At 46.9% G+C, this 1,135,956-nt stretch overlaps 25 protein-coding genes and 4 long non-coding RNA genes across 81 annotated transcripts; 17 read left to right on the top strand and 12 right to left on the bottom strand.

Annotated features, from left to right (window-relative positions):
- Positions 1 to 18,372: 18,372 nt before the first annotated feature.
- Positions 18,373 to 26,128, bottom strand: PIF1 (PIF1 5'-to-3' DNA helicase). Of its 3 annotated transcripts, XM_085067851.1 has the most exons (13): positions 25,613 to 26,128; positions 25,434 to 25,539; positions 25,233 to 25,358; positions 24,983 to 25,136; positions 24,343 to 24,457; positions 24,162 to 24,268; positions 23,615 to 23,754; positions 22,857 to 22,963; positions 21,980 to 22,067; positions 21,295 to 21,440; positions 20,146 to 20,337; positions 19,178 to 19,445; positions 18,373 to 19,127 (listed from the first exon to the last, which is right to left on the bottom strand). In XM_085067851.1, the coding sequence occupies exons 1-13, from the start codon at positions 26,093 to 26,095 to the stop codon at positions 19,084 to 19,086; spliced, it is 2,076 nt and encodes a 691-aa protein (XP_084923977.1). In that variant the 5' UTR covers positions 26,096 to 26,128; the 3' UTR covers positions 18,373 to 19,083. The 3 variants fall into 3 exon arrangements, with proteins under 3 accessions (XP_084923977.1, XP_084923978.1, XP_084923979.1); XM_085067852.1 differs by having other exon boundaries at positions 18,373 to 19,445; XM_085067853.1 differs by lacking the exon at positions 18,373 to 19,127 and having other exon boundaries at positions 19,310 to 19,828.
- Positions 26,129 to 26,240: 112 nt separating this feature from the next.
- On the top strand, positions 26,241 to 29,689 carry CFAP144 (cilia and flagella associated protein 144). Its single transcript, XM_085067855.1, has 4 exons — positions 26,241 to 26,629; positions 27,287 to 27,346; positions 28,268 to 28,371; positions 29,411 to 29,689. Exons 1-4 carry the CDS (start codon positions 26,284 to 26,286, stop codon positions 29,513 to 29,515), a joined length of 615 nt encoding a protein of 204 aa, XP_084923981.1. The 5' UTR covers positions 26,241 to 26,283; the 3' UTR covers positions 29,516 to 29,689.
- Positions 29,690 to 29,922: 233 nt separating this feature from the next.
- EBNA1BP2 (EBNA1 binding protein 2) lies at positions 29,923 to 34,355 on the bottom strand. The gene is made up of 9 exons (XM_085067854.1): positions 34,233 to 34,355; positions 34,067 to 34,150; positions 33,662 to 33,819; positions 32,928 to 33,051; positions 31,567 to 31,656; positions 31,260 to 31,335; positions 30,906 to 30,996; positions 30,411 to 30,591; positions 29,923 to 30,205 (listed from the first exon to the last, which is right to left on the bottom strand). The coding sequence occupies exons 1-9, from the start codon at positions 34,308 to 34,310 to the stop codon at positions 30,155 to 30,157; spliced, it is 933 nt and encodes a 310-aa protein (XP_084923980.1). The 5' UTR covers positions 34,311 to 34,355; the 3' UTR covers positions 29,923 to 30,154.
- CFAP57 (cilia and flagella associated protein 57) lies at positions 34,353 to 57,289 on the top strand. Of its 2 annotated transcripts, none has more exons than XM_085067849.1 (22): positions 34,353 to 34,558; positions 34,651 to 35,141; positions 36,267 to 36,550; positions 36,699 to 36,879; positions 37,825 to 37,977; positions 39,023 to 39,162; positions 39,849 to 40,014; positions 40,413 to 40,526; positions 41,028 to 41,240; positions 41,872 to 42,045; positions 43,247 to 43,408; positions 43,843 to 43,998; positions 46,076 to 46,169; positions 46,856 to 47,046; positions 48,022 to 48,195; positions 49,320 to 49,478; positions 49,889 to 50,032; positions 51,140 to 51,256; positions 52,285 to 52,419; positions 52,503 to 52,646; positions 56,455 to 56,581; positions 56,865 to 57,289. In XM_085067849.1, exons 1-22 carry the CDS (start codon positions 34,402 to 34,404, stop codon positions 57,041 to 57,043), a joined length of 3,855 nt encoding a protein of 1,284 aa, XP_084923975.1. In that variant the 5' UTR covers positions 34,353 to 34,401; the 3' UTR covers positions 57,044 to 57,289. The 2 variants fall into 2 exon arrangements, with proteins under 2 accessions (XP_084923975.1, XP_084923976.1); XM_085067850.1 differs by having other exon boundaries at positions 34,354 to 34,558; positions 34,651 to 34,967.
- Positions 57,290 to 59,536: 2,247 nt separating this feature from the next.
- Positions 59,537 to 69,487, top strand: TMEM125 (transmembrane protein 125). 5 transcript variants are annotated; one of them, XM_085067845.1, is made up of 3 exons: positions 59,537 to 59,827; positions 62,001 to 62,143; positions 65,925 to 69,487. In XM_085067845.1, exon 3 carries the CDS (start codon positions 66,231 to 66,233, stop codon positions 66,891 to 66,893), a length of 663 nt encoding a protein of 220 aa, XP_084923971.1. In that variant the 5' UTR covers positions 59,537 to 59,827; positions 62,001 to 62,143; positions 65,925 to 66,230; the 3' UTR covers positions 66,894 to 69,487. The 5 variants fall into 5 exon arrangements, 4 of the variants coding, with proteins under 4 accessions (XP_084923971.1, XP_084923970.1, XP_084923969.1 ...); XM_085067844.1 differs by lacking the exon at positions 59,537 to 59,827 and adding an exon at positions 60,220 to 60,531 and having other exon boundaries at positions 62,001 to 62,139; XM_085067843.1 differs by lacking the exon at positions 59,537 to 59,827 and adding an exon at positions 60,221 to 60,531.
- Positions 69,488 to 71,631: 2,144 nt separating this feature from the next.
- C8H1orf210 (chromosome 8 C1orf210 homolog) lies at positions 71,632 to 76,392 on the bottom strand. Of its 2 annotated transcripts, XM_085067841.1 has the most exons (4): positions 76,081 to 76,383; positions 73,674 to 74,181; positions 72,859 to 73,005; positions 71,632 to 72,432 (listed from the first exon to the last, which is right to left on the bottom strand). In XM_085067841.1, exons 1-4 carry the CDS (start codon positions 76,168 to 76,170, stop codon positions 72,083 to 72,085), a joined length of 1,095 nt encoding a protein of 364 aa, XP_084923967.1. In that variant the 5' UTR covers positions 76,171 to 76,383; the 3' UTR covers positions 71,632 to 72,082. The 2 variants fall into 2 exon arrangements, with proteins under 2 accessions (XP_084923967.1, XP_084923968.1); XM_085067842.1 differs by lacking the exon at positions 72,859 to 73,005 and having other exon boundaries at positions 76,081 to 76,392.
- Positions 76,393 to 79,207: 2,815 nt separating this feature from the next.
- On the top strand, positions 79,208 to 92,619 carry TIE1 (tyrosine kinase with immunoglobulin like and EGF like domains 1). Of its 2 annotated transcripts, none has more exons than XM_085067835.1 (23): positions 79,208 to 79,805; positions 80,268 to 80,555; positions 83,318 to 83,428; positions 83,517 to 83,672; positions 83,769 to 83,900; positions 84,172 to 84,312; positions 84,526 to 84,654; positions 85,008 to 85,153; positions 85,299 to 85,443; positions 85,697 to 85,855; positions 86,029 to 86,166; positions 86,272 to 86,562; positions 87,604 to 87,894; positions 88,407 to 88,720; positions 88,822 to 89,032; positions 89,186 to 89,296; positions 89,406 to 89,596; positions 89,716 to 89,829; positions 89,992 to 90,062; positions 90,311 to 90,351; positions 90,471 to 90,567; positions 90,824 to 90,923; positions 91,156 to 92,619. In XM_085067835.1, the coding sequence occupies exons 1-23, from the start codon at positions 79,760 to 79,762 to the stop codon at positions 91,225 to 91,227; spliced, it is 3,495 nt and encodes a 1,164-aa protein (XP_084923961.1). In that variant the 5' UTR covers positions 79,208 to 79,759; the 3' UTR covers positions 91,228 to 92,619. The 2 variants fall into 2 exon arrangements, with proteins under 2 accessions (XP_084923961.1, XP_084923962.1); XM_085067836.1 differs by having other exon boundaries at positions 79,209 to 79,805; positions 88,407 to 88,600.
- A 134-nt stretch (positions 92,620 to 92,753) lies between these two features.
- MPL (MPL proto-oncogene, thrombopoietin receptor) lies at positions 92,754 to 99,229 on the top strand. Of its 4 annotated transcripts, XM_085067840.1 has the most exons (12): positions 92,754 to 93,722; positions 95,838 to 95,967; positions 96,291 to 96,466; positions 96,689 to 96,948; positions 97,025 to 97,181; positions 97,348 to 97,477; positions 97,729 to 97,901; positions 98,002 to 98,144; positions 98,282 to 98,441; positions 98,620 to 98,707; positions 98,834 to 98,921; positions 99,007 to 99,229. In XM_085067840.1, exons 1-12 carry the CDS (start codon positions 93,470 to 93,472, stop codon positions 99,208 to 99,210), a joined length of 1,962 nt encoding a protein of 653 aa, XP_084923966.1. In that variant the 5' UTR covers positions 92,754 to 93,469; the 3' UTR covers positions 99,211 to 99,229. The 4 variants fall into 4 exon arrangements, 3 of the variants coding, with proteins under 3 accessions (XP_084923966.1, XP_084923963.1, XP_084923964.1); XM_085067837.1 differs by lacking the exon at positions 92,754 to 93,722 and having other exon boundaries at positions 94,810 to 95,967; XR_014853721.1 differs by lacking the exons at positions 92,754 to 93,722; positions 98,282 to 98,441 and having other exon boundaries at positions 94,810 to 95,967; positions 99,007 to 99,044.
- Positions 99,230 to 99,387: 158 nt separating this feature from the next.
- CDC20 (cell division cycle 20) lies at positions 99,388 to 104,818 on the top strand. 2 transcript variants are annotated; one of them, XM_085067833.1, is made up of 11 exons: positions 99,388 to 99,546; positions 99,849 to 100,045; positions 100,628 to 100,773; positions 101,392 to 101,488; positions 102,018 to 102,146; positions 102,506 to 102,702; positions 103,043 to 103,137; positions 103,495 to 103,726; positions 103,837 to 103,962; positions 104,133 to 104,250; positions 104,557 to 104,818. In XM_085067833.1, exons 1-11 carry the CDS (start codon positions 99,500 to 99,502, stop codon positions 104,733 to 104,735), a joined length of 1,563 nt encoding a protein of 520 aa, XP_084923959.1. In that variant the 5' UTR covers positions 99,388 to 99,499; the 3' UTR covers positions 104,736 to 104,818. The 2 variants fall into 2 exon arrangements, with proteins under 2 accessions (XP_084923959.1, XP_084923960.1); XM_085067834.1 differs by having other exon boundaries at positions 99,481 to 99,608.
- A 3,318-nt stretch (positions 104,819 to 108,136) lies between these two features.
- ELOVL1 (ELOVL fatty acid elongase 1) lies at positions 108,137 to 122,049 on the bottom strand. Of its 3 annotated transcripts, none has more exons than XM_085067831.1 (8): positions 121,958 to 122,049; positions 111,791 to 111,852; positions 111,155 to 111,345; positions 110,926 to 111,006; positions 110,662 to 110,718; positions 110,216 to 110,321; positions 109,949 to 110,085; positions 108,137 to 109,596 (listed from the first exon to the last, which is right to left on the bottom strand). In XM_085067831.1, the coding sequence occupies exons 2-8, from the start codon at positions 111,834 to 111,836 to the stop codon at positions 109,342 to 109,344; spliced, it is 873 nt and encodes a 290-aa protein (XP_084923957.1). In that variant the 5' UTR covers positions 111,837 to 111,852; positions 121,958 to 122,049; the 3' UTR covers positions 108,137 to 109,341. The 3 variants fall into 3 exon arrangements, with proteins under 3 accessions (XP_084923957.1, XP_084923956.1, XP_084923958.1); XM_085067830.1 differs by lacking the exon at positions 121,958 to 122,049 and adding an exon at positions 118,200 to 118,323; XM_085067832.1 differs by lacking the exon at positions 121,958 to 122,049 and adding an exon at positions 113,817 to 113,968.
- An 11,835-nt stretch (positions 122,050 to 133,884) lies between these two features.
- MED8 (mediator complex subunit 8) lies at positions 133,885 to 142,775 on the bottom strand. The gene is made up of 7 exons (XM_085067828.1): positions 142,729 to 142,775; positions 139,972 to 140,090; positions 139,561 to 139,705; positions 139,032 to 139,172; positions 138,559 to 138,640; positions 137,341 to 137,589; positions 133,885 to 134,354 (listed from the first exon to the last, which is right to left on the bottom strand). The coding sequence occupies exons 1-7, from the start codon at positions 142,732 to 142,734 to the stop codon at positions 134,290 to 134,292; spliced, it is 807 nt and encodes a 268-aa protein (XP_084923954.1). The 5' UTR covers positions 142,735 to 142,775; the 3' UTR covers positions 133,885 to 134,289.
- SZT2 (SZT2 subunit of KICSTOR complex) lies at positions 142,733 to 197,076 on the top strand. 6 transcript variants are annotated; one of them, XM_085067823.1, is made up of 72 exons: positions 142,733 to 142,841; positions 143,029 to 143,154; positions 143,308 to 143,481; positions 143,826 to 143,996; positions 145,838 to 145,969; positions 147,902 to 148,061; positions 148,517 to 148,623; positions 148,802 to 149,012; positions 150,027 to 150,197; positions 155,337 to 155,568; positions 156,244 to 156,373; positions 157,596 to 157,738; positions 158,355 to 158,507; positions 158,863 to 158,977; positions 161,526 to 161,731; positions 162,118 to 162,342; positions 162,761 to 162,839; positions 163,166 to 163,263; positions 163,525 to 163,693; positions 164,175 to 164,289; positions 164,788 to 164,901; positions 165,398 to 165,595; positions 165,711 to 165,823; positions 166,356 to 166,497; positions 167,004 to 167,162; positions 167,812 to 168,016; positions 168,228 to 168,340; positions 168,797 to 169,055; positions 170,438 to 170,603; positions 170,688 to 170,780; positions 170,959 to 171,040; positions 171,173 to 171,454; positions 171,822 to 171,960; positions 172,198 to 172,314; positions 172,433 to 172,496; positions 172,870 to 173,055; positions 173,124 to 173,465; positions 173,594 to 173,783; positions 173,947 to 174,021; positions 174,199 to 174,337; positions 174,555 to 174,675; positions 174,919 to 175,048; positions 175,152 to 175,304; positions 175,417 to 175,519; positions 175,896 to 176,013; positions 176,244 to 176,355; positions 176,807 to 176,925; positions 177,391 to 177,555; positions 178,143 to 178,227; positions 181,259 to 181,447; positions 181,563 to 181,760; positions 182,128 to 182,297; positions 182,471 to 182,637; positions 183,049 to 183,146; positions 183,973 to 184,105; positions 184,216 to 184,343; positions 184,634 to 184,764; positions 185,278 to 185,460; positions 185,885 to 186,155; positions 186,356 to 186,435; positions 186,739 to 186,864; positions 188,570 to 188,775; positions 188,894 to 188,987; positions 190,349 to 190,429; positions 190,824 to 190,898; positions 191,783 to 191,996; positions 192,274 to 192,457; positions 192,769 to 192,891; positions 193,111 to 193,612; positions 193,925 to 194,041; positions 194,145 to 194,213; positions 196,366 to 197,076. In XM_085067823.1, the coding sequence occupies exons 1-72, from the start codon at positions 142,812 to 142,814 to the stop codon at positions 196,507 to 196,509; spliced, it is 10,914 nt and encodes a 3,637-aa protein (XP_084923949.1). In that variant the 5' UTR covers positions 142,733 to 142,811; the 3' UTR covers positions 196,510 to 197,076. The 6 variants fall into 6 exon arrangements, with proteins under 6 accessions (XP_084923949.1, XP_084923950.1, XP_084923951.1 ...); XM_085067824.1 differs by having other exon boundaries at positions 165,395 to 165,595; positions 174,558 to 174,675; XM_085067825.1 differs by having other exon boundaries at positions 165,395 to 165,595; positions 188,897 to 188,987.
- Positions 197,077 to 197,662: 586 nt separating this feature from the next.
- On the bottom strand, positions 197,663 to 200,577 carry HYI (hydroxypyruvate isomerase (putative)). Its single transcript, XM_085067827.1, has 8 exons — positions 200,353 to 200,577; positions 200,165 to 200,276; positions 199,017 to 199,131; positions 198,792 to 198,870; positions 198,563 to 198,612; positions 198,324 to 198,393; positions 197,991 to 198,125; positions 197,663 to 197,793 (listed from the first exon to the last, which is right to left on the bottom strand). The coding sequence occupies exons 1-8, from the start codon at positions 200,546 to 200,548 to the stop codon at positions 197,705 to 197,707; spliced, it is 846 nt and encodes a 281-aa protein (XP_084923953.1). The 5' UTR covers positions 200,549 to 200,577; the 3' UTR covers positions 197,663 to 197,704.
- A 9,245-nt stretch (positions 200,578 to 209,822) lies between these two features.
- Positions 209,823 to 214,480, bottom strand: LOC146433832 (uncharacterized). Of its 2 annotated transcripts, XR_014853614.1 has the most exons (4): positions 214,402 to 214,480; positions 213,689 to 213,826; positions 210,474 to 210,591; positions 209,823 to 210,033 (listed from the first exon to the last, which is right to left on the bottom strand). It is a non-coding gene; the product is annotated as an uncharacterized LOC146433832 (long non-coding RNA). The 2 variants fall into 2 exon arrangements; XR_014853613.1 differs by lacking the exons at positions 213,689 to 213,826; positions 214,402 to 214,480 and adding an exon at positions 211,799 to 211,899.
- Positions 214,481 to 252,569: 38,089 nt separating this feature from the next.
- Positions 252,570 to 629,824, top strand: PTPRF (protein tyrosine phosphatase receptor type F). 10 transcript variants are annotated; one of them, XM_085067811.1, is made up of 36 exons: positions 252,570 to 252,719; positions 341,821 to 341,901; positions 382,582 to 382,743; positions 434,128 to 434,273; positions 437,004 to 437,145; positions 522,443 to 522,631; positions 530,130 to 530,147; positions 538,850 to 538,960; positions 555,381 to 555,650; positions 558,379 to 558,960; positions 559,512 to 559,645; positions 560,629 to 560,773; positions 565,910 to 566,215; positions 569,079 to 569,272; positions 575,871 to 575,897; positions 578,128 to 578,245; positions 580,508 to 581,086; positions 581,716 to 581,813; positions 587,065 to 587,318; positions 588,018 to 588,108; positions 591,080 to 591,292; positions 594,265 to 594,419; positions 597,613 to 597,728; positions 600,512 to 600,544; positions 603,470 to 603,567; positions 611,330 to 611,453; positions 613,447 to 613,622; positions 619,526 to 619,645; positions 620,631 to 620,785; positions 622,064 to 622,349; positions 623,881 to 624,059; positions 626,507 to 626,633; positions 626,859 to 626,984; positions 627,590 to 627,744; positions 627,881 to 628,016; positions 628,153 to 629,824. In XM_085067811.1, the coding sequence occupies exons 3-36, from the start codon at positions 382,659 to 382,661 to the stop codon at positions 628,219 to 628,221; spliced, it is 5,757 nt and encodes a 1,918-aa protein (XP_084923937.1). In that variant the 5' UTR covers positions 252,570 to 252,719; positions 341,821 to 341,901; positions 382,582 to 382,658; the 3' UTR covers positions 628,222 to 629,824. The 10 variants fall into 10 exon arrangements, with proteins under 10 accessions (XP_084923937.1, XP_084923936.1, XP_084923938.1 ...); XM_085067810.1 differs by lacking the exon at positions 252,570 to 252,719 and adding an exon at positions 252,825 to 252,965; XM_085067812.1 differs by lacking the exons at positions 252,570 to 252,719; positions 530,130 to 530,147 and adding an exon at positions 252,825 to 252,965.
- LOC146433831 (uncharacterized) lies at positions 330,882 to 332,614 on the top strand. Its single transcript, XR_014853612.1, has 3 exons — positions 330,882 to 331,084; positions 331,484 to 331,663; positions 332,349 to 332,614. It is a non-coding gene; the product is annotated as an uncharacterized LOC146433831 (long non-coding RNA).
- On the bottom strand, positions 420,041 to 421,999 carry LOC146433830 (uncharacterized). Its single transcript, XR_014853720.1, has 3 exons — positions 421,730 to 421,999; positions 421,515 to 421,603; positions 420,041 to 421,178 (listed from the first exon to the last, which is right to left on the bottom strand). It is a non-coding gene; the product is annotated as an uncharacterized LOC146433830 (long non-coding RNA).
- A 4,597-nt stretch (positions 629,825 to 634,421) lies between the features above and the next one.
- KDM4A (lysine demethylase 4A) lies at positions 634,422 to 657,400 on the top strand. The gene is made up of 22 exons (XM_085067794.1): positions 634,422 to 634,580; positions 634,846 to 634,998; positions 635,192 to 635,367; positions 636,480 to 636,594; positions 637,345 to 637,538; positions 638,949 to 638,998; positions 639,500 to 639,603; positions 640,669 to 640,806; positions 641,684 to 641,934; positions 642,721 to 642,911; positions 643,817 to 644,169; positions 645,909 to 646,026; positions 646,607 to 646,785; positions 648,957 to 649,161; positions 649,453 to 649,529; positions 650,247 to 650,302; positions 651,072 to 651,180; positions 652,106 to 652,294; positions 652,988 to 653,158; positions 653,598 to 653,717; positions 654,321 to 654,413; positions 655,441 to 657,400. The coding sequence occupies exons 2-22, from the start codon at positions 634,861 to 634,863 to the stop codon at positions 655,579 to 655,581; spliced, it is 3,168 nt and encodes a 1,055-aa protein (XP_084923920.1). The 5' UTR covers positions 634,422 to 634,580; positions 634,846 to 634,860; the 3' UTR covers positions 655,582 to 657,400.
- A 10,334-nt stretch (positions 657,401 to 667,734) lies between these two features.
- Positions 667,735 to 841,915, top strand: ST3GAL3 (ST3 beta-galactoside alpha-2,3-sialyltransferase 3). 9 transcript variants are annotated; one of them, XM_085067798.1, is made up of 14 exons: positions 667,735 to 667,755; positions 673,534 to 673,678; positions 707,380 to 707,427; positions 709,212 to 709,346; positions 716,763 to 716,805; positions 734,975 to 735,067; positions 773,386 to 773,480; positions 786,024 to 786,087; positions 792,988 to 793,083; positions 797,492 to 797,678; positions 816,804 to 816,950; positions 824,870 to 825,016; positions 837,385 to 839,888; positions 840,156 to 841,915. In XM_085067798.1, exons 2-13 carry the CDS (start codon positions 673,564 to 673,566, stop codon positions 837,472 to 837,474), a joined length of 1,260 nt encoding a protein of 419 aa, XP_084923924.1. In that variant the 5' UTR covers positions 667,735 to 667,755; positions 673,534 to 673,563; the 3' UTR covers positions 837,475 to 839,888; positions 840,156 to 841,915. The 9 variants fall into 9 exon arrangements, with proteins under 9 accessions (XP_084923924.1, XP_084923923.1, XP_084923921.1 ...); XM_085067797.1 differs by lacking the exon at positions 667,735 to 667,755 and adding an exon at positions 672,716 to 672,825; XM_085067795.1 differs by lacking the exon at positions 667,735 to 667,755 and adding an exon at positions 673,318 to 673,453.
- On the bottom strand, positions 821,657 to 824,968 carry LOC146433827 (uncharacterized). The gene is made up of 3 exons (XR_014853719.1): positions 824,832 to 824,968; positions 823,838 to 824,479; positions 821,657 to 823,214 (listed from the first exon to the last, which is right to left on the bottom strand). It is a non-coding gene; the product is annotated as an uncharacterized LOC146433827 (long non-coding RNA).
- Positions 841,916 to 844,586: 2,671 nt separating the features above from the next.
- ARTN (artemin) lies at positions 844,587 to 851,036 on the top strand. Of its 4 annotated transcripts, none has more exons than XM_085067806.1 (4): positions 844,587 to 846,000; positions 848,984 to 849,054; positions 849,191 to 849,380; positions 849,742 to 851,036. In XM_085067806.1, the coding sequence occupies exons 1-4, from the start codon at positions 845,955 to 845,957 to the stop codon at positions 850,176 to 850,178; spliced, it is 744 nt and encodes a 247-aa protein (XP_084923932.1). In that variant the 5' UTR covers positions 844,587 to 845,954; the 3' UTR covers positions 850,179 to 851,036. The 4 variants fall into 4 exon arrangements, with proteins under 4 accessions (XP_084923932.1, XP_084923934.1, XP_084923935.1 ...); XM_085067808.1 differs by having other exon boundaries at positions 844,589 to 845,000; XM_085067809.1 differs by lacking the exon at positions 844,587 to 846,000 and adding an exon at positions 846,047 to 848,065.
- Positions 851,037 to 851,261: 225 nt separating this feature from the next.
- Positions 851,262 to 882,793, top strand: IPO13 (importin 13). Of its 3 annotated transcripts, none has more exons than XM_085067781.1 (20): positions 851,262 to 851,553; positions 860,835 to 861,571; positions 867,038 to 867,178; positions 867,347 to 867,488; positions 868,463 to 868,629; positions 868,987 to 869,107; positions 869,424 to 869,571; positions 869,717 to 869,898; positions 870,766 to 870,792; positions 871,479 to 871,613; positions 871,846 to 871,989; positions 872,404 to 872,484; positions 873,078 to 873,215; positions 873,290 to 873,386; positions 875,232 to 875,284; positions 881,279 to 881,345; positions 881,507 to 881,565; positions 881,694 to 881,783; positions 881,934 to 882,115; positions 882,228 to 882,793. In XM_085067781.1, the coding sequence occupies exons 1-20, from the start codon at positions 851,482 to 851,484 to the stop codon at positions 882,325 to 882,327; spliced, it is 2,883 nt and encodes a 960-aa protein (XP_084923907.1). In that variant the 5' UTR covers positions 851,262 to 851,481; the 3' UTR covers positions 882,328 to 882,793. The 3 variants fall into 3 exon arrangements, with proteins under 3 accessions (XP_084923907.1, XP_084923908.1, XP_084923909.1); XM_085067782.1 differs by having other exon boundaries at positions 851,263 to 851,553; positions 882,231 to 882,793; XM_085067783.1 differs by lacking the exon at positions 851,262 to 851,553 and adding an exon at positions 855,088 to 855,216.
- Positions 881,694 to 886,571, bottom strand: DPH2 (diphthamide biosynthesis 2). The gene is made up of 6 exons (XM_085067788.1): positions 886,247 to 886,571; positions 885,352 to 885,464; positions 885,011 to 885,231; positions 884,184 to 884,822; positions 883,877 to 884,062; positions 881,694 to 883,782 (listed from the first exon to the last, which is right to left on the bottom strand). Exons 1-6 carry the CDS (start codon positions 886,544 to 886,546, stop codon positions 883,652 to 883,654), a joined length of 1,590 nt encoding a protein of 529 aa, XP_084923914.1. The 5' UTR covers positions 886,547 to 886,571; the 3' UTR covers positions 881,694 to 883,651.
- Positions 886,572 to 886,633: 62 nt separating this feature from the next.
- ATP6V0B (ATPase H+ transporting V0 subunit b) lies at positions 886,634 to 893,365 on the top strand. Of its 2 annotated transcripts, none has more exons than XM_085067792.1 (8): positions 886,634 to 886,795; positions 889,814 to 889,862; positions 890,347 to 890,430; positions 890,876 to 890,953; positions 891,554 to 891,623; positions 891,971 to 892,022; positions 892,460 to 892,650; positions 893,043 to 893,365. In XM_085067792.1, exons 1-8 carry the CDS (start codon positions 886,729 to 886,731, stop codon positions 893,064 to 893,066), a joined length of 615 nt encoding a protein of 204 aa, XP_084923918.1. In that variant the 5' UTR covers positions 886,634 to 886,728; the 3' UTR covers positions 893,067 to 893,365. The 2 variants fall into 2 exon arrangements, with proteins under 2 accessions (XP_084923918.1, XP_084923919.1); XM_085067793.1 differs by lacking the exon at positions 886,634 to 886,795 and adding an exon at positions 887,782 to 889,739.
- A 1,937-nt stretch (positions 893,366 to 895,302) lies between these two features.
- Positions 895,303 to 902,668, top strand: B4GALT2 (beta-1,4-galactosyltransferase 2). 3 transcript variants are annotated; one of them, XM_085067789.1, is made up of 7 exons: positions 895,303 to 895,320; positions 898,430 to 898,816; positions 899,176 to 899,411; positions 899,485 to 899,675; positions 899,945 to 900,067; positions 901,120 to 901,224; positions 901,366 to 902,668. In XM_085067789.1, the coding sequence occupies exons 2-7, from the start codon at positions 898,501 to 898,503 to the stop codon at positions 901,514 to 901,516; spliced, it is 1,122 nt and encodes a 373-aa protein (XP_084923915.1). In that variant the 5' UTR covers positions 895,303 to 895,320; positions 898,430 to 898,500; the 3' UTR covers positions 901,517 to 902,668. The 3 variants fall into 3 exon arrangements, with proteins under 3 accessions (XP_084923915.1, XP_084923916.1, XP_084923917.1); XM_085067790.1 differs by lacking the exon at positions 895,303 to 895,320 and adding an exon at positions 895,928 to 896,137; XM_085067791.1 differs by lacking the exon at positions 895,303 to 895,320 and adding an exon at positions 896,237 to 896,260.
- A 526-nt stretch (positions 902,669 to 903,194) lies between these two features.
- SLC6A9 (solute carrier family 6 member 9) lies at positions 903,195 to 920,832 on the bottom strand. 4 transcript variants are annotated; one of them, XM_085067786.1, is made up of 14 exons: positions 920,663 to 920,832; positions 918,086 to 918,232; positions 909,409 to 909,565; positions 909,121 to 909,252; positions 907,808 to 908,060; positions 907,596 to 907,728; positions 907,036 to 907,170; positions 906,853 to 906,956; positions 906,535 to 906,772; positions 906,313 to 906,447; positions 905,910 to 906,009; positions 905,573 to 905,673; positions 905,221 to 905,391; positions 903,195 to 904,995 (listed from the first exon to the last, which is right to left on the bottom strand). In XM_085067786.1, the coding sequence occupies exons 2-14, from the start codon at positions 918,113 to 918,115 to the stop codon at positions 904,783 to 904,785; spliced, it is 1,902 nt and encodes a 633-aa protein (XP_084923912.1). In that variant the 5' UTR covers positions 918,116 to 918,232; positions 920,663 to 920,832; the 3' UTR covers positions 903,195 to 904,782. The 4 variants fall into 4 exon arrangements, with proteins under 4 accessions (XP_084923912.1, XP_084923913.1, XP_084923911.1 ...); XM_085067787.1 differs by lacking the exon at positions 918,086 to 918,232; XM_085067785.1 differs by lacking the exons at positions 918,086 to 918,232; positions 920,663 to 920,832 and adding an exon at positions 913,709 to 913,847.
- Positions 920,833 to 952,403: 31,571 nt separating this feature from the next.
- Positions 952,404 to 956,042, top strand: KLF17 (KLF transcription factor 17). The gene is made up of 3 exons (XM_085067778.1): positions 952,404 to 952,630; positions 952,905 to 953,874; positions 954,690 to 956,042. Exons 1-3 carry the CDS (start codon positions 952,538 to 952,540, stop codon positions 954,863 to 954,865), a joined length of 1,239 nt encoding a protein of 412 aa, XP_084923904.1. The 5' UTR covers positions 952,404 to 952,537; the 3' UTR covers positions 954,866 to 956,042.
- Positions 956,043 to 961,559: 5,517 nt separating this feature from the next.
- DMAP1 (DNA methyltransferase 1 associated protein 1) lies at positions 961,560 to 993,096 on the top strand. 3 transcript variants are annotated; one of them, XM_085067776.1, is made up of 11 exons: positions 961,560 to 961,576; positions 962,411 to 962,566; positions 965,178 to 965,269; positions 965,599 to 965,794; positions 965,941 to 966,042; positions 970,105 to 970,263; positions 971,388 to 971,555; positions 972,505 to 972,690; positions 975,555 to 975,626; positions 987,517 to 987,589; positions 989,407 to 993,096. In XM_085067776.1, the coding sequence occupies exons 2-11, from the start codon at positions 962,465 to 962,467 to the stop codon at positions 989,751 to 989,753; spliced, it is 1,497 nt and encodes a 498-aa protein (XP_084923902.1). In that variant the 5' UTR covers positions 961,560 to 961,576; positions 962,411 to 962,464; the 3' UTR covers positions 989,754 to 993,096. The 3 variants fall into 3 exon arrangements, with proteins under 3 accessions (XP_084923902.1, XP_084923900.1, XP_084923903.1); XM_085067774.1 differs by lacking the exon at positions 961,560 to 961,576 and adding an exon at positions 961,915 to 962,038; XM_085067777.1 differs by lacking the exons at positions 961,560 to 961,576; positions 965,941 to 966,042 and adding an exon at positions 961,916 to 962,038 and having other exon boundaries at positions 989,407 to 992,928.
- A 2,193-nt stretch (positions 993,097 to 995,289) lies between these two features.
- On the bottom strand, positions 995,290 to 1,125,051 carry ERI3 (ERI1 exoribonuclease family member 3). Of its 2 annotated transcripts, none has more exons than XM_085067779.1 (8): positions 1,124,965 to 1,125,051; positions 1,115,096 to 1,115,370; positions 1,101,178 to 1,101,294; positions 1,094,980 to 1,095,039; positions 1,092,674 to 1,092,765; positions 1,072,851 to 1,072,923; positions 1,031,537 to 1,031,636; positions 995,290 to 996,855 (listed from the first exon to the last, which is right to left on the bottom strand). In XM_085067779.1, the coding sequence occupies exons 2-8, from the start codon at positions 1,115,345 to 1,115,347 to the stop codon at positions 996,773 to 996,775; spliced, it is 777 nt and encodes a 258-aa protein (XP_084923905.1). In that variant the 5' UTR covers positions 1,115,348 to 1,115,370; positions 1,124,965 to 1,125,051; the 3' UTR covers positions 995,290 to 996,772. The 2 variants fall into 2 exon arrangements, with proteins under 2 accessions (XP_084923905.1, XP_084923906.1); XM_085067780.1 differs by lacking the exon at positions 1,124,965 to 1,125,051 and adding an exon at positions 1,124,939 to 1,124,959.
- Between the last annotated feature and the right edge of the window lie 10,905 nt (positions 1,125,052 to 1,135,956).

The raw sequence follows: 1,135,956 nt of genomic DNA, 5'->3' as shown, positions 1-1,135,956 counted from the left end.
ACTCAGAGAAGTCAGGATCTGCTCTCAAACAGTGTAGGAACTTAGGACACTAACTATAGTGGCTGATTACACTGTATGTGATGAAATCACAAAAACAGAACAACCCTCATCTCTTTGAGCCCAGGTTTATATTGGCTCTTTCAGTTCTTGCTTCAGGTTGCAATGTCAGTACTCGAACATCTTATTCCAAAGCAAATTATTTACACATTGAAAAAACAAGCCCCACTGGGTTGTCATGTCACCCACCTCTTTCACAGTAAGCACATGCATTTTTAGTGAGGCAAATGGAAATGAATCTAGCAGTTTGCTCTGCTGGAACAGAATTCTTTCCTCAGAAAAAGTATTTAAACATTTTCTATGCCAAACCTGTGCTGTTGCCTGTTACTTGTGACTGAGTGTTCAAGACATGGCTGAAAAGCAGCACCGGCTGAGCTGCAAACTGGTTACCTGCACAGCGCCATAAAAAATTCAAGTAATGATGGCAACTCCTTTCACAGACATCAAAGTACCTTTTGTGTAAAGGCCAGTAGTTTCATTAAGTGTATAGCTGGCAGGGTTGGTTATTACAAAAAGCCCTTAATTATATTATCATCAGGAGAACCACTTGTCTTCAGCAGCAAATACCCCCATTAGGAGATTATTCTGCTTTAGCCTCAAGTGTACTCTAGTTTTCATGCAGTATTATTCTATGGGATTATCCATGATACCCACACATAACAGGATCCTTGCTTCCTGTTTCTTGCACATAGTACTACCAATGAGCAGTTATAAATAGAACTATTAATTTTAAAGTATAACAAGGGTATTTTCCACTGCAACCAGTGTTGTTCTGCAGGCAGTAAGAGAACTGTAGGAGAAAAGATGCTATAAACCCTTTTTAGTTGTTTTTTTAAAATTAAAAATATTGAAAAATTTAAAAAAAATTAAATGCTGTTGAGAATCACATAACAGAAATATTCCTAGGTGCACGTCGTGACAAACCAGAAGAGTTTCTTTCTTCACCTTGGATTAACAAACTTCACATCAGATATTCCTATATGGACACTGGGATGGACACTGCAACCCAGAAGAGAATGATCCAAAAGAGATGAGCTTATTAAAGGATCTACAACATAATTAGCCACCAGCGTGGGTAGATATATATATATAGATAGATATAGATATAGATATATAGATATATAGATATATCTGTGTTTGTGCACACATGTATATCTGTGGGTGTATGTATATAATGTCCTCATATAATTAGCTTCTTTTCTGTGGCTGGTAACACATTTCAATTTCTTCACACCAGCTCTCAAAACTGCCTTATGGTATCTGTCGCACATACTTTAATGGCTTAGTTACCTAATGAAGTAAGAATTTAAATAGTGAACACTTAGATTTGTTTGTTGTGGAAAGTAAGAGAGAAGAAACCTTCCCAAAAGTATAATAAATAGATTTTGTAGTCAAACAGCATTCTAGCAATAATAGAACACAAGAATAATAGTAGAGCCTGGCACTAACACCCGCCAAGACAGATTATTTGGGATGGGGTTAGGCTGTGCTATCAGACAGAGTGCTCCTTTTCCTATAGCCATGGCCTTCCTCCTGGGGGTTCAAAGGCAAACCACTGCCATGGGAGACAAGGCAGTACATTTTGGTCAAGATTTCAGCAAAGGGCAATGAAACATAAAATAACATAAGAGAACAAACGTGTTAGCATTGAGCCCTCCAATTGTCACGGAATGCTTTTGCTTGGGAACATGTATGCAGCAGTATTCAGAGAATGTACACTTGAAAGTGACAAATTCAAAAGGCACCCATGCACATACACTGACCTCCACTCCCCTTCATGGTATTTGCTTGGGTACAACAGCTCACTGCAGTTTTTAAATGCCATTCAGAACTAGAGCAGTGCAATTCATGGCTTGTACTTAACAGTGACTCTCCAGGTAAGAAGATTGAATTACTTTTCCGAGTCAGAGCTTTCTGACTTGCCCTCTCTAACCTTGCTGCTCTCCTTTCTTTTTCACTAGTCTCAAGTGCAGCATTCTGATAGCACAGAACATTTGAACTCAGGCTGATTTAGCCAGACATTATGCATTTTTAGCTTTTCAAATAGTTCCACAAATCTAGGTAACAAATTGAATCAGACATTGCATTCATATTCCTATGTTACTTGTAGCCCAGCCAAATTATTTTTATTTTTAAAAAATCCCAAACATAAAAATAATTTTTAAAAATATTGGCATTCAATAGTATGGACCACATCATGTTATATGGTTAGATTATAAATCAAAAACTGTCAGGGACATACTGAGGTGAGCAGGATCACCTGAGCCTGTCTTGTCTTACTTTGAAATCAGTCTCAGGAGGAAGAGTAACAAAGGAGTAACAGATATTGGGCATCCTAGAGGTAGTACCATGTTGAATATGGACCAAGAGCCAATCTACTATTTCTTGTAGGAATGAGATAAGAGGATGGGCTTGTCTATCTGAATTTCCCACTGCAATTAACTGTTGGAAACAGCTGATGTTTTCCACTAAAATATTCACAGTTATTAGGAGATAAACTACAGAAAAATGCATGTGATTAAAATAAATAAGTTTTCAACAGTCAGAGTCATAATTCAAATTTGGATTCTTTCTGAAGTTTCTGAGAAGACTCTTCCGAAGAATGACTGCCTTTTCTGCAGAACTGGGGGATACAAATCATGGTAATACTCTTGTCTGTGACTAGCCAAAGATGATGCAAGATCACAGGAAGGAGGTACCACCCCTTTGTTATGATCTAGTCTGGGTCCTCACACTAAGGAGACATTTATATTGTCTCCATATGTTTTCCATTTCATTTGTCAAAATTCCCCTAAATTAATCTATTGTGTCACTTGGACTTTATACCCAATATCCCTCAATCCTGCTGTGGCAGCAGTTCATAACGTACATATGAGGAAAGTGAATTATCTCACTGGAATTGTTGTTCTTTGGAATTAATTATCTTTTTGTGATCCTCCCTTTTCTCAAAAGGTTTCTTGAGAAAAATACTGTCCCTTTGTTTGCCCCATAGCTGAGCCTCACACACCCTGATGAGTGAAATTTCAAATCAGTTGAAAATTCCTGTTCTTCTAAGGAACAGATGAGAAATAGACTGTCATTGATGAGCATTTTCAGATTCGTGATTTGTGTCTTCCCAATGTCTGCCAGAGACCCTCCATGTGATTGTTCTCTGAAGCTATGAGTTCACAAGTGACCCTTACAAGCTGATAAAAGCAAAACAAAACAAAAAGCCCTTAAGCCATTCTGGTTTGACTCCATTTATAGCATACTCCCTGTAGGAAAAGAATAGTCACATGTGCTTGTATAACTGAGTTAATTCCAAATTTTCTTTCCCCAAGCTTAACACTCAGAACCTCAGAGGGAAGCTTTTGACAGAATTTATTTATTTGGAGAGATGACAGCCTTCACCTATTATAGCTCTTAGGCTTTTCAGTTATCAAGTGACTCTTACTTGAAAGCAAAGCCTCAGACACAACCCTAACACTTTTTCTTCTTCTACTACTGCATTTCATGATCATATTTTATATCAGTTACTTGGTTTTCTGTTGTTTTGAAGGGCTGAGCAGCCTTGAATTGACTGATATTAGTCTCCAGAATGAAGGCAGATGGGGACAGGAATCATTGCAGAAATCAATCTGCTTTGATTGTACTTACACAGTGACCCCCCCCCCCTTAGCTAAAACGATGCCTTTAGCTTGCTACAAAACTTCATAAGCCATGCTTTTGAAGATGTCATACAAACACTTTCTGTAGTAACACACTGCCAAGGGTAGATACTTATAACTCTTTTGATAAAAATCTGTTTCATTAAAAACATGGCAAAGAGCTATTGCTGCCTACCTCCTGTGTAATAGCCAGCTGCAGAACATCTGCTAGGGAAAAGGAGACCTGCAAACCTTCAAAGAGAGCATGTCACTGTTGAACCGCTAGCAGAGAGAACAGGTCCAGTCTTCAGTGTGGCAAAAAATGTCTGTTTTTATTAATTAATTTCAACTTATATAGACTTTCAAAGGTCACTCAGATTGGTCAGGTCAAAACCTCCCCCACAGGCCGACTGGCCAGGCTTGAATTGTTAATATCTTGAGACACTGTTTTAACAACATCCAAACTTTATCTTTGTTTATAAAACACGGGAAGAAGAGAGAAAAATTTCTCATGGGAAAGGTCTGTGCTCACCACAAGAGCATACCAACAACCTTAGGGTATCCTGTGGGGGCATCTCCATCTTTCATGCTGAAGATGAAACTTGGCCATGGCAGGGTTACCAGTGGAGACCAGTGAAGGTGTCCATCTGCTGGTGAGATAGCAAGTTTGAAGCTCACCTGCTTTACCCTGGGAAGCTAAACTAGGGTGGGTGTAAAAGTGACCCACATGCACCAGAGAAGCTTGAGCAGTGTTCACCTCCTCCTCCAATTGGTTCCAATAGGAGTTTTTGCTGTTGGCTGCTGTTGGCTGCTGTTGGCAAAGCACTGCCTGTTGCATACAAGCCACTTAATGTCTGGGAAGCACTCAAATATTGAGGTAATAAATGTCAGGCAAGACCCTGAGAAAAAAACTGATCAGAATTTCACTGCTGCCCATCTACCATGATGGTACCCTCCCTGTCACTGCTGCAGGCCATGGAAGTATCTGAAAGCATCTGAATAAGCTTTTTGGCAGTATATAAAAAGGACTTCCAACACTGACCACCTTTTCCAAAAGTTTTCCTTTGCCAAAGTCTCATAAAGTGTGCACCTACCCACCAGATGCCAAGCACACCCAGTTAGATCATCCATATTGACTCATAACCTCAAACTGAAATCTTGCAGTGAAACCAAAGGGGAGTCAGAGCCCCCTGTTTGTAAGAAAATTATCTAACATACCATAAAGACCCAAGATTAACTTACCAAGTATGCAATACAAACATGCTGTATATATCTCCTGATTTTGCTAGCTGGCTTTTCTGACCAATACCACTCTACCCACTGCTGCCATCTCTGGATGTTTTCATGCTGCAACCCTCTTACCTCAGTTACAACTTCTCCAAATCCATCACACTCTTACATAAAGCATCAGCTTCTTTAGCTAATCAGCAAAAATAGTGCTTAAATTCTGCCTGGGCCTGCAGGGAATCAGAAGTTTAGATTTTCACTCCATTTCATGATTTAGGGAGCCCTCCAAAACAGAAAATACATCTTATTATTGATAGTTTCTGCTCTATGACATCACTTTTTTGGCAATGTACAAGTATTCTATGTTTTACAGTGCTGACAGCTGTATTCTGTCAAAATATATTTGCAAAATCTCTGGAGAAGGGTAAAGGAAAAGGCAACAGAAATACTAAACAACCATTCATTGGGTTTTCATTCTCTTTAGAAGTGATGATCCCTTTGAGAACATATTTTTCCCTTTCTTTTAGAACATCCTTCCAGCATCCTACTCAGAAAGTGTTAGAAGGATTATTCTGTGTTAGATGAAGTGTGGTAAAATACTGTAATGCGAAACAAAGCTGCTTGCTGAAACAAATGGAAAATAGATTTGCTTCCATCTTTATGTTGATGCAGTAAATCACAGAATCAAACTGATAAGCTACCACTTAGGCTGTCTGGAAATGTGCCAGCACATCCAAGGAGCACTGTCTTCCTGAGAACACACAATAGCCAATGATACATAGCAAGACTAGGGCTATGCAAATAATTGATATTGCAGTTTGCTTGGGGAGCACAAAAACTCAATTTAGATTAGTTAAAAATTTTCTCAGTTCTTGAGGGAGAAAACAAAAAAAAAACCCTGCTCAAACCAGAGGAAGGCATTTCATGCTTGAAGTTTTTAGCTTTCTGAAATGTGGTTCCCAAAGAGGCTAACAGAGGAAACACTTTAAATGTTTATTGTATATTCTGCAAAAGAGTAATTAATACAATTTCTCAGGCAGACCTTAAAAATTCTCACTGTTTAAAGAGAAAAACTAGAAACACATCAATCCTTATGCACATATATTATTAAGTTTCCATTATAACTTTTTATTAATGAAAGAAAATTTGAAAGACAGGTTCTACATTTGCTGCATGGAATACAACACCACAATCTATATACTTGCACCCCCTGAAGAAAACTGAAATTAAACTATGATTCTTTTTTTCCTGGAACTTTGACAGCATATTTAGCTGAATACATTAACCCATTCTTTTCTGTGCTATCTTGTTCTACAGAATGGTATTTGATTAAGAGGAAAAATTATAAACCTTCCATCTAAGGCCCATCCATCTGTATTTCCTTGTCCTCTGGGCGGTAGTGCAGATAAAGCTCTTGTTTCTTTGTTCTACTGGTTTTGCACACATAGATCAACATGTAAAACAATAAAAAACTATAAAGTGTCAATTGTATCTGTCATCCAGAATGACACAAGATAGTCCCAGGCCAAATAATGGGCTTTGACTGCTGTTCCCAACACACTCCCCTACCTGTTCTAATCCATATCGAACCCTAAAGGTTTTTAAGCATCCATAAAAGACAGACACATTGCTTTCTACAAAGGCATTGAGATGTTTTCTCTAATATTCATACTTTGCAGCTCTCTATGGCTTTCCTTTTACCTTTAAATAACAAACAACATTATCTAACATGCTGCCTCTAAAAATTCAAGCAGCACCACTTTCTTCACAGTCCATATTTAAATCTTAGCACTTGAATAGTATTCTACATCTTCAAAGCAAGCACGGTAAAAATATTTAAGATAATCCTCATAACACTTCAAGATCCACATTAGTTAAATGATTTAAAACCAAGTGAAAGGATTCCTAATACAAAGAAAAAAAAATCCCAAAAAGAGGAAACAAATACAACATGCATTCACCATCCTGAACATTAATATGAAACACTAGGCCTGCTTCAGAGACAGCAAAGCCCACACAAGTGCAGACATCCTGAAATGTGTTAGTAGTAGAAAGCCAGCACTGCACACACAATGTACAGTAAATCACTGCAGCCAGTCATACAACAAAGTAGTCCCTAACTTCCCTTATTATGATCATTTCTATAGCCAAAATGTAAATGGAAAAATGAACAATATCTTTTTTTGCCCTTCCTGCCAGCTGTATCTTCTACGTCAGAAAACCTCTCCCAAATTGTTGGAAACTGTCTCCCAGATTTGCAGAGTTGGAAATTTGATGGCAAAAGGGAAAGACGTGGGAGGCAAAAGGCACAGATGTTTTTCCTAAGGAAGCTTAATTAATTGTTTTTATAACACATTAATGATGTTAAATGCTTTGGAAGTGCCAAGGTTTTTTTATCGTTTACTACCACAGTCATGGAGAAAAAGCACAATCACTGTACTTGGTGCATTGATTTTAGATTCTGACTTGGGTGTTCTGTAGCTTTTTCTTTCAACATAATCACAGACCACGTAATTCTATAATGGAAAGCTTTTCTAGTGCAAATAAAGGATGTTTTGGGGGACTAAGAGGGAGCAGCAATGAAGTATTCTATTTCCAATATGTTTCTATGGTGTTGAAATCTCAATGCACCTTTCAGCTATTCATGTCCATGCTGGCTTTATTCCATCCTGAAAATATCTTGGTTCCATTAGAAGGCACTGCTCCCAGGTGAAACAGATAAATACAAAGGATAAGTTGGCAATTAAACATTGCTTTTTTTTCCCTCCAGCTTCTACACAGGGTTGGTCCTTACTAACAGTCCTAGCTAGAGGACTACAGTGCCATCTCTCTCTCTGAGCAGTGTTTGCAACATCATTTAACCTGCCTTGGCCACATGACAAAGTTGTTGTGAGGATGAATTATATTGGTGTATGCTAAGCAGGCAATCATTGCAGCTATTGTGCATCCAGCATCTCTTTTATATAGCTACAAACAATTGCCCCACAGCCATTTCGCTGTGGTCTTCCAGTTTCACTAACATCTTACTGAAAGAATGTGAAATCCTATTAGTTGACATCCTCTGTACTATGTGATTGAAATACTGCAGTTGTGTAGCATGCCAAAACAACTGACTCCTGCAGAAACAATGGAGCTGGATTAAAATGGAATATAGGTGAGACAGGCAGACAAATAGGCTTAGCTGGTATAGCTCATGAGCAGCCTTTGCTGATGAGAACTTTAGGCAGGCTGGTACTACATTGTTGTGTTCTAGGAACAAGCACGTGTACCTGCACCCAGCACCCAAGACCACCTCCAGTTATCAGCCTGAGTAGAGGCAAAAGTTCAGTGTCTTAAATGGCAAAGAAGAGATTTCTCAAAGCAAGCTGGTAGCTTCCCTGGGAATCTTGCGTATCTGGGTCAGGAAGCTCAGCTCTAGAGCTGGTGAGGTTAAGTAAGCTGAAAACTCTGTGACTACAGAAATGTAGAAGACAGTCTTGACATGTTAGGTCAGTCCACTGCAGAAAGTTATTGATTGTTGTTCACATTAGATACACATCTAAGCCAATATGATTTAGAAATTGTCTTTGTCAGCCTTAGGTTACAGGTCACATGTGGTGGTGATCTGTCTAACAGGACATGGTAGGAAAATTATGTTAGGAAAACACAGGATGAAGATTACAATTCCAGCTAGTCCTGTGAATTGAAATTCAATAAACTTGTACAGATACTAGTGAGCAGGGTATGACATCATGCAAACAGAGTTGAAAACAAAATATTTTTCTTCTTCTATATAACAGTTACCTAGCTTATTTTTACCCTCCAGGTCACTAACTTAGGGGCTAACAGGAGGAAAACAGGAAGGGAAGGGTACAACATATAGGAACACAAACCCAGTACATCTTTTCCTTTGTCTCTCACAAGACAAAGATTTTCCCATACAATCACAAACTCCAATAGGAAATGGATTGTGCTTCAGTGGCCTAAGAAAGTTCAAAGCCACTAAAGCAGCAGCTCAGCTCAAGTGAGCCAGTGCTTACAAAGAACACATGCTACCAGTTACACACTTGGAGACTAATTTACAGTAGTGCTGAGTGCTCACAGTGCCAGCTGCAGCCAAGTGGAGTGGTAGGAGATCAGCACATCAGAAGATCAGGCTCTTTGATTTAAAGATTATCCTGAGGCACAGAAAGCCTACTACTGGGATGAAAAGTATGGAAGACAATGTCAGTAAGAGTCAAGCATTTTGGGAAAACAAGTTGAAGCCAACAAAATAATCTGATCTGTCTCACTCCTCAGAAAGGCATAAAACTCAGCACTCTAAGGAGCTGGGCACAAGAAATATCAGTGGAGAGGAAAAAAAGTAGCAATTGTTGCAGAAGCATTTCAGAAATGGGTTTTTAAGGTGACTGCTGGACAGATGCTTGATGGGTATACCTAAGGGAAGACTATTGTGTTGTCCAGCTGGTAGAACCCATCTCTGCAAATAGTTAGTGTAGGAATTCTTGTATTCCTGCAAAAGATAAAGCACAAGCAGATACCCACATACACAGCTCTGTAACTTGTCTTCTCAGCTGTTCAGCAATTTCCAAATCTGCATAAATATAATAAATCATACTTTACTACAAAATATATTCTCTCTAGTACCATAAATATGACAGTTTATTGCAGAATCTTAATTCAAGAGTATTTCTATGCCCTCATTTAGTAATTGCCTTACCCACTGACAGTGACAGCTCTATCAAGATGATCCTAGTGATATTTGTAATACAGTTAAATACTAAAAATGTGTCAACCTCTACTGTTTCCCCATTCCAGCCAAAAAAGAAATGTGACTAAAGCTTAGTGGTTTTGGTAACCACAGAGGAGGAATTGAATATGTGTACATTAAACACCAGCAAAATGTTACAAGTGCTTTGAGTTTGTAAATTAGCACATTCCCACTTGTGTCAAACTGCAGGCTCAGGATTAGATCAATGATCTCCACAAACATGTGAAAATGAAGCAGAGTATTTCAGACTGTTTTGTCAGGCTGGAAAGATTCAATGCCAATCCATTTTTTAACTTTTCCTTTACCCTTCCTCATCCTCAAGACCATGTAACAGTAGACAATGCCTTCACCTGTGCCCTGTTGCTGCTCCTCTATTGTGATCAATTTTTTCTTCTTCTGGAAATGCAGAAATAGTCTGGGTAAACTGGACCACACCAGTATGTAGCTGTTAAAAAAACCCCTCATTCTGTTGGATGTAAACATACATCTGGGAGAGAGAACTACTTTGTAGCCCATTCAATTTTTTTAAGATAAAAGTGTTGCCACCTGTCCTATCACTTAATAACAAAAGTTGAAATATACACATCTGGAAAGTGGGCTGCTCCCAGAACCTGTGAGAATCACGGGACATTCACATGAAGCTTTTCTTTATTTTTCTCTTTCCTCTTTTCTTTTCTTTTGTCTGACCCACACCATAATTCTTTCAAGCAGTAAATTCCCAAAGCCACCCTGATTGCAGTTTTCTTCTGAATGCAGGCAATGTACTGCAGAAGGAGAGAAAGCACAATACAGCCTCAAATGCCTTTAGATAAGTAGAGGCTTTCACCTGGCGAGAGAAATAGATGGAGGCAATGTATTTAACCTGGGAGAACAACTCCAAAATAAGCTTCCCCTTGGAGACTGGACATAGAGAAAAACAAGGAGATTCCAAAAGGTAAATAGGATATTCAGAAGAGGCTTAGAGGACAGCAAGTGGAAAGGAGGTGCCATTTTCTAGTTCTTCAGGAAAGATAATCTTTCACGGCTCCCTAGTCAATGAATGCCAAATACTGTAATAAGTACATTCCTAGTATGCTGAAACCCCATTTAAATAGTTTATCTCATCATACCAATGTCAAGTCAAGTCTCATACATTGCATTAACACATTTTGAAAGAACGACATTTACGGTTCTTTGTGGAGAGGAGATGGATATAAATGTATATAATTTCTTTGCGGTGTTATGCATTAATGCTTGTTATCAGTTGTTGCCAGAGCTGAGCAATTTGTGAATATGTTATTTTAAGCCATCCCTGCTGCAGCCTGTAGATGCCTTGAGTTTTGCCTATATTTATGCAATTAAGCAACATTTAAGTTTCCACTGCCAGGGGTGATTTCTGTGGTAATGTGTTGTGAGCTTCCTCCAGAACAGGATCTAATACAGATCCTGATAATGCTTTAGTATAAATACACAGTTGAACGCTGAGGATGAAATGAACAAGATTTGAGCACTGAAAATAAAGGCAAGTTGGGTATCTGTCTTCTTTTTTCTGTGGCTGGCTGAGCAAGCTTTCCTGAACAGGAAGTGATCTTGCTATGAATTTAATCAGTGTTACATCTAGTGTGCCCTAACTTCCACATCTTTCCATCTTTTGCTGTGCTATTACCATTTCCCAACAGCTGTTAGTGAAAACTGCAAGGAAAAAAAAATGTATTCTGATAGTCTCTTAAATATATATACACAAATATGTATATAGTTTCTCATGTGCCTTGACACAAATTTGGATTAAATGGACTATAGGTCCTACATATCCTCAATGTTCCTTGCAAGAAATTGAAAGAAAAGGAATGATTAGAAAATAAACATAAGTAAAGATACTTGGGATTAACATGTTTCTCTAGTATAATGGAGAACTTCATAGTAGTGCCATTAAAGTTTGCATGTGGTTAATGTTTACATTAAGCAACTCAAGGAAAGGGTTTTAACTGATGTGCTTGAAAAAAAATGTGGTAAGAACTTTATGCTTTTTCCCCTCTACTCAGCTGGTGTACAGGGAAAATACTCGATAAGATGGATCAGGTAAGGAGTTCTACCAACTGCAGTTAAAGAAACAGGACACAAAATATTTGCAGAATTTGTTTGCTTGTTTTAAAACACAGTGATTAGAGCTGTTGTAGCTGTGCCAATGTGCATGTGTTTTGAGGATACTGTACTCTCATCTTTCAGGGAAGAAGGTTATGACTTGCAAAAGAAAATATCAACAAGGAGTCTACCCCTCATCCCTGAACAAGTCTAGCTGCTTTCTGAGTGACTTAGATTGGCATATTCGTAGAAGGGTAGTCCTTCATTCTCTGAATAACCAGATTATAAAACAGTAGGCATTGCTGAGGGCAAGAAATCAAGCTCAGTGTTCTGATGCAATATGGCAATTCCTAGAGCACTACCAGTGGTTCATTTCCATACAAAGTCCTTCAAACAGCAAGATAAGAATTTTACCTTCCCTCAAATATCTCTGTCAACAGAATTTGCAATGCATGCAATATTTATTACATCCTTCAGGCATTCCACATGACTTGTCTCACACTGGCATCTGCACATGTCCAGGTGCATGTCATATTTCCTGACAGGTCATGAAGGAGCCCCTTAGCAAAAGAGCTAGAAGAGGCAATCATGGGACCAAATATCAAAATGTTTAGTTGGGATTATACTGAGACTGTAAGATATTATGAGTTAGCTCTGTGAAAGTATCTGTTGAAGGCAAAAATTAAGATACAGCAGGCACTCCACATTAAGAACCAGTCTGGCACACCAATAGCTAATTGATTGTAATTGTTTACTATATGTGCAGAATGGAGCATAAGGAAACAATTAAGCCTCCATACTGCTTACAAGCTGTAAACTGATTTTTTAAAATCTTGTTTCATAGAAAATAAGAGCAGCTTCCAGGCTGCTAAGTAGGCAATGCAGTTTTCTTCTGCTGTTATGTCACTTACATAACATTTAAGATCAAAATGTGCACTCTTCCCCTGCTTTTATTATCAATTATCTTCTCTTTAATGAAACTGCATGTTTTAGAGGCAGAAAACAATCCCACACGTCTAAAAAAGTGAACAGAACAGGAACTGTTTACTTTGGAGTGTTTAGTAACATCAGACCAACTTCTCTTCCCTCCAAACAAAGAGCTGGGATTTAGTCTATTCCCTGAGCAGCATTTTATATTCAAATGTGTGTTAGGTATCATTTTTCCCATCAGTTATTAGAAAGTATGCAAAACAAATACTAAAAAAATTATATTTTCATTTCACTATAGAAAGCATACACATTTAGGGGTTTAGCACAAGTAAATTCTCCTTGAAATAAGGAACCCCCAGAAAAACTATAGATGAAGGAAAAAAAAGGAAGATATAAAGCAGTTTTCTTCCCCTGTCAGCATGCTAAGCAGAGAAGTCACCCTTGATTTCTAGTGAATATTTTCAGTAAGAGCAAGACGAGGTCTTTATGAACTGGGAGATAAAGACAAAATATGCTCCATTGACTGAGCTCTGGAAATAAATTATCTTCCCTTTTTGTAAGTTTTACGGGAGGGGGTTGTGTCTTTTTTCCACTTGTTTGGGATGAAATCTATCAGTATATAACCAGCCTGTGGCTATACCATCATCATCATACCATGCATTTTATACACTTACATGTAGCACATATTTTTTGTTATCTCTTAAATGTCCTAGAAATGCCTTCTCCACCCCACCTCCTCCTCTTCAGAGTCCATCATAGCAAAACATACTTCACTAGTGCCAAAGAAGATATGCTGAAACACACTGCTAGATTTTCTTCTGTTCCCAAAGGTTCTCTACCTGTTCAGGGTATCTGCCCCAGGCACAACTTCTTTGGGAGCACCTCATTATCTCAGTGGACTGGGATGCACCTAACGAGGGTTGTAGTCACTTGACTGCCCTCAGCACTAACTTCACCATAGTGCTTCCTGATGGCTCCTGAACAGACTGTCCATTGATGCTCCAAGGTGAACTGACAAACTCCTCTGCTGGGAGCAGAGAACACCGCCAGCAGCTCCTTTTTAATTTGAGCTGATCTCCCTTCTGTGCACAGCACTGCAAGCGCTATCTGGGTGCTGCTCCTCTCCCTCCTTCCTCGGCAGCATCACCTCCACTGTTAGACTTCTGGCAATTTCACAGTGACATCAAAGGTGCTAGAGGATGATCTTGTGCCTCCCCCTGCTCTTTCAGACACTTTTGGACCATACTGGATCTCTTAATTATCCCAAAGGCCCATAGGCATTATTGAATTTGAAACAGGCTTGTTAACTATTCTAAATCTACTTCACCTGCACACCTTGAGGTGGACATATTCCTAATGATTCAGTTTGTCTGGCTCGAAACAGAATTTTCAGATGCTATGTGCCCTCTTCATCTTCAGTTTTTGACACAGCTTTCACCTTAGTTTGATATCCCTCTGCCAGCACCCTGCTTGGAGCTGTTACAGCTTGGTACAGTGCTGAATACTTTATTCACTGAGGCCTCCTTCTCCTGCAAGAAAAGCAATATCAAGTGTGGTTTTAAGGCTTGAGGTTGCCTCTAGCCCTAATTTCTCCTGACAGTGAAACTCCTTTTGTGTCACACTGATTGCCAGAAATGTTTTTTTGGGAGGTTGGGGTTTTTTTCCACTCTTTTTTTTTTTTTTTTGAGAACATCTCACGGAATCCATAGCAAAGGCTGTTAAGGGGCTGATACTTCTTTCTTATATTAGTGTCCTGATCCCAAAACTGAGCACTGCAGGTGATCTTACAGAATTATTGCATGAATATTACACTTACGACATTTTGCCTGATGGTTCTGAGGTATTATATTTTATGGAGGCCTTGACACTTTCAGGACAAGTGTCAAAACCTGATTATAATTTCTTTTGACAATATTTCTGCTAAAATATATAGGTCATCACAAACAATACTTTTGACCTTGTATTTTTTTGATATCTCAGAGTGCACAAGACTTCATAGCAATCTGTCAAAAATACTATTGTATCTCTAACATGAACTTAAAATTGTTTCTACAGAGTAATTTTTATCCTTTATTTTTAAAACAAAAGGAAGACATGTAGTACTTGTCACAAAGTTTAGCTGACAGCAATAATTACAGCTAATGAAGACAAAGGGACAACATTTTATGAAAGTTTGTCATTTTGACCTGAGTGAATCATCTGATGTGTTCTATTTTCAGTGGGGATTTTATGTTAAAATAGCCATAGCTTGCTACCATCACAAGGCAAAATGGTTAAGGTTATTGCAAAGTCTCTCTCATCTGGAGAGAAAGCAGGTAAAACCCAAAAAATTTCAAAGCTTCCTTCTTTATGATTAAATACAATCTGGCAACATCCCTCTACATTATGCACTGAAATTCTGGCAATTAATTACTAGGTCATTGCTCAAGATTCAAGATCTGGTTTTAAAAATTACTTTGTATTGCCAAGTGTCAGTTGAAAGTACCTGGTATTACTCTGGTCAAGTATTTTATTACAAGGTGTCCTATTAATCCAACAGAAACATGAAGTTTGTGCATTGAACATTACCTGCAATGTTTTTATGGAACAACTTAAAAACAGGCTGATCACTACATACTCTGTTCCCAGACAAATCACAAGTTTTTAAAGTTGTTTTTTAATCCAAGTTATTCTTATTAATTCACATAAATTTTTTCACATTTGATTTATTAAATTCAGTAAGTCCATCCAGCCTTCACTTGGAAATACCAAAAGATATGTGATGCCTCTCTTTTGGGTATTATTATTAGCTACTGGAATAACCTTAAGATGTTTTACTTACATTTTTACTTTGATGTCTTGCATTCTCTTCAAATACATTATATCCTCCCTAGTCTGATATTTAATTACAGGAAATCACAGATCTTTCAATAAACAAAACAGGACGTAGAATCTTTAAAGACCTAGACCAACTCCTAACCTCTCACTGAAAGTGTGTGCAAATCCCCCTGTAATTCTCAGGGTGTTTATATTAATTTGGAAAAGAAAAAAAAAATACGTGTCCTACAGAAAACTGATATATAGACCAGTGGCTTAAGAAGAGTAGATGGAAGGTGTGGTTCATGTACATATTCACCTACCTGCTGACAAAAAACTTACATTTTGAGAAATAAGAGGGGAAAAAATTACAAACTCCATATCATAAAAAGAAAACTCAATTAAAAATCATAAACAAATTTCTGTTGGAGTCATCCTTATCAGACCTCTCACTGCAGAAATATTTTAACAAACAATTTAGTAAAAACGTGTTACAGTTCTGTTTGGAACACTATGGGCTTGACCCAGTTGCCTGTACCAGTTAGGAAGTTGTTGGTGACCACCCAGCTGCCACTCTAGAAAGGCTTTCAAACATTCTTTGTCATATCTGTCAGTCCCACATCAGCACCATAATAAATTTAAAAGGAAAAAAAAAACTCATATAGTGCAGTATCCAATAATCAAAAGTGAAAAATTACTCTTAGATTTATTATCAACTTATTTTGCCTCTATAACCAGATTTCATAAATTATATACTAGTCAGTAGCTCAGCTAAAATATTCCATCCAACATCTTGTGGTTTGTAATAGAAACAAGCATAAAATAATCCTACGGGAAAGAGCAAAATAGAAATTTAACACATCTAAATGAAATCTCTAGCAATTCAGTTCTTTTCTCATCCTAATAATAGAACTGCAAAGATTTAACAGCAGAAGACAATTACATGTCACGGAGTGGCCTAATATAAAATGAGAAACTTGCAATATCTGCAAGAAAAATGACATTATTAGCATTCATAGCACAACCAATAATGCACTGTATTTCCATTACTTAAGAGTAGCATTTTTTTAATCTATTCAGAGCAATTCTGGATATGAAGGTCTAATTCCTGGACACAATCTTATTACAGCATCCACAATCACCAGGACTATTGCTGCCTTTCCTGTACTCACAGGACTTGTGGGCACAGACTGTGGGGCACATTCATGTTTAATTATAATGAAAATGTCACATAAAGAACAAGAAGGGTGTTAAATCACCACACAAAGATTTAAACTGGAAGCCGGTAAGGTTTTAATAACACTCTGTTTGTGAATTATGCTTCCAATAACACATAAATGTATTATGGAGCTTTAGCTGGTATAAAGCAGTTTCTTACGGTTTAATGTATTTGAAGAGAGAACGGCTGCACTTTGCAGTAACAGAAATACCGATTATGAATCAAACTCTTAGTTTAATTCACTTAATGATAGCTGCAGTTAAGGCAGATGTTTAAATGCTTAAATGCTTTCTCTTCAGTTAGTGGAGAGAGACTATTCATTGCCCATGTTTATGGAATAGAGTAACGGAGCCTCTTTTCTCACAGAACAGGCCCAGGCAGCACTGCACGGCCGTGCTCCCTCATGGAGCCTGTCCTGGCGGAGGGCTCCCGCTGTCCCCGACCGGCTCCTGCCCCTGTCCCTGCCCTATCCCACACAGCCTCTCCCCTCTCCCCTTACCAGAGAGCCTCCAGCCATTCCTCTCATCCCAGGACATCCAGCCACGCCATGCTGCAGGCCAGGGGAGCGGGGCGCTTTCCAAGGGCGCCACACTCTCGGCTCTCGGTGTTTCACCTGGCCGCGCCCAGGAGCTGGTGGCAGTCTCTGTGGGGAACGCTCAGGGCTGGTTCCAGACAGAGCCAGCACAGCCGAGCCGCTGGAACAACAGGCTGAGAGGGGAAACGGCAGGGTGTAAGGAAAACCAGGGGAGAAAGGAGCCCTGGGAGCAGCCAGGTCAGAGAGGCAGGCGCAGCTCCAGGTGCCTCTGCAGCCCCCGGAGAGACTGCGGTGGAGCAGACGTTCCTGAAGGAGCAGAGCCTGTGGAGAAGATCCAGGCAGGGCAGGGGAGAAGCACAAGCTCTTGGCTCTGCAAGCCGAGGAATGTCACAGGTGCTTGTCTGTCATGAGGCACCAGAATTAGCCCACAAAACCGCAGCCCGCTGAGCCCAGCGCACCGCAGCACCCGACAGTCTGAGGATGGGCTGGGACAGCCTCATCTACAGAGCTGCTTGGGCTTCAGAGTCTTACTCTTCTGACTGACCGAGGAACAGTCAAATGGAGGAGCAGCTCTGTTCTTCTAGTAGAATCACCACAAAAAAAAATTTGTGGCATTTTTTTAAAGCCCATGGTGACACACAATGAGTTCCAGCTCTAGACAGTACCTCTGCAAGGAAAATTAACATGTTATGGAGAATGTGGAAGAAGGGATATTCATTGTTTTACAAGACTTTTAGTCCAGGTATGTGGAAGCATTATTATGTTACAAAAAGTCCTAACCCCAACCAAAGGGGAGTCATGACAGAGCCTGGCAGCTCAGATTTGTCCTGACTCCTCCTTTGAGGATTTAAACAGCACCCATCTCTATCTGTGCTTTAGCTAGAAGTGAGACCATCCAAAATTTACACAGATGGACACCTTTTGGCCTCAGAGCAGCTGCCAGCCCTTCAAAAGCCACTGCTATTCTGCTTCCCCAGTTCCACCACTGAGAAGGTATCCACCATCTTTCATGTATATTCAATACTAAATGAAATATTGATTAACCTTTTCATCTTTAAGTTCTGTTTAGCATTTTATCTCAAATTGGCTATACCCCCCACCCCCATCCACCTGGAACGGTTTCAGTCCCTAAATCCAGGGAAGGTGCAGTTAAATGAGTTGCTTCACAAGATCACAATTAAAAGTTTATTTACATTGTACATAATCACCACTCTTGCACTCTAAATTATCTTGCTTCCTCCAAAACTCTACCTTCTCAAGCCCAGGGAAAAAAAAATCCCGCTTAAAAAATACATTTTGAAATCTTATCAAAGTCTAGTTTCTGTTGTGTTAACCACTGGCTAGTCAATATCCCTTCCTCGCTTTAAGGAGAGCAGCTGCCAAGAAATGGCCTTCAACTTGCTTACACTGCAGAGGCTTTTTAAGAGACACTCCCCTGCAAGAGACAAGTTCCAGCTGGATGTTATTTCATGTTATTCCTGTACGTAAAACATTTTAAAATACACAAGTTACTTTAGCTGTAAGCAAAGTGCTAAAATACAAAGTCCAAAGCTTCTCCTTTATTAAGAAGACAGTGTATTAGTTCTGCTCATCTCTGCTTTTGCTGAAACAAGGGAAGTTACAGCTCACTTCACATGTCCTTAGCCATTATTCTCTATTGCACACTCAAGTTCCACCTTATTAGTCAGACATTTTTTCCAGGAGAAACTCCCATCTGAATGGGAGCCTCATGTGTTTAAAAAAGAGGGAGTCCCACCAGCACCCATCTCCTCTCACCCCCTTCTTGCTCATGGGGTAATGAATCTTCACAATTCTTAGAGTTCCATAATTATGAGTATCAGATGTAGGACTTCCTCCTATTTTTAAACAGTGCTAGCTCATCTCAAATGGTTAAAAAAAAAAATTTTAAAAAAAAATCACATTTTACTGTATGCAACAGACCAATAAAAATGCTATGTATCAGCATAACAGGCAACGTGCAACTCCGACAGTTCTGCTCGTGAAGGAAATTATGCAAAGCCTCCTGATGTCAGGCAGCAAGAACACAGCATATCCCCAGTATGCTGTAAAGGGATAGCCCAGCTCCTGGCAGCTCCTTGCACAGGAAAATCGAGTATTCCAAATATTTAGCACTGCTTTCCCTCGTGTCAGCACTTCCTGTGAACAATCCATGCAAGAAAAGGGGGGACACACTTTCCATCTCTCAGTAGTGGTATGCTTGAAGAAAGGCACAGAGGTTTCAGTCTGTACATGCAGAGAAGGAAACACAATTAACAGGCAGGATAGAACCGTAAGAAGGTCCCTCAGGCACATCCTTGTTCAGTCATTTCACTTGGTAGTGTTGCATCTGTGACACAGGAGTACTCGAGGCTGTGGGTTTAGAATGGTGCTACAGAAGCCTTCCAGATTCCAGAGGCACGAGATGGGGATACTTCTACATATCCAGAGTCAGCTGAATGAAGCAAATGTCTAAAAAATATCTTTTGACTTTGTGTTATCAGATATACACTGCAAGATTGCTGCATCTCAGCAGTCTGTGCTGACACCTCACAGAAACCACAAGAGCATTCTCAGTTGCATTTCCGGTTCTCCTTCTCATCAGCATCTGAATGGGTGTGTAGTGAATCCTTTGGGGCAAAAGAAGAAAAAAAACCCAACAAATTTCTTTTGTGCCCACTTCTTCATTTCTTAATGCCAGAGGAGGATCAAAGAATTCCAACCCATCTTTTCACCCAGAGGACCAACAAGTGTTCTACATCCCCAACGCTAGAGTAGATACATTGCTACTGAGAGTTGCCCTGCCACATGCCCTGTTCTGCAGTTTCATCTCTCCTGCCACTACAAGTGTTGATTTTGCTTAAGAAGACAAAGAAATGTCTTGGTACTCACAGCTCTCATCCTGGTTGCATAAGGCAGGTTTTGCTAGCATGAGATTTTTCTTTACCTGGGTTAGAAGCTGATGACGTCTCAGCTGTCTGTAGAACTGCAGCACAGCAGGATCAGCTCTCACTACTTTTGGGTCAAAATCCAGAACACGGAGACCTGCAAGGCTTCGGGCTCGGGAGAGAGCTACATAAGCCTGTCCACTTTCAAAGACACGGGACAGGGAGATTTCCACACAGTCTAAAGACATGCCCTACCAAAAACACAGAGAACTTTGTTACAGAGCAAACAAACAAGAATATCATGCTGTACCAACACTAATCTGTCCTGTAAGACTATCCAAGGTACCATCCTTGGTATGAGGTCTTGATTAAATAAAAAAAAAAAAAAAGGAAGTCTTGTTTGACTATGTAACTGATTTAAATATGGGAATCAGTAGAAAGGAAATCCCTAGCACAGAGTAGGATCCACTAACTCCAGTGAGCTTCTTGTTGATGAAACTCCATAAATCCCATCTAATCAACACAGCATGGAAAGAAATCCTGCTTTCACCCCTAGTAGTTAACTGGAGCAGGCACCATTCTCAAGCAGTCCTCAGGCAGACCTGAGAGAGTTTGGGTAAGGCCTGGCCAGTCCTGTCTCACGGGTTGTCCCAAGTACAGCAGAATTTACAGTGTGGCCTGGGAACAAACTCACAGGTCTCCAAGACCAGTATTTATCAAGTATGAAGTCTTCTGGAAAGGAAGGAACTTTGAAAATATTACAGTGTTACACTGGAAGTTCTATTGAAAAAATGCCCACGGCACACCACCAAAGGGTAAGTCCAGCCCAAAGAGCACAGCTGTGGCTCCAGCAGCTTCCTCAGTTACACTGCAGAGCTCAGGGTCCCTGATGCTGATGACTCTCCGGAAAACACTACCCTAATCAGCCCACAGTGGTAATTAATGCTACTTTATAGTCCAACACCAATTCTGCAGATGGCAGTGCTGTTATGGAAACCCCAGTAGTACTGACAGCCCATCTGTGACCCTACAGGCAAGCATCACAAGCAGAAGAGATGCTGTCTCTCTGCACTTAGACACATATTCTAGAGTCCGTCCCCCCCCACAAGGGCCTTTCAGCTTTCCCTTTTTTCACCAGCAATACAAGCTCACCCAGGAAATAAGGTTTATAAAGGAGTAAAAGTCTACAGACAGCTGTATAAACCCACCTGACTCTTGTGAATAGAAATGGCCCATGCCAATTTTAAAGGCAATTGCTGACGACTCAGATGAATTCCTGATGGTCCTTTGAAGACCCATTTCTCCATTTTTATGAGCTGTGTGACCCCACAGAGAAACCTCACCTTAGGCAGCCCTGTAGGAACGGGAGCAGGAAAGAAACGGGAATGTATTCCTGACGCTCAACAGCCAGGAAGACAGCAGCTTAGGAGCACCTTTTTTCTGCCTAAACCAAACCTAAATCCACAGATAGTAAATAGCACGTCCTGAAATTATGTTTGACACCTACTTAAGCAGAAGATTTAAAGTCAGGTATTTCATCAGTTGAAATGCAGAGAAAAATACATTTTGCAGGTAGCAGAACATTATTCTTTGAGAAAAACAAACAAAAATCCATCAAAACTTGCTTCAACAGAACAAACAGGAAATTCAAATGAGCACACACATTTACATACAGAATACAGAAAAGAGAACACAAGAGGCCTACAGATAGCTACAGCTGATGCAGTGCATGACATCACAGCTTGTGAGAGCCTCAAGCTTGCAGAGATCTCTCTGCTTTCCCTCAAATTATTACCAAGCTGTAAACAAAATTAAGAAGTCATCGGCCACCAAGGACAAACTGTTTTGTTATTTTCCCATTTCCTTTGACAAATGATAAAAAGGCTTACTTACCCTTCTGTTCACTTTCAAACCCTACAACAACACCTCGGGCCCCATTCACCAGCCCTTGAGACACATCCAAATTCTTTGCTAACATCACCTACAGAGAAAAAGGAAAATCTTGAGTGCACTGGTTCTACAGCCTGTTCAGCCCCCTGCAGCTAAACTTCTTGCTAGGAAACATAAGCACCTCAGGCTGATTTGGCCAAATCCTCCTATCCTGCCTATTGCAGCACCATCTCCAATTTGATTGAAATTATTCCACAACCTTTCCTTCCTAGGATTCCCAACTACATAATTTTACAGCACTGAATACTTGAGCTATTTCTGTCCAAAGCTGTGAGCTCAAATCCAGGGAGCAGTTTCCCCTTCCCCAGGCACCAACCAGCCTAGGCATATGTAGGTTCTGGGAACAACTAAAGAAAAAGTTTCCAAAGCAAACAGTGCTACAATTAAGTACAATCCTACATCCTTTCCACGCTGACAGCCCTAGCTCAGAGCAAGGTGCCCAGTCCAGCAAATATGGCAAGCTGTGCCATACCTTTACAGGTTGGGAGGGCAGCTGTACCTGGAGCTGAGACTGCAGGCAAACACTGCTTGGGCTATCTGCTACTGGAAAGCTTCTAAATTTGATTTGGCATGTCTGTCAAAGTCACAGCAATCACCACTGTCCCCAAGACATGGACCTGTACTCATCCCCTATCTGGATAATATTCGAAGCAGAAAAGATACAAAGATTGGGATAAAGTCTTCTGTTGGCCTGGCATAACCATTCTAGACTGAATTTGCATTCTATTTATTAATCTACTCTATACATTTCTCTGATATTTCTTTATTTTTCTTATGCCATTTGATCTGGTTTATCACACATGTATATACAGACACTTACCTGAGCTCCGAGCTTTAGCTCAACTCTACCACCCACAGGACACTGAGCATCAATTAACTTCACTAGCATTGGGTCACTGTCCAAAGCATCAAAGGTGTGCACTTCTCCTGTTAAGGAAAGAAAGACATAAACTGCAACCGTTGAGCATATTCTATACAGCATTTCAAGAGGTTCAGCATTTATTTCTAACAGCAAGTCCACTTTTAATATCCATTCTGGCTCTGCTGCTAGGACACCTTCACACAAACCTTGTCACTTCTATTAGCAGAGAGCTTACTACTGCCACTCTTCCCTATATAACTTCCAGAACGTGAAAAGGCACAGGAATCAAAGGTCAGCAGTAAATAAGAACTGCACAGACAGCATTTTCAGCAGTTTCACTACCAACACCGGATCTCCAAAGCAGACTAAGGAAGAATTCAAGGGACAGACAGGGAGGTAAAAAAATTAAATAGCCCTTAATTCAAGTCATGGCCAGACAGAGCATAGCCTTTCTAAGACGCTGTAGGAAAAAAAAAAAACAGGGGTGTGGAAGCAATAAATTATCCACCCTACCTCACAAACCAAACAGTGACAGCGTGAATTTAAAAAAAAACAAACCTCAAGTTTTTCCCCAGACAGCTCAATTACAACACACAGAGCTTGGACTGGTACTGCTGTGCATGACAGAACACTAGTTCCTTCTGACACTGCAGTACCCCCATTGCATCCATGCAGAGCTCAGCTCCAAAGCCAGCAGTTTCCTCCATGGAGTTCACCTGGTAGCTGTTGCAAGCGTCTCTCATTGGTTATTTCTACATCATCTTTATGGGTGCAGAGCCGTGTAGCCAGGATGCCATCACGTTCAGACCTGTGAGCAGCCGTCTGCATCAGCTGTCTGGTAACCTCCTCTGTGCACCTGGTAGCCAGGAAAAGGGAGTTATTCTTTAAACTGATCAGGAACAGCTTCAAGCAGCAGTAACCTCCACACAGCTGGATCAGCCTGTGCAAGCTGCAGGCCTCTAGGGAGGACACAAAAAGACAACTGCATAAAGTCAGAGAGCACAGCCAGTGTGTGCCCCAGCCCTACCCTGGCCACTGCCAGCTCAGGATCCCTTGAATTAATTCAGAGAAATTGCAGAGGGACCCTAAGAAGTGCTCCTCCTTACCAGAGCAGCATGTATGAAACCTGTCTATGTTAACTAAAGCATTTGTAGGATTTGCCCAAGATACACATTCTTGACAGAGCACAGAAAAGTGACTGCTCTTTTCTCTGCTCCATCAGTGGGGAGCATGGATTACAAAGAGAGATGAGTTTCTCCTTACCTGCCTAAACGGATTGCACTCAGGAGAGAGACAAAGGTCTTGTCAGTCTGTCTCCGCACTTCAGTCAGCTCCATGTTTACGTGGATGCATTTCCTCCAGCTTTTTGCCTGGAAAAAACATTCTCTTGTTAAGAAAGAGGCAGACTTGAAGTATGGGAAGGAGTTTAAGAAGAGTTTTGTACCTGGAAGCAGAACTTGGTTTCTTCATTAGCCTTGCAGACTGGGGGTAGCTGTAAGAAATCCCCACAGATAATGAGCTGAATTCCTCCAAAAGGCTCATCCCGTTTTCTGACTGCCCTGAAAGGGATGGAAGAGAATTTTTGAATGTCCTCCAGAACCTGGATATAGTCAGGTCCCAGAAGTTACTTCTTAATCTGTCGGTATATTCAAACATAGACCACCTGCAGTGAAAGATGTTTATTCCGCAGCTGCATCAGAAGAGCTCAAGTAATTAAGCAATGCTAGTACAAGACATTAAATTTGCTTTGCTTAACTACCCTAGAGGTCATTGCTAGTCTTGGCTCTTTGCTGGCTGTTATACAACAGCCACTTCTCTCTGCAAGAGAGACCTTCTGGGCACAGCTGTATATTCTGGACTCAGCTCACTAGACGGAGAGAAAAACCCAAACAGCCACAGCTGTGAGTGAGGAGGAACATGACCAAGTCATGGTAGAGATCTGCCCAGATGCTATGATTTCACGCTTCCTTACGGTCCTATACCAGCAGCTCCCTTGTATCCATTCACAAAACTAGAAAAAGAAAGCATCCTGGAAGTTTAAGGAAATTCATTTCTGCCAGTTGTTTGACCTGACAATTGCTCACCTTGCCACTGCCTCCAGCTTGTCAAAGAACTTGCCATCCACCATTGAGATCTCATCAATAATTAAGTGCTGGCAGGCCAGCCAGTGCTGGCGCACCCCCGGCCTCTCTGCCAGCTGAATGCACTGCTCCAGCGGTGCTTTCCCAGAGCCGATCCCTGGCAAAGGAGAGGAAAGCAATGCTTTAGGATGCTTCTGATTCTTTGGGAAAGGAGCAAGAGCTCCCAGCCCCTCGCTGTTGGGCAGGCCATCACCTGCAAAGGCGTGGAGAGTAGTGCCACCGATGTGACAAGCCGCCACTCCCGTGCTGGCTGTAGCATAGGTGATGTTCGGAGGGAGGGAGCCCACGATCTTCTTCAGCAGGAACGACTTCCCAGTCCCTTCAAGGGAGAAGAAACAGGTCAACGGCCAGGACATTCCCCGGGAAGCCGGTGAGAGTGGCCAGGGCCCCTCACCTGCACAGCCGGTGAAGAAGATGCTCTTCCCGCTCCGCACGGCGCCCAGCACAGCCTCCTGCTCCGCCGAGAGCCTCGCCGGGGGCCGCCGCTCCGCACGGAGCACCTGCGGGACAGGCGGGGGTGCGCTGTGAGCGCCGGGCCGGTACCAGCGGCTGCCCCCTCGCCCCGGCACTCACCTCCGCCGGGCGCTCCCCACGCTCTTCGCCGGCCTGGCGGCGGCCGGGGCCGCACAGCAGGTCCCGCTCCTGCACCGGGCTGATCACGGAGAAGGACGGCGGCGGCCGGTCCAGCAGGCGGGGGCGGCGCGGCGCTGCCCGCGACCCGGCGGCCACCTTGAGCCGCAGGAGGCGAAGAAAGCGGCGCAGCGCGTCCGGGGGGCAGTCGGACAGCAGCACCTGGGTGCCGTCCGGCCCCACCCGCACCGCCGCCCGTCCTTCGCCCGCGAACCGCGTGAAGAGCCTCACGCCGTCACCGGCCAGCGCGAAGCTCAGCACCGCCGCCGCCGCGCCGCTGCCGCCGGCCACCCGCAGAACAGGCTGCCGCAGCTCGTTGCGGCCCAGCAGCACGGTCGCGTCCCGCAGCACACGGCGGCGCGGGGCGCATCCCCCCGGCAGCGGCTGCTCCACGGCCGCCGTGCAGCGCAGCTCCGCCGCCTCCATCGCCCCGCCGGCCGTTCAAACGCGCCGCGTGCGCCGCCGCCAATCAGCGCCAGGAGCTTTAACTCGGCGGCCAATAGAAGGCGGGAAGGGCGGGGCGCGAGGCGGGGCGGCCGTCGGGCCAATCAGCGACCCCGCGGGCAGCACGTGGGCGTTGCCAAGGCGGCGGGACGCGCAGAGCCGATGCGGCCATGGCTGCCGGCGGCAGTGAGCAGAGGCTGCCGGACAGCCAAGGCGGCGGGACGCCCGGAGCCGATGTGGCCGTGGCTGCCGGCGGCGGTGACAAGGAGCCGCCGGACAGCCAAGGCGGCGGGACGCCTGGAGCCAAGGCGCCCGCGGCTCCCCGCCGCCGTGGCAAGGGGCGGCCGGACAGCAAAGGCGGCGGGACGCGCGGGGTCGGCGCGGCCATGGCTCCCGGCCGCCTTGACAGGGGGCCGCCGGACGCGCTGCAGAACCGCTTCCAAGCCGAGCGGGCCAACAAGGAGCGGCAGTGGCGGCTGGTCTTCACGCAGTACACCGTGAACCCCCTCCGGCCCGGTGAGGCCTCGCGGCCACAGGGAACTAGCATAAAGCCCCGGGGGGGCAAGACAAGCCGTGAGGGCTAGAGGGATGGGGGATGGACGCAGGCCCGCAGCGCTCAGCTGCACGTCGGGGACAAGCAGCTGCACCCAACCATGGCAGCAGTGGCCAGTGAGAGGAGTAAAGCTGGAATGGACAACTGCTGGTCCTTCATGTAGAAGTGAGGCAACTATTTAGGATGTAGAACCTACAAATTCTGTGTAAACAGGGACCCAAGATGGGGTAGAGGACCCTGCTAGACCATGTTCCTTCAGCTCCCGGTCTGTTTTCTACCTGCCAATTCACAGTCTGTGCTAGCACAGGCAGGTGATGTGAGTAGATTCCTTCAGTTCTAGGTTTTGCGAAAAAACAACAAAGGAAAATAATTTCCTGAGACTTGCCACTCTGCAGGCCACCCCTTGGGTAGGGTGGGACTCTGATGTGGTGAGCACAGGCAGCATCCTGTAAAAGGGCCTTTAGCACACTTAACGCCCTTCCCTTCCTAGGAAGTTGCCAGTAATTAGTATTTCTAACTCATTTTCTTCTATTCACATGCAGTTCAATAATACATACTCTATACCTGGCTGTGATGTCAAATTTACATTAAAGTAATTCACCTGCCTCATTTCTTTCCAGTTCACTTGGTCACTGGGAAGGCAATGTCTCGGCATGAAAACATACGTGACCCGACACATGGTAAGAAGTCTCTGAAAAACTTGTGAAAATTACACAAGAAAATTATTAACACCTAAGGTTTAACAATCCTTACCAGTCTCAAATATAATGTATGTGGAAACACCCCTGCGACCATGTAAGTAAGTTGAACTCATTTATGATTTTTGTTGCTAAAGCAGGTTGTTTTACAATTTAAGGCCCTTTCCCACTATTTTTAATTTTCAGTGCAAGTTTGCATTCATGTAATTGTTTTTTTGGTTTTAATTAAAATATAAGTATACTATAAAATATATAAAATTCCTTAGATTCATGCTAGAAAGTTTAGTTTGAGAATCTAAATCTCTCAGGAGAAAACAAAAATACCTAGAAGCATGTTCTGTACATACACATGGCCTGCCATTGCAGATTCTACCTAACCACCACATAAGTTAAACTCCTGAACTGGCTGCCCTGTCTTACTTTAGAGCACTGGTAACAAGAATCCTTATAGCAGCTGCTCCCTTATTTCTAACATGCTAATTTGGTCTAAAAAATGGGTCAGGTAAGGTTAGCCTGCTCTACTCAAGCACTGGGGAGAGTAGAACACAAGGAAAAGGCTGCAGGTCTCAGGCAACTGAGAAAGTAGAGAGACATCATAGAGCACTGGTTTGTGCTAGATGTGGTGTAGGAAAAGTGAGATGCTGCAGTACAGTAGACAGGGATAACAGAATTAACAGGACAGTAAGGTCAGGCAAATCTTGAAACTTCCTCAGGAAATATTTGAGTAGAAACATCACCCTGCATTCTCTGACAATACCATTCACAGAAGCACAGAGGTTGCCTCTACCCTTGGCTTTTTTGTTAATACTTGGACAGTGTTAAGACGTGCCATTCTAACACATGTCCACAGGTGACTGATTTCTAAGACACTTTCATTTGTATTTTTCTGTCTTAAAACAACAGATGAATTCATTGATCTTATTCACCGTGGAGCGCTGGTGCCAAGAAATAAATACCCAAAGCCACAAACTGAAGGCCAAGAAATTGGCTGGCACACAACACCTTTGGTGAGTATGGTGCTTAAAGACTCAGCTCTTTACAGGAAGGATTCAGAGATGTTTAGCCTGTCACACTGAAAAATACTCACACAGGAAAACAATTTGCGACAAACATGGAAAACAAGAATTACGATGAATGACCAGAGCTGTTCACAGATAACCAGTTTTTAAAATTTACACCTAAGAGGACTCTTCACACTGGCATAGACTTGTGAACAGAGAAGCAGAACACTTCCCTTGAGAAACCTGAATGCAAAACATCTACAGTGACAGTCTCTCCCAAGCACACTGCCAAGTGCCACAGGTGTACTCAGGGCTGTTTATTAAACCATTCAGCCATGAGAAATGGTGTAGTGAGCAATGTGAAGTGACATACAGAAGTACTGTGAAAAGAGATGTGCTGCTCCACAGCATATTTCAAACAAATTGCAAGCAGAACCATAAAATTAATAATCATGTAAGTATACCCAAAGCAGATACACCAGGGAGGATTCATTTGGGGAAGTGTGAATAAACAGGAGGAAAAGATATATGATTAACAAGATGAGACATCAATCATATCTGACAAACAAACAGCTGTGATGATGACTGACTTTGCAGATTAGCGTTTCAAGAAAGGCAAATTCTGGCCTGTTATAAAGAAAACTAAGATAAATATGAAAATAAGACAGTCTTCATCGACTTTTCATATTACATATCAAGTAAACTAGTTATTCATGACAAGGGTAGAGACATCCCAGCTGGGCTTTATGGTATTAAGGAACTGCTGGTGGGATTAGTCTGGCAGGGAAAAGGCAACTAAATTTTTTGTGTAGGGAAGCAAATTCAGTTTTTAGAGTCAGGACTCATGCTGTTGTTTAATTAACTAAGTTTCCCTTTTTCATCAGGCTTGACCGTGACAAAGCAGTGAACAGTACAGTGGTACCCTGCTCTTCTGTCATTTGTACATTTCTCAGCAGCAGAACCCTGTGCATCACTCTCCCCAGGAGGGATTACTATTACTAATTCAAGTAAAAGCACATGACTATTTGTCATTTTTGTTCCCCAGGTTCCTTTCGACCGTAGTGATTGCAGATTCTATTTCCCACGCCATATAACTGAGATTACCATCAACGGCTACCCTCCGCCCCGGGAAGATAAGTCTATGGACTAATGCAGGGGGAAAGCCACAGATAAGGTCAATGACATCTAATGTGTTAGGCCCTGATTGCTACTACGTGAGTCTGGCAGATTTCTAGTAAGAGATAACAGCAAAGAGAAAAGCAAACCTCAGTCTGATTTGCAACCTGACAACAGTGACACAAATAAACCTATCCTATATAAAGGCTCTGTATTCTTCTCACTGCTGTTTCTATACCCATCTATACAAAGTCTATAAAAACCACTCTAACGTTTCAAAATGCTTCAGCCTTCTTATTTTGACATCAGCAACATGACCTAGAACTCAAAGTCACCAACTTCATTTCAACAGTAGTGGTGGAAAAAGCCATCAGAATGAAGGGATCAAAGGCCAGGCTTCAGCCACCATTCATAAAACAGCTAAACATGAGTTCCACATAGTTCTGTGCAAACCATTTAATGCGTTCACACACCAAACACTGAAGTAGAAAACAATCTTTCAACAAAACAGACAGTAAGAAGAAATTAGTGATAAGGCACTGGTTTCCACTGACTTTTTTTCCTTGCCACTGTAAAGCATCCAGCTTCCTCCACTGGTAGATGCTTGATGACAGCAGAAACACATCTTGCAACACAAAAAACCAAAGGAACTCCATGGTGGAGCACAGTCCTCTTAGCGGGCTCGGTTCTTCATCTTCTGCCTTGCCCTCTTTCCAGGTCTCTTCTGCAAAAAAAAGGACAGATTAATTCTGCTGCTCATTTTCCTGCTGATATCAAACCATTGTCCCCAACTCTGTTAGCAACTGAATTATGCTTAGCTCCCAAAGACAGGCATTACTTCCAGATGCTGGAAGCACCCATCTCTCCCTGGCTGGCACAGCCTGGCTTCCTAGCCAACCAGGATTATTTTCATGCAACATTTTACTTACATTAAGGGCTTTTTTCCCTCCTTTTCCTCCTCTTCCTCCTTTTCCTGGGCCTTTGTTGTGAGCCACTTTTGACTGGAAGCTGGATACGTCATTGTAACTCTCCTTTGTGTTCCACTTTGAGCCTTTCTTCTTCCCACCAAAACCAAACTTCTGATTTTTATATCGTCTTTTGGCATTTGGTCTGAAAAACAACCGACCACCATCACTGCCTACATTCTTTGTTTCAGGAAACTCTCAAGACACACATATATATACACTCGTATTCTCCCATCAACCATCATAAACCTTTCCCCTCTTAATAAAGATGCAGAAATTAGCACATTTCAGTCTCTGTTCCATTTTGGCCATAGTTTTCCTTCTCTTTAGGGACAGAAAGACACCTTGGACTTACTTTAACACTAAGCAGAACAGTTTTGTTCCCCAAAATTATCCCCTAAACAGACTTTTAAAAAATCAGACATTCGGTGTTTAACAATCTTTCATTTCTGGTCTCACCCCTTCTTTGTCCGTTGACTTGCATTGCCTTTTTTATTCCCTTGAGACGCCGTCTGATCTTCATCTAAAAAGTCCAGTTTGTCAGAGAGACCTGCAAGGGTGAAGACATCACAGCTATTACCTCAGAAAATAGAAATTTCAGTCTAAGCAAGTAATAGCAGCAGGTCACTCTCAATGAAGAACAGCTGCTTGGGAGGCTTTTCACTGCCACTGGCACACAACTCTGCACAGCAGCAGCTTTCCAAGCTCAAGGTCCAGAACTACAAATGGACTGACCACACACCACATGCCTTACACTGCTCACACACCACTACTGCCATTACACATGTGCTCTCTTAGACAAATTGACTTTACCTTTTTGGTATTTCTTGACCGCATTCAACATATTTTTTTTCTCCTTTTGTCTCTTCTGCAGAATTTCAACTTGCACCTAAGATTAGAAGCAGAATGTTAGTGTTGCTCCTTGCAGTGTCCCATACTTTTTTTTTGTGAAGGTATCCCATCTTTTATTGTGTTTTCCTTCAGAGCAGCTAGACAGAAGACTAGACAGATTCTGTATGTTTTAACCAGACTCCTGTGGTCTCACTTTTCCCGCTCCTCACTTAGGCTCTAAATTCTTATCACAGATCCTTTTGCATATGTCCCTTTTGTAGCTCCTCACCTTCTTGCCGTATTTTCTCATTGCACGGAGTTGTTTCGCTTTCTCAGACCTTTCCATTGCTTCCTGTTTACTCTTAAGTTTCTGTCGAATCTAATTGGGGAATAGAAAAAACAAAATTTATCAATAACACGAAAGAAAAAACTGGAATCTTATGATTGCTGCACAGTCCTGATGTCAGTATTTGTGAACTATCTATGAGTGTAAAAAAGAAAACATCTCTCAGTCAGATAATGCCTGTAAGGCATAACATCCTTTCAGCTCAAGGGACAGTTATTACAGAAATTCCTGAACTGACCTGCAGCCAAAATCTGGATAAAAAGACAAAACTCAAACAAGAGACAAGACAAAGCCTTATAATGGGCTCCACCGGAACTGAGAGTATCTTTCAGTCTATTTGGATCTATAAAGAAGACTTGATAGTTTCTTCCTTCTCCTTATTAAAAGTAAAGCACTGAAAAAAGTCAACAATCCTGTAGAAAACATCTTTTCCGTTCCCTCCTTGTTCACAAACATTTTTATAAGGATGCTGCATTACAAAGGATTACAAAGGTTTCAGCACAGATCTTCAGGATTCAGTCTGTGACTCCACTAGGAGATAAAAACCCTTCAAATGGAAGTGAGCAAAAGAAGAGAACAGTTATGTGCAGGATGGTCTTAAGCCTCAGCACAAGCTAATTATTGTTCTTCATTTTCTCTAGAAAGGTTCTATCAGAACGCAAAACAGTGACCAAGTCATATATGAACCTTCAAAGTAGACTCCAGCTCATGTTTAAGTTATACAATGTAGTCTTTTTTCCAAATCTAAACCAAAAACTTGAGTTCCATTTTGAGAAAGGCTACAGTCAAGGAACAAGCTCATGAAAGTTTTATTTCCTACACCAATCGAAGTTTCTATCCAAGTCAGATTCATTCAATAACAGTTTAAATTCTCAGAAAACCAGAACACACAGGCAATAAACAAAAAGGTGATACTTAAAACGGAAAAAAAGATTGCATTAAAGCCACTGCATTAAAGTAAACTGCAAGTCTTTGTGCAAAACAAAGAGCAAAAACACAAGTAATTTTACATCCACTGTTACATATACTGAGGAAAATTCTCCATTTTTAACATCAAATACATTCAGAACAAAGTATAAATCATGTTTTTCTACTTGATCATACAACCTGTTATAAAAATTCCCGCATTGCATAGAAATACCTAAACAGAAAATACTCCTGTCACAAAGTTTCAAGCACAATCATTGTCACAGGAATCTGAAGAGATGAAGGTCAGTATTTGCACATCACACCTTAAATTTAATCCCTACCACAGACTAAAACCCACACATTACACAGGAAAGAAAGAAATTCATTGCACATACCTTCTGCATCTGTTGGTCTGACTTGGCCATCTCTGCAAAGTAATCATCTGGCCTCCTTGTAGGAACTTGGAGCTTACGCAGTCTAGGAAGAGCTTCCAGGACAGCTGCCTGAGCCTGCCGGTAGCTGGGAGAGAGCACAGCAACAGCTGTCACTGCACCAGCTCTGTCACCTCACCCGCTCTGTCACTTTGTGTTGGGCACCTCACAGTGCTGACATACAAGCAGGCTGATACTGGGATCTAACAAGCATTGGTCTGGAATTATATCAACATTCTGTGCACGTCCAGTGCTACTGAAACTAGTTTAGGTGTCAGTACAATATTAACACATATCTTGCACATTTACATTTGTCTTATTTCCAGTTATAGTTTTTATATGTTGGAATATAAAAGGCAAAGCAAAACAAGAGAACTGTAAGAACACCTAAATAAACACACAAAGAAAAATCCGTATCTTGTTTTAAAGCCTTGGGCCTGTTATCAAAGAGCTTTTAAAATAAACATTCCAGCAAAGGATGGAAGTCTGCTGTGAAGAAATTACTTCTTTTCAGCCACAAGGCAAGCTAATGTGTAGATATTCTGGAAAACATTCAGAGCCATCAAATGTAAAATAACATGTTCCAAAAGCGCCACAGTGATAGGCAGTGTAGCAGTCCATAGCACACTGGTGAAACATAACTCCAAACACTCAGCAGCACGCTGGGATACTACATGAAATCTCTTTTTGACACTTACAAACTCATCTCTCTCTGGAAATCATTCTCAGGGTCAACGGCATCAGACGTAGAAGCATTCTGAGAAGCGGGGTCCGCGACCGGGCCCAAAGTCACGTCCAGCCTTTCCACCCACGAGAGCTGCTGCCTGAATTCGGCCAGGCACTGGTTCAGGCCTTCCTGTGAAAGGAGCACAGCTCTGCACAACACCGCACGGGCGGCTCCGCACGGCTGGCCGGCTCAGTGTCCGCCTCACACCGCGGGCTTGTCCTCGGCGCCGGGAGACACCCGAAATCTCCCCCTGCAGCGCAGAGCACCGGAGCTCACCCAGCCCCGACCCCGCGGCCTCGCCGCGCCTCCTGCGCCCGCACCCGGCGCTGGGGCCGCAGCCCCCGCAGCCCCCGCAGCCCCCGCAGCCCCCGCTCACCGTGTCATTGCGCCGCTTCGGCTGCTCCTCCAGCACTACGTTGAGCCCAGGCTTCAGCGCGCCCCTCGCGAAGGCCTCCTGGAGCTGTGAGAGAGTTCGGTCACGCCGCGCCGCCGGCACCGGGCGGCCCTTCCCCGCCGCCCCGCCACCGCGGCCACGGACTCACCTCCGAGTCCGAGAGCGAGGAGTCCTCCGAGTCCGAGCCGGAGTCCGAGAAGGATCCACGCCGCGCCACCGCCGCCATCGTTGCCGCCACTGCCGCTTCCGGCCGCGTGCGCCGCCGCTTCCGGGGCCGCCGTGCCCGCGGTCACCACGGCGACAGCGGCGGCGGCAGCATGGCGGGGGCGGCAGTCATGCCCGTGGCCGTGTTCGGCTGCCGGCCGCGGGTGGCCGGCGGTGTGTGCTTCCTGGAGGAGCAGGTGGTGCTGCACGCCGCGGGGGCGGGCTGCCTGCGCCTGCACCTCGAGCACAAGTGGCACAACTTCATCCCAGGTGGCACCGACCCCGACCCCGACCCCGGTCCCGACCCTGACCCCGGTCCCGATCCCGATCCCGGCCCTCCCTGACCCCTCTGCTCCCCGCAGGCACGGAGAAGAGCCGGGGCGCGCAGGCGCTGGCCGTCAGCCCCGACAAGCGGTTCCTGGCGGTGTCGGAGGCGGCGGGCGAGCAGCCGGTGCTGACGGTCTATGAGCTGAGGGAGGAGCGGGCGCGGCGGCGGAAGGTGCTGAGCAGCGACGAGCTGCCGGCGCGGCAGGCTGTGTCCCTCGCCTTCTCCCCCGACAGCCGCTTCCTGGCGGCCGCCACGGCCTCGCCCGAGGGGCACCTCGCCTTCTGGGTGTGGGAGAAGCAGCAGCTGGCGGCTGTGGCCCGTGTGGAGGCTGCGGGCGATGGCCCCTGCCAGGTAACGTCTGCATCTCCGCCTGCTGCCGAAACCTCCAAACCCGAGCTGGTCTGGCTGCTCTGCGGCTCATTGTTCACACTCCCGTTCACAGCTGAGTGGCTCTTCGGGAGCGCACTGCACTTTGCAAAAAGGCGGATTAAAGGAGCAAATTGTAGTTCAAGTAGCAGGTGCGAGGTAGGACGTGCGTTCATCTTTCAGGACATGTGCACAGTGCATTTTCCCGTGTCCACATGGCTTTTATCCAGGGCAGTAGGAGGAGAGAGCTCCACACTGTAAATTTCATTAAGTTTCTCTGACCTTCCTTGACATCTGCTGTTGGCTTCCCTCAGCAATAGGAAATTAGGCTAAATAAAGTTTTGCATTGACCCAGAATGGACATTCTCACGTCTATATCTGTCGTATCACATGAGATTCTGTTATGTCATATGAGATCTATGTTATGGGGCCAGTACAACTGGCCTGTGAGTGTGCAGCGTGTCCCTTGTGTCCCTGCAAAAACAAATATACAGGCTGTGCTCAGTAGTTGAAACACAGTTCTTGGAAGCTCTCAGTGCAGCTTTTCTTTCTTGCAGTCTTCTGCGTTCAGATCAGAGGACAAGAGTGGCTAGGAACAGGCTGATGACCCACAAACAATTTCTGCATCCAACTTTGGGTGCCCTTTTTCAGATTTTTTCATGCAGGAAAGTCAGATACTTTCAGGACAAATGTTTGGACTCCAGCTGCCATTTTTTCTGGGGTACAGCCACAAGCAGAGGTTGTGTGAACTACTGAATTCATGAGCTAAATTCCTAAAGAGAGAGGAGTGTAAACACTCCAGCTGTCTAAAGTCCCATTACGCATAAAAAATGTTTTCGAACTACCCCTTCTATCCTTCATTTTGAGTATGGAGATGGCTATTCCATCATTTTCACAAATAAAAACCTAATTATGTGAATTCATATACATACTGTTTGCCTGAATTACAGGAATACAGAACTTATTCCTGGCCTTTTAAGAACAAATGGTCCCACTTTTCAGGAAGCTTGCTACAGGAAAAATTTGCTAATCAGTAGTAAAGAGGTATTTTGGCCTTACTTTTGTAATTTTATTTTGATAGACAATTTTGAAAGGGGGAAAACTGAAATATGTTATTATGATGGTTAATTCTTAGTCTCTTCTATATTCCTGCATGTTTCTATGAACCATCTTCCTTTGTATTTTTATCCTGTATCTGATATAGAAAGTCTTCAGAACAGGTATCATATTTGCTTATTTGTGAACATAGTTGCAAAAATACTTCCTCTCTTCTTTATTCCATAGGTGAGCTTTAATCCTCAAGACAACACCCAGGTTTGTATCACTGGAAATGGCTTTTTTAAACTTTTCAAGTACAGTGAAGGATATTTAAAGCAGATGAATTTACAAAGGGGAGAGCCAGAAAGCTACTTGTGCCATGCCTGGCTGTCCAAGGAGGAAGTTATATGTGGCACTGACACAGGCAAACTTAGCTTGTTTGAAACTGGAGACCTGCACTGGGAGACAAGTTTGGAGTACAGAAAACCACCCAGGGAACGAGGAGATACAAAAACAAAAGAAAGTGAGAGGTAAATCTGCTAAATATTATTAGTAATAGTTCCATACTTGTGCCTGCAGATTAGTTACTTCCTTCTTGTCCTGTTTATGGTGCTGATTGCTGCTTGCATTTTTGATTTGTTCTTTATTTTTAAGTCTTTATACATTTCTTCCTTGCAGTTCTGATGTTTCTTGTGGAGTGGCCTCTGAAGATAATGGTTCACAACAGCATTCTTTGCCTCAAATATCTGCAGTTGCAGCATATGCCAAAGGCTTTGCATGTTCACCTAGCCCAGGAGTAGTTCTTCTGTTTGAGAAGACCAAGGAAAAGGATTTCCACAAGGAGTGTCAAGAAGTCTGGGTAAGGAGGAAAATGCTTTTCTGAGCAATGATGCAGCAGAGCCCTGTTTAGAGGACTGTGAGTGCTTCTGATTCAGTTATTAGGAACACTTTTTGGCATATTGCTACCTTGCATTGTAAGCATTAGCTAACTGTCCTGATGATGTCAAAAGGAGTTGCCAAAGGTCAGTCTGAAAGTCAGTGACTGATGACCTTTTGCAGGGTAGTTCTATATGTTCCCTTCCCACATGTAAAATGTGCTTTGAGGCTGCTAAACTTCAGGAAACCTTTAAGAAACTTTTATTTGTGGAGACTTTTGGGACTAAGAAGTAGTTTACATCAGTTTTGAAGAATAAGGCTACTTGTTTTTTAACAAGAAGAAGCTTTTCTCCCCTCAGGTATTTATTAGAGCTGTCATGAGACTTGTGCACTCTTAAATAATTCAGTAAGATTTCTAGCTGTATGCATTGACTTACTGCAATCCCTGGATAAGAACATATAACTCTAATGATCTGGTCAAGATTTCATACTCTGATTCTAGAAGGTCAGATCTTCCCTATGTATGAGGCCCCATAATAAGACTTATCTACCTGAATGATACACTACAAAGAACTGTTATGCTGAGATCACAATTTTTAGGCAGTTCTCATTCTGACACTTGCTGGTTTTTTTTCTTGATGTTTTTCTACTAGCATTTTAATTCTTGTTTAGTGCAGTACTTCAGATTACTGCTGAAATGTCCTCTGATACTTTATTTCAGCTGTAATGCTGTACATAAAGTCAGATTGTCTTTTTGTCCTCTACTCCCTGCCTTGCAGTAGTTTTGTGCTATTAAATATCCAAGTTGTCTTGCTGATGTTGTGCATATGTTTATTAGAGGAGCTTACAATGAAAGTTTATGTGTGTGCATGCCTACTACCAAAACATGGAAACCTGGCACAACCCACAGGATGCATTTCTTGTGCAGCTTCCTCAGGACCCGTTCAGCACAGAGCCAAAAAAGTCAAGCAGACAGGACATAACGTGTATCTGCTTCAGCCCCTCTGAGGAAACGATGGTCGTTAGCACTGATAAAAGTCAGCTATACATGTTTGCTATGTTCTCCAGCAAACTTATAAGGGTAAGTCTAGTTCTATCACGTTCTATAGCCTTCATGTCCAGTACTGTAATGACACACGCTACTCAGTGTTGTTTTCTATGATGCATTCTCATTAAATCCTTCAAATGAACCCTTAAAACTAAATATATAAAGTGCTCTGTGTGCTTGTCTGAGAGTAGTATGTCTGTAGCCCCTTGCTCAAGCATCCCTCCATGTGAATAAATGATGCTATTCAGCAGAATGATAGAGGACTCTTCAGACCATTTAAGGGTGCCTCTCACTGCTGAACCACTTCAGTAAGGCTTTAACTGAGAGATTCTCCATGTAACTGTAGTGCTTTGTGCTCCACTGTAATATGCAGAAACTTTAATGCAATGATAAAGCTGGAACAGCCATGGGAATCTCATTTGACTCTAAAATGATAGTTGTTGAAGTCCTAGCTAGAAGTGAAACCTCTTTGTGAAATACAAACATAATGAAAAACCTTCCCTACTCTGAAGGAATTAAATAATACAAAGACAAGTGATAAATGTATTATAATGAAATAAACTTATATGGAGTTGGGTACCTAACCTGTGTACAGGTGTATGGAAAGATCTTTACAGGAAGAGGGGTTGTAGTTAGGAGACCTGTTTCTACATGCAGCTTAAAATTTTATTGATGCTTCACTTCCCACATGTGGTAGCTAGACATCCTAATGAAGTTTTCTATCAATCAGCACTTGATTTTTTTTTCAAATATCTGTATGACCAGAAGGTATTAACTAAATTCTTGCAGGTCCAGTTTTATTTATTTATCTAACTTGCCTTTTTTACATACCTACAGTTATGTTCTGCTCTCACTGCACTGCCCTGCATCACTTTTCTTGATTAGTAATTATAAACTTAAGACTAACATTGTTAGGTTTTTAAGATTGTTATGTTCAGACCAGGGCAGTGAAAGGATTAAGTGGTTCCCTCAAATCTATTCTACTACTGTATGCAAAGACTCATGATAGATTTTTTTGCCTGACTAACTGCCTGCAATGAACTATTTGTGATTTTTTAATGTTCTAATTCCTCCTCAGGAGAAGATATCTTATTTTACATATATGAATTTCCCATTGCATTCTAATTCAATCACTGGTCTGGACATGTGTGTTTGGAAACCCATTCTTGCTACATGTTCCCTGGATAGATCTGTCCGCGTCTGGAATTACAGGACAAAGTAAAGAGTTGTTTGTATTTGTTATTACCTCTTGCTTTTTTGTATATTGTTTTTAGCAGACAACAGCAGCAATCTCTTATGAATGAGAGTGTTGTTCTGGTAAAATTCTTGTGTGGTGTGGGATGTAAATGGTATTACTGACATGATTTGGGGAGTGTGAATATGCAGTGCCTTTAAAACTGGTGCCAAAATAATCCAAAGCCTTTTCTAGTAAGCTATTTTTATGTCAGACTTCTTGTGTTTTAGAAAAAACTCTTCAGGAAAGTTTCATTCAGCTTTGTCTTAAGATACTGTTGTCCCATCTCCTGTTTTTTAGCTGTAGTTCTTAAGCAAAATGACTCCAGCTCTTGAGGTTCCCTGAGGGAAAAACAAATGTCAAGAGATGTTTGCATAGGATTGCAATCAGCAATTCATTTACCTTCTTCATTATATTACAGTACACAAGGATTTGCTCTTGCACCTTCCACACTTTCTCTGTGAACCAGAAAGTCAAATTTTTGTTTGACTTTGTTTCCTGTAACATCTGTATGATCATGATTTAACTGAATAGCAACACACTTCCTCAAGGACAAGGCATGGTCAAATTGTAGCTGCAGGCATCCTTCCTGGGCCAGATAATGTCCTGTCAAGTGTGCAATGGGGAGTTCATACTATTCTATACTGGAATACAATGGTTTCTCTTTCAGCACTTTGGAGCTGTGTAAGGAATACCAGGAGGAGGCATACACAGTATCACTTCATCCCTCAGGCCTTTTCTGTTTGGTTGGCTTTTCTGACAAACTACGCTTTATAAGTCTGCTGTATGAGGACATGAATGTTTTCAAGGAGTTTCCTGTTAAAAACTGTAGAGAGGTAAGGAGAGGTGCAAAAATGAAATTGGGGAGTTACGGGGAGCAGAGTGGCGAAGAGCATGACAGAAAATAGAAACTTCTCTGATACATCCTGGTAGGATATAGGATATCCTACTACAAATCTTAGAGAAATGGATTCTGACTATTGGAGAACAGCCCAGAGGCTGATGTGTAACTGTGGACCTGGGAAGCAGCAGAAAGGATCATTTGCTCAGAAATACTCAAGAACTGAATTTTACAGGGGAAAGCATTGATTAAGAAAGCTGTAAACAGCCAATTATGTAATAGAGTTTTCTTTTTGTGTAACAATTTGATATTAAATGATGTAATTGAAATTCAGTTCATGAATGTTTTTGTCCAATCCATCTACAGTAACAGGTGGTTATGTTCTTTTTGTAGTGCTCATTCAGTAATGGAGGCCATCGTTTTGCTGCAGTTAATGGAAATATGATTCAAATTTATTCTAGCATCACCTTTGAGAATGTTAGTAATCTGAAAGGACATACTGGGAAGGTTAGTAAACAAATCTTACACAGCACAACTTACTAAGATTTTAACTAGTTGATAAGATTCATTTTGAAGAGTAAAGTACAATCATGGATCTTGAAATGGGCCTAAAAAGTAAAAACAGAAATAAAAAATTCAATTTTCTTTGGTCAGAAGGCAAAGTGTTCATGGATTAGATACATTGGAAAAGTCTGTCCTGAAGTTGGAGGTGAATGATTGGCAGGTGGCTCAACAAAATAAAATATCCCAGTAATAAATTATAAAAATAAAATCTACTACTCAGTGTTAAAATGAACTTTTTCCTGATAGTGTGTTCATAAAGTAGTTCTTACTATTGATTTTTTCTCTTAATGCTAAAATAGAAATGGTTGAGAAACATCCAGAGGTCTTTCAGTAAGACTTTGAAGTATGATTCTGAAGTTGTCATGGATTTACCTGTAAAATGACTCCATGCTGTATGTCTATAACCTACACATCAAGCTCCGTGGTGTGTTTTGTTTTTGCCAGATACATTCAATTAAATGGAGTGCAGATGACACTAAATTTGTCTCCTGTGACACACATGGTGCTGTGTGTGAGTGGGACTTGTTGACAAGTCAAAAGAAGTCAGAGTGTGTGCTCAAGACCTGCATCTACAGCAGCATTTCCCTGACTTATGATGCCAAAATTATCTTTGCTGTTGGATCTGACCAAACTCTCAAAGAAATTTCAGGGTCTTCGGTGAGCTAACAAGCACTCTGGGATTTTGCTCAATTCTGTGGGGAGGGTACTGCTGCTTTGGTTTCTGCAGCATCCATTTGATAAATAGGAATCGGTCTGGTTTTGAGAGCTGTGATATTTACTGACACTTTTGTGTTCTTATGTCCTTTACCATGAAATCTGAGATTTTGTTATAGTTTTATATTTTTGAAATTTTTCTTGGATTTACCTAGAAATCTTCTAATCCAGCTAACAAACTAACTAGGCAATATTGTAGCAACTATTTTGCTGAAATACAAGTGATCACATCTACTACTGTATCTATTTGCATTTTTTTCCAGAAAAGTAGTAATTGTATGTGATAACTATTACCTCCTTCAGGTAACACATCAACTTAGCTTGCAATTTTAATACTGCATATCTATAATAAATATGGATATTTTATATCTAAATACTTATTTTAAATCTAAATTTTTTTTAATGTATAAAGCTTGATACTAATTACCGTTCAGGCTTTACTTCTATAGGCATGTAGATTCTTTTAACTGCATTTTTTGCTGCAGGCAGAGGTATAACAATTGCTCATGCATCAAGTACTTAATGTAATGTGAGGGTTTTGTGTGGTGATTTGTGTTGTTGGTTTATTTTTTAGATCCAGCATGAAGTGCCTGCTTATGATGTTGTTTATACCACTGTCGCTGTGTCTCGTTCTGGGCGCATGATATTTGTTGGTACATCCCTGGGGACAATTCGAGCTATGAAGTACCCACTAACTAAGAAGAAGGATTTCAATGAGTACCAGGCCCATGCAGGTGCTGTTACAAAGGTAGCACAGAGTTCTTTCTTTTCCCTGTGGTACACAGCTCCTTTAGGGCTGATTCTCTTTCCCATTTCATAGCATAATATGTTAAAATTGAGGCTGAGTCTGCACATGGAGAATGAGTATTGCAGCATTCATAGGAGTCCTGTCTCTAGATATGTCAGAGAATAAGCTGTTGGCTAAAAAGCGGCTTGTACCAGGTTACAAAACATGGTATATTGGATGGAGAACTTTGATACAGCTCCTTCTGGGAGGAGGAAGATAATTTTGTCATAGAGTCGTTTAGGTTGGAGCAGAGCTTTTAGATCATCAAGTCCAACTATTAACTGCCAAGTCCACACTAAATCATGTCCCCAAGCACCACATCTACACATCTCTTAAATACCTCCAGGGATGGTGACTCCACCACTTTCACTTGTAGATGGGCATCACATTTGCCCTTTTCCAGACAGCTGAGACTTCCCTAGTGAGCCAGTACTACTGCCAATTGACTGAAAGGGCTCAGTGAGCACTTCTGCCAGCTCCCTCCATGTGCTTCACTAGGTCCTCATTCTCCAGGAAGCCACACATTCTGTGTTGTTAAAACTGGTCATAATTTTGGCATTTTAAGTATCACTATCAACTATAGCATCTTGACTTATTCTTGCATGGTCCAATATTAGAATATGAACTTCAGTTACTGTGACTCTACTTTCACCTCACTTGCAAGCTGTATCAGCTCCCAGGTACTCTATGCCAGATCAGTTAGCCACAGGAGGTCTGGAGGAGGTGACAGCAGTTATTATTAGATAGTTCTTGGTGAGCTTGGCTGTATTTTTAAAAGAAAACATTTAGCCATCTGTTGCTCATGCAATTTCTCGGAGAAAAACTAGAAATCTTTGGAATTGTCATATAAATTGCTTGTCTGCTATAATTGTCTAGAAGGTCTTTTCTGTTTCAGGTTTCTAAAAGTCTTTCTATGGCTTTGAGACCAGAAGCAGATCCAGTGTCTACACATGTTCTTTCCCTTCTCCTGTTGTTTCAACCAGGGTGGAACAGGAGTAGAGGACATAATCAAAATGTTGGTAGTGGGACTATGTTATTATTTCCACTGTTGACTTTCTGTGGTAGAAATGGAGTATGTGGGGAGAAAAATTTGGTATAAAATAAAACTATGTCTCTGTTCTTCCATGTCTCGTCTATTATTTTGTTGTCTCTTCCTTCTAAGATGAGAGTAACAAGTGATGACCAATTTCTGCTGACTGCCTCAGAGGATGGCTGTGTATTTATCTGGAAAGTGCATCAGAAAGAAGGTGGGGTACAGAAAGGGAGAGAGGAACTTCAGTATGCTGAGGAAGTGTTGATCATGAGATCAGATATAGACGAGAAGGTAGGAGGAGCAACTTGTGAACATAAACCATAGGATTTCTGTGAATTGTGTTTGCATGATGCTTGTTACCAGCCATTCCTACATGCCTTGCATGGCTTAGGTCAAAGAGGTTACAGAAAGTTGCTGCAGTGGCTTGTCAATATGCAAACAGCATGGTACAAACAGGGAGTGTGGAGAAAGGTTTAGACTTTTCTCTAATACTCTCCCCAGTCTCTTGAAAACACTTTTAATGGCGTAGAGAAGTCAGACGAAGCATTTCTATAATCCATCTTGTAAGATAGCAAAGGAACCTTACTTCTAGGACTTCCTGGTCTGTCTGAAGATTCTCTGTAAAGGCTGTTGTTCATAAATATGTGCATGTAAATAAATCATCCTTCATGGCAAATCATGGTAAATATTCTCTTAAAACTGTGTTGTCACCCATTTCCTAACAGAGTCAGGCAATACTAGACCTGCAGATTTGTGTGAAAGATCTACAGACAGAAAGTGATTACGAGCTACGTCTCAAGGACATGTACTGTGATGGAAAAATAAAGGCATTGGAAGAGAATTTCAGTCAGGAAATAGATGCCCTTAAAAACAAACACCAGGTATGATTCATATTGCAGAACCAAATCCTAAGAAATGTTTCACTGAAGAGTTGAATTCAAGCTTGCATTACATATGTGGGAATGCCATACAGTATCTGAAATCATTCCTTTCCAGTAAAGATGTTCTTGATATTTGTAAAGCATGAAACTACCTTTGAGTTAAGTATTTTATAGGTACTAGGGGATGCAAGAGTTCTCCTAGGTAGCCTGTAAGTATCTTCACATAAAAACAGCACAATAAATACTGCCTGAGAACAAGGATCAGCAGCAGAAATGGGACCATGCCTTAAAAGCTCCTTTGCATATAAGATTGCAGCTGCTGCAGGATCTAACAATTTTTCTCCTTAATGCTGCCTTCTTTATGTTGTGTCTGCTTAGATTTTTAAGAACATCGGCTGAGGTTTCTTGTATGTTTTTTGAAAATAAAAGTAAAATATATTCCCTGGATTTCTTATGTTCATGTGCTTATTGAATTCTTTGTAGTCATGAAGCAGGAGTTCCCTGAAAAGCAAAGGCTATGATAATTCTTCCCAGTGTCTTATTTATGTGTGTGTGATAATGATATTCTGTCCATCTGTCTGGTGCATGCACTGGATTTCTGACCTGTAATTTGCTATATTTCTGGACTTGTTTTAAGATGTAGAAGGCAAGGGATCCAGTAGTAATTTCTCTGGCAGTAAAACAGTTTGAAGTAAGAGATTACTTATCACATGATTCAATCCTGTTAATGTCATGTTCCTTTTGAGCTTTTGGGTGAATATTGTCCTGTTCTGGTGATTTGTTACTGCTTATTTTGTTGAGTTGTGCATAGTCCCTTCAAGCAGTATTTCAGTTTGACTCCACATAAAGGAGTTCAGTTATGAAAGCTTGCCAAGTTACTTATTAGTTTTAGTATTTTACAGGCTTGTAATTTTCAAGTGCTCTTTTTATACCTTTCTTATCTTTTGGCCCTACAAATGTTCTAGTAGGTTTTTGATATTTATTTTTTGAGGAAGTTTAATTATTCATTTTAATTTTTTCTTCAAGTAGTTCTTCTCACTCTTTGGCTTGCCTCATTGTGTTTTTTCCATTTAAATAACCTGAGTTTTAACCTGTCTATTTTTCCTCTCTTTTGTACAACCTAACCTTGTGCAAGAAAGCCATTTCAATTCTTGTCGATTCCTCTACCTCTGTTTTATCTCTGCTGGGTTTTTTCTGCAGTTCTTCAGGTCTTTTGATAAGTAGTGCTTGGCCATAAAGTTATAATAATTTCAGCTACACCGAAAATTCTTTAGACTTCTTGGTTATAGACTTGCAAGCAAATGCCTTTGAAGGTGAATAAAAGTTGTCTAGGCAGGCAAGTTGTACTTCCTGTCCAAGTATCAGTACGTATTAAGATTAAACTGAATGACAGCTTTAGACTTGGGGCTAACCTTTGTAGTTTTATCCTTCAGACAAATGGAATATTTCTGCTTATGCAAGACCCATGCAGTTGTTATGAGAAGAAAATGAAAATATTGTACCTATGGTACAATTCCTAGCTTTTCTGGAAAATTTCTCTGCTGTTTCTTGCTCCAGTCCTTTGTGCTTTTTTTAGAATATTAAGTAATTTGTAATGGCAGTCTGACATTCCAAGCAAATGGCATTCAAAACTCACTCTTGCTTAAGTTTATGTCATACCATGCAAATGTTGGCATTTTAGGACCTCAAGGCTGCTTCAAGTGAGACAAGAAGCAGCTTGAACTTTAATATCTGGACAATAATTCATGGAACTGCAAATTCTCCTCAAGCAGGCATACATAAAGGAGTGGAGGCTTTTGTAGCTCACAAACTTTTCTTTTTAGATTAAGATCAGTACCCTGTATTATATGAACTGTGTTTGCTGCTTTTCCTTGACTTTCATTATTTTAACTTATAAAAAAACCCTAGTATCTGGGAAAACTTGTTTTAGTGACACATAGCATCTAAATTTTGGTGAGAGATTTCAAACATATTTCTGTTGTGTATGTATTCCTCGCCGGGGCAAGAGCACAAACAATTTGGACATTGCTATGCCTAGTTTCAAATTAAAATGTATTTTTCTTACTTTTGTCCCCAGATTTTACAGGAAGAGAAAGAAAAACAGGAGCTACAACACCGGGTTCAAGTGTCTGAGCTGATGGATAAACAGGCCAAGAAGGTGCAAGAGCTAGGTTAGACTATAACAACTATTTGTAACTAGAAATGAGGGGAAATGCTTTATTGATTGCAAATAATGTGACAGGGAGGGATTACTAGAGTATAGGTATAAAGGAAAATGAATGTATGTCATGTAGGTATTTGGTGCAGACCAAATGTTTGTCTAAACTGCTCCACACAAGTGCCCATGATGAGAATATGCGCGTGGGCCCTGTATCTTAAAGGTTTGGTTCTTGAGATTAGTAATTTCTTCATTTATTTTATAGCTCACTGTGCAAGAACAGTGCAGTCATTCAGTTCAGCAGGGAGGTAATGTCCAGTGCACACAGCCTGGAAATACCTGGATTCCAGATTTGTAATCAAGATGAAAATACTGTAAATTAGTACCAAAGAGCAAGTCCCCACAATGAGTCCATTGCCTACTCATACTTTGTAGCAGTTGACCATACACAGCTGTGCCATGGTTGTCATCCTTAGAAATTAGTTGTCATGCCTAAAATAGTTGTCAATTTTGTATGGCTGCAGAGTCTAAAGCCCCTGTATATCTGATGAAGAAAGTGATGAAATACTTCTGCTAGTAATTTATTGCAGCCAGCTGCCAAAAAGACAGTAAAGAATAAGACAGTGATAGCTGCAGAAGGACAGGATTCACCCCTCTTTTCCATTAGTTTTATCCATTCCATATGTTTCCTATTAACAGAATCTGACAGTAGTCAGAAACTCTCAGTGGAAAGTGAAAAATACCAGGCGCTGCAGGTGAAATCCCAGAAGATGGAGGAGGCATATGAGAAACAATTGCACAGTTTGGAGGAAAGCAAAAGCCAGGCTCTGAAGGAGCTAAAAGAATTCTATGAGAAAAAACTTATAGAGAAATCTCTTCTGCTGGAAGAGGTAGGAAACTTCATGTGCAGTTTGATTTGTTGACCAAGTTTATCTTCAACTGTGATAAAATGTTCCCTGGGACAGGAGAAGTTGGCATCTTCCATGCAAATCCTAATCTGCCTGTAACCATGAGAAAATATTTTGACAGGTAGAATAGAAATGAGAAAGCCCTAGCTAAGTTACTGACTTTCCTGGTTTCATACCTTGAGTAACTTGCTACAATTAATATGCTTGGGCACTCTCAGCTTCATCTCCACTTCTCCTACATCCCAGAATTCCTGTTTATTAATGTGGCTTAGATGATACATTTACTATAATTGAAGAAAGAAAGATTCGATCCTGTTGTTCCAGTGAAGAGATAACATTTTGAAAATGGTGAATTGCATTCCTGAGGCCTTGAGGTTCTGCATAATTTGGTGAATAAAGATAAACATCCTGAATACTTCACAAACTCCTGCACATTGAAGTCAAAGACTTGGCTTGACAAAAGGCAGCCAGATAACTGATACTTACATGTTTAGAGTCAATAAATCCTATCACCATTACTGTTTGCAGCCTGGTGTTGCAATACCAATTTGAAAAGAATGTAGGAAGAGAGGCATACAGAGACTGAGGAAAACCTGAGGGCTTATTGGCCCTAATGCATCAGAAACAGTGATTTTAGAAGATCCCAAGTGATACTGGTTTGTGATTTCTGCAGCCAGGACAAGTTTACTGATGTTAGTATTTGGGCCAGGTTCCTAACTTGAAGCATTCAAGTCTTAAGAATTATTAAAAAAATAAAAACTTTTAATGTTTTTGTTATCAGTTTTTAAAGTTACTTTAACCCACTAAGAAGTTATTTTAGATTATATTACTGCAATTGAAGATTCCACTAAATATGGATCCTCCCAGAAGAAACACAGTTACAAATAACCTTTTATTTCTCTCGTTTACTGGTCTCTTACTATTATCTTCTCTAATGTTTGCTTTCCTTGACTGCAGGCAAAGGAGAAGATGGAGAAGCAGATTAAAGCACATGAAGAAATGGAGCAACAAATTTACGAAGTTGGAGACCAAGAAATCTTGGAACTCAAAGACAAGTATGAGAGACAGCTCTTTGAAGAAAAGGAGTCCAACATACAACTGAAAGGAGAAATAGGAGTCCTGAATAAAAGGGTATCTTTTATTCTGTGGTAGGATCAGACCTGCACACCAAGACCTATAACTGAGGACTGAATGTGATTAACAGCATATCAATTTAGTCCATTGATTTAGTCTGTAAATATGTGACATTTCCTATGAGAACACTGGCCCATTCTTAGGTTAGTTTGAGTGTTTAGAATATTTGGGCAGAAGAAGAAGCTGTCTGCTGATTGTATTGCTGACATAAGTAGATACAGATGATAATGGAGGTGTGTTTTTACTAGTACACTTTCTCTTATCTGCATAGTTTTAAACTATGTATAATATTGTTCATCCTATGAGAGGAAAGAAACAAACCTTTTAATTTTTCTAAGATCTAATTGTTTGCTTTATTGGTAAAATACTTCTACTGCTTTGTTTGATGCAATAATCCCCATGTTTTTATGCATCATCTTTTTTTATTGGCTTCACTAGGATTTTTAAGGAGGCATAAAATCTTTGCCTCTTTTATTGTCTGGGTATTACATTTGCCTAAAGATGTTAGAGGGACATTTTTTCTTTCTAGTTTTCTCCAGTATCTATCTGGAGACAGAAGGGTTCTTTTCATACTCTCTTGCTATCATCTATCATGGTCATGTCTTTAGATTCTTTGTCCTTTAGACCTCAGGAATTTCTTCATGGGTCCTTACAGTTCATCCAGCACCATTCATTGGTTGCAAGTTTCTTGGCTTTGCAGATCTTAGTGTTGAGGCAGGGATTTTGAGGGAACCCAAGAGCTATGAACTGGGCACCCTTCCAGTCTTCCATCTTTAGAGATGTATGACAAATATTCACCTTATAAGAATTTTCCATTGATTAAGTGTTATTTGCAGCTGATGCTTAAGTATAATATCCAAACCCTTCTTGTTTCTGGATGCAATTTCCTTGCTTCCTTCTAGTGCAGCAGGTATTCTTTGTCAAGATATACAGAAAAAGCAAAAATGAATCCTCAACCCCCTTTTGAGTTACAGACATTTAACTGATGTGATGCTCCTTCATCATATCTTAATTTGATATCCTTTATCCCACACTGTCTACAAGGTATCCTCTGGAACAGTATGGCCAAGTTGTGCACAACTTTTGGAGAGTGTTTACTTCTGTCTTGTTTGCCTCTCTAGTTGAACAGCCTACAGAAAGAGCTCAAGGACAGAAACAGGGATATTGAGGAAATGAGACTGGAACAGCAGAAGCTGCAAGACATCATTAAATCACTAGAGAAGGAGATCTTGGCACTGAAGACAGATGTTAAAGAGAAAACTGACACTATCCTAGAGAAGGTGAGAAACTGGACAATTGGCTGAGGTCAAAATCACCTCCCTTAATTTAATAGAGGTATTTATTTTAATAGTATTTGTTGGTATAATATCACGTGACTGGAAACTCAGTTTCAACTTAAGGAATTTATGATCTCTGGTTGGGATTTTGGTTTTTAGCTGGCATTCTAAGCTTTTCTTGGGGAGCTCAAGTTCAGGATGTTGGCTTTTTCATCCCCTGCTCTGGGGTCTGTAGATGGCTCTGCATTATTTGCCCCCTCCCCTCCTACCTGATCTGTAGATTTGCAACTGAAGTTTAGTCTTCCACAAGATCTGTGACTGCTGGTTTTGCCTCTTCCATATTTGTGCCTTTTTCTAGGGATCTGTTTGAGAGTGCTGAGTCTGATTCAGATCTCTGTACCCATTTCTTCCAGGAAAAGCATATATATGACCTAAAAATGAAAAATCAGGAACTGCAAAATTTTAAGTTTGCGCTGAGTTACAGAATAGAAGAGTTTAAGAAACATGTAGAGTCACGTGACAAGGATATTGAGACAATGAAGAAACAGATCCAAAATGTGAGTAACACTCTCATTTGGCCTCTGCTACTGAGCCCATTGTCTGAATACAAAGATGACCTGGCAAGTCCATGAAGGATTCCACCCTGTTTGCTTCTTGACTTCTTTCAAGGATACACAGCACTAATTCAGTATCTGTGCAGCTAATATTTGCATAATAATATTTTCACACAATACCTATTTTATTTTCTATCACATGCTCCCAGTGATCAACAAAGTTCCTGTTTCAGTATGTAATTCTAGATTTTGCTTCAAAAGAGATCTTACCCTTATGTGGTTGCCCTCCATGTGCCCTGTAGGGTTTGCAAGACACTGTTTTTTACTGATCTGGGGGAAGAGAGAGTAAATTTATTCTCTCAGAAATGTTGAAGATTTATACAAACATAACTCTGCTTATGGCTTAAGTATGTGGACAAATTATATTCATCAGTTGATACATGGGAAATTTGAATGTATTCATACTTAGCTTGCAGCAAATTCATTGAGGGTACTTTTTTGTGATATAAACTTACTATGATCTCTGCACAGATGTATCCTTAGCTCAATCAAACTAGGACTATGGTAACAGAGCCTTTTAAATAAAATTCAAACTAGTGAACAATTTGTATGTACTTCAGACTAGCATGATGAAATCCCTGTTGTCTTTTCTGGTCACCATCTTGTGCCATAAGTAAATGCTGTATACCCTTATTGTTTTTTCCTGTATGTACATATATACCCACAGTTTTCAATCCATTTGTTTCTTTTCAGTATCATGTTCTAGTTGTTGTTGCCCTTACTCTTCCCAGTATTGATTGTCCATTTCCATCTCATCTAGTTTTATTCAGATGGAACAGCAAAGCTCCATTGCAGCTCAAGGAAATGAAGGGGCATCAAATCATTTAAATCAGTGTAATTCAACAGGGAGTTGCACATTCATTTGTGTGGTTTCTGTATATTCTGACAGAGGGCAGTGTTGTTACAAAATTGACATTTCTCGTGTTGTCATTCAACCTGAAGGGGGACCTATTTCCTCAAGGCTGTATTTCCAGTCTCTGGTTTTCCTGTTATGTGTTGTTTCTTCATGTCTCATTTTGGTCCTGATTTCCTCCTCCTGCTTCCTTTCAGATGGAGGAGGAGCTGGAACAATTCAACAAGGAGAGCACAGAGCTGAAGGTTAACATCACAAAACTGCAACAGAAACTGAAGGCAACGGGTCAGGAGATGATCAGAGAGATGGAGAAGGTATGGGCTACCCCCACCATGCAGGCCCCAGAGAATTACATCAGTGGGGACAGAGACTGGAAGCATTAGTCTGAGCAAACAGTTATTTCAGGGGTACTGTGTCCAGTGACCAAGAGAGTCTCTGGTCAGTGGGGACAGACACAGAGCTTCCAAGCTTGCAGCCAGCTTAGAGAGTTAATATAAAAAAAAAAATCCATTTATGGATCAACACATATTGTCCTGAGTTTAACGGAAAAGTGAGGCAAATGCTTAACTACTTGTTTCTGCCCAAGCCTGAAATCTGGGGACGCTTTGGCTAAACAGGAGCAGCATGTAGGATACCACCTAGGCATTGGTAGGATGACATAAAGGGGGGTCTCATCAAGGGAGTAGCCAAGGACTCCTTGTTTCACGGCATATCAGACATGAGGGAGGAAAAGGGACTGCGGGTGAAGGTGGAGGAGCTCAGCAGGCAGTGCTTGAGTGAGGAAGCAGGCAAAGGGACCTGGCCGAAACCAAGAGAGAATGGGAAGGCAATCTTCATGTGAAATCAGCAAGCTGTGCATGTGTCTGATATGTGTTTTGTCCCTTGCCTGCTCCACTGTTGGTGTGTTGTTTCTAAATAAGAAACATTTGGACAATGCTCTCAGGCACATGATGTGACTCTTGGGGATGTCCTCTGCAGGGCTGAGTTGGACTCAGTGATCCTGGTGGGTCTCTTCCAACTCAGCATATTCTGTAATTCTGTGGTTGGGAAAGGACAGTGGGGGATAGCACAATGAGCCATTGGTTTTCAGATGCCATCTCTGGATGCTGGCACTTACATTACCTAATGCAAGTATCTTGGCTTATTATTACTGCTAAAATCTATCACTGCTATTCAACATGTAGTGCTTACATTCCCAGCAAGCTTTTTTGGCTTTTTTTTAAATGAAGTGGAAGTGAAATGTATGAGAGTTTTCACCATTTCCACAGGACTTTCTAAAAAATTGCACATGATAGAGTGTTCTGACCAACCAAATAACAATGTGACTACATCATTCTTGCAGAGGCAAGATAAGGAAACACTCATCAAACGATTTAAAGCAGATGTTTATAGATGTGTGGGCTTCATCCAGGATCCCAAACAATTGAAAGAAGGTATCTGTGAACTCTTCACCAAGTATGTGCATCAATCAGACATGGTGAGTCAGGACCTTTGCCTTCTCCTTGGCCATGACTTTGCCTGGTAGTGTAATTACTGAGGCAACATGCTGTGCCCTCTCAGGTGGACGTTCAAGCATTAGATGCAGATTTGCAGCAGCAGTATGTGAAACAGCAAGAGTCTCACGAGAGGAATTTGGCACTTATAAGGAAGAGGGTGATGAAGGATAATGAAATCCAGCAAGCTGCTTACATGCGCATCCTGCAGGTAATAAGCCTTTTCCTTGGGCAATGGAGGGGGAACAAGGAAGTGGCTGCACAAAAGAGACTTTAGTGGGTTTATTGTTATGGTTTCTTAGGACTTTGAGATAGTTTTGGTTGGCTTTCTTGCCAGAAATTCCTACCTTTTTCAAGTGCTACCATTAAATTTTCTGAACAAAAAGTGCAAGATCTCTGAAGTCAGAAATGGCTGGTGTTTTGTAGATACTTTTGTTTATCTCCCACTTCCTAAAAGGAGATAGGGAAGCCCTGCTGCATGGATGTTTTTAAGGAAATTAATGTACTTACTTTTTATTTCAAAGAGTATTTGTAAATCTCATAATAGTCAATTTGCCCTTGTTTGGGTGTCAAGCTGTATCTGCTATGTGGTAATGTTTAGGCAGTCATTTTGGAGGAATAAAAGAAAAAAAAACAAACACTTTCTTTGTCCACATAGTCGCATGCCTACTGGTCTGAATTCAGAAGAATTTTCTGTTTTTCACATCCAGATTTTTCAAGGAAGTTCAGAAATACATGGGGAATATGCCTATTCATACTAAATCCTCTTGCTCAGAATCCTTGTTTCTTACAAAGCAAGGTAAACTCATGACTGCTGCGGTCAAAGATCCAGTTTGTTTTCATCTGGAGTGGGAGCACCTAGAGCCCCACACCAGACATCCTAGGAGGACAGCTTTTCTAGTCTCTTCTTACTATGATCTCCTTCTGCTCAGTCAGCATTTCCTTTTCCCCTCACTAGCCCTGTCTCCATTGTTACTTTATTATGCTTCCTCAGGATCATTAAATCTCAGTCCCCTCCTAAGTCATCTGTTGTTTGCTATTTATTCATAATTTGCTTCTTCAGGGCTAGACAGCAGCAATCTTCTTCCCTGCCCCTATTTTTTACTCTTTCTGTGAGTTAGATGTTTCCTTTGGCACGAAAGGAGATGGCTTCAGAAAATAACCTGAAGAATTTCCTTGCTGGAATAGGGTGACAGATGGTGTTCATAATGATAATACTTGATGTCTTGGATCAGTAAGCCTAAGATGAAATGATGATTAAAACCAAATTAATAAAACATCTGGAAGATGAAGATATCAAAGATTCTAACCAGCCTGGTTTCTTCAAAGAAAAAGCAGTTCTCTGAAGTCCAGTAGATTAATGAGATTTTACAGCCAGCAGGAATTATCATGGTCTTCCAGTCTTTCACAGGGGGCTTTTAAGACTAGTTTAGACAAACTTCTGTCAGGATTTGCTTTGAAAAAGCAAATGACATCTTGACAGTCTTCTAGCTCTGTATTTCTATTATTCCTCAGTTGCGCTTGCATTTTCAGAGCTATGCCTTCCTCTTTGAGAGATTATTCGTAGGTGCATTCCACTAGTGACTGCTTCAACAGATGATTAGAACTGTCAAGATAATTTTAATTATTCTTACCCGTTGACAAGTTGCCTGTTATTCAACTATTAGTTTTCTCTCCAGCCTTCTGTATTTGTAATGGCTTCTTTGGATACATAAAAACAGAGACACTGAATAATCTTGAAGTAGTGCTGCTTAGCCTGACGTCCATATAGGATGAACTTTTCTGTATGTCCTACCTGCCTCTGACAGTCAGCACTGTAGGGACTTCCTAGGCTGTAAACCACATGCATATTATGTGCAGTTGTACCTGATGGCCTCATCATCCATGCATTTGATCAGTCCCCGTTCTGAAACAATTGTTTCTGTGCCACAACATCCTGTGACAATGACTTTTCCCATGAAGATTTACTTTAATCCATTCTGTGACAGTGCATTGCAGTGCAAGCATTCTGTCAGAATGCAAATACTGAATTAAAGGTTAATGTCTCTGGAGAGAAGGCCTCTTCAGAAAAATATTATCAGTGTCAACCAACAGCCTTCTAGCACCAAGCAAACCAAACAAGACATTTCCAGATTGCCTCATACAAGATACTCTGTGTTATATTTTCTGATAGACCAAAAGCAAGATCTTGATAGCAGCAGTTGAGCTCTTGGACTGAATCTATGAAGGTGCTCCTGACTAAAATACACCTAAACAGAAGTGCTGTGACCCAACCCTGAAAGCTGATCAAAACCTTGACTGATTATTGGAAGTTACACTTCATGTGCTCTTCAGGATCAAGCTCTGGAATAAATAGAGTCAAATTTCATCTGTATTTAAAGGCTTGAATTAAACAGGTCAGATTTAACAAAATATTACAGTTCCAGAGCAGGCTGCCTGAGCACACCAACTCCTGCTGCATTTACAGTCCAACATAACCACTGCAAGAGTGACTCTTCTTGCCCAACAAGTTCAGATCTTAATGAATCTCCCAATCTTCTCCAGTCAATGATTTTCAGCTGAGGAGAAACTAAAGCACAGCTGCTGTACTTTTCCTTAGTGTGAAGTATTGATAATCTTGCCACACGTGCCCTGAGCTATTGCTGTCAACTTGAACTCCTTGAGTGCAGCCACGTGCAGAGGTGCTGTGAGCTTTGTACTTTGTTACTGAGCAGTTTGTAGCTGTGTGGTGCCAACACTTTTATAAGTATACTCGAAGCAACTGAGTCATATGCTTTGCATAATCTTTTATGGCAGCATAATTATCTCTATCAACCAAAATAATAATTAGGGGGAAAAAAAAGTAAAAAGCAAGATTTGAAGACACCATTTTCATGGGAAAAAATCTTTAATCCTTGTTTTTATCTCCCGTTGTTTTAGTGGGTTCCCTACTGTTTGAGACTGATATTATATGAAGTACCCTAAGCATGCCTTTTTGCCATCTGTCTTTTTAAAATATTGCCACTTATGATGAAGTTGCAGGGGTTGGAATGATGCTGTGTTCTGAAAGTTCTAAAAATCCCACCACAGGTAGCTGAAATATTTGCTATTCTTGTTTCAAGTATGATGGCAGCTGTTTAACATTTGCCCTAGTTATTGATGTGGTAAGGTATTTCACTGTCCTTAAGAGGCAAGTATACAATTCCACTTCAGTTTCTTGAATACAGAAAAGAAATATTTAGTTAATGGTGCTCCTGTTTCTGAATCATGAGCAGCAGTTTTATCATCCTTCACTAATATTAGCCCATACTGGTTTTGCTGAAGTCTTTGAACCTGTCACAGCAATGGGTAAATTACATTTACTGGCACTTTCACAGCCCCTTCAGCAAGATGCTTCATAGTAGGCTACTAAAAAAATTAGAGGACTGAACTTTTATGGACTGAAAACTGTCTGAAGAAAGGACAATGGATGAATACATTGCTAACTTTTCCTTATAACAGTATGTTAGCAGTAGGTATCTCAATTCTCCACATGCTTTATATGTTTCCTAATAATGTGGAGGGAGTGTGGAAAAGTGATGTCTGTCAGAACTAATGAAGAGAGCTTTGAATAATTGCAAGGAGATAAAGGTAATTTAAGTGAACAAATACATAGTGACAAATGAAAGGCAAAATAATACCCACTGGAGGGAGAGATGGGAATTCTTCGCATTAATTCTGAGTTAATTGGATCAATTTAGGAAGGCTCTGAGCTTCCCTTTGGAATTGGCAAGGAAGATGATACCTTGGAGTGCAGCTGCAGTCAGAAAAGCAAAACAAATATTAGTTTTTTGAGCTAACATGGTTTGAATACTATCATGTTCTATGTCACATCTACTGTGCTCTTACCTGAATGTGGTGTACTCTACTGACTGCCTGGTACCTTCTGCCTGTGATACTGATTCTATACTGTCCAGTGTCTGTCTCAAAGATGTGAAGATACATGTTGCTCAGCCAGATAGTACCTGTGCTTTTCCTTATAAGGCATGTTGTTTTTGCAGGAAAATGTGAGTCTGATTAAGGAAATTAATGACTTGCGGCAAGAACTGAATGTGGCTCACACCCAGGTGAACAAGCTCCAGTCAGCACTGAAATTATACAAGAAGAGAAAGGAAGTTCAAGACACAGGTGAATAGTTCTTGTATATTTTCCATATTGTCAGTACTCATTGCAGAAGCCCTTTCTCCCTCGATGAACAATTCTATTACTGTCTGCATTTCATTTCAGCTTGTCTGCCTGGTGGTATCTGTTATATTTTAATGTTAATTGTAGAAGCTGCTAAATCCCGCAGATTCTTACTATTTAAATCTACTCCTTCAGCCCTGAAAGATGCCTCCCCTTGTTTATACCAAAGAACTGCGTGAGCTGGACCTTTGTTACTGAGCTATGTCCTCTCTATTTTATCTCCTAGCTCCCCCCAGTGAACCTGAGCCCAGCCCAGCTGTCCTGAGGGTGAATCCAGAGTCGGAAAGTGAGAAAATCATAGAAATGCAACAGCTAGAAATTTATTATCTGCGAGACCAAATCCGGGAGAAGTGGCAGGTCCTGAACTGTCCAGATTCAGCCTCTTCTGGTCAGAAATCTTCCTGAACTCAATCTGGAAAGAAGCCTCAAGACACAGCACCACTGATGTGGTTCAAGGATGCCTTATGTTATTATATCCTCCTGGCAAGATAAGAAATACAACAGCATAGCTTAGACTTACATGATCCTATACTCCTCCACTAGAAGCATTTGTGCAACAATCAGTGCTCTGAACACTTCTACTTTCCTGAAATCTGCCCTTGTCAGAGCAAGAGAAAAAATAATAATAAATTTGTGTTAGTGCAAGACTAATCTCTGTGCCTTCATGCTAGGGCAGGTACTCATCTTTCTCTTGAAAACCAATGTGTCCTAATTCAGAAGAGCTGATCAAACTCTGTAAGCTTTTTCTACTAGAATTCTAATTTGGTGTCATTGTGCTGCAAAATTCAACATCGACCTTTTATTTTCCAGTATTAAATTGCCTATGTCCATACAAAGGACTGCTGCTCTTAAGACAGCTGTCATTGTTATTCCAATCAGATATCCAGTCATAGATTAACAATCAATTACCTTGTGAGGGCAGTCTTTGACTCAAGCACACCTGAGCTAGAGCCATTGCTTAAGCCTCTACTTCCTGTCTAGAGATATGTTGCCTCATCTGCTACAATAATTTCAGCAGGACAAAAAAGGCAGCCCAGTTTCAGACTCCCAAAACTGGGAATAAAGTCCAAACTTTATGTCATAATCCCTATAATTTCAATAAATTGATTCTTGTTTCTCTTTTTTCCAACATCCACCATTCCTTTAGTTCAGTTTTTCAGTGAAATTCTCCTAATAAGTCCTCTGCAAAGTACTCATACACAGAAAAAGGCAGGGAGTAATTTCTTTAATAATGAGGGGGAAAAAAACCCTAAATTTTTCATCTTTTCTTGTCAGTGCATGACACACTGTCTCACTGAAAAGTATTTCATATTTTTCAGTAGTTTAAGCTATTGGTTGAGCATGGAACTAAATGATACTATAATAGCCAGTATGTTGCTGTTTTATTTCCTATCCTGAATTGTGGAAAAGTGATGAGTGCTTTTATATACTCCTAATAATATTACAGAGAAGAAGATGGTGCCAGGGCTGGGTAACATGTAAGCTGCATTACCATCAGGAATACTAGACTCATTTCCAGGGTAACACCATGGCAAAATAGATGGTTCTGTGAGCTCAAATGACTTTGGAGACTTCAGCTGAATGCTTTGCCCATGAATGTGGAATTAAATATCTTTTACATCTTTAGTCTATTTTTTTTTTCGATTTTGTATCTTTAACCTGTATGGAGCATAGGTTTCACAAGAGCAAAAGGAAGAAGTTAATGGTTTATTAATGGGCTAGCTTAACACCTTTTCTTCCTCCTGCCCTCCCCATATAATCATCTTGATTCTTCCTGTACAGAAAGAGGATGTAATTAATGTAATTAGTAAATATTTTAGAAACTAGTTCCCTCTAAAATTTACAGGACACACCCATTTTAATTTGCTAGACTCTCGTGTGGTGTAATTTTACCCTCTCTCTGTCAGAACAAATTGAGTGCTAGAATCATACAACACACTACTTTAATAGTTGTGGTTTAGAGATGTGCAATCAACCTCTCTAAAAAAGAACCTTTTCCTAATATGCATATACACATAGAGAATTATTTCTAAATGGTGACTGATATGCTTAAAAATATGCTCCTATGTCACCCTCATTAGAAAGATTTTAAAGGCAATACAAAGCTTGTCAGATGAAGCCTAAGTGGCTTCAGCTGCCAGACGAGGGTGAAGAGGTTTTGAACTTGATCTTAGTGGCCAAGGGGCAGCTAAAACATTGTTTCTATGGAGGACCATTCAACATCCAGCACAGCAGAGTGTTACAACTAAAGTTCATCAGACCTGCTGGAAGCAAAAATAGATGTAGAAGCCCCTTCTATACTGGAAAAACCAGACCAAGATCAAACTCCCTTGCATACACTCTATAAATATTTTAGAATTAAGTTGTCACTGGATTTTGGTTTTGTATGCTAAGGGTTTTCAGAATTCTCTCAGGGTGCAAAAACATTTTCTGCTTTCATCCTCTCTTTATCTGCATTGTTTTGTTTCTCGTTTTGGGACCTCCCTAAAGGAGCTGGTAAGCATCTCATGCTCTTGTAAAGCTACAGCCCACTTTTTAAAATGACTGTATGGCTATCTTTAAAGCTGAATAAAGTTTCCCCTTAGATGACTTCTTTGCTAACTGGGCCAACTAAAAGACCAGGTTTTTCTGGACAGGGTCAAGCTCATTGTTAAAATGTGTTTGTATAGTAAAACCTATCACATCCCATTTGTTTTTTTACGTTTAGGACAACAGCCTCTGGACTGATGATATTTCACAAGTCTCGAAAGAACTATCAGATTTTTCTCAGACAAATTCCTGAAGCTGTCACACTACTTGGTTTCTATTTGATTAGCATATCCTAAGCTTCCCTCCTCACAGCCTGATAAAAAACTAGCATGTGACTTAATAACTGAGCCTCCCTTTCTATTAGCTGGGCAAGAGCTGTTGTTCTGTCCTGTTCTCTTCTTCCTGCATTTCCCTGGAGATTTTCCAGCTACTCAGACTAACAGTAATGATCCCTTCTGCTATCATGAAGCCCAGCCAGGAAGGAGGGGACATTCACTCTGTGAGAATCCCATTCCCCTACTGACTTCAACATTCCTGCTACTCCCTTTTTTTTATTCTTCAGCTCTTAAATGAATCTTTTTCTCTCATCTTAATTTCTCTCAAAATGGTTACTCTTTTTTCTCCACTGGATTAACAGGAGATCAACTCTTCTGCAGCATGGTAAGCTCTACTGGTGCTGCTGTCTTCCAGGGAGGGGGGTTCTGCAGCTGTCTTTTGATGGGAAGATAGCTCCACAATGACATCTTGCCTGACTTGAGTGCCTGCCTGAGCTATTGCCATAGAAAGATCCAGCCCTGATAATGACTGGATGGCCCTAACCTATACAGTAGTGCAGGAGGTGCTTTATTTAATACCAAATACTTGCTGAATGTGTCAAACATCTCCTAGCCTGGCTGCAGGCTTCTTCTCACCTTGTCACCATGGAGCTGCTCCCTGGCTGCGGCACCCCTTCACCTCCAGCTGGGAGGAAATGAGCCACCTTCCAGGATCGGTGTGTGGCCAGAGGCCAGATCCTGCCCGAGGAGGGAGGGAGGGGTAGCACCTGCAGAGCGGCGCGGCTCTGGAGCGTCTCCAAGAGCAGCAGCAGGTTTGCTGAGACGCCACCCAGCTGGGGAATGCACCTGCCCGGGCAGGAGGTGAGCGCTGCCGCCGGACCTCGGTGCTGCCGCGACAGCAGGAAGGGGAGCGGGCAGGGGCACCGCACCTGTGGCTTGGCAGGCACTGCAGGAGGAAGGGAAGAGATTTTCCCCGTGGGCTCCGTCGTTAGCTGGATCCAGTGGAAGGAAAACCAGGAAAAAGCATTGGTGTCAGCCAGGAGCAGGGAAGTGTGCTGGGTTGTCGCGTGTGGGCAGTGTCTGCCGCAGGTGAGTGATCCCTCCTCCCTGGGAGCTGTGCGGCAAGGAACTTCAGCAGTGGCTGCTGGCAGCTTTGAGGCTGCTTCAGACTTACTTCTTAAGAGATCCTGCTTCTTGCCCCCAGTTCATTGCTTCCTTGTGCCATTGTTTCCTCTCAGCACGTAAGGCTTGGGAGTTTCTTGTTCCTTTGGAGCTCCCAGGGCACCCTTGGCAGAGGTGCACCAGGACAGGCTCTGCGGGGTCAGGTAATGGATACCTGTTGTGCACACAGAGAGGAAGGGGAACATGACATTTTATAATGGAGCATGCCAAAACTGTCTAGATCTGTGTAAAAGGCAGCTGCATGCTGACCCCCCTACAACAAGCCTTCCACCATCCTTAACCCCAGCTCTCCTAGGCTTGGTGAAAGGAAGGGACAGTCCACCATCACCCAGGGTTTCCCAAATGGTGTCTTGTACCAGGAGCACCTGTGGGACAGATTGTCACTTCTGGGAAAGCATTATCCCACTGTCAGGGGAGAGAGGGTGGGCTCTCTCCAGAGGTGCAGATTAAACTGCACAGGTTTGCATGGGTTTTGAGCAGCCCAGAAAGGAGGAGCAGTGGAAATTGGTGGTTGGTGTGGCAGGCAAAGGAGTGTGGATCTCTTGTGAAGATTTTGGGTGAGACAGATGGATGCCATATAAAAGCCCCATTACTCCTATTTGCTGCAGGTTCCTCTATCCCAGTCCTGAGCTCACAGAGAGGGAACCTTCCCACATGCTCCCAGGGCACAGACAGGCCTGAGCACCATAACATTTAGAGATTCTGGTTCGTGCATTGGCAGTAATTCAGGCATAAAAGAAGATACATGAGCTTCATTCTCTTTGAGCCTATAGCAAGTTAGAAGAGAATCAAATATGCTTAGGAAGCATTTCTTTGATGAGAAGGTGGTCAAACACTGGGACACACTTCCCAGAGAATTGGTTGATACATCAAGCCTATCAGTATTTAAGAGGCTTTTTGGGCAATGCCCAGCTTGGTCAGCCCTGAATTGGTCAGGCAATTGGACTAGATGATCATTTTAGGTCCTTTTTCCACTGAAATACAATAGAATAGACAGAATACAATAGGCTAGAATAGACAAACTAGAATACAATAGACGGAACAGAATGTACTGCTTCAGTTGGAATAGACCTACAACAATTCAGGGCTGACTCTCTTGGTAAAGAAATGCTTCCTAAAGCACTGGAAGTTGGGAAAATTACATGAAATTACAGGAAAATGTTTATGCCTATTCTGGAGTAAGATTTTTGTGAGGCAGAGTGGTGGCAAGTCCATCCCAAACACGCCATGGACAGACCAGGCCAAGAAGCAAATAGGCTGTGATGGGCTGGGAAAGCAGGGGGCTGAGATGGCTTGGATTTGTTTGAGAGTGTGAAGGTCTGTTGGCTCTCATCCACATTGCTCATGTAAATCATTTATGTATTGTTATTTTACAGCAAATCTTGTTGGACTCTCCCAGTCTCCATGATGCTCACAAAGTCCACATAAAAGCTGCATAAAATCCTTCCAAGGCTGGAAGTACAAGGAAGTACTGCAAGAGCCTGTCTCATCCCCAGATTTCCCCTCCTGAACCCTGTGGGTAAGCAAGATCCCAAGAGGTACCCTGGGTTTGGGGAGAGAAGGGAAGTGAGGAGTATTTCAAGAGCTGATTCTATATGCCTCTGAAATTAAAGTGTCAGTTAAGATACGGTCCATGGCCTGTCTGTCCCATATCAGACAGGCATAAAAAGTTTCTAAGTAAATATATATATGCATGTATCATTCCAAGGTCTTCAGCCAGACAGTGTACATCTCCCACACCTGCAGACAGGAGTGGCCAGAAACCCATTGAGGATGACCCTCAATTTCCAGTTAAATGTTGTCACAGTAGGGGAAAAAAATAACAAAACCACACAATGAAAAAGGAAAAACATGAATATTTTTGTTTTCCTGCATTCCCAGTGCTTTCCTGTTCTTCCACCTCAGCTGCCAGCCAGCAGTAGGGAAGGACAGCATGTCATTTTTTTCCTGAAATGTGCCCTTTGGACTTAGAGCATTGTGTGGCTGGGCTGGTCCTCTCCTCGTTTTTCTCTTGCATACAGAGATAGGAGCACAGAAGGTCCTGGCTTCAGCAGTGAGTAAATGTAGAGATTAATGATCTGTGATCTACACTATCAAACACGCCAATCTGATGTGCCAACTGGCTTGTTATGGTCTGTCCCAGACCAGTGAGACCAGGTAGCCCAAAAAACACCAATAGAAGGGGCAACAGCTGTGGTTGGCTGTCTTCCCTCATGGCAGAGCAGGCATCTGTATTCCTTCCTTTCTCTCTATCTGATCTGGGCAAACTGATGTGCTGTGCAATGCCAAGAAATCAGATCAGCAAAGGTGCTGTGAGATGGAGGTTCATCCCTTTTCCAAAGAGTGGTGGGTGATAGCCCAGGACAGAGCTGCTTTGATTTAACACATAAAAACAGGCAGAGTTTTCTGAAAAGGATGAGAGGCAATGCACCCAGCCTGAGGAATGAGAAACTGTAGCTAAATTTAAGGAGGAATGTTTTCATGGTGAGGGTGATTTAACTCTGGAATGATCCCTGAGGGGCTGTGGTTCCTCCATCCTTGGCACCTACCTGAGTTGCTCAGTCTGACTTTTAAATGAACTCTGCTTTAAGCAGGTGACTTCACAAGGTCCCAGTCCACCTTAACTGTTCTGTGATTCTAAGAGTAAAAATACTGTTATTAGCAGCACAAACCCTCACAGTCTAGAGGAGCAAGTGTGGATGGTTTTAGAGCAAAAGATTATATTCCCAGAGCATTTTCAAACGGACACAAGGAAACATGAAAGCACACTTCAGTGGAAGCCTTTGCCTCTCCAAATCATTTGCTTCATAGAGGTTAATATAACACTGGGAAATACATGCTTGTGGAGGAGATACCTAATTGTGTTCCTCAGACAGATGCTCCTATGGTTTTATTTTGCTCCCTGTCCTTCTTCTCGGCAAATAAAAACTAAAATGGTTAAATTTTAAAAAGTAACATGAGAATGCAGTGCTGTAACTTGATTTTTGATCACATTTGCCCTCACTGTGGTTTATGCTGTTGTGGTTTTTTTGTTTACTGTTTGACTAGCAACTTGTGTGCATGACTCAGGTCAAGCAGCAGGACACAGACTTTGCACTTCTCCAAGCTTTATGTTCTCTTAGCCCAAACTCTCAATCTAATCTACAAACTTGTTATCTACTAGACTCACCCATGCCCTGGTAAGGAGGAGATAAGGCACTCCCATGCCTGGAGAAGGAAAGGCAGGAGGGAGCAGTGTTTAGCACCAAGCTGATTTGCATGGGCTGAGGAAACAACTCCGGACTCCATGTCTCCTTGCCCCTCTCCACTTTGGAAATGCCCTGTGACATCCTCACCTTCCTGAGGCCTTGTGTCCTGGGCACACACGGGCAGTGCAAGGTATTTGCTGTCTCATGCAAAATCAAAGAGAGTCCCAGCAGGCACAAACCAACATGCTCAGCCACAGCTCTTTTCTCTCTCTAATTGATGCTTTCTGATTATTCTGGCTCTGGCCAGGAGCTGTAGCTGTCCCCCAGACCTCCCAGCAAGGGTCCCTGCTGTGCTGCAGCCCATCGTGCCTGGACACCCCAGCAGCAGCAGCAGTCAGGGACAGCCCTGTGTGGCTCCCAGGCTGGGTGGCTGCCGGGCCACCAAACCCGCCGTGCTCACAGACTTCCTGGACATGTGCTGCTGCTGGCAGCAGGCCCTGAGCCACGTCCAAAGTGACCTCATGCTCCATCACAGCCGGGGAGTGACTCAGGAGGAGCTTGGCCTGACACTGTCAGGCGGTGTCTGGTTCGGGCACTCCCCACACAATTGTCCTCCCTCTCCCCCCACCCCGTGTTGATGGAGGGGGTTTTGAGGTGTTTGCTGGCAGCAAAGGCACCACCATAAGGGGATGCAGTCTGTGGAGAGCTGGGACAGGGAGAGAGATGGGAGGGAAGATCCCTGGTGTGTGCAGAGCTGCCATGTGTGGAGGTCACAAACTGTCCCTACCTGTGTGTAATAAACCCTGAGCCCCAGTGCCAAGCAGGGCACAGAGTATGTTTGACATGGGCTGATGGGCTCCTGAGAGCCATTTCTAGCAGGCAGGGTGGCCGTTCCCCCACAGGGAGAAGTGACACAGCTCTGACACAAGGGACCTGCATCAGTTCCTGTCCCTGCCACGGGCTCATGGCAGTTCGTGTCTGTGCCCGTGGTGGTCAAGGGTGCATTATCCTGTCTAGGAGGTGACCAGAGAGGCTGTTCTTGGATCTCCAGGGTCTGCCCAGTGTCTCTCAGGGCTCAGCCATACCTGGCATGCACTCTCTCACACATGACAGGTACATACATGACATGACCCCAGCACTTCTCCTTGTTTTGGGCACTAGCTGTTCTAGAGGGTCCCTGTGGTGCTGTGGGACCAGCTGGAACACTCACACGCCAGGGAGGAACATTATGTGAGAGAAATGCAAGTGGTTTCCACTCTTGGTCTAAAACTGTACTTAGAGAAGCATTGAGGGGAGCCAGGACAGCAGGGACACAAGCCTGGGAAGCCAGCCTTTGGGCTGAGACAAGGTGCTGTGCCCAGAAGAGCCCAGCTAAACACAGAACCTCAGAGCCACCACTACCCTTCCCCTGCTCCCCGCCAGTGGCAAAGTTCTTCACAGACCAGGAGAGAGGAGAGCAAAATCTCAGGGCACCAGGTCACAGCTGTCTGAGGGCTCTTTCCAGGGAAGTGCTGAGAGCACTGAGATGTAGCTACCACATTTCTGTAGGGAACTTGTGAGGGGAAACCACTGGCAGTGAGGGACAGGGACAGGGCTGAGAGCGTGCAGCTACAGCAGCTCTCACTCTTCCAGCCACTGGAGTGGAAGGGTTAAACCCTGGTCCTGACCCCCACCTCCCGTTCTGGGCAGCAGAGCCAGTTGGTGACAAGAGGCTGATGCTGATGAGGGAGCATGTGAAGCTGGAGCTGTGAATGGGGCTTTATCCCAGGAGGGACCTGCCTCTGCTCCGTCCCTGCCCTGCTGCCAGCACCAGCTGCAGGCAGAGTCCTGCGGGCAGCAATGTGCCAGCAGCCTCTCAGAGGGGCACACGGTGCCGGGGAGGCAGCAGACTCACCCTTGGGGCAGGCTGGGGTTCCCCCACAGCGTGTGGAGGTCTCCCAGGAAGATGTGTGGCTGATCTGTTCTCCAGCACATGGTGCTTTTGTGAGGGGAGCACAGTAAGGTCTGCAGGCCAGCCTGGAGCAACCAAGGCCCAAGGTTTGGTAGGGGATTGTCTGGTACAGGGGAGCAGGGTCTGTCTTTAATGATATCTTCTCTTCTTGACTCTTTCAGATGAAAGACACAGACAAGGAAGGACACAGCCCTGGTTGTTCCCCTATGGTGCAGCTCTGGGAACGCTCCATCATGTTTCACAGCCGTGCCTGGGTGGTGGGCTCAACCCCAGCACATGGACCATAGCTCTCCAGGTGGCACCACTGCAGAAGGAAACTCCATCACGATCCAAAGAATGAGACAGAGACATAACTGCTGGAGAAATGCAGCTGACTTCACCACCACTGCTTCCTTGACCCTGCATTTGCTCTAAGAGTCCAGATTCATCGGTGCCACCACTGTGCCCTCCTCACCCAGCTGCCCACAATGCCAGAGCTGGCCGAGCTGAGCAGCCCCCGCACCCCTGCGGATGCAGACCACATCCAGAGGAATATCTTGGAAGAGCATGTGGAGCTCTGGTGGTTCCAGGACCCCAAAAAGTCCATCCTGTGTTATGGGATGGCTGTGGTGCTGATCCTGGCCTGCGGGATCGGGGGCATCATCCTGCTGTACAGCACCAGCAGCCGGTCTGGAGAGTGGCGGCTCGCCGTGGGCACCACGCTCTGCCTCCTGGCCCTGCTCGTGCTGCTGAAGCAGCTGCTGAGCTCTGCAATCCAGGACATGAACTGCATCCGCAGCCGGGATCAGATCGAGCTCCTGAAGAGCGGCGGCTTCTCGGACTGCCTGGTGCTGCTGCTGAGCGCCCTGGTGCTGCTGGTCTGCGGGATGGTGCTCACCATCCTCTCCACCACCACCATGCAGCTCAGCCCCGCGCGGCCTCTGGCCAGCATGTTCACCAGCGGGGTCATCCTGCTGACAGCTGGCAGCGCCATCCTCCTCTGCCTGCTGCTGTACCTGCTCTGCACGTCCTGCCGCCGGGCTGCCCCTCGGAGCCTGGAGACCGGCGAGATCCGCGTCTTCACCATCTCCGGCCGCCTCGCTGGAAACAGGCGGCTTCCTCCCACCTCCAGCATGGCCAACCTGATCTGACCCAGGACACCTCTGCGTGAGCCTCAGTGGATACAGCCTGTCGGTGATGGCCTTTCCCCAAGGAAGGGCAAGAGCTGCAGCGTGCCTTGCATTTCTGTTGGAGATGACTGGCATTTGCTTTGTGCCAGGCTGGTGGCACAGCAGAGACTCGGGGTGCCTGGATGGGCTCTGGCCTGGTGTATTAGGAGTGCAGTGCTGTCCTGCTAGCATTTTATCCTCGCAAAGCCTCCTGCGGCAGCTGCTGCCTGCCTGGCTGTGACCCATGGTATAAAGTGAAGGTGAGCCTGTCCTGTACCCCTGGGGACCCCAGTACTTGCCTGGTTCCTGCAGTTCCTGGGAACTGTGTCACACTCTCTCCTGGCAGGAGAGGCTGTGATTGCAGGTGGTATAAAACCAACCTGCACTCAGTACAGAGCCTCCAGCTTCTGAGTGAACTAGTGCCTCTAGCAGCTGGTGAACGGCAGGAAGTAATCTGTGTGTCAGCAGGCATGAGGGAGCCTGGTGGGAGGTATGGCTGCAGGGGCTGCTCCCAAGAAATCACCTGTGTGTCTGTGGGAGTGAGTGTGGGATTTGCACAGGATTGTGTGTGCCAGAGCCACAGCATGGCTGGACCTCACATGAAATGCTGTTTGTGTTTGCAATGCCAGGATCTGTTCCAGTGTTACATTTCTGCAACCCACCATCACCTGTGGTTTATCAAAGGGTGTTGGTGACAAGGCCCTGATGGGTTATCTGTGCTGGACTGAATGTTGGGGCTCTGTTATCATGCCAGGCCATGTGAGCCACAAACAGCAAGGTGCAGTTGCTGGGGGATGGTGATGAGATGCCCGAATCCTGGAGCTGGGGCTGCTCTCTGCAAAAGCTGAGCAAGGGGGGAGCACTGTGCCCTCCCACAGGAGTTTCCCAGGCAGAGGCACCTCTGCTGCCAAGAGCCCTGCAGCTCATCCCAGTCCCTGCTTGTTCCCATGCTGTTTCTGTCTCCCAAGTGCTGCAGCTGCTGCAGGGCAGAAAAGTTCTGCTGCCACTTGGGCCTTACCTAGAGCTGTTTTGGTGTTTTCTCTACAAGGTGTCTTGTTTTATCACCAAGGTGTCTCTCCCAGAGGCAGACTAACAAGTCACCCCAGGAACTTTTCCTGTCACTTAAGGCTAATTTACCTGTCAAAATTCTCATTTTCTTCATAGACCCACTAACCCTTTCACTGCGCTTTCTATAGACATAGATCCCAACCTCCTGCTGAAAATGTTTCTGCATGACCTTCTCCTCCTTTTAGCCCAGTTGGTCAGAGCATAGTGCTAATAGCACCAGGATCACGGGTTTGAACTCCATATGGGCCATTCCCTTAAGAGCTGGACTGTGATCCTTCTGGGTCCCTTCCAGCTCAGACTATTCTGTGATTCTGTGATTTTTCATCTTCCTGTCCGCTCCCATCTCTCCCTCACCTGAGCTGCTGTGCCCCATGTTGGTTTTGCTCATTATTTGTCAAGTTTCCTCTGCAATGGAACAAGACTGAGCTATTATTTTTTAATGCCTGGTAGCAAATTTATTTGGAAGAGGATGATAGCTTATTCCCTTGCCAACAGCACAAATCACTGTCCGTGTTAGACCTGGAGGCAGTGTCAGAGCTCACCACCAGTGAGTCCCCCAGCTATATGCTGGACAATGAGGGCTTCATCCCTTCACAGCTCCAGAACAATTGTCCCCAGTGCAGTGAGATCTCATGAGATCACATCTATATTCACCTGCTCTTGCCCTGGTCCTGCTGACTTTCCTTTGCCTGAAGCTTTGGATTGTTCTCCCCAAAATACTGGTACATCATTTGGGCTTTTCTCTCTGTATCTCTGTTATTTCTACATTTTCCTCTGCTGCTTTCACATCATCTGCAGGTTTTATTAAATCTGTTTCTTCTTCTCTATGCATCTCTTCCCTTAATCTGCCCAAGAGCTCAGAAGGTGTTGGTGAGCTCACATCCTTCTGCGCTAAATCTCTTCAAAGCTGAGCTGTTCTTCCCCTCTGGGCTGTTTGGCCCCAGGTGCACCAGGGACCCCTGTGTGTACGCAGGAGGGGACAGGGCAGAGCTGAATGGTTTTGTGCCATCACCATTGCTGCTGCTCTGCACGTCTGTGTAGTGCATGTGCAGTTCTGCCAGGCTGCACCCCCTGTGCCAGCACCAGTGCTCCAGCAGTGACTGCCAGCTCCCCCAGCCTGCACGTGCAACAGGCACAGCTGCCTGCACACCAGCTGTTTTGCACATCTGGGCATTTCTGTGAAGATGCGTGACTGTGCCCAACTCGCAGCTCCGTGCTGCCTGCATGTCAATGTGAATCCTGTCCTCTCCATAGCCCCTTCAAAATGTGTCCCAAGTGCCTGTGAATTGTGCCAGAAAAGGGTGACTGACTGTGGGCCATGCCAGCAACCCAAGGAGATAATGGCTGAGAACAGGCTGTGCCTGAAGATGGTGGTTGGGTGTCCAGCTGCCCAGAGGGACAGCCTGTGCTGCCCCAATCACTGACTCCCTCTGCAGCACAGGTACTGGTTTGTTTCTTGGCTCCTGTATTGTGTGTGGAAATATATAATAAAGTGTTAGAGAAGTTGATTGTGTTGAAGGCTGATACTTGAGCACAGGCCTCTCTGCAGAGCAGGAGGTGTCAGGGCTTTGCAGAGCTGGCCTCAGCCCAGGGCAGTAATCACAACAGCCCAGAGTCCCTCCTGTGGCTGTGGTTTTGGATCACAGGCTAGTGTGGCGATGCCACCACAGCCCCAAAAATGCACGTACTTCTTTCCTGATACACAACTCCAGATGCATGTTAATCTTCCTCTGCTTAAGAACCCAGACAGACGTATCCAGATCCCCTTACCACTGCTCTGTGAACCCGAGACCTGGCTGTGACCCTGAAAGATGCTGACATGGAGCACACAAAGCCTCCTGAATATGTCAGTGCTGGCTGATTTGTTTACAGAGAAGCTGTTTCACCCTGTGGCAGGGCTGAGCCCCACGGCAGCAGCTGCTGCCTGACACGAGACAGGAACCAGTCTGCCTGCATACCTGCTCCTGGTCCCAGCCAGCCTCAGCCAGGTCCTCACAGCAGCTTCCTGGGTGGACCCCCTGGAGAAGGATCCTTCTTTTCCTCTCTGACCCCTTGTATTCCCAGCTCTGCAGGCCAGATGTATTTCCCCCCAATGAGTCACCAGGCTCATGCCCACTTGCGCCCCAGCTGCCTGGGAGAGGGGGCAGAAAAATAAACACACACACACACACACACACACACACACACCCCTGCACATGCACAAGAAAACCTGCTGTGTCTGCTTGGTTAAAAAACAAATGGGTGGGCCTATCAGCAGGGTCAAAGTAGGCAAGCCATCCAAACCACCAGGTGTTAAGGGACTGGTGAGATCCTGGACAAATAAGCCTAGGCACTTGAATTTTTAATCTCTTTTAAGACATCACCTAGACTAAAAAGAAAAGACTGCATCTAGCATGAATTCATGTGATTGAAAAGCATGTTGATAAGCCCAGAAAACACCCTCCAAAAGATAACTGAAATGCATTTTCCCAGCCCTCAGATTTAAATCTCTTATCTTGCCCAAAAGGTATTAGAAATTTAAAAAAATTACAGTATATAGTGTATTTGCGTGGGTAGCTGATGAGCCCAGAGGGCAAACCATGAGACAGTAACTGAAAAAGTAAAGCTTGGTTTAGAAATACGGCATTTAAGAGCAAAAGCTGGCTGACCACTCAAATAAGCCAGCAGGTTTTCCTCCTGCTCATGGCTTCAAGTGGCACATTTACCCTCTGGCCTGTATCAGCCATCCAATGCCTGACCCATTTGTCCCCTTTGGTTTACATTCTCTGAGGGTTATTATTTACTTTTCTATACACTGTAAATGTTTTAATGAGTGGAGAAATAGAAATCCAGTTAGCAGTGAAACAGAGACTGGAAGGAGGTGGGGGAATCAGCTGGGTGGCAGAGCTTTGAGCAATGCTGTCCTGTGTTGATACCTCATGCTCTGAAGCATGACAAAGAGACTACCTAGCTATCAGGGATGGTAATGACTGGGCTGTGCCCTGGGAAATCTTCCCAACCGGTTGGTACCAGCCTTATGAATCATGTACTAAAGGTGAATGCCACTGCTGCTTCCTGCTTTTAACTCCAGCGTAACCCATGAAGGCACAACTGAGTCCAGCAGAAATAAATTGCAGTTACCTGTGTCTCATGTACTGTTCATCATACCACAAAGATGACAGGAATGTAAAAATTATCACATTCAGACAACTCCGCAGTTAAAGAGACGTGGTAGTGGGTGCTGGGGGAAAGGGTTGTCTCGCCCCAGTGCATATGCCTGGCACTGCAACTGGCACCACTGATGGGCTTACTCAGCTCTGCAGAGGTGACAGGGGAAAGGTAAGTGTCTTTTAGCTTGTCTCCCTGGAGAGGGAAGAGAGAAAAGAAAGAAGGGCTGTGGTGGGACCCACAGGGACCACATGTGGTGGGATCCACATGTAGAGAGACATGCACAGAAACCTTATGATGATGCACCAGGCGTATCACCACAGCAGGTGAAATATTGGTTTGGACAAGAGCACACATCATGCCACAGACCTGTTCTCTCACTGCTGCAGTCAGAGGTATTTATGGTCCTTGAAAGCACATGCAAAAAAAGCCACACCCCAGCTGTGGGGCTGGGGGTCTCCCAGCATTGCCACTGGGAGACTCCCAACAAACCACTGCAGGCAGAGGCAGTGCTAAACCATACTTTAATCATACCTTGGAGAGACAACGCTTTGAGAGACAGAGCAGGAGTGGGTCTGGTGCCATGGGGCACTGGGGCCAGTGCCCAAGACCTGCAGGGAGCACCAGGGTTTCTCTTCCCACTGCCCCAGGCTTCCCGGGCATGATAGGCACCACCTCCTTCATCCTCAGCGTCCGAGCAAGGCTGGGAAAGCAGCAGCTGGTTTGGTGTCCCTGTGACAGTGCAGCCTACTGGTGTCATGCTGGGACACTCTGGGATTGGCTGCCTTCAGCCTCCATCACCATTCCCTGCCCATCTGTCTCTCCCCTCCTCTCTGCTCCTTTCCTCCTGCCCCCATACATGTGGGGCCAAAAGCCAAGGGCAGGTGGGAAGGGGATGTAGCCTGGGAGACAGCAAGAGGCTGCAGCAGTGGTGGCTAAGTTCTAAGCTTGTAAGCTCAGATGGAGCGATGCAACTCCTGCTCCTCTTTTGCTGGCAGCTGCTCGCTGGGCTGGATGTAGTTGTCCTCAATGAAGCCATCATCATCCTCAGCTTGCAGGTCGGCAACATCAGGAATGGAATGGCTCCCACAGGAGCCCCTGTCCCAGCTGCTGCTATCCTCCATGGGCCTGCCTCCAATGGAGCTGATTTCAGGCAGTGGTCGGTGTCGATAGCTGGCGAAGTTCTTGTGGGCGAGCTTGCACTTGGCAACCAGGGCAATCAGGATGGAGATGCCAATCGCTGCCACTAGGAATCCCACCAGGTATGGCCAGCTCCTTCCCCCCTTCCCAGCAGGCAGTGCAGTGGCTGTGGCACAGGAAAGGCACATGGTCAGCCTGTGGCACAGTGCTCCCCATCCTCCACACCTGTGGCATGCAGCCAGCACTGGATCACTTTTGTTAGGAGCAACACAAATGCTCTTCACCAAGAGCCACCTACCAAGGGGTATGAAAACTGAGGGCAAAACTGCCTGACAGCTGGCTGGTACGGCTGCCCATTACTGTGGAGTCTGTGCTCCGTGTTGCTTCATGGCACCTGTTAACTTTCCTGTCACAAAGCCAGAAAACACCTCCAGATGTTTGGCCACCCTCCCACGAAGCCACTGCACAAGTGTGGCCAGGCAGCCTGAGCCCCTGGAACTGTGGGACAGAGCAGGGGGTCTCCACCTGCAGCCCTGTCCAGTACGATGGAGGACAGGAAGATGCTAGACCTTATGGACACCTCACAACTTACTGTTGTTCTCGGTCACAGTGATCTGCTGCGTTGTGCTGAGCCCACGAGGAAATCTCTGCTTAATCTGGCAGCCCAGGTCCTGAGAATCCAGAGCTGTGATCTCCTGGCCCCTCAGCCCCGGTGGTGACATGCAGGTCACCTGCACAGCTGGGAGACAAACAGGCTAAGGTGGGATGGGGGTCTGCACCCATCCCCTCTCCAGTTTAGAGAAGATGATCCCCGCTTGCTTCTGGGTCGATGGGATGCATTGCAAGGTGCTCTTGGCTTCACCTTACAGCCTTGCTGGCCCTCAGTATATTGTAGGGAACAACCAAAGGGAAAATTCCCTGGCCAAGGAACTGTGTGTGACTCTGATTAGCAGGCTCCTTTTAACTGGATACAGACAAATTTATGGATACCCATAGAAACCCCACTGCTCTTACTGGCAGCCAATCTCAGATGGCTGGAGCCTGATTCGGCTGCATAGGAGGAACTGCTGAGCCCTCAGCAGTGACCTCAGCAGTGGTCACCCCACAAAGACACATAAAGGTGGATTTAGGGGCCAAAGTGTATGTGCAGCCCATTTCCCAGAAGAGTTAAACTGAAGGCTAAATTATCCTGTTGACATTCTTAGAAATCCTTGGTATCCTGTGTAACTGCAAGCAAGGAACACACACCTCACCTTTTGGTTTGCTGCCCCTCAACAGGGCAGAACAGGTCTCTGGAGAGCCATCTCAGAGCTTGCTCAGGGGTCAGAGTAAAAGGATCAAGCAGCATTCCCACCCTCAGGGTTCCCCCTGCCCAACACATCCCCTGCCACCCATCCCTCTGCTCACCTTGCCTGCGCTGCAGCCACTGCTGCAGGGGATGCACACTGCAGTCGCAGTCCCAGGGGTTCCCTTCCAGATGGACCTGCGGGATTGTCTCCATCAGCTGCAGGCTCCAAGTGTCCACAGAGACCAGCGCGTTGTGCCGCAGGTCCAGGTGGAAAAGAGCCTTCAATGGCAAAAGGAAGGGGACATCAAGCTCTTGCAAGCTGTTGTTTCTCAGGAGCAGTGTGTGCAAGTTTCCCAGGCCTGTGAAAGTGTCCATGTGGATGTAGGTGATGCCACAGCTGCTCAGGTCCAACAGATGCAGCATCCCGAGGTTGGAGAAGGCTGCTGGGCTCAGCGTGAGTTTGGCATTGCTGGAGAGGTTGAGAGCACGCAGGGAAGGGAAATGCTTCAGGAAAGTCCTGTGGTGGGGCATGACCAAGGAGTTGAAGGAGAGATCCAAACTGGTGATGTTTCTTGGAAGAGAACTTGGAGCATGCTGAAGGCTCTTCCCACTGCAGTCGGCCCATCCCTGGGAAAAGCGTTACTGTGTGAGTTGGGCTGTCCATGATGGGGAGTGTCCCCAGAGAGAGACTTGCCAAGGGATCAAATGTCTTAATTAATTACCCTTGCAGAGTTTAAAAAAAGCAAAGATATGCACAAGTTTAAAAAGATATGCACATGAGCTGCCAGATTGGTGTGGACCTGGATAAATTGAGAAAGATGGGCAGGACAGCCCATGACTGAGAGTAGCAGACTGAAGGAGTAAAGGAGGAACGTGCAGAGCTGGGGGAAAAACCCAAATGGATGAGGTGGATGCAAAGGCAGCAGGTTGTCACCCCCCTGCCCTTCCTTACAGGGCAGTTGTCATGCAGGGTCAGTTTGCAGAAGGCCTTCCTTTTCCTCCCCTGGATCCCCACCTCCACCCCCCTGGGAGCTCTGGTGTGACACCAGGGCATCCTCCCAGCTGGAGCAGGGAAGCAGGTGAGCCCTGCCTGTTGCAAGGGCAGCAGGAAGCTGACCGGGCTGCAGAGCCATAGGCACCCATGTCAGGAGCAGCTCCCTGGGGTCTGTGCAGGACAGTGCACCCTGCTTCCATCTATCCCACATTCCTGAGGACACACTGGGTAGCTGTGGCTTACTGCAGGCTGGCTGTGTCAGTATTAAGAAACAAAATAAACCAGGGACCATTCACTGTCCCAAAAGACCAGCAGTGCAGGATGGAAGGATCAATCAACCCACACTAATAGATTTTTTTTTTTTACCAGTAAAACAGGGTGCCCCAACTCAAGCTAGTTTTGGGGAGCAGTCCCCAGCATGGGTTACTCCTGCCTGGGCTTTAAGTGGGAGGGGGCATAATGCCCAAACTGAAGCTGCCAGAGAGCAGGTCAGCAATTTAAGTTTGGCTGGACAGGCACAAGCTCCTGCTCAGTACCGTGTTTGGACCTTGCAAGCAGAGATGCTGTGCTGGAAGTTTACTGTGACCCACAGTCTTGGGTTTCTGTGTCAGGCTGCATTCCAGCTAGCCAGGCTTTCAATTTCTTTCACTTCTCTTTTCATCCTCCTGTCCACCTAAATCTCCTATTAGACCCTGTTGTTCCTGCCTGGTAGAGGAACAGATATAACCTTAAAAACCTGGGATGCTGAGGACTGGGGCCAAGTATCCCAGGGGCACCACACAGGTCCTATCTCCAGCTCAAACATGACTGGGGTCAGGGAGGTTTTGGAAAACAGTGTAAACCTTTGGGTGGACTAACTGAGAGCTCAGTGGAAAGGTCAGCGGCACGTGACAGCCACTTTTCCTTCATTCTCTCAGCTCCTGCCTGATGCAGCCAAGCTGCTGGCTGCAGCACTTGTCCCAGTGAGATGGATTAGTTGTGTTTCCTGCTCCTTGCTGGGTGCTCAGGGATCCTGGCCCCATGCTTGCCATCACCCTGTCTGCAGTCACTGCACCACCATGCACTGGGGAAGGGAGTGAGGGGCCAGGAGCTCCTCAGGGATGTGTCTCACTGCTGCTTGCCACGCACCCCTTATGAGCATCTGTGTTACAGCTGCAGCCTAGAGACCCCACAGTCAGCAATGCCATGGCTCAGACAATGCTTTGCCAGACCATGCTCTGGGGAACAGGCTGGACAGCATGACGTGTTCAGCCCAAGGCTGGGAGCAAGGGTGCTGCAGGGCTGGGAGCAGGACAGCCAGGCTTCAGGCATGGGTGAACCACCCCTGTGGCTGGCGGCTACTAGCACAGCACATCTCCCAGTTAATTCCACTGACTCCCGTGGGTTTTCACCACTTGTCTTCTCTGGAGCTGCGCAGAGCAGGAGCTGCCTGTCAGACCCTGCTGTCCCGTGGGCACCCCAGCTGCACTGGCAGGACCAGGAGCAAGGTCCCTGCCCACCCCCAGCTGCTGCCCGCACCGCAGCCCCCCTACCTGGTGGTCAACGCTGCAGGGGTGTCCCGTCACCGCTGACCAGGCGCAGAGGAGGCTACAAATCCCGCAGAGCAGGCAGGTAGGAGCCATTTGGCTCCAGGAAACTTCCGGGAAGAAAAACAAGTCTCGGGGAAAGCTGAGAAGCCGGCAGAGCCGGCCGTGCCGGGCGAGGTGTGGCCGCGGCCGCACGGCTCAGGGCCGCCACCGAGTCCCCTCACGCCAGCCCGGCAGCCAGCAGCGCCTCGGATCCAGCCCGGCTGCCGCCCCGGCCCTGCTCCTCCCGAGCTGGTGAAAGGTGGAGGTGCTAGTTACACATTAACAGCCGCGCCCCACCGCCTCCCACCCGTGCGGCTGCCCGTGACCGCTGGCCAGGGGACCGCCAGCATGTGCCTGCGTGCTGTGGGGTGCCGGGGGGCTACCGGAGTGGCGGAAGGACACTGGGAGCGTCCAGAAGAGGAGGAGGAGGAGGAGGGGGCACCTCTGTGGCATCTGCCCTGAGAATCCACACTAGAGGAGAGCAGCCTGAGCCTGGTCCATGCACCTGGGGCGGGGGCACACGGACAGCCCTGGCCAGGGAAGCTGCGGCGGCGGCAGCAGGAAAGTGTCCTACAGAAAAATAAAAGTCTTGCTGGTATTCCGGCCGACAGGTGTTTAAAGCATGCAGCAAACTGGCAGGTCAGTGGGTCCAGCAGCAGCAGCTCAGTGAGCAGCACCTGTCTGTGAAGGTCCCAGAGGACAGAAGTGCCCCACCACCTTTGGCACCCCCCACGCAGACCTGCCACTTATCAGCAGTGCTCTCTGCCAGCCCTGCCGTGGAGTCAGTGAAAGTCTGAGAAGTTATCTCAAAGCAGCATCTTGTGGGTGTTTGTTGGCGCACGGTTGGGTGAGACCTGCTCTTGTGCCTGCAGATGATGGGGCAGGTGAGTGGGCAAGGCTGGCAGAGCCACGGCCCAGGCAGGGAAAGTGCTGGCTGCACCTGCTCCTGCCTTTGCCTCTGCAGCAAGAGGGAGCCCCAAACTCTCTTCCCTGCTCCCTGTTCCCTGGTCCCATGCCTGCTCAGCGACAGGAAGCTGACTGCCAGCAAGAGCACTTTGGAGCTGTCGGCAACTGGGACAGGGCGGCTCCTCTTCTCCCAGCTGCCAAAGGGCTCCTCCACAGCCGCATGTCCCACCCTTTCCTCAGGGAAAGGGCTTCCCACCAGCCTGTCCTTCATCCTGTGGGCATGTGCTGGATGCCAACACAGCCACGCAGCTTCTGCTTCCCAGCTGCCCAGGCAGGCTGCAGATGCTCGACCACCCCGCTTCCAGAATGTTCTATGCCTGGCAGAAGTGGCCTTTAGCCCAGCCTGGCAGGGCCTCCCCAGGACCCGCTGTGCACGTAAAACAAAATAAGCATCCAGAGAAGTGGGGCTAGAAAATGTTGCTGAGGCAGTCCAGACCATCAGTGGAGTTGCTGGGCGTTTGCATTTCCTATCAGGAAATGTATCTGTACGTTATGGTTTCTGGCATGTGGTGCTGAGCATTGGAACGTGCAAATGATAACAAAAAGTAGTATTTTTGTCAGTCTTTGTTGTTTGTTTTTTTTAGTCTCTTGTGATTCAGCAAAAAAAGCTGAGGTCTGTGAAATCAGCAGATATTCAGGTACTTGGAGTGCCCTGTGGGTTGAGCAGCTGGAGCTTTCTGTGCTGCAGGAGAGCAAGTGTGGGGAGCTGCTTTGGCTGTGCTCAGCTGTACCTATCTCTGGTGCCTCCTCTGGAGACAGATAAGCTTAAACTGGAGCTGTAGGATCCTGGCTGGGTGTCCCCACAAAACTCCCCAGAGAGGTTTCCTACCCTATCTCTAGCCAAAGGAATCTGCACAGATAGACAGCACAGCTCTTATCCAGGTGCTCCCAGAAAAAACACAAGCAGACAAATCAGGTTGGGTCAGATTCCTCAATGGGTCCCTGAGGTCTCCGGGGTATGGCCTGGTGAAGAGAATGACCCCACATGGCTCCCATTCTGCAGAAATTCTGTGTAAATAATCCCATCCTCAAACGGATCCTCCTGAAAAGGACATTTCACAGAGTGCACTGTAACTCAGACTCTGTGTGATGTGCTCCCCCACAGCTGCCAGGGGAGCACAGAATGTGTTGCTCATGTAAGCAATACAATAGCAATTACAGTTCTGAGCCTGACTGGCCTCTGCAGGCAGCTTCATTTTCCAGGCACACGGGGGCAGCTGCACCTGGTGTCCACCTTTATAAGATCCTCTCCATCCCTCCTGCTGTGGGTGGCTGCACTGTGGAGCTCCTGCTCCCTGCCATCCCTCCCTCAGCATGCCATGGGCACCGCGCGGCCCCAGAGCACTCTGTAAATAGTCGGAAGCGATGAATGGATTTCCCTTTCCTCCCCATGTGTGCTTTAGATTTTTGGCCGGATACAGCATAGGCTCAGGACACATCAAAACATGCGACTCACTCCCTGGCAGCCCTGGCTTTCACATGGGAACAGTTTGATTTGTGAAGCAGTGTGATGTTTGGTGTGTGAAGTTTATGGTGATTTCTCAGGGAATGCCTTTTGTTTGCCAGGCAAAGAGTCTGAAGGCTGTTGTGGCTGGCACATCCCCCCTGGAATGCAGGGTGTGAGACCCTCTGGGGCTGAGCTGTAGCAAGGCCATGCTGCGCCGTGCCCATTCCAGCACTGGGCATGGGAAAGTGCTCAGGGAAAGCCAGGCTTTCCCTGCTTCCACTTCCCCCCAGACACGTTTACCACAACACAGAGGGTTTTCTCCCCCAGGCAGTGGATGCTCTCCCATGTGGGCTGGGCAGCTTTTGCCGCCCTGCCTGTGCTCCTGGACACTGTCCCCATGATGGGCCACAGCAGGATGAGTGAGGCCTGGCAGCACACGGGGCTGGGTGGGCCTTGCCTCGCACCCCGGCTCGTGGCAGCAGGAGGCCGAGGTGTCGCGAGGAGCGCACGGCCTCAGCCTCGCCGCACGCCGCTCCCCGGGGGACAGCCTGTGCTGGGCTGCTCCCCACGGCTCCTGGAGTCAGGGCCGTCTCCAAACAATGGGTGGAGAGCAGGAAACGCCGCATGGGAAACAGGATTTGGCTCTGCCGCCGCCGCCAGCCACGGCCCCTTGGCCCCTTTCCTTTCCCTGCTCCAGAGAGCCCTTCCCACAGCCATTAGCCACCGGCTGCAGCGAGGGGATGGGGATGCCGCCGCCCGGGCGGGCTGGGGCATGAGGCACTCTGAACCTTGGACAAAAAGCAGGGTCGGGACACCCCGTGCCTGGGCTGGGGGCTCAGCATGGCTCAGGGAACCCTGAGCACGAAGCCCTAGCCCTGGAAGGGTGGGCGGGTGCCTTTCCCTGGGAGAGCTGCCACCAGGCAGGGGACCCCAGTGGCCCCTTGGCCAGCAAACTCTGCTCCTGAGCAGCTGTCTGGCCACTGAGCCAGCAGGAACGGGGGCATCTCTCTGTCCGTGTCCAGGCTATGCACCAGAGGAGGTGGTCCCAGCTGCCTTGGAAGTCAAGCAGCAGCATGGAGAAGAGATGGGGGACACAAGCAGAGAGCAGGGGTCCTGAGCTGCTGCTCACATGGAGCCTCTAGCCAGCCACAGCCTCCAGCTCTGACCCCCGTAGCGGGAAATGCTGGGGATTTTCTGACCTCTGCCACATTCGGAACAAGCTCCAGTGACATGGGACTCCAGGTTTATCTTCTACTTCTCTTCCCACATCTGGCAGGTAAATCACCCCTTTTCCTCTGCCCCAAGTGAGCAGCCCGTGTCTCGGGGTGGCTTGGTGGGATAAGGCAGCTGTGGAAGCTCAGTGGCGCCATTGGAGCAGGGTTGGGGGGGAGGAAACATCCCTTTGTGATCAGCCATTTGGAGCCCTCAGAGGCCCCTGGCTGCCTCTCCCTGACATGGGAGGAGAGGCACCCTAAGACCCCCATTCTGATGCATGCTTGGCTCATGCTGGGGAGCTGATTTAGTTGGGACTCCAAAAAGAGAGCAGAAATGCCCACTGTGTCATCCCAATGGGTCTGCAACACACCTTGCTGTGCCCTGGCTGTGCCTTCTGGGCTGGGGGTGGCAAAAATGTCCTGGAAAGGGGGAGATGTGGGTGACAGGATCTGGCCCTGAGGCAGGGCTGGTGTGGCCGTGCTGTTGCCTAGCTGTGATGCTCCCCCATGCTTCCCCACCCCAGGGGCCATCCTGGACATCACCCTGATCGCCAACGTGCAGAGCCTGTCCCACTCCGACTTCTTCCTCTCCTGCGTCGTGGGCGAGCGTGATGTGAGCTACCTGCAGATCGAGCGGGAGAACAAGATCGTGATGACACACCCCAAAATGGGCTTCCAAAACTACCGCAACCGCAGCAACCAAGTCCAGGCCAGGGGCTTCTCCAAGGCCGACCTGGTGGGGATCCTCTACTGCCTGGGGCGCACCCCGACCGAGCAGGCCCAGGTGGTCTATGTGCACAACAGCCACAATGGTGAGTGGCTCCTGGGGCAGGGGGTGCATGGGGGAGCTGCCCACCTTGTGCTTTGCAATCCCAGCGCCGGCTGGGGTGGTGAGGGGACAGTGGTGACCCACAGGCTAGGTTTGGGTTCCACCCATACCAGTAGGGTGGAGATGGAAGGGAGATGGAAGGAATGTTCAGCTGGAGGAGCATGGCCAAGCCCCATGGAGGAGCTGTCTGGTAATGGTGCCTGGGAGAAGGGCAAGGTCCAAGAGGAAGTTGAGTGCCCTTGGAGGAGGTTGTGGGGTCTGGAAATCATTAACCAGAGCAGGGGGCAGCTCTTCAGAGCTGTGCCAGCCCATGCCCCCAGCACAGGCTCAAGGGGAGGAGGTATTGCTGGGGCAGATCTTTGGCAGCCTCCCCAGTGCTTGATAAACACCCTCCCAGAGCAGCACATCGCAGCTCTGGCAGTGGAGCTTGCTGACAGGCACTGCCAGGCTGCACTGTAGCCAAGAGCAATTCTGGGCTCATCTCCCTCTCCCATTTTGGGCCATAAAAATTGAAAGAGCCTCCCTGGGCTGACCAGCAGCAGGGATACAACCTGGGGCAGCACTCTCCCACACTGCCCCTCCAACATCCATTCCTTCTGCTTGAGACTTTGCAAAGCTGTAAGGACTGAAGTTTTCTGTGATTTGTGTTTAAAAATTAAGGAAATTTTAAGCAAAAAAAATTGCATGTTTGCAGGGGGCAGGAGGGCTGGATACAGAACCCACTGCGGGGGATTGGTGTATGTCATTTCTCCTGTTTAGCCTGAGAGCACAGCAAAGCAGGCCAGGGCGATGAAACAGTGGGTGGAGAATGCTGTTAGAGGAAAGCTGGCAGCTCCCAAAAGGTCATGCATGGAGAAGAACTTAGGAAGTTTGATAAATTTTGGAAGCGTTGCCGAAAAAACAAAGTAAGGCAAACCAAAGACATCCTCAGTAGCAATTTCAGTGTTTAAATCTGGGAGTAAACTATTTTTCACACTATCCAGAGCAGAAAGACACCCAGAAAAACAACTACAGAAAAGCAAATTTCTTTCGTCTTTGCATCTATGTGTACAACAGAAAAGTTGGGAAAACTTCCTGAAGGATCTGTCTAAAATGCCAGTGTTGATAGCAGGAGACAGGAGATAAATAGTGGAACGGACAAGCACAACATCGCCAGGCTGGGCATGCAGTGAGCAAGGCTGTGCCACTGCTTATGGGACACCAGACTTTCCTAAAAGCTTCTGGGTAGGGAGTTACAAGCCTGAAAACCCAGGTCAGAACCCAGCAAATTAGCACAAACTGTAATAAAGAGCAGAATTTGTGGTTACATGGTCCCTGAGAAAGAGGCAGCTGAATTTGCTGTGGGAGAGTCTCTGGGGTGACAGCAGTGAGGATGCTGTGGAAGATCAAGTTGACACTGTCTGCCTGGATTCCTGAAGAAAACTGGGAAAACTCCCTTTCAAAGGTTCTTTGAGAGAAACTTTGCACCCAGGAGGTGACAGAAGAGATTTTTACAAGGGGAAAATACTGACTAAAAGAAGGGACAGCAGGAATAGGAGTGATCCTTGTCATATGAGGGAGTTTCCACTGGCGTGGCACAAGGTCTCTGCATGGACTTGTGTCACTGGCTGTGGGTACAAAGAGCTGAACAAGCATCTGTGCTGGCTGCTGTCCCCAAGCTGTCTGGGGAGACGATGGATGCACTATGGAGTGACAGAGAGACAGGGGTGTGATGCACTCTGGGAAGGCTGCAGTGATGGAGTGACAAGTAAAGCAGTGTGTGCAAATGCAAAACATTGTGTTTGAGGGTCCTCAGGGAGCCAGAGAATGAGGTGGAGTGAGACAGAATGAGGGCCATATCTGTGAACCTCTACAAGGCACTGCAAAGTCCATGGAAGAAAGATCCCAACTAGAGGGATAGGTGGGGAGGAGATTCTGGGAAATTACAGAAAAGTGTGACCTGCGGTGCCCTTCCCTGGGCGTCTGCGGCGAGTGCTGCTTCCTCCTGGTCCTGGGCCTCAGAGGGGCAGGACACAGGGCTGGATGTGTTTTAGCTCCAGCCTGGTGTGGCTCCTTTTAGTGTGTGCAAACTGGAGTGCTGCCAGGCTCCGAGAGCCAGCAGCCGCCTGTGTCCTCCTTTGTGTCTGTCCTGGCACGCCCAGGGCTTGGTTTCCCAGGCCTTAAGGTATTTATAGCCCAATCTGTGCTCAGGCCGGGGTCTGGCTGACTCACATGAATGCTCTGGCAGTTCATTGCTGCTGCACACCCCAACACCTGGAGAATTGGGAAAACAGCCATGACTGAGCTGTTGGTCCTAGGGGCTGGAGTGCAGCCTCCTGCACAATTAATTCCCTTCACCTGCCCTGCTGTCCCTGTCTGCAGCACTCCACACCTCCCCAGCTGGCAGCAGCCAGGGTGCACCACGCACACTTGTCCCACATGTCACCACCCTAGACTGCTGCCACCAGCAGATGGTGGGCTGGTCAGAGGGCAGAGTGCCACATCCCATTCCTTGGTGTCTGCCTGAAGGGGATGAAGGGGCAAGGAAGGGAGCTCTGTCCCTGCAGAGGCCTAGGGGGTCCTACGTCCAGCATGGAGCAGACAGGGAGATGTGTCATGACATTCCAGCAGAAACATGGTGGGTGCTGGGCTGTGCCAGGGTGTGTCTTGGTGTGGCTGTTCTAAGGGTGTCAGCACTGCCCTTGGGTGTGAGTGCCCTCGGGGGCAACTGCTGTGCAACCTGTTCCTCCTCCTTCTCCCCTACAGCCCACCTCTTCCCAGTGAAGGCCACACTGTCTGTGAATGTTGCCGAGGCAGCCACCTTCTCTGCCAGGATCCTCAAGAGGAAGGAGACAGATGTTATGTGGAAAAGAAATGGCAAGTAGTCCCAAGAGCAGGCACAGCTGGTGCCTGGCGCTGGCCCTGGGAGCATGGGAGGTCACAGATACCCTCTGTCCCCTTGCAGGCACCTACTACCAGACCACAGACCGGGGCGAGGTGCAGGATGACCATGTCACCCTGACACTCCCCAATGTCAGTGTCAGCGAAAACGGTGTCTACAGTGCCACGTTTATGGGTGACAGCCCTCTCTGGAGTGCCTTCTACCGCCTCATCGTGAGAGGTGAGCAGGGCCCTGGCTGCCTGCAGAGTGGGGACAGCCAGCCATACCCTGCCCTGCAGCCTGGTTCCACTCTGGCCCCCTCTGCTCTCTCTGCAGCCTGCCCTGCAAAGAAATGGGGACCATCCTGTGAGAAGGACTGTCCCGACTGTCTGAACGGTGGCATCTGCCATGACCACGTTGGCGAATGCATCTGCCCTCCAGGGTTCATGGGCACCCGCTGTGAGAGAGGTGGGTGCCACCTGCCCACCATTGGGTGCTGTGCCCAGGGCACATGTGGGGGCTCTGTTGCACCCCTAGACCCGAGCACGGTGTCTGGAAATGCTGTTTTCATCCCCAGCATCTCCCCACCCACAGTGCCCTCTGTCTCTGGACCAGGGCTGGACCACCCACAGGGGTCCCATGTCTCCTTGAGGTGGTGGCACCTGAGCCAGCTCTGTGCCATGCACAAGCAGTGCATGGTTGAATGGTGAGTGGGGGCCGACCATGCTTCTTTTCCCAGCCTGCAGGGAAGGCCAGTTTGGCCGCAACTGCCAGGAGACATGCCAGGGAGCCCAGGGCTGCCGAGGGCTGAGCTTCTGCCTGCTGGACCCCTACGGCTGCTCCTGTGCCTCGGGCTGGAGTGGCTCCCGCTGTGACCAAGGTACAGGGACAGGGAAATTCTCTGGCTCTCCCACCCAGCCTGGGCTTCCTTCAGGGCCTGGTTGCTCTCCAGCAGCCCCTGTGCAAACCTCTCCCAGTCTGAGGGTCGGCACAGGTTGAGCAGTATTGCTGCCTGCATCAGCTGCTTGCCATCTCTGTCTCCGTGGTCCTGTGCCATGGCCAGTGGTAGCAGCGAGCTCTCCTCTTCCCACAGCCTGTCCCCCAGGATTCTACGGCCCTGACTGTGCCCTGGCGTGCACCTGCCAAAATGGGGGTAGCTGTAACCGTTTCAGTGGCTGTGTCTGCCCCGCAGGCTGGCATGGGCAGCACTGTGAGAAGTCAGGTGAGGTTGGCATGGGGCTGCGGTGGGTTTCCATCCCCTCCCCCAGGCGAGGGTCTGGCTCATTCCTCACTGGTGACTGGGAGGGTCATTGGCTATCAATCTCACCAGCTGGTTAGCAGGACCCCTTGCCTGCAGAAATAGCCTCCAATTCAGTGGAAACCACGGCATGGCAAGGGCAACATCTGGTCTGACATCCCAGCATTATCTGTGCTGAGAGTGTTGCTGAGCCCAGTATGTGGGGTGGGAATCAGGACTGGACAGCAGCTTCCACCACCTTTCCCTTGGCACCACAGTCTGGCTGCATCTGGGTCCAAGGAGCAGGGCCAACCCTAATGTTGATTTCTGTGTACCAGACCGGTTCCCTCAGATCATCCAACTGGCCTCAGAGCTGGAGTTCAATGTGGGCTCAGAGCCCATCATCAGCTGCGTGGCCATTGGCAACCCCCTGCCCACCAGTGACAGTGTGGAGCTGCGCAAGGCTGATGGCACTGTGCTCAAGGTACTGCCCCGTGCCCTTGCCCCACCACCACCTCCATGTTGCCAGCTCCCTCAAGAGCACCTGGGGCTGCTGTGCAGCTTCAGACTGAGAGGGGGGCTGAGCCAGGGGCTGAGTGGAGGAGCTGACAGCACCCTCTGTGCCACAGCTCATCAAAACCATCATCGAGCCGAAGCAGATCACCTGCGAGTTCGAGGTGCGGCACCTGACAAAGGCGGACACGGGGCTCTGGGAGTGCCGCGTCTCCACAACTGGGGGCCAGGACAGCCGCAAAGTCAAGGTCAATATCCGAGGTGAGGAAAGTGTGGTGGCATGAGCAGGACTAGCCAAGGTCGCTGGGGCAGGCTGACAGCATGGTGTGGCAGTACCACGCCTGCACTGGACTGGGTGTCTCCCATCATGGGCTGCAGTGCCCACAAACAGGTTTGGTGATTATAAAAGACTTTCCTGACAAAACTGGAAGGAGCCAAGAGATGGCAGATGTATCCACGCTCTGCTCCTTGTTGTTCCCAGTCTCACCAGTGTCATTCCCTTCTTCCCCCCAAGTGCCACCAGTGCCCCTGAGCCCCCCCCGGCTCTTGGCCAAGCAGAGTCGCCAGCTCGTGGTGTCGCCTGTGGACTGCTTCGCTGGTGATGGACCCATCACCTCCATCAAGCTCTTCTACAAGCCCAAGGATGACAGTTCAGCATGGTCATCCATTGTAGGTATGTATCTGCAGGGCTGGGGGCACAGGTAGGACCTTGTGTGAGAAGGGTGAGGTCTGGGGTGGGCAGATGTCTCCATTACAAGCTCCCCATAGTGATGCTGAGGAGGGTGCTGGTGGCAGGGCAGACTGTGGATCATGGGCATGGTTTTGACATGTCCTCTTGGCCAACAGTCGACAACAGTGAGAACATCACCCTCATGAACCTGCGCCCAGTGACCGCCTACATCGTCAAGGTGCAGCTGAGCCGGCCAGGGGCTGCTGGGGAGGGCAGCAAGGGGCCCGAAGCCATCATGGTGACTGACTGCCCTGGTAAGCGTCCATCTCCCTCACCCTGACCCTGACCCTACACAGCACAGAGACTGCAAAGTCCCACAGCTGATGCACTGTGAGGTTTTGCTGCATTTTTGTTTGCAGAGCCCACAGTCAAGCCTGTGATTGAAGGCTGGTCCATAGAAGAGAAAAACATGGTTCATGTCAGCTGGAAGTTGCCAAGTAACCACGAGCCAGCACATGGGTTCATTGTCCACCTCTTTGACTCTGCAAGGCGGTTGGTCTCTGAGGAAAACATCACGTCCACCTCGGTGCTCTCTGTCCGCTTCAAAGATCTGGAGTTTAACAAGGAGTACAGGCTGGAGGTGCTGGTGTACCACTGCACCAGCCTGGGGCCACCCTCTGACCCCTATAAAATCATGATCAACAGCAAAGGTGGGTCCAGCGGAACACAGGGAATTATAACAGGGAATTACAATGACAAATCAGTTATAATTGTAACAGCAACCATCCCCAGGTCCGGCTGCTCCTGTATCCCATCTCTGATAGAATATGAAAAGCTTTTTGGGGAAAATGGGTCCTCCTTTCCTCACTAGACCCTGCAGCCTCCAGCACCAAGCAGCTGAGAAACATCCTAAGCTGAACGTGACATTCAGGCCACCACGAGTGATGCTCACAAACAGATTGGTCCTCTGCACCCTTGCCCAAACCCTGATGGACCTGTCTACATTTGTAGCCTTTACAATACCCTGTAGTGACCAGTTCCTCAATATCATTCTACTGTGCATGAAAAAAATATTTCCCTTTGGTTTGCTTTAACCCTGCTGCCAGGTAACTTTGCTGGGTGGTCACTAGGGCCTGGGGAGCCCTGCAGTCCCACCTGTGGGCACACACACCCATGCACACAGCCCCTGAAGTAGGTGGAAGACCATGAGGAGGTGGAGCACCAGCTTGACCAAGCTTTCTGGCAACCAAGGGGAAAGGCATGCACAAAGCCCTTTGGGAGGCTTGGCACCAGCTGGTACACATTGAGAGGACTGATAGACATCAGGCTTGAGGGATGAGAGGTTTCCTCTGCTCTCTGCTTGTAAGAACTTTGTATGATTTGGGGATTTGGGGTTAGGGATATGAGCAGGCAGGAGAGGGCTCAGAGGAGGTGGTGGAAACACAGTATATGAGGGAGAATGTATAGTTCACAGTTCACAGAATATGAAGAAATTAAATGTCTCAAGAGCTAGTCAATGCAGAGGCATCTAGACCTCAGATGGTCTCTGTGGCTAGGAATATTTGGGGTACAGTCCAGCTTCACTGTGGCCCATGGAGAGCAGCTCCACCTCCTCTAGGCAGGGTCCAGGGGTCCCTGGAGGTCCCTCAAAGCTGTCCTGGCCCTGGTTGCCATTGCCACCCACAGGGTCTAGTCCTCACAGCAGCACTGAGCCCCATGCTGGGACTGACACTCTCCCCTCCTTGTCCCAGGGCCATCCTCCCCGCAGTTGCTCTCGGCAGAGCCTGTGTCCGACACTGCCATCAGGCTGTCCTGGCAGGTGCCTGAGTACCCCAACGGGGGCATCACCAAGTACATCGTGGAGCTGCAGCAGGTGGGGGGCACCAGTGAACCCCAGTGGATCGACACGGACAGCGGCGCCGAGACCACCAAGATCGTTGGGGGCCTCAACGCCAGCACCAGCTACCAGTTCCGTGTCCGTGCCAACTCCCATGTCCCAGGGGAATGGAGCCAGCCTGTGAAAGCCAAGACCCTGGGGGACGGTGAGAGGGGGCTCATAGCTCTGCTGCAGCTTTGGCTCAGAATCTGGGTCAGCAAAAATTATTGGGATGTTTGTGGTAACCTCTGAGAGTGGCTCTGAAGCAGAAGCCCAAGAGCAAAATGCTTTATGTCTTAAGAAAACCTGTTCCCTTTAATCCTAAAGGGGAAGGGGTGGCATGATGACAGCATGGCACCTACAGAGTAGCTCTGCCTTGGCCAGAAGGGAATATGAATTGAAGGGCTAGAGAAGCAGAGCAGAGCTGGCATGAGAGGAGATCATGGCTTGACCCAAAGCTGGTTGGAGGTCCAGAAAGCAGGGGTTCAGTGTCAGGAGCTAGGCTGTGACACTCTCCCCTCTGCACCCCTGTGGTGCCAGGAGCTCAGGATGTGGTTGTGGTATCTTCACTGAGGGCCTGGGTGCTGGGAGAGAGCTGCTGTCATGGTGCTTGGCCTCGTGTGCAGGCCAGGCAGGGTTAGACCATGGACCACAACCCTCCATCCCTCCTTTTGGCAGGAGCGCTGAGCGTGCCGCCCAGCCTGGGCAGTACGAGCACTGAGCAGGCAGGAACAGACCAGCAGCTGCTCTTGGCCATTGTTGGCTCTGTGTCCGTCACTTGCTTCACCATCCTCTTTGCTCTCCTGGCGCTTTTCCTCATCAAGAAGAATTTTTTCCACCGGCGCCGCACCTTTACGTACCAGTCTGGCTCGGTGAGTGCCGCCTGCCCCACCAGGACCGTGTCCCCTGCTCCCCACGTCCCAGCCCGATCCAGGTCACGTTCCATAGCCTCCAGTCCGGATGCAGCCAGACCTCACTTCCACGCGGAGAGGGTGCGGAGCTCACCCTTGCCCACGACTCCTGTCCTGCTGGGATTGCCACATGGGCAGAGAGGTGCCCGGTGCCTCTAACCTCACCCACTCCCATCTGCCAGGGGGAAGAGACCATCCTGCAGTTCAACTCGGGAACGCTGACCCTGACACGCCGGCCCAAGCCACAGCCTGAGCCCCTCAGCTACCCCATCCTGGAGTGGGAAGACATCAAGTTTGAGGACATGATTGGGGAGGGAAACTTTGGGCAGGTAATCAGGGCCATGATCAAAAAGGACGGCCTGAAAATGAACGCGGCCATCAAGATGCTGAAAGGTGAGTGTTGGGGGAGACAGGCAGGGTGGGCTGAGGGCTGCAGCTGTGTCCTGGGCCACACTTGTGCTGGGGAGCATCAGGAGTCATTTACAGACAAACAGATGGAAAGCCCTTGTTGTAGGTCTGAGGTGTCCATCCTTTCTTTGCTTCCAGAGTTTGCTTCAGAGAATGACCATCGGGACTTTGCCGGGGAGCTGGAGGTGCTGTGCAAACTGGGTCATCACCCCAACATCATCAACTTGCTGGGTGCCTGTGAGAACAAGGGTGAGGGCTGTCCTATTCTTTCCTCTCCCCAGCCCCATAGCCTCTGTCCAGCTGTGTATTCCTTTTTGTTGGGGGGGCCCCAGCAACCCAACCTCCTCCTGCCCCCCAGGCTACCTGTACATCGCCATCGAGTATGCTCCATATGGAAACCTCCTCGACTTCCTCCGCAAAAGCCGAGTCTTGGAGACAGACCCAGCCTTTGCCAAGGAGCATGGCACTGCCTCCACCCTCACATCCCAGCAGCTCCTCCAGTTTGCTTCAGACGTGGCCAAGGGGATGCAGTACCTGAGTGAGAAGCAGGTACATCCCAGCAAACCCCTCAGAGCACCCTTCCCCTGGGGCCTCCCCACCAGGGCATGAGGTCCTTGGAGCCAGCAGGAGGGAGCATTTGGCTCCTGCTAACCGCTCTTCCCTTTCAGTTCATTCACAGGGACCTGGCAGCAAGAAACATTCTGGTGGGAGAAAACCTGGCCTCCAAAATTGCTGACTTTGGCCTCTCCAGAGGGGAGGAGGTCTATGTGAAGAAGACAATGGTAAGGCAGGAGTGAAACCTCTCCTTGGGGCCTACACGAGTGTGATGGGCAGGATGCCCACCAGCAGTGTGACTGACCCACCATGGCAGGACCAGCTGGATCACAGCTGTGTTCCACCCAGGAGTCATCCCCCCAGCCCTGATGGTGGCCCTCTCTCCCCAGGGCCGTTTGCCGGTTCGCTGGATGGCGATTGAGTCCCTCAACTACAGTGTGTACACCACCAAGAGCGATGTGTAAGTCCTGCAGGCAGGGCTGCTGGGGCTGGGGTATGGCTGTGGCCACCTCCACCCCTCTCCAGCACAGTCAGAGAAGCCATGCTATTACTCAGTGCTGCAAGGGCAGGAGCTGGTGCTGATCTCCCTGGGGAGCTGCTGGCTCAGCCCAAGCTCTGGCTTCCTGTCCCGCCCTGGGCTTCACCCTGTGCCCATCAGTGGGGGCACAGCAGGGCACTCTGTCACAGCCTCGGCTCCTCCCCTTTCAGGTGGTCATTTGGTGTCCTGCTCTGGGAGATCGTCAGCTTGGGTAAGGCTCTTCTCTGTCCCCCACCTTCACTCTGGTCCCTTAGGTCTGGTTATCCTGGGGCCTCGGAGGGCACACTCTGGGGACTGTCACCTCCTCAGCCCCTGTGTCTCTGGCTTTAGGGGGCACACCGTACTGTGGGATGACGTGTGCCGAGCTCTACGAGAAGCTGCCCCAGGGATACCGCATGGAGAAGCCGCGCAACTGCGATGACGAGGTGTAAGTGGACAGAGCCTCGGCTGTTGGTGGCACCCACATCCCCCTGACCCCACTGCCCCACAGGGCTCACACCAGCTTTCAGTAGCTTCTGCCTGGTTCCCTCTGCATTGTGGCTGAGGGATGTGCTGGAGTTCCCCACCCCAAACACCCTTCCTGGGCTCTAGTTTCCCACCTGCTTCACCCACCTCCCAGGAAGAGCTTTTCTGTCCCCTCTCCTCCTGGGCGCTCTGAGCCGCCCACAACTCTCCGCCCCCAGGTACGAGCTGATGCGGCAGTGCTGGCGCGATCGCCCCTACGAGCGCCCGCCCTTCGCCCAGATCTCCATGCAGCTCATCCGCATGCTGGAGGCCAGGAAGGTGAGTGGTAGTGGCTCGGTGGGAGGAATGCCCTGCACGAGGCTTCTCCAAAGGCTGGAGCATCCTTTGGGCTTGAGGAGGGGACAGCCAGCAGCAGAACCATGCGTGGGGGTAACACCACTTTTTGGGTGTGGGGAGACAAAAGAGCACAGTGCCCATGAGCATGCTAGTGGGGATGGGAGGGAGATTTGGACACGCTCAAAACTGGCTCCTAACTGGGATTCCCCCACAGGCCTACGTGAACATGGCACTATTTGAGAACTTCACCTACGCAGGGATTGATGCCACTGCTGAGGAGGCGTGAAGCTGCGCTGGCACCGCTCAGAGGGGCAACGCTGGCCCCAGCCTGCTGGAACAGTGCTGTGGGGACAAGGGGCTGCTTGTCTCGCTCCAGGGCCAAGCAGCAAATGCCAGTGCCCCTTCCCAAGAGTGCCTTTCCCGCAGCGGGACTGTGCCATCCCCTCTCTGGCATGGTGCCAGCCACCAACAGCACCACACTGCTGAGGGACATGCTGGGATGCCCCCCAAGGACAAGCAGCAGCAGGGTGCTTGCAGCACAGCAGGGAGGAGAGGACCTCCCTCAGGGACCAGGGTGCTGTCTAAGCCCATGGACAAAAATGCTCAAGGTTTGGGGTGAGAGGAAGAAGCAGCAACACAGCAGCTGCCTGCCCTGCAGCTCTCAGCGTGCTCTGGGCCTGAAGTGGTGCCAGGGGGCTGTGAGCAGTGCTACCAGCAGGGAATGGGGCCACCCTGGCAGGTGCAAAGGGACAGTGTTGGCTGTATACAGCCTCCAGCTCTGCAGTGGCCATTCCGAGGTATCAGCTCTGCCTTATGGACAATAAAGATCACGCAGCAGCCGGATCCAGAGGAGTGCTGGTGGGGAACAAGCTCTGCCCTGCTGACAGCACTGGGGAACAGGATGTGGGGACCCAGCAATCTGTTGCTGTGGTGGACAGTCCTCGGAATCCTGGGGTCCTCTGATGATCCCCAGGAATGTTCCAGCATCCCCAGATAAGTCCCAGGTCTCATCATGCCATGGAGATGGGTGTTCTTAGGATCCAACTGGGACCTCTTCCCCTATACACAATTTAAGACTTGGTCCTGTCCCCAAAGGGATATGGAGAACAGACTATGTCCTTCTTTTGCGCAGCTGCCTCTTGCATGTTTGAAAATTGTTCCTGCAGCTTCCCCTCAGTTGGCTGCTCTTCATAGAGATGGCCCTGCTCCTCCAGTTGGGTCCTGTGGAGCTGTGCAACTCTACACCCTTCCCACCCTGGCCAGCTGGCACCTCCCAGCACTGTGCCAAGCCATCAGGTAACTCCCCCCATCTGGCAAAGTGACCTCTGCATTTGACCAGCCTGTTTGAACGTGTGCTGCCAGGCTGATCCTCACGTGCCCATCCCTCAAGGGTCACCTGGGCTCTGCACTGACCCTCCTGCAGGAGCTCCTATTCCAGGCTTTGGTTCTTCATCTGCACTGCTGCTGTTTGTTACCCTGACACTGGTCTTCATCTCTGCTGGCTTCAGATTGCTCAGCCCTGGACATGTCATCCAGCTGCCTGTCTGTGCATCTTCTGCAATACCACAGGAAGCAAGAGTGGCTCCTGCAGAGCCAGGCATTTGTATTGTCCTTCTGGGCAAGAGTCTTTTATCCCCAGTCAGTCTTTGAACCCTGTCAATACCATTCTGATTTTCCATTCTGGCCTCCAGTGCTCTTTGGTGTCAACTGCAGCTTCATGAGCAGCCTCTCTGCCCCAACTCTGAGGTCCCCAGTGAACCAGTGATGGGGACTGGCCCTTGCAAACAGCCTGACATGTGCCACTGCCTCTGCACCTCCTCTGTTCACAGCTGGGAATGGTGTCTGGGGCAGTGTCACCAGTCCTGCCCACACCAAGGGCTTTCTGCTTTTTTTGACAAAATCTGTCTGTGGCAAGTTGGGGCTGGCTGCTCCTGTCTCCCCTCAATGCCTCTGGTGCTGTCCCCAGCTGCTGGGCATGAAGAAACAAACCTGGCTTTGGTGCACTGGGGACACATATGCAAGTGGCTCCTCGTGCCCTGGCTGGTGCCCCCCGGGCTGTGCAACGGTGCTGTGCTCTGGCAGGGTGGGAGACCCTCTGGCCACCTGTGCCAAGCAGAGGTGGTGGATTGGCACAAGGTTGAGCATGACTGTGGGACCTCACTTGGGTGGCCCTGCTCCTGCACCACCACCACTAGCACCTCTGTGGGCTCTGCCAGTGCCCCCGGTGCCTGCAGCTCTGCTTCCAGCACAGCTATGGAGACATGGCTGCTGGTAGGCAGCACGGGACATGACAGAGGAAGAGCAGCTGTCCCATGTCCCAAGTGGTAGCAGCCCCCAATAGCCTGCCCTACCCCACACAGGGGCCTCCCTGCTTTCTTTGTTTTTCTTCCTACCCCATCCTCCCAGTATGCCAGTAGCCACAAGGGCAGGACATGCCGCCTATCTGATAGGAGCAGTCTCTCTTGGCGCTGTGGCCGGCGGCAGAGGGGCTGTGGCATAGTGGTTTCAGGCACAGGGAAGTGCTGGTGATGGGGCGGGGGGAGCCCCCAGCCAGGCTTCCTGAGCTGCACAGGCACCACTTCCCAGATAAAGGTATCGCCCGGAGGAGCTGCAGCAGCTCCCAGGACATTGGGAAGGGCCAAGTGTGGCATGTGCAGCCCGGGCACACAGGTTGCAGGATGGCAGCCTGCCTGTGCCTGGGCTGGCAACTCTCCCTGCTCCCTGCCATCCTGCTCAGCCTCTGCAGCCCACCATCGGTCCCTGAGCCAGTGACATCCCAAGGTAGGTCCTTGGGGCTATTTTCTCCCCCAAAGGATGGGTCAGAAAGGAACTAGAATGCCAGGTATGGGCAGCTAGCACTTCACAGCGGCCAAAATCTACAGGATTGGGAAGGGGGCATTCCAGGACGGGGTGCAGGGGGTGTTCAGGGCAAGCATTGGAGTGTCCTTCTCACCTGTGGGACACCCTGAGATGCCTGGAGTGAAGGAACATCCCTGCCCTCTGCAAGCAGAGCTTGGCAGCCCCTGGGTGGCCCTTGGGGATGGCAGCCTGGTGCGCACAGTCCTGCTTGGGTAGCAGAGGGGCTCCCCACTCACCAGGAGTTCTCAGAGTTATGATGTGATGAGGGTTTGAGCAAAACTCAACATCTGGCAAAGCTCTGCACCACGGGTAATGCAGTGGCTTCCAGGCTAACCCCAGTGCTCCTGCATGAGCCTTGCCATGATTTACTGTCCCGCCAGGCACCCTCATCTTAGCTGATAGTTGGCCCCAGTCTGGCTCAGTGCACCTGCCAGAGCCACTCATTTCAGGCTTCTCCATGAATTCTTTGAGTGCCTCATTAGCCCCTTTAACACTTTCTGTAACACCATAAAAAGCATTAAGTGAATAAAACCCTGTTGATCTCCTGCTTGTCTCTCCAGCCCCACAACAGGCTTCTGGCCAGGGGCCAGGCTCAGGAGCACATTTTGAGTCACTGTCCACAGGGACAGTGGGACGAGGGTCCGGGTTGGGCTCATCTCTGCCCACAGCCTCTGCAAAATCACTGTGCCCTGAGCCCTCTGCTGGCTTGGCAGCAGCACCCGAGCATGGCTGGTGTGGGCTGCAGAGCTGGGAAGCTGCCCTTCCCAGAAAATGGCCTGTGCTCAGCAAAGGTGCTCTGGTAGTCCACAGGACCAGGGTGGCCCCCCACCAATGCCATGGGTCCCTGTGCCACCGAGCTGCTGGGACCTGGCCACTTCATCTCCTGGTGCTCAGAGTTGGGTGAGGTAACAGAGCCAGCAGGAGGCCTGGGGTGGGGTAACTGGGGGCAAAAAGGGAAGAACAGGTGGGGGCTGTGGGGGAGATGGGACAAAGGGTGGGGGGAAGAAGGCAACACAGGGCTGGGAAATGAGGAAGAGAGCTGGGGGGGTCATGGCAAGAGAAGGGACAGAGCAAGCAGGACATCAAGAAGGTGGCTAGGACATCTGGGAACTGTGATTTATTCTTTGCCCAGGGTGGGCTCACTGGACTGCTGGCAGCGCAGTGCGTATGTAGCAGAGAATGGATACACTCAGCAAATGGAGCAGGCATTGGCAGTGGGCTTGTGAGGTCTCAAAGCTGGGGGCAACCCCTGGGGAAGGCAGCAAATGCCAGTAGGATGAGGAGGAGGAAAAGGGCTGGAGCAGCTCCGAGCAGCTCCCAGGGAAGAGCGAGTGGGGGAGAAGGAACTGCTGAAGCAATGCTGGGAGCAGCAAGACCACCCCTGTGAATGACACATCTGCATCTTGGGGCTGTCCCCTCTTCCATGACAACAAGGGCAGGCACCCATGTGTCAGCAGAGCCACCAGTGTGTCGGACGGAGATCCTGCAGGGTGTGCTGCTCCCGTTTGTCCATGCAACAACAGGGAGCACGGCTTACTGAGGGGAGCAGAGAAACCCACAGCCCCACAGCAGTCCCTGGGTAGGGGTTTGGGCATCCCCCCCTGCTCAGGACCACACGCCCCCACACCATCCCCGAGGCCCTTTCCCTCTCCATGGGGTGCTGCTCCTCCTTATCTCACTTCCACGCACCTTCCGGCATGAGCAGGGCAGGGGTGCTTCCCCCTGATCGCTGGGCCCTGAGCTCCCCTCCGACCGCAGGGCTATTTCGGGATGTTTGTTTGTCCTCAAGGACCTCACGTACTGAGGAGGGAGGTGCAGTGGGGCCGGGGGGAGCCCTGCAGCAGCCAGGACCCCAGTGCGAGCTGGCAGCCAGCACGTGTGCAGTGTCCCGCCCTGGTGTGCCAGGCTGGTGGAGAGCACCTGTGCCACAGCCATGCTCAGGCTGCCCTGGGTGCCAGCGGGCATGGGGCGGGAAGAAGCGGGTGGGATGGGGATGGGTTTGTGCCCGGGGCTCCTTCATGCCCACACTCCTCCCAGACGCTGCACTGCTAGCAGGAGTGTCCGAGGACATCCTCTGTTTCTCCCGCTCCTTCGAGGACCTCACCTGCTTCTGGGATGAGAAGGAGGACACAACTGGGACGTGCCACTTTTACTACTGGTACAGCAGGTAGGAGATGGTGGGGACACAGCCCAGCCTTCTCCTTGCTGCACAGAGAGCAGCAGGGTTGCAGTGTCACAGCAATCTGTGCCATCCCAGCGGCTCCTAGCTGCAAGGAGAGATGGAGAGCCCATGGGGGCTACACAGCAACCACTTCACACCCTGCACCAGGGCTGGGGCCTTGGTTGTCCCTCAGTCCCATGGGGATGGTGGCACAGGAAAGGAGCTGGTGACACTGAGGTCTCGGTGCTGTGCTCCACATCCCATCTGCTCAAGCTTGGCCCAAGGCAGGAGGCGTGAGGTGCTGCAAGATCCTGCTCTCCATTCCTCAGGGACATGCCCACAGCATGCATGGTCTCCACGTGGCACCACGAGGCTGGCGGGAAGCGACATGTCTGCGTCTTCCCCAGCCAGGACGTGCGGCTCTTCACCCAGCTCCACCTCCGAGTCCTGGATGCCACCACAAACCAGACCAAGTACTGGCGGGAGCTCAGCGTGGAGGCAGTGGGTGAGTGCCTCTGACTGGGCAATACCCTGTGACAACAGGACAGTCCCCAGACCTAGGTCCCCTGACCTTCTGCCCACCACGGGGGCTGGCAACACCCTGAGCCCTGCATGGTGGGTACAGGCAGCCTTGGGGGCCACGCTCCAGGTGTTCCCCAGCAGGACCAGGAGTTGCCCAGACCAGGGCTGCCACAGGAGGTAAAACACCCTGGCATGTTCCCTGCAGGTCTCATTGCTGCCCCAGTGAACATCACGGCCCGCTGGACTGGTGCTGCGGGGCAGCTCTGCGTGTCATGGCAGCCACCACTCGCTGACTTCCTGAACTTCTTCCTCTACGAGGTGCAGTACTGCCCTGCCAGCTCCCCAGGGATGGCCTGCAGCACCACATTGAATCCCAGTGGGCAGCACCCTGGGGACCTCTCCATCCAGTCAACTGTCAGCACCCACACACCCAGGTCTGGGGCAGCATTCCCGGGAGTGAGGCAGGTACACAGAGGGGTCAGGGATGGACAGCAGGATTTGGGGGCTGCAGTTGGTCTTCAGCCTCGCCCCTCTCCTACAGGAGCTGGTCCAGGCCAACACCTGGGTGGTCCTCCGGGGCCTGCAGCCAGGGGTGAGGTACCACATCCAGGTGCGCAGCAAGCCCGACGGCACCTCCATGGATGGTGTCTGGGGGCCCTGGTCGCAGGCAGTGGCTGCGGAGACACCCCGCTCCTCCGGTGAGCAGCCATCCCCTCCCCAGGACTGCTCACAGGAACAGCAGGGAGGCACCCATGCCTGGGGCTGTGGTGGGCGGGGGTCCTGGGGTAGGCGAGGTGCAAAACCCAAGTTTTGGGGGCCCAAGGGGAAGCAGCTCCCTCCCTGCCCTGGCTCTCACCTGCCCAGGAGACATCGGGCTGTGCTGCAGTACCCCTGACCTGCTGCACGTGCGCTGCGAGTGGAGCTGGGACCCTGCAGAGCCCTACAGCTCCCACCAGCTCTTCTTCAGGCCACCTCTGAGTGGGGCTGGAACAAGGTAAGGCGCATGGCAGGCATATGGCACTCAGGCAGGCACATCCCAGGGACCACTGGTCCTGCTGTGTCCCAAAATCCCACACCGGGCCACCTGCCCATGCCCTGCTCTGTCCTGCCCTACCACCAACAACCTCTTACCTCCTCATCTCCCCTCCTGGCCACATTGTGCCTCCAACTACAGGCAGCAAGTGCAGGAGTGCTGGCTGTGGGAGTGACATGGTGGGACTGACTGGCTCCCCACTCCTCCCACAGGGAAGATGCATGGCAGCAGTGCGAAGAGGTGAGCATGGGGACACAGGGCACCCATGCCTGCACCTTCCAGCCCAGGGCTGGCAGTTCCATCTCCATCCTGGTGAATGTCACCCAGACCCACATGCTGCCCACACTCAGCTACTTCAAGGAGCCCTTCTGGCTGCACCAGGCTGGTGAGTCCCAGTGCCACAATGGCCCCTGCCTGGCTCACAGGGGACACAGTGTCCCATGTCCCATTTCACAACAACATATACCTGCCCCCAATACCAACAGTGCTCACAGATGCCCCACAGCTCGTGCAGGCAACGGTGTCACAGGGCCAGCTGAGCCTGCAGTGGCTGCCACCCCTGGAGGTGCTGGCAGAGCAGCTGCACTACCAGGTCCGCTATGCCATGGAGAACAGCCATGACTGGAAGGTAAGGTCTGGCCAGGATATCCCAAGCAGCCCTGCCCACAGCAGCTGCTGACACATGGCAGGCATGGGGTCAGGCTGTCCCTCGGCTCCTTGGCCACGCCACAGCAGCCGTGCCTCCAGCTCGGCTCTGCCCTGCAGGTCCTGCAGGTTCCACGAGGAGCTAGCGAAGAAGTCCTGGACCTACGGCCAGGCACCTGCTACCATGTGCAGGTGCGGGCCCAGCCCAGCGGGCCGTGGTACCAGGGCAGCTGGAGCGCATGGTCCAAACCTGTTGCGGTTGATGCCATGGCTGACGCAGGTAAGGGACAGAGCAGGGGGGGAGGCTGTGGCCAGAGGAGCCACACGGCTGACGGCAGGAGACGGAGAGAGCTGGAAATGGGACAGGGAGCACCGGCAGAGGGTGACAGGGCTGCGAAGGGCTCAGAGGTGGCGGGTCTGGGAAGGGCAACAGTTCCAGCGTCCCTCCTCCGCTGCAGGCTGGCTCATCCCCAGCGTTACGGTGGTGCCGCTGCTCTTCTCAGCAGTGCTCCTGGGGCTGCGGTGCACCTTCCCCTCCCTCTACAGGTAAGGGGCTGTGCCGGGGGCAGCCGGGGGCGGTCCAGCACCAAGCCGGGGCACCTTGCATGGGGGCATCAGGGCACCCCTAGACTGAGGTTGCCTTCGATGCCTCTTCCCTTTCCCCGTACCCAGCAACGTGAAGCAGAAACTCTGGCCGCCCGTTCCTGACCTGCACCGTGCTCTGGGCAACTTCCTGCAGGAGAGCAGCAAGCACAGCCAGGTGAGGGGCTGGGGCAGGGCGGCTGAGCTCCCCCGGGGGCAGCTCGAAGGGCAGCCCCCACCGCGCCCACTCCGTGTCTCCCCAGGCCAGAGCCTTCGACAAGCAGCCGCCGGAGGAGGCCGTCCTGCCCTGCCTGCTGGAGGTGCTGCCCGGCCCGCGGGGCGAGGCGGGTCCGCCGCCGGCGCACGCTGGGGGCCGCCTGTCCAGCACTGACATCGCCAACCAGTCCTACCTGCTCATGAGCGGCTGGGAGCCGCGGGGAGCCGCGACCGCCCCCGCCCCGCCATAAATGCGCGTCCCCAAACAAACATCCGCCTCGTCCCTTTTTGGCCGCCGCCCTGAGCCCGGATCGCCCCGCCCCTGACGGGATCGCCCCGCCCCATACCCCTCATGGCACCGGGTAGCCCCGCCCCAACCCCATGGCACCGCCCCTGACTCCGCCCCCAACCGCCCCGGTAGAGCGCCCCGCCTCTTCCCGCGGCTCAGCCAATCGCGTCGCGTCGCGCGGCCGTCGCCTGGCAGCGCGCGGCCGTTGGGTTTGAAGCGGCCAACCGGAGCCCGTCCGCGCGCCGTTTAAAATGCTGCGGCGCAAACGGGGCGGGCGAGCGGCGGCGGCGCGGCGAAGGTGAGAGGGCGGCAGGGCCGGGGGGGTCACTGAGGCAGCTTTGAGACGCAGTCTCGAGCAAGGTAGCCTGTGGTGAAGCAGACGAGGGGAAGGGAGAATGTCCGTTATCGGAGGGGGTGTCGGCGGATGAAAAGGGCCCCGAGGAGCGGTTGGGGAGAGTGGGAGGTGTCCGGTGGTGGGGAGGACCCCGAGAAGCGGCCGCAGGGCTTGGAAGAAGGTCGGTGGTGGGGAGGCCCCCGGGACCCGTGGGAGCAGCCCGGCCGGTGTCCCCCGCGGGCCCGGCTGACGGCGCCCGCCCGCAGGACCATGGCGCAGTTCCTGTTCGAGGCGGACCTGCATGGGCTGCTGAAGCTGGACACGCCGATCCCGAACGCGCCGCCTGCGCGATGGCAGCGCAAGGCCAAGGAGAGCGGCCCCGGGCCCAGCCCCGTCGGCGTGTCGCCCATGAAGCCGGCCAATCGCTCCTACAGCGCCAGCAAGACGCCGTCCAAGACACCCGGTGAGCGCCGGCCACCAGCGGCAGAGGTTGGGTGCGAGAGCCTCGCCCGGGCTGCTTGTCTGTAGCCACGAGGCTCTGGGCTCCCTGCCACGCTGCCCAACCGGTTTGCTGGTCCGGGAGGGGGAGGTGGGCTGTGCTCCTAGCACAGGCTGTGCTCCTGGCAATCGCCCACCTCCTCCCCAGCATGAGGGGGGCAGAGCTCTGAGCACTGGGGCTGGCGAACAGCTGATCCCCCAGCTGAGCCGTGCTGGCGAAGCTGCATGTTGGGACAAGTGTGAGCGGTACTGTCAGCTCACACCTTTGCATGCTGTAACTGTGTTTTTGTATACTCCCCTTATCTATGGACTCTGGAACTGTTGCACTAGACCCAAGGAGTTGTCTCCTGACTGTCCCTAACCAGAGCTTGGAGGCAGGAGGGAAAATATAACTTAGTTGTGACTACATAGCATGGGGTCTCACAGTCCTGCTTGTCTAGAACTTGTCTGGTGGGTGTGATGTTAAAAAGTGCTGGTTTGCTCTCATGGAATCTCTAATACAGGCTGTTAAATAGCTGTAAGACAATATTTCCATATGCAAATGCAGGTAAATCTGGAACCAAAATTCAGAGCACCCCCTCAAAGGCTGGGGGGGATCGCTACATTCCCAACCGCAGCGCTATGCAGATGGAAATGGCAAATTTCCTCCTAACCAAAGAGAATGACCCTGCTGAGGAATCCCCTACCAAGAAGGTAAGCATATTGCTAAGATACAATTATTTCAACAACCACTACCAAACACCTAATCCTTCCTGCCCATTTACAGAGAAATAAACTATAGGTTATATCAAGTCGGCCCATGGGATTGACAAGCCCAAGCCATCCCTGCTTCCAGCTCTGGGCTTCAGGAGCCTAGGATGAGATTGAAGCAGTAGAGCTTGCCACTCATTCTAGCCTATGCTGCTGGTGGTAGCAAAATTTAGCTTTTTGACTAATGAGGCTTTAAAATATAGCAGGCGACAAAAACACAAAGCTGTGGACCTAGGCAGAGTGAAACTGCTGGTGGTAGCTATTCTAGGACAATGTCTACACAGGGAACAATTCTGGAATGTTTTACACTGTGTTCTGAAATCTGTTTATGAAGCATTTGGTCACTTGTGGCTGCGGCTTTTCCTACTGGCAACAGCACTGAATTTGCCACTGTGTGAAAATGCGAACAGGACAGTGTGCAAAAGTCTGAGAAAAAACTACTTTGACCTGCCTGTCTGTAGCTGCCCCTTACAGCACAGTGGTACACCTCCTGATTCTGGGAGAAGGGGGCTTAGGTGTCTGTCTTGACTGCACTGCACTGAGGGTGGTTTGTCTCCATAGGAGCAGCAGAAAGCCTGGGCAGTGAATCTGAATGGTTTTGATGTAGAAGAAGCAAAGATCCTCCGCCTCAGTGGAAAACCACAGAATGCTCCAGAAGGTATGATACAGGATCCGCATAAGCTGAATCAGCAGGGGAGATCTGGTCAGGGCAACAGCAACACAGGCCCTGTGTGTGGTCACAGAAGAGATCAACTGGCTTCTGAGAGCTATATGCATTGGAGTCTCCCTTCTCAGGGTTCCTGAGGCTGAGGGACAGCATAACTGTCACAGTGAATTTATTCAGGAAAGTTGCAGTGACTGCCAGTTGCTCACATGTACTGCAGGTGGCATACCTTCTTGAGGTCTGCAAGAGCTTCAAACTCTCTGCTGTGCATTTTCTAGCTTAACTGTAACTAAACATAACGGGATACAAAAAACCAGCTGTTTGTTAAACTTGTTTCCGTGAATGAGGAAATTGTAGCTCACCCTAGTTCAGCAGTTCATGCTGCCAGTGATGTTAACACACTGTACTTTTGTGAATGCATCTCATGACTTTATTTTCACTCCAAGGGATTCCTGGATGGGTGAGCAGCACCCAGCTGGGAGGAAACTAACTCAGGTTAAGTGACCTGTTCCTCTGCACACAGGTTATCAGAATAACCTGAAAGTGCTCTACAGTCAGAAAATGACACCTGGATCCAGCAGGAAGAATAGCAGATACATTCCCTCAATGCCAGACCGGATCTTGGATGCACCAGAGATCCGCAATGACTACTGTAAGTAGGCTGCACTGTTGAGTGTTGGGCATCCAGAACATTCTGCACTAGAGTGCAGTTCCCAGGACAGTGTAACTGGGCTATTTGTATTACTTTATGCACCCAGGCTAGCACAGACCACTTCTGGAGTGTCCCTGTGTAGCCTTACAGGAACAGTAGTCCGGGGCACTGTATAGGTGCCTTGGAGCAGGGTACTTTACCCCACCAGCTGGGTGTAATGACACCCAGAAGGCTGTTCCTTGCTTGTATGTGTGAGCATGCATGTGTGTACACACATACACCTGCTGCATCGGTACAAGGGAAGGGCAGGGCTCTCCAGGTAAGCACGGTGTGACCTGCATTGCTCTTTGAAATTGTAGATCTGAATCTCATCGACTGGAGCTCCCAGAATTTCCTAGCAGTGGCTCTGGACAACTCTGTTTATCTGTGGAATCATGCTACTGGGGAGATTATCCAGCTGCTGCAGATGGAGTATCCAGATGTTTACATTTCCTCTGTGTCATGGATTAAAGAAGGAAACTACCTTGCTGTTGGCACAAGTAGTGCTGAGGTCCAGGTGAATGCAGGAGTAAAACTGGAGGTGTTGTCTAAGGATTGATGGAACTGTGGGGCCTGGGGACAAAAGCTTGGCTAGCACAGGAAGGATGCCACGCACCTGACTTGTATTGCCTGATGGGGAGTGGAACTGTCCCCAGCCAAGTGCAGCATGCAAGGCAAGGTTTGGTTTGGGGATTTTCTTATAAGTGGTGTTACCTTCTGTGCTACAGTCATGAGATGCAAATTTTCTCTGCTCCCATACTGAGAAGGCTGAATGCCAGAGCCTGTGCAGTGGGATGCCTAGGGCATAGCAACAGGACTGGGTTTCCCCTGGAGAACTTATTGCTTTTCCTCTCTAGCTATGGGACATTCAGCAGCAGAAACGTCTCCGAAACATGACCAGCCATTGTGCCCGTGTGGGAACCCTCAGCTGGAACAGCTACATCCTCTCCAGGTAAAGCAGTGGGTGGGAGTGAATGGGTCAAGGTCTGTTTCCAGTTGTTGCAAATTCCTATCCTTCAGTCTATGCATGGTGTGGGTTAGGGATGGCAGAGAGAAGTTTCTGTCCTGGCTTGGGATTTTTTCTCAGCCTTTTCTGTTGGGACTGTGGGGGAGAAGGCCTCTCTCCTGTATTGCCCTTTGAGCTGAAGTTGTAAAGAGCTTGTGTGGCAGTCTCTCACATCAACAGACCAGGGCTGCTGGTAGCACCCATTGAAACCCAGTGGCAGGTACAGCAGTCTTGCAACAACACAAAAATGGATTTGGGTGAAAATGTCAGCCTGACCCTACAAGCCTACTTTTCTCTCTGCAGTGGTGCACGGACTGGCCACATCCATCACCATGATGTCAGAGTAGCTGAGCATCATGTGGCTACCCTTGCTGGCCACACACAGGAGGTGTGTGGACTCAAATGGTCTCTAGATGGCCGCTACCTGGCCAGTGGTGGCAATGACAATCTGGTGAACGTCTGGCCATGCACCCAAGGGGGCGGTGGAGACTTTGCTCCTGTACAGACCTTCACTCAGCACCAGGGTGCTGTCAAGGTAAGCACAGGGCTGCCATGGGCAGGTGTCTTGTGTGCAAGGCAGATGTGCAGCACTGGCTGGGTGCAGGTTGCCTCTTCCATGTCTTAAAATGAACTCTTCTCTCTCAGGCTGTGGCATGGTGCCCGTGGCAGATGAATGTTTTAGCCACTGGAGGTGGCACTAGTGATAGACATATCCGCATCTGGAATGTGTGTTCTGGCGCCTGCCTCAGTGCTGTTGATACCCATTCCCAGGTGAGACATGAACATCAGCTTGGAGACAAACACCTTCTGGCAGCACACCTACTCAGAGCTGCTGGGTTGTCAGGCCCAGAGGCATGAGAAAGGAGGAGACCATGCTCACTTCTGAGCAGTGATTATCAGCACAAGCAGCTTGTCTTACCTTTGCTACTGCCTCTTCTCAGGTTTGTTCAATTCTGTGGTCAACAAACTACAAGGAGTTCATTTCAGGCCATGGCTTTGCCCAGAATCAGCTGGTTCTATGGAAGTATCCAACAATGACCAAGGTTGCAGAGCTGCAAGGTAGGTGGACAGGGCCTTGGGGGATGGAGGGCTGTTAGAGGTTAAAGGCAGGTGCAATCCTTGGTTTGAGCCTGCAGTATCACTGATACAGGATCGTATCCAGGGCCCTGCTGCTAGGAGCAAGGCACACCCATGGGCTGCTGAAGAAACACCATTGCTCCAAACACATGCTTAGGGTCTGAATTCATGCTGCCACAGCACAGTGGGGGGACATCTGTGCAAGCTGGCAGGGCTCAGGGGAGCATACAGCAGTAAATGTGCATGTGCTGATCAGCTCAGCCCTGACTACACCCTCTTCTGCCCCAGGTCATACTGCCAGAATCTTGAACCTGACCATGAGCCCTGATGGTACAACAGTGGCCTCAGCAGCTGCTGATGAGACACTGCGGCTCTGGCGCTGTTTTGAGATGGACCCCATAAAGAAGAAGGAGAAAGAGAAGGCAAACTGTGCCAAAAGCAGCATTATTCACCAGAGCATCCGCTGAGACCACGGCCTTGTTGTGGGGAGGGGGATATTTGGTTTGCACACTGTACAGTATTTTAAATGTTAATAAACTGCTTAACTTGACTTTTTTTTAATGGAATCTGATGAAAGAAAAAGCCATGGCTCCCCCAGCCTCGGAGCAGAGGGACTTGGGTCTGGATCTGAGCATGGGCTAGAGCCTTTGTTCTTTAGGGCCAGTTTACAGGCACCCTGAGCCTAGTGCAGCCTAGCAAAAGGATACTGTGCAAGGGCTGTACTTCTCTTTCTGTCCCAGCTCAGATAGATATGTCACCTGCCCCATCTTAATGCTGACTACAAGCAAAGCAGCTCCCCACCACAGGCTCAACTGAAAGCACAGTATGTCTGTGGCCCCAGTTTCTGTTGTGTCCTGTCTCATGACCACATGAGCCTTAGTGTGGATCTGCAGGCACTCCTCAGCTGTGGTCACCTGCTCCAGGTGGCAGTCTGAGCTGTAAGGTACATACATGTGTGCCTTGTTCTGCTACAGGCACCCATCAGTGCCTGCTAATGGTGCTGGAGTAGAATAGCCACTTTTGCAGTGAGTTTAGTACTCACTAATTGCTATTGGAAAAAAAAAAAGAGGGGTGAAACATACAGCAACAGCTGTAATCACCCTCAAGGCCAAAATACTAGTACTGGCATAAAGCCTGATGCAAAACAAAAGGTTAGTTTACACTGCCACAGCCAGCCTGGATGTCATGCAAGAGCCATGCAAGGCACCACCAACCCTCTGCACAGGCCTTAGTCATGTATTCCTCAGGCAACTCTGATCTGTCCTCCCCTCCTGCTGACAGGAAGCTCTGGTGCCTAGCTCAGGCTTCATGCAGGGGAGCAGGCAGCAGGATTCAGCTGACATTTGTTAGAGCTTGACTCCCCTGTACTTGGAAAAATGCATTTTTCCCAGGCTGAATTGTGCTGGAGCAAGTAGCAGGGAACATATGTGAGCCTTTACCTGAGCAAGAGCCAGCTCAGCCAGGCTGCTCTGCATGGTGGAGCCACAGTGTCTGAGGTTGTGGGGCTGCACCAGACTCATCAAGCCTGTCCTTCAGCTGCACCAGCCTTGCCAGGGGCTGCTGGGGACACTGCACAGCTGATTAGCACCTTGGCCTGTGCAAAGCAGCTCCACAAAGCCTGTGCCTCTCACCAGCCCTCAGTGATTAAGCTGAGGGTGGATTATTAACTGTTTTCACCTTCTCCTCGGCACAGTACCACACTGTACCTAGCACTAGCTCTGCCTCCTGAGATTTAAACCAGCTGGAACCTTCAAAGGTGGCCAGTGGCAGCACCAGCTTGTGCCTTGTGCTGTGCCAAGGCCAGAGAGGGTGTAACCACACTCACCAGAGCACCCTCCCACACACTGCTGGTATAGGGCGGGGGCACAGTCTTAAAAAACAGCAGCTGAGCTCAGCACCTTCCCAGCAGGGCTGCCGGTGCATCCCCATTTAGCCACTTGGGAAAGACCATAGGAGGGCCAAGGAAGGAGCTTTCACTCTTCAGACACAAATCCTAGGGCAGCAGCTCTATCTAATGGGGAAGCAGGCAGGAACCCAGATGCAAGGTTGAGCTCTCCCCAGAGCTGTGCTGCTGCTGTAGGAGCCCAGCCCCACACCCCCACACTTAAGTGCTGGGAGTTAGCACAGGCTCGTCCTGTAGCCCCACAGCTGATTAGGCCTGCCCCTGGTCCCTCACCTGGAAGGAAGATTTTATATGCCTGAAAGCTGCTGTAATTTTTTCACTCCCATATAAGAGCAGCTCAGCTTTCTCAGGCAATATAGGCTCTTACTCCTTAGCACGTACCCCACTGCCAGAAGCTGTGCATTACACAGCCCTTGAAGGTCCTCTGAGCATTACTAGAGGGTAATGGTATTGCAGGGTCTTTGGCCCCATACTGGTCCCTACAGTACTAGAGTGAGGCAGAGCAGAGGAAGGAAGTGGGCACTGATCCAGCAGGCCCAGTAAACACAGCCCTATAAGGTGTGAATTCAGTTCACAGCATGACAGCATATTAATTATGAAGTGCCATGGCCAGGCCATAGAAGAGCACAACTTACAGGAACAATTGGAGGAAGGGAGAGCAGAGCACATGCAGGGAACAGCCAATTCCAAAATACCACGCATAAGTAGTTTAAAGCATTGTTACTATTTTGGGCAAAACCAAAGACAGTCCTGTCTTTACCAAGAGCCAGCTGGAGGGGAGAAGGAAGCTTGACATGAAAAGGTCCATGTCAGCTGGACCATCACCTACAGCTCCTGAAGCAGTGACTTCTGAGCACTGAACTAACATTACACACCACATCAGCATGGACCAGAACAAATTCTCATGCAAGTCTTTACTCCCAGAGAAGCAGCAAAAACTGGGAGAACGCTGCACAGTGCAGGAGCCAGCTCCCCCTTTATGGCTTCATACATACAAGAGCACTGAGCCCTGTAAAAGAGGGTGAAGCCCATGTGCAGCTTAGGCTTATTAGTCACACCAGTTCAGGTCACTTGAAAATGCTTTCCTAAATTTCAGGGCATGGCCTTGAGGTGTACAGCAGCCCAGCTGGGAGCAGCAGAGCTCTCTCACAGCAAGCCCTGCTCCAGGGCTTTGGCTGGACATCCACCACCACCCAGCCACAGTGAAACTCAGCATCTGGAGGCTGCTGCTCTAACACATTCCTCCCAGCCACAAGCTGCCCAGCTGGCTCCCTACTCCTCTTTCCAGGCTTGAGTCAGCATCCACGCTGGCCTCTCTGCTCGAGGGCCCCAGTCACAGGGTGATGGGGAAAGCAGCCTTGCACCCCAACAGCACCAAAGGGACACCAGAATGAGAGCTGGAGAGATAAAAGAGCCCAGCCAGGCAAAGATGCTCTTCTACAGCAAGAGCAAGGCAGCAACAATATCAACTTCCCTCTGACCAACCTGAACTACATTCTGCACAGATCCATGCTGAAGGGGCTTTCACAGATGGCAGCAGTTTTTGCTTCAGCAGATGCAGTAAGCAACAAACTGCTGTTTCCCAATCACTCAAGTTGCCAGAGTCTCTATTCCCTGCTCTGCCGTACCTCAGCTCCCCAGGATTTCTGAAAAGCAGCAGTTTTTCCTGGGCAGGTGGCCCAGCCCACACCCATGCTCCACCCCAACAATTCTTTGACAGGGTGGAGTCACTTTCACAACAGAAGCCTTGACACACTTCCTGCCTTGAGCAGTGCTGTACCAAAACACTTGGAAACAATTTGCCATCTGCTTCATCAGCACGCACCTATCACCCTCTCCTCCCGACACAAACCTGCTACACCAGCTGCTTCTCCCAGCCCTGCCTCCAACCGCACTGGGCACGACCAAGCACCTGGAACAGCTTTTGCTTACAGCGAGCCAAGAAAACAAGAGAACAGAGCCATATCTCCTTCTGTTTGTTTATTTGTGATAGAAGAGCAGCCCAATCTGACGGGGCCTGGCTCCTTCACCTCGTCCTCGAGGCCATCAGCATGTTTTGGTTACAGCCAGAGCAGGTGACAGGCACCAGGCCAAGAGAGCTGCGGCAGTGCCCTGCTGAAGGGCAGAGTACATCTTCACTCAGGCCTAGTCGGAGCCACAGAGGCAAGACGTGCTCACTGTTACACCACAGCCGAGCACACTAAAACTGCCCTCTGCTGTGCTCATGCTAGGCCAGAGCAGGGCTGGTCCCAAGCAGGAGAGCCCAGGAGATAATTCTAGGGGCACTTATTGCTCACGTCTTGAATTTACAGAATGGAAGTGATCCAAGACTAGGCTGAGCTTGGTCTCCCCCACTCTGGAGCAAGCCACCAGCTGCCATGGAGGATCAGGTAAGTGTGGCTTAAGCACACACCGAGCACCCAGCCCAGGTACAAGAACAGCAAGGCAACCTGGGCTTATCATGTGGGGGAAGCCTTTCAGGCTGTCACAGCCCCTGCTCTGTACTAGGCCCAGGGCATGTGTACTGTACTGGGCAGGTCTGGGCCCTTAAGTCCCATAAGTACTGCCCCTACATTCTCCACAGACACACCTGGGCACAGGTATGCCAGGGCAGGACTCCCAAGCTGGGCACACAGGGACCAGCAGGGACATGCAGCACTGTGGCATGGAACGAAGTGGCACAAGGCATCGTAGAGCAGGAGCACTCACACATGAGCTGGCAGTGGCAGGCAGCCAGGGACAAATCTGCTCATCCACACAGGCTCTTGTGAGACAGGGAAGAGGAGAGGGCACCAGGACAGGAAGCGGTCTCTTCTTTTGGTCCTACTCAGAAGGAAATGGCCCCTAGGCAGAAGGGCCAGATGTAGGCACTTGGGGGAAGTTCCTTTGGAAACACTGGAATGGGACTGCAGCCCCACAGCTGTGATGCAGGCAGCTGCCTCTCTGCTCAGAAACACTGAGAAACAGCACAAGCCCTCCCAGGAGCAGAAGTAGCCCATGGCTGCTCAGAGCAGAGGGGCTGAGCATGCAGACAGGGGACAGCAGGACTGGGCACAGGGGTACAACAGTCTGTAGGCACTTGACTTGGCTAGTGGCACCCAGGAGCAGAGGGACAGGTCCCAGCTGCCTCTGCCCCGGGGCTCTCATTGGCTCTGGGAGCACTTTACCCTCTAGTTGGCTTTGACCTTGCCATTGGTGACAGTGCCATTTTCATGGATGCTGCTACCATTGTGCTGGGCTGCTTGTTGAGCCAGCCTGGGCAACCGTTTGCCCTTGGTGTAGGATTGGTACCAAAAGTTGGAGAAGAGGATGAAGAAGATGGTCCCATAAATCCAGATAAGGTGAATGAAGATGGGGAACTGGTATTGGCAGTTGGGCATGAAGTAATACTGGGAGATGTGGACGGAGACAATCACAAACTGTGCCTGGGAGCAAGGCAGAGTAAGAACAAGTTATTCATGGGAGCAGGGTCAGGGAACCCACTAGAAACCTTATTTCTAAGGGAAGCCCCCAGACTCCTTTCCCAGTCTGACACAGAGGTCTTTATAGTGAGGCACAGTTAGCAGCTGCTGGAAGAGGCAGGCACAAGTCTCAGGACAACATGTGCCACTCACCCTCCCAACATGGCTGCAGCCACAGCAGGGCAGAGATGCTAAACACTCAGAGCAATACATTACAGAGGAGACAACTATACTGCTGGCTTCACCTCCCAAAAGTACAGGGGCTGGTCTGCCCCTCACATTGGGGCACATGCTCTGCTCCACCACACAGACTCACCAGCTGGATGGCTGTGATGTGCTTCTTCCACCACAGGTACTTCTGAAAGGCAGGTCCTGCTGCTGAGAGCCCATAGTAGAAGTACATGACAACATGCACCATGGAATTGATCATGGCATGGAATGAGCCCATTCCCCCTGTTAAGATAGATTTTCCTTAGTGTAAGGCAATACTCCACAGCAATCAGCACTACACAGACCTGCTAAGAGCCCAGCAGGGCCAAGAAACCCTTCTCACCCAATCTGTGCACCCAGACAGTTATCTTACCTGGACCAAACTTTGCTCCCCACCACCAGCTCCATGGCAGAACAGAGTGGTGGAAAAGGTGCAGGAATGTGACCTGTTCATTCTTCTTCCGCAGGACAAAGATTACCTGCAATGAAAGCCCCACAGCATCAACGCCCTGCAGCCCTCGGAGCAGCTAGAGCAGGCTGGCCACTAGTTCAGTGTCTGACCTCAGTTATGCTTCCCTCTCTCCCTCCCTCCCTCCCCACTCACCGTCATCACACATTTCGTCACCCCACAGCTTCCAGAGCCGTAACATGTCAAGAGTGGCCTCAGCAATATTCCAGAGTGGCCTCCTTGACAGTGATGCCAGACAGAAACACTACCAGGTCAGATTGGAGGGGCTTCAAAAGCACCTACCCCGAATACACTGGGCCCCCCCAACTCCCTGCCCAGCAAGTGGTAACAAGGCCTTCTCAGTAACTCACCGTGTCTGTCAGTTCAATGAACTTGGAGAAAACAAAGAGCCAAGCAACACTGACCATCTGTAACAGAACAGGTTAACATTAGAGACACACTGCAGCCTGAACATGCCCAGTGACTGAAGGGCTTCATACAGTTACCCCAGCATGAAACCAAGGCTCAGAGACTGCAAATCCTCTGCCTCAGGAAAGGCAGGAGCTGTGACCCTGCTGTCCAAACAGAAGCACTAAAGGACATCCCCAGTTATCAGGAGAGGGATAAGAACTCACCCTGAGGGCCTTGGGGTCCTGTGAGAAGTCCACAGGGTCACATCGCCAGGTGTACCCAGTAAGCCACCCTGCCATCAGGAACTGCAACAAAAGCATCATCAGGTTGAGGCCCAACACATCACCCACTGCACATCAAAATCTGCACAGAAGGGCAGGGAACAGCCAGAAAAAGGGCTCCCCATCACCCATATAGCCTGCACATGCTGCTTTACACATGCCCACAACTCACCTCATAGACTATGTAAAGTGAGAGTCCCACCAGAAAGAAGTTGTATAGCACCATGAACTTCTTCAGGTTTAAAGGCTTCCTGTTGGCCATTAGCCGGGGACCCAAGGATAGGACAAAGTAGACATATCCCAGAAGGATGCCCATCACAAGGAATGGGGACTGCATCAGTGGATAATCAGCGATGCGGGGGTCTGCAGAAAGAGCCACAGTGCAGAGCAGTTAGCATCCTCACCCCAGCCTGCTGCCAGCAGTGCTGCTGCCTACACAGCAGAGGCAAGGACATGGCAATCCAGTTCTCCTAGGACGGAAGTGCAAGTAGGGAAGCAGTCTGGGAGCAGAGGCTGGTGAAGTCAGCCAGACACAGCACCATATAGCCTGAAGCCATGCTGCAGGGCTGCCTGGAGATCTTCTGCCCTGGAGAGCACAAATGCCCCAAAATTACTTGCACAGCTATTGAGGCAAGACAGCCTCGTACCAGGCAGCACAAACACCCCAGAGATCCATCTGTGTAAGGACAAAAGCAGGATGCAGTTAGACCCAGACTGCTTCAGGGATGACAGACCACCGCCCTGGTGTCTGTGGCAGTAAGGTATGTAGTGCTACCTGTCTGATAGCTGGGCAGAGCTAAATACTCACCTGCTTTCTTCATGAAGTCCTGATACATGGTCACAATCCCCTCCATGGTGGTGGCAGTATCTCTGTGGAAAGAAGGAGGGAAGATCAGATAGCTGTTTTCCCAGGAAGACAGCCTACAGAGCACAGCCCTGCAGATCAGCAGAGTCCAAGCACAATTTCAGAGAAACAGTCGTGTATCTGGCCATATTGCTCTCAGCTGTCCACACACCAGCATCCACTTTCCATCTGAGCCACAGGCCTCACTTCTCACAGAGCCTGGCCCTGTTTCCCCAGCTCTCCTGGGAATCCCATCATGCAAAGCCAGCACTTCTTCCAAGGCAAGAATTCAACATTTCAAGCCAGCTAGGAAAGCTTCCAACCTCAGCACCATATCTCCAACCCCTTAATCTTGCTCCTGCTGTACAAGCTCAAGCATTATCATGCACAAGCACCATGACATTGGCACCAGCCTTGGCACCCCTACCTACTCAGCACACTGCTATCTGACTCTGGTGCAGAAATACAGAGTTGGTCCACACTCTCCATAGAGCAGTGCCTTTATGATAAGCTTTGGGCTCCTGATCCCCACCACAGAAGCAGCACATCATCCCTGGCAGGCCCATTGCATGAGGAAGGAAATCCATAGGTTCAGAAACAAACATCAGTTTCTGGTGTCAAAGTTCCTGGTTTCACATCCTTGCACAGAGCCCTCCTGACAAGAAACTACTACCACATAACCTAGTAGTACTTCAGAGGCTAGAAGCATCCTGCTTGGCAATGGCATTTCCATTCCCCTTCCAGACAAGAGAAAGTCATACAATATAAGGCTGTAGGGCGAAGGACTGGCACTCCCCACACTTGCTCAGCCTCACAATGAACACACACCAAATAGTAATCTGGGCAGATGCTCTCCAGAACAGCAGGAAAGTCAATACGCCACAGAAATCAGCACTACACAGAGCTGCTAAGGGCCCAGCAGGGCCAAAAACCCCTTTTCAGCATGCTGGGGGTAACCCCACCCAATCTGTGCACCCAGACAGTTGTCATTTTACCTGTCATCTTGCCTGCAGCAGTAGGAGCCTGGGCTGCAGGCAAGTTTGAAACATTCTCACCCAACCACCTGTGCTCCCCAGCCTCTCCCCAGCCCACAGGACACCAGAGCAGCAGGAAAGGAGGCAGAACACAGGCCCAGCCTCACCTGACTCATCCACCTGCGAGGGAGGCATTCCCCACAGCTGCTACCAGACACTTCACCTACCCCTTTCCTCCAAGAGGGTGCACAGGAGTGACTGCCCACACAAGACCTGGGGAAATGTGTCCCCAGCCCAAGTCTTCCCAGGAAATATATTGCTGCCACCACCAGGAAGCACACAGCCTCTTCCAGACCAGCAGCCAGGAGGCTGAAGCCAGAGTAACCTTCTTCCCAGTAAGGTCCCTGACTACTCAGGAGTCACTGTGCCACCTCAAGCCCTCACCAGTCAACACCAGCATTGCTTCTTTAGCCTCATAGCAAGAGGAAAAGCTCAATGTCATGTTGACTGTAGGCAGGATGGCAGCAGACACTTCTTGTGCAGTGCTACCAGGCACCTCCATTACAGGCTTTGCTGGCAGTAATCTCCAGGAGGCCTGGCATACACCATTCCCTGCAAATCAGTTTGGTGCAGCAGCGGTACTGGCTCTGTGCCTGCCCAGTCATACCCTCTGCACTCCTCCAGACCAGGGAGTGCCACCCAACCTCTCTGAAACAGCAGTGAGCGGGAAGAGGTCTCCTCCTTCACCTCAATACCCCAAAACATCCATTCCTCCAAGCAAGGCTCCAAAGCAGCCTGCACAGCCATGCACACCAAGGACAGAGCCCAAGCAGTTTTGCTGTGCTTCAAAAAAAGCACAGAAGGTTGTTCCTTGTGCCATCTTGGAGGCAGATGAAGCAAGAGGGCAGAGCCCACCAAGGACTGATCCCCACACATCAGGAGCACCTCAGCAGCAAAACAGATGTTCACCCACCCAACCCAAGGTTTCAAAGAGTTTAACAGCAAGTAATACTCACTTGTAGTATCCCGATGATAAAAGTAATATTTAAGGTTCTGGGCACTGCCAAGATAATCCCCTCTCCACAGGCAGCAAAGGCAAGCTAAAAGTGTAGCAGGAGCTATTGCATCCTTAAGAGCCACTCAAGGCTCAGCTGTGGGAAATGCAGTAAGTACAAGCCCGGAAAGCTGCTGAGCTTTATGTTGCATTAATGGCTAAGAGCAAGCTCCAAACTTGTCTGTCTAGTTTCAACTTTCAACCACTGCATCCAGCTACACCTTTATTTGCTAGATTGAGGAGCCCTCAAGAGTCAGTTCCCAGCAGAGGCACCTGACTATTCAAGCTCTGTGTTTATCTTATCAAGGTGAATGAGTCAGCCTTGCTACAGGTCCAGAGCAGAGACAAAAATCCTGCTGAGTACTTGCCTATTTTGGGCAGGCTAGGATGAGAAGAGAGTATCAGCTGTCTTTGAGCTCAAAGCTACTTCTCACACTGCAGGAAAACACTTCAGCTCAGGCACTATGGACCACTTCACTGACCCTGAGCCAACCAAGGCTCCAGTACCACTGACCAGCTAGGACTTCAGGGTCCTTGACAACTATTCCCCCAAGCAGTGGGAGATGCCCATTTCTATCCAGGACTAGCACAGAAGTCCCCATCAGCATGAACAGCAACAAGTCCCTCTTATTGCTGTTGTGTGAAGCACCTCCAGCACTCCTACAGCCACATATGCCACAGGAAAATGGGAGGCATTGGACTTATCCTGAATACAGGCTCTGGGCAAGCACCAAGACTTCTACCAGGGCAGAAATAGCAGAATTATGCTACAGACCCTTTTGGAAAGGATCTATGCATTTTCCACAGTTTCTCTAGGCAAAGCAACATCCTGCTAAATTAAGCTAACAAAGTAACCAAATCTCCAGGGAAACCCCTAAGGTTTTCAAATCTTGGCAAGACCTGGCATCCATCCACACTGGCATGCTACATCATCCTGCATCCAAGTGGCCAAAGCATGCCTTGCTCAGTGAGCAGATGCAGGTATGTCTCATCCTCCTTTGCCCTGAAGGGGCAGCCACTGGCCTTGGGGTGTTGAAGTTGAGCTGCAAAGTGGGAGTTGCAGGGCAGACCCAAGTGTTAGCTTCGCTAAGCAGGGGGATGTGAAGTGCACCAGCCTGCCTAAAACACGACTGCTCCATGCCAGCCTTTCTGCTGCAGACAGAGGTTTTCCATCACAGAGCAGCAAATGTCCAGGAACCTGAACTCCCCTCTGTCATCTCCTGTGTGCACAACACCTCTCTGTGTTGTAAGATGGGTTCACTATCCAGACAGGCATCTGCTCTTACTCTTCCTGCACTCCACACTACACCACACATCACACACATTCACTGCACAGTGGTTGGATCTGTCTTCTCTGCACATGGGGGACACTCACTTTCCTCTGACACCTCTTAAATCCCGCTCCTCTTAGGCAACAAACTGGGAGGAGGTGAGGAGACCAAAGCTGAGCCTTGAACAGCTGAAGAGAACTCAAGCAAACAGGTCCAAGCATCCCAAATGAGCAGGAACCCTAGGGGCCCAAACACACCCTGCATGATACAGAGAAACCTTGCAACACATCTCATTCTATCTCTCAGCAACAGGGAGTCACTTCCCCATGTCAGAGAAAAAGTTCCCACTATTTGCAAACTAGAGTATCAGGCCACAATCTGCTCCAGTAACCAACATCAAGGATTAAATACTTGCTTACACCAAGCAATGTGTACACTGCATATTTCCAGCAAGCTATACAGCTAATTAGTGCAACTTCAGCAACAACAGCAAGGCCCTTTATGACCAGCCTCAGTCAGACCACAGCACTGTCAGAACCATGACACTGACAGAGACCAGAGCTCAACCCAGTTAGCTTTGTTAACAGCCTTGCAGAGCGTATCTCCCCACACAACAACCATCTGCAAGCAACAGACTCTGCCCCAGACAGCCAACACTCCTCCTCAGCATTCAGGTCAGAAATCAGTCCTGTAATAAGTGCAAAAGCAAACACCCTCATCTCCCCACTAGTTTAATTAAAGGCAGCACCAAAACCATCTGGTAGGTGGCCACAGAGCTGCCACTCCAGGGAGGGCTGGCACAGGGCCCTTGTTGAACTGGCTAAAGCAGACCTGGCCCCTCTGGGGCCTCCAAGGGAGTAGCAGCCTTCAAAGCTCAGGAGATAACCAGCTGGCCAGATGCAAAACCAGCTCTCATCCCTGACCTACAAGGTGGCATCAAGGCTTGCTGCCTGATGCATCTTTGAGTTCCACAACCTCTCAGGAAGAAGCATCTTCCTTCCCCAGCTCCCCACCATAGCACCTGCCCAGTCGCCTGGAGTTCCAGAAAGTCACTGTGGAGTCCAGCAAGGCCTGCACACAGCCCCATGTGCCCATGGCCTGTGTTTCCCTGCAGAAGACTGGAATGGATCAAGCCAGGCTCTGGGGGCCATAGACCAGGCACAGACAGAGATGTGTACTGCACACACAAAACTGGAACCTCGAGCCATCACCACCAAGAGCTGACAGTCACAGCTCCAGAAACTTTGAGCTCATGCACAAGTGAGTCTAGCAAGATGAGGAACACAAAACTTTATCTGCCCCAAACAACACACAAGTAGCAAGGCAGTCAGAGCAAGACAAGGGGGAGATGGAAGCCAGCCAGGCATAAGCTGCAAACCCCTGTTTTTTATCAACTCTGCAGTGGGATCACTCTAAGACCAAAGCATATGGTGAAGCACAGAAAACTGGATTTGGATCTCATCTGTCTGCTGCTCTGTGTCCAGGTGAAAGGGAGAGGGGCCTGTAACCAGGCAGTACACACTTATTTCACACACAGCATATCCTCACACCAGCTCAAGCACATACAGCAGAGGCCACTCAACAGAAGAGATGTATTTGAGTACACTTGCATTACTGCTAATAATTTCAGCCATTCACTGAAGACTCAAGTTAAGATAGCATTGTCCACATGCTTCTAAAGCCTTGGTTTTTCTCGGGGCGGTGGGGGGAATTAGTCTAAAGACATGCCTATCACCAGCTCACCAGCTAGAGAAGACAAGTCTGGCAGAACAATCGTAACTTCGATGTTTCAAGCATGGAAAGCCATACCAACAGGTTAGGGCAGAGCAGTAAAGCAGCCCTCCTAGCCTGGCACCTCAGCTCTGAGGATTTGGGGCAGACTTTGATTGGAGCTTGAGAACAACCAGTCCCAGAATTCAGTCCACAACATAACTACAAAGACTGCAAGGAAACTTCATGCTGGCACCACCAGATAGGTTTTCCTATTTGAATCACATCCATTTGTCACTTCCTCTGGCTCACCTACTTCATGCTGAGTGTCAAAGGACATGGCCAAAAACCTGGTGCCATATGTTCTACATAAACATATTCTAAAGTCAGTACAGGAGGTCTGTGTTCACAGAAGGGATGCAAGCTCTCAAACTTGTGATACGCAACAGCTCTTGCAAGAGCTGCCCATTGCAACCAGTGCAGGACTCATGCTGGCTGGGTGCTGCTCCTGGCACACCACCACATCCAAGTGGCAGAAAGTTTCCTGCCTGAAGTTGATCAGTTTCCCCATCTCCACCGAGTGTGTGTTAATACCCTACCACTCTCTCACGCAGTGGCTGTAAAACCCTGAGGCCTTTGGATAGCATCCTACAAACAGATTAATTTGTCCTCTTCCCATACTCACTGGAAATAAGAGCAAGAGAAGATACCCAGATTAGCAGGAAAGCTCTGTCTGACAGTCAGTGTGGCACCTCACAAGCTTTCAGGGAAAGGAGGGCACCCATTGCAATAGGGTACTGGTAACCTTGTACAAAAAATCAAGGCAGGTAATCAGACTTCAAGGTCCTACAAGAGCTTACCATGCAGTTAGAGGTTTAAATGCACAGAGCACACTCAGGAAAGACAGAACTAGGCAGGTGACAGAGGAGGGGGGGCAGGCAGGGCTAGACCAAGCAAGGCCAACTTCTAACAGCAGCATCCAAAATCAGGTCAAGCCTTCTAAAGCCACCTAGCAAAGAAACAGAGTAGCCCTATCTGGAGGTAGGCCAGCCTGTACCACAGCATTCATCTCTAGTTTTAATCGCTATGCAAATGCCTCCATACAAGGCTTCACCTCTGTTCTCACAGCACTGGCTGTAATCATGACAACAGTAATGATTACTGTGCTCTGTCCCATTCAGGCCTGTGCATTAATTAGGCAGGCACATCAAGACAAGATGGACATTTAAAGTCTACAAAGCAAGATGCAGAAAGGAAAGACTCCCAAATTCCCTCCAACAGCTTTACCTGGCCTATTCAAGAAGTCCAAAAGTAAACCCAGATCATCTTCTCAATGAGACAAGGGGCCACTGTCTGGAACTCACCCTGACATCAGCTTTGGGTTCTGTTCCCTCCACACCCAGAAGGCAGTGTGGTCACACAATCTTCTAACAAGAGAGCAGGATGTTCTCTGACAGTATGAAGATATCATGCTCCAATAGCACAGTATATGCACCTAGAACCCAAGAAGTCTGAGGCTTAATGGATACCACTTTTAAGCAGGTTCCCAGCCTTCCAAGCACAATTAAAAAAAGAAGCATGAGGCCTGATTATTTCAACACAGGTGTAGATTGACCACTCAAAGCCAGGGCACTTGCTTCTACTGCTGCCGCTGTACAGACAGGGAAAGCCTCTTAGGGTTAAGTAGAAGTGGCACGAGTTATAAAATCTGTGTGTGTACAGAGCAAATCTTAAACTGTGAAAAAGAGCAAGCCAGCTGATCTGCTCCACAGGGTAAGAGCACTCCTTGCAGCAAAGCTGGAAAACTTGCTGCCAGTGACAGCTTACCACTCTGATCCATTTCACAGGGAAGAATAAACCCTATGAGACACTAAGGGAAATCAAGAAATATCTGAGCCAGTTACCACCTCCACCATCCTCAAGCCACTAAAGGCTCAGATAGAATGCAGACAACAGGCCTGATGGCAGGGAACAGGCTGTGGTGGCTGCAACATGTCATCTCTGGGCAAAAGCAGCCCCACAACTCCTGCAGGGAAGAGTCCTGGCTCCTGGGGACCGTCTCCTCCCTATAAGAGCCCAAGCTGCCTCACCTGTTTGACTGGCAAGAACCAGACTTTCCAGCCCAAGTACTCCCACCATCTGACAGCCAGTAGAGCACACGCTACCAGAACTCCAATACCTAAGCACAGAAACACAGAGCATCTCTTGAGCCATCACAGGCACCACTCTCAGTGTCCGCTGTAAGCATCTCCCTAGAGGAGGGTCTCAGGCTGAGTGTTGACTGTGCTGTAACCCCCAGCAGCAAAGGGGAAAGCATTCACCTGTAGCATGCAAGGACAGTGCGCAGCCAAATGCCTGCTTCAGAGGTTCCTCAGGATGTGAAGCTTTTCTCCACCAGGAAAGAAAGGAGACACTATGCATCTTCACCATAAGCTCCCTAATTTTCATCTCTAACATATGGTATGAGACACCTCTAGATTAGAGTGAGCTTTTACTCCCCTAGTCTCAGTTTTAACAGTACTTTCTCTCATATTACATTTCTGCCCTGAAGGACCACATAATCCCACCACCCTACAGATTTTCAGGAAACAGAAGTAAGAATACAACACAAGGGAGGACCACAGAGGTCCAGGCTGTGTGGGTGGCACAGTTTAATCCCCACAGCAAGATGCAGCAAGTAGATGCTGCAACAGCTGGCATCTTGCTGCTTCTTATAGGAGCAGGCCCTTAGCAGCACCTCACACCCATGAGCTAGAGGGGCTTCCTAGGAAAGAGATAAGCCACAGCAGTCTCAGCCAAGCCCCACATGCTCAGCCAGCTGTTTGACTCTAAACTATCCTCAAGAAGCTGCCCAGCAGGTCTGGTAGGAAGGTCAGCTCCATCCAGCTAGGAATCTGCCCTGGCTGCATTCTGGTAGAAGAGAAGGTGGTCAATTTGGGACAGCACAGCAGGAGGGATGCACTGCTGCACAGGCAATCCTGGTCTCCAAGAGGGGAAGAGATGCTCTGAGGAAATGCACTATTGGGTAAAGCACCCAGTGTTATTCCATGGTGCCCACTGACATAGGAGGGGTATTCACCCCACTTCTCCCTGCTTTTAAGACTCCAGAACCAACACGATCAGTCACAAGGAAAGCACCTGACAGCCCCCCTGCAGGAAGCCGTCTAGGCACTACGGCACAGACTGCCACCCTCAAAGCTTCCCCTCTTGTTGCAATGCCTATTTGTGCTGCCTCATTTAGTCTGCTACAAGGTAAAAAATAAGTAGCTTTCCCAAGTGCCCCTTAGTTACAACAGAGGAACGGGCCCACAGACCGTAAAGAGACCGACAGACCAAGCGCTGTACTGGCAGTGGTTATCGAGCCCACAGTTGTCCAGGAAGCGCAGACCCCTGTGCACGACCACACCAGTGCCAGGTGAGCCCAACGCCAGGCGACTGCTGCCACCCGGGGGGTGACAGTGAGCTCCTCCTGCCACCGCGTTCCAGAGCGAGGGCCAGCGGGAGGCCAAGCACCTACACGAGCCGGCACTCAAAGCTGACATTGTGTCGCAGCAGCGGGGGAGGCCTGGTACTGCCACCCGGCTCGGAGGAGGAGGGCAGAGCCATCTCAATGGTTACATTGATGCCGAGAGCTGGGTAGAAGAAAGCTCCCCGGCCGCCGGGGGTTGCTCTCGCCCCGGGGCAGAAAAGCCCCAGCAGACCACAGCCCTCAGCTGCTCAGCGTACCCGCAGCTCTCTGCCCGGTGCCCAGGGCAGGAGCCGGGCAGCGCCCCGCTCAGCCTTGCTGCCACCCCCTCGACTCCCTTTGCCACAGGCCCCTGCTCCGCTGCCGCCGGAGGGAGCGCCAGGTCCCCCCGCCCGGGCGGCTCCCGGCCCGGCTCGGGTGTGGCGCGGCCGGGCCCGGAAGCGGGGCCGCGGCCCAGCGGGGCCTGCGCGGCTGGGAAGGGCCGCTGAGGGCCCAGAGAGGCCCCTCGCCGCCGCCGCTACGCGTGGGGGTCCAGCCACCTTTCAGCGAGCCTACGGGTCTGCTCCGCTGCCTGTGGAGCTGAGACAATCCCGCCAAAACGCCAACAGGGCGATGCCAATCCCGCTCCTGAGGCTGGGCAGCCACCGGTCCCTGAGCCGGGTAGCAGGCGAACCCTGGGCTCGGGCCACCGGCCAGCAGTGGGGAGGCAGCCCTGTCACGGCCGGGACCCAGCGCGGCCGCTGGCAGAGACCTGTCGGGGCGGAGACCGGTGTTTGTGCCACGGCACACAGCGCGGAGGAACAGTTCTTCCCCCGGCCGGCCGGGAAAGCATCCCAGCCTCGCACAGAGGGGGCGGCTCTGCCCCGAAGGAGAGCAGCCGACCGCGGGAAGGGAATTACACCCTTCTCCGGCACCATAGAGGGTGCGCTGGGGCAGCGGCACCAGGCTGCGAGCCAAGGAGCACTGCAGCTCCTCACATAGTCAGGACCGAGCTGTTTTTTGAGAAAGAAAAAGCACTTCAACAACTCAACTCGGACTCCACTTGTATCCCTCCTTCTGACATAGACAGGTTTGCACACCGCTAGGCTGCCACAAGGATCCACACTATATTACGGGTGCCCCCCTTTCCGAGAGGGTGACAGCCTCTACAGCCACACCCAGCGTGATCACCCGCCAAGGGCACGTCACAGTATCACAACACCCATCCCACCCATCAGGCCACGGCCTCCCCCGACGCGCCCCCCCACCCGCGCGGTGAGGGGACCCCACACACCTCCTCCCGTGACCCAGAGCATCCCAGGTGATGGGAACATGGACATATACACACGAGTCTTTTCTAGAGCAGGCTGGTTAACAGGTGACAAGCCAGCACATGGCCCCCCCGGGACAGGAGAGCTTAACCCTCAAAGCAGCTGAACCCTGCTCATGCCTCCTCAGCACCCTCCTGCTCTACAACCACCTTCCCAAAGCCCCCTCAGCGCACCGCAACAACCAGCCTCGACCCACCGCTAACCTCAGACAACTCCACCCAAACTCCCCCCTCGCAAACATCTCAAAGGACCTCTAGGACAGACCAGCCACCCCCAGCCCACCCCCTCTAGGCAGAACTGGGCCTCCCACCCTCCACCCCACGTGCCCACGACTACCCGCACTCACCACCAGCCGCACCCTACTCTGCCGCCGCCACGGCCGCCCCCGCCATTAAAGCGGGAGGCCCCGCCCCCTCGCCGCTGCCCATTGGCCAAGGGGGCAGATCCCCGCCCCCAGGGGAGCAGAGGCCAATCGCCGCGGCCGTCTCGTCCCGCCCGGTCCGTGGCCACGCCCGCCGCGGCGGAGCCTGAGGGGCCGGGGCTGCGCCGGGAGCCGGGCGGGCTCAGCCTGCGGGGCTGAGGGCGTGAGGGGAAGATGGAAAGTGGCTGGGAAAAGCATGCGGGTCGGGGCAGGGTCACCGTGCGGTGCGGCGGGCTGGCTCGAAGGTGGTGGTGACGGCATGAGGGAGACCCGTACAGGTCCATAAACCAGCGTCTCATAGGCTTGTTCTTCCCCGCGTTGATACCACCGCAATAGCCACCGCGAGCTTTCGGAGACACAGGACAGAAGCCAGAGACACCAGCTCTGACTGCGTGCAGTTTCCAGAGTGTTTCCCTCCCGTGGCGCCTTCACAGCCGTGCAAATCTGCATCCTAAAAAGTGGGCGGGACTTGACTCGTGCTCGTCCGGTCTGAAGGCGTTTTCCGAACTCACTGCTGTAATTGTTAGGAATCATCTTCTCATTTACAGCTTAATTTGATGCGCGGCTGGTTAATAAACATTTGTTCCTGTGCCAAAGCCGTAATTTATCTCACTCAGCTCCCGCCTTGCTGTTCGTGCTACAGTGTATTTGTAGACTGCAATCATCTCCCTCTCAATCATTACATGGAAGACTAAACAAGTTTTTCCAGCATTTTTACTAGCCTGCCTGTCCCTGCATCTAATGCCGTGGCACCTCTGCTGCACTGCTGTTCACATTTCTTCTCCTGAAGATGGGTGACCAGGAGCAGTTGCAGACTTGTGCTCACCTGGGGAGAATTCCCCATCTGGGTACAGCCAGGGCTGCGTTTGCAGAGGCAGATCCGCGGCAGTCTCCGTGGCTGGTTATTTCTGTAACTTTTCTACTTCAGGTGCTTGCGGCTCACAAAGTCCCCAAAATGCAGTAAAGAACCACACTTGTGGTGACTTTCTTGCCCTTTTTTAGTGGTACGGCAATTCCTTTACTTTTCCCTGCATTGCTAATGCACCACAATATCCTGACTTTATCAGATCACACCTAATATTTGTGCCAGTCCTTAAGGAAATCAATTTATAAAAACATCCACAATGTACCTCAGCAGTAACCTTCTGTGTGTCCTGATATGCTCCCTTTCCCCAGGCTCTGCTTTTATCTTGACCTTAACCACTCCTTCCCACGTGAAATTCCTGCGCTTGTTTCTGCCCCAACATCTACCAAGGCTGCTAATTGGTCCCAAGATTCAGAGCTGCCACCCTGGAGTCCACACAGGGCCTGTAGCTTTACAGAAAGGTGGTTTTTTTAACTATCATGTTAGTCGACATAATAAACTTTATTTTATCCTCCGTTTCCGGCCTGAGTGCTGTGTTACTCTTTAACTGGATACTGTTAACATCAGACTAGCAGAGCCGCAGGAATCTGGATCACTTTTTCTCCTTTGTTAAGTATAGGCATCAGCCTTGTTTGTTACCCTTCTTTTTCTTTTTTTGTCCTCCTTTTATTTTACACCATTACTTTATTTTTAGTTGATCTGTGATCCAATTTAGTGGAAATCTTGCTATGTAGTTTATCATGAAATTAGAGATCATCAGTGGATTCCTTCACCCTCCCTAGTACTGGATTCTTTTCCACCTTGTATCCTGCATCTCATAGCTTTCTCCAAGCATTCCTTCTCTCCTCTGGATCCACCCTTGCTGGCAGGCTTGTCAGGCTCTAACAATGAGCCCCAAATTGCACAGCCCAGCCTCTTCCTGCTATTGGAATTAATTTCCAGGTCACTCTCTTTTCTTCTGCTCTGAATGCAATTTATTTCTCCTCTCTTTGTCCTGGACTCTATTTAACAATTGTGTTTGCCACCTCCACCATTATTTCTGTGTGGTATTTGGTCATTAGTTTTCCTTTTTACTGTATCTTCTGTTCCTCTTCTTAATTCTCCAACACATCAAATAGATTTTACCATTTTATTTCTCCTCCATCAGTTCATTCCTCTTTTCACACACACTAGCTTTGGTGGGTTACCTTTGTCTGCATGTTGGCCTTTGTTTACTTCTCTTGCTCAGCGGCTGTCTGCAGTTCCTTGGTATTCACCCTTCCCACAACGTTCCCAAAGTGGCAGCAGCCTGTGCAGGAGCTCCAGCTGGAGCAAGGAGCCTGGTCTGCCGGAGCACCCTGGCTGCAGGCAAGTGGATCTGGTGCTGTGCTGTCCAAGGGGGTGATGCAGGGCTCCCTCCCAAACCTTGGGGACAAGCCTCCAGCAAGGACTTTACTAATCTGCTACATGTTGTGGATCCAGGTTTCTGCCTTCCGGCCTCTTTGGAAACAGGGTAGCACAAGAACACATAGCAAAGAAAATCCCTGAAAAATAAGGGAGGTGAGGGAGACAAGGGAGTGATGTGACCTGTTGCGTACAGCCTGATCTTCCCAAAGTGTCTTGGGAAAGAATCTTTTATAGATGAGTAATCTGATTCCATCTTGTATCCTGCCCATCTGAAATCTGGGAGAGAGAAGCTGTTTGCAGCCAGCCAAGCATGTCACCCTGACTGCAGTCCGGATCACCAGACCAGAGATGATCCTGTCATACGCTTGCACGAGGGTGTCCTGCCTGCACTAGCCACTCCTGCAGCTGGCAAAGCCCTACAGGTCATTAACTCTTCACCTGCAATTCAGAAGACAACTTAGCTGTTATGCACTTGGTCCCAGCAGCCTGGGCTGCACCAGGCTCCAGTCTGGAAAAGCTTAAGCGCCTTCCTCCATTTCTTATCCGAGAGAACAACACACCATTTCCACTTTAGCTTTAGTGAGGGTCTTGCTGGTCCTTCTTAACCTGGGCATCCAATCAAATGGAGGTGGGTGGGAGTCTCTGCATTCCTCCTTTCTACTATTCCCTCCACCAGTCCTTGTCTTCTGCTTTCTCCTTGCTCCTTGCAGAGCCAAGGGCACCTCTCTTTCCCCTCATCACTCTGCCCTGGTGCAAAAAGCAGGCGTGGGCTAATGTAACTTGCTGAAGGCACAAATACTGAAGCCATCCTCAGTGCAGACGATTACCAGATTATCAGATGGGAAGGTCTGTAAGAACTAAGCAATGAAAAAGGAATGAGGTTACGACCTCAGGGACTAGTAATGATAATTTCTTCTGCATGTAATGAGAGATGCTGGTGCAGTATTGCACCTTTTCTGGTGCCAGCCTTGAAGATGGCTTAGGCTCACCATGCAGCTGGGTGGGAAAAGGGAGGTTTCAATCACTTCTAGTGTCAAGTTTCTCAGTTTTCTGAGAATTTAGAAATTCTCAAAATCCTGTTTTTCTGGGGAACTAAATTATCTTTTGGATTATGCCTGGTCTATATAGTAAGTGTATATTCCCTTGTTCACTGAATTTATAACAATGATTTTTTTAAAAAAAATATTGATCAATTGAATGGTGAGAGTTCTATTTGGCAAAAACATCAACATTACCCAACTTGAAAAATCTAGAAGAAAATAAAAAGATCAAATTAATTTAGTGAAATTAAATCCATGCACTCTTGGCCCTGTAATTTTTCAGTAATGCATTTGACACATAAAGTTAGCAAATTTACCTATCTTATTACACTTGGGGAGTGAAAAGAAGATTTACAGATCCTCCCATCCTTTGCTTTTTAATCCTGAAAAATCAACAATTTTGCATGTAATCAGATAAAACCACTGAATGTAAACTGGCTCTCTAATGTTGTTTTAGTCCTCTCCCTTTCCCTGAGGTTGGACTCTGAAGAACTATCAACCACAAATTATTGCTGTACACCTTCTCTGTGGCTCAATGGAAAAAAAATGATAACTTGATTATGCTGGCAATCACAAAACATCCAAGAAATGTTCCTACAACACTTTTGTCTATACTGAGAGAATCAAACAAGGCTTTCATAGCCACTGAAAGTGGTGAGAGATGACGTTACTCAGCCCCTGAAGGCCCATTAAATGCCATCATGTCACTTTGCAATTTCAATAAATGGAGGTGGGCAGGTAGGCCATGCCTGGGCATGTGTCGTTCAGGCTGATGTGTTGCCTCCTTCGACGGCTGATATCAAGATTAAGTGACTCACCTTGTGCAAAATTTTGTAAGTTATTTGTGCTGATTACATTGTAGTGGCAGTAAAGGCCAATTACCCTACCATTGTTGCCCTCTCCCCTTAAGCCAAAAGAAACGCATTCATTCCTGGAAGTCAAGGTCCCTATAAGCCCCTCAAGCTGCCACCAAACAACTCACAACATTTCTGTAGCCAGCAGGCATGAAATGACCCTGCTGAAACCCCTGCTGAAACATGACACTGTAGTTTTACATTCAAACATCACCTGGGAAAAGGCAGGGAAAAGGGAAAGGGGAGGTGGAAGCATCACCCGGAAGCTTGCAGGCACTGTGGTGGTGCACTGGAGTTTTGATGGCAGACTTTCACCCCGGTGTGTTTAATTGCTGGACTCTGCCTGCCAGCCGGGGTGGGCAGCACACATGACTGTTGTTTCCTGCCAGGACAAGAATTCTTTGTCAGCTGCACAGCAGCCTCTCCAGCATGAGCGCTGACACCCACCTCCATGGGCTGGCAACATCTCCCCAGCAATACAGGACACCCTGGGATCCTCCACAGACATGCCAGAAATCTCAGCCCACTCTGGACCTGTTAAAGCATCCTTATTTGTTCGTCTGGACTATAGGATAACCTTACAGAATAATGGTGCTTCTTTCAAATCCATGAACTCATGGGGCAGGGGGAGGGAAAGAAGCAGAGCCATAGCCACAGCATGGCATCTGAGGATACTAAAAGCCTGAAGAAGCCCATTTTTCAGTGTCTCTACATGGCAGTAGGTATGGCTAGTCCACCTCAAGGCCCACAGTGGACTGGCAGGAGGCTGGAAAGGTCAGGAGATTTTGAGGTTTCAGCACACGTAGCTCAACAGGAGTCCTTGGTTACTGTACAAGCATTGGTGACTGTCCACATGCAGTGCATCTTGGCAGAAGACCACAGGAGCTCTGGGAGCTCTGTCTCTTGTAGGGACCTGAAAACTGTCCTTCCTCAGGTAGCTTTCAAGGCTGTCTCAGAACACACGCTCCTAAAGAGAGAAAATGCAGGTGATGAGAAAGCCCTGGTCCTGCTCATCTATCCCCAGAGCTCCCTTTCCATATGAAGTAATTTCTTTTTATCTCTGTGATTTAAAGCCCACAGGAGCTGATCGTCTCGGCAACCTGTACCAGACTGCCTAGAGCCTGAGAGAGCAGCTTGGCAAAGATGGGTGACTTCTCCACTCAGGCAGTTGGGATTACAATCAGATTTGGTGATTTGACACCCACATGTCACGCTCCACAACCATGTCCCACAGCTGTCCCCCCAACCCGTGGAACAGTGGTGCCATGCAGCTCCATGGAGTAAGCAAAGGTAGAAGAAAAAACCCTCTCAAGTGCTCCAGGATGTGCTGGGGCCTTTCCTGGGAAGACTTTGCCTTGACCTGAAGTGGCCACAGAGTCCCCAGCAGAGTCTGTCCAGGGCAGGGGTCCCAGGTGCTGCACCTGAGCTATGGGGCAGCAGGGCATGAGCCGCCAGGCATCAGGCTGAGCATGCTGCTGGTCACTCCACAGGGACTAAGCCATAGAAAGGACATTGTCAGAGCAGAGGATTGTTCTGGGAGAACAGGCTGCACAAAGAGGAATTGTTTAGCCATGAAATGAGGCCGTGTTTAGCTCCAGCCAGGGCTGGGCTTTGCCTGCCTGTCTGGGCTGTGGGCTGGCAGAGGATACTGTCCTCCCTGGCCTGCCTGGCATCTTCTCTGCTTCTGAGGTTGTCCACCAGTGCAGTAAGCAGCACAAGTACATGCCCTGAGACTCACAGTGGATAGGGAGAAAAAGGAAAATGAGAGATGAGAGCACTTGTGCCAGGTCTGCCATGGCCTAGCAGGTCCAAAGGGCACAAGGGAAAGGGAGAGCAGCAGTGGGGCAGCTCCCATGGGTGAGGGGCTGCACTGTTTCTCCCAATGACTGGTATATACTCACCTCTCCAAAAAGTGTTCTTGAGGGCCTCCCTGGATGCACGTGTGGGGACAAGGATCTTGCACTTGAGCTCCAGCAAGGCACTGCAGAGACCACAGGACACAGAGGGGCAAAGGAGAGGGAGCTGCATGCTCAAAACGTGGGTTGGAACACTCTTAAAAATTCCTACTGGTTTTACTCCCTGTGTGAGTGAATACCAACATTTAATAGCAATGGTGGACGCACCCACAGGAGCCTTCTGTGAGTCATTGTTTCCTCGGCAGCTGCAGTGGGGCTTCCGCAGCCCAGGGCTGCCGGTCCTGCTGCCTGGCTCCTCCTGCCTGCAGCCCCAGTGCTGCCCAGCTCCCTGCCCTGCCCTTCCAGAGCTCTGCAGCAGGGGCTGCACGTGTGGGAACTCCTGTACAGCCCCATTGAATCAAGTCACAACCTGATGCATTGATCTGCTGACTGGAGCAAAACAGGCTGTACCATGATGATGACTGTCGGTGTTTCTTCTGATGTTATGCACATGAGAACCTATATATACAAAACCAAGACAGCCAAAATTGTCTCCCCAGCCCCTCTCAGGCAGAATGTGTTTCTCAGGAGGATGCAAACAGTGCCTGTATCAGCTACTGCCACGAGCTCTTAGGGATTTAAAGTCCTGCCACGTTGCTGTAGCAGAGCAAGAGACAAGAGCTGTCTCTCTCACACCACACAGCAGGACCTCGACTCCAGTACTGCATCAGTACCAAAAATAAACTCCACCTAAACAACCACTGCATGTTTCAAAGCCAAATTCCTGCAGGAGCAGCACACCTCCATGCCGCATGCCAAGGTGGGCAGAGCCCGAGACTGGCACATGGCAGTGGGAGACAGACATGTCCCACTAAAGTCACCTGGCAACAGGCATAGAGGGGAGAGGTCTGGGCTCAAAAGAGGAACATCCTGAGAAATGCTGCAGCTTTGAAATAGCACCCAGAGAGAGCAATGATGTCCCTTTGCCCCAAAGCATGGCCAGCAAATAAAACACTTAATGCAAAAGTACCCTGGGGAACAGTCTTTACTCAGAGGAAAGGACCTGACATGCCAGGCAGGACTGAGCACCACTGTAAATGCAGTGCAGAAACTGCTTGGACATGAAGGTAGGAAAGGGAGAAACCTTATGACCAGCAGGTAAATCAGTGACAGAATCTGAGCAGCAGTGATAAGATAGCTTCCACAGAAACTACAGCCCTTGATCCCCTGACTTTGGAAAATATGTATCTCAGTCAGAAAAATACATGCAGTAATTTCCTTTCTTTAAAAAACACACACTAAAAAAAAAAAAAAGGACAAGACTTCTCCTTTAGAGCAGCCAGTCAGCATGCTTTGTATTACTCTCATGTACAGGATTACCCCTAAGGAAATTGCAGAAGGTTTTCATTAATTTCTAAGTGCAGGTTTCCACCAAGGCAGTGTTCGTGGATCCAGCCAGAGAGCTGCAGTACCATAGGGACAATAAATAAACTGTGGAGTCACATCAGCTTGAACTATTTTTATGGCATGTATTACAGATACATCCAAACATCCCATTTCTTGAGCATGTGCTTTTAGCACCACAGCATCTCTCTGAGGTACAAAGTGGTAACATTTTACTGCTAAGATAGTTGAAGATTTATTGCACCTGGGTGGAAGGAGGAGATCCACAGGATTTTTCGAAAGCGCCTGTGCATTCATTTGTAGGCACCAGCTGTCACACAGACAGGCTCTGCCTCTCCTGGGGCCACCAAGCTCATGCAGGGAGCCCAGGGGAAGGCACAGAGACAGACTGGGGAGCTGTTTTCACCACCCAACCAGTTCCCCTTCATTTGTGCCTTTGACTTTTGAGTAGTCTCTGAGCTTTTTGGAGGTCAGTTGCTGCTGTTGCTGTTGCTGCTGTTTCCATGTGTTTGTCTCTCCTCTGTGAGCTGCAGGTGAAGCTGCTTTGGAAACAATGCAGATGCAAAACTTGGCTGAACACCTTTTGGCAGCACTCACCCCATTATGTTGCTTCTTAGCATAAAAAAGTGGTCGGGCTCTCTCAACCCAACCACCACAATACTTCTTTGGTCCCAGATGTTTCTGTCAGAAAGATCCTATCCTAGCAGGAGGATGGAAATCAACCCCACAGCCCACACCAAGACACTGCCTTACCTGTGGTATGGAGTGTGGGGAACTGAAGAGGTTCCCCTCACTCCTCTGTCCCCCTATTTCTTCAGTAGCTTCTTCCCTCACACCTCACGTACTTCAGTTCCGCCATAAAGGCTTTATGATACCCACTTAAAAGATCTGTAGGTTAAAAAAACAAACAAAAGTGTTATGTTTTGCTTGTTTAAACAAAAGAAGACATCTGTGTGCACATCTCCGCTTGGGGACTGGACAAGAGAACAAACAAGCAGCAGGTGTTTGTCATGCTGATCAGTGGATGCAGAGAGATGCAGGGAGGTAGTGACACCACTCTGAGCTTCATGGCTCCCAGAGGTGATCTGGCCCAGGGCAGCAGCAGGACAGGCTGTGGGCATCAACCAGCACAGCTACATGTGCGATACAAACTGGGAACAGTGGGCCGGTGGGTAGACGGGCAGGAAGGAAAGGCAATAAATATCTCTCTCCTGCATTTGGGAGGAAGCCAGATGAAGCATTCCTGTCACGAGGGTGAAACGCTTTCCACTCTAACAGTAACTCAGGAGGATGTTAAACAACAGTTGCATAAGGCAAACGTTGAAAACTCAACAGTCTGCGTATCCTGCTTCTAAAAAAATAAAATCCATTTTTAAAAACCCAAACTATTAATGCCAAGATTCAGTAAGACAAGGAAGCCTGGAGAAGCTCCAGTGAACGAGCAAGCTGATGTTATGCCAGCATTTTAAAAAAGTAAACAGGATGGCCTTGTAAACAGGTGTGTCTATTCAACAGACATCACATGCAAAATAATGGCCAAAAAATATGTGATCATATTGATAAAGACTTAAAGCACAGAAATATAAATACCAATCAACAAGGATTACAGACAACAAGCCTGTCAGACTAACATGCTAATTTTTTTGGCACTTTACGTTCTCAAGCATCAGAGAGCTGGTACGGTGGTGTGTGCGATCAAGGAACAAGTGGCTGGTGCAAGGCAGCAGAGGAACTGCTCCCCGTGGAGCTGGTACTGAGCATGTATTTGCAGCAGAGTGCTAAATAGTGTAAAGCTGGTTACCTGGAAAAAAATGAAGTCATGATGGCTACATCCTGGGAGCCCTTGGGATTCCTGGGGCAGTGGGGCCACACAGAGAAAGATGCTCATTGTCTGCACTAGAGACTGACTGCTACTGAGGGGAGGCTTGGGGGGCCAGAACAAACCAGTGCCCTTCTCCATCACTCTTTTGCACCTGAGCTGGAGCCCAGACAGCCCAGCAGCACCTGCCATGCCAGGGCTGAGCCTCCTCCCTGCCGAAAGAGACAAGTTCAAAAAGGATTGGATAAGGCAGGGGAAAAGACCACAAGGGTTCAGAATGGCAGCACATCCCATGCTCATAGGAAGACTGTGCTTCCCAATCACCTGCTTGGCCCCCACCACAGCAGGACACAGCCTGAGCCTTTGTCCTGACCCAGCAAGGCTGTACTTTCATCCTAACATAGTGCATGGGGAATGGTGAATCCCTGTTGGACTTGCAGACCACAGGGACAAGCAGTGGACCATGAACTCCACAGTGACTTTATGGGTAAAAGGCTTGTTCCTGTTCCCTGTTTAAACATTCAAGCACTGGCAGCAACTGGATAAGAGGTTAAAGTCACTCTGCATCTGAAATTCCTATTCCCACAATTAGAATAGTGTGTCCTGGTCCAGTGTCCCAAAGGACACAGATGCATAAGGAGATTTGGATGTGAATCAAGTGGAAAATGGAAAATATGCCTTAAAGCAAAAGGGACTTTTATCAGTTCAGTCTATCATAAAAAAGGATCAGGCAAGCTTGATCATTATATCTGACTCCTCTCTCTGGGACTAACAACTCAGAGGCTCACTCCCTGCCTGAGAAGATCCACTGACTTGAAGGTAATTAAAGAAATGCAGCCTCAATCTAAGGTGCAACAAGAAAAATAGCTTTTAGAACAACATACCAGCCATTGTAGCAGAGACATATCAGTTTAAGATCAACTGTTTTCCTAGCAACAGTGCTCTAATTTACACAAGAACTAATTCACGGCAGCCTGTGTCATGCAGGAAGTTACGCTGGCGAGCCTGGCCAGCCTCCCTGCTTTATTAATCTACGGAAAAAAACCCTGCCTGTGTTTCCCTTCCTCCAGTCCAAGTGTGTGAAAGGTCTGGCCTGCCCCACTGGAGGCGTTTTTGGGAGGCGTTTTAGCCAGGTTAGCGTGGATAGCACGCAGCCATGCCCTGCCTATGTCCCAGGCTGCCCAAATCACCCCAGCCAGCTGCTGGCCCTGAGCTCCAGCACTGAGGCATTTTAGCTTTATAAGGAAGTCAGTCTGGGGGGATGAAGTGAAGCAGCATCAAAGAGCTGAGGCTCTATGAATGACGAGTGCCAAGGATCTGACATATACAGTATTCTGCATTCCTCTCCAACCAAAGCAAGGACACGAGACAGAGCAGGGAAGAGCCATTCCTGTGGCTCTCAGCGCATCACAGGGGTAGCCCAGCAGGCTTGTTTTTGCAGAAACCCCTCACACTGGAACCAGAAAATGCATCCACTGCCTTCACACCAGCTCCTGGCTGTGGTCAGTGGCTTCCAGGAGAGCCAGGACCTCCACGTTTATCAGGAGCAAAAAGCAATTCCACCAGTCTGGCTGGGATGATGCCACTGCAGACACGTCACTGGACTCATTTGCAGTGGAGCAGCTTTGCTATTGTATAAGCTGTTTGTGCTTCCAGCTCAACTTTCTACTTCCCAGCTCAGTGCTTTTCAAGGGCCAGCACGGTCAAAATGGGTCAATAACTGCCCTAGTCACAGCTTTGTGGCAGGTTTTGTTTTGGGAGAACAGCTCACAGCCTCCACAAATAAGCTGGATCTGATTAGCTCAGAGGCAAGCAGTGCAGGAGCAGCTGCAGGCTGTATTTGCTGAGTGGTGATTTCCTCACCCGAAGATTGCTGGCAGATGCTATTGAGTAAAACACAGTGCTGGCTTTCAACACAAGTCAAAAGGAAATCCATGCAATAGCAACCACAGGCAGGACACTCGTCCTTTAGGACAGTGCTGGATGTACTGACAGGCTCCATGGGCATGTGCCCCCACCCTTTCGTCTCACAGGAATCTCTCATTAGGCAGATTATATGTTACAGCTCAAGGGCAGAAAGTAGAACAGGGATGGCTTCACAATGCCCAGTTCCAAAGAGAAATGGGCTAGACTTCACAGCCTGGTCCATCCACAAGTGTCACAGTCCTGAGCACATTGAAATACCTTTCCGAAGTGATAAATTAATCCTGAAGCAGCTATGAAACTTTATAGGAAACACTGAAGTAGAGAAGCATGGAAGTGAAATCAGATTCAGCTGGGATTTGCTGCAGCATCAGAATACAGAAGCTCTGTGCTTCTGCTCCTGGAGTGCTGCCTTCTTGCTGTGGGCCTTGTAATAGTTTTTCCTGGTATTTTACTTTCTGGGGAATAATTGTTTTTCAATGCACAAGATGTTTGCTGCTTATGTTTGTACTGCTGACTCACTCTACAACACCCCTTTACACATAAACTTGCAGCTCCAGCACTCAGCCTCCAACATTCTCAGTGTGGTTTAGATTGGAGCTGCTCTGTAGCCTTACCCAAAGGGAAATAAGAGTCCTTATGACACGAGAGATGGACATCAGTGTCTCACAGTGTGCATAACAAGGTCTTTATTAAACAAGAGGGAGTAAAGAAAGAACATACCAAGTGAACAAGCAGAAACAAGGAGCTCTGTGCAGCTCTTCACATTCTGTATGAGGAAAGGGGTGTTACCCTCCAGGCCAGACCTGGAGAAGATGCCATCAGTACCAGAAGCAAAGTCCTCTGCTCTGGCTGTACAGAGAAGTACTTGTGTCCAGGAGACAAGGCCACCAGCAGCTCAACACAAGCCATCCAGCACTAAATGGAACCCAGGGAAGGGCCCTATGACCCCTATCTTCCTGGATATGGTGTGTGGATTTGTGAAGGACTTGGAAGTCCTACAAGGAATCCAGGTGGGGTGCCTGCAGCAGTAACAAATGTTGCTGCTCCCCGGGTCTGGCTCTTCTCAGCTCATCTCTGATATGGATGCATTGAGGCAGATTTTATATTTGTTTTTATGCCACTCGGCATTTTTCCTGGAGAGAGAAAAAAGAAAAAGCAGTGCAAAATCAGCAATAGGAGAGGACATTTGCTCAGGAGCATGGAAGACTCACAACAACCCTGTCTGGGCTTTTCCAGTTCTACTCCAGGCTCATTTGCTACAGTATGCTGCTACAGATCAATCTCCTTTACAAATTGGTGTCTTTCTCTGCTGAAAAATCTCCTTGATGGCTCCTGTGTTCCCCTGCTATCCCCTCCAATTCTATTCTTTTTTCCTCCTAAGCAAGCCTTTCTCTTTGTCAGGAGGCTCCTACACGAGTGTCAGACTTAGTTTCACAGAAGTTGCTGGCAGCAGCACTCACAGAAGAACCCAGACTGTGTCCACTTCCATTTCAGAGAGTCTGCAACCCCTTCCCTGTTGCATTATTTATAGCCAGGGTGTATATTTAAATTACTATGTCTCTCTCAGATTTCTTAATTTCTTGCAACCACATCCACCTCTTGGGCATTATTACTCCCTGCTGATACCAATCACACATGGGAGTGTGTTCAAAGACATCTTACTAGCAGCTTACAGAAAGTTTAGAGTGCTAGACAACACTAAGATGATCTGAAAAAGAAACAGTGATTAAAGAGCAGCACAGAGGGATATTCAAAGAACACTCCTTCAGTGCCTTCAAACTGAAACAGAAAAAGAAAGGATAACTTCTGAAAGTTAAAATTATAGTGCAGCAGGACAAGGAAGGATTTGATAAGCAGATGCTTAAAAGAATAAAGATTATTAAACTTTCTCAAACATATCCAAAGTAGGTCATTGCCAGCAATGAATGGACAAGTAAATGACAGATACCACTAACAATACCACTAATCAAATACTGTTAGATATTACTCCAAAAGCAACAGGGAACAGACTGAATGGTTCACCCACATCTGAGAAACTGAGTGGTTCTGGTGTTCCCAGCCTTGAGATCAACCAGAAAAAGTGCAGGTAAGAGTGACAAAGATGGTCCAAGTTGAAATTTCCACACAAAGGCATATTAAAGAGAATAGGACTTGCTAGCTAGGGGAAAAACGTAAAAATGGACAAAGTAAGGAGACATGACAGATTTCCAAAACATGAAAACTGCTATGGACAAGGTAACTGAGGAATAATTATTTGCCATTTCTCACAACAAGGGTAAAAAAGAAACATGCAATAAAATTATCAAGCAAAATATTTAAACAGAAAAAGGATTTTTTAAAAGCAAAATGTTATAGAGCTGTGGGAAATATTGCCATAGGTGTTGTAGAAGTCAAAGCTGTAATTCAAACAGGAACTGCAGAAATTAATGGCAACTGAACCCAATGGTATCACACCAAACTCTGGCTTAAAATCCCCAAAAACCAGTTGTGGTCAAGTTATACTTAATTCTTGTATTCTTCCAGTTTCAGCACTATCAAAAGCAGAATAGTAAGACTGACCTTTGCCAAAACCCACTGTAGCTGCTTTTATCAAGGATTATTACACAGGCTGGACAAGTGCTCGTCACCAGCGCACTCTGCTTGCCCCACAGAAGCATCAGCCTTCCCACCCTGGATACAGTGTTTCTGGGTATTTGGCCAGAAATCATGGAAGTCTTCTTTGCTTCCAAATGACAGTGGAAATTACTTTCTAACTCTTACATAAATACATATTTAACTTAGGATTAATATTGTTGCTCAAGTTTATATCTGAACAACAGTCATTATACACAGGCAAGAAAACACCAATTAGGATATCCGATATCCTAAATCACAATTAACATAAACATTTTGATAGCACAGGGTTAGCCTGTAGGTCCCCCAGGCCAAACCCATTCCTGACAGCAGAGGATTTTTAAGGAGGAATATCAGAACAGGGCAAGCCTGCAGTGATATCCATGCAGAATACCTGCTATGCTTATAAAATATTGTGGCTCAGGGTCATGGAAACAGAGTTGGTATCCTCAGGATTAGCTGTCGACTGATTTTTCATCCAGAAGTTTATGTACTTATTTTTCCATCTCATATAAATTTTATCTGCCTATCACATGCTAGGCAATGTGCTCTGCAATGTAATTATTTAGTATTCAGAAAAGTGTCTCCCTTTTGCTCCAAATCTACAAGCCCACATTTTGATTGGTGCACTTTCACCAATCCTTCTGTGTAATGGGAGACAATGAACAATCATTCCTAATTTGCCTGCTGTATATAATTTGGGATTTTATAGGCTTCCAGTTTCTTCTCCCTAGCCCAAAGCTATGCCCAGTAGCAGAGAAGATATCAGAACCGCCCATAATATCCACAGGTGTGGGTGCCCAATGGATTTACAGAATGGCCTAAAGATATCCTCTGTTTCTCTGCTCCTTTTCTAGCAATTCCAAGCATTTGTTTTGCATTTCTCCCTCAACTCAACACCCAATTACTGTCTTTACAGAAGTCTTATAGCATAGATATATTTCACAAATATAAGTAACTAAGTTAGGGTCCAGGTGCTGGATGTATACAGTCAAATTTCTATGTCTACGTATTTCACTCTATATTAAATACAAACGTGATCTACTGCTATTAAGCAAAGTCACTTTGTATAGGAAATCCTTCTAACTTTTTACAGAAAACTTTTGGGTTTTTCTTACCTTAAATACCTCATTATCATCAAACTTTTCCACTTTATTGCCTACCCACAACTTATAAATATCACAGGAAAACCCCCAGTATAGATCCCTGCAAAACTACACTTCGATCTCCCTTCATATTGATTCCTATGTTCACTAAATCTATTATTAAAATAGTATTGCAGTGGGAGTTAAGAAGCTGAAGCTGACTGGCTGGAATCCACCTCAATCTCTGAGCCAATTTTAAACAGGTATTACTCCACTATTATAATGTGACTCATGTTATTAAGGCCACAAAGGAACCTCATACTTAGTTACATCTAAAAGGCGACTGCGGAAGAATCTACATCTGCATTTGTCTTTCTCGCTCCTTGGATTTCAACTGATCTCAGATATGGAACTTCTTTACCTGGCTGTCCTGCTGGTGCAATCTGCACTCCTGCCAGCATTGGCTGCTGCTGAGCTGGTGCACCTGTCATTGGGACCTGCTGCATGCCTGAAGCACCTGCAATGATGGCACCAGCTCCTGGCTGGCCTGACTGGACAGACGCCCCAGAGCCTGGGGGTCTCCGGTTTGACAGCCCTTTCCCAAAGGCCACAGCTGCCACCAGTGCATTGGTATCTGCAGGGTTGAAGGTCTGCTTGTTCTGTCGTAAACCTGTAAAAAAAGAAGTTATTTTGGGAGTTAATTTTAGGCTAAGCAATCAGGTCCAAAAAGTAGCACAGCTGGTTCTAAATTTACTTTAGTGCATGCAAGAGAGATGAGTTTCTTACAAGCTGTCCTACAAGAGTCTCAGCAAGGTCAAAGAATCTGCAAAACCCAAGGACAGTGGTGACCCAAGAGCTTTTTCACTGACAGCAGGGCATAATCTGCTCATGGAAGGAGGATAGAGTGAGGTAACTCCTCCATGCCCATGAGAAGTTCCCACTAAAAGCTATTCCATGCTGAATCCTACGGCAGGTAACAAGCACTGTGATTTAGATAAACAATAGCAACATCGCCTTTTGGAGACTTATGAGCAACATGATGTCTGCAAGTTCTTCTGCCACACATGTAACCATTACACTGTTAATCTCAGATACTAGACACAGTATCTCAGGTCCTATGTCAAAGATGACAATAAAAGCAACGCCACTGCCTTTAAGACTTGCATGTGGGCACTCCCAGGAATAGTGAACACCACAACCACAAAACGTTGGCCATGAGCCTGAGGCATCCATCATCTAGAGGGGATCACACAAGAGCTTGCCAACATGTAGTCTCCTTCAGAACATAGCTAAAGGGTTTCTCATTCACTGCTGCTGCATTTTCACAGCCATTTTTATTAATTAAAGTTGACTGGGAAGTTTTCTAGGCAGGTACTTATCACCACCTCAAAGGGGGATATGTCAAATGGTTGGAATGACTTTCCTGCCATGTGTAGGTCACACAAGGAAGACACATTGCACCCACAGGCTCCCTTCTCAAATTAAGGGGCTCCAGGACAGCCAGTCTTCTGGAATGGTTTTGTCTGTGCTGCTCAGCTGTGTTTCCCATACTTCAGGCTCTCCAATATACCTATTTTGCCTCTACTCTCTCAAGCCTGCTGCTTGAATCCTGTACCCCACTTCCACCTCAGTGACATACCTCCACTTTCAGATTCACGCTCTTCCTTACTGATTTTCTCCAGCAAATTTGAGCACATTTTGTTCAGACTTTGGATCTGTTTCTGCAAAATTAAAAGTGTCAGAAACTGCCAGGATACGTCCAACTCAGTACAAATCATCAAGGTAAATGAACAAGCTTTTTCTTCCCAGATTCCATGTAACCAAACATAAGCATTTTGGTAGCTGAGCCTAGAGAGCCCAGTGCTAATGCATGCAGGAGGGCACTGTGCGGATGGGATAGCCTTCGCCTCTGACAGGCTGGATGGCATCTCCTGTGGGCAGCCAGAGAGCTGGATACCCTTGTGGAACTGTGGAAGAAGCCAAACCTCAGCTAGGGTTAGCTGCAGAAATCTCAGATAAGAAAGGACACAGCAAATGAAGGAAGCAGTTAGTGAAAAGGCATCTTATGCCCTAGGGATAAGAGGCAAAAGTATCAAACCCTTCTTTACCTACCTGTGCCGCATCTGGGCTAATTCGAGCTGCATCTGTGATCAGCTGCTTCTCCTGCTCCTCCACCTCAGGGTCGGGCTTAGTTCGAAGGTGGTCGGGCACAACTTCGTGGCTGAACACTGGCACACGCCCCTCTGTCTGCCGCTGCAATAGTGGGACAAGCCTCACTCAGAGCCTCTTCCTCCTGCACTTAGGCAGTTCCAGACCAGGGCACAGGCCACGGTGCTGAGCAAGGCTAGTGGGGAAACCTTGATCTGGGGAGTATTAGGAAGTTTCAACAACTTGTCTAGGAATTTTCATTGTGCCTGTTTAATTGCAGAAACACATTTATGAACAGGAACATGTTCTGTAAAGTGTATCCAGTGCAAGTGTTTGTAGGTGAAAACCCCTCAGCAAAGCAGCTCTCAGACAGAAGTACTTGCTGCCTTTTCTTCCTTTACACCCAGAGCTGAGGAATGCCCAGCACAGTTGAATGCCAAGCTGGACACTCAGGCACTCAAGCACTTTCTGATACTCAAGGAACATGTCTTACCATGATCTCCTCATCACGGTCTGGAGACAGCACCAGGGGGATGATCACCTGGTTTCGCAATAGTGGCGTCTTCTCGTGCTTTAGCACTTTATTCAGGGTGTTCAGCTGTCCAGAGAGCAGTGCAAAGCTGTCCAGAACTGAAGGCCTGGAAAAGCAAATGAAGAAGATTCAAGTTCAATTCCCACAAAATGTTTGGATTAAAAGGTGTTAGCCTGACTCTTATTACTCTACAGCATGAAGCCAATAGATTTCAACTGGTTTTCTGGTGGAAAGATGAAATTTTTGCTGGTTCCTCCAGCAAAAATGTGAAAAGAAAATTTAAACCTACTGACAAGAAGTTAATGTATTTTAATTAATCCTTTGAACCAAGTCTGAAGAGCTTTGGTAGTGATCAACAGTGAGACACCTTACCATGTGAGTCGGTCATACTCGTTCTCCAGCTTGTAGATAAAACTGACCAAGGAGTTCTTCAGGTCGGCCACCTGACTGATGAGTGCTTCCAGGGTCAGCTCCAGCTGCTTCTCTTCTCTCTAAAAAAAGGCAAGAAAGATAAGGGAGGAGGACAAAAGCATTGTGAGTCCACACCCATGCATCCATAATTAAATCTGTCCTACAGAAAGACTCCTTTTCAGAGGAAGTAGAGACATTGGAGATAAAAATCCTTTGATTTAACACTGACCCCTTTCCCTTGGGTCAGACTACTTAGGCAAGAGACTTGTGCCTGAGACAAACACTTGGCCAGCTGTCCTGTTAAAGATCTAGATGAGTGTAGTGAAGACATCATCACTGACATCTGCTTTTTGCTATATCAGGCAAAGTCATCAAAGTTAGCTCACACCACCTTTTGAGCCACTTAAATTAACCCAGCACAAAGACTAGCATTTCCTCAGCCTTTTCTGACAGCAGCTGTGGGCGTTGTGATGTCTTCATCCAAAACAGCCTTTGCAAAATGAGTACCAGGTTTGTGCACTAAAGACTCCAGTTTGTGCCCCACACCTCATTCTTTACTTTCTTTCAGCCCACGTGCCACTTCCATCTGCCAAGGAAACTGGCAGCTCCTACTGGCCTCGTGCCTTACGGGCTGTGGGAGGCTTTGCCCTGACACAGACTGGTGCCATCTCACCTCCTGCCTTTTGCTGGGATTACATTGTTTAAGAAATCTTTCCCACTGACATCCCCTTCCGGGTGAGGGAGGACAGTGACAGACAAAGTGTCGGGACTGGGGATCTGTTGCCAAAGACACCAAGGCATGTCCTTGACTCTTGCAAAAACCCTCTAAACCCTTATCTACTCTAACTTACTCATGCTACATTATTGCGCAAAATATAATTAAAGTCCCAGCCCTAAGGAACTGCTCGTGTAAATTGAGAACTGTACAATAATAATCCATGAGGAGGGTGGGACAAAGCAATCAAATAATAGAAAGGGAATACCGATTGGGAAAGCAGATAAAGTGACTCAGCCTGTTGGCATGCTTGCTATTGGGTTTGTTGTTGCTCTGTTCAAATACACTAGCCCAGTGTAAGCTTCACGGAGTGATTATCAGGCACCTTTCACGCTCATGAGAACACAACATTATTCTATTTCATTTGTACTCTGACAAGTCGGTAATCATAGATGGGACTTCATTTCACTTTAACCACCTTAGAATAAACAGCTGAATCAATCGTAGTAAAATTTGATCCCCAGTCCATGGAGTGGATTCACAGAACAGATTGCTGCTGGCTGTTCCACCTGGAGATAAAAGCACTCTCCTTCATCTTGTGACAGAACTAGTCAGTTCCTGTCCAATAAGAAATGTGCCTACAACTGCTTGTGTGTGCTGTGTTTGTGCAAGGAGATTAACTACTGCCTGTGTTACAAGCTGGGCTGGTAGCCAGTGTTTTACTGCAGGGGTGCCAGGCATATGAACCCACGGCAATTCCCCTGGCCTGTTGCCTGTGCTTATCCAAGAAGCCCTCAGGAGGATGAATGAAACCCCATTGCACAAGGACCACTCTCAGGGCAGCAGTGCACTCCAACCCTCCTTCCCTGTGCTCTTCCCAAAGCCATTAGGAGCTGCAAGCAGTTGTAAGCAACACAATAAGCATGCAGTAAGAATGACCAGTGATTCCAAAGAATGCTGTGCCTCTCCAAGGGGACTTTTCAAGGAGTTTGTTAGCAATGCTAAATTGTGCTGAGGTAGTAAAGATAGGGCTTATGGTAGGGGTTCTGAAAAACCTCCTGATATGGAGCAACTGAGAGGTAAAGGTGAAATTCAGAGTAGGTAAAGGTAAAGCAATGCAGGCGGCAAAACAAAGGGGGAAAAAAATCCCGACTGGCAAAACAAAGGGGAAAAAAAAACCCTTGGCTTTCTGTACACAGTGACATTATCTGAGCTGATAACGTTGTCACTCAGCAACAAGATCTCGGGATTATCTGAGGGTAACCCATGAAAACATCTGTCCAATGCTGACAAGGCAGTCAAGGAAGTAAAAGCGACCACAGGATTTATTAGGAAAGCAACAGAAACTAAGCCTCATTATGTCACCACATAAATGCATGCATACTTTGTATCTCGAATATTACAAGTCACTCTTGTCCTTCCAACTGCAAAAAGATGGAGTAGGAATATGTGCTAATAAAGGCAACGAGGATGAGCAAGAATACTGACAGTTAAAAAACAAAAAAATCCCAAACCAGTAAAAAAAATCAGCAAAAAGACTGGACGAGCAAGTGGCTGAAACAAGGAGAGACACCATAACAAACCCTATAAATGAGGCATTACGGGACAATCCATTTTCACTTTCTTTTCCAGCAGGACAAATAGGAGACCTGCATGAGGCCAGCCGGCTGCGGCTTCAAAACAAACCAAAGGAGGTGGATCTTTACAGCCCGTTAACCTATCATTAACCACTGCAACTCTTCTCTTTGGACAATACGGATGCTACAAATTCACAGCACTTAATACAGTAACCAGGTTCTTCTCCCATTATGGACATTTCATTCAAGCGGCTCTCCGCCGCACGCACACTCACCCCACAGCCGTGCAGCAACGCGGGACTGCTGCACAGCAGAGCACCGCACCGGCTGCTCCAGGGCGCGCTCGGCCCCCCGCCCAGGCTGCCCCAGCCCCGGGAGCGCTCGGCCCCCGCGGAGCCGCCCGGCCCCGCTGCCCGCGGCCCTCACCTGCATGGCGGCGATGGCGATGGCGGCAGCGGCACCGCCCCGCTGTCCCGGGAGGGAGCGCTTCCGGGGCGGGCCGCGCCGACATGGCGGCGGCCGAGCGGCCCGACGGGGAGGTGGGAGCGGGCCGGGGAGCGGGCTGAGGCGGCGGGGCCGAGCGGGGCCGGGGCGCGGGGGACACGGCCGCGATGGGGAGCAGCGCGGTGCTCCGTGCGGAGCCGGAGCGGCCCGGGGTTCGCGGGGGCGCGGGCACTGTCCGGCGCTGCTCCGGGAGTGACCTGGGCCGCTGTGCTCCCGCCGCAGGTGGAGGAGGCAGGGCACGTGTTCCTGCTGATGAAGAAGGACTATCGCATCTCCCGCAACGTGCGGCTCGCCTGGGTGCTCAGCCGCCTGCACCAGGTCATCCGGGCCGTGCCCGAGCCCGAGCTGGTGAGTTGGTGCCCGGAGCTGGCTGGTGTCACCGCGGCTGCACCGCCCAGCAGCACCTGCACCCTTCCCAGCATTGGAGCCCGACTCCTGTCTCTGATTGTTCCTTCGGCGTGCCTTGATGTGCGCTCACGTACAGTTTGCTTGTTCTGGCAGGTAAAGTCAGAAAACGAGCTCGATGTCCTCAGCATCCTGCCTAACGGGTGGCAGCCGGACGAGCCCGTGCAGCCCAGGCCCTACCTGCTCGTCCCCTCCACACGGGTCACCTTCCTGGCCCGCCAGTACCGCTTTGTGATTGAGCTCGATCTGAGCCCTTCCACGGGCATTGTGGTAAGCGCAGAAACTGCCTCTCTGTGCTGTTCTGCATTAAAAGAGAAATCCGTTTCTATTTGCTGAGAAAAGGCTCATTGCTGTCAGTGTCAGTCTTGACTTTTGCAGAAGTCTTGCTTTTCCCAGAAGAGAGCCATGCTATGCCCCTGGCTGGGAACTTAATGGCAAATCCTGCTTCTCCACTGGATGCTCAGTGTGTGACTTCTGTTTACAGGAGTTGTCACTTTAATCCAGCTGCCGTTGCAGAAGGATGTTTGCTGCTAGCTCTGCGCAGTGGGACAACCAGCAATGATATTGAAGGTCCTAGAAGATAAAAAAGCTGTTCCCTTTCTCTGTTTCTGTAGGATGACTCAACAGGGGAGATAATTTTTGATGAAGTGTTTCATGCCCTTTCCCGATGCTTGGTGGGATTGTTAAGACCCTTTCGTATCCCTGGTTCGGACATTATCTACCAGCCAGAGATCTTTGTCACCATCCAGGTGTATTCCTCCATCATTGGCTTGCAGTCCCACCAGGTAAGGCTCAGGCTCTTCCTTGGCACGGCGTGAGCAGCTTGCTATGCTGTGTGAGTGTCTTGTGAGCGTGAGGAAAGCAGGGGCAGGTGGCAGCTGGGCTCTTTTATCTGTGATGCTGGAGATTTGTCTCACTAAAGCATGTGGCCTGGTGTGATGCAGAAGTGGGTGTGAGCAACTTCTCCTTTCTGGGCAGGAAGCAGAGGTTTCTCTGCAGAACGCTGCCCTCAGGCAAGATCTTAGAATTGGACCACAGGGAATATTTGCCTCATGTTGAATGTGTGCTTGTTTTTGTTGTTCTTGTTTTGTTGTTTGGGGGGTTGTTTTTGTTTTTAGTTTCTGTTAATTAATTCTTTTTGCCTGTTTTAATTAGCTTGAAGCATTCAAGCAGAGCTTGTATGGTCAAAAACTTGTCTGCCTGTTCCAGCTCTGTAGCAGTGGTTAATTCAAAGATAATTGCCTCTTTGTACAAACCTTGTTCTTTTTGCGCTGGTCTGAGTATGCTGCTTCTTGCTGGAGAGAGCAGCCAGCCCCAGTATTGAGATTTATCAGTGAGATTTCATTTGTGCCAAGGCAGGTCTGTTTAATAAATTCAAGTCTGGTTTATGGGGCCAGTGTGGGTTTTGAAGTTCATCCTTGATCTCTTCCACTTTACAGTATTTTCACACAACATACACATTTCTGATGGTGTATTTCATCCCTTTAATGCCAGGGAAAGTATGTGGTTAACAGGAGGAGCCTCTTAGTCTTTGCTTGCTCCCTCCCCTTCCCCAGCCCTCCCTGCCCAAGCCTTCTGCCAGGGATAGTGTTATGTGAGGAGCATGGCCCTCTCTTTGGTCAGTTCTGAGGTGCCACTGGAGTAAGTGTAGCAGGAATGCCTCCATTTGCCATTGATGTTTTATTTGTCATCTTGTCCAGCAATCCTGCAGACACCATCATCCTGTGCCTCAATATCTCCCCTATTTACGCTATATTGAGCACTCTGAAGTTGCCAAAGTTTTTTTCTGGAATCTCTCTAAACTCCCACTTTGTGTATGAGGCCATGAACTGTGATCTCTAGGTACAACTGGATAATTATATTTCTTTTAGAGAGGAAAAGGCATATGTGTGTATCACTCCCCCAGGAAAGACTCTCTGTGATAATCATTTATTTCTCTTATGTGACCATGAGGTTTTGCCCATATGAGGCTGAGGGAGTGTGGATAACATGCAATATCCCACCAATCCACTGAGGTCTTTGTGTGCATGTTGTATCTTCCTTGCCGCCTGGTTGTGGACAGAGATTGCCTGTACCAGGTGACATCTGTAAACACAGGTGTCATGCCTATCACCCTGGGGAGTTTCTGTGGCAGGCTTACTCTGTCATTCAGCCTCTTTCGTAATGTCCAGTCTAATTGTTTCTTTTCTGTATTTCAATTTGCTATTCCTTTTGGAGGATAATTTGATCAGTCTGTAGGTGAGGTAGGTTAGAACATACAGGCCTTCCTTCCTTAGAAGCATCACACCTCAGTTAATGGCTTCTAACAAGGAACCCACATCACTTTCTCCTGACAACTGCTTATCCTGGTGGAAGGCAAATGAAGTAGAAGTTTCTTGCCCAAGAAGGAGCTTTCCCAAGTGTAATGTGAGCATCTGCTGTGGGGTGCACTGCAGATGCCATGGGACACTACTGCTCACAGGTAGTTGTCTCTGAGCAGGGACAGAGAGAAGTGGCCTGTGCTGTACCTGTGCTTTGTTAGGGACATGTCTGAATTTTGTTGTGCTGAACTGTGTTCCTGTGTACTATTTGGCAGCTGCTGCTATAAAACCTTACCTTGATGTTGACATGTGTGTCCTTGGGCCAGGTGCTATTCCAGGGCTGTCAGCTGGATGAGACGAAGCGCGAGGCCTTTCTGCACCAAGTTTACACACAGCTCTGTGCCTTTGAGAACAAAGTGGCAGAGATGCTTCAGCAACAGTATGAACCCAAACCACAGGTAAGCAGGTCAGAGGTGGTTGGGGTCTCTTGGCTCCCAGGAGCCCCTCTGAGGTGGGGTGGCAAGAGGAACAGCAGTGTAGGTCTGCAGAAGGAATAGCTAAGGAGTTGGTAAGATAATGTTGTGAGATCCAGTAATGAGACATGAACAATGAGGAAAGCAAAACCAGTAAGTGTTTAGAAGGGCTGGTGAGGATGGTTACCTTCCCTAAAGTTCATGTGCAATAAGACAGGCTGACTGTACATCATGGGAGAAATGGTAGGATCTCTGAAGAAGATGGTGGGAGAGGTGATTATGCCCATATTATTAATCTATAAATAGCTGTGAATAGGCCCTTAGTCCTTGTTACATTTCTTGAATGAAAATACTTTCACATTACCGTGAAAACTGGCCATGAAACTGAATAAACAGCTGATGGAGTTTCTAGTACTCCTTGAAATCTGTGGCAGATGCTGTTTAGTAGCCATGGATACATGGTCTGGATTGGAAGGGGCATTTAAAGATCACCTCTCTTGGCCTGCTGGCCATGCTGCTTTTGATCTTCTAGTAGTCAAAGTCATTATTGGTCTGGCTGAGGTTATTTAGTCCTTAATTAGCATTTGTTATTAGAGTTTGGGCAAAAAGGAAAAAAAAAGGCCCAAAATCAGATGACCAAGAGGCTACTGGTGATGTATTGCAATTGCATATCTGAAGTTCTTGGAATCTCTTATCCTAGCTGAAATTTGTATGTTTCAATGCTAAAACTGCCAGTCCTGAAACAGAAAGTAGATTGCCGGAAGTAAATACCTCAACTTGTAAGTCCAGATGGTGTTTTTGCAGTGCTTTGTATGCATTCCTGCTTGATACAATATTTCTCTGATGGTAAACTACCCTGTAACTTCTTCCATGCAAATAGAGGAGAGAGACGCTCTTGCAGGCCAGAGGGACTGGTGAGTCCTGCCACAGGCTGTGGGGTGGAGGTGGGAGGCCCCAGGGGAAGGGCAGGGACTGAAACTTTTTTCACTTTTGAAGTTGTGCTAGCTGTATCATTGTTAACAAGTGTCTGAATTTAAGGCACCTGGCAAATTATAGTGATGGATAGTCAATATTTTTTGCTCACAGGCACAGACTGCTCCCATTTTTATGTAGCAGAAGTTTTGTTAGTTCTAGTTTTCTTTCCCCATCTGCAGTCATCTGGAGCTTTGCAGGGGAGGGTCTTGGCCATTCTCTGTATTAGCAGTAAAAACAAAGCAATATTTTGTTACAGGGATGAACTGCCAGAGCCTTAGGGGGATTAAGGGACTATGAATACAGTAGGTTTCTCATTGGTGTAATTATACAAATTTCAGGCTTTGCCTAGAGGATATTTTTCATGGAAGATGCAGGAGAAGCCTACCTGCATTTGTTTAAATCCACACTGCATAGCAAGGGCCATTTGAGTTAAATGCATAGGCACTAGACTTTGTCCTTATGAGGCACCTTACCCCCTCTACTGCAGTACTTCACAAGTGAGACATAGCTGTCTCTGCCTCTCCTGTGTTTCTGGGCTGAACAGAGTAGATTAAGTAGCTGCTGAATAGCTGCAGCTTCTACTAAATGACAAGGGCAAAAAGAGATATTCACTGTCTCTTTAACTGGGAACTACTTTGCTCCACAGTGGAGTTTTAGGGACCCCAAAGTGTGTCATATTTCCCCTTCTGTGAGAAACCAGATTAGAGTAAAGCTCTGAGCATGCTGCCCCCTTCCTCCACCTTCAAGCAGCCTTGCCCAGCTGTTCTAAAGGGCCCAAGTGACCAGGATTTTAAGAGTACTTAGAAGTTAAAGCTACAGATGTTGTCTGCTGAGGTGCTCCAGAGTTGTGGTGCCATGGGACTGCCAGATTGAAGGTGTTTGGAAGAGCGAGAACTAGAGCTAGGCTGAAATCTGCCCCATGGGGCTTTATAACTTTTCCAGGTGGATTTATCCCCCGTGAGCCAAGAGAGCCCTGGTGACGTGCAGGAGTCATCTGGGAGGAAGCCCAGCGTGTCTGTTGTCACTGCTGATGTTGGCCTGGTCAGCATGGTCCGGCAAGGGATCCTGGCCCTGCAGCTGCTGCCCTCCAACTCCAGCGCAGGTTGGCTGCGTCCTCGGGGTTAAGGTTTGCCCGGTTGTTTGCCAAGTGTTGTATTCCTCCTGCCATAGGCTGAGGTTCATTTTATAAGGGCTGGTGTGTCTGTGGACCTTTCTGTTAGGGATGAAATTTCAACAGAGCCTTTTGCTCTGTATTCTGTGGGCAAATTGTGGTGGTGGGAATGGGGAGGACAGCACTGTGCTAAGTGCCGTGTGTCAGTGTTGGGGAGGCAGTACAGCTATGACCGTTGCTCAGGGCAGTCCAGGGCATGAAGAGCTGTGCCCTGAGTGCTTTGCTGGACCTAATTGGGAAGTTTGCCAGCTCCATAATGCTCTGTGAGTGCTAAACTATCCTCAGGGTTTTCCTTCTACTTTTGCCCTGCCTAAACTTTATCTCTGGTGGATTTACTGGGAGCTGTTTGAGAGGGAAGATGCACTAAGATGCTGCCTTGTTGACAGGTATTATAATAATTACGGATGGTGTGACCAGTGTCCCTGACGTGGCTGTGTGCGAGACTTTACTCAACCAGCTGCGCAGTGGCACAGTGGCCTGCTCCTTTGTGCAGGTATGTCTGCTGGTACCTGGGAGTGGGGCTACCAGAGGGAGGAAGGTGGATTGGTGGTGGTGGCATTCACCTCCAGAGAAAGGGTGCCTTCTCTGCCTGCTTGAGTCCTTGACTGGCTATCTGCTTTGTCCTCAGCACTGCTGTTCTCTCTCAGGTGTCTCCTTTATCCATCCCATAGGTGGGCGGTGTCTACTCCTACGATTGCAGCTTTGGCCACGTTCCCAATGTGGAACTGATGAAATTCATTGCCATGGCCACTTTTGGTGCTTACCTCTCCACGTGCCCTGAGCTGGATCCGCTGAGCCTGGATCTGAATGTGTATCACAAGGCATTTCTACTGTACTCCTTTCTGCGTACTGGGGAGTCCCTGAATCCAGAATATTACTGTGGTGAGGAATGTGCATGTCCTTTTTCCAGTAGATAGAGGTCTTAGAGCACCTCTTTTGGGGTGACTCCCCCAGGCTTGGTTATGTTGATACTGTCCCTTGTCCCCTTAAAGTCATGCCTTCTGTAGGCTCTGGGCACAACTGTTCACACAGCCTCATCTGTGAATGCCCTCCTGATTCCAGGAATTGGGTGGACCAGGGGAAGCTAATATCCCACTGTGTTGGGACTCGAAGGGGGTCAGAACCTCTTGCCCACCCTTCCCTGCACACTGGCTAGCTCACAGGTGGGGATGTTCTGGATGGCTTGTCCTAACAGACCTTGCAGATGGCAGTTTGGATTGAAAAAGTAGACCCCTGAGAACTGTCCCAAACGCCTCTTCTGGCTGTTCTTATTTTGTGATTGTCATTGTCTGAGAGTGTGCCAGGAGAGATTAGTTTAGTTACCAGTAAATCATGGAAACACCCTTTCATGTCCTGGCGATGCGCTGGTGCCATCTGCTCCTTCTGTAACTTGGCAGCAGAAGCCACATAAACTGGCAAGTTTGAAGAGAGCTGGCTTGGGACTTGGAAATGTTGAATCTTAAAAAGATCAGCTGTTTAAGCTCAAGGCTTCCACATCCCAATACCTTTTAAAAAGCACCTAGGAATTCAGAGCTTTGCAGGGAAATCGGTAAAGCCCCAAAGCTTGCTGTGTGGCTGTTGAAACAGATGTGCGGTTTCTGCCTGTCTAGGTTGAATGTGGAATTCCAGTGTGTGCCTTATCACACAAGCTGTCCCAGAGGAAGCAGTGCCTGGCACCCCACCCTGTCCCTTTCCCAGGCCTCTTGGCCCCACTAATGAACCTGTTTGCTGTATTGCAGAATCAGGAGTGGGTGTAAGTGGTGCCTGAAGGATGTACTGTTCTTCAGGCCAGCGAGTGTTTTTGGCAGCTTTTATAAAGCCCATAGGGAGGCCTGTTGTTGCAGCATGAGGCTCAGGGGAGCTGCTCCCTCACAAACCCATCTCTGCCCTTTGCAGTGTCCCAGCACAGGCTGTTCAATGAGCACCTGGTGTCTGCAAGCAGCAACCCTGCGCTGGCAATGCGGAGGAAGAAGCACACGGAGAAGGAGGTGCACGCCGACCTCGTGAGCATTGTTTCTGTCCGGCTGCGTGAGGGCTACAGCATCCGTGAGGTCAACATCACAAAAGGTGACTCTGCTGCCTTGAGGGCTGGAGACTCAGATAGGACTCTGTTCTCAGCTGCTTAGAGGAAAGCACAGGGTCTGCTGTCTCAGCAGAGTGGTGATACTATGGAGGAAGGAGCTATTTTCCCCAAACTCTGTTTTCATGAATAATTGCCTGATGCAGGGCTGCCCAGTATTGTGTGGTTATGCACTTGCCAGTGCAAGCAAGCATCCTCTGTGCTTGTGCCTGGGGAGGAACAAAGAGTGATGCTCTGTATCTTGGAAATTATTCCCCACAGTTGCAGAGAAACTAGTGACAGAATTGGGGTTTGCAGCGTTTTTTGAGAGTTGTATATTTCTCCTTTTTCTCATCCCTTTCTAGTTCTTTGCTAGATGCACTCCAACATATTAACACAAAATTGAGTTCTTTGGTGCAACAGATTTCTTGCCTCCAAGCAATAGTCTTCCAAAGGAAGAAATTGGGCAAAACAAGGATATTGTTAGGTGAAAGTGTCAGATCAGTCACAATCAATTCTAGAGGATCATAAAACCTTCCAGTGATCCTGTTCTGTTACTTGACTCACTAGACATGCACCTGAAGTGTTAGAACTAGCTGCTCACTAGGGACCTTGAGGGTTTTGATTACCCTAAGGAGTGCCAGTAAATCCTACCTAAATTTCTATCTCCAGCTGTGACTAGTGGTAATACTTTAACTGAAGGGGAGATAAAAAAATCCAAATGCAATCTTATTAGTACACAGAACATGTTTTATGTCATGGAATCAAAGTCTGTGATATAAGTCCAAAACCATTCCAAACTTGCCCCGCGATGTTTTCTGTGAATTTACTGTGGTCTGCCTAAAAAACATGTAAATACCTTCTGCCACTGCTCTGGTTGGAAGACTGCCCAGAGCTTCATTGCTCTTTCTCTAGCCTTGTTTCTAAATTCTCTGGGACCAAAGTAGACCTGTATGACTATTAACTTTAATTAAGTTTATCCTCCTTCTCTGACTTGCACAAACTTATTTAACAAGGTCTTTCTCCTTGTAATCTACCTTTTGGCAGGTTAATATTAAGCAAACCAATATTTCACCTTTCTTTTGTAAGGGCAGGCTTTCTGTTTTGTTTATTCAGCTTAATAGCTCTTATTTTTTGTCCTTATGTTTTGTTTTCAGTTTGATCTCACTTTTCTGAAAACAGTTGATAAGAGTGTTGTAACTGTGGTTTTATCAGTGACTTGTTCAGCAATGTTAATAATTCCCTGCTTCTGAAGTAAAATACCAAATCTGATAGACCAGGAATCATGTGAACTTTCTCCATGATTGTATTGCAAAAATCCCTGAATCTTTCACAAACCTTTTCTTTCAACTGATGAGTCCTTGGGGCTGTGTTATTAGGTTTTTCTTGTTTAGTAGTCCCTACATGTGCTGTCATTCACATGATAGTACTCCTAAATTCATCTTGCTCATTTTACCTCTCTGTTCCTCTGTGATGCCTGGGAATTGCAGTTCTTCTGCTTTGATGCATCTTACAAAATGCATAGATCTAAATCACCTTTTTTGGTGGGGGGAAGATTGCTAGCAATCATATTAGGTGGGATAATTTCTAAAGCTGGTCTTCCAGGAATCTCCCTAATTTCTTGTTTCAGGAATTTTCTATTAAAAGTAAGTATCTGCTAAGTTTTCCCAGTAAGACAGCTGTTCTAGTAATGTCTGCAGATTGCTTTCATTAGTGTAGGTGTGCTGTGAAATTACTTCCCTTAAATCCAGGCAGCTTAGATCCATTGCACTCTCCTTGTCTAGGAATGTCTGCGAAACAGTGTGACAAATCCATTCCTGTCCATGCTCAGTGTGTTTTATTCTTTTGTGCACAAATTCACTTATAGCTTGGGCAGTGCTGGGTAAAAAGCCTTTCTCTTTAATCTGGCAGCAATGCTGAAGTGCTTTTAGTGACTGTGTAGTCCTATATAGAAATGCTGGAAGAGCCTTCACCAGGTATGAATCATTCAAAAAGCAGTCAGACAAGTTCATGTATCTTTTGGCACAAAGGTGTAGCTACAACCTCTGGCTCAGGATATTGTAAAGCAGTGAATTCCTGCACTCTGGAGGAATGTATTAGAAATATCACCACATGTTACCATGCTCCCTGCACTTTCCTCCAGATATCTGCCTGCTGGCTCTTACTCCTTGGAATGCTAAATGGGTTGGTCTCCCATTTTTACAGGAGCAGAGAGCAGAAGAGCAGCTGCTGGATCAGAGTTACTGTCTGTGGTGAATAGCTGTGGGCAGGTGCACAGTGAGGAGTAAGAGTAGGAAACATACATGATAATCTCCATTCTCCTTTCCTTTTTTCTTCCTTTGAGCCTTCTCTAACTCTTTGCAGCTCAGGGGCTCCTTGGGCCAGAAATACTTCCTGTGTATTTTTTAGAAGGAATTATAAATGAAATGTCAGAGGTATCAAAAATACAGTGCATATTTCTATGCAGTGTTCAGAATAGTAGCAGATAATGTTGCTTATACTTTGGAAAGGCTAAATGCTCTGGGGAGTTGCTGAAAAATTTGCTGCACTAACAGGTTAAAGTAGAGTTGACAAATGATCAAGACATTTAGACGTTCAGCACTGCCTTTGCTGAGGGAAAGCATGTTTGGCTAATCAGGGTTCTCTGAGCCATTCTACAAAGAAGTGTATAACAAAGAACAGTTAATTAACCTGAATTGCCAAAACTTGCAAACTAAAGGCGGTTAAGGAGCCAGCTGGCTGTGGAGCAAGAGGAAAAAAGTGCAGTTGTGGACTTTGACACTGCTGCTTTTCTCCTTCACTTTGCCAAAGACAAAATAGAATAAATAGCTAGCTTTGTGCTCAGAGTTGCCTGGAGAGGTTGTGATATTTATAAGTGCTCTGGTTACCCTCACTGTTTGATTTTTATATATTTAGGTATTTAGGAGGCAACTATGGTTAGTTAGGAATGCAGAAGTGCTGGTGGAAGGGAAAGGATTGGAAGATATGGAAGCCAAAGAAGCTATGGGCCATGGTGTATAATGAAGCCCAGCTCTTTTACTTTCTGGGACATTGTCAGGGGATTTCCCTCTGTAACAAACAAACAAACAAGAAAAATCAACCAAACAAAAAAAACCCACAAACAAAACAAAACAAAAAAAACCCTCACTGACTATTTTGTGTTGAGGGCAGTCTGGAGGACCATTTTCAAAACATCATGTTCCTCTGTGAATCAGTCCAGCACTAAAAATGGCTGGGCACTAGCTGGCCAGTGAGAATGGCTATTCTCAGTGACAGGAATTGGGAAGAAAAAGTGAACTTTCAAAAAAACAGCTGGACTTTGTGAAGGAAATCAAAGTAGAGAAAATTTTATTAGCTATAAAGTCAGGAAAGAGATTGCTTTGCAGTAAGAAAAAGCTAACGATTCATGTAGGTGTAGCTTCAAACGAAGTAAATATTTTTCCTGTGTTTTTAGTTTTGGTTGTGTGGGATCATAGGAGTGAAGCCAGGATGACTAATGGAAACAGAGGTGGAAGTCAGAAATATTTTCATTAATGATCTAAGCAAAAATGTGGGAATTTACTTATCATGTTTGCTGTTGATGAAGTGGAAAGGCTTTATTATGAGAACCAGAATATTGTGCAGAAAGCAGTGGATGAGTCCTAATGCAATAAGAGTGAGGTGACAGTATGAAATGAAAAGAGATGAATTTGTAAAATCTTGTTTAGCCTCTCTGATAAGCTAAGCAATCTTCATAGGAAACAACAGATGGTACTATCCTGGCAAGTGCATTTATAATAACACAAACCATGCATTGTAAAAAATATTAGTGACCTTAAATAAAAGCCTAGTAATCCCCCAGATGAAGTACAGGTAAAACATAGTATACAATTTTGATTATCTTTGTTCAGGAAAGATGAATTCTTAAGGTGCACAAAGGTCTGGGTCAGTTAAGGGGAATGAATGTTCTGTCACAGTAACAGCTGAAACTGGGTAAGGATTTCTTATGCACACTCCTTGTCAATGTTACAGATATGAAGCTTCTCAGAATAAAAATAATCAAAAGAACAACTAAGCATGAATTTGGCATGTAGAAGGTGTCTTCTAAACATTGATGGGGGGAAGAGTACTCTAAGAGAGCCTCCCAGCAGGGACAATGGGAGCAAAAAGATGGCTTTAAAGTGGAGCTCAATCAGCCTGTGGAGGGGATGGCATGAAGTGCCTATGACAGCAGCAAATGCAACTCTGCAGGAAACAGAGCATCCAGGCTGATGATCTGTTCAGATGGTTTCCAGCACATCCAGTCACTTATCACACAAACACTGCAAGTCTGGCAAACTGTAGAGCAGGCTGGACATAGAATAGATGATCGAGCAGTTGAAATCACAGTGTGGTCATGTGTTTTCCTGGGATATTTCAGTACAAATACACATGCACAGTCAGCAGGAGTGGGACAGCTCTCTGCTCTTTCAGCTCTGCAAGGCCTGCTGTCAGGTGTTTGTGTTAATCTTGTTAGACAGGCCTGCTTAAAGGAAAAGGTAAAAATATACAGTTTGAAGAATAGGTGACTATTCATTCTTAACATCTTAACTTTGGGAAGAGAAGGTAAAGAGTAAAGGTAAAGATGGTGAGAAGCTTTGAAGATTGAAGTTCTAGATCGCATGAAATACAGTCTGTGCGGGATGAATAGAGATTAATTCAAGGATTAGGCCTCACCTTTTAGGTTGTTTATGATCTGTGTCCATGAGATGTCTGTGTTTCTGTGATGGGATGGATTAACTCTGTGCAGTGTGGATGACAAAACTTTATACTTTAATGGCCCTGCTTATCTGTACAAAGCAATGATTTTCTTGCAAACAAAGATGAGGGTGTGAAGAAGGGAGCCCATTGCAAATGTCAGCACCTCCTCTGAGTTTCAGTTGCCTTCTCTAGTGTAGGTAGTACATGTACAGTTAAAGAATTGAGAACTCTTTATCAAATGCTACAGTGCAAGCAAAGCTTCCCTCAGTTGGAGAGGATAGTGACTTCAGCTAAAGCAAACAGTTGTTAGATTACTTTGTCCCCCTCAGCAATCAAATGATCTCATGGTACTTGTGAATCCCTGATCAGAGGTAAAGCTCAGATATGTTTGGAACAAGCACTTGAACTTGGATCTTCCTCTCATGCAGGTGGGTCTCAGCTGGAGGTGAAACTAGTGCTGCTTTGGAAGCATAACATGAGGATTGAGTACTTAGCTGTGACACCCTGGCCCCTGGACCCATCAAAACGCAGCACTTGGGTGGAAGTGACAATGGAGGGAAGCTATGACATTTTGCATGACATCAGTTGCACCATGAGGAAGCCTATCACCAGTCTGTACCGCACCACAGTCATCCGGCGCTTCTGGAACACCTTGCAGAGGTGAGCTGGACCATGCCCAGCAGTTTGCAGTGTCCAGTGTAACCAAATAATTCCTTCCTTGGCATAGTAGGACATGGCTTTTGCAGGTGGCCATCCCAACCCAGGGTTGAAAAGCAGTATGCTCTGAGGAAGGGGCATGATTGGCAAGAAGCTTGCTGTCTAGCCAAGGAAAAGACTCGAACTGGTCTGTGACCTAGTTTGTAAGAATGCCTCAGGGTCATGGTATTGCTGCTCCCGAATCTGGATACTGGGATGCAAACCTTACCTCTGACTGCCATCCCATGGAGGCCATGTGTTCTTACAGCACACCCATCAGCTGTGCTGTGTGGTCACACTGAGAGCAGCAAACAACACACATCGTGTCTCTGGGGCTGAAGTGCCTGTGGGTCACAACTGTTTCCTGGCCAGGATGACTGTTACTCCCAGCTATTGGGCAGATTCCTTTTCTAGCACTTCATTTCAGCTCTGGTCATCCTCTGTATGTATTAGTCTGCTACACTGGAGCTCCTTTAACACAATCTTTGCACTTGGGCATGGAGCTGCAGCACTGCCCAAGAGCTCTGTTGGTGTAGATGGGCTCCTGGTAAATAGAGCTGTGTGTGCAAGCCCTGTGCTGACTGGGCCAGCAAGGGGGAGAGCATGGGCTTTTGTGGCTAACTACCTCTTCTTTTCCAGCATCAACCAAACAGATCAGATGTTGGTGCATCTGCAGTCTTTTGACACAGTCCCAGAACACTTCACCATTCCTGAGAGCACCAAGAATGGGGTGCCCCTCTTCTACATCCCCCCAGGCTCTACCACTCCGGTATGTTCCCTCTCTCTCCATTTAGTGGGGGACAAGTCATTTCCCCTGCCTGTTCTTGTACTCAGGCTTCATCTCTTGCTCATCTTGTCTTCAACTTGCCCTGCTCAGAGAGTTCAAGTGTGGTACAATGAACATCCCATGCCATACATGTCCCCCTATGAGACATCACCCCGAGTCTATTGTTGCAGCTACACCTCTAAGCCCAGCAGCAAGTCTCCTGAGTGTGCTGTGAAGCCTTGCCTTGTAGTGCTGTGATGTGTGACACTGACAGAAAGGCTGACATGCTTGCTTTTGCTGTGCTTTTTCAGTGGATATCCCTCAGGCATGGAGTTGCTGCTGGCAGTGCAACCAGTGCTCTGGAGATGTAGCTCAGTACTGTCAGGTGAAGATACACGATGTGCTGAATAGTTGTTTAATAGGCTCATTGCTCTGAGCACTCGTGTGGAAGGTGCAAGAGAAATACTTGTCATCTGCACAGCAGAAACTAAACAAAATATGAGCTAATAGTTTCCACTGCAAAATTCAAACTCATTGAAACTCACCAAGCAGAAGAGCCAGCATATTATCTGTTCCCTGCTACCAGTGTCCTTGGCATAGGTGGAAGAGGACTAGCCGATATTAAAGCTAGGGGAGCTTTAATTTCAGAGAATTATCCCTTTTATGTTATTGTTTAAGCCATTCTTTAGGTTTGCCTAGTACATTTTCCCTGTGTAGGGTTATGTATCCCACAGTATATCTGGAACATCCCCTTTTATGGCTAACCACCACTGTATTTCTATGTCAGCAGAGTTGCTATGGTTGGTGGAATCAGTGTTACCATACAAACCTATTGGAGTTGCCCAATGCCACCCATTCTGGCACCCTATTTGCCTGAGCACTCTCAGATGAGTAATCTGAGTGTTTAATTACTTTGCTGACACAAGCCATATATTCCCCTCTCAATCAGAAGGCACACCATTACATATGCCATCTTTTTCATGGTTGATTTGCTTGATGCTAAGTAGTTAAATTCCTAATTAACTTGACATTTCAGGAGCCTAATTTATTTTTGCTTACTCTGTACTGCTCGTTTCAATGTGAACACACTTATTCTGTTCAGAGGAAATTACCCAAAGCCAGGGATGTGGCCTTCTTGGCCTACAACAGCTCAGCAGCTAGAAAAATTCTTGCTCCCTCTGAGTGGAGAACTTTCATGCTGAATATTGTCCTGTCATTTTCTCAGGTATTATCTCTGCAGCACAGTGGGTCTGACTCAAGCCATTCCCAGTTTGCCTCCTACTGGAAGCCTATCCTTTCCATGGATGCCAACTTCTGGCAGAGGTGGCTGCACATGCATCGTATAGTCGTCCTTCTGGAGCATGACACGTATGTAATGGGCAGGACTGAGCTCAGGTGCACACTGTGGGGCAGCCTGGGAAAGCAGGGTGTCCAGTTCAGCCCAGCTGAGGAGTTGCAGCTCTTTTGCAAGTGCCTGTGGCCAGGGGAAGGGTTTCACTAATGGGACCTGATGGGTGGTGAAGGTTTCTCTGAGAGGGACAGTGGGTTGGGAAATCATCTTTGTTGAGAGCAGGAGGATAAATTATTTCTCAAGTCCCTCTTGGGTTTGGATTTCCCTATTCCAAGGGTGTGGGAGCATTCATTTGGGAGCTAACCCACATGTTTTTGTTTGCTGTTGGAAAATGTCTTTCCCAAAAGCATTGCTTTCCTGAGGCTGGTCCTCGTTGCAGAGTTATGTGAATAATAGTCATCTACTGCATGGAGTGAGATAGAAAGGATACAAGGGGTGTAGTGTGGAGATTCCAGGGCACTCAGGGAGTGTGGCTCTCACCAGTGCTCAGGGGAGGTGCTTGTTCATTGGCTGCTGGGGAGGAAAAAGGCTGATAGACCAGTCACAGTAGGATGGATGTAGCATAGCCTATGTGGGTTTTGGGGGAAGAAGAGAAACTGCAGCTCTGAAATGACTTTCTGCCCCACCCTGCAGGCCTGTGCCCAAGCACCTGCACACGCCAGGCAACAATGGCCGCTACAGCACCATCCAGTGCCGAATCTCCCACTCGGCGCTCACCTCCCTGCTGCGGGACTGGAGCAGCTTCGTGCTGGTGGAGGGCTACTCCTACGTCAAGCTGATCCACGGGTGAGTGCCTCTGAAGCAGTGCTGTGTGGGGAATTGGGCACGTGGCCAGACCAGGGATCTGGTTAGACCGGTATGCAGTGATGGGCCTGAAGCAGATGTTTACAGGAGAGGATGAGAGCTAGACAAGGGGGTATGAAATCCTGCAGTTTCTGAGCTGTTTCATTGTGTTCTAGGCACAGCCCAGAGGGAGAGGGAAGCCAGCTGGGGGCTTTCTGCATGTTAGCACTGATATGTGTTGCTATGAAATTGTGTGGGCTATTCAGCTCTGTGGAGCAGACCTCTGCTTGGTCTGGCATAACAGAGCAGTGAGATCCATTCCCTGATATCAGCCCTGTCTTAATCCCTCCCTCCCTAGCTCTGAGGATCTTACCCCTTCCTCGTTCTATGTGGTACGAATCATCTCCAAAGCTCCCTGCATGGTTCTCCGGCTGGGGTTCCCCATTGGCACACCTGCACAGGCCAGGAACAAGGTGAGAGCTGGCTGTGTGCTTCGTGGGGTAGGAGCAGAGCAAGAAGTTCTGAATGTGGAAATGGTGGGCTGATCACAGGCAGCTCTGTGGGCAGCTACCCTCTAATAAGTAACTACTGCGTTAAGGTTTAGATGGGTGTGAATCTACTGTAACAGAAAGGGTCATTTGGGACAAATTTACTTTGTTAAGTCTATGAAAGATCTACACCCAAAGACTCAAAGATCAGTAGAATATCTGGTCACATGGATGTTTTTCCCACTGCTTTATTCAACTTTGGGGCTTGAAATGACTCAAAGGTTATCTAGTCTATCCTTCTGACCAAAGCACAATCAATACTATCTGCAAAGAACAGCAGATACTTGTCTGACTCATCTGTAAAGACCTCTGTGATAGATATACTACATATTCCCTGGGCTATCTGTTCCCTTAGATGGTGAATTGCTTATGTATATTGACTCTATTGGGCAGGAAGGAGTTAAGAGTTAAAATGCAAACAGTTCCCCACACATAAGCAGTACAGGGAGAGAGAAAAAAATAGTACCCAGGAAGTATTTGCAGAAGATAAAAGTCTGCTAGATTTTTAATAACCTTTTTGTATCAAAAGAAATGGACTGCCCTAGTCAGATGCAGAAGGTGGAGTTAATGTGTAGACTGATTCTCCAGTTACAATAGCTGAGATAAGTCCAAGTGTTCCTAGGTAAAGCATAATGAGAAAGATGCCCTGTATTAAACTGTGTGAACTTTTTAATATAAACAAGAGGTTTATCATTAAATCTAGATCTTTTATCTTCATGAAAGAAATCTTTGGTTTGTCTAACTTAGTTTTAGTATTAGAGATTAGTCTGAGGAGAAGCTGACAAACATGGGAAGGACCACCTCTTTCTGAGATGGTGAACCCAGATAATACTAAACGTTCTGGCACTCTGGAAGATCTGCCCTTTCATGTCTTTAGGGGACCCAGGACTTGGGCACTGGTTGCTGGACCAGCATGTGGGCTTGGTAAAGGTAAAGTGACAGGTTTTTTTTGAAGGAGTTCCCTCTGGCAGGTATAAATTAATATCTATTTCATGAAGAAGGTGTGAGACAGGCACCATACCCTGCAGCTGTGGACAAGCTCCAGATCATTGCAGCAGGAGGTGTATGTAGGTCATAAATTGTATCATCCACAATCTCTTTTTTTTTTTGCCTGCCATAGAGCTGATTAACTACCCAGTGTGGAGGATGGCAGTAGAACTTATCCTGCTTTGTATAAGGGAAAGGGGGTTTTGTGCTGAGCAATTTAAATTTCCAATGCTGAAGGGGAGGAAAGCACCGGGTGCATTTGACTTTCAGAGAGCTTTTTGGTGAGATTTTGTATAGGGCACAACTGTAGAACTGTAGCAATGGGGTGTCATAAAACAGAAACTGCCTTGGGGAACAAAGCAAGGAAGTTGAAGAAGTGCTCTGTTTCATCACAGCAGAAGCTGTTTGTGATTTTCCCAATCTGTTTTCTAGTCAAAGGGTAAGGAACTCATTTGCAGAAAGGTAACAGGTACTGAGCTGGGAAAATGTGCAGGTGGCACAAAGCTATTTCAACCTCTGTGACACCTAAGCAGCTCAATGGTTGCTGGAAGCCAGTATGGATAACTGCAAAATAGTGGGATTTGGGAGCTTAAACACCATTAGTGATTCTGTGATACCAGCATGAAACCATGAAGGTGACCCAAGGGGCAGCATAGTGCAGAAAAGAACTCTTGTTTAACATTTGGGTTTGGACACATTCCTTTCCTTGAAAAAGGCATAGTAATGATGGGAAAAGTTACTGAAATAATTAACGTTGAGGAAGATGGACAGCTGCTCTTCTTCTGTTTGCCTGCAATGGGAATAAAAACTGAAAAAAGTTGAACAAAGATCATGAAAAGAAACATACCCAGAGAAATTTCAAAGAAGACACTGGGCTATTGTGGGAATCAGATGCTGGTGTGGGTAGACCCATATTCAGAGCTGCTAAAAGCTAAAAAGAGTAGTCAGGAAGTCATTGTGAAAAAATTAACCTAAAAAATAACTCAAACTCCTGCAACCTTTTGCCATAAAGGTTTGACAAATGAATGTGATAGTGGGGGAATACATAAGACAGAGCCTGACTGTTCCCACAGCTGATATGGACTAGTTTACATTTACTGTAGGCTGTTGAGGAGAGGAGGAGGGAAGAATGAGGGTGGGTGCTTGAGCTGTTTCTGTGGAGGAGCTGGCATGCAACTAATTTGTTTTTAATCCAAGTTTTGGAAGGCAATATCTTCAGCCTTGAAATAGTCTTTGGGGTTTTTTTAACCTTCCTTTTGCTTTTAAAAATACTTTTTGTTGTTAAAATAGGGACCAAAGAGCCTTGTGTCATCTTGACCTTGGTCCTCCTAGTGCCTCAGAAGTAAAATGACTTTTAACTCCTGCTCTTCCGTGTATTCAAGGAGTGTTTTGTTCTTTTCGGTCAAGCTCTTGTTCTAGACACTTATTTTGAGTAGTTTATGTCTCCAAAGTTGGTCACATTTATCTTTTGCTTTTACCATGACAGATAGTTGAAGAGTTACGGGACCGAATCTTGCAGCTCCGCTTTCCCCACAGGGTCCAGAGCAAGGAGGCAACTCCAAAAGCAAAGAGGAAAATGTTGGGCAGTAGTTCTCCCTCCAAGTCTCCACCTGTGGCTGGGGCCCAGTCGGCCCTCTCAGACAGACCCTGCCTTGTTGTGCTGCACAAACCACTGGAGAAGCTGCTTATCAGGTAGTGATGGAGTACCAGGCTGTCAGCACAGTCCCCTTGCCCTGGGAAGTGGGAAAGAAGGTCTGTGGATGGTGCTGCCAGTTGCAGGATGAGAGTGCTGTGAATGAAACTGGTGCTTGGGGTGGGTTTGGGTTGCATGGCTGTGAGTTGCATCAGGGGTTCGTGGTGGACAGGCAGATTTGTCACTCCTAATTAAATATAGTGCAGAAGTAAATTTAGGTACTGCTGTCTGAGCAGGATCCTGTGCTGGGCCAGCCATGTTCTGCTGCTGGAAGATTGTCCTGGGCCCAGCAAGTGGGTTGTGAATCCAGGCAGCTCTGAATCCTGAACAGAAAAAAAGTTCATTTTTTTCCACCTCAGCATGCCACACTTGTGCCCTCTCCTAGGTATGAGAAGCTGCCTTCTGACTATCGAGCTCCCTTCATTCTCAACCTGGAGCATCCCCCTGTGTCTGGTCCCCTCACCATGGTGGCCAATCGCACTGCCTCTTCCACCCTGGCCTCGCTGTCCCGCTACTTCTATCACCAGCGCTGGATCTGGAGTGTCCAGTCAGGGCTGGCACCAGCTGTGCCCATCACTGCTGTGGCCCAGCTCCTTTCCACCCTCACAGAGTAAGTTGCACACCTGACAGGGGTCCTTCCTCCAAGCTAGTCCTGGGGATGGAGGGAAAGCAAGGTCGACCTGAGGCCTTATTATGGCTAACAATTGAAGCTGCTGTGCAGAGGGTTTTGGTTCTGTGCACAGCTTCTAGAGCCACTTGGGTCAGTGCTTTACCCAGTTTGCAGTGTAGCTGAGCAAAATGAGAGTCCTGGAAAACATATGAAGGGGCAAGAGGTGTTACTGTGCCTGGAGTGTTCTGGTCTTCACACAGGCTATTCTGGCAGTGTCATATCTCCCCCATTCTCTATGTGTAGCTCCCTGTCTTGAGAAGGATGATGTTTTGGGGTGAAGGGTACAGTCATTCTTGCATTTAAAGCTTACAGTATGAGGGGAGAAGTCCTGCAGGTCTGACTTCCTCTCTCTTGCAAGGGTTCGTCTGTCAGAGGGTTTCCACTTTGCATCCAGTGGGGATGGAATTATCAACATGGTGCTGGAGCTGCCCATCCAGGTGAGCCTGAGTACTGTCCTCCTGTGGACACAGCCCCTTATTGCTGTTCTGGGGTGTATTCACCTTCCTGTGATAGGATTTATCATCTGCTTCTAGCAAACACCCTTGATGCGTATAGGGAGAAAGTAAAGCAGCTCGTGGGTTGGGCATTTTTCTGCCTCATCTGCAGTTAGAGAGCTGCTTTACTGGTAGGGTTGTGCTGTGCTGGAGAATTTCTTGGGTTTAGGACAGGCTTCCTCTCTCCACCACTGCTAGTGGAGCTGGGTGATGAAGCTGTGCTGTATGAGAGAGTACTGGGTAGGGCTCATGCAGTGTCTCCCCTGCAGATCGATGGCTCCAGTGAGAGCAGCAGTGACAGGGAGAAGCACACCTGTGTCGTCCAATACATCCTCTTCCCGCCCCACTCTACCTCCACCAAGGACAGGTGAGGCTGCTGTTCTGCTCCCAGGGAGGATTGGCAGCAGAGTCACAGCTCCAGACTTGCCTTTTGCAGTCAGTGTGGAAAGGAGGGAGACCTCCACCATCTAGTACAGATAACCAGTTGTCATGGATTGATCACCAGGTCACTGGGGCTTTGCCTGCCAATCCTGGGTTCCTGTGGCTGCTCTCACAGCTCTGAGGGGAGTTGCTGTGGGCTGTTGTCTCTGTGCCATCTCACAGGACTTTCCTTTTGTCTTCACTCCAGCTTTTCCACAGATGATGACAATGATACAGAGGTAGAGGCCATTGAAGTGGACACAGAACTGAACCTGGTCACTGAGTGCTGGGTAGAGCCACAGAGTGGCCATGTCCACAGTACTGCTGAGAACTGGAAGCACCTCCATGGCTTGCCCTACCAGAAAATACCTAAAGCGGTGAGTCCCTGGAAGGGGAGCATGGGCTCTTTTGTGGAGAGGGAAGGGTTTAGTGCACCACAGAACTGCAGGTAAATACTGAGGGCCAGAAAAGATGGGAATGTTAGTCACAGAAGAGTGAGATTTCTAAAAGAGGAACTGGCCACGGGACATAAAAGGTTTCTGGATTACAATGCATTGGATGGAATGCTGCTTTGGGATAGCTGGGAAAATACAAATTATTTTGTGAAGAGTCATTCCGTTGGAGAGGGGAGCAAGCTGAACCAGAGCAGGGATGCAGGAAGTAGTGCCAGCACTCCTCCTGAGCAAGGTGAAAGCAGGCTAGAGGGGTGGTGGAGAAGGAGGGAGCAATGAATGAGAATAGGGCAGCTCTGAGAACAGGATTATGGGTGTTCCCTCTCCTTGCTTTTAGACTGTTTTCTCCTGCATTTGTGGGTGATAATTCTGCTACATACAGCTGAGCCTTGACTGCTTATTGCAGCTCTATCCCCGGGACCTTGCATGCATTGCCACCATGCTGACCTTCGAGTACATCAGCCAGTTGTGCCAGAACAAGGAGTGGGTCTGCCCTCCTTCAGACACCAAAGCTGCTGAAGGTGAGTCCACCATCTCTGTCCTAGCAAGTTGGATGGAGCAAAGAAGCAGCTAGGTCTTGAGTGTCTCAGGACCCACAGAAGTTTCTGGAAGGTACAACAGGTATTTTGACAACTTTGTAGACTTTGATGGCTGTGGGTCACTTTGTTGCACTTATGCTAAGCTGGCAGAGAAATGGCTTCATCTGGGAAGGCCAAAAAACCATTGAGGGTTTCTGTCTAGACTGGAGAGGTGACGGGGTCACCTTGCTTGAGCAAAGGATTGGTCCAGATGACATTTCCAGCATTAACATTCTATAATTGTGTGAGAGGAAGTGAATTCAGGAGCAGGTGGAAGATGAGCTCATCTCTTCAGTGATAGGCCTGGTATGCCTGGGCAAGTGGTTTTATTGAAGTTGCAAAGGAAAGGAAGAGCTCCTCTATTCTCAGTTACAAGTCACAGTTCCCAGAGCAGTTTGTGGAACTCTTGTTTTCTGGTGGTCCTGTTCATCTCTGTTGCAGATCCAGACATGGGGCCTGGCTTTCGAGTGCACGAGATCCCATTCCAGTTCAACCTCATGAAGCTGTTGCCCAGGTGCCAGCAGGTTGAAATGTTCTTTCTAATGCTGACAAAAGGTAGGTACCTCTTCACCACCTGCCTCCCCTTGTCCTCTCTCCATGGCTATAGGCAGCCTGCTCCATGTGCTTGTTTCCCTGGGCAGCAGCATGTGAGCACTGCCGTGCCTCTTTTAATAGCTCAGTGCTGTTCTTCCCCACTGCAGCCCCAGTGCTCTCCAGCTACCTTGCTGCCTTTCCTGGGATGATAATTTGTAAGAGTTGCTTGTGAAATCGTTAAACCTAGATAGTTGCTTTGTGGGAGTGGTTTCTTGTCAGTACCCCCAGCATCTTCACAATAGTTACAGTAGCAGGGTGGGTCAGTGCAGGGTAACTAAGGATGCTGAAACTCCAGGGCCTCCTCAATACTCTCCAAGTCAGTCTTGCAGAGGTGCTGGGGGAAACCCTTGGTTGTGTGGAAGTGTTGCTTTGCAAAGGGCTGTCTCCTGGGGTCCTGGGCAGGTGGTGGCTATAGAGATGCTGTCTCTGAAGCTGCCATGGTTTTATTTTGAAGCAGAGAATGAGGAGGTGACCAAGGACTCTTCGTTTGTGCCCAATGAAATGCTCCTAAACCTCTTCCATGGCTGCCTTCAGCATGACCTCAGTGACCGGGAGCTCCCCATAGCTGATGCTGATCATGTGGCTTTCATGGAGCAGGTTCTGCAACGGGATCGTGATGGCCATCAACCCCCCTTCACTCTCCCTGTGATCAGAGGTGAGGACCAGGAGTGTGGCAGTAGTGACACCAGGGGCAGTGAGGTGTTTCAGGAGCTTTGCTTTCAAGTCTCAGCTGGTGTTTCTCAGGTTGGTTTCTCTGTGCTCCATTTCAGAAGAAACCCTAAAAGCTTCTGGGACCCTGGAGCAGCAGGATGCTTCTGCATCCTATCATCTTGTTGGCAGTAATGGCACCAGGGATATGACTGGCTCCACAAGTACTCTGCAGGTACTGGTGTGCTGCTGTCCTTCTCCTGAGCCCTCTCGGAATGCAAGGCAGCAGCTGTTAAAGAGCAGGACAGTTAAAAGGGCTGAGAAGGATTGAAAGGCAGCTGTTTTCTCCCACATTTGGCAGCAGTTTAAGCTATAGCCTGTGGCTGAAGTCAAGCAGGAATCTGGAAGGTGTGGTGGATAGTTGCACTCACTAAGCTTGGATGGGCCAAGCTTGTTACAGCAGCACTGGTGCTGTGCTGCAGATTGTTCTGAAACCATGGGCAGTCTCTGCCTGGAGGTCAGAAACAGCTTTAGCAAAGCTGGCTAAGCATCTCACTGTTGTGCTTTGCTTCCTGGAGCCAGGCTGCTCCCAGAATGGTGACTTCTAGAGCCAGGGTGCTCTGAGAATGTGCAGATGTGACCAGGGTGATTTCAGCACTTTGCCAACCAGCAGTCATGAAAGAGCTTGCTCTGTGTGGTTGCTACCTGCCTCAAGGTGGGCCTGTGCCATATGTCGTGAGTTTATCCAACTTCTGCTCTTCCATCAGAGCCTTGGCAACACAGAGCTGCCTGAGGATGACGTGACACTGAGTGACACGATGGGGCCCTTTCCCCCTCAATGGCGATGTTATGCCAAGCTGGTCAACCCGCAGCATGTGTTCCTGACCTTCCTGCCAGCCACCTTCTCAGGTGAGGGGGTCTGTTATGGGGAGCAAGAGGAGGCAGCAGTCCCCAGGAAATCAGCAAAACTATAATCAGCTTGTAAGGTGGAGAGAAAATTGAAGAGCAGTGTTCATAGCCAGTCTTTTTGCGCCACACGGCCAGAAATAGAATAGTGCCAAGTGCTGAATATTCTGCTCTTCTCTCCTTAGATGTGGTGCTGCCCATATAGGGTTTTCAGGCAGGGGATGTGGTGTTGAGTTGTTTTCTGGCTGCAGCCATTGGTCTATTTTCCCAGTGGGGTTATTAATGAATGGAGTAAGGCGATTGGAATGGGATGGTCTGGGAGAGTCCCTGCTTCTGGGCACTGGCACTGGCCTGGCTTCCACTGAGCCACTGGTGAAGGCTGCTAGGCTCTGGTAAAGCTGATTCTCTACACAAAGAGGTAGCAGGAAAGTTGTTCTCTTGAGAACATAGATTGAGGGGTTAAGCTGTTCTCCCTGGACAGAGGGTAATTTTATTTTCTTTTCCTCTAGATGTACAGAAGCTGATGGCTTGTGGGCTGGACAAATCTCCAAAAGATGAGAGTCGATCTGGAGAAGATACCATGGGACCTGTCTGTGCAGAGCGAGTCAGGGCTGAAGAGGGGGATGCTGCAGTGCCATTACCAACCCTCAGCATAACACCAGCCCATGGTACCAACAGCCCCTTGTTAAAGTATGGGTATTGTTGCTATTTTTGAGCATACTGTTGGGCAGATTCAAGCAGGAGGTATAACAGGCTGCTGCAGCCTGTCAGCTCCTGCCTGGCAGTCAGCAGAGTCAGGACAAAAGGCACAGTGATGTTCATGGGGGCATGAAGGAGTGTAATGTGAGTTGGGTGCCCTTGGCCCAAGGTTGGTTCACTGGAGGCAAGGAGGTTGCAGGTAGATAGAAGCTACTAGGAGTGGCAGTAGTGGGCTGCACTGGAAAGTCAGTGACTCATTTCATGATCCAGACTGGCACTGTCAGCAGCACATTGTTTTAGGGAGAAGGGTGCAGGTCTTGAGGTATATGGGATTTCATTGCAGAGGCCTTGGGGCAGATCAGCTATGCTTGCCGTGAGGATGGAGTGTTGTGCTGCTGCAGAAGGTAGTGGTGGTGGTGATGAGCAGTCATTGCTGTGAAGAAGGGGATTGAGGTGGCCAAAGCACTGGGCTGAGTGGTTGGGTGCTGGGTGAGGATGAGTGGTGAGAAACCTGAAAAACCAATATTTAACTGTGGTGCTTCTGTGAGAGCTGTGATGTCTCAGACCAGGAATGAGGAACCACCAGAGGCCTTTATCTCTGAATTGTTTCTTTTGTAGAAGTGAGCCATGACCCTGGGGAGCAGAGTGGTCCCTCCCGGAGAGATGTGCACATCTCCTTCTGTCGCCAGAACTCGCAGTCTGAGCTGGGAGATTGCCGCCGATTTCGCTGCCCCATTTACATCTACAGCTGCTCTCTGGAGCTCTTACGAGAGCAGCTGGTCAGCCCACGGGCACACCGTCCTCCTCGGGACATATTTTTCAGGTAATACCAACCATACTTGATTCCTAGACAAAAATCAGAGTAGTTTCCTTGACAAGAGGCTGGCTCTAGCCCTGCATGCTTGGCTTGGCCTCTCTGTCTCGTAGCAGCCACTGCCTGTGCATGCCCTAAGCTCTGCTTTACTGGTGCCAGAACCATTTACAGTCTAAACTGTGTTTCACTGGTACTAAAGGCTGCAGTTTCTCTTTTCCAGGTCTCAGTCTCTGGAACGTCCCCCAGCTGCTGCTTGGCTGGACCACAAGCACAAGGAATTGGTGACTTACTGCACACTGCTGCAGGAGCACTCCCACCAGTGCTATGTGAAAGGTGAGCAGTTGCACAATGGGACCTTTGGCAGGATTGGGGTTGGGCCCTGGATCTTCTTCTGGAAGGCAATGTTTCATTTTCCTTGTGATCTTACTCCAGGCAAAGGGAGGAGCTGTGGGACTGATGTACCACCAGGAGGGATTTAAAGATGCCTCCCGCATTCCATATGGACGTTGCAGAGGCTGTTCCCAAACCTGTGGAGTGCTGTGAAGGGGCATCCCTTCTTTGATGCCTTTCCCTCACCTTCAGGGTGACAGATTCCATGGGCACTCTGGTGTCACCCAGGCCCAGGCTAACATGTAGCATTAGGTGCCTTGGCTGCCTCCTGTCTCCCAGCACCTGCACTGGCTCCAGCTCTGTGCTGGGACTTGGTGAAGATCTGTATGTGACCACTGCCTGACTCCCACAGCCTCACATCCTTGCCATGGGGTGCTCAAACACTGTGTTCATCTGCAGGGCTGTTCAAGAGCCTTCAGCAGTCACACAGCATCAGCTCCCAGGACCTGCTTACTGCCATGGACTACTGTGAGGAGCTGCTCCAAGAGATTGATATCACCAACTTCCTGCTGACGGTGTGCAGCCATGTCCGCTCGTTCCGAGAGAGCCATCAGCATTTCCATACACACTCCAAGACAGCCAGCTTCCAAGTGGGCAGCATAGAGCAGGAAGAGGAACAGAGCTCTAGAGAGCGAGGTGTCTTGGTCTCTGAATCAAGGTAGGGATCCACCTCAGTCTTGCTTCGGTTCTTAGCATTGTGCCAGGACAAATCTTTCTTCAAGCATGTTTTAGTGCCTGCTAGAAGGAATGCTGTAGGGCAGTGTATAACAGAGCTACACAGAAGAGCAGATATTTACACTGAGATGCCTACCTGGTATGGTGTCCACCAGAACCTTCTATTTTTTATAGTCTCTGGGGACATCCATCCTTTCTTTCTGTTGTAGTCTTGGCTCATTACTGCCCATCTGGCCTGAGCTGCAGGGCAGTTTGTCTGTAAGACTTGTTTCTGGAGAAATTATGCATCTCCTGCTGCTTGACTCATTTGAGTTTGTTGTTGACTCTGGTGTAAATGACAGCTTTGATATAATTTTCTAATGAATGAAGTGTCGCTTGTTAAAATTAAAACTCAAATTTTAAATGAAAATTTGAGTTTTAATTAAAAAATGCACAAGAGAAACACCAAGGCAGAATTGAAATATGCTAAACTTCTGTCCCATTCCTTAGGGTATTTATGAGGTTGGTGTTGCCTCTGAAAACTTAAGGCAAGAAGAAGTTCTATGCCTTAGTGTCTGTCAAAGAAACACTTAGGTTCTTTGTCCTCTGCACAGTTCCTTTATGTGAAGTCACTAGCATCTGTTGGGAATCTCCAATTCTGTGTTGTCGTATACTGTAAATCATTGAGTGGAGACTGTGGTTTTGAAGAACATTCAGTGTTTGAAAAGTCAGGAGACTTCTTCAAGTGCTACTTTCCCCAAGAAAAACTGTGGGAACTTTTTTTTTTTAATAGGGTATTATGAATCACTTATCCCAGTGCAAGTTGCATAAACATTTACTGAAGGATGTATAGCTTGTGACACATTGCACCCAGATCTGCCACCTGTGTCACTAATCTGAATACCTGGAGAGTGCTTTGACCAGTTGACATCGCACTCCCCAGATTGCTTTTTCCGAGTTTTGAGGACTGATTGTACCATGGGGCTACTGGGTGAGCATGGGCCTGGGCTTTGCTGCCCAGACACTGGGGTGCTGGCATGGTGGTACTTGCTGTGAGGTGCCCTGACCTTGGTGCTGGTAGTTCAGGTTGCTGCAGGCTCCTGTCCCTGTACTGTCTCAGTTTCCCAGGCAGGGTGTGTAGTGTGGTGTACAGATGTGGCAGTGTGATCAGCATGGTTAAACTACCTCAGGCCTGGCTCCAGACAGCATGAGCCCTTATCTGGACATATGGGTGGCTTCTGGGGCTGTGGAGCTGTGGGTGTTCAGACTGTGCTGACACAGATGAGGTTTGGGGAGCTGGGAGGTGGGATACTGCTAGGATGGATAACACAGAAAACTTGTTTTGTTTCTCGATCTGCTTGTCTGACCCGTCCACAATCCTGTCAGTGCTGAAATGGAGGACTACAGTGAGCAAGACTCCCATAACATTGCCAGTCCCACAGAGGAGCCAAAGAGCAGTGTGGGCACCAGCTGCTGTTCAGAGTTTCCCCTCTCACTGCTGGAAATTGGACAGCCCTGCCAGGCACACCCAGACTTGCATAAAATTATCCAGGTGAGGAATGTGCAAGCTTGACCTTGCTTTAACAGGAGAGTGTAGAGTAGGATGTCTGCTTCATACGTGGGATTTCTCTTTTAGGAAAAATTCCTGGAAATTGGAAGTTTACATTTCAAGCCAGTGCCCTCAAATCCTCACTATTTCTTCTACTGCCCACCATCAGCCAAGAAAGAGGTAGGCGTGGTGCTGTCCTGGCAGGCACCTAGTCCTTGTGGAGTAGCTTTGCTTGGTGTCAGATCTGGATTTGGGGCTGGCAGACCCATGGGTAGACTTAGTCCCTGGAGTTCCCATCTACAACCTGATGTATTGCCTGGCATGGTTCTAGTACGTGCCCTTTCTCTCTCCATCTCAGGAAGAGGCATCTCGGGATCAGGCAGACAGGAAAGGCAGTGAGGACATGGAGGGATCAGAGGCAGAACTGGCAGCTGAAGAAGGTAAAATTTGCTTGTTCTGTCTTGGAAAAGAAAATGTCTGTCAATGTGGTGATGCCTTTCAGAGCTGGGTGTGTCTGGTGGGGTCTCTGGGGATTTGGACCTGGTTTGCTGACAGGAAACCTGTATCAACAGGAACTGTGTCTGGATGCTGCATTGCCACAGAGAGTGACCCAGAGCTGGAGGTGGAGTACCGCGAGAAGCTGGAGCATGAGTTCCCAGACACAGATTCCCTGTCGGACTCCAACACAGTGAACCAGGATGATGACTCCTTCAGCGTGCTGGGAGGGGACTCACTCAATGAGCAGGAGTTCCTGGAGCAGGAGATGCCCCCACTCTTTGTGCACCTGACCTGCTCAGTGAAGCTGCGTAGCCAGCACAGCTCCATGCCCGTGCAGTCCCTGCCAACTTGCCTAGGTAAGAGCAATCCTTGCTGTGAGGTTAAATGGCTGTAGGGCTTCTGTCAGGTCCCTGCTGGGTGAGCAGCACCTGGAACAAACATGCTGTATCTTAAAAAGCAATCTCTCTGGACCAGCCTTCCCTGTTCAGAGCCCCCAGGGTCTGCCATCATCAGACAAGGGCTTTTTCACCAGGTCTCCCACTTGCTGTGGGATTGGTCATGGAAGGTTGAAAGGATCATGGAAGATGATGGTGGCCTTCTTGAGCCTGGCCAGGTGTGTGTGACAGCCACCTCTTGCAGTCTCTGAACTTGCCACCAGGCTGGGTATGTGTGTAAGCAGAGGTATTTGTTGCTTGAGTCCTTTGTTTTGTGATCTCTCCTCAGGGGAAGTTCTGGGCTGCCTGGAAAGCTGCCAGGGCTTGAACACCATTGACTTGGGGGACCTCTGTGTGACCCTGGATATCTTTGTGTTGACACTGCCCCTGGAGATAGAAGTTGTGAACACAGACATCCTCCACAACAGGTAGGTAGAAAGAGGCCCAGTCACGTACCCACCCTCTGCTTGCCCTTCCCAGACAGTCATTCTTGGCTCATCTCCGTGTACTGAGACTTATGATTCTCCTCACAGAGCCCGTCACAGCCTTAAGAAAGCTAAAATATTTCCTAGATAGGCTTGCCTTCTGTAGAGATCCCTCTTCTGCGCTCTGTGTCTGTTTATCCTCTGGCTCTAGCACTCAGGCTGCTCTCTCTCCTGTGACAGATGCACCTCTGAGAGCAGTGTGTCCTTCACGCGCTCTCCAGGACAGCCATCCTCTTTCCGCTCAGATGAGGATATCATGCACAACCTGGAACGGCTCCCGTCCACCGGAGATGAGAGGTATGGATGGCACTGCAGGTGTAGCAAGCCCCTGACAGGTTCCTTTTACTGCCTGGGAGCTGCACTGTGGTGACTGCAGGAATGAGGACTGGTTGATTCTTTGTCTCCTCTCTGCTAGGCACCCTGCCCTTTCCAACCTCCCTGGAGTGCACAGGCAGGCTATTGAAGCCACTATGAATGAGGTAAGTGAGATTTGCCCCCCTGCTTCCAGCTGGAGCAATGTGGCCACAGCACACAGCTGCTGTTCCACACTTCCTAGCCTGCTCCAAGCTGCAGCCTGTCAGCTGAAGTGACTATTAGGCTTTACTGGTGTCACATAGGCTGTTAGCCTTGTGGTCCCCAAAAGGGTGGGATTACCCTGAGAAAATTCTCACTGCAGTTGGTGTGGGCCAGGCAGAGCTGTCTTCTAAAGGCCTTTCTTAGGTAGATTCAGGACATAAGGGATGTGGGTGATGAGAGAGGCTGCCTTCATCCTGTTGGGACTTGAGTGAGAATTGGGGCAGGCTTGCAAACACAGGTCACCTGGGTCTTACTCTGTGTCCTTGCTCTGCTCAGATTCGCTGGCTGCTGGATGATGAGATTGTGTCAGCGCTGCGTCACTCGCAGGTTATCAACACCTCCATCCTGCACCGGGTGGCCACTCACATCTATAACTCCAAGGGCAGGCCCAGCTGCCACAGCGAGGTGGTGCTGCTCCAGTTCGTCTTTGGGCCTGAGCACTCTCTGGAGAAGTTCAAGGAGGTAAAGAGAAAGTCCTGAGGCAGTGTCACACTTCGCTAGCAGGATGCTTACTCTTTCCTGTGTTGCAGGAGTTCAGAAGAATGGCTCTGCCAGGCTACATGCTCAATGCAGAAGGCAATGACTACCACTACATCTCCATCAGCCGCTTGCACTCCAGGAGGGCTGCTCCAGACCCTTCAGGGACACCCTGCTTGCAGCAGCCAGCTGGGGGGGGCACCAGGACAGCCCTAGGCCAGGCAGGCCAGGAGGGGAGCAGTGAAACAGAGGCAGAAAGCTCTGAACTCTTACACCACACAAGCTGTGTCCCCCCAGAAGAAGGCCAGGGCCTCTGGGAGTGGCCAGAGAGTGAGACACGCATTGTGCCAGACACAGGAAACCCTGCAGGTGGAGGCAGCCACACACAGAATGAGGTGAGAAGCACTGTGTGATCTGTTGGTGAGAAGGTGTGGGACACTGATAACAAAATGTTAGGAGGATGATGAGACTTTATTTCAGTGCCTGTTTTCCTGGTCATTTTTGTGTCCTTGGCTTTATGCAGGCTTCAGGAGACATGCTGAGACTTGATCAAAGCAGAGCACCAGGCCAGGACTCCCTGGAAGAGGCAGTTCCAGAGACAACCATACAGTCATTGCCATCCTCATCCTCTGAAAAGGGAAACAGTGAGAAATCGCCGTTGGTAACACCATCTGCAGCAAGCCTGACTGAGTCTGTAACACAGGGCAGAGAAGGTAGGAGATGCAGTGTGGGCAGGATGCACCTCAGCCTCAGAAACCTGTGAGGGAAGAGCCTAGTTCTGGCTCTGACATCTATAATATAACTGCTACTCCTGATCCAGTCCTTAAACCTAGCTTAGCAAGTACTTTCATGATCAAACCCCTCTTCCCTTTGCAGGCTCCAGCAAGCAGCGCCCCAGTCGCGTGCAGAGCCTTGTGTCAAGCCAGGGCAGCATGGATTCTGACCACCTGGGTGAGTATGCTGGGGCAGGGGTGTGACAGTGCACAGATGACACTTGATAGTGACACCTTTAGGGGGTCTGTGTGCCTGGGCTGGGGTGAGCCCTGAGGGCAGGGTTTGTGAGTGGCTGCCATGCCCAGGGAGGAGGTGATTTGCCAGGCTTGGGACTGAAGCGAGGATACATTGCAGGTTATGATGGGGGAAGCAGTGACTCGGAGTATGAGGAGGCGTTAATGAGTGACCAGGAGCCCAGGTGTCCCCTTATGCCGGATTTCTGGCTCATCATAAAAATCCATCAGGACCGAGTGGAGGTCTATTACCACACACGGTAAGGAGGGTCCCCTGTCTGACCACTGCCTCTCTGTACCATGACCTTGTTGCCACTCACTCATCTCTGGACAGGATCTCCTCTCTGCCCAGCTTATAGGCTGATGCTCTATAAGGGGAAAACTACCATCCTTTCCTACTGTGTTCCTGCTCCCCGCATCCAGTGACAGGCACTGTCTACATGCCCTGCTGACCCCATTCTCCCTTTCTTCGTAAAGCAGCCTGAGTGTGGAGAAGACAGCATCAGCAGAGACAGAAGAGGAGCAGCCAGGGGAGTGCCAGAGTCTCAACCAAGTGGTGGTGAAGAAGATCAGTGAAATCTGCAGGGTTGTCAATCAGGTAATAAATCTTCGGAGGGCGCTGACAGAGCTGCTGGTGATTAGATGGCTTAGATGACAAAGGACCTCTGGAGGCTGTCTAGTCTAGGCTCAGCTCAGAGGAGGGCCTGGGGAGCCACTTCAGCTGGTGGAGTCCCATCTTGGGGGGGTCAAAGGAAAAGGGGCTCAGTCTGGCCCTAAGCATTTCTTGCTGTCTTCTGTGGGTGTGCTAGCAGCAGAACCAATCTTTCCTCATCCTTTGCAGCGCTTGCTGCTGCAGGACCTGCATGACAGCCACATATGCAACTCATTACTGGTGGCAGAAAGTGAGGAGGACATCTGGAAGAGTGAAACACCCTATACTTCATACAGGCAGCGTGTGATGCCCACGGATGGTATGAATATTCCCTTGGCCATGCCTCAGCAGCAGTGCTACAAAGATGCCTAAGGTGTTAACTTCCATGCTATGGCTCCAGCTATGTCCTATGTTCTTTACAGATTACTCTGTAGAGGAGAGCTACCAGCCCCGGGACTACCTGGCTGCCACCATGCAGTTCATGCCAGGGCACTTTGCTTGTGAGGTGGTGTGGAGCACACTCATCCACGTGCATTCACGCCTCAAGATGGGCCCCAACATGGGGGTCTCACGAGGTACGTGCAGCCCAGGTTCCCTCCCGTTTGGCGTGTCAGGAGTCCAGCTGCTGGCTGGATTGGCACACCAGAGCAGGGTATATGGGATAGCTAATGTCCCAATTGCCCACAGCTATCCAGGCACTTCGCTCGGTGCTCAACGCCTTCTCTGTGGTGAACAGGAAGAATATGTTTGTCTACCAGGAACGTGCCACTAAATCTGTTTTCTACCTCCGGTAAGAAGCCAGCGTGACTTGTTGGCCTGACCCTGCCTTGCTACATATGTTACACCAGACTGAGAGCTCCTTGGGGCAGAAAATGTCTGCCCAGCCTCAGGGACTGTGTTGAAACCCAGGCAGCAAATATCTGATTTCTGATGAGTCAGTCACATCAAGACAGCCTTCCTGCTGTCCCTGTGCTAAGCCTTTACATAGAGGGAAAATGATGGCTTTTCTGAGGAGCCAGAGAGCAGTTTTTCCACAAACTCCATATTCTAAGGACTAGTCCCCAGAGAGTGCGCAGAGGAGAGCAAGGAAGACATGGATCTTCTGTGGATGTACAATACTGTCATCCTTGGGAATGGAGGCTGACATATCTTTCTCTTGTATTCAGGCTGACTGAAACCACCCACAGTGGGAAGGTGTGGGAAGCAGAGAGCAGCCTTAGTGCATCATCTCGCTCTCTGGCACTGACACGCAGCCAGGAGCCCATTTACACTGAGGATCTCATGGTGAGTCTGCTGCTCTCTGGGGGTGGTCATGGATGCTCAGGGTCACAGGAGTGGAAGGAACTGAGTGGTTCCAGCAACCTGGATTTTATGTGGAATAAAACTTACATTGTAGATGTGTGGAGTGGGACAGCAGTGGGTGGCATCTGCCTGACCCTGCTGACAGCCTGGGACAGTGATGGATTTAGAATTCATGTGAAACGACTTCCACATGGCTGTTTTTGCTTCTCCAGGGTTCTCGTTCCTCTCTGGACACTGCCTCGTGCCGTAGTGTGGACTCTGCCCGCCCTGTGGGACAGATAGACAGACACATCCAGCTGATGGTCCATGGTGTTGCCCCAGCAGGTATGTGTTGTAGCACCTGGCAGCAGATGAACTGTGCTGATGTAAAGCAGAGGAACAGAGCTCTGCTCCCTATCTTTTTTGCTTGAAGAGAGAGGAATCTCCCTCCTGCGCAAAGGTTCCTCCTTAGCCCAGAGCTGCCCTCTGTTCTGTGTGGGTGAAAATATAAGGAAAGGATCCACAGCCCCCAGTGAAACCTCCTGCAGACCCTGTGGCAGCTTACCCTGTGGCAGCTTTCCCTGTGCAGGAGTGCGTTTGTCTTTGCCTACTGCACCAGCAGTCTTTTGTGATCATGAACCCATGGAAAAAGATGTCTGAATAAATCGATGGTGGAGAAAGGCATGTTCCCCGTGGGAAGTGAGTGTGGTGCATCCTGAACAGGCAGGGACAGGTGGCTGCAGTCATCTTACTGGATGGGGTGAAAAAGCTGCCTGTACCTCTGCTCACTTGTCAGGGCCTGAGATCACAGATGAGCTGGTGAAGGTGCTGCGCCGACGCCTGGATGAGGCCACCCTGGATATCATCACTGTGATGCTGGTGCGGAACTGCAAGCTGACCCCAGCAGATGTGGAGGTACCTCACCAACTATCTGCTCTGTTTATCCCTGAGCACTTTCCTACATTTTGACCTGTCTTAGCTGCTCCTGCCCCAAGAAAGACCAGAGCAGTTTGCTACACCCTGTTCCCAGCTCCAGTGCTTGGTCAGGCTAGCACTCACTGAGGTATATGCTGTGTCGGTGCCGATAGTTGGGAAATTTCCCCTGCTGAGTTTGCAGCACGGCAGGACTTCCCTGTGCCCTTCCCATGCCTTGGAATTAATGTCTGCCCACGGCTCTTGGGAAAGGGCCAGGAGTTGGACTCTGGTGATCCTTGTGGGTCCCCTCTAATTCGGGATATTCTGTGATCTGTCTCAGGGCACTATTGGTTCTGCCCACCACACTCCCCCTTTGCAGAGGCAGTTGGCATCATTTGTATCAGTATGAGAGCCCCGGGGCAGCCTGCTAGTCCCAGCTGGGTTTTAAAAGCCTCCTGTGTGCAGTTTATCCAGCCCCCTGGGACGCCACCCACAGAGGTCCTGCAGTTCTCCCTGCCGCCCTCGGCCCTGCCCTGGCTGCATGCCGTGGCCTATTACCTGCGCCAGAACCTGCTCATCTTCCTGCACACCCCCAAGTACACCGACAGCAACGTGGAGCACCATTTCAAGGTGAGGAGGGCTGGGACTGGGACAGCAATCTGCCCAGCTACTAGCTGCTGCTGGGGGCATTTGTTGGGGCAGCTCAGGCAGCGTGTTCCCAGCTCTGCCATGGAGCATTAGAGAGAAACTGACACTACCTGCCGAAGCCTGGGGCACTCCTGAGCACATCCTGATTACCCACCTTTCATGCAGACAGTCACCTGCTGTGCAAAAAGCAGCGACCACAAAACTCGTGCCCACAGTCATTTCCCAAGAGCATGGCAGAAGACCTCCTTTCAAAGCTGAACTTGGTTTCTTGCATGGTTCCCTCAGATCTAAGGACTGAAACATCAAAATTAATAAAAATTTGGGAGCAGCTACGCACCCTTCAGCAGTGGCATAGCAAAGACAGAGGGTGAGGCCAGATATGTAGTGCCCCATAACTCTGTATGAGGTGTAAGGGGTTCCTTCACCCCAGCAGTGGCGAAAGCAAGTGTTTTGAATAGGTCTGGATTTGCTTCTGCAGGTTTGGGGATGAGCTCTGCATACACATGGGTCCCTTTCCAATTAAGGTGAATTCTCTAATCTTTGTCAATATTCTTCCTTATTCTCCTTAGCACTACTTCAACCACAATGGGAGCATCCCTGACCAGGATCTCTATCTGTACAACAAGCCAGGTGGCCAAGGCACTGGTGGAAAAGGTATTATGCTCATTTCTTCTGGAACAGGGCATGAGGCTGTGTGTTAGGGAGCTGTTACCCATACTGGAGAGGTGTGAGTGATGGAGAAGGGCCAGTGCTGGGGCAGTGTGTTCCTCTGTGGCTGGAAGGTGTGTAAGGTGTGTGCCTGAGGGACTGCACACCTCTGCATGTGTGGTGGAGCAAACTAAGGCCTCCCACTGAGCAACCTGCTAAGCTTGACCTGTTGCTGCAAAAAGCAGCTCTAGACACAAGACCTCATTTTGGGGCACAGAGGCTCTGTGGGGCTGGAGGTGGGAGCAGTTGTGGTAGAAACCTTGCTGCAGGAAATCTGGCTGTGTGTAACTGAGCATGGGCTGTGTGGGCAATGTCCTTGCTTTTTTGTCTAGATTGATGGAGGAGGGATAGGATAGGGCCCATCCTGCAGCAGGCTGTCATGTTGTGTTCTGTCCAGGCCGTGTGGTCTGTCACCTGGCCATTGTGTGTCTTGTGCCCCTCGTGCACTGTTTGAATGTTCTTCTGTTATGTAGGTACCATGTCGGACCTTGTGCAGCACCTCTTTCCACTCTCTCACTTCCAAGGTAGCACCTGTGGCTCCAAGTATTACTCCATCTCCTTTTCCCATGCAGCTCTCTGGTCCCTGCTGTTCTTGTTTTCCTTGTGTTGTGGCTTCAGCTCTGACTCCTCTGTGTGTTTGTGTGTGTGTGTTCATTTGAGCCCTGTTTCTTGCTGGCTGGATAAATGAGCAAACAGAACCTGCTGCCCTGAGGTGGCAGCTCAGCGATTCCCAGCTGCTGAGGGTTTGTGTGCTGCCCTGTTAGCTTGCAAGCAGTAAACTCCAAAATCCTGCATCTTTTTTCCCACAGGTCCAAACAGGCATCTCTGCCCTGAGGGAGATGGGAGTCCTGATGTTTCAGATGTCATTGATGTTCCAGGATGTAGCATCATCACTCTCCCAGTGGCTGTGCACTGGTGTGGGGTGTTCCTTGCTTAGCAAAGGGCTGGAGTGGCCAGGCACTACTGGATGTGTGCTTTGTATTGCAGTGAGCCTGGGTCAGAGGGGGCTCAGAGTCCTGCACAGATAGGAGATAAGAGTTTTCTAGCATCCCACCTGCAGTGCACCAGGCAGTAAGACCCTTGGCAGCTCTTGCTCATCCTGTAGCTCCAGAACTCAGATTTTGAGTTTCATAGCTGTTTTTTTTACCCATGGTTTAGTGGTTCAGTTTCAGTTTCTCTGTGCTCCTTGTTCCCTCAACATGGAGGAGAGCCTTTCTGCTCGTGGGGCAGGGGCAGGCTGCTGACCCGGCTCCTTAAATGGTGGTTGGTTGTTCTTTTGTCCTCAACTCAGACCGACTGAAGCAGAGCAGAGGTACAGGAATGGATGTGACAGGGAGATGTGCCAGAGGCTGAAGGGGCTGAGTGTGGTAATATATCCAGGAGAAGAAGAGAGGAGTGATCTATACCACATGATCATTCAGTCATTTTGGTGGGCTCGGGGTGACTGCCAAGCCAGACTGTTGAGGAATTTGTGCCCTTTCCTGTGGAAAGGAAAGAAAGTTTGGTTGGTAGAGCTCACATTCACTATCATGTGTGGTGAATTTCCTGCTTGATACCTGTGTATTGACACCCATGTCCTGGAGAGCTGCCCTGCTGCATCAAGAGGCTCTGTGGGGGTTGCTCTTAGGTATAGTTTCCTTTCCTCAGTGTGGGAGCAGATGAGCTGCCCTCTGATTTGAATGCCTACCTCTCTCCTTTGTGAGCATCTCTCTCCATCCCAGTGCACTCTCCCTTGTGTCTGCTATGCCCTGGAGGAAAGTTTGCTGCAGAGCTTATGCTTCACAAGGATTGATGGAGACTGAGTGGTTCTGCTGCTGCTGATTAGACTGGGCACAGCCTGATGGGGCTGGGTTTGTCTTAATGCAGGGAGGGCACCTGTCCTCAGTGCAGACCTGGGGATCCACTCAGGGACACTTTGGTTTCTCTGTGGCAGTGGAGTCAGGTGTCACTTCCATCCTTGCTGGGACGGAGAAGGACAGAGTGTGGTCTCAGCAGTATTGCAGGGCTGAGGTTATTTGCATCTGGGCATGTCATCCTTTGGCAGCTTTGGGACAGCTTTGCCATCCAGCCACACCTGAGTGCTGGCTTAGTCAGGGGGCTTTTGAAGGGAGTTGGGAACATCTTGGGTTTGGACCTCACAGCTGCTTCCCTGGTGCCCTGGCCAGTAAGCTGGGCCATGGGGAGTCAGCTCTTGTTTCTGCTCTGGTTCATAGCAGGGCTTCTCCTGTGTGGCCCAGGGCTCACGGCATGTGGGCTGTGAGGCAGGAACCACACAGCTGCTCTGCAGCTCTGAACAGACCTGGTGTGTGTAGTAGGGCTCAGTACAGAGAGATGACAGGCAGGGTCTGAATTTTTCTCTGCAGTGACTCCAGGCTAATGCTGGTTGTGAGCCTGCCTTGTCCCCTGTCCTGCTGGTTGGAGTGCATGGGGAAGGTGCCTAATCTTGTTCAGGTGTACAGTGAGGAGGGGGCTGTGAGTGCAGTCTGCAACAAGGTGTCATATCTGCAGGGACTCTACGTCTTTCACAGCCTGGAGGAGGCTGCTGTTGCACTTCCAGGCCCTGTACTCTGTCCCTAAAGAGGACAGGGATGGTGAGCCCCATCCTGGATCAATCTGCATAAAGGCTCTCCTGGTGCAAATGGAGATACTTTTCCTCTTGCATGTGGCACTAGACAATCCAGGAAGCTCCTGCAGGGCAAGGTGAAATCTGCTGTGACTCTACAGGAGAGAAATTCTCGGAATGATGGGGACACCCTGTGCCAAACCCCATGCTTCTTACCCTGCCTTCCCACAGGCACACCTAGCCTCTGCTTCCCTGGCTGCCTCCCCTCCTGTGGGCCCTGCCTGCCACGTGACACTGTGCAACTCAAGTGGTGACATGACGGTCCCAGCTGTGGGGTGGCAAGGTGTAGGCAGGCACTGTAGGGGTGCACTTGGTGCTGTGCTGATGGAGGCTGTCTTGGCTTCTGCCCCACAGGGATCGCATGCATTGCACTGACATTCGTGGATGAGCACGGCAGCCCCACCTTGCTGCCCCATGGGGAGAGGCCTGACCCTCTGAAGCTGCCTTCCCTCTCACCCATCGTGGGCCTGCTGCAGGACACCGACTTTGAAAGCCTCACAGCAGTCAGCAGGCACCAGCCAGGGACTGACCCCCTGCCCTCAGGTAGGGAGTTGGCCAGCAGTGCCAATTGCCTGCAGCCTCTGCATCCTCTGGGGCACCTCGGAGGGCAGGTAAAGGCAGGGTTGCAGAGCCATGCAGAGCTCCCCTTTCCCCACAGAACCCTGTGTGCTGGTGCGCCTGGATATCTGGGAGAAGGGCAACATCAGCCTGCTGCAGCTGTCGGAGAAGCTGCGCGGGGCTCTGCGTCACGCACTCTGCGATGCTGTCATGGAGTTCCTTGTGCTGCCAGCCCCGCTCTGCGTGGAAGCTGCCTGCCCCCTGAGTGCTGCAGACCTGGAGGACCTGAGCTCTGCAGGTGGGAGACTGGCCAGGATGGCCACCTTGAGGCTCCACCCAGCCTTGCGCCTCCTGCCTGGCCTGCAGGAGCTTGGCTGTGCTGGGGGGAATCTAGTTGGGTTGGCAAGGAAGGAGGAAGCTGCTCCTTCCTCTGCAAGCTGTGTGGTGTGATGTCTTGGGGAAGGAGCATCATAGGCATTAGTGTTGGAAGAGATATTTAAGGGTCTGTCTGCTCCCCAAGACTGAATTCACTTTGCTGGATGTTACTGTTGGCTCTTCCCCTTCTCTTCAGCCAGGCTCTGGCCAGATGCAGTGGCCAGATGCAAAACACAGCAGCTTTGCAGGGGACTCAGCTCTGCAGAGTCTGATTTGCTTTGTCTCCCCAGGAAGCCTAAGGAGGACCATGTCAGAGACCAAGGGCCTGGCCCTGGCCAGTGGAGGGTCTGGCAGGAGCTGTCCTCCACCCTTGCACTTCACCTCTGCACCTTCACCGAGCTCTGGAGAGCCAGTGACACCCACAAGCAAGCTGGGACGCCGCAGCTTCTGGGACATGCTGGTAATGTTGCTGCAGGAACAGGGCTTGTAAGGTCCTCATGGTGTGTCAGGCCAGGAGGAATGGAGAGGAGGGATCTGGCTGGAGGTGGGAGGCCAGGCTGGCAGCAGGGACTTTGAGATCAGGGCACTGACTAGGCTGTGTGCACAGCAGTAACTTACCCTTTTCTCCCCTAGAGCAAGGCAGAGTCCTCAGAGCTGGGCAGCCCCAAGACTACTGATGACATTGTGCTGGAGAGGCCAGAAGAGGCTCGCACGAGACGGCGGCACAAGACTGAGAATGTCAAGCAGCACCTGAGCCAGGATCGGGCCACAGCCACAGCTGAACTGGAACAAGCACAGAGGTAAGCACAGCCTGCAGGCTGGACAGCCAGGATGTTGTTCCCCCCATCTGTTGTACATTGCTCTGCATCCTGATGGCCTTTGAATCACTTTCCTTTTCCTTGTAGTTTCTCCCTTAGACAGTTTAGGAAATCTGCCTTCCACTCACAAAGCCTCAGCCCCTATTGCTGGAGTGCTGCTGGGAGCACAGCTGATTCTCCCTGCCAGAAATCTCTTCTCTGCATTTTGGGGTCCCGTGCAACACTTGACACCCATATGGTTACTGACCAAGAGTGACCCAGCTCAAGGATTGTATCAACCCAAAAATGAGGCTCCCAGGGCCGTGCTCCGCAGCTGTGAGGGGACTGTTGCACTTCTGTACCTTCACTGCAGATGACTGACCCAGTAACTGTGCTTCCTTTCCCTTTCCTCAGGCGCCGAGCCTGCCAGCTGGAAGAAGGAGATGTAGGTACCATGCACCCGCTCTTCAATCAAACCTGCCAGCAGTGGATGGCATTCATGAACCACCTGGGTATGTGTTTCAGGCCCCAGCTGCTCCAGATGGGCTGGGAGTTTCTACCCAGAGCTCTCAGGACAAGTCCTCTTATGGCACCATCTGTCTTCATTCCTTGCTGGTCTCTACCTTGTTACACACCCTGTCTCTCCCCAAACCTCACCAGGGTCACATTAGTCTCAGGGCCAGGAGTGGCAGGAGGCCTGGCATGTGCCTGTGCATCAGAACAAACCTACTAAGGCCTGTGATTATGTCTGCCATATGCTCCAAGTCTGGGTCTTGCTGAACTTGGCTGCAGCTGCTTTGGAGAGACCTGGACTCCAACAACCGGCTATGATAGTGATTTAGCTCCCAGATATAGCAGGGCTGGAGAATCTGAGCATCTGCAATGTCCTCTGGGACTGTGAAGTTGCATGGGAGGCCCTCATTCTTGCAGGGAGGGAGGGAGAGGAGGACTGCCCTTTATATGCAGGGATTTGGGTTTGTATGGCTGCCATGTTGCTACTTTGTTGCTACAAACACCTTTCACTTTGGTGTTTGTACATGTTCTCATACTCCTGCTGGCAAAGTACAGCTCTCCCCTTCCTACGATGAGAAGTAAGCCAGAGAACAAGGAATAAGTGGAGGAATAAAGTGCTGTGCTCAGAGCATACAAGGAGTTTGGTCCAGGTCCCACTTTGGGCCAGAGCCTGAAACCAGGGATTATTTCAGGCTTCATCTTCTCCTTCATATAAGGTTCTTGTTCTCCAGCTCTGCCTGCCTCAGGCCCTTAGTCCTCTCCACTGCTCATGTGGGCAGGACATGGCTCTGGGGCAGCTTGGCACCTCATCCATTTTCTGTACAGGGTGCCCGTCAGTGCAGCAGTGCTCCTTGGAGATGGTTTCTCGTTTCCTCCTGTCCTCCATCCTAGTGGAAGTGGTGAACCTGGTCACTGCCCTGGCAAGTGACACCACTGTCAAAGTGTTCGAGCAGAGCTGGTGAGTTATGTGATTCATAAGTGGCTGTTTGGCACCAGCAGATATTGACCAGCTGGACTTCCACTGCCACAGCTCTACTTGTCAGCCACCTCTGGGGCTTTTCTTTGCAGCTATCCTCGGGGCACTGCCTTCCTGCCCTATAAGTCTGGCCAGAGTGCCAGCCCTCGCCCTGGAGTCATCAGACACTTAATCCTGCTGGGACGCAACTTCCAGCAGTGGCGTTGCAGCACAGAACAGGGTGAGTGCCTGGCTGTGGTCCCCAGGACTGTGCTGGGGTATTTTAGGGTGGGACAGCAATGAACAGGGTTCCCCTCCGTACTGGGACAGACTGCTTGTGCCCAGAGGTGGGCAGTGGGTTGTTGGGTTTTGCCTTCTGAGACCTTACTCTCAAATTTGCCTGTAACAGCTTATTTCAAGATGAGCTGAGCAGTACTGTGGCAAAACATCCTGTCGTGCCACCTTAATGGCATGGGGGATGTGAGAGTGGGATGAACCAGTACTGAGGGTCATAGCTGTGGCTTCTTCCAGCTCACAAAGGGCTCCAGCGATTCGAGGCCATGGAATTCAGCTCAGCAGAGAGAGGCTCTGATCCCAGCCTGGTTGGTCGAGACCTGGTGCCCCGGCAAAGGTTCCTCTTCATGGAGATCATTGACAAAAAGGTAGTAATGGCACCTGTGTGATGATGTGTTGCCTGCTCAAAAGCTGTTCCCAACTGACCCAGGTCTGCAAAGAGGAGAGATAAAGTGCCTCTGCAGGCAACTAGCCTTCCAGAAGGAAGAGTCCTCTGAAGCAGCTGTGCAAGATGTCTCTGCTTGTGTCACAAGTGTAGCTGTGGGTTCCCTGCAATACTCTAGGGAATGCCAGGGACAGCAGCCCTTGCTGTCTCTGTGTTCAGCTGTCCTGCTGTGGGCTGTAACTGCCCTTTCCCTACTCAGAGCAAGGCCCACATCAGGCTGGACACTTGTATTGCCAATGCAAATACCATCTCTGCTGCTGTGGCTGTTAACAGGGGGCTGTAATTGAGCTGTTGCTATTCTCCCTCTTCCACCCCTGTCATGTGAAACTGGCTGCAGCTGCAGCAAGTACCACCAGAACATCTGGGGCAACCTGGCCACCATGCAGGTTCCCTCTGAGCATGTTCTTAAGTCTTCCTCCCCCTCCTCTCTCTCCAGCTGACGCTCTACACTTACAACTGGTCCCCAGACCTGGGGGCCAACCTGAACTGCTCCTTGACTCGCCTGCTGCAGTGGCAGAACGCCCGGTCCCACATCGTGCACTGCCTGATCAGCCAGAAGCTGGGACTCTTCCACCACCACTGCTTCATGGACACACCATGGCATGAGGACAGCAAGCAGGTAGGGCACTGCACCAGGCAGGGGAGTCCTTTCTTCTTCAGGAGGGTCCTTGGCAGTTTGGGGGTCTGAGAAAGTTTGCAGGTACCTTTTGTGTGCTGATTGGCCGGGTATCCCCAGACACTCACATGTCCAACTTGACCATTTCCAGCCAGACTGTTGCTCTGCTCTTGGGGAAAAAGGTGGAAGAGAAGCCAGATCCTCCTGCTGGCTGCACTTACCAGTGCCTGAATTATTTAGGGTGAAGGAGGCTGAGAGTGAACATTAGAGCCATGATGGGCCCAGGTCTGCTCTTCTTGGGACTGGTAGTGGAGAAGTCTAACAGAGATCCCAGCAGATGACCAAAATTGGATTTACTCTGTCCTTGTGGGTTCTTGCTCTGAGGGTGGCAGTAAGGAGGCTTTCATGGCTGTGTCTGTTTGCTTAGGAGCCAAATCCTTTCCTGAACTCCACTTTGGAGGTGGATGCACTGATCCGGAGCCCATGTCCCCCACCCAGCAAGGAGCAAGGCCGGCTGAGCAGCTCTGCCCGCAGTCTCCCATCCCTGCACTTCCATCCTGACGTGGTGCCCTTTGACGAAGCTCTGCGGGATGTCACCACCATCAGGCGCATACCCCACGGGCCTGACTCTGGGCCTTTTGACCCCGTGGCTCGGCATGGAGCCCAGTTCCTGGAAATCAAGAGCATGGAGAGGAAAGGTAAAGAAAGGGGGCTGATGTCACAGGAGTCTGCCTAATAACCTCACTTCTGGAAAAGGAGATCAGAGCAGAACAAGAGTTTTGACAGGGGGAAGTTCTCTGCAGGAATGGGTCGTGGCCTGTTTAGGGTGGGAGTGAAGGAGAGTAGCAGTAGTCAGGGCTGTGGCTTGATGCTCTTGTGACTGTTCTTTTTCCTCCAGAACTGGAGAAACAGATGAAGATTGAAAATCTCTTTGTCACCTGGCAGCAGAGATCAGCTCAATCCAACATGCCTATCAGTGTGAGTGCAGCCTGGGCACATGGTGGGCTGGGCAGCACCAGCAAAGGGGAGCACTGGAGCTCGGAGTAGGTGTTGGGGATGGTGCTGGGCAGTGGAGCAGTGCTCTCTGCTTGAACTTTTGGGGTTGAAGGGCTCTGAACCACACTTGGGCATGAGGCCTCACTGCCCACCACTGGAAGGGCTGTATAGCAGGGGATTCCCCCAGTTATCTCCATTTGAGCAGGGTTGCAGAATCATGGACAGCTTGTTCCCAGCCTCCAGGAGGGGTGTTTGCTGTAACCATGCTCCTCTTGTGTCATGCAGCTAGCAGACCTGGAGACCCTGAAGCAGTCCTCACGCCTGGTTCACTACTGTGCCACCCCCTTGCTCTTTGACCCAGCCTTCCGGCAGCAAATCCAGACTGACCAGCTGGGCAAGGTAGAGGGCAAGGTGAGTGTCAGCAAGCACCAGTGGGGTCAGGCTTTGTGCACAGGGACAAAGGAGCAGTCCTTGCTCTGGCCTCAGTCCTGCAATACAGGTTGAATTTGCACCCTTTGAGATGGAGACTGAGAAAATCCTTGGGTCCTCAAAGCCTTTCTTCTGCAGCCACACTTTCTCTGGAGAAGACTCATTGCCTTTTCTACCCAGGGAATTCAGGGCTGAGTCTAGAGAAGCCGTTGAGGGCACTGTCTGGTACTGATCTGTTAAGGAAGCAAAACTTCCCTTATGCATTCAGCAGCTAGACCTGGTAAACCTTTCTTGGACCCAACAAATAGCTGAAACAATTGAAAGCAAACAGGCTGAATCCTGAGCAGGCTGCAACCTGACAGACTCTAACCAGTGTAGATCCCACACCGGCTGTTCAGAGTCTGTATGTGTGTCAGAAGGGAAGAACAGGCTGTTGTAATTTATCAAAATGTCAAAAGGATTTTGACAGGGTCTTTAAGCAGAGGTTGCTACAGAAATTGAACACTCGCAAGTGAAAGGGAAAGTATCATCACAGAATGAAAACTTCACTTTGTTTTTGGAACAGAGCAAAATGGAAATTGGTTATTGGATTTGAAGAGCCTTGCAGCAGGGGTTTCAGGATGGTGTATTGGGTTCAGTATCTGCAGGTCTTTTATTGGGACATATGAGATGCCAGGCTTTGCAGTGCTGGAGGGCTGTTCAGATTGGTCAGAACAGAAAAAGACTGCAAGGAAATCAAGAGGCACCTGAGTAGCCTGTGAAATGAGAGCTCTTGTGTGAGGTGGGACCTGGTTCCCAGTAAAACAGAGAACAATGTGGAGGAAAATTTAAACCCTCTTGTATTGTACACTCACTGCAGAGCCTGTACAGAGCAGACATCTCAGTGGTTTCTTCAATTTGTGAACAGTTGGGTAAAGCAGACACTGGTTAGAGTAAATCAGAAAAGGGTGTTAGTATAATGGATAATCTTCTAATAAATTTCTAAAATACTAGTGTATTAATGTCTTCATCTGGCCAGTAAGTGAGACCAAACATCTTGTGGCAAAGGCACTGAACTGGAGAGACTTGGAGAAGGTCAGAGAGTAGCTGGAGAGGTGCCAGGCAAAGAGACATCTCTTGTGGTTGGTGGAGAGCAGATAGGCAGAAAGCCAGATAGAAACACGTAACAGAGCTGCAGGCTTTGAGTAGAGAGATCAAAAAAAGAAACCTTAGTCTCTCTCAGCTCAAAGAAAAGGTGTATTCAAGACATCAAAAGGAGAACTGAAAGTGTTCAGTAGGAAACACTATTCCTTTTCAGTGCTGTTGAACTGCTAGGAAATCCTGAGAAGTCAGCAGGATTCATAAGGGGATTGAACTCTTACCATGGCAATAGGAGCTGAAGCTCTTTGAGCTTTGCATGAACCAGTTGTGAGACACTAATACTTTGTGGAAGTTCTTCAAGGGGGGCAGATGTGAATTGTGGCACAGGCTATTTCCTGCAGGTTATTGCAGTGCTGTTAGGCCAGTGCATGGCTGTGTCAATCTTGGATCTTGCATTTTGACACATGCACTAGGACAGTGTTTGGGGAACCAGATACTCGTGCTCTCTGGCAGAGAGAGATCTGCCCTCTGCTCAAGCAGGGCACCTGGTGGTCTCTGCTGAGGTCAGTCACAGCAGGTCTCCTTAGGAACTGATTTCCTCTTGCAGAAGCGCCACCGCTCCAATGACTCTACAGCTTCAGGGAGGGACCGCAGCCACAGCTGTGACTCGGCAGAGGCTCTGCCCTCCAAGGTGAAGGAGGAGCCGTGGCTGCAGGAGATGTGCAATGCCTTCTTGCAGCAGTACATCCAGTACCTGCAGAGCATGGGCTTCATTCTGGTCCAGGTGCGGCCACCCTCACCTACCACTCGCAGGTCAGTGATGTGCTGGGAGCCCTGGCGTTGGAGAAGAGCTGACATGCTGAGCTGTGCCCTGGTTTGACACAACAGGTCTTGGCTCCCTGCTCAAGGCTGTCTCTGCTCTTGTTTCCAGTAGCACAAGCCGGATCCGAGCTCTGGCAGCAATGGGAGTGGAGGGCAGAGGGTCCTTTTCCTACACAAAGCCAAAACCAGAGGGAAGTCCAAAGGTGAGTGCATTTCTGTTCAAAGGATGGAACTGGGACAGAAGTCAGGTTGTGGAGTGAGCCAGTTCTGTTTGGTTTTTGAAAGTGTTTCAGGCAGAAACAATGTGGGAGGGCAGAGAAAGCATCAAAGCCAGCCTGTCTAGACCAGCACCATCTTTGGGAGCTTGGGTGTGATGAGATCTCTTTGCCCTCCTGGATGTCCTCCTACAGGCCTCAGAGCCCCTTCCCAGCACTGGGTGGAACCAAGGGCAAATATCCAAAGACTGGCAACAACTTGGAGGGGCTCAGAAGAGGAACAGGAATACCTAGGGCAAGGATGGCTGCTTTTGGGTGAGATTCTGGAGGATTACCTGTCAGAGAATTCTCAGCATCTATGGTTAAGGACAACTCTAGTGCAGAAGGATCTTTACTTAGAGTGAGATGAATGCTGAAGTTAAAGAGGTTAGAGAAGATAAGCCTGGAATGTGTCTACTGTGAGAGCAGGCTGAGGTTCCTTATGTATAAAGAAGTGGCAGCTAGGGAGGCACAAGTCAGAGCTCTACAAAATTGCCACTAACTTGGAAAGGGATTGACCCTTTGCTGTCTTATTCAATACAATACCTAGAAACCATCAAATGAAAGTATTTGGAGTCAATTTCAAAACTAAGGAGAGTGTTTCTTTGAGCAGCAGCTAATAGTGGTCATCATCAAAAGGTTTTGTGAACACTTAAGAGTTTACGTGAGTTTTGGGAACATGAGCTTACAAGACAGAATAACTAAGTACCTGGAAGAGGAATCCGTTGGAGTTTCTAGCTAGGCAGGAACTACCTGTGGCCTGGGATGATGGGAGCACACAGCATTTACTCACCCTTTCCTGACACTTCATTGGCACCTGCCTTTGGCTGATGTTGGTGCAGGACTGTGGGTAAAACAACACCTTGCAGTTAAAATGAGGAGAGAGCAATCTGCTGAGTAAGTTAAGAGGAGGCAAATGAATTTGCTGGCACTAAACTCTGAATTGAGACTGGATGTCTCTGATAGCTGCTGTGTGAGGCAGGCATGATGGTCTAGGGACACCTCAGCAGAGAGTGAGGTTCCATGACAGCATCATTCCTTGGCTCACAGTGTCCTCAGACTTGAGAGACACCCTGCCCTGAGCTAGCAGAAGGTGAAAGGAGCAGCCTGGTGTGTTCTCTCAAAGGCTGTTTTATTAGGTTTGTTGGGATTCTTTTCACTGTTAGCTCTGCCATATCTCCTTTTTTCTATATAGTGAGATTGCTCAGTTGATGAGGTCCCTCTATTTCCACTTCTGCCACAGAGCCTGGTGGCAGCTTCACACTCCTGTGTGCCAAGGAGACTTTTCAGCTTTGTCCTTCTCTTCCCAGAGCACAAGCCCTGCTGTTGCCACCTACCATCTCCAGAGAGCTCTTCCAGGTGGGATTGTGCTCATGGAGCTGGCCTTCCAGGTAAGAAAGAACAAGAAACAAAGTATGATCTCTGGGGGTTCAGGGACAGTCTTCAGAGGTGACAAAGGGAGTGACAAGTAGTGCAGCAGGGACATGTGATTCTTCATTTGTCCTGTTTCTTCCATGGCCCTGCAAGACTGGGATCAGCTGGAGATAATTCTGCAGGGCTCAGGGCAGCTAGAGTTGCCTCGAGGAAGGATAGTGAAGGGCTCAGCACCAGTCAGGGTGCTCTGTGCTCAGCCACATGTTGGCTGGTGTGGCTTGGTTCATACGAGGTGAGACAACATGGAGCAGGAGTGTCTGGGCCCCAGTGAGGGTGAGGCGTGGGGCTGTGCTTCTTCCCTGGAGAGGCCCAAGGCTGTGCTGTGCTCTGCTCATGTGCTCTCTCCTCTAGGGCTGTTACTTCTGTGTGAAGCAGTACGCGCTGGAGTGCTCACGGATCCCCATGGGCCAGTCTGTGAACTCTCAGGTAATGTCTTTGCAGGCACAGCTGGTGCTCCTCAGGGTCAGGGGATGCTTTGTGGGGAGGAGTGATCTCTGCAATGGAGTGGGCATTTCGGGCATAGCAAGTTCTGGAGAGCTCTGCTCTCTCCTCATGGAAAAGCAGAGCCTCACAGAGCCTTCTGCAGCCACGTGCCCTCCATGGCATGCTGCTCAAGCAGAGCTGGAGTGCAGTAAAAGGGATGGGGGGTTTGGCAAGAGGATTGCTCTTGTCCTAGCTTGGGGAACAAGCCAGAGCAGACTGGGAAGGAATAGGAGCAATTCTGGCAAAGATGACTGCTCCAGGGAAAATCATTGCATGGAATGCCAAAAGCTCTCTGCTTGCCTTGGAACAAGAAGAAAGTGGAATGGGAACAGGGATCTGTGAACATGATTGGCTGTCCTTGCCAGAGGAGATTACTTTCTGCTCCAGAAAGGTTCCTTTATACCTCTCTGCCTTGCTCTACAACACTCTGGGGCTGCCTGATCCCTTCTCCTTTGTAGGGTCTGTGTGTGTCCTGCCTGTTTGCAAGGGCTCTGAGTGGCTGTGTAGAGGCTGGCCAGCCCCAGCTGGTCTGAGACAGGAGGCATGTATGACCGTACTGTCCTTTCCAAAGTGGCTGTGTAGCAAGGCTGCAACTTATATATGCCAAGAGTGTCTCTCCTAAGCTTAGAGTCTTCCAGGACCTTGTCTGAGGGTTTGCTGAGCCTTTCTTGGAAAGCTTGCACATGCACAGGGCAGTGTTATGAGGCTGCATCCTGCTCTGATGCTAGGCCAGCTGCACTGGCTGTGCCATGCCTTGTCAGCAGGGCATTGCAGGAGGGTGTGAGGTGCCTGGCAACATTCCTGCCTTGACTCCCTGTCCCCCACAGCTCTCTATGCTCTTCACGGAGGAGTGTGACAAGGTGAGGGACCTCATGCACGTGCATTCATTCAGCTATGACTTCCACCTGCGCATAGTCCACCAGTACCTGCTGGGCTCCCACATGACTCTTCGCCAAGGCTACCATCTCACCAGCTTCCTGGAGGATTTCATTGCCCATCACCCTGACATCCCCAAATTTGGCCGTAACCATGTTTTCCAAGGTATGTAGGTCAATATAAGTCTGGGGGTGACCACCAGCACATAACTTGGCAAAAGGTTTCCAAGACCTTTACAAATAAACCTGACCTTTGGAGTATTCAGGGAGATGATAGGGTGAGGGTAATAGGAGGGGCCAAGCTGCAGGGAAAGTCCTTGCTGCCCTGCTTGTAAGGGGCAGAGGTAGGTTGCTCTGTCTCCTGGAGTAGATGGGAGTACACTGCTCTGCCCAGGTAAGAGGCACAGAATGTCTCCTGTGGTAGCAATGTATTTTTCCACTAGGCACGCTGGCCCTGCCCACCAACATGATCACTGCACACCAGCTGTACAACTACATTGCTGACCACGCCAACACCTACCACATGAAGCCCCTGCGCATGGCCCGGCCAGCCACAGGCAATGACAGCAAGAAGGGGACACCAGGCACGGAGCAGAACGAGTATGCGCTGGTCTCTATCTGGAACAGGTGAGTGCATCTGCTGCAAGTTCCTGGAGCTGCTGGAGATTGGTGGCAACCTGCCAGTCCTGGAGACACTGCCTTAAGGTGCCAGAAAAGCTGACTGTTCTGCACAGTGCCAGACAGCAGTTCTGGCCAGCTTTTCTGGGATGGCTGGCAGGGGTGGTGTGCATGTGTATAGATGCTTTTGACATTTCCCGTGGCACTTCTGAGGAGTCCTGCTGTGCAGAATTCCCCATGTCCAATGGTTATGTTGTGATCAGGAGCCCTGGGAGAACAAAGTGGGATTTCCTTCATACTGATGTGCTTTTTTCTTCCAGCTCGGGCTCCTACAAGGACTCTGAAGGTCTGCGTCATCATGATGACTTCGATGTGTCCCTCCTGGTTTGTCACAGTGCAGCACCGTTTGAGGAGCAGAGTGAGGCAGAGAGACGCATGCTCCGGTGAGCACTGGGGGCCAGTGACAGCAGAGCTTCCTGGCTGGGGAGGAGGGCTCTGGGAGGGACTGGTTCTGTCTGGAGTAGCACAGGCTGAGTTATTGGTGTCTGGGGAGGATCGTGAGGATCTGGGCAGAGAAGCACCCTTTCTGGTGGGGCTCATTTGCAGTGCAGATGAGAGGGGAGCAGCCCTTCCCCAGGTCACAAGTGTCTCCTTGCCCCCAGTTTGCGTTTCTACGTCATCATGACAAGCCAGCGGGAGCTCTTTCCACGGCTCACGGCTGACATGCGACGCTTCAAGAAGCTGCCGCGCCTGCAGCGGGAAGTGCTGGAGCCTGTGGTAGGGCGGGCAGCCTGGGAGGCAGCAGAGCCAGAGCCGAGCCTGGGCCGGCAGCCAGCGGCAGAGCGGGAGCTGTGGCAGGACGTGGAGGACAGCAGCAAGTTCTACGCGGGGGGCGCGCAGGTCAAACTGGGGCCAGGGCTCTTCTACACCTCGCCGCTCTTCCCCTTGCTGGCCTCCGAGGTGGCCTCAGCCCAGAAGCAGCTCAGCAGCATGGTGCAGCTGGCCAAGTGCCACTGCCGCAGGGACAACCTGTGGAAGCGCCTCTTCCTTCTGGAGCCTCTGGCTTCCGACAAGCTGAAGCTGGGCAAGCTCTCGCTGGTGGAGCTGGAGGAGCTGCTCGACGCCGTGCACGGGAAATCCATTGCAGATGTCGACCCCCAGCTGGTGAGCAGCAGGGATGGGGACATGGTGCACAGCAGCTGCTGTTCTGCTCTGGGGATGGAGTGGGGTGCCAGGTGAAGGGGCCTGAAATGCACATCTCTTCCTGCTTGGTGGGAAGGTAGAGGCAGGAGCATAGCTCCTAGCTGGCAGGGCCTGCATGGACTTGTCTATAGGGAGTGAACAGCCCTCGGTCAGCATCCTCAGTGGGCTCTGAGGGTTACATCTGATTTGGGGTCTGAAGGCTGCTGTAGCATTATGGCTGATGGTGCCATGGCTAGAGGGAGGCTGAAAATCAGGCCTTTTCCATGCCTGCAGGAATGTTTCCTCACCATGACAGTCTCCTGGTACCAGAGCCTCATCAAGGTGCTGTTGAGCCGCTTTCCCCAGAGCTGTCGGCATTTCCACAATGCTGAAACCGGCACCCAATACCTGGTAAGACACAGCCCACTGCCCACCCTGCAGTTTCTGTCCCTGTGTCCCTGTCCTGGCCTCTGTACTGGCTCCTTTCTAACGCGCTCTGTGACTCTCCTGACAGGTTGTGCTCAACCAGAAGTTCACGGATTGCTTCGTTCTTGTGTTTCTCGATTCTCATTCAGGAAAAACGGTGAGTCCTTGGGAATAGGACAACAGCCATGCTGGCTCAGGCCAGGAATCTGTCTGGATTGATACAGCAATGGCCAAGGGCAGGTGTGCATGAGAATAGGAGCAGGTCAAGAAGCTTACAACGCTTCTCCTAAATCCTGTCCCAACATCTGAAAATCATTAGCTTAGGCCTATCCTGAGCTAGAAGTGGCCTTTGCATTTATTTAATAGCCTTCCATGGCTTTATTTCCTTTGGTTAATTTTTGGCATCCATGGTTTCCCCTGACTTGCAGCTCCATGAGGCAGTTGCAGTCTAAGTGAAGAACTTCCTTGGCTTATTTTTGAAGCTCCTACTGTTCTTTCCATGTGATGTCCCTTTGTTCTTGTATTAGAAAACAGTGAGCACTTGATCCTCTTTTCCTTTGCAGGATTGCTTTTGGATCATTCTCTCAGCTGTCTCTCTATCCAGGCTAAGCAGTCCTTCCATATTCAGTCCAAAGTCAGATCACACTGGGTTTGGCAGGGAGGGGTCACCAATGCTGTGGGCTGCTTCTACCTGGGCAGAAAGGGATGGGACCTGCACTTTCAGGTCCCAGGAAATCTGCAAAGGCCTTTGCCTTCACTGAACTTGAGGGCAAAAATACTTTGTTCAGCTGTGCTCCCAGGCAGGGTACAGGATGGGTCACAGGAAATGTAGTTCCACATGAGAGCAGAGGATCTACAAGAGGCTTCAGTCCACAATAAGGCTTCTGCAGAGACTGCAGAGTAACTGATGTTGTATAAAATAAATCATGCTCCATCTGAAAAGCAGGTATGGGAGACAGAAGAGGTGGTGCTTGCTGGAAGGCTGCTCAGTGCCTCCTGCCACCTGATGGTCATAGTGTCACCTTGTGGTCATTGATATCATATACCCAGACCCTCCATCCCCTATCCCAGTGACTCCCATTTCATAACAGAAATCCTTTGTTTTCATAACATTGTATTTTGTGCTTAGCATTCATGCCATTTTTGTGGCCTCTCAAAACTCAGCCTTTTTTTTTTTTTCATTATCCCAATCCTCTTTTGTATTATTGCCTCAAATTTTATCAGCATATTCCTTATTTTTGTACCATACTTGTTAATGTACTAGGCAATGTGAGTCCCAAAGCCTGTCCTGAAGGAACTCTGTCTGTAACCTCTCTCCAGCCTGCTGTTTCCCCTTTCAACACTGCCATGTTCTCATCTTATAATTTTTTTACTTAATTCCTATCTTTTCAGCTTACCTAAATTTCCCATGTGGCACCACATCAAATCCTCCCTGAATCTCAGATAAGATGTACCATGATTCCTTTGTCTAGAAATATTACCTTATCAAAGAGAACTTTAGCGTTAGCACATCACTTTGGTAACACTGAGCTGCATTTCCCTCCTCATTCTTTCTCTCCCAGCCTGCTCTGAAGCCTTTCACGCTGCTGGAGTTGGGCTCACAAATCACGTCCTTTCCCCTCTTAAATGAAGATGGTGCATTTGCTGTTTGTAGTTACACAGTTCTTCTCATGGCTTTACCACTTCATCGTGGCTACTGGATGTGCTGCATTTCAACTCTGGAGAACATCCCGTCCCTGTGTCTTGCCTCCATGATGCTGATCTGAGTGCACTGAGTCATTCACATTTTTGTTCTGCTTCAGTTCCTGCAACCTCTGTCTGCTCCCTACTCCCCTCTGTCTTTGCCCTGCCTTGTCAGTACAGTCACTAATCAGAGTGGAACAGGCAGCATTTATTTTTAGGATTGCAGTTATTACATTTAATCTCCTCCCCTTCCCCATTTGTTGCACTCCTACTCTTTGCTTTAGAAGAAGAAATTTCCCTCTAATTTTCCTGGAAGCTCCTATTACTGTGGAGGCAGTAGGATCCCCTCCTCTCCTGTGGCTGCTAGAATTAGTGTAACTGCAGATGCATGAAAGCTGGGACAGAGTAGGCAAGTCCTTCCATCAAATTTTCACCAGAAAAATGGGGAGGAGGCTCAAACATGCTCTGTGACAGGAGAAGGCACTAGCTTAGTGCCATTGGCATTTTGGGACTTCCAGTATTTGCCTAACACTGCCAAAAAAGTGTCCACACTTTTGTCCCTGTGCTAGTGATGGCACGGTGCTGGTCTGAATTCTGTCCCCTGACCCTCTCCTCCCTCTTGGCAGAGCCTCACCGTGGTTTTCCGGGAGCCATTCCCAGTGCAGCCCCAGAACAGTGAGAGTCCTCTGCCACAGCTTGTGTCCACATACCATCACCTGGAGTCAGTTATCAACACCGCCTGCTTCAACCTGTGGACAGGCCTGCTCTAGCAGTGGCACCCACATCCTGGAGGAACGTGTATTCTGACCTCGGCACGGCCGCGCCCTTGGTGACCATGGGGAAGAACAGGTCTCTGGGGAACCTGTGCGTGAGCACTGCAGGCACCACTGCCAGTAGCACACATGGCTACTGACCTGAGGAGCCTGGGGATGTGCACCTCATCACTGGCTGGCTGGTGTGGCCCTCGTGTGCTGTTTTCAGGGGGTTTGATACTGAATGGCCTTGAACCAAACAGCAAGGACAGGAACTTGGCTGCTGTGGCCTGGCTGAAGCAGAGCAACTCTCAGGGACATGGCTTTGGCATTCATAGGTGAGTTCTGCCTGCTGGGAAAGGACTAAGGAGTACACACAGCACCATCTTCTGCCCAAGGCAGCACTGCTCTGGCTTTAGGAGGAAAGGCTCCTGACTGCAGGGCTCCTGGCGGTGAGGACAACTGCTTCTGGCCTTTTGCTTTCCATGGGAGAGCATGAATGGGACAAGAAGGGTGAACTGGATCACTGGAGGTGTACATTTGAGCCATTGGTATATCTGTGAAATAAACGGAACCAGATCCATGCTCAGTTGCTGTAGGCTGTGGAAAGCTGCCTGTAGAGGATGCAGAGCAACCCTGGCTATGGGGCTGGCTGGGTTTCCTCTGGAATTTTACACTTGCTCCAGAGCAGGAGCAGCAGAGCAGTCAGTCTTTAGAGTCCATGGGCAGGCAGCCCCCAGCCTGTTACCTTGGTTCAGGCAGCCTGGGAGGGGACTGCTTGCTTCACTTGCAGCCCTGCTGCAGTTAGTTCTGGGCACTGGCAACAGCCCTGAGAACTTCAGGAACTTGAATTTGGAAGCCCAGAGCATTCTCTCCACAACTTCAGGCACCAGCTGGAATGCTCCCCTTATTGGACTGGAAGCCTCTCTCTGGTCACCCCTGCAGCCTGGAAGTGAAAGTTCTCTGTACCTGAAGTCACCTACAGTGGTGCCTGAGCCATCTGTAAATATAACGTTGCAGGTGGTACTTGTGTAGATGAGGGTCCAGTGGCTTGGGCTGGCCCAGCAGAGCCTGGGGAAGGGAAATATGACATAGCTGCTCCTAACCTCACTCTAGGAATCATCCCACCCACCACCCTCCCCTAGTCCTAGAGAAGACACGTGCTCCTCTGTTAAGCCATTGCTTTGTCTTTTATTCTCATGGTTTTCTAGTTTTACTTGGCTGTGTTGCTGGTCCCACCGTGCTGCAGCCCTCGGCTCTCCCAGTAGGATCGCAGCCAGCCCAGACCTTCCAGGGTGTCTCCTGCAGTGACAAACAAGGTCTTCTGCTGCAGCTGAAGAAGCTGGAGCAACTTCTGTTCAGGACAGAGCTCTCATCCCCAGGTAGAGGCTGACCCACTACCTGCCCCCCGCCAGGACCTGCCTGTCTTTGCACAGCACCCAGCCAGCTGGCCTGTGCTTGGACCTGCCTGTGAGGCTCAGACCTGCAGGCCCACTCACCTTTCGGAGCATACTCGCACCCCACATAGCCAGTGTAGCCAAGGGACTCCAGGAGCTCGAAGATGTAGGGGAAGTTCAACTCCCCAGGGCTATCGGGCTCGTGCCGCCCTGGTACCTGTGCAATCTGGATGTGACCTAGGGAGGGAATGGGAGAGGCTGTGTCCAAGGCAGCCCTGCCTGCAGCCTTCTTTGGCTATGAGACAAGGTGAGCAGCCCCAAGAGCAGCCCCACACCCCCAGCCAGCCACAGCAGAGCCTGGAGTAGGAGGGCCTCTTCTCAATGCCCCTCCTGCCCAGTGGCCACAGTGGAGTTGGTATGAGTGCAGGGTGTTACCGATGAGTGGGAAGTACTTCTCCAGGTTTCGTGACAAATTGCCATCCATGATCTGGCAGTGAAAGAAGTCCTGAGGGTGAGAGAGGAAAAGGGAGGGTGCAGCTGTTCAGCTGTGAGCAGTTAAGGACAGCTGTGCTATGGTCCCTGTCCCCAGGAGGGGATTACAAGCCCATGGCTGCCAGAATTCCCCTGTGGACCTGTGCAAGTTTCCCCCAGGGCCAGCTTCAATAGAGACTCACCAGCTGCAGCTTCAGGTTGGGCCGTCCCACTTTCTCCAGGATGGCAGCAGCTGAGGGGGCAAGAAATGAGAAACCATTGCCCCCAAGGTGGAAGCTTTGCAGAGGAGCTCTGAGACCCCCCTTCATCAACTGTTCTCCCCCACCAGCTCCCTGCAGGTGAGGCAACCTCCTGGCTTTCAGACTTTGGAGCTCTTTCTTCTCTGAAAGAGACTCTCAATGTCTGGCTTACCTTGCTGTGGGGTGTTCAGATAGTAGCGAGGGTCAGTGATGCGGTTGTTAATAGGCTCCAACAGTCCAATCATGTCTTCCTGTAACACAGTAATGTCACCCTGCGGAGCATCCTGTCCCCTCTGCGGCAGGAAGCATAACTTCCTCCTGCCAGGCTGGTGGGGTATTCCCCATCCTGGGTATCCTGAGAGTTACACCCGCAAAGCAGGACCCATTCCCCAGTTACCTGTGCCAGGAGGTCAGCAGTGTATCTGAGATTCTCAATGAAGGTGGTTTCCATCTCACCTTCCACTGCAGCGCGGTCTGTGCCCAGGGGAACCCGCCCAGCCATCACATGAATCCTACAGGCACAGAGAAACAATCACAGGCAGCAACTCCAAGCAGCTGGCTAGACCTTCCTCTGCTGCTGGAAAAGGGGGCCAGGCTGGGGAAGCAGACATAGGAGAGGGTAAGAGGAAGCAGGGACAACAGCAAATGCACCATCCCCCCTCAATACACAGTGGAATGACTTTGAACCTTAACCTGACAAATTGTACACCTTGCTTCTCCCTTCTCTTGCCAACTGCCTTCAGCTCTTTCACCCTGAGGCTGGAGCTTTCTCGGAGTCTCGCTCCTAGGGCCGCCTCAACCCAGCACAGCGGGCAGCTGACCTGCTGCCTCTGCCAGAGTCTGCCCTGTGCATGGTGCCACTGCTTGCTGGCTGTGAGCAGGGAGGGGACAGTGCCCCGAGCTCAAGGGGATCTTCAGCCACCATTCGGAAAAGGTGGACAGTGGAAACAAAAACCTTTTCAATCTGCCTGTACCAGTGTGCAAATGGTGCTGAGCAGACTCTGGCCTGCCTGGCCCATGCCCTCCACAGGGCTTTGGACTGAGTTTCAACGGGAAAGAATGGTGCAAAGTAAATGGAATAAAAGGGCCCTGTTGGTTTTCTGAAGGGAGCTGTGCCAGGCTAATTGCATCTTTTATGGTGTCTCTGCTGTGCTGGAGTCAGCGTGGCCTCAATAAAGCAACTGTTGTGGTGTCCTGGGGGAAACGACTGGTGCAAGTGGGGAGGAAAAAGGGAGGATTATCGTGGGGACTGTTGTGCGGAGGTGGGAACAAGAGCCTCCACTGCGAAGGGCAGGGTCAGACTCGTGCCTGGCAGCTCCGGGTCCGCTCCCAGCACGGTCTGCCCCGAGCAGGCTCCCGCCCCACGCAGCCCAGCAGCAGATGCTGCCCGGGAGAGGCTCCGTGACCCGGCGGCGGGAGGCACGGCGGGGCAAAGGGCGAGCTCCGCTCGGGCGCAGCGCTGGAGCAGGAGGGCAGCAGAGGAAGCCCCTACGGAACCACAGCAGCGAGGGCACGGCCGGAGCGGGGGTCCCTTCTCGCACCTACCTGGGGCAGCCCACAGCCCGGGCGTACTGCACGGCCGCCTCCAGGGCCTGCCGGAAGGCTGCCTGCCGCCCGGGCACGGCCGCCAGCCCCATCTCGCCCGCCTCCTGGTCCCCTAGGAGAGAGCGGCGGCGTCGGCGGAGCGTCCTCGCTACCCCACACACCGCGGGGCCAGCGGGACGCGGCCGTACCGGGGGGAGTGTTGAGGAGCGCGATCCGCACTCCCGCCCGCTCCGCCGCGGCCCGCAGCTCCTGGGCAGGGCATCCCGCCGGCCAAGCCGCCTCCACCGCTCCGAACCCGGCGGCCGCCGCCGCTTCCAGCCGCGCCGGCAGCGCCGGGAGCTCCGGGAAGAGCCAGGAGAGGTTGGCGGAGAAGCGCAGCGCCATGGCGGGCGGGGCGGGCCGGGGGCGGGCCGGGGCGGTGCTCCCAACGCCACTCCGGGCACGGCGGCCCGCGGGGGCAGTCCCGGCCCGCCCGCGGGGCTGCGGGAGCCTAGGGCGGCTGGGGCGGTGCTGGGCTCAGCCCTGCGGGCGTGCGGCGGGCTGAGGGCTCCAGGACATGCCCACGGCCGTGGGTGAGCGGCCCCACGCCGCGCCCCGGCGGGCAGAGGCGGCTCCGCGCTCCCTGTGACACGCGTGGGGTTCCCGGCTCCAGAGGTCTGCGGGACGGGCCGTGCTGCGGGCACATGGCACCGCGCGGCTGGAACCCGCTCGGGGAAAAGGGGCTTTTGCCAGGTGCTGGCCTGACACACGCAAAGTGCCCTCTTAATTGGTTTCCTGGGGAGCTTGTCTCTGACAGCGTCTCATTATGCGAGAAACGCTCTCTCCTTTCGTCCCATGCTCTGCATATTTTACCATAAAATGTTCATCTCTCCACTTCTGCAGAGCTGTGGCTCGGCCGAGCAGGAGGCTGACCCCGGCCGTGCCCGTAGCTGCCAGTCCCCATCCCCTGAGCTCTGTGTCCCCAGGCGCACTCGCAGGCTGCACGAGTGGGGTGTATATTCTGTCCTGCCCATGCCCAGGGGCTGTTCCGTGGCTGGCAGAATGGCCACCATGAGCCGTGGACATTTTGCAGACCCTTATGCTCAGCTTGTTCCTGGGGGATCCTATTCCGTGCCGGGAGAGCCCTCCATGGTCTGACTCCTCTATGACTGCTGCAGTAGCCCCCTGCAGACCCAGGCAACTCAAACCCCAGGAATTCGCAGTGCTTTGGGAGCCCAGCCCGGGCAGAGGCCAGCCCCAGCAACAGCCCCAGCAACAGCTTGGCACTGCCGGCCAAGGGGATAACAATGGTGAAGCTACCCACTATGAAGTCCCAACTCAATTAAAGCTATTGATTAATCAATTGGAAGAGGCTTGACTCAACTTCTCAGTAATAATCCAAACTGTCAATTGCAGGCAGTGGCATGCATGTCCTCAGCACGCGTGTCCCCAGCACACATGTCCCCAGGACACAGACTGCTCCCTGCCTGCAGCTGCCATGCCAGGGGAGCACTGCACCTTAGACATGTCCTGCAGCCTCACTCTGTGGTGCATCGGGGTTCTCATCCTCTTCATCCTTTCCCAGGAAGTGTCTGAGTACAGGTGGGTGGATGGCAGAGCTGTACAGCCACTGGAAGCCCCAGAAGGAGAGGTGGGTGGCACCTGCCTGACCTGGGGCTGCAGCCTCACTGGGTCCTTGCACCTCAGAAAGGCATTCACTGAGGCCATGCATCACCCTGGCCCCGGCAGTCCTGGCTGCATCTCCAGCTGGAGCCTGGGCACCTGTCAAGGTCAAAGCCCAGGAGTCAGCGTGTGGGAGCAGGAAAGCTTTGCTGGGTGGGGGTGTCAGTGAAAAAACACAGAACAGAGCCCCGGCATGTGGGTGATCCTGGCAGCTGGATGGGAATGCACAGAGCTCTCATGTAAACCTGCCCTGTGATGGCAGGTGATGCTGTGGGCTCTGCGCTGAAGCATTAATAGCGTCTTTATGTCTCTGGTAATATATCGCATTGATTTTCTTGTGTTATAACTGCAGTTCCTGCATTGCAGGCCGGTGCTTTGTCACTTTACCTTGACAGGACGCAGAGGATTTACTCGCTGCCGTGGCACACATGGCTCTGGAGCTGTGTCCCACATTGGAGCTGGCCTGTGCTCGGCAGCCTCTGTGTGGGGAGCTGGCACAGTGGGCGTGGGGTCAGATGGGCCCCCATGTCCCCAGGGAAGATGAGGGGGCCGAGTGAGGCACTGGAGAGGGAAGGTGGCTCCATACCAAGCATCTCTGCTGCTGCCCAGGAGTTTTATTAGCCTGAAGAAAATGTAGCTCCTGCACATTTTATTGTTGAGCTGACATTTCGTCGCAGACCCTGCTCTGGCCTCTATGATGGTTTGGATGGGAAGGTGGCAGTGCCTTGGGGTGCCCCATGGTGCAACAGCAGCAGCCAAGCCAGCCCCCCACCCTGAGCCCACTGAAGTGGGAACACCAATCCTCCCAGCACCCCATAAATCTCTCATCTCATTGTGCTGCAGGGAAGGTTTTATCTTTCTCCTTTATGAAAGATGTTTTAATTTAAATTGACATTTCTCTATTTTAACTGCTCGTCCCAGGCTCCTAGGTGGCTCAGCTGGCATCCCAGGGGCCATGAGGGATGAGGTGCTGTGGGCTGGGCTGGGGCTGGATGGCACCATCCCACTGACATTTGTTACCCTTGTCCCTCCAGGGCAGCCCCAGATCTGTCCCATTCCCCCTGCACCCTGTGGCTGTGCAAGGGAATCCAGAGCTCAGGCTGGGAGGGGCATCCCAGGCATCCCTTCCCCCAAGCTCTTCTCTCCTCTAAAGCACCCCAATATTTTGCAGCCATGTTTGGATTTTGGCTTTTATAGTGAGTAAATTCTAGCCTCTTTATTTGTAGAAAAAGGCTGGGGAAAATAATCCACATGTGACCCAGCATCTTGCAGTGGCAGCTGCAGGAGCTTTGCTTGTATTAAACCTCATGATTTTTTCACCGAAGACAGTCTTCCTTAAAACTATCCCCTCAGGGTGCAGAGGGGCCAAGAGATGAAAAGCCTCTCCACAGAATCCAGCACCAATCCAGCCCTGGCTCCCCACACATGTCCCCAAAACCAGTGTATCCCCACGATGGCTGTGCCCTGAGCCAAATCAGCCCCAGCCCCTGATGGGGTGTCCCTCCCAGCTCCCCGGTGTTGGGGCAGGCTTTGATGAGTGATGTGACCTGGCTGGCTGCATGTGTGTCCCCAGCTCTCCTCCTTACCCAGAAGCCCTCCCAAATTTCTTGGACCTTGGAGTTTTCATGGCCATGGGCACCAGTAGAGGTTTGACTCAAGGACCTGGCACTGAAAGGAGGTGGCGGCCCCAAGTGCCCGTGGGAGACTCTGTGGTGGGATTGTCACTCTGTCAAGTCCTCCTCTGCTTACCCTGGTCAGTGCAAACTGTGCAGAGTTAATTTATTAATTAGTGTCTTTCTGCTGCTGAGCCACCTGTTTTGCTGCCATCAAAGTCTGCTGTGCCCTTCAGCCACCTTTGCTGCTCAGTTTCCACCTCCTAAAATGAAGATGCCACCTTGGCTGCTAATGATGGGGTGCAGCAGGACTGTGCCACTGCTGGGACTTGCCCTGGTCCTGTGAGGTCCTCCCCTTCTAGACCCCCTTTCTCCTCCTCTTCTTCCTCTTCTTCATCTTTGCCTTCTTCTTCTTCTGTTCTTCCTCCTCTGCTCCTTCCCATTCATCCCTCCATCCCCTCCATATCTTATCTCCTCCATCCCCCTGTCCCCTATCCCCTCTGTCCTTCTGTCCCCTCCATTTTTCTGGTTCCAGGCACTGCACAGAACATGGGAGATGCAGGGAAAGATGGCAGTCCCTCCCAAAGCTGTGACAAAGGTTCCTGCAGGATGCCTTAATGAGCACATTGTCCAGCTCAGGCCTTGCTTTCTTACAGCCTCTAAAAACACGTGGATATAAGAAAATCTATATACCAAATCATGGGAAACAAAAGCCCAGCTTGTGCCAACTTACAGCTATTCTTCATCAAGAAGGATTGAACTGGGTGCAAACATGATATAAATCCCAGCAGAGCCAAGTTAAGGACTGAGCACCCCTGCATCCCTGCAGCTCCCAGCACGGGTGGGCTGTCCATCAGCTGGCCAGGATTTTCTTGCTATTCCAAGATTTCACAGGAAATTAATGAGGAGGCCAAATTCTCCTCCAGCTCTTGGAGGAGGCCAGGGCGGGCGGTGCCTGGGCCCGCTGAGCTGGCAGATGTTGTTTAACATTCCCGGCAGTAATTAATAGATGGTTTCATCACTCTTGTACAATTCAAGCATGTCGTCCTGCTTCTCTCCAAATACAGAGCAGAAATATTTGTTAAACGTGGCTGGTGTTTTCGCCTCATCATTAGTGCTCAAGCGGCTCCAGCCACTCCAGGATTTATCGCTGTGCCAAAATTTCTTTTGGCCTCACGATGCTGCCACCATCCCTCCCTCCGCTGCTGGTCCCTCCTGTCAAGAGGCTCCCTTTATCACTTTCCCTCTGATGGATGTCCTGCTGGTTGCACCTTCTCCTTTACATCACGATTATGGATTCCTCCCTTTTCCACTCATTACACTGCAGGAGGACGGGCTTTTGCCAAACTGTCTCCCTGACCAGAGGCACCCTGTGGAATTCAACCCAGCAAGGTTCTGCAGACATCACTCCCACCACCCAGCACCCATCGTGGGATGCAGGGAAAGGGTTCCCGTGGGGGTGCTTCACCCCACAGTGTCCAGGTGGGCTGGTGATGCCACCTCAAGCAGTGACAAATGGGACACAGCCTGGGCTGGGCTGGGCACAGCATGGTGACATCAAGCAGTGGCTTGGGAGCAGGGGCAGAGCTGCCTTGAGGGAAGCAGCAGCCCATTAGCCAGCATTACTGGCACCCCAGGGAATCACTGCAGATACAAATTAATCGGAACCTCCCAGCTCATCATAAGTTATTAATAGTATGTATTAGTTATTAGTTATTAGTTATTAGTTATTAATAGGAGCCTGCCAGCTTGCCAACAGTTCACTCACAAACAAAAGCAAGAGGGGACACAGAAGTGTCCAGCTCATGGCAGTGGCATGGTGCACTGTCAACCCCATGCCCAGAGTGGGGACATAGTGGGGACATGGAATAGGCACTCAGCAGGGCCCCAGCAGCCAGCCTGATAGGAGAAAGCAGGACCCAGGGAGGGAAGGGAATGCTCCCACTGCTGCCTGCCTGGCTGAGCTGAGGCTAATGAGGGTTTGAGTTCAGCACTCCCCTGCCTGGAGGCACAGGGATCTCCAGGGCACAGCCAGCCCTTGGCTCTGACTCGCTCCCGCAGCCCCAGGGGGCTCAGTGACCAGCCTCAGCAGTGCCGGCCCCAGCACACTCAGCCCCGTGCCCCCCACCGTGGGGTGCAGGAGCTGGTCCTTGTGGCCCCCCTCCCCTGTACAGCCCGCTGCAGCCCGGTCACCATGTTAAGCCATCTCTTAATTAATCAGGCTGATTGTAATGTGTTTTTAGGGCATTAAAATTCAATTGTGGAATTCTCCGCTGGCTGGGCTCGCAATGAATACAGAAGTTTGCCTAATTAGAGCTGACACGCAGCCGGCGGGAGAAGCAGACAAACAGCCCCTCCAGGGCTGCCCACCTCGGGCCCCTCGCCTGCCCCAGCAACCCATCCCCTCCTCTGTGGGGACCACCACCGACTGCTCCCACCGCGGGCACCCAGCCCCTGCCCTGGGCACAGGGAGGGCAGCGCTGCCTGGCCCTGGTATCCTTGGGGACAGCCTCAGCCATGCGCCTGTGCCAAACCCCTGTCCGGGCACCAGGCAAGAGCAGAAGAGATGTTTCCTTATCGGCAGCATCAGGTCTTCGTTGTCATTACCACGGCAATTATCATCTCATTTGGAGTCTTTAGCTGCCATAATCTGTCTCTTGCACTGATTTATTCCGCAGGTCTCTTCCCCAGACGTGCAGGAGGGAAAGAGCCATCAATAAGGAGTCAACGAGCTCCGTCTCCCGGGAAAGCCTCTCCCCATCCGGAGCTGAGCAGAGGTGCCCTGCGGCTGGACCGTCCTCCCGGAGCAGAGCAGGGCTGTCCACACACAGCACATGGCCGGGGCCGAACCGAAACCTGTCTCTTCCCAGCATCAATTGGGAGCCAGTTTCCCCAAAGCTGGTGCGTGTTTATCTTGTTTATTGTTTCAGCCGCTGTTGGCACCAGCACGCACAGGGCTGAACTGGCCATGCACACGCAGGTGGGCTGGGAAGCAGAGGAAGGTGGTCATTCTTCACGGATGGACAGCCGCCCAGGGGCCACTGTGGGCGGTCGCCAGAGCTGCCTGGGCGGGGTTATCGCTCCTGCCTGGCCCTGGCGTGGCTGTGCCAGGAAAACCCTGCTCCCCGCCCCTGCTCCTCTGCCCACCCCTCCATCCCTGGCCGGAGGGAGCCGTGCTGGCCGAGTGCAGGGCAGGCTGGGGTGGTGCTGGGGGGCTCCAAGCTGGTATATTCCTTGGGAAGGGCCCTGCAGGGACAGGTGATGCAGTGGGAGCCATCTGCTCACACCGGCTGGCCCCACTGCCCAGCTCTCCCTGGGCATCACTCTGGGGCAGGAGAGGATCTCCTGACTATTGTGAGCAGCCGTCCAGCTCTCCCCACACACAGGGGACCCCAGGCACAGGGGCTGGTGGCAGCAGTCACCCCAGCTGAGCACATGGAGCAGGATGCCATCCCTGCAGTGATCGCAGGAGAGATTCTGTGTCTCCACAGCCCGTGGTGCCCATGCCTGTTCCCACCCACCACCTCTCATTTGTAGCAGGGTGCCTGAGGCAAATATGGGGTCAGCAGGACAAGAGGAAGCCACCAGGTCTGGGCACAGGTAGGAAGCCACTGCCCAAGTCGCCCCAGCACAGCTGAGCCCGGCAGTGGGGCACAGAGAATTGGGGCAGGCAGGGTGGCAGTGATGCCATCACTCCTTCCAGCTCCATCCCCACTTCACAGTGACTTGACTTCCATCCACCGTTGCACCCACCACAGCTCAACCTGCCTAATCCACTTATATGCAAAATCCCCAGAAAAAAGAGGTAATTAATGAAGTCCCTTTCATTACCATTATGCAAATGCGATTAATTTCAGCTGTTATGAATATGCAAATATTACAATTATGCTCTAATTGCCAATGTGTGTAGGGGAGTGGGCAGAATATCAAGTCTCAGACCAGAGCCCAGGAGCTTTGGGGTGCAGAATTGCTCCCGGATGTTTCAGGCAGGAGGAGGAAACCCAGCTGGAGGGGCTCTACCTGCTCCTGTGGGCTCAGCAGAAGTCTGTGTGAGGGGACAGGCAGCAGGGACACACATCAGCCACCACCTGCCTGTGTCATGGATCCTGCATGGGCTCCTCCTACGCACACTCAGTGCTCCAGGGAAGGCTCCACACTGCATTGTGACTGCTAACCTCTCTGCCAGGTGAGCCTGTCCCCAACAACACTTTCCCTCCACTTCCACTCCCCTTCAGACTCACTGGGCTGCAGGGAGGAGAGGGAAGAGGAGGAGGAAGGCTACCAGGCACGGTAGTGCTACAGGGCTGGAGGCAAATGGCAGCAGGAATCAGAGACCTGCCCTGACCCTACTGCCTGCTAGCTGAGGCGATGCCGGCCCCATGCCCACACACAGTGCCACTGCTGTTAGCTGCATGTCACTGGTCCTGCTGCAGTCTCAGGATGGAGCCACTGTCACCCTTGCTACAAGGGCATCCTGTCCTCTGAGCCAGCTGGGCCCTCCAGCCCTTCACTCACCATTTAGTTGGGGGTTTGGCATGTCCCACTGCCTGTGACGCTCTGGGCATGGAGGGGGCACTCAGCACATCAGACATCGAAGGTGCTCTGGCAGGGATGCAGCAGGCAGGCCGTGGAGATTCCCTGCCTGGGGCCATGGGGATGGTCTGTTTGGGACCATGGGGATGTTCTGTTTGGGACCTTAGGGATGCCCTGCGTGGGTCGAGCTCCCTCCGGAAGGCAGGCAGCAGTCGGGGCCGGGCCGTGCAGCCGGCAGCCAGCAGGCTGTGCTCCTGCTCCCCACAGCACTCGGGTGTCAAGCAGGAAAAGGCCGGAGCAGGGCACTGCTCTCCGGCCGCACCAGCGTTCAGCCTGTCCCAGCCTGCGCCGGATCAGCCCCGAGCCGCTCCCAGATGTGCTTGGAGCTGGCAAGAGCACCTTTCCCGAGGCAGAGCAGCCGACATCTGCCTCAGCACCTCTCAGCTCCGTGCTGCCATCCCTGTCCGGGAAGCGCCCCATCCCAGCCGTCACAACGACCCCGGACTTGCGGAGAGCAGAAGAGTAGTCCCTTCTCGCCCAGGATGAAGGCTGCTGGCCACAGGCGGTGCAGGGGCTTTGTTGTGCCAAGAGGAGGGGTGTGCTGGCAGTCTGGGGAGATTCTCTGTCCCAACAGCTCTCATTCTGTTACCCCCAGCCTCTCCTGCAGCCTTTGGGCTGCTGTCCCCACTGGTGCAGGGGGAGTCCAGGCTGCCACCCCAGGGAAGGTGGCAGAGGAATGGGGCTGTAAGAACGTTGTCACCCCTGCAAGGACCCTAGTTCCTGCCCCCAACAGCACCAGCAATCCCATCTCCACAGCCCAGCGAGGCTGATGGCTCTGGGGCTGGGGAGTCTTTTCTTCACCCACCACCCCAAGTCTCTTTTCCACAGTAGCATGGACTGGTTGGAATACACATTTCCCCCCCTGTGCCTCCGATATGGGGACAAAACGAGACTCCCCTATTACTCAGGCTAATTTGAGCATCATATGCCTTACTGGAGGATCTCTCACACACACAGAGGAGAAACTGAGCAAGGCAGCAGGTAGCAGATAGCAGGGTGCCCAGTGGCTGGCAGGGACAGGCAGCCCCCATGCCTGCACCCAGCAGCACAGCCTGGGCTTGTCCCCAGCCCCAAATCCCTCCAGCCCCTTCCCGTAGGGCTCAGCTAGAAAGAGAAGGAGAAAGAGATTGAGAGGCTCCTCAGAGCTGCCTCTTGGTTTCCAAGGCGATGAGACATAATGGCTGTTCATCCCGGCAGGGTCATCCCTCTGCGCTGGAGCTCTGGAAGAAGGGGCTGGGGATCAGCTGCAGCCCCCAGCCCTGGCATCCCAGCTCCCCACCCTACTGGAATGTGCTGAGCCCCCACAGCCTTGTCCCTGCCAGAGCCAGCTCTGCTCCGTGCAGGTCAGCACTGGCCAGGCACAGCTCAGGGGCACAGTTTGCTTCACACAAGCTGTTCCCTGTCAGTCGCCGTCAGTGCTGGGGAGGGAGCAGGATGTTTGATTCCTCCGCACAGCTGCCACCGTGCCCTGCAGATGCTGCTGGGGTGCCAGACCTGGGGTGACCCCCAGGGGTTTGAAACCAAGTGTGGGCACCCATGGGCGCTGTCACCTCTGTGTCCAGTGTCCCTCTAGTTACTCGCAGCAGGTGCTTGGTGCTCTATCCCCTGGGGTATGACGAAGGCACATCGCTGCTCCCCGCGATGCCCCTTGTGTTTTCCCAACTAATTGAATTCAGAGAGATTTCTTCCCAGCAGTGCCAATCGATGAACCCCGTGTTATCAGCCCCCCCCTCGCCCCTCCCGGCTCTTGGGATGGATATGGGCGAAAGGAAAAATTGAATTTGCGGCCATTTTCATTGGGATTTAATTGGGCAGTCTCACCTCGTTGCCTTAATCCCGGGCGCTGACGTGCGCAGCAGAGACGGCAGCTCCCCTTATTTATCACTTTTCAAATATTTGCCTCTTTGCAGTTGTGGGAAATCGATGCTCCTGCCTGTGGCATGCCGGGAGCGACCTGGCCGGGCGGCCGGGCGACTGGGGATCCATCAGCCGCTGCCATCGCTATCGACAGGGCGATTGGGGTTTAAGAGGCACTTTGATAGCAGAACCGGCACACATTAAGTGCTCGTCATCAGGGGATGATCATGACTTATTACTGCTAATTCTCCCCGCGCAGCGGCAGGGCTGCAGGGCTCTTCCTCGCTAATCGCCGCACGGCTCCTTGCCGAGGCGCCGGCGGGAGGTTCCCACCGCGCTCCTTGGGGACAGCATGCCGTGCCACCCCCTGCGCTCCCGGCTCAGCTCGCCTTGCCTTCGGGGGTCCTTGTGCCCAGGGCGCGGCTCATTGCTGCCTCCTCACCACACATCCAGCCCGAGGGAGGCTGAGTCCCTGCCAAGCTCCTGCCAGCCCAGATGGGATGGTGGAGAGACCGCAAAGCTCTGGTGCAGCCACAGCCGCGGCTGCCTGTGGAGGGGCCAGATGCCCACGCTGTCCCACTCACCTCTTGCTGAGCATTCCCAGGCCCTGGTGCTGCTGCAGTTCCTCTATCGTGCACCATTGCTCCCCTCAAGCATCCTGGTCGCTGCGGGTCTCAGCTGGGCAGGAGACAGGACCAGCACCTGTGAGAACGGCAGCACTGCCAAGGAATCCTGTACAGCTGGTGTGTAGCCTGGGGATGGGAGACAGCTGGGCTGCATGGTGTCTACCTTTCCTGCAGTCTGCAGAGCAGGGGAAACTGTCTTCCGGAGCGCATTCCAGGTAGCCCTCAGTGCTCCTGGTCATTGTCATGACAGCTTGGCTCTGGCCCCATGTTCACCTCCCTGGATCCCTCCTCCCCGGGGTGCTCCAGAATCCCTGTGAAAACCTGGGCAGCCTCCAGTTCCCTGGTGGAACTACTGTGGGGCAGCCACTGAGCCCTTTGCCAACACGGGCTCTTGCTGTGAAACCAGCCAGATTAGTGTCATCCAGCCCTGTCACTTGGAAGGTGTCCAGTAATGAGCAGCCAGACACAGAGGGATCCTCAGTGGCAGCAAACAGACACTGCTGTCACCACGCAGTGGCTCTGGCACACCAGGGCTACCAGCTCCATGCTAGGAGTGGGACCACTTCCCAATGGATCCATGCAAGGGAAGGGAACAGCAAGTAATCTTGTCCTGTCCCCTCTGGGTGGGGAAGTGGGTCCCAGCGTGCCTACAGCAGCACTGAGACAGATGGGTGATGCTCCTGGGTGGCACAGAGGTCCCCCAGCCATGGTACAGAGTACAAAGGTCTTGCAGCTGGATGCCAGAGCCTTGATGGCATGGGGTGGGCACACCCAGAAGGAAGGGCATGTGGAACTGGGAATGGCTCCATGCCTGGCTGCTGCGATCTTGCTGCTGTCCATCCATCCTTACATCTATCCATTCCTCCCTCCCTTTCTTCCTCCCTTGGCTCTCTCTCCAGCCCAGCTTAAGCTCACATTCTGGACTGTCCCACCTTGGGGTCACACTGTGCCTGGCTGCCCTGGTAGTGAGGACCCTGCTTCTAATTGCCGGGCCAAATCCTTCCATGGCCAGTGCAAACCCATCATTCCTATGCCAATGCTGTGCTCCAGCCTGGCAGTGCTGTGCCCTCCTGCATGCTCATCCTCACAGTGTGCTCAAAGAGAGAGAGCCTATGCCCTCCAGCTCCTGGAGGTCTCCATGGGGACACCCTGAGGTGGACAGTCAGATGCTTGCAGAAGGCTTGAGCCCAGTTCCCCTCCTCAGCTCCTTGTCCTGTGCCTGTGCCCTGTGTCCCCAGGTCGTGAGCCCTGCTGCTTGCCCTGGGAGTTAGAGGTGTCCATACCCTGTTCCTGGAGCCACCCGTGGTGTGACAGGCTTCACCCACTTGTCCTCATTGCAGTGGGGGCTCAGTGCCCTCAGCCCCACAGGTAGCCCTAAACCAGGGACCTAATGAAATTAAGGGGTCAAATCAGGCCCACGGGGCTGTTGACATGCTGCTGACCACTGGCTCTTGTGACCTCAGTGCCACTGCCACCAGTGAGCAGAGTTCCCTGTACTGCTCATCCTGGCATGAGGAGCAGGTACCACCGTGGGATGCTCCAGAAAGGGCACAAGGGGCAGCTTCCCTCCCTGCCATTGCCATGTAGGAACCCCTTTCTGGAGATGAAAGATTCAGCACAGGCTGAGCTGGGGTTTGGGGCTTTGGAGGATGGGAATTGGTTTCCCTGTTAAGCGCTGGGTTTGGCTTTTTTAGCAGCCTGTTTATGGGAACGGAACCGCCCCAGCGTGAATTATTCATGGCCCCTCGCAAGCTCATTCTCAAAATATCAATTTCTCCCAGTCATGTCAAGCAGCACTTAAGCCTAAAAGCCTTGTTAAAATGAACCACTGGCCCAGTGAGGCGGGGAGGGGATGGAAGCAACCAGGAGCAGAGCTCTTCAGGGGGATCCCGCCCTCGGTCTGTGCACCCACCCCGCAGGTCCTGGGGCCACGGGCCAGGAATTGCAGGAGGGCACCTGGCATGGGGTGGAGGGTTGGCACGGGGATGGCAGGCATCACCCCGGAGGAGAGCAAGGAAGGTGATTGTGGTGCCTGGGGACATTCCCCTGGGCTCTCTCCTGGGCAAGCTGCTCTTCTCAGACAGAGGGGATATGCAGATCTCCCTGGTCTTGGGCATCACGGCAGCATTTGCGGAGGCACATGAGGAATTAATCAGGTGGAGGAACAGGGACAAGTGCAGGCATTAGCAGAGGGAGCTGCTGCAGCACAAACCAAGACAGCTGTGGCCGCAGATGCCACGGCAATGCTGTCCTCCCTCAGGGCTGCAGCTGGGGCACTGGGACCCCCATGTGTTTGCACAGAGCCCTGCTCAGCAGGTCACCCTCCGTGGCTGGGGACCATCAGTGCCAAACCCTCTGCTCGCCTGCTGGCACAGGGAGGAGGGCAGGGCAGGCAGGCTGAGGGCATCCCTGGCTACCCCAGCAGGGCAGCCCCGAGTGGCAGCAGGGACCTTGCAGGCAACAGCTGGGCTGGAGCAGCACTGTTGGTAATTACTAATTAAAATGCAGATGCTCCCCAAACTGCAACTTTTAGTTTCTCTAGCAACTGCTAAATCGAAAGCAATGAGGCAGGGAAACACCGAGTGATGCTGTGGGTGCCACCGTGCCAGTGCTGGTGTCAGTGTTGGCAGGGGATGCTGCTCCTGCCCTGGCACACCCCAACCACACCCCACAGCCTCGTGTGGCATTTCCAGCCTCTATGCTGGGGACAACTGATGGGTGCCCCAAGCTGGACAGGGGGCTGAGCCCACGGGGGCCTGCAGGCAGCATCCTGCCTTCCCCCTGCTTCACACAATGCAGTTCCCTGCAGTCCATGGGCAGAAGGCACTCAGCCCCAACCAGGCTGGGTTTATTCCTTGTCACCTGCTCCAAGCCCACCACCTGCTGCAGGTTTCCTCAGCCCCACTAACCCCCAGCAGGCCTGTGCATCCTGCCCTTGCCCTGTGTTCACAGTGGTGTCAGGAGAGCAGAGAGCCCATGGCCAGAGTGGGTGTCCCAGATCAGGGATGGGGGCTGGTTTGCCACAGAACCAGCTGCTTGCAGGAGGGCAAAAAACCCAAACAAATAGAAAACTCAAAGGTTAATGGGCCCTGCCTGCAGAGCTGGGTTAAAATGTGTTTCAGGAAGGAGGATTCCCCATTTCTCCTTAAACCCATACCTAAACACCATGTTACCTCTTGTTGCAGCTTGCTCTGCTGTGCTGCCCCTGGCACCTCAGGCTGTGATGCTGCAGCAAACCATCTTCTTCCTCACTGTCATTTCTCAAGTCTTCTCACACCAGGGAAGTTTTTGCAACCTCACATTACCTGTTGCTGCAAATGGTAAATAATTTCAATCCCCAGGGCTTCTCCTTGGCACAGCCTTTCTCTGATGTTTCCCCATTAACAAGACCAGGTAGGGAATCTGTCCATGAGCAGGTTTTTAATCCATCTACTGTGTCCTCTTAATTCCTCATAAAACAAGTTTTTAATAAAAATGTCACACAGCAATAAGTGAAATGCTGAAGAGAAATCCATGGTGCTCTGCTGGTGGTGCTGGCTGTGCCTGCCAGGCTCTGCTCCTGTCCTGAGAGGCAGAAGGTCTGTTGTTACAGGGCTGATGGGTGACACACAGTGGGTCCCCCGGGCTCTTTGACATGACCCCTGACGAACCCTCCATTGTTTCACTGAGTTTTGCATCTCCCCTCTTGGTCTTTGCTTTTAGCCCCATCCCTTTTCCTTTGCCATCCAGCTCCAAGGGAAAACGGCTCTGCCTCCAACATGGGGTTTGAGCCAAGCTCCAGGTTTTAGGCATGGCTCCATTTCCCCCTCTTTTGTCTAAATTAATGTCTGGAGGACTCATCAACAAGATCCCTCTGCAGTGGGGTGATCTACCTGCACCCACAGACCTGCCCCTGCTGCACCTGCAGCTCTTGCCGCATTCCCTCGTGCTGCAGGCTGTGGGTTACCTGCCCACTGGCATCACCAGCACCAAAGTGAGTGCCAGAGGGGCTGCCCAGCTGCCCTGGGTGGGAGGATGTCAGCATGTGACAGTGTGATCATTTCCATGGCAACAGTATATGACAGCACAAGCACGGTTTGCTGCTCCTCGGCGTTGGGGCTGGCGCCTGGAGCTTGGTTTGCCTGTCAGTGTGCTCCTCCAGCAGGGAACAGCACAGCACGGACACCTTCTGCCCATGGCAGGGTGCAAAGGGCTGCCACGAGCCTGAGATCCACCTGAGCAAACCCACAGCTGGTCCCTGACCACCTCTGTGAGTGTGGGGCAGAGCTGTGCCCACAGCTGGCTCAGTGCAGGCATGTGGGAGCCAGGGACCCCCTGGCCCAGGTCCCCTTGCTCTGCAGTGAGGACAGAAGCCACAGGGCTTCACAGCCAGCTGGGAACATGACAGGTAGGGAGGGACAGAGGGCAGGTGAGCAGCACGTGAGCATTCAGCTTTGCTCTCGTCCCCAGCACGCCTGTTGCTCCGAGAGACCTGCCAGGGAGAATGGAGTGGGCACTTAATCTCCCCCTGTAAGTTTAATTAATGGGCTGCAGCACTCATTCTGTGCTGCTGCCTTAATTGGTACAAGCTGCAAACGCTGTGGAGCCTGGAAAAAACATTTGGAAATGAAAAATATATTAAGCAGGAAACAGATCAATGGTTCTTAATGAAGCTGATTCAGGGGCTGCCTGTCGTCGAGGGGTTGGGGCCTGGGAGACACAGCTGCTCCCAGGCTCCATGGCCCAGGCACCTGCCCTCCTCAGTGAAACGAGCAGCCCTTGGGACTGGAGCATCTCCCCCTGGCATCAGAGCATCAGCCCTACTCCTGTCTGCAGGACACTGCTCTGGGCTTTTCCTGCTCTGTGTGGGGCTATGGGGCTCTTCCCCAACATTTTTGGGGGCAGCTGGAGCTCTCCTTGCTGCAGCTAGAAAAGCCAGCCCTGCTCAGCTGGAGCACCCTCCCACCCCTGCACAGCTGGAGAGGCATCCCTGGGCATGGCTGAAAAATCACCTCTGCACATCTGCGACCCCTGGAACAGCAAGACCATTCAGGGCACAGCTGGAAGGGTAATCTCAGCCCAGCTGACCCATGTGGGGCTTCCCCAAGAGCACATCCAGTCCCAAGGGCCCAGAGTGGGGTTGCTGAGGCTGTGGGCAGCGCTGGCCGTGTTTCACTGTGGTGGTTTGATGGGAGTTTCTCCCATTGCACATGGCAGGGGCATGGCTGCACTGATCTCCGTGAGGGAGCTGGGGGTGCAGAGCTGAGCTGAGGGTTGAAATTGCCTCAGCTGTGCACAGAACATTAGCTGTACTTCCCAGATATTTACACAGGGGAAAACAAAGTCATAACTCACCAGATAAATTATCTCCCAGGCGCGGCACTCAGGGAGCAGGTGCCCCCTTGCACTCACACAGCTGGCCCAGCACAGAGCATCCTCCACCATCCCTGGGGGGCTGGCAGGACCCCTCAGGCCACACACTGAGGGGCAGAGAGGGCACCCAGTGAGCTGGGGGTTGTCATGGGTGCTGGGATGCAGCAGTGCAATCCTCCCCAGGCAGTGGGGTGAGACAGCAGTGACTGGCTGTAGCTGTAGACAGCTACATGTCCCAGCTCTTGTGCAGATTAGGACAGCTCCTGGTCCCTCCAAAGCCGTGGGGCCAGGGGAGCCCTGCAGGTATCCCACATGCCAATGTACACCCCAAGAGCAGCCACTGCTCAGAGCCCAGGCCCACGAGACCTATAAATCTCCCTGAGCCCTGTGTGGGAGCAGAATGCCACATGGGAAATGGGGAACTCAGCACTGGCCCGTTTCACACAATACATTTCATTTAATATTTGGCATTTCACTTCATTTACTTGACAGCCAGCTAACAAATTAGCACGGCATGGTATCAATAGCTGCAGACTGCGTGGATTAAAATCTGTTTAACCAATAGATCCGAAGAATAAAACAGTGAATAAGAGCAGTGCACCGGCAAGGGCTGGGACTCTGCTGGGGCTGCAGCACAGCTGGGAGCAGAGCAAACTGTGTTCTGACATCCAAGGAGGCCCAGCCACCAGGTGACCAAGAGGGAGGACCCTGTGGCTCTCAGTGCTGGCAGGAGCAAGGAGGACCCCAGCATAGCTGTGTCCAGCTGTGAGCAGGAAGCTGCAGGGATGAGCAGCCCCTCCCTGCCCCTTGGCTGCCCTGCTCACTTGGCAAGAGGCTGGGGTCTGCAGGGACCACTTTGATTTCCTGATGCTAAATCCCAGCCCCAGTAATGTGATTGCTAACAGCATGTGGCCCCTAATAGGGAAAGTACCCTGCAGCCTGCCTGCCTGCCTGGTACAAATTGCAAATCTTGTTACAGGGTTGTGTCCAGATTTTTAACGCGATAATCGCTCCCCTGCTCAATTATGCCTCTGGCTCAGTGTCCTGATGGTCCCCAAGAAAGGGTTAAGCAGCTGCACTCTGTGCTCAGGGGGCAGAGATGGGCAGGACAGGGGTTGTTTATGGGAATTCTGTTGTGATACCCAAGGTCCCCGGAGCTGCCCCTTGGTGGCAGTGGCCCCACATGGTCCCCAGTGATTCCGGATCAGAGGTGAGTATATGCTGGCTACGCTGTCCCACACATGGCCCTTGCCCCATGGGTCTGGCTCCCACTGCTAATCCCAGGGCTGGCAGCAGCAGATGAAGCCCAGTCCTGCTTTAGTTTCTCTCCCACTAGGCTCGGGCATGGCCACACTGCTCCCAGTTGGCCACGCATGGGCTGCCTCTCACAGCATCTAGTTAGAAAGAGAGGAAAAAAAAGGGATAAATAATTTAAAACATGAAATCCTTTGTACCTCTTTAATGCTTTGCACTTTCAAGGCCCGGTGTGCCCATTAACTAATGAATCACATCAAACGTGCTCTCACCTCTCATCTCGCCTTGTCTTGCTGTCCCTGCTGTCCCCAGCCCTTCCCAGGCCCCCTGGCATGTCACCTTCCCAGCTTGGGGCTGTGTGGTGGAAGCCCTGGCCTGGATAGACAGCCCCAGTGCAGCTCTGGGGTGCCCACAGACTTCCCATGACATCCTCCTGTGGTGGGGTCTGTCCCTTGCTGCTCCTGTTGTCACTGGGATTACTGGTGGGAACTGTAGTGGAGGAATGGTGAGACTGTCACATTTCGGCTGACATTACATATTCATTACTCAGTATCTTTTTCAAGCTTTTGAGCGTGTTATGGAATTGAGACCACGTAAGTACAGGGATCATTTTCCTTCTCCCACCTCCAAAACTCGGTCACCCCGCAACAGGGTGTAATAGCTGTTTAGCAACACGCAGGGATGTTACTCAGCAGGGGGAGAAGGATCCCACGTCCCTGAAAGGTGATGGATGCGTAAGTGTAGATCATTCGATCTGAGTGTTTAACTGCAGGAGTGGTGAGCTGGGGCATGCAGGTCGTGCTCAGCCCCCACTGTGGGTTCACGCTGCTCTCAGCTTCTCTGCTCCTTCCCAGCCCTCCCACCTCGGGAGCCACCCCTGCTCCCAAGGGATGCACAGCAGTGTCACCAGCCAGCCCTGCTCCTGGTGTCACAGTCTGCACTGGATGCTGGCTGTCCCTGGCCCCGTTACAGGCAGGGCAGCAGGAACAGCCAGGCCTGCTCCCAAGGGCAGCCCTGGATGTGTGCCTGCTGCCTGCAGTGTCACAGGAGAAGTGGGGTTTAGTCCAAACAAAGAGGTGTTTTCAGAAGGCTGAAATTAATAACACAAACCCTAATTTAAAATTAAATTAGGCTATCAATTACTCCCCAAGCGTCCAAGAGCTCCGCTGCCAGCATCAAATTGCCAGCTGTGATAAATGGTTTTATTGGAATTTCATAAAATCTGAATTATTTGCAGATAGGAAATTTTCATAGATTAATTAAAATTTTGTAACAAGCTGAAGTGGTTTGTGGCAATCCCCCTCACTGCTGGCCCAGGGCAGGCTTGGGACTCTCATGTCCCCAGGTTGTCCCCAGGTTGTCCCCAGGAACCACCATGGCAGGAGTGTCCTTGCTGGTGCCATGGCAGCATTGCAAGGAAAAATCCTCTGTGTTTGGCAAATTGGAAGAGACAATTATCAAAACCTGATTGGCTGGATGATTGTGATGTGTTTGGCTTGAACCAGGACTATCCAGCTTCATTTCTTGTATTAGAGTTCTTCTAATACTTCAGTAAAGAGTGAGTAGAGGAAAAACCACTCGACAGTTTATTCAGATTTTCAAAAGGCCTTTTGACAAGATCCAGCACAGGAGGTTACTATAGAAATTAAGTTGTCGTGGAGCGAGAGGCAAAGTATTGCCATGGATCAAAGGCTCACCAAGAGAGAGAAAACAGAGGAGGAATAAACGGGCAGTTGTCATCCCAGCACAGGGCAGCTGCAGGGGCTTGCAGGCCCTGCCACAGCCCTGTGTCACTTAATATATCCGTGGGGTGTCTGGGGAGAAGGAGCAGCACTCAGAGACACGATGTGGGAGCTCCAGGAGGGTTTGAGGCTGTGGGCTGTGGGAGGTGCAGTGTGGGCAGGCAGGTCACAGCAGTGCTGAGCTGCAGCTCTCCCTGCCTTGCCTGCCCAGCCATGCTGGTGCTTGGGGCTGCCCCAGGCACAGGCAGCAGCAGCAGCAGCATCCAGCTTCTCCCAACTCCTGGGCTGCTCCCAGGGCTGGGAAGTTCCTGGGGAGATGGTCGAGGTTCAGTTTAGAGAGCAGACAGGTTGGCAATGCCATGCTGCCAGCAGTGCTGCTGTGTCCCCTGGAATCACCCTCTGCCCAGGAAGTGTCCAGCGTGGGAGAGTTTTGGCACCCAGAGCTGCTGCCCATGGCCACCCCTGGGGCAGAGCCACAGGCCCTCAGGCTCAGGGCACACCTCTGCTGCCCATGGCACAGATGTGAGGGGGACACATTCAGGGATGCCACAACCCTTGGCTCCTTCATGGGACTTTCTCACATGTGTTGTTCATAGATGCAAGGAGCAAAGGGGGATTTACACCCTGACAGGCAAAGCCACACAAGCACGAACATGATGGGTGACTGAGTCACACACACCCCCACATGCTGTCCAGAGAGGTGCATACACAGCAGCAGAGCTGGGGTATGCTCTGGAGGGTGTCCAGCCCACCCTCCCACCCCGTGCAGACAGAAGTTCAGCAGGGCTTTGGCACATGGCTGCCCCATCCCACCTCCCATCCCCTCAGGCAACCCTGGCAACCGAGGACCGTGCAGGGTCAGCACTGGCGCCGAGCTCCTGCTTCTCCCCCGCCGCCGAGGAGAACCTGTTCAGCAGGAAAGGGGCCCCACAGTGCCTCTGTGCAGATAAGGGAGGGAATGTAAACACCCTCCCAGCTCCGGCATCCCAGCTATCTGAAGTAGCAAATGCCTCCAGAGCAAATTCCTCCCACTCTGCCTCCTGCATCAACTGCGGGGGCCCTCGATCTGCAGGGACATGCCCACCTCTTGCTGTCCTGCAGCCCCCCATTTTCATTCACCCCATATGTCTGTTTGCCTCCTTCCCCTCTGCCTGACACTTCCTAGCTCCGTGGGAGTTTTCCAGACCACCCCACACTGTCACCCTATCCCTACAGGAGCCCTGATGAAGGGTGCTGGTGGTCCCCATGTGCTCTGGCAGTCTCAGCCTCCTGCTCAGACTGGTTTTGCCAGAAGAAAAATCTCTGCCATTCAACCCTGCCAGCAGTCAAAGAGCATTTCTCACTGATTTCAGCATTTCTCACTGTTTTTTGCAGCTGGAGAACAGCCATGCTAAGGTAACAGAGGCCTTGGAAGAGGCTCAGGGGATTTCAGGGCACCCCAGTATGGGGCACTCGTCATCACTGCCTGGTGCTTTGGCTGATGTCAGACAATAAAACTCTCCTTCTTCCTCTGAAATCAGTAAATGCAGCTTCTATTTGCTCCCTTTCTGCATTTTGTGGGCTGGGGGGCAGCCCTGCTGCAGTCATGGGGGATGCTGCAGGGTGTTGGGAGGAGCCACTGATCCCCACTGCATCTTTCCTCACCTGCCTGTGGGCTCAGTGTCCCTCCTGTCCCCCTCAGCATCGGCTGCAGCTGCTCCTGCTGCTGTCTTGTGATCATGACCAGCTGCCGTTGCTCACCGGGCAGGGATGCAGGCAGGGATGCAGGCAGGGATGCAGGCAGGGATGCTGGCAGCACTGGGAGAAGAAAAATGCACCTGGGGACACTCCTGGCAGAGCCCCCAGGAAGAGAGGAGAGGGCACTTGAAGGGATGTGGGGCCACAGAAGCCAGCAGTGCTTGAGCTCGCATCACAGCATTCCAGAATGCTGCATCTGCAGTGAGAGGCTCCCAGAGAACCTGTTGATATGGCAACCCTGCACAGGAGAGTGCCTGTCCCGCTCTCTCTGCATCCCCTCCGTGTCCCCTCCACACCTGACATGGCATCCCCTGGAGCCCTGCAGTGTCCCCAGCCAGCATGGTCCCTGGGCGCCACACCTGGGCCACCAAACATATAGCTGAGGGGGTGAAATACAGTCAGATGAAACAAAATGCTGCACACAGTGGAAAAATAATCCCAGCATTCACAGACAATGCGGGGCTTTCAATTGCCTTTTGGATAGGAGACACCAATGTCCCTGTGGGCTCCTCTTTGCAGGGATGCTCACAAAAACTGTGAGGTATCAAAGAAGTAGGTGACAAACATTGCTGGGCACATCAGACATCAATTTTTCAGCAGTCAGCATTGATGTTGGAGGGGTCTGGATGCTCAGGTGCAGGGGGACAGCCCTGTGGCACCACCAGGTCCGCCTTTGGAAAAGGTGGGGGTCACTGGCGACAACAGATTCTGGTTCTTTAAAATCAAATGGCTCTTGAAATTAAATCTCTTTGCTGGTGACTGAAATTTGATGGATGAAAGGCATTTCTCCACACTTCCAAGTAATTTTTTGGTGGCAGTTCTGCCACTGGCTTCCTTACCCTCACCGTGTGTCAGCCCCAGACATGCTGATGGCCAAGCTGCCTTCAGGGATGCACAGAACACCCTCACTGTGACCCCTGGGAAAGGTGAGCACAGACAGCAAGCAAGGAATTGCTGTAAGATGCAATTAAGCCAGACAAGGAGCAATTCCTCACTGCAGAGCTGCGGTGGGCTGCTTTACAGTGTGATTCAGATCCACCTCAAGAGCTGCTGAGCCTTTAATCCCACCTGCTAATCCCCTACCTGAACCTTTACCTTCATTTTCCAGGGACTTTGATGCCTTATCACAGCAGGGTGGTCTCTTCAGAGGAGCCCCCTGAAGTTTGGTGCCTCCAGCAGTCCCTTTTGTAAGGGTCAGAGCCAGTGTTGACACTGCAGCAGATGTTTCTCTCTGGCGTGGGGGGACAGGGCTGTGTGCCCCAATCCCAGCACAACCCCAGTGTTGGCAGCGAGCTTGAGTCATCCCTGCCATGGGCTTGTTTTCAGCCTCCCCATGCCCTGCTGAGCCCCATGTTACACCCAGCCTCAGACACGTTCTGGCAGCTTGAGAGCACTCCAGGAGCCACATGGACATCTCCAGGTGTGTCCAGCAAAGCCAGCACGTGCAGTCAGTGCTGATGCACAGCACAGCCCCAGCACAGGGACTGCTGGCCCATGCCAGAGGGCTTCTCCTAGCTGGAAAAATGAATTTGGATGAAAGGTAGGATGGCTCCTGGCCAGAAACCCCAGCAGTATGGTTGATTGATTGACCCCAGCTTGTTTTGCCCTTGCTCTCCTGCAGGCTCTGGGGTTTGTAGAGCAAATGTCCCCTCGGGAGCCATCCCAGGGGTGAAGCTGTGACCCTGTGCTGTGCCTGGAGGCAGCAGGGGCTCTGTCACAGCCCCGGGGAGGGATGGCACCACAGGGATGACCTTCAGGAGCAGCGGCAGGATCAGCTGGCAGCCGTGCTGCGGGAGGCAGGGCGAGGAGGCCATTAGGAGTGTCAGATGTCTGCGATGCCATTACACGCGGGACGCCTGTCTCCGCACCTGCTTAATTATTAACGAGTCCGTGCTGCTGCTCAGGGGGATGCAGCCAGGCTAGCCCAGCACTGCCGCTCCGTGTGGTGATTGCTGCCAGAAGTCCTTCTCCAACCCAAGCACAGCCTTTCCTGCAGCAGCCTCCACTGACTGTGACATAGCAGCAAGGCAGCCCTTGGAGCAGGGAATCCCACATCCCACAGAATTACTGTGCCACCAGCCAGGGACAACACACGTTCACAATAACGCCTCTCTTTTCTCCCCTGCAGACTTGTGCCTTTTTTCTCTTCTTCTCTCCTCCTGGCTTTGCCATATGCAATAAGGAGTAAATAAAGAACACTGATGTAAAAAAAAAAAAAAAGGATCAAGGGAAAGGCTGGGAATCCTTTCCCTGCGATCTCACACCAGCTTTGGGATTCTGGTGTTCCCTGAATGTGTGGTTTACGGGGTTGTGGAGCTGCCTGCTCTGCGCCCTTGATGCTGCCAGGAGGGACCAGAGAGAGCCAGCAAAGCACCATCAAGCCCAGCTGGTGTGACAGCATGGGGGTGCCACTCCAGGCCACCGTTGGGACTAGAGGAGGGGGGTGACTTGTAGAGGAGACTCTAGTCAGTCTAGTAGGCAGCGGGATGTGACTTCCACTCTAAGACACACATCCAAAGCAGTTTGCATGTTTCGCAGAATTTTCCTCTAACAAGTCTCCTACAAGCCCAAGTTTGGCTTTCAGCTGCAGTTTGAGTGGCTGGTGGGAAAAGCATAAAACATTTCTGAATTTCAATAAAAGCCCCCTTATCTCATCCCTCTCCATCAAGGCTGCTCCACATTCTCTGCCTTCCAGGCTCGGTGATTTACATGGTAATGGCCTCTTCAGCCCAGGGTCAGATGGGGAATTTCACTGGAGCCAGACTGCCGGCGTGGCCTTGAGACAGAGGGCAAGGGCCGGGGGTCTGCCCCAGCACTCTGCCAGCAGCAAGGTTCAGCAGGGAAGGCACGGGCAGAGCCCTGGCCGAGGGCTGTGGGGTGACCCGAGGCCCCCCAGCACACGGGGGTGTGTGGGGTGTGTGCTTGGCACGAGCCTCCCGGCTGGAGCCTGGCTCTGAGCACTGCTTCTTCCCTGCTCGTGCCAGATGGTGACTGGTGCAGAAAGGCAGAAATGTTTAGTAGATATTTCTGTTCTGTATTTGGAATGAAGCAGGAGGATATATTCATCTCCAGATGATACTGTGGATGGAATATAAATCCTGCCATCTGTAACAATGGGGGATGTGAGGCATGATCTCCTCGAATTCAGCATTTGCAGATCATCCAGACAGCTGATGCTCAAGAGTCTAGAAGGAACTAGCTCAAGCCAACACTACAGTTTAACAGATCCTAGAAAAATGGTCAAATTCCAACAGACTAGAGAAATGTCAGTGTAGTCCCAGTATTTAGAAAAATTTAAAGGCACAGCCCAGAGACCTGCACATCAAATGGTTGGTTCATGGTTTTTTGTGGGGTCTTTTTTTGGGCAGCTTTATAGGTCTGATTGATAAAGGCAAGTGTACCATCATAGCAAACCAAAATTCCTCGAAGCATTTTGCCTATTATTACGTGACATTTGGTATACAAAAATCCATGCTACAGAAGGAATTATCAGAGCACACTAGATGCACCAAAACCTGTCTCAGACAGATCTCACCATGTGGTGGCTACTGGGAAGACTTCAGAGGATGGAGGTGTCCTTACAGAGGTCTCTTGGGGGAATCTCTTCCTGTTGCAACAGTGTGTGTATTTTTATCCAATGATCAACCTGAGAATTAAAAAGCTGAGCTGGTGAAGTCTGCAGGTAATGCAGTGACTGGTAGGGATGTTAATAATGAGCAGTCTGTGTTGATGCTCCAGTATCTTCTAAATTGCCTAGTAAAATGGCCATAATCCAACTAAATGCATTTTGGTATGGGTGCATGCAAGTGAAGGAAACTGGGAACAAAAGACTGCAGCCCTTTTCTCCAGGATGGGGCTTGGAAAGCTGTGACAGAAGAAGGCTCAGGAATGATTGCAGGTAACTGACTCCACATGAGCTCTCATTTCAACAGCATGCTGAAAGTATCCAACATCTTCCTTGAATATATAACAGGAGAATATCAAACAAAAGCAGGGGAGAACCTTGACTCTTCGTGTTACTGTTGAAATTATTGCTGTGGATGTTATCCAACTTGGGCAACCAGAATTAAAAAGGTCACCAAAGTTCAGGAAAGGAAAGCCATATGTACTATCCAGGCATCAGAAAACATGCTCTGGTACAAGACTGGAGTGGCACAAACTGCTCAGTTTGCTGGAGAGAAGATTGAGGGATGCTCCAACCTCAGCCAGAAATGTTCCTGACAGTTCAGCAGTCTCTGTCTCACAGAGGAGCAACAAGATCAGAAGGCTGAAGCAGCAGTTAGAAAAATTCAGCCTGGAATGGAAATACAAGATGCTAGCAGGAGAGCCAGAGGTGTTGGATCAGCTACCTAGAAGGCAACAGTTTTACCAATTCTCAACCAATTCCTGCAGGTGAGATGGGTAAATCCAGATTCTGGGGAGACTCTGTAGCCTTGTTTTGCACCAACCCGTCTGTACCCAGGGCTGCTTCATCCACTCCAGGGACACCAAGACTGCCTGTGCTGGCCTCAAGATGTTCATGGCCTGCATGCCACAGGGGCAGGAGGTGGCTCAGGACTGATTTTGTTCCCCTCTCTGCCTTCTTTCTCAGTATGTTGAGTCCAGCTCATCAGGGCTGGGCAGCTGCTCAGGACAGCAGTGTTGTACACCCTGCAGAGGTGATCAGGGATGCTGAGCTTTTGCTGGTGGCTCTGCTCTCTGTCCTCCAGATATATCCTGATAGCTGGGAAAACACAGCAGTGTCACCCTGTGCTAAGCTGAGCCTTGAGCCCACGGCAGCACACTTTGTGTGTGTCCCTACCCAAGCACATCTCTAAGCATCCTTCTCCTCTCTGAAAGATAGAAGTGTCTCATTTGGGGAAAAAATGCTGTGCGTATAAAGCAATGTTTCTTCCTTAGTGCCTTTGGGTTGTTTTTTTTTTTTTTAATTAGAAAAATACATCTATTCCGTTGAAATAAAAAGTTTGGAAGTTTGGTGTGTTATTTCCCTTGCCTATTCTCCCATCTCTTCCCGTTAGTTGTTCCTGCTCTGGAGTGGAGCAGAAGGATAGTGGGTGGGGACTGCCTTATGACTTTTCCCTTTCTAGCTGGAACAGGGCCAAACTTCTTCAACTTTGGAAAAGTGACAAGAGAGATTAAAAAAAAAGGAAGCACTAATTCTGGTAATCTGAAACGGCAGAATAAGAAAAACAGGGGGTTTGGGGCGTGTTGTTTTTTTCCTAAAGAAGAAAATGAGAGTGGGTAAAGGAAAATCCATAAACACACAGGTGGAGAGAACGTGACAAAAACGAGCGAGGGTGTGCAGAGGTGTCAGATTTTGAAAACTGAAACAAATTCAGGAAAAGATTTCTTTGGAGCTAAGCAAAACAGAAATAAGGTTTCTCATGAAGTTGCTTTTCCATTTTTCTCTGTTTGGGCAACAGCTAGAGCTCTGTCAGGGGCAAGGTCTCATCCCTTCAGAGAATGAGTTCATCTCCTTTGCCAGGGACATCTCCTGGAGAGCTCCTGCACCAGGCAGCCCTGTGCAAGAAGAGGGTTCAAGGGGTCTGAAGGAGGTATCTCCCCCACCTCTGCATGTGGATTTCTGAGTCTGCACAAGCAAGAAAATGTGTCTGTGATTAGATTTGGAAACTTACAGGGAGAATTAGAGAGGGAATAAGCAAAATATGTCATAGCTGTCTCTGCATTGAGGCTGGAAACCAAGGGAATAGGCAGGAGGAATGAGAAGTTCTCATGCATGAAGTCAATTGTGATTTGGCTGGCATTGCAGAGGTCTGGGGGGAGGGTATGTGACTGAAATACCAGTGGGACACTGTGCAGGGGAGCCACAGGGAGTAGCACTGGACTGCCAAAGCCCTGAGCAGGGGTGCCTGAGAGGGGCAATTAGCAGAATCCTGGAGAAGACAGCAAAGGCAGCTGCCACCATTGCAGCCATGGAGCCCTTTTACACCAGGATGGAGCCTTGGTGCTGATCACAGGGCACATGGGAGGCTCTGACGTTGTTTAGAAGAAAAGCTCATTTTTATTCATAATTAATTGCAATGCAGATTAGTGGATGCACATGTGATGGCTTAAACCTTAAAGCTCAAACATAGGATTGTTGAAAACTTAGTGACTCATTAATAATAGACAGACTTGTATGGAGAGGATCATTAAGTAAATGAGTTACAGAAGACTGTGAGAAAGTGCCATAACCTGAACCTCAGCCAGAGGCTTTTGGGGTGAAATTCAGCCTGGGCAGCAGGTCGGCTGCTGGGCTGTACACAGCTCTTGCTTAAAGATGGGGGGATGAAAAGGCTGGCAGGCACCAGCAGGGCTCTAAATCCCTCTCTGCAGAATAAGCAGCTATTTATGCTGCATCGTTTCCAAAACAAAAGGCTAAAAGTGAAGAAAAGAAAGGAGAAATAAGACATTTTCTGACAGGCGGGAGTCCCTGTTTGCTAAGTTTTGTTGGAAACACAAGGCAAAAATCATATCATGTTTAGTCAAATATGCCATAAATGAAGCAGAAAATAATTCTCTCTGGTAGTGGCGGAGTTGTGCCAGGGTGCCTTCTGGCAGGGAGGGTAGAGACAAGATTGCACGTGCAGTGAATGTCAGCAGAGCAAACCCTTGCACAGGGGCAAATATGTTCAAGTGAGTGGTCAGACTTTAGAGGGAAAAGAATGACAAACGGGTGTGCAGCCACCAGAAGCTGGCAATGTTGCCAAGCATTAAAACCCTTGCCTCCATCCACCCAAAATATCACATATTTGGCATTATTTGCCTTCCAGCTTCTGAGAAGGCAGTTGCATCAGGTTTTAATGCCCTTCTCTGAAGCTTTGTGGGATATTTACTTATTTCCCTCCCCTACAAGATAAAATAAATTGGCTGGAACTGGGGAATAGATGTGTTTATGGAAGTATCCTTGAAGCTGGAGCCCTGGGCAGTGCTGTGCTGAGCACCCCACTAAGGTGAGGGCAGTGGGTGGTGGGTGTGGGGTGATGGGCTGAGAGCCTCCTGGAGGGGAGGCAGCAGGCACCTCCCTCGGGACAGGGGAAAGGCACAAGCCACTCTGGAAATCACTGTATGAAAGCAATACATGGTGCTACAGTAATAGGAATTAATCAGGAGCCTATAACAAAGACTGCTTTGCATTTAGAATATAAAAAAGAACAATAACACACAACACTGTTTGCCTTTAAACGAGCACCAGATAATGCATTTCCACCAATTCTATCTAGAGGCACCACTTGAGAACCTCTCCTAATTCTGAACTTAGAAATATTTTTATTGCAAATGCCACAGGATGACATATAGGGAGATATTCACCCTGTGCCACTCCACACTCTTTGTGACAGTCGAGTCCCACTTTAGTTTAAAAGCTGGTGCACAGAATGTCATTTACATTAAAAAAAAAAATCATCTGCAAAGAAGGAGAAACATTTGCTATAATAGGCTTAGCCCGGGAGGATTCTCAGATATCTGGTTGGACTGAGGTTGTCTGGAAAGGGAATACCACATTAAACTCCAAAGATCAGTTACTTCAATGATCTCTCCAAACCAAAAAAAAAAAATCCACTTTTAAAGGGTAAAGCAAAAATGCAACATCATATAGAAAATCTGGGAGCTGTTGAAAGAAGAAAAAATTTCAGATGGAGCTAATTCTGTATCTGTCACTGCCGAGGCAGCTTAAGGAGGGAGATGCTTTGGTTTACATTATTTAAATGCAGCTGCAACACATGACGACTGCTCTGTGAAACCACTGTATGACAGGCAGGTTCCCAGCAAAAGGGGAAAAAATCACTGTGAAATGAAGGGCATTTGCTTCAGCAAATAAACTGTGAAGAGACAAGCTTAAATCTAACTTCAACAAGATCTTTAATATGCTATTTGGATGTTGTAAGGGTATGAGAATGCCCTTTGATATTAGTCCTGCTTCTGAGATATTTCACACAGTAATTGCCTACATCTTTAAGGTACAATGTATTGAAGCTATGGTGATTGCTATTTTAAATTGGGCGATGGTTCTAAAAAAGCAGAACCGAAGAGCCAGGCAAGAACCAGAGAGAGCAAAGAAGACACTTCAGAATGAACTTTAAAAGGTCAAAATTTGGTCTAGCAGAATTACCTGCACTGTCTCTGAGCTGAGCTATGATGGCTTTGTTGCCAATTTAGATAAAATAGAAGCAATAATTAGAATGTCTAGCCTCTAGGATATAAAGCGGATCTACAGAGATTTATGAAAACAATATACTATTTGGCAATATCTATTCCTAAATCTATGGCCAGTATTTCCTCAGGAGAGAAGTGCTGCAGTCTGAAATTGCCTGGCGTTGGGCAGGCAGGGAAGTGAGCACTGGAAAGGCTAAACCTGTGGTGATGGAGAGCCTTTCCCCTGCCCTGGGGTCCTGCCTGTCCTTTGCTGCCTGCCCAAGGCACGGGCTAGGAGCCCCAGTGAGCCATTCCTGGGCTTGCCTTGTGCCAGCCAGGCAGGTTTTTGGTTGGGAGTTATCATCACCAGAGCCTCTGAGGGCTCTGTCCCTGCTGGACAGGTGGGCCATGCACTACATTTCCCTGCAAAAGGAGGGCAGTGGGCTCTGTAGCAAGCTCCTGGACCTCCAAAACCTGTGCTAGCCAGGATGTCAGCCTGCACTAGGAACACTTGAGCATGGCTAAATACAAACCTACCCAGGGTCTGGAGCAGAGGGAGGAGTTTTTTTGGAGTCTTGTCCCGCCAACTCCACTGCAACAGAAAGGATTAAAATAGGCTGCAGACTATTCCTTCCTTAGAAAAGCCTGCAATTGCTTAAATCCAAGAGGGGCAGCCAAGGGTGCTGGGGGAAGAGCCCTTCTCTGGTTCTGTGGGAGTGTGGGATATCCAGACTGGTCTTTTCCCTTCAGTCTCTGTAACCACACTAATATAAACTGCTGTTAGCATCTAAATTTGGGCTACCAAGTGCCATAAGGAAGCATGTCACACATGGGGATTCTCTTGAAATGCTCAGCCTCGGGAGGTGCTAAGCACCAAGCAAAACACAACAGGCAAGTGTGTTAAACAGCTCTGGAGTCCTGACACACATAGATTGGATGTGTGGATGTGTCATATGCCCTGCTGCATTCACGTTCTGATGCTCAGCATCTTGCATAATCCCGCCCATGGTGATCAAAAGGAAATGGCTACCAGCATGAAGCTCCAGGCTGAACATCCTTTCCTTGTGTCCTGCAGTCCCTCTGGTCTGTAGCAGATTGAGGCCATCCAGAGTTTTCACCATCACTCTGCTGATCAGTGCTAGCAAATGGAGATGAGCCTCACACCTCCCAAAGGCACAGGGGCAGCATGAGTGCTCGACAATGACTTACCTGGTTTCCAGGTCATCCCTAGAGATGCTGCTGCACTTCCATCAGTCCACTCACCAGACAGAGCCAGTGGGTTGGTGCCAGGGCCTTTGTCCTGTCTCTAAATAGTTGTAAGTGGCTGATGGATGGTTCTGCCACACATGGGCAACGACAGCCAAGAGCAGGGAAAATTGCAGTGTGCAGTTGTGCAAGGAGAATTGCAGTGTAAGTGGCCAGGTGGTGAAAGGAACAGGTCAAAGATAATCCACAGGTATAATAAGGCAGACAAGAAATGCATAGCTAGGAAAGCATATAAAACAGCAACAAAATTACAGAAGATAGTTAGGAAACAAGAAATAAGTTAGGAAACAAGAAATAAGCCCATATACATGAGCAGAGCTGTGACCTACTCGTTCAATCTACCAAATGTATGTACACTCCAGGTCCATGTAAAGGTGAGCAAGTGCCAAAACCTGGATACCTGTAACAGCATATGCTTGAACTGTGTATTTTAAACATCCTCCATGTGGACAGCTTCACTCTAGTCACACTGTGGTGTTTGTATATTAATGTTTTTATTCAAAAACAAGAACAGAAGGACAGAGAAATTAGGGAATAAATCCAAGTCCTTCAGCAACTGAAGGCTGAGTTGGGCTGACTCCAGAGTGGTTTGGGGTGGAGAGAACTGTGCTCACCTACCTTCAGTAATGATAATGAAGAAATTGGGGATTCTTCTGCAGGAAGCAGAGAATTTATGAGAGAGCAGCTGGAGAGGCCAAGAGCAAAGGATAAACACAGAGATGGCAAGAGAATATCTGACAAAACTCAACCTACATATTATAAATCTGCAGGTCCAGACACAGTGCACCTGAGAATTTTAAAAGAAATCTATGAAGACAATCTTGGAAAATAATCTTCCCTTATTCACAGGGGTTATCTGGGCCCTGGGAGAGCCCAGTGTGCATCCCATTACAAAAAAGGGTTGAGAAGACAGGGCCAGAAGCTGTTGCCCTCCTGTCTGCAGCTGTCTGGCAGGAGAGTTTCAAATTTGGTTTTATCCCTCCATCTTCTTCTTCCCTGCTTCTCCTTGTTACTCCCCTACCCAGCCGACAGCCTCTGCCCAGGGCTCCACAACACAGCTGGGAGCTTGGAGGTGAGGCAGCCTGCCTGCAAGGCTCACCTCTTGCCTGCACACAGTCTGCTGTGTTTCAGTCCTTCCCATGTGGCAGGAGTGGGAATGTTCTCACTCCGCCTTTGCTTTTGCACATGGAGACATTTTCCCCCAAAATCCAAAGGGAATTGGGTGTCAGTGGGGACGGAAAGCTAACTCTGTATCTTATTTTCAAAGTCCAGCAGCTCACATAACCAACAGCCTTTTTAAGTGCAGTCCCTGGAAAATAAGAATTTCAATAACCTCTGTTCTCAGATAACCTGCTGAGCGGCCGCACATCTCTCCCTCACCAGGAAGCAGATGTTTTGCTCTCCTCCCGAGCTCTTTCACGTTTTGGGAAAGGACTAAGATGTGAGAGAGCTGGTGTGAGAGTGGTATGAAGTTTCTTGAGGCTGGGGAGTCTGCTTTTCACCCAGCTCCTCCTGGCACACAGCATCACCAGGGATGAATCACAAAGCTCTCCAGCCGAGTGCACTTGACTGCGGTAATGAGGAAGGTGATGTGGGATGCACCTCGAGCCCTTCAAGCAGCTTTGCAATCAGTTGCTGCCCAGGAACCAACTGCATGCTTCTTTCAACCCACAGGGACACCCGGAGGTGGGACTGCACTGCCTCCACCCCCATCCATCCCTATGTCTTACAACGAATTTTCTCCTCTTTTTGAACTGATTGCCCTCATTATGCAGCCTGCTCCTCCAACCCCTCTGTGACCAGTCCTCTCAGAGTCATTCTTGTAGTGCTCTGAGTTTTCTTAAAGAATGAATGAAAACTCTGTGAAGAATTTGGTGTGGGCTAGAAATTGGTTGATGAGTCATAGACTCAGATAGTAACCATAAAAATGAAACTTCAAAATTGGGAACAATTTTAGTGACGTTACCACCGGAGACAGGACCGGCACTTGCATTTTAAAGTTTCATTAAACAGAGAATGAGGTAGCACCATTTATATCAGCATCACCAGTGGGCACTCAGTACAGCCTGAGATGCATCCAAATCTCTCTGGGAACATTACATCCATGGGCTGGATGCAACAGGAAAAGACCCAGCATTAACACACAGCAGTCTGGAGCCTCATAGAGAGAGGAATGGGATGGGATGGGTTGACCCTGGCTGTACACCAGGTGCCCAAAAAACTTGCTCCATCACTCCCCTCCTCAGCTGGATGGGAGAGATAAAATAAAAAAAAAGGCTCATCTTTTGATGTAAGGGGAGGGAGAGATCACTCACCAGTTACCATCTCAGAAAAACAGGCTTGACTTGGGGAAATTAGCTTAATTTGCTAACAATTAAATCAGAGTAGGATAACCAAAAATACAGCTAAATCTTAAAGCAATTTTGCTCCACCCATTCCTGCTTCCCAGGCTTAACCTAACTCCTGATTTCCTCTTCCTCCTCCCCTGCAGTGGTACAGGGGGACAGGTAATGGGGGCTGTGGTCAATTCATCACATGTTGTCTCTGCTGCTCCTTCCTCTACAGAGAAAGGACTCCACACACTCTTCCCTGCTCTAGTGTGGCTTTCCCATGGGCTTGCACATCCTGCCAGCAAAGCTGCTCCAGTGTGGACTCCTCTCTTCACAACTCCACAGGTCCTGCCCAGAGCCTTGTCCAGCGCAGGTTTCCCACAGGGTCACAGCCTCCTTCAGACATCCCCCTGCTCTGGCATGGGGTCATCCATGAGCTGCAGGTGGATCTGTGCTCCATTGTGGACCTGCATGGGGTGCAGAGGCACGGCTGCCTCACCAGGGGCTGCACCATGGGCTGCAGGGAAATCTCTGCTCTGGCACCACAAGCACCTCCTTCTCCACTGACCTTGGGGTCTGCACAGCAATCTCTCTCACATACTCTCATTTCTCTCTCCAGATACAGCTGCTGGGGTTTTTCTTCCTTCTTAAATCTGTTATCCCAGAGGTGATCCTGCTGCTTCTGATGAGCTCAGCCTTGGCTCCATCTCATCTCTGTTGGACATGGAGGAAGCATCCAGGAGCTTCCTGCAGAAGTGACTCCTGTAGCCTCCCCACTACCCAAACCTTGCCATGCAAACCCAGTACAAAAAATGGCTTGGGTTCTGGGAAGCAGGGAGATCAAGGCTACTGGGTGAGAGCCAGGCTAACACTGTATAATCATACAGTTAAACAGAGCTGATGCTGCTCAGGAGGGAGGGTTGGGAAAAGTGCTGTACAGGACCTGCCATGCCAGCCCCTGCTCCAGTGTCCCACCTCAGCAGCGCTGCCAGTGTGGTCCCTCACCCCATGCTTTTTTTCCAACCATGTTTGAGTGCCTGCCAGCTGTGCATCAGCCCTGAAGATGGACCCGACTTGCACTGGGCTCCTCTTGCCTGCCTCCCCGTGGGGAGAAGAGCCCAAGTGGCTGAGATGTGGGCAGACTGTCATTGTGGGTGTCCACTTGCCTGACCTGAATGCAGGTTGTTCCAAGTTTAAAATATAAAAAACGTCCCTCCTCTTTGAGAAATAGAAGTAATAGGAATGATGCCAGGATTAAGGCACATGGTTATGAAAGACTGAAGGAACCAAGGTTTTATAAATTAGCAGTGTGAAGAGTCAGAAGGGATGTAGTCTTGCTCTATAAATACCTTCAAGGTAACAATATAAATGAAGGAAGGGAATTAGTTCAGAGTCTCAGAAGATGGTAGGACAAGGAGCCTGAAGTTAAAAAGGAGAATCTGAGGCTGGATGTAAGATTTTCTCAGCAATGAGCATTCCCAGGCAGGGCACTCAGCTCCCCTTGGCACACAAGGCTGGAGTGATGCAGCAGCAGGATGACGGCAAGGAGCAGCCCATGTGCCTGCTCCTCATCCACTGCTAATGGCTGGCAGATAAAAGTAGGAAAGAAGTTTGAAGGTCTGGCTCACCAATAAAATAATACCTGGCAGAGCAGAGACACAAAGTGAGTCAGAGAGTTTGCATGTTTGCTGTGGCAAGAAGCTCTGCTGCTGGCCCTGGAGTTGGCTCTCTCTTCTGTCCCATGCCGAGGCAGCAGTGGCACAGGGTTCCAGGGTCCCACTGGGACATGGGAGTTGGGTTGGTGTCTCATTTGCAGAGCAGCCACTCCTGGAGGAGCTGCCAGGTGCTGACCACACAGGGCACTTTCCCACTCCAGCTGGGGCAGGATGCAGGAAGGAGACTCCAGCAAGACCTGGGAGCATTGCCATCCATCCCCATGACTGTGTCAGAGCAGCTGCTTGGAGGATTGAGTACTATGACCACTTCCATAAATCCAGGGCACGCTCTGGCTAGGAGGTAGGTGAGGACAAATCCGGTATGCAGTGCTGCCACACAGTGGTGAAGAGGCACTTCAGAAAGTAACATCTGCAAAACCACCCCATGGAGGAGTTTTGGTTGGAGCCTGAGACAGCCCTAGGTCTGCCTCAGGGGACACCCGAGCAGGTGCTGACAAGAGCTTGCAGGCACAGGCCAAATTTAAAGGTCTTTGGTGACCAACTCAACTCTTCCCCTGTGGACGTGACTCCCTGCAAGGTCCTCCCAAAGGCATGTTTTCCTTTCCTCCATTGGTATTGGGTGTCCTTCACTGTAATTATATCCACATGTCATTATCAATTTTTTTCCATTTGATTTCAGCCCAGAATTGCTGTTTATATCCTTTTATCATCCGAACCAAACAGCCTCCCATGTTGGGCTCCACAGACTTCCCAGATCCACAGTTTAACAATTTGTCCTGCTTTGGCAGTGACCCTGAAAAGTGATACTGTACCAAGACAGCATGTTCATAAAATAGGTTTTTAAATATTGGTACTCAAATATGCAGAAAGGAGCCAAGGAAAACTCCCAAGATATCCAGGTGTGTGCCCAACACACACCTCCTTGCAAGGCTCAGAGCCCACCAGCAGGAACACTGACCCTGCAAAGATTCACCTTAAAAACATGATCTCTTGACCAGGCAGATTCTATTCAGCATTGAAACACTGAACAGGGATGGATCAAACAGAGACCCCATTTCCCCACGGTCTGCCCAACCACCCCTGTCTTTCCAAGCTACAGATTGTTTGCTATGGAAGCTCCTGCCCATACTGCAGAGGTTCATGATCCTTTTGTGTTATTTATGTTTCTTCACTGGTGTGCACAAAATTCCCAGCTTTAGGATGATCTGCATGCACACAGTGTGCTATTAATACTCCACTGCAGATCATTACTATAGAAGTTAATTAATACTTTGCCTAAGTACTAAGCCTGTGGCAACCTGCTGGAAGCTCCATGTAATCTGCAGGCCATAGTTTACTGTTGCTCATCATTCACCCCTCTGGCATCCCACTTCCCCTGTTACACCAGTCTCAATTAACTTTTGAGGTATGACAATAGCTGAGGTTTAGTTGAGCCCATCATCCAGGGGCTATGAAATTTGACCAAAAGGAATAATTATATCAAGGAAAATAATAAAGTTTTATGTAATATGTATTAATAAAGTAAGCTTTCTATTATATTACATTGTAGATATTATTATGTATAGCAATAAAGAGGCCACACCACGGCCAAGCACAGAGACAATGGGATCTCCTGGCCAGCACTTGGCTGCTCTATTTCTACATATCCGAGTTTCTCCAGCACTTTTGGCCCCAAACCACACTGGCAGCTCATCTGCAAGTGATTCCCCGCCAAGACCCATGAGTCCTTCTCAGAGTCAACGCTTCCAAAGTCCTCATTCCTTATTTGTAGGCATCCTTCTTTGTTTATAGATAAAAAATTGCTTATACTGAAACAGATACCGTTTGCCTGCTCCTGTGTTATACACTGCATTCTGGCTTGCTCAGTAAATGTTTCTTTGCTGTTCATCACCTGTGACGCCTGGAAGAGTAGCTGTGGGGTAGCAGCCGTCGGTCCTGGCAGGCAGCACAGCAGTTCATGCCAGTTGGAGGGACCTTCTTTCCCAAAGCAGAAACTGGCAACACGAGTACTCACTTTCCTCCTTCACCACCCACTTACCCCTGGCGGGCTGGCAAACACCATTTGCAGGGTTCCCTCACTCTGTCGCAGGCACAGAGGTTTCTCGAGACATCTTTGAAGGAGTCTGGAAGCAGAGGGTGAGTAGTGAGGTGACACAGCCCGAGGATGATACAAGATTATTCAGGTTACTGAAATGAAGCTAAACACAACCAAAGCTGATTGCAATGAGTAGAGGGTGATCGCCTAATATTGAATCAGTGAGTTTAAAAATTAAATTCAGTATTTGTAACTGCAAAATAATGCACAGGGGAAAAGCAACCTTAACGCAACATATAAAATCTTGGGCCCTGAATGAGTTGTTTGTACTATGAAAGGGGTTGTGGAGCCACTGCAGATGGCTCCCTGAAAGCAATACCTCACCACTCAGCGCCAGTCTAAAAAGTAAATCTGAGATTATTAATTATTTTGAGAAGAGTGGAGAACAAAGCAGAGAAAATCACTGTCATTCTCTGTCATGTCTGTCTAAGTCTAACTTACAGGTGAATCCACCTTACAGCCATGTTTCGAATACTGCAACCAGAACTGATTCCTTCTTTTTATTTCTTCTTCTTCTTTCTTCCCTCCCTATTTCAAGATCATGCCAATGTCCTGGGAGAGGTACAAAAGCCTGTGCTATCAGTAGAGGCACCAGACATTTGGAAAAGAAAGGTTGAAGAGTGAAGCGAAAAAATTTGTTGACAGTAGTTATTCAAGGTTAAAGGACAAGAATTTACCAGGAAGAGATTAGAAAGATCTTACAATTCAGAATGACTGGACAATAAAATGTCACTAAAACCAATGTAGATATCTGCAAGGTGCTGTAATGAGAATACACAAATCTAATTTCAAGTACATGTGTTGGTCTGTGAGTTGACTGTTACCACACAGAGAAAAGATTTTGAGGTTATCACAGAGAAATGCCTGGAAATGTCATCGCAGTGCTCAGCAGAGATCAGAAAAGCAATAGAAAAACTTAGAAAGGAATACAGACCAAACCACTAAACAGCAGCAGGTCAGTAGCAGTGCAGATGCTAGGTGCAGCTCTGGCTCCCCATTGGGAAAAGCAGAGAGCTGAGCTGGAAAAGATGGGAGTAGAGTACCAAAGGAAGTTCAAAACTCCAAGTACACAGGGATACAGGAGTGGCTGAACAGATGAGGACTCCTGACCTGAACTGACACAAACCATGCTGAATGTTTATAAGGTCCTTTACAGGCCAGAAAAGATGAATTGGGATTTACTCTCCAATGGCTTTTTCAATACAAGAGGTTGCAGCACGAGCCAAGCAACCAGATGGAAGTTCAACACCAAGCAGAGGAGATGCCCCTTCAGAGGAGAAGCAAATGAGGTGAGGAACTTTGCTGCCAGAGGATGCTGAGCATGATGAAGGGTCACAGCGTTAAAGAAGAAACTGAGCAGAACAATGCTCATCTTTTCTGGCATAAGAAAAACCTGAGTTGTGAATGGTGGGATGAGGGAGCATAGACCAGGAATGTACCTATCGCTGTCATCCCCTGCTTGGTCTCCACAAACTTTTGGTGTGCTTCCCCATAACTTTCTTGAGGCCTCTAAGGGCAGCAAGTCCTGGAACAATGCCTGTGCAAGGAACAATTAGGATCATGCACCCTGTAAAAGACAGAGCTGAGGAGATGCCATAGAAGTCTGTAAAATCAAAAATGATGTGGAGAAAGTGATCCAAAATAAACTACTCATTCTTTCTCACTACACAGGAACTGGCAAGCTCCCAGCTGAAATGGGTCACAGGTGTAAAACCAACAAAAGGAAGCACTTTTCCACACAAGATATATATATGTATATATATATATAAATTTGTGGAATTCATTGTCACGAGATACTGCAGAGTATAAATGGGCTTAGAATGGGATTAGACAAATTCATGAAGGATAGGCACATTTGTCGCTATGAAACACAATCCTGTGGTTGCAAATTTTCTTTTAGAAACTGAAAAGTGCCGATGTGTTACAGCCCTAGCTAATTCCTCTCTGACCTGAGTGGCTGAATACATGTTCTTAGGTTTCTGTAAACTCTATAATGTTCTGCATACATATTATAAAAAGTATTAAGTGTAAGCTTATGGTTTCTGGTATATTCTTAGCCTTTGATGGAGAATGAAAATACTATTTTAGGGCATACTGTGAAGAAGGCATGTTGCCAAGATAAGCCTTTGGTGCAGACTGTCTTCTTTCATCTTGTATCAAGGCTTTCCGCATTTCAATACTTCCACAATTTTTGTGCCATCGACAAACTAATGATTAACAATTTATGTTTTCTTTTTTTCTTCACTGCTAAAATGTTCAAAATGTGCATGGCCAGGAGCTGATTGCTTTGGCTCTTTATTCACATCTCCTGTGAGCATTCCTCATTTGCCATTACAGTGCCAAACTTGTGCCAGAACTGTTGAGGAGCCACCCTCAGATTCATTTAATCCTTAGCATGTTTGCTTGCATGTTTCTAATTTATTAAGGAGAATGTTTGGTATTAGGCAATTAGAAGTCTAGCTGTAGATGGTATTAATAGACTATTGCTTTTTAGAATTGAATTTGTCAGCTATTCAAAAGTATATCAAATTAGCTTGGTATTTTCCATAAATTCAGTGGGGGTGAGTTATATTTGCCAGTTTTAATTCTTCACCAGAATGCTGTATCAGTCATTTAATTCTTTTGCTGTGGTTAGTTGTCAAGATGAAGGGCCTATAACTGTCTCTTCTTAAATATTCAAACCATATTAGTTTTTTAATAGATCCTGAACTTTGCTTAGTTCCAAAACCTCTCGAAAACCGATGGTAATCATCTGTACAGCTTCCTGACTGGCTCCTAAAAGATCATTGGTGCAAATTATCTAAAGATACTGGCTCAAAAATGGTGCTGTGCATTGCCTTCCATGATCAACGAGAGTTAATTATGTCCCACCATCATTTAACATGACAACGTGATCCATCTTTTCTTCTGCAGACAGAGGATGATGTTTTATAAAAAATTGTGCTTTTACAATTTCATCATTTCTAGTAATAGACCAATATTACCATTAGGATTGTTTTCATTCCAAATACACTTATCAAAAAAAAGGTTTTAAAAATTAATTATCTTAGGCACAGCTTTACAGTTTCATCCTGACTGATTCTCTTTTTAAAAAATGATGAAGATTAGTCAGGATTTCATGTTCTTCTATGAACATGAAATCTTCCATGCTGATTCTTAAATTTGTTTTTCTTGAGGTTATGTTCCAACAATGAAAAATACTGCCCAATGCAAACTTAAATGTTAATTTGGAATAAATATGAACTGGAAGAAAGAATTCAAAGTCCCAGGGAAGCCATGCAGAAGGGATACAGCACACATCAGAATGCATCCCCACCAGAGCTCAGCAGTGGGATGGAGGCAGATGGGCATGGCCAGGAGATGCTGGAGGAGGTGGAGAAGGACCTTGGCTCTCAGAGGATTTGGGAGCTGGGCAGCAGCCACCTGTCCCAAGTATCCCAAAAGTGCAGTGCCACCCCTCACACTATGGCAAAGGGAAGACAGCTGGTGTCACTGAAATATATCTTACACCTCACTCACCCCTTTCAAGAGCTCATAATTGTCTTTACCCAAAATCTGCTGGATGTTGAATCTTGGCTCAGATTGCATTTTGAAGTCTTTCAGCAAATCCATCCTGCCATTTTGCCCAGGCATAAAAACTACACAGACATAGAGCTTTCCATCATAAATTTTGCAAAGGCATAACAAATTGTATTAGAGGGAATTATCTTGGTCCGTTTAAATTAAGAAACTCTGTTTTCCTCAATAATGATGACCTAAAGATTTTTAAATTTCATATAACTTAAGTGTTCAAGAAATTGAGTTTATTAGCCTCCATATAATATTAATGATAGATTTGGTTTTCCTTTCGGTTAAGTTAGTACATTAAATAATGTTGATGTTTATCATTCTGAAGATGGTCTTAGAAATACTCTCTACGAAATTAGCAGAAATTTTGCTATTGACTTCAATGGGCCCCAGGTTTTACCCCTAGCAATTAGCAGTCATTCTGCTGTATGACTTGGCTCCCTGAAGGACTGCAGAGCTCAGCATAATTATAACAGATTGTGTAATCAGACTGGCAGGACATGCAACCAGCAAGAAGTACCATGTCTACCTCCCTTTTTCTTAAATTTGAAATCAGATATTTCCCAAAAGCACGGGTAAATTTAAATGAATGCATTTTCATTATAAATGGCTAAAACACGAGCTAATGATCAGCATGAGTTACAAGAAGAGATTCAACAAAACATCATGTTTGAAAATATTTACATGTTCTATTTCGTCTCTAATGAGGGAGATGATGTGCATTTAAGGCTGCCAGGCCATTCTCTAATATGACTGAAGTATTCTCTCTACAAGGAGGGAAATAAGAGAGAGAGGGTGGGGAAGAGAGAAACAGAGACTGAGAGAGAGCCCTGCGAGTGTAGAATGGAGCCAGTCTTAAATTAGAATTTCCTTTATCTTGCGAGTATATTAGACAAGCAGCATTATTCAGAAAGATATTGTCAAAATTGCTGGGCATCCCCCCCACTGCCCTTCCCCCTTACAACTGTTGGCAAACTTGTTTGGATTCTTGATATTCGCTTGCCTTGCTACAAAATGCTCCAATGCTCTGATTTTAAACCAAACACACAGCCCAAGCCCTGGTGTTTCACTCCAGCAGCCACAAGCAAGTTCCCACCCCGGACTGTGCAGCTCCTGAGCAGGGGGTTTGATGCCTGCACTCAACACCCAGCACAACCTCCAAACCTGGTTTTCAAGGCACAACCCCAGCAGGCTGGAATAGCTGTGCATTTGATGGAATTCAGAAGCAACGCCAGGAAAAAAAACAAACCACAAACCCATGTGCACGCGCACCAGGGGGTGGTGAGAAGAGGTTTGGGGAGGGAAGGGAAGCAGATGGGACATTTAATTCAGGGAACAAACTAATTTAAATCTTTCAAGGGGTTTGTTATTATTTCTAGGGTGTTAAGAATGCATTTTTCCCTGCATATGAAATGCAACATCGCTGCTCAGAAAAGCTTTAAGAAAAAACCCAGAAATATAAAATGAAGAGAAAAATAAGTCCAGAATATTTTAATGATATCCTTTAAGAATACTACTATTTATATATTTCACAGATTAAAATAAATAATCATAAATGTGCAGTTGGTGTAGGTCCCTTGGGTAAAGGCAAAAGCAGGAAGATTTATAAAAGGGGTTTACATGCCAGGGTGATTGTAATGGCTCCTTCTGTCAGGTAAACACATAATTAGGATGTTTTCAAATAAATGTATTATGCACATGATTGAAGCCAATCCAGGCTGCAGTATAAATATTATGCCTTCCCTTTTAAAGTTGTATAATTACATATCTACCCATGGAGCTTCTCGCCTGATAGGCATCTATTTATGCAACACCACACTGTGGCTCTTCCACAGGTGCTGCAGCAGATACTTGCTGAACATGCAGCCCGCCTGATTTTTAAAGTGCAATATCTCAGCTTTCTCTCAAAATACCAATTCTGCCTCAACCCCTTTTTGCCTAATTGCTTCTTAGATTTATTGTTTAATTAAAACCATTCTCGGGTTATACAAACAACAAATCCCACTAATGTGTGTTTTTTCACACACAAATTATTTTCCAAGGGATTATGTATCTTCAGCTTGGGAAAGGATTCCGTCCTCCTTGGCTGGGTTGTCACTGCCAAGTGCAGCCTCGTGGTCAAAGCTGTAAGTTGAAGTTTATGATGGCAGCATGACAGGGCTGTATCTATAGAGTCAAAGTGGCAATACTAAATGCCATTTGAAAGACTGATGCAGTCTTTAAGCCAATGCAATAAAAACTCTTCTTTACTTTATAGCATTTTCATACAGAGTCTCACAGCATGTCTGGTTATGCACTAGGGAAGCATAAATAAGACATGAATTATGAGTTGGATGAAGAAACACCCCAAGAAGACTCTGAGGGACATCACCTTCAAGGCATGCCTTTCCTCAAAGCCTTCCTCACCTGCCAGGGTCCTGTGGGAAGGCACAGCATGGGGACACTGGGGACATGCCACACCACTGCCCATATACTCTGCAGTGTTATCTGCACTCCTCACCCACAAAAAAATGTTTCTACTCCCAGCCTGGACATCTAGACCTTGTCTTCAGAGCTGAAGTTTGAGCTCCAGCCCATTTGCCTAGTTTTGACAATTTGGAAACCTCTGCTAAAATCCCTGCACCTGGAGAGAGTTCTAGTGAGACACCCAAGTGTCAGCAGCACAACTGCCCCTCAAAAAAAAAAAAAAAAAATCAGATATAAACTTTCAAAGAAGGAAGAGTGGAAAAATGGTTTTTCCACAAGGAGTGTATGCTGCAGTTCCTGAAGCAAAAACTCAGCTCTTAGGAGGATTCCAGCTGTCTGCAGCCTTTCAATATTAGAGGGTTCTCTAGCAGATAAGAGCAGGATAATAAAAGCTAATAAAGATGAAAATGGACAAATTCAAAGTAGAAATGAAGATGCATATTTTTAACCACAATAGAGTTAAACAGCTTCCAAAGGGATGTAATTGAATGCCTGGAGCTGGAGCCCACCGAAGACATGGCAGCAGTGCCAGCAGTCGGAATCAGGTGGAATGAAGGATGGCTTGCAGAGGGCAGCTGGGCTGCAGGAAGTTCTGTGCTCAGCAGGAGGCTGGAGAAGGACGTGGGGTTGTGGAGGACTCTATGAGCAGCAGGCTGGAGGTGCAATGCAGCCACCTGGAGGGAGGTTTCTGGGGGCAGAGCTGCCAACTTGTGTGTGCCTCCGACTACCTCTTACTTCTTTCTCCATCTTCAACTCACATTCTGCAGCCCAGCCTCTGCCAAATTCCGTAGGTGTCCCATTTTTCCCTATAGCCTCCATGCTCATCTTCAAGCAGCTCCCTCTTCCGCCTGTTCTCCAGCATGTCAGTGCCTCCAGCTGTGGAGGGGAAGCCTCAGGCTCAGCATCCTGCTGGGAATTTGGGTTAGCGACTCAGATAGGAAACAGGAGGAGAAGAGGGTGTTTGTTGCCAGGCTTGGGCTGGGGGAATTGTAATTGTTGCTACTGTGAGGGGCTGCCTCCCTGCTCAGAGCTGGAAAAACCAGAGGGTGGAGATGATTCTGTCTCTGGCACGGAGGTTCTCTCTCCTTTTGTGTCTTGGATGCAACATATAAAAAGATGAAGTACGTCCCTGATTTACCCCAGTGTGGGCTGCATTGTGCCCCAATGGTAATGCAAAGCAGCCTCCTGAATTTATAGCTGCTTTACACAGCCAGCACAGAACACAGCAACAAAATCATGCAGAGCCTTCGGTCCTACAGATGGAAGCACTGATAGATATTTTAACCCAGGGAAACCTTTTAAAATCAAAGTAGGCACAAAGCAATACCTTTTACATTAGGCTGTAATTTTACGTATAATTTAGACTGCAGAAGGAAGTGTCAATTGTCCAACAACAAAAAACCATAAAGGAGTCCTGGTGTGGAAAGCATCCCTGCCTTCCTCCTGCCACAAGCCCTCAGCCCAGCCCTTCTCTTTGTGCTGCTGCCAGCATATGCAAGGCTGGAAGGGAAAACACATCATTAAAACTTGCTTCTTTTTTTTTTTTTTCCAAGATTAGTTTTAATCTAGAATTGACCCCTGATTTGATTGATACTACAGTCACTTCTGTTAATGTAATGGAAAGTGGGGTATCACATGGGAATGACGTGGATGCTTCTTTTGGTGGCAGCACCAGCTTGTCTGGATTCAACTGTATGTGAAGATAAGCTCTTAAAATTTTGAGTGTCCCTGGCCATGTGTGGAGATGCCTTTCATCAGGAGAATAGGGAAAGGCTCACCTCAGTGGCAGCTCTGCTCTGTCCCTGATGCTGGGGATGGCAGCAGTGGGTGGGAAGAAGACATGGAAAAGAATGGGCTCATCTTCCTCCCAGCTGCCTGAAGCAAACCCACACCCAACCACAGTAGCTGAAGCTGACTTGTCTCCTCATCTTTGCAGTTTCATTTTTATTCATTTCAATTGCTCTAAATCAATCCCTAAGACAGTATATGATGCTACAGTGAGCCACAGGAATGCCCAAGGGAACTTATTTGTACAACCATTTTTACACATCATTTTGTATCTTATGCAAGTGAGATTTTGAGTGGCAGTTTTATTCCATGATCACCAAGATGAATTGTTTGAGAATTTAGGGTTCTTCACCTACTTTTAAAAAATCAGCTGGTTCATTATACCTCTCCTCCTGAACTCAGATACTCCTTTTCTCTTCCACTCAGAAGTAGCTGGAGGATGGGGAGAGCAAAAACTGAGTCCATCACTTAAATCAAATATGAATCTGATGATCGCACTATTTTCTTTCAATATATTTTCTAAAGTGGAGTTCTTACTGTAATTAAACCCACCTTCAAGAAGCTATCTTCCTGCTAATATCCCATGGAATGTAAAGTAGAAAAAATTATATAATTTTCCTGGGTTTGTGAAAAACAAAGATTTTTGGGAAACAGGACACAGAACTGTTCAGATCAGTCCAGCCCAGATATCCATGTAGCCCCGTGCCCTGCTATTACCAGCAGCGGTTGATGAAGGGGAAGGTGTAAAAACTGACAGGACACTCCTGGACTGCTTTGTTCTCAGCATGTTCTGTTTGACCTCTAATAGTAAAAGACTGACTTGCACCAAAACCAGAAGACAGAATACTTCAGAATGGTTTTAGCCATTAAATACAATGCCAAATATTCTTGGTATCAGAGGAATGTAGCACAGAGATAACATTAAAATTGTGAAAATCTTCAACATACCAGCAGAGTACATTGAAGGGATGAAAGGAGGAAGATTGAGGGTGACACCCCCTGCCTCTTGGTCACAGGAATAGCTCACAAAATGAAACTTTACCCAAACAAAACAAAGACTCCAGCACAGCATGTGCAGCCCTCCTTCTTGTGAGAGAATGGGGAGAGAGAACAAATCACCCAAGCCTGACATGAGTCACATCACTTCATGCATGACTGAAAGGTGCTCAGATACTACAGCCATGAGCCCAGGCCAAGAACCTATTTAAAGAAAATAAGGCAAGTGACATGCTAGAATTGTTAAAAAGACATGGAGACAGAAAAATGTGGCGTAGAGAAATAAAAGTGTGAGTGAGTTCAGCACCTCTGTTTTGGAGTTTGATGTGGAGGCAGTCTGAGCAAGGAGAGCTTGGAGGTAAGGAGAAGGTGATCAGTCCCCAGGGCAGTCACTCAGCTCTGCAAGTGCTCAGGAGAGGAGTGCTTTAGGATTGTGTCTGTGTGTGTGTGTGGATTTGTGTACCTCTGTATGTGTGTGCAGGAGGGAACAGGGCTGGAAAGAGAAGAAAGACATAGACAAGCCTGAAGAGCTGCTGGAATGAGGGTCAGCAGATGGGAACAGGCAGGTGAAGTTTGATTTAGAGGTGGGAAGAGGAGGAAGCCTTGCAGCTTTCTGTAGGGGGCAGGGTTCAGGCAAGAGATGGTCAGAAATGCCCAGCCAGCACATTTCATTTGCTGAACACACCTAACCCTTCAGTTTTGGAGAAATGCCATCTCAAAGTGCTTTTAAAAACAAATGCAAACACCACTTTAATATTTGCAGAGTGACTAGGGGAGCCAACTCTTCCCCACTTTTACAGCACAGTTCCACAGAACACCACTGCAGATCCTTTATTCCTAAGTTTTAACAAAGTCCTTACCCGATTTATAGCCTGTTCCTCACCCACTTTATTGTTCTTACTTAAACTTGCAGAGAGACATTTTCAAAGTTGGGATACATTTTCCACATCCGTTGCTCTGAACACCTTAATGGGCACAGTGCTGAGAAACGACACTGGTATTATCACCACTGAAGCAATTGTGTGCTAACAGGCTGCACCTTTCTCCTAGAATCATGATAGAAAGGTTAGTTAAATTTAAACAAAATATATTCCCTGAAATTCCAGCCATCTTTAATAGGAAAAGCTATAACCTCCCTGATGAACAAAACAGCCCTGGCAGCTGATGTCTGAAGCCTGCACCTGTTATTCCAGCAGAGGTGACCTCTGAACAAGAAAGCCTTTCTATATAAACACTGAGTTAAGTGACTTTCCCCATGTCTCCTCAAATAACACCCAAATATCTTTTCTTGTCAAAATCTTGCACTTGTCCCATAGTATACACAGTAAATCATGACAACCGGTGACTTATTTGAAGGCTGAAGCCCAAAGCAAGAGGTGCTGGTGCTGAAAGAAGTTTAACCAGTCACCAGCCTCTAAAATATTAAGCTATAAAACACAAATCTATTTTTACAAAAATAGTGTTAAATGACCTGTCAAGACAGCTGGTCCCTGCTGTTTTGTTTGGTTTTTTTTTCTTTGGGGTAGCAGAAGGAATTAATTGAAGAAAAAAAAATCATTAGGGGATCATTTCAGTTTACTTCTATAATACATGACTGTTCTGCAATAGGGTAGCAAAATTCTGGGAAGCATTTAAGTCCTGCTCAAGCTTATGAGATTAAGCATTGTATATCCCTTATTCTGGCCTCTTCTCAGGTGTGAATCCTGCCCTGTGAGCACTGTGAGGATTAGTCCTGCGGACCAGCAGAGGACGGATTCTTGTATCTACCACCACTGGTGTTCATCACACCACAGCCACACCTTGCAGCTCTGGCACCTTCCCTGGCACTGTGGCATTCTCATGCTGTTCACACCGACCGGCCACTGCAGCCTGGTCACTGCCCAGAGCTTGGATGTAGAGCTTCACACTGAGAGAACTCACTGCTGCCTGTGAAAGGAATAAGTACAAGTCAGCTGTGAAATTCTACTCTGCCAAGCTCACGGCTGCCTGTCGCACTCCAGGCCAGATCTGGCGCCTGTAATATTTCAGCTAGGAGATCCCAGCTTTCACATACACAGCTGGGCAGGACCCAAACCCCTCCTCTGTGCCTTTACTGTAGGAGACTGGAGCACCCAAATGCTTCTCCTTGACTTCTTCACAGACCTCAGCTGCGGAGCAGAGCTATGGTAACCATCCTGTGTCAGAGGGCTCCTGACACTCTCTTGCCATTCGCACACAAAAGGCTGAGATTACCTGATGTGGGGGCACTACTTTATTCTTATCACTTTTTCAGGACTACAGCTCTTGGACACTGAGGTAAGAATATAGGACTCCTCATTTAGTGCACCTTGAAAATTTCAGATCTGATCTTTCAAGTTAAAAAGAAAATTCGGTAGACAGCAATTGTGTCAGCTCCTTCGGGGATATAAATGTCAATCCAATATATTTGTCCTGTTTGCCTGTCATCTGTTGCAGCAGAGCTGTGGTCAGGGTGATCCTTCTCCCAGTTACTCTTGCTGTATCTGCTCTCTGAATTACCTTTTTATCTTAGGTGGCTGCTGTCAGAGGATGCTGCTGAATGCAGAACCAAGGGCAGAATCCATCCTGTAGTCAGACCTGAAGTTGATGATATGGTCAAAGAAAAGCACCAGCTGTGCAATCCTATAAAATACTAGAAGTTGATAAGAGGCGGAGTTCTCTGAGGAAGCAGCAGCCATTTGGGCAGAATAATTTCTGGCACTGGGGAACAGTATTTTGGGATACTTGCCTTGCTTTAATGTGAAACCTTCAGCATAACTTCACCTGCTACTTGGTTGTGAGATGAAAATTTGAGGTGGATTTTTATGGCAGAAAGAGGGTGTGGGAAAGTTTAGTCAGCATGAAAGTTTAACCTTGCTAATAAGGTCTATAAATCTGCTGCAAGGATAAGACGATGCCACTCCCTGTCTCAATGCTTTAATCAAAACCCACTCCTATACACAGGAGCTGTATTAATGCCATTATTTGTCTGATACTTACAACCAAACGTGAGGTTTCAAAAGAGAATTGATTTTTTTAAGGTCTCTGAACATAGTCTCCAGTATTTTCTTAACTGCATCATGGCTTCTTTTAAAATGCTTTCAACATGGTCTGAAAACTGAATATAAAAGTAGGCAGGACTAAAAATTAATAGGAGAGGGAAAAAAAAAAAAAAGGATTGGGTTGAAATTACATTTCCAGAAGCTCCTGCTTTCAGTGGTGTGAAAGTGAGGAAGGGCGTTCTCAGCCCCCAGACAGATTATCTGGCAAGGCTGAAATCAGACAGAGAGCTTTGATCCAATACCAGGAATCACTTCTCAACAGTTAGAGAAAAACAAAAACCAAGTCTAAAAGCCCAGTCACTCTGCAAACCTGGGCCAGGCTGCTATTGCTGCTGCCACCTGACTTGGATTTCAGTGTAAATCTGTCCCTTCCTTCCTAGGTTGCCTTGATCTGAAAGCTTGTGCTTTCAATTTTCTGCCGTGTTCTGAAGGCTCATGCTTTGCCTTTGCATGGGATTATAAAAGCCTGTGGGCACCAACAGGGCTTTCGAATCTGAGTCAACCTGTCCTCTGGCACATGGCAATGGGGCTGGCAGCTGATCTCATTTCTCTGCTGTGCCACTAGCTCCTGTGCAACATTAGCTAAGTCAATTAGCTTCTGCTTGCATCTGTTTTTCACCTCTAAAAGGGGGACAGTACTAATTTCCTACCACACAGAAATGCTGTGAAGATAAATACATTAGCTTAGGAAGTGCTCAAATACCAGTGTGATCAGTGCTCCTCTCCATCTCTTTGGCAGCCTGTATTGTGTAGCCTGCAAGCCCTGTGGTCTGCCAAACCATGAAGGAGTGGAGCTGAAGACCACCAGATCAACTCTTGGACAGGCTGAACACAGATGCCTTCATGATGAAAGCCAGAAACACAGAGTTTCTCAGGAACTGACAAGGATGGAAAAAAATGGAGAAGAAGCAAACTTTGGCAGGAAACACAGAGGGGAGCAAAAACCACTCCAGGAGCAAGGTCACAGTATTTTGTGTATTGTTTGCTTTAGCTTACATGTACCTGATGTATTATAGTCTTTCTATTGCCATTCACTTAGGGTTAGGAAACAACACCAAGCTGGTATTTCTGGGATAAGAACACATGCAGACCATACTGCAAATATTCATCTGCAACACTGCTTTTTTGAGTAAGTGGTTACATTTTAGAAGAGTCTTCCATGAGCCAACTGCAATTAGTACTCCAGAATTCTGGCCTTTAGCAGGAGGTCATTTCAATTTTTGTCTTGGTGAGCAGCATCGCCCGGTCTTCTTCTAGCACGTTTGATTCAGTCAGGAGCAGAAAACTTTTCCTGCTTAATAATGCCCAAAATACATCTACACACCAGGAACAAATTTTCCAGTGGTGCTTGAATTCGGTTTGCTTGCTTTTTTCCCCCAATGATCTTATCTTTCTGGTTTGGTGTGAGGAGCAGGAAGTAAATGAACTATGAGGATTATTACTCATGTTTACATGCTTTGTAGGACCTCTAAGGCATCAGCCAAGCAGGGAGCTTCACTTTGCTAAGCTCTATGCAAAGCTACAGTAATAGAGAGCACATTACCTGACCAGAACTGGTCAACCAGCTGAGACAACCAATGCAGAAAGAGAAAGACATTTGTACGTACTTTCCAGAAAGGTGCATGAGGAACTTATGGGCCTTGGCCAGAAAACAGAAGCAAATACCACTTTAGCAATGTGATTGCACTATTATTACAACACTAATTTTTATTTCTTCAAAAGTACAAGGTGTAGTTAGGCAAAATTAAAGGGAAGCTGATAACTTCCTCTTTAAGATTTCTCATTCCAGACAATTTAGTGCTATGGATGAGGAAACATCAGGGCTGTCACTTCAAGGCTTCATTTCCTTCAATTGGAGAAGAACAGAAATGGGCAACACAGATTGTTTTTTTTATTATTTGGAGCAAAACAGAGTTCTAATAATCCTGCCTTACAAAGGAAATGAAAGAGTCTTGGGGGTAATATTGAAAAAATGGTGGGCAGTCAGAGTCATGGCCATATGGTCCTCAAGCTGTGCTGTCAAGTAGATCTACAGATGGAGATGTATTATCTTACATGAGCACCAAGTTGAGCGTTGCACCAGGCACTTGTGAATCAGACCAGTAGACCTGACAATACAATTGACAATTACTATAAAATCAGGTGAGAAACAGTCAGCAGCAAGAATACTCCCTCAAAAAAAATCCCCAACAGTTGGAGAAAGGACGAGCTTCTGACAGGCTCTGCAGCTTGTAGATTCAATCCAGAGCATTTAGCAAGTTTCGCAACATCTGAAACAAGAAGGGAAGTTGTTCTGACAAGTCTTAGAAAAATCAGCATCCTAGCCTTTTGATTCTATACCAATTTATTACATTAAAGGCAATCCCCACTGTACCTATACACTAGCTGGCTATCACGTGGCACACAGGACAAGGGTATGGGTGTCTGCATTTATGCTGAAGAGCTGGATCAAAGGCAAGGAAGAGCTACCAGGAGCAGTGACCTCCAAATTGAGTATTGCAAATACACACTGAGACTTTGCTTTCCAAAAAGCTTACCACTGAAACGGCTGGGCAGGCGGGAGCCATGAGAGCTATGGAGATGATACACTTGGGTGCTATGTGTGAACTGGTGGAGCATTCTCAGGGCTTTAGAACTCTTGTATGCCTCCTTACAGAATACAGCTCTGGTACAGAATACATGCCACTGTGTCCTGTATTAAACAAGCCCCTGAAGAACATGCCTTTGCTTTGAGGAACAGTGCCTCATAACTCAGAGAGGTAAAGGGGTGACAAACCAGCCACCCCATATCTAGTGAGGTACAAATCACCTGTGTCTAGTGGGCTTACACTATTCATAGCTTTCAGTTTTTACGTCATGCAGACACAGAGTGCATGGGGGAGTAACAAAGAGTTTAGGGTGGTAGCTGTATAAGAAAACCCTTTGTTTCATGGTTCTGATGATTAATGGCTTACGCCCATGGGACAATCATTTACCTGCAAGTCTTGGCTAGAAGCTTCAGGGCATCAAAAGTTTATGAGGCAGCTCTGTGTCAGTCACATGAATACACATCTGTGAAGGTGTTTAGGAACCTGTATCTAGGTTTAAAAAATTTATCCTGTAGATTGGCCCAACATTTCAGTGTCTCCACTCAAAAATTCTTAAACATCTAACAAGATCAGTAAAGGCAAAACAAGGCACACATCTCCCCTTTTTCAAGCAAACTTCAGTAACCTGTTGCTTACACATAAAATGAATGGGGGTCGAGTAGACATGACCCTGCTTAAACTTGCCGACAAGGCTGCTAGGTGAGCCAGGGGTCTCACAGCTCTGTGAATCCCTTCTCTGTACCAGGGATCTCTCGCCTTCCCCATGGTCTTGAGCTCCAGAGCATCCTGAAGCAGATCCAAATTTTAACACAGAGAGTGGAGCCCATGGGCACTTTGGCAGTGCTGCGTGGCACTCAGCCAGCACCACTTACTCTAAGCTCCGTGGCCTCACTGTGTAATGCACAGAAGGGCTGTTTTGCAGCAATATTTGGATACCCTGTAGGAAGGAAAATATCCCCAGAACCACAGGCTTTAGGTGCCAGAGCTTCCTGCTGTGTGGCAGGGGTGCAAAACTGGCTTTAGGTGCTCAGTTTCAGGCCAAGGCAAGTGATACATGAGGCACCAGGATCACATTCAGTACTGTGAAGTCCAGAGCTCCTAAGAAGTGCTTGAGGTAGCAATGCTAGGTCAGAGGAAGATTCTCTAAAAACTATTTGGCTCTCACCAGCACCCTGGCTGGAGGAAATGAGATGATAACGGCAAAAGATGCACAAAGGAACACAATTCCCACACACGAGGACAAATCCTGACGATCACAGACGGGAAAAAAATCCACACGCCGTGGGAAATGCTTCAGTGACCCCAGCACGGTGCACAGGAGAGAACGGCAGCAAGGCGAAACCGCCGAGCACCGCGGTGCTGCCCGCGCTGACGCAACCCCGGCTCCTAGGAAGGGTTGGGCACGGAGCCAAAGAGCACCAACACACCCGGTGCAAGGGACTGACCGACTTAACCCTTCCACCGCCTCAAAAGCCCGCAGACAATACGCCTTAGTTTCTCCATTTCTGAGTTCAGGGCTCTGGACGGGGGCGCAGGAAGGGCTGGACGGAGCAGAGGAGCAGCATTGCGCTGGGTGAGCGCACGGGCTGAAACACCGCGAACAGCCACGCCGCGGCCAAACCAGCACAGCCCGCAACAGGTCCCAGCGCGGCGCTCAGCCGCCGAGGAGACCCGCGGGCAGCGAGGAGGGCTCCGCTCTGCCGCCCGACCGCTGCTCCTCACACCGACCGGGGCCACCCCCGCCATCCCGGGTCTGGCCCGCTCTGCGACCCGGGTTAAGAGCGGAGGGACCGGGCGCGGGCAAGTGGACTCCGAGGCACGGCGGGGCCGTAGCCCCCTCCCGCAGCAGCCGGCCGAGGAGTGCGGCGAGGGCTCCCTGGCTGCCGGTCCGGCTCCTTCCGGCGTCGCCTCCAGAGCGCCCGCCCCGGGCCGCGGCCGCGCCCCCGCCCGCCCCACCGGGCCGCCCCCCGCCCTCCCCCGCCCACACCTGGCCGGGGCGGGCCCTGCCCGCCGGCTGCGGGCCGATTCGGCGGGCAAGGCGGGAGGCAGCGCGGCGCAGGCCGCTGTTGAGCGGAGCGGGACTCGGCGGGTAGCAGCGCCTCGGCTCGCCGCGGGGCCCAGCGCGGCGGCGGGGGCTCAGCGCAGCGCAGCCCAGGTGAGCCCGCGGGCGGCAGGTGGCGGCGGCGGGGCGGGCTGAGCTGGGCTGGGCTGGGCTGGCGGCGGGGCGGGCGCGGCGCGCGGCCCCGGCGTGGGCGGGCTGGCGGCGGCGCGCGCGGAGCGCGGTCTCGCGCGGCGGCGGCGGCTGAAGGAGCGAGCGGAGCGGAGCTGCCGGCGGGGAGCGGAGCGGGTTCTCGCGCGGCGCCCGGAGGCAGCATGCGGACGGCGGAGCGCCGGAGCCCCGGTAAGTGGCTCGGTTGCGTCGCCTCTCCCTTCTCAGCCTTGTGTGCGGCTCCCAGCAGGGCGGGATCGTGTCCCCGGGAGCCGCCAAACTCCGCCGCCTGTTGAGCCCCGCGGATCGGCGCCCCCGAGCGCTGGCCCCGCCGCCCGCCTCGGCCCCGCCGCCGCCCCGGGTGTCCCGCTGGGGCCGCCGTGAGGTACCGGAGTCCCCCCACCGCCCGCTGGGCCGCCACGCGGTTTTCCGGCCGCCGCCGTCTGCGCCCCATGGAGCCTCCCCGGGTCGGCGGGGGGCAGCCAGGCACCTGCCGGCGCCGCGGGGCCGGGGGCGCGGGGGGCGCCGCCGCGGCGTGACCTTCCCGGGCGGGCTGCGGCACTCGGGGCAGCCCCGGCGGGCGGCCCTCCCGCGGTGAGCTCGGAGGAGAGGGGTCGAACCCCGCGGGGCGCAGCGCCGAGCGCTGAGGGGCGTCCCGGGCGCGGTGCCTCCGCCGTGTGCGAGGCGTGGGGCGGTCGGCAGTGGCCCGAAGCGGTTCCCGCGGCTGGCGCCGGCCGTTCCTGCGGAGGGCGGAGGGAGCGAGGGAGGGCGCTGCAGCGGGGGGCGGCAGACCGCGCCTTTTCCCCCCGGTGGGGCGAGCCGCCGCCTGGGAGAGCGCGGGGCTGCCGGGCGGCGGCGTCTTGGGTGGCGAGAACAAAGAGCCCCGGGCAGGAGCTTCGCCGCCGCTCCCGGGGTGCCAGCTCCCCAAACCGGGCCGGGGGGGTTGGCGTGGGGGTGTTCATCCCGTTCTCTCCCCGTTCGCCCTCCCGGGGGAGTGCGGCTGCAGCCTCCCCGGGCTAGCTCCTGCCCCGCAGCCGCCTCCGCAACCTGTTGTGCCGCCTGCCCGGTCGGGGTGCCGGTGGGGCGGGCAGTGCTCCCCCGCGGGACAGCCGAGGGGGCGGGCGGGCTCGCGTGGGGCGGCGCGGGGTGGGCGCAGGCAGCCCGGGGCGAGCGGGAGCCCAGGCTGGAGGCGAAGGCGGTGGGCGGGTGCGTTTGCCTTCGCGGTGGTTTCTGCGCCCAGAAACTGTTAATACCAACTTCAAGGACTTCAAATAGCTGGCGTAAATTAAATTCAATGAAAGAAAGTATTTCCGCGCTGTTAAAGGTCTTTTCCCGCGAACCTCTTGTGTGGGAAAGATGTGCTCTGTTTCCAGGAGACTGACTGGGGCAGCTGTTTTAAAGCGTTTTGGAGTTCCTTGTTTATTTCATATGTAACCAAATGAAGCTGTATTGTCAGTATCAAATACGATATTCTCTTGTCAAGTTTAGAACTGGGCTGTAAAAAGTGATTTGGGCTGAAGATAACTGGATAATCAAAGCTTCAATTGAGTATTTGCTGGTTTAGAGATCTCTGAAGGCAGCTAACTTGTGCAGGGACAGGGAGCAAATAGAGTTTCCTTATGCTGCTTCTGTAACCACCTTTGTTCATTTTTCAAGGTAAATGCTAGGGAAACGACAAATTTAATTTAAGATTACGAAGGTCCTGTGCTGCAAATGACTTATGTCCGTGTCTGATTACTGGGTGATTGTTCCAAGACTGCCAGTTTAGCTTTGAAAACAGATTTTTAAATAAAGTCCATTGCATTCATTATGATAATGCAGGAAATGCGTGGTTCACGAGGTTGGTTTTATGGAAGGAACAAGTGTACTTTAATCCTGATTTTATTATTTCTGCTGTGGTGGTTTGCTGTGAGACTGAGGACGTAGGAGTAATAGATATCCATACTGTGAAGCGCATGATCAGCAATCTGAACTTCGAAAGCAAAGAGTAAAATCTCTGTGGCAAAGCAGGCAGTTTGTGATCTGAATGTGTGGTGGTTGACAGTGTTGAATTATTTAAGTTCTCAGTTTCTGCCTTTAACCAGCCATCTTAATGTGCAAGTTTCTTAGCCTGCATCTAGCTGTTTAAATAGGGTGCAACTGACCACATATATGAAGGGGTTAAAACAGCTTATGGCCAAAAAGTTAACACATAACTTCAAGGGATTTTTATATTCAGTTTAGTTACAAGCATTGTCATTAGCCCTTTTCTTTGCAAGTACATGTCCATGAATATGTCTTAGGTATGTACTGGTTGGGGCCATTAGCAAAATAGTAGAAGCCACAGAAAACATTTTATTGTCATTCATGTTGCCAGTGAAAATGTCAGTTTCTGGAAAATCAAAGTAGAAGCCATCCTGTATTGTATATTGGTTGTGGGTTGAGAGGTGTGCAGGTATTTTTAATTTTTTTAAACTAAGTCCTGCTTTTGGGAATGTGAGATAATTGTCATTGGCAAAAGCAGAGCAGACAGTCAAAGCTTGTGATTATAAAGAGAAGGATCTAAGCTTGTGGGTAACGGAGAAGAAATGTTTTCCTCTTTGTGTCCACATAATGCAGGGCTGTGGGAAGATATGCTTAATGAAGATGATTATTGCTGTGGCTTTCCATAAATCCACTTGTAATGGAGGCTTTGTACAGTTACTTCTGAATCTGTACATTTAAAAACTGCAAATAGCGATAATGGAGTTGGCTAATAGCTGACTGTCAAGTAAGTGCAATCCTTGTGATAATGTTCAGCCATAGATCTCCGTTTAAGCATTACTTTTAAGCAGAAAATGTTTCTTGCAGGTCATAGCATATGCAGTTGGGAGGAAAAAAACCCGAATTGTTGCTCCCTGTTTTTGAATCTTACCAGGTGACTCTAATTGTGCAAAGGGCGCTTTTTCTCTCCAGCTTTTTATCAGATACCAGGAGATGTAGAATTCAGTAGATCCATTTGATTTGAATTTAGATAGTGGAAAGAAATACTAATAATAACCAGCTTTAAGAGACTGACTGAAGAAGTTTACCTGAACAGTAAACCTAAGGCTGTGTGCAAATTAAAATGGGGACTTGTGGCTTTTGAAGAATTGGAAACTTTCCTGTAAAGCATTGGAGTGAGCTGGATGCCACCACATGGTGGTCTGAGCTGATCTTAGTAGTAGTATTAATCAGGACAAAAACCACTGAAAGATTTCAGTGCCTCTTAGAAACCAGGGTTGAGAGTTAAATTGCTAATGTCTGTTTTGCAACTTAAGAGTTGAAGGTAAGACAGTAGGGAAAATTTTTCTTGTGGTATCTTGCCGCAGCACAGAAGGATGTAAAATCACCTATTATGTTCAATAAAGCACTTGTAGTAGCTACTGGCTGTTTTATATAGTGTTCTGAATGAATGCAATTGTAACTTACGTAGCTAAGAAACAGCTTTTGAAGAAAACTGATGGGAAAGTTGCTTATGTTTATGTTTTGAGTAATTCATTGAGAAATATTTGCGATGCTCTTCATCACTGCTTGCTCTCCATTAAAAGCACTGCTTTGACTTTCATCTTTCATACAGTACATGAGGGCTCCTTGTGTAGATTTACTTTTGCTCAGAATCTGACCATAAAGTTAAGCTTTGTTTCTACAGATCTTAGTGCAGTGTTCAAACCCAAAATATATTCTTAGTTTCCAGTAAAAACTTGTAATTACATGGGGTGGTAGCGAACTGGAAAGTATTGCAAAACATATGTAAGAATACTGTCGTACAAACTCTAAAACTGACGAATGACTCACTGCGCCAGTGCTATATCAAATTCTATCTATACACAAGGTTTAAATGACAAGTTTACTTTAGGCAGGGAATATGCAATTTTCTTGTACTCTTTCTTCATCTAATGTCAAGTAAGCTTAATGAAATGGTGCATGTGGGCATACAGGAGGTACCAGTTGTAGAGCTTTAATGAGCAAAGGGAACAAGCACTGCTTGGCTCTATTTGTGAAGGTGATAGATGTAACTACTCTTATATTAAAACGAAGTTTATGGTCCAGATGCTTATTTTGAGATGTATGTTTCTTTTAATGTACCTTATCACTTGTTTGTGTGCACTTACTAACGTTGGGTCTATTTTTTGAGAGTACTTGGTTTTTTAGCAGCATACATGTTCATCTTTACATATTCATATTAGTTGAATTTTTTAACTGGTATTTTGGCAGCGTTTTTGTGAACATAAAATTAAGGTCACTGCCAAAATGAAAATGGTATAATGGGGAAGGGGCCCATGATTGTTGGTTAAAGGGGAAAAGGCCACTCTCCACTACAACAACACACGTTTTATTCATGCCTTTGACACTGTCATTGTGAGCAGCTTCTCAGAGCTTTGGAGAGCCCCCCCCCAAAAAAAACAGAACATGTAAACAGACAGTAACATCCTGTACCTGGGAAGCCTGTGTGACCTGAGAGAAGAGCAAGGAAGAGTGGAGTGTAGGTATCAGGGGAGAAGGACAGGGAAGAGTAGAGTGTAGGTATCAAGGTCCTGTGCTGCTGTCTGTGTCTCTCATCTGTATGTATGTGTATCACCTGGATGCTGGGGTGCCTGATGAAACACCTGTGGGGAATCCTAGCCTGTGAAACTAAGGAGCCCAGTAACAATTCAACACTGGGAGGAAGAGAAACTCAATATTGGCCCTAGATAGAAAGAAGCCTTTAAACTATTAACAGTCTGTTCTTTTAATTTCTAATTTAGCCATTCTGCCACAAAGCCTGTCCTTCTGCTCTCTGTTAATGATCATCTTTCTGGACAGTGGTCTTAGCCTCATGTTGATCATGAGATCTTAGTGACCAGTGCCTGCAAGCGCTTGCTGTCTGTAGGAAGGTCGAAGTCTTCTGGGGCTGTGAAAGGAGGCCAAGCAGGGGAAGCTGGAGCATTTGCTGTTTAATGTCAGTGTGCACAGTGTTTATACACCTGTGCCTTACCGGGAAAAAAAGGATGAAACAGGTCGTGCTCCTTCAAGGACTCTAGTATCTGAGAACTTTATTCTAAAGATCGAAAATATAGAGATAAATTAGGGGTTTTGGAGCAGAGGATGGAAGCAATGTTTATAAAAAGGCTGGTTGAGATCAAAATTGACAAAAGTAACTCCTAATATCTGGGCACTGTACTCGAAGGAAGCTCTGTTTGGATGCTTTAATGAAGTGCAATACACTGTGGAGCAGAAATCGAGCAATACCATTAATCTGGGAAGGAATAGGATGGTCCCATTCTTATTTTTGTCCTTTAGCAGGCATAGAAGCTTCCAGTTTACAACCTGTCCAAAAGACATTTATTTCTTGGCACAGAATTTCAGCTGCAGCTGGCAAGTGGCTAAGTACTTTCTTCCAGGGTTACTGAGAAAGAGGAATTATTTAGGTTGGCACAAAAAGTTTATAGTTTGGAGTTGTCACATGAAATTGAACAGAGAAAAAACATGAAGGCCGGGCATGTGGCATCGTTCTTTCAAAAGCGGTGCTGGAAATCCGGTAATCACTCAAAACCAAACAAAACATGCATGTGCTTGACCATGGTGAGGAATTATCTATTGGCTTCATAGACCTCTCGTCCTTTTTTTTTGTTTGTTTGTTTTTTCCTCCTGCAAATGTTGTGTTTAACACTGAATTGCACTTGTGTATACAAAGAATAACATCTGTTTTATGAGAGCCACAGAGCGCAGTTGCTTTTCCATCCCTCCTGTGTATGGATTCTTCTCTCATGTGTCATCCTTGCTGCTGAAGGCAGCCAGGCACTTGAGCTTTTTAATATCTTTTCTCTCTTTGGGAGCAGGAAGTTATTAATGGGATAGTATTTGATTCGTCAGTTAGATTTCCTCACAAAATTAAATCTTACAGAGTTTTGGAAAAGTTATTTTCCTAGAGGGTTTTGTGAGTAGGTAAAGAAGTAGGATGATCTGCATCTGTTTTTCCGGAGGAGTTTTGGTAATTGTTCTATCAATGGGTTAGATTTTCTTCACCCTAGATGTATTTTGATAGGGTGGTTAATTGGCAAGATAAATTAGATCTGAGAAGTATGAAAAAGGCTAGTCTAGTGTGTAGACTGTAGGCTACATATTTAAAAAAAAATATTTTACCTGGCAGATACTGTGCTTCTGATCTTTTATCTTAAATAACCATAGAAGAGGCAAAAGAGCCTTTTGGACACAGTGAGTTAAGAATGTGTTGAGGTGTTACGTACTTGGAAGATATGAGATGGGGGGAAAGGAGAAAAAAGTGACCTTGTTTTTAGGTGGAGTTGTTGCCTTTTTTACAAACTACTGTTTTCTTCAAGTGCAAAGGAGTTATGTTTGTTTATATCTTATTAAGCAACATTTGTTTCATCAAATTTGATCAAAGGTTTAGTTGTTGCAGAATCAATAATAATTCTCTTACCTTAAGGAAAAATCTGTAATTTATGAATGTTCTGTCCATTGTATTTTAACTACTTGTACTACAGAATTTGCAAGATTACACAAATTGACTAGAAGATGCACACAAAATCCAATAATACATTTATCATGTCAAAGTTCAGTGAAATATGAAACGTAATTACCATAAACGAAGAAAATTGGCCTCTTAAAACCTATGAACTAGAAGGTGTGGAAATAATTTTGTAATATATATTCTCAGTGGTTTTGTTGAGACTGTACTTTGGCACCACCAAAATTCTTTTACAGTCTATGCATGCTAACCCCTGTGTAGTTATGTGGTGAAAAAAAGGTACTTGTAAACTTGTATTTAATCTCAGGATGAAGCATGTATTTTTGAACATGAATTTCAGATATTGACTGTCTCCTTGCTACAGCCTTGTTCATGGATAGCTTCCAATTAATAAAATGCAAATTTGAAAAATTACACCTGGAGAGACAAGTATTTCAGTAGATTTTAGGGTTGCTGCTTCAATTCTGCCTCTTGACACAGAGGTAGGATTACAAACTTTTGTAGGAAGGTTTTTCTCCTTTAGTATACTTGTGAGATGGGAGTCTGGCTAACATTTCTTGTTGGTTTGTGTTTTCTCTGGATTCTACTATGTCTTTGGATCCTGTAAAACTAAACTTTATGCTTTCAGCGTATGGCTAAGGTAAAGTGCTCATTTGAGGCCTTCTGGCTCAAAAAAAGAGGCATTTTAGAATAGGCTCTTTTTGCCTAATTTCCTGGGGTCTGTCCCATTGCAGAGGGTTCATTTTAACACAGGTCAGTAAGTGCTGGATCCTACTTCTTCCCTCAGACAGGCCAAGACAGGGAGACCTTGCAGAAGCTTGTAGCATGGCCGTGATTTCAGCAGCTGTTTTTGGGGTGTTGCAAATGTAAGTCTCTGTTACTCGTGGCAGGATTTTGGATGAGAACACAGCGAGCGTGGGCTCTCATTGCCCCCATGCTGGAACAAGCAGATGCTGTCCTTAGCATGGAGGTGTTGCCTCCTCCTGGCAGTGAACATCTCACTTTGGTTTGCCTTCTTTGATAGTCTGCTGACTTCCCTGGCTGGCCAGCTGTGTGGCCGAGGCTGTGGTGGCCAGGGGCACCTCTCACCTGCGAGCAGGAGAAATCCACAGATAAAACCCCAGCAGCTCTCTGGGAGCAGGCTGGTACTGCCGATAGCTGTGCTTGGATCCTACCATGGCTCTCACCTGAAGCAGCTTCTTTGTAAACAAGATAATAATAAAGTGTGCTGCTATACTTACCTCCGTGCCAATCTCTTCCTTATGCCTGTGGAAGGAATAAGGAGCATAATTAATTATAAAACGGAAGAGTTCTGTAGCATTGTATGGCAGCCAGCTGTCATGCTCTTCTAGTGATCCCCCATCCTGCTGTCAGAAAGCTGGGCATCCTTTAGGACACAGCAGCATTTTGCTGAAGAGTGATCAAAGGCTCCTTCATTGGCCAGAACCATCAAGATAGATGGGCAGACATTTGTTTTAAAATGACTTGCACAGAGTTGCTGGGATCAGCAACTTGACTGCAGTGACAAAAAACATCTTTAGCACACTAGAAATCATGAATTGTATTTTGTTTGCTTAGATCATTGAGTGTTCAGGGCAGGCACCATGAGTTGTATGGTGTTAAAGAACACATTACACAGCAGTTACATTGCTGGAAAGCATTTGTAAATGTAAGCTTGAATTAAAGAGATGGTTTTCCCCCCCCTATTAAACTTGGAAGAGGTGAGCTTTGAAGACAAATTTTTGATGCTCTTTAACGTTGTCTACAAGGAGCAGGTGAGGTATCTCCTGACCTCCTGTTTTGCCTTTTTTTTGTTTTCCCTCGTGTTTTTCCTTTAGCTGATACTTGTGTATTGGTTTTAGATGAGACAAGAAATGTAGACATTCTGGTTTTGGCATTTGAGTGATAGGATAGGCTGACATAACTGTGTAGGTTATAAATGAAGTATGAGCTCTGGAATACTGGCTTAGTATCTGAAGGGAGTTAGCAAGCTTTTGGATTTTTGTTGCACAGTGTAATTAAAATAAACACTATAATGCTAATCATTTATGTATTTTTGCCTGTAGGTAAAATTTTAAATTGGAGCTAGCTATACTTTGGTGGAAGTGGATTTTTTTTGGTGGGGTTTTTTTTATCATTATACTGTTGCCTGTATACAGTCTAGTGATATTTCAGTGATAGTGCATAAAAAATATTGCCAGGCAGATTTGTTTATATTTTTATTGTGTATTGTCTATTCTAGTAACGATGTAATTATTGCTTTTAACAGAAATGCCTGAGTTGAGTGTTTAATTCTGTCAGGCTCAAGCAGTCACTGATGAGGTGATAAATGATAGGTTATATGTAGAAGTGGATTTCCAATGATTTATTTGCTGCTTTTGGAAAAAAGAGATGCTTTGTTTCTGTCCAATGACTAATGTAGAAAATCAAAGCGGTGCACCAGATGTTTTTTTCTAATGACTGTGGTTCAAGGTCTTTTTTCGTACACAGGAAGGTTTTGACTGAGTTTGTTTCTTGGTTTTCAAAGTTCCTCCTGCTTGTTAATGCAGCACTCTGCTCCGGACTTCTGTGGATGGCTTTATGGAAAAGCTCCTTTCCCAGCCATTCGAGCATGTCTCAGCTCCCTGTCCATCAGGAGGTGAGAGGCAACGACATTTTTACAGCACGGGCTGATCGCTTCCTTTCTTTCGTGTTTATTTCATAGAATTAAAACAAGAATAAGTGTTTTGCTTTATTTGTTGATGTCTGATTAGGAATTAGTGGAAGAAACTGAATCGCGGGTGTGATTAAGGGTAGTTTTTGTTTCGGATGTATGAAAGGACTCATTGTCTGAGGCTTTTCCTCCATCGTGCTCAGCCTAATCCTGCTGAAATCACACTAACAACGGCAGCGCTCGAGGCTCCTCGTCTTGTTTTCCTGCGCACTTAATCATACAGCTGGAAAAATTTCCTCTTCCAAGGGATGGTTCCTTGTGCTGAATCTGCCATCGTGTCATGGGAGCCTTGCTGTTAAGGTGGACGTTATTTTGGGGGGCCTGGGGAGGGGAGGGTGGTTAATCTGAAATATGCAAACTGATCTAATTTATGCTACATTTGGATTTTATGTTTGTGCCTGATGGTTTTGTTAATGCTGTCACCTACCTCTTTGCAACTGTGGCTGAAGGAGGTGAGCTGCCTCATTCCAGCTTTTAGTTCCCCCTAACTTTGTTAGATCAACTTTCTGTATTTGCTGTGTAGTACTTCTGCAGGGAGGAATTTCAGAATTGCTCAGTGTATGCTTTCAAAAGCAATTTAAAAAGTTTGAGGTTTGTAGAAATTAAGACATTTCTACAGTATATATTAAATAGACAGTCATGTCTGTTATGTTACTCTTTCAGAAGAAACACAATACTCCACCCCATGAACAGCCTTTCTTTGCCTCTGAATCAGGTTGTCATTCCAAGGTCTTGGGGTGATTTAAAAATATAAGTAAACTCTCCTGAGAAATCTATTAAAAATTATTTGGTTCACTGAACATTCAGTGCACGTTCAGTCTTGGAATCCATTATGTGCCCATAGAAGGACTTTAAAAATTCTCTTTGACGAAGTTGGTCTGAGTTGTGTCCCTTTGGCAGGTGGGTGTGAGGGAATTTCATTGCTTTATTTTCAAAACAGAAGTGTGTGGAATTAATATTGATTTTTATTATAGGTGCTTGCTAGTTCCACTGTATCCAGAGGTCACATGTCAGCTCCACTTTTATAGTGACAGCTTTCCCTGTTCCTTTAGTTGAAGTCTGTAGCTGTAGAGCTCTGGAAATAGTTGGGAAATGCTGGGTTTTTTTCCCTTTGAATTCAATTTGTAAAGCTTTATTACCTAAAATTAAATTCTTATCAGGTTGAAATGGTGCATAAATTCTTGTTGAATGGAGACAAATGCTATTAGAAATCGGTGAAACTAAGCTATATTTTAATCCTAGATTTATTTTAATTTCCATTGTCATACATTGAAAACAGTTTGCATCTACTTTGTCCATCTGTATTGGCGTTTTCTTGTTCTGATAAGTTCTAATGGTTAATTCTGGGAGAGACAACATGTGTTGGATTCCCACTTGCAGTGCAGTTGTGTGCTGTGACATGGGTTATATTTCCAGGTACCTAGTGTAGGTGTTGTCAGTTCCCATCAGCATGTGCTGCTTTTGTGTGCTGAAGAGAGTTGTCATATTATTCAGCAAAACTACTTTTTTTTTTTAAGAACTTTCCCACATTTTCAGCTCATGATGGAGAGCTCTGATGTCTCTTTGTTAGGTTTTATGTGCAGATATTCAAGTTGCTGAGAGCTTGGTAGCTTGTCAGAATCTAAAGTCAGGTAAGGACTAAAAGAAAACACAAATAATGGGCAATCCCTCCGGATATGCAAGTTTATTTGATTAACCCATCTGACCCGCAGCGCTGGAGAGCAGTTAAATATTTGGACAGTCAGCAGTCCTGTTAGTCATGTTTCATTAGGTGATGGCCTCCATTTCGAGGCTGCTCTCTTGCTGCTGTTGCCAAGTCTTGTGAGATCTTGAAAGGGAGCCATGGGTGGGGGCATGGCGAGTGCTTTTGGGGCTGTTGCTGAACCAGGCTGCCAGGAGCAGCTGGGATGTGAGTCCCTGCAACAGCATCATCTGCACTGGGATGGGAATCAGGGGCAAGGGAGAAAATTGTTAATTGCGGATTGTCAGTGCCATTAAGGTTAGGCAGTAGATAAAGTTACCAACCTAGGCAGAAATAGCAATGCTGCCCTGAGAAGTGTAAAAGACTTGTCAAAACCTAATCTAATCTCCTGCATTTACTGTATATGGTAATAATGGAGAAATGAATTTCCAGCAAGCTGAGATGGTCCAATTTTAATAACTTCTCAAAAAAATCAAAGGGAAGTATTGTGCTGGAAGAGGCATATCACGGTTATCTAAATTTCCTTCCATGGAACTGTTTTTAATTTTATGTGAGTGTATACTAATGGTTTAAAAACTCATTTGTTTCCTTGTCAGCAGCTTGACCAGTATTTTAATACAAAGGACATGTTATTATCTTGAACTGGTCTTGTTTTTCAATGGGTGTAGCAGCCAGCTGGAAAATTGTTTGACTTTTTAACTGCTGGGGCTTTGATGCAGTGTCTACTGTAAGAAACTAAAATTTATTTAAAACCAGTGACACTTTCAATTGTTGTGTTTCCATTTAGATTCAAGGGGAGGGGAGCAGATATTTGTGCTGAAGCAAGAAGTCTTGCCCTTTTTCTAAAGATCTGTGGTAATTCTCTGTATTAGAGTGAGGTAAAATTTGTGTCCTTAGAATCTGAGAAAAGTAAGTAGGAAACAGCTGGTGTAGCTTTAACTTGCTGCATTTCTGGATGCATTGCTGAAGGTGTTCTGATAGAAATATGTCTGGTGAGTTTTATGGGAGAAAAACCTAGTACAAAAAACCCCCAAACAAACCCCCTTAGGTTTCAAATGTGGTTTTAAAAATTATGATAGTGTGTTTTTGTCTCTTCTAGCAAGAAGAGTATGATTATAATGTGTTTTCATTATAAAGGTTTTGTGAGTGACTAGATGGAATTCAGCTCTGAATTCCTGCCTTTGGAGTGACCAAATTGTACATAATTGACTTAAAAGTCAGATTTTTGGAGACTCAAATATTTCACAGGAAAATTAACGAGAAACGTAGTGTAATGTACTGCTCTTTTCAGTATGGTTTTCTCACCTGAAATTACTGAGTTATAAATATTTTAAATGGAAAATGGTTCTGAAATGAGATATGAACAAGTATTCTGTATTTGTGGTCTCAAAAGTGAAAAATGCTTAGATTAATAGAGCCATTGTATCAGTTTTTATGGTAATTTGCTGTGACACAAATGTAGTTTCTAGGTGTGCTTAAAATACGTAAGTTTGGCAAAGTTTCTGCCCTATCTTTTCACCTAATTGCTTTATGAGTTTGCATATAATCTTGTTAATTAAATTGTTTTCGCATGGTTGCTGAAGCGTCTCCTAATGGGTAAAAAGTGCCGTTTATGGACCAAAGCGTTCACGGCGTGGTCTCAGCTTTGTGCAGGGTGTTGGGTGCTGCTATTACAGGGGGCAGCAGGCCTGGGGCAGTGCAGTTGTCTGAGCCATTCGAAAGGAAAGCAGAATTGTTTGCCGTGGTGTGAAATCACTTGCACAGCTCAGTTTTGCAGTGCTGTTTTTCGTGTGCACTGGCATGAGGAGCAAATGTGTTTGCGGAGTGGCTTTCTCCGTTAATGGTGTGATACGGGTTTGTGCCCTCGCCTTGGTCGCAGGAGATGACACCAGGTGTCTGTCAGGTTGTCACTGCCTTCTGACGCTGCTCAGGAGTGTTGTCTTGTTCTAACCAGCTATGAAGAAGTGGAAATGAATGAATTCACAGGCGGTCTAAGGTAAAGGCGAGTGTCACTGTGAAGGTAACTCTAGGAGAGCGATCCAGGCCTGCAGCTGTGGGCTCAGTTTTCTGAGCTCTGGCCATGGCCTTGGATGTGCATGGGTGAGCTGAGAACTGCTGACAAGTTACAGAAATCGTGGGTGGATGCGTGGCCTCTCACTTTGTTTAATAGTGGAGGGGTTTTTTTCTTTTTTGAGGAGGGACAGAGACGCAGCAGAGAGTTCCCAGCTACAACACTTTTCAGATCCTTATTTGAAAGTGTTTTAAACAAGGGACATCAGAAGCTGAGATACAAAGCAACCTTTTGAAGTTAAAAGTGGGTCTGCATGAAAATGAACTGCTTGTCTGTGAAAAGAGTCAAGTGTGAAAGGATAGGATGGTTTCACTAAATGAATTTGATAGTCTGAATAAGCGTGGTGAGGCAGAGAGGAGAATCTGGAAAGGTCAGGACTGAGCATGTGACTCTAGATGAGGCAGTGGAAAGACATGAAAGGAATTGTGTGGAAATGCCTTGGTTTTCTCTTTTTTTTTCTTTTTTTTTACTTAGAAGTGATTTATTTATTTTGGTGAAGGTGGTCATAAAAAGAGAACTTTAGAAGCTTGCTGCATAGAAACAGGGAATCTGATTCCTTTGGGATCTTGTACCTTTTTCATTCAGCCATTGTGTGGTTTCAAATAACTAAAAGAGATCAAAGCCTAAAGGAACTCCTTGTTACGTGTGCAGTCCCATTTGTAGGAGTTCTCTGTCTTGCATGCTCTCTGCAGTTGAGTGCTTCAGCAGCTTTTCATCCCAAGTAGACTTCCTATTATTGCTGTCTTGTTTTCAGTGATACATATAACTTGAAGATTTTAACTCAAATAATTTATGACATGTTCTCCAGGTTCCTGATACTGCTTAAAAGTAAAGTGTGTGATATCTGCATTTGGTGTAGATAAATGTGAAATGATTTGCGCTGGTAGCAGGAAATGGTCTGAAATTTGTGTGCAAAGTTATGGACTACAGGTTAACTGTCACCACTCGTGGGATCTTGAGACCCACAGTACTCTTGTCAAGTCATCATCTCTGTGCCTTAGGAGAGATTAAAGAGAGCATATCAAATCCTATGAAATGCTATGAAAAGAGTAAAGAATAAGATACAGAACGTTATTGTGCCTTGTCTAAATCTATGGTTTGTTCTTGCATTAGGTACTATTTCATCTCCCTTTGATCTCAAGTAGAATATATAGGAGCTAGAACTGTGGGAAAAAGCAGCATGAGTCGTTAGGGACCTGGAATGGCTTCCATGTGACAGATGTTCCATGTGACTGTGAAAGGTGTGGTTGAGGAAGGATGTCACAGGGGTCTATGAGATCATGAGTGGCTTGAAGAGGGTTTGGCTGTTTCATCTCCCAGTGTGTGAGAGCCAAGGCAAAGTTAGACAAACTTTGAAGGTGTCAGGTTCAGACCCCAGCAGAAGGAAGTTGTTCTTCATGCACTTAAAATGTTCTGCACATTCTTCAGGCAGGTAAGCCTGGAGAACTCCTGGAAAAGGTCTTCTGGGGACTACTTGGTGGACACATGCAAGTCTAAGAAAATCCCTTCTGGTGAAAGTATTGAAAGCCACAGATGCTTGGGAGAAAGTGCAGATGTGCTCATCCTGTTCTTGCTCTTCTGCAGCCCGGTGCTTAGAGGCTGTGTTGGAGACAGGTTGTGGGGCTAACAGGGCCTGTGGTGTGACCCAGTACATCTGTCTTTGTGTCCTGTGCTTTACCATGAACTCCATGAACTTTGTGTCCTCAGTTTGTTTAACACAGGGCAAGCCCTCTGCAGTAAAGCCTTTTCTGTGGACCTTATTTTCTTGAGCAATAGCAATAGCAATGAATAGTTAAGCTGCAGCTGGCAAAAGCTGAACACAAGAAGGGGGAGTTGCTACTTTCCCATTCCTGCTCCCAGTTGCTGTGGCTTACTTTATGCTATTTTGGTGTCAGTGCCATTTCACTGAAGCAGCAAAAAATTAACTTCGGGGGGGAAGGAGAAGAGCTTAATAGCTTTCTGCTGGTTAGTGGATTAAAGCAGTTCAGAGGTGCAGCGAATGCTGAAGGGGATGGGACTGCAAAGCCCCAGAGAAGGCAGCAAGGTATTTTCCTTTTACCATTAGTAAGCCATGAGATAATTTGGATGTCTCAGGGCACAGCCCACCCATTTCCCCGATGCACAGTCTTCCCATGTTTATGCTCACTTTGGTGATTGTCAAGTTAACTTGTGGAAGGCTACAATTCAGTAACACAAAAGAAAATGGTCAAATTCTGTTGCAGTCCTTCAAGTTTTCGGCAAGTGTAAGTAGATTGTAACTGCTGCTCGAGGAGGGCTCCATGCCAGCATGAGTAGATGGCAGCAGTGCCTGAACAGGCATGATCAGTCCTTTCTGCAGTGGTGGTAACCTCCCTTGCAGAACCAGACTGCTGGAAGGGTGGATCTGCCTCCCACAATTGGGTGGAGACTGTGACGCCTTTTGCTCTCCAGAACACATAAAAAGGGTTTTTACCTGTCCCTGTAACCTTGGGATGCTCTGGAATGAAGAGAGCACTAAAGTGTGCAGGTGGCAGAAGTTATTTACTCACTTTGTGCTGAGGAAGTTTTCCAAAAGCAACTTGAAAAAGGGAAGGTGGTGGGAATTAGACCTGGAGCAGAGTTTCTTCCTTAGTATCTGCGGGTGACAGCATGGAGCTGTTGCTTGCCCAGGGAATAGCACAAAGCTAGTTGTTCTGCTTCTGTGAAAGTGGATTGTTTTCTGTTCTGTTGGAATGAGTGCTTTTGTGTACAAAATGCTGATCAAGGTCTTAACACATTATTAATGTGTGCAAAAAGAGCATTGTTTACAAATATGCCTGCTTGTTTTAAAAACAGATGGATCATGCCTTCTGCCTCCTCCTTTTGACATCAGAACCCCCCAAAAGGCTGCGAGAAGCTGTGATCTTCAGGACCTTTTATTTTTATTGGATAAGTAGCCAAAAATGCTGCTATACAAAATGAAAGAGATCTGCTTTTAGTTGAAGGGAGTTACCTTGTGAATGTCACCTATGAGCAATAACGGTGTAGGATAAAGATTTGTGTTTGAATTCTTCTAAGAGAACTAACAGTTGAGACTGACAGAAAAAATGTATTTACTTAAAAAAAATATATTACAATATTAATAACTTCCCACTATTCTGCAAATATCTTCATCTTTCTAGTTAGATTGTTCTACATTACTTATTCCAAAAGAGATTTGCTCTACTGCTTCTATCTAGTGCTACATGTCAAAATAATTTTTCTTTCGTGGACAGGCCAGCAAAATGTCATGTAGCCTTTTTTTTCCATTATCATTTCAGTACAGGCAGGTCAGCAGCACTTTATACAGGACTAGAAAATTTCCCTGCTTTTGCAAGGCTGTGTAAATAGGCATATCTGTGGCCTACTTTTCAACACTTCCGTAGTGTTTCAGATTCTCAGAAACTTAGATTTTATATTTTTCAGAAAACTCTACAATTCATTTTTAAAGCAGTGCTAGTTCAGTGTGTCTAACTAGCTGAAGATCATTAATAGCTTCTCTATTCATTACAGTTGTACAGTAAAGCTCCTTCTGGGGTGATGCTATTAAATAATTCACTTATTTTCCTCAACTTTTTTTTTTCTGGTGGCCTAGCTTTTAAAATCTTTACTAGGATGTTGCTTGAAATCTTAATCTAATTTCTTCTTTAAAGATTAATTCCATTAGTACGTAGTTCATAGAGGAAAATGTTCTATTGTGGGAGAAACATACATAACTTTTATGATGGATTGTGGAAACATTGGTATGAATATAGACAGGAGTGGTGGTAGATAATATCTACAGAAAAGCAGCCCATTTTGTTTAGCTCTTGGAGTGTATGTGTTAGGATTGGGGATATTAAGGTAAGTAAAACCGGCTACGTAAATGGAAAGGCGTTTAGAGTGGTGGAAAATAAAAACATCTTCATGCACATCTTTTTTGAATTATTTTGATCATAGTCACGAAAGCTTTCAAAATTTAAACTGTTTAGTGAAGAGAGTGGGTTGTACAGTGACTCTGACAACCATTTATTTTGAGGGAAAATTGTTCCCTAAATTTCTCCCACAGCCACGTTTTTGCAGGGGACATGGCCTGGAGTCATGGTGTGTTTAGTCACCAGTTTTGGGTCCTCAGCTTGATTTTAGCCTGAGATTTGTACTGGCTTGTTTCATCATTTGGGGAATTGGTGTATGTTGAGTGATTTGCAATACAGTAACTTCTTCCACATTGCCTGATAGCCCTCTTTATTTTACTCCTTGGTGCACTGCCAGAAATAACAATTAAATCCAAGCCTTTAACAGCATTTTATTGAGGGCAGATTTGAACAGAGATCTGATGAGATCTTTGTTCTTTTAGGATCATTGTGGTTTTTTGGATGCTTTCCAAGCATGTTTAACAGTCTTCAGTCCTGCTTTTCCTGGGTGCAAGTAAGGAACTGGCGTTTCCTTGAGCTTGGTGACAGTTTGCCCGGCGGTGGTTATCAGCCTGCCAGGAATCTTTTTTGGGTCTGTGCTCTCTCTGTTTTCCTCAGTTCCCACTGGATGTGGTTAAAGGCACTCTCCTGTTCCTGCTGGTGGGGTGTGACTTTGGTCATGCTCTGTCTCTGAAGCATCATGCTCTGGGTCACCCCTGGAGACTCTGGCCTCAGCATAATAGCATTTTAATCTATTTGAAACTTTCCCAATGTAAATTTTTGACCTTATCAATAGAGAAGACCAACTCAGTGTCATTCAATCAATGTTACTAATTTTTAAAGTAATAAAAATATTATTTTATGTACCTCCAAACTGGCCAAAATACTTCAGTTGAAACAGAAGTTCTCAAACTCCAGTAATATTCTGTAAATAAATTATAAAGCACTGTTCGAAATTTATGTAGGAACTTTGCAAAAGGAATTAAAAGAGATGCTGGAAAGGTGGAAAGTGGTCATCTGTGGCTGGGAAGATTACACATAAAGAGAAGCTGAAATCTTGCATCAAAAAAAGACAAATCAGAAGGGGCATAAAAAGTCTAGAATGTAATAAATTATTTAGGGAATCTAGGTCAGCAGATTGTTCTTGAGTTGTCATATAGAAAGGAAATCTGAAACACTTTGAAATTGGTCAATTCAAGAGGAGTGAGATGAAAACCTTTCTTGTGATGTGTTCAGGAAGACTGTAGCAGGCACTTGTATAGGAGGTCAATTTTTGAATTTCAGAGGGATAGATACTTATACAGGTATTTGGATTTGCAAAAACATTTAAAGAAGAAACTTGACTTTGTTTTGTTTGAGCAATCCCTACCTGTTAAAAGACTAGGATGAACTGAAATCGAACTGAACCTCTGTTGGAGGTTCTTGCATCTTCCCCCAAGCCCTGTAGTGCCTCAATAACAGGTTGGTGGTGGCTGGGTGAGCTTCGAGGTTGATCCTGCCTTGCTTATAGCATCCTCTGAGGTTGGACATCTTGTGCACCTCTGTGAGATCAGCAAAGTGCACCTTATAGACTGCTACACAAGTAAAAGTGAGGTAGAGGACATAACCTTCTTGGGGGAAACTGGCAGATTGTGCCGACTGTTTGGCTTTTTATCTGTAGGTATAACTGTAATGGATTTTAATATTTAGATTAATATTGGTATCTGGTGTGATTTCTGCTGAGCAGTTCCATAGATTCCCATTGACTTCTGTGGACGTAGATCAGATCCCTTAAAACCAATCCTATATCCTGTGTTACCTTATTTGATGGTTTCATACCACTGAACAAAAATATCTTAAATGGTAAGCAAAAATCTTGTATATTGTTAATCCAGAAGGAATTACCCAATTACCATGATCCCAAAAGTCTGCCCAAAAGTCTTGCCCAGACAGCAGTATTTTTAGCAGTCTCTGTCTCTAAAGCGGGTCATGTACCTATGTGTTCTTTTTAGCTACAGGTTACTACTAAAATTTACTTGTTTTGGGAACACTTCATTCATTTCTCAGAACTGGGGCGATTGCTGAAGGTCATCTCAGAGGAAAAAACTGTTTTTAAACCTTGAAGTTTAACCTTGGGAGATGTGATGGCAAAAACTCAGTGTGCCAGGCAGAACTGAGGTTGCAGTAACCCTGATAGAAACTGTCGGAGCCAGTGGTGTTTGAATCCTGAAGGACAGCAGAAAACACAGGACTTGAAATCTGTGTGGTTGATGCATTGTTACGTCCATCTTGAAAACCCATGTGTCAGATAATTAGTGTCCTTTGTCCTCAAATGACAAATGGAATTGTACAGATTTAACTTACCTGCAGCTATTGAAAAGTTTGGTGAAAAAAAATTGTCATTTTTATGATTGCAGAGCAGCAAATTGGTCTTTAAATGGATACATTGCTGGGGAGAATACGTATTTCTTTAAAATATTTTGTCTAACCCACAGTTCAAAATAATATATTTAGAACTAGCGTCCAAAAAATTCTCAGCGGAAATTGGAATATTTCTGGCAACGTTGCCACCCTTATGTTCATTCCTCTTCTCTCTGTGCAGAAGTAACCTGAAAACCATCTTCTATTTGAGAAAACCACCAGCCGTGAGATCACAGGACTGCAGCACTGTTAGTGCCAAACCGATGGCACAACCTCTGTTGTTCTGCAAGGGGAGTGTTCAATAAGCATCACTTCACAAAGTTGTTTAAAAGTTGTAGTATTTGCGAGTTCTAAAATGTCAGTGTTGAATGCGCTTGCAATGTTCTCTGAATAATGCATGCTCTTGAAGTGATCTGTGCTGTGGGGAGATGGGCTGGCTGTACATGGCTGGGCTAGTCAAGCATTGTGGAAAGGAATGGGAAAACAAAACAGACACAGCAACGCAGCTTTTAGTTAAATTGCATTTTTCCTTTAAAACACTCGACTGAAGATTGTATGCTACAGCAATGAGAGAAAACGAGAGCTCTTGCTGTATGAAGTTTATACCTAGGTAGTCGAAGTCTTGTGCCATGCCTGTACTAAGTGCTGGGGTAGTATTCTTCTGTTCTGACCAGTTGATTGGTATTCATGTTTATTGATATATATATATATTTGGTATTAATATATATTGATATACATATATATATATATCAGTGTTCAAGGAAAATACGTGGATTTTGCATGGAGAGGGCTGGTCCATGACACAGTAGGAGGGAGAGAGTTTTGTGCCTGGAGTTTTTTCAGCCTCTGTCCCAGTGGTGAGGGACTACTCCCTCACTGCCACTACACTCCTGTTGCCTTGCTTTTGTTAAAGAAAGCTAGAAATACATGCTGTGTTAAGATAAAGCAGTTAATATTAAAAAAAAAAAAGAAAAATTTGCAAATTTTAGTACTGCGTGTGTATTTGCTGCTTGTGTGTTCTGCAAACAAAAGGTTTGCCTTCCTCTTCCTTGATATTGTTACATTATGAAAGTTGTGCTTAGAAGAAAATAAATATTTACCTGGTCATATGCTAAGAAATTCATGACCTTCAGCCAGCTTGAGAGTTACCTGGACTCATTTTTGTTTGGCCGCAGTATTGAGTTGCTTTGCACTTCCTTTATATTCTTACCTTGCCAGGTCCATGCAGAGGTGTTTGCAGAACAAGCTCGTGGTATTTTCTGTGGGAGACCCTTAAGCACATCTTCAGCTTTCTGCTGCTAATCTCATTTGTGGGAGCGAACTCTACTTAAATGGTCGTTTAAGTCTCTCTTGTGAGAGTGCTGGTAATATTGGGGCTGTAGAAAGCTGTTAGAAGAAAGCTTTCAGACACTTACCCGTTTTCCTTTTTAAACATGTCCTTGTACTACCACATACTAGTCTAAATAAGGCTTGTCTCATCCCAGTGGTATTTGCATCCATTTTATTACTGCAGACTTGTCTGATTATTTTTTCTATATAACTTGCTACCCAAAGTGGGCATATTTAGCTGTTGCATCCCTCTTGCTTGATGTGGCTTTTTTTTTTTGCATGTGCAGCCAAGGTTTCATTAATCTTTCTTGCTACCAGATCACACTGCAAACCTTGTAAGAATTTCTTGGCTCCTCAGTTTGTCACTCCCACTGAATATTTCTTTCAGATTATTTTCCTGTTGGATGTCTTCGCTGCACTTTCCCAAGGAGAACCTTATTTTTAATTGCCTGCTTCTCAACTTTCTCTGTCCTCGCTGGGGCTTGTAGCTCCTAAATTTAGTATCATCCACAGATTTCAAGAACACACGTTTTACTCCTGTTCTGCATCATTAAATAAGATTTTTAAGAGAATATGTAAGAAAATTCCTTGCATCCTTGAGAGATGCTTTCAAAGTTTCGGTGTATGATTTTCATTTTCTTTTGAAGTTTGTTTTTTTTTGTACAGTGTTCTGTCCACATCAAAACTGTTTTCTTAAATAATTTTGAAACTGTATAATATGATACAGTCAAGTGGTTTGCTGACATCCAAACGTATTTTTTCCACTGAGTGCTTGCTGTGAACTACAATTCTCTATAAAAGTGATGGGCTGCGTCGGATTTTGCGCATATTCTATAAGCTCCGTTTCTCATTTTGGCTGAGAGAAGATAATGATCTTCGAGGAGTCTCAGGGGCTGGTTTCTCCTATCTTAATAAAACTAATATTTTTGGAGAAGTAGAATTTGCTTGCTTATATGATAATTTTCTCATGTTTTTCTTCTGTGAAGTTGAGGTCTAAATATGTTTTTAATCTATAGATATTTCATTTCTTAAAGGAATTAGTGGCTATATCTACTAAGCTTCTTTGCTAATTTGTCTTCAATGGCTCAACTCCATAGTATCATTTATTCCAAGGAGTGGCTCTGATACATATGTCTACATTTCCTAAGGCGTTTACTTGTAATTATTAATGCCCATTTGTAACGGCTATCAATTGTTACTTTGCTGAAGTAATACAGATAAAAGCACGGAACTGCAGTAGTGGGTATTGCCAGGAGAGCTTGCTGAGAATAGCTGTCTATCATAATTTCAATTTCTCTGTTTTTGTGTATGTTTCTCACTGTAGGTGTCTGAAATTTCGAGTTTTTGTGGTACTGTTAATATTTGTTGCAGCTAAGTATCTGTGTGTGGATATATATACATATATATATATAAATGTTTTATAAGTTCATAATTACATCCTAATTGTTTAGCCTTTCCTTTATTTTCCTTTTTAGATTTTAAAAGGTGGTCAGTGTAGCAAGCTACTTGGGTTTTAATACCTCCTCCTTCATCATTTATTAATGGCCCAGACTATCCTTGTAATGGCCACAAAGCATTAGCTCGTTTGGCTTTTATGCTGTGCTTATCTTTCCCTGCAGGCGGTAACTGGCTTTCTAATTCTTGTTAGGGTGTCCTCCTCCTCCTCCTCTCTTATTGATACACAAATCTGGTCGTCTCCCTGGATGGAACTCACATTGATCACATCTTGGTTCTTGTATCCTTGCCTTTCAGAAGGACTGGACTTCATGTACTTTTGGGTTATTTTGTTGATATAATGAGATTGTTCCGCACTCTAAATTCTTCCACCTTCACCTTCTTAATCCTTTCTTTGACCAGACCTTATTCTGCTTTTAATGTCACATGACTTTTGTTCCTCAAATGAAACTCCAGCACTCTGATGAACACCGTAAATAGTAGTTCCCAGTTCACCTGTATGCCAAATCTGTATAATTATTTACCAATAAAACTTGTATTTTCTTGCATCATCCATAACTTGCTGCTGTTGGCAGGGAGCTGGTTCAGGACAGTTTCCCTCCTTAGGAGCTCTCTCATAGGTCTGTTTGTGCAGTGTTTCGTGGGCTGTTGCTGCCTAATTTGTGTGTGTGTGCATTCAGTAACAAGAAGCCAATCTAATGGAAGCCGTTCTGAGTGAGTGGTTGTGCTGTGGGTGTTCTGTTGTTTGGGCCAGGAATGTTTTGTCATCTCCCATCAGCCAGTCCAGAAGCCTGTGATGAGCACTGGTACTCTAGCTCCTTTCTTCTCCCTAGTGTTCATGCCTTGCTTTCTCTCTTGCATTCTTTCCTTAAATAAACTAACCTTTTTCTGAGTCTACAGTTTTTATTCCTCTGTAGTTGGGTAGAACTCCTTTACCTTTTGTCTTTTGTAGCTCAGATTTCTTTTGATAGCTAAGTACTGTAGTCTTGCTTATTCATGATCACAATTCTCATTAGAATCAGCTCAGTTCTGCTTTCTGGGTTACTACCTTTTATTGGATACATGTGTTGGCTTTTTTTTTCTGCTTGTATTTTTTTAGGTTTAAACTGCTATTTTTTTTCTTTCCTGCCATAATATATAATCTCATACTCTCTGATGGTAGCTTTCTGTTTTGTAGACTCTCCCAGAAAATGTAATTGCAAGGTTTATTCCCATCTTTATATTAAATAAGATACTTAATACAGCCAGACAAAATTCTAATCCCTGTGGCAATGTACTGAACATATTTGTCGGCATGTAGCATAGCTAACTATTTCAGTGCTTCAGCCATTCTTCAAACCACATCATGGGCTTGGTAGTTACAGTCATGCTGCTTTGGAGCTATGTTTTTGGGAGGAGATTTTCTTCTCTCTTTGTCCCTACGTATTTCAAGGAGTACTTTATATGGTGTTACCCACTTCTGCATAGCAAACATAGGTTCAGAATTTTCGTGCTTTGTGGGTTTTGTGTGTGTGAACAGTTTAAAAACTTCTGGTTTCTTTGGGCCAACATACAGCTCCCAGGTGTTTTCTGGCTGACCGTACACATTAAAAATGACCAGGAGCATTCTGCTGTTCATAATCAACCTCTTGTGGTGGTTGGTTTTCTTTTTAAGAAAAAATACTACCCCATTCTGAAAATACAGAAGTGACAAAAGAAAGGGTTGTGATGAATAGGAGAAGGCTGTATTGCTTCTGCTACCTGACGGTGTGCAAGCTGACCTGCTGTGCCCAGGGGAAGCTTGGAACCTGAGCTTCCCTCTTCTAAGAAAAAAATCAAAATTAGCATGGTTTTGTTCAATAAGGGAGAAAAAAGGAAATTTATAGTTAAATGCAGTGGACCTCAGACTAACTTTGTGTGGAAAATTATACCATGCAGTAAGGCCTATAAACATAAATTATTTTTTCCAAGCACTGTATTTTTCTTCTAGTATTTAAAAAAAATTAATCAGATTGCTGAACTTAGGAAGGTATTTGTATACTACCTGGATTTGGACATTAGTAGAACATTAGTAGAAATGTTAAATCAGCTGTAGCTCACTGTACGTGTGCAGACAAAACAGTATTGCCCTGGTTTACTTAGTGAATTCCATGTGTGGCCTCATTCATACACAGTTAAGCAATGAAAGATTTATTTTTCTTGTACAAGATTGGAAAGTTCATTTTTTATTGTATATGAATAGCATATTCTTGAAAGATAATGAGACTGTTTTGATGTGTGGTAGATAGATCTATGCTGAATCCATCAGGTTTAAACTGCAGAAAAATATGTACAGATAAACTGCATCCATTTCATGTGAGCCCTTTGAAACACTTAAATCTTTCAAGAGCCACTGTTACGTACTTTTGAGCTCAGTTTCCATCCAAATTCAACTGGAACAAGTAGAAATAAAAAAATCAGTAAGTAAGGGAAATAATCTTTGGTGTCAGATGTAAAACTAAAATAGAAAAGTGAATGCACATGCACCCATACATGTACACATACTCAAACAGCCCAGTACAATTTATGTGGATACTCTACCATATAACTCCTATTTTAAAGTCTGAAGCACCGTTTTAGTAGCAAATTAATGTTCTCTGGTATCAAGTGATCAATAAGAAGCAGCGTGTCTCTAGAAAATAACTGGAAAACACAAAAGCAGACAAAAATACAGACTGCTTCTGTAAATTGTGGGAAGGAAATTAATTCTGTTACCAATATATGGGTTTTTGAAAGAGTGATATATATATATATAGGTGAAGTGAATGGTATCAAATATTGAGTAGTAATTTTTTAGTAGGTGTTTGGTATCCAAAGTCTGGTCAAAAGGTGAAAAACAGATCAGGTGAGATACCTGAAATAAGGATTATGTTTTATGGCTTACCATTCATAAATGTGTTCTCCATCATTTGGTTTTAGATAATCTGTGCATTTCAGCAGTCATGGTAAGGATTTATCTCTTGAAAGGATTTAGCCAGTTTACAATAGCAGCTTGCATAGTCGTACAAAGCCCAGGTGGAAGAGGTGGTTTAGGCATGACAGAAAGCCTTGCTGTGAAGCCTAGTTTATAACGAAGATTTCTATATGGTAGCAAACTGCATTGCCTGCAAACATTTAGCTCTCTGCATGAATGAAGATGCATTTGATGTATGCAGGACCATACCACGTGGGCTTTTCAGAGAGAAGCTCCAAGTGCTGATTCCATTATGTTACTGGGGGGTTGCAGGGTGGATGCTATCTGGAAAACTCACAAAAGGACAGTGTTTGGAAATGTTGCCTTAGTTTTAATTAACCAGGGCTTTTCCCTGGACTACAGCTGTGGTTTAGCCGCACTGAGAAGGGTTTTCCTGCAGTCATCAGTCCATGTTGTCAAGTTTTGCAGAAAGCAGAGCTTCAGCTCTCCGGGCTGCGCGGTGGTGATGGTGGAACAGATGCTGAAGTGTGGCTGAAGCACAGTGTGGGGGGCAGTGTGGGCAGTGTGGCTGCATGCCCTGGCCCTGCACACTGCTGAGAGCCTGCAGAAACGTGGTGGCTGTGTGTTACTGGGGGTTACACACGTGCTGACATGTGGCTGACATGCCTGTAACTGAACATGACACTTGAAAGATGGGTGACTCCGAGCCAAGTCAGCAAATTCCGGGGTTTGAGAACTGAGCTTTAGGAAAATGGTATGGACACTGCAAGCATTGTCTGGTCTGGATGGCTCATCTCTCTTAAAGTACACATGCTGTGTTGATTTTGTGTGAATTGCTGTAGCATAGCCAGTTACGTATATCTGAATGCCTGGTGGCAGTGTGAAATGAATATCATCTACCTCATAGGTTATGTACTGATACTTGAAATTTGTGATTTATATTGCTTAGCAATGTGGCACAATTTTTGGAGTTTGAAATGTTGTTCTTACACTCGTTAATGTGCAGCTTGTGGTTTGTCCGTCTTCCACCTGCAACCCACAATGAGATGCTTCTTCCTTCCTCATATTCCTGGCCCCCCTGTTGCATCAGTGACAGAAAGAAAACACTTGACAAAGGAAGGCATGCTTCAATTGTACCTTAGTTTTGTGGTCTGTAACCTTCATCTGTTCTGTGATTGTAGAGATTTGGGGACAAGGAATTCTTGGGGAGAGTAAATCTTCTCTTTTCTTTTTCTAAGCTGGAAAAAAAATTTATATTTTTGAGGGTTTTTTCCGGTCTAATAACTTGGAAGGATTAACTTTGCACTCTAATAAATAAAACAGCCAAGCAGATTTTGTCCAAACGTTTCTTCACCAGACTTAAATCCTAATCCTGGACTAAAATCTCACAGGCTTGTAGTAAAATTGTTCCAGACTAAAACTTGGCAAAGTAAAAAATCTCTCAAAGCAGGGTTCACAATGGAAATGCTGATGCAAGCATAACTGGAGCATTGCAAACGCGACGCCATAAGAACAGCTTTGCATATTGCTCATGAATAGCTCAGAGGTAAAAGGATTAACACTTCTTAATGCTGCTTTGAATCTACTAGACTTTTTGCTTGCTGGACTCAACACAGATATTCTGTAGTGTATGTAGGCTCCCTATATTCGCCTTTTATTCTGATCCCTTTATTCCCCCCTAGCTGAGAGTCCTTTATTGCTGCAAACAGAAGCCTTTGTTACCTTGAACTTCCTGCATCACCTATCAGGATCTGTCAGGAGACAGAAATTAATACCAGAAATAACAATTTGGGCTCAGTGTGTAGCTATTTAATTTGCAGACTGAAGGAAGTTTTCCACATTCTGTATTCGAAGAGGAGGAGGAATGGGACTGTTGATGAAGAAGAAGAGGGTCTGGATCTCTTGTAAAATAGCATGCATGCTCCAGTGAGGCTCTAGTTCTGTGGGTTAAAAAGCCCTGTTAAAAAAAAATCCCAAAAATGAAATGCCTTTTATTTTGATGGTGTCACTGAATCTGTGCCTGCAGACGTTTGGGTTTCTTTTTGCTTATAGCTAAAGCATTCTGAAGTGAGTATGTGTTTGTGTACACTCTGTAAATGTTGACAGGCTTACAGGCTTCTCTCTTGGAAGATTTTTGTCATATAAAACTTAATGCTGCCACCTCAGCCCGTATGTTTAGACATGGTTACCTGTTTCTGTGAAGATGAGAGCTGAGAAAATCTTGTTGATGGTCAATGGAATCAGTTTGGGGTTGTGTGTGTGTGTATTTATGTAAGCACACACATGCACGCATATGCATGGATATATAAATATCCTATTGCGGTTGCCATAGTCACACTCTTGCTGGGCTTTGTACCAGCAAGTGTGCAGGGAGGTGTCAACAAAACCTGATGTGTTTTAAATATAATTTGAAGCACCATCCAGCAGCAAATCAGATGTTTATTAAAGGTCCCTTTCCTCCACCAAGCTTTCACTTAATTTGCTTTCTCGCAAAAGGGGACAAACTTGAAATACTTCAGTGTTTAAGCAAATAATATTTTATAAAAATGGTAATATGCATGATTAAAAATAAAATACAAGGGCTCTGGCTGGTGGTTATTTACAACAGGCATGGCCCTCAGACAGCAATGGTAGGAAAAGTGGGTATATAGTAACTGTTAATCCACTTGACAACTGATAGCAATAGAAATTGCGCTGGCAAGAAAATAGAGGGCTTGAACAAGTGGCATTATTTTCTTTTACTTCTTTTTTCTTTGATTTTTTTATAAAACTAAGATAAGTGTGTATATAGATCAAAGTAATTTGAAATACATACAAAAACAACCTGTAGCCATGATTGTTATAATTCATGTTGTTGATACTCCTTGCTGTTACAGAACTTACAGTCTTGGACATTTATTATGGGTGGGTGTCAGAGATTTTGATGTTGTTAATGCATTTAAGCGTGCTGTGGTGTGTGCTGTGTGTGGTGCTGTATATGTAAAACTGAGAACATCGTGGTAGTCTCTAATTTTTTTGGCTTTGAAAATTACCAAGTAAAAGAATAAGCAAGAAATGTGCATGCTTAAAATTCACAATGGAATGGAAGATCCTTTAGGAAGATTTGAGTTGGTCTGGGCGATTATTAAAGTTGCTGGTTAATATTTTTAATATAACTTCTGAAGCAGCTTTTATCAAAAGATCTAGGTGCATATTACAGACTAGTTTAGACTCATAATATCCTTGTGGTGAGCTGGGCAAGTATTTTCAAGAAACTGATGTCCAGAGATGGTTGCCATGCTTGCCTGTGCTAATTTGGAAAGCTGGGTCTTGTTTATGCTTGAAGTGAATGCAGATTAAGGTAGGGTGTAAGCACAGTAGTCATTTCTGATTAATTAAATGTGCAGAAATTCTTTCTCTGAAACAAGAGTGTCTTGTTTCTGGTTAGCATATCCTCTTTGAAATGGCACTCATTACAGAAAACTGCCCACTCGTGGCTTTAATAAAGAGCTATTGTGTGAGCAGGAAGGTCCTGGTTACTGAAGCTGGGGAAAGAGAACGTGGGGTTTCTTGCTCTTGGTCCTTTGACCTGTCTGCGGCACTGGTTGGTCCAACAAGTGGTCAGATGGTCTCAGGGGATCAGTGGCCACAAGTCGCTGGAACGGAGGCTTACCAGTTATTCCCAGCATTTGTCAGGCAGTGTGTCCCAAGCCTGAGAGGTGTGGTGCCCCACTCTTCTTGTGTGAGCAAGCCATTAACAAAATCTAAGGGACTCCATTTTGTGTGGGATGACATCAAGTGTTGCAAAGGAGAAAAGCCTGTATTTTGTAGTTGCCGTAGTGAAACCCTGCTGCAGCTCTACACTTAATCCATTTTCTGAAAATTGAGGAGACTTCCCAGTTGTGCCTTTGTCCCTCAATATTGTTATGGGCTAGTGAGATCTTCCAAATTTGAGTTCATGTTGCTGTTAGGAAGTTATTTTCCTTGTCTCACTTGTTGTTTAATGTAGCCAGTGTCTTGTTTCTGGGTGGAATTTCACAGCCCTGAAATAGGCCCTTCTGGTGCATGAAAAAGTGCACAATTGTTGGTTTCACATGAAGATGTTGCACAATTCCTTGTCTGTCCAGGTGACCATGCAGGTATTTAAAGCAGCAGTACAGGCTGTTATAAGAGACCTGTAGTTATTGATGGACTTTAATCCTTAAGAAATTCCTGTGGAAATAGGATATTAAAAGCCTCACTTCTTACATAAAGAAACAGGAAATCTGGTAGATTAAATAACTTGACATTGAGTTTTCAGCTGAGCTGAGAATAAAACTAAGATATCTTTAATCACTGCCTGGTACTAGGCATGGTAGCTTCGTTCTTGCTAATTACCCTAATACAACTTGCTGGTGTAGATACATACATTTTAGGTTTTTTTTGTTTTGGTTTTTTTTTGCCTTATTTGGAAAAGGTCTGATTTAAAGTGAAGGGGGGCATGGTTGCTCTGCAGAAAATTATTTGGTTTGAATAAGGATATGAAGGTCCTTTCCTAAATGTGTCTGCAGCCTCTGCATGGAGCAGGAGAACCTCCTCCGTGCATGTTTGATTGATTAGGTGTATTAAATGTCTGTTAAAAAATGCCAAATCACAAACAAAAATAGCCCAACCCAAAACTTCTTCCTCTCCTTTCAGCAGGTTTTTTTTGTGTTTGGTTTTGCTGGAAGTTCTGCTTATTTGAGTGTGGTGTCAATCTGAGCTGACATGTGGGACACTCCCAAGAACCTCCGCTGACACACGGATTTAGAGGAGGCTCTCACAGTGGTGTCCTGTGGGTGTTTTGGAGTAGTCAAGTGTAACACACAACTGTTGCTGGGATGCAACCTGAGACCGTCCCTGTGGCAGCAGAAAGAAAATGGAAATAAGAAAGGGAGAGCAATGGGCTATTTGGATGTCCAAAGTCAGGCAGATAAAACACTTGGAGATTAGTACATTTTAAATTAGTACTTCCCTGGTTTCCTGAGCCCTGTGAGTGACAGGTCAAATCTGTCTCTGGTGAAAGAGCCGTAAGAGTTGTGGAGATGAGGGACTGGAGAAAAAAAAGCAAGATGAGTGATTCCACAGGGTCCCACCATTCTTCTGGTTGAGTGTCTGATGTTTCTTAGAGCAAGGATTTAAACAGTGTGAGCCCCACTGGCTTGTTGCCTCTTGCCTCTGCAGGTTTTTCTTGGCATTTAGGATTACAGTGTGCCACCATGGTGCTTGTGCCAGGCAAAAGCAGCCCCTCTGCCCATGAGCAACATGAGAGCAGCACTGAATGTCAGTTACCATGGGTTGGACGTGGTGATCATAAATTTTGGTGATGTCAGTTGCCACAGGAATTGACCGTTTTTACTTCAGTCTCTTACTGTCTGTGTAATGGGGAGAATAAAACTGATGTATTGTATTTTAATGTGAAAAAATTTCAGGAAACATTCTCTAAGTGTAAAGCAATTCATAATTCATCAGGGATAAGTGAGTGCCTTGCTTCTGTGTTCTGAAGTGGGCATTGCTTGTTCATGCTGTGGTCTGTTTGCTTGTAGTCTTTAGTACTTGTTTGATCACTTAAGCAGCTCATGACAGCACCCTTATAATAGAAGAAAAAAAGGCCAGTTTGAGGAGCCCTTGTATTATGTAAAAGATTACAACTAGAAGATACTACATGGCTCTTTGTCCTTACAAAATCCTGCAAAAATATTTCCAGTGTCTATGCACCAGGATCAGTGGCAGCTTATGTGCAAATGGAAATGGCTTTTGCTTCATGGATGTTCTGCTTGGAAGGAACTGTGTCTCATGGGCAGTACTTGGTGTGATGCTGGTGCCTCTGGAAAATCTAGGAGGTCCGGTGTCTCAAGTGTGGAATGAGAATCATATTTTGAAAGCTTTCAGCGTTTTTTCTCATGTGATCCTCAAATACAGCTGAGGATTTTACACGGGTTGCAGGAAACTTTTTTTATGTAGGGAATAAGCTACCTGTCCTCCTCAGGCAAGTTAGGGTTCCTGAGTTTCCATTCTAGTTTTGAGGCGGAAGCTGGGTTAAGATTTGTCTGTGTTGTCTGGGGGCTTCTGGTATATCCCTGTGGTAACTATCCTTCATGTGGGATAATCAGTGTGCTTACAGGGCAGAGCTGGTGAACCCAACATTCACCATGGAGCAGTAGTCCTTTTTTTCCACCACATTTCTTGTGGCAAAAGCCTGTCCAGTGGCCTTTTAGGTTGCTGAGGTGGAGGTACAATGTTTTTCCTGCAGTCTTCATTGCTGTGGGCTACTCACTCAAATGGAATTTTCACTGCCACACATTACTTAACCGAATCTACAGGATATGTTACTAATTGCATATTTTTACTGTGGTAGTGCAATTGAAAGCAAAAGCTTCCATCCTAATAGAGAACAACTTGTCCTGTGTAATATTTTTTCATGCTGACTTTGCATTTTAAGGAGTGTGGAGAAGTCAGTTTGATACCTGAGAGAAGCTGGAAGTCCAGGTGGTTAGGAAGCTTGTACTGTAACTTTATACCCACAGAAGGCTGCAGGTACACAAGAAACTAATGTGAAGAACTAATTTTGGAGAGTTGAGATTGTACAGATGCTCTGGTGACACTGCTTTTCTCAGCACGGGTTCTCCAGTTTTCACTTGGTCAGTAGGAGATAATCAGGGCAATGCATGACCAGTAGAACATAAAGCATCGTGGGCTCTGGGGTCTTGTGACACAAAAGTGAAGAAGCCTGTGCAGAATGATAGAGAAGGACAGTCTGGATTGAAAAGGTTAAAGTCATGGACTCTTGGTTGGTTTTTTTTTCCACATTATATGAGTGTCTTTGTTTCAGCAGGTATTTTGTTGGCACTGGTATAGAAAACAGTAAGGTCAGAGCCATATTGAACTTCAGAGGATGATTTTTGCTGTCTTCATCTGCCAAGTTTCAGTGAAAGAAAGCACAGTCTTTCCTTGTCTTTCATCCTGTGTTTGACTCTTTAGGAGAAAAGCCTTGCTCTGCCAACAGGGTACATCACATGTGTTACAGTTGCTGGAGGATGAGATTTGAGAAGATACCTTGAGTGTGGCATGAAATTTAAGTATAATGTAGTGACCAATAATAGAGAATCAGATAATGACTGCTGAACTAAATAACAAGGAGGCTTAGCTGACTTTTACTTGTTCAAGTAGTTGAAGTGGAAGGGAAAGAAAATTGATCCTATTCCTCTCCATTGCTCTTTGCATCCTTCTTTGTTTTGTAGTACCTATAGAGACTCCTTGGGGCCATTGAGTCAGTCTTTGTCAGGGTGAGAGCTAACTCCAGGGAAAGAATTATTCTGTGTTAGATTGAAGTTGAGGGAAAATGCTTCAGTATTTCTGTCTGTAGTTGCTATGTTGATTTGTGCTGGTCTTACCCTGGCAGATTCAGATACCTGCTGTTTGGTTGATGCTTTGTATAATCTTGATTCTCACTTCCTACTTCATGACTTGCCATCCCAGAGTGGGTTTTTCTATGCCCTTAGTTCTCTCAAAAGGCTCTTAAATATCTTGTCAGGCACGTATTTGCTGGAGTGAAAGCAGCAGGGCTTGAAAAGGTTCATGTGATGCTGCTGTTGAGAATTCAGCATCCTTACCTGATGATGTCAGGCTGCCCAGGAGGTGCACCATCCTATGACAACCTGTCTGCCCAAGCATGCATCTATTGCCTCTGTAGGAAGACAGATATATTCCCCATAAGCCCTTCACATAAAGGTATATGTGTGTGTGAAAGGTGCCGATGCACACGTGGGTGGTAAGGGCTATTGCTGCCTTACATGGCTGATGGTGACTTGTGTACCCTGTAAAAGGACCTCACCGTCCTAATCTTCCTGCATTGTAGCCCCTCACCTGGCAGGTAGGTGTTAAATACTGCATTCAGAGGGGGTTATTAGCAGCTGTTCTGCTCTGGCTGTAGGAAGAGGAAGGCAAGTGAAATTTCAGCTGTTCCATAGGGGAGGAGTAATGGGGAATCCACTAATGGTTGTAAAGTTCAGGAGCAGCACTTTGGGAATCCTTTGAGATGTATCATTAATGTTTACATTTTGGATTTCATATTTGAGATGGATTTTGATGTAGAACTCACAAAGTGGATATGTGCAGTTTGATGTTACATCACTTGAATCAATGCAGGCTGTTCCTTGTTGCTGTCTAGTTGACATAGGACAGTGGGTTAGATCAATGTGAATTGTTGTGATGGGCTGTGGGAGTTGTGGGCTTGGCTTTTTTAAGGTACATAGCTGTAGACTGGACCACTGGATGACATGGCTGGAATTCTGCTCTTACATGACTGTTACCCAGTTCCTGCTGTTTCTGTGTGTACACAGTAATGTCTTAAGTTCTTTGAGAAGCTCATTTTGTGGAGCATAATAAAGCAACACCTTGAGTGTTAATAGAAATCTGAAGTGTTACGTGTGTGTGTGTAAGTTGCTGCTACTGTAATTTTTTCAAAGCTGTACTGAAAAAAAACCAAAAAACCAAAAAAACAAACAGCAGGAAACATGGATTGCTATCATGGATTTATCCAACCTGAGACAGCTCTCCAGCAAGCTTTGCTTGATCTGAGGCTGTTTATACAAACTGAGTATTTTGTAACTGTGTCATCTTTTGAGTTATAGGCAGTACAAATTAAAAGTTACTTTCGGCATTGCTCCAACGTACAACTCTGCTGGTGGCTTACTGGGGAGCGGCTACAGTGAAAGGACAAACTTGCCCACAGCATCTTCTCTCCAACATTATGGCTGTGTTTATCCCTGAGAGCAATCCTGGCTTCTGAAGTACTGTACCAGTAGACATGTGTTGCCCATGCAGTGATGAGGAAAACAAGGGTAATACATGCTGCAGGGTGTTTTCTATGCATCTGCCCAGTTTTATTTTTAAATGATATATTTATACACATGTGCTATCTTCCCAGTTTAGCTCTAATGCCCTCTAATTCTGGGTATGCAGTTACAAAGAAAGCAAAAATCAATGTAGAGGGAAGAACGTGGACCTTTAAAGCTTTGTAGTATATAAGAAATTCCCAAATCTTCAAGCGTTTTGCATGTTTAAATGAATTAATGCACTCTATGAAAGTGTTCCTGCTGATAAGTAGAAAATAAAACTTTGGCTTGAGAACTGTAGGAAAATACAAGGGAGACTCAAGCTGTCTGATTGTAGGCTTTAAATATCCAGAATGATTCATCCTGCTTTTTTGTTGTCCAAACCTGTAGTTAAAAATTACCGTATATTTTAAGTAAATTGAAGAAGGGTTACCACAGAAATGTGAGAATAAATGTGAATGACAAAACATTGAATTATTTTCAATTCCTCCTTTATAAGACTGCTCTTACAGTCAAAGAATAATTCTTAGTGACCTGCAGTGCTATCCAGAAGGAGTTTGTAATTTTCAGCTGAGTTGACGCTGAGGATTTAGCAGCTGCCTGTGCAAGAAGAGTGGGCGACATAAGCAAATTGTGAAAATTGGCAGAATGTGGCTTGGATGGCTACTTATTAGATGAAGACTGGAGCGCACAAGACAGCCTAAACAGACTGCTGATAAATTAGAATGTACCTACTAAGTAGACAGCAAAAAGAAATAACAAGTCTAGGCACTCGTATCTCAGTTTTTCTTAACCAGTGATTAGCAGTGAGCTTAGCCTTTTTATATCATCTTTCTAAACTTAGTATTTTTGCTCTTCCGCAGTCTTTGATTGCTGAAAGTAGAGGTCACATGAGAGAAACAATAACTCTGTGTGTCTGATTGAGGAAAAATAAGAGAATTGGGTATCTAGAACCTGAGAATAATCTGGTCACACTGTGGTGTCATCTGGTACGTAGTTATGGCATTCACTCTGGTATTAAAAGCCCAAGCACCTTTGGTCATCGTGGACAAATGCCAGTTTCTGTGCAGCTCACTTTCCTCTCCTTGAACTGTCTGGAAGGGGTGAAATTGAAAACCATGTCTTTTTCTTTTCTCATTCTATCCTCATTACAGACAAGATGGGAACTCTCAGGTATTATAGGAGGTGTCCTCTTAGATGTAGCTACTTGAGCAATCTGACCTCTCCTCTGGTGATCTCCCATAAACTTGAGAAGAGGAAAAGGAATGAGAAGTCATGCTTAGTTGTGTTTTGGTCTCTGAAAGAAAGCATAGCTGACAAGGAGGGATTATGCAGGGTTATCTGTAGGGTATAAGGGGATGAGAAAACTGTGCTTCAGCCATGGCTCTTGTATCTGTGGTGAGCACAGGGTGGGACCCTACATGGACTCATTTTTAGCCTCTCATGTAAAAGTAATTCCCTTATTGCCACTTCATAGCTCAGGGAAGAATTGAGCTTGTCATCAGCTGTGGTTCTTAGGTGGGACAGTAACTAATTTTCATTCACCCCCTGGATGCCTCAATGATCTCTGAGCTGCAGGTTTAGGTGGTTTGGTAGGTCTTGACACTCTGTGAGGAAGTGGCAGCTTCCCTCTGCTTCTCCAAGCAAGAAGGGGATGTCAGAGAGCTATCGCAAGCTTGCTGTCTCGGCTTTTTTCTGTTTCCCTTCTAAACTTCAGAGTATCTTTCGCAGTAAATCATACGAAATCCATATGCGTTGGAATTGGTGTTTAAGTAGGGATATCTGTTTTGAGAGCTCTTCTGTCCTTCTGGGTATGGAGTGATCAGAGCGAGGGAATTTTAGAAGACCAGTGCTGTGGTTTCTCAGGCAGTGTAGCTGCTGTGTTTTTACTGCATTCAGTGTGAGCAGATGTTTGGGGAGTTGCTTTGACCTTGCTTCTGGGCGGCTTATAAATAGGGAATAGAAATAAATTATTACTTCAATTGTCATTGTAAGTGAGATATTAAACAGGAAGTCTACAGTTTCTGAGAAATCCAGTGATGGGTGGACAATAAAGGACAACCAGTGAGGGGAGAAGATATTAGGAGCTTGGAATGTTTCTTGGGTAAGGGTTTTGAATTGGAGCAGCAAAACGTCTGAACCTGGCATATTTTTAATGAAGAGAGATCTGTTTATGATGACAGGATGACTAGGGAAGAAAAATCCTTAGATCTCTGTGGAGTGATCCATGAGTCAGAAATTGCTGGCACTTGGAGAAGCAGTCCTTACTCAGCTCCTGCTCCACTCTTCTGCTTTCTCTCTTCAAATGACCATGCAGTGGATTGAGAGACAAATGTGAGTAGCACTAGGTCCAGTTCTTAAACAGGACACCTATCGATGTTACGTCTCAGCTGTCCTGGTGAACATTAACTTGTCTCCTGCTTTCTGAGTTTGCAGACTCAGCCAAGGCACAAAGAATTGAATAACCCCTGAAGAATGAACTCCTTTGTTGCCCACTGAGGCATAGCTGTGGCATTGTTTTCACCACAGGCAGGACAGTGAGTAATAGCGTCACAGCTGCTTCGCTGAGCTCTGTGCTGGAGGATACTTTAGTCTCCTTGGACTTTTCTTTCCAAAATCATTCACGTGTGGAAAAAGATGAAATACATTTGTAAGCAAGACTTCATTACTTTTTTTGTAAATGTAGGAAAGCTGAGAGTTGTACTGTGGAGAAAAAATAAACACACTCAGACTTTACTCTGTAGAGATTTGGCGGTGTGTGGCAAGGAATCAGCACTAACTTTTTTCAAAATAAATTTTCAAAATATGAATGGAACTTTTTTCTCATCCTGTGTTCTGCGTCTGGTGTTACTAGTTTGGGCAGAATTTTACCTCTGTTCATCAAGGAGACAGCCCTTGCCTAGGCAGCATTTAGCACTGCTCCATCCTCAAAGCCCAGCAAGGAGTAGACTGCTCATTACATTGCCTCAAAGCATTTACCTCACAGCATTCCACTTTTATGTTTGATATTTAGTAGCACCAGCTACCTTCAAATATGTTTTTGCATTGCTCTCTATTCAGTCTGCCAAGAACTCTTGTCCAGTAGAATTTAAGCTACCTTTTAAGTGTAATTTAGACATAATTATCTCACCAAGATTGTATCTATTGACAGCAAGACTGTATTCATCAAGGGCTCCTTTTAAAATACTTGCTCAAGTGGATTCTTCTCTGTTTTGCCAGACTCAGTTTTATGTGATGAAAGTGAGAAGTATTCAGTGTCTTTGCGCAGTGTGGTCAGCAGTGATCAAAAAAGAAAACAGTTTTATTAACTACTGTGAGATGAAAAGAAAACAAAGGCATAATTGCATTTCTGTCTTATTCTGTGGTGAGTCTTGTGCTCTGAATGATGGTCAGTTTTTAGTTCTCCATCCAGGGAAAGAAAATTTCAGAGAAATGCAGCAAGGATGACGAGGTGAATTCTCAGATCTTCAGTGGAAGAACCCAGAGGCAAGGGAGTTCATGGTAAACTTGACTCAGTCCTAACAGAGCAGAAGTATAAAGAATGGGGACATTTATTTTCTCTTCCTCTCATGAGGACAGATCACCATCAGGTTTAAGATTAAATACTTCATCCTGTGTGTAGCTTAAGCTGTGAAATGCATGTTTTTTTAACAAAAAGCGTTTGACATCCATCAATGTTGTCATATCATGCCACTATCACCAGATTGTATTTGGAAGAAGAATACTGCTCGTAGTTTGCAGAGCATCATTTAATCATCTTTGTCAAGTAACGGATTTATTATTGATTTCAGGCTCCTAGTTAGCTTAGAGAATTGCATCTTTATGTGCTTTGCCTTTCTTCTTCCCCAGAGGATGTAGTGCCACTCTGCAAATTTTATAAACCAGCTATGTTAAAAGAACATCAGAGTTGAAAATTCAAGCATTCAGTTCAAGTGCTGAGAACTTAAGCACAAGTATCATCTGTTCTGTAAACTGACTGTAGTATGATTTTTGTGAAAGAAATTGTACCTAGAAGTGCATTTAGGTCAAGAAAAAAGCTGGACTATTCTAAATCTAGAATGTAGTCTTCTTTTTTTGTTTGCCTTTGAATTTTTCCTCTTTTGAATAGCTTTTGCATGTAATATAAGGAATAATGCTTTGTAATTCTTGACTTATAGAGAAAGTAATTTTGGAGGAAAAGCAATAATTCTTCTACAAGTAAATTCACTGAATCTTGTGCAGGTTGTCATCAGGGTTGAATCAGAGCTGTTCACAGTTCAGTGTGAACAAAGAGTAACTATTAGCATTAGTAAACTCCTATCCTTCATCCGTGGGCTTTAAGGTGGGATGGTGTCGTTAGATCCCTTATCTGAGTTTTCTGTCTATTGCAAGCCAATATATTATGTCTGCTCTGGGGTGTTAACTCCAACTTTTTAAGACAAAATTTCCTAAAAGATACGTAGGTCAAGGTGAAGTTGTAGAGAGGAGGAAAATCCTGTTCAGTTAGTTAATCTGCCACTGAGAGCATTAGAAAGGGAAAACTTGTTTTTTTCTCTTTTGAACCTCTTGCTGCTTGGATATTGTAACCAAGTCACCTTTGCTGACTTTCTGATAAAGAAGAAACACTGCTCTTCCCGGTGTTTTCCAATTTTCTACAGCTGCTTTTAAAGGCTTTTTAGCAAGTTTGCAATCTACGTAACATGCTTTCTCCTACCATTTTTTAATGTTTACTTTCCAATAATAATATCAGGTGATAGTAAATCATGTTCCATGTAGGTCAGTGTGGTTCTCAGCTGTTTGCTGAGCAGCTCAGGGGTAATGACATTCATCAATGTTGAATTTGTTTTTAGTGGCTCTCACTATATCTTTCACTTCTTTCCTGCTCTTATCTTTATCTCATCTTCTGCTCTTGTTTTCTGTCTGCATCATCTGCCCTTCCACTTCTGTTCAGCTCAGGTTGCCTTCTGGACCTTGCTCCTGAGTGTGCCTGAAGCTGAAGTTCTGGGGGACAGAAGTAAGAGAGGTATATTCATTCCTGGTGTCCACTGACATTTCTGAGAGGTAGGAGAGAAAACGGTGAAAGGATCTTCTAGATCACAGGGCAATTCATTTTGTTGTCTAGATGAGGTGTGTAGTCAGGTGGATATATCATTGGGGAGACATGGAGTAATGGGCACGTGGGATGTAATGGCAACCTCTGAGCTGGCATGGAAAGCAAAATTCAATCTGGTCACAGCACTGACCTAAGAAATTGCACTTACGAAGAATTCAACTGAGTTTTTCCATCTAAGTTGGTTTAAAGTTGACAAAGGCCACTTGCATTATTTTGTCTCTGTTTAAGAGGCTTTAATTGTGTAATTTAGGTAGGTTGCATTGAGTCAATAATTTTTACATGTAGCAGACTGTTCTTCTTCCAGAAGAAAGGGATATTTCTATAGATTTAAATGATCCTTATTACAAAATTGCAAAATCACTACCATGGAGAATTTCACTTAGAATGTATATTCAGTTCCCAGAGACAGGATTTAATACTTTGAGGTGAATTTTTTTTTTCCTAGAAATACTTAACAATTATAGAACTTGTTTCACGGCATCCTTTTAAACATTGACACCTCAAAGCTTTTTATAACAATGAGAAGACATTTCTTTGCTCAGAAGCACAGTAAAATTTTCCAGTGGTGCTCTAAATGCTGCTGTTGTAGTTAACTCCAACTGGCAACTCAGCCCCATAGCACTGCTTGTCAACTCCCTTGTGGTGGGATGGGGGAAGAGTTGGAAGAGTAAAAAGTGAGAAAACTTACAGGTTGAGATAGTTTAATAGGTAAAGCAAAAGCTGCACATGCAAACAGAACAAAACAGGGAGTTCCTTTACCCCTTCCCATGGGCAGGCAGGTGCTTGGCAGGGCTTTATCATGGATAACTGTGACTTGTGAAGACAAACACTCTCAGTCCAAATAACCCCCCTTTCCTTCTTCCCTCAGCTTTATAGGCTGAGCAAGAGGTTGCATGGCATGCAATATCCCAGTGGTCAGTGGGGGTCAGCTGTCCTGGCTGTTTCCCCTCCCATCTCTTGTGCACCCCCAGCTCACTCACTGGTGGTCTGATGGGTGAAGCAGAAAAGGTTATGACACTGGTCATTGCCCTGCTCAGCAATAACTGAAACATCCCCCAATTATCAAGACTGCACAAATCCAAACCACTACCCCATTCTAGCTACTGTGAAGAAAATTAAGTCTATCCAAGCCACAACCAGCACATCTGTTTTATCAATAACTCAGTTTTCTTAGAAGGGCACCAAAGTGGTGGGAGACTCAACAGGCATTTGTGCTTAATTTTCCTCTCAAAACAACAGTAAAGCTCTAGTTTCTGTAATAAAGTGGCATCCATTTTGTTAGGGAAAACACCAGGCTTTTAAAATAGCATTTTCTTATCTTTTATAATCTTAGTTTAAATGAAAATTGCATATGAGAGTGCCAAGCCTACACAGATTTGCCTTTGCAACTTCTAGAATATGCTTTCTCAAGAGACTGTAGAGGATTACAAGTATGCTATGCTGTCTCAATGTCTGCCTAAGGGGAGTTTTGCCCTCCAATAAATAAAAGTCTACAGATCATAAATCAGCATTTTATTGTCAGCCACCAGGTGACTCTCAAATGTCAAGAAGAGGTGCATGACAACTCCCAGATTTCTGTTGATGGAAGTAGCTGCCATCATCTTGTATGAACCAGAATTTTGCAAGAGGCAAATATCACCTTTCCTAAATCTTTCAAGTGCATGCTGTGTGCACACTTGTTTTTTAATTGAGACTCCATAAATCCAGCTAAAATTTGAACAAAATCTTTGTTGAAACCAATTTGAAGTGTTTGGAAGAGGAGGATAAGCTGGAGAACTTGGTGTTAACTAGAGAAGATTTCCAACTTGGACTGATGTCTCATGCCAGTGGTTCATTAAAGAGCATGAAAAAATTACCTGTTCTGCTGGGTAACCTTGATAGAAGGGGGTATTGAATAACTTCTCATATTCATTTATATCAGCATTTAGAAGCACTGTAAACAAGTCTGGGTAACACCTTGGTAGTGATTTGTATTATAGAAAGAATTGTTGTGAAAATAGTTTTAGAAGCTAGAGTCTCAGCTGCTGTATATATTGCCGAGGTGAGAAATTTTTTGTCTTTATTTAAAACAAAACAACTCGCCCCTGCTTCCACTTCTCTCTCTTTTGCACTTCTGCCACTCACAGCATCATGTCACTAAATCATGAAGTGACACAGAGAAAAGTTAATTGTGCGTCGCTGGCTATCTGATTAAATTCAGTCTTCTGCATTTAGACTCTAGTGAATTTATGAAGATGAAGTAAAGGGGAAGAAATGACATGACCACTGAGGGAAAAATGAGTATTAATGTCTTTTCAATAACAATCTGATGAAATGTTACATGTTTAAGGTACCTAGCTGTTTCAATTACTCGTGAAACAGCATGGGTTGGATGTAATTCCGCTTGCTAGTGCTTGCTAAATGCTTCATAAGTGCTTTTAGGCAACCCAGTTTTGGGATTGATACAAGGAACCTGCAATTCTTGAATGCAAAAAAACACTCTAAATGGGCTCAGCAAAACTCCTGAATTAGGCTGCATTCTCCAGGAAATTTGGTACTGGTGCTTTAAAATGCCAGATGCCTGTTTATTTGTAAAAGTGAAAAACTTTTACAAGTACGTCGTTGATGAAATAAATCAGTGGAGCAGATCAATAGGTGAATATTTAAGAGGCTTTTTAGATGATTATGCTACAAGAAGAACGCAGGAGGAAGAAATAGCAGGCTTCTGACAGCTAAATCAAGCGTTGGTAATGCAGGTAAGCTTGTCATCGTGATCCCTACCCACATGTTAGGAAAGAACCAGGACAAAATTCTTAGAGAATTTTTCAGGCTTCACTTTGAGCTTTTTTTTTCTAAATCATCAAATCTTGACTTTGCTTAAATTTAACGAAATAGAGCAAATTAAAGACATAAAATTAATACTGGAAAGCTTCAGACTGAAGAGAATATGCTTTGGAAAGCCTGTGCCTTTGACATGAAGGTTAGATCAGATATACTGCTCTGCAAATTTAGTTACCAGCTTTATTGCTCTTTCTGAGTCTTAAACTTCTTTATACACAGTTTCTGTGGAAGTAGTGAGGAAGGGATTTTCAAAAGTGCAAAAATTTGCTGGAGCCTTGCATTTAGTATGCCAAATCCCAATTGCCATGCATATTGCACATTTGGAGTACGTGAACAGTCTCATCCACTGAATCTTGCCTTATGAATATTTAATAACACTGAAGTGGTTGACTTTTACAGATCCACACCTTTTCTGGGAGTATTTTGTTTTGTAATGCAACATCCATCAGCTGAAGTGGGTAAAAGTTCACTAGTGAAGACCATGAGTGCTAGCTAGCATGCAGAGACTATTTACTCCTTGCACAGTAAAAAACCAACACTTTTTCTGTCTATATTTAGCCTACATCTCCCACCTCTATGGAACAGGTTTTCCTTACATTGTCTTGAGCCTCATACCTCATTTAGTCCAGCACAGTGCACAATGAGGTCAGTCTTCTGATGTGTGAGGGTTTCATTTTATGGTCACACTTGAGCAGACAACAAATCATGGGTGAACTTTGGTTCCTCCAGGTTCTCATTAGCATCATCATTCCTCACCGTGTTGTACCTCACAGCTGGAGCAGAGAGTGCTGTCATGTTTTGTAACCTGCTGCAGCTTCTTGGTGTAGGCTCCCAGTTCAGATGGTCCTTCTACATGGTGAGACAGTGGAGGAGGTGAAGGTGAAATAATGGGTGCTGCCGTGGGGGTGGCAGTCATGCAGTTTGCTGTGATCCAGAGCTCTGTCTTTCACAGGAAACTCCCTGGCAGCCACGTGCTGGGAAATGTGTCAGCCGTGTGTCCTGGCTGAAGCCAGTGAGGAGCTGCATGGGTGAAGGTCAAATTAAAGGCTCAGTGGCTGGAGACACAAGTTGCTGCCTCTCCTTTCCCTTAGATAGATCCCTGGAGACTTCATGCTTGTAAGGCCCAGAACATAATACCTAACTTCTATTTTATACTTTGTGGTAGGATCCCCCTCCCTCCGTGATTGGTCCTTCCTAGTTAAATAGAAAAGCTTTCCTTACCCCTCTCCATCATCTCTGCAGTGCACAAGGTGAATCTTTTGAAACTTCAATTTCCAGTACTCCTCTAGTACTTTGGTGTCCATTGTGTACTGATGTGTGTCCGTGGTCTTTTGTAAAAATTGTGTCTGCTGGAGGACAGCCTTTTCTTTGTGGATTGCAGACTTTCTTTCTCTAATGGTTTGAAGATTGTTTGCATGGAAGTAATTAAAATATTTTATTTCTCAGTTTATGGATGGATCCATTTATTGCAACTGTTGGGATTCTCATTAGAGGAAATTAACACAAGCTGTGACATAAGCTTGGCTTGACTTTTCCACCACAGATCACAGTTACATGAATGAAATAATTCATTACTGAAATCATCTGTAGTTAAGAGAAGCTTTCTGTCAAGTGGATTTGCAGAGAGCAGAGCACGATTACAGCCTGGGGAGTGGTGTAATGCACAGCACTTACTCCACTGGAGCAAGGACGTATGGAGAGCTGTCAGCTGAGCCTGCATCTCCACCTTGACAGCCCTGATTGCCTATCTCCTGTGTGCACTGTGAGATAGGTACAGGGGAAAAGAGGTGGTGGTGTTACCTGAAAGGGAGCTGATGTAAGAATGTGGTTTTTTTTTCATGCTGTGGCATTATCATACTTATTCTTGGAAAATGTGTTAAAAATCTGAAAGGATTTTAAAAAGGTGTGGTATGGCATTGAGGTCTATAGAGCCTGTCTTGCCTGAACTTCTGTACTCACTGTTCTCACTGATGCCTTATTTCCGAGAAGGTTCAGAGATGACTTAAGTTACCACCAGCATGCAACTGTCTGCAGGAGTGGGGAATTTCTGGTGGAGAGCTATTTAATTTAGCAGCAGAATGAATGATAAGGTCAGTTGGAGCAAGAAGAAAAATAAGTTAGGGGCCATAAATACCCTTTCCCAAGGAAGAGATACTTGCAGTCGGGATGACTGAATGAGGGTTATTGAATATAATCACTCTGTCTATGTAGTGCTGAAGATAGTGGTTTTCCTCAGCTGCTGCATTGGAAGTAGAAGCCTTATGAGCAGGATCTGTGCATAATGGTAAAAATGACTCCCTGGCCACAGGGAGTGGATTTACTAGGTGCAGCCATGGAGTTTGGTTTGCCATAGCCTGTGGGCCTTGGTGCTCCTGACCTGTTCCATATTTAGCCTACTTTCTGCCCCCCCTCCCTTTTTATAAAACTTAAATAATACCCATGGCGATGTGTGGAAGAGATCCTGTCTGTATTGTAAGTCTTGTTTACTCTAGTTCTTGGCTTCTCAGTCATTAGTTGTTTACATGGTTTTACTGGCAATTGTAGTTCTGCCACTTGTTCAGCTCCTGGCACGCTTAATTAACTGGTGGGCTTGGAAGGAAATGTGTTTCTGTGCTCTTTTTTAAGACCTGAGAATAAATTTGTGAAAACTGGCTTTCTTACAGTTTTTATATGTGCCAGAAGGATGTGAAGGCAGGTGTGATAATAGTGTGTATTGATTTTTCATTTAATCAGTCTTCAAGGTAACTTTTCTGTAGCATTGTGTATTGTTTGTAGATGAGTCTACTCAAAAAATGATGGCTAATGTAGGAGTTACAGTGAACCCTTAAATCTAGTGACGTGGTGTATCCATGAGTTCAGCTATTTGGATTTTGTTGTAAACCTCTTAGATATGATACACTGGAATCCTCTTAAACACAAATTCCATGTAGCAAGTGACAGAACATAATGAAAGCATAAACTCTTACACAAATAAAACTGTCAAATGCATAATGCTGCAGCTATAAACAGCTGTGGATTTCGGCATGTTCCATGGAATTTAGTGAGCTGGGTTAGGATGCACATTTTTGGGTCAGTTTTGATTTTTACAGAAGAACTTGAAACAGTATTGATACTTGCTAAAATAAAATGTCCTTGCTTGCAAAGGAAGCCTTTCTTGTCAATATCTTAAAATATCTGTACTGCTGACAGATTAGTAGTTATCTTTATATAATGAATTGCAAAAACACTGTATGGACATCAGGTGATACAAACAGTAGGAGATACAACATCTTTAATAGAGTGCAAGAGGCTTTCTCAGCCAGTGTGGAACAGAACTACTAAAGAATATTCGAATTAAGACTGAATTAAGTGTTTATGCTTTACCTATCTTAAAATGTGTAAGGAGGTATGTCAGCATTGTCAGAAGTCATTCAAAGTGGCTTTCCAGTGTGTCCTCCTGACGGTTCTGCATTGTTGCTGTTGGGCTCAGTGACCAGCTGGGCTGCGGAAGGAGCATGCCCATCACAGTTCTCCCCTGCTCTCTATAGCAGGGTCTGGAGGGGTAAAGGAGGTCCTGAATGCCCCTCAAAAAACCACAGTGGTGTTCTAGCAAAACTCTCCCACAGATGCAGATCTAGGCATCTGAGGGAGAGCTTTTGGTAAGATCCCACTGCTGACGTAGCTAAGTGATGTTTTCCTGCTCTGCTGATGTTTTCCTGCCTTGTGCCTGGCACAGACACTTAAAAAAGGATCTTATTCATCATCATTAACCTTGCCCTGCACGGGAATGAATGATGGAGGCATTAGGAAAAGACAGACAACCTGTTCTCTGTTAAGCAAACAAACCAACCCCACAGCATCCAGTCGGGCGGTGCTGGTGCCAGCTGCAGGGTGCACATTCTGGAGTCACTGGAGGGAGTGTGCATGGCTGATGGTGCTGGTGGGCACCTTGCCACAGCAGCCCTCTCCACTTTGCAGCATGGTGTTTGCCATGGTGTGAATGGATGTGTTGACACAACTCAAGCATTCTTGTCTTCACTTTGCCTATATCAGCTCAAGCTCTTCCGTGATGCAGCTGTATAAATATCTGAGTCCTGCCTACGTGGCCAGAAACTGCACATAATCCTTGTGTCTGCAGGCAGATACAAAGCTCATGCCTGCCAGTGCTGCTGCAGCTTGGTGAGCCCTTCTTGGCTCAACTTGTGCTGTAAAACAAAGCTTCTAAAATACGGTAGGTGTCAGAGACAACTGACATTTCCAGGTGGGATGCTCAGTATGTTATAGTTGGGTATTTGTCCTTTGGATGGTATAAATACAGATTTTCCTGCATTGCGGTGCTTCTGGCCCACAGATATGTTGTATTGAAAGAAAGACTGTAGCTTACTTCCGTGGACCAAAAACAGATCAAAAATTAAGTGGCCTGCATTATTTTAACAAGGTGATTTTTTTTTTTTTCTCCCCAGGAGAATTGTTCCTATGTAAAAGTAAAGTAATTTGGATGACATTTGAAGGCATATGGCTCATGTTTTGCATAACGCTGAGTTTTCAGGTGACCTGCTTTGTGACCCAGTATCCCGTTCCTCTGGCAGATTTGTAAATGCTCATAGTACAAATTTGCGATGCAGGGCATGCTTTTCTTTGCTGCTGGAAGGATGTTTGCTGCCACCAGCACAGGACAGGTGCCTGTCACCCTCATTGCATTGTTACTGGCAGGCAGCGTGCACAGAGCTTGGCGGTGGGAGGCTGAACTGCTCAGCAAAGAATAGCAGGCAAGAAGAGTGAGGAGAGGAGAGGGGAGGTTTTGTGGTGGTGGAAAAGCCTGCTTTGTTGCCTTACTTTTGCTTAGTCACTGATTCACTGCAGACCCATGATCTAAAGAGAAGCTTTTTGCGAATCTTGCAGAACACTGTCGAGGGGGAAATAATGGCTGGTGCCGCAGTGGTGGTCCTCTCAGAGAAAGAGCTTTTAGGGAACACAGCAGTTCCTGTTTTGTGCAATTCATGGAAAAGGCTTGTACTGCCTGGCTCAGCAGACAGGTGAGGATCTCTTCTGAAGTGAAACCATCCTTGAGCCGTGTCAGCTTCAATTATGAAAATCAATCATTAGCACTTCATTAAGCCCAACTTCATATTTAAAAGTTTATAAAAGTTACTATTAGCAGCCATGAATTAAGATCTGATTGTTTTTAGCAGAGTATATTAAGTGTAACGTTGGTTTTGACTTGAAAGTGTCCAAACCTGGAATTTAAGGCAAATAAAATTGACATGAAGGGATGTGTTTTGCTTGCATTCATAAAGATGGTACTTCAGGGATTTATATGAAATAGAAAACCTTCTGCAGGTTGCATGAAATGTCATAAATCGTGCCTGAAAACGCCCCCAGTTTGACTATAAAGGCCTTATCTCACCCATGTAAAATATTTATGTGTAAATGCATATTTTATATTTTTCCTTTGCCATCCTCGGGTTGCTTTACACTTTCATAAATGGCATCTCTGTTGTTCACTGGTAGTGGAGACAGCAAAAAAATCTCACATGTTTTTATTTGATGTTATTTGACTTTTTTTTTTGTTTATTTTGAGTATAAGGAGGAGCAAAAGGCTGATTAGAGTGCTAGAGTGATAAAAGCAAAAGTGGAGAGTTGGAAATTTGCTGTGAAGATCTTTGTTTAATTGTGACTTACCCCATAGACATATACATCCAAAGCTTTTCGTGTTGTTTTACATGTCACTTTTCTTTTTCTGTTACTTCTACCCTCCTTTGAGTTGTATTTACTCGTGATCTAAAAGGGTACTACCTACTGTATCTGATTTTTAAGGCATTTGTCACTGATTTTGTGGTCAAAAGGCCTGAAAAATTACTGAATTTTACAGTCGGGAAAAGCATTGTCTGAAGGTGATGCTGTCTTAGCATTTGGTAGTGATGTACCATGCTGTAGGAATAGATGTGTCCTGTTTTAATGTCCAAGTTTCTAAAAGCATTCAGTTTTGAGTGTTTTCAGTAAAATCTTCAAGAATGATTCAAGTTTGGGAGGCATTTTGAGTGAGTGATTTAAAGCTCAAACTGTTCATTGAAGAGAAGGTGAAAAGGTGACATTGCTGTTGCTTAGAAATACTTAAGTAAGAGAAAGAGATCAATTTAGAAGAAAAGGAAAGAAGAAAGCTACAGGAAAAGCCAAATTGATAGTTGAAGCAAGACAATTTGCAGAGAGAACATAGAAAACATGTTTACAGGAAGTAATTAGCAGTTGATTCAATTTTTTAAGGGACTTAGCAGATCAAAGATGCAGCGGCTTTAGCAGCTTTTCACCTAGAAATTTGTAGTTACCAATTTTACCTCATCATGCTTTGGTCTTCCTGAAGTTGAAAGGTTTATTAAAGCCTTCCCCTCCCTTTCCCTGGTGTCCTTCTAGTGGTGCTTGAGGCCTTCACTGTCACCTCATTGCTTTTATCTGTTGGTTTTCAATGTTACAGCTGAGGGAACATAGAGGCTATTGATGCTGGGAGAGGTCTTGTTCTTGCTGCCAGTCCCTGCTTCTTTTATGCAGTCCCAGTGTCAGCATGTGCTTGGTGTGGTGGTGGAGAGTCAGTCCCAGTGCCTCATTAGCAGCAAAAATTGGAGGAACTTTTTGCTCTTTGCATCAGCTAAACAGGAATGCTGTTGGTGCTGGGGTAAGGGAGGGCCCAGTGCAATGAGAAGTAGGACAGTGCTCTTCGGTGGCAGTGATGCATTGGTTTATCTCAGTTGTTTGTGCACCTGTATTCCCAGAGACCTGGAGCATCCTGCCAAAGCAAGAGGCGGGGAGGTCACTGGCTGAAGGAGTGATCCAGACAGTTGTGCTTCCCAGCCGGTGGATTAATTCTGTGTTTTCAGCAGATGCTGTGAAATGGATAAATTTAAGACTGTTGTTATGCACTTTGCTTTCCAAATATCCCAGTGAAATATTTGCAGAGTTAGTCATCTAGGGAGAGGGTGGGCAACTCCTACTGCTCCACAGACATGTGATATGGGAGATGCAGGATTACACCCTTGTGGTATCTTATTCTTAACTGTTTTTTTCAGGCTGAGCATTGCTGAAGAGGAGAGGGTTTGGAGGTTTTTTTTTGCTTGCAGACTTTCTCTGTGTTTTATCAGCTCTTCCTCAGAGAAACTATGAATTTCATGACCTTAATCCACAAACTTCAGGGATCCTGCTGGTCACTTATTCATAAATTGTCCTGGGATGAAGGACTGATTTTTCAAGCTATTGCAAGAATCTGCAGTGTGGCCATTCTAAATTAAATGTCAAGGAATTGTGGTGGTCTGGTTAAGATACTATTTCTGTGGATGCTGGAACTGACTGATCATACAGTGTATACAAGTATAAGGAGTTGAGCAAAAGAGAGGAGAGCCGTTGCTGTGGGTCTGGCTGTCCTCTCTGAGCTTGCTGAACTAGTCAGACTCTGCATATGGTGCTTTCACTTTTTTGGAAATGGGCCTTATGTATATACTAAGTGCTGAATTTCATCCCATTAATGTCTAGGTTCTCCAGATAAATAGTTCAGTAGATGCTTGGGATTGGCTGTTGAGCCATGATAGCAATGGCCAGTGGAGATGGGAAGTTCTTATCTGAAATGTGAGTATTGCAGAAGATGATTAGCCTAGTTGATTCTCACCTCAGAGTAAAATCTTTTGAAACTTCTAGTAACAGAGAATTACTTAATACTTCATATTCTAAAACACAGGTTTCTGGCTTTTTCCAGGAAGGGAAGAACCCCCAAATGAAAAGCTTGTTCCCAACCAGTCTTAATGATCTGTTGGCTCTGAATGAATCCAAATTTATTGACATTATAACTACAAAATACAACAGATACTTGAAAGTTCATTTTCATATGCTGTTGCTAACATGGCTGTTTGAATTTACTCACTGTGTGAGACCACAATACAGATTTTCTCTACAGGAGTCATGCCCTGTCTTTGAGATGGATTATTGTATCTCTGTAGTTGCTGTTTAGAGGAGGAAAATGAACTTCTGATTTTAGAAGTACCTTGAGTTTAGGTATGTTTTCTTAAAAGCCTAACTTTCATTCTTTCTGTTTCTTGTAAAGTCCCACACATACTGCTGTGATACCTATGGCATTATAGTAATGGCAATGTTATAAATTAATTTTAGCCATTTGTAAAGCAGTTTTGTGAGTTACCTGTAGAAGAGGACTGTGCTGACTTTAACAAATCGGTCTCTGAATTGGTGTGATTTCTGTGGGCTGTAGGTTGATGGACACATGGTAAGAGGTGGGGGAGTGACAGGATGAAGAGTGGGTGCGTGGTTGTATTGCTCCTCCCAAACAGCTGGGTGCTGCTGGGGAGCCCAGCACTCGCAGGTGCTCCAGCCTGCTGGTGTGATGCTTGTTCTGGAGCTCAGGATGTACTGCTGCTCTGGGCATCACTTTTCCCATGAAACTGATGCATGTGCAATAGTTCATGAAAGTGACAAAACCATCTGGTCAGAAAATACAAGTTGCTAGAATTTAGGATCACAGCTTGGGTGTCCATCAGCCCATGACTTCTGCAGATGAGGGGAATAGTGTAATGTGTACCTGCATCCTCCTCCTGCCAAAAAATTACTTTCTTGTTAAGGCTGCAGTCCCTGACCCTGAGTGAGTGCAAGGGGCTTTCACTGCATAGGAATAACTTTGTGTTGTGGAAAGCTGGTAGAAGAGAAGAGGTTAATAAAGCTTCTCAGCTCTCTTCAAAACAAAAGCTCTCTTCTCAGCCCTGGGTTTAGTTTTTAATTAGTTTGGATTACAGTTTGATTTAAAGCGGGTGAAGGGATGATGAGTTCATGTGATCTAGAGGTTTGAACGTTATGCTGCTATTTGTACTTTTTGGTTAATAATGTATCCTCTGCTGGAAGGATGACTGGTGGTTTAACAGGATTCCTTCCTGTAAAACATTTTTAAAGAAAAACTAGCCTGTTTTTGCAAACCTGATTTCAGATTAGAGTTGCCAGACAGCAGTGCAGAATAGTGTTTTATTGTGAAATCTACTTCTGTTTAGGGAAAAATAAAGTCTGTGAAATACCTAATTCAGTGGCATTACAATTTTTTTCCTCCTCCTTCTGAGCTATAGAGGCAGCATAATTTTATATACTTCATATTGAAAATTCATTCAAATGCAGTCTGGATTTATTTATTTTTACTATCTCATCAGCAGAATATACTTTTTTACATGAATGTATTTTATAGTTATATTAAAAAGGCAGGTTACAAAGAATGTTCCTGAGGAATTGTTTTATTGGTTAGCACAATATATGTGCTTTTAATGCAATTTAGATTGTATCTAGTGAAAATTGAGCTCAAAATTCTTAAGCTGGTGCTTGTTCTTGTAAATAATGCACGCCTTAAGTCAACACTTTGCATCATTATCTTGAGCAATGGTTTTGCCTTGATATATTTCAAAACACATGTATTAGATAATGTGCTGTATATATATATGGTTATTTATGGATATAAACTTTCTGATTAGATATTAATGTTAAAGTATCAGTGTTTGCTGAAGATGTCTTCCTTGTTCTGCCCTTCAGTCAAGACATGGTGTTAATACTGAATATAAGAAATGATACACATATAATAGAATTTGTCAACTTCTAGTTAATCAAGTTAAGTGCTCTGTTTCTGACTTGAAGCTTTTTTTCCTTTAAAATGGTATATTAAATGATATATAAGATAAATTTAAGAGGATATGTTTCCTAGCAAGCAGTTTATTGTAGCTTGATTGTTGAGAAGGCCCATTTTTTTTGGTATTTAGAGGAAGCTGGTCCTGAAAATGTCTTAGTGGAACAAATTACCAGATTGAAGAAAATGCATTTGATACTCATTCTTTTGGAAGGGGAGTTGTTTGTGCAGTCAGAAGGACTGAGCTAGCGGCGGAGTCTGGAGAGCACATCCTTTGTCCAGTTGAAAAACCAACCCTGAGAAAGAATTTATATTGGAATATTTTGGGAGAGCGTTAAGATACCTGTTCTGCTATCTTCACTGTTATACCTTTAGCTGACTGTTTCTTTCTCTGTCCTTTCTTGATACACATAAATGATGAGCTGTGCCTTATATTGCAAAAGGACTTCCCACAGTTTGAAGAAAGGGCTAAAAAAGCCCAGTTGCCAGCTCCTTTTGCTAGCCATTATCTGTCTTATTTGCATGGAGCTTATGTGTAAATGCAAATTTAGTAGTTACTGTTTTTTGTATTACACTTGGTTGTTAGTCATTGCTGAGGTTCCTAATGGTGACATTTTGATAAAGTCACAGTACATGGATGTGTTCATCTACTTCCATATGAAGAACTTCCTTTAAGCACATTCAAAGGACATTTCTTAATTCAAAATACCGTTGTGTAAAAGGTTGCTATGAAGCTGTTTTCTTTTTCTTAATGTAATTCCACTTGCAGCTTTAATTTCATTTCTTTCTTTAGTTGAAACAACTGGGTTGCTGACTAATTATATTGTAGTGCCCTGGTACTCTGTCTTCTATACTGAAATTAAGGTGAGAGTTTGTAGTGTTTATCCAGATGATCTGCTCTTGTCCCTGTGGGATGGTATATTTCTGCTGCTGAAAATTGTCAAGAGCTGGGATTTACTCTGCAGCTCACTCTGGCAGCTGCTATGCAAGAAATTCTCCCTTTGGTATTTTGGATTTTGTCCATCAGCACTTTCTGGATAGCTGCTTGGGGAAAGCAGATACCTGGATTGCTAACTTATGGTCACCTGCAAATACTGGAACTTGCTGATTTGGGGGTAAAAGTCTTTGCTAGCAGTGTATGGAGTGTAATTGGAACCTTCCCTTGTAATTTCATACACTGATTGCTTGCATATGTTGGCTAAGCCTGCAGCATACCTTCACTCATCTGACTTTGATAACCCTTTGTCCATGGTGAAGCTGTGCAGATACATCATCCCTCGAGGGATGGTGAGGTGTGACAGGGTAGGGGTTGATGTCTAAGCTGGTTGACCCATACTTTCCTCTTTTGCACTGGCACTGTGATGTACAGGGTAGAGAAAAACCATTTTTAACTTTCTGAACAAGGGAGGACTTGCCTTAATGCTGTAGCACATACTTTATAAGTTTTTTTAATCTGGAGAGTATGCAGGTGTTTCAAGAACCACTGATATTATTTTGTATGTCCAAACTATTCGCTGCAGGTGAAACAAAGGAAACGCAGCTCATGGCATTAGTCTTCCTGAGGTTTTCCAAGTAGTATTTTTGTTTCTGTAGGTAATGTTCTGGTTGGTATCTACAAAGAATTTGATGTAAAAAAGAGACAAACTTAGTTGTGAACTTGTCAGGTGCTAAAATAAAAGTGATGATCTGAAGGAAGTGCTTTGTTAATCTGGTATTTGGGGATTAATTATTCTTTTGTTCTGTATGTTTTAGCTGTTTGCTATGTATACTGTGAGCTGAGCAAAGTGGGGTCAATCAGTTCACATCAAATATTTGTTTGCACTCTTCCTGTACCTTTTTTTTGCATGTATTTTGCATGTAAGTAAGGAAAACATTAAGTAAACAGTCAGAAAAGCTTATTTATAAAATTTTAATATGTATCTAAGAAGGAACCTTAGCCATGGAGTAGAATAGTGAAGTTTACACAGGCGCAGTTTCAGTTACCATCTTGGATTAATGGTTACTGATGGTAGAAAGGGCTGCTTCTGCCAAAGTTCGAGAGCTGCTGCTGCTAGAGGATATGAGATGTGCTGCTGTTTCCACAATGCAAAATAATACATTTTCCTTTTTATTCTTTACTGGAGCTTTGTGCATGAAGAAGCTGGGGGAATTATCCCCAGCCAGTAGTGTCTCCAGCCTACCTCTGCCTTACCCAGCAAATTCTGCTATCCTGTTGTCACCTATGTAGTTATGAAGATGTATGAGACCCCAGCCTCCATGTAATACAGCTCAGGGCAGTGGTGGATTTTCGCTTGAGTTGCTTTGCTCACCAACGCCAACATGTCAGATGCAGTTTACACTGTTTGAATGAACATCAGCCCTCTAGCAGGAACTTTTAACAACATTGCTCAATAAAATTCAGCGCAGACTTGAGATAGCGAAGATAATCCTCCATTTGCTTGTAGAACAGGTGTATGTTATATAAAACAGGATGGCACTGGGACTGGTTTTTGAGACTTACGGTTGGGAGGGATAGAAATTTGCATGGTAGCACGTGTGCTGGATTTCATTGTCTTGGACTAGATTTGAGCTGAAATTCCTGGGTGCTTTGTGGGGAGGGATCTACTCTGGTCTCTTTTGTGCTGCCAGCTTGACAGCTCAAATACTGATTTCTCATCCTCACACACCTTTTGACTTCTCTTAGCTTTGAAGAAATTCAGTTTGTAGAAGTGTAATTTCTCTTCACTTCTCCTCAAGCTGACCCAGCCCCCTGGTTAATTCGCTGCTAGCTGTAACATTAAGCCTCATAAAACTCTGTATGTGGAGCTCTAAACCTGCATTTACCATTAGCCTTGAAAGTCAGATCAATAATTGGAAGATCTGTAGTTCTTTATCCCAAAGGAAATTCTATGCTGGTACGACATGCCTAGGGCTGTCAAGAGTAGTGCAGCTGGGTAGCTGTGTTCTGTCCTGGTGTTTGGGTCAGCTCATGGGACACCTCCAGAGAAGGTGGCTCTGACATAGCCTTTCCCTGCAGGGAAGAGGGCAGCAGGAGAAGTGGTTTCTGAAGGAGTGCTCTGCGCTTTTCCATAGTGGGGAGTTAAAGCATATGAATGCCAATGAAGCATCTGCCTCCTGCAGAGTCAACTCTTCCTTTCTCTCCATGAGCCTTGCTCTGGGTACTGATTCGCTGCCCAATGTCATGACCTCGTCCTCTGTTTTCTCCATAATTACAGGGAACCATGTTGTGTTTTTCCTAAAGGTGAGTGTTTGGCAGAAATCTTGGCCAACCCTTTTTGATACTATTTGTTTGGCTTAGGCAGGGAGCATCTGGGCAGGAAGAGGAGGAGGATTGAGGCTTTTTGGGGTAAGCTTAGAGCTGCACAAGGCTCACTCCGGAGTTTCATTAGGAGTTTAGTTACACAGAGGTAATGGGAACTGAATAACTTGCCAGTGCCAGGGAGGGAGAGCTGCCCCCTGCACAGGGTTCTGTTGGCTGCAGTGTCTGGACACAACCAAATTCTTTCCCCCTCTCCTCCTCCCATAAAAGCAGAATTACAGAGACGTGGTTTCATGCATCAATTTATATGTGCAGATGTGCATAGCAGAGCCTTCCAGTGAAGAGTGGTGCGCAGAGGGGTTGGAGGTTAATGGATGGTACGGATTTATTTACAGGTAATCATGGTTACACTAGCTGGTTTCTGGGTTCAGACCTCTTGCCATTAAAGAGAGTCTCTTTTCCATCTAGATTGAAAACATGTACAGTGTGGCCAAACAGTAGGACAGCAGGTGATAATGCATCATCAGCTGATAGACGATCAGTCAAAGATACCACTTACATCATTAGATGTGAGATCATCACAGAACAAAATTGATAGAGCAAGTTAATTATGCAGCTTTTATATTAGTCCAAATATATCTGAGTGTGATGATGAGTCTACTAGCACACTTATAAAAATTTTAATGTATGGTGTCTTCACTGGAGAAGAAGCCTTTTGGAGTCTTTTTAAAATTCTGTTGCCTTGACCGTTGAGGTCTGACAGCATGCTGCGCTGTCCATGAAGTTGTGTTTTGTGAGGTTTCTGTTCCTGTCACTGTTAGCAACACTAATGAATAATTTACTATGGGCCTGCCTCTTACTGGGTGGTTATGAGATTTCTGGGGGCTTTTGGTTTAAACTTAATGCAGAGAAGAAACACTGAAGTATTTAGCAGAAAAATGGTTCATACTTTTGATGTGAAGTTACTTCCATTTGAACTTTTTGCAAACTTAGAATGACGGTAAGAATCACTGGAGCATGCAGACGAGCTTTTTGGGGTGACTGGAAGAATCTGAGCCTCAGCATCTTCAGGCTGTCTGGCAGATCTGGTGGAGGTAATGTAGAGAGATGGAAGGCTCCAATAGAAATATGTCTTGGTATGCTTAAGTTGAATTTCCATATGTCTAACTGCTTCACTTTTCTCTGTGTAATTGAGCGCTGTAGAGATGTAGAAACTCCTGAAGTGCCCTGTCGTGGAAACTATTTAACGATTTTCTGTTGTATGAGAGACTTGGGCATAGTTTACAATTTTTCACAGCAAAGTAGATCACAGGAACTGTTAAGTGCATGAAGGAATGGCACCTTCAGCAAGTGCCTGTAACATGTACGCAGTGTGGATGCCTGCAGAGAGGGAGAAATCCCCAGTTTTACAACTGGCTTGTTTCTGCCATGTTTTAAGAGTATATAGATGTGGTGTTGTGTGAAAAACAATGTATGGTGTATTAGTTTTGAAATTTAGTCTACTCTGAGAGACAGGCACATCTAAACTATGTTTGCAACAGTCAGAAATACAAAGGGGCATTTTCCTTAGGTGTGGAGCATCACAGATTTATTTCATTATTTGCTCCGGTGTTGATAGATGCTGCAAAAGCTGTAGATATGGAGTTGAAATAGTGCTTCTTGTTCTGGGTCTCTGGGGTGTCCAGGATCAGCCCTAATTTGATTAGAGTCACTGTTCTTTTTAAAGCAGTGACACCTGAAATCTGTAATTTACATACTCCCACAGCTTTCACACTGTTCAGAGACCCCAGGCAATGCTGTCCACCACTTCCCAGTGTTTTAAAGCCTCTGGCAATAGCCATTAGGTAAAATGCATCACTAAAGGCCGTAACTGTGGGGAATGGATTATACAAAAACGCTTTACTATGCCGGTACCCTGGAGAACTATTGATGGATACAGAAAACATGGACATTTAGCTGGTGTTAGAAGAGGTGTCTAAACACTGTGCCAATAGAATGAGCTATTTAAGGAGAAAAGTTGCTGCTGCTTGTTATTTCAGGTGAATGCAAAAGGAAAGTGCCTTAGGGATAGCTGTGACAGAGCAATGGTTTTGAGCAGACTGACATTGATGCTCTGTTTTGAGAGAGGATGTCCCCAGTGTCACACTGGGGGAGGCAGCTGAGCCATGCATGGGACTGTGAAGTCACCAATACTTGTTAATTCTGGCTGCTGTTAGTTATGGAAGAAAGAAAAGAATAAAACCCAAGTCATGTGGATCCTTGCTTTGCTGCGTGGAAATACTTAAGGATAGCAGCACTGTGGCTGAATCCCTTCCTGGCATGTGCTGAGGAGCACTGCGCAAGCCAGGGAGATGCCTTGGTCCCTCCAGATGTGGTGACTAGAGGAGTGGGGACTTTTTTCTGCTGAAAATTGCAGTTGTCTAATCTTTAGCCAGTACAAAGAGCAGAGCTTTTAAATCATTCTATCTGCAAGGAGGTGAAAACAAGGATGAAAAGTCGCTTTTCTCCTTGATCTTGGATTGGGAAAAGAGAAGTCCCCTACATCAGTTACTAATCTTCCTATTCAAAAAGTGTATATAAAGCAGAGTTTAAAAAGAAATCCAAAACTTGAGTTCAGCCCTAGTGTCTCCTCCAAAGGATTCATGGCTTTTTATATACTTTTTGGGACAGCTTCACTTACGCTCAAAAACATTTCCTTTCCCTGCCCCCACTGGCTCTAATTGCGTGGAGCATGCTGTGCTATGAGCTTTGAGAAAACTTTTCCTTCTTGGCCACCACTGTCTCTTCAATGAAAAGGAGAAAAAAAACCAAAACATGTCAACCTCAATTATGACAACACCCATAAAGATATGCTGGGAGCAGTGCAAGGTGGAGGAGGTCATGTGTAGATGCTGGCTGGTGCCAGCTGGGCCAATGCAGCTCTGGGTCTTGGGCAGCATCCACCTCTGCCATGGGAATGAGTGAGACAGGGATGTGTCAGAATCTGCCCTTCGCTCAGGAGTGTGAGGTCATAATAATGAAGGCAGGGGAAGGGTGATTGAAGTGAAAGTGACCTTGTGAACCTTAATTGCTGACTCATTTGCATTAGCTCTGTTGCTCTCTGAAGCTTCTGTGGCTCCTGTGCCTCTTGGTAGAGGCATCTAATGGGAGGGTCTTAACCTTTGTTCACATCATTTGGGTGTTGTTATATACTCCAGAACACCAAAATACTCCTGGTTGTCTAGCAGTTCCAAGTCTTTTACCTTCTGTTTACTCATGGGTTACACTTACTGCTCTGGACACACTCATTTAGGAAAGTGCTGATGGTGGAGTTAATAGGAAAAATATTCTAATATTCTAGAGTAAGTAAAGTAAATTGAAGCTTCATTCTTTGTATGAACCCATAGCATACATGCACATCTCTGAATTTTTTAATTTGCATGTTATGTATGTGTTTTTTCTCACTATGTCCATTTTTGTGAAAAGTACTGTGTAATTGAAAGGCAAAGTAAATTAAGTAAGCTTGATAATAAAATGGTCATCACAAAATGTATCAGTTATGTGCACTAATGAGTACCCAGACCTTGGATGGTGAAGAAGTGAATTGCTTTCTCTTTTTACTAATTATTTAACTTTTATTGGAAAGTAAAATTGGGGCCTGCTGTCCTTCTTACACCCTGCTTTCCTTAAATAAAACTCAAAGCAAGGTGTGACTTCGTTTCCTATTCTGGTGGAGGCTTGTGTAGCCTATTTTAGATGAGTTTGCCAGGATCTATTTTTGGGACGGATGTTTGCTGGACCCTTAGCAGAAGTCAAGACCTTGACAGATAGCAGAGGCTCTTGGAAGAGGTGGTGCTTGCAGGCAGCCTCTGTCCCTGTGCCAGCCTTTGCAGCTGATCAATTCATTACTCTACTGAGTGCCTGAAGAGAATACCCTTGTGGCTGTTCAACGTGGCTCCAAAACAGAAACATATTTTGCTCATTTAATAATTGAAAATACATTATTATGTAAGGCTTCGTTGGTACTTCATGGTGCTAGAAGAGATGTTGTTACTGGGCTTTAACCCCATATTTAACTGCCCTCTCTTCTGCAGTCTGAAGATGTTGCTTAAACCCAAGCAATTTTAATGACTCTGACCAACTTTCTCTTTTTTCTTTCTTTTTTTTAAGAATCAATTATGAGTCTTGGTCTAAATATGTTCTGTGCTCCCTCTGCTGGCTCAGCGGCATGGATTAATGCTTTGCTCCCGTGGGGAGCAGTGATGGATGTGTGCCCACAAAGTACAAATGCTGAAGCAGGAGCTTCATTAAAATTAAAGCAGGAGAGACCTCACTGTGTCAGAAAGGAAAAGGTGGTTTGGGCCAGGAAATCCATTTTGTATTCAGTGGTCGCATAAGGTTTTACTAACAGAGATAGAGCTATAATTTGGAAATAGTATGTCAATAAAAAAGGTGGCATCTTTTAAAGGTAGTTAGCTTTTTCAAAAAATAAAATGGGAAGCAGGTGGTATTGACAAGAAAATAACATTTCAGTAGTAAGCTTTGGGAAGCTGAAGTTTGTACCAGGGTAGAATCAGGCTCTTTACATACAATTAAAAGAGCAGAGGAAATTAAATGCATTTTAGGTGTAATTTGATGCCTACAGTTTCTTTTTCCTTAGAAACCAATGAATATGTGTTAAATTTATCTTGGCACATGAAAAAGATGTAATGACTTGTACTAACAAGATAAAAGAAGAAGGCAGCACTTAATTTCCTAGGTAATACACAAAATAAAAATGATTTGCATGCCTTCAAATGATTATGCACAACCTTGTTAAATGCTATACAGTACAAAAGGAAAACAACGAGTTACCCAGATAGGACATATTTTTGTGACTGCAGAATGCCCATGGATAGGCATGAGGCACAAGGCTTGTTCTCCACTAGCACTCAGGTTTTTGGTAAGCATTGCTGGCATGGCAGTGCACTGAGAAACACAATGATGTCAAGAATGTAAAACGGCAGTGAAATGTCTGTGTGATATTTCATGGTTACATGATGCTGCTTTAGTTACAGATGTGCTTGTTCTCCAAATTTAAATTGAGTTGCTCTTCTCTCTACGTTCAATCACCCATTGCTGGGTAAGGTGCAACCCATGGGTGATGTCAGCAGTCCTGCTCCTCTTTTCTTCTGGGGACTCTCCTCTTAACATGGCATTTACTGCTGGTATTTTACAGGCAAATTGTGCTCTTAGAGATTCCAGAGGGCATTTGGTGTCTTTGTAGGCTACTGTAATGAGTAATGGCCCTCGTAGCAATAGTTGTAGTGCTGCTTACATTGACTGGTGCAGCTCTGTAATGAGGCATGGAGAGGAGCTTTGTACCCAGCTCACTCCGTTTGAGTTGTCAGTCACTGCTGCATCATGGTCGAAACGGTTTATTGAGTATGACTGCCAAATTTTACGCAGGTGCCAGATTAATTTTGATGTATTGTACTCGTAGCAGTGACTCTGGGCAGTTCAGAATGTCTCTGCTGGATGACTGTCAATGGAAGTGCATAAGCAGTTGGCTAACATAGCAGTGTTGCTGTAAATAATTTCCTCTAATATTTTCAAAACTTTTCAAACAGGAAATACATTAAACAGAGACAGGGTGGGGTTTCCTACTGTAAACTAGGCTTCTCTCCAGCTTTGATTGCCTTTTAGATGGGCAAGAGCTGTTCAAAGTGTTGCTTTGCTGCTGTTCCTGTGCCTCTGGTGTGACAAGTCTACTCTGCTCTGGGCAAGATGGATATTCAGATCTCCTGCTGTTTCTTTTGCTGGGGTCTTTGTCTCTTCCTCCTTCCCTCCCTTGCTTCTTGTACACTGAAGTGAGGAAAAACCTTTGTGTCCACTGTCTCTTGCCTTCCCAGGGGAGAGGTCCTGGTTTCTCCCAAGAGCTGTATCTTGCTTTTGGCAACAGATGCCTCTGATCAAATTTAGCGACTAGTTCATCCTGTGGATCTCAAGTGATTCACATGATTTCTTCTTGTCTTGCCATTGTCTCACCTGACATCCATGCACAGTTGTGTTCATTGCTTATTCAGCTTTTGGCATACTTCTAAAATAGGGATATTGTTCTTTGTCAGAGTAATTTGGAGGGGAAACCCCAACCCTAATTTTCCCGTGAGCATTAGCCATGTTCAAAAGTTGTTCTTTAAATGCAGAATTGAAAAACACCTACTGACACAGTGTGATATTTAAAGCAATCTCTACTGACCATACAAATCACATTAGTTATTTGCTAGCTTGCTGCTCGCCCGCTTTGCCATAATTTTGCAGCAAGGCATAGTGATGAATCCTGCTTTTCAGTAGCATCCTTCTAAGAATTAAGCTTCAAAACTGATCCAGCTTTGCTTTCTCATTTCGTAATCATATTCCACTCCACAGTGGAAGCTTGTTTTATCTCATACCTTCCTGCTGTCCCTGGTGAGGTTACCTTATCATAAATTCATTAATTTCCTTATGATAGTCCACTGAAATTACTGACTGGTTTGGTTTTTCTTCTCTGTTTTGGTAAAACTTGCAAAGATTTCAAATGAGTTGAGGAAGCATTTTACAGAAGCTGTGTGCATTTGATTGCTAGCCTGACTCTTTTTACAGGGCATTGTAACCTGGGAGTAGTGATTGTATTAGGAAATACATGGTGGGAGCAGGCTGGGGCGGGGTAACCTTACAGGTTTCTTCTGCTTTTACCTTTTGGGATTTTTTAATCTTCTAGCTCAGACAAAAAAATTCAAGTAAAGTCACCAAAGCCTATCTGTTTCTGAGAGCAGTAATTTTTCATTTTTTATTACCATAGCTTTATGGTTTGCTCTTAGGCAAAAATAAGTGAAAGAATAGAGTGCTGATCATGTAATTCTCATGCAGCCTGTCTTTGGGACAATGCAGCTACAAATCTCACTATTATTTGTAGGCTTTTTGAAGCTGAAATGTATGGAGTGGGTAATATTCCTGTCTGTTTGTGAAGTATCTTCTTTTTACTGTCGGCTCCAATCTCAGCCGGAGGTTTTGGTGGTATTTCTGTGCTAGTAATCTTGTCACTGCAGGCCAATTGTTCAGCCTTCCTCTGCCAAAGTGTTTTGGGTGAAACCAAAAGTGGTACTTGGAGTTAATCAGCAGAAGACACTTGCATAGTAATTGCAGGGCATCCCACCTCTCTGGATGTAGCAGATAGAAACTGAATTTTTTTATCATACTTGCTGGGGATATGTCTGGATATATCTAATAGTGATAATTTTCAGTTGAATTACTACAATTATTTTGGCACATCAAGAGCAGTTCCTATATGCAGTGAAAAGATTACAAAGCTTGTAGGAACAAAAAACTCAGCCTGTTATACCCTTATGAGGGCTGCCTTCATGTCAAGACAAGTTTTATGCAGGGATTATGCCTGAAGTGTTGTGAGCAACCATTCTGTGGAGCAGCTTGGTGGAGAGTCCCTGAGAAGAGAATCACATCTTGGTGCAGTTGGTTTGTGGTGGAAGTAGAGTAAAGCCACTGTGACAGCAGCTGTCTTGTACTTGATTTTGGAGCAATAAATCCCCTATCACTGTCAGAGGCAACTTCAGTAATGAGAGTGACATGAAAATTTTGAAGATGAGAATTCCTTCACTCTTTTCCTTTGTAAAGGAAACAGCTCTAACAGAGGCTAAAGTCGCCTCAGGACGCATGGTGATTGTGTAACGAGAGTGTGTAAAGAGGCTTAGACTCACGCCACCAATAAAAAGTGGTTTTTGAAGGGAAGATCCAATATTGCCAAACCAAAGATTGTTACTAAAAGTAAAAAGGCACCTCTCGGAAAGAGGAAGCCATCATAAAACAAGGAAACTAGCAAAGGGCATGAATCCTAAAAAGTTGAATATGAGGATGAAACAGGAAAGCCTGCTTCTGAGATTGAAGATCAGGTTATTAATGGCTGTAAGGAAAAATCACTATTGAAACCTTTTCCAAATAGATTGGCTTCCAGGTGTAAAAGGAGCATTTAATAAAGATAGGAAGGCAAGTGTAGAAACGAAACTATTTCTTTGCATGTGAGAGGATTGTAGAATGATTGTATACCTTAGACCCTTTTTCTTGGAGAAGACTTTTCTGAGGAGCTGTCTCAAATTGAAGTGTCAGTGGAATAGGATTTATAATTAATTGGTGAAAGGAACTGTAACAAATCATCAGGACCAGATGGTATTAAATCAAGATTTCTAAAAGCATTTGAATGTGAACTTGATGAGCTGCTGACTCTGGTGTGTAACCTATTACTTAAGTTGGCCTTGATGACGAAGAATAGAAGATTGCAAGTGGGATGCCAGGATTTTTTCCTTTTTTTTCTCTTCTCTTTTTCCTTCAGAGCTTGATGAGTACTGCAAGGAGATGCAGACAGTAAATGTACAGGGCATATTGATAGAAACTGTAATAAAGAATAGACTTAATGAGGACGTGGGGAAGAGTCAATATTAGCTCTCAGAGAGGAAAGTTGTTTGAAGGAGCCTGCGAATGTGTGGGTGTAGGCGAACGAGCTGGCACGGCATGCGTAGCTTTCCAGGAAGGTTACCAGAAGGTCCCTTGCTAAAATCACTTAACGTATTAGAACTTCCAGGTAGAGCCTCTGCTTGACCAGTCAGTGGTGAGCTATAGGCTCTGTGCAATTGAGACGAGTTGGACAAAAAGGGTAAGGAAAAACCTGATTCATGATTGCTAGCAGTCTTCTGACTGGGAAGCTCATCTCTTGACTCCTGCAGTGCCACTGGGGTTCTCAGACAGGGGTTTGAATGTGCTGGCAGAAATGCTTTAAAACCCAGCTCAGAACAGTCAGATGTTCAAGCAGAGAGAACTAAAGAAGGATGGTTAGTGCCTATTAGATCCTGTAACATGGAAAATCCATAACTGACAATGGTTAAAACTGATATAGAGGGATTTTTTGATACTCCTTCTGTTTTTACAGTTCACTTGCTGTAGGCCACTTTGGGAGTGGAGGGCTTAGCTGTACTTTCAGATCTGTTGTGGCCACCAGATCATTTTGTCTGGCTTATGCTGGCAATAACTCGGTTAATACAGCTGCATTACAGGAGAGCACAGTGGGTTGTACTTCTGTGGCATGCAGATATATAAATACTTCTTTTCCTCTCATGGGTGGAAAAGAGAACATATGGGTTCCCCTCTGGGTATTGTAGTCTTAACTTCAGGTTCTACAGCGTTTGAGGTTATTTGAATAAAAATATTTAAAGGAAAGAATAGAAGCCTTTTAGAACATGTGAGTCTTGTGCATTATGACAAGATAATGAACATCCAGCTTGTTGAAATTATTCCTTTTTTCTGCCACATTCATCAGGTTGAAACTAAAATGTTCAGAGGCTGCAGAGAGGAGAAGAAATAAAGTTGGTGTGCTCAAGATCAAGAATTCACATTCCCAAGCTTACCTATTTTCTTGGTGTGAGGAAGCAAAAATGGATTTGAGCTGCCTGTCCAAAATCTGTTGTGATGTTCTGGCAATAGCTGTCTATTTAATGCTGCATTTTAGACATTCGCTGTTCTGGCTTCTTTCCCTTGCTTCTCATTATGGTTGAAATTTTGCTTTTGATAATCACTGTACTGGGTATAGAGCAGTTCCTTTGGATGCATGTGCTGTTCACGTTGCACAGGAGGGGTGTTACACATGTTGTTATTCCTATACTGGTGTGCAGAAGAGGGACTGCAGATGCTGGAGTGTTTATTACCATTCAGCAGCACTTTCACTTGAGGTTTGTGATGGAATTTGCCAGCTCCTGTAGGACCACTCTTACTTAGTATTTCTGGCAGCGTATATTTGCTTTTGTTACAGGAAAAGCTCCCGGAAAGCAGTAGTGTGTTTACAAAATGAAAAGTGTTTCATCATGGTGTCTGCAGCTTATAAAAGGCTTCGGGGACTGAATGCGTGCAAGTCTGTATATGAAGCAACCTTACCTTGAATGGTCTGTATCAACAGAGGTTGTGGTGGAGTTTTTTTTCAGCATTTTCTGGCTCTTGACTCCACCTTTCCTGCTCTTTATAGGGCTGGCTCAACCTGGGGTGGCTTCTGGTTTTAAAAAAATATTCAGGAAAATGTGTTGTCCAATAAATGACAATTGCATTAGATTATTCATTTTTTAAATTTATATGCAGTGTAAGGACTTCACTAATTTTGTACTGGAAATTCATCAGTTCTGTGCAGAAGATAATGATATGCATCTTTTGCTTATCTCAGGTTGAGATACAGAAGACTTAATAGCTCATTTTAAGGGGCTTGCTTTTCCTTTTCATCAGTGGATGTTCAATTAGGGTTATTTCTGAGTAGGAGGAGAACTTGCACTAGTTAAAATAAGAGAAGTGGAAATAATTTTTATATACATGATGTATTTGTATAGGGTGTGTTGACTGACTGTAGAATTAATAAGGAAATATTTACAGTAATCTTTTCTGGAATTTGCTGCAGGAAAGATGTAATTTTTTCCCTCCTACCACAGGAGACGCCAACTCAATCAAAATATAACAATATGTTTACCAACAGTAACAGATCTGCAGCATAGAATAATCTTAACCAGCTCTTATTTCAGTAGAATATAGGATTGCTTATTTGAGGTGTCAGAACCTGTTGTTCTCCCTGTATCCCAGTCTGATATTTTCTGCTCACTAATGTGCCTTTTCCTTGGTGTTATGTGAGTTTGTTGGGGGCAGCCTGCCTGCTGTGGCTTTGGCCACTGCAGCAGAGCTTGCACACATGCAGGAGACCATCTTCTCTCCCCTGCTTAAGTGTGACTGTATTAACTAGATTTTAGTCCTTTACAAATCTTACAAATCCATTTTAATTCCTCATAGGAGTTGCAGAGGCTTGTAGGGGCTAAATAGCTCTTGTTTTGTTTTACTAGAGGGATGCTGTTAGGGTTGTTATTGTCAGCAGCAAAAAAAAAAAAAAATCAAAAAGCAGTGAATTGTCAGGAATCCACATGTCCTTAATATGCCATCCAGACTGCCCTGGCGTTCCCAGCTGTTGCTGTGTGAGTTTTCTTGAGCAAAGGAGATCCTTGGTTGCATTATCTGGGAGTCATTACAGCAGTCTGAGTGAGGCAATGTGATGTAATGGTTATTTCTCAAATCAGTTATCTGTTGGAGCACTTGCCTCTGGCATTAGGTTGATCTAAGAGAAGTCTCTCCATTGGATCAAAAAATTTGTTTATAAATTAAAACCAAAATAATTTAGCCATGAAGTAAAATGAGTAATTCCTTGTGCCCTCATCTTCATGTTATTGAAGTGCCTGTAGTGAAGCTCAGATTGAAAAATGATGTTGAGGTCAATGTCAGGAGCTAGAATTTAACTGAAGAAAAACATTTTGGGAGAATTTATTAGGGAATTAAGAAGTACTTCTGACCTTTCAGGTGTGCAGAAGGTACTGGGTGACACCAAAGGTCTTTTCTTTTCTTTGGCCTGCAAAGTAAAACAAATCTCCTTGCTGTTCCTATCACCCTGCTCTGTCTTTTCTTGTCACAAACCTTCTTTTAAAATTGAACTGGTGTCTGACCAGCAGTTTCATGGATATTTTATGAAGAGAAGAGGATACAGAGAACTGTGTGCTCACTTACCTGCTTCCTTTAGTATCTGATTCCTTAACTAGCTGTCCTGGTTTACCAGCATCTTTTTTCTTTCACCGAGGTATGTGCTGAAGAACCTTTTAAAGAGAAAGGCGATGCCAATGCCACTTCAGAATTTTCCTGTATTTTTTGCCCTTTTACAAATGCATGTCACATCTGGTCCACTGCTTTCGCAGGTAATTGCATCAGAGCCCTCCTTGTCGTTTATCAAGTACCACTTAAAAAAAATTCTTTTTGGTGGCTGTTGCTTGCTGAATGGGTAAAGCATTTCCAATAAATTTTAAAAATATAAAATAACAAGTATATGAAAAAAGGTCCAGTTTTTAGCCTAAATGTGTTAAAGGATCTGGAGATTCCTTTGTTTGGAAGGTCTTGTTTTAAAGTAAGGTTTTGTGTAAGTGAGTGACCGGGGCTGTACTGAGCCTTATGTAATGCAAGCAGCAAAAATGCTTCTCTGGAGCTTTTCTCTGAACTGTGTAAGTTACCTGTACTCCATCTAATATACTGATTTTTCCCTTTCTTAATAATTTTCTACATAAGTGAAATTCTTCTTGTTTTCTTCTCAAGTGCATAGTTTTATATGTAGTACTAAGTACTTGGGCTTATATTTGTTATTTGCCCTTAAAATTACAATGTTCCTACTGTGTGACAGATGTTATTCTCTGCACTGACATTTAGCAAACTTCAGTAGCGTTTTCTTTTTGTCTTCCAGCTGCTTTTATATATGTGTGTATGTGTGTGTGTATATATATAAATTTAGAATATACATGTCTCAGGATAAAGCCTTGTGAAAAAAATCTGTTAGTAACCACTACAACATCTTTTTCCTTGTTTATATTTGACCTTTTGACTTCAGCCCCCTTCTTTATTTGTCTTAGGATTCTTATATTGTTTTTTATTTTCTCCCACTAAATTGGTTATTTCCTACATAACATTGCACTGTTGTTTTCTGATAGCCAGATAAACGAGACCTACCACATTATGTTTAGAAAATACAGTGTTTTATTTGCAAAACATACTGGGAAAATGTGGCATGAATTACTGCTGGTTCGCCCAAGTTGTGTCTTATCCTGGTTTTTTTTTTTTTTTCTTTTCCTGCAGGTCTCTAATTATCTGTCTTTTGAAATGTTTTAAAACATTTCATTACTCCTGAGATCAAATCAGCCAACATTTAGATAACAAAATTAGTTTTTCCTTTTTTTTTTTAACAGCCATTTGCATTTGCTGTTCTGTAATCCTCTGGTACCAGTCTAGCTTGATACATTTGCTATCAGACCTGCAGTAATCACACCCCATGTGAGTATTTGAAAGGCTTTCTCTGGGTCCCAGAGCTGCAGTGCATTGGGGATTGTAGAGCTGGGCTTACCCTCTGGTTACAGCAATTTCCTGAGTGCCTTCAGCATCCTGCTTTCATCTCCCCTTTCTCTCGCTGGTGCAGTCACTGAGAGCTGATGCAGCCCATCCAGGTGGTTTTGGATAATTCATCCATGCATTCAGCAGCACAGTTTTCTTCTGTTTGCTCACAGGGCTTGAGAACGAACCATTTTTAGTCCATCTCCTTAATGCAAAAAGAACTGAAACTTTGGTGGTTTCCATTTTGTTCTTGGCCTGTTGTTCTTTGCCCATCAGTGCTTTTCTCCATTTTTTTCTTAGCGTCTTGCATGTTTCGCAGTCTTTGTGGAACAGCTCTATTTGCAGCAAGGTGTGGATCCCTTCTTTCAACAAGTTTTTCACTGGTGATTAGGATCAGCATTCCAGAGAGCTTTTACAGCTTTGTGCTAGAGAAATGCCAAGTTTCCCCTTAATAGGAAAGTAACAAATAAACTTGCCTTGCAAGCATGTACATGTGCATACATGAGTACCTGTACAAAACCATGCATGCTGCAGGAGCTTAAAATAAAAACACCTTAGTCCAAATGTGCTGCAAAATTTACTTATGGATAGAGGACTTACTGTAGCCTGGCTGCTTTTTTAATCTGAGCTACCTTTCCCATGGTTGTGCAGATGCTAAACTGGCAGGAGGACATTGACTTCTTCAGAATATGAACTGTAGGCTTAATTAGTTGGCAGCACTGAGCTTACATGACAGAGGAGCAGTTCTCAGGGTGTTTCTGGGTAAGTTAATATACAGCACATTGAACCTTTGAAGCACAGCTCCACAGAAGGCCTCCACTGAGAATGCATTCCTAATTGCCAGCAGCACTGGTTAACAGGTTGTCTAAGCAGTTTAATGGCCCAACTTCAGAATAGCTTTAATATATTCTTGTCACCCCATGTGAATAAATTGATATACTGATGAAGATAAAGCTGCCTCATTATTCAAATATTGATAGTAGTTGGAGTTTTTTTTGTGTTATCTTTCTTTCTATTTTTATATTCTTTTGTACTGCTATGCATATTCATGTTCATGGCCACTGAGTGGGAATAAAGGACCTGAAGAAGGTCTTTCTCCTTGTCCAAGGAAGTAAATATTTGGTAACTTGAGAGAAGCAAGAGATAACATTATTTTGTTTTCATGAAGAACGGAGGCTCTAGGATTTAGGGTTATTTTGAAACAAGGCATACCTTGCCAGCAGACTTTTGAGACAGTGGTGTAATCAGTAGTATTTGGCTGGGTTCCATGTTACATGTATTATGCTTAGAAACCCAGATTCAGTGTATTACAGATGATATTTTTTGGAAGAGGAGCATTCAGTAATAAATACTAGAACAGAGATTGTATGCACAGTCTTTACAGCTGCAGGTCTTGGTGGTTATTTAGTAAATTGTGGCATTTTTTATCTTTCCACCTGGGATGTTGCAGGGTCAAGGTTTATTGTCACTGATGGTGGGGTTTTTTTGGTTTAGTCTTGGAGACAGGTATCAGTCCTTGACAGTATCAGTCCTGGACAAGCTTTCCACTTGGATTTACGGGTTTTGGTTCCCTCCATCCTCCATTGTAACCTATGACAAATGCCACTGCTAGTCCTTAAACATAAGCTGTTTTACACAGGAAGAGCAAATCAGTCACAGTGCAGTGTGGCTTTTGGGAAGATGAATGTGGTTGTGGAAAATAACTTGAACTTGTGGTTAGTTTTGTTTGTTTGTTACATGCTTTGAGTGTTACAAGTTACGTTGCTGAATGTCTTACTGCACTGAATATATCAACTTGAGGGGTTTTTACTTAATTTTTATTGAGGTGGTATCCAAAATGGAAGACCTTTTCTCCTAGTGTTCTCCTAATACAGAAGAATATCTCACTAGGCTTACAAACTGTTGGTGATGATAAGAAATGAGTCTTGCAAATAAAAATCTACAAATTTATTATGGAGGTTTAAATCTGTGAAGGAGGAATAGGATGAGTAGGCAAGGGTGCACACAGAAATTTGTGGTTCCTTAGATTTCTTTGGTAAAGAGGCAAGTGGCCTTCAGTTAAGGCAGGGAGAAACATTGGTGAGTGTAGTTCTTGTTGAAAATGCAGTGAAAATGAGTGGTTATAATTCCCCCTTTCTAGACTTGCAACAATTCTTCAATTGTCTAGAAAATGGTCAGAAGGTAGATGGCTTATTATTCCTTTGCCACAGATTGTTAATTCTGAAGGTTATAAATTATATTACATAATGCTAGTTAGGGTTCAGGTTTCACAGCATGTAGCTGCTTCTCAGAACTATTTAAGTATTTGCTTCTTAAAGTAGGGAGCTCCTGTGGTAGCCACTATTTATCTTTATTTGCTCCCTGCCTAGAGGGATTTTTCAGTAGTTAGAGATCTAACTAACTGTATCTTTAACTTGAGGACTTCCCACTCTTCCCTTGATTGCTTGTTGTATTTCTTTGTTGCATCTTTTCTACATTAGCTCATAATGTCTTCAAGACAGGAATGGTATGGTGGAAAATCCAGGATCATGGGGTAGGATCTTGGTTTAGGACCTTCAGGCAATATTAAAATACAAATAACTATGCTTGAAAGCTGTTTAACATGTGATCTAAACTGTTACAGGGCAGCAGTTTACATTCTGCTTGAGCTTAGCAATATACAGTCAAGTTCAAACAAGTTGGAAACTGACTGTTCTGACTTACAGTTCTTGCTCTGTAATTTACCTGCTTCTCGAGTCTTAACCAAGCTCTGTTATCAGCAAATGAAGCACAAACAGGTATGCTAATACAATATTTATTTGGGGGCTTTAGTTACAGCAACGCCAGAGCATTCCAATATTTCCAGTAGCAGTTTCTTCACTGTAAAACAGCTCTTCACAGTGGGATTTTTTTTTAATATGCAGGATATGTAGTAACGCACATTCAGATGTTGTAAAAGCAGTAGAGCTTTATTTAAAAATCTAATTTCTTCGTAAGGGTAGGCACTTAAAAATTGGACCACAACATTCTGTTTTATGCACATGTTAAAGCGTAGTAAACAGTGGCACTATTGCATTCTGTTTCTCAAATGATCAGATAATATAATTTTTAATAACTTGTCAACTACCAGTAATAGACAGCTGTGTGCAATTTGTATAGGATCCTCGAAAGTCTTCAAAGTGGAAAAACGTATAATAAAATATCTGTGCAACATGCAATGCATTATTTAACATCATAAAGTGCTGTAATGCTGCAAATTTACAGCTGTCTATAAGGCACATTAATAGGATGGTAAGTTACCTTCAGAATGAATCTGCCTGGCGTGGGAGCTTCTCCATGCAGCTGCCTGTGCCTCTTCCCTTTGAGCAGAGGGGTGCCAGGCTGAGCCTGCTGCCAGCACCTGTGGAATCAAGCCACATCAGGATTTCTAGCACTTTAATTCATTTCTGTGTCCACTGATCTTGTGGCGATTATGAGGACAATGAAAAAAAAATCTAAACAGAATTGAACAACCTCCACTGGTGCAGCTGGTTGTCCTTACTCAAAAGTCCATTTTCTGTTGGTTGATAGGTTGTCTTATCGGGAATTAAATTTTTCAGCTGAGGAAGCCATCTAACTGGAAATGGGAGAGAAATGGGGTTAAGGTTAACTGAACTGTTGAAGAAAAAAAGGTATTAAAAGCATTCTGTTGGCTTTCCTATGGGAGGAGTTGGGTCATCGCTTGACTTGCACAGGGAAACATTTGGTGTGCTCAGTAGTACTGAAGAAATTACTGTGTTTGATAAATTTGTATGTAGGATGGGGTTGTGTAAAGTCATAAACAGGAGACCGATCAAAGGACATCTGAAGCAGAGTTTTTATGTGAAATTTAATTTAAAGTTCTGTAAAAGGGACAGTGCTGCTGCAACACAATTTGTTCTTGCAGCACTAAGTGTGTCTTTATGGCCAGCCTGATTGGTTTGGAGATCAGTTGCTGAGTTTTAGCAATGGGGGAGCAGGCAGGGCTGTTATCAAATAAACCAGATGGAGTGGCAGTGAGTCCTTCAGGTGGCTCCTGGCTGTGGTGGAGCTTCGGTCATTCATAGTGGCAGCGATGATGGGGGTGAGGATTTGGGACAGAGGTCTCCTTTGTCTACTGGCCAGTTACCAGAGGAGATAACTGAGCTCTGGGGTTTTGGGTGGTTCCTTATGTTTTAGGTTTTTTGCATGATTGGAAACTTTGAGAAAGAAGGGGGCTTTGGGGGGAGTTTGTGATATCTGAAGGTAGGACAGTCCTTTGGCCTTGGTGTGCACCACTGACCTGTGAGGTGTACTTTGTTGGTTTAATACTTCACAATTTTTGTCTGCCCTGCTGGGTTTTTCAATACTTTTTTGTTATTTTTTTAATATTTCTTTGTTCTGAAAGTTTGGGAATGGATGAAAACAAGTTAGATAACAAGGGGTAGCCATAAAACAAAGGTAAAAAAGATGTAATATCTGTGTGGGGCTTGTCTTTAGGGCAGATTACTTCTAAATGGCAGACTGATTTTCAGAGAGAGCACACTGATCCTGGTGCCCTGGCAAGAGTCTATTCTGTCCCTGCAGCACTCCTGGCACCCATGAGAGTGGATGCTTGGGAACAAAATAATGAGGTTTAGGGGAGTGAGGAATTGTAACCTTCTTGGAAGCTCTTCAGATGATCATGTTGTTTCTCTGACACATTTTAGACATCTATCCCAGGATTAAATTTCCAATGACTGCATAAACTATCTTCAGGTCTTTTTAAAGGATGGAATTACATAATTAAAGATAACTTGACAGATTGTCACACCATGTTTATATATAATTTTTTAAATGTGATTCACCCAGGCTATGAATACAGCTGTAAAATTGGCCAGGTAGATAGCTGAATAGCTCAGCATGATTTTTTGTATTATCACAATTAAAAGGAAGCAAATTTGGGGAAAATGCGGATTGTTAAGGCTTCATTTTGTTTTGAATGCCAGATAAATCCTGTATGTTATTGAAAAAGAAAGAAGTAATAGGGCCCTGGGAGATCTTAAACGTGAATATTAGCAGCATGTTTCTGGGTGAAATTCTCCCAAAATGTGAGCTGTGTCTTGGTGTTACTCTGTAATTGCCCCTTTGTTGGCTATCTGGGAGAGATCACAGGGCTGAAATTATTACTTTGGCCTCACACAGAGCCTAGTTTGGGCTCTTTCATTGCTATGTTTGCTTTTTAATAAGTAATTCACTCTGGGAAATTACTTCTCCAGATCTCTGCAATTGGTGAGGGGAAGCCTGAGAATTACGTGAAACATATAAAGATGTGAAATTGAGGCTGAAACCTAATGCCAGAAAGGCTTTCTGTTAGTATAGGAGAAATGTAGTTAAAGCAAGTATAACTTGAAAGTTGTGTAAAGGAGAAGGGGGAAGGAATACTCTGTGAGTTTCAGGAGCACCACTTGGACAACTGTGTTTGAGGAGTGCTGCTTGTCCCTCAGTTTTGTTCAGACTTTGAAGTAATTTCCAAGTAGTCTAGAGTCTGGTGAAGCAGACGTCTAGGTTACTTCCAAAAAGTACAGCGCAGATTGTATGATGTGAAATTGTTCATTTGCTACTCCTGTTGTCAAACTTTGCTTATATTCAATAACTAGATCCATAAATGTGAACAACAGTAGTCTCCTAAAAATGCTCCCTTGCAATTTGTTTTGAACTTTCATTTGCCTTTTGATAAAATGGTGAGTTTGGTGAAAAATTTCTCATTGATTCTCATTAAGCTTATTATAATTCTCATTCTCATTAAGGTTATTTTAAAAAGTCTGTGTCAAGTACCACTGTGCTCTTTTAGTAATTATTATTATGAAATAATATTCCAAAGCAGTAGCACGTGTTTTGAGTGTTGTCTGCCTTTATCTGCATTGAATATGTACACCATCATCCTGCTGGGCTAAAAGACAGATATCCTGTTTCCTTCCTTACATGTGCAGTTCCTGCATGTCTATGTAGGATTTTATAAAACCTCTTCTAGCAGTATCTATATTGCTGTTGGAGCCTGTTACCTAATGCAGTGCAAGGAGTTTGCCTCAAAAACAGCCTCTTGTTATGGAAGAAATTGGTTGCAGTCAAAAGGCATAAATATTGAGGAGATACTTTTCTGGCTGGATACTGGGAGAAAGCCTTTTAAGCCTTTCTATTTACCTTCTGTGTTTTGAGCTGCGTTGTTCTGATAGTGGGAATAAACAGGGGTGGGTAAAGAGAAGGTGCAGCTTGGCGTTACCTGCTTTCAGGAGAACACAGACTGATTCCCATGTATATAATTCGGTTTCACCGTAGATTTGAGTGTACCTTTACAAAAAGTAAAAACTCTGGGAGCTGGTGGATGCAGTGTGGAGTTAATGCTCATACACAGGTGTGTCAGCAGGAATTGTTGAAGAAAATGATGCTTTGCTGACCCACTGGTTGAGTGAGGACTGCACAGCACAAGGGTGAGGCAGCCTGGTGTGCAGCCTTGCTTAGGTTTTGATGTGGGACAGGGCTTCTGTCAAAATATGTCAGTATCCATCTTTGGGGAATAAAAGCAGCTGCTTTTCATTGCTTAAAGAGAAGTAAAGGTGGAGCCATAGAGCTGGAGTGTCAGTCTGTCCTGGACCTTGTCCATCCCCCATTGCATCTGGGGTCTGGAGTGTGTATGGATACAGGGAGGAAGGTGCTATCCTGGGCATTCCATATTTGCTCTGATCAGCGCTTCTTTGTGCAAACACAATACAAATATTAAATTACTCCTTTTTTATTTTGTTTGTTAAACGTTTGCCTTCACAATGCAGACAAATTGCTGCTGGCACAGCTATTGTCTTTGCGGGGTTACTCTGGGGATGTATCTAACAGATCTCTATTGTGACACATGGAGGAAAATTCTGAGTGGTCTCCTCTTTCAGAAAATGCAAAAGCTTTTCACTTGGTTTTGTTGTGTTTAATTAAAATAAATACACGCAGAGGCTTGAGCAATTGCTGGATGTTTAAAACATAGAAATAGGAAGATTAAACAATTGAAAAAACATTTTAATGCACAAACTTATACAAAATATATAAACTTATGTTAATAGGATGATAAAAATTCAGGGGAAAAACTGGCTTAAATATTTAAAAGTGTATCTTTAGATCCATTGGCCTTTGGATCCTGTGCCCCCAGGAAAAAATGGGTTAAATATTTAAAAGTGTGCCGTTAGATCCATTGCCCTTTAGATCCTGTGCCCTCTTTCAGCATTAGTTAATCTTGATATTTATATTATAAAATATTTAGCTAATTATATTTTATATTGCCTTGTGGAAAATTGAGTTGTATTACACAGGTCCTGATTTTTTTTCTGTGTATGCATCTGATGAACTTGGGTTAAGGTTCTGCATGAGCATTTTGATGGAATGTTACTGCTTTTGTTTAAGGGCTTTATTGGATTAGAGTGTGATGGTTATTTTGTTACTTTCAAAGAAAACCTGTTCCTAAAGGACATGGTTGCTGTTCTTTTATTTAAAATTACAGGTTACATAAATCATCTGACAGAAGTGTGAAGAAAGGAAAAAATCTAAAACCTTCTGGATGATTTGATTGCTTAAGCTGTCTGCAGGCAGAAGCAGAGCTGTGGCCTTCATGTGCCTTGGCCAGCAGTGCAGGTGATGCTGGCCTCCTGCCCAGCTGGTGGTGCAGGCTGCAGTGGTCCTTGCTGAGGGATTTTATCTAGTTTTTTTACTAATAAAGTGAATTTGGTTCCTGTGGTCGTCAGTTGTCTTCTGGAGGTAGATTGGCGAGTGCTACTGAGATGGAAGCAAGTGGTGCTGGTGAGATGGTCCATAGGCTCCATTGCCTGTTTGCCAGACTTGCAGAGGACTCTCACCCCCCTCCTTGCATCTGGAGAAAGGATCATGGCCATTTAGGAAATTTGAATGAAATATTGGAGGCTCTTTCAGTATAAATACTGTCAGCAGGGATCAGAACATTTCACCCTTTGGTGTCAGGCAGTGGAACGCATTGAGATCTAAGTGGCACATCTACATATTTCAACAAAATACACTACCTCTCCTGCTTTCACATTTACTTTAAAGTTTCATTGGCAGACAGATTGCCTTTTATGTCCTTTCTGTGCACATTATGCCAGAAGGTTCCTTTGCAGAAAATAAATTTATAGTCACTTGCTGATAAAGGTCTTTCCACAGAGATTCAGCAGAATCATTTTCAGAGCCATCCTTCCCATTGTGGTGGCATTGCTCAGCCGTCTCTCACCGCAGGTGACAGTCTACCTGCAGTATTTAACGTCGTATCTTTCCATTGTAATTTTTCAGACCACATCAAGGAGAAACTGAAATTTGTAAATGAAGACCTCTTGGATAACTTGGCCCAAACTATTCTGCTGACTTGAGCTAGGCAGTCTCATAAAAATGCTTTTTTCAAGTAGGAGCTACAGGTTTATTTGATTATGGGCAACCGCTGTATATGTGCTCAAATGCATACGTGTGTGTGTGCATGTACAATATTTACTCTTCAAAACAGTCATTCAAGCAACGAACAAATCACTTGTATTCATGGGGTGCTGCTGTGGTTTGATGCCAGTGAGTGCCAGAGCTTTTTCGTGGTTAACAGTGCTGTTGTTTGCCGAAGCAATCCCATGTTTTGATAACATTACTTTCAGGTTTTGCAGAGCCACAATCAGTTTACATATGTAAGCTATTCAAGTTTTTTAAGTCTATTAAATCTGCCACTTTACATGCTTCCTTCTTTTTGTGAATAGAGGAAGGCAAATGAAGAATAGCCTAGCAATCGGAAATAGTTCTTCACAAAAGGCTAGTAGTAAAAATGGAGATGTGAAAACACTTTTAAATTGCAGAGGTAGTGTTTGGCATAATAAAAAAAAGCCAACTTTTTTTGTCTAGTGTTCAGTTAAATTGAAAAAAAAATCTTTGGATATAATGAAACATAAAACTCATTTTGTCTCCCCTGTTGCAGCATTCTGAACAGAATTAAAAAAATAAAAAGCCACTGATTTGCCATAACTTGCTGAATTCTACTTCTTGATATTTTGCAAGAACAGAATATTGTCTGATACTGAAGTAAGAATTCTGGCTACTCATTTATTGTGTTAATGTGGTTAGGAAAAAATACTTTTAAGGTTTTGTTGAAGCTTATCCAGTAACAAGATGTATTGTGATGACTTGAATATCTTAATAGCAATTTTTTCATCTCATTAGTAAGGAGGAAATGTAAAGAATATTATAAAAATAGTCTGTCTGACGTGCAGAAAATGTTAAACTTTATCACATTGCAACAAAAACAAACTCCTTTATGGCTGCACAAAGAAATTATTATGTCCTGTGTTTGCCTGCTATAAATTTGATTTATTCCTCTAGTAATTACTGTTGCTGATTTGGTAAAAGTTGAAAACATTTTTTTTCCCCCAAGCATAACAAGACTTCTGCATTACTATTGCTACTGCATAGCAATACTTTGAACTTGCTTAGCAGACATGACAAAAGGTTTTAATTAAAATACTACTGAGATAAAAAAAAATCATTTGTCTGCATTAACTTTGTACATTTCTCATAATTCTTTAATTCCTGTAATAAAGGAAAAATACCATGACAGCGATAAGAAGTTGTCCTCCCTCCTTCCTCTCAGTTGTCCTCCCTCCTTTGTCTCCCTCATCAGTAAAAGATTGTGTTGAAGATCTGGGATATTTTGCTTAATCCCACTGCTGGCTCTGAAGTATCATTCAGATGTTCCTTGTTTGGAGCAGGATGAGGAGATACTTAGAAGGCTTCAGTTCACCAGCAGGAGCACAATCCCAGCATGGTTAGGGATATGCTGAAATCTATTCAAGCATCCCAGCCTTCCCGGCTCCCAAGTAATTGTAAAATAACTCACTCTTGAGTTTTACCCCATCTGAATATTCTGAAATTAATGACTATGAGATATAAAACCAATAGGATAGCTCAAGGACCTTCAGGAGTATTTCTGCCAAATAGATGGTGATTTTGGTATGATGCTAAAAATAAAGAACATTGTCAGAGTTCATGAAATCTTTCCACTCTGGGGTTGGTTTTTTTTTTTTTTGCTACTTTGTAATAAATATCTCATTCTCTGAAACATGATTTAAATAATGATGTAAATCAAGCAGAAACTTTGAAGTAAATCGGTTCCTTTGATCTTACTTTGTTACATTTCTCAAAGGGGAGGTTAATTATTAGTAGTTCAGTAATTATTAGATTGCCTTGATTTTTACTGCTAAGTACAGCTTTTACGGTAACACCTTTTGTCAACCTTATAAGCATATGTTATAATTGTCTGACTATGCCAAATAAGCATTCAGGTACTTCATATTTTTGGTAGTAAAATAGCTGTTTAACATATATTGAGTGCTGAATATGTAGTTGTATTGATGTCAAAATTTGAATTCAGTTGAAAGGCATGAATCAATTGTTAACTAAGTTTTTTCTTAAATTTACTGGGTACATAAATCAAAAGCAAACTTAGTGCATTTTGCATTTTGAATTGCTAAGGGAGGGCTTTCAAGTTTTAAAAGTTATGATATTAATTCTAGATAGTGACTGGAAAATAGTTTTGGCCCTGGAGGATTTTGTAAATGGTAGATTTCATCCTCTTGCTCTTAATGTTTATGTCTAGATTGGAAAATGAAAACAAAGCTTCATGCTATATTATTTCTTAATTGATTTCTTCTTTTGAGCAAAACAAGTCTTTGAATTGAATTAACTGGATAAACTGAAATAAGGAAAAAAGCTACTTCTGCATCAGTCAAAAGGTCAATCACTGTTAGGAGTTGGTTTAATGCATTACTTTCAGTTGTTCAGCCTGGTGATTTGCCTTTCTTGAAGACATGGCAAACAAATGTAGTTTTTTTGAACATACATTAAATTTGAATGCTTTTGTTGTCTAAATTAATTTTAATATTGTACTTATTTACAAATATATAAAATACGTTGTAATGCTTTAGAAACATAAACCTAATTTTTATTAAGTACCTTAGGACATTATTTAAGTAAATGTTTAAAGTAAAAATTTATTTTACTTCTTAAGGGGAAATCCTTAACAATGTGAAAAGATAAATTCATGTGTCTGAGAGCTTTTTTTTATTCTGTGTTACTTAAATAAGCATGTCACAGGATCGCAATAAATTATTTCTTGTTTTTATTATTACAAGAAATAGGAACTCTGCCTATCCAAAGCTGGCCATTGTTATTGTAGTGTTTGGTACTGTAGAACATCCTTCTGAACATACAGTGCTGGTGCAGCCATTTCAAGAAGTGTGGGAATCTGTGTTGTAATGTTGTTTGCATTTCAGTGCCTGATGGTATAGAGGTGAAATTGTAGAGCAAAATAGGTATGTGATGCATTCATTTTACTCTTATCAATACATTCAAAATTTGATGTTTTGTTCACATATATAAAACTGAAATACAGGCATTTCTGAGACAGAATTTTGCCTTGTTTTACTGAGCAAAAACTAGTGTTTGTATTGTAAATAACTTTTTAAAGTGCTCTTTATTTTAATACTTTCTGTTACAGAAGATCACTCACTGGGGATTATAATTTATGATAATTTTGGTTTGGGAGTGGGGAAAGCTGTTTATTTATTGAAAATATGCTTGTCTAGACTCCATGAGTATATTCATCCACATTTTAATATGCATCTATAATAGATGCTCTGTAGTAATGAATGTGTGATAGAGTAAATGTGTTAGTCTATGTTCACTTTAGACACCTGTATTTCAATTTTAAACTGCATCTCACCTTTAGTAGGGAGTGGATGTTCCAATATAATGACTGTTGGAACTCGATCTCTTGTCTGGGACAGTAGCATTGCTGCTCTGAAAGGAAGACTTGTTCTGTTTGTACAGACTGATGCTATTTCTAATTTTTGTTACCCTTTTAGAGGAGGCAGAAAGAAAGAAATCTAGTATGTTTCATAAGTGTGTTAAAGCTTGATTATATGTAGAGTTGGGGTTTGCTGGTAGCAGCTCGCTGGTTTGGACATTGCTGCTAATTCTCCAATGCAATTCTTACAGGTCTTCAGGCTTTGTGTCAAAAGCCTTGTAGAGATGAACATCAGCTCTTCAGTGCAGTGGAGGACACACTTTGACAATGCTGATGTGAACTTAGTCTGATTCAGCAAATTGTCATGGATTAAAACCAATCAAACTATTCCATTATATTGCAATAATTTTGTAGCATTTCTTGTAATACAGGTCTTTTTTTCATTACAGTCAGAATTTGCTGTCTTGTGGAGTAAGCCACTGGGCAAGCCAGGAAGGCTGAGAGCCACTAATCTTCAAAAGAACTATCCTAATCCTGACTTCATGCAGTCTGTCCTGTTGGTGACACTCTTAGAAGTTTGTGTACTAACCTAGTTGTTTGGATCTCTTAATTTCTGCACCCCAGTGCTGGAGCTGCTCTGCTCTTCTGGTGTTGACAAGATACCAGTGTGGTTTTCTCTTGTTCTAAAACTCTTCAAAGTTCTCTAGATTCCCTAAAGTCAGTTCTGTAGAGGAGTCTGCTTGGTGTGGAATGAAAACCTTGTAAAAGAGGAGGTGGGGAACTGAGCAGTGCTTTGAGAGTGTTCCCTTCTAGCCCATCCTGGACAAAGTGGCAGTAACCATTTCTTTTTCTCTTTTTCTCTTTTTCTCTTTTTAAGCTATATGGGAATCAGCACAGGCTTTTCTGGGACAGCAGTGTAACTGTGGCTTATACAGAGTCAAGAGCTGAGATTTTGAGATCTTCTATATGGAATGAAATATTCCTTCTGGTTTACCCGTGGCAGATTCCAAGGTTGGGGTGACTGTTTGGGGAATGGATACTTTAAATGAAAAGAGGTTCATCCTATCCAGTCCCAGTTATTCTAAATATAAGAAAAGTCACAGTAGACTGATGTATAGTAGTGAATTTCTTAAAAAGCGTAACTCTAATCCTAATGACTAATAATTAGTTACTCTTAATTCTTGAAACATGTGTCTTTATCCCTTTGATTACTTAGCAGTGAATAATAATTCTTGTGCCAGTCATCCTTGTTTCCTCTTTCTGTAAACCTCTGTTAGGTTCTTCAAGACACCATTCATATGCATTTGTCTAAAAAGGTCAATACTCTGAGGAGGAGAGAGGAGGTGCAACATGGGAACCTGTATCAGAAAGAAGGTTCCTACTTTTCCTCCCGATTATTTTAGCACTGTGATGAAGAGGGCAAGCAGATGACTCTTTGGAGGAATGAGAGAAGGTGCGATATGAGATTTCTAGTGAAAATGAGTCTCTTCCAGGGTAATTGTTCGTCTTGTTCCAAGCTAGAGCCTTGTTTTGCTTTGCATCCTCTCTTTTGAGGGAACAGTCAAGGAGCAGTATAGAGTCATATAATAACTTAAAAGATTCTAGGAAACTAGAAGGTGAACATGGCCTACGTGTGCTTGACTGCTGAAAGTCCAATCTGGTCTCTTCAGTAAACATTGACAGCAACTATTCCTGTTTAGTCACGGTGAGTGTTGCTCTGTAGTGTTACATGTACAGGAATAACACCGAGAAAATGCACTGATGTTGCATCAGCTCCACGAAGAGTTTCAGCCACTTCTTGTTTTATTAGACTTGTGCGTGTATTGGTCTGCCAGCCTGGCTGTGTCAGTACTGCTGAAATAGAGGAAAGCCTTTAATCTGGTACATCTCTGAACAAGATGACGTAGCTGCTGCCCTTTGGTACTAGCAAGATCTGTGGGATGAATATTGATGTGCATCTCGGCTCAAGTGATGTGGATCTGTGATTGTTCCCGCTCCTTTGACGCTATCGGAAATGGGGGTGAGATGTACAGCTGTGCTTGGATAAAATAGTAGTGTGTCAGTTGGATAGATCTGAAACAATTTAGCTCCCCTCCCTAAGTCTTTGATTCAGCACAGGTGTTGGTGATCAATAAAGAAAACACTGTAGGAATTACCTTGTTATAGTAAACATGCATCAACTAAAAAACAGGCAGTGACTTTATGAGCATCTGAAGTAGAATTCCTGGTCAAACCTTGAGTTGCCCAAGGTGGGGCATAAATTTTTCCCCTTGGCACAGGATACTCAAAGAAGATAGAGCACATAAGCAATGTTCCTAGATTTTATACCAAGTGGGAGTAGTGGAGGTGTCATTTCTCCCTGGAAATCCATGTAACTTACTCATCAAAATTAGTCATACCTGGCATTTGTAGGTAAGAGAGATTGTTCAGAATCTCTTAAGAAATGTTTGCCTTATGTTGAGAGGTTTGTTTGCTTTGTGCCCAGAACTCTCACATTTCCATGTTTCACCTGCTCCAAGAACCTACTATCAAAATAACTGGTGATGTTTTACAAAACAGTACCAAGAAACCAAATGTTTATCAGCTTTTTTTTTTTTTTCCCTGAAGAAAGCTGTGGAAACTTAGGCAAAGACATGCATATATTTTAGTAGTCCAGCTCTGGCTGAAGAAATCTTGGCTGTTGATGCTCTTTCAAATGGTGCCAAGGGCTCATCTGCCTTCCATCTCAAAGGGATCTGCAACTGGAAAGGTCATCAGAATGCTGACACTAAGTGCATCTCTCTGGCTATCCTGGGTCTTAGTTAAGCCAAGCACGAAATGTCAGCTCCTTCACCTCTAGAGATACACTCATGTGACTCAGTACAGCAGAAGGCCTGGCAAGTATTTTCCTGGTGGTGTCAGAAGAGCAAACGTTTGTGCAGTAGTGTTGTATACTTTCTAACTTCCTTAGCATGTAAGGTTGCTGTGTTGGATGGCCTAGAAACTCCAAGCCTGTTAGTCGGCATTCTTCCTGTAGTAGGCAGGAGCAGGGTCTCTTCTCTACCATGTACCTAGGATTTTTTGAGTGCAGCCTTTTGAGCCCTTCTGAAGCACATGGGACTCCTCTATACAATCATGGCTTGGTTCTCCAAGGTCTAGCTAGCCCTTCATGTGAATCATGCATTTTGTTGCCTTTTTTGTTTTGTAGACATTGAAGACTGAAGCGATTGCTGAGCTGAGAGCTCCCTTGTGACACAGAATTGCATTTTTCATAGAGATAAACTGGCACTTGAAATCATAAAAGATGGATTTTATTTTTATTTTAATTGTTCTGTCCTTGTGCCCAGCTCTGTTTTACACTTTAGGGGAACCATGATATTCTTTAGATATCCGCAGAGTTCTTGAATAAATTAATGTACAATTTGGAAAACAAACTCGCTTTGTTGTTTAGTATCAAAGCAGAAGATGCCTCAGCACTAACTCTGTCTGCATAGCTAAGACCAGTGTAGCTCAGACGTGCAAATCAAATACTGCTTCATCTTCTTAAAAAAGTTTTCTCACTGATTTGCAGAATATCAGCTTGGTTTTTTATTATACCATATACAGTTTCTGTGAGCTAGATATTCACCAAAGGTAACATTAGACACTGAGCAAATAATTGTTTCCTGTCACACTGCATTAGTAACTGGGAAGAAAGTGTTTCCTAATTTGTATTTGTGCAGAACTAAATATAGCTCTAGTGAAGCTTAACTTCAGCTCCAGCCATTCAAGTCCTTAAGAAATTCAGTACCATGTTCATCAGTCACTGGGAAAATGACTTCAGACATTCTGTGTGTGTGTGTGTGCTCCTTGCCCTACCACTTTCCAGTTTTATAATCTTAGGGACTTGAATGTGAGGCAGTCAAAACTCTCAGAAAATCCTGATAGTCCTGGGTTATTGCTGTCTGCAGGAACTATGACAGAGATTTTTTTCTATTAGGAGTTTAAGAATATCGAACCCTGACTGCATTCCCCATTCCATATTTAGCAAGGACAAGGTTAAATTGTTCTGCAGTTAAGTTTTCCAGCAAAAACTGCTCTGACTTTTCATCTAAAATCTGTAATTTATTAGCCGTTCTACTCTAGTTGTTCTAGCTGATAATCTGATGCATAAGATCTTAAAAAAACCCTTTAAGAAGTATTCAGATTGGGCTGTACCAGTGAACTCATGCTGGTGAGAAAAATCTGATGTTACAGGAAGGTGTATTGACTAGATTGTGCCTCCTCCCTGGGAAGCTTACAAGCTGGTGTCTGTGCCTTGGTATTGAGTCTGGCAGCTGTGGGATAACAACCTTCGTGCTGCATTTGCACTGAAAAGGCAGCACTGCTTCCTGAGATGATGGAAATGCCAAATGCTGCCTATCAGAGCTTGAGTCTTTCAGATGGCATCTGTGAGGAGAATGCTTCAGGTTCATCTCTTCCAATGAGGCTAAGTGTGAGCCTGGGCTTAAAATCATTCCATTCTTTTTGAATTCATCAAGATAAGCTCATCCTGCCTGGCTGTCTCCACTGGACACTGAAGAGAAGGGGTGTGTTTGAAAGGTCTGAGGCATCTTCCATCCAGGGTTTGTAGAGACCAAGACAGTACTTCATTCATCTGTGTCACATCAACCTTACATGTGCTATCAACTTGTGCATTTTATCTGTGCTCTGCCCAGCTTTCTCATGTTACTGGTGATGCACATAATTAGGAGATTGTTGCTGGTGGGGAGGAAGAAGAATCCCATACTGGCTGGCTGTCTGCGCCTGTACCTCTTACCTACAAGAGAGATCCTTTGTAGAAGTGATCTAAAGAAATCCAAAGAAAATTGCCAAGGTTTGTAACAGCTTTCCTCCTGGCAGTCTGAGGTTTATTTATACTGTAGTATGTGACAGGCAATTCCTGGTGCCTCAGCTCTGTCTGAAGTGTGAGTGATCGCTGGAAACATGAGCGATTGCATTAGGAGCTTTCTTCCCTCCATTGGGGAGAAATTTTGAGTTTGAACTCTCCCCTCATTGAGATCTTTGAAGTTTGGATCTTTGAAATCATTATCCACGCAATAGACCTACCAGTGCAGTTGTCATCCTTCCCATCTGAGGACTGGACCAGCCTCCCTTCAGAGGCCATTAAAGCTGCTCGTTTCATCCTCCAGAGAGGTCAGCAGAGAAAGACATAAGTAAGTAATTATTCCCTGCCTCTCCTCCCAGTAGCTGAGTGAGCTCTGGAAGTTGAAACATCATTAAATCTCTGAGCAGTGTGGACGGTCTGCAAGCCAGCCAGGGAGCCCATGGCGGAGGGAGGGCCGAGTAACAGGTGGTATTTAGAAAGTAATTAATATTTGTGAATAACAATGTGCTATTAGTAAGAAAACAAATCAGTCTGCTTGTGAATATTTATGATGATGACTTTCAACATTGCTTGGATCACGCAGTGGTTCTCCAGGTGCTGCACCTCCTCCTGTGTCACAGCATTTCACACTGGGGTGAAAATATTCTCTGCCATGTAGATCTGTCCCATGGGGTGGCAGCTGGCTGAGCAGCTCTGTGAAGTACACACTCATAAAAGAATATTCTCACCGGTTTGGTATTAGTGGAACCCTAGGTCCCAAACATTTGAAGTGCTCTTTGCTGGTGGAGTAAGCCATACAAATTACCTTGAGATTTCATCCCATTAAGAGCCAAGCCATGCACAGAGGTAGTTCTATGTTTGAAGAGAAAGCAGGTGTTAAAGGTTGTTCTACCTCTTAATGTTGTGTGCGAGTGTTTTACAGTAGATCAAACTTGCCTAATGTAATCTTTGCAATGCTTTCATTTAAAAAGCTCCCTGTGGTTTGTATTTGTTGAACTGAAAGAGCAGAGTCTCCTTTGTATCTTGGTGAGGTGGGGTGTTCCACTGAACATGTGTTCACACTGTCATTTGGGAAAGATAATAGGTTTTTAACCTCTGTCAGTGGTAGACTGAGGTGTTTATGGAGCGCTATTAAAGCTGTGCCGAGGCAAGTAACCTTGAGATGCAGGTTTTTCACAATTTGCCGTTTTCTTGTGATAAGTTTTGGCTTTTCTTGGCCCCTTGCAGTACCTCTTGCAGCATCTGGCTGAGCTCTTGCCGCATGGGAGCTCACCAAGAGATGAGGAATTCCTTGCTGTTGTCAATGCTACATAAAAATGCTCATGGCTGCTGGTGTTGTCTGTTCAGTGAATACTGTCTCATCGATTGAAAAAGCAGCCTTGAAGGGTTCCAGAAAATATTCTGGGCTTGGCACATGGAAACTGGCAAAACCCATGGAGGTAGTGCTCATGTTTTCAGCAGCAGAGGTGTCCAGGTGCAGCTGGAGGTTCAGGGTGCTGCAGGGGACATGCAACATGGCACTTATTCTTGGTAGCCTCCCCTCTGCTCGAGCTGGCGTTGAGTTTAACCTGTGGGAGGGGGGAAGCTGTGTGGACTCCAGTGTGCTCCAATCCTGTTGGTATGGTCTCTGTTTCGTCACTCGAGGCCTCCAGCAGCCTAAATTAGCAGATGGCAATGCGGCATGCTGCACGAAGGAGGTTATCTCCAGTGAACTGCTATCACCGCTTTCGTCACTATTGATTAATTATTTTTGTTAATGTTTAATCCTCAACAGCAAATACCTAGTGTTTATATGTCCTTTCCCTGTATAAACAAAATAACCATTTTATAAAGTTGGTTAAGACATCCAAAAGTGAATCACTGTAAAATTTTAAATATATCTGTCAGACAAACAGATGCAAAGCAATTCAGAGCAGGAGTGATCACTTCAGCATGCCCAGGTCCTCTTGTGCCACGGATTTTCAGGACTCTTAAATTACTTATTAAGCAGTGCTTAACATGACTGAGAATATTTTCTAACCTCATCTTAAAGTTCTTTGCTCCATCTTAACATTTTCAATGCAGAAGAGGTGGATTGGGGGTTTTTTTGTGTGATTTTTTTTTTTTGTTTTCAGTGACATGTTTTCACTTCCTTTTCTAGCAGTAGTGTCACTGTGGTGTAGCTGAGAATAGTTGACTTGAACTGCCCCTGATATACAAATGCAAAAATCTACTCAACGTTTTAGGCAGGAGAAGGAAGTTTGTAATGAAATACTTGAGTGTGTACCATGAATGAGTATAACTGTGTGTTAGAACTATAGCAAATTCTATAGGGTTTCCAAGGAATACATTTAAAAGAATGCATAAAAAGCAGTATAACAATTAGCAGCAGAGACTGATATATTTAAAGGAAGTAATTAATTTAAAGTGTTGGCTTACAAAAATTTCAAGCATTTTTATGCAATTAATAAAGGGCTGCCTTTTGAGTAGCTTAAGTATCCTTCTCTGTAAGCAACATGTCCTGGGAATTAACAAACCACTTACTGCTGGATGGATTCCACTCAGATGCAGTTGCCATTCCTGCAGCAAAGACTGATCAAGGGAGTGGAAAGAGCCAGTCCTGAAATGGTCATCCTGTTAGTTGTGGTGGAAGGGAGAAAACAAATTTGTATAATCTCTCTTCTGTTTATTTAGTATGCTGATCTGAGCTGTGGGCATCAAGGTGGATGTGTGCATGCCTAAAAGAGGGTTTTCCTCAGATTTCAGGGAGCCTGGCAGGAAGTACCGGGGTGCTTGTCTAAAATGCTCATCTGAGGGATGGAGACCAACAGTGTGGGACAGCTGAAGGTGGAAGTTGGTGATCTGATATTGAGGGAGAGGTGCTGGGGTATAAAATTGGGACCCTGTAAGAAAGGAGGAAAAGCTTACGGCATGTTCTAGACAAAGGAGCTTGCAGGGATAGAAGAAAGAGGGACAATGTTGTCAAAGTTATGGAAAATATACTGAGTAACATTGTGCATAGATATTGGCAGGGTAAGACCTCCGGGTTTAGAACAGGAGCACGCTCAGAATAATTGCAGTGAAGGCTGCCAGTGTGTGCCAGAAGTAAATATAGTAGTGTAAGCACTGCTACAGAGTCATTGAAGTCAATGCTGCATAACATAAATTGCATAATATATTTGTTTGTGAAGGTTATTAGAGCACAGTTTTAAATGGATCCAAGTCCTTGGAAAGGTGAGTGTATTCTGGTTTCCTGGGCTGAGGTTTCCAATATGTCCCAGTCTGATCTGGGGGCAGACTGCCAGCAAAAGGGGGGAGGGAGGTTGGTATTCCACTCCTACCAACTTCAGTGATTGCCTGAGTGGCTTTGAGCTGGTTCCGCACAATGTGCCAGGAAGAAAGGAACTGCCCTCTCCCTTCAGAAACTCCCTCTCCCTCCTTTTTTTGTTACCCTGGTCAGCTGAGTTGTTGAGGAGATGAGAGAGGGTGCCCAAGGGGTGTGTGTATGAGGGGATTGGTGGAGGTATCTGTGAGCACAGGGGGCAGTGGGCAGGCAGGCTGTTCCAGCCTTGTGTCCCACCTCAGAACTGGAGCAAGCCTTCGCCCTCTCCCACCAGGGATATGGTCAGTGCATAGTGCAGTGACCAGCAGACACCCAAATTTCAGGGCGCTGTCACACTCTCCATAAGAGGGCTGGAGCTGTTTACAAAATGAGTACTTGGTAAACGATAAAGACTAAATAATGTATTCTGTGCATTTGCATAATTTTGAATCACTTATCCTTCTGAGGGCTGTAGTCATTTGGCTCATGTTAAAATACACTTAGCGGTGTAGATGAGCTCAAGCCATCAGCTGCCGAATTGAGTTGACGCTGAAGATAGGAGATGTGTTTTTGGGGAGACCACTTGTGTTCCCTGTGATGTCCCTGGCACCACAGAGCAGTGCCCTGAGGGCTCAGAGTGCTCCGGGTGAGACAGGTAGGAGGCACGGTCAGTGCTGTGGAAGGGTCAGAACACCTTTAAGGAAGAGCATGAGACCTAGAGCAATCAGAGCAGGACTTATCTCCATGGTGATCCGTGGTGATGGTATGCAGGGTCATAACCTTAGAAGGCTCTAGGAGAGAAGCTTCTGCTCTGAGCTGGGTGGGATGGAAGGGGTTAGCGGCTGAAAATGCTGGAGAAACATCTTTGGGCAGTCCCAAGGTGACAGCGGGCCACAAGGATGGGACTGGGCAGAAGGTGCTGATGAGGGGTGATACAGGAGACAGGTAATATCAAAGATTGGGGTTCACCAGTGAGCAGACTCCAAGTACTTGCTTGATTTGGGCGGGCAAATGAGCCCTGACAGGGAGGTGGTGTAATTCATTTTTTATTGTCAGGGAAATAAACTTCAGGGATAGGGAAAAGCTGTTTAAGCTGCTGGATCAATGTTGGCATGAAAACAAATGGATAAAAGCTGTTCAGGAATAAGTGTTAGGCTGAAAAAAGTTTTTTAACTATTGCAGGAGCTCAGCTCTGCAGTGAGAATTGAATATGGAGGCTGAGGAAGAGCATTGTCAGTATATGGGGCTCTGTTGCTGTGATTGGGATTCTTGGATGTGATACTTGTCATGGAGGGCTGAGCTAGTGATCTATAAACATCGTTCCTACTTGCGTCTGGTGGTGGATTGTCATGATAGTGTCATGTGCAAGGAGAAAAGGGGAAATTGTCCCTTGCTGTCATGGTTTTAAGAGTGTCTGTATGGGAATATATGCTGAACTGAGCTGCTTCTTCCCCAGGATGGAGAATTCATGTCATTAAGCAAAGTTTTAATTTTTGCTTTACCTTTAATCTGTCAATGTCTCTGTTGTTTTGGTCATTTATGACATTTATTCTTATGTTGTTTGTTTTTCCCCTAGGTATTTTTATGGCCTCTGTCACAGTGGTGTCTCAGTGTCTTCCAGGCATTTATGGATTTATTCTGAGAACGTTCCAGTGAGGTAAGGAAACATTATCACTTGGTTTTACAGACTGGGAACTGAGGCAGAGGGAGACAAAGGTTGCAGGACTCTTGTAGCATAGCCAACAGTCAAACACTGATCACAAACAAGTTCAGTATTATCCTAATCCCAAACCCAGCTACCTGTCTTTGGCTTTTTTTCCTTCTTCCTTTTTTTTTTTTCCCTCTCTTTTTTTTTTTCCTTCTCATCTGAGTTTTAGTAGCAGCTATCTGCAAGTAGCTGGGAGGACCTGTGGAAAATATGATTAGGGATACTGGTGTCCTTTTTTTAACATTGTTACTTATGAGTTGAAATTCCTTGCTAAAAATATCAGCAGATCTGTTTATGTTAAATGATTAACATGTTTAGACTTCCACAGATAAGCTGCCATGCCTTTTTGAGTCAGTAACTCCTTTATCCTACCTGTCTAGGCTTGTGGCTGTTGAATTCTTACCCTGCCTAAGCTAATGCCATCCCAATCACCTAAAGCAATGCCAAGAATTTCATCATCCATGCAAAGATCTGATTCATGTCAAGACAGGTGTAAAGTTTCTCAAGCACACTTATGTATAATTGCTGTTAAACTTTATTTTTCAAAGATCTTTCCAAGCCAGTTAAAATGTGCAGCTTTGAGCTTCCAGATTCTCCCAGAAATTGGATTTCAGTGCCTGATTAGTGATGCTGATCCCTTTCAAAAGTATTGCAAAGTTCCTGACACGTGCGTGTACTGCATTACAATTTAGATCATAAAATCAAATATCATGAATAACAGCTTGAAAAATGTCTCTCTTTTTTTCCCTCTTTCAAGTAAGGAATTTTTAAGTTAGGTCTCCCTTGAGCCTTTTTTTCTCTTCAAGATGGTATTTAAAGTGTGACTTCTACTACTTACAGAATTTTCTTAGACCTACAGCAATGTTGTAAGTTAGGAATACACCCGCAGACTCTGAAAAATTTTTTTATTGTATATTAAAATCATCAACATTATTAAAATTATAACATTGCAAAGAAATATTTAATGCAATCTTTCTAATTTCACAATCTGTAAAATACCCGTATTGGATCACATTTATGCTCTTTATTAGTGTGTATTACGTGTCCTTGTGTCCCGAAGAATGAGGCCCTAATGACTCGTGAACTGTCTCAAAGTGTACTAAACAAGATTTAAGAGCTGGCCAGTGACCTTTACAGTCAATTAGGCTATGTGTTACTCAGCCCAGTATTTGTGGAGTGCAGAAGAGTAGCAAAAATTCATTAGCTAAGATGCTGATGCTTGAAACAAGCAAGATTTCTCTAACATCAGGAGCTGGTGGTGTTGCTTAAGTGCAGATAGAAACAGTAGGTATGTCTGTGTGTGTTTGAAAGTACTGCTGATGTGGTCCTGGGGTGGGCAGAAGGCTACTACTGCGCTTTTGGGCTCAGAACCTTGTGGAGGAGATCCTGCCAGCACCTCAACTTTTGGGATGTGCCACCTGAGAGGTTACGCAGAGACCATGCAATGGGAGAGCTGCTTTCAGAAACCTTGTGTTTCACTGCAGCAGCAGGGCAGGGAAGGAGATGTTGGTGTCGTGTATGGCCCTGGGTTGGCATTTGGGTGCAGGCAGGAGGGGGAGCAGGAAGGCTCTGTGCTGCTGTGCCTGCTGAAGAGCAGAGTTTGAATACTGCATCCCCTTCTCCCTTAGCTTTGGGAGATGGGACATGAACAGATGCTGAGTATGCAGAGGTGCAGATAGGTCAGATTCCCTTGTTCCCCACCAGCTGCCTTGCAGGCTCACCTCTTCCATGGAGTTGTCAGCATGAGACCAGGCTGGCAGTGGGCAGCAGGGCTGAGTACATCCCAGTGATGGGCTGACTTGGCAAGCTGCAAACCTGGACAGTGTCTGAATTATGGTAGCATCTGTCACCCTTAGGTTGACATTTCTTAACTAATCTGCATTTTGCTTTATATTGTGTTTGGAAGCATCCTAGAGCAGTCTTAGTTTGGAGATGGCCAGCCCCCTGGGAGGGCACTATATGGTGACAGAACTGAACCAGGAGAAGCGACATTAGGTGGGAGCTGAGGCGGCAGCTTGGTCATGCTGCTTCTCAGCGAAACAGCTGTCCTTGAGGGCTTCTCGGTTTTATAGCACCTCTTTTCTGGTGTGTGCAGTTATGAATGCTTTCAGCTGACCCTGAGAAAGTCTTCTGTCATTCTTAAAGTAAACTCAGGTTTTAGGAAAGAAAAGATGACAGACACAGTCAATAAAAAATGCAGCTGAAAGTGCAGTTTGAGTGGCGTGCAATAATATCTTTTAAAGTAAATCAGCTTTCTTGAACGTAAATTGGGCAGAATCTCCCTGTTCTAGGTTGTAGTTTATCTGTAGGGTTTTCTTTTAAAATAATTTCCTTAATAATGATTTGGGGGGAGGGGGCAGGGGAGCCTGGGAACAAAGTGGATGAATGGGAGAAGAAAGAAAAGGAAGCCTTTTCAATCACGTCAGGCTGAATCTAAAGCATCAGGGAATGATGTTACAGGAGAACCCCTGAAGATAAACTGTAACCTAGATTAGCAGAATATAGATTAAGTTTTCAGGAGTTTTGAGACAGCACTGTATCCTGAAGCAGTCTGTTGTTCATTTAAACTAAAATTGTATGGTTGCATTTTCAGGGATACACAAAAATACCTATCCACTTGAATGTTACAGTCATGAAGTTAAGAAATTTATTGAAGTGAATACTGCTTGAAAAGATTAAAAGAAAAACAAAGTTAGGATTTTTCATTTGAACTGTCTATTGCTAGGGAAATACTGTATATCTGTGCAATCATGGTTTGGGGGTTTTTTATACAAGCAGCATTAGCACTGGAATTGCAGTTGAAACTGAGATTTCTATGTGATGAGTTTTTTTCATTCTGATTTTAAAGTGTAAAAGTGTTGTCATTGCGTCACATTGTCCTTTTATAATACTCTGAATATTTTGATTCTTTAGTTTATTTACATTTTGGAAAATGTGTTGAAATACCATATTCTAATTGAAGGGTTGTTTTCTTTAATAGAGGTTATGTCTTTCTGCAAAATGTTGGCACAAAACTTACGTGATTCAAAGTGATTTAATTGTGTGTTAATGCCACTTTGGCTGGAACATACAATAATTAATGCAAAACAGCGAGTTACCCCTTAGTTTTCACCGTAATCCAGTGAACAGTATTTTTTGCCTATACTTAAATGACAGGCTCAAAAGGGCATTGGCAGAATTTGTGGCATAGCTCAGCCTTATTTATATATGACCATATATATATTTTGGACTTCAGAGTCTCTGCAGGTCCTTTTATCTCACATATAAGTGGATTGCTTTAAGATATTGGAACCCAAAGGGCATAACTACTGGCCATTTACCTAGCTTCACATGATGTGTGTTGGAGAATGCATGTGGAGAGATAAGGGTGGGGTTTAAAGCTCCATATTTGCACTCATAAAATTCCCTCTGCTTTGAAGGTGTTTGCTTTAGCTGTCTACAGGGATATATATTTTCAGAAGTTTATTTATGAAAAACAGGCTCAGGAGATGCCGGAGATGTTACAGGATTTAACCATATTTGCAAAATTGAATATGAGCTTTAGCCCTCTGGTCTTTTTCATTTCCTTTTCTATTTTATGATCAGTATATTGGTCGGTGGCTTTTGTGTTGTCATTTCACCTGTTTAATTTAAATTTAGATATCTGAGGGTTGTGCAATAAAGGTAGAATCTCCATAACTGGCAACATAACCTTGTCATCTCGCAGAGTCAGCACTTGCTCATGCTCTGGCGCAATGGTTTTGAATAGCTGCCACCCCATGTGTGTGTTTCCTAAACTCAAGACAAGTGCTGAACTCATTAAAAATACATGCTATATAAGTTAATGTGCATAAGGAGTTTTGGTGCTGAGATCTCCTTTGAGGCTACATTTAACTCTAATTAACTTGGTTTCGTTCTGTCTACTATCAGCATAGGCTTGGCTGAAACCAGCCAGTATTGGTTAAAGTATGGGTTTGAAGTGGAGCCTAGCGGGGTGATGGATTAAAAAGCATGGAGTTGTGACTGTGCTGGGGTTCCCTGTGCCTGCTCCTGGGGCAGGAGCACCAGCTGTGCCATTCCTGGGGCACAGAGCCACACCGAGTGGATGTGCATCTGATCGTACTCTCGGGCAAAACTAGGGATTTCTAAAGAGGCCTGAAATAATGAGGTTTGCTGAGCTGTGACTGAACAATTGCATGACACCAAACTCCTCTGACTAAAATAGTCTGAATTTTTCTGCTAGTGGAATAAGGAACAGCAGCAGAGGCTACCAATATTTCACTGTTCTGACTGTTCTCTCTATTCATACCTTGTTTTTATTCATCATTAACTCAAGGATGAGATCCAGGAATTCTGCTAATTATGGTCTGTTTTTCAGGGGAGGCAGGCAGTGAGACGGGGATTACTGATTGATGGTGGCATTTGCAGTAGGGACAGGTACCAGCAATATATGGATTGGAAATATTGGGTGGGTTTTCTGGCCTGACAGTGTTGGAAATCAAGCTTTATATTATGTCCAGTAAAGTAGGTTTCACCAAAAGCTGATTATAGTATTTTGTGAGAGAAGGCTTTCAGTGTATCACTCTGGAAGAAAATACTCACCGATCCATATTCAAGGGTAGGCAGCTGTATTTTGTGTAACTGGAAGAATGCATGGATTTGTTGTATTTTCACCACAGCCAGCAAAAGAAAATTATTTTCCCCCTTCTTTTGACTAGTACAAGGGTTTGTCTTGCAAAAGGATTTTCTAGGTAGACGTATCAGGTAAAATGGATTCTGGACTTTAACACCAAGTGAGGTGGGAACTACCACCCAGCAGTTTTTGGGTGTTAATAATTTATTGAAAATTGGACTTATTTTAAAATACTTCAAGTTTGGTACACTAGAAATTGAGGCATTCAAATCACTAACTACTTTTAAAAGTGACAGCCAGAACCTCCATTAACATTGCATCTTCTGCCTAGGGGATCACAGAATAGAGCCTTGATGTGTCTTTGAGGATGGAAATGAAGCAGTTTAAGAAGTTACTGTGCTTCAGCTGAAATGTGGTAACAAAACACAACCATGTCTAGTTCGTTTTGCTGAAAAACAAAATAGAAATCACAGAGGATGATCTAAGGCTGTCTGTTTTGCTTTGCATAGATGCAGACTAGCAATAATCCTGAAGTATCTTGCCACGTCTCAGCCACGAGGATGGTTGTTTCTAGCTGATGAAAGGTAAATTATAGCTAGAACAGGTGGATGCATTAAAATCACAATGTGCTTTGAGATACCTGTCAGTGTTTGTGGAGGAGTGGGACTTGCTGTGCTGGTTTGGTCCAGTGGTCAGTCTAATTCTGCCCTACTCCTGGCCATGATCACTGCTGGATAACTTAGGCAATCAACAGGAAATTGTGCATTTGATTATCAAATGTTTTATCTGCTGGGGAAATGTTGGATTATTTTTCTATTTTTTTTTAATTTATAAAACCAAACCAGGCTGATTTAGTCATTGAAAGAGTCCCTTCTAAAATGCAGCTAAAATTTCTCTTTAAATCTTCCTTCACAGACAAGGGGTTTATTGGCATTTCTTAGTGTTTTCCCTTCAGACACCTCAGCTTGAGGATTGGTCTAAGCCATTTGCAGTCTTCAGTCTGGCTCAGACCAGTCTTTCTAAATGTTCTTCTGTATCTCCAAAAGGTTATAGTCATGGTACACGAATAGTGTGGAGATAGTTTTTAGCTAATGTTAAAGCTGAAAGGTAGAATATTAAATGGGTATCATGTAGCTATTGTATTGCTTGAGCGTGTCTTCACATTAACTCAAATTAATTTAAACAAGGTGATAGGAGTAAAGTGCAGAGTAGAAAAAGGATAGATCAGAAAAAGGAGATAAGATAGGTATATTCAAATAGGCAGAGCCTGATGAAATTTGCCCTAGGGTACATCAGCAACTAGCCAAGCAACCTTTGAACCATTTACAATTATCTTTTAGAAATTGGGAAGGCCAAGAGAGGTCCTGGAGGACCAAAAAGGGCAAAGGCATTACCTCAGTTTGAAAAAGGGAGATCCAGGGAATTAGACTAGTTAGTCTAACTGCATGCTTAGAGAATTGGAACAAAATTTTTAATCAGTTTCTAGGAATCTGGAGGATAAGAAAATGATAAGTACTTGGGGATAGCAGTACCTGTGATATTACATTGACATCAGTTATTTCAGATAAAACCTTTGTGGCATTTCTGTGGAATAGGGAAATATATGTATTTAATTATATGGTAAACAAATAATTGTTTAAGGACTGTGTTTGAAGATTAGTTACCCATAATTTACTGTGAAAATCAGGGCAAGAAGGGAGATGGCACGAGGAATTGTGTGAGTACACCCATGTTTGTCTTGGGCTGAGCTTTGTTTGCTGTTCTCTTTACTGGTGTGGACAAGGGAATACTAACTAAATGTGCAAGTAAGTCCAGACTGAGAGGGGCTCAAGCACTGTGAAGCATAGTTCAGAGTTAAATGGCTATGATAGATTGAAAAGGCATGTGGAAATCTGCAGCTTACAACTTAATGAGTTGAAATGAGGAAATACAAAGTGGCGAGGACGTGTCAGGGCTGCACAGCACTGGAGGAGTGCTTTGGGACCGGCGCTGGATCACCACCTGTGCACAAGCTGACAGCTGCAGAGAGGACAAGCTGCATTTGGAGTGTGTGCACAGGACTGTAATGAAAGGTAATGGTGCTGCTGTCAGTGCTGCTGAGGCCCCAGACACGGGGCTCTGTCCAGCTGCAAGGATGGTGCCTCAGGGAACATGGGTGTAGCTGGGGACTAGGATGGGAAGTGTATGTCGTGAGAGCTGATTTTGACCAGCCTGTGGATGAGGAGACCAAGTGGTCAGTTGCTGTCACAGCCAAGGGATGGACAAGAGGTCATCCTAGTTTGTGGAAAAGCTTGATTCCCACTGGTGGTCACAAGCATGAGAAAGGCAAGTCAAGCGAGGTGCCAAAACCAGTTGAATCAGGCAGAACACTGTGGGTGGCTGGGGGCTGGAGCAGACTGGAGCAGGAGATGTATGAGTGGTGACCAGGGGAGCAGTGCTTCCCAAGCCTGGGGGATGGAGGCTCTGAGCGTGGTCACCCACCACGGGCAGATGGGTGGGGTGATGGCAGTGTCCAGCTCTTCTAGGGGGGGAGCACAGTGAAAGGAAAAGAGGAACACAGGGTGCACCAAGGGAAGTTCCTACAGCTCAACTTCAGACTGGAAGAGCACTGAGCCAGAGTCCAGAGAGCTTGTGGTACTTCCATTTTAGAAGGGGCTCAGGAATCAACTGGGCAAGGCTCTGAACAGCATGGTCTGACTTCAGAGTTATTCATGCTTTGAATACGGATTTGGACATGCAGAGGTCCTTTCCCACCTGCTTCATTCAGAGTTTTAATAAGCTACTTCCTTCTTCCTTATGTTTAGAGAATGAAGTTTTTGGATGATAGGTGTGTGGCAGTGCTTCTCCAGGTAATGTTAATCAGTGGTTCAGAGGGGCCAGGTATGACTGGGATTGCTTCCCTTAGTGTCTCTTAATAAGGTAAGAGTGCTTGTTTTCTCAATCGGGCATCAAGAGGAAACAATGAAATCAAGTGTTTAAATCCCTTCAGTACTTCAGCATTTTCTTTGTTAGAAACACCAGTATCTTTTCTAGGACACAGGTGTTTAAATTCATAGCCTTTAAGAAACGTTTGTGTGAAGCACGTGGATTGGATTGGGTGCTTGAAGGAAATTGTTGCCTTGTAATATAATAAACATGTACCTAATCAGAGAAGCTGATTATTTCCCATCACAATAAATAGAAAACATGTGATCAGTGACATCAGCATCTATTTTTTTCTTAGTGTTTTGCAAAAGTAATAACTGTGAGCTTGTAAGAGTGATATGTAATCTCTAACATGCAGTGGTTAAATATTAATATACATTGGCTGTGTTTAAAGATCAAGCATGGCTCTTGGATAATGAAAAGTTAACTCTCTCTTAAGCTCTGTCAAATCTTGTAAGGTGACTTCTAGAATGGGAGTGTATTGTCATCAGAGTGGTTCTCTGCAATTATTAGAATATTGAGAAATTGACATTAGGGTTTCTGTCAAGGTCTGATTTAATCAGTTAAAAACATAGCCAGGCTGCTTGACAGGGATCACATAAAGCATTCCCAAAGGCTCAGCTTATCTGTCCCATTTCCTTAATCGTGTTGATGGCGTTTTTTGTTTTGTTTTGATTTTGAAGTAGCGCTGTAAAGCTGATGAGGCTACCTTGTTCAGAGGTGTGACGGTGCAGGGTTTATTTCCTGGGATACTGTGGCAGTCTGTAGGGTCACAGAGTTATGGAGCTGCCCCATTTTCCGTGTTGGGACAGTCTCTCCTGGCACTTGCACAGTGGCATGGAGACTTCAGGCCATATGTGTAATCTCAATTAATTGTGCTAGGTATTTGTTCTCCTTGTTTAATGTTTGTCAAAGTCTTGTAAATGAAGTTGTTACAGTGTGAAATTTTATGGTGTCCGAGTTGGAAACGATCCCGCTTATCTTGTTGACTTCCTTCCAAGCTGTTCCTTGTGGTGGTTCTGCTTTGTAGGCCAGCATGCAGGAGTGGCAAGCAGGTCTTTCTCCTGAGTTTTACTTGATAGTCATTAACTCCAGATGGCAAATATGATTTTATGCTGTTGTAAAAGGTGTTTTGTTCAAAAGGAGTTCTGTAACACACGCAATGGGATTGAGGTTTTTGAAAATTTCAATTCATCTGTTTATCTCAGGAGCACAAATTACTGGTGTTGCCAGGGTGTAGACCCAGACTGATGAGGCACACCATGCAGAAGGGCTGATACAATGTACACTACAGATATTATGATGAAAACGTCATATTTTTTTCTGGATAGCCGTGACTGATTGGCTGTAGACATTCCTGACACTGCCTGACAGAAAGGGTTATTTTATCTGAAAACAGTGCAGTTACAGATGAGAGACCTCCTGGAAAACATCACTCACTTTTACTAGTGACATCCATCACTTCCTAATTATGGGTGCTTTCAGGTGGAGAAACAAGTTCTTTCCATTGCTCCTCCAGAGCTTTTCTTGTCCTTCCAGCAGCGGCATAAGGTTAAAGTTGGCCTTTAATCCAGGGGCAGAGGGTCGTGTGGATTAAATTAATGCATATTGATGTCTGTATGTGTTAGATGGGCATCCCACTGTTAAAAGAATGGCAGTGTCAGTAGCTATGGAGAATGAATAATTCTTTGTAGCTCAACCACCTGCCTTGAAGCACAGAAGATCTGTTAAACTTACTTATTTGGAAGTCAGGACTTTTCACTGTCCTTTCAAAAGCTGAATCAGATCAGAGCAAGTCATGTGTCCAGTGAAGAGAAAAACCCCTGATCCCTGCTCAGAAACAGGAGTGAGTGTCTGAATCTCAGTTTTCTAATACATGTGCTAATTTTGGCAGCAAAAGTAAAGCTTTCCTTAATGGTCCAGGAGCTCTCACCCCTCTGGGTGTCCCTGGAGCTGCCTTGGCCATGGCACCTTCTTCCCCAGCCCCTGCTGGTGGCTGCAGGTTCCTGTTGCCCTCTAGCATGGGGTAGGGAAGGATCTTCTTGCATCTCCTGGCCTGACAGGACAGCGCTTGGCATTGCTGCCTGTTGGTCTACTGCTAAGACAGAGTGGGAATTTTCCAAAATGCCGAATTGCCGTGACCTTTCCACACTGAATTTGTTGGCCCTGGTACCATACTGTAGACTTTTTTCAGAAATTCACACACCTATTTTTTTGAAAGCCATATGCATTTTCAATGGAGTCCCTAGCACTGCCTTGAGAGCTTGTGATCCGGTGTTGATTCCAAGCCCTTTGCTGCTTCCTGGCATCAGAGCAGATGCTGGCAGCTATATCCATTATACAGTGGCCTAATTGATTGGAAATCGTTGTATCCACAGGAGCCTTTCCACAGCTGGGTGTCTTACACTCCAGCGTTCTTCAGCCCACCTTCTGTGCAGGGCTTGGCTTTTCAGCTCAGCTCCTAAGAAATTTACTTTCCTTTGCCATACTAAATAATTCTCTTCTCGTAGTGTTACAGCAAGAGCAAGGCAGAAGATTTACTTTCTCTGTGCTTCTGTTTACATATGGATAAAAATAACAGTTGGTTGAAGTATTGTTTGTTTTTATGTATAGATGAGCCTTTGCTCCACCCATGAGCGTGCCTCTGCTTACATTTCTTTGTATTTACTTTGTGTGGCCCATGGATCAGACAGGCGTGGAGACACCGAGGATACCATGGTGATATGGTCAGCATTAGGTGCCTGTGTGCGTGGTGTGGCCAAGAAGGAATAAATGAGCATTTTCAAAGCTGTTGTTTAATTCCAGTGACTCTGCAGATGGCAAAGTGTTTACAGTTGCTGGAGTAATCTCTGCTGCCCTGCACTGCCTTTTCTCTTTGAAGAGTAGCTGCCTTACAGCCCTTCCCTGGCTGCTGGTAATAGCTGTAATTAAAGCACACCTGGTAATGACAACAGACATGCTGTACCTTCTGCTGCTGAGGACAGTGATGTCCTGAGGTTGGGAGTGCCCATTGCTGCTTAAAATGAGCCCTCAATTTAAATATAGGCTCAAGGTTAAAACCACAGTCCACAGATAACATGGGAGTGGACAGCTCCATTCCCTGAGTACATCCCTGGCTTCCTCCTGAGAATTGTAAGTAGGACAGATATTGTCCTGTTGAACTGAGTTGGTATTCTTTTGTCCTTAATTTTATAGTGCTACAGCAGTGCCTTTTTGCAAGAAGACCCAAAGCTATGTCTGTTCCTTCAGATATAAACACGGAGTGCAAATGAGATGAAAGTAATTTAAACCAAACAGCGTAGGCTCAGTGATCCTGCAGTCCCCAGACTTGCTGAAGCTTCCATGGCCAAACACCCGAGGTGCTGGTTGTGGATGAGCATCGCACATGGATTGTATCTTCAGAGTTCTGGAAGCAGCTCTGGATATCTTACACATTGAATAAAAACCCTGGATGTTATTGATGTTCCAGAGAAAGAAGTGAATTGCACTGATGGCTAAGTTTATCTTTTCCTGAAAACGTTGTTCAAAGTTTAATTTACTGTAGGGAAGGAAGATGGGGGAAACAACAGCAACAAAACCCACCCCCAAACCCAAAATACCCCATGCCCACTTTTTTGAAGTCTGAACGACTGAAATGGATAGTTATCTATTAACTCTCCAAAGACTAATTTGTGGGGAAGGTGGCTCCAGAGCAGAGGCTTTTGCAGGGAAAGTGTGGGAGAGCCCATCTGTCAATATTGTTCTTACTGCTTTTCCAATGCTTTTACAAATTGATAGTCTGGGAATTGTCTCTGCTGCAGGTAAAGCCAGTTTCAAGCCCTTGCGTGCTGATATTTTATTGAAGTGAGACATGAATGCTCTGGGGGAAAATGGCATTGTGAGATAAAGGGCTCTGATACATGCATATAGCTTAAATGTCATCTTACAAGAAAGAGATAAAGCAGATGTTAATTGTAAAACTGTACTTTATGTACACTTTTTTCTTATTAAAGTTATTTAATCTAATTCAGCATATGTGAACACATATGACTGCTGTGTTTATCCATCCTAAAAGTGCTTCTTTGAAGCAGTTCTGTGATTATGCAGATACGTAGTTTTAATAGAAGTGAGAGTAGATTTAGTAGTCTCTGATTAGAGAGAATATTTTTTTCCAAGATGAAGAGTCTGAAGTAACACTTGATTTTATCATTTGTTTTGAAGGGGAGCATTGCAGGTACACATTTTCTTCAAGCATTAGATAAGCAGTCCGACTGGAATAGCCGTTTAAATCTGTTTTAATGATGTTTTTCCAATACGAAAGGGGCTGAGAGATGCAGAAGTCTAAAGGTCTACTGGTAATGGCTGAAGTGATGGGAGCCGTTTACAGAACGTAGTGACTGGGTAGCTGCCTCTTGCTAAGAGCATATGCGCAACCTTTGTTCCTGGTTTAAAGTATAATTAAGAAATACGTGCCTATGTGTATTTAAAAACAATAAAAGCATCCCATTTGCAGACTGTAAGGTATTTAGGGTTGGCAAATACAAAACCATTTCAGTGAGTGCTGGTGTTAACTGTTTTGTTATTACTCATGTCAAGATGCCTTTCTCCAATGCAGCTAAAATGAGGTCAAATCAAATCTTTATTAAGTGTTACTCATATGAGTTGAGGTAATGGCCTGTTGTCTTATCTATATAGGTAAAACTTTCATCTTTTTTAGGTTATCACAATGTGAAAACTGCGAAATCCTGGCCTGACCTGCCTTTTGCGTGCAGTGCATGCCACAACTCTTGAAGATTTGTTAAGGAGATATTTTGTAGGCTTTACTATTTTGTCTTGCTCTGCTAGTTCAGGCTGTGTGCTTTCAATCTCAGGCAAAACTGTGGGCAGTTCACTTCTGAAATCCTTCAAGATTGAGTTTTAATTCTTTGTATTGTTCCTCAATGCCTGAAATTTCTGTGGCAGTCAGGGTTAACACTGGTCACTCTGTGACAAGCCATCTTTCTTGCTCTGTTGTTTTGAATTGTTACAGCAGGAGCTTTCTGCTGCTCCAGCGTTTGATGCTGTGTCTGCAGCCCCCATGTTAGGTAGGAAACAGAGGAAATGTATCACATGCAGCAGTGGCAGGTTTGAAAGGAGCAGCTGAGAGCTGCTTGGACGTTTTGGAAATGCAAACCTTGTGTGCTAGATGCCTTTCACAAAGCTGTGCTGTCAGCCTGAGGTCTGTAGGAAGGCAGTGCTTTCACTATGTGCAGGGCAGCAGTGAAAATGGCCAGCAGGGCACAGGGGTTGGCAGTGCCTCACTGCTCCTGCAGCTCCCCATCCAGCCCTGCTTGTCCTGTCTTTCTGCACGCCCAGTTTGCTGCTGACCTCTGCCCAGAGAGATGCTTTTCCCTCGCAGTGCTACCTGCCTTCATCCCTCCTTACTCCCTAACAGCAGCATCAGAGCATATGGATGGGTTTGGTGGAGAAAGGTATTCACTGCTGCTCAGGCACTGGGGTGGTCCAGGTGTGCTGGTGCTTTGGCAGGGTGGGCACACAGGGAAACATTCCAGCTCTGCAACTGCTGAGCCATAGTGACTGGTGGTCTAGCTGAAACAGGATTCTGTGGCACAGTTGAATTAACGTGAATATTTTTAATAATGTGTTTGTGTGCATAATGTGGGGTTTTTTTATTTAACAGCTGCTGTTCTTAAACTACAAACTGCAAAGGGAGTAATGTAACACCTTTAAAACAAAGGAGACAAGCAAAGGAAATTTCTTAATTTAGCCTCTTTTAGCTGGATTGTGAAACCTGATAAACAGCTGCCTTGGAGTATGGGAGGAAAAGCATCACTAAGAAGGGGGAAAAGACTTGAAAACAAATATCCCTTCTCAGTCCTCTTACAGAATATCAGCTGGAAAGAAACCTAAGCTCTTTATAATAGTTTAAGCAATAACATTATGAGAAGTGGGTATTTTTTCACCATGCATACAGCCACAGTTTGCTGGCAAAATGAGAAAAGGCCTCTGGTGTGTAAATGTCTGGTTTTTCCTTGTGGTGGAGGAACTCCAGATCTACTGCCAGTACTGTGCACTAACCATGGTGCAGACCTCCTTTTCTAAGGGGGATAATAAATAGAAAATTGACAATTTCAAGAGAATTTATTAAAGAGGAAATATTCTTTTTAACTGGGTTTTTTTTTTCTCACTTACAAGAAAATCTAGCCAGGGATCTTTCTCATCTCTTGTTGCTGTCCAAGATTAATGTCCAGACCCTTTAAAGGCCATTAGTACGAGGAACAGAAGTTAAAAGAAAACAAAGTCTTGTTTTCAGTTGCTTTCCCAGTTATTCATTTTGGATTCAGTGCATGAACGACTTGTAGTTCACCGAGGGTCTGAGTCACAGGATCAAGGCTACAATGGAGGTATTGTGATCACCTTTCTCTCTCCGACACCCTGCGCAGTCGAGTTGAAATCCTGCTTTTTGGCATCCAGGCTGTTGCTTTGGTGACCAATTGTGACTCCAGAAGTATACATTGTGGTCTCACTCAATAGCTGAAAGAGTGTAAGGAAAAAGATAAATGTGTTCAAACACAGCTCTTGTTTCGCAAGCCTTCAAGGTGATTCAGAATAGAGTTGTTGGCATGTTTGATTTAACGTGCTGTATCAGTGCACTGTTAGGAATTCAAATGTCAGTGTTACAAATCCAGAAAACATAATTAAAGGTGATTTAACACTCAGAATGCTGTGCCCTTTATATACACATTATAATTACCTCTAATTTTTGGTAGCGTGGAGTTCTCGGTTTCTTTAAGCAGCACTGTTTCCCTGCAATTACTTAATTTTAGAAATCGTTACATGTTAATCACTCAAACCTTTGTTTTCTAGAAACCTGAGATGCAGTCTGTAATTTTGGTTTAGTGGGGGCATCTTGTGCTCCTTTATCTTATTGATGGTCCTCAGAATCTTTGTGTGAACCCAACAAGGTGTTGTATAAAGTATTTTTGGAATGAAGAGGGAGTTTGATGACAGTGACATGGCAGGGGTGAAAGACTGGAAAAAATGATATGTTTCGCAAACACTTTAATATAGCAGCTCCTTCCCAAGTAAAGAAAAAAAAAACCCCAGATTAGTGTACAAATACAAAAAAAAGTGTCGTTTTAGGGAAAAGAATCACATGTGATGGTTAGGCAGAATTTTCTTTCTTTGAACACTTTCAGCAGTGGTGTTCCTTCATTGCTTCCCGGAATACTTAATCTCTTTTTCTTTGTGTGGTTGGTGAAGTCCCTGGGTTGGAGATGTCTTTCTGTTCAGACACCCCTGTCCATGCCACTTGTGCTCACAAGTGGCAACTGTAGTGATTTAGTGACTGTGTCCCTCATAACATGCTGACACCGCAAGTTACTAATGCTCCTCCTGGGCTGGTGAGTGCATCTGCTGTCCATGCTGGGGAGATGGCTTTGTTTGTCCTCCCCAAAGACTGGTGTTTATATTCCCTTGATAAAAGAAAAAGCATTCCAAGCATGCATTCAAAATGAAAACTCTCGCAGATCTGGCAGGCAGTACAATATCACTAATAGCTGTAGATACTTAAGTCGCCTATTTTCATAATCCCACAGGTAGTTGTTAAGAGCATTTTCTCCTACTGGGAGAACATCTATCCTTCTGTTGAGTTTCTTGTCAGCTATCACTGTATTTATGACCTTAATGGAGTTTCTAGCAGTCGTACCAAGATAAAGTGGGCCCTCTGTATATCCATAATTCAGTATTTTATTTTACACCTAGTAGCAACTCATGTTGGTGTAGATGAAGTATTTGGGTTGCATTTGTACTGGTAACACAGACCTTTCCCATGTCCTCATAAATGTTCCTTTCTTGGTGGTGGATCTAAATTTAGACTAGCTTTGTAGCTGCATTTTGCTCTTCTAAATGAGATGATTCTCTTGGGCTAGATGACATCTGCTACTGAAGTGGTACCTAGGGCAGAATTAGTAAATCAGCCTTTTCAAAGCATTTTCCCAAAATCTGCTGTGTGGAAGAGTACAGATTGACAAACTGGTAACTTCTCACTGGGGTTTATGGAAATTAGTAAGCCAGTTATGGAGAGCAAGAAAGCTGTACAGTGCAGCTTGTTTTCTTTTCCTTGTATAGTTTTAAAATACATTGCAACAATTTTGAACTGGGAATGGCATTTTAAGAGGAGACACTTTGGTGCCACTGTGAGTGCAAACCACACAGTGCTGAAGAACCAGATTGTACAAAGGATTTCAGAAGCTAATAATAAAAGACCATACTCATTGGTGATTTAGGAGTAACAACTATGTTGCAAGTCAGATTACAATCTCATTATTTCAAAACAAAAGTTACCTGGGAAGCGTATTCTTGTTTTGATCAATTAGCCAATCTTGTGAAATATCAGAGTTTTGCCAGGAAGAATTAAGACTTTAAAATAAAGCATCTGTTGCTGAAATCTGAGCTTCTGATCTCTCTATTTAATCACTTGGTAAAGGAAGAGAGAAATAAAATATTCTCCAAGTTATTTAGTTTAAAAAAATACCTTTTTTTTTTTTTTTTAGCATGTTGACCAGTAATTTGTAGGCTCTGAGAAGTGGGATAGGAGCCCTAATTACAGTGACTTAACATTCTATTAAAGCTTTATAAGAATTAGCATTTTGGTAGGGTGCAGCATTACTGCCTTGAACACTTGTTGTCTAGAAAGCAACATGTAAGGATCGGATGTGAATCATGTGCCACCTCATGTTGTTCTTGTCAGAGTTTGCTGATGAACAGTTTGCTCTGAACCACTTCCCAGAATAAATGGGAAAATGTGTAAAGAACCTTCAAGATTATAATCCACTCTTCATGGGTTTTTCTCCATGGTTTTCCCTGGTTATTAGGGAATTACAGGTCCTGTCTTGCCTCTGCACTGCCATCAGTTGTGATTCCTGGGTCAAAGGACAGGGCACAGACACAGCCTTTGGTCTGGCTGAGAAAGGAGACAAATCCTCAAAGGTACCTTTTCAAAGAGGGGCTATCCTCGTTAATAGATCTTTATCAGATGTGCTGCTTGAAGGAACTTGGTGCAGGTGAGCTGTAAATTCTGAAAGCTGCAGTCTCCTTATTCAGTTTCTCATAAAAGGTAAGGAAGTGTGTGGCAGTGACTCTGATCTGAAAGAGGAATAGAAAGTGATTTGCTGAAATACAACACATACCGGAAGATTCTCCCTCTGAAAAGCTGGCAAAGGCTTTAACCTCCTGGAAATGTTGATGATGAGGGAGGAGCACTGCTCTGGCTGAGGAAGAGTGCTGGTGTTTTCCTTAAAGGTTGTTTTCTGCAGAGGGACATGGGTTTTAGGGTTATTTTTTTCTGATGTTGTTGATATGTAACTATAGACCCTAGGTGGGAGATTGTTTTGCAAAAGAAAATCAATCAAAACAGTGACTTAAAATATTTTTAGAGGTTTTACAGTGTGCAATAATTGGGCTGCTGTGTGTAGATAGAACCTTTCTTGCCGAGATGATCTGGGCTTCACCAGTCTCTGCCCATCTCCTCCAGCTTGCTCCAAACCTGTTTTGTCACTAGCAGCAGGGTAATAAATCAGGAGTCTGCTTCAGGTCAAAGAGAATTGTGGTTTTTTTCTTCCTCTTATTTATTTTTTACATGGACTGGCTCCCTGATCCAACCCATGGCACAAAACTATTGATGCAGCCAGGCAAGTGACTGGGCTCAGGCACTGTCACTGCTTAAGCCATCAGTGTTGCTTTAAGATGTGCTTAGCAAATTATTGTATAAGAGATAAATATGCTCTGTTACACTAGAGGCTGTTGTGAACACTTGGACCATGTGCCCTGGGTAGGTAGCAGTGAGCCCTGTTGATGTCCAGGAGTCCTCTGCTTCTCTTAAAAGAGCTTGCTATGGGTTTTGAAAATACTGAAGTAAAAGTTAAACTATCTGAAAGCGCATGGTTACACTCTCAAAGGTATCAATGCTAGTACTGATCTATTTTACTTGAGAGTTTTGGCACCATAAGGTCAAGTCTCAAAAAAACCCCCAACAAAACCAGCAAAAAACACAGAAAAACCCCCCAAACACCTCCCCCCCCACCCCGTAGATATTGGGCAGTTGGCTTTCAGTTATGTTCTCAGTTTTTTGCCAGTGATACAATCATTTAAGCATTCTTTTGGATGAACTCTAAATTTTGTTCAAAATACTTGAAGTATAGAAGGGGTAACCTCAGAACAGATTGATATACTGGCTCTGCAGTTGAAGGCTTGTGATTGATAAAATTTTCAACTTGAAGAGATCTTGAAGGTACTTTTTCCAGAAAGTGCATGCACTGGTGGCTGCATTTACATCTTACTGTTAGTGTTATCCAAGGAGACAACTGGTCATTACTGGAATAGTGTCTTAATTTTTTGAGATGGGCAGTGAAGAGTCTGTTGTTGTCCATTAAATCTCTTGGAGGACATCAACTTAATTTCTTCTAGAGAACTGGAAAATAGTGGGAGGTAGTTAGATTTTTAAACTTTTATCTTGAGGAATAATTTTCATTTCATTATTGAAATTGTAGCAATGAATAACACTGAAATCATATTTGACCATATGAAAAAGGAAGCTGGCTGATTGTGCCCTCTCTTGAAGAGGAAATAGGGACATGCTTTTTTAACTTTGAGGGCAGACCTATGCTGATTGTCAAATGACTAGACTTATACATGTGTCAAGCACCAGGATATAGTAATAGCAGTCATTTTATTCTGCAGATTTCCTAGCAAAAATAAACTTGGTCTCATTGCTACCTTTTTATTAAAAATTTCAAGGAAGAAAAGACACCTTATCTTCATCAACTCCTCACTCCCTCGGCACAGTCATGCTGTGCTTGATGCTCCTGATGATGAGATTCATCATTAAGTGGTGATTTTAAGCTGTTTATATGAGGGATATCATGCTGTACTCTGTAATAGTACTTTACTTTTTACCTCCCATCCAAAGATCTGAACTTGGCATTGTAAAGTACTGGTCCCAACCCTTGTTTACAGGTAGCAGAGTTCTGGAATGCAGAAGGGGAGCAGCGTGTTCAGTATTAAGGAATGTCTTAAAAGAGCAACAAGAAATTTTTCTCAGTTTTTTTTAAAATCTTGTTTTGTTCAGGGTTGGAGGGTGCCTGGCACAAAGACATGATGCTTTACCTGGGGGAAGTCTGTGGAGTAAAGGTATCACCACCATTACCTGTCTGCTTCGCACTGTTGTTCCATCCCCCTGAAGAAATGATTGCACATTAGTGTTTGCAGGTCATGAGTAGAATTAACATTGCTTTTCCTTAATTTTCCCTTTCATTAGATGTGGGGGGGGAGCCTGTTAGATATTTTAGGGCTGTGTTATTATATGTCTGTACAAATGCATCAGCCCAGAGCTTGTAGGGGGCATCAGTTCCAAATTCTGTGTGGTGTGGGGGCACTGGTGTGCTTTGAAGGGGGCACAAGGGGGATGAGGCCATTGCTCCCACCTTGCCCCTGGGACTCTGCCATGCTCTCAGTGCCAGCACAGCTGATGAAGGTGGGCTCTGCCACCCTTTGCCTTGTGAGTGACAGTGGGCTGCAGTGTCTTTGGCTCACTTAGACACTGGACTCTAATGGCCAGGCAGTGCTGGTGTTGTCGAACCAGCAGATTTTGGGGTAAGTTAAAGGTACACTTTTTTTCTTTTTTTTTCTTACACAAGAGAGGCCGAAGCAGTTTCATGTGAGACACATAGGGGGATGGGGGAAAATCAACATTTGCCAAACAGAAAGGGATAAAATCTGGTGGAATAACAGAAACTTTCTGTGAAGCTAAGAGAAAGACAATAAATAAAAAATTAAACCCCCAAAACCTGAGGAGATTTGCAGGGAAGGAGAGGAGAAGGGAAGCCACAGCACCTTTTTGTATCTAAAGTCAGTTCACGCAGATCAAGAAGTGTGCTTCTAGAGGCCATATGAGTATCTCTGAATAATGTGGCTCTGAATATTGCAATGATTAGATTGCTCTTTTGTGTGTGTATGTGTGCATATAACAAGAATTTTCCAAAAGCGCTTGGTCACTGAGGCATGCAGGCTGTGCAGCAGCTTGGCAGTACGTGCTTTGGTAAGTCAGTGGGCAGGCACTGTACTGGTATTTGAAAGTTTTTTTTCTTCTCTCTAAACCTTGAGTTAAAGAAAAGCTCAAAACAAAACTGGCTATGAGGCCCAGGCACTGTAAAGGTGTCTGCAAAACATCACATAAACAGTCTTTGCTTATAGCTTAGTTGGTTCATTTTTCGATGCATGTCAGAATATTTTTATTCTTGTTAGGCTGTGTGACATCATCCACTTAGCAGGGAGGTGTAAGGCAGCAGGATTGTGTATGTGGTTGTTTCCAGCTGTTGGAGGGGTAAGCATTTTGGAAAGAGAAAGGAGAACAAAAGCAGCTTTAAGGGTGGTTGGTTTTTCTGTGCTTCATTGGAGAAAGTGTTAAAAGTCTAAATTACATTTTCCTGATGTTTTTTTGAGCAAGGGTTTTGCTGAGAAATGTGTGTGTCAGTGGAGTATTTGTAATAGAGCGGCTGCAGGAGCTCAGAGGTCTGTTTAATTCTTCTGTTCCATTAGGCCATGAAGCAAAACGAGTGGGAGGTCTGTGAAGCCAGATCAGTGTTGATAAGGGAAAGCACAGTTCCCAATGCAAGAATTTAAAAACTCTTTTCAATACTGCATGAGAAGCAGAGCAAGAAGGTGTGACTGGGTGCGGGAGCCAGCAATACTCAGGCTGGAATCAAAGCACATGTTTTTGTCACAAGTCTTGTGACAGGGCAGAGAGATGGAGTAGTGCATCCATTCCGTGTCCCAATGTCTCTTCTGGGTATCAGTCTGGATTCCTCCCATACTGAGTCCAGATTTGCTGTAGTCAAACAGGATTTGGGCTCAGGATAGTGGTAGTTGCATGAAATGCCATGTACCCAGGGTTTGAGAGGCTGGGCTAATAATTCAGACTGGTCTTTGACTTGGGGCACTGTGAATCTGAACTGGAGGTCTGTGCAGATCTCAGCAGCAGCAGTGCCCTGGGCTTCCCTGTTATAAAACTGTCAACTCAAAAACCTGAGGTTTCCGTCTGTGTGGATCTGAGGTGGAGTGGTTGGGATGGGGATGTTTCCTGCCTTGGTGAGTTTTTAGGAGAGCAGTCTGATTTTTCTGAAGAGGGAGCCATGTGGTTCCGGGAAGATAGGGCTGGTTCTTGGCTCTGAGCATGGTTTCTCTCCCGGAGGTATCTTTGTTTCTGTTTAGTATTCTGTGTGCTGTGCTGAGACCTGGGTCTTGTTTAATCAGTTTGGTTCTGATTGCTTCCGTGTATCCATGGGTCTCATCTTGAATTCGGTGTTTTGCATTACAAATCTGCTCTCCAGAGATGGACAGGATATATAGCTCCATCTGCCACATCCAGTTTTAGTCCTTTTTCACGGGGCCCTGTTAACAGGTGACATGCACAGTCCAACGAGATTCCAGCTAATTGTTGGTGTGTAATTAGGAAGATGAGTGCTGACTGGACCCTATTCTGCAAAATGGAGGAGCTGCTGCAGAGATGGGGAGTTCTGGCAGGACCTCCTGGTGCAGCTCCTGTGCTTGCTCTGTGCCGGAGCCTGCCTTGGTGTTGAAGGGTGAGATGAGGCATGGGAGCTGGATTGTTCTCCACGATGCCAGCTTCTAAATGCCAGAGGAGACGTGGGGAAGTAGATGTTTCGTTTGTTCTCTTTTGTTTTGTGACAGTGTTTTTGAAATTGTCTCTTATACTGTTACTCTTGTGAGAAAGAGGTGAGTCTAAAATCAGGATATGGAAGTGCTAGTAAATGTAGTGTTTATGCACCATCAGTGCATAGATGACTATTTTGATTTCTTATCTCATTTTTCTGCTAGAGCAAAACCTCTTGTTGGTACGGTATTGTAAGAGAGAACCTGTATGTTTTTAGGCTTTTCTTAAGGTAGAAAAACTAGAATTCAAATGGTTTGCAGCCTTTCTCTCCAAAGTGGTGGTATAAATTGTTGCACTTAAAACTAAAGATTTAGTGGAATTCTAAGATAAAAATTAGTCCAGAAAATGTTTGCAGGTTAATTTTGTTTTTATAGAAGCCTGGTAACTGAAGTAAGCATCTATGTTTTCAAGATAGCAGCATTTGCTCTTCAGAGCGTCATAGTGGATTTTGGTTGTTTATTATTCTGGTTTTTAAAATCTGTTCTCACTAAATAGTGTCAGGGAGGCAGACTGTTATCACTTTACAGTTGGGGAGTGCAAGGTGCAGTGATGAAGGCACTTGACAAGGATGCAAGAGTCCTTTCACTTGGAGACAAGGTGGAGCTCTGGATCTGCCTGGCTGCTGGGAACAGGCCACTCTGCTCTGCTGTATCAGATAGAAAAGCAAAGCACAACAGGGGCATTGGAGCTGTTCAAAAGAAAATTACAATTCATTCACCAAAAATACATGCGTGGTGTCATTTTTATAGAAATACGTGTATACAGATGTAAAAGACACATGATGTGTGAATATGTGTGCACATCATGTCTAAAAGTCCTTTGGAAATAAACTCTTAGCAGGTCTGTATTGGAGTCAAGTAAAAGAAGTGAGATCTGCTGGTTAACTAAAGTCTGGGGAGTCACAGCAGCTGAGGCTTTAATCTCAATGCAGAGGAAGCCTAACATAGTCTCATGCACTGGCCCATCCCTGCTTTTAGGGAACGTTTTCTGAAATTTTATAGCCCTGTGCTGTCTCATGCCATGGACAAAACCTGGTCATCTAGTCTGAGGAAGCCCCAGGGAAGGAGCTTGTGAATTGTATTTGAATGCAGTGAGTGGGAATATCTGCCTTTAAGTATGCATTTTCTTTTGTATACTTGATGACTTGGACAGTTGAAACTAGAAGCTTCCCTTGAAACAATATATTGAGAGATGAAAGTTTTGAACAAGGGCTCTGGCAGGTAGTTGTGAAACACAAGTGTGGTTTAAAGCTGTTCTAAAACAGTTGTAATGACAGTACTATCATATATTGCTGTCAGAGAAAAACACAATTTCTTCCTCTGTGGGGAGAGGGAAATAGCTGGTTAACAGCTACAAACTTACCTCCTGAGATTTGCCTCTTCAGATGAAGTGCTAAGGAAAAATGTGAGGCTTTCTCATCAAATAGGTATTGTTAGCTGTATTTGTTACTTGCTTTGCTGCCAGGGTTAATGAGGTGACTGGAGGCCAAGTATATGTAATGTATTCATAGGTAATGGTATTAAAAATGAAGGCTGAAAAGACTGGCTGGCAGCCAGTCTGGGGTCCCCCCATTTCTCACCGTTCCACTTGTAGATAAGCTGTGAAGAGGAGCATCTGTGAGAAATGGGAGGTGAGGCAAAAATGTTTAAAGTTGTAGTTTACTAGTTAATTTCCTCACCAGGAGTGCAGATACCTGTTTGGTAGTTCGTTAGGAAGTGTAGTGTAAGGCTGTTTCAGCACAGGCAGCTGTGTCTGTCAGAGTTGCACTTACCACTCACCTCCCACAGCTCATGAAGCTGATGTCTAACTTGACCCAGTATTTCTGCTGATCTTGAGTTGTGCATAACACTTTTCAGCAGAAATATCAATTTATCATAAAATTGGATATGAAGTCTTATGTAGCAACCTGGTGCAAAACATAGGTGAAGTGAATTTTGTTAGTGTTCATATCCATAAAAGTTAATTTTAGATATTGTAAAGGGTGAGAACCCTGCTGTAGTAGATTTATGGTGTTTCACAAAAAAGATGCCTGTATCTCCAGTTTTAGAAAGCATGATGTTAGAGTGTGGCTTTTAAATTATTACTTAGGCTGTTTTGCCATCCCCCTCATTTATGAGGTGATGCTTTCTGTTTCTAATGTACATTTTTGTTTTGATTCATTCTAGTTTCACAGCTACGGCCTTAAGTAATTGTTCTGAATAAAGCAAATCTGTTTTGGTTACATCAGCAGGGCATTTAATGTCCACACAACTGCTAATCATTCTTCAATTTGTGCAATTAGAATAAAGCTTGGGTCGTAAGTGGTAGAAATATGAGCAGGTCTGATGCTGCTATGCTCTTGTCTGCTCTTGGTTTATGTGCTACAGAGGTGATTCTAGTCGGCTTCTGCACCAGGGCGTGTTTACTTCAGCTTAATTAAGCACCAGCCCTCCCAGTGCTTTGCCTCCTAGTGCAGTCAGTGATCTTGATTCATTGGCTGGTCTGGAAGAAGATAACAACCATGGCATAAAGGATGGGGTGTTTTTTCTTGCTGGTATGTGCTCATCACTGCTAAGTGCTTCCATTGATTACAGCAGCATGAACACAGCTGAAAACAACACGGTTGGTGGTTTCTAGGAATGCTTGCGCTACCTTTTACCAAGCCCTTGCCTCGTTGCTTGAGGACTTTATTTTGAAACAGAAGTGGAAATGTCAGGCAAACATGTGCAAATGCTTGTTGTGACTGCTGTTTGGAGGGGCTACCTGCTGGCTCCCCACGATGATTTCCCAGCTGTACATACTGAGCATCCCTAGCAGGCAGGCTCTGGTTGCTCTTGGGGTGTACTGGAACCAGTGTGCAGAAGCAGAGCAGGCACAGGCACAACTGGGGTGGCTGGATGGGTGAAGGAGGATGTGGACTGTGCTGCACTGGTTGTGTTGGTGTGTCATGTCATGTAAGCCTGAACTTTTAAATGGCAGGTGAAAAGCTTCAGCTAATGCTCCTTTAATAATTAATTGATGTGAACAGGCACATCTTTGAGCCATTTTCATTTTATATGGTATGATAGACTTTTGATTAATTACCATAGCTCGTAGAGTTGTAATAGATTAGTGTCTTACTTAAGGGAAGGAAAGGCTGTACTTTTCTTGTCATTGACCACACGCTAATGGATCAGGTAGGGTATGCAGCCAGCTGAAGTGCATGCACCCTCACGGGCACACAGCTCTCCTGCCATGCTGCATGAAAAATGTCAGTCTCTCTTGAGTGCATCTGTTTACTTTGATGTGTGTTTGGACTGGACACACCACCATAGGCACTGCTGGAATAGAAATTAATTCTTGTAAAGGGGCAGTAAGCTAATTTAGACCCCTTCTTTCTTAATCAAGTTGGCTACCTCATGTTGTGCCTAATTGAGATTACAAATTGCATCCTCTCAACTGTCTTGGTATACACTTGAGCTTTGGGAAATGTGTGAGGAAAGATAGCAAAGGGAGGGGAAATGCAGACGTAGGCAGTGATGTATGGGACCTCTGGGGCTAGACCTACTGGCAGCCAAATTGCCCATGTCGGCTTCCTGATTAGGCTGGTTGCCTTGATTAAGGCAGGGCATGCTCTCAACAAGGTCTTAAATGCTGCTGCAAGACCCCTTGGTGCTGCACCTGTTTAATCTAAATAAGAACAGTGTATTTTTATTGAATTTACTATGAAAATGAATGATACAGTGGCCTCTAGGGCACTCTTGTAATACAATTTTGTATATAAAAATGGCTTTTCTCTTCTCCGTGTTTTTGTGAATGGACAGAGTGAAAACAGCCCTTTTCAAGCTAGTGTTGAGCTGGGAGTGTTTGCAGTTTGATCTTGTGACTCCATCCAGCTCCCCCAGATACTATTATTCTGAGATAACTTGGCACTGCTTGGCAGCCTTTCATCTCCAGCACACGTACGGCTGTCCCCGAGATGCAGCCGTTCCTCTGCAAACATGGCAGAGCCAGAAGAAAGCTTGGAAGTGCTTATTATTGGTTCTTTGGTTGTTTTGTGAATGGTGTCTCCCACAGGCAGGGTAAGAGAGCCCAGGAGTGACAGAGGTGCTCTCAGCAGGGCTTCTATCAAGCAGCTGACAAGGGTTTTTTGGTAGCACCATGCTGGAGCTGGGCTGGTTCTGGCCACTGTTGTTTCCCACTGTTCTTCAGCTGTGTGAGCTGAGATGAAAGGGTTTGTTATCTGATGCTTTCTCCTGAAGTTAATAAATGTAAAGGACATTTTGTGTTCTCTCTGCCCCCTAGATTTGATTGCTGAGTGCAGAATGGTTCAGAAGACTTCGTGTAGTTCAGGATTCAAAGCCACTTGAATAAACTCAGGGTTTAATAAACAAAAGATGGATGAGACGGTTCACTGCTTTTCCCTACACATTTGCCTAAGGCTTTCAGCTGTCCGGAAAAATGACAAACTGCATCAAACAGAACCAGTTATTGGTGGCAGGGTGGTTTTTTTTTAATATTTCATTTCAAGAAAGTTGCTGCTAAGGTGTTTTCTATAGCTTCTGATACACTCTATTGGCAAAAAAAAGTAAAAAAATCTTGTTTGAAAAAAAGTTTAAAAAAATCTATGATGATAATCACGAATTTACAGAATGTCTCTCGATAGAGATCTTTCTATATTAATGCTAATTGGAAATGTTTTAAAGGTAACATTTGGTAATATTTTAGCACTGTCGCCTGTAGTTGGATTTTGACCTTTTCATTGCCCCTGCGAGCCCGGGTTATTAATCAGGGAAATTGCACATGAGACATGAGGAATGTCTGAGATAATTTACCAGATTCTGCAGGTCCTTTCTTGTGGACAAAAATATCTAAAACTTGGACTTCTTTAACTTGTAGAGGAATCAAATTACAACAGTTGTACATGGTGTGTGCTTTAACTCTCAGCTTGCTAACAGCTCAGAGATTGCTGGCTGCTCTGAAAGCTTGGGAGGATATGGGTGTGTGCTATTACAAACTTGGAGGGGTTAAGAGGGCTTGTAGTTAATCCAAAATATAAAAATGCTGGAGCAGCAGAATTGCTTCAAGCTCTTTTAAAAGTCCTTTCAAGTTAAGATGACATTGCTTTTGGTTTAATATAATGAATTCAGTAAAGCAAGAAGGCACTAGCTGTTCTGCTTGTTCTCACTTTCTGGTGAGGAAAAAGGGGGCTTATAGGATTCTCATTCGGCTAAATAAAGTTTGACTTGCATGTAGTGTGATAAATTCAAGTAGAATGCTTTCAAAGATAAAGAGCCAAGTGTCTGCAGCTTTTGTGCCTCCAGTAATTTGCAAGCAACTCTTTTGGACAGTTGGTGGAAAAGGTTTTGGGGATGGTGGGCTTTCCCAGGATAGCTGGGAAAGGTAGTTGCTTTTCTTTGAAAAAAATAATCAGCTTTGCCTGGTTCATGCAAAGGACTGTCAGTAGTTATTCAGTCTTGGTCTTAAAGACAGCTACTGCCTCTGAGTCTGCTGTGCCCATAGTTTCACTTGGCCTTCCTGGTGTATCCTCCCTTCAGGCAGTGGTTTGATCAGCTTTTCCTTTCCTATTTGCACAGCGAGAAAATGAAGTCCAGCTGGCTCCACTTGTAGTGCTGGTGCTGCTGGGCAGCCCAGGCTCTGCAGGAGGCTGCAGGACAGGCACTTGCAGGTTGGGTGGTAGAGTTTGCCAGGCCCTTGAAAGGCTGCCCTCCTCCCAGCCATGGTGTGGAGTCAGGATTGATCTTGCAGCTGAACACCAAACAGGTCTTGGGGCACAGTCCTGCTGTGCATCCCTTTCTGGAGAAGGCTGTCAGGACAGGCATGTGGCAAGCATTGGTTAAATGGCTGGCAGTCAGTGGTGATCTTGGAAGTGATAGATGCCGCAGTGTATCCAAAATCTTTGTCATGTCATCAAAGGATATGGTTCTCCATGTTTGCTGGCAGAGAAAGGTACAGAGGGATGTTTCTATGTGTGAAGTCCTGACTGTTTATTTTGGCCCTTGGGAGCTCTCCTCTTGCCTTTGCTCAGAAAGGGTTCCATTTGCCAGGAATGATCACTTTGGTTCAGCTAGCCCTGAGTCTTAACTGGTTTTTAATGAACACTGTCAAGGAAGAGACATACTTTTATTTTGTATTTTTAATAATCAGACACCAGCTCAGGCTCGTTTCCTTAGGAGATGCCAGGTCGCAGGCACACTCATTTGGACAAAGGCAGGTTGACTTGACTGTCTGAAGCCTGTAAGTCTTGGAAGAGCAAGCGCAGAATACTTTCTCACAGAGATCAACACTACCATGACCCATCTGGTGTGAGGCTTTAGTGCTTCTGAGTAGGACAGAAGCACAACAGAGTTGTGGGGAATCTGCAGCACCTTGAGCAGCCTTATACTGCTGGTGTCCTCAGTGTGACCCAGAAGGTTAATCCGTCAGGAATTATGTTGTCTGTGAGCTTGGAGGACAGAATAAGCTTTATTGTGAACAGCAGTGCTTCATGAGGAATAGCTATTCAAATTCCTTCATGTATTCTTTTTAAAAGGGCTGTAAACAAATTATTTCTCATAAACCACCTGCATACATAAAGCACATTTTCTGTTGCCAGCATCTCCTACTGTTGGACTGCTGATCTAGCCCTGACAGTGCCTTGGGTACTTTGTTCTTTTGCTTAAAAAGCTGATCATTGATACTTTTCCAAATGTTCCCATGTCTTTAATCTTAGTTCAAAATACCTAATGTGCTGCTCCCACAGACAGAGAGGGTACCAGCTGCACCAGCCAAGTTCCTGTTCTGTTGCCTCCTCCCCTACAGTCAGGAATGGCCCTTGTTACTCATGAAAGAGGTTTGAGATTCATTTTCATTAGAAGACTTGGAAAAAGTGATAAAGAAAAAAACAAAAGACAGATACACGAGTCTGTCTCAAAGCCCTTTTTCAGAAATGTTCTCTCCCCTCTGAAAAGAGAAAATTGTCTTGTACATTGCATATGATTTAGGCTGAATTTTTTTTCTCACACTTCAACTCTCAAAGAACTTTTCTTTTAAAGGATAAAATATGAAAATAAAATTTAAACCCAACATGTCAGCAAAGGGTAATGCATTCTGAAATAAAGCCTCTGGGCTTTGAACCTTTGCTCGCTGACCCCTAAAATGCTGCTGGTGGGGTACTTTCCTGCCATAGCTGCTTCTGGAATACTCAGTGGATGTTTACCAGGTAGAAGGACTTGACTTACTAGCTATGGAATTAAGAAGCAAGATTCTTCCAAGAAGTTTGTGGGAGAGCATCCAGGTCAGTGGGAAATGCCCTAGAATTTCTAATGTGAGATCTGTGGCTCTGTCTGCAGTATCTACCTTTCTCCTGCTTGGAAGTGTTGGATGATTCTGAAAGATGAACTCATTTTTTTCGAGCAATAGGTGGGCTGCCTTTACTCCAGGGAGTATTACGGCTTTTGTGTGAAGGAGAGAGACTTCTTCATTGCTCTGTCCTCAACCCATCACATTTTGGGGTCTTTGTGACATGAGATGGGTGAGAGCACTTGATTCGACTGGACCTGCTCCCACCTTCCCCATCAGTGCCACAGTGTTGGCAAGTGTCACTTCACATGAACTTTCACTGGTGTTGTGTGTGCTGTGCTGGGAGCAGAGCTGCCCATTTCCTGACAAGGATCCAGTGTTACAGCAAGTCCTGTACTTGATGGGTGGTATTCCCTTCACTTTGTAAAATTTACTGCTCTGATGCAGAAATTGAGGAATGAGTGCATTTCAAGCACAGACTGGACTGCCTTCTGCAGTGTGCGTACTAGCAGCTCCTTCTGTAGGACTGTCCTGACCTTGTTTATTTTGGACTTAGGCACCGTAAAATAGCTTGTTAATTGCTGCTCATTTAGAATTATAATTAGGTGTTACCAGATGAGTTCTGTAATACACAATTAAAATGTTATAAAAAATTTTGTGGCTTTTAATACTTCATTTATTGGTTAAAATTTAATTCAGAGTACACTGATTGCAAGCTCTCTGTGTATGTGCATAATTATTAAAACCCACAAGGGTAAAACCAACGCAGGTTTGAATAATGCAGAATCCATGCACTGCCTGGAGGTCAAGCAGCCAGGGATATGAGCTCTGCCATCGGATGACTTTGTCCTGCTTCTCTGTAGCCTGACTAAACATAGGACTGGCAAGAACGTGGCGTTGTGTGCTCTTGCTGATTGGGTAAAACTACCCCTCTCCTCACTCCTGGCTGAGGTCCACTTTAATGGGCTGGGCACACATCTAGAAGTGATGGACATAGAGCTGCAGACTTGGAGCACACGAGCTTTCAGAGGGAGCGCCATCAAAGCCACTTTGATGCGTTAGTCTGCAGGTAAGAAAAAGCTTCTACATCTGGTGGCATTGCATATCCAAAAGTAGATGCTTAAAACTTGGAGCATGTTTCCCATACGTCGCTAAGAGCTTCAGAGCCATTGTTTGTTGGCAGCTGAGGAGTTGCTGTGCCGCTGTTAATTTGTTTGGATTTGATGCATTTTGTGTCGTTAGCCCCACGCCAGCATCAGCCGTATGGAGGAACAAAAAGCTATTCCTTTTCTTGGAGCTGTACTTCACCTGGTCTTCCTTAAGCATTCCTTTATTTTTCATCAAGCTAGGTAATGTCTTTCCCCTTTAAGATCTGTTCTGTTTTTCTGCTGGAAGCTTTTTTCCCTTCAGGATTTTACATTCTGGCAACTAACAAAATTAAAATAGCTTTCCTCCTAAGTACGGTAAAACGTACATTGAATCTGATTTCGACGGCGCCAAGTACGCGTTTCAGCACACTAATGCACGAATGGATTGAAAAAACAGCAGTAATTTTCTTTCCTTAGGTTTTACTGAATAGTATCCCAAGAAGCTGCACATTATGTATTAGCCTCTTTATGTGTTACTCAAGGTCATGTAAAGGTGGAGGCCTGGAAGGAAAGAGTGAATAATTTCAATAGTAAAGCTCAAAGTTGCTGCAGATGGCATATGGGATGTCTTATTTTTCAAAGGTCTTTCCATCTGCTATTGGCAGAAGTCTCCATTAGAAAAGGGCAGTTCTGTGTGAGGTACATAATTTATTTCTTTTTTAGGTTGATCTTAGAATTCAGGTTTATCTTGACTCAGACCATTAGCATGGGAGCATTTTCTTGGTAAAGAGAATGCATAGATCTGAGTTACAGAGGAAATGCTCTCAAAGTTGGAGGAAGGGGAGCTTTATAAGACTGAACTATAAAAATCAAAAGCAAACTACTGTTTTAAGGAAGCAGAAGTATTGTGGTGGTGAAATTTGTTTGTCTGCCTTTTTTCCTTTGAATACTTTATTTAAGGTCGAATTGCAAAGCTTAAATTTTTTAGAGCCATAGGATGTAATGGAGGACAAATACACCAAGAAGTGAAGAATGTCCCGTATCTATCTGTGCCATATAAGTGCTGTGCTGAATGTGAGAACTGATCTCTCCTGCTGCCTCTCCAGTGTAGAAATAACAAAGCCGTTGCAAGTAGCTACATAACTGCCATGCACTGAATACCCTTGGCTAGCAAAGCATACTTTTTCTTGTAGTCAGAAAATGATTGGATATAAAAAGCAAACTCACATATAATCTGCGATAAATTTAGTGTGGATTTTATGGTGGAGGAGGAGGGTCCGTGGGAGGTTTTGGAGCACGCAAGGTGCAAGGAACAGCAAATGCTGTGTAGGGGTGGTCATGTACCCAACTTACCTGAGATGTAATAATGTTTACTTTTGCTTTATGTTTTGGGTTTCTTTCTGAGGTTGGCAGAGGCAATTATTACAGGTTCATTAAGATGTGCAGAATACTGTTAGCCTTCCCACTTTTCTCATCTTTCTGATCCGAAGCAGATGAGGTTGTGCATCCTTGATAAGGTGTCAGGCAGCATGGATCTACAGCCATGTGAAGCCTTCCTATCTGCTGCCTCTAAGTGCTCAGCACTTGTGTGTGGTCCCCATGTAAGAATTTACTTGCAGAATGTGTGTCTGGAAGCAAATTTTGGCCTGTTTGAAGAGTCCTGGCATTTGTTTTGTGGCATGAAAGATGGAAGATGCCTGGTCTGTCCAGAAAGTGTTGGATTTGCCGCAGCCTTGATGCAGCTGTTATCTCAGTCCCTCTGGACGGGAAGTAACTAGGAAACTACTGCTTTGATCTGACAAACAAAGAAGACTTGTAAAATATATTAATTGATTTTCTTCCATTAAACAGTTTTGAGCGCACAGCCTCAGATCCGAGTGAGACGAAATCTGATGTATAGATGTTTTGTGTGTCTTACTGTGCAGAATGTGATGCAGAAAAACTGAATTTAATTTTTAGCCTGAAGTGCTACTGAAGGAGAGAAGTAGCTTGGAATAAAGAATTACAAATAAAAATTTTTGGACTAAAAGTTACGACTGACTTGCTACCATTAATTCAGGATTTGCCAATTTGCAGACCTTTGGTTTCTTCGTCTTCAATAAGCATTATATTACAACTAGGGCTTTTTTTAATTTACATCCCTCTAATATGGCTTAGGTGCTGTGTTGAATATGCCACCTCAGAGATTGTTTCCTTTTGGCAAAGCAAAGCTAGGGGGCCTTAATAGAAGGAAAAAATAAAAAGGAATAATCATAAATTTAGCATCTTATTACAATAAGCTTGATTGCATCTTGGTTTCTTTAGAGGTTACAGAAACAGTTTTCATTTTTCATACAGGAGGCAATTGCATGAAACTTGTGCTTTCATAGTTCCTGCTTATTAGTTGCAGAGGGAATTTCTGGGTGCTGTCTTCCAAATGCCAAAATGCCTCCAGAGCCAGCGAACTGCAGGATGCTGGGGGCATTCTGCATGGAAAGAATTCAGTTTAATAAATGTAATAAGTCCGTTTACCCTACTGGGCTCTGTTAACTACCTGCATATAAACTGAGCATACATAATGTTTGGGCAAAGGTTATAGAAGCAGTTTGCAGGAAAGGCTAGCTCCAGAGCACACCGAAACAGCAGCTATTCTTATTTTAGCCCTCAGTAACACACACAATAATGGGGTTCAAGCAGTCTCTGTGGTTGAGACAGTAATAACAACTGTGATATAATTAACTTCAAAGCCCTTTAGGAGAGAATAATTCCAAAATCTAGTATTGAAAACGTTCATAGTTTCACAAGATGAGAATTACAGGAAGTTTAATTGGGTACATAAACCCTCCAGTAGGGCATAAGTTTCTGCTAAATGATAGCATTAGGAAGAAGCCAGCCCCGTGGCAGTGTGCTGCTGTCTTCTCCTGCCTGGGTTAGTGGTGGCTGACAGGGGCTGGCATGGACGGGGATCCCATCTGATGGAGCCGTGCTGCTCCTCAGCTGGTGGTGCCCATGTCTAGAAAGGATGGCAGCCAACATGTATTTGAGAACTTGGCACTTCATGTGTGCTTGGTGGACCTGTGGAAAAGGATTATTGTCTCTGTGAGCAGGATCAAAGCAGTGAGTCCCTTTTTACTCGATTGCCGTGTGTGACAGGGCTGTGAGACAGTGGGTGGAGGGTTTGTCACCAGTGTGTGTGCTCCTTCCAGAGCCTGGCTTAAAATAGCTGCAGACACGAGTAGCTGCTCAGGATTATTTAATCACTCCTGTCTTTGTCAAGCTGCTGTTGCGTCAGCGAGGTTAAAGGTGTTTGTGGCTCCTCACACACATCTTCATGAGTGGCCATGACTGTGGTGGATGTAGAGCTTGAATACATCATTGAGCTCAGAGGGGCCAAGGAGATCAAAATGTTGATAACGATGGTAAACTTTAGAAAGGGTAGCTTACAAGAAAGTGAACAAGTTCCTCAACGCATCCCTAAAATTAAAATGGGAGAAAGTAAGAGTAGAAAAGAAAAAGGGAGGGTGGAAGTGGGGAGTGAATCAGTTCCTTGATGTGGTTTGAAATCAATAGAGGAACATAAGAAAGCAAGCTGGGAAAAGCAGTTAAATTAGCAAGTAGTTAGCTGGGAGTAATTCACTCTAGGTAGGTGGCAGGCTTGAGAAGCTGTTTGAGATGAAAATTTGGAAACCCAACTCCCATTTATCAGTAGCAGAGTGTATAAAGTATAATGAGTATAAAAGGAAAATTGAAAGATTCAAGGTGGGCTTTGAAGAACTGCTGACTATACATAGAAGATAAATAATTTAGGCAAATCAGTGCCATTGTCTTGTGTGAAAATTTGTCTTGGTGGATGATGGGAGGTTAAGGAAGGCAGTTAAGGAAGAGGAGTGTGCTGCCAGAAAGGGAAATTATTACTTTGCATCAGTTTTTAACCACTAAAAATGTTATAGAAGACTTGGTACTAGTATTGTGCCCAGTATTTCTAAATATAAAAGCTAAGCAAATTCCAGAAATCGAGGTCTTGGCAAAAGTAGATTTAGAATAAGCTGTTAATCTGAAAGGCATTAAGTGAGCAGACCCCAATAGTATGCTATGTTACATAAAACATAACTGAACTTCCAGCAAAAGTAAGGGATATTTTGTTAAAAAGAACAACTTTTTTTTTCCCCCTGAAGAAAGTTCTTTATGTACCTTGTACTCTGGTTGAAGCAAAAAGTACTGAGAAAATAACACGGTACCTGAAGATCATGTTCTCATAGGGTCTAACTTTGATGGATTCTGCAAAGGAAAATTTCTAGAAGTTGTTCAAAATCTCCAAGCCAGAGAAAGTGCTTTTTCGGATTCTGGGGGGTCTCTGAAAAATTTTGACCCTGAGGCCTCTAAGGAAGCTCAGTAGACATGTGGACAGAGCAAAAGCATTCTTACAAAGAGGAAACTGATTTAATTTTGAATTAGAATTGATTTTGGATTTAGTTTGGCTTCAAGCCAGTAGACACCATGCAAATCCTTGAAGGGATGGTAGGACAGATTATCTCTCATCTGGTCAATCATTTGCATTCTTGCTGTTTTGATTGAAATTAGTTTTGATGCTCAGTGGATCTTATGTCTGCTCTGCCTTGCGTGCTCTGTCGGTGTGAGAGATGCAGAACCAGCATGTTTGGCACTGCTGGAGCCAGATGCAGGAATAACAGGACCACAGCTGTACAGTCAATGGCACTCAGCTGTGGTGTGTTGTAAGCAGCAAGCCTGGAAGGACCATGTTTCTCAGCTCACCCTCTCTTTAGATGAAAACCACCTGTCTGCACTCTGGCTGTGCAGAATTTGATGCCCTGGAGTTCAGTTTAGAGGAGAAGACTTAGTATCTTGTGATTTTAAATCTTCCACTGTTTTCTATTGTGCTGAATTCAATCAAGCCTGTTATGACACAGTCATTTGTATTAAGACTACATTGTCACGTGTACAGTAATTTGTAGAAAAAGCACGGAAGTTCTTGCTTTGTGGAAATGTCTGACTCATGAGCATGTTTTTTCACATTAAAGGAGTTTGCTGATAGCTAAGGAATAGCTGAATTTGGTTTTGTGTTTTTGTAGGACTTTCTACTGCCCTGGATGTGTAATTCATGCACTGCTGGGCCTGTTCTGTCAATGTAGGAGACCTCTGTTGAAAGGCTGATATGCAATAGTTTACTTCTTTTAAGGAGACTTTACAGCAGGCATTAGGAGCCTTTACACTTGGGTAGGGTGATCTACAGCAATCTGTGCTTAGTGCTCACTGTGAGTGATAGCTGGGCTTGTGAGGCTCAAGGCTGATCTATATTTTAAGTGGATGTTTTAACTTATCTCCATAGTTATTTAACGGGGCCCTCCATAATCCTTGTTCCAGTGGAAAAATTCCTCTTTCTTATCTAGTATTGTCTGCAGGCAATGACACCTTCAGAAATTAATGTCTTCAGAACCAAATGTAGCCAATAAAGCTGACAGAAATATTCAGGTTGTGCTTGCATTCTGCTTAAAAGTGGCTCTTCTCTCTGCTCCTCGTCTTGGATCAAGTTGCAGTTGCATGTTCAGGATCACAGTGACCTGTAGCTGGGCCAGCTTGTGCTTAAACACTTCTCACTTTTTCATGCTTTATCAAAATGAGGAGAATCTTTTTAAAATAATTCTGAGTTGTTCTTGCTGTTACATATGTTACTCCTTACCAATCTGCCTCTGTTAGCTTGTTCATTTGTTTTGTTGTTTTTTTCCCAGATTGTGGGTTATTTGGGGTTTTCTTTTTGTTTTTTCCTGCCCCATTTTTATTTCGTATCCAAACAGGTGATGAAACATTTTTCGTCCTGGGAAAAATACTCCTCAGGGTGGGGGAGGGGTCGTCCTTATTTTTTCTCTCTTTTTTTTCTTTTCCCGTGTACTGAGAATTTTCAACATATACTTTCTTTTGGTTTGCCTCATTCTGTTACTCACAGTTTTATGCCCATGGCTAATTATACTGCTCCACTCCTTTCTAGTTGTTTTGTATCCTTCATGTACTTACAGATAGTTATCAAATCCTCAGCCAGTCTGTCTAGTGCTTGTGACTTGACAGAGATTTTTATCCTTCCTGGTTTTTGAATAGCTTTGCTCATCCCTTCTCTCAGGATGGTTTCAGAGTCATGTAACTAAGAGCACCACACTGATGCTCTGGGCCAGCTCACACCTGGGTCCCAGAGGTGGTACCTTTGCTCACATGGCAGTCTCTTTAGCTTTTGGCCTTTTTACTGTATTGCAAGTTCATAGGAAGTTCCTCCCTAAATCTATTCTAGTGTTGCCATCGTTGCCATCTTCATATATCTCCCCACTGAATCTTTCTAATACATTCCCTGCATGTGGGAGTTCGGAGTGAAATGAGACTCATTTTGTCTTTTTTGGCCATATTGCTGTACTCCCCAAGTCTCTTTATATTATATTTCTCGCAGAAAAGCACAAAGAAATCTATGCTAAAGGAATACTAATGTAGTGAAGTGAAACATTCAAAAGTCATTAGCTTGTGTGTAACTGTGCTTCTACAACTTTTAATGTGTGCAATATGATGATCTTGAGTTATATGGTGTGTCATGGTTTTCCTGTTTCTCCTTCTGAGCACAGATGAGGCATTATGTACAGAGCGAGGCAGCTGAGCTGTAGCCAGTTATTGTTCTCACTTTTAACAGAATAAAGAGCTGCCTTATTGCTCCGCATGGCACATGATCACCGTCACTGGTGTGACAGCCCAGAGCTGATTGGGTGGTGTTGTGTTGATTGGGTCCCTCTGGAACACTGATTTCCCTTCAGGGCACTTGTGTAAAATATAAAGTAGCAGGTAGGTGTCCAGAAGGAGAATTTGACTGTGTTGCACATGCAGTAGTGCTGGAAGAAGCTGATGTAGTTTCAGCCCTGTCTTTACCATCATCTGGGTGGTGCCCAGTTGGTATTTTCTGACCTGCATCCTTGGGCTCACCTTGAGAATGCTCAAGAAGTTTCCACCTTGAAAAACAAACAGAATTGTTTCAGGTTCCCTTTTGAAAAGACAGTGTTACATCTCCAGGTCAGATAAGGACATTGCTTATGCACTGGGCTTACCTTCCCACCCTGGAAGTTTCTCCAGAGTCTCTTAACTGTGTTTCACAGCAAAGGCAGTGTCAGTACTCACACACACAACAAAACCTGGCAGTTCCGGGGATGTACAGGGGTTCCTGGAGGGAACTTATTGTGCTGACTTCCTCAATTCTTTGGGTTGCAAAGTAGCTTAACCTAAAAAGTGATTTTAGTGCAGTATTTTTGTCCCTGGTTTGGAATGGGCAGGCTTGCTTTGGGGATGCTTTTCTTCACCATGCCAGTCTTGGCTGGTGACCTACATGACACTTGTTTCAGTTCAGTTTATCTTCCAGAAAGGTTCATAGAGGACATAAGCTATTCAGTGCTGGTTTGAAATTCCTCTTGACTCTTTAAAGTTGACTGCTTTTTCTAATCTCTTTGCTGTCTCCTGTGAGACATACTCATTGCCAGAATTTCTTAGTACCATATGAGCTGTTGGTATTCTTGGCTCTGTTTTAAATGAGTCCAGCTTTTTCTGCCTGTCTGAAAGAATCAAACCATGTAGGTTTCAAAAAATGTCCTCAAGACCCCCTCTTTTCCATCCACCTGCCCCACAGCAAAAACCGATATATTTAAATGAAGTTCGCTAGTTTTTTGTTGTGCTTTCCTGCTTTCTAGTTTTCTGCCAAACTAGCTCTCGGTAGCTCTAACACTGAGTTTGTGGCAGAGGCAGGAGTTTAGCTTGCTAAACTCAAAGCTGTTTTTACAAAGCCATCTGGAGTGCTTAGCCTCAGCCTAATTTTGGGTTATGTAGTCTAGAGTTTATAATATTGCCAGGACCAGATGCAGAAGGAGAAATGAGAATGTACGTGTGTGTTTGAAAAACCTTCTTTTACAGTGTCTGGGCTCCCAAATGCAATGTCAGTTGGGAGATGCTAGCCAAACCAGTAAGATTAAAGAGGCCTTCAAATGAAGGGGCTGAGGTCATCTGGTGCACAGGAGATCATTCCAGATGCAAGAGGGGTGAGGTTGCTGGGGACAAGACATATTAAAAAGCGTAGAAGCATTTTTTGGTCAGTTGCTGTTGTACTTGACTTTGCCAAAGCAATACTGACTTTTTATCTGTTTAGCTCATTACCAAAATCTACCAACCTTATTTGGGTTTTAGCTTCTTTCCATCCTAGGCTGTCTTCTGCCCCAGGAAAGGAATGCTTTGGCATTACTTCAAGATTGCTGTTTGACACTCCAGGGTCACGCTGTCCTCCTAAGGGTTAACTGAGCTTCAGCTGATGCCCTGCCTCCTTGCTTTGAGTTTTGGGTTGTCTCATTGGGAGAGAGCACTGTCCCTTCTGAAAAACAGGAAAGCTGAACCACTGGGAGAAGGTTTTTAATATTTTCACTTTCAAAAGAGAATGACAGCTACTGAGATTTATAAAATTTTAAAACATTCCAATTTAAAGCTCTTTAATTATTGAATGCAGACAACTTTTCCATAAGCAGAGCAGCCATGGAAAGAGGAAGTGGCAAATTTTGATCCTGTTAAAGGCCAAAGGTGGTCTATTAACTTTGTAGGGACAGACAGCAGACTGGCATAAGAAAATCTGGCTTTTCTACCAGATGGTAAATTATTTAGAGCACTAAACAGTTGAAAAAGATCAAGTCTGTGAAGCATCTGGTAGGGTATCTGACAATTCATCAGTTTTGCATAGTGCATGCTGTATCTCATGGGCTGGAGAGAAAAGTTATAAATCTTTTGAAACTGGAGAGAAGCTTGATCACATTTGCTGAAAGAAGAGAGAAATCAAGAGACAGACCTATTCTTTAACGGAGGTTTTTGTGTTCCTGAGAGTTACTTCTGAATGGAGGTGCCTTTGACATGACTGAGCAATCTGCACTCAAGATACACCATTAGATGAGGCACTTTTGTTGTTAATGGAAGTGAATGAAAGAGGAAAAGCTCTCTGAAAGCTATTCATCCCCAATGTGGTCTGACAAATACCTAAGATGTTTCAGCACCACCTGTAAAACTCGTTCTCTGTCCTAATCTTAGAGAGTTTGACACACATCATTAGTTTTGACACAGTAATTTCAACCCTTGGTGTTTCCCACTCCCCTCCCCAGGAAGAGTAACCTCTTAGGATTCTGGCTGCTGTTGAGCCAGATGTAATGCTGGTTTAAGTGCTTCAGTGGGTTCACTTCTCCAGGCAGCACAAATTACCCCTGTGCATGCAGAATTTAGAAATGTAATCATCACTCTTGATCCACGCATTTCTTCCCATTCCTGTGTGGGCCATATCTGGGTACCTGGCTAACAGTGGGCCAACTGCTTGGGGACTGAACTGAGTTTCTCACTGGAATAGAGCTTACACAGCTGTAAAGATGCAACTAGCTGTATCTGTCTTTGCTATGTAAGATGTTAATGGTGCTTTTAGTAACCCTTTGGTGAAGGATGAGTGAGGATAGGGAAGTTGGAGGGCAACAAAGATAACTGTGTGCCTTTTACAAAGAGCCTCTTTTGCAGTATTCAAAATCGTGCTGCTGAGCTTAGTTCTATTTATGCTTTCTCATTGAGACAATAAAAGCAGAAGATGAGATGATCAGTATTCTCTCTGCATCTAGGTTAGAACTAGGTTATTTTGTATTTTCAGATGCCTCGGCTGCAGAAGATGTTGCATAAATAAATATTTCTCTGTGTTGTGCAATATTATAACATGCGAAAAGATCTACTGTGCAAATATGGTAACAGAATGGAGAAGAATCATGATCTCCTCTTTGTTAGTACTATGCAATGTAAATATTTGCCGAGGTAGATTCTCTAGAGATTTCTCCTGGATTTCCCTAGGCACGATCATTGCTGGCATTCTTTGAGCACCGTGTTTTTGTCAGAAGTAGACGTGTTTGTAACTTGTGATACTTCCATCAAAAGCTCAGCGGTTTCCAAAAAAACAATACACTTCCAAACCTGGCAAAATTCAAAAATGTCTTTGTTAGAGCAGTCTTGAAGGTGTTTTTGAAATGTCTGCCAGCACAAATAAGAGTGGTGTGTTGGGCCACAAACATCGTGTGCAGTTGCAGATACTTTGCTTCAGGGATACTGATGGGGTCCACTCAGGCTGGCATCTGCCATCATGAAATTTTTTCACTAATAATGCTGTGCGGTTAACTTTGATAACTTTCGCAGCTTAGTGGAGAATCACATCAACTTTCCAATAACTCATGGGCTTGTGTTGAGATGCCTGGCGTTGAAAGTGTGAGCCCTGTCACTGCTCAGAGTGTCACTGAGGGCATGGGGCTTGCTAGTGCCTTTAAAGTCTGTCTTGACAGTAGACCTTAGACTTTGTTAAGCAGTTTGCAAGATAATTTGCTTTGTTTTGGAGAAGGAATATCCAATCATGAGTCCTTTTAGGTAGTTACACCGTCTGTTTTGGGGAGTTTGAAGCTGAGGTGTTTGCTTGGGTAAAGCTTCTTTTATAAACACATTCCTTAATAACATTCTGCTGTGACTCTGGTAGCCCTGTGAGCTGACAGCTGATCCAATTCAGCTTCCATTTCTTCTGCTAGAACCCACTGAGACTCTGTACAGGAGCCCAGCTGAATGGTCCAAGCTATGCCTCACATGTAATTTGATCACAAACCTCCCTACATATGCAGTCAACCACGTCTGTCTAGGGCACACAGAAGGAGAGTTACATGAACTTAAGACTGTTTCTTGTATATAATGTGCAACTTCAGAACTCTCTGTTGTGAACAACAGCAACTAAGGGATGCATTAATGGGCCATAAACCAGACTCTACATGAAGGTAAACTTGGAGATAGGGGTGTGTTTATGCCTCCTGACCCTTGAAATCAGCTTATTGAATTCACAGACGTGTGTGGTGCTCTACTGCTCACGCAGGGAAGATAATTAAATTTCCCTTACAAAGTATCTGTAATGCAGTTTGGTATACTGGCAGTTAATCTGTGTGTCATAATAATTTTCCTTTCCTATCTCTTTTGGCTTGCAGGAGTAAGTCTGTGTCTGTAACACTGGATGTACTGACCACTTGCCTCAGACTGAAGAGGACTTGCTCTACTTTGGAATATGGTGCCTAAGTTCTGCATCCCAGTACTCACTGTGCCAGCAGCCATCCTCTGCTGCTTGATGCTGCCTTTAGCAGGAGCGGACAGTAAGTAACATTCGGTTTTGGGAAGCTTGAATGCCTCGCAAAATTTCTTTCCAGAAATATTAAACCTTCTTGGTTTGTACTGGGAACACTGAGGGCTAAGAGACAGCTCCCCCCCAGTCTTTTTATTTCCCAGTCTGCGCATTGCAGATAAACAGGGTGTGTATGAAGGGGCACAAGTAGAACTAAAAAGACTGACAAAATTTATTCAAGTGCAGGAAGAATTTCTGTAGTAGCTGCAAGATCAAAACCTGACAGTTTGATTTCTAACACATACAGATGAGTAAAGAAAATTGGGGGCGGAGGAAGAAAGAAGTATTGGGGTCACAGTAATCCCTGTTACTTTTTCCTTGTTCTTTTGCCAGCTCTCATAATTTGTGTAGCACTGAGACATCTCTCCTGAGTCAGCAGGCAGTTGCTGTTGGCAAAAGCTGTTGGGGAAGAGGGTGCGAGTTCTTACCTTCTAGTGTAGCTCTCCTACACCTATATTTCAGTAGAATTGGAGTACAGTGTTTCCTTGTGGTCATACGTTAAGCTGTTGTGTCCTTGCTGATGTCCTGGTAGTGCCATACAGCTGCTGTGACTGGCTTTAATTAGCCCTATCCAGCCAAGGGAAAATATGTACATGAAATGCTGTTGCGGAAAGACAAGAGGAGAGAAACATGGCTAGTGGTGGCCTACTGAAAACACCTTAGAGTAGGAATGTCTTATGGAATGGGTTATGCAGAAAGCAGGAACCCTCATGGCTACTTTGCATAATTTTGAGGTGTGTATTTATTAGGCAGTCCCCAAGTACTTGTGCAGCCCCCTCTTCCTTTTTTTTTTTTGACCTGTACCCAGATTTTCAGTGTCCAAATATCTGCATATTCATCAAAGACTGGCAGTTGTGAATACTCCTTACCTCTGAAAGTACCCAGGGCTCCTGGGGCGCTTCAGCTGGAGCCAAGCTGACCATGAGGCACCTCCTGAGCTGCCAGCAGTCATCTCTTTCTCACTGCAGCTTTAGTCACCAGGCTTATATTTAGATACAATTTTGTGAAAGTTGAAGGAGTTCTTGGTTCATGTTGGTAGGAGCCTGTCTGAATGTAGAAAACAGACTGGGGGGTCCTAAATGTCCTTGATTGAAGGGAAGGACTAAATTTAGAGAAGCTGGAGAGAAGACTGAAGGAGGGATGTGAAGAAACATTCGAGTTCACTACTTTTGTTGTCATTAGGGATGACTTGCATAGGCAGCAGATTAATGTGAGTCTGTATGAGTCTGAGCTGCCCAGTTAAACTGGGGACAGCAGCTGTCTCCCTCCTCAGCTTACTTTGCTGTCTGCTGGTGCTGTTGGAAGGTGCTTATTCAGATCACTTTATGTCTGCACGTTGTTGCCCATTTTGGAATCTGGCATAGAGAAATACTTGTTTCGTGTTTGGAGGTGTATAAAAATTCCCTGAAATTCATTGTCTTTATCCTGGTTCCTGCAAAGGAGAGAAGCATCACTCACCTCACAGGTGTGCAGAAGCTGGTGGATCTTGAGATGACCTAGGACAGTTCCTGGCATGAGGATACCTTGCAGTAGAGGTGGTTTGCTAATTTTGTGGAATACTTGCACATGCTTAAATTTAACAAAATTGGCTGTTTCTGTGGGGTGCCTCAGATGTGGAACACTTCTGTGTTGAGGAGCAAGTTTATCTCTATGTATGCCTTTTTCTGTTGTGCAGACTGACTCTGAATTACTTTTTCCTAATCTAGAAGGCAGCTCTGGAGGGCACCGACCTTTTAACCACCACAGCCACCGTGGATTAATCGAGGGTTTCCTAGGATGAGAAGTGTTGCTCTGTGTATTTTAGCAACTTAGAATTTTTCTGTCATCTTTCCCCCTGAATCTTGCCACCAGCCCTCAGAGATGGGGAGCTGTGTGAAAGGAGCTGCCTGCTCTGTGCCTCTGCAGGGGTAAAATATCACCCCCAAACCCTGGATTTTACATGACCTGCCATCAGTGATGCAGTAGTGAATCTGGCATTGGAGATTCCTGGTTCAAGACAGTAGTGAAGGGCAAGGGGAAGGCTTGATAATATATGGACAGTGCAGCACTCTGTGTACACACTACTCAGGTTTTTGGTCCCTGTAGCGTCCTGTTAGCTTCAGTGAAAGTGTATTTATTTACAGTGGTCATAGCTATTCCCAAGAAATCAGTGTGATTCTTCCTTCTCCCCATTGCAGTGCTACTTGGAGTCAGTGGAGGGTTGGGCAGGCTCTGTATCTGCAAAGCATTCCTGCATTTCCCCCGCTAAAAGCAGCAGGATAATGGGAGCAGGGTTATCCCTGGAATTTCTGGAGCCAGTCCTCAAACTGCCTTTTATAGGAGCAGGGAAGGAGGGCTGGAGATGGGCTGTGCTGCATCCCTGGCAGCAGCATGGCTCCTGGCTGGATGCTCAGGGAGCACCCACCACTGGGTCTTCCCTGCCTTCCCCACCTGCTGTTGTTGTAACACATTTCATTGTGGCTGCTGTAGCTTCCTGACAATTAAGGCAGCTGGCAGCAAGCTGGATGTTAACGCCTGAGATGAAGCAGATTGAGTGTGTATCGCCTGGCGGAATTAGCGCCGGGCTGTGCCGGTGCCGCCCCTGGAATTGAGTTCACGGGAGCTGTGAAGAATGTCAGCAATGAGGAATTGAAGGGGCATCCAAAGGTTAAACTGAGTGGCACAGTGTCAGAAAACGAGGGGCTCTCTGGGTGCCTCCCTGGCAGCAGGAGGGGAGTGGTGGTTTCTGGCTGCTCTGGTGGGGTGCTGGGAGGAGAAGGTGAGTGGGAAGGGGCACATGCGCATGAACAGTGGATACAGAAGTGCTAATTTGGCAGAAAGCTCTTTCAAATCCTCCCCAGCTTTTACAGACTGCAATAAGAAATTATTAAATTTTCTCTGTGATCTGACTGTGTTTCTGTCAGGGTGACCCTAATTCCATTAGAGCAGCTCGGAGCTGATTCAGGATGGCTGTTTTACCCATTCTCTCTCAGCTTGCTTGTGTGGGTTTTTTTATACACTCTGTGCTTCCCTGTCTATCAGCTTTTGATTGTGCATGGGAAAAATGGCTTTGCATATTTCAGTTAATATTCAGTGCAATTGTCAACTAAAAGATGCCTTTTTTCCAGCTTTTGAAAATATGTCGTTTGTTCTAATAAAATTAAAAACAACAAAAAAATCCCCTCTCAGTACAAAATGCAGAGAAAATGGGGAAAAAAAATCAATACTGTCATGAGAAATCATCAGCAAAGTCTTTTGTTGTTGTCTTGGTTTTTTAAAAATTAGGGTTTGGTTTTTGAAGTCTTGGACACAGGTTCCATTAGCCAAAGGAAGAGACTAAGTGACCCATCCTAAGTCTTTTCTAACCACAGTATATTTTGGTTTGTCTTGCACAGAATTTCAAAGGGCTTAAGGAATAAAACCACTTCAAAAGTGACCTTGTAGAAGGAAAGAACTAAGGCAGAATTAGGCCAGCTACCTGTGAATTGATACCTGGTAAACAAACAATTTGCACCTTTTGATTTCTAAAGGTAGAGCAAACTTAGCTTTTACTTGAGGGGGTGGATGAAACATGCCTCAATGAGCTGGTGTGGTCAAGGCAGGGTTCTGGCTCCCACCATCCCTGGCCAGGAAAGACCCCAAGTCTGTGGGGTGTCAAGGCTGCCCTACCCCTGAAAGAAAGAGTTGCTTTATGTCCAAAAGATGTGTATCTTGTACTTGGGGTTTTTTTGCAATCAATGTTTCTTGGATGCTAGTTGAATTGAGGAGACTCATTGAGAAAGAAAATAGAAAGGTAGGATGCTGATGCTTGTGAACTTTGGGGAAAGGAGTGTTAGGATGGCTTTTTTAGATATGGTGATGTCTAAGAGACTAAGAATAGTAAGATTGCCTGTCTAGCTTCAGGTGAGCTCTGTTTTGCCAGGGATTTTGCATTGTACCTGAAGTGCTGTCAGGAGGTTTTGGGTGGAAGAGCACTGGAGGGAACATGTGTTATGGCACTTGATTCTGCTTGTCCACTGACTTTGCTGTCTGCCCTTACTGTTTTGTGCTCCCAAGACCAGCTTGGCTTGTTTTGACTCCCTGATTCAGCTCTGCTGCCTTTGCTTCATAACCTGAATGATGCCTTAACAACAGCTCAACCCCAAATACAGCTGCTCCAGGCCAGCCTGTGGGACAGCCTTGCTGTTGTGCAAGCCTGGAAAATGTCCACTTCACAGAGCTGAGCAGAGGGATCCCATCCCAAAAGCTGGACATGAGGCTTCTCCACTGCTGCCTTGCATCAGTTTCTGTTTCCAGGTTTCCTGTTTGCATGCCTGTCCCCAAACAGTGTTCTGCATGTAGTGATTATGTGTAATTGATGCGATTGGATCCAGGTATTGCAGCACAGGTAAATACTAATTTTCTGCAATTCCACCTTGACTAGCTTGACATATTCTATCAGGAAAAATAACATGGAAAATACTGTTTAGGAAAACCCCTGTACCTGAGGCATTGAGGTGGCATCATTAAGGGACAGGTTGAAATATTAACCACAGTTATTGTGTAGTGTTTATTTTTGGTGTCCTTTCTCATCATATATATAAATACATATATTTAGGTAGAAATGGATTCTGCACTTTTCTGTAAAATACTTGAATGCTGCCTGCTCATAGCTAAGTGTTGCAGACATCAAGGTAGAAGGGATGCTAAGTGTGTAGACAACAGATCTTTTTCTGCATTTATAGCCATTTTAGCTCCAGCACTTGCAGAAGTCATGAATTAGTTTGTGTTGCTACCCACAACAAATCACAGCATGATGATTTGTCTTTTTTATTTATTGTTAAAGCCAACAGCATTCATCAATCAACATCAGCTGCCAGGTCAAAGGTCTGCTTAGCCCCAAATCCCTCATCCAGTAGTGGTCAGTACAGAGAGCTATGGAGGATGTAAAAACAGAATAAATTTAGAGTGATCTCTTACTCTTTTCCTCTTGGAGCTCTCGGTGAGTGGTGGCTCCTGAGCCCAGAGAGGTGCTATAGAACTGCAGCCAGGCTTACTCTTGAATTTTGCTCTCGGGCAGTTTGAGCGTGTGGTCAGTCTGCAGGGACATCTGGGGGGCAGTGGTTTGCATGGTGTAGGCTCTGACTGTTGCCTCTACTCCACTGCTCCTTGTTTAAGCTCCTCACTGCTGCTGTGCAGGGCTAAGCATTCCCACTTGCCGTTTGCACCATTTGGACTTGGCTGCGCAGCCAGAATTCCTCTCTTGCCTTCACAAGGGACTTCCTGTGTTTGTGTCCATGTAAATTATCCAGCACAGTGACAAGTGCTGAAGGCATGATATATTTAATACTAGTTCTGTGAGAGAGTGTGTGCTTATTGGCTTGGTGATACAGAAAACCAATAGAACTGCTTGCTTACAATTTTATCTTCAGTGTGGATTCATAGATTTTAAGGGCAGAAATCAGATCAGAGCAGTCTTTTGCTCTGACCTGCGTAGCACAGGCTGTATAATTTCAGTAGTAATCAGCATCTACTTTGAACAGCTGTGGATGAACTAGCACGTAGCTTTTGGGAGGCTATCAAATCGTGATTTGAAAACTAAATGGTAGAGAATTTACCCATCTCCTATATGATCTGTAAAAATGGCAAATAATCATTACTTCTTCAAATTTGTATTTATTTAAAACTACATTTATGCATTTTGAGGGTTTAGACACTGGATGTTGGAACATCTGTCAGCAAGGCTGCAGACTCCTGCTATTTAATATAATCTCCTGGAGAAGCAACTTGAAGTGGAAGAGTTAGAGAACCTGAAAGTTTTTCTTTTTGTTGTAGAAAAATGGGCTTGTCTTGATTTTTCTGACCAGATGTAATTTTTATTCACTATTCCTCCAGACTGTTCAGTATGTTTTTTAAAGTCAAGGGACCAGGACCAAGACAAGTGGCTGCATTTTCCAGCAGTACAATGGCACTTTAGGCTTTTTATCCACAGCATTCAGCTGGGAACGTGGTCCTCCACTGTGACCTCTGAATTCCTTTCTGGACCTCTGATTCCCAGGATGCAAACTTGTATTTCATTAGTGTGACTTGGCTTTTTTCTCATGAATATCTGCCCCTAAGTACATCAAAATGCATTTTGCTGGATTGCGTCTCATTTAGTCATCTGAGTGATTCTTCACAGGTAATTTTCCCTTTCTGTTAAGAGCTGACTACCAGTCTTGGTAAAGCTTACCCCTTACTTTCCAAATCTAATTGCAAGTTATTTGCATTCATTCACAGATGTTAATAAATTGTGGCTATTTGCAGAGGCTGCTGTGTGTATTTTAAGGAGATATTTAAAATACCCTGTAGTTGTGATGGTAACATTCTTTGCAGATGGAAAAGAGTGCCAGAAAACAGATAAAATAATATGGTTTGTCGTGCTGCTCCTGGCTATTACTGGTACTGATGTCAGAAAGGGAAAAAGTAGATGATCTGCTGGAGCTTTCAGTGTTTTAGCTGAGCAGTTGTAAAAAGCAATGATGTGGTAATAGGAATGCTTTTCTTGTTTCTTTGATTATCTGTTCATTATACTGCTGCTTCAGAATGATACCGTAATATAAGATGATCAAGCTCATTTTGGTGAACAACCAAGAGTATGAAATTTGTTTGCTCAAAATGTTAGTCAATCTTTTTTGATGTTGAACATGCCTGGTTTAAAAAGGAGTGGGAAAAAAAGCATCTGTTCATGGGTGCTTTTTCTCTGGTAAGTTGTCTATCTTTATGTATCAAGAGCTGAAAAGCAGTGGTGTACTCTTAATTGAATTCTGTGTTTAGTCCCTTGTGAGAATCAGTGCTTTGTCTGTGCCAGAGACAAATCTCATTTATTTTGTTGGTGTGAAAACACTGTAGGGTGCTTATTGAAACTTTTAAGTCACAGAAATGTCTTTTGCCTTACACACTTTACTGACATATGATCACTGAATTAAATCAAAGCACTTTTTGTAGTGGATGATGGCTTTACATTTGTATATGAATTGTAGCCTGCAATGCTAGAGCTTTGAATGTCAGTTAGTTTTGTCTTTCTCTGATGCATCATAACATTAGGCCTTCAGACTGAGGGGCATGCATGTGGTATTAAAAATAATTACAGAATATATTCCATTTTGTGTAGTACAGGCTGGAATGTCTTTGCAGTCCCACTGTGCTTTTCAGATGGCCCTTCATTGTATATATTACTCATTGTTTCCTTTTCCCCCCCCAGTAATTAATAATACAATTTCCAGGAATATATTTTGTAAAATTGGATTGAGACATATAGGTAGTACCTGGTCAAAATGGAAATATATATGGAAATGCCACCCTATTCCATCAGAAATTCATTGCACAAAGGGTGACTGTTCTGAGTTGGTGCTTTTAATAAAGTCAGCATGTCAAGAAGAGGTTTTGGGTTGGTTTGTCTTTGTTGCATGAGGTTATTCTATTTGAGCTGATAGTGTGTTCTCTGGAAGTAACCAGAGTCTCATGGAAAGGACCATGGAGTGGGAGACAGAGTGTGCTGCAAAGCTCTCACTTTGGTGTTGTCCCTAAGACAAATGACATTTAATTGCTTTTCAAACTTGAAACTGAAATTCTGTCTGTGAGGTAAATGAGAGAGTTGCCATGCATTGATTTCAGAAAGGATTTCAGTCTCACTATTTGGGGAAAAAAGCTTGGGAGTGAGGCAGCTATAGGTGTATTTTACTTACAGACTGTTTACTTTAATCTTTAAAGAGGAAAGATTCATTGAAATAACTGAATGATGAGTGGTGAGATTCTTGTTAAATGCTGAAAATGGTTGAAATACAGATATGATGATGATGACTATGTATTTTAATCCTATTTAGCATCAAACAGAAGCTTTCAGTTTTTGCAGTATGCAGGAAAACCCTTAGAGAAGCAAACTTACCTCATAAGCAAATAGTTTTGTATTCCTCTTCAAAGGACTGTGTTGCCTGGTCCTGACACAGTGTTCTTAGTCTTGACATGCTGAGTACAGAGTTCAGTATGGCTCTCAGGAGGATGATGAGGGTAGTTCAAAACCTGGAAGGGCTCCCTTTACTCTTGTTTGATGTAACAGGCAATGGTCCTGGTTGTTGACTTGTCATTTATACTTGCTGTATATAGACTTCCAATATCCTTTTTAATGCTCCATTACACATAGCTTAGCAGGGGTTAACATGAAGTTCCTTAGTTATAACCTGTTCTTTTCAGCTCTTTGTGAGTTTGGTTCATGAAATATGCCCTGCTTGGTCCTCAGCCAAAGTTTGAGTTGGTGGGCTGTATTTTGTGAGTTGGACATTTGTTTTTGGTTCTTTCTGCAAAAATTGTCTTTGAATGCTCTTAAAAACAAAGAGAGTGGAGAAATACTTTTGTACCCTTAAAGCTGACTGTGGTATTATTTATAGATTTCTAGTTTAAAATGTCTGTGAACACATTTGACCACCAAAGCCCATCTGTAGTAATGTCCGGAGACAACAGAACCTGGTTTGTGAAAGGAGTGACCCATAGAAAAACAGGCTGCTGAGTAATATAAAGGGAATTTAATGCTGGATCACTATGTAAAGGATGCTGTGTGAGCTCGTGTGTAACTAAATTTGCTGTATATTCATTCTGTGAATGTAGCCAGAGCTGCTGTGATCTCAGCCTTCCCAAGAGCCAGAGGTGCACAGCAGAGGCATCCTCCAGGTCCTCCAGCACCCAGCCTGGAACGTGGGCAGAGAGAATTAACTCACACTGACACCATGAAGTTCCTCTTCTAGTGCATTTGTCTGTGTCTTGAGGCAGTTGTGGAAATAGAGAGGTTTTTTGTTGAAGTTGCTCTGTGGTTGTCCTGCAGGCCACAGGAGCTAGGTCTTGTCTTTCTTGGCAGTGCCTGTCGAACCTTTATACTGCTTTAGTAAATGCATGGAACATTTGACATATTTAACTGCCAAAGTTTTGGGTTTTTCTTTTTCTCAGATGCTAAAATACGCTACTGTTCATATGTCTGTAGAGCTGTGTGCCCTATTTTAAGAGCAGAGTATGATTTGGGGGTTTTTTACACATTAAGGCTAAATCCCTGTATTGTTCAGTCAGCATCTATGGAGTGCTCAACATCTTTTTCATTACACACTCAGTCTTCTGTTGCAGATAAAGCTTTTCTTTCAGAAGCAATTCTAGCTCAAAAGTTCTGGCATTGTCTGTAATCTGTACTATGTTGTGTGAGAAGTTTCCTGTGGAATTATGTGGAATTTAAGAAACTCCACTTAATATGTTAAGAGTTACATGCATTTGACAAGTTTATGTCAAATTGCAGAATTATTTTGTGTTACAATAATGGCTGGACTGTGTCAAACTCTAGATCCATTTATCCCAAAATTATCCCAACATAAGCCTCCAATGATGGCCAACAAATGCTAGATGTTTTAAGGAGGTACAAAAAAGATCATCTCATACTCTTGCCTTTTCTCCCCACCCACATTAGTTCCTATTTCCTATGTAAAATTAGAAGTTGCTCTCAGAAACATAACTTCTGTTACTGCTTCTGGGAAGCTTTATTAATTGCAACAACTCTAAATATTATTTTATCCACATGGGCAAAGGAATAATACTCAATGTACGTTTGTCAAGGTCAGATCAATCTAATTTCCTTTAATGACAGGCTAACAGGCTTTGTGAATGGAGAAGCAGTAGATGTCATTTATCTTTAGTAAAGCTTTCAGTGCTCCCTCATGAGGCTTTTTCCTGTGAAACATCTGCTCATAGGGTGGGTATTTGGCAGTTTGGTAGCATTCAGCATTTGCAGTAATGATCTCTCTGATAGAATAGAGAACATGCTTATTAAATTTGCAGGCAACAACAAGCTGGGAAGAGCGGCAAGCATGTTGGAGGACACCATTAGAATTCAGAATGATCTTTACAAATTGGCAAAACTGTCTGAGAGGATGCATGTCAATAAGGAAAAATGTGGATAGATGTTTGAAAATAGGAGTAATCAGCTACATAAATACAGAATGAGAGACAACTGCCTAGACAGCTGGTGTACAGAAAAGGTCTTGCAGTGCTAATGGATCCTAAACCATACAGGAGTCGACAGAGCAGTGCTGTTTTGAGAGGGACAGACATCACAGTGATAGGCAAAAATGAGGAGTACCATCCTGAAAACACATTTGATAGTTATTTTACTTGCTCACATGGGTAAGGCCTGTGGTGAAACATCTCATCTTGAGCATCCCACTACCACAATGGAAGCATTAACTGGGGAGAGGTCAGCCCTTCCCATCCACTGCTAGGACAAGAAATAATGTGGCTGAACTGCAGCTGGGAAGTTCAGGTCGGGCACTAAGCAACAGTCACAGACATGCAGGGTTGTTGGGTATGGAATTGAATTTCCAGAGGAATTTCTGGAATTTCATATGCAAACAGAAAGTGTTCCTTCAGATATGTTCTGAATAGACAGTGTGATTTTTTTTTTTTTTAATGAATGTTTCTTTGTCTTCATTTATTAGCCAGGAAAGGTACAGTCTCCCAGCCTGTCTTCTCTAGGTCACCTGATACTCTGATGTTTTATTCTGTCCTTTTTCATCCTCCTCTCAAGTGACAATCACTGTCTTTCCTCTGACTATGTAGCTTTGTGTGAAAGTGTTTTCCAGGTCCTTAGTCCTCTTCAGTGCCCTTCTCTGACTTTGTAGCTCTGCTATAGAGGAGCTGCTGGGCAAATACAGGGGAGAATATGCAAAATAAAACTTACAAATATCCACTAGTTTTCTCATGGACCCTCATAGTTTGCTATCTTTTTGCCCACGTCTGTGTGTGACTAAAGGTCAGCTGCCTGTTAGCATGTGTGGTTCATCTTCTGAAGCCATACAGTAAACTCAGCTCTGCAAACTGTAGCAGGTATTTCTGGGTTTGTTTCTTTCTCTCAGTACATGTTATGTATTTATCTGTAAGTAGTCATCTACCCTGAGACTGTACCATGCTACACACCTGTTCAGAGGTCAGAGTATGAGCTCTGATGGTTTCAGGGGCTTTGCTGGCCAAGGCAGGGCTCTGGTGTGTGTCTGGGGATGGCTGCCGTGGTGTGCAAGAGCCCATCTCTCTGACAGCACCAAATGCCTGTGCTGTTCTGCCCTGACTGTGGGATATTCCTAAGGAAGGCAGTGTGGTTGTGCCAGTCTGTACAGCACAGCACACAGAGCAGCTTGGAGGGTCAGCACGTGCACTGCTCCAGGCGAACAATGCTGCTTTGCTGTCCAGCAGCTCTTGGGGGCTGCATTGAAACAGCTTCTGGCAGCACAAAGTGCTTGGGGAAACAATTGAAAATGGAGCTGTAGGTCTTGCAAGATCTTCTGACTAAAATATGTCTAAATGCTTATTTCTGCATAAGAAAGGGAAAATGTATTAAAAATGTGTATTTGTATAGAATGCTTTTAATGTTAATAGTAGTGGAAGGGAGGATGTGTACGGTTTTTTTCTTTCTCCTTCCAGTAGTCATTCTTGCTATGAATAGCTATACATCAATTCATGAATTTCTGTCTGAGTGAGGTCTCAGGGCTGTATGAGATGGGACTATCTCATGCTTCATGTTAAAAGATTACAGTTAATTTATTGCATGTTTGTTGTGGATAAGAAAAAGCTATTTACCTACCTAGATTTTTCCTTTCCTGGGTTTCATAAAAGAGCCATGTACTTCTTGCTGAAGAAGTACAGATCAGAGGACATTTGTCTTTTTAATGAATTGATTTAAATCAAAATGCAGGCCATTACATGAGTTCCTGAATTCTGGAAACTCTAGCCATTATATTGGGTGTTTCTTTGCCATCAGACTTTGACTTCAAACTGCAATTATTTTTCACAAGATGAAGAATGAAGTCTGTTGCCTGTTATGAATAATAGAGTATGGTAATATCACAGCTATATATGCAAACTCCGCAGACTGGCAGCACAGCTGCTAAACGTTACATTTTTAAAATATGTGCAATCTGTTGTAAACAGAATTAAAACCAGGAACATTGCATGGTTTGTTTTGTAGGGAAATTTAGTGATGAATTGTTTTACATTTTGACCTTTAATTTTTTTGAGTCTCTGCACATTCTAGTGAATCGGGGAGATTCTCAAATTAAGACATGTGGAATTCTAATGGCCACCCTGACATTTCCTGGGCCTGGATACCTCACCTTGATTAGTTTTCTAGTGTCCCTGCTCTGCCAAGCTGGAGAGGCTCATACACTCCACAGCTGAGCTTGAAGTGATTGCACTGTAAACCTCATCCAATTAAAAGGTGAATCCTGTTCTAGTAGTGGAAGGTTGTTTTATTGTTCCTCTCCCCTGATACGGATGCGAGTGAAAGTGTTGAAGGGAAGTGTTATCACTGTTGTTTTTGTAGCTTGTTGTTATCTTCCATCTTCATATACAAAAAAGTGAGAAATGCAGCCTGCCCAGCTGTCTGAGAGCAAGTGTGACTCGGCAAGATAAACCTTCACTGGCTGTAATGGGCCTGACTACAGATGATCCTTCAGCTCTTCGTACCATCCGGTGGTATCCTGGTTTGAACCACAAGCAGCAGGGGAAATAAGGTGGAAATATAGCAAGGAATGCACAGCAGTCCGTCATTTTGGTGCCGAGAAGAGAATAATGCAGTCCATCATTTTGGTGCTGAGAAGGGAATAATGCACTCTCAGGACACGTTCTGCTCTCCTCCTCCTGACTATGGAGTGGGAAAATAAGAGGGAACAACCTAGGAATGTGAGAAAGGAGTAAATATGGAGAATTTAGAACATTTAGGTTTACTGTCCCTTGTCAAAACAGTCTTTGAAGTCCTCCTGCTTGGGAGAAGATGCAGACAATCACTCTACCAAAATGCCAGGGCCAGTGCCACGGCAAGGGAACCTGGCGCTGCTGAGCATCTTCTTGAGTGTTTCTGTGCTCCATTCCTCTCACCTGCAGAAAGAAATGCCAGCATTAGCAGATCTCTGATTCTGTCTATGCTGGCAGAGGGTCCCAGAACTGATTTATAGCACTTGTTCAGCTTTCAGCGAGCAGCAAATGCATTGCTTAATTATTCATGGCAGATGTATTATTGCAGGAAATTAAGACATCGAGGAAACAAGTAAAAACTATTACTGAATAGAGCTATAAACAAGGTAAGGTGGAAGGGAATGCAGGGGGAAAGCTCTGAGATGCTAAAAACCCCTTGTTCTCAGAAATGTTTCTCCCCTTCCGAAAATAATTGTTTAAATTCCCAGATATGCAAGTGATTGTTCATAGTACATAATTAAATATTCTATTAGCTAACAAGTTGGTTTTAATTTGCTACATTTGTCATCTAAATTATCACATTTGTGAATGTGTGAAACCTTCTATGGCTTCTTTCAGCATATCTACTTACATAAAGACACAATTCTCTTTATGCCTTTGACTTCCCTCGAAAGATTTGATGTTTTACTTGTGCAAGAAAATTTAGGTCAACTTTTGGCTTTCTGTACCAGAGAAAGGGTACAGAAAATGTACCTTGGTTTGGGGTTTTGGTTTTGTGTCTCTGAAGTATTGCTGTGCCTGGAGTAGTGGTGTGCAGTGCTGCTGCAGAGTGGCACCCAAGGCCCACCTGGGTTTGAAACCCCTCTGCAGGCAGGCACACTTGTACCCAGCTCTCTTTCAGATGTCTCTGTAGCTTTATTCCAAGATTTGTGTGTGTTGGTGACCTATGCCATGAACCTGTTCTCTAACCTATGTCTAAGGCCCCACACTCACAGAGGTCAGAGCTGTTGGCTTTGAGGAGCACCAGCACTTTCTTACTCATCAGGTGGCATGGGAGGAGCCTGGTGTTTGATCCCCTGTATGCATAGAGGGTTTCTCATTATTGCTGCTCCAAGTTCCCATTAGCTTTAATCCTTTCACATTTCTTGGCAGGTTTTCAAATATGTAGTCAGGAACTGACCAAACTTCACTGAGAAGGAAGTAGTTTAAAGAAAACCCTTTCAACTTCTCTTTCAAGAATAGAATTATTAGCTTTATTATAGAAGTTATAGGGAGCATCTTACATTTTTGTGTAACCTCAGGCGTCCGAGAGTTTCTGTTCCATTACTGTTCCAAAGCTCATTATTTTGGTACATCTGTAGTAATTTTGGAACCCTTTACTTTATAATTTCAATTATGTAGTTTGAAATGTAATGATATTAGAAGTCCTGTTATGGAGAACTTGGAGCAATTTTAAGGCAAGCAAATGAAATTTAGTGATACAATAGCCTTGTGTAGTTCATTCCTATGACAGGAGGTGTTTGAGTCCATTTGCAAACATCAGCTATTTGGAGACTGCAAATATGGGTGGGGGAAGGAAAATACTCTGTAACTTGGCCTCTGAGGTTAATTTCCCTGACTCTTGAAAACATGGTCTATGTGCAGCACATAGTGAATATCACATATGATACAAATTGGGCAAAAAAGAGATCTTGCAAGAATCAGACTAAATCATCAGCACTGAGGAAACATACTCCTAATTGTGTTTTGTGAACGCTTGCTGTTCTGTACACGTGCATCTCAGGATCGCCTAAACAGAGCTTTGCTTCCAGACCTAATCAATTGGTTCTCGAGCCGTTTAGCTTTTTAATTACTCTTGTCAAAGTGAAAATTATGTGAAAGGACTTGACTGTGCAATTAGCTGCTGAACATTTTCTGCAGCAATAGTGAGAAAACAATACCAAGTCCCAGAATAGCAGTAGATACAACCATAGGAACAAATCTGCTTCAGCAGAGAAAGAGATATTCTAGTAACTAATCTGAATGAAAGATAATTTATTTTTTAAATATGCATATATTCACAGATGTGAGCAGAAAAGGCTGTTTGTGTGAGAAAAGCCTGTCCCCAGCAGAATGCCAGGTTAGTTATCACTTGCTGATTTCCCTCTGATTTGAGGGCTCTGTTCTTCCTAGGCAGAGGCTGCAGCTCTGCCCTCAGTCAGGGCTGAGCATGTTAGAAGAGGTGCCAGCTCTCTGACCTCCAGATTGCTGGGGGCTAAATTTTAGGAAAAAAGAGGTCACCTTTCCTGTGCTGCAGCCGTGGCAGAGTGCACAATATGTTTCTTCTGTGAGCTGCAAGAGCCTGGTTAGTGTTCATTCAGTGATCTATAGATCATCTGCTCAGACAAATTATATCTCTCAACAGCTTCACACTAAACTAATCTGGGCATTCAAAAAATAAATAAATGAGGCAGTGTCTATAAAGAGCTTCCGTCTAGTGAAGTGGAGCAGTTGGAGCCTGATTAATGAATCCCATTTGAACACACTGGCTGTGTGTTCACTGTTCCCCTCCGCCGAGCTCCATCATCCAGGACAGCCCTGGTTGGGACACATGGTGCATTGCCAGCATCTCTGGCTGGGACCAGAGATGGTGACCATGGTGAGGTCAGGACTTTCACCACCATGATTGATTCATGGTCACAGTGCAGAAGGCAGAGCTCGCCCAGCATATCCCTACCGCTGCTGGTGCATCCCAGGAGCTGCATGACCCCCTCTTGTTCTGCCATGTCCAGGACCAAAGTGCAGGGGTGCATTTTGGGGAAGAATCATCTGATCTGTTTGGCACTGGTGCCCCTCATTGGCCTTCATCAAGCTAAAGCAGTGTTTTTATGAACGAGATTGAAAACACAGGTTAGAATTACTGACCATTAAATTGCTGAGCTGATGGAAGGGAGCTGTGTCACTGTGAGCTGACTGTCTGAGCTCACTTCTTCCCTGAGAACAACTCAGTGAGGGCAGCTGAACAAATCCTGGTGCTCGTCCTCCTGTGTTTGGAAATGCTTAATAGATTTGGAGGCTCAGAATTTTAATGCAGTTCTTTTCTGTATTGATAGAGGTCTTTGAAGTCACTTGAATGCTTTACTAAGCATACATACGAGAATTTAGGTTATTTGTATCAGTGCGCTTGATGGTTTCTGATCTTCATTAGGCTGTGCCTCAGAAGGTCAGCATGCATGCACACCCACATGCCTAAAATAATTTATTCTGCTGCCTTTTGGCACCTACTGCACATGGACATGTTACTAGGAAAGGAAAATGCATCTTTTGAGTAGTGAGTAACAATAAAATTTCTCACAAGACATGTTTTTTACAAGTATTCTAGTTCTGGGACCATACATGGGTGGGGTTTTTTCTTTTCCTGCGAGGTGATGAGGGCAAAACCAGCACTACCAAGACATCCATTCTTTGTGGAGGTTTGAAAGCAGGTGAAAGGGTTCAGAAACCAGAGGGATACTTTTATTGGGTCTGAAATAGTCAGCACATCAACTTCTGGTTTTGGATTATAGCTAGAGGGAGCATGATATTATTAGTATAGAAAGTTGTTTTTAATTGTGTGGAATACATAGTCTGGGTATGTGTGTAAGCTGGCTGCAGTGAAATCAGGGAAGCCAACACATTTCAAGAGTAAATGTATTTTTGAACAATTTAAGAACAATAAGTATGCGATAGCAGCTCCTTTTTGTGTGTAATATCTGTTTAATTCAGTGCTTGAGACGGAAGGGCTTTGGCAGTGAATGGTCTGTGTGCAGGGAAGGACACGGGTGCTGGGAACTGACAGTTTTTCTAGCTGAAGAAGCAGGAAGGAGTGTCCTGGGACTCTGGGAGGGAAAAGTCTCACGGTTAAAGTAGTTTTTGATGTCTCAGAGGTTTGGATTTTAGAAGGCATGGACATGCCTGTAATTGTGAAAGGACAGTAAATTTTAAAGGAAAGTAGTAAAATGTAACCTAAATGCAGAAGATGGTGCCGTTCTGCTTACACCATGAGAGCATTTATTAGCAGGACAAAACTGCATCACTTTTTGGATTACACAGAGTTCCAGATTGTCTCCAGTGCTTGCCATCATGTGAATGTTAATGCTGAGGTGTATTGCAAGTCCCTTTGAAGAAACAGTGAAGGGCTTCATTCTGTTCTGAGACATGATAAAAATTATGGAGAGTTTGAGCATCAAGTTTCTATGCTGAAAAAAGGGTGAGCAGGAGGGAAAAACTGCATTGGCCTGGGGAAATTTAAATACCTTTTTTCAACATGTTTGCAGATGGATCACCTTACAGGTATGTGAGAATGATTTGCATTTTAGAGCCCTGAGAAGTGCTTGAGAGATGTTAATCTCCCATTTTCACTTCCCTGCTCCCCCTTTGCTTCTTGTCATTTTAGATTTTTGAAGTTCTTTGGGTAGTTACATTTTTGTCCCTGTAATAATTATTAAATTATAAATTATTTTTATAAGCAAACCCTCTTGACTGTGGATAAGCAATCTTCATAAATTATTTGGTGGGATACTTAATTTGAAGTTTCTTCATTGCTTATGACAAGATGTTTCTGCTGCTGTCACTGTTGATGATTCATAGCTCAAGTGAAGTGCTTAGCACTTCAGAAAAGTTGTAACACAGGCAGTCCTACTCAAAGTCTCTCCATTTAAATAAAAAACAAAGAAAGAAAAAAGAGGAAAAGGGGGCTGTGGTGGACTGTGCTGAAATGGTGTGTGAGGCTGCTCTGCAGGACTGGCTCCAAAGTGTGGAGAGGGAGGCAGGGGCCGTTCACTGAAACTGAGTCAGAGAAGAAGCTGATGTATGTTCTTAAATCCTTTGTTTTCTCCTAAAGCCCAGTTATGAGCTGTCAGGGAAGTTTGTGAGTCTGTTAATGCTTGTACATATGCAGGAACAGGGTGCTCCCTGCAATCCTGTATGATTTAGGGCATTCTGCTTGACCAGCTGGGCTCACAGCACTGGATTGCATGTTCTTGCTTCAGCCATGGGGGTGTTGGGTGGTGTTTAGAAGGAAGTGGAAAATGAAGAGGCCTTAGATTGGTTAGAGTCAAAAAATGCAAGGTGGAGTATTGAAATTCTGGGCACCATTTGGTTGTGGCTGATGCTGTGCTCAGTCTGTCTGGCTGTGTTGGAGCAAAAAGGGATCCCTATTAAAATTACACAGACACAAACTTCAAACCTTTTAAAGGCTGGAGGAGGAGGTAACTGGCTGCTGAAATTCCTGCTGTTTTGCCATTACTGATGTTTCTCCTTGTGAGAAGCTTTAGTGAGGAAGTCTGACAGATGGCAACAAAGGGAAAGATACAAACAAGGTACTCTCGCAATATAAACGTTGGGCTTTAACTGTTTCACTGGAGTGTTTAAAACACGTGTAAGAATTTGGGCAGAACTACACAGGCATGTTACAGCAGTTAGGTGAAATTTCAGAAAAAAAGCAGTGGCAGTTGTTTTTTCCCCAGCCAAGCTGAATTCCAAGGATGCCACTGAGAGCAGCTGCATGCAGTGAATATTGATGGGCAGCTGGTGCCGGTCCTGTGCCCCTACCAACTTCCTCCATGTTTCAGGAAAACTCTCCTGATCTTATTTCAGCTATCACATTATAAGAGTGCATTTGCAGCTGTATAAGTTCAGTAAAAAGAAACAAAATCAAGAATGAGCCTGAAGAGTTTAAGGGAGCAGGGTGGAATCTGGCTGATTTGAACAGGTGGTATTCAGGGGCTCTGTTCTGGCAACCAGTCGGGATTAGGACAAATTCACTTCTTTAAATATAATTAGTCCAGGTTTTGGTAGGGTTTTAGCTCTTTGACTACTCTTGTTCTCATGGAGGGTGGAGGAGACTGAGGAATTGGTTTGCTGTTGGAACTGGGTAAGGTAAATGTAAGTGGAGGAAATTTTAGATAAATTGAGGGGTTCATAATGTGGGCTGTTTATAGGCTTCTGTCTTTTAAATCGAAAGCATTGTTGTAGCTGTCATGTGTTTGGAAGCACTTAAGGTTTGAGTGGACCATAAAAATGCGTGCAGATGTTCTTCTTGACTCTGAGCGTTCAAACCACTGAGGTGGCTTTCTTCAGAAATTGTTTTATGGGGATCTCCACAGTATTTTAAAACCAAAACAAGACTTTTGTGCCAATTTTTAACCTTCGCTAGAGACTCCATGTAAAAAACCCACTCCAGTGTGTGTTTCTGTGTGTATAAATTGCACTATTCACACTATAAAGAGAAAGCCTTTTTAGTCCAAAGCAAAAACTGGTGAAGTGGAAAGGTGAGCTGCTGCCCCTCCACGTCACTACCTGATGTCTGAATGCTGGGTTTCTTACCCTGGCGTTGTGCTACAGCTGTGGAAGGTGTGATTTCAAGCTGAATTTATGCTGATTTTGACTGGGGGTTTTTGTTTGGAAGTCAATGAGGAACTAGTGAATGTGAACTCAGTTTAGACCCTCATAGGACCTTCTGTATCTCCTGTTGCGCATTTGCCTGAAATGCTGACAGAGAAACAAATCCTCTTTTTTTAATATTAAAGAACAATAACAGCTTATTTAACACTGAGTAAGAAAGAGGCTTTAGCAGCAATGTACTTCAGTGAAATAACGAAGATATTTCTGTGAGCTGCTCTACATCAAAGCTTCATGAAGCAGGATTTCTCTGCTACAATGTGACCTCTGCAGTGCTTCAAAGTGCTGGTGCCTTGCCCATCAGGCAGCTCCATGTTTTTACTTTGACTGGTTGGTGTTCCTGCTTAAACCACAGAAAAGGACTTTTATCCAAGCACTTTCTGGGAAAACTTTTCTTTACGCATATGGACTTTGGGAATCAAATGCCACAAATGTTTTTTCAGTTGCCATATGAGCATACTTGGCAGAGGTACAAGGGACTTGAATATAAGGGAGCTTCATAGGGAAGAAACTCTCTTGTTTGGTGATTTCTGCAAAACTAAATGCATGTCCTTTCAGTGGTATTAATTTTTGCTCTTTTGGAGTTGTAGTGTGTGAATTTGAGTGGTTTTGATGTATTGCTGATGTTTTAGCACTCCTACTCATCAAGGAGCTCTGTATCATTGGAACATGTGAGCTTTATTTCTGCACATTGTGTCATGGAAAGTGAGAACATTTTATTGTCTGTGTTAATGGGATGTGAGATCTGGATCAAAGTTCTCTAGAAACCCATAATAGCCAGCCCTTTATCAATTGATGCTGACCAGTATCAGTCATTTTCCCTACAGGAAATGAAAATGTTCCATCATTAGGCCACAGACCTAATCAGGTTTCCTTCACATTCCTCCCTTATCTCTATATTTCAGCCCTGTTACTTTGCACTGGAGAGTACTTGTGTGCCATATAGCTTGGGTTTTAACTTAATCTGCGAACCTGCTTGTTGCCTGTGGATTTTTACACATTGGTAACTTTTGAAAGAGCGTGGTTGAACCCATCAGTCTCAGAAGCTGTTCTGTTTTGGTTGGGATTCCCCTTGCAGAGGACTGCATGGTGGGGTGACTTTCTCCATGAGTCCTTGGGAACTTCTTCCCTCGTTGCCCTTTCCCAGGCACATGCCCGTGGTGCATTACAACTCCTTGTATCAAACACAAATAAACCCACTGGTAACCCATCTATTTTCTTCCTTGAAGAAAGTAAATCAAAACCACTGCTGGCAGTTCAGGTGATCTTTGTACAGACACATTTTCTTCTGGGAAAAGCCACAAAGAGCCTCTAAAAGCAGATGTGGCTCAGGTGACACCACTCCATCTGGATGTGCAGGCAGGTTTGGATTATGCTTCCCACTCTGCTTTTGGCTTCCTGGGAGTAGGAAGGACTTGGCAAGGATGCTCAGTGTAGCTCAGACTTCATCTGTCCTTCTGGACATGGAAATTAAAATGCCTCAGCACTTATGAAGGAAGGTAGTTAACAAGGCTAGTTAGTCTCCTTATGCTGATTTCCATATTTTTAGGTGTGTTTTCAGCTATTGGTAGTGAATTTAAGAAACAGATGAGTAATTTTTGCTTCAATTAAGACTAATTTTGTGATTTGAAGTAATATGTTATTTTTTGCTTTTTTTTTCTGTTTTAAAAGCTGATATGGAGAAAAAGCAGCTCAATGGACAATTTAATGAAGGGTAAAAATTATCAGGTCATGCATTCTCTCCTTGTATTGTTCGACCATAACATAATATATATTCTGTCATTATTCCCACCCCATCCATTAGCCATCACAGTTCAGAAATAAACAAATTACCTGCTCCCTTCTCCATTAAATGTAATTTTATAAACTGCATTATAACAAAGCTAACTGAGCTATAAGTAGAGAAAAAAGACCTCAGTTTTCAATGTAAATGGCATAAATTTGATTGTACAGAGAGGATGTGTGGGAAGTATTGTTGCTGTAAGGATATTAGATGAATAAATTTTTTTTAAAATTACAGAACTGTTTTAAAATTCAGTAGTTTCTATCAAGAAGTGAAATTCTTTTTGGGGAAAATGGAAATGCTTCTGCTCCTGGAGGTGCATACTGAAAAACAAGAGTCAAAAAATCAGTTTGCAACCAGATGATACAAATGGTTATACGGGGAAACTTCTTGGTGGTGAGAGTGGTTCTAATCTGCAACAAGGAACAAGAAAGGCTTGGGAGTCTTCATTTGTGGAGATATTCAAAGCTTAGCAGGACAAGGTCATGAAATACCTTTTTTAAATTTTAAATACTGCTTGAAAGATAGTATTTCTCTGAGCAGGAGGTTAGAGTAGCTGACCTGCACATGTCCCTTCCAACTTCAATTATTCACTGCTTTGTGTAACAGACTAAGTTCGTTTAAGAAATTTGGGACACAACTTTGCGGATGCTGTGAGCTTCTGTATGGATCTACTCAGAGCACATTGCAGTCAGGTGAGGTGTGATGTATTTCCATGATACCTTGTTTGCAGGTTCTGGGGACACTTGTGTGAAAAGAGCAGGTGAGTCGGAAATGCAGAAATAAAGCTTTCTATCGATAAAAGTAGTACCAAAATAGAATGACTTAAATTTTACCTCGGTTTAGATGTCATCTTCCTTTTTGGCTGGGGAGCCAGAGAGATGCTTCTCTTCTTTCTCAGCTTTTTGACTGCATTTCCGTTTTATGGTGATGGTGAAAGCTGGGGCATAACATTATTCAGTACAGCATGGGGTATGCTGTAAATGAGTGTGGATCTCTCTCCTTTCTGGGTTTTGCATTATTTATAGATCAGCCTCTGCATAATTGCATTTGAATACTAGCAACTAGTCATGTTTGCCGTAAAAATAGAAAATGCATGTTTTAGACAATTTCTTTAGAAGTGTTTTATCTTTCCCCTTTGGGTGTCCCTGTCATTCTGAACTTTGCTAGACCCCAACTCCTCCTCAGTCTGCACTGCAGTGATAGCTGTTTTCCAGAGTAAACCTCCAGCACTGTCAGGATATACCCACGGCCCTGAGCTGGCCACAAAAGTGTTGTTTCGTGTTCCGCATCCCAAAAACATTGTGAAATACCATGTCATGGTGCCCTCTTAGGCACCCTTGTCTTGGTGATCCTATGCTTTCTCCTGGCTGCTGGTGCCAGGTTTTGTGACAATACCACTGGGCTGCCACTGCTTCCAGTGGTGGGGGAGTCATCTGGCCCCAGTATTTCTGCTTTCTTTTGAGTCACCCTGAAACAGAGGTTTTCCTCTTTCATACTGAGCAGAGGGAGCTGAGCTGATTCTCTCAGCATAGATGAATGTGTATAAGAATTCAGTCTTGCAGAATATTGGAGCAAATTTGGAAAAAAAGTGATCTGATGTGATAACCAAAAGTTCAAGTGAGAGCTGTAGGGAAGGTTGAGGTTACTCAAGAGGGTTTGCTAATTAGGAAGGGAGGGCAGTGCTTTGCTACAGGGTCACTGAAAAGCTTCAGACGTGCTTGTATATATCTATAATGCCTGTTGTTGTGACAGAGCACTTCAGAGTGCTTGTGCTTCCGCAGCGCTGTGCCGAGTCGTTGTGCCACTTGTGGACTCCTGACTGATCAGTTTTGTTTCTGTAATTGGCAGGCAGTGATGAATGCAGTCCTTGAGCAAGTTGCTCTTGGTTTTCCTGTGTTTAAAAACGTCAAGTGGATGTGTTAAATAATGCCCTTGCCTTCCCTTCTGCACTTGTGAAAGTAGCAGCCAGCGTATGGCGAGTGAGTTAGGTGGCTTTTGGTCTTCCAGTAGCCCATTTCCTGTTAGGAAGGCATGATAGATACTCTGCTAATCCTCCAATATTATTTTGTTTATATAAAAATACAGTTTTCATTTTTAAATTCCTCCTCCCAGTTCCCTAGCCCTTTGTGTGTTTTCTGTGCTGGGAAGGGGCTGGCTGCGGAGACTGTCAGCATCAGCTTAAAGCTCAGGTGCCTGCAGTGATTAGATGTGGGACCTGATTATCATTTCAGGGGCAGAAGACAATCAACATTACACCTAATTACAAATGTGCTTGTTTAATCTCTTAACGTTTCTTGTTTGACCTGTGTCATGCCTGATCCTTTGAACCCATGTAAATGGTGGTGAGGATTGCTGCCTCCTGCTCACTATGCTTTTCTGCCCAAGTGTCTTGGCTGTGTGAATCCGAGTGAGTCCTCTCTTTTCCAGATTGAGGTTAAATCCATTTAAGGTAAACAGATTAACACATTTTCCCATGTCTAACGTGAGAGCAGCGAGGCTGTCATTTCCCTAAAAGCATTACATGCGACAGGTCCCAGATGCTGAGCTTTTCTGGGCAGCTGTGTTATTTGCTTGACTGGATGGGTTTTACAGCTGGTGTCCGGCTGTTCTTTGTTATGTTTATCTGCAGTCTCTGGGGCTAATCAGATTAGCAGATAGCATAATCTTGCTAAATATCTGATTCCCTTCTGAGCCCCTGGGTGTCAGCTTTGCTGGTCCTTGTGGTTTCTGTGGGGGGCTGGTGGAGGTCGCTCAGAGGCAGCAGCTGCGTCTCCCTGCTCCTGCACTTCAGTCCAGCATGGGCTTGTTCTAGCAATTTCTGTTATAGCTCTGTGCAACCAGTGTGTATGCGAAGATAAAGTCAGCTAAAAGGAATTAGCTTGGATAATAGGCCTGTGGATCTGTCCGTGGTCCATGTTTTAAAGATTTTATTGCAGGTTCTTTGACACAAGTTCCTGTTGCTCACTTGTGATACAGAGGCTCTTGGGTTTCCAGGAACACTGGAAGTGGCTTGGGCTGTTTGGAAATGGCAGTTTTGGACCCATCTCCTGACTTCTCCAGCCTGGAGAGCCCTGGTGTGGGCTGCCAGCATTACTGGACATGGCTGTAAAGATGTTGCAGAGAGTAGGACTGGGACAAGTCTGCTGATGGTTTACGATAGAATTCAGTTCTAAAGTGTGTTTGATGGGAAAGAGGAAGCCAGTGGAGATGAGAAATAAAAGAAATACAAAATTCACCCTACATTGCAGGAATTTGAGGTGTTGGCATGTTTGACTCATCTGTGACGTGGCATGTGCTGAAACTAACTTGAAAAAAATTGTTTCAGTGGCTATAAGAAGAATCAGTATGGCAGAACTACGTATTTTTAAAGCACATCCAGCACATGCAGTGAGAGTATTTAGAACATAAATCCTTCTATAAAAAATAACTTTGATTTTTTCATTTTTGAAGAAGTGTGTCATGCTATTAATATAACTAAGAGCTTGACAGATTGAAACTCTGTTGTTTTTTTTTAAAAAAAGAGTTTGGGCTACCAGAGTCCAAAGTTGCAAAAGCCCGGTTTGTACTGGTAAATGGTTTTTAACTGGAAAGTTTTGCTTAATGTATCCTGTATAATCTAGTTCTGCCCTCTGTACAGCCAGGATACAGAGCCCCCACCTTTACTGCATACTTGTCTGAAGTGGGACAAAGCTCACCAGTGTTGATAATTCATGATAATGCTCAGGTAATACCCAGTGTGGATTGCTGACTTTAGTAGCATTGCTATTGAACAGACTTTACTTTCTTCTCCCCATGAAATGATGCCAGCTTTGTTGTTCATGGATGTAATTTAGTTTGTGGGCTTTCGTGGGATCTTAGGGTTTGTTAGTTTTATTTAATTGTACAGAGGACCTGAGCTGACCCTCTAGCCCTTTCCTAAAGCCTTGGTGCTTTCCAGGGAGTAAGGAGGGTCTTTTCCAGAGAGTAAGGAGGGTCCTTGTATCTCCTTACACTTTGTAGGTGTCAGGCTCTAGTTCTGTGAGTCCTGAGTACAGACTGATGCAGGTTCTGTTGGATCAGCATCTTGCCTGTCTGTGCTGACTCCTGCCAGCACAGAAGTAATTCCAGTGTCTCACACAGATGCAAGGACCTTTTTTTTTCTTTTTCCCTTGTAGCCTTAGGAATGTCTTTATGGGGCTTAAACAGAGAAGTGAACGCTCAGAGATTAAGCCCCAACAGAAAAAAGTAATGGAAGGCTCTAGGTAGGAAAAGGATGGGATTTATGGACTTCCTACTACTGTCAGGGGTTTCCAGTTATGCTGCCTCCAGGACTGAAGCTTTTTGCCCCCATATTTATGAACACCTTCATTGTGTAGCAGCAGTAGGAGAAAAATCAGCAAGCCTAGTGAGACCTCCTGAAGTTTCATACTCAGGACCTCTCCACACAAGGTGCAAGTGGTACTTCATGATGCACATACCCCATACATATTTATTTAAACACCAGCTAGTCCAGCCTGCAGTTTCTGTGGGAGCCCCACTGTTATGGCTTGCTGATGTTTGCTCTTTTATCCCTTCACAGTGCCAAGACTGATCTCCTCCACACCACTGATCTCTGACCTAAGTGGTTGCCCTTTAAATTGAACTGCATTTTTGAGCATCTGTGATTTTGGGGACAGATGGTTGTTGTTGATTGAAAGGGTTTCCAGTACTGGTAATGTATTCCTGAACTGGCAGTCAGTGCTGAGGCCCTTCCTTACACCAATGCCTAATGAGCTGGAGAGAAAGTTCAGCCTTTCAGAGGCTTCAGAGTGATCTTGCCCTGCCCTGATCAGCAGGACTCTGCTCCTGCTTCCAAGATCAGGTTTGATCTGTTCCAGGCTCCTCTGAACCAAATTTTTTTTGCCTGTGTTTGTTGAAAATTAGTTTTTCCATCAACAAGACTTGTGTAGGGGTACAAGTGGAGCAGTGCAATAACTTGGTTGCACATTGTAGTCACCAAATGCTTTTACTGGACTTGTGTGCTGTCTGATTCCAGTGAGGTTTTCCATTCTTGGGCTCAGGGAATGGCAGGCAAACCTATGGATCAAGCACCAGAGGGGAGCTAGCATTTTAAAACAGTATACTTTTTTTTCTCTATTTGTCTGTCAGCTGTCATCAATATCTGAAAGTGTAGTTGCTGCTGCTGTGGCAGGAACTTTGCTTTGACAAATGACAATGTGGCTGCTTTTGTTCTTGACCAAGAGGTGTAAAAGTGATGGATGTTCCATTGCTTGGTTTCCACCATGGCTGGATGCAGGAGTAGAGGCAGTGGAGCAGGCACAGGTTCTCTGCAGCTCTGGAGCTGTGATACAGGAATGAGTCTCCCCCTGTCTTTTCTCCCTCTATGGATTTCATTGTAGAAGGCATCAGGTACTGCTTGATTCTTAGACAGGTAAGCAGACCTTTTTTATTTTTCAACAGTTTCTGTCACAGAGGTATCATTCAGAAGGAAAGTGCATCAGGGTAGGAATTATTGCTCTTCATTTCCATAAAACCCATAGTGAGTTAGAAACTGTTGGAAACTATATAGATTAAAAAAATAAAACACCAAGTTTTAGGTTCTTATTTTCTGAAGGGATCCCTTTTGGGTGGATCTTAATGCTTGTATTGAGCCATGTTTAAGCTATTCAGTTCATAAGAATTAACCTTTTCTGAGAAGGGGTCACCCAAAAGCTGAACCCTTCTAAAATTAGGAATATAAATCCTCCTTTTTTTCTTTCAGTGTCACAGAGGTGAGAATAATTTAAAAAAAATTAAAAGAAGAAAAATGTTGTTTCCTTCCTGGGTACTTTTGGTCCAGAATTGCTTAAAAACAAACGTATGCTTTGCCTGAACATACTTCCATTCCAAAAGCATTAGCTAATGGGGAGTGGTGTGATTCCATCATCTGTAACATAAAAATATTGCTGACTTACATCATGGAAAGCCCCACACTGCATTTGTGGGTGGCCTCATAAAGGTGCAGCCACACCCTGAAACAAGTGGCCTGGAGAGGGATTGGGAATGTGCTTTCCTGACCTACTGCACGTGCTCAGGTAGCATCTTCCATTTCCTGCCTCTTGGATTATTTGACACAACTGCAGGGTTTATTTAATTCCTGACACTTGGATCTCAGCTCAGTACTTTATCACCAGATCTTGCTGAGCCAAAATTTGCATTACACCCTCCTTAGAGCCTCTGTATTACAAGCAGCCTCTTTTGACCTAGCAGAGAAAAGCCTAACAGGAGCCAGAGGCTGGAGGAGCTGGCTAAAGCACGTCCTGTGTCAGAATGGAGGTCAGGCTGGATGATAGAGTGGACCATTCAGTCCTAAAAATCTATGAATATTAATATGCATCTATTATAGTATAGAGTACAGTGAGGTCATTGATTAATGCCATTTCTGCCCTAAGCCGTTGTCCTGTAAGGGGATTCTCCAAGCCTCCTGCTTCTGCTGCTGCTCTGGGGCACCTCACTGACTAAAGGTTAATTATCTGTTGTGTGGCTATTAAAACAAAAGACTTACTGTTTCGAATTTATCACTTTTACGTTCAGCTGAATTACTGTTTCTCTTGCAAGTATGAAATGGGATCATCCAGATCAGTCTTTTCTCGCAGACAGTTCTCTAGAGTTTTGACAACCCCATTGTCCAAGGGCAAGTCACAGCTGATGTAGGTATTAGATTATTTTGCCATAGAAATTCTCTTGCATTTTTGCCATAATATATTTTTGTCTTCTTCCAAATCCATGTTATGCTTTTTCTACTTCCATGACTGCAACTGCACAGAGCACCTCACTGAAAGCATCTAGGTTAGGCGCTTGTGTCCAGAGCCCTTTTGAGTAGTTACAGTTAATTCAGAATCCAGAAAAGTGTACTGTTGGTTTAAATTGTTTCCTACAAAACATATTCCCTTAAATTAGGCAACACTAACTTTGATCTGCCTTCCCTGACCGTTTGTGCAGGTTTGTTACATGGGTATATAAAACCCACCCTACTTTGTTACAATTCTGATTTAATTCCATCTTGGAGAACTGCCGTGTGCTCATCTGCTTTTCCTAACTGAGTAATAAGCTCTGGTCTCAGGTCAGAACTTCGGGATTCTACAGTGCTGGTATTTTTGCTGTGCTAAAAATTAAATAGATCGAGTTGTCCTGGGAATTTCACTGAGTAGCAAACAAGCCCTGAGTTAGCCTCATGGAAATACTGCTCAGAGGAAATGGCTACTCTTACATCATCACAAAAAACAGATGTTGCTGTGCTTTTTGCAGAGGACTGAGGACTGTGAGAGGGGAATCCTTAGGCATGAGTGGGAGGGAGTTGTGTCCTGGCAACTGCAGATGACAACCAGCCTTGGCTGCTCACTGCTGTGGGAAGCTGCTGGTGGTTCATCCAGGTCGAAGTACCCAAATTTTGGGACAAACCCAAATTGATCCAGAGACTGAGATTACACCGTAGCAACCTTGAAAAAACTCAATAATGTGGGCATTGTTAGTTCCTGTGGGTGATGTTCATCATGTGTTGTTGACCAACCATTACGGTTAAGACTTCCTCAAATGGTTTTCCTGTTGTCTGCAGGAGCTTTCCAGAGCTTCCCAGGGGCCAGGCAGAGCAGCAGTGTCAGAGAACAGCACTGTGTTGTGTAGCACACAACAAGAACTAATGCTGCTGGGGTTCAAACAGAAGGAGTTGCTAGGAGAGTCAAGTCTTTTGTTGTGCTGTTTGGGGGTTTTTTTTGCTGCTGTCTGGTTTAAAACAGATTAGTGAAGAAAACTGACATTGAATTATTTATTTCACAAAGATTTCCATGATTGCTTTGAAGAATAGTTATACTACTAAACTAATAAATTGACCAAACAACAAAAAACCCAAAACTTTGAGACCTGTTGTGCCATGAATGTTCTTCAGACACATAGCATACACCTAAACAAAGTTTGTGCTGAGATTTGTTTCTAAATGTCTTATAAAGAGGATCTTTTTCTGTGCAGTAGCCCCTGCATTGAACACAAGAGTGTTAAGGAACAACAGTGATAGTAAGCTTGTAGAAAGTCCAGTTACTGGATCTGAAGGGTTTAAGCTATTGCTGATTCCAAGCTAAAATGATAAACAACTTAAGAATTAAGTTCACTATTAAATGAGTAGTCCAAAATATTAATGTTTAAGTGTTTATTTTTTTTAAATACGTGGCGAACTTAATAGGATTCCTTGCATTAGAATTTTTTTTCCTCTAGCTCAATAATCTCTTATGCTGCTCAGGAGTTTTCCCTGCATAGTTTATAGATTTAGTATAAGTCTGATGCAGAGCTGTGAATTCATAAACCATTCCTGTAATCTGGTGTAAATCTGAGGTTTATTTGACTGTAGTCTGGTTAAGTGAGGAGCAGGAGTTGGGCTGCCTGCAGATGTGCCTGTGTGCTCAGTGTGGGACTGCTGTTTGCAAGGGGCACTGTTCAGGTGGCTCTGCAGGCTTGCATGGTCCAGGCTGTGGCTCTCTTGCCTTCTGGAGCAGGTAAAATGTGCCTACGGCAAAGGAATACTTGATAATATGAGGGCATCATTTGTCAGTGCCAAATATTTTCATCCCTGTGAAAAAAAGGGATGTGGGAGTACCTGGCAGCCCTGTAGCTACAGGAACCCAAGTCTACTCACCTTTAACTGTCCTCCTGCAAGGTATATTGCAGCCCAGATGTTACAGTTGTGGCCATAAGTAAACTTTTCTGCAAAATTTAAAATAAAACTAGGGTTCTTGAACTTCAAAAAGGAATAGAAGATTTCTACTTGCAGCAAATAGTGGTGGAAGGGAATTTTATCCTGCCTTTTTCTGCTCAGACAGGATTGCTCTAAGCTGTTCACAACAGATGTTTGTCTAGCATGTCCTTAAAAACTTCTGGTGAGAGAAGAGCCCACCATTTCTTCAGCAAGCTGTTCCAGTGTTTAACTGTCAGTATATTTATACCTTGGTAGTATGGTGTAGAAGTTTACCCTAAACATCCTAACCTTAAACTCCCTCTCAGCAGCTTTGTGACTATGAATTGTTGACCATTTGCATGACATGCCAAAAAAAAAAAAAAAGTAAAAAGAAAAGTTCCTTTTCATCTTGCAGTTTCTTTCCAGATCCTTGAAGGCTGTTCTCACCCTCCCTGCTGCCACTACTCCTTTCTTTCCTAAGCAAGATAAACTTCATCATTGTTGTCACCTTGTTTTCCTTCATTCTCATCCAGCCTTTCCTGGCTGCTGAGATTCTCAGTGACAGTCTTGCCTCTGGTTGTTTCACCCACGGTTCATGTGAGCTGTCTCCCACTTAGCTGGAGTTGTTGGGTGTTTTTTGTTCTGCTCATTTGCTTTCTCAGAGTAGCCAAGGTTCCCATCAATAAGCAGAGTTTGTGACAGTTCTTAGTAGTATTCCTGAAAACCATGTACGCTTGCAGTCAATATGATGCAATTTACTGTTGGAGACACTGAATTCCATTAGAAACACAGGGAAAATACAGGAAGATAACCACTGATTTAATAGGAAATAATTCAGAGGATTGTGCCAGTCATGCACCTTGAGCTGTTGTTCATTTCTGTGTACATGCAGGTGACAGCCCAGGACTGTTACATGTCTGGAGTTGTTACTGCACACCTGCTCTCTGCTCCACAGAGCTGCAGGAGTGCCAGTGGACCCAGCCTGGCTGCTGCTCATCCCTCTCACCTGCAGAGCCTGCTGCTCTGTGCTCTTCAGCTAATGGATGTTAGTTGCTGTATTTAGCTGCATCCTGTGGGCAGCCATTCTCTGGTGGCTGACCTTACAGCTAGATGGAATCACTTGTCATGGTGGATGTTTCCTCAGTGGAGGGGTTGAATTGCTGTGGCTATTGGTAGGAACAGGCTCCCTCATTTCCCAGACTTTCCAGTGAAGCTATTACGCTGCTTCTACAGTTAATATTTTTCTTTTGAGAGGGCATATTTCTTCACAGTTGCTCATTCCTTCTCCAGGAGGATGCAGCAGGTGAGAAAGGCCCTTTTTTATGCCATGTCCTGGGTGTTTAAGTACTAGAATAAAAGGATTTGCCCAGCCTGAACACATTCGTCAGCTCCCTCTCCAGCCAGCTGGTTCTCAGTCTGAGCTCCCAGACTGAGCTTCAAAGACGTTAAGCCTTAGCTGCTCTGCTAGTCTCAGTAACATTTCTCTCCACCTGAAAGATTTAATAACCTCTTCACTTGCACCACACAAAGCAGGTTGTCTTAAGGATCCAGACAAGCAAGGCACATACATCCTCCTCCAGCATGTAGGTTATTACCTGGAGATTGCAGATGGGCGCTTCTGGTGTCTCTGCAAACCCCTTCCATGTTCCAAGGAGCAAGGAGCTAGCGATTATGGGAGGACAGCAAATACCCATGTCTGTACACCCTGATGGATGGCTAATCAAAAAGGACCCTTCCACAAATGACAGACTTCACTAATTCTGCCTCTTGTTACCATTGGAGGATCCCAGAAGTGCCAGGAAAAAAATCAGAGTTGTGAGAACAGGTGATGGTTACACATTGACAGTTTCTCTTGTCAGTGTTCAGACTTGAGTCCTTGTCAGTCTAACCACTGTCTGCTGAGTTGTACACAAACCTCCATAAAGGTCCCACTGGATTGTACTGTGTGTGACACAAAGTGCTAAACCTTTCCCTTCTGCCATGCAAAATAAAGTGGCTTCATCGAGTTGAAAAGTAGTAATAGCTCAGCTTCTCCAGGGAGGAATTCAGAGCCCTGACCATTAAGTACAGTTTCTTCAAAGGCGGGGAGAAAAAAAGATGGAATGATGCTTTAGTTTTGTGGGTGCTGTTTGAATACCCACAGCAGTGCATCCTCCTCCAAATGTTTCTCTAGAATCTCCTCCATACTGGGGTTAGCAGGCCAGCAACACCATTACTTGTCAAACTGGTAAGAACAACACATGCTTCGTGTGTAAAAAGGGAGAAGCCAGTTAAATGCTTGTTATTGCTCACCTGCTTTGTTGATTGATACTAAGAGATCAGATGGTAAAAAATGTGGTGTTGAAAGTTCACTCCTAGGTATCCCTGAATTAGCATGTAAGTGGGAATTAGAAATGTCTTTAAGAGCTGCACACAATGGGAAATAAAAGAGCACTTGAGAAATCAAGAAAGATCTGTTTATATGAAAAACATATACAATATATTTCCTATTGCATTTAGTTCTTGTGGTGATGCCAGAGTCTAAATTGTTCAGTTTCTCATGGGCAAAATTAAAGTAATTCTGGGGTTAGAGGAAAAAGTCTGCTGTGATTGCTGCTGGCAGCAGAACCTGGTCTCTCCCTACTGCTATGGTCACATTCAGTGGGCTGGGGAGTTGCTAAAGGCAGTTTCCTGAAAATGGAGGCTTGGCAACACTGGCCTCTGTGTGCTGCTGCCCTTATTCACTACATGGCTATTGATAGTCTTTGAACAGTCAAAAATAAATGAAAATACACTGATGCAAAGAGTTAATGGAATCGCCAGTCTGGGATAGTGGTCTCCTGCTTTCATTTTTTCATGTCAGAACTGATAAAGTTTGTTGCAGTCATCATTCTCTTTTGATTAACTGATACAGCCTTCTTTTGAGCATTTTATATCTCAGATGTCAAGCTCTCTTTTTGCAGTGACAAAGGGCTGGTTTAGTACATCCAAAAAAGGCAAAATCTATTGTTTGTGGCTCTAAAATGCTCAGTTACTTGATTACTTAGTGGAAGTTGCAACTGGGATTCATTTGGTGCCTAGACTTAACATAATAACTGGATGTAAATGGAGGTGATGTGTTGAAACAGAAGTGGGAAGTGTCTTTCAAAGTGTTTTAATGTTAGTAGTGTGTGTAGCAGTCCTGTGTAGTGGGAGCCCCACTGAACCACTTCTCCTTTAGAGTGCTGGCATACAGGGATTCTGGAATTGTAGCGATTGTAACCCCCACATTTTGTGATGCACTTCATGAGCGTCGGGAAGTGCAGCAGAATTGTTTGTCTCGCAACCAGTAGAGCGGGGAAAGTAAATAGTAGAAATCTGATTAAAAAATAAATAGAAGATGTGTTGTCTAGCCAAAGGTGCGAGGAATATGACAAGCACCAGGGAATAATACTGTTCAGGGGTACCTGGAAATAACAGCATTCAGGGGCTTGCCATTCCCTGAGCTGGGGTTGCAAGATGTGAAAACATTGGAAATAATTGTAAGTGAAGTTTATTTCGAAGGGATGTGGCTGCTAGTCAAGTAATGTTTCTGTGTAAGGGAGATAAATTTGCAGGTTGATATCCTGCACAGTTCATACGGTCTTGGAGGTATTGTAAGAAGTCATCTTTCATTAGCAATGGTCATACTTTATGCTTAAAGCAGAGAGCTTGTAGATGATTCTGAACACACTGAAACATTGGAGAGGTGGACTGACTCCTAAATGTAGCCCTTTCTGCTTAAGGATGGTAGCAAATAATTCCATCTTCTGGTGAGGAAAGGAGTGTGGCATGCTGGACTGGTGTCTGGGCACGCTGTACACTTATAGTGAGCTGGTGAAGGGACTCTGGAGCACCAGATGTGCCAGGAGAGGTGGGAGGAGCTGGGTTTGTTCTGCCTTAGCATGAGATGGATGGAAGTAGGACCTCACTGCTCTCTTCAGCTTCAGATGGGAATGAGTGGAGCAGAGGGTGTAGAGCAGGAGTAGTCAGGCTCTTCTGGCAGGCTTGTGGTGATATGATGAGAGCCAACAGAGACATGAGCTCCAACATGGGAAATAGTGATAAGCAATAATTTTATTTTTTTTTTAATTTCTCTGTTGTGAAGATGGTCAAGCATCATACCAGAGCCCCAGGGATGTTTTGGAATGTCCACCCTTGAAAATACTCCAAGCTTGACTGAATGGGGCCCCAGGAAACCTGATCCAGCTTCAGAGTTGAACCCAGCTTTGAAGTTGGCAATGCTTTAAGTGGGTGTTTGGAAAGGATGACCTCCAAAAGTCCCTTCCAACCTAAACTGTATGAATCATAAGCTCTTGACATGCTCAAAACTGTGGCAGGGTGTGTATGTGTGCACAGAATGTGTACGATGAAACAAATTCAATGTCCATTTTGTTTAATTTCTTTTGTTATTTAATCCACTGCATTTGATTGCACTCCAATTTTACTTTTATCTTTGAGACATACGGATGGAGTAGAGCTCAGTGTTTGTTGAAGCCAGTCCCTGCTGCTGCAACATGCATCCAACCATGTCGAGGAATCCAATTAATAAGTCTATTGATGTGGTGATTAGCCATGTTTGAAAATAGAGGGTTTGTTTATTTAAACGTGGGCTCTGATGGATGTGTGCAGTCAGAGTGTCTGCCATCTTTAGTCGTCCAGTTGCTCAATACCTGTCATAATAGATACGTTTAGCAGAGATGAGGTAGAGAGACAGAGGAGATTGTATTGAAGTTCACTATTAATAATTGAAATAAGCTTTTCCTCTTGGAGGGCAGAGCAGCACTGGAGGAGGCTGCTCAACAAGTTGGTCTGTTCTCCCTCCTCAGAGCTTCCCAAGGTTCAGCTGGACATCACCACTACTCAAGTGATCTAGTATTGGTGAGGGTTCCACTTCAAGCATGTGGTTATACTGGAGACCCTTTGAGGTTCCTTCCCAACTATGGTTTTATGATTAAATGCAGTCTTTTCCATAAAGAATTGAAGAAAATTGTTTACATTTTCCTCCCTTTCTCACCTGTATTGTTGCAGCAGGGGTTCCCAGCTCCATGAAGAGAGCTATATCTGGTCCAGCTTTTATTTGTGCTGCATATTTTTCCACCCTCTGCAGGTGCACCAGTCAGAAGACGTCTGAAAACACACAGTTTTCTCAAGTAACTAGGACAAGAATATTTTAGGAAGCTGTCAGTTGCTTTGGTCAGAGGAAGTACAGTCAAGTTTGTTTCAACATTTGCTCTGTCTTTCAGCCTGGTCTGTAGCGCTGCAAATCAGGGTTCAGGGTAGGGTATCACTTTTGGCAAGCAGAGCACATTTTGGACACTTGGTGGTGGATGGGAAGAGCTGAGTTGCACTTGGAGCAGTGAATGTCTTGCCCTTTCAGAGAGCAGTTATCTCAGCTGCATGGTCTTGGCTGTTTGTTACCAAAAGTTAATGAAAGACAACAGAAATAAAACCACCTGACTCCTCTTAAATTCCTGACATTAAAAAACTTGAAAATCCAACTACAAGCATCTGCTATTTACTTACAATATACTGGCTAACATGTTGTTAGTACAATTTTCTCTGAATTAATATAGAAAGTTAATAGAAGGATAGAAAAAGCATTTTTAGGAAGTGAGTGGCACTACTACTGCTTTGCTATGGCTTCCTCCAGCTAATGGCCCTTTTAAAACTCCAAATGCAAGGTTTTCTTTGTTTCTTTCATAAATGAAATGGTTTTCTCAAAGTAAAGAAAAAACACTACACAACAAAACAAAAAAGGTTTGTGCTACTCGGAATCATTTAGCTACATTCAGTTTCTTTAAATCACACCAGAATGGCAACAAACCTGGATTTTTAGGAGACTTGAGAATTCTGAAAGAGGAATTACAGAGCATATGTTCCAAACAGTTGAGATCTGTTTTCTCAATAAAATGATGAGGAAAGAATTGAAAGAGAGAGGGGTCACAAAAAGAATATGCGTTTCTCCTCAGTCCTGCCTATCAAGTCCTAAATTCAGGTTTCTCCTTCCTGTGCAACTGCAAACTCACACATGGACTGCAATGAAGCAGCAATGAAGCTGTTTCTGTCCTCCTTCCTTTCTGTAGCACATTTGACAATGTGTGATGGTCCTGCATTCAGTTTAAGAGGTTTTAATTTTAGCAGTCAGCGTTCTGACTGATCTGTTGAAGAATATTCTAAGAAGGAAAAAAAAGACACCAAATCTCTTCATCCAAGAAGGAGATAAGAGTCGGAAAGGCACCTCTGGAGTTCCTGGGTCTGTGTTAGGGAACTGCTGTCCTTCTGCCCTGCGTTTCCTAACCAGTCAGCTGTTTTGTCATCCAGAAGGGATTCCACGAATTGTGAGCTTGGTTGCAAGCCAACCCATCAGTGCCTAATGGCATTATGTGCAGTGTGGATATACTCAGAAACCACTCTGCATGAATTACATACATGGATGCCTGTTAATACAGTAAGAACAGCACTAATATTGCTCTATGTAATTTATTTCATGAAGTTCAGTTATTCATAGGTGAAGCGCCAAATTAGCAAAACAAAAGCGGCTGTAATATTAATAACGATCACTGCAGTCTGAAAGGGAAATCCCTGTGTGCTGCAGCGTCATTGCCAAATTTCTAGTACTTTGAATGGGGTTTTCTAAAATGCTGGTCCCCAAATGTGATTCGGTGGAACTCAGTGAAAACACTTAATAGCTTTTAAGACACCTGGATGAGGAGACTGTCTTTCCTTAGGGTGGTGGACTGGTGTGTCACTTTTCTCTGGGATGTGGCAGTGTGATGGCTTCACAACACCAAGACAGTTGGAAGTTTTAAATTAATGTGTGATTAATTTCCATACTGTCATCATCCTTTCTCAAACCTTTAATTCATATGCCAGCTTTATCACCAGTAATAGTGGTAAAATGCTTGGCTGAAGGAAATGTGCATCTCAGATTATGACTGGTGCTGTTGGGTGATTTCAGCACTTTGCAAATCGTGTTGTCAGCCTTGGTTTTATGGTCTGAGCACAGAGAATGTGGGCAGCTGCTCTTGTGCTGGTGGGCTTGTTCTCTCAGATTACAGTTTGTCTGTTTTTCTATCTTTATCGCACATTTAATTATCTGTGATTATATTATAACAACGCTGAATTACATGTTCTTGACAGAATAGTTTTGAATTTGTACAATAAACACACCTTTGAGGCTGTTGGTGAGGCATAAATAAATTTTTTTGTTCCTAATGATGGTTAAAATGGAGATCTGGACATGTACTTGAAAATGAAAGTGTGAGGGTAGATTTCTAAATAGTCTTGTTAACAAACACTTCTTGCACATGATCAACAGAACTGCAAGTTGTCTTGAAATTTGGGAATGGTATTTCATGTGAACATGGTAAATGTGATCTTATAAATTAAACTAAGATTGAACGGTTTCTTGGTTCAGCTTAAGTTATATAAAACAAATAACAAAAGCCATATCCAGCTGCATAAGTTAATTAAAAAAAAGAAAAAAAGGATGAGAAAAAAAGGTGGTGGTAAGATGATGAATGGTAATCTCGAGATGCCCAAGCCCAAATGCATGCATGTTTTTAGTGAGATGATGGTGATAATGGTTATCAATTCTATCAGAAGAGAGTATGAAGTAAATTCAAGGAATTCTGCAAGAATCAACACACAATATCTTTATGAGATCTTCAGTCTGTAGAGTCTCAGGGGTTATGTAAGATAGAAAACATGTTACTGTTTTAGGAAGGGTTTAAAATGGATCTGAGGTACATTTTGGAGGAAGGAGAGAAAAGGCACAGGGATGGAACGTAACCCTTTTCAGCTATCATGTGTTAGTACACAAAGAAGTGAGTATAAGTAACAACAAATGACTTTAAAAACCAGACTGTTTCCCCACAACATGATTCCATGACCATAATTTTGGGACAATTTTCCAGTGAGAAGTGTGGCTGAAACTCAGACTATTTTAAGCTAGTGCATGATCCCTTTACAGAAGAGGTTGTGCAGTGCAGCCCTGGTGAAACCGTGGGACAGGACTGTACTTGAGAGAGCTTTTTCCAGCCCTCTGTGCCTGTACATTTTGGCTGTCCCATGTCATGCTTGCTGACAAGCTTCAGTGTTCAGTTGCTGCTGCTTAGTGCTTGTGTTTCAAATTCCACTTTGATAACAGTGACAGGCAACAACCCGTTTGATACCCTGTTGGTGTAGCTAATTCCAGCTCAGCAAATGGGGAGCCCCCCTTTGATAAACATTTATTCTTAGAGAACACAAGCAGAGTTGGCAGGCACCTACCTTCAAGTCAGACTTTCAAACACAACATGAAAATCAACGATTGGTGATAGGCAGGGGATTATTCCTGCATGGGTAATTCCTAAGCAAGATCCATTTGCCTATATAAAGATATGCTATCCTCACTGTTAATAGACCTGAGCGACTAATAAAATTCACTTGAGGCAGGCATAATTGGACAGGCTCTTTTGTCTCATCCTGTTCTTTCTAGGCTGCATTATGGTTTAGCAGTGCACTGACTTGCAGCAGGTAAGAAAGGCTGACATTCTTTCAAACCTCAGATTCTCAGAGGTTTATGTTTTACCCTGGTGTATGTCCTTCACCAAGCATACTGGGGTGTCATATCCCCAAGGTGAAACAGTGCCTTCTTTCTCATGCATGTAAAGCCTGAGAGGTGCAGTTAACTTGCTCTGAGGTTGCTTGTCATCCTCCTTGCTGATCTGGATTTTAGTTCAGCAAATCAAGTGTGAAGCCAGAAACCTTGGGACTCAGTCAACAAAGCAGCGATGGGTGAGGTAGGCTTAGAGACAGCACTCTAGGAGACAAATTTGTTTTCTAAATATATCCTCTGTAGTCTCCACAAAGACCTTAAAAACCAGCTAAACCTTGCAGGTTTGACATCAGTGTGTGTGTCCCTTAAGCTTGTAGCATGTGATAGTTTTGTCCGGCAGTGAGAATGAAATTAGGTAGTACAGGCAAATACACTTAGGGCAAATCTCTGCAAGCAGCATACTTTTTTTCTGCTCTCGTGGCATGTGCAACCTTCCATGTGTCTGTGTGTCTCAGGTTTGGGGATGAGCATCTTTCCAGGCTGCAAAAGTGAGTGAGAGAGCTGGTATTCCCAGTTGTGGGTTCTCCCCAATGGATTTACCCTGGTAAATGTATAGCAAGGAATCAGCCACTCAGTGCCTGGCAGCCCTCTGTGATCATGTGAGTCTTGCATGAAGCTGGGACTTACTGCTGACATGAGGAGAAATGTGGAAGAAGATGTTGGAGGTCTGGGTTGAGAGAAAATGGAATACTATCTGCAGGTAGGTTATGGCTAAAAATACAAAAATTAGTTACAGTGCATGAGAGAATACAAACCAAAAAATGGCAGGAGCTACTGGATGTTCTTCGTTGTTCATAGACAATTCCCAGTGTTTGCACTGAGCTCCTGCTTGGTAAACATTACTCTTTAGGCATTCTGCCAGCTGACGTGGCTCGTGGCTCTGAGTGCAATCAGAGCAGTAAGGCTGTCTCAGGGAAAGCAGCTGCTGAAGGGTACCCAGCCTGAAAGGTCATGTCAGGTGTGCCAGTTTCTTTGGGTTTACTCATATGCTGTAACTTCCTGCCACCACTTTGTTGGATTTTGGTCTGCTAATGTCCCCGGAGTTGGTACTTCAGGAGCTGGTGTCACAGTGAGGTCTGTGACCTGCAGCAGGTCTCCATTGTGAGCAAGGAACATGTACTCCAAAACAAGTGCAGGTTATACTTTTGGTGTTTTTAGCTAGGGAAGTTTGTTTCTAAGCAGCAAGCAGTGTTCTGGCTTGGTGAGGATAAAGTACACTGTCTCAAATACCCCCTCCTTGATGGAATATGTGTGCTGCCTTGCCAAGATACCTACTGCAATGGTGATGCTAACTGGTTTTCCCTTTTACCAGAGATACAGATATTGTCAGAGGTGCTGAAAAAGAGATAACTTTGTGACACAAGAATTTTCTCCTTTAGACAGACCAGTCCCTGCTGAGCCCCATGCTGCTGTGGAGCCTGTGGCATAACTGGGCTCTCCAGCATTCCCACTGGAGTGGCTCCCCAGCCCCACAGGTCCTGTGTGCAGCCTTTCCTCTGCAGTGCACCCTCCAACCTGTACACACATCCCAGGCCAGCTCTAGAGGTTCAAACTCAACACCTTGTGGTCCCAGTTCATGATCTGCTGGGCTTCAGGATAAACCTGGTGGCCATAGCAAGTTTTTTACGGTGTGGCAGATGGTAACTTTTCCACATGGACTTTGGCTTTCTGCATTTCTTGCAACTCTGCATATAACCAGGTGAAAGCAAGTACAAGTTTGGTCTGGGTAAAAGGCCACAGAAAAGTAAAATCTGGAACTGTGCCTGGTAGCTGGAGATTTAAGGTACTTAGTTTAGAAACAGAGACTGAGCAGAGAAAAGTTATTAAAGTGAAAAGAGCTTTTCAGTTTATCTATTAAATTCATAGCACGCCAAGGAATGGATACTAGAAAAATGAAATCAAGAATGCAGCAAACATGAAGGTGATTAATTTTGATGCTTTTCTAGAACTCAACCCTTTCTGAACCAGAAAGCCCTGGGTGTGGAGGGGACCAGACACCTCCTGGGATGAAGCACCTGCCCTGCTCTGTGCACAGGACAGGGCTGGGTCATGGTGGCTGTAAAACTCTTAAATCTCTGGCGTGTGTCACTTGTTCTCTTTGCTGTGGGGTTTGGACATCCACCATTGTTATATGGAATCAGGGGTTTTCTACATACATATAGCACCATTTTCGGAGAACTCAGGGGTGGTTCCTGGAATTTTCCTGGCTCTACCACATCTTGGTCTCCCTGCAGCCCCTGGGTGCTGCGCAGTGTGACCATGACACTCTGTGTAGTTCTTGTCTTTCTGATGTGGAGGGTTGGAATTGCTCAGCAGCCCCCTGTCAGCACAGTCTGGCTGCCAGGTGGAGGTGGTAGCCCTGACATCAAAACTCTGCTTAAAGGGATTTTGAGTTGTGTGAGGCTCTGTGCCTTCATTTAGCCACTGCAAAAGTACGTCATTACCAGGTAAAAAATGCTCAGTGATGTCTCCCATAAGTGTTCAAACCTTCATTTTTGAACCTCTATCCAAGCTTCCAAGGAGTCTGACTTGGAGGAAGCCTTTTAGTGGGGAAATAGACCTGTTTTTTGGGGAATTTTGAGAAAGACCAAGTCAAAACAATTGAGACCTTGAGACTAACTTAGTTGGTTAGAGCTTGGTGCTTTTAACACCAGGGTTGTTGGTTTGATCCTCATGTGGGCTATTCACTTAAGAGCTGGAGTTGATGATCTTTGTGGGTCCCTTTCAACTCAGAACATTCTGTTATTTACTTCTTTTTTCTTTCCCCCACTTGAGAGTATTTTGCTTGGGTACCTAGCTCCTTGCTCTGGCAAACATTTAAATGTGGAAATTTTATTTGTTGTTTTTCTGCAGACTGTACTACAGCTGCTGCATGATGAAACAGTTGACACAAATAGAAAAAAGAATAAAATTACTGGTGTTACAGAAGTGCCAGCATGCACTCACTGTCATTAAGCAGAAAGTCTTCCTCTTTACCAGGCAGATGAGGCAGGAATTTGATTCATTACTATAGGAAGAGGACAGAGCAACATACAGTGGAATTAAAATGAAATGCAGGTCCCTTCCTGAGAGCATGGAATGCCTTTAGTAACGAATATTCTGAAGAGGTCACTTATTCTGGCTCCCAGTTCTGTTAAAATCCTTCTGCTATGGTCCCTGTTTACAAAATAAGGTTTGCATTTGCTTTTTATTCTTAAAAGCAGAGGAAAAACCTGAACTTGGCAAAGCCTTTTGAACTGCTGAATCAAGAACTAGCTGCTTGCAAAAAAGGATTAAAACCTTTTAATCCTTTTGTGTAAAAAAAAAATGGTGTTTAATGTGGTAGGCATGCTGGCAAAATTAATTTTCATGTTTTTTCAAGCACAAGATTTCAGTTTTGTCTGTTTCCTGGTTCTGCATATCTTAGCGGGTTCTTTACACTATGCAATATGCTTTATTAACTTTGAAGTTTTGAAGAAATTTGCAAATAACAAAATGCAGATTTGGAAGGAAAAGTATGTTGCTAGGAGCAGGCACAGCTGTTCTGTGCTGCATCAGGCAGTGTGGTGATGACTTGATTTCAGAGCCCTGTAGATGGGGGTTTTACTCTCTTGTCCTTTGTACATAATGTGTGCAAGAGAGAGAGACAGCCTGAATTCAGGTGCTGAATTTTGTGTATGATTAAATGAATGTGTTATATGTATGCATTTGAAAGCCCTTAAGTGAATGTTGTGTAAATGGTGATAATTGGAGACAGTCTCCCTGCAATCCTTTCTCAAGCTGAATAAGGTCTAAGGCCAAAGGCCCAAATGCTTAATTGTATTAAACACAGAGGCTGAAAAATTTATTAACTCAGAAAGTGTGTATTACCAAGTTAATTGGAAGCGCCTTTAAGCTATTACCAGGTGGAAATTTGACTTCAGGTTTCAGTTTTAAATTAAAGCAGAAAACCACTCTGTGAGGCTGCTGGAAGGTCTGCAGTTGGAGCAGTGCTTCTCTGCTCTCCTTTGTTTTTCTACTCTGTGTAATGCTTAGTATAAATGCTGGGAAGTTAAAGCTGAACCCATATATAGCTCTGGCTTTTCCCCAAAATATGTAACAGGCTGCACACACAAGCTGTGAGTGCTCTAGGGAAACGTAAAAGCAGAGGATGGGAAATGAAGACAACCTGAGGTTCTAGAAGGGTGTTTTACTGGGCTGTTTTTCTGCTTTGTTTTTAATCAGTATTCTTCAGTTATATGCAGGACTGCTTTATGCTTCTTGGAATATTTTTCTTTTTTTGGTTACATGTTATTTCAGGTATTGGAAGCGAGTAAGAATGATGTCATAGTAGAGGGATTGATTTATTTCCCCTCTCCACCCCCTTCCCATGGACAAGAGTCACAGCCTAGGGATTAGCCAGAGTTAGGGATTTTCTTACTAAGATGTAAAGCAGCTCACACTGATAGCAAGTCAGGCACTTTGAGAAAGACATCGCAATTACAACAGCCTGGAAAAATAACGGAGGAAATTTGCCACCCTGTGTGCAGAATCTGTAGGCCCCCTGCAGATGTGATATGGAGAAAAACCACCTCCCTGTTGCGTTAAGGTCTAAGTTGTCTGCATAAAACTCCACAAATAAATCAGCACCCAGAATGTGCCTTGCACAGCATCCTCGTGTGATGGCTGTCTGAGACAATTCTGGCTCAGTATCGTTAGTTAATTTTAGGCGTTTAAACTTTGTCAACAATTTCCATGATTCATAAAGAGACAGAATTAGAAATTTACTCAAGTGCAATACTATGATGACAGGCTGTTGCTGTAGTTTATTAATATCCAGTAATCATGGCTTTAACACTTGAGTGAGCTAATGGCTTTTAACCCGTATTGCGGTGGAATAAGCAGGTTTATCCAAACATCAGCATTTAACTGGGAATGCTGAGTTTCTATTGGTGAAGGGTTGATTTATGTGTAACTGTCCAGACATGAACTAGAAGTACACAGGACAACAGAGGTTTTAAGATGTTTCTTCAAGAAGAAATTTAAAAATATTTGGTTTTGACTTAAACTCGTGCATATAAATTCCGTGTTAGCAAAAGGGAAAAGAGGGCTTGAAAATGCCTGTCTGGGTGTGGAGGTTCCCACTATGTGTCCACAGAGACACCTCAGCCCTGTCAAAGGCTTTGCCTTTACACTGGGCTTATGGTAAGGAAAGAGCCTGGAGAAATGTAAGGAGCGCCTGTTTGCCAAGACTGTGAAGAAGCAGGAGTTGAAGATTGTAAGAATTTCTGCGCTTAAGTCATTACAAATGCTGGTAAAAGTATATGTTAAATCTATCATGTACCCTTGCATTCTCCTTTAGTTAAGCTTACTCCAGATAAACAAAGCACAGTGGGTCTTACCTGGTGAAATGAATGCCTTGAATCTTAGTTCAGTGTGTTTCCTGCTGGTGTTTAGGGAGAAGCACAACCTCTGCTAGGTGACTGCTTTTGTTCTTTTTGTAATGTAATTTTTGTACTGAAAGTTACAGAGGTCACTGAATGCATTAAAAGATCTACTTCTTGGAATTTTGGATATTAATCATTCCCTTTATTTGATTTCATTTTGTACAAACTCAAACGTTATCTCTGAGTAACTTCATGGAAGTCAGGAGAAGAAGGCGAGGAGAAATGCAACTTGCTCTGAGATAATGTTTGTAGATTTGATTATCATGGACATTCACACTTGAAGCTGGAAAACTCAACCACTAAAATTGGATTGAAATAGCAGAATCATTTTTCCTAGCTGTTGGGAATCTCTTAAGTATTAAAACATAATAAAATCAGATGATAAAAAAAAGGGGAAGATATGCAGGTAGCATGAGGTAACCTGTAATTCAGATTGATCTGAGGAATATGTTGAATTTGGAGTGCCATTTTCTGTGTGATTGGGGTGCAGTTAAGTGTTTTTTAAAGTGGATGGGAGAAAGGATTATGCTCCATACCCTGGCTAAAAAGAAAATTGTGTAAGTATCTGAGCATGCAACACCCCACCATATACATTTGCATTTTTTTAATAAGTACTTTGCACCAAGCAATAAAGGACAAAAGTTTCATTTACAAAGTGCTGTCATCTTAGTGAAATAAAACCAAAATAGGAGAAATAAGGAATGAATTAGCATTGTGCTCGCTGAGACCCACAGAGGATTTAGTAAGCTGTTGTTAAAGAAATGTTATTACAAGGCTCAACCAAGCTCTTCCTACATACAAATTATCTAAGAATAAAAAATTCAAGTTTGAAAAATTGTATTTTGCCAAACAATATTCCTAATAATCACAAAGGAGCAGGAACTACATTTAAACAATGGTGGGTACGTTGAAAGGAAGGCATAAGGATACTAAACATAAGGATAGCTGGAGAGCCCACTGAGTTGTCTCCTGCCCTGCAATAGTTGCTTAGAAGAATCACTGATTAGCTTTCACCAGAGTATCTTTCCAGTAGGCATCCATCTATGCACAGATATCAATCATCCAGGATCATAAAGAAAACTGAGAAAGAGAAATACCTTTGCTGTTTATAGAAGCATGGGCCACCTCTATCTTCTAGACCACTTTATTTCCACTTCAAAGTCAGTCATGAACGCGAGAAAGTCTGTGTCACTGTTGGTTTCTTCCCGGTGTTATAACTGAGCCACATCATCATTTTTTGCATATTTGTCCTGACAGCAGCCGTGTGAGAACAGCAGGTAAGTTTTACAGTGGAAGGTGAGGCACAGTTGTGCCTTTGTGTATGTGACAGGGAAGGTTAAAGGCAGGGATATAAACCTGAATTTCACAGTTTCCAGGCTTGAGAACTGATTTTTCATTGTGATCTGTTCATTCTGGTTTCAAGAATTCCTTATTACTCATTTAGCCCAGGCACCTAAATAAGATTGCCCATGTATGCCTATTGTATGTCATTATCCAGTTCATCTTATATTGCAACTGTAATTTTTTTTCTTCACAGAGGAATCTATTTTCAGTCTTAATTTAGCTCAAGTCATAAAAGCTTTCGGATAAAAATATAAGCTTCCCTCTCCTACAACACTAGTCTTATTTTTGGCTGCCCATCTATTTAGAGTAGTGAGAACTTGTACCATGAGGACAGAGATATTTTTCTTTGAAATCTCTCACAGCAGGTGAGCGTTCGTAGAACACTTAAATGCAGACGTGTTTAATAATTCATTTTTCCTCAAACCTGTGTGTGACCCTTTGGAAAAATTGCATCCACAAGAACATAAGGAACATTCTGTTGCCAGTCCTTGAATTAAAATTTTTGGATGAGGAATATTTGATGTGGGTGCTAAATACTGAAGATGCATCAGGATTCCATTTAATTTTCTCATTTATTTTAAGAAAGTGATGGGTCTTGGAAATACAGCAAGCTAATATTTGTGTATATTATGTATATTTATGTTGCCATATATTATGTTTCAGCCACTTGAAATTTTTGGCTCTTCCATAATTACAAGGTAAACATCTTTTATGTGACAACTATGTGTTTAATGTGTATCACAATGCAAGGATCTGTGCTAAATACCCAGGACCCAGCATTGTTTTTCAAGGATCAGGCTAGTATTCAAGTCAGGTAATGCAAGTCATATGTTACTCCTCAAAGACCACAGTTCACATAAAAGACACCTTGCCAGGTTAGAGGGAGGCTACACCTCTGTCCTCAGCATTGAAGGAAATCTGGCAAGAGGTACTTTTCTCCCTGGGAAAGTCCTTTGGGTCCACTAAGAAGCTGCACAGCCTAAAAACAACGTGTGTGATGCAGTGACTCTGGTCTTCTCGTGTGAAGAAAGGAAAACCTGGAAAAGGGAGCTGAAATTTTACTATTCTGCTACAGATGTTTGGAAGGGCAGATTTTAAAATAGGTGCTGAGATGGTTTTCTGATTTATAAGAGGCGTTTCACAACAAATTTTCTAGAATAGCAGGGAGCAACAGTGATTTTATTTATAAAATACAGGTGAGAGGGGCATCCTCATGGCTGGCTGCGCCCCGTTCTGAGCTACCCTGTAGGAAGGCTGGCAGTGGCTCTCCTGGAAACCTGAGGTTCTGTCTTTGAGGGCTTCAGGTTCCTCTCCCAAGCCCATCACACTTGGTTTTGCAGGGCAGGGCACACGACAGCCGTGTTGGTTAGAGCATACTTGACTGCCTCTGTCTTTCTTTGCCCATGTTCTTTCAGGCCTTTTAAAATATAATTGAAAGGAGCTTTTCTTTTGAATGCGTCACACACCGAGATCAGGACACTGCGTGAGTTTTCTGCTCTTTTTCAAGGATAGTTCAGTGGAGCAGTGTGTGCCTAAATCTCTGCTAGCATCTCTTCCACACCATGAGGCCCTCCTTGTGATTCACTTTATAGGATTATCCACGAATCTGTGCTTTGTCAGCAAGTGGCTTTTTCAACACTACCAAATGTGAGAGGAAAGTCCTTTTCTTCTGAAATGTTGTTTTTTGGGTTTTTTAAATTTCTCAATGGAAAGCATGTCTGAGCGAGTTGTTATTTTTCCGCCCCCAGCCAAATAAGATGCCAGTTTCTTACAAGAGAAAGAAATACTCTATTTTTTTTTTACAGTCTTCCTCCTCAGAACTGTGTTTTTCCCATAAGCTTTCTAGAATAATTTAGTTTTGAGCAAAGACCAAGCAGGGAAAATTTCAGCCAAGAAGGTGAAAGTTTTTCCATTCTCCTGCCTGAAGCTTATGAGTGAATAGAAATGAGAGCAGTGACTTTCACTCCTGGTGTAATTGGAACTTGGTTTTGAAGTGAGGAGCAAGAATTAGTTTAGAGGGTGACGTCTGAATGTGCTCCAGGGATCTGTCTGTCATTGAGCAGAGAGGCTAGGGAGGGAAAGACTGGAGTAGTTTGGACTTACGGGAGCTATGCCAGTCTGGAGTTGTTACTCCCTGTGATGGAGTAAGTGAAGGTGGGTGTGATGGGCACCCAGCCATCCGGCACCTCTCCCTGCTGTCATCCAAGACTTGCTTGGTAGGTTCTCTCAAACAAAATTCAGAGATTTGTCTTTGAAATACAATAGCTTTTTTTTTTTTTTCTTCTTTTTTTGTTTCTTCTTTTTCAAACTTTGAACAGAAAATCTTCAGTTTTGGTCCATAGGTCATCAGGGTAAGGACAGGTTTTCACTGCAAAAGACACTTCAGTTCCTTGTATTTAGTTGTAGCATGTTTGAACAACTAACAGTTAAATTAAAACTTCGAATATGCCTAATCTTCTATGGACACTCCGGTGATTTTGAATTTAAGGAAAGGCAAAAGACAGCATGTAAGTTAATTCTTATTTTTTCTGACTATGTTTCTAGGGCTGCCCTAAGAGTGCAAATGTTCCAAATAGGCTGAAAAAGCCTGTACCATGACCTGGCTCTATCGCAAATGTTGCCCCTTGGAGGTAACTAGTAGTGATAGTCTCACAGCAGATTCCTCTGGGCAGTAGAGTTATAGAGATGTTGGTTGGAGGTGAGATGTGGAGGTTGTCTAGTCCACTTAACATGCATTTTTCACAGATACCAAGACTTTAGTGGATGTTCTGTCACACTTGTGTTAGCTTTCACTGAGATAAGTTTTGGGATTTGCTGCAAGTTACCAATCGGTATAAAAATATGTACGCTCATGCCCGACTCTATTGTCCTGGGGCCAGGACTCAGGATTATAGGTTTGCTTAATTAGTACTTTCCTGCCATTTCAAAACTTCGGGGCATAGAAATGTTTAAAATGCCTTTGTAGAAATACCCTTTCCCAGACTGAGAATTTGGTTTATACACAGGTATACCTCTGTGACCTGTCTCAGAGGATTTAGATGGTTTCCAGAAATCAGTCGTTCAATTAAATGTGCAGAGAAAAAAGATTCATTGCAACAATGTAAATTCAAGGCAGCAGGGGTTTTTAGGTTTTACTGCAGGTGAACATTCAGTTTCCCTTTGTTCTGGTTTTAGTAGTATTGATTTTTTTTTAAATGTACAAAAGTAAAGTAAGTCCTCAGTGTATGAACTGGGGAGTACGTATAAAGTCAGAGATCTAATTGCATTGTACTCTTCAAGGACAAAAGTTTTTGGATTCTGCTGTATTTGCCATTTGAAAAAATTACACTATTTTGCTAAGATCACAGAGTAAATAACAGAAAATCAAAAAACCAAATCAGCTGCTGAAGTGCAATACAAGACATCAGCTCAGCATACTGCATAGCAAAACAGTCAATCACAATGCCATCACTAGCAGCCTGAATGGTAAATTAACATTTCTCTGGAATAGATGAGAGGTGAATAAACACAGATATATGTAAATACAAACTAAGTAGAAAGAGACATGATTGCAGATGAGTAAATATGTGGAATCAGCATCAGTTAAGCAGGCAGACTTAATAATTGTTTGCTGTTCATGTCAGGACAATGTGCCAAAGCCTTCAGACCACAGCCATTGTGTCTTAAAAGGCATTTTCTGGGTTTTCAGTGCAGTCCTGGGACTCTCTTCACTAAGGACGGCAAAATTCAGTACACTTCTGTGAGGCATTTTCTGTGATACTTCTTCACAGAAGCCAGGTCTGTGATACTTCTTCACAGAAGCTTGTTGAGGACAGAGCATGTGTATCCACCAGTGCACAGGTAGTGCTGACCTTGGTGGCTTTGCTGTCCATAGTGGCCTGTTGGAAATCAGGCTGAGCAAGCAGCAGTAGCAGAGGTCCTGGTGGGTACTGTAGTGTCTCAGCTGTGACCTCCAGATCGGCTGGGGTCGGGGCTGGCATGTCCCCGTGTGGGTGCTTGGTGGCTCCCCAGCACCCAAGCACAGCCCATGCTGAGCACCGAATGTGTCAGGTTTTGGAGGGCTCTGCTGTCCTGCTGCCTCTGCAGTGGCTCGCCACCCTCTGCTGTGTGTGGCCTCAGCTGCTGGGTGGCTCTCCAAGTGGTGATGACTGCTCTGGCCTTGTTCTTCACTCTGAAACCAGCAGGTTGACCTCAGCCATCTGCAGGCCTAGCTGTGGGCTGCCAGGAAATACCTGCTCCGCTCTGCTGTCTCCATGGGCTGCAGGGGAATACCTGCTCAGGCATCTGGAGCTCCTCATCCTGCTCTGGCTGGGTGCTCACAGGGCTGTTTCTCTCACTTTTTACCTCATTCCTCACCGCTGTGAGGTGTTTTCCCCCTTCTTAACCTTTTACCACAGAGGCACCGCCATGGCGGTGGCTATGCTGTGCTGTGGGGCCATGATGGGACTGCTGTGTCCAGCACAGGGCAGTTCTGCTCTCCCCTCACACAGACTGTCCTGCAGCACACCCAACACCCCTCGCAGGCAGTGGTGACATATGAGAGAAGCAAGAAGCATCCTGGGCCCTTGGCAGTCTCCCAGGCCTGGGACAAGTGCAGTGGAGTAGTTTGCTTGGCCGAGTGGCCGTGAGTGTTGTCACACCATGCCACATTGCCAGGACAGGGGTCAGCCAAAGCAGTTAGCTTGGGCTACACCAGAAGGTGGAACTGGGGTCAAGGAATTGCCACAGTTTTAGCAAAGTCTCCAGAGACTGCTGTATGAGGGTGAAGTTGTGCTCCCTAGTGTCAGAGGGAGAGCCGCCATCTTCAGTGCTCCTGAGCTCTGCCTCATCCTGCCCTGAGCCACTGCGCTCTCTGCCCTGCTTGGAAAAGAAGAAGAAAACCTCTTTCTTCCAGGTTAGGAGCCTGAATCTGTTCCACAGAGACTTTGATGACCCCAGAGCTCCTTGTAGGGGTTCAGGTGCCAGTGTCTGGAGGCAGGGAGGGGAGGTGAGGGGGGTGAGGAGCAAGCAAGGCCACTGCCCTCTTCAGTAGCTGCCACAGCCTGCCTGGCTCAGCTGTAATTGCAACTGCACCCACAGTATATAAATCTCTCATACGTTAGGAAAATGCATGTAAAGGCTGTCTTCTTTTGGGATCACTGGATTTGTATCCTTCCTAGATCAGGGAAGTTCAGCCCTCAGTTTTTCTAGAGTTCAAAGCACCTGAACTGACAGATGTCATACCTCTCTCCCTCAAGGACACACTTGTGGATGTGTCCAGAATGTGAAGGTGTGGAACCACCAGCAGCTCTGCTGGGGTCATTGGTTTGTTATCTTGGGGTTGAACAGGTTTGTTCTCTTACTCAGGCTCCTTTCTACATGCCAGTAGCTGTCTCTGACCTGTTTATAGGTCAGGTTCACCTTTAAAGTGGTTGATCAGAATTGTATTTGAAAAATGGCTGTAGTGTGACCTGTCCGTGAAATTACATCATGGGTGGACTCTGTTAACTCTCTCTGTGGAGTTAAATGTTTTAGTGCTTTACAGGAATATGTTATCATCAAATGCTTCTCACTGAGGACAAAGCAGTGTTTCAAGATGATCCTTGGATCACATACTGCAAAATTTTCTCATACAGCATGTGTGGAAGAAAAATACAACCATTCAGCCTGGATGTGTAGTTTTATCCATCTGAATCTGTCATGTAAATCCAGAAGACACAACTGTATTTTCATGAAAAATTTAAATTGATTATTAAAATGTTATATAATACTTTTTTTTTTTCATTTTTGCTGAGTCTTTCATGCCTGAATGTCACTTCGGTTTCTTTGCTGACTTTCACTTTTAGCGATTAGCTTTTTAACAAGCATAGGCTAGCCTCTGCAGGTTTCCAGATACTTAAATGGCAGGATTTTTATGTCAGTTCACATTTGAAATTAAACTAAACATTGTTATTTGTATACTTAAAACTGCATCTGTTAATTTTTATGGATGTGTTAACAGCTTTCAGTAAAACTAATGTCAAGGTATGGTGCATTTCATAGGTTTGGTGTGTCAGCTGTTCTGTAATTTCCAGCGCTATGACCATGGTATAAACCTGCAAAAATCCATTTATTAAAAAAATAAGCCGTAAAAATGGTTCCAAATTGTCATATACCTGAATGAATGCCCAGGGGGCTGGGGGGAGCCTTCAATTGCCCTCATTTATAGGTAAGCCAGATGGACTTTATTCATTTCAGGAGAATAAGGTACTCAAGCAGAAACTGTCCTTGTCATGTAGCAGTCTGCACTGAATTTGTGTGGCCGAGGCCATTCAACCTGGATTTGTAGTAAAAGCACCAATGATCTTATAATTTAAATTAACATGACACATTCCTTGATTATCCGATGTTATGTCCTCATGGGGGTGATTTGGTTATTTTTCCAGGCAAGCCAACGTTTATGAAAGCTCCTGAAGATCAGATTGGGATTTCTGGAGGAGTGGCCTCTTTTGTGTGTCAGGCAACAGGAGAGCCCAAACCTCGTATCACGTGGATGAAGAAGGGGAAGAAAGTCAGTTCTCAGCGGTTTGAGGTAATTACAAAAAAAAAATCAACAAAAAACAAAACCAAACCTGAAAATTCGGTAATCAATCTAATCCTCACAGGTCTTAGTGGCATAATAATCATCACTGCAGCCTGGGTATCTCTTTGTCACTACAATACAGAGTGCAGAGCTTTAGTGTAAAGCAGCTTTCCTCCCCTGCAGCAATGCAATCTGTAGAGCAGGTGGTGTCCTTTGAGCACGATGCTGGAAACACACACACAGGACATCCTGCTTCAGATGGGAGACTGGGGCTTACACAGAACTGGATGGCAGATAAAAGTTGGATCTAGCAGTATTTTTCAGTCTTCATTGTCAGGATTTATAAGGCATCTTTTTAACCTGCTATTCCAAGTGAACTTCAAAAGTGAGATGTGAAAACACTACTGGAAGTCTAAGTGATGGCTACTGCCATACCTCCCACAAACAAATGTGCTTGCGAGGGAAATGGTGAAGTCATCCTGAACAGTTAATTGACTTTCTGGTGAACTAAAATACGGGAGAAAGGAAGGGGGAAGAGCAGGTATCGGAACTGTCTTTGAAAAAGGGTCCAATTTGGTTCATATTTTAAATAGCACATGTATTTTCACTGACTTTCTCCACCTTTTTCTCCACTTTCCTTTTTTGGTGTTGGGCTCCCTTCTCTGAAACTGCCCTTGGAAATGTGACCCTGCTACAATTCTGCTGCCTTTCGTCTAATCCCCTGTCTTTGATGTTTTTGCTTTTCTGACTGGAGCACAAGATCACTTTGCTGCCCAGAATGGATTGATTCAAGTCACCAATTTTAATCATGATTTTGTATGTGAGCAGAAAACTTTGATTAAAGCAATCAATTTTAATCTTGCTTTACATTGTTATTTTTCCCCGGTAAAGCTTAAGTTTTGTTGTATAGTAACTATTTAAACATTTTAATTTGTAAGTGCATGCAACCTTTATAGTGAATTTCGTGCTTCTTGTGGCTGACTAGAAGGCTATGCCCTATTATATGCATTTATCTGAGCAATTTCATACCTTTGTTCATATCAGTTTGGACACATAGTTGATTGTGTCAGGAGATAGTGAATAATATTTTTTTCTAGATAACTATAATTTTACTTCATTATTAACAGATTTAATTAGGCGAAAATTGGAATTAAGTTGAAATGGAGAAAAAACCAAATCTGATGTACACACGCTAAGTTGTGACACAGAAGAAGTGCCCATCATTAGCAGATGAACAGCATTTTGGTCTCAGTGACTGTCTGGTCCTTAGTAGCTGTAGCTCTGTTCCTATCACACAGTGTTTGTTCAAAGGATAGTGAGGGCAAAAGAGCTTTTCTGCTGTTTCATCTCTTAGCTTTTTAGTCCTTAGCTTTTTAGTCCTTATCACTGAAGTGAATTAATCTCTGTAGCTGACTGTCTTGTTTTAAAATTTGGCAGTAGTCCTGTCCTTTGTAAAGATTTAGCATTTTGTCACAGTTTCAGATTTAATTTAAAAACTAGTATTTTAAAGAAATTAATTCTCTAAAGTATATTATAGTGATATTCATATTTCTCCTTCTTTACCTGACTCTGTATTAGGGGTTTCTGCAAGCTATTTCTGTTACTTGAAACATAAGGGCTGTTCCTTCGAGCATGAGGAGTACCAGATTTTTTGGTGGTCTTGGTTACCTTTGATTTCTTCCTATTTCTCCTTTCACTGCAGAGTCTTGTGGTGCACTGTTTTTCTCCTTCCTGTTGTCTCTCATTTGATCTTTATGCTGTGGGAAGTGCTCCTAAACAGGCCCTTGAAAATAGGGTAAAAGTTTTGCATGGGGGTAGCACAGGCCCTAGGCTGACATCCGTGTCTGGAACAAAGGATCCCTTAAGTCTCTTCCATGTCCCCCTCAGTTCCCAAAGGACAGGAGTGGGGGACTTCTGCCTTTCCCTCATGCTGTCACCATCTGCAAATTAGTTAGTATTTCCAACTTTTGCTATACTCTGTAATAGGAGAAGGGTGAGTTTGCCATTAATAGTGGCTTGAGGCTGTGCCTTCACAGTGTTGCTGTTAAGGAATAGCATATAGTGATACAGCTGCAAACTAATAAATACCTTTTTCTTCCATGTAGAAGTCAGAGTAATGCATGTTGCAGCTTAGCAGGATGGATGGAAAGGCAATGATTTATTAAAGACTTAATTTATTATGCTGGGGAAGGAAGTGTAATTACATCATTGTTGATTATGCCAGAGTTGCAAAGTACCCAGTTCTGAGGGACATTAAAACCCCTCACACTGCTGGAGTTAGCATGCGCTGGAGGTGCTCAAGGTTTTATTCAAGTTTTGTTACTGTTTCCCTGGCAATCCCACAGGAGTATATCATTCTCCTCTTCCATCAAGGTGAAAGTTGGCACTAAATTGTTATCAGTGATTAGTAAAATCATTAGTGCAAATATGGCTCAGATGTTTTAAATCATCAGATTCACATCTTTATTACCAGGTTGATAATTTGTCAACCTTAATTGATCCATAAAGAACCTCATTGGATCTCCATTTGTTCTGGCCTCCTCAGAGGACAAATATGTTCTTGACACTGAAATTTTTGTGTTACTGGATTTGAAACACTTAACTTATTGCATGGTATTTTAGAGCTTACAGGGCTTGTTTTGGTTTGTTTTTTTGTTTCTCAATTCCTGGATTGTTTTGACTTCAAGTGCTTGTTGCAGAAGGTACCAGTAAAGAAGTGCTTTCTTTCAATTTTCACAGGTTATCGAGTTCGATGATGGATCAGGATCAGTTCTGCGGATACAGCCCCTGCGTGTTCATCGAGATGAAGCTATTTATGAGTGCACAGCCACCAATAGTGTGGGGGAGATAAACACAAGTGCCAAGTTAACAGTTTTAGAAGGTAAGGGAGAAGTTTCTGCATGCCTTAAGTGGCAGGAGATGTGGCTTTTGCAGCCACATGATTATATGGTGCTTTTAAATGATGTGGTGATATTCTAACTTGATTTGGTAAAGCTGTGTTCTTCCTGCATCATTTGCTATAATTTCTCCTATAATGGAACTTCATATTTTTGAGACAATCATGGAAGGACTGCAGATTTTGAACTCTTTAGATTTTTTTTGTTGTCTGATAGAGAGGTGTCATTTCTGACTTGGAGAGCTATCTACAGAGACATTTGTATACTTTTCTCATCTGTTTGCTCTGATATAATACCTGTCTTCAGGGTATCCAAGTATTGTATCTGACAATCAGAAACTTAATCTATGTTGCTGCACCTTCTGGATCAAATCACCACATAGATTTTCAGGTTACTCTTCAGGTTTTGAATTTGATGTGAAATTTAGCTGGGTTTATTTTTCACTGTACTCACAACTTGTAATTCTGTCTCCTCTGTTAAAGAATAGATTTTCCTTCTTGTCTGCTATATGAGCAGATTTTATTTTGCTTGCTATGTTGTTTATGCTAAATGGAGTATTTTGTGGAAAAACAGTTTATTAGATACAAACAGGCTTGTGAACAGTTCATTTTTTTAATATTAAATTGTCAGAATTATTGTCAGCTTTTAAGGAAAGGTGGGGTTTTTTTCAGCACATCAGTATGTTGGGTCATTTGTTTATATATAGGATTTTGTAAATGTACTGAGATGTTACAAATTTTGGGCATTTGGCTGAATGGGTTTTTACCCCTTGCATTTTTACGCCTTACAAGCAGGAAAAGGCTTAGGCAAATTGCTTGTTGCTTATAGATTGATATAGCAACTCCTAAGTAATGAAAAAGCTAGACTTGAAAGTGTTTATTGTTGTAGGATTTTGAACCAGAGGAGACTGGTTATCCCAGTGGTGAGTGTGCTAGCCACACATGACAAGTTGCCTATTGTTCCTTGTTCTTCCATCCCCATTTATAGCATAGAGGTAATCATATTTTCCTCTCTGCTGTGTGACAAAGAATACATTAAACAACTGTAATGTGCTCAGGCACCGTGGTGATGGGAATCATAGAAATCATTCAATACCTGATGTGATTGTGTATCTTGTTTCTGGAGGTGGGGCATCTTAAAGATCAGCTTGCTCTCCAGTAATAGTATCATTAAGAATAGGATAACAAGTGCTATAGACTTGAAAATTATTGGGGGACGAAAATCACATTCTTTTTGTTCCTTCTTGCCTTTGCAGTCATGTATGTGAGTGCATAAAGCTCAGCGGAGCTCTTTCAGCAGTTTATGAGCAGATCTGCATTTAAATGCTTCCTGCAACTGGATTTTTGTGATACTGGATACTTGAATACCAAACTCTTCCATGCACATTCCTGTTTCCTTTAGTTGTAGTTGCCTTTATGTATCTTGGATATGTATGCACATGCACACACACGCTAATAATTTATTTGCTCTGTGTTAAATGTTCAAAGGCCCACAGAGACATGCCTTGCATCAGGGAGCACCACAGTATTTCTTAGCTCCATGGTGCTCCTGCTGATTTCCTGATGAGGTAAAACTTGCAGACCACCACATAAATAGGGAATGTTAGGAAATGCCACAGACGGGAAAAGACATGTGGGCAACACAAATTTAAGAGCTGCAGAAGCAAAAGTCAGTAGCAGTCAGGCACTGAGCCTGCTTTTCCGTTTGGAAAATTCCTTTAATTGGGAATAATGACAGTTGAACATGATCCCATAAGGTCAAAAACGATCTGCAGGCTGGGGGGGGCCATGTGTTCCACTCAAACTGAGGAGTATCGACCCCTTGCTGGGCACTCTTGTAATGGGCAAAATTAAGAAACATTTGCTGCCTAACAATTTGTATGTGCTCATGCATATAGAGTTGTTAGCCTCACTGTGAGATTGAAGAGCTACATGTCCCTTTTATGTTGGCTTAACTGACAAAGAAGAGGAATTCTATTATGATGTATATATATTTAAGAAAAAAATGTTTCACATTTCTCTTTTCTGAGACTTTCTGAGACTTTCTGTGGACAGCTGTGTAATTTTTCAGTCATATCACCTTATTGTTCTGTGTTGTCTGATAGAGATTAATACGTTTCTGCATTTCGTGAATTTTTTTAAATTACTATTAATATCCCTTTGTTTACGTGTTGGCAAACTAGATATTGCAACTTGGTGCCCTGGTTGTGGTTGTTTATTCTCAATGTCTTCCAAAAAATAGTGCTAAGTGCCCAACTTCTCTGTTATGCCATCACTTTCCTGACATGAATTTTGTACAGGTATTTAAAAATGTCACATTTCATGTGGAGCCCTTGATACTCTCAAGACTGTCAACTAGGATTGGATTTTTCCCTCTGCTTTTGGGGTTAAAATAATTTCTGTAATTGGTCTCAGATGGCAGTTTGAATGATACAGACATTCTACACTTCCTTTCAAGAATTTGACTAATGCAATGGTCCCCGGTGCATGACAAAGCTTATCACAGACGTCCTCATGGTTGCATGCTGCTAAATACACAGCATGTATTGATTTTTACATTAAAAATCCTTAATAGCAATAAGTTTTAATGCTTCTTCACAATATGCCTTGAGAACATAGGCCTTAACATTAAATCCAGAAGTCACAGTTAGGGTTTAGAAGGCTGTTATTAGATGTCTTTGTAGCTAACTAAGCTGGAGCTGTATTTTATTGAGATTTCTGCAATGTTCTACAGATCAGAGGCAGGTAATCCTTTCTAATTGCCAACTTATTCTATTCTGAATATTAAGAGAGAAGCATGAGTCCAGTCTTCCAGAGGAATCAGGAATTCTCACAGAAGTGAATCTCTTTTAACAGTTCAGTTCCCTACTGCCCTTTCATTCTTTGCTTCTATGTCTCTCATTTTCCCCTTCTAACCGCAGATCCTGTTGTGACCAAACTACGTATACTTTGTGTAACTGGAAATTATTTCTCCTGTTGATAGTAGAAGAAACAGACATGCGTATACCTTCTCTACTCATTTCTCCTGGGTAGCTGATAAGCTGAATTATGTATGAGTCATATTGAACATTTCTATCTTTTTTCCAATTATGACCTGAAGCAGCACAGAAGTATGTTTCTGCTTGGCAGAGGAGGAAAGCAGTGCGGGGAGGGGAAGGCTAGAATCAATAAGCTGACACACATTCTCAAGAAAAGCCACAGGGACAGTTAGTGGCACTAACAAATTAATAAATATATTATTCAGTGGTAATGTTGAGAATTACAGAGCATTTTAAATAGGGAGGTTATATGAAATATGAGTAGGAAGGATGCCAGCATGCAAGAACGTAGCAGCAGGCTGATGGCAGGAGTGCAGAAGTCCGTGATGCCCTTCTATGAGTGCCTGTGTGCTCAGCATTGCAGCTCTAGTGGGAAAGGTGGCAGTATCAGTGTTTGGCTCTAGTTGTCTGAAGGCAGTATGGAAGGCAGTACAGTCTCTGGTTTCTAGCACTTTCCACCCAACAGGAAGATAAGGAAAAGCAGTGGAAAAAAAGGTCATCAAGGGGCAGGGGAGAAGCATATTGATCCTTTGGGAGAGAAGGGAGGCTCAAATACAAAGTATGTTATCAGTCCCTTCTCCCAGGACTTTCCAACTGGGACATTTAGTTTTGATTACCAGAACTGGGAAACTGGTTAATTGCAACTGGTCCTTTAATGCTTTACAAGTAGGCTTTTTTCACTCCCTTGTAATCCAGAGCATACAGTCATATCCAAGTGACACTAAATACATTCAGTTTCATTTCCCTTGTTTTTAAGTAGGTTAAATGAAAATACCATCTCAAATTTCCATTCTAGATCTATGCAAATCCCCTATGCCTCTATCCCAGACTGCTAATCATGTGGCACGTAGTTATTTGCCTGGAGAGTGCTGCCAGGCTCCACAGGAGAGCAGCTTCTGGTAGAGAGGACAGACAGAAGAGCCAGGGAAGGGTTGCTCGCGCAGTTGGTTTCAGTCTCAAGGTAACCTGGCAAGTTAAGTTTTGCCTGCTGGCTATGTGCTGACAGAAGTCAGGGAAATTTTGGAGTGTTTCACTGCAGTCCTGGTGTTGTGTTTTACCATGAACTGAAACATCCTCATGGTATCAACACTGTGCTCAGCACAAATCCAAAACACAGCCCCATACAAGCCACTATGAAGAAAATTAAGTATATCCCAAGCCAAAACCAGCATATATAGAAAGTTCCTGAGTGCAGCAGTTGTCCTGGGGTGGCAAGCATTTCTACCTTATCGTAATTTGCTGTTTACTGAACCATGTCATGAGCTTAATTTCTTCCACCATCTGCCAGCTGCATTCCAGTTCCTGGGGTTGCCCTGTTTGAAATGCTGTAAATGGTAAACATTTGACTGTTACAAATGATTTCTGCAGAGAGCTAGATCTCGGAAGGCCTGAACCAATATGCCCTTTTTGCAAACATTCATCTGAAAGTGGTTTTTGTCATTGGAATAGTAAACAGAAGTTAGCTATGTTTAATCCTTGTTTATGTTTGGTTAGTTACAAAAGGATCAGTCGAATCATTGTACTTTGGCTTCATTGCTTTTACATCTTTTTGCCAGGAAGAATTTCTTGCAATTTGTTGTAAAATTGAAACAATTACAGAATGGAAATTGAATCTATTTGCATGTGCTCATTCTGACTGTGTAAATGAATTAAGGCTCCCTGTGCTCTTCTGCTCCAGGGATTGGTACTATTCTCTTCATGTGTCTGGTCAAGAGAGGACAGGTCTTTCTTCTATGTGTTTCATGTTAATTAGTTGTTCCAATTTCTTTTGGTCTCTCCCTGGGAAGAAAGACTGCTGTGATCCTACTGCAGAGGTCCTACTCCTGTTCTTAGTTTCTCTACACAAGCAATCCCAATAGCACTTCCTCTCTGTAGGAGGCAGGTAATTCATGGACCCCTGTAACTACTGCTTTGCCAAGAGCTCCAGCACAGTGAGACTCCACGAGCTTCCCTGCTTAGGGAAATGTCCCAACATGCAGTGATGCACAGAGAAATGAAGAAGCCTGAGTCTGTCTGCTTTTCATTGTATCTTGTCCCGTCATGTCCCATGCTTGTTAGAAAGAGAAACATTAAGCCTGTTAAAAAGAGAAACATGGTGGCCTCCTTGCCAAGTTCACGTTGTCACCTAAAAGAATCTAGATCTGAGCTCACGTACACTTGTGCTATTAAGGCATAAACAGCCTTACAAGGAAAGAGTGCTGCTTAACATCAGGTTGCCTAGTGTTGGTTGGGTCAATTTAGGAGCCCTGACATGGTGCTAACAACTCCAGTTAATTCCCAGGTACTGACCAGTGGCTAGAAGGATCCTTCAGGGGGAAAGAGGTGGTCTCTTGGTCCCACTGTGTACAGAAGATTGAGGAGAACTTGTGATTGGTTTCAGTTAGACCAAGCAAATTTACAGAGGCTGTTTTACTTGTACCACCATTATGTTCCATGCTGCCAAAACCTAGACTGCCAGGATCTGAAAAACTGTTTCAGCTTCTTAAGTTTTGCAATCAATAGAGCACCTGTCATTTTAATCCAGGTGCTTCATTATATTTATTTGCTTTCAAAGGTTGGATTCAGTAAGAACATTAGTCTTGCTCTTATAGTTTATTTTTTATAATATTTAACAAGAAAGACCTTTTTGGCTGTGAATGAAAGACAAAGAAGTAATTTTCTCGGGTGAAGAAAAGTTTTAACTGTTGTTGGTCTCTCCTTCGAAGAGGAAAGTCAGCAGATCTTCAGAACGTATCAGATCCAAATGTCATAATTTCCATTTCTTATCTCTGTTTAAATGATTAACTAATGGCACATAACCACATAATGTATCTGTGATAGCAAGTTCCCCCAGAAGACTGCCATGCACTAAGGTTAACATCCAAGTTCATTCCACAAGTTTATGGAGCAAGAAATACAACCTTTGAAAAGTTTTATATGAAATATCACATTGCTAATGCCAAGATGAACCCTTTGGAGCTGTGTACTCCCATAAAACCTTGTGCCTGCACAGGTACTGACCTCTTAATCTCGGGAACGTTTTTCTTTTGCAGCAAATGATCTTTTTGCATATTGGCTCTCAAATGAGGTCCTATGAGATGACATCTTTAATGGGATGGAATATTGTCATGTTCTTAGCAGCAAGCTTCAGTGGTATTGAATACAATGCCCAAAAGCAGCACCTGTAATTTGGGAAGGACTTCCAAATAGAAACAAGTGAACTTTAAGTGTCAAACAATCAAGAACGGAGTACATTCTACAGAAGTCTACAAAAGCTGTAACACAGGGTTCATATTACCAAGTAGCTTGAAGTTGTAATTGTGCAGTTATATCCTGTAAAAGACTTCAAAGCTTCTTGTCTCACATAATTGATTTATTCCAAGTTTATTTAACAGTTTATAGGTGCTGACTTTGGTACTGGAAATCATGTTAAGCAAAGATTTTTTGCTGCCAACAGCAGTTGTCTCCATTTTATTTGCTGCATTTCTGAAATCCTGAATGAAGACATTCAGAAACATGGATGTTCTTTCAGAGCCTTGTGGCAGCCTACTGGTATCTTCTGTCTTTTATGAAAATGAGTAGTTGACTCCTGGGCGTTATTTTCTCTTTTCTTGGGCTCGGGGTGTTGAGAGAGGTTTCTCACTCTGTGCTACCTTAGAGCTTCCTGGGAGATTGTCATGAAAAGTGTGTCAGACTGTTCTAGTGCTCCTCTGCTGTCAAAATGTTCAGCCTATTCCAATAGGTAAATGAGGCACAGATTAGTTTAACTCTCTGGCAGGGATGTGCTCATGCAGGCAGGTTTCTGTCTTGCTGGAGAGGTGTCCCTGTGGGTTGCCATTTCCCAGCTGAGGCCAGGGATGGCCAGATGACTGCTTCTGCCTTTCTGTTCCAGTTTGAAATCAGACAGGTTAGATTAAATTGTCTGTGGTTTAAGCTAATCTGTTTTGACTCTCTGTTGGAATAGATCATCAGTCCCAGCTGGGAGGCAGCAACCACCAGCGCTGCCTTTCACGTCACTGCAGAAAGACTGGCATTCCCATGTGCCCTGACCCCCATGGCCACAACCATGTCTGGAAAGCTTAGACAGCACTGGGATTTTGATGGTGTCAGGAGGCAGTAAACCAGAGGGGAAACTTGGCACAGGCCTAGGCTAGAAAGAGTGATAGTCTGAAAACGGCAGGAGAGTGGGACAACGAAGTGAAGGCTGCCAAAGGGATGCATGTCCTATAAAATTCTACTAGATATTAGGGAGGAAGAAAAGGCAAAAATAGCATAAGTATAATGTAAAATGTTGCAAATCTCAAAGCAGATTATTTTATTGGGAAAATGAGTGTTTAGGTCCCGATTAACCAGAAAGTGGCCAACTAAGCCTCCCCTTGCAGTAAAATCCCCACATGAATGTCATGAGTGATCTGCCAATCCTCTTTTTTATTTTCCTGGCTTTAATGCTCCCTCCTATTCTGCATCTGTTCCTGTTTGATTTCAGGGATTTTTTTGAACATGCCCCACTAGAGATGTGCACACAAGGAGTCTTGCAAGGACCTTTTCAAAAGCCCTGATGAATCGATGAATTTTGGAGATACACCTTCAAATGTAATCTAGGATCATAGTTGCTTTTTTGATTCAGTTGGTCACTGGCTTGTGTAACTTCTCTGCATTTCTCTGATGCACCCATACTTATCTCCTCTCCTCTTGTTTCCAAGCAATACGTGCCAGGCTAACAGCAAAAATTTGAATTATTTCTTACCTTTATTCATATTATTCCTGTCACTTAAGGTGATTTGGCTCTTCTTACTTGACTTCTTTGACTGTCGTCTTTATTTACAGCATCTCCACAGCACTGTTGATTTAAGACCCACCTTTTAAAAGGCTGTTAATGAATCTCATAATTTCAGAACTGATGTTCAGGGAACTTGTTGATGGAGACCATTATTACAGTACTAATAAAAAAATAGCAAACAAGAGAGTGGAGTTGATTAGGTGACAGTAAGCCCTGATTTGGCTCTCAAAATGTTTATTTGGTAATAACTAGTCTGAGGATGGGCCTGGTGACTCTCAGATAATAAAATTATTTTGGAGGACTGGCAGCAAGAAGAAAATATTTTTATTTAATGAACTGTCTATGCAGGGTTCTAGAAGTCTTTCAGAGAAGAAGAAAAAAGACATGAAAACCCATCATTATAAATTAATCATTTTCTTATTGTAAAAGGCATTTCATGGAAATTTATTTAATTCATTTGGAACAGGCAAACAATGACTTAATTCCTTTAGATAACTTGTGTAACTGTAAAGCTTGTCAGAATAACCTCCACACATTTCTTGTCAGATTTAACATCTATTGGTGACCATCAGAAACTAAAATAATAGGTCTTTATCATCAGATATTTCAAAAGACCTTTCTTACTGCTGGATCTCTTTCAAGATGCCTTGTTCTGAGAGCGTCTGTAGCAACCTGTTATTGACAGATGTGCTCTCTGTAGCTGGTATGCCAGTCCTGCTGCTATCTCCTGCTGACTAATAAAGTTTGTTGCTGGTGTGTATTTGTAGAGTCTTTGAAGTCTGTTAGGTTTTGGAATAACCTTCTGAAAGAAGTAGTAACTCATTGCTTAACTATTGGAAATTAATGGGAAATGCTGCTTGATAATGCCACATGGATTATCTGCTTTGCCTCCAAGTAAAAAAGGGAAGGGCCAAGAAGAGCAAGGTGTCTGGAAAGCCTTTCTGAGACTTTAACTATTTTCAGAAAATTATCTTTGGTATCTGCTCATAACCAAGAGACTGCCCACAGCTTAGTGACCTTTTGTCATTTACTGGCATGCCATGGCTTACCCAGGCACTTAAGAGGGTGATCTCCTGTACCTTCTTGTGCAGAAGTGGAAGAATATATCCCCTTGGTAAAACTGGAGAGTAAGTTTTTAAATGAAAAATGAAGCTTGGAGAGTACAGAATGTGATAACCATGACTGTGGGGAATGCAGTGCTTACTGTTACAAAAGCGTAACTCTCTGCATGCAAGGAAGTTTCTGTGCTATCGTCTTATGTTCTGTGTCTTATCTTCTTCCTCTCACTAAAAAAATTCAGTCACAGCCCCAATTAAGTCATTCTTGGAGAAATCAAAATTTTAAAACATAAGCCAGAAAAATGTGAAACTGGAATATTAGCACATGCTAATAAATCTGTAGCAACAATAGTTGTTCAGAAGAGAGCACGTCCATGTAGGGAGTAGTGTACTTCATGTGTTTCTTACTGCACCTGTGGAAGAGAACACTACACAAGTATATTAACTTCCTCTCCTGCAGAAAAAGAAAATCACATAACTGCTGCTGATAGGCTGCTGTTTGGCTTTGTTCTGAGATACACGAAACAAGGCAGGTTGTGCCCTGAAGTCCTGTAATTTTGATCATTCTGACATCCCGTTTCTGTGTGTGATGCTTACTCACAAGTCCCATGTCCAGTTGTCCTTAGGATCTGTTGTTGGTCTTGTGTTGTTTATATACAGTGGGGTGTCAGGAAGGCTCTATGGTTGTGATGGTTATTAAAATGCAGTGCCCAGATAACGAGCAAAAGGAATAATTGGACCTAATTTTGGATGCAAGGAAGTAATTATTGTGAACATTCATTGTTAATTTGTAACTTGAGCTGCTAGTGACTGAAGTGTGTTTGGTATCAAGCAAGATAACCTAAAATATATGCATTCCACAGGCTGTGTTAGAAGCCCAGTGTTGTAGTAGTAAAATACCACCTTCCCCATAGAGTTTTCTAACAGCTGTTTATTCTTGTGGTTATTTCAGTTGGATAATAAAGTAAGTGACTCTTTCTGTCACTCCCACCTGCTCAGATTCTTTCTGCCCAGAGCTCTGGAATAGCTCTTTCAAATCCTTTATCCTAAGGAAACCAGCGGGTGTGAGGTATAATAAGATCTGTCTTTTCAAGATTATCTGGTGCCTTGATGAGGTAGGTTGGATGTTGCAATGGGAAAACATTGCAATGTATTCATTTGTCGTGCTAATCCTGTGCTCTGTTCCTTCAATCCTGTTATCACAAGGGTCCAGCCTGGATGAAACCTTTCCAAGTTCTTGGGTGTTTGAGTGGAGAAGTCTATGAGCTTCAATCAGAGCTATAACTTTTTCCAGCTGTAGTGTGTGAATGTTCACTGTTGTGTTGCTGTTCCAAGGGGGAACTAGGGAAAATTTCCTTGCAGTAAGAGTGCCTGTCAGCACAAGATGCAGAATACTTGAAGTAAAACTGGCTGCACAAAGTGCTACAGGCAATAGAACTGGCATTATGATTTTTTAGCTACTTTGAGACCACTGGAAAGGTGTTCTAAACATTAACCTGTTGGAGACCTTAAAAACAACAAGCCTTGCTTTTTGCTACTACAGCTCCAAAATGGTGTTTTGTTTACAAGCAAGGCAATGCTGGAATTTATTTTTCTGTATCTCTTTGATTTAGACAATGCCACAGTTGGTCTCAGTGAGGAGAAAGTCCTTGGAGAGAGAACAGAATTGATAAACATGTTGATGAAAAATGCATAAGCTGCACACGGGGTGGTATTAGCAAAAGCTGCTGCAGGGGAAGGTAATAAATTGGGGAATGCACAGTCCAAGGTGACAGGACATCCAGTATAAAGAAGGTCAGGAGCTGGAACAGGATCAGCCTTCTAAAGAGAGCCTGCATCTCCTTCACTTTGAATCCCAGGAGGAAGAGTAGTGCATGCCAGCAGTGCTACTATTCATGGAAGTACCTTCCAGATGGAGCTCCACTCTGAATGTGTGACAAACAAGCCAGGCTAAGCAGAGATTGTTGTCCCCTGGAGCCTGTCTGGAGGGGAGACAAGAGTCCGGCTGAACCCCTGGCAGGTGTTAATACACTGAAAGCCTGCATATGGTAGAGATTAAAATGGTTCACCTGAAAGAGGGAAGAGGTCAGCAGGGAGAGCCCTCACTTGCATGGACTTTGCTTTGTAAGAAGATGAGGTGCTGTCTTCTGCCTTCTGGTTAATTTTGGTGGGGTGTTTCTGTAAGAATATCACTGCTGTGAAACCTTGCTGGATTATGCCTGTCATCAACAAGCTCAGCATTGAAGTTGTTGAATGGGTTGAGGCCAGGGGGAAACTCAGTATGTGTCCTTTGCAAATAAATGATTTGGTTGCAAATTTGTCCCTTCAAAAAGTAGCATTGCAGAGAACCTTAGCTTATGCTTTGCCTGCAGGAATAGTCTGGCCTTGTGGAAAAAACAGCAGTTGTTTTGCCTAGAGGTGGTAGGCTCAGTCAGAGTCCACCCGATTGGACTGTAGTGCACATCCCAACATTGTAACTTCTGCTGCTGTGTGCTCCTGGTCCTGAAGAAGAAATTGCTGATCAGATGAGTAGTATCCAGACTTGAATTTTGCAAACATGAATGAAATCTTTATTCTTTCAGTAGGACTTTCAAAAGGGAGGAAAAAAGAAAAGGTTCCTGGAGGATTCATGTTTTTACTAATTAGACACTAAAAATTATAGAAGTGCTAAAAAAATAATAAAATAAACCCTTAGCTCTTGCCCCAGGCATGAATTTACTAGCTTTAGTTTGTTGTTCAGTTCGGTTCATTGATCTTGTCACAATTGATGATTCATTAAGTTGTGACTACTGTAGAAATTACAATGCACAGATGTAGCTGAACTGCACATCTGTGTGTTCCCAATGTGTTAATGATTTAAAAATGCACTTTCTCTCTGGCCATCCACTGTGCTTCAAGTGCCAACTGACATTTTGTATTACTGAGCCATTTGTTGTAGTTGGCAGAGGGAAAGTCTTTGGTTCTCCTTGTACTTTTTTTGTGACTTTTTTCTGTATTTCAGATAGCTGAATTTGATTTTCCCAGCAACCTTGGCCTTGCAGAATGCAAGTTGTGATGTCTGTCTCTTTCTGTGGGCTGCCACGTTTCTCAGTGTCACCTCCTTCCTCCTGGTGTTTGCTTGCAGCAGATGAGGTTATTTTCTGCACCGAATCATGGGGAACATGTCAGACTGGAAAGCAGGATTTGCTGGTTTCCTGACTTGCTCGGGATTCTGAATTTTAATTTTTAACGTTTGTTTGAGGTGGTGTTGACTTTTGAGAAGACCTCAAAAAATGACAGCATATTGACTTAAAGGCTGATTGGCACCAGCAATTCATGAATGTGTGGCAGCACCATAAAATGTCTTAATTGTTAAACTTACCCCTAGTCTCTTCCCCTGATTCAAACCACTGTTCAGGCTGGCCCTTATTAGAGACTTGCATTTGATCAAAGCAGAAATCTGAGGAGTTGTCTGTCTAATGGAATGTGTCTTTGCATTGATGAGGCAAGCTATACCCACTATTAAATCATAGTAAGGTTATGGCTGTGTTGTGTAGTTAATGCATTTTCTTGTGGTTACATTCTGTCTCTAATACCACTTTCCAGTGCAGACAAACCCATAAGAGTCCTCTTGCTTCAGGCCTTTCAGAGAGTACCCAGGGAGATCAGACTGCATCTGTTAAAGCACGTATCAGCCAATGTACCTGGCTCTGTATCCTCTTCCAGTTTGAACATAGGCTCTGTGGTAACAGGGTCCATATCTGGTATCTCTTCACTTGCATCCTCTTTGGCTCAGCCATGCAGACATTTCTTAAAGGCAGATTAAAGGAAATCTTTGAGAAATTATATACTATGCCATCCAAAAAAAGTGCAAAACAAGTGTGAGTTCAGCACTAACTGGTTGGTTTATTCCAATAATTAATATATAATTCCAGTGTTGAAACTGTATAATTTCAACTTCAATCCAAACCATTTGTCTCTTCCTGAGACTGTAAACCCTCTGCTCTGTGTCTCTGAGATCCCTTTTTCCGTGTAAGCGTCTGTAAATTCTCTTCAACATTTGGGCTCAGTAAGCCCCTGTTGTTTGGCTTATTTTCTAGCACCTGGCTTCCTTTTTAGATCATATTGAAATTCTCTGTGCTGTTTTTGTGCTTTTCTAGAAATACATGCTTTACAATTCGCACTGGATTTTGCTGCCGTAAGAAACAGCTGCAGTGATTGAAACTGAAGTTTAGTCTATCCCACTTTTTTTTTTTTTGCCAGGAGTCAGTGCTGAGTGCCAGAGAAGTCTGTTAAGAACCAAGCTTGGAGCAACGATTCCTTCAAATACATGCTTTTCTGGCCTCTACTGATGTGTACCTCTGGCATTTTTGAGCTAAAGGTAGTGGGTTTAGTCAAACTAATGAAAGAAGTATCTAGTTATGCTTTGAACTTTTAACTTCTGGCGTGTGTATAATATTGCATATAGCAAGATGTTTCCCGACTTCACTGTGTGGTCTGTGAAAAAAATACCTGTTATTATCATTTATGCCCTGCATGCTTAGTACTAGAAGGGACAGTTGGTTGTTATTATTGTTATTAGAAGGGACTCTGGATTTAATGGGTCTCTTTGCATCCATCTTTGTGTCTTCATACTGAAAAGTGCTGGTCTATTTTGCTGTGATTTAACCTGTGTTGTGTGCAACAGGACCACTAAGAGGGAACTTGCCTCAGTGGCTCAGGGTATTTTTTTTCCAAATTCTTTGTGTTCAGATTACTTTGTACTCTCTTTTATTCAGATGTAATATGTTGGATGTTGCCTCATTAATCCTGTGCAGTTTGTAGCAGTAGCCTGTCTTCGTTATTTATAATCCAGGATGCTCTGTGTTTGTGAGGCAGGTTGTGGCTGCAGGATGTGCTTTGCATCTTGCCTCAGTAGCTATGGAGAGGGTTTTACCCTCTAAGGCAAGAGCTCAGCAGCTGTGGAAGGCTTCATCCAGGTCTTCCTTACGTTGATTTTGGCAGCAGAAGCATGCACGTTCTCCATCTCCAGACTTGATTAAGGTCTTTTACCCAGCAAAGGCAAATTTCAAAAGCCATCAAGCACCAGGGCAATTTTTCACTCCCTACCTCAGTAAAATTCAGCCCTAGATCAGTGGATCTGCCCTAGCATTCAGCAACCCCAGTTCAGGATTTTGAGCTACTTAATGCAAATGAAGGATGGTAAATGACAGTTACCCATGAAGACTTGATTGAAGTCAGCTTCCCTTTTTTTCTTAGAGCATGTAATCCTAACACAACTGAGCTGTTATTTGGAGGTATACAAGTTATAAGCAATGCTGAAGTAAATTAGGGAATGGAGCTGAGCCAGACAGAGCAGGTTCTTTTGGTCTTTCCTTCCCCTTTTTTATGGAGGAAGGCAGGAGAACTCAAACGTCCTGTGTCCCATCTAGTCCTATGCTGCTGGATATTGCCTTTATCTGATGAATGATAAATACATAAAGAGTGTTCATGAAAAAAAACAAAAATGGCACATTTAACAAAACTATCTAAAGCACAAGTCACAAAATTTGACAGCTTGTCTTCTCTACCTTCCTAACAACTGTGTCACTAATACTTATTGAAGTACAGAATTGAAATGCCTTCTCTTATCACTTAACCTGTTCTTTTATGGTATCTTTTTTTTTTTTTTTAATTGCAGCACTGTTGGCCTTTAGATCAGTGCAGCTATTCTAAGCCTGGCAAGTGCTGGTTTTCTGTGGCTGAAAAATGAATCTGCAGAATCTGAATATAACCTGGTGATTCATTACTTCATGCACTTTCCAGTTTGAGATATGACATGCTGAATTTCATGGAAACTGGACCTCACTGCCAAATAACGTAGTTTGAACTTGTTCTCCTTGTGGCATTAATTTACAGCTGCTATGGAGGATCAGATAGAGTGGTGCAGGCACAAGAATCACCAGCAGAAATTACCCAGATTCCACCTGCGCAGTTAACAGTGTCTCCGTAGTGCTACTGTTAGTGTGGCTCTTTTAACATTTTTTAACTTACTTTGGCATTTCTTGTAGAAGGCCATTCTATCTTCATGATGTTTCTGACAGATTGAAGACTGGGATCTTTGGAACTGAGGCTTTGTAGTTAGATACAAGTTTCAGTAGCATTTTGGCTAAACCACAGGAAGTTTTGCCAGTGTTTCACCCCATCACAGTCTATTTTTCAGTCTCAGTTAGGAAGGGGAAGTGAACATTGTTTCTAATTGAAGTGCTACTGCCTTTCCAGTAAAGCAGCATTTACGGAAGTATGTAGAAGTCTAAAGTTTGGTTAGAATAGAAGTTCAGCTCTTTAGGTTGACTGTGCTTATCTTTAAAACACCAGTCAGCTGCCATAGATGATAACCTTCCACTTCAACCATATAATTAAGAGCAGCCTTTGTTTATTCCTGTACCATATTTTTATAAAAGAAGTCTGCATATGATCTGCTAATGCTTTTCAGGAAAGCAGAAGTATACTGAGTGCTGTTTTTCAGGACATATTTGTGTGTTACCATGTTGGCTGCTTTGTGCAGCAGTGCAGGGTAGGCATTCCACTTGCTGCTCTCCCAATAGATCTGTTGTTTCCCATAAAGGTGTAATTTTCAAGTGCATTACTTGTCTGCCTTTTTAAGTAATGTATAGAGAGTTTCCTCTCTGAACTGGGAACATTTTCCAAAACAAAGAGTTGGAAATTACATTTGGCAAATTCTAAATTCTGAATAACATGGGTGCAACAAATGTTTTTATTCTGTTCCCTTCAGTTAAAGCTTAATTTCTTGATGCTGAGCATTTCCACCCATCATAGCCGTGCTCCTTGCTCTAGCATCTAGGTGTGATTGGGTGATGCTACTTGAGTAATTGTGTGCAAGGTGACTCTTCTTCATTCGGGGTTGACTCAGTACTTGTTTTACACGAGGAATGTAATCTGCTACTCCAGTTCTGAGACTATGCTAAGTGGAAAAGTTCTGGATAAAAAAAAATGAGCCTTGCACCATCTTACTTGTGAACCTTGAGTTGGTCTCCTGGGTGGAGGAAGAAGGCTCAGCTCACAGCAGGGCCACAGCAACCTCATGTGCCACTGTTGACTGTGTCATTAGAGTAATGAAGGCTCAGACTGTGGAACCTCATGGCAGAGCCCCTGAAACAGCATGGCCATGCAGGCACTGCATGCTACAGTGAGCTCTGCACAGGTGTCTGAAAGTCCAGGGAGAAGACAGGACAGTAGGTGGGTACAGACAAACCTGTGCATGTGATACAAGATAACACAGAGACAAAGTGATTGCCTGGAATATCACTGTTTACAGCATAAATTGTTGCTTGAGTCCTGAAGAGATCCAATTGGAAAAGAGGGATTTGTAGTCCCATGTCTTGGTGAGTGTGCTACAGAAGGGCCTCTGTCTTAGCCTGGGGCATTGCATGGGAAAAAAATGTGAAGGAGCTTGTGTGAAAATATGAAGTGTGGGTGATGAAGCATTGCAGGTGCCTGGTGAGAGTCAGCACCTCAGTGGAATGCTGTATATCAGTGAGAAGCATGAGTCTTTCAATCAGAAAAATTGTGAAGTCTCTTGTCTTAGAGGGCTCAGGGTAGTAGTTGGACAGCCCTCACTGAATGGCCAGGCCTCAGCAATTTAATTTTGGGTGGCTTCACACCTCTGCACCTCTGCCTGACAAGGGTATACTTTTTATTCTGTTGTGCATTAGTGTAATCTGAAGAGAATTTCCAAGGAGCTTCTGAAATCTTTTTATGATAACTGCTTTTGAGGCTCCATGACATTCAGAATGTTAAATGCTGAAGAAATCCTTAAAGGAGCAAGAAATTTTATCATGTGAATATTCACATTTTTAATAAAATAAAGCAACTAGTAATGGAAGGAAAGGGAAAGAGAGGCAGCACAGTCTCAGGCAAATGACTGGCAGAGTTTCACTAGTTAAAAATAAGGATGGTCCTGAAGTGTAATGGAGTGAATCACTTATGACCAGTTTTACGGTAGAGTAATCTGACATTTACTTTCAATGGTAAATACAGAAAATGATAGTGAAATGCTGAAAATGCGATGTCATAAAAGTTACAGCCTCCTCATCAAGTTTATTATGCTTTGGGAGATACAAGGTCTTGGTTGCTCCCCGGAATAGTTAAGATGTTTGAAATTTAGACACTGAAATGTAAACTAGTCCTTTGCTACCGCTAGGTTTCAAATGGTCAAATATCAGCACAATTACACAGCCGACCAGTTCTGCTCGAGTGCCCATTGCCCGCAATTGGCTGCGCATCAGTTGGTCATGATCTGCAGGTTTCCACGGAAACTGCATGTACCACTACCTGTGAATAATTGAGAATGGCAGCTGTAATGAGAGAATTTGGGGCAAATTGTGTAAATATTCGTAACCAGATTACAGTGGTAAAATATTTTCACTCTAGATGAAGATTTAACTTCCAGGCTTAAGAAGATTAAACTGAAGAGGTGTAGGAAAGAATCTGTCCTTGTGAAATCTGGGGATGAGTGTTTTAAAAGCCATTGCAAATTCCCAGAATTTTTGAGCAGGATTTGGGAAAGTTCTTTTTCTGTGTGCTGCCTCGAGGGTCTGATATCCTTCAGATTTTTGTTCTTGGGGGCAGGTAATTGAAAAGCAAAAGCTCTGGATTTGTAGCAGCTGTGTTGGCTGGGAAGTGACTGCTCAGACCCCAGGACTTAGGGGCAGGTGTCTTGTTCCTGTCCTACTTGCAAAGACATGTGAGGGTACACCAGAGGTTTGGCATAAAATACCCAGGTAGCATCTGCCCAGTCTCCCCTGATTTTCCTCTTCAGCTTATGTTTTTTTTTTTTTTAAGTTAGATGCAGTATCTTAATATTCAGAGCACTCCTGTGCTCTGCAGTGTGATCTGCATAAACTGAAGGAGAGATGCTACAAGCTAGCTCTTTCTATAAAGACAGCTTTGTGTGTAATAGAGAGGAAAAGCCAGCTGGATGTAACAGGATTCACTGTGATTGCTGCTCAGATAGTGTGGACGTGTATTTATGTTGGGTTGAAGTGACCTGAAGAATTTCCATTGCCCATCTCTGGGCATACTGTCTCTTGCACTGAGCTTGCAGAAGAAATGTGTGCAGTCATGCCAGCAGGAGATACGTGTGTTTTGTATTAGCCTAAGGTTAAAGAGAAATGGTGACTGTTTTGTGTGCGGCAGCTAATGAAAAGGTTTGGGCTAAGACATCATAGTTAATTTTATACAAAATTACCTTGCCTTTGAAACTGGTTTTGTTTTATATTCTGCCAGCAACAGTTTCTCACCACTGGTAAAGCAGGAGAGTATGTCTATTTTTGTGTGAGCCCAGAGCAAGCCAGGGGGTTGGCATTACCTGGAAGAATATCTTCTTCATCTGGGAAGCTTAAAAAATCAGTGCTAGACTCAGTTGTTCTCATTGCCCTCTCAAACCACAGAAAGACCAATGAAGTAGCTGCTTGTACAGTTTAGAGAGAGAATGTTAATTGGCGTAACTGAGCTTTCCTCCTCGGAAGTAGTGAACTCTGAAAACTCCCAAATCCTGAATGTTGCTAGGCTAATTAGATGGTTAAATTTAGCAAAGCTTCCTCTGTGCCTTACTGAATAAAACAGAGCTGCCATTTATTATTTAAATGTCTGTTGTGACATGAGGTGGTAGCTCAGGGTGGGCTACCTTGTAAACCAGGCAATCTAGTAAAGTTATTATTGACTTGAAAGATGGAGCTTGTCATGAATTGCATTGCAATAGTGCTGTCAGTTAATTTTGAGCCAGATAGTTGTAACCAGCTTTCATTCCACTAGCAAATACCTGGGGATATATGGGTTATGTACTAGCAGTGCTTGGCTGAAGAGGAATTAGTTTTGTCTTACAGTCAGTGATCCACAGCATCCAGCAGCCTCAATAATTAAATCCAGAACATGTCTCAAGACTCTGATCTGAGTATGTAAAAAGGAGGTACCTTAAACTGTGTATTTTGCTATAAAAAAACCTCAACTCACCAAAGAAATGCTCTGCTGATGACTGAAAGGTTTAATAATAAAGAAGGTTAAATGGGAGGAAATAGTCTTGCTCAGGTTTCCCTCTGCTCGTGGTGCCAGAGCCTTGTCAGAGTGAAATATGTAACACCGGCTGAATGGCTGAGCAGCTTCCATCTGCTTCAGGATCTCTCAAAGATAATCAAGAATGATGAGAATTGTTTCTTCATTTTTGACCTCTAACCAACCTGTTAGCCTTATGTCTATAAAGCAAGGGATGTCTCCAGACTGGACATAAATTGTAATGCCAGTGTAGATCACAACTCCTCTATCAATATTTGAACTGGAAAGAGCTTGTATCAGAGTATAGCAGCAGCTTATTGTATTCATGAGAGGAACTTTGTACCCTTAAGACTCATTAATTTGACAGAACCCTAACAGCAGCTTGCAAATCTTACTGCCATTTCTTTCAGGAAGTGAGGTCCTTCAGGATATGCTGTCCCAAGACTAGAGGAGCCATTCACAACATTCATTGCCCATGCATGCCACCGCTCTGCAAAGCAGGAGATTTAGTCTTTGCTATGACAAAGATTGGTTTCACTGGTTTTATTGATAACACAATGCTGATGCATAGCTGACCATGTAAAATGATACAATATCTCATACCTCTCCTTTTCCCAAGTTCTGGTTTTAATTTCTCTACATGATTTGTGTGCTTTGGGCTCCAAGCACCCTGAGGAGAAGGAATGCTTCATGTTTAACTCCATAAGGCCCCATGCAAACTGTTGGTAAGAGGTCTGACAGCACAGGCTGTCACTCTGGAGCAGCACGCCAGTGCAGAAATGCTTGCTTGGAGCAAAACAAAGCTTGTGCTATCACTTTACCTTTCCTCCAAGGATGAGTGTCATAGTTTTCTGGAGATTTTTATCTGGTTGCAGAAGTTTCACTACCGTGTTGTGCAAATGTTGCATTCCCATGGCTGGTTAACACAGCCAAGGCAGCTTGTCTGTCTTACGCTGGCAGGCCCCTTGTCCGGTCTGAGCACCGTGATTGGGAACGTGGATGTTTTCATACATCTCCACCTCACTGTCAGACCTTCCCAACTGTCATTCAGGTGTCATTCCGGCTGCCTCATGGCTCATTTGCTCGCATTCGTAAACTCACTGTGGTAACTCTCAAGGGGTAATGGGAAAAGAAAGGTTGAGTCTAAATATTTTTTGGGAAATGTTAAAGCTTGGCAACCTATTGTGAGAGCCTGTTGGCTTAAGAAAGATTTAGAGTCCTTAAATAACAAAGATCATATTGGCTGTGGAAGAGGGGAAAAAACATTAAATATGTTTGCAGTAGATGGAGAAATCCCTGGAAAATTGAGTATTTTGGCACAGAAGTCATTGAACTACACATGAACCTGAAAAAGCTGAACTGGAATGCACACTGTCCTTTCTGTGTTTTCTTCACAGCCTGCACATTGATCTGGGCCTCATTTTTAGTGTGGAATGAAAGGACAGTGCATTGCTGTAGTTGCAGAATCTGTCCTTTGCAGAAAGCTAGATGGTCTGGACTCAGCCTCCATTCCAAAACATCCAAGTTTCCCATTACAGAAATTTAAAGGCAAGATTTGAGACAACTGACCGTATCTTTGGAAGTTGTCCACTACCATCCTGTGAACCTTCAAGAGACTCCAGAGAGAAGTTGCTTAAGATGCACTTTAAACTAGCTTGTTAATGTGAAGAAAAATAAACACCTTCCCTCTCTCTAATATTAAAAAGAAGTCTCAAATCTTTGAGGCACTGCACAGTGCGCAGGCTGGTATAAGAACTCACCTTTGGTGCTCCTTGTTTTGTATGGGACAGATTCTCATTATTCTGAGCTCTCCTTGTGGCTGAGTTTGAGAAGAAGCACCTGAAGATGCTTTTGGTATTGCTTGGAGATCTCACTGTCGGAACATTCTTTTCTGGGAAACACAGGAAGTGAGTGGTTCATTTGAAAGGCTTGTTTGCTTGGTGGTCCTTCTGTGGTAATTATTTGTGCTGACAACACAGCCTCTGGCTGAAGCAGCCTGCATGCTGCAGGCTTAGTTGTAGGCAGCAGTGCCACTGGACTCCCACCAGAGCAATGTTTTTTCACCTGTAGCAACAAAGTGAAATTGTGTTTATAATCCTTGCCATTTCCCTGCAGAGCTGTCTCATCCATGCACCTTTGGGGCTTATGTGAAGAGACGCTGTTGCTCGCTTCCCAGCACCGAGTAGCACGGGAGAGGTTGTCCATTGCCTGACTGAATTTCTCTCCCTCCTTTGCACTGCATTCCACAGGAGCATCTTTTATAACACTCATGGTAGATTCTGCTCCCTTGAAAAAGAACAGAGTCTTGTGGGCTAAAGGTGTTGAACAACTGGCTCTGTTGTTCTGAGCCCTATCCTAGTGCCCCCCAAGTCACTTACTTGGACTGGTGGTAACAGATACCAAGTGTGCCTGTTACCGTGCTCATCCTAATGGTGTTGTTGCTGCCAAGGGAAGTGATGAGCATTTCCCTGCCATGTCCCCAGGATATGTGCCAGTCCAGCCTGTAGGAGCTTGTGTTCTTTGATGTGCCGCAACACATCTGCTCGAAAGGATTAGCAGCAAACTCCCTTCTCAGCAGCTTGCAGTTGTCATATATTGACACCTGTATTTTGGTATTTGCAAGCTAAGCCTTGCACTTCTACAAATAAGCAAGCTCAGTTCTACATGGGTAAAATTGTAGGATGAGCCTGTTTTAATTAGAGCTGGTGAGGCTCCTCAACACTCCTGCTGTTTGCTATCATAAACATCTTGCATATGTTTGCAGCACAGTGAAAAAGACAGACTTATAGGGCAGGTGCTTCTTTTAAAGCAACAAATCAACTCCCAGATAATTGAAAAAGCCACAGTTGTTTTCAGAACGGGTAGAGGATACAGAAGGAAATATCATTGCCAAACATCTGGCCTGCAAATCTCATGAGAGGAGAGTGGGGAATACCTTCAGTCCTGGGTCTCCTAGGATGTTTGTCTCTGGAGTTCAAACTGTTCCCTAGAGGGTACTTGGTTAGCAGCTTTTCTGGTAAGTTTTAAAGCCAGCAGGACTCAGTGCCTGGATTTTTCTTTCAGGATCAGCCTAAACTTTTCCTATGGCCAAATATAGGTGCTCAACATTTTTTGGATTCATTGATTCATAAATCAAATCAGGAAACACTTGCAGTACTACATAAAGACTATTTAAAATAAAGAATGTGCATCACAGTATCACCGTCTACAAAGCAATGGTTCCATACTGTACCAGCTCTCCACCTAGATTCAGTCCCTCCTGTCAGGGCCTGCAGCAGGAGCTGGTGACACTTGCCAGTGACCTTGTTTTTTTACCTCAAAACAAAAATAATACACTATAACCTCTTTATTCGCTCCTGTTTCACTTGGTCTGTATGAAAGCTCCATTGGCCACTTCTTGCTTCGGATATGTCAGCTTTCTTCCTAAATAAACATCCTACTTTACCTTAATTTTATTAGATAGTAGGTTTCTTCATTCTAATTTTCTGTGCTTGTCACTTTAATTAAGCCCTTTGGTTGTATGTTCCTCAATGTGAGTGGAGTCTTGCTAATGCAAATATTCATGTTGATATTAGTGAGCTGTTCTGTTCTCCTTTCTGAACTGACTTGGCTTTGCTATCCTGAAATCCAGTACTGCTGCTCTGCTGCATTTGGAGATTATAAAAGTTAGAAAGCTGTGATCTCTCATGCAGGCTTTCTCTGGATTAATTCCTGTCTGAACTTGAAAAGATGTTCTAGAAAAGCATCCCATCGTAATTACACAATCATCTGCAATGTGCAGTCCTCTGCAGTTCATGGGATATGTTTCATTTGTTAATGAACCTGGTAAAAGTTCAGCTTTTCAGCCTTTTATCTGTTAAGTTTCTCTAATCACATTTCTTTCTGTGATAGCATTTAGTCACTTTGATTGGTTACCTCTCAGTCTTCCCTTTGATAAGGTGAACAGATTGAGACTCTGGACCTTCTCTCTATAAAATGTTATGTTTCTCCATGCTTACACCATTCCAACAGCTCTGGATTCAGTGTTAGCAGTATCTTTCTATGTGTACCAAACATGGAGGAGGCAGTGTGATTTGTACATTCCTTCCAAGTGTCTGGGTGCAGCCCAGAGCCATCTCCTATGGTTTTCCCCTTAGAGACCAGGTTACAGCATCATATGCTGTTTTAAGCATGTGGCTCCCTTTCACAGAGAGGCTGTTCAGACATAACGTCTGTAGGAAGAGATAACATTTTATTAGACTAGATAACACAGATGGAAAAAATTAATGTGAAGCCCTTCATCAAATAAGATCCTCCTCCACCCCTGCAAACTTAGCTTTCCTTGCATCTTTTCAGCTGCCTGGTTATATCAAAACGGGTGGCAAATACTCTGACCTTTGTTTTCAGTCTTTATGCTGTCCTTTTGCTGTAGGATTCTTGTGGCCTCACCTTTAGCCTGGCAATGAGGCTCATCATGTCAGGGGTCCGCATTATTTAAGGGATGATGATATTTCTTTTTCAGGCTTACAGTTCTGCCTGCCTTGAAAATTTTTTAGTTGATACTCACTCCAAGCACTGCCAAAGCAGACTCAAGGTCTCCTTTTAAAATACTAAACTAACATGCTTAGCACAACACACAAAAAGGCCCTTATCTTTTAGCTGGTTTTCATTACCTCCTGTGGCTCTAATCTGATTGCTTTGCATATATTAATAAAGAATTAAAATATTTGTAATAATCAATGCATGGCATTCTGAGATTGATTATTTATTTTCCAAAAAGGCATGTTCCAGTATTTATGCCTTTAGGTAGCCTTGGCGTGCCAGTGGTGGTTTCTTCACTGGACCTAGCTTAGTTCTTGGGACCATCTCAATGCAATGAATTCTATTCCCTGGTGGCTGTTCCTTTTCTAGGAATACCAGTACTTGGGCCGTGACTTTGGTTCATGGTTTTGTTCAACACTTTGTATACCTACAAAAAAGATGCCCCCTTGCACAGGATTTTGTTCAACACTTTGTATACCTACAAAAAAGATGCCCCCTTGCACAGGAATTTCAGACCCGTTCCTCACAGAAACTCCTTTTGGAATAGAGGGCTGAAATGAAGGGCTACAGACACCCTTCCACCACACCCTGGAGACTCAGCTCTGATACTGAGATAAAAAAGCTTGAAAAATCTTGGTATTGCTTACTCAATTACAGAAAACACACAGGAAAAGCATGAGGTGTTCCAGGAGAGACAATGAGAGAAGGATCAAGGCCTTCCATTTCTGGTCTCCTTCATGAGTACCAAATTTTTTCAAATCAGATTTACATTAGGGAAGAACAGATGCTTGCACTGTGAAAATGTGACTGGTTTTCACGTTATCCAGGGCTGTCAGTGGGTGTTGAATATTTATATGCTGTAGGGAAAAGGTGATGAACTAGTTTGCTTCATACTAGCTTTTTCTGCAGGAGTGAAAAAGGCAAGAATTCTCAGATGAAGCTTCCTGTTAGTTGTTACCCAGTGCATGAATAGCAAGGATCATCATATGGAAGAGTTGGTGGGTGATGAGAGGAAACTCCCCTGCGTTATGTAGCGAGAGGTTGGGGCAATTCTTACCTCTCAGCATGTGCTTGGTTTGACAGTGAAAATAAATAAGAGGGACCTCAGAATGAGAGTTCTATTTCTGAAGGAAGCCTATGGAAGTGTTTTGTATGATATTCTTTTGCAGTCTATGGAAGCTGACATCCTCTGATTTTAACTTCTATAGAGCTGTAAATGCCACAACATATTCAGAAGGCATGGTGATCATTGGGTCAGTGATTGCCTATGGAGATGTGCCTTTTCAGACACCTTGCTGCTGCCCTGGAAAATCAAAACATAGCTACCTCACACTTGAAATGTTTTTGAGTCCTCTGTCCCTTTTCTTTCCCAGTGGTGATAAGTGTAGAAATATTGAAGTGAAAACATCCATGCCTTCTTTCTGTAATAGGTGAGATCCTGAGCAGATGGAATATTTTTACCAGGGGCCAGGTCAGGACAGTCTTTTCACAGTAGGTGTGTGCTTGAACAGTCTATGTTGACATGCTTTCATTTCCCCTTGGAGGCAGTTTCTCTGTGATGAGTGGGGTTGTCGTAGTCCTTCCCTTTGGAGGAGGAAAGTGAGAATATGTGTGTAGGCCTGCAGTCTAGAAACTGCCCCTCTGCCACGGTCCTGCTGCTTGCCCATCACCTTCTTTTGATTGCTGCCCTTGTTTTCCTGAAGACTTACCCATCAGTGATTTGCAGTTTCATAGGAAAGAGTGTGGTGCCTCGTGGTGTTGAATGATGAAGTAACATCTTCAAACTTGTACAGTGGTGCAGAAAAGAAACTGCTGGTGAGAAGAAGGTAGTGGTGGCAAATTAAGCTCTCTCTGGAAACAAAGCATTAAACTACATGACATACATGCATCTCTGCCTGTCCTGGCCTGGCTGTTGTGGCTATGGGAAGGTTGATCCCAGTGCTGGAGCTGAGCAAGGGGAAGCTGTGCAGAGCAACGCAGGGCTTGTCATGCTGGCTAGGTGTGGTTGTGTGGTGAGACACACAGCTCAAGCTGCCTGCGTGTTTCCAAAGGAATGGGATGGTCTGTGCTAAGGGGTGCCTCAGGAGGGTGCTGCTGAGGGATTTCTCTGCAGAAGGGCAGGAGATGGATGGGGTCTGGAAGGTTATAGATCTGGGTACTACCTGGACCTGACAGTACCTGTATGTACTGTCAGTCTGAAGGCTAACATTTGAGAGTGTGTGGGCATTTTAGAAATATGCTAGGACACATAATGAGAAGTAAAATTGCCTGCTTATGTTTATTAACTTTGTTCATTTGCAAATTTGAGTTGTTCTGAACTAGGTATTCTGGGAAGGACTGAGTTTTACCAACCAGTTTACGTTAACTATGTATTAACACAGCTTTATCACAGATCAGCCTGGTGTGTTAAGCAGAAAGATGGTCCCAGGAATTATTATCAGTTCCTCAGCACAGGACTGATGGGCTCAGCAAGCTCTCAAGGTTTTGTCTAGCATTGCTCTGTGTATTAGGGAGGGCCTGTGAGGGAACAGATTTGATCTAGTGAAAATGATGGCTGCTGTGTGTTTCACTCTCATTCTCTGCTGCAGTGAAAGGGGGATTATGGCTGTGCTTTCAAATGTCTGAAAGTTGTTGACAGGGACAGCAAGAAATCTCAGATGCTATCTGTATTGCTGGATCTCAGTTGTTTTATTCAGCTCTAGCTGCAATAAATTTCAATGTGGACAGGGAAAAAACAGCATGTCTGTTCCCTCTATTCTGTTTCAGTGCCTTTTGGGCAACTCACTGTCATCTTTGGGCTGTTAAGCCATTAGCATTTTCAGTGCTCAGTTTTTGGAAGGCTGTGGGTAGGAAGAGTTGCCCAGGAGCCGCAGTGCTATGTGCCTTTCATGGGACCAGCCTGGGGCAGGCCTGTGTGCAGCTGTGTTTCATATTTCCCATAGCAGGAATGGAGGTTGGGTTTGCTTCCCTCCACTTCTGTTGGAGGCAGGAGGAGGGCTCATCCCATGCTATAGGGCATGGAGGCCTGCCTTTCCCTCAGGAGTAGGGGTTTTGGGGGACCCGGCTCCGCAGGTGAGATGAGGCGTACCCTCATCCTCAGATCCCAGGAGCAGGGGATGGCTGGACCACGAGGGATCCTCATTCAGGTAGACCAGTGCAGACTCAGATGTGAGAGACAGAGGTGAGCAGTACCATGCTGAGCTCAGCTTGTTTGTTAATTCTCAGATTGTGTCCTGACCAGTGTGCCATGGAGGAGATGGAGGGGTACATGTTGGAATCATGGACTTGCATGTCACCCCACTCACATGGGAAGAGGCCAAGGAGAAGACATGCCATTGCACTATAATCCCTTTGGCACCAGCAGTGCATGGCCAACTGCTGCCCAGCCCTGACAGGACCCAGCAGCAGAAAGCTGTGCTCCTGTGCTACCCCAGGCTGTTTAGCTGTGCTGTACCCAGAGCCAGCCTGATTTCCACAGTCAGGTTTCTGAATAAGTCCCTCAGGAGTGAAGTGGTGTTGGCTTCTTCATAAGTGCTTGCTTGAAGGTGTGGTAGGTTCATGGAATAGAAGGGAGCAGTGGGGGGGCTGTTTGAGGTGTAAAAGAGGTGCAATTGCATTTCTTAGTCTTTGACAACTTCTTGGTACTTTTATGAAATCTTAACAAAAGCCACTTTAGGAGCTCCTGCCTTAGGAATCTTTTACCTGAAAGGCACTAGATTTGGACTCTAAATCTTAATCTTCATTTCATGAGGCACCTGCTCATTTTTAGACAGTGTGTGACTATTTTAGAGAACTTGGAGCTTACTTTTAAGCCAAGATCCTTCTAGGAAAGATTTGTAACTTTGGCAGAGGCTGTACACAGTTGTAATATTTTTCCTTTGGGAAAGCTGGCACTGATCATTTATGTTCTGAGAAAAGACTGGTTTTCATTTTACAAAAGAAAGGGAATTAAACCATAGGTTAGGAAGAATGAGAACAAAGAATTCCCCTGCTTTTGTTTGTGCAGGCCATGTACTTCCTTACACAGCCCCAGTGGCATGGAAACCCTATGGTGACCCTGTCATTGTGCAGCAAAGAATGGAGATTAATCTGGAGAGCAGTAGGTAATGAAATGAGTAGTTTTAGCTTTTTTCGTTGTGTTAGCAGTGAGGGTATTAAGGGCTCTAAGTGAGAGAAATACATTTGCTACTGTTTTGGGGGTTGCTTACCTGAAGAGTGAGCTTAAAACATCATTATACAGAAGCCTACAACCTCTTCTATTTGTGTGTATATTTTTGGTCAAAGACCAAGAGCTAGGAAATACTTGTTATCAGAAGGAACTGCAGGTGTTTTAGGCTGTGGTATTAACTGCAGCCATCAAGATGGCAAGCGACTGAAGGATTTTTTTTCCAGTGCATTTTACTATTCTGCCTGCTTTTGTGTTTCTTGATCTCTTTGTACCTAGGCTTCCTACCTGTAAATGAGAGTGAAGATTCCTGCTAAATGTTTTGGTTTCCCAGAGAGACAATAAGAACAGACAAGTTAGGGCTGGTTATTCCTGGCTAGCAGCAAGTTGGAAACCATAGTTTATGATGAAGAATAGTCAGCTGATGTATTTACTCTGCAGTTAATTGGCCTCATAGAGCTTCCTGATTAAAAAAGAGATCTCTGATACTGACACACTACAAACACACTCTGGAGCAGGCACTTCACAGACTTGTAGCAAAGTTTCTGCTGCTTTAGGGCAAGGTCAGTGGCTACATGGTGAAGTAGCCCCTCTATCCAGGGAGAAGTTGCTTGTGTAAACAGACGGCACTTACTAGAGATCTTGCAAACTGGGCAGGCTGTGCTTGGACTTCTGACTCTGGACAAGATCCCAAACTGCCAGTCTCTCCGAACTATATGGCAAAAAAATCTGTGTGAAGGTGTCTAACATCTTGATAACTTTTTTTCTCTAAAGCCTATCCTTTCAAAATCTAGATGTTGTAAGAGTAAATGTTATGTTATTCCTATGCTGGTATCTCCTGGGATGACTTTCACATTATATGGAAGTGATGCTTTGAAACTAGTCTTTTTACTACTTGTCTCATAATCTTTCTGTTCTCCCTCAAGCATCTCACACCAACCTCATTTTTGTGCTCCACTTCCTTTGTAATTGCATGGCTCCGCATCCTGAAGATTCTCAAAACTACCTAAATATGTACAGGGAGAAAGGATTTCCAGAAATAAAAATGGCTTAAGGTGTCTTTCATAAGTTGAAGCTGCAGAAGGATAGCAGGACAAAAGCTGAGACTCTTCACAGCCTTGTGTGTGCTTGTTTTCCTCAGTCCCTGACCCAAGAAAGTGTCTTTCTGTTTGACTATAGACACAGCAGCACTTGTGTTGCTGAGCTCTGTGATCAGACCAAGTTTGGTCACTCAGTTGGCCTTTCTTTCAGGGCGCATTGTGCTCTGTAGGTGAGGTGGAGATGGCTACTGCTGCTTGCTCTAGATGTTGACCCTCTTACAGTACTCTCGATCCTCTCCAAGCCTGGCAGTACTGTGAGTGGGGATGCACAGTCCCATCCCTCCCATCCTGCAGGTGCTTTTGGCAAGACCAGCACCTTCTCCTTCTTAAAACAAGGCTGGGAGCAGTGAATGCGAGACTTACAGGAAATTGTTCCTGGACTGGAAACAAAAGCAGAGAAGCCTGCCACAGCCAGACAGAGAAGTTACTGAATTAAGGGCTGCTGTCTCCTGCTGAGCACTGAATACTCATACACAGTGTCATTTGCTGGGTAGACCAGTACTGACATCTGTTACCAGGGGATTTTGGCTTCTGCAGCTTTCTCCCCACTGTCTTGAAGAGCCAGTTTGGAAGTTTAGAGCCCTGGGGCGAGTAAGTAGATGTTCTGGGGAGAGGGTGAAACTGGGAGTGTCACATGTGAGAAACAGAAATCCCACCTTTTCCAGGCCTCCCTGATTTTTTGTGTCATTGGGTAGATAGGACCAGGTGTGCTTTCTGGTCTCCACATCCCTTCAGGGCTTTTATTCTGAGAGTATGTTGCATTCTTTATGACAGTGGCCTGTGGGAAAAACATGACAACCATGATAAAAAGGAACTTGAGGAAGAAACTGGGATTTATATTACCTTAAAAATAATAATGCCTTCTCTTCTTTTTCATGTTGCCCTGCTTATCTAGGATGTTGGCTTGCTCCCTCACAGTGCCTCTGAACAAAATGAATTGTGCATATGGCTCTGCACATCTCATCCTGAACAGGCCTGTGGCAGTAATGTCTGTTGGGCTGTTTGCATGGGTTCCCATCACTTTTCCTGTCTGTTTCTAACATGTGGACAATAGACTGAAATGCAAAACATGTGTGCAGTGGCCAGGCTCCCCAGCAGCCTGCACGTGTGGGTGCATGTGTGCACACTTCCCTGCGGGCTGAAAATTCAGGTTTATGCCCATTGGTTTGAACTTCATCTTTGAGAGATGTCGTAGGTCAAGTGTGATGTGGCTGAACAAAAACGAACTCCTATTAATTGGAGTGCTTATAAAAATTAAACTTTCATGGAGAAATGCTTTTGTAGCCTTCATTTTATACAGCCTCCTCTGGAGTTAACAAGTTGTTATTCAAGGATTATAAAAGCATTATGTGCACAGTACTCATACTTCACATAAACCCAGCATTGTTTAACTTATCCTTTAGTCCCACAGCGACTGGACAATGAAAGCCTGGTGCAAACTCAGCTGAGATTGTCAAGATAAGGCTTTGCAGTAGGTTAACCAGGTTGCTGGTGCCTCTCTGATGGGAGTTCCCTGCTCTAACAGGACAGGCTGTGGATGGCAGCTTAGTTTATCTGGATCCCATAAGAGGAGTTCTGCTGCCATACGGATCCTTTCCTGGGAGGAAGGTGTTAGGTCTGTTTTCCTCATTAGTAGCTTGCTACCATAAGACTGAGACTGAGAGACAGGAGGAAACAGGTTAGAACAGACCTTTGGAGGTGACTGAGCCCAGCCCCCTGCTCAGGCCAGGGCCAGCTTCAGTTGGTCTGTGACAAAACTGCCACAAACTGGGTGGTGCATGCAGCCTCCCAGGGCACAGACATCTGTCAGGAAGGGGTGATGCAAATTCATCTCTGCATGTGTAATGAATCTTCTGCCTTTTTGTAATTAGGTGCTCATGCCTACCCTTCCCTGCAGACTCTAAAGACATCTAGGGAGGTGACTAGCTTAAAAAGAGACAAATGCTAACAAAAAGAAGCCTGAGAGTGTAAGAATGGATTTTTTTTTTCCAAAAGAAATAAATTTAGGATAAGTTAGCACTTAAGTATTCTTTATATGCCTGAGGTGTAAGGCAGCTCATTACATTTCCAGGGCTGCAGGTGAAGAGTGCTTGTGCAGGTGTTGACTACCTGGAGCATTTTGGTTTTCCCTCCCAAGGAAGGCATGCCTGCAAACTACAAGGACATTTCTGGCAAAGCTGAAAGGTTGAACCAACTGACACTCCTCAAGGAAAGCAAACTGCAGGGTCCTTGTCTTAAAAGAGAAAGGATAACCTCCACTCATCCTCTGTTTCAAACCACTTTTAGAATTTAGTAGGTCAGAATCTCTCAGAAACTCTGACCCTTGCCATGGTTGTAGTTGGTGCTAATTAGAAGTATTTCTCTATTATTAATTGTGAGTATATCTCCAGATGCACTACCTGAAGCCTGAGCTTTAAGTACTGAATAGTGCTTCTTGGTATCTTTTTCTCATGCCTCCCGCTCTGAGGAAGCTGCAGGTGGGCATACCCTGATATCAGAGAGATGGAGCCAGTCCCCCCCAGTAGTTTAGTCAGGAAAGTTAGTAGTGGTGCATGTGCTGTCTTCACCAGTTACTAAGAGCAGTTTGCACTCAAAGAAATTTCAGGTGGTAGGCAACAGTTTACTTTTGAGTTCACGTATAAACAAAAATATAAACAAATAGTGCTTAATTTCTTGAACTTCTCTGCTGATTGGTGATGCTGTAAGAACTAGCTTGGGAAGGTAAGTCAGGACTGATTACCTTGGATGCATACAAGGTTGTACATTAAGTATTTCCATTGGATCTTTTGCCTTTAAATGTGTTACTGCACAAGACTGCTGGAGTAATGACACTTCAGCTTTGTGGAGATGGGCAAAATGCATTTTTCTTAAACTTAAGATTTATTTAGGGGTAGAATAGTGGGGTAGGGTTTTTTCCAGAATTAACAAAGCAGAGCATGGGAAAGATGATTCTGTCCACCTACAGTCCCTGTCTATGCACACCTCTCTTCCTTATAGGCAGGCTGTGGGCTATAAGAAATGTGACTGCAAGATTCAGTAAATGTGTGCTATGCACAAATATGATGCAAAGGAAGGAAAGGAGAATTCAAAGACAAATACTGTATAGGATGATAAATCAGAAGGCTGCATATTGTAATTAGGAGTAGCACTTCTAGATTTTTCATGGAGTGTTAATTTCTTCATAATCTGACATAATTGAGTCAAATGGTATTTTTATTTTTTCCCCCTTCCCTAGGGAGAATAGAAGGGACTGGTTAGTTTGGTCCCACCCATACTTCATTCTTCTGCAATCTATTTATAGCCTCTGCAGAGGGCAAGGAAGGAGGGAGACCTTGGAGAAACACAGAGGCTTAGCCTTGTTTGTTTTACATTTGAAACCCTGGCTTTAACTCCTTCCCTGCTCAGCTGCCCCATGAATACCAGAAATCTACCTTTGTCAGATAAACAAGCACATCTCTTGCTGTCAGTTCTAAAAATAAAATATGTATGTTAACTCCTCATTATTACAGAGTAACTGCTCCTCAGTATTCACGAAACTGTCGCGTGTTGTTGTGTGTTGGCCTCATCTCTGTGCTGTGACTGTGTGTGTAGCACACACGTGAAGCTCCCACCCTCTGCTGAGGTGCTCTGTGGGCTCTGCCGTGGCAGCGGGTGAAAGGAAGAGCGAGCCTGCCTGATACTTTCAGATTCACTGTGCTGAAGAGATAAATGGAATTGCCAGAGGGTTACTAATACCCTTTAAAAGAAGAAATATTCTCTCTCCCAAAAGGATGTGGAAAAAATTAGAGCAATTACATTTGTATCATGAACCTCGGTACCAAAGGGAACGGGGAAGGGGAATAGGGAATGCAGTGGAAGTAACAGGATGTGGAGTTCCCATTCTGTGCTCCACGCTAAATAGCTGGGCTTAAAAGTGGGACAGGAGAAAATATTTATCAGTGTTTTTCTTAAATATGTTTTCTCACGAATGTAAGGATGAGCAGGGGGTGGCTTTCCAGTATCACTAGGATGCAGAGTGTGCAATGGCTGCATATTCTGACACAATACAGCACTGCTCCTGCGCTGCATTGTTTGTGTACACAAAGAGAGCAGGTTTTCTCTAGCACTCTGTGTTGGTAGAGCAGCACTTCCCAAAGTAAGAATGAACGTAAAGGTGGCTTTTTTTCTCAGGTTAATGCCGATTGATTTTTGCTGATTAAACTGAGTTCTCTCTGCTGCAGCCTCTGCCACAGCGTAACTGGAGATGCCCTGCTTGCAAATGTCTGGGAAGTCAGTCTATTTTCCATCTGTAAGTAATGTTTTAGCGTTTAATGCAATTTATCTTCACTCACATCGCAGAAGATGTCAACACTAAAACATTTGCTACAGACATCATAAACTCAAGACATTGGCAGGCACTGCTGAACAGAGTAGAAACAGTGGCAGCGAATACATATTTTTAAACCATCTGGTATGCAAGTGGTGTTGGATCAAAAATTGACATGGTGTAAAAAACTCACCACTGTTTGTCAGATGACCTTTGGGCAGTCAACAGAGAAGTTGGTACTGCATGTAAATGCTCTTGAAACAGTACAGTCTGTCTCAGTTCATACTTCTGGGCCCTGTTCCCTCGCTTGCCAGGTTTCAGAAACTAATAGGCTTATTTAGTAACGTTTAGAAGCAGCTCAGATAAACGGGTGCCTTGAGGGCTTTGCGCACCACTTGCCTCTTTGCATACGCACTTCCTTCCCTCTGTGGCCTGCAGGGAAGCAGAGTTTCAAGAGCTGTGGGTGGGAATGATCTCTTTTCTTTTTTCTCCCCTTGTGTGCTTTGATGTTTAGCTTTCAATCCAGTTTTCCCTTTGTCAGGAGCAGCTTACATAGGTGGTATATACACGTGAATGTGTGCACACAAACACGGGCACCAGTGTTTATTTTGTCTTTGTGGTATATAGCTGTAGTGGGAAGAGGACTCACGGGGCTCATCATGTTTTGATGGAAAAGCCCCTTGAAAACAAGTAGCCCTGTTATTGCCAGTCTTTGGCTAAGGGTACCATATACTTCAGCAGGGACATCTCTGCAGACAGTTGTTCCTGAAATAAATGTTGCAAAGTCTCTAGATTTCTCCCCTTTTCTTCCCAGCGGATTTCTAGTTCATTTCTGACCATGCATCAGATGAATGTGTGTTTACTCCTTCCTATAAGCAGCAGCCAGCATGAGAAACTGTAAAATTTCTCAGCTAGCTCCTAAAGTATGATTGAAAGTAGGGGCCGTACAAGTTAAAGTCTGAAAGGCTGTGTGTGCACAGTCTCCCTCAGTTTCAGGTGTCTCAGAATGACCGCAGAGAAAAGTGGGCCATAGCTCCTTTCATGAAAGAAGCCACCTACTACAAAAGCCTGACCACATCCACACACAGCTACCATAATTCTGTCTTTAATGATTAAATTAGGTTACATTATTAACATACACTGTGTAACAAAGATTACTTGGAATTCAAAACATGGTAAAAACAATAAAAGGAAAATGAAGGTACCATCTTTTGGAGTAGTGACAGGTTGTCCTACAGCATCTCCCTGTCTCAAAATACGTAAAAAATAGCATGCCCACAGCAGGCTTTTGAGACAAATACCCCATTACTCCACAGGTGTATGAAGAAATCTTCGGCATCTCCACATTTTTGTTGCTGCAGCTTTACTTCATTTTCTTTTCCTTTGGAGATAGAGGTAATTTCCAGATTAATGTTGTCTCTTTGTGAATAGACTTAACTAGGTTGCTCTATATCTCTTTGTCTTGGAGGCTGAATAATACACAGGTGATAGCAATAGGAGTCATTTGCTCTGTTAAAAGCAGCTGATACTACATTTTCATTAGAAAAAATTGAAGACGCTCAGTATGGATTAAGCACCTGATTTTTACAGTCTGTGCTCTGTAGGTTTATGTGTACAGGAAAGACAGCCGTATCTCCTGGAAGGTGAAGTTGCCCTGAATTTACTGTCATCATTTGGAAAGCTCTTCTGTGGACAGATATTCCCTGCTGAAAGGGAGCATAACTCAATTGCAGAGTAGGAGGAGGAATGGGATGCCCAGGAGTCTTTGGGATTATGAATGGGATATGAAATTAAACTTCTTCCAGAGTCTTTGTGTCGAGAGGACAGAGAAATGAGGAAATAACTAACGACTGGATTTCGCTGCTGCACACATGCACTAGCAACTTCTGGGTTTCCATAAGTCTTTCCACAGAAATGCATGTGAACTATGTGTTCTGCCTCCTGGGGCTACTGAATCGAATGGGGAGGTGGCAGAGGGTGTGCTGAGGCATTCTTAGATACTGTTTTCCTCATTCTCATAAGAAAGATACTGATATGGCAAAGATGTCTACTTCAGGCTTTTAATAAGCTAGAACCAAAGTACAAACCTATTTTTAGATGACTTTAAAATATCCTGACATGTTTACCAAGCTGGCTTCATACCAGCTAAAACATGTAAACAGTTAATAGAATATATTGCCAAGACAGAGAATCTCTGCTTTCTTACGGTGTGGGTTACAAAGTGCTTTTCTTCACAACACAAACACTAAAAAGGAAGGAAGATATAAATGTAAGCAACAGTGACACCTGACACAGTGTCAGTCTCCAACCATCCTCCTGATACATGCTAGCACCACAATACCTTCTCCAAAGTCACATTTTGTATTCAGGCACACATTGAAAGAAAAAAAGCCAAACCAAAAAACTACAATGCACAGCCTTCAGTCTAGCTTTCTAATGCTGTATTGCTTAATAATTTAAGGACAGTGATAGCCTAAAAATTGCAGTCTTAGCAGCTTCATATAACCTACATTAGACAGAGGAGGAATATCATATTTATTACGTACTCAAGATGTCTGACTTTATCAGGACAAAATCTTCTCTGTGTTTGGCACTATATCACTTAGAAGGGCTCAGCTATATGTTATGTATTACTAACAAATCCATCTATAATCATTTTAAGAGGCTGGTATTCATGGTCTCTGCTTCCCCCAGTGCTACTTGTGGGGCCTCACTGAAACAAGCAGCAGCTCTTCTGGGACAGAGAGAGAGAGAGTGGAGCCAACTCGATTATCGCAAGCAGTAGTATTGTGCTGTCATGGTGTCTTGCTCCTGATGGCTTTCCCGTTCCCACAAAGGTGCCTGTCCTCAGTGGATCTCTCTGCCTAGCAGCTGTGGCACCAGGAACAGTGCAGCTGTACTGCCACCAGCCCTACTGGCTCTGCTGTTTGGGTGCTGTGCTTTGCAGCCAAAGGTGGTGTTTCCTGGTACGAGGGTTTTGGAAAGCGTCTTTCCAGTTTGGAGGCTGGTTTTTCTATTAAGGAAAGTGTGATGTCAGTGCAGGACTAAGATCATGGGAGTCACTTTTTAGCAAGGTAATTTCTAAGTCTGTGGGACTTAGAATTCAAATTATAATACATCTTAATGTCTGTACACTGTTACAGTTTTATCAGTATTAAACCAGAAAAATACATTCACTTCTTGAGAATGCAGATGCTTCATGAGGCCTGCTACTGACTGTAGCAGAGACAGAATGTCATTTCTGGGCTTAGAAGATCTGTAGAGAGAACTGATTTCCTTGGGAGATTACAATATTTCCATAAATATGGCAGGGAATATTGTGGTATTGTCAGTGACATACACACAAAAATCCGTGTTCTTCCTCTCATACTGGTTTCATCTGGCAGGCTTTGTGACTTTCACTAGGTTTTGTTTTTCGACTGACAGTCATCCTACAATCTTTAGCTCAGCTGGAATTACCTGCTTGGATTCCTCTTGATTTTCTCAAAGAATTCCCAGCCTTCTGGATTTTGGCATTACTGTTAAATGTTTGCCACCTATCTCTCTGAGCTCTGGATTATGTTGCTGGCTGGCTGAGTTGGAAGAGTCTGTTCCCCTTTTATAGTTGTGATGATTAGCTGTTAATTCAGGTGCACTGTGCAGGCTCCAGATGCCTTCTTTGAAAAGGCCTCTGTTTTTCAGGAAGGATTGAATTACCTCTGCTCAGAAGTGTTACATCTCCACTGTTCTGTGCTGCGGCGGGGGGCAGCAGCCTTTATTTCCAGCAGGATGGCGTGAGAGTCTGCTGTCACGGCACAGCTACAATACCATACAATACAGTCGCCAGCCCCAGTAAATCAGCACAGCCAGTGCTTGCTGGGCTGCTGTCTGATTCAGTATATAACTCTTTTTGCCACTGCAAAACTCATTCCTGAAATGTGGCATTGGTCAGCTGAATTTGCAGGACAAGGGATCAGCTAAATGTCACCGAACCACGACAGCTCACATTCCTCTGTAATGTGGCAGCGGTGACAGGGTTATTAATAGGTGTAGGTACCTGTTCTGGATGCTTTATGGGAGCACAGTGGGCATAAATGGCAGTGAAGGGATTTGTTTGTGGGTTGAGTGACTTCACAGGATAACAAATGCTATCGGCTGCCACACTGTCACGCTGTCAAGGACACAATTAATTCTGGTTGCGCGATACAGTTAATTTGGTATGCATCTCAAATGTTTTCAATGAGCTTTGCATGCAGATCCAGTGGACCGTAAGAAAAGTTTCTTTTTAGCCCTCAAATCCGCCTCATCTATTTTAACATGATTCTAAAGGGACCTGACAGTGTCCCTTTATGTGAAACAGAGCTGCTGGTAGAAGTCAGAGGCACTCTGCTCTGTGTTCTCCCTCTCCCTGGGGGCACTTGGGCTGATTGCCTTTTTGTAAGACTTCAAACTGTGCCGTATCAGCCTCCTAATCAGCTCCTGGAGCCCTCTGGGTGCAGGGCCATCACCCACGAGTGGCCATCTGTAGCCTTGAGGGAGCTGCAGTTAAAGGGTGGTGCTGGCCCTTATTAATGGAAATGAAAGCCTTGTTTAACCATTCTGTTCAAATCTCTTGGGTATTTCTAGGGCATCAAATTTAAAACTGAAGTGCCTAACACAAGAATTAATCTTTGTACATGTTGGAAAAAATGTGCTGATTTATTTATTACTATTCTTATTTAATTCATAGTAGGGAGATTGTAACACACAGAGTAACAGATTTTTAATTACCATTCTTCCTAACCACCCTCTGTCTCTTCTGTTTTCCACTTAGGTAAGTGAAAGTCAAGTTTGTTGTTAAAACAGCAGACTTGGTAGTAATGGCAGCAAAGAAAGAATGAACTCTTTGTTTAGGAGCTCAAGTGTGGAGAGGGGGAAAAACTTCTCGTTAAAAAAAAAGGAAGACAGGGAAGGGGCAGTAACCTAAATGCAGCTATTAAGCCATATTATTGGGACCCTGGGTTTGTTCTTAATGGAGGGAAATTAGCAATGCAAATATTTCTAGTCACCAATTATCCATGATATAAATAGGTCGGAAATTTGCACCGTTAATACCAGCCGAGTTGAAACCTTTTCTAAGCAGTTCATCAGCAGAGTGATTTTGGGGTTTTTTTCTGATTTGTATTCCTGTGGCTTGTTAAAAGCTTGAAGAGGGGGAGGAGAGCAGGAGTAGGAGAAAAACAGGTTTAATGGGCTGCAAGGAGCAAAACTCTCTTCTGTTACTTCTACTGTAAACAAAACAGTCAGCTGAAGCCTGGCTTTGTTTAAAAAGGGAGAAACTGTAAATAGCAGTGATTCTCCTGTGCTATTGCTCTTCGATACTTTATGTGCCTCCCATACAGGGTTTTACCCTTTGAATATAAACCAGGAGGCATTACAGGCACATAGCTGCCGGAGCAACTCTCCCCAGCCAGTATTTCTGCAGAGGATGTAATTAATCCAGGCTGTGGTGAGAAATGTGGGGAGGCTGGGGTGCCATGCTGGTGGGCACCATGCATCAGTCTCCAAAACTCTTCCCTGGTAGGTCTTCAGAGCTTTTCAAGGCACCCAAATATTTTAGAAACTATTTTTATAAAAACAGATTTTGCTGAATGAAATATCTTATTCAGGGACCAGATGTTTCTGGTGAAAACTGAATACCCACACAGACACATGGAGATGTGCCTGCTTTCCTGTCTGCTGTTTAATTTTTAATTATATGAATCGAGCGATTGTGGGTTGCATGTTTTGTTCCAGTCTGCTCTTTCATGTTGCATCCCCACTAAGAAACAGCAGCTTTTCTGGTGCAGAAAATCACGAGATAACCCAACATAGTTGTACTGTCAGAAAATATTTTTTTGTGAATTCTGTGAATTACGGCACACAGTAGCGCAGGCTGTGGAATAACTGCCATTTTGCCATCCTACAACATACTTGCTACCTCTCATACAGAGGAGGGGTCCTCAACCCTGGGTAATTCTTTGGAGTAGCCATACATTTAGAATTCTAAAAATAAATAAAGGGGAAGGTAAAGGAATTTTTAAGCTTGTGTTCACTGCCTTCTTCTGGAGACTGTAAGTCACAGGCATACCCATGAGAGGAGGTAGGCCCTAAACTTCTGTGGGTGTCTCTGCTGTACTAGCAGCATTCTTCAGGGCTTTACGATGTGCCACAATTGCCCAGTGAACTAGGAGAATGGAATTAAAGACTGGCTGCATAGGTAGCTTGAGTGCTTTTTTCCTCTTGAAGATTCCTAGCACATGTACAGAATAGTGTGTGTGCTGTCCCTGAATTCCATGAAGAGACTCGGTCCAAACTCAGGCTTAAAGGCAAAAAACCTTGTTTATCCTCTGTTTCATTTGAGCAACCAGACCTTGCTGTTGGAACCTAGGCACACAAAGTGCTCTAAACTGCGTTATGGATGGTTAAGTGAGCAATTCCTTGGCTTACAAAAGAAGTGTTCCAGGTGAAGTATTGGCTTCACTGGTACTTTTAGAATGGCAGACTGGGGTTCAGATTACATGGGTTGCTCTGTGCCAGTTTTCTCTGCAAGGAAAGGTGGTCCTGTTCCCTTGGCAGTTTTTACCACATTGGCTTATGTGGAATTAGCAGGGATGCTCAAAAAAGTTTGTCTGTGAGGGTGGCATTAGAAAGTCAATAACCAGTGCACTGCATGATGCCATTTCCTTGTTCCATGCAGTAAAAATGTGTTTTCAAGAGCTTTTCAGTAGTGTTTGGATGTGCTGGCAGGCCAACCCAGGCTGTGATCCCTGCCTGCAACTGGTCTGGTCCCGTGCAAGACAAGTTGTTTGACAAGGGTGTAAGTTTGTGCCTGTTGTGAGTTTGCATACTTGTCTGAAGCAGGGTAGAGCAAAGTGGTCCTTTTTCCTGATTATATTAACCTTGTAGGTAATAAAATGTTTTGCAGCAATGGTAAACCACACTCATACCTGGAGAAGGTAGCTGAAGGCTTGGGTGTTATGCTCCTGGTCAGTAGCTGTGTGGTCTGTGCTTTATGGATCATATAGTTTTATATGGGAACAGTTTTGTCTTTATCTTAATATACTACTTCTTCTAAACTCACCCTTTAGAGGAAGATCACACAGGGTGAGGGGAGAATGGTGTTCACAAAGGCTTCTGCTCCTGAACCTTTCCCAAGAAGAGACGTAACATCTGCTCCTCTCCCTTGGCTGCTCACTGTGGGATCATGCTGCTCTTATTACTCTCTGTTCTCAGCTGCCGTGTCAGATCAGGCCATCAGTCCATCTACTCCAGGGCTGTGCCTGCTCATGTTTGAGAGTGCATCCACACTGCTCCTGCACGTAGCTCACTAACTAGCACCAAACACATGCAAAGAAGATGAATTTTACTGTCTTTCCCATCCTATCTCCTGGCATCTGCTTGTGCCTCAAAGCACTTGCCCTTCAGTGGGAGCTGAACATGAGAAGCTGTGCTGCCACAGTGCTTCTGACAGAGAGTCCTAAGACTCTAGTGCTGTTCTGTCATCCTCTTCTGTGAATTCATCACATGGTCTATGTGCACCTACGTCCTGGACAGTTCGGGAACCCACGTACCTTGAGAAGGTCTTATTTTAGTGCTTTAGAAGGGAGCATTATCATCACTTGTCAAAAATAAATTACGAAGGCAGCTTGTCTCCACATGCTTAACCCAATGAGGGATAACAGCTCTCGAGGGATAGCAGTTCCTATTTGAAAGCTAAAGAATGATAATTTTCTTCCAAATATCCTCAGAGATTTACATGTCATTAGCCCATGCTCTCAAAGCTGACATACCCCAAAACACTGAGAACTGAACTGGAGCACTAATTTCTTCCTGAAAACAAAGATGACAGAGATCCTCCCTCACATTCAGAAGTTAGGAAAGAAGATTGTTGGAGAATGCTGAGCAATTGCAATCCCACTGAGCTTCCAGGAAGGACAGTTTTCCCCTTGTGTGCTGTTCACTATGGAACCCTGTGTGCAGTTCAAGTGGTAACCTGTATTAAAACAATTAATAAGTGGATCTTGGATGCTTAAAGGAAAAGTATCTCTCAAGAGTGTTGCACGAGAAGTGACAGAAGTAGTTGGGAAGTGTACCTTGCTTGGGATGAAACAGGCCTGTGATCGCACTGCTTGGTTTGAGTTGTGTTGGCTTTAGGGCAACTCATGGCAAGCAACAAGAACATGAGGAAAGAAACCCAAGGTTTGCAAAGAAGCAAACTCTTTGTTATGTTGTGCAACTCTTGGCTCTTCAACCTGTGATTTGGTGATTGGGGCTTTTCCTGTCTGCTTGTGTGATGGGATGCAGATGTCAGGCCGGTAAGTGTGAAATGGTGGCAGACTAGCTTACTGATGGCATCATCAAACCGTTTAAGTCACGTACTTCTGCAGAGAGAAAGTGATACTCTTGTGATAGTTCATTTCGTTTGTGGAGCCAAGGAAGTCTGGATAGCCCCCGGCCAGGAGAGCTTGTTGTGAAAGCACTGCCAAACAATGCTTTCGGCACACTTCGTTGGCATGGCAGCATGACAAACTTCTGGAAAGGGCAGAAGTGAAGAAGAGAGAAATTGCCGAGCCCATGTGTTTTGGGAAAAGTATGTGTTACGTGTGAGTTCACACACCGCATATTGATAACATCTTTTTCCAGTGTGCTGAGCCAGTTGTCACTGTGTGCCAGTCCCTGAATTTCATACATTGCTGGCTTTGCCTAGCAAGCTTGAACTTCTTATCCTTCCCTTCAAGGCTTTCATGCTTGCATCTTGGTGCTTTTGTCTATCTGTCATGGCCTCCTCTTGTCTCCTTAAAGCTGGCTTTGTTATCCCTTTTCACCCACAACTCCACTTTTCCTGTTACATAATAGAGAGGCTGGACTAGTCCAGCTTGAATATCCCGAGTGCCCTGGTGGAAAGGCCGACTACACTACAAAGTGATGCTGGAGAAAAAGCCTGCAACGTCTTCAGTCACTGTTTCAGTTCCTGTTGATAAGGGTACAAGAGGACCTGAATTTGTATTGTGTGCAAATGCTGATAGGTGCCGTTTTCTTCAAATGAAGAATGCTAGAAGTCACATACAAAGGCTGTGCATTTTAAAACATTTAAAAATTAGAGGCTCCCGTTAAATAAAAGTTAAAATACTGGGGAAGTCCTAGATAGAAATGTTATGCTCTCTTGCTAATATTTGAAAAAACCAACCGGTTGACCCAATTAATTAAGCATAATATTTGCATTAAATCTTTTTTTTTTTTTTTTGTGTCAAATTTTGTCTATAAAGACCTAGGGTATTACTAAGCCAATTCCAGTTAGTGTAGATTTACAGAAAGTGCTTCCATCTTCTAACACTGCAAGTTTAATTTATAAAGATAACTGTGCAGTAGTGACATACTAACTTATGTAAGGCATTTCACTTAATGCATCTGATTGGAATTTGTGGTCCTGAAAGACAGTGTGTCACCTTTGATCAGTGACCAGAACTAAGAAGCCATTCTTGTTGGACAGTCATCAAACAGGGATGTTTCTAGTGGGACTTGGCAGGGACTGGCACTGACTCCAATGCTAGGCAACTCCTCCATCAAAGAAGTAGAGATGGGAAAAAAATCTAATATTTGTGGATGACAAATGTAAGGAAAGGATTGGTGCGGAGGGCAAAGTTTTTACATGGCTTTATAACTAAAACATTTTCCAGAGCCATGCACAAGGCTGCACAGTCTTTGGGCAGAATAATCCAGCTTTCCCTCATATAGAAGCAGCCCTTTTTGATGTGGTGCCTGCAGCTGGGGTTTCCTTGTGACTTGCTCAGCCTTTCAGCCTGGTGAAATGGACTACAGTGTGTCCTTGGACCTAGACAGAAAAGTCAAGGAAAAATCCTCACTTTGGTACAGGGAAGAGCAAAAGAGCATCTAGCTCTCAGTGTTTTAAGAGGAGTACTAAATTGGAGGTAAGAGAGGTGCAAACATAATGTAAGATCAAGAAAAATGTGATGTAATGGTAGACTGGAGGAGATCAATTTGCTTTCCTTATTAATATGAAGATGATGAGGAATTTGATTATGGTTTATAAATCATTTCGTGGAGGGAAGAAAGGCTTTTAAAGGGTTTCTTAATCAAGTGAAAAAACGTATTACAAGGACTTAATAGCTGGAAACTTTAAATCACTGCAAATTGAAATGGAAGCAGGGCACAGGGCTCTAGCAGACAAGGTGGTCAAGGTGGAACAATCCAGCACTGGAAATGACAAGTTCTCCATCTTCATGTGACTTTAATGATGCCTGGATGATATTCTTGGAGATGTTTTAAAGCTTACATTTTCTGTATGAATAGCAAGACTGTGCTGCTTTACAGTCTGTGATGAAACAAGATATCAGGCTGATGATCTCATGTTCCCTCAAGACCTTAAAATCTCTTTTTGTATCTGGGTATACAGTTCTTCTTTGTATTCCTTGGCTGGTGTATTGAATAAACTGAGAGGGAAAAAAGTATGGATCTGGCACTGTTTGCAATTCAGGGAGGTTCAGGAAGGTCAGTGTGCAGGAATGTGCAGGTGACAGCCTTAGGCAGAGCTTTGCAGGAAAGTATGGAGATCTTAAATGTGTGAGGGTAGGAAAAGCAGAAGATGGTGGAGTGATTCCTGTGGGAAGGAGCTGGAGCAGAGCTCACGAGGCATCAGCTGAGCAACCAGTAAGGATGAGGATTAGTTGCTGGTTTCTTGGATGGATTTAGAAGATCAAGAGAGGAGCTATTGTACTCATTGGGAGGCAAACAGTCAGTGTAGTAACTTCTCAGGGTGAGGATGAGAAAGAAATGAAGGGATTTTAATGCAATACGGGATAGGAAATGCATAGCAGCCTGGAAGACCAAGGAAGAGGGGCCTCAGGCAAGACAGCAGGGACAGTATTAAGACTGGCAACTGCCAAGGAAACTGAAGGAGAAAAAGGAGAACTGGGAAAGATGGGCTGCTCAGCCTTCATCATGGTGATGCTGAGTGACAGCGAGGCAGAATGTTGTAAAGAAAGGCTTTGAAGGGAGTCCAACCATGTGATGCAGGGAGAAGTTTGAGATTTCTGCAGACCCTCTGCCTCCCCTGCTATATTGTTTGTATCATCTGAAAGGGGTTGCAGAAATATGATAGAATATAATGAATAAATATGGTAGAATATAATGTCCCTAATAGTGGCTGTCAGTCAGTAGGGATCTTGCAATATTGTAATATGTTTACACCACAGTTATCAGAAACTAAAGGACCAGGGATGAGGAGAATACTCTGCCAGTCATCTTGGGTGCTGCTTAGCTAAATGACAGATACAAATCCTGAACCCAAAAAAGGAAAAGCGATCTGGGCAAACAGCAGTAATTTGTCTGTAGATTCATTTTACAGCTAATCAGAGTTGGATATAACAAGCTTGTAGCATCTGGCAGTCTATAAATGGTATGATGAAACCTTTAACTCTTTGACTTTCTGACAATGCTGCTATGATTTAAACAATTCTCTTATGTTAAACACTAAGGAGTGGAAAGAGAGGACAGAAAAGAGAAAATTGTTCAGTTATGGGGCCTTACATTTTTTGAAGAAAATACTGTTGTCCTTTCATGCACACAGGACTCAACAGAATGAAACTCAGATCTTTTGCAAGACCTATATGTTCTACAAACACTAAAAACATACAACTCTAGTTCTTGCCCATGAAGCTCACTGAGACAGAAAAGATCATGGAAACAGATTTTCATCTTTAGGAATGTAGTTCATACCAAGTAATTATTAACATAAGAAGACCTGCAATTATGTGAAGTATAGTAAGACTGGCTGCTTTGTAGCTTTAAAAAAAGTCCTTGACCAAAAAGGTCATCTTTTAATATCATCCCAGCACCCAGAAAGCTGAAGTGTAAATACCCAAGTAGTTAAATTCAAATGGGTTCTGTGTTCCTTCTGAGGGAATTCTGCTGGCTGAGTCATAGGTGCATTGCATGCAGCATCCACACTAATGGGAACTATGTCATTTCACTGTTTCTTAATGCAGAACTCTGAACAGAAAGGAGTGGAACCTCTGAGAAGTAGTGACTTAAAATAAGAAATAATATTTTAAGGCTAAACAATGTTTTGCTTGGAAGAGTAGTTTGTGGGTTAGGTATATGTTATGCTTATACAGATTTGCAGCTAACCTGATAGCAAAAAAAATTCAGGGGGATATACAGTACTTGTCCTTATCCATTTTTTATTAATTTTCTTTGTGTGTATCGCTCTTTCTCCTTGATGGATGCAGAACCTTTCAACAAGGGTTTCCATGGTGGTATTTGTAGCTACTCTTCTTTACCCTTCTTATTCCTAAGCTCTTATCAGATAAAGTTCTCTGAAATTCTGATGCTGTTTTAATGTGGTTCTTAATCTTAACTTTGCCATGTCCATATGTAATCATCAATCATTATTATAGCTTGTTAAGCACTGGTAATGTGCTTGGCCTTGTACATCGCAGAAAAGGGGAATGACTGCTGGCAAGATGAGCAAATAGCTTAGAGATGTGCTGGGAAACGTCAGAGGAGAGAGAAATGTGGAGGTCTTTAGTTTTATATAATTGTTAGTATTGACTCCCTTTTTCTGAGCACTCTGAGTGAGATTGGAGGACGTGTCTTTTCTCATCTGTCCATCCAATTACTTTGTTTTCATTCTGTTCTGTATTTTAAATTATGGCAAATGAAGGTGGAGGAGGTTTTTGTGCTGCACATGTGCAGCTTTTTCTGATTCATCCCTGGTTTTGTATAGGTATGGCTCTGCCCCAGCACCTGTTTGTGCAGAGAATCTGGAAGGGGTTCACTGAGGCTTTCCAGCTGTCCACCTGTGTAGCACGGTTTGTGTAGCTGTGAGCAGAGCAGGCTCTGTCTCGGGAGGACAAAGACTTAGGCTTGTATTCAGAGTGATTGGCAGGAAACCCCATTCTTAGAAATACAGTAGGAATGTCACACCAGAACACTTGGGAAGACAGAGATATATATAGAACTCCCTTTCATTCAGCTATTGTCTAATGGAGTTTCTGCCTATTACCTGAAGTTAGGGAGTGTATTCATTATCTAGTGCATAATGTGGTTGATTGCAGGCTTTAAAGTAGGCAATGGTGTTTATAAATCAACAAAAGTTGGCCAGAATCAAAGCTGAAGTATCTGTAATGATGTATAATCAGCTATTAGGAACAGTTATAACAGCAGTCCTCTGTCAGCTTCCTCTAAAACAAGGCATGTAATCTGCCAGTAATAATGATAAATGTCCTTAGAGATGTTATGAATCGAACCCCAGTACTTCCAAAAATATTAATTGAAGACTCCATGACCTGTTAGTGTCCCCTTATGCACCGCTTATCTTCCGTGGCTCTTTGTATCCAAGATCTGTTTTGAATTTTTACAGAATACTCACTTCAGCCGTATTTTTGAAAGGGAACATGACATCTAGTCCCCTGGAGTCCTCTGAATGAGCATTTTATCAGTGAATCAGCCTTGAAATGTTACAATGCTGGTTTAGTATTTGTCAGTGTCTGTATAAAACATGCACAAAGCCGAACCATAAAGAACTCAACACTTAAACAAAGAACAGTAAGCATCTGAATTGCCCTGAGAGCTTGAAAGCTTACTTGAGCTCCAAAGATTACCATGGGCATTTGTTTCAGTGGTTTTTCCTGGTTCTTGGTATAGTTTGCACCTTTGCTTTTAGGCAGAAAGCCAGTGGCCTTCTGTCAGAATAGCCCAGAAACAAGTTACTGGGGGAGCACAGCTTTTTCTAGTCACACAAGAGTTCACTGAATTGGTAAAACTGCTGAATACGAGGCTGAACTATCTTAGCTAACAATAGTTTTTCCGACAGAGTGCTTGATTCTGATCCTTTTGAGTTGATGCCCTTTTTTGGCCTCTCTGAAAAGTAGAGGTTAGAGTGGTTGTCATCTTGTTCTCATGAAATACAGAGATTTACTCCCACCTCCATTTGATCTAGCTGTAAGCTTGCTTCCAGCTGGAACAAAGCACTCCTTAAGTTTGGGCCAGTGGTATCTTGAGCTACTGGAAAGGGGCCAGTCCAAAGCACTTGATGTCAAGGAGATTTAATATAAAGTTTCTCCTCCGAAGAATGTGAACTTGGTGCCAAAGGCCTTGATTAAGACCATTTCTAAGCCTGTTGGACATTGTCAGATGCCTTTCCTGGTAATATAATTAGCTCTGTAGGAAAGTTTAGTGTCAGCTCAGAAAACAAATGTGGAGAGAGGGTATTGCTGGCTTTCAGCAGTGTGTTAAAGTGTTATGTGAGAATTCAGCTTTAAAAGCATTTTTCTCAAGTATTAACCACATTTCTCATAAATCATGGAGTAACAGTTTCAAAATTATCCTGTACAGGCCATGATGAAGAAATCTTAATTATCTGAAAACTTGCATGAAATGGTGACTTGGGGTTTGCCCCAGCTGGAGGGACTGTGTGACCAGTACATGCTGGAGCATGGCAGAGGAGGATCTTTCACGAGGGTGAAATAAGTAGGAAAGACAGAGAAGTTAGTTGGAATGCAGCTGCCAAATATCTCTCTAGAGAGGGCAGAAGGCAGGGTGGTACCTCCTTTTTAAGAGGAGCTGTCAGTAGGGCTGTGCCCGCACAGCCACATCCAGGTTCTTCCTCAGGGCCCTTGCAGGCAGGGTGCTGCTCTGGCACTTCAGCCCTGCTGTCAGCATGCATGAAATGGAAGTCAGAGCACATTCCTGCCTTGGTATGGGATGGCTCTGCTGTCCAGCTTGGGCAGGGAAATTCGCCTTTTGTAAAGTGTACATCTTCTAGAAGTGGAAGTACCGTTGGATGCTGTACTGGGTGGTAGAGAGCAGAGCACAAAATGATGTTCCCTGCTGTGTGGTTGAGGGGCCACAAACCAAAGCATGGGTGTGCTGAAAGCTGAAATCACAGTCTGTCACCTTGTGTGTTTGTGTGCACCACTGCAGCATGAGCAATGTACACCTATCATGGGGTAGGATTATAACCCGTGCTCAGAGATTGTTTCTCCATAGAGCCCCTCAAATCATTAAGGCTTACGTCTCTCTTCCATGATTCTTTCTAGGCAAGGCAGACTGTTTTTCGTAGAGAGAAGATTAAAATCTATGTTGCCATTTTGAAAACATGGATGATGATTTCTTCGTCATCTGAAATGTGCTGTTTTCAAGTATAACAGCTTGGCTTGGAGGAGGCAGCAGAGAGGATCCCACCTGCAGCATGTCTGCACACTTGCACGCAGTCTTTACCAAACGCTGACTCCATCTGTCATGACAGAGTAAAAATAATTCCACAACACTGTATGCTCTGCAGTCTCACTAATATAGAGTCATGCTTAGTAATAAATCAAATGCTTAGGTGTCATGTTTCATCCCATGCAATTAAACTTCATAAAACCTCTGAAAAATGTATTTTAACATAATAGCAGTTCACTGTCAGAACCTCTAGTGTGTGTTTGTCATGGTCAATTCAAAAATTCATGTGATGCACTGAGTGTGACAGTGATAAGAGGATCATTATTTCAGTATTCATGCTGCTTCATTATTAATTAACAAAGTTCCAGGTTAGCTGTATGGAAAATACTGATCCAAGTTATTCTGTATGTGAAGTAAATATACAGTTAAGCCCATGTCAGTTCAGTTGGGGTCAGCAAGCACTCACTTCATTTTTTCTGTGGAGCGGTATATCGTGACATTTACATATTGGGCTGCGATGCCTAAACCCTTGCTTAGGGTTCCTAACTCAAGTCTTTGGAAAGCAGTGCTCATGCAGGGAAGGTAACTCATGTTTGGAGTGTTACTTAACCTCCTCTCCTTCCTCGGAATGTTAACTGTTTAAAAAACACCTGATGTAATTTTTGCCAACAGAGAGCTTTATTTTGCACTTCATTTGCCTTACTGTTTTACGGGGGGTCTTTGGGATTTTTGACATTTCTGTAATGCAGCACTAAGTAGTGTACATTTGAGGTCATAGGGGAAAACAAAAATAAAATTTGCATGCAATTCCAGGTTGTTTTCATAGCTGGTGAATAAGCTCTGGCATTAGGATGTAGCTGTGATTCATTCAAGTAAAAGGTCATCAGCCGATCAAAATGAGAGCTAAATACCTTGACAAAAATATCTACCATGGGTCATTTTTTTTACTTCTTCTGTGAGCTTTACTTCAGGAAAGCATTATAATATTCTCCAATATGTAACATTTCTACAATGAACAAGAGCACTCTTGCCAGGGCTGTGAAAACTGGCTTGCTGCTGAAATGTTCTGTAGTAGGGAGAACCCCAACAGTGTGTTTTTTCCTAACAAAAGCACTTGAAGGACTTTCCTAATTATTATTTTTGTATAGCCATATAAAAAAATAATTTAATGTTTCACAGTAGCCTGTGGAGTTACTGCTTCTTGTATTCTGTAAATAAAATATTTTGACACAGTTGTGATGTGGAGTGTCGAAGCTGTCTGCCTCACATGGGCACTGTGTAATTACCCATCCTAATCGCAATTATGTAATCTAGTATGTTGTTACAAGATTAGGGTATCTATTTATGTAGCTGAATCCCTGAAACATTCAAAGCACCAAAAATTACTGTTGGGAAAAGAAGGAAAAGTAAACAGTTGAAAATTCCATTTAGGAAAGGCCATTAAGGTTAGAAGACATGCTGCCAAAATCAAGGGTATTTGCAGTCAGAGGGGAGGCAGCGCATGGAGGCACAAAGCAGCACCACGCCACTGCCAGCCTTGTTCTTCTGTGAGTCAGGCAGGCTCCTGCCTTGCAGGGAGCTGTACAGGCATTCTGGCCATGCCTTTTGGGCCACCCAAAACGTTTCGAACTCACGGGTCTCCAGTGGTTCACAGCTCTGCCCTTTGTCTGTCCTGGAGTTGAGCATCTTAGGGGGATGAAGCCTCAGCTTAGTCTTTGCCGCTGCCAAGGAGCAGCTCAGGCTGGCTGCAACGTGAAGGCTTGGAGATTGCTCCTTCCTTTCTGTCTGCCTCATCAAGTGAAGCTGTTCACTCCAGGTCAAAACTTGGTGCCATTTTCAAATTAAAGTTCATTGTTGAAGGCTCAAGTCTGAGATTTGTTCTTCTATGACAGTTTTTCAGAGAGAAGTGCAGTGACTTATTCTCTTGCTGCTTCTCTTGCCAGGTAGTGAGTGAATAGATTACCCAGGGTTCAGCCCTTCTGCTGGGAACAGAAGCTTCTCGGCTCAAAGGGAGACTGGTCATTGTACACCTCAACCCAGCCCATCATGTCAGGCCATTTCACTGAGTACAGAGGAGACACATGGAGAGAATTCAACAAGAAAAAATGTTTTGTGCTTCAGGGAGAAAGCCCTATAGCAGGCTGGGAGGAAAAGAATTATTCACAGTGCTTATAACTAAAGGTCTCAGAAGAATAGAAGTCTTAGACTGGAGGCTTTCATCCTGAATGTGGATTTGAAAACAAGACCAGGTTTTTGACCTAACTTAAGCAATCCACACAGGAAAGATACCCTTGCAGAAGTGGTTAATGCAAGCAGAGGGGATGATTAAATGAGTTAGACCTTGTAAAAGGATCCATTTATCGCGGCTGTGTACCAAGGGAGCTGCCATCCTCAGGAGGCTGGCAGGGGGATTTGCAGAGCCTTCCTTTGTAGGTCACGGCTTCCAATTTGTCTTAACTTGCTACTGATTAAAAGTTAGCTGTGAATCTCCCTGTTTTAGCTGTCTGAATTGAACTTCCTACCTCAGTATTGCTCCAGCAAGTTCAGCCTTTTGCAGTGGTAAGGGTTGCCTTCTGTAACAGTGGCCCTTTCCCCAGCAGACTCAGCAAACAGCTAGAGACACAAAACCCTGTTTGTTTCTTCTGGGGTTGGGTCCCCAGGGACATTAAGGGTATTCATGGCTCCACAAGAGATCTTTCAGGTGACTGTGCAAAATTACTTTCTTTCACAGGGCTCCAGGTCTGTCAAAGGGGACTGTGGTACATCCTCTTTGTAAAACCATCAAGCTCTGTTGAAGAGTAGTGGCATGGGAGAAACATGAAGGTAGTGGTGAGGGATTTCTGGAATGCAGAGACAGTGCACAGGTCAGACTGTATGACATGCCTTTTTGGTGTATTTTCTAGCTTTTTTTTATATCTGGTCCCCAGCACCTGTCACTTGTGAGATGTCCTGACAAAGAGCATATTCCCCATGGATGAGAAGCAGGGTGCTAGCAACTTCCCTTGAAGTCTTCAGTACTTCATCATCAATGCCAGAGCCCATGCACCCAGAGCAAAAAGGGATCTCTTGGAAGCACAACACAAGAGACAAGACCAGCAAGAATATTGGCAATAGCAGATCTCTTGTCCAGAGCTCTTTTGTTTTTTTCATGGTCTCTGTTTTTTGGGGTTTTTTTTAATGTACACTATTTCACCTCTAAACCAAATACAAGTATTCATTAATACCAGTCAAGACTTGCCGTGGAGTTTTCAAATGAGACAATTGTGCTGAGTCAGATAGATGACACATCCTCCTTCTCACGTTACATTGCCTAAAATAGAGATCTTTTTAGAAGCAGAATTGGAGAGCATCTTGTCTCATTCTTGCATGGGGATGCCAAAAAACTACTTCTGAGGCCACAAAATGATTTCACTGCTGATTCAAGCATCACCTGTTTTAATAATATATCTTCTATGAGTGACTTATTTCAGGTGTTGAAAGGGTAGATAACAATGGTTTAGAGGAAGACTTTCCCAAAGGCTCCAATAGCAGTTTGGTACTTATCTCCTCAGTAGATTTTAATGGGAATTAGGCACCTACAAGTCATTTTTTTGCCTTAGAAAATCTTCCCTGCAGGCTATAGAAGAAGATTGGTAGCATTAAAAATGATGACATTTATCCTAGAAATGGCAAAAGGGAGCACAATAACCCTGCACTTCACAGGTGCTTTTCATCAAAAAAGAAGCCCCGCATCTTCACAAATCCAAGATACAAATGTTGCTGCATCCTGACGTTTGACCAATTCGGTGAATTCTTTAAGACCTTGTATCAATGCTGCGTGCCAGCAAAAGGCACAAAGTGAGCTATGTGTGCTGCCTCATTTCTCACTGCAGTGTATTTTGACAGTGGAAGTCAGAGCTGTGATCTGAACAAGCAGGGTGAAAATACAATATAGTCTGAAGCATCTTTTAATCTTAAGGAAAATATAAGGGATGTGTAGATTATGAGGATAGAAGATTCCGATGCCTCCTCCTCCCATCAGTCTCTGGATGGGTTAGTGGTTAATTATAACCTGCCACTTGGGTTTTCCCCATGTGACTAGCAGTGATTTCCCTATTCCTAGATTAATTAAAATGTTAAATAAGATCCGTCCCTAACACCAGTCTCAGGGGTAGCATGTTATCATTTATCTTTACCCTTTAGTTATGGACATTTAGTAGGTTTTCAGCCATCTCCACCAGGATTTAATCCCAATCAGCTTCAGGTTTTGGGACGGCTTTAAAGAAGTGCTGTAGCTTTCCTTCTGTTCACTGTGTAATACAACCAGAAGGAAAAGTTTGGCTTTACTTCCTTCTCACCTGCTGTTTTTGTATCCCAAATGAGTCCTGAGTTCCTGCTAGCAGGTTTGTCACTCACATTTGTTGTTACAGTTTTGGCATTACAGGACTGTGATTCCTGGATCACTCTTTTTCCTTCTTCTTACAGTAGGTTCTTTTGCTTTTTGGATTCTCAGATGACTTAGCTCTCTACATATTTAAAAATAATTGCAATTAATATAGTAAATTTGTTAGCTAATTCCCATAACACATTGCCATTAAAACTAAAAGCTGAGTTTTCTTTCCTATGCTTTTTTTTTTTTTTTAAGTGCTGAGCAGCTCAAGCAGTAGAATCCCAAATGAAGCTCTGTTCTCTCTTTTTTACCAGACCTACTTTTCCATTGTTTAGTTCTGCTATCTACTCATTCCCCACAACTTTCATGGTGGCATTAAGTCTGGATTTTCCACTTTCTTGACTTGTCTGTGCTGCTTTTTCTTGTTTTGATCCTGTGTTGTTTCTGTCATGCTTTTTAACATGACAGGGGTTTTTTTAACTGCTTGTTTTGTGGTGGAGCCACGTTGCCCTCCCCGTTCCCACAGACCAGGCTGGCTGAGTTGGTGGGAGAATCTGTCTACACAGAGCATATGTATAACAAATTTAGCTATTAATAAGTGACTGTATGACAGTTACTATTTCTGTACCACTTCCTTTTGGAGGAGCTGCATGTCAAAATCTGCACATTACCAGAACTCTCTCTAATTTCACTTTTTGTGTGACTCAGTAGCAATAGCATTTACTCTTTTATTTGGCCATCGCAGGGGAATGGTAATAGATTTTCCTTGAAACCATTTTCCCTCATCATTTCCCATTACAGCAGTATACTTTAGCTTATAAGGATTTGCTCATACCCTTCTGCTGAAACAGTTTCTTGTACTGCAAAAGTGGTGTAGTAGAGCTACATTTACCTTGAAACTGACTGAAGATTTTCCTTCTGTTTTTTTAAGTCTAAATTCCATTTTAACAAACACAAAGGAAAACCTGGGAGGAGACAGAGGAAGGTGGTTTTTTTCCTGTGATCCCAAATGGACATTCCTCTGTTGTCTCACACTCCAGTATTTTGAATGCTATAAAATGTTTTGAGTTGAAATGCAGGGGGAATATGAACACACATTAAAGCTGGTTTCCCCTGAGAACTCTAGCAATCATGTACTGGTTGTTTTGAAAATGGAGGATTGCAGTAAAAACTAATTCCACCCTGTGATGCCTTAGCAGTGCTTTGAGATTCTGCTTGTGTAAGAAATGATGGGCCGGTGAGATTTAAGAGCAGAAAGATGCAAGCACCTAGGAATACAAATAAAAGTGTTTCTGACTTCACCTTAATAACGGCGATCAAAAATATATCCTGGCATTGATAACGAAAGCAAAAGAGCAGCTGACAGAAGTCAGCTGGAAGGCGCAAGGATTAGCTGGTGACATTCTGATCTGTACAATTACGTGGATGCTATTAACATTTAAATAGTTTAAAAATCAGCTCACTGAAATACAGAATTGTGTGCTTGAATTGAAAAAATGCTATCATTCTACCTGACTCAGTGATAATTGCCTAGTAAGTGCTAAACGTAGTGAAATTGCAGCAGAGGCTCAGAAATGCAGGCTAGGAACCAGGGATGGGAATGAAAGCAACATTCATCTTAAAACAAATTCAAAATAGCACTGAGTTTAAAGAAAGAAAGAAGGGGGAGAAAAAAAAACAAGCCAGAAAACAAGCTTTTAAAATGCCAAGTTTGATGTAACCAACAAAGAAAATAAGTGGTGGTGGTGGATTTCAACTGAAGAAATCAGGGATAAAATCTTCACTGTGAGTATAACTGTTTTCTCAGTCACACACACATACATGCACATGTGTCTCCTCATATGCATGCTTTGAGCCAAAGGGTCTTCCCCCCACCCCCCCAATTCTCAGCCAAAGTCTGTACAGATGCTTGAGTTTGCCTGTGTGAAAACAGATTTGCTGGATAAATCACAGTTCTGTTTGGCAACAAGTCGCTGCTGTTGTTAGCACATCTGAAAATTCACTTCTTCACTCTGCATCTTTGCTCCTCTCGTTTGGCTTTCCTGGCTTACTGAAGTTGATGTGCCTTGCTGGGATGGTGCCTTGGTGTTGGGCTGCTCTCTCTGTGCAGTCTGACCACAGGCCTGCAGAGCTTGTCCCTTCCAGTGCCTTTGCATCTGTGCTGAGACTCCTCCTAGCACAGAAGGGCTCATTTTCTCTGGGGACCAGCTGCAGGAAAACTGGGCACAAGATGCAGTTTCACAAGAATACAGGAGGTGGGACCCAGTGGTGACCTTTCCAGATTAACTGATAGCCCAGTGATGGGGTACACTCCTTGTGCTGCTTGGGTTTGGTGCAGCTCACAGGGCCAGGCAGGACACAGCAGAGGCAGCATTTTTATGTTCAGGCTGACTGAGGAATTGCTTTAGAGATCCTAACAGGATAAATAGCAGCACTTTTTTCTTCCTTAGTAAGAAAAAGGGAGCATGTATGTGCAGCTGTAATTGTCTCTGTTTCTGAGCTGTAAGTCTCTGTCAGCTTCAGTGCATAGTGCATTCCTCATACAGTTAATGCAGCAGCAGCAGCAGCACCTGGGAGAAAATATGGTCAAAGTCACCCACAGGCTCGGCCAAAATAAGCTGAATCAAGAACCATCTTGCTGTCACCCCAGCAGCTGCCTCAGTGTGAGAACACCTTGGTGGGAAGCTGCTTCAGAGAAAGTGTCATGTCATGGTGTGCTTGGAGATGTGTCTGGATTTGGAGTGCATCTCCCTAAATCCATTGGCTCTATTTAAAGCATTTTGCTTGAACATACATGCCAACTCTTTAGAAAAGCTTGCTTTTTTACTGTTGTATTTTTACAGAGTTTATCTTACTTGGAAGGGTGGGGGATGTTTGTTATTTCCATCTTTCACTCCAGATAGGGAAGATGAAAGGTTTTGACTTTGGAATGAGAAGTTTGCTGGTGGTAATGTCTTTGCTAGCACCACTGCGGGCTCAGTGAAAAATGGAGTAAAACTGGGATATTACTTCAGCAATACAGCAATTCAGGATTTTGCATGTAATTCTATTAATGATGTATGAGCCAGAATAGATGCCAGGCTTCTCTCCTAGAGCTACATTTATTTTGCAAAACAATAGGATGGGAAGATGTTTAGCTTCATTTTTGTAAATATACTTAGAAGACATGACTGATTACACACAGGGAACAGAACAGTTATGTTAAAAAAATGATACAGTCATTTTTCTGCCCATGGCCACGTTTCAAAACCACAAAGGATTATTTGTAGATCATGGAGAAGTATTAAATGAGTTCATTGAATATTCTGTTAATATGCAGAGATGCAAAAACAAAAGATGCAAAGGTAAGAATTTCTTTGCATCTTTATTTTTTCATCAGAGAATACCACAGACAAACAAGAAGATTTTGAAAAACCGAATCACTTCTTGCAGGTTTCGGTAAGGGAGGAATTAGAACTCTTCCAGAGGTGTAGAAGCAAATTTAGATAAAACAGGAGAATTTTCCTTTTTTTGTTTATAACAATGGGCATTGACTACCGTAAGCAGGCTGCCAGGACTGGGGAGGTCAGCTCCAATGCAGAGGCTCTCCTGTGAGTCACCTCAGCAGCAGGTCCTCAGGCCAGGAAATCCTCGATCCGCATTCAGTGGATGTATTTCTGCTGTGGACAGTGCATCATCTCTGCTAGTGTCAGTGGAAAAGCAAGGTGTGCTTTGTTATACTGCCTGGCACTAATGGGAAGATCTGTGATCCTCACACGCATGTTCTGTATTTCTGCATATCTGGAAAGGCTGAACTGTACCACTGGTTTTGTCAAGAGATTTCATAGTGATTAATATTTGACCAGCTCTTAAAAGGTAATGGAAACTTGCTGTAGTATCTTCCCTATTCAACTCCTGCCACACACATCTGAATTTATTTTCTTCCTGATTGGCTTCAAAGGTGTGTAATCATGCGAGACTTAGACCGTTGACAGCACAATTTTAATTCTTAACAGGCACCCAACAGACAGTCTTCCTGCAGCAGGAGCAGAGTGCAGGTTCCCACTGTCCCCTAGCTTTAATAGATGCGCTGCTATCTCTGTTTCATTAGTCGTTTCACCTCTGAACGCAGCATTGAAATGTTATCAGCTTTTCTCTTGGTCTTTCATATTCCTGCCATGCTCGTGTGCGGCTGGAAGGGAGCTGGCTGTATCCTAGTAAAGCTAAAGGTACACCTACACCACATGATGTGCCTCAGTACACAAGTGCTCCTGCTGGCTCTCAAAAAGGATCTTGTTGTGATAATGTGGAGATAAGCGTGGGCTAAGTTACCTTGCTTGTGAGTTACCCCAGTTCAGCAGCAGTGTACTTGAACTATCTGGCATGCCTTCAGACCAGGGTTCAACTTTGATAGACTTGGGCTGTGCTGCTCCAGGACAAGCAGGAGATGTTGTGCAGGGACAGATTTTGCATCACTGGCATTCATTCGTATCTGCAGCAGGAACAGCTTGACACTTTCTCATGACAGTGAGCAGTCCATGTGTCCCAGCTCAGCAGTGTAAGAGCAAGGACAGGAGTCCAGTGCTGAGGCTGCTGTTCTAACTGAAGTGGAGCTGCCTGATGCCCTGAAGATTCTTTTTGCTGTTCACAGTAATTGCTATTTCTTTATTTTCTTCAGTTATTTTTAACTGCAAAATATCAACAATGTCTTTTATTTTTTTTCTTTTATTTCCTTTTATAGCACCTTAAGTGCCTCTAGCTCTTTGACTTGAGACATATATCTATCATCAGGCAGGTTGTTTTAGGTCTGCCTGCGTTTAGCCCAGTGCATAAAGAGAAGTATTACTGCTGATCCCATTTTGAAATGTTACTAACAGGGAAAATGGAATTACTAGAGGTCATTTTGAAGCAGAAGCAAGGTTTGTAGTCAGAAGCAATGTTTCAGTGTTATTGGGGAGACATGAACTGATGACAAAACCAACAGTGAGGAGGAGGCCTTGGCTGCTTTTAGCAGCACTCTGTGCATCTACTTGCACTGTCCATCCTCTTGAGTGACTGGAATCACTGTGTTCATAACGTGTCCTGGGCAGGCTGAGCTTTGTTTTGAAGGATCATCTTTGAGATATGTTGATTATCAATATTTAAAAGGGCTCAATTAGAAGTTCAGGCATATTACAGAGTGCAGCTAATAAGAGCCATGGTGTGAAACACAATAGCACTTCAGTGGTGACACTGTTACTGCATCACTGTTAATGACCAAAATATTAAAGAACTTATTGAAGTTCAATCATCAATCTAGGTAAATTGACTCTTCTGGCAAAGAATGCAAATGTGTTCTTCTGATACTGTGTGAATACCAACAGACTACCCAGGCTCAGCTCATGCTTATTTCTATGGTTATCAATTTATGAACAACTGTGTGAGCCATAGTGAAAGGAAGAGGGGAGTAGCAATAATTAACATTCCATTTACTAATTACTGGCTGAAGTTGTCACCATAATCCTGTTTGCTAGATTTTTGTTCAAAGTGTTCGTTCCTCCTTTTTGCATGTTGTCTCCATCATTGTCTCTGTTGAAGCTGGGGCTAATTTCAACAGAAGAAATTGGAGAGGGGATGAACAGTTTTAAGTCTTTCTGCAATCAGTGTTTCCTTCAGACACTAAATGTGTGTGAAAGTGAGACTGAGAGTCTGTCTTGGTCAAAGTTGCCATTATAATCAAGATATCACTGGAGCAGAGGCTTGTTCCCCTGCTGTCAGGAGGTCATCAGTGCCTCTTCAGACCCTGCTCTGGTTCTCTTTCACCTTTCTCAAGCAGTTTGCTCTGTTGGGCCCTGCACTCAAAGGTCTCACACAACTTCTCCAGTAGTTTGTTTCTTTTACTTTCTTAATTCTTTGGCTGTGCCAGTACCATCAGCCTTTGCTTTGTTCACTGGTGTGGAACTTGGCTGTAGCTGTGCTGCCCTGGGCACAGAGCTTACTTGTCATCCCTAGACTCTGCTGTACACCTGGGGTGCTCTTCCTATCTCTCTCTGAAATGTATAAACACAAGTACAAAGCCTACTGATTCAGTATGATCCCTCCTTCTGCTCAGCATATTGTGGTACTCTCACATGGAGTAAGTTTGTGGGGTTTGATATGTTTTATGGGATGCAAGCTTCAGGAGAAGACAAAAATCTTCAGAGGCTGCAGCTGTTTTCCAGCAGTGTGACACACCACAGGTCAAACATGGGAGTTTCCAACATGCCCACGCTTGGATATCCCCTGTCACCAGCACTGTGCAGTACTTGAGCTGTGCCACCTCCCAGCTGCACTTGGCACCCCGTGAGGGTTCCTTGCACGGGTGCTTTGTTGGTTTCCAGTGTGAGCAAGAGGGTCAGACTCTCTCACCTGAGCCATTGCAGAGGCCTGATAGGCATTAATGATAATCAACACTGATCTCCTCTTATGCTGCTTATACAAATGTTGCATTGTGGTCTTGTAATGACAACCTAGAACAAGGCATTCCTCACCTCACGAGGACAAAGAGCTGGCACCATGACGTGGCTAGCCACTCCTGAAATCCTGCCAGGACTGATAATATAAAAGCCAAAATTGCTGTAGAAAGAATTACGTTTGTTATATTTCATAAAAAATACCCTCATTAAACATTTTCTCTGAAAGACCAAACTGTCAGAAATAGACCTAGGTTTATAATTGATTTTTCCTGTGTGGACTGCTCTCCATCCTAGCCTTTGAATGAGCCTCATTTATATGTGAAGTGCATATTGAGTATGTGTAGGAGCTATGGAAGACAGGCACCGAAGAGCTAAGTTGTTGCTGGGAAGGAGGGAAGTACAGTTGAGAGTGAGAGGTCAGCTATTCTTCCTAGGAGTACAGATTTTATTTAGGAGATAGTTCTTGTCCTTTGTTCCACTGCCCAAAGTTACTCTAAGGACAAGTGCAGTAACAAATGTTTTACATGCCCATATTTTTTTCTGACAATGAGGAATGAAGGCCCTAACTACAACATGGGGTACATAAAAGGCCACAAGAAGTAATCTACAAATGGAAAAATATTCCATGCAACAAAAGACTTGAAGCACTGTGTGCTGCACTTAGCAGAGAGAGAAGCAAGAGGTGAAATATTTGTGGAGAATGAGTGCCTAAAGTGAGAGAAGGTGCTAGCTGCAAGGAATGGCTGTTTAATCCATCAGACAGAGCCAGAACAAGAATCAATAACTGTAAGCTGAAACCAGAGAAATTCAAGCAGAAAAAAGACTCAGATCTCCAACAGTGGAGCTGATTTGCCACTGGAAGTGTTGGCTTCTCTCCCTCTTGATGTTACCTGACGCTGAACACATTTCTGCAAGATCTTTCAGCCCAGCATATGAGGAAATAGAGCACAAGGCAAGTGTGAAAGGCTGCTGCATGAAATGTGCCTTGGCGGGTCAGGCAAGGTGACCAAATACTCTTTCTGGTCTTGTAATTTTTACCTGGAAATATAGCAGGTAATTTCTGGATTAACTAGGTTTTGTGCTTCTCGTCAGATCTTCTTCTTGAAAGCAGCAAAGAACTGATTTTCACTCAGGTTATTTTGAAGTGCCAACAAAATGAAATTTGTGCTTATCAGTGAGTTACGTCCAATGGGGTGGCATGGAGAAAACCCAGAAAGCAATCATACAAATTAGCAGCAAATCTTCCTTTCCATCTTTGCAGGCACACTGCTTCGATCACAAGGTTACCTAGGTCCTTCCATCTTGCAATTTCATCTCTGCATCAGTTGGCAACTTAAATTTCTCTACTGTAAAAGTGCAGGTCCCTGCTGTGGGGTCCCAGAAAGGTAGCTGTGCTAAAACTCACGCTGCTGGATCAGCATGCCTTGAGTTTCCCACCAGGATATCCAGAGTGGATGTTCCTCTTTCAGGTGAGAGTGAGCCATGGACCGGGCTCAGTAGCAGTCCTGGGAGTTGCTGTAAAACAGTGTGCAGTGCTGGTTTGGGACTTGCCAGTAAAGGGAAGGGAGCAGAGTTTTGAGACTGTGTTCTGCCAGAGACTGACCACTAACAGCAAACCCCGATTCTCATCCCATTGACAAGGAACATAACTGAAAACAGCTCATTCAGGAAACGAGAGCTCACGTCGTCACTTTACCTGAAAAGGAATCTTTCTCAAGGTTACTGGAGAGGAACTGGCAGCCCTGAGAGTAGGAAATGGCTAGCTGCAATACTGCAGCTGGTAGAAAATGCTGTCAAGTTCCCTCAACTGTCAGTTCAGAGGAAAAGAAAACATAGCACAGAGCTGCCAGCACATCTGGCATAAACTAAAGGTTTAACTAAAGCATCCATCCTCCAGCTTGGCCAGTTACACACTACTCTAGAACAAACTCTGTGGAAAACCTGACAGGTAACAGATGGTGCAAGCAGCCTAACTCTGCTCATTGGCTCCTGCCAGTCATGCTCCAGTTAGCGAAAGCACCGCTGCTCACCTGCTTTAGGTGGCCTATAGGAGCACTCCTGTGGGCTAAGCTAAGCCTGTGCCAGCAGGGTTGTTCTCAGGTTATTTGACACTGTCTGACTTGTTTGGCATGTCAGTAACCTCAGTTGTCAGGTATGGATTTTGATGTGTCCCTTCTTCCTCTGGTAATGGCTCACAACTACCATGTCACTGTTCCATTTTTAGGTTAAGAACACAAAGCTCACCCTTTCTCCAGCAGTCATTACTCACTGTCGTGCTGTTTTCATTAAATTATTGTATGTCTCCTATTACTTGTAGCTATAGCTAAAAAAACCACAGAAAGGTGTTAGGATCATTGTCATGCTTGGAGGAACTAAGACCCAGACCCCAGTGGTACCATGATATGAACTTACCACAATGTTTCAGGTCAGTTGACCATGCTCAGGCAGGACCAATATCTGCTGCACTGAGCAGGAAACAGCTACTTAAAAGTAAATGGAGCACTCAGACATGGGAAGCAGAAATATTCCACCTCTTATTATTACCATCTGCTTTTTTCCCATTGAGGCATGTGGCATACTTCACTTCAGCCTAATGCCAGCTCTGCTCAGAGGGGTTTAGATGAAACATGAAATTCCTTTCTTCCTTATACTGTACTTGTAAAGTTGCCTGACCATAAGTCTTTGCCCTTTTCTCCCCAAGGTGAAAACCAAAACAAAATTTAAAAAACTATTTGTGGGACCCTATTAGTTTCTGCCTCTGTCTACATTTCCTTAAAGACTTAATGCATTCTGGTAATCAGATGTGGTGAGTGTACTTTTGGGAGGAATGGGAATGGTTGCATTTGTATTAAGACCTTCTTAGATGCAGTGCTGGCATCATGATCAGCTTACCCGTGCACAGTGACTGGGATGGTGTAGCTGCTGAATTACTTCAGCTCGGTGCCTAGTTAGACTCTTTCTCTCCAGAAAGATGTTTAAGGACTTACTAAACTAGTCCAGTCAATTGTGCTCCCATCTAGTCTGTTTGCACTGAGGAGAGCTTGGGAAGCAAACTGGCAGCTATGGCCATTTCCACCTTCTGAACTGAAGAGCGTCTTTGAGACTCCTGTGGACTTCAGACCTGTGGGAGCCTCTGGCCCAGCCTGCACCCCCTTGAGAATTCTTTCAATTGCTGCCTTGCCTAGACCTTCACATCTTTCCTCCTCTCTATTCTTCTCCCATGCAAAATGATACAGTTCGGTGGCACATTTCCTCATTAGCATGAATTTCTGTGGTGGCTGAATTCTGTGCAGTGTTAAAATCTGGACCTTGGTTGTCAAAGCCAGGATGCTTAGAAAAGAATGGTTTTGTACACAGCCATATGCAGCTCAAGCAAAATTTGAAAAAAAAATCTGTCAGTAAAGACGGCACACATTTATCTGACTTTATATATATCCACATACATCTATATATAAAAATATATCCATGTAGCACTTGCAAATATCAATTGTAACCACAGCCCAGCTTCCTTATGAGCGTACATAGTGGGCAGTAGTTTTCCATGGGCATTTGAGGATATGGTCCATGGGGAGAAAGCAGCAGCTTTGTTATAGACAGCAGTGATGGGTAGAAACTGAGCTAGGCATACAGAGCTGTGCATTGCTCTGGACTGGCAGTCCTGCCCACTCTCTTTGGATGTGCAGGGCTTAATAAGCTGCATGGGCTGCTTCAGCTCAGCAGCTTTCCCTCTCCTTCACTGTGAACTCTGCAGGTTTTCTCTGTGTCCTCACTGCAGTTTGTCAGCTCTGTCTGCCAGGGATGCTCTGGAGCACCTTCAGCTTCAAAGAAAGAGTCTCTTAGAAGTACTCACATACAGATTGCTAAATGGAGAATTCAATTAGAATGCTTTGAGATAGTTTTCTAGAAAACGTTGAGAATTTGCAACCTTCTCTCTAACTCCAAGATACATGTTTATTTGACTTAAGAATCCCTTCAAAATTCCTGCTTAGTACCCTGTACTAGGTGGTTCTTCCACTTGAAAACGGGGCAGTTAATTAGTCATAAATACGCAGTCGTTGCCCAGTTGCCATGGGTAGATACATACCACTGAAATACAATCTGTGAATTTTGTGATTGCTGTAGGTGCTATAGAACATTCAAAATTAATGTCCTCAAATGAGTATCCCATGGGAGGTTATGGTAATGCCAATATCCTCTTAAAACTCAGGATTGTTGAAAACATACATGAAATAATGGGTAATAAGAATTCGTATAATCATCTCTGAAAAGTTAAACATGAATCAGCGAAAACCGATTCCTTTAAAAGACAGGAGTTTAATGATCCAAAGAGCAGGCATAGTGGTACCGTTCTGTTCCTCAGTATGTAGCCCTGCAGAAACAATTACTGTGATGCCGTATAACAAAAATGTGTAGAAAATCTAGTACAAATGTTAAAAACACCAATTTCAAGAGCTTTTTGATGATTATGAATTGCACCAGATTTCTGCCAGTGCAAAAAGTCCCTCTATAGTACAATAAATGGAACTGTGTGAACTCTGAAGACTTAGGATTGCAGTTTCATAGAAAGAGGTGCCTTGCCATGCCTCCTATTACATTATGTATTCCCCCTGCAGTGCTTCCTTCTTGAGGAGTTGCAGGATTTCAGGTATGGAAAAGATGAGCTGTTACTTTTGCAAAAATCATCACCTACAATCGGGTATCATTCCAAGAGCTAAGTCTTTGTAATTAGGGAAGGGAGCAAAGCACTTGCTGTGTTGCTGTAGTACAAGCTGGTATGAGGCAGTGAGGGTTTTGGGTTGTGTATACATGAGGCAGCTGCAAGGTAGTATTGCAACTAAGTGTGTCTGTTACCACGTGGTATCCCTCCTCTTCAAAGTGTTTTGTGCTGTGCTTTTGGGGGTGTTGCTTGTGCTGGTGTGGAGGTTTGTATGGACAACCATTCCCATACAACCAGTAGTTGCAGCTGGCAGCCCTGTGCAAAGACAGCCAGCTAGGGCAGATCCCTTCATGCTTCATTTGGTTTTAGTACTTGTGCACATCCCCAGCTTGGCCAAGGTGGGGCATGGGCTCATTTGCACTAGCTGGGCTTAGTCTTTGGTCACCAGCAGCCATCCCATGACAGGGCTGTGAGGCTTCCTGTAGGGCTGGGCATTAAGTTAGTCCAAGGTCCTCAGCCACCTTTTGGGAGCTGCACAAAAGAGCTTGGTTAGGTGAGGTGTCTATCAAAGATGCATTCAATGTCCAATCTCCCTTTCTCCCTACAGGATAGCTTAATTCAGAGACTGCCACCTATGGAGAGGGATAGCATTCAGAGTGAAATTACAGACAACTGACTTGATCCCTGTCCTTGTAAATCCCTAATAATTGTGACAAATGTCTGGAGCGCCGCAGGCTTGCAGTGCTCTGCCAGCTGCCCTGCCAGCCCAACAGCAGCGACAGGGCCGGCAGCATGTGAGGCAGCGGCTCTGTGGCCTTGTCCCAGGGCTGCCAGGACTCTCTGCTGTCACCCGAGCTGCAGCTTTTAACTGTTTTCTGGCAGGCACGCAGGATCAGAAAGCAGCCCAAATGGCAGCAGTTGTTTCCCGCTGCCCGATTTGTTCATATTGATTACAGACCCTGATGGAAACCCACAGCAGGAATAGTAGAGTTTGCTGCCAGTTTTGCTGTTTCAGCAGAATCCTGAGATTTCAGTAGCATGAGATCAGAAGGCACACTAGGTCATCCACCCTATTGTCTTCACATCTCAGTCACCAGATAGCCCTGTGGTACACACAGGCCTCTCCTTGTGCAGAAACCCATCCCAAGAGAATGGGAGGCTCAGGGGAGCTGCAGATGCCAAGGCCCCCATGAAGCAAGGAGGGGTGTTTGCAAGGGGCTCGTGCCATCCCTGCAAGCTGCTCTGGTGGGGAAGCAGTCCTTCCTCTCCCACAGGCTCCATCTGCTTTTTCTCCGTAGAGATCCATTACTACTTCTTTTTCCTCAGCTTTCTGCAGGTTTCATGGGATCATTCCTGATGCCACCCCAACCACCACTCATTTTCCAGACCCATGATATAGCTATGGCTACTCTCTGCTGCTTCAAGGAAAGCTGGGAAGGAAGCAAAACCATGGGCACACTACAAATAAAATTCCTCCCTGAGCAAAGTAAGCAGTTGTTGGAAGCCCTGGGCTACAGGAATTGATGTAGTAGGCCTCTGGCCCACTCAGTGGTGCAGGTGCTGCATTGGCTTCATAGCCCAGGTGGCACAGTCTGGCCCAAGAGCCCAAACTTCTACACATGTGCACAAGGGATGCAGCTTCTCCAGCACTGAAGGAATCTTTTATAATTATTTTTAATCTCCTCTGAAAAATCCCAAGCAGCAGTGAACCATCATCCTTCCTCGTGATGACTCAGTTTTGACTCAGCTTTCTGAGGAGGATTTGGTGCCTGTCCCCAGTGTGTCGTGTGGCTCTGGGGATGGAGGGCAGCAGCAGAGCCACACCAGGGCCTGGACAGCCATCAGGTTGGCCCAGCACCCTGTCAAGGGCCATGGGCCATGGCTGTGTGGTGGAAGGAGATGCAATCTCTGTGATACATTTTTCTTTCATGCATTCATATTTTACTCTGATTTTAGCAGTTGGTAAAATACAGGCTGAAAGAACAGGTGGGGTTCTGTCCCAGTGTATTGTTCCTCCCCTTTTGATGTTGCATTGAACTTGTTTACTCAGGAATTTCTTTTTTATTTCCAAATTAAGGATGTAAAATTCCTTTCATTTTAAGATTTTTTTTTTTAAAAGATATTAAAATATCTATGGGGCTGCCACACTGAGATCAATTCCTCTGGAAAATGTGGTATTTAAAGATAATCTTGCTTCAGTTTGTAAATCGCTTATTATTTGTGATGCTTAGGTCTTGAATCACTTTCCTTGGCCAGGGTGCTAAAAGCTCTAGGGGAAGAAGAGGACTGTGAACGATGCAGCTGCATTTAAAACTGAAGTGCTCATTTTGAAGTATCTCCCTGTTGGGATGGGAATTTTTCTCCCCAAAACAAGTATTTGGTTTCAGGCTGGCTGGAGACACATCCTTGAGGAAATAAAAGGAAAAAAAAAGAACTGTCTGCAGATTCATTTTTCCATTACTTGGAAGTCATCTTGTATATAATTTAGATGGGTCTTAACGAGGCATAAAGTCACTTTCAGAAAATTGATGACTCTTCGTTTGCTTCTCTAAAATGAGGGCCTGGAGCCTTCCCTTTGTTCCTTTGGTGGGATCATCAGATCTGATTGCAGAAACCCGATGAAGCTCTTAATCCAAGCACCAAGTAACCACAGCTCTGGCCTTCTCCTCTTTATTGATCTTGCGGCCAGGCCGCATTTCTATTTCAGCCTAGTATATACTCCATGTTTCCTTATCTCCAGTGAAACTCATCCCTAGCCTTTTTGGATTTGTTAACTCTTTAGTCACCTAATACTGTCTTGTAGGGTTCAGAGCATCTGAGTGTGCAGAGAGGACTTCTGCCATCTCCAGCTCTGAATTTGCAGTCATGTGGACAGTGCAGGACACAAGGCACCCAGGAGTTGAGGTCTGTGCTAATCACAACATATTCACAGCCTCCAGTTCGAGCTCTTTTTATCTCTTCTTGCCCCTACTTCAAAGCAGGGTGCTGACACTGTCCTTGTGGCCACATCGTGGTGAGTCCCTGGCACCTTGTAGTGTTCATGACTGCAGTGGATTTGCCTCGGCAGCCTGAACGGTAGGTGAGCCCAAAGGATAGCCAGGGCCCGTGAGAGATGCTTTGTGTCGTACATTCCCTCGTTCCTGATTTGTGAGTTCAGGCACACTGGACATGCCAGCAGGTGTGAATTTTTCATTGCTCCGTGCCCCAGCGTGCCGTGAGCTGCAGTTTGCCGACTTGCTGCTTCGTAGCAGGAAAGGTCAGGAACCTCATAAACAAGGTGAGAAGCAGAGTGGGGCGGGCATGGCCACCCGGGCTGCTGATTCCTCCTGACATTAGAGTGCTAATGAATGTTCTGTCATGGTCCCGTGAATATTGCAGGAAGCTTTTGCCTCCCGCCTCCCCTGCCTTCGAGTTACCAAGGTTACCTGACGTGACTTTCCCGGGAGAGAGGAGCGATAGCTGCAGGTCGGCGGGCGGCTCCCGGGGGCATCCCGCCTGCACAGCAGTGTGGGGAGTGGGCCAGTGCAGCCTTCCTATCCTCCCGCTCCCTTTGGCTGCTGCCATTCCCCTCGCTCCCACCCCACGCTGCCTAAGGAGTCATGGGTTTCGTTTTATTTTAGAGTTTTTTGAGTAAGGATCATATTAATTTTGTTTTGCTTGCATAACCCGGACTGTTATCATCCGTCTAATTACTCACATTTTCCTTCAGACAGCAAATGGGAGAGATAAAACTGCAGCAGGTTTATGTGATTTCTGCTTATCAAATTACTGTAATTATTTGAAGAATGGCTTAAAATTGTATGGAGTAATGAATTTAATTATGAGTTTGCAGCGATGCCTTGTGCTGCATGCAGCTTGCAAATGGGCAAGTTTACGAGGAGCTCTTCACAGAGCGGCAGCAGGCAGGATTGCAGCACGCTCCTGGGAAGAGCCTCCAGCACCTCCATACCAAGGGGGGGTGCGGCACGCCTTGCAGGTCGGCTTGACAAAACGGTGCTCGTCATTCCCCTGATCAGCTCACTGAGTCCAATGCTAATACAAAGCCAGCAAGACAAAGCGCCGGCAGCCACCTGGTTGTGGCATGCTGCAGCTGGTTGCCTTTGCTGATCTCCTCAGCCCCTGGGCATGCGGGGGACCAGCTCCCTTCCTGGATCTCCACACCTCCTCCTCTTCGGGAGATCAGCCTTGCGGGGAGCTGTCAGGGAAGGCAGCTCAGGCAGTGCTGACAAACCTGTCCCGCCAGAGCCCCAGCCTGTTGCAACCTGCCCCAAGCATTCAGAGTAGTGTTTGCTGCCTCTCCACACTAGGAACAGCAGATTTTTTTCACCACAGCTGAGAGGTGCAGGGGGTCTGCCTGACCCCTGTGAGCAGTGGAGCACATTCTCTGCTCTCAGGATGTCCCCAAACCCTCCAAAGCAATTAATTTTCCCTGCCTGCTTGTACTTTTCTCTACACCTCTGCTTAGATCCAGGTGCTGTAAAAACCTGTGTTGTGCACTCCACCAAAGGGCTCCAGCCCCTTCTGAGATTGGTGAATGGGGACATGGCAGTTCTCCATCCCCACAGCCCTAGAGCCAGTTGAACAGCTCAAGACACATTCCTGTGGGCTGCTCCATGCCTCTTGTACACAGATGTGGAAACCTAGTGTTTCCTGTTAGCTGAGGTAGTGACAATAAATGAGATTTCAGTCCTTGGTCTGTTGACTAAAATACAGACAGTAACGAGATGGTTCTAGGAATAGTGAGTTCTACAAGCAGATGGCTCAGACTGGACAATATTTTTAATTTCTTTTTTCATTACATGCTGAAAGTATTTGATACAGCTGGTGCTAAGTAACTGGATAAATAGCTAGAAAGACTAGTCCAGAAAGGTGCAAAGCCAGATGAAGTACTGTCTTTCACAGCAGGATTGTTTCAAAAAGCAGGAATGTGTTCATAAAAGACAGCCCTGCAAAGGTGGACCACACCAACATTGCCAGCAAAACCATTGTAGAGATAGACACAGGGCCAATAGATTGAAGAGATTTGGGCTAGACGAAATTAGACAGTGAAAAAAAGATGCAACCCCAGAGAACTGAAACTGGGTGTACAGGAAGTGGAAAAACTGCTGGAACTTCCAATCTGTGCTGAGATGTTCTTTGATTCATAAAGGACTCTTGGCTCATCTGGTACAACCTGATTGTCACCTTGTTCTGTGTGGCATCCCTCATAACAGGGTAAATAGTTCAGGCTTAACTACTTGAAATATCACATATGAAAGGCAAAAGAATAAGTGGCCAAGGGCTATCCAATGTCTGAAACCTTTGCAAGGATGAAGTGGCTTAGAGATTATGCTAATAAACGGTTCATGGTCTACAGTGCAGTGATTACACTGTAAATTTTGGGAGGTCTTAGACTGAAATAAAGGTAGCTACCTTAAGAGGTTACCAAATTTTGAAAGTGCAAGCCTGCCCTAATTTGAGATATATGCAAAACTGGCCTCGCATGCAAAGACAAGAAGGCATTAGCAGTCAAAATCCTTGTCTTTCTTGACGCATGAATAAGGGAGTTAGTTTGTGTGCAGGATGGAGTTGTACATGATATTACGTCTGTCTAAACGCAAGGTCAAAGCAGATTCTAAATGGTATTGACTTTTCAAAGAGCTTGTCACAAGGAAAACCTGAATTCTGCATAATCTCTGCAGTTTTATGTAAGTGAGGAAGAAGTACAATGAGGGCGCCAAAAAGAAATGTTGTTCAAGCCATAAACCAGGTGCAATTTTTGGCATTCTTTCCATAAACCTGCTTAAGCCAGGAAGAAAGAAAAGCCCACTTTCATTTGGAAAACTCAGAAAAATTTGTGCAACGCATGCTGTAATTGTGAGTGTGTTGTTGGTGGTCATAAATGGAGCTGAGAGAGAGGAGATTGCAGGGTGTAGCCGCTTGCCCCGAGTCTGGCTGGCTGTGACTCCCAGGCTGACCTCCAGCCGTGGTCAGCCCCTGTGTTTGTCTCCAAGGAGAGCATGCTTTCTCCTTCCCATACTGATGTGAACTGTTTCCACGGTTCGTTGTGTGGCATAAGGGGAAGGGAATACGTTAAGCACCAGAGTGTTTGAGATTTCGCTACCCTTAGTGTTTTTAGCCTTTATAGCTACAGATGTTATTAAATATCATAAAATTGTCCAGGTTTCTTTAAGTTTAGCTACAGCCCTTTTCCCAGTTTGTGCTGAAGTGAAAAAAGAATACAGGCAAAGCTTGTCAATGAAAAAAAAGAGAAAATAAGAGTCTTAGATTCTTAAAAGCAGTTTGAAAATGTGAAATAAAATTAGCAATAATATTTTGCACACGAAGCTGCCTTCAGGAGGGATCTGTATCAGAGCAAATAATGATGGCTAAGGTTTTCTTCCCTCAGTCATTTTTAAAGGTCACTTCATGATCAAAATCTACCTGCTAATTTAATTTCTATTCTCAGTGTAAATGTAAGATGATGCTGTTATTCTGTTTGCAGGTGGTTTGCAGGGGAGAATCAAGCTATTTCCTTTGTGCTCAATTTGTCAAAGTCTGGGTCCAAAGCTTGTGCCTGTGGTAGCTCAGCTTCACAGGCTGGTAGGGCCCTATTTCCCAAACCAAGGTTTCTCAGGTGTTTCAATCAGAGGGCTCTCTGACCTTTCTGAAAAAATTTTTAGACTATCCAGTGTAACGTTGCCTCATGGTACCAAATAAAAATTGTATTTTCACATGCTTCATTTATTTTTCTGGTTTTGCTTGCTGCTTGAATGTGTGGGAAGGCAAATTGTGTTGATTTGCTATTCTGTAGCAAACCAGGGTTCTTCGTGAGCCACAAGTTGAGGGGGAGCTTTCTAGCTCTCCCTGTCTCACATTACCATAGAGATTTTCTCTCCCTAGCTCTTTCCATTATTTTAGGATGCATGTTTCTGTCACAAGGCATGGAATCAGTTATGTTGCTGAGAAGAGTTCAGAAAAAACGAGACACAAAGAAAAAACCTAGGAAATGAAATGTTTTGGAAGGTCTTACTAGCCTTGGGTCAAGGACTCAACTGGTGATATGAAACTTGGGATTTTCAGCTCTCACATGGCTGCATTCATGGCTTCTTTGTGACATTCCCTTGCTATTTTGTCACAGGGAATGTATGGGCTCTGTAGAGATCAGCCTCAGGTCTGCTGTTGCGGAGATGCGGTGAAAATCCCAACAGCTGCCTGTCTGTCTGCTGGAGAGCCTTGTCTGCACTATGAAAGCCTCAAGAGCAGGCAGCTCAGATTACATGGGCTTGTGGTTTCCCTGCCATTTCTGTCTCCTAGAGAAACCCCTGAGATCTTCCTCCAGATGCTGAGCCACGGGTCTGGTCACGAGGAACTGAGTGCTCTCTGGGGAAGACTGGGACTGTGTTGGTTTTCACAGATAGGATGAGGATCTGCTTTGTTTTCCCTCAGGCAGGTCATGGGTCTAAAAACTCCTGTCTGAAAGGAAAGACGGTATTTTCCTAAGGAGTCTGAGGCCCCCGTGATCATCTCCAACATCAGACACTCCATGTGCAGCATGTCTCCTCCTGGCATTTTGTATTGTTGTTGGCTCAGTAAAAGTGAGCAGCTGAGATTGCTGAGATTCAGACAGTTCCCCTTCTGTCCTTGGTAAGGGTGTCCTCTTGTGTCCCAGGCAAGCTTGAAGCTGGTACCCCATCAGCTCTGAAAATCTTGTGTCTTTAGGGAGTAGTAGTAGAGTTTGCCATGCACAGAGTTTCCTGTTGATACTCTGAAAAGAGACACACAGTCTTGTTTACTTGGTGCATGAAGGATGGCTGAGGCAGGAGTGCCAGCACTTTTCCTCTAGCTGAATTGTCCTGACACCTGTGGCCTATGCACTGAATAGTGAGCTGGGGAAATAAGGATTTGCATTATTTTTACCTACAAGGAGGTACCTGCTTCTGACATCCTCTAGGAAAGACTTACAGCGGCCTCTGCTTACAGAAAGTTTTCTTTTCTGTTAGTGGTTGCAGCAGGGAAAGCCGTCCCTCATCTCTTGCTTGTAATTACATCAGTAGAGTGTCTAGGGAGAAGGTTAAATTGTCTTTTGTATATCAAATAAAGCCAGTGAACTTCACTGAAATCATTTAATGAAAACAGTCCTGATTATCTGTATATACTGCTGTGTGGTATTTTAAAAGAAGATCTTAAAGGGAAACGTGGAATTGTTTAAGGCCTCTAAAGACTATAGTGCAGAGGCTATGCAGCAAATGCCTTTATAATCTAGGATCTGAAGTAGGCTTTGAATCCAATTGTGTTTTTTGCTGTTGTAAAACATGAGAGATTTTGATACAGTAACTCGGATTTGATTCAGAACTTTCTTATTAACCGTTCTTCATGCACATCAAATTTTAGAGACTGAGCTAAAGGGCTCTGCACATCAAGGATGGAACTGACTCAAGGACAGAGCTATTAAGGTGTGTAATAATCAAGAGAGGAGAATTAATTGTCTTTAATTTGGCATAAATCCCAGGGACCATAACTTAGGTTATTAGGAATTCAGGGCCTATTTCCAATTAGTTATACCCAAGCACGCTCACATATCCAGCTTCGGGAGTCTAATCTTTGAGTGTGTTAGCACAGCAGTGGTTGACATGCTAATAAAGGACAGCACTGCCTGACCCCTCCGTGTGTGGTCACTGCCAGCCAGTGTTAGCCCAGCAGTAAATCAAACCGTGCCTTTGCTTTATCGTTTCTGACACCTTGCAGTGAGCAGCTCAGTGCCTGTCAGCTGCTTGGGCAGTCTGTGCAGACAAAATCACCTGGGCTGTGCTGGAGCAGGTCAGAGAGGCTGCTGTGGCTTTTACATGCTTTTTTAGTCTTTGAGCTTCCTTCTGAGACATCTGCTCCAGCAAAGCCCGGGTGTCTGCCCTTTAGGTGTATGAAATGTAAATAGTGCAATTGTTATCTGTACCGGAAAATCTGGTCTAACCTGAGCTGGCTTAAAGAAAGATGTAGCAACAGTTTCCTGAGTTGGCAGCAGAAGCGAAAGCACATACTGCGTCTGCGTGGCTCCCAGTTCAACACCTCCATGCTGGAAACGTGGGAAAGTATGAGGGACTGCTCAGCCATGGCCAGGCAGTCACCCCTGCACATACCTGCGGGTGGAGTGGGGCAGAGGTGCCACGTCTCATCCCATGGCAGGGCTGGCAATGTCATACACACCAGGAAATGGGAAAAAAACCCACAGTAACAACACCCTCGTTGTAAAGCTCTGTGTAAACATCTAAAGGTTTTAAGGAAATATGGGTCTGAAGAGTCCATAGGACTTGCAACCTCTTACAAGCCAGGCTGTGTGTACCTTGCATCAAAAGACTGAGAAAGGGCTACAAGAACAGCTGTAGCCATGTGTGTATACAAGGGGCAGAAGGAAAGATGGTTCAGAGCAAGGGAGACAAACCAATTCATGCTCTCAATTCCCCTGTAATCGTTTTCTGAGACCTGCAACCCCATGGAGCTTTAGCCCCTGTCTGTCAAATGCTGCCTGCCAGTCAATCAGGAATGAAACAATACTGGGATAGGGCAAGAGCACAGTGTCCCCTTACAGCTGTTCTCAATTCTGTTTATCCTGAACCTTGACTTCATTGCATGAGTAGATCCTGAGATGGCCCCAGTGGCTACCTCCTCCCCCCCCCTTTCCGTGATTTCCCAAATGAAAAAGAGTAAGAATTAAGGAAACCTCAATAGCTACTGTGGAAACTGCTCCTTCCAGCCACTAGAGAATGGAGCGAGTGCAGGGATCCCCCTAAAGAAACCTGGAATGACAATAAAGTGGGAAAATAGTGGGTTGTCTTTAAGACTTCAAGGCCAACAATCCTCCCATTTTCAAGAGGGGGTAAAAACCTTTTTAAAGCTTTCCTTAATTTAATTTTCCAGCACATTGAAGCAGAAGCTTGGCAAATCCAGGTGTCTGTGTAGCTTTGTTGGTCTGTATTTCACAGATGTGATGTTTTGGGGGAAAAGGCAGGGACCATATTTAAAGAAAACACAACCTTCCACCTGGCTAGTCAGAATCCCATGCCACCAAACTGTGCCCTCCTCACTTGCCAGGGACAAAGGAGGGAAACTTACAATTTCTGTAGTAGTCATTTGATAAAATAAGCCTTTGACTAACAGCAAATATGTCTGAAGCTAGGGAATGTATTTTCCCTAAACAGCAAAGGAATTTCAGCTGATTTCCTGAATTTGATTGTATTAAGATGAGTACCACAGGAGCCAAGAGGTGCCATTTTTTTTATCCACTTGGTCTTGATGTGCTTTCACTGCCAGCTTTCCATTTATCTGTTGCGTGCTCTTTAATTCATGAGGGCCTTGCACTGGGGATTTGTTTAAAACCTTGGCTGAAATTGTCAGCCACTCCTTTTATTGCACATCTTTCTGAAGAGATGGGTGTAGTGGCAAAGCAGTAAATAGGATATTGAGCCTCTGCAACACTTGCTATCTGTAAAAAGAAGAGTATGTCCTCTGTTAAACTCTGAGCAATTACATCATCCCAGCATTAAAAACCATCACTTGTCTGGCAACAATGTCTTACTTGTGTTTGCATGTAGCCATTGGCTTTCTGTGAGTCTTTGGCTGTGGGCCTTTCTACATCTACTGTCTCTGAAAGACTGTTGTGGTAACCAGAGTCTCCACCTAAAGTGGTGTTGGAGACAGTGCAATTAATGGATCTTCTAGAAAGCAATGGCTTAACATAAGACATAAAACTCATAATAAGAAAATATTTCTGTCTTGAGTCTGGTCAAGGCTTGCTGTGTTTTCCCTTTTGTAAAAGTCAGCTCCCCACCAAGTAAATAAAGTTAGTTACCCAGGATGTTTTCTGTGGTGGAGTATTTTAAAACTTCTTTGTGGAAAGCAGTGATGGTATATTAGTGATGTGTTTGGTGTTGAGGTTAAATTAAAGCTGTTCTTACAGTTCTTGAGTGATTTCCCTGCCAGCAGACCCTCTGTGCCTGAGCTGGCTGCAACAGAGCAAGTCCACTGAAACTTCATATTTATTGTGTCATTTGAAAATAGAATTTCTCGGAAAAAAAAGGTATGTGAAAAACTTCCACAGAGTCACAGAGCTATCTGAAGTCAATATGTGAATATTTCTTAAAGGTTTTTAAAGGTTATTTTATTCCTGCATACTGTAAAGAAATAATGCTTTGGATGATAAATTTAATTTGTGTTTTACTGTATTGGCCTTTACTGGGGCTGGTTCTGTGTAGTGGTTTTGCTAGCTATTTTATGTGATTTATGAGCACTTGCTCAAAACACAGTTTGCTACAAGTATGAAAACAGCAGACAGAGCCACATGCATGAGAATTTATTGATAGGGCAGGAAGGGATGGTGCTGGAGGAAAGGTGTAGAGTAAGGGAAGAGGCAGTATGGGGAGGTAGCAGAGCAGGCTGCTGAGCCACCTGGGCTGATGCTTTTCAGCTTGTTGGCTGCACAGAGCCTTGCTTTTGTAAGAATTGTGTTCATTCTCCTTTCCCACACCCACACACCTTGATTGCTGGCTTTGGGATTCAAAGTCTCACAGCATCACAGAGTAACCCCATCCCATAGTTTGGCAGTTTTGGAAGTTGATTCCAAAAAGTTGCATTTCAGTCTTTGAGATCAGAGAACAAAAAGGTGTTTCAGGAGGACATTCTTAGGGAGCAGAAGGAATCCTTGTTTTCCTTTCCAAGCTCTGGCTGGTTATGAATGCGAGAAGTACAGTATTTTTGTGCTTTCTCTAACAACTCTCTAGCTCCTCCCCAGTACAACTTTAACTTTCAGTTTCCAAGCTGGGCAGCTTTCCAGCCACTATGCCCCCACCCTGTGCTCTGCATGAGATTGTTGTGACCCAAGTGCAGGACCCAACATTTGGCCTTGTCAGCCTCGTAGCATTGGCCTCAGCCCATCAATCCAGCCTGTCCAGGTGCCTCTGCAGAGCCCTCCTACCCTCCAGCAGATGGACACTTCCACCCTACCTCGTGTGGTCTGCAAACAGACAGGGTGCCCTCAATGCCCTTGCTGTTTGCTAGCTTCCAGTCACCTGGTGCCTCAAGGGGTTTTGCTTGGGGATCTTGGGGAGGGTGAAAGACGAGAGGGAGGGTCATTCTATCCTTAAAAAGTCAACAGCCATTGCTCATCCATGTTGTGTGAATACCTTCCTTTTCCAGCAGCTTAGATCCAATGAAAAGCAGTGCTTTTTCTTTCCCATGTTGGGACAGTTTTAGGTAAAGAAGACTTTTTCAGCAGGACATTTAGTCAAAATACACAGCTTGTTCACATCCTTAATCAAAGTTTTTGCTTAAGACTTGCTGACCAGTGATGTTCTGACAGGCTGCAATGTTCTCCAGGGAAGGAAAAGCTGCTGGATTGACAATGATACAACAGGCTGCAGAAACTAAATAAATCAGATTTTAGCACAATCTAGCCTGTTCAGTAGGAGTTAAGTGACCAAAAATCTTGCATTCTGGCCTGTGAAGTGGAAATGAACAGATTTAGTATTCCAGCTGAGTGGCAACAGGAATGCCTCGCTTTAATCTGAAACTTGATGTTAGAAAGCGTGGGAGAGCTCTGCTGTCAGATTAACTCCGTTCTCATGCACTTTTCCCTGCACTGAACTGCAACCAAACATACATGGATCAAAAGTCAAATGCTCCATTAATTTAACCACACGTCGGATTTAATGGCATATGGTAATGCATTATTGATTGCACATCTTAAAAATGAAAATCTCTATGCTAATAACACCTCACATCAGTGCAGGTAGTATGAAAAATGCAGTGGATTAATAAATGACTTTGAATAGAAGTAAGAGCTGTTGCTTCCATGCTTTTCCTTGTAAAGACTGAAGTTTTGGGTGTGTTTTAGTGGGAGTATGTTTATATATTCTGTCACAAGGAAACGTGCAGCGGCAATAGTTATGTTGTATTTCTCATTTTAAAATATTAAAAAGCAGCAGTGGTTTGAAAACAGTTCTGCAGGCAGTTATATTCAACAGCTGGTACCAACAAATGGCACAGTCCTGCCTAAAAGCACAGCATGGTCGACTTTTACTGTTCCTTTACTATGGAGTCTTAATAGCTGGCTGCAAAAGCCTTCTGAATTCATGCACTTGAAGAACTTCTGTGAGTTTTTTCAATACATACTTCCAGCTGATGAGGGGTCTTTTTGTCGTAGTTACTGAAAGAGCTTAGCCTTATTTATCAGCTGTTGGATATGACCCAGAAAACTCTATTTTTACCTACTTGAAATTGCACTGTAATTTTGAGGGAGGAAATAAAAAAGTTATTTTTTTCTCACCAAATGAGGATTTAAAAAAAGGGTGCTTGCTCAGCCAGGGAATCTTGCAGATATGTTCTGTTTTATTTGTATGCAAGCTCTTCCTCATCTACATTTTTGACATTTTATGATGTAATTTTTGCTATGCTATACACTGAACCCTTAAATGACTTTCAGTGCCATACAGTCTAAGCTCTTTTTAGTACTTCATTAACATGAGCAACCAGTTTCTCTATTAGGAAAATGCTTGTTTTGATGTGTCTTTGGCTTTGAGTTGTTAGTGGATACTGCTTTAAACTCATGGCAGAGTAGTGGGCTTGGTTTTGGAGCAGGAGGTCTAGGCTGTTCCTCACATCCTAAGGCTTTGTATCACATTTCCCACTGTTCTATGAGGCTGTGTCATCAGCTTGAAGAAGCTCTGCCCTGTGGCATACAGTTTGTTTAGCCTGAGCAGAGAAGCTTCTGCTGTAATCTTCCTTCAGGAGTTTTTTAATTCTTTTAGATGTATTTGGTGTCAGTCTTGGAAAAACTTGATTTTAGGACCAAGGCTGCAAGTGTGACTGTCATTATGAGGAAGCCAGAATGGAAAGCTAGAAGAGGTAGCCAGGGTGACAGAAGGATGTTGTGGTAGTAGGGATTTCATAAATGCCATCTCTAACTGTTGCAATCTAATCTGATCAAGTGTAAATAGTTGTTTTCTTCCAGGATGGGTTGAGGTCTCCTAGTTGGCAGCAGACTCCACAGGTGACACAATACAGAACAGAAGTTGTTATTACTTAGGACAATCCCTAAACGAGGAACTGCAACAGTGGGTTGTGGGTGCATACCTTTAATTTAGCCAGGTTTGTGACTGCTTACTTGTGCTCTGAATCAGCTTCAGCAGCTGTTAATCATCTTTGTGTTGCCTCTGTCAAGCACAAGGTTATCTGTGAAGGAGAAAGAGGAATTCACCACTGAAGCTGTGGCTGGACTCAGTCGTCTCAGTGGATCTTGCAGTGCTTCTGAAGAGGCTGGATCAGAGGAGCACAAGGCCATGGTAGTGGATGGAACCTAACCCAGAAGGGGCTTTCTCACACCTTCCCTCGGGCTGTGCTTAAGAGAGGGCCATGCTGGAGAGAGACAGCTATTGCATCATCAGCGCCTCCAGAGCTTAGACTCTTTTCTGTGTCCCAACCTGAATTCTACTCCATGAGAAGCTTAGAGGTAGTTATTGCTGATACAAGGCTATGTCTGGTGTATCCAGGAGGGCTTTGGTAGTGGCATGCTGCAGTACTTCTCAAAGGGAAGGATGACATATTTCCTAAGAGAAATTTCTTAATTTTCTGCATCTGTGGCATCATCTTTTGTCCTGGCCAGTTCCTTGTGGCAGGTCAAGAGGCATCACGAAGCCCAAAGGAAGGTTGTTCAGATAACAGCAGCATGTCAAAGGTCTCGGAGCAACAATTTGTTTCATCCTGTAGGGATGCAGTGCCCCCTTGAACCTGGAGCACCAAGGTTGCTGCGGGGGGAGAGGGAGCACTGGGTGCCAGTGCATGGCAGATGTGGGGTGCTCAGCCCTGGGAAGGGACAGGTTGCTGCAGTGACTGTGCATTACCTTAGCACTGTGCATGGAGAGAAGCAGTGCAGGGACTTGGCAGGAGCACAGCCTGATTCCTCATCAGGGCAAGTTGGGAGGCATTGCTTTGTCTTACTCTTGGGAGCACCCACCTCTGCAAAGCCATCCTGCTCCCTTCTGAGATAAGCACGTGCTTGGGAATGGCCAGCTAAGCTACTGAGAAGGTATTAGTAGCTTGTAAATGGAGATAATGCTGTCCAGCCATGAGAGGACAATGTTGACAGTGCCCTTCTGGCACTGGGAGGGTAGCACTGTCTCTATCAGGTGTTTTATGGACTCATAACCTCTGGAACAAGCAGGTCCCATGAGCTCCCACACTGTGAGCCCCTGGAGCAGGAATCTGCTTGACAGTTTATCCTCTTCTGCTGTGTCTAGTCTCGTATTTTCTTGAATTTTCCTTACAGTACTTTCTTTGTTTTCAACTGACTCAGATTCTTTCTTTTGTGAGCTGTTTTGCTGCTGCTGTGATCTTTCTAAGAGATAGCAAATACTTTGTTTACTGTAAGCTCTTGTGCAGTAATTCATGTGGTTACACCGTGAAACAGAGAAGTCCTTCTGGAGGTTGTTTCCACACCCACCCATTCATCTGTGCCCTTCTCCCCATTTTCAGTACACAGCTTCAGCATGTCACGTTGGCATGATGTCATACAAAGTGAGCAGATTTGTCATTAAAAGCCTTGTCATCAATAGATGACTGTTTGTATTTTCTGCCTGCCTGAAACTGTTTTATACCTACTAACCCAGTAATTAAGACTTTGCTGCCTTTGAAACAGGTTGGTTTCACTGCCCCACCTTTTCCTTAGGCAACTGCAAGGCGGTGCCAATATCGAGGGGGTATTCATTAGCCTGGATGAGACTTGGCTCCTGCAGCCAGCACGCACAAATGCTCTCCACCCGCCGCTCCCCACATGGGCAGTAGCCCAACACTGTGGAGCCCTTGGAAACCATGAATTTGGATAATACCTGTGGCGCACCTCTTAAGGGACTTGTGTAAGAAGGATGCAGAAAGAGAGCATTGCCTCAAAATGGCTGATAAAATGCTCTTTGCAGCTTCAGTTGAACCCGAACAGAGCGATGTCAGGGTTTTCTTATCATGTAAAGTGATGCCATTCTTCTGGGCCGCTGGATTGCTCGACTGCTTTTGATTGTCTTGCAGTAATTGAATAGCTGTGCTGTGTAACCTGTGCTGAAGGAATCGGGGCTGTTTATTCAGCAAACAGATGTCCTGCTTTGTGGTGTGCTCACAGTGTTACTGGCTTGCGTCTTTCATTAGTTAATATTGCCAACTACCTGAGCTATCTTCCTTGCACTGATAATTTTGCATTTGCTAATGCATTTCAGTGTCTCAAAGGGAGGTTAGGAAGCTTGTAAAATTCACAAAGTAATTCCATTGATCCATCAAGTACAAGGCTGTCAGTAGACAAGGGTTATCCATGCAACATCCTGTGTTACAGAGCATCAAACCACTACCTCTGGGCAGGATCTGTTAAGCCCTGGTGATGTGAACTGGGTGAGATCCCAGCCTGCCTTACCAAATGGGTAAGGAACATGTGAAATAACTTCTGGTATGTGTATCCTGCTCCTGTGCAATGCTGACCACAGTCAAACACATTTATCAGAGATCTCTCTGCCCTCAGTCCATTTCCTGGCTTGTCTGTACCACCACACACTCCTGAGTGGTTTCAGATAGCTGGCAGAATTCAAAACAAAGCAGCTTTGTGTTTTAATCATCCCTACTGAGACCCTAAAATTGATGTTGTGCTGGAAGTTCCTCAGCTGATGCAGGCTGGCGGCAGCCAGCGGCCCAGATAAGCCATTTCCAGCCCTGTGTGGGGATAAGGCCCAATATCTCACTTAAAGGGAGTTGAGAACGCCCCTTCCAGTGGGGCAGTGGTTTTGATAGATTGTAAAAGATTTAACCTCACAGCTGTATCTGTAATGTATAGAAAAGCTACTTTTTCCTATTTTCAAATTATATTTGGTATCATTTTTTTACTATCCCTCTGTAGTCTGAACAATTGGACTCATGATAGTAAGCAGGCCTGGCTTTTATAGGAAGAAGAATGTGACAAATAACTCCCATAAACGTGTTTACAGTTTGCACTATCATTTCTAAAATACCATTTCCTATGTTGACACGGAGAAAATTCACAGTGGTAGGAGGAAGGTTTTACAGGTGCCAAGTCAGGATATGACCCCCAAAACACAACTGCTTGGCTTCAAGACCAGTGAATGCTGTACAGTGTTTGTGCTGGTAGGAATCTGATACTCAGCTCCTCCAACTTTCCTGTCCTGTGAGAGATTACACATTTTGAGCAAAATCCTGGGGGTAATCCTGCAGGATTCAGCTGTCAACAGCTGTGCTCACCACAGACTCCTCTGCAGGCCTTTTTCGTAAGCAGCTGTTATCTACACACCATTCCATGCTGGGGCTGATCCATGCTTCTTGTAAGACGTAAATTGCAATTGCCTCCATGTCCCTTATCATCACTTGATATTTCGAGTGATGCAGAAAATAAGGACACACCAAGGGGTATGTCTCTCACAGCAGCATCCTCAGGAAAGGTAGTTTTCTAGGGAGCTGGGGAACAAGCCATGTAATTGTAGCTGCCCTAAAGGAGGTCTCAGCTCCAGTTTGGGGCTGTGGGAAAGGTTTCTTACCTTAGCTTTTCCCTTAAAGATGAGAAATGTGTGGCACAAAAGAGCTGTATGAGAGCAGGGGTTAGATTTCTGTCACCTCAGAAAGAAGATTAGCAAAGGGAGCTGTCAAGTGAGAGGAGATATCCTCTGCCCATGCTGTCATGCTAGATGCCAGAGGGACATTCCTGTCTCCTTGGTGACTACTGCTAGCAAGACCTCAGCCTGGTTGTGGGTTTTCCAAGTTTCACTTTGTAACTGCAAAACCTACTCTTTTTTTTTTCTCTCCTTTTGTTTCCCTCTCCTTTCCTACTGCTTCTCTCCTCTCATCCTGCTTTCCTCTGTCATTTCTGCTACTGCTGCCGTAGTCCATGGAGAGAGTTAGAGCTTGCCGTGCCCCAAAAACTCCTGTTGTGCCTAGATTTTGCTTGCTCTAACCTAATGCCTACCTTCTGAAAGTACCTGAAACCCAGAAAGAAAAAGTGGTTTAGATGGTATGCACTTGAAAGCAGATTCATAGCCTGTTCTAATGTGTATTAAAGACACACTGGCTATCCTCGAATAAAACCAAGTGCTGACAAACTCATTTTCTTGAATAAGAGTCTCCTCATACTGGCTGGAATAGGAGGTTGGCTATTACTGACAAGCTCTGTGTACAGGCATGTTAGTACAGCGAGCAGGGGCTGAAAGGAGCCGAGGCATGACTGAGCCTCATAATTATACCTAGATTAGACTTTTGCCTGAGGGCAAGGCAAGGCAAGAACAGCTCTGAACTCCTATCGTCGCCTGTAGTGTTTGAACGCAGACACAACCCTCACCGTCCCGGTGAAGTCAGCAGCGCCAAGCCCGGCTGGAACAAAGCCCTGTTATCTCTACAGGAGTGTTGCTGACAGGGCAGGCGTGGGCTTGTTTTGGGCTGTACTCTGCAGTGTGACCAGCTCAGGTTTTCTCCAAAGCTACTCTTTTCCAGGAGGGTTTTTGGGGGGCTGCCAGAGCCACACAGTGTGGGGGAGACCTGGAGTGGTTGAGGTTCCCCATTTCATGATGGTGCAGGTACACGTTGGACCACCTCTGGAGAAGATGCTTGTCCTCACCTTGAGCTAGAACCCCGGATATTCTGACCTTGTCCCCAGTGCATGTCCTCTGAAGCTACCACAGAACTAACAGCAGGTGAACTCCAGCCTCTAGGTGTCTGAGGTGTCATCAGAGACCAGCTGTCAGATTTCCCCAGGCATCTCATCACACAGTGATGTGACGTGGGACTGCAGCCTCCTGGAGTCACACTGCTGCTCTTAAACACCAGTGTTACCTCTGTGTTTGGTTGACAAGTGATCAAGCAAGCCCTTGCTTGATAGATGCAGGCATGCCAGCACTGCTTGCTGGAGGTTTGGTGGTTTCAGGCTCCAGGCATGCATGGAAACTGGGCTGTACCAGTACCAGTGCTAGCCCAGGGAATCTACTGTGGCTCTGACTACAAAGGATGCACTATATCTCTACTACTGTCATTTGCCACAATCGTTTTGGGGCTTGTGTGCAGTTAGGAGGAGAAAGACTGTACTCTGCATGAACCTTGCATGGCTGGTTGTGCTTGTCTGTGTCCAGCACAGTATGGGGTGTGGGTATCAATCATCATCATGTGGTGGTAACCTGTGCCCTCTGTTCAGGTGATGAGTATCCAGTGTTCTCAGCTGGGCTCTGTAATGACTTGGCCTTGCAGGGGGTGGATGGCATGGGAGCAGCACTGTAATTTCACTTTGGAGTCTAGAAAAGGCTTGAGCCAAGAGTTCTAGTGCAGCAGAGGTAGCTTTGCTACTGGATGTTTGTAATCAGTGTCTCTCTGTTGTACTCAGCGAAGTCAAGGTTAGATCATGTAATTTCTCCTGCTGTGTGGCTCATCACAAACTGCTAATTTTGATTGTACAGTCACTCCAGTGCAACAGACTGATCGTGGACCTGTGCATCAGACACTGTGAAGGACTCTGTGGCCTCTCTCCTGTCTGTGGGCCAAGGATCACTGCAGACAGGAAGAGATTTTTTGCACAAATTACGGTTTCAGGTTTGCTTTTAGCTGTGTGCTAAGCCTCCACACAGACTTTGGATGAAGTTAACTGGGTGATACTTTGCTCAGTGCATTCTTTGTAAAATCTTGTGCAAACCAGAAAAGATTGTCAATGGTAATCATGGTGATTAGATTAGATCACTTCAGGGTTTCAGCCTCCCCAGAGTAAACATCTGTTTTCAATACCCTAAATAGCAAGGTGCTGCACTGTAGGCAAACTTGGCCTTAATCCAAGGGATTGTCATTGTTTACTGCTTTTTCTGTGCATCTTCGTTTGCTTTTCAGTCTATACCATGTTGTATTTTTATGTGTACCTTCCTTTTGTTTCTTTTCAGCCATGTAGGAGTATGCATTGTGGTTGCTCAGCATTGAGTGCTTGTGTTGCTTGCTATTGAATGCTGGTGCTGGTTGTCATTCCAGTTGAGCTCTATGTATCTTTTGTCTTTGAAAATCAATGGAGAGCAAATTTAAAAAGAACTAGTTTTCATGGTACCTTTCATTTAAAAAAAAAATAATTCCATTTGTGTTTGCTCATGATGAGAGTGGTTTCCCAGGAGGTCGATCTGGGAGACAAAATACCGTTTGTGCTTTCAGTAAATATCAGGAACCTTTTTTCTTCTACAAAACCTTGGATGCTTCATAGTCACTCTCATCTAAACAATATTCCCTGGCATTTTTTTGTTTCCAGCAGTTGTTGCCTTGTGCTGCTACAGTTTTGATTTGCAAACAAGTCAAGGGTCTTGGGAATTCTCTTGAGATCTTAGGTAGAAATATGTAAGATTAGTAACCACAGGCCGTGTTTGTGCTGCAGGTGTGGCAGTAGAGAGAGGTAAAAGGAAGCATCTGAGTTGATCTATTGCTAGGATCAGGAAGGAGTGAGGAGTGGGGGGTACAGTTCCAGATGTGCAGCGATAGCAGGAAAAATCAGATTGCAGCAAGTTCAGACTCCTCTGGGACTTGAGAAGATGCTATGGTCTCATTTGTTTAAACACTGCAGTGAGCTGGGAGCCTTGCAGTATCAGATTTGCCAAAGAAGAAGTTTGTTTAAGGTTCCTTAAAACAGGGAAAAAAGAAACATACTGAAAATAATTGAGTTTCTGGTGCTTTAAAAGCTTCTTAATGTTCTTCAAGTTCTTTTTTTCTGCAAAAGTATGTTCTTTTGATTGCAGTTCAGGCTTAGCAGAGTACAGTACATCTTGCCACAGAATGAATAAATGAGCTCAGTTCTGCAGCTGCTATTGAATGACGATGTTGGAGCATGCCTTGGCTTATCAGTGAAGGCTGCCTAATGTATTCCACCCAGCCTACCTGAGCGTGCTCTGCAGCAGCAAACCCAATTAACTATTTTCCTACCTGCTGTATGAATGGTTTTAGCAGTTAAGGGGGTGCTTTGTTTCAGAGTATTGTAGTAATCCATGCCAGAGCGTGCACTGGCCATTTCTCGCATACCTCTGTTGCTCTCTACAGCCCAGAAAGTGCACCAGGAGCTTGCCACGGCACAGACTGGCCAGGCAGCTCATGAGCAGAGTGTGGCTCATTAGTTTTACATTCATTAGTTTCTAAAAGCCTTCAGAATCAGATTTGGAGGCATGAGGAAAAAATTTACAGTCTATCCTACCAATGTGACAGAATGTTCCTAGTCAAAAAAAAACCATAAAATGGGCCTCTCTGGACCTTTCTAAGGGGTTTTATTGTTCAGTTGTTTTTTTTCAAGATGCCTCAAACTATTTGGCTTTGTGTTTGTCTGTTATCTTCAACTCAGTCCTCCCACAAAAAGTCAAATACCTGCTTTTACTGAATTATTAACAACAATGGATGGAGCTTACGTATCAATGAAAATTATGGACGTTTCCCAAGGCAATTGATTTAAATGGAGTTAAATTTAGTGGAAGCTTCTGTTGGTGTAATGAATGCTCATTACAGAGCCTAATGTGCTTTAAGGGCTTGATAACCTTCTCAGTAGGGAAGTCAGGCTGCTGTTTTCTAGCAGAGGCACAGATGCTGTATGGTGGCACTGCTGTCACTGCAACTGTATCCCACTGCTACACTGGAGCGTTTCTCTTTAACCTTGTGTGTTTTTTCCTCTTGCAGAAGACCACCTCCCAGCTGGATTCCCGACCATTGATATGGGCCCACAGCTGAAGGTGGTGGAGAAGGCCCGCACAGCCACAATGCTCTGTGCTGCCAGTGGTAACCCTGATCCTGAAATCTCCTGGTTCAAGGACTTCCTGCCCGTTGACACTGCAACCAGCAATGGGAGAATCAAGCAACTCCGCTCGGGTAAGGTAGCAAAGCAAGTAAGCCTTCCTAGCTTCATCACTCTTCCTCCCTTTTCTCTTTACATGCTGCTATTATTTTTTTCCTGAAATGATGAAATGCTATTCTAAACCCAAATGTCAATTTGCTGTGAGCTTGTTTCATTTACAATGTAAAAACAGTTTTTGGAGCTGATCCTCTCTGGCAGGATATCGTGGCTTGTTAAAAGGAGACATTAGAGTGGACATGGAGCATCACCTGGATATCTTCTTCAGTAGACCATCTTGACATTGCCTGAAATCCTTGGTAGGCTCAGACATTTCACTACCAACTCAGTGGGTCTCAGGTATTTTTTAACAGGAGCACGGTGGAAATCAGGATAATGAGATACTGGTTGAGATTTTACAATCAGTGGTCATATGCAACTTTACTCCTTATACAGACTCCCCAGTCTATATAAGCACTACTTTCTGTTGAGCTCATTGTTATCCTTACTATGTGACGCTAGAAGAACAAAGAAAAATCCAAAAAGCAGCAATTCTGTGGATTTCAGAGGAAGGTGGACACAGTTTTGAAATGCACCATTTCTTTTTGATTCTTTAGTTTGACAAGCCAAATACTAGCTTTCGAAATAACAGACAGTTATTTCTTGGGGGTGGTTAAGAATACACTAATTTTAGCAAGGAATTCTTGTTTTTCTGCTGCACTATTCAGTCTCTCAGGACTGTAAGGCCCATTAGAGAATTAAAGAAAATAAAACGTTGCTTTATTCACTGATGAAGTGGAGCTCCCCAGCGTGAATTAGAGTGGCTGTTTAACAACGCACAGCACCGCTACACAGCAGCTTTATTCTGGGGGGAAAAGGCCCCCAGTACCCTACACAAATTACAGAAGGGACCAGAGCTGGGACAGCTTTGGTCTAGAGAGGTCTCACACTTAAATAAGAGGCAGACTACCTTGCCTGGCTACAAATGCTCTGGGAACCCAAAAGCCATTTGTTGCAAGTGCTGCCACTGAAGCATCACCATCTTCTTCTTACCAAGGTGAGCGTCTTGACACATTCCCCATAGCAGGAGCCTTCTCCATGCATCTGATGATGCTTGGATGTTAAGAAGTAGGTTTATGCTTGGAGGAGTGGGTAAGTGAGACATCACTCTCAGCAAAAATAGAACCCAGCCTGACACTCCTGATCCCACCTTGATGTACCAGTGAACGCTAATTATACTAATGCAGTTATAGCTTATGAAATTTCCCAGTGACCTTTAGCTTATCTCCCCCACAACATGGTTTAATCTTGATCTGTTTGTGCTGGAAGAAAATATCACGCTTGTTAATTATTCTGAGAAGGTTTAGGAAGCAGCAATAGGAAAGTGCACATGGATGTCTTTTACTTCATAGCTGACTAAATCAGCATCAGAAATTACCATAAATGAGCAGCAAGGCAGCCTCTGATGCACTTGCTGTGCGTTCTTCAGCCTCCTTTTCACAGGCACTTGGCTGCCTCTCTACCAGCTGCTTCACGAGTTTGGTGATATAGAAAGTTTAAAAACAAACTAGTAAAGGCTGTCACAGCGTCCAAGTTTTGATTCCGATTTGCTGTTCTTGAGCAACATCTCAATTGAATATTTCACCTGGGATTCAAACTCCTAGAGCTGGCTGCTTGCTGAAGACACAGTAATTACCAAGGGAGGTGTCAAGGGAACCTTTTAGAAATCAATGAGCAGCACACATCCTCAGACTCACAAAAGAAATTGATTACCTCTCTAATGATAGTATGGGAGGTTTCTACAGTTCAGTGCAAGAGACTTCCAAATATGAGTTTGAAGTTTTGTTTTCAGGGATCTGGTGATACGATGCCAAGATTCACCAAGGCTCTGCTCCACCCTGGCATGAGTAGGGAGCATGAAGTTTGCAGCTTCTCATGGGCCAGAGATTCATCCCCTGCTTGCATTTGTGGCTTTTTCTTGTATTTGTAGTGGGCATAAAGTAGGGCCTGTGTTTTGAAGTACCTGAGTCCCACTTAGGTGACTGCAGCACCCTGTGTGGGCATGTGATGGCTTGGGCAGTTTCCCATTCATTTTGCAAGGTGCTAATTGAGCTCTCCAACACTACACCATAGTTGAGCAGAGTTGTTTTCCAAAGAAAAGAGTATTTAAATAGATACCTCATTATATGGGAGAGTTTAATAGTTTGCAAAGACTCTGCTCCATTAAGATAATATCTTATAGTCAGCCTGGCATATCTGCATGAATGTCAGTTTATACTATCTCAATCTAAATATACGCTCATTTAATTTCATTTAATTAAAACCCAATAAAAGCTAGACAGATGTAATATAGTTAAAATAGCTACAGCACATTGTGAGCCCAATACTGTGTGTATAGTGTCCGACCTTCAATGAGTATGTAATTTATTAGTATTCAGATGTATAAAATATAGGTCATGAAGGTCAAAGCAGCTTTTGAGTCTGACTTAGAGAGGGGGTTGAGGATAATGTTGTTTCTTCAGGCTCCTAGTATGGAATAAATAGAGGTGAAGAAGCAGCATGTTTGGGAAAGGTGCTCTCTTCTGACATTCACAGTTATGTGGGTTGGCAGTGCTCTGGGGGCTTCAAGCAGGTCTTTGAACTTGCATGCAGTCAGATCATGTGCCCAAGGGGGCTGTGAACATCAGTTTCTAGAGTTCTGTTCATCTTTTGTCAAGGTACTAGAGTTTGTGGTTTAAAACATCCAAGCCATCATCTTAGGCTCTTTTAACCCCAGCAAACTGGTGTCTTTGTCAGGAGTAAATGGACAGTTGATAAATCTGCCTTGTATCCTACTCTCCCTCATTTATTAATTACATCTATATGCATTTTTTACTACACTTTCTGACAGCATAACTTTTTATATTTGGAAGGTTTTTTAACTCTTTCCCACCAATACTTAAGTTTTTCTTCCCAAGTAAAGCTTAATTTTATTTTAGGTCCAGTTCTTGGGTAGTTTTGCCAGTAAATGTTAGACTAATAGCTATAGAAATGAGAGCACAAATAAATACAGGGTTTAATCTCTATTACGACAGATCAAGGCAAAAGCAAGGTCTCTGACTCACGCTGGTTGTAGCAAAATTCTCCCTTGTTCATCTTGCTAATACTTCCCACCTCTTGTGGAGAGGCTGCTTTTCTGCAAATGCAGTGACTCAGGACAACTCCCTATTCTCCCCCTAGGGTGTGTAGCTTCACTCATTGCCTCTCAGTCAGTGACACAGGATCTAAGGCCAGCTCTGGGCTGGGAAACCTCCCCTGAACGGTAACACATTAAAACTTGTTTGGCTGAACTGATTATAAAACTGTCCAGACACTGTAGTATTGCAGGTGATACACACATGAGTTCTGGCAGCCTGAGTCAGTGCTGCACCTCTAACCATGTTTTAAAATCAGTTAATGATGTGTCTCTCAGTATAGATCAGATTGTGCTGATGCTTCACAGTTCTTCTACACAAAGCAACTGAGTTGGAATTCATGCTCTCAAAGCTCTTAAATGTCTCCAGTGAGTTTCACAGCTGAGGAATTGCTCTTCCACCTTGCTCTTCAGAGAACTTAGGAATGCCATGTCAAATTAAAATAAATAGCTATTCTGACTGTTAACATACAGATATCTTTGTTGTATAAAGAAACTCCAGAAATTCAGAAAGCATTTTCTTTCATCTAATAAAGAACTTGGTGTTAGAAAAAGTATCATTCTCTTTTAATCACCATCAATTAACTGAGTTATGGAACCATGCCCTAGATCCCAGTGCAGCTTTCAGGCAATTAACTGCAAGTACTAGAGAGGACTCTACAGGTGACTTCAGTCACTCTGTGGAAAAGTGAAAGTGCCTCTAACAAAGAAGCAGTGGGAGCCTGGCTCACCATATCACCTCGCTGCATTTCTGCTCTCAGAGTTACCAGCAAGTATTTTCATTTAGGCTTGATCATATCAGTAGAAGCACAGCTTATTTGGCAACAAAATGAATGCCCAACATGCACAAAGCAAACATGCAAAAAGAGATGGTGCCTCTTTGTCCCAGTGAAGTGGTGATGATGTCCATATCTTACTTCACTGGTAGTACAGCAGTCAGTATCCAACAGAAGATGTTCAGCTCCTGGCAAGGAACAGCTTTGAGTCCAGACATCAGATAGGCATTGACTTGGGGCAAGATGTAAAGACAGCCTGAAAGAATGGAGATTGGGTAGTATTATCCAAAAGGATCAGGGAACCCACAAAAGGATGGATGCTCTCTCAGAAAGAACTGACTGGAAAAAGATTGAAGCAATGTGGTGGCTAACAACAGCCAGTTGACAGCTGAAGTTTTGTCTCCTGGAAGAACCTGTACTGCACACCTGGCTTTCACTGTGGGAGGTGCACACAGCAGCCGTGGGATACATTCAGACTCCCTGTGGCATGGCAAATAGTCTTTCCTGTAGTACTTTCACTTTTGAAAAGAGTTTCCCCTTAACCTATGCTAGGAAGTAGCCAAATGCACTGTCAGAGTCCTCTGGGATGCTGTGTTGCACTAGTAGATGCCTAGTGCGCAGTTGCAGCCAACATGAGCCTTGGTTTCTCTGCTGATCTTGCTTTGGAGTGATTTTTTTGGTGGTTTAGGTTCCTACAAGGAAGTGGTGTGTTGGTAAGCCTGTGGTGAGCTTGTCAGAGTGAAGTCCCTACTCCAACAGAGCTCTCCACACTGGGAAATACTGACACAAATAACCCCAGGGGGTTTTCCAGTGTATCATCCTATCTTTTTCCTTGCTTTGGGTGTTTGACTGGGCGTTTTCACTACACAGAGACTGTCAGGGTCAGCACTCATTCCTGGCTGAGGTGAATACTCAGTGTCTGTTAGCATGAAGGGGAAATAAACTCTCCTTCCTTATGAGTGTTTCAAACCTTTCAAACACAAGAAATTGGGTTTGAAGTTTGATCTTGGGGCACCCTTTGCATAAAGTGGCCTGGTGATCACAGGGCACAAGTGGCCTCAGTAACCATTTGAGTGATGATGCCTCCATCACTTGATGGACTCTCTTATGGTAGCACTCTGTGGCCTCTGTGCTGTGATTTGGTCCCTTTGAGGGACACCCTAAAAGGACAACAGCCAGAGATGAATCATCATATGATGTGAAGGATAAAGGGAAACTTCTGTTTGTTCCTTCTGGATGAGGAAATTTGGGGTCCAACTGAAAAGCCTTGTGCACATTCTGTGTAATGGTGTCCTCTGAGTGAAAAGTGAATGTCTAACTTTGCAAAGGTGAGGGAGACGTGAAACAAACACTTCAGTAAATACAGCAAGCCTCTGTGTTGCTCCCACAATGGTTGGATGGTGTTCAGAAGCCATGAGGATTGGGATTCAAGTCATGCAAAAAATAAGCTGGCCACATTTAGCATTTTAGGGAATCTGCTTCAAGTACGCAGTTGCTTCTAGGGCTCTGTGTAGACAATTGCATAATAGAGAAAGGGTTGAGTCTCTACAGGGAGTAGATTTAAAGATTTCCTGCAAATCTTTTCAGTTCTAGGACAGAGCAACAAACCATGTTTCAGCCAGATGAGAGATAAGGAAGTCATGTTTTCTGCCCCATGGGCTTGTGCTCAAAGTCATTGCACTTTTCCCATGGGAAGTGACACACAGTGGTGATGCTTTTCTTAACTCTGAAAATTGTGGAAGGGATGGGGTGGGGAACACACGATACACCAGAGGGCCAACACCCTGGAACAAAAAGAGCAAAAATATCACTTGGCAAACTTTCCAAACAGGCAAAGAGAAATAACCCTGTTTTTCATGGCTGTGCTATTCCATGCAAGTATCTCTGGGTATAACTGTTCTGTTAAGGATAGCAGTAGTTACTAAGATAGATAAAGTAAGCAGCAGATTTATTATTGCAAGAGAGAGATTACCCACAACTTCAGTCAGTGTAAGATTTTTCCTGATGCTTCAGTCATCTCTGGGTAGAAAACGTCAGAAAATATAACGAGACATAAAGTTAAAATGGGGTAATGTCAACTTGGCAGAGGAAAATGCTAAAATGAGTAGTTTGAATTGCTGCTCCTACTTCAAAAAAGGGACTCTGCCTAAAGGAAGGGTAGTTAAGAAAGAAAAAGTATAAATATTGTAATTACTTTTTAAGAGGCAAGTTAAATGTGCTTAAAATATGCCTTCTTTGTATTTACAGAAATTCTTTTCTGTCTTTCTTTCCCATTGGGTGATCATTGTTGTGGATAATGGAATGAGCTGTAAATCTGAGATACACGACACTCTTGTATGCATACTGGTATTTATTAGTCAATACACTGAACATGATTTGACACACTGTGTCCTGTTTAACCCTATTTTTCTGTCTGTTTAAACTCCTCAGTTTTCTTTGGTAAGTGCTTGGTATTCAGATCCTACAAATCTGCATAAGACCAACACATACCATGAACTGCCTACAGATTCAATTTGCATGAATCTCTCCCTTATACTAACAGCCTTCATATGTGCAAATTAAGACCAAGGGGACAAAAGTGAGGATTAGAAGGGTTCCCTGCCAATTTGCCCAGCTGGAGCTTCTCCATCATGCTTCAGTATTGATTGTACACTGAACTCAAGACACTGACCAGTGGATCCTCCACTTGCTAAATACCTTGACCTCATAAAACAAACCTTTATAGATTATTGCAACAGGATAATTTAACTTCACTCCCAGAGAAGCCCTCCTTATAAGATACTCTTCATTATAGCATGTAAAATTATCTCCAGTGCCTTATAAAGAGGGTAGGGATTCCTTTCTTCTGCTAACATCCAAATTAGGCAGGAAGAACAGAGGTCTGGCTAGCGTGCCATTGTTACATTACCAGAAACAACTTCGTTTCGAAATATTACTGTATGTAACATTAATTCTGTGTGACACCAATTTCTTTGCCAGAGGGAACCTGATGCAAGGGTTATGTGAATGTGGAGAATGACTCAAAACTGATTTATTACACTCTCCCCTTAGTTTAATGTATTTAAGCGAGCAGATTTTGTCCCACTGGTCATTCTAACCTCAAAGCAGAATTGCACCGAGTGCCCGCAACCATGCGCTTTCCACCCCTCCTGCCCAGCACTCACAGTCACACAGCCCCAGGACACACCCTCCTTGTTCTGTATGAGGAATGAAGGGGCACTGCACCATCTCCCCAAAGTGTCCTCCATCTCAACTGCTTGAACACTGGTGTGGGTGAATGCAAGTGGTGAGGCCAGCCAGCAGTGCCACCTCGGCAGCTTAGTTCAGCCCCTATTCATGAGGGTGGGGGCTTTAATGGCAAGATGCAGGGCTGGATGCTGCACTCCTGAAAGCAATGAGCTTTACTAACCTCCTGAGAGTGTCACTCTGACTTTTATTGCACATCAGTTTCTTTTTGTTTTTTCCTGTCGCGCTAATACAAATTCTAGCTTTAAAAAAACTTTCTGCTTTTTAGTTATAATTTTCTTCCTTTCCTCTTTGTACTAATGCTTCTCTCTAATCTTATTTGCATTCAAATTACCTCACCAGGTGGTACACCGATCAGAGGTAAGAATGCTGAAATGTGCCTCCAGTTGTCACGTCACTCCATCTCCTGTCTGCCTTGTCCCTTCTCCTCCGGTGTTTCTCATCTCCAGCTTTTACTCTCAGCCCTAACTCTGCCAGTGCTCTCGCTCATCTGCACTCTCCCACTAGTCTGTTTATTTCAGTTGGGTTTTAGAGTGATTTCTTGTACACTCATCCATTGCAATTTTGCACTGTTGAAAGGGGGTTATTCCATGGAAAGTTTGCAAAAGTTTGGAAAATGATCCTAGGCCTCCACCACAGGAGAGGTGTCTCTTGCAGCTCCTGAAAGTCTCTGAACTTGCCACACAGTTGTGACCTCTGAGGTCTTGTGTCTCAGGGATTTTAGATGGATTGCTTTGGTGTAAGTGTATGGAGGTAACATTTTCACAAGAGAATGGTCAAATTCATCGCTGCTGATGGTCATGAAACTGTAATTGGAGTGGGAAAAGTACTTAAAAGGTTGAGCAAATGTGACTCTGGGATAAGGAGCACCTTTGTGTTCCTCATGTTTCTCTTTCAAGTGTACTCACCCTCTAATGTGACGACAGAGTGGTGAACCGCTGCCCCAGACTCCCCTTTCTGAGCTGGACATGCCAATGTTGTTTTACAGCATTAAGATTTGTTTTAAATAGGTAAATCAGAAACACATCTGGCTGTTTAAGCCTTCATTAATTAAACCCACCCCTGGTTTGACAGCCCAGCCCAGTCTGGTGCACAAGTCCCCAGCTAGTTTTCACAGCTTGTATGCACCAGTAACGACTTTCCAATTGGAGTGTTGTTTTTTCTAGCCTAAACACTCAAAGCTGTCTCTTTAGATTAACTTTAGCATGTTAATCAGCATTATGTGCTACGGCCCTTCTGAATTCTCTTGTGATTTTGGTTACCCCTCTTGATTGACCTCTGGATTTCTCGACAGAATGACTACTACCTATAAATCAACACAACCTCGTTTGTTCAGTTTTCCCCTTCTCCCTTTTCCTCCCCCTTGTCCCTGAATCACTGCTGGAAGTTAATAATCTGACTCTTGGAACTGGTTCTGTTGCTGGGGGTTAATGTTTTCAGCTCCCTGTTAAGTGATTTTAGAGTAAATGTGAATTGCTGTTTGATATGTATTTGCATTAAGTTGCCTCTGTAGCAAATCTGGGTCAGGAAAAAAGACTGCAAACCTTATTTTTGTATGAATGGGTTTATATATCTGTCATTCCTCCCTTTGGAACACTGGAGATTGACAGCTGTGATGTTACAAACTCCTTAAAACTATTTCTTCATCTCCTATTTCTACTGCAAATGCTAAAATGAAGTGACAGATGGAATGCTAAGTCGCCTTGCGCTCTGAGCTCCCGGCCGAGCCCGCTGAGTGTGCAACCATCCCAGGGCCTCCCTGCACGCTTTGCTGCACGCCCGTCCTGGCTGATGACATTAGTGACTCAGCACCAGAACCACATGGATGCTCCATACGTCCTGCTTGGGAACCGATCACATCTCTGTGAAAAGAACCATCCATCTCATAAAACATAAGTTCCCCTCACCCCCACCCCCTTCCCACCCCCATTTGAGTCCTGATGAGGTATTTTAAGAGTGTTCTCGACATTATTTAAAATATATGTGTCCTGTTTGAATGTCAAAGATGACATTTCTGTGAGAGCAAACAGAAGCCACGTGCTGCTCTCTGGCTTCTCCTAGAGGATTTCTGTCAGCCTGATGCCTTTTATTTAAAATGGAGGTCATTACATTTCTAAAGATAACGACAGATTAGATGAAAGTGCTTTTATGATGGTGAGGTTGTGTCCATGTAGAAGTGACTGTTCTGCCATGTTCTATACCCAGCTGCACTCTTGTTCCTCATTAAGGTAAGTTTGATGCTTTGGAATCCATTAATTTGGTCTGAAAGGAAGGGTGAACTAATAACTCTTAATGAACTCTTTTGGTAATAATGTTGGGGGGGAAGGGGTGGTTTTGGTTTGATTTCATTGCTGCTGTAGCTGTGTCGCTAGGAGTTGCGTGTCTGGAGTTCTTGGGATGGTATCCAAGACACTTCTGACATTCTGGGCAGCAAACCTGCTTGGAGGAAACAGCATGTGGTTCGACAGAGGACAAGCAGAGAAATTCTACCATGCACCCCTCCAAACAGGAGGAGATTTTTATCTCTAAACAAACTCATTTGACCTTATCCCCACATATTTGTGTGTCCAAGACATCTCTGACTTCCCTGAAATGGGAGGAGCCATTTCATCCATAATTCAGAATTTCCGTTTGTAGCTTCACTCTTTACCCGCCTGGGACTGTCCCAGATAGTAATTTAATCTTGAAATCCCTGTTTGTTGGTCAGAAAGACACAGAGCTGGAAAATGCCTATCAGATTAGGCAAGAGCTGGCTTCTTAAGGTGACCAAGAGATAGTATCAGCAAATCTATGTTTAAGCAACTTCTGCCCCATTTATATTTTCAAAGTAGAATATAAGGTGTTCATTTCCAGCGTTGCTTTGCAATTTAACTCACTCAACCTTTTATGAAACCTGGCTGCATTTTCCTGCCCTGGGCTGTAAGAGAGAGCAGAATGCAGTTGTGTTTCTAGTGGGTGCTGGACTGAACAGGCACTAGATCAGATACACATGAGGAGGTAAAGAAATATCATCATCTCAGGCATTATCCCTTTCCAGTCAGATTTATTTGTTACTTTTCTGTCACCACAGGAAATATCAGAGGTTCCTATACATAAGAGTATTTCTTCCCTGCAGACGTCAGCGTAGCAGAGGTCTGTCTGAATTAACTTTAGATCAGCTCACTTGGGTGTCAGAAGCTGTCTGGGAAGCCAGGTAAACACCCGCACCAACTTCTGTATAGCTGTAGCTAAACCCTTTCCAGTCCCAAGTGAACTGGTTTAAATATAGCTCCATTATTTCAATGCTATCCTGTGAGCTGGAGCGTAAAGCTATCCAAAGAGATTAGAGGAAGCTAAAAGAATTTTACTGTCTCTTTTTGAGTATGTGTTTGTACATTTGGTTGCACTTTGTGTATTATAGGATTTCTTTCCTGTTTCTTGAGCTTTTCCAGTCACCAAAAGAAAGCAAAAGAAAAACAATTTAAAATGAGATCTGCTTGCAGGCAAAGTGTCAGGGGGAGGCTGGGTGGGGTAGTGCCTGGAAATGTTTGTAATGCCATGTTTCTTACTGTTGCATTTAGATTGACTCATGTCCCTTTAGAAGCACACAGAGGTATTACTGTGCTTTTGACAGCGGTGTAGTTTTGCTACTGAGGCAGAGTCCCCAGAGATTCCCTGTACCTGCTAGTGAGAGATCAGAGCATCCTGAAATTCTGCTGTCTAAGAAGAGGCCTCACGCTGCCAAGAATGTTGGGTCTCCTCTCCTCCCTCTCTGCCCGAGTCCAGCTCGTGTCAGCAGTCAGGTGCTATCAGCAGCTGCCTCTGGTGCTCAAGAGAGCGATTTCTCAGCAGTGCTGCCATGCAGAACAGGCCCCTTGTATGCCAATCCCCGTCCTCGCAAGCATAATAACCATAATGAACACTAACAATGAAAATATATTTGTAGTTACCTTGTTTTGCATATTTGGCAGTGCCGATGGCTGGTGGAGGCTAGGTACAATCCTCTATAACAGCTGGGAGATGCTGCTGTTATAAATTACCAAAAATAGTGAATATGGGAAATGCTTATTTTCATTTTTAGTGACTCTCACATTATTTGGTGGTTTTTCACAGCTCCCACAGTAAGTGTTTGTTATCTCAGGCAGCAACCAGGATGCTGGAGTCCAACTCCCCCATTGTCAGGGCTTCATATTGTTTCTTTGTCCACCATATTCATAATTATGAGTCCTTATTTGGTCTGGGATTGTCTCTGACCCTGCTCCACAGCTCTCTGGATTTTATTAAGAGTTCCTTCCCTAGGAGGGAACTTACAGCAAAAGGGGTTAGGACCCACACCTGAGCACTTGTTGAAGAGGGAATGGGCTGAAGAGGGGGCTAAGAATACTGCTGGAGGAGAAGTCAGACAGTATTTATGTGAAGGAAGCTGATGGGAAGCAGAGAGAAAGAAAAGGGAGGGTTTTAGGATAGCCATATGCTCTAGTGTGCAGGTGGGCAAAATTTACCTCTTTGCTGAGAGGAAGGGCCCTGGTCAGGTAGTTGGGTTCATTACCTCTGTATTGCAAGTTGTTTCCTTAGATTAGTGCTGTGTCTGCAACCTGGTTTCTCTGACTCTTGGGTACTTACAGGAGCGTTTAATTCCATATCTAATTTTATAACCAGGGCAAAAAGTCGGTCCCTCTGTTGTGAGCCTGGAGGACTGAGGCTGTGAATGCCCTGATAGAGTAAAAGAGCTGTTCCCACTGCTGGAGATGGAGCTCCAACCTGAATTGATACAGAAAAGTTGTCCCAAGAACTGTGGTGTTTGGCTTCATGAGGCGCTCTCTGGGAGAAGAGAGCACAAGCACCCTGTGGGCTATTGAGCATGATTTCAGGGAGATCAAATTGTGTGGCAGCTCAGAGCCTTTTACAGTTTGTTTGACACCTGGAGAAGAGAGTGACAAGCCCTCCATGGCACAACAGTACACAGCACTGCCAAAAATCGTCCCTTATCAGGATCTACCTTCCCCATGCTTTCTCTGTGCAGGGCACATTCTAAATGCTTCTTTTAACCAGTGTCACTGCAACTAATGATTCTGCCTGAGCACAAGTATATTTGAATAGATAACTATCTTGGAAAGCTGCTAACAGGGCTGCTGTCTGTGCTGGAGTTAAAGAGCAGAAGAAGAGCTAGGAGAGGAGGGGAGGGGCTGGCAAGGAGATACCAGCACAGAGTAAAGAGGAACAAGGAATATAAAATAAGGAATGCTTGTCAGTCAGCAGGGCTGGCACCTGCCCTCGGCCTCAGAAAACTCTGCCTTGTCACCGTTCTCCCTGGCACTGGAGAGCAGCCAGGGCTTTTTCTCAGGAGCTGTCAGCTCTCTGATAAGCTGAGATGTGTTATCAGGAGTAGGTCTGAGGTACAAGCAAGACTGACGTGACATAACAGCATGGTGAGGAATTGTTCCCCTCTTCCTCTGGAGCCTTGCTGCAGTTCAGGTGCGTAGGAACATGGAGGTCAAGTGCTCAGCAGGGAAAGGTTTCATTCTGATGTGCATGTGCTGCTGCAGACCCCCACAAGCTCCCAAACAAGCTGTTCACTGCTCCTCTGTGTGCTGGTATCCAGTCCTGGTGGTAGATGGTCCTCGTGCATTCCTGGTATCTGATGGCACATCAGGACTTGGCCATGCAAACAGGAATAAGGCACCTGGCACGGGAGCACTGGCAGAGTCCATGTGAGAAGTCTGCAGTAACATCCTGTGTGAACAAGACCTCACTCAGCAGCTTGTGCAACATAAATCCCAAAGAATTGAATAAAAGTAAATCAGCCTTCCTAGCCCTGGTTTGCAGAGGCGCCAAAGGTTATGAGATGTTGACAGGGCTAGGAATAGAAATCAGGTCCTTTGCACTTGTCAAGACAAAGAATTCACTGCGCTTTTGAGCGTCTTTGGATGTAGCTTCCATGAATTTCAGGGAAAGATGCTATTCAGGACTCAGTTCTTAACTTTCCTGTACTCCTTGTGTCCTGTCCAGCCTAGACATGAACCTTCCAAGAGATTATGTCTTTTGCTGGGATCACTGACATAGGGCTGAGAGCATTTTATAGGCAGTTTTTTTCCAAGTCTCAGATACATTTCTGTCTCCAGCTTTCTGATCCTAGAAATGTCTGAGCTTCTTAACTTTATTCATAAATCTTTGTGTTCTGAGATACTCTACCCTTTCCTGGATACATCATTTAGTTGTAGGCTGTCCTTCAAGAAAACCCCTACAGCCCCACTGACTGCCATCAGTTTACCGTGATCTTTCTAGTTTCTGCTGGCTGTCAGCTGTGCTGCAGGGTCTGTATGTTTGTCTAACGATGATTTATTGCAGTACCTGTTTTCTTTCTGGTTCAGTTGAGAGGTTTGCATTAACTTCCTTCTGCTCTGGGTTCTTGTCTTCCTCCTGACACACCATAGTTTGAATAGTTGTGCCAACCCAGACAAACCCAGAGTCCATTGCTCAATGTCCCTAAGCAGCTTGTAGGCAGTTGCTGACATGTTACATGTCTGGAGTATGATTCTAGAAATTGGTCCATGTTGACAGGCAGTAACAGCATTTCTTCTGAAACTCCTCTCATTTTCTTCATCCTCTTAAGTATTTTTCTTTCTGCTGTTGAGGTCCCTAAAGAGAAAAAATAGTTTGACTGACATCTAAGAGGCATGGTGATCACGAGTATAAAGGGTAAAAATACCAGTGATATGTATTAAATGGCTAAAAGGGTCATATAAAAAGTATGTGTTTATGGCAGAGTTATCTAGGGATCATACTTTTTTCTAGGCAGGAACTACAATCACTTGAAGCTGGCTCTGCTTCCAGCCCAGCGAACTGGGTTTTTTGTTAAGCTTGGATATATTTTGCAGCAGACAACTTTTCCCAGACAAGCTTGATGGAAGCACTTGGAATGAGCTCTGCAGCACATGCCTGCCCAAGGAGTAATGAGCAGAAATTACAAAGGGGGTAATATGTGGTGAGTTCCAGGAAAATCTTCCTGACAGAGAGCATAACCAGCTGGTGGCATCAATTCCTTGAGGAAGTGGTGAAAGGCCTATCACTTGGCACATTTAAAATGGGGTTGGACAGAACACAAGTACATTTACAACAGGGAGCAATCCTGCCCTGGCCCCCAGGGATGCACGAGGTAACCTAATAGGTCTGTTCCATTTCTAGATTCTCTGATTCTCTGTATCTTGTCAATGCTGGGAAGCTTCGTCCTGCTCCACTGCCTATCATGCTGCTGTCTACTTGAAGATGTTTTTCCCAGACAGTGTGTAGAAATTCACTGTTCTTCCTGAATTAAGCAGCAGAGCTCTGTAGGCTTAAGCCTGTGGGCGTCCGGAGAGCCCTGTGGCCAGGCAAGCTGGCAGGTCCTTTTGTTAGTAGGTGGAAAGACTTTTGCAAACAAGTTTTCTCTGTCTAGCTGAAGCCTCATTTCCAGCACTAATGCAACAATAGGGAGGGCTCTGTACATCATTTTTATTATATGGCAGAACCCAGGGAAGTTCATTTTTCCCCATGACATATAGGCTTATGCTACAGTTTCAATTTATCCTTCTAAATAATGTAGGTGGCAGTGGTTGATTCACATTAGTTTTTCTTCTGTTCTGATGATATGAAAAACTGAGTTTGACCTCTGCAGCTTGAACCAGCAAGAAGGGAGAAGGCAATTTCACCAGCCATTCTCAGTGCGGCTCTCAGTGGTCATTCTGAACCGTGGCAGGCAGAAATGAGTTCAGATCATTATAAGCAAAGGGGTTAGAATTTTTTTGTTCAGTATATGGTTTGTGAGCAGAGTTCCCTTCTTAGAAGCAGTACTAACCAGCAGATTCTGAGCACTTGGAGGCACTTAAAAAATTATTCCCACAATGCCTGGGGAAGGCAGGCTGAGCAGCAGCCACTTCAGTGTCTGGCCAGAGGCCACACACTCCTGCAGAGCCAGGTTGCTGTCATATGCCTCCTGCTTCTTTCTTTCTCTGCATCTCCATCTTTTAATCTGCGTATGGAGCCCTGTTAAGGGAGTTTAGGTGTGACCAGTTGTACAGTCATCTGTGCTGGACAAGAATTTGAATGAAAGGCCAGGTTGCCAGGCTGAGTGCTGCTGGACATCAGTGGAATAGACTGGGTAGATGAGAGAAAACCAGCTAAGACCATCACTCACTTCCACATCATAGGTACTGTACAGGTTCTCCATGTAAATTGCTACTCTGTGTGCCCTGACAATTACTGCCATTATTTGGATGTGCCCTTCATGCATTTGGCACATTGGGGGTGGGATCAGATCATGTCCCAAGGAACTGCAGTCTGGGATAAGCAACTATTCCCAACCCAAAGCTGGGGACGCAGGTCGTGCTGGGACAAAGGGGGAGGGTGGCCTTCACATGATCGTCGTGCAGCAAATTGGGTGTATTCCATTGGTGTGTATCTTTCATGTCTCAGACTGAGTTTCTAATCTTTTTATATCATGTATAATGAAATCTGAAAGAATATGGGGATCACTAACATGGAAAAAGCTGACGAAAGGCAAAGTGATTTCTCAAAAAGAGATGTCTGTTGGAAGGAAGAGTGGTGAGGTGGGAGGGATGGGTCTCTGCTAGTTTCTGCAGGAAGGTCACAATTTGTTGGGTGTTTGCTAGGCTTTGTGTGGATCAGATAAGAAACAGCTACAGTTAAGTGTGCTTTGTGCTTGGCTGTTTTGATTAAAGACTTATTAAAGGTCCTTTTATTAGACAGGAGTCCCATACGAAGCTGTAATTAATATGTGTGTATGTGTATGTTTTTTCCTTTATTGAAGCAAAGAATGTAAGTGGTTGGGGTGGTTAGAAATAAATCAGTAACTGGTTCCCTGCACATTAGAAAAATAACAGTAATCAATTTCACAAGTTTCTAACAGCAGACTGGGTACCTTTGGCTGCATGCTGGTACCTTGTGAGTCCAGGGAACGTCATGAAATATTTATCCAGGAAGGTACCTTAAAAGCGTGGGGCATGGCCTTCCTTTTCAGAGGCTGTCAACTTGATTACCAGATTTGCCATAACCTGAATTGTCTGTTTCATCTTGTTTGTGTACAGGAGCTCTGCAAATAGAGAACAGTGAGGAATCAGACCAAGGCAAATATGAATGTGTTGCAACCAACAGCGCAGGAACCCGCTACTCTGCCCCAGCCAACCTTTATGTTCGAGGTAAGAGCAGCTTCCACCCAAGGAGGTCACTCTCCTCCTTCCCAAAATCTCCATGGTTTTCAGTGAAGGAGTATATTCCCTGCCTTCATGCCCAGATCACACTGTGGATTGTGTTGTGGGGGCCTTTTGTTCAAAAACCAGCAAGTTCAATGATATCTTTGATCCACATTTTGTTTGACTCAGATTTCTGAAAATCTGCTTTTTGCTGTTTATATGCTGTTACGTAAAATGCTAAAATATGGGCAGAATTGGAATTCCTTTCTCCCTTGAACTCCTTAACTTCTGTGTCATAGTTACCTTGATTGGGATCAAGGGGTGCTTAATCCTCTTAGTATAAGCTAACCTTTGGTGGAGTAGTGTAAAACTGGTCATACACTGATGAGCCAGAGGTGCTCAGCTATCCTGAGCCAATATTTAGGTCTCTGCTTTGGAATGTGTACTTTTAAAAGCCAAACAGCTTTTTGGAGTTGTCCTAATCCATCTTACATGCATCAATGATTGAGCCTCCGGGTATTAATGGCTCACACTGGAAACCTGCTGGAAATTAGCCACAATTAATGTAATGCAATTTTTCTAATGGTTATACTATGTTGCCAATTTAAAACTGTTTTCAACATACCAAAATAACTAGGTTTTATATTAGGATAGTCTCCTGGCAGCTTTGTTGCTCTACATTGAAGGTGTTTGAATTAGCTTGGAGAGAAGCACGTGCTAAATTCCCTGTATGCTTTCTGTTAATTTCAGCAAGAAAAAGAATGGGCTCCTTCATATAAAACCAGAGTCACTGGTCAGGAACCCCTGGGAAATGTAGTTATGGGTTTTCCCAAGAAAAGAAAAAACATTCTTGTGCTGCTGCTTATTAGGAAGTTAGAACCAGATTTTATTTCCACATAGTAAATCAACAGACTAATAATAAAATCTCATATTCATTTCTTCCTTCGTCTGATTTGAAGAAAGAAAATACAATCTTAAAGCTGTATATGCATTGTTTAGTATGGGAGGAGGACATGGGAACAGCAAAGTCTTCTCATGCTGTGTGTTTATTTCTAGGGGTGGCTTCTGGCATTGTTTTTGTTGCTTATTATGGGGGACTACTTTTATATTTTGCAGCATAATTTGAATTATAGGAGTCTTTGGAAGACTGAAGTATCCAATTAAGCATATTCAGAAGATGAAGCTGTATCTATGCAGTGGAATCACTCATTTTGCTCTCACAATGTACTTATGGATGATTTTGAATTCCCTGTATTCTTGCAATTTCATTTTTTCAGGCAAGCTGTACTAAAACTCATCCCAGATTGACCCTTTGCACTCTGAGAGAAAGGATTCTAGTTACCAGGTTGGCTGTTCTTGCATAGGTTTGTGTGGCTATCCAGCTGTATTGCTGCAGTATTTGGGATGCTTTTGCTTCCTGTGACATGCTCAGATTGTCAATGTTCTATTTTCTGTAGACATGTGGCTGAAAAAAGGCACAAAAGCTTCAAGAGATAGAAAAGCCTCTTAACAACTTTACAGTTTCTTACTAATGAATGCTCTTTGTTTAGCAAATGAATCCCAGAGGACTGAGGAGTGTACTGGATTTTACCCTTGGCTTGCTGCTCAGCATCTGCCCTCTTGGGGCTGAGCATGGGCTGTGGGTGGTCTGCACATGTGAGACGATCCTGATGTTCACCAGTGAAAGCATGTTCTTGGACATGTTTTGCTGTTAACTGTGATTTTTTTACACATAAATTTTTGGAACAAGCCTTTTTCTTGCTCTTAATCTTTACAGTATGAGGCTCCAACTTATGTGATCCTGATAAAGTCCTGCTGTATATTTAAGACATGACACCCCATAAATAATGATGATGTTGTCAGATGATATTTCCTGTGCACTCTAGGTCCTAGATGGTATTTTTGCTTATAGTTTCTAATAGCAAATGTTCTAAAAAAAATTAGATTTTATTGTTACTACATTAGTTAAAGACTTCAAAAAGTTACTCAAACCAAAAACAGTATTTTATTTCTTTAACGCAAGTTAAAAAATATAAATATTTTACTTTCTCAGGTCTGGGATGCAGGATAAAAGAATCCCTGTTTCTTTCTTCTTGTGATAGTCCTACAGGGCTGTCATTAGATAGATCAGTGACTTGCAGAAGGATCTTCAGAAAGTGCCTGCATCTTTACTAGAGAGGACATTAATTAATGCTAAATTACAGTGGAAATTAAGTCTGTGGGCTGCACCGCCACTGCTTGGTGGTTTTATAATGACTGACCTCATTGTAGTGAATACCCAAGGAGTCGTCCACTTCCTGGGGAAGCATGGCTGAGTGCTGAGCAGCAGCACTAATTTCCACCCTGTGTAGTTCTCAGGACTGCTTTTGCCTGCTCTCATTTACAGCCTATTGCTTTTCTAATAGTTCAAATGTTTGTTTGTCTCTTGGCTCTGGGGATTTATGGTTTTGATCATGTTCTCCCCTTTCCTAGCCTCCCAGGTAATCCTTTGTGAGTGGGCTGTGTTAGAAAGCACAGGCTCATTAGCATCTTTATACTTTTCATGCTAACAAAGGAAGAGACTGGGTGCTAAGAAGGAGTATCCAGGCACTGCTCAGGGCTTTCTATATCAATGAAAAAACAGGAGGAGGAAGGAGCAGGCTACACCAGTGTCTTGTCTCTGTAAATCCTTTAGAGCCAGCACTTCTGCACAGATGGACTTCATTAAAAGTTAAAACATTTCCACACCAGGGATTTGTAAAGGAAAATGGATGCATTTTCCTTGGAGCTATTATTTTCATCTTACTAAGTGTGCTGGAAAGCAACCCTCATAAGCCTTCTGCTTCTGGACTGATGGGTCTATCTGGCTGCTGGGCTGGGATGCGGCTGGGGATCAGCACTGGGAGCTGACTGTCTCCCACTGCTGGAGGGTGGCACAAAGCATCCAGACCATCAGAGGAGCAAGAACAGGGTGAAAGGAAGAGCAGGGAGCATGCCAGGGCAAAGTGGCTATCTGGGGCATAGTAGGGACTTTGAAGGGAGCACAGTGGCATATTGCTATCCTGCCCTTTAACCACAAGCACGTTTGCCAGTGCTGGTCTGGATGTTACCATTACCGCCATGAAGAAACTCATCCATTTGTGGTCCGTGGTTACATCTACCACAGTATATTGTAACAATGATTAGATTTGGGACTTCATGGTGCTGCAGGGAGAAGGGAAGGGAATAGAAACATATGGAAGATGTGATTCCTCTAATCCAGAGAGCTTACTGTCTAATTTAGCAGCAAAAGATCCAAGACGTTGATTCAAGACATTCAAGAAATTGATTTAGGAGGAGAAGGCAGATTGGACCTAGTGTAGGAAAAAAAAGGTTGTGTCATTTTGTCATGCTCACTGGGAGTATAGTGCAATTGCACCGATTCACCTATACTGTTGGGGTTTTATGAACACATTTAACTTCCCATTTGCCTACAGCTTCAGGGACATCTGCACAAAGAGAAGCATTTTCAGCCAAAAGTCTTGTCCTACAAAATGCCTGTGAAGGTGGTGGCTTGTATGGGGCACCCCTCGGTAGATGCACTGTTATTTTACTCTTTCCCTATATGAAGGGGGTTTTCTACCCTTTGCTTTCTCTACACATGAAGCAGATGAGCGGGAAGATTGTGCGTAGGAATGGCCAGTGGAGTTCACTACGTGTGTACTCCAGTGCTGCTTACAGCAGTGAGCAATGCCAATGCTATTAGAATGGTACTTATGGGAGCACTGGCTGCATACTTGCCATCAAATGAGAAATCTGCTGCCCAGTTTTCTCTTCTTAAGTGCTGCTTTTCGGACCTCCAAGGCACGGCCCAGTGGGGCAAGTGCAGTGAGTTCTCTAGCCCAAAACGCTACACATACCATAGAGAAGCATAGCTACTTTTAAAAACAGCCATTTAAAACTGAATTATCTGCTTTGTGCCCAGATTGCAAACTGGTAAATCAGTAAATAGAAATGGCATTACTGCAAAAATCTGTGCTTTCTTGATATGCTTTTTGAAAGGCCAGGCTAGTATTTCATTTGGTAGCAGGGAATCCTGCTTGGAGTCTGAAGTTTTATTTGCCAAATTTCACCAAGTAGCCATCACCCAAAATGAAATTCGGATTGTGGCTCTGTCCCTAGTCGCAATTCTCTGGCCTCTGCAGTGTTTTACCCTTGAGAACTTGGCAGTAGCTTAGGCTCAGACACAGAGGGAGCTCGCTGAAATGGCTACTTGTGGCTATATGATACTTACTGCAGCAGGGACCTTGTGTAAATAATAATAATTCTGAATGACTGACACAGGCCTGGAGCAACAAGATTTGACGCCTTTAAAAAGAACATTTTCTGCTTATGTAATATTAAAGCAGCTAAAATAGCAACAGCAGTCAAAGCTCAAGGCTATTGCCAGGAGAAGAGTAAAAGCTGAGGACAGTGGTTGAACAGTCAGTGACCAAAACTGGAGATGTCTGAAAAATGGCTTAATAACAAGGGAATACGTTTGTTTACGACCCAGCTGTATGCACACTTCTGGCAATGTGTTCCATTAAACCTGCCTCTCCTCAGGGTTGATGAGGGTGACAATACTTCACTAGAGAGGGGCACTGCCAGTGCTTGAGGGCCTGGCAGGGATCACAGGCAAGCAGAGACTGGAGAGATTTGTGAGGGGGATGCCTGGATGACAGGAAACACGAACCAGCAGTTGAATCAGACTGGATGACCCTGACTGCTGCTCTGGACAGATGTCTGCCCTGGACCGTCAGAAGAAGCAAAGCCAGGCTGCAGTAGAGGCTGCAGAGCATAGCCCTCAGCAGCTGGTATGTGGCTGAGGAGGCTGCAGCTCTGAGGGGCCACCCTGCACAGCCCTGACCTCGGGATAACACTGCAGTGCAGCAGTGCAGCAGAGACCTGTGACACTGGTGAGGGAAGTGCACTCCTTTTTATGGAATTTCAGTATGTTTAACTTCATTTCCTGTGCCCCCGGTGGTTCTCCATGCTGAAGCTGTAGCCCTGCTGCTGAAACCCACATCAGAGCAGCGGCAGAGTGGGCAGGTGCACCTTGGCTGGTTGTGAGCAGGCTTGGGCTGTGCCACATGTGACAGGGGCACTGTGGCTCCTGCTGCTGTCACCGTGTATCCTCACACTGGAGATGCCCAGCTGCAGAGCCAGAGAAGCACATGGAGCTTTCTGCCAAATTTTCTCCTCCCCAAATATTACTATGAATATTTTTGTCATGTTTCCTCCTGGCAGGAAGTGTTCACAGTGAGTGTGTTCCTGTGAGCATTCTGCTGTGCTGTAATGCTTGTAATGATCATGGTTTAATAAATAATAGTTCTTTGTCCTTCAGCTAGCACATTCCATCTAAAGATTTTAATGTGCTTTATAGAACTCAACTAAATAAGCTTAACAATTTTATTCCTTGCAAAGTCCTTTGATGGTTCAAAGTGCATTGCGAGGCTCAAGTCTGATTATTTATAAAATGACCTTTATGGAAAATAGAAGGAGAGTGACTGGTGGCTCAGTGTATGATAATGCAACACAGAAATGTACTTGAAAAACTCTCTCCCCCTCCTCCCCACATGACCTGCATGGACATCTGCGGAACAATTAGTCTTGAATATCTGTGCCAACTGAATGTCCATTTCCTCCCCTTCCATATCCACTTGCACAAAGGACTAAGAAATACATCTGTGGTGCTCTGAGATTTTCTGCTCATAATGGAATTCATGCATCCATGTGTGTGCACTATGAATGGGAAAGGATGGTTGGGCACCCTGAGCATCCTGTCTGTCTCTCTAGAATGGAATATACTCATCACTGTGGCATGAGAACATTGTTCATCCGATATAATGGGAGGTTGTCTTATTCTCATGTAATCTGGCGTAGAAAAGACAATCTGTCCTTTTGTTCTTGTGTAACACTAAAAGCTGTAAAGAATAAAATTTGATTTATGTGGAGTCCTTGAGACACAAGATGTGCTTTTGGAGATAAGCAGGAACAGGTTCATCCCCCTCTGGTTTTTTGTTAACCTCTCTGTCTTTTGGATTCCAAAGTGTCTGGGTTGGCCTTTGTATTAATGCCTTGCATAGCACCAGAGGGGTTTTGCACAGGACAGATGCTGGCAGTTCCTGGTAGAATTGCAGACCCAGTTGGGATAATGAACTTTCTTGATGCTTTCAGGGAAGTATTAGCTTCTCACTCTGCAAAGCTTTGGAAATGCATTCCTTTGTTTGAGCTAGTGATCTAAACTCTTAGACCTGTGCATTCATATCCTGGTCACAGCCCCCTGCCCTGTTTCAGGCAGCTAATGACCAAGACCATGCAAAAGCAGAGCCCCCCATAAATCCAAATTCATTCTTTCTCCAACAAGCTGCTGTGGTTAGAATATTGTTGCTGCTGCACAGACAAGCGCATCTGTGTCAGAGTAAAAGCCAAATTGAATCAGCATAGGAATTTCTGCCTTTAGAGCATGGGAGTCGTCTGACAGTCAGGACTGGCAGACACATCTGTGATACAGCCTTGCTCTTTGCTGTTTCAGCTTGGATCTCAAATGGAGCCCCATTTTTACCTTCTGGAGTTTGCTATCCTCTGATGGCTTTTCTGCAGTGACTTGACTTGCACTTAGACTGGCATGTTCAGCTTAGCTGCCAGGCAGCTCAGGTTCGTGAGAATGTGGTATCTTGCCTAGTGAGCCATGGTATTCTGCACAGGGGATACTTTGTGTAACACCAGTCTTAAATCCTGTGCCTGTGTCCCTGCATGGTGAGGGGGCAGACAGTATTTACCATCACTGCTCAGAGTCATTTGTTCTGTGAAAAAGCAGAAAAACTGATGATAAAGCATGCGTCTTAGCTTAAGAGTGACATGGATGGAGAACTGGAGATAAGGAACCATGTGAATGGAACCTGTAAAGAGATGAAACTTTCAATTTACCATTTATCAGGTTTATCTCAGATAAAGCAGCAGCTGTTTAAGCCTTAACTAAAGGAAAAGCAGAGAGAACTTTCTGCCCAGGTGTTCCCTCTTGCTTTATGGCTGTTCCAGAATAGCCTGCTACTGGTTTTTATTCCTTATATAACACTAATATAAAATGAGATTAGGAGATAATCCAGCAATTAATGACTAATAGCAGGTCCTAAACTTGTTCATGTTTGACAAACCAGAAAGTAATCTGTTTGAATTAGTGTGTTTCACATGTGTCTCCTCACCTTTCCAGCTCTAATCTGAAGTGTCAACACCTGGGGAAAGCCACTGCTGGAGCCTACTCCTGTCCATGTCCAATGATGCAGGGTGATCCCTGCCAGATTCCCCAAAACAGAGCTCCTGGCTGTCCCCCAGCTGGAGCAGCACCCTTCGCCTTGCCCCCAGGCAGGCCAAGTGGCACCACAGTGAGTCCCCTTGGTATGGCTGGGGTCCATCAGTCCCTCCCAAGGGCAGGGGCTGGCTCTGGGGGCTTCAGCAGCAAGGACAGTTACTCTTTAGTTGTTCCAGCATCATCCCTCAGTCTCACACTCTTCACCAGCCTCTTGCCCTTCAGTCTCACAGTCCCAATGGGTGTAGTAAGTTGGTCCACGCTGTCAGTACTTAGAGTTGGTGTTGCCCTATTGCAGTGTTAGTGCTGCTTTCCAGAAATGCAACCTTCCACAAGTACACCTGGTTTACCAAAAGCACTGTCCTTCCTGGGCAAGGGCAGGAAACAAATCCTCCCTGTTGGGAAGAGCTGAGCAGAAGGCAGGAGCCCCTCATTGTCTGCTGAAGCCATGTAGATGTGATACACCCCATTAGATTAGGAAATCAAAGTGCTGGCTTGGGAGCAGCAATAAAGAGGTTCCCTCCCATCACAGGGGCTCACAGGATCAAATGAGCCTTATGCTAATGTTTTGTAGACTGAGAGGTAAATCCCCTTTCTAAAGCAGGACAGAGAAAACCTGGTCCTTAAGCTTAGGACTGTTTGTCTTGAGGATGTCTTGGTGGGGCTCCTTGCTGCACACTGCCCTTACTTATGGGCCAGTTAAACTCTGAGTTGGCTGGTTCAAGTCCCCAGGTATCAGTTCAGCTGAAAAAATGTAAATGAGTATTTTGCTGTTCTCCAGCAAGCTCCATTACACTTTGTAGGCCACTGTGGTAGCTGCTATTGGTAGCTTGTTGCCTTGCCTGTACCGTGTCAGTGTTGGTTAAAATCCTGTCCTCTGCTGGAAATGGCTTACTGTACTGTTGCACTGTATAATGCCACATGCTGTTCTGTAATTTGCAGTGTTTCTGCTGGAAAGCAAATTTCTTCCCCCACCTTCTCCTTCCCCCATCAAAAATGTGACTCATAAGCAGTCTTTAACTATCAAATCCATTTGTGTATTCTCTCAGTGAGGGTTCAATTACAGCTGGTATGCCACAGATCTGTAGCTGGAGTGAGGTCACTCCTGCTAAGGAAATAAGATCTCTTTTGTCTCTAAGGAAAATGCAACTAACCTTCTGCTGTCTCTCCTGCAGGAACAAAAACTGGGACCTGCTTAATTCTCTGGGTGTTTTTGTCGTTCTGATTTCTTGTCCATCTCTGACTTGCAACACAATGTACCAATAAGGCTCTCTCAAAACTGAGCCCAGCTGAGACTGCGCATGTCTGTCACTTGCCTAATACCTCTCTGCTGCATTTAGCTCTTTGTTTGGAGAGGGAGAACAGCTCTTCATGGTAGAAGATTTTTCGATTCACCACTTGGAGCATTTCTTTCTTACTTGATAAAATTCGGATTTATATATGTGGTCTTCCCAGTGTGTGGTTAATGGGTTTAAAGTGCCTTTGCCATTATCTCTGTAGCTGGAGTGGGTGTATGGGAGCACATCAGTCTGTGCCATGGCTGGAGTCTTTGCTCTGTGTGTGTGAGTGTTCTGCACATGTAAACATATCTGTGCTTCGAGCATCTGGCACAGAGCAGGGCCGTCCCTGAAGCACCCTCCATGTGGGGATGTGTGGGATGTGCAGTCCCTTCCACCCTGCCTCCAGGAGTAGTGAGTGGGTCAGGGAGGTGGAGGGGCTGGCCCTGCTCCAGGCCAGAGCAGTGTGAGTGTGGCCTCTCTCGTCCCTGCCGTGGAGTGGTGTGTGCACGGTGGAAAGTCATGGCTGACCTCTGTAGTCTTGTCTTGTCGTTTCAGTGGTGTGCGGACAGATGAAGCTTGGCCTGTTTTTACTCTCTGTGTTTTTCCTTGTCTTTTTTTATTCCCTCCTCATCTTCATCGCACTCTGCCATCAAACAAAACAAACTTTCATCTCTCAGATCAGCGAGAAGGTTGGTCCTTTTCACTTCTTATCCATCTACAGTACGCCACGTCAGATGGGACTTTTCCAGTAGGGAGAGGAGAGCCATCCCCAAAAGGGGAGGGTGCCCTGCAGACTGATTCCTTTCCAGGCACAGCCACAGTGTGCCTGACGAAATCTGCTTACTGTTTGCTGTGACTCTGGTGATGGCATTGATACTTTGCTTGCATGCCTTTGTTGCTTGAGATTTAAAATGGACAGAATATATTTTGCATGCAAATACCAGCCAGGGCAGTTTTGTCAAAGGCAGGGTAGGAAAAAGTGCATGCTACTGTGTGAGGGGTCCTTCTCTAACCCTTTATCTGTGCTAGGTGCAAGTGTAATACCTCTAAGCTGCTGCTGCTTTCTGGCTGGAGATCAAGAGCAGTCTTTGGGAGCAGAGATCAGAATGATCAGTCCCCTCACAAGCTGCTAGGGAGAGTGGGTTCCTCAATTCCTCCTGTAGCTTTAAAAGTTTAACTTTCTCTGGAGGCGAAAAGCTTGCTTTTGATCTCAGCTGGAGTAGAACCCAGCATGCTGCCCTGCCTTGCCACAAGACAGCAGGGGCAGCTGGCTGAGATGCAGATCCCTTGTGCTGAGGCAGCTTCCCTGCTCCTTGGCAGTGCCTGCTCTGGGGTGGCCCATTTTCCATGCTCTTTCCATGGACAGACAGGAGCCCTTTGCACGAGCAGGTTTGCCTCTCCTTTCTTCTCTGGGGCAGGAGAGCAAGAAGCTTTGGCAGAGGCCCCAGCCGTACCAAAGATGGCTCAGGGAGTCCCATGGCGATATGCACAGGAGCTCATAGCCACTCAGCAAAACCTGATTTGTGCTTTGCTCTGCTCTGTCCTGCTGGTCTCAGAGAGCCAGAGATGAATAAAGGACAGTAGTGAAAAGCAACTCCAGCCTTTAAATTAAATCTAGCCCCAGACCTAGCTCGAGGCACTCATGATTTCATGCTGAGGAAAGCTGGTGTTTCTGGCAGAAGTCCGGAGTTAGTTTCCAGAAATGACTCCTTCACCAAACAGGTTCCATGGGGTCTGTCCCTCCACACGCACTGGATGCCCAGGCAGCAGGAGGAAGAGACCCTGGCTCATGTCACACAAACTATCAGGCAGCCGGATGAATTGGCTTATGATCATCACTGGAAAAAGTTTTAACAAATTGTCATAGCAGTTGTTCCAGTACACTGAGTTCGATCCCATTTCTCTCCCTGGAACATGCTCTCATTTAGACTGTACTGAGGCACGGGACCTTTGTTGTTTACCTTCTGAAAATAGATTTTATAGAGGATAAAATTACCTCAGCCCAAGACGATGATGAAAAATGAGAACAAGGAAGGAAAGAGAAGAAATTAAAGCCAAGGCCTAAAGCCTCCCAGTTTTCAGTGAATTTGGAGCACTGCTGTGATGGCTGAGACACCTCTGGAGACTAAACCTTTGACAGAGCACTTAAATGTTTTAGCCACATGGTTTAGCTGAGGGGAGGCAGCTGAGAATGGATGTAAGCCAGCAGGAGCGGAGAATTTCCCATTCTTTGTGTTGACCCTTCCTTCCCACTCCACCAAAAATACCTACATGCACAAATATTTAATGTGAAGCCAGAAATTAGTTTCTAAATATTCCACTGGGATTTGCCATGCTTATAATTTGTTTGGCACTGATAATTACATCTTACATTTTTCCAGCTTTACTTAAAACTGTGTGCTGCTAACCCATGCATTTAATTATTGCTCTGTGACTGCTACGAGGTTATTTATTAACAAGTTATTTTATCTTGATACAGTGGATCTTTTCTCTTATTCTCCTCCTTAATGTTGTGTTATTTTCATCAGAGAAATTTCTGAGAGCGAATGCAAATTGCAGAGCTCCACAATCTTGCTCTCCCTTACTTTGCTATTAGTATGTCAGTATGCTGAATGCTGATGTGTCTCCAGTGCTGCACCACTGTAATGATATATCCTCTTTTATATGTGGTTGTCAGCACAAATAATTAGACCTAAAAGTTATAGCTGAAATATAATCCAAAAATGGCAAGGCCCTGTTTTGGAAATTGTCTATAAAATGTCAGCACTCAAGGATACATTGGGAGCATAAATAGTACAGCATTGTTTGAGCACAAGATTAGACTGTAAATGCATTTTTTTCTGGTTCCAATTTTTCCTCTCCTGCTGTTGGTTCTGTCAATAGATTGTGAGACTTCAGCAACTGCCTTTCCATTTGAAGTCCTTTCGTAAAATGATAGCACTGGGGAGAGATGAAAGTTGTCTACAGATGAGTAAACCATGCAGACCAATGATCATGTTTGACGATAGCTCCTAAATCCACTCCTTCCCAACTTGGAGGAGGTGGTTCCTGAGGAAGGTGGGAGTTTTGGCAGGTTACCAGTCTGGCAAGGGCAAGAACACACCCTTTGCACCAGGGAACCTTCAGCTTGCCTGGCTGGAGTAAAGAAATTGGACAGTCTCACACTCTCAAAGATATACCCCTGCATCACACACTACTGCTTATCCCAGCTGGGAGGTTAGAGCAGACCCCCAGACTTGCCTTGTCTGTGCTGGCACTGGGCAGGAGCAGCAGACCAGGCAGTCCTAGCTCTCCTTCAAAGGAAAAGGGACTTCAGGCTGCTGTTCCCTTGTGCAGAGGATGAGCAAAGGGGAGAGAATGTCAGGACAGTGGTGCAGGACCTGAGCAGCTGGAATTGCCTCACAGAGGAGCAGAGAAGTGTGCAGAGCACAAGCACAGCTCTCTGTCACCATGGGGCAGCACCCAGTGCGTCTGCCATGGGGTGCCAGGAAGGGGAAGGATGCAGCCCAGAATTAGATTCCAGGTAGGTATGGTAAGAAGGAAACCCAGAAGCAGGAGCAGGCAAGTAGAGGTGCCTGGATCTCTGCAGACTAGGGAGAGCGGTGTTAGCATTGTCATTTGCTCAGCTGTACTGTGGCCAAGGCAGCCAGGAAAATTTGGGAATTTGGTTTCCCCTTCCATAGCAGCACTGCACAATTTTGGAAGCCTGGGCAGTCCTCCTGGCACTGTTGTGTTTCTAGCAGAGCCTCACTGGATGCCAGCAGTGTCTCAGCACTTGAGAGGGACTAACAGCATCAGCCTGAGAGCCCTGAGCTTAGAGCCTACAGCTCTTGCAGACACAGCAGGGAGGAGGGTGTCCCTGGTTCTCCAAAGGGGTAACTTCACCCTCAGAGGGAACTTGAGACATTGGGAAATAGCCACTCCTGTGCTGAAAGGAGCCAGGCAATCGATTGAAGCTCTTTGCTCTCAAGGCAAGGAATGTGCATGTTAATGCATGCTGAATTATTAACATTTCTCAACCTTTGTGGCTCTGGTGTTGCTTGCTCCCCTCCTTCCTCCCAGCAGTCCCCCCTGTGAGTGGGGAACCAGTCTCCACACTGTCTTTTCTTCCTGTCCTGTGAGATCCAGGGCATGGTCTCAGGTTGCACTGCACTCACTGCTCACTGCCTCAGGTTTCCCTTCACTTCACTTCCTAAGGAATGCTCTCAACAGGGAGGTATGCTGCATAGTGGGGCAGCACAGAGCCCTTATGATGCCTGTTCTCAGGATGAATTATAATGAATCTCATTTTTGACAGTCTGCTGGTTTAACTAAACCCCTGAATTACAGTATTGTCCATTGAAATAATTTTAATATTCACAGCAATTTTCCCTGTGCTGTTCTTGCAAAACCTCCGAACCACCTTCTTCTGATCTTTATCCAAAAAGAGGATTAAAAAAATTATTGCAAATTCTTGTCAAGAAAATTGTAATTAAAAGGGAAATTTCATTGCTGCAAAAAATGAAGAACAACAAAATTTTCTGGAGCACTTAAGGTAGCATCGTGGACTGTGCTAACCCATGTGATTTGACTTGTAAATTGGACAGAAATTCTAAGAATGCTGCTTTTTGAGGAGTTATACTGATTTAAATTATTACCAGACTCTTATGCTAGAAAAGCAAGCATCTTAAATCGCTGGCTTGAGCTTGAGGAATGTGTTGATGGTGCTCTGCAAGCTGCTGTGAGAGCTGTGCCAGCTCTTGCTAATGCTAACTGACAGCATCTCCCGTTCTCCCTCCATACTGACTGGGACAAGAAGCTGCCAATTATCCCCCAAGAGGATGGGAGGCTGATGGAGCCCATCCCCTCCTTTGCACATACTCCTGACAGAGCATCGCCTGGGCCAGATCTCTTACCAAAGGCACTGCCCTGACCTCCTCCCACTTCCCATGTAGAGAGCTGACCCTTGCACAGGCCATCCATTTTTAGCAGCTGGGTGCCTCGGGCACTGCTGCTTTCTGGTGCGGAGCAGCGAGCCCATCTCAGCAGCTCTGCCGGTGTGCAAATGAGGGGAAGGCAGCTCAGCCATTCTGGGCTGCAGAAATGCACCACAGAAGCCTGTTTAAGAACTCATCTGTTGCCAGGCTGGAGAGCTGAGGCCCTGCATGACTTCCTGGCATCTACAGACTGCAGTGTGTGGGTGGCACAGCCCATGTCGAGGCTGCTGAGGGGGTCTCTACTGTTTGATACACAGGAGAATTTTCCTTGTCATTCATCCCTTCTCTAGGCACAGGAATGCACCAATCACCTCTGCTGCTCCCTTGTGTGTGGCACAGGGGAGAATGACTTCCTGTCACCCTGTGGTGCACTGCTGAGAGGGCCCCAGCCCCAGTAAAGTGCTTGTCCCCTCCCTGCAAGGGGATGGTCAGCTGGTGACATCCCTGGGGAGACATGGCACAGCCCCCACAGGCCCTATCTCTGCAGGACACATCAAGGGTGACACGGCCCCAGTAGGACTCGCACAGCCCCAGGAACATCCAGAAAGCAGGCTCTTAACATGGGGACACAGTTTGGGATGCAGGAGAGCCTGCAGCAGGCTGTGCTGCCTCTAGTCTCACAGGACTGGAAGTGAAAATCTGTGCATGCTGGGCTCTGACCTTTCTGCATGGCCTTGTGTCCTCCAGTGTCTTGTCTTCCCAGGTATGTGAGTATGTGAGTACTTGTGCACCTTCCCTGTCCCTGTCCTGCCCTTCCACCACTGTCCCACTGTCTGTCTGACTCTGTAGTGGCCTCCGGTGCCTGCCAGTCTGTTTGCCTTGTGCATGTGTGTGAGTACTCTGTGCACACCTATGGCTTTATCCTCAAAGTTTGGTGGTTTTTTCCTATTTTAATATAGCTTGGGTGGGTGGGTTTGGTCCTTGGATGGGGACAGAATTTGGACAGCTTCTACGTGGAATAATCGACGCCATGTTCATTGGAAAATAAACCTGACTCTTAACGAATGGTGCTGGGATGCTTTGGTTGGAAATACATGCCATCATGTTAAACCATTGCCATGTCCATCAGGTTAAGTCTGTATTCTCATGACTGCATAGCATTTGAGTACACTTTCAGTTCTGTCTCATTTGGGGAGCACTACCCCAACGGTCAGGTAATACTTCACTGGTGATTGCTCATGTAGGTATTGATCTGAGATTTAATAATTGATTAAAAGAAGCATCCAACAAGAGTTGGGATTTATATACTCAAAAAAAAGGCAAATGAAGTTGTCCTTAAGTTATCCTTACCCTGGCTGGTAAGGAACTAATGAGCCCTGTTTTGTCACTGAGACGATGTGTAGTACACACACGATGTTGACAGTATTGTCTAATTTATCACATAGTCTTAGCTCTGTTGTACATGCTAGTGTGGAGGCTTTTGTGTTCAGTCTATTTCTGCAAGCCTGATAGTTTGGGGATGAATCATCAAAGAGAGCACTAGTGAAATTTGATTTGGGGAGAGCCAGCTTGGCAAGCAGAGCTGACACCTCTGCGGCTCACAGGGCTGTCAGCAGCTTCACTGTCTGCAGAGATGCCATGGTGGCAGGACATCTCAGGCAAAGCTATGAGTCCCCAGGCCCTCATCACACGTGGGGCTGGCTGTGCCCGTGGCCTGTTGTGAGCTGGCACTGCTCAGGCTCCTGCCCATTCCCACCTGCCCCCAGCACTGCGGCAGTGGCTGCTCCACCAGCCAAGTGCACTGATGGAGGAGCATAATTGGCAGGGAGAAGCTCCTCGGAGCTGGTCAGTTGTGACCCCAGCTGCTGCTCGGGGACTGCCTTTCCAGTGGAGGAGGCTAGAGGAGAGCAGGGCTGCTGGGCAAAACACGTTCAAGCAGTTTCCCTTTTTAACTACAGACTAAAACGAGCTTGCCCAGAGGAGACAAAGATTTACCGAGCACAGTTGTTTCCCTACCCTTGCTTAAATAGGCCCATAACACTAACCCTGAAGAAGGGACCTCATTTCTCAGTGTCATTTTCCTGACACGAATGCATATGGCAGGCAGCTTTAGAGCTTTATTGTAGCTGAGAGTTGCTTACAAATAAGTCTTGAATGAAATACCCAGCAAGGGATTGATATGAAGAGAAGCTGTGCAATGCAATAAGGAGGAATACATCTCCCGAAGAGCTGCCACAAAGGTGGGAAAGGTTCTGCCAACCCAGCTCTCTTCTGTCAAAATGGATATGATCTCACATCTGTCAGGATTAGTTCTCTCCTGCCCAGCAAGGTGATCTCTTCAGGCCCTGACAATGTCATTCAGCTCTGGTGACTATTTTTTCTGAGCCAAGGTAGAACCTGAGTTACATTTTGAAAGGAATTATATTTTATTTAGCAGCACACGTGTGCTAATTCAAAAAGAAACCCTTCTGCTGCCCCTGCCCAAACCCTGTGAGGTTTAGGGAATGGGCTGCTTTGCTCCAGAGCCAATAAATTGAGCAGGTGATTCCGTTCTGCAGAGCTTCAGTGGGCCCTGCACAAAGTGCGTGACTGGCATTTGTGCATGCTCTCTAATTAGAGGAATGTAATTTAAATGGAGGAATGTTTTATGTTAGTAATATGATTTCAAAAGGCTATGTTTGGAGGGAATGGATTGAGCCGTCTCCTAATGAGTTCTGCTAATAAGATGCCAGTGGCTAAGGAAGGAGAGCAAAGTGTGTACAATTTGGCAAAGTAGTGAACAGCTTTTGCACTTCATTTTATCTGTCCTGAGGGATAGACAGGCAAAAATGTTGACCCCCCCCCATCATGCACCCCCGCAGTGCAACTGAGCACTCTCTGCTGGTCCTGTGACCCTACTAGCTGTCTCCTCCTTGTTTCAGTGCGGCGTGTTGCTCCTCGATTCTCTATCCCTCCGAGCAACCATGAGGTGATGCCTGGAGGGAGCGTGAACCTCACGTGCGTGGCAGTAGGTGCTCCAATGCCCTACGTGAAGTGGATGGCTGGTGTGGAGGAACTGACCAAAGAAGATGAGATGCCCGTCGGTAGGAATGTCCTGGAGCTGAACAACATCATGCAGTCTGCCAACTACACCTGTGTGGCCATCTCTTCCCTTGGCATGATCGAAGCCACAGCCCAGATCACAGTCAAAGGTAAGGCATTATTCCCTGCCGTGCTCCTATTTGGGTTTCAACACTGTAGCCCTTTGCCAAAGTTTTTGGGCTGCAGCCAGTTGACTGCACTCTTCTGTGACTTTTTCACCATGCAAGGGAGGTTCCCAAATCTACAACTTTGTTTTTTCCTGCTCACAGTGTGATATTTGCTCTGAAGGTCATTTTCTCTCTCCCTGCAAGTGGCATGTAGGCAAGCTTGTGTCAGGCCGGATCCTTGTTACGCCTTGAGGGAACTTCACTGTGTTTATCCCAGTCTGTGTTTATCCCAGCAATGTTCTGTGCATCAGCAGGATCAGCTCAGCACAGTGATGGGCCGTGGGCTGTCTTGGGGCAGGATCTGTGGATGTCTGCAGTCAGAAAGCCATTTGCACAGACATGTCCTTTTGCAGTAAGGGTAGGACAAGGAGGTTAATCCCAGCGATGTGAAGTGTCCATGGGCCTCAACAAAATGAGCATCCTCCCTCCCTGCAGGGAGGAGCTGTATGTGTTCATTTGAAAATTGTTACATAATCCTCTGTAAATGTCTTCCCTTACTGTTCTGCCTCTTTCACTTTCTTTTTCTTGTGTTGCTGTCCTTCAGCCATGCTTCCTGCTGACATTTCACAGGTACCTTTGCCCCAAAGAGGATTTTGTTACTGATTGCTGACCATAGGGCAGCCCACCCACTAACAGGAGGCTGAAAGTATCCTACCTTTCCCATCTGGGGCCTATCAGATCCGCAGTATCCCTTTCCTTCCTCCTTGCAGTTGATTTGTAGCTCAGATTGCCACAGATACGTCATCTTTTTAGTCTGTTCTTGCAGGCCTCTTCTTGCACTAAGGCTAACTTTAGCGCAGGGTTCCTGCTTAAACAAATCACAGAATTGAGTGTTAACCCTCTTTGACCTGCTGGAGATAACAGCAAATTCTCTTGGCTAGTCAGAGGATGCTTTTAACCTTACCAACACCCTGCTCCCTTTCCTCGCAACAGCTGCTCTTCTGTACCTTTTCCAGCATCTCTTTTCATACAGAGAACAGTGGCTATAGTAGATACACAAGATGGAAAAAAGGGGCATGATGGGATGGTGGTTTGGACTTGGAGGGAAGAGGTGGGAACTGCACCATTGCAGTTCCCAGCATTTACCTCTTCGTAGCTGGGATGACTTTGCCTCGCGCCTGCACTGGTTGATGTGATGCCCCAGGACAGGGAGCAATCTGCTCAGCTCCTTTAGCCCTTCACCTTCCTCCTTGTGTGCTTGTCTGCCTTTTCTACACCTTCACTCTGGATATCCTACTGCCTCTGTCCCAAATGCCTTCACCTAGTGCTGCTTCTCCTGTGCTTGGGCAAGCAGACCATTTGCAGGGTAGACAGAAGCAAGATGACACAGAACTGACTGCACTTATGCACGTTGAAAGTACCAGACCTCCCTCTTGCTCACATGCAGACTGCACACCCACAAGCTGTCAAGAGTCAAACTTGTGGCTCTTCAAAAGAAAAAGAGTTTCATCTGTCCTTGAAAGCCTGAGATGGGCTCCCAATTTCTAGGATGCTGTAGGAAATACGTTTCTTCAGGCCATAAAATTGTGTAGGATAGGTTTGCCCTCCCTGAGCCATCCATGGGCAGTGGTAGGGTGTCTGGCTGTGTGGGTTGTGTGCCCTCCGCTCCCATGCCTGTTCAGCCCCCAACAATTTTCTCACTATTCATGTTGCAGTAGCACTGGAGAAGGCATTCTCTCTGGCACGCAGAGCAGGCATGCCCAGTGCTAAGTAGGTTGCCTTCTTTAGCTGAACCACGTGGAAAGTAAAAACCTGATGGCTTTGCCAAGGAATGAAATACTTGAGGATCTTAATTTGGAGTGAGCATTTTCCCTAGTTCCTTGTCAAGCACAGCTACATTACAAGTCACTAATGACTTTAGAGTGGTTTGTAGGAAGTTTAAACTTACTGTAGACTTTAGTTCAGTCATTGTCCTAAAGTATTTGTGTACTCTGTGAATTTCTCACACACATACTCATTCTTTTTCTTTGTTCTTGTGGTAAAATGGCAAATCTGGAAATGTTTGCTTGCAGTAGTTGTGTTCTCATTAACACTTCAGAGATGTCAGTGTCACAGAGTTCTTGTGTAACAGTTTATTGTCTGGTTGCAGTTTGACACACCACCCAGTGAAATAGTGGATATGAAAGTTGGTAATTTCTCTGGCTGTATCTCTCCTGCATGTGCTGTAATACTTACAAAGCATTGCCCCATCAACCCTTCTAACAGCACTATCCATGAACTCCCTGTGGCCTAAGATACTGCCTCTCTGGAAGCAGGAGCATAACTCCAGATTACTTTGGTATTTGATTGCTTTACTGTATTCCTTTGTAAATCAACTGTTCACCTGGCCTCTGGGGCCAGCCCAGCCCAGCAAGCACCTTCCCACTGCCAGGTGAACCCCCATGACAGAAACATTCCTGCATCCCCGTTGAATTACCTTTATTTAGCCTGCTGCTGGTAAGTGCGTCAAGCACATCTAATAACATGATTGCTCTGTTTATCCTTCCATTAAGAACCACTTCAAGCAATATATGGTAATATAAAAATGCATGTTATAGAGTATGAAATGATTTCTGCCTTTTAAAGAAGAATGTTAATGGGAGGTGGCAGCTCCATTTTTATCCCTGTGCACATTGCAGGGTTTGAGCTGACTGAATTATTTAAATCACACCTCTCTGCCTTCCAATTGCAGCACTGCCAAAACCTCCAACAGAGCCATTAGTGACTGAAACGACAGCTACCAGCGTGACCCTCACCTGGGATTCGGGCAACTCTGACCCCATTTCATATTACGTCATCCAGTACAAGCCCAAATCCTTGGAGGGTCAGTTCCAGGAGGTGGATGGTGTGGCAACAACCCGCTATAGCATAGGTGGGCTCAGCCCCTTCTCAGAGTATGAGTTCCGGGTCATCGCAGTCAATAATATTGGCAGGGGTCCCCCCAGTGAACTGGTCGAGGCCCGGACAGGAGAGCAAGCTCCTTCAAGTCCACCCCTCAAAGTCCAGGCACGGATGCTGAGTGCCAGCACCATGCTGGTCCAGTGGGAGCAGCCGGAGGAGCCCAACGGACAGATCCGAGGGTACCGCGTGTACTACACCACCGACCCACACCTGCCTTTGAGCATGTGGCAGAAACACAACACTGACGACAGCCACCTCACCACCGTGGGCAGCCTCATCACAGGCACCACCTACAGCATCCGCGTCCTGGCTTTCACATCGGTGGGAGATGGACCCCCCTCGGACATCATCCAGGTCAAAACACAGCAAGGGGGTACGTATGGGGTGAGGCAGCACGGCTCCATGTCCTTCCCAGCTGTGTGTGGCTCAGCTGAGTGTCAGACCTGCACTAGGCATCACAACTGCACTTGGTGCTCAAATGATTACACGTCACCGTGGGTGGGGGGCTGTCCGATTCAAGCTGTCAGATTGTCTTGGGGAGTTGGTATCAATCTCTCTACAAGTAACAGCCCACAGTTTTGTCTGAGATACAGTGGCTAAAAATCTGACACCAAGTCCTGGACATGGATGTCGGGCACGTGTTTAACTGCTGCACTGTTCTGGGGTCTGAGTACACATGTGGAAGGAAGGATCTGGGATGCAGTCAGGGTCTGGAAGTGAGCATGATCCCCACAGTCACCTGTCTGAGTGACAGAGGTGCTTGCTTGTGGCCTGGGATGTTCCGAGAGCACAGTACAGGGGAGAGGGGAGAAGGGAGGTTCTCTCAGAAGTGAGGAAGGATTTTCACAAGGTGAAACGCTGGTTCTGCAAAGTCAAGTGGTTCTTCTTCCCTCTTCTGGCACTAACCATGTGTTTGTTCCCCAGTTCCTGCCCAGCCAGCTGACTTCCAGGCAGAAGCAGAGTCTGATACACGCATCCTGTTGACATGGCTGCCCGCCTCTCAGGAACGAATCACTAAATACGAGCTGCTGTACTGGGAAGGGGAGGATGGCACTCAGGTGAGGAACCTGCCTGACAGCTCTTGGGGCTGGAAATGGCAATTCATCAGCTTGGGAAGGGTATGTGCTTGAGCCAGGGCGGTAACAAGATTGTTCCTTTGTGTTTCTTCTGCCTCAGTGGTGTGCAATAGGAACATGGCAATCTGGTTTCTGTGTAAGTGACCTCAACAGTGCTTGTTGGTGCCAGGAAAGTAGCTAGTGACTGGTTTGGGACTGGAAAGGCTCAAAATGCCATGACAACATCCCTGAGGCATGCTTATTGCTGGTGCCTGTAAACAGTAGCACTTCTAGGCAGGTCTGAAATGGCTTCCAATATGTGTCTCTGGCCCCAGGACTGGTTGCATGTAAAAAGCAGATCGAAGGTGGCCTAGAGAGAGCCCTTCCACATTTACTGCAGGTCCCTAAAGGAAGTCCAGTTCAAAATATATCAAAGGTAGTGCTGGCTTCAAGACAGCATAACAAGAATTGTGCCATGACAGCATCACAGTGTCCCATGGTCCTCTCCTTTTCCTCTTATTATAGTGGCATGAGAGCTACCAGAAATAAGTGCCCTTCAGGTGAACTGTCAGCAAAACAAGCCCTTTACCAGCAGTGTTTCAGTGCATTAGATCCCAGCTGCTATAGGACAAGGGCTTTTCTTTGTTTCACAGGCAATACACTGTCTGTTGGGAGAAAACAAACTTGTGAGTCCTGTCCCTCTTGTCTGAACTTGTATAGCTGGACCAGGCATTCCCACAAAGCTGTCAGGCCAGTGAGTGCAGTCTGGACACAAGGCAGTGTAGCCTGCCTGTTGCAGAGGTCTACTTCCCTGCAGAGTCCTGGTGTGTCACCCAGGAAGCTCCATGCCTTGGGGTCCTGCAGGACTGCAGGCAAGTTTGGCAGCATGGCTGTGATTTTTTGTGGGGCCAGAATGGCTGCGCACCAGCTTTTCTGTATCCTCCAACTACACCAAATAATCTGTGTTCTCTTTTTTTTTTTGGCAGCAAAAGGTGGAATTTGACCCAACCTCCTCATACGCGGTGGAAGGTCTCAAACCAGACACATTGTATAAGTTCCGTCTGGGAGCTCGCTCAGAGCTGGGGGTAGGAGTTTACACCCCCACGGTCGAAGCCAGAACTGCCCAATCCAGTAAGTGTCTGACGTTGAACACTGCTGAAGACAAAGCAAAAGCAGTCCAGTTTCTATCGCCTGGGCATGGAGAAGCCCGGTGCCTCTGTCCTTGTGGGTTTGCAGGGATGCTGGCATGCAGTTTGCTGAAGGGAGTAATGAGGAAAAAGTCAGCTGGGGTTTGAATCAGGGCTCTTTGGCAGAGTGGGTGCACCCAAGGGGTAAGTTGTTTCTTCGTGTCCCTTTGATCATACTGTCTTTCCCTAAGGGTAGATTCATAAAAACTGATGGAGGAGTAAAACAGGCTGGGAAATTGCTTTGGAGAGATTGATTTGAGTGGGTTTGTGCATCTCTATGAATTTACTCCCATGCAGACAAGCTGTCTGGACAGGCAGCATATGGGTATTTGGCTCTAAATGTGACTGTCTCCAAACCATTGGATTTTCATCCTTCACTCCCCATTCCACCTGCCTTGCTTACACAGGAGTCCATCCCTGGTCCATAGAGTTGATAGCAAGGTGAGACATTCTGTGAGGCCAGGTGTGTCTGGGGCTGTCAGGCAGCTGGAGGAGTCATTTTGGAAAAGTGGCTGTTTGCCAGGGTTGTGTGAGCAAGAGAGGCTGCTGCTTCTGGGACTGCAGTGCTAGGGGAAACCTGAACAAGCTGCAGATGAGTTAATAGAGATGCTCAATAATGAGGTGACCCAGGCAATATCACTTTCATCCTGGCTCTGCCCTGTGTGATCACAGAGCGGGAGTTTGCATTGCTCTGATTGGCAGCTCAAAGTGCTGCGCATAAGCAGATTAGGGCTATCAAAGGGCCCTGCGATAAGCTCGTTTTCACTAACGATTTTTGGGCTTGCCATTATGCAAAGAGCATTAAAAGGGGGGAAAAAAGACATTTCCGCCAGCTCCGTCTGTCTGGGATTTACTCGCTATGTAGGGTGAGCAGTTGGCACAGGCAGCCAGCCTTCCCTGCAGAGAGGGCGGCAGCATGCACAGCAACCAGGAGTGTGAGATGGCCATTAGAAAGGGAGCTCTGACAGGGAAGAGCAGCTCTGCTCACTTTCAGAATGACCTTCTCTTTGAGGAAAACTCAGCTTCATTAACAATACCGGTTCCAGGCGTTCCTCCACCTCGTTAAGTGAGCTAATGGTGTCTTAGAGCTGCACAATAGACAGGTATGAAAATGGAGAAAGGTTTGGATCATGGGGTTATAAATATTTGAACATTGAGAACAAATTCTGAATATAGGGATTTATATACCTGTTTCAGATAGCTTTTGTATTGATAGGCAAAGGTTGAAGTAACTCTCCTGCCATGTAAATTAATTCCATCAGTGGATGCTCTTATCCTTGAACACACTTAATCAGAGACAGCTCCATGCATAAATGAGTGCTTCAGAGTCTCACAACAATCCAAGTAAGAGATACTTTTGGTTCACGGACTCATCAAGGCAGACATCTTGTCATTACCTACTCTACCTGTTGTCTGCTCACAGGGGATCTCACACCAGTCTGGTTTTAAGGTTGTTAATTCACTGGCCAGTGGTGCAGTAGCTGACTATTTCTGGCATCTGTTCAGTAAGAAAAATGTGCATAGGCTGGAAGAGATTTGGCTTTTTGCCACCAGAGTGCCTTGGTTTGACCAGTGAGGCCCTCCTCACACTGAAGGACCTAAGAGTTCTTAGATTTATCCAAGAAGTGATCTGTGCCTTGGTTTACAGGCCCCTACTTGACAAGATTTTTCATGGCACTCTATTCTATGACAGAAGCCATTGGCAGTTACTGCTGAGCTATTCAGTGAGAGTGATGAACAGTCCCAATGCAGTGTTGAGCTGTGGGTACTGGGAGGCACAAAATAATGTAAGTCTTTCAGAAAAGTGCTTTAGCTTGGCAGAAGTTGTGTGCACAGTGCACAACTTCCAGGCAGAAATCCTTTGGTCTTTACTTAGCAACACCTTGTATTAGATGGATGGATTGGTTCCCTTTGGCTTTAGAACTTACTAACCCAGAAACAGTGCAGCTTCCAGCTTCAAATTGGTCTCCTTCCTGCACTTTTCCAGCTGGTTACCCTGAGAAAGACTGTTAGATCATGGTATTTGACATGTTCAGGTAGGACACAAACTACAGGAGCAGTCAGACTCTTGCTTTCCAAAAAGCCTCTCTTCAGTCTCTGTTCCTGTCCCTGACAAACCAGTCATGGGGAAGGTTGGATGCCCATGATCATCAATGTGTCCTTAATGGCCTTGGTATTGCTTTTCATGTGGAACCCTTGCTCAGGAGCAGTAGGGATGCTTGTCTGGGAAGGCCAGAGGCAATGCCCCTTTGCATCCTTCAGTAGCATGGCTGAAACCTCATCTTCTGAGCAGGCAGCTGCTTTCTAGGCTCTCTTTCCTGCTAAGCTGCTCACTTAGTTGCTGGGCACCCCGCAAAAAGTACAAGCGGTGCTGCTTTGAGGGCCTGAAGAGCACGGGGGAGTTTTCCAGGAATCTGCAGTGCTTCAGGCAAGCGAAATGATGCAAGAGAGAAGCATCAGCTCTGTGCCCATTAGGCCTCGGCATTAAAATGCTGTTCTCCCTTGAAATACTAAGGTGGGTCCTGAGTCTGCCTTTTCCCTAGCCTGAGGAGCAGGTGGGTTGGATGGGTGCACAGAGCTGCTGTGGGCCATCAGGGGAGGCTGTCGTGAGTTGCCTGGAGGCAGTAGAGGTTTGCACAGTGTGCGTGTGTGGGTACATCTGCATGTGTGGGTGCATGCTGGCCACCCAGTCTGCTCTTCGCTGGCCCCAGGAGGGACACTTCAGTTCCTTGTGCATTTTAAGTTGATCCTGCTCATGTTATCAAGTTTTGTTTTGCTTTCTTTAAGTGTTAATCTGAGTTTTTGCCTTGCACATTATATGTGACTCTTACCCAGTCAACAGCCAACTTTTGACTTGCCCACACTGCCATCCAAAGCTGCCTTTGGAGAATGAGCTCACTGCTGCATCTGAAGGGAAGCTGTGGAGGTTCTGTCAAAACAAGTCTCTTCTGTGGAGGGCCTGTCTACAGACAGTGACAAAGGAAAGGCTTGCCAAGCTCCTTGTGTCTCACCTGTCCTGTCTGAAGGATGCCACCAGGCACTTTGTCTACATTACGCCCTCCATTGTAGGTGTTGCTTTGGTGCTGTATCTTCCTACTCTCTTCCCTGCCACTTCTCTGCTGATTAACCAAGAGTGTGAGGATTCACTTTTTACCCTTGCTCCCTTTTCACTATACCAGATGGCAGGGCTGATCCTGTGCTGCCTCCCTCACATAGGCAACAGTTTACTTCCACGCATTGCTTTGACTTCTCTTTACTCCAATGTAGCTCCCATAGCAGCAGCCTGACTGCTCAGGCATTGTCTCTTCCATCCCCATCACTGCTTACTCTTCTTCCTCTTTCGTATCTCCAGGCATCCCAGCCCAGGCATCCCAGCCCAGGCATCAAGAGTGTTCCCTGCTCCCTGAGCACAGAAGGGCATTAAAAGTTACACGCAGTCTGCAACTGTTTCTGCAAGCCAGTTCCCAGCAAGCAGAGGTCGTCAGTGGCATTGGAAGGTCTGCTGCCCTCTACTTTCACAGATCTTCTGCCAGTGCCAACCTGTGCCCAGCAAAGCTAAGGCACCATTGGCTGAGTGCTTGAACTGCCTCAGGTCCTTGCTGCCATGGAGTGACGTAGGTTGTGTTCGCCTTTGCCCCAGGAAGGCTGGCTCTGGTGCACTGGTGGCTGCAAGAACTGAAGCATGGGGTAGGGCAGCAGACTTTTCAGGCATTTCTAGGTTTCTTGGTGCAGTGAAGAATGGAAGCTGCCTTTCGCCTGTCGTGGCAAAGCAAGATACTTCGTACTCTGTTATTGCTTGGCCAAACAGCTTCCTAGTCTTAGAACAACAGTGTGCATTTTCTTTTTTGTGATGATGCCCTGCCCCCTCAACTTAGAGCTGTTTTCTTCTGGTTGAGTACCATGGGATGGACACATGTCCTTTGTTCCTTCCCTGACCACGTGGGCTCCTTTCTTTCTCCAGACTTCCACTCTTGCCTTCTGTGCAGGCATGATGTGTGCAGCATCCTGGGGCAGTGAGGCCAAATGACAGGGAGCTGATGCTGTTGTGAGAAGGCTCCCATGCTGCCAGAGCCCTGTTGCAACCAGACAGCAGTTTTGAAAGGCTGGAGAAGAGAATGAACCAGGCAGATGTCCTGCCTGATGCTTTGCCCAGGTCATCTCTCCTTTCCTCTCTTCCTGCCCAGATTTGTTTTACTGCTCTTACCCAGTGTGCTGTGTGGAGAGACTACTTGTGATCCCAATGAGAAGCAATTCTTACGTGGATCCCATTCCTCCCCCTCTGGACAATTAGCATTGCCAGGGCTTAGAAGGTTATGCAAACTGCAGGTGCTTTTTTGCCTGGGATGGGGGCAAGACCTGCTTATCTTCCACTGTGCAAATCCATAGGCCAGGAAGCTACTGAGGCAGGTAACCAGTTTGGCAGGCATGAAGCAGTCAGTCCCAGATTCCAGGGATGTGTGCAAAACAGCACAACCACATTACCTCCTGTTCCCACATAGTTCCTGGCTCCCACCTGGTTAGGATGCTGCTCACAGCTGATGGTCATGATTTCAAACCCCACCAGGACAAACTACCTCCAGCCTCAGTCACCTGCTTTCCTTATCCTCTTCTGTTTCCTCTGCTTGTCTAGGAGTGAGTTTTCACAAGTCTTCCTACAATCTGGTGTGTGAGCTTCCCTTCTGCCACTCTTGCCTTCTGCAGCTTCCTACCTCTCCTGGTTTCCATCTGCTTCAGATCTTCACTGAAAGCATCTTCTCCCTACCAGTCTCTCTCTATCACCCTCCACACGCCCCCCTTCCTTTTCTGCTATTTGTTGTGTTTGGTAAAAGTGAGTGTCCAGAACTGCTTTGGGAAGAAGTGTTCTGTGATGCAGAACAGCACTTCCATCTCCATGCTGTTTATCTGGCCTTAAAATACAAATTGCTCTCCTAGTGCCATCTTTGATGATCTGTGAGGATGGCAGGCAGTTTTCCATGTGGATGTTCAGTGCTCCGTTGGCTGGGTAAAAGTTCCCTGTGCATTTTGGTTTGTCCTTCCATTCATTTCCCTTCATCTCCCCACTTCATTTATTTATCCCCAGCCCCCTCCGCCCCACCCCAAGAAGTCGAGTGTGTAAGCACCAGCTCCACCACCATCCGGGTAAGTTGGGTGCCACCGCCCGCCCAGAGCCGCAATGGGGTCATCACCCAGTACTCCATTGCCTACCAGGCAGTGGAAGGAGATGACAACACCAAGCATGTGGTGGATGGCATTGGACGGGAGCATTCCAGCTGGGAGATCAAGGACCTGGAGAAATGGACCGAGTACAAGGTGTGGGTAAGGGCTCACACCGATGTGGGGCCAGGACCGGAGAGCATCCCTGTGCACGTGCGCACTGATGAAGATGGTAGGTGCTACTGAGTGGCTCCTTCAGCTACTGCCGTGGGTTAACCAAGACTCTCCTAGCTGAATTGCTGGAAGGGAGGGGGAAAGGGAGTAAGGATATTGATCTGTGCCTTTCAGGCAGGACCAGAGGCTGTCAGGAGCAATGCTCCAGGGAGTGGGTCTCAACAGTTGTCCTGGAGCAGGGTTGGGGAATTGCTCTGCTGGCCCCTGCTCTAGCTCCAGGTTGTGTCAGGTACCCCAGCATGATCCCACAGGGTCTTGTTTGTGTCAGCAGTGCTTCCTGTGCATTGCTCTGCTTTCCATTGTGGTTTAATAGTGGGTGGTGGTGGCAGATTCCGTTTTGCTGAAGGTAGAATGAGCTCTCTCAGCCAAAGGCTTCTCTTGTGAGATCAGGACTTAAAGTTTACTTGTTGACCTGAAATCCCACAAACTAAAGAGGGGAAAAGAAATCCATTTGAAAGTTGTAGATACTTCAGGAAAGCTGCTTCCTGCTCCAGCTTCCAGGCAAGCCAGAGCTTATATAAAGCTGCTCTTCCTCTCAAGAGTCAGAATACCACACATACAGAGCACTTTACTGGATATGACAGCTTTAAAGAGAAATTGCTTTGTATTAGCAGGGCTGTCAGTTATGTCATCATGATTTAAGCCATTTCCTTTGAAAGTGCCAGAGCTCAGGGTGACAGTGGGAGCTCCCATGACTTCATGCTGACCCAAGAAAGCTGCAGATTTAATGGGAGAAGAAAGAGATGGAGCATCCAGGCAAAGAAAGCATGATCTCTTCATTGCCCAGTCAGTGTAGGAAATTGAAACCCAGCATGTTACAGTTTCCCCAAATGGGCTGCCACTGTCCCCCATGTCTCCATGGCTTTGGAAGTGGCGTCTGGGAATGCTTGCTGACTGCATTCCTGGGCTGGCAAACACATCTGTGTGTGTCCTGCTGCCTGTATTGTTTGCTTCAGTTCTCATTCAGCAGAGTTGTAGCCCAGGGGAAGCTGTTACCCCAGAAATGTCGCAACAAGCTTTCTCAGTTAGTTTTTGGGCACTGTGGTTGGACATTCCAGCTTAGCTGTCAGGAGTGATTTTATATTCCTCTGACATACTGATGCTCAGTGGATACCCATGATGAAGGAATGAGAAATGCTAAACTGTGGTCTGAAAACAAATTAAACTTCCCCTATTTTGGATCTCAGATGCAGCACATACTTCCCATATTGGGGTAGAACAGAGTTCCTCGAAACACTGTGGTCTGCTCATACTCATATATTTTTGTGTCCCTGCAACATGCCCATATCATGTCCTGCCGAGGCCTTCTGCCTTCTCGTGCCAGCAGAGCTTGACACACAGCTTCTGTCTGGTTCTCAGGGAGGATCTTGTTTTCCGCTTGGACTCCCAGCTGTGTGTGTGGGCAGGTGTCTTGCCAGGGCAGGAGAGCCCTGTGGCTTGTGCAAGGTCACTGCACTAAGTGAATTGTGGATTACAGCATAGGCTGCTCCAGGCAGAAGGGGGTAACTGTTTATGCACAGCCCCCTCCATTCCCATACCTTGAGTTGGCTTCATAGTGCTAAAATGTTCCATTCCTCCTTTCTCTTTTTTATTAAATTATCTACAATTACAAAGGACATCTGGGGAAAAATAATTAATTGCCCTGCAGCTTAAAAATTGTGCTTACCTGCTGGGTAGCTGTTTCTTCCCATTTAGTTGGTTGAAGTAGCAATGCTTATTACATCTGCTTGTCAGCTATCCATCCCTAATTACCTGATACTGATTTCTTGCTGTGTTGAAAATTGGGGCATATGAGGTTCCAAACCCTTGGATTTTCCCAGGCCAGTGGAACATGAAAAGGGTCCTGCAAAGGGTCCTGCAGATGACGTGATAGGATGAAGCCCAGGTCCGTCACTTGGTACCAGGTAGTTGCATAGCATCAGTATCCACCACAGAGAATGCACACCTCTGCTCCAAGCTGCTTCAGCTGGAAGGAGTTTTCCAGGAGCAACTGAGAAGCTAATTTTTTAGAATTGACATTTTTGTCACAGTCAATGCAAGAGCAAAATGTAATAAGGAGGTAATTTTTTCCAAATGGTAAATAGGGTATAAATACATTTTTAAACGGGCCTCACCTTGCAAGAAAATTGATATTTTCTGGGCAGTGTAATTTTTCATTTTATTATCAAAAAGCATTCAGCTAGCCGTGCATGAAATACCGTCCCCAGAGCTGTCACAATCCCCACAGGCCCCTTTATCTGGCTGAGTTCAGTGACTGCTGTCTCTGAGCTCTGGGTTATTGTTTTAGGATGGTGCTTTTCCCCCTCATTAACCTCTCACTGTCACAGGGGAAGAGCACGTGTGTGCTCTGGCTGGTGGCAGGTACCAGGGCTCCCTGCAAAACAGGCTCAGCACCCAGTTAGGCTATGTGGGGCTGTGTTCAGATGGGTCTGAGAGGAGGTGCTGTGTCAGGCAAGATGCAAAGAAGGCTTTAAAACCCCTGCCTGTGCCCCAGGGCACCCTGAGCTGCAGGGGATCACCATATGCTTTATATTCTGCTATATTCTTGTATTCTTCTTGCTCCCCTACTGCTGGAGATAAGAGGGATGGGTGAATCTTGAGTCTGATTCAGCACAATGACTTTTATTAGCAGTGCTCCTGCATATTACAATTATGCTCTTTCCTACTGAGAATAGCAGGAGGGAAGGGGTCAGGGATGTGGTCATGGTGAAAGACTGTAGTAGGATGCCCTGGGCAGATACAGGAAACTCATGCCAGTGGGGCCGTCCTGACAGTGGGGTGGAGGGAAGGTAACAAAGGAGTGAGAGGTAGTGACAGTGATTGTGTGGTACCTGCTGACTGTTGTCCCATGTGTGTTGCAGTGCCCAGTGCCCCACCACGAAAGGTGGAGGTGGAGTCTGTGAATTCAACTGCCATCCGGGTGAGCTGGAAGCTGCCCATCTCCAACAAGCAGCATGGGCAGATCCGCGGCTATCAGGTTACCTACGTGAAGCTGGAAAACAACGAGCCCCGAGGGCAGCCAGTGATCAAGGACGTCATGCTGTCAGAAGCTCAGGTACAGTGTGGGGTCCACCAGCTGGTGGGCATGGCACCTTCCCTCCGTGCAGAGGGGGAGGCTGGCTTGATCCAAGTATTTCTTGGCCTCCTCTTGCAGCTCCAGAGCATGGGACTCAGCCTGCCTGAGCAAGGCAGTTTATCCCTAAACTGTGGCTTACACATGGGTAAAAAGTTTAATTAGGCAAAGATTGCTGTAGAAAAGATGATGTATTGGATGATGTTCCTCTCTTACCCCCTCTCTGAGATGTTAGTCTCTGTCTGCCATATCCTGTGCAGACTCCAGCTGGAGCAAACTGCACTTTGCCAGTCCATTTATAAACTGTTAGAAAGTTTTAAATAAGCCTTGAGTCTGTTTCTCTTACGATGCTGATGATGTTCAGGGCAAAGAGTCCACCTGGGTGCTGCTTGCTTGTGGGGCATGAGGGTGGCTCTGCACCCTTGCATGGGCACAGCAGGCCAGGCAAGACAGCACTCCTGGCTCAGCAAAGCCTCCCTTCCCTCCTCGTTTGCAGGGCAGGGACTTGGTGTTGCATTGCCTCCTGAAACAAAACTGTAGGTGAAGCCAGCTTAGTCTGGGAAAGGCTGGGGAGGAAGAAGAAAAATTAGGTGGAGGCCCACATCCCCTGTAAATGACTTTGTCCTTTCCAATCCCCATACAAAAATCTGTTCATACTTAGGCAATCTCCTGGACACCTCACTGGCTGTGAGCTGCAGCCCTCTTCCCACACACTGCTCCAGGCATGGCTGTGCACTCTGCACAGCCCAGGAATGCATAGTTGCCTCTTTCCCAAGGTCCAGGGAAGTTTTTGGTGCCCCAAGTACAATGAAACATAACTCTTCTTTGGAGCAGGGGTCCTTCATCGTGGATGACCCATGCTGTTCTCAACAAAGATAATCATATAAATGAAGAACAGGATCTGCTGCTGTTGGAAGCAACGAGGAATCGATTCAGAGCTGGCTTACTTGAATGATGCCCAATATAAATACTGGAGAGCTGCAACGATTAATTGATCTGTCTCCTGAATGCAGCTGTGAATCATTTATGCGTTTGTCAGTGGGGAGTGCAGTGCACAGAGGCAGCTTTACTCCCCATTCGTATTCCAAAGGATAAAACTCAGTAATAATGTGGAAGGGGAAAACTTTAAAGAGAGAAAATACTTTGAGGGTCCTTGCAGTGTTTTCTGGGACATGTCTCTGTTTATGTTTCACATGTTGCTTGGTTTTAATAGTTAGACAAGCTGCTTACTGCCCTTTACTTATGCCAGGGGAATATAATCTTCTGTATTGTTTGAAAAATTGATGCTGTGTTGTTCAGCTGTAGTTTGGAGTTAATGGGTTGGTCCCAAGTGTAGGTGGGCGAAGTTGGCAATGTATTTCTTCATGGTGTTTTCAAATATTTTATGCTTGCCCAGCCAGTTCTGCTTTCACTCCTTACTCATACATTTCAGAGGGAGAAATCCCATGCTAATGTGCAGAATGAGGATGCCAGAGCCAGAAACTTTTGAAGGAGTGCTGGATTTTGCATTAGTTTGAATGTGTGTGCATCAAGGAGGCAAGTTCCTGGAAGTTTCCTGGCCTATCAGACCACTTACCAGTTTTCCATATTTGGTGAATTTATGTGGGAAAGTTCTTGATTTCTGTAATATTTTTCCTGCTGTGTATGGTGCTGAACTCATCCACTGTAATTTTGGGTGGAAGTGAAAATTATAGTTGCAGAGAAGCGACTACTCAGAAAGAGTCATGTCACTCTTGGGATAAACTAATGATGACCCACAGGGAAGAGGTTTCACTGACTTGGCAGAAGAGATCTCTATTTCCCGAAAGAGTGAGAAGCCAGGCATGACCTGTGCTTGTGATGAAATACATCTGCTCCAGATGCTGAAGAACCCTGTAAGAGCTGCCATCTTTCAGTACAGCAGTGCGTGTCTTTGCAAAGAGCTAGATGAAACTTTGACGAGTAGTCCTGCAAGAGTTATTTTTTATGACAGAAAACAAAAAGATACACGGGAAAACCTGCCCCTGAAGGTCATAGGATGAAGATGGCCATGGTTCAGTACTTGTAAACACTCGTAAACATTTATACCAGTCCACAGGGAGAGAATTAAACTGATTGAAAATCTTGGGGTCAGAGAAGAAAATCTCTGGACAGGTAGGCAGAGGCCCTCCTCCTGCCTAGCCAGGCTGTCTGCTGATTTGAATAGGTATGTACCACATAATCTACTTCCTGCAGGCAGTGTGAAGACACTGATACTAAAGCTGACTCATGATTTCTCCTTATTGAAGATGAGAAATGGAGAGAGAGTAAACGAAGATGAAAGGAAAAAGGCAAGGGAATGGAGATGTTAGCTATGCAGATAATATGGATTCTGAGCTTTCAAAACCGTTTGAGCGGAAAGGGCTAAAACATCAGGAGAGACGTGGGGGCCCTGGTGCTGGAGAGATCACATTTTATTTTACAGCCTCCTGCCTGGGCAGAGTAATCAGTTGTTAAGAAAGTCCTGTGATGGAGCTGAGGCCTCTCCCTCCCTTCTGTGGCTGCGTCTGTGACTGATTACCTCTGTCAGGATTCTGTGTGCCTTCCAGTCTGAGCTCTCACCTCCTACTGACAGCCTGATGGACAAGCAAATGTGACCCTGCCCTGTGGAGGAGCTCCCAGGGTGTGTACAGCTGCAGAGCTGGATCAGGTACCTGCAGCACCTCCTACCCAGGCCATGCCTATCATGGCTCAGCTGGGTCCCGAGGTGGACAAAGGCAGAAGATTCATCTCTGTGCCCTGGGTCTGGCATACAGCACATCAAAGCACCGAGAGAGGGCTTTTGAAAGGAGCCCAGTGCAGGATCTCAGCTGCACTCCACCACTACTACAAGTCCTCACCAGCTCAGGGGAGCGAGGGACAGCAGGGCCATGGGCCACAAGCATTAGGCTTGATGGGAGAGGGCAGGGGCCCACCTCTTGGTTTTAATCCCTGGGCAGCTGCTGCATGTTAGGAGGGGCAGTGGGCTTGAACCCCTCCATCCCTTCCCAGGAACCCATCCCATGTGCCCTCCAGAGCTCAGTGCTGAGCAGCACCAGGTGGCTATGCTGAGTTTGGAGCACAGGGCACAAAGGAGGCAGCAGGGAGTACAGGCCTTCCCATTCAGGTTCCCATGCAAGCACGACTTGTGTGGTCTTTACAAGATTAGCAGCTAGACCCTGCAAGAATGTAGCTGTTGGTCGACTGTGTCCTGCTCCCAGCCTGCTTGTCCCTAGACTGGAACATCTTCAGTGGGGGCTTTCTCCCCATGCTGCAATGTAGCCTCAGCAACTGCTCCTGCCTTTGACTTGTGCAGCATATTTGCCAGAGAGTGTGTTGCCTGCATCGCTCTGGGGACACAGTGTGAATGTTGGCCTGGCTGCCTGCAGCCCTCTGCAGATCCAGCCTGCCCAGAGAACTTGGCAGGGCTGGCTGGGGACAGCTGGCTACACAGAGGTCAGGCTTTGTGGACAAGAGACTCCTGCCACCTTCTCCTGCTCTACAAACAGAATCATGGCACAGGAAAGGTATGTGCTGCCCACGAGAAGGGCTGCAGGCTCACAGGAGGATGGTGTGGTCTCTGCAGGCAGCACTTCTCTATCCAGCGTGCAGACTGAGTGCACATCCCACCAGCTTGCTCCAGAAGAGCAGAGAGAAGAAACAGCAATCACTTCAAGGTATTGGATTGAGATCAAAGGAGAAAGCAGAGACTTCTGTTCTCCCTGGGCAGTGCCTACCCCAGGCACAAGACAGAGGAATTTACAGCCTCCCTCTTTAGTTGGGTGATAGTCAAGGATCTTTATATGAATGTACTTGGAACATCTCATACACGTGTACTTGTCTAGGTGAGAGTCTGGCATGGAGGTGTGATGTTCTCTGCTTCCTAAGTGGAACAAAACTGCAAGGCATCACCCAAGAGGCACTTCAATGAAGGACCAAGGTGAAGTTCTGATACCCTCAGACCCCTCTGCATCTCACAGACTGAGTACTTGAGTTTACATCTGGAGTTCCACTGTTGCACCACAGTCACTGAAGCAAAGAGAAGGATCTGCAGGAAAACCAATATTGGCTTGCCCTAGCTGGGACTGTTGAAGGCTTGAATCTGTCTTTTGCAAGAGCCTTGGTCAGGGAAAACAGCCATTCCCTGGTGAGACATGACTATGCTGTGTTGAAGTGTAAAATGAAACATTAAAGCATTGCAGCTGCCATAAATACACACTATTAGCTTTAGCACTTCCCAGAGCCATCCTGCCTCATGAACACAGCCCTCTCTCAGTTCTTTTTATGACTGCTCCTGGGCTTTTCAGATCAATTTGTCTTACTGACCAACCTTAAACAGTTAAGAAGCAATTGAGCTAGTTTAAGGAAGGAAATGTTTTGATCTGTAGATTAAATTCTTGTAATGAAACTGAATTTCTACCAAGGTATTTATGCAGGCCTGGCTTTTCACAGTTGTTCCTCTAGCACAGATCTCAAGGCATTTCTTCACACTCTGATCTAATGCAAGATTAAAGTCCACTGAAACATTAGAGCAAACAGAGTTTGAACATTAAACACTTGGTTTAAAATCCTGGTGCGTGATAAATTCCCTGCTATGATGTGAGAGGTCCCCTGATCCCAGCTCTGCTCCGCTGTGCCTTGCAGTGGGGTGTCACTTGCTGCTCCTGTAGCTACATGGAGGCAGGCTGGGGTGTTCCCATCCACGTGGCCCCCACCCACCAGGGACATGCTTTTGTAGGAGAAGTGTACTTCCTGGAGGAAGAGCTACCAGGCTTCATATCCCTCCTGTGGCAGGACTTCTGCCAGGTTTTAGATCAGCAGGGTGGAGTGTGTGGCTGTTGATCATGGCGTGGGCTGCTGGCATGGGTGGGACATCAACAGCACTCACTCGGGTTGAGCTAAGTGTGCGGCAGTGGAAATAGCATCGAGATGTGTGTGGAAAGAGAGCTTTTAGTGACCATAATACTTAGTGAGGGTCTTGGCTTTATAAGAAGTGTTTAGGGGCAACTTGACCTTGTTGCTGAAATTTACTGTCAAGATGGTTTAGGGGATAACTGTATTGCAGTCTCATGGCATCTAATAAGTGAACGATAATAAAATCTTAGAGGAACATTTCTCCAATAGTTTCTTCTTTGTGAATTTAGAGAATAAAATAGCAAATATTTTGAAAGTATGCCATGTATTTTACTGCTGAGTTGAGTACTATGCCACTGCAATAGGCTGCAGCCTGCAAAAGGCACCTCAAATAGCCTGAGTTCAAAAGGCAACTTGTAGCTTTGATGCCGTTTAGTACTTCTGTTGCACTTGCAGGTTCCCAAACACTCCAGCAGTGTTAGCTGAGCTTCCCAGGCTCCTGAGGAAGTTGGTATGTGAGCAGTTTCACAGCTGGCAGGTCAGGCTCAGAAGCAAGGTTTGCCAGGGCTCACACTGTGAGTCAGGGGCAATAATACCTATCTTGACTTTCATCTCTGTGCTTGAACCCACGGACTGGTGCTTCCTCCAGGCAGATTTAGTAACGTGAGCTGTAACACATCACCTTGGCTGAGAGAGTTCACTGTGATCTCTGCAAGCCTTCATTTGGTGCACCAACCACAAAGAACACTGCTGTGGGCATGCGTGGCAGCAGCCAAGCTCTACTTAGTCTCACCATCCCAATGCAGCTTTGATGCCTTAGAGCCCCAAATCCAGCCAAAAAAGTTCAGAGCCTGTATTAAGGCTGCCATGGCCAGGAATCCATGTGAGCTTTTGGTGGGAAATGGTTTGCACAGAAGCTTTCCCTGCAGGGCTGGACTTGCCAAATTAGTGTTTGCTGTTTGGTATTGTGTAATTGGGAGTGAAAGCTGTTTCCTCAGCTATGCATAAGTTTGAACCTCTCTCCAAGCCACAGACCACTCTTGGAGAGCAGCAGCTTAGTGTGGAGCTCTGGATGAGATCTCAGCTTCTCTTTCACTGTTGATGACAGATGGCACTTTTCGGTTTTCTGAAGTCCCCAGAGCATTTTCTTGCAAATGATACAGGAAAGAGAAGCTCTGGAACTATAGCATTGGTGCTTCCCTGCAGAGTGCCCTCTGAGTTTTGTGTGTTGAAGTCTTTGGCTCTCAACAGGAGGTGGTGGCTGGAGGATCACTAGAACAGAAACTGGAGATTAGGCAATAAAACTGGTGTGCCTGACCTGTGGGGCAGCAGTCACCCTCAGAGCCTAGTTGGTACAACCTACCCCTTCTTGCTTCTGCTTATGGAAGAGGCAGAAAAATGCAAACATAGCCAGAAGGGGGAAAGATTGCAAAGTACAAAAAGGAAGGGGTGACCTCTCCACCCAAGTGAGAAGGAAGCTCTTTGTCTGTTTGTGTGAATGATCTCAGACTTACTGCGCAGGCTAGCAGCATGTCAAAAATTGCTCTATGCCATTTCTTCCCTTGGCACAGCCTGTGCTGAGTGACCCTCTGTGTATAAGTGTTGTAATTCCCCCAACCCAGTTCTGCTAACCCCTGCTGTTGTCGTCATTGTCATCCCTTTCCTACACGTTGCCCCTTAAAATTCTGTGTCTCCATTTTTCTCTCCTCCTTCCTTTCTCCCCCGTCAGTGGAGAGCTGAGGACTCCGTGGACCATGTAAGTACCACTTGTGTGTATTCCAGGTTGGAAGAGAGGGGTTTGGTAAATCGATTTGTGAATTTTGTAGACACAGTACTGTCAAAACATTCCTTTCACTCCCTTAATGAGGCTGGAGAGTTCCATTGTGAAACCTTCCACAAGCAGCAAATCCAGAGAAAATTGGCATTTAGATTGCTCCTAAATGCAGAAAAGCAATTGACATTTCCTATAATCTGTATTTCCAGCTTGTTGCAGTGCAGTTTTAGGCAGGTTCAAGTGATCGACTCAGGAGGCTCATCCTGCAGTAGTTGGCCCACCAAGTTACATGGTAAAATTAGATACATAATCTTTAAACCACATTGATCGTAGTCATGAGAAATAACCTACACCCTCAACCGTGACCTTTGGTTGAAACACAGATAGTAATAAGAAAACAATCGCATTTAAACAGTTAAATTCAATTTTTCCCACATAATTTTGAGACAAAAATTTGGAGGAACAAACTAGAAAATGACCTTTTTAGAGTCAGCAATTCAATTACGTGCCCTACTGTGAGCTTCCCCAGCACGACACATTTCTCCTCCTGCTTTATACAGAGGATTCTTGCTCGGAGTGGCTTTGTCATGACAGCACTGTGTTTGCATTATGCAATCAGACCTTCTTTCATCCATCCCTCGTCTCTCCCCTCCTCCCAGCTTGCTTGCTTTGCTCCCGGTGGCATGCTTTTGCGTGAGAATTTCTCTTTGCATGGGTTTGGGAGGAGTGATTTCTCCTGGGATGTTTAGAGTCTGCAGGTTTTGTGAGAGTGCTTCCCCGCGGGTCCATTGGCACCGATCGGACTGTGCGTCCACTCACCCGCACACATGATCTGCTGCAGGGGCGGAGTTGGGATCGGACTCTGGTTCACACGGTGATTTTGGCGGGGTTCTTGTTGGTGCTTGTTGATACTTCTCTGGGCTGGCTGGTTCTGCAATGGTAACAGGGTGATTTTGATGAGTAAGCCTGGGCAGGTAATCTGAACCAGCAGCACTGACTGGAAATCAGCAGGTTTATTGGTGTGGGTGTTTGTGTGAGTGAGTGATGGGAGACTGGCTGCACTCTGAGAGCAATCACAGGCACCCCTCATACCCCTCAACCTGGCAAGGTTTCCCCGGGCAGAGATCAGACCCTTGGAGCAGATTCTGATAGTGCCCACGCTGCCTGTTCTCAGCAGCTCAGACTTCACCCTCTCCATCTCTGCTCTTCTTGTCTGAAGGGCTAAATAACCAATGCAGAGCCTCTGCCTCCTTTCCAAAAGCTTCCCCAGCCCCTTCTCCAGCCTGGTCACCTCTTGCTCCCCGAACCAATGGGTTATTAGTACTAATGGTCCAGACACACCCACAGTCACGGCAGCATGAAAGCTGCTCAGGGGTACCTGCCCTGAGCTGCTTGGAGCTGCTGAGCTCACTGTGCTCACTGGTTTGCAGACCTGGCCAGCCAGGCTTGGCACCAGTCACATTGCTGCTGGAGGCCAGGAGGGAGGAGCGATGCTCCCCTCTTTGATCTCAAATTGAAGTTCGAAGCCATTCCCTCCTTCTACCTAGAGAAAGCCAGAGTATGCAAGGATGCACCCTGTGAGTCCGCCCCCTCCCAGACCTCCCACGATGCAGGTTTTCCCTCCAGGTCTTGTTAGTGCCTTGCACTGACCCATCCCACCCCTGCAACCCAGCGCCTGGCAAGGAGGGTGAACACGATGCTTAGAGCTGCAGGTGCTCCCTGCCTGGGGCCCCCCACCCCTGCACTGCCTCCCTGTGCTCCCCACAGCTCTGCTGCCAGAGACAAATTAAAAAACCCGGGAATTGGCCCCCAAGAGATTCACATAGCCAGGTGACCTGGCTTTTGCTCTGGTTCACAGCTCCATAGTCCTCTGACTTAGCTTTCACGCAAGACCATATCTGGATCAGGTCTCCCTCTTGGCAGAAGCCGTGGGAGAGCACAGCTGCTGACATGGGTTGCTGGTGGGTCTCTGGAAAGGCCAAGTGTTAAAGGCAGGGGTTGAAATTAGGCAGATGAGTGTTGGAGTGGCAGCAGTTGTTTGCTGGCTCTGTGCGACGTGTGTTTGAGCACGATGCATGAGTGTGAGCCAGTGAGTGTTGTCAGTGTGTTGCTGTTGGCGACACTGACCCTGGTGGCTTGCTTTTGCTCACTCCAGTAACAAGTATTTGCTCTTCTCGTTTGCCTCTTCTCTGCCTCATGAATGCGCTCCCAGGAGACAGTCATTGGAGGCCTCCTGCCAGAAACCACCTACTCCGTCACAGTTGCTGCCTACACCACCAAAGGAGATGGTGCCCGCAGCAAGCCCAAAGTCATCACCACCACAGGTGCAGGTGAGTGTGGGGAGCAGGTGTCAAAGCCTCATAGGGGTGGTGGTAAAGCCTCCCAAGAGGTGCATGGGAAGTATGGCCATGGCCAGGAAGAAGCAAGAGGGTTGGAGACACTGCAGAGGTACAAACTCTTGTGATCTCCAGCCCATACTTACAGGCTTTGCCCCTGGATCACCTGAGCAAAGTGCAGCAAACAGATGGAGAGACGCTGCCAGGGCTGGTGAGAGAACATTGAAACTCATGAGTCTGAGCTCATCTGCATAGTCCAAGGACCTGGGAAGAGGAAGCCTGAAAGTCCAGGCCCTCCCTCAGCTTTGGAATCCTGGCCTGTCCTCACCTTGTTCCTGTAGGCAAATGCCATTTCTTGCTTCCCGTGGTGACTGCAGTACTGCCTGGAGTGGCCCCTGGCACAGAGGGCTCCTGAGAGGTGCTTCTCAGCTCCCCCCTGCCATTGATACTGCTGTTTCCCTAGGCTTACACAGCTGAGCCTGTCTGGTCCTAGAACCATGATAACACCTGGAATGAAACCAATCTGACGTAGAAGTGCTGCGGACACAACTTCTAGGTCCTGGTGATCCCAGCCGGTTTGGTTCTGCTGTCTCAGTAGATTGTACCTGTGCCTAGAGCAACACAGGAGCCTCGGCCTGGAGCAGGGGCACCCAGGAGTCATCAGGCACTTCCCTCCGGGTGTGGTCAAGCGTCCCTTTGGCAGTGGCACCAACTAGTTAACCCTGTCTTGTCCACTCACCTTTTCCACTCACTAGACGTGTCCTACAACTGATAATCCTGCTGCTTCCTCACACCAGCCACGGGAACAGTATTTACCACTTGTTATTGTGGGAATGCAGCTTGTGCAAACTGAGAGCATTTGTTCCTGGTGCTTTTAAACAAGAAACAGCTTGCTATCTCCTCCACACTGCATATGGGGAGCTCCAGAGGTAGTTTCCACTGTCACAATTTCAAATGCTGTCTCCCTAGTGCCTTGCCATGATGTATGCTCTGTTCATCAAATTGCTATAGCTGTCCTATAAACAGGAAAAGCTTCCTAAACATCCCAGTGTTGTATTGTAAACCACAGTGGGTCTTCCCATGTTATGATGCACATTTTAAGGTTAATATTTGGAATCAGCTGTGAAAATACTGTGTCCCTTAATGCTAGCTGCTGTTAGACAATGTATTTTGAGTGCAAGGAGGATGGCACTGGTAATGGGAATGTAATTGTATGTCCTAAATACCTACAAAACCGCCCTCAGGGCTGCCTTTGTGCAGGCTCGGCTGTAGGTCTGACCTCTAAGGGGAGCGTTGGTGTCGCCCTCTGATGGCAAAATCGGGGCATAATTCTGGCAAGTACGGTTTTCTCTTGTGCTCGCTCAGCTGTGGGCTCATACATTTCATAACCATGCAAGGATATTTAACTAGGTTTGGCTGCAATCCCATTTTTGTTTCCATATCAATGGCCCCATGCCTTTGATTCTGAGTATCTTCCCTATCAGTTGATTTGTTTACAAATCTGAGCTGATGTGAAGACCCATCCTTTTTTTAACTGAAGGAGATCAAGGTATTAAACCATCAATTTAAAGCCATCAGTTCCTAACCAGTGACGGCAACACCCCTTGACTTGTGCAGCATAAGCAAAAATCCTGTGGAATGCTTGTGTTCACCTCTCACATCGACACTGACATCACGAATGTGCTCCTCAACTAAACCAAAATGTATTCTGGTGGCAAACAGCCCACCCAGCTCTGCTCGCTGCCTCTGCAGATGGTAAAACTGCAAGGTTTCAGGATGAAATTTGTCTGCCTCCAGACAGACCAGGGCGCTGGAATCGGGCTTCGGGGTGTCTGTTGCGGTACAGTGCACCAGGGCCAGCGTGGCCTGGTGCTGTGCACTGGCTGGAGTGTCTGAAGACCACTGATTGGGAGGACGGGATTCAGATCTTCTCTGAGATAAATATGATGCTTTGAGTTACCTTAAACCTTTCCTGTAAAAGGGGATGAATTTTGGGGCTGAATATGGCTGAATTTATTTCCGGTTTAAATGGCAGCACATGGGAAAATTGCAACTAAGAGCTGGCTGGCTCCAGCTTCCCTCGCCACCGGATTAGGGTCAGTCTGCCTCTATCCCTGTGAATTGTCTGTCATCCTCTTCACCCTATTGTCTGAACTTTCCCAGTTTCCTCAATCCTCATGGACTGAGCAGCACGGAAGCGGTCCTTCCTTCCCCTCCTCCCAGGCTATAGATGGTCATTGTGTGTTTATGTTGCAGTCCCGGGGAAGCCCACCATGATGATTAGCACGACAGCCATGAACACAGCCCTCATCCAGTGGCACCCACCCAAGGAGATGGTAGGGGAGCTGCTGGGTTACCGGCTGCAGTACAGACGTCTGGATGAGGAAAAAATGAACACGATAGACTTCGGGAAGAGAGACCATCACTACACTGTGACCAACCTGCACAAGGGGGCCACGTACATCTTCAAATTGTCTGCCAAGAACAGAGCTGGCCCAGGAGAGGAGTTTGAGAAGGAGATCACAACTGCTGAAGATGTGCCAAGCGGCTTCCCTCAGAACCTGCGTGTGGTGGGTCTCACCACTTCCACCACAGAAGTTGCTTGGGACCCCCCGGTCCTGGCAGAAAGGAACGGCAAGATCGTCAACTACACAGTGGTATACAGGGACATAAATAGCCAGCTGGACCTGGTTAACATCACCAAGGACACGAGTATCACTTTGACAAATTTGAAGCCTGATACCACTTACGACATCAAAGTGAGGGCTCGCACCAATAAGGGGGCTGGGCCACTCAGTCCCAGCATCCAGTCCCGGACCATGCCTGTAGAGCAAGGTAAGTACCCCTCTAACAAGCCCTAACATCAAGCTCTGCCTCCAGGACAGGGATCTTTGCTCTGATTCATGAGGCTTCACTCTCCTCTGCTCTGACTGTTGCAATCAGGTACTGTGTGGCTCCCTACTGTAAAACGAGTTCATTGAGGGGAGGCTCAGTGAAGATTTTCTAATGTTGCAATATGGGGGGAGAGGGGCATTGGTGGTACCTTAATTGCATCCACTGGCACATTGGGATGTTTTATGTGTACATGAAAGGTTCTTGCTTGAACTGGAGCAGGTGGCTGAGTGGGATCATCTGCAGACACAGTACCTGAACAGCATTGCTGTTCAGTGATCATGATAAAGGGCCAAGAGAGTGAGTGGAATGGAGTAGAAAAAGGCTGCAGTTCAGCCTACAACTTCCATTCTGTGATGCTAAAAAGTATAGTCCAAAAGCAGAACTCGACTGGAGACTGTAGACTTGGTAAAAGGCTGCTGCTCTCTTCTTCTCATTTCTTACTTCTCTGCTGTAACTGAACTCTTTGACCTCTGCTGCTGAGTTAGACAAAGAGACTTGGAGTCGAGCTGATGCCTGGCTCCCTCCTGACTTGGCTTTTCAGTTCTCAAATATCTTGTTTTTCATTTCAGTGTTTGCTAAGAACTTCCGTGTCAACGCCGTCATGAAAACGTCTGTGTTGCTGAGCTGGGAAGTGCCTGAGTCCTATAAATCTGCAGTGCCTTTTAAGGTAAGAGTGAGATTTGGAGGACAGGAAGCTGCACCTGTGGCAGTGAGCAGGACAGTGGATAGCAACATCGACTCGATCCTGTTGGTCAGGCTGACCATTATAGCTCTGTGATGGTGGTCACACAAGCTTGTCCTGATGCCTGATATGGAGCTGAAGTGTGCAAAGTTGTAAATTTGATCTAATCATAAGAGTTAGCAGGACAAAGTGGTCTGAAAACCAGCCAGTGAATGAAACTAAGAATTAACACCTTCTGCAAAGTGTTGTGTCTCAAACATCCATATCACCTTCATGAGTTACTGCAGAGCATGAGGGCAGATGCATAATCTCGGGGAGTGAGAGGGAGAAGCATCATCAAACTTCCTGAAGGTCTTACAGGTGTGAGCAGCACAAGATATGTCAGTACAGAGGGACCTTGGCAGGAATGGCTGCTGCTCTCTTTTCAGCAGTACAATTCTGGATGTGGTGTCATCCAGCCGGCTGCAGACAGCACTGACCACCCAATGCCTTCCTGCTCTTCTCTGACCCCCAGTACGTGTCACTTACATGGGTAAAAGACTAGAATGTGGTGGAAATTTCTGTAGATCTCAGTGCAGTTTCCCTCCGGTAAGAAATAAGACCAACATGTCACATCAAAGATTTTCTTCCCAGAGTCAGCACCGATCTGCTGTCTCTGCAAAGGTGGCTGGGGTGGAAGCAGTGTGACTTCCCTTTTTCCTTGCATGTGCCCCCAGCAATGCTGTGCCTAAAGTGCAAATGCAAGGCCTGCATAAGCTGTGGGGGATCCATGGCCAGGGGAATGAGGGGAAATCCTGAACTGCAGCCACGTCAAAGTGTATGAGCACCTCCCCTTCCCTGTTACTAACTCTCCTTGTTTAAACCCTGAAGCTGAATTACCTTGATCAATAGCAGGCACTTGTTAACATACACAGTTTAGCTGAAGCAGACAAGGCTTTTGTGAAGACCTTGTGATATTCAAAGCTTTCCAAGATGTAGGGCACATTAGGATCAGTGTTCAGATATCTGGCTTCAAGGAACTTCACAGAACCCTGTTACTAGGCACTCTGCTGCAGAACCACAGTGCTTCATCTTGCCTTGTCTTGCAGCCCAAAACCCACAGTGCTGTCTGACAGCACAGTGCTGGAAAGGGACAGTGTGACCTTTGGAGCATTACTATCACACAGGCATGGTGGAGTGGTTGGAGGTAGCCAGGAGCCAGGGATGTAATGCTGACGCCCTGTGTGTCTCCTCTCCTAGCTGCAGAGCTGTGATTGCTATCACAGGGTGACTCAGGGTCTGCCCCTGCTGTGGGTTAACCCTCAGCTGACACAGGAGATGGCATTAGCCACTTGCTAGCTTAAGAGCAGCCATGCGAACCAGAGTGTTACAAGGATATTTCTCTAATAGTGCCTTCTTTGTATTAATATTCCCAGACTTGCAGACATACATGAGTCAAGGCCAGGAGCTAAGAGGGTCAGCTCTAACTCATTGATTGTGCCAGTTGAAAGAAATCCTTAACCTTCAGGATTCTATATTTTTATAAACAAGGTTCACCTTTCTTTTCTAATTCAGGCACATGGGAAGCTGAGGCCAGAGCTTAATACTGTAACTAGCATAGCAGATAAATCTCCATGGGAACAATTAGTATTATCTACACTTGATAAACAGTCTCATGCTAAATCTATGTCCCAAAGGGTGTCATATTCTACTTTAACAGATTTAATTAAAGTAGATATTGTTCCGACAATGAATAGTGAGGCATAGGCAGGACTGGTGCTTTTTTTATTAGAGGATGAACTGAGACCTTAAGATTTTTCATTGCTGCCAAATCAATAATGAAGTTTTGAGATCTCTTTGGGGAATTTTCACAGCTTCTTCTGGTCCGGGAGATAAATTCCTTGTAAAATGTTGCCCAGCAGTTTTGGTGGAGCAGAGGCACTATTGTTTTTTTTTATTCCTCCTGCAGAAAGCTGTTCTGGAGCTTTCATGGAAAGTGCAAGATAGATACAACCTTCTCCTTGGGGAAGGTACATTTTCCTGAGACACATTCTTCAACTTAAGAGTGGGACAGAGGATATATTGGTTAAAGGCAGCATTACAAGGTATTTTAGAAATGAGGAGAAGGAACAGCACCTTTTGAAAAGTATAATGATACAGGTTTGGAAATAACCCTTGAGAGTGCTGGGCGGTGTTTTCTTACAGTGTGTCTCATGGAATGTAGTAATTACTCCTGCCTGCAAATACTCCAGCTTGTCTGCTTCCTCCATCGAGTCATTATCTTTCCCAGTGTTGCACACTATGTGTCCTTTCATCTTTTAGTTCAATACATTCTGTACTGCCTTGAAATCAAGCATGAGACCTTCAGCAGTGACATTTGGACCCACCTAGCTTTGCAAATCTTCTCCTGTGGGTAGGAGCAGCACAGATGACATTTTACAGCAATCCATGGGCTAGTCAGCACTGTTTGGCAGTTCAGAGCCCTTGGGCCAGATTTGCTGCTGACTCCAGTAGTTACCAGTGGGCCATGATGCAACCTCTAAATAGCATTCCTGCTTGAGCTTCCGGGCATCTTCCAGCTGCACATGAATGACTGTTTCTGAGCCCTTACGTTATTGTGAGGTTTATGTAGAGGCTTTAACTAATGGTGCATAACATTTGAGAGGACAATGTGTTGTGGCAGGTAAAGGGATGCAGAACTGCTGCAGCAGCTGTGAAAAGGTGGGATGGCAGAGAATGCTTCAGGAAAGCATTGCAAATGCCAATTTCACTGTCTTTGGATACAAATTCCCATGCATGGCAATAAAAATCATCATCTGGTGTCAGCACTGAATCAGAGGCTGTGTTCTGGCCATTTACCATGCAGAGCAGGCAGGGAAACTGAACTGAAATGCCTGACCATCTCTTCTGCCTCCTCTTGCTCTAGAAAAATGTCTCTGTCCCCAGTACATTCTCAAATGCAGGCAGTTGGGTGGGTGTCTTCCCTAGAGCATGCAGAGAAACAGTTTGTGATGCCTTTATTGGAGAAGAATTCATAATGAGAAATCTTATCCAAGAGGCAGCAGAACTCTGTGGGCTTTTCGTCCTTTCAGCATAGGTCTTAGTGTTGGGAGTTTGGTTGTGTTCAAATCTGTATGGCACCACATGAAGGAGAGGTCTGGCTGCTCCCCCAGGACATGGCCTGACTTACTGGCGTCTGGTATATCTGCAGCTCTACTATTGCAATGTGATTGCAAAGGGTGGTGCTGGTCCAGACAGCAAAACAGCTAAGATGATTTGAAGTCCAATAGTCCTGTCTTCAGTGTGCCTACTTCTGTGTCAGATATTCCAGTGCTGCAAGAAGCATTTCTTCATTTTGATTTTTCGTTCATTTTAGCACTCAGCCTGTGCACTCACTTTGGAGAAAGGGATTAAAGCCCAGGAGGGAATATCGTTAAGAGGAGTCGCAACAGAGAACAATTCCCTCTGGCTACCCTAGTATGCTACCTTTGACTGCCTTTCCCTCGTGGGATGCAGCAGCAGGGCCTTTGTCCCTGCAGACCTCTGTTACTTTAGTTACTTGGTGCTTACTTTTGCAGTCCATTCCTGAAAACCAGAGCATGTCAACAAATGAGATTGATTGCATCTCTTCTCCATGGCTGGCTCCTCACTGCTGTTATCTGTTAGGAGTCTTTTCTCAAGAGCAAAAATGCTGGGGCTCTTCTCCTATCCTGACTGCCATGCAAAGTGACAGGAAGAGGATTGAAGCATGCTGTGGGTATTGCAGTTTGGATAACACAAAAGCTGAGCGCAAATTCCAGGCCTAGCCAGGTCCTTGTGCTCCACTGTCCTTCAGATATCTTTCCAGGGCCTCTCTTCTCCCAGCTCCAACACTGAACATCAGAGCAGTGCTAATCAGCTGCCCTTGTCCTGGAAAGCTGTCAGCTTTCTGTAGATTTCTGCCACCTGCTGAAAAGTGGACGTGAAGGAAAGGTGGTCCCTCCCTTGCTGCCTGCGTCAGCCTGGACGGTGGGCACAGCTGGTGAAAAATTATTTCAAGTAATTTTTCTTCCACAGAGCTGTGTTCTCTCCCTCTCAAGGCCACTGTTGGAACAAGCACGTTTTACCCCTGTCTGTAACACCTAATAGCTGCCATGGTTTAACATGCTCCAGCTCTGCCATTGCCAGTTTTTGGCTTGCTGTGTCTCTGCATCGCTGTCAGGAATCCAACTCTCCCCTGCCATGCTGGACAGTCACCTGGTTCAAAGAAACGTGCTGGTTTTTCACAGCTGGGACACAACCTATGGCCACTCTGGCTGTCTACACCCCATGTGTCTCTGGGAACTGTGTGAGGTTTTGCTTTGCAGAGGTAGCACCCAGCATTTTGGCGTAAGGATCAGGATTGAGGTTCCCAGGGCTGTTGGGTGCAGCTTATCCAGCAGTGCCCATGGCTGCTGGGCCTGGGGGGAGGTGGGGGTCCTGCATGTCTGCAACAGGGCATTGAGAAAATGTTGTTAGCTGAGGGGCCCACAGGGGGAAGCTGTGGGGGGGGCTGCTCACTGCCCCTGGCTGCCAGTGGCTCTGCCCTGCCCTGCTCGCAGCCCCTCGCTGCAGGCACAGCAGGGAAAAGCAGCTCCGACCTCCTGCCCACGGCTGTGTGGCGCCAGCATCTGTTGCCATGACAACGGGGTGTCACACCTGCAGAGCTGCCGTTCTAGGGACCAATTTGTGAGCCCTGTGCCGGATTTGTCAGATCACTGGTGAGGCGTGTAACCCCCCGGTCACCTTGCTGGGAGGGGGATGATCTGCATTAAGCATCCAACCAGGCATCTGCTGGTAGACCTGGGAGTGACACCAATTTAAAGCAGAAAGGATTTTACACCACAAGCCTATTGCGTGTTGTAGCCTCGTGAGACAGGAAACAAAAACCCATTCATCTCCACGCAGGGGCAAAGCACAGCCATCTGGATTCCTCCCCCAAATAGGTGCAGAAAAGCAGCGCATGTGGCACCACTAGCCTCACCACTGGCACTGGCCACCTGGGCTGAGATGACCCCTCTGTGCCCCATCACTGCAAGGTACAGGGAGCACAGCTCAACCCTCTGCTGGGGGTTGCTCTTCTTTAGCTAAAGATTTATGGCTGTTTACAAAGCATACAGTGGCCAAACCACCTGAGGGAGGGCCCAGAGCCAAACTGTCATCTCTAGCGCTGCTATTTTGAGTGTGCGTTTGCTGCAGCAGCTGTCAGCTGCATGAACATGTCCTTTTGCTGTTTCAGATTCTGTACAATAGCCAGAGTGTGGAGGTGGACGGCCACTCGATGAAGAAACTCATAAGTGACCTCCAGCCAGACACAGACTATTCTTTTGTGCTAATGAACCGTGGGAGCAGTGCAGGGGGACTCCAGCACCTCGTCTCAATCCGCACCGCTCCTGATGTCTTGCAAAGCAAACCCATTGCCACAAACAAGTACATACAGGAAGGAAAATTCACGCTCACTCTGCCTAAAGTGCAGACCACTGTGCCAGTTCGGTAGGTGCCATGCCTGGCTGGAGAAGACAGGGTGGGGGGCTAGAGGTGAGGAGAAAAAGGCAGGGCAGAGCTCTGCCAACCTGTGGATTTTGTAACCTGGGAATCAATTTCCAAGCAGGCTGTGGTACAGAGGCAGGCATTTACCCATAACATGGGATCACGCTGTTGGCTCTTTCTGAGCAAATATTGATGTGTAATAAAATTAAGACAATTCTCTGACAGTTTGCCCTCACCCTGGTGGGTATACTCCAGATGCTACCAGCGAAAATATAGTTGAGGATCAGGAGGGACTTTCTCTGACACTGTATAATATCCTTTAAATAAATAATGCCTAAAGCCTCAAGGAGATTAAAAAAGCGAGTTTGTGGAAGTCTTATTCGTTACTGTGGTATCCTTGCGCTGAAGCACAATTCCCCCAGGGTTCTTGCTACAATCCGATTATATAAATGTCCTTCTCACAGCTCCTACACCACCCTCTGGAGCACAGTCTGTAGATCTTCATTATCCTAATGAGTGCTAATGGCAGTATTCTCTTCTCTGGTGCAGCTGGAAAACCAGCCTTTTCCTTACTGAGCCCTTTTGCTGCTTAAAGGGCAGGGAAAGGAATAGGTCATCCTGGTAGCGCATGGCACACATTTTTCAGTGACCTGCCATAGACATGGCTCAGGGTCCAGTACTTATATTTTCCTTCCTTCCCAGGTGGTACTACATCGTGGTTGTGCCAGCAGACCAGAGCACCAGCACCCTGACTGCTCGGTGGCGGACGCCTGATGAGATGGAGCTGGACCAGGTAGGACCCTGTAGCAGCTGCTGTGATGGAAGTGATTCCCAAGTAGCCCAGCACACTTTGCCCAGGCATCCTGGCAGCAGCATGGATGCAATGACAGAGGTGCAAGCTGCACATCAGAAATGGCAGGCTGTGGGATGGTGCCCACTCAGCCTTTCTTGGTGACACCATGTTGGAAGGAGGCTGGAGTCAGGCTGGGGAGGAGTCACCTCCCAGAACGTCCCCCCTTAGGAAATTGCACTTGAATGTCTCAGAGCTCTGACTAGGACAGATCCTGTCTCAAGCCATACAGTCCTTGCAGCCTTTTTCAGATGGAATGACCATGCTGATATTGAAAACAAGCTAGGAGAGAAAAGTATTGGTTTCAGTTTATTAAGCTGTTTTGTCAGGAGGCTTTTCCCTCTGGACAGGACCTAAGCCTGCAACGTAGATAAAGAGTTCACTCTTGTATCTAAACTAAACCTGCAAAGCTCCCTTTACACTTTCTTGTTAAAGGCTTTGAGCATTCATCAGCCGTTACCCCAAGATGCAACTTGTCCTGTACAGGGGTGCTCTGACACCCAAAGCATGGAACATGAGCAGGTATCAGGAGACTCCCACACAAGGGCTTTGTGGGCTCTTTCTTCCCCACACACACCACCACCCCCAAAGTAGAAAGGAAAAATTCCAAGAAATCACCCACAGAAAGATCCACTAAGAGAACAAAGTTGCAGGCTTGAAGCACTCAGAAGTGACAAACTGTTAGGAGCTGTAAGTCAGCCCTTGGCTTTATTTATATGATTGCACAGTCTTTTTCATAAAGTCCCAGCTCTACAGTATGTATTGGTGGTTCTGCTCTGCAAATGAAGCACAACTGTGTGATGGAGAACCATCACCCACAGGTCTCCTGCATCTTTTCACTGCAGAATTTTTCCAGCATCACAGATGTCACAATAAAAAGAAGACCAGGATGAGGAAGGTTGTTTTGATTTTCAACTTTAGGTGGTTGAAAGCTGTCAAAAGAATAAGTTTCTGTCTGTATCTCATCCAGCCTCAGGCAAATGATTTAAGCCAAAATTTTCATTAGCAGCCAGTGTCTTGCATATTGTGATTTTTTGGAGTGCTCAGTTTGAGATCCTGGAGCTCTCATTTGCAAAGCCTAAGCATCCCCAGCTGCAGAGAAAGTCAATAAGAGCTGGATACAGTCAGTGCTATAAAGAAAATACTAAGTTTTCTTGAAAAACAAAACAAGCTGATGTCTTTTCAATCTGACATTCAAATTTAGTGGACTTTTTTTACATTAATGTGGCAGTTTTTCTGTTCTCTATCTGTAAAATTGGGCTAATCGCTTTTATCTTGACTCATATGGGTGTTTGGAAGATAAGATCATTAATGTTTGTGAAGCACTTGTAATAGTATAGTGATCAGCACCATAGAAAAGCCCATGAGGAAATTATTAATTTTGTCTTCAGAGCTGGATTTGAATAGTAAGCAATAAACAAGGCCTCAGGCTGCATAATGCAAAGAAGAAAAAACAAAATATGGAATATCTGCTCTTTGATTAAACACTGTCTGTCCTGTGTATTGAACAAAGCAGGGGGCTTACAGAAAAGATAGTCTGTGGCTATGCAGTCAAGGGTGCAGCACAATGCACGTACCTAAGACAGCTGAATTCATTTTGCACAGGCAATATTAATTTTCTAATTTTTCAGGATCTGAACTTTGCAGGCGTAGCAGTTTTTTGATGCAGTCTTTTGCTGTGTATTACGTGTGTAAGTGGCAGAAGCCTCTAGCAGCCTTAACCACAACTGGAGCCCTGTGGGTTTGTGTCCATGCACACAGAGCTCTGCTTTCTGCCCCAAAGAGCTCAGCAGTAGTCTCATCCAGATGCAAGAGATGGGTGTAGGAAGCAAACTCCACACTCCAAAAGCTATCTTTCTGCTTTTTCCCCTTGGGATTACAATGACATTTGTGAAACTGAGATTTCTCCAGCCTCTTTTTTTATTTTCTTTTTTTCCCCTTTTTTTCTGGTGATGTTATAATGACAAGCTATAGCTTTTCTTAATTGCTTCTATGTGAGTATTGATGAGAGGGCAAGGATGGACTGTTGAGGGAAAGGAGTGAGGGTTTCTTACACAGCTTTTTCTCCTCAGGGAGGACCCAGCTGAGCAGCATGACTTTGTGTGTACATCACTGTCCCTACCGCTCTGATGTTCCCCATCTGCCCTGACAATGTTGCACAGATAGATTTCCGTGTGAAATATATTTCATGCTTCCTTCTTCAATTTGAACTAGAATTTTCTCTTTCAAACTTGATATTCACTTTTATTCATTGGCAAAAAAGATCTTTAAACATATGAGAGTCATTCTTAGCAGTGCAATCGGATTTTTGTGCATTTATATCCTTTTTCATGAATTTGTGACTGTGAAATTTGCCGTTTTTACTATGAACATCCCGTGAAATTTGTTACCATTCTGTGTGGTTTAAACAAAGCTCTGCCTGCAACACAGCAGCAGGCGAGACACCGAGCCACTAACAGAAGGGAAAGACACAGCAAATGTCACTTTTTCCCTAAACATCAGCATCAGCTGTAATTCACACCCGGTGTCCCTAGAGAGTGGGAGTTGCTGTCCTGACCAATATTTAGGCCACAGAACATGACTTGGTCCCCTCACAGCCCATCGGGATACGTAACTCAGGGGGACAGTCACAGCCAGGCTGTCTCAGCCCTAACATTCACCATGCCAGCTTGCTAGGATTCAGGATGCTTCCAAAGCTGAGATCCTAGTGGAGGTTCTTGCAGTGAGGGTCTGCAGATAGATGCCCCAGCAATGCCTAAATGGTTAATACTGCCTCTGGTTTCTTAGTGCCACCACATACAAATCAAACCCAAATCCCTTCCCTTTACCCCTGCCAGGTCCTACAGTCAGTAGGGTGACAGCATAAGGCGGTGTCACGCTGTCAGCAATAGTGATGCACCTTGTTTGTCCCCAGCTGCTGGAGGCCATAAGCCAAGGGAGTCAGAGCAGGCGGCAGCGACGCCAGGCAGACAGACTCAAGCCCTACATTGCTGCTCAAGTGGATGTGCTGCCTGAGACCTTCACCCTGGGGGACGAGAAGAACTACAAAGGTTTCTACAACAAGCCTTTGTCTCAAGACCTGAGCTATCGCTGCTTCGTCCTGGCTTCACTGGAGGATGGGGACACGGTAAGGACTTTCTGTGGGGGGCACAGCCTGTCCTAGCAGAGCTGAGGTGGGCTCAGTGCAGTCAGGGTGAGCAATTGCTGCAAGCCAGGATGAGAGTTTTCTGTGAAGGGAGGAGAGAGGCTGCATCGCTGGCCTGAACGAGATGAGGCAGCCGTGGGAGTTGACTTGATGGATGGTGTTTTTGGAGGGAAATGGCACCATGTGTTCCACATAACAGATGAGAGTGGAGGACAGTGTCAACACACACGTTCTGCACAAGCTCAGTTGTGCCTTGCTGGGCTGTGCTCAGAGCAGAGTTTGGCACATGGTTGGGATGGGTTCTCATTCTGCTTTGGTTCAAGTAAGTGTCTGTAGAAAACAGCCCATGAAATCCTACACTGCACAGCAACTGCTGAGTTTCTGCAGTGAACAGGATGTTCCCCCTGCAAACCTGCCTCCCATCACAGTGGATTGCCAGCAGGGCAAAGGTGCATACTTGCCTGCTATCTAGGGATTCCTGCTCCTGCAGATCTCTTTGCTAGAGGCCAGCAGCACGCAGGGCCTGGGCACAGGAGCAGCTGATGCATTAAGCAGGGAGCAGCACAGCAAGACCTGGGCATCAATGTGCAGCTGTAAACACACAGCAGGAGTGGTGGTGGCAGCAGTAGCAGCAGCCAATGTGTAAATAATGGAAATAATAGAGATGCACCAAATCCTTTGGTTGGCTTCCAAGCTGTGGCTTCCTTCCTCAGCCTCATTTGCTTGTAATGGCTCATTAGGGCTGGTCGAGTTCTTCATTACTCATTCAGCTCATGTGTTCTTGTGGCAAGGTGTGCACACCAGTGAGGGAAGGAGAGTCACAGATAAACAACAAGATAAGGCAGAGGCCTTGAGATGCACTATCATGACAATCCCTGCCAAGCAGAGGTGACCCTAACTAGTTGATCCCAACTGTGATCATCATCTCCTCACCAGTATAGACCTGCCACAGCCCTCTAGTAAACCACCAGCCAGCAGTAAGTGCTCCTACAAACCTATATACCATGCTCCTACAGACCACCTTTCTGCATCCCTGCTGCATCACATCCACTTTCATTGGGAGCATGAGGCACTCTGTCCAAGGCTGTGCACTGTCTCCCCCACCCAGCCCCTCTGAAATGGCTTGCTGTGTCTCTAGTGTCAGCAGGAGAGCATAACATTGCCATTCTTCAAAGGCAGAGGGAGCATGGTTGAAACACTGTCTCTGGGAGCAGGGGCACCTTTGCCTCCCAGTCTGCCTTTGGAAATGCCACTGAGATAACAGTCCTTCTGATCTCTTCTGCATCTGACTTCTCTTGGAAAGCAATGCCTCCAAAGTGTGTCTGAAAAAAATACGAATCTTTGCCCCTTGCACAAAGCTTTGGAAATGGTCACACATTACCTTGCTGCACAAATCAGCTCCTTCCCTCCCCCACCACCAGTGCATCTTGACCTTCCTGGGGAGTCACAGGCAAAGCCTTTGTGCCTTCCTCACAGAGTAGCCACTTGCCCATAGAAAGGGAGTCACATGCTTTCTTGTCTGTGCCGTGCTCAGAGCTGTAGCTGACTCCGTGCCCTCTTGTTTCAACTGGACGAGGGGGTGTAGGAACAGGCTGATGGGTTGCAGTGATCCTGTGCAGGCTTCCTCTAGAAAGAGAATTAGACCAGGAGCTGGCAGCTATTTCACAGTTACTGAAACAGGATCTGGTAGGGCTGAAAGCTTTCACAAAGTAGCAGCCACGCCCCATGCTTCTCTCCCAGACAGTGGCACCTCTGCTGATAAATCTGAGGAGAGCAGCTAGGATGCTGAACTAGTGTGTGCTGCCAGAAGGATGTCCCAGATAAGAGCATTTTCTGTACTCCACACCTTTGAAATCAGCCTAGCTGGGATCAAGGGCACCTGTGAGAGTAGATCAAGATGTGCATTTGTGTGACACCAGCAGGCTTGATTTTTTCTTTTCTTCTCGTCACATATGTGGAGACATGAAGTGCATGTTTAAACTCCAGCCTTAAAGCAGGAGATTTATAGATCCACAGGCACCTCTTCTGTGACAGAAACTTTCTATGGCAGGAGCATTTCTGGCTCCTTAATGCTTGGCGGCAGGTGCTGCTCAAAAGCCACAGGCATGGAACTGATAGAGCTCTGGCCCTCTCTAATAGGGGGAAAGGATTTGTTTTTGCAGCATTTAACCCTTCTGACCCAGCAACACTGAGCTGTGAAGGTGCAACACAGCTCCATAAGCCTTAGCAACAGCAGCAAAACACCAGGTTGCAGTGTCATTTTTCTGCAGGAAGGGTTTGGGTCTCTGCTGATTCTGTCTAGCTGGTGGGGCTAGAAAGCTGTCCCTTCAGGTTATAAATCACTGGGCTGCCAGATTGCAGAAAGGAAAGGAGCCTGTAAGAATGAGCCTCTTTTTAAGGTCTGTTTATCAGAGACATCAGGTAGAAAATGTTCCTGTCATTTCATTCCTTTAAGAAAACCCTCCTCGCCCAGCAGGGGTTTTCCTAATATAACTCTGTCCTGAAGAGATGTGTTGATATCAGCACAGCAGGTATTGTAAACCACTTAGGAATCATCAGCCAGCCCCATTGTGCAATTGGTTGGGATTCAAAAGCTTGTGATTTGGCTCCAAGAGAATCCAGGGCTGGCAAGTGGCTCTTAGCTGGGCTGCTCCAGTTTGGCACATCCAGGTCAGGTTTGTCAGCGAGGAAGTTGCTGGCACTGGAAGTGTTTCACACCAGCAAAGTTGCTGGCACCCAGAATGTTTCACACCAGGAGGAAACTGTCGCCACAGCATCGCCTCCACTGGTGCCAAGGGAGGGAGTATCTCGTGCTATGTTGCTGGGGTTTGAGAAGCATGACCATTCTCTGCTAGCCAGAGGCAACGGGAAACCTTATCATTTCAGGGATGTAGCTGTTGCTTTAGCATAATGGATGCTTGCTTTTCTCTCCCTCTCCTGCCTGTGCTGTTCAGAAGAGATACGCAGCCAGCCCCTACTCAGATGAGATCGTGATGGAAGTGGCTTCAGCAAAGCAGCAGGATGAACCAGAGATGCTGTGGGTGATGGGACCTGTCCTGGCTGTGATATTAATCATCATCATTGTCATTGCCATACTCCTCTTCAAAAGGTGAGATGCAGTCTGGGACATGGCAGTTCTGGCTTGAGCACTAGAGGCACTAGCACCTTCAAAACCTTGCTTCTAACCTTCAGACACGGGGTGCTCTGACAAACCATCCGTGGTGGTCATGGGGAGGAGAAAGGTCTCTACCTGGCACAGGTAGAAGGCTGCTTTGTAAGACAGCAGAAAGGCTGGGTATGCAGAAAGTAGTTAATATCAGCCCCAGGACATAGCTGCTGTGGATTCTGGAACCGTGAGCAGTGGGACAGAGGAGAGCAGCTTTGTCCCTAAAGCCAGTCTGACTGCTCTCTGGTCACACAACTTGGATTGGAAGCCTTGGGAACTTCTCTAGTACTGGTTCTCTGTAGAAATTGTCTGCTTGATCTCTGGTGGGCACCCCCACTCCTGCGAGTTTTGACTGAGGAATATAACCTTGGTGGTGAGAACAGGGCATGGATGTGACAGGCTGAAATCACAGGGGAGTTTTCTTCTTGAGGCCTCTCAGTCCTGACTACTGGATCAGAACCATCCACATACTGTGCTCTCTGTGAGAGCAGACACCTCCTTTTGCCTCACATAGCAGTCCTGTAACTGTAGCATGAGATGATTGTTAGTCCTCCAGAGGAGCCACAGGTTGCATTTGCATGTGTTCATGTAGCCTGTTCAATTACAGTAGGTCATTCTCTATCAGCTCAGCTCTGAAGATCTGCTCCTCCTGGGCTCTCTATTTACATATGTCTCTCTAGCTGGGGAAGGGAGCTGCCTTTGTTGTCTGATTTAATGGAGTTCTGCTGTGCACGTGTAGTCAGTGCCTTTCTGTGGCAGTGATTATCTCCTTTCTTCTGTTCATGCTTTTCCCTGGATCTAGTAAGCAAGAAAGGTATGAATCCATTTTATCTTTTTGTTTTGCTAAAATTTCAAGTCTATTTCCCTTTTTTAAAAATCAAGCCTGAAGCTACTAAGGGGCATCTTTGTTTTTGGGAGTGTGGAGCATGCCAGCCCTAGGAGTTTACAAAGACTTTGTTTCCTCAAAGGTATCAGCCTCCTAGCAGTTGTCAGCCTCTCACTACTCTTAGGGAGAACTTCCAACATAAAGACTTCCCAGATTGCTTTTGCAATTAAATTAAACTCAGAAAAACACCAACAATAACAGCAGTTATAGGGGTTGCTTTGTTTTCTCAGTCACTTCAGACTGAGAGCTGTTCCCTCGAGAATGCAGGTGCATTCTTGCAGTCTCTAATGAGGAAGCTTTGAGGAAATACTGGGCAACCGTAAGAAACAACGTGTTTGCTGGTTTTTAATGAGAAAAAATGGCCCCAGGGGGGATTTCTGTACCAGGGCCCCATAGAAGATATTCCCACCTTGCCTTAGTTTTGCTTTGTCCCAGAGTTGTGTGGGTGGAGCACCACGAAGCACTGGCCTGCAGTGCCCAGACCTCACATACATGTCCCTGCTGCATCCCAGCCCCTGGAGGAGCAGCATATCCCCTTCCAGCACTACCCATGTGTTCAGAGTGGTGCTGTGGTTTTGGCTGTCCATCCTCTCTGTGGAGGCATTTTCTCCCAAAGAAGCAATGGCAAGTGTACAATGGGAATGACTTGGAGCTGAGCAGCAGCGGATAGCTTGGGATCTGGAGGATGGTTTAGCAGTTGCCCTGACTAGGCTAATGAGACAGAGATAAAATTTAATTATGTGCTCTGCCCATTCCCCAAAAAAGCTGGCCCACTTTGCTTGAGGGCTCAGGGATTGGTACACAGTAGCACATTGCACATCCTGCTGTGCTCCTGATAGGAGCTTTATTTGTTTACTGTGTATTCTCCTTTCTTCCTATCAGTGCTCTCAGTCCTTCAGCTCTTTTGTCTTGCTCCAGGCAGCTAGAAGGCTTCTGAGATGTTGAGATGCCTCAGAGTAGTGTAAGACTCACAAGCTGGTTCTCCCCATTGAACAACCCAACCCCAGTGTTTGCTGCAGCCTCGGGCTGCAGGTGGAGCTTGCTCACAGGCTGGGCCACACAAGGAACACACGCAGGTTTCATTCGTGATTTATGCACTGGATTTTCTCTGAATGCTTCTCATTAGTGGCAGCCCAGCATGCACAGCCTCTGGTGGAAGTGATAGTGCCCTGTGCCTGTGAGAACATTTGGGATCATGCATGGCTCAGGGTCACTACCATCATGGGGTGCAGCTGCTTCTGCGCAGAACCTTGCAGCCCTTCAGTGTGCTTCCAGGTACCTCACAAGGGGGTGCAAAGCAGAGACTGACTGTTGCAATTTGCAGGCTGGTAAATGTGCTAACATTCATGCAGACCAGCAGTGCTGCAGCTCCCTCTCTTCCAGGAAACATCAGGTCAGCAGAGGGTTTCAGGCAAAATCCACTTGGGGGCTGTAGCCAAAAGACAAAGTCTCTGTGTATTCCTGCATGCTCAGCACGCTGGCTGAGTGCCAGGGTCAGCACAGGCTCACAAGAGAGAACTGCTGTGCTGCTCCTGCCCAACACCCCTCTCCACCCCAGGGGTATACCCACCATATTTGTAATCCAGAGCTAGAAGTGGGACCTAGAGATTCACTAGAAATTCTTCTTGCAGTGTTAGATTTTCCTTTATATTCACTTGTCCACTTTTTGATTGGATCTGTCCCTGCTTTGCCTGTGAATTCCAGCAAGAGCCTGAGGTGGTGGCATCGCTCTAGGCATAAATATAGCATGAAGAGACAACATTGTATTTTATTGTTCCATTAATACACGCCTTGGGTGCCTTCAACCATTCAAGACATGTATTAATGGCCCAATAAAACACACCCTGAAGAGCCTTTACACTATTATATTACAGCATTCTATATTTAAATATTTCTAATACTTGAAAAAAATTTTATTATATCCTTCCACTACAGGAAATAGTTCCTAGAGACAGTAAGAGGAAACAGCATCTTGCATCTATCTGCATTTTCTCTAATAAATCCCGTGCAGAATACCACATTTCAAAACTGCCTCACTAATCAAATGTCTGACATAGTTTATATACAATCTTTCCTGTTTCATAGATGGGAAATTGGAGGCTGGAAAGATGATGTGACTTACCCAGAGCTCCAGGGAACCTGGGATGGACCTGGTTGTGTGGGACACAGGGAACCAGACTCCTTCCCAGGGTGGTCCATGCCAGTTTCTGCCAGAACTCACCTGCTTGTCTCTGCCCTCTTTGTCCACAGGAAAAGGGCACACTCTCCCTCTTCCAAGGATGAGCACTCCATCGGCCTGAAGGACTCACTCTTGGCTCACTCATCTGACCCAGTTGAGATGAGGCGGCTCAACTACCAGACTCCAGGTAAGGAGCAGTTCATCCTCTTGATCCTGCCTCCTCCAGTTCCCCTTCTCCATGTCCCCATGCCAGAGGCAGAGTTGCAGTCCTTCCCACCCTCCAGGAGGTCCACACCTTCTCAGTCACAGTGACACAGAGTGGGCTTTAGACCAAAGATGTCCAGGTGTCTGCTCTCTGGGTTGCAAATCCTTCTCCCTGGCCCTGTCACTGCAGGCCCACAAGGCTGGGGAACCTGGATGGGGCTGGACTGTTGTGTGGTGTGTGTCAGACATGGTGTGAAGCTCACTGCAGTTGTCCTAAGCCGGGAGGAGCCTCCATGTTGTTGGGAATGTCCATGCCTGGGATGCTCCCAGGTGCTGCACTGGCTTCACCTGGGCTGGGCTTCAGTGCTGAGCATCACTGGGGCACTGTTGGCCACATGGGCTGCATCTGGGGCAGTCAGGAAGTACATAAAACTCTTACTGCTGAGGGTGTCCCAGCAGCTTCATTCTGGGATCTTTGGTATGCTGACTTTCCTGCTCTGCTCAGCTAAGGGTCAAGAGAAGAGCTACCTGCAGACTCTATTGCTCCCCAGCCAGTGCTGTGGCCCACTGAAGGGCTCTGCTGGTCATGGTGCTCTCAGTGCAGAGGATGATAGTTCAGTAAAATCCATTCTCTGCATGCTGCTTTCACTGGCCTGGGGTGCCTCAGGCTGTTGCTTTGCCAGCTCATGGAGGCAACTGTACTTCACTGTGCAGAAAGGTCTTGTGCTGCTGCTTTGTGTCTGCACGTCTCTGATGGCACCAAAAGCACAGTACCTGTCATTGTAGTGATCAGAGACAGGCTTGCCCTGACTCGTTCAGAGCCTTTCAGAGAGTCCAAGTCCTAGATGAACTGAGGGAGCACTTGGGCTTTTGTGATGGAGGGAGCAGTTCAGCAGCAAATGAGGCACATACAGCTCTCTTCTAACTTGCAGCTCCTCCTGGTCTGTAACCTACTTTCCTTTTCCTCCTGCTGCTCATTCATCTAAGAGCTTTCATCTAACAGGAGAGTTTTGAAGGGGCCATTTCCTGATGTAAAACTGCTATGTCTGGCAGGGGGGGCAAGAAGAGCCTTTCCTGTTGCCACTCACAGCAGTCTGGCTCACTCCTGGGGTGAGTTTCACCAGCGCATTTTCTCTATGCCAGGGCAGCTGTCAGGGTTCCATAGTTGGTGCATTTCCCAGGCAGGACCAGTGGCAGATCTCACAGGTGGGCAGCAGCAGCAGGCTGGTAGTTGCCAGCAGAGCTGGCACGTTAATTGGCCACCACACAGCACAGCACAGAATGGTGTCACAGCATGGGAGAGAAATGCTGTGGGGAGCAAGGGAGGCACCTGTGCCAGAGGAAGAACATCACAACAGGCAGATCACCAGGAGCAGCACTAGGGAGGAGTCACACACAGTCAGCAACAGCATGCAGCTTACTGAGGAGGAGCACAGCTGCTCCAGGACAGCTGTGCATGGGGACAGCTTTCTGTGATATGTCTCCATGTGGGCACAAAAGACATCTTAGCTGTATGCTTGTGGTTTGCATTGCGTGGAGGATTGTGACAAGTCGGGCTTGCATCTGCTCCCATCTTCACTGAGGTCAGGGTGTTTGCAATAAAGATGTTCCTTGCTAGACCTGTAGCAAGGTTCAAGAGCTGCTATCAGAGAGACAGGGGGCCAGGAAATATTCCTTTCCTGTCTGTGAGTAAGGATAAGCCAAAGATGCTGCCCATTTGGTGAGTTTGTAGAGCGCTGTGGAGAGACAAAACCAAGCCAAAGAGCACAGTTCACTCAAGACAGCAACAAGGCCTTGGGACACTGCTAGACAATGCTTTCCTACCAAGAGACAGCACTGTGTACTCCTCCCCTTCTGCCCACTGCATCCCTTGTGAGTGTCTGAGGGGTGGAAGCGGATGTTGTGCGGCTTGAAGTGACTGCTGAGCTCCTGACGAGCTTGTCCTCATTAATGAGGCGCGTGAAATCCACCAAGCCCAGTGGGCCCAAGCTGTTGCCCCTGTCACCCGCCGGAGGTCGAGGCAGTGCTGTGAGGATGCATTGACAAGAGGTGCTGGCCACCAGCCCTGGTAGCTGGTCTCCCTGTTGGAGCTTGCTGAGCAGGGAAAACTTGTTTAATGCATAATTAATTGGTCTGCTGTTATTAAATATTAAGCTTTCTCATTTTTCTGGTTTTTACTTCAGACAAGGGTTATTCCCCCATGTTGGCCTCCCTGTACTAACGTACTGCTGTGCCAAGTCACTGAGAGAATATAGGACTGGGCACTGTCCCAGTACACCATGAAATGAGACTGAGTTGTGCTGCTGATAAGCTGTGAGCGAGCTGGAGGCTCAGGAGCACTGAGCAGGGGTGGCTGGGGCTGAGTGCAGTCCCTCTGGCCACCGAGCAGCACAGATGCCCCCTGTACCTACCATCTACTGGTCCTTGCAGGCTTCCCTGGGGCCCGGGGCTGTGGCCAGTGATGTGCAGCAAGAAGTGTAGCTCTTGGTGTCACATAAAGGCCTGTGGATTCACTCCCTTCCAAGTAGCTCCAGCTCCACATGTTTGCCAGTGTCAGGGGATGGCACTGGCCAGAGCCAACAGCCTGGTGTGCAACAGCCAGTCGCAGAGCTGGTTGGTCCTGTGCAGGAGAGAAGCTCCCAGTACTGTGGCATATAGTGCTTTCCTTTTCATCTTCATCTCGTTGTCTTACCATCTCTGAACCTCTGTGATGATGACTAAAGGCTAATGGGATTTCTGTTCTTGCCCCATTTCTTTTCTTTGCAGGTGCCAGTGCCCCCTGTTGCCCGAATATCTCAAGTTAGTTTTAACTCCTGTTTTTATCTTTTGACACCTTTTGCTTTTTCTTTCCCTTTCTCTCTCGTCTCTGTATTTTTTGTTTCAATGTCATGAAGGTCACCTTCACTCACAGCAAACTGTAAAATGGCAGTGATTTCACTTTCCGACATGATGTGTGGGGCCAGGCTCGGTACTGCTCACACGGCACTACAGCAGCTCACCACAGCACAGTGCAGAAGGCAAGGTCCTGAGGGATGGCTGCCAGGAGGTTTCTGCAGCAGCCCTTCACCTGCTCTCAGGCCTCTTGCCCCCTTAGAGTGGTATGCCAAGCTCTGCCATGGTGCCAGGCCTGCAGCTGGCCCTGTGTGGGGACTGATAATCTTGGCCATTCTGGAGGGGGTGACCAACTAAAAACCCCAAATGGACAAATTGGAGGGTGCTCTTCAGTGGCTGAACATGCTCTCTACCTACCTTGGGCAAACTGGTTTCCCTAGGCTGGGTCACCTCTGTGATAGACTTAGGCAGAACACATGCCAGGGACAATGATGGTCTCTGAACTGCCTGCAGTTGGTCTGCCTGGCAGTGTTGGCACTAGAGTCCCAGGCACAAAGCAGGCACTTCCTGCTCTAGCAGCTTGAATGGAGTAGTACCAGCCTGCGGATAAAAGTGCCCCCTTATCACTTGTCTTCTGAGCTTCAAGTTCATCCTCAAACGACCCATAAAAGCGTGGCAGCCCTGCTCTGGGATGTACAAGGCATCTGTGTATGCACACAGGAATGGGAGAAGTATGTAGGATAAATACTACCCCCAGGAGCAGAGCCAAGGGCTTTGCAGTCTGTGTCCCTGCAGGCATTGTGAGACCTCTGAGCTCTTCCTTGCTTGGTGGTGAGCTAACTGTCCTCTTGCCAGAGCAATTGGAAGAGCACGTGGAAGTCCTGGCAGTGTGTACAAATCTCTGTCTTGCCCTGCGCTGTCAGTGGCTTTTTTTTCTAGGCTCACCATAACGGGTTTCCAACCACCTCTTTTTCCCTGCCTGCTCTTGCAGCTCTTTTGTTGCTGCAATGCTTCTCTGGCTGGCAAAACATAAGTTTGGAGAGACCACCTTGTATTTGTCAGCAGAGATGAGGATCTGCAGCTCTGCTGTGGTCCATAGGTCTGCTGTGCTTCATACATAACCATGCTAGGAGAAGCACATACTGTGGCTGTGTTGCAGCCTCTTTCTTCTTCCAGCCCCACACTTCGGCCTTGGCCCCACACTGTTCTCATCATTCAGTTGCTCATCAGTAACAGCTCTGCAAAGGCTGCTGCTGAGATACACCCTCAGAGTTCTGGCACGAGTGAGGAAATCGTGCTGAAATCAGCATCATCTTTGTGGGCCTTCTCAGCCACCTCAGGATCCTGATGGGTGAAATGGCAAACAGGACCATTTGCAGGAGGACCTCAGCACAAGGTAGATTAGGGCTATTTCCTTCTCCATTTGTCCATGTGTTCTCAGGCTATCTGTGGGTAGCTCTGCACTGCCAAGTGATGGCAGGATGAGTATGTGTTGGATTGGGTCTTGCCTGTGTGCAGTGATGTCAGATGTTTTATGCAGAGGTCTGAGGTGTAACACTTCCATGTTATCACCTCATGACTTGTCACCACTGTGTAAAATGTGTGTACCCAGCCTGGGGACTGCTCCATCACCTCAGTGGCCCGTCACTGCCATCTGTGGCAGTGTTCAGCCTCCTGAGCAATTGAGAAGCTTCTGGCTGTGCTCCAGCCTGTCTCCCTGGGTATGAGTCAACAGCTTCAGCCTATTAATAATCATCATTACCCATGTGGGGTTTCTGGGAAACCCACAGAGCAGCCGATAGAGTCACGAGCCTTGGGATTCGGATGAGATGTTTCACAACCACGTTCCTGCCAGTTCAACATCTCAGCATCAGAGAAGGAGGTTGTGATAGCTCTGAATCCCAGGGCCCCAGGAGGGCTCCTCCCAATCCCACATGCACACCCCCACAGTACCTGTTCCCCGTGTGGGATTTGTGGGATCCCCTCCTCTGGGCCTTTCTCCTGAGCAGGGCTTCGGCCATGGCCAGGATGAGCCATAACATTGTATCCCTGCTTTAGACAAGTCAAGACTTCTGCCATGACTTGAGCTGCATCCCAGCTTGCAGCAGCTCTCCAGAAGCTGCTGGAGGGCACATCACTGCACATGGTGCCTTGCACAAGCCAGCCCAGAGGAATTGAATTTTGGGCCCTGGAGCAGGCTCTGCCTCTGGAGCATCACTGAAGAGTTACGGAGCTGTGGGCAGAGCTGCTCCTCAGCTCTCAGAATATTGTGCAATGTCCCACCAGGGGATCAGCCATTCCTCCATGGGGTTCTTCTTATCTTTCTCTAACACCCTGGGGACTGGCTCAGCATCTGCCTACCCAAAAAGCTGTACACATGAACCACAGAGGTTTCACTGAAGAACTGGCAGAGTTTCTTTGTTGCTAATGCCATTGTTAGGGGGAAGCAAGAGGATCAGCCTCAGCCCTCGGCGGTGAGAGTTCCAGAGGATCCGTGTGTTCAACTTCAGCCCATGCAGGAGCCCGGGAAGCACAGTGACAATGTATCCTCGGCCTGTTCCTGCCAGGGGCTGGCCCAGCCCCTGCCCGCTGCGTGGCCTGCTCTGTGTGCCCGGTGGCTGTACTGTCCGAGCATGCTCACCTGGCCATGCACATTGTGCACATCACCTTTGTGTTCTGTTCACCGCCCTACGTGCTCCGGGACTGTGTGCCGCATGCTGTGTGAGCTCGTCGGCTTCCCATCCATCCCGCCCGGCGCTTCACATAGTCACACATGTCCGCCTTGCACCCACCTCTTGGGTTTGCTGTGCACATGCTCTTGCTGAGCCTTCCTTGGCCATGCAGAGCTGTAACCATTCTCCTCTCCCTCCTCCCTCCTTGTCTCGTTCGCAGGCATGCGTGACCATCCCCCCATCCCTGTGACAGACCTCGCCGACAACATCAACCGGCTCAAGGCCAATGATGGGCTGAAGTTCTCACAGGAGTACGAGGTGAGCCCAAGAGTGGGATGGGCAGCAGGGCAGAGGGATACTGGCCAGGACCCCAACAGAGAGGGCCTGGAGAAAGCTGAGCTGGGCCTCCCCAGCAGCAGCACTGCTTGGGCAGGCCTCACCACAGCCCCGGGAGCCTGCCACCTCTCCCTGCCAGCCCCAGAGCCGTGGGAACGCGCCTTGAGCAGTTGAAGCATGGCTGATACAGGGAGAAGGCCTTGCAGCAGAATGCTCAGCAGCCTGCCATGCTCCCGCCATGGTTATGGCCTTGGGAGTGAATGGGAGCTCATGTCTGCCCACCTGGACTGTCTCTGATTACTTTGTTCTGCTCTGCAAGGGCTCCATCCAGGTTGGCAGAGGTACTTCAGTCTGCAGTATCCTGTGCCCATTCACTTCCATCTGCGTTCAAAGCTTTGCTCTCTGCACCATCCTCTGATGCCAACAAACACGCATTTTGAGTTTCCGTTCCTGCTTTCCCCATCTGATCTCCCACTGGACTGTGCTGGCATTAGCCTGTGCCATTTAGCATCTCTCCCCACAGAAACTCTGCTAATGTCCCACTGCCCTGGAGTGATCCAAGCTCCCCTCCCTGCACAGAGCTCTCTCTGCTGTGACCTGCAGTCATGAGCTGCAAACTTGCCTGCACTCCTCGATCATGCTCCTGCCCGTACCCACATCTCTGGTGGAGCCCCTGGGTAGATACTGTCTGCATTCCCCACTGATGCTGCCTTTGCTCACACACACAGACATGTGCTGGGTATTTGGTTAACCCCTTCATCCTGCACTGCGCCTCTCCCAGCCCAGCCTCCTCCAGCCCTGTCCTCCCCTGAGAACAACTTGCCAAGGATTGCACATGTGGAGGCGAAGGGGCTGACTTATCTGAGGGCTTCCTCGTCTTTTTTGGCACTCTCCAGGCTGCGTGATTGGGTTGAAACTATTTAAAATTGGGAAAAGTTCCTCTGCAGCCATGAGAGCAGCAATGGCAGGATGATGTTTTGCTGTGCTTATATGCAGAGTCCTCTTGAGCTGCAGGGACTTGTAAATAAACCCCTCACTAGTATTAAAGAGGGAATAAATTTAGAAAGTGTTCTTTGCATGTGTTACCACTTCTGTTTGAATTGTTATCTGCCTGTGCCTGTGGCCACCCCTTCCTGCACCGTACCTACACTGATTTATGAGATGAGATCAGAGCATTTGCCCACAAGGTAGGATTATATATGCCAGGAAAGGGAAAGCAGATCTCTATGTTGAGAAGGTAAGGGACGAATTCCAGCTAGTTCTAAGGGTGTGCTGTGTATCCGAGGAAGGCACAGAGCTCTTTTTTGCTTTGGGATGCCAAGTGGAAGGCTTTGGCATCCCTCTGCATTCAGCTTTCTGAACCAGAGAGATGAGCTGCAGCATTACATTGCAACTTGGGAAGTGTTTAAAGGAATAATATGCTTCCCTTGCAGTTACCTGTGTGTTCATGTATGTCCTACCAGTGGAGCCAAAGTGTGCAGTTATGTCTGTTTGCCTTGGGCTTTTTGTTACCAGTCCAGCTGAAATGTTAAGCACGGCTGTCCACTGTGCTTACAGGCAGGCTGTGGCTCTGCTCCATGGTGGGGATTCAGCAGGATCCAGTGTCCCTGCACTCCCATCCTCACACTAGGCCTGTGCTCAATAGAGCCTGCAGCATAATACTGAGCTGTGGGAACTGTTTTGGAAAAAATGAGCATTAAGTAAATTCTCTTAGCTGCTTTCATGAGCCTCTCTCTTCTCATTTCTCTTTCTTTAGAGTATCATGGCTGGTTGAGAGCACCAATCAGTTGTACTTCTCATGTTGAAGCAGCTATTAAGTAGCTGATTGTTGCACATAATTTTTTTCCCCTGGATTCTGCTGCGTTTGACTCCTCATCATCTAGAAATTGCTGAACATGACAGGCTCGTACAGTGTTTGACTCTAGGATGGACCCAAAAGCAGAAGGGGTTGCTCCCTGTTGGCATGTGGGGATCAATACAATTATTTCCCATTTGAAATGCCAGTGAGAAGAATCCTGACTGAGTTTGCAGAGAACAGCAGCAGCCTGTGCAGGATTGCTGTGGCAGGGAGTCCGCTCTCATCCTGCTCCCTGTATGTGTGGGTTTGGCAGGGCAACAGCTGCCTATGATAGGAGGGCTGCAGGGCAGGATAGGCATGGTGTGTGCTGCTGAGTATGGAAATCTGCAGAGTGGATGTGGAAATAGAGGTGGGAGGGGAGCAGGCTGTACAGCCCTTGTGAGAGTCCAAGAGACCAGAACCACACCTTGGCACATGCTGTGCATTTGCAGTAAGCATTGATATAGTCCCAGCACTTGCTCTGGGACTCTGTGAGCCCCAGACCTTATGCAGAGCTGGGTGGTGACCCAGCACTTTGAGAGGTGAAGGTCCCAACCCTGTAACCCATGGCATGACAGTGCTGCCAGGCTGGGCATAGCACAGCTGAGCAGGGAGACACAAAGGAGGAAGGCATGGCAGGTGAACCCCCAAGGCCCATTTGCTGTTTGATTGTGCTTTGGAATAGTTGCATTTTAAGTGTTTCTGCAGAGCAGCCTGTCAGCCTAACATCTCTGTGGGGTGCAGGGCTGTTTATAGATGGCTCACATTCCAGGAGCAGTGGCACCGCAGGCAGAGAGCAAATATTTAACAGCACTTCTAACCACTGAGGCCAGCTGGCCTAGAGCCATCAGTCTGGCACTTGCTTGGCTGTGCAAGCAATAGCAGGGTAACCTAGACACAGGTGACACTAAACAAGACCTGTCAGCACCTCCCCACACTCCTGGGAAGGGGGCAGGAAGGGTAGCAGAGATTTCTCACAGCCATCTGACCTCCATTCCCACAGGTCAGAGAACGAATAATATTGCTCACCCCGGTTTGCCAGCCCGCGTGGCTATGCAGCCTGTGTGACAAGTCAGCACAGCTGTGGGCTGGCTGCAGTGAGGGCAGGTTCATGAGCTGTGGGTTAGCCCTCGCCCCCAGCACCTGGGAGCCATCCCAGCTGTATCTCCGGGTACCCCTGGTGCAGCAGGAGAGGCTGAAATGCAGCTGCTGGGAGCCGAGCCGTCTGCAGGCACAGTTCACTGCCGCCATCTGCTCTGGCGTGGGGCAGAGCACAGCCCCACCACACTCCACAGGCAGGCAGCAAGCTGGGGAGCAGGGCACGAGGGCCTGGCAGCTGCTTCTGGCCTGGTTGCACCGGGACAGTATTTCATTTTTAGTGTACAGTGAAAGCTACAGTGAATTTACAGTGTGGGATTAATGGAATTAAATAAATAGAAGGGAGGCTGAGCCTCTTTGACTGTGGATGTGCAGGTGGTGGCAGGCGCTGTCGCTGTGTTGGAGCTCCTCCTGTGGGCACCTTCCCACGCTGCAGCCTGTGCTCCTGGGGATGCACATCCTGGATGCATCCTGCCCGTGGACAGTGCCTGGGGACAAACAGTTCGGCACACACAGGCCACATCCCACACTGTCGCTGTGGAATCCAGCAAGCCGAGCATTGCTGTCCCCTTCAGGGCTGTTAGCAAACACAGGACAGGCTCACTCCAACCAGCTCTGGTTCCTGCTCCCTTGTAGTACTGCTAGATCCTGCATAACCTTCCCAGGGGAAGATTTTTTCCTTGTTCCTTTCCAAACTGCAACTTTTGGCTGTTGCCCCTCATGTCCAGTCCATCTTGCATGTCCATCCCAGTGTGTGGCCCCCAGGAGCAGAGCAGAGCAGGTGATGAGAGCCTGGCAGTGTGGTGCTGCCTGGCATATTAGTTCTGGGTAATCTTTAGGTTGTGTATGAGATTTGACTGTGCTCGTGCTTCCTGGCATGGTAGGGAGGCTGCAGACCTTTCCTCACAGTTTTCTGTGGAGAGAAGCCCTGCTGGTCTGCCTAAACCCTGTGTTTACTTGCAGTTCCCCTAAAGCCACTGAGGACATTGCATCTTCCATGCTTGCAGCCCTGGCAGAGCAGCTTAGGCAGCAGGAGAGGTGCTTGGGTCCCTGGGGCCAGTGAGCCCAGGAGGTGCTGGGTGCAGGTAGCACCCAGGGAGTTGCTTGCTGTGGGTTTAATGGGCTCAAGGGGAAGCTGCCTGGTAGGCATGCGGTGCTCACGTTCCAGCAATAAGAATAATAAGGCTGAAGCACTGCTAGCAATTGATTCAGAAGCACATTATGTCCTCATTTGAGACACGGCGCAGATTGACAGTGGTCAATGCTCGTGTTAATGTGGTTGATTTCACAGGAGGATGGGAAGCACACATTGCCTGAGCCCCTTCCTGTCCCCATGGCCTTGTGCAGCCCCCTGAGCTGCCATGTTGCCCCAGGGCTCTGCCTGCCTCTCCATGCCTGCCAGCAGCAGAGGGATTTTGGAGCTGCACTGAGAAAGGGGAGCGACAAGCCCAAGGTGGACTGTATCTGAGAGTCAAACTGGCACCCAGAGATTTTTTCAAGGCATTTGTAAAATGGTCTAGAGTCTGTCAAGGAAAGAGCCTTTTTCCAATCCCTTTTCAGTGGTCTGACTCTGTCTTTATGGCAGTAGCAGCAGGAATCCCTGAACTGCTTTGGTGAAATTGTTCCTTGCACTTCCATGCTGGGAAGGAGGAGTTTTACTAATTGGGGTTTTTCTTAATTTGCACTTGCTGTCTTACAGCATCTCCCTGTCACTTTAAAGCAAAGCAAAAGTAAAAGTCATGGTGCTTTTAAGTTTGCTCCTGGCTCATTTCCTTCCAATTTCCCAGTCCTTCTGCTTTCTAGGAAGAATGAGTTGGAAGTGTTACTCTGATCAAGTTTTGGGATGAAGCAGTGATTCTCATGAGCCCCAGAAAGGAACAAGAGCAGACTCCTAGTTCCTAGGCAGTTGTGGAGCAAGGTGGGGAGACAAGGCAATGCTGCTGCACTCAGGAGCTGCACAGCATTGTATGGAGATGGGACAAGACTTGCCAACCACTACTCCATGTAAGGGCTCCAGCTCTCTCCAAGCAGCCCATCATCCTCCCATTTATTTACTCATTTGTTTGCCTTAAAGGGGGGAACAGGTGTACATTAATTCATCACCAGAGTTCAAATTAAATCATTTTACTTCTAAATGAGTCACTAATTTGCAGGAGTATTTAATTAGAGCCTCTTTGCACTCAGGTGCTGTATTAGTTCTGACTTTCTCACCTGTTTGCCCTCTTAAGAGGCTGATGATGATTAGACCATTTCTGCACATCCTCATTGTACATCAAAGCTATTAACCCTAATGGCAACACCTTGATGCTCCTCCTCCCGTTCTGGGGGCTCTTGGCAGCCTCATCCTCCCCCAGGAAATAACCCTTTCCTCTGCTGTGGCAGGACACAGACCTGCTGTGCAAAGCACTCTGCACCCCACAGCTCGAGCAGCCCTGCAGCCTTTTGGCAGCGATTTGCAGCGTAGATTGAGCGTGAACAACTGCACTGAGCTCTGCTTGCCTCTTCTGTGGAGGGAGGACTCACTCCAGCACCCACCTGTGCCTGTTGAGAGCATTCACAGAGTGCAAGTATGGCTGGTGCTTTCTCAGGGTGCTTCTCCACAGCAAGAAGGTGCTCACTGATACCTTCAGAGCCGGTCTCAGCTCTATCACCAGTCAGTCAGGTCTCTGCCTGGGCTGTCTGTGCAGACTAAGGTCATCTTCTTGAAAAAAAGGTGTTATTTTTTGTCTATAGTAGGCATTGATGGGTCCTTATCTTCCTCCTTTGTTTGTGCTTCTCCTTCAGTGTGCTCTGTACTGACCAGACTGTTGTCAGAATCCCTCTTACTTATCTCTACTCCAAACCAAAAAGTCCTTTTATGTTATATTCCTCTTATTTTTTCATGCCTTTGATCATTTGTGCATTCCTCTTGTGTGACTCAGGCCCACCATTGGTGGGCAGCAGTCTTCCCTGCCTCACGGCTGAGAGTGGGGTGCAACCAAAGAGCTGATCCCCTGAGCAGCCTATCCTGAAAGCAAAATACAGGTGCCTGAATGAAATGAAGTGCCCCAGAGAGCCATGAGCTCTTCTGGGATCTGTGCCGGGGTAGAGGAGTGTGCAGGGCCTGTGGCAGCCCAGTGGGTTTGCAACCAGAAGTGATACTTGCAGCTTCCACTCCCACCATCCCTGCTGCAGCGCCTCTGAGCACAGCAGCTGCCTGCTTATTACACTGATAATAGAAAATTACAGGTTTTCTGTAGGAAATGTCTATTTACATCCTACATTTCCCAAACTACCTATTAGCATCGCTGTGATGTCACATCCTCCTGTGTGTTTTCGTCAGTGCTAGCCCCTCTGCCTGTAGGCAGTCTGGGGCACACTTGGGGATAGACAGTTGCCACCTGGCACAGCACTGGCCCATGTCCTACGTGTGCTGCGAAGCCCTCAGGGCTGGTGCAACAATGCAGGCAGTGCCTGTGCTCCATACTCAAGCCAGTGCCTGCATTCACTGCTGGCTGCTTGGGAAGTGTCTGCTCCACAGTGCAGGAGCAGAGGGGACATTGATGAGTGTCACCTTGTGCACAGCTGACGGTTGATAGGACTGAGCAGAGGGACCATGAGGGCTGTCCGTGTCAGCCCAGTCAGGGAGCTGTGCTTCTCACCTCAGCCTTTTGCTCACTGCTGATGCAGAGCTGACAGGCATTTCACTGCCTGAGAAACGTTCTGACACAGCTCTGCCAAGCAGTGAACACAGATGCCCACAGGGAGCACAGCATGCAGTGCTTCCCCTGGCCTGTTTGCCCAGTGTTTTTGTCTGTGGGCTAACAAGGTTTCAGAGACCCTGAGCTGGAGCAAGATTTTAAGAAGGTTTTGATGGTATTAATTTTGGGGGGAAGGGGTTCACGGGATGACTGATGTCTGCTGAGGCTGCTTGCCCCCAGCTTGCCCAGGGCTGCATGTGCAGAGGAAGTCCCTGCATGAGGGAGGTTTCTGTGTCTCTCGGACAACAAGATCGTCCCATCTCAGAGGGGTGCTTTGGGGATATTCCTTGTTTGCCTTGCTTTGTGCGTGGACTGAGATTATAGAGAAGGCTTTGGGAAGCAGTGGAGCAGCCATGGACCAAGTGCACCTGCACATGGCTTGTAGGAGAAGCACTGGGTGTGCAAGGCCAGGTGGGAGTGGGATGTGTGATTTTTAGGCAGTTGTATAGTGTGCAGGCCAAGATTTATAACCATGTCTTTTCTCCGGGTTTATAGTTTCTTGTCACTCTATTAACTCAAATGAGAGATGTTTACATTGCATAAGTAGCTGGAGCAGTGGATAGTAACCTATCAATTTTCATGACTATTCCCTGGCAAAAACTCATAGGCTGTCTTGCAGGACACTAATACCCAGAGCTCCTGGGGCACAAGACACCTAGGGCTTGCTATATTTCAAGAGACTGCAGTTCAACAGCTAATAAAACTGCTAGGTCAAGATCTGTGCAGTCAAGTCTCTCTGGAATCCTGGCAGAAGACCAAATTTCTGCTGATAGGTAGCTCCAGAGGAAAGGATGAGCATGTAAAAGAGGGAGATGAAGGCTTATCTGCAGCAGGCTTCCCCAGTGAGGGACTGCTTTGCCTGCAGATCGTGGGATGCATGTCCCGCTGGAAACTGGTTTTCAATGTGATCTAGCTTGACACTGCTGCTGTGGACACCCATGGAAGCTGTGTCTGGCCGGGAAAGAGGTGTGCAGGGCAATGCAGATTTCCTGACTGAAACACTCGTGTGCTGCTGCATCCTGCTGTGCTGTAACCACTCCCAACTTCTTCCTTCTCTTTCTCTCCACAGTCCATTGATCCTGGGCAGCAGTTCACCTGGGAGAACTCCAACCTGGAAGTGAATAAACCCAAAAACCGCTATGCAAATGTGATAGCCTATGACCACTCACGTGTCATCCTGACTTCCATTGATGGTAAGAGTAACTGGAGTGGGCACGCCACCAAGCAGCTGAACCTGGCTGTAGCAAGGAGACCATCTTTTCTATGTTCCAAGCTGAGCAGGGACAAATACCAAGCATCAGCATAATCAAATATATGTTCTGGCTGGCCAGAACAGAAAGGGCACTGTCGAGCTTTCCCAGTGTCCTCAGAGCAGTGTGTTCTGCGTGATTGTCTCTTGGTACTGCTGGCAGCAAAGATATCTGTCCCAGCAGCCTCCTTTCCCACTGTCCTCTCTGGGACTTCAGCTAAATGGTAAAATAAATGGTAAAACATATCAGTAAATGGTAAAACATAGCACCATTAGTGAAACTGCCACCCTCTGTCCCAACACAATTGTAGGGCCAGTATCTTTTCCTGGGATTTGTCCATATATGGTCCCAACTAAGTGCCCAGACTGCCACAGGATGAGGAGTGCTGCTTCCCCTGGGACATCAGACTCCACACATCCCTGTGCTTCATGGAAGCAAAGTCCACCATCAGGCTCTGGTGTCCATGGCACTGACCCCCATGGCTCCAAGAACCAGCCCCACACCTCTGGAGTTTGGGCTAATACGTGTTTTTAGTCCTCTTGCACGCACAGTAGCTGGAGCCCAGACTCACCTATTCCCTGTTTTATAAACCAGCCTGGAACTCTGCACACCCAGATATGAGCCCACTGAAGGAGAATGAGGAAGATGCAGCTAATTCAATGTACCCCTGCTTGAGGAAGGAGCTGGGGCGTTGCTTTCCACAAAGGTGGCCCTGCAGTCACTATCACCCCTTTTTGGGGGATGGAAAAGCCTTTTCTAATGGTAATGCACTACTCTTCCTCTTCAAGAGGAGAGAGAGCCAAACAGTCCCTCACAGCAAGCCCTGTTCAGCAGCAGCAGCAGCAGCTATGTGAAGGCCTGGCATGTCTGCTCATGGGCAAACCCTCACAGACAGCTGTGGGGTGAGCACATGGGGGAATCCCTGCTTTCCAGCCTGACTCAGTTGCTGTAAGTAGTGTCTGTGCCTTCCTGGGAACCGTTCCCAAAGCACCCTGCCAGGTCCGTGCCGCTCATGCCAAGGGAGCTGAGCACTGCACTCCAGCTGCTGTCGCTCCCCCAGAGCTGCCAGCACTTTGTGTCTGCTGGAGACTGTTGAGACCTGTAGAACAGAGCTGTAGAATTTTCCCCAGGACAAACGGATGAGGGGTGACCCCCAGCTTTATTTCCTTCCTCTAATGAAATGCAGATGCTCTCTCCTGGGGAGACAATGAGATTCCTGCCACTTTCTCTCCCTGCAGCCTGGGCAGCCCGTGCTGAGCAGGGTTTGGAAACAGCCCCAGGCCTCTGCTCTGCCGCATTTATTTTAGTAACTGTGTGTTTGCATTTTAAAGGCCTTTACAGAAAATTCCTTTCCCTAAAGTGTGGAGGCAGAGTGGGGGCTGGAGCAGCCTCTGCTAGCAGGCAGCAGAGGGGGTCTCACAGTGAAGGGTTTCAGTGGTGGTGGGAGGAAGATCTCTGGCTCCTTGGGGATAGTCATCACTACAGGAAGGATTGGAGGATATCCCGGCCTGACATCCCTTGCTAACAGAGACAAGCTAATAAAGCAGCCTCATTTTTAAAAGGTGCTGTAGGACCGTAACAAATTGCTGGTGAATTTAAGACAATTATTTCAGTCAGTTGCTTGGGGCCGAATGAGCTCCTTAATATTCCTGCCTGTGAATTTCCCTTTGTATTCGTGTGGCAGCTGTCTCTCTGCTTTGGTGTTGCCTGCTTGTTGCATTAATGTGGGAGTTACAAAGGGTTCTTCTTTGTTCAGGCACCATCCCTGTCCTTCGCAGGATCCCTGGGAGAGATCCTGACATCACGCCATAAAGGAGACTTGTCAAGAGCTTTGTGAACATGCCAGCCTCTTCCCCTGTCTGCAGGGCCCAGCAGAGCAGTAGGTACAGGATTATGGGCTGCCCCCAGTAACTCTTGCCCTCTTTCTCCTCCGCAGGGGTCCCAGGCAGTGATTACATCAATGCCAATTACATTGATGGGTATCGGAAGCAGAACGCCTACATCGCCACGCAGGGACCGCTGCCAGAAACCCTCAGTGACTTCTGGAGGATGGTGTGGGAGCAGAGAACAGCAACTATAGTGATGATGACCAGGCTGGAGGAGAAGTCCAGGGTACAGTGTGTGCTTTCTCTCTTTTCTAGAGTTGTTGGGGGACAAGAAAGAGGGATGTGAGCACTTCATAGAGTAAAGGCATCCAGGGAGAGGCAGTTGCAGTGATGTGGCCCAGCAATAGGTACCTTGTAAGCATATCCCTGTGGGGCAAAAGGGTGGCATAAGCTCCTGTTGCTGTCCTGCTCGTTTACCTCTATTTTGCCTGCATATCTGCATGCACACCCATCCTTTCCTCTCCACATCACTCACACCAAAGGGGGAAGGGAGAGCTCTGAGATGGGGAGTGTGGACAGTCCCAGAAGGTGAGAGGCTGCAATAGTTGGGTACTAGCAGCATCCAACAGCCTGACAGGGCCCTGGCGTTTATGGTGATGCAGGGGAATGGCTGACGGGGTCTCATTGCAATAACAAGGCTAATTTGTGCCTTGTCCAATGACAACATGTATAAATGATCAGCTCATACTGCCAGGATTAGATATTCTGATGTAATAAATGGAAAGCTGCCTGCAGACCGTGGGGAAGGTGTGAGTTGGAGAAGAAGGAGCAGGAGCCCTCACTGCAGATGATACAGTTTTCATGACAGAGGTTCTTACTCAGCCTCTGAAGCAGGAGTTTGTAAGCTGTGACCAAGTGCTCCTGTGCCCAGATGCACCCTTCGGGCAAAGCCTGCCCAAGGAGGAAGCAGCTTCTGCCTCTCATGATTCAGTTTGTTCCTAAAAGTAAAATTTTAGCAGTGAGCATTTGTACTTGCAGAATATTTTAGTGTTGCCATGCCAACAGCAGAAGGGGCTTGTGCACTCAAGCTGTGAAGCACTGATTATTTTTAGCCCAATAAGCTCATTCTTGAGAAGCAGAAACTGTCAAGTTTGGGTTTAGTTAAAACTTTTGCATGCATGCTCTCCCTCCTTTTCAAAGCTTTAGCACTGAAATGCTCTCAGGGGTGTCCCAGCCCACACTGGCTGGGAGGAAGCAGCTGGAACCACCAATCACCATGGCAAAACAGATCTGCTTTTCCTAATGTACAAAAAACAGGCATTGTTGATGGGTTTCCCTGGCTCTTCAAGTGCCCTACAGCCTGCAGGGAAAAACAGCATTCCTTGGAGATGAGCTGTCTCTAGAGATCTAGCCCCAGCTTTGCACTGCGCTTCCTGCTGCAGAACCCTCTCTGTTCTGTCCAAAGGCCACTGTCACCCACGCAGCCCAAAGAGGGAGGGAAATTAATCTGTCCTGTCCTGTGGCTCAGGGCTTGGCACACAGGCGAAGCAGGATCAGAAGCTTCTGATCAACTGCTCTTTGCAGCTGGGGGTTATATGGGGACTTTTTTGTGCCTTCACATTTCAATGATGGAGCATATATTTGAAGTACAAGGAAAAGCCCTTCTAGGTTGCCAAATAAATCCATGCCTAGAATCCTGACTCACTTAACTTCTGGGCTGCTTAGTTATGGCAAGGCACTCCAAGGTGCATGTTTCTTGAAGATAACAGGTTTCCTTTGACCCCACAGGCACTCATCTTTGCCTGAGATGCCTGTGCTGCTGAGCTGAGTGTTATCTTCCCCCTGCACGCTCCTTGTCATATCATCCTGCAGTCACCTCCTGCACTATTGGTTTCTGTCCCAAACACAGTGCGTGTGGTCAGGCTTTTGGTGACACTGTGAATCCTTGTTATGGGCAGGAGGTGACCAGAGCCCTCATAGAATATCTGGCAGCCTGCCTGATTGGGCACACTGCCCAGGGGCTCCTGGCTGACCCAGACCCAGACCCCTGCATTCACTCCCTGGCACTGCCTGCCCATGTCCTGCTGCCTCTTTGGCACATCCCCAGCACTAATGAGAAGTGGGCAGTTTTCTCAGGCACTGTGGGAGAGGCAAGTTGGCAGCAGAGGCAGTGGAGAAGCCTGGTCACTCCTGAGTTGAACCAATGATCCACAGCAAGGACTTCCCTGGATGTGTTTACTGTACCCTGTAGTTGTCTCAGGGCATTACCTCACAGCAGGGCCCTGGTGGGGAACTGGGATGTGGACTTCCTGACCATTATTTTCTCTGGGTTTTTTTGTTGTCTTTTTCAGCATCTTCTAAGGCAAGATGGCTTTCTTGCTCTGCTTTTCCTCTAGACCTTTTGATGATGGCTAGAGCTCTCTTGGGAGCACACCTTTTTAGGACCAATTGCAGATCCCATCCTGGTCACTGCCCATTGCTCCAAACTTTCAGCATGAGTCACTGTTTTGCAGTTCATTCCACTCCAGAGCGTTCAAACCTCATGTGATGTAACCCCTCGGGTCCCTGCAGCATTGCTGCCTGCTGATGCTCATGCTGCTGTGGGACAGCACTGCTCCAGGCAGTCACATGGCATCACAGCATTACCCAAGGGTGACCTTGCTTGAAAGTCCCCTTGCCCAGGGGCTTTCGTGCAGGCGCAGGACTGTCTCTCCAGCTGCAGAGCCTGAGGTGGCTAGCAGGGCCTCATGGCGAGATGCCCAGTGCAGAGCAGGCTCTGCTGCCTTTCCAGGCGAGCTCCCCAGGTCACCCTCGGCAGTGCTGTGATAAGCCGACCAGGACCAGCAGCAGCTTGGCAGCCCTGTGGGGGTGACACTGCTTTAAAGGACTCCTGAGCTGCAGGGGGAAAAAAAATCTTTAAAGAGCATCAGCTTTTATGGTCTGCAATTTCAGCTGGCTTGATGGTCCAAATCATCCTCCCTTTTTCATGTTTTCACAAAGTGAGAAGCACATAAAGGATAGAAATGGCTGGATTGTGCAATTTAGCTGCCTTCAAAGCTTTACAATCAGTTTCAGAATAATTTGGTGGCTGTTCAGAAACACACATTGTAGATTAGCTTTCCCGAAGCTGCGAGCGCGGCACGTCCCTGCTGGGCTGTGTTGCCAGGAGAGAGGTATTAAAGCAGGATTTCTCCTACCCTGGGCTATCCCCAAGAGCCTGACAGATCAGGGTCTCCTGGAGCAGCACTGTGGCTTGTTCTGTTCCAGCCCAGAGCACCAAGCAGCCATCCCTGGGGTGTGATCTCCCCTGGCATTTCATGTCCCCAGGAAGGGGTTTTAAGAGGCTGGTGCTCAAGGGCCCTGGGGAAGAGAAGCCTGGCAGCCACATCGTGCTGCAGCCCTGTCGCTGGCAGCGATGCCATCTGGAGCTTGTGAGCGGGGCTGGGAGCAGAGCACAGCTCTCAAGCTGAAGAGAGGTGCCCGGCTGCTCTTGGGCTCAGGGCATCAAAGGGGAGGGACAGGAGCCACTCAGCAAAGCTGCAGTAAATGGCTGTTCAGGACATTACTGTGCTCCTTAAGTTAATGAGAAACAAGCACTGCCAGAAGAAAACATCTCTTATCTGCTTTAGTGCCACAGTGCATCGGCTTCAGCATAAAATTTACAGAGCTTGAAAATGGGGCATAAACATTATGGGTAAATTTGGCAGAAAATGTGACTGACTCTTATCTGGTCATGAATAAATAATTTTCAATTACCAGCCCAGGCGCTGCTATTATCCCACACAGGGAACTCCTCTGAAGTTTGTTTTGTGCTCGAGTACACAGCCCTGCAGCATGTGGGTGGCAGGAGGGGACTGCTGTCCCCGAGGTGTAGGCTGAGGCACAGGCACATGCTGTGCTGTTCCCCTGAAACATCCTCTGCAAACCACACCAAGGGTGACACAGTGAGCAGCTGCCCCCAGCATCTACAGGATGCTGTGCTGCCCTGCCCTCCCCTCCCTCAGAGAGGGGTCACATCATCCCCAAGGCAAACTCAGGCCTTGTGGAGACAGTCTGCAGCTGCCGCCCACTCGTGAGGATGGGATCAGTTTAGCTGTGAAATAATGTTTGTGACCTCCAAGTTGCTGGTGCTGCAGCCAGTCAATGTCAAATGCTGTGTGCCAAGTAAGGAAGAGGAATGTTCTGAGATTTTTGCAGGGCCTGCCACACTGCCACAGATCTAAGGCAGCACAGCAGCCCAAATAGCAGGAGACCCTGGGCAGGAGGCAGCAGATCAGCTCTGCCTGCACAGGCACCTAACCTCATTAGCCAGCCTTGCTCCAGGCACTTCTGCCAAGGCAAGACTTACTGAGAGCAGAGCCCAAAAAGCAGGGACAGATGCATCCCTCTGACTCCAGGTTGCTGCACTTCAGCGCCAGAGTGCAGGATGAGAGCTCTTAGCTCTCACAAGCCCCACCCTGCTGAAAGTACTCTCAATTAAAAGGCAGAACTTCATTGATTTCTAATTAAGCTTATTGTTTCCCTTCCCACACATTCCCCTGTAAACATGTTCTGCTAATAATTAAGTTTACTATTCCTTGACAAACACAGATGATCTTCTATTCACTCCTCTCTCCTAGGGCGGGAAACCATTTTTGGTGCGGTGCACATGGGTGGGAATGAAGTCTTCCTCCTGTCAGCCAGGCACTGTGGCTCTGCAGGGTGGGGGAGCCAGGTACCAGATGATACAGGGATGCTTAGAGTGCCAATTAAATGGGGAGCTTGGGACTTCAGAGAAAAAAAACGGAGGAGTAGTTTGCAAACACTGAGCTGTGAGGAGGAGGAGAACCAGAGTATCAGCAGATGAGCAGGGAGAGATGTGCAGAGAGATAAAGGGGGCAGAGGGATGGGCCCCTGGGGATGTGTTAGGGCCCTCTGCCAAGTGGGATTCATACTGCTGTGACCAGTAGCTCAAAGCACTCTGGCTGCAGAGTTGGAAGGGAGTGATAAGGATGCTGCAGGACAGGAGGTCTCTAGGGAGCAGCGGTGTTTTTGTGATGGGACAGTGCTGCCTGCATGAAGGGGCTGAGGGGTTGCTTTGGCCACAGTCTGTCTTCTTGCAGAGGGAGAGCAAGGTGTGTCTGTGTTTGAGCTGGCATCTGTGCCTTGCAGAGCCATTTTGAAACACCTGGGAGATGCAGATTTTCAGGGATGTGGCACCTGCCACAGGGGTAGGTTGGTGTCTCTTGGTGATGCTCAATGCACTTGAGCCTACAGCAGTGCAAAGAGGGTGGACACAGCATCCAGGCTGGAGCCCTGGCATGGGCTGTGTCCCACCTGTCACATGGGTGGTTTGCTGCCCAGGGGCACCCTGGGGACTATGGATGTTATGGGAAAGGTAGTGCTTGTTGTTGTATTGCTGTGTGCTGTGCTGGACTCAGCTCTGTCCTACTCTAGCTGCGGGTAAAGGACTCCAGGCTGGCATAGCAGGGAGCTGGTGGCAATACAGGCTGCATCTCATCGACCTTAGCTGCCCTTTGAGTAGAGCCATGCCCACAGAAACCACCATTTCCCCTTCCCTGCTTGCACTAGCTTTTCTCCCATCAACCCACAGCTGCCCACCTTCTCTTCATCCAGGTGGAGCTCAAGCAGGGAATGGTACAAGGAAAGCCCCAGAGATGCCCATCTTACCAAACAGGAGGCAGGGAAATAAAACTACAGCAGGCACAAATCACTGCTAGCAATTGCTGCTCACTGTCTTGGTACCTGGTGTTGCTCTTGCTGCTCTGTCCGTTGGTCTGGCCAGCTATGTCACTTCCCACCAGTGGCTCCAGGGGGAAAAAAAAAAGCCTTTTTCAATGAGTAGCCACTGAGATCAGCTCAGTTGGTCAGAGTATGGTGCTAATAACACCAAGACTGTGGATTCAGTCCTCATATGGGCCATTCACTTAAGAGCTGGACTTGATCCTTGTGGGTCCCATCAGCTCAGAATATTCTCGTGATTCTGTGTCTTGTGGAAAGGAGACCAGGGCATGCTGTCTTTTTGCTGGGGATTGGGACACTGGGGGGGAAGGAAATGTGGATGTTAAAGACACCCCTGAACAGTGACTAATTTCTGTCTTTACGCTTTGAAGAGCAGAGCCCTGTTCCTTGTCCCAGATGCCTCAACCAGCAGCCAAACACTAACCCTTTCTCCTCACCTCCCTGCAGGTAAAGTGTGACCAGTACTGGCCGAGCCGGGGTACAGAAACCTATGGGATGATCCAGGTGACTCTGCTGGATACAGTGGAGCTGGCGACCTACACTGTCCGCACCTTTGCGCTGTACAAGGTATGGGACTGGCTGGGCTGTTGCTGCTCCGGTAGTGCAGAGACACTTCCCAGTGTTGCAAGGTGCTCCATGGCCCACAGGCAGTGGCCACTGGCTGTACCTGGCTTGGCCAAGCACGTGGCCAGTCCATACATGAGCCATGTCTCACAAATGGGCTGCAGTAGGAGATCAGCTGCAGGTTGTGCATCTGGCCGCCACTGGATTTTGGTCAGGATACCTGATGCTCTTGTGTGTGCATTCTGTGATGGGCCCCAGAGCAGGGCTGTTCCTGCCTCTGGCCAGTGTACAGGTAGCAGCTGTCCTCTCATTAGAGGGACAACATGGGAAGCAGTGAATTTTTCACTCCTGTCACTAATAATGCAAATGGAGGAGCCATTTCTAACGTGAGCACAAACCCTTCTCTCCTGCCTGCTGAGTTCCTCATTAGTGTTTGGAAATCCCTGGGGGCAGTGCCAGCAGCAGCGTGTCACGGCGATGCAGACAGGCTTTGCAGCAAGCTGCCTCTGTGTGTGACTGAGTCTGGGCCAGGAGCCTGGCAGTGCTCAGGGGGACACACTCACACCCCAGAAGGGCCCCAGCAATCACCCAGCCACTCCTACCATTTGCTGCCTAGAACACTCAGCCAAGCCTGGAGAGAAGCAGGGCTGGCTGCTGTAGCCCTTCCATGCCCAGGGCCTATTTTCCCTGAACATGCAGTGAGTATGCAGGTAGTGAACCTGTGCTGTGCAGTAGAGAGTCTTTCACCTTCCCTGCAGTCTGCTCTGTTCCTGCAGAGCTGCTCTGCTGTCTGTATCAACTGCCTTTCTACAGAATATGTGTATGTACAGAAGCTTTGCAATAAACCTACATTTTTCGTGCATATTTTCACTAGTGCATAGAACATGCAGAGCTTTGTGTGCCTGTTGCTGTTGTTGCCCCATCAGCAGTTTCCTGCACTGGGATAAGATTGTTCTCATGCAAAACAACTCCTCTTTGTCTTCAACAGAATGGCTCCAGTGAGAAGACAGAGCTTCGACAGTTCCAGTTCATGGCTTGGCCTGATCATGGGGTCCCAGAATACCCCACCCCAATCCTCGCTTTCCTGCGACGGGTCAAGGCCTGTAACCCAACAGATGCTGGGCCCATGGTTGTTCATTGCAGGTAGGACTGTGTGTTTGCCTTCTGGCTGGAGGAGCTTTACCTGTCTGAAAGTGGAGTCTTCTTGTGGGGAAGGTTTCATGGTAGCATAACCTGCACTGGATGCATGGGCTGGCAGCAGAAAAGGCCCATGAGTAATAATGCAGTGGTGACATTTCTGTTGCTACTGCTGTGTCAGATTAAACAGAACTGCTGTATGGAGAGCTTCAAAAAACACATTTTACTGCAAAACTTCAAGTGCCATTTAAAAATTAAATTATCTGTGCCCAGCGTAAGTAGGTGGTGCCTTCAGAGGCACATCACTGACAGAAATGCATGCAGTGACCTCTACAAACATTCGTACGCAGTATTTACAGCAGCACTCTTTCACAGGGTAGAAAGGCAGCTCTTAAGGCAAAATAGTAGTCTACTAAGGCTCAGCATCTTACCCAGTCAAGAGTTATTTGTACCAGCCAAGAGGGGACTGTTACTGAACAAACCACTCCATCATTGCTGTTCCAGCATACGCCTCACCAGCAGTGTTTAATGCTCTTCTTTCATGCTCTGTTTCAGATGGTAGTGGGGTATAATTAACACACAAACAAGCTGTATTAAATCCCTGTTAAGGATATGATTTGCACCATAAATGAGGAAATGCCTAGCTCCCTATCTCTGCCTGTGTTTACATGTCACAGCAGCATACCTGTTGTTATCAGGGTGCTCTGAGTGAGTAGTTTGGGGTTTGCTGCTGCTCTTCCAACAATTGTGGAGAGGCATTTGATGCTTGAGCAAAGGGCTCAGCACAGTCATGCATGAGCTCAGCTTTCTGCTTCCCCTGTCAGGCTGGCTGTGCTCATTTTATGGGTGAGGAAACAGTGACCCAGGTTAGGGGACAAGCAGGCTTGAAATTACGGGCTTCACTGGGGTTAGGGCCTAGCCTGCTCTTCTTGTCTTCTGACTTCACACACACGTGCACTGTCGCTCTCCTGCCTGTTAAACACATTTCTCCTTCCTTTGTGGAGGGGCTGCTAGCCACCACAGGATTCAGCAGGGTGACACTGTGTCCTTTTGCACTCCAGCAGTGAAAGGAGGACAGCAGAAATGCTGAGGAGCCTCTCACGTTCTCCTGTGATTCTCTCCCTCACTCCTCCTGTCACTTCTTGTTTGGAGCTCTGCCTGTAGGGAGCAGCCTTCACTCCCCTTTTGTGTGCCCTAGGTCCGGGTGATGTCTTAAGCTGTACCAGAGCTCAAGACGTCCACAGGAGCCCGTGTCATTTCAGGCTGTGTGCTTTGCTCCCGCAGTGCCGGCGTGGGCCGAACCGGCTGCTTCATTGTCATCGATGCCATGCTGGAGCGCATGAAGCACGAGAAGACGGTGGACATCTACGGCCACGTGACGTGCATGCGCTCCCAGCGCAACTACATGGTGCAGACAGAGGATCAGTACATCTTCATCCACGAGGCCTTGCTGGAGGCTGCCACGTGTGGCAATACCGAGGTGCCTGCACGCAACCTCTTCGCCCACATCCAGAAGCTGACCCAGGTGCCACCAGGCGAGAGCGTTACTGCCATGGAGCTGGAATTCAAGGTTGGTGGCAGAGCCCCAGCACCCACTTCTCCAGTGCCCTATCTCTGCCCACAGAACCCTACAGGCCGCTTGTCCAGAAGCTGGGAGAGGGGAGCTATGGATCATTACAGACAGTTATTCTTTTGTGTGTTTTGAAAGCAGGTAGGCAGTGATTTAAAATACATTTGAATTGTAAAGCTTGTATCGGCCACGGTCCCCCCTGGATTGGCAGCTTCTGGGGAGGATATAAAAAGCAGATGGATGTGCAGTTCTCAGCAGCACGTTCTGCTCTAGGTTCACTGTGCGGCAGGAGCTGCATCTGAAATCAGATGCAGATCATGTTAGTGATAATTGATGTTACTGTGAACAACTTGTCTGGAAACAGCTCCAATTTAAATATGTGAGACATTTCTAGTCTCATTTCTTCAATGCTAAGCTTTGTAATCTTTTAACCACCTCAACACCAAGCCTCAGTGTCTAGAATTGGTGAAGGCAGTGTTTTAAGGCACACCATTTTTACGAAGCCAAGCCCACATTTTTCTGCCTGTATCTGTGTATGCCAACTGCAGATATTTATTACAGCCTTGGAGCTGGAAGTGAGCTCTGTTAAGTGCCCATATTCTCAGATGAGGTGCATTAGTCCAGTGAACTCTTGCAGGGGAATATAGCTCATGGAGGGAGGCAGCAGACCATGCAGGCTATGAAATGAACTGCAGCAGTACAACTTCACCCTGGGGATTCCCTCCAAGTGACAAAGGAGCAGGAGAGGCAAAATATTGACTTTCCATGTAAACTGGGAATAGTTGAGAAACTCTGTCCTGTGGTTATCACAGCTGCTGGTGTCCTGAGCTTGGGACAATAAAACATGCTGCATGAGTGTCTCATGGTGACACCCGCCCTGAGAAACTCATCAACAGAACCACAGATTTGTGCTCAACTCAAGCAATTCTGTTGCAAGAAAGACAAAATTTTGTTTTCCTTTCATTTCTCCAAGGGTCTCAATGGGAGACCCTGGGGAGCAGGATATGGGAGGGCCTCACATGGCTGCACTGCTCCTCAGAGAGCAACCTTGTCCCTTTGCAGGGAGCCTCTGCTGAGGTCCAGCTGCCACTCATCGAGAGAGGGCTGGTTCTGGAGATGCTGGGGGTGGGAGGGAAGAGGGACTTCTGTTTGAATCTGCCAGCTGATCCAAGTAACACATTTACCATGACTCCAGTTTACGGGACTCAAAGAGAGCCATAAAATGTCTCACAGTAACCCAAAATAGATCTTCTTTACCTAAAACTGTCACAATTCTCACATTTTCTTGGGTTCTTCTGGGGTGAGAAGTAAATAGCAAGACATTGTTGGAAGAGTGAAAGCTTTGCTTCCCTGCCACCACTAGGCTCACATCCCTGGCTCAGCGAGGTTACAAAGCTTCATGTCCTGCCTCTGTGTGTGTCAGAGCTGCTCTGGGTCTTCTCATCACTGTGTGACTGCTGCCAGGGTCTCGATTCTGCCTCCAGACTGCTGCATCCCCTGCAGGGTTCTGACATGTCTCCTCCTCTTTCAGCTGCTGGCCAACTCTAAAGCACATACCTCACGTTTCATCAGTGCCAACCTCCCATGCAACAAATTCAAGAACCGCCTCGTGAACATCATGCCGTATGAGCTGACGAGAGTCTGCCTGCAGCCCATCCGGGGTGTTGAGGGCTCTGACTACATCAATGCCAGCTTCATCGATGGCTACAGGTAAGGATCACCTTGGATGACTGGGCCAGCCTGTCCTGCCTGCTTGGGAACCCAGGCAGAGCTGTCTTCTCTTTCCAAGGACTGGTCCTGACTGTGGGAGGTGGACTGGGGACCACTTTGTCGCATTTTATCTATTTCCATCTTCTCAGACACTCCAGTGTGTGTAGTTACAATATGCAAAAACGGCCTGTGAGTGAGCGCTGCCAGGCTGGCTTGTGTTGCTGTAGACAGATGCCCACATGGCTGGAGTGGCAGGCTGTGTTGGCTCCTGGGGAGATTTTATGGGATATTCTGGTAGGCATCCCTTGGCTTGTGTTTCATATCTGCAGTATCTAACTCAAACCTGCCTCCCCTCAGTAGCTGTAGCAACTAGAGTTGGAAGTGTGCTTCCACTGAGTGGCTGATCCAGGCAGCACCTTAAGGCTTGTTCCATGTCTTAATTTTGGGAGGAGTCTGTGGATCCTCAGGCAGGGCTGGTGCTGGACGCTGGAGAACCCATCACCAGGTTCTTCTCTCCAGAATACAGTTTAGAAAACACAAATTGAGAGCTAGTGGGGCAGTAATACTTGTGTTTTCTGTATCTGTCTGCTAGCATCTTATTCTCAGATGCTTAATGCCAGGAGAGAAAAATGTAGGAATGGCCACATCCCCTTCCCAGCCAACCCCTAGACAATAATCCAAACAGAATTGCAATGTTGCACATAAATGGGCTGTTCCTTTCATCTCTGTGCACCGTCACAGTAGGGTCATCCCTCGTGTGCACCATCATCAGTGCAGGAGTGGGGGATACAATGATAGATGTGGCACATTCCCCCTCCCACTTGGCTTTGCCCACCTGCCTCTTTTGGACTGATAACCTCCCAGAAGCAAAAGGCACAGCCAAAGGGAGCAGATATGGGTGCAGCCAGGCCAGCAGCTCTGTGCTTTGTCCCTGCTCCATCAGCTGAGCCCCGTGAGGGCTCCCAGGGAGAATGGCTACATGGAGGCAAGAGCAGACAAGGAGTAGAAGAGGAGCAACCCTGGGAGCATCCCAACAGAGCACAACCACAGCAAGCCAGGCTCCCTCAGGGTGGGACAGAGTAATGGGGAAGGATGAAGGGGCTGGAGAAAAGCTGTCACAGAGCAGCCCCCCTTCCCATCTGCCTGTGTGGCTCTGAGCTGTCCAGCACCGGTCATTAGAGTGGCTGCCTGGCTGCAGCCTGGCTCTGACAGATGGACTGCAGCCACTGTATCCTGACTCCAGAGCTGATGGAGAGCAGCACTGGCTTTGCCTTTTGGTGATGCTACGGAGGGAGGGCAAGGGCTGCCAGCACAGCAGGTGGTACCATTTCATGTGCTACTTATCCTATCCCCAACTTCTGTTATCTCTTCCCATCCTTTCCTTTGAATCAGCAGGCTTCTAGGTATTATCTAAAGAAATCGGTTGGCCCAAGGTCCTGCAGATATCACTGATGGTGCATCTTTATTAGCTCTTTCACTTCATTCTGCATCCCCATTCCCTGTTTTTTACGATGTCTTATAAATCCACCTTGAAGCAGCCCCTGTCTGCATCCTGCATGTTACAGCTGCCCTGCAGCACGTTCATTAATTTTAGCACCATTAAAAATAGCACCAGCAGAGGGAAGAAGGCAGGACGGAGAACGCCGGCCCTGGTCCCGCGGGCTCCAGCGCCCCGCAGTGGTGGAGCCAGCCTGGGCTCTGCTGTGCCAGGCTGGGTGCTCGGTGAGCCAAGGAACTGGCACAGCAGAGCTGAGTCCAAAGCACCAAGGGGACTTTCTTCAGGGTGGGGGCCAGTCTGGGGCAGGTCACACGGAAAATTAGGAGAGATTCTCTGGCATGCAGTGGAACCAAGAACAAATTCTGAAGCTTTAGAAAACAGACAAAACTGTATTCATGGTTTCCACACTGCCCTCGTTATTGTCTGGAGTGTGTAATCCAGGTGACCTGGTTCAGCTGCTCTGTATTTTCCCATGCAATGGGAGGGATGGTGGGTACTGCAGAGAGTAAAAGTGCAGGAACACTGAGGTGCTGCTGGGATCATCCCCCAGCACAGTCTCTCCTTCCAGCCCAGGTGGGTGCTGGCAGCCAGGCCTGCTCTTGGGGGCCTGAGTGCCAAGAGGGCTCTCAGTGCATCAGCAATGCTGGAGATAAGCAGCAGCAAGAGGCTGGGCTGGGGACACCATCACCCCAGCAAGGACTAAGAGCCTTTCTGGATCCTCCATGTTGTGGTGCTCACTCTGTTTGTGGGGAGCACATAAAAGACATGTTCTGGACAGGCTCGTCTCTCCCACAGAGCGCATGGCTTGTGCAAGAGACCTGCCCTCTCCTAGCTGGATTGGTAGCCTTGCTCCATGGTATCATGGGGCCCTCCCTCCAGCTCAGCCAGCCCCTAGGAGCAGCTGCTGCCCGTCTAGGAGCTGCTCTGAGCACCATTATGTTTGTCACAGGCAGCAGAAGGCCTACATCGCCACACAGGGACCACTGGCCGAGACCACGGAGGATTTCTGGCGGATGCTCTGGGAGCACAACTCCACCATCGTGGTGATGTTGACAAAGCTGCGTGAGATGGGCCGGGTACGAGTCCTGCTGTGGGGAGAAGGGGCTGTGGGGCTGCTCTCTGTGGGCAAGAGCTCTTGGCTCACCCCTGTCTGTGTTTGGCACCAGCCGCTCTGGGGTGCCCCTCACTGGCATGTCTGGTGGCTGACCTTGTGACCCCACAACCGCATAGGCTCCCATGGAGTGGGAGGGAGGAGCGGCAGCTTGTCAGTGCTAATGTCTTACCCCGTTCCTCATCCACAGGAGAAGTGCCATCAGTACTGGCCTGCAGAGCGCTCTGCCCGGTACCAGTACTTTGTGGTGGACCCCATGGCAGAGTACAACATGCCACAGTACATCCTCCGGGAGTTCAAGGTGACGGATGCCAGGGTGAGTGCATCTGCTGGCTACCCAGCTCCTCTGCTTCTCATGCCACTGCCCTGCCCAGGCCAGTGAAGGAAGCATACAACAGCTCATGGAGGAAAGGGAAAGAAAGTGCTGCCTTGCACTGCAGGCAGAAAGGGCTGCTGCCCACCACTTGCTGCCCTCACCACAGGTTCCTGCCTTGCCAGCTGTGTCAGCCCCATGAGCAGCTCAGGGATCCCTGTCAGCACCAGACCCTGCCTTGCCTATGCACCTCACGTGGGCAGGCATTTAACACAGGTCCCCCTGTACCTGGCATCTGTGTGTGCAGACCAGGGACAGGACCCTTGTGTGACAGTAAGCATGGTCCTAGGGTTGAGCTGGGCCCCATACACTGACCCAACGGACCCTGTAGGGGCCCAAAGCTCTGCTCAGCTCAGCCACCCTGGGGTGAGCATGGGAGGACAGAGACAGGTCCCAAACATGCAGCAAAAGATCTGCCTGTGATCACCTGTGCACCTTCTCACCCAGCCTGGTTCAGGAGGTCTGAGAGCAGGTCAGAGCACCAGTGCTGAGAGGAGTGAGATCAGCCCCTCACCCGCAGTTCACATCTAACATCCCTCTCCCTGCAGGACGGCCAGTCACGGACCATCCGCCAGTTCCAGTTCACAGACTGGCCTGAGCAGGGAGTGCCAAAGACAGGAGAGGGTTTCATCGACTTCATCGGGCAGGTGCACAAGACCAAGGAGCAGTTTGGGCAGGATGGGCCCATCACAGTGCACTGCAGGTAAGTGGGGACTGCAGCCTCTCCCTACTGTGCAGGTCTCTGTGCTCCATGAGCAGCTTGCACCACTCCTAGGAGCTCTGAAGGGCCTTCCTGGGGCTAGCAGGACTCCTCATGTCTCCTCTTGCTCCCTGTGCAGTGCCGGGGTTGGGCGCACAGGCGTGTTCATCACACTGAGCATCGTGCTGGAGAGGATGCGCTACGAGGGCGTGGTGGACATGTTCCAGATGGTGAAGACCTTGCGGACGCAGCGGCCAGCCATGGTGCAGACAGAGGTGAGCTGCCCTCCTGTGTGTAGTAGTGCAGTTCTGTGGGAGAAGGGAGGGGACCTGATGTCTCTGGACGTTGGACCCTACAGCCCACTGTCCTTGTGTCCCCACTTCTCACGTTTCCTTCACTGCTGCCTTGCAGGACCAGTACCAGCTGTGCTACAGAGCCGCACTGGAGTACCTTGGCAGCTTCGACCACTATGCAACGTAACAGTGCTTTCCTCCAGTCGCGGTGGGGATGTCTAGGAGTGGAGACGGGTCCCTCTGAGCCAGAGCCGCCCATTCCTCAGTCCTTCTGTACAGGTGGAGGTACTGCCCAGGCAGCAGACCTCCACGCCAACCAGTTTTGACCACGGCATTTAGGAACTTAGCCCCAGCGCCAAATGAGGGAATCCGACTCCAAAAGCATTTCCAGTCTCTGGCTGAATTTCTGCTCATATGCATCTCTCACCCTCTCTCACGCCGACTGCATTTCACAGCGAGGCTTTAGGTGGGTGGAATGGGATCTTTTTTTTAAACATGTAAAATAGTTACTAGTGGTTTTTATAATCTCCTCTCTCTTTATTTTTTATTTTTTGCAAGTCTTAATGTTTTGCCCAAGCAGAACTGGACCCGCCAAACCTTTGGGAGTTGGGTTTTGGTTTTTTAATTTCCTTTTGCTTTTACATTTTTTACTGCCCTGTGTTTATTTCAGCCCAGTCACTGCTGGTTCTGCCCATTTTAGTGCAGCTTCCTTGGTAATTCACAGCAGCTGGCTTGTGGTTCCTGCCCGGCTCCATTCCCCATAGGCTGCTTTTTAATCCTCTGTAGAATATGAAATTTCATGGAACTGGACCTAAGCTACCAATTATTTTTTTAGTCTTCTCCCATGCCATTATTTCTTTAGTTGGTTTGGGTTTGGGAGGGCATGTGGGGTCGCCGGAGAAGCGTCCCTTTGTCAGCTGGAAACCGTTCAGTCCTATTACAGTGCGTGTTCAACCAATCCAGTGACTGTGTGTATTGGCAGATCCTGATATGACGTGAATTGTCGTCGCCTTGTTTGTGGGAGACCCGAAATCCCGGGCTCCAGGCATTGGAACCTCTTTATGTCTGTCTTGCTGGGAAGGGGGCAGGAGAAGCGAGGGGATCCCACAGTTCCCCAGGGAGGGAAGAGCAAGACACGGCCCTTTGTGTTAATCCCACGGTTCTGTGCGTGCAAGCACCATCCTGTCACCTCTCACCAGTGGAGTGCATCAGAGCATTGACAAAGGCAAGGAGCACAAGCCCAGCTGACCCAGAGCAGAGCTGGACCAGCTCTCTTTGGAAGCAGGGTACTGCAGGGAAGGGGAGGGGAGTACACATGGCTTCAGAGGTTGGGTGTATCTATAATTTCTGCTATTCTGCAAATGTTAAGAGTCACTAGAATATTGTACTTTCCGCTACTTCAGGATGTTCTAATGAACCAATGTGGCAAGACTACTGGACTTAATTTAATGGTACTATATATTAATACTCCTTATTATATCACGCTTGCACTAAAGATGGGGAGTGAGCAGCCCTCTTTTGAGTGCATTGAGTTATGAATAAAGGTGGTGGAAGGGTATCTAATTGTATTATCACATGTATTCCAAATGTTAAGAATCCAAGCTACGTTGAAATCAGCAATCCAGGGTTGGTAATGTTGGAGGACACATTCATTTTTACCTTGTGGATGCATAGTGCTGTAGGGGTCACTGTTGTATACAGTCTGTTTTCTATTTGTTAATAAAAAAAATCTACAGCATCATTGCATAATTCTTGATGTTAATAAATTTGAATAATTGGGTTTCATACAAGCTGGCTTTCCTGTCTGTTTCTTCAGCAATAAGCAGGGTCCATAGAGTCCTTTGGCAATGGGCACACTCCTCAGCATTCAAAGTTACTCAGCAGTAAAGCCATCACCTGGCCCCTGACTGCAGAGCAGCACCCGAGTTTGTTCAGGAGTGAAACCCTCACCTAGGCTTGCAGCCCTGGCTGCTCTGCAGGGACAGCCCAGCCCAGCTCTGCCCACGTGTGAACTGCAAAGCCCAAAGTGTCAACTCCTGGAGAGAGCAGAACCTGCACACAGCACAGGTGTGCAAGGGAAAAGCCAGTGCAAGGGGCAGAACCATGTGGGTCAGGGCACTATGGCCTTTCCATCCTTCCCAAGGGAGCCAAATCTGCCCTGGCCAGGGTGTACATGATGGGTGGCAGTGCATGCCAGACAGATGAGCTTTTCCCCAGCATGGCTGTGGGCACCTTCTTAGTGATTCCTCAGTAACTGCTGGAGCTCAGTCACACACAGCATTCCCTGCCAGGCCAGGCACTGTTCCTCGGTAGAACCTGGATGCTGAGCAGTGTTTTCCCCTTGCCTGGCTCATTCTTACCGCACTGCTTCACTACAGAGTGGCCTGAGGGGCTGCTGGGCAGCCCCACTGAGGATGCAGATCTGAGGGCAGAGCAAGCTCCTGCCCTGTGAGGCAGCACACATGTGCAGGTGTCTCTGCAGGCACATGCCAGCGTCGCTGGCACCAAGCAGGATGCTTGGCATTGCTGCCAGGGTGGCAGAGCAGCACAGCCAAGTGAGCACCTGCTCACACACAGGTGTGTCTGGGGAGGAAGGGCACTGTGCTCACCACTGGCAGCTGGACAGCTGGGAGGTGGGCAGTGAGCACCTGCTTGTGCTGCAGCAGCAGTGCTTGGGCTGTGCTGCCAAACTACAGCTGGTGACAATGCCTCTGCCACTCACTGAGCACTCGCCAGGAACTGCCACACATACAGCACAAAGCTTTAGTCCATGTACAGCCTTGAATGCAGTGACTCTTTCTCACCAAAAGTTGCCAGAACACTCATAGATACACATACATATGTGTACCTTTTTATCCAGGAACACCTGGGGCTGCCTTCCCCACCTGTGGGCTTGTCTGTGGACTGAGTAGAAGCAGGAGGCAGAGGACGGGTGAACAACCTCACCACAGAATGCACAAAGAATAACATGACTGAGCCAAGCCCCTGTGATAAGGCTATTGCTGGTGGCCAAAGCCTCATGCTGACCTCACAGGCCGGGAAAGGCTCAGTGTACAGAGTGTGAGGATGTGCCACCTTGGCAAGGCGACAGGCCCCCAGAGGTCAGAGCAACAAAAAGAGCTGCTGCTGTGACAGCTTTTCTCCAGCCCCTTTTTTCCACTCCCTTGGCCTGCTCACACAAAGCCAACACTGCTCCAAAGGGAATGGACTCATACCACTTTCAAAGCACTTATTCTTTCAACATTTATTTCCCTTTATTTCTGTATATCTCACAAAATAAAAGGGGATTGAAAAAACAGACTAATGCTGCATAGTGGGTAAACGGCAACACCAGCCTGATCCGTCCTCTGATCCAGCACCATGGCTGGTGCCACACTCCAGGCAGAGCCACCCTGATTCCTCCCAGGGCTTGGCACTGATATTCCTGGGCTGCATTGCTCAGCTTTCCCTGGCTAGAAAGGACTCACCACAGCTGGCTTCTTTTTAGGCTTTTTTACCCCATTTTCTTTGGTATCAGTTTGAGACTTTTCCCTCCCTCTGGTACCAGTGCCACACAGTGCTCCAGATCTGAAGGGGATGGTCCAGAGATGGTGCTGTAAGACAGTGTTTGGGCTCTTCTGCTTGGAGTCTCAGACAGACCAACCATTTTTTGCACTGAGCAATGGAGTTGGGCTCTTACTGCTTTTTTTTTCCCCCGTGAAAATTTTCCATTCCTTAGTTGTATCAGGTATCCCCAGTGCAGCCTCAGATAAGCAGCTCTGTAAAGGGCACAGCCTGGCAGGTGGGACAGCAGCTAAATGGCAGCTAGTCAAAGGTGAATTCCTGAGCACTGAGGTGTTCTTGTGCTCTTTCTATTTTCACATTTTTATTCATTCCACTGATACCTGTAGCAAGAGCTGGGCAGACACTGTCCAAGTTTGGCTTGCCTCCTAGTGATGTAAACTCACAGCATCATAGAGTGGTTTGGGTTAGAAGAGACCTTTAAAGATCAGCTACTCCAAATAACATCCTGACGAAGCACTAGCCCTTTGGGATTCCATTGCTTTAAATTTTGTTTTTCAAAGGCAAAATAGTTGTTAAATAAGGAAAATAAATAGCTGTAACACTGAAAAAAATCTGAGTAGACTCTGCACAGTAGCTTGGCAACTCCTTCCCCCACAGTCCTCAAATTTCTTGTCCTCAGCAACATTGCCATTTTCATTTGTATCATTTCCTAGTTAAGAATGCCTTTTTTTTCCTTCTTTTTTCCTTTTTTGCCTGTTCTGACCTGGTTCATTTCTGAGAGCAGGAATAATTCTGATCCTTCCAATTAAAAGCTCATTGCTGCCCTTTTGCCAGTTATAATAAGCAATCTCAGTCCCCAGTAACAATCACAGGTTATCGAGCTTCTGTGCCTACACATTTCTGCTCACAGGAACATTTTGCCACTTGTCATCTTGAAAAGGCTGACTCGTGTCTCCTGTGGGCAGCAGGTCGAGGGAGGTGATTCTGCCCCTCTACTTTGCTCTTGTGAGATCCCACGTGGAGCACTGTGTCCAGCTCTGAGGTCCCAAACACAGGAATAACAGGGACCTGCTGGACCAGGTCCAGAGGAGGTCACAAAGATGTTCAGAGGGCTGGAGCACTACTCCTGTGAAGACAGGCTGAGAGAGCTGGGGTTGTTCAGCATGGAGAGATGAAGGCTCCAGGGAGACCTTGCACGACTTCCAGTGCCTAAAGGGTCTGCAAGAGAATTGGAGCAGGAGTTCTCACAAGAGCCTGTGGTGATAGGACAAGGGGAATGGCTTTGAACTCAAAGAGGGCAGGGTTAGATGAGATGTGAGCAAGAAACTCCTCCCTGTGAAAGTGGTGAGGCACTGGAACAGGTTGCTCAGAGAACTTACGGATGCCTCATCCCTGGAAATGTTCCAGGCCAGGTTGGATAGGACTTCGAGCAACCTGGTCTAGTGGAAGATGTCCCTGTCCATGGAAGTGGGGTAGAACAAGATGATCTTCAAAGTCACTTCCAACACAAACCATTCTGTGATTCTATGATATTAGAGTTGGTCTTTTTTGTCTAAAGGATGGCAAGTGCAGCTGCCAAGCCACCAGAAAGACCAGAAATGCAGTTTGTCTCAAAATTGTTACCAGATAATTGTCTGACTTTTTATAGGAGGCTGTGTGTTGTGGATCCTGTAATTGTAATCCACTTTGGGGTTTTGGTGTGTATATACCTGGCAATTCAAAATCTGAGCAGGTCAGGGAGGCAGCAGACCAGGGAAAACCTGTGTTGGGGTGGTGTTTTGTCAGGACTTTCAGGGCTGCTGCCTGCCTGTAGCACAAATGAAACACGTATCAGGAGAAACAGAGTGAAATTATTTAGGCATGAGGGATGGAGTGCAGTCTCTGAGAATAGCTACAACCTCTTTCAGGTGGGCTGTGCTTACTTTCAAGGTTGCTCATTGGCACTTACAGATTTAAAATGCATTTAGCACAGCACAGTCAGAAAATCGCAGCCAGCCCCAGCCAAGGAGAGGTCAGTGTCCCTCGATGGGGTCTGTTAAGCACTCGGCCTTGTACACACCCAAAGGCATTTGCTGCTAAAGCTGTACTGTCGGGTCCCAATCCTTGACACAACGGTGGCGGATTATAGGCACCATCCGCTGGCTACAGCGGCACGTTTCCACGTTTCTGGATGACCGGACTGTGCTGGTCAAGCGCCCTGGCGTGGGCGGGCTTGGTGCCGATCCAGCCCCTCCTGCGTTAGCTGCCAAGCGCTTGCTAAGTATCGAATTCTACTCTGGCTTTGTTTACACGCGGAAACTGTAGGAGTATAATTAGCGGGGCTCGTGTGCTCGGTTGGCAGATGCCTGCTGTGTGTCACCGCTCCGCACCCGAAACTCGCCCGGCTCGCTGCAGCACACACGTACCGGGGGTAGTGCCCAGCGCTCCCCACCTAGCGCTGAGCTCGCTGGACCGGGATCGGCTGCACCCGGCGGGACTCCCCGCGGAACGGAGACAGGGAGCGGGCGGGATGCGGGCGGGTACGGGAGGGATACGGAAGGGATACAGGAGGGATGCGGGCGGGATACGGGAAGGATGCGGGAGGGATACGGGAGGGATGCCGGCGGGCTGCGGGCGGGATACAGGCGGGATACGGGCGGGATACAGCAGGGACGCGGTCAGGATCGGCCTGGCGCCCCGCCGTCCCTGCGCGGTCTGACACCGCCCGGGCTCCGCCCCCGCTCGAACGCCCCCTAGCGACTTCCCAGTCCCGCCCGCCCGCCTGCCTAGCAACCGCCCCGCGCCCGGCCTCCTGATTCGCTGGCCCGCCCCGGCCGGCCGTCGAATTCCTATTGGCTGCGAAGAGGGCAGCGGGCAGCGATTGGCTGCGGCGGCGGAGGGGAGGGGGCGGGGCGGCAGGGCGGGGTTCGGGCGGAGCGGAACGGCCGCGGTGGCGTCGGCGGTCCGCAGGACTCTTTGGCGCGTGGGGCGGAGGGATACGGCGGCCGGACGTGGGACTGGTGGACGGGCGGCGGCGGCGGAGGAGCGGAACGCACTGCCGACGTGAGCACGGCGGGCGGGGACTCGGGTCTCGCCGCGCCGGGCCGGACCGGGCCGGGAGGGAGGGAGGGAGGCTGGGGGGGTGAGTCGGTGGCGTTCTCCGCCGGGAGAGGGAGAGCGAGCCGTGGGGGCCTGACGGGCACGCGTCCTCCGCCAATGAGGGTGCAGGGCCGGTGCGGACCCCGCGGCGATTGGCCGGCGGGCGGGGGAGGCGGGGCGAGCGCGGTGTCCCGCCCCCCGCACAGACACCCCCGCCTCCTCCGCGCAGGGCCGGCCCGGCATCATGGCCTCGGACCTGGAGAGCCTCAACCCCGGGCAGCGCATCATGACCTTCCACCCCACCATGGAGGAGTTCCGCGACTTCAGCCGCTACATCGCCTACGTGGAGTCGCAGGGCGCCCACCGCGCCGGGCTGGCCAAGGTGCGACACTCCCTCTCCCCCCGGGCGGAGGCCGCGCCGCCGGCCCCGGGCCGCGCACCGGCCGCCTCCGCCCTTTGTTTACGCCGCGGCGCCGGTGGGGCGGGCGCGCCCCGGCCGGGGCTCGGCCCGAGTTGCCCGAGTGTGACGCTGTCCCCGCCCGCGGCCGCCGCTCCCGGCCCGTGTGTCCCCGCAGATCGTGCCGCCGAAGGAGTGGAAGCCGCGGCAGTGCTACGATGACATCGACGAGCTCGTCATCCCCGCGCCCATCCAGCAGGTGGTGACGGGGCAGTCCGGGCTCTTCACGCAGTACAACATCCAGAAGAAGGCCATGACGGTCCGCGAGTTCCGCAGGATCGCCAACAGTGACAAGTACGGCCGGTCCCGGGCACGTGGAGTTACGGAATGGTTTGGGTTGGAAGGGGCGGTAAAGATCATCTGGTTCCCCACCCCGTCAGGGCAGAGACACTTTCCTCAAGACCAGGTTGCTCAGGGCCCCATCCAAGCAGGCTTGCTAGGGATGGGACATCCACAGCTTCCCACAGGGGCCAGGTCCTCGGAATGGCCTGGGGTCAGCAGTGTGATTGTCACACCCTCGGCAGATGAGGTTGCTTGTACAACAGGCTGTGTGCACGGGGACCTTTGTCACCTGTGCAGCAAGATGTTGTTTGATGGCAGCAGAACTTTTTGTTTGTGCTGTGTGCTCCTGTCTGTCTAACCCCAGTAGCTAGACTATGGAAATACTTACTGAGTAGTGGAGAAAGGAATGTTTGTGAAATAAAAAAAGGAGGTGGAGAAAAGATCACTTGAAAAGGAGTTGAAGCAAAGTAGCCTTTGCAGTAACTACTTGGAAATCACATTGGAATTGCCAGCTGCAGTTGGTCCATCAAAGCTTGTTTTATCTTTCAAAAGCAGTACAGATCAGATATTTTAGAGTTCCGTTTAATAATACAATTTAATGGAAATTATTGGTTTATGTTATATATGTAATTGTCTGTAATCTGTGTCTATAGACACACATTAAATAGGTGTTAAGCCTAAATTTGATCCCCCAGTGCTGCACGTAGTCCTGTGTATAATTAGCAGGGAATGGGTATCAAGAGCTGGTTTCACAGTGACAGAAAACGTTGGGTGTTTGTTTGGTTTGTTTTGTAAGTTGTTCTTTGTATCATTTCTGGTTTTGACTGCGTCATTGCTTTTAAGTAGCTAGAAGGTGAAATTGTTCTGACCCCGGAAAAGTGCACAAAGCAAAAATGAAAGTAAATTGAGAAATGGGGAAGTAATTTTCTTCCTGATGCTTCCGTTCCCAAGTGTCACAGGAACCGAGCTGTGTTTGCTCTTAATGCTGCTCTGTCTGCTATTCTTAGCGGTCTGGCTGATAACATCCTTTTAAGTATCTTTATTGTAGCTTTCCATTATTTTAGTTGAGGAAAACATTGGTTTAGACTTGTCAAAGTCTTCAGTACCTTTCATGGTTTTTTCAGGTACTGCACGCCCCGCTACACAGACTTTGAAGACCTTGAACGAAAATACTGGAAGAACCTTACGTTCAATGCCCCCATCTACGGGGCTGACGTTAACGGCACACTCTACGACAAGGTAAGGAAACTATTCTTGTTTTCAGGTAACAGTTATCCTGGTATATTGCATTCCATAAATACTAATGGGGCATTTGACTCTTGCCTTTTGGAAAGAGTTAATCATAGCCTTAGCATAGTTCCTGCTTCTGGAGCAGGCGGCTGACAGAGGTAGCGTTCTAAGGGACCCTTGCTAGCACTTCAGTGCACTTTCAGTTCAGGAAAGCAAAAACCACTATTGCCCAAGTGTTGCTTAGTCCTGAAAGGTGTGTGAGAGTTGGAAGTGGATAAATGCTGCATTGGTATCCACTGGTATATGTATTTTTGTGGGACAGCTCTGTAGCTGTTACGTGATAGGATGATAAACGTCAAAAGAGAGTTTGCATTCTGCTTGCATGTCTCCTAAATTTACTCTTTTAAAAGATGTTTGGAATGAAAAGTGGTTTTGTTCAAGAGGGTTCAGACATCAGCTCAAGCTCAATCAGCATCAGCTAGTGTTCTATGCTCTGTTAAGTATGTAGCTTCATGATTATTTGTCCTTCGTAATCATTATGTGGACTGCTACCTTTTTTTCCTTCCTTTAAGGACAGTAAGCAATTACTATGCAAGCTATACACCATGCAAAACTTTAGGTGAACTAGCTCACAGCTTGAGCTGTGTTATTCTGGGATGTGCTGTTTCACAAGTGTCTGTTAGCTTTTGCAACTGTCATCTCAGCTGTGTGGTTTTGTTCTTTGTAATCCTTGTTTGACATGAGGCTTGTGTTTTACAGCATGTAGATGCATGGAATATTGGCAGATTGAACACAATACTGGATATTGTGGAGAATGAAAGTGGCATAACCATTGAAGGAGTAAATACTCCTTACCTATATTTTGGCATGTGGAAAACTTCCTTTGCTTGGCACACCGAAGACATGGATCTCTACAGTATTAATTACTTGCATTTTGGGGAACCCAAGTCTTGGTAAGATTTTCTACAGAATCTTCTAGATGTAGAAAAGCACTACCATAAAATATTGGAGTCAAAGTCATGAAGTTGGGTAGAATAAAATAATTAAAATTTCTCCAGTCTTGCAGTGCAGTTCTGTCTGATGACAAGAGCACTAGAAACCTGTAAGGAGCTGGAAAGCAGTGCATGTCCTCAGTAGAATTAAGTTGGTTACCTTCTAGACACTCTGCTGTCCTGATGTAGAGAGTTCTTCTGAATTACAGTATAGCTCTGCTGTGATAGAGCCAAAGCTTGGCAAACTTGCTTACCTTTTCCTGAAGCTCTAAAATGACAATGCAGAGGTATGGTCACACAGGCACTGGGGGAACAGGCAGCTTTTAACAGACTTTGAACAGTAGCTGTTTATCATAGATCTAAACATCAGGGTAGTGGATGTCACTGAGTGGTTTGTCCAGTGTCTGAGCTTTTCTGATTCTTCTTAGGGGAAGCTCCCAGATTTCTCTGTAACATGGGTTGCATTTTAAGAGTGAGTCATGCCCTTCTGTTCACAAATTAATTTATCAAGCAACTTTAGCAATTGTTTCCATGGCACTTTTGTTGGGAACTAGTATTTTTGGCTGCCTTTTAATACAACTTTGAAGAAAAAAAGATAGCTAGCACAATGTGACCCATGAACAACCCCATGCAGTGGCAGTAGCAGGGAAACATGAAACAGAACAGTTCAGTCTGTTGAACTATTTGGCCATTGCTTCTTTTACAGTTGTACTTGGAAGAAGTGAGCTTTACTGGTATCTTTGATTAATTTAGCAAGGATTTAGGACTATATTCCAGCATGAAAGCAACTAAGTAGGTGGCTTTATTTACTGTAGTCAACAAGGAGTTTTGTGGCAAACGTAATTAGGTGTGTACAAAGAGAGACATAGCCCTAAAGAGCACTCTGGGAGCTGTGCAGATGTTAAGGATGTGGCATCTAACTTAGTCCCATCTTGGTCTGAGCAGCTGAAAGAGGTGATCCCACTTTCTCTCCTGCCCTGTGTTCCTCCTTGTACTGAGTATACTGAGATTTCACAGCTGTGAACTGAGACGGTTCCAGAAGTGCTCTTCCTTTCTCATTGCAATTCATGTTTTGCTGCACAGATTTGCTTATTATGTATGTCAGAATTTTTATTTCCTTGACTGCTTGAGCAAAAGTTGTTGAATGAAATGGTAAGCTTTTGGGTCTTGATTTTTCTTGGGATCCAAAGGTAAAAGTCATCAATGAAGATTTTTAGCTTTATATCAAACCTTGAAAAATGCAAGTGTAGAGACAGAGGATTACTTTTTTGTAACTGATTCACACCTTGATGCCTGATTATGATTTCCAGTCAAACTTTGAGATTTTGTTGTTGTCACTTGAATTTAACAGACTTGTTCTTAAAACTGCAGGTACTCTATCCCTCCAGAGCATGGGAAGCGGTTGGAGAGACTTGCAAAAGGTAATCAGGCAATTCAGGCTGTGCCTTTTTGAAAAGGTGGGATGCACAGCTGCAGTGGATTTCAGCTCTTTTAGAATGCACAGGCTGGCATGACTGAACTGATAATTTGCCTTTTAGAGGATAGATTAAATTATTTCTGAGTGCCTGCTTATAGGCATACACACAAGAGAAATGTCACGTTACAATTAATGAACTTGTGGTCTGTCTAACCTTTACTGAGAAAATCCTTAGCTATTGATTATTAAAACTGGAAGGTTATGGCCAAAGGAAGATCCTTTTATTTGATGTCTTTCTTACAGTTCTTTCAAACTGGCAGCTGTTAAAAGATAAATCTTGGGGAGTTGTCATTTTTCTTCAGCATGCAAACTAACACACTTCAAATAAGGTGGTCCATACTTGTAGGGGAGAAGTCTAGGCAGTAATTTTTCACAAAAACTGCTGAAAAATAAATGTAGTTTGCAGCACAATGGTAATATCTCTCCTTGTCTTTTCTTTAAACAGGTTTTTTCCCAGGAAGTGCCCAGAGCTGTGAAGCATTTCTCCGTCACAAGATGACTCTCATCTCTCCCTCAATTCTGAAGAAATATGGAATTCCCTTTGATAAGGTGTAGAAAAGTAATCATGGTTATACCAGCTTGATCAAGAGGTTCCTGCAGCCTTGTCTTGTTTCTGACAGCAGCCAGTAGCAGATGCTTAGAGAGGAAAATAGAAACAGGGAGGATATTAGGCAATCCTTTCTCATTGTACTTCTGTTTATCTGGCAGTTGGGGTCTGAAAGAGTTTGAGACTGAAAAATCTGTCAAGGGCTCCTGAAAACAAAAGCTTGGTTTTCTGTGAATTTTAATTTTTTTATTTTTTTTAAACTTAAAACTAAGCGCTACCTCCTGTGTTAGATTCACTTCAGTGTTTAGATCTGTATGCAGTGAATGAGATTGTTCTTTTTTTGTTTCAAACTTGCCCCCGTTAGTTTTGTTCGTTGCAGTCTGCTTCCTCAATAGAAAATAAGGGTTGTTCCCTGTTAATTTTTTAATTACATTAGTAACTTTATAGGCTCCCTTACTTTCTCAGGTAATGACCTGCCATTCTCCCTCCCACACAGAGATATTAACGATCTAGTCTTTGAGGTCTTACTCAGAAATACTGTTTCATCTGCCTGGGCAGCTGAACAGTTTTGTCATCGTAAACCTCTACAGTGGGGAAATGTTGAAGAGCAGCGGTGGAATGCTGACTCAGAGTTGTACTTTAAAATGAACAGCAAAAGAAAACAGCAATAAATTGCCAAGTTCTGTGTGGATAGAAATTTACTCGACCTTAGCTACTGTTCAGCCAAACCTGTAGCTGATGCAGATAAGTAGTACCTTTATGAACTTCATATAGCTGGTCACAGTATTTTGTATGTATAACCATTTCTGTGCTATTTTGATCAGTTGCATTGTGTTTTAGTAAAAAACTGTTGAGCATGGCTTTTCAGTAAATAGATACATAACATAAGTAGCAAAATAGTGAAGGTCAGTATCAAGTCTGTCCATTGCATCAGGGAGCTCCAACCACCATCTGTGAGTGGGGTTTTTGGGTGCACTGCAGAGGGACATGGGAGCTCCGTTTAATCATAGTCACAAAGTACATCCTTAAATTCTGAATAACACTGTGATGTCTCAATTGTTTTCTAGGTGACACAGGAGGCTGGAGAGTTCATGATAACCTTTCCTTATAGCTATCATGCTGGCTTTAACCATGGCTTTAACTGTGCTGAATCTACCAATTTTGCCACTCTTCGGTGGATTGAGTATGGGAAGCAGTCGGTGCTGGTGAGTGGTCTGTTGCCATCATTAAACCCCCCCAGTTTGTTCTAAGGGAGTTGTTTCACAGCTTTTTAGAAGTGATGTTTGCTTCCTTTCAAAGTAGCAGCATCCAGGCAACCTCCTTCTTCATGCCCTTGTATCAACCTTGGATAGCATGCAACATATTTTGTAACTTTGTAACTTCTTTGTAAGTTTGTGCAGTTCAGGTGAGACTTCGAAGAAATGCAGGGGACTGGTTGTCTTTCCAGAGATGAAAGGGTATGCTTGGTGGGCAGAGCTTGTCAGTATTTTTCTCTAGTTTTTATTTATTGTCTGTTTAGCCTGGAATACAACTGTGGTAACTTAAATGACTTATCTAAATAAGTATCTTGGCAGAACCTTTAGACTGAATAGTGTTCTGTCTCTGTAGAAGTGCCTTAGAAACAAGGTTTATGTTTTCAGAAGCTACACTGAAATGAATGCTTTGGAGCACTAGCTGTAACCATGCCTAGGTGAGGGGGACCTCTGCTGCTCTTGGTAGGCTCAGAGTCTGTGTGGCTCTAATGTCTTCATTGTAGTCTCTGGTTTTGCTGCCTGTTTCTGTATGAGCTCATTTTAAAACAGTCAGCTTCTACCAGCAACTCCGTAGGTAGACTGGTGAGCTTTCTTTCCTAGTTGTTGTGATAATATCTGAGTTTGTGGGTTTTGCTGGCTTTTCTGCCACTTTTAGTAACCTAATATATATCCTTCTGATTTTCTGGGAAAGAGTGTTGAGCGTTCTGAGGCTCAGTTGCATGCGAGTGTGGGAGTTTGTTCCTCAAACTCCTGAAAGCAAAGTGCTAGAGAAATGCGGAGTAAAACTGTTGAGTATTTGGCCTCACTGCAATATTTTCTGTGACTTCAGTGCTCATGTCGGAAGGACATGGTGAAGATCTCCATGGATGTGTTTGTGAGGAAGTACCAGCCAGATCGTTACAAGCTTTGGAAGGCTGGGAAGGACGTGACTGTCATTGACCATGCTCTTCCAACCCCAGAGGCGGCAGAGTTCCTTAAAGGGGAACTCATGCAAAAAGTCAAGAATGGAAAACAGTGTGCTGAGGAGATGGAAACAGAAGAGATGTGTAAAGAGGAGGTGGATGGGGATGAGACAAAAAGGTACTGCTTTATATAATCCTCTGCTTTTCTATTGGATTATTAGAATTTGAACCCAGTTGCAATTCAGTGTTTGCCGTTCTGATAGAGCAACAGTCAGAGTTAGCAATAATATTTTTTCCCGGTAACAGGGATTGCTCTTAATATTTTTTACTATTTAAGTCCACATTAATGGATAGTCTGTGGTAGGCAGGAAACACACCAGCTTGGAAGTAGTTCTTCATCTTGGGACAGGCCTCCAAAGCCTGGATTGGCAGTGTGTACCCTGCACTGACAGATCAGAAGAGAAAGGGGGTCTATAGAGATCATGGGACAGTACTTGCTAGCAAATTCTGGTACAATCAGTGCTGCAAGCTGTGACATTGGTGTGCAGTTCCTGGTTGCTGAAGGTCAACAGGCTAATCATTGTACATTTTGCAGTTAAACGTTTTTCAGTCAGTGCCAGCTACTGTTGCCAAAGCTGCCTTTGGTGGTGAATTTTTTTGTTGTTGGTTTGGTTTGGTTGGGGTTTCATTAAGAGGGGGTTTTTTGTTTAAGGTAAGGAATATCTGGCTGGAGCATAGCTGCCTAACACATTATTAACATGCTGAAAAAGTTGTCTCTTAAGGATTACTGACTTTTCATCTGTAAAGGCAAAGAAAACTCTTCAGAGTAATTTGGAAACTGTTTGGCTTCCCAGATGCTGTCTCATAAAACACTGATCCAAACCAGACTATTTTATGTATTTACACAGAAATTCAACACATTTTACATGTTTGCTAACCTGACATAGGGATTTGTCTTCTGCAGCATCCCCAAGCACCGCATAGGAACAAAAAGGCACAGGGTCTGCCTGGAAGTGCCTCAGGAGGTGAGTGAGAGTGAGGCCTTCCCTAAGGAGGAGCTGAGCTCCACACAGTATGAAGCAGACATGGCAGAGCCTCATGAAAGGCCTACGAGTGAACTTGTGCAACAAGGTGAACAAAGGCTCAAACTTCCAGGTAACTGTGTGCCAGGCTTGTTTGGGGCTCTTTTTCTTGTGATGTTAGTTGGTAGGATGTCCTTCATGTCCGAGAATGCAGACACTAGTTTGTCAGAGCCCTTGCTAGCACCTCAGAAATTTCCTGTTATAAGACCGCGTTCCAGCTTCTGATTTTTATTCTTTTTATTTTGCCTGCCTTCATACAGAAATACATGGGGTGCCTCAGTAGTCTAAGCTCTTTTGTGCCTCTGTTGAGCAATGTGACCTGTTTATAGGAATTGCTTAGTAAAACATATGCACGCTTCCTGGTACTGTGGGTCTGGTATGCTTTATAGGTGTGTTACTTGTAATTTTGTAATAAGTAGGCTGGAGAAAATTCATGTGGTTTGTTAATAGGTCAGTTATCCTTGCTATTAGGGGAGGAGCAAGGGACCTATGAAACAACACAAGAACAAGGAAAGCATGTTATGCCCCCCCTTGTATTTTGTTTTCCAGCCCTTTGCAGCTTGTATTTAATAATCTTTTGATTTGTGGGTTTTTATCTTTTTTCTATTAAGTCTTCCATGAACGTTTGTAACCTCTTACCCACAGCAACATGTGGCCAGGAGTTGGGCTGTTTTAACTACATGCCTGTCTGTATAAAGGATTGTCTCTGTTTATTTCAAATTTACTGTCGTCTGGTTTCGTTTGATATACCCTAGTTCTTGTCATGGGAGAGGCAATGAGCAGATGCTTTTATTCTCTATCACCAAGCCACCTATGACTTTATAGGTGTTTGAATTAATTATCTACTCTCTACATGATGTACTGTTGCGTTTTTGGGTGTAGTAGTTTGCTTTTCTGTTTTGGTGTTGTGCAAATAGTTTCACAAATGTTCTCTTTCTGCCCAAACTTTAGAAAAACTCAGTATATCCCTTCTTTCAGATCATGTGGACTCAGCCAAATTTGAAGAACTGAAAACGGTGAAGCTTGAGGAGGACGAAGAAGAACAAGAAGCAGCTGCACTGGATCTCTCCATTTCACATGCTTCAAATTCCACTTCAGTGTTGCCAGCTTCAAAGCAGAGTGCAACATCCAGTGTTCAGTCCAGCTCACCTGCCTATTCTTCAGACTCTGAATCATCTGATCTGTTGGCAAAACGAACTCTTCCTGGGCCAGCCAGGGTGTTCACAGTCCACAGCTATGCTAAGGGGGATGCCAGCGGATCCGACAGTGAACAGACTTCAGGGAAGAAAGCCAGTGCCACCTCCAGCCTGAATGAGCAAGAACTGACAGAGGTATGAATGGCAAAAGAACTGAAAGCTGGAGGGCTGTATTTCTGTGGTCGGGGGCTTGCTGTGACAAAACTTCCTATCTGTGCAGATGACAATTTTGTCCCACTGGTGTTTGCATAGCACGTTGTACCTCTGGGTTTTGCTAAAGACACGGGCATTCAGGTGAAAGCCTTATACAGTTACCCTTTCTAGAAAGCAAGGCAATCACCTGTTTTGAGAACTTCTCTAAACTATTTAAGTGCTGTAATGTGCTTGGTGGTTTTGACATGGTAGTGTTACAGGCCAGTTGAGGTCCTTTTGCAGTAAGGGACACCTATTTGTACCTAAAATGCATCTAGTTTGTTCCAGCTTCTATTGTTCGCAATCATCACATCATTGATGTGATGAGGGGTTTTTAATATAAAATTGCATACGTGGACACATCTGTGTCCTTTTAAAAAAGAAGAAAGGATGCAACAAAAATATTAGTTGGGAGAACGTAAATCTGAGTGTTTATAAACTGCCAACGAATATTTTATTAAACAACCTAAGAGAAGAGTTAGAATCTTTTCTGTTAGTGTCTTCCCAATCTTTTGTTTTCCATTTTCAATCTGTATTTAGAGAATGGGAGGTCAGTAATGATTGTGTCCTAAGCAGTCAAGAATTACACAAAAGGAAGAGCAGACAGCCAAATCTGTTGATAATTAAGCTGAAGCTGAGAGATTTGTCATGGATATTTAAACTAAAGACATTCTGTTGCAGATAATGATATCTCCATTGCATGCTCTATGCAGGGAAGAGGTGAAATTTTGAATGGGTGTGGATTGTTTTCCCCAGTGTGGTGTATTTTGAAACAGATTTTCCATTAGATGGTAGCTGGGAATGCTAATTGCCATTTCAGTATTTCTTAGAAGTCTTGTATCCAACTCTGTGTAAGAGATCAGAGGTAATGATTACTGTGCTCTCTTCTGGCTTCTTTTATGAAAAGAAGATATTTAAACATATGTAAGACACATTTAATCCAAGAGTTACTTCTGCTTTTAAAAGAATAACAGATTTTTTAAAAAGAGTAGGTTCTTATCTAGTGAAAGACTTCCTGGGCTGTTAAAGTCATTGCCTTTATTGCCCTGCTTGTCAAGTTAGTAGTAATTTTGTCGGTGTGTCACTTGTTTTTGTATGAGGCTAAGGGAAGAGGAAATAGCTGTTGTTGCAATCTCCTTCTTCCAGTCTGTCTGGTAAGGCATCAGTGCAGGTAATAAGCAGAAAGGATGAAAGTGTACTTCATTTAAAATAAGCCTTTTAGTTCAGGATGTCTCTGAGCTCTGTATTGTTTCTAGTTTATTTTATTATTTTTTTGACTTTTAAATTTGGACTTTTTAAAGTGACACACAAACTGAGGTTTCTCCAGAATTCATTAGACTCTTATCACAGCTCTTAAGTTGAAGCATCCAACTTGTCTTTTTTTGTTTCTTTTATACAGTTCTTTAAAGAAACAGATTTGCATGAAAAGCTACACTGGGACCTGTGAAAAGTGTCCATTCTACTGACTCAACAAAGCTAATACAGCTCTGTCTGGTTTTTCATAGCAAAAGTGCTCTGAGCACTTTGAAAAACAATTTAGAGCTGAAGTTACTTTGTTGGAAGTAAAACTGTAGAAGCACGTGTGCATTTTTAAAGTTTCTTTAAGTTCAAAGTCAATTCCTTCCAAAATAATGTCAAAGGACACGTGCTAACCAACTGCTGAACTGCTTCTCCTGGTCCAGGGAAAGGACTATGGAAGCTCAGTGAAGGAGAGTAAGAAGTCCAAGGGTCGTCGCCAGCCACTGAGCAAACTCCCACGCCATCACCCACTCCTGGTGAAAGACTGCATCAGTGATGATGGTAAGTGAAGCCTTACGCTCTCTGGGAAATTGTGGAGAGGGTCTCTTCTGTGGACAGTGTGGGATAATCTAGTAAGTAACTGGTGATAAACAGGACTCAGCAAGGGACACCTCTGCCTCCTAGACAAGGGGCTTATCTCATTGCGTCATTAAATTTTTCTCTCAAATGGTGGTGTCTGTTTCCTGTACTTTTCTTTGGAAGGGAAAATTAAACCGGTACCAGAGACTGTTGCCTAATTGTATCTGCCTTAGAGCATTCCAGTCACTGATGTAAATATTCATGATTTAAAAAAAAAAAAGGTAACACCAAGTTCTTTAGTTGACAGCTTTAGTTTTGATGTTGATGTAATTTGGATCTGGTTCTGTTCCCATACACTAAGCCTACCTTGTGTCTGCACTGTTTCTTGATTGGTAGAAGCCTCTTAAAAAGGCGACTGGCTTCCATCACCCTTCTGTCAGTTTGCTTTCTGGCAGTCTTTTTTCATCTCCATTCATAGCTTCTTGCCTTATTTAGTTTCATTTACAAGAAGAGCATCTGTAAAAGGGCATATAATCACTGAGTGAATGCTGTCTTATCACAGAGGCATCAGAGCAGCTAACCCCTGAAGAAGAAGCTGAGGAGACAGAAGCATGGGCCAAGCCACTGAGCCAGCTGTGGCAGAATCGACCCCCAAACTTCGAGGCTGAAAAAGAATACAATCGCACCATGGCCCAGCAGTCCCCATACTGTGCTGTTTGTATGCTCTTCCAGGCGTATCAGGTATGAAACCAAGACTGTTCATGCTATCACAAAGATAACAGAGTAGGCGCTGCTGTGGTACGTAGTTTTAAATATGTGAGTTTGCATGTGGCCAATTAACAAAAGCAGTATCAGTGCTGCAGTCTTCCCAAGGAATTGTTCCAGGAGAGCACAAGTGGGTGAACATCCTCACACCTGTGGTATGTGCCATGTAGGCTCCCATAGGCTCACTCAGCTGGTCAGCAGAAGCTTTTGTGTTTTGTGACTTTTGCTCAAACCACAGAACAGAGCTTAAATGTTGCTGGAGCTGACTATAAAATCCCATTTCTCTTTTCCAGACTGACTCCACTTCTAAAGTGTTTTTAAAAAAATGCTTAGGTCCTCTCATAGCACATGGTCTTTGAAGAGCTGGCAAGGAAGAAAACGTTTTACTTTAAAGGATTTAGGGTTGTGTTTGTAGATGGTATAGATTGAAAGCTGTCTTGTCTTAGAGTGTATCCATGACAATAGTGTGTGTGTTTTGTCATGTTGACTAAATGCTTAGGCAGGAGTGCCACACCGAATTTTTTTAAATGCCTAGGATAAATAACTTTAGGGTAGGTTTAACTGTTGTCTGCATGTTTTACCTGCAACTTTGAGACAGTTTGACCTTTCCCATATACTAAGCGTATTTGATTCATTTGTAATCAGTGTATGATTGTGGTGGCACCAGAACCATGTCCATCACAGTTTTGGAAATAAGAACCTCACATTTTTTTTTAAGTTTTATATTTCATACAGTTACTAAAACCATAGAGCATAGTTTCTGTTAGATCTTGCTATTTCTATCTGAGAGTAAGTTCTTAGGAATGGAAATTTTACTTAGGAAGTGTGTGGTACATGAGGATTTTACTAGTCCTGAAGGGTATAAAGTTAACAATTCAAGGACAGTTGAAGTTCTGTTAGCTTTTTTTTTTTTTACGTTGCTGTTGAGCAGAAAACTCTTAGGTGCAGGTTTTCAAGTGTGCATCTACACCAGCCAGTGAAGCAGAAACTCTTCCAAGATTTGAGCTGTGGTTAGTCTTTGTTCCAACTTCAGAAAGTCTATAGCAAGTCTGGAAACTCACTTCAGTTACCCATTCAAATAAAAAATTGGCACAAAATGCCAGACAAATATGCACTGTTCCTTTAGGAAGAAGAAAAGTATCTAGCTGTTTGGGGGGGAAAAGTAATATTTTCTTCAACTTCGTTATAGATTTCCCTCAGTTGTTTGGTCTTTTGCTTGACATGCAATATAAGTTTAAATCAGTAAGTTTTACAGAATCAGACTAAGTAAGACTTGTTGAAAACATGTCCATTTCCATCCAGCTGTGAGCATTACCTGGACTTTTTTCCCCTACCTTTTGATGCACTCTAGGAGGGGCAGTTACTGCTACTGCAATTTCTGCTAACAGTAATTTTAAAAGATTATGCAAGCTACTTCTGTGGTGGCCTATGAGGTACAAAAGATAGCTTAAACATTTTTTCAAAGAGAAAGATTAATTTCTGTTTAGCTGTTCAGAAGAGTAGCTTGAATGGAAACATATCTCTGTAAATTTTGTATCTTAGCTGTTTGATTTTACGTTGACTTAGAAGAAAAATCTACAAAATATTAGCCTGAAAGTCTCCTGAATTTATATGGGAATCTGCATTTTTAGTTTGATTATTTTCCAGGAACAAATTAGTTTTAAAGCCCATTAGACTTGTTCAGAACTACACAGGGAAAAAAATAATGGGGATTGTAGTAGGTGTCTATTTGTGTGTTGGCAGTCCTCCTATAGTGAGGTAAGTTAAGTGTACACAGATGGATAACAGTGTTCCTCTGTGTTACAGGGGGAGGATGCAGAGGAGGTGTTACCTGTAGAGCATGAGGTGGGCTTGGTGATTCCATCTCCTCTGCCAGAAGAGATGCAATTTGATGTGTATCTTGTCGCTCACTAGAGGGATGCAATTCAGACTTCCTGTTTAGCATTTGGGTAGAAAATAATTTCATTCTGAAGCCACAGCAGCTGAGGATTAAACTGTAACTTTATGTAGTCTACCAACTCTGTAATCTTCTAGCACCTTCATTTTTTCTTAAAACTGGATATATATATATGGAATAGTGTGTGAGTAAAGATGATATCGAGACCATTTTACTTGTAAAACTCAAATTCCCTTTCCATCTCTCACAGGCAGAATGTGAAGGCAGCAGTCAAAACTCTGGAGTAACTCCAGCTGCTGCAGATGGGAAGATCCGAACTAAACCCCTAATTCCTGAAATGTGCTTTACTGCAACTGGCTGCAGCACTGACCTCAATCTTTCAACTCCTTACCTGGAGGAAGATGGAACCAGTGTACTCATCACCTGCAAGAACTGCCATGTCTGTGTTCATGCGAGTGAGTGCATCCAGATGTTACCTTGAGCTCTGGTGTTCTCTGTACTGAGTCAGTACATCATAGCAGGCCTCTGCCAGTGGATTTAACATACAAACAGACCAAGTTCAGTCCTTACCACAGAAGTATATACTTGGGTACTGGCCTGTGGAATAGGCAGTTGGCTGCATGGGTGGCTTCAAGTACACAGCCTTGTGCTGGGGTTCATTGCTTTTAATTCCTGCTTTACTTCTAGGCCCAAGGGGATTTGGTTTGGGTTTAAATAAGCTCTTAAGTGAGATGTATCTGTTCTAGGTTGTTATGGTGTGTCCCCTGACAAGGCCACTGAAGACTGGAAGTGCTCCCGGTGTACAGAAAATGCCTTAGAAGAGGTAAGGTTTTTCATAAATGGAGTCTGGTACCTCTGGGAAGTTGGCCACAGAGTTAATTCCCATAGTGTTGTGGGTGTTGGTTTTTTTTTTAATTATCCTGTAGAAAGAAAGCAATTTAGAGAATGTGTAGGAGCCACTTTCTCTTTTAAACTATAATGATAGCCTTTTTACTGGTGCAAAGCTGCTGAGCTCACTTGAGTCAGAGAGATGATGTTCTACATGAATGTAGGAATAGCTCCATTGTCTGTCTGAATTTATGGTAGCTACTATTTCTAACCCAGAAAGTAACTTGTGTTAATAACTAGGCAGGTGTGCACATATGAAGAAAGCAAGAAGAATGGGATTCACTCAAACAGCTATATAGACTCTAGGTCAGTAGAATGGGTCAACCTTTTGGTTTTTATTTCCTCATGTTTGTTCCAGATCCTTTTACACATTCCTAAAGGATATAGGGTATTGCAGGTGTAAAAGGAACACAAAACAAACAAGTTGACCCTTCAGTGGTAGGTCTGCTTGCTTGCAACAGTCTTGGAGTCTGCCCTAAGGGCAGCAGCTTTTGAGAGGTGAGGGGCTGATCTGCAAGGTAGTACAAGTTAGCTCTCTCCTGACAACAAAATAATTTTCTTTCTCTGAAGTGCATTTTGAGGTGGAAGTTCTGCAGCAAGTGTGGTGCAGTGAACTTCACTCTTCCAGCTAATGCTTTCTTCTTTACTCCAGGACTGTTGTTTGTGTTCATTACGAGGAGGAGCTCTGCAGAGAGCCAATGATGACAAGTGAGTATTCCAGATTTTTTTGATTTCAAGGAGAAGGTCAGTTAAGTATCTGAGAGTAAGCTGGTAAACTGCATTGGTGTAACAGAGTGACCAACAATACCCTTCACACTTTGTTCATTGTGTTCTCATGCAGCAGTTCTTATCTCTTTAGGTAATGCCTGGTTCTCATTCTGTTGATAGCAGCTGTTAATTGCTTAGCATTTGAAAGTGCAGAGCTGTAATGTGCAGAGGTATAACCTACCACATAAAAATAAGGTTCCAAATGAGATAACATTTCTCAGTACATTCTCTACAGAGGATTTTGATTTTTCCATCTAATTTGTGGTTACAGTGATGACCAAGGGCAACCATAGTTTAAAGTAGCACAACATTGAAATTCAAGGTACCTCCACAGTACAATGTGCATACAACTGCCTGTCCTGTGTCCTTTGGGTGTGGTGGATCATTGAAGTTATCTGATGCAAAATAGCAATGGATCAGACTTGTAGCACCATGAAACAACTGAGACTTGGCCAGGCAGCCTTTTATCATGCAGGTATGCAGCCAGCGCAGTCACTAGATTGCTGTCCTGTTAAGCCTGTTAGTAGTAGATTTTAAGTCAGAAGTCTTGAGTTTTCCCTACATGTGACCTGTTAGTAGCAGTAGCAAGATTACATTTATTGTTGTTTATATGGCAAACTTCAACAGAACTGTATTTACTTGAACTCCAAAGCATCCTCTGTTGGCCTAATGCATATTATTTTCTTTTTTCTCTCTGCTGTCCTGACAGGTGGGTTCACGTAATGTGTGCTGTGGCTGTACTGGAGGCAAAATTTGTGAACATCGCAGAGCGGAGTCCTGTAGATGTTGGCAAAATCCCCCTGCAACGTTTCAGGCTGGTATGGATCATGTGTGCTGCATCGGTGCTGTCTCTAGTCCGTTCAGAATCTGAGGGGATTTGTTTATCCCTTCAAACCCAAGTCATCTCCTCTCCAGACTGAACTATATAATCTGCTCGGTTCTGTGTATGAGAGATGGCAGTTGTCCCTATTGCCGTTTTTTTAGGATGTGTTTATCCACATGAAGAGCTAGCAAAAGGGGCACAGTTTTCAGTATGTGGCAAATGACATTTATACAGTGGTGTAATGGTGATATTTTGTTGTGCTTGTTGTTTTTGTAGTCCCTAGTATTTAACTTGCCTTGACTTCTCTCAAGCACTGAGATGCTTCAGGATATGTGAGCCATTCCTATAATGGGCAAAAGTCTTCAGCAGGAAAGCAACTGTACTTAAGTCTTTTAACAGCTCAGTGTTGAGGGGAAAATGACTCTGCTTTTCATATGCATTGCAGATAACATTCTTTTCCTACAGCTGCCCAGCAGGCCCACTTGAGTCACTGGTAGTAGTAAAAGAATTTTAACTGTTACTTTTGTGGTCATTTCCCATTATTCTAATCTTGTTGCTTGTATTTACGTAACTTTTAAGTCAAGTGCTGAAAGGCCCTATTGAGCTGGAGCATTGCTGGCTGATTTAATCTAACATCTGTTACTGACATCCTTGGGTTGCATGCTTTGTGTATGTTGAGCTGGCAGATACTTAATTTACATTTTTTCTCTATAGCATTACTTTTACTTTCATGAATTATTGTCGTGTCATAAACTAGTACTGGTAGCTTCCTGCTTCTGTTTAGTCAGAAAGCAACACTGTTGTCAATGAGGCTGAATGGCACAGCTGTTATATTATAAGCTATTACAGCTAGACCAGGTAGCCCTTAATGTGGGTTAAAAGATAGTGCCAACCAGTAACCTCCAGTTTCTTGTCCATAGAAATGCATCTTTTGCAAGAAAAGGAGAAAGAGAATTGCAGGTTGCTGTGTACAGTGCTCACATGGTCGGTGTCCCACATCCTTTCATGTCAGCTGTGCCCAAGCAGCAGGAGTCATGATGCAGCCTGATGACTGGCCATTTGTTGTCTTCATTACCTGCTTCCGGCATAAGACTCCATCTCAGGCAGAGGTGAGTAGGTGTGTTATTCCCAGAATTTGAACTGCAGTGTCTTGGAGGGACTGAAAAGTTTTTAGATTGTGTGATTCTTTTGAAACTTTGTTGAAGGTTTGGCTGTCTCACAGTATTTCATGTAATCTAATGGTGTTTATCTTGGATTCTGAAATCAGCCTTGCTGCTACTCTGATCTTAGTCAGATCCTCTGTTGTACTTTGGTTTGCAGACAAGAGGGACTGAAAGCATCACATCCTTCCTGTGGCTGTTGCAATGAGGAATAGTAGTGGGGTTTATGCTGCAATATTTAATATGCAAGAGTTAGTGCCAGTGCTCCAGCAGTCTGTGTGACTGGTCATAGAATTTCACATTTAAGTGATTGATTAGTTTCTAAAGTTCCCATGCAGCCTTTTTAACCAAAACCACAACAATCTATTAGAAAATGTTTTCTATAAAGGCCTTCCATTGCTCTGAAGAATGAGAACCTAATTTACTAGGTAAATTAAGGACAGCAGCATGTAACAGATTAGACTTCAGGCATTTAAAATTCTGCAGGCAGAACTTCTGTAAAAATGCTACTGATGATGTCTTAAGTAGAGTAACTCACCTGAACTAAAATGTTTTGCTTTGTTATTTGCCAGCATTGGAACCATGGTCTTCAAGACATTCTTTGTTGGGTTGTTGTATAAAAAGTGGTTTTTCTCTTCACAGCGAGCTAAGGCTGCACTCCAGGATCTGTCCCCTGGACAGATAGTCATCAGCAAGCACAAGAATGGTCGCTTCTATCAATGTGAAGTGGTCAGCCTTGCAAAGGAGACTTTCTACGAGGTCAACTTTGATGATGGCTCCTTCAGTGATAACCTGTACCCAGAGGACATCGTGGTATGTTGTGCAGTGGGGTTCTGGTATAGGACACATGATGCGAGTCAGTTCTTGCTTCTGTAGAGCAGACACATCAGGGGATGTGGTAATTGTTCCTTGGGTTCTGTAGTGGCTGAGATGTGCTGTAGGAGGGCCTTAGGGATGTTACCTGAGAATGACTTAACTGAGGCCACATAGGGAGTGCAGCTGATCTCTGGCTTAGCAATGGTAGGTCTGAAGGAAAACTTGCTGATACTTGCCTGCCATTCCTACATCAAATACTTTGAAGTTGGTACCACTGCTTGGATTTAAATAAGATGACATTCATGGATGTCTCTCATCCCTAAAATGGAGAATTGTTGGGGTGGTGTTCAGTGTGACTCCTTGGTGGTTTGCTGAATCTTCACATAAGGAAGCTACTTACCCTTCTTGTCCCTTCCATCTCCCTTCTTCATTCTAGAGTCGAGACTGTCTTCAGTTAGGTCCCCCTGCTGAAGGGGAAGTCGTGCAGGTGAGATGGACAGACGGACAAGTTTATGGAGCCAAGTTTGTCGCATCACATGCTATCCAGATGTACCAGGTACAGAATTGCTCTCTGCAAATTCATCACTCAGAACAAGTCAATCATGTTAAAAGGGTTGCTGTGGGGGAGTCATGCTTAAACACTCCAGGGTAAGTTACTCTCACTATGTCAGCAATGACAGATGCTGACAGCAGTTGCTGGAAGTGATACAGCTTGCAGCTGTATGTACATCTGGCTACCTACTTGAAAGTGTCCACTTCTGAAAACTGCTGGTCCGCAATTCTTCATCAGACTGTGTTCCTGTAGTTTAAACTACTTAAAAGAAGTTTATTTTTGCTTTTGTCTAGTGAGAGTAGAGTGCACCATGCCTTTCATGCTTCCAAAAGGATGAATATTTAGGCGGTATTAAAGAGAACAGCCAGATCTGTCTTGTAAGGTGCTAAAAGAATATCCCAAAACTTGCTGGGATATTATTGTCATGAGATTAAGGTTTTGATTAAAATCTGTTGCAGTGTGCGTAGCTGCAAATGTGGCTTACAGACTTTAGGTGGTAGAAAATTATTTCATGAGTGAGCTCTGTGGGGAGAAGGCAAGTTCTGGGTAGCTGTGGGAGGATTCTAACTTGTGAGACTTCTGACAAAACTTTTGGTTCTCTTCTAGGTGGAATTTGAAGATGGTTCACAGCTGATGGTGAAAAGGGATGATGTATATACTCTTGAAGAAGAGCTTCCTAAAAGAGTGAAGTCAAGGCTGGTAGGTAAACGGGGTGCAAATTTTACTAAAGAAGTTAGTTTAACTTAATTTGTACTTGAACAGCAATCTGAGCATATGGTAGCAGCAGATTACAATCTGGTACTCTCCTCAATCATTGCAAAACTCAGTAGTTGATCAGGCTATAAAAGTGAAGTTTTGTCTTGCTCTGGAGAGAATTCCTCCTTCTGCAGGAGTGTGAGTTTGTATCATGGAGTCAGTGATTGGGAGAGCACATTAATGCCCTTTTATACCTGAATTTGTAAGTTTCATTGTCTGCTTCCAGTGCAAAGAATGGCCAAGTTCCTTCACCTACCCTTTGCTCTGAGGAGCTCTTTGTAGGGTTGCATCAAAAGAGCTGTCTGTTTCTTGAGACTGTAAAATTATTCAGGTGGGAAAGGACCTCTGCAGGTCTCCATATGCCTGTTCCAAACAGGGGTAACTTTCAGAAAGGGTTGCTCAGAGGTGTCTCTAATTAAGTTTTGACTATCAATAAGGATGGAGATCCCACACTCCTTGTTTCTCTGCTTTACACTTCCCCATACAAAAGTTGTAGTTACAGACAGCACACTGGGGTGTCTTGCTTTACAGTACAAACATGCACATGCTGATGCAGATCTGTTGGCTGGCACACAGGATGTTAGAGGCTTGAGAAAGAACATATTATAGCTGAATTCTGTGACCAGGTGTTTAAACATGCCTGCTCCATAAAGCAGAAATTGTACTAGATTGAAAATTGGAACAGCTGACTCTGTTTATTACTTTGAGAAAGTGACTGTGAATTTAAATTAGGTGGTCAGTTACATTTGAAACTTGAGATTCTTTAGATCTCTGATTACAGTTCACTTAAACTTATCCCCAGACTTGTAAATCCAGTTTCTTAGATATTTCTTTTTGTGTTTGGTCATTTTTTGAAGAAGGCTGCATGTTCCCATGTGTCTTGGTTGGTTCTTTCTTACATGCAATAGGAGGATGTAAAGACAGGCATTTGGTCTGTGCTCTAGTGACTAATTCTGTCTTTTTCTCTTAGTCAATAGCTTCAGATATGCGCTTCACAGAGATCTTTGAGGAGAAGGAGGTCAGTCAAGAGAGGAAGAGACAAAGAGTGATCAATTCACGCTACCGTGAAGATTATATTGAACCTGCCTTGTACCGGGCCATCATGGAGTAAACACTGCCTGTGGCAGAGGAAGAAGATGCCCACCTCCCCCAAGGATTTAAACGTTCCAGTACAACAGGCCATATTTGGATGCTTTGAATCCAGGGTTTCTTTTGGGGTTTTGTTCTTTTATATTTTAAGGAAGCTAAAAAGCTGATGCTCCGCAGTAGCTGTAAGGCAGCTGTTGGATAGTGAAAAAGATCCCATTTGCTGAAGCTGATGCCTGCAGCCTGCTGGTCTGAAGTTGGGTCCTTACCAAATAAGCCAGCTTGGGGATGTTGCTTTCATTTTGTTGAGCAGTCTTGCTTTTTCTTTAGAGACAATTTTGACAGGTGGCAAACTCTTTGGGGAGTTTTTGCCGGGAATCCTGGCAGCTGCAGAATAGATAGTATGGTCTATTGTTTTAACTGAATAATGTTCCTGAATTTAGGAGTCTCCCTGGTGACCACACCTGGGCTTGAGCAGGCAGTATTACTGGTGCTGGAAATGGAACCTCTTTTATATTTATATCCATCTTTTTGTCGCAAGCAGCTTAAGTCTCTTGTTTCTCAGCACCTCCTTTCTGAGGTTGAGCTGTAGGCTGTTCAGATCTGAACAGACAGGAGGTGCTTGTGTGAACAGGTGAAATGTGAAATTGAATCCTGTAGGACAAATTATTTAACCTTCCATTTAATATTTTTGTTCTGATAGCGCTTTTAAGTTACTTAATCATAAGTTTAACTGTTAATAGTACGTGCCTCAGAACCAGTGAAATCTCTCTGGAGCCTTGTGCAGTGCAGCGTTCTAACAAGAATAGGTGTCCAGCTCCCAATAGACATTCAGCTCCCAAAGAGTTTGAGTTTCTCTAAGGCAATATGACTAAAGGGACAGTCCTAACTCTCCCTTCTTGAAATCCAAGCATCACAGTGTTGGGGATGACAGGGCAGCAGTATCTGAAGCAGTGCAGTCCCTCTTCTGGGGCAGCACTGTCTATCGTGTGTCCACAGGCGTTTGCTTACAGCAGCTAATACTGAATCTGAGACAGATGAAGTATGCACTGAGTTGTGTGTGTTACTGAAAGCTGTGTAGTGCTCTTCTGAAGCAGGAGTGCTGCATATTGCTGTCTGGCAAAGGTTACCATGTAATTTTTATAGCGTATTAGAACACATCTCAGTTGTGGTGGAGAGAACTTGCTACCCCAGCCATAGGAAGCTGCGTTGAGCTGGGTAGTAGGTGTACCTGGAAGATGTGCCAACTTGCTCCTTGTAATTTAAGCATTAACACACCACAGTAGGAGCAGTGTAAATGCATGCTCCTTTCCCATTCTGTAGGAAAGGGATTTTAGGCTGTGGGGCAGATTGGCCACCTTCTTTTTGCATGGAATGATGGGATGAGTTTTCCTACTGGAGAAAATCATGATTGTGTGTTCTCCAGAAACTGTTCAAGAGAATTTTCTAATGAAACAGACCTAATGCATCCCTGCTTCTATAGGGACATGGCAATGTGTCTGCAAAGTCTGGATTTGTAACTTCTTTCCTTTTGTTACATAGGAACGCTATAAACCAAACCCTTCTGAAACCCCGGTGCATCAATTTGTGATTAGCAATAAAATGTAGTATTGAGTAGTGATACAACTCTTGATCAGAAAAGAAATAAACTGCAACTTTTATACAGAAAATCTTAGCCCTACATTTTTATAGGGTCAGGAGGATGATCTGAGCAGCAAAGATTTGCACAATCACTGTTTTGCATCGTGGTAATCTGTCCTATTTTTGTGGTGGAATGCCTTGTTCATCGGTATTGGAAGGCTTAAAGAGATTCTGAAATAAGATAATGGCTTTCTTTTGTGGTTTTTGGTTTGGTTTGGGCTGTTTTTTTTCCTTTTCCCATGTGCAAAACTCCTGGTCTCAGGGTATTAAGTGGTTTTTTAACGAATGGGATAGTTGGCTTGATAAAACCAGGATCTGTGAAGACCGGAGTCTGGTAGCTGCAGTTAATCTGGCCCAGGCAATAGGAACAAAATTGCACTTTGACATCTGAGCTTGTATGTAAGCCTCTAAAGTGATGTGCTGTCAGCAAACGTGGAGAAGAGCTGGCAGGGCCTTAACAAACTTGCCTCTGTTCTGTCAGAGTTAATTTGGAATTAACTTCTCATAGGCTGAACACTACCTGTGTGTTACTGAAGAACATATTCCTTGTCTCAATCTGCCACCCTCCAGAGAAAAGATGCCTGCATTCAGGCTTTCTCTCCAAACTGCCATAGAACTTAAATGCACCTTTTATATGTCACATGCTACCTGTGCTGCAAACACCTGGCTCAACAGCTTCATCCTAAAATGATGACCTAGTAGGAAACAGCTGGATTTGTTTGGCATGGTGTTTTTGGGGGTGGTTCTTGGAGTGTCCCTGTGCAGAGCCAAGGGTTGGATTTTATTGATCCTTGCGTGTCCTTTCAAGCTCAGGATATTCTGTTGTTCACCTGCAGCAGGTTTTGCCACTCACCTCTAACAGTATTAAGTGACTTTCAAGAGCTCCTGTGCAGCGTATTTGATCTGGAACAGGAGCTTTGTTACCTGTTTTTTTGCATGTTTTCTGCAGGTGCCAGATTTGCTCTTGTCAGTTGACTGCACTGTGTTGGAAACTGCTGTTGTCCTGCACTCTGAGACAAAGGACCTTCCCAATTTTTCTGTCAGTTCTTGTGCTGCATTATTCAAATGTGAGCAAACTATTACCAACTGCAGGGACTAAACTGCATTTTAGCTTCTCTCTGTGAGCTTAAAATTGGTGACCCTGATGTTTGAGAGGTTTTTATCATTTGACTTTGCAAAAACAATTTGGTTTATGGCTTGAAGTATAACAGATAGCAATAAAAGCTCTGTACAGAGCAGCTATCTCAAAAGTACATAGGTTTTCCATTACCTAGACTTTTATCATGTCTGATCATTTTCTCCAGTGGTTTTGGTTTTTTTGGAAGTGTTTTTATCCCTTTTACAGCATCATTCTGGTGAGGGTGAGGTGCTGCCAGATTATCAGCTGGTCAGGTGTTTCTTGAATATGTTCAGTACAAAATCATGCTTAATGTACCCCACAGGAGCTCTGGTGGACGTTTGTTAAGTCCATTGTATGTGGTGCTGCAGGCAGTAGACGTCTTTACTTTTCATGAAGCTTCCATCTGTGACTGTTTCAGGTTGGACCCACAAGAAGCATTTTTTTGTATAAACAAATAGAGGCTTGCCCTTAATTCAGGATGAGCTTCACAAGTCAGTGGTAACTTTCCATAAGATTTAAAAAGGTGACTATATTTTTTGTAAAGCACCTGATTGCAATAATGTTTCTGCATATAGCTGGAATTCTAAGAAACCTCTTTTTATCAGCAGACTTCTCAGATGTCCAGAGGCAGTACTGTCAGTAGTAGGACCCATTCTCCTTGTTTCTTCTCTCTTCCTGGTATTTTGAGCTGGGTTGAATTGATTCTGCAGTGTTTGAGGAGCATAGTCACATATCCTGAGGCTTCCAATGCATCTCTGTTCTTCCATTCTTTAACTGGGCCCCTGTTGTCTGACATGTCTGCAGTTGTGCTTGTTTTTTAATGGAACATGGGGTGAAATCAAGACTCTGGTGGCCTGTATGTTTTCAGTTTCCTCAAGAAATAAATCTAATTTCAAAAAAGATGATCTGTAAACTAATTTAAAAACTAAAGCAATGGAACTTGGAAATTCTCATCATGCTTCTAATTTTTCTATTAGCATTATTCTTTTCTAATATTCATCTCCTTAATGCTTGTCTAGTGAGTCTTAAGGTGTCGCTCAGAGACCTAAGTGGAGTTCTGTTATTTAAGGACTCAGTCCAGCTTGTCTTTTTAACTAGAACAGGGATGGAATCACAGAGTTATCTCTCCTCATTGAAACACAGAGCTGAGACATCTGCAGCAAGAACTGAGTTGCCTTAAGTTCCCTCTGTAGCTGAGAGTACCAGAAGAGGAGTCATCAGAAAATCTTTACCTGGGCACAGTCTCAGACAGCTCTGTTCCTTACTTTGGTGTTGACTCTTGAATTTCACAGTGCTGGTTAAGACCTGCTGAACTGGCAGTCAGGAAAAGGAGATACTTCTACTTTAGCTCAGGGATTTTTGTTACTGATACACCAAGTGACCTTGGAAGAATTTGCTTATTGTAGTGTTATTTCAGCTCGCATCTTTGGAACTTAATGTGCCAGGTATTCCTGGAGCCAGCTTGTGTAGTTTGGGGAAAATGATAATGTCTCCTTTTCTTTGACAAATTTGTAGATACTGCACAAAACCTTTCAGTGTGGGCATTTAGATTAGTGTAAAGTGTGTAGTATTTTCAGTTCAATATGAACAGCAATGAATGGGGTATTGCTGAAAGTCAAAATAAGCCTTTTTCCTCTTTTCCCATAATCAGTCTTTATTTTATTGTATTGCTCTTAGAGCTGTTGCACAGCTTTATATTTTTCCGTTAGATGAATGAAGAGTGCAGCATTTCAGGTGGGGTTTGTTGCTTGGTTCCAGTAATGAGCATAGCTGAGTGTATCTGCAGTTTGCTTTGACCTCACCAGAATGGTCTCCAGAGGAATGGGAAACATTCACCTGATTGCTATCTTTTGATGAAGCTATGGCAGATCCATGCAGAAGCATTGCCACAGCCTCCTTGCTGCAGCATGAGTAATACGACAACACCAGCATCAAAACAGTTCTGACAGCACCTAGCAAATGAGGGAAATGTGTGGGAAGGTACTAGAAAAAGATTTAAATGGTGTAGTATGTGTGTTAATTTTGAAACAAAACTGAGTGAGGTAGGGGAGCCTGAGAAGAGGTGTCTTTGGCCTGGAATTCTGTTTAGGAAGCGTTCCCACTGTTATGAATGGTTCTGGTGGGCTGTGAACACCTTCAGTACATGATGCAGGAGAGAAATGAAACAGGCCTGCTGTCTGGGCTCTTCTACTTCCCATGAGTTACTGCCTGGCAGCGTGGGACCCTCATGCTGCCCAACACACCAGGAACTGAGATGCTCTCACCATTACCCACACTGCTGGCTAAAGGAAGGGCTGCCTCCTCACAGGCTGTAGGCAAGGTGGTTGGCTCGTTTTCATATCCAGGCTGAAGTCCTTCTTACAGAGTTAGTCCTTCTTATAGAGGAGCAAACCTGTCTTTACAGCCCAACAAGTATGCTATAGACCAAAGCAAACTACTTCATGAAGTATAGTGACTCAATCCCACAGTCTTGCTGAATGTAGGGAGGCATGGCAGCATGTTGTACCCATGGACCTCCTGAGACACTTCAGACATGGGGACCAGATGGTTGTGAACGTGAGCTGATGGTAGTTAACATGCTTGGACTCTCCTCAAGTGCTGCTGCTTCTCTTGAATACAGTATCTCTGCAACTTTTGGGTTAATTTTCTTGCCTATCCTCACAGCAGAAGTTAACTCAAACTTCATTCCTGATAGCCACAAGCAATTAAAAAGAAGCGACAGTATCCTGGGTGCAGGATATGAATGCCTTTAGTGTGGGTGGTGGGTGCTAACAGGCTGCAGCTGCAGAGGAGCAATTAACTTGCAGACAGTTCCATGAAAAAAGGGAGTGGTGTGATACAGGAGAGCAAGGAAACTGGTGATGGGGAGCAGCTACTCTGAAGGGCTGAGCAGCTTGTGTGGTTGGAGCTGCATTTGCCTGTGGTGGATGGCTGCCCAGGCCACTTGGCTCTGCAGCAGGAACACAGCTTTGCTTGTCCAGGCCTAGCAGAGCCAGGGCAGCATGAAGAAAGTACTTGTGTTGGCAGCCAGAGATGGGTCTGTCCTGAGTCCTCTCTGGCTTTCCCAGTTCCAGCTGGATAGATGTTTCCAAACACTATTAACAGCTGGTGTCCACAGGGACTGGCAGAACTGTAAATGGTCCTATTCTGCCTTTCTGCCTCTCGTATGCAGAGGTAGCACAGGGTATCCTGCTTGGACCCTGAGCCATCCACGCAGTGGGGCTGGGGCCAACCCTGCTCTTCCTCACTGGTTGGAGGGTGACTCCTGTGGTCTGCAGTGCTGTCACCAGCAAGGAGACCCCCAACTTGGGCCCTCAGCACTGTGCAGAGCCTGGCAAGAGGAAAGGACAGAAAAAGAGATCTTGGCTCTTCTCCCTCCCCAGTGGAAGCGGGTGAGGGGCTGCCAAGGGCTTTGCAGCAGGAAGAAGAAAGAGAGCGTTCATAGGAGCTGCATGACTCTGAGCTGCTGGGCTGGGAGCCAGGCACGTCAGCACCTGATGGGCCAGCACGAGGAAGGGCTTCTTGATCCTCACCTTCTCCAGAGGAGCCCTTTCAAGGCATTCCAGCCCAGTGTAGTGAGGTCTCTCCTGCCCCACTGCCCTGCCTGTTCTGTGCTGGACTGTTGCCTGTGTGGGGCATTGCCCTGACACAGTATGCTGGGGAGGTCTTTCCCCGGGAGCCTGGTTCCTTCACTGCTGCCCTGGACCATGCTGGCTGAGACAGCTGCCCAGGATCCCTCCTCCCTATGTCCTCCACTCTCTGTCATCTTGTGAGGGCAGATTTGCAGGACCTGGGTCAGTCCTTTGCCCATCTGTGCAGACTGCAAAGCAGCAGCCTCCAGTCAAGCGCTGGCTGTGTGGAGGCTGAACACTCAGCGAGAGTGCAGGGCTGGGGCCATGGGGGTGATCTTTGGGGACTGGACAGTCATCACCTCTCAGAGCATATCCTCACCCCTTCTCCACGCAGGCTGGAGCCTGCCTGGAGAATCCTTCCTCTAGAAGCCACTGGACAGAAGAGCTCTTGTGCAGCCTTTTTGGAGAGGTGCCTGGTACCTGCTGAGGCAGACTTTCCACTTCACAGTGAACAGATGCCTGGCTGTGACTGGGCCATATGGTGTTATGGTCTCAGTCCTCTCCCAGCACAAACCTGTCCTCCAGCCCTACAAGCAGGTGAGGTTGCTCAGGGCTCTGCTCCCTGGGGACAGCTCCCTGCAGGCTGTGGGAGCTGCCAAGAGTCTGGTGCAACAGGTCCGTGCTTGGAGCATGTCCGTCTGAGGAGTGCTGTCCAGTTGGTGTGGCCTTGGCATTGTGTCACCATTCCAGGAGAGGTTTGGCTGTGCAGAGGGCTTGCACTGCTGGCCCAGGATCTGACAAAAGCACACCATGCAGTGGGGGTGAGTAAACAGCACTTCAGATTTGTGGTCAGGGATACTTGTGACATCCTGGGGACACCTATGAGGCTGGGATGAAATCTGGCTCTGCCTGCTGGCCAAGGGACTACGTCAGAGCCAGAATTTCTGGGGCTGGATTCATGACCTTAGCCTGTAAGCCATTCCTACAAGAGCTGGTACATCCTTCCTGACTTCTCCAGCAGTGTCTCCGCTCATTTTCCCACTCAGGTTTATTGAATGAACGATTGCCCAAGGCTCAGCATCAGCAGCTGTGCTCACTGTCAGGCCCTGTGGACTTGGGACATGGAGGGATGGGAAGGGCAGAGCTGGCAGCTTTGCTCTTTGGCAGCATGTTGCAGGGCATGAGGCCAGCCAGGCCTCTTCCTGACCGTGCTGCAAACTTGGCCCCTTGCTCTTGTGTTCCTCTGGCTTTTTCTGTGGGTTGAGGGCTCATCCCACTCCTGCTGTGGCTGCTCTCCTAACTTGCCCTCCAGCTCCCTGTGCCTCTGTTCTTGCACATGCAGTGCTGTCAGCTCAGCTGCCTGGGTGCACTTCTGACTCGTCATGTGCTGCCTGGGCAGCTCCCCATTTCATCATCGTTAGGGGTGTTCATGGCAGTGGGCTGTGAAACTCCCTGCTCCCCTTTTCCCCATCCTGCTCAGTCCCATGCACACAGGAGGGACAATGCTTATGGAGCTGTCTGTCTGCCCTGCCCAGGACATCCCCATTGGTGATGCTGTGCCTGGCTGGGATGCTCTGTGCTCTGTCCCTGGCACCCCTCTGCTATGGAGATTTCTGCAGCACAGCACAGGATCTGAATATCCACTGCAGGGCAGAGGAGCTGGTGCTGCCCCAGGCACTCTGGCAGGGACCAGCCATTTCCATCTGCATAAGGGAGACTGTAGCACATCCACCATCAACCCACTCTGGGATATTTTTAGTCCTGGCTGTGCTGATGAGAGAGAGATGACAGGCTCATTCCACATCCGGACCACGCGATGCCTCTCCCAGCTGCAGCCACCTGGAGCAATGGGAGAAGTGTGGGCAATTCCCCTAGGGAAGGCAGCACTGACCGGGTGCTGTGGCTCTGGGCTTGCTGGGAGCAGCTACTGGTGCAGGATACCACCATCCTTCTCCCTCTGAACTCTCATGCAGCTTCAATGGCTCTTGACCTTGAGGGTATTTCCTGGCTTGTGAAGGAAAAGGAGGGAGGAATCTGATGCTGTGGGACTGAAGCACGGGCAGTGACGTGCTCACACATGGTTACTCTCTGTCACAGAAATGGGGAGCCCCTTCAGCTGAGGAGTTTGGTCTTTTTGCAGGGCCTTGGGCTTGCAAAATTCTGTGGTAGAAAGGATCAAAGCTTCCCCTTCTCATCAGAGCCCTGTGTGGGGCTGCAGCTGGTTAAATGGAGGGAGTAGTGACTGGGAGCAGATGCTGGAGGACAGGAGATCTGGGACATGAGGCCATCTCCTTTGGCCAGGCTTGTCTGAAGCTGGTCCCTCAGCGCTGCTGGGGAGGCCTGGCATGAAACAGTTGCCTGATGCCCCGGCTACACACAGTGACACAGTGCTGCTGGGAGGTGACAGTGCCAAGCCATGACTGTCCTAGGTGCTGGCAGAGGGGAGAACTGTCCAACACAGGGTCTGTGGCTGGGTTGAAGGGGAGCAGGGCTGGGCTGGGGCAGGCTGGTCTACCCAGCTTCACACCAGGGCTCACATGCCAGCCCAGGTGGATTGTAGGTGCTGGACTCTGAACACAGGACTTGGCTGGATGGCTGTGCAAATCAGCAGTGCTCATCTACCCCATCCACATAGAACCAGTCTCTCAGGGAGGGTGTCACTGGTACCAACACCTTGCTGTGGTTGGCTTCCCCCATCCCTGCATTGGAAGGACCAGTCCAGCTGCAGGTGCAAACCTCCCTCAACTGGCTGCTGAGACTTGGGAAGTTCCAGCCTGGAGCAGCTGCTTCTGCCTGACCTTGTGGACTTGAGAGCAACCCCCAGCACAGCGCTGGTTCAGGTGGTGGCTGCAGAAAGTTCATATGCCCTTGGCTGCGGCACAGGGAGCTGGTTCCCATGGAGCAAGTTGAAAAAGCTTTGCTGGAGAGGCTGAGCTCTGTCCCCACCTTCTTGTGTGCTGGGTGGGGTGGGCTGCAGCCCCTGCACCCTCCCACACAGGTCCTATGACCACCGCCATTCTGCGTGGCTCCCCTCCTTTCTTCCTTTTCCCAAAATGGAGCAGATAAGGCTCAGGAGTGGGGAAGGAAGGCACTGGGGCATGGCAGAGCTACCTCAGCTGGGCTCCTGCCAGCCCAGTGCCCCATGCCAGGCAGCTGTTCTCATGACCACAGGTGAAGCCAGCAGCACCAGCACCTCCTCCCACCACCCTCTCAGTGACTGCAGCATTTGAGGTGCCTGGTGCTTTCCCTTCCTCCTGCCTCTCCTTGCCTCCTGACCTTGCTACTTCCCAACTCCTTGATCCCTTTTCTGAGCATCATGCTTGCCCTGGTCTCAGATGAGTAGGCAGTGGGATGCTGTCAAGAGCATCTTCTCTCTGGGCACGTGGCCCTGCACCCTGGGAGGTGTTGATGTCCTTGGTGCATCACCAGGTTTTGAGAGGGGCAGTCACCCACACAGGGGTGCAACCTGTGGCTCTGCAGACAAGGCATGCCCTGGGAGTTGCTTACTAGAGGCAGTGTGGCCAACCATTTCCTCTGGGCATATGGGGAAGACATAAGAGTGACACAAATGGGGAAGGTTTCTAAACCTGGAGACTGATTTGGGCGCTTGTGCTGTTGTGCTTATGCTGTGGGTTTTTGCATCAGCTCACTTGGGCACATATGGAAGAGACAAGTATGAGTAACAGAGCTGTGTTGTATGAAGGTTGCCAGTGCATTATTTTGGTTCAGAGGCTCCAGTTCACCAGGCACAAGGAGCAATGGAGAGGAAGTTCAGGTTGAACAGGATGAAAAGAGGATGAGGATGAAACAGGACCAGTGGCCCCATCAACACAGCTAAAGGTGCACAAGGGATTGTTTGCTCCAGTACAAATAATTAAGTACTGAATCTCCAGTCTGGAAATGAGGCATTCCCTGGGTCAAGGGCTGGCAATGAGCACTGCTGCAGGCACTGTAATGCCACAGAGCCAGCTCAGGCTGTTGTACCTGTTTTTAGAAAGACGTGCATGAGCTGGAAGAGCAGGGAAACAAAATTGTCCTCAGGCAGAGCCCGCTGCACCTTCCCCACTGCCTTCTCTGGCATGCAGGAATCAGTCCTGGCCTTCTTTTTGCTGCTGGAGCTGTTTGGACAGGAGATCAGGAGGGGTGCGTACAGGTCAGGGCAAAACAGCAACCACCTCCATGTGGCATCTCTTCTTTGTGCCAAGACACAGATGTCAAAAAATTAATGTTGAGACCATTTAAACTTACTTTGCAAGCTGCTGCATGGTGTGGATGGCTGCCCCTGCAGCCTTCAGTGACCATGCTGTACTTGATTTCAGGCTTGAGTTTTTCCCCTCTTCAACTTCTCACCTTTGGCTCCTGCACTTCCTTCTGCCCATACCAGTGCTCCATTCCCTCTGGCAATGAGGAGACCCTCTCCTGAGGCAGTGAAGTAGCCTGTACTCCTCACAACCTATACAGCCTTATTTGCCACATTTCCAAACCTTAGCTCCTTTTTTGTGGTGGTGTTGCTGCTCCTTGGGATTTCTGTGGCTGTTCTGAAGTTTGGAGAGCTGGACTAGACATCAAGCTGGCTTTGCCAGAGCTGTACCTCTGCTTAGAAATCCCCTCCATGCCCCTCTGACTCATGGCTCTCAGAGCCAAGGTGCTGTGCTGCAGGCTCATAACAGCAGTCACATGTGGGGACACCTATTTTTCAGTCTTTTCTCCTTAATTCCACCTCCCACCCCTGTTTTCAGGGAGATTCTGCACCCTGTGGTACAGCGTGTCCTCTCCATTCCCAACAACCTTCCTTTGCAGCCCATCACTTGTTGTGATCATTTTCCCAGGCCATTCAGCTCATGCTGCAGCAGCAAGCAGACTTCAGTGTTTTATCAGCCCCACATGTAAGCTTTCATCTTGTCATCCAGACAATCCAGTGCTACTAAATGGCATTGGACCAGGGGTCACTGGGGGTCTAAGTACAGTTTCTATTGTTGATGTCTCCCCATAAAGGCTTGGCTCACTGACAGATCTCAGAATGTAGCTGTTAATACGTGTAGTCGTTAATCTACTTGAGTCTTACTAATTCTTTATAATACATACTTTCAATTAAAATCCTACAGCATTATTGAGAGCAGCAAGAAGGCAAAGTGCTCTCTATAGATGTTCATGCTCTCAGCAGCCAGAACTTTCCTTTTACCCAGGAAGAAGTTTCCCTGCAAGGTCTGTGCTTTGTAATAGCCTCTTAGCTGTGCTCTCACCTACCCAGTGGCAGTCTGGGTCTCTGCCATTTCTCTGCCCTTTGCTTTGGATTATGCTGGCCTCCTACGAGCTGACCATTCATTAAAAATTAACGTGTGTTTAGGAGAGTCTGTGATTAAGTAATGAAAATGTTTGCAAATTACTTGGGCCTGTGGCATGAGTGTGGCTGGTTTGGGGAGCTGCAGCCTCTCCTTGTGCCACTGTTTTGCCAAATTCCCTCCTCTCTGTGACAGCACGTGAGATGGAGTCACTCCTGCCACTCCTGTTTGAGAGGAAGCAGTGGCTGAATGGTACCTGCCCACCTCACCTGAATCTTCCAGCTATTTTTATGGCATGAAAGGGGATGGAGTAATGCCTGGCTGGAGGGCCCAAAATGAAGGTTCATCACATCCATTGAAGTTCATGGCCATCACTGTTCTAACCGTCTCTGAAATTCAGGTTTATTCAAGAATCATCTCAGAAACTCAAGGACAGCACTCCTAGCTTTGGAGAGGCAGTACTTCCACATTTGGAGCTGGGCTCCTTCAAGGTTCCTGCAGCTCTGGCATGAAGAAATGCACTGTGATATCCAGTGATGGCACAGGGGCTGAACAAGATTCCCTATTCAACTTCCAGATCTCAGGTAGGCTTCACTGGGGAGGCTGCTGGGGGGATGTTATTTGAGCTTGTCTCTTAAGGAGTAGAATTAAAGATGGAACCTTTATCTAGCCTAGTGTTTTTAAGTGGCTGTGTTCATGGTGTGCAGCCTGGCAACTGGTCAGTGCACAGATTCCACAGGGACTGCTGTGACTCTGAACAGGTTGGGTAAAATGTTAACAGGCATTGCAAAAGATTTCCCAGCCACTCAAACCAGCCTGGATGCCAGCAGGCACTGCTTGGTTCTGTGCTCTCCTCTCTTTCACGGCACACCAACTTACTGGGAGCGGGACATTTGCTCCTGGATAGCTCACCAGGACTCAGTAAACCTTCCTAAGGCCTGCCTGGCTCAGCTCCCTAAGTCCCCCCAAACGTGGCAACCATGACATCCATGATTCTAGAACAGGTAGCAAGTGAGGGAGGTGTGTGGGAGTGGAGATGTCCCCAACCACCAAACTCTATTCATCAGTTCCTGGATGCGCAGCTGAAATACAGGTGGTTCTAACCTGCCAGCAGGGGATCTGAGAAGGATTTGGGACAATCCTGCCTGAATGCTTATCCTGACGCTAGGGTAGAAAGGACTAATGCAGCCCTTTAAGAGAGAAAATAGGAAAAAGCAGATTAAATCCCTGTGTCAAAGCATTAGGGAGGCTCATTGTGGGATTCTACATCTTGAAAAGGATTCAGGAAAATCAGAGATGCTCTATAGAGCACAAACGCAAAAAATGGCTCGAGGGTGGGAGGAAAAGCCTGGCAGAAAGAGAATTAAGCGACTCAGTATATTTAGCTTTTCAGAAAGACGGATGAGAGGGGGTTTGCTTGCAGCATATGTGTAGTGTCACAAAGAGAAAATGCCAGGCTCTGAAAGGCTCTTTAATCAAGCAGAAGGCAGAACAAAATGGTATGTCTGCAAGCTGAAGCCAGACACAGGGAGGTGGGATGCTCTTCTGAACGTGAGGGTGAGGGACTCCTGAAACAGACCCAGAAAAGTGGGAGTCTCCAATGCTTGTCTTCAGTTCAACCCTACCTCTTGTCTTGGAAACTATGAGTGAACCAAACACAGTGTGTTGGAACTACTGCAACGAGATGAACTGCTGAGCAGGGTGCTGGCCAGGGGCTTGCACTCACATGGCCACCTGCCAGGCAGGACCACTGGGTCACTTCATCTGAGGAAGACCCTGGGAAACCTGGTCTGGTCAGGCTGAGCACTTGGGGAGCTGATTGGGCAGGCTCCAGATGTTTGCCTGCACCCAAAGTGGTAAGTGTGATTCTTTGCTATTGAAAACATCTGGAGGGTGGCAGAATTTTGAGCCAAATTCAGATTGTTTTAACTTGTGTGGACCTGGTGCTGATGCTGTTTAACATTTCTGTTCTTAGAGTAGCCAGAGCACGAGAAATGTAAAGTGTTCTCCACAGTCTGATCACGCTCAGAGTCTGCATTAAGGAATAATATGCAATGAGTGTGTGAGATGAAACAAGTTTGGTCAGAGAGATAAGACAAACTACAAGTGTCTTACAGCCCAGATTGCATTCCTCCAGCCTGTGCATCAGCAGAGGTAATCTCTGCCTAGCCATTACTGGAAAGAGATCTTTGCTGTGGTATAGTGTTATTTAATTAATCATAAAATACTGCATTAATTAGTATCAGGTCTGATTTGATGACATTTAATTTGGGGAGAAGGATTACAGTGTGAGTATTAGAATGGCAATTTTTATAGGGTAAGGAAACAAAATGAGATTAGAAGTCTCTATGAAGGAAGCCTGGAGGTTGACGTATGTGTGTTTGGCATCTGATGCAGATAGTTACTGTGTAACTTTATTTACTGGTGGGAAAAGAACCTATAGCTGTTATGTATGAGTCCCCCACCATACCATGTGTGGCTCAGCCACCATGAAAGAAAAAAGCAGGCAGGTGTTAGTTCAGTGGGAACGCCTTGTGGTGCTCAGTGTCACGGATGAGGGGAATTAGCAGAGCAATTCTGGCATGCCCCAGGGAGGCTCCTTTCGAAAGAAGGGCAGAAGAAAGCTTTGCTTATGGTTACACTGGTGTGTCCAAGACATGCTTAGTCCAACATGACTGTCATCGGTGCTGCAGGGACACAGGAGTAAGACCCCTCACTGCCTGCTCCAAGCAGTGACCAGCCCTAACTGTCTTGCACTGCCTGTTTATGCAGTGACCAGCTGTGCCCTCTGCCAGAGCCTATTTTCCCCAGATCATGGCCAGTGTTGCTGCAGGAAATGCTCTGCAGATATGTGGGTAGCCATAGGCTCAGCAGGTTTGCTGCTTGTGGGTTCTATTGAGCAGGATGGGCTGCACCTTTTGCCCAATCATTTCGTCAGTTTGGCTTTGAAAAACTCCAGAGCATTCTGGAAAGCAGCACAGCAATATGATAGGATTTAATCAGACTTAATTATTCCCCTGCTGTCTATCTCCTAGCAACATCCAGCTTGACATCTGCCTGCGGATGAAATGTGTAAGCTAAGTAGGAACATGTTCAGACTAAAGTCCTGCTACTTGAACCAAATCACTCCACTAATCATTGCCTTAATTCATCTCATGGCCATCAGACAGCTGCCAGGCACTGGTACCTGATTTTCCAAGCTACACAGCACTCACCTTCTGATTTTTTTCCAGGCTGGCAAGAAGGGTGACTTCATCCTGGGCTCTTTCCAGCATGCTGACACCTGATAACGAGGGTAGAGTTTCCCGAGTGACAAACGCGGGCTCAGGAGCAAGCTCCAGCTTTGTCACTATCTGGCTTTGTGCTGTAGGTCCCTGCTTATCTCATCACTGAAATCAGATCACCTGGTGTACCTGCACACCGTGGGGTTCAAACGCAGTACAGTCGAGGGAGTTTAGGTGAGGCATGGGGACAGCTGGAGCAGATGTGGCGCAGTGGCAGCAGGCAATGCAGCAGCTCTGTGTCACGGGGACAAGGGCGTTTGAGGCAGGGAGAAGAGATCCAGCTTACGTGGATGTAGGGATGAAGAGGGAAAGAGAGGAGCAGGCATAAAGCAAGTGTTTATAAAGTAAAACTGGGCTCCAGCCAGACATGATGTGGCACAGGAGTTGGTGGGGTTGCTGGAAGAAATGAGCCTGGCAGCAGAGCCCTGGCCATTGGAGGAGACTGCCCAGGCCAGCACTGGCTGTGAGCTCACCATGAAGCTGGAGGGAAGGGAGCTGCCTCAGATGGGTGAGAGCAATGAGCATCCTGAGCAGGTCAGCCCTGTGTGCTGGGGGTTGGTGGGGCAGCAGCTGTGGGGCAGATGGACACGGATGCATGGATGTGGTTGTGTCCCCTTTCCACATCCCTCCTCAAGGGGATATTGCCAGTGATACCTGGGTGCTTGCATGAGTCTGTTGGTCTTCTGTGCTGTATCTAGAAGATGTTGCAACATCTAGAAGTCGTTGGTATCCAAAACCTAATGGTTTATCAGTGTGACGTGTCTCCCTTGCGTCTCTGTAGAGGAGCATGGCAGCTGTGGAAGCCTGGCTGTGTGGGTGTCACACTTGCAGCCAGCTTGCACTGACTTCATTTGTGGAGAACACAAAGTGGGGTTTCTGGCTGTGAAAGTGGAGCTGTATGAGCCCCACCAGCTCTCCCTGTGACCTGCAGGAACTCTGTCTTTTGTCAGCTGCCAGGGAACAGGCTCGGGCAGTGTTCAGCCAGCTCTATTCTGCTTTAGGTAGTGTCAACCATTCAATGTTGGCACCTGGGCTCACCTCAGGACGTGAGGTAGATGCCACCATGCAGGACATGATCCTACTTAGATTCCCTTAAAAATCACCTTTTGTTTTCCTTCTGTTATCAGTGACTCATGGAGGGTCACTGGGCAGGTCACTGAAGATGCATGTTTATTTCTTACAGTTTCTTTCAGATAACTTTCCCCTTCATTACTAATAATTTCCCTTTATCATTCCATCCCTGAGAGGCCTTATACTTGAGTTTGCCTAAGGAGCATTAGAACGCTGTGGGGCCAGCAACAACGAGGGCAATGCTGTGGGAAGAGTGCAGTGCAGGCTGGCCCCAGTGCTGCAGAGCTCACAGGGCAGCTTTGCAGCGAGAAGGTGGAAACAGTAACATCCCGGGAATCGCATGGAAGCTGCCCTGCCTGCACGGCGTGAGCTGTGCTGTGGAAGGGCAGCTGGCGGGGTCCGTGCAGCCTGGTGTGAGCCGGTGGCGGAGGCTGTGCCACACCGGGGAGGTGGCGCAGAGCCGTGCAGGGTGTGGACATGACTCGGGTGTGCAGAAGCCGGAGGTTGGTGTGAAGTCAGTGGCTGGACTGTGCCGCAAGGATAGGCGCTGTGTGGGGCAGTGACGGAAGCACCACAGGGTTGCGTTTCCCCGTGTCGTGCTTGGCTATGCAGAGCGGGGCAGAGCTGAGGGGCCATCGGAACAGTGCTCGCACCTGAAGGGAGACGCAGCGCATTCAACGCAGTGCCCGGTGGGCGGGCGATGTCCTGTCACGGCAGGAGCGAGCGGCCGGGCAGGAGCTGAGGTGCCTCAGCCGGGGGAAGGTGCAGCGCTGTGCGGTGACAATGCGGAGTCTGACAGCGGGTGCAGCGGTTGCAGGGGCCATCCAGTGCCATGCCTGGAGACCCCGCAGTGTGCTGGAGGTGCCACGGCGTGACCGGGGAGCGGCGCCGAGATCTGGTGGAGGAGCGATGCCCGGCAGCGGCCGTGAGGGCAGAAGGGCCGAGTCGGGCTGCCTCCCGCCGCGCCAGCACCGCGCGCCGATTCTGGGGCCGCGGGGGGAGCTCTGCGCACGCGCACCGCCGCCCTGCCGCAGCGCCCCTCCGCCGGGGACCCCCCGCCCGCGCGCCATTGGCTGCGGACACCTCCCGCGATTGGCCGGGGCGCGGCCCCCCGCGCCGTTCCATTGGCCGGCGGCGGCCGCTATGCGGGCTGGCCCCGCCCCGCTCCGGCGCGCCATTGGCGGCCGCGGCGCCCCCCGGCGGCGGGTCCCGCTGGGCGCGCCCGGCATGGCGGCGCCCGCAGCCCCGCGCCCGGGGGGCGCAGCCGGCGGCCGAGCGCCCGGGGCCGGCGGCGGCCGGGTGAGGAGGGGCGGGGAGGTAGCGGGCAGGGCCGGTCACGGCGGCCGGCGCGGCGAGCGGGGCCCGGCGGGGTGCGGCGCGGCGTAGCCGGTAGCGGAGCTCGGCGAGGCGGGGGCAGCCCGGCGGTGGCGACGTCGCTGCCCGTTCAAACCCGGGCTCCAGCCGGCCGCTGGCAGCTGTCAGCCGGCGGAGAGCTGCCGTCCTGCCCGGGCCCGGCGAGCCCGTCTCCCCGGGCGCCGGTACCGCCTCTAGGGCAGCGCGGAGCTGCCGGGACTCCGCGGCGCTGCAGCCGGACCGGCGCTGCTCCGGCCGCTCCCGCGGGCCCCGCCGTCCGCCGGACACCACTGCGCTGCGGGTTTGCTCTGTGGCGTGTCGGCAGGACACGATGCTCGCCAGGCCTGGGCGGCCAGGGCCGTGCTGGACTCGGTGATCTGAAGTGGGCAGGAGCGGGGCTGATGCCCTGTCACAGCGTGGCGGTGACTCCCCGCCTCTCGGGAGCGGCATTGACCCTTGTGACGGCCAGAACAGGCAGCTGTCTGGGGTGGGAGTTCTTGTTTCACTGGCGTGCTGTGGGCTAACGGGTGTGTTTTACCTTGTGGAGAGAAAGGTTTGGGATCTGTGCCTTATGGTGGGTATGGGATTGCGTGTTTTGGAGAGGATGCCCGCTGGAGAAGGTGGCTCCAACCTCAACCTGTTTTTCTTTCTCAGGTCATGTAGAAGAGCAGATTTAATGTGAAGATGGGAGTCTTGGTGTTTATGCGTAACCTGCTGCTAGCCCTCTGCCTCTTTCTGGTACTGGGATTTCTGTACTATTCTGCGTGGAAGTTGCACCTTCTCAGATGGGAAGATTCAAGTAAGTAGCAGCACGGTGCAACTGTTTCTGGGCTCCCTAAAATGTCTGTTACATAGTTGCAATAGTGGTGAGGTGACTCTGATTTAGTAGTATTAGAGGGATGTGACTAAGCCCACTCAAATGCTGGAGCTTTTAGTATGCTTAAGGGGTCGAATTTGTGACTACCTAATGCTCTTTATGGCTTTACTTTTATTACTGGGTACAAGAGAAGACTCATGCTTTATAAATCTCAGTTCTTGGAATATTTTGTATTAGTTTATGATTCCTAATTGTCGAAATAAAGAGTTTGTATATTGACGCTCTTGTTCCTTAAGTCTTCTGTACATTTTAAAATATCTAAGACAAGTTTGTTTTTTTTTTTCCTCTGGTGAATTTTGATTTCTTTTAATAATCATATATGCTGGTTATCTCATCATCCTACTTTGTCCTTCAGTAATCCTCATCTTCCATTTATCTTCCATGTTGTTATCTGCCAACTATCTGTCATCTAAAGGATGTCTCTCAACCTTTTTAAGTCCGAAGAGACATCTGACCTCATTGAATACAATCTGAGGATTGTACTGTGCAGTAAGGCCATAGGAGGTTACAGTTGCAATGAGGCAGAAATTAGGCTGAGGTTTGATTGCTCAGTTGCTGCACTTATTTTTGTTTGTGTTGATTGCTTTTTTGCCTGCATGCAAAAACTATTAGTTGAAAATATAAAAACAAGAGAACAATTCCCTCCTCTCCCCTCGTGCCCAAAACACAAGCTAGCCTTCCTTGCAGCTGTTCCACAGGCTATTTCGGATGTCTCAGAGCTGAGTGTTGCTCCCTGGATCAGCAGCTGAGAAACACTGATCCAGAACTGACAAGAAGCCGCTGGTCAAATTCCTTCTTTGCTGTATTGTGTTTCTGTGCATGCTGATAGAGGTTTCTTCTGCAATGCTTCTTAAACTTAGCATTTTTCTACCTCTGCATGCTCCAAGTCTGTTGTTACGTGCTCTTAAGAAGTTTTGCATGATGGCAGATGATGACTTGGACATGACACTTGTGCTGATGCACTGATTTTGACAGGAGAACTGCTAAGGTGCCTTGGACTAGAAAAGGTATTGTAAGACTGAATTTGTAAAAGGATATGCATAGTGTCTTTCAGAGCAGGGATTTTTTTTCCTTCATGTTTGTGTTTCAGAGAGAGAGTTAAAAGTCTTGGTTATTGAAAAGTAGCACTTTTGTTGCCAAGGTGTAGAAAATCCTTCCTGAAAGAAAATAAGTATTATAGTTAAAAGAATAGTTTTGCCATATCTGCTACCTCATGATGATCTGTTATGAAATTATATCACCTGACACCCTTTACTTCCTTCACACCACCAGGAAATCATGTTGGACTTCCAAAGGCCTGCAAAAAAACCCTTCATGCCACAACTTGTATGTGATCTTACATGTGAAGAAATAGCTATGTGTTTATGGGTCATACACCAAGGTGCTGGGGAGGGTTTTAACTGTCTTCAATCTTCCTCCAATCTTCCTCCAATCCTGGTGCCTTCAGCTTTGTGTGCCATTTGTTATTTTACACCATGTCAGTCCCTGGGGAGTTTTGTGGTAACTTTGGGTTGCAATGCAGTGTTGCAAATCTGTGTGCAAATGCTGTGGATTTCTATAAATGGAACACTTTTACCTGGAAAGATGACTCTAAGTTGCAGCCTAGTTAGAGTGATTTCTGATGAGTGCATTGGCTGCTTTTGGGTACCCAGGATTTTCAGACAGGAGCACCATGAGGTAACATAACAGATCTTTGGTTTGGTGTGTGTCTCCCTTTTTCTGATTTTTTATATAAAATGTGTTGGTCATTTATTCTTGGAAGCTGCAGTGCTTGCATTAAGCTTCTTCAACATGTACAAAGTGATGATGTTAGCTTGAAGATTAAGCTTACTGATCTTTATCAGTTGTCACAATTCATTTAGGCTGTACTGTTGTTCCTTCTAGCCACTTTTGTAGGTTGTGTCTTAAATACTGGGTGAAGTTCCTCGAAATGTAAGTGTAAGCGGCAGTCTAATGTAAAGGGGTGAGTGTTACTTTTGAAATGGTAAAGATGGTTTTCAGTTGGTCTTCAGAGTTTTGTATGTATCAAACCCCATTTTATTTATCATGTAATTTAACACTAGAGGAACTTATGCAAGTTTAAAGTACAAATGTAAAAGTCCATCTTGGGAAACTCGATATGAAGTGTCAATGTTAAGCTTCTATAAATCAGCATTTGGAAGTTAACAAATGCAGATTTTAATTGACTTGTTTAACTATGATTAGGCTTTCTTGAGAATGTGTAATATGATACGTTATATAACGGGGCAATTATACTTTGTATCTGCTGAAGGGGAGCCTCGCCTAGTTAAGTGCGTGAGACAGGTGGTGTGTGATAACCGTTGTGGTTTTATTTCCTGAATTACAATGTAGGATCGTGACCTTGTAAATTTCCTTAAGATTGATACGATAATGCTGGTGTTCGCAAAGGCAAAACTAAGTCAGGTGTGTTAATTTTGGGGTCCTTAAGAATCAAGGATTACTGATTTTGTGTGAGTTATCTTCTTATTAAATTATTTTCTCGTGACCGGTGTCTTTCATGTGTTTAATAGTGACTCCCTAGCTTCCGCAGTGACATTCGTCTTTGTTCTGTTCTTTGTGCTAGAGGAGGCATGAAACTAAGCTGATAGTTACACATGACACCCTTGCAAGCTCTTCAGGACTGGTTTTAGTAAACTTGACACCTGTGTTTAATCATGGAAACAAACAAATTTGTTATAGAGCATGGTGACACTTGATCTGCTTAATTGCTGCTTGTGTGGTTTGTTCATTTAATGTTTTAGAAGATGTCTGTGGATATCATTGTCATGGATGAATTTGAATAGTAACTGTATAAAGAATCTTGTCTCCCTGATACTTGGATGTTTGAGTATTTAGCTGCTACAATAAATGAATAGCTAAAGTAATTTGTTTATATGTACATCTGACCTCTACCAGAAAGGAGGCTAAACTTTGAAATAGACTGAAAGATACATATCAATGTTTCTCCTAATGTTCCCATAACGTTAAATGTTCTCCACTTAATGTTAAATCTGTCCTCCTTGAGTGATGCCTTAGTGAGTACTGTGAGATTATTCCCCTTCCTGTGCAACTCTACACCTTGCCAAAAGACAAAGGAGAATAGGAAATAATTCTCTAAGGCTTATCTTTCCTGTGACAAGAATAGATTGAATTCTGCTAATGTGAACTAATTAACATTGAATTAAGTTCAGCTGCTTCTTCCATTCAAGACAAACCTCCAATGATTGCTACCCCTCTCTCATCCTTTCAGTGAGAATCATGAGTGGCTACTCTTTCCCAAGCCATGTTTCATGCCGGTGGCAGTATATTGTTAATTCTCAGAGCAGCAGCAAAGTACAAAAATGAGGGGTGTAACACTGAATGCAGGAGGGCCCTTGAGTTCTGGTGATTGTTGGGAGTATATGAGCAGGGCTTAGGACAGAGGTAAGATTTCCTTTTTCTCTTTCCTGGTGTTTGTAATGCAGCTTCAGTCTCTGACAGCAGTGGTAAGACATGTGCACTGTCCCTGCATGTTCTTCCCAGACAGGCAGTAACGATGGAATCCACAGCCCTCTGGTGAAGTGTTGAGTTGCATGGAGGTGTGCTGAGCACGTAGAACTGATAATGTGATGTGGGAGACAAAGAAGGAAATAAATGGTTTGTAATCAGGTTGAGCTGTCTTGAACATTCTAGAAGGAACTTAGAGGAGTGAATAATTATACTGCTGGTTCTTGTGTTTCTGGACACTTGGTTCTCAGGGAATTCTTGCATAGTAATGGTACTGATAGTAGCAGGCTTTGAAGGTCTGAGACGTGCTGCAGCCTCTTTCCTAATAACTTCCTGTCCATTTCTTCCCCTTTCCTGATGCAATTGGCTCTGAGGAGGAAGGAAGGTGTTATCTGTAGCACTGTGAACATCCAGCTCGTGGGAGAGTGCACTGTTGTCTTTAATAATTATGGTGGGAGATGCAGTCTTGCCGATAGGCCCTCCTAGGTTTGTTTTATCAGCTTGGAGGAAAGCATATTTATACATGACAAATTTAATGCTGATGTTTGTTACTTAAGTTTGTTACTTATGTATGTGTATAGCTGATTTTGCAACTTCAGAATGAATGTGTTCTAAGGAAGGAATGATTCCATTAGAAAGCATCCTGGTTATGGAAATATTGGACTCATTCCCTCGAGGCAGCTTTTTCTTTTTCCCTCTCTCTCAAAGTATTGAAATATACTTGAGACAAGGACAGTGTGATGCTATTTTCTTGTTCTCTATTGTATTTGTCTCTACATTAGCATTGAACTAATTTAAAGAAATATATACTCTGCTTGAGAGGCTTTTGCCAAAACCCATGTTAATACAATTTGAGCTTGTCAGTTTGAATGTGGTTTTTGAAACCTCTCCAGGTATGTTCTGTTGATGTCTCCTTAAAAAAAATCAACTCACTATTCTGTCATCTGTTGCTCTGTGTTATTTTCAACTCTAATTCTGGAAAGGCAGCCAAAGAGATAAAGCTTTGGGAAGAGATTTTCTGAAGGTATTTCAGGACCCTTATCCTTTGCACTCTTTTTTTTTTAATGTCTGTTTCCAAGGGAACTGAGGAGACATAAACAGGCAAAACTGACTCACTTCTGGTTGCAGGTTTTTACTATGCTTGCATTTCCATGGAAACCAGTCATGCAGCAAAAAAGGCTAAATTAATCAAAAGCAATCAAACCTATATCATTAATATGAATACTGGTTTATCTCTTCCAAAGTGAAATGGTACTTTTGTCAATTCTTGTATTAGAGTCTAAAAAGATATTGAAGAAATGGATCTTTTTACAAGGGTTTGGAACATGCATGCCCTTTCTCAGGTGGCTAAAGCCTCACGGATGTTTGGTGGTATCTGGGGTGGGTACGACTGTCGTGTCTTGGGTTACTGAGGGTGTCATTTGTTCTGTGTCAAGGGAGTGGATCTTATGCACACTAACATCTGACTTCCTTCTGTTCTTTGTTTAATGAGGAACCAATGAAAAGACATTTAGTCGGTGTGTGAGCAACTAGGCCATGGAGGCAAACTTGTCCTCTTTGTGGAGAGAGTCACGTAATGGTTTTGTGTTCTGCTGTGTCTGTCCTACTTGCCTTTGCCAGAAGATGGGAATGCAGGAGTGCTCCTATGAAAAATAACAACTCCAGGCCAGCTCAGCTTGGCACTGGGAGCATAAATCTGATGAAAGTGGTTTGAGCTGGGATGGCTGAATTGATGGTTAGGTGGCTGAGGTAGCATATTTTTTTACAAGACATGCTTCTGTTGTGGGGGTAGCAAGCAAATGGTGATGGTAACCATTTTAATTGGTCTCTTTCTACGGCTTTAGCTTTAGGGATATGTGTGTATATTCTTGAAGGTAGACTTTATTGCTGTTGCCTCTGTTTCCCAAGGCTGGACAGCCTGAGAGACTAACCATGTGGGCATTACTTTAAAAAAAAAAAAACAAACTGGTTTGGACAGTATAATGCAGTACTTTAAGCCTCGTGAAACAGGGTGGGTTTTTTTTGGGTTGGTTTTTTTTGTTTATTTTGTTGGGGTTTTTTTTTGCTTTGCTTTGCAGGAAGAGACTGGGTACAGCACTGAGATGGTTTATTGTGAAATCTTTAATGTTTGAGTTATTAGTAACTTCAAAGTTTGTTACATCTACTCAGCTGTAGTGTGTGTTAGTGCTGTACTTTCTGCGCCAAAATTCAGAACAAATGTTTAGAAAGTTCTCATAATGTGGATCCAGCTACAGTTTTAAGGATCTCTCTGCTAGTTTTCAAATGCTTTAGGGATTTGAGGATCACAGTGATGCTTTTTTGAAATGCTAAAAATAGCAAGTAATGTTATTGAGGCAGCCGTGAATATTAGAAACAAAGACATAAAAATAGAAGTTAAAACAAGTGTTGTCTGGTAAAGTAGCTTAACTTTTCTAAGATTTCTCTTATTGGGCTGAAATCTTCCACTTGTGTTCAGCTTGAAACTTAAAGCTGTAGTGTACTAACTATGGTGGATAATTCTCTTATCTGTGCAGAACATAGGAAAAATAGATTTGGTGCCCAGAAATTGTCACTGCTCAAGTTACTCTGTGCTCGCTATTAGCCTGCCAGAATAAAGAGTATGGTTAAACTCCAGCAACTGCAGGACACTCAGTTGTGGTAATATCTTTCACAGCTGTAACTGTGCCAGCTATTTTTCTCTTGGCTGGAAGCAGATGTGTGTGTTCCTGATTGCTCTTGCTCTGGCTGTTGGATGTAACTGCACAGAACTGCCTGCCCAGCTCACCTGAGGCAGCTGCCTGTGTGCCACCAGGACAGAAGAGACAGTCTGCTCAGTGAATATGAATCAGAACTTATGAGAGTTAAAAATAAAATTTAAAAAATTTACAAGTGCCTCTCTGTCTTCTGGAAGGCAGCACATCACAGGACAGACAAGGAGCATGGGGGAATGAAAGTGCCTCATCTTCTTCTGATCTGTTGCTGCCTATTTAGTGAAATATCCAGCATTACTTTATGACCTTGCTGTCTCTCCAGGAATTTCGAGTGCTGCTGTAATGTTAAGAGTGCAGGACAAAACTCTTCAGGGGCAACGGGAAATGATGCATGACAGAGCTGTTTAGAGAGGGAGCAAGTATAATGTGCCTTGTCCTTGGGATTTCTCCAGAGGAGGAAACTCCCTGAACACTCTTCCAGCTTTAGGAACATACAAGGAGCAGATTTAGTGAAGGGCATTAAGGGCAGAGCACCCTAAACATGTTCTGAATCGACAGGTGGTTTTAACACTACTTGTACTCATCTTTGTTCTATCTTCATTTTGGCTTTTTTGGGTTACTGTTTTAGTTCTGGGCAAATGCTGACTTTCAGCAAGGTTTAAAAATAAGGTGCAAGAATACTACTCCATCTCCCTGCACACAGCTGGGCCTTGGTTTTGCATTTTGAAATAGTAAGTTGCTCTTGCTTCTCTTGACAGTGACTGTCTTGATGCTGTTTGAGTCCCTTTTTATTTCTCCCTCTCTCCATTTGTGTCATTAGCTGATGGGCACAATTGAGGAACTTGCTCAGTTTAAAACAGAGTGTGACTTGACTTAGTGTTTCACTTGCTTCACTTGCTCAACTCATGTGCATTTTCCCCCTGGCCTCCCCACAAATGCTCGGGAAGGGTGTGTTCCTGTGACTTTGGATGGGTGAATTGGGATAGTGTTTGTAAGGGACAGTGCTCAGTGTCTTACAAGCAGCCAAAGCTGTGTCCTCTGATACAGTTTTCCAGAGGTCAAAGTCAGCAGTTTTCCATATTCTGGAAAGGTACATTGCAGTGAAAGCACTTTACCTCTGGTAGCAATTGCTCTGCAGCTGAGTGCTTTCAGAGGTGAAAGGATTTATTCATCTCAGCTGACTGTGAACCCCTTAGCAATGTGTTCAGCTGGAAACAATACCTCCTTGTGAGGGCTGTCTCGTCTGTGTTAGTGAGTGCTTCTCTGCCTCTCCTGCTCCTCACCGTGCATCCCCTGGTGCACAAAGTGCTCACCTCTGACCTGCACCACTGCAGCACTGGCTGCAGTGATAAAGGTGTTGCCAGCCTTGATGGGAGCTCCCCACCACCACTCATTTGATAGAATAGATCACGCTTTTTCCGTTGACTTTAATACAACCAGGCTGGCTTTGGGCACCTTCTGGGCCCATTTCAATTGTGCTTCACATCAGTTCTACTGACATTGAGACAAAGGAGGTAATTTGTGATTTGTCTCGAGTTGGACAGCTAATGCTGCTGTGATCTGAGCATGGCCTTGGTACTGATTCTGACCATGCCTGTCACACTTTGGGATGTTTTCAGAGGAGATTTTTCCTAGTTTGTTATCTCCTGTCAACACTGTCACTATAACATCTAATTTTTTGCCATTGCAGTCTGGGTTTACATCACAGTGTCAAACTGAGGCAATAAAGCAGCCAAACAACCTGGGTATGACTTGCAAGGACAAGTACACTTGGGTCATGAGGTACAGCTCTCTATGAATTATGTATCTCCTCTGCACTTCAGAAGGAATGTAATTGTGCATCCAGGCACCAAGCAAAAAGTAATTTGTACTGTGTGTGCATATCGTGAATAGATGTTTGAACCTGAGGTAGCTGATTTCAAGTGTTACTCCTTCGTGGCACTAGGTGATTATATTGCTCTTGTATGCATTGCTTTCCCGAGGAAGTAACAGTGTATGAGGATAGTGCCAAAATTCCAGTCAAGTACAGAAACTTCAGGATATTTCTTAACTAGTTCTTGCATTTTGCATAACCAAATGCCTCAACAATCCAAGATACATTTATCTCTGAAGGTCAGAATTTAGCATTTCTTGCTCAGTTCCAAATAAAAAAAAAAAAAAAGGAAAATCAGAAAGCGTTAAAATCAGTTATTTTCATTTTTGAATGCTTACAAACATGCATGTTTCTTGTCTTTAATTTTTTTCATATCACTCCAGGATCCCTCCTGCTTTAACTCAGTCTCTGTTACAGCATGCCCCTTTTGTACAGTAGTTACCCTGTGGATTTCAGTGTTTGGACACTGATTAAATGTGTGGATCATCCAAGCTGCAGCAGTGCAGGAAGTGTACCTATTAATTGCTCACAGAACAAAAGGTGTTAATAACCATAGAAAAGTTTGATATCTTTTCTAGATACAATGAATGCAAGTGTTCCAAGGAGTATCTTCTTTCAAAGCCCTATGCATGTATGCTTTAAAAGTAGTGAAAACAAGATGGCACAGAAATCAATAAAAGCTGAATTTTCCCAACAAATAAGTAGCTGATGGCTTCCTACACATGAAGGCTTACCCTTACCGTTGCAAAGTTAATAATTTATAAGTGCAACTGCGTTTTTTGTATTTGGTACAAAGTAATCAATCTCAGACTAGCTATAAAATACTATGTAAATATTGTTTCTTAGCTGTAATTGTGCTTAGAGACCCTAATAAAAAAAAGTACTGAGAGATATTTCTTAGGATGAAGGGTGATGAATAGACTTGACTCAGGCAGGCAGAGGAAGCTGAGGCACAGGAAAGTCAAATTTTTCTGTCATGCAGCAGCTCAAGGGCAGAGCTATGAATAGAATAAAGGTCTCAAGGTTTTTCATCTCAGTCCAGTTGGCCAAATGAGACTTGCTGTCCTATAATTACATGTTCTACGTGTATAGTTCAGGAGGGCAGCAATATGCTGAAGTTGCTTGCTTGGGGCAGAGGTCGTGTGCTGATACTTGTAAAAACAGAGGCAGTTTCAGGGCACTGTATTGATGATAAAATGTGGTCTGATGGGAAGTGCTGGTGGAGTGACGTAGGTACTTTAATTAGGGTATGATGTGGCTCCTGTGAGTTGCTGCAAGAAACTGCCTCAGATGCATTTGTGCAAGTGCTTTAAGGACTAAGTGTACAACCTGAACTGGATGCTGGCTTGGGGCTTTTCAGCCCTCTGATATGCCCCATCAAAGGTTCTGTACTTCATGATTCCTAGATGCCTCAAGACCAGTTGTGGGGGTTTTTTTGTGGGGTTTTTTTTGGGTTTTTTTTTTTTTTTGGGTAGTGGAAAAGTTTATTTTGCTCTCCATATGCAAGCACAGGACTTTCTGTTCTTCTGTTTAAACTTTTAAAAAAAATGTTCAGGCACAGACTAAACTTCTAGAATTTCTGCTTAAAACGATGAAAGACTGAGCTTTCAGAAAGAGAGGAATAACAAAACAGTTCAGGCTGTTTTAACGATGGCAATCACTAATGCTCTGGGTATAATTAGAAATCTAATTACTGTGAATTTACTTGCAAAGACTTTTCAGCCTTTTGAGACTTGCTCCAGACAATTCTATCAGGTTCCAAGTGGAGCATGGGCGGTTCTCCATTAAGCTTCTAGGAAATTAGTAATGCTGCTTTTTTCTGCTAGCACTGCTTCTATAATCGCTGTTTAAAAGTGCCTTATCTGAACATTGGAAAGGCTTTTATTATACTTCATTATGATTCATTTTAACATTATTTTCCATATCTTTGAGTCCAGAGCTTTTGTGTTTGGGTCAGGTACTTCATTAGAAGCAAAAGCTTGACTTAATGCAATGTGAAGACGGCAAATTGAATTATAGTGGAAAAATGTGTTAATTTTGATTTAATTTTCTAATTTTGCCTCATATTTAATGATACTTCAAATATAGTTTGAATATTTCTAAACTTTTGAAAGACAGGTTTATGTGCTGGTTTAGATTAGGGATGAGGAAGAAATTCTTCACTGTGAGGGTAGTGAGACACCTGGAACATGTTGCCCAGAGAAGTTGTGGATCCCTCATCCCTGCAAGTTTAAGGCTAAGCTGGATGGGTCATTGAGCAACCTGGTCTAATGGAAGGTGTCCCCTGCCCATGGTGAAACAAGTGGAACTAGATGACCTTGTAAGGTTCTTTCTAACCCAAATTACTCTGTGATTGAAAAACACGCCTTATTCACATTAGAAAAATATTAGAGCTTTAGTACTCTATAAGAATATATTACTTCTGCTTGCTGTGTATTTTATTTCCCACAAAGTTGGTTTTATAATTACAGCACATTGTGTTATAAAACAGTTTGTGCTTTTATGAATAGAAACTGTGCCATTATCTGAAGGAACTTTAGGCTGGTGTTTTTTGACATTTGAACATATTGTTTCTTTATGTTACTAAAACCATTTTTTCCCAAGAAGAATTAGAAATAGCTCAGAAACTAGAGCAAAGTACTCTTTATGCTGTACTCTTCTATGCAAATTACACTTCCTCTGTCAAAGGATGGGTGGATGGATGAAGGACTAGAGAAATCTGCTGTTGTGTGGTGTACTTGCCACTCTTCTGATACAGTCTTGGTGCAGATGCAGAACTCCTTCCTAATGACCAGTTCTGACTTCAGGAAATGGCAGTTGAGAAGCAAGAAGAACCTTTAGGGTAAGATCAAAAACTTGGTATTGGGAAGTTCACTGATTTCTAGAAAACTTTATAATTGTAGCACAAAAAAGAGCTAAGATAAGAATTTTTTACTGCAGACTTAAATTTAATTTCAGGAATTTAGGGCTACGTTGATCTTGTTTAGTATGCAACCATGTGGTCAACAGGTTAAAAAAAACCCACACCGCCTTTCCCACTATGTATTAGTTGCTGATTTTGACATAATTTTGTACTACTATAAGTGTACTTTGCTCGGCAGTTGTGTGTTTGTTTGTGCCTTTGCAGGAATGGAATTACTCCATAAATAGCTTTCCTTATCCTTGTCCCCATTCAGTGTTAACTAATCTTGTGATGGTTTTGTTCTTCAAGGACCTCTTTATAAATATGTCTGAGATGACTACATGATAATTTTTAAATTTTTCCGTTGTTTGTCTGGAAGAGACAGACAAAACCTGGAAGACAATTTACTCAACAGCTAGCTGTCCTGCATGTGTGCTGGACCAGCTGGATCTGAAGAGTTGTTCACACTTGTGTGAAAGTGTTTGGTAGCCATGTGACATTTATTGTCAAATCTCTCCCAGCAGAGAACTCTATCCAATGTACCTGGAACTGTCTGCTATGGTATCCCTATTACCTCTTCCTGTGTGAGCATTTTTTTTTCATGTTTTATACTTGTCTGTTTCTATAAGCAGTGATTTTTGTCTTTTTAAGGCACATCATGTCTCACGCTTGAAGTGAAAGTTGCATTTTTTTTTTTTTTTGAGGGTGAGAAATTAATTTTTTTGCTTGTTTCTGTGCTCCTAATTTTTTTGAAGTTAAATGCTTCAGCCTTTGTAAAGACTAAATAACATGATAGAGTAGGTAATGTGAGATGGAATTGCCGTACTGGAAAGCTTCTGCTGAGCCCCTGGCTAAGCATTTTCTGCTCCTCTGGCTTGCGTTCAGACATTCTAAAAACCTTGTTTGTGTAGTGAATTGGTCCAGGGAACTGATATGGTGTGAAAATACAGAGGCCTTCTCTTCCCTCTCCCTCCAGCCCACTGGGAAATGTTATTTTTAATCCCTGCCGGGCAGGCCGACGTGCTTCCCGCAGGATTTTTGCCGAAACGCGCGGAGCCGCGCAGGTGCGCAGGGATGGCGAGGCTGCGCTGCAGAGGCGCCCGGCGACCGCGCGGGGGCAGCAGAGGCGCGGCGCTCCCGCCACGTCACGGCAGCGGCAAAAGCGTTGGGGAGAAAACCACGGAAAACATCACAAAATCCCCGAGCATTCTTGTTTCCTTCGCAGTTACAGACGGGCAGCTGCCATCCCCTGGGTGAACGTTAAGAAAGCCTTCTGCAGAGTCATTTGGTTTTGCAGTCACTTAATTTGGAGAAAGCTCGCTATTTATATCCACTTATATTTAACAGTCCACTACTGTTGCCTGTAGCTATTTTTGTAATCTGATCCAGTCCCGTGTTGTGAGAAATTTCTGGTTTTACCTCCCAACGCTCCTGTTTAGAAGGTCTTTCCTAATCGATGGATTTTTTTGTTTCTTTTACATTCAGTTGAAATTCAGTATATGCCCAAAGAATCTGGAGAGATTACACAGGAATGTAAGGTTTTGAGTACCACACTTACATTATTTCAGGGAGAAGAAAATCTAGACAAATCTAAAATTCTTAGGAAGTCAGGCTTTGTTACTTCATTTATTTACTAAACAGCTTGTTCTATTTGAAGGACTTCTGCCAGCTGAGGATAGAGAAGAAAAGTTCTTACTGTTTAATCTTATCTCACGGGTTGATGTTGTGGAGAAAATCTGGATGCTTCTAATCCTGAAAAATCGGAAGATCCAGAAAATCTGCAGATCCTTCTGCAGAGGTTGAAGCAGAGGAAGAGAATAAAGACATATTTGACAACTTGAATTGCTTTTCATCAGGTAGAATTTATATGGGAACAGAAGACTAAAATATGCTGGAGTCCTCTGGCAAGTGATGACAACATGTTTATAATTTTGAAAACAACTACTGCTGTTAGTTTTATGTACTTTAAAGAAAGAAGAAAAATAAATATTTTGGGAGACAAGTTTGCTTTGAGAAGCACAGCTGTTGTATATTTCTCTCATGTTTCATGGCAAAATCTGTATAGGTAAGTTCCTGTGTAGGCACTTTGGGAATGAGGCTCCATTTTCTCGGGGGCTGTCTGCAGGTGCTGGAGTGCTGCCCTTTGGCCTTCCCCAGGTGCTGTCTTCTGCAGGCTAAACGAGCTGGTTGCTTCAGTCTCTCTTAACAGGCCTTGTGGTAGTGCCCTGGTGTTTGATCATCTGCACAATCCTTGCACAATCCCTTGTTTGTCTGTAGCCTTCCCCAGAGACCAGGCATGATGCAGTAGAACAGAGGTTCATTGTCATTTGGAGTGGTTTGGGTTTTTTTCAATATTTGGGTATCCCTGTACCCTTCATCCTGAACTTTTTTGCTGCTTTATGTCAGTTAAATAATTTTGTATGCTTTTGGGTATGTCACCTCCTGTTTCAAACACCTCTTTATGGTGCATAAATAATAAATACAAGCACTGGAGGTGCTTGTATTGGAGTTTGTTGAAAAAGGGCCAGATCAATGAAAGGACACTTAATGTGGAATGTACAATATTGAATGTATTGAATATACAATAACGATATAGGTATTGATATTGCTACCACAAAGGCCTTTTGCTTCTCAAGAGGATCAGTCCAAAAGCAGTCACTTTTAAGGGAATATAGAACAGAGTGATGAGACTTCAGGCACCCTCTCTGGGCAACCTGTTCTATGGTGCTCTGGTAGAGACATTTGTCCTGATGTCCAGTCAGAACATCCTAATCTGTAACTTGTGGCCATCATCACTTCCTTCCCCTGAAGAACTCGCAGGATAGGATGGGAATTGAGTATGTGTTCCATATGCCTACACTTTTTTTGTTGGTTTTTTTTTTTTTGTTTATAAGTCTAGGTATAAAGCAAAGACCAGAAGACAGTGTGAGAAGTAATCACCAAAGTAATCAGGGCTGTCCCATGAAATTTCAGAACTCAACAGATGAAAAGGTCAGTGAGGAAAGGCAGTGGCTGTTTGTGCAATGTGACTAATTTAGGCTCTGAGTGTTTGACACACAGCTGTTTAGTAAGCTCAGAATAACAAAGAAGTGTTTGGAAGAGGATGGCTGTTGCTGGCTGCTGTGTAATCAGAAGCCAGGACTCGTGTGAGGATGGTGGTTGCAAGGGGGGCCATGCGTGTTGTAATTGGTTCCCTCTGGACAAGGCAGTGCTGCTGAAAATAGCTGGATTGGGTGTGAACACTGCTGCGTTTTAACTACTGCTGCTGCTGCCAGCTATTAATGATAGGCAAGTCTGGATTGTGACTGAAAATGTGGAAATATTTGGAGTGTTGAACATGGGTTTGATCATTATTGAAGTGAGTATTAATTTGGGTTGCCAACCTGTTTCAGAGGAAGTTGGGCACAGCAATGTGTTGCATCCAAAAGGAGTAGTGTCCTTAAAGTCTCCTGTGTATACCTGTGTTTGGTTTTTCCAATCCTTTTGAGCATTTGTATTCCTTATTCGGTCATGTTTCAACTTTCTGCACTTCTTTCTTCAATTTTCGTCAAGTTCTGCAGTTTCTGGTGTAGCACAGCTGTTGTTTTCTAAACTGGTTTTGAGGTAGGTAATTTTTTCAGTCAGGCATCCACTCTAAGCTCTCTAAATCTTCCCCATGAATTGCTTCATTGATTCAAAGTGCTGTGGTATAGGAACACTGGAGGTATTTCATTAGTTGTGCAGTCAGATGTGTGCTGGTGGCTACTATAGTGTTGTATGTTGCAGATTCATCTCCCTTTTGAGTCCTTTTAGCCTTTGCACACATTGTCTGCCTTTCTGCCTGCAGTGACTGCACCAACAGTGTTGGTTGTCTCTTCCTTGTAACAGCTCCACTTAATGTCCTTGAAAGGTGAGATTTTCAAAGGTACTGACAGATAAAAAATACCATAATTTATTTCAGTAGGAGTTGAGAAGTGAGTACATTCCTCTTCTAAGATTGTTTATCTTAAAATATCCTGTATCAGTTCCTGCTGGTGTGTGCCTGTGTGCACTTTATAACACATCTTAATTAAAAAGCATTATTTGTGGTATTTCCTTTGTCCGTGTCCAGTGGGATTTAGTGGGATGAATGTTTCCAGAAGGCTTCATTTTGCCTTGATTGCTGGGTGGTTCCCTTCCTGCATCCTGTACAGTGTGAAGTCTCATCTCTGGAATGTCTTTCTAGTCCAATAAAATGTTTGGGGAATGCAGTTACACGGAATCACGTGGGGTATAAATCCCCTGCAATTGCATGTTGGATGCTGTGCTCTGACAGGATTATAAACACGTGGAGATGCTTGCATATTGCAAGTTTCATCTTGAAGATAGGAGCAAATCCATGTCAATGATTTTTAATTTCTCTTTTCTTCCATGTTTTTTCTCCATCAAGGCAAATGTGTTTTGGCTTCTTTTAAAGTACTGGAAGGGTCTGGAAGGAACCAGTCTCAGTTTTCTAGATGGATTCTGGGCAATTGGTTGTAGCTATCTTAGGACTTGGGTTGTATTGAAGAATAATGTTTCTTTGGCCATAAAGCAGAAGCCTCCTTATTGCTGTCCTAATGTTAAAAAATGGTTTAAAATTAGTTTTAATTTTTTTTTAAGCACTGGCAGCAGCAAGATGTCAGAACAGCAGTCCTGAACAGTCAGTCTGTAGGTAAGAAAGGGATGGTGTTATGTTCCAAAGTAATTACTAAAGTTTTGAAAAAATAATTAGTATTTATTTTTAACTTATTTTCATATTTATTTATTTATAGTTATGTACCTCAATGCCATTATCTTGCATTGAGAGAGTGAGCTGGAAGTACAAGGCAGCCTCCTTTCTCTCTGTATAACATTTAGGTACTTTCCAAGATACTTGATTAAATATTTAATTTGTAAACTGATTATCCTATGCTTTTTTAAAGTGTGGATTAATATGCTTGATTTCTAGTACCGTTTGTTTTCTTGATTATCTGATCTTAGATATTACTACTTGTTTTAGAAGTAGTATATTTTAATAATGGCTGTTCAAAATTTTTCCCTTCATAGGAAATTGTAGCAAATAGCGTTGGAAAGAACTACAGGAGGTCTTTCTCTGGGCCTTTAGAAACAATATTTTTAACATCTTTTTATGCCAAGATATGTCATAAGTACTCTATAAAATCTAATAGTGGAAACTGGGACAATCTGTCCCAGTGCTTAATTGTTCTTCCCTCTAGACATATTTTCCTTGATGTCTACTCTAAATAACTTTGACCACGAGGAAGTCAATTGCAAGTTTTTCTGATTTTCACCCTCTCTTGTTTTAATTTTTTTCCTCTCCTCAACATGTGTTTATGAATTTTAGATTAGTTGATATGCTTCTTGCAGTCTTATTTTCTTCAGATTTGAGCTTTCTAATCTTTCTAGTGGAGAAAACTTTTTAGAATATGATCATTGTTACCTCTAAAGATGCTAAAACTTGTGCATATGTTTCTTAGAGTGTGGTATTCCATCATATGTTTCTTTGGAGGCTCAATCTCTGACTGGAGTAGAAAAATGTGGTTTGCAGTTGTGCTCTGGTTCATGCTTTTCAGTGCAAAGACATTGGGGTTTCAGTGTTGTGGTGCCAATTCAGATCAGCTTGCTGCTCACTATAACTCATTACAACACCATTAAGTCCCCTCGGAAGTACTTTGCTCCCTTGCCAAGATCAAATACTTGTATATTTGCCACATACTCGGAAGTCGTGTTGCTGTTGCTGTGAAATGTATGAAAATGTGGTTCTAATAACTCTGTGCTGATGGAAAGACATGAAACCATCTTTGAAGCTTCAAAGTTGTGTCCTTTGGTCAAAGGCAACTGACTGCTGTCTCCCATCGCTTCAGAAGAAGACACTGAAGTAGGTAGAAGTGTTTTGTGACAATATAGTTAAGGACAATGTGTTTCGTTGGGTTTCTTTTGGTTTTAAGCTCTGTAGACGTTTTCTGTCATGTGTCACCCTGCCCTGAAAAGCTTTTGAGATCAGGCAGTAGAGGTTTCTTTTCTATTGCAAGTTGTACAAGTTTGTTTCTTCTCTGTAATGAGGGAATTCTTTTTTTTTTTTTTTTTACTGAAGACAGGTGGTGTGCAGCTCTGGATTATACTTCAATGTATTCATTCACAGCTCAATTTTGCCACAGTCACCTTAACCATGTAATCCAGTTAGAGCGTTCCTTGCTCTTGTATGTCTTTTCCTCCTTGAGCTTGTTCATACAGGCTGCCTGTGGTGAGATGCCTGTGCTTCAAATCACACTTGGGGGCATTTTTTCCCCTGCAGCACTGTCAGTGTTCATACAATCTGTGCTTATCCTCCCTCACCTTGCCTTCCACGTGAGGGGAGAAGAATAGTAGTACACCAGATTTCTGAATTTCTCTGCTGATGAAGATCATCAGCTGGACACTGTGAAGGTGGTGTCTCCTTAGGTTCAAGGCTTTTGCTGAGGCTTTACAGTGACCCTGCATGGATGGGTCTGGAATCTTTGTCACAGGAGAAACCTACAGAACTCTGTGCCTCACCTCCCTGTTTCTGCTCTTGGTGTGCTGGATCTGCAGTGTGATGATCCTTCTTCCAGCATGGGGCTGGATGGTGGGTTATCACAGGATATCAGAAGTACAGGAGTCTTCCTGTGTTGTTACCCTTGGGGCCATTTTCCAGGAGGGAAGTAGCCTTCAAGTTGCTTTTTGAAAAACCTTGTGGTAGAATATTTGGATTTCTCTGATGTGCGGCTGTTGGATGATTTTAAAATCTAAAATCCCCTCTTGGCTTTACTGAAATTATCAAGAAAATATTACTGTGGTGTTGATTGGGTCTTGTTTTCCTTGGAGGATAGCTTTCAATTTATTTTCTTTTTGTTAATTTTATTTTTAAGGCTAAAACTGTCTTTTTCTACTCATAGAGGAAGGTCTTGGGACAATAGATTAACATCATAACCAACCCAAAGTTTGGCTCCATAGTAGGAAAAAATCAACACATTTGGAACATCTTTATGGGAAGTGAGATAATTAATGAATAAAGCCCGGTAGGTGCTTTTGATGAAAATTGAGTGTTCCTGATGGTCAGGGCTGCATGTCACCTTCTGCAGTGCAGCTTTGGAACAGCAGAGGGTACTGTTGATGTAAGATGAAAAATGAGGATTTTACACAGAGCTTGGAATTTTTTTTGCTCCTCGTATATTGTTCATTGGAGCTGTTGACATGTTAGTACTTAGTTGTTGCTGACTAAGTAATCTTCATAGCATCCATTTATGGATTTACTAAGTAGTTTTTTGGACAATCCCCCTATTAAGTAGGAATGTTTTCTCCTTCATTTTGCTGTCACAAAAAGTACTTCAAAGATGCATATTCTGATTTGGTTTGTCCTTCAGTGTTGTGGAAGGACTGTTTCTTCTTTGGTCTAGGTTGAAGAGTTGATTATGCTGAACTTTCCAGAGAATTTTTCTTCTGGAGATAAAGTATAAAAAATAACAGTAAAAGTTTGGGACAAAGTTGCAATTATTCCATCTCTTTTGTTGGACATCCCTGCTCTCTCCTCCTGTGTTTTATTTACCACATTCTTGCAAAATTTCTGGCTGCTGTTCGCCAGAGTTGTGTTTTATTTGAATGTCAACAGGTGGGCTGTTATTTAAGACACGCTTTTAAGGAATGTTACCACTTTGCCAGGGATCATTTCAGTTCTGTGGAAAGGACCTGAGCTTTCCAAATCTAAGTTTCTGAGAGTACAGTTACACTGTATGTTGATTTTTGTGGTAAATCTGCTCCAAGTGACTACATAGTAGCATTTTTAAGGACTATTTTTGGTGACTTTTATCCCATACTTTTTCAGTGATCCAGTTTATTCAGTTATTCTCCCCTCACCCTGTGAGCAGGTGTCATGGCACAGCTGTGCTGGGGGCAGTTGCAGTGATGTGCTGGGCCACACAGGGTGTGAAAATTTCCTAAATTTTGCTTTGCTGCCAAAGGATCCTGTGTGGCCTTGAGGTTGGTGTTAATTTGGAATTGGAATTGGTAATCCTGATGGAAGTGAGACACCTTCAGTTTGGTCACTGCTGTATTCTGACTCTACTGTAATGTACTTACTCTTATGGAAATGGTTTCAAACTTAGAGAGTCAGTTTAGACTGAATATTATGAAGAAATTATTTACTGTGAGGGTCGTGAGGCACTGTAAAAGGTTGCCCAGAGAATCTGTGGCTGCCTCATTCCTGGAAGTTTTCAAGGCCAGGTTGGACAGGGATTTGAGCAACCTGGTCTAGTGGAAGGTGTCCCTGCCAACGGCAGGGGGTTGGAACTGGATGCTTTTTAAGATCCTTTCCAATCCAAAACATGCTGTGATTCCATGGAATTCTGATACGAGCTTATTAAGTTGGCAAGAAGAACTACTTTGTGAGTGAAGTTTTCTACTTTGCAAAGTGATCTAAGCCATGGTGCTGGAAAACAGCCCTTGTAGGTACAAGATGTGGTAGATATAGTAGCAAACTCACTGAAGCACTTCATGTGCTGAGTCTAACTCTCATCATGGTTTGTCCACATGGATAATTTTACAGGTACTACAGTGTGATTCCATTGAGAGAAGATCTTATGTAGGCAGGCTTGAGAAAAGAAATTATTCATAGGCCCCTAGAACTGTTTCCCCAGTCTGTCTTCATTCTTCTGCGTGTTTCTGGGATGGTAGGGTAGCTTTTAGTGAAGGAATCTGTCTGGTAAGCATAGAGCTACAGTGGAGGAGGAGTGGATAGAAAGGTGTTAGTGTGCTTTTGGGCTTTGGCTACAGGAAACACTGTAGCACTGGCTATAATTGTGTTTTGAAACATCACTCACATTCTTTGTGCTTCAACCCTAACCCTTATTTCTACAGCTTGACTTGAGCCAGCTTACCTTCTGCTCAACTGCTGGCATGGTAAAAACTCCAGCCTATTCCAAAACAGCAGAAGACCAAAATGGAAAGGCATTTTGCCAGTTTGACCTTTCAGCTGGGCGAGTCCTTGTGATGGCTCAAAGGAGCAGACATAGGGGAATGGGCTGTTTGGGACTGTGATGGGAAGCTATGTCTTCTGTGGCATCAGAATATTTAAATTTTCACTAGCAAATGCAGGGCAATAATAATCCACCTGCTTGAAATCTTCTGATGGGTGGAAAATTTGATGGGAATTTGTCAGTGCAGGACATTTGTCATGTTGAGTATATTGAACAACTGTAGAGAAACTGCCCAGAGCCTGTGAGCTAACTCAGTTCCTGGCCAGAGCACTCCAGTTTGCACATTTGCACATAGCTGCTCCTTTTGTGAAAGCCAGTAGTAAAATCCAGTTTATTATGGATAATAATCTTGACTTCAGCAGGATTGTTGGATTTTCATTCCTGGACTCAAATAGTAGCTATTAACAATATATTTCATCATACTGGGGAGGAAATTCTTTATAAGTGAACCCTAACCTTGTGGTTATTAACTTGTCCTGTGCTCTACTCGGGATAAATTCAGTTCTCAATTTTTAATGCATTGTTAAGGCCTTTTGCCTGGCATAGTATTACCAGCAGACTGGAAGGTTTGTCTTTTTTTGTGGCCAATTCCTCTGCATTTAATTTGTTCTGAAGCAGTCTCAATTGAGGGGCAGTACTTGCACTAAAATCCTAAGAGCAATACTTATTTAGAACAAGGGTGTTTCAGAAAGTCACAAAACAGTTATGACTAGGAGGCACCTTCATAGTACAGACGTGTTTTTTCTCAGGTTTAAACAGAATTTCCTGCTTTTCAGTTTGTTCCCATTGCCTATTGCCTTTTCACTAGGCACTTCACCTCTGAGCCCATCTCTGCCTTCTTTAATCCTTCCCATCAGGTTACATTACTAAGATCCTCCTGAGCCTTTTCTGCTCAAGGCTGAACAATCCCATCTCTCTCAGCCTCCCCTCATGGCAGATGCTCCAATCCTTTAATCATCTTAGCTCGCTGGACTTGTTCCAATGTGTCTCTCTGTAGAGGGGAGCCCAGCACTGTCCCAGCCATGCAGCAGTGCCCCCCTGGTGCTGAGCCAAGGGAAGGATCCCCCAGCCCTGGGAGCCTTTGTGACCAGGGCATGTTGCTGGCTCAGTTCAGCTGCTCCACCCGGGTTCCCAGGTCCTTCTCGGCAAAGCTGTTTTCCAGTAGGTTGGCACCCAGCCTGTAGGGCATAGTTATTCCTCTCTGGGAGCAGGGCTTTGCATTTTTCTTTGCTGAACTTCATGAGATCTGCCTGCCCATTTCTCCAAGCCTTTTCCATATTTTTTTCTCAGTGGGAGGCCCACGTTTTCCCTAGTCTTATTTTTACTGTTGAGTTACTTGTAGAAGCGCTTCTTGTCTCTGACTATTTTCAGCTCCAGGCAGGATTTGGCCTTCCCAGGGGTTTTTTCACACTAGAGCAGTGTCTCTACATTTGTCCCTACTTAGCTGACCTCGCTCATACCTCTTGTGTGTATTCTTTTTATGTTTTTGTATTGTCAAACACTCCTTGTTCATCCATGTGGGTCTCCTGGTACCTTTGCTTGATTTCTGCACATTGGCTCCATGATTCTTGACCATGGAGGGGGTCATTCTTCAAAATGAGTGAACTCTCCTGCACCACTCTTCTCCCAAGGCCCATATCCTGTGGGTTTCTCTGAAGCTGGTCCCTGAATTCTGCTTTCATGAAGCCCAAACTTAGGATCCTGCTACTTTCCTTTGTTCCTTTGCCTTGGTTGTGACCTAAGGCTTGGTTCCTGGCAACTTCCCTGGCTTTAGTGTCAGCAGTCTGCATTTATTGGAGTTGGCCAGGTTGTGTGTTTTAATCTGAACTAGCGTTTGTGTCGGATATTCATATCTTGAATGAACCAGACAGAGCAGGTCAGGGTAAGTGCTAAGTATTCCTGCAGAGGGCTGTATTTTCTTTTGTCATGTTCTTATCTAATATTTACTGATACATCTGTTCCTTATGTATGTTGGTTTCATGTACCAGTGCTGGTACTGATGCCATTAGTGTCTCCTACTCCAATTGCTGGTCACAGATTTACCTTAGAAAAGAATTTCAATCTAGTTAGATGTCATTAAAATTTCTCCCTTGCTAGACTCTTTTCCATTCCCTTAATGGGGCTTCAGTTTGCACAGTCTGGCCATACCCTGGATTGTTCCGAGATGATTGTGTAACCCAAAGCATTTCTTCATGGTAAATCTGTCCTATCCTGCACATATCCACCAAAAAAAAAAAACAACCCCAAAACAAAACTACACAACTAGCCTAGAAATTATATAGGGTGTTCTGTTTGTTAAAGCTCCAAAATCTGCTCAATACCCATGTGGTCATTTATAAGCTTCATGTACCATGGGTGTGGCCAAGGTATGATGGGATTCTGGCAAGTGATCTATCTGTTTTTTCAGGAGTGGTTTTCTCAGTGGAATTTATCCAATACCTTTCCTCAAGTTCTGTGTCTTCTCTCAACACCCCATTATCTGCAAGCAGTGGCTCCAGTTACCTGAAAGCAGGGGCTGTACCAGATGATTTTAAAGGCAAGTGGGTACACAGCTCTAAAATGCTGTACCTCAGACAGATCCTAGTTAGTATCAAGTATTCCTGGTTATCACAGATGGTGAAATGCAGGCAAAAATGCTTGCAAAGTGATTTGGGAAGGCTCTGCTTGCTGTCAGTCACTACTGCCAAATTAGCTTAATTAAAACCAGCTGTGGGAAAGTGCTCTGCTGCAACTGATAACTTTATTTCCTTCTCTGTAGTGTTGTGGGCCTGGGCCTGGGCCTGGTGATAACGAGCTGCTCGGATGCAGTGAGGATCTTAAGGTGGTTGCAGTTCTCTTCCATATGTGCAATTTTGAAGTTGGCCCTAAATCCTGCTTTTGGCTTGTGTTTCTCCATATGGAGTCCTTGGCCTTGAAATGCTGGGGTTTGTGTGTCGCCTTGAATAGCATCTACTATGGTTAGTGTTGCCATTTCTTGATTTGGTTTGGGAGAATTGGTGTGCATGTTTGTTTTAGTATGGTTTAAAAGGAATGTCAAGGTTATCCAGCCTGAGAAAGATGCTTTTGTTACAGCTTAAAAACCCCATAAAACCGAAGAACCTCTTCTGCTACAACCAAACCCTGGCTTTTGAACCCAATAGCTTAAGCCATTCAGAAATAGTTTGCCTTTTCTGAGTGACCAGCAGGCCTTTGTGTTTTATCAACTGCTGTCTCAGGCTTCTACAATATTCTTTATTTATTAAGTGCCCTACTCATTGCTGTCTCCTTGCGCTTAGTCCTCCCCTCTCTTTCCCTATCATCTGCTCAGTTGTTCAGGCAATTTCATAGTCAAACTTAGGGCCAAAAAGGTGCCAACATTGATGACTTGTCACAAACCAAGAAAAGGTCTTTTTCAATTTCTGAATTGATCCCAGACCTGCCAACATCAAGCTGTTTAGTTCTTTTGCCAGTCAAATGAAGTTGTGTTAGATGAGGCAGCTGTTTTAGAATAAGGTTAATAAAATGACTGTTGCCTTTTATAAGGAGTTCTGCTAGTGGAGTAATCCAGAACTGGTGAAACTCTAAAATTTGTGAATCCCAGTGAGCCTGTGAAATCCTGGCTGGAAGCATTCTTCAGCAGGTGGCTGGAAATGCTAATAAGGAAAGGAGTCTGTTGTGGAGCACTGTGGAAGTTTTGTCTTTCTGAGATTACAGTGGATTTTCTTTGTGGAAATTGAATTAGAAAGGGAGTTGTTCTTGGCATCTCTCAATTTCTGAAGTTTCAGCTTTTGGTGAAATAGAGTTGGCAGTTCCACAGGATCTTCAACAACAAAAACAAAAAAAAGCTTCAGTGATGCTGCTACTGCTGGATGCTGGATTACTGTTCTTAAGCAAGTTTATCCTTTGTCTTGATGTTTTCATTAAAGTGGTCCGTTGATGTAGATTGGCTTTTTCTTTCTATTTTTGGGGTGGGTTTTTTTGTTTAGTTTTGTTTTCCAGAGGCATTTTGTGTGCTTGTTGCAAAGATGCAAGAGACTTAAAGGCTTTTCCAAACATAGGGTCACCCACTGTTTGGATGCAGTGTAGTTCTCTGGCAATTTACTGCCTGTTTCAGTTTTCCACACAAGCTCTGTGTCACTGGAAGCTTCAGTCTTACTGACAACTATCTTTTTGATACAATATATCCATGGACAGTTAAAGTTCTTGCAGCTGGAGGTGAGACTGGCATCTTTTTTTGTCCTTTTCCCACTTAGAGGAGTGGCAGCTTGACCATGCTTTTAGTCGCTGCTGACTTGGAAACTACATTATGAGTTATTTTTTTTTAAAAAGGCTTGCTTGCTTTGTGAAACACTTCAGAGGTGCTCAGCAGTTTAATTCCATTCATCCTAGATTGGAACCAATGTTTCTTCTTATTTAACCTTCTGGGTGCCTCGGAATTATTTTAATACTTTTTTTGGTGGGTGGGGTTTTTTTGTTGTTGGTGTTTGTCTTGGTTTTTATTTCTCACTGGCTTGTTCCTCTGCCAAGTGCTAATTTAAAGGGATTCATTGTATTTTTCTATGTGGTGTGATAGGAGGAACGCTTTTCCTTTAGATTGTCTCCAGCTGTATTTGTCCAGGGGCTGGGTGGTGTGTCTGGTGATCAACTTCCACTCCTGCAGCTGCTATTTCAATAAGTTTTTCATTGTCCTGCAATTTCTGCACATGGAAATGAGGCACTACTGACAGTATGTAGTCCATCCCTGGGTTATCATTTGTGGTGATGCTGTTAAAAGTTAAACAGTTTCCCACAAACTTCCCCCTGGCCCCAAACTGCAAAAAACATGAGTAAAAAATTGATGCAGAAGACTTTCTGTTCAGCATCACCTTTCATGTTAATAAATGGTCTAGTTTCTTGTAATGCAAAAGAAATTCAAGCACGTTTATTTTCTAGACAAGATGCCTCTAAAACACTTGTATGCAGGAGATGTTTTATGCTCATATCTTGTAGTTTACTCCTTCCTGTGATTTGTTTGTGCTCCAGGCAGAGACAGGAGAGATGAAAAATCTTACTGTAAAGCTCTCCATGTGACCTTGTTGGCAGTTATTGTGGCAGTTGGGCCAGATGTTTTGTACTTTAAGGTTTTGGGAAGCTTTTGACCACTGGCTAAATATCATAAGTTGTAGATAATTTTTCAAACAATCTCAAGAATGTGAGTTTCCTGATGGAAGTATTTGTACTTCTGCTCTTGAGAAAGGAGAGGTTCCTGAGAGCTAGTTTGGAGAAGGAAAAGGGTTTTTCCATGTGAGGGAAAGGGAGGAAAAAGTAGTTGAGTGGCTCCAGTAGGCATAAAACCAAGACCAGGCTATTCAAATAGTTGTTGTCCTGATTGTCATTAATTCCGTGTAGATATCTTTGTTTATGTAAAGTAGAAAATAATGTGCATCAGCCTTCCAGAGTTCTCTGACAGTTGTGTGAGTACACGTAAGTTTGAGACGCAGCTCTTAGACTGTTTTGTTAAGGTAAAAGCCCATGTTTCTATTTGGAAAAAGTGCTACAAGAGTAAAGCAGTTTATTTTTAATTATAAATGCTTTGTGTTTTATGGTATCTGTGCTAACAATTTTTTTTTTTTTTGCAATATGAAAATACAGAATTAATTTTCTCTGTGCTGTGTAATTCCCCAACTGCCAGTACCCGTTTTCTGTCTTGCAACATAGATTGTTATCTTCAAAGTGAGAAATTGTACTGTTTTGTAATTTATTTTATGTTCCTCTATGGAATTTGGGAGTATGACTGACTTCGTGCTGCAGTAATAATTGAAACCAAAATATGAGGCTTAGAAGATAATGACCTCCCTAAAATACTGAGAATCTGAGAATTTGGGATTAATTAAAGGATTTCTCATTGTCAAGAAAAGAACCTCAGGGATACCAGCTTCATTGGTAGAATTTGGCCTGGGTGTTTTTGTGACTTTATGGTAGTTCTGTACCTTCTCTACAGTTATGTTCCTCAAAGCAAACTATATATGTCCATTGAATGCCTGCAGCACCTTGGTCTCCCCTTCTCCTTTGTCTTTGAGAACTGTCCATCTCTCTTCTGGAAAGTGCCAGGTAAGAATCTGATGCTGTTGGCTTTGCCCTGGAATGGGGAGCTGTGACAGACACGGAGGAGCTGCACATCCCTGATGCTCAGAGTGAAGCACCATGTTGCTCATGGCTCTGCAAAGTTATGGAGTAGATTCGAATAAATACTGATCTTATGAGCAAAACATACCAGCCCTTCCTGCTACCAAACAGTTATTTGGGCGCTGCTGAAGACAATAGCAATGTAATATCCTTCTGAAGCATTTGCCAGCTGGCTCAGGACGCCACATCTTTTCATTCCACTCATTCATTGCAGAATAAAGAAAATTGGCATGCTCAGACCATTTTAAAAATACATCTGTTCAGAACATGAGTGTTGTTTCTTATTCAGTTCATTTACCACTTCATTACAAACGTCCTGATGAAAAAGGAGCAATGCACAAAACAGCAAGTGTAAAAAGGTTGGTTAGGTTCCATGAAAATTCATAAAAATTGCTTAAAGAAATATTACTGCATCTCTCAAGTTCAGTATCACTAAGAGAGCTGTATTTTCAATTAAATGACAGGAAATTGAGAGGTGATAGAGAATGACTTTTCTGTTTACAATGTAACCAGTAGACCTTGATGCCACATTAAATTCTCCAGACAAGCGATAATACTTTGCTATATCCATTCTTAGCTCTCAAGCTCTCAATCCAAGGGTCTTTGGAAAAAATCAGATTGTTTATTTTTGTAGATGACAAACAGTTTAATCAAAGGACTTGTTCAGGGCTGCTTGGGTTATAGCAAAATTATCCCTGTTGGCAGTGGTTTAGTTTGCAGAAACTCACTCTGAACCAGCTGTGCTTGCCCTCCCTGCAGCAGAGCTTGTGCTGAGCCTCAGCTCTCTGTGTCAAGTTTCTTGCTCTGGAAGTTGGCTGGCTCCAGGCTGAAGCACAAAAGGGACTTGATGTCTGGGCAGAGTGGATGGCTGAAGAATTTGGGCTCAGATCTAAGCTTGGCTGTGAAGTCAGCTGTCAGTAAAACGGGTGTTTTGGGCCAGCCACAGAAATGGAGAGACAACCTACGGGCCTTCTTTAGTACCATGTGCTTTATAAATGGGGATGGTGTTTAAAGAGATACTGGCTAGAGCAACAATTCAGAACTTTTTAATTTGCATGGTGCATAAGTGAATTACTGTTTAGTTAAGAATGAAATATTTTCATTCTTATGGTATCTCACAATGTTGTGTGTTCTCAAATGAGGGTGAATCTTCCCTCACAGGTATGTTATGTGAAACAAGCACTGTCCTGATCCCAGATCTCCATTCCAAAATAAGTGTAGCCAGGTAGCTCACAGGACAGGCATTCAAATTTAGTGCAGCCTTGTTTTAAGACAATTTATTAAATCCAAAGTTTATTGGAAATGTTCTTTACAATCAGATGTTTCCTGTTGCTGAAGATGTGTCCTGTTGCTGAGTGACTTCTTCCTTCCCATGAAGGGACTCAGTTTGAACTTTGAACTTGGGTCTCCTATCAGCTGCAAATAGCACTGGAGTGAAACTCTGCATGTGTTTTGCCTGCCAAAACTTGCTGTCCGTTTATTTGCTGCTATTAGCTCTCACATCTGTGATTAGGAAGTGTGCCTGTGCTCTGTATGTGTCATCTTTATATGTAATTTCTCATCTTAGATATTGAAAATGGTAGAATTATGCTGCTCAAACAACACACTTGAGATCATAACTCCTTGTGGTGTCTCAGCATGGGAGCACTGCTGATTGTTTTTGACTGAGTATGTGTGTAGGAACTGAGATTACCAGTGAGAGTGGTTTTGCATGTGTTTCCTTTGACCTTCACTGATCCTGTGTGGAGTTTAGGTGATGTCTTAATTAGTGCCTTGAGTTTTAAATTATGAATATGAGTAACATGGAACATCCTTGAACTATGGTACAAAAGATGTTATTGTAGTGACCAGTGCCCTTAACGTAGAGATACCTCATCGTGTTCAGAAAAAGGTGTCAAGTAGGAAAATCCTTGGCACTACAGAAGAAAGTAAAAGCAAAATAAACCAAGCTGGGGGAATGGGGAGCTCAACATAAATGCAAAAGTAGGATACATAAGTTAGTAGGATTGCATTGGTCATTAAAAAGTAAATTACTTAGCTCTTCCCTAAATCCATCTTCAGCACATAAAACAATGTGTTAGGAAGTGAAGGTAGCCCTGTCAAGTAATTTTTAAGTGCAGGCAGTTATGTTTTACTGAATCTGAGGAAGGATATTCATGCTTTAGATACCTAAGTGAGGTCTCTGTAAGACAGAACTGAAATGATTCAGTTCCTTTCATTTCTTTGGATATAAGAATTGTCCAATATGTTGCATAGTCACAATAAGAGTAAGTCTTATTAAAAATATATTTTTTTTGGGGCAGGAGATGTTTTAAGGCAAATTTTCTTGCTAAATGAATCCCAACAGTAGCATGTTTTTTGAGAGTGCACTGCTTTTGTGAGCTTCATTTCCTGACTAGGTGAAACATAAGAATAGTTTTTGCTATTATTGATCTCTTAGTCAGCAACTTATGAAGAGTTTAATGCATTAAGTGTTCCTTCTCTGGTATGTCATGTTCTAGAATACTGATCTCAAATAGAAAATAAATTTTGATGGCTATTGGGATTTTTGATCCTATACTTTTCAGTACTCTACAGGAAAAGGGAGACAGATGAATGACAGGCCCTTATGGATGTTCTTCTAATTCTGCAATGAAAAGGAAGGAAGTCATTTTTATCTTTTCATTCTGACTCTGAATCAAAATTTTGTTAGTTAATGTTACTGCAGTTGCCATCCCCAGTCCAGCTGATGGAGCTCTGCAGGATTTCTGGTCTCTGATCAGCCTCTGGAGGTATAAATTACTTTAAATGTTATTAAATACAGGTTGCAGTTCTGTAGGAATCCATTGGAGTATCTGCAGAGCAGGGATATGGAATGAAAGACATTGATTATGCATACAAGAAAGCAATGCAGACCTCAGAGCTTGAGTGTCTGAATGAGGATGTGCCAAATCACAGCCTTATGTTGTGATGTATTCTCGTATTCCCTTTTTGGCTTGGCCTGTGGAGTGTATTGCTGTAATGGTATGTGGTATTGAGGCTGTGTTAAGCCTTTATTATTAAACTCTTAAAACTCCTGTGGGACTGATGGTTTGTGGTTTCTCAGGACCACTTCCAAAGCAGCACGCAATCATGTTGTTTTTTTTTTTTTTTCTTGGGGAAGTTACTTTATTGCTGAAGTCTGGTTTTGCTTTTTTTTTTTTCAATTTTTTTTCTTTTTGGAAAAAAACCCAACCTCCCCCCCCACCCTGCAGAAAAAAAAAAAAGGATAAAAGAAGTTATTGGTTCGGCTTCTTTGGTTTCTAATAGGTTAAGACAAATATCTACAAATCCTTGCAGGGAGAATCTGTAAAACCAATAAAAAGTTAGTGGCTTCTCAGAGGGTCTCACTGTAAAAGTCTTAACTGAAATTCCAAAACATCACTTAGGTAAACATTCAGTTTATACACAGTTCTTGTTTAAATGTGGATTATATTTAGTGTTCTCATTACATGTTGCCACTGCATGTTTTCAGTTTGTATATTCCATTTTCTTCATTAATGAAACCAAACTGAGGACAGTATTTGTATTGTTAATGAGTCCATGTGTTTGCTCTTACATGATTTTAAGGACTTGACACAATTGGACTTTTAAGAGTTGTTTCCACACATCTCTTCAGTGCAGTACCCAGGTTGAATCTTTATCTAGTGGTGTGCATGGCATATGAAACTTCAGATGCTTTTCAGCATGGCTTTATTTGTCTCCTACAAATATGCAGATTGCTGGTCAGGATCATCACTCATTTATGAAGATCCATATCTTTATTTTCCTGTTCATAAACTAGAGTACTAGAAAAGATACAACAATCTGTTACAAGTAGCAGTTAAACACTTGTCTGGTGTCCAGAAATGCCTAGAGCTGAGGTGCCCAATATATGCAGCAAGATGGATAATTTAATTTGCCTGTCTTGGGGACAGGGGAGTGTGGTGCACAGTTATCCAGGCCCTGAGAAAGGTCAGCAAAACTTGAAGTGCATCCCTTGCCTTGAAATACAATCAGTCCACATACCTGGATGGCTTAGCTGGACTGTGATGTCAGTGCAGCAATAAATATAGTCACCTCAGATTTGCAGGTGGATTTTTTTGTGGTTTGTTTTCATTTTTACTACAGGACAGAATGGTGCAAATCCATTGTGCATTCAAAGGGACATTTATCTCTGGGTCCTGTATGGTTCATTGTTGGAACTGAATTTAAATTTGTTCCTAGAGCAGCATTGAGTGCCTCTGCAGAGTCTATATTTGAGCTTCTGGTTTCTTAATGAAATGGGATCCTTGTGTTGGTTTCACAGCAGGGAAACAGGGTCTGATACAACTCTTCTCCACACTCCAAAGGGGCTGTGACGGAGTGCATTCAGGTAGCCCTTCACAGCACTGTTTTTAGGGGCATGGTGGAGCAGATTCATGTATTGGTTCAATTTGTGATGCTCTAACTGGATGGTGGGAGTGAGGGGAAAGCAGCCCAGAGCATAGGTCCCAATGCAACATTAACCCAAAGCTGATGCAAAGTTACCCAAAGCAACTTTGCAGTCTGGCTGGTGAGGTGTCAACCATCATTATTCCTGGCACTGAGCACCTTCTAAATTGAGTGAGTGCTTGTGCTGTCTTTGCTTCTTCTGATGGATTGGATGAGATCCAAAATTGCATTTGGATTTTGCCGTATCTTGTTTTGGTTTTTTTTCCCATTTCTATTTTAAGCTGCTATATCCACTGAAAAAAAGATTGTAGTTAACATGAAAACAGATGTAAAAGACTGGCACTGTGGTGCGTGCAGCCTTAAGCTGTACATATTGGCAAGTTACTGTGTGTCAGATTTCACAATTTGGGCATAAAGGCTGCCTTTCAGTTAAGGCAGGAGGAAAAACATTTGAGCTTCTTTATGGAAGCAGGTATCTGAAAGGCTGGGGACTGTTCCTTTGGGTGGGAACAATTCCTGGCACCTAAAGCAAGGTCACATATAAGTGGGTATGTTTTACATTGTGTCTTAATAAGTTTTGAAAGATAAAGCCTTTGAAGATTGCCTTTGAAAGGTAGAGCAGGCTCAAGTGCTTGGGGAAAGGCAGTGGGCACAGACTGAGCTGCTGCTTGTCTCAGGAAAAAAAAACCCTAGGAAGTCAGGTGGGTTTTGAACTGAGAGATGACTGGAAGAGATTTGAAACTAGAAGCAAAGAAACTTTCCTTCTAATGTTTGTGGAAGCAGAACTCAGTGTATTTGAAAATAAATCTGGTTTGCATCAAAGAAATGCTTATCTCCATCAACTTCTGACAGAAATAACCTGTAGCCCTGAATTTGGCTGGATGTGAGTAGCTGTTTGGGTAGAAGAAAAGTGGCACATTATTATCTTCTCAGCTCTCTTCAGGTTTATAGTTTCTTCACTTTTGAAGTGGTAATACCAGAAATAAATACAGTGTTTTAATAAAGATTCCATGTTCTGTGAAATTACTTGTGGAGGTCGAGGGGGAGTTGACTCTAATACAGGTTGTTCACCATGAATTTGATGTTGAAATTAATAGAAGCATGAAGGATTGGATTGGAAAAGGGAGCTCACATGCTTACTCTGCTTGTAAATTTTTTTATATGAGGAAGATAATGTTCTCAGTTAAGGGAATTAAACATTATACTATTTTTGTGGGTTGCAATAATGTTATTAATTTGGTGCTTGCAGTGCTTTTCAGCCATTCTTAGATAAGTCCTAATATTTCATGAACAGTGTTTGAACACAAAATGTATTTCAGGAAAATTAACAGCATTTAAATTTGACATTAACTACTAAGCAATACTTTATGTTGATAAAAATCTCAACAGTTTTTTAAAAGTAGAACCCCACAGAGATATTTTAGAATTGATGGCAAATGAAGCTAATGCAGTTAAAATGAATTAAACTCCTTGCTATTTAGAATAATATAATGCCTGAATTTTATTCCCAAAAGAGGAAATACAGTTGTTAAGTCCAGATGGATTTCTATTTTTCTTGGAGTAAGTTTTGAGACTAGTAATAGCTTCTTTTTAATTTTTTTAATGTTACTGCCATAATGCTGGATCAGAGACAGCACAGACCTTTCTTAAAATTCTTTTAAACTCAGTCAAATTAACAGTCCTTTATTAAAACAACAGTGTTTATTTTGAAAATTAGCACATTCTTATCGCATCTTTAAGAGCTGGAAAATAAGCACGAGGATAATGTAAAGTATATAGAAGCCAAGGGCTCAAGTCCTGTGTCAGGTTATTTTCAGCTCTAACATGGTAAATGCCAATGCCTGTGATTATAGCCTGCCCAAATTTCAAGTGATGCAGCCGGACCTTAAACTCTTTTCAACAGGTAAAGTCTTCTTGTGCTTGAGCTTTTTGCCTTGCACTGAAAGCTTGTGCATTGGCAGCCTTTGTGGTGCTGGAAAGGGTGTGTGATCACTTGATCACATCTGAAACACAAGTAGGGGAGCGCTCCACTGGTAGGCGAGCAGAATTTAGTAGGCTTTCTCCTTCACTTAGGATTGTCATGAAAATAGATGGCAAACCAGGAGGCTTACTACCAAAATAAATGTTGGTTTGTCTCAAATAAGGATAAAGCTGGGGGAAAAACTCCATTATTGAGCATGATACCATGTTGCAGCTCCAGTTGGAACAGAATATCAAATTATTACCAATAATTTTGCAAACAGATTCTAGTCTGGATGAGTGGTATATGAGGAAAACGAATGACTAGTGAAGGGATCTGGATCATGGAGAGAGCTGAGTGCAAGCAGGCAGTAAGGGTTTTTATGTGGCCAAATGTCATGTTGTATGTATAAAAACTAGGATCTTTAAATCACAGTTGAAGCAAAGGGTGCCCCATCACATGAAGCACTGACTAAAGTGTCAGGCATTAACTGGTGAGGAAGAGTTGTCACTGCAGTCATGGATTGTTGTGACTGTTGTGATCTCCTGATGGATAAATAAAAAGGTATCAAATGGAGAGGTTATATTTTCTTGATGTTTGGCACATGTGCTGCAAATAGTACAAAGGTTAAAGAACATTGATTAATTGAAATGCATTGAGTTGAGGAGCATCTTTACTGTGAGTAAAGATGTGGGAAACGTGGTGAGAAGTGCAAGGAGCACAAAATTCTTGGCTTAGCAAACAATGTCAGGGAAGAACTGATCGTAACAGGTGAGACCCCTAAGTGGGGACAAAATATTGGTAACACATCTGATAAGAAAAAGCTCTCTAGTCCAGCAGTCAAAGCATGTTATCATTCAGTTGACCAAGCTTATTAGACGTAAAATGAAATTCTTTTCAATGAATTGTAGCTACTTTGTTGGTTAATGGCACTGTGATTTATTGCATACTCTGTTGTTCTGCCTTTGCTAGATGCCTGTTGTTTTGTCTGGTTGGTGAAGAAATTGTTCTGCTTCCTGGCAGAAGGGAGCACAAGGAATTACTTCAGCAAAAGAACAAAAAACTGTTACAGCAAGAAATGGTGCTGAAAAAAAGGGGAAAATGAACTTGTACTCTTGTGTTACAGATTCAGTGGTTCTTTCCTTTGACTCCGTTGGACATACACTAGGCTCAGGTACAACATTGCCTTCTTCTCTATCTCCCACCTCATGACAAGGCTTCTACTTAATTGGACACGGTAGCCATGTTGGGAGGCAGGACACAGAATCAGACTTCTGTGGGAATCAACCATCTAGCCAAAGGGTAAATAGGTCCTTTCCTAAGTGCAGTGGGAGTATTAAGAGCCTTAGTGCGACACAAGGATTAACCTGCAGGACTCTTCCCTTACCCAGCAAGGAAACGACCTGGACACGTGTTGGTGATGCAGTTTGTGCTTCTCTTCTCATGTGAATGGCATTAAGATGATGTCACCCACCAGCTGAAGAAAAACTGTTTCACGCTACTAGGAGAGTTTCCCAGCTAAACAAACAGTTGAGTTATTTGGGGAAAGATATCAGGAATGCTTCCAGGAAGGAGAAGGCAAAAGAGTCATAAGTAAACCAACAGGGCTAGAAACTGGGTTGGTTTTTTTTGGGGGGGGTGGAGATTGACCAGCATGATCGAACCCCAGGGCAAATCCTTCCCAATCTAATTTCCTTTGGAACCTAAGCATGATCTACAATTAAACTGAACCAGAAATCAAAAATTCTTTTGTGCTGGGGGCACTTCACTAGATCAGTAACTCTCCATTTGGCTGTGTGTAATGCACAAGCTGCAGCCAAGGCATACCATAGCGAGCATGATACTTGATGAAATTTGGTTTACAGTGTGTATAATGATATATGAAGTGCAATGGAAAGGCTAAGAATTGCTCTTATAACGTTAAACCCCTTAACACTTAAAAGATGGGGATATTTATTGTCTTCCAGAAAAGACAAAACCTTTGCTTGGATTACTTTTTATTTATCTTGCTTGCCAGCCTTTCCTCTTAGGTTGATAGGGGGAACATGCTGCCTTCCAACATAGCACCTGTCTTCTGCCTGCACAGTTTGAAAGAGAGCCTGCTGCCTGACACTAACAGCAAAGCTTGAGCACATTTCTGATTTACTAACTCCTGAGCTCGTGGTAGTAACTTACTTCGTTTAAAACACCTCAAACATTTTCTACTCTCCCTCTGTCTCGTCTAAAACTTATATCTGGAAATAGAGCTATTCTTAGTGCATGATCTGATGTGGGAGTATCTCTAGGGTGCCAAATGGATATGTTGTGTTTATAGGGGGAAGAAACCCTCTATTAATTTTCTCTTACTAATTGATATGTCATAATTGAAGTGTGTTGTTGCCTGCCTTCTGTGTTGGGTTGTGGTCTCTTTAGTCTGACAAAGCAGGGGGAAAGTTGCATAGGTCTGAGATACCCTTCCCTGAATTTTAGTCACAGATTTTTTATCTATGAAGTTAACCATAAATATTATTACCAATAGGAAAGTAAACTTAGTGATGAAAAACAGTTCAACTGCTCTGTGTCTTTTGGAGTTCTGCTAATATGGAGGGTGGGAGACAGGCTCATGTGAGCCATCAGACTGCCTGGGTCTGTTTTAAAAGCACTGGTATTTGTTCTGCTTGCATTTTATGACTCAAGCTTGGATTGGTTAGGAATTGAGGCAGTAAGACTTGATCTTTTGTAAACCCTTTCACTGCAACAAGACTGAATTTCTTCATTGAAGAAGTATGAAGAAAACTCATCTATTTCATAAGGGAGGCTCAGAAATGTCCTAGAGAGCTCTATGTTTATTGCTCTTGTGTTTAGTACTGTGTTTGCACTGTGCTGCAAACTTCACCTTGCTCTGAATTGGTATGTGTAATAAGATGTCAAGATGTGTGATGTCTGTCCAACTGAGGGATAGCTTTCCTTGTTGAACAGGAAGGAGAGAGAGAAAAACTGTGGCTCTTGTGCTTCCGCTGTCCATCCCATCTCACCCTGCTGCAGACCCAGGAAAAGACAGAGCCCAGAAAGAACCCACAGAAACCATGGCAGCTCCAGGCCCAGCCATTCCCAGTAGGTGATGTTTCAGGTTGGGGTAAGAAGGGACTAAAGTTATATGCTTTGAAACATAAAATTATGTATACCTTTTTTGTTATTAGTCAAAACCAGCTGAGAATAATAGTCCCCCTGTTAGGATATTATGCTGTTTAAAACTGGTGCTTATATTTGCGTATTAAACAGCTTAGAAGTGCTCTTTGGTACTTGTTAATCATGCCATGTGAAGGACAATGTCTTGTTGCAGCTCCTGTATCTTATTTGAATTGACTGTCCTTATCTTGGCTTTTCCCTTAACTTTGTCTGACATACAAATCACAGTTTTCAGGGATGCTGGCAATCTGTCCTTGTGCAACTCAGATTAATGACTCTGTCTAGGCTTTTCTGGATAAACTTTCTGAACTGAGTGTTCAGAAGTTCATCTGACTGTGGAGCCTAAATGTAATGCTTCACAGGAGATTATTGGGTAGAGGACATGCGAGCCAAATGTGCTTTGAGTGAGGCTGAACTGTGAGGTTCATGCTGTGGTCCAGCTTTCACAAGTCCAGATGTTTTTGTAATTCTCTTCATGGCTGTCCGTTCCCTTGAAAGATAAAGCTTGAGCAGCTGAGATAAGTGTTTGATGTGATGTCTAGGCCAGTGTTTCGGCTGAAACCATTTCAGAAAGAAGGGTGTCATGCTCTGAACTTGGGGAAACAATCAGGACACAGAGTGTTTGAGGAGACCTAGATTTCATTCACTTGCCAGAGACAGCTAGTGCTCCTTTTATTTTTTTCTTTCCTCTCTAGTTACTTTGTTTTACTTTGTTGCTACCAAATCAAACATTGGACCTTGAAAGTCAGATTTATACCCCTGCTATTTTTGTTCAAGACTTTTTCCTACCTCCTGTGTCTGACAGCAAGCAAGTTAAATTTTTCTTCTCTAAGCCTTGGGTAGGAGTGCACTGAATGTGCAACTTTCCCAGATGCTACTGTGCATGCTGAAAATACTGAATGCCTTTGGGCTGTAGGCTTATGCTCTGGTTAGACATGTTTGATTGCAGTACTGACCACTGATTCATAGCAGATGTTCTCACTGCAGGCTTAAAAGGCACTAGTTCCAATATTACAAGCAACCAAGTGTTATCTAGGTCTTGTTCAAATTGAATGTATTAATTCTTCTGGATTTCTAAACTTTGGTTTAGAGTTACGTATCTGCTGCAGCTCGTGTGCTTGTGAAAGTTCACGTGTAAGATCATGCTTCCAAATGCTGAGTTGACACTGATAGTGATCATCTGAGAATTTAAATCTGTGCTTATTTAGGAGTTTGCTGTTAGTGATTCCTTAAGTGAAAGTCCTTAGCCATTTTGGGAGAAGCTGTGAGAACTGTGAAGGAAACCTTCTCTGTTTCATTCAGCTGCAGAAGATGCTCAGATAACCATTTTGTGGAGGATAAGAATAACCCTGTGTCTGTCCTACTGAGTACAACTCCAGAGTGAATTTGGTGACTACTTGCCTACATTTTGGATGGAGAGTTGTGTGGATGGAGGCCAGGAATAGATATGCAATTGAATGAGATATCAAATGGGTAGAATAGTGATCTATTCCTACCATAAGAGAAGAATGTTGGAGACTTGCAGAAGATTCCTGGCTGTTTATTTGATTTCTCAATGATACTCTGATAGTACATATGGCTACAGTTGCAAACTCTGATATTTCCCAGATTTCCAGGTCAGCGGTAATTAACTTTTGATGTCCTTGGTTTGAGAAAAGCAACTTTAATTTATATTTGGAGCTGATGTGGTTCTAGTACATTGGGTTTTTTCACCCAAATTGCATTTCTGTCTTAGTGCTACATGGTAATGATGGGAGAGATGAACTTACTGTGCTATATATTTCTGAATTACTGTAAGGGAGAAAAAAAAAAGGGAAAAAATATTTATTTTCTCTGCTCATTTTAGTGGCTTTATTCTGTAAAAATGCTTTTCCCTTTTCATTTTTGATTAATGAAGTTCTACTTCATTCTTTATTTTTCTGAGTGTAGACTGTGGGAGCTGCTTGAATCTTTGCCAGTGACTGTCATGAAGCAGTTTCATAGTCCTTATGTGACTTTGCCAGTGTGTTCAGTATCATCATCTGTCTTCTCATTAATTTTCTATTCCTCCAGTTGAAAATACAGCTGTGAATGAGTTGAGGTGCAAATGTCAAGAAGTGGCTTAATGAATACCTCAAATTATAAGAATTTCAATGTGATTTTTTGCTCTCATGTGACATGTCTCTGTATCAAATCAGAACATCTTGTAAGCCACTAAAAGCCAATATAGGTTACTCTTTTGTTAATATTGTTCTTGACTTTTATTAGGAAATACAATACAATTTATAGAATAAAGAGTATGTTGGGAGACAGTAGGGCAGCATTAACTCCATTTGCCAAGTGGACTCATGGCAGTAAATGAAACAACTGTTTAGCAAAAGCTGTAGTCTGGCTTGAAACAGATGATTTCCTGGGAAAAGCAAAAGGGCATATGCAGATCATAGGAGGAAATTTTTCATCTTCCTATCAGAGTCTTTCCTAAATTCAGCTTGAAGCAGTCAGTTGCTTTTCTACTGTTGGAGGTTGCTGTAGTTTTGTTGGGATGTGTAGATGTATTTTAGTGAGGTAAGCTTCTGATGCTGGGCTGCAAGGGCTGAGCACTTGGCTTTAGAGGTGCCACTTCTGCTTCTTCTGTGTAATGTTACAGAGCAGGGAAAGGCACCAGGGACTGGACTTTGTCTTACCAGTTTTCTTGGTGCTTTCCTTGATGTTATTTGGCAACCTGGTGAAAGAGGTTGGTAAGTGTGTATGCAAAAGCGTAAGTGGGGCTGAGGAGGAAGCTGAAACACAGACCTGCATCAAGTCCATGCAGGACTGTGCTGAGAAGCTCAGGTGGCCTCAACTCTAACACTTCTGAACTTGCCTTTGCAGTCTTTTTTATTCCCTGGTTATTTAAATAGAAGATAATGCTTTCATTGGTAAATTCCATCACTGAAGAGGTTAAAGTGAAAATCCTAAGGAAAGGATGCAACATTAAGTCTTTGTTTATCCAGTACTTCCATTATTGCTCAGTAATCCTGACTGGTATTTTTTTAACCCTGGAATAAAAGCTTTCTTTTGTCCTTTTCAGTTCATCCATTTAACATTACTTTTTTTCATTAATTCTTTCTTGTCTCTTGAGTTCTAGCAGAATTACATCAGCTGAACTTTTATAACTGTCCATATGTGTTTTCTTAGTTCAAGGTAAATGTGATGTGTTTGGCCTTTTTCATTACAGAGCAAGTCATTTTACCTGTGGCCTTTGCTACAGATGTAGAACTTGCTTGTGAATAGTGACCAAGGCTTGGCTCAATTGGAGCCTCAGTTCTGCAGAGACCAAACTGCTTTGGATAGGATGAAATGTATCAGGGTGGTCTGAGCATTCTTGATTGGACTTTTGCCTCTTGAGAATCATACTTATTTCTTTGACAAACACAAATTCTTTCAATAAAATAGCTAAATTGAATCTTCTACCCTCCCTCCTGTACTTGCAATTACCAGTTAAACACAATACTAGATCTGCATATAGCCCATCTTAAAAAAAAAAAAAGTTTAATTTTCTATTTCTATGGGCAAAGTTATTTGTGCTGTGCTTCTTTCTAAGTAGCTGGCTGCTAAAAAGGATAGTGCTCAAGTCATCAGTGAAATTGGTTATGGGGAGTTTGAAAGGATAAAACCACTATGCCAATTTAATTCCTGGATTGTTGATTTTAGATTAGTAGCATAAGGGGAAAATTTTACCCGTTTTGCTTCTCTACAGCTATATGGGCTGCAGATGCAAAAGACAACTTGAAAGCTTGCTAGATACTAGACACTGGACTTTATGGCTTCCTGGGTGGTCTGCATGGAGTTTACAGACATTAGACAATGCATTTCTCACTTGCAGCCTGGTAGCTGGATTTCTGTTGGAGTCTTTGGAGAAATTTCCGTGCTAATGCCAACATTGAATTTGGCACAGGATTTGCATAACTTATAGAAATTGCTATGCTTGGCTCTATTTCTGTTCATGTATTCCCAATTAAATGCCTTATTATGAAATTGTAGTCAGTTGTTAGATTCTTGTTCAATTCTGATCTTCCTGGAAATGTAGAAATGCATTTTGTTTCTGACCTAAGATGACCTCTTGTTGTTATGGGGCATGATGAAACTTCATTTCCCATGTTTGTTCATTTCTGTGCACTGCTGTACCACAGTGTCAGCTGAGATCTGTAGCTCCTTAGCACAAGTGAATGTCATCTTGAGATTGCCTTGTGCCCTTTTAATAATGGTGTTTTTATCTTTCATGGGCCCTTCAGCCTTTTGTGGGCTGATAGCACAAAGCCTTGCTCAGATGATTCCATTATGTTCTTCCAGTGGGTGCAAACTAAGTTCTTTATTACCTTTACTCATTTTTTGCTGTAAAAATAGATCCTGTGACACAGAGCCATAGATGTGTCTTGTGTGGAAATTGGTGGGTCAGACACGACCTGGGTTGGATCAGACTTACCAACATGCTTAAATGTGAAGGGAGCTCTCCAGAGCTGTACCTGTTGGTGGCTCTGCATTGTCCTTCAGTGCAGAGATCCCCTAATGATAGGGCAGTTTCATGATGATCGTGGAGGCCAGCATTAAACCACAGTTAACATGCCCAGCTGGTTTTTGATGGAGAAGCTGGAGCCTTGTTCTCTCTAATTGTTTTGTTCTGTTTTCTCCAATATTCCAGCACTTTTTTATCCCATTGCATGAAAAAGAGGACAAATATTTCTGTGGGTATCAAGTGGTTAACTTGGTGTGTAAGGCTTCAAACTACGGTGACGGGAGAAGAAATGAACCTGTAAATTAGGGCACAGAGAGGTGACATAGAGTGCCAAGGCAGGCTATTGCCACCTCTGTTTTCAATGGAGGAAAGGGTAGGAATGGAATTGCCCCTTTCTTGAGCTGTGAGCTGTGTGATCAGCTTGGGCCCTCCCCTGTAATCATCACACCCTGACCAAACTGTGTTTTAGATTCAGTTGTGCTTTGATTTTGTGGGTCTGTGTTTCATCTTGTTTAAATATGTAACTGCACACAAGGATTGCCTTTTCCTGCAGCTTGGCTATGTGTTCTTGGCTTTCTTCAGATATTTGGGGCTTTATCTGCCTTTTTTTAATCCGAGCTGCTTCCAGCCAGCATGTGGGCTGACTTTTGGCCCCTGTATTCATAGTGATACAGCGAAATGACATTGGAAGTCTGTAACAAGGCTCTGATTTTTGCTGAAAAGTAAGATAATTTTGAATCTGTAATTTCAGAGGGTCCTAGAGTCTTTCCTGTGGGAGCAGCGTGTGATAGAGATTCATTTCCAAGCTAATAGTAATGCTGACTTCCAAAAGTGCCAGCGAGTGTGAGATGGCCCATGGTGAGGGCAGTATTTCTCTGGTGCAGTACTTTGCACATCTCACCAGCTAACAAGAGGAAGGGGTGTAGATGCCTCTGGTTTGAGGTTGCAGCCTGAAACTATAGTTACACCCTACTAAAAATCAAGACCATACCTGTGCCTCTAGTTTGAAACCATAAATGTTTTGTTTTGTAATACTTTTTTTGAAAAGTCCCTATTGCAAGGTAGTTGACATATAATTTTACAAAATTGCTTTAGATCTCTGTCAGTAATGATGAGTGAACATCAAAACTTTAAACCTGGGAGAGGCGAAACACTTGTGACTGAGAGAAGGTAAATCTTGTGAAACATTGCGATGGAGGTCTGTCAGCTGTGCTCCTTAGTGTTTAGGTTGTGTCTGTGTTCTGGTGCTTTGGTTGCAAAGCTCATGAATTGCTGAATTAGTAGAAAGTCCAGGATGTTGTAGTTACAAGGTGATATATCTCTTATTGCATTTCCTTTCTGTATTTCCTGTTGGGAAGAAGGGAATGTTGGTTTGAATGAGATAAGACTGATGACAGATGGGTCAGTGGCTGTGTATGTTTTTAAAAAAAGAATGTTAACAAAAATTAAATCTTTGTTGCTATTTGCTCAGTACAATATTGTTTTTGGGAGCCAGAAGAGTTAATAAAAATTGAAGGCATATTTCTTTTTCTGGATACTTTCCTATGCACAATCCTATATGTGGAGGAGGTGGGGTTGAACAGGACATAATTTCTCGTAGGAGGAATAAACTAGGAAGAAATTATGAGGAAAGCAGCACATGGGGGAAACAGAACTGTCAGTATTGGAAAGTGGAGGAGAGATGCACAGGTGGAGCAGGGATGGTGGGTGGCACTCGGGTGCTGGCAGGGAACAGACAGTATGTGCCAATATCAAGTGTGCACGTGTTCTGCAGCATCTGTTACCTAAGTTATATCAAATAGAATACTTCCCTTGGCTCAGGAATTAAATCTTAATGAGGTTGAAACCAATGACACAGTTTACATTGACCTATCTGATGCAATCATTGTGTCTCAGGTATGTGTTTAGGCTCTCCTGTTGTGCCAGCAAATGAGTGTGAAAAGGTTGTTATCTTCTGAGGTAAACTGCTGCACCAGAAATTCTGGGGGTGTCTCCTGGGTAAAGTAATCCTGTATTTCCAATGAGCTCTTTCTAAAAGCTTATGAGAATTTTTTTTTCTTGTTTCTTTTAATTCCTTATTGGATTATCTTTTACTTCTCTGTTTGTGTTATTTTTTGGTTGTATAGCAGTAAGACCCAGGGGTCCTCAGTGTGAGGAGGCCCCTGAGGTTAACCCAGAGCAAGGAGGACACTACGCTTTTTTCTTGTATGTCTCACATGAATTCTGGTAGTTTTTTTTTGTCAAGTGTTTGATTTACAAGGTCACAATATATTCAGAGATGCTGAATGCAAAGCTTACTTGATAGAGAATTTACAGATGTTGTGAGTGATAACTTTGTTTCTGTAGCTGTACGGTTTGTGGCATAAACTGACTTTGCAATTTCTTATTGAACAGCAACACCTGAACTTGAAGCATTTTTGCCCCACGAGTCACTTTCTTTTAAAGAAGAGCTACTTGATTATGAAGTTGTGGGTTGAAATAGACAAGCAATGAAGAAAAATTTCAAAGCTCTACCACATCAGAACTTAGGAGGAATGTTTGTCATACAGTTTAATGGCAAAATTATTTGTACAGCAAGCAGGAAAGATTTGTTTATCACTGCATAAGTGGTTTCAGTAATGCTTTATTTTTATGACTGTGGACATCTTGACTAATTGTAGTGATTTCTAAATTAATGATTACCCATGTGTTCTCTTGCTCTGGTATTTCCTGGAGATTCAGAAATGTTCATTTTGGAATACCGTGAAGTAACAATAATCTGTATTAACAGCTGCTATAAGGACTTGCTGCTCTTTGGTTTTGGTGTCTTTTGCAGAGGAGACACTTGCAGTTTTTATGATACTGTGTCCTTTGCTTTTGTTTTCCAGAATATGACAAACTGGGCTTTCTCCTGAACCTGGATTCAAAATTGTAAGTAGAAAAGTAGGACTCTTCTTAATCTCTGTAGTCACAGCTTTTTGTTTTAAGCAACTTTTATGTCAACTGGGCATCTGGCTCACTGGACTCTACACTTCAACGTGGGACAGCCAAGTCCTGCAGCAACCTGGCAATTACAACTCCTTTCCTTGCACTAGGCCAGCTTGGATTGTGGTTCACTGTCATTAATTCCTTAATAACTGATCAAGAGACTATAAATACCCACTTGAAGCCATGGCTGTCAGTCTGCTCTAGATATCCTTCTCTTAATCTTCCAATTAAAAAAATGAATTAAAGTGAAAACAGAAGGAATGTAAAGCTGCAATTTTCTGGATTGCTTAGGAGTTTATATTTCCTTCCTACTTGTTTCTTTATAAATGCATGCTACCATTTTTGCTGATCAAATAGAGCGGAAAGAACCTCAGCACAAGGCAGGGACCACTTGCTATGTCAGAGGGACGATCAGTGCTGAAGGATGAAGATGCTCCTCATGCTTTTTGCCTTAAATCAGTCGAACTGAGCCAGGATTGCTGAACACTAGGGGTCAGTAGCGACCCTGTTTCTGGGGTCAGCAACCTGGTGGAATTTTGGTGTTGGGAGCAAAAACACTGTTAAAAACCTTCTACTTAAAAGGGCACGGAACCAATCTCGTGGCTTTGAATGACTTGGGACTACGTCCCCCATACATGTCATGCCAATATAAAACCCATTCCTAATGTTTTGAAAATTTCATTACATGGTGAAATAATTCGGTTTAGTCTTGCTGAGCAGCCTGTAAGCTTCCATAATGGAGTAAAAGCCTCCTAAGTGTGCTGGAAACTGCTGCTTGCAGGAGATGAGGAAGTGTCTAGGTAGGAGCTTCTTTTGCAGAAGCAGCTGGGTACATAAACTCAATTATAGTAACATGGCAAAAAGGTAGCAGAACATGTATGAGAAAGAAGGAGTAAAGATTATTTATTTATTTATTTTTCTCCTAAGGCCTGTATCTTGTTCAAGGGTCAGGAAGGATAGTGCTAACTGCATGAATAGCTCAAGGTTTCTTTCTGGTCTCATTCAATGTAGTGTTCTATGCAGTTTTTGTTGCATACCGTCTGGAGCCCGTGCTGGTGACACAGTTACTCATTTTCCTTGTTGAATTTTCTGTACTGGGACATCCCTGTAACGTAGAGACAATAGTGTGTGTACCCATGCAACACTGGGGGATGAAGTTAATGTGATACGTTACCTTTAATTTCTACCTGTAGAAGTCAAAGCAAAGAGATAGATCCAAAATTGTGAAGTGGGTAAGTAAGCTTTGAATTAATGTCTTGGTGCTGGTAAGGGAAAAATGTTTTTTAAGTTTTTAACTAGACTGATTGTTTTTTTCCAGGCTATTTTTGTATATTTTGTAATGCCCAATTTATTGAACATGCCTGTTGACTGTCCACACACAGTTGGCATTCCAGTCTGTGCTGTGTCCAAACCACTGCTTCAGTCTTGCTCTTCTTTCTCCTTCTGCATGCACTGTCCTTTCCATTTTGCTTTTAGCAAATCCCATTGGGTCTTCCTTCCCCTCAAGCCTCTGTTGCATTCCTTTTTCTCTTATTTGCTGATTTACCTATTTGATTACAGTTCTCCAAGGCATGGTCTGCTTTTTCTTACTTTTCAGTATGAGGCTGAGTGAAGTTTTTACCTGCTGGAGGGCTTCCAGAACACTGATTTATTTTCTTAAAACCTCCCCATGTTAAAAACTCTCCATAGTTTGATTAAAGAAAGATTTTTGTTGACTACTTAAAATTATATATTTATACAGCACTCTAAATATGCATGTTTATTTTTCAAAGCCCTAGCATTAGCTTCTAGAAAGACTTGTAACAAAACCAGCATGATTAAAATAAATACTATGAGTTAACTTAAGGAACAAAGAAAGCAAGTACCATAGGTAGGTGAACTAACTTTTGTTTTACTGTAACTTTGTTATGTTTTGATTTTCTTTTCTTTTTGTTGTTGTTGATTTGTTTCTTCTGTGGAATTAAAGCTCATATGAGAATAGACCCAATGACTTCCAGCCTGAATTATTCTGTGACTTTTAAAATTTTATTTCTTTCTTTTTTTTGATAGCAAAGAATACAGAAAATGGCTGAAAATACCATAAAACATACTAAATGAATTTCGAAAGAAAAATGGGTGATAGCCTAGAGGACTTTGCTGCCATTCTACAAGTTTACCTTGTGTGGTCAGCGTACCAAATTACTAAGTACAGACTGAATTCAATGGAACTTAGTGGTTAAAAATACTTTCAGTGACTCAGTTAAGTTAGTACCATCATAGAAGCACTTTCTGGTTAAAAAATGTTGCTTAGAGTTGAAAGGGGTGATATGTTCTGCACTGATGACTTTATTGGCAGAAATAATTGAATTATGTCTGTTGTGATATAATCGTTCTGGTGGAATCTTGCCACAGATCATAACTTTACAGGATTTACTTAATTGACAGCATGTGAGAATCTTGTGTGACTTGAAGCACTTAGGGCAACAATTAGTCTTCTTAGGGTTTTTTTCCTTTATCTTTCATTTGCTCAAAATCTGTTGCTGGCTGTGTCAGTTGATGTCATTGAAACTAATGGCCTGGAAGACTAACATTTTCTACAAAGGCAGATCTGCATTAAAACTTAAGTGCTGACTTGCATTTTAAATGTCATACAAAGGAAAACATTTGACATAAATAAGTAGCAATGTGTCCATTTGCCTTTGTGTCTTTAGTTTTTTTATGCATTGCTGCTTTAATGTCCTCTACCCTGCAGATGTCCAGGGCCTGTTATTCAGGTATAGTACAGTCTGCTGTGGTTACAGGAATGTAATGGTTTTGTTCTCCCTCAATTCATGGAAGTGGTAATGAAACCGGATTTGTTCACTTTATAAGGAATTCTGTCAGAAGCCCTTGAACAGTGTTTTCTGTGGGAGCTGTATGTGTGACAAATGCCTTGCTGTAGCAGTAGGGAGGCTGGTGTGGGCAGGAATCTCACCTGCAAGGGGATGGCCACTGTTAAAGATACTGTGTGGATGCTTCATGGAAGTGACAGGTACTGAGCAGTCTTGTTGGAAAGAAGAATACTAAGATGGAAGATGTTTCTTTTCAGGGGCCTTGTGCCTAGGATAGCTCTTCTTTAGAAAGTCTTACAGCTCTTAAAGGGTAGGATGGTATCTAGGTGGGGATTATTAATACATATGGGATGAATGGAAAGCTGAGGACTTCCGTAGGCAATGTGGTTTATGAATGAGTTGTTCCCTTAGTCAAAACAGGACATAAGGCTCTTCAGGAGAAGGTTAGTGAAAAAGATCTCTTGCAAGAGGAGTTTATCTTTTAGTTATGTTTGTACCAACCACAACAGCATTACCAGAATTAGAATATCAAAACAAAATATGCACTAAGTATAGAAACAGACCAGTTGCATCTATTTCTCCCTGGTAAAGAGTTTTCCCAAGCAGCAGAGCCTTTTTAAGACTTGTAAGGATAACATCCGACATTGCTGGTTGTGTAGAGAAAAGCACTTATACAAAAAATATGATACAAATCACAGATCTTAATTCTCAAGGGGGGCAATAGTTCCTGAACAACTTAAGGCTATCAATCACATTAGTGACTCAGCCAGTGGATTAGTAGGTGCCACCAAATGCCAAGATTTGCAGTCACTTTCTAACATCTGTGCTTGGCAATGAGTTGCATGCTTTCGTTATTATTAAATATTTATATTGTAGTAGTTCTTTGAGGCTGGCCAGGTCTTAGAAACAAGAGTCTCATTCACTACAATTTCTGAATCATTCCCTGAGCAGAATCTATGTTTGCATTGAATTAAATGAGATTTCCGATGGAGGATCAGTATATGAACATGGAGTTAATTATAGAGTGTATTTAATGCTTTTTAAATGGGCCAAGCTGAAGGTTGCATGGTCATTCTTCCATCACTTGGTACTCTCCAACTGCTTTGGCAGATTGCAAGTGTAGATTCATTTGTCTTGTGCATATGGAAAGTTTCTTTTTTGTAATAAGCAATATGATTTGAAGGCTTCTCTCTTGTGTTGTTGTTGCCCTTGTGCTTCTGTACCAGCTCTCCTTCCTTCTCTGCTGCTGTGCCATTTCCTCAGTGAGATGGAAGCTAGTGACTGCTTCTGCCCTTGTTTCAAGCTCATCCTTCAGAAACTACTTTCAAAGGGACTTTAGCAGTTACACTGGGGATTTGATGCTTTGAAACAACAGCCAGAGAAAAGCTCCCCTTGGGAATTTGGTAGATCTTTTCACCTTCTGCCATAGTTTAAAACCTTGGTTGTCAAAATCTCAGCTGATGAACGATGGAAGAAGCTTCCCAGGATGTGACTTCAACTGGGGAAGGACTACTCCCTCATAAAGTTTTAACAAATGTTAGAAAATACAGTTGAGTTTCGTGAAATCATTCTGCACTTAAACAAAACAACAGTGGGTCTTACAATTTTCTTTCAAGGTAGAAATAAGAAGAAAAAAATTGTTGCCCCTCTCAATTAGAAAGATGGCTATAAGATCACTATGGTTGACTACAATAACATAATATTAACATTATATGAGTACACTGTGTTAACTATATGGTGTATACTTTATATTGGTATATATTTTATATTGCGTACTTCGGGAATTTTTAGGCAGAACTTAACTAAAAAGAGGAATATTTTTTCCAGTGGGCTCTGTGTTTTGCTAGATATTTTGTGATGTTGTGTATTTATATATTTCTTCATGTAGAATAGATTTGGGAGCTGCAACAAAGATTTTTTTTTTTTTAATATTCATGATGATTTCAACTTTGTGTTAAAAAGCAAAGACAAAGAAATTGAGTCAGGGAGGGGGGTGGAAGGCAGAAATAACCTTCACCCCTGCAAACTCAAATGAAACTTGATCTAGACTTAGAAAAGACCATAAAAATGGAGGGAGTTTGGGCTAGGGAAACACACAGATTGGGTTACTTTTGTTTGTTGAAATTTCTTTGCTTCAGAGCTTTAATAATGAAGAACTGAAACAGAGCCCCTTCCCCTCATTTTCTTTCTGGGCTGGGAGGTTGCTTTGAAACTGTTTGTGTCTTTGTGTGGTACTTTGCCATTAAACACTGTAAAAATAAGCAGCAAACGTGTTGGAATGCTGGACTTTCCCCATGCCTGGTGCTGTGGGATTTCTTTCTGCCCTGATTTTTTTTCAATTTGTCTTTTTGTATTTCTGCAATCCTGAAAGAGGGACAAAAGAAAAGAAGTGAGAAGTCCCAGTGATGTTCTGTCATGCATAGACACAAGTAAGAGTATCTCTCATGGGCTAAATGAAAGGATTTTGACCATCAGATGCAAGAGTGTCCTGATGCTTTTTCTGAAAGATTATTTCAAGGTGTAGCATACTTTATGGGACTGGTATATTCCTTGCAATTAGTTATTTATTTCCCTTTCATTTCAGACAGTTAATTCATCTCCGTCTACCTAATTTCTTCCATTCTGTACAAATTGTTGAGCACTTAAAATATTTAGGAACATTAACCCTAGCAACTTACAGCAGTTCTGTTACATGGCTGTTCGTTGTTCATCCATCAGACCTCTCCCACATTGGGATGGGATGTAACTACCATCCCTGGTTTTCATTCTCTCTTCTTAGGTCATGTCAGTTTGTTTCAATTTTGGTCATTTGGCATTCTGATAAGGATTTCTCATGTGAGTCTTTATTATATAACTTTGGGATTCCTGTGTTAGACACAGTCTCACTTGATGAAGAAGAAGATTAAGACTGTAGAATTCAGAATTGCTGGCAGCTTAGATAGAATTGATTCATTGCTTGATTTGTTAAGTGCAAACAAAGTCAAAAACTTATGTTTGGTGCCTTTAAAAGGGCCAGTTTCCTGAAGCTGGAAGTAATTATGAGCCAAACCATGTGGGAAAAGCATGTAAAGCAAAAAATATGAATGGCTGGGCATTGTTTAGAGCAGTTTTATACTGTTTGCCCCAAAAGTTCAGTTTCATAAGAAAGAAATGTTCATGGAAAAATAGTTTTATCAAGAGTGTAAGGGGAGACAGTGATAATGTATTTATAGAAGAGGTAGAAAAGTGTGCTGTAAATGCAGAGTTTTGTTCTGCTTGGATGAGGCAAAAAAGAGCACTCCTTAACATCAACAAAAAAATTTCAAGCAGTAGATACCTAAGTTTATGTGCTTTAGAGTTGGTATGTCTGGACAAGATTCTTGAAAGAATTTCTAAAGAAGTAGCAGACAACTTATTGGACTACTAGAGATTATTAATAAATCTTCAAACACTGGGGGTTCTCCATATCCTTGGCAGAAAGTTGAAGAGCAAATATTTTAAAAGCAAAAGGGAATGACTCATGAGCTTTTCAACCCATTTTTGATCCTGAGAACAATAACGTTATTGGCCAATATGAGTTTCCACAGAGAAAAAAAGTAATGCTTATAGTTCCACTTATTGTGCTTATTAAAAAATGAACACTTTTTAAAGACGGGCTTGTTCTTCATGTGAATAGCCATGAAGGTGCCTGCTATGTGTGAGATTGATTTCTTTCCTGATATGTTCATCTTAAGACTAAGTTTGTAAGTTTTGTGTTCTTCTAACCAGCCAGACTAGATATATAAAAACTGTGAAGTCTCAGTTCTTTTTTCCCCTCTGTAGGTGTGAGGTGGAATGCTTACTTTGCTTGCAGTTCTTCACTACAGTAGCATTAATCCAATTAAATGTTTGTTTATTTGTTTTCCAGGAGTGGATATGGTTACAACTAGTTGCAAGTTTCTACTATTGCTCTTCTACTATTGTAGCTTGACAAAAATTTTTACAGCTGTTGCATTCACAGAAGGCTAAATTTGCTTTAGTAGTAAATCCCAGTTCGGAGAATGTCTAATAGCTCACAAATGGCATGGGAGTCCTTGTGTGGCTTTGTCCTCTTGGGAGAAGAGCATATAAAAAGCCACACTTCACATTCTTCCTTCAGAAATCTGTTCTAAAATTGAGAGATAAATCACTTCAGTTTTGGCCAGCTTCTGCACTGGTGAGGTTGTAATGCTTCTAGTTACTGAATACTCTCCTAGAAAGACCTTTTTGCTCCCGGAATAACTTATAAAAATTGAACTAATTGGGCTATTTAAGCATTGATCATTCCCAAAACTTCAGTTAAAGAAATTAGAAATACCGCTAGATGTTCTGTGGGATCATGGGTTTTGATAGAGATTTATGTTAAAACACTGGTGTTCATAATTTTCTTCCTGATCTTGGTCATAAAGAGCAAAGCACCAGCACACATTGTGGAAGCAGGTGATTTGTTGCTGCCTGTATTGAATCAAAGCTGTTGTGAGCTTATCCTTAAGCTGATGCAAGAGCTGCCTCTTGAAAATCCTGAAGGGGTGTGTGTGATCACCAAGCATCAACTCTTCTTGGCCTTCCTTGCAGGCCAGAAATGTTCTACCTCCTAAGAGAAACCTACTTCCCTTTTGTTTTCTCTTGGAAATGTTGTAGAGCATTCTCATTAGATGACTGAATGGAAATCAAGTGTATTCCAGCAGGTGAGCATTATACTGTTTACCAAGCCTGACTCTGAACTTGTCACTTACTCTGAAGAATTCACTTGCTATGGTATCCAGGCACAGCTCAGTTGTCATTCCCTAATTTGTAAGCTGGCTCTGAGGGGGTTTCACAAATGGAGTGTATGGGAAGAGACAACTTAATCTACTCAGTCTGCCTCTAATTTTGTCTTCTGCATTGCTATAATGTGACCAGAGACAGCAAAGCTTTGCTGTTTGCCTCTTTCTGCTAAGATTGCCATCCATAAATTTTAAGAATATGTGGTAGGTCATCAAGGCAGGAAAGACTTTAGTGGAACAAACACATACAGACTTCTTGTGCCGAGGAAGGACAGTAAAACCAAGACATATTTGTAACAGCTGTGATTAGCGTCTGTTAGGTAAGAAAACAGTATTTCATTATGCTGCAGGAACGGAAGATGCCTTACTACTGTGCTTGAGAACTGTCTGGCAGAAGAATGAAGGAGGCTGTAAGATGTTTTGAGGCTGTGGATGTTTGAATTAAATTATGAGGCTCAGATGAGGTTTTCTCTAGTTGTTTTTGAGAAAACCAAGGAGTTAAATTAATTTTAATTAAATACTTTTTACTCTAACATTACACGGAAGCTCATGTGATTCATTCCCAGTTCACAACAGAAATGAAAACAGGCAGAAATGCTACTGCTGACACTAGCTTGCAGCTCCACTCCTCTAAGAAATGAGAATCAGGACCACAAAGGGAGGGACAGAAAACTGAGAACATGTATGTGCTGTTTCTGCCTTGTCTGACATGCAATCTGTTCCAACTCATCAAAGAAAGATAAACTGAAAAGCCAACAAACAGTGTTTTAAATTTCCATATTGAATGTGTTTGGGTAATTCTGGTTGATTTCAGATCTTTTAATTTCTACTTAGAAGTATCTTTCCTCTATCTCCTTAAAAGAGTTAATCTTGAAGACCTCAAAATTGTGAGCAGTGTCCTGCAGAGCTTCAAAGTGTTAGGTGCCTTTCTCCTGTCCCCTTTCATTCTCTTTTAGTGATCCTTTTTTACATCTTTGAAGGCAGAAATTCCCAGAGGTGGTTGTGTCACTGGACTGTTTGAGTGAGGGACTCTGACCTTGAATGAGGGGTCAAAGCTGTATTTTAACATAATGGAACTTAGGCTCAGGTAAATTTTTGAAGTATTGCTATTTTGATGCACTAACAAGGAGAAGAGGATAGGATTTGTCCTGTTGAAAAGGGAAACCTATTTTATGTCTCAGCCTTGGAGTTCTCCTTTAGCCTGTTCACTAAATGATTTGGAAAAAACCACTTCTCTCTCTCTCTCACTCTCCCTCTCTCAAAGCCGTGAACAACCTCATGATCCAGGGCTGGTGTTCAGTGGAGTTATGGTGACCCAAGATGAAGGACAGTCTGAATAATTGGTCTGTTCACAGTTCTTTGAGACAAACTTTGCGTTCTGACTCATGGTGGTTACCTGTGGCAGTTTGGATATTGATTGGGTGGCCTTTTCAGACAAACAGCTGCTCTTTGAAGTGAAGGAAGAAAAAAAAAGGCGTTTATCTTAGCAGAAGAGCATTTACTAGAACAATGAATGGAGGAAACATGAGGGTTTTCTTGATCTGAGAGATTTTGAAGCTGTTCTTATTGTTAATGGTTCCAGTTTTTCTTCATTTTCCCTGAAGCAGTTTGGACTTTTGTTAGTTTTGTGAGGGCACTTTTAGTCAGCAACTCCAAGGGTTCTTCCAGGTCAGGGTTATGTTCTGTATTTACAGCAAAGTTTCTAGAGCAAACATTTTTCCTCCCAAATGTAGCCTTCTTCTTCTTAAGGCTTCAGTGTGGTACTTAGTAGATTAATTGATGTCTGCTTGAATTCATGACATCTGTCTCTAATATAGGTCAGTGGAGACAGCCTTTTTTGGACTACTGCTTCAGAAGGAGGAGTAAGAAAAATTCAAAGCCTCATGACTATATACTGCATTTTTTAAAACTACTGTTAAACCACATTCTCCAATTGTGAGGTCACCTCTGCATACCATCTAGAGCACTTTATTCACTGACCACTGGCTTTTTCCTCTCAATTTCAGTCCAGCCTGGAGAGGAGGGGGAAGCATCCTTGCCATATCAAGCTGGCTTTTTATTTTGTTTAGAGGAGTTAAGTTTTATTTTGTTTAGAGGAGTTAAGTTGGTCTGTCCAGCCCTTCCAAAGAAAAGTTTATAGGACAGTCTTTATCACCCTTACCCCCTGAAGGTTACTGAAGAAACTGACAGGGAAGCATGTTGTGACATGTTATTCTCTCAGAAGCTGAGAGAGATCTTTCCAAGTGGAGTTTATTCCCCTAAGGTTTGCTATCTTCCAGTTGCCTGTGCAATAGATGTGCTACTGCAACAGAAAGGGTTGAACTTCCTTTGTGGGAAAATAAAAATGGCCAGACCAAGGACTCACCTGCTCCAATATCTTATCTCAAAATGCTCCCCTAGTTTAGGGAAGGAGAGAAATACACAATTGTGAAGCTGTCCTTGCTCCAGTGTCACTCTCCAGCTTCCGAGGGGAGAAAGCGTTGGGATTCCCAAGTTGGGGATGCTGTTAGACCTCTTAATAGCTTTTGATTCCATCTATACATACTGATGTAAAGAAATCTGCCCATTAACTGCATGTTATATAACAAAGTGCTTCTTTTTTTGTGTTTTACTGTCTTCAGGGTAACTTTGCTTGATGTTCCAATGATATGGGAAATAGTGAATAATAAATCACAGTTGATATTTTCCATAATATTCTGCTGTGCTCTAGTGTGCTCTCACACCTAGCAAAACACTGAGTCCATAGCCTGGTGCATTCTACAAGTGAAATGAACCACCTTTTTCTGAAGGAAGACTGGGTGATTAAAATCTTAGTGTGACTGATTTTCTCACTTGGCATTTAAATCTGCTAAGCACTGGGTTTGGACACTCAAATCTACTGAACTGTATTATCCACGGACATAAAACTGTAATGTTGGCTATGCTGTTCCAGGAGTTCTTAGTCTGTCTTTTTTTCCTCCCTCAGTTGTAGGCTGAGGGAGTATCTTTCTTTTCATATATACTGATTCCTGTTAGTCTGAGCAGAGGATTCCTGGATTCTAATGGGAATGAATTATTTATTCTCATCTCTTTAGCACTTGTTTATCTCTCCTGGACCTACACTGCTGGATTCATTACACTACAAGTAGAAAAACCCTGTTCCCTGTCCAAAGAAAGCATTGCCCATTTGTAGATGTAACAGATGAGGGTTGGTGATGAAGAATTAGGGGTTACAGCAACAAAAGTGTGACGTTGCAATTTATCTTCCTGCATTCCTTCGTTTGGCCAAAAATGGAAGTGATAGGTGAGTGTTTTATTTCCTATTAGACTTATAATTGCCTGACTTTCTATGGCCATTGCACTAACAGTTGTTTTTGAGAGGCGTTTAAGTAGAGAATCACAGCATTTAATTTTTGCATGTTTTGAGACTCATATGGCCTTATGTCAAGGAACACCACAATTTCTGGCTTTGGGAAAGCAGAGTTAATTCAGGCATTCTTCAGAAAGGAGTTGACTACTGAGAGAATTTTTATTGACTACTGAGTCCTAACACATCCCATCTCCAAACAGTGTGATTATCCTCCATTAGGTTATCCTTGTCTCCTGTCTGTAAAACTGGAATGCTGATACTTATCACTGAGGATGGAAACCAATAATTTTGGACCTATGGAAACTAGAATAGATAAAAGTCCAGTAATATATATGGAGGAATTGTGTTGATTGTCAGCAACTTACTTCATCACTAAGTTATATGGTTTTTGTCCAAACATTAGTAAATAATCAAAAACTGAGGGAGCCATCATCTTTTTTTTTTTTTCTCCTTCCTTTGGTAAACAGCTGTTTTCTGTGAAAATAAAATTTCTGTATTTCATGTGTTTTGTTTAGTCTAACAATTGGTATCCTAGCCAGTTGTTTTTTCCTTTCCATGTGTCTTAAAAAACACAAGCAAACAAACTCTGAAATGGACTGTTTTCTATGCTCCTCATCGGTGTCTATTTGAACACAATTCTGCTTTTTCTCTGGGCTACTAGTCTTGAAGGTAAGATGTAACCAAAACAGAATTTTTTTAGAAAGAGGGAAAGTTTATAAAAACTAAAGGAGATTGGGAGATCAGGGATATTACTCAATCTTGGAGAAGTATGCTGCATGAGGTCACATACAAAATGTGCCATGGACTTTTGTTGGATTTATCTTCATCCTTTAAATCTGCTTTTATAAACTCAGGATTTTGTTTCTTTATTTACTTACTTAAACAAACAAAAACTGTCTACCTGGAAAATTTCTTATTCTTTTTTTCCACAAGGATCACAACACTTTTTTAGGCATTGCTGAAAGGTTATTGAGAAGCTCCAGGCAGGGTTGTTGGTCCTTGTGAACTATAAGAGATGGTACAATGACATAGCCCTTTCTGATGGAGAAATCACTTATTGTTATATTTCTTATGATGTGTAGCACTGCTGAGACTAATGTGAAATTCCTTCTTCTGCCTAATGATGTAATTTCTACTATTGCAAAGAGCAGGAATGAAGTTCAGTAAGGAAGTAGGACCCTCCTGACTTTTTTATGGTGGAAGACTTTCCAGTGTGTTTGTGCAAAGATGGCATTTCAGAGGGTGAGTGGCACTGCAGTGTTGCTGCTCTGAGCTGTCCCTGCCCCTCTGTCTGCCATGCACTACCCAAGGGCAGCACTGCCTTCATGTCATCTCTTCCTTCAGGGTTGTGAAGGTGGGTTATGGGTTTTGCTGGAATGTCTTCAAAACTTTGTTTTCCTGGGCCAGTTTAATGTAACCTAATCTTCTTCAGCTGCTGATCTTGAGTAGTCCAAATAAATAAATAAAAGTATGTGTTGATTATCATTCTAAATTAATTTCAAGAGAAGCCACAGTTCTTGGTAGAGAAGCAGAATTTACCATTCATCACGTCATTTTAGAAAAAGGGATTTGGACCGTCTTTGTATTTGGCCATACAACTTCCTTGGGGAAATTGCTTACATACTGGAGTAACATTTGCAAATATTGACATGTATTTTTCTGGCTATAGGGTGATAGATGCAGTTCCTATCTCTTTCAGTGTAAGCATTTTGCTTTTCCTCTTCTTTCTATCTACTCATTCCTTTTTGTTTGGTTGGTTTTTACTCAGCTGGAACTATAAAAATAGCAAATGTCAAATGATCAGTCTGTATAAGTCTTTGAACCCAGGTTTGCAAATTTGTAAGAGCTGTAATTGGAGCTTCTCAAACTTCTGTTTTGCTCTTTCCTAACCCACACTGTGCTCCTGGTGAACATGGAGCTCCAGCCATGTACTCAGGGGAGGGTTCTGTGATGATCTCTTCCACTCAAGGAGATTCCACCTGAGTGACATGATGGTCACAACTCTGCTTATAAAGTCAGACATGGAAATGCATTTTTTCAGTCCCCTCCTGCTACTGGTGTGTGGGATTGACTGCCCTACAGGTGAAGGCTGAGGTTGTAAATGACTTTTCTTCCTCAGACTGAGCAGGAGTAACTGAGGAGCTGCATCACCAAACCTGCTGAAGGTGTCCTGCTCTGCCTTTAAATGATCTGGTGGTACTTGCTGTGAGCTTGGCAGTCTGTAACGAAAGGGAGAGTTGACAGAGCACTTACTTTCTTACCTCTCTATTTAATATAATTCCTTGCCAACTTGGCAGGAAGGGAGGGCTGGTTTATAGTTTTGTTTCAGGGGTTTTCCCCATCAAATGGAATTTACAATAGGATAATATGCAAAAGAATATGAAGGACTGGAAACTGTCTATTTATTAGGCTATAAGTGATGTATAAAACAAATACCATTCAAATATCTGTGACCTTTTGGTATGAATTGAAATACATAGAAATGCACACCCCAGCCATTCTGCTTGTGTCTTCGTTAGTGTCCTTTTTGGAGCAGTCCTGCAATTTTGAAGCGAATCCCACAGCTAGTGCTTACTGTAGGCTGATTGAAATATAACCCTGGCCTTATTTGAGGGAAACTAAACTGAAAGTTTTATTCCAGTAGTCTACAAAACTGGCCAACACTGAGCCATGACTGTATATGGTGGATACACCTGACCCAAGGAGTCCTACCTAAATTAAAATGCCCTAAATGTCACTGAACCTCACAGGGTGTAGCTGTAATGGGGTCTCAGCATTAACCGCTTCAATTTAGTGATCTGCTAAATTACTTGCTAATATTATTTCATTATTGCTCCATAATACCTCAGTATGTTTTATATGCCTTCATTTCATGTTCTCATCCTGTCTCCTATTTATTCTTCATGTATCATGACATACACTCTGTAGAGCTGCTGTGTAGGCATGAGACTCAGGTTGTTTTGAACCAAAAGGAAAGAGACTCCAAGGAAAAGGGTCAGCCTAGAGAGCACATTGTCAGAGGACTCCTTTTCCCTGCTTCAGAAATGTGTCAGTACATGTATTTTGTGTGCAAGAGTAACTGCAGGGGACATCAGTCCTCAAATGAGATGATCTCGAGTAGAACTTTTTTGATTTTTACAATCCACAATTTAAATTCCATGTGAAAGGCAAAGCAGCAAAATCTGTCTCTTCAAGTAGATTTTGTAGTTTTCAATTACATGACCTTAGTTGTGGCCATTTTTTTAGTAATCTAAACACTGAGTTGTATTACTAATTTCTTTTTTTAAAAGGATTTAGATTCCAGTCTTATGAGGATGACATGCTGTCCCTGATCAGGACACGATGAAGGAATTAACCATGGTGACGTTTTCATATTTGAGATTAAAAGAAGACACGCATCTGCTAAATGCAAGCAGAAGGAAAAATCTTGTTACTTTTCTAAATCCTCTGAAAGCAGCTGGATTTTTAACTTATCCAAATTGTGAAATTTTGTTAAGATTGATGTCCACATAACACTGTAGAGTAGCACAGAAAATCTTAAGTATTCAGGATGTGTGCTGGTCTCACAAGAGAAAAGTCAGGAAAAAAAAGCAAGAGTGCATTTTCTCTTTAGTGGAATAAGCCAATTACTTCCCTTTAACTTCACCCTCATGCAGGCACTTGTTTAAAAACGGCAGATGTTTACAGTTACTGACTGTGATTTGTTTTTCTCATTTATTCTGGATAAATTTCTTACTTTACTGGGTTTTTCCTGCACAAAAACGGAGCAAAATTTAAAGGGTCCACAGTGCCATCTAATTACATCCTTTCTGCTGTCTCCACTAGCTCTTCAACTACCTCAGCCCAGCATGAGCATGAGAATCAGGAGCTGGAATAATGTACCTGGACCTGGAAGATGTAGAGGAGTTTTGTACCCTTCTGTCATAAGCATCATGATGGTGCTGGCTGGCTTATCAGGATGGCCTTGGAGTCCAGGCACAGTAATAGGGCTAGTGAGATGAGGCTATTTACTAGCTTCTAAAGTACTAAGAAAGTAGTATTGTTTGGTTTTCCCATTTGGAAATGAAAGTGTCATCAAAGAAGCAGCACTATATGCAGCAGTGTAGTAGGTCCATTCTCATCAAACACAAAGGAGATGCTTATTTGTAGCCTTCAGTTCTGTACATTTCTTTGATTACAGGACCATGTGCCTACTAACACAGTGTGATTTTTCAAAGTTGGATTTCTTTGAAAGATGTATAGATCTCGATGGGATGCTTCATTCAGGTTGTTTTGCATCCTGATTTATAGAAGACCAGTCTCTGCAAGATTTGTGCATCTTGCATAGAAAAATACCCACAAAGCCAATGTATATATCTAAAATGATGTTAGCTTGGATAGCTTCATCTGGTAGCAGAATGGTAAACAGCAAGGCTGTATCCTATCCAGCCTTACTCTAAATTTGCTCTGGGTTGCACCTACTAGGGGCTTATCGTTATGAGCATGTTGGCAATGACAGTATGCAATGCATATTTCAAACAGGTTGAACAAATAAAACATATCCCTAGTTGGATTTAAAATGTAGAGTGCCCCTTTCTAGTTTTCCATAGCCTGCTGACTCCAAATGCGGCACGAAGAAAGGAGATGAGCAAACATTGAATGATACGAGATGGCAGCTAGAGTTGGCTTAGAGAGCTGTTCTGCCTCTGGCACTTTGGATCATGAACTTCATCACATCCAAGAAATGTTAACAGCTCGGCCTGGGGGCTTTAGCAGCTCTGAGTGTCTTTGTGGGTTTGTACTGACAGCTCCCCCCATCAGTATGCAGCGATTGGCATTCTGGGGGCTCACATGCAGGAGGGTCTCAGCCTGCTGTTCTTGTGCAGAAACACCATGATGGGCATCTGAGTGACATTTTAATTTGATAATGAAAGCGCCATTAAATCGGAAAGGAGAAAAATGCCTGTGTTTGTGGCACAAGATATTCTGTGTGACCACTGAGGTCATTTGAGACAGGCCTGCTGTTGAAATAGTTATACAAGTTTGCCAGCAATGACTCATTACCGCGGTTGCTGCGGATAAATTCCAGTTGCTTTCTACTTGTTTTTGAAGATTTTGGTATTAGGGGTTTCATGCTGCCTAAAAAATAAAATTCTAGCAATGCTTAGGTGTGCTTGATAAAAATAAAAATTTCCCACATTTCTTTGTATCTGAAATGCTTCAACAAGCTGTGATCCACACATCCTGCTGTCCCTTTTGACTGTGTCAGAAGGGGATATACTTCAGCACCATTAAAACCTTTTGTTTTGTCAGCAACAGGCCTTTCCTTCATGTGCCTATTTATAAAGAGATCCTGACTGGCATAAGAGCACAAATCATTCTGGATGCTCATATCTCAGATGTTTTCTCATCTCTCTCATTTAGAGAAATATATCATATCATATATTTGAAAACCTAACTCATGGATTTGGGTTGTGCTAGATAATATTACACCTGTCTCTTTCTCTCCATGTCTATATAATATCTTTAGAGATACCTAAAATTTGTTGTAAATAATTGACAGTGTAAATGGCCAAATGTATTCTGCCATCCTACAAATAAGTAATTTTGATAGTAAAATATTACATGTTTGGACTATAACCATCCAGGATATCTCTGGCAGAATAAAATAGGATGTTCTTAAGTTCTTTACAGTTTTATTTCGCTTAAAAGGTCTTAAGAAATTAAACACTTACATTGAATATTTATTTTCTTCAGTCTATTTTCTCTTCCAGCTGCTGAAGGTTTAGATTTTTATTCAGCAGAAATACATTTTATTCTTTAAGAGCCACAGAGGTTATATATATATCTATATATTCAGAACTGTAGGGGTTCTGTATACAGAGAGATTTCTCCTGTAGTTTAGGAGCTATAGGAGGTTTTGTACTGTATGCAGCTGTTGTGAAATTAATTGTCCACCTATTGTTCATCCAGTTGGAACTGGCTACTGGCCTCTTGAGAGGTGATGCAGGACCAGTATAAGAAGAATAGTTACTACCAGTTCAGCATGGAGTTACTGTCCTTCCCGTATGTAATTTTGAAACTCTCTGAATCCACGTTCATTGCATTTAGCAGTAGTTTGCTGGTTAAGTGATATTGGTGATGCCTGGGAAAGAATGTGGTCGTGATAATAACAGCCTCTTCAGAATTGATTTTGTGCATCTACTCTGCAGATCTGTACTGTCATCTTCATTTGACTCCTACTGTTGAACTGGAGGAAAAAACGTTCATTACTTGCCTGTTGCTAACAATGATATAGCAAAAACAGTGTTATTGATCAAATCTTTGCAGCTTCCACTGAATGTTGAGCATGGAACTGTAAATGCTTTTTTTGTTGTTTTTTTAAGGAATATTAACAATTCTCATACTGTGGCTGACACTAAGATATCTAATGGTACTTTGAACACACAAGTGAATGAGCCTGTGTAATGCTGTCATTAAATGGATGAATGTAAAAATGTTGCAGGTGGTGAAGAGGGACACAAAATTAAATGTCTTTTCCAGGTCACTCAGTAGACCTATGGTAAATGTATGTGCTGGACTGAAATGTCTTTTATGGAGTCACTAAAACTGTTTCTGTACAGAAACCAAATGAAGAAAAATCCCCACATATTCTAAATTTGGCCCAAGACTCATTAGTCAAGCTGAATTAAGACACACCTCAAACAAGCAGCAGCAATGTCACCTCTTCCAAATACTGAAAGCACTCATCCCTTGATGATACCCTGGCAGAACAAAGCTTGCAGCTTTGTTTCAAATTCTTGAAACTGTCCTTAAGTAATCTTCTAAGTAATACTTTTCTATAATTTTAACACTGATCGTATCTTAGAAAAATAGCTAAAGCAAAGTGCTGTTTATGGTTTTTTTTCCTTTGAAAGGTTGAATTCTAAAATGATACATTGATATTTTTCTTCCATGAGCTTTACCCTGCTATCTATGAAAATCTTTCAGCAAAACTAGTGGTTTAGTGGTATTGCAGATGTCATTACCTCTCACTTTTGTTTGTTGTTCTTCTATGATGCCATAGTGCAACAAATAAATAATGGTCTGTGTTTGCTATTACCCCCTGTGGCTGTTTTTCTGCAAAGCTATAAGGAGAAAAATTTCTTGGATGATTGCAAAAACTAGTTCGTAGCCAGGAGAGTCCTGATTCTGTACTTGTTTTTCCACAGGCCTGCAGAACTGGCATCAAAGTATGCCAATTTCTCTGAGGGAGTGTGCAAGCCAGGCTATGCATCAGCGCTCATGACTGTCATCTTCCCAAAGTAAGTAATCACTGTAGGGCTTTTTTCCCACTTCCCCTGATGACTTCTCATCCTTCAAGGTGATGGGCAGAGCTTGTCTTGAAAAGCCTCCTTACTCTCTTACTTGATTGGCTCGAGGAGAGACCAGTGTTGAAATTCTGGGCTATTTGAGTGGTCAGTGGCAATGGCTTAGCTGACTTCAGTCTGACGAGGACTTCGCTCAAGGAGTAGAGACTTCTGGATGTTGAGTAATAAAACAAATTGTGTTAGTGCATCATACAAATGTGTGGTCAAGCTCACTGGTGGCACCAGATGATGCAATGCTTAGGAATCTTTGGTTGTGACTGACCAAAGTTATCTGGAATAGTAAAGATAGTAAAGCGTGATGTTTTGTTGTTGATTGGTTTTTTTTATTCTTGGGGGAACAGGGTGGAGCATCCCTCAGGTGCCTAGAGTTTGTAGAATTGCTGGGAGACAGTTCAGAATATAGATTGGCAGGAACTTTAATCTGTTGAGGCTCAAGGATTTCGGTTTGGTGGATCGACTGGAAAATTTGACCTAATGGTTATTTGACTACTATTCAAGCTCCTTGTACATGTGGAAGAGATGCTCTAGTGCAATGATCTCTTGGGCAAAAAGAGGTTGTGGACTTCTTAGCATAACTGGCACATTTCCAAAAGAGATATTTTATTTCTTTTGAGGAGGGAATTTCCGTGACCTGTGCATATAAAGGTCAGGTTGAATGATTGTGGCCTTCAAGCCAAGCCTGAAACTGGTGGTATTTTCTGTCTTTGTTTTTATTGGCAAACATGGTATCTGCAAGCTTTTTTAAAGTAAAAAAATAAACCTGACATTGCCTTGTAACCAGTAGATACTACAGAAAAGCCTTAAAAACAAAACAAAACACTAAAGTTCTCCATCACCAGTGTAAACCAAACAATTATCAGTATTATCTTCTGTGAGAATTTTGGAACTCTGGTTAAAATATAAATACTAGAACTGAAAGTGAGTGCTTTTAAATCTGTGTTTGTGTACATATTAAATGTAAATAGTATAGAGTAGGATGAACTCATTATTACAAAACTATTAATCTTATTTTAATTTTAAAAAGATTTTAGCTTTAAGAAGGAGGTTTTTTGCCTCCTAGAATCTGAAGTGATATTTATTCTCTGCCTCAGCAGCTGCTTACAGATCTCTGTTCAGTCACCCTTTCCCAGCAGGTCACTGCATTGAACTGATTCCATGCAAAGAGGTACAAATGTGTCTCTAGTCAAAGCAAGTGGTTATTGTCTTGTTCATACATTGAAAAAATATATTTGTAGTTTTGAAAAACAGCATCTCACTAAGTATTTATGTTCAGGTGCTCCTCTAACATGGACCCTAAAACTTTAATAATGTTAACGTTATTTCCTGTAAATCTTTGATTTCTTTATTGATTGAATTCAGTGTTGGACATTTCATTATTTTACCTAGTACTGCTGGGAGGATGGCTGACCAATAGTTCTGAAAAAAATTCCATGCTGCACTTAAAATTCTTTCTCTTCTGCAACTTTCCTTGTACTCAGAGAACTATGCAAAGTTCATATTACTAAGCCAGGTATCATACTTCAATATATTTAGAGCTCTTAGAGCCAAATCATCTTGCATGTTCACGTAAAGATTTGAGTTGCGTGATTTGCTTTATTCTAGCTTTTGTTTTCAGTTGATTTTTATCAGTAGGAAGCCATCATCTCTACAGCTGACATTTCTCAGACTTGGTCTTTGCTGTAAAATGTGTGTTTTTGTTGGGTGTTTTTATTATTTGGATAAAGTTGGTTTGGCCGTTTCCAAGCATGAATAAAATGAATAAATGTTTTCCTATTTTAAGGTTCCTGACTTCCTAGTGCAATTTTAAATGTAAATAGGCAAAATATGGTGGAAATAGTTTAAATAGAACAGATATTTTTCAGAGGCTGTAGCTCTTACTGGTAAGTACTTTTTTACTGGTAAATATGAGAGTTCAGACTTTACCAAGCACGGACAAGTACTGATGGATTAAAGAGCAATGCCCTGAGAAATCTCAAAATGTGGTTGATGGTAAGGAAAGACTAAATGTATGTTTGTTTTAATGAGGTCCTCAGTCAATCAGTTCTCATTCTAGCAATGCTTGATCCCTTCATCAGTCCTCCTATCTGGAAAAAATCCTGCACTGTAGAGTACTAAATAAAGGGTTGGCTACTTCTAGAGAACAATCTGGATTGCTTGAATTAAATGGCCACAGTCCAACAAAATATATGTTAATATATCCAACATGAAATAAAACATCTGGGAGGAACAAATGCAGATTATACCTTCAAGATAGAAAAAAACCCTGTCTTGGAAACAGACACCAAAATCCTTGTGTAATCTTAACAAAATATCATATCCTAAATGCTGTTTCAAATTCATATAGGCACAAGTAAGTTGAGAAATTATGTGTGAAACACTGACTTAAAATTAAAATACAAAACCTTACAATCCAAGAATTCTAGAATACTGTGTCCAGTTTCAATGGTGAAGTGTGAGAAGGGAGGGGAAATAAGAGATGGAGGAAAAGCCACAGAAATGAACGTCTTGCTTACACAGTAAAGTAAACAAGACTCCTAGAAATAAGTCATCTTTCTGAAGCAGAAGTTGTATCCAAATGAGGAGAATAGGAAAGAGCATTAACTTTGGCAAGTTAAATATAAACCATAATGAGGTAGAGCAAAAAAAATGTTGAGGAACAACTTTGTAAAGACATTAAAAAAATAATAAAGCTTTTTGTCTAACTGTCAAAGGCAGAAAGCCTGTCAGAGATCCCGATGAGCTGATAGATGTTCATAATATTACATGTGAGCTAAAGGAAGGTAAAGCTGTAGTGGAGAAGTTATTTGCATTGCTATTCACTGCAGAAGAGTTCCCATGTGGAGCTTTCATTTCCAAGGGACAAGCTGGGGGAAAGTGACAGAAACTTGACATTTTGGAGTGAATTCCTAGCACAAAGAATTGCTAGGAAAAGTTCTCACTTTGTGAGGAGTTTGGTGTTGAAGTTGCCGAGTTACACACAGTTGTGTATAATCATTGCTTAAATTGGCCTTAGAATGGAAGAATGAAAAGCAGTAAACGTGCTGGGCTTTTCAAGAAGGGTCTGTGGGGTGTTTGGGAAAGTGGAAACTAACAGCAAGCCTGGTTTCTGTATCAGCCTCCTCTTAGAACCTAAAAATAAAGAATAGAATTAGTGTTTGTTCACAGATAGAGAGGACACAAGTTATCTTCTGCAGCAGGAACTTCTGCCCTGTAAAACTGCTCATGTTGTTTGAGTGGCTGGATCAGCATTTGATAAAGGTGATTTAACTAATACAGTATGTCTGGATTTCTTAAAAGAATCCCAGACCACACACACAAAAAAACCCCAAAATACCAAAACCATCTAAACATTTGCTGTTTCAAAGATTTTTGTAAAATTAAAAAGGTGTAATCCTATAGTGATTAGGTAGTGACTAGGTAAATAGTGGAAACTGTCTGGAAAAAATAAGAAGATTGGACAGTACAGGAATGTTACCCCTGGAGTCTTCTGGAAGAAAGTATGCTGGAATCTCTGCTGTTCCAAGTGCTCATAAACTACCTGGAATGGAACTACCTGGAATGGAGGATGAATAGTAAAGCTCTGACACATTTTTCCAGGTGGCAAGACCAAAACCTGACTGTGAGAAATGTCAGAGAGATTTCACAGTAGGTGGTGGGGCAAGAAAATAGCAGGCCAAATTCAGATCTGATAGATATAAGATAGTGTTTGTGAAGAAGATTGATCTGACAGTTTATGGTGTGTGGTAGACTCAGTTACACCTTTGTCACACTCTGTGAAGCAGAGCAAGCAGAGGGTATTCACAAGCCTGTAAAACATGGTGAATGACATGGTTTGACAAGATTTGGAGGTATTAAACGCAAATATTGTGCTCCAGGTTTAAAATAAATTAATGTAAATGCTATATATATCAAAGAAATACATATGCTCTTAAGTATTCAGGCATGTAACTCTCTAAGTTGTGTCCTAAATGGATATTTAGGGCAGCATGTAGCTTGATATATTCCCTGTTTCTTAGGCTTTTTAACTGGAGTGCTGTCCCATGGACACAGATATTTGATAGTATTGGGCAAAATGGATGTCTTGTCTAATCCATTGTGCCCCTGCCTTTCTTTTCTGTTTTTTTTAATGATTATGCCTTGAAGGCAGAGTGACATAGCTTCAGAAAAACATGCTGTAATCTGAGTCGTGACAGTGGCTCCCAACCAAGAGAAATGGGTGCATGATCTCAGTACTGCATCTTGGTGTAAGGTCTGGCCAGCTGGGCTGCATCTGCTGCTCACTGTAAATGAAGGAGTTATCTAATTTTTCACTTTCCAGGGCAGTATGATTCTGCCTCTTGCAAATCTCCCAACAGCAGACAATGACTGAAAGTGCCTGAAGTAAGGTTGCTGGTTTCGGAATGATACAAAGAAAATGGCAAGTGCGTTTGTTAAAATGGCATCAGTAGGTCAGTGAATTAAACTACTATGTTCACTGAATTACAGTATTTTAGTTGGTCTGAGGTCACCTACAAGTCTGGAGTTAATGCTTTGACCTTTTTGTAGCAGGCACTAACTTGTGTTTGCAGTGGTAACACTGCAGTCTCCTGCATGTCTGGCCTTGCTGTGGAAACGATGCTGCCTGTGTACAGCTCTTTCTATGCCCTATTCTTTATCAAATGAGAAAAGAGACTTCTGCCCACGGTTTGTGGCTGACATGCCAGCCTGGGACAGTTCAGCTACTCAACACTCAACTGCAATTTTCCAACCACAAGCTCTTGTAATTTGGCATCTAATACTAAAAATTAGAGGACACAGTAAATAGAGAGAGAATGTCTGCAGCCTGCAGGCTTGTGTATCTGTGTTTGGTGGGGGAACATGGCAAAGAAGTATTTAAAGAGTATCTGGAGTATTTCAGAATGAGGGAGAAAGGGGAAGTTCAATGTACGACAAATCTGTTGGTGTTGTGACCAAAAAGTGAATTGAACATTTGTGATCAGAGATAAAAGACTATTTTTGCACCAAGGATATGACTGTAAGCATCTTCTAGTCAATTGGCACTAAGAAATAGCCCTATATGAATCACAAACCTCTTTAAGTCAATTCTGAAACAAAATCAGTTTGGTTTGTTTGATTATTCTGGTGTGAACTTTCTATTGATTAGCTGTCAGTATTTTCTTCACAGTCATATTTTTTTCCCCGTCTTATTTTTCAATACTATAGCCTGCTCTTCACTCAGAGGATAAACAACTCTCCTGTAAAATCTTCTGGGTTTATATTTTCATGCTGAATTGCCTCTTTGTACATAAAGTTCAAAAATTTTTAAGCTTTCATATCAGCAGAGAGTGCATGACACGGATTTATGCCAGCCAGAGAAATTTCAGTGGCTTTCTCTGAAGTCATTCTTCTGTGAGTTTTTTTTTTCTGATGTTTAGTTCCCCCTTGATTTTGTAGGTCATAGACTCATGTGCATTTTTCCACTTCCACAGGCCGGGGGAGTATAGAAGGGACAGCAGCAGAAGACCTTTCTTCAGTGTGTAGATTCCTGTCTCCTTCACATCAGAGCTTGGCAAAAATTTCTTTGCCATTAGTGTCTCACAGATATGGTTTTACAGCTTTCATACTTTAAGGAAAAAAAAACATTCTTCTATGCAAATGGGGGATAGGGACTTTGGATGGAACTGGAGTTTCAGCAAGTGCTTTAGTAGGAGTCAGGATAATTTAAAAATGTGGTTCCCTGATCCTAAATATTTCCACGTTCATTTCCATATCTCCTTTCAGGGAGCTGTGCTTCTTATAACAAGCACACAATAGCATCTGTCCATCCCACACATTTCTGCCTTGTTGTTTAGATAGAAAAAAATTATTCTAAAAAGAGAATTTTTAACCCTCTGCTTAGAACTGACTTCATGCATGTCTGACTGTCTCTGTGCCTCATGAATTACTGCCATGCCCAGCATGGGCTTGTACTGAAGTGACAGGGCATGAGCTCAGTGCTTAGGGGCTGTCAGTGCAGCTGATGGCTGCTCCTCTGTGATTAACTATTTAAGGAGAGCAGAGGAAGGCGAAGGATGGCAGCTTCATGTGGCTCCTGAGAGCTCATGAAGAAATAGGCTGGATAATTAATGTGCCACCACATTGCTACAGGATTGCTACAGGGATTCAAAACTGTTGCCTGACTATAGTGTGGTGCATCTGCTGCATAGCTTGGGATCTCTTCAGGTGCAGCAGATAGTATCTCTTAATTTTTTAAGATACATAAAATTGTATATATATATGCTGAATTAGTTATTGATAGTAGTGGGTTTTTTTGTCTTCTAAATACAATGTGCATCTCATTTTGAAACACACTGAGGTGGCTCATTTTGTTAATTTGAGCTGTGAAATCAACTTGTGTTCAACGAAGAGTGGACACATCTCAAGACTTCCACTGAAGTCAGGGTCCCTCTGTCCCAGACACTGCTATGAGAAAGTCTCTTGGCTTTCCTTCAAAACAAGAATGCTACTGTTCTGGGAATGGCGGGCACTCGGTCCCTGTCCCTTCTTTGAGTCTCTTGGTCTGTGCCTGTGCATTCATTCACAGTGTGTGATGGTGACAGAGACTCTTTCAGAACTCACAGTTATGTTTGGTGTCCCAATAACTGCTGTAATCACAGCTCTGGAAGGAACTTTGTAGATGCCAGTGCCCTAAAGGGTATTTGGGGAAACCAGACCACTGACCTGGAATGTTCATCAAATCTCCCACCTGTCGCCACATCAAAGACTAAGGAAATATCATTGTTGCAGTATTGAGGTTTGAATTTGAAGGGACAAGTTGATGCAGGTGTATTTTCTTCTAGGCAGTGATGAACATCATCAGTTTCCCTCATTTTCTTGGTTAACTCTGGCCAGAACAGTTCAAGACTCACAGGAGGGGAAAGGAGGGATAAAAGATAAGTTGCTGGTTCCTTGGTCAGTTAAGCTGTCAGGATTTCCCATTTCTCCAAGCTCCAGGCTGTAAAATGCCTGGCCCGTGCCAGGGACATTGAAGCCTTCTCGTGCTCACCCTTACTTCCTGTCACCTCCTATTCTGTGTTTTGTAAATCCCAGGCTAAACAAACATGCAAGCCAAAACATGCACCCTCTCAAATCACTCCTGGCGTCTGGGCAGCACCTCCCCACGCAGAGCTCTGTGGTTTTTCCAGTAACACATCTTCCCATGCAGTCAGCTGCTGTTCCACTGTCACTGCTGGCAAAGGGATTATTCTGCGCTTCTCTACCTTTTTTCCTTGTGAATTTTATGAAGCGGTTCTTTTTTTCTCTCTTATATATTGGTTATGGATAAACTTCCTCAGTTTTTTCACCTCTGCAGTTACTGTGTTAGGTATTATGTATACTTTTAATGCACTTACTAACAGGATGATTTAAAAATATATCTAGTAGTATAGATTTTGGGTGACTGAATTGGATCTGAGTATACAACAGTTAAAATTCCAATGTTTGTTTTATTGTCACTGACTTTTTTGAGAGAATTAAATCTCTCATGCTTCAGCCTAAAGGTGACAAGTATGTTATCTCACAAAATATTTTTGCTGTGGCTGGCTCTAGTGAATACACAGCACAGCCTGTTAGGAGACATTTGCTTTTAATGTTCAAACTAGGATTGTTGTCTAAGCTCTTGCTGCTATTTGTAACTGGGCCAATTGGATTGCCCTTCACAACACCCTGACTGCTTCAGTCTGTTTTACCTGCCTTGTCTGTAGGAGGAAGCTGAGATTAAGAAGCAACATTTGATAACTTATATTCAGAGTGTTGCAAACCTCTGGTGCTGAAGTGGTAACCAAAGCTTCGTGTAAAGAGTGGTCATATAACTTAATTTCTCTGCGAGATTCCTTGTGTTAATTTTTTATTGTAGAGAACAGTGCTTGGGAATGTAATTCCAGAGAGGAGCAGATGAAACTGAACACAGAACTTCACTGCTAGCTCTGAAAATCATGCACTGATTGACCAGCTGGAGCTCATACTTCAAAACAAAAGTCAATGGCAGCAGCTCATTGCTTCACTTCTGACAGCCTCTGAAGATGTGCATGCTGCTGCAGTCAGGTTGAAGTAGATGTGGCATAATGTAAGAGTAGCTGTAAAAAAAAAAAGAAAAAGAAAAGGCTCTTTTTCAGTGTCTGCATCCCTGCTGTTTGCACAAGGAGCTCGTGCTGCCCTTTGTGCTGCTTCATTACCTGAGTGAGCAGAGCTCTCTGTGCACAGTGCAATGAACTGGGGAGTAAAATAATCCTTGTAGCTGAACATGAGTTTTCCCTCCCCCATCCATCTACTTGTTTTGTGCAAGATTATTTTTAATCCAGACCAGTTCACTGATTCGGTTTATGAAATTACCATATCATTATACAAACCCTGCCAGGGGTGCAGCTTGAGATTTGGAGAGCTAAGGTGATGTCACTGCAAAAATTCCATCAGCCAGCCTGGGCACCAGGACAGGGATAAGGGGAGCTGTTGCTCAGGAGGTACAGATATGATTTCACCTTCAGGTCATGAAGGTTGTTCTCTCTATCCCATGTTGACTTTTTAACCTTTAAACAAATGTGTAAAGTAATACATGCAATTCCCATGTGTTGATCATGACAGTAGATCCTGTATCAGAGCCATTTTTGGTGCTAAAATCTTGCATGTTTGACGTCTCTCAAGTGTTTAAAATAAAGTATGTGAATCCGTGTGATGTGCAGGCTATGTGACTGAGAAGTATGTCTTCAGAGTCTTTTTCGTGACTTGGGAATTAAGAGAGACTGTAAAATGAGAGCTGGAACATGGACACAGGGCCTTTACTGAGCATGTGCCTTTCTGGCTTCGAAAAAGATGCAGAGCATATGTGTTCTCACTTTAATAAGAGTACATTGCATATGTCAGAGTGGGAACAGGACAGGTTTGGTTGTTTTGAGGGTGGGATTTTTTTTGCTTCTTGTTGTTGTTTTCCAGAATGCTAAAGTTATTTCTAAACTGTGGACTGCTAGCAAAAAAAAAAAAAAACCAAACCAAACAAAACAAAGGTCAGCTTTGCAAATGTACAAATAAGTAACCATATTTGCATGAGCGTGTAAGATTGTAATAGAAGCAATAAACTTAATTCGTGCCACCAAAAGAGCATATTTTATTGTGCATGTGTGTTTGGGCTCTGTTGCTGTGGCCCATCTGCTCTTAAAGCTATACCAGTAAGAATGTTTGACTTCCAGGAAAATCTTGCAGGAAAGGTTGCTTGAGGATCTAAATCCTTTTGAGTGAAGGAAAATATCAGTGAGCATGGAATGCAAGAAATTAAAAATATTAGTGAGCTTGAAGGTTAAGCTGTAATATCACTGTGATTTTGATACACAAGTCCTACCTTCTTTTCTTGTCCTCATGTTCCCATAAGAAATTGTTTTCATCTCTTTTGATTAAAACTCTGACTTTGACTTTCTGAAAGTTCATCTTTATTGGTCCAGACCACCATCTCCCCAGAGCCCCAACAAGTTCCTTGGTGTCTTTGAGACTCTGTATGTCACCAGTGATTTTCTCTTGCCATAGAAAAGTGTGCAGCTTCCCTCAAAGTTTTCTGAATTGTGTTCAAGTGTGGATAATTGTTCCTTCTGAACTCCCTACTGGTGGCTTTCATCACATTTCATATCTTTGGGTAGATTTCAAGTCAAATTATTTTCCTCTTCTATCTTTCCCTCTCCTCTATTACTGCTCACTTTGTTCTATTATTGAAACATTTCAGGAGTGTCAGAGCATGCAAATGCTGTCACTGAGCCAGTGTACATTGGCTAAGAATATGGATGAAAAGGCAGCCTGATAATTTATGCAAGATTATTAGACCAAATTAGAAACAGTCTGGGGAACCCTCCAACTCTGCATTAAGCAAATGAAGGTAAAAACTGAAAAGATTATAAATTCACTTTGTAGCAATGTGAAAAGTCACTTGAGAACATTGTTCAGATAATGTTGGAGAAAATCTGACTCCATTGCAGAGAGAACAGCAAAAGCTCCTCTGGCAACTATTTTCTTGGTACCTTTACTATAATTCTGAGCTAAGTATGCAGCAAAATAAAATCCGTAAATTAATTGCTAAATACTATCAAAGCAAAGCTGTAACTGTTGCGATAGTGCCAGGGATCACAATAGCTTGGTGAAGTTCCTGTAGTTTTCCAAAGACTCCTGCTCACTGGTCCAACCCAACCCAAGAAAATTGCAATGCTGGAAACCAGGGTAAGAGCATTGCCACATACTGCAGTGCAATGGGATGACAGATTTCAGATTTCACTAGTATTACTCACTCTGGGTTTTTATTTTGCTTCTGTCTTGCTAAATTCTGGAGATTTATGCATTCATTAAAAGTTGTTTCCTTTTTGTGTAATCTTACGTACATTTAAGAATGATCATGTCCTTTCTCTCCTGAAATACTTTGATTTACTGGAACAGAAACTTCCTGTGTGCAAGTCAGAGCTGTAGCTTACTCCAGTGTCCACAGTTTTTCTACAGTTTTTCCACAGTTCCGGAAAAACTGTGTCCAGAAACTTTCTTGAGAAGTGTTTAATTGTGATTTTTATGAATATCATTGCATCTGCCATGCTAATTTGCTGTTCTTTCAAGCTTAAATAACTAATGTAAGCTTCAGGATTATGTAAGTTTCAAGTAACACGTCTTGTACAGTTCCTGGAAAAGAGAAAAAAAGATTTGAGGTTTATGTGGTTTCCACTTTCTAGACAGATATTTGTGTCACACTAATTTTAGCATGTTTCTGATCTGTTTATCAGCTGTGCCAGCCTAGGTTCATGGTGATATCATTATGATAAAGAGATTTCTGAGCAATAAGTTAATTTGTCTTGGAATGATACAGATCAAAATATGTGTGACATTCTGTGGGATCTTGGAACACCTGAAACCAGAAAAATATATAACTATGCCAGTGCACAAAACCACAGTGATTTTTCTCCTAGACAAAAAGGTCTGTGCATCTGATTTACTTTGGGCTTACCTCTGTTAGCAGTCTCTGCTGCCTTTAATGGAAAGTGATGCTCCATTAGCCACCAGAAGTGGTTGTTTCTGGGCTTGGATCTTTTTTCCTTTTTATTTTTTTTTGTTTTCATTACAGACAGTTTACACTGAGAGTGGAAACTGGCCCATGGTTGAGCTGCTCTAAATGCAAACAGTTCCCTTGAATGCTTCAGAAAAAGTTGGAAGAGTTTTAAGTCACCTAAAACTGACAAGGAAGGGAAAGCTGTTTGTGACACGATGAGGTTTCCTTGTCCCTGAAGCCATCCCTGGGTCCATGACATGTTATCCTGGGCTGGCCTGCAGCACCAGCAAGTCCATAGGATGGCAGCTGTTGTGCTGGGAGGGTCTTGCCTCCAATTTGGAAAGAAAACACCAACTTTGGAATGGTCTCAGGGATGTTCAAAGCCACACCAGCTGCTTCACCAGGCAGTGAATTAGGGATAAGTAGCACGGCATATATCTGTCCTGGGAGTTTTGTTTATATTTTAAGAATTTGTTTGTAAATGTGTAACCTCACAGATGGATACAGGACACAGCTCCAGGCAGTCTTAGTGTAACCTGTGGCAAAGCAAGCAGCTCCTTAGAGCCAGTGGTGACCAGCTCTTTGTGCTTTTGATTTGTTTCTCAAACAGTGTCTGTGGTGTTTAGGTCTCTGCAGAGGAGGATGCTGGTCCCAAGGCTCTGATTAAACAGGCCAGCTCTCAGTCTGCTGTCACTGACTTATTCCTGCTGTTCTTGGAACGTCTGAGAAGGGATGTCCAGAATTTGAAGGAGGCAAAATATGCTTACAGGTCCTGGTTTAAGGAAAGAAAACTAAAACGAGAAAACCACAAAATTTCTCTGGTTTTTTTCCCCCCTTGTTGGGGATTTTTGTCAGCACATGTACGAGGCATTTCTTTTCCTTAAGACAGATCTGATCTCCTGGGTAATAACTATTTATGAATCAACAGGATACCAAACAGTTTATAAACACTAGGCTTGTTTACTTCTGCTCTGTAACTGCTCATTTCACATAGGGGTTTCCTCATCTGTCAAGGGTGAAGAAACTTGTCTGAGTAGACACATCTGTAAAGAAGTAGTTGGTCTTGCTCTGCCATAATGGCCTGGCAGAAGATCTGTTTTGCTCAGCCAAAAATTCTGCCTGTGCTTGGTAAGGAAGGTATTTTAGCAGGAAAGTAGTCATTGTGTATTTCCTAAAAGGAAAGGACAAACTGATCTGCTTCATTCTTCCAGCTCTGGCACCTGCTGCTGATGGAGGGTGTGGGTTTGAAATGCTGATCTCCTCTGTCTCTTCTCCGGGAAGCAGATTCTTCATTCTTTGGTACTGCAATACTAGGACTTGCTATAGCTGGAGGATTCCTGAACTATGTCCAGACAGGAAATGAGAGAAAACAGGGCTAATAGTTTGGGTGGTTTTTCTCTCTCTCTCTTTTTTTTTTTTTTTAATATATATATATTAATAGGACTTGATTTCCAATGTTTTACCATCTCTTGTGGGCTCTTGGACAGAAAACACAGAGGGGAAAAAATGTTTCATTCTGCGTATTTAACTGCCAGACATTGCACCCTCTCTGAGGAGATGAGAACAATGATGGTTCCAGACCATCCAGGGGAAAGAGGAGAGAAATCCTGTGAAACAAGCCATGTCTGGGGTGCTCTAAGATACAGAATAATTCGTGTAGAAATTCAGAGCTGTGTGAGATCTACAGTTCTGACTGAGGCACACTCTGTCTCCATCTGAACAGTGGCTGTGTGATGATGAACTGCTGAGATGTTTTGACAGATGTCAGTCAGAGGGATGTTTTTGACAGATTTCTTGTAATTATTAACATCACTTGAAGAAGTTGTTTGTATTTCTGCATGTTTGTTTTAATTCATCTCTTCTTTGTTTCCCTTTCACAGCAGTGCCCAGTTTACTATAATGAGATTCAGGAAGCTGGAATCAGTCTCAATTAGTGAGGTTACTGTAAATATTTTCACTGACAGAACTGTCTTTATTCAGTTAAGATCTCAAAATAGTTGAATGTTGTCTTATGTTAAACAGAAGATCCAGTAATTCAAATAAAGTGATACCAGGAGGGCAGTTTATTCTGAGATAATCCTGTCTGAGATAATCCTAGCTATTCTAACAAAATTTTGCTCCCTGAAGATTCAGGAGCCCCAATAAGAGGCAGAGGAGAAGTGCATGAGGGAAGAGGAAAAGGTTCCCACAGACATATCCAACTTTATTTAACAAGTTGCCTGGCCTGTTTAGAAGTGCACAGGGACTGTTGTCTGCAATTGGTAAACTGAGTAATAATTCAAGTTGTCTCTATCTGGAGAACTTGGAGCAGCCATCAGTGACAAGCCCTTCTTCCTTTGTGGGGAGAGGAACCCTAAGTATCCCAGACATTTGGCCGAGGAAGAGCCTTCAACAGCTTGTTCACAGTGACCACTGTCACTGTTACAGATAAGAAATAAAAAATTAAGTGCGAAAATCAGTGTTAAACACTTCAAGCTTTTCTAGAGTTGTGGGAATCTCTTACTTCTAGAAGTTATTTTTACACATAGCACTGACGTTCAGCTGCTTCTGAGGTGTTTCTTTTAATACCCAAGACCTGGCATGTCAACCAGACTAAAGAGTTAGACACACAGGAGGGGAGGTTTCCAAACTTGTTCCAGTTTGCAAGTGTTGAGAGGGTTTGTCTGCTACATTTTATTTTGGGTTCGGTTTTTTTTTTTTTGTGGATTTTACATTTTTGTTTGTCTGTTACATTTTATTTTGGGGTTTTTTTTTGGTTTTTTTTCTGGTGGATTTTACAGTGCACCCTCTTGTCAGACCACTAAACAAAATTTAAAAAAAAACAACTTGATTTCTTCAGCAAATCACTGTTGAAATTCTTGATCAGTAGTTGGAAATAGCTGCAAAACAAAGCATAAAAGAAGCCAAATGCAAAATTCTGAATATACCTGACATCAATGTCTTCATTTCATCACCTGTTAGAAGATTTTGGAGGCTCATCTTGACTGTGGTAGCTGAGTATCAACTCTGCAGTACTCTGACTCCATAATGCTGCTTTTCACAGCAGTCCTAGGGAAGTAGATGCTTGTTCTGTCAGGGTTTGTTCTGTGCCATATTCCTGGGCTGTTTTCTCTCTTATGCAAGGTAATCGCTTCTCCCCTTCTCCCATTTTTGTCCTCAGAGGTCTTCTTTTGGCTCCATCTGCCTTTCCGTGTGGATGGAGATTGTGTCACACAGATTGTGTCACACAGATTGTGTCCCTCCTTTATCTCTCTTGGACTACATCTCTGTTTACTTTTTTGTATAAATAAGATGGTAACCTTCGTTGTTCACAACATTTTTGAGTCTTCTACAGCAGTTTGCTAATCCTGTGTCAGAAAGCATGTTTGCTGTGCATATATCTCAGTCACACTGCTCTCCAGCTGAGTGTAGCTGTCTGTGCACTTCCCAAAGCACAGTAATGGTGCAAATGAGAACTTGAGACAGATCTCTCTTCTCCTTTTTTTTGGGGAGTTTTGGGTGGAATGGGAGCTCAGAGGCAGCAGAGAAGAATAAAAGAGCATGTGCTGGTGGTTCTGGCTCTCTGGGTATTCTAAGGGAGCACAGGCAGTACTTTGGTAGTTTGTCATGAGCCACTGCAAAGCTTTGCCTCCTAGGCCCTGGAAATTCTCTCAGTTCCCACTGGAAGGTATAAACTGGTGGGTTTCCAGTAAGCATTGCTCAGGAAAAGACCCTACAGTTCACATCACCCCTGGAGCATGAGAGCCACCTTCACTCTGCTGAAATGAAGTGAGCTAATTTGTTTCCCAGCAGACTAATTGCTCATGGCTTATTATAGAGACTATTTGGTGCCCTTCTCTGAAGACTGTTTGTTCCGGACAGCATGTTTTAGAATATGTTTGTATGTGCTGACAAATTTTTCAGGTTGTGCTGGGGGTTTTTTTAAAGGTCACCTTGGGTTTAGGAGAGTTTAAAGAACTGCAAAAGCTAAATAGATACAAGAAATTCAAACAAATCCTGAAGGTGGTTGGATTGTGGAATTCTTTTCAGCTTTTCAGTCTGAACTTCCTTAAATTTGCCAAGTTACTGAACTGACTCATTTACATCTGTATTCTAAGGCCTTCCTGGCTTTATTTCCTACAGCTGCCTTAGAACTTTCCAGGTTTTCTTCAATTACAGTGTTTCATTAAAATTATCCTTGTAGTATTGCCTTAGTTTCTTCACACCGTGTCACGTCATTCTGACCTAAACCTGTTTCTCAACTATGGAGCTAAAATAACTACTACCATTGTGCAGTTCCCTTTCCCTGTGAGATTTGTGTTGCCTTTCCCTTATCTGTCTAAATGAATGACAGATGTTTTCGCATGGGTTGGTCCGTGGTTTTATGCTGCACAGCACAATAGGACCTCAGCTTTCGTCCTCGGCTCTGCAGTGATTAACATTGTGAGTAACATTCCTGGAGGCTACTGAGTAATTCTGCTGGAGAAAGATTATTCTGCCCTTTCTGTGCTGAGTCTTTCTGCCTGCTTTTTGCAGTTTTGCTCACTGGGTAGCCAGTGCTCTTTGGGTAGCCCTGGGTTTAGAAGCCACTGCCTTATCTATCCTTTTTCTATCATGGTAAAATCTGTTTATCCTCTAGACCACCATGTCTCCCAGTATGCTGTGATACTACAGTGTGATACTACAAGTATGAAAACACTTGTCAGCTCATTCTGCTGAGCCACTGTTCATCATTTCTGTAACTCTCTGCCTCTGAACCTGTAGGAGCTGTTTGGCAGCTGGATGATAATGATCTTACTTTACCATTTGATGTTATGCCATGTTTTTTGTATTTGGAATGTACATTGGAAACAGTAGAAATGAGTTTTGGCTGGAACTTCAGTGCGATCTTGCAGGCAGTAAATAACAAAGACTTTAACAGGAAAAGAGAATCCAAACACTTTGTGTTCTGGGTTAGCTTGTATGAATCAGCAAGTCTGTGTTGCTAAATAACAAGACCAGATTGCTAAATGGAACCCAAATAGTATAGCCATGTAGAGACATAACCCATAGGATTCTGCTCCAAAACTGGTCTACAAAAATCCAGCAAGCTGCCTCCTCTTCACATAGCTGAGCCCTGAGCTGGGACTTTCTCTTTTTAGTATTATTACAGTAATGCGCTGCTTTGTCCTCTTGTTTACACTTCTATTGCTCATTTTAGTCTCTCGTAAAACTGCTATTAAGTTCATCCTTCTCATTTGTCATACTTTCAGTGACAAGATCTGCCTCCTTTCACTAACTCCCTCTTTTCCACTCTATTAAAGTCAGGCTTATTGGCCTCTGCAGGGCTCTGCGGACAGTTACTGCCAACCACTTAACTGTTAGCTGAGTTAAATGTAAAACCTTTTTGTCTTTCCAAAGAAATCTGGGAACAATCTGACAGCTCACACAAGCTGTTTGCAAGCCTATAGTGGATTTAATTGCAAAGATAAGTTATTATAAATAATTCTGTAAAGTGTTCAGAATTATTTAATCCTTATATCCGGGTAGCTGAGATTAGGGAGAAAAACAAGATGAGGCAGAAGAGAGTTCATCTGTCTGACTGAAGGAAAAAGGAACTAGATTTGAATTGCATGTCCTTTGTCTGCCAGATGTTACCATAAACTGCCCCACGAGTTTGAAAGTGGTAAGTTTGGGCATCATGTTATGTAGTGCATACACTAAGCATGAGATAGTGGGGATGAACCTGCCTTTGGAAGGAGAGGCTCATCTGTGGCTCTTGTGCCAGAGCTTTTAAATCTTGTGGGTAGCTTTATTCTCTCTGACAAGGCTCTCCTGCTTTTGGGACCAGGCTCCTACCAGGCTCCTACCTTGTGCCTGCCAGGTTGTCTTGGCAACACAAAGCTGTGTTATGCAATGTGGATGTGCTGCAAGGTCTCTGACTATGAGGTAGGTTGCAGTATCCGTTGGTTTTTATGTTGCATTTCTCACTTGTGATGGTTAATCAGAGCATCCTGAAGGACAAGTCTGGGCACTGCAGAAGAGTAAAACCATGTTTTGTTAACAAATAACAGAAGTGCACAACAGTGATGGAAATCATTGTGAAGCGACCATGGTACTAATAGAATAGAGGTTATAAATGTTACAGTTCAGACTCATGGGAAATTTGTAAATGTTGAATCCTTTGCTGTCTTTGCTATTTCTTTTTACAACTTTCATTTCCAGATGCTCTGAATTATGTTGATGAGGAGGGAAGAGAAGCCCTTACCTTTCTTGCATTTCAATGTGCAGATAACTAGCAAAACCTCTTGACCAGAGGGAAAGCGAAGAGGTTTTCTTCTTGCCCATTTCAGTTCAGTGTAGTGTTCTAGTTCTTGAACTAATCAGAAAAGAAAAGACTAATAATGGAAATTCATGTAAGGTGCTAATTTAATGTGGTATGTCAGTGTTTTCTGCAGTGCTTGTATCATCTGAGTTTAAGTGATGCAACACTGAATTTACTGTCTTTGTTTGCCTACAGTGAAAAGGTAATAAAAAAAAAAAAAGCCCAGTAGATACGTCTGTGCTTTGGTATCTGGAATAGTGAAGGGGAAGCTAGAATAATTCAATTACAAGCATAAGAGCTCTGTGTGCTGGGACCTGTTCCATGGAAAAGTATAGATTTCATTTTTTTCCTAAAGAGCACTTCTCCTGCAAGTGCTGTAAAATGTACTTGGAGGAGGAAGGAAGCCAGCTGAGGTACCAGAGCAATAGTCAGAGTGTGTGTCGCACCCCTGCAAGCACTAGGAATTATGTAGGAAAATAAGCATTAGCACAGCTCTGTGGAAGCAGTCAGTGTATTTCATAGCAGACATTTAATAGTCCATTAGTACTTTTGGTGACATTTCCGCAATGTCTAAGGTGCTTATTAAAAGCACATCCATTATGGATTATGCTTCAAAAAGGAGGCATTTGTGGGCTTGGATCCCCCACTGCAATGTAATATTAATGTTAGTTTTTAAAATTTATTTTAAAAGAGAGAGAAGAATGTGCCCAATGAAGGTATGACTATAAATCTTTGCTGTGTGCATGATGCTTTATACTGCCATGGCATAAATGTGCTAAGAAAAAATGCATAGAAAATATTTTCACAAGCTTACTCTGGTTTCTTTTGTGATTGGTTTCAGATCTTTGACTTTAAACCAACATTTCCAAAGTTTAGTCTATATCCATGTTTTATGTACCCTAAAGTCTCTCCTTTTTTAAGCTATATATGCTACAGAGCTATAGAAGCCAAATGCATTCAATACCTCTGAAATCTAGGCCAAAGTTTTATAGACTTATTTTCCTTAAATTGCCTTAGAAAACTGAAGTCTGAGTGGCCTATTTTGAAAATGTTGACCTCTATGACTGAAAGCTGCTAAAGCACAAAATTTCACACAGTTATAGAAAGGCATTCTTCATGCTGCCCATCCCTTCCAATGGTGTAATGGGGTTATGGTTATGAACAGTTATGATAAAAGTTATCTCAAAAAAATTTCTGAGTCATTCTTGGCACAGAACTATTCAAGAGAAAATAGTCCAAATTATAGAGGGTTTAGGAGTAAATTTACTTGGTGCCTACTTTGCAAGCAGGCAAAGCATTAAGTTCAGCTTTCTTCCTCCCTTGCTTAGATAGAGAAAGATAGTGAAGTGAGGGCTAAGGAGTCTAAGGTGCTTCCAGAAGGAGGTGACTCTGAGATGGCTCTGGGAAGCAGGAGGGACAAATCTCTGGAGGAAGGGCAGTGCTGTGCTCTGTGGATTACAGAAGTAGGAGCAGTTCATGGGTTTGACAGCCTTTGCTAAATTACTGAAATGTGGTGTTTGTGTTGTCAGGAACCTTGGCCTCATCCGAAGGATTTGTCTGGGGTTGGTATAGTCCTAAATGAGCTACCCACCCTTTGTATGTTCACAGACTCTTTCATGCCTAGGAGGCTCTGGCCTCCAAGTCCTTTTTGGGCTCAGGCTTTGATAATACTTGTGGAGAATAAAACCTGCCATCTAGCTGCCAGCATAACCCAAGTGCTGGCTGCACTTTCTGTTCTCCAGTCTCTTGCTTAATACCTTTTATCAGATCAGCTGGATTGATGATGAAATGATGTAGAAAAGAAGCCTCATTTCAGATGAACTGAAGTCCCTATTGCTCCCATAGAGTGTTCAGATTCAAGAAAAGTTCTGCTTTGTGCTGGCCAAGATGGTTGATGGCTATAAATTATGAAGCCAGGTCACAAGTCTGGGCACATAATTTTCAAGTTTCTAACCTCTCTGCTGATTGCTATGTTTCATGAGGTTACTGGGGAGCTTTGACTAATAGAGGGATTGTTGCATTATTAATTTGACTCAAGCACAAAAATGCATCATCTTTCCTATTCATGCTTATTAGTTGTACAAGTTTATATTAGTTGCGCAGTTCTCTAGTTTGTCAGATGACTGTGCTGAAGAGTAGCTTAAAAAAGCCCTTAAAAACATTAGGGAGAAATAGTTGTCACATTTACTATCTGTTTCCTTTGCAGCACAAGCTAACATTTTGAACAATGCCATAATGTGCAAGCTCACTGGATGTATTGGGCTTTCTTGTTCTTTTAATATGTGACTGTCCTTTTGTCCTTGCCTGCAGCAACACTGCTGGCTGTGCCATAGTCCTGAGTCTCTGTACACAGGCAGTTGTGTCACAGAGCTCTGGTGCTAACTTACTTATCAGTCCTATCACTCAAACTGTGAAAGTTTTGAAAGGTGTTGGGCGTTTGTATGTGTATGAGAGCTTTGACTAAACAATAAATACCTTGATTGATCAAATTATCCTTGTGTGTTTTGTGCCAGGTAAATAGGCCCATTAACAATGGGATGACATTAAAGCTACAGTTTTCCAGTTTTGTTGAATGTCAGATTTAAACTGTGCTTTCCAGAGGATGAAATCCTCTATTTTTATACATTAATCCAGTTTTCATGAGCTCTTCGTGGCCAAGCATTAGGTCAATGGAATAGCTTCGAGTAATGATCAAATTAAAACCTTTTTTTTTTCATTTTGTAATCTTACCACTTGATTAGGCTGATTGAGGTCAGCAGGAATTACAGCACTCATATAAAATGGGGTTTTAGCAGACTCTTGTTTCTGAGATTTGACCTGGATAGGAACTGAGCTCTTGCAACTTAATTGTTCCTTGCTTAATGGGGAGAAGGATCATAGCATCACTGACTAGGTGAGGTGGGCAAGGACCTCTGGAGATGGTCTAGTCCAAACCCCCCTGCTCAAAGTGGGGTCACCTGCAACAGGTTGCTCAGGACTGTGCTCAGTTTTGTTTGAACAACCTCTCTGTGCAGCCCATTCCCGTGTTTGATCATCCTAGCAGTATTATTACTTCAAATGGAATTTCTTGTATTTTAGCTTTTTTACCATTGCCCTATATGTTGTACACCCCTGAAAGAGTCTCTCTGCCTGCTTGACTGCCCCTGTCAGGTGCTCATGCACACTGATCAGAGCCCCCCGAGCTTCACTTCTCAAGGCTGAACAATCCCAGCTCTCTCAGCCTCCCCTCGTGGCAGATGCTTCAATCCTTTAATCATCTTAGCTCGCTGGACTTGTTCCAATGTCTCTCTTGTAGTGGTGAGCCCAGCAGCACCCCAGCCCTGCAGCAGTGCCCCCTCAGTGCTGAGCCAGGGAAGGATCCCCCAGCCCCAAGCAGCCCCAGGGCTGTTAGCTGCCTTTGCCTCAAGGTCACAATGCTGGCTCGTGTTCAGCTTGCCCAGCAGGACCCTCATCTTTGCTTGTCATACAGCCTGTGCCCCATCTCACTGATACCTCGAATAAAGGTCTCATTCATCTCTTGAGTTATCTTTTTTCCTTCGGTTTCCTTAATTACACCCTTGCTAATCATTTTAAAAGAACCCCATTGATCGAGAGGTAGACTACCATGGAAGCTGTCACTGAAACTGCTTGGAGGGTGGATTCTTCGTCATGCTTCTGCTCATAGTAGCAAGTATTTTTTTGTAAGTTAGAGGCATTTTGTTTTCATTTGTACAGACAGGAAGGAGGTGGAGGATAGAGTGTATCTGATACAAGCCTTAGCTCTCCACCATGTTGCAGTTTGTAAATCTGCTCTCCTGTTTTTCTGATTTCAAGCCTCATATGCTTAGGAACAAACTTCAGAACAGTAAAATATCTCTGAGCAGTGTGCCTGGTCTCTCTCACACCACTAAACTAATCGATGCTAAATCACCCATCCTAGGCTGTATACATACAGGAATTTTAAAGAGGCTTAAGAATGTAAAGATTGAGCTGCTAACAAAAATGGGCAATCTCTCATTAAAATCAGACTTTCAGCTGCGGGAACAAAAGAACAAATATATTACCTGAACTTGCTAATAGACTTGGAAAACCACAACACAATAAACATGCTCTACCAGGAAAACTCTTTAAAAGGAATGTTTAAAATAGACCTGTAAACATCTAGGTGACACAGACCAGCACTACTCCTGTAATTCACTGCGATGCAGTGTGAACCTATTTGAAGTTTTGCTAGATATGTTATGGCTCAAATCTCACAATTCAGTGCCCTTTTTTCTTTGCTGTGACCTGTTGCATAACTTATGACAACTCATTGTGCTTTTCTTATCCTACCTCATATATGCTTTTCCCCTCCATTTAGGTGTTTTGTTCTCCCTGTCTTCTTTTTACTTGGTTCACTGCTAAGCTTCAAGGGCTGCTCTCATGTTCCAAGCAGACTGTAGAGGTGTGACTCTGAAATGCGGTTTTAAAATGTAAATTTTCTAATCCAGGTCACCAGAGAGCCTGTCCCCTTGTCTGTGCAATCCTGTGTTTGTGACTTTCCTTGTTATGTCTTCTTGGTGATGTCTTCTGAACTGATGTGATGTGACTTTACTGGAGGGGGTGGAGGAAGCAGTGTGACAACTTAAAACTGGTGGTCTCTTAGGTTGCTCCAGCCAACAGCCTTTACCACTATCAATCTGGCTCTTCTCAAAACATCTTTTTTCACTGCAGCACTCCTTCACAGCTGTTTCAGAAGTTTTTTCACACCCAGCTCTGTAAAGCTTTCTCTAGGAGGAGACCCACAGAGCTCAGGCACTTGTCCTCTGCTCTTCCTCTTACTCCTTGCTAAGAAGAGGTAGTGGTAGATAAGACCTGTGTGTCTGCAACCCTACTTCAGATCTGCTTTCTGATCTACTCCAAAATAAAATCATAGCATGCCTATCTAGGAAGAACAGGTTTTGTATGGACAAAAATGTCGTGCATTTAGTTTGCAGAGGAAATACTGTAAGTGTGTACAATTTAGTGAACGTCAGAAAAGTGGTAAATTGCATTTATATTAAACCTTCTTGGCTTTCAATTAAATGGAAATAGATCTTGTTTCAAACTAATGTCTAATGTCATAGACTTTACTGAGACAGGATCTGAAAGAGAGATGTAACATAATAAACTAATACAAGTAATAAAACTGCTATAGATACAGTAGATTAAGAAAAAGGTGAAAATGTGAATTCTTCCTCTTTAAGGTATTGATTTTGAAACTGATTGGAGTTGGGAAAAAAATGTGTCTCTGGTCAATTTATTCCACTGTGACTTAGCACAAAGTTATTTCAGATTTGTGGGAAGTGTGTTGCTGGTTTTTGTTTTAGGTAGGATTGCTTATCTGATTTGGTGTATCCTTGATGTTTGAAGTAATGCATGTCCTACTGTCATCTAATTGAGTGAAAACATGTGCAGCTGCACACATCTTATTCATAGCCTTCTTCCGAACCTACCAGCTAATCTAATCTCAGTTAATTGTTTGAGTGATTTCAGTGTCTACCAGAGGTAATTTGTCAACACTTCCCACACAAGACTGTGTTTTAAATCAGTATTGCTGGATCAAAGCGTACGTATTCCTGTACTTCCTGCAGGTCCATAGGGACAACATGTGAATGTCCAAGTCAAAGCTGTACAGAAAGTGGAATGGGAGAGTCTCTATGGTCACCTACTTTCTTGCTGTCAGATTGAGACTCTGAAATTGCTCAGTTGGCCAGGATTGCAGTAGCACTTCTCTTCTTCCTGTGCCTGACTTGTTCACATGCCAGTTCTTTGACAGCTGCAGGACATTGCTACAGAGGCAGTTTTCCTGTGTCTGAGCTTCATTCCCACGCTAGCTAAAGCTAAAGAGGAGTAATGTGGCTCTTTGTCATTTGTGTCTGGACAGACCTCATCTCCTTATGAAATAAGTATTTTTGAAAGCTGGTATTTGACTCCTTGTGTGCAGCTGCTGAAGAGCATTGGCCAGCTCAAAAGACCAGGAGAGGATCTCTTGAAGCAGTTAGTAGCTGCCATGGTTGCTGTTTCTTGTTCAGTGCAGTCTGTGGATGCAGGGGCTTCATGTTCTTCACCAGCTGGAAGCCCAGTCCATGTCCTGAGTGTGCCATGGTTTCTGTGTCTGTGCTGTGTTTCCAGAAAGCAGCTGGGGCTCACTGTCCTATATAGATTATAGAACCATACAATGGTTTGGGTTAGAAGGGACCTTACAGATCATCTAGTTCCACTCACCCCTGCCATGGGCAGGGACACCTTCCACTAGACCAGGTTGATCCAAGCCCCATCCAGCCAACCTTTAAACACAACCCTTGAAATCCATTTATCTTCTTTGTGGCCCTCTAGAGTCTCTCCAGCAAGTCCATGTCCTTCCCTGGCATTTGTAGTGGTCCTGTCAGGAGCTACAATATGCAGAGAGAGCTCTTCAATCATAGGCCGTAAATCTGACACTTCCCAGCTGTCTTAACAGCCACAAAACATTTTAGGGAAAGCTGTCCTCTGTGAACACAGGAGGAGGCTGGACTCCTTATGAGATGGGAGGGGCAATACTGCCTGCAGTACTTCCCAATTAAATGTTGCTGAGTGGTCTGCCAGGCCAAAAATGAGAAGGTGCTCACCTGGTGGGTAAGAGCAAGTGGCTTGAGGTAGACATCAGGGGAGCTAGTTGGAAGTTTTAGGAGATACAGAGTGAGAACACATAAGGAACATAATAAATTGATGTAAAGGCTTCTGCTGTACAGAGGTGGAGTGTACTTCCCAGATGGGAGCTGCATGAAACAAAAGTTCTTCAAGCTTGGTAACATCAATCCCAAAGACAGAATAAGGGAGGACTGTGGGGGCAAAGGGGGATTGAGGGGTAGGGGACAATGTGATTGCTGAGGCAGCTGGAGGGAGATATGATCTTTTGTGGGGGGTCTTCTGGTTGAGCTGCACTGAATTTTCCTTTGGCTTTTACACAGGGAAGAAAGGTAGGAGGGAAAAATCATTGATACAGTCTTTCTGCATAATGTGTTTCTACTTACATGCATCAGAACAAAAAATACTCAGTTTTTGTGCATCAGGTCATATACCTGGGCAATTCCTTGCCAAAGCATGTGACAGCTGCAAATTGTCTGTACAAATTCCAGGGGAGTCTGGACAAACATTTGGAGGAGGGATCCATTGCTGAGAGGGAGAGGGGGGTTGCTGATTAGACAAACCACATCAGGCTCAGGAAATCCACTCAGCTGAAAATGTTTGAAAGCTGTGTGAATGTTAGGGAGGAAATATTTTATCTCTTTGCCCTGTTCTTGCTTTACCTTGGACATCCATTTATTGCCATTTTTGGAAAAGAGATTTTGAACTCTGATCTGCCCCAGCACAGTCTCACTTGCATCCTTAGGTGGGATTTTCCTTACTGCTGGGCAATCAAGCTGATGAAGTCTTAAAAAAATAATCCCAAGCTAAAAATCAAGCAACACTTCTTTTTTTTCCCTCCCTCAGAGACAACCAGTTGTGGTGCAGTAACTGTATTTACCAGGAGAGCACAGCTCTGATCCCTGTGCCTGTCCTGGGGTTGGTGTTGGTGGCTGGCACAGCTCAGTGCCTCAAGGTCACTGCCCTGAGTCCAGGCTCTTCATGTGTGTTTGAAGAAGTGCCCATGATAGCTCTCAGTGGGTGATAACAGTGAGCAGAGCAGGCAAAGTTTGTTTGGATTTGTGCTTTGCACACATTCAGCAAACTCTTGGTATCAAAAGAAGTAAGTAGCTATGGAATGAAAGCTCCCTCCAGCTGTTATAGATTCTCCAAAGCTGTGCTGGCCCCAGGCAGGTTTGGAAGCAATTTGTTGATACTGCTGCATATCAGCCTGTTCTTATTTCTGCTAGAGCTGCTCTTGTTTGTATTTTTATTCCTAATACCTGTTTTCAGGGAGATACTAATCCCTCTAACCAAGGGCACCATTTTTCAAAGTTTAGCTGATAAAAATTGACAGGAGTGGACATGTTTTGCTGTCTCTAAAGCTTGGTATCAGCAGAGGGGCTGTCAATTTGATTCACTCCGTGACTGGCCAAGATATTAAAATGAAAACCATTGCTGCAGAACATGTATCAGGCTGTCATGATGGAAAAACATGCACTGGGAATACTCAGAAATAATTGCTACAAGACAAATATGGTAACATGAGTAACCTGATTTGTTGAGAAGATCAGTTACTGTGCAGTTGCTGTTGAATTCAGCAAAGTGCTGATTGTGTCTGAAAATCTTTCCTTTAGTCACTTGTAGTCTGTGGTTTAGACAGTGATACTTACCCAGCATTGATGTGAGAATTTGCAGGTTTTATAGTTGTGTTGCTTGTGAACTTCACAGCCAAATGCACTTAGTCTGCAGCCTAGGGAAAGCAAAACATCCAGTAAAATTTAGGAAGGCTGAGCATGAGCATTACAGAGGCAGAGAGAGTAATGTGGGATGATCCTGTACTCTTTTCTCACTCCAGTTGTCTGTTTGAACACTTGCCCTATGAACACCCATAAATGCTTGTGGGAAGTTCTCCTTTTGGCCAGCAGCATTGCTATTTTGCTGGCTAATGCAAATCTGCTCTTTCTCTTGTCATTGACATGAGCAGATACTTGGCTAATGTAGTCCTTCAACTTTTCTGTGTAGATGAAGAAATTTAAGAATATTCTGAATTAGACAGTGTTGTGAGCTTTAACTTCTTTTAAACTGCTTTAAGTTAGTGTGTGGAAATTGTTTTTAGAAAAATAACTGTTTGGGAAAAATTTGGAAGGCCAGTCACAACATTTTATAGAATTTTCTTACAGCTTTAAAAAAAATAGTTATTAGTATTGATTGCCATTATTATTTACTTATTATTTATTTGGTGTCTTCAGCCGTAGCTTTCTTGATATTTATTCTTTGTATCTCTGTAAGTTCAAAGAAGTGACTAAGGATTTGTTGAAATATTGGGGGGTAGAGGTACTTGAGACAAAAAGACATTAGAAATAGCTGGTGATTAAGATTCCTCACCATTTATGTTATGGTCTTCATTTTCTTTTGCCAGTACATGTCAAAGCTTTCACTTTACAGGCTAAGAGCTTTCATGCCTTTTTTCAGTTTTTCTTACCAAGGTGATTGTTTTGTTAAAAGTGAGATTAAATGAGAACAAAATGACTGCAATTTGTCATTCCAATGGGGAGATTTCTTGCCCTGTCACACCAAGTATGTCTGCTTCCAAAATGTCTGTAGTGAAAAGTTTAATACTTTTAAGAGGTGGAAAGAAAACACAGAACACCTTCTCTGTGACAGATGTAAATTGAAAGTAATTGTTTGTGGAGTGCAATCTAAGTGGTTAGACAAACATAAGTGGGCAAACAGAAGAATGAGAAAAAAACCCCAAACCGGATGATGTTAACAAAGTACAGTGAATAGACTGAATTCCAGGCCGAGGCAGAGACTAGCTGGTGGAGGCTCTAGAGCACAAATTCTGTGAGGAGCTGGGGCTGTTTAGCCTGGAGAAAAGAAGGCTCAGAGGGAGCTTCATCACTCTACAGGATGAGACTGAAAGAATGTTCTAGTGCAGTGGGCATCCTTCTCTTCTCCTAGGTATCAAGGAAGTACAGGAGGAGAGCAAATGGCCTCAACTTGTGCCAGGGGAGGTTTAGATAGGATATTAGGAGAAATTTCTCCAGCAAAATCAATCAGTAGAACAGGCTGCCCAGGGAGGTAGTAGAGTCATCATCCCTGGAGGGAGCTAAAAGACGTTTAGATGTGGCACTTGGGGACATGTTTTAGTGGTGGCCTTGGGAGGGCTGGGTTAATGGTTGGACTCAATTTGAGAGGTCTTTTCCAACCTAAGCAATTCTATGATTCTTTTGTGTCTCCCTGGTGGCTTCATGGAGATGCTGGGTTACTCTCTGTGCTTTGTTCCACCCACGCTGTATGGGTATGGAGAACTCCTGGGTGTGGCAGGATTTCTGTGTCAGCTGCAGTGCTGCACGCTGGAGCTGCTTCATGTTGGTTTGCCTGAGGGGGTCACTGGGAGAGTATCAATTGTAGGAGTGAACTTATTGATGCTTTCTACAAAGGCTGAATGCAGTTGACGTAATTAAATGTTGCTACTGGGACAAAAGTAGTGGATCAGCAATGTTCACTGTGCTTTGTAATATTCAAGAGCAAATACAAATGTCGATGATGAATATGCCTGCAGCATTTCCTTGGTTTGGAATTGGAATCATGCAGACTGCACTTTGTCCATATGCTGTAGCTCCCTTTGATAACAGCCAAAGATGTGTAATTTTAACTTTAGCCATTATGTTGTGTTTTCTTTCCCACAGCTGTAGGAGAAGTGCTTACTTTATCAAGGATACTGAAAGAGAAGACATATTTGCATGAGATTTTTATCCCCTCATCTTCACCATAACCATTTCCTTTAGCAGCTAATAATATTTAGTATTTATTTCAGTGACTTACATAAATCTCAAATGCATAAACCAGGAACGTCCTTTCTTCTGCAATTTTTTCTTGTGGGAACTTGTTGAAATGGACTATCTCATTGAAAAACTCCATTCCTGGAATGAGGAGGACTGTTGTACCATTCTTCAAGTGGAGCAATAAGAACTGGGAGGGTCTCTCTGCTTTGATTAGTGAATTAGGGAGGATATCAGTTCCTCCAGGAGGTTTATAGCATTTTAGAGGGCAGGCTTTTAACAGCATACCTTGTGCTTCAGGTATCCACCAAGCCCCTTGTCAGAGTGGTTTGAGCTCACTGCCATGGGTGCTGCTGTTGCTGCATGGTCTCTTGCCAGATGTGTGTTGAATTTGGGTGTGGAGACACAGCAGAGCAGAGGACCCAGATTGGATGAGGCCAGTGAGTGTGCTGCCTGGAAGGACAGACCTTATTTTTCACACCTGTTTTGCAACTAGGACAGGAGAGCTCCACACAGTTTGTGGTTCTTTCCTTCATCAGAGTAGTCAAGTCTCACCTCCAGTCTCTTCTTCCCTGCCTAATCTCTCACTCAAGCCAGACACTTTCTGTGTGGGATGATGAGGAAAGGATGGAGCTGTCTGTGCTGGCACTGTTTGCAGCTTTCTCCTCAGCACCCACTTGCTCCGCGAGTCAGTAAATCCTTTTGGTTTTGTCAGGTGGCCTCTTGTATGGAAACTTTTCAGTATCCAGTCTCTGTACCTTATCTCTGGAAACAGTACCTAGAAAGAGGTTTTACGAGCTCAGTGTCTTATCCTTGTTTTGTTAAAATACTTGATTATTTTTAAAACCATGGGACCAAAGGGGAGAGGCTTATATTAAATAGTGCTGATTATTATCTGGAAGATTTTAATGTTGCCTTACAGATCACCACTCTTAGGCTGAGGGCTGGAATTAATAAAGTGACAGAAGAGCCAGAAAATTACATGAAACTGGGCATGAGGTCCCTGTCTACCCTATCAAACATTATCTTCAGTTAGAGAAGTACCTTCTGGCACCTAGGGAGAAAAGATCCCTCTGAAAACACTCTTTCTGCTTGGGCTTTTGGCTTTTTTTTGTTCAGGCTTCCAGTGAAATCCTTGGAGGTTTTAGCATCTGGGTAAAGGAAGAAAAAAGCCTCTGTCTGAATCTTAAATAGTAACAACTGGCTGCCCCCACTTTGTCCTGCACTACAATGTGAAGCCTATTGTGCAGCAGAGAAACAGAAATGCATCTGGAATTTTTCCCTCTGGGATTGATATGGATCTCATTAATAGCAGCTTTGTGATCTATCTGTAACTGTTTTTCAGTAAGTGAAATTATTCTAATAGTAATGATTTTTTTTTTTAAATACACTGTACAAATGCACATCAGGTGGCTGTACCTGGAAGATGGCACTTAAACTACATTATCTTGTTTCACTTAATAGGAGGAAAAAAGCTTTTTCTCTGGTTGAGTGAATGATGCTGCTTTGACTTCCCAGCAAACTTGAAAATCACACAACTGTTTCTTGAACATCTTCCTACAAGAAGGACCATGCCAAGCTAAATTGTTTAGGCCTTAGGAATTTGTGCAATGGAGAACATTTCCACTCTCACTGTTTTTTAAGTTAGGATGTCCATCTGCTGAATGGTTTAAGTCATGGTGTGGATTCCAACCAAAAGCATTGACCAATTTCAAAGTGTTTGGGGAAAACTGTGCTTGCCCAGCATTTCCCATGCTTGCCCTACACCTCCTATGCTTTCAGTCCCTTCTTGTTTCCACTGCAGGTTATACTCATTTCTAGTTCACATCTTCCTGTTTTCTCAAATAAACTGCAGACTTGATTTGATATTGTCATTGCTATGCCAGTTTTTCACATGAAATCCACATTGAGATAACTATTAAAAAAACCACTTTTGAAAATAACTGACAAAAATTGTAAGAAACATCACAGTGGACTCTCTGTATAATTGTCTTTGAGCATTAATTTATGTGGTGTATGAAGAAGATTCACTCCTTGTGTTTTTCTTTGCATTTAATTATCTGCCTCTCTTGTGTGCTGTAGGCAGCTATCAGAGCAATAGCTTCTGCAGGCTTTTTTTCCCCTCACTTTTATTATTTTCCTCTCATTTCCTGTTTGTATCTGAAAGCAGGCTTGTCTGCATTTTCATTGGGGAAACTTTTCTGGATCACCTAAAAGTCACTATAGGGAGTTGCACTGATGAGAATTGCTACCTGCAAATAGTAATAATGAGGCGGGACAGAAAATGCAGGCAGTTGAAAAATAATGGTTTCTTTTTGCTCTTCCTCAGGTTTCTGAGCATTTATTAGTTATTGGGGTCTCATTTCTAACTACAAGTCTAGAATTTTTTTTTTAATTTCCTGTGTGATTTTTTTAACATGAAAGCTGAGATTTTCCCAGGAGTGTGATATGAGGAACTATATCCTGTAGAACTTTTCAGAATATTGCCCTACATGAAAGAAAATCAGAAGAGCTCACAAGACTTTTGTTAATACCATAATGTGTATTTCACAATTGATTAATATATTCCATATAATGTTAATAGGAATTTTTTTTCTAGGTTCTAAAATGGCATTGGTCATTCCAGAAATGTATAAGCCTTGAAAAATTAAGACTATTTTCACTCAGGTCAACCCATCTGTTTCAGTTACAATGCTTGAAACACTGACATTTCTTCTACCAGCATGCACACTCCAGTAAGACTTATGCAGGGAACTTTTGTCCCAAATGGATTTTTGACCTGGATAAGAGCAACAGGCCAGAGGTGAAAGTATTTCAGGCATTTAGAAACTGGATGAATTATGAAGTCCAGTCCCCTGTCTATGCATACACCAAATTATACAACCTCTTTCATAAAATGACCAAGCTTCATATCAAGTAATTTGTTTTGTGCTTTCCTGTGTTTATTAGCTTCCATAACAAGGCTGTTCTGGATTTTTTTAAACATTGGTGACCTTATTTTTGTCTTTAGCTGATTATATCAGGATCAAGTCATACTCATTTTTGCGCTTAGTTATTCATTAGCTTCAGCAGCTCTTTCCCTTCTGTGCTGCATCCTGTGCTGTACATCAACAGAGCAGTCACATGCTAGGCTGTGCTGAGCAGCAGTGCCCTTTTGCCTTAGCTGATGGTGGAAGACTCTTTTTCATCACTGCCCTGTTCCCTACATATATACCAACTTTTTTTCAGCATTGAGTATTCCAGGCTTCTTCTGCAGTGACATAGTTACTTGTACGAAAGCCACTCAAAATTTTACCATTCCCTTCAATGATTTGAAATCTGAAGATTGGGCTGATACATTAGGATAACCTCAAGACAGGCTTGTACATTAAATAATGAGGTGGGAGAAAATGAGATCAGAGGCTTTTAAAAGAGTGAAGTGCAATTTGTTGTGCTCCACCATAAGACTGCTGGCAACTCGGGACAGTCAGGCATGGCTAGTGGTGGCAAGAATGAGCACTGGGTGGTAATGACATTAACTTCTCTCTGCAAACAGGATAAAGAGAACATGAAGTTGGCTTTGTAAAAGTAACGTGCTGTCACTGCGTTTACCAGACTGGTTAATTAGTATTGATGAAACACAACAGGTCCTTACTGGGAACTGTGCCCATCATCTGCAGTCCTCTGAATGTGTTAGGTCCTCACCAGGATAAATCAGATACCCCAGATACCCTGCCTTTTGGGAGTGCAGTGTTGCACAGCAGCAGTTACCCTACATGACTACTCTCCAATTTGTGTTCATTAGAAAGCACGATCTCCTTCCTGTTCCGGTGGAATATTAACAGGAACATAATTGTGCTAAAGTTTGGCCAACTGGCAGAGTTGCTGGCTGGCATCTTCCATGGGAGTAAACTCTTTCTTCTTGGGAGAAGTACTGGACCTTTCACCTTCCCTTCTCATTTCGTTTTTTATTTGCACAGAAGGCTTTGGAAACTCAGGCAGTAATTGCAGTCTGCTTTTGCTCACCTTCATCATGTTTCCAAATACCACATAATCTCATCTATTTGGCTCAGTGCTCCCTCAGAGTTCTTGAACCCCCCCACCTGGCCTTTTGTAGGAAAAATGAGCTGTAATTCAATCTTGCATCATTGACAGTAACACAAGAGAAACAAGCTATGACATTGAAATGATGTTAGAAGACTGGTTTTTAAACTAACAGAGCCCTGTGTTGTTGAGAAGTTAGCCTTTCACCCTTGCATAATTGTGTTTTGGTATTAGGGAGTTCTATGAACAATGACAAATTTTGCATGTTGGCTTATAAGCTGCTCCATGAGGCAGGTCAGGACAAAGTTTCTGCCTGGTCTGAATTTCATAGCTTTTTTTTTTTTTTTCCCCCAAAAGGAAGCCAACCTTTATACCAAGCTTCTTGTTATTTTTGTGTGTGTATGTGTGGTTTTTGTCTGAAATGTTTGGAGAATCAGTAGGAAAGTGTGAGGATTTCATCAGAGCAGGCAAACTGATTTCATTCCGTCTTTAATATTTAGTTTAGCTCAAAACTTTTCCAGTCCCCATGATGACTATTTGTATTACACAGGTAAGCTGCTTGGGGCACGTTGGACTTCATGTCAGAACACAGTCAGTGAGCAGGAGAGACTGAGCTGATACTAAATTGTTCTTTGATTTTGTGCCTTGGTGGTGCCGTAAGCCCAAGACATTAATAACTGCAGAAAGGTTAAACTTTACGTGTCTTCCTGTTTATCACAAAGGTGCAGGGTACAAACAGAAAGCACTCTTGGCAGGCAGCAGGCTGCAAAATCCATGTGGTGCTTATCTACAGTGATGTTTGTACTGAAATTTGATTACCATGTATGAAGAGAAATGCTTGGGAAATGTAAGGAGTCGGAAGGGCAGCTCTTGATTCCCAGCTACAGCAGACTGTAGCTTGGCTACTTGGTCACCTCCTAGAAAGGTTAGCCCAGTGTGAAAGTGGTTTTAGATGAAATAGACCTGTGCAGAACTTAAAAATATCATCTGTTTAATTTTCCCTCTTAAAAGTAGACTATGGCTAACTGGTGTTTAATAGATATAAACTTGTTAAAAATAATACAACCAAATCAGAATCCAGTGTAGCTGATGTGAGTTCTGTAACCTATGTCCAGACAGTAGATTTCAATGTGTAATACTCTCAAGCATAAGAAATCTATTTTTAATTATTAAGTGTTCTTTGTTGCATTTTAGGACCAGGATGACTGCTTCTCTAGTCAGGGATATAGAGAAGCTGCCTTTGTCTTTTGTAGCAGCCTTGACATATTTAATGGCTTATCATGTCCTCTTCCAGTTTTTTCTAGACTAAACAAAGTAATTTTTTTCTAGCTTTCCCCAGACATCATATTTTCTAGATCTTAGGTCATCTTCAGAGCTCTCTTACGGCCTTTTTTCAGTTTGTTCATGTTTTTTGCATGAGGCCCAGAATTGGATGTGGTCCTTGACCTGATGCTTTCTGATCTTGAATGAAGTAGAGCATTTAACAGGTTTTACAGCTGTGATAGTTACATTTTTCACTCATGATAGGATGTTTATCTCTTCTGCAAGAGTGTAAAAATGTTCTGTGTATGAACCACAGCACAGAGGACAGGGGCCTTTTAAGATAGATCTTGGAGCAGCTGGTCTGGCTCTAAATAGAACACTGAGCAGGCAGTGGGAAAAGGTCTGCACTGATGAGTTTAAACAACCTATTAGGTGATGGAGAGCAGAGGGCAAGAAGGCTGAAGATACTCCAAAGTGCCTCAAAGGTACAATCATTCCCAGGGAAGTGGTGAGGAATAACTGGAATAACTGCTACATGGTCTGTGGGTTTTTTGCTCAGCTGACTTTACTTGCCCTTTCCTTTGCTTATGGAATAAAGCCTGTTCAAAGACATTTCTTTTGAGTGGTTGTGACATTTACTGCCCCTTCCTGTCATAAGGAAGGACCATGGTTTACACCTCTTGATCCTTCTTACAGAGCTGCAATGGATCAAGTGATTGCACCAGCCCAGTAAAGGACAAAACCCAGGTGGCACAGTTACTGGGACAGGGCAGAATATTGTTGTACTGCTTCATAATTCTGGCAGTGGCATCTGTATGGGGAATGGCCAAGTAGCTGAGACCTTTGCAGCCTGAAAAATACAACTGCAGATGCCCTCAAGGGTCTGTAGGCATGAAGAGCAGAGGAGGAGATTGGTGGGGATCTGTGGCTCTCTTGAGAAAGAATTAGAGGGTCTCAAATGGCAGTTGTAGGGTGCTCTCACCAGCCATTCTTCAGTGCTAAGTTGTCTTTACCATATTGTTTTATTTTAGACTTCTGCAGTTTCCTAAGATCAGCTTAATTTTTGGCCTGATCTCTACTGTTAAAGATATTCTTCTTGCAGCCAACTTTTTTTTTTACTCATTTGCTGATATAGTAAAAGTAGTATGTTGGTTGTAGGATGGGGTTAATCCTTATTAATGCAGTTTCTTAATTTTTTCAACTGCTTGAGGAATCTTTGAGCTGCTTGGATTTTTGACAGAGGATTAACATCAATAAGAAATGTGAAATCAGGACATCACAAAACTCATTCCTACGCTATCACACCATGCTGCTCCCCAGAGAAGGGAAGCAAGGGAGACAGCATACATCTAGGTCTCAGTAAGGAAAAAGAGAAAGGTTAGTTTAGATTTTCTCTCTGTACTTCTATAAATGCCTGTGTCAGGGCTAATGATTCAGTGCTCAAGTGCTTCAGTTTGTATTTAATTAATAGCATTGGTAGATTTTGTGCCTTCTGTCTCACCGTGGATGCTTTTGAGCATCAGCAAACAGAAGATGGAAGTCATGCCAGAACAAATAAGTCATTTATTTGTGTGGTTTAAAAATAGAAAAAAAAGCTGTTCCTTTCACTTTACAAATGCAGTGTGCAGGTTCTGTACAGCATTAGGTTCTAGCATGGTGTGGGTTTTTTCTTTTCAGCTTTCAGTTTTCCAGCGCTGCTGAGTCTCCTTAATTAAAGAATAAACAAAAGCACAGGTCAGCTTAAAGGATGATGTTAAAAAGAAAGGGAATATCTGAAATATAAGCCCACAGTGGAGCTTAGTGGCTGCCAGTCTGCCTTAGTGTCATGCTTTCTTAGAAATGTGGTGCCATCTTCTCCTTTACTCATTCAGGAACTTGACCGTTTCTTCTTCCCTCCTCATTAAAGCCAAAGACACATAAATCGGTTTATTTATTTTACTTTCTCTGAGATGTAGCTTATTCTCTTCTACACATTTATGTATTGATTGCCTGGAAAGCAGCAGACAAGGAGTAAGGAGCAGATTCTAGTAAAGATTCAATGTCTGAAACTGTCCCATAGCTACTTTGCACAGCAACTGCAAGATACTTTAGTGCTGCTTATGCTGAATACCTCAGTGCACATCAAAGAGGAGTAGCTGTAAAGTGATCTGAGTAGCAGGGACAAAATGGAATGGTTGGAAAACTTGTCTGGGGAGCTTCTGGCAGGCTAATTCAGCCTTCAGAAGTGTTTTGGAGTCACAACTCTTCTTGTTGGAGAGAAAAAAATTGGATATGTAATGTTTTGTCACATAAGCCAGAGTCCTGCAGGCACAAATATATATCACGTTTTTGTGTGATTATAGATTCCTGTTTAAGAACAGTTTCTGGCAGAACGCTCACTTCCTTTCACTGTGCATGGTGACAAATTGTTAGAGATTTTATTAATGTCTTTGTATGAGGAGTTCAAACTTGAGAACTGGGAGAGATTTGTTTTGCACCTCACAATTATATCCAGCATTTAGCCCATTTAGATGTAATTTATGTTTTATCAGGGTATGCCATTAAAACTAGAGACTGCCATTGTTGGCATTTGTCTCTCAAATTACACAGGTCATAAGTGTGTGCCACAAGCAGCCAAATTCCTCATCTTTTCAGGCTGTCATGTGCAATGAGGTTACATTATGTCTGTTCTGGAATTTGAGGGCAGGGGTAGAGCGGAAAATTTAAATCTGAAAAATCAAAACTCTCCCCTTTCTGTGCCATTTTCTGAAGGACCACAATCCTGTTTTGGTTCTGGAGCTGTGGTTGCCAGTAAAGCCAACCTGCCTTTAGGTAGCTGTGACAGTCAAAATGCACCATTCCATACCGAGCTGCACAATACATGCAGAGTTTTAACCTCATTCAGAAACATATGTTTTTTCTGTTCGACAAACTCCCATGCATTCCTTGGAATGTATTTTAGGTGCTCTGCGGAGAGCATTCCCATGGCCTGCTTGAAGCAAATCCCAATGTTTCCTGAAGGGTCCTGGAAAATGCCAGATGCAGTTCAGAGCTGAGACAGAGCAGCCATGCTCCTGGAGAGTCTGGCTGACAGCATTTCCCTGTCACTGCTGGACATCAGTTCTGGCTTGCTCTGATTTATTGAGGTGGCAAAGCACATGAGCTTACAGCATTCATAATTTCTTAATATTTCCAAAATGGAATTACTTTCAAGATTTATGGGAGCAAAATATCCTCTAACTTGCTCCCTTTCTTCCCATATGGATATAATGTTTCCCCAAAACTGTTCTTCCTCCTTTGTAAATGATGTAAAAGTTTGAATTCAAAGTCCATTTCCTTGGCCCAGTATATGGGAGTATTAAATATTACCAAATAATAGTAGCAAGTCAAAGGCTGTTGTATCCTTTGCTAGAAAAAATCCCTAAATTTTCTTGTAGTAAATACAATAAAAAGGCTTCTGCTGAGAGTTCAAGGGGTGGCTGTAAAGGAAGGGTTGTGAACATCTATGCTGTAGCCCTTCCATTTGTAAAAGCTCTTGCATTGCACGACAGTCCAGCAAAGATTTCCTCCTGTTGATGTTGGAAGGAGGTGGAGATAAATCCCTGAAGAACCCCCGGGGAAACATAGTAATTATATTTTGGTGCACCAAAATGTTTGAGAAAATATTGAACTAATTTGTCAGGTTATTGAAGTTTTTAGGATATTTTCAGAGTAAATGTGTTACAATAAATACAGTATTGTTCTTTATTTGTTTTTAAATAGGCCTGTGGTTTTTTTTTTTACTTAAGAGTTTCAGAAGCTGTAATATATCTAACATATTATTCCCACCTTTTCCCACATAAAGTTATATATATGCTTTTGTATTCTCAGCTCTGGAAAAACATTCCTTTCCTTCTAGATCAGCCATGTCATCTGTGCATCTTGCCTTTATGACTATAGATGATCTTATTAAAGATTGCATGAGTGGATGTGAAGCAGTATGCATGGCTGAATTTGAGTCTTGTTTTCCTAAATTCTCTTGGTCTTTTTCCCATTTCCAGAGATTTCTGCAACCTGTGATTTACTGGGCATCTGTGATAGGACTTTACTTTGATCAGTTTATAATTTAGAATTCATTCCATCCTTTCCTCACTATGCTGCTATCTGAAATTGTTCTCTACCCAGCTTTGGCATAGTGTAGGTGAGTTTATCTTAAATCAGGTAGTTCAAGTCCAAAGGTTATCTGATTGTTGTAAGAGTTGCCTGCTGAGTACAGAAACAGCCTGAAGGGAGAGTTAAACCTGTGGGTTACATCTGTCCTGCTCCCGTGTGTAGGTTGGCCAAGTTGGATCAATTTCAGGGATGTGTACCTTGCTCTGTAGTGGAGGTGTTCTCTTACTCTGAACATGCAGTACATTCCTTTTCATGGTGGGATTGATTTTGATCCAGAACATCTCTGCTACTTTTTTGATCTGATTGAATGAGCAGATTTCTAATAGTATTAGTATACTTTCTAATGTACTTCATACTCTCAGAAATGGTCCCATATGGAAGTTAATATTTCTATATTTGCTAATTGTTTCCTTTTCTCTGGCTACTGTAGTAATAATTTCTAAAAGAGACAAATTTTTACTAGCTGCTCTGTTTGTGTGTTGAGAGAATAATTACAATAATGTATTTCCATAATGACATGGTTAAGAAGGACTAGGTCTCTCTTTTGTAATGGATTCTGAATAGATCATAACTGTTTGGTTTGGCAGGGATGTCTCTTGAATCATTTATATGTTAATGAATGCAGAAGAAGGCACTGAATTTCCATTTCCATTCCCTGTAAACTAAGAGCTGCTTCATGATCTCCTGAACTGTTTTCTTTCTTGCCTGTGTGGTGATAGCTGCTGTGTATGTGCATATGAGTGAAGCCAAAGCAGATTCCTCACACACTCACACAGACATCACATAAATTGGCTTGTACTTACCAAGCTGGAAGTGAAACTGCCTAAATCCTGGTTGCAATTTACAACTTATTGCAGTTTAATTAATAGCTAAACAGTAGTGGGACAGTTTTAAATTGTGAGTGGAAATGATTGCTAGGTTCACGACTTGAGTGATTTGAGTGTCCTAGTGGCACAAATTCTGACAGATTTGTTTCACTGCAGTCGTCTCTTGGTAAAATTAAAATCTTCCACATTACTCTATTGCCAGTGACAATGTAGAATAAGCACTTAGGTATGGATTCTCTCAACATTCCTGCAGAAGTTTATCCTTCCTAGTTCAGGAGTTAATTTCTTTCTCATTTTGCTTTTCTCAGGTTCTCGAAGCCGGCACCAATGTTCTTGGATGATACCTTCAGGAAATGGGCACGTATCAGGGACTTTGTACCCCCCTTTGGAATTAAAGGACAAGGTATGAGAAAATTGCAGCTGTTGGAGAAGAAGGTGGTTCTGCACATGCTTGCCCCGTTTTCTGTTTTGAAAACTGAGGTGGTTCTTTGGGCTCAGTGTATTTCCCCTGTTCGAGAGAATTATTGTATATGTAGTTTTCAGAAATGCAGAAGGGTTTGTACAGCTGTACCGTGGACATCAGAGGCTGACCTTAGGGAAGATGCTTTAGTACATGTGCAGAGTCAGTGCAACAACAGCAATTTAGACCAATGACCACATTTTAGAAGAAGCATTCTGACACTGGCTACCAGAGGAACTTGTAGCAGCTTTGCTGATAGCAGCAGAGAGTTCAAACAAGTTTGAAGTACCTTTAAGTCAGTAATTCTTTAAAGAACAGGAAAGATGCCTTGGGCTTGACTACTGATACAAATCTTAATTTTCTTCTCATAGAATTTTATAGTTGGGCTACTTACTGACTTATTTAACAGATAGGAAAAGTCTGTTCAGATGCTTTGGTGATGATTTGTAATATGCCCTGTCCTCTAGCTGGAGCGTGGCAGCAGGGGCTGTGTCTCAGGTGTGCTGTGGAAAGCAGGAGCAGTTGGTGGATGAGATGGGAGCCAGTAGCCCACCCAGCAGATGGTCTGTTTTGGGGTGACCAGCTCCTACCTATCCCACATGTGCTATCACATCCAAGTGATGGTGGAGCAGAAGACTTGTGCTCACTGCAGTGATTTGCTGCAGACTTTCTAAGTCCAGTATTTGAGAAGCTTTTGTGGCATTGCATCATTTTGTAAGATTTTTTTTTTTTCCACTGACAAACTCAAGGTTGCAGATAGTCCCATAGGAATTGAAATACCTGGTGGAGAAAGAATTGCAACCACAGAAAGCTTGGTTCTGTGTCTCTCCCTTGAAGTAGGTGGGGTAGTTGTCAGAACAATCTCTGATCAAATCAAAGGCTCTGCTGACAAATTGCTTTTGGCTTGCATCAGTTCCCTTCTTTGTTTTGTCCATTCCTTGTCCAGTCAGTCTTTTGCAGCTGAATAGGAAGCTAATTACTGTCCTCTAAATCAGCCAGCAGAGTTTACAGCAAAGAACTAACAGTGACAGCACAAGTGGGAGGCTGTGGTGACCACAGGAGGGCTTGCCCCCTTCTAACCAGCACACAAAGTGTACAAAGCTAGGGCAAGGTGCCTGGCCAGTGTGGAGGTAGGATTTGCAGGTTACCCGTGATGTCAGCTAGACCTAATAAAAATCATTCTGTTATACTGAATCCAAGTGGAGAAATTCACCAAAAGAGAATGACGGAACGGCTCTGGCAGCCTTCTCCCTGGGTTTGTTGCCAGCTTGTATCACCACTGCAATGTTATGTAAATCTGGTGTTTTATATTGGATTTCCTCTGTTAAAAAGAGAAATGAGAAATTGCCATTATTTAAATGGCCGTGAGCTGAAGCCATGGGACGGAAACCGTTGAATAGGTTATTTTTTTAACACCCTCCTGGGACTGAATTTTGTGCCAAGTTTCAGTCTGGAGCAAGCTCTGTATGTGGGAGGGTTGAATTATAAATCTGTGTAGCCCTGGATTTCTAATGGCCGTGCTGACAGGCTGTGAGTCCTAGCGATGCGAATGGCGCCCTTTCATGTTACACATCACTTGGAATTCTTGCATCAGTCTTTTCTGGCTGTCCCATGGGATCCATTTGGGCTCAGACGACTGATTGGATGATGGGATCAGCACCTCATTAGGGCTTTCAGTCAGGGCAATCTAATGATATCCAAACAAAAGCAACGTGGAGCTCAGTCATGTGCTGGTGCAGGATGAAGACTCTCAGAGCTGGGATGTGCATGGGAAAAGGAGTAGTCAGGGTGGCTGAGAAAGTGTAGAGAGACGTGGCTGTGTTGAAACAGACGGGGCAGGAGTTCTGCTCTGTGTGTTAGGCAGCCCCGTGACACTGTCAGCTGGGATTTCTGACGTGCCTCACACTGAGAAAGGTGGTTGGTGTTCATAGACTCCGACTGGAGCGGAGATGGTAATGGGAAGAACTTGCTGAGAACTGTGGTGAATATCACCCCGTGTTTTTAAGTCACTGTGATCTATTCCAAGTGCAAAATGACTTTTTTTTTTTTTTTTTTTGGTGGGGGGTGGCAGATTTGTTTTGGATTTGTTGGGGGTTTTATTCTGTGAAATACAGCCACAGGATGACCTCACTTTCAGTAATGCTCTGTGTTCCAAGGAACTTCTAGAAACTAATCTGTGGTAGCTTGAAAGTGCTAAAATTATGAAATCAAAGGATTCATAGCAGCTTGGAAGCTAATCCACCATTTCTGCTTTCTCTTGTTAAAATTTCCTTTCTTACCTAAGTATTGCTTTGCTTTGTCTCTCAAAAAAAGCTGAATTAAGTACTTTTTTATCCATCCCTTGGTGTTTACTGATCCAAGAAACGACAGTTCCAGGATTGCAAGAATGAGTCTTGCAATCTTTAGGGGAAAGCAGCTTTTGAGGAGCATTGTCTACTGAGCTGCATTGATTTCAAATAATATGTCTCTATAAATTGCATGTAAAAGAGTAGAAATGGCTCAGAGATGTTCAGGGTAGACTGCTGCTCTTTAAAGGTTGTCATATCAAGAAGAAGGCAGTATGCTGATCATTTTGACACAGTGCATCAGAGATTTTCATTTTCTTCAATATGAATCTGATTGTAAAGACAGCTCTCCTATCTCCAGATGCTTAGAAGTACTCAGTACAACACAGAAAGTTTAACAGAGTTTCTTTGTGAAAGATTTGTCTCTGCTTTATTCCAGTGGTCATTTTCGGATTTGGCCATTAGCCCAGGCAAGGGGGTTTTATGGACAGAGATTTCCATTCTTGGCAAAAGCATTTGTGTGCAGAAGCCCTCAAGGTGCATATGGTCCTGAATATGAAAGTTTTTAGGCTTTCCCCTGAATGCTGCTGGTTCTGAAATGGACTATTGCAGTAAGAATACTGCACATCCCTTGTCAGATGGGAAACTGCTGCTTTTGTCAGTTAACAGCCCTAGTGATTACTTGCATACTACAAAAGAGGCACAGAATAAGCAGGTGGCAACCCTGCTGCTTTATGAGCAAGGTTTTCTGACATGAGGCGTGTGGTACAAAGTCTTGTGCAGCCTCTGTTTGAACAGTGGTTCTGAGCGTCCTCGACATGGTATTAGAAATAGATGAAGAGGAGCTTAAGAGCAGCTGTTGTACCTTTTTCTTAGCCAGTCTTAGATGGGCAGAGTTTTAGTATATGTTGTAGTCGATGATTCTGCCTCTGTTCAAAGATTCAGACCAAGGATTGATCTTAATTACTTGATCACAATGCCCTGTGACAAAAGCAGAGCTGAGAGCTGTTGGGAGTGTTGGAGCTGATCCAGCAGGTTGAAGGTATTGTTGCATTCATCCTAGACGTCTGTAGCCCTTGTAGAAACTCTGGCTTCCTCCGTGTGCAGAGAATAGGGGAAGTAATGGGTATGAAGAGGTGTACATTAGGTTTTGACACCATAAATGGTCACCACCAGTATCTAGTTTGGCCATTCATGTGACGGTGGCTGCAGGTTTTGCCCAGTGACTTCTGCAGCTGACTGTGAACCTATGAGATTATATTTCAGAATCTGGATCAAGATTTTCTAAATGAAGAATGGCCATGTTGACAAACAGGCAAGTGTCATGTTTGACTGCACTTACTTTAAAAAATGAGATTGTCTGCCACATCAAAATTGTTGTTTCCTACTGTGGGATTTGACGGAGTCTGGAAACGGGATGGGCCACTGTAAGCACTTGGAAATGATGACTCTGTCTCTATTAATAAATAAAATGGTTGTCCTGTGGTCATGAACACTGTTGAGCTCATTGTTCAAACAGATTAACTCCCTGCCCCCCACGAAAATAGAGTGGCTATGTCCAGGCTTCCTATCAAGAAAGGTCACTGGCCTCTATTAGCCTGTGAATGCGTGAGAATTGTAGAGGAGGATGTTTGTTGGCCCTGGTGAACACATCTGGGACTGTGCTAGCCCTTTAACGGTATGGACTTGTGTAGGACAGGGTGCCCTGCTGCCAATTTGTTTATTGGTGTGTTTATAGCCAAAGCGAGGAACACAAAATTCGTCAACTTTCAGAGCTGTCAAGCAGATCAAACTGTAACAAGTTGGAACTCTAAAAGCTACAAATGTCAAGGGCTCCTGTGGGGGACATCTCTGGCTGTCGAGCACCCTCCTGTGTCCCAGGCTATTGTTTTGGTGTTAACTAGGATGTTGGAGTGCCTCCCATGTTTCGCCATTTGCAAGGGTCTAATTTGCTTGCAGGAATTCTTCTTTCCAGCACCCACCAAGCCTGTTGTTGCAACTTTTTTCACTGAAGAGCAAGGAGACTGCAGCAATCTTGAGCTCTTAAACAAGTTACATGGAGGTTTTTTTAAATCTAAATTGAAATTTTTTCTTTTGGATTTGCACCCTTTTTGGTCAATGTAATTATGGAGGTATGAATATGCCCATGCTGCCCATGTAGTTGCAGAGACTGTCTAGCATGTGCACTGCTCTCAGGGTTAAATTTGTCAATGAATAAGCAGTGGAAAAATTGTTTACAGTGTTAGTAAGATTATTAATCCCAGAGGGCCTCCTCCCCAAATTTACCTCTGTAGCTAAAGCACAAGGAAAGAGTTATTTGGAGAAGGGCAACAAACAAGACTGAAGAAATACCTGACTATTAATAGAATTTCTCAGTACATGTGGTTTGAAGAATATAAAAGGCTTTCATAAGAAAGAGTAGCTAGTATCTGGCATCCTCTCCATGTAATGAGGACGGGAGACTTGCTGCAGTTTTTTTTTTTTAACTTAAGTGAAAACATATGGCATAGCATACACTAAAAAACTAAAAAGACATGATCAATGTAATATCTCTTTCACGCATTTAGTCAGTAATTGTGTCACTGCTAGCGGTAATTATAGGTCTTCACTTCCACCTTTGTTCCTGCTCAGTTGTTTTGACCAGTGAGGCTGATTTGTTAGCCCTGAATCAGTTTGTATTTGAAGGTGATAGTTATTCCTTCGGGAGTGATTCTATTGCCACCATCTCAGAATTTCCCTCCCATCAGGAAACCAGGAAGCAATTTCTTCCCCATGGTGATAAGAGAACATTAAGAATGTGTTTGAAATGCTACAATTTTATAAAATGTAGTATGAACTACTGGCCAGGCGACTTTGTATTTTCATTTGATGCTGGAGGGGTGTCTGGAATTGGTGACACATTCGATGACAAAGGAATTAAGTCTTTGTCCAGACCACCAAAGCTAGTGGATGTATTGTGCAATGATTAACTGTTCTTGTACTTGGTTTTATTTGGATGTTTTCTTTTGTGTTAGTGCTCCTGGGAAAAGCCATGGTTCAGTGCTGCCCAGCAGTTGTTCAGTAGTCTCATGGGGCAGAGGTCATTCATCTCCAGTGAAAATGTTGAGTTTTCAGGCCTGCAGAAGTTGGCATATCACAATGTTACTGGAAGAAAATCTTTGCTTTACATGCATGCTTGTTTCTTGCATAGCTTTTTCTTTTACATTGACTTTCTTGGCATGAGCAAAACTTTATCTCTGAGAAAACATATTCAGTTGACATGACAATTGAAATTTACAGCTGATTCAAAGAAAAACTTTGAGAAAAGTAGGTCTTTTCCAACCTACTCTTCTAGCTCTTTGTAGAAACTGGAGTACCAGATGCAGACACCTTCCCTACATTTGACTTGGTCTGAATGAGGTGTTTGTTTTCTGCTTCAATTCTCCAGCTTTATCCTCATTTTTTAGAGGTACTCTGTTGTACAGATGATTTTCCTACTATAAGCATTATTTTGTTCTTTGTGTGTTATTCCTGTAACAAATAAGCAGAAGCACAAGCATGTATAGCTATTAGTTCTGTTCAGCGTAGGTATTAACAAGATTGTTGTTTCTTCCTGAGTTGGAGGCACATTTCTGAACTAGCTTCCACTAGAATTTTGCATTTGACCAAAATTGGTAATAGTTGCCATTATCACGTGGGAATACAGATATAAAAATGTTGATGTTTCCCCAGGGAGTTTAGCTGATTTTATAGCCTAAAGAAATTAAATGAGAGGTTTGAAGGGAAAAAAAAGTTGAAAGTTTCAGAAGAGGTAGAGGGTCAACTTTTCATTATTGAATAAAACTTCTAAAGGGAAGTTATATTGCGAATTTTGAGGTTAAATCACTTCTCATTCTTGAGCTCTCATGACAAAAGTACAACCCTTCAGTGCAGTCCCTTATTTCAGTCAAAACTGATGCTTTGCTGTTGAATGTGCCTAAAGGATAGTCCTGCTCCCAACCCACTTTGAAGGAAAAGGTGCCCCAGGGAGATGCAAACCTGAAGTTTGCAGTTAATTGGATGACTCCATATAGCAGCTCTTCACAGAAGTCTTGAATTGCAATTGAAATTGAAACATGGATGTTATTCCTGTCTTTTACCTCCTAGAGAGAAGAGCAGGTCTTCTCTGGCTGTTGTGTTTTGAAGTGCCATTTATTAATGCTTCTGCAAGGGTCAGAAGAATTAGGAATCACTGTAGTAGTTTATTGAGTTTTTTGGCCTTGAAGCTATTGCCTGGCCACCTGTGGAGGGTCATCAAAAAATGCAGAGCCCTCTATAACAACTCGATTTATTTTCTGCTTGTCTTTAACCAGCACACTGTGAATCTTCAAGGACTGTTTTTATTTGGCGTGAATTTGCTTCTTTTTTCAGACTTTATTGCTTCCTGTGCATTGAACTTGAGTTTAGATCAAAATTAATGCATGGTTATTGCAAAATGCTGTCTATTTTTTTCATAATTGTTTTTTAAATGAATGTTCCAACTTTCCAAGCCCTGGGATTATGTTGGGAACTAAGCTTGTGTTCTGAAAAAACAAACTCTTGGTTGTGAAGAAAAGCTTGGAAAAAAAAATCCCTGAAGGCTCCAAAACAACGATGTAAATGAAGAGTCCAAATGTTATGTATTTTATTTATATCTTGTTATAAAAAAAGGCCTTAAGGGCTTTAATAGAGCTTAAACTTAATGCATGCCAGGTTCTTCTAAAATTGCTAGGGAGGGTACCATGCACATTCAGTGCACTTTTTTTCTTTTGTTTTGTCTCTAGGCAACACTATATGCCTCTTGTCTTAATGCCATTAAAAATCATTAATGGAGATATTGTGAGGAGTGGCAGTTTTAAGTCCTGTTTTTAGTAAAGTTCATCTCCAGTAAACCATCTAAATCTGATACAGCTAATGATCTCAAGAAACCACTCTCTTGTATCTACACCCAAGTTTTGATCTGGGGACAGATTCCTCAGTTTGTATTTAGCTGTGGTTGAGAGCCAGTTCATGTGCTTGCAATGTACTGCTAAATGCTGGAATTCTTTGTAGCTACTTTTTACTGCACTGACCTCCTAAATTAAGCTGATCAATAATGAAAAGAAGTGATGAGGGGAATTTCAGACACACTGTGGTACCTGTTGTAATCACTGGATTCAGAGCTTCACAAAAATACAATCTTGTGTGTCTGCAGCTGGATGTGTTGTTTCTGGAAGAGAGAACAGAACATGTGGTGAGACTTGGGTCCACGGCCTCGTGCTGGGCACCAGGGTGGCAAATCACAGAATGGGTCAGGTTGGAAGGGACCACAGTGGTCATCTGGTCCCACCTCCCTGCTCAAGCAGCATCATTTCAGAGCACATTGCACAGGATTGTGTCCAGATGGTTCTGGAATATCTCCAGTAAGGGAGATTCCACACCCTCTCTGGACAATCTGTTCCAGTGCTTGGTCACTTGCACAGTGAAGAAGTTCTTCCTTATTTTCAGATGGAGCTTTCTGTGCACCAGTCTGCCTGTTGCCTCTTGTCCTATTGTTGGACACCACTAAGCAGAGCCTGGTCCATCCTCTGACACCTCCCTTCAGAGACTGATAGATATTGATTAGGTCCCTTTCAGTATTCTCTTCTTGAGGCTGAACAGGCCCAGCTCCCTCAGCATTTCCTCATAAGAGAGATGCTCTGGTCCCTTCATCATTTTTGCTGCCCTCCACTGGACGTGCTCCAGGAGCTCCATGTCTCTCTTGTCCTGAGGAGCCCAGAACTGGACACAACACTCCAGATGTCACCTCACTAGGGGTAAGCAGAGTGGCAGAATCACCTCCCTTGACCTGCTGTAAAGATCATTCATCAAAAGATGTAAAAACTCTTCTGTTAAGGGTCATTTCTCAACTCCCATATGGAGCAAGCCCGTAAGGTAAAAAAATGCTGAAGGAGGAACTTTATACAGAGCTGAACTTTTGTGTAGCGTATTTTAAAAAGTGTATGCACTGACTTGTGCTTGGAACTTGTTTGTAAATACTGTGATTTGTTTAATCCATAGCATTGATAGTGTTTAGTTTACTCTCCCCACAAAGCTGACACACACGTGGCATTCTGTTATCATGGGACAGGGACCCATGTGCAGAGTCTCCTGGCATACTTTACGGAATGTCAATCAACCTCACTTGAATCAGTCTATTCCCAAAAGCTGGAGTTGATGCCCAGGACCCTGCAGAAGTGCTGGCTGGAGGGGTGGCAGCTGGGTGACCACCTGTGAAGATGGGCACTGGCCACAGCTCCCAGGGCAAAGACACAGACTGCAGCAGCATGCTGTTCCCTGACCCTAACACATGGTATTCACACGCTTGCTGCTGGCAATAGGGGCATGTAGACTGGCTGGGTTGAGAGGGGGATGTCTGATATAAACAACTTGCAAAATTATGGTCTCTTCTCTTGGCCACTTGGCAGTGCCCAAGCATCCCAATTTGCCTACTTTCAAGGCAGGCAGAAGGTAGACACTGTGAGATGCCTGCAGTAAGCCCTGTGGACTGGAAAGGCCTCCCATCTTTTTTTGGTGATACAAGCAAGAAGTTTCTGCATTAGAAACAATTTTAAGTGCTGTTGACATTTACAGTGAAGGTCTCCTCTATTCCTTCACATAAGTAACAGAGAAAAAGGCTAGAATTGAGACTTAGGCTGGTTCTCACTGTGTGGTCACTGTCTGCCTGATTTCTAACTATTTAGTTTTTCCAAATGTCTGAAAATTTCAGGGTCAACCTGAAGTCAAGATGTACTTGGTTTCAGAGAAATCATGCAGACCCGAGCTGGCTTTTGAATCTTCTAGTGTTATAAGGCAAAGTTGATAGAATATGTCAAGATAACTCAGGATTCTTAGATAAATGTAGTCAACTCCTCCTCTAGATGGGAGAAAAATGTGCAGAGGCTTCTTGCTTTGTTTTTATAGTAAGAGTGCATACACAGTGGTTGATAGATGAATGGGTTAAATAATCTCCCACTCTCCCCAGTGATCTAAATTCTCTGTGACAAGAAAAAAATATAATAAACAAGCTGCAGTAGATTGCTTGCCCTGCTGATGTGTTCATCTAGAAGATTTGGCCTTTCTTTTGTCCTTGCAGAAGTTCTTTCAGGCCTTGCCTTCCAGTCAGTGGCTGAGCACAGATCCTGTTACTTGAACCAGGAAGGAATTTTTATTTGTGGCATTTGTTACATGTACTTGCACCCGCTATTATTGCTCACTACATAGGTGTATAAGGCAGACTGTACTCATCATCCTTTCACTTTTTTCTTACCCTGGAGAAAGCATGCCTCATCAATTAACATTACATAAAGCACGTGCTTTCCTGGTGCCAAATTTTCTTTAGTCAGAGCCTGGAGGTGAACCCTGCTTTGAGTCCTGCAGGTCACTGAAATCTGTCATAGTAGTCTTTGCAGTGGTGATTGCAAGTGACCCTCCACCTTGCCCCAGCTATAGTAAAAGATCCTGCCCGTGGTTCCTTATTGTTCTTTATTCCTTTGTGGTCTTGTGCAAGGTTGCAGATCAGCCACAGCAGCATTTGCTGATCCTTCAAACTTTTCCCTATGAAAATGCAGAAACTGCTTCTGGAGGAGGTCTTGTCTTTCCATCCTAGTGCCAGAGTCAAGGTGCAAGTGCCCACCTCAGCAGCTGTGTAGTAGAGTTCTAGCTCAACCAGATGTAGTGCCTCTCCCCTGCCCCAGCCATTACCTTTTCGTGTGAGTGCTTGTAGCTCCTGCTCCTGGCTTCCAGTAAGGGGGCTAGGCTAGATGGACTTGGTGCCACCTTCATTCCTGCTGTGAGTGAACGCTTGACAGCGAAGTACTTTGTCTTTTATTGAGCTCAGTTCAGCAGTTTTGAAAGGTAACACTGACATTTGTGCAATTTCCAAACCATTTGGATGCCATGTATTGTACTATGGGGGCTGCTGAAGAGCTATCTCCTATTTGTCCATTCATAATCTGTACTGAATGCTCTATACTGTTGTCTGGTTTGGTTTTCTTTGGGAAGCACCTTCATTCCAAATGCTGCCATATCCATTCCTAAAGTAGTTTTATTTCATTCCTGAGCATTCACTAAGAAGGCATTGCTAATTATCTGGCAAGAGGAGTAAACCAGAATTAAGTGCATTACTCAACTGTATTCTTTTAATGCTCTTTTTAGAATGGTCCATCAGATGGTCTCCAAGTAGTGCAGGGTGTAACTTGTGGGTGGTAAAACAAAACTGGCATAACAAAAGCTTGGTAGATGGGAGGTTGCAGCCCTTGACATGCAATCCTTTGATCTCTTCTCTGAGCATATGAGAAAAGAACGTCAGTAATGTATACTGTCCAAAAGTCAACGTATGAAGCAAGCCAAGGAGAGGACTATGGCATGGTGCCATTAGAGGTCACAGCAACCTACTGGCAGATTTAGGAGAATAGCATTCCTGTTGGAGGGGAAGCTTGCTGCCTATGCATCAGAAGAAATTCTTCAGATGAAGGAAAATTAAACAACACTATTTCGTAATCAAAGTCACTTTTGCCCTTATAAATTGCCTCGTCCCTTACTCCATTCCAAACTATGATGTTAATCACACTCCCCAGCTTGTAATGGCTCACAAGGGCTATCAGTGCTGCCATGTCAAAAACTTCCCCAAATCTCAAAGTAATTGTCAAAGTAATTATCACTTTTGGGTGTCTTGTTGTCAGGTTCAAGGCTCTTTGGCATGTGGGCTGCCTTGAGCTCCTGTGTTTGTCCCACACATTTGTCCTGTTGTTTCTGAGGAGGGACACAGTAGATGAGAACAGAACTTTGTTTGAAAGGGTCTCCTCTAACTGTGCCGATTGCAGAAATTAGTGACTGTCAGGAAAGCTGTTTAAGTTCAATGTGAAGAATCACTTGTTGGTTTTTCTTAATGTTTCTGTGTATTTTTTAATCTTTTGTAAAGAAATTAGACTTATTTATTCATTTTCACTGGTTGTTTCCTAAGAACTTTTGAACTAGTTGACTGATATATTTAAGGATATTATGGGTATTTGTAATCTCCCCAGCAAAGATGGAAGAGATTTTGGAAATGTTCACAATCTTTTCCAGTATAAATGAAGCTCAGAGAAGCTATATTCAAAATCAGGAAATGGAAGTGATTGAATGTCCATATGGATTGAGGAGGATTCTGAGCCCATGGAAGAGAAATCATTGTGTGTTATCAGATACAAAGAAGCTGTATCTTACATGGGAAATCCCTTATTTGAAAACAGTTAAACAGCAGGAGAGAATTTCAGGGAAATACATCTGTTTCCTTTAGTTTTGTTCTCCTCTTAGACATCTGCTGAAGACCACAATTAGAGTCAGGATTTGGAGGCAGATGGACTTTTTGTCAGACCCAGTACAGACATTCTGAAATTACTGGTCCATTTTTAAGTCCAGATTAGCCAGAGCATTGCTGCTTCTTAGCCTTGGCTGAGTCATGGTAAAGGAGTTTGGACCTCTGTGGGAGATAGAGGTGGAAAAATTAGGGACAAGTTACAAAATCTAGAGGGAAACAGACTCAGAAATTTCCATAGACCACGGAATTATTTATATGTAATAATTGTGCTTCTCCAACTTAATGAATTTAATTTATGGTGTGTCTATGCTTGCATAACTTACACCTTCTGGTTGCTGCAGCATTCTTGGGATACCAGTATAGGCTGTGGTTCCATAGGCATTTCTTTGAGCAGTTATGGTTGTTTAATTGAGGAAACCCAGACTGAGGAACCTCAGCTGAAAGTAACCTGCAGAATAAAAAGTATCTGTTTTAACCTGGTTCTGTTCCTGCATCCAGTTCACCACTCAGCTGCATAAAAGCTTGTCTGAGGGCAAGCAGTGACAGTGATCCTGGCCTTTCAAAGTCTGAAATGTTTGTGAAACTGCCATCTCAGGGCAGTGGATATGAAATCACTGCTACAAAATGTACTGTGCTTGTTCCCTGTAACACTCTCCATGCAAGGCAATTGCGCACTGCATCAGAATTTGGCACAGAGCATGTCTTAGCAGGCCATGTGTGAAGGTCATTGTCCAGAGAAAATAGGAATGTTCAACTTAGTGTTCATTCCTAATGAGAACCTTTCAGTTCCTTCAAGTAACTGCTTCAGATGCTTTACATCACATTGTTTCTCATTTCTGCTAGAAGTAAGAACTTGTTCCTAATGTCTTCTTCCTTTCTTCCCAGATAATCTGATCAAAGCCATCCTGTCAGCAACCAAAGATTACCGTCTAACTCCAGCTCTTGACAGGTAAGATGAGACCTTTAAAATAGAAGTGATTCTTTTCTATATGTCCTAAATAAATTTTGGTAGACATTTTTTTTTGCAAGAAATTATTGCCAATACATTTGGATGTGGATAAGTAAATAAGGAGCTGAAAACTGAGCCCTCTTTATAGTAAACCTGTAGACTCTGGAGACTTCTGTTAAGTCAAACATAAGTAGAAAAAAGCATTACCTTTTGACTGTTTCCCAATCTTTTTTTTCATATGTTGTTACAAAACATCTTCTTGCCCCATTTTCAAATAAGTAAATAACAGATTTTCAATATACACTTTGCTCTTTCCCAGCCTTTCTGACAAAGCAACAGGATCACAAGAAACTTTAGAGAGAAAGAAGGGACTGGCTTATTTCAACAATGTTTTTCACTAATACCTCACTCTGAAAGTAGGTATGTTTGGTTGTGTTGGCCAAGCTGGTGCTAGGATGCACAGGACAGCAATCTCCTGGATCCTGTGGTATTTGAATTTATGCCTTTAGAAGAAGCTCCTTTGATTCTTCAGTCCTGTTGTAGAGGTCATTTCTGAAACTCACTGGCATGTTTACAATCAGCTTCCCAATGATAGTCCTTAAGTCTTTCCTGTCCTTACTTTTCTGTCATTCCTTCCATTTGTCCTGCACTTTTGGTTTAGTGCCACCTCCTGGATTAGGGGTAGGTTTTTCCAAGGTTTTTACTGAGACATGAGCTCTTTTCAAAGTCCTGGTAATATTTCATTCCAGTATAATTTGACACAAGATAACAACACAGTTCCTGCTTTCTAAACAGAGGGGTTTTATTTCCTGGCCCAGCTCCCCTTCTGCCCACTATTCATTATAAAGCTCATAAGCTTTCCCAGCCTTTCCATAGGTCTTTGCATCTTCATGCTGATTGTAGAGCTTGCCTGCTGTAGTTGGGAGTTACTCTCTGTGTGAAAGTGTATTCTTGGTCTTGCACAGTCTATGTGCTAATTTAGGTTTCTTTGAAGTTTGCCTTGCCTCACAGCAGTGCCAGAAAAGGTTAGCCTTCAGACTCTGGATTAATTTGAGAAATTATGTCCAGAAGGTAAAACCATTTTACAAATGACCTTCTTAGAGATTTTGCACACAACTGAGTCTCATCCATCTCGGGTTTATCTCAGTTCTGGTTGGAGAGTTAAGATTTTAATCTGTTGAAAAATCCACATATAGACTATTTCAGAAGGTTGCTCATAGGAAATTAGTGTTAATGACAGAGGGCAGGTGGAAGATTCTTGCAGTGAAGGTTAATGTAATTGTGACCCTTACTGCTCACCTGTTTTTTGACCAATAGAATGTTTCAGGCTTTTAAAAAGTAATTTTACAGGAGGTTCTGAAACATAACCACTCTAGCATGAACTGCTTACTTTGGTTTGTGTTCTTTATAATGGGCTTGGTGTAGAGATAGGAAACATCAAACACTCATGAAATGTATGCAAAGTCCCTGAGATACCAAGTGTGAGTGAGACTTAGGAGCAGGCCAGATGTGTATTTCTGTGGTATTGCAGTAACCAGGTTTGGTGGTGTGTAAACACATAGATATCTTGAGGAAGTACTGTTTCCTTGGGAGTTGCTGTGATAAATGCATATCAGTGGATGCTGTTTGTGTAGTAGGCCTCGCAGTCTCTGTTGGCAAAGCCTGTCTAAAAGCCATATTTGCTGCTGCTGCAGCCTTTCTCCTTGTGCTGCTGCTATTGTTTGAAAAGGGACTTTAAAGTGAATCAGTGAGATGATTCCAGTTTACAAGTTTTTTTCTTAACCCAGGTCATTCCAGTGACTTCATTTCCAGAGCTCCCCTCCCTCTGAAGTGTTGTGTGGGCACAGAGCTGAAATGGCAGCAGGAGAGGCAGAGGCTGGGCTGGGTGGGGAGGGTGAGCACTGCCCAGCCTGTTGGAAGAAGTGTTCATGTAACTATACACTGAAGGCAGCTTTCCCAGGGGAAGGGTGGGAGAGGCAGGAAAGGTGAGGTCAGAGCAGTGCGTGAGAGCATAGGAAGGAAAGAGGATTAGAGCTGTGTGGTGGAGGATCTCTACACCAAGCCTTTGGTCTTGTTCCTACCCAAGCTTCTCCACTTCTGTCCTCCTTGAGATGTTGCATTCACTTGCCTCTCATAAGCCCTGGAAATTAACTTGTTTGTTTGATTATCCCTGTGCTAAAGGGCATCCTGATGCACCTTTCCTGACACAATGTACTGACATGGTGCTGAAATGAGACAAACATGATCCTTCCGGGTATGCGTGCACTTTTCATCATCCCACAGCAGCTTTGCCAGCTCACTTCAACTAATCCCTCCATTGTGTTATAACCAGCAGCAGCTGGAGGGCATGTGAACAAAGGCTGTGGTTCACACCTGTACCACAGTGTGCGTGGTGCCCTGCTTTCTTCATGACTCCTTATTACGGCACCGTTGTATTGAATAGTAACCTGCTCGTGCTGCAGTGATATTTGGGAGAGTAGTTACAACTCACCCCTGAGCTTGTCTGGAAAAGACTGGAGATGTAGGGGACTCTGTCTAGGACCTCTTTCTTCAGAGCTGGCATGTCTTTCTCCCTACACAGATGTTGGTGGGCCTCGTTTTTGAAACTTCTTGCCCTCCACTGACTTTTCCAGGCCCTCTTATATTGCTGACATTTGCTCTGCTTCATTTAGTGGCTCTTCCAGTGGCCTGTCCCTCATTCTGCAAATGGATCAGGGCTTGGTTTCTAATTCCGCAGCCCATCTGCTGGCTGGACTTCAGTGGATTTTCAGGTTACATCTCTGTGGTGATGACATGTAAATTTCCTATGAAAAGACATAAATATAAAAACCTGTCTGACCTTTTTTGTATTGACTCCAGGTGGTAATGAAAGAAAACTGAGAGTCTGAGCTTATAACGATCACAGTTTTTACCAATGCTATATATTACCTCAACGAGTGAGGAAGGAATTTGACAGAGAAAGAGAGGTGTATGTGTCCCTCTGGTTCAGGTTGATAGCACCCATTTAAGTAACAGCAGCCAGATCAAACCAGAATATGCTAAGCCTCTTTAAGCACCAGCTACCCTAAAGATGTATTTTTTAATTATTCTGTTATATCTTTCCTCAAAGCCTTTAGTTCCAAAGTTGTGTAAAGAAAGGCTTTGTGGTTTTTCTCCCCTGACAAATCCCTAAAGCACTTCAATAAAAGAGGAAGAGGAAGTAGGAATTGCTACAGAGCATATATGTGTTTACAGTGCTATATTGTTCAAGAAATCTGCATGAATCCTGCTTTTGGTGTAGATGAACTCAACCTTGGAGTATCTGTTTCAAGAGTCTGTACATCTGGCTGCAGCTCCCAGCTTAGGGCTTCAGGGAATATCTGTTGTGGAAAGTCCATGACCATCCTTCATACCGCCCTGGTAGCAAACTGAAACCTGGGCTGTGTCTGATGTGTTCAATCCTTGAGCTCTTCTGGAAAAGAAATAGAGCTTTGACATACTGTGTAAACAAGCACAAAGGTGTTTGCACACTTCTTTGTGGAGAAACAACTGAGCTGTAACCGATGCTGCTTGCACTGTGTATTTCTTCGCCCAGAAACTTGCCTGGAGCCAGCAATGACTGTGCAGGTTTCCCATGCTCAGGCACCATCAGCAGACACAGTACGTTTGAAAGAAATTTAAGCTGTTAGAAGATCAAAGATGAGACCTTAGGGTCAGAAAGTTACTAATGAAAAATCTTATCTGCAGACTTAAGGAAAAAGGAGAATGCATTTAAATTCATCAGGACTACGAGGGTAGAAGAGTGGTTCAGACATGAAGCTGGGCAGAAGTGATTAACCTATCAGTTACAATGAGTAAAGGCAGAACCATTCAGTTAAGTATTTGTTTCATTTTTGGGGGTAAAAATAGTATGATGTCTCATTTTACAGCAACAATGAAATACTTTGTGAATTTTTTGTTAGTAACTGCAAGGATATTAAATTACAGTTATGTCTTTTAATGTTAGTAAAAACTGAAGAGTGTTTAGAGAGTTAAATAAAGAATTTTTTTGTTATTACTGTTTGTTTTTTAGTCCTATTTGGAATGTTTGATAGAACAGCAAATGTTGTGCCATTCCTGGAGAAATATGGGAGATAATAAAGAGATAGTTGTAAGTTGATTAGCTTAGTTTTGCAGGAAAAATTCTGCTGAGGACAAAGCTAGGATGGCAGCATAACTGATGTTACGTTACTTTGGTTTTTTTTGAAATGAAATCTTGCCATGTAGAGGGTATATCTTTTAGATTAACTAGAAGCTTGATTGATAAAGGTAGTCTTTTATAGGCACAAATGATATTTTATTTGTCTCAGTCCATTATGTTCTGATTCTATACGACACCATTTAGAGGTATCCTTTTTAGGAATAGGGTATGTTACACAGCTTAAAAAAGTCATTGTCAGAGTTGAGAATTAATCCTTTAGTGACACTTCTAGTGTAATCCTGCTGGCAGGTGTTCACAGGGGCTGAAACCAGTCTGGAGTAAATGTAAAATTTCGCAAGGAGAATTTGCCAGAACCAAAGACTGGGAAAGTAACGAGTAGGAGGGCTGGGTCAGTCTTGGCTGTTTTGTTGAATCCTTCACTGGAGCCAAATCAAAAGTCAGGCATCACAGAGGTAAGAATGCAGGTTGTGTTTACAAGACGAGGATTATATTCTGCAAACCAACGACTGTAAGAAGAGGATTAGAATGATGTAAGTAAAATCTCTGTGTAAAAGGCACTTTGCCTTGAGCAGCATTAGCTCCGCATGCTGGTCTTCCAGAATCAGTACTCTGGAGATTGAGAGAGAAGTTGAAAATTATTCAGGCAGGTACTGCAAGTGCGACTCAGGACCTAGAAGAGCTGCCATACTGTGCAAGATGTGATGAGCTCACTCCAGTTTGTATGGTCAATAGAAGGCTAGGAGTGGGCTTTGGTCAGTCAATGGGTCCTGTGTGGGAACAGGGCCATGAAGCTGCTGGGACAGCTTTGGCTGGTGGAACTGGTTCTTTTATGTCATGTACAGCAGCTCATGCTCACCAGTGTGTCCTGTGAGAGGCAAATGTTTATACACAGTGCTTTGTCAGTAAGTGGATCTCATGCAGATGTGGAAGGGACTACTGACAGTAGATGGTGCTTTAATTTAGCAGAAAAGCGAAGAAAGCTATTAAGTGGTTTCAGGCTGAAACAAGTGGATCTGTATTCAGAATTGGTAAGAACATCCTAGCAGTAAGTGGGAAAAGGATGGAGTGGAGTGCCTGGAGCTTCAGCCTTTGAATTTCAGCATGGTATTCTTCTTCAGAACAGAAAATTCAAACAGAGTCAAAGCTGCGAAACAGCTGAGTAGAGAAATTATAGTATTTTAACCAGCAGTCAGTTGTTTAGGAGGTCAGACTTTCCTGTCATAATCATCAAAAGAGTATATTTCCATCTGAAGTGTCACTTGGCCAGAAAAGAACTATGTCTCTTTTTCCCTCCTGCAGCACCTTTTCCTTAAAGGTTTTGACAAAACTGTTACCATCTTTGCCACTTGTTTTGGTGTACTTGGGGCTGACTCTCCCTTCCCTCTTTGTCAAAATATACTGTTTGAACCAGATCGTGTGTCTGCTTTCTCCTTGTTGCCAGAACTGGGTTTTTTGGTTTTGTTTTTTTTTTGTTGGTTGGTTTTTTGCTATGCCATGATCTATAAAGTTATTTCTCTGTTGTGATTTGATTATCACAAACACACACACACTTCTTCAGCCCTTGGGGACACTGGGCTAATATGTCCATCTGCTTGAGGAAGTTTTTTTCTTTTGGGAAGGCTTGGCTCTGTGGTGGAACTTTATCTGGGCAGGGGAAGCTGTTCCTGAGCATTTCTTCGTGCTGTTAATTCTGAACATGTCTCCAGCTAATGGCTGTCAGCAGAGTGACCCTCAGTGGTTTAGCTGAGTCTTTTGAGTGCACTCCATCCCTGCTCTGCAAAAAGGGACCCCACATGCTGGCTCTTTAGACTTATCACAGAGAGGACAGCCTAGAAGAGACCAGTTGACTGTGCCTGGGACTAGCAAGGCTGCCTAGCCCAGGGATCTGCTCCAAACAACTGATTGCCTTGGACCCTTTCCGAAAAAGGCTCTGCAGACACGTATTCCTTCAGTGAACTACCAGAGATGGAGGCACATTGCCAGAAGAGCCAGCTGCATTTGGAATTAGATGGCTGGAAAGAAGTCCTTTCACTGTCTTCAAAACAAAATCGCTTTTTAACATCTGCTGCAGAGAGTTCTCGTGCCTCGGGGTTCCACGAGAAACTGTTCTCTTCCTTCTCTTTCCTGTTGCTTTGTTAATTGAGGTTATTTTACTTCCCTTTCCTCACCTATTGTGTCTCCATATATGTTTCCTGCTGGACAGGTGTGTATGTGTCTTTTTTTCTCTCTATTTAATGTTTATCTGTCTCTTGAAGTCTCACGATAACAGCAGCAATTTTGCTCTCAGCAAGGTGAGCACACCCCAGATAACCTGGCAGATCTGCCTGCACTCATAAAATTGCTTGAAGAGAAGACTTCCTCACTAAGCCTTTGGTTTATTGTTATTTCAGTGCTGAATGAATAATGAGAGGGTTTAAGTAAACAGATGGGTTTGATTCAAGCCCATCATGCCAGGGGTGTGGGGGGATAGGAGCTGCTTGTCCTGACAGCTCATCTCATTAGGCCACACGTGGTGTGAGGTGTTGAAAGCAGTTTATCACGTGTAATGCCTGGGCATGATGAGGTGAGCTGGGGATCAAGTGTATCTCCGTCCCTCTCTTAATTCTTAATATTTACGGAGGTTTCCTGTAGTTCTCAGATGCGTGCAAACTAAATATGTGCTCTCTGTGTGTTTGAAGTTCTGTTACAAAAATCAGCTCTCTTCTCTGTTTCTTCCACAGTCTCAGCTGCCGGCGATGTATTATTGTGGGGAATGGAGGAGTACTTGCAAATAAGTCATTGGGGTTAAAAATTGATGACTATGATGTTGTTATCAGGTGAGTCTTTGGCATTACAATTTTTTTGTCACGTATTCAGTTTCTGTGTCAGTTCACTTGCTATGCAGGCAAATTTTAATCTGTAGTAGTGACAGTATCCATTTGTATGGAAGCATTAACTTACAGGGAGGGGGAAAATAGATGTGAGCTTATAAAGGTTTGTTACAAATGATGATCACACCAAAGGCTAAAGGCACTTCTCAAGTTTTCTGTTTTCCACAGCTTTTTGGGAATGTGGTCTCATGTATGATATCACATGAACCTTCCTTTCATAGCTCCTTTCTAAAAGCTGCTGCTTTTGTGATGCCCTTAGGTGGTGAAGCAGTAACTCACACTGTTGGATCTGCTCCCAGATACATCCCCTAGGTAGCTCAGGGAAGTATTTTTGGTCATACATGTGTAGCATTCCTGAGGAACTACACCTCACATTTTGGATGGGCAGGACTAAGAATGTGCAGCACAGGATGTTAGGAAGCAGGAAGCCTCTACGAGGGCGGACTCAGTAGTGATTAAATGCCTGTAAGTGTGCCTAGAAACTGGCAATACTTTGGGTCTGTGTCACTGCAGATGAGGATGTTGAATAGGGGAGCAGAAGCAGAGTGGTGGGAGTGGAAAGGACCACAGTCAAAGTTAGGACTTCTTGTTTTTGTTGAGGACCTGGATCTTCTCCATCTCAGAATGCTTGAAAAACGTGCTGATATGTGAAATCACAGGTCTAGTCATAACTCTTAGTAATAAATCTGTCAAGTCAGGGAGGCGTTCTGGGTGACTGGAGATTAACAAACATAATACCTGTACTAATGGAGAGTGAGAGAGTGTGTGTAGGAGGGAGGGAAGATGTGCTCTAGGGAGCTACAGACCCATTAGTCTGACCTGAAAAAAAAAATGCAGTTTTCCAGCAAGTTTTGAGTCATGAGTAACAAAATATTATGATGGTAAATAATAAAGGTGGGATAAACTGGAATGTAAGTTTATAAAACTGGTTTAACATAGTCTAAGTTGGGTTTTTTTCTTAGTAAAATAACTGATTTCATATTAAAGGAAATGTATCTGATATCATCTGTCTGAACTTCAGCCAACTTTAAGACATGGTGGCAAATAGCAAATTCTTAGCTAAGGTGGAAGAAAGGAAGGGATTAGTAAAAGAATTTAAGGCAGGTATTATTTATCACAGTCCCTATTCTCTCCCACGTGTCAGGAAAGAATAGAACATACAGAGAGAAATAAATGTCCTCTAACTCTGGACAACAAGACCAAGAAGATCCCCTTCTGTCTTTGGTTCTTGTGAATGGTTCCCTGCTTCTCCATCAGTGTGCTGGACACGGGCACAGCTGTTTAGAGCAAGACAAAATTATTACAGACCTTCTCCTGGTTCATCCCACTGTCAGTTGTTAACAAAGAGCTCTTACTACTCGTCATAGTCTGGTGACTTGTTGTTTCAGCTGAATTAAAATGCAGTTATGCAGTCTTACCCTGGGCTCAGATTGTTCAAAAAGTAGCAAAAGAATGGTTTCAATCCATCTGGACTAAGCCACCCACTAAGATTTACGTCAGAAAGTCCACTATTTAATTTCCAAATGAAAAGTTCAACTTTTTCTCTCCACATCAGTAAATCTATGTCAGTTTGCAAGCTGAGAGGATAAGAGGGCAGCTAAGCACCTGTGCTGTTGGTGGGATGGATAAAGGAGAGAGAAGTCAACTGTAAAGGTTAAATGAAGCCAGGTGCTTGGATATATATCCAACTGCTTGCTTTATTGCTGGGGAAGTCCCATGTATTATAACATCCTTTTTCATACACTGCAGAACTCCTTTGAAGGATAATATTTGGGATGTAGGGAGTGAATTTTAGTGGAAAAAATGTGATACATTTGTGGACAAAGGAGTGATCCAGCAGTATGTGGATTTTCTTGAAGCCTCATGTGTTACTATGTGAGGATTGCTAATTGCAGCAAGAAATTTTGTTCTTATGGTGAAGATAGTCCAATTCAGCTTTGTCAGTTCTAAAAGAGCTTGGAGTGAGTTACTGTTTTTCTTTAACTAGACATTATCAGATTTCAGTGCAGATGTTATTCCCAGCTGTCACACTGTTTACCTGGCAGGACTTGTTGCAGCAGTCAGTCATCAGTGATCTGAAATGCCTCCCTAGAATAGATTGCAGACAGGACAAAAAAAAGTATGTATCAGAAATTCCTGATTAGAACCAGATAGGGACCCACCTGATGGTGATACTTGAGTGATATCTGAAAGGATCTTCATGATGCCAAGGTTAGGAGTCAGTGCCTCTTAGCTCCTTATGTAAGCAGAGAACATCGACAGAAAAACACTCTGAAACTTCTTACGGAGAAAACTGCCTGTCCATGGGCAGTACAAGGAGGCCTGACATCCTAACTGAGGTTTTCCAAGATTTAGCTGTGTTTATCACCACCAGTTTATCCTGCCTGGGAAGGGGTTTGAGCTGTGGAGTCTGCACCTTCATGGACACGGGCTCTGGCTGCCAGAACTTTTCCTGCTCCATTGCCTGCACTGCCCCTGGGCCTTAGCAGTGCTGGCTCCATCTCTGTGGCTCCATCAGCAGCTCACACTCTGACCCTTCGCTGGAGACCTGAGTTCATTTCACCTGGGGAAATGGTTAGTTTTATTTCCTGTCTAGATACAAAATAAGGTTCCAAGTTTTGGGAGTGTTAACAAAGTAAGCAGCAAAACCGTGAACCCAGCAGGTGGGGATGGGAGAAAACCTGCCGAAGATCTACTCAGTGACATTTGAAACAACTGCAGACACCTCCTCATCCTAAAGAAAACAGATGAAAATATGTAAAACTAGCTTTCTTTGCATAGTATTCATTGTATTGATAGTAGTCTGTCACCTTTAGAGCTGCTTTGTCTTTATATAAGGTCATCTGCCCCAAAGAGACACAACACCTTAAAGTTTAAATACTGGCCATAGAAAAAGTGAGTGATGTGTGAATGCACCATCAGCCACAGAGGAAAAAGTAAGGGATCAGGCTGGCTGGGAGCAAGGTAGTTGGGTCTAGTTACCTCAAAGTCAGAAAAAAAAAAAAAGCTACAAAGCTAGCTACAAAGCTAGAGATTATAAACCATGGAAAACTATTTCATCTGCTCTGTAAATTGTGGTGGTGCTGATTCTTAAGTTGTTTTGCCTTTTATATTTTATTCCTAATGACAAAGTAAGTATTTTTGCTAAAAGTGCATAGGAATTTATTCCTCTAAATTTTGAATATAATTTCAGATTTTAAGGAGATTTTTCTTCTACTAAAAAGTTTCCAAAGTAAAATGATTATCCGGGCTGAAAAAGGCAAATCCAGATTCTCATTAACATTCCTACATGGCAAAATTTGCAGTCCATAAGCACTTTCCGGTATATTGAACTACACCAAGTCAAGAATGCTGCAATAATTCAAGCAGGCAATGCTGTTCCGTCAGGGGCCACTGTTTGATGTCAGCAAGATTTGTATTTCAAGTTACATGAAGTTTTCTCAGCTTTGGGTTTTTGGTTTTGAATAGAAGTTCTGAAAACTTTAATGTTACAAAAGTCATCATTGCTGTTCATGCCAAATCAGTTTGCGTTTTCAAGGGAAGAAACTTTGTTCCTGAGGAAAGTTTTAACAACAGCATAGCTAAATACATGGCATCTCCTTAGAAATCAGTGTCCCCAAGAGCAAGGCTGTGTGGTTTGGGTGTTTTCAGAGTGGAATGCACTTCTACAGCAGAAACTCCCTGGAGTCAGTGAGACTGCAGTGATGCTGAGCCTTCTCCCAGCCCAGCCTTGCCCTTTGTGCTGGCATTGCAGGGCAATTTGCCCTCCGCATGGGCCAGTTTGGGGGATTAAACCAGCTGAAGTTTGTTCCTTTGGGTTTTTGGGGTTTTTTTTTAAATTAATAGTTCACTTATTTCTCTAAGTAGCCTCGCTGCATGTTAGATGAGCAGTGTAAGGTCTGGACTGGGGTTGTAGCATGAAACCAGTTTCAGTTTGTTTAAACCGATGCAGAGCTGCACCATCTCTTTCAGCACAGTCTTGCAGAGCCCAAGTAACACATCACAGGAGCAATGGGCTGTTAAAATATTAATGCGTAGTTTGCTACTCTAAATTTGCAAGGACAATATTTTTCACTTTCCTTTTCCAAAGCTTCCAACTCTGTTTAAATCACAGGAGTGGATATGCAGAAATGGTTTGCATTATATTCAACGATAGAATTTAAATAGCTTCTAATCTAGCTGTTGTCACTTGGTATAAACCTCCATAAGTGTTTGTGATGAAGAACTGAGAGTTAACATTTGCTGCTGTAGCAGCTGCTACAGGGAGCTCTTACCCAGCAGTGATTGCTGTGTCATCAACACACAGGAGTGTAAGTGGGAATCTGTGACAGTGTCTTCTCTGCTTGCCCTGCAGGCTGAACTCGGCTCCAGTGAAGGGCTTTGAAAAAGATGTGGGTGGCAAGACAACACTCCGGATCACATATCCTGAAGGTGCAATCCAGAAAATGGAGCAGTATGAGAAGGATTCCCTGTTTGTTCTGGCAGGATTCAAATGGCAGGATTTCAAGTGGCTGAAATACATTGTTTACAAGGAGAAAGTGGTAAGAACGCTGTCAGCTGACAGTGTGAAGGTCACCTAATTAGTAATGGTGGGCAAACATTATATCACCGTCATATTTGCCACATTTTGGTCTGAGGAGAGTTCCACTGTGTGTCCTGCTGCATTTAAGTGAAGACTTCCTTTACCTACATGGACTTCAGCTTTAATTAAATATGTTTTACAAAGACATCTCTCTGCAACCTGACCTGGCATCACAGATGAGCCTTGCTATTCAAGATTGTTAGTGTATACTATGAACAATCTAAGTAATTTTTAGTTTCCTAAAAGAGTATTTTAAAGGAACCAGCTTTTGTATGGATTTTATGGACTCTTAGGATATAAGAGCAGAGGAAGGAAAAGAGCAATGGGAAGGGGAAGAAATGGGAGTTTGGGGACAAGGATGTGATGTCACAGGAGGAGAGGAGGAGACAGCAGCAGCACGACTTGGTGAAAAGACTACAGTCAGACTTAATGTGACCTCCTGAATAGCTCAAGCTGTTACATTTTGCTCCGTTACTGAGGTTCATGATTCGTGTTTGGTAAAAGTATCATCCAGAACAACAGTATCAAGTCTCATTTTAAAACACTGAAATGGTGAATACACTGCCGTCCCCATGTAAATATTTTACCCCCTGATTTGCATGAGTGCCCTTGTGAAGCACTATGGACCTGTTAATAGTCAGGGTTGCTCTCTGTAATTCACCTACTCAGAATGGAATCAGATTGTGATCAATGACTTCTCATTCAGTGGATGGTTTGTCTGTGTCAAGAAATCCCAAATAAATAATAGGTATAGTTTTTGTTTTATACATCTTATATATGTGTTTTCAAATGTTACTTAATGGCTTTTCAGCAAATAACAAGACAAATGGATTAGCATTCAGGGGATGGCATATTATACCATGTGTTTAGAGACAGAGAGAGGAGGTTGGCAGCTCACCACATACAGAACGAAACAGTCTGGGAATATAATTGTATACGGTTGTTACAGAGATGGCCTTAAGGGCTCATACTTTGCCCGTGTCTAACACTGACACCAACTTGCAATTATTTTCCTGGTACCTGACAGATGAAGTTACCTGTCAGCCTCTGGGCAACCACAAGTGGGCTTTCGTAACATGAATAATTGAGTCAAAAGTAATTTTCTTTGCTTTATGTCAAGCTGTTGTTCCTCATTCAGGGAAAGGGAAAGCCCTGGCAGTGTCAGTGCCCTGCAACCTGAATGCAATTGCAGGAACTCCTCAAGTGTTTAGCTTGAAGTTCAAAGGAGGGGTTGACTTACTTCAAAACAAATTGAATTTCCACCTGATGCTTGCAGTCAAGTCGTCATCACAGGATTCTTGTGTGGTATCCTTAGCTCTTGGAAAGATGCAGCAAATAGTCTGTTAAAACTTGCTAGACAGGGAAGAGTGATTGCAGTTCTCTTAACTGAGTTTTTCAGTGCCCAGCTTGGCAGAAAGAAAAAAGAACTTGAGCTTTGTGCATTACTTCAGTGTTTTTGTGATTGGCTCCTTGTCTTTCGGTTCTTCAGAATAAACACTCTGGGTTTTTTCAGTTCTTTTAGGTGATGGTTCCCAGATCTCCTAATTCCCGTTGCTCTTTTGAATGCTTGTAGTTAATTCATCTTTTTCTTAAAGAGCAGTGCCCAAAAATGTACAGGCTACAGCAAAAAGGACGAGCAAACAGCTAATTCATTAACCTCACTGTTCTCATTCTTTATACATTTGAGGGCCTTTCCACAGTGGCATGGAACTGAAGGTGAGTGTTGGGTTCCTGGAGACTCCAGATCTCAGGAAAAATTGGGAGCACTTCCCCTGTTCCACACCCTGTGCTTGTGCCTTTGGCTCCTCATGCCAGAGAGCAGCCCTGTGCACTTGTCCCTACTGATCCTTTCTTCCAGAACACTCCTCCAGTTTGCCAAATTCCTTTGGCAGAGCTTCCCTGCATACCTGCCATTCTTTCCAGATTCATGTCCTCTGCAATTTAATAAACATACTTTTTACTCCATCATCCAGGTTGATAATGAAAACACTAAACAATGTTGGTTCTTAGGCAGACCCTGAGGTATTAACATCCTTCCGTTTCTAGAGTAAGCCCACTGAGAACTCTTCCTGCATAGTTTTTTGTCCACTTCTGAACTTGTATCACAGTTGTATCAAAAACATCTTTGGCATGTTTGTGAAAGTGTTCTGTCAGAAGCTTTACTGAATTCCAGTTCATGTCTTGCTTCTCCCCTATGATAATTTTTCATCTGTACAAAAAAAATTTTTTTTTAAATAATTCACTCTTGACAAATCCACCTGGGTTGCTACTCGGTCTGTTATTTTTTTCAGGTGCTTAGAAATAATTAAACCTGCTATTCTGGGAATTGAAATAATAATTCAACTCTTTTCCCTTTTTTGCATTATTAAGCTAGGCATTACTTTTGTCCATTTTTCAATCCTTTGACCCGCTACCTGTTCTACACAAGTTCCCAAAGGGAATCAATGCTAGTTCTTGAGGCTGCTGGGTCAGTTCATCAAATACTTTAGAGTGTAGCTGAGGTGACTGGAAAACATCTGTCTTGCGCTCTCTAGTATGATTTCTCTCTATTTGAGGCTGAGATCTTGCTGTCACTGGCTTTAGCTGTAAGCAGGTGGCTCCCACAGCTGCTTTTTCTAGAGGAAACCAATGCAAAGTGCTGTCTCCCAGAAATGACCCAGTGGAGAACTAGCAGTGCTTTGGGAATAGCATGTAGGCGTCTGTTTGTTCTGGTAGTGAGTGTTAGTATTTTTATCAGTGTGTGGTAAGTTCAAAATGGCAAATGCCTGCCCAGTGCTCTCTGTCAAGAGTTTGTGTTTTTGTGAGTTTTCTCTCAACTGGTTTTCCAGAGAAAGGGGAGTTTCTTCCTTTCCTGGATTTATCTAGAGGCACTTGCATGACCTGCGAGCTCTGTATGCCACTGTTGTTTATTCCTTCTCTGACATGTCCCTGGGCAAGACTTCATCCCTGTTGCAAACAGGTGGTTACAGTCAGGAGTCTGACCTCAGGATGGAAAAAAGGAAAATGGAGGCATCCTGCTAAAGAACACAACTGCTGTGGAAGTTGACGCATTCCTCAAAAAAACAAAAAACGGGCTGATCTCTACCCTCTGATGTTTCCTTTGTCTGTGACTGTTGATGGCAACTGCACGTGTCTGTGGTACAGTCACAGGCAGGGTTTGAGACCTTCTGAATTCCTTCAGACACCTGGAGTGGCTCGGACCTTCTCAACCAGAGATTCCAGGCCAGGTACTAGGATCCTTGCTTAGTCCTCTCTTGAGTAAGGGAAATCAAAGGGAGTTTATCTGAGAAGGAGTAAATTAGAGGCAAGTGGCTATTTATTGCTGGGTCAGTGGTCAGATAAGCTTATTCTCCCTGCAGCTGAGAGGGATTTGCTCTGCGTTGTGTTAGTCTTTGGCAGCACTTGCATACTGAGGGAGGGATAAGTTCTTTGTGAGAGGAGGATTTTCAGGAGATGCTATAAGGAAAAAGAATTGGTGTGATGCAGAAGCAGCAGCAGAGCAGTGAGGCAGGGGATTTGATGTGTTACATACAGTCTGGTGCAGCAGCCTCACAGAGAGCTGTGTGATGCCTTAGTGCCCTGGAAGGCACTGTATCCAGAAACAGGAGCAGTGGAATATGGACCAAAGAATAAGTAAAGGCTGAACTGCTTTTTATTTCACACTAAACCAGAAATATCTGGAAGCAAGTAAAAGCCTGAGAGAAAACATTCATCTTGAAAAAGGACAGGTTTGGCTAAGTATTCACTGTCAGCAGCAAAACAAAAGTAGTCTCCATCACAGAGTCCTGGCTGAGCTGGCACTCCAGATTGCAATCTTGTAGGAAGTTAGAGCAGTAATGTGTCACCAGAGAATGTAGACCTGCCTTTAAGAAGGGGAAGGGTGAGTGAATCTGAGTGGCTAAAACCCTGGTAATCTGATTTCAGTCATTTGACAAGCATTAGAATAAACTAAAGGAGAAATATCATTGCACTGCAACTAAAGGAGTATGGGATGGAGAAAGGTGACATGGTTAGCAGAGGGGAGTATTGCACCATGCTGACCTAATATGTCACTGTACAAGTGGAGGGGAGGTGGGTTTGAGTCCCACAGCCTGCAGTTGTGTGAACTCATGGCTGCTGCAGAAGGGTCACAGATGTGAGCTGTTCGTGCATCTGTGGTGACTGGTCTGGCAATGCTGACTTGGAATCATTGCTGTAGAGTCTGTGACACTTCCAGACACCCCTTCACTGATGAAACAACTGCTGCCAGTGCATGCCCAGAGGGGGATTACTCATGGACAGTCACTCAGAATGGTTACACTTTCTCCTGGACTGTTATTTTTGCCAAGAGACATTATCTCTTATTATACCTCATATTGTGATCCACCCTGCTGTTTCCCACTACTTGTACCTTCCTGGGTCTCTCAGTGACAGAAACTCTTTCTGAATACACAGAGTTCCCGAGGACTTGCAGGCAAAGGGAGGTTTGGTTGAATATTGCTCTTAAAATAATGGTCAAAAGCTGAAAGTTTGTCTATTGTGTGGAGAGTAGATGCTTCCTGAAACAAACAGGAATGTACAAGCTCCAGATATGTAAAGCAGCTGTGTCAGCCTGGTGCTGAGGCCAGTTCCAGGGTGGTTTCTTGCCTGTCATTAGTGAATTAGAGGGAGTTCTCTTGCTTGCTAGGGCTCACTTCCCTGAACATCTGGCACACGGCAATTAAAGCAGCCAAGTGAGGGCAAAGGTGCCACTAGAAATCGGCAGCTCACAAACTTTCTGCTCATGTAGTAATGAGCCTGTGGATGATTTCAGTGGGAATCTCTGCAGCCTTTGCCAGGAGGAGTCACTTGTGCAGAAAGTGCCTGCGGCGCCTTGAAGTTCTCTTTGGTAGTGAAAGTCATAGGAGCAAGTGAGCACCTGCCTGAGAGCGAGGCCAGGCTGGTTGTCTGTCCCTTGCAGGGACATGTCTCTGACAACTTGCACACAGCAGTGGGCAGGACATAACCCCTGCTCCTGTGTCACAGCGTGTGACTGCTGCTTTCAGGATGTGGCAGCAGGAAAGGTTTCATTTAACTTTTTATTTGGGAGCTACATTATTGTATTAACCAAACAGCTTACTCCTAGTCCTGGTAAAATGTGTGTTATGATACCTTCCTGGCATGATCAGTGAGTGTTGCTGTGCTGGAGCCAAGGCAGGACTGCTGCCAGCACTTGTGCTGTCTGCTGAGCTTTTGTTTAGAGCTCTTCTTCTTCCATTAGTTAATGGCCTTGTCATGCTGCATGTTTGCTAGGGCAGCTGTGAATGTCACAGCCCTGGAGTTCACTGTGGATTCCTCAGATTATGAGCTTGCCTTACCTGTGGGCTGGTTTACATCCCTAAAAAAACCTTGAGGAGCCATCATGCTCCTCCTATCATCTTCAGGAAAATAGGCTGTGAATCTCTTGTTGCTGTCCAATCCCAAGTAAAGTTGCATTTATATGCATGTATTTTCAGCTTGTTGGAAGTCGAGACCAGCACTTGAACAGGTGGTTTCTCTGGATCTGCACTAGGGAGGGAGACTCTGCTTTTTCCAATACTGTCCTTTGCCTTTGGTGACAAATGGAGTGGTCACTGCTACTGGCAGATTCACTCCAGAGTTTGCTTCTGAATTGCAAATATTTTCTTTCCCTTTTCTCCTCCAAGGGGCTTGTTGCTTTAAATGTCTTGTGTAGAGTGGGTCTTTTCAGGTTTTAAAGGACTTTAAGAAAGACATGTGGGATGGTTCTTGAGACAGCATTCTGGTTTGTTGGAGCTGTAAATCCACTACCAGTTGTGTTAATGCATTGTGAATGCAAAGCTTGGTTACAGATTTGTGGTGTGTCATCCTGTGCTGAAACACAGCTTCAGCCCATCTGCTTAGAGATGTGCCTGGGTGGGCATTGCCTTGTGCCCTCCTGCTCTCCTTAGACTCTGCTGGAAGGGAACGGAAGCTGGACTTGCTGCTCCATCATAAATGAGAAGAGCTTTTGAATTGAGAAGTCAGCTTAAGGGCTGTTTCATTTCTGCCACAAATTTGAGTTTTCACCTAAATAGCTATTTATAACTAATCCCTTCAGAAGTATAATATAGGAAGGCATGGCTGGTGAGTCAGGCAGTCAGCCTGCTCAAGTGACATGATGAGACTTGCAGTGGGGAAGAGGCAAGGGAGCTTTTTCAGTGGTGGTTGTCCTGTGGGCCTAGCACATGGTTTAAAAACCATTTCCACTCCCAGAGTGTGGGGGGAATCTAGGAGGAATTGTAGCAAGGAATACCTTACCACATCATCAGGATGGTTCAGTGCCTCAGCCAAGGCAACTGAACCATTACTAGATGTTGAAGCACAAAAAATGCTTTGTAAGAAAGTGAAAACATGAGGCAGACTTTTTCTGGCTCCTACCAAGTCTCTGACTGAGAAGATGAGATGGGAGAGTCTGTGTGATGCATTCTGTGGAGAATATGCCAGAGAGTAGCTAGAACTTAGTTTGTCTTTCTGGGATGATTCTTTTGACATCATTGTTTGGGTTTTTTCAGATTTTAATCTCTGGCTATGTAGAAGGCTAGTCCATACTTCCTGAGGGGTTGTGCTCCCAATGTCAGGAGCTATTTCACCATTGCAGTGCATTGGTGGGAATGGCCCAATTCTTTCAAACCATGGAAGAATTGCATAGGGAAAAAAAAATCCTTCTCTACGACTGGCCTAGAAGACCAGAGCCATTTCCAGAAGATGTAAGAAGTATGAACTCTGGTGCCCTATGAGAGAAGAATAGCGTTTTTTTTCCAGTCATGATTAGAGGAGAGGCTGGAAAATAGGTAGATTTGCTATATAAAATCTTGTCCCTGTTGACCAACAGAGGGAGAAAAGCTTAGTTGTGTGTTTTGTGATTTTTAACAAGCTTTCAGGTAGCACTGTGGTGAGGACCATACAGGAACCTCAGCAGGCAAATGACCCAGTTTGCAACATGGGCCTTGGGGGAGACTTCCTGGCCAGATTCCCAAAGGAAGATTGTTGGTATGGAAAGTGCAGGCTGGAGCTTGCCCTTCATACATACCTGCATGCAACAGTGTAATGAGATTAGGCAGGTCACTACATAGCTGGGAGCTGCTCCCACCCAGGCGTGCACAGTGTAAGTGCACTGCCAAGCATCAGCTGGTGGCAGGGGCTGCTCTGATGCCTTTGCACTGTGCCTTCATGGCATTTCATATTGCCAGGTGGATGTGTCCTGAACGATAAAACTTGTCCACCTGGATAGCCATCAATAAGCACAAGTCTGTAACCACACTCCCCTATGCTCGTGGAGCAGATGAAGAAAATAAAAAATAGCCATAACCACACTATTTTCATGATGAAAAAAATCCAGGTATCAAAAGTTAGTGAAGTATCTGTACTTGTAGGAATGGCATCATTCATTGATTACTCCATTTTTAGACAGTTTCTCTTTAAAATTAAAATAGATATTGCTGGTGTGTCTGCCCTTCCCACACCACGCATGGTTTTGTCCCATGCTTTTCTTGGTATTACCTAACACCAGTCATCCTTGCCCTGTGCTTCTGTTAGTGGAGGAGAAGCATTTAGCCATGCTAGGCATCAGCAGTCCTTAAAGAACCTTTATCCCACATCTGCCAAGACAGCATCATCTTCATTTCTGGCTCAGTAATCCCAGCTGTAACGTGAAAACCAGAGAGCTCCAGTCAGATTTTTATTCTTCTTTAGTTTCTATTCCTGTATATCTCTCTCAAATGAAGACACCCAAACAGGATTTACCCCCTGAAAAGACTGTATCATTGCGCTCGTAGGACATCTTTTCTGGGATTGCCTCACCATCCTGTTTTATCCTGAGACAATTTCTTCCTAAAATTGTCATCATCTAATCTCTTCTGATGTCTGTTGCCATGCAAATGACAGTTGCTGTTCTTGCCTAGATATTTGATCACTCCTTCCTTCTCAACCAAAGTCAAAAAGGATAGATAATTTAGAGTTGCAGTTTTTCTACATCTCTTCTTTTGAAAAGCCAATGTGAGGGCCAGCTGAAGGGCTAGTGCAGATGTGTTGAAAAAGCACCAGGAGGGTGCTCATGTTGCACTCACCCTCCTTGGCAGGCTCTGGCAATATTCAGACACCAATATTATGCAAATCCCAGTAGGTGCATTTCAAGGTCATAGTACATGTAAACTCAGGTTGCCTGCCTTGATTGCAATATCTGAGCCAATGTAAAGAAATTAATTCCAAATCTGATGCTGATCTTAATGAAACACACGATTCCATAAACAGCAGAGCTAATGAAATTGCCTGATTGCCTGTGGTTTTGTGTCCTGCTCCCTTTTACACCACAGTGCTCTCTGGATCTCCCCCAACTCTTAAATCCCCAATATGCTCTACCCTCCCTTGTATCCCTCGCTGCTGTCTGGTGGTTGCATGCTGGTAAAGATGTTCATGTTCAGTGGCCTATACATGCTGTGCTGGAGCCTCTGTCTATTTGGGCACCTGGCAGCCTACAGAGAGGTGCAGTGCTTGCATGGCCTCACCTCCACCTGGCCTCTCCAGCAGCTAGGTGTGTGTCTCTTCCACCCACTATATGTGGTTTTACCAGCAGTGCAGCCCATGCCTGCTGAGGGTATTGCATGGCCCACGTGTGCAGCAGATATTCCTCCATACTGTGAGTCCAGCACATGGAAAAAGGCCCAGGAGCTCACCAACAGTGAAACTGAGATGTCACCCAGAGGGTATCAACTGTTTGTGCAACTGTTAGTAGAATAAAGATGTTCTGTGTTAACACTTCAGGAAAGAACTACAGGAATCATTTGAAGTCTGCAAAGCTTCCCTTAGTCTGAGAGATTTGAGTTCAATTTATTTAGTTACGGAGTTCAATTTATTTAGCTTATGCATGAGATTTTGGGGGGATTTATTTGTAGTCTCTCTCTCTAGCTAGAGGGAATATTTTTTTCTCACAAGACTTTTTAATTTTGTAGGAAGAAGTGTATGTGAAGCTAGGCAAACGACCAAAAAAGGCAGTACATTTATATCACTATAAGTATTTTTCCTACTTCTGCCCTACATGCTTGATGAAATCAAGACTGGATATCTTGGTCAAGTTCCACTCAAACAGTGTGATAGTAAAGGCCTGGAAGGAAAAGTTGCTGATGGAGGAGCACTGCTCCCTGCTATGCAGGATGTCCAGGAGAATGTCAGCAGGATCTCTCTCAGCCTCTCAAGCCATGCTGAGAAGAAATAGCAAAATATGGTGGCTAGAAGCTCAATTCAATAAAATCAGACTGAACACACATAATTTCCTCGAAATCTGTCCTACACAATTCTCAAGTGACATAGTTGCAGAGGTGAGCACTGACTGCTGACATCTTTTTTCTGAAATGCAGACTTAATCCAGTATCTGGGAAAATTCTGTGTCCTGGGAGAGTGCAGGACAGGGCTGCACTCTTGTGCTGCCTTCCCACCCTCCTGTTCAGTGACTCTGGGACCTGCTGTCCTCGCTGTCTGTGACCCATTTATTGACTCTGAGGAGCAGGGTAGCAAGCCAGTAATACACCTGACAGCTTGTCATGGAAGTAAGTTATTTGCTTTATCCACTTGTCTGCAAAGGTCACAGCAAATTTTTCTCTTCTTGGGGCACAATTAGCCAGATCTGTTTCTGCATCCAAAGGGAGAAGGCTTTGTGGAGTCTCTGAGGTGAGCAACCTCCAGCATAACAAAATTCCCCAAAAGAGCTCTTTGGAAAGCATTGCAACACCACAGGATGCTGTAAGTTCACCCCTGTGTGATATGAAGACTCACAGAAGAGGGGAAAAACACTGATTTGATTTTGTAAATAAAATCACATGCTTTCTGTTAGTGGCTGAAAAGAGACTCCCCTTTCACAGCTCCAGGAATTTTGCTATCTGAATTTTTTATTTAAAATGGGGGGGGAGAAAGTCTGAACAGTAAATATTTATCCAAGATGTGTGGTTGTTAATATGCTCCAGTCTTCAGTCATTGTGAATGGTGTCACGATGACAGATGTTAATTCAGAAAGGAATAGATTGGACGATTTATGCCTGAAACACATGTGTTCCTTGGCAGGCTCCATGGATTACTTGCATAGTTAGAGCTGTCTGAGCAATTTGTAACATTTTCTCTGCCTCGAAACACGGAGGGCTCCAGGACAGGGGGTTGACCTATATCTTCAGTCTGCTATAATAAACACTGAGGTAACTAAACTCCCCATGTGCTTTTATCTTCCTAAATTTATCTCTCCCCCTGTGCTCCAGCTGTGTGTGGTGCTTCTGGTTCTACCCAAGAGGAATGGCAGCTTCTTTCTGCAGGAGAGAAGGATGCTCCTCTTGGTGTGAGGTGTGAATCCCTGACCTGCTTCCCCTCCTCACTGAGCAGCACCCCTGCCTCAGTGCTCACAGTCATTTAATGCAAACACTTGTCCTGACAACAGAAGTGAAAATAGACGAAGCCTTATGAAGGCAGTGAGCAAAAGGGATTCAGGAAAAACCTGACTTTTTGGGTAGCATTTCTATTCTTGCAGTTGCGATTTTATGGTATGTGTCTGAGGGTGTTTCTTCTCTTCTTAATGAAGACAGAATTGTAAAACCGTTAGTGTGTTAATTTTTATTTATTTATTTAGTCAGAGGCATAAAATTGGAGGAAAATGGCCAAACTGTTGGGTGCACAACAGCTTGGTAGGTCTACATGGAAGTTTTTCTCATCTGGACCATCACTTGTGTTCTGGCCATTTTCAATTAAATGAATTTTGCCCACAGCTGACAAGTACAGAAAATACAGAGCCTGGCTCTGGCAAACAGCACTTCTACTATTTGGAAAAAAACTTCTTTAAATGTAAATGTTCAGTTTGGATTGCAGTTTATTTAAATTCTAATCTTTTAAGAATATTAAATAATGTTACTTTAAAATTCTTCTTCTGTAAAACACCAATTATTAATGCAAGTCTAGAAAACAAAGTAGGGCAGGAGCTTCCTGGCATCTTCCCAGTTTCTTGTTATTTTGACCTTTCTGCCTTCTCCTCTTAGAGGATGCTGAATAATTTGTATATATTCTATATGAACACTCAGTGAACATACAAATGACTTGGCTTCTCATTTCAGTAAAGACGCCAAAATAGGAGAAGACAGATTTTCTGTGTACTCTTGCTGTAAAAACAATGTAAAGATTTCCCTGGAGTCTCACTTTGAGACAACTTCAGAAAGCGATGAGGGTTTTTAGGCCATAATTCTTCCTGTGGTGATCCTTTAGCTTTTCTTGTTGTAATGTGCCAAGAGTTTAGTCTAAATATGTGTAGTTTAATGAGTTGCTGTTTGTATTCAAACTCATGAACCAGTTCAGCTCCCCAAAAAAGACTTTGCTGATGGGTGTCCTCAGATGCCCTGGGATGCCCTTGCACTTTGTCACCCAAGCCTGCAAAGACAGCTTTTTTAATTTTTTTCTTTTTCTTCTGAGCAGGCATATGGTTGTAAGTGGAGCAGGTAGCTGAGCTTCTAGTTGGGATCACAGTTGGGATCCCCTTATGTTTTCTGTTATGAGCAATGGGGAAAATGCTTTATCATTTTATTACACCAGCATCTTTGAGCTGATGTTTCCTGTGCCACGTGTTTGGCACAGCTGGAAAGTTCAGCTGAAATAACTCATCTGTCTCAGGATGAGGCTACTGAAAATGCACAGCTGTATCTCTGTTAAAAAAAAAAAAAAAAGTCTCCCACCCTATTTTGTTGAGATTGTCCATTTCTTCAGCCTGGCATGGCTTCTGCTGTTCTGTGAAATCCCATGGCTCAGTCTGATGTTCCATGGGGGCTATTAGATGCTGTCAGTGCCAGGCACAGTCAGTCCTACCATGGGTCCCTGTCCTGCCTGCCAGGTGTCTTCCCACACAGTTAGTTGGGATGAAACACCTTCAGGGATGTAAGAACCAAGTAGGATTTTCTCATCAGTTACTTTTCCACAAAGAGTTTGGGGCAAGGACAGCAGACCAGGGAGCAGAATGTCTTCTGGACTCTCAGGAACCCCTTTTCCTCCTCCCAGTCACCTAGGCAATGGGAAGGAGCAGTAGCCTGGTCTGGTGCATGGCAAGAGAAGGAGTATTGGAGTTTGAAGAGTCATGTGTACTGGGGACAGCAAAGAAAGGAAGGGTTTATAAGTGGCAGGAAACTCCTAAAACACTGGCACTTTAACATTTTTTAAAGTGCTGTATGATTATAGAAATCAAGCTGCCAAAAGTTAAAAAAAGAAAAAAAACCGTTGCATTTTCAATGTTAATTCAGTTCTCCTGTGCAGATGTTATCCTTAATTACATAATTATATCCTGGCTTGCTTAGAACACAGCTGTCTATCTAGTGGAGAGGGAAGACTGAGATTTGAACTGATTTCTGTAATGCAAGACATTCAGCTTTGTATGAGTAGTTGTAGGAACTGTAGAACATGTGGCTAGGAGAGAGGAAATGCGAGAACAAAGAATGGTCTCCTGGTTACAGACACTGAGAGCTCCTCTTGAGGAGATGTTATACACACTAAGTATTGCAGAGATGCTCTAAACATGAAAGTATGGTTTGTAAAACACTTAGATATATGCTGATGTAAGAAAAATCTTGTGGGATGATCAGAAAGTCAGCTCAGGATTCTCAACAGCAATCCTGAGCTGCAATTGTGAGACAGTCCTACTTCAGCAATTGCCAGCACGTGGATCTGGCCTTTCAGCCCTGGTATCCTTCTAATAGATATTGCTTGACTATGACATTTCATAAACTATGTCATTAAAATAATAGCCAAATAAAGGGGCTGGTCCCTTATGGGAATAAAATACCCTGTAAATATAGAGTCTGCTCTGATTTTTCTGAAACTCTACTACTTTAGGTACTTTTTCATTGAAGGATTATTATTCACAGACAAAAAACCACAAAGCAAATATAAATTATCTAAATCCATTCCTTTCACTAAAAACTTCCATCTTTGCTAAGACATTTCAGAACAGGAATATTTCTTCAAATTTTGGCTCAAAATCCAGCTTACATTTTGAACAAAAGAGTCTGTAGTACAGTCTATCCATCACCCTGTTTGCACATAGAAGACACATCTACTGACACACCGTATGTGAGCCATCGTTTATACTTCAACTTGTGAAACAGCATTCATCAGAAAAATCTTCAGTGTTTTTCTGCAGCACCTCTGACAAGTTCCAAGTTCTATTTTCTTCACAGGACAATCTCTTTTGTTGACAGCATTTTGTTATCTTACAACTGTGAACCACATTTTGCTCTCAGTTACGTGGATAAAACCATGAGAATACTTTTTTCTTTTTTTTTTTAAGAGGAATTCCTTTTCATTTACAACATGTCATAAAAATAGCTTTGCTCTCCTGACTCCTTAGAGCTGGTCTTGGCCTTGTGCTGTTTAATCCTGTGATTTAGAAGACAGCAGCTGGTATTAGACCAGCCACACAGGAGGCCCACGTGTCTGTATTTGGGTTAGCTGTAACACTCAGTTATATAGGTCAAATGAAGCTGGAAATTCAGTAGGCCTGTTTGAATATGCTTATCTGCTTATTCACAATATATGTTTGCAGGTAAACAGGGCAGAAACTTCCTGACATCCATGGGAATGAGCACTGTGCTGAGTCACTGCAAACTGGTGTGTGACACACCAGTGCCACCCTCATGTCCCAGGTGGATTTTGTCACCACTGAAGTTGATGCTTTCTGAGCTGGTATCTGTGGACAGGACAGCTTCTAGTTTAATCTGCAGCCAGGGTGCTCTGTAGGTTACACGTCTGGCACAATGTTTAAAGTGGGCAATTGCTGCTTGGAATTAAGTTTCCTTTCTCTTGTGGTTATCAAGCCTGAAGTAATTTATCTCTAGCCTATGTAGTGAATTATTAGGTCAGCTCTATCAACAAAGAAAATATTTTTGCTTTAAAAAGAAAAGAAAACTCTAATAGTGCCATGTTTTGAGGTGATTTTGTCTCCATCAGGCTTTGCTACCCTTTGTTTGCTAGGTATAAAATATATTTGGGTTTTGCACTGAGAAACATTAGTAAAAACTAAATTTGTTTTACAGGGCTTTATAACCTGTCAGGAGTTCTTTCAGGTGCTGTGAGGCTGTTAGCAGTGGGGCTTTATAACCTGTCAGGAGTTCTTTCAGGTGCTCTGAGGCTGTTGGCAGTGGGGCATGCTGACAGGGGAATGGCCTGGGAAATTACAGCCAGTTGATTTTAGACTTGCTCAGTGGGAGGATACTTGGGGAGAAGAAGAAAAAGTAGTAAAAAATTAGAAGTATGGTGTTGTTGGATAGTCCAAGAGCTGCATCTCTTTTGACAGCAGAACAAAGAGAAGATGAGGGAAAGGCTTGAGCAATGCTTCTACTTCAGGCAGAGTAAGAGCTATTCAGTGGGGCAGATAAGAAGGGAACTAGTCTCTAGAGCATTTCTAGACTCTAGAAACTGAAGATAGGATCATTCCAAATGAATGCTGGCCATCAGAGCCATGTGCAGAGGGTGGTGAGGGGTTCTCCACAGCTTTGAGAAAGTTGGGTAAATATGTTTGAAGTGTGGGCTAGTGGGTCTGACTATTGACTATCAACCCAGACTGCAGGCTCTCAGCACCTCTGTTCTTGTTGCTAAAAATTCCTTGTTGTTTGATAATCAGTGCAAATGATGCAACTTAGTTTATATTACCACTTGTAGAAGAGCATTTTCTAGGCCTCTGTGTCTACTTGACCGCTGAGAAATGCAGCATTGGCTGATAAGATGGTTATTTTCTAGTGGAAACACACCTTCCACATCTAATCCAGTTGTGCCTGAGCAGAAACCTTTCAAAAGCCTCTGCAGATGGATTGCAGTGGTTCTGCTGTACCTTGTTTGTGTGACAGTGAGTGCTTATGGACGATGAGTGGAGAATAAACCACATTCCAGCCTTGGTGGGGGCAGAGAGTCCAGTTAATTATGTGCTCCCAGGCACAGTGAGGTCTTGTGACTGGTACATCATCCCCTGACTTTTTCTTTGCCTCATGTCCTTCTTGCTCTCCATTTCTGGTGTTAGCAGGGTTTGAAAGAGCAGCAATCTCCATTTACCACAGACTCCCTCTCCAGCCCCTTCATTCTGCAGCAGAGCATTGCATACCTAGAATTTATGTTGCACATAGCTGACCTTTGCAATCTTCCTGTCCCCTTCCCATCAGAGCTAGGAGTCTCAATGAGCAATGCTGCCTGTAATCCTAAATCAAATAGTATCACAGAGGTACAGAAGAGGCCACATTTTTATCATCAGGATGCAATGGCATTACCTCTCATTTTGCTCAATATATTAGAAATGTTGTTATTCTGGGAGACTCAGCCTAGTTCTAGTGGTTTGTATTTTCCACTGAGGTGTGCTTCTTGGCTAAGGCTCTGAGTTTCCATATTTTATTTTAGCATTGTGATTTGGTAAATCTGACAACAGGAGATGGAAAACTGAATGGAGACAAAAAATAGTTTACAAATGTCTACGCCTGTTAGCCTTCAGTATTCTGAAAATGGACAGAATGAGGGATTGCAGCTGGATTGTCTTGTCCCTGGAGCTATTTGGTGAGCTCTGCTATTTTTTATCCCTTCCTCCTAATCTGCTATCTTTGGTCAGTCATGTCTGTACCAGTTTATTCCTGGAGTTGTGTCTCTAGAGGTGGTAGCTCTTTCTGCCTCTCTCGCTGGATAAGAACTGTGCGAGAGACTGGCTTGAAAGCCCTGGCCTATCTAAATTCTCTTGTAATTTTAAAATAATTTCCTCTAAAGCCTTTAGTGATGTCCTTAGCAATTATACAATTTTGAAAACACTCCAAGATTGCATAAAAATGACTTGGCCCTCCTAGAGTTGTTCTTCAGTCATGTTCTCCAGTCTGCCTCTCTCTCTGTGATGCTTGTTTCTTTATGCTTATAGGATAAGCTTCTTTTGGCAGCCCTTTGCACTGTGAATACTGAACTGTGGCTGGGGCTCCAGGTGCACAGTAATACCAACAAGTAATAACGGTGGGAGCTTAACACAGGGATACACAGTTTCCAGCCTTTGCCTTCTGATTTCCACCTCGGTACCAGGAGGTGATGAGGCACTGTGGGAACATTGCCTAACCAGTTTTCAGACTCATCTTCTGACTGTTTATCATTGTGCTAATCAGGAAGGGAGTTATTTCATCGTGAGAAGCCCACCCAGGTTTAGCCACTGCAGTGGAGAACTGAGCAAGCCACCAACCTCCAAAGATGAGTCTGAGCTCACAAATCTGGCAGGAAAAGTGTGCCCTCCTTCCTAGTGCCTGCTGCTCCTCGTGTCTCCTCCCAGCCAAAACAAGGGACAGTGTTCCCCGATGGGAAGTAATTTCTTTGGAAAGCTCTGTGAACATCTGGGTGCAATCAGGCTGCACATCCAGCCCAGCAGCAGTAGCGCAGAGCCTCGGAAGGGGCTGTGTCAGGGAGCAGCACCCCAGGGCTCACAGGGCTGGTGCTGCAGCGTGCCAGGGACAAGCTGCAGAGCACAACCACTGCGCCTGAGAGGGACCTCAGGACTGGAGAGCCAAACCACAAGGCTGAGGACTTCAGTAATTATAAGCCAGGAAAACGGTTCTTGGTTCTTTAGCACTGCGCAGGGCTTTGCCTGCTGTATAGGTGGAAGTATAAGAGAGAGATGCCTGCTGAGAGTCCACGTTCCTCCCTACAGTTGTTTTAGAAACTACAGCAGGAAAACACACCAAAATGAGAGACTATCCGAGGTGTCCCTCAAAATTAGTCTCAGGGGAACTGCCCAGAAAAGTTATAGGGAAGAACACAGAGCAAATATAAATGAGACAGAAGGGAGAAACCAGAGTAATTTCAGAGCAGCGTGATAGGGGAAGGAATGCTTAGGGAAATAGGCATGAAGAACAACAGGAGAAATAGCTAAATAGAAGGGAGCAAAGCAGACTGGTTGTATTTCCAGCTAGGGATAGGCACCCACAATTATTTTGCACTGACATTGAACTAGCTGAGAGGAGCCCAAGTGTGGTCCTCATGGTTCACACAGTGCTGGGAAAATGGGCAGTGGTGGTATGTGATTATCTCACTCTGAACAGCTCCAGCAGCAGCGAGGAATAAAACTCTCAAGTATTTATCACTTTTCTTCTTTTTCTTTTCTCTTTGATGTTTTGTGTGTAATGTAAAAGCCATGTAAGACCTGCTTAAGTCCCAGAACTTACATAGAATCTCCTATGGAGTGTAAGTCCCAACAAAAAGCATCTTCTGTCCACTTTAAATAGCTTGCAGACCTTTGGCTTGAATTGTTAACCAAATTTGAGCAATGCCATATTTAGAGTTGTATGTGAAATTGTAATTGAATGTATAAATTTATTTTAATTTCAAGGTCACACACTGTTTTTCCAGGGTGTGCCTGCTTAAGGCTATGATAAGATGGTTTCACTGAATGAGTAACTGTTCAAGATTTTTGTTTATCATCTTCATTTCTGTAAGACCTGGAGCATGCTTAATGCAAGTGGAATCTGTGACTTTTATTATTTAATTTTTTTTGCTCTCTTTCCCTGGAACTGAAAGGCGTCTACTTTACATGTGGCCTTAGGAAATTCCAGAGGCTTAATATTTATCCAATTTTTAATGAATTTTCACAAGGAGGCAAAACTCAGCTGGCATACCAAATCCCTCAAATCCTTTGGTCAAATGGATGTTGAACTTTATTAATATTTGTAAAGGTTTTTTCTGTTTTTTTTTTTTAATGCTGGGATCTCTCAGTGGCTGAAAATGTCTTATTATAATGGAAAGTGTTAGACTACTTTGACACCAGGCATTCTTTCTTATTCTACTATGATGAAAGAACATGAGTGACAATCGAGAATTTTTTCCATTTAGGGTCCCAAGGGTACTTGGCCATTGTTGAAATGTGAACTTAAACCCATGGGATGCTTGCCCTGGTTGTCAAAAGTGTGTTATGTTTGGGCAGTTTTGAGGGGGCACAGGATAGCAATAGGATTTGGTTTTCTCAGTGTTGGTTTGGGTGACAGTGTGCACCCTCCTCAGGTTTGCTCTGATAATGCCTTTTGTAGCTCGAGCCGTCTGCCAAAGTTTTGATTTCAGGATATGAAATTCAGCAGCTAAAGATGTCCATGGGATTGTTCCATAAAAAACACTCAGTAAGGTGTTTAGCAGCACGTGGTGTAAGAGTTCACAGGAGCTGAGCACAGCACAAGGAGCGTGTGAAATGCAGCAGGTATTGGCTGAGGCAGAGTTCCAGTCCATAATTACAGGGGTGATCACTATGGGACAGAGGAAGCTCTTAAGGATTTTGCAGTGGACAATCAACATTTTCATCAGTGCCTTGGGAGCAGCTGTAAAGTCACTGCTAAGCTGCAAGCAATACAAAACTGGTGCACATAATGAATTCCAGAGTGTGTGCTTTTTATGTAGAGTACTGTCTGTCTCTGTTGCTTGTCATGGAGATCTCAGGGAAGATGGCTCAATGCTTTGGGAAGGCGTTCAATCAGATTATCCTGCCCAAGCTGCTGGTCAGCAGATTAAAATTCTTGTCATCCTCCCTGCACCTTGCTCTGAATTAACCCAAACAGAAGCAAAATCTTAGAATGCAAGAATGCTCCCCAAGTCCTGTGAACATAGAGCCTCTAGTTATTTTGAGGGCACTCCAAAATATACCTGCTATACCTGCTGACACCTGGAGAGCAGGAGCAATGATGGGAAGCCATGTGGCAGAGTGGCACAAGCCCCTCTCCAGGCAGGGCTGTCTAGCAGGGCAGCACATGTCAAGGTCAGTGTTATTCCATGTTTGCAGGGTGAAAACTTGAATTGAAAAAACAATGTATTGGGTAAAAATCACCTCTCCGAGATGCACAGATCCTCTACAGTGTTATACTACTGCCTTGTGGCAGTGAGCAGAGACAATGGGAACTGCTGCAGTAGTGCATTTTAATATGTTTTTTAAAATAAAATAATAGAAATCTCCTACAGTTGGTATATGTAATTTTGTTTGTTGTTTTATCTTTTTCTTTTCTTTTCTTTTTTTTTTTTTGTTTTATTTTCTTTTGGGTTTTTTTTGTTTTTATTTTTTTGTTGTTACCAGAGTGCCTCTGATGGCTTTTGGAAGTCAGTGGCAACCCGTGTCCCAAGGGAACCTCATGAGATACGTATCCTGAATCCCTACTTCATCCAGGAGGCAGCTTTCAGCTTCATCGGACTGCCTTTCAACAACGGCCTGATGGGCAGAGGGGTAGGTATAAAGCAAAGCATGCAAAACCTCAGGGAAGGTTGTGAGACCAAGCAGCAGAGGAGGCTTACACTATTCTTATTTTCCCTTTGGGATTCCCCTGTCGGACGTTGAAAGGGAGGGACTTTGGCTCTGCTACAGCGGCAGCACTCAGTCTCTTTCAGACCAAGGCAAAAACCCTCCTGATCTGAGGATTTTGAGGGGATCATCAACACTTCAGCAGTGCCTTGAAAGCCACTGTGAAGTTGCATTCCAAGCTTATAGTAGAAGAGGGTAAAGGTTTGCTTTATGAGGCCTTTGGTGAGAAATTCTGGTCTTATCCCAAAAAGTTTTATATGTAAGAGCTCACAAAATAAAGCAATGGAAACCACAGTTTCAGGCCATATTTATTAACAAAATACCTTAATGGTCATTCTTATAGCTCTCACCCCCAGTGCAGCTTTTTGGAGTGTTAGTGTTGGAGTAGGTGGTGACTCGGGTTTTCTGGATTATCTCACATTGCAACACAGTCCTCAGAACCTATTTATATTTGCTCTACGTAATATAACAACTATTAGAGTAAGTATTACTTGGGTGGGTAAATTGCTCATGTACACATGTGATATAGTTGTTGATAGAGACCACACGTGACATTTTTGGGCACATTAGCACAGCTGACAAACCCAGAGAGAAGCACTTCTGCTGGACAAGGTCTGCTTGCTCTGCCCCTGGCATTGTCCTGCCATTGCTATCAGCGCAGGAGATTTGCTATGTCACAGCAGGGATTTGGACTAGATGGAATAGTGCCTCATTTTCCATGCTCTAATTATATCATGAAGACTTCTAGAATATTACAGACATTTGTTTTGTGCAAGTCAGGTGGGTGGATGCCTGGAGATAAGACATTTCCTTCTTAAAATGCGAGGTGCAAGATGTGCAGACGGATTCAGCCACATGGAACGGGCCTTTTGTAAAATGCACTGCTGTGTACAGAAGCTGTCATGAGATTCTGGGAGCTCTGGATTTTTGTTCTGTGCGCTGGAGGTATCTTATTGCAAATATTCCCATCAGCTAGGAATTAACTTACTTCACCTCTCTGCATTCTCCAGAATTTGCCCTTAGAGCAATGTGGCCTTGATTTGTCTACCAGAAAATCAGGAGTGCTGCCCCAATAAAGGACAAAAATCATGATACCTTCCTTTTGCCTTTAGTTTTTCTCCAATTTGTTTTTATTTTTAAACACATTATTTTAATACACAAGTTATTACTTAAACTGAAAGGAGAAGAGAGAATCCGGAAATGAAAATACTGTGAACTGAAGTTTATGAGGTTTTGATAGGTTGTTTAACACACATCAGATTGGGAAATGAAGGCATCTTAATTGAAACCTGATGTTTCACTTCACGAAAGTCCATTTGAGCATTTAAAAATAGTTTATGGATCTTTAAGGCAAGCAGTCTTTGCCCATGACCCCTGCTAGACTGTGTGAATTGTAGTTTATTCCTTCAGATGGGGCAACAGGAGCTCTGCAGGTGCATGTGTGGGGCTGGGATGTCAGTGTACCCTGGGCAGTCTGTGCAAGGCCACTAATGCAGGGATTCTGTCAGAGTTTAAAAACAGAGAGAATGCTTTAGCCTGTGCTAGAATTTTACTGCAAATTTTACTCAAGAAAGCAGCATATGAACATGGAAAAGCAAAATGCTGAGGACTAGTAAGCAAAAGCATGGTGAACAGTGTCTCCAGAGTTTCTCCTGGGAAATGGGGCTGGAGGCAGACTGGTGCCCCCATGCTGCAGTGTGCTGTGCTGTGTTGAGCAGGCTACAAGGAGGATCAAGGCTGGGGATGCCTTAGTAATCAAGGCCAACACAAAATCCTCATAAAGAGCAGTAATATTCCACTCTCCTTTGGTTCTGATGCCTAAATAAACTTCAGTGCTTCTCTTGCACACCACATATGGTAACAATGTGCTGCCAATTAACTTTGTAATTTGGGGGCTTTTTCAGCAAGGTTGAGCAGAGCTAGTAAAATAGTTTGGGGCTGATCTCAAAGCGTTTTTCCCAGGATTCAATAAAGGGTGAATGTAGTAACATCCTCTGCTTTGATAATATAATTTGGGCCAGATGATTCTGGAGTATGGTAGTGGGGTATAACTCAGATGTGCATTTTGATTGCATTTGTGGCACTGGGAGCCAAAAGTCTTAGCAAGGAGCAAAACTCACACCCACAATGAATAGTAACTTCTCTTTGGGACTGGTAAAGCTTTTCAGGAGTTTTCTTCAGTCCTACTGAGGTCTTAAGAATGGGAGAGCTGTTCCATACTGTATGTGGACTTCTCTTGGGATAAGCTCATGATAAAGAAAAAATTTTGGGCTCCTAGCAATGTCTGGGAGAAAATAATTGTTAATGCCTGAAGATGGTTTAGCATTAAAAAAATGATCTAGTAAAGAGCCTTTCTCTGATTAAAGAATCCTGTTAAGGTGTGGGTGCAGGGTAGCCAAATGTGATTTTTGTTTAGATGAAAGTTCTGTTTGTACAGGACTTTGGGACTTGAAACCAGACACCCCTGGTATTGAAGCTAGTGCTTCAGGCTTGCAGTATCACCCCTTACACTGCAGGCAGTTTACTGGGGGACAAGCACAAACATCAGTTCAAAGGTGGTGTTTTGTTTCTCTCTCCATGCTGGTGCTGTGCATCCATGGATCTCTTTCTGATTTAACCCCAAAGTGTAACCCTTTGGTTTGTTCATGTACTGGAAATGGTTGACTCTATAAACTAAAGAGATAAAGCAACCTTCTTTGGACTTCACCCAGCCTCAGCACCAACCTGGTGAAGGAGGAGCCATGTGCAGGAGGTGTTACCAGGCTGATTCAGGCATCCTGCCATGGATTAGCACCTCTGCACAGTGCTGATAGCTCAGGGATTAACCTCTGATGCTGAGTGTTAGCATGTCCTGGCCAGGGATTCTCGTAGGTCTTAGATGGTTTTTCCTGTGGGCAGACAGCCTTTCTGGAGGTGCCTGTGGGGGACCCTTTGCTCCTCAGGCTGTTTTCAGCTCCCTTGGCTGGTCATCATGATCTTTTCTCTCATGAGTTGCCCTGGTGTCAGCAGACTTTGTCTCCTGGCCTGTTCTTACTGGACTATGACTGTGTGAAGTTCATGTCTTGGGATCTGTTGGGTCTTTGGGGAGCAGAAGTGAGGTGGGAATGGCAGGAGCTGAGCAGAGTAGTCTTCTGCTTAATCCTTTCCGGTCACATGGTTCTCCCTCTTTTGCACCCTGATGGCATCTTCTAAGGCAGGTAGAGAGACAGGTGAGGGGCCACTGCAGCTGCAGTCAGTTAAATGCAGAGACTTAGTGTCATTGTAAATCTTTGGATTTGCAAAGCAGCAAAAGCCTGCATTATCCAGGTGCATTATTGTTTGTAGGGAGTTTATTTTTCAGTAACGCTACCCTTTTATTGAAAAACGTAACAATTGGAATAGTCTGAACAATCCAATAAGTCTTACCCTGAGCTAAGTAAAATCCCATAAATAACTGGAATTCACTTAACTTATTAAGGGAGTCAAATATTTCTAAAAACAGATTTACAGCAGTCATTTCCTTCCAGTCCAACAGGCAGTGACACAGGAATGACCTGGGCATGGAATGAAAAGCAGCAAGAGCTTTTCACATGCACCAAGCAAAGAGCAGTTCCAGCCCTGGTTCAGTCACCAGCACTGGGTCTCCAGCACAAGCCCATGAGGTGATGTTCAGCCTTGATAGAGTCCAGAGGAGTTCCAGTGTTCATTTCTGCTGACTGATTTCTTTTGTGAGTAGAAGTCAGTTCAGGGGAGCAATGGAAGATGAAACATCAAGGTGTTGGGGGGAAGAATTTTGTCTTCCTGTTTGCAGCAGAGAACAGTGTAGGAGCATTTAGGATAGCCTGTCCTATGTCTGTACTGCATTTCTGGTCCCCTGACCTGGGATTCAGACTGTGTTTGCACTACACAGAGCTTGCTGTGGTGCCTGACACAGCACGAGACCAGAAATCTTTGCCTCTCTTGTCTTTACGCTTTTCTCACCAGGATGCACCATGCATGTGCTCACCTCACCCAAGGAGGACAGGTGTCCCTGGAATGAGCCATGTTCCAGAGGCTCAGACAGACTTTGCCCAGCACTGCTTGTGGTGACGTGTCACTCACCACTGCTGTGTTTTCTGCTTCTGTTTGTCACATGGACTTTTAGTGTCATCGCTGGCTCATCTGTCAGTCTGCTGTGTTCTCTCAAATGGCACCAGGCAAAGGGCTGATCCCTGGGGAGCATTATATTGGATATTACATCTTCCAGATGTTTAGCCTTAGACAAGCAGGCCAGGCTTGAAAATGTGGACTTTCAGTTCTGGACACATTATCTAGTGAGGTTGCCCTTGTAGTTGTTTACAGGTGCTGGAGTGGAGATGCTGAACGTGGTACCTCCATGGGCCCTAGCTGGGACAGAAACCATTTGACACACAGCAGGTGATGCAGAGCTTACAAGGCCAAGTTCAAAACTTGTGGCAAGGAATTGACAGGGGAGAGGGCTGCCAATGATTTCTGGGTTTTTCCATTCCCACCTCACACTGATTGGTGGGCACCAGCTCAGGCCAGAGACTCATCATGGCCACATCTGGAGCAGTGGTTGTGTTGAGCCATTCCAGGCAGCCCCATGGTCTAACCTGCACAGGGCAGTCTCTGTGCAGCTGGGAGGCATCCCAAGAGGCTCCTGCCTCAGCACTGACTGCTGTCGTACTTTTCAAACATTGGCTGAAAGCAGCACTGCTTGGTGGTAAAGGAACATCCAGGCACACAGAGGGCCATGAGCAGGAAGGCAGACTTTGAGCTGGTCCAACACTAGATTATTATTCCTGAGGCAAGATGGTTCTGGGGGTTTTGTCTTAGCAAAGGCCTAGAATAACAAGAGGCCTGCTCGGTTGTTTGAGAGAGTTTTATTTTCATAACTCAGCACAGGAGGTGTGGTGGTTGCTTTGGTATGTCTTTGGGGCACGGCACAAGGGTGTGTGTGGTGAGATAGCACTGACGCATCGTGCAGGGCATAGCAAGCCAGACTTGGCACAGCCATGTCCATGATGCCTAACTTCTTTTGGAGTGACTTGTCCCCCAGCTTGCCCCGTAGGTTGTACATGGTCCATTAGGTCCAGATTAGAGGGTAGCAGCTAATGAATTTTTATGTACAATCAGGAGAGCTTGGAATCTGTGTGGATGAAGCCAGAGAGTAATTATAGCCATTTCCTCTTTGATGTGTGTCTCCTCTTATTTGCCATGAGGAGAGGAGAGGAGAGGAGAGGAGAGGAGAGGAGAGGAGAGGAGAGGAGAGGAGAGGAGAGGAGAGGAGAGGAGAGGAGAGGAGAGGAGAGGAGAGGCCTTTCCCTTGGACCTGGAGAACGCTGCTGAGTTGGATTCTCTGCAGCACAGCCTGGGACACATACTAAGCTGTAGGTATTGCAGTGTTGGAGGGTGCTAACATCAATAAGGCATAGTTTAATTAAGAAACTGTCATCAGATCATCAGTTTCCAAATGTGATTTTAGGACAATGCAAAACTATGTCATGAAAGCACCCTGTGAATTTCTGATAGTTGCAGGGGCCAAATCAGATACGTCTACTACAGTTCAAGAGGTTAGGAAGGTGGGTAGTCTCTGGTATTTTAATAATTTTTAAATGGTAGAGAGGGTGGTACTGAGACAGTGGGAGAGCAGAGAGGGTGGTACTGGGACAGTGACACATCAGGAAGTACTGAAGAGCAGAAGCAGATGAGAAAATTAGCTTGTATTCTTCTATAAATACCATTGGAGGTATTATAGATGGAATAAAGTCAGGCAGATATTTGGCAACCAAAGGAAAGTTCACTTTTGATTTCTGTCTGCTGTTATTCTCCAAAGAGAATATGCCTGAAAGAAAGTTTGGCAGTCCTCCCGTAAGGTTGGGTAGTGCAATTAATTCTCTGTGGTTTGCAAGACTCACATTAGAAAGTTAGCTCTTAAATGTTAACTTGGCCAGTGAAATTCCCTCCAGGCAAGGACCCTGTGTCCCCTTGAGCAGTACCGTGGGAATGGGCCCAGTGCTAGTGTGGGTGGTGTTAACACCATCATGTTCCCAATGACGACACAGCCTCAAGGATGGAACCATTTTCTCACTATGTTTTGGACACTGTAACTACAGCTCTGCTGAGGGAAAGGGTTTTGTGGCACGTCCACTTACCAGCTGATGCAATTCCAGTGACATCGGAATGTCATCATCTATGCAAAACATAAAGCTGAGAAATCTGAATTAAAAGTTCCATGTCCAGGAAGACAGGATGTTCTTGAATATTTTGAAATTTGGGGCAATAGCTTATCCTTGCCTAATAAACTTTTTCCATTTTTTTGAAATCCCTACTTGATATTTTTTGCCTACCAGTAAATTAACAGTTAACTAAAGTAACTAGAATAAAACCAATATTGTTTTTGTATCAACTGAAATTAAGCAATGAGAACAAAATGATTCTGCTGTTTTTCCCAACTTCTAGAGCTGGAACAGGAGGGTGTAGGAAGGTTTTGTCATTTCAGATGTGCACTGTTACTGTTGTGCTGCAAATGTTTGAATTTAATGTCTCATTGATTTATCCATAAGTAGGTTTTCCCTGTTTGTTTTCAGACTGGAGTAATTCCAGTGCACTGTAGTGGAGTTCTCCAAAGCACAGGAGTTGTGCTTCCAACTCTGCACGTCTCAGCTGGGATATGGGTGACATTCTTTGCTTGGAAAACATTGTTCTTTGAACCAGTCAGGCAACAGAAGTGAGCATGGTTGTGTGCTGACAAAAACCAGTTCCTTTGAAGGAGAAGGAGAAACACAAAACATTGCTCCCAATCGTTTTGAACATGCAATAGCATTGCTCACCAGTTCAGGGTAAACCATTGTAAATGAAAAATGGAAGTGTTCAGTTGGTTTCTACATCTCAGCTAAGAGCTGTCAGCCTTGGTGACTGTCCGAGCATGTCCTCTGGATTCATGACACTTCCCATACAGCCTGTGTTGGATACTCTACAAATGAAGATGTGGGTGGATTTCTCAGCCTCTCCCTAGCCCCTGGGGCAAAGTTGCCTCTGGATTCATCTGGCTAAAGGGGAGCTAGAAAAGTCAGTGAGCTAGGATTTTACACTGGAAACACTCAGCTGACCCAGCAGAACACACACGAGGAGTTGTACTGCTGTGACAGGGCCTCAGCAGAAGCCCAGTGAAATGGGAAGGGCTGAGGCTGGACTTCAGTGCAAATTGCAGGTCAGCAGATGGGAAAAGACTGTTGGGGTGGCTACCACCCATCTCTGACTGGCTTACCACTGCTCCTTCCCAGTGTGCTGTGGTTTGGAGGGAATGGCACAGATCAGAGTGCCGTGCCCCTGAGCAAAGGAAGTGATCTTGGATCACATTGCCTTCTCCATCTTCTCAGTCTCCCAGAGCTGTTTAACAACCTTAAACTGCTTTTGCCATCAGTAAAATAGGGAGTTTGTGCTCTTCCTCACTTCTGCTCCTGTGTGGTGACCTGTTTGGGATAGGTATTCTTCCTTAGCCTAGCTGGAAGCCAGTAATGTGCATAACATTGTAATGCACTATCTATGTCTATTTTAATTTCAGGAAGCTAATATATCCACTGTCATTCATCCTCCAGCTCATCTGCTGCCCTGTTCTCAGGATAGCAAAGTTATGGAAGGGGAATCTGGCCATTTGCATTAATTTCTTTAGCAGCTGGGAGGCTATCAACCTTACAAGCTGGTACTGGGCAGCTGATGTGCGGACATAGCCAAATACCATGTTCCTTATTTTCTGTTTAGTAGCAGCAGTGCCCCTGTGAGCAGAGACAGTAAGAGGAAATCTTTGATTATAAAAATGGCAACATGCTAATGTCTTCCATTCCTGCTTTCTCTCCTCTCAGAACATCCCCACCTTGGGAAGCGTAGCAATAACCATGGCGCTGCACAACTGTGATGAGGTGGCGGTAGCTGGGTTTGGCTATGACATGAGTTCACCCAATGCACCACTGCACTACTATGAGAACATCAAGATGTCTGCCATCAAAGAGGTAGGGAGCTCCTGCCAAGCACATCCTCCTCCTGAGCCCGCTGGCCACCTTGATTCCACAGCCTGACTGTGATGTCAACTTACAGTTCTCCTGTGTGGGTCAAAACACAACTCCACCCATGCATTTGCCTGTAAAATTCTAGACATTCTCCCAAGCTCAATGTATGTTAAAAATGGTTATTACTGCTGGGAAATGTTCTCTGGAATGTGCATATAATGTCATTTCTTCTTTGAGCGGCAGGGAAAGGATTCACATAAATGTTAACTCAAGAAGGGTGCAAAGGAGCAATTCTGCTCTGGGGTTGAAAAGACGTGGTCTCTCCTGCTTTTTGATCCTTTGTATTGCTCTCTAATACATAGGCTTCTTTTGTGAGATGATCCCTGGGAAGCATGGAGGAGCTGAGATCAGCCTGTGCACCTGAGCTCTCAGCTAACTGTCCAGTAGCACCTCACTGCTGTAAACCCACCAGGGCTCTGTGGACACTGCTCTGCAAAGACAGGGTCACATTTAAACATTTTTTGGTACTATCCCAGTGAGACAAACAGCATTTTCGGGGTAACAAAAGCTCTCGTATCAGTATAATGCAGCGGTATAGATGCCTTCAGGTCTGTCGTTTTCCTGTACCAAACTAGAGCAAACTTGGACACTGGTCAAGGCTTCTATAGTGGAAAGGTTTACTGCTTTTCTGGTAGACCTCATTCTTTCCTAGCACAGATATGGCCCAGGTCTTTCTAAGATTGCTTATCCCTTTTCACTACATAGGAAAGCCTGCTCTGTCCTACTCCACACTGTGAAATGTTGTATTGTTCATGGACAGTAGCTGTCTCCTGGCATTTGACATTTGTTCACCTCAAGCACTTTTCCATTTATCCAGACCAGGAGAGAAGCTGGGAAGTTGTGTTTTTCCAAATCACAAGACTGTACATGTCTTAGTACTCTCACAGGCTGCAGGCTGCATGACCCTAGACAGACTGAGAGGAATTATAAATCAGTGATTAGTCATTTTGAGAAATGAGAAGAGTGTGTCTAATTATCAGTGTAATGAGACTTTGGAACAAGCTCTCAGCAGAGGCTAAAAGAACAAACAGAGTTTAGGAAAAGGCTGTGAGGAGGTCTCCAGTATACCAAGGGACAGGACATTGTGGTCCTGAGGTACCTTCTGGGCCTGTGGAAGTGGCAAGAGAGTCTGCCTTGCTCAATGGAGTAACCATGGACTTAATCAGTCCTTGCTGGGAAAATGAGTGCTTATTTACAGGGTTTAAGGGGTATGTCCAGAAAGGTAAACTGAATTGAGGTGATATCTGGCTTGTGAAATCGCTGAATGGAAAATAGCTAAGGAATATTTTTGCAGAAGCAGAGGAGGTATCCCCATTGACTTGTCCAGTACTGGGTGTCTATAACCACTGCCAGAGACAGGACCCTGGGCTCCCCAGGCCCAGGTCTGAGGCAGTACAGCTGGTTTCTTAGTCTTCCAGCAAAGAGATGGCTACACCAGAGTGCAAAAGGCTGCAAATGCTGAGATCCAGCAGTGGGTACAGAGACTCTTCATGAAAATGTCAGGAAAAGCTTTTGGTGCCTCTGTTTTCATTCTGGTGAATCAGCTGCCTTTGGTGGAGAACCACTCTTGCCCAGTTGTTCTTCCTGTCTCATGAAGATGTCAGTCCCACAGTCAGCTTTTGGCCATGGGGACAACCACAGCAGGTGTCCTGTGCCAAGCTTGTTTCATTACCTGGTATGTGTCTCTTTCCTTGAGGACACCACCAGAGGTGACAAGAATGAAGTGTTCTTGCTCTTGATCCTTACATGGATCAATACACAAAGCTGGAAAAAAGAGTTGGATAACAGAGTCTCTGGTTGAAGTTGCAAGTCCACATCACTTGTATCTCTGATGTTGAAGACCAGCACCCCAAATGGGATCCAAGGCCATTGGAAGGCCAGAGGAGGTCACTCTTGGACTATGTGGTCTCAGGAATAAACGTTGCATGGCACAGAACAGTTAGATGAGGTTGAACACATGAAATGCAACCAGTAAGGTCCCCTGGAGAGAGCAGATGGTGCCTGATTTTCCAGGGCTTTGCTGTCTGGAAGCCATCAGTCATCGTGTCCGGGATGTCCTGTACAGAGGTGAGGGAGCGTTGAAAGTTTCTGGTGAAGCCTCAGTAATTCAGATGTCAGTGGATTTGTTTCTGCAGCCAGGGCTGCTGTTGAGAGCTCTGCAGCCCAGCGGAGATGGTTCTGGGAGGAAGGTTCCTGTTCCACTTGAAGGCTGGTTACCTGATATGTGTCTGCCCATCTAATCCTCACATCCTCACCCACGGGCTCCTCTCACATTTCACTGCCCTGGTACAAGAAAAGCCATCTGTTCCCAAGTATCAATAATTAATGCTCCTCCTGCCTCTGCCCCTCCCAATATGACAAATTGTTTGTGATATTGTGGAATGTGAAGAGCAGAGAGAGGATCGCATTTCTTTCTTTCCCATTTAATTTTAATGGTAGCTGGTAATTGTTAGTCACCTGAGGGTGAAGTTGAAAGGTGAAGGGCATAAGAGCTGGATTGTGTCTTCTGCAGTTGCCCTCAAAGAATGCAGAAATAGAGATTTGCCCCACTCCAGACTCGAAGCACCTGCTTGAAGAAAGACCTGCAGGCACCTTGGAGACTGGGAGGCTGAGCTGCACTGGTACCTTGTGCCAAACCTTGCCCTTGACATTAGTGAAAGAAGACTGACCCAGAACCAAATTCCACCAACATTTTTGTCTGTTCCATCTGCTCTGACACCCAAAAGTCCAAGACCATCCACAGCATTTTCCCCAGTGTTACCTGGGACATCTGGGATTGTGTCCAGGTGTCGCTCTTTCTGGTCATCCTCTACATTTCAGCCTCTAAAGGAGCCACTAAAGCAGGCTATGCCTTGAAATTATGCAAGTATCAGTTGGTCCTCTGGCCTGGAGACCCATGGAGGCTGGAGTGTTCATTCCTGGGCAGGGGAACAGAGCAGGTTTGCTTAACGTAGCTTCATCTCAACACTGAAACAACTGCAATGGGATGCAACTGTTCCACCACAACAAACATGCCAGGAAGGAACCCCTGCAGTTTGACCAGGCGTTGGTGGGGCAGAAGCTCTATATCTGAAGTTTGAATCTGTTCACTGACTGCCAAAGTTCTCCAGCCTGAATGTCCAAAAATCTTCAGTGTTTAAGCCTAGAGAGCAGCTGCAGGGAAGCACTCCAGCTCCACCCTGAAAACATCACTGTCTTTACAGAGGAAATGTAAACACCAGCAGTGTCCTGGGTCTGGAAATGCCACACATGTGTGTGTGGAGTTTGGGAGCCTGTTGGGTGACATCCCTCAAGCCCTTTTCCTTGCTTGGTATCTGCAGGGGAAATGAGCCTGCTGTCAAGCAGGCATCCTGTCAGCAAGGTGTGTCACTGATTTACACTTGAGGCTGCTTGACATCTCTCTGGACACCCTTGAAACCCTGTGACTCATCTCCAAGGAATTTGTTCTGATTACATAAAAAAAGCCAGCAAAATGCACTCGCTTGCTCACAGCTGGGCGGAGATGCCTCTCCCATGCCAAGACTGAGGTGATAAAATCTCTGTGGAAATGAATCTGATTTTTCCTGTTGTTCTGTGGCACTGGCAGCTGTATTTCCAAAGGGAGGAGCAGACATACCCAGTCTATAGTTTAGCTCAGCCTTTCCTTTCATTTCAGGAGTAAAAACCCTCAAGGTCCAAGGCTGTGCTGCTACCACAGAAGGCAGCTGCCTACACTGAGTCTCCCAGGATCTCCAACTCCTAAGGGCTGGGCAGGCATTTCCTGCCCCAGAGGAAAAGAATCTGCAAGGAGGCAGATGCTCTGGAGACTGATCACTGTTACTAGTCATGGGGATGTGTATGGCCTTGGAACTCTGGTCAGTAGTATGGATTCTCCGGTGCTTGTGAATGCTCATGAGAGTTAATTTCTCCAGTTTAGTACTGGATAGCTTCCTTACCCTCTGTCCTGGCTAGCTCAGTGTACTCTGACTAGGGTATGTCCAGGCAGAGCTGGTGGAGAAGACCCTTTTCTGTTCCTCAGTGTGCTCTGGAGAGCTGGAAGTATGCTGAGGTGGTGCTTTCAGTTTCAGGTGTGAGCTGGAAAATCAATGCAATTAAAACCATACCTCAAGGCCAATTCTGGTGTCCAGCACCTTCTCCCCTGGTTTCTCAACTTCTCCCCATCATGGCTGGGGTGGAGACTCCTGGCCTGCACTTCACCAGGGGGTCTCTGGGTGGTGTGAAGACAAACTGCTGTTCTCCAATCTGTTGCTGGGACTCCATTGCCCAGTAGACCAAGGGCTGTTGTATAAACTCTCACAGGTGATTTTTCAGCTCTTATGCCGTCTTTGTTTCAGAATGCAAAATGTCCAAGAGTGTCAGCTCTGTTCAGTTACTATTTTCGCTATTCTAAATAACTTTGCAACAGCTTTTGTCCCTTGCCTCCTTCCGTGAATGCTGTAAAAAAATTATTTGAGTCTTTGCCAAGGTGTCTGCTCACTTGTTTCTGTTTTCATGGCAATGAATCCATCGGAGCTGGATTTTCATATACTTTATTGTATTTTTATGTTCTGTCCAGGTCCTGTAATGTTTCCTGCCCAAGCACTCCATAAAAATGTATTTTTATCACAGGTCACTGTCTTCTATTAATGTAGAAGTGTCAGACCTACTGGGAACATAGCGAAGGAAACATGGAAATGGTGGTGAGGAAAAAGAATAATTTTAAAATAGAGTGAAATAGAAATTATTTAAGGATGGGAAAGTGACTGTTTAGAATTGTAAAAACAGATCCAAAAGGAGCTTATGAAGCTGAGAGAGCATGGTCTGTACTAAATCATGGGAACGAAGCACAAGACTGGCTCCCAGCATCTCTCCTCCATGTACTCTGCCCCAGTGTACAGCCTTCCCAGGCCTCTTGATCCAGAGGTGAGCTTCTGTCCCCTGGTCATTTCTTTCAGGAGCAAGAACATGAGCAAGGAGTTACCCTAGATGCCACACAGGGAACATCCTGGGCTGTCTTCTCAGCAGCTGGCTGCAGACTGCCTCACACACTTACGATTGGTAAAAAGGGCAATTCATGGTTAAAAGCCACCCTTAGCCATCCAGAGCCTGTCTGCAGCGTTTGTGTCCCACAGTGGAGTTGCTGGCAGGTCTCCTCTTTATAGGAGGAGCAGGTCAAGCACCAGCACTGCTGTTGGAGCTGTCAGCTCCTTTGATACAGCTGTGCCCAGCACCTCAGTGACTCACTGCCTGACCTGAGGGGGAGGTGGCATGGCAGCCTTTGATGGGTTCTTTCTGATCGCTGGCCCCTTCCCCAGCAGGTCTTTGTGGGATGCTGAGGACACCATCTTGTAACACTTCTCATTCAGCCTGTGTGAGGGCTGTCACAAGGGCCAGGGGAGGTGGCCTGCAGCATGCAGTGACACACAGCTTTGTCTCTGTCTCTCTCCGACAGCAGCTACCTCTCAGAATAATCCGCAAACACCAAGTTTGGAGTCTTGAACCATAAAGGCACAAACAATAGCACTTTATCATCATCTGGGCTCTCTCTGTGAAGCCGCCTTTTGCATTTTAAATCAACACAAGTTGCTTGGGAGGGGGTGGTAGGGCAGCTTCAGGCCTCCAAGTACCTTAAAGTTGGCGGTAGCCAACAAGAAGAACAAAACTCCTTTGAAAGCCAGGCAGATGTCTGGCCTGGTGATTTATAGACTGAAAACATGGCTATTGGAGCCTGGCTGATGAATTGTGATTGCAGCACAAGGAGTGGTGCAGACTGAAATGGAGGTCAGCTTTGGAGGGGGAGGTTAGGGGCTGGGGCAGGGGCACCTCTGAAAGGGCAGTGCTTTTTCTTGGGGCCAGCAGTGATGACTGATGAGGTTTATACATTTTTGTCTTTGTTTAAAAGCCACCTGTTTGACAGCGTTGGGGCTGAGCAAAGGCCTCACATGCTGTTCTTGTGCATAAGGACTGTGTGTCCATGTAATAGAAATCTGGAGAAGATTGATGGAATAGCAGCCATGAGCAGAGCACAGGTATTGCCTTGTTCAGTAGGACAGAAGCACAGTGACACTCAGGGTATCACTGTGCACCAAGAACAGCACGGAAGGTATGGCTGTAGAAGGGACAAAACCAGAATTAGGGCTTGGACAAGATCTCTGTAGGAGAAGACAGTAAAAGATCTACAGAGGTGTGCTAGAGCCAGGCTGCTGACCCCAGCACTTAACACAGATGTCTGTGGGGTGCTGGGTGCCACCAGAAATGGCATTGTCATGGATGTACAGTAGGACTGTCAAGAGGAGAGTCCAGGTAGTCCCAGACACAGTGGCTGGCACAGCTCTTCTCACCAACCATGAGGGCACAAGAAGAGCTATGGACCTTGCACGGCTGTTTTTAGCATGTATGGAGACCTTGAAGAGGGATATTTTAGAAAATAGCCTTTGATCAAGTGCCTTCACAGTTAAATTGAATGGAAAGGCAACAGAAGGGATGTCATAACTCAGATTTTGCTTCCAAAAGGAGGGAGCTAGATAAGCAGGGCTGTATATAGACTCAGCAGTGCTGGCAGGGTGCTTAGTGGAATTGGGACATGCATGCAGACTCTGACCTCTCTGAATTTAGGCCTAGCCTAGGAGAATGGGCTACTAAAAGCAGATTCACTGAAGAACTCATAGACTCATTGTTGACTTATTTGTGAATGTACAATAATCATCTGCAATTCATATTTGCAGCAAGGAGAAAACTGGCAGAAAAAGGCTGTAAATATAACTTCATAAAGAACTGCTTCAAAGTGGTGTTAGAAGGAGCAGAGGAGAGAGGAAGAGCAACAGAAGACTTCACTCCTGATGGCTGGAAAGGACAGAGATAAAGTAGAAACTGGTAAAAGTCAAGTTCAATTAGATGTTGCAAAGAAAAATTAGCAAATACTGAACAGTGTCCCTGACAAACAATTAATTAGGAAACAAGGAAAGAATTATCAGGACTGACATCCAGAGAGGTGAGAGAAGCAGAAGGATTAAAGTAGGAACCACATGAATATATATATATATGGCCTCTATCAGGGTGATATGATGAATGTGAGGGAAAGAGTGGCTTACAGTGAGAAGCTCACAGAAAAAGAAAACTACTGGGTCAGTACTGAAAGGTAAAAGCTGTTGAAGCTAATGCAGTAGGTGTGAGAGCCCAAGAGATCTCTGATCCACTTTGAGCCAATTAAGATGCAAGTACAGAGAAAAAGGTCCCCAATAAATTTATCAGGTTCCACAGGATTAGCTCATAGTGGACATAATACCTCTTTTTCCCTTCTATTTTTTTGGGGGGATGGGAGCAAGTCAAGGAAAATACTCCCATCAAATTCAAACCTCTTAAACTAACCTCAGAGGTACTATTCAGAACTTCAGAGCAGAGTTTAAATGAAAGAATAATTAAATCCTGAAAGCAAACACAATGTGGATTTACTAAAGACAGGTTACAAAAACTAATTTAATATTTTTATTTGATTTTTTTTAAATCATCCTAAGGACAGAGGAAGTGTAGCAGTCCTGTCTGTCAGAAGTTCAGTTAAGCGTGCAATCCTGTGCTGTGTGAGATATTATTAGTTAAGCTTCAGAAGCCACGGTTTGAAGCAACACCTGTACATGAATAGTCTCTCTAAGGGAGAACACAAAAAGCAGCACTGAATGGGCAGCTGGGAGTTCCTCCACAGGAGGTCATGTTTAGTGTTTGCTTTAATGATTTTTGGCACAGAAGGCAATGGTGTGCAAGTGGAATTTGTGATGAGACAAAACCAGGTGTGGTCAATACGAGGGAGGATCAAAATACCATCCAGGAAGACCATGAGCACCTTGAGAACAGGAGTGAAGTGGGTGGCATGAAACCTAAGAGTATGAATGGAAGGTCATGCTGTTTGGGGCAATAACAGACTTTTTACTCTAAGATGGGATAGAATTATTTGACAATGGCAGGGGAGGGAAGTGCTTAGATAGGTACAAATAAATCACAGGATAATTCAGGCTGTTACTGTGAAAAAAAAGACAATACAGACAAATACAGCTCTGGAAAGACTAGAGGAAAGGACTTCTTGTAGAGCCAGGGAATTGCTTCTGCATGAGGCACTGGTGAGCCTTTTTTCTGGTTCATGGGAAGCCAAACTGGAGTAGATAGGGACAGGGGGAGCTACTATAATTCTGTGAGATTTCACAGTTTACATGGCGTAAATGAACAACCTATTTTGGTAGAAGGAAGACATGGCTTGTTTAACTTGATAAAATGAAGTCTGAAAAGAGATACAATTTCTCTCTCTCTGTGTATTAAGAGTAAGCAGGAGCAAAAACAGCTGTTGGAAATTTAAAGTTGATGTAAGAATGAGTAGGCATAAAGGAGCTGTGAGTAAATCCCCTAAAGATGAGAAGATGAGGGTGCCCAGCCATCCCTTTTGTTTCAGTACATGTGAATCCCATGGGGGTTCAAGCAGAGTGGGGCAGTCTGGTCATGAAAATTAAGCAGCTCTAGAGACAAGGCAGTGAAGGTTAAAGACAAAGATAAATTAGCACTGGTGGAGACTGGAAACCGACTGCTGCCAATGAAGTAGCACTTCTGGCTCTGCTGTGGTTTCTGTGCAGGTTTTCAGGGAGAAGTGGTGCTGGCTTGCAGAAATACAGAGGATGAACAGAATTGAGGAAACTCCTTCTTTACAACTTGCTGTTTTTCTTGAATGCATTCCTCATTGACTTCAGTCTCTGTAATTTAGCCTTCCTGTATTTTAATTGTAGCATGCTTGATAAGACTAATGTAGCCTGAAGCTGAGGCATTCCCCGATTGTAATTGATTACAGACGGGGAGCTTACCTTCCTCCTGGGCTGGTCTCTGAAGCATTTGCTTGGGCTTAAAATATTCTACTTGGCTTCTCTTGAAGTGGCAGATGATGTTTTGTGCTTCTTTGTGGAATTGTCAAGATAAAAAGGATAGGTGGTTTGGGGCTGCTGCATTTGCATAGCCCTGAAAGGTGGCTTTAACTGATGATAAATTTTCATCTAATAACTGTGACCGAGTGCTCAGAGCCACTGCCACCTCCCTGGGATGAACAGCCATAACAGTGCCTGTGCTTGCAGAGTAACTCTGCTCCTGCTGCTTCTCTTTCCACTGGAAAGAGCAAACATCCACTACTCAGAGAGAGACCCAAAGCACAGGAAATCCTAGCCTGAGCCCCAGAGAACAAGAAGGGGTCTGGAGCCTCCTGGGATGTTCCTGTTGGAACTCTCACAGTTCAATACTCCAACCATGGGCTCAGGCAAGCAGCCTGTTTGATTCCACAAGTGAAAGCTGCATTGGATGCAAGCAGCAGAGGAGGGAGAGGGTAGAGCCAGTCTGCCAGGTTGCAGCAGTGGTGGTGATGTGGAGGGTCAGGAAGGTGGAGGTGACAGTGAATGCTCCAAGCTGCTCCATCACTGTCTTTGAGGTGCAGATTGACAAGAAAAGAGCTGGAGTTTTCTTCTGGTACTGTATGCTATTTAAGGTGCATACCCAGGGTGCTATTTAAGGTGTATACACCCTGAAAACTTTGGGTTTTAGAGTGTATTTCATTGCCTTTTCCTGTTGGAGCAGTGGCGCTGAGGTGCCTGCCTTTCTGTCAATTTTGAGAAAACTGCTCTGGCTCTTTTCCCCACTACTGCTGCTAGTGCTGGAATGCAGCTTCCTTCATCTGATCAGCTCTGTCTGTCAGTGGGGTGAGTGAGTCCCTCTCCTGCAATCAGTAACCGGAGCTGGTGTTGAAGACATGCCTCATCCCTCCTGCCCGTGCTGCTGTCAGGTGATGGGGGAGCAGCACTGCACTGAGCACCCTGACAGTGCTCTTTGGGAGGGATGAAAGCCTTTTCTCACCAAGGAACCTCTTCCTCTGCGGGCTTGTATTAACCAGAAAACATTAGAGAGTACTGATGTGGACATCACTAATATCCATGGATCAGGTGGGAGGCTGAATTTCCTTTTGTGTGGCTTTCTGCTTTTAAAAAGGACTTAGCGGCAGTGCCTGGGGTAAAGAGCAGCCTAGATGCTGAGCAACCACAGGTTGGAAGGTTTTGCCAGCACCTTTGCAGTCAGTGCTTGAGCCAGACCTAGCTGTAATTTGAGAGACTGCAATTGTACCACCCCAAGTTTTATTATCTACCTCCTGGACTTAAATTTCTGCTCCACTTGTACTTTTCACAAAGCAGATTTCCTCTTGCCATCAGATAAGGCACATGCACGTGGCCTGAGGTGACGTTTTAGGCAGTTTGAGTTTGCCTACAAGTGGCTGCCTCCCCAGTTCTTCATCTGTACAAGGAACACAAACAGGTTGTCCTGTCCGAAACCAGTTGGCTTCTCACACTGTGTGATGAGGCTGAAAGCCGTGGAGAAGGGCTCAGGTTGTGCTATGAGGTGCTCCAGGCAGGTCTGAACAACAAGCCCAGCCAGATGCAAGCAAATGCACTGAGCCTTGGTGTCCCAGGGTGGCCTGTGTGCCAGCAGACTGGTGCTGGCTGCCTGTGGGCAGGAGCTCACCCACACACTTGGCTGCCTCTGCCGGTGCTGAGCCTTCCTAGCAAGGGGCTGTGTTGGCAGAAGGGACACTGCTGCATGGCAGGGGCCAAGCTCAGGGCCCCCAGCTGACTTACCATGTGTGGGTCTGTTTCCAGCACACTGGGGAATCCTGGCTCCCTGGCTCCAAGTGACAGGCACACTCAGCCCTGCTCTTCCAGCTCTGTCTGTGCCACCATCATTCCCACTGCTGCTTTCTGGAATTTATGTTATTTTCCTTTTACAAGCCTTTGCAACCCTTGCTCCCAGTGCCACTTTTCAGTTTCTGCTTTTATGTTAGCTGAAGACAAGCACTGAGTTGTTTCTGGGCAGCATCTTTTCAGTTTAGAGATGGGGCCTTAAGCATTTCCAAACTCCCAAACAGCACCAACACAGTTCTCCATGTGTGGTCCTGTTCTGGTGCTGGTGTAGCCTCGGCAGGGTTCAGGTAACAGTGTCACTGGAAGCAGGGGAAGTCAAAGACTTCTTTTGAACACAGGTTACAAGGTAACGCCTGCCTGATGTTTCTTTAGCAGCTTTAACTGTTGTCATTCCTGTACACTGCAGGGATGGAAGTGGCTTGTAAATGCCCAGTAGCAGCAAGAAAGATATTTCTGAAATGTGCTGGAGATCTAGAGAGGGACGTTCAATCCCTTGGACCTCTTGTCAGCCTGCTGCGCGCATGTCATGCCTGGGGCTGTCAGTGCCACACAGCAGTCACGGCTGGGAGCTGCTTGTTCCAGACAGGACATGGCAGGACAAGCATGATGACAGGAGAGCCACATGCACCTTGTGCAGGATGTATAAAACCCGTGCTTTACAGGCAGGCAAGTGCCCATGATTTTGCAGTGGATAAACTGGATTTTGATATCTTTGACAGTGCACGCAGCAGACTCATGGGGCTGGTGCTTTGTTGGTTTGAGGCCATTTCAGTGAGGTTCCTGTAGAGTGATTTTGTCATGGTCCAGATTGTATTTAGCACTCAGATTACCTGCTGACCAGAGCACTGTGCTGAAATAATTTACTGAGATTCTTGACCTGTTGGGGGATGTGGGGTAAAGTTGCTTTCCCCTGTTCTGCCTTGAACTCCATGGTGTGACAAACCACTTCCTGCTTTCATTAAGTGCTTCAATAGTCCCAGCACAGGGGAGCAATAGCAGATGCTGTGATCCTGGCTCAAGCCTGTTGCAGGGAACACATCTGGGTGGGCTGACACCAGCTATAGCAATCACTGCTGTGAAGGGCCTGCTGGGAGATGTGGCCATTTCATCCTTCACATTGTATTAGTGTAACCTTTAGCATGTGATTTCCTCTTGACAGAGCTAGCAGAGGCAAGAACTGTCTTTGGTGGGGATGATCTTGGGGTTTTTCAGCTGCATGCACCCCCATGCATTGCCATGGGCTGGCAGGGAGCTGTGTGTGGTGGGTACATGTCCATCCTCTGCCAGCTCTGTTCCCTGGCATACACCATCATTGGTGCTGTGCTTTTGGGCTCTTGTGTGCAGCAGCCCAGGAGGGCACATCTGCCCAAGGAACCTGGATTACCCAGACCTCACCATGCCAGAAAACTTCACCCAGCCCATGGGGAAACCTTCTACCTCAGGTACACAGGTCTGACCCTGCTGACTGTGTCAGCTTTACATAAGAGAAGGTCCTTTTTGTGGAAGGGCTCTTCTGATCTGCAGCAGGGTCTGTCTCCGTGGCAGAGTATCCCAAGCATGAGGGACAGGAGCATGCTTGGCCAGGGTAGTTGCTGACCTACTGTCTCTCTCATTTTCTTCCAGTCCTGGACGCACAACATCCAGCGGGAGAAGGAGTTTCTGCGGAAGCTGGTGAAAGCCCGAGTCATCACTGACCTAACCAGTGGGATCTGAGTGGCTGCAGCCCCTGCCTCCAAGGGAGGAGACGAAGACACGCTGCAGCTCTGGGAGCAGGCACTGACAGCCCCCTGCAAGAATCCAACCTCACTGAAGACACACAGAGATGCCCAGGTGCCCTGGGAAGACCCTCTTGCATTGCCAGTCTACACGAGGGGTACATCTGCCACCTCCAGGCCTAGAGCTGGCAGGAGGTGGGCAAGGGGCTGAGTGGACAGTTCTTGAACTCTGCATTGCAGGCAGATCTTCTGCATCCTGATTTAGACAGGAAAGACTCAGGAGAGTGAAGAAAGGTTTGTGAATAAAATGATTTGTGCCAAATGGGAGGTGATGCTGCCCCAAGGCAGCAGTGCCTGAATGTACAAAGTATTATTTTTTAAAAACTCTGCTGGAACAATACTAGAAATACCAAGATACAGGCAAAGTCTGCTTGTGCACAGCCCTGCGAAAAACCTGGCCTCTTCATGCTCCATCTGCATTCACCAGCCTCAGACCTTTCCCCAGGAAAACAAATCCATCCAAAACTTTGGTGTCATTGGTGCTGCTACAATTTGAAGGGACAATAATGGCTTCCTCTCATTCTCCTCTTGGAGCTTCTGTATGAAGATGAGCATGGGTTTGTTTTTCTGCATTTTTCCTCACTTCCTCCACAGAGGCAGCAACAGCAGCAGCCACTGACTTGGCTGTTTTTCATAGCCATTTGCTCTGCCTCTGCCCTGACCCCAAGGTGGAGCAGGGAGCCAGTGGCTTTCTCCACCTACTGCAGACCCTCCCCACCTTCCTGCCTGTCACAATGCAGAGGCACCTGCCCTGTTGTGCTCAAGGCTTTCAGGCCTCCTGGTTTGTGCCTGCTGTGCAGGGCCCCCGTGGAGTCCGTGCAGACTGGTGTCACTGTTTCTGGACAGCATCTCGCTTTGGTATTGTGTGGGAGGGGAGTAATTTATTCTTTGGAAGGAGGTCAGATCTGAGCAGAGATCTCAAGCTTTACAGTTTGAGAGCAGACTGCTGAAGATGTTTGTTTTATGTTCCAGACTCGATCATGTTCCCTATTTAAGCGACGTGTGACCTCAGTGATGATGGAACCTGATGGGAACTCTCACCCTCTGCTCGGCCCCTGCTCACTTCATTTCCAAGCTCCTCCTGTGCTGCTCTAGCACTGCTGCTCCTCCTGCTCTCAGGAGCACGTCCTTCCTTTGCCGTCTTGGTCCCAAGATGCAGAATTTGCACATTTGATTTGTATACATATTTCAGAGGAGCTGGAGTAAACTGAGCAATGTGGCCAAGTGCGAGGGCAGCAGGGTGGTCTCATCCACCTGAAGAGCATGGGCAGAAGGGAGATTGCCAAGGGAATGAACAGTGTCATGTGGAAAGTGGCTCCCATGCTCTCTGAGACTGGAGGAGGGTGGACTGCACCCACAGGCACTGTCCCAGAACCTGGGTGTTGAGGCGCTGGCACACAGCCAACCAGTGCTGGGGTCAGTGGAGGGGGATCCCAGAGGGATGTGGGCTGGGCTTAGGGTCCTGGCACTGTGCCTGGCATAGTCCAAGGACTGCAGTCTGCCTTGCTCTGAACTGAAGTGGGAGCACAGCCCTGGCATGGGCAAGGGATGCTCAGAGCAGGGCTCACATGGCTCCCCTAGATCAACTCTGCACCCGCTGACTTGTGGAACACTATGACTTTGGAGCTGAGACTTTCAAAGGGGTGTGCAGGAGGGGCAGGCAGTGACCCAGGCATGGGGCAGAGGAGCCAACTGTACAGAATGATTTGAGACCAGGCTTCAGGCAGGGGCAGCTCCCAGGACATGGCACTGAGTGCTGCTTACAGATCAGTGTGGGATGCATCCCTCAGGAGCCTCTCCTGCCTGGCATTCCTGTAGCTAAGGGGCTTGCTTAGGGGCAAGTCCTGCCCAGCTTCCTGTTGTGGCTGCTGTTTCCCTTGTCATCTGGGAGCAGCTCCAAGATCCTGCTGCTTCTGGGCTGCAGAAGACATGCTGGGAGGCTGTCCTTCACTTTACCCTTCCCATGTCCTTTCCCCACTGCTCTGGCCTCCCTGTTCGCCCAAGGACATGCCTGCTGTCAGGATGCTCTGTGAGGTTTCCAGCAGGTTTTTGAGCATATGCTGTGGCAGATACTCCTTTGAAGTATCTACCAGTTTGTTTTTCCTTCTCAAGGAGTCCATGGGACTGGATTTCAATGGCTCTCACCAGGCAACACTTCCTTTGCAGTTCCTATGTATCAGCATGGACTTGGGACCATCATTTGTTGAGTCCCAGCCATGCTGGCAGTGGGGATGCTTGGTCTGGATCTGGCTGAGATTGTGGCTGGGGAAGGGTTGACACCCAACCCCTCTATGTCTTGGTGCTTGAACTGGGTCTTTAACCAACTTCCATGGAGCCCTAGGGCAGGGATGGGTGATTGTCGCTGTTGAGCCGCTAGCAGAGAAGAGATCCCGGATTCTCCACGTGGCATAGAAAAAGCGCTTTATTATTTTGAATCCAACATATATAGACTTTTCAGAGGTCACCCAGATTGTTCAGTCAGAAACCTCCCCCTAGGCCTGATTGGCCAGGCCTGAACTGTCCAAATCTTGAGACACTGTTTTAACAACATCCAAACTTTATCTTTTTTTATAAAACACAGGAGGAAGTTCTCATGGGAAAGACCTGTGCTAGCCACAGGTGATGGGCTGTATCCATGTGCAGCAGTGAGCTGAGATGGCAGAGTGGGCAGCTGCATCCAGAAGGAGGAGGGGGGTGAAGAGCCTTCTATGTCTGTGGTGGGCTCCTCTCCACACACGGGGGAAAGCACTCCCATGGAGGCTTGTGATGGCATTAATTTGATTTAGACTAGCTTATTGAACACTGCAAAACTACAGGGCACTTTTATCTTCCAACTCGCTGGCTCCAGGTCCGCACAGCCACTGCTCAGCCTTCCCTGTCATCCCAACTCTTCACCACAGCCATGAACAGGTCCTGATGGGAAGCTGACCCTACAGACCAGTGAGGTGACTCCTAGCCCTTCCCTCCACCTTGATGGGGGTGTCCAAGCAGAAGTGTCCTAGTTGAGTGCATGGCCCAGAGTGTCTGTGGTGGGTCAGGACCACCTGCATGTAGAAGGAAAGAACGTTTGGGGGCCAAGGCTCTGCTCTAACCCACTGATACCACAGAGCAGCCTGTGGCCGGGTGATGGGGCTCCAGCTCCGGGAGCAGTGCACAGCACTGGATTTTGCTCCTGGGTGCCTTTCTTTTGGCTGCCTCCCCACGTGCACCTGCAGCCACCTCCCGCCCTTGAAATGCTGCAGTCCTGCCAGCTCGGAGCGGTGCACTCAGGTCAGAGCAGGGTCAGTGGGACGGATGTGAGTCTTGGCCTCTCCCTTGCAGTGACTCACCTTGTCAGATCGGAAGGGAGAGCCCAGGGGAATTCTCCACAGCCTAAATATAGAGCGGGGTTGCCTGGTGCCTCTGATGAGCTGCAGTGCAGAAAGGCCACTCAGGTGGCAGGGAACCTGCCTAGAGAGAGCCCAGGGAGGCACAGGGATGTCAGAGGCCAGTGACCACAGTGGGTTTCCCTCTGATTAGTGCAGAGAGCAGGTCTGGGGAGCTGCCAGGCAGCGTGGACATGCTGCTCTGGAGGACAGGGGCTGCCAGGGTTGCTACTGCTGTTCTGACCACACCATGAGCTGCTTGTGAATTTGTGGCAGTGCCCACCACACTGGCATTGGACTCCCACCACCAGCTCACCCCATTAGGCCTGGCCATGCTGTGGCCTCAAGCTCACATGTGCCAAAGGGAAGCACCATGGCCAGGTAGCAGGAGGCAGCAATAGGATCCAGCTCAACATTCCTCATCCCAGCATCTCTGGGCTTCCAGTGCCTCCTGTCTTTGGAGGGAGCAGTGGGAAGGTCCTGCCCAGCCATGCTGTGCTACCCCTCAGCGTGGAGTAGAAGTACTCCCCAGTACTGCTGGGAGTAGAAGAAGGTGTCAGGACAGGGCTGTCTGTGTCAGATGGGCACAGTTGGGTTGGGTATGGGCAGAATTGGACATGGGTAAGGGCTTCCAGAGTGTTTGGCAGGGAGGCAGCCACCACGCCGAGCTCCACAGGCACCAGCACGGCGCGTGCTGTCGGTCCAAGCGTGTGTCACTTGCAGTATTAGATGTGTCCTTTGGTGCAGGAGCTCCTTTGGGGCCACTGCCCAGCCCCTCTGGGCTCTGGCTCCTTGCACAGCCTGCACAGGGTCTCGAAAAGCCAGTGCATTCGCCGGTACTGTACCAAGCCAAGATGCAAGAACTCAATGAGTTTTTAAAATTAGTTTAGTTTCTGCATTTTTTTTTAATTTCCCCTCTAGGCAGGGAGGGCAAGAGTCTTGCAGGCTCCTCCAAGCCGGCTTATGTCACATCAATTCAGTCATATCACAGAAGCAATAAAGCTATCAAACAAGCTTGGCTGGCCTCTTTCTTCTGCTGCCTTGGGCCTTTTTTACAGGAGGCAGAGGGATTCCCCTGGTTGGGCTGTCCCCTGCCTAGTTTCACTGCTGACTCCTCCAGGAGAGTAATCCAGCTGCTGGGAGCTGCAGCTGGGCGATGCCACTGTCCTGGTGCTGGAGACAGGAGAGGGCTGTGCTCCTCCTTGCAGGTAACTTGAGGGGCGGGAGGGGGGATCACAGGTTGGGTTCATTTCATGTTGGAAGGCACAGGCATCAGAACTTGTCCTGCCTGTGACAGGCTGACTGTGACTCCAACTGCTCTCCTGGGGACTCCCTGCAGCAGGGTGACTTCCCGCCGGGGGTCACAGCAGCAATCGGGCTGGGTGCGGCCCTGACAAAGGCAGGTGTCCGGCCAAGTGACCTTCTCACCACAGTGTCCAGGAAAAGGAAACGGTTTAGGAAGCCAGGGGCTGAGGCTGTGACCAGCTCTGACACCTGCCAAGTCTCAGCAGGAGGGGTGTAACCCCTTAGGCAAACCCCGGTGATGCTGCCAGGCTCCCGGAGCCACAGGATATGTTGGGGACAGTCGCATCACTCGGAGAAATGGGAAGGCTACTTCCAGGTAGGTGACTGGTCTGCCTGCCAGACCTCCCAGCTTCTAAATAACAATGGGTGGATTGTTGCTCCACTAATGAGGTGCTGGAGCTGCTCAGATCCTCCTCCCTTCCCTCCTCTCTTCCCAGCATTTAAAGAACAGGGCCACCACTGCCATTAGGCTGGGCCAGCCCCAGGCATGGCCCATGCCCTGTCCTGGCTTTGGGAGGGCAGAGGAGGAAAAGAGCACAGAGCCTGGGACCAAGGCACACAAGGATATTCAAGTCAGCTGAGACAAGGAGACTTGTTCAGAGATATCCCTGAAAGAGCCACGTCACTGCTGAGATGGGACACCTGTGTCACAGCTCTCTCCCACGTATGTACTGCTGAGATGGGATGCCTGTGTCACAGCTCTCTCCCACATATGTTTTGTCACACTCAGCCATGGCCTCAGACAGCAGCCATGACATGCTCAGTCCTGCCATCTGGCTGGACTGCATCACCCCCATCCTACCTCATGCAAGGGTGGCACCTTCAGCAGATGTCACAGCAGGCCCTGGCTCTGCAGGGCTTATTCCAGACCAGACAAGGCACTTGGGGACACCCCAGCCCCAGGGGTGCAGGAGCACAGGCTGACATAGGCAGTGCCTTGGGAGGTAGGGAGCCAGGTGGTGCCAGGGAGCAGGTCACCTGTCTGTCTGGAGACCTGTGGGGCTGGGAACCCTGCCCTGCCCCACAGTGCCCTGTGCAGCCTGACCCATTCAGCATATCCCAGGGCAGAGCCAATACTCATGGGAGCCCAAGAGGGGAGAGCAGTGCTGGGACTAAGGCAGAGAGCTGGGACATGCCATCCCCTGCCACCACAATTGTGGGGGACAGGGAGGAGGTGCTGCTGGTAGGACATTAGTGGGGCTGACGGCAGCAGCAGGCTTATGTCTCCCAGGACGAGAGGAAAGGGCAGAGGAGGGAGCCAGTGCCTCCAGGTGTCTGGGGTAGCAACCTCGAAGAAGGCCCACCTGGAAGAGGACAGAGGCCAGGCTTTTCATGGCTTTGCACAACCACCGCTTTCACAGGGCTGGGGACACTGTGGGCTCACCTGTATTGGGTCTCCTGGATACCCTGTGCCATGCCCCACTAGCCACCTGCATACCACCAGCATCACACCCTCAGAACTTCCTGGCTGTGTCCTGGGGGCACGAGGACCTGCCGAACGAGTAGGGAAGGTGGGAGGGGATGGGGTAACCCCATTGCTGAGCCAGCACTCGAGGCTGTCTCCAAGCCCTCAGGGCTGTCCGTGGTGGAGGCAGCCCTTCCCTTCATTAGCAGCCCTCTCTTCCTGGGCAGCTTTCCCAGCATGGTCAGGGCTGTGGCCAGTCCCAGCTCCATGGGGACAGCAAGGCAGCCTGAAACAGGACATGTCACTCATATTGAAATTTTCCAAGCAGGCAGCTGCATTAGTCTGCAAGCCCTGCAAAGCAGAGGATCCTGTTCCCTGTCACCTGCCTTCAGCTGTTTCTCTACCTCGGGGATGCTCTAGGGCCTCCAAACCTCTGCTGGGCCAAGGCATCCACGGACATTGCCTCTGACGGCTCCCATGAGGCCATCTTGTATGGGAACAGCCTCAAGCCACGGCCGTGGAGAAACACAGTCCCACTAGCAGTTATGGAGCCACCCATGGCCATGATGCTTGTACCAGGACAGGGATGGAGATGAAAGAGGGGGAGCCGAGGCCACGCGGTGCCGCTCCGGGGCAGGGGCAGCAGCTCCGGGCCGCGTGCCACCTCCGCTGTCCCTGCTTGCCGTGGCAGGGACGGCTTAGTGGGCGCCGCCTGTGCCCGCACACTCCCTGGCAGGTGATGTCGCAGGAGGACGCGGGAGTTGTCACCCCCGCGCTGGATAATCCCAGGAGATGAGAGCAGGCGAGGCGGCGGCTCCGCAGGTGGCTGCGGGCGCGCCCATCGGTCCCCTCCGCGGGACCGCGGGGCCCGGGCTGCAGGGCGCCGGGGAGGAGGTTAAAGCCTCCCGGTTAAGCGGGGGGCCCGGGGTCGGGGCGACCTGGGGCCCGGCATGCAGCCGCGGCACAGCCGGCGACCGAGCCGCTGGCCCCGCTCCAGCCGGGGAGTTGCATAAATCCGCGGAGTTGCGCCGAGGCGGCGGAGCGCCGCCGGGGCAGGTGACACGGCCGGAGGCACCGCGGGGAGCGCAGCCTGCCCGGGCGCCCTCGGACCCTGCAGCCATGAGGTCCGGACCCGGGGGGCTCGCCTGGCCCTGGGCGCGTCCCGGCGATCAGCTGCGGCCAGGGGAGCACGTGTGAAGCGGGGCCGAGCGGAGGCGGCCCCGGGATTTGGCACGTTCGCAAGGAGCACTCGAGAGCCCCGGGATGGACGCGGAGGGCCCCGGGCGGTGACGTAAGGACTCGTACGGGCTCGACTCGACTCGCCAGCCGGCCCCCATGTCCCCGGGGCCAGCGGCGGCCCCGGCGGAGGGAGGCAGGGCGACGGCAGAGGTAAGGAGCCCGGTGGCGGGCGGCCCAGCCGAGAAGGAGCGGGGCGCGGGGTGCGGGCGGGCGGGGGCAGGACTCCTCCTCCGGCGCGGCCGGACACGAGCGCCAGGCACACCGGTGACCCCAGTCAGCTCAGGGTGCTTGGGACGCCGGCCCGCCCCGCCGCGGCCGGGAGCTGCCGGGATGACCCCGACCCTGCCCGACAACCCATCCCCGCCGGATCCCCACGTGCGCAAAGGGTCCCCGAAGGGCTCTACTCCCGGAGCGCTCCCGGAAGGGCTGAAGCCTTTCCCGAGGGTGTCCGTGTGTCCGTCCTAGTAGCGCTGTGACCGGGCTGTCGGGGCAGGGAGCCCTGCTCACGAGGTGTCCGTCCGTCCGTCCGTCCGTCCGGGCTACGGGTCCGCCTGCCCGGGGGTCGGCCGACGGGCAGGTGGCGGTAGCGGGGTCGGGTGCCTGCGGGGGTCTCGGTGCCGTGCCTGGCGGGGTGCGAGTTTCCGCGGGAGCTTGAAGGAGGTGCGGATCACGGCGAGAGCCGATGCTGAAGCGGGTTGAGCTGCGGCTCCTGCTGCTGGCGAGATTCCGGTGCCATCCTGATCCCGGTGCGGTCCAGGCGCCCGTGCGGGTCGGAATCCCGGTGCCACTACGGGCGGATCGGGGTGCCGGTTGGTATCCTGGTGCCAGTGCGAATCGGGTTCTCGGTGCCGGTGCCCGCCCCGCCGGTCAGGTGACGGTGGCTGGAATTTGACACCGGCAGCGACGACGGGAGCGGGATGGAGCCGCCGCTGCCCCGCACTGCGAGTCCGCCTGCTGCCGCCGGCACCGCACCCCAAGACGCAGCGGGAGCGGCACCGGGAGCAGCGGCGGGAGTCGGTGCCGGCGGGGCAGCGCCGGCCCCCGCCAGCGCCCCGCCCCGGCGCAGCGGCGGCGGGCGGCGGGGGGCGGCGGGGAGCGGAGGCGATGCGGGGCAGCGGCGGCCCGGGGGATGGTCCCCGCCGCGGGCACGGTGAGTGCGGGCCGGGGTGGCGGGCGACAGCGCCCGCCCCAGCCTACCGGCGGCCCCGGGCCTTGGCGGAGGCTCCTACCGGGACTGCGGGGGGGACGGGGGGAACCCGCTTCGCCGCCCACCTCCCGGCAATAGTCGCGGGGCGGTGGGGGGCCTCGGGCCGCCCCCGGGCAAGTTCCTCCCGGGCAGATCCCGGGGTGCCGAGCCCGACCCGGCGGCGGGAAGTGCTTGGGGCCGCTGCGGGGCCGGGGTTCCCTGCCCGGGCGGGGAGAGGCGGCACCCCGCTGCGGGCGCCCGCGGGGCACGGGGACGGACTCTCCCGCCTCTTCCCTGGGCTCTCTCCCGGCCCGTTGGGCACGTCGGACAGGTGTGCGCCCCGGGCTGTGGGCAGGAGAGAGGCATGGGGCGGGGGTATCCTGCGCCCCCCGGCTTTGCTGTCCCCTAGTTGGATCCGAGTTTGGTCTCTGCCGTGTGCCCCACGTGTCCGACCCCGGTCTTCCAATGCTTCGCGGAATAGGTGCCCGCTCCTCATCACACCTGGCGTTGATTTCTGACCCGCATCACCTCTTCTGCCAGGGTCAGCGCGGAGGGATGCAGGGCCTCCGCCGGTGCCCGTAGCTGCCCGAAGGAGTCTCTGGGCATCGCCCGGCGCTTCCTGGTGGGACCCGCGGCTGCAGGCTTGGCATGGTCACTCCGTGAGCTGAGACACTCACCGCGAGCCTGGGGCACTCGCTGGCCTCGTGTGGATGCACTTCGCGAGTGTCTGCTGCCTCCCCCGGGAGCCTGGTGTAGCCATGGGACAGCGGCTCCAGGCGCTCCGCGGGCAGCGGGGCTCTCGCCAGGCTCTTCAGGAGTGAGTGTGAGGTGGCCGCTCAGAGACTGCAGCAGCACGCTGTTGCTTAGCCCCGGGCGGGGGACACATATGGCTGGGAGGCCAGGCAGGTCCTCACATGGATGGGCTCGGTTCCGATCCTGGAAAAAAACCCTCCTGTGCCTGTGAATCGCCCGGCAGGTCTATGGCAGCCGTGGCAGGGGCAGATCTCAGCCAGATTCCCTCGTACGGGACATGGGGGTCTGCTGTGGGGTGTGCTGGTCTGGCATTCCTTGGGGTGCTCAGGTGCTTGGCTCAGCCGTGCCCGCGCTGGACGAAAGCAGTTGCCGAGCGGGGTTTCGGGGCCAGCGTAGGCTGCGGTCCTGTGCGCTCGAGGAGCTGCGCCCCTGGACGGGCCCCGAGTCTGAGGAGACAGTGGTTGTGCCCGTCCGTCCCTTCGGCTCCGGGGCTCCCGATGGCGAAGGGAGGCTGCCCTCGCTCGGCGCCCCGCCGGCAGCGCTCCCGCTGCAGAGTTCGGGGTCGTGCTGCCGCCGGACGGGAGAAGCCTGAACTGCATCGGCTGATCCGTCCCGTCCCGTCCTGTCTCTTCCCCGTCCTTTCCCGCCGGGATGCTGGAGCCCAGGGGCCGTGGCGGGACGGTCGGCGGCTGGACAGAGGACCGGGGAGTCCGCACCCCCCCAGCAGGGAACGGGGACCCTCGCCTGGCTCCTCCGGCGGTGCTGGCCTGGGAAAACCATGACCTGGAGGCAGGGGCTGGCTTGGGGCCATTGACCGCCACGACAGCGAAATGCAGCGTGGGCTGTGCTTGGCCAGGCTGGCGCGGCTGGCGCGGCCGGGGGGGTCGGTGTGAGCCGTGCCGGCACCGGGTGCGCATCCCGCCTGGTGCACTGTCCCTAGAGGGGGCACATGGGCCTGGCAGCGCCTACTACAGCCCCTTGTCACAGTGTTGCCAGTGCAGGCTGGCGTCAGATTCATCAAGTGGGAGACCATTCCCTGAGATGCTAGAGGGACTGGAGGAAATTATTTTTTCTCCTGGTCCTAGCAGTGCCCAGGCATGTGCTTTCACTTTTTTTTTTTTTTTTGGTCAGGAGTGCTGTCCTCAGCATGTCCTGTCCCAGCTTTGCCATGGAAGCAACTGGGACGTGCTGGGCAATGTCATAGAGGGAATGGGGGAACTCCTGAATGCAGAATGTCACTAAGCTCCAAGGGGACAGTCCCATCCTGAGAGATAGGGTATGCAGTGCAGATGAGCCAAGGAGTGTACAACCCCTTTTTGAATTACTTCTAAAGCCCTTCAAAGCTAGGGTATCCTAGCTTTGGACACTGGGACGCCTCTGCAATGCCGGGGGGAGCTGGGGAATGAGGCAAACGTGGTTGCAGACGGGAATTGCCCCAGCACCTCCTGGGGGACATTACTCTCCTGAGACCATGCTTGCTGCTTGGCTGGGATCATGCACAGCAGGAACCTAGCTCCTCTCTGTGTGTCAGGGCAGTGGACACCAAGCAGTGGTGTTTGGGTGAATGAGTACACTGAGCACAGCATGGTGCTCCACACCCTGCTATGTCCCCACAGGACCTGTCTGCCCATCCTGCCCCTTGCAGTCCCACTCATCCAGGCTGCTCTGGGGTTGTGTGTCCCAGCTTGGTGCAGGCAGCAGGCTGGGGAGCCAGTGTGGGGCCAGAGGTGGCTGCACCCAAGGACCCTGTGCTAATGGATTTGGAGTTTCTAAGGTCAGGCTCCCACTGTGAGCAAGAAAAACATTCCCAGGGAAGGGCCATGGGAAAGGGCCCCCCTGCACAGCACTCCCAGCCCCAGCCGCTGCCTCACAGCCCAGCCTGGCATCCCAGGCAATGCACACAAGGGGATGGCTGTGTTCTCCCTGAGGAGAGGTGCTGTACAAAGACTAGGTTGCCCCAGCTGCCCAATCTCTTGGAAGGGGTATGCGGTGTGGGGAGGATGCCTGGCTGTGCCAGGAGGAAAGAGGGGTGGACGTGGGCCATAAATGGGGTACAGGAGGTGTTGTGGGCTTTTGGGGGGCAAGGGAGGGGATGGCATGCTTGGCCAGGGCAGGGGATGCATGTGCCAACTTCCCAGCCAGCCAACTCTATACCACCCTGTGTGGGCACTGACCCCAACCTCTGCACTTGCAGCTAGCATGGACCGGCGACAGGGGCCACCAGAGTCAAGACCTGCAGGACCTGCCACACATCCGCAGCCCAAGGTGAGCCCAGATCTGTCTGGCTGTGATGGCCAGGACTACATGACTGCACCCCCACCCATCCCCAGCTCATGGAGCCTCATCCCTGGCGTGGGAACCCTGGCCAGGGCTGACCCTTCTGTGCTGTGATTTGTTGCAGGAGGGGGCACTATGGGGGTTCTTTGCCATCCTGTCACTGCTGGCTGGGCTGGCCACAGGCACCCTGCGAACACCACACTGCAACAAGACGCTGGACGCAGCCCCCACGCCACGGGGCATGGCCACTGCCAGCCTGTCTGTGGAGGATGGCGTGGAGGTACCACTCGCTGCTGCCTGGAGCCAGCTGTACGGTATGTGTTGGGGACAGGATTGCCAGCCTGGGCATGGTAACCCCATGTGTGGGGCATGGGCAGGTTGGGGGCTGCTGTGGGGAGCCCCAGCCTGTGTGGGGCTGCATCTGCACTTTGGGTCTGGGCTGAGGGGATCTCAACACGTGGGGCCCTGTGCTTCATGCTGGGGATGTGGCAGGGTCCTAGAGATGGGCAGATGAGAAGATTCTTGGCTGGACAGCCACACGCCCTCTCAGGCACCAGCCATTGCCATGGTGGATGATCAGGAGGGATCTGTAGGTCACAGTGGGGACAGGCAGGCTCAGTAGGAGGGCAGTGGGTGCAGGATGGGTCCTGACAGCGCCATCTCCTCCACATGCAGGGGACAACGCAACAACAGGTAGCCCAGTCACCGCAGACCTAGCAGAGGACCTGCTGCTGCGTGCTGAACGCTCACCGCCCGGCGCCGGCAAAACCAAGAAGGGCGGGCCAAAAGGCTCACGGCGCGCCCGCGGGCGCAACTGCCACATCCGCAACCTGATGGTGAAGGTGCGTGACCTGGGTCTGGGCTTCAACTCGGACGAGATCGTGCTCTTCAAGTACTGCAGCGGGTCCTGCCACCGGGCACGCAGCAACTATGACCTGACGCTGGGCAGCCTGCTGCGGCAGCAGCTCATCGCCCCGGGGCCACAGGAGCGGGTCCTCAGCCACCCCTGCTGCCGACCCACCCGCTATGAAGCTGTCTCCTTCATGGATGTGGAGAACACATGGCAGACAGTGGAGAAGCTCTCAGCAGCTGAGTGCAGCTGTATTGGCTGAGGAAGGGGCCGCTGGCTTGGCCCCAGCTCGACACATGCCGACAGACTCCAGCTTGCCACATGCAGTGGCACTGTTGCTCAGAACAAGGGTCTGGCAGAGGCTGGCACCCCTATTCTTATGTGGCCACAAAGAACTGAGGTGAGATGGAGTCATAACTGGGGTGTGGGTGGCCAAGCCCACTCCTGCTCAGTGCCAAGCAGCTGGTGCCACCGGCTATGTGGGGTCCTGTCCAGGTGCACCCTGGCTCAGCCCTGGGAGAGGAGCTGAAGAGAGTATGGACCATCTCCATCGCTCCCAAGGGTCTGCCAGCCCCGTGTCCATCAGCAGCACTCCTGCACCTGTGCTCTAGGGACCAAGTGTCACCCAAGCTTCAGAGGGGACAAAACCTCCCTGTCCCCTCGGGCACCCTGGGGTCAGTGGTGCAGGGAAGGAGTGTCCCTGAGGGCAGGGATGCAGTGGGGCCAACTTGCACCAGCGTGGAGTGGGGGCCTGCACCCGGACCAGCAGCAGCCCCTGGCACCTCTGCAGGGTGGTGGGTCATAGACACCCACTGGGACCGCCACTCCTGCCTGGTTCCCAGGGTGGTCACAGGGTCCCCCCGCAGCTCCGTGGTGCTGTGGCACTAAACTATTTATTACTCTAAATTATTTATTTATTGTTCTTGAGCGGCAGCTCCTATTTATGACTTTGGGCCCCGGGGGCCGGGTGTAATTTAACCCCAGCGCTGCAGTGAAGCCCTGGGCAGCGCCCCGTGCCCCCCGCACCCTTTTTCTATTATTTGTAAAATTTGAGGGATAAACTCTATTTTTGTACAGTCGCCTTTTCCTGTAGCAATAAAGCGATGGGCTGCGCGTCCAACCCCTGCGTGTGCCCGTGATGGGGACAGGGACGGGGGTGTGCCCCTGACGGGAGAGTGCGGAGCGGTGCTGAGCGCGGCTCCCGCCGGCACTGCCCGCCCCGCGCCTGGGGAGCGGTGCCGGTGCCGGTGCCCGGCAGGGGACGCGCGCGGGCCGGAACTACCGCTCCCGGCGTGCGGCGCGGCGCTGCGGCAGGTCCTGGGCTGCCCGGCCGCGCCTGCGGGGCCGCGGGGAGAGGTGAGGCGGGGCGGGGAGAAGCGGAGCGGGGCGCCGGGGCTGCTCGGGGAGTGCCACGGGCGCCTCCCGGCTCGACCGCCGCGCCGAGCCGCACCGCCCCGGTGCCACCGCCCCCGTCGGGGCGGGGAGGCGGGTCCCGCCGCGATGCGGCTGCCCGTGCGCCGCCGCTGTCGCCCGCCCGCCGCCGCCTCCTGAGCGCCGCCGCAGCCATGGAGCGGAGGGCGGAGGCGCCGCCGCCGCCGCCGCAGGGCCTCGACTTCACCGTGGAGAACGTGGAGAAGGTGAGCGAGCCCCGCCGGCTCACCCGCTGCCGTGGCGGGGCGGGGGCTCGGCGGCGGGATGCCGCCGGTGCTGCGGGGGATGCGGCTCGGGGAGCGGGGGGCACCTGCTCGGCGGTGCCGGGCCCGGCGACATCGGCGGGCGGCGTCCCCCGTGCCTGCCCGCTCTGCCGCTACCGGGGCATGGGACTGGAGCGGGAGCCGCCGGGGCAGCCGGGGGAGTGAAAGTGATGTGGCAGGAATGGGAGCAGAAGGGAGGGGTTGCGTGTGTCTCCCACGGGCGTCCTCTAGGTCGCCAGCTGCAGCGCTGGGCAGGGAAAGCCCACGGGTCTGGTCCTGGCTACTGAACCAGCTGCAGCAATGTGAAGCCCATTATCAGCGTCTCCATTAGCCAGGAAAGGAAGGGACTTCTGCCAGGTGCTGGGAATTATTAGGTATTACGGTTGGGGAAAGCCTTCAGAGGGCGGATGGCCCAGTGATGCTTTTCTAAACCAGGAATCCAGCCCCTTTGCTCCTGCTGGTGCTCAAGGTCCTCCAGAGCATCTGCAGGGCAATAGGAATGAGGCTGTGATTGCTGAAGTCTGGGATCCAGGGAACAGCCATGGCAAACCAAGGCCTGCTGGCATCACACTGCTGTTGGATGAGCCCTGAGCAGCTGATGTGTGACCTGGGGTTCATCACGGACACCGAGCAGGGCACCTCAGTAAGCACCCAGGAGGGCAGCTGAGCAAAAACCTTCCCTTGGCCACCTTGGAGGTAATGGGGGCAGGGCAGCAGAGGATGCATCCCTGAAGGGCAAACAGCAAGTGCATCACCCTTCCACTTACCCTGTAGCCAGACATCTGACAGACACCCAAAGCTTAGTCCTCAGACAGCTAGTGGGAATCCCAGTGTCCTCATTTTTCCTCTATAAGAATAGACCAAGATCCTTGCCAAAGCAATACTCATGGGCGTGCTGGTGGGCACACGGAATCATGGAATCGTTTCGGTTGGAAAGGACCTCTCAGATCGTTGTGTCCAATGGTTAGCGCAGCCTTGCCAAGCCCACCACTAAACTATTTCCCCAAGCTTTTCACACTCTCCCCAGGAGATTGCCAGGAGGTGTCAGGTCAAGAATGTCAGGTTTGTCACTGGGCGCTGGTTGCCTTTGTGGCTGCAGGTGAGACACAGCCCACCTTTTCCAGGGAGATGGAGGCAGAGCACAACCGGGGGGATTAACTGGTGTCTGGAAAATGCTACATTCATACAACCTTCTGCAGCTTAATCTGCATACATCCAGGGCTGCTGGATGATTTTGCCTCTGACTTCCTTTCTTTTCCTCAGACACAAACCGCTCCTTTGTTTGCACCAACAATGAGGCGCACACTTGCCCGGGAAGGGTGGGCAGTGCCAGGGTGGGGGGCACCCGGCACTGGCTGGGTGAGGTGTGGCTGTGCAGAGGCTGTGAGAGGCAGCTCATCCTTGCCAAGCTGCTCGGGATTTAGTCTCCTGATGTCTGGGAGGAGGCAAAGATGCCCTCTAGGATGCTTCATCTCCCCTCCCCCAGCCTGCCCAGCCTCTCCCGATTTCCGCAGGCTTTGCCATCTCAACAGTGTCCTCTGAAGGTGCAGCTGTGGACTGCAGTGGGGCTCTGAGCTGCTGGTGGGGAGCAGCAGCATGGTCCCTGAACAGGGGAGGAAGTGTGGGGTGGGATCAGAAAAAAACCCAGAGGTTCAGCAGCTCAGAGCCTTCCTGTGTCTGTCTTTTCCAGGAAGGGCTGTGGGATGTTTCTGGTACAAAGTGAAGGAAAAATGGGCTTTGGCGGGGGCAGGGTTGGTGGGAGGCAGGTGGGTAGAGCCACTTTGTCAGAGGTGATGCTGGCAGATAAGTGATGCTTCTGCTGGCCTTGGCTCTTCCACCTGCCAGGTTTTGTGCATGGCTCTATTAATAATACTGAATACTGACTAAAGTCGGGGTTTGACTCCACTCTGAGTCAGTTAGTGATAAGTGCTGGGGTTAGGAACAGTGTGTGGAGCTGGTTATCTCTTAAATCAGAGGGCTGAAGCCTTTCCAGGTCCCCCACAGTGGAAGTCATCGTGTGTGGCAGTTACAGCTGGGGCAGTCTGGTGAGACCATGCCTGTCACATTCTTCTGATGGAGAAGATTCTTGTCCCCGGAAAATTCTTTGGTATTCCTGCTGTAGTTATGCAGTGGGGTTTTGCAGGGCTCTGGGTGCCTGTGTAGCTGAGGAGGATCCTTGCTGTGTTCATGCATAACCAGTGCCAGAAAGAGACGGTTAGATCCCTTCAGCTGTGACCAGTGGTTTCAGGGAGGCAGGAGGGTGGAGATGCTGGAGGCAGGGCCAGGTGGCAGGTCTGAAAGCCTGTGGACAGGTGCCAGGTTCAGGTGCTGCACTTCAGGAACCAACTAAAAGTTGCTCCCTGTATTTTTTTGCTCTGTTTTTCCATAGGGAGCTGTCCCATGGCACAGGGAAGGAGCAGGGCTGCGCTGGGGCTGAGCTGTTTTGATACAGTTACTGTGTCAGTATCCCCCAGTCCTAGCTGAGGGCTACTTGTCTGCTTTTTCTTTTCTTCTGAGCCTGACCTAGATGCTACTCTGACTTCAGCACAGCTAAAGCAGGCTGGCGTGGCCACTTTGTGTGGACCTGCTGGGAGTCCGGCAGCTCTGGGCTGGTGCTGCTTCCCCTGCACCTGCTGCTGAATGGGGCTCTGCTGCTGTGTTTGGAGAGGTTGGAGGAAAGGGAAGGGTGGGAAGGCCAAGAGCTTCAGGCTGTGAGGATGCTCAACGTCTGATTGCCTAAATGGTGCAATCTGGTTTGTGACCTGCATGTGCTTTTGTGTGCCCAGGAGCTGTCCCTGGTGTGACTGACAGCCTTGTGCTGGGGTGATGATGAAGATGTATTGCAGATGTTCAGCCCCTGCTGCTGTGTCCATCTCAGAGGACAGGACTTGTGCCCTGCAATCTTGGCGTCCCTCAGGTCAGGGGTATCAGCACCTAATACTGCAGTATTGGACAGGAGAGGAATAAAGCGTGACCCTCCTCATGTGTTCTTAGTACAGTTGAATCTGCTTCAGCAGTATTGCCCTTTCTGAAATAAGAAAAAAGGCAGTGCCATTCCTCCATGAATTTCTCAATTTTTTTGTCTGCTCTCGCCCTCTTTTTTTGTCTGATTCCTTCCAGGTCTTTCCTCCCTTGTCCTGCCTCTGATCCTCTGGGGTGTTTGTGATATTCGCTGACGTCTTTTCCCTAGCACATTAGTGGTCTGGCATCTCTGGGCTTTCCAGATTGCCGTGTGCCTCTCTGGAGATGCCTGATGAATGCACAGAGTCTCTCCGGCAGGATGGGTAGGCGGGGTGTCATGGAGCTGACATCCGGAGCCTACCGCAATGGGAGAGGGATGGCTTTGATCACTGCTCCTCGGAGATGCTGAGCCTCGGGGATGTGGCAGCTGCTGGGGCTGCCTTCTACCCGGGAAGATGGGGAGGAGAAATCAAGTGCATCTGCTTTCTTCAGAAGGTTATTGCCTCTCTTCAGAAACCTGATCAAGAGAATTACAAATACTCGAGGGTGGGGGAATGGCATCCTCTGTCTGGCGGTGGATTGTCCTCTTACTCCTTAGAAGCAGCCCTTGTGTGTATGTGAGATGTGACAGCCACACTGGGCATGGTAAGCTGGGGGCCATAGGAGGGGAGATTGTTGCAAAATTGAGGGAAGCAGGGAGTCGCCTTGTTTCATGTTTAAGCAAACCTTCCTGCAGAAGCAGATTCCAGCCAGAGCCAGTCTTGGCTGAACACAACTCCTTCCTCTGGTGTGGTGTTGTCCAGTGCTTGCTGAGCTCTGCAAGAGCCATTGCTGGAGCCTCATCTCAGCTCTGATGTATTATGGAGGAGGAATGGATGGGTTTGGTGCCTGGGCTCCAGCAGAGATTCCTCTCTCAAATTGCTTGTGTACTCTATCATGGAACTGTTAGGTAGAAACAAGGGATAGTGGACAGGGGTGTTTGGCTCACCCCTGCAGCTCATCCTGGGCTCTGCATTCCCAGGGTTTCTGTCCGGTCCTGCTCACCCTTTGCTTGTTCAGGCCCCTGCCCACCCTCACTGGGAGCACATATGTGTCCCACAGCCCCTGTCCCTGCTGGGGACCACCCTGTGCTCTGCAGAGCGCTGATGGCAGTGAAGCAGTGGGAGGGATACCGAGCTTTATCTGGGCTGCAGCCTCTTCTGGACAGCTGAGGACTTGGTGTGGGCAAGCTGGGCTCAAACAGGAGCTTCTGAGTGGCAACATCTTTTATTAGGAGAGGGGAGAAAAGCCCTGTTCTTTGGGGCTGCAGGCAAAATGTGGATCCTTGAACAGGAGCAGCACGCCTGGCGGCACACACCCAGCTTTATTCTGCATCCATTTGCTATCCTCGGCAGGCTGCCGCCTTCCCGGGATGCTGGCTGCTCAGCCTGCCCCGCTGGGGCCGGGGGGGCCAGCTGCTGCAGGCAGGGGGAGGCAGGGATGATGTTCCCTTCGCTTGGCAGAGCCAGGGTAATGGCTGTGCTGTTGCAGGCCTGGAGCACTGGCGGTGCGAGTGCGTTCAAGTAGAAAGGACAGCGAGAGACTGCAGCGGGAGACATCCCGGGGGTCGTGCTGGAAGGAGGCTGATGGTTGCCGAGGGGCCATGGCCACCGCTGCCCTCGGCATGCTGTGGCTGTGGGCATGCTACAAGGAGCAGAGCAGGAATATATTTTGCAGTTTTCTGTTTCCCCAGCTGGGATGCAGAGCTCACTCAGAGCTGTACCTGCTGTCAGCTCTGTATGCTCAAGCAGAATGGCCCTCAGAGGGCAGCTGTCTCCCCATGGAGTCCCCGAGAACAGCAGGCAGCATGCTCCTGCTCTGGGATCAGAGCCATGTGTCTGAGGCTCCTCTTGTCACCCCGTAATGGCATGGACAGAACACCACTCTGCAGGGCACCCCATGTTAATGTATTTACGCAGTGCAGTGAGGGAGACAGCCTGCTGTCACTGGGCTCCCTGCAGAAGCTCTGAAGGGCGAGAGCTGGGGGATTCTGGGCTTGTAGCAGATCCTTTTCCCTTGTGATACCTGAGTGCAGCCTAAGATCAGGTGCCTCTGCTTGGCTGTAACTCTCCTTGGACTGCTCCCATTCCACCTCACAAAGGAACCAGAATGGGATCTCTGACCCGTGTCTTCTGGGCAAGCTGCCCTGCACCAGGGCAGCTTACTTGAGGGGTTGATGTTGCTCCAGTGACTAGAGCCTGACTGAGGCTTTGGTCACAGCTTTTTAGAGCAGGGAAGAGCCATCATGATAAGCTTGAATTATTTTCAGCCAAGCAGAGCTGATGTTGGAGAAGGCTCCTTCCCTGGCCAAAGGGCATAGCTGACAGCCGGGCTGTTTACCAGCTCTCACATTACAGGTCTAATTGCAGAGGAGGCAGGTCTGGTGTCAGCCACCCGTTCAAATTGGAATGCACAAAGCCTCCCTGTTAGATGTCACTACCCGATTTCATGCCTTCTGCTTCTCCCTCTTGGCACTAATGAGTTCCCCTTGTCATCTCCAGTGCTTCCTGGTGGGCCTCAGGGTGCTGGCCAGAGTGGCCATGTTAAAGTCCAACAGCAGCCAGTGCTGGTGCCTGATCTGGCATGAGGGCAGTGTCTCCTTGCTGAGGAGGAGCATACTGGGTGTTCATGTGCCCTTCTGCAGGGCACAGGGTCTTGCAGCCCCTGCCCAGCGCTCTCAGCAGAGGATGGTACTCAGCTGATGTGCATGGAAGTCCAGGGAGAGAGCCTAGTCTGCTCCCAGGGGTGTCTTCTGATGCTTTGAGCTGGGTTCGGATGGTCCCAGTATTTATGCCCAGCCTTGGAGGTCCTCTGGGAGGGTCCCATGTTGCGTAGAGTACTGGATGGGGTGTGCTGTTGGTAGCCCTGGGGCACGTACTGCCTTTCCTTTCCACCTGGTGTCCTGCATGCAGACAGGAACAGCCATGCTTTTTCCAGGAGCCACAACAACTGGTCCCTCCCAGGCAGGGTGCTTGCGAAAGGGAGCCGAGATAGTCAGCAGATGCTTTTTTCCAGAATATTCTTCTGACTTCCAACAGCTTGTAGCACGAGTCTTTGGCATTAACTTTGCTTCCATCCTCTGAATTTCTTTGTGTAATTGATAGACTTTTTCATCTTTCCACTCACCTTCTCTCCCTGAGGTGCTGAGCAGTGAAGAGTCCAGCATGTCCTTGAGGACCTTTGCTGGAAACCACCCCAGAGACTCCCTGCAGGAGGAGTGGGAGGAGCAGGGCTCTGAGCTGGTGTTGCTGAGCATGGATGCCTCTCCAGAGAGCTCACTGGTGACAGTGGGGACTGCACCCAGGGCAGAATATGAGGGATGCAGGCAAGATGCTGGGATGGTGGTGGTGGTGAGAAAGCTGTCCACATATCTGGAAAGCTGGCCCAGGGAGACCTGGGAAGAGGTCTCGCAACCCAATTGCACACTGTTCCTCTAATGCAGGGGTAGTGGCATCTCCCCAAGCATTCAGGGGAGCTGCTATGGAAATGCTCCCTCTTTGCCATTGTTAGGATGCAACAGCTTGGGTTTTTAGCATAGCCATTGCTGGTGTCTCTGCCGGGGCTGTGTGCAGGATGTGTGTGTGCTGGAGGTGTGTGCAGTATTGGTACCTGCTTGCACCTCTTGGTACCTGCTTGCTAGGCTCTTCCTGGTTGCTCACTCCTCTCCATTCAGTCAGATGATCACGTGAAAGCACCAGAGGCTGCTGGCTTGAAGCAGACCCTGTTGGCAGGATCAGGCCTTAGCCAGCAGCACTGGCAGCCCCAGCCAGGTGGAGGATGAGCCATCAGCTGCTTCCCAGCAGGCAGACTGTGTTTGCCAACCCCTGCTCTGGTGTCCTGCCATGGTCCCAGTCACCTGCAGTCACCTGCTTTTCCACAGTTTTCCTCCTGTGGGACTGGCCTGCAGCAGCTCTGTGGCCAGCACAGGTGAGCAGCTGGGGAGCTTGTGGGTCAGCAACCCAACACTGTGGGGCAGGTCCATCCTGCACACATGGTGAGGTCTGTGTTTTTCAAACCTCGTGCTGGTTTAGAGGTTAGGGCTCCTGTGTACACATGGTGCCTTGTAATATACAATGCATAGGGATGTTTTTTTCTCCCTGGAATTTTCTAAGTGGTAGCACTATTCAAAATAGAAGGTATAAATTCATTAGAAAGTGCGTGGAGGTGTAAAAATAGAGTCTGGGAAGAGGTGGGGAAGGATCCTGGGCTAGGGAGCAGACAGAGGGCACCACCCTTTGCACCTTGTGACAGTGCCCAGCAAGCAGGGAAGGGAAAGAGTGGGCTGTCACCATTCTGGGAATCTCCAGTGAGATTTATTTGGGAAGCAAAATAAGCAGCAAGCTCTGATGGGAGCAAGTAAGAGACTGAGCCAGTAATGGTTGGGAGCTCCAGCTTCAGCCCTGCTGCAGGATGACTCAGTTCTTAGCACAAGAGCAGGGGTAGGAGCCAGGTTCCTACCCCCAGGAGTGGCTGAGCTTTTAGCACATCTGCAGCTGCTGCTCTATAGTGAAGTAAATTGTTGCTTTGCTTGGAGGGGATGACAGCACTTACCTCTGCCTCAGCAGCTGAGTGATGCTTCCTGCATCCCAGTCCAAGATAACTGGAAGCAGAGTAGGGTTTGGCTAGCTGCTGAGAGCTCATGGGCTCCCCTTGGCTGCTCTGTCAGGACAGATTTCTCTCTCTCTATGTCCTGCTTATCTAGGGTTAACCTTTTCTGTGTCAGGATACATCTTTTAGTGGGTCAGACGCTGTCCCTCTGCAGCCCATGTTGGCTGATTCCATCTCCTGCAATGTACTTCATAACCTCTTTCTTGCAAAGAGGTTATCCTCATTTTCCCCTGTTACAAAGTCTTGAACAGCAGTGTTTCAAATTATGGCCCAGGCTATGCCGACTCTGTAAAGTTCCTGCCATACTGTCCTGCTCTTTGGTCTCGCACTGGGAAGCAGCAGGAGGGAGGTACAAGTGCTTGCTTGGGAAGGTTGTTTCTGCACCCCAAGCTGCCAGCTCTGCATGCTTAAAAATAGGGTTTAAATCCTCTCCTGGGTACAAGAAGCACATGAATTTCATAGAGCTTTTTTGAGGGGGAGGGGTAGGTTATTTGAGACCTGGAGCCAGGGTGGGGACACAAAAAAACTCTCTGCACTTGCTGGAATCATCCTTTGATTTGCTGGTGGGGTATGATGGGTGCCTGATTGCCCAACAGATGCCATGGATTTTCCTTGCTCCTGGCATGTGCAGTTGGCAGTTTGAAATGAAACATGCTGTACCAGGCAGAAATCCTCACCGCTGGAAGATGGAGTTCAGGCAAGGGGTAGTTACTCTTCTCCTAGTTGTGTGATGACATCACTGGTTACTGGCTGTACCCCCTCAGGATAAGTAGCTAATTAAGGCTGGGCTTCATATCTGTATAATATTCCTCTGCAAATAAAGCCTTGTAGCCTGTGTGAAGCTGTTCATGTGGATCTGAGCTATGCAAAGCAGTAACTAGATCTCACAAAGCTGCAGGAGCAGGTAAGTGATGTTTCCATTCTCCACATGGAGAATTTGGAGCCTTGAACAGCCCTGAACTGTCACAGGAGATGGTGGCAGAGGCAGGGTTGGATGGCAGCTCTCTTGGCTCAGCTGTAACTGGGTGAGTTTGGGAATATTTTGAAGGGGCTTAATGGAGAGATTAATCCCTGAATATAGTGACTGTGGATTTTCAGGACTGCATAACCTGACAGACAAAGATCTGCAGTGGCTCTTGCATTGCATGGGCTCACAGATGTAAGCTTTGGATCACAGTGCCTTTTAGAGAGCAGGTGTGGGTGGAAGGCAGGAATGCTGGTCAGCCATGTGCCTTACAGCCCTCATGTGGCAGAAGGGTCCTGTGCCCACCCCAGTGATGGCACATCAGCAGGGAAGCAGGCACATTCAGCATGAGTGAAGATGAAGATGGGAAATGACTAAGGAAAAGAAATTTCTAGAGTGAAGCATTAGAGGAGGGGAAGGATGCTTTGCAGGTCCTCTCCTGCTGCCAGATCATTCTCACTTCACCAAGAATGGGAAGAGGGAGGCCAGCTAACACAAGCTGCCCTGGGGAGGGGGGCTGGCTGTGCAGAGCAGCCTGGGCACTGGCTGGGGGGTTCTGTCCCAGTGAGCTTTCCTGTTAAGCCTGTCCCAGGCAGGACAGGCTGCAGTGGTGCTCCTCAGCTGCTCTAGGGTGCTTCCCTCTCTCTTCCAGGCTCTCCATCAGCTGTATTATGACCCAAACATCGAGAACAAGAACTTGGCTCAGAAATGGCTGATGCAAGCACAGGTGTCCCCCCAGGCATGGCACTTCAGCTGGCTGCTTCTCCACATGGACAAGGTGCCTGAGATCCAGTACTTTGGTGCCAGCGCTCTCCACATTAAAATCTCCCGTTACTGGAATGACATCCCAGCTGACCAGTACGAGAGCCTCAAGACGCAGCTCTTCACCCACATCACGCGCTTCGCCAGCGGCTCCAAGATCGTGCTGACCCGGCTGTGCGTGGCGCTGGCCTCCCTGGCGCTCAGCATGATGCCAGAGGCCTGGCCCTGCGCTGTGGCAGACATGGTGCGCATGTTCCAGGCGGAGGACTCCAACGTGGACGGGCGGGCGCGGTGCCTGGCGCTGCTGGAGCTGCTGACGGTGCTGCCCGAGGAGTTTCAGACCAGCCGCCTTCCGCAGTACCGCAAGGGCCAGGTGCGCAGCGTCCTGGCGCAGGAGTGCGGCTCTGTCTTCCCTTTGCTGGAGCAGCTGCTGCAGCAGCAGGACTCCCCAGGTTTCATCAAGCAGAAGGTGTTGAAGTGCTTCTCCAGCTGGGTTCAGCTGGAGATCCCGCTGATGGACTGCGAGAACCTCATTCAGGCAGCTTTCACCTCTCTGCAGGACCCAGAGCTCTTCGACACAGCAGTGGAGGCTGTGGTCAATGCCATTTCCCAGCCCGATGCCCAGAGGTAAGGGCAGCCTCTCCTGTGTGCTGTAGGCTGATGCTCCTGGACATCAGTGGGGAAACAGGGTGGGAAGGAAAAAATCTCAGGCTTTTTTGTAGCTATCGTTGGCCTTGAAGGTAATGATGACAGGGTTTGGAAGCGGGCTAATGTCAAAAGCAGTTGAAGGCTGTTGGTTTCTCATGGTTGGTCCTAGAAGGCTTTGCACTACGGTTGACTTGTAGGGACCATGTAGTCTTGGGCAGCTACAGCCCATGTCCACCCTGGCCTCTCAAGCAGATGAAGATGCGTGCTTCTGGCTCCTGTGTCAGATCCTGCAGCGGCCAAAGAGAGAGCAGCTGCCCAGCTCCTGCCAGCAGGAGTTCAGAGACCTTCCTCTGCCTTGTGCTGCTGGTCTAGCCAAGGAGCTGATTCAATGCAGAGATAATAAAACCAGATCTGTCATTTTTTTCCCTCCTCCTGGCTCCAACAGCTTGTGCCAGCCAAGAACTCATCCTTTGTCTGTGGCCATGGCTGTGCCTGGAGCTGCTGAGCTGGGAGCTGGGGCTGGGGCAGGTGCTGCTGGGACTGTGCTGTGGGGCTCTGAGCTTGTCTGCTTGGCTGCATTGCTTGAGCTGCTGTCAGCTCTCGGGACCAATGCCTGCAGAAGGGACAGTACATCTCCGGTTCCTGTGGCCACATCCCTTCCTGGCTGCTTAGCAACCTTCCGAAGAGGAGGTTTCCTTGAAGGCTGGGCTGAGCTGCTGCCACTGTGCATCCCTGTGCATCACTGCACATCGCGCAGGCTCCGACCCTCTGCAGCGGTGGGAATAATGCTGCCACTGCAGTTGTGAATCCTGGTCCTCCCCTTGGTTAAGGGCAGGGGTAGCTTGCACATTCCCCAGGCCTAGGGCAGCCTGGGGCTGTCCTTTTCAATGACAAAAAGTTGCATCTGTGGACTGCAAGTCCTGGTGCACAAAGGGACCCATCAGGATTTTAATGTGTTGCTGGACTGGGGGACAGATTGCCTCATTTGCTAGCATTTAGAAGGTGACAACAAGCTGTTTTTTCCTGTGCTTGGCAAAGGCTGTGGACCAGCCCAAGCCCCTGGTGCAGAAAGTGAGATGGTGTGAGAAGGTCACCTGCAGTTCTGAAATGCTGGACTCTGTCTTCCTGCTTTCCATTGCTCTTAAGTCTCAGAAGTCCCTTGGCTGTAATTCCATACCTGTGTGCAGGAGCCTGGCCTTGCAGTGCTGCTCTTTGGTTGTATTAAAAGGCTGAGTTTTCTGTTGAGTTTTCAAAGTGAATTGTGATGAGAAGTGTGACTGACAGCGGGGTTTCCTCCCTGCTTCTGTGCCGACCCTGCCGTGCAGTTTTTGGCCCCATTCAGACGTGCCATGCTGGCTGCTCCCTTACGGAATTTTCAGTACTTGCTCTGCATCCTTTTTCTGGTAGGCATCATCAGCTGTGCAGAGCACCCTCCTGTCCGTAGGCATACAGGCAGCGGCCAGGACAGGGCAGGCAGCTGGCCTGAAAAGCTACCCAGTGTGTGAGCCTGGTGCAGCCCCTGCCCCGGGGTGTGGGGACAGCGGTGGCATTGTCACAGGGATGCCCTGCCAGGCGGCGTGTGGTGTCGGCAGCTTCCCAGCCCTGGTGGGCGCTCTCCTCCCCTTTGTTTCTTGTGTCCACTATCCTGTGTTCTTCCTCCTGCTTCCCCTGGTGCCAGCTGTCCTGCTCCTCTGGCTTTGTTGCTCAGCCAAAGTGGATCCAGCTCTTTCTCAGAGCCCCCAGGGAGTCTCCTGACCTTTCTGTCTCTTATCTCAGTAGTCTGGGAGATCCCTGCTGCTTTTCAGCTGCTCTCTTCCTCCATGGTCTCCTGTCTTTGTTTCCGCAGGGCTCTTGGCTGCAGGCTCTGAGTATTCTTGGCACTGGGCTGCTGGCATGGTCCTCTCCAGAGCTTATTAGGGCATTGCTCCATGAGAGGGTTAGTCCTGGGGCATTGTTCCATGAGAGGGTTAGTCTTGGAGCTCACCACTTTGCCATGGGTTCTCTGAGTGCTTTGGACCCTGTGTCTTTACCCCCTTGCTCCCTCCCAGCTGTCTTTACTGACGTTGCTGCAGAGGTGATCATGCAGGTGTGCTTCTGCCACCAGCAGAAGGCTCAGTGGTTCACAAACTTGCCTTCTGACACTGAGGGTTAAATAGCCTACGGGTCGTCTTCCCAGGACAGCATCACCTTGCAAGGCAGCTCTCCTGCTACAGCACCTGTGTCCAGGTGGAGAAGGGTGGGTGTGACTTCATGGGTAAGGACCACGTGGCCCTGGTGCTGCCTCACTCTTGGGTAAGCCACTTGTGCCAGCAGCTCCCATTTCCCTGCTTTCAAGGAGCAGCAGGAGGTTTCCTGCCTCTGAGGTGTTACTAGAGATGATGCACCAGAGATGTGTAGGTGCAAAGTGTTTGATCTCTGTACCTGCCAGGTGGATGGGAGCCCTGTGCATACCCAGAGAAGGGGGTATGCCGGGTGTTGCTGGAGTCTGGATGCTGCTCCTCTGTTAGGATAGAAGAAACCTTGGAGGCTGGGCCAGGAGCTGGCACTGGAACATCTCTGACCACACCTCTCTTTTCTAAGGTGGTGGGAAGCTCCTGAGTTGTAGGAGGGGAGGAGTGGAGATACTATTGCATCTCATTTGAAGAGGAGAGGCTTGGGCTGTATTTTCCATCTCGTTTGAGGATTATCCCCTCAGCTAAGTGGGTCAGAGAGCTTGGCAGCATGTGCTGCAGGGGGAGAGCTGGCATGTGGCCCTTGGCCATGGTCCTGTAGGGCAGTGGGTAGTGTCAAGAGTGGGGTAGAGACCTCCATGTGGTGTATGCCCATGGTGGAAGTTATGGAGCATGGATGCTGGACACTGAGTCTCCTCTCTGAAAGCAGCAGCGTGTTGCTGCAGTGGTGGAGCTGGCAGGATTGCAGGTGTCAGTATGGGATTGCCTGGTGTACAGCCCATCTCTTTCTGGTCTTGGCACTGGGTGCTGAATTTTTGAAGAGGAATTTCACTTGGACAGTTTTCCATGATCTTCATTAGAAAGAGGTTTTTAATAAGATTGTGATATTATCTCATCAAGATGTGGTTCAGATTTTGGATCAGGAAGGATGAGATTGTCCTATATCTCCCCTCTACAGGTTGTCCCCCACACTGGTGTGGTTTGGGGAGGATTGTGGGTGGGAAGAGCATAAGGGGGTGCTGGTCCCACAGAGGGAGCTGTAAATGCTGCAGTTCACTGGGCTTTGAGAAGGGACTGGACAAACTCATGAAAGCAAAATTTGCTCAGATCCTAAATACCAGGATAGTAAACCTTGCTCAGGAAGGCAAAGACAAGTCACTTCAGGGAACTCCATGGGCAAGAGTCACCATGTAGCTGCCATGTTCTTGTACTCTTTCACAGGCATTCACAGTTTTTTGCTGCTGGAAACAAGCTGTTCAGCTGGGCATACAGGAGTTTACCTGAACTGGTATAGTTCTGTGTTCTTCTGCCTGACAGTGGTGCTGGGGGTGGAAAGTGGTAGCTGGCAGCAGGGCCAGCAAGTGCAGTGTCTGCCTCCTGGGGCAAGCTCTGCACCTGGTCAGGAATATGGCATCAGATAGTCCCTTGGGCTGGAAAGCATCACGGACCAGGTGGAGTGACCTGGGGCTCCATGCTCCTGGATATGGAAGAGAGCAGCTCAGTTCTGGCTGACTTGCCCATGGGTCTTGGGTGACTGGTTAAAACAACTCACCTAGAGCAAGCATTTCCCTCCTGGCTTGCATCCAAGATGCCCTTATGTCTACAGAACAGTTAGCAGAGCAACGTGGTGCTCAGGAGACATGGTTCACCCAGCATTTTCTGGAAGTCTTCAGTAACATGGGATTGCAGCATGGAAGCAAATCTAGGTGGTTATCTCTGTTGGCTGTGCAGGGATTTCAGAGGATCAGTTCAGGTCCAGGCTATTTCAAGGTAACCAGCAGGAGGATCCTCATCTGAAAAGATCATAAGGCATGAAACCATGCAAACATCCCTAGGGTAATATGAGCCCAGTGCTGTGGAGGAAAGATGGCTTTGCCTTACACTGAAGCAGTGGAAAGTTCCCTGTGCCTTTTTGTCCGGGCATTGCCCTGGCTCCCTTGGGCCTACCCTGCATGCACCATTGGTTCCCGTGCTGCCACATACATCACTCACAGGGCATCAGAGGCTTGAAAATGGTTTATTCAAAAATACCTGTCCCCTTTGCTGTGTGATTTTCTCTGGGGAAGAGGGCAAGGGGAGGGTGAGCCCCAGCAGCACAGAGGGAATGCTGGGATCACCACTGGAATTGTAGACACCTTGTTTCCCCTGTTTTCTCTTGCTGACCCAGAGAGAAAGCTGCCATCACCAGTGGCATCACTGCCATCACTGGTGGCACCAATGGCTTTGTTCTCTCCTAAATCATCCATAGCAAAAGCCACCGTGCCACTCTGGGGTGGATGTGTGGCTGTCCCGGTGTCAGCACTCACATCTCTTCCCCAGGGTGGGCACAGGAGGGCTGGCATCATGTATGCCTCCCACTCCAAGCATCCTTAGCCCCACACCTGCATGTAGGGGGCAGGCAGAGAGCGCAGGCTGCGGCTGCAGATAACACGCCTGGGCGGGCAGGGAAATGGCAGGGAAAAGGCAGGCTGCTCATCAGCCTCCAGTACGGCCTCTCTCCGGGGGCCCTGGGCTGCCTTTCACCTTGGCTGCCTCCTTCTCGTTGCCTTGGTTACCATCCCTTACAGGCAGCAGAGGGGAGGCTGATGTGCGGGGTGGGATGTGGGAGAGCTGTGCTGCACTGGGCTGCAGCAGCCCAGGAAGGTGGGGGCCAAGGGATGTTCCAGGGGCCAGCATTCTCCCTGGGTGGGAGTCCCCAGCGGTGGCTGCCCAATTCATCCCAGACACAGCACACAGTCTGGATGTGCCCAGGCTGGAGAGTCGTGTGGTTTCCCACTGGCAGCTTTGACTGCCTCCCTGCAGAGCTGCAGGCTGCGAGCATGGTGGGAAGAGCCCACAGGTCTGCCCTCACCGCTGTTCTCCTGCTCCACATCGATGCTGCTGTGTGCAGGCACAGCTCACTCAGAGCTGGTTATGGCAGTGGCAAGTTGGGGGTGCTGGCAGCCCTGCTGGCAGGTGTGGGTGGGCAGAGGCAGGGCCCACACTGCCATGCAGTGGGGGGTTTGCACAGAGCTGATGGCCACTGGCTCAGCACTTGGCTTGCAGAGGCTCTGCTGCAGCAGTGCTCAGGGCTTCAGCTTTTGTCCCAATGCTTCAGGCTGCAAGGAGAGTTTGTGTAAGCAGTAAAGGCTCCTGCATGCATCGTGTTGCACAAAGCAGCCTTCAAGTAGGGAATGCTGGGCAGGAGCCCTGGGAGAACATCAGGAGGGATGGATGGCATGGCAGCCCATGCCAGGGAGGTGATGCCTGGCACTGATTCAGGCTGTGCCTGCAGGTATGTGAACACCCTCCTCAAGCTCATCCCGCCCGTGCTGGGGCTCCAAGAGCAGCTGCGCCAGGCAGTCCAGAGCGGGGACATGGAGACGTCACATGGAATCTGCCGCATCGCTGTGGCCTTGGGGGAGAACCATTCCCGGTGAGTGCTGGGGATGGTCCCCAGGAGAGGGAGTGAGCTTGGAGCAGCCTGCTGTTCCCCACGGGCTGCTTTGTCCAGGGCCTGTCCTGTACCCAGTGACATGCGTCAGGGCAGAGGAGCTGGGCTTGCAGGAGAGGTGCCACTCTGACCGTGCTCTCTGCTTCCCAGGGCCCTCCTGGACCAGGTGGAGCACTGGCAGAGTTTCCTGGCCCTGGTTAACATGATCATGTTCTGCACTGGCATCCCCGGACACTACCCTGTCAATGAAACCACCAGCTCCTTGACGCTCACCTTCTGGTACACACTGCAGGTCAGTGGCCATTGTGGACAGCCTGCCTGGGCCCTGCCCTCCAGGCAGGGCCAGAGGTACCAGTGACTGGGGACTGGGGTCTGGCCTGGCTTTATCAGTCCCAGGGATTTCCGATGTTCCCATTCCTTGCCCTGCACTTGCAGCTGTGGCAGGGCACATTCCTAGGAAATGCTGGCCCTGTGGCTGGCTTTTTCTGCCACCAGTCTTCCTTAGAAGTGTGAGCCATCCTTTAAGGGCCTCATTAAGAAAACTAATTAAAACTTCATGTTAATTTTTTGTCTTCCCAGCAGCAGACCTGGTTGTTTAGCTGCTTGCTGCATGCCTGCAGCAGGCAGGAACAAGAGCATGGCTCTAGTGGCTGCCCAGTATGGGGTCTCTCTCCCAGGGTCAGTGTTCTCTGGATCAGCAGAGCAGCCCTGCCACACTGAGCTCTATTTTTAGCTCCCGTTCATCCCTCAGCTCCATTCCTTCACAATCTAATATGGCATGGCTGAGCGTGGGCAGGGAGGGGGGTGAAGTCAGTGCTGTGCCAGCAGCTCCTCTGCTGCACAAGGCCAGGCTGAGGCTCTCACCACCTCTTGCTCCTTCTCCAGATGGGTTTGAGGTTACAGGTGCAGGCAGGAGAGCACTGTGCTCAGGCTTCTCTCTCACACCAGTCTGAGGCACGCATGCTCCTGGTGCAGGTGTGCTCCCAAGGATAGGACATGGCAGAACACTGCCACCCCCTATAATGATGCTGTCTGAGGCTCCAGCCAGCTTCTGGGGCTTCTGGCATCTTGCCTCCAGGAAACGCTGCCACTGCAGAAGGACTCAGCATCAGGTGGATCTCGGGGAGCTGGGAGTGCAGGCTTCAAGGTGTGACATGTCCCACCAGCCCTGGGAGATGTTCCTGAGTCCCCTGTGCAGCAGGCATGTTAGCTCCATTTTCCTTTCCCTACAACACCTGATGCATTTATTCTTCCTCCTGCCTCCAGGACGATATCCTGTCCTTTGAGCCAGACAAGCAGGCAGTGTACCAGCAGGTCTACAGGCCTGTCTACTTCCAGCTGGTGGACGTGCTGCTGCATAAAGCCCAGTTCCCCTCCGATGAGGAATACGGCTTTTGGTCTTCGGATGAGAAGGAACAGTTTCGGATATACAGGTACAAGTGGGAGGTTTGGGTTTGCTTCAGGTGAGGCAGGTGAGGATGCAGGGGCAGCATTCTGCCACCCTGGACACCGAGTGCTGTAAGATGAGCCAAGGAGGGACACAGAGGAGATTCCTTCCGTCAAGAGTTGTTTTGGCTGTGGTGCTAATGTGAAAATGAGCTGGTGTTTTTGGCACAGCACCAGTTGCCCTGCCCAAGAAACCATTGGATCACTCTGTTGGTTGGAGTAGAGTGCTTGTATGAGCAGTGCCTGTGCCCTACCTGGCAGCAGGAGGGAAAGTGATGTGTCCATGCATGGAGCTCTCTGCATGGGATGGGGCCAGCATTTGGAGACACCCATGTTCTCTGCAGGGTGGACATCTCTGACACGCTGATGTACGTGTATGAGATGCTGGGCGCTGAGCTCCTGAGCAGCCTCTATGACAAACTGGGACGTCTCCTGACCAACACAGAGCAGCCATCCACATGGCAGGTGAGCGAAGGGACCCAGGTGCCAGGCTGATGGCTACCAGTCCTCAGAGGCCTGTCCTCACCATGGGGCATTGAAAGCAAAGGGGCATGACAGAGGTGAGGAGCATGAGCACCTTGCCAGCACACATACAGGCTCTCTGGGGTCTGCTGTGGAAAAGAATAGGTCTTCTGCCTCCCTGTCCTTAGTGCTGCCCAGGGATCAGCCTCTTCAGCTACTGTGGGGGTGCTGAGCTGGTGCCTGGAGCTGGGGCTGGGTTGGGCATCAGGGGTCACTGATGCACTGCATCACTCTGACAGTGCCTCTCCCACCCTGGCAGCACACGGAGGCCTTGCTCTATGGCTTCCAGTCCATAGCTGAGACCATCGATGTAAACTACTCCGATGTGGTGCCAGGACTGATCGGCCTCATTCCCCGGATCAGCATCAGCAACGTGCAGCTTGCTGACACCGTCATGTTCACTATTGGTGAGTGGGCTGGGGAGGGAAAGCCCCCCTGAGACCACACCTGCCCAGCAATACCAGTGATGGAAAGCAAAGCTGAGCATCCTGGTATGTAGGGAGCAAGAACCTGTAGTGCAGTCCTGCAGTCTGATCCTGTCTCCGTATGCAGGGTCCTTGTCCGAGTGGCTGGCTGATCATCCTGTCATGATTAACAATGTGTTGCCACTGGTGCTCCAAGCCTTGGGCAACCCTGAGCTCTCCATCTCCAGCGTCTCTACCCTGAAAAAGATCTGCCGGGAGTGCAAGTACGACCTGCCGCCTTATGCTGCCAACATTGTCGCTGTATCACAGGTAGGAGCTGGATGCAGGTGGACGTGTGGTGGTGACCTGGGATGTGCTCTATGCACACCCTTTTCTTTGCAAGGATCAGGGCAGGGGGACACAAGCAGCTCAGGGCATATTGCTTGGCACAGGGGAGTTGTTGTCTGTTTTGTTCATAGGCCAATAAATCCATGTGGCAGGCCCTGTGTCCTGCTGTGAGTGCAGAAATGGCAGCCAGTGATGGACATGACTGCCAAGGGGTCTGCTGGTGTTGCACTTGCATGTCTATCCTTTCCCAGGGGTTTTGTTTGCCTTGTTGGGAGCAGCATCTTGCCAGCTGTGCACCTGCCAGGCTGCTAGTGCCACTGCTGGGCATCTTGGGGGACAGGCCTGCTGGTGTTGAAGCCTCTCCTTGGAGACTGAGCTGATCCCTGCAGCGCTGGGGCAGCTTGTCCTATCCTTCTTGGCTCTGAAGATTTGGGGCAGATGGGGCTCAGAGTCCAGGGGCACTAGGAGAAGGGCTGGACTTGGGCAAACTGCCAAGGATGTGCGTGGGAGCAGAGAGGTGAAGGGCTCTAAAAACATCACTGCTTTTAGAGCCTGGGGAGCTCTGTCACTGGAATAAGGAAACCCTGGCTAAGGTTGACTCCTTGAGCCACCCTGCTGGAGAGCCTGTCCAAGCCAGGAGCTCCCTGTGCTGGGTGGCTGAGTAGGTTGGCTCTGGGGACAAGAATTTTACTCCTTGCCTGTGGCAGTTTGTGGAGAGCACACAATGTTTGTCTGTCCCTACACTGGTGTTAGTTACCTTCACTTTCTGTGTCAGTCCTGCCTCCTGGAAGGGAAGGACCTTTCTGCAGCACTCACCCTCCCCTTTTTCTCTCCCTTTCCTTTTGACAGGAGGTGTTGATGAAGCAGATTCACAAGGTAAGAGAGGCTGACTCACACCTCTGCTGGTTCTGCTCGCCCCCCCATGCCCCCTTAGTCATGCTCAGCTGAAGACAGGAGGCTGTCCCCAGAGGAGAGCTCAGCACTGCATCCATGGTGTGCAGGACCAGGAGAACCTGCTGGCTGCCTCTCACTGCACTGCTGGGCTTCACTTCACCCACATGGGATGGGGTTGTGCTGGGAGGGTATGTCCACCAGAGAGGGAGGAGAAGGAGTAGCCTTAACTCTAGCAGTTCCCAGTCTCTCCAAACCCAAGGGTACCAAGATGAAAGGCATGTTTTCAAGAGTAAAAAGAAGGGAGATAAGTGTAAGAACTGAGCCCCAGCCCTGCCTGTGACTAGGATGGGGTGGCTGAGACAGGCTGTGCAAAGGATGGTGTGTCAAGGTAGGGTGAGTGATGCCAGCATGGAGGTCTCTGGACACCAACTGGTCTTTCCTTGGCAGGTGCTGGGAAGAGGCCAGGTGTGCTGAAGCCTGAGCTCCTGTTCCTTGGGAACATAAGCTGTTAGGGAGCTGTTCCCCTGTCCCACAGTGAGATGCACCTAGAGGGGCCCAGAGAGAGCAGCTCAGGAGCTGCAGCACACCCAGCTGAGACCCTGGCAGCTGTCAGAGCATGGGCTGTCAGCTGGGCAGTGACCTGCCCTGTTGTGTCTTCTCTGTTCCAGACGAGCCAGTGCATGTGGCTGATGCAGGCTCTTGGTTTCCTGCTTTCTGCACTGCAAGTGGAGGAGATCCTGAAGAACCTGCATTCCCTGATCACCCCCTACATCCAGCAGCTGGAAAAGCTGGCTGATGAAACGGTGAGTGCCTGCATGCTGCCTGCATCCAGAAGTGGTTTCTCCTGCTGGCTGTAGCCCTGGGGCTGCTGTGCTGAAGCAGCACTCTTAAACGTGGGCTCATGGGAAAGTGCAGTACAGGGAACCCCTCTCTGGCACTTTGCCTCTGCAGTTCTAGTTCCTCAGCATCCCAAAGACATGACTATGATTGAGTAGTGCAGTCTGTGTCATACTTTGGCTTTATTTTCCCTGGCAGCCCAATCCCTCCAACAGGCTGGCCATCATCCATATCCTGGGCCTGCTTTCCAACCTGTTCACCACCCTAGACATCAGCCACCATGATGACGACCATGAAAGCACCGATGTCAAAAAACTGCCAGTGCAGCAAGGACCCAACCCAGTGAGTAGAGCAATAGCTCCGTGTTCTCTGCCACAGCCTGGCCAAAGCCTCACTATTCATTGCAGGAGAGGGGGTTTAATGAATGGGGAATGCAGCACATGCCAGCAAGAGGGTACTGCCAGTGCATTCCAGCTAAAATAGCTCCTTCAGCTCATCCCACCACTTCTGAGGTGGACAGAGATGACTTGCCTCTTGGATGCCTCTTGGCTAGGTGCTGCTCTAGAGAATGGCCTGGGTGCTGTCTGCCAACTGTGAACTGTGCTAGGCTGCTTCAGAAAAATGCTGTCCAGCTTTGTAGAGGGGAGGTGGTGCCTGAATGTTTGAATGTTTGAGTCCAGGCCATGCTTAGTTTTGAATCTCCCCTTCCCAGTGCCATGGGGACCAATTCTCTTCAGTGTCTCTCGTTCCTTACAGGTGGTGGTGGTTCTGCAGCAAGTCTTCCAGCTCATACAGAAGGTTCTCAGCAAGTGGCTGAATGATGCCCAGGTGGTGGAGGTAACTAGGCTTCACCTAAATACTGCCTGCAGCTCTGTCTGTCCTTGCTGACCTGAGCTGGGGACAGGAAATGACAGATTCTGGATGATGGCCTGTGAGAGGGATGTCTTGCTGGGTTATCTAGACCAGTGCTGCTTGCTGTCACCAGCAGCATCAAGTCATTCTTGTATGTCTTGTGCCTCCATCAGCTCTGCTTCTCTCCAGTAACCAAGGCCCTGCCATGAGCAGGAGATGGGATCTACCCAACCTATGTTCCCTAAGAGAATAGCTCTGTTCTGACCTGGACGTGTATCATCTGATGTTTGTCCAGTTTGCTCAGTCCAGTAATGCCCATGTGCAACATCTCACCAGGCACTTCTCCCTGGTCCTTGGGGAGCCTTCCTGCTGTGGTGGGAAGGGTGTTTCCTGCTCTCTGGGAACATCCTCTGCTGCAGGGCAGGCCACCAGTACCAGAGCAGGTCTGAGGCCTCTGCCTGGCTGGTCCCTGTCCCCATTGCCAGCTCTTCCCTCCCCTGGGACCCATCCATCAAGCCCTGACCCCCAGGAGAGGTCTCCTGATGCCCATTGCTCATGCAGTCCCTCTTTTCCCACAGTCTGTCTGTGCCATATTTGAGAAGTCTGTGAAGACCCTCCTGGATGATTTTGCCCCCATGGTGCCTCAGCTGTGTGAGATGCTGGGGCAGATGTACAGCACCATACCCCAGGTCTCTGCCATTGAACTCACCCGGCAGGTATGGAACTGTGCTTGGGAGGCTGGGGAAGTGCAGGGCCAACACAAGCTTCAATCCTTCACTCTCTCTTGCAGTTGGTTCACATCTTTGCCCATGAGCCTGCCCACTTCCCTCCCATCAAGGCCCTCTTCTTGCTCGTTACCTCAGTCACACTGACCCTGTTCCAGCAAGGTACGTAGGATTAGCCCTTCTTCGCGCTGGGGCTGTTGTCAGGCTTTTGCATGCATGGAGTCCAGAGGCGTCTTACCAGGAATGGCTGTTTTCACTCCTAGCTAAGCTAATTGGGGCCATCTCTGTTTCTTGGATTCATCCCAACCCCTGGAAGGTGGGTACCTTCCCTGCAGGCAACAGAAGCAGGAAACCCCTGGGTGCTCTGGGCCTCTGTACTGTTAAAACAGCCCAGGCTTGGTATCACGTGCTGCAAGGGTCAAGCTGGAGTTGCAGTCCAGCTTGGCAGGGAGGCTATGCCCTCAGGGGGATCCTGGGGCTTCTCCAGGGGCCAGCGCTGCTTGTAGTGGCCTGAAATCAAGCCCTCGTATGAGCAGGAGGATGTGTGTTTGAACATCTGGAAAATTACTTTTTCAGAATCACTGGTGGCCACCGAGTCCCTGCTGTGATGCTGGGGATGCTACTGTTCTCCTTGCAGGGCAGTGGCCCCTCTTTGGCCCACTGCCCACCCTACAAAAAGCAAATGGGGTTAGAACAGGCTCCTTGGCACCATGGCTCCCCTTAGCATCTTGGTGACTTGCCCTGTGACAGGGACAAATGTACATTGGAGCTGCTGGCTCTGGTCCTTCAGCATCACCACATGTGGCCCCCAAGGGGTGTTATCCTTTGCTCACAGCTGGGTGCCAGGGAGCGTGATGCTGTCCCCCAATTCAAGGCTCAGAGCTCTCTAGAGAGGTGGGGGGAGACATGAGGAGCCCTGCTTCATCATCATGCCATGGTCTGAGCAAATCCCACTGTGCTGAGGTGTCACTGGGGTCAGTGACAAGTGAGCCAGGCTTTCTCGGATATCAGGTCCCCGCTTGTGCCAGTGGCGTGTGGATGTGTCTATGTTGGAACCCTTTTGCCTCGGTGCTGGGGAGGTGGCCATGCCTCTGGGCAGCAGCAGGCACGTCTGCAGGAGGAAGGGGGAGGGGACAGAGCCCAGGCTGTGCCAACATGTGGATGTGAGCTTTGCTCAGGCAAGCGGCTGTTCAGCTTGGTATGTGCCTGGGACTGTCCCCTTGGGTGGGGGGTCAGCTCTGAGCAGGGCGAGCCCCTTCCACTGAGCCCACGTGTGGCAGGAGAAGGGGGGATGCCTGATCCTGCACGGGCCAAGACGTGAGTGTACACAGTCAGATGCCAAGGTAGGGCAAGCGGTGCTGGCACAGAGACCTTTGGGCACTGAGCTGCTCTCTCCCAGGAGGATGCTGGAAGAGACCTCCAGGAGGGTCCTGGACTCACCATCCTGGAGAGCATCTGGGAATGGGGTGGGAGGGTGTCTGTGCCAGGGTCTCCTGAGCAGCTGGTGAAAAGCATGTGCACGCCTGAGCCCAGCCAGGCCTGTCAAGCATTTGCTGAGGTGTTGTCGTTCACTTGCAGTTACCTTCCAGGACCAAACAGTGCTCTGAAGACACCCGCTCAGTCCCCACAGTGCAAAAGCTATAATTCTCCTTGTGGAGATGGTGCCCAGCTAGCCCCTGCTCCTCCTTCTCTTCCCCCCCAAGGACACGAAGATCTCCTCCTTGGCTCTGCAGCACCCAGGTGCTAGCTGGAGACCCTGGGGCTTTAGACCCTTTCCTTTGCAGTTTCTTTCTGTTCTTGGGTTCTCCAAGTTTCATGATTTTTTGTATGTTTTGTTTCTTTAACTTGCTTCAAGCTGCTCATGTTGCCCATCCCCTTCCCCACACACCCCTCCTCCCTTACACTCCTGTTTTCACTTGTAAATTCTTTCTGTATCACATAACTATATGATGTTGAGTTGCTGTTTGTATGATTTTTCTCTTAAGTTACATCTTTATTATATTTTAGGGCCCAGGGATCATCCTGATATTGTTGATTCATTTATGCAACTCCTGGCACAGGTGTGTTTTAGTTTCTTATTCATTCACTTTCTGTTCTCTCTCTTTCTCTTTTTAATTCAATTTAAACCTATTTTTAGCTTTCTGTTGACAACGTTTTTTTTTCCTTTTAGTTGAATATCGAGTTTCTCCATCTGTTTCCGTGGAAGTTGAAAACAAAACATTCTCCTTTAGTTCTGGGTTCACACCATCCCCAGGGCAATGCCCTCCTCTGGAGGGCAGCTCCAGCTCCCACCCCCTCACTGTGCTGAAGCTGGCGTGGGGCACTTGGTGCTGCTGCTGCAGTCACCCTCGGGTGACAGACAAATTAGAGCATTAAGTGGATGTTTTCCAGCCCATTTACCTGCCCTCTGATGGGTCCTCCGGAGCGGGGACAGGCTGAGCTGGCTGCCTTGCCCAGGGGCCAGTGGGAGGAAGACCCTGCCCTCAGGAGCAGGCAGCTGCCAGGGTTTGGTTCTGAACAACATGCTTGTGATGGCATCTGGACCTGGCAGGTGCCACGTTGCCTCCTGCCCCAGCAGCCTCCCTGGTGGTGGCAGTTCCTGTGCTGGAGCTGCTGGCTCAGCGGCGCATGGGACAGTTTGCGTTGATGTGGCAGGGGCTGTGGGCTGGCACGTGGAGCTGGCACTTGTGTCACTGCTGGCAGTGGGCAGGCAGGGCCAGTGCTATGCTGTGTGTGTATATACACCTGCCCAGTGTGCTCCTCAGCCCCCTGTGACCCTTAAGGGAGAAGCCCTGATATCCTTGATGTACTCAGTGTCCCTGTCAAGGATATGTTCCCTGCCCACCTACCCACAGGGTGGGTCCGTAGTGAGGAGTGGCCTGACAGAGTTCCTTTGTGCTCTGTGTCTGTAATGGTGAGACCTTTAACTACGTGTGCTGGACCAGTGGCTGTGCAGGTGCTAAGTTATCAGACCCCTGTGATCCTCCCATGGGTCTTGAGGGTTGGAGTGGGCAAGGGGGCTGCACCTCATCTCCTCCAGGCAGAGTCTTCTCCTTACAGTTCTAACCTTGATGCCCAGATCCTGCTGAGACTCCTTGCATCTCAGAGCCATATTGCAGCCTTTTCTTCCCTGCTTTTCATCTTGAAAGACATAACATAAACAAGGTTATCAGACTTCTGCTCTGATTTTGGTTTTGGAAGCTGTGACCTTTTAACAAGGGTTTTGAACATGATGGGAGAGTGGTAAATGGGGTCTGTGGTGGACATGAGGTTCTTGGTGGTGTCCTCATTGCTAGCAGGACGTTCATTTGAACACTGTGCCTAGTTTGGGGCACAACATTTCTGTAGATTTATACCAGAGACCACAGAACAAAAGCAACTGGGAAGATGGCCACCATGTACACATGGTGGGGAGGAAAAGCTGGTAGGAGCCTGAAGAGCTGCATGAGACTTGGAATGTCTCATGCTTGTAAAAGGTAATGTGCCAGTTGTAGGTAAAAAACCCTTTTCTGTTCTCCTTGAATGGGACAATCAGTAACAGGAAGAAATCATGGTAAAGGATACAGGTCTGGCAGTACAAAGTCTTCCTAAGAGGGCAGGGAAGCACTGGAAGATCACATGGGGAACTGTTGTTACATGGAGTTCTTGGAAGGACTCAAAAAGCCCATGGCTCTTGGAGGGTAGGTAGAAGTGATCCTGCCAGGGTGTAAGACATTAGGTGACTCTGAAAGACTCTCCCAAAGATACTTAGAGTTTCTTTGGAAAATACTGAATTTCTCTCTGGCTTGGGGTCCTCTGTGTCTGGACACAGAATATTTGTGCTTTCTGGGAGAGAAAAGTGCAACCATGCTCTCCCTCCATGGGGTGTACTGTGAGACCAAACACTGCCCATCCTGGATGCTGGGAAGCTGTTATACATGGCCCTTGTGGGCAGGATCTGAAGGCTATGCTGGGGCAGTGTGCTGGCAGCTGGCCCTGTCTCCTGTGTGTGGATCTCCAGACATCCTTCAGAGGCACTCCTGCAGGAGCAGCTCAAAGGCTCCTACCTCCCTGGCTTCTCCAACTTGGATCACTGTGAGACATCTGACATCATGCTGGCAGTCAGATGCCACTCACTCAAGACCTGTTTTTTTCCTGGGCTTTTTATTCCTAGAACCCCATGGAGAGCAAAGAATCCCATGGATCCCTCTCATCTCTCTTCATGCACAGAACTCAAGATTTCCTCTTCCTTGGCCCCAACCCTGTTCACAGACTGATGATATAGTGAGGTGCTTTAAAACCCATCAAGAATTTGCCTTGGCATCTCTGATTGATTCCTTGCTCTCAGGACTTAGAGAGCTGTCTGATGGGAGAGGTGGATCCAGCCTGTCCTCTTCCAGAGGACCATACTGTGCAGTGATGCTGTTGAGGATTTGTAGATCAGACAATTAAAGTCAGAACTGCAGATCTCTTCAGACCAGATTTTTGTGTGGCGAGAGCTGTGTTTTGACCCAGCCTGCTCTGCCTGCAGACCTCTTGGCAAAGTAATGCATCTTCCGGAGCAGCAGTGAATTTGGACCCAAGAGTGTGTCAAGGTGGAGATTTTCCCACTTCCCTGACCATCTGTTTTCATGGTTGATCACCTTGGTGGAAATACCATCTTTTCTGTTTCAAGTTTGTCTAGTTCCTCCTTGCAGGAAGTGTTTTTGTCCTCTCTGCCAGCAAGTACTGTCCTGCCTTCTGATAACTCAAGAGAAGCTCATGATACTTGCATATCAGCTCTCTGTCACCAGCTCACAGGGAGCCATCTCTGTGTCACAGGATTCCTACTGACTTTATCTTTCTTTGAGCTTGGTTGCAGCTTGTGGAACTGCCCAATTGTTGCAGCTGATCCTTTTGCCACAATGTTAATTTGCAATCCACTCTTGACAATGGCTGGCTGATCATGGGGGCCTGCTGGCTTAAACCAAATGACAAAGTTATCATAGCACTTGAAGCTAAGGATGAAATAATCAGTCTGCCATAAGGCTGCATGGAGCAGTGCCAGCATCCTTTGTGATGAGATTATTCTCAGCTGCTCCCTCCTGCCTCTGCTGTGTGCTGGGATGGGTGCAGAGCATCGCTGCTGCCGTGCCCAAGGTGAGCATCCCACCTGGAGGGATGTGGGGCTCAGTTCCACCCATGCAGCTGGAGTGCCCATGCCCAGGACCATATGGCCATGGTGGCTGGGGTTTGCACCCAGGTCTGCATTGGCAAAACCAGGCAGGTTCTGAAGTTTGGGAACCAGTGGGTATCACTTACATGTCTGCTTCTGGTTGCAGGTAGGATTTTGGGGCTCTCTAGCCTGCCTTTCCACCTCATCCACCCCAGCCCAGCAGGGCTTCTTATTTGCACAGACCTTGGGAGCACTTTGGTGACTTCCCCGGACAGATCCCTGGGGCAGTCTGGATCAGCAGCAGTGCCTGGCCAAGTACAGTCTCCCTCATCCCCCACCTTCTTCCCTTCTTGTGCTGGTGCAGGCTGCATGCAACACTCCTTGAGCTCTCCATCCACACCTGCTCCAGCCAGACTGAGCCCCATGGAGGATGTGGGTTCAGCATCCCTTTGCTGAGGCTCACTGCTCCTGCCTGGCCAACTTTATCTGCCCTTTTCAAAGCAAGAGGCTCTGCTCTGCTAGGTGTGGCATCTGGGAAGAGGTGGGGGTACTGGACACGAAGGCTGTGTGTTCTGGAGAGCTGCAGGAAGTCGCAGTGTAGTCCCCACTGTCCCCTCTGCTGGAGGAGTGGGTGTCCCTTCCATGCCTGTCTGCATATGAAGAAATGGGCACAGAAGAGGCTGCTCTGAAGACCTCTCTGGTGGTCTCCCAGCTGCTATGGAGAAGAACCCAACGTTCCTTCTAAGCTGTCCTGCAGGACAGTTCTTCTTGGAGAGCGAGTGCCCATCTCTGCAGTGGCTGCTCATGCAGAGGGTGTGAGGGAGGCATTTAAGAGCATATAAAAATCTCTGCCCATCCCAGAACATGGGAGCAGAGGTGCTCTGGGAGGAGATAGAGAAGATGGGCTGGCAGTAAGAGGTCCTAAACCAAGAGCAGGGTTCCTGGTACTAGGAAAGATTAGCTGGACACATACCTGGTGCTGCTTTCTTATGGGAGAAGCTCCACAGGCCCCCATCTTGTGGGGGTAAAAAGCATCTCCTTACATTAGACATGCATATGTACCCAGGTCTGCATTGGTCTTGCACTCTGTGCAAGGTGTCTTATGGGAAGGAGCCCTCCCAATACTGGCATGCTCTTCCCCATGGCACTGATGGAGTGAGGACCACATGCTGCAGTGAGTCTGCAGGAGAGCTTGGGGGGCTCTGCCTGCAGTGGGTCTGGTTTGGCTGGGAGAAGCAGCCTGCAGGTAGGTGGGAACCGGAGCACATTGAAAGACTTGTGCCAAATGGAACTCATAGCGTGCAGGACTCAGGTTAAAACCAGCCCCATGAAGGGGCAGGGTAGAGGAACTTGCAGCTGACTGGTATCACAGGAGCCAGCTGCTGTTGAGCAACTGAGGGAGAGACTTGTGGTCCCTGTTCTGGAGCTCACAGTAGGGCTCCAGCAGGGGTAGTCTCCCAGGACTAAAACTACATCTCTTGCAATCTCTATCCTGTATGGGGCCAGCTGGACAGCAGCAGCCTCAGTGAGTGGATATGTTGCTAAATCATTCCCCAGCCAGCAGTTCACCTTCTGACAGTGGAGCCAGCATTTCAGGAGGGATGGCGCACAGCCTGTATATACACACACAGGTATAACGTGGCCCCTGATTGCCCATGAAGCTCTCCACTTGTATCCAGCAGGGAGCAGGTCCCTGCAATTGTGCCATCTCCACCTGGTACAGTGACGCCTTCGGCCCCCAAACCTGAATCCTCTTTTATAGTATGTGATAGAAAAGGTCAGAAAGGAGACAGGATAACTCTGAAACCTGCTCCTCAGCTTCTTCGTTTCCAGCACCTGTACTGGGCAGATGGCTCTGGACTTCCCCTGGAGAAGGAGGGGTGGGAAATAAGTCTGTTTTGCTCCAAGCAGAGACCACAGGGGCAGATGACTGTGTGTCCTGGGTGCTGTTGGCTGAAAGCTGTCCCTGCTTTTATTCCTAGAAGGAGGTTCAGAAGGCAGCAGTGGCCCCATGCACAGCTCAGCCCAAGGGCTGCCTCTCCCGGTATGCTGCTCTGTCAGCTCCAGGCACAGAGCAGGGCCACTCCAGTGCTGTGGCTGCTCTCTCTGGTGTTGCAGTGACAGCAGGGCAGGAGGCATGGCGGCAGTTCCCAGTGCTTTTCTGCAGCAGTGGGTATGGTGGTCAGGGCATGGATGTGGCTAATATAGAGGGTTCACTGAGGCAGGCTGGAAACCCTTCCCATGGAGTGGAAGGTGCAGGCTGAAACATTTCCACCCAGTAACTGCTCAGTGTGAGCACCAGGGCGACCAAGTCATTGTACAAGGTGCCACAGCTCAAGGTGTCTCCAGCAGCAGTGCCTGACCCTCACAAAGGGTCGTGGATTCACTGCGTGGTATTTAAAAACCCCAAGCTTTCTTGATCTCAGACTTGCTGTTCAGAACTGCCAAGAAATGTTGGCATCTCATTGTCATCTGGTGCAGTCAGGGGCTACTGCTTGAACCAGTTGCTGTTACCCCAGGGATGCCAGCACCTTCAAGAGGAGCCAAACACAAGTGGCTGGACTCTGCTGATCCCTGCATGGCTGTCTTTGTCCCTGGCAATGGTGCTGCTGCCTGATCTGCTCTGATGGGACAGGAGCCCTCCATCTCTGAGTGTTTGTACACCACTGTGGCACCTATCCTCAGGTCCTGGGGTCAGCAGATCCTGGGTATAGCAAACTGCCTGGCTGTTTGAAGTATATTCTTGGGGAGGGGGAAAGTGATGGTTTCCTGCTGTACTGTGTGAATCTGCCATTTGCTGTGGGTGTGCCCAGGTAAGTGTGTGTCCAGGCAGAGGCTGTCTGGGGCACTGGGTTCCTTGGAGGCTTCCTGGCTGCCTCTGCAGTGCTGGGTTCATGCTGCCTGTCTGTGTGCCTTGCAGGCTCTGAAAAGGAAGCCGGACCTCTTCCTGTGTAGCAACCTGGATGTCAAAGCAGTGTTTCAGTGTGGTGAGTACCATGGGCGTGGGCTCCCCATCACTCTGAGGAGAAGCCAGCCTGCTCCTCCTGTAGAGCTGGGTGCAAAACAGCCAAGGGCGGGGGACCACAGGACTGATTTGGGATGGTGAGGGGGTTTTCTGGCTGCTAACCTGAGTTGTTTTTGCCTGCAGGTGTCCTTTCACTCAAGTTTCCCGAGGCCCCAACAGTCAAAGCATCCTGTGGCTTTTTTGTGAGTATGATGCTATCATGCAGTCCTCTTTGAGAGGTGGGAAGGCAGGAGTGGGGCTGAGGCTGGGCACGGGTGCTGCAGGTAGAGCCTGTGCTGGCACTGAGCATGCCTGGACTCTTGTGTTGCAGACGGAGCTGCTGCCCCGCTGTGGAGAGATTGCCCCGGTGGGACAGGTCGTGCATGAGAACGGCAAAGCGCTGCTGCAGGCAGTGCTGGAGGTGAGAAATGCTGGACTGTGGGTTCCCCAGGCAGCACTGGGCTGTTCCTGAGCAGCATCCCTACAGAGCCAGGGGTGGAGAGCCCGGCAGCATGGGTGGGAGCAGGTAGGGTGACAATGTAGGCTCAGCTTGTTGTTTGCTCTGTGGCAGGGCATCGGTGGCCAGGCTTCCCGCAGCCTCATGGATCACTTTGCAGAAATCCTCTTTGCCTTGAACAAGCACTGCTTCAGCCTCCTGAGCGTCTGGATCAAGGAGGCCATGCAGCAGGATGGCTTCCCCTCAGCCCGAGTCACTCCAGAGCAGAAGGAAAACTTCAGCCAGCAGATCCTCAGGTTCGTGTGCCACTTGCCCTGGTGGCTGTGCCCCACATGTGGTGGGAATGAGCCCCCTGCATGGCCCAGTGGAGCCCTCCTACTTCATGTTTGTCCCCTCCCTCTGTCTTAGCAGAGAGCGTGTGAACAAGCGGCGAGTGAAGGAGATGGTGAAGGAGTTCACTTTGTTGTGCCGAGGGCTGCATGGTACAGAATACACAGCAGACTACTGAGCACCTGGCCAGGACCGCGGACGATTTGCCTGGACCAGCTCTTCCCCACAAGGAAAAGCCCCCCATCCTCCCTGCCCTGCTGCAGTACGGCTCATAGAATAACCCTCCACCTAGAATTAACCCACTCGGGACGCTCCTCAGCTAGATTTGGTGGCTGCATCTCGGTGTCAGCATCTTTGTTTCCCCCAGCATGCTCCCTCCTCGCAGGGGACAGGAGTGCTGGCTGCAGGAGGCGGTGGCGGAGCAGGGGAAGCCTGGGCAGGACTGCCCCAGCATGGGCTGCCCCATCCCTGGGCTACCACCCCCTCCCCAGCCCTTCCCCATGGGTGCCCGTGCCCCACAGTGGGGAGGATGCCCCGTGCCTGCAGCAGTGGCTGGCTGGGTGGGGGGACTTGCCCCCTGCTCATTTGTACGTGTGGTTGGGAGGGGGGAGGCCCTGCACCTAATTATATTAAGAATATTTCTATGTTGTGGCTGTCATTATTGCAGCGCCCAGACTTTGCCTGCCTCTTGCCTCTAGGGGGTTAAATCAGTGTTGGGATGCCTCGATGTCTCCCTGGCTTTGAGAGGGATGGCAAAAAACAGCCCATCCTGCTTGCCCAGTGTGGAGCATAAACAGCCCTGCCTCAGTCGAGAGGGACCAGACTCCATCCCTGCCAAACACGAGGTCCTTCCTGCAGCACAGGATGTGTGCACCCCATTCCCATTCATCAGAGCAGGTGAAGGGCTTGCTTGTGCTCGGAGCCCCCCTGCCTTTGCCTTAGTATCCCAGCCCAGCCTGTGCTTTCCTTGTTGGAGGTCCCAGTTCTGGTTTTCTGTTCCCTCAAGCTGATTTTAGCTGACACACAGGGCTTTGCTCACCAAGTGGGCACCATGATTAGTTTTTCAATTTGGGACAGCTCATGCCACCCATCTGCGCTCCTCAGCCCATGTTTTATTCTAAAAAATACTTCCCTCACAAGTTCCCTCTTCAGCTTTAGTTAGCAGCAGTAGTCCACAAAAGCCTCAAGTCCCAGCACTGTCAGCTCTTGCAAAGTTGTGACCTTTCCATGTAGGGACAAAGCTGCCCTGGACGGAGGAGCTGTCAGAGGCTGGATGTGGGCCAAGTACCTCTCTCCTGGCCCTGCTGCTGCCCTGGCTATGAGCATCAGGCTGCCACAGGCATTCCAGAACACACGTGCAGATTCTGCTCTCCCGCTGCAATACTACTGACCAAGGCCACATCCAGCAAGGGGCCAGCTGGCAGCAGGTCCAGCACTCAGTGTGAGGCAATGCCTGGGCCCTCACACGGCTCCACTCCTGGTTGGGTGCCGATGCTGCTGTATCAGGGTTGCTCGCACCCTTCGTCCTCATAGGCAATGGCAATCCCTCGTCGGCCCTGCACAGCCTTGGAGACAGGGATCTGTCCCAGCTGCTGCTCCAGGCCCCGCCAGCTGCGAGACTCCAGGAAGGAGGCTAGGAGGAGAGAGAAAGGGAATTGTTACCAGGAGCAAGAAGGTGGCACTGCCCCTGCACCAGAGCTCAGCCCCACCACAAAACTATCACAAACCTGCAGGGCTGATCTCTGCAAGTGCCCGTGTCTGGTCCCTGCAGGCCAGGGTGGTGCTGGGGGGCAGCTGGGAGGTCGGGGGGTCACAGAGGTGGGTAGCACGCATCTTCCCCGTGATCAGTGAGACGTCAGGAACAGCCTCCACAGCAGGAACAGCCGGAGGAAGCTCAACGTGTGCACAGGCACCTGCCAGGAAATGGTAATGTTAGCCTGGTCCATCTATCCTAGAGAAACTGCAGCGCACAGGCAGGGCAGCTGGGCAGAATATGCCCTGGAAGGGTGTTGGGCAGCTGTCTGTAGCTATTACCTGGCAGCAGGTCTCGGAAGTCTGTGAGGTAGTTCCCCGTCCACTCACGGGCTGGGTTGCAGGCCAGCTCCAGCTCATAGGGGGTCACAACAGGTCGGTAGAAGTCACTGGAGTCCAGGAGGGAGTTCTGAGCACAGGCCACCAGGACAAAGATGTCCACCTCCAGGAAGTTGGCCAACTTAGCAGGGTTGGGCTTCCCCACGGCCAGCGTGTAGCTGCGCTTGCCGGCCCGGCGCAGCAGCTCCCGGAGGTGCTGCAGCAGGGTCAGGTAGCCCGCCACGCCAAGGGTGCCCACCAGGATGCCCACCACACGGGCATCCCGGGCCCGCTCCACCAGGTACAGGCGGCGCATCAGGGCCCGGTTGACATTGAGGGTCTCGCGGCGGCTGCAGCCGGTGATGGGGTTGAAGGAACTGAAAGGGCAGCGGTTCCAGGTCAGCATGAAGCTGGTGAGAGCAAGGCCCTCAGCTCCCACATAGAACATGGCATAGTCCTGCAGCCTTCCTCCATCCTCCACGCAGAACTGGCGACCAAACTTCCGCTCCTCTCCAGGCACTGCAGGGCCAGGCAGGTCTCCACACACCAGCCTGGAGAAGATGATATTGGGGTACTCAGGGCACAATTGCTGCTCCAGCTCACCTGAGGGGAGAGAGGAGTGAGAACAGAACTTGGCCACAGTCCTGGCCTGGAGAAGGTGCAACAGATCAGGGGAGAGGACAGAAATCAAGGCTGCCAATGTCTGGGGAATGCCTGCTTGCTCTCACCCTGGCAGGTCTGCAAAGCTCAGAGCAGTACCAGAGTCCTCCTCCCTGCCCCAGAACACTCACCCATTGCATGGGCATAGACCACATCACTCAGCACCACCACACGGCTCTGCCGCTCAGGGTAGAGCTCCCGGAACGCCTCTGCACAGCGCCCAACATCCAGGGGCTGCTGTCCGAAGATGTGCAGCACTGGGAGCTTTCTGCAGGGGCTGAGGCAGGCTGGGCCATAGTGCAGCACTGCCTCAGCACCCACGTGCTCAGCAGCCACTTCATCCACACAGCAGCTGCAAGGAGAACTCAGTGTCAGAGAGGCTCTGCAGCATGGAGTTCTCCCTCTTCCCTGGAACCTCCCCATTCCTGCCCGCAGGGGAACCTCGGGACACCCTCCACAGCCCCACACCGACCTGCCATACGTGGTGTCTCCTAACACGTACATCTCAGCCCCGGTTGCAGCCTCCATCCGGGCTGCCACCTCCACTGCATCCGCCAGGAGCTCATCAGGGAACTGCAGGGCGACCTGGGGGGAACAGGGGGTGAGGCACACGGGGGATGAGGCACTGGGGACTGGGGAGGGTGAGATGAAGGGACAGAAGTTGATAGAATGGATAGAATGTACCCTCAGCAAGTCTGCTGATTGTATGAAACTAGGGGGCATGGCTGATACACCTGAATGCTGTGCCACTCGGCGGGGCCTTGATAGGCTGGAGAATTAAGCAGAGAGAAACCTAACGAGAGTCAACAAGAGCAAGTGTAGGGTATTGCACTGGGGAGGAATAATCCCAACTACCAGCACAGCCTAGGGGGCTGACCTGCTAGAGAGCAGTTCTGTAGACAAGGACCTGGGAGTCTTGGTGGGTGACAAATTGAGCATGAGCTGCAAAAAATTAACCCTGTCCTGCCTGGAACCAGGACAGGATCTCATTAGTTTAAGTATCTCAAAGGCAAGTGCCAAGAGGACGGTGCCAGACTCTTTTCAGTTGTTCGAGCAACAGGAGAGAGGAAGGAGCAATAGCCATAAACTAACACACAAGAAGTTTCATGCCAACATGACGAAGAACTTCTTTACACTGAGGGTTGCAGAGCACTGGAACAGCTGCCCAGGGGAGTTGCGGAGCCTCTCTCTCTGGAGGCATTCCAAACACACCTGGATGTGTCGCTATGCTCTGGTGACCCTGCCTGAGCAAGGGAGTTAGACGGGATGATCTCCAGAGGTCCCTTGCAATGCTAACAACTCTGTGAGGCACCGGGAGAAAGGGCCGCGCGCAGCCCCCGACCCCCTCCACCCTCGGCCCCACTCACCTTGCGGAACCCTCCATCCCGCACGAAGGCGGCGGCCCGGCCCATCTCGTAGAAGCCGTCGAGGTCGCTCCGCGGTGCCGCCGGCCCGGCCGCGGGCAGCTCCCGCCGCAGCGCAGCCTCCCCATCGCTGCTGAAGGCCGCGGCCATGGCGGCACGCGGGACGCTGCACCCGCTTCCGGGCTGCGGCGCAGCGCTGGCCAATGGAAGCTCGGCTCTGCCCCCCGGCGCCCAGAAGTCCCGCCCACAAAGGGGTGGAGAGGGGAGAGCAGCCAATGGGAAGGTATGCTGGTCGCGGTGCATTGTGGTCTGTGTAGTTCCCCCGGCCACTATACAACCAGACAGCCAATAAGAGGGCGCGGTGGCGCCGGTGACTTTACGTCACTTCCGCTCGGGCGCTGCAGTTCCGTTCACGTGCCGCGCGCGGGTCAGGTGACCCGGCCCGATCCGCCGCCGCGCCGCTCGGTCCCTCCGCCGCCGCCGCCATGACGGGGCTCGCCCTGCTTTACTCGGGGCTCGGCCTCGCCTTCTGGACCACGATGCTGGGCGTCGGTCAGCGCCGGGACGGGGCAGGGCGCGGGGTCGCTGAGGCGGGGGGTCGCGGGGCCTCGCTGCGGGGCTGAGCCGTGGGGCAGGAGGGATCTTCGGGCCCGAGGGGAGGCTGCGGTTCGTGCCTGTGCCCGTGCTGGCTGCTGCCTTGCCGGAGAGGGGCTGGGAGGTTTGCTCTGGTGTGGAAAGGGAAGGCGGGGGTTAAGGGCTGCAGGGCTGTCAAGACACCCACCCCGGTTGCTGCACTGCTCCCCAGAGCGGGTCCGTGCTCTACGGCACGACCGGGAGCGCTGCTGTGGGGTTCCCCAGCTTCGGCGTCACCCCTCGGGGCTTGAAGCTGCTCCCTCGGAACCCCCGGCGGTGCCGTGTAACTCCCTGTCGCTGTTGGACGTGCAGTTCCCAGCGCTCTGAGCCCATCTGGCTTGAGCAGTTAATTCGCTTCTCTGTGTGTGGGAGAGCAGAAAGATTCTGGTGCCGGTCAGGGGTTGTGTTTGGATTTGGCAGATTAGGGGAGGTAAAGGCAGGAAGAGCCTGGTCCTTCGGTCTGTGACAGTTGATGTCTCTCGGATGGAGTGATCGCCTGGCTTTGCCAAGCTGTGGCAGCGTGAAAGAACATGCAGGTTTGGATGATAGCGGAGCTGCTGTGCAGCTGTGTTGCAGCTCATGGTAGCCCACACTCTGCTGCTGAAGGTGTTGGGCTCAGCAGCACCGAGGATGGATTTAATGCCCTGGATAGATTTTGTGCTGGAACTGCTGGTTATTTTCTCTTAGCACAGAGTGAAGTGACCACAAAAGAGGCAGAGAGTGGGGCGACCTTGGCTCTTGATTCAGTGTTTGGGTGAGGGGAGAGAATGAGTTGGAAGTGAAGGGTGTCTCACTCCCTCGTGTTTCCAGGGTCTGGTGAACCCAGTGTGGGCCCAGGGCTGCCTCACTGGGCTCTCTGAATCATGTGGCTCACAGCAGTGCAGCTGCACACTGTGTACATGAGATGTGGAAAATCTCTCTGTGCTGAGTCCAGTTGCTCTTAACTTCCCCTGCCCTGTTGCAGTCCCTTTTTTAGGAAGTCATGAGCAGGAAGTGGTCTTACTCCATGCAGTGTTGCAGCAGTGTCTCTTTGTGCTTTCTGTCTTTGTTCTAAGCCCTGATTTGATCCTCTAGTTCTGCTGCCCTATCTCCTTTCTGTCCCTGTGGCTTTAGGGCTGAAAGTCAGAGCTCACAGGAAAATGTCCTTTACCCTGTTTCTTTTGAATATGAATCTAAGGTTACACCTGCCCTTGAAGATAGGAAAGGTGCCCTGAGGATCTGCCCTGAGCTGGTTATAGCTCTTCTTTACTACTTCTGGGAAGTGGATGCAGCTGTGGCTGGCTGGGTTCAGTTTCTGCTCTGCCAGCCAAGCAGTGAAGCCAAAACACAAGTCACAGACTGGCTGTAGAGATTATCCCTGAAGGTGGCCAGGCATGCAAGCTGGGCTGTGGCTTTCCTCTGTGTTCCCTGGCTGTGGTGGCACCATTCCTCATTCATGCATGTCGCTAAAGGGGAGGGGGGCACGCCAATTCTGTGGCAGAAAGAGTGACCAGCATTACCACCTCCTATTATGGGGCATACTGGCTTGCCTGACAGTGCTTGTGTGCTCCCCTGTGAGTGTGGTGCTGAGCCCTGAGTTGTACGTGGAGGGAGGAGCACACAAGAATGATGGGGACATCCCTGCAGTGAGGGTCTCCCTACCCTGCAGTGCTGAAGCCTTCCAGTGGGAGGAGTTGTCCTGCAGGTCTTGGCTGTGCACAGGCAAAGCTTTCTCCAACCTGGGGGGCATGGTCCTGTCCCCATATTTCTGCTGGGCACATTGCCATCACCCCCTACCTCCAGGCAGTGACTCTGGGGGGGAAGGGAGCAGTGGGACACACGCAGTGACCTCCTTGCTGCATTCGAGCATTTCAAAGGTTTCCCATTTCCTCTTTTCCCAACCGCACACAGGATCAGTGTCACCAGACACTGCTTCCAGTCAGATATGATAGAGCTGTCCCTTCACCCTCTCTGTCTGGCAGGGAGCACACAGTGCCACAATGCCTGTGCTTATCTGTTCCTTAGGGCTGGGTCACCCATCCCTTTTCCAGCAAAGAGCAAGTGTCTCTTCTGGTCTGCAGCCATGTTTTCCACTCGTGAGCTCAGCTCAAGGCACAATTTCAGTGCAAGCGCCTCTGCATGTGCCTGGGCTGTACAGGGATGTGACTCCTAGCTGTTGCTCCTGGTGGGAGATGAGCACTCAGTACATACAGCAGGGCAAGCCCTGCTTGGAAAGGAATGGCTTTTTTGAGTTTCTCAGGGTAGTGCTTTGGTGTCTCCTGCCTATGTTGGAGTATAAATTTATTTGGACATTACTCTGGGGGAAATGCTGAGGACAGCAATCATGTCTTGAACCCACAGCCTTGGAAAGCGGCTGTTGGAGGAAAGCTGTAGCTTCTGATGTTGATGGGCTCCTGGGAAACAACACAAACTCTGATGGGATGGTGATGTAGCAGCATGCGACGGTCAGTGAGGGCACAGCCTTGCTCCTCGTCTCTCCTGTGGCAGGGAAGAGCTCACAGCTGGTCCCCTGGTGCTGTGGCTCTCCCACAGAGCTAAGCCATTGGGTGATGGGATGGAGATCATGCTGGGGCTCAATGCTTGAGACTCTGTAGCTCAGCATGGTCTCTGGGTGCTCAGCAAGGCCAGGGAATAGAAAATGGGTGCAATAACAACCGCAGTCTTCTTCTGGACAAGACTGGGATGGGGTCAAACAGTATCACAGGTCCAGGCTATCTGTCCTGTGCTGGAAGTGTTGGGGTCACGGGGGTAGGATTTGGAGGGGACACCCTGCCCCACAGCTCTGTGTGCCTGAGCCAGTCTTCCCAGTAACCCTCCTGCATGCTGTGCTGTGCTCCTGGGCCTCTGCCTTGGGACTTCGCAGGTGAGGGAGGAACCAGCAATGCTGGATCCAGCTGGTGCCTGTTTGGAGGTTTCCATCTTGTTTTTGCTTTCCAGGGATCTGCTACACGATATTTGACCTGGGCTTCCGCTTCGATGTGGCCTGGTGAGTTCCCTGTAAACACAGGCATCCCCAGGGCTCTGTGAGGAGGCAGGCAGTGCTGGCAGTGCCTCCCAGGAACAGCACTTGCTTTTGAGTGATGGGCAGTGGTCACGGCATCACAGGAGAGCAAGAGCTACAGTGAGCAGGGCCTCTGCTCCCCAGGAGGTGGGATGGATGCAGCCCATGTGTTTCTGTGGCTGGCTCCATACGAGGTCCTGGTGCAGCTATTGCTGCTTTGCCCTCCATGTCTCCGAGCCCAGGCTTCCACTTTACAGTGAAGGGTTTGAGAGGAAGATCTTGATCTGTGCAAGCAAGGGTCCTGTGTTGCTGGGTGGCAGAGAGGGGTTCTCATGCCCTACTGTCTGGCTGCCCAACTCATCTTGGGCTGCATAATTTGGTGGAGGGGTGCCTGCTTTGGGGTAGTCTGTGTGGCATGACTATGGGGACTCAGCCACCATGCTAACTCGGGACACTTCTTCCTCTCCAGGTTTCTGACGGAGACCTCACCCTACATGTGGTCCAACCTGGGCATTGGTTTGGCCATCTCCTTGTCTGTGGTGGGAGCTGCCTGGTAAGTGGGACTGGCTCTTCAGCATTCTCCTGCTGTCCCACCTTGGTAGCTGTATATACACTGCAGTTTTCTCATGGCACAACAGGGGTAGAACAATGCGTACATGTAGGGCTGTGGGTCATCACAGCAGTGGGGCTGAATGGCTGGGCTGCTGGGGGATCTGAGTGGACTACCCTGTGGGCAGTAGTAACAAAGGAAAGACAGGGACATCTCTGGAAGCTGAACGCCTGAGCCCAGGCTGTCCAGTGGGTGGCTCTTATGCCCCAGCAGTTCTGCTGGTGTAGGTGGTGGAGCTTGGGGTCACTCGTACCCCAAGAGTGGCTAGGCTGAGTGCGCAGTGTCCCCCAGCTGCATGCCTGATTCTTTGCTCAGCTGAAAGATCCTGGTTTCTGTATAGAACTCTGCAAATGCCAGACCTTCCACCAACCACCCTTGTCTGCCACAGGGGGATTTACATCACGGGCTCAAGCATCATTGGTGGTGGAGTCAAAGCCCCACGGATCAAAACAAAGAATCTGGTGAGGTAAGCACAGATCTGGGGTTAGTTCTCATGCTGCACCTGAGTGGGGCAGGTCACAACCCAGTGAAGAGGCTTCTGTCTGCTCTCTAACTGGGTGCTGCTGGCAGAGTGTTCCTTGCTGAGCTGCTGATGCTGTTTGCTTTCAAAACAAAGAGCCCTAAAGGAGCCAGAGTGCTGGGTGGAAGGGTCACTGTGTGATATCATGCTGTGAATGAGCCCAGTGTGTTCAAAACAAGCACCCTGAGATCACACATCCTGCCCAGGCAAGTATTCTCGCACAACCCTTCCACAAGGAGCAGAAGGGGGCAGGTGGAGGGCAGGGCTCCCTAGGATCCTACTTCCCACAGGATCATTGCAGCTTGCTCAGGTGCCACAGGACAACCAGCATCCAGCCTTTGTGTTTGGCAGCTCTCCCTGTTTGAGAGGAAAGCAGTGGGTAGGTTGGACTGCCTTTCTGCCTTCCCATATGGCTGTGGAAGTGGTCTGGCTGCTGGCTGGCTGGGCATGAAGTGGCAGGGGCTCCTTGAGGTGGGGTTTTTCCCCCGGGACACTCTGGTCAGACTGACTGAGCTGCTGTGCTCAGACTTTGCCTTTCTCCCACAGCATCATTTTCTGCGAGGCCGTGGCCATCTACGGGATCATCATGGCAATAGTCATCAGTAACATGGCTGAGGTATGGGAGCACCTGGGCTGCCCTGCCAGCCCTGCGCTGGCCTTGGGGCCGTCGTGGGGATGGGCAGCTGGTCATGAGCCAGTGTTGTGAGCAGTAGCCCTGTGGGGACTTTGAACACTGTTGTGTCTTTGGGAGCCCCTGGACTGGTGGTCTGTGTAGTGATCCTTGCCTGTGATGAAGAGAGGGCTGGGAGAGCACACACAAGTCAGATGCCATGAAGCCAGCCTGACATGGAGTCAGGAACTGGCTCTGGCCAAAATCTGGCTGCCTCATGCTGTATCAAGGACAGGTACCTTCTCCAGAGACCACAAACTTGTCACTAACCCGGGTCATGTGCTTTCTCTCAGCCTTTCAATGGAGTCACCCCAGAAGAGATTGGAGCCAGGAACTACCACGCAGGTAAGGACTGCTGGGTCCCTGGTGCTGTCACTGTGAGCACTGCCACACCCTGACCCCCACCTTCTGACCTACCTGCTGGTGTCTGAAGGACACCTGCTGCTGAAGGTACCTGCTGCTGGTGTCTGAAGGACATGTGACTCTTCTGCCAAAAGGCAGCTTTTTACTTACCTTCTCGAGGTCCTTGTGCACCCAGCAGGCTGAGCTGCCCAGCAGCAGCACTGCTCCTCCCCTGGGTGGCAGCAGCTTGCTGTCCCTTGCTGACCTGGCACTGCTGGAGCTGGGGCACACCCTGGAGCAGTCTTGTTCCCCAAACAGGACAGTGCTGGGACTTGGGACCTCCAGGTCTTCTGTCACCTCGAGGCAGAGCTTCTGCAGCATGTCCTGGGTGCAGGTGGAAGGGGGTTACCTCCTACTCTTGCAGTGTTCCTCTCTCACAGGTTTCTCCATGTTTGGAGCTGGTCTGACCGTGGGTTTATGCAATCTCTTCTGTGGGGTCTGTGTGGGCATCGTGGGCAGCGGGGCTGCCCTGGCTGATGCCCAGAATGCCAGCCTCTTCGTCAAGATCCTGATCGTGGAAATCTTTGGCAGTGCCATAGGGCTGTTTGGGGTCATCGTTGCTATCCTGCAGGTACGTGCTTCCTGAGGCCACCAGGCCTTCATGAGCACAAGGTGCCTGTCACCCTGCATACTTTCCAGCCCCAGTGGGACACATCTGGGCTTCAACACAATCTTCTGCATTGGGATGGGAAGGCTGCTCACAAGATTTGGGATGGAACAGCTCTTCCCATAGCATACTGTGCCTATTTGCAGCATTGTGAACCTTTTTGATGGCCCCTCTGAGCAACTGTCATCGAGGGTGTCACCTTGGGTGCACCTTGTGTGATGCTCATGTCTTACCTGTGGGACTGATAAACTGTCTGCAGCTTCTGAATGTCCTGGGGTGCTTGGGTGGGACTGGGGTGCTGGGCTGGGGTGCGTGGGCCACAACCTAACCTTTGTTTCTTTTTTTTTTTTTTTTAGACATCCAGAGTAAAAATGGGCTGAGCCCTCTTGCACTCAGCCTGTTCCAGCCTACCCCAAGAGGTTCTGTATATACTTATTTAATGTTTCTATACTTGATTGGGGTGGGAGATTCCTGGCGTCGGGAGCAGGAGCCTGACTGCGTAGAGCCCCATCCTGCAGATCAGTCGGCCCCTTGGAAGAAACAAATTTCTCTGTGTGAATTCTGCCCCCAGCAGCCTGGCCCAGCCCATGGGGCCCTGCTGCTACTCGTCCCCGGTGTGTAGAATCGACCATCAGTGCAATTCTGTGTCAGTGAAATAAATATGGTTCTCGTCCAAGAATGGAGATCTTTCTCTGCCCTGTGCATGCCGGGGACATTTGCAGAGAGCAAGTGCTGGTTTGGGCTGCCCCAGTTCTCAGAGATTCCTTTCTGTGCCTCTGGCAAAAATCCCTTCTCCAGGAGCCTGGTGGTGTCCTGCCTGTGTCGGGTTAATTCTGTTGCCTGTTTTGTTTGGGCTGTGGGAACACACAGAGCTGTGCCTTGCTGTCTGAAGCAGGTGTGAGGCTGTTGGAACAGGCAGCAGGCAGCTCCAAGTTGCCTGTGCCAGGCTCCTAGCAGCCCAGCTTGAGCCCAACACCAGGTGCTTTGGGCCTTTCAGCTCCCATCCAGGTAGTTTAGTGCAGTGGGGTATACATGGTATCCATAGCCCTGCTGTGCAGCTGGGGAACACCAGAAGGGCAGATGAGTGAAGCTTTTGCCCCTTCAAAGGACCTCCTCCAGCCAGCAGCTCCCTAATGTGACTGTTGGCTGTATGCTGGAGCTCTTCAGTCTGCAGTGCCCCTCTGTCCAGGGTGTCCTGGCAGATGTCCCAGGGGTGGGGAGACTTTGTGCTGGCTCTGTTTCCTCTCCTCGGCTGTGCTGAATAGTGTGGGGAAGCCGGCTGTGGACAGCTGGACCTGCAGCTCATCTGCTGCTTGGGGGAAGGGAAGAACAAGGTCCTTCTGCTTGTGCTCTGCAGAGAGCCTGGAGCTGCTGCTTCTGCTGTCTGCTGTATCCAACACAAGGCCCTCATCCTGCTCTGCTGCCGGTATACCTTCAGAGAGAAAGCACTGGTTTTTCAGTGCTGTGTCAGAGCTGATGCACGCCTGGAACTGCCCCTCTCTTCCCATGTGCATGCAACAGGCTCGGGCAGCAGTGAGGGTGCTGGAGCCTGCTGATTCTTGCCCTTGAACTAGGGCAGCTGCCTCTGCACAACCCCTCTGAGGTCTGTTTGTCTCCTGCTTCTATTCCGCACTGTCCTATGAATTTTGAAACTGCAGTGTATTTCAGCCCTGGGTGCGTGGCAATTACGGGGGGAAATCCAAGCCACTGTCCCTTACTAGCTGTGCTGGCTGTCCCCTAGGGCTAGAGGCTCTCACAGGAGTAATGTGCCCCCTGTGTAGTGGCAGGACATGAACTGAGCCCTTCCTGGTTGGAAGAAAGAGTGTCAGGTGTGGGCAGACTTTTGCCTGTTCTGCATGAGAGCTGTACCCCATTGCTGCTGCTGCAGGCTGGAGACATCTGAAGCCCCTGGGAGCTGCAGAGCCATCTCATCAGACCCACACCAATCTGAGGAAGGAGATGCCTAGGTTAGAGAGGCTGTGCTGGTGTTAGAGAAGCTGCTTTATGGGTTAATCATCTCCCTGGTTAGCAGCTGTCTTGAAAGACTCACTTGCTTGTCTTTCAGGGATGGGCCTGGCCTTGCCCTGCCCTGCCTTGCCCAGATAGAAATGTATCTGCTGTCAGAAATGTGCCTCTGTGAGATGCTTTTCCCCTCTCCCAGTCCTGTGTATGTATATCACAGCTTTGGCAAGGGAATGGGCTCCAAACTTGCGCACAGGCCCCTTATAAGGATATGAGACCCATCAGGGCTGCTCTCAGGACAGGGCAAGCACACCCTGTGCTCACCTTGTCCTAGGTGTGTGTGCTTGGCTTCCAGGACTTGGGATAAACACCTGCTGCTCAAGCAGAGGAACAAAAGCTTAAGCAAGGCTCCAGGATGTTACACCTTGTCTCATTTAGAAGCAGCAGCAGCGGGAGTTAAAAGATATTTTGGTAACCATGTGTAGGTATTGATGGGGGAAATGCCACCTGCTGAGGAGCCAAACCAAGAGCTGGAGGCAGAAGTTGGACTGCTTTCAGCGGGGCTTGTTTGCAGGGGTGGAGCAGGGCTGGGCTGGTTGGGTGCCATTCAGTTCTCTTCTGAAAGGTCTGCTGAAGGGAGCTTCAGAAGGGAGCAGGAAAGCCCTCGCTTGGGTGAGCAGCCAGGCATGGGAGGAGGAGGAGAGGCCTCAGGGACAGGGGTTGCTCTAAACAGGCACAAATGCTGGGGAAGGGGGCTGAGGGGGTGGCAGGAAGGGAAATGCTGCTGACAGTGCAAAAACTACTTGTGGTGGGCCAAACTTGCGGTGGGACCAGACCAAGATCTTTCGGTGATGCCGTTGTGGTAAGGAGAGTGCGATTCCCAGTGTTTCCTAGCAATGAAACACGGAAAGGGTGGTGTGTGGGGGAAGGAGCCACAAATAGGTTGCAACGGACGCTGAGGCAGCACCAAGGGCCGGGAGCGTGGGAGTCTCCGCAGGTGGGTCTGTGGAAGCGCTGCCTCCCGGCAGCGGGGAGCAAGGAAAGGAAGAAAGGCCGGGACACCCTGTGCCTGTGTCCCGGCGGTGTTTGAAGGGACCCGGTGCCGCGCCTGGGGACAAGGGCTGAACATCCCGTGGCGGAGCCGGAGGCATCGCGCACCCTCGTGGGTGTCTGCATCCGTGCGACCCGCGTCCGTGGGCCCCGGTGCCTGCAGGACTGCCCTCCCCCGGCGGCTCCGGGGCGGGCGGTGGCGGCGGCCCCGCCCGGTGCGGCGGCGGCGGGCGGAGTCGGCGTGCGGGCGCGGCCCCGTCTCCCTGCGGCTCTTGGCGGTGCGGCGGCCCGGCCGGCTGGGCCCCCCGCAGCCCCGGGCATGGGAGCCCGCGGGCCGGCGGTGGGGGCTGGAGGAGGAAGAGGAGGAAGAGGAAGAGAAGGAGGCGGCGGCGGGGGCCGCTGACCGGCGCCGGGGCGGCGCGGCAGCCCCGAGGCCGCGGTGAGTGGAGCGGCGCGGGCAGGCCTGGCCGGGCGGGGGAGGCCCGGGATGCGACCCGGGGGATGCGATCCCGGCCGCTCATCGGCGGCACCGCCCCGGCTCGGGAGAAAGCCTAATTTTGAGGTTGTTTCTAATTTTTTTTATAAGTTTTTGCTTGTGTGGAGGACTGGAAAAAATTAGGGGGCGGGGGAGTGTTAGTTGTGCTGAATGCGGCCCCTCGCCCCACTTTCGGCTGGGAGTTGGTCGCCTTTGGGGCACGGGGACCATCGGCTCCCACCCTGCCTCCCTTCTCCCATCCCTGGGATGTCTTGCGGGAAGAAGGATGGAGTCCACGGGGATGAGCATCCCCTCCAAAACGAGCATCACCAGCCCCGTGGCACATACTGCACCGATGTGAAACCCTGGGGACCAGCTCCCCAGCCCCAGGTTGCTTTTCGCCTTTCACACCCTGCACAGATGCTGCGGTGGGGGGAGATGACATCATATTTCATAACCCCCTCCTTAGCAGATGTTTCTAAGCCCACTCGTGTTCGTGGTGTCCGGTGGCTGCTGTTCGATGGAGTGCTTTGCTTTCGTTCTTGCTGAGCATCGTTCTCTACTTGCCTCGTGGACTGCGCTGCCAAAGGGCCCCTAAAACCAGCTCTGACTTTTCCCTATCGTCTCCTCATCTGGCTGTTGAGACACCACCACTGCACGAGTTTTGGGGAGGGTTTCTGGCAGGTGCTGGGGCAGGTCCCTGTGTCGATGGGCTGTGCAGGGTGACATGCCACTGTGATTGGGGGCAAAAGTTTGGGTGATAACGGCAGAGCCAGCTTTTCTCCAGAGGGCAACTTTCTAGAAGAAAGCTGGGTGTGGGGTTGGGCTGCAGACACGTGCCAGGACACCTCTTACCACAGGGATACTGCTCTGCATCCTGCAGAGAGAGGGTGGACATAGTTGAGGTGTTGGGCTGAGAGCCTTTTTCAGCATCTCCCTGCCTGCGGTGGGCTCCTGCCAGCACCCTGCTGCCTGCCATGGTCAGTCCTGTGACTGAGAGAGAACACCCCAGAGCAGGGTTGGGTGAAGGGTTCTGCTTCTCACCTCAGCTCTGATTCCCACTCCCATCCAGTGTGGCCATCACTGCCCAGTCAATGCCCTGTGGCTCCCTGGGGGGCTCCACTGGACAGGGCTGACAGCTGCCAGTGGCCATTTGCCAGCACCCATGGGTGCTACCTGCACTCCTGCTGGGGATCCTGCTGCAGATCCCCAGGAACCAAGGTCCCCCTGGGACCATGCAGCAGCTCTGGCCTGTCCTGAGGTCCCCAGGACTTTGTGAACCTTGGTGCCTGTCCCTTGTGATTGCTTTGCCCTAGCAAGGCTTCTCTAGCAGCTTTCCTGGAAGCAGGGAGTAGCAGGACAGGGATCAGGGCAGGAGCTGGGGTGCATGGCTGCGCTACAGCCTGAGCCCTGGCAGTGGCAGGGCTGGGAAAGGCCACATGGTATGACTTGTCTGGGGCTCTCTAGTAACTTTCCTCTGCTGGCTTCCTGGCAGGGCTCTGGCCTGGCTCCAGGTGTCATGTGGGAGATAAGGGGACCCTGACTCTCAGCAGTCCCAGGGTCCTGGGGGGCCTCGCCAACAGCAGCAGGAAGGGAGAGGATCTGTGCTGCTGGCTGTAAGCCGGATGCCCCTGGATGTGGCAGGGAACCCTGACTCAGGGGGGCTGTGGCATCCTGCTTGGTTTGGCTAGGCTCGATGTCTGCTATGCAGCTGCTGTCCTCAATGGCCAGAGGTGGGCCCCTGCCTGCATGACTCTCACTGCTGCCCCACTTTGGTGCTGCTGCTGGGGTGTAGCTCTGTGGGGAGGGAGCAGGATGGGGAACAGGAAAGTGGGGTGCCTCAGAAGGGGGTGCCTTGTGGGGTCACCTTGGGACATCCCAGGCTGGCCATGTTTTTGGAGACAGTAGCTTTCTTCAAGGGCCCAATGTCCATGGAGGTTCTTTGTGGTGTGTGTGGAGGTGTCCCCATCCTCTGTCTGGGTGGGAAAAAAGGAAGGGGAGTGGATTTATCCTGTTCTGGTCTTGGCCTAGGAAAGCAAGGAGGGGACTTGCTGTTTGGGGCTGAGGACCTCTTGTATCTTCATGGTTGCGCCTTCAGAGCAGGGATCCAGGTGCAGCATTCCCCCTGGGATGCTCTCTGGCATACCAGCCCTTCACCTCTGTATGAGACCTGTGGTGCTCCTGCTGTCCCAGTGTCATTTGGGCTGGGCTGGGGGTTCAGGCTCATGGTGTCCTGAGCATGAGGTGTCTTGGCAGGATTAGGACCGTGGCTGGAGCCGCCCCCCTGCCCCGCCAAGCGCACATGTCCGCCTGCCCGTGCCCAGAAGATGACCAGGCTGCTCTTGGGGGTGACCCTGGAAAGGATTTGCAAGGCCGTGCTGCTGCTCTGCCTGCTCCACTTCGTCATCATCATGATCCTCTATTTTGACGTCTACGCGCAGCACCTGGACTTCTTCAGCCGCTTCAACGCCAGGAATGCCTCGCGCGCCCACCCCTTCTCCAACTCCTCCCGCCCCAACGGCACCGTTCCCAGCTATGGGCCAGCTGGTGCTGAGGCCCCATCCCCCAGCACCAAGCCCAGCACCAACCAGTCTGCCACTGAGAAACCCTTGCAGCCCTGCCAGGAGACACCTCCTGGCTTAGGTGAGACATACTGGGTGAGCATTGGGGGTGAATTTGGGCTCTGACTCCAAACATAGGGCTGAGGTGGGTGCCCATGGCTGACTTCCTTATCCCCTGGACCCTGAGCACAGCTTCCTGGTGAAGTAGTAGAGAAACCCCAGCCTGAAACTGGTATCAGGACAGCTGATTTTGGTTTTGTTAGCCCAGTCTCTCTGCCCCTGTTTAAGAAAGGTTTTGGGTGCTCTCTGCCCTTGGTAGTACCAGTCCCCCTTGCAGGTTCCCCTTGCTATTTACTTTACCACCCTGGGCAAGAGTGGCAGGTGACCATGACCCTGACTGTGTTCTGTCCTGTGGGCATCACCCTGCCCTCCCTCTCACAGTTGGGCGTCTGCTCATCGAGTTCAGCTCTCCCATGAGCATGGAGCGAGTGCAGCGGGAGAACCCTGATGTGCGCCAGGGCGGCAAGTACACCCCCCCAGACTGCCTACCGCGGCAGAAGGTGGCCATCCTCATCCCCTTCCGGCACCGCGAGCACCACCTCAAGTACTGGCTGCACTACCTGCACCCCATCCTGCGCCGGCAGAAGGTGGCTTATGGCATCTACATCATCAACCAGGTGAGGGGAGCAGGGGCAAGGGGGTGATGGGGCTGGGGTGGACAAGCAGGCATCACTGAGCTCTGCCCTGCAGTTCGGTGAAGACACCTTCAACCGGGCCAAGCTGCTCAACGTGGGATTCATGGAAGCACTCAAGGACGATGAGGAGTATGACTGCTTCATTTTCAGCGACGTGGACCTCATTCCCATGGACGACCGCAACCTCTATCGCTGCTATGAGCAGCCACGACACTTTGCTGTTGGCATGGACAAGTTTGGGTTCAGGTGGGTGCCCTGGAGAGCTGGGCTGTTTCTTCCCAGGCAGGGCTGGAATGTCTCTCTGGGATGACATCAGGGCAACCACCCTCAATTGTCACCTGAGGTAGGCATGAGGTTGATGACTTGAATTGTGGACCTGAGATAGGAGAGGGCACAGAGCCCTGGGTAGGAGGATGACACAGGAAAGGGTTGGTGCTTATACCTGGGGATCCCCATGGGGCTCACCTCCATGTTTGTCTGTCTCTTGGGCTGACCCATTTGCTCTCAACCTGCAGGCTGCCCTATGCTGGCTATTTTGGTGGTGTCTCTGGGCTGAGCAAGTCCCAGTTCCTGAAGATCAATGGCTTTCCCAATGAGTACTGGGGCTGGGGAGGAGAGGATGATGACATCTTTAACCGGTAGGTGCCCAACCCCTCACTAGCCCTTACTGGTCGGGGATATACCAGGCTCCCCATCGAGCACTGATGTAGCACTTTCACAGCGTTGATGTTCCCGGTTTTGTGGGGGATGTGCATGGGCCGTGCCACATGCCGGGGAGGGATTGAATTACACTCTATCTTTAGGGTTGATGACCCTCATGGATGGAACTGGCCTTTCCCAGCACCCCTCTGCCTCCCTTGTGGCTGAAGCCTTGCAGCGTGGTATGCGCTGCACCCGTAGGGTGGTGTGCTTGTGGGCTCTGCTCCATATGAGGGCTGGGATGGTAAACTTGCATATGTCCAGGGCTGAAATTAAAAACTTGGAAGCATCTCAGTGGTGGCCGTGCAGCAGCCACACAGTCATTCCAGCTGGCAGCTGGCAGGCAGCAGCACAGCTGCGTGCAGAGCAGAGCCCAATCCCCCCAGATTCACCCTGCATTGGGTGCCAGAGCTGAACAGCAGCCACCTCACCTCCAGTGGGTTCCCCCACGGTGCTGCCTAGGAGAGCAGTGTGCAGCCAGTGGGGTGTAACCAGCCTCTAATGGCCAGACGAGCAAAAAACCCTGTGGAGCCCTGGACACACAGCACAGCTGTGATTTCCACACAGGTGGGCTAGGGGTGGGGGACAAGAAGCGTGTGGAGCTCTGGAAGAGCTTCAGGCAGCCCTTGGTCTGAGGGGAGAGCTCCAAGGAAAGGGCTAGGCAGCAGCATTCAGAGAATGTAAAGGGCAGGGGCCACGGAGGGAGGGAGGGACGGATGGCTGCACACGGATGTGTGCAGCACAGGCTGAACACAGCTGCCAGTCCCTGGTCGGGAGTGGCGCTTTGGGCACACTGCTGTTGGGCATGTGGCACCCTAAGTCATGATGCTGGCCTGGGTGGGAGCTGGCTTTGCTCATCTTGGCTTGGCACAGCTTTGTTTAACCAGGGACAGGTTTGTTTTGCCTGGGGTCTGACCCTGGAGGTCTCTGGGCTGGGGAATGACCTACCCTGGTGCACACACACTGATCCCACCCTGCTTCCGGCCCCCAGCATCTCCCTGAATGGCATGAAGGTGTCGAGGCCCGACATCCGCATTGGGAGGTACCGCATGATTAAGCATGAACGCGACAAACACAACGAGCCCAACCCACAGAGGTGAGTGAGCCGTAGGGCTGGGACAGTCAGAATGCTGGGCGATCACTGGGCTCCCCTGTTCTGCTCACCCCCACAGAGGTCCAGCACTGCTGGCACTATGGCATCCCCCCATCCTCATCCTCATCTTGCTCTTTCCACCAGATTCACCAAGATCCAGAACACCAAAATGACGATGAAGCGGGACGGGATCAGCTCGCTGCAGTACCGGCTGGTGGAGATCTCCCGCCAGCCCATGTACACCAACATCACGGTGGAGATTGGCAGGCCACCACCCCGCCTGGCCCGCGGCTAATGCTCCTGTCACCGGGAACCCCTGTGCCCAGGCTGGCTGGGCATGGTGGGTTTTGCCCCAGCCCAAGAGCCAGGACTGGACAGGGATGTTTTCTGCCTACTCTGCTGCCTTCTGGAGACGGCTGCCTCCCAGCCGGCCCCTCAGTCCCCAGGATTTCTCTGTCCCCCCCATCCCCACGAGTGTGTTTGCAGGACCCCTGCCCCATACGTGGTGTGTTGGTGGAGAAGCCCGGCTGCCCTGCAAGCGGCTCCTGGCACAGAGGGAGGGGGCAACCCCAGGGCTGGTGAGGAGCCCCCAGTCCATGCCAGCTGCTGCCTGCACCCTGGGCCGAGAGGGTGAAATCCCACTGCTCTCTGAGAGCTGGAGGGTCCCACCAGTGCTGTAAGAAGTGGGGTGCAGGCTTCCCCCTTTACCAGCGCTGGAGCCACTGCTGCCCCAGCTGGGGATGGGAGCAGCCCAGGCCCCCAGGCAGGCAGGATCAGGGCGAGGTTGCTGCCGTGGCCAGGCACTGCCCGTGCTGCTGGACACACAGATGTGGCTCGCTGTCTTCCTCTGCTTTAGTCTGGTGCTTAGAGCCGGGCCCCGTCTCAGCTCTGCCAAACAGAGACCTCTGGTTAGCGAATGCCCCTCGCTGTGCCTCAGTTTCCCCAGGGCTGGGGGGATGGCAGCTGTATCTCATCCCCCTTCCCCAAAGGCAGGTGCTGTGCATGTGTGCAGCCCCTGCCTGCACCTGCCCTCACCTACCCTCCCCCCTTTGGTGGGGGGGAATAGGGCTCATTTAAACCCCCTGGCCCCTCTTGGTGGGGGCTGGTGCAGCCCCCTTCTAGCAGGGAGGGAATCTTCCCCTTGAGGTCTCCCCTTGTCTGCCTTCCCCCTTCCGGGCCAGGGGCAGGGGGGCTGCAGGCAGGAGAGGCTAGGACCATGCAGGATGGGAGCCCTGTGCCCCTCCATGGGTCTGGGAGCCCCAGCACCCCTGACACTCCATGGGGGTATGGGAGCAGTGGGGTTTGGAGCAGGGCAGCTCGCCAGGGCTGGGGGGCACCGGCGACTTTTGTACATTTGAATGTCTGACCCTTTTTTCAGCGTACGTTGAATGCAGCGTTCGGTCATAGAGACCGGGGGTTTTGTATTTAATAAAAGTTTGAAAAGTTGGCAGGGTTTTGTGGGACTGGGTAGGGGGGGCAGGGGAAAGCACCATCTGATGAGGAAGTAAGATTGTGGGTTATAGAGGGGAAGTCCTGACTGCCACCTCCAGCTGCTGGCTGGGAGGCAGAGCACCTGTCCACCCAGGGGGGCTCCCCCAGCTCACTCAGCAATGCAGAGGAGCCTGCATTGCTGCCCTGATCCAGCTAGGGTAAAGTGCATAGGGCATGCCCAAGGCAAAGCCAGCTGCCCTCACTGTGCCAGGGACATTTGCTGCCCTCCCATCCATCTGGGGGTAACGCTTTCCCCCAGCATGGATAAGCCCCTGTCCTCCATCTTCTGCCTTACCTCCAGCTCCAGTTTTGTACATCTGAGTAGGGCAAAGGAGAATTCCCCAGGACCCAGGCTGGCTGTACAGTGCCAATACCTGGCATCAGAGGGGCAAAGAGCTGCACTGATGAAGTGTGGTCCCCCACTCTTCAATCCCTCCCTCCCCCCGCATGGTTCCCAAAGAAGGGCACAGCGGGACACAGCCTCAGGAATATAAATCTCATTAAAATCTAGGATACTTTAGAACTCTACACCAGGAGAGACACTGGCACAGGCAGCGCTGCCCAGGGACGCGCGCGTTATTGCTAACAATTAGAGGTGAAGAGTAGCGGCGTGACTCGAGGGGCAGGGCACGGGCACCATGCGGGAACCTGCGCCCCTCGCCGCGGCACGACGGGGGGCTCGGGACGGGGAGCTGGAACATCCTCCTGGGGCTCGCCGCCCACCGCCTCCCGCCACTGTGCCAAGCTGTGCCATGTCCCTGTGCCAGCCTCGGGGCTGTGACATAGGGAGCACAGGGTGCTGGCTGGGAGGGGAGCAAGCGGGGTAGTAAGGGTCTCACCCATCCACCCCAAATCAAGAGCTCCAAGTGCTTTGGCTGGAGCTGGAAGACATTTAAAACTGCCCGGCCTTTGCCAGTGCATCCTGTTCCACTAATACTGGTTGGGGACTGAACATCCCCAGATGGCTCGGAGCGAGTGGGCTGGTGCAGCCCTTCGTGTCTCCACTGGTACCTCTTGCTAAGTAGCAACTGGGGGAGGCCGGTCCATCCTGCTCCCCCTTAGCACCATGGAGGGTCCTCCCCTGCCAGTGCTGGGGCTGCCAAGGAGAGCTGGACCTCATCCCTGTCTGGTCACCCCCCGGCCAGGCTTAAGTACTCCCCAGCCTCCTGCCCCACTGCGGGGCAGGCAGCAGCGCTGGGCTGTGCCCACACTGCTTGTAGCTGTGCCCAGCTTTGTAGGCAATGCCTGGCCACCCACAAGGGCACCCACAGCCCCCAGTGGGGCCACAGGGTGGAGGGGTGCATGGAGGGTACATACTTGTTCACTGCCTGCACCACCCCCGCGTACCATGCATATGTGCATGCCCACGTATGCCACATGTGTGCCCATGCTGTGTCTGTGAGGGACACACACGTGTACACACGTGTGCTCTAAGTGCTTGTGTCTTGTACCATCAGATCCCACTGCCCGTGCAAGCAACATGGTTGCCCCCCAGTCCCTGTGCTAGCCTGGTGCTTGGCACCACCCCTGGGCATGACCACCTGTGAGACCCAGTAGACTCTGAGCTACAGTGAGTGCCCAACCGGGCTGGGGGTCCCTGCAGTGCCAACCTCTGCCATGATGCCCTTGTGCACACACAGGTTGCAGACAGTCCTGGCATGCCCAGCCCTGGTCCCACCCCACGTCCTCCCCCTGGGAAGGTCAGGAGGGTACCCCATGGCAGGGTAGGCTGCCTGGCTTGGGGAGGGGGGTGGGAGCCTGGAAGCATCCCACCCCACCATCCTGTGCATCCCCCCAGGTCAGGGCCCCTGCAAAGTGCCTCTGGCTCCCGGCTCTCCCGGGGCTGTGCCCCCTCCTCTCTTGTCCCAGCGTCGAGCACAAAGGTTACCGTAAACACGAGGGTTAACGAACGCCACAGGGGCGGGGGCGGGAGGGGTTAACCGGCAAGGAGGTGGGGGGGTGTCTCGGGGATGGGTGCTGAGAGCCCCCGTGGTCCGGTGCGGCCCGGAGCCAGGCTCCGCCAGCGGAAGGTGCAAGAGGGGTTAGAGGGGGTGCAGGGATTGTGGGGGGTCACAGTCTGGAGTCCTGGCTGTGGGCTGAGCCATTGCTGCCCTGCACGGGGGACGCAGCCGCTGCCTCGCTCTGGCCCTTCTCTGGCTGCAGGGGCTGCACCTCCAGGTGGGACTCGGTGGAGGGGCTAAACGCCGGGGCGTAGCGCCCACTGCGGTGCTCTGGCAGTGCTGGGCCCCAGTCCTTGCTTGCCTTCGTAGCATTTTTCAAGCGCTAGAGAGAAAGGGAGAGGATGGAGACAAGATTAGCACCCACCATGCTCCCCTGCTCCAGTCTGCACCACCATGCCAGCAGCTTCCAGGGCTGCACAGAAATGTGGTGCTGTACAGATACTGCCTGCACTCAGCCACTGCTGACAGCTCCAGTAAGGCGAGGGACAGCCTTGCTGACAGCCCCAGATGGGACACAGACAAAGGGGTGTAGCCCCTGGCCACCTACCTCAAGCAGTGTGTCCCCCTCAGAACGGCACACTTTGTAGATGGCGTAGATGGGGATGCAAATGACAGAAGAGAGCGCCATGAGGAAGCCGATGCTGATGGCCCAGGTAGGGTAGACATACTCATTGTAGGAGATGGGCCGGTACTGGATCACTGTGAAGACCAGGATGAACTGGGAAGGGATAGGCAGGATCAGACAGTGGGGAGCAGCCAGCTTGCCCCTAAAACTTCCCCACTCTGCTCTATGCCTGCTCTCCTGCAGCCCAGGACCCTCCTCCCCAAGGAGCGCCACGTCCAGGTGAGCTCCTTCCCCCTCCTCCCACGGCCCAATGCCCCATGGTTGCGATGCTCACAAATATGATGGCAGGTGAGATGAAGCGCCAGCAGATCTGGAAGAAGAGAGGGGGAGGAAAGCCCAGCATCATCTCGATGTCCTTGAAGTAGTTGCGGTGCCCTGAGGAGAAAGGTGACCACCAGCCCTGGTGATGACCTGAGCCCCTCACTGCCCACCCAGCTCCAGTCCCAGCGCCATTGCGGTGGGCCCCACCAGCCTCCCCAGGCCGCAGCTCCCGATAGGGCAACAACCTCCCCATGCAGCACAGACCAAACCGCTGATTGAAACCAAGCACTTCTCCATTGGCTGGCTGGGTCAACCCTGCCATCTGATTGGTTGCAGGCAGCTGCACCTACCGTAGATGTACATGATGGCCACGCACATGATGCAGGAGATGACCACCAGGGAGAAGCTGGCGGCGTAGTTGTCCATCAGCAGGAGCCAGTAAATGCCCGCCTGGAAGACAAACCCATTGGTACAGCTGCCCCCATGGTACCACTGCTGTTGGCAGGGCAACAGCACAGCCATGCTGACTGTACCAGCAATGTGCAACTCAGATACTGCTACCACAGCTGGCATGGCTATGCCTGATGCCAGAGTCAGCATGGAGACACTTAATTCTGGGTACCATCACCAGTGTTGGTGTGGCAAGACCAGGCCCTGGCTGTCACTACCGTCATGGTGACAACAAAGTGGATCTGGCTGATGAAGATCGCCATGGCAATGACACCCCATGGTGACAGTCCCATGGTTACCTACCTGTGTGGTGAGCGGGACGCCCAGCAGGAAGCCAGCCACAGCCACTCCCAGCGTTACAAAGGTCTTTTTGCGGATGATCCACTCGTTGCCCACCTCATCCACAATGGCTGTGACCAGAGTCTCCAGCAGGCAGAACTGCGATTGGGCAGAGGGGCCAGCATGTCACCACCTTGGCCCCACCATGCCACCCCATCTGAACATCCTGGCCCCATCATCACCTACCTGTGTACCCAGCCCCAGGAGGATAAGCATAAAGAAGAAGAGAATGGACCACAGTGGCGAGATGGGGAGCAAGGTGAGGGCTTCAGGGTAGGCGACAAAGGCCAGGCCTGGCCCGTGATCGGCCACCTTGGAGACGTCCACACCCAGGTGGTTGGCCATGAAGCCCAGGATGGAGAAGATGACGAAGCCAGCATAGACGCTGGTAGCACAGTTGGTGATGCTGATGATGATGCTGTCCCTATGAGAAGAGGAGTTAGGGCCAGCCACAGGCAGCAGTGCAGTGGCAGGGTGGTGGGGGAGCCATGGTCAGGCACTCACCGGTAGCAGTTATTGTTGAACTTGTTGTAGGAGGCCATGGTGATGAGCCCACCCCAGGCACAGCCCAGCGAGTAGAAGATCTGTGAGGCTGCATCACCCCACACCTATGGCAGTAGAATGGTCAGTGCTGCGCCCCCAGCCCCACTCAGCCCTGGCCACCCACCACCCTTCGTCCCTGCTCACCTTGGCATTGAGGATCTTGTCCCACTGGGGTGTCAGGTAGTACATGATGCCAGTGACGGCCCCCTCCAGCGTGATGCCGCGCACGAAGAGGATGGTGAGCACCACATAGGGGAAGGTGGCCGTGAAATACACCACCTGTGGGGCAGCACCTCAGTGAGGCAGAGATGGGGGCAGGGGAAGGGACACAGGCAGGTGTGGCTAAGGCATGGCTATGGGCTGGGGTTATGGTCCAGAGTGTGGAGTGATAGAGCAGGAGGAAAGGATATGGTCCAGGGAATGGGCTATTGTCAAGGAGGTGGGGCCATGGCCACATGGGAAAAGCTGTGTCCAGAAAGGATGTGGCCAGGTCATACGGTTTCATGGCCTTTCCCAGAGTGGGAGGAGCGTACACAGAGGGATGGGATTATGCTAAAAGCAGAGGAGCTGTGCCCAGAAGGGGTGGGGACATGTCCACAACTGAACGTTAATTCCCAGTAGAGGAGGGACTATGCCTAGAGGGGACACCCCATGAGGCATGTCCACACCCACAGGGAGGGGCCGGAGAGAGAACACACAGGTACCTTCCCCGAGGATTTCACGCCCTTGATGAGGCAGAGGAAGACAACAACCCAGGAGACACCGAGGCAGCCCAGCAGGGGCAGCCGCACCTCGCCCAGATTCCCGATGTCATCCGATAGGTTCAGCACATACCTCCTGTATGGGGAAGGGGCAGCAGCGTCAGTGGAGCCCCACCATAGCTACCTCCCCCATCCCCAATCCCAGTCCCTGGTACCTCCAGTACTCCTCACTGGGGCTGGTGCGCTTCTGGGTGGTGTTGAGGAGTTGGGTGAGGTTGAGGGCAGCACGGCTGGAGAGGTTCCCGTCCAGCACCCCCACACAGTCAGGCGTGTTCCAGGGGTTGCTGCAGTATGTCCAGGGCAGCACGCGCGTCATGGACACAAAGAAGTAGTAGAAGGCAATACAGATCACCACGTTGTAGTAGATCCCGATGTATGTGGACACCACCATCATCCCGTAGCCCACGCCTGGGAACAGCACCGGGGAGGGGTGAGCGGCAGGGTGCGGCGGCATGGCACAGGCACGACACACAGCACCAGGGGTTGTGGCATGGGAGGAGTGGGCTGCATGCAATGCTGTCAGCAGCCTTGTAGCCATGCTGCAGCTCAGTGCCTGGCTGTGGCATGAGGGTGAGGAGCACTGCGCAAGGGATCCTCTACCTCCCAACAAGCCTAGTGGTGCTGAGGGTACCCTAGGACATGTGGCAATGCACACAGGCTGCAAGCAAACCCTTGGGGTCTGCAGCACTAGAGAACAACTGGGTGGGGGTCACTCCTGGCTACAGTGACTTTAGGCCTGTAGTTATCTGGTAGCATGTGACAAAGGACACATGAGCACAGGGAAGTGCACTCCCGACTCAGCATGCCACTGTGCAGAGCACACAAGTGTGTGCCTGGGCTGCTTGCACTCAGACATGACGTGGGCATGTCACCTGGCAGGCAGCCTGCAGGTATGTGCCGGGGAGCCACCATCATGGGAGCACACCCATAAGCCAGGAGATGCACCCAGAGCAGGGTCTAGCCACGGCAGGGCAAGCACGTGGCACCCACTGCCCATGGTCCAGGGAGAGGACTGCAGAAGCATGTCCACAGCTGGACATGTCACAGTGTGTTCAGGGGACCTCAGTGGCCTCTGCAAGAGTGGCGCGCTGGGGACACGTGTGGCATATGCAGGGATGTGTGTGTAATGCCTGCAGTGCATGCCAGCACAGGGCTGGGGTTTGTGCAGGAGATGCGACGCGTGTGCAGGGGCACGTGTAATGCGTGCAGGGGACGCCAGGCAGGCTGTGCAGGGCAGCGTAGCCAGGGTGGGCATGTGTGCAGGGGAGCTGTGCAATGCAGACAGTGCTCCGTGCACAGGACATGCGTGTGCAGGGCTGCGCGAGCTGCAGGTGCCTGCGCTGGGCCATGTGGCGTGCCAGAGGTGTGTGTGCACCCCATGGCGTGTGAGGGTCACACCAACTGCCGGGCACTGTGACAGCAGGTGTCCCATGCTGGCATGTGTCAGCAAGGACAGGCAGCTCCTTACCTTTGAACATGGGGCTGACCCTCCAGACACCAAGGCAGCCCTGGCTGGCAAACTGCCCAAAGGAGAGCTCCATGAAGAAGAGGGGGATGCCACAGAATACCAGCATGATGAAGTAGGGGAACATGAAGGCACCTGGTGGGCAGGAACCAGAGGATGAGTGGGCACCGAACCCAGGCACAGCTGTGCTTCCCATGCCCTGCACCACCCCAAGAAATACCATGCGGGGCTGGGGTGCACATTCCCACACCTCCCCAGAGGAACCCCACTCCCCTGGCCCCAGACACCCACCTCCCCCATTGCGGTAGCAGAGGTATGGGAAGCGCCAGACATTGCCTAGGCCCACGGCGTAGCCCACGCTGGTCAGCACAAACTCGATCTGGTTGCCCCAGTTGCCGCGCTTGACGCTCTTGTCCTGCTTGCCCCGATCCCCGGGCACGGCGCCGTTCTGCAGAGAGATGCCATGGGATGTGTCAATTGGGGACCCCCCCGCTGGCCCCATTGGAAGGGTGACAGCCGCCGAGCAGGGCTGGGTGGTCCCCGGCATCCTTCCCTATCCCGCCCCCCTGCCTGCCCCTGCTGCCCGCCACGCACAGGCCGTGCCAAGGAGGGGGAGGGCAGTGGTGGTGGCCCCCCCCCGATGAATGGCTCTGCCCAGAGCCTGGCTGCAGCGAAGGGAGAGCCTGCAACTCATACAAAGCAGGTCTGGGCGCCAGAGCACAAAGGGGCCTCTGTTCTCACGCCCCCCCTCCCCGTGCCCAGCAAGAGAGGTCCTGCTGGGTGGCCACTGCCCACAACTCGGTGGGGAATTGTGGGACCCCCAGGTTGAAGCAGAAGCCCCTCTCAATGGGAAGTGAGGTGCAGTGACTACAGCAGGCAGGGGGCTGGCTCCCCCCCTGGAAAAAGCATCCTGCCACAGACAGGGTCCTGCTGCTGGCTCAGCACAAAGCAAGGGCACCATGCTTGGGGCAGCCCACAGGGGGTCCCATGCAGGTAGGTCCCCTGCATGGACAGCCACAGTGCCCAGATGTCCCTCCTTGCAGGAGACTGGGGGGCAGGGGGGCAGAAGTGGGGCAAGAAAGGGCGCTTTGTGCAGACTGCCACACAATGTGAGCTCACACCAAGGAGCACAACAACAACAGAGATCAGTGCCCGTCACCCCGGCAAGGATGGCACCCATCACCCCATGCCTCTGTACTGGCACTGCCCTGGGGTAATACGAATGTCCTGTGTGGATGCTCTGGAGCTTCAGCAGGTTGGACTGAGGGCAGATGGCATTTCAGGGTGCAGGGGTGGCCCAAGCCCTGCCCTGCCCTCCCCTCCCCACCTGGGGCCAGGTGATGGAAGGGTGCATGGGGTGAGGGTGCTGGTTGCCAGTGCGTGGTCCCACAGCACCCATGCTCCTACAGGAGTAGCACAGGGTGCCGGCAGCCCTAGGAGCCTGTTGGAGCTGCACAGTGCTGGTCTCACCACAACAGACACCCCAGTGCCTGTGCCCACCTCACACCTCTCCCCTAACTGCCCCCCTCTCTATGTGCCCCCCACGATGGCTGACGCCGGCAGTGAGGGGGCCACAAACGGGAGCCGTCACTTTGGATCTGCTCACGCCGGCGGGGCGCAGGCAGCAGGCGCGGTGCACCTAACCGTATCATTTGATTAGGGCCGGCACAGCCGGGACGTGATGCCCAGCGACTCCGGCACCGCGCTGCCAAACAAAGCCATCTGCTGCGAGCGGGGCCCGCACGCGCCGCGGGCTGCGGGGGGGCTGAGGGGAGCAGGGCTGCAGGAGAGGGGCGACTGGGGCATCGGAGGGCACTTTGGGCAGGGATATGGGAGCAATACGCTGCCGTGCCCAGATGGGGAACCGGAGTGCCCCCACCTGACCCCGTGAGCAAAGAGTCTGTCAGAAACAAGCTCACAGCAGCTCTGGGTGCTGGGGGATCCCCCTCCCAGCAGAAGTTCTTATTGTGGGGTGCTCTGCAAGAGCAGGGCTCAGGGGTCCCCAAGGTGGGGGGACAGGACACTAGTGCTGTCCCCATGCCAGGGCACACTGCCCACTCGAGCAGACTGATCCGATCGGGAAGCCTCTGATTAAGCTGCTCGCACTAACGAGGCTCCTAATGAGCAGCACGGCCAGCAGGAGTGGGGGCAATGCTCCAGCCTCCCTGACAAAAGGGTCTGGTGGGGTTACCAGACACACTACATGGCCTGGGCTCAGCCTGGAGCCCTGGTGACAAAAGGGACCTCATCCCTGTTCCAAGCCATCCCTCTGCTGAGGTGACCCTGGATTCACCCCCAACCTTCATGGAGCACCCCAACTTTGAGCTGCCTGGCACCAGTGCAATGAAACTGACAGGCCTCTGCTGCTCCCTCCTCCCTTGCTGCAGTGCAGGGCTTTTGGTACACTTGTCCCCAGTAAGGGGGCAGCCACATGTGTGTCCATGCATGCACAAGCGAGCACACGTGCGCAAACATTTGCATGCTCACCCATCAGCTTGCTGCAACCCCCCCTCCCCAAATCTAGGAAGGTCGCCCTGTCCTTTACACTCATTAACCACTCTCCCAACCCCACATGGTAAAAGAAGGGGGTGGATAGAAAGACCCCAGACATCTGGGAAGATGAAACTCCCCCTTTCCCCTGCTGTAGGAATGGGACAGAGCTGGAATGCAATGAGAGAGCTTGCCACCCAGCAACAATGCAGTCTCTGGGGGGTGTAGGTCCTGCTCCCAGGCCCCATATTTTCCATGCATGTAATCACATGCAGCTTCAAAGGATGCCTGGCTTGGGTGATAACATCAGGGAGGAGGAAGGATGCCCCAGGCAGCCCAAATGTCTCCAGAAGGGAAGTTCCAAAAGGGAATGTCCGAAACATCCCAAAAGGGGACGTTCGGGGTGCCCAGGACATCCTTCCTCCCCCTTCCCCAGGGAACCCCCCACACACCATGGCCAAAACTTCCCCAGTCCAGCAAAGCAGGCATCATCCATCACCCCGCCTGGCACCAAAGCCTTTCTCATGCTAAGCAGCATCGCCTCACACAATGACATCTTGGCTGGGGTGCCCGGATGCCCCCCACTTCCCTAAGGGGCCCTGATTTATGGCTGGGAAGCTTGTGGTGGTGGCAGGGCCGATACTGGAAGGGGTTGTCCTCATGGGAGGCATCTCCAGCATGAACCTCCTCTTTTTTCCCCATTCAAACTGCCCACATGGGGGTATTCCAGCCCAGCAGAGGCACTCTGTGGGACACAAACCTTATCCAGCCCCCCTGAACCAGTGAGGGACCCCACATTTCTCCATCCAGCCTCCTGCTGGGGGGCTGTCAGGGCTGCTCCTGCAATGCCAGCACAGGATACCAATACACCTGATGTCATCAGCTTGATGTCACTGCTCATTGCCATGGCAACGGCAACAAAATCATGGCTATTCTGGGCGGGGGCTGCTGGAAGATAGAAAAATATGCTATTTACATCATTTGCCACAATTGTGGCTCTTCCAGGGCAAGAAAGTGGCTCTTCCAGGGCAAGATACAAAAATATGCTAATTACATCATTTGCCACAATAGTGGCTCCTCCAGGAGGGTGGAGGCAGGTGGGAGTCCCAAGGGATGGAGTCACTTAGAGAGGGTGTCCTTGCTGGCTGTCTGCTGATCCTGGGTGCTGGGGACCCTCTAATCAGGCACTGTACTCCTTGTCTCTGGTACATGGGATAATGAATCTACAAGTGTCATCCCTGCATCAGAGGTTGCTGTGCCCTGCCAACCTGCTCATCCTGGCTCAGCCAGCCCCACCGGCACATCCTAACTCTCCCTGCCCTCTCTCTCTAGTGCCCAGCCCCATGTTTGCCCCTCTCCTGGTGTAGCAGAGGCATGTTGTGGGGGAAAAGGCATCTAGCATGGTCTGGGCAGTGGCAGCACCATCCATGGGCGCTGAGGACAGTCCCGGGGCGGGGGTAATGCAGTGATGAGGGGCACGCCCAAACCCCAGGACCTCCAAGGAGTGTTACACAGCCTTCACTACCCCTCAATGCAGAAGGCTGTCCAGCCTCAACGGCATCCCCGAGCGAGTGTGCTCTGCGACCCCACCCACAGCAGTACCAGTATTGCCCTGGGGTGCCATGGAGGGGCTGGGGCAAGCTTTGACATTGCTCACTGATGTCCAGGAAAGGGAAGAGGGGAGAGGGGGGAAAAGGAGGATCGTAGCCATACTCTGCCCCTGCAGCACCGAGCTGCAACCCAGGTGCTGTGCACCTCTTTTGCAAAATCAGTAGGTTCCAGGGATAACAAACACAACAGTCAGGCAATCTCTTCTTGCTCCCAACACAACTGAGGCCATGGAGAGGTTGGTGCCATGCTGTGCCCTCCCTCCCCTGGAGCACCCCACATCAAAGGCTGTGGGGCTCGGGGGTACCTCTCCAGCATGCCAAGGCACAAATCTACAGCTGTGGCTCAGCCCTGCAGAGCCACCACCCAAAAGACAGTACAAAGGGTTTTGGAGAGCCACAAGTAGTGGGGCGACAGCACTGGCATGGCCACCATTCAGCCTGGCCCACCCCCCACTCTGCCCCCCAGACCCTGCTCTCACCTGCCCACTGACCTGCTGAGAGGGTCCGAGGGGGCCTGGCTGCTCACAGCTGCCATCCGGGGGCCCAGGCTGGACGGCTCCGTGAGTCCCCAGCTTCATTGGCACCTCGGGCTCCGGCGCAGCAGCCGCCCGCCCTCCCGCCTTCCCCCGCCCGCTGCCTCCAGCGCTTGGCACTGCTCCCCACTTGCCTCCCAGCCAGGCTCGGCCCCCTGTCGCCCGCCCCGACGCAGCACCGGCACCCCACCATGCCACCTGCCCTGGCACCATCCCCGCCTGGCCCACCCCGCAGGCACTGCCGTGCCTCCGCTACCCCCCACGAGCTGTACCCCCACGAGCCAGGTGCCCTCCCTGGCTGGCGTAGGCAGGGCACGGCAGAGCAGGCTGCACAGCGGGCTCAGCCCTGTCCCACTTAATGAGGCCTCATTAGCGGGGTCCAGCTGCTCGCAGCCCTGCACGCTCCAGTGGGCAGCACTGCCCCCCCCGCGGGCACCGCTGCCCGTCTGGTCGGGGCCAGGAGCTGCTCTCGGAGCACGGCAGAAGACAACATTCCCTCAGAGCCCCCTATTTTCATGCCTCAACATCTCGAGCCCCACACATGCATTCCTGACCCTATGCCAATCATCCATGCAACAGCTTGGCCCTGCATGCCCAATCCCAAACCCGGGCATTCAAGGGCTACAGGGACGGGGCACAGCCCTCCTTGGGGATAGGGGCACAGGGACAAGCCTGTCTGGGGGCACATCCCCTGCCTGGTGCCATGCTACTTCACTCAACGTCATACTATTGGTGACATCATGGGGTCTCCATGGCAACCCATACAAGGTCACTGCCCCGAGGGGGACCATCTGGCTGGCAGGAGGGCTGTGCCATGACCCCTTCACTGCCCAGGCACCCCACAGCCTCCCTGCTCACCCCTTTGCAGCACGGGGTGGGACCCTCGTGGGGTGCTGCGTCCCAAGGGAGGGCGGGCACAGGGTGCCCTGCAGCCAGGCTCAGGGTGCCCCAGCTGCTCTCAGCCCTGCGTCCCGGCTGGGGAGTGCAGCCAAGGCGCCAGCAACACATGATGGTGCACTGAGGGCGGGGGGACAGGCCGGCGCTTTCGGGCGACCATCTGGGGTCCGGGCAGCAGCGGCCGTGGGCGCACACGTGAACAGCACACGTGTGCGGGGTGGGCACTCAACCTCCTGCATGCCAGCACCCAGTGCTCATCCCTGTACCCTCCTGCACCAGCCACCCAGTAGACATGTCCCACCCATGGGATGGCAGCACCCAACTGTGCCCCCTGAGACGTGTGCAAGCCAAGAGCCACCCCATGCAGTGCCAGCCTCACTGACCCCAGCCCAATCCTGCCCTATATGCAGCCACGCAGCTCTGTGCCTAGACACCCCACAAAGTGTGTGGGCACCTTGCAGGCATCCCTCCACGCCCCAGTTCAGCTGCATCAATTTGCCTGGGCCACCTATGTGCCACCACATGTCTTGCCCTAGGCATGCTGCACCCCCTGCCCCTTAAAGCCTGAGCACAGCACAGCAGGACCCACTGCCCTGTCCTGGGGATGCCAGACCCTGTGCCAGCCCTGCCCTGTAGGAGCAAAGTGCTGCTCCCCTGGCAGCCCAGCCAGCAGACAGAGGGGACAGCCAGCTGCATGGACACACGCTGGTAGAAACAAAGGGCCTGCAGTAGGACCCTCACCTACCCTGGCGGGCTAGCAGGCAGTGCTGGGACTGAATTAAGAGAGACAGGGTGATGGGTGCAGAGGGATGGTCCACAGGTCTTCCAGCACCCTGACAGGGCTGCAGGGTGACTGGGGTAGGAATGATGCCCAGGGACCTGTCCCGGTGCCACTATCCCGTAGCTGAGCGCTTCCCAACAGGGCTGCCTTTCTCCGGCCTCATTCTACCAGGGCAGACATGATTCTCCCGGGGCATTCAGGCAGAAAAATCCCCCGCCAGCCCCCCCATCACTGCCCCTTGGTATTCCGGGAAGGGCTCCCAGAGCCAAAAGCCACTTCCGCAGCTCCTGCCGCTGGTCAGTGGCACTGCGCCGCTGGGGGTGTCTGGAACAGGCAGGGACCCCCCAGCCCTTACCTCCCCTGCAGTGCAGTGGGAGCAGCACCCCAGTGTGTGGTCAGGGTGGTCTTGGGTGACAGCAGGAACCTACCTGAGCTGGACAAGCTGCAGCCAAATGCTGCTCAGCTGTGCCAGCAAGGCAGCCCTGGGAGTCAGGAGCCACTGGCAATGTTGGAGTGTGAACAAAGCACCCCAAGGACAACAAAACAAAATGTCCTTACAGGCCTGGGAAGGAGAGGCAGTCAGACCCTCCCCACTTCCCTGTGGCTTCACAGGGATCCCCTCTGCCCAGCCACAGAGGGACTGATCCAGCCCCTGAAGCTGCTCTGCACCCTGTTGGGTATCAGCAGTCAGAGCATTTTTGGGACTTGGGAGCAGTAGGGTAGGCACTGCCCCCCCAGCTGCCTGCTGCTTTGGAGTGAGCATTTAGAGCATCACAGGGGCACCCACAAAACACAGATTCTGCAAAAGCAGTACACATCACCCTTGTTCTCCAGGCCCCAGATGACAAGTGGGGAAACTGAGGCACAGCTGCTCATCATCCATTGCTGCTGCCTCCATCACCCCTGTCCCTCCCCAGGTGGGGCACAGTGGGCACTGTAAACTTGTCCAGCCCCGGGCACTGTATACAATGCTGTGCAGGGGCTGCACGGTGAGACCCTGGCTGGGCTGGGGGTGGTGGAGGTGGAAGCTGCACCTGCAGGCCAGGATGAGAGGACAGGCAGGAACCAAAGTTTGCCAGGTTACTGGCAGGGCCCTGGAGGCAGGCCAAGGAGATTAGCTTTCTTTCCTGGGGACCCAATAGTCAGAACCTGGCCCACTGCAGCTCCTCCTGAGGCTCTCGGGATGCAGGAATGGGGATGCAGGGATGCTCCCAAAGGGACCTGCCCTTCTCCTCACAGACCACATAGCAGCAACCCTCATGCCCTGTGCAGGGGTATCCTCACACCCTGGAAACAGGGGAGGCCCAGGAAGAGGTCTGAGACCCAGGGCAACCAACACAGCATGTATCAAACCCTGTTGCACCTGACACCCTGGCCCTGGGGTGGGTTGGTCAGGTACTTCTGAGAAGTGGGTTAAAGATTTACTGGGAGTGGGTGGGCACTCCAATGTCTGGCTCCCTGACATGGGTGTCAGGCTCAGCCCTTACCCCTGTGCGATGCTGACTGCTCTGGCCACAGCAAGAAAACATCAACAGCATGGAGTCACGGCAAGCAGCATGTGCAGAAATATGTCCCTATGACAGACCCCTGACTGTACCCAGATACATCCTCAGTAGCCTCCCTGTTACCAGCCTGGGGCTTCTCCAGAAGAAATCTGCCTTCCTATCCCACCAGCTGCCCCAGCTCCTTCTCTGTTAGGGCCAGGATGGGTGCTGGGCTCTCTGCTGCAGGCACAGCCGGCAGGGCCATGCTGGGACACACAAGCAGAGGAGCTGCGTGCACGCGGGCGCGCTGGAAGCACTTGCTGGAGCATGCCGCTCCCCTGGCTCTTGGCTTCCCAGGCAAACCCTGGCTCCCAGCCCTCCAGCTGGAGTGTGCAGCTATTTCAGGAAGCCCCCCGGGAAGGGGAGGGCCCGGTGACCGTGTCAATCCCAGAGTTCAGCTCCTACCCTTTGGGAAAAAGCCAAGCCCAGCCTGGGCTCACCTGCCCAATGCAGCACAGCAGCCTGTCATAGGAACCTGAGTTGCCACAAGCATGGGGCCACCACAGCCTTCCAACAAAGACATGCAGTGGGCACATCCCAGATCTGCCCGGAACACCAAAGCCAGCCCTGGCACAGCCAAGTGCAGGGCAGTTCACAGCACCCTGCAACACACCACTTGTGAGGACAGAGGGACAGACACAACACTGGTGCCTAGAGAAACCTGCCTCTGCCAGCATACCATCCTACCAGCCTAGTCTGAGAGAGCCCACCGGGTGGAGACAAAGGGGAAAGACCCCAGTCTGTGCCCCTCTAGCAGCACCTGGCTTGGAAGAACACCCGCACTTTTGCCAACAGCACACTGTAGAGTCGCCCGCCTGGAGAGCTGGAGGGGGGTGATAAGGCTGGGTAGAGCTCCTGAAAACAGGTGATAGCATCTACAGGCACAATGAGACACCGCACCCAAAGAGCCCCACAGGCAACAAGCTCATGGAGAGAGCATCAGCCCAAAAATCATCATGCTGGGGGAGCACCATGGTACCACAACCCCAACTGGAGGTCACAGGAAGGCACCAACTCCTACAGGAGCCCCAGTGTCTTGCTCCCTGCGCTGGGTTATCTGGGTCCCTGAGGCAGTGGTGCACACCAGCCCGCTCCCCACACCCCTGCACTTACCAGCAGCCCCTCGCTGCACTTATCGGCCATTCCTGGAGGCTGGAGCACGGTGCCGGCTGCCCAGTGCAGGGTCCCTCGCCTGCCCGCTCTCTGTCACGCTGGCTGTGGCACCAGCACTAGCGTCCTTCAATCCACTGTCAGAGCAAGCTGGGCAGAGGGGAGAAGACACCAAGAGAGATGTGACTGGTGGTGTGGGCACATCCCCGCCCCAGGCCTCCCCCTCCCTCCAAGAATCGGGAGGCTGTGCCAGGCAAGTCGCTCCCCTGTACCTGCCCACAGGGTAGCAAGACTCCTGGTGGGGGACACAGGGCCCTGGACTGGGTGGGCTGGTGATGGGGTCTCTTCCTGCTGGCTCCCAGCCCCTCCAGCGTCTCTGAACCCCCTAGCACCCACAGGAGCGGTGGCTCCCAGGTGTTTCCCAAGAAGCAGTTAAAGATTTACCCGGTGTGGACAGACGACCTTGCGGACAGCTGGCTGCTGGCCCCCCGGCAGGTGGGCGTCAGGGGCTGCGGGCAGGAGCGGGGGCCCCTTGAGCTCTCCCCCAGCGAGAGATGAAGCTGAAGTGGCTGCGGCACACGGCAGCGCCGGGACTGGGCGCTGAGCGGGGCCAGTGCAGGGCTCAGCTGCCGCGCAGGACACAGATGGGAAACGATTGCCTTCTGCCCCGGTGCATCGCATGCACGTGCGGCGCAGGGGGGCCGAGCTGCTGGGCTCTGCTGGGTGCCAGGTGCTGCTGGACAGAGCACGGGCACAGGCATCTGCCTCCCCAGCCCTCACCCCTGCCCCAGCCTGGGGCTGCTGGAGGCCCCAGGGGAACACCGAGGCCTGACCTCGCTGGAAGGGACAGACGCTCTTGCAAAACACCAGTTTGATTGTCTGTGCAACAAGCACCGGTGTTTGCAGATCCCACACCAGCGCTCAGTATCCTTGCTGGCTGAAGAAGGACCCCGGACCCACACCAAGTGTCCCTGGCCGCCACCAGCAGCAGTCAAACACCCCAGGACCTATCCCCAGGCTGCCATGACTGGAGCAATCAGCAGAAGAAGACCCTTAAGACATAGGGAAGGAGCATGGGCAGTGTAGATAAGGGGCAAGAATCATGGGGATGTGGTGTCAGCCCCCAGCCACCCCAGCTCAGACAGGCTGCAGCCAGCAGATACCACAGATACTGCATCCCATTGCCAATGCCCTCCTCAGCAGTGGCTGCATTTCCAGGGGAGCTGAGATGTCATCACTGCCACAAGCCTCGCTTCTTGCATGGCACAGGGACCTCTCAAAGGTGGGCGGCGCAGGCTCGGTGACCTCCTCCCCATCACACACCTACCCCCAGCCTGCCAAAAACTGCCCGCCCTGCGGCCCTGAATTCAGATCGGGAACTCAGCCCGGTGTACTGGGAAAGGGGAGTGCCTCAGGGGCTCGAAGGCTGCTACTCCCCTCGGGGTCTGCCAGGTGCTGATAAGCCTCCATGACTACGTAGATGCCGCCGCTGGCGTTGGCTCCCAGCCTGGTAAGGACCGAGCGCGAAGCCAGCGGTGGTGTGGCAATAGGACGGATGCAAGGATGCCGGAGGCTGCAGCATCCCCCGGGACAGACCAGCAGGGACGAGGATGCAAAGCACTGGTGCCACGGGGTGGCTCTCCCGGAGCTGCGAGATGCCATGACAGACCGGAGGGCAGCACAGCTCGTACCTAGAGCCGACACGGGGGGCACGGTGGAAATGGGGACACCTGGGCACTCACAGGGGCTCGCAGACAGAATGTCACACCTCGCCGAGGGGAGGCAGCCCACGGCATCCAGCGGAAGGCCACGGATGCCCAACCGAAGGATGGAGCCCCCGTTCATTCCCGCCCAGCGGGCGGGCGGCCCGATGCACCGGTGCAGCCGCTGCCACCTGCGAGGCCATTTCCTCCGCCGGCATCCGCCGGGCCCGCCGCAACCGGGCTTCCCCGATGCCCACGGAAGGCGAGCAGCGGGCCGGCCTGCCGCCGCCATGCTCCCCTCCCGCCCCGCGGGGGCGGTTCCAGCGGCGGCCCCGCGGGCAGCGCCCGCCGAGACGCGCCCGCCGCCGGGCTCCCCACCGCCGCCGCCGCCGCCGCCCGGTGCAGTACGGTGGCGGGGGGGGCCCGGTTACATCAGCCGCCACGTGGTGGCTGCTCCGCCGCCCCGCCCCGGCACATGCCCGTGGAAAATTACCGCCAACCCCCCCGGCCCGTCACCGAGCCGGGCCGCCCCGGTGCCCGGCGCCCTCCCCGGGTGCGGCGGCGGTGGTCCCGCTCTGCGCGCCGCGCCCCCGCGCTCCCCCGGCACCGCGCCGCCGCGCCGCGAAAGCAACAGATGCGGGACCGCCCCGCATCCCGCTATCCCGCTCTTCCGCTCCCGACACAGTCTTGACGGGTGGCGGCTCCCGGTGCCGCTCCCGAAGTCCCCGACCCCAGCGCTCCGGAGGCCCTCGCCGCCCTCGTCCCCTTCCACCCCTGTTCGGCAGCCCTCCCACTCCTCTCCCGTCCCATTCCCAGGGCTGCTACGGCTGCTGGACGGGCCGGGCACCCGGTGCCGGCGGAGGTGCGCGCCCCTTACCGTGCCCATGCCGACGCCCGGCTCCTCCCGCCGCGCCGGGTGGGCCCGCGGGGGCGCCGCTCTGCCGCGCCCAGCCCGGTGTCGCTGTCAGTGCCGGTGCCGTACCAGGCCCAGAGCCGCCGCCGCCGGTGCTGCCGAGTTAATGAAAGTTTGGAGGTCGGTGGGGGCTGGCACCGCCTCTCGCCCCCGCCGCCGTGCTCCGCCCCCCGCTTCGCCGCGCTCCCCAGCGCCCCGCCTCGGCACCCGCACCGCGCCCCGCCGCACCGGGGCACCGCGGGCACCGCGGGGGGCGAGAGCGCACACGGCACCGCGGGCTACGTATGGTACACACGCACACGTGTGGGCACACGGGTACACACGGCACACACAGACATGCTGCACACACGGGCATGCTCGGGCATACTATGCACTTGGCACACTTGGGCATGCACATGGCATACTTGGCACGCATAGGCACCGGTATCCCACATGCAGCCCACAGGCATGTGGACCTGGAGGGCATATGCAGGCTTGCACAGGCACGTGGCACGTGTGAATATATATGGGATATATGGTCACACAGAAGCTCCCACGGGGCACACATGTATCCCCACACACACGCATCCCCTCACACGCACACACACATTTTCACACACAAAGGAATAGCCACACGCAGCGCGCACACGCTGCCAGGGCACAGCGCCATGGCAATCCCGGGCAGCGGGATAGCCGCCGGCTCCAGCCAAGATGTGTGAGGTCAGTGTGACTGTTGTGCATGTGTGCATTGTGTGGGTGTCTGTTGCACACAGGCAGGTCATACACCTGTGTGTCCATGCCTTGTGCATGCTGCAGCTAGCGTGCTTGCTGGCACATGTACACACACATGTATGCATGCAAAGCTGTACACTTACTCCTGTGTAGTTAGGGGTATGTATACATGTAGTTGTACATGCTTACATCCATATGTACACACATGCACACATGTCTGTGGGCATCTACATGCATGTGCAAACATTCATGCCTGTGTATCTGTGTCTGCACACATATGGGCATGTGTGTACACATGTATGGGTAGGTGGGCACGTGTGAACATGTGTGTACACAGGTGTGGGTGCATGTACTGATAAACATGCACTCATAAATACATATGTGTGTATGTGTCCCCATACCCATGCGCATGTGCACACATGTGTGAGCAGCCAGTGCACGCCCCCACATCCCAGGCCAGATGTTTCCAGTAAGGCCTGACGAGTGCGCCAGGGGCCACCCCTTGCTTGGCCTCTCGCCGAGGCCTCTTTTCCCTCCCTTCTCCCTCCCGATGGGCTTCCCACGTGCTGGGATGGGTGCCTGCTCCCCGGTACCCTGCCCTGCTCCAAGAATCCCTCCCAGTTCCTGCACCTTGGGGCCTTGGCGTTGCACCCTGGGTCTTCAGGAAGGAGCTGTTGAGGAGTGTGGCAGGGGTGCAGCCCAGCATCCCAAGTGCAGCAACAGCACAGCCCTTCCCACATCCCGCTGAGAATCCTTTCTGCCTCCACAGCCCTGCACACCATCCCAGGGCTGACATCCCCATGTTCCAACCAACTTGGGAAGCATCCCTTACCTCTCTCTCTCAAGATCCCTGCTGTCCCTGAGGGTTGCTGGCTGGTTAGGGAAATCCTCGGCAGGGATGGGGTAGAGGTGTGGGCAGTGATGGGGTGGGCGGCCCACGCGTGTCTGTCCAGGCCCCACTGCAGCAGTCTCACCAGCGTGCTGGGCTACAGGATGGGAGATAGCTCCAGCAGAGTTATGCACTGCACTGCTTTCGTTTTGCAAGTGTGGTAAAACCAGAGTCAAGGCCCCCACAGCAGGAAGGGGAAGGCAGCAACGAAACCGAAGGGTGCTCCGGTCCTCCCACGCCCTCCCAGAACCTACACATGGCTGCTCTGCACAAGGAGCCAGGTTGCTCACTAGCACCCTTGCTCCTGGCTGCGTGTGGCCTCACACCACACCCTGCAGCCCAAATCCGGCACCCAGCACCTGAATCCAGCATCCCACACCCAGCTTCCTGTGTCAGAGCCAGAACTCGCCTGCAACCCACACCCCTGCCCCAGGATCTGGGCTTTGGAGAGGAGCTGCCAGCTTGGAGTTGCAGACTTGATCCTTAAGGGATGGATTTCCATGGATGAAATTCGTGTTTTCAAATACCCTTTTTAGGACCTCGCTCCCTTTCTATGCATTGCCTCTGTGCACTCAATATGGAAAAAGAGGAGGAGGGTCCCTGCAGCCCCCAGTGGGTCAGCAAGGGGCTGCTCCTTCTCCCCTGCAACCTCCAAGATGCTGCAGCATCTTTTAGCACACTACACCTGGGTGCAAACACCTCCTTCCCAGGAGTCTGGGTGCTTTGGTCATGGTCCTACCAAGCCAGTCAAGACTTTCCTGGGGTCTCCTGGTGCCCAGAGACACAGCAGGAGCACAGGCCAAATGTGATCTGTGGGGTGGGAGGCTGCAGTGCCAAAGGGGTTTAGGAGAGGTGCTCCAGCCTATACCTGTGCCCCCTTCAGCCCTCTTTCCCCATCATGGTAGCAATCATCCCCTCATTCCCCATCTTAGAGAAGTCATCTCTCTCCTTCCTCACTATCCCATCCCCACTAGGCTGGCAGGTGTCACACTGCCCCCCAAGTCCTCACATGGTTGTGGGGCTGATGCCACATCACCCCTACCCCAGTAACATTCAAATATGTGAGGCTGGAAATTTCCACCTCTGTGGGCAGGTGCAGAGATCTTCTGGCGTCAGTGCCATCTCCATGGGGGACATGGGTCAACATTCAGGTGGCACTGCTGCCTAGGCAGCACGGCCTCTCCTCTCCGATCTCCATGGGTGCTGTTGCCTGGGAAACCATGGGCAAATGCAGGCAGGGATCCAGAGGGGTGAAGGGTGGGGAGGAAATGCCAGCTCTCAGCACCTGCAAGAGGGATGGGCTGGTTGAAACACCAGCAATCTCTGAAGATTTCCCACACGCCAGGCCTGCAGCACTGGCTTGAGGTAATCCCCAAGTGGTTGGAGCCCTGACATGGTCCAGAACTTGTCCTTGAGTTCAGGGGTGCATCAAATGCAGCAGGATTTAATGCTGCCCCTGCTGTGTGCCTGACAAGGAGGCTGGCTCTCTACCTCCCCAGAGACACCCTGGGGTTGTGTCCCAAGCACTTTCTGAGCACTGTGAGCCCCATGACTGCTGGGTCTGGATCTGGCCTTGATATCCCCCTCCAGTAGGATGCTGTGTGCAGAACTGGGGCTCCTTACCTGCTACACCTGGAATGACAGCTCCAAGTGCTTGCTTGTATCCTGGAGTAGGAGGCAGGGGGAGGTTAAAGCTCATCTTTGGCATGATGGTACACCACCAAAATCAACCAGTTTGCTTTTAAACAATCTTCTTGGAGGCAGCTTACATCTCCCCAAGCTGCAGGTCAGCCCCAAAGGACATCAGGCTGCCTGAAGAACTGCAGACACTGGGAAACAACACACTCTGGAGTGACCCTCATCCCAGTCCCCCAACTTCCCACCTGAGCACTGGAGCCTGGAAAGGGAATGAGCTGGTGAGGAACAACCTCTGCCTTCAGGATAGGAGGAATGGGGATAGAAGTCCCTACACAGGCTGGCTATGCCCACTCTGGGGATTTCACAGCTGGCTTCACATTTTCAGGAATGACACCACAAGAGGAGCAGCAGCAGTACCACAGAAGAGCCAGCAGCTCGTGTTTTGTCCTTCCAGCTTTTTCATCTTTCTTTTCTCTCTGGCATGTCATCTCCATCCTGCCTGGCATGTGGGGAAAGGAACCGTTCTAGGACAGCATGTCATCTCCTGCCCCAAAGCACCCATGATGGCATCAAAGCTCTTGGAAAGCCCCCAAAATTGTCCCTGGTTTGCCATCAATTTGAAACCATCTTGTGGGAGCTGCCTTGCTCCCCAGCATAGATCTGGCATGTTTGCCATGCTGTGAGGGCAGTGCCAGGCTCCTGCTCTGGCACCCCTCTGCATCCTGGACCCCTGTCCCTGCTGTGCCAAGGGTTGCCCTTCCCCCAGCTCTGGGCTCAGTTCCCCACCTCAACCCCCTGCTCCCTGCCCTGCTGTGCCCTTCCCCAGCTTTAGCCAGCAGCTCACACCCTCTCCAGCTCCAGGGTTCCACTGAGTGCCCACAGCCTGGGCGAGTGCCAGGACAGGCGAGTGACATCGGGAGGAAATGCCACAGGCATCATTGCTCCTGGCCACAGGGAGCTGCATCCCCAGCAGCCACAGCTCCTGGGGACTTTCCACTCCCGTGCCTGCATGACTGCTAATGACCTAGGAAAATTCCTTCACGGATTATCCAGACAGCCTGGAAGAAGCCCTGTCTTGGATGGGCAGCAGGACGGGTGTGTACACCCAGGGGACAGCAGCCACAGGGGTTGAAGCAGGGCCCCTACACTGCCCCATTGTGCCCTCCCTGTAGCTTTCTTTGGCTGCACAAACAGCATCCAGGTCACAACACAGGGCTTGTGTTTAACACCACAGATATATGTGGCTGGTGGGGACAGTCCTGGATACAAAGATTTTACTGCTGGGAGCTCATACTTTGGCTTCAGGTCTCAAGGCTGTTGTTCCTCCCTCGGCCCTGGTCACACCTGGCTGGGAGGCAGAGAACCAACTGGATGGGTTCAGCGTCTCCCAGGTCAGCCCTGCACTGGCTTGCCTCATTCCTGGGATGTGGCTCTCCCTAAGGGTGGGGGGCAACAGGGTGCTAGGTCCTTCATGGGAAGCATGTCCATCTCCCCTAATGCTGAGGAGGGCAGCACCCAGGTCCCTGCTCCAGTGCACTGTGCTGCAGAGAGCATGACAGCTGGGGTGCCTTGAACTGCCCAAAATAGCTGTCCCTGGTTCCCCGCTGCCTGGCTGCTGGGAGCTATCCCATGACTGCGCCCCATGGACCTGGAGCAGCTGGAAGGAGTTGCTGCAATGCTCAGCCTGCCACCCACGGGCTGCAGAGCGCCCTAGGCTGGGACAAGCATCACCACAGGGCCTGTCTCCCTGCCATGCCCAGGTGCACCCATGGGCACTCTGCCTGGGGAGGGTGTGGGCAGATCTGGGCCTTGTCAAACCCACCTTTGTCCCCCAGACAGGGATAGCTGGTGGCCGAAGGATCGGCAGGGCTTGCAGAAATGCTCCCAGCTCCTGTGGCAACTTGGCAGCCAGCCACATGCTGCAGGGTGCACACTGCTCCCCATCTCCCCACCCCCATCCCCTTCCCCATCCCGTTCCCCTTTTGCCTCAAGCACGTTCATTTCCCCAGCCTGGCCAGCTGGCTCTTGGGTCCTGGCAAAAGGGGGTGGTGTTGCTGCCCTGCCTGGGCTTGAGCTGCGTCCCTAGGGAGGGGTGGCAAGCAGGGACCCAGGCATAAATCACACCTGGCTGCTGAACCTGGGCTGGGCAGCCTCCTTGGGGTAGTGGCACTCCCACAGACAGCACACCAGGACAAGGGACAAGGGACAATGGCTGCAGCAGCCTGGCAAAGCAGCAGCCAGTACTTGCCCCATACAACATTTGCCTGTTATGCAAGACCCTGGAGAGAGTCCCCAAGGCCATCTCCTTTGCATCTTCTAGGGCAATGAGAAGGACGAGGTGCTGCCCACCCAGCTCACCCTGTAGTCCTCCACCCTGCATGACACAGGGGTTTCAGTTCCCCTTGGGGTATCTCCATGACGTTTCTCCTCACCCATCCTCTGACTCCTGCTGAAATTCCCTTTGGGGAAATCAGCCAAGCATCCCCGCGGAGGAGGGACACACAGTGACATCGTCATCGGGGCACGAGCCCTCGGAAACAGCCCATCCCCCTGCAGCTCTGACAGGCTACAGCCTGGGTGCTACTGTGGTCCTGGCCAGGAGACCATGGCATGCTGAGGAGTTAGTGACCCATGGAACAGCAAGCCTGAGCAGGCCCAGACCTATGCTGTGGGCAACCCTTGGCTCCAGGCTAGGCTCATCCAAGTTAGAAACCAGGCTGTAATAGAGGAGTCTGCAGGGAGCTCATGCCTGGTACCTGCCATGTGCCTATCTGCCTTTATCTGAAACAGCAGTGAGAAGTTCTCATATCAGTGTCTTTCTTTTTGTCAGTAAAATAATGAACAGAGCTGTTTTCTTCTACAAAAATTCTATAATAGCTCAAATGACTAAACTGGAATAACCCTTTCTGCTAATAGGGTCTGCATGGTGTGCAGTGTGTGGACTGGAGATCTGTTTAATGCTGGGCAGCTCAGGACTCCTGCATGTTAAGGGATCTAAGATTATCTGTAGTAGTCACTTTATAGTGTGAGTTCTATTAAATAGATTTTTAATGTCACTTAAAGAATCTGAGGAATAATGACAATCCAGCACCTTCTGGTGCAAAATGAACACTAACTGTGTTTGGAGTGGAAGTCCCAGAGTGAGAGGGAGCTGCTGGAGCACTTCATGGTTGAAGCCCATGGGCACCGGGACAGGTGATTTTAAATAGAATTCCTGGTGCTGGCAGGGATGAGCAGGTTCTATGGCTACTGCCAACAGACACGTTCAGACCTCAATGCTGGGGATCCCCTAAGCGGCTGGGGGGATCTCCCCAGCACTCATCCAGGGAGATGGAGGCAGCTCTACCGCATGGACAGCTCAGGCGGGACCCAACCTTGCTCAGTGAGGGTCATCCCTGTGCCCGCCTGTCCCGCAGCTCGCCCCGCTCTGTGCAGGGCACGCCGGAATATCTGGAGATGCTGAGGACTCACACTCACGGGCAGAGGTGCTGGGGCCCGAAGGGGAGCTGCCGGCAGGAGGAGGAGGAGCGGGGCCGGGAAGGAGCCGCGCTCCCTCTGCGGACAGCTGCTGCTCACTGCAGCCGCCGGCAAAGCAGCGGGTCCCGATACTGCCTCGCTCCCACGGTTCCCGCAGGGATGCTGTCTCCCACAGGCGGTGGGTCCTTTCGCCCTCGCTGCTGGCAGGTACGAGGGCTGTGTCGCTCTGGGGTGTGTCCCACGCCTGGTGTGTGCCAGTGCTGCCATCATCCCAATAACCACAACTCATGTCTCCATGTGGAGAGCTTGCAGGAGATCCACGTGTAAAGCTGGAGGCGGGAAGAGCAGATAAAATCAGATATCACAGCAGATAAAATCCAGATATCCCTGCTGAGAGTGTCCCCAAGTCTGAAAACAGGCTCTGGAATGTCTGAGGACAGGGATAGGCAGCCTCCAGGCAAGGCCAGGCTCTGCCATGCAGAGCTGCCTGTCCTAGGGACACTCACCCCAGCAAGCTCCCCCGTGTAGCTTTGCAGCTGTTAATGTGACTTGGCAGCAGTAAGGGAAGCAGGGGACAGAGGGGACAGCTGGAAAAGACTGAGAAGGATGGTCCAGGCCTGGGGACCAGCCGGGTACATGGTCCCCATGGGGTGGGGTGAGATGCTGGAGAGATGGGCATGCAGGCACTGCTCAGGCTGGCTAACCCTAAGCGCCCACTGCTCAGAGACAGATTCATTTAGGACTTCTTTTGATCTCTGAGGCAGGGATTTCAGGACAAGCTGGAGGTAAAAAGCTTGGTGTCAGAGTAGAATGAAGTGCAGCACATTTATGGAAGAACACGGGGCTGGCTGTCTTAGCTGTCAAGGACAATCACAGGCTGGTGGGCATCGCATTTGTCCTGAAGAAACAGCAGAGTCTGAGATGGGATCTAATTAATAAAGACTGAGTGGGTAGGGATCCTAATGCACGTTGCCTTTGCCTCGTGTAAACTCGACCTCGCCTGTCCAAAACTATTGAATCCCTTTCCAAGACAAGAAATTAACTTGTTAAAGGCACTGGGCAGACCAGCAAGGAGTCTGGTAAGATGAGCATGGTGGCACGTCCACACAGCACAGGGCTACAAGTGCTAAAGGGTGCTTGGGTGACTATCTGTGGCACAGAAGGTCCGCATGGGACATGGGGCACTCAAGTCTGTAGGTGCCTGGATGCTGTTCTGTGCTTCACTGCCGGGCAGGGGAAATGCCAAACCTCTCCAGATAATGCTGTAGCAACGAGGACAGAGCGACACACGGAGCAGCCAGAAACTGTTGCATTTCACCCAAAGCTGGGTGATGGGGAAGAAGGGGACAACGGGCCTGGCTGGTAGGGGACAGTGCTGCCTCGGGGCTGAGAGACGGCAAACCCCGGAGCTCCGACAGCAGGGAGCGGCAGCAGGGAGCGCCGGTGTCCCGCTGCCGGCAGAGGGAGGCAGACACCGCGACGGCGGCAGAGGATGCTCCGCACGGCCCCGTCGGCCCCGCACCAGTAGCCGGAGGGACAGGAGCGCAGGGGCACAGCCTGCCGAGTCGGGGTGGCACAGCGTTATCCACGGCCGCGGGCTGCTCCGAGCTCTCCCGGCTGAGCTCCCGGCTGTAATTGCGGGATGTAGCCCCAAGATTGTTTCTGACCCCACAACCAGCCTCACGTGGCACTGACCAAAGGGAAAGGAAGGTGTCAGTTTGTGTCAGGAGATATGGACATGCCCTGGTGGCGCTGGGGTTCTCACTGCGTGGGCACGGAGCCTGTGCCATCATCCTTGGGAACCCTGTCCCTCTGGGGTGCTGTCTGATCCTGTCTTCATGAGAAGAGCTGCTGCCCCCACAGCCATGTTCCTGTGCCTCACACCCTACAGTGGATGTCAGTCCTGGGGGTGACAGTTCTGGGGCACATCTGGTGCCCCTGGTGTACCCCCTGCCTGAGTAGCTGTGCCAGCTCAGGCTGCACTAGGATCTCCCCACGGCCGTCAGCACTGGATGGTGGCTGGGTGTGGCCCCAGCTAAATTTAAAGGACTTTGCGGTATAAATACTCTCAGTCATAAATAAACAGAGGCTAGATGTTTATCGGGGCCTTCCTGGAAGCCCCACTCCAACATGCCGGGCACCCCGCACAGTCTCTGCAGTCCTCCCCAGACTGTCCCCTCTGCCAGCAGCACAGCTGGGTCCTGCACAGCCCTACAGGGACATGGGCATGGGGTTCTGCCCAATGCCATGGCCCTGGTCTGATCCCACCAGACCCTCAGCAGTAAAGATCCAGCAGACACTTACTCCTCCGGAGATGTTGTCCCCTGCAGTTTGCTAGTGGGAGTGGGGATGGCCCCTGTGCTGTCACCTGCCACCAGCTCTGTTTTCCTGGCACCCTGTGAACAGGTTTGTATGGGGACACAGGGAGCCAGGGTTGGCATCCTGGCACCCAATATGGCTGGTGTAGGTACCACTGTAAGGACCTGTGCCACCAGTGCTGGGGCCCTCGGGACCCTGAGGTATCCTGGGCCCAACGCCAGAGCTAGTGCATGGAGTGTCCCTGGGCTGTGCTGGCACTGCCCATGGGGAACAACCACCACAGGACCACCATGGTCAAGAACCACTGCCACCATTAGGGGTGAGGCCTGGACAACAATGGGGGAAGGAAACAGACTACAACACTGGGTGGAGTTCGAGGTGTTGTGGTGGAGCCAAGAACCCATGAATGGGAGGTGAAGACCAGGCAAAGTGACAGGAGCAGCCCCTCAGCAGTGGCAGAAGGCTCCCATGGGCTCAGCACCCATGTTTCCCCTAGTTATTCCTGGGCTACCCATTCCCAGTCCCTGTCCTGCACCCTACACATCTCAGGACATCCTGGTGTTCACTTCCATAGTCCTCACCAATCTGCCCAAGCTGTGCTGCACGGACCTCCTACCCACAGCTCCCATCATGAGGCCTCTGAAACCCTCCTGTTGCACACAGGGGCTGGAGCATCCCTCTACAGGAGCCAGAAGCTTCTCTGCACCCCACGGCTGTGCCAGGAGCATGGCCTGAGCTGAAGAGGGATGCTCAGAAAGGGATACTGCTCAAGTCAAGCCCCATTGTGCTGTACTGTGGGGTGGTGTCAAGGTTTAATCCCAGCTGGCAATTAAGTACAACATAACTGCTTGCTCACTTTCCCTTCCCACTCCTGCACCAATGGCACTGGGAGGAGAATCAGGAAAGAAAATAAAATAGAATTCATGGGTTGTGATAAGAACATCAGCCTGTGGGCAATGCTGGGCTGTCAGCGGGTTGGCCGCACCTTGCAGAGGTGTGAGGTAAAACCTCTGGCACATCCGCTCCTGGTAAAAGGTCACCAGAATTTGCCCAGAGCTGGTCCCCAGCGCTGTCAAACCGTTCCTGGCTAGCTCAGATCCATCCTCCTCACCATCTGCAGCCCAAGGTTAATGAGTACCTCCAGGGTACACAACTGGAGGGTCATTAAACAGCAGTCGAACAAGATGGGGCTGCCAGCAGCACTCGAACAAAGAGGGCTGATTCACTGTTTACCCTGCAACAATATTTACCAATGCCGGGAGTGAGGGAATGTTTGTGCGGGACAGGACGGCGAGGCGACACACGGACCGGCAGGGGAGTGTGACAGTGCCGGGTAGAGGGTTGCATACACTGCTGCAGTCCTGCCCACTGCAGGCAGGGTGCTGGCATGGCTACCCGTGCTCTTGGCTCAACAGGGTATCTCTGTGTCCCCCTGGTGTGTCCACCCTGGAGCGCCAAAGCCACCTCCATGGGTGCCCAACCTTCCCCAAGCTGGCAGCTTGCTCCAGCATCCTTACTAGCATCATCTCATCCTGTTTCCCAGGGAGGCAGGGAGCTGGAGGAATGAAAACAGGGATAGATGTACCTGGCTGAATGTGGGAAAAATCGTCCCCCAGGAGACCCTGGTGTGAGGCTGCTTGTGGCTCAGGTGTGGCTGAGAGGGTTGCTGTGGGGAGACCTGTGTCTTCACCGATCCTCATTTGTCTCCTTTGCTGTCTCCAGAAAGCCAATGCTTTCAGGGTCATTTTCTGATCAGCTCACTACCTAATTAGCCCTGACTGAAGACGTGTCACATGCACAGCCAGCATGCTCATGCTCAGACATACATGTACACACACACACACACACACAGAGGTCATGTGTACTCAGCAGCCTGAAGGCCAGGACATCCATAGAGGCACACGCTGCATCCCTTGGGAGATGCTAAGACATGAGAAGTGCTCAGCAAAGACAGTGCTTCGTGCCAGGGCCTGCCACGCAGCCGGCTTCTCTAACACAGCAGTGATGGGCTGGGGCACGCAGGCCATACCCTCCCCATGAGCCCCCCAGCCGCTCTGGCTCCCAGCCCTCTCTGCACTGCCTGGCACAGCCTTTTTCCAAAGCAGTGCATATGCTGCACCTCACTGGGGCCTCTGAGCACCCGCCAGGATCATACCCCACCTGTATGCTGGGATGTGAACTGCTGGTCCCTGGCTGTTGGTGGCCAGTAGCTGGTGGAATCAGGAAGCACCCTCCAGCTCATTCCAGCATGTGCACCCAGCACAGGGGCAGTGCTGGCTACCATGGGTGTGCATGTTCAGCCACAGGGCGGGTAAGCAGCTGGCACCAACCCCAGCTTCCTTCCCAGCATCTCTCAGAGAGTCAGAACTCGTGTCTGTGGGGCAGGGGGAACCCGTGCAGATACGGCAGCGCTGCTGTTGCCCTGCCTGGTGGGGGGTGCTGCCCTGCCCTGCCCTGCCTGTGCAGGCTCACAGCACAGCAGCCCACCTGCACACCCCTCCCTGCCCCTCTGGGCCCTGCAGCCTCCTGAGCTGAGGGTGGAGGGGAGCAGATTCCTTTCCAGGTGGAAGATTTCTCTCCTCAGGAGCAGTGAATTATCCCCAGCCTGTCGCACGCAATCCATCTGCCTTTCTGCTCTCCTGCTTGCCAGGTTGCTGGAGCGTCACCTGCCCCATGTACTGGCTGTACCAGGGTCCCACCACAGGGTCCTGCCTCTGCACCCCATGTCCAGCCTGGGTTCCCCACATCCTTGCAGCCTCGCAGGGTGCAAGACTGCAGCAGGGCTGAAGCATGTCCAAGCACTGGCTATGTTACCTTGGCTGAAGTGGGGACCCACACCTCCATCCCCCAAGGCCTGAGACCACTCTCAGCATGCACAGGAATGTGAGACAGTCCTGATCCTCTCCCTGCTCTGTCCTGGTGTCTTCCAAATACAACACCCAGCTCAGCCCATGCAGAACCAGACCCTGCTACTGGTTCCCAGCAGCCATGAGCTCTAATGTACATCCCAAACAGTGCTGCCTGATGTGTGCCCTCATGCTGGCCCCTGCACAGGTGAGCAGCTTGGGAGGCAACAGGCCCCACATGCCTCTGCAGCCCGTGGTGCTCTGGCGAAGGGCTGAAGGGAGTTGGAGCCTGCTGTCCAGGCATCTGCCCCATTCTGGGTACACCCTAGCCACTAGAAACATGGTATCACAAGACAGGACCTGATGGCTAGATGAGTTTTCCAGCTGGGAGCAGGATACACTGGGGCTGGGCAGGTGAACAGTAGCCAGGACTCCTGGGTCCCTGGCCAGGCTTTGGTAGATGAGGCATCCCCTTAGCAGGACACTACAGGTGAATGGGAACAGCCAGGACTTGCTGAGTTCAGCCCTTTGGCACCCACTCTTTGCCCGCGGCATCCTCATCCCCCTGCCTCTGTTGGGGGCAGGAGGAGAGGGGACAAAACCCTGTCATTACCTGGCCCAGGGAAACCTCCCTATGCCCAGAGCCAGCCCCCTGCCCTGCTAATCACATTCCCCCCATTAGCCAGCCCTCATTCAGCCCTGATGAAGGGCAACAGCAGGGAATCCAATTAGAGACAAAATGACAGGCCAGAGCAGGGATCCTGCTCTACCTGTCCTGGCCTCAGGCAAGCATCACTCATGGGGTGAAGGCTCTGGTGGGACAATGAGGGGGACAACAGGAACATGTGGGTTTGTCTGGGCCTCAGTGTCCAGCACCCTTGTTCTGGACACTGATCTGATGGCACTTAGAGCCAGGACAGGGGTCGCAGGTGCTGCCCACATGCTGCTTCAGGGAATCTGCCCATGTTCTGCACATCCCTGTATGCATGTGCCAGGCGTGCACAGCACTGTGCACAGGTGTGTGCAGGTATGCCAGGCTCTGACTCCCTCAGGAGTAGGTTACTCCAGTGATGTAAATTGTTGCTGTCCCTTCTGGGGCAATGCATTTGGCTCCCTTACACCACAGCAAGCCCCTGCCACTGGCTGCAGCAGGCAGACCTGCACCCCAGATATGCACCCCAGATATACCCTCACCTTAGCCCCATCCTTGCACCTCCACCCTGCTGCCCTGTGGGGTCCACAAGGTCCTTTGGGTCTCTCCAAATTGGCCCTTTCCCAAGCCATTCCCCAGGATACTTGTGGGGCTGGATGGGATCACACAAGCTGGACATATCCTGGCTCTGTTAGGGCACCCTACCTTGTCAATAGACCCTAGCTGTGGGTCCCTATGTCTGGTGTATCCACACCCTCTGGTTGCTAGCCAGGAGAGGATACAGGGCAGGCTGCAGGAGCCTGGGTCAGGAAGGGTTACAACAGCAGAAGGACAAGGTTCCCAGCACCTTCCCAGCAGGAACTACGGGGCTCATTAACCAGATGTCTATGGCAGGGATGGGAGGGACTCCATTAGGGATGGAGAGTGGAGCTGAAGGACTCAGCCTCTGGGCACTGAGGGGCTCTACTCCTCCTCAATCTGGCCTCACTTGCCAGGGAGGAGACCCTGACTCAGCAGTGGGGCTGGTCAGCCACACTCCTCCATCCCTTGGGCTGAGTCAGTGATTCCCACTTCATTTTCCTCCTGCCCCTGGTGCCCTGTGCAGCGGCAGCTGGGACGCCATACCTGAGGGGCTCCTGGAAACACGAGAGATGAAGGAAGAAGCCCTTCTGTCCCTCCAACAGGGATGCAGCCCCTCTGTCTGGCAGGGTGCCAGAGGGGACTTCTAGCCTGGGGGTCCCTCTGGCTCCCTGCAGGGGATCATCCAACCAGGACCGTGCTCCTGCCAGGAAGAGCTGTGAGTAATTACAGACCCTGGCAGCAATGCTAATCACAGGTTGAGGGAAAAAATGGAACAGGTCCGAGTGCCTGAGGGCCTGCACTTCCTCTGCCCCAGCCAAGAGCTTGTGTCCTAACCCAGTGTGGCCAGGAGAACACAAAACCACATTCTAGCATGGCTTGCGGGGGCATGTGCCTAGGGCTGTCCCCTGGTTTTGGGGACACTGAAATGGGTCTGGCATTGCCACAGTACGTGAGCTGCACATTCCAGCTCTCCCCAAAGGATGCTCTGGCAGTGTGTGGGGTTGGACAGGCCTGATGGCTCAGTGTCTATGGCTTCTCTGGGGCTTAACCCAACTTGTCTTTTCTGTCACATTCTCTGCCTCAGTTTCCCCACGTGCAGAAGGAGGGGTGGGCAAGCAGGCATGTGAGCTGTCCTACTGCCAGGGTAGGAGTGGCGGCATGGCCAGAGTTACCCCGGGCAGGCTGCAGGGACAGCAAGGCAGAGCAGGGCTCAGTACAGCAAGAGGCTTCCACACGCCTGCCTGTGGCAGTGGCTACACCCTCTGCTCAAAACTGCATCCTTACCCCCGGCACGGAGCTGCGCGTGGCTCCGGGCAGGGAAGGGATTTTCCATTGGCAGTGTGAGATCTGGCCTCTCCCCAAGGCTGAGCATCCCCATATGGCCGGCACCATCCAGCACAGTTGGAGGGAGAGCCGAGCTCATTGGAGCCATCCCAGCCCAGCTCTGCCCGCCCAGTTCCCAACCCCGGGCAGCCCCTGCCCTCCTGCCCAGCCCCGGGCACTTCTCCCCAGGCTCCAGCACCGGGAGATGCCCATCCCCATCGGCACTGCTCCTGCCGGCACGTCCTACAGCCACAGCGGCGAACGAGCGCTGCCCGCCCGAGCCTGACTCGCCCAGCCAGTCCAGCCGCCCCAACCACCCGGCAGAGGCGGCAGCTTTGTCCCCGTGCCTCCCGCCCTGCCGTGACTCAGTGCCGCCCGCAGCCCCGCTGCCTCACCACCCCCCGCAAATCACCCAGGCAGAGAGCTGGCCAGCACTGGGGAGGGATTTTGAAGTCAGGGCACGGTGGTGGGAAGGCAGGGCAGGAGCCAAGGAGATGTGTTGCCCCAGCTTGGTGCTCCAGGAACTTGTCCATCTGGATGGGGAAGAGGAAGGTGCCAAGCAACCATCCGGGAAATCGCAGCAAGATCCAACATGACTGGCCTGACAGGCTGGGAAACAGCCGGAAAGAGACAGCCTGGCCTCTGTGTCACGGCTTGGAGCCACTGCTGTGGGGAGAGGCACCAGGAAGGGCTCAGGGCTGTTCCCCAGCCACCTGCTTGCACGAGAGCTCGCTGGCTGCTGGCACCAAATGAGCCAGCGGCGATCCCGGACACACTGCTGAGTGCTGGGAATTACTGCCGTGGACACTTGGACGTGTTTGCATGTGGCACAGGTAGGCAGACACACACCTGACATCGTGTGCACCTTGCAGTGCACATCCCACGTTTACACACACACACCACCCACACACACAGCTCCTACACCCTGCTCTGCACTGTTCTCCCCAACAGTGAGGCACATGCCTGGACATTTATCCCACAGGCCTGCACAGGCCTCCCCACACCCCTCCAGACACGCTGCACATGTGTCAGTATCCCACACACATCTCTGCATCACACAAATGCCCCCATGAGAATGCATGTGCACCCCTCACACGCATGCACACCCTGCACATGTATATACATGCCTACACATGCCCTGCACATGCATACACTGCATACACACCCACCATATCCATGCATGCCTGGGTGAGCCCAGACCCCACACCATGTATCCCCCCACATTCCCCACACCCCTCACACATACAAACTCTGTGTGCCTGCTTACCAACCCCCTTCACCACACTCCTTCCCTGGCCACATGTGCTCCGTTTAGCCTCGCATGTGCCTGTACATCACATGGGGATATGGACACCTGGCACACCACCACAGACACCCACAGACACAGCCTCCCACCACACATCCCATGCTCCTGTACATCCTGCAAGCACAATGATTGCCCTCCTGGCTACTCCCCCTGGGGTTGTCTCACTGTGGGGCTTGCGAGGTCCTGTGGTGCGCTGGTCACCCAGACTCCTCTACCCATGTGGCCCTGCTGCCCAGGGCTCAGCCATGGCTTGGCAAAATCACTGCACACACTGGCACCAGTGTGAACCAAGGACCCCACGGTGGAGTGGGAATCATGTCCGTGCTGGGGGTCACACATCTCTCTTGTGCTGGGTCTTGGCAATCCCTGGCATACTTGTGCCAGGGTCCACAGCAGATTGAAGAGACAGATGATGGGAGAGGCATGTGTGCTCCTTGCTGACAGTGAGCCACCCCAAGGTGCTGCCAGGGGGATGTGGGTGGGAACCCCACACATCTCTCCTCTGCACCCCATCCCCACAGCCAGCACTCAGTGCCACTAGTCAAGCACTTCCCATATACCTGAGACCTTGGTCATGGCTACTTTTGCAAATGCCAGGGCCAAGCCTGGGGGGCGGCACTGCTGGCACATCTGGACAGGGACATGGGACAGTGCACATGGAGCTGAGCAGGGGCTGGGGCAGACAGGCTTCCAGCAGGGTGAGGTTGCTGGCAGCACTGCTGCACTCTTCGAAAGAGTCAAGCACCATGGTGAGCCAGGGCAGAAGGCAGCAGGAGGTTAGTGATGCAGTGCCTGGAGCTGGGGAGCTGGGGAGTGGTGGCAGAGGATCTGGGATGCTCGGGGCACAGGATAAAAAAGTGGGTGCTACCCACGGGGTGCAGGACCTCCAGCACTAAATCTTCCCCAGGGCAAGGCAGGAGCATTTGCACAATTCTCCTGGGATCAAGGGTGGGAAACTCATCTCAGAAGCAGGGGAGAGTGCTCTGGAGCATACACACAAAGACAGGTGTCCATGGCCTTGCATGGAGCCATACACAGCCACTGGAGACAGCACAGGCTGCTGGTACAGCCAGGCACAGGTACAGGTTTTGGCAGCGGAGGTGTCGATGACTCAGAGTGGGGCAGAATGTGGAAAATGCAGCCTGGCCACAATGCCACGTGAGATGCAGGCAGGGCAGGGCTGGGCCTGCCAGCAGCCAGGCTCCAGCGCCGCGTGCGCCATGCTGGGCGATGGATGAGCGGCTGGGGCAGTGAGGGCGCCTGCTGACGAGGCACTGCCAGGGCCCTCATTACCTGCGTGGGCCGTGAGGACAGGCTCAGCTCACCCTCCTCCGCAGCGTTGAGCAAGCCTGCGGGAAGCTGGCATGGTGCGGCTGCCCACATGTCCCGCAGCAGCAACCGGCCGGCATGCTTTGGGAGCCCAGGGGCCACTGACAAAACCCCGGCCGGAGGTGGTGGTGGGTGGGAGCTCCAATGGTGATCACCAGCAGGTAGGCTGGGTGAACTGATGCTGCCTGGCCTCGCAGGGTGGTCAGGTGTGGGGAGTAGGGATCTCAGCTCTATGTTTTTGTCCCCCACTGTGATGTACCACTGCCCTGATGCCCATGGTTGCTGTCTGTGCCCACACTGCCCTGTGGTACCCCAGCCCAGCCCTCCCCAGGTGTATTTGCTCCCAAACGGACATCATGCTGCTGGAAGAAGCTGCCCAAGGGTCCTTTCAGTCCTCCCTGGGTGTCATTTGGAGGTGGCATTAGCTGTTCTCTGATCCCAGGTGCCTCCAACCACCCCAGGACAGACAAAGAATGGCTCTGGAGACCAGCTATTGCTGGCAAGACCAGAAGTGCCGGTGATGTTGCCTTCAGCCAGGGATGCAGACAGCAGCAGCTCCTGGGTGACCAAATTCTTCACCTAGGGTAGAGCTTGCAAGTCCCTCTGGGCAGGGCTAGTGCGTGTCCAAAGGGAAGTGGCCAAGGGATTTAATGCCGCAGGGAGAGGAAAATGCTGCAGAGAGGTGGATCCCAGACGGCGGCTTTCCTGAAGCATCCCAGGATCACAGGCAGGACTTGGGCTGGCAGCAGGGATAGGAACGAGGCCGGCTGCAATCCAATTAACCATGGTGCTCAGTCACTGGGTCAAACACCAGCTGAGTGAGGCCATTGACTTAGCGGCACAGGCCAAACCCAGGCTGTAAAGCACAAGGGGGTCTGTCGGCATCTTCTTTTCCACTTAAGGTGGTGCTGATGACCCCATCTTGGACAAGGGACAAATCCTTGGGGTCCAGATGGGGTGCAAATAGTGTCCAGAGATTGGATATGAGTGGAACAGCCATGTGCCACTTGCCTGCTTCTCCTCTCCTAAGAAGGGACAATTTGAAGAGACAAAGACCCTGGGGCAGAGGGGTTCAGGAGCTAGGGAGCACTCCCAGTGGAGCGGTCTTAAGGCCACCAAGGTGTTTACAGGGAGGAATAGTTTGGATGACTGGAAAAGGGGGTGAGAGTCAAAAGGTGAAGCTGTAGTTGAGGTAGGAACAGCTGGGAACAGAGAGCACCCTCTGGACCACAGGCAGTGAAAGGCGGGAAGGCAGGAAGCTGTGGGGTCAAAGTGACTCAGGTGCGAGTCACGGCCAAAGAAAAGGTGAGATGCTTGGATAAGAACCGCAGCTGACTCAGAGTTTCCACCTCTTCCAGAGGGTTACCACAGAGAATGGCTAGGGACCATTTGGTACCCCCTTTGCATGGAGGCAATGTTGGCAGGACGTGGAGATTGCACCCCAATGCCTTTGGGAACCCAGAGTCTAGATCCGTGGTGGGGAGCAGCACCCACTGACCCCCCAGGACATCTATCCAGTGCCAGTTCCCAGGGGAATCCCAGCAGAAGCCCAGCAGCCAGCCTGGGAACCTGGGCTGAGAGCCCATACCTTCCTGGAGTGCCTAGGCAGAAGCTGTTTGAATTAAATAGGAGAGATTTCCCCCTTATTAGCAGGCTATTAATCACATTCAGGTTTTTGTTTTTTTTTTTTTTTTTAATTGAGCTGTTGCACAACAGGTTGAGTAACAGCCTAATAACAGGCTGTAAATCTCAGTTTGCTCTTGGGAGATTACAGATGTTAATAGCAGATAATGACCCACAACTCACGAGCTTCTCTTCTCCCCCACCTCTTTGATCCCTCTGCTCCTCCCCTCACTGTACCCAGACTCCCAGCAGGGCTGCAGGGAGACCCCCAAGAATGCAAACCACCCTGTAATCTCCCCATCACCACCACCCAAGAGAGCTGGGGTCCAGCTTCCCATCCCTGACAGCCCACCCCATCAGTTCCCACCACCACAACTTCTGCAGCTCCCAACCATGAGCTGTCACCCCACGCTCCTCTGGAGCGCTGGTTTTGGAGTCCTTGGCTCTGTGCTCTGTTTCATGCAATGCATCTTTAGCCATGGGAGTGCAGGGAGAAGCAAAGCATCAGTACCTTCACTTTCTTGTCTTTGCATCAGTGCTCCTGAAGTCTGAGGGTCCTGGCTGGAGCTGGCTGCCTGCAGGACTTGTGCAGGACAGTTGGGTCAGGCAGGGCTTGGCCCCAGCCCCCAGGCTGCTCCTGCCAGACCCTGGGCATCATCCCATATCCTCCGTGCTGCAGTGTAGGGGTCTGAACCTCTTGCACACTCAGGGGCTCTTCTTGGGCTTGCTGCCCCCCTGCATGTGGCAAGACCAGAGCACATCACACACTGCAGGAGACTGTTGCACTGTAGGAACCTGCTTGCTGCCCCAGGAGCCGTGCAGGGGAGCTAAATCCTACAGAACCTCCGGGGGAGGGTTCCAAAGCCAGTCCCGTCCCCACCTCCTGCCTGCTGCCTCATCCCTACATGGCCCATCTGCCCCTCCCTGACCCAGAGTCCCTTTCCCAAAATGTGAGCTTGCAATTTGGACACATCCCAACATGACTTTCCGTTCTCCCTGGATGCATGCAAACATTGCCTGCATCCTTCCCCCAGGATGTGCACATCCCTGCAAGCCCCGAGGCAGCTGGGAGAGGTGTTGGCTGAGCAGGGCTCAGCTCAGCCCTTGGTACTGCTCTGGGGACTGGAACAGACCCAACAGGACTCCCTCTCTCCCTGTCCCATGTGCTGGCTGGGAGCAGGAGGATGGAGGGAGCATCCCCGTGGAAGGGATTGGGGAGTCCTTGAGAGTGGAAAAACAGGGAAAAAGGAGAGGAGGATGACTTTCTCTTGCTCCTGTCCTGAATCTGGCACCACCAAGCCAGGGCATAGGATCAGGGTGTCAGTGGTGCAGCCTTGGCTATAGGGTGTGAGGTCCTCCAGGCTCAGGGGATGTCCCCCATGGGTGGAAGCCATCCCTGTCAGCATCCTCACAGCACCCCAAAGGATCTGGATCTGGGATCCATGGAGGGAGCAGGAGCTGGCAAGAGCAATGGGACAGGTTGCAGGAGGAGTCACCCAGGCAGGGCTGGTGAGGGTGGTGAGTCACTGCCAGCTTTCCCTGCCAGGGTGGGACTGCCGCAGCCACCCGGCAATCCTGCTGGTTGCACTGGGAGCACCAAGCCACCAGTAGTCATGAAAAACATCACCTTGTCCCAAGAGCTCCTTCCCTGGTGTGCAGCAGGAGCTCTTGACCATGCCAGGTCAAGCCTATCCCCATCTCCAGCAGGCCATGGCTCAGCCAGTGGTGAAGCCCCATCCCTTGTACAGGCACTTGAAGGCCCCCTCCCTGCTCCTTGCCAAAAGGTGCAGATATTTGGAGGGTGCTGTGTCCCCTGGGGCCAGGCAGACCCCAGTGCAAGCACTCCTGCCACACTGTGTGTACGCAGGTGCTGTGTACACATTGGCACCATATGGCAAGAGTCACTGGCGCCACGAGCCGGGTATGGAGAAGGATGGGGAAGCAGCTGTGTTTGCCATGACTGGTGACTGCTGGCCAGAAGTCGTGGGCCAGCACCCTGAATGGCACCAAGCCAGCACAGCCAGCACACCTATATCTCTGGGTAGCTCCCTCCAGGAGCACTGTGATCTCCCTTCAGCAGACCTAGACCTTGCTGTAGACGGACCCTAGGACAGCTCTAGCCAGGAGCCCATCTAGGCAGGGCATAGTCTCCACTACTTGCCTATGGCAAGGATTATGCTGTGACCCAAGTGGGCTCCAGGGTCTGCCTGAGCAGGAGGAGAAGAGCCACCATCCCGTGGTGTGGGAGCACCCAGTGCATGCCTCCGGATCCAGGGATGGCTCAGGTCTGTGCTGCCTGCAGGTGCAGTGTGATGCCACCTTGGGCAGTGTCCTCTCTGCACCCAGGGAAGGTTCTCTGTGCTGACCCTGCGGGATGTAGAGGGTGAGCAAGGAGGAAAGCACTTTCCCAGGAGGAGGAGATGCTGGTTGGTCTGCAAGCACGCCTTGGGGGATGTAGCAGCCACAGCCAGGACACCCTGAGGTGCTGGCTGAAGCACCCAGCTGAGCCTCCAGCATCCAGCACCCTGTTAAGTGGATGCCAAGCTGCACTCTCCCTGTCAGTACGTGGCAACAGGACTGCCAGTCCTTTCTCTAGGGACACCTTGCAGTGGGATGAAGATGGTGCCACTCCCTGGTGCAGGGAATGTGGGCCACAGCTGCCTCAGCCAGTTTCCTTTCGGATGTTATTAGTAACCACATTAATGAGTCACAGTGTTTGTGGGTGCTCCTGTCCTGTGCTGGCCCCATGGTTCCCTCAGGTCGGTACTGGGGGCTGTGGCCCCCTCCCCAGTCTGTCCATGGCCATGTTCCTCCACAATATGCATGGGGACAAAAGAAGTCCTATAAGGAAGGAAACTACAGCAGTAGGGTGCTGGAGTGACCAGGGTGGTTGGGGTTTTAAGCAGCCTGGTCAAGTGGAAGGTGTCCCTGCCTATGGCAAGCAGGTTGGAACGAGATGGTCTTTCAGACCCCTTCCAACCCAAATAATTCTTTGATTCTATGAGAGGGGTGCAGGCAAGGATGCAGCAGTGTCCCCATCCTGCACTCAAGGAGGGCTGGTGGCCCTACATCATCCAAGTTCCTTGGACATCCCCCAGCCAGGGCTCCCCAGGAGAGGGGTGACAGCCACTCTGGCAGTGATGAAAAGCGGCCGAGGGGAGGTTTGTGGCCGGGAGGCTGCTGTAAGGGAGCCGGGGATCTTTGATGTGCAGAGCCCCGGCCCGCTGATTGCATTAGCGGGTTTAGTGCCCGAGCAGGCTCCTAGCCCAGCTATCAGGAGCAGACGAGCCGCTAAAGGGCCCAGCTCCCATTTTAGATGCAAATGACCCTGCAATTGTGTACTCGGAGGGCAGAAGAATCCCCACACATCATAATCGGTGGAAGCAGACCTGGCTGGAGACTAAAAGTTCCAGATGGCTGGAGTGGCCCATAATGGTCCCAACTGATGGCTCCGGTCCGGGGTTCCTTCCCGGAATCTACCTTTTTACGGGAAGTGCAGATTCCCGGAGCAATCTCCCACCATCCCCACCGCCAGCCGGGGCTGCCTGCATGTCCCCCTGCCTGACACTAATGTCCCCGGGGCAGGCGGCCCGTGTCCTGCCCCGGCTTTGAAGTGCATCAGATTGGGCTAGTGGGAAGGTACAGCCACCTGACCCACACCGGAGTGGCTGGGGGAGGCGATACCCATTCCCGTGGCAGTGATGGTGGGGGGAGGCAACCAGGCATGGCCAGAGCCCCCCGGGTGCCCCAAGTCCGGCTCCGTTTGCATCAAGTGAATTGGAACAGGCTTTCTGGGCCAAACCCAGATTCAAGTCATTTTAGGGATATCCTGGCTCCCTAAATCCACCCAGGGGCTAAGAGCAAGGTTAGGCCAGTAGGATGTGGCAGCCTTGGGTGGGGGGCGAGCTGTCTACCAGCCCATGGCTCCTACCCCCCTCCCCTGGGCTGTAAGTTTGTGAGGGCAGGCTCTGCAAAGGGCTTGATGTTGGGGAAAGCCTGGGATGCGGGGCTGGGCTCTCCCCATGGGATCCCTTGACCCACTGACCCAGGAACAACCCAACAAACAGGCCTGTAGAATCCCTGAGCTCCATGGAGAGAGCTCCCACAGAACAGTCTCACAGAACCTCACTTCAGCCTGTTAGAAATTCCCCTAGCATCCTCCCTTCTAGAGCAGAAGAAGGGATGCAGGGTCATGCAGGGGGGGCAGCAGTGGGGCCAGGATAGATTTACAGCTCTAAACCCCTGAGATTCCCTCTCCACCCCTTCAATTCTTCCTATCCCTTGCTGTGGGCAGAGCAGCCTCCTCACCATCACATGTGCCACGAGTTCAGGCCTCATTCATTTTACATGTCTGGGAGGGGAGATGGATTTAGGATCATTCCTGGGAAAGCCCCCAGGCTCCCTACACATCACAGTATGTAGGGTGCTGGGGGAGGCAGGAGGGACTGAATCAACATGGTGTGGAGCAGGGGACATCAGTATCCTGCACAGTGCCTCATGGTCACTGCAATTTTCCAAAACAGGGAGCCAGGCGGGCAGGTGCACAGGACACAACCTCCATGACTGTTCCTGTAAAACCATATAGCTCTGCTTTGATGTAGGTGGAAAATTCCTTGTTTGGCTGTGAATCTGTGGGGCTGGGGACACCAACATTGGCCACGCTCCGTAAGGCATCAAAGCATGTTTTTTGGGAAAGATTTTTCCACCCTTGACTGGGGAGGTGACATCCGAATTTTATTTTCCTTTCCACGCTGGGACACGTGCCAGTGGGGCCAAGTGGTCCCTGGGGAGCCACGGGACACTGCACTGAGCTGACAGGCTGGAGGCAGTAGCGGAGCGGGACTGAGGCATGTCAGGGAAGATGGAGCCAGGGAAAATGGAGGCCACTAGAGGCTGGGTTTGGGCTTGAGGCTGTTTGCCCGTAGCCAGAACACGCGCTGAGGTTGGGCAGGGAGCCGGCTCGGCTGAGGGTTTTAAAATAGCACCTTGTCTGCCAAGGACCCTCCTACTCTGCCACGGGCTGGGCGGATCCTGGCCCCGCTGTGCACCTTGTGCTGCTGGCGAAGTGCTGCATGCCTGGCCGGCTCCTCTCCAGCGCTGCAGCTGCTGCAGGGCCGGGAGGCAGGGAGAGGTGTGCTGGCTGCTCCTGCCACACGCCTGGCCATGGCCGTGCACCAGCTCAGCTCAGGGACAAGCAGCCTGTGGCCACCCCCAGGCACTGTCCAGCCAGGGGACACTTATCCTTGGTCATCCTCTGGGCAGGCTGCTGGGCTGCAGCTGGATTAGGAGCATCCCCATCTCCTGGCATTGTCTCCAGCACATGACTGTTCCAGGGGCCATATCTGTGGAATGGCACTGCCCCTTCTACCTACTTTCCACAAGGCACTGGCTAAGAGCAGGAGGAAACTGGGGTTGTCACACTGAGCCACCCAGGGAGCAAGGAGGAGACTGCGGTGTGAGTGGTGGGTCTGGGAAAGCTCAGGCTTCCCCCAGTCTCTGTCCCAGGACACTGGCCCACAATCCCACGGCTTGCAAAAGGCAAACAGCTCCTATCTGGAGCAAAATCTTATGAGAACCAGCCCTCCAAGAAACCTGGTGCCCTGCCAGCCCTGTGGAAAGCTAGGGGGTTGAAGGCTGTAATAAGGATCTTCCTTTGTCTTTTTGGATGTGGATGCTGCTCTGGGGGGACACCAGGAGCAAGGCACAAGCTCTGCCAGAGTTGGGCTGTTGTGATTTTCACCTGACAGCCTGCATCATTGTGTGTACACACTCACCTGTGGATGAGTTTGCGATCTTACTGGGATTATGCTCACACCATGAAGCTTCAAAGCTTCAAGGCTACTCCAAGGCAACCCCTCTCCCTCCCCAGAAATGGTAGCTGTCCCAGGGAAGGGGAGGGCAGCATTCTGGCTCTGGGTCTGCAGCAATCTTTCTTCATTCTTCTCCTGCCTGAATGGACTTATCTCTATCCATCCTTGGACCAAGAGCACCCAGAAGTCCCCTCCATCCCCCCTGTCCCCAGTGCACACCGGCACAGACAGCACTGCCAGGGTAGGTGACGCAGCTGGTTCTCTCTAAGTGACTCATGCTGAAATACATGACGATCACCATATTTCAGGGCTTTCAGCTTGGATGAGAAAAACATCAGGGCGTAAGAAAGTTTCTTTATGAACTGCTCTTAAAACACTGGGGGAACTTCTCCTCCCACTTGCTCATGCTCCACATTTTTAGAGGAGAAAAGTAAACCTTTTTAACAAACAAATGATTTTGATTGTTTGTGACATGGAAAGCAGACGATTAAGTAATATGTTTTGCCTTGATTTATTAAAAAAACAAACAAACCAAAAGACCATCTGGGTCCATCCCAAACAGCTCCTGGCTCCACACAGTGAGCAGCTAGTGCGTGGCCCTTCAGCTGGACATGCTGACTCCACCCGGCTGCTTTGGCTGAGCCTTTGTGTTGGGCCAGGGAGCCATGTGGCCACTGTGCCCACTTGCTGCCTGCCTGCCCACAGGGCCATGCCGTGGCCATACTCAGCAGCACTGCCCATCCCGGCACGGCTCTCTCAGCAGTTCAGTGTGGTTTCGCTGCTGCGTTTGCTCGCAGGGTTATCTGCTCTGGAACTGGTGTTGGTTTTGGCACGCAGCACCGGGACCACACCTACTATTTAAATACCACAGCCAAGGGCTCGGAGGGGAAAAAAAAAAAGGGAAAGAAAGAAAACGAATATGAAATATTTGTTGCGGTTTGGAGATACACACACACATGTACACACAACATAAACACACCAGCCTGGCTCCGGATCGCTGGCAGTCGAGGAAGGAAGACTCCGGCTAAGATTGTCTTCAAAACCACCCTGGCGGCAGAGTCTGCTGAAGGGAAACCCTTTGGGCCAAAATTAGTGCCTGCCACATGCCAAGCTGGAACGTGCACTGACCTGGGCTGGGGAAGCCGGGGCAGCCCCAGCGGCACAGCTGGGGCCAGGGAGCCATGCCAGCCCTTCCCGGGTGGCTGCCCTCCCACCTGGCTACCAAAGGCTGGGGAAAGGGTGCAAGAGATGGAAATCCCCAGGGAGGCAGAGCTTGTGGTGATGGGAGGGTTTTTCCCCCACGAGGCCATAGAATCTTGTCCTAGAAATGCCCTTTGGGGTGACAGCTCTTGCAGTGAGGCTGGGAATGGAGACAGGCAGCACTGCCGCTTGGTGCTGGCTGGGGATAAATGGGTGCCCAGCAGCTAAGGATGGGCTGGAGCTGGAAACAAGGATAGGTGTCCCATGGGAACAGGTGTCTGCACTGGGACAGGTCTAGCAGCTCCCTCTCCCCGTGTTGGACCCAGCGAGGCAGCTGCTGGCATGAAGCCACAGCAAGGTAGCCCAAGAGGCGCTGGGTGGCCATGACACACCATACCATGCTGTACCATGCTGTGCCACGCAGTGAGGCCTGCTGAGGCGGCTGGGGCAGGTGGATTACCGCACCTTCCTTTCCCCAGGCTCCTTCGCGGAGAAGTTTTCCTGATGATCTCACTGGATGCACATTTCTAAATCGTTTGGTTGATTGTTTCATCATCGGAGGTCAATTAAAGAGAAGGCGAGTTCCTGTCACCCTGCTCCAAACCCCTTCACTGCCAGAGCCCCAGAACAAAGGGAGGAATTGGGCTTGGGCTCAGCAGCTTGGATTCCCATTTGATTCTTTCCAACAAGGGAGTGAATCTATTTTGGAGACGGTATTCCCAAGGGATGAGCTCACTGGAACAGAGCATAAGCAACGTTGGGGATAAAAAAAAATATTAAAAAAAAATACAGCCTTTTGTAATGTGTTGGAAACCTATTTACTACCAGGATTAGTCTGGGCAATTAAATGCCACTTCCTGGAGCAGAATGAAGCAGCTCTATGTAATGCCAGTGCAGAGGGGTTTGCTTTTGACACAGGGTGGCCCCTGATCCTGCCAGACACCCCACGAGTGTCACGGGTGGGAGGATGAACTTTTGTGTGCTGCTTGTATGGAACCACTGCATCATCCACGTGTGGCTGACTGTGATCGATGCCGGTATCCTGTGCCATAGTGGTGGCCTCAGTGCAGTATCCCAGGGGTGTGGAACAGTGGCAGGATGAGTTTTCCATGCAATGCACTATGGTGTGTGATTTACACTGGCAGGGTGGCTCTGGGCACATAGCAGCATGGGAGGAATAACAAAATCAAATTACCTGGAAAACAGTTTCCACACTGAATTCACCAGCTCCTTGTTTGTCCTGCTGTCTCCTGGACTGTCCCCTGGGTTGTCCCCCGGCTTGTCCCCCACTGCCCCACACCGAGCTGTATCCCCATGGGTGTCAGAGGCTCATGGTGCAGACCGTTGACTCAACCCAATCCCAAAGCTCCCATTGGAAAATTGTTCTCCCACTGGGGCAGCAATGCCCAGATACTGTGGCCACACCAGTGCTCAGGTTCCAGGGCCAGCCAGGCTTTCTCCAGGCTGGGAAATAGTGTATATCTGTGTGTATCATGTCTGACCAGCACTGGTCTTGGCACCCATACTTTTCCTGCCTCTGTGCATGGCAAAGGAGGTTTTCCCCACTCACTGAGAACCCAGGTTCATTGGAGACTTAATACCTTCGAGTATAGCTGGGAGAAGGGATGGAGACTGCTCAGAAAAGAGTGGCAGAGATGTTTACCTGGGTAATTTGGAACTTTTGTAGGCATATTGCATTTACATGATGTACAGCTACCAATCCCCAGCACGAGAGAAGGGTTCTAACATCCTCTGGACAGTGCGTCATGATACCCACTGCAAAACTCCCTGTGCAACTCGCTGGCATTGTGTATTGTGTCTTTTTTTTTTTTTTTGTAAAGATAGACTGGAGATGTTGAGAAAAATATCCTGTGTTCCTCCTGCTCATTGCTCACAGGGAACCAGAAAACAGCAATTCCTCCTGTAACTCCTGGAGCTGCTGGGGTGTCACAAGTCTTGTCCAAGTGGCAGCCAAAGGGAATGGTTCCTATGGCTGTGGTCCAGTCCCAGCTGCTGTGGCCAGGCCCAGAGCTCTTGCCAGGCCAGGGGGAAGGATGCGCCCCTGGGCGCATGTGAGCACACGTGTTTGCACGTGAGGCTGCTGCTGCGAGGGCTGCCTGGATGCCTCCAGCACATCGCACTGCTGATGGGGGCTGTGGTGTGTGCTACAGGTAGGGACATCTCTCAGCACCATGCTGAGTGTGATGTGCCTTCTGAGTGGGATAGCCCATCCATTGCGGTGCTGGACCTTGTGGCTGTATGCAGACCCCAGAGCTTTCAGCTTTCCTGTACCAGTGAAAGTTAAGAAGTGGAGGAAAAACGTTGCTGTATGTTATAGAGGAAGAGAGGTAAAAAGGGCAGGAAATTTGCACCATGTCCATTTCCCCTTGGCCCCCGGCCGCTGCTCATTCCGGATTCGGGATTTGCGTAGGCAGAGTTAAAAATAACAGGGGTATATAAAGACGGACGGAGAGGGCTGCGCTGGCCCTGCAGCTAGCAGGGCACAGTCAGGCAGCAGGCAGAGATCAAAGCAGGATGCGGTCCAGGCAATGCAGTGAGGCCGGGAGCATGTGTGGGGTCTGGGGGTGCCGCTGTTCTACTGTGCCAGGGGTTGGGATGCCAAGCTCTGCCAGCTTGGCAGCCTCCTGGCCAAGCAACTGGGCAGCACCCATAGCAGACAGGGCCACGTATATTCCCGTAGGCAGAGACATCACTCGTGAGCCCTGTCCCTCTGCAGCCTTTACTCTATGCTGACATTCACTGAGAGCAACCTGACCCGTCTCCTCTGGCCAGAGAGCGGAGTGGGGAGCTGGATATGGCCCCCAGCCAAAGCACCCCATCCTGGGACTGAGCTCTCTGTCGGTGCACTGCCTGCCTCCCTGAGCCCCTGGCAGCCCCGGTCCTCGGCCGTGCATCCCGGTGTTCCCCAGACCCCAGGGCAGGCAGGGCGGACACAGCAGCTTATTCGGGCTGGTGCAAACGAATCTGCCCTCTGTGCCCTGATAACATTGTGTTTGTTGCAGAGCGGGAAGAGCCTGCCAGCACACGATAAGAGCAGATGACTTTACTCTGGACCTGCTCCGGATTGAATTATGCTTTAATTTCATTTTCAGTTCCTCTTTTCTTTTCAGGAGGGGAAGGGGGCTTTGGGGGTGCAGGCAGGTCTGGGGGCTCCTGGACCCTTCTCTAGGCAGGCCAGTCCCATGCAAAGGGGAAGACAGAGAGTAAAACCCAGCCAGATTCATTTTTCTGCTCTCAGGGACATAACCCTGGAGTGTCACAGTTGTCTGGGGTGTCCTGCAGCATGGATCCCCCTGGCACCTCCAGCGGGGTCCTCCATAGAGCTTTTGGGACTTGGGTTTTGCCTCCCACCAAAGCAGAAACTCTCTGGGCTGTGATGCTGTAGGTGGTGCTGGAGAAGGGGCACTGGAGATGCCCCAAAGGAGAGTCCTTGGGTTCACTCCAGTCCCCCAGTTTCAGGTGACAACACGGAAAGGGATGCAGTGCAGGTGTTTTTCAGTCTCCAATGGGGCATGTCACACTCTTCGCTCCTCTACTGCCAGATGAGCCAAAAGCAAGGACCAAAAGCACCATTAACCCTTTCCTCTCTGGCGATTGCTTGGGTGGGTGGCCCTTCCCACCTTCTGTTTGCTCTCTTGCCTGGCCGCCGTTTGATCACTTGGGATGCCAGCGACTTTACAGCCTGCACTAGTGGCGCAACAGATAATCCACGTTTCCTAAATGGGCTTCTGTCAACAGTGGGCTGTGCACTCACTGACTGCTCCTGCTCACCTCCCTCTGGTCTCAGAGGGGGCTTCTGTGGCTGAGGGGCTGACAAGGCTGTGGCAGGAACCCCCGATGTCCACCCCATGGCTCACAGCAGGAAAACCCTGCCCGTGACGCACTCCTGGCTCCCTGCACAGTCAGCACTGGCAGTGCTTGTGTTGCTGCGGTGCCTGGCATGCTGCCGCTCCCCGCCGCGCCGGCCCTCCCACCAGACCATCGGTAAAAAGAGTTTCCTGGGGAATATCCCACATTTGCAAGAAATATTGGCTGTAAAAATTAAGCTGATCTGCTGGCAACGCCTCTCAAAATTAGCTAGCGCTGCATGAGTGCAGATTGCCAAAACTGCCTGGAAAAGGGGAAAACCAAGTGGATTAGTGTTTGTCTCCTATGGCATCTTCTCTCACTTATCTATAAAAGTTTGGGGCAGGAACTGCCTTGCTATTAATTATTATTTGGCCAAGAAACAAATAATGGGATTAACTGGTGACTTAAATAAGCTACTTTGGGAGTCAGGCTAAAAGTGATTTCAAGTAATGGCCGCATGCTTCTTTGCCACTTTGAAGGTAACTTTTTCCAAGGAAAGCCTTGGAGCCCATGTGTTTTGACCCAATAGGTGCCATAAACCTGTTGCCTTGCTGGCAGCCAGGCAGATGGGGCCCAGGCAGCGGCCCAACATGTGCTCTGGAAACCAGGGCAGGGATTCTTGGTAAAAGGGGGAAGATCTGAATTGTTGTTGTTCCACTGGATTACTGAAATAATTTATTGCAATGCTCCACCCTTATAATTAAAGTGTGGTGATGAAAGCAACTGGTAGAGTAGCTTTGGATTCAGAAGCGGCATGTGCGTGTGGTGTGTGTGCACACCTCACCTTTGGTGTTTGTATTTGTTTTTTTTTAAATTGGCTCCTCGCTTCTGAATAGAGCAGGCAGCAGCCTCAGTTCTTAGAAAGGTATCTGGAGATGGACAGCCCCAGAAAGCAAGGAGACAGGCTCCAAGAGATAAGGGCCATTGCTTCTTGACGAGCCCAACAGTAGCAGGGCCATTCCCGGTACTGGCTGGATGGGGGCCAAATGGAGAAGATCTTGCTGTGAGCCGACCAGGGAGGCAGAGAGCCCCCGGGGAGGACTGCCCAGTGCCCTGGGTCTCTGTGCCATGGTCCAACTAGCCAGAATAGGGTGGGTGACCTGGGTGTCTCCGGCAAGGTGGGACAACCTGCTGTCCTTGCATCCCCTGCCATGGGAAGCCCTCGGGAGGACAGCACAGTCCCAGAGACTGCTCAGGGTGGGTAGAGTGGGACAGCCGGCCCAGACCCCCTATGCCGGGGCGGTCGGAGACTCAGCCACAGCACTGGTCCCCAGGGAGGGCAGACAAACGTGTCGTGGGGGCTGTTGGACGAGATGAGGCGATGCCGGCAGGGTGCCAGCCCCTGACAGGATCGCCGAGCAGTTATCTCGGCTCGCACACGCACCCTGCACGCAGCCAGATGCGAGCTGGTACGTTCTGTGCTGCTGATTGCCTCAGCCACGGCAGCGGTGCTGGAGGACGCGGCTTCACGGGTGCGCTTACATGAAACGGGTGGCGTGGGGGTGTGAGGGCACCGGGGCTTGGCTAGCTGGCTCAGCTCCCATGGTGGCACAAACCCCTTGTTGGGACTGCACCTTCGCTCGCTGACGTGCTCGGTGGCCCCCGTGGCGAGTGCAGAGCCCGGCACTTCGGCGGGAATGCTCTCAACCTGTACCCCTGCGACAGACCTCTCCGGCACTTTCCGCCCATGTCGACAAACGGGGGCATGTGACACAGCCATTGCCCCTACCCCACTCGGGACAGGGTGTCGGGGCACCTCCGGCTCTGCAAGTTACAGCCTTCCTCCCCGCCCGTAATGTGGGCAAGGTTTAAGGGCGCCGCTGCCCCGTTCACGTCGTGGGGACGGGCAGGATTCTGGCCTCCGCGATCCACAACGGCACCCCTGTCTCTTCTCCCCCGTGGGACACGCTCGCAGAGCGGGACAGAGCAGGGTGCGGGGACCCCGCGGCGTTGTCCCGTCCTCTCCAGTCCCCGCGTGGGCTCCGAGCGCAGTCGGGACAGAGGCAACCCCCGACCCCCGCCCGCCGGGGCAGCCCCGCCAGAGGGGCGTGGCGCAGGCCACGGCGGAGCCAATGGAGAGCGGCGGCGGTGAATATCAATGAGGGCCGGACCAATCGGGGCGCAGCCATGCTGTTAACAGCTTAGGGGCGCGGGGCGGCGCAGAGCAGCGCTGCTGCCGCGGGGAGCGGAGCGGTGCCGGGCTCCGCGCACCGCGCTCCCCCAGCCCGCCCCGGCCCCGCTGCTCCGGCCCGGCCCGGCCCGCCATGGCGGCGGCCGTGGACGAGAGCGCCCTGCCCTCCATCTCCACTTTCGCCAACTTGATGCCGCTGGAGGAGCGGCCCGCCGACATGCTCCACGTAAGCACCTGGCACCGAGGAGCGGGTGGCAAGGGGGATACGGGGCAGAGCGTTCCGGGCTGGGGCTCACCCCGGCTGAGGAGTGGGGGGTGGGCCGCCTTCCCGTCGTCGGAGGGCGCCCCGGGGCGGCGCAGCGTAGCCGGAGCGCTGCCGACCCGTCGGACGGGTTGGGGGTAGCCGCCGCCCCGAGCGGGAGGCGCGGGCCGCGGTGTTGGGGCGGCGGGTGTCGCCGCAACCGTCTCCCCGCCGGTCCTGAAGTCTTATTTTCCCGCAGAGGATGCTACAGCAGGATGGCCCCGCTGCCGTCAAGCGGGAGGAGGACGACCTCGGCAAGTTCGTGGACTTGGACTTCATCCTGGCGCACACCAGCAGTGGCGGGCAGGGGCCGACCGGCCCCAACTACCCCTTGCCCGAGACCCCCGAGAGCTGCGGCACCACCTACGACAGCGACGGCTCGTACCCCACGCCGGGCAAGTTCCCGGCGCCTTACCCCGAGGGCCAGGGCCACAGCTACGTGGCCGAGCTACTCACCCCGGACCTGCCCGGCCACTATGACCTGCAGCGGAGGGAGTACACGGAGTTGCGAGCGCCCGGCGGCCCCCACCAACACCCTCACCCCCATCACCACCCGCCCCTCCACCCGGCCCTAGCCCGCCCACTGCCCCTGGACCCCGCGCAGTCCTTCGGGCCCCGCATCAAGAAGGAGCAGCCGGAGGAGCGCGCCTGCATGCTGGGGATGTCCGCCGCCGAGTACCTGGGACCGGGCGGCGGCGAGCACAAGCCACGCGTGGCGCCGGGTCCCGGGCCGGGACCGGTGCCGCCGCTGCCCTACCCAGGATTCCCCCACGGCCGCTTGGGGCCCCCCGAGGAGCCGCTGCCAGGCGCCGATCCGCACCTCTTGGCTGACCTGCCGCCTCACTACGCCGTGGCCCCGCACCGCTATGCTCCCCACTTCGCCCCCCAGCCGCCGCCGCAGTTTCATGGACATTTCAGTGTATTCAGGGAGCCCCTGAAGGGGCCGGGGCCGGGCCCGGCGGGGCTGCCCGGGCTGCTGGTCACGCCGCCCAACTCCCCGGTGCTGGAATACTTCCCGGCCGGGGCTCCCCCCGAGGACTGCAAGCCCAAGCGCGGCCGCCGCTCGTGGGCGCGCAAGCGAACGGCCACGCACAACTGTGAATACCCGGGCTGCGGCAAGACCTACACCAAGAGCTCCCACCTCAAGGCGCACATGCGGACCCACACGGGTAAGGGCGCGCCAGGGCGGGGACACGCACGGAGGGTCCCGGGTGGGAGTACCGCGGCACGTGGTGAGAGCGTGGTTCCGGGGGTGTGAAGGGGCGTCGGGGGAGGTGACAGCGGGTTTGGGGGGGGGGGGGTCGCGTAGAGAAGACTCCCACGGTCTGTCAGGGAGTGCATGGTGGGTCCTTGTGGTGGGGCTATGCGGGGGAACCCAGACTTAGCCCGCAGTCGGCATTGGGCTGCGTGGAGGTGTTCTGCGTGGGGGCAATGGGGATGGCCCGGGGAGTGCTCAGAAGGACCCCAGTGGTGAGGCTGGGCAGGGATACACAGGGACCAAGGCACGTAGCGACACTATTCTTTTGATGCCTCCACGTGCTGGTTTTGGGGTCCGGGGGTGTCTTGAGGCAGGGCTTGGGGATATATGTAGAAGCCCCCCACTTGGACTCAGTGCAGAGTAGGGAGACAGGTGTGTGTGGTGAGATCCTCTGGCCGAACTGGGACAGTGCACATGGTGCCACCCCACAAGAGGAATGAGCGCGGGACCACCCACAGTTTGAAGTGAGGAAGGGGTGTTATAGTAGGGCAAGGATGCCAAAAAGACGGATCTTTGCACATGGAGAAGAGCAGATAAATGGGGGATAGAGGTAAGTGGGGCCGGCCGAGGTGCGCAAGGGTTGAAAATGCAGCAGGGTTCCCATCTGTTAAGGGTGGGAATCAGGAATCCTCCTTGAAAAGGGGATGCTGGGTACGGTACCACAGAGCTGAAGGCATAGAGAGGGTGGGAACTTCCAAGCCCATTGACACCCCCTCTCCTCTGCAGGCGAGAAGCCCTACCACTGCACCTGGGAAGGATGTGGCTGGAAATTTGCCCGCTCCGATGAGCTGACCCGCCACTATCGCAAGCACACAGGGCACCGGCCGTTCCAGTGCCACCTCTGCGAGCGGGCTTTCTCCCGCTCGGACCACCTCGCCCTCCACATGAAGCGGCACATGTGAGCAGTGGCTGCGGCCGGACTCCATGTCCCCGGAGCCAGTTCACGGTGTAAATAGCGTCGGGCCAAGGATGGCACTGGGGAGCAGTCTGGCCACCCAGCCCTCTCCGCTTGTAGTTAACTAGTTTTCTCCTCCTGCCCCTGCTGTGAGAGCTGGCCCAACCAAGTGGTGGGGAAGGGCTGCTTTGGGATGTATATGGGGATCAAACCTACATGAAACACCTGCTCAGGCATCACCACTTAGCTCCCCATGCCTGGAGAGTCCCCCTCCAAGCCGGGTACCTGGTGAGTGGGGGGGCTGGTGCATAAAGGATCTGGCCCCAGAGCTTCTGGCTTGTATTTGGCATGAGCGTAACCTCCTTCCCCCAGATTCTGGCACCCCCCTGGTTCTAGGGACTGTGGTGGCTGACTCTGGCTGTGTTTTGGCTGGAGACCTGTGCCCACTGATGATGCTGGGAAATGGGTTGCTGGTCTTCTCGGTTGTGGGCATCAGAACAAACCTTCCGACCCAAAGCCCAGAGTGAATGGGGTGAGGGTGGGATTTGACTAGCTCATGGCTGTAAAGATTTGCAGGTGTTGGCAGCACAGCATCACCTTGCAAAGAGAGCAGGGATGCTCTCACCAGTTTGGGACCCCAGTGGGCAGTCCAGCCCTGGCTGTTCCCACAGTTTTCCACTCAAGAGCCTAAAATGTCTCTCCTGGCTCTTGTCTGCCTTATTTTGTCTTGTTCTTCCCCTCAGGATGACACCAGGTACTGCTGCAGCTGACTTCCCCATGCTGCTTTTTGAAATTTAGTATGTAAAGGACAGTGAGTCCAGCTATAAATGCCCAGGTCTCTGCTATACTTGAAACTTTTGTAGGGGGGGAGGGACAAAAAAGAAAGCTCAAAAGAAAATGAGTCTTTTTATGTGCAGCTTCTGCAAAGCAAGTTGTAAATTAAACAAAGCAGTAATATATAATGTTTCTGGTTTTTTAATATATTTTTTTCTTCCAGCTGGGAACACGGATGAGTCTCAGCTTTGGGAAGTGCACTGTTCCCGTCTGTGTATATTGTTAATTAACATTTCTCTGCTTGGGCACGTTAGGTCTCTTGCACTCTGAAATGTTACTTTTCTTTATATGCAAACTGTTGAAATATTGTGATCTGCTGTATAATAAATAAACAAGACGTAAACATGAAAGAGCCAGGAGAGTTTACTTTAAAGGTTTCTTCTAAGAGAAGAGGGTGAGGCTGAGCTTGTTTGTCAGTAAATATTTACATCGATGTTCATTTCTGCTTAAGTTAGCTGCGGAGGATCGATGGGGAACGCCCAAGCCTCGGCATCTGAGCAGCATCTCCTGTGCAACAGCTCTTGAGTCACCCCACTTCCCTGTGCCTCAGTTTCCCTAATCTGCAGATGGGGCAATTGCGGCACTGGGATGGTGTGACTGGTCCTGCGGTGAGTCATCTCCAAGGAGAATGGCAGCCGAAACTCGAATGAGAGCCTCGCTGGTCCTGAATTCTTCCTGAGCAGTCCTGTCCCGCTGTCCCTCGCACTAGGTTCTCCACAGTACTGGCCTTGTGGTCACACCTGGGAGGGAGGTTGCTGTCAGCTGCCTGGTCCTGGGTGCTGTCTCTGTTGTCCTCCTGGGGATGGCCTGGCAGCTTGGCGGGGTTCAGGTGCTGAGGTTTCCCTGCATTAATAGGTGGTGACTCAGCACAAGCACGCTGGCAGGTCCCGAGCTCAGCAAGCAGGTCTGGCTCCATCCCTCCCTCCCACAGCTGATTGCCTGTGATGCACGAATCCCTCTGAAGGCAGGAACGTGTCCAGACCTGACACCATGCTGGCAGTGCAGGGAGCACGCTTTCAGGCTGTATGATGCCCTGGCCCAGGGTGGTGGTGGTGGCAGCAGCTACCTCCTCCTGTGCTCACCACTGCAATTCCTGATGGCTGGCCACGGCTGGGGGATGCCCTGGGGCTCCTTTGCCCTGCAAGTGGGAAGTGGGATGTAGCTGATCCCACTCTTTCCTGCTCAGAGGGGAATGGCAGAGCAGGACTGATGTCCCCCTGAGGGGTGGCTGATATTTTGGTGCTGGGCTCCATATTCTGGGACCAGCACCCAGCCTTGTCTGCCCTTGAGCAAGTACAAAAGCATAGGTGATTCCAGGCAGGGTGGCAGCAGCTTGGGATGTTGTACTCTGCCTGCAAGCCTGAGATCAGGACCACAGAGCAGTATCCACAGGTGTCAGAGATCTATCAGGCTCAATCACTAGTCCTTTCCACTGCTGCCTCCACCCTCTGCTTGCCCCACTTTTTGAGAGGTGCCTGGCCAGGGGTAACTGTGCTGGGACACATGTGGCGTGTGATGGGGTACTGGCTATGTCTTGTTTCTGGGACCACCAGAACCCAAGGACAAGAACAATGCTAGGGGATAGCTGGGGCAAAACTTCTGCCTCTTCCCTGGAAACTTGCTCAGAACGTCACATGGAGGGAGAGGGAAAGGTGTGGGCTGTTTGAATTAGCGATGAGTCAGGCTGGCAAAGCCAGATGGGGAGAGTGCGTGCCTGCGTGTTTGTGTGCGTATAAGTAATCTCTGGCTTTGTGTTTTTATTATGATTATTATTTTTATTTCCAGGGGAACGATGAATTTCTCCAACCATCCCGTCCCACTGGAAAGGCTGGCTCTGCTGTCCTGTCCTCCCTAAGCATCCTGGGAGCCAGAGTGACGGTTCACGGCTGTTTTGAGGTTCAGCTCTGAGATCAGAGCACAAACCAGTTCTTCCTCACCTTTCATCATTGCTGTGCCAGGGCAGGAGTGAGGTCCGGCTCTGCTGCTGCTCCCTGTCATGGAGGCGAGAGCAGGGGAAGGTGCTTTGGCTCCTCCAAACAGAGCTGCTCTGGGTTTGCTCCCCTGGGCCTGGGGCAAGGCACTGCTTCAGGCACACAATGGGGTATGGCAGTCAAATGGATCAGCGTGGCAGGGAATCTCCCCATGGCTGGAAAGGAGTGGCCTTAGTGGAAAAGACAATTACAGTTAATTTGTTGTTAATAAAAAACACCCTCTTCCAATTGCCTGGGCCAAGACACACTCCGTTGGAGAACTGAGCCCAGTCCTGTCCCCAGCAAAACCTGCCCTGCAAAGTGATGAGGGCAGCAAGAAAACTCCTTTGGCAGCACTGAAGGAGGCATGGCTGGGGTGCAATCCCTGTGGTATATGCACCTGCAGTCAGCTGGAGAGCCCTGTGCTGGGCCAGGTCTCCCTCCCTTCCTTTCCCACCTTGGTCACCTCCTGTCGAAATGACCCTCTGCAACTCTTAAGCGCCATGCTTTTGGGGTACAACTGACCTGGTCCAACAAGGAGGCAAGTGGGGAAAGGAAGGAGTAAGGTATGGAGAAACATGTCCCAGCAGAAGGGTGAGTCATGGCCATAGCATGGCCTGGCACTATGCAGTCACCTGCCAGCTGGAGTGGGGCCCTGGGGTCTTCAAAGCTGGAGTGAGGTGAAAGAGAAACCTTGAGTGGTTTCTGTTGTCTGGAGATGACTCAGCTCATGGGGATCCCTCATGCTACAGCCAACAGGTCCGACAGCTGGTCTGGGGTTGTCAGTCCATAGAGAGAAGGAGTGCTGCAGATCTGAGGGTTCCTTACCCAAGGGTTGACCTTGGTGATGCTGCAGTCCATGGGGAGAGCATGGAGCTGGGGATGGAACAAGAGGGTTATTAGTGGGATGCAGCCTGAGTGCTCCAGGGTGGGAGGATAGTTTGGGGGTCCTTGGAGGGGCTGACACAGACCATTCCTCACCACAAGGTGGGAGCTCAGGTCCCCAGGACCAAGGTGTCCCTGCCAAAGTATGCTCCCAGGGATTGAGTCTCCCATCAGAGGGGCAGAGGAAAGTTCCCATCCCTGCCACGGGGGAAGGTCCAGCAACCAGTGCCTGTGTCCATGCTCCTTAGGGTGGGCCAGGCGCCACGATAACGGGGCTGTGGCTGTCACCGCACCCTTAGGAAACATTTGGCTTCAGGCACCTGAACCCACGGGGAAGTGATAACTTCCCGGCTCACTTGCCCTGCCTGGACCCACACCTGGTGCTGTTGTGCCTTAGTCACACACTGAGAGTTTTTCCACTGCTGGGCCCCAGATAACCTCCCACCCCACTGGCCGCAGTGTTTGCACTTGTCCTCCTCCGCTGGTGCCAGGCTGGGAGACACACACACCCTGAGACCTGGTCTGGAGGCACGCACACCTCTGGCCTGGGGCCACCTTTGGTCATACTTGGCAGCCAGGGCATGGGTAAAGGGCGTGAGGTGCATCCCTCCCCAGCATTCCGAGATGGGTGAGGAGCTGGCCTGAAGGGGGCTTTCCTGTCAGGGCTAAATCTGGGGGACATCTCTCCCCCAGCTGCTGGGTGGCAGATCGCTCAGGCTTGGTACCCTGGACATCCCTGGTATCCAGGGCAGCTGGAGGTGGGTGATGGTGTTGCAGTGATAGGACAGTGATGCCAAGGTTCCAGGCGACAGAAGCACTGGGCTCCTTGTCATTGCTGACTTTCCCTGACACCCTGCACTCCCTGGATTCTTGTGTCCTGGCGAGGCAGGACCCTGGAGGTCAGATCTGGGCACAGTCCCAGTGCAGAGCTGTCAGTGATGGACCAGGTACTTGACAAGGTTTCCAGCCTTATCCCTTTGCTCTGTGCAAGCTCTGGGATGTAGTGGCCAGAAACAATAACAACTCCAGGCCAGAAACAATAACTCCAGGCCCCCTTGAAGCAGTGCTAATTGCTCCACTGATGATCCAGTTAGCAGAAGCACCCGGCTAATGTGTTTCACCTTCAGGTCCATACAGCTCCCGGTGGGACACAGCTGCCCAGGCTCACAGAGCTGTGGGAGAGGCAGGCTGTGAATAGCACTCTCCGGCTGCCCATAATCTCCACCATTCATGAGATCAAAAAGCCTCTACCCTGGGGAGATGAGCTCAAAACGTGCTGCAGGCTGTTGAAGATGAGAGGCTTGATCACCCTGCACTGGGGAGGACACTGAGTTCTGTTGGGATAGCATTTGAGCAGGTCAGGCCGACAAGTGGGAGATATAATCAAAAAATGCACTGAATGAATGGCCCATCTGTCTCTGGGTTTTATTTTTGGGACTAGTTTTTGTTTTCTGTGAGTGCTGTTTAACAGCATGAACGGACTGTGAACGACCCGCCATGAGTGGCAAAAAGAGAATCCCCCTCTTTTGGTCTTACAAAGTTCTCTCTGCAGTAGCAGTGCCAGGCTTGCCAGGAAGGCAGAGTGCAAAAACTGGGAAAGCCCTATCTCCCCCTGCAAGCCCATCTTGGGTGAATGTGGAGCCCACTTCCATGCCAGCTGTGGCAAGAGAGCAAGGAAATGTGCTGGAAATTATTAGCAATGTCCACACACACTGGTGTGGGAGGATTTGGGTGGATGAGGCAGAGCTGAGAGCAAATATGCAGGACAGGCAAAACCAGGATCAGCTCTGTCCTTGTGGAAAGGCCAAGATGCTAAAAGCCATCCGTGGTAGCATGGAAGGGGGCAGAAAAAGGATTAAATAATTTCTGGGGACGACAAAGGGTACTCTGGGGGTGTCAACAGTTCCCATTGTAGCACACTGGCATTGGCTGGGCCCTGATGCAGAGCTGATGTGACAGTCCTTGCGGGAAGGGTTTGCCAGCACGATGGGAATGGTGGCAATTTCAGCACAGCCTGGCTGGCGTTGAGGGATTCTGTGAAAGAGTGATAGGAAAGATGTGTGCTTATGTCTTTACAGACAATTCCATGGGTGAGGGTATGGTGTTAATATCTTTGAGATCACTCTTAATGTCTCTACCAACTTCAAGCCACGGGTTTGTTACAGAACCTAAACAGTTTGGCTCCTGAAACAGAAAAATAGGTCTGCACAAGCTTGAGTTTCTGAACTTTGGGGGAAAATGACAGCTTCAAGGGGGAATATGTGGAGTGGTGGTTCGGGAAGGCTGTACCTTCCTAGTACTTCAGCCAATGGGGAAAGGAAGAGGGCAACATGCAGCCAGTTCAGGATAAAAGGGGGCTGAGTCCTCCAAAACCTCGAGAAAACCCTGCTGCCATGTGCCCCAGTGGACTCTTTCCCTTTATTCGAATAAAGTTGCAAGACCCCTCTGTCTCGTTTATGAACACTGGCTTTTCACATAGCGTGATTTTCTGTACAAGAGCAATCCCATTACAGCACGGTTCAGCTCATCCCAGGGCTGCATAGAAGAGATTCCCCTCAGAGACACTCCCTCTCCCGGGCTATCCGAGGTGGTCGGCAGATCCCAGTGTATCTCTGTGCACCGTGCTGAAACCTGCTGCTTCAGGCAAACCTCTGCCAAGCAGCCTTTGCCTTCTTCACTCTGGCGGGAAGGTGATTTCTTGGAAGTCCCTGCTGGCCCCACACCGCTGTTTCCTCCCCTTTCCTTGTTTCCCCCCATCTCTTTCTTCCCACAGGGAAAAGGAACAGGACAGTCTTATTACTAAAACTTTCACTCCGGGCCGCCTCGTGTGAGCGCTGCGGCTTTGGAGAGCGGAGCGTGAGGTCAAGCAGCGCCCGGTGCGGCACACGGAGCCAGCCGAGCAGCCCGAGTGTGCCGTGCGGTGTGGCTGGCACCGGGCTGGCACCGAGAACGGGATGGGGCAAAGCCGCCAGCGACCGCCTCGGGAAAGGAGACGGGAAAACTCCTAGTGAGCTCTGCAGGAAACTGGGGTCAGCCACGGACCCCCGGGAGAGCAGCGAACCTCGAGGGAGCGGAGTCGCGGCAAGGGGGCCGAGGGTGGGAGCGACGGGCGGACTCGCGGCACCCTCTCCCCGCGGGCCGCGCTCGGAGGCGCCGGTGGGGCGCGGCGGTGCTGCCACCTCCTGGCGCGGGAGCGAGCCGCACCTGCAGCGGGCTGTGCAGCCTGAACGGGGCGGAGGGGGTGCGTGGACCCGGCTGGGTTCGGGCGCTGCCGCGGGGCCGCAACAAAACCGGCACCGGCAGCCTCGGGCCGAGCGCCCGCGAGCTGCCGATAGCGGGACTCGAACCCGGCACTCGTTGCCCTCACCCCCGCGTGGTGCGTCCCCCAAAGCGCTCCGGGCACTTCCGGGCGCCTCTTGGCGGGAGCGGAAGCGGCGCTGCCCGGGCCGCCGAATGCGCCGCACGTCCCGGTGGCCGCGGAGCCGGCGCCGGTGGGTGCGCGGGTCCCGCTCGGAGCGGGGCGGCCGCGGCCGCGCGGGGAGCGCCGCGTCCCGCACGCCCTCCCGCGGGCCTCTCGGGACCCCCCCGCGGGGCTGCGGGCTGCGGGCGCGGCGTGCGGAACCCCCGGGACCCGCCGGGTGCAAGGCCCCGTTGTTGGGCCTGGCGGGGGGATGGGAGGCGGCCGAGGGGGGTGTGTGTCTATGTAGATATAAGTGTGTGAGTGAGCGTGTGCGTGTGTACGCGTGTGTGTGCGCGGATATGCGTGTGTGTATGTGTATACACACGCACCTACGCGTGTTTGCATGAGTCCGGGATACCCCCGCGGGAGTTAACCCCCGACCCCCGGTTTCCCGCCCTCCCAGAGCTGGAGGGGACGGCCAGGACGGCGCAGAGAAGGCCAGAGGGCAGGCGGAGACATGGCGACGGGGGCAGATGTACGGGACATCCTGGAGCTGGGAGGCGTGGAGTCAGAGAACACGGGCACCATCAACAAAAAGGACATCATCAACTCGGATAAGGTGAACTGCAGTGCCCTGAGGGGCTGCTGCGTGATTTCTAGGCACTCACTGGCCTTGCATGTGGTGTTTGGGCTTAATATTGGAAGGAAAGATGGAATAAAGCATGTACCTCCATAGTTACCTGTGCTGTGGCATCTGGTGTGGGGTTTAAGCTGGAACTGTGTAAGTGGCATCCTGCTGAGCTGGGCTAGGCCCCAGGACATTTTCAGCTGTCCCTAAAGTTCTCGTTTTGTGAAGTGTGTTGCTATCTAGTCCCCAAGCAGGTGGAAATAATATACTACAGTCCTGTTTTAAAATAAAGAAAATATTGTCCGACTTGGTTGAATGGCAGAAGTCTTCCAACCATGGTAGAATTCCCTGTGTGGGGAAGGTGTGTGGCAGGGGACAGCTGGGATGCACTGCCTGTGGGAATGTGGCAAGTTAGTAAGCTCTGTTAAGGACGTGTGACACGATGTGCTCCATTCTGTGTGGTAATGTTTCACAGTGTCATGTTGTCTTCTGCATTTTAAATTTGGGCATGGTCTTGGGTATGCTGTGTTTTGGGAGGTGTTGGGACAGTCAGCTTAGGAGTAGTTATGAGATGTGGAGGTGCTTTGCAATGAGCCCAGAGAGCTCTCTGGTACAGGGATTAGAAGTAAAGCCTGTGTATTTGCAGAAAAAATCAAAACAAAACTAAAGGTACACAACCACCCCATCCGTATAAGTACTTCCTGGTTGTCAATGTTTGCATCCACTGAAACGTTTGTCTCTGAAGAGAAGTGCTGTGTGTTCACTGCCTTGCTAAGACTAGAACACACAGTATAATTGGTGTAATGGAAAACCTGTGACTTTCAGTCATTTAAAGGCTGAAATGTTAAAATTCCCAGTTATCAGCTGTGTTGGTGAAGTGTCTGGTGAGCAGCTTGTTGTCTGGATTCAGCCTGCAGTGTTGCCACTGAGTGTCTGGAGTCGTGAGTTCTTTGATTTAAATGTGTTTGTATGTTAGGTAGAGAGTGCCAAAGGAGTACTGGTGGCTGGCTCTCTCTTTGGAGCAGAGACTAAGATGGTTTTCTGCTCAAGTTTACTGTAATGGGAAGAGAGAGGAAGGGAAGGTGCAATGAAAAGTTTTGGGAGGGGTGCAAGAGGCCAGTTGAACAAAACATTCAGAATTTCTGCAAAGTACAGAAACTAAGCCAAACCAAAGGTGTAAGCTGTTATCACACGGAGAGTGCAAAGTTGCTAATAACAGTGCAGCACCCGCTCAGGAAATAGATCTGTTCTCAATTAGAAAAGAAACAGATTGATGTCTTGAAATCACAAGAGAACCATGAAGTACTTTCCAGTCCATTAGTGACTGAGAATGTTAAAATAAAAATTACTAGGCATAAAAACATTTAAATCAGCATGACCAAGTAATTTTTTCTTAACTCCTAAAAGAGCTGGCTGAGCTGATCTCTGGCCTGCTGATATTAACTTTTAATAAATCTGGGAACTTTGGGGGAGTTCCAGAAGCCTGTGTTCACACAGGGTGTGTGATGACCTGTGGGTAACTGCCTTGTTTGGCCTTATGTTGCTCTTGGGCAAAGTGATGGACACAGTAGGAGAAAGGTGTTTGATTAGGGATGAAAAGGTGCTGATTTAATGCATGTCTGTCATGAAGTTTTATGGAAAGCAGTTGTAGTCCAAGATGACAGGTTATTATTTTTTCAGTGGGATCTTGAATTTGCTGGATAAAGGTGACTATATGGATTTAACACAATTTATGATGCAGTGTTAATTTTACTACTGAAAAATATTCTGATTTAAAAGTTGGTAGTGATATGGGAAACAAGTATGTAATAGTAGTCACAGAACTAGTAGTTATAAAGATGGTACAGTTAGACCAAATGCTCAGTAAACCTGACCCTCTTAAATGAAGTATAACTTCTTAGTGTGGCTGTTACTACACCTACCTGAATCCAAAGCTGATCACCTGATGCAGCTGATTACTGATAAACTTGTCTGTGTGGTATAAGTTGGACTGTGTCTTAGAAACCATCAATTCAGACAAAGGTTTAGGGGCCAGATTGAGTTGTGCACGCAGAATTCCTCTTATGAATAAACTGTGTCCAGAAAATAGTTTGTTGTGTAAAAGGGAGAATGGAGGTAGGACCAGAGAACTTTGGTAGGTGATACTGGTAGTTTTGCCAAGGGACATGATCTCAGCTGGTAAAAACTGAAGCTGCAACAAAGTGACAAAAACTATAAAATGTTAAGACATTTCTTATGTTCTGTATAAGGTGGGGAATTGCTTAATTAAATGCATTAATACCTCTGAGGGAGGACAGTGCTTGCTTAGTAAGAAAAGCCTTAGTGCACCAGCCCCTGCAATCTACAGCCAGATGTTCAGCTTGGAATTTAAGTGTGTTATCAGCAGCAGCAAATGTCTGGGTACTGGTGAGCCCTATCACTGAAAGTGGGTACATTTTGTCTGTCAGTGTCTTCCACCAGGAACAGGCGCTTTCCTGGAGAAATTCAAGGTGTCTAAAGCCAGATAAAAGTAAAAACCATCACAGGGCACCAGGCTGTACAGTTTTAGTGTTCCCTCAGGAGTTTGTACATCTGAGTCTAAAATGCAATTGTTTTGTTTCAGAAAAAATCGAAGAAATCTTCAGAGACATTGACATTTAAGAGGCCAGAAGGAATGCACCGAGAAGTTTATGCACTTCTCTATTCTGACAAAAAGTAAGAGCACATGGTCATCTGTTCAGGTTGTGGGGTGGCCTGGGCTTTTAGTGGCAGGGCAGCATCCTCTTGAAACCATGGGCAGTGTCGGTTTCCTCTCTTCTAAATTTGAGGGGTTTGTGTGATGTGGAAAATGATTTAGATACAGACACAATAGTCTAATGCAGACGAACCAGCGTTCTTACCCTCTGTATCTAATTCCCTCTTAATCTCAACTGGGAATAGCACCTGTTTTTATATCAGCAAAAAGAGTTCTGACTCTGAAATCTCTTTGGGTTTGTCTTGGGCTGCTCCTTGCTTCTCATCACCAGCACTTTTCTCCACCACAGGGATGCACCTCCGCTGCTGCCAAGTGATACAACTCAGGGTTATCGAACAGTCAAAGCAAAACTGGGCTCCAAGAAAGTCCGGCCTTGGAAGTGGATGCCTTTCACCAACCCAGCGAGGAAAGATGGGGCAATGTTCTACCACTGGAGGAGAGCAGCAGAGGAAGGGAAGGATTACCCTTTTGCCAGGTTCAATAAAGTAAGTGGGAGCACTTTCAAACAAAAGCATATAAATAGCAGCTGGAAAATACCCTTCAGTCAGTTTCTTGACTGTCCAGACAGGAAGTTGATTCTTTCAACAAGTGAAGGCTGAGTTAGATTTGGTAATTGCATTTTAAATTGCAGCATGACCTGCAGCCATGTGACCATGGACTGATGTCTCCAAATCATTCAGGCGAAGTGGGCTTTGTATGTGGTCAGAGCTTGCTAGAGACCTCTGTGTTTCAGGTGAGCAGTTACTCATTTGGTGAGGAGGACTCGTGAATACCTACCTCTGTTCCTCACCAACATCCTCCCCCTGATTACAGGCTCAGGGTAGTAAAAGGTATTCTATTCTGAGTGAGACATAAAAGTCATGTCTTGTTATTTTGCTCAGTATGAAAAAAATCGCTTGAGCTTCATGGCCAGAAAGGTGGCTTGCAACCTCTTGGCCAGATTCCAGCACAGATGCTGAATTACTTTGCGTTCCCTCTGAAATTGCTCTTGTGGTATCAGTGTGGTGCAGTCCCCTGTTCTTTGCGTCTTATATTAAATTGTCACAATGTGTTGTTGTAATCTCCTGCTGTCTTTTGTCCCAGATGTATCTGCTTTGAGTGGCTGGGCCTTTCATGTGTATGCACAAAGAAAACTACATCAAGATTTATACTTCAAAGTCAGGACCTCCAAAGTTAGGAAGGAGCAGAGTTAGGGTGCTTCTATAATGTAATTTTACTCGCTTCATGATGCAAATCTGAAAGAGTAAAAAAAGCGTGTGCTAACATGATTCCACAAAAGCTCTGCTTGTGTGTAACCGTATACAATATTTTAAGTTTGTAACCCACAGAGCATCAGCTCTAACAAAGCTTGGCTTCCTGCAGAGTTAAGTGGTTGGTTGACCTTATATGTTAGAAGGCTCAAGCTCTGACTGATGCTTTTCCTCTAGCTGGGACATTGGTAAGAGCCTCCTGTGGTATCTCTTCTCTGATGTCTGGGGTGGAAGTCTGAAGTATGACTCACTTAGTCGAGGCACCTACCTAGCTGTCTGAGCGAAACTTTGTGAGGCTAATTGTCTCTAAGACTCTACTGCTGGAACTGGTTTTGGCTGAGTTCAACTGAGTTTATCAGAGGGGGCCACACATCGCATATGGGTGTTTTAATTATACGATTCTTGTTTCCTTAGCTTTATCAGGTACTGTGAATTGACAGACAGAAGAGCCTTCAGCAAGGCTGTAACCTTTAGATTAGTGGTGCAGACCTCTGCCATCTGCAAATGCACAATTACATAATATCAGGAGCAAGTTGTTATCCTTGTGGTGCTGTAGTTGAGAAGGTTGAAGGCACTGATGAAGAGTTTTGCAGATATTTGATGTGTCAGAAGAATTTTACTTACTTTTCCAGACTCATTTGTGACTTTCTTCTCACATACTTGATGCCTCCGCCTGCATCTTTCTCTCCCCTTGGCATGACCCTGTTTTCCTGTGTAGTCTGTCCTGTTGGTCGCTCAAACTCTTTATCTAAGCTCCTGGGTCACTGCTCAGTTGCTTTCCCTTTTCTCTGTGCTTCCAGTCTCCAATCCAAATCATTCCTCTTTGTTGTGAGATCCAAAATGTAAACTTGGATTTCACCATGTACACCAAGCCTTGTTTTGGGGTGTGAAATAGGAGTATAAAAGCAGCTTTGCTGGTGTTAGAGCAAAGCTGTCTCTCAGCCAATACTGTTTTTTTTGCTACCATCAGTAAAGGCTTAGAGAAAGGATATGAGAATGGGCAAATACATATTTTCCTACCTTCTGGTGGTCTTTGGTTTAAGGATTTCATAACTTGAAATTTGTGTTTAATAATTTTTGCCAGGCACATTCAGGGCAGAAAGCTGCTTTGTGAATAACCCATGCTAATGAGTTCTTCAGGTTAATTTTGTGTGGTGTGCGAAGGTGCTTCTTCTGCTCATTTCAAATTGCTGTCTTGATGTTTAGTCCCTCTGAGATCTTGTGTTACATGATGTAGTAAATTGTCCTTGCTGTGTACTATGTTTCCTGTAATTTGACGTGCCCTCCTGTGCACTCCCTTGTTTTCAAATACACTTTCTTTTGAAATGTGTGGACTAGGAGTGAGTGTTCCACTTATGAGAGCATGGTGGGTTTGTATGTGGGCTGTTTCTCTATTTTCCTCATCATTTTACTGTTCAGTTAGTATTTTTACCTCTATTAGGCATTGTGCTGATGTTTTTACAGAACTGTCTTGTGGCTTCAGGATCCTGAGCAGTTTCAGCTAATTTAGTACTCATAATTGTGTGAGTTTATAGTGTGAAATGTTGGACTGAGAGAGGTTTTCTGGGCCATTGAATCCTCCTCTTGGCTCTTTCAGGTCCTGCCACCATCCAGTCCCCTTCATAAACTGATCAAGTTCCTTTTGAAAAGCACTTGGCTTTTCCTGCCCCCGTGCATCTTTGGGAAGCTCTTCCAGACTGTCTTTGCTCCATTTCATTTCCAGGTTAAATTTTCCATGTTAAATTGGCATTTCTTTGCAAGGCAATTTCTTTGTTCTTATTTCAGTTCTTTTCTTCCCATGGGTGTTTCTTTCATTTCATCTAGCATACTTGAATCCTGCAGTCAGATTCTGTTTCAGACTTCCTTTGCTAGGCTGCATTCTCTTCCAGTCTGCTGTGGGAAGACAAGCTCTCCACCCCATTACTCATGCTCTTCTCTCTATTTTTTTCCATTTCAGTGCATCTTTTCTGACCAGGGATCAGTAGAGTTGTAGTTGGTATTCCTGCCAGTATTCTTGTTGTGCAATTGAAACACTGCCAGTTTCTGCTAGAAATCCCTCTCTGGGGGTCACATTTGCCTTTTCATGGTTATGTTGGATTTGAATGTATAGTCAGGCCATGGTTGGCTCAAGCTTTCCATCTGTTCCCATCTTCTCATTTCTCAGTGACTCTCACCTGAGCAGCCATGAGTGGGGGCCGAGGAAGTGTTTTGGAAGTGTCTTTGCTCTTGTTCCATTCTCTTGTCTGATGAGGCATCTGCCACCTTCCCTTCCATCCATTGCAGAGGGCCCTGCTGGTTCTTCTCATGTGTGTGTGCTCCTCTAGAAATTATTTTGCTTCATGATGTGCGTGGGATGTCCTTACAGTGTCTGGTAAGATGACTTTACTCTGGGTGGAACTGGTACTTGAAGGTTGAGGTCCAGTGCATCCACAAGAGAACTGTTTCACCTTTAAGTTTCTGTGTCTTAGTGTTGGAAGAAGGCTATTATTTGGAGGTTTAGAAATGCTCCTCTGAGCTGTATGGAGTTCATGAGGATAACTTTCCTGGTGACAGGACACAAAACCACAGAGGTATTGAAGCACATCTGCTGCTTGCATGCATACTATGTTTTCTTGCAGAGGCAGAACCTCCTCAGGCTGAGCAAAGTTTCACTGCAGGAGGAAGGGAGTAGGGGGGGAATAAAGGAAGAAAGCACAGGCTTATTTACACTTTTGCTTTACCACATGCTAGGATTTCCCCTAATATAGTAAGTATTTTTTCTGTTCCTTTAGTACTCATGTGACACTTGTGTTCTGGATAGAGCCCTTGCAGAGCAGTTCCAGGCTGGGGACGGTAGTGTGGGCTTGGCCTTTTGGACACCTGAGACACTGTGAGAGTTGGACTGTTGTTTGGCTCTGTGGTTCTGCTGGAGAAAAGGTCTGTGGGGAAGGGAGGGACGAAGTTATTTGCCAAGTTTATGGACTTTAGTTGTACAGTATGCAGCCTTTCAGATCTTCATGGTACTGTCTGCACCTAACATGAAAGAAGTAGTCTGAGTATCAAAGCAGAAGGTGTGCTAAAGGCTGGAGACTACTGCTCCTTGCCTTTCCTGTTCTTCCTGTACAAGTGAGCATGTCCCAACCCAAGTAAAGAGTCAACTGTCAGAGCAGTTTGTGCCAAAGTATTGGTTTTGCTGTATGGGAGGAATGCGGGGAGGCTGGCTGAACTTTGGTTTCACTGTCATGTTAGCCTGATAATTTTGAAACCCATAGTCAGGATGTGGGTTGCTGACCTCTGCCTGTGTCAGCCACCTGGAATAGGTTTCAGCCTCTCAGGCAGTAGTTCCTGGTAGGCTTCCCTGAATGTTATATTATGGCCCTGGGATCACACATTGCTCCATATCAAGGCCTCTGCCTGCTCATCATGTTTCCTACCAGTACTCGCTGCTTAGGGTCTTGGTAACTCCCTCCTGTCAGTGTTGTGCTCCTGCTCTTGGCTCTGGTATCTTGGCAGCAAGGAGGGCAGTGCTGCAGGAGAGCCACCATGGTTTTCTCTTCTCTCCATAGACAGTGCAGGTTCCTGTCTACTCTGAGCAGGAGTACCAGATGTATCTCCACGACGATGCGTGGACCAAAGCTGAGACAGACCATCTCTTTGACCTGGCTCGGCGCTTTGATCTGCGCTTCGTGGTCATTCATGACCGCTACGATCACCAGCAGTTCAAGGTGAGTCCTGGGGGCCAAGTTGCTGCTAGCAACCTGCTGCCATGGCATGTGCAGGGCTTTCTGCACTCGAAAGACCAAATTACCCTTTATATCAACTTAATTAGAGGAAAATAATGAATTATTGGCAGCAAGGAATATTGAATTTCCAGCACAAGGCATTGCTGCTTGCTTTGTTTGTAATTAAATCCACTGTGACTTGTTCTCGTTCCCTGCTATGTTTTATTAGAAAGTTAGAAGGCACCTACCAGGGGAACAGCTCATTGTTCTGTGAAGATAAAGCAGCTGGGGAGTTTGTTTTCTTGAGCAGGCTAGGTATTTGGATTCCAGTTTAGGCCCCTGGAGAAGGATCTACCAATGAACCCTGCGGGTTGGGACTTCTCCCTGGTGCTGCTCCTGACTCGGTGGTTGGACCTGGTGCAGGTTTTTATCATCTCTGCTGTGAAATAGGGGTCATCAGTGGTCTGGAAATGCAACCCTGGTGTGATGATTGTAAATCTCCTGTACTAGTTCTGTGCCTCCTGGTGACTTTATAGAACAGCTCCAAATGCTGGAACTTTTTGTTCTCCTCTGGAATGCTCACATGAAGAGCCTGTAGCAAAGTGAAATAATGAGACTATGCCCAGCAAAGCAGCCCAAACATCTTTGGTGCTTTTGTTAATGGAACACAGCTCAGATTCCATGAAATGATGGGCAGTGAATTGTTGCAGCTGATACCTTCTTGGTTGTGACTTGAACGACCATTGTATGGAGCAACTTGGAGACCTGTGCATTTGTTGCAGTTTCTTGCTTGCAGGTTTTCTCCTCTCTGCTCTCCTTCTGTCATTTTATCTGGGGATGCTTCACTGCTGTATTGTCTCTAAACCCTCAGCATTGTTGGATCTTTTGGTGGGTGTTTTTAAAGCAGTAGCTATGAACCCGTGACAGTTAAATCATGCAGCTCATTGAGAAACTCCTCCTTCTCTGTCAGTCCCATGGCACCTGCAAAGGTCCCTGCTGGCGTTCCTCCCAGGCACTGTGTATTGCACTGTATGTGACATCCTTCAGCCAGTAATCCTTAGGTGACTACTGCACAATGTTTTGCTTGGTTCTTCCATAATGTTGTCCTCCTGTGATATCTTCCACAGAAAAGGTCAGTGGAGGACCTGAAGGAACGGTATTACCACATTTGTGCCAAGCTGGCAAACATACGTGCAGCTCCGGGCACAGACCTGAAAATCCCAGTCTTTGATGCTGGCCATGAGAGACGAAGGAAGGAACAACTGGAAAGGCTTTATAATAGGACACCAGAGCAGGTAACTTGGGGAAGAGAGCATCACTGCTCCAAAAGATTGATAAGTTGAATCAGTAGGTGTATGACTCAGGCCAGAGGGTGGGAAGGGTAAAGAAGGGCTGGACAAGAAAAGACCAACTCTTGAGTACAGCTTTTGTTGTTGGGTTAATGTCACTTTAAGGGTTTAAAAGGACAATAACTGAGAAATCTGACTATACAGGAGAAAGGACGGCATGAGCAGTTGTGGTCTCTGGTAGCTGCCGGGACCTTCTCAGTGACACTGACTGCATTACTCCTCTGATAGAAGTGAATTCTCAGATCAATGTCCATATGAGTACTGGAGTCTTGTGGAGAGAGAATTATTTCTTTGAGAGTAAAAATCTTTCCTGAAAACATCAAAGACTAAATCTGCATGTTCCATTCTCCTCTGTGTTGAAGCTATGTAATAGTCCTAGAATTTAGAGATTAAGAAAATGTTCTCCATAGGCTGGGGGAGAGCATCCTTTTCAGTTAGTTCCCTCTGAGGACAAGTTCATATGTGAATGACTCTGCCTGTTCTCCCCGTTGGCAGGTGTCAGTACTAGGTGTAGCTGCTCTGGGTTCTGTATTCTATGTCTGGGGAGGGGAGCCAGCTTTTCACAACACAGCACTTGCACCTACAGCATATTTGGGCTTTTTTACCCTTCTGTCTGTGCTTTTGGTCTGTGGAAGATGGGATTAGTAATTTATGGATTGTTGAGGGGTGCATCATGAATGTTGTGATACAGTACCTGCCAGATTGTAGAGTGGAATTGCCATGGGTGCAGGATAAGATTATGGAGTGTAACATGCTCTACAAATCCAAGATGTTAGGCAGGAGCATGAAATCATTCCCAGGCTGGCCCAAGGCAGAGCCATTATCGGTAGATGGCCCCCTTGCCTTGCCAGGCCTCCTCTGTTCTCTGACTGCCCTGACATGCTCTGGTCTGCAGGTGGCAGAAGAAGAATACCTCATCCAGGAGCTCCGCAAAATTGAAACCAGGAAGAAAGAGAGAGAAAAGAGAACCCAAGACCTGCAGAAGCTCATCACAGCTGCTGACACCACCACTGAGCAGAGGCGTGCTGAGCGCAAGGCTCCCAAGAAGAAGCTGCCACAGAAGAAGGAGACAGAGAAGCCTGTAAACATTGCTCTTTTTTTTATTCTTTCCTTACCCCTGTTTATACTCTGGCTGGGTAATGTGTTGTCTGCAGCAACAGGGGATCAGGCCCATTTTGGGTGGAGAGAGTAACTGCTGGCTGCCTTCTGGCAGATGTTTTTTGGTTCCATCTTTGGAAGGCAGATTGGTGTAAGACAGCCATTGTCAGAGTCTGCTGGTGTGCTCTCTGTCTCTCTCCCATCTGAAAAATGCTGGTTTAAGTCCTCTTTCTTTTTTCCTTCCTGAGAAATGGGATGAAATTATGCCAGCCATTCATGCATCATGGCAAGGAGAAGCATGTGTCTCCCTGCTTCTTCCAAGTGTATTCTGTTTCTGCTGTGTAGGGTTGGCCCACAAACCCATTGTCTTCCACCTATCTTTTTCTAGTCCAAGTTTTTCTTTCCTCCCCAACTCCTGGGTCTCAGCAGCATCTCCCCAAGCTCAATACATGCCCCTCTCCTGATCCTTTAGCTGTGATTAGAGCAGCCCTGCTGTGAGACTCTTGTGTTCTCGGAGCTGTTGCTATTTCTCCATGAGCTGAGCTGAAGTCTAAGGGGCCCAGAACACAGGTTTCAGTTCACATTTGATGCTGCCTCAGTTTCCCTTTCTGGAAAGAGGACAGCATGGACTGATCTAAATTCAGCACCTTCAGTAGGAAAGGGCTGTTAAAAAAATCTCAGATGTTTCCAGTGAGTCCCTGGGAATTCCTGTCCCTCCACCTTGTGAACAGAGAGCACTTGTGTCATTTTTCTCCAGAAGGTTCTGTACAGAGAGGGGGCAGAAGCAGTGAATTCTAGACAGTTATTGCTTGAAGTGTGCCTAATGGCCAGCACTTCCTCAAAACACTCTTTTGGTGTGTTGTGTCCCATGTGTGTCCGTGCTGTGTGATGACTGTAATATCACTGGGCACCTTGTGCATTGAATTCCCTTAAGGGTTGTTCTGGGAAAGCTCAGCCATGGCTGGCATATCTCCCTGTAAAAAAAGCAGTTTGTCATTGGTGGTAATGAAAAAAAGAGGGCTAGAGAATGGGGCTGGAAAGACACTGAGTATGCCAAGGTGAGGGAGTCCACCCCTAAATGTTAGCTGGAGCCTGTCTGCAGGCATCTAGTGCATAGGCACACCAGGGTGGGCAGAGAAGCAGTTTCTGTTGTTGCACTAGCATCATTTCAACCATGACAGAGTCCATTAGGAGTCAATTACCAACTATAGCTGGGAAATGTTAAGAAAAAAATTGCATTTTAACTAAGAATTTGAATAGAGAGCTGCATCAGCATCATTTCAACAAAGGAAAATCATTTAGCAAAGAGTCAATTGAGGTTGAAGCGTTTACAGCATGTACAGGCTGTACAGGCACATGAGGCAAAAGAACCCATTTAATTGCTTATTGCCGAATGCAAGACAGAGTTGGCTCGGCTGAGGCAACGGTGCTGATTTCCCCACACTGCTTGTGTCAGGGTGTTCAGCAACAGGCTGAGGGGCAGAGTTTGGGGAGTTTGGAAACCAGCCTTCATTCAAAGGAAGCAGAGACGATTGATTTTTGATTGCAGCCTTGTTTGTCTCTAATAATGCAAGCAGGGAGGCTATATCCTACCAAAGATCAAAGTGATCTCTACAAGTTCATGAGTCCTTTTGATAGTTAAATACTTCTTCTTTCACGGTCATATTTAGGAATCTCTGCCTAGGGCCTCTGTTTGTTGGACAGACAACAGATAACTGGAATAATCTTAATGCCTGGCCATGCAGAGTGGCTTGCAGGGTTCTACCTCAAGAGCAAGACCTAGAGACAGCTTATAGGGATATGAGAATCATTGGCAGGGAACTTGAGAAATTGAGTCACTGTCCTTCAGCATCTCTTATGATCTTGGGGCAGCCCTGGTTGTCTCAATTCTGTCTGGAACAAAGAGCAAGTAGCAGAGCCACTCTCTGCAGAGAAGTGTAGGAGCAGCAAGGCAAATGCTGTCGCCAAAGAAATGGGGAGATTTGAGGTGACTTAGTTTTGGAAAAATGTGATTGTGCATGTGTTTTGCAGAGGTTGTGGCTATTCTTAGCTTGAATCATAAGTATATCTGACCCATTCAGGGGATCCCAAACAGTTCATTGCACAGATAGCCTGGTTTAATAGTTTAAAAGTCTGCTCACCTTTTGCATTGCTCATCAGCACACATTTATAAGGGAATGCATTTATTTTTTTCCATTTTGTTGAAATGCAACTAAATGCTCTACTGTTAGCAGCAGAAGCATTGGAAGTTTGCTGCATTTTAATGCTCTGCTTAAAATATGAAGTAAGAAAGAAAACTGTCTAATGAGTGGACAAATGGCAAAATGCGTATGAACAGCAGGCCTCCCTGGGAGGGGGCAGTCCATGCATTCTCATTAGTGAGCTCATGTCTGTACAGATCAGAGGTTTTTCAGCTCATTTCTTAGAGAGTTTGCAGTCAAAAGCCAAGATATAGGGAAGTCCTGGGCTGTTTTGATTAGTGAAATGGGTCTCAGTTAGATAAAGATGATATTGGGCAAATGCGGATGAATACCGTGTAGGGTCAGGGTTTCTGTGTAGAAGGGTGTGAGTCTCTGTGCAGAGCAGTGCATTTAAACCAACTGACCAAAAATGTTTGAGCTTTCCAATGATACCTTGAACTGGAGTATTCTTCTCAATGAATTGCTCGGGATTTTCCCACTGAATCCCATTGCCTGGGATTTTCCTCTTGCCTCAGCTCTGACGTGTGGCCGTGGCAGGTGGTTCTCTGTTGTAGGAAACAGTGTTTCCCCTTCAGATAGTCTCTATATGAAATCTTGTGTTTCTTCTGTTTCCTCCATCAACACATCCTGTTTCGATCTCTTTCAGGCTGTTCCTGAGACTGCTGGCATCAAGTTTCCTGACTTCAAATCTGCAGGTGTCACGCTGCGGAGCCAGAGGGTAGGCTCTTGTCCTGATCCCGTGGGATCTCTGTTAATGTCTTTGCCTTTGCCTGGTTCTCTCCTCATCTGTTCTCCTTTTATAGCTAAAGAAAGTCAAGTTCTTGCCTCTAAAATAAGAAAGGAATTCCATAAATGTGGAGACTCAGAAACCTGGAATGCTGGCTCTGTGGAAGCCAACTCACTGCCTTGCTGAGGCACCTGAACTTACTGGTGTTTGTCAGTGGTGTTTCTGCTCTGCTGTTGGACACCTGTAACAGACCCAAAAAGAGCTGCATAGTCCAAACAGCTCACAGCCAGAATTAGTGAGCCCCATGGAGCACCTGTGTTAATAGCTGAGAGGTGCTTTGGAGTGGTTTGGGGTGGAAAGGACCTTAAAGATTGTCTAGTTAAGATGATCTTTTAGAGCTGGATGTTCAGGTTATGTCTTGGAAAAAAAAAAGAGACACATAAACGCATAAAAGTTTCAGCTTTTCTGTTTACATTATCTTAGAAAATATTTTTTATAAAAGCCCTGTGTTCATTCTGTTGCAGAGATGTTCCTGAGTAAAGAACTTTCTTGCTGTTCTTGTATTGCTTTCTTATATAAGCAAGACTTGACATCTGCCTCTTAGCTGCAGGTTTTGGGTTATCAAGTAAATTAAACCTGCTTGGCTAATGGAATGTTTTCAGAGGGGTTTGATAACAAAATCCTGTGTGCCCATACAAGTGCTTTTGGTTTTTTTCCTAGACAAAAAAAAAAAAAATTAGTTGCTTGATTACAGCAAAATTGGATAAGTACGTTCCTTGCCTGGCATCCTCACTTGGCAGTAAATTTAAAAGACTGTTTTTATGGAATGTAGTTTTGATATCAGAATAGTTTCAGATCTTGCTGGTTGTTCATAGAAATGTGTCTGGGATAATGCTGCTTTGATGTACCAGTGCATGTGTGTGTTAGAGATGGGATACCTCAGCAGGGTCACTGCTGAGGGGCCCTGTCTGTGTACCAGTGCCACAACCTGCAGGATACCTGTTTGAGTGAAGGGCTGCAGCCTTGAGGAAATCACAGTCCAGAGACAAGCAAGACTGCAGTGCATGTGTTGAGATTTATGGAGACATGGCAGATGTGTTCTCCAGCACTAAGATAAATAGTGTAACTTATGGAGATTGATTTGGATTTTGAAGACTAATAAGTAATGGTTGATCTTTTATACTTTTTTACCCCCTCTGGAAGAGAAGCTGAGCGGTACCCTATCAGTGGTGGAACCATCTGGCAAAGCCAGCAGCCTTTTTGTGCTCCAAACAGGCAATTCAAATCCCAGCCTTCATGAAAATGGGTGCTACATGCTTGTATCTGTTCCCTTTAATGCTCACAAGATGCAGTGCTAAGCTGAGGCATGGCAGTCTGATTCAGCAACTTTTAGCCTGCAGTATCCAAGCTTCTGAAATGACCTAGAGCAACTTTCTGTGCTCTGCTTGAAATTTTTAAGGAGATAAATGCTTTCTTAGAATTACCAGTGGCTTGTGAATTTAAAAAGATGGTACATGACTGATCTAGGTGAAAAAACAACACTTTGCTGTTTGAAAATGTGAAACCTACCTCTAACCTAGAAAAAGAAATTAATTTGTTGCTTCTAGTCAGTCACGTGGCTTCCTTATCCAAGCCTACCCTGTTTTTAAAATGGGAGCTATTAGACTCACTTGGTTCACAGATGCATGATGGGGAGAATTTGTTACATGAGGTCAGTACAGGCCTTTTGAACTGGTAAGAGGTGCTGAAGTGCCAAATGTTATAGAGTTGACAGTCCATGCTAATCCAAATTATTTTACTTGTGCAATTTATATGGCAAACCCTCTGAACTCCAGTGGTGTGGAATTGATCAGGGTGGGGGCTGACTAGGACTAAGTGAGGAATTGGAATGAAGTGCTGGAAATTCATACTCTGGCAACATCCAGCGTAAGATGTTTTGCCCTTAGCATGTTGAAAAATTATTTTCTAAAAGCTTGTGACATCCTGAAGTAAGTTCTTTTGCCTGAGGACCTAAAGAGTTCCTCACCTAAAGGCTTCTATTGTCCTCCTTTATTTTATACTTAGCTACAGTGCTTTACGCCTTTGTGGTTAGGTGAAGTTGGATTTTGCACTGAGATCAGGGCTCAACCTCTGTCATGTGTGAAAAATGTACCATATCATCCCCAGGATAATAGCACTTACTCTTTGATTAGAGATTTTTTTTTTTCTGAGGATTTACAATTAGTCTGAAATCTGAGTTAAAATTAATTTATAGAAATGAGTCCTTGAAGAAAAAGTTAGGAATCCGTATTCAACTTAATTTGTTCTCAGTAGTTCTTATGACAATAGCCATGGCTCTTCAAATTCCCCCTGTCGTTAAAGCTTACACAATCTTATGGACAGGCTGAATTTGAAGACTGTTTTTTTTTTCCCCTGTGAGGATTAATGGTCACTTACAGCCATTATTCTTCATAACCGAAAGTTTCTCCTTCAGCAGACGCTGAAGAGTAATCTTCTGCAGTGAGTTCGACAAGCTGCCTTCTATCAGACTGGCTTCAGTCTCCCATTGTTCTCCATGGGACTGTGGCCACAGGCAAAGAAGGCCACAGCCCCTGTGCCCTTGCTCTGCATGGGATTTCCCTCTGCCTCCTGACAGCACAGACTGCAAGTTTCTCTAAGGCAGTGGGAAGCTGGGCATTATGAAAAGCTTCCTCTTAATTCAAGGCACTGTATTGCCTTGGTGCCACTGAGAACAGGAGGCAGTAGCAGATGTTTTGGAAAGGGGGGAGCCTTCTAAGAGTTTCTTGACAAGAGTTTTAGACCTTTGCCTTTGCTGTTAGTAAAACAGCATTATGAAAATATCAGAAGTGTGTTACTAATTCTAAGCATTACTTCTGGAAAACTTCCTGTTATGCCAGATCTACTCAGCTGGGAGGTCAGACAGCCAGAGTCAGAAGAAAAGAGAGATGGGTAGGGAATTTGGACAGGGAAAGGTGAGAAAGAGACTAAAGGGAAAGCTGGGAGCTATGAGGAAGGAATGCTTTGCTGCGGATCTGCCTGAAGGAAAGGAAAATGGGAGCTGTTGAACTTGAATCTTTTCCAGGATCCAGACAAACCAACACTAACCACATGTCTGTGATCTGGGCATCATGTTGCTTTAGTAGGGCAGAACTGAGTTTGTTTTGATTTCACCACAGTGTTTCTGTACCATGTCATGTTCAGCTTTCTTTTAACTTTTGTTTTTCACTTTATTATGTTCAGAGCACTTGACTTTGGCATACTTAACATCCCTGCAGTGTGTTTTAAGTTGTTCTTCTCTCTCAGCCTTATCTGTGAATTTTAACTTAGTATTTTGGTAATGCTGTTGAATTGTTGCAGCAGTGCTTTTGAGAAGGAAGGTGATGCATGGAAAAGGGTGGATGTTTATACCCCCTCCTGCATTTTGAGGTATGTGTCTGTGTCCTTGCTCTCTTGATTGAGTGATGTCTCACCTGGAAACAAAACAAAACTCTGTGATGAAAAGGAGCTTGTAGAGTTCTCAGTCTGCAGAAACGACTGAGTATGTTCCAGCTTAGTCATTCAAAGCTGGCCTCCTCCCCCCTGGAAAAGCTTCTAGCCAGCAGCCTGACTCCATCTCCTTAACTGGGATCTTGTAGACAATTTCTCAGTTGAACGAATTAAGAAAGAAGTAAAGGAAGGAAAATTACAAGTAAGGCTTTAGTACCCATTGATTCAAATATTCACACTCACCAGCTTTTAAATATTTAGTAGTCTTCTGAGCAGTTTTTTAGCACTGATTAATGAATAAGAATTTACTGTGGTTGTGCGGGGAAAGCATGTGCGTGAGTTCTTCCTTTTTTTTTTTTCTTGGACTGAGAACTAAGTGCTTACTGCAACTCCAAGGTGAATTATATTTCTAGAGGAAGATGGGGTTGTATGTATGTGTTTAGACATGTTTAATCTCTGTATTTGATCTGACCAGTAATTAAATGGCCAAACACACTGCCTGTTTACTCTGCATCGGAGGCTGCTGGCTCTGTTCCTTCCCTGTCATTAATGCAAACCCAGACCTCATTGGTAGTGAACATGTGAAACATCTGTCTGTCCTCCTGTGATCAATAGTGTCCCTTCAGAGGTTCAGCTTTTGGAAGCAGTTCCATAAAATACCGGTTATTTTTATTTGGATTTGATAAATTTAATTACTTGGAGCAATTAATTATTTATTTATTTTGTATTGATTGCACTCCAAGGCGTTCTGACATCAATCTCATGGAGATCAGCACACCCTTATTAGGTGGGAAAGTTTATGTTCCCAGATCTGAACATCCCATGGATTAGTTAGCTGAGATGTGCTTGTTGCTTCTGCTAGCAATTTTTCATTAGTGAAGTTGTATGTTTTGCACTCTACGAGAGAGTGGGCGAGAGTAATTTCCACGGGGAGTCTGACAGAGGTGTGGAAGGGAAGCAGTCATCTCATTTCTGTGAATAAAAGTTATGAAGAAATGATGCAGGCTGGATCAAATTAATGTTGTGGCATTGCCATCTATTTGTTGTATTAATGTGTCCTTTAATTAGGACCAAGAGAGTGCTGGTGCATTTCCTGATCAAACTCCTGTCTGTAGAGAATGAAATAAGATGAAAATATTGGTGTATCTATTTTTAAAGAGAACTGCAAAGGATACAAAATCTTAAATGAACTCGAGAAGGTGAATCCAACATGTCTCTTCCTCCATTCTCGTTCTAGCTAAACCAAAAGGCGCTTAATGTTAAATTGCTGAAAGAAAATGCATCCATCACCTTTTTTGTGGAGGTCATTGGTGTGGGAGAGTATCTGGACCAAAGCCTTAGTAGGTTCTTGGGTATGAGGAGAGCACTCTGGGTGCAGGATTGGGGTCTTTAAAATAATTTTCAGTTCCGGAAAGGACAGGCTGTGTTGCTGCTTCTGTTCAATCATCAAGTACCAAACAGTGTCCATGCAGTATGAGGCCTCAGGGACCTTTGTCAGTTCTGGATTTGAGAAGCTTTTACTACCTTTGTGTGCCCACAGAGACACAGTCCAGGGTGCCATTCATCAGCCAGTGTTATTGTGTGTAACTTGTGCAGAGCTCCATATATATCACTTTTTTCTTTCATTAGTGTAACCAATATAATGATCAGACTGTAATTAGTCACTGTGGTTGTTTGTGTAAGTGTAGATTCAGTTAAATTATTTAACAGAAAAGCAACATCAATTTGAGACTAGATGCATGTTTTGCTACACTTCCCTATGTCTGATCTGAAGTGTACACAATGTTCTTGTACTATGGGAGAGTCTCCTTGGAATTCCCCCTCCTGTGGCCTGTCTTAGGGCCCTCCCTGCAGTCATAGCACACACTTCCGTGCTCTTGATTTATTTCAGTCAGATGCAGCTCAGAGGCGACAGCCATTTCCATTTTCTGCAGCCACCTCTATAGGGCAGGACTATCTGGGAATCTGCAGATCTGCCTAAAGTAAACTACTGTAGTGTCATTCTGGCAATGTGCTTTTAGCATAAAATACCCCCCAGTAAAAATGTCCTGTGCAGTTCTTTCTTCTGCACCATCTATTTTCTTACTTTTTTCCTACACAAACACTTTCTGTAGTCCTTTTGCATTTGTTTTATAGGCTTGCACTATTTTTAAAGCAAAGGGTATTTTAAGGACAAAGAGTCTCAGGACTGGTAAGTGGCAGATAATACTTTGCTTGCCAGAGGATGTCCACCTTCTAAATGGCATGCAGTCCTGGCAGGGTGTGAATTCCTCTTGTCTTCTCAAGTGTCTTGTTTCTTGTCACAGCCTGTGTGTCAAATGGGGAGAAAGCTGGTGCTTTCCAGGTTCTCAGCCATCATTGTGTGGATGCCAAGCAACCCTAATTTTAGGCCACTTGTGCTGTGTCAAAGTAATCTGTATCCCCTTTCTAGGGGAGAAGGTATAAAAACCTTGAAGACCCTTTTGCCTGCAGTTGTGAAAACCCCTCATGCTGAGATATTGATGCTCCAGGACCTTTGGTTCCTTTAGGAAATCTCTCTTAGATTTGCCCCTTGAATCAGTGCTACAGGTGGATAATGAGGCATTAATGTTTACAGGATCAGTGAGCTGCTTCTTTGCCATATGCCTAGGTGTGCTGTGCTTCTCTGGTGTCTGTTGGCCTCCCTCATCTTGACAAAGCTTTTGCTAGGTATATTCCTGTAAAACTGGTTTAATTTACTAGGAGGATGCAAATACAGAATTTATATTTTTACACAACTGATTTGGGAATTTGTGAGGTATGTCTAACCACAGTCCAAAAAAACCTTAAATAACCATTTACATAAGTTACTATAGAAATATTTTCTTTTTAAAAGATTGGTTTATTTAGCATTAAGCCTCACTGATAGAACAAGTTGATGGTATGTGCCACCCCAGAGAGATGGCTGTGTGTTTAATGTCTTCCATAGCACAAGAGAGCTCGCATAGTGGTATTACTCCTTATTTTCACCTGTGCAAAATCTTAATGTGGCAGATCAGCAGGCGCAGACAGAAGACACACAGTCCATAGCTGTAAGCTAGGGCTGAGTGAAGCATGTATGTTCATTGAGACAGAGAATACTTGTGCAATTTCACACTTTCCTAGTTTTTGCATATATCCATTGCACTTGCCCATCCACCTTCCACTGTAGCACTTCTGTTCCAAGCAGTGAAGCACTTCAGAATTTCAGAAATGTGCAGATTCATATCTGAAATTGGACTTTTCAGCTGGGGTTTTTCAAATTTCAGAGCTCTAAGACTGAAGTACTTAATATGGTTCTTTCCTTCCTTGAGTCTTAAAACTACAGGAGTGGAGGCTCTCTGCTCATGCAGAGTAGAGCCATGCAGCCCAGGAAAGTTTGACCTTCAGGCAGAAAATGCAAAAACCATTATTCATCTGAAACTTTAACACTCCTTCCTGGAAATCCACTAAACCATACAGTACTCTAAAGATATCCACGAAGAAAGTGCCTAATGAGAAAGTTTTTTTGCTGCTGAAATCCACAAAGAAGGTGGTTTTCAATGTCAGTGAGCTGTATTATAATGCTGAACAATACTGGTGCTGGTGCATAAAACCACAGTTTACAACTGTACAGACACAGGTCAGATGTGTGGAGATTTTAGGATTAACGTTTTTTTGGACAGTCATATTGTTTACGGTTGAGGAAGGCTGATTTTAGGGAGAAGTTTACCTTAAAATTGAACTAAAAGGAAGTGCAGCATCAGGGAGGGTGCATGTGAAATAATCAAATAACCACTGATTAATTTTAAAAACCTTGTATTTTGGTGATAGACCAAACAAAAGATTTCAGCATAAAAGATTATTTTTTTGGGAAGAGTGGGAAGTTGGGAGCATTTATGAAGAAAGTGATGAATTGACATGTAAGATGACCACACAGATACAATCACTCATGAGCCCTGGCTGAATCTGTAGATCCTGCAGACCTTTTCCATTCCTACTGCAGATCCCCATGACAGTCTCTACCTGCCAGGTGGTGATGCTGTGAGACATAATGGGACTGTGTTGAAAGCTCTGCTGTTACTTAGACTTCATTACTCTACTAAAATAGATTCAAATACATTTACAACTATGCTTAAAAGTATTAGCATAAATCATGCAAACTGAATGACACACAAAAATAAATGAACCAAGTCTGTTTGGGGAGACTATATCTTCAGTTATTTCTTATCCTGTTTGTTCATTTAATGAATTTTGCCAATTAGCAATTAATTTGCAGTAAGTCTCCTAGTCATTAGTGTGAATTAGCAAGGTTTTGTTGGCGGATTGCCTCGAACATTAAATAAAAATCCTGTATCATGCAAAACCTCAAGGGTACTCCGTGGTTAGAAATTGAACTGCAGAGGGTCTGCCCCAGTCTCAGCCCCTGTTGTGAAGGTGTGGTGGGTGCTCTGTTATGATCTCTATGAACTGCATGACCCAACTCTGCAGCAATGTCCTGCTCCTTCAGGGGAGAGCAGAGCAGGTCAGTGCCTTGTATTCCATGCCTCCCCGGCCAAGTGCATTCCAGCAGAGGCTGTGTATCCCAGGCTCCTGTCTGCATAGGTAGGCTCTGGTACTGTGGCTTTGTGGTGTTGACTCACACAATTTTCTGTAGCTCTTTATTTATTTTTCTCTTGGTACACGTAGTTCATGTGTTTAATGCAGGTTGTTTATAGCAAGGACAAAGGATTACAGTCCTTAAATCAAAAGTGATGTTGGTGTAATTATAAGCACAGGCTGGTGTTGCAAAGAGGGCTGTAGGGAGAGGCTGTCAAAGGAGAAGAGCATCCAAAATATAGTAACCTCAAAAATCCCAGCTAATCAGTTTTCTGACGGGAGCAATCTGTTTCCCAGGTATTATTATTATATGGGGACTTAAAAGATAATAAATAACAATAATAGTCTACTATGAGGAAGGAAAGAAAAGGGCAAATGCCATTCACCTCGGAAGCTGTGGCTGCTCACTGGAGTTCTCCAAGGAACATAATTTTCTTCAGCCCCTGTGGAGGCCTCCATCCATGACACCACCAAGAACATCCCAGGAGCTGTGTTGTAAGCAACGAGATTGCCCCAAGGGGTGTCTTCATTAGTGCAGAGATATGGCCCACAGAAACCACATATCCCAGTGTACACATCACAAGGCACAGAGCTCTTCTCTGGGCTGCTGTCTGGGACTTGTGGCCCCTGCAGATTGCCTCATTCTTTTGGAATGAGGGCAAGTGAGCAGCACTTGCAGCAGCTATGCTGCTTCTCTGGATATCAACTTGAAAGACCTAAACAAAGAAGGGCTTCCTGAAGTAAGCCTGGTCTTATCAGAGCTGTACAGCATGTAGACTTCTCTCTTGCAACAAGGCAGCCCAGCTAACGGACCCTGGCTAACAGATTATCAGCAGCGTTTGAGTAATAGACTGCTCATTTAGTTTTAATACATTTTGCATAGAGAGCAATCAGCCTTCATCAGTCTTAGAGATGAATTGGCTTAGCCAGCTAAATTCTAAAGATATTAGTCCGACAGCAGCCACATAAATCATAACATTTTCTTAATGATGGTAAAATTAAAATATACTCTTGCTTTGAGAAACCAATGAAGCCTTCCTGTTTGCAGGCCAGATCCTCCTGCCTGAATTAAAAGGAAGCTTAATTGATGTGGTTTTAAACTAAACTCACAGCCCCACTCTTCCTCAGCATCTCTAGTTTTCCTTTCTTTGAAGTTAAATTAATTTGTCCTGCCTCTCACTGCTCCATCCTCTAATCTTCAGGAGTGTCAGTGAAGACCAGAGTCCTGTGGGACATCACAGTTGAAGGTTTTGTCGGGTTAATTGTTTGTGTTGCCAGTAGTTCGTTGAGTTAGTGGAGGCTTCTCAGGAAAAAAGCTTGTGCTCTTCCTCTAACCAGCAAACCAAGACCTCCTGTCTGTCTGCCTAGCCTAGCCAAAGATGAACTTTTCCTGTCTCTTGTCCTTGTTCCTGAAGCTGGCTTGGTGCCCTGCATGCTTTTGCCAGAAGGGAAATTAACAGAAGGGAATCCTGCCTTTGGCTAAAAAGACACTGATGTCTGGTGTTGAGGCAGGGGTGAAGACAGACTCTCAGGGCTGTGGTAATCACACAAGTATTGTGTGTCCAGAGCTCTTCAGTGAGGAGATGCTGGACTCTTTGTGTCCCCCAAGTAAAGAGTAGTATCTTCTGACTAGGTCAGCCCATACATCCCTCAGCTGAGGCAAAGCTGTGTTTGTCACCCATTTAAATGTTCTGTATGACTCCTTATGGGGCAGAACAGTTCTTTGGGCTGAATCCTCTTGCCTTCAGGAATGTCTTCCCCATGTTTTAGACTGACCATTCAGTCTTCTGCAAAGCTGTGTGAAGTGACCTTTCCTTCCTTGGCATCCTGCTGCTAGCTGCATGGCACCCACCAAATAAACAGAACATGTCTTGTCCCAGTCCTCTGAGCTGCCTTATCTCAGGGTTCTACCCCGTCCTTTTCAGCAGAGCCAGTGCAGGTAGTCTGTGCAGCAGACGTTCTGGGAAAACCTATTTTAGTGAGGTTCTGCTCAAGTTGAGACTCTGGGCTGAAGACTTGACTGAAATTACAAGTTTGAAAGAAGCATGAAATTCACTGTTGTGTGGAAACCCCAGCTCTAAGCCAAAGCCCTTTGGGGTTAAAAAAACAAGGCAGAGGCATCCTACAGTCCTTACCTGTGCTATCTGTTTGCATGAAGGTGGGTTTTTGTTTTTTTCTCTAGCGCTTCTGTTGGATTCTCTAGGTCAGGTGGGTTTTTTAGAAATCCTACCCTGATAGTCGTATTGGTGGTTTGTGGGAGTCTTTCTTGTGGTGGTCGTAGCTGTCAAAAAGGACCAGGTGCTTCTCAGCATATACTGTGAAAGCCCCATTCTTCTGGGGTGCTCTGTGGCATCCGCACTGGTTTCTTGGCTGAAGTGATGTCATAGAGAAGGCAGGATTTCCCACAGGTCCTACAGTGGTGGTGTGGAGCAGCTGATGGGACATACCCAGCCATAGCTGAGTTAAGGTTAGAGCTCTCACCAGCTGGGTATGTGTGTGCAGTGCTCCTGCATGCAGAAGAATTAAGAAGTTCCAGATGGAGCCTCCTGTCATTTTTATGTTGGGGCAGTGAACACTGGAAGCAATGGGTCTAATCTGGGAGGCTGATGTTGGGCTCTCTGTTTTGGGCAACCTCCGTCTGTGACTTAAGGGGGAAGTAAGGTGACCACCAGTGAGCTCACCTGAGAGGCCAGTTTGAAGGTGGAGTGAATAATGTTTCTTCCTTCAGCTCATTCCCAGCTGTGTTGCAGACTCATGGTTGGTTTGGCCAAGGTTTGGTTGGTAAGTGGTGTGTGCAGGATGACTGCAGGATGCTCTTACCTCCTGGCTGCTCAGTGGCCTGCTGGGCAGGAGGCAACAGGGGTTGGTGATTGGGATCCCCAGGCTGAGGTGTGAGCTCACCTTTCCAGGGTTGGCTATGGAGGGGCAGCCTGTGCCTGTGTGCAGAAGGGTGTTTGACAATGCCATGTTGAGAATCATTTCTTTCCTGGTGTGTCTTCTAGCATAGCTGAGTGCTTTCATTTTTTCTTGGATATATCCACAGGGCTTGGAAACCTGTTCTCCCTGCCATATTGTGCCAGCTGCGTTTGTGCTGCTGGTAATCTAATAAATGCTTGGTCTGAGCAGCTAGCACTCCTGCTAGAGCCCAAATGAATGCAGAGGAAGGACCCTGCTAAGTGTGTGCATTCTTCCTCTCCTGGCCAGCTCTGATTCCCTTTCATAGCTCACATCTGATGCTTCCTCTCTCACCTAGCCCCTTAGCTCCGATGTAAATGTGTGTGCACACTTCCGCCAGTCAAGTAACTGTGCTCTCTCTGTCTCTCCCCTTTGTTACAAAGCCTGCTCTGTAAATGAATCCCACAGGTCTGGGGCTCAGCAGGTAAAAGGAGAAGTGAGTCTGTTAGCGCATGAGTCTAATCAGGCCGGCTAAAGCGAATAAAGTAGGGCAGCATTGCACATTAGCCGCTGTGTAAATGAGCCCTTTGATGGGCTGGGCACCGCAGGAGAGGGTTTGAAGCCAAGAAGAACTTTTGTTGTTAATTCAGTGACACATGGAAACTGTAAAACAGCGTGTCTTGCACACACACGAGAGGGAAAATAAAAGCCCTCACGACCGGGCTTTTCAATACCTGCCCTCGGACCTAGTCTGAAAACTTTCAGCCCCTGTCTCCCTCTCTTACCACTTGATTTTCCTTTCTCTCCCTTTCTTTTTTTGTTCCCCCTGCACTATAAAAAGAAAAGCTCTCTTGCCTTTTGAACTAGACGGCTGTGAGTGAGGGCTATCTCTGAGCTGTGTGGCTCTGTTACCTTTGTGTTCCAGATGAAACTGCCGAGCTCGGTGGGACAGAAGAAGATTAAAGCCCTGGAGCAGATGCTGATGGAACTCGGAGTAGGTGAGTAAAGGGGGCACGCGAGAGAGAAAGAGACACACAGAGCTAGCCTTTGTTCTCGAGATGGGCTATTTTTTCCCCTAGTAATACAGCCAGTTTCTTGAATAACAGTATGTGAATGGTTTTTAAAATATTTTATATGTTTAAAAAAAAAAAAAAGAGAGAGGGTAAAAGCCAGAACAAGATGCACAGGGTTTTTTTTTTTTTTTCCTCCCAGTAGAAAAAGCTTTTAAAAGAGCCTTTGTTTCTCTCTTGTTTGGGCCTTTTAAACCATCAAGAGAGGCAGCACAGTATTAGGAAGGCAAATCTCAGCCTTGCCGGGAGAGGTACTTCTAAGTGTGCTAGTGACCATGGCATGCGCATTGTTCAGGGCTGCCCTGTCTTGCTTTTAAGCTTCATTTCCTCTTAATTTACTGCTCACGGTGGCAAGTCCAAAATGCATCTGGGACTGTTCATCCCCCCTTTATAGGTTGCATGCTGTGTGAAAATCTGGAGCATCTCTGCTGAAAGGCGAGTAAACACACATCCCTCACTCTTGAACTCGAGTGTCTTAGCAGCAGAAAGAAGGGTTCACTTAAAATGTACAATATCTGCTCGTGGCTAGAGGGGGAGAAGTGCAGCCCATGGCCAGCGGCTGCTCTCCATGCAGTGGGGACAGTTTGCAGGTATCACAGGTCCCAGCATGCAGTGTCTCTTGATTAGACACCTGATGATCCCCTTCCCCCCCCACCACTGTGGCTGGAGAGATATTTAAAAGTAAGAAAAGAGAAAAATGGAAGCCTTATTAATGATTTACAAGAGATTACTGTGCCTGTTCCCAGCACTGACTTTTGTTAAGTCTTGTTAGTTTTTTGGGCCAACTGGTTTATGGCTTGATATGTTGTTGGAGATTGTGTCATTCTGAAGGCCTCCTGTGGCTGGTGAAAGTGGCTCAGCCAGGGTGGTTTTCCCTTTCTGCTGTAAAACTGTTTGTGCTTGCTAGGGAAGCCTTGGGGAAGGATGTGAGTGTTCCTTGGAGCTCACTTTCCGTGAGGGTAAGGAGAGGTTCCTGACTCCCCACTCTTGCCTCACAGAACACACATATCTTGAGGGTTTCCTGGTGCTCCTGCCCTGCTGTGCCTTGGAGTGCAGAACCACACCTAGGCTATGTGGGGATGAACACAGTGCCAGCAGGAAGGGGTCATGTGGGCAGCCCTGCAGACAGGGGCCTCTGCTGTATATCAGGGCAAACATGCAGAGCTTCGTCCTTTCCTTCTGCAGAACTTGAAGCTCTTTCTGGCTCTGTGTGTGTGCATGGTGGGGTGCAGCAGAATGCTAGGTGTGAGGAGGTGATCTGCCAGTTCCTGCTACAAACAGGTCTGTAACACAGCAGCAGAGCAGTTCTCTGCCTTGGACCTACCCTGGGAGGAGCAATAAGAGAGGCAAGGGAGCTCAGCCTGTCCACCCCTTGTTGGTGATGGCGTAGGGAATAGCAGGAGCTCTTCCATCCTCTGCAGCAGTGTGGATCCAATTTCTATGTCAGAGCTCCCTTCATGTGTCTGGTGGATAGCAAGGTTCAGTCATCTGGTCTTCCATCATCCTTCAGTTGCTGAGTCCTGAACTTTGCAGATTCACCCTTAGTCATTGGCCAGAACCAAAAGACAGCCTGAAAAATCAGGTCTGCAACCCTTAGGGATACCTAGTGCTACTGATCTTTGTGATTGGAGCAAAGCTCCTGGTGTATCTTTGTGGGAATGTAAGAGCAGCCAAGACCTTTATAGGGATTTTTCATTATAGGGTTGTAGGTCTGGGTGTTTAACAGGGGGTGTTTTTCTCTCTAGATCTCAACCCTATGCCTACAGAGGAGATTGTGCAGATGTTCAACGAGCTGCGGAGTGACCTGGTGCTGCTGTACGAGCTGAAACAAGCCTTTGCCAACTGCGAGTACGAGCTGCAGATGTTACGGCACCGCTACGAGGCCCTGGCCAAAGCTGGGAGCATCGGCCCCCTCAGCGTGGAAGGTGCCCATCCAGATGGCCAGACAGGGCTTGGCATCGAGGAGGGCAAGGGAGATACCAAGGACCAGATCATTGATGTAGTAGGAGCACCACTGACCCCCAACTCGGTGAGAAGGAAGGTCGGGGGGGCAGAACAGGGCGCACTCAGGTCTCCGACGCAGATGCCCTGACAAGCGCTGGGGATGCTGCCCTGCTCTCCCTTCAGGCATGCGCGTCCAAGGGAGCAGAACACGCCTGTTCCCCCCAAGTCCCAGTGCTGCTCTCTGGGCTTGTCTCCTGTGCTGGACAGTGTTCTTGGTGCTACAGGTGGGATCAGCAGGGCTTTCTACATCCTGCATGCAGGCAGATGGCTTGGCGTGGGTGCCACCGTGGACCAAAGCAGCGAGGCTTTGGCTGATGAGAGCTTGTTCTAAGGCAGCAACAGTACAGCTGCAGGCCTGAGGCATTTTCCTTCCAAAGGCAGCCCCGTAAGGGTTGCTCAGCAGAGGGAAGCAAGTGGGGAAAGCGGTCTTGAGGTGATGAAACATGACCTGCCCAGGACCCTGGAGTCAAGCAGTAGCCCTGCCTGGAGCAGGAGGCTTGGGAAGGAGAGAGGTGTTTGAAGAGCAAAGCAGGGTTTTTATACCCTACTTCCAGTGCCAAGAAAGAAAAGCCAGGCCTGGGGCTTCTTTCAGTGCGAGCCCTGTGGCAATGCCCTGTGCGTGTACCTCTGCAGGATTCGAATCACCGGCCTCTCCTCCCTGCCTCCAGGAGGGCAGGCTGCCCAGCCCCTCACCACTGCCTCAGGGCCAGGGGTAAGCCTGGGGATCAGCTGAGGCTGCTTTCCCTTCTGTGCAGTCCCCTGGCACAGCTGAGCTGAACTGCCTGATGAAAGCTGCCCATCTCCACACCGTGGCATCCCTGACGCCTCAGACACACTGCCCCTGGTAGCGGCACAGACCTTTACTTTCTAAAATGTATAATGTATTGCAGGATATTGAGAACATCTTACCTGTCAACGGCAGAGGCGACACGTTAACCTGGACTTGAGTAATGTCCTATTTGATTGTGACAATGTTGAGTCGTAAGGAAGAGTTCCACTGAGACAGGTTCATGTTTGTAAAGGAGTCTTCTGAATTATTATTTTTTTTTCCTACTGCATTCAATCTGGAATCTCACCCCTCCCTCCCTGCGGTCCGGAGTGTCCTGGTTTGCAAACTTTTTGGGCTGATTTACAGCACACTTAGTCTCACTTGAGACTTGGCTTGTTGGGAAGGTGGGAGAGGTGGTGGTGGTGGCCATGACTGCAGGATGAGGGAGCCCATGCGTGTGTTTCTGACCACATTGTTCCTCAGTGCCACCTCCTGAAATTGGAAACAAAGGCGTGGGCCCAGGCAGCACAGAGAGGGTTAAACTGACCTGGCCTCTGACATATTTGAAAGAAATATAATCAAGTTAATTCACTGCAAGGCAAATTCAGTACCTAAAGGGCCCCCATGTTAAATACAGCACTGACCTTTACCGGCTGATTACACAAAGACGACACAATTAGATTAGTCCAAGACAAAAGGTCAAGCACATTCACACTGTGACCATTTTTTGCTACCTTTTGAGGGGGGGAAAAATTACATCCCAGCTGGAGGGGTATTTTGGAGAGGAGGAGAATGGGGCTGCTCTACCATGTTCTACCTGGTTCAGATATGTTTGGAGAGTCAGGCAGGGCCTGGCACTATGCTTGCCCTGAACCTTTCTTGCGGTTGTTGGGCAATGTGGTGGTGGGAGAGATCAACACCCTGCAGCCCACAACCAGCTTTTCCAAGGACAGGCTGAGCTGAGTAGAGCCCATGTCCTGGTGATGCTCCCTGCCCTGCCCGGAGCTAGCAGAAGCAGCTCTGGTGCCTCTTGTCCAGCATCATGCCTGAAATTTGCCTCTGGAAGATCGGTGAGCTCGGTCAGCGCTGAGATGAGGGATGGCTGGTGGGCTGCATGCATGTGTCCCCAGCCTGCACAGCAATGGCCCCAAGGTGTCCCAGGCCCTGGTGGGGACAGCACAGGAGTCAGCTGAAGACGCAGCCTGTGGAAGCATAGCACTTTGCTCCTGCCCCAGGGTGCTGGTAGCAGGGCAGTGCTTTGTGGTGGTCATTCCTTCCCTCACCTCCTGCAGCCATGGGTGCTTGGGGGTGACACCTGCCCTTGTCCTGCTGCAGCAGTTTAACCCTGCCACGCCAGCCTTGAACTCTGGAGTTCAAGTGTGTGCTTTGCCACTGAGCTGCTAGGGCCTTTGTGGGAATCATTTAATCTCCCTGCTTCAAACTCCTCTGAGTTGGAGAATCCCTTTGTGCTGTCTAGCACTGCCTGTCCATGGCACTCTACATGTTGGATTAAGCATGGATTTGTTCAGCCTCCAAAACAGCTGCTCCCCTGAAGCCAGATTTGTTTCCCTGGAGAGGTGTCTTGCCCCAGATGTTGGAGGGAGTGAGTGGCAAAGCCAGGAATAGGACTAGGAGTCCTGACTCCTGTGCCCTGCCTGGCATGCCTGGATTCCTTTCCAGGAACTGGAATGAATGGGCAAAGGCACACCAGGGTCTTTTGAGATAATGGTTTTGTCAGCAGCTGTCTGCCACCACCCCCCTTGTCCAGCGGTGGGGATGGGGGACGTGCCTGCCAGCTGTGTTAGCCAGGCTGGGAGAGGCATCTGTCTCAGAGCCCATGGGGCAGTGGGAAGCCTGGCACTGTCCTGCTCTGCTGTGTCCACCACTTCTCTCCTACCCTGGCTGCCTGTCTACCCTCTCCCAGGGGCTGCAGTGCCCATCACTGACCATTAAAGCCGAGCTGGGATCCCCCCAGTGCTGTTTGAGGCTGACCCTGGTAGGGACTTTACTCGGGGCCTTCGGGAGGTGAAAGGTGAGCCGAACTCGGAACAAATTAGTTCCAAGCAGAAGTTCAGCCAGTTACTCCAGATTGGATCCTTTGATTTCCGCAACTCAGACTCCACTCAGTGATCTGTAATGAGTGACTCTCAGAAATCCTCACATTGCAGCACTTTGTTCCTGAGCTCACAAGTCAGCCCATTAATGGGTAAAGGAAAGGACCTTGAGTCTAAGAAGTCTCGGGTTCAGAGTCAGAATTATTTGACTTTTAAGCTTCCTTTATCTGAACTCCTGCTGACTTCTTGTTTTCTGAGCCTGTTTGAAAGCTAGAAGTTACATTGTTAAGATCAAACATTCTCTCTTTCCAGATGGAGTTACAATATCTGTCTTTTATATATATATATTTTAATATATATAGTGTATATATACCAGGGTGTATATATATTCTTCTCTTTTTTTTAATCGTTCTTTCCATTAAAAGAAACTAGACTTGTAAGCTCTTGTAAATTATAATGTAAAACATTTTTTTTAACCAGACAGTTCCCAATTTTGCCCGAGGCAACTGGAATAGCTGTGCCACGGAAGGCAATAGGAAGGTGATTAATATGAATTTGTGACATATTTGAAAGATGGGTCTTTTGCCATATAAAGATTATCAAACACATGTGCTCTTCCCCATTAATTCCGCAGCCCTCCCAGGAAAGCCACAAAGCCCAGCTCCTTTGTTTCCAGGGTGGGTTTTGTTTTTTTAAATGTACCTTTCGGTCCCCTTGATTACCCTGTATTTGATTTTTATAGGGCATCTGCTCACTCTGCTGTGTGGGTTCTCTGGCCCTTTTATTTCCCCGTTAATCGGATCCCGCGAAGGCAGCGGTGCCAGGGCCTCTGACGAAATCCGTGTGTGTGTTGTATTTAACTTTTAGCCGTGCAAATTCCATGCTCTGTTTGCCGTCTGCCCGGCGGGAACTGGGGGCCGCTTCCCGCCAGGGGAGGCAGCGGGGCCTCCCACGACGTGCTCTGCCGCCGGGAGCAGACGCGTGCAGGGCCGGCAGGAGCAGGGATGGGCAGACCTGGCTCATTCCGGAGAGCAGCTCCATGCTGCCTTTTCCATCCCCTGGGTGCTTGCCGGCTGGGGCAGTGGCTCTGCAGGCCTGTGGGGACAGGGGAGGGCTGCGGGGCTGGGCATAGCAGGGACCTGACTGCAGTCACTGTGCCCAGTGCAGCGCTGGCTTCTGCTCCTGCCACTGTTCCTGGTTTTCCTTTTCCTTCCTGTCTCCCTCTTGGAGCAGAGAAAGTGAAGGGAGTTGGCCTCCAGCTTCTTCTCTGTCGAGAAGGTGAAGAAGCTGTGAGCAGCCTAAGCAGGATGAGGTGCAGGGGCAGTGCTGGCTGTCCCAGAGCCCCTAGGGACAGCTGACTCCTTGCAGCCGTGGGGCAGGACAGGGGCCTTGCATGGGGCTGTCTCACTTCTGTCCCAGGTCCCAGGCAGGCTGGGTGCTACTGACCCTATTGGGAGCCACTGGCCACCAGTGGCTGTCCTTAAACCCATCTGCCTCTGTCACCAGGTGACAGCTAGAGTTGCTGCAGCCCCTGTTGCCTTTGGGGCTACCGTGTCCTGCTCCAGGCTGCTCCTGTGCTGCCCACACCACGCTGGAGAGCTCCTTCCAGCATCCCGCGTGCCCAGCCCTTGTGTAGCTACTCTCTTCCAGGAACTCTAGCACACCTGACACCTGCAAGTGCTGCCTTGGTGGGTAACGGGCTGCCCTGCTGGAAACTCGTGTTGTCCCCAGCACTCACTGGTCAAGACAGTTCCTTCTCCTGCTGCCCTGCCCAAGGTTTCAGTCTGTGGTGGGAGGAGCTCCTGGTCCCTGTGTCTCATGTTTTGCAGGCCCTTGGAGGGGCTGAGGCATCGCAATGGGAGTTTGGGTTCATGTGCTGCCTGCCGTGGGCACTGGTGGCCCTGGCTGCATACCCCACTCTTGGCTGCTGCCCACCTGCCCACCCTGCATCCCCTGCACCTGCCTTTCAAGTGTAGCCGGCCATCGATCCACCGTGACAATGTCCTCTGAGTCACATTCTTGCCTGCAGGAGTAGAGGGCAAAGGCCAAGTTCTTAGTTTTCATAAAAAACTAATTAGATGACTCCATCGAAAATGGGTCAATAAAGCCGATCAGGGGCTGCACAGAGGGAACTGGTGAAACCCCAGTGACTTTGCATGGAGCAAGTAGGCTGGACTGCCCCTTTGCTCTGGGAGCTGCCCACTTGGTGCTAGCTAGATACCTGTGTCCCTGTCACCCAGTGGCACTGTGGTGCAGGGCAGGTTCCTTGGGCACCTGTGTGTAGTGGTGGCTCCTGCACCCCACAGTGCTGTGCTGGCTCTGCTGGCTGGAGCAGAGCAGGTGCCCCAGTGCCCAGAGCAGAGCCACGCTGGCTCCGTTCTGTAGCTGAGATGCTCCAAGTACGGTGGCAGCTGTGTGGGTATGGTGTGCCAGGCTGCAGGGCGGGAGGGATGTGGTGGTGGCTGTCACCTTGCACTGGGCAGAAAACTGTGGGGTGCACCCATGGATAAGGTCCAGCTGTGATGGGCTGGTGGAGCCTCAGGGTAGAGCTGCCTTGGGGCACAAGGAAACCCAAGGTGGTGGTGGGGCTGCTGCCCACCCACAGTGGCCACAATGGAGAGTGGGGCAGTGCTCCTAGCAGCCGGGAACCTTGACTGCCCTTTCCCAGCCAAACCCCCTGCCTTTTTTGGGGAGCATGGACATGCCATACCCCAGGGAGCACCCTGCTCCCACGTACCCAGGCGGCACACCCCTACCTCTGCCCCCATACAAACCTGCACATGCATGGGCACAGCCCGGGCTCCTTTACCCCCAAACTTTATTCATGTGGCACATTTACAGCAAGGATTGGAATAACTAGACAATGAAAATGCTGGGGTTGCATTATCGGTTGGTTTAACTGGAACACCACACACCATGCAGTCATGTACCGCCAAGTTCAGTGCCTGTATTGCCCTTCTGGCTGCCGTCACCGGCTTCGCTCCAGGCCATGCACGCACGGGCCCGGGGCTGCAGCCTCCCTGCAGGTCAGTGCCCGCATGAGGGCTCCATTCAGCAGGGCCCTGGGGCTGGGTGACACTGAGAGGACGTGTGCCCTCAGCCCGCCCCACGGCTCCCCCCAACCGCCCTGGCCAGCCGGGAGCCCACCCAGCCGGAGGGGATGTGCTCGGCAACTCTCTCAGGCAACAAGCCAGCTGCTGCTGAGCGTCCGTGGGGACCTGTGAGGGGCACGGCAGGTGGGCATGTGGGGGGCTGAGCCTCAGCTCGGAACCGAGGGAGGTTGGCGGGGAGCGCGCTCAGGGGCCTGGGGCAATTTGCAGCTCCCTTGCTCAGGTACCTGTGGGCCGGGGGCCAGCGCGCGCTGGCACGTCCACCACCGGACACGGACACGGTGCTGTGGCGGGCCTGTCCCCATGGAGCTGGAACGGATCGGCGGGGACGGGGCAGGGCTGGGCATCCCACCCAGCCCCGCAAGAGGCACGAGCAGACGGAATGGGGCGGGACGGGGCTCCATGCGGACACTGTCACCTCCCTCCTGCCGCCCGCCCGTCCGCTGGGCCCCTGCCCCACTGAAGGGAGCCCTCCGGGGCCCCGCAGCCCACGGTGGGGCTGCCAGGGGCTCTGCAGCGGAGAATACAGGCACTTCACCTTGAACATAAAGAGACGGATCGCGTTTGTCACATACAGGAGTCAGAGAGGGGTTAGTGTTGACTCAAAAAGGGGAAAAGGCGCTCAGGGGAGAGGCGGGGGTGGGGCTGGCGGGGAGGGCGAGGGGCCGTCTCGACACGCTGAGCCTCCGAGAGTGCTGCCCTAGTGCAGGCACACACTGGCATCGCTGCAGCAGCTGTCGAGGCCTGAAAACATAAAACCAGAGAAGAGAAAGAAGGGAAGGTGGGTACGGCCCATGCCAGGGTGGAGATGGGGGATGCTCTGGCTACGGGGCGGGAGAGGGAGGACGGGGTGGGATATGGAGGGAGGGACGGAAATCAGGAGCCAAAGAAAAAGAACGAACTACGAGTCTAAAATGTGGTGCAAGCGCCCTACGCGGCTGTCCGCTAGCATGGCATAATGTCCGGAGCAGCCCAGAGAGGGAGTCACATCAGGTCTACACAGATTTGCCTTCCCATATATACAACCTCTACTGGAGTTAACAGCTGAAATTGAGATTTTTTTTGTGTCGGTTCCTCTGGCCTCGGTTGCCGGTTTTTTTTTAATGCTGGAGCCCGTCCTCCCCGCCTCGCCGGCGCCGGGCGCATGCAGCCCTTGCCTGGCTTGCCTCGGGGATCAAAAGGGTTTGGAGGTCTGCTTGAAGATGAAGCCTCTATGGGCCAGTGTCTTCATGATGTTGGCAATGTTCTTGCAGTCGTCTAAGGAGAAAGCACAGAGATACTGGGTTAGAGGCAGGGTCCAAACAGGAGTTGTTGGAACAAGTTTCGAATCCCATGCTGGGCCTCTGTCCCCATCAGTCCAGGCACTCTGTCCCAAGGACCTTGCAGCAATGTGGAGCGATTGCAGAGTTCCCAGCTCCCGGCATCCCGCTATGACCCTGTGGTGTGCTGAGATGGATTCATGCCCAGGACCTGAAGGTCAGGGTCATCCATGCCCCGACCAGAGCCACCCCATGGTGCTGCCCTGTGCCCACCAACCAGAGGTGACAAGTGTCAAGTGGCCGGGATGGCAAGCCACAGCTACTTCTGGTGCCGGGCCTTGGCAGAGCAGCAAGATGGGAAGGGGGAAGGCTCTGGTGTTATTTACCTGGGACTAAACTCAGGCACCGTTTGCTAAAATAGAAGCTGGGCTTAAATTGATTCCTAGTGTCTATATTTCATGTTGAAAATTGGCTTGTAAATCCATGTTTTGATCTATGAGGGCCGTCTCCTTAAGAAAAAGCAAGAGTAAATGTGTAATTTCTCCCTTGACAGCACACGGCGCAGAGGCGATCCTTCTTCCCGCTCCCCTCCGTTTCGGGACAGCTCCACTCGTTCCGATTACCACTCTTTCTTCCTCGCCCCACGCCTTGATGTCTCCATTTCATTACCGCCCGCCCATTTATCAAGCTGTTACCGTAAGGGTGACTTTGCCCACTTGCGTGTGGCAGCGGGGCCCGGCTGACACGGGGAGAGGGTGCCCCGGGAGGGGGGTGCAGGCAAGGCCCCCCTCTCCCCACCGCTGCTGGATGGATGTTGTGGTGGAGGGAAGGCTGCATCATTACTGATGTGTAAATGATAAAGAAGCCTCCACATCCATCTCCCAACTGTAAATCCAGGGAGTGCTTTATAATCAAGCTACAGCGATAATAATGTGAAATTAGGTCTCTCTATCAACGGGAGGAGGCCTTTTAATCACAGCTTAAAGGGTGCAAACGCTGTTTATCATAATTGAACTGTATCCGGGCTAATTGTGGCCATATTTCACTGTCTAGGAGACAGCAGGCTGCCTGCTGACAGTGCCGCGTGCCGGATTGAGAGCCCCCGCAGCCGGGCAGCACTGCCCTGCTGCCGGGCACCTGCCTGCAGGGATGGGGCTGCCCGGCCTCCTGGATGCTCCCTGCCAGACCAGCAGCACTGCCCAGCCCTGCTGTGCCCAGTGACCCGCTGGCAAAGCCATCACCTGTCCCACTGTGTCTGTTGGAGGATCAGGACTTTCCCCATATGCAGCTCCCTGAGGGGCTGCCATGAGCTGCCGGGGACCATCCTGGCTGATGTTCAGCAGTGAGAGAAGTAACATCCCCATCAGAGCCACGTGCCTCCCGAATGTCCCCCCAGCCCCTTTCATGGCACCCCTTCCCCTCACTGGTGTGCCAGACAGGGGACAGCAGCTGGGCATGAGGACAGCCCAAGAAAGGAGGGGTGTCCCCAGCCCACTGGCTGGCACGGGGTCAGAGATGAGCCATCTCTCTGTGCCTTTGTCCTCTCTGCTGCCCAAGGTGACACTGATGGCTGTGTAAGGCCCCTGAAGGTGACAGGTGTCCTGCCCAGCCAAGCAACAATGCTCCTGCTGCTGTCATTTGTTCCCACTCAAGTGAGCCCCTCACTGTCCTTAGGATCCCCTGCTCTATCTCATCTCCCAGATAACTGAACCCCTTGGAAAGCCCTTAGCCTTGGAGCCACATACCAGTGGGATCTAACAGGGTAACACTGGCTCGAAAGCTGCGGAAACCGAGGTAAAAGGAGTTCAACTGTGGCCAAAGTACCCCCACCCAGCCAGCTCAGACCTGGTACTCCCAAAAAGTAACAGCAAAGCAAATCCTGGAGCTATGGCAGGTGAACAGTTTGGATGTGAAAGCACAGCCCCAGGCATTCCACTGCCAGCCTCACAGCCTGCAGCATTGCCCTGGGCTGGAGGGGGCACCGGGGCTTGACTATTGCTCCATGTTGCTGAGGGGAAACTGCACGAAGACCTGGGGAGCCACCAGACTGGCAGCAAGACCCCATGGCACCTCCTGGGACTCCCAGGCTGGTACCTGGGGACACCCTCTGGGACTGCTGTCTGCTTCCTGCACCCCATCATCCACCACCCCAAAACCCCAGTGTGCTCTGTTGCCAGATGCCAGTGCTGGGAGACACCCTGAACTCTGGGCTGCCACCCTGCAAAACTGGTGGGACCCTGTTGGGTCACTGCCACCCACATGCCCACGCCGCCAGCACTGTCCTTGCTGTCCCAGATGATGCCATGGGCCTTGGCAGTGAATGTGCCAAGCTCGTCATAAGTCATTTAGTGAGACTCATTCCAAATAAGCGCTAAGGTAAACACGCTTATTATAATTATCCATGTAAAAAAAAAATCAACAACAGCAGAACAACTTTCTAATATGCAATTACAGCCATCTATTGATTTTACAATGTAATCCGCTCCGATTGATTTAATAACACAATTATAGGCTGGCTCTCGGGATATTAGAGTGGGAGATTTTCATAAACTCCAAAGCAAAAAACTAAGCGGCTTTTAAAACAACACAGTCAGATGGCTGTTTGGGGAATTATTAGCAATATGAAATCCTCTAAATCTGGCCGTCATTACCTTGTGAAAGGAATTTCTATTACAAAAATGGCAATTGACAGCCTAAGAGAGCGCGACCGGGATTGCTCTGCTGCTTTTCAGTGCTTAATCCATTGCAAAGGTGACCAAGGGGTGGGGGACGAGCAGAGTCCGAGGCTGGCAGGAGGGCACAGGCAGCACTGCCCACCCTATTGCCCCCACCCAGCCCAGCTCTCCCTGGGGGACACATGGCTGTGATGGTGCTGCCCCAGTGCCCAGGCTGGCATCCACCAGTCTGTCCCATCTGGTGACCCTGCCTGGGGCTGGGGAGGCTGGCAGGTTGCGGAGCCCCCCAACTCGATCCTCATCCTGGCACACCTGGTGTGTCCCAGTCCCAGACACCTCCGGGGACCGCAGGGAGCCCACCTGTGTCCCAAGGCTGAGCAGGGCGATGGGGTGAAGGTGGTCCCCATCACGCTGATGGCCAGCGTGGCTCTGCACAGGCGTGCACACGCATGCGCACCCCCGCTCTCCTCCCGCTCACTCCCTCAATGTATTCCCGACTTTATGGGCACATTTTTCTTGTCAAGCTGACAGGGTTGCTAAGTGGATTTCTCCCTGATATGCGGACGGATTATCACATTACTCCAATGTCCTACACAAACATATTACTTTATATTCAATAGCCCTAATGAATATAAACTGCTTTTTCTTTTTTTTGGGGTGGGGGGTAATCTATAGATTTTTAATGAGGGCACTATTAACTCCCTCCTCTTTAAAACAGACTTAGGTGCAGCCTCTGAGTAGAAAATCAATGGTGTTATTGTAGGAATATTGTATATTGATATTGTAATAATAAGATGCAATTGATTTAGGGGTGTTGTGCGGTGTGTGTGAAAGGGGTCAGCCTGGGGTTATCCTGCCTCCTGCAAAGAGAGCGGCAGCTCTGCCCTGCCTCCTTGCCCCTCACCTTGCTGTGCCGCTTCTGAGCATCACCTCATGTCCCTGTGCAGTGGCCCAGGACAGCTGGGGTTGAGCTTGCCTTGAGGTGCTAGGTTCTGGGGCTGGCTGCCTCTAGGACCCTCCTTTGATCTAGCTGCCAGCACAGTGCAGGGTAATGTGACACCCCAGCCTTCCCCTGCCCTGGCTGGCTTAGCCCACCATGTTTTAACCCTCCTGCCCCGTGTGTCAGCATTAGCCACTGTGACACCACACTGCCTCAATACCCTCATTTCAGCTCTCTCCACGTTCTGCCAAGCTCTTGCTGCGGTGACAGCCAAGGACAGTGACACGTGCACATGCATGGGACAGCAGGACGCTCTCTTAGTTTGGGCTGGAGTTTGTGGCCGTTCAGCATCCCTGTCTGCCCTTGTTCTTGGGGTGGCACAGATACTCCTATTGTGCTCCTCTGCTGGGATGGAGGCAGAAAGCCCCCAGCCCATGGCACTGGGCTGCCTGTCTGGCGTGTGCCTTCCTGCCAGCCACTGCACAGCGGCACCACTGCGAACCCAGGATGAGCTCAAGGATTCTGTCACCAGGAGTCAGCGCTGCAGCATCAGGCTGCCAGGAGCAGCAATGCTCACTCCAGGAGAGCATCACCTCCACACTCAGCCAGGCATTGGGGAGAAGTGTAGGGGCCATATCCCTACATGTGCTGCCCTGCCAGCATTCCTCCCACCTCTCCCACAGGACCAAACCACCCAGACACCCCCACCACGGGGGCTCAGGGGGCTGAATGCTGCCCAACTGCCATGCACTGGGCCGAGACGCTCCCAGAGCAAGGAGGGAGCTTTTCCATCCCAGCGGCTGCCCCAGCGGGCTGTGGGTGGTCAGGGACGGCAGTGCCCCCCCAAACATGCTCATTTGGAGGCAACCCCGCCGCACCTGTGCTATGGCCGGGAAGACGGATCACCCCCGGCCCGAGCTGAGCAGGTCCATATTTAAACTGTCCCCATGCTTTATGGGCTGTACAAGAACTGATGCTCAGGCGCCGAGGGGCCATTTGTCAATGTTCTAATGGCAGATTACTGTTAATGAATAATATCACCGCTGCCTTTGTATAACAGCTCCCCGCAAAGCGGAAACAGGGCCGCCTGGCCACTGCTGCCCGGAGCCTCCCCACCACTGACCCTGGGTGACAGCAGGTGGCCTTGTGACCAGCGGGAGCCGTACGGACCTCATGCAGTCTGGGGCTCTGCTGCTGGTGTCCCCAGCAATCAGGAATGGGAGCACTGGGTGCTGTGTCCCCACAGCGGGCTGTGCTGCTTCCTGTGGGCAGGAATGTCACTGTTAGGGGCAGGGAGTGACAGCATTTTCCCAGCACACAGAGCCAGGCTCTGTGTCACTCACCCTGTTCATACTGGAGCCAGGAGGGAGTTTGTGTCTGATCTGACTCCATCCCCACCATGACATGCTGGGCAAGGTGGGGACACCAGGATGCCAGCCATAGTGGTGACAAGGACGTGTCAGAGCCAAGAGCTCCCAGCTCCCAGAGATCCATGGGGACACCAGGGATGGTCCTGCCGAGCTGCTCCCAAATTAATGGCCTCATAATCCTACGCATGGGGCAAGGGGCTCTGCGTGCCCCACACAGCCGGCAGGTATATTAGGTGGAGCTGACAGCGACGTGCAGAATATTAAGAATAACTTACCTCATTATCTGCAATTACGTTACTGCCACACACCTCATTTCTTCATGAAGAAAAGAAAATTAGTTTTATATTGACTTCATCCCAGTGCCTCCCTGCCTGCCCCACCACAGAGCGCCTGCACAGGCTCTGAAGAGGGGTCGGACACAATTCATACTCATCCTCCCTCAACCTGTTGCTGTCTCTGTCCCTGGGGGATGGGATGCCTGTCCCACCCCCTGCACACCGGGGTCAGCGAGATCTCCAAATCCAGTTTACCCCATCAGGGACACTGGAGCAGGGAGGGCCCATGTCTGACAGTTCTCAGGCGAGTAGGAAGTACAGCAAAAGGGGACCAGTCCCGATGGTCAACCTGCTGCCTTGGGCACCTGCTTCCCCCCATCCAGGCTAGCCACTGTCACCCCGTGGGAGACAGGATGCTTCCACCCATCCTCTGCACTGGGAACCACTCTTCCCATCATGCACCCACAGCGCTGGCCCCCTCCCAGGGCAGAGCTGGGTGGCTGGGGCCTCTGCACTGCAAGACACTGGCTGCTGAGACACCTTCCAGCCCCACAGGCTGTTGGATGGCCTGGCACAGACAATGCCATGTAGGGAAACCATGACAGCTGGGGTATCCCTGCTGGAGGGAAAGGGCAGCACAGGCTGAGCTCTCTCCCAGCATTCCCAACAACTCCTGGAGCCCATGAGCCCAAAAGGCACCAATGTTGCTGGGGCTGAGGGTGACACAGGGTGCACAGAGACCTCGGTTTGTCCTTCAGCCTCTGTGCCTGTCCCTGCACATCCAGCATCCCCTGGCTGGCAGCATTCCCTGAGCAAACAAAGCGAATGTTGGCATCACCCCGCTCCCGGCTGTGGCCGCTCACCGTCCGGGAGAGAAGGGGAGCGGCGTGCACAGCAATACAGGGAAAAAAGCCAATTTCATCTTTATTAGAAGGAGATTTCTCTTTTAGTAATAAGCACACTTCAAATAATTAGCGTGTTTTACGTAATAATGAAATTATGGAAATGCAGGCCACTTATTCAAACAAGTCACCATTACCATATTTTTAAATATTAGACTTAATTAGAGTTTATCACTTCAGAGAAGTACGAGGAGTGGAGATTTTTTTCCTTTACAAAAAAAATCCTCATAAAGTGTTTATTAAGAGCGGGTAAGAAGGGGATAATGATCTGTTTGGAAATTAAGGCAATCAAACATTTAATGCTCTGCACTCCTGTAGGCAAAAGCATTCAAATGAGTCAATTATACATCCATTATCCAGGCACGATTAAACAAGGCAGGACGGGGAATTTGTCCTCCGCATCATGCAATTGTCGCGAGGACTTATGTCCACTTAAAGGCAGCTAATAAAACACTAAACTTGGGAAGAAGAGGAAGAGAGGACTGAGCCAAGGGAAGAAAAGGGAAGAGAGGCGACGGGTCAGCAGGACCGCAGAGGGGTGAGGGTGGGAGGTGAGTAAGAATGCAGCCGTGTCTACATCCCAGCCCTTCATAAATCAAAGTAATTAAGTTAACATGAAAATCAACTTCACCATCCCGTTAAATTACAGCATTTGCATATTAGGACTCAAATGAAGTAGGTAGCAGGCGAGGGGGCTGGGAGGGGAGGAGGAAGTGGGGGGGTCAGGGGAGAAGGATGGGGAGGACCATGCACCAAAAAGGGAACCATTTATTACAGTGAATAACTAATTTCAGAATTTATAGCGCTGGATTTTCGTTCCTGTGCCATTTATATTACAGAAGGAAATTAAGGGGCGGGCAGGAGGCTGGCTGGACATCTTTCTGCGTTATTGCTTGTCTGCCATTTGCAAATCATTATTAATTGTGGCCCGTGTCGCTGGTGCAGCAGGGCAGGGTGCCTGGACAGCCAGAGCAGACACACATATCTCTTCATCAGGACCCCAGCCGCTAGCCCTGGAGAGCCAATTACCCCTCCCTGATTGGTATCAGATAAGGAGGGAATTTTTACAAATTAGGGAATAAATAGAATTTCCACACGTGGAGCAGGGAGGGCTTGAGAGGCAGTAATGAAAAACGATACATCACCATCAGCCAGACAACCCTATTCATACGCCGATGCATTACACTCACTACTCATAATCCCACCGAGTGACAGACAACCGCCGAGCCGGCCGAGCCGGAGGGGAGCACATCCCGATGGCCAGCCTGAGCCAGAGCGTGGTCTCCAGCCACCAGTACCCTTCTGGCAGTCCAGGGAGCTGTTCCACCAGCTCCATGGTACAGCCTCTGCCGTGACCTCAAGGGCTGCACACAGCCTGCATGGCATTGCTCAGCTGCACAGACATCAGGGACAGACCTCCTGGCATGGGAGCAATCCCTGCTCTGGAGCCCAGCAGGGCAAGCCTCCAAACTCAGCCCCAAGTTTGGTGGTTAAAGTCACCCAGCTGAATCCAAGCCTCTCACCAGTCTCCCACATCCCTGTGGGTCAAGCACATCTTCCCCAAAATTATCCACTCCAAACGGTGTCCTGAAGAAGACTGCCCCCTCCCTTGGTGGCTCATAGCAGCAATCTGCTATTACAGGATCCCTACCTAATTCCTGACCTGTACTTGCCTTTTTGTACTCTTCAGCCCCCAAATCAGCCCCTACACATCTCAGCTTTGCTGTTCAGCCAGCCCTAGGTACCCAATGGCAGTGAAATCCCTGTGTCACCTTGTGAGCAGTGCTGGGCTTAAAAATGCCACAGGAGCATTGGATGCCCTCCTTTATGGCTCAGCTCCATTAAGAATGGGCTCAGGCTTCGACACCTCCATTTCTCTTAAACCTGCCGCTCAGGCAGCCCCAACACCAGCCCTTGCTCAGGGCAGACCCCAGAGCCACCAGCCAGCTGTGTCCCCCATACCAGCACATCCACTGTCAGACCCTGGCAGCTCCGTGTGGCAGCACAGTCCTTTTCCTGGGCTGTGACAGTGTTGGATGGCCCTGGGCAAACAGCAGGCATCCAGCTAACGGGGCCTGGCATATGGCTGGCCTCAGAAAGAGCAAATCCTGGAAGTGCAGGGACCCCGCTGACATTCGTGAGCCCGGTTTGCTCTGTGCTCCCCAGCGCCGGAGCGGCGTGTCTCCGTGCCTGTAATTAGCTCTCCCTTATGACAAGCACGTCACTAAACAAAATGCTCAGCAGATCAATCTCGCCTGTAAGTCACGCAGCCTTTAATTTATTCAGCATACAATGTCGCTCCACCGCTGGCTTCCTGTAATTTATACCGTACACTGTCGTGTATTATTTAACTCGTCTGAGTGTTTTACAGCTCCCCTCAAAGTCGCCGTGCAAAATAAAGTCACGGCGGGGCACTGGTAAGGTACAGGGAGGATGCAAACTGCCCTCTTGCTGATATGGGACCTCTGGCCTGCCTCAGGGACAAGGTGATGGTTGACAAGTTGCTGCAGAAGTTGGTGGCTCAGGACCCTCCTTGTGGGTGGGAATGAGAATGGAAGGTGGATCCCCACAGGAGCCCAGTAAAACCCAGGTTCCAATACCGGCACTTCCTTAGAGGAGCAAAGGGTGGTGGCAGGGAGGAGAGGGCAGCAGGACTCCTGTCAGATCCTGACAGCAGAAGGGAGATCCCACCCCAAAACTGGGGTAAGGACTGGGGTTAGACTGGGCTGAGATGTGGCTGGTAGCTGGTGCAGCTGCTCTGAGCAGCTCATCAAGAGCTTGTCTTTGGCCGTGCAGCTGAATGGAAACAGTCAGTGATGTAGAGCTGGATATCCTCCGCAGGGAAGGTTAAAACCTCTGTTCAGTGTAAAGTTGCCATATCGAAGCACTTATGATCATGATATTTATGGCTAGTTTATTCCAGGCTGTTAAAGGCAGCAGTAGTTATCCACAGATAAAGGGAATTCGACTCCCTTGACACCTTTTCTCCCTGCAGTGAAGGCATGCCTGGCCGGAGCCGGGTGCTCATGGTGTTGTAACTCATCTGATGGTCCCTGCCAAAGGCAGCACCGGGGCCAGACACACAGATGCTCGGCATGGCTGGGACGGTGGCTCTGTTTCTCTCGTGTGGGAGCTGTGGGCACAGACATGGGAGACACTGTCTCTCTGCCCCTGACTGATGCTGCTGGGGCCAGGTGGTCCCCAGGCTGCAGGGAGCAATTTGGTTTGACCTCTACCAGTGCTGTTGGCTCTGCTCCACATTCAGCTCCTGACACCCAGTCCCACCACTGGGATTGGGACCCTAATTAGGGAGAAATTTCAAGGTAGAAATGAGTGAGTTTATAAAGCTGAGTTTCTCCCGCCTGAGTGACATGAGATGTCAGAGAAAGGAAATAAAAAAGCAAGAATGCAATTCCAGCGCTGCCAAGAGTGTGTCGCAAGTCCTAATGGAAAGTTCTCCTGCTCTTTAAAGCTTGGTCAGATGGCCTAGTTATTGCTTTAAAAGGACCCAGAATCAAACTGCGACGCTGCACTCGAAGCCTTCAAATAAAGAGAGCTGTGCTTCTGCAAGTCCGGCGAGGCAGAGGCAGGCGATTACACAGAGGAGGGCAGGTCTCTCTATCTTGGAGGGAGACCTACCTATTTTTAAACATTAGCTCTAAATCAGCAGCTCACCTCTTTGTCTAACCCAAAACCTCTCTCGCCTTCTGGAGGAGAGATCAAACGCCAGCCCTGCTGCCATTGTTTCTCTCCCAGCGAGATGGATGCGGGACTGTAATCTTCCCACAAAGCTGCACGCTTCAAAGGTATCAAAAGTGCTTATTAAAAGTCCTTGGAAAGTAATTTAATAACATCCCAAAAGGCTGGAAAAATCAGCGCTGGCAGCTCAAAATATAACCTGGCAAGGGAGATGGGCCCCTGTTCAACACGATAGTCTGTAGGCAGCTGCACACAGGGCCAGGGTGCTTGGGCACACAGACCTGCTACCTCCCTGCACTGTGACCGTCCTGGTGTTGTCTGGCCTCCTGTCAGGAGACACAGCCAGGTAAGCCAGAGCATGGGGGACTCTGTGGGGTCACAGGGGACTGTGCTCAAGGCCTTTGCTGGACCAGAGGTGTCCTCATGTGATGTGGACAGAGTGCATCTGTTTGCCCTGGCTCTGCTCCCCTTGTCAAGCCGGAGAGCCCTGCACCATCCCAGAGGCAGGATTTCAGACTTGCCTCTGCAACATAAAAAGCGCCGTGTGGCTTTTCCAGCCATCTCAGCAGCTGCTGGTGCAACAGCTTTGTGCAAGGCTTGCTACATTGCCAGGCTGGAGAGAGCCACCTGCAAAGCAGATGTGTGACAATCCATACCTGGTGCAGACAAGGATGTCAGCCAGACCTGCAAAGCCACCAGAGAGAGCCGTGTGCTGTGTGAGACAGACCTGCACATCTCCATAGGGATGGGTGCCACATGTGCCTTCCCACGTGCTCCCAGCTGCAGCAGGAGGGCTGTGCTCCTCTGTATCCCTCTGAGCTGGTCCCTGCTCCAACCTTGGGCAACGCGCAGGACCCTGGGGCTGCATCCCATGTGAGTGGTGCAGGCTCCCGTGGAAAGGGGCAGGGGATGGAAATTAACGCTCCAGCCTCCGTCTCATCCTGCCCATTAGCGGGGCTGTTTTACTCCGGATCATTAAATATGTATATCTTATTACACGCCTTGTTACAGTATTGAGCTCTATTGACTGATAATAAATTCCAAGCATCATCCTGGTCATAAATTTATCTGGAGATGATGAAGACTCAATAATCTAGTCATGCAGATAATATGATAGGGCCTTAAAAAAGATCATTACATTATATGCCAAAATTAAAAGTGAAATACACTTTATTAACAGTGTTTCCACACTTGGGGCCATTACTTGTTATATCCCCTCTTGCCCTCCCACCCACCTGCACACCGTCCCTTGGGTCAGCCAGGGAAGGCGAAACAAGGCAGAGCTGCCACAACTGTACCCTAGCAGGAACCTGGCAGAAGGGTACAGGGGGGTGGCAGGTGGCACAGATGGGATGTCTCAACTTGACCCCAAAGATGCTGGGCTCTGCCTGGTACAGCATTCCTGCCCTGCCCATTGGGCTGCGGCTCCTGAACATCTCCAGGTATTTCAACAAACCCCTACATGATGGGGCCTGCAGACCCTGGCTGCAGTCATTGGGACAAAGGACAGCCTTGTGTCTCACCTTTAGAAAGAAAAAACAACTTTCTGCAGCTTCAGGTCTCCTGAGAAAGCTGCCCACCCACTGGGGTTAACCCAACAGCTCCCACCTGACAGCTCCTCTCCCACAGGCTCAGGCAAGCTGCAGAGCCAAGACAGGGGTCCCCACCCCTGCCTGGCCATTCTGCAGTGTGGTACAGACAGGTGTGGAGCAGAAATGGGGATGTGGGTACAGTGGTAACCTCTCTGAGAGAGAAGGTGCCTGGCAGGCTCCCAGCACCCCAGTGCCAGTCTCACCAAGCTGCCCCTCAGTGAGGTGGTTAGGGCTGGGCAACTCCCGACCAGCCACCCCAGGGCCTGGGGCTTGGCCCCCTTCTTCCTCCAAAGACATTCATCTCCTTTAATAAGAAGGTCACAGCCATTTAAACTCCTCTGATGAGGGCACGTGGCTCGAGCCCTCCTGCCTGGCAGGGCCAGCCTGGCCATGCTCCCACCTGCAGATCAATGGCACACAGCAAGTTTAAAGCATCCCCACCCCAGCCCCCCTTCCTTCGGCCACCTTCCTCTCCAGACACGCAAGGTGACAAGCGCTGGGGGGCCCACGGATCAATGCTGCGACACGGATCGGCTGCCGGGAAAAACCAATTGCAGATCAGATGGAAACCGACTTCTTCTTGTATCTGCCCAGCTCTCTCAGGGATAGATTGGCTGGAGAAATCCGATGGTGAGAAGAGACAAAGCGGGAGGCGATGGGGAGAGGAGGAAAGGGCTGATAATGCTCCTGCCGCGGCTCTAATCTGTGACAGCCCGAGGATTTGCTGAAAACCATTATCACACTGCTCTCCCTTCTCTTGTCCCTGATAAAGCCCCGGCTAATCTGTTTGTTGCAGGTATTGAACAATGCATTTAGCGAAACAAGGGGTGTGTGTGCCCGCCGAGCACGTTTTTTTTCCCTGCACCTCCAGCCTCACTGGGAGGCGATGGGGGAAGCAGGGAGGGCAGGGATGGTTTTGGGTGCAGACTTGCTGTGGACTGGGCTGAGGTGCCATGCCTCGCACAGGGAAACATCTCTGACTGCCCTTACTGAGTTTTGGAAGCTTTTCTCTAGGCACCGTGTTCCATCTTTATAATGCAGTTGGGGAGGGTGACGAGCGAAGCCCTGGCGATGCTGCAGTGCTGTGACAATCCCAGCTGGAATTCCACCGCAGCCTGCCGCACACCCAGCCGCACTCCCATGGGACAGAGCAGCTCAGATGGGGGGACACGGGGAGTCTGTGCCCCGGGAACAGCTCCCGGGCCACTCATCCACTGGAGTTTGGCTCAGCTAGTGCCCGCCTGTCCCATTGCTGACCCCGTCCCTCCCCTTTGTGAGAGGCGCTTTCTCCAGGGAGGAGAGATAATTCAGTGGCTGTGAAAGCCCAGACCTGGGGCTCCCGCAGCCGCCTGTTACAAACAGTTCTAGTGGAACATTAATTATAGTAATTTAGCCGTGGAACACTAACTGCAGCCAGTGCAATAGCATTCAGTACATTAGTGGCTATAACCCACTCCTTAAAAAAGACATTTGGCTACTGACAGCTGATAAAATGAGTTGTGAAGCATAACCAAAGGGGAAAAAAAAATAACCAGAAGTGTGCTGGGAGTGAGCTGTGGGGTGGGAGAGCCGGGGGCAGCACCCCATGGGGTGCTGAGGGGCACAGGAGGTGCAGGCGGAGGGGCAGGAGGTGTTGAGGGGCTGCAACAGGCACTCTCCTGCCTGGCACATGGCCCAGGGGCCAGCGGGCTCCCCGTGCCGCGGGCAGGGCGAAGCGAGGCGGGGGCACGGCTGCCTGCGACTCGGCAGTATGTCAAACAGAAGGACATTTCCTTCTATCTCCCAGCCACCGCCCCAGGGCACAATCCACCTACATTCAATCTTTACTCCACTACACATGTTTCCTTTCCAGCCTCGGATTATTTTTTATCATCAAATTACTGTGGCGATAAGATGGAGTAGATGTGATAGCGAGCAGCGCGTCTGTCCTCCCCTCTCTCCCCCGCCTCCCACGGCATCCCTCCTTCCTCCACTACCCCCAGCTTCCCGCCCCAGAAGGCAGGGTAGTATCCAAATGTTGTGGGGTGAGGAGAGACCCCCTCTGCTGCTGGATTCGTTGGTTGGGATCACTCCGTGGCTGACAGCGAGTGCCTGAGTGCAAGCAGGCTGGCAGGTGGCCATCAAACTGCTGGGAAAACTTGCACGTGCCCTAACGTGGGACCCCCCAACAGCCAGAGCCCAGCATCCTCTCCCCACTGCTCCACTGCAACACCCTGGATCCCTTATAGCACCCAGTGCCCCAACCCAGCACCAGAGGGGTGACAGTATGATGACATTAGTAAGGCAGCAGGGACACAGGGAGCCCTGGTGCAGGGGTGGCCAGGAAAAGTACAGCTGTGCTGTTATCAGCCCGAGAAGTGCTGCGAGGCCCTGCTGTGATGAATCCTCCCCTTCTCCTTGTTTACTCCAGTCTGCAACAAATGAGTCCCTGTCCGTCCAGGGATAGCTCATCCGGAGGAATGCTCTTTCAGACCTCTCCCTCTAATCCCTATTAATTTAAATAATGCTTGCCCACTCTTCTCAAACTATTTATTATTTATCAGGTTTGTTTATTTGTAGCTAACAGGTAGCGCTCAGCATGCGTCCCCGGCACAGGGACAGGGGCCGTTCATCACACTGGCTCCCCTGCCATCCACCATCTGTCAATTACTCCTGCTTCCTTTAATTAGTAATGAGGACTAATATCTCTGCCTGGGATGGTGGCTGGAGCGGAACTTCCCTCCGGTGGCATCCGAGCAGCACAAGGGAGGGAATGAAAAATAAATAACTGCGCCAGGCTTGTGGCTGCTGCTCCTGATCGAGTTGCCAGACCCACGCACCCCTTCCCAGGGAGGCTCTGGCTCCCTGTACACCACAGGCTCCTACCCAGCAGGGCAGGGGAGGTGATGTCTGCCAGGTGCTGATCCACGGGTGCCCTTTCCCGCACAGCAGGGCCATCCCAAACCACGAGGGATCCCCTGCCGAGTTCCAGCTGCTGAACTCTGCACAGGTGTCGGCAAGGGGAAGCCTAAATTAAATGCCCATTAGAGCCTCTGGCCTCGTCTGGGGGCCCAGGGAGCTCTGTATCAGAACATGCCATCCAGAGGCAGCCTAATAGCGAAGGCAGCACATGATATAAATGGAGCCCCTTTGATTTATTGACTGGGAGAAGTTTTTACACGATAGCCCATTAAGACGGACGGCTCTGTTTACAGCCAGGCCATCTAGCTATAGGGACCCTGCACTGGATGGTGTGTTTTGCTATTGCTCTTCAGGCAGACATCTCATTAAGGGGAACAGCATATGGAGCTCTTTGGATCTATACTTCACGAGTCCTGAGGGAGGCTTTTACCATTTTTAATAAGCGGGCAAGGTTAGCAAACCTGCAACGCAGTGACCTCCCCTCCCTGTGCGATGGATCTCCCTGAAACGCAGAGAGCTGGACTCACCGGGTGCGTGTGGGACTCCATAAATCACCTCCCTGCTGCCAGCCAGGAAAACCAGCTGGGGGAGATGGCAACGGGGGTCTGGAGAAGGCAACACCACAGCCAAAACAGGACAGCAGCCATGCATGGCTCTGCCAAACACACTGGGGACAGGCAGCTTGGTGGGCAATGGTGTGCAGTGCACCCCTCCCCATTGTACCAGTGGGGTGATACGTGGGTAACTCAGCTGGCAAAGGTGCTTTAAGGAGAGAGTGTTAACACGATAGCCCACAGTGAAGGAAACGAAACCCCCAGCTGGATGCTGACGGGGGATTATTCCATATTCAGTAACATGGCTGTTTAGGAGAACAAGTAATCTCTGACAAAGACCTCTGGCTCTTCTCCAATCTGATAAAGCCTTGCAGCCTACAGGCAAGCTGGTCCCCGCAGGGACTGCCACGGATGAATGCCATGGGCTGGAGCTGCTAAGGCAGGAGGAGGATCAGGAAGGCAGGCACGTGGGGTGAGCCACCATGGGATATGGTGGACACGCTGCAAACAGCTCACCCAGAGCACTTTTCCAAAGCGAAAGGGCTTGTGCAAGGTTTCAGTGTTAATGCTCAGGCACCTCTTGCACCCCCAGGGACAGCAGCACAGACACATGGCCTCAAGGCAGTGGTAACACAAGCTAATGGGCAGAGCTCCCACCATCTCCTCCTGGCCTGGGTGCTGCACACAGCTGTGTGCCCACTCACTCCCCAACAAGAGCTATCTGGCTCTTGCCCATCAACCAGACCTCAAACCCCCGTTTTCCACTCCTGTGGTACCACTAAGCACTATAATCATCACCAATCACTGGCATTTAACTTACACATCTAAAATTTACACCAGGGAAAAACTGTCAGAAAAGTAGGGAAGTGTGAATTGGATTGTTTCCTTTTGAGAAGTCTGCCTGACTGGCTGGGAAAGAGGGAAGGCAAAGAAGGACAAACAGACAGACGTGGTAGCATATTCAGGCTGCTTTCCAGCAATTCTCTCACAAACAGTCTAAGCATCTTTGAAATGAAATTTTGTAGGTGATTAGCTCACAATGTGAACTTAATTGCTTTTGGTATTTTAAAAAACCATTAAATTAAATGGCTGAGATATTGAGGCTTAAGCAATGGCTGCTTCCAATGCACAATAACTACTAGCCTCATTATGGGGACACCACATCCAGCAGTGGAATGCATAGAGCCATGCAACGTGACCAGTGCGGCTCAAACGCTCCCTCCCTGCTCACACTCTGGGTGAGAGGATCTCCAACAGCAGTGAGAGGATGGCTCAGAGAAAGACTGGCACGGAGCAGCAGCGTGCAGAGCTCTTGGTTCAACCTACCATCCTTGCTGGACAAGACAAGCCAGACCTAGGTGCCTGGAAGCCAAGGGAGTATCAGGCTCCTTCAGCTTGACAAGAGGAGCAGCTGGAGTGACAGTCCCACACTATGGGACACCTGAGTCCTGCTCTTCCAGGACATCAAGGTGATCTCCACCAATCCACTTTGATTCCCATTCCTTGGGGATCCCATAGTGCTTGCACGGCTCACACTTGGAGCACAGCAGATGCACAGCTCCCACAGATGACTATGAAGTGATGGGAGCTTGGTTGGTACCATTTATCCCAACAAACAGCCCCAAAGCTGGTACCTTGCACCTCTTTATGACAGTGCTGTGCAAAGGAGCTCTCTTTCACCACAGAGCTGGCAGCACTGCCCTGCTTTGCATTTAGTGCCACAATACAGAGGTCCTTTCACCTTACTTTACTTGTTTGTTTAAATTATTTACACTCCTTAGATGCAAGATTGCTTTCCAAAAGGAGCATCCTTTTGGCTGCTGCAGCTTTAAAATGACTTGCATCCATCACTCAATCGCTTTCAGGTCAAACACACGCTCCCGACTTAATGACCACATTTCCGCAGCAACAAATCTGTCACCGCTGTTTGTTTAAAGCCAACAATCTGTAGGAGCACTGTGTGCAAGGATTGAATTAACTCAGCATCCGAATGACTGTGGTGCCAGATCATTCAAATTGCACCTTTCCTGAGATCTTCCAGCAATGTTAATTAATGTTCCTTGGGTGATGTGCAACATGCTACAGTGCACAGGGTTGCTGGAGAGAGCAAAGCCCAATCTCTGTGGGCCTAAAGACATGGGAGCTGTGCCCCTGGCTGCCCCAGCCCCAGGAGCACATGGGGGATGTGTGTTGGGAACAAGGACTGGCTGTTGGCTTCCCCTTGCTCTGACGTGACCTACCCTGATTTCCCCCAAAGTTTAGTGATTCAGCGAAGACATTCCATGCTGTATGTCCTGCTCCCACTGAATATTTTTCCTAGGAAATTCCAGTCAGAACCATTAACACACTGCTATCAACAAGAATGACAAGAATGTCACTCTTTCCCTTAAATTCCAGTTACTTGCAAGTGCAAGTTTTTTTGTATGTGCCCAGATGTTTCAGAACAAAGCCTTGAAGTCTGTTGGGAAGGTGATTTTGGGAACAGGGAATGTTTTGGATTTCCCATCAGAATCAAGCCAACTTTGGGCAAAGACAGCTGCGTGTGGCCCTGGGCAGCTGCACATGCACTGACACCCATCCCACTGCCGGCCCCTTGCTCCCAGCTGCCACAATCCCCCTGGCACCCACTCCAGACACCTGCATGGGATGTGGGGACCCAGCTCTCCGGGTGCTCAATGACTTCCCCAGGAAGTGTGAGGGAGGAAACTGCTTCATTGAAACACTTGCACCAACAAGAGCTGGAGTCAAGGGGCAGACAAGCAGGAGGAAATAGTGACGGGGAATTAGTGGGGCTGGTGGTGGGAGCAGCTGAGATGATACCAGGACATGGGGGAAGGAACTGGGACAAGGAAATGAGGACAAAGAGCTGGGATGTGGATGGAGAGGCAGACTGAGCTTGGCAAGATGTGCAGAGAAGGAAGGAGGGAGTGGGATTCAATCCAACACTAAACCACCCAGGTGTCCTGCTACCATCCGCAGCCTCCAGCTGCTCCAGCTCTTGTCCCCCAGCAAGTCCTTGGCACAAAGTCCACATCCCAAGTCCCTTGCCATGCTCCCTGTTTGTCTGGGGCATTCGTATCTCCATGAAGCAGAACTGGGGTCCAATGAGGGGTCCTAACCTGGAGAGCTGGAGCTCTCTCCCAGCCTCCCCCCAGCTTGCTGCAGTTAATTGGGCCACTGTTCTAATCTCTACCTGCCATTGATTTAAATTCAGCTCCAATTTTCTTCTTTGACCTTCTCTCCTCCAGACCCTGCTCGCAAACAGAACACAAATCCTCAAACATTTTCTTCATTTTTCCCTGCAATATTCCAGCATGCCCCAGGCCTGGGGTGGGGAAGGCAATGATTGGTGCCTGTTTGAGCCTAGACACTCATGGGATGGACACACAGCTGCCTGCAGACACCTTCCCCAGGGCACACTCACCCCAGCTCCAGCACAGAAATGGGATACTCCAACAGCAAGTGTAAGGAGATGAGCCAGCCATGAGCTAGGGGAAGATCTCTCCTTTGCTGTGTCTCTGGGGCCATGGATCAGGCACAGAGACCAGGAGCACCTGCTCCCAGCTCCCTTATGCCCCTGGTGCTCTGTGCCGTGATCTGGAAGGGGAGCCAGCCACTCGGAAGCAGTTAAAATCATATTACAGTGTGCTGGTGCAGACAAGCAGGGGCGGTGAGGGTCCAAGACAGTGCCTTGGAGATGTCCCTCTCAGAGAGACACTGCCAGCACCCTGAGGAATGGGGGAGGACCTGCCAGGGGGGGTCAGGATGAGAAAAGCATCATCCCTTACCACCCACGCCTTCCTGGCCCCAAAATGGGTGGAAAACCTCTGCCAAGGCTCCTTTCTCAAGAAATCCTGGATGTCAAATTTCAGCCCTCCTGGGGTCCTTCTTTTCCTGGCAACAATTCACTATGTAAAAAGGCTGGATATTTATAATTATGCTCAAAGTGGCCACTTTGAAAATCTATATGTCTCTAGGCTCCCTGTACATCATAATGTCAAGTCTGTGAATGGAGGCATCCATCAGAGGCCTCACATCACAGACCTCGGAGCTGTGATAAACACTCAGGAAATGCTCACTGAACCCCGTGTCCCACTGCTGCCTTCTGGGCAAGAGATTTGGTCTTTGGGGTGTGCCCCCGTGGTGACTCCTTCAGGAGGGATGCCACTGGGTGCTCCTGAGTCACTGCTCCCAGGTGGGGATGGGAGCAAGGTCTGAGCTCCTCTAACCCAAAGCCTTTCCTTCCAACTCTTGCTGTCCTCCAGGAAGGGGGGCTTTCCTTCAGGTGGGACCACTCAAGCCACCATCATCCCATTTCCATGCTGTGGGTACACTGTCTGCAAAAAGGCAGCTTCCAGCTCTCTGTATCCGGGAAAGCCCCAGTGCTGGGAGGGTGGTGAGCTACAGGAATAAGATACATTCTTCAAATGCCAGTTCCACTCTCAGTCATCAGATCCCCATCCCTTGGCCCCACAATGTCCTGGGCCTGACTGAGAAAGACTAGGTCAGTGACAAAGGCAGGGCTCAGTCCCCATTCCCAGCAGGGAAGATGATGCAGGGACCTGAGCTCTCTTCAGTATAGCAAGCATTAGAGCTGATCCCAGTGTCACACTCCAGCCCGCTGCCCCATCATGCCCGCATGGAGTTTCTATGGCATCTGTCCCAATGTGGGGACACAAAGCCCCCTCTTGGAGTCACCTCCTTGAGAAGTGGGGTGGGTGGCCTGCCAGAGAGATGCCCGCCGGAAAACAGGAATATCCCTCTCTGCCGACAGTGTGGTGAGAGGACACGCAGCCTTTGCTGACGCTTTGCCCAGGCTGTTCTTAAAAATTTATTACTCTGTTGCAACATGAAAAATAAGACAGAGAAGTAATCATTAGTATAACTATAACTCCCCGTGCAATAGTCCCACTTGTAAATTGAGATTTATGATTGCAGCTGCCGATATTTTAGAGGCCAGAGCAGGCAGCGGTGGCAGTACAGCCCAGCTACGCGCTGCCCCACCGCAGTTACAGTTTATCACAATCTGCAGAGATTATTGCAATGAATAATACACAACAGGCTGGCAGTGAAGAACTATTCCCGATCAAACGCTTCTGTAAACAACTGAATAAATAATATTGCTCAGCCCCTCTTTAAAACCCTCGGAGGCCCAGGGAAATCTCTCATTACTCAGCAAGAGAGGCAGCGGGGGGCTTGGAGATGCCATGAGGAAGGAATGTAGTGACTCTGGGCAGGCACTGGACATCCCAGGTATGGGCACTTGTCAAGCAGACAACTCACCCTCTCAGTTTCTGGCCAAAAAGGAAGCTGAGACACTAAAAAGACCTGCGCATAGTTCCACAGTTTCACATGCAGCCATGAACAACTCGCTTGGACAGACAAATACATGCAAGCTCATAGAGGTATTGCTGTCCTCTCTTCTGCTTGGCAAGGCTTTTGCTCACTTCTAATATTGAGTTGGCAGCAGGTAAAGAGCAGGTTGTGGGGCAGCCTGGCCCGCAGGCAGCCGAACCCCATCCGCAGCAGGGATGGGACATTTGGGGCCGAGCCTACTGGCAGCGGGGCTCCATGCGCTCCCTGAAATGTCACTAAGTAATGCAATGTGATCAGGGTTGTGTGCCAGCAGCTGCAGAAAGGGCATTTCTCACACAGCTTGAAAGGATAAAGTTCAGCTCCACGATGCCCCAGGTTCCACCACCACAGTGAGCTCTGGCTCGGCTGCCACACTGTGCTGCCACAGGTATCAGGTCTGCAGAGACCCCTGCCCAGAGGGGGAGCAGGGAGGACTCATCCCTTCCCTAGCACCCATCATGCAGAGGTGCTTTATTTACTCTCTGAAGCTCTACACTCAAAATACAGTCAGCACAGGAGGAAGGACTTGAAGGGAGCTAATGAAGAGCTATAATCCTCGTCCTACAAACCAGCCCTGCAGCAGCTCTGCGACGTTTCAGATCCTCCATACCATGCTTTCTGTGGGATGGGTGCCCATATGCCTCTGCCCAGACACCAGGAGGCAGGGAATGCCCCTCTGCATCTGTGTCCTGCCCACTCCAGGACCAGACTCTCACCTGTGTCTTCCCTGCAGGCTCTACCCACAGCCATATCCTGAGGAAAGGCAAGAGAAGAAAAGCAGGAAAGTTTGCATCCCTGCATCCGCTGCTCTACAGTGCCTGCATGCGCAGCAATCAGCTCCAATTAATCCCCCCTCAGCTTGGCCCGCCCGCTTCATTACCTCCCCTTGATGAGAACCATCAGTGGGGCCTGTAGGATTTTGCTAATTAGCCTCACTTCGTTTATCATTTCCATTTTCTCCCAGAGACGCTTGGCTTGCTGGGCGACAGCTTCATCTCCTGCTGAAACAATGCGGCCCCTTCTGTGCCTGTCTCACTTAGCGCTGTCACCGCAGCCATTATGAAATTGGGGTTTCATTTACACACTAATTAAACATTACAGCTTGTTCACAATTACAACATGGGGATGAGGAGGTAACTAATTACTTAAGAAATGAGCTAACATTTATCTCTGATTCTTCCCCCCCCCAGCCCACTGCCCTCCTCTCCAATCAAGATTAGAAATTGTTGTTGGATGGCAGCAGCCCAGCGGGCCCCTGCCCGGCTCTGCGTGTGCCTCGTCCCTGTTGGGGGGCTGTACCAAGACCCTGGCCTGGGGACAATCCATCAACCCCTAATTGCAGGCGGGATGATGGGGGGCTGTGGCAGTGGTGTGTGGCACTGTGCCAAATGGGCTGCACAGGGACGAGTTGTGATGCCAGGGGTGCAACCATCCTGCTTAGATCTGCCCATCGATGAGGCATCCCTGGGACAGCCCAGCCACGGTAGTGACAGGGACTGTGGTGCTCCCTGGGCATCATCTACCAGGTTCTTGCCCATTGGGTGAATGCCTGGCTCTCCACAGAGGCCAGGGATGCCAGCACACCCTCCATGTCTCTGCTGATGGGCAACTCATCCTGAAAAGACATTTTCTTCAGGGAGGAATTAACATTTAAAACTGAGAACCATTAGAGTAAATAAAGCAGGCTGTCACTCAGATCAAAAGGCAATGCAAAGTGTGGCTTGGGACAAAATGGGCCCTGGGGAGAAGGCAAGGAGAGAAAGGGGCAGGCACCCCTTCGTTCATCCTCAAGGGTGGAGTGGATGAGATGGGCAGGCCAGCACCTCGTGTTCAGCTCAGGAGGGCTGGGTGCTGTTGCTGAAAGAGCAACAGCCTCCTTCCATGGGCAGCACGGGGCTGCCATGTGCTGCTGTTGCAGTCCCTTTGGTCCTCACCTGCCTGCAGTGCATGCAGGTGGCCGAGGCTGTGCACAGCAGCCGGACAGCTACACATGGGTTAGAAGACAGGGCAGTGGAAAAGGGTGACAGTGACCAGGATCATCTTGAGATGGATGCATGGCTGCCTGCAAGGCAGCTAGCCAGCTGGTGGGAGACAGGCTGGAGAGGCCAGAGATGCTGCTGCAGTGCCTGGATGCTGCTGAAGGCTCTGGGAAAAGGATCCACAGCTTTCGAAACACAAGAGGCTTCCCCCACAAACAGCCCTAAGCAGTGGAAATGCTTTCAGAAAAAAAACATCTAGTTCAGCACCAGACAATTAAGGTTCTTTTGCAACTCTTAACCCATGATTTTGAGACAAAGAATTTGTTGCTGGCATAATTTGAACTGCTAATTACTTTCCTGATCCGTAGTCAGTGAACTGAGCAGAAGTGGACACAAGAAAATCACCTTCCCTGTCTGGGAGAAAATTCAGAGCCACTCTCCAGAGGGAAGGGGGATGCGCTCTTCTTCCCTCTGAGCAGCTTAAAAAATAATGATCAGGAAACAGTTAAGCAAAAGGGGGGTGAACTGGTGGTTTAAAAAAAAGAAAACTCACACCACTTTATAATAATAGAAACAACTCATTCCCATAGTTTTTATCCTTCCTGTCTTTAGCCCACCAAAAAAAAAAAAAAAAAAAAAGAAAAAAAAAAGAAACCCTGAGCAAAACTACTGACACTGGCTGGGAGCTTAGAACTGCCGCATCAAACAGAGCCCTTGAATCTCCTGAACATAATTGTGCTGCCCTCTAACCTCAACCTTCAATCAGTGCAGTGTAACTATCTCATTTTAGCCTACAGGACACACCCCTCTGCTAACTAGCAGCCATATTCTTCTCATTAGGAGACTGCTCTGGATGGGAGCGCGGAGGCAAAGCCGGTGTCTCTCCTTTTCTCTCCCTCTCTGCCTCTCTCGGCTGTTATATATGTACTTTTGGAGGGGGAGAGCATGAGCAGGGGCTTTGTGGGTGCTGGAGATGACCCAGCTGCCAAGCCCTAAGACTCCTAGGCATGCACACAGAGCCAAATCACTGGTTCTTGGCTGAAAGCATGCAGGACGGGAGAGGGGACCCAGCCGTGACACCCCCAGCCCCAGGCAGTTGGCAGCTAAGGGCTGGAGTGGGCTTCCTGGCAAGGTGGTGCTGCTGTGCCCTCCTTAGGGCAAAGGGCTGGGGGTCCTGCTGTCTGCAGGCTCACCCCATCCACACAGCCCCGGGGAAGGGCTCCTGAGGTGGCAGTGCCAGGGCACAGGTCCCCTTCCCTCTGGCTGAGAGGTGGCAGCAGGCTGGGAGATACCTGTATGTAATTAACAATGAGGCTAATTATAGCAGGAAAAGTGACCCAGGGCTACTGGGCACTCTCCTTCACAGAGGGTTTGGATTGCATCTCTGGGTAGGGCTATTCCATGGATTCCATGTGCCACTGGGGGATGAGGCAGGACAGCTCTGCAGCCACCCAGCACAACAGCCCAGCCAGCTGATCCTGCTGCATCCTTGGGCCACCAAATGGCCAGAGTTCTTGAGTCCCTCCTTCATGCCATCTCTTCAGAGACCTCCAAGCATGCAGGGCAGACATGTCAGACTACAGTACTGGATATGGGATCTTGGTCCCAGCAGCATGGACTAGTACACCCACCCTCAGCAGTGACCATGACCTTCCCCTCCTGCCTTCCCCCCAGGATCTGTACACTGGCAGCCCAGTTCAGGGCCCAGGCTGGGAGAAGCTGCTTGGGCTCTTCTGCGTTAGAAGAATGCAGCTTCCAAACTGGAGCAGAATTGATCAGGACTCTTGGAAACATTGTCATCCCAGTGCAGCCCACTGCAGGTCTCTCCTGCAGAATCGGGAACAAACCAGAACTTGGGTGATTAATGAATGGCACAGCTGGGATCAGCCAGAAGTGGCAGCTGTGCCTTCGGGAAGAGCCTCATGCTATGGAGGATAAGACCAGATCCCCTCTGATCCCACTGCACACCCATGAAAAGAGCAAGGCCATGCTGGGAAAGGGCAACACTTTAGCTGGTGCAGCTCCCCCCTCTGGCCAGTGTCCTTTGCCCTGGGATTTAAAAATGTTAGCAACTTAGGAGTGAGAGAATTACACAGATTTGTGTAAGGACAGGGAAAATCACAGCACCGGACAGACTTCTGATGTGTCAATGCCCATCTTCCCCACCCAGCAGCATCTTCCCCATCCAGGTCTTGTCCGCAGATCCTCTGCTGAGCTATACCAGCTATTAACACACTCTGAGTTTGTTATCTTAAACAGGCCACTCAGGACATGGGGCCACGATCCTGAAACCAATTAATGTGATCCTTTGATTTCAGGGGAGAATGAAGAGGGGACTGTCAGTGCTGCAGCGAGGCAGGAGTTACGGGTCAGAGCCTAACAGCACAGAGGTGCCCCTTAGCTCTTCACAAGAGGCGGGGGTGGCGGGCAGCTGCCAGACCCGGCTTCTGTCAGAGCCCTCCTCTGCATCCTCAGCCCTGGCCTGGTGCAGCTTCCCAGGCTCAGGGGAGAGCAAAGGAAAGCAGCATCATGGTACTTAATGGGGGTCCAGATGCCAAAACAGCCACTGCTGCCCTGTGCCTGGGTCAGAGCTGCCAAGAAGACAGCAGTGATGGTACCACATCTCAGTGCTCATCCCGGCACAGCAGCACATGGCACGGAGGGGGCTCCCCTCTGCCATGCTGGGGATGGCTGTGGTGCTGGCAGCGCTCAGGCTTAAGGCTCTGGGCACCCTGGGGTGCCAGGGGCAGTATCATCCTGCAGCCCCCAAAACTTTTGTCTTCCTTTCTTTCTTTGCTTAGCTGTTTTTTAAAGGAGAAGTTATCTTAGCGAAGTCTTTCGGGGGAGGTAGAAAGAGAGTAGGAAGTCAAAGAGAATCGTCTTGCTAGTCAAAGCCTTTAACAACTATTTTTAATATCAGGCAGAGGAGCAGGATTTTGAAATGAAACAGACAGTGCCTCTTTGATGGGAAAGCTACAGATCTTGAAACAAGGTCCATTCCCTCCTCCTTCACTAACTAACAGCCATATTTCTCTCATTAAAGACAATCTGGCCGTATTTTCAAACTTCTTAACAAGGCGATCACCGTAATTTGAGATTTCTATTATCCATGTTCCTATTACAACAGTCTTTTAAGCAGCCAGCTTTTTTTTTGCTTTCTTTCCCTGACTTTGTCTCTCCCCTCAAACTGCCATTAGTGGTAATGACGTGCAGGAAACGAGCGCCAAGAACCACCTTTTTTTCCCCCTTCTTTTTGGTACTAGGTTGCATGGGGGGAGCAATAAGAAATAAAATAAAAAGCAAAATGAAGTTTGGCCATCTCTTATCTGGAGTTTGGCTTTTAATCCACCCAGGAGCGCAAAGGAATCCAATGCAGTGCCTTATCTCCCCCGTCGATCATGGACCCCCCTCCCCAAAGACCCCCATCTCTCTCCCCTTCCTAAAGGCGCCTGGTCCTGGCTCCCTCCCTGCCCCATTAGTCCTTTACTGGGCTCTGCCAGATGGATGCAATTTGCATAATATCACCAGTGGAGGCTGGCAGATCAACTGGGGTCAGGCTCTGACATCTCCAGCACAGTCTATCTCCAAGTGCTAATTTGGACTGCATTGATCTCTCTTTCTGATTTCTTTGTCATTTACGTCTGCCACAGTTTGACAGGAGATACAGAGACAGACAAGGGGGGAAAGGAAGGAGGAGGGGGGAAGAAGAGGAGAGAAACAAAGATTGTAGTTACAGATGTCTTTAAGGGAAAAAACAGATTAATCCAAGGACTCCTCTGAGGGTCGCAGCTTTGAAACATCCTAATTATCCTATTCTTATGAATTCCTGTACAGACTTCGAGGGGGGTCTTATCAGGGAACTCAGGGGAATGAAAACTTGTTAAATTGTGGTGGAGTCTCTCTGGCTGACTGCTACCCCCTGCCCTCCTGCACCTTGCAATCGGTTCTCATTAGGTGAAGCGGGGCAGCTCTAAATCTGGCATCCCTTGCTGACACAGCCTTCCCTCCGCACCTCTGCCATCACTCCTTAAAGGCAGATCCTCACTAAAACTTAGACAGGAGACTCCTCCTCACAAAGGGGCACCACAGTGCTCTCCAGCCCTGTGCATTCTAGGGAGGACAGAGAAGGGGCAACATAGATGCCCAAACTATGGAGACAAGGGCTAACCTGAGAGGAACAGCAGTATCCCTGTGATCCCGCTGGATGCAGGTGTGTAAAGGCAGATTTGGAGACACACTGCTGTTGCAGGACAGTAGGATGTTAAAAGACACCTTCCACCAGAGTCCAATGCAGAGCAAGGCAGGCAATCCATGCCCTAAATTGAGATGTTTATGTTCATTAACAGGAAACTCTTCCCTTCCTCACAGGCAAGGGAAGATGCACTACCATTTAGCCTTGTCTGGGACATACTGCAGAGACACCAAGGCACCAAAAGAATCTACAGGAAATCAAAATGTCACTCGGTGTTTTACGTTGCTACTTTCTACAGAAAAAGCTCTGTAGAAAGTTAATGATCTTCCAAGGCCTCTCACCTAACACATCTCACTGTGTCAGAGGGTGCATCACAGTGCTTGGGAAGAGCTGCCTGTTACAGGGCAGGAGAACAAGTGCTAGCAAAGATGTTCTACCTGCCCAGCACAGCGTGGGACAGGGCTTGGGCAGTGCAAGGGTTGCTCCAGTAGTGTGGAGGGTGTGTCTATTTTGCAAGGCTGAGCCACAGAGAAATGAAAAGACTGGACAAACAGCCAACAGTGTGATGGGTCCAAAGCAGTGCAAAGGTCTCTACAGCACAGATCACTTCAGGTCTGCACACTCCTGTTTTTGGGACTGGCTGATTGCTAAAACAGAGCAGACATAATACAAATATAACACAAACCATCAGCCTCTCCCTGTGCTCCCACTAGTTTAGAGTGATATGAAAAATATATTTAAGAGGTTTTCTCATCTGTCACTGGGGACTGAAATTGGACCAGGTGTTGGGCTAAGGATCACTGCTGGCGTGGACAGAAAGGAGGGAGGGAAGGACAGCAAATCTCGCCAAGGGTGACAGTCTCCACTGATGGTCCTAAAATCACAAGCCAGAAGGTAGAGCTGCCGCTGTGCCAAAGGGCACTTCCAAGACGATGGCAGTGCTGTCCTGCTGGGGATCAGGCAGATCTGAGGCTTGAGACAGACTTGCCCCACAGTCTGCAGCTGGGCCTCCCAGGCACTGCAGCACAGCCAATAATCCAGAAATCCCTCTTAAATCTTCAGTCTAACACTGGAGCTGCAAACAACTGCTTCCAGGCAGAAGAGCGGGACTGGAGCCTACCTTCCACACATCCCCAGGGAGCAGGCGCTACTGCTGCTTGCCTGGAAGCTGGGAGGAGCGCATGGAAGCACCCTGACTTTTCTCAGGCAGCTGAAGTCCCTGCAGCCATCATGCTCCCTCCAAAGGCTGCTCTCTGGGGCCTCGAGCCCTCAGCCAAGCGCAAGGTGTGACAAACCCATCACACCCCTGTCAGGCAGTGGGGTCGGATGGGCGCGTGACCAACTTTTGGCAGGGTTGGACAGAGGGGTGAGTGCAGTCAACACAAACACTCAATCATCCTTCCTTTCTTTCTTCTGTGCCTCCTTTGTTAACTGCAGGAAACAGCTGAAAGACCTTGAGTTTCCCATTGTAGCGTGTATGGGAACAGAGCTGCAGTGATCAGAACATACCCCCTGCTGCTCCAGGGGAAAAAGGGAGAGCAGAATCCTTTCTAAAAAGGGTTTACGATTAGAAGAGTGTTCTGTCACTCTGGCGCGCAGTAATCCACTGTGCCACCAAGTCCCTTCAGAGAGATGTCGAAAACTTAAATGACTGAAAGCAAAAGAGCCCCGGCTCAGGTTCCCAGGCAGCCAGACATCCTAATTATCTTTAGATCCACTCCCACATGGAGGGGAGAGAGCACACAAGAGTAAAAAAAAAAAAAAAAAAAAAAAAAAGGGAAAGAAAAGAAAAAGAAAGAGGGGAAAAAAAGACTGTCACATTGCTTTTTTCTTTTTTTAAAAGCTTGTCTCCGCTCTCTGCTTTTCCAGCTGTGACACCTCTCACGGTAGTTAATTAGAATCATGTCACCGCGTTAATGTGCTCTGACTGGACTCTGACAGTTGCTCGTCCTCTAACCGGCCGCCCCGGCCGGCCCTCCCTCCCTGCCGCTCCTCAGGGATTTGGGGCCCGGTGCTTGCAGCAGGACCCCTCACCACCCGCCAGCCACGCTGTCCCCATGCCACAGCCAAGCAGGTGCCCCGGAGCGACTGTGCCAGTCCCTACACCCTGCCTGGGTACCGGGACATGCTGCCTGGCTGCGACACCCGGCATGCAGCCGCTCCACCTGTTCTGAATCCGCCTGACCTTTACGAGCGCTAATTCAAAATGACACTGCTCATTTGGTGACATTTCTGTTGATTTTTACTTAAGTCTCTTTTAATTATTTAATTCGGAGTCCTTCCCCTTCTGCCTTGAGCTGGGGCCACCGCGTGTGGGGCAGTGCCCCAAGGCAGCCCCGTGTCCCATTTCACAGGAGCAAGCCCCATTCTCAGCTCTCCCTTTCAGGAACCCTCAGCAGAAGGATGGTGCGGTGCAAGTGTTACCTCCGCTGAGAAAGGAAGAGCTGAAAAAGAGCAGGGTATACCTGCGCTGGGGGACCACAGGGCTCTCTGAGGCTTCTCCCACACACTGGGAGGGACAGGGAGGGTGGAGCTGGCTATGCCACATGGGGTGGGACGAGAAGTGGTCAAAAACATGAAGGGGAGCTTCACAAAACACTGTGACCTCCTTGCCCTGATGCATAGGAGGCAGGTGGGCATCAAGGATGACTGAGAATCCCACAGATTCTGGGAGAGGCAGGAAAGACACAAAAGGAAAACAGGGAAGAGTGAGAGGAGGCTGAAATAAGGCCAGCAAGCTGCCAGGACCACACACTTCCAGCACCTCGCAGGGTGAGGCAAAGCCTCATCAGCCCCCGCGAGGCTCCAGAGAGGAGAGCTGGCGCTGACAGCCCAAGGCCCCCATTACGGCGGGTGGCCCGTCACCTGCCACCGCACTTAGCGAGCACGGCCCTCCCCGCCCTCCCCTTCAATGTCAGCGCGGAGAGCGGACCGGCAGCACCGGGACCGAGCGGGCGGAGCGGCAGAGAGAGGGATGGCTCCCCGGGCAGGAGGCACCCCGGCAGGCGCTGCCCCGGCTCCCCGCGGCGGTGGCAGCTCGAGGTAGTTAATTAGAATCGTGTCACTAAGTAAATGCGCTCTGACTGGACTCTGACAGACGCTCACCTATGACACTGGGGGCCAGGAGACAATCCACATCAAACTACTGCAGTGTGACCCTTTTAACACAAAGAGTAAACTCACTGCACATCGAGTTGAAGCTCATTAAAACTGTCTACTCTGCGAGCATCCCATTAACCTCACTGTTAAAAACACGCAATTCCTCTTCTTCTTTCCGAGGCCTAATTAATGCTCTGGATCAGGAACAATATCACACCCTAACCTTCCGAGATTTCCAATCAGTAAATGAAAAGAGAGAGATGGAGCCGGGAAGGCACAGCGGCTTGCTGGGTCGCTCATGGCGCAGGCTGCTGACCTGCCCAGGCAGGTGGGGCTTTTCTGTTTGGCATGGGCAGAGATCCCCACGGAGGGAGCACGGCACAGCCCCGGCCAGGGGAACTGCAGCAACAGGGAAGATGGTGAAGCCATGTGTGCAGAGACTCAGAGCTCACAGGATTATACCAGCTTGTGTAAAAGAGCCCAGCGAGGGCATCATGTCGAGACAGGTGCTACTATGGGAGGAGATCTCCTGGTCATCTGCAATGGGTACTGAGGGCTCACTAGCAAGGGACACAGCAGCCTGGTTACCCTCTTTCCTCTAAAAGAAAAAAAACCAAAAAACAAATCCCAAACCAGACATTTACAACTAAATCTAAAATCACAATAATGTGCGTGCTAAAATCTAAACTTTAAAGATTCAATTACATTCAATTAGATTCAAAAAAGATCAGTAGTGAGGAGTAATGTCATGTTTTAAAACAGTCAATGCACTGGAGATGGAAGCAGAGCTGACAAATGAGAAAAAAACTTTCCCAGCAGGAGCTGCTTTTTGCGGTTTTGGAAACTTTTTGCTGGTTTTGGTGTATTTTCAGTTCAAGGACTGGCTTGTTCAGAGCTGAGAAACAACAAAGGACTGACAATAAAAAAGAAGGTTTGTCTTTTATCTTTTCATAATCAGTGAAAACAAACAAACCAGCCAAGTAAGGTGAGAGAGGATGAGATGTACTCATTCTAGTATCTTGAAAGGATGGTTTCCAGAAACGCTCCTTCAGTTCATGGATCACTTCTTGCTTTGGTTTCATGTACCAGGTGTTTTTACCTAAAAAGTATTCTGAAATTTACTTTTCCTTCTGTAGTGAATATTTGCAAGATAAAGAGGGTTTTCCTAATAAAATCAATTCAAACTACCACTGGGATACTTTAGCATGGTATTACAGTTTTCATCCAAAAGAGCAATCATGGGTAATAATTTCATCACCAACTCTTCAAGAACAAATAGTAATTCACCATTTTTCTAATGTAAAAAATATTTTAAAACTAAGACTAAAGGCATATTATGTTACATAATCGATCAAAATAAATGTAGCAAAAATAGATTATTTGATGAGTAAAAGAATAACCAGATTTAACAACTGGGCAGTGGTAAGGAAAGCTACACTTGGTTGAATAGATTCTGTTCAGTAAAATTTGACCTTTTTTCAGGGAAACATGTTAAAAAAAAAGGCAAAACTAGAAGAAAATCAATTTCTGAATGCAGGTGATCTGCTGTCTGATTTAATTCACAACTGAAACCTGGGATTTTAATCCTGATTTGTGTGAGTCTCTGACTCACAGCAGAGAGATCCCAACACAGGTACCCAGCTCCACTTGTGTGCCGTCTGTGCATGCTGGTCTTTGCCTGCGAGTGCCAAGACTCCCATTAAAAGCTGCAGCTCGTTTTTGGCAAGCACCGCCTCGAACACATGTGTTAAGAATGGAAATGCCCCCATATATGTAAGACTGAGTAACTTCTTGGCAAGATTCAACTTCATTTTGCTGAGGGCCAAGAAAACAGCAGACAAAGAGAAGTTCCTCACCCCAAGATTCTACAGCCCACACTGGAGCTGACACATTATCTAACCTGTGTTAGAGAAGAGATGGAAGTTGCATAAAAATGTCCTCTCCAGTCCCCAGGGCCACATTCAGCCCAGAAGGAATTCTTAGAGCTGAAATATCAGCCTGAGAAAGGTCATGAAAGAATAGGCTTCACAACCCTTTTGCTCCTTTCTGATCTCCCAAGGAATTCCTGCATCCTCACTGTCTGGAGCGGGACTTTTCTATATCCTTATAGTGAAATATTTACATTTTCCCCCTTCCTTTACCTTCTCCCTCCCAAGAACACAATGGCACCAGAACTGCACCCATGTTACTGCAAGGCAGCTGTATTTGCAGTGTATGCAGAAACACTTTGGTATATTTGGGGACACAAATCACTCTTCTAACCCCTCAATAAGCTTAGCAGCTCACTTGCTCATGAACAGAAACTAGACAAAAGCTAGAACACGAGCTCTGTGCAGCAACTTGCTGTATGTGTAGCTGTGTGTCCCAGGGGATGTGGAGAGGCTCCACTGTGCTCCAGCACAAGCCCATCCTGCCTGTATGCCCCAGATGCTAAAGGTGCTTCCCACCCAGAATCTGGCCTTGGCCCTGCAGGGCATCAAGCACCCTGAACTCTGCAGATGTTGGAAAGGATAAAGGAAAGAAGATGAAACATAGAGCAGGACTGGTCCCAGAGCATGTCAAGTGCAGGGATTTGGAACAGATACCTGCTGAGACAGTGAAACAGAGAGTAATTTGAAAACAAAGCAATACAGAATCCATCAGGCAAGACGGCAAAATTCCTTGCAAATTGTTTGCAAAAACAAGTGGCCATCCACTGCAATTTTTCTGTCAGATTTGAAGGGAAACATCCGTGTTGTGCATTCCTACATATAAGCAAGCTGAGGCTTCATAGACATCTCCCTGGACTGCTCCCGAGACTGCCAGCAAAGGAGCTGTACAGACACTCTTACACAGCATGGCATTTGTGAAACTGGTGAGACTGGCTAACAAATCTCCTTGCTGCTTTCTTTTCAGCCCTCTTTGGTTTGCAGAGTTGTGAACATCAGTGACCCATGAGGTCCATGAAAATCGGAGGCTGACCCCACTTTAGATGCCCCAGGAATTCTCCTCTCAGCTCCCTAACATTCCCTCAACACTGCTGCACTCCAGGGCTGAGCACAAAGAGAAGGGAGGCTCTAGATGGCATGGGACCATCCCCAGATCCACAGCCAGTTCACTGTGGGCAGTGAGAGGCTGGCAGGCTTCACTGTTCTCCACTTCCTTCTGCAGCAGTCCTTGATTAGGGGTCATTTATTCAGCTGAGAAGTAGGGCTGTGTTGGGAGCAAGGCTCCTTACAGACAGAGGAAGGGAAGGGAAGGGAAGGGAAGGGAAGGGAAGGGAAGGGAAGGGAAGGGAAGGGAAGGGAAGGGAAGGGAAGGGAAGGGAAGGGAAGGGAAGGGAAGGGAAGGGAAGTGAAGGGAAGGGAAGGGAAGGGAAGGGAAGGGAAGGGAAGGGAAGGGAAGGGAAGGGAAGGGAAGGGAAGGGAAGGGAAGGGAAGGGAAGGGAAGGGAAGGGAAGGGAAGGGTGCACCACTGGCAGTACCTAGGAGGAAACTGTCACACTGCTGGCCTGGCATCCTTCAGAGCTTTCATGGAAACCCCTTCCAAGCAGTGTGGGAAAGGCAGGTTTGCCACTGGGATGGAGCACTGCAAGAATGGAGCTTGACTGTTGGGCCTCACTTTCCATGGGCAATTAGACCATGGCTCACTGTGTACTGGGGAGAGCTCCCCCACAGAGAGAGTTTGGCAAAACCCTTCTAAAGAACTGGAATGGGGAAGGACATGAGCACCAAATCTCTGAACTCTGTCAGGCAGAGGAGTCACATCTGTGCAAGATAACAGCACTGAGATAAAGGGTCAGAAACCAACAGCAGACAGATGATACTCCAGAGATAGGGACACTTTTTTGAAGTAAGCAATGACAGCAACAAGAGAGCTCATTACATAAATAAATGAAGAATGATGAAGCAGAAACCAACTCTGCATCCACCAGGAAACCCCAGAAAAAGCCCAAGCCCCCAGAGCAGGACATGCACACACAACTCTTGCAGTTCCTGCTCCCTCCCCATGATCCCCCCCAACATGGCACACAAGCCAGGCAAATCTGCTCCCAGGCAAGGAAGCAAATTTTAATGCTACCTCTGTCAATAATGCAACCAGATCCATAGTTCAAAAGGAGCTTGCTAATTAAAAGCTGGTGAGCTTTAAATAATTCATCTCCTTAACTTGGATTGATTGGAGAGTTTAATGGCTAGAGTCTTGAAACAATATTAAACAGCCTCTTCAAGGCCCAGGTAGCCAGTGACTTTTCCAAGTAAATCTTACGTTCTTGCAAACTTTAATGTTCAAAAGTCACTGTGGATGAAGCGCTGCGAGGCAGAGAGAATACCTGACCACTGGTCTCCAAGAGATGATCTACTGCTCCGCAGAGAAACGACAGACAAGAGCGATGCAGCCCTGAGTCACAGCCCTGAGTCACAGCCCAGTAAATCTGAGCTCCTGCCTGTACCACAGCTTGTTGCTGTACCAGCTCTGCATCCCCAGTGTTAAACAGCAGGCAGATATATGGCCTCAGTGTCCTGGGCCAGGTCTCCCTCATATCACTTTGATCCCTGGTGCAGAAGAGTTGGGGAATACATGGAACTCTGCCACCATTTATCTCGGAGCACTGTTTATCAGTTTAACTTGGAGCATGCTGCAGGACCATGAAACTCATCACATGTGTGAGCAAACGGGACGATGATTCAGTTCTCCAGCTGGGATCACGCGTCTTCACTCTGCAGTGTGTTTCCAGCCAGTTCCCAAGCCAGGCAGCACAGCCTGCTTTCCAAGGACTGCAGCATCCAGAGCAACTGGATGGATTGGTCCAGCAGGGAGAGCATTCTACCCAGCTTGGGGACTCCTGCCCTGAGCTCCAGGCACCTTGTGCTGCCCACATCCAACCCTAACCCAAGCACTGCTACAGCAGTCTAGGAGGGAAGCAGCTCCCCAGCCAGAGGGACTGGCAAGCATGTCTGGCACACTGGCATGTGCAAGGGATGGAGAGGTCATCCACGTGCCCATTCTGCCCTGACACCTCTTCATCCCTTCCACCAGCTGGGGACTCTGCAGCCCTTTGGTTGGCTGTCAGCACCCCAGACTGGACAATGTCTTGAAGCTGAGGCGTGTCCCGCGCACCCGAAGCAGCAGCTGTGGGGATGGGAATGGCATGGGCAGCATCACTCACCTATCCCGCTGTGAGGCCTCCCTATGTGCTGTAGGTTCAGTCCTTTGTTCATGTCTAAGAGCCCGTTCTTTGGCCAACTCCCCATGGCAAAGCTGTACGCCTGGAAGAAAGAAGCAGAGGGTCAGAAATAGCCCATGTGCAGGCATGATGTGTACTTGCCCAGGTCTGAGTGCTCCCGGGGCTGGCCTGGGTCTGTTCAGGGGCTGGTGTGTGTCTGCACTCACCGTGTTCAGTGTGGACCCACGTCACCCTTGCAGCAGCTCTCCTGGAACTGCCCACACAAAGCACTCTTACCCTGCCCTGTTCCACCTGATGCTCCCCAGAGAAGAGGTGTCCAGAGCCTCTGGTGGTGTCCTGTACAGGTGACAATCCTCATGACGGAGGGGTTTGCATCACTCAATTTGCCATGCTGTGGGGGGGCAAGCCAGGGACTATAAACTCATCCCCCGTGTCCCTTAGCTGCTCCAAAAACATCCACCCATTCCTGCTTTACCAACAGGGCCACCAACAGGAGTCAGGGGGTTTTGGAAAGGGGTGCTCATTCTCAGGCTGGCCTGGCCGGCAGGCCCCTTCCCTTCCAGCAAGGACAGCCCTTGCAGCTCCTGCTCCTTTCCATCCCCGAGCCCCAGTTGCCTCAGCTATCACTGGAACAAATCCTACTGGGAGCCAGCACTGCTCACCCCACTGCACAGAGTCTGCAGCCTGGCTGGAGGGAGCCTGCTCCATTCCCACTGCATCCCCCGGCAGGGCTTCCAGCAGGAGCAAGGCAGCTGGGAGCCCAAGCAGCACAAAAACCCACTGGACAATGCAAACATAAAAGCAGCCAGGCCTCCGTGTCACACGCACTGCTGTAATTACAGCCTGACAGCCACATATCTTCTTCATCTTGAGGAATTAAGCTCAGAACGCATTGTGAGCAGTAAGAAGGGTGCATGGGCTTAGCGTCGCTCATGCTGGCACTATCTTCGCTGCCGTGAGGGCCATTGTCCCCAGATGAGATCAGGTCAATCTAGCAGCCCCTATCTCCCTCCTGCAGTGGGAGATCATCACTAACTGCAGCCACAGTGTGGCAGGGCATTGCCAACACCCTCCGCAGGCTGCAAGTGCCAGGGACACGCTCTCTGCAGCAGGAATGGGGACAAACTGGGTAAGCGGAGCTGAGACATGTCCCCCGCCAGCCCACCAGCCACCTTCCTGCTGCTGGGACCTCCAGCCAGCCCCTCTTTCCTGCTACCTGCTGCTTTGTGTAGAGCGGGCAGATCCAGCCCCTGCCCAGCCCCTGCTGCTGGCAGCCCCCCGGGAGCCACGGGGCTTGGGGAGTTAATTTATTAGTGGCCCACGTAGCCATTCATGCTGCTTTGTTACTCCTCCCTTAGCAAAACAGAGGGCTCCACAGATAATTAATAGACAGCATTGTTAATCCTGTTGGGAGATGATTAGCAATTAAAACTCCTAATTAAGTCTATGCATAATTCACTGAAATTACACTTTGTGTACGCAACGGGGAGGTTTCCTTTGCCTTCGACAAACACACTCTGGTACAGTCACTGCCACAGTCAGGATGCAGGCTGGCCAGCCATGGGGCAGGGGGAGACAGAGGTTGGGGTGCAGGATGAGACCCTGCCACCCACCTGCCAGGTGGCCCAGGTGACAGCAGATGTGGTTCCACGTGTGGCTCCCTCTCCTGGGCTCCATCCCACAGAGCAAACCCAGGCAGAGTGCAGGAAGGCTTCCATGCTCAGCACCAGTGGACTGACAGCAGTGGGGGCCAGCCCTGGGGAAGGGGCATCCCTGGATGGGGAAGGACCAGGGGTGTCCCTGCACAGGGAGCTACCATATCACAGGCTGCTTTCCCAGCCCAGACATCCCTTGGACTACGGCCAGGAGCAACCGAGGGAGCACAGCAGGAGGCTGGCAGGATCCTCGAAAGCCACAGGGACAGCTTTGGGAAGCTCCTGGCAACTGGGTGCTGCTGCCAACCTCAGCCTGCCTCCCCCAGCCCTGCAGCAGCAGCAGCAGTGTGGGCAGGGAGGCGGTGGCACGTGCCCCAGCCCCTGGATCAGCACTGGACCCATCTCTGCATCGTGTTCTACCTTCCTGATCAAGGTCATTCGGTACAGCCGCAATACCTGAGCAAACTACCTAAGCAGCTGGGGTGGAAGTTGGCCTGACCACTGAAGGTCAAGTGTGCACTTATGCATATTCAAAGCTGCCTGCAGGATCGATTGGGTTTTAATTGTTTTTCCTGGGGTTTTGGAAGGAAGTGCCAGGGGCATTGATCAGTCCCAGACAAGGCTGCTCACACTCCGGGGCTGGCAGGGACCGTCACTACTGCAGGCAGAGGGAAGTGCAGGCAGTGATGATGAAAGGATGAAGGCAGGGGAGAGGTCAGCCACCGCTGGCCGAGAGGAGGAGCCATTGCCGGGCTGCACTGGAAAATAAAGTTTTTTAATTAAAAGTGGCAATTCTGAGCCGCCTGCTGGCAGCAGCCACACAATCAAGAGCGAGGAGCTTTGCTGTTTAATATTTAAAGACAACGTTTAATCTTTAAACAGGAAAGTTCTTCTTCTGACTGTTAAAGCAAGGCAGAAAGCGCCAGTGGCTCCCCAATGCTGAGAGTACTCAGCCCGCAGGGGTGGCCACGGCCACTGGCTCACTGGAGCTGCTCGGACACTGGTGTCAGCCACTTTCCTACCAGCTCTGTGGCCACACAGCCACCGGCAGTGGCACAGACCCCTGTCCCATCAGTGCTTATCCCTATGGCAAACTGTGAAGAACTCTGAGATGCCCCTGGTTCACTTGCAAGGCAGAGGATTTCAAAAAATGCCATGAAACCTTTTCTGTGAGGAAATTGCACTACTTTGTCCCTTCCTCTGGTTCAGTCCTGGTGTTGCAGAGACTGGGTTGCTCCCTTTTAGGTCAGACACTGAAGCAGGGCCACGAGCTTGTGGTTTCCAATTTTTTTAAATCTGCATTTTAATGGATAAAAAATGCAGGCATCTTTTGAAAAAGATATTTTTAAATGGTCTGGCCAAAATTCTGATTTAGAGAGAAATTCAATGGTTCTGGTCTGCTCAAAACCACTCAAACAATGTTTACAGAATAATCTTCAAGCAGCTTGAATACAATTATTTCCATTCGTACCATCTCCTAGAAACGTTTTCCTTTTTTCCCTGATTTTGTTTGTAATTCTGTGAAGACTACATTTACCTCCCTGCCAAAGCTGCTCTGAAGTCAGATGATTATTAATTATATTTATTTGCTTATACGATCCCATAGGCATACGCAGCAGTTCACAGACAAATACCGCCCTGGGTCCCTGATGGAGGGATCTGGAATCAAAGGTAAGCAGATACTTCTGTGATAAATGTGAGCTAATAGCAGCAGGAGATTAGGAACATACTGTGTTTCTATGCATAGAACCAGCACCGTGGATAATCCACACCTTGTTAAACAAGTGCTGGTGTGGGGAGGTAGGTCATTAGGTAACCTGCACCTCACATATCCTGCAGAAAATCCAAAAACCAGAAGTGAGGATAAAACGCGGGGCATGGAGATGATGCATGCGCAGAATCACATCATCTGAAGCTGGCTTTATAACAGAGCAAAAAAGGTCTGAAACCAACCTCCTGTTGCACCAGGTCACAAACCTTCCCAGTAGCTATGACACATCTGCCTCAGATTGCAAAGAGCCTGAAACAAGAGCTCCGTGGCCTATTTCTGACAGCACAGGGGGACAAAAGACGGTCCCCTGCACTGGGACAGGAGCACACAGAGGGTGTACCAGCAAGGCTGGGCAGTCTCATGGTGCTGGTTGCTTGTGCAGTTTGGTGCTGAGTTTGGCCCACCTGCCCTTGCTGCAATCCCAGTGCACATCAGCACCCATCCCCAGGCAATGCTGGGGACAGCAAGGCAGCAGCACCAACACAGTTGGGTCCTGATGTGCTGCTCCCTGGAGTTTGTTTAGGCTGCACACCACAGATTGTAAGCAGCACAGCTGCAGAAAAGATGTTCCAGGGGGTCAGAAAATTCCCAGAACTGGAACTTGTCAAGCTGATGTATTGATCTAAGTGGACTGAATAATGCTCCATCATTTATTTATGGGGAAGTGCCCAGCACACTTCACAAAAACTGGTGTTCAGCAGTCACATTAAGGCAAAATTAAACACCCCACAGCATATGAACAGGCACCTGCTCAGAGGTAAGACTCAGGGAGCCCCACAAATCCTCCCCACATGCAGAGGAAGGAACAGAGCTGGTCCTCACAGAGCTGCCAGAGCTCTGTTAGGGCAATGCACTGATGTGGGCAGAGCGAGCCTTGTCCTTTCCACACATGTCGATGCTGTGACTTGCTGGCCAGCTCCTGGCCCCTCTGCCCTCCACTAGAGCTGCTGTCATTGCATCACCCTGGATGCTTTAGTTGAAGGGCAGGAGAGGAGCAGACCTTTGTGCTTTGCAATGGCATGAGTTCACAAACCAGGGCAGCAAGACCTGCCAGGACTGGCACAGAGTCTCCTGCCCTGACCAGTTGGGCAACTGTGTCATCTCATTTTACATGTCCTACCAAGAAGTTTTTTATGTTACATTCCATCTGCTAATTGTAATTTTAACACTAATAAAGACACTTCCAGGCAGGGATAAAGTATTTCCTTTCAGAAAAAATCCTCCCAGGAGCAAAGGGGCTCAAGTGGTCTGAGAAGATGCTGAAGGGTGGGTACTAGGGAATAAGAAAAGTGGTGGTTTTTGCTGAAAGCTTCTGTTAAGAATTTCAGAAAGACACCTGAAAAATACATGGTTTTAAATAGACAGAAAGAAGCTGTGAGAACTCCCAGTTGCCCTTAGCTTGGGCAAGCATCAGGTACCAGTTGTGCTCCCCTAGGATCAGGCTATGCACAGCTCCCTGCCGATTGAAGCTGAACCCCCTGACATTTCTGCAATGGAGAAAATGTCTTTGGAACAGCAAAAGCATCTTCCTCCTCCTGTCATGTCAACTGTTCACTGCATCCGCCCAAAATAAGCATTTCCTATCTAACTCCCCCTATTCCACTGCTGCCACAATGAGGTGTCAAGGTTTTATATTACCTCATGTGGTGGGAAGAAAAAAAGAGATCATGTCTATGACTAAGTGGGCTTTTAAACATAGCTTGAAATGTTTTTAGTGGCTATAAGGTTTTGGGGCTGGAGTATCTTGCAGGACATCCCTGAATAGCACTCAGGATACAGGAGGCTCCAGGGTGTTCCCATTTTAACTGCATGCCAGTCCAGGAATGGGAGGTGAACATTTCTTGTCAGGATTTCTTGCCATGCAAATTTACCAGCACAAGACGAGGCAAATGTAACACCACTGAGGGGCTGACCCCATGGCTAAGCCATTTAGTAGCAGGCTCCTGGAAAGGGCTGAATGCAATTAAAGAAGAGGCAGGTAATGAATAAGCAGCTTGGCAAGCCCCAGCTGACAACAGCAGAACTCCTCTGTTGCAGGGAAGGTGCAAAGGAAAGCTTGCCTGGCAGGATGGAGGCACGGAGCCTGGGATGGCTCCAGCAGTGCTGGAGCTTGCTACCCTCGCTGGCTGTCAGGAGGCAGGAGCTAAACCCAGGTGTAACATGTCCCTTTTAAGCAGTTTAGTCAGAAGTGCTGCCACATTCACAGCTTTTCAAGTATTTTTAAATCACTTACAAAAGCAGGATTAAATGATCAGGAATTCCATTTAATGGGACAAATAAAGAAATAACAATCTACTCCATCAGCCCTGTGAAAGGCAGGTTTGATTTAAGAAAAAAATAAATAAAAAAATAAGTATAAAAGAAGGAGAGAAAAAAGGAAAGGGAGGTGGAAAAAAAGGATAATGTGTGTTTACTCAAGCAAAGAAAAAAATATTTAAGTGATGTAGGGGAGAAGATTGCGGTAACTAGTGAAGAATAACATCGTCTGCTTTGCTGTCAAATCACACAAGAATTTCAGTAATAGATTCTCATTCTGACACTCAATTCAATTCGAAGGTGATCCTGCTTTATCCCAACACATCAAATATTAAACACTCGTATTAGCCAGGGTGCCGTCGCCTTTCCCGGCTTAGACGCGGCAGGAAGCTTTTCCCCCTACTTTCTCTCACTCGCTATAATATTCTCAATGTTATCTAAACATGCCTTCATACACTGGGGTTCCTTATCAATCCCATTTGGGGAGGGAGGGGGTTGTACTTAAAATGGTATTAGTTTGGGGGGCTTTTATTATTATTATTTCCAAAGCTTTTCAATTTTGTGTGGAAAAAGCTTAGAAAAAAGAGGTGGAGGGAGGGGAGGAGGCGAGAGAGGGAGAGGGAGCGCGGGAGCGAGAGAAAGTATAAAAAAGGGAAAAGCAGCCAGCAGCTCTTGTTTGACTGATGCCTTTCAACAAGGGCAGTCTAGCTTGTCAAAGCCTGGGCTCGAGATGAATTGGCATATCTATTCAGCCTGCCTCTGGATGTCATGCAATACAGTTTCATATTCCCAGATAAGGCACGATAAGCAATTGCTGCCCTGACACCAACTCCATCCATCCCTGCCTTTCTGTCCACACGTATTACAGATCTCTGCTGTGCCACTAATAAGAGGCATTTAATTTTTACAAACACAGTGGCACAAGAGAGGCCTACCAGGTACAGCATCAATACCACTCATGTTTGATTAGTTTTTCTTAGTGCACCAAAAACACTCATGAGTACTGTGCACAAAAACAACTGTGTACTGGGTGTACACAGTTGTAAATGTGTACAATGTGTCCTGAGTGCACAAAAACAACTTTTGCCCAACATAGCACACATGAACTTAAGCCTTGAATTAAACATCTGTGCCAATCATTACAGGTGACAAGAGCATTTTGTCCTTTGCGAAATATATCTGCAGTGCCACTGCAGGACATGGTTTGGCTGGGGTCTGAACATGGGAGGATGCTGGGGAAGAATTGAGCAGTGCCCTTTCCTAGGAAATGTCACTCTCCAGAGCACAAACCCTCTGAGAGCTGTGGAGGAAAGGACAGCAGCTGACACACTAAAAAAGAGGACACCATGCATGGGGTCTAGCCCCACTTAGGTGGAAGTAAGAGAAAACTGTAAATTCCGGCCAGTGAGATCTGGAAAAAATCCTCTCATGTTGCTGAAAAGGTGTTGGGGCCTTGTCTGGTACTCTGCCCTCTTCACACAATGGCTTTTCACAGAACAGTGCCACCCAGCCAGCTTTCCTTGCGTCCTGGATGCAGGGAGCCTTTGGCAAGCCCAGCTGGTGTCCACTTCAGTCCATTTGCAAAGCTGCTTGTTAGAACAGAAACAACTTTATGCCTCACGTCAAGGAGTAAATCAAACAAATAAAAAGATGAATGGTCTGTTTTTTGAAAGGTGAGCGCTGGGCACACAGGAGCTGACTGGCTCTGTCCACCTTTGGGAAATGCTTTACAGAGGGGAAGGTGCCCCCAGACCACAGGAGGATAGGTCAAGCTTAAGGGAAGGCAACAAGATGTCAGCGAAGATGCAGAGGATGCAGCACAACTATATGTGCTTTCTCCTTACTAAAATAAGCAGCCCATGCCATCAGAGCTCTGTCCATAGGAACTCTGCAAAAGAGAAACTGAGGCATACTATGATCTCTTGCCTTGCTCATTCCCGTTTAGATGCATTTGAGCAGCCACAGCCTGCTTGTGGTCCCAGCAATATCTCAACTCAGTCACAACTGTACAAATTCACTGCTAAAACTCCTCTGAACTTCAAGAGGGGCAGGGTGGACCCTGCAGCCACCAAGAGCCCCTCTCCAGGGTGCATCTGGATGCTGTGGTCCCATCAGGCAGCAGGAAGGTGTCCCTGCTGCCATGTGGGATTAGCATGTGCCCTGGTTTAGGCTGCAATAGAAACACGCTGGCATGCCTGACTCCAGGGTGTCAAAGTGCCAAGCGGTTTAGGCTTCACATTTCCCTGTGTTTGAACAAGAACAGTCTTTGCCTTGCTCCCAGGCTGCGGATTATCCTGGATAAAATGTTCTCGACTGCTGTGTGCTCTGCGGCTGGTGACACACTAGGTTAATGCCGCGGAGATCTGGGTCAAAGCCCTGGGTTTGGTCACAAGCAAAACAAAACTATAGGTCTGGGTTCCTGGAGGGCTGGAAAATAGAGCTGGGGTGTGCATAAGCCAACACCAGCCCAGGAGAGGGTACAAGCAGACCTGTAAACCACAGAAAGCTGCCCAATGATGGGGGCTGCTAGCAGGACCAGGCGGTCTGGGCTTGGGAGCAGAGCACTATAGCAGGAACTCAGGGACTGCTGCAGAGACAAGGGGCTGGAGGACACATGCCCAGTGCCCGTCCCAGTCTGGGACAAGTGGCAGGGCTGACTCCTCCTCATGTCCCTGCGTTCCTGGCAGCACTGCAGGGTGACAGACCCAAGCTGGGTTATTCTGATGTATGCAATTGGCTCCCAGCACTAAGATACACAAGCAGCTCCCGATTAGCGCCTGAAAGGCAGAGACACATGACGACATTGCAGGCAGCTTCCAGGGAGTACCTACACGTGGCTGATTTACCCTTCCAGCCCTGGAAGGACAGGCTCACATCCTGACATATCCCCCGACCACCCCAGCCCCTGTGGGGCCAATTCAAGCAGGAAAGCGGCGCTAAGCCTTTCCCCACCGCAGCTTTGTGGCCAGCAGAGCGGGAAGCTGGGTATGATACCGGGGAAAACCCGCAAGCACACTTCATGGATGATTCACCACAGGCACAGAAGCCTCTCCATACAGATAGGAATGGATTGGTCCTATTCTGGCTGCTCCTGGGGGTTCACAGGGAGGGAAAAGATGCCTGTAACTAATTGTGCTGGAAAACAGGCAAACATTGACACTGCCCCATAATCAGACCCAGTGTCAGCCCCTGTGTACATGAGGACAGAAACGAGTATGATGGGGCCCCAGCACATGCACCTTGCTGCAGAGCTGAGCTGTCTGGGCAGCTGCAAGGTGGATACATCTCACCCTCCTTGGATTTAAGTGGAGATTAACAACCACCACAGCGAGCTGCAGTTTTGCCATATTACAATAGGGTGGGTAACAGTATCCATCCATGACTCTTCTCTTTGCAGGGCCAGATGATGGTTGTGGTGCTTGGATACGTCCCACAGTCCCCCAAAAACACATCCCTTTAATCTAACCCCAAGCTTTTCCCAAGCAAAGCCAGCACTAGGCTTGCTGTCAAAACCTTCAAGCCTTTCAAAAGGGGTATTTTCCCCCCTCGATTTCTATCTTTACACACGCACACGCTCGCCTCTCCCTCGCTCACTGTTTAATTTCCGTGTGAGAGGGAAGCAGGTGCCCGTGCTCCCGTGAGCTCTCCCTTCTCTAGGTTTTTTTTCCCTTCTTGGATCCTGCCCCATTAGTTTAGTGCCCAGCCATCTGCGACGTCTCCTGTAATGCTGTCCCCCTTGTGTACCAGGGAGCTTTTCCATTAGCGCCTTTAATATTCTGACACCTTAGCACAGGCTGCTATTACATTCAAACACTGATCGCCCTGTGAAATTACATCGCAGGGCTTGCTAAAATGGAATTGTGTATAATCAGGCTCCTCCATGCACTGTCAGTCCCATCACAAATACAACGTAAAGCAGGCTTATGGATGGGCTTAGCAGCTGCTACAAGTGTATTTTTTTTTAATAGATGAAGTATCCCTTATTTAAAGCATTTCCTTAAGAAAAAAACCAAAAAACAAACCAACAGTGAAAGACAAATCAACAGCTGCTGCATTATGTTAACCATACCACTGGTCTCTTAAAACATGTTATTTAATAAGGTAGCTATCTGTTTATCTATAACTATATCAAACAGAGAAGGAGGGTGAGATAAAGACAGTTAAACAGACAGCCGAGGAGATATCTGCCACTGGGAAATAATAGCTAAATAAAAAGTACCATTATTTACTCCAGACTGGGGAGGAGGGAGAGCCAGCAATTTCCTCCCAGCGCTGCACAGCCTCTGGTTCATAGGGGCAGCCTGTGCCAGCCTGCACGTGCCCCAGCTCACCTGGCTACAGCCTGCTCATCTCCCACAGCCGCAGCAGATAAATCTGGAGGAAAAACCCCAACTTGGGACCTATGTACTGAGGCTGCAATGCAGGAAAGGCAAGAGAGGGCAGAAGAGCCGTTCTGCTGCCAGGAGCTGGCCTGGTGGGGCAGCCCCCACCTCCACACAGACTGAAAGCAGCTCAGACTAAGGCAAAATTAGCCACAGCAGAGAGTCTGGGTGCATTTCTGCAGGGAAGACTGTTTTTTGTGTGGCCAGCACACAAGGGACCAACTCCCCAGCTTTTTTTTTTTTTAAATTCCAGCTAAGGAAGTGATGGATTAGGACAAAAGTATTTCAGGGGGATGCAGGAACTGGCAGGGACACAGATGATGTGTTAAAGAAATGAGCTCCTGAGCTCCCCAGCTCAGAGTTCAAAACGCTGCCTCTTACCATGCCCTAAAGGTTATTCTGTCTGTCTGCTGTGAAATGCGACGGCACATCACCTGAAGGGAGATTTCCAGAGGCGCTGTGACCCTTCTGCTATCTCCTCCGAGAAGCCTCTGCAGGAATGATGAGATTGTAGCTCATTTCCACACACCTTGAAAGAGCCAGGCTGGATCAAACGTGCTGAAAGCAGAAGCAACACATCCCTGGGACTCATCCTTGCCTCCTGGCAGGGAGTGTGCTCTTGCTGTAACGGGCTGGGAAACTGTGTTCACCCCACTGAAAGACCAATGCTCTGACATTACCTTTCATCCTAAGCCAGGACGGAAAAGCCAAAATATTGTCTTGTTTCACTGTGCGGGAACAGTTATGCTTGATACCACAAAGTACAAGCCAGTGACAGAACTGTTGCCCTTTGGAAAGGAACAATCTATTCCTGTGCAAAACACTGCTGTGACATTTTGACTCCAGTTTTTCCAGTGCAAAACAAAGCCATTTGTCCAGAGCAGACACACTGCTCTGTTGCACCACACACAGCATGTTTCAGCATATGGTGCTCTGGACACCTCTGGTGATGGTTCAGCTGCTGTGCACAAACATGCCAGATGGGGAGGATGGGACCACAGAGGGCAGAGACCCACGGACAGGTTACCAAGAGAAAAGGACAGGGAAGGTGATATCCAACTGCACGTCCATTCACACTGCAGGTGCCAGACAAGGCTATTCAACTGTCTGGTTTCCAAGACTTGTCATTGCCAAGGGTAGGTGCTTGCAAGGTGGCAGCAAGGGAGGGATGCTGGGTGACCAGCAGCTTCGCATCTTAGTTTCATAATGTGTTTGTAAAACCCAGACCCTGAAGGATGGGAAAAAAATCAGAGTGATCCTGCAGGACCTTCTCACCACTTCTATGCACCTGCCCGCATGTCTTATCACCCACCTCTCCCACTCACATCCTACAACTCCTTCCATTCTCATGTCCACCAGGTCATGTCTTCTTGGGACAGACACATGACTTTCTCTAAAACACCTATGGCACAATCCAGAGAAACTGGCCCATACACAGAAGATCAGAGCAGCATGGAGATACCCGCCCTGCTCCTTCTCACCTTGTCCTCCCAGACAGCAAACTCGAAGGAGCAAACACAAGTTTTCATTGCAGAGCAACAAGCTAACAGAGCTGCTGGAGCCTCTGAGTGCTACTGCTCTGCAAGAATTGAAAAAAAAAAAAGAATTTCTCTGCACTCCCACAAGATGCAGAGCTGCTCAACTGAGAGGCAGCTGGAAGAATGAGAGAAAAGCAAGAAATACAATGCACGAGGCATCAGGGAAAAGATCAATAAAGATTACTAGGGCAGCAGCCCATCCCCTGCCCGCGCTGGAGGCTCTCATGGCTGCAGTGAAAGAACACCAAGGAAAGCTAACAAGGTGTTGCTGTGCCAGTGCCTAGGGATGATACCTGTCTAATCAAAGGTAGAGTTTACACTGGATCATCTAAGCAGCAGCTCTTCCTCATGATTATTGACTCAGGTCAGGGTTAAGACTGAGGAGGTTAAAGCAGAGGCGCATCTAAGAGCTATGATGGATGCAAACACCAGGCAAACAGCCCAGCCAGCAGAGCCTGCTGGGGAAGCAGCAGCAAAATTGAGGCTCCCCAATTTCAGTGGAAGAACAAACAGAAGTAGATGGTCTGAGGGGCTGGACAGCACATCATGAGAGAATCAATTTGGAGAGAGGTTATGAAAGCAGAGAATAAAGGGACCTGCAAGGAGAACATGAGATGAGGTTATTAAAGGAGGCATGGGGGGATGAACCACAGCAGCTACGGCCAGGCAGGAGTTTGAGGCAGGACTGGCTGGACTGGGGCTGGACTGGAAAGAGGGCACCAGCACCATGCTCAGTCCTGAGAAGGTGACAGAGGAGATTATGTTACAGTTGACAGAAATAAAGGGCTTTGGGTTCTCAAGGCCTCAATGCATGTCTTCCAAGGGAGCTTAAGGCACCTCCACAGCTCTTTGGTGCTACCAGGCTTCACCGACCTCCCCCCAGGCTGGGTTCCTGTAAGGACACAGAGAGCCACCATCTCCTCTTGCATCCAGCCAAGCAGGGTCTCCTTACTAGGCAAGCTGGGACACCTTCAGGTTATGGCTTTTAACTGTGTCTGTAATGCTCCTGTAAGGCACTGGGAAGGGCTGTGACACCCAGACACATGGATGTCCCTGTGTTCTGCTCCCTGTGGAAGGAGCATCACTGCTTGCCACTGCTGAGGCCCAGATTCTGTGGCTTGGCTGGCACTTCCCTGCCAGTGAGCCTGGGAAACACTATTAGGATTTGCCTAATTGCTGCCTGCTGATGATACGAGCCCTGAGGAGCAGATCCCAGGAGCTCTGCAAAGTGGAGTTATTACTAAGTGTGTGTAGCAGAGGGATGGTCCCCACACAGCTACGGTACAAGTACTGAGCTGTGGGGTCATGGAATGCTCATCCCACCCCCTCAGAATCCTTCAGCTGCCCTCTGAACCCGTTCCTAACCTACGTGTGCTGTCTCAGCTCTAGCTGTGGCTGGTGGAAAGACGAAGAGCAAGTAGGAACAAATGTCCCCAGAGAAGAGCTGGTCTGCAGCTGAGGGTTGGAGGGCTGAGATGTGATGAGGAGGTCCATGGGCTGTCCAGAAAGCACTTGGCTGTGGACCACTTGGCTTTCCCAATGCAGAACCAAGGCAGGCAGCCTGCCCGCTGCCAATGTGCCAGCAAAGAGTGAGAGGCTGGTGGAACAAGGTGTCCCAATTAGCTCTCCACTAATCTAATTAGACTTCCGTGGGGAGGACTAGAGCTGGCGAAATGACACGGCTGCCTCCCTGACCAGACACTCAACCTTTCCCGCCTGCAGCATTTTATTTTTCAGATTTTTAATTCGCAGCACCTTTTTTTGTCTGGCTCAGCAGAACCTGCCCTGCTTTGGGTCCTATTGCTCTTCACCAGCAAAGCATAATTACATGTGTACATAAACAGGCATTCAGTGATCACACACAGCATCTCAACTCTCTGCTCTGGTGTCAGGGAACAGCTGCTGGGGTTGCAAATCAGAGTTGTAAGGAGACATGGGGCACCAGCAGGCAGAGCCGATCAGGACGACATGGCAGAGCACACCAGGTCCCTCTTACTCCTTCCCTGAATGACAGCAAGGCATGCAAGCATGCCTGCCCTCCCCACTGCTGCCCTGCACCACCCCAGAGAGCTGGCAAACAAGCTTCAAACCAGAGCGCTCCTTGTAATCGGAGTCAGTCAGTGTGTGTGTTACGCTTGAGTTGATGGCTGGTGTTAAATTCAATGCCTTGAGTATTGATTTCCTTGCACATCCCGGACTTTGTTAAAGGGTTAGCCGTGAACTGAGATCAAAGGGAGGTTAACTCGTTTCTCATAAGTGGTAAAGCAGACCTCTAGCAAACCCGGGCGCTGGGCCTCCTCCGCAGAGGATGCTCCATGCATGTTGTTAGCTACCCCAGCTGCCTCGAAAGCCAGATAAAGTCACAAAGCTGCCTCAAAGCAGGGAATAAAAATGATCCCAACAACTCCCCATGGACCCCCAAGCTATTATGAGTGCACAATTGGGACAGGCAGCGTGGGTTAGCACTTCTCCCCAAGCTGTCCCCCACCACAGGGAGTTGCTCCCCTTGCTTGGCCACAGGAAAAAGGGGGGAAGCAAGTCTTTGCTAGCTGCACCCCCAAAGAGGTTGCCCCTGGGGTGCTCAAGAGAGGGACAGAGCTCTCCCCAGGAAGACTGGGGTGTTGTGGAGCTATGGGTGGTAGAGAGGGAAGGCAATGTGCTGCTCCCCAAAGGATCACCTTCATAGGGACATGGCACCCTCCATGCCATGGCCAGGTGTAGAGGACAGCTTGAGGCAACACTGCCATCAGCACCATCTCAATCTGGGTGGACACATGCCATTTACTTTACTCTTGGCTTTCCCTGCCCCACATACAGAAATTTTGGCCCTGACAACACCAAAATCAGCAGGCTTTGCCAAGGCAGTAAGAGTTAAGTGCACAAACAACATGACACTAACAAGCTTTACCTTTGTAATTTTTAAGGGATGGAGGCAGGGAAAGAGGTGTAGGAGACAATCTGAAATTGTTATCAGTAGTATTAATGAATGCCCAGAGGCACTGAGCAAGAAGCATCCATTTCAGATGAACATCTGTCAACAGTAAGTGGTAAAATTTCAAAAGTAGCTAAGGTACTTCAAAGCCCAGATTGCACCAGCTTCCCAGGAGGCTTAAGCACCCAAGTAATTTCTAACAGCAGGGCCCTTGGCCCCTAAGTCATCTGGGCACCAATGCTATTTCTCAACACCTCTACTCCAATATCTACTTGCAGCACAGTACAGCTGTCCAGCAGCCACGTTTTTCTTCAAACAGATTCACTGGGTTACACTGGCACTGTACTTTCCACACCAGGGTGGCACCATGTCCAGTCCCTACCTATCCCAGGAGCCAGGCAGCTTCAGCTGCAGAAATTACAGTACACTCTGCCCCCACACCCCTAAAAATCCCAACCCAAATCACCCAGCAATGCTGGTGGCATAATTCCCCATGTCCTGCAGCATTAGTAGGAAAGAGGGACCCATCACAGCCCATCTTGGGGATGAAATCCTCAGTGGGAGCTTTATTCCTCAGCACCTGTAGTCACACTTAACTTTGAGATCCTCTCTATGGTGCTAGACAGGTACTCCCCCACCTCTTCTCCCCTCTCCCAAACTCCTGCCACCCAGCACTGCCCCAGCAACCAATTTGTTTTTAAGTGAAAGGTTTATACAAAGTGCTTAGGGAATATCTGTGCAGTGCCCTGCATACCAAGTGCTGAAGATTTCACTTAAACTCTCAGCATCTGTGTATCTCAACTAAATTAAGCTATTTGCTATAAAAGAGCACAATGACAGTAATGGAATAATAACAGCATTAATAAAACACAACAATCCTCGAATGAGAAGTGGACGCATCAGCTAGCTTCAACCAAGAGAAGAAGGCTATTTTAAAATCACACACAAAAACCATCTGGGGGTGGAGAAAACCAACAAAAGCTCTGAAACTCAGAGGTCAGACTGAAATTATGTTTTTAACCTCAAAAGAAAGATGCTTGCCAGAGTCTTCCCAGCCAGAGAGCTCCCACGCCAATTGGAAATTAATTTCCACAGCTCCCAGCAAAACCAGGGCTTAAAATGGGTATGTTGGCTCCACAAAAGTGGGGTGGGAGCACTCCTTGGGGGGCAGGGCACAGAATTGAAAGCCCAAAATAGAAATGATCCCTCAACCATCAGCAAGGTTTGGTTCTGGGGACAGACGCATTGGAGCAGGGGGCAATGCTGCGTTGAACATGTGAATGCTGAGCTAGAGACCAGGGCCAGATGCTGGTACATCATTATGCAAACATCCAGATGTCTCAAGCTCACCATACTGCCATTCCCCTTTTGGTTGGAAAAGTCGCCTTCACTCCATCCACAAATTCTTCCTCCTTCCTTTGTTTTGCGTGAGGCCAAGATTAAACACAGCTCCATCAGTTTCAAAGTCACCTACACACTGTCTGTTGCAAAGATATAATAGCCCTGGGACCTGCAGTAGAGTTGGGGACAGATTCACCTGAGACAAAATTACAGCTCTGCCCCCTTTATAGGATGAGATTTAGCACATGGTAATGATAAGAGCAATTAGTGTGCATTAAACATGACATGCTGTATCTCTGAGGTCTCGCCACAGCCCCATCCTGTCCAGGGCAAGACCCCAGACTATCGCTTGCCCTGTGGGGGACTGGGAGGGTGGGTGACCCTGGGAAGGGGAGGAGATGAAGGAAAAGGAGACCTCTGTGTTCACCACCAGCTTATCAACCCCCATGTTGAGAAGTAGCAGGTTTGTGCCAGCAGCAGGCAGGGTCTTCGTGTTTCTCTTGCAGGTACATTTCTCTAGCCCAGGCTTTGCCCGGCAGGCAGCAAGAGCTGAGTCCCTTTGCTGCCCAGGCTCCAGTTTAGCTGGCTGCCTCTGCAGAGGGTACATGAGAGCTGCTCCTCTCCTCACCCAGCTGCCCAAAGCCCATGTGCAGATCCCCTCGAGGATAATGTGGCAGACATATGTCACCTCTTCTCACTGACATGGAAGCAAACATGACCCAGGTCACCATTGTGCAGGTGAGCTCACCACTGCCTACCCTTCCTCTGTGGCACAGCCCAAGCCACACAGAGGCAACTGAGTTATCCAAACTTCAAAGAATGCATTTAGGCAGGAGGTGGGGAGCAGCTGGCTGGCTTTCCCACAGCACAGTGAATACCATCTTCGGGTCCACTTGCCTTGTAAAAAGGAGCCAGGAGAGACCAACAGGCCACTGGTATAGCAGTATATATATATAGCCTGGCCCATAGTGCCAGGCACACGTGCTGCAAGATGGCTGGAAGAGTTCTGGGTACAGGTCCATAACACACATCCTCCTGCCAGTCCCGTGAGCAAACAGGTTCAACTCAACTGACTAATCTCCTCCTCCAGGCGATCCTCCAAACTTGCACCTTTCTAAACTCCTATGGAGAAAATGCCAAAGCAGCAGTTGCCCAACACTTAAACAGGCTGCAAGTTTCTTTGTTTTCATTACAAATTCCAATCCTGATGCCTTTTTTTTTTAGCCATTTCTGCTCTGCCCCCCGGAGGTGCTGCTGTGATTGAATGAAACACGACCCCAGGCTCCAATAAGTGTATTTCAATTACATCTGTCACCATGTAACTATGTAATGATATATCATGTGATATTAAATCCATGGTAATCATATCAGCGATTTTTTTAATAGTGCACTAATCACATTATTACATCTCAATAATTAACAACAGAAGGCCTAAAAATCCTGGATACAAACCAGAAAGCTCAGAGGGTCCCCAGCTCCTGCTTGGGAGAGCCCTAGAGGAGAGCAGCAGGGCAAGGTGCTGCCAGGTGGGCATGGCACAAGGAGCAAGGGCACAGGAGTTTGGCACTGGCACTGCAATGCAGAGCATCCAGGTGACACCAGATTCTTTCCCAGTCCCAGACTAAAGGAGAAGCAAGTATTTTGGAGCTGGGAAGAGGTACTTGTACATTCCATCTTGCCCAGCATTGCTCCCTTCTCTTCTGCTACTCCTGCACTGCCACTTTTCCTCCAGCAAACTAGCTCCTCTGCTCTGGTAAGTGCCTTGTGAAGGTGTCATCCTGAGGCAGACAAGCACTGCTGGTGCCCCACTGCAGAGGGAAGGGCAGTGTTTTGAAAAGCAAGGATATCCTACCAACACATCTTTACCAGGCTGCTGGAAAAATGACCTCATTTTCCTTCTCCCCTTGCACCAGCTTGTGACGTGATTGAGAGAGCCCCACTTCACAGAGTCACTGGAAGGCTTGAAGTCACTGTGATTTTTTTCAGCCAAACAAATCTGTTAGCTTAAAACTGGAAACCGGTGAGAGGCCTTTGGAGGGACAGTGGTCCTCTGGCTCACCACCTCCACCCAAGCTCTCGCTTGCATGGCTGAAGCAAACTGGGGCTGGGATCCAAAGCACTGACTGACATGCACATCCCCTTGTGGGGAAGGGAGATACCCAGAGGCACTGGCTGCTTCCCCCAGCTCCAAGCTGTATTTTACTCCTTGCAGGATGAGGGCGAAGGCGGCAGCTGGCACAGAGTGCCAGAGTGTGAGGAGTCCTGTGCCGCACTGTCCCTGGCTGTGACAGAGCTTTCTTCCAGTTGCAGCCTGGTTAATCTAGCAGTTTCCACATCACAAGCTGATCTGAAGAGAGCCTCATTACCTGCCTTAAAGTTCCAGCCAAGCACTTATCTCTTAAAGACAGAATTTAAGAAATATTTGACTGATCATTTCTCTCCTCATTTAGTTTGGCTGCTCTGAACCAATTCAACCTGTGAAGTTGAAATAGTGAGAACAGGAGGAAAAGTGTGGGCAGGCAGTCACACCACACACCATATCCTAGCTCCCCTGCCAGCTCTTCCCAAAGGGTCACATTCTCGCTCAGCCTGATTGACACAGCCTCTCCTGTGCCAGGAGTGGCCATGGAGCATTTCCCAACACTAAAGGGAAGACATCTCTTCCTCCCCACCCACAATGGGACAGGCATTTGGGGGATCATTAAATCCCTGGCATCCAGACCATACCTTTATGCATGCTTGGAAATGCCAAGTGCATCAATCCCAGACCTGGGAGAAAAGGATGGAGAGAGGGATGAGCCTGGATTGACAGCATCACCATCCCCACATCTTCAACTGACCCAGGACAGGATATTCCTGTGTTCTTAATCTCCTTGTATGCCTTCCTGCTATCCCACTTTTCAACTCCACAGCCATGCCACACAGGCAGCAAAGGTGTCACACAGGCAGCAATGTCCTGCTCTCTCCCCATGGGAACCAGAGCCTGCAGAGGGGCTGGGGGGACGGTCACAGGGAGGTGAAGGGGCTTCCAGGACCAAATGGGAATTGCAGCAGCAAGCAAAGAAGCCCTGCTAGTCATGTAGGGGTGATCCTGCCAAGAGCAGGCAAGACAAATGGACAGACACCTTCCTGGCCAAGGCAGTGCATTTGGACTTTCTCTCCTTCCCTCATCTCTCTTCTTTTTTTTTTTCTTTTAATTTTGTCTTGGAAGCCACGATCCTTTAAAGATGTGCACGTCTCATTAGCTCTACCTTGACAATCATTACCGTTCCTGCCAAGGCAGGAGCAGAGCTTAGCCTGAGCGCGGGGGAGTCCATTACCTTGTAGTTAAAGGGACATTGTCAACTCTGGGCTGCCTGGTGGTCTGACTCCCCCTTGGAGCTGCTGTTCACCCTCCTCTACTGAGCAATAACCCCCTGCTCAACCCAGGCAAGATGCAAACCTTGCAGTGATGGGTAGTTCTGCAACCACCACCAGGCACTTGCTGCTCCCTTGGATAGGGGCTTGCAGGGCCAAGTCCATGCCCACAGCCTCTGGGGTGAGGGGCACTGAAGAACCCAAACCTGCCCAACACATTGCACATGGCCTTCACACTGCCACATCTCACTTCAGCAAATGCATGCTCTTGGGTGGGACCACAAGACCGAAGTCCAGCCATGACCAAGCAGTGAGCCCAAAATATCCACAGAGGTCATAGCAGAGGCTTGAGTAAGGATTCCCATGAGGGACTCTGGGACAAGGACATAGTCCCCACATATGAATGCCTGGTAGCATAACTTTAGTGAGCTCTGTCCTTGTTTCAAAATGCAACATAACCTACACCTATGAGTCTGTCCCTAGCTTTTCTGGCTCTGCAGGGTGCAGTGTGGGCCACCACATACCCAAAGGTGGGGATGAGGAAGGGTTCAAGTGGGTGAGCATGCAGTGATGGGTGATCCCAGGAAAGAACCCTACTCACTAAAGATGCTGTCCAGAGAGTCCTGTTTTGGCCCAAAGCTGGGGGCTGTTACTCTTCGTGGCTGTTCCCAGAGCCTACTTTGCCCCACTCCAAGGTTGATAACAGGGAATCTGGCCCATATTAAGAAAGGGGAGGACCCTCAGAAGATTTCAGGGCAAAGACCCCCAAAGCAACTTTTGATGAAATACCTCTTGCTTTCTTCCAGCTCCACAAGAGCTTTGAAGCCTGGTGCAGACCCCAGGAGGTAAACATGGCATGGTGCAGCCCTATAGAGATGATCCTGCTTCTTTGTGCCTTGCAGGATGGGAGCTCTGCTGCAGCCACACTAACTCCTAACTGCTCTCTGCAAAGCCACAGCAAGAGACAATAACGCACGGCCACGGCTCTGAGCCACACTCCAAGAAGGATCCTACCTCCACACAAGGCTGTCCAAGAACTTGACAGGACTCTGTTTGAAAAAGATGTTGAAAGAAATGATCTCTTTAAGTGCAATGGGAGATATTTGTCTCTGATTTACCCTTGGCTTTTTGCTCTGGTTCAGGTAGGAGCGGTGTGGGATGGCTGGCAGATCTGAGAGCATGGCACGCCCCAGCGGGCAAAGCGAGCAGTGCGGAGGAAGGCGCGAGTCAGTTTGGAGTGCTCCCCATTTATCAAACTCACGCAGCCCGCCAGCAGAGCGAGTCTTTCCATCATTACAGCTCTCAAAATCCGATTCATACCACTAATCCTGCCTTCATTCTCCCAGATTAATAACATCTCTTTCAACCTTCACAGTGTGATAAATAGACAAAGAGAGAACAAAAGGAGAAACAGAAGTGAGAGAAAGAGCCAGAGCAACTCCACATAATAAAGAGAACCAAGAAAGGGGAAAGGAAAAAAAAGGGAAAAGAAAAGGGAAAGAAAGGAGCCGGCACACTTGACTCTGCCATTTACTTTAGCAGATTCTCCCCAAGAGCACCCTGCGATCCTTAAAGAATGTAAAACATTGCTCAAAGGAAAGGCTCGTTAGCAACCCTGACCAGCCCAGGTTTGCTGGAAATCTTTTCACTTCCAACCTCCACTCAGGTCAGCACTGAAAATGAGTTTGTTGGTTTCTTGTCCTGCTCCTCCCCAGACTCCCGCAGAGTCAAAGCCTCCAACACACGCTTGCTTTCTCCTTTACTTAAGGCAACAGCTTCTCGGAGGGGAACAGGAGGCCTTGGATGGTGTCTGCTCCAGGGGGGTCCCAGCAGCTCAGCAAGCCCAAAACAGGCGGGCAGAGCAGCAAGCAGCTGACACAAGGGCTGTCCCAGAAGCCAGGATGGTGCACTGAGTTTGGGATGGGAATGAAGAGCAAAACCATGACAACAGCAGAGCAGATGTGGAGCCCCATGCCATGAGTCTGGCTGGAGGGCCAGAGGAGAGGAGAAGCCTGCATTAATAGAGTGGAAATGCAGTGGGAATGCTGCAAGCCCCAGCTCCCCGGGCTCACTTCTCTGCCTTGTCCCCTGGGAGGGAGCCCCTATTCCTGCCTGTCTTGCACAGCCCAAATGCAGTGGGCCACTGGAGTCCCAGTGATCATTGTGGAGCTGCAGTCCCCCCTTTATGCTCATGGAGCCATGCCTACTCCAAGCAAGGGAGTGGCACTCACAGGTACCCCATTCCCAGCACTGTTCTACTCTTACTTGCTCAGAATCAACTGAGTCCCAGGAAATGCTGATCCTATAGCCCAGGACCCCAGAAAACCAAACCCACTGGCCCTGAGGTGCACGGATGGAAACATTTAGCTATTTCCCACCCACAGCCTTCACCAGAGCTGTGCTGTTTGGCTTTTTCACTCTGCCACGCTGTATTGAACACTCCATACACTCTCAAAGATATTTTAATAATTAAATGTTTATTGGAACATTTTCCCCACACTACTTCCACATTTGCCTGATTTTCTTTCCAGTGAGTGACTTCCCTTGGTTCAGTCCTTCCACAGGATGCACACCTGCAAAACATTTCCTCTGCTTTCCCTATAAGGAGTATCCATCTCCCTTGCAGCCCTTCCTTGTGGACTCCTGGCAGGTGCTGTGTATACTGAACACCACCATGCCAAGCCCAGATGAACAGCTCAGGCAGAGCTCTGGATTTCTGGCCAGGATGGTGCTCTATTATGGCACTCTCAGCCCCCGTGCAGAGGCTGGCCTAGCTTGTTTTTTTCCTCTCTTCTTTTATACTGTTCCATATTACTCCAGGCTTTGAAGTACAGAGAAAAGCAACACTCAATGTGCCTTTTTTTTTTCTCCTTAAACCTACCTTTATCATAGCAAATCTTTTCCTTCTCTGCTGTGTCGCTGGAGATAGATATCAAGCAAAAAAAATGTCTCCCCTTCTAACAATGGGTTTCCCTTCCCTTCTGAACTTCAAATAGAAAACTCTTATCTACAGCCACAGTTGACCAGAAGAAGAAAAGAAATGAAAACAGACATATGAACTGAACCCAGGCTCTCTTTCTATTCACTCAGAAAAGCTGTGCTGGGCTCTTCACACAGGGATGCTCTGAACATGTTTATAGCAAGTATTTACTCACTTCACTAGCTATCCACCCACCACAGAAACCCACCTTTCCTCAAGAACAATTCTCTTCTGCTCCATGTACCCTTTTCAGTCTCTTCTTTGCCTAGCAAATTCCATGCACCTGGGCCATCCAGCACGACAACACCTACACCTAAAGCTGGGGACAGCAAGGGGTCTTCAAACTCAGCTAAGAGTAACTGCAGCAATGCCCCTGGCACACAGAAGGCAGCACTCCTGTATAGTGCAAGTTCATTAAATGACAGGTTAGACCTTTCTGGCTGTACTTGCACAAGATGCCTTGCACAGGCTGAGATCAGGCTTTTTCAGCCACCCATGACCAACCCACACACCCCCACAGTAGTACCCACGTGCCACTGCTGGCACCTGCCAGTTCCTCTTTGTGTTTTAACATCTCCCTTTGAACAATCTTCTTGCCTGTGATGGAGCTGCTCCAAGGAGAAACATATGGAACCACAGAACTTCTTTTCCTTCCCCACTTTGGACCCTGGGTGCAGACCTCTCCTGTCCTGGCTTTCCTCCCCTTCAGCAGCTTGATCTCCGGAGAGGCACTGCCAGGTCCCAAGCTGGGTTGAATACCCACATACTGAGACTCACTGAGGTCCAGCTGTTGTCAAACCAGCTTTGCTCTCTGCCCAGTTAACAGAAGTTAAAATGTGAGCACTGTGCTTGACAGATAGCGTTTCTCCCAAGTCAGAGTGCTGGGACCAACAGACACAGCATGAAAGATAAGGAGGCAGGCACTACTGCTTTCCCCACCTCCCAGTGTGTCCTGCTGGGCTACATGTGCTTCTTGAACCATTCCTGCTTTCAGCCTTGACAACCTTGTTACACAAGTCTTGGGGAACCTGGCCTTACAGCCCTGGAACACCTCCTGGCTACAGCCACAGAGCTCCTGTTTCTTTTTACCCTCTCAAACCCATCCTGAGCTCAGTCACAAATTTATCCACAGGAGACTGCTGTACAAACTGTCCTCCTCACCACACATGGCACCATGGGCTCTGTCACCAGAGATGGACACAGCTACTGCCACGTGTTATCCCCCAGCCTGCCAGGGGGACCAGGGTCAAAGAGACTTGTTGCTGGAACTGGAGTCAAATTCCCAAATCAATTGGGGTGGAGGGCTGAGAACTTTCCAGATAATTTTCCATTAGAAATAAGAAGCTTCCTTCATCAACAGCCACATCATATTCTCATCAGGGTAATTTGGAGCTCCTGGCCAAAGGGAGGATGAATTCCCATCTGAGACATGGGCAGGAATCCTCTGCAGTCACACTTGGCAACAATGTCCACGTCCAAGCTCTGACTCATTTAGACTGGAGACAGCTCTGGTAACTCTATCTGGCTCCAAGCAGCCCTCATACAGCAGAGACTGACTGTGGCCCCTCCTGTGGCCACTTCCTGTGGCCCCAGCTGCCCAGCAGACTCTACTGTGGTACTCCACAGAGCTTCCCAGGCAGCAGCATTATTCCCTTCATGTTAAACTCCACAAGAGTCCCCAGTGCTCTTCCCATGGGGCAGTCCTGGTGTTGCAGAAGGCTCCTCCCTATGGAGCTACAATGGGAAGATCCATCAGACAAAGCACCTTCTCTTCAAGCTGCCTGATGACAGATGTTCAGCCAACGGAGCAGTGGGATTGGCAGAGCACCGCAGAAGCGCTTTATAATTCCTGCTCCTCTCCTCCTTCCTCAGCGTCTCCTGGGAGAGACACGATGATGAACGGTGACATAACTGACTGTTCCCAATCAAGGTAATGTAAGTAATGACAGCTGACGTGATTCCTGGAACGTGCAGGCACTACTGGCCCACGTGCCTTGCCTACCACAGGCAGCACAGCCAGAGCTAGTGGAGGGAGAGGAGACCAGAGCATGGAAGTCTGGCTGGGGGACAGCGGAGGAAGAGTCCCAAGACACAGAGGCTGTCTCCAAACCAGCTGCAAATAACTCATTACATCAGTCTGCAAACGGAGCAGGAACCAAGAGGAGGTGGATAGCACCTATGTCATGGATTAAATGCCTCCTGGGCTGTGTACAATGCCTGCCCCACACCTGGACACCCCACCAGAGTGACACCTGAGACTGTAACACCCCTAGTCCTTAGGAGGTGGCTTGTGGGGGTCTTACTTGGTCTCGCAAGGTTCAACAGCACTTTTATTGCTCTGGCCCTGCCCCTGCTCCCCCCACCATCAGTGACTATCTGAAAACAGGAACATTAAGTCAATAACCTGGACCTCACCTCCCCATGCAGCTGGTGCACAGGCAGCACTATTTCATCTGAACTCAAGGCAAGGGGGTGCAGCAGCCCCAGGTTGCACACACGGTTGTTCAGAGACTCACGGAGGGGAAGAAAATATTTTGCAATCTCATACTCGTAGTCCTCTTCCAGAGCATTGAAATTAGTAGGCAAATTTAACATGCAGAGAAACGACCGATTAATAACCCAGCATTGACTTAAGAAGACCTTGAATAATACATAGTGCTTGTACACGGAAAGGGAAAAAGTCAAGTCCTTCTGCCTGTCAAGTGTATCTGCCTCCCAAGCACTGACACTTGATGAGAAACCTCCCTGCCAGCCAGCCGCAGTTCTAAGCACCTCTTCAGAAATGCCTTTTGTTAAGATGAATGGCAAAACTTTGTGCCAAGTTAGACTGGCACTTGGTCAGCCCAAGTATGGTGTTATTTTAAATGTAATTAGTACTGCCTGTTAATAAAGTCCCTTTACACCTGCCAAGCAGACGATGATGCTGAGCATTTGGAGCATTAACTGTGAAGCTGCCCCAACCTGTCCTCCACCCTGTCTGCACTGCAATCCTCCCAGCAGCTCGGCCATGTCAAGGAAAAGTCAGACCCAAATAGACAAAAGACTGGCAGAAGCTCAGCTGCAGGTGCTGGGCTCCATCACACCATAATGACGACAGATGAAGCTATGATGAACTATTCCCTTCCACAGCTTGAATCCAGCTTCTGTTGTTTAAAGCTGGTTTTGGTGTGCGACAGTGAGCAGTGGTATCACTATCCCTGTGTGGTGCTCTCTAGTTTCCTAAATAATGATGGCTGCAGAAAAATTTGCTCCCTTTTGAGAATATTCCAAACCAGATCCAGCAGAAAACAGCCATTTTTATGTAGGGGCTACATACAAAATGCCCACTGTGAGAGGGGTGGAATGCTGCAGAGCACCAGAGATTTTGTGTAGCATCAGTGAAATACTGTGTATCTCGAATGCTTTGATTTTTGAGATGGGGAGAAAAGCTGAACAGCAACTCAGGCAGAGGATCCCAGCAACTGGTCATTCTGACTCTTGAAGCTGAGTGACCCTCCTGAGCAGCCAGCTCACAAGGATGCTGCGTGGATTTAATGCCTGCAAAGCAATTTGAAAGTGAAAAGCCTCACAAACAAGCCTTGTGGCTGAAGTCCAGAGGCAGGAGAATGAGACCTAATTTCTGTTTCAATCTCTGATATGGATTCACAGGAAAATCATCCAATCCCTCATGCCTCAGTATCCCCACAATAACATCTATTGAGTGGTATGAGCCTAAATTCATTCATGTCTTTAAAGAGCTTTAACATCTACTGCCTGAAGACCAAAGGACCATCACTATGCAAAACATGAGCTGTGTACAACACAAGGTCAGAAGGCATTTAAAAAAGAAGCCACCCAGTGCAAAACACAAGGGAAAAAAAGTGTGCAGGAAACAAGATTTGCCTTCTTCAGATGTAAATGAGTGCCAGCTAGCAGCAGAACTCCAAAGACACCCATTTTAGCACCAAAAAGAGTTTCTACAAAGGGCCCCAAGAAAAAAATGCAATAAACAGGCTCAATTCTCAGAGTTTGATTCCCAGAGCAATAAGCACAGAAACTGAGCCCAAAGAAAAGATCTGTATTAGAATCCAAATCCAATCATTCTGATAATAAAGAAAAGACATCTGAACTGGTGCAGAACTATTTCCAGAGAGAAGTTTGTCTCCCCATCCCTTTAACATCCTGCAGTGGCTCAATGGAAAAATACTTAAGAACTTGCAAGTTTGGTCATAATGTGTAAAAAGCCCCTGAAATGCGACATCATTTACTCTTCTGTGGTATTGCTCAGCAGAGCTAATAAATCTTGCATGAGCAGAGCTGATTCTAATTTTCTAATATGAAAAGGCATTTGGATTGAGAGAGAGGGGAAGATAAAAGTGATTGAATCTCCAATAGCCCAGCGTCAGTGACAAGAAACATCCTGCTATGGACCCCAAGGAAGAATGGCTCCCCCTCCTCCCCGAACCACAGGCACACTCACCCGCTCGCACATCCAATTCTCCCTGCTTTCTGCTCGCCACGTCTCAGTCTCCCCTATTGACAGGACGTGGTTTTAAACACAGTTACACAAGTTATCATTTCTGCCTTTTGATCAATCTGAATTTTCAGGACAATTACCCTCTTAATCAATGATTGCTATCAGCAGCCCCTTGGATTCTTCACCAAGGCAATCGTGCCGCCGGGGCAGACAGCGTGTGCATATGCAATGAAGCTGCGGGGAGGCACAAGTCCATCTTCCCCTGACGTAGTCGTCGGCTGAAAGGGTGGAGAGCTGTGAAGGCCACTTCAAGGAACACCTGACGTAAAAAATAAGTGGAGGGAATTAAAAGGGACATTGTGTGAGATATCTGTGGCACAGCTGGGCTGAGGGGATCAGGGACCTGCTGAACGTAACATTGAGTTGAAAAACAAGCCAACTAACCCAACAGATTTAGCATCCACTGAAACCATATATTTAAGAGCTATCTATAGCCAGCACTAACCACTCCTAATGAGGCTAATAAAGTCAGTTTCCAATTAGAGACTGAAACACTAGAAGAAGGAAAGGCAGAGAGGCAGCTTTTAAAAACCTCTGAAGATGTGGGATTTGGATATGGGGGTTTCTTTTTTTTTTTTTCCATCAGAAATTACTTAATATCACCAAAATGCCCCTAGGATTTACACACACAAAGCAAGACCCCCGCTGTTGTTCCCTGGCAGGATATGTATTTCAGTAATTGATGTTTGCACAGAACCTCAGCTCTTGGAGGATGTGGCTCCTTCAAGGCATCTCTCAGCACCACTGAAACATGGCCTCAGATATTTAGACACCACAGGAAACCTCAATGCAGCCAAAACCCAATTGTCAGCCAGCTGCATGATGAGGCATAGTATCCCTGCTCTTGCAAGAGCACCACCAGGCCATTGGCAGGCTCATGACACTTGGCTTGTGTTTCCAGACAAGGCAGGGCAAAGGAGCACGTGGCTCTCACCTGCATATCTCTCTAGGCTGCTCCCTTGACAACCTTAAGTGCTTCCCCGTGGCACAGAACTCCTAGACACAGAATTCTGCCCAAAAAATACCTCAGCCAGACCCAGGCACCATTGTGTCTCCCTGAGTATGTCAGCAGGTAGAGAGGCTGCACCTTTTCCCAGGCTTAGAAAGCATCCTGCACCTCTTGGTTGCTGTGTCGGCAGGAGGGAGCTTTGGGACCTGGATGGCAGCAGGGAAATGCTGCTGGAAAGCAGCTGAGCTCCTGCAGAGGAAGGCATTGTGGTGGCTTCACCATCTTGACCACCAGAACGGGCTGGCAGAAAGCAGCAGAGGCAGCGCCAGGTGAGGCTCGTGGGCCAGCTGCTTTTGCAGGCTGCTGGCTGGAGGAGCTCTCCGAAAGGCACAGTATTTCACTAGCTATTTTGCATGGAGAATTGCCGATCAAAGATATCCCCACTGTGTACTCCAGAGCAATAAAAATAAAAAAAACCCACAAGAAGAATTCTTTAGGCGGGTAATGGGCATTTTATTCCTTTTTATGACACTAAACATAGGCAGCTGGCATAATTACACCACAATAAAGGCATAATGTGCACCTAGCAGAACAAACTCATACTTTTGATAATTAGGCAGAGCAAACACAGTCTGGTATTCAGTCACATGGCTTCACTGTCTCCTGGATCTGTCGGAGCCCCTATCCCCACAGTATGTCAGCCCCATTCTTACAGCTGGATTTCAATGGGCCCCATGGGGAAGGCTGAGCAAGGAATGTATTGCTAGAACTCTCCTGCACTAAGAGGAATAACCATGCAGCTCTTTTGCTTAGAGCAGACAGGTACATGTGCAGTTCCTGGGAGGAAACTGGAAACTCCATGGGGCACAGCACCAATGGAGGATCAATCACCTCCTGACCAGCACAGACCTTCCCCACAGGGAAGGAGTGGTGCAGCAGAACCAGCTCGATGTGGTCAAAACATACATGGTGCAATGGCAAAGGGAGACCCAAAGCACAGGAGAGATTCAGAGCTGTTTCTGGTTTGGCAGCTCTGCCAAGGCCAGCTCCAGTACCTGGAAGGACTGAGCAGAGGTATGGAAACACAGTACCACTGCATGGCCAAATACAATTGGTGCCAAAAGGCAAGAACAGAGTGGAATTTCCCAGGGAGGCTGAAAGGCCCTCACCTACAGAAAGGGCCAGCCTGGACCTGATGGAGACTAGCAATTAGCTCTTTGAAAGTTTTGTGCTACCCCTAGTCCTGGTAGACCTGCCTCCTCCAAAACCCAGTGTCAAGCAGCAAGTGCACTCCTCTGGCAGCTGCAGGGGTCCATGCAGGACAGCTCCTCCCTGAGTGAGGAGCACAGCCAAGGTGGAGATCCTAAATGATCTCTAAAATATTAACAGCACCAGTCAGGGTAGGCTGACAGAGGTTACCACACTGGGAGAGCACAAGGAACAGGCTTTCCTGAAGTTGGCCCAAAACCATACACTAAATATCCACAGTTTGTTTAAAAATGCATCTGCAGGATGAATGCAGGAGGAGCACCAGCGAACAGCACACTGAGCTTTCATCTCCACACCACTAAAGCCCATTGGGGATGTCAACCACTGCTTGCAGGAGAGACAACAGCTCAGCTACACTCCATCCTGCATGGCTTAATGGAAGTCATTGGCTTTAAGGTATTTTGAGTGCAGTGTTGAAATGCCAGAGTGTCCTGGCTCAAAGAAAGGTGAGGTGGGTGCATGGCTGATCCATCAGCCATGAGTGAGACCTACGTAGTCGCCTGTGGATAGGATGCTCAGGAAGACAACAAACAACATTATTATGAGCTTTTGCAACACAACATTGAACACAAGGAAGGAAAGATGCATGTTGTCAGTAAATAAAAGCATCTTGCTCCACCATACGTATTGACACCCAGAAGGGACTGCTGAGAACTCAGTGGGTATTGAGGAAGCTTGAGAATGGCCATTTGCTCAGGAGCTTTGATGTCCTATAAAGATAGCTGCAACATTCATGTCAGAGCACCCAAGGATAAGGTCCTGGTCTGTAGGACACAGTGCCCAGGCAACTGGGAAAACTAGTCACTGTGAGATAGACCCTGTTTGGGTTCATGCTTCAGAGTGAGGAGAGCTGCCCTCCCCAGCAGGCCACAAAATAGGAGAAGTTTATGCCCAGACAAGGGCAAAAGATGGGTTGTTTTCTAAACAAAAGCAGACCACATCTGTAGACTTTTCAGCCAGTTCTTAGAAAGCCACTTTGAGAGATTGAATCCTTGGGTTGCAGACAAAGAGTTCAAACAAGGAAACCTGCAAGTGGAAAGAGCAAAAGCCAAGATGGAGCCAACGTGCTATGTCAGCATGGGGGAAGGGTGACATGAGACTCTTAATCCTAACTCTGAAATCAACTTGCTTAGTAGCCTTGGGGTTCTGAGTGATTTAATTAATTAATTTAATGAGTGTGAAGTACTGCAAGTTATTAATATACAAATTCCACTACTGTATCTCCCATCTCCCTGCTCACCATCTCTGGCTGCTTTATATTGAGCCCATGAGAAGCCAAAGCCAAGCCCTGGTATACCTCTGTGCAGTGGGGCAGAGACTGCAGACCCATACCTTCCCAGCCAGGATACCAGTAGCAAAGTCCCAACCCCTTCAGTAGGACAGTGCATCGTACATGGCACAGGGCACCTGGAACACCTGAATAAAAAAAACAAAATAAACCCCCCCAAAAAACAAAACAAATAACAAAAACCCCCAAACAAACAAACAAAAAAGTTCTGTTCTTCCCACTGACAGACAAGCCAATGGCTATCATAAACCAGCCTGCTGTTGCTGGTGGTGATGGCAAGCAGTCACTCCCTTTTGTAGCTATGCTGGCTTGGTAGGACAATGAGAACAAACCAGCTCATTTTTAATCTCCAAGGCTAGAGAATCTGATAGCCCATCATGCCTTCCTGGAGAACTGCACAAATCTTTTTTTATGCTCCTACATGGAGCTCCTGTCTTTCAAGGAGCACAGAAAACCAGCTCCTTTCCCAGGCACTAGGCACCTGTGCTAGTACTCAAGTAAAGCTCCAGATGAAGGGCTGGGATGCAGGGATGCTCTATCCCTTGCCTTTCCCATGGGACTCTGGGAAAGGCTATCTTTCACACATTGTTCCTTCAACTCCCAACTCCTCCTGGCCTGGAATGCAGCACACATTGCAGCATTATTATAAAACATGCCCTGCCTCTAATCCCTTCTCCTCCAGCCTTGCTCTGGCATCGACTGCAGGGAGCTGTGTCAGGTCCAGGGTCAGCTTCCCTCTCACAATACCAGGGCACGCAGAAGGTTCCAGTCCCTCTGGTGGACCTCAGTACTCAAGATGTGGGGAAATGCAGGATGCTCCACATGAACAGGCAGGTGAGACTGAAGGCCCCCAGCTTCTGCCAACAGCACCAGTGCCCTGCAGACACAGATGCAGTCCTGTGTGCAGGTGAAATGCCAGACCTGTGCCAGACTGACATCCAGCTCACAAGGGCCTAATTCTGACCATTCTTGTGGTTCCCTTGGCTTGCTCCTGGCCTGCCATGCTAAGGGCACCAAGTCTGGGTGCAAGCTCTTTCAAAACTTTGTCTTTGCCACCTACAGCACACACCCCCATTAAGAGGCAGGACCAGGAGTGTCAGCATGTCTCTTTCCTCACCTGCATGCAGCAACCAGACCCATGGAACAAAGGTCTGAGCAGTGTGTTTAACCTCAGCAGCAGTGCACACACAGAGCCAGATGGAAACCAGGAGGCTCCTCGGTGCAGAGGACAGATGTTCAAATCCCCCAGCATGGGGAGCACAGGCACAGGGAGGTGCAGCCAAGCAATATGGCACTCAGCAGGAAGAGCAGCACGCAAGGTCTGAGCAGCTGCCTTTTGCCTGCAGCTAAAATGATGTGCATAGAAAGAACCACAAATGCCAACCTGCCTCCAACAACCTGCATAGACAAGGATGCTTTCAGTAAAGCAACCATTGCAGTGTGCTCAGCAAACCGCTGCTCAGAATTTCACCTGAAAGGCAAATTTTTTGCCCTAGTTCAAAAAAGCTCAAAGGCAACAAATTCTCCTCTCTGCTTTGACCAGTAGCTGCAGGCTGCATGGGGCCAAGGAACATAATTGTGCTCCTCAGTTTCTCTTGAATCAATACCTTCTGACATTACCTGAGAGCCCTGTGTATCACAAGTGGCACCAGGAGGCCTCAGTTCTTACTGAAGCCCAAAGGCACTGCCAAGTAATGTAGTCTGCCTTGGGATTTTCCCCGTTCAAACATCTGGGATCTGGGCAGACAGCATCAGGAGGGGAGACTGTACATGGCACCCAAAGAAAATACCCCTTCTTTCCCTGTTCACATACTCTGAGTTTCTGTGATGTGTCCCAAGGAATGTAAACAGCCTGTGTCCAAATGCAAGGGCAAAGGAAGTTTCATAGTACACAGGGCAAGCAGGAGGGGAGAAGTGATGACCCACTGTCTGCTTCAAGGCAGGACCAGTTCCACCCAAACCATTGCCATCACATTCTTCTGAACTCCCAAGAGCTAGAGTATTCCTGCTCTTATCCATGGAAACTGTTTACTGATCTCCTGGCAGTAGGTAAGGATGGGATCAAGAGCCGTATACCACAACCAGCCAGAAACTGAGCACTTTCATTCCTCAAAAATGATTTCTGCTTAGTCTTCTCTAGGCTGAATATCCCAGATCACAGAAGCAATCAGGTTAGAAAAGACCTCTGAGATCATCCACTCTAACCTATGACCTAACACTACCTTGTCAACTAGACCATGGCACTGAGTGCCACATCCAGTCTTTCCTCAAATACCTCCAGGGACAGTGACTCCACCACCTCCCTGGGCAGCCCATTCCAATATCTAATCACCCTTTCTGTGAGGAAATTCTTCCTAATGTCCAACCTAAATGTTCCGTGGCACAGCTTGAGGCTTTGTCCTCTAGATCCCTCAATCTTCCTCTGGAGGTCACGTCTTCCAGCTCTCTGACCCTTCTATTCCTTTCTTGGTTTTCCATCTGTGCCAGGTCCTCCCTGAATGCAATATGTGAAACTCATTTCTTCCAAAGACTAAGACCAGAGTGCAAAACAGCCTGCCCAGGAAAAGAGGTGAACTTTAACATGCACCTAGTACATTTTAGTATGTATTAGCAGAAGACAATGCAGAACTCCTGAGGGTAAAGAAGTTAACCTGTGTGTGAGACGCCATGAGGACACATGCAGGATAGCTATGAGAAGGACAGAAAGATGGAAGGAAGTTCCAGAAAGAGCTTGTTGTTAATAGGTCCAGAATACTCATGTGTCCCCTTTGCCCTGGAGTAGCTCTAAGTGGCTTCTATATAACAGACCTTGTCAAAGGCTGTCTTTACCCACACAACAGAGTCTAAATGTCAGTAAGCAAGGAACATGCCCAGCACACAGCCTTCTGCTTGGCATGAGCCCTGAACAGCTACTGTCCATGCACCCCTCATGCTGTGCCTGTGCTTGTTTTGTTTTATGTGAAGGTAGATGCCAAAATCAACCCTGATGGTTACTCTGCATCATGTGAGCACTCTACCTCAACATGTATTGCAAACCCACTACAGCAACAACCCCTTGGTCCATCTGGTTATAACCTGTAGGGAAACTGAGGCATCAACCCATCCTGTACCTTCTTCTAACAAATCCAGGAAGACAAAAGGGAAAAGACTGCCAAGAACTTCCAGACTCATCTGCCTATTGGTTTTTCCTTGAAAATATGTTTTTACTCAGCATTCCTTATTAAGTAAGAAAGGAAGGAAAGGTTGCTCTGCAGAAGGACAGAAAGGGCTGCTTCTTTAAGGCCTCTCCTGGATGCCCTTTCCCTTTGAGATGACTATCCTCAACTCCCTCCTCATCTCCCTCCCTTTGATTTAAGAGTTCCTCTCCTGGCCCTGACAGTAAGGTATTTCTGTCCCACAGATTATAACTCACTCTGGGCTATTATTCAACTCCCAAGCCCTGGCCCTGCTGCATTTAGTCCAAACATAATATCCTTCATGCATATATTATCTGTCTCCCTATTATCTGGAATCATTTCGGAATTAAATTTCAGTCCTGCAATATTGGCTTGAAGAGCGGCTCGCTTTATGGGCTAGTCAAAGGTTAGAATACCAATCAAAATAACACTGCCGATGCAGAGAGACATTTTAATATTCCAAAACCCGGTAATTGTAAAAGGACATAATATTTTTTCCCTGATTACCCCAAAGGCAACACATGTTAACAAGGCGAGGGAGAGAGTGAAAGAAATTTCAGAGTTCAGACAGGCAGCACGACAGATTTAAAGGAGAAGTCGTGGATGGCTACTGTGCTCCAGCCTCGGAGCAGGAGGGCTGCTCTGCCCTTGCCAGAGGTGCCGCATTCCCCAGGATGCTTCCCCTTCTTGTGGTGTTTGTGCTGTCTGTGCTTCCCAAGCCAGGAGCCCTCAAGAGTGCTCTCACTGCAAGGGAACAGAGCAGCCAGAGCTGTGTGAGACAGATGGGTGAAGATCATCATAGCACAAGAAACTGCCGCGATCGGCTGGCCTGACCGGCACAGGCCACAGCACTGCCCCAAATTCCTGTCTGAACCAGAGCTGATGGTTTTAGGAAAAAAGCCTTCCCTCCTGAGCTGGATAATCCACCACAGTCCTTGGTAAGTTGTTCCAATGGTTAATTACCCCACACTGTAAAGATCTGCACCTGAATTACCTTGCTTTTGCTTCCAGGAACTGGAACTGCTAATGCTTTTGTCTGCTTCCGTGAAGGAACTTCTTGTCATATCTTGACTCTGCCTTTAGATATGTAACTACAGCCTTTATGCTTCTCTCTGGTACCCTAAATGGCTCGCATGGTTGTTACTGCATGGTGAGTGCTCTCTTGAAGTTCTCATCCAGTCTTCAAGTTTCAGAATTCTTTCTGATGCAGATGGGACCCAACATCCCATACTGGTCAAACCAGTCCCAAACAAAGAAATTTTCCAGCCCCTCTGCTCCTCCTCACCACTGCCTGTTTATAAATCCAACAGCAGCCGCCTTCTGGATGCAGTATCTGCACATGTTATCGAAAATGATTTTTATGTTTTCTTTCAGGGCATTGACAAAAGTGTTAAATACAAGAGGTCTGAGAAATAGATCCCTGTGGGACCCCACCAGGAAGACATGCACTCCATGATGATTATCCATTTACAATTAAATGCTAGGAGCTGTCAGTTTGCTCTTTCTTAATCAATGTAATGTGTGCCATGTTGATTTTGTATCACTCTTGTTTCTTAATCAAAATGTCATAAGATACCAAGTCAAATGCCTTCCAGAAGTATATTACATTGACATGGTTACCTTTATCAACCAAACATGTATTCTCATAAAAAATATATCAAGTTAGTTTGAAAAAGATCTAGTTTCCATAAATCCACATTGATTGGCATTATATTACCCTCTTTTCATTCTTTATTAATCAACTATGATATCTGGCTTTTCATTACTTTGCCCAGAATTAATGTCAAGATGATAGGGCTATAATTACTTCATCGGTCATCCCATTTGCCCTTCTAAATTACTGGTACAACATTAGCTTTCTTCCAGTCCTCTAGAACTTCCCCCATGTTCAAAGACTTATTAATAGTTCAGGGCATCTCAGCCAGCTCTTTAAAACTCCTGTAAACCAGCTACGCAAAATGCCAACCAATTCTCCACTTAACTTTATCAGAAAATTGCATTGTAACAGCAAACCTCTTGCTCAGCAATATGGAAACCTCTGCCTTTCTGTAAATACAGAGCAAAGTATTTATTAAACACAGTCATTTTGCTGTTATAAGCAACTCCTTCCATTTCCTTCCAACTATGAACCAATGCCATTCCACAGACACTTTCCTCATCTTTGTGAAAAGGATACTCTTACTCCCCTGAGCCCCGAAGCTGCACTTCTCATTGTGTTTCCTTTCACAACATCTCCCATTCCTGCCTTCTGAGAGAGAGTTTCCAAAGCCAAGAGCTTCACCGATGGGGTGAGGAGGCAAGCAAACCCAGGTCCCACTGAAGGAAGGGTCTCAGAACTTGTACCCATACTGCAAACCAGCAAAGCACTGGGCACAGTTCTTTGCAGTTAGGAGGCAACATTTATTCATGTGCTTGATGCTCTGGCCATGAAGTACTTTGCCTGAGGAGTCCTCCTCTGGCATTTCTAATCTTACCAGGCATATTCCCTGCAACCAGTAACACAATAAACAGGCAATTGATAACAAACCCTCTAAGTCTTCAGGAAGTTAGACCTCACAAAAGCAACTTCCAGGTATATGGGTTAACACATAAACCATTTCTCACTCATTTCAATGATCTTCATCCAAAGCACTCAAGACACTTCAGCACGAAGTGCCTGAGAAGTATTCTCAGAGCCCCTCCTCCCACCCAAAAGGCAGAAGGAATTGTTAATTCAGAGGAGAGACAGAAAGCTGTTAGCAAATCTTTGTTTGTTTAAGATGTGTTTATTTCTAGTAGCCAAATATTAACAAAAACATCCTATTACACGCTTTCTCTGACAGATTTCACAATGCAAGTAGGTGACCTTAAAACATTTGTGCATGTGTATTAACAGTTTGCTTCCAACCAGGAATATCTACAGATCAATAAAGGCTGACCCTGGAAAAGGCCAGCTCTGTGCTCAGCCATAGCACCCCAGCATGGTCACGTTGTGCTCCCCAAGGCTCTGTCAACTCTGTTTCATCATGTCCAGAGAAGGAAAGTTGCATTCCTTCACACACATCATTCAACTCTTGCCTTTCATAAAAGCTCTCCTGAATTTCAGGAGGATGTCAAACTAGGACCAGTATTCTGTCACTCCTAAAGCAACTACTATTCCTGTATCTAAAGACATGCTGCATCCTCTGAACAGAAATCAAAGATGGTCAAAGATGCCAGGACAGCTGTGCGGAGAAAGGGACAGCTCTCTGATGGGTATGAAGATTGTCTTCTTAAAAAAAATAAATAAAAATTGAGAAACAAGGAATAAAACAAACCCTTGGTGGATACATAAAAGACTCCTCATATTTTAACTGCAAAACATCCAGACAATAAATGGAAGATCAGGGATAGTGTACACAATATTAAAAATAAATTCCATAAGCCAGTTCTAAAGTCACAGAACCCACAAGTGTCTTTGTGCCAGCCCTCCAACAAGTTTTGCTATGCTGGAAGAGACAACTGAGCACGAATATGACCAAGGTCTCAAATCAAGAAGAATACCATGAAGAAGAACTAGAAATACATTCTTTCACACAATGCAAGACCTAGGCCCAAGAAAATGATCTGACAATAGGTTTAAAAGAAACAAAGGGACCTGCATCTTCACACAGCATATGAGTAAACAGAGTATAATTGATGCATAATTAAATAGCAAAAGTCATTGCTGCAAGATGCTGAAAAAACTGAAAGCACAAGCAAATTCAGAAAAGGGTGTACAAGTTTCTGGTAGATAGACATGGTAAAAACAGTGGGTGATAGACACAGTGGTTCAGGGACAGCTCTCAATTGTTGAGACAATTGCTGGGAATCAGAGAAAGCTGAGTCAAGCCATTGTCTCCCTGTTACACCTGTGAGCATCAGCTACTGGCCTCTGGTATAAAGATAACCTGGGTTACATATATGGTCTGGCCATTTTGATACCCTCATCATCCTTCTAAAGTTCTTCCACAAGCTTGTTTTAAGAAAATCTATTTTCACCTCTCTTCTTCCACCTCCTCCCTCCATCAAATCACTCTCCCTCCAGCGACGTGGTCCCAGCGCAGTGGTGCTGACGACTCCTACTTCCTGCTGGGTTTCCCATTCCCAGGCTCTTGGACACCCTGCAATTGCAGGCACTGTGTCCTCAGCCTAACACAGCACTGGTTCCAGCCCCAGGGGTGAGGATTCATCATGGGACCAACCATGCTGCTAACTCAAGTGGAACCTTGAAAACAAACCAAAGAGGCTCCCGAAAGAGCAGAGGAAGCACAAATGAGAGCTGATCCTTGTGTTAGAATAAGCAGTAATGGATTTACCCAGGCTACCTGAGGATACTCTCGAGGCAGCAGCCTGGTTGTAGCTTGTTAGGCGCAGCAGCTTTCCTTCTTGCATAAATCTGGACCCATGGTCTCCTGCTTCCTGCACATATTACTCCACTGGTACCCCTCTCTCCTGACATGAAGCACTCTGTGTATTTCCACCCTGAGCATCCAGCTTCAGTGATGTAGCTCAGGTTCTGCACCTCAGTCCTAACCCACAGGGCCTCTGTGGATCGACTTGACAGGTACCTAAGGAGAACTGCCAGATGGGATGGTGGCTCTCTCTATTGAGATGGTTTAAGGGGATATCTGAAATGTTGCAGCATTCAAAGAAAGCCTCCTCTGCTTTCTGCTGCTCTCCCACAAGGCTGAGCTAATCGAAGTGAAGAACATGATAAACTCTCTGCCCCAAGTCAGCTCGACACTGACAGTTCACCAGAGATAAAAGATCGCTCAGTGACATTAAAAATGTCAGCAAACACTGATCAGGCTTGACTGAAGGGATGCATTAGCAGGCTGGGGGGCACGGGGCAAGGTAAAACTTCAGCAAACATGGTCAAGTGCACAGGCAGCTTTTCCCCCCCCCTCTTCTCCACAGAAGACTTCTTTACAGATCCCAAGACACTGAGGCCACCATTGCAGCAGTCAGATGTGGAGGTCACCATCACCTGAATGGCCAGATCAATCCAACAAGGTTTACCTGAGGCAAAGCAAGCGTGGCAGCTACTGGGGGCAATTCCTGTCTCCAGCTTGCCTGAGAGGCAAGGTCTTGGAAATTGTGAAAGCTGCCTGCAGGCACAGGGTTCTCACCTCAACTGCTCCTGCAGCACAGCAGTGAAAAGTGAAGTTTATTGGCGAATGAACTCTGAGAAAGAGTCTCTCACCACTCTGGGAAGAAGATCTGCTGAGTGCTGGAGCATCCCATGCTCTGGCAGTGGGAGTCCAGACACGGACTGTTTTTTAAAATTATACGAAAGAGAGACAAAGAAGACCTGAAACTGTGTATGCATGGGCAGAGGGAATCTGGAATATATTTTGTTGCTACTGTGCTACACACAGGTACACAAACTTGTCTGTGTGGAATCCCACTTCAGCATTGCCTGGTAGCATTGCCTGACAGGAGCTCCCTAAATCAGAAAGGTCCTCTTGTTATCATTGCTCTTAAGCAGAGACTCTAAGGAGGTACAGCAGATGCAGGTGGGGCCATCATGCAGGAAACTGCTCTCTGTCACGTGTGCCTGTTTTCTTGACATCTGAAACATTCCAGTCTCTGCATTATTCATGACCCAGAAATCATCACTTTCACACTACAACCTTGCCCACCCCCAAACACCTTCGCTTACTTCGTGGATCAGGTCAGAGGCAGACTCAGCCTAGAAGGTATTTTTAAGTCAGGAACGTGCCGGAGGGAGGGGAAAAGGGGCCACCTCAGTTATGCAGGAAAGAACAGGGAGGGGCTAGTTACCTGTCCACTCTTATCTGTCTCTCACTGGAAGCTCATTCAATAGAGACTGAGTCTCCACTGGGTCCATCTACTTGCAAAAAATTAAGTTATCTAGGCTGGAAATCCTCTCTCACGAAAACACACAGGCAGTTGCCCCACAAGCACCTGAAAGAAGTGTGTGGCAAAGAAAGATCACCACCCCGGGGTAAGAGCAATTCCCAGGAGAAGCAGCTCTTAGCCACAGGACAGGAGAGGCCCCTGCTCTCCTCTGCAACATGGGTCACTTCCCAGAGGGATACAGGGTCCCATGACCCACTCTGTCTCAGAAGGTGTCAGATATTAAAGTGTCAGAATAACTTCACTGTTTTTTAAGGGACCAGAGGGGTTGGAAGAAGATCAACATTTCTCTCTCACATCCCCTTCCTGCACAATCTGAAGGAGGTTGAAGCTTTACTTTCCAAGTAACACATCTGCAGGGGAGGACAACCCAACCCACATGCCCCCATTCTACATGCTCAGCATGTGACCCTTTCAGGGAGCTGGGTAGGGAACATTTCACTGCAACAACTTCACTCCTGCACCTGCCTTTAGCTTTGTGCTTGGGACTTCATGGATGCTCAGCAGCCCTCAGCTGAGTATCACAGTATTTGCTGACATGCAATACATGAATGCTCATCTCGAAGAAGAGACACTTGCCCAGACATCTGCATAATGATGAATCCCAACTCCTAACACACTAAATCCAGCAGCCCGGAACTATGGGAAAGAGCCATAAGTCACTCATCCTGAGGCCCAGAGGAGGAGCAAAGCTGGATCAACCTACTTCTTAGCAAACATCACAATACACAGGGATTTGTTTTTTCTTTTTTAATATTATTATTCTGCAGCCATCAACCTGCTGGTTATATAGCTGCTATCCATTCACCGGAAGTTTAGTGAACTTCAAATGGCGATCATTAATGGTCACTGAACTGCAGAATGCCCCAATGTGCTTTCAGATTTCATTTACCAAGGACCAGCAATCAGCCAAAAGATTTGCTCTGACAGCAGGGAAATACAAGACCCTTTGACAAGTTCAGCCAGGAATGTGCTGCCAGCATCCCTTGTTAAGTTCATGTTCTACCCTATTTGATGGAACAGATCATGCAAATTGTCCTTCTGCGGCTGCTCAGCCTGTCATTCACGCTTCCATTTAAAACAATAAATAAATAAAAGAACAAAAGAAAAGCCCGCAAGAACAACGAGCTGTTTATAAGCAAATTCCGCTTACTGAGACCCCTAATTACCAGGAAAAGGCAAAGAAACCCAAATAAAGCACTAAATTGGATGGGGGAAGGGATTCTTACTCATCTAAAGGTTTAACCACGAGGGCCACCCCAGTTTTTCTTGTGCACAGACTGCAGCCTCTTCCCTCACCCTGCTACCGCTTGTAATCACACTTGCTCTTTTTTTCCCACTTTGGTTTGTCACTTATGGCATCACCACATTTTTCTGTGCAGATGAAGCAGCTGTGCCAGGAGATCTCATGGATGCACAGCAGGCTGCTCCTTAACCACCCAGTGAAGGCATGGAGCAAAAGACAAGGCACTAGACAGTACTGAGTCCAAGGCATTTTGCTTAGCAAAGTGATCACTGATCCCTTAGGTAGACGTGCTGCTGAGACAGCTCCCTGTCCCCATGCCACAAAGAGGAATGCTGATTTTTATACTGGAGTATTTCTGCATTTATTAATCAGAATTTCATCTGATGGGAACCATGCTCCTAGGAGCCTTATATGGCTGCAAAACAAAACAGAGTCAGCAGTACTGGCAACAGCACAACCTGCACTGAAAGGGGTCTCACAGTGCCCCAATATTATGCAGAGACATTGCACTGTGCCTGCCACAATGGGATTCTCCCCAGCTGCAGAACACATCCCATCAAGTATAGTAAGACTCTATTAGAGGAGATACAATAGGGAGCTGGAGGACTCGCTCAGCCCAGCTTCTGAGAAAATAACTCATTTCAATGCAAAACAGCAGTAGTTATTAGACACCTCCTTAAAGAGGAAAAGTGAAGGACAAGGGGAGGAGGGAGACAGAGAGACAGGGAGACAGGGACCATGGCAGTTTGCACAGAAGTACCTTTTTCAGATTAATCCACTGTTTGAAGTAATCAGCAACTGGCAGCCCTAAGTACTGGCATTGTCCTGGTAACCTGTAAGAGAGAAGAGAGAGCAAGTTTGATTCAATCAGTGTCTTGACAACACAAACTCTGTTTTCTTAAGTGCATTCTGTTTAGAGATGGAAAAGACCCTCAAGTCTGCTGTAACATCATGCTGCACATCAGAAACACCATAGCTCTTGGCAAAAAAATCTCATGAGAGTACAGCTTGGTTTAAGACTTTTATACATCCAGCCACATCCAGGCTGCTGAAACCTTTTAGACTAAACATTTTGAACAGCAGTTGTGTACCAGTGCAGCACTCAGCCCTTCTCCACACTGGCTAATACACAAACACGACCGGAGTATCCAGGCTGTCCTTGGCCAAATCCCTGCAAAACGATGCTCCTCTGCCAGCAGCTTACAGGGCAGACAGAAGGACTGACAATTCACCTGTCATGCCCTGGTGCTTCTCCATTTGGCCTTTATGGTTAAAACATCAAATGCGACATGAAGGAGGGAAGGAGGCACCAAAGCATTAATTTTCTGGATAGCAATGCTGTAGAGCTAAGAAAACAGAGGCTGTTTGGTGCTTGGAACAGAGGTGCTTGGAAGAAGAGAGCAGACACAACTCTGAAGATACAAGGTGCTGCACACTGTCTCACTAGGGATGTGAGCACAGCAGCCAGAGCTGTGAGCACACATATTTAACCCCTCCCTTCCTACAGCACGCCGATGGAATAGGGTTCAAAACAAAACAGCACCGGTAAGGGAGGTGGATTGCCTGAAGGGACAGCAGCACCTCAGGAAAGCTGTTTCTCCCCCACTGTGTCACTCCCAGTGTGTTTGCAGGCAAGCGAGGATGTGCCCCGCAGCCGGGGAATGCTGAGTTGCAAACCGTGTGGCTCCAGCCAAGCCTGTGCAGGGACATGAGTTATGTGAGTTTTCCCTGGCCACTTTGATCTGATCGAGAGTAATTGATGGATCTTGTTCATTCACATACTGCTGAGCATGCCTGGGGCAATGGTCACGGGATCTTTAAGTGAAGCAAAGGAACATCCCAAATAAATATGTCAACTAAATAAATGACTAAATTAGAGCTGTTTGTGCATGTTAAAAGTCACAACCCCAGAAACTGGCTTTTGCAAACAGAGAGGGGTGGGGAATCTCCCAACTTCCTCAGGCACATGGAGGTTGTAGGAGGAGATTGTAGGGGAGGAGGAAGACCTTTGAGTGCCAGCATGAGCTGCTCAAATATCAGAACATAGACCACCATGTCCAGGGCAAAGTCTTCTCCTTGCTCTCCAAGGAGGAAAGAGTGAATAGTCCAGACTAGATTTCAGATTCAAGACTGAAATACAGGAACAAGCTCTGGTGAGAAGTGGATACAAGGTAAACACCCCAAGGTGCACCATCAGCATCCCAGGCAGTACCTGAGTGCTCAGTCCAGCTCCAAACCCTTTGGTGAACAGGGACGCATCTCTCCAGACATTTCCCCAAAAAAGGAGATGAAGGAGTAACACAGATAATGCACTTGCAGATAATGTGAGACTCAGGGTAGTGCAGTATCAGAGCAGTTTGGTCTTAGTGACTCCTCCATTTCTATGGGAGTAAAAGGAATCTGGGAAGCATATCCAGAGGAATCTACTGGGAATATGTGACCAACAGAGCCAGCACACACTGGGACCTACCTATGTACCACCTTTGCTCTGCTTAGGCTAAGAAAGGAACAGACTTCCTGTGCCAAAGTCAAATGCCTGGTCCTGAGAAGATACACATGTGATGATTTAGGACCAACAAATTAATTCATACAAATACATTTGAATAAGAATGTCCAGAGAAAGCTCTGTGAAAGCAGGAAGGCTGTCAAAAGAATGAGTTTGCAAGAAGCAGGGCCACGGCGGTTTGCAGCGTAAGCAGTGCAAGTTGCCAGCACAGTCCCATCCCTGGACACAGATCACCTGATGCCATCACGCTGAAATAAAGCACCTGGAGACACTCCTCACAATTGCACAGCTGCCACACAAACAGCAGCCTGGACCATGCATTTTACAGCCATTACACAGATGTCCATGATATCCCTTAGTCTAACAGACCTGACCAGCATGCTGAGAAAGCTCTTTCTCCAGGAAAGCTGCTTTTTGCTGGTGTCCAAATCAAGAAAGATCACAAGAAAAGGAACCATCTAAAACAAATAACTGGTCTAAACAGAGGCACTTGATTAGCTCAACCTCTTTCAGACTGCTCACATTTAGCTAGAGAGCATGATGACAGAAGTTAGGAATGTTACAAAAAATTAGTTTCTCCTCCTGACCCAAGAGGCTTTCATTAATACAGGTCTTAGCTTAGCTCTAGTTAGAGGAAAAATTATCAATTCACCTAACATCTGGATAGGACCCAGAAAAAGTAAGTGGAGCATTGCTCTTGTTAGCCACAGGAATTGACAGCAAACCACCCAGTGCAATGAACGACATCTAAAGCACCGCCATCCCTGTGGGACCAAAAGGCCCAGCAAACTGGACACTCTGGTTCTATTTTCACCCTGAGACTGATGGCAGTGTGCCCTGGGCGCTGGACAGTGGGTCTTTAATTGGAGAAAATAAATGCTCCAAATAAATATGTCAACTAAATAAATGACGCATTTTTGCAAACAAGTAACAACCCCAGAAACTGCCTGTGAAGCTGTGTGACCTCAGGACATTCTCCCTCCCCCTCCATGCTTGTTCTCCCCTCATTTCTTGTCAGCAGCAGAGGGACTTCAAGTTTTTCAAGCACCAGGTGACCAACACTCACGTTATAATCTAGGCGGGCTGTCAGCAGCACAGACTAAAACGTAAGTCTATCCCTGAGCTGGAAGAGGCAGTCCTGGTGGCTCCAGACCACTGAGGACACAGCCACTGAGCAAGGATTAGCAAAGGATTGCTATATGGGTTTAGTCTGAATATGTACCACTCCTGGCCCAGGGAACCAGGACCTTTTGCTGCACAGAAACTGGATTTCCAGGTAGCTACAGGGAGGAAAACACCCTGCAACATCTTTTCCCCAGATCCAAGATTGTCACCTGCAGTGGTCCCCCCCACTCTTCAGCTGGTAACCAGGCAGGAGTTTCTCCATCATCTTTTTCAGGCTGGACTCAATAAGGTGTATCTGTGGCTGTCCTGAGGAGCAGAAGTACTGTGGCCTGTCAGGAAGTATGTCTATTTACCAGGGTCACCACTCAGTTGAGCATTCACTTATTTGATAAATAAGCTCTTATGCTTAGTATGGCTTCTTGCTTTTGCCAGAGCCAAACTTGCTCATTGAGGGCAGCTTTGCTTGAGCAGAAAGCTCAGGATTTGGCCTCCCTCTGGTAAAGGAGAAATGAGGACACATTTTGCTGCATTCAACATAATGCTTCCAGTTTTTCAACAAGGTCTAACTGCCTTCCCAAACACTGATGCTCTCACTCCTTGGGACAGAAGCTGGCTTTCAAAAACCACCCCAACATGCAGATGCTGATGGCATTTGATAGAGAGAAACTTGAAAATGGCTGTAGGATTTTCCAGCCTCCAATGCAGTCCTGGTGCTCTGTCCTCACAGAAGCAGACATGGGAGCACATAACCTCTGCCTGCTCCCAAAATGCAGGTCCCCTTTGGGCAGAAGAGCAAGTGACATCAGGTAGCATGCTCTCCTCCACTAGCCAAGCAAGTTGAAGACTTTCTTAGACCATGGTCAGCAGTGGCAACTCTGTACTCTTTTCAGAGAGCTTTCACCACCTCAGGTTCCGATTTCCATCCAGCCCTGTTTCACCACCCTGCAGGGTAAATGGGGCCTGGAGATGAACGGGATGCAAATAGCAGGTGAGGTGACATGGCTGCATTTCTGCTGTTGAAGCCAGCTCTCTCCAAGGCAGCAAGATGTGCACAGCTCGGCGGTGATAAACGGCCTTGCTTTAGTTATCACTTTCCTTAAGTTAAGGAGAGCAGCCTAGTGATGGATGGGCTGGAATTCGGTTATCAGGGAAGGCTGTCAGCCAGAGTTGCCTATCTCCACACACATTTAGCAGGGCGTCATTATGCGGTGGCATGGAGTTAAAATATGACCAAGGGTATTGAAAGAAAAAGAACAGGATTAAAAAAAAAAAAAAGGCAAATTGAGCAACAATAAAGGAGCATGAGGCAAGAACGTTATCATACTAGTGACACCTTTTATCTCAGTCTGGTTAGCTAGAGCAGGGCACAAATTGGTCCTTCCTCCACTATTGTATCCTCTTGTACAAACAGAGGCAGATAAAATGTGTCACCAGTGCGATAGCATATCAATTTAACCCTAATTATCTAGAGGGTCAAATGAAGAAATAGGGGTTTCTCGTTTCAACAGGTCCCTCCATCTCTGCTTGGAGCCAACACATTAATATGGAAGGGGGAGGGGCAGCCATAATTGATTTTCGTCACTCAGGTGGTTCTGGCATATAAAAAATTAATGCTTGATTCTCCCAACTAATCAGAGCTGGTTAACGTCCATCTGCTTCTGGGTTCAAGATGTCAGAAGACAAAGAAATTGGGCCACTTGCTACATACAGGGTATATTGAGATTGAGGCAGTTAAAAGAACAAGTTCCTCTACGGGAAGATAAAGGGACATTAAATCTTGGGGTTTATAGACCTGATCTCAACCTCCCAAAAAAATCCATTCCCTGGAGACCTTGTGTTGTAAGAGATGCAGAACATTTTAATTGTGTCCTGGCCAAGCCCAGTGCATTGGGCTGCAAAGGAGAGGACTGGCAGGCTCCTGCCCTGGAAATCCTTCACTGAAGAAGGAAGCTGCTTGGATGCTGAAGCACACAACACCATGGTGAAAGAGAGGAGCTGTCAAACCACCTCAGCCTGGCACCTTCCTTCAAAGTAAGGCTGGCCAACACTCTGGACCATGCAGCTCAGAAGTTTTGACAGAGAGCAGGATGTCTGCCAGGCCAAGAGGAAAGCTTAGGTGTCCCCTCCCAATAGAGAAAGCTAGCAAGGGAATAACATCCTATAATGTATCTGAAATGATTTTGCAGAGAAACGGCACTGTAACAGGCAAAACTGCATCTGTCTGCACTTAACCTGCACTCACGTGAGCTGTGGCCAAGCTAGGCATTTACAGCAATTCAGGTAAATCCACACCCTCCCAAAGAGGCACCTATCGGCTGCTGAAAACATGGTGCCAGGCCAAGAGGCCTCTGACAGCACAGTGTCACACCACCCACGGCACTGCAGAGCAGCCCAGGCACAAAGAACAGCCCAAGCCACACCGCAGCCTATGAAAACTGAAGCATGCTGATATATGCATCCAAAAAAATCCTCAGACCTTAACTCTGTCATCTCAGTAATTCGGGTTAGACCACAGCAACTTTCCTGTGTAACTGAAGGCTTTGGCAGGAAGGTGTTGCCTGCTCAGTGCTGTCGCCACTCAGTGCAAAGAGGCTTCTGTCCAAAGTGAAGAACAAACCTCCTGCCAGACCTCTGGCTCTCCTCTCACACACTTCTCAGCCCCACAGACCAGCCAAGGGGCCAGAAGAGCCTACCTGCTCTTGCCTTCCACCAGATAAGCCCTTGCCAGGTGACTGCACCCCACTCTCACCAAGCACACACAGTGCCATCTCTCTCTGCCCCTCATCAGTGCACGACAAACCACAACTGCATGGCCGTACTTAAAATTCACAAGCAGTAGCTGTGGAAAGACAGTACATCTGGAGAGGGTCTGAAAAGCCCTGGGCTTTCTCAGAAACCCTGAGACAGGTCCCATCTTCCTTCCTCTTAGCTTTCCTTCCACTCTCTCAGTTCTCTCAACCACCCCCAAACTTGTCACAGTGCAACAAGCCTATGAGCCACACATCAGCTTTAAATATCAGCATGCATGAAGCAGGGACATGAGAGCAGAGAAGTGGGAACAGACAGAGCAAGCCTCCATCGCCTGTCAGGTAACACTAATGAATTTCAACACCAGCAGCCATTGCCTCAGACGGGCTGGTGAGAGGAGACAGAGTTACAGCGAAGAGCCTTTGCAGGAGCCGCCTGCCTTTTTTCAAAGCCCCCTCTGTTAATAAATGTCATTGCTGAGCAGGCTGCAGCAGTCCTCAAGCCGGGATGGCGTGGGCTGGGGGAGAGACACGCAACTGACAGCACTCAGGATGCCTGGGCAGCACAGCCTTTTCTTCTGCTGCTTCCCCACACAAGAGCCAGGAAAAGGAAGAAGACGGGACATTGCTATTGGCATAAAGCTGTCTTCCATTAAGGCCCCAGTAACCAAATAACAAACCTCTACAAGGGGCCCACAAGTGCAATCCCAACACCTTCTAGTCCCATTCACTGGGATGGATGGAGGCTCTACAGAGAACAGTCCTGCAATGGGCCAAGGGATGCAGAGACATTCAGACACACTGCCTGGATTCCTGACAGCAGCAAAGGGTTACAGAGCAGTCGGTCCCTTTGCTAACACAAATGCATTCCTGAGGCAGCGCAGGAAGAAGCATCCAGCACAGGGCACTGTATGGCAGCCGCACCGATGCACAACATGAAGGTCAATGCAAGTCTTCTTTACAAATGTCAACCTGTCATCTCTGGATATTAATGAGGGCTGACCAGCAGCTAAAATGCATCCATGCTCCATTAGTAATAAGAGAGACACGATGCAGGAGAAGAGCACACACCATGGCACATGGAGGCACCAGTGGGTCTGCAGGGCCTGGGGAGGTGTGGTGATGCACAACATAACTTAGGCCACTCCAGATGCCCAGGAAGGAAAGCAGTTGCCACCAAATTCCTTCACTGGAGTGTGTGTTATCTTTTCCCATCAATCTTTAATTGGATTAGTGTAATGAGGCCAAAAACACAGGCTAAGCAGCAAGGCTAATACCTGGCATTTTCAGATCATCTTTCTTTCTTTTTATGTGATGCCAGTTCTGGACAGAGCTGTGTTCTCTCTCTACCAGACATATTTCTGCCTAGGAAGCCTGAAAGGCAAGCCGCAAGCCTTAACACTTGGGACTCATAGCAGCATTGGCTGAAATGTCTGAGCACCCATCACATGCTAACAGCCCGACCCCTATTCTCTTAAATTTTTGCTTCGTACTAAGGAATTTGGGAGAACCTCAAGACCCTTGCTTTCCAAGCCACTAGCCACTGAATAGAAAAGGGTGTTATCCCAGACTGCAGCCAGAGCAATGTATACACTAGGGACATAATTCTGCCACAAAAAGTACATAGGGCAAGTGGCTCGTCGTGACTTGCTTGTCCTGCAAAGCACTGTATGCCTTCCACTGCCATCAACCTTAATGAAACATGAAGGCATTTAACACCAAGCAAGATCTGGCCCTTTTATGGGTATTTGTGTGTCAGCCAGATGCTGGCAGAGATGCTATCTCAACATTAAAAGCAAGGCTGTAACACAGCAGGTATTCAGCCTCCAACAGAAGATGTTCATCAACAATTGCACACACATGATGCTACAATAAATCTATGTGCTACTTCTTAACAGCTTCTCTTAAAAAGATTCATAGCTCTATTTACTGGGCCTGATTCTGCTGCTAGGCATGTGGGAGTAAATCTGGAGTAACTCTACCTGGAGTTAGTAAACAGGCAGGGATAGCAGGATCAGAATTGAGCTTTTTGATTTTTAAATAAGCACTTAATTACCATGTAGGAAACCAGAGCTTGCTGGCTCCATGGTTCAGCTGAGGTTAGAAGTGCAGCAGGCAGAAGATTCACACTACTCCAGATTAGTGAGAGGTAGAGTAAATGCTCTCACCATCCCTTCCAGACAGGGAGAATGACTAGGTGGACTTCCCTTTGACATCAGAAATACATGACACTACTTCCAAATAAAGAGAAATTGCAGTCTCCAAGGCTGAGGTTGCCTCCCCAGCCTTGGGAAACTGGCCCTATGAAAAACCCTTAAAAACAGATTTTTAGACATAAACTTGGTGTGAGAGTCTGTCTGCTTACTAAACATGTGATTATACAGCACCTTATGAAGAGGAGTGTACAAAATTGAATATTGTGTTTTCAGTGAAAGTCACATACCATGACCACAGGCTGCAGCAGGAAAACGTCCAATTTGTCATCAGGAAAAACTCTTCACCATGCAGGTAATAAAGCACTGGAACAGACGAGTGGCAAAATCTCCTCCCCTGGAGACATTCAAACTCATCTGGAGAACATCCAGAGCAACCCGATCTAAGTTTGAAGTTAGCTCTGCTTTGAGCAGGTGGTTGGATTAGAGATCTCTATTTAAATTATTCTGTGAATCATGCTGCTGCAGAGCCTGATTACACAGAGTGTGTGTCCCTTCTCTGTCTATATGGTTTCTTAATAAGTCTTTCACACAGACACTAATTTAGTAATCGCCTGGTTCTCTGCATACTAGCTGCTTTAAGAGGGTGCATTCAGACTCTTGCTGCAGAACACTGTAATTACACACTGAGTAAGGGAATATATCTGATTAAATGGGTGCACCCACAAAACATCGTGTCCCAGCCCCCTCAAAACCAAATCATGCAAAAAAACTAAGCTAAAATTAAACATGATTCTCCTCCCACTGCACAAATCCCATTGCAGGAGTATTTCTCCCCAGGAAACCTCAACATACAAGACCTAGAGCAAAATGCTGCTCTAAAACTGAGAGACACATCCTGTCCCAGGCCTTCCTTAGACCCGGTCTCTGACAGGCAGGAGGAAACCTTGCCTCTTCCATGCCTTGCCTGTCCAGACCATTTAGCTTATAAACTCTTCAGGACAAGGGCTTCTCTGCTATGAGTCATAAACTGTTTAGTGCCTAATGGTAAAGCCTATAGACACTTAACATAATACAATCATGTCACTTAAAGGCCATTAGTCTCCAGCCTAAACAGCACTTTTCCAGTCACAGAGGGGACCTGCCAACCCAGGAACGCAGGATAAGGGACGTGGATGGTCAGTCAGGTCACTGGACTCACAGACACCTGCCATGAAGTCACAAGCAGGACAGAGCCTAGCCAAAAGGCATAGGGAAAAACCATGGCAGCTCTAGCAATCAAAAGTTTTATCCTTTGGGCTTTCTTGAACCACTTGAATCAGCTGAAGACCCCTGTCTGCCAGGTCTGTCTCCACCTCCAGCCACGGCTATACAACTTGCAAGGGGAAGAGGGAAGAGCCCCTCACCCACAGAGGGAGTCTCCAGCCTTCTGCGCCACCTCTCTTTCCACTCACTGAAGCTGACCATTTATCTACAAGAAAAGATGCCACTCTGTTTTGTGACCCTGCTTGAACCCCTCTTCTTTCCTGGCACCATCTCTGTCTTCCCCTGGCACCACATCATTCAGTTCTACTCTCTCAACTGTCTTCTGAGATTGCTTCTTCTTCCCACTCCCCACTAAAGGGAAGAGAGAAATCCTAAAAGGAGCCAGTGGGATGGGGTAAACCACTTTCCCGTGCCCTCTGATGATACACAGCCCAAAACTGCACACAAGCAGCTTCATGGGCGCTCATGCTGACAGTGGGGAGACTGGCATGTTGGATAACAGGGTCTGAGCACAGGTTTCTGTGCAAATTACACATGCACAGGGAAAAACAAGTTTGTCTTTTCCTTGTGGGGAAGAGACTGCTCCCACCTCCAAGCACAAGCTGCCATTAGTATTTGCTTCGCTGGAGAGAAGAAGCAGCGAATCCTCCAGAGCAAAGGACAAGTGCAGCAATTAGGATGCAGGGGCTGCGGGAGCTGTTTAACAGCACGACCCAGAGGTCAGTGCTGCCGACTCCCAGCCCTGCATAAATATTGTATGAGTCGGGGAGAGGGGCTGTTACGGCCACCCTCAGCGCCAGCCCTCCCCCATCCATCGCCACTCTGCATCTAGCTAGATACGCCAGCAACATTATTTACAGATGTGACAGTCAGGAAAATCACTTTAGTAACTAAGGGAATGGGAATGAAGGCTGCACAGCAGAGCAGGTGCCTGGGAGCAGGCTCCCATCCGCATCTTCTGCCTCCCCTTGCAGCCCTGCCAGACAGCATGGCCTGTTCTCAAACTGGTGGATGAAATACCACCAGGAACAAGGAGGGGAGGGGAGGCTGTGAGCTCCCTCTCAAAGCTTGCCCAGGGGTTTGATTATCAATGCCGCTGAAGGACACTTCAGCCAGCAGCTGCCTTCCAGTTTCCTATCAGTATCTCTGCTAGACCCTCCCTTTGGGGGGAGCTTTTTATCAATATAACAAGAGGCTTTAGAGGGAGCTTCCCTCTGACTGTGTAGCTCTGCAGAAGGGTTCTCACTCCAACACAGCCACAGGGGCTCATCCCTGCAGAAACTGCCCTACCTGTTCTGTTTGGTACCAGCCACCTTCCTCACACATGACCTGTTTACTTCTTATTCCCTGAAGGATTGTCTTCACCTGCAGCTTCAGTCACAATCATTGGCACTATCTCTACTGTATCCTGGAACGTCCTCATTCCTCTGCCCACTTTTTTTGCTGGACGTGCCAGGTGACTGCACACTGGCTGTGATGCTCTGCACAAATACAAACCTATTCCCAGATTCGCTGAGACTGGAGGCTCCTGAGGACAAGGACATGGACCACTCTCCAACTGTACCAGCAGCCCATGAATTCCTAGGGGCACACTGCTGATAAACATTACTGCCCAGGGCAACACATGAGACCTCCAAGATGGAAAACATAGCTTGGATGTGCTTCTGCCCATAATACGTCTCCAGAAATTTTTTCATTGTTCTGTGGCTGGTTGCTGAATCCAGGGAAGTCAGAAGCCCTGTCTTACCATTAGCAGCTTTTCTAAACTCACTGTGCAATTAATGGCCTTAATTATTGATGGCAAAGGCAGGGAAGGGAGGAAAGAAAGAGCCAGCAAGGAAGGAATGATGTGGGGGTGGCAGGCGCCAAAGGTCTCCGAAGATCTTCCCTCAGCCTAGAGCAGAGAAAGAGCCCCTAGCCACTCTGCCGCTCCCACGGCCCTGCTCTAATGCTCCCTGACATGCCTCTGAAGACAGCGAGCTGTTTGCAGTCACCACCGTGATTTGTTAGTAATTATTTTCACGGTGTCACATTGCTGTCACTCTCTTAACAAAGAGACAGGCAGCCTGAGGCTGCCTGCAAGAAAGAACCAACAGAGAAAAGGAATTGTCAGGCACCCAGGGATCCTCTTTGCTTCCTGGGTTTCACAACCAGAGTCCTTACCAGCTTCTGAAGCAACTTCTGAGGAGAAGTGGCAAGTCAGGATCATCTCCCATCCTGGTCACAGGAAGAGGAATTAATTACTTAGCCCCTTCTCAATTTCACCTTACCTGTAAATCCAGTGCAAGACCCAGGTGCTTAAAACCCCTTAAGCCAGCAATTTGCTTCAGGCCTGCAGCAAACACAAAACAACTTTGGCAATTGATGACTTTTACTGCTCTCCTTGCAAGTCCCAATTTCTTTTCATGTGGTCTTACCATTAGAACATGCTTTCCCAACACAGCAATCTTGATGACAGACCCCTGCCTAAGTCTATCACCCTCACACATTAACCCTCCAGACAGTTCACGTGTGCTTTTCCTACACCAGACTCATTAATTCCAAGACACTGCTGTGCTCTGCATGGCGGTAACATTTCACTTGGCATTTCACAATGCCAGCGGACCTCAGCAGCTTCCTCACACCTGAAATACACAGTCTAATGGCTTGTTGCCTCTGTTTTCTCATACCCAGCACAGTAACTTGACAAGAACCTCCCTGCTTGAACCACCTCCAGTCCACCCATCCATCCAACCTTTGGCTGACCTGTCAGTCAGTCCAAGGTAATCACTCCTTTCCCAGTACACATGGTGCTTGCTTGGCCCCCAAGGAATGGAGGCTATTTTGGCACCTGAAGTGTCACACAATATAAGGATATAGAGATGAAAGACTGTGACACAACTGGCCAGACAACCTTTAAAACACCCTTGAGCTCTATGCAGAAACCAAGTGGACTTCCTCCAGAGCAATTCCAAGTCTGAACTACTCCCAGTATAACTGTTCTTCCCTTGCCTGCTTACTGATGGTGCACAAGGGTCAGTCTCTGCAGCCATAGGGGAACATGGGTTTTAATTCACCCTTTTAGCATAGGGAGAGTTTGGAAATATTAAGCCTCACAGTCTAAGGAAAATCTTTCTGCAATTAACTGTATGGAAGAGCTCTGACTCAGAGGGCAGCTCCTTTTCAGGGGTCCTTTTAATAACCAAGAAATGGCACATACATGCTGTGAAGAATTAGGATCACCATTGGGAAGCTAAATGGTCCATAAAATGTGAAAGTTCTCTTCAGAGCTGGGAGCACTGCGAGCTGGAGGAGAGGTCTTGGCAACCTCCCACCAGCCTACTCCATCCTCACAGTTTGCAGGGACAGACGTGACTCCAGGCAGGGACAAGGAACTGAACTCAGCTGGTGCCCAGGCACCTTCGGCACGCTGGCCGACAGTCAACACCAAGATGTGGCTCCACACCCAGATGGAAAAACTGAAGCAAGGAAATTAGAGATGAGCAAGAGGCACCTATGGAGGGAAAAAAAAAGGGTGTCCCAGAGTGTAGGTGCCAGGCAAAGAGGAGGACAAAGCCCTGCTCCAAAAGAGGCAAAGCTGGTGGGACCAAGGCAGCATGAAGTCCTGGGCAGTATGAGCTTCCCACACAAAACCCTGCCAGGACATCATCCTGCTTCCACTGTCTTCATCCCACAGACTTCTCTATTCTTCTTTCTTCTAGTACCACCCCCATATGCCTCACATCATTGCTAACACCTGGTCCACATCAATCTTGGAGCACATGGCACCATCTTTGGGGCACCAGGCTGCTGAGGGCAGCACCTTGGCCAAACACAGAAAAACGTGACTCCAATATTAAATGGACTCAGCTCAAAAAGTTAGTCTGTAGCTCTGGTGTCTTTCCAAGTCCTGCACACACCCAGTCATCCACTCTTGAGGACACAGAGTGTTGCTGGACAAGACATATGAGAAAAGGCTGGAGGGAAAATACCAGGGATGACCTCAAGATGGCCCAGTAGGTCTTTGCCAGCCAGGAGCTTCAGGAGGAAAGGGACTGAACCCATCCAGGAAAATGGCTCCCAACAGGAAACAAACATCCAAACAAAATAAAACACTTTCAAGAAAGCTATGGACTCACACAGTAGAGCAAGTGAAAGAGGAAGGATGCTGCTCCCAGGCTGGCAGTATTCTTCAAGCAGAGCTCTCTAGGCAGAGAAGCCATAAGCACATCTCTCCCAGCCAAGCCACTGAGAGGGCAGCACTGGTGCCAACACACAACTGCTTTGCTTCAGCTGTGAAGTAAGGAGAGCTGGGATCCAAAGGGAGATGGCTGACATTTCAGCCCCAGCATGAAACACTATGGCTGTCTAACACTAGAAAAATTAAGCTGTTTTAAGAGAAAATGAACACTTCGCAGAGCTACTCCTGTTTTTCACACATGCCACAGACAAGAAAATTCAGATGGCAAACAGCCCTTCAGTAGTTGTCCTCTGCAGTCCCAAGCCAAACAGCTTTTCAGCTCCCCAAGGCACAGAATCACCACTGAATTGCTATTAGAGGACTCTCATATAGACAGAGGCCAGGGTGTATTTTTTACCGAGTACCCATTATAGATCCATTGACTTTGAAACCATTTTGCCTAAAACACTGGACAAAGAATTCACCTTGGTGATTCCTGGTGCAGAGAGAATTATGGTTCCCTACTCTTAAGAGCAGATGGCATTGAGACCAATGACTTGCACCCAGTTCAGTGTGACTGTTTTCAAACACAGCTTGAGTTAAGTTACCCAGGGATGGAAAATACACCTTCTCCATTCATTACTCCATCCCAAAGGTTCAGTGCTAGAAATAAAGCACATGATGCAATACCTGTCTCATTCTCCCCTACACTGCAAATTTATTTATAAGTTTCTCTTGCATCTTTCTCACTGCTTAAAAATTCTTGGGTCTTAATTCCCAGGTAGCAGAGTCCTGCTCCCCAGAGTGCACTGGGCACCACAGCTCAATAAATCTGTGGCCACTACAGCCCTGACTATGACAAATGTCTTTGCTATGATGTGCCAGACAAGGAGCAGACCTGAAGGTGACAGACCATTGCACGATGATCCCTATGCAAAGATTTCATGTCCAAAGCTTAACCCAAAGACATTCCCAGACATCTTGGACAATATGACTTGCAGAAGCCCATGCAACCAATTATTTCACACAAAGATAAGAACAGGAGTCAGCCAGGGATTACTGTTACATAAGGATAAAAAAAGTCAAGTCTGGCATATTCATTTTAAATAAGAGTGTACAGAGGGGGAATCTTAAAATCCAAAATTTGTTTTGCATAAGTGATATTATTTTCTTTAAAAACAAAAAGCTGGACTGCAGGGTCACAGAAGTGAATGGGGTCAGTGCTATTCCCTGTAAGTGCTAGAGAAGAGCATGCTCACAAGGCTCCCTTGCTTAGCTCCGGCAAAGCACTTTAGCATGTAATTACATGAACAACTCCATCAGCAAAGCTGACTCAAAAGGTTCCTGACCCTGGATACTCAGTCCCATCCCTTCACTGTAGTTCACACCACACTCTTTGTTCAGCCAATGTAACCGTGTGAAGAGATACACCATAGGCTTGTTCAGCAAAATAATCCCCACTAAAAAAACACCACAAAGTTAATCCAAAGATCTTAGTTGGAAAGGAATTGTTTTATTAGCTTTAAATGCAGGTGACTATGTTATCTTTCAGTTACCAGATCTTTCTTGTTACTCTCAACTCTGAACATACCTCCTGCCCTGCTGCCACCCAACCAGCCCACCCTACGCCTTCTCCTGTCTTTCCTCATGGCTACCCAAGCATTCTCACTCATTCCAGCCAGTGGCCATCTGCAATTTCTCTCTGAGGCAGAGGCTACCAACCCCCTCCTGGTCCTGTGACAAAGAACAGCACGTACAGTGGATATTAATGCCAACAATTCTTCTCCATTTATGACCTAAGGCTGATTAAAAACACTTCCAGGACAGAAGTATGGAAAGAGCAACCCATTGCCACACTTGGAGCTGGTCTGAGAAGGCAAGCATCCTCCCAGCCTGTGTAACTCGCAAGGAAAGAATTAAAACAGCAAGACAAAATTAAGCAATGGTATAATTTACTGCTTAGAATTTACTAATATCCAACCTAGGAAGAGCACCAAGGGCTATAAACATTTCAAGACACTTCACTATGTTTTACCACTATATTAGAGAGTACTTGCCTTTTAACACTTATTTAAGAAAATAAAAAACTTCTGAGCAGTAGTTTCCTGTGAAGACATAAATTAGCATGTTCTGATCAGCCACGGTAACTGCAGTACAAGCATCTTCATGTCAAAAGTAAATAGACCAAACCATACATGCACTTTTAGCTATGCTCAGTGCATTTACAGAAGAATCCAAATCTCGAAGGAGAAAGATTAACTGATGCTTCTGACATTACAGTGTAGGTCTGAGATCTGGGACACCTGGCTTCAGCTCTGCCTCTGCCTGCCTGCACAGCCACAGGCATATCACTTAACCTCACCGTATCTCAACTCTGTAGCTACGAACACATGGTAAAAATGCCTCTTTCATTGCCAAGATTAATTCACATTGTGTTTAAGAGCCCACAAACTGGTTCCACACACAGAGGAAAGCAATTTGACATTTCAGCAGAGATAAACTGCACTAAAGAGCTTATATTACAAGGGCTCAACTCTGGCAGATACTAACTACCCTCTTTTCCACTAAGCCCGTCTCCTGCAGTCAGCAGCTCCCTCAACCCCTTCAGAGCCATGCTACCCTCACCACCCAATGCCACATCAATGCTATTTGCTTAATGACTACTGTCAGTTCCAACCTAGGTGCAGGATGAGGTCCAAGCACTAAAGCAGACTACACATTTGAATCCATCCCTGGAGCTGTTAAACTTGGACTATGGCTCCTTGCAACAGGCTAAAGGAATCCTCCCACTGAGCATGCGGAGGCCCGAGGACCGTGTGTCTAACGAGGCTGTATCCCCACTCATATTTTAGCTTGGCAGGTCTGGTGCTCCTTTCATCCTTTGCTTCAGGTAGCTCTCTTTAATTAATAACATTTCTGAGTCGACACAGGGAACTTTCCACCCAGAATGAATGGCCCTCTCTCATTAGAACCACGACTTGTCATGATGTATTCAAGAGCAGAAGTGTGATTCATTCCCTTGTCTGGGAATGAGGGGTGTTGCTGGGGGGTGGGGGGGAGAAGAGTCTCTGTAATGAGTGACTGATATTTGCTGAAGTTGATATGCGACTCTGTCGGCTTGAACTGCCTTGTCAGGACAAGCCTTCAAGAAAGGTGATGTTCCTACTCAAGAGGTTTTCCTCATTAAAGAAATTGCATCTTAACAAGAGGGAAGGGGAGGGCTGGCAGGAGAGCTGCTGTCTCCCTGACTCCAGCCTGGTTCACACACACTGAGCACTGAAAGCAGGTTGATCCAAGCACAGCCAGTAGAGGATCAGCGCTCCACTTAGGAGCCCTCTCATGCAATGGACTCTCTCCAGCAGCAATCAAATCCCTCCAACAGGGACTCTCCTTCTGATGTTGCACCATACCCATGACAAAGCCTTTGGTAGCACGGCCAAGGACCTCAACTCATGCTAAACCTCCACAAGCCCTTCCCAGGTGCTTGGTGTCTGGTTCTGGCACCCAGCTCCTTGTGAGTAGTGCTCCCTGTTGTCTGAGAGAAGACACACAAACAGCTCTGTGATCTGCCAAGGAAGCTCCAGCATTCAAGAGCAATGAAGTCTGTAGCCACACAGTGCCTCATTCCCTGAAGATCCCTGAGCCAAGCAGAGGTTTTACTGATCCTTAGCAGCTGAGTTTACACCTTGAATATTGTAGACTCAGCAGTGCCAGACACCATCAGCAGAGTGCAGTACCATGACCATGGCTGTTCCTCTGGTGCTTTTGTTTGAGCTAAAAGTGATACACACATTGCAACTCCTGGCTCAGAGAGGGCAATTCCCCCACCTTATCCCTACATCCACCACTGACAGGCTTGTACATTCCTCCTCGTTGTTACAGCCACCTCTCTGCATCCAGCTTCCTCATCCCACTGTGCCTCCCTAGCACCTACCAGTGGCACCTACTGGAAGCCCTCACAGTAGACAGGCCAGTCCAGAAGACACCATGCCTCAACTCTAGAACAGCACATGCAGACAGAATGCAAACTAAATGCCCAGGTTACTGCTGGAAAAGCCAGGAACAAGGCTGCATGATTTACCAGCCAAGCTAAAGACAATGGAGGACAGAACTCCAAACCACTCAAGACATGGGTAAGAGGACTGCAGCTGTGCAAGCAGCTGTCATTACTAAGGAAGCTGAGAAAAGAAAGAGCAGAGTTAAGAGTGGACCTGTCACAAGTGGTGGCTTCTTAAGCCAAGAAGTGTTGCACTCACCTCATTGTCCTCAATTCCTCTGGAACCCAGATGGGTTTCTACCACGCAATGCTTCCACCAACTCTCCTCCAAATGCGGACAATCAGCACCACCTCCCTTCCTAACTGCCCCAATGCTTTTTCTGCCCAGTGTGTGGTCTCAACACGGTAGCAAAGCACATCAGCTATACTGCAGGTCTTGTAGGGAAGCATGGGGTTATCCCCTGGAATACCTCATGGATGTTCCATGTCTCTGAGGCTCTGTCTCCCTGTCTAAGCAGCCTTGTTTCAGCTCTCCGCTTTCTCTCTTTAAAAAGAGATGCTCTGTTCTGCTTTGCTAAACCCTATTTGGCAATGTGTCTAAACACACGCAAACTTAATTAGTTCAGGAGGGAGACTCGGCATTTGTGGTGACGGATAAAAGTAATGGGAAATGAGACAAGTCAGGACTGGCAGGGAGTCCTCACTCAAGCCTCATCCACTGGCACGGTGCTAATCAGATGTGACACTACACGCTGCAGCACCCAATCGGCAACGGAGCAGCGTGATGTGCCACTCACCAGGCGGCTGCAGCCAGACTCCTGCTATCCATGTGCTTGGACACACGAAATGTATTTTCTGCTTTGCCCTGGAGATGCTTCAGGATTGAATTCTGAGGTTAATGGTTTAAAAAATTTTTTTAAAAAGAAGAGGGAGAAATGAACCACTCACAACAACCTCATGGCCAGGAGTGGAGTCTTCTTTTCCAGCTGACTAGTGAGGGACAATCCATGCGAGAGACCACTGCAAATGGTGAATTGTGTATCTCCACTCCAGAACAGCATGTCCTTCTGAGCCAGCTCACCCCAAAACACCTATGGCTCACCAAAAATGGGGCTCACCTTTACCTCTATTTGCCCACTGTAGAGCTCTGAAGAAAAAAAAAAAAAAAGCCACCCAATACATCCACGTTGCACATTCCATATGGACACCAAGTTAGGATGTCATTACCTGAGAATCTTGTCAGCCCACTGTGAAAGTGATGGAAAGACAGGCTTGGAGCAAAGATAACTGTTTCTCACAACCATCACCAAAGTGGTAAATTGGACTCTCACAACAGCAATACAGGAGTAAAGAACAGAGAAAACAGAATAGATGAGAAACAGTTGTTTAGCATAGCAGCTGTTTGTGCTGGTCTCTAACAGAAGTTTAAACATGATATATAAAGAAAAATAAAACTCACTCGCAATTTAAGCAACTAACACAAGAACTTGCAATATATACCAGCTCTGGACACAGCCTGAGCAGAGAATCAGATTTTGACTCAAAAGTTCACATACCACTCCTCTGTCTCTATCTGGAGCCAATTTCTCATCTCCATGAGTGCTTGTGCTGAGCTTTGGTCCCCATATCTCATGTCTCACTAATCACACCAAGAAAAGGCAAGGAGCTGCCACTCTGCAAAGACCACTCAGCAGGGAAAAACTGGTGCTGATTGCTCCTAGGCTATGTGCAGTTTATTTAGGCTTCCAACTTGGGGAAACCAATGTCACAGTGAAAACCAAGTAACACTACTAACGAGTTGTGGCTGTCAGTTTAGGATGGGATGTGTCAAGCCCATTCTTTACTGGTGTGATAACAACAGGAGTCTTTATCCAGCACTGCAGGGAAATGAAAAGCTGAAGCAAGATTATACAAATCCAAGGGAATTCAGCACTACAGGACACTGATCTGCAAACACTTTGGAGATTGAACTAATTTAATTTTTGGACATTAAGCTCTGTTCTTATAATAACATTTTTAGGCTGGTGGTCTAGCTATTTTCCTAACAAAATATGCACATACTGACACTTGCAGATCCCAGTACAGGTCCCCACCTGGTACTTGCCAGATATTCACCCAACTGATGAAGATGACCTTAATGATAAGAACACCACTGGAGCATGTCAAACGAGGCTTGTATTCTGTTCCAAAGACTACTCTGTGATTCACATCAAGTTACCGTGCCAAGATGACAGAAAAAGTCTTGCCTGTGGAAGTTAGTTAAGGATCATCACTTGATTTGGGTATACAAAAGAAGCATTCTTTGTATGCACTCAGAAATATCCATCCCTTTGGAAAGTATATTGGATAAAAGCAAAAACATCACAAAGCTCCAGTTTAAACTTTTCTTGGGGCTCTGAAAGGCTTCACTCACTATAAGGAATATCCAAAGTAGTGTTCTTGCACCATGCCCAGCACCCACCTGCCTTCTGAAACAACCCTCCACTCCCAATTAGGCATGGCAAACAACAATTTCCCTAAGAAACAATGACTAGGGACAGCTGGAAGCTTGCAAGGACAAAGACATATGCATTACAGGCAAGCACAGAGCAATAAAGCCCAGGAAAATCTCCCTCCCCTTCCATACTCACATCACTTTCAAATCCCAGTCTCCACAGGTCACAAAAATCGACTTGACGCTGGGATCTAAGAGGCCTTCCTTTGCCATCCACTCGTCAACCCTCTGAAAGGAAGGCAAGTAAAGGGGATGAGTTTTGCAGAGACAGGCCGAGCCACAACAGTTAAACTCAGATAAGCTGCTTGCAATCAAGAGAGAAGAAAATTGTGATCTTATCCAACCTCTCCCTCTCTCTCTTCTCTCTTTGCTTGCCATCTCAACAACAGCACGTTTGGACCTTTGAAGATTTCTGATAGGAGACATCAGGCAACCAGAGCAGAGATGATCTTATCAGACACCACAGCAGCTCTGCTTGTGGAGGGATGAAAGTTGTGCAGCGTTAACGGGACGATACAACTGTGCTGTTACCGGGCATTTCTCCTCTCCCTGTACCAAAGAGGCTCGTAGGGAGCATAACTTGTGTCCCCCCAATGAGGAAAAAAGACAGGAATCTTGAGATGACAGCCCTCCCCAGCAGCATTTCTCAAATACTCTAATTCATGTAGCTCCAGGGGGATATAGGAAAAAGGGGGAAAATGGAAGGGCTGGGTACACACAGGCACTGTGTGGCAGTAACAAGCGAAGCCAGGTGTCCCTGTCCTCTCCAGGATGGATCCCTTTTCCCTTCTTACAGGTCTGAAGAGATGCTTGTTCAGGGTAGTGTGGATTTAAAGTGAATCCACTATTCCTGATCAACTTCCCATAGGGACAGATGTTCTGGGTCCTCTTCAGAAATGGGCCATGTTAACCTGGAGGATGCAATCCACCTCTGCCTCAGTCTAAGATTAACTTACACTAAAAGCCCTCCATAGACACTTAGTTCAGCTAGAACTAGCAAACGACAGGCCCAAAATCTTGCAGTAGCAGGCAACCAGCTGTTATTATGCAACCTCACTAGCAGCATTTTCAATGCTTGAGCAAGAGAAATCTGTTCTCTTTTCCCTTGCTCGACACCTTTCACTCCTGAGTAAACCAGCATGCCCCAGAAGCTGCCTGACCTGAATCTCATTTTAACCCAGAAACATGGTGCTATATGAACACCTTTTCTGTCCAAATAAAAAAAATTCTATATAAGTGTTTCCACTCTCTAAGAAGCTTCCATAGAAACAGAGTGAACCATTTTCTGGAATACCCCAGTAGTGATCTACGTGCCCATCCAGGCAAAGAGGGCTCTCCCTCCTGGGGAAACAGGCACAGGCATCTATAGTGTTTATGGACACGCAAGGCTGCAACATGTTCTCTGGAGAGCAGAGGGAGAGCTGGGGGTTTGCATGGATGCAAGATGTCACCTCTGCAGAGCACTGTCTTCAGTCTCATGTCACTGCCACAGCCCTTCCTGCCAGGGGTTGACGCTTCTTTCTGTGACCCCTTGTACAACAGCCCTCTGAGTAAAGCTCCCCAGAAAAGCAGCATCCAGCCTCTCAGCCACACTCCCTTGGGCTGACAGGGTCTCCCAGTCAGACTCACATGAGCCTGCCCGGAGTTGGGGACAGCAGCAGCAACCTTTCGGATCTCCCTGATGTGAGTGCCCATCAAGTGCTGTCTCCATGGAGGATTTTAACGCCTTTAATTTGATTTCCTCAGATAAGCAATTGTTGCAATTATTCTGATTAGAAACAATTAGGTAACACAGCAGTAGAAATCCTGACAGATACGATGCATCGAGCACCAACCTGCAGCCCAAGTGGGCTCTGCTTGAGGAGGTTTCCTTCACTATCTGACTACCAACAAAAGCTATTGATGGAGAAATACTTCCAAGCTAATTAAGCCTTAAATGCTCTAGGAATTCCACATTAAGCAGATGGTATTATTAGGACTGTATCTGCATTCGCACCTCCTTCAGATTAGATTTCAGAAGCATTTTCTTTCTATACTACATGTATTATTGAGCATTTAAAGAGGTAGAAAAATTAATTTAATAAAGTGCTGAGGGAGGGGAAAAGAAATGAAGGCAGAAATTCCAGGAGCATTGGTCTTGAGCAATGTCTTGGTGCTTTAAAACTGGCTCAAGACAGAATCGCCTCTTCTCCAATCTACTGGCAGGAGTTTGGATATCTTGTCAGCACCCTTGACATGAACAGCTGGAGATGACAGATCAATGGTTCAATACTCTCAGCAGTGTGTCACCAACGTGACAGCAAATGTTATTCTAATGAAGCTGTAATCATAGTCAAATTACGCGGTTCGATTCTCAGCAAGGGGAGGGTGCAGGGAAAGAGATGAAGAGGGGACTACAGGACCAGAGGTCAGAGTTCGAGAACTAAAGGTTACTCTGCTTACCTCAAGCACTTGCTGGAGGCTCGGCTGCCCATCCACCATGCCTTGAATAATCCCAGTCAGCTGAAACAGAGACAAACAGAAAGCAGTTGTTGGAGCAGCACTCAAAAGATCATTACAGAGGTCTACTCTCCTGTCCATCTCTGCAACCAAAACATGCTCCTGTGACCCACAAGGGTGTTGCTGAGGAACCAGCCACAGCAGAGTGACCCTGGCAGCTCCCCAGCTACAGGCAAGGGCACAACTTCATCCCAAACACAGAAATGTAGTGACGCTCCTACCCAAACCACAAAACAGCAAATTCTCAACACGGAAGGGTCCACTTGGGGAGCAGTGTCATGCACCAGCATGATGCCCTTTTTCAACATGCATTTCAGCAGTTTTAGTGTTGCCTTGATGTACATAGGCAGTAGTAACTACCAAGGTCTCTGGACATTCCTCTGCTATCAGTGACACCAAAATTTCAGTGTTAGATGAACCAAACAGACCAGTATTAGTAAGTGAGACCCAGAGTGGACCCAGTCATCCTCCCCTGAGCTGGGCAGCCAGCACGTGCAGTTTCCCACAGTCCATCACAGCATTCCTCAGAAGTTCAAAATTGTATGTAAAACAATGGAATGAAATCTGCAGAAAAGCACTTCCTTCCAGAATCCTGTCTGGTCTTTCCAGGAGGTTCCTTAGGAACAGGTCCTGCCAACAGATACTCCTACTGACCACTCCCAGACTGCTTGGCAGCTCAGAGCTAAACACATGCATTAAAAGATGCAGTCTCATGGGCCTCTGCCTGTGTCTGCCCAGGACAGCTTGAGGCACATGGAAAATAGATATTTTTTCTATCTGCCTTCTAACTGACAAAACTCTCTTTTAACATATTGAATATCGGAGGTCAGTAGCTTGCCATCAATGCACCCAAGTAATTAAAAAAATCATTATTGAAACAAGTGCACACGATGGGATTTCACTTCATATGGCACTTTCCTGAAGCTACACATCTCACATGTCTTCATAAAATAAAGGTCAAACACAACCTAAAAGCATCCAAGACTCTGGAAGCCATAGCATCTAGTCAAGAGATGCTGATGGCCCCACCACCACCCAGGAGCAATTCTTCCACACAGACCAGCTCAACCCGCTCATAAAACACAAGTCCTCTCACAAACCACAAGGCTCTGCTTTATTACATATGTGGCAACTGAAGGAAGCCAAATGGCTTCTATCTCTCAGTTTCTTTGTCTGCTTGGCTTACAGCACCGAACTTGGAAGATGAAAAAAGAAAATATATTAAACTCCAATTAAACTGTAATTACATTTAATGAATACCAAATACCTGACTCACTGAATAAACTGTAAGTGGAAAAATTATTTTCTCATAGTGACTCCCATGAAATGGCAATACATACTTTTAGGGAAAGCATTTTAATTTTAAGAATGTAGAGCTCCTCTAGGTGTGTTTCTCAAGTTCATCAAGCCATTATGAAGTGGAATTTTAAGGAAGTGGAGGGACACAGACACTCTCTTATATTTCAGAAACTGTTTTTATATTAATCTGTATTTTAATTGGGTTAACAGCTGCTACCTACAGACTTCCATACTCTTGAGTGGCAAACAGATTTGAAGAATTAACACATGGCTCTTTGGAGCAGTTTTTAAAGCTCACTGGCATATTTTTTGCTTTTCTAGCCATCTTTCTCTCCATGCATTTGCCTGGCAGAGATGGACAGTTCACCTATTGCAAAGTGCTGGTTCTGCCTCTCAGACAGCAACTCGACCCAAATCTCTAGAAGTGGCTGAAAGGTGTATTCGGAAGGGAATCATAGAATAGTTTGGCTTGGAAGGGACCTTTAAAGTTCATCCAGTCCAGCCCCCCTCGCAATGAGTAGGGACATCTTCAACTAGATCAGGTTGGTCAGGTCCAACCTGATCTTGAATGTAATCTCTCTGGCAACTTGTGCCAATGTTTCACTACCCTCAACTTAGAAATCTTCTTCTGTATACTTAGTTGTCTAGTTTAAAATCATTATTCCTTGTCCTATCACAATGGGGCAGCTGAAAAGTCTATCTTATAGGCCCCCTTTAAGTACTAAAAGATCTCAATAAGGTCTCTTGGGAGCCTTCTCTTCTCTGAGCTTACCAACCCCAAAGATCCCAGTCTTTCATCACAGGGGAGGTGTTTCAACCCTCTGCTCATCTTTATGGTCCTCCTCTGAACCTGCTCCAAGAGGTCCAAGTCTTTTCTGTACTAAGGATGACAGGCAACCTTTCACTATCTCAGCCAGTACTGATGCAAATGGTTTCTACCACTCTAGGCACCTTCAGGACTCTATCTGTAGAGCACTGCACCCCTGATGACATGGAAGGACATGGTATAATGACCTCATCCAGACATTTCCCATCAGGAGTAGGGAGGGATATGAACGCAGATGCAGAGGTGGCTTCAAGAGTCACTACTTATTCTTGCCCAAAACTCCTTCTCTCCTTCCCTGCCAGGCCAAGCAAGGTACCAGCTTGTCTGTACAAGGACATATTGCCAAGTATATGCACACAAGATTCATGCTGCAGGAATCACATACATGAATACAAAGGAATGTACCTGCTCCATGTGTACATTTCAATACAGGTTAGAGAGTGCTCAAGCAGGACCAGATTTCTACTCTCTCATCCCTTCTGATACTTTTTGTTATCAGTTATGTCCATCTGCCTTATCCAACCTAGTGCATTGGATCTCTGCAGCATTATCTGGTCTCGTAGCTTTGAAAAAGTATAAAAACATAAAACTGCACAATTGTAAAATTTCACTGGTGATCCCAAGAAGCATGAGGTATTTGGGAACACAAGCAAGCCATAAGGTCTGTATATTTTTTTATTTTATTGTCTATTCCTTCAGGGAAAAAAACAATAAAAATTAATCATAAAAAGAGAGCAAAGTATCATGAAAAAGTCTGTACAAGCACCTTGTGTATAGAGGGAACCTTTCCTTAAGCTCCTGGCAAGAACTTTCTTGGGCACCAGACAAATGACTTGCATCTTCCAAAAGGGCATGATGAGCTTTATACACCCAATAACAGCTTTTAACAACCTGCAAGCCCTTTCTACCTTCTCCGCCTAAACATTCAGCTCACCCCTCACCATAACCAAGGCTCACAACCTGTTCTCTTACAGAAGCAGGTCAGGAGAAAGGGGATGAGATGAGGTCTTAGAATGAGCCAGCACTGGAAGACATGTTCCTGGCCATTGGTGTGGGGAGTTGGAAAAACATCCTGCAGCCAGAGCAGAGCACAGACACACCAAAAGATAAGCAAAGGGATGTCTTGAGGGTGGCAACAAGCTCTCCACCCGTCCAGGCACCCTTCCCATGCTGTGCTGTTGTTTTCAATAAGGAAGGATGGAAGAGGTAAGCCAGACCCAAGGGGTAATATCAAGCATCTCCTGTAACCCTTCCACACAGAGTCTACACCAAGCATTCTACTGTTTAGCAAAGGCAGTGAGCAGAGGGGAGAGGGGAAATAAGCAGCACAGCAGACAGGCTCCCATGTAATGTCAACACCACTGCTTTTCCTAGAGAGTTTATCTGGAAAACCATCGTATTTCTACTCCAAGACAGTTTGCTGATTACCTAAGCACTTGTCTCTGGTGTACAATCTGATAATCAGACCTGGTCTTTCTTTGTAGACAAAGAGGCCAATAAATCTCACCCTTTGTAAGTAGAGGTGCCTAGACAAAGCCCTTTACTGGCATTTAGCAAAATGAGTATTTTTCAGAAAACATAAACCAGCAGAAAGTCAATAACAAGTGCTGGAGCAGTTCAGGCAGCAGCTCTGCAAGCAGCTCTGCACAACCACATCCTGGCTGTGTCCCTAGGGTCTCAAGGGAACCTACACCAGTGGCACAGGGGTGCTCCCTGCACTTACCTAGCAGCAGCCCACTGTTAAGTGAGGTTCATCTGTGGCTTTCAGGGCAGGGTTTCAAACTCAGTCCCAGACATGGGCCCCAGGAACAAGCCCAGTTACACTTCCAGCAGGATCCCATTCCTGGATGCCCTGCAACAGGCCAGGGTACTGCCAAGCCAGGAGGGACAGGGGACATGCTGGGTACTAAGTAGCAAGGGGTACAGTGGGGTGTGACCGGGAACCAGTGATGTCAAGGCTAGGATTAAAACCAACTTCCTAAGCCGTGCTGTAACAACAGAGGACTTGCCAAACCTGACAAGTGGGACCTTTTCATACCACTGATACAGGTGGGGGTTCTGCAATCATTTTGCCTGCTGGCCTCAGTACTGCCCATTTTCATCCACCTCTTGACACAGTGCCAGACTTGGCTTTGAGCCACAGCTCAAGGAGGTTCACAGCAGAGTCTCCAGCAGAATGCTGACCTGGGACACCCATACCCATCCTGGATTCCTGCAAAAGCACAGCCATCACACACACACACACACACACAGAGAGCTTTGCTTGATTCAAGGCTCCACGCAGGAGACACAAACACCTGCTCCAGACCCCCCTGAGCAAGAGAAGACAGAGAAACCATCAGTGCAGTATTGGGAGCATTAGATGGGCTGACTGTTGGTCACGAGGTCATAATCCAGAGAACCTCTGAATGTCCCCAGGCTGAAGCAGGCTAGTGGCTCCATTCAGTTCACCAAGCTGAACCACAAGCACACACCAAGCAAGGCATGCAGACTCCTGTGCAAGAACAGAGCAGAAGTCTTTAGCAATGGGGGAAAGGATGTAATAGAGAGATTTCCAGAAAAACGAGCTTTGGTGGGAGTTAACAAAACAACTTCTCTCCAGAATTTAGGTGATTTGCAAGGCAGACATTTTGGGCTCAGCTCTAGAAGATGACGTTGTCTTTAGCAAAGATCAGGTGCAAGCCGTGAGATTTATCACATTTGTACAAGCATATGTCCAGCAAGTCTCATGGGGATAAGAACAGCCAAAGTAGTTGTCCAGCCTTCTAGCATTAAGGTTGCAATACCATTTCCATTATAACCCTCTGTTCTCACACATTTATAGCTTTCTGAAAGCTCGTCTCTGGGGAATAATGTTTTCTGTGCTTAGACCTTTTTTTTTAAGTTTAAATAAAATACCTTCAGATGGTTTTGAGTTACAGGAGAATAAAAATAAGTATTTGTTTTTACAATGTGAAAATATGGAAGGGCCTGGTTGGTCCTGGAGGGGACTCCACCTAACACAGAGGAGTCATTTTTCATCAGGTTAGTACAGGTGGGATAAGCCCTCCAAGGAATTAAGCCTGCAGCCACAGAGGTAGTGAAAAACACTGCATGGTGTTGATGATCGTAGACAAGACAGGGACAGAATAAAGAACTTGAATACACTGATTCCCACAGTCAGTACTTTAGTCGTTGAGCTGGCCAAAATTGAACCAGTGGACCAGCAGGAAAAAAAAAGCCCAAAGCAAAAGGAACTTATATTTTCTTTTGATGCTTATGGCAGGGAGGAAGAACACACTTGGAAAAACAGTTAACTTTTTGGGCTGAATGAAAAAAACCAAAAAACCCAAAATCAACAACAAAACCCAGCCCCTGCCTCTCAACTCATTTGAACTCTCAGGTATTGCATTTACCACCTTCATTCCATATCTGAGGAAACGTGGCCACAGCTCAAGAGCAACTGTCCTTGGCAAGTAAAGAGAAGCCACTTGTCCAGCAATCAAGTGGTCCATAAGCACAACATTGGAAAGGAAGCCTTAAAATACAGACACATTAATTATCCTACCACTCTGAAGGACTCACCAAATCCCACCATGCAGGCCCACAGAAGAGTCATTTATAGCCTCTGAACCACAATCCATACAGCATTTTCTTTCATCAGACCATGTTCTCTTTGACCTTCCCCACCACAGAGCAGCACAGAAAAATCACAAGAGCTCACAAAGAGGTTACAGGATTTTGAATATCAGCTAACATAAGTGTGTTTATTTGGTGGTCACCCAGTTAGAAGTTTGTTCGTTGTAAATAAAATTATCTTAGTTAGTAGATCACAGCTGTAGTTATTTATGAATCCAAACTAAGGTCTTTACATGCTACTGAAGTAACAAAAAATTATTCTCCTTGTCATTAACTCAAGGCTGGCATGACACACTGCCTTGCAGCTGCACCATGAAGAGACGACCCCAGTCCCTGGTGCAATGGAAACCTGCTTCCCAGAGAGACTCTTGGAGTACCAGGGAACCTTTGCACTTTACCTCTGTACAGAAGGGCGTAAGCTGGGGATGCACCACAGGCTGAACATACATGTGAAAGGTGGATTCAATCTCCATTGTCCTGCCATTCAGCTTCAGGATAGGGAATTCGATGATTTCCTGAATAGAGCAAAAAGAAAAGCAGCTGTTCATTTAAACAAAAACGAGAAATGAAGCTGGAAATTATCCCACCTAGCAAGGTGGTCTGATAGTCCCAAACAAAAATAAACTCATCACACAGCTCTGCAGAAGTGGGAAGGTAGTCCTGCAGCACAGAGCACGTCCAACACTGTCAGCACAGATGAGGACAGTGCTGATGCTCATCGCAGTTGGGATGGGCAGCAAGGAGGGCTCTGTGCTCAGCACTGCAGCTGCACACATCACTGCCTAAGCTGAACGTAGGGAAGGCTGTCTTGCACCACTCACGTGTGCTACCCAGGGAACATGGAGATGTACTCGCAATGGGCTCACATCTGTTTAGGAAGGACATCACAGGGGCTGTGCCCTCCCCAAGACCCGTCTCAACCTTTCCAGCCCACCATCCTTTTGGAGGACACCATCAGACACACCACAAGGACTACTGCATGAAGCACCTCCTTCTCTGGAGAGGCTGAGGAGTACTGCCCTCCTCCAATAGACTGAAAAGAGGAGCTGAAAGCTCCCCCCAAATCCATCCCTATGGAATACAGCACAGTAGCAAGCCCTACTTCATTTTCCTCTTTGTAGCCAATTTATGCTGATAGGGAAATAAAAATGTTCCTTCATCAGAAGAATGTTCAATTATTTGAATAATCAGCAATCAAAAATTTACATGGACCTGTTAATAAAAAGTTTAAACAAATCCAGTTGCGATGGATTTCTCAATTATTAAAAAATATACATGAAATTAAAAAGCTGCCCACTGAATAAAAGCGATAAAATCCTTTGTGTTCACCCCCCTCCTTCTCCATTCCCTTTCTTCCTTCCAGTTTAATGTAAGAGGAGAAGTGACAATTTGTTTGGTGTCTTTAAAGAATAATTTGTCTACGTTATTTAATAGAGATCCATGGCACCAAGGTTCTGGAGTGCAAATGAGCCCGCTGAGTGATATCCATGCAACAAGCCTCTCAAATCACTTCTGGAGAAAAACAGAGAGAGGGAGAGAGAATAAAAAAAATATTGCTTTTTAATATTCAAAAACAGTTTGCAAAATTTAATCAAAGCAGAGCAAAAGCTAACATTTTTACCACTTTGACATTTTTATTAGCGCTTTCATAAATTTTTAAAACATGAATGGAATTAGTTTAACAACAAAAAAAAAACTGCCTGAAAACATCTGGAAGAGACAAATAAGAAATAATAAAAAATGAAAAAAAAATCCAACTCCTGTGAGTAAAATTAGCATGTGAAAAATGCAGCCGCTGCAGAGGAACTAACACACTTTTTTGGACCGTGGTTGCAACCCTCATGACCTGCAGGCGGAAATTATCATGAGGTTACACTTATGAGCTGATGACATCACCACCCCACTAGGCAGCGGGATGGCAAGAAGCTGGGTGGGTAAATGGAAACAACAGATAATTTAAATAGCCAGGAGAAACACCCAATTCCCATGGTGTTTCTCCTGCACACAGCAGAGCAGCTCCCCAGCACGGCAGGGGCACAGCTCAGACCAGGGCACATGGAAAGTACGTGCTGCCGAGATGGAAAGTTAGAAAAAAATGTAAAAATAAAATAAAGTGTTAACAGTGTTGAAGTGCCCAGGTGTAGACATTGAGCAGTGAAGCTGCACAGGATGCAGGGCTTAAGCATTTCCCCATGGCCAGCTGTACCACACCCTGTGTGTGCCAGGCTGGGGGAGGCAGAGCGGATGGCTGCGCACATCCTTCCCCACAGCCATACCACCCCACTGGGAGTCACCAAGTTTTCCCAGGAAAGAGCAAATTGACCCAGGGGCTGTAAGGGAAGGAGAAGACACATGCCAAACACTTGAGCATCAGCCAGATTGCCTGTTGTGGTGCAGCCAAACTCACCAGCTTCAGCCACCCAGGAAGACCCATGGAAACATTAGAGAATAAGAAATGCTGGGTACAGCTGATCCTCCCTTCAAAAGGGCCACCACAGATAGGCTCTGAAAGCAGCAAATTTCTGTTCAGAAGGAAAACAGACTGCAAAGTTTAAAGTCAATGGACAGGCCGCCATAACAGAGCCAGGCTTAACCTCAGGATAACAGCATCCCATCTTTCAAATTGGTCTGGGGCATCTCACTGCCCCTTAGATCAGCATGCCACCCAGAGGGTGACCATACAAGCAGGAAAGCCCACAGCAAGGGAAGACGAACATTCCCCCTTCCAGAGAGGGACACACACCGGCTGGATTTCACAGCAGGACTGTGTTGCAATGCCAGGATGTGTCCTAAGGGACTAGAAACATCCTCAGGGGCCATCAAGTGGCTGGATGCAAAGCAAGACTGAAAGACAGCCTGCTGCTGATCTGATACACAAAGGCATCGCTCACCTTCCAGAACCAAAGGCAAAAAGCACTTCCAGGAGGGTCGGATTAAGAGAGACGAAGGAAATAAAAAGCCATACTAAAAAAATGTGGAAAATTTAACAATATCCAGAATTACTGTAGGTCTGTGGGAAGCGCATAGCCAGGAGCAGGAGTGGAACCCCAGAGGCAACTTGAGCGTCTTAGGATAAAGTGCAGCCACTCTCCTGGGCTTATTGGGTCAGTATTTGAAGCAAGTGGTAAAGAACCTTTCCCAAAAGGCTGTTTATCTGCACGCTTCCTATAGCAGAGATTTTTCCAGTCTCTGGCAGTGTTTGCTCCACTGGTATCTAAGGCAACAGATACCAGCCCCATGAAATCAGCCCCACTCCTCACTAACGACGTTAGCCAGTCCTGCAATGAAATTTAACCTGTGACACTGCTGTACTTTTCATTTAAACTTTCATTTGGCGAGAAGCAGTGTTTGGAGACCCTGCAGTTTGTCCTGCTAATAAAGACAAGTGTTGGGACCTTTAAAGGTGCCATTCATCTTTTGCCTTTATTAAATTCAATTTTCTTAAGCCCATGATACATCATGAAATTAAGAGTTGACATTCCTGCAGAAACAAAAATATCTATCAAACATAAACAGAAAGGGGGGAGAAAAGAGGCCTCTATTACCAAGAATTTATGGCTTAAAGTTGATCTGTTTCCACGTTTTTTCTCTCTTTTTTTTTTTTTTTTACAAGCATATGGTTTGTTTTAGATATCTGAAATGTTATTACAGATCTAGAATTTCATTAGTAATTATTATGAAACGGTGAGCACTTAGACACTCACACACACAACCCCCCAACAGACTGTGATGCAGGAAGGCAGCCGGGTGCTCTCTCACATTTCACAGCAGCCCAATGAGCTCAACATGCTCAGCTCCATCTCCACCATTCAAGGACCTTCACTGCTTCTTCCCAAGCAGGAAAGGTGGAGGAAAGTAGCATGAGGGAATTAAGAAGAGAGAATCACTGACACTTCCTTTCTTCTATCAGAGCCTGATCATCCATAAGTGTTACCTTGAGATCCTTACACATTTCCACTCCAGCACTGAGTAAATATTCGAACTTCAGCAGTGATTTGTGCCAGCAGCATTTGGGGCTTCTAAGTCTTCCCTCTGCCCCCACCCCCAGCTTTTCCTTATAGCACAACTAGGAGTTATGGATATGCTAAAATAATGCTGAGGGTGTCCAGAGGCTGCAAATAGCCGCGAGCTACCAGAAGAACAAATGTACTCATTTGAATTTTGCGAGCACTGCAATTAGGTATTTTATTTAGCACTGCAAAGTAACTTGAAAGGAAATCCAGGATTCAAACCACCACCAATAAATAAGCGGCTTTTTATTTTCCTTTCACTGTCATGAAAAGTTGAACATGTTTTCTGTTGAGAAATTCTGCACAAGGCTCCCAATTACAGGCATTTGCATTTATATTGTTGGAACACAGAGCTTCTAAAATCAATATTAACACGCTTAAAGAAAAAGACATCAGCACCCTGTCCCTCCCCTCAGCTGTGCCCCCAAACACAGTAACAATAGGAACCTACAGAGCCAGAGGCTTATACAGATCCATTACCAGGTCCACTCTCTTTACAACAATCCTGCATTTACAATTTCACGGTACTTCAACCAAACCTATGTGACAGCTTCCTCAGAACTTTCGTCTTTTCTAAAAAACCAAGGGTTTCAAAAAAAATAAAAGGTTCCAGGCAGAAGCCTCCTGTGCAACCCAGCTGTCCCAAGCCAGTGGGTTGAGCAGCAGCAGGGTTAAGTGTGGAATGGCTAGGGACTTTCTTCTAAGAGGGATTTGAAAAATTCTTAATGACATGTGAAAGCACTGCTATAAATCCAGTCTTTCCTTACCCAATCATCTTACATGAAACTCCCCTCCCTTTAACACCAGAGCAGGGATGCACCAATTCAGCTGTCTTGATCTTTGGCTAATAAAGAAATTAACAAGAACACAACTGTACTTGCTAAACAATTTCTGGTCAGACAAGAAAGGACCTGAAATTACACTAATTCCCACAGACAAATCTTTTTGGTTATCCTTTTGGATCTGGGTACCGCTAACATCATTATCCAGAAAGAATAAAGTACCTAGCAAGAGCTTCCCAGCTCTCAAAACCTTTTAATCCAGAAGCCTATGTACAAAGTGGACAGGGCACACTTCAGGACACTTATATATTTGAGGTAGACCATATGGCCTATTCAGTTCAAAAACTACCAGAGAATAATTTATCCCTTACTCTAACCCCCATGTGAAGAAGTTTAATAAACACAAGAATAAAAGATGCCCATAAAAATCAGAGCCGACTGTTCAAAATACAATAAAAACAAGCAGAGGCTGTTGAGGGAAACGGATTTTGTCTGATAAGGAAAAGAATAAAACTTCTTACCAAAAGAGCCCTTTACACCTTCAAAAAAGGTAAGGGCAGAAGAGGTAAGGGAGTGTCTGTGGAGGGACAGAGCCTCAGCACCAGCTCATTTTGTGCAGGAATGGGTTTTCCCCCCCTCTCTTTAAAGAAAAAAAGTCATTTTATGCACAAGGAGCTTATTTCTTAAACAAACACTCGTGTTTTTGATTTACACCACGGGCTGCTCCTAAATAATTTATGGCGGGTTAAATTTATTGCACAGCCCTGGCCGGCTGCAAATTCGAATTGCCAAATAATTAGATTTTAGGGCAATGCTTATAAATTATCCGCCGATTTGTCCGGACTTGTTTGTCAGTTGCTTTGTGCTTCGGGTCATCTTTGGCATTTCGCTGTTTGTGTTTTAATTGCTGATTTACACTTTGACAGATGAGAGTTGATGCCTCCAAGATCGGGGAGAGGGTGGGGGGGTTGAAGAGCAGAAAGAATCAGAGCTTTTAAAGCCTTGTGATTTTCCTTTTTTTTCCAAGGCAATTAAAATCGAAAAGGGACATACTAAGGACAGCACTAGCCTAACAGATCTGCCTCCCCAGTTTCCATCCTCTGCCTTAATTATTATTTTAACTAAAGCCATTTCCAAGTGAGCAGCCTTGCACTGGCCCTCAGGGGCAGTAACCAAGATGACCTCATAGGTCTTTTCCCTACTTCTAAATTTTTATTAAACTAACCAAAACAAGTATCATAAAGGCAACACCTCTCCAGTGGGGGACAGCAGGACTTCTGCTGAATCAGGGCTATGCTGGCTTTCCAAAGGATGTCTGCCTGCACACACAGCGCAGAGTCTCTCAGCACTTCAGTCCCAGCTAAGTTACTCTGTGTACTGATTAAACCTGTCAAAAGGTCTTTGGGGAAGCAGCTGACATCCACATTTCTTTTTTCCATAGCTACCTAGCTTAAAATACACATATGTACACACCTAACAATTTGATACATTTAAAACAACTACTACATCCCAGAAAAGCACAAAGGGAAATACATATCAGAAACAAAACACCACAGAACTGGAAGGAATATGGGAAAATTATGAAACATGGGGATAAGATGATGAGAAGAAGAATTTTGCTGCCTGACCATTGAATATCCAATGTTTCTTCTTCCCCCAATCTCAGGTGAATCTCACTGCCTACTCCCAACATTCAAGCACTGAAGCCCAATGTAAAAGGCTGGATTTCCTCAAAGATAAATTTTGAGTTGCATTTTGGGTTCTGCACTGACATCAAACATGGCTCTTATTTCCCAGAGCTTCCTTACAACTCTGAGGGTGAGAGACCATTTCTCTTTCTTTAATAGAAGCTGAAATCCCCATCTAATCACATGCCTCCAGGAGCTTCAGCTTTAAAAGAGACATCTAGTCCATGCACCTGCCTGAGGGCAGCATCATCACCCCCTAAATAATTTCTGACTTTGTCTAGGCTGTTTTTACCGACTCCAATAAGAGAGACTCACACACTCCCCAGGCATTCTGTCCTCCTGTTTCATTAGTCTTATCATTGGAAAGTTTTTCCTAATGTCTAATCTGAATTTCCCTTGCTGTTGTTTAAATTCCTGACTGCTCTTCCTACTCACAGCAGACACAGGCCAGAGCATTGCCTTTCTCATTTTTGCAACAAAGACCTCATCTTATATACACCTCTCATCACTGCACTAAACAGAACTCCAATGCCATCCAGTCTGCATTCACAGTTGCATTTTGCAGACTCCTGGTCACATTCATTGATTCTCTTCTCTACCCTCTTCAAATAGTATCTTTTTTTTCTTTTAAAGAATCTGGAATCCAAAGTGAAGTACTTCATCAGTTCAAATCTTTTCTTACAGGGCCAACAAAAGAAGGATCCACATCTTGCAAATGACACTTTTCTCCTGAACTTACTACTGTGGTCCTTGGGACTTTTTTCATGCCTGCCATTGTACCTGAAATCTTGACAGCAGGCTCACAATCCCTGTCCTGCCATCCTGAACAAAACTCCCAGGCTGGTTCCTACCTCTCACCACCAGCATCATCTCTCCCTGACTAAACCCACTAAGCTATTTTAATCTTTCCAGACATCAAAAATCAGGCAGAATTTCTCTCCTCTTTTACACATGGGATGAGAAATATAGACCGAGAGACATCAACACTTCAACTTTTTTCTTCAAGCTCTACTGACACGTATTTAACTACACAGAACATCTCTACTGACACAGCCAACAACAACCTAAGCTTGACACTTTGGGGGAAGTTTAGCACTCAAACCAGGTTAAAAACAGCATGTACACACATTTCCAAGTATTACCTTTCCTCTGCAAGATGGCAATTACACTATATCCTTTTTCATATCCACTCCTTTCTATAGCAGACAAACAGCCTGTGCAGTCCCTGCTGCAGAATTATCACATAATTTCAAGACCCAACCTCTTCACCTGACATTGAGCAGGACAAATGATCAATGTTCCCAACGACACTAAAACATCTGGGATGGGTAGAAAGGGCACATTAGTGCATGTAAATGAATACCCAGGGTTTTACAGACATCACAACTAGCTGCTGATGACAGCGCATTTCTGCCTGACAGAGAGGAACTAAATAACGTAACGGAGAGTTATTTCACCAGCTAACAAGTGCACAGACCAACAAAGACAGCACAGGGATGGTTGCATAGCAAGCTTGGCACAAAGGGGAAAAAGCCCACAAGATTCAGGCGTGTCCTGTGCCCTTCTCACAAAAGGAGCTGAGTTGCATTGCTTCTTCATCAGGAAGATTTCGTTCAAAGCTAAGAGAAGACCACTTTAATACAGCACAAAGCTCTTCCCAGGAACCACAGCAGCCTAAAAAGCACCAGCCCCAAGTAGCACTAGATGGATACCATGCCATGGAAGAATATTGCCTGGTTTTAAAACATTATGCTGGGAGGGATGCAAAATACTCCCCATGCCTCAGAGGCTGTGAAACAGCAGCAAGCACACATGGATCATCAACAACTGCACAAGGCCACGCACGTGGAAGGACAAGCACAGCAAATGTACAAACCTGTGACACCCATCCCCTTCACAAATGCATGTGGTTTGAGCATTTGCAGCAGCACACGTTGCCCTCATCAGTGGCTTTACAGAGAGGCAAACAAAACTTTAAACACGATCCAGCAGATTTGCACATTCCTGAGCTAGCCTGGATCTTTTCTTTTCAGGGTGACTGCCACTCAACTACTTTCTGCTGTAACAACAAGTCTACTTAACTTTGCAACTTGTCACCTAAACGATGTGTAATGTTTGCACAGCTAAGGATACAGTGTTCAAACAGCACAGGTGGGGAATTGCAGGCAGGGATGCATAACTGATGTGGGGTCTCCGCACACTGCGAGGGAAAGGGCAACATGACGGATTGCTTTAAAGTAGTCATCTCACCAGCCTGTCAATAACCAGTCAAAAGCTGAGCAGGTTAGGTCAGGTTAGGACTGCAGCCATGGTGTGCCGAATGCCTTGGTATTTTAGACTTGTTGCTATAATGACACTGGGTTTGTATCTTTAAATGAAATTGCTTTGAGTCTTTCTTCATACATCAGACGTCTTGCCTGGTGGTCTCATGGTTGCGCTCTCCAGGAGATTTGGGTTCAGTAACTGTTCATGTTCTCTAGTTCATCAGGTTTTAAATAAATACAGCTAATTCTGTTGCCTGAAGTCATAACCCGCCCTGTCAAGATTGATTTGGGTCACAGCAAGGTTGTCCCCACTTACTGGGAGAATGAGGGAGGTCTCCAAGGCAAGGTGAATGCAGGTCTGAGATGCCAGGGGCGGTGTAACCTTCCAAAGCTACAAGGCCTAAAGAAGTTTGTTCAAAAACTCAATGCAAACAGGAAAATACATTTGAGAGGGCGCTTATATGAACTGTTTCCTGTCACACTTAAGGCATTCTGATGTACAAACAATGGCATAATAACAGCCATAATTGGCAAAGAGATGATAAATATATATATTTACATACTTTTAGTAAAAAGAAAAAAAATGCTTTTAAGTCGCTGTGTTACATGCAATTTTAACAGCATTCCTCTAGAAACAGCATTGTAAAAAGCTGAATTGAGAAGAAGGTAATTAAAACTACACCCAAGCCTAAGCTGCATGAACATAGGTAATTGCAGATTAATATTCCACTGTAATACTTATGCTGAGTTAAAGTTGCCATGGGAAACAAGCCTGAATTTCTTTACTTTTCAGCAACTCATGATCATCCTCAATAAAGGTTTTGGCAGGTGATTTCTCATGCATTGAGCTTAACAGCCACACAAAAACAGTGCAAGAAGAAAGCTGCTGCATGGAGATGTCTAGCTAGAACAGGCAGGCACAGGCACACACACATCCTTCACCTGCCTCCGGGTAAGATAGTGACAATGTCTGTTACTGTGTGAGACACCCTCTGCATTCCCATCCCGGCCTTCAGCTGGGATTGTCTTGATGCACTCTCCACAGAAAACTACATGGAAAGCACACAGAATATACCTTGCAGCCTGCTTTCCAGCAGAACAGTGATCCCTCCATCACCTCCTCCTGCAGCAAGTTTGTGATTTCAAGGACGTATTCCTCCTACAAAGTAGCCTCAGCTGTGGCTCCCAAGGCAGCTTCCTTACCCTCTATCTAGTCACCCTACACAGAAAGCTTGGCAGGGAGTGCACATCTGTTGATATGGCCTAAATTTGGTGGCAATGAACATCCATTCCCATTACAAGGTCAGTCTATAAATCACAGCACCTCAGGAGCAGACACACACAACTCAGCTGTCCCTGCTGTGGGAACAAGATAGTGGGTGGAGCAGGACAGGCAGCTGTACAGATCACCACAGCCACTCCAGCTGCACCTGACTGAGAGCTGGAACCACAAGGTGGATGTTCAAGGGAAAACACCTGTAATGCTCTTTTCCAGCAGCACTCAAATAAATGCAGACTGAACCTGACATTACCTTCTCCTGCATTTATATTTAATATTATCTTACAGAAAGACTGGCTCCTATTTGTTAATGCACTTCTGCCAATCACAAAATGTACTACAATAATCAAGATTTGTTTGTACACTTAAAAATAAATTAGTAACTGAGCATCTGTTTAGTCACAGTGTCAGTGTTTATGTTTATATGTTGAAATGGTGAGTGATGTTTTGTATTTATTTGTATATCCAGTTTCATTTGACAGCAATTATAATTAAAAATTCTTCCAAAATAACAATCTAAAGGCATGCTAAACAGATTTAAAATATCTAGGCTACACTGACAAAAAAAAATAAAGACTTTTTGCATTTAAAAAGCACTGTTTAGGAGGACACAGGAAACATTGTCTGTAAACGATTTATTCTTCTGGTCACAACCTTCTTCCGCAATGAGAAGATCTGAATATTTCATACTTTTCCTTTACAAAGAGGTTGAAAGAGGTAAATTTCTAGTTCCCAAATGATTATCAAATTTGAGTGAATCTCTGACACTGAACACAAGTACCTGAAAAGACTGATATGAGAAAAAGCAACTTTATCATTACCAAAAGCTCATTTGGCAGCTTAGCAACTCCTAGATCCAGCTCCTTCTGCCAGGTCAGAGGTCTGATACTCTTTTACACTTCCAGGCAGCAGACATACAAAGCTTGGTTTTATTTGATTTTCATTTAAGTGGCTTTAGTAGATTAGAGATTAACATCATATAATTTCAAATTCAGCTTTGAACAGATCTGATTTCTATATTCAGACTTTTACACTTAAAACGAATAATTTTATCCCCTCGGCTGAAGTTGAAGGCAAGATAACTGGCTTGCTGATGGAAAGAGGCACACCTTCTTACTGCATTAATAAAATAAGTTTACAGGCAGCCACAGATCTGAGTCTGTGGAGCTGCTTAACACAGTCACTGAAAGCACTGACCACCATAAACACTGGTGTCTACAAGGACAAAGGGACAAAAGAGCAAGACTCCCACTTATTAATGCATCTTCTCATGAAGCTAAAGCTCCGTAAGTACCCAGCTCTACAGGCTGACAGTGTATAAAAGCAGAAGGTACTTATAAACTCTTACCAGACAGTAAAAGAAAAAACTCAGAGCTGAAAAATGATAAACACCACCATGGTTCAGGGTCCACCGACCTCCGCAGAATGACAGCTCCCAACTGACCCCACTGGGCTTCGGATCACATTCCAAAGGCACAAGGTAAGCTTTAAAGAGATGCGAGAGGCCAGCCATAAACATCTCTTACTGCCAACCCCTAATGACCTCTGGCTGGCTAAAACACTACATGACACAGACAGTGCAGTTAAACCCCCCCACACCTTCTTTTCTCTCTGGGATGGTCCCATTATTCATGAATACATCCAGAAAACCAATAAAGCTAAACGGTTTCTATGTGTATATAAACAAGCACTTTGATGGAGGGGTGTATCTGCTGAAAGCTGACAGAAGTCAGGGCTACAAGGATGCTCCAGCTCCTTTGTGGGTGCAGGGCAGGGACATGAAGGACCCTCGATGTCCAACCCAGGAGTGAGAGATAAAGCACAGGGCAGCAGCCACAAGGCACTCAGCCAGCAGTCCCAGCCACTGCAGCCACAATGCAGATGGCTTCCCAGAGGAATACCACTGTCCTTGACCCTCCTTGATCCCCATTACAGAGGCCATACCATGAGACCTCAGAGAGAGATCAGGGAATGTGAAAGGGAATGGAAATGAAGGGGTCTTCAGGGCTCACGAATGAGCATGAAGGACTTCCCCAGGGATAAAGCCAGCAAGGCTGCCTGTTACAGAGGAGCATGAGTAAATACAACAGGAGGGGGAGCAGATGTGGCACTCACACATCCTAGTGTAGATAAAAAGACACCTCTTTCAGTAGTTTCTTGTAAGAAGCCAGAGTAATTCCAAGAGCAGTTAGTGAGAAATGTGCTGTATGGTGGCAAGTGAACTCTTGCAAGACTTTTAGGCTGAGCTGGCTAAATTTACAGCTATTCCTATCCACTTAAAGTAACGTGTACCACAGCTTAGCTTAGATCTACATACGCAGCGTCCTCATCAAATCCCAATGTATTTGAATTTCATTGTATCTACACTTCTATTTTGCATGTATTAAAATAAAAGCAGAAAAATTATCAGGATCTCAGTGAGGATCAGCACCTGACGATTTCTAGATACCAGGTCTGACCTCAGACCAAACCTCCAAAACCTATCAATCCTGCAGTGAAAGATCCTGTCACTAAAACTTTGCAGAAAACATTGCTGAAATGCATGGCACAGTTTGCTCACCATGACATACAGTCTAGCAGTGAAGAGGACAAAAGCCATGCTGGTCAGCAAAGAGGTAAGAGGTGGGTAAGGACACCAGCTAAGCCTCCTTTTATAAAGTTTACTGATTTTGGCAGGCACCTTCAGCCTTTACAGATACATTGAGCTCCATGCAGCAAAAGTAATTTCTTCATTTGTCAAACTAATTTGTTGGTGAGGATGTGAGGGACTGACAGCCCTTTCCACACATTATATGACACAGACAGGCACTGAACACAGCAGACTGGAAAAATAACACTGAAGAACATATCCACCTTAAAGGTGCTATCTCACCAACAAAATATATAGCAGATCTGCATTGGCCCAGACCATTACTTTCCCTGGCAAGGACTTGGGGACAAAGCTCCTTAAAACAGTAGTAATCATATTCCACTCATGCTCCTTTTTACTGCCAGCTGTAAACTAGCTCCACATGCATCATGGTTTTGCATCAAAATGTGCACAGACCAAACCCATATCCAAAGGGACAAGGTAGATCCAATTTACAGCTTTGACAGGTCTGTGTACCCGAGGCGGAGCATGCAGGAAATAGCCTGACATCTCACTTGGAGAGCAGTTAAGAGCCTGCTAGCAGAACTGGATGCAGAGCCACAACAGCCTCCCACAAAGAGCCAGCAAAAGAGCAGGGAATTTGCTATCCATTTTTCAAGAAACATGAAGGGCAGGCAGCACCCACCAAGGCACTACTGGGGAAGAGAGGAGTCAAGTTCGATGGCAACTTGCAGCAACCCTTTGTTAGGACAAGTGCAAGGGGAACCACAGCTGCAGTGGGAAATGAACACACTGCATAGAGTCACTTCAGTAATGAGACACCACACTGAAAACGGCTTAAGCCTTTCAGATAGTCAAAACAAAGCAAAAGGAAGTTATTTTGACCCAATCCAGGTATTACCAGCAACACATGCAGACCAACTGCTTGGCAGAGGAGGGTGAGTTCACTTTAGACTCAGAAATTCTGTTTGCTCACTATCAACCTAATATTAGGGGGTTTTAATATTTAGTACATTTTTCCAGTTGAAAACCTAGGGCCCATCCTGCTGAAAGCTCAGAATATTTTTACTAATCTGCTCTACACTACTATGGAAGAACTGTCTACAGAAAAAGCTCTGTACTTCATCTGGAACCCTACATGTCTCAACTGGTAGAGCACTGGAAGATCTCTCTGAAGCTAAACTCTTCCTCATTACACTCCAGTTAACATCCAGGCAAGATATATGATCTTGCTGAAATTATCTAAAAACTGTTGCTCTTCTCTGCTTAGAAATACCACTATGTTGCACATATTCCCATCATTCAAAATATTCTTTTCCTAAAGCTGTTCACTACCAGCAGCTTTTTTCCTTGCAGAATCAAACACGGCTGCCATCTATTAAAGCAAGTTTCCAGCCAAAAACTTTTAGATCCTTCCCAATTCAGACAAATGACAAGTATACATGACTCAAAGATGTTTTCAATAACACAAGAATTGTCACTTCCTTGATGCATATCAGACTCCTTCATTCATTACCACCAAAGAGTCCTGGCATTGCTCCTGAGACTGCAGGTGACTGGCAAGAGCCCTGGAGAGGCAGCAACAGAAAGGAGGTGGGACACACCAGAAGAAATCAGTGAGCCAGCACTGTGCTTTTTCCTTTTACCTCTCACAAGAGCAGCAGCAACTTGCAAGGCAGTAACTAACAGGATTAACTATTTACCTGAGGATGAATCTGCGGTTTATCACATGTAGCCTCAAAATCCAGCACTAAGAAGTAGTGATATCTCTGTGGAGGGAAGGATGACATTGCTGCCATGGAAGCTCCAAAGCCGTGGGACGCCAGTTTCCTGCTTATGATGGAGCTGAACCCTTTGAGAACACCAGCTGGGAGGAGGAGGGACACAGCTTGTCTTGCCCTTGAAAGTAAGTTTTGGGGAAACTTTGCTGCTCCAGTATGGAGAAGTGCTATCATTGAACATCCAGAGGCATCTGAAACTGAAGAGAGACTCATGTTACTCATGCACACATACATCTCATCTCTGCCTGTATCTGTTCATTGTCCTCCTCTGACCGGGATTTCCTTTGTGCTTCCCAGTGGAGGTTTCAGCATCGAAAGCCTGAAGTAACACAGTAACCCGCTCTAAGCACAAGCAGTGACATTTGGAATGAGCTTAAGGTGTCATAAGCAACTGAAAATTAACCTCTACAAACGACTCCAAATTAAGAACTATGAGATACACAAGAGTCATGGCTCCAGGCATCAGATCACACCCCACTGCTGAACTCATTATAGCAGAACACAACACAAACCAACTAAAACATAGAAAATCTGATGTAAGCCCCATTGAAACTCCTGAGGCCTTTCCTCTTTTCATATAAATTGCAGTTTCTGACATAGGGTAAAAATTAAAATACACCAATGCACATACCAACACTACAACTCATCCAAACAGCCTGGCCCTGAAACATCTGTCAGTTGCACAAAAACAGTGCACTTTCATTATAAATCCAAGTGGCTGGTGGCTGGAGGGCTCCTCCCCAGAGAAGTTCTCATTTGCTCTGCATACAAGGTTTCTCAGAGATGTGCTTTTAGTGCTACACTCCATTTCTTACTTCACGTATTTCTCGGAGGAGGGTATCAGTTCAACTAACCACACCCAAGAACTGCAGGAACGGTAAAATGCAAGCAGGACTCTAGAGGTTACAACCTCCTTCCCAAAGAAATACTTCACTCAGCCATCACCTTTTGATGCTTCTATTTAACAAATGCTATTTAATAAATGGCATTATCCATGTGGGACTACCTGGATTTCCCCTCCTACTCTTTTTCTTTCAAAACTTTGCAGGAAAAAGCTGGCAGAATTGTCACTATCCAAGAAGGGTCAGCCTCAGGGCTGTTAGTAGGTCTACAGGGATGAGCATTCAAGCCCAAGTCAGGGTGTTACAAAGCTGGGTACAGGGACTGATCACAAAACAAGAAAATTGCACCAACTCAGTCCTCTTGAATGAGGACATGAGTATCCACTCTAACTGTGTAAGTGTATATAGATGTGTGCGTGTAAATACATATACAAATACACACACACACACACAAACAAATATACACACAGACACATCTTGCTACATAGATATTTACATCTATCCCCACAGCTGGTCCCACTGCTCATGTCTCTGGGAAGAACTCCATCACATGACATGCAACCCACCTGCCTTTTTATGAGCACAGCCCCCCCACACCTGTGCTGGCTTTTTGGTCTGCTGTGAAGGGCTGGAAGCACCCACTGTGAGACAGGGAGACAAAATGGGCTCGGCAAAATGAGGACTCGCTGCTCGTGAACAAAGTCACTGTTTGCACAAAGGACAGCATTTGCTCTCTCCCATCCGTTAGTCCATCAGGTAAATAATGCACGTGCCAAAACACACACTTAATGAGGTAAATAATATGCCTTGAATAACAGCTAAATCTGTATTTACCTGCGAGACCAGAGGAACTTGGAAGGACCAGATTAGGAGATAATTGCAGCTAAGCAGGTTGTGTGCTTCGAGTAAACACACATTTGGTAACCTTCCCTTTCCAAGGTTTTGAGTGAAAGGCAAAAATCAGAGTTGAGATGTTTAAGACTGAGCCAGTGCCCACTCTGCCAAATCCATGGCATACATGCATCCTCCATGCCTTAGGATGCATAAGGCATCTTAAGACTTGCCTTAAGACTTTCGTGTGTTGAAGGTGATTGCTTTATCAAAGCAGTGTGCCAGGCAGCAGGTACCTCAAAAACTGAGAACACAAGTTGTAAAACAAAAAAAGAAGAGCCCAGCATGGCATTCATTTTAAAGGGGCTCAGTTGTAATTATTGCCTTTCCATCTACAGCTTTGGCTGTCATTCATAAATGCATTACAGTCAAATAGAAGTTAGTTATATTTACTTCTAACATGTGCCAGATAAGAGCTATTTAAGGTATACATGCTTTAAATCTTCAAGCTACTATGAATCTAAAGGCCCATCACAACCAATATAATCTCTCAGAATAAAGCAGCTTGTAAATTAGTTGCAGGAAAGCCTGGTCTTTAGCCTACTGCATGAAGTAAAATACACAGAGTGAGGGAAGTAGGCAGGCTTCAACCCCTATATCAAAAACAGGCAATAAAAGATGGATTATCCACCCAGCCACAGCAATATCTCTAATGTATCTTAACTGGCAAGACCAGGGTATCTGACATGGACCCCACAAATCTTCAGCCTGGGTTGCACTACACATAGTGGCACAGAGGTTCCCAAGCCACTGAATCCACATGTCAAAAGGTAAAGCAGTCACCTTGGCAGGATTCAGGCATGTCCCTACAGACACAGCAGCACCACGCCAGACCCTGGCACGGCAGGTCAGTGTCACACAGGTACCGTGTGACCTCAGCACAGGGAAACAACAGCCAACATCCAGTGCCTCTTTACACTAACGACTTCTGCAGTGGTCTAACAACAGGGTCAGGCTCCCCATCCTAAAAGCAGCATCCCTCCCCACTTTCCCATGTAGCAGAGGGAGCAGTGCTCCGAACAAAGGTGCATGAGTGGGGTATTGCATGCCGATTTCCCTACACAGGCAGCATACAAATAAGGGCAGCCCCACTGCAAACACTGCACCTTCAGCCAAATGAAGTTTTAACGGTATGTTTACCCAGCCACTGCTCTGCGTGCCCTGGGAAGACCTCACATCATCTTCTTTGGCAAGGTCAGAGAGCCTCAGAGCACAAGATAGCTGGTGAGCAAACACACTTTATTAGAAGTCATGTAAAGCATTTGTAATGGCTATGACAATGCAAAGCGCTAGTAATTATCCTGTGTTGTTTTTCCAACAGAAAATGATGCAAGCAATGCAGCTTCAAAAATTAAAAACCCAGCTCTAGCCATATAAATCCACATGTTCAGTGATTCCATTTCCAAACCTACATAAAACACCACATATATATTTCTTATACACACAGGATCAGATTATAATCTCAGACAGTGCAAGCTGTCACATCTGGCAGTCAACCCTACTAGGTTAATATTTCATATCAACCAGCTCAAATTCCTCACAGATATGTATGAAATGTAATGGAACCATGAACTGAGGTTGGACCTCAGGAATTATTTTGACAGATTGTACACAGACCTAGGAAAATGTGACAGCACTTTACATTTGCTACACCCAGTAAGACAGGAAATGGCCATATGTGGTGGGTTTCAGCTGGAAGATAAAGTTTGTGTTCTATGCTGTATAACTGTGTGTGTCCCATGTGACAGTACTGCCTAAAATCAGCAACTATATTTTAAATGTAATTAAAAAAAAAAGTTTTCTGGGCATCAGCTACAGGTATCAAGAAAAGCTCCGGCTGACCACAGCTCTTGCTTCTTTAGCAGTCCAAGCACATGGTACTAAAGCATGACAGTTTGATCATCAGTAAGTAAGGAAAGCCAAGAGAAAGGCAAATGCCAGCTGTAGCCACCAGCTTTGCCAGGGGCCCCACTGAGTGCAAAGTGGAGAATCTGCACTGGCGGCTGTTGCACACCAGGCTTCCTACTGGGAAACTTGCTTAGGGACAACCAAAGTGGCAAGGAATAAGATAAGGAACTCCTGCCACGTGAAGAATGCTGGTGACAAGAGCCAGCAGGGCATTACAAGTGCTGTCCCCTGCCTCCAGGACAGCCCAAAAGCCACAGAGATGTGTACCACACATGCTCGAGGATTCAAATTCATCAATGGCAAGACAAATTAGCCTACGAACTTGAGCTTAATGGCTCCTGGCACATAACATAAATATGAGCTTTTTAAAACTATGTCTAATTAAAATCACAGTTTGCCTTTAAGCCCAAAATATTCCCCTCCACTGTCCAGTTTGATAAACTGAGTAGGGAGGGGACAGGAAGACAATACCTGACTTCACACTGGAGGGCTGACACAAGAAATTACATTTTATGAGATACTTCACTTACATGCTAAATTACTTTGCTATGGCAAGACAGCCCTCCACCATATCACAAAATAAACAAACAAACAAGAAAACCCCCCACTAATCTAAACTACAAGACAAACTGAAATTAAAAAATAAAAGCAATCAAGCTCTGGGAGTAAAATGCTTCTGTTTATTATTTGTCCAAAGCCTAGGTAGGGGCAGCTGTGACTCCTGGCCTCCAACAGACAACTGAACTCCAGGCTAGAACAACCAAAACCAATCAAAAACGTAAGTCAGGTTTGTCTATTTTATTAAATTATGGAGGAAAAAAAGGTAGGGTAATAGAGATGCTTTCTGTAGGACAAAATTGCATACATTTAGCAACACCTGGAACACAGTATAACAAAAAATGCAGGACTTCAATTTTGGTAGCTGTTCAAATGCATACTCAGAGGTCAAATGTGAGCCCATATTTCACTTATGTGAAGATATAACTGAAGAACAATAGAGATAACTCATGGGTTTTTTTAATCAACCTTAACCTAAACCCAAATATTTCATTAGATGAACTACAGTCCAAAAAATTACAGCACCTGGCTAGCCTGTGAGGCAGGAAACAAGAGACTATGAACAAGACCAGCTTATCCACTCTCACAGTTCAAACTTGCAAAAAAAAATACATAAAGTAAAACAAATAACAAAAGACAAAGCTTTTAGAACTGTTTAATAAAGTAACACAACTTTAGACAGGTGAATTTGCTTCTTTAATTTGTTAACCTCACAGTATCATCACTTAAACATGAGAACAGTACACTTCCATGGCTGCACTCCCTTCATGTTTGGCTGGTTTGTTTCCAGCACTGCTAGACAACCACGCCTGTGTTTTGGAAGATTTGTAGCGTCATGGCATGTCTATATGCTGCCCCATCATTACTCAGCTCAGATACAACTTGGCATCCATTATTTTGTTTTTACAGCACTCCACAATTTAACCCAGGCTCTTCCCACTACAGATGAGGAGGTCCCTGTTCTCAAGAACTTACAGTCTAAAATTAGAACCAATACAAGTGAGGGAAACAACAGAAAAGAATGAGGGTTACAGGAGGAAAGTTGGGCAACTGCTCATCTGGGAGAAACATGCATCTTGGTAGGTCAACTGAAAAAAATAGTTCACCCTATACAGGCAGTGGTTTCCCTCTGTATGGTCACTATGGAAGAGATAAGTGAACATGGAAAGGGCTGACTAAAGGATGGAGGGTACTGTTGGCTCTCTCCCATTTCTTGAGCTCATTCTTCCCGCTGGGTTCCTTGGCTGATTTGTCAAAGGCACGACCACACATGTCAGAGCACCAGAATCTCTTCCATTGTGACATCACAGACGCGATGGCTTGTGAGATCACAATGTGCGAGGCCGAAGGCGCTGATTACTTAGGGAAGCACTTGCTGGAGCTATGGCACCCTACAAGGCTGGGAAACAAACACATCTCAGTTCACTTGACAACACAGTGAAACCCACATGAGACTCCACACCAGCAGGACACGAACTTGTCTGAACAGACCACCCAGAAGACGTCCCAAAGATGCACAGTACAATTCCACTCCAATTTTATTAGGCCACCTCTGCTAGGCAACCCACTTTCGTCAGCTCCTTGACTGGTCTCCTAAGACAGGCTTTGCTGTGTATTTTTAAACTTTCTCCAAGAGTAACTGCAGGTGAGCAAATGGGTCTAAGCTGGAGTCTGAAGAAGTTCCACACAGCAAAGGACTGGTCACTTAGAAGAAATGTAGAGAAAGGAAAGAACAAAAATTAAAACAAAGAAGCAATAACAGGGACGCATACAGCAAAAGCCGCAGAGAAAGAACAGATTTGCCATTAAGGAAAAGAACAGTTGCACAGGATCAAACCAAAAATTCTCCAGTCTAGTCTCCTGGTTCTGCCTGGGAGCCATAAGAAAATGCACCAGTATGAAACTACAGAAAATGAGGTTAACCAAGCCAATACATCTGGGAGGCCAAAAGGAGGCAGGCCTGTCCTTCCCTCTCAGTCTTACTCTCCTGCTGATTACGTTACACCAGTTCCCGAGCTTGTCTGGCCCTTCTGTGAGCTGATTCAACCACAGGAACCTATAAAAGGACTAACACAGCCAGAGTAAAACACAATTAAAACAAGATAGTTTCCGGCTGGTTTAGTGCAACGAATTAGCTCAGGGCCAGGCTGGATGAACACCAAAACTCAAAGAAGAGGATGGGCACGCACTGGCAGAAGCAGGAGGGAGATGAGCCACTGGGAGCTGCAGCTGCTGGTCAGCTCAGCAACTCAAACCATGTACTCAGACTAGGACAGAGACACCTGAGGTGATGTGGCACTTTGCAGCAAATGGAGACGGTATCTTGGCTCTAGCAGCACAGACACATTAAACTGGAATTCACAAAGCCTATCAGACCTTCCTGTCTGAACCTCGTGTAATGCTGGCCATAGTTTCCATCTCCTAACTCAAGCCCAAAGGCTTGAACATCTTTCAGAAAAGTTTTTGGCCTTGCATTGCAGCATGAAGAATGGAGGCTCCCCACTACCTTCAGACAGCTTGTTCCAATGGTCAATCCATTCGCTGTCAAAAAAGAACACGTCTTAATTTTCATTCAAACTTTCCCAGCCCTGGTCTTTGAGGCAAGTTCTGAAACTTATGACACTTCAGTGCTCTCAATCCTCAGCACAGCTCCCAATGCCAGAAGCTAGAGATCTGTAGCTACTACACATCTAGTCAGTAAAAGCTACTATTGCATATTGGCCTAATTTAGTGGAAAGGAGACATAGCAGGCTACCCTTTGTTTAATGGAATCTGGCATGCATAATTACTTCATTTTCATACACATGAATGTCACAGTTGTTCAAACCACTTACAGAGCTGCACACCTTTGTTTTCTGAAAAACGAAGGTTAACACCTGAGAGGGTCAAATGAATCTCAGTCTACATTCAGGGAGACAAGATTTGCATTGCTCAAGACACTGGTAACTTCTTATATTTACAAATGAACTCCGAAAGTGTTAAAAGAAAGCCAATACTCTGGCAAAGCTCTGTCCTGGTATAACGGCAAAGGCTCCAAGAAGGGTTGCAGCTACAATGGGGTATGGTTTCCACACAACCCAATCTCAGCCCACAAAATTCACCAAGGAAGATGTTGACCCTAATATTCAACCACAAGAAAAAAAAAGATTGTAACATATACAGCTGAAATAAAAAAACCCTTTTTATTTGTTGGAAGATAAGTATCTTTACCTGCACAAAATATCTAGGGAGAACGTAACTTTTAAGCTGGCCTCTGGCCAGCTGAGATAACTTCTCTTAGGGAAGGGAAATTGTCCAAATGGTCCCAAGCACAGCCAGCACCTCTGCTCTAGGTTATGCTTTGACAGCCACAACTTGTCCAGTTCTCTCCTCACTCCCTGGCTTGCCATGGCATCATGCTGGTATGTTGTCAGCTCATCACTACTAGAATGAAACACCAGGAGTCTCAGCATGACCATTTCTAGCAAAAATACCTTCTTCAGATCCAAGGGCAGACTTGTGACAACAGCACACTTGCTTATAGCCTTCCATGCTCTCCTGTAAGCCCAGGCACAGCAGGCAGTGCTGCACCATTTACCTGGATGTCACCACACCTGCACTCTACAGCCTTGGGGCCCTTCACTGCAGGTGGCCACAGGACTGACACAGGGACAGGGTGAAGTGTAAATAATTCACAAGTTTAAGTGAACTCTAGAACTTCCAGAACTCTAGTTCCAAAAGTTAAGGGGGTTAAAAAAAATAAAAAAAATCAAGGCTTACCGAAGTTAACAGTATCATAATAAGATAAGCACCAAACCAGCTGTAATCAGGCCTCCTAAAGAAAGCAAACTGAAGTATATCTCAAGTGCAGAACAAAAACTTTAGGTCCTATCAGTATATATTCAATCCAAGGTCTTCTTTATTTAGCATCAGGCACACAGGCACTTTTTAAAAATTCTTTAATTACTTTCTTCTTTTCGATTTTGGTAACACTCAAATCTGTCTAGACATGCTAACTTTACAAAAAAAAAAAAAACCAAAAAACTCAACACACCATTCATGTAGAGCAACCCAAAGTTTGATATGAACATGAGATGCATAAAAGGGCCACAGGACAACTCTTTGAAATAAAACAAGCATTTAGTCCACACTGTAAATTAACATGAAAATTCAGTTGCAAAGGGCAGAATTCAGTGCTTCAAAATAGAAACAAAAATATCTGAAACAAAAAACAACATCTGCAATCAAATTTCCCAAGCCTACACAGTGAGGACTAACCAACTGGACTTCTAACATACTACTGAATTTAAGAATAGTTCATTCTTGGATAAAAGTTCAAATGCCAACTTTAATATCAAGTGATATGAGATGCTAGGATGTTGCCAAAAGCAACTACAGGACAAAATTAATTCATTATACCTTTAGATAGAAATCAAGTAAAATCCTCAAACAGCTGCTAACAGCATCTGACGGGACAAGAGATTTTGAGATGTACCTTCCTGGAGCCCTGCATGCCTCATCCTTCCCGAGGCACAGTGCAAGCATTAACATATTAGAAAACTTTCTGGTCCCTTGCATCGCAGCTGAAAGAATATTAACAGTTCAGACTAAACAGCAGCTGTCAATCCACCATCTCTGGAACCAAAGGCTCAATAAAGGAACTAGATAAGTAAAGAAGTAGTAAAACAAATGTCAGATGTATTAGCAAACAGGCCAGCAATGACCACGTATATCCACCACACACGGGACTTGTAAAAGACAGAACATAAGCAATAAATGACAACAACTCTTCATACATCTCAGTATGGAAGAAACACCTGTAACAGCATAGCAGCAAGAGAAAGAGCAGAAATTCCTACTGCCTGTCAGGAAACAAGTAAACAGACTACGTACTCCTAAGCTTTCTCAAGTTTACTTCACTCTCAAGATCTGAGACCAGTGATCAGTTCAATATCACAGGGTAAAAAAAACAGAAGGAAAAAAAAACCTCAAACCTCCTACTCCCTCATTACCTCCACCTATGAACCTCCACATCCCAAAACATGAAAAATCCTCGCTGCTGCTGCTGCCTGCAGCTCAGCCTGTGCCCACCCCCTGGGCAGACGAGCTGTTTTCCCTTCCTCAAGCCCTGACAGCAGCTGATCCCGCTCCAGCTGGGATCTGGGGGACTGCTGCCACCGCCACCCTCAAGAGCTCCCACCAGGGCCGCACCGGGGCGCGGAGGGCCCGGCGAGCCGAGCGTCGAGCGGACGAGGCGCCGCCACCCCGCGCCCTCCCCTCGGGCCGGGGCCGCCCCCGGTCACAGCGGCACCCCCGCCCCGCCCCGCCCGGCCCGCAGACGGGCCCGCCGCCCCACGCCCCCGGTTCGAGCCCCGCCGCCGCGGGGGGCCGGGCCGCGCCCCCGCTCCGCGCCGGGCCTTTACCCCCCGCCCCGGGCCACGGCGGCCCCACGTCTCCGCCGGGCCTGCGGGGTCCCCCACGCCGGCTGGGCCCCGCAGGGCCGGGCGGCGCCGCCGCCCGCCTCCCGCACCACTCCCGCGGCGGAGCCGCCCCGGCCCGGCCGGGCCCCGCGCCCCGCACTCCGCACCACGAGTGCCCGGCACCGCCACTCACCGCCCGCACTCTGACCCCCGACCCCGCGCTGAGCGGCAGCGCCGCCGCCCAACCGCAGTGCCGCCCGCCGCCGCCGGGGGCGGGGCTTCCGACCCGCCGCGCCCCCTCGCGCAGGCGCACGCCGCGCGCCGCACCGCGGGGCACGCTGGGGATCGTAGTTCCCGCCAGTCGGCCCCGCCGCGTGGCCGCGCCTCGACGCCGCGCCGTGCCCGCCGGGTCCCCGGGAGCCGATTTCCCCACCGTGCCCGATGGAACCTCATCTTCCCCCCACCGACCTGCCTCTTCGTCTTCCCCGGGGCCACCACTTACCCACCTTGTGTCCCCGAGGGCCATCCCACCGTGTCCTCAGGACACCTCCTCCATCCTCTGATGCCCCCATCCTGCTGTGTTCACGCATCTCTCGTATTCTAAACCTCTGTCTGCACCGTGCCTGGTGTTTGCTGGACACTCCTGAGCTGTGGCACCTCCTCCCCACTCACATGGCTTGCACCCTGAGCCAGGACATTACAAATCTCGCTGGCTCTCACACTCTGCAGGGGCTCTGAGCCCCCATCCCTGCCAGCTGCGCAGGGAACAGCAGCCAGCACTGCTACCAGAGCATGGCAAGGAACACTGGAACAGGCTGCCCAGGGAGGCTGTGGATTCTCCCCCCTTCTGGGGACATTCCAAACCCCCTGGAAGTGTTCCTGTGTCACCTGCTGTGGTGACCCTGCCTTGGCAAGGGTATCGGACTGGATGAGTCTCCAGAGATCCATTCCAACCCTAACAATTGTGTGATTCTCTGAACTTACCTGCAGTGACACCTAATCTTTAGCCTCCTGACACATCCATAACTCTTGGAATCTCAGCTGTAATAAGGTGTTCTAGCTGGGGCCACTCCCTACATTGCTTCCTTCCTTGTTCCCCACATTAATTTGCACCTCCACACTTCAAGCCAGCAGCTCCTTTGCACACCCCTGATACTCCTCACATGTTTGATGAGCAAACTCACTGACTCGTGCAAAAAGGACTGTGAGGGATCCCCGAGGTCACCTCACCCATCCCTTGCCCACAGGCAGGAGCAGTCCTACCCCTCTGTCATCTTGCTGTCCTCTTCAAATCATCCCTTAAGCCTTTCTCTGGGTCCATGCCTTAAAATACTGGACAAAGATAAGCACCAGAGTGCAGAGATCACTGATTGATGCTCCATGCAAGGTGGGCTGCTCATGCTTCCCTGGCTGCCTGACCAATTCTGTCTGGTGCTCCTACCTTTAATTGAGTTGCTGGCTCTTCAGGCTGGATTTATCCTTTTGCTCTGTTTGCATGTGGCCTTGAACTTGGGAGGCCTGAACCATGAAAGTAGCATGTCAGAACTATAAAAATAGCAGCAGCAAACCATTTAATAATAGAAAAAGTTCCTTTAAGCCCTCTTAGATTTGGCATCTCTCAGCCTCCCACCCACATAAGAAACGATAATATGAAATGTTACTTCTAAGCTTAGCTATGTCGCTGTGGTTTGTCAAGTCTTCAGTGACTGGTGTATAGCTTGCCAGGAGCCCAGGAGAGTGAATTGAAGGCCTTTGCACTCTGGTGTTCCTTGAACAATCTGCCCTGGCTGTCCCTTAGCAGAGATGGAAACTGGCTGAAATTGCACTGCAATCCCAAGGCTTGAATTTTAGGGCTCACAGCTTGCCTATATTTCTAACAGAATGAAAGAGAAGAGGCCTTTCCACTTCTGACCTCTGCATCTTGCAGTAAAAAGTAATTCCTTGGTCTAGACAAACAATGAATAGCTCATAGATGTGTGCATATCCTTTTCTCATCAGCTAAGCCTCGTGCTGTTTCTCAGGTTTCCCAGGCAGTACAGCAGGTAGACTTCCTCCTGCCCAATTTTTTGGGGGAAACACGTTTTCCCAGCTGAGTTATCTGCAGTAGCCAGGGGCCACATCTTGGCTTCTGCTAGCCTCAGTGACCCTTGTAAGACCCCTGCAAGTTGTCCCCCAAAGACTGAAGGACAGCAATGAGATTCCCTTCAGCAAATGCACTTTCAAAGAGGGCCATTTGAATGCTATCAGCTATCAGCACCCAAACTGATTTGAAGAGAGCCATGTTTTATGAAATATTGTCAGTGTTTTTGTATTGTTCATGTCTGAGCCTGTCTTATGTGGGTGTGCATGCCTCAAATGAGCACTGCAGACCACTGAAAATGTCACCTACAGATTAATCTGGCTTGCTCCAGGCTTCTGGAAAAATAAATGAGGGTGATCAATAGATATCCTGTGGTGTACCCATCAATGCACATGGCCCCTGTAGCATCCTCACTGGGAGCAGCTCCTCTCCCCAGGGGACTCTGTCAGTAAAGGTGGACAATTTCCATGGGGCCCTGGGTAAGGAATAATGAAAAACTGGGTCATGGAGGTGGGAAAAACTGGCCAAAAGGGCTGACAGTTGCTCATTAGGGTCACCTTATTTATTCCAGGTAGCACAGCCCATGCCAGACCCCATTGCCTCAGGACCAACTCAATCCAAGAGCAACTGAGTGTGTTTCAGGAGTCGCTCTGGTGTCTTAATTGCTTGTCCTACTTTAGAGATTGTGAGAGGGCTAGAAGGAGCCCATAGGAAATAGGGTCCATGCTGGAGCAGTGTCTGCTCTGTCCTGATTTACATGAAGGACTATCTTCAAACCTTATATGGAAATCAGCTAAAAAATTCCAGCTGTGACCTTCTCTCCTATGGCTGGATCCCTTCTGCTGCTGCCAGCAGATGCAGCAACCTGGTCTACAGTTACCTGAAGTTTTATTTATTTTAAAACCCCTAGAGTTTCATCACAAAGCATCATTTCGTTCAGTGCAGTTGTTAAGCCACCTCTGGGCTGATGGATGGACACAGCTTGATTAGAAAGTAGCAAACCAGTGGGGCAGGGTAAGGCAGAAAATACAGAATAACCTCCCCTGACCCCACCTGGCAGCTGCAAGGGATCCTCCCTGTGAAGAAAGGGGCTGAGCTCATCCTAACCCAGTATCAACTATCAGGTCTCTGCCTGCTGCTGGGTCAGCACAGAGGAGGAGGGACATTCCCCAGCCCTTCTCCCAGTGCCTCCTTCCCAAGGGCCCATGGAGCACAGCTCCTTTTAAAGCAGTTGGATTTTACATGATTATGGCACAAAGAAACATCAGCTCATTTTAAAGGCGACTCCTTTAGTTCTGTTCAGCTGCTTATGCTGAGTGAAACTTTTAAATGTCTTATAATACACATGACAAGTAGTTTTGTATCACTGTTTTCTACTTAACAAGTTAATAACGTGCCAACCCAAATCCTTCAGTTACTAACGCCACCGGTGGGACTCATTAACCAACGTGAGTACATATTTAAGGGAATACTAATATTCACAACGTACATTTTTATATTCACGTTGTCATTCTTGAAACCACAGCTCAGTTCATGTATTCTGCTGAAACATTTGTTTGCAGAGGGCTTTTCTCTCTCCCTTTTCCTCTAAACACATAGACTATCACTGGGGTATCATTCTGGTGAATGATATTAATGACAGCCTGTCATCATTGAAAGCTATTTCTAGCTGTCAATTAAAGGGTGTTTTGAAAGAAAGCAGCTCATTCAAACCCCGTGGGAGCAAGTGTGTCTCATTGTTTGACAGTGACCCCCTTGATGAATTTGGGAGCAACAGCAGCTTCTGTGGGGCTAGGAGCTTTGCAGTTGCAGAACAGGACTCTTGGGTGACAATGACAGGAGATCTTAAAGGTGCTGATGTCCTTGGCAAAAAAAAGGCAAAAGAGTATTTCAGATGATAAAGCAATCCACATGTAGGAGTATTGGTCAGGAAAGGCATTGCAGGGATACTGAGCCACTCTTCTCCATCTCATAATATAATTTCCTCTCCAACATCCCAATTTACCAGCATCCATCTTCAAATATGTCTCTTTACTTGCCCATGCTAACCCAAGTAGAAGGCTTCTTCAGCTCTTCTCTGCCTGATAGATGGAAAAACCTCTAATTCCCAGATAAAATGTATTTATAGCTAGTTTACTCTAATTTATTCTGAGAAAATGATCCTTTGATTTAACTTGTTGGTTTCTTTCCCTCCCCTGGTATATTTATAGGCAGTTCTCAGATCCTGATAATTTTTGCCATCTTTGCTTTGGTGGCCTAAACAAGTCATTTTTTCCTGTGTCTCTTTACCACCTTACCTTTCCATTTCCCCCTCCATCTTAGTAGATCTCCTCTGCACCTGCTTCAGTTTCAATTAAATTTTCTTGAGCATGAGTGCCCAGATTGGTATGTGGTATTCCTGAGCTAGACTCCAAGGCCCCATACAATATATGTCACTTGACCCTATAAATATCACTCATATAAACATGCTTGATTTCTACATTTCCCCCCTCAACAGGGTGGTCCACTCTCAGGGCTTTCTCGTTCCTTTTATTTTCCTAAGCACTCCTTGCACAGTAATAAAAATGTACAGACTCAGTGGGGATCTGTTTTAACTTCAAATGTGCTGATTCAGTTCAAAAACCATTAATTCAGCCAGAATCAGGGCCATGGGGTGGAAATCCTTTTCCAGTTAAAACAGAGGTGAGAGGGACAGCCTTTGGCAGGCTCGGAAATAAAGTGCATTAGAAAAACATTGCAGGACATCAGAAAGTGGCTATTGACTGGGCTATGTCAACAGAGGACAAGGGAGTCTTGGACATTTCAAGTCAGGATGGGATGTCTCCATAGGAGATCTGCTTGGATTTGAGCAAACCTCTGTGGAAGCATTTTATTTCTCTAGTCTGTGTTTTGCTGGGTTGGACAGAATGTTTCCTGGTGGACCTCATATTGACTGAATGCACAAAGCAGATCAGACAGGCTGGTCCTGTCTCCAGAAATCCCACCTTAGTCACAAGTGCAAGACGATGCAGTGAAATGCAAAACAAACATAAACAACTGTGTTGCTCAGGCTGCATATCACTGCTGTTCCCCTTTGTGTGGGTCCCAGTAAATCCAGCTTTTGCCCCTCATTCCCACTTTGTATGTGGGATGAGCAGAAAAACTACTACACTACATGTGTCAGGAAGGCGTCAGCACCAACACAAAAAATAAAATGACCCCTCAGCAAAGGATTTCCCCAAGATATTTGCCAAAGGAAAACATAAGCTGAACATCATGAGAAATTTCCTGAGGCTATGATGCATTAAACTGTGGGATCACCTTCCGAGAGGAGCAGTGGGAACAATGAAACCAGCCACTTACAGCACTGTAAAATGTCCCATTGGTGCCAACATGATTTTGGTTCAAGGGAGCTGCACTGAATCATCTACCATGCCTTTTCCAACTCTTGCTCCTAAAAATCAGACCCAAGAAGTACAAAGAAAGAAAGGCAAACAGTGATGTCAATTTGCTAAAGAAATACAAGCTTCTCTACATTATTGTATGTCATAAAACCCTCGTGCTCGCACTGTATACTTAATATTGATATTCCAATGCCATCCACAAAGAAATTCAGGCTTAACCCTGGTAAAAAATATAGTGCAATTGGGTGCAGTTTATTCTTTATATTTTAATAGCTATAGCAAAACTCCATTGCTAACTAGTAAAAAAAAGAAAAAGAAAAAAAAGAAAAAGTTGAATGTGTTTTACAGCTATGTCGTCATGGGAAAGCTGTATTTCAAAGTGAGGGCATCAACAGCAGTGAAATGGGACATTTTTAAACATTTTAAACATTTTTAATGGGACATTAAAAAAAACACTTCACCAAAATCTCTTTGCCAGTATTTTAGCTAATAGGGTTGCAGTGTATAAAGGAAGGGTTCTGACGCCTGCACAGGCCACCCAATACTGAGCCGCTGCTCAAGTGTCTTGAACTCCAAGTGTAAATGGAAAAAACATCTAAAATTAAGCATTTCTCCTGGAGGAACACATTGCTGATAAAGCAAATCTTCCCATAGGACAAGCACACCTGCTGGAAGGTAGAGACACATTTTTATGTGAGGGATTTTAACTTGAGATAAAATACTTTTCACGGGCAGTCATATGGAAGACAGCTGGCCAAAAATAATAACAGAGGAATTTTTGTCTCTTGGGAAATTCTGAGGTTTCAAAAAGTATGATTTTTGACCTAAGCTGGGACAAAAAGTTTAGTGCTTGGATTTTTTGTTGTTGTTTAATGACATATTCCCAAATAAAAATAGTGTATTTATTTTCACTTTACCACTTGAACATTTCTTTTGTTTTATTATTACATAATTCTAGAAGCCCTAACCATCCATTACACCACACTGTTTCCTTTCTTCATACTGTTCACTACATCGACAGACATAATCCCCACCCTTTTTTAAGATTCCTATTAAACCAGCTAAATGTCTTTGTGAAACTGAATATCAGGAACAACAACATCCCTGCCCTAAGCTGGGGCAGCAATGGGTTTTGACAATTATTTTTCAAATGTGCCTTTAAAAGATGGACATAAGAGACTAGAGCAGGGGGACACAGTCTGAACAACCCCAGGGAACATGATTGTTTCTGAAAAACCTGAACTAGCTTTTGGGCTGATGTCTGGCAGGCAAAGGGCCGGGCACAAGGCTGTCATCACTGGTGGTTTGATTTTTGCTGTGGGTAGGGAAGCAAAACTTCACAAAAGAAAAATATTTTACCCAGAGAGCACCTGGCTCCCCCCCAGCTCAGGAGATCCCATGTTTTAGGCCAAGCACTTGGACTGAAAGGGGTGTAAATGTGTAACAGGAATAAAACAATACTGTCAGAAGGAGATGAGGAAAAAAAAAAGAAAAAGAACTCATATGAATATTTTTGATAATTTCTCAGCAAAATCTTGGATAATGTTGCTACATCCTAGTAAATGCTCCCAGTTACTCCAATCAGTGTTTCTGATAGAAAATGGGTCTGTTGGAAAGAAAATTTACTTACTCTACCATGAAATCTCTTAGGATTATTATTTATTTGAACTCAGTTGTGATGCTTTGTGCTATGGAAAACTTCCTTGATCCATCACTCCTCTAAACTGCCCCACTGAAATGAAATAATTACTTGGATAATTCTATACCCTGCTGCTCCAAATGTCCAGAGGCCAAATCTTTGAAGTAGTTCCTAAACTCCTGACCAAAGCAGCTCCTTTCACCAAACTTAAGTCTTGCTTTATCTCCAGAAACACACACCTCCAATGGACAGATAAATTCACCACAGGGAGGGGAGTAGGGGGTTGCTCCCTGCTCTGGGAGTCAGACCCTTGCCCTCACATATCTTTTGGCTACTCTGCTTTAGTTTCTTCACTATCCCCCCTTCTGTTTATGCTATTTTCTGCCTCTTTGTCTTTCCTCTCCAGTGTTTGGAGACCCTCTTTCCTTTTCCAGCCTCTCTCTTCCTCCCATCATTTCCCCTAGCTCACTCCTTCCTTCCTTTCTTTCTTCTTTCCTTCCTTCTCGGCACTCTCCCTGGAGTTTCTATTCTCTCTTCTCTCCTCCTTCTCTTTCACCAGGACTTCCCCTACTACCATAAGAGGCACCTAGTCTGCCAGGGGTAGAGAGGAGAAGGACATGCCATGTCCAGAAAATTCTGAGACACAGACATTCCACTTGCCAGGGGACCAATCACAGATCCTGCTTCTCCCACTGCTTTCAGTCCACAGGTACCAGCTGTGTGGATTGTCACGTAGGAGTGGGGACACCTAAGGGGTCCTGGGAGAGAGAGCAGAGAGATCAAAGGCTGGAGACCTTGACCTCTGTGCTTGCAATTGTCCTTTGAAACCCAAAAGAAAGAGCCTGTGAAAGTGAGTGGTGCATCCTCCCCCAACCTCCTCCTTTGTTACAGCCCTGAAAGTAACTGAGCTTGGAAATATCAAAATTCCTTTCCTCCACCAAAATTCTCACTCACGTTGGCTGCTGTCAGAAAGCACAGCTGAGACCACTGAAATTCATCACATCCGTGACCCTAACTGGAGGTAGGGAAAGCTCCTCCAGCTGAAGAGGCCAGTGTAGTAATGTGCTACCTTATCTCTAGTGCCACTGACTTCAGTCTATTTAATTTTCCCTTTGATTTTAATATAGATTTATTGAAAACAACAGTTATCAAAACAAACTGCACTGGCAAATTGGTGTTCGTCTGTAGCTGTACAAGCACCTATAAAGCTGCCAGCGTATGAAATAAATGGTGCTATATGGGAGGTCAGTTATTGCAATAGAAGTTCCCCAAGGATTTGCACTGGGCAGTTTAATATTTTTCTTATTACCCTCTTTTCTTTTCTACTATTTATGCCTCTCTGTTTAAATTTAAAGCATACAGCCATCTGCCAAGGCAAGCATCTCTGATAAAATAATCTCTGGTAAACCTTTTCATGAGTGGGCTTCCCTCACAGTACCAGCAAATACTGTTGTGTCCCACTTAAAATGCAGGCAAATGGAGACAGGGAGGCCAATTTTTCCAAGGTTTTACCAGCTAGCCCAGCTCTTTTTTCCCCCTGCTTTTGAAAGTGTTTGTCCTTACCTCATGCTCCTTGAAAAAACCCGACTGATTAAAGCCCTACATCTTGCCATGTTATTTAACCTCCATTTAAATTCCGTGGCTGTATCCCACCTTACACAAATCATACCTGGTATCTGCGGGCTCCTCCCTATACACAGTTCTAAAAAAATCAAATCCAATCATAGTCTAAACCCACTCATCAGAAGAGATAAAAGGGTTTCTGTACTGATCTCCACATCAGAAGAACACAAATCAAATAACATAACTGTCAAATGAGGAGACGAGGTGTTTAAATGCCTATAGAAACAGGAACTCTAATTACAGAAACATCTATAATGTAACTAATATTATTTACATTAGAGCAATGCTAATCCAGATGAGGGTTAATGTCCCTGCTCCTAAAACATTACAGTTTAAACAGACACGAGACAGTGAGAGGATGGAAGGAGCATCAGCATGCTCATCCCTGCTTGAAGATCAGGGTTGGAGGCAAACTCCTCACAATAGAAGAGGATGAAAGTGAGCCAAAATGTGCAATAATGAAGATAAGTTTAGTTGCAGCCAGAGAGAGCAAGCGACTTGCTCGGCCTCACAGAAGGTGCCTGGGGGGTGGCAGAAAATGAATAGAAACCATGGATGGCTTATATGAGTCTCTTAGTCACAACAACATTACTCAGCAGTGGGCAGTGCTTGTATCGCACTGAGTCTTGCACCTTGCCCTGCAAACATCCAGTTCACTGGGAATGAGCTCCTACTGTCACTTCTTAAAGCCAGGCTGTGGGTTTCTAAGCCAGGCTGCTCCAGGCAAACTTTTTGCTTCGTGTGAGAGGCACAAGCCATTATTTTGGGGGCTGCAGGGAACAAGGCAACTTGCATTGGTTGACAAAGAAAGTGTTGAGCTGATGGAGAGCATTAAAACTGCTCCATCCCCTGGACTGATTCACTGGTCAGCCCCTCAACATGCAGGCAACCCACCCCAGGCTCAGAATTGAGCTTTCAGGCCTTAAAGTCTACATGCTGGAGGAACCTACCCAGCTTCTCCAGGTCAAAATCTTACTCTTTATGAGCCTGTACCAGTTGTGTCCAAAACATCCAAGCGCTTTGTCCTTTATCCACTGTTGTGTCCAGCTCTGGCAGCTGTTTCCCAGCTTCACAGAGTGCTGAGGAGAGGACATACTCTCCTCCTCTATCCTGCCCCGTCCCAGTCTCTTCTCAGTGCAAAATCTCAACATTCAACACTTGCAGCTAACAGCTGTTTAGAGACCACTTGTGGTCCTTCCTGTCTGGCCAAGCTGCCCCAATATAACCTGGGGTTAGAAATTACCTGTTTAGACTATATTTCATTTGATGCGAATTGCTGAAATGAGGTAGAAACAGAAAGTATGGCCTTCTCTAGATGAAGCTATGGCAATATTAAATACAGCCCTGATCTCTTAAGGAATTGCAAACATTTCTCATCCCCTTCAGAAACTTCCTCTAAGAATAACAGTCCCACATGCCTAAAGTAAGACAAAAATCTTCTGTATTTGGAGGGAAAGGATTTGTCACTGGACCCAGCAGGTTTCCCAAGGCTCTGGTAATAGTTCAGCACAAAAGGGAAAGCCAGCAGGTGAGAAACCGAGTATTAAGAAGTCTGAATGACACATGCAGCCAGATTGTCTGCTTTGCTGACAATTGATGCCATCCCTATTACTGGAAAAATCCTGTAAGAATGCTTCCCTAGTGTTCGGCAGCTTACTGCTGTGGATAGCCAGTGTTTCTTGTCATGGCTTACAGCTTCTGTGAGCTGGTGTAAAAAGGCTTGCTGTCCCCATGCCCAAATATTCTACTGGAGGCAGTCGACACACAGCCAGGATGTGCCTCTCGAAGCACCTTGTATGCTTTGGGATTCTGCAAAGTAGCACCTGTATTATTAACACTTCTCTGGCACAGCTAGAGAGACTGTCTGCTAGAGAAGCTCACTGTTACGTCTCACTGCTGAGCATCAAATACTGGACAGGGTAGAGAGAGTCCCATGAACAAGACCTTTCGAACCTGCACAAGAGGAGCAGAAGGATTTCCACAGATGCTCCTCTAAATGGGACCTCTAGGAGTCTAGGGATGAGGTATTTATATTAGAAAATATATTCTTACCATCTCAGGGAAAAGTGAGGAGACTGGGAACAGCTGCCACTGGACAGTAGAACTGTGCAGTTTAAGACAGCAGCCTTGGGGCAGGCAGTGAATGGCTGAAGGAGTGGATCCAGGCAGGCAGGGACTGCAAGTAAGGATCTCCTACAGAAACAGTTGACAAACAGAGTGCTAGAGCACTCCCTTTGTTTCTGCTAATATTGCCTCTTTACTCATGCTCTCCATTTCTTTCCCTTTCAGTCCTGAAGTGTCTCTTAAGGAAAGACACTCAGTTTGCCTCTCCTGGCAGAAGAGATATGATACAAGGATGTGGTTTCGTATCTTTACATCCCTCTTACATCCTCCACCTAAAGTCAGAAGTACCCTGTAGCTGTGATGGGTGGGCAGAGCAGGGATGGTGGGGAGAGGAAG

Source organism: Lichenostomus cassidix, chromosome 8 (genome assembly GCF_008360975.1).
Source record: "Lichenostomus cassidix isolate B80296 chromosome 8, HeHo_3.0, whole genome shotgun sequence".
Lineage (NCBI taxonomy): Eukaryota > Metazoa > Chordata > Aves > Passeriformes > Meliphagidae > Lichenostomus > Lichenostomus cassidix.
This window is presented reverse-complemented; position numbering and strand designations above follow the sequence as displayed.

Excerpts from the sequence above, each read along its gene's own strand:
- PIF1 (XM_085067851.1), bottom strand. The coding sequence starts at position 26,095 with ATGGAGGCGGCGGAGCTGCGCTGCACGGCGGCCGTGGAGCAGCCGCTG. Across the intron at positions 25,137-25,232 it reads TACTCTCCACGCCTTTGCAG|GGATCGGCTCTGGGAAAGCA; the intron begins GTGATGGCCTGC and ends CTCCTTTGCCAG. Across the intron at positions 21,441-21,979 it reads GTTTGAAAGTGAACAGAAGG|GGCTGCCTAAGGTGAGGTTT; the intron begins GTAAGTAAGCCT and ends CCGTTCCTACAG.
- CFAP144 (XM_085067855.1), top strand. The coding sequence starts at position 26,284 with ATGGCTGCCGGCGGCAGTGAGCAGAGGCTGCCGGACAGCCAAGGCGGC. Across the intron at positions 26,630-27,286 it reads CGTGAACCCCCTCCGGCCCG|TTCACTTGGTCACTGGGAAG; the intron begins GTGAGGCCTCGC and ends ATTTCTTTCCAG. Across the intron at positions 28,372-29,410 it reads GCTGGCACACAACACCTTTG|GTTCCTTTCGACCGTAGTGA; the intron begins GTGAGTATGGTG and ends TTTGTTCCCCAG.
- EBNA1BP2 (XM_085067854.1), bottom strand. The coding sequence starts at position 34,310 with ATGGCGGCGGTGGCGCGGCGTGGATCCTTCTCGGACTCCGGCTCGGAC. Across the intron at positions 33,820-34,066 it reads CGAAGCGGCGCAATGACACG|GAAGGCCTGAACCAGTGCCT; the intron begins GTGAGCGGGGGC and ends CTCCTTTCACAG. Across the intron at positions 30,592-30,905 it reads AGTCAACGGACAAAGAAGGG|ACCAAATGCCAAAAGACGAT; the intron begins GTGAGACCAGAA and ends GTTGTTTTTCAG.
- CFAP57 (XM_085067849.1), top strand. The coding sequence starts at position 34,402 with ATGGCGGGGGCGGCAGTCATGCCCGTGGCCGTGTTCGGCTGCCGGCCG. Across the intron at positions 42,046-43,246 it reads ATGCAGGTGCTGTTACAAAG|ATGAGAGTAACAAGTGATGA; the intron begins GTAGCACAGAGT and ends CTTCCTTCTAAG. Across the intron at positions 48,196-49,319 it reads TAGGAGTCCTGAATAAAAGG|TTGAACAGCCTACAGAAAGA; the intron begins GTATCTTTTATT and ends TTGCCTCTCTAG.
- TMEM125 (XM_085067845.1), top strand. The coding sequence starts at position 66,231 with ATGCCAGAGCTGGCCGAGCTGAGCAGCCCCCGCACCCCTGCGGATGCA.
- C8H1orf210 (XM_085067841.1), bottom strand. The coding sequence starts at position 76,170 with ATGGCTCCTACCTGCCTGCTCTGCGGGATTTGTAGCCTCCTCTGCGCC. Across the intron at positions 73,006-73,673 it reads GTGGCTGCAGCGCAGGCAAG|CTGTGCAGGTGACCTGCATG; the intron begins GTGAGCAGAGGG and ends TTTGTCTCCCAG. Across the intron at positions 72,433-72,858 it reads CACTGTGACCGAGAACAACA|CCACTGCACTGCCTGCTGGG; the intron begins GTAAGTTGTGAG and ends CCTGTGCCACAG.
- TIE1 (XM_085067835.1), top strand. The coding sequence starts at position 79,760 with ATGGGACTCCAGGTTTATCTTCTACTTCTCTTCCCACATCTGGCAG. Across the intron at positions 90,568-90,823 it reads CGCAACTGCGATGACGAGGT|GTACGAGCTGATGCGGCAGT; the intron begins GTAAGTGGACAG and ends CTCCGCCCCCAG. Across the intron at positions 90,924-91,155 it reads GCATGCTGGAGGCCAGGAAG|GCCTACGTGAACATGGCACT; the intron begins GTGAGTGGTAGT and ends ATTCCCCCACAG.
- MPL (XM_085067837.1), top strand. The coding sequence starts at position 95,453 with ATGGGGTGCTGCTCCTCCTTATCTCACTTCCACGCACCTTCCGGCATG. Across the intron at positions 96,467-96,688 it reads GCTCAGCGTGGAGGCAGTGG|GTCTCATTGCTGCCCCAGTG; the intron begins GTGAGTGCCTCT and ends TGTTCCCTGCAG. Across the intron at positions 97,182-97,347 it reads GGAGACACCCCGCTCCTCCG|GAGACATCGGGCTGTGCTGC; the intron begins GTGAGCAGCCAT and ends TCACCTGCCCAG.
- CDC20 (XM_085067833.1), top strand. The coding sequence starts at position 99,500 with ATGCTGCGGCGCAAACGGGGCGGGCGAGCGGCGGCGGCGCGGCGAAG. Across the intron at positions 99,547-99,848 it reads GCGGCGGCGGCGCGGCGAAG|GACCATGGCGCAGTTCCTGT; the intron begins GTGAGAGGGCGG and ends GCCCGCCCGCAG. Across the intron at positions 101,489-102,017 it reads ACCACAGAATGCTCCAGAAG|GTTATCAGAATAACCTGAAA; the intron begins GTATGATACAGG and ends CTCTGCACACAG.
- ELOVL1 (XM_085067830.1), bottom strand. The coding sequence starts at position 118,306 with ATGATATCTTCATACTGTCAGAGAACATCCTGCTCTCTTGTTAGAAGA. Across the intron at positions 111,346-111,790 it reads GGACTTCATGAAGAAAGCAG|ACCCCCGCATCGCTGATTAT; the intron begins GTGAGTATTTAG and ends CTCTTTCTGCAG. Across the intron at positions 110,322-110,661 it reads TCATTGAACTGACAGACACG|GTAATCTTTGTCCTGCGGAA; the intron begins GTGAGTTACTGA and ends CTTTCATTGCAG.
- MED8 (XM_085067828.1), bottom strand. Across the intron at positions 139,706-139,971 it reads GAGTATGACCGACTCACATG|GCCTTCAGTTCTGGACAGCT; the intron begins GTAAGGTGTCTC and ends TTGCTTTTCCAG. Across the intron at positions 138,641-139,031 it reads TTAGCCCAGATGCGGCACAG|AAACAGATCCAAAGTCTGAA; the intron begins GTAGGTAAAGAA and ends TTAATTTTGCAG.
- SZT2 (XM_085067821.1), top strand. The coding sequence starts at position 142,812 with ATGGCGGCGGCCGAGCGGCCCGACGGGGAG. Across the intron at positions 182,638-183,048 it reads GAACTGGAACAAGCACAGAG|GCGCCGAGCCTGCCAGCTGG; the intron begins GTAAGCACAGCC and ends CCCTTTCCTCAG. Across the intron at positions 192,892-193,110 it reads GCAGAGAGACGCATGCTCCG|TTTGCGTTTCTACGTCATCA; the intron begins GTGAGCACTGGG and ends CCTTGCCCCCAG.
- HYI (XM_085067827.1), bottom strand. The coding sequence starts at position 200,548 with ATGGCGCTGCGCTTCTCCGCCAACCTCTCCTGGCTCTTCCCGGAGCTC. Across the intron at positions 200,277-200,352 it reads GCTCCTCAACACTCCCCCCG|GGGACCAGGAGGCGGGCGAG; the intron begins GTACGGCCGCGT and ends GCTCTCTCCTAG. Across the intron at positions 198,613-198,791 it reads TCTGAACACCCCACAGCAAG|CTGCTGCCATCCTGGAGAAA; the intron begins GTAAGCCAGACA and ends TTGCCCCCTCAG.
- PTPRF (XM_085067811.1), top strand. The coding sequence starts at position 382,659 with ATGGTGCCTAAGTTCTGCATCCCAGTACTCACTGTGCCAGCAGCCATC. Across the intron at positions 555,651-558,378 it reads AGCCCAGATCACAGTCAAAG|CACTGCCAAAACCTCCAACA; the intron begins GTAAGGCATTAT and ends TTCCAATTGCAG. Across the intron at positions 581,814-587,064 it reads AATCTGCAGTGCCTTTTAAG|ATTCTGTACAATAGCCAGAG; the intron begins GTAAGAGTGAGA and ends TTGCTGTTTCAG.
- KDM4A (XM_085067794.1), top strand. The coding sequence starts at position 634,861 with ATGGCCTCGGACCTGGAGAGCCTCAACCCCGGGCAGCGCATCATGACC. Across the intron at positions 637,539-638,948 it reads TTTGGGGAACCCAAGTCTTG|GTACTCTATCCCTCCAGAGC; the intron begins GTAAGATTTTCT and ends TTAAAACTGCAG. Across the intron at positions 640,807-641,683 it reads ATGGGAAGCAGTCGGTGCTG|TGCTCATGTCGGAAGGACAT; the intron begins GTGAGTGGTCTG and ends CTGTGACTTCAG.
- ST3GAL3 (XM_085067798.1), top strand. The coding sequence starts at position 673,564 with ATGGGAGTCTTGGTGTTTATGCGTAACCTGCTGCTAGCCCTCTGCCTC. Across the intron at positions 673,679-707,379 it reads TCTCAGATGGGAAGATTCAA|ATTCAGTGGTTCTTTCCTTT; the intron begins GTAAGTAGCAGC and ends CTTGTGTTACAG. Across the intron at positions 707,428-709,211 it reads TGGACATACACTAGGCTCAG|GAAGGAGAGAGAGAAAAACT; the intron begins GTACAACATTGC and ends CTTGTTGAACAG.
- ARTN (XM_085067805.1), top strand. The coding sequence starts at position 848,836 with ATGGGGTACAGGAGGTGTTGTGGGCTTTTGGGGGGCAAGGGAGGGGAT. Across the intron at positions 849,055-849,190 it reads CCACACATCCGCAGCCCAAG|GAGGGGGCACTATGGGGGTT; the intron begins GTGAGCCCAGAT and ends GATTTGTTGCAG. Across the intron at positions 849,381-849,741 it reads TGCCTGGAGCCAGCTGTACG|GGGACAACGCAACAACAGGT; the intron begins GTATGTGTTGGG and ends CTCCACATGCAG.
- IPO13 (XM_085067781.1), top strand. The coding sequence starts at position 851,482 with ATGGAGCGGAGGGCGGAGGCGCCGCCGCCGCCGCCGCAGGGCCTCGAC. Across the intron at positions 851,554-860,834 it reads CCGTGGAGAACGTGGAGAAG|GCTCTCCATCAGCTGTATTA; the intron begins GTGAGCGAGCCC and ends TCTCTCTTCCAG. Across the intron at positions 882,116-882,227 it reads TTCAGCCAGCAGATCCTCAG|CAGAGAGCGTGTGAACAAGC; the intron begins GTTCGTGTGCCA and ends CCTCTGTCTTAG.
- DPH2 (XM_085067788.1), bottom strand. The coding sequence starts at position 886,546 with ATGCACCGCGACCAGCATACCTTCCCATTGGCTGCTCTCCCCTCTCCA. Across the intron at positions 885,232-885,351 it reads GGAGACACCACGTATGGCAG|CTGCTGTGTGGATGAAGTGG; the intron begins GTCGGTGTGGGG and ends TTCTCCTTGCAG. Across the intron at positions 883,783-883,876 it reads TGCAGAGATCAGCCCTGCAG|CCTCCTTCCTGGAGTCTCGC; the intron begins GTTTGTGATAGT and ends CTCTCCTCCTAG.
- ATP6V0B (XM_085067792.1), top strand. The coding sequence starts at position 886,729 with ATGACGGGGCTCGCCCTGCTTTACTCGGGGCTCGGCCTCGCCTTCTGG. Across the intron at positions 890,954-891,553 it reads AAAACAAAGAATCTGGTGAG|CATCATTTTCTGCGAGGCCG; the intron begins GTAAGCACAGAT and ends TTTCTCCCACAG. Across the intron at positions 891,624-891,970 it reads TCATCAGTAACATGGCTGAG|CCTTTCAATGGAGTCACCCC; the intron begins GTATGGGAGCAC and ends GCTTTCTCTCAG.
- B4GALT2 (XM_085067789.1), top strand. The coding sequence starts at position 898,501 with ATGACCAGGCTGCTCTTGGGGGTGACCCTGGAAAGGATTTGCAAGGCC. Across the intron at positions 898,817-899,175 it reads GGAGACACCTCCTGGCTTAG|TTGGGCGTCTGCTCATCGAG; the intron begins GTGAGACATACT and ends TCCCTCTCACAG. Across the intron at positions 899,676-899,944 it reads ATGGACAAGTTTGGGTTCAG|GCTGCCCTATGCTGGCTATT; the intron begins GTGGGTGCCCTG and ends CTCAACCTGCAG.
- SLC6A9 (XM_085067784.1), bottom strand. The coding sequence starts at position 913,795 with ATGAAGCTGGGGACTCACGGAGCCGTCCAGCCTGGGCCCCCGGATGGC. Across the intron at positions 906,957-907,035 it reads ACAAGATCCTCAATGCCAAG|GTGTGGGGTGATGCAGCCTC; the intron begins GTGAGCAGGGAC and ends CTACTGCCATAG. Across the intron at positions 905,392-905,572 it reads TCTCACCTGCCATCATATTT|TTCATCCTGGTCTTCACAGT; the intron begins GTGAGCATCGCA and ends ATCCCTTCCCAG.
- KLF17 (XM_085067778.1), top strand. The coding sequence starts at position 952,538 with ATGGCGGCGGCCGTGGACGAGAGCGCCCTGCCCTCCATCTCCACTTTC. Across the intron at positions 952,631-952,904 it reads GGCCCGCCGACATGCTCCAC|AGGATGCTACAGCAGGATGG; the intron begins GTAAGCACCTGG and ends ATTTTCCCGCAG. Across the intron at positions 953,875-954,689 it reads GCACATGCGGACCCACACGG|GCGAGAAGCCCTACCACTGC; the intron begins GTAAGGGCGCGC and ends TCTCCTCTGCAG.
- DMAP1 (XM_085067776.1), top strand. The coding sequence starts at position 962,465 with ATGGCGACGGGGGCAGATGTACGGGACATCCTGGAGCTGGGAGGCGTG. Across the intron at positions 965,270-965,598 it reads CTTCTCTATTCTGACAAAAA|GGATGCACCTCCGCTGCTGC; the intron begins GTAAGAGCACAT and ends TCTCCACCACAG. Across the intron at positions 975,627-987,516 it reads TCACGCTGCGGAGCCAGAGG|ATGAAACTGCCGAGCTCGGT; the intron begins GTAGGCTCTTGT and ends TTTGTGTTCCAG.
- ERI3 (XM_085067779.1), bottom strand. The coding sequence starts at position 1,115,347 with ATGATAGCACTTCTCCATACTGGAGCAGCAAAGTTTCCCCAAAACTTA. Across the intron at positions 1,101,295-1,115,095 it reads AACCGCAGATTCATCCTCAG|GAAATCATCGAATTCCCTAT; the intron begins GTAAATAGTTAA and ends TGCTCTATTCAG. Across the intron at positions 996,856-1,031,536 it reads GAGGCCTCACAGCGGGATAG|ACGACTGCAAGAACATTGCC; the intron begins GTGAGTGATGCT and ends CTTTCTCCTTAG.